Here is a 1153433-nt window from a genome sequence, read left to right on the forward strand (position 1 = left end):
AATAAAACCTGCTATACCTTGAGGGGTGGGGGGTGGGGACGTGAGATTCAAGATAAACTTTGGGAAGGTGGTTCATAAATACTACGTGTATTCTAAGATCTTGGGCGGCAGGCAGACTGGGACTGGGGTTAAGATACAGACTCTAGTCTGGCTGCTTGGGTTGAGTCCTAGCTCCGCCACTTAACTAGCCTTTGTTATCTTCAGCGGATGGCTTAATCCTCTGCTTCATTTTCTCAACTATAGAAATTGACATTGTAAAAGGACATACCTGATAGGATTATTTTGAGGATGAAATGAGTTGATACATAAGAAGGTTTTAGAATAATGCCTAACAAAGTTCTAAGCAAATGATGGTGATGAAAATAATATGATGATGAAGCTGTCCAGATGTCAAAGAAGAACAGGAAACAAGCCGTGAAGTTTGAGAACCCTTGGATTGAATCCCAGTTCCGCCCCCCCCCCGCCCCGCCTTCGGCCACCCTACTCAGCTTGCAGGAATCTTTAGCCTTGACCAGGAATTGAACCCTCCCTCATCAGTGAAAGTTACGAGGCCTAACCACTGAACCTCCAGAGAATTCCCCCCAGTTCCTAATTTGATCTCAGGAACATTTCTAAACTGACTCAAATATTCTCAAAGCAGAGTTGCCCAGAATAGAGGTAGTGTATGTAAATGCCTTCAGCATAATGTCTGCCACTGAATAGAAACTTGATAAATATTAGGTCCCTCATTCTCTCAGTAATGAGCATCTAGTATGTGTAACAATGGTATTAGGCTCCGCGGAAGATGCAAATGCAAGACATTCTCAGTACCTTCAGATAGAAATCTGAAGAGTGGGACTAATATGGTAAGGATTAAAAATATATATAGTGCTAAATGCTCTGAGAGAAAATTAATCTCTGAAGAGGGAGCTAGTCCTCCACTGGGAGATACAGGAAGGCTTCCGATAGGAAGTAGTGGTGGTTGTGGGCTTGGAGGCTGGGTGGGACTTCAGTCCCACTCAGGATTAGATGGCTTGGTGCCTATAGGGGACCAGGCCATCTGAGCTCCTGTGGTGTTCATGCCTGCGAGCCCAGGAGGAAGTTGGCTATCTGCAGTGCCCAGTGCTGACAGACTGGGCAAAGCTATGTGAGCTGAGGGGTTTGGGTTCCTGAGTACACTGTAACTGGAATTTCCAGATCTGGAAGCTCTAGCTTTGTGGTCAAATAGGCAGCATTCTCGGGCCCTTGTTGATCTGCCAAGACCATGACATGAGTGCTCAGAGAAAAGGGAAAAGGTTGTATTTTCTCTGCTGCTTATTAAGGAAAAGTGAGAGAAACTGCCCAGGTGAGCCTTGAGGCTTCTGCCCTCTGCTTTGACCAGGACTCCCACTCCGTGCCCTGCCCACCTGGAGGCCACAGGCAGGGTTGAGGGGAGCACCAGATGAAGCAGACAGATCTGGTTGTAAGGCTTGGTCTCGGGGAAGTCAGCGAACCATTCTGAACCTCAGTTTCATCAACTGAAATGGGGGTGAGTATTTAATAAGATGAAATTAAATGAGAATCTGTGTAAGACACCTGGCTTAGGGTTTGGCACATTACAGTCAGTCACCATTTGATGCATCAGTTGTGTTGCTCAAGACGTAGGATACAGACCCAGCCCAAAAGGAGACAGATTGCCACCTCCCCTCCCCACCCAACTCCCTCACAGAAGTCTCCAGGGACCCCTGAATCCATCCTACACACTCCACCTTGGAGTGATCCTTCTCGAATACCTCCTCAAGCTGCTCCCCTGCTCCTCACCCTTAGTCGAGTTCCCACCCTCCCCACCCCCATGCAACCTGCTGGGCTGCACTGCCAGGGGCTCACTTGCTCCAGAGCTGATTCTTCTACTTATTACTGTTTTTAAATAAAAAGTGAAAATGTACATTACCTAAGACAAACTATGGGGTTCCAAAGAAAGTTTGTGCTGGAGACAGGTTCATTCTCCTCTGTCTCCCACCTCCCACAGGGGCTGGGAACCAGAAGTCTGTGAGCAGGGCGGTGTCCCAGTGCTCCGCCCGCAGCCTGCACTCCCACACTCCAGCAGCTCCTCTCCTCCTGTCCGCTCCTTGCCCGCCCCTCCTGCTCTGTGCCCGCGCACTTTGAGGGCAGCCCCAAGCCCCTGACCCCATTCAGGTACAGCCCTGGCAAGGCGGGTTCTGCACTTAGGCAGGTAGGAAAGGCATTGGTGACGCCATCACCCCTCGATACGGAGTACGGGCTCAATACTGGGAGTGGAGGGGCCTGGGGTAGGTCCTGGCGCTGCCACTGGCTCTCTGTGTGACCTTGGACAAATCCCTGGGGTGGGGGACCGTGGACGGGAGTGGTCTCGCCCTGGGACCGCAGGTCGGCTCTTGGACATCAATGCCCCTGTCAGGCAGGGAGGCGCCCGGCCGGGCGGGGAGGAGCCGCGGGGCCCGCCCCGCCCACCCCGTCCAGGTGCGGCCACCAGAGCCGCCGCTACTGCAGCCGCCGCCGCGAGGGGCCGCCCGTGCCCCCTCCGAGTCGGGCCCGCGTCCATGGCCTTCCTGACCGCCTGGAAGGGGGCGGCCTCCGGGAAAAGCGACTACAGGTACCAGGCGGGGTGGGGACTCGGCGGGAGGCGCGGGTGAGACTGCCGGACGGCAGCCGACCGAGGGACAACTGAGGGGACGCAGCTGGAGACGGCAGCGTGCGGGTTGCTGGGCGCGGGGTAACGGCCGGAGGGCCCCGGGAGGGGCAGCCCACTGCCTCTCACCACCGCCCGCCCCACGTGTCGCTTGCTCGCTTGTTAGGGCCCCCTGCAGGGCTGGGCTTGGGAGTGAAGAGATACCACCCATCACCCCAAGCCCCGCTTCCGGTGCTTCACCTGTGAGGGCAACTCAGGTGAGCTGGACCTGGGCCGGACTGGGAGTCAGGTGTGGGCAGCTGCGCCTCTCCTCCAGCAGGGCTGCTCACAGCCCTCACCCTCCACATCTGGGGCAGCAGTGTGGAGGGAAATCCTATGCCCCAGTGGGCATCCTTGCACACCACAGCCCTTCCCAGTCAGCCCTTCAGGGGTGTGTCATCACCTCTGGGTGTCACCCCCAACTCCTGGGTGAGTTGGTATCTCCAGACGTGTTCTCATGAGAAGGGGGAGAGGGGACAGCCCTGGCCTCTCTTCTGAGCTTTGACCCCTAATTCCTTTCCTTTGTATATTGAAAGCTCACCCTCCTACGCCCTGGAGAAGGGCAACCTAACTGCCCTCCCAACACCTCCATCTGACTGTCCTGTTGGCACATCAAACTCGGAAAGCCCCAAATCAGACTTCACATCCCACCCTCAAACCTGTTCCTCCTGTGTTCCCATCTCAATGAAGGGCATAGTCATCCACTCAGTTGCCCAAGCCTGGAATCTGGGAGTCATCTCTGTCACCTCCCTCCCTCACCTCCACCCTGGTCTCCAAGTTCTGCTGATTTTAGCTTCTTGATGACTCTCGAAGCTGTTCATTCCCCTTGGACTATTGCAACAGCCCCTAACTTTTCCATTTCCTGACCATCCTTCAGACTGGTCTTTTCTAAATCAAAAACCAGACCATGTCATTTTTCTGTTTTAAAACTCTTCTGTGGCTTTCTATCACTTAGTGGTGAAAGGTCAAGACTCTCCAGCGGAGGGGCTGTGACCTGCCCAGGCCCACTTCCTATCACTCCCTGACCCTCATTCTGGTCCAGCCACAATGGCTGGCTTTGTAGGACTCTCACAACTGTGCTGAGCTGCTCAGGGCTACCTCTGCCTGGAATGCCATCTACCACTCCTGACAGTCACCCCGTAAGATTCAACTTTAGATGATCTCTTTTCTTTAAATATATATATATATATATATTTTTTTAACTCTTAAACTTTTAATTCAAGGGTAGCATACATACAGAAAAATGCACACACTTTAAGTGTACAGAGCTCAATGACTCTTCACAAGGTAACCAGTACCCATGTAACCAGCACCCAGATTAGGACACAGACCATTACCAGCCCTCAGTGTCTCCCTTGTGCCCCTCCCAGGGGCAGGCCCACAAAGGTAACTACTATCCTGACTTTTAATACCATAGCTTTGATTTTTCTGGGTATTTTTATTTGTGTGTTTGTTTCAATTGAAGTAGAGTTGATTTACAATGTTGTATTTAGTTTCTGGTGTACACAAAGTGATTCAGCCATGAGGAAATGGCAAACCACTCCAGTATTCTTGCTGGGATAATCCTGTGAACATAATTCTGGAGGGCTACAGTCCATGGGGTTAGAGAGTCAGACATGACTGAGCACAAACACATGCACACACACACGTATATGTGGCTTAAAATAGAGCAATGTGATGGACAGTAAAATCCATTATGCCCAAAGCATTTCCATCAGTGAGGATATTTCCTGTCAAAGCCTCAGATGTGTCTGAAGAGCAGAGAGGTGTGTGTGTCATTGAGGATCCAGGAGGCAGGCTACCCAGAAGAGGGCAGAGTTTGGATTTTATTGTGTATTGGGAGCCACTAGAGGGCGTTAGGGAGGGGATTTACATATTTAAAGCTGACCCTGCTGCTGGTGGAGAAAGGATATTGCTGAGAAGACAGACTATTTTAACACTGCTCATGATCACCCCCTTCTGTCTCCCCTCTACATATGAAAAGGGGACAGGGTTCATCTACCCCCACGTCCTTGAAGCCCAGCACAGTATGCTTGGGTTTTGATGAGAACATGGGAGAATGATTTCTGAGGAGGGTGAGATCGCTTGGTTGAGAGGGTGAGGAGCCCGGTCCACGTGGCTTTCTTGCCCACCTGCCCTCCTGTAAGACCCCAGTTGTGCTCCGTCTTGTAGCCCCCTGTGTGAGGAGTGTAGGTGAGGACCTGAACACTCCTGGCTTTCTACCTCAGCTGGAACTTGCTGGACACAAATACCCAGAGAATTCTGACTCCCAGATGCCCTTACAGAGTCTCTCACCTGAGGCAACAAACCAGATCTCCATTCTCTCAGCTCAGGACCTGTGACTTCTTCACCCTCGGCCCTCACCCACCACACTGCATTGTCTCCCACAGCCTGGCCAAAGGGTGAAGGACTTGGGAAGGTGCTCAGCCCCCACTTTACCATACATACTGGCTCTATGACCCTGATTCAGCTGCCTGACCCATGTGAGCCTCAGTTTACTCATCTGTAAAACAACAGCTGCTCACTGAGCCGTGGGAAAACCTGGTGAAGCCACGTTGGTAAAGGACCTGACAGCCAACCACTGGGGCAGATTTGGTGATCAGTAAATGTGAGTTCACCGCTACAAGGGGATCCTCCATCTATGGTATTTGCATTGAACAGAAGGGATTCAGAAAGGTTTAGGGGCTGGTGATCTAGTGGTTAAGAATCTGCCCGCTAATGTAGGGGACAAAGTTTGACCCCTGATCCAGGAAGATCCCACATGCCACAACTACTAAAGCCTGTGTGTCTAGAGCCCGTGCTCCACAACAAGAGAAGCCACTGCAATGAGAAGCCATCACAACGAAGAGGTGCCCCGCTCACCACAACTAGAGAAAGCCTGTGTGCAGCAACAAAGACCCGGCACAGTCTAAAATAAATAAATAAATAAATGAATCTTTAAAAAAAGAAAAAAAAAAAAAGGAAGGTTTGGGAGCCAATGGTGTGATTGCAGGCACGAGAACTGGGAAGCCAAGAGCTGTGAGAAGAGGGAAGTGATGCCTGAGCATCTTAATGTAGTGACGGCCACCTACTTGGCCTATAAACAGGGTCCCTTACCAGTCATGCCAGTACACGCCCCCCACCGTGGCTGCTCCTGTAGGAGAGGAAGTGCAGGCAGGCAGGATGCTTTTAAGAGAGTAATTCAGTGGCAGAGCTGCTGTGGGAGAGAGGGCTGCCCCAGGAATGGAGGGACCTTGCCGAAAAGGCCAGGGGCCTGCTGCGGCTGCCGTTGACAGGTTTCCTGCTCTCAGTTTGAGCCTGAGTTCAAGGAGCTCTAAGATGCCTCCAGATAGGGAGTGTCAAATTTGATGACTGGAATCCTTGGGCTGTTAAGGGGTCCCTTCCTTGGCTCTGGATCTGGACTCAAGGCCCGTGCTGAATTTTCACCTATGGGATTCTCAGATCCTGTGAGTTGAGGCATCTGTGATTATCAGACTGATGATTTAAAATGCCAAGTTTTACAATGTTGAAGCTACTGACCCCAGGATTCTGATTTACCTCTGTGGCCAAGGGCAGATGCACGGGGTGGGAGAGGGCTCTGATGTGGGAGGCGCCATGTGGCCCCTCCGATTCTGGTGAGGATACCATGGCCCAAGGGGGTAGCATGCCTGACATATTTGGAGAAGAACAAGGAGGCCAGTGTGGCTGAATCAGAGAATAAAGGAAGATGACGCCAGAGAGAGAGAGAGACGGCAGGGCAGGAGGGCTGGTGAAGACTTTAACTTTTGCACGGAGCACCGGGGAGCCAGTGCCCAGGTGTGAACAGAAGAGTGATATGATCTGATCAAGTAGGGCTGGGGCTGTGTGGAGAGTAGACAATAAAGGGACATGGGTAAGAGCAGAGAAAACAGGGGACAATGCAGTCATCCAGGCAAATAAATTCTCTATAAATTCAGTATCTGCAGAATAGTTCAGTATAATTCATTGAACAATTCCTTATTTATGGGCATTTAAATGATTTCCAGCTATATCTTTATTATGAGAAACACTATGATGAACATCCATGTACCATAAATCTTTGTGTCTGTGATTATTTCTTAAGATATGATTGCTGCCCAGGTGTTACTGGTCATCTTTCTAAGGCTCTCAGCCCATAATTCCAGTTACCCTTCAGAAAGATAGTGCCGCTTTCTACTCCCACCAGCAGTGAGTGAGGTGGCACGTTTGCCCTGAGGGAGGTATCAGATGTCCAGTGGGTGTTGCCCTTGTGGTCCTGGCCAGGTCTGGGTGCATGTCATAGGGGAAGTCCCTGTTCTCTGGCTAGCCTTGCAGGTTTTAAAACTCTTTCAGGTCCATTTGCTTATTTTATTGCTCAAATCAGTCTTGTTATCCCTGGTTTATGAGTGAGGAAACCAAAGCTCAAAGAATAACGACCAGGCCCATTCTAAGAGTTTACGTCTATTATCTCATTTAATCCTTACAACAACCCAGTGAGGTTGGTGCCGTCAACATCCCCATTTCAAAGATGAAATCACTGGTCAAGGGTGTCAGAGGTGGGGTAAAAGCCCCAGCTTGCAAACCTGCTCTCTGAAACACTCCCTCCCTGCCCTGACTGAAGCCTGTAGGGTGACTTGCTTGGGGACTACACAACTAGGACATGGTGGGGCTGGGAGTCTAGCCGGATCTTCCTGATTCTGCAGCTCTGACCTCTGACAGGATGCCACTCAATGCCAGAAACCCCTCATTAGCATTCTGCATCTTTTTTTCATTCAAAATTGTTCTTGGTTTTTGTGCCTGATGGGGTGTCCCTTTCTTAGACCCACCCTTGGTAGCTCTGGGGGACCAGCCTTTTGAAAAAGAGCTCAGATCCCAGAAACCAAGAACATCAGAGCAAGGAGGGCCCTTGACCTCCTGGTCCAACCTTCTCTTCCTTTTATATTTGGTGGGGAGAGAGAAAATAAGGGCCAGAGTAAGGCAGTAACTTGTCCAAGATTACACAGCTAGTAAGGACCAGAGTCCATGGGGAGGAAGGGGGGCAGCCCAAGGAGCAGGCCTGGTCCTCCCTAAGGGCCCCTCTCCAGGGAATATTGAAGAACTGTGACTGGTTTGGCTCTCTTCCAGGGCCCTTTGTGGATGAGCCTGTTTACTTGTGAATTATTAACGAGCTCAAGCCTGTAACCTGCTGGGTGGAGCTCACTCACTCACTTTAAGGAAAACCAGCTTTACAGTCACCAGCTCAGCGGGTTAGGAGGGCTGTAGGGTCTGAGGGGGTAGTTCTGGGTTTTAGAGACAGTGGAGGTGGGGTGCTTCATGTAAGGGAGAGGCCTGGAGAAAGGCACTGAGAAGGCAGCTGTGAAGAGGGAAGGGGATCAGGGGTCACCTGTGTAATGCTTGGTAAGCTTACGAGCATCCCTGAGAGGTTGGCACTGTTACCGCAGGTTTACAGATGGGAAGATTGAGATTCAGAGAGGCAGAGGCAAAGCTGACTTCACAGCTTAAGCTTCTTTTATACAATGGCATCACTTTTCACATGCTCAGACCCCTATTTGTGTGACATCTCCCCCACCCGTTTCCACACATTTTCTCTATAGGATAGAGTTGAGATTTGGTTTAAGACATGTCTAGACCTGAGTGGAGAAGGAAATGGCAACCCACTCCAGTGTTCTTGCCTGGAGAATCCCAGGGACAGGGGAGCCTAGTGGGCTGCCGTTTATGGGGTCGTACAGAGTCGGACACGACTGAAGCGACTTAGCAGCAGCAGCAGCAGACCTGAGTCCAAGTCATACTTGGTTCAATCCTCAGTTTTCTCATCTGTAGGATGGGAAATAAAGCTACTGTGGAACTTTCTAGAGCATTCTGAGGAGGTTAGTTATTGAAGGCTTTTTTTTTTTTTGGTCACACTATGCAGCTTGCAGGATATTAGTCAGATAGCATCACCTCCTTGATGGACATGAATTTGAGCAATCTCCAGGAGATAGTGGAGGACAGAGGAGACTAGAATGCTGCACTCCATGGGGTCACAAAGAGTCGGACACAACTTAGCAACTGAAAAACAAGTTCCCTGATCGGGGACTGAACCCAAACCCCAGCAGTGAAAATGCTGAGTCCTAACCACTAGACCACCAGGGAATTCCCTGAAGGTCTTCTTAAGCTGAGAGATGGTATCAGTGAAATCAGTCTATATGAGGCTTCTCAGGGCCACTGAGAAGTGCAGTGAGCCCAGTTGTTTGCTTTTGCTGGTTGGGGAGAAAATGAGAGAGGAAAGCAGGCCCACCGTTTCCTAGGCACAAAGCAGCAGAAAAAAGTTCCCTTGGCAAGGGAGGAAGGAACCCCGGACTCAAGATGCTCTCCTGGTCTCCTGGGAATAAGTAGGTGACCTGAGCAAGGTCACCTAGGTTGGGAGATGGAAATAATGGTGACTCATGGGCTCCCCAGGTCTGGGGCTGAGCCAGAGCTCCTGGGGGCTGGGAACTGCCTGGGTGGAACCCTCCTGAAGGGTAGGCCACTCTGATACTCTGATTCACCAGGTGAGTGACTCCAGCATCGCTGCTACTATTGTGGTGTGGACAGAGTTCCAGCTCTGAAGGCAGAGCTGAGCCTCAGTTTTCATCTGTACAAGGTGGAGAATAATAGCATCTACCTTGGCCCCACCACCACCAGCATCAGAGCACTTAAATAGCACTGAAGGCACATGCCAGGCACTATCCCGGCCATTTTACACAGAGGAATTCTTAATCTTCAAGATGACCCTGTGAAGCAGGCAGAATTTCCATTTTACTGAGGAAGAAACTGAGGCTCCAAGAGGTAGTTAAATGTGTACATTAAAATAAGATAATCCACTTTATATACTTAACATACGCAGCACATATTAAGCCGGTGATGAATGTCAGTCATTACCTCAGAGGAAAATGGTAAAGTGCTAGGCCCAAGTTTCAAGGTTTTGGTGGTTAGTTGGGCACTGACACAGAGACGTCTGACCAGACGCAGAGGCTTCCAGTCTGATGGCAGAGACAGTCACATACAAACCTCACTCGACCCCTACCACACAGATGCTGTTCGCCCCAGGTCATAGGGGAGGTCAGAATGGGTTAGAGCAGTGTGTGCCCAGGAAGCTACTGCCCCCATTAGGGAGGAAGGGCTTCCTGGAAGAGGAGGCATCTGAACTGAAACTTTCAGGGTGAGTAGGAGCTTTCACACATGGCAGGTTTTTAATAAATGTTGGTCAAATACAACTAAAGATTTACCTTGAAGCTAAAGTAGCATAAAGCTTCAGAACACCTCACTTACCTGGCCCCTTCCAAAGCTCTGGGAGGACACTCTAAATTTTATACTGATAAATTTGTATTCTTTTTTTTTTTTTAAAGAAGCCTTTTAATTATATGCTTTTGGATTGTCCCTTGGTTAAACAAATGAATAATACATAACAAGGAAGAATGTGTGTTCCAGGCAGAGGGAACTGCATGTGCCAATGCCTAGAGACCTGAAAGTGCGCGGCATGTGACAAGACACTCCCCACCCCCTATCCCCATCTGAGTCTCCTCCACCTGCCTCCTCACCCAGGCTCCTCTTTAACACATTGCTGGGCTTCTCACCAGCTTCACAAACTCCAGCTGTCATCAGTGTGCCTTTGCCACTTCCACGCTCTTTGATCCATGTACCCATCTGGTACATCCTTTCTACAACTTCCTTGTGTATAAACAATACAAACTTCAAAACTCAACTCTATGTCCACCTTCTCTAGTAAGCCTCCAGACTCCTCCAGCTTCTGTAGCATTCTCCCTTACCCAGACTTCTAGAGATGATGGTGGATGTTATCATAGTCTGCTCCTTGTAGTTAAATAGCTTTTCCATGCCTATGTCAGAATCCCAGAGGTGTGATGGCCCTTGCTTGTGAGCATCTGGCCTCTGCTCACATATGGACAGGATAAAAACCCACTACCTTTCCAGGCAACCTGCTTAGATTCAAACAGTTGTCCCCAAAGCCTCTCCCCTCCTGCCACCGGGCCCAATCTGCCTGGCTCCTCCAGGACCTAGTCCAAGCCCTCTTTCTAACATGGCTGCTTCTACAGGCTCCTCCTCTTTCCTTTTCTGACATCCTGGAGCTCAGGGCTGATCCAGGGGTGCTGGAGCCCCTCCTCCCTCTGTCCCCTGCCTTTGTGAAGGGACAGCTCTAATGGCAGCCACGTGCTCTGATGAGTCATGATCAACAGCATCTGGAGCCTGGAGGTGGCCGCTGGTTAACTCTTCATGGGCCAGTGGCTCTTCTGCCAGGAGGCCTGGTCGGCTTTAACTTAACTCTGGTCCTAGACATATACCTGAGGCCTGGGCACACAGTAGGCATCTGAAGTGTAATGGGTGACCCCACATAGGCCCTGGGGATTCAGGGGAGAGGAGACCAAGAAGGCAAGAGTGTGTGGAGCCAGGAGGGTTGAGTTCCAATCACTACTTGCCATTTTTTAGGTGAGTGGCCTTGAGCAAGTCACAGGAACTCTGTGCCTCAGTTTCCCCATCTGTAAAATGGCAGTTATGAGGATTCTTTGGGGAGGCAAGTGTGAACTGCTGGCTGGCAGTGAGTACTAAATGGCATGATTTTCTGCCTTCTGGTCTCCTGCAAGCACAGCCAAGCTGTGGGCAAGTGGGTGGGATTAAAATTCAGGTCTTTCTCTGCATGACTGCCCCCCACCAATGCAGTAGGATGATGAAGGGCTCATATCAGGGGCGCTGAGAAGGGGGCGCTGTGGGGATGGGAGAGTGGCAGGGAGGTGGACCTCAGGTCTAGGAGGACTTTCTGGGCCCAGATTGGTGGGGCTCCGTGAGGAAGGCGTGAGCCCCCCTCCCGCGGGCTGAGCGCAAAGGGTTCTCGGTCATGGGCAGGGCAGACCTTGGGCGCCCCGGCTGTCACTGTCAGAGCGGGAATGGGGGCTATGGAGGGCGCCCTTCGCCGGCCCCAGGCAGCCCTCCCACCCGCGCCCGCTGCAGGGCCCGCGTCTGCGGTCGGCCGCGGGCGGGCGGCGGCCTGGCCCCACTGCGCGGGTGGGCAGACCGAGGCCCGGCCCGGCCCCGCCGCCTTCCCCGCCCCCGGCGCGCCCCTCCCCGGGCGCCGCGTCCGCGGCTCGGCCGCACAGCGCCCGCTCGGGGTTCCGGCGGCAGCACCTGGGCCGCGGCTGGCGTCCGCGGGGGCACGCTGCCCGCCCCCCTCGGCGATGACCACGGCCAGCGCCCCGGGCGCCCTACCTGCGGGGTAAGTGCGCGGCGGGGCGCCTCGAGGGGGCACGGGCCGGGCCGGGTCGGGACGGGGGGCGGCGCCGGGCCCGGTCTCCCCAGCGGCCCGCACTGCGGCTTCCAGCCCCTGCCTCCGGGCGCCGCCGCCGCAGCCGGGGAGCGGGAAGGGGGCTGCGCGGGGAGGGTGGAGACCCCGGGGACCCTGGGTCGGTCACTCCCCTCTGGGTCCCAACTTTGTCGGAAGCTGTGGCCACAGCCACGTCAGAGCCTCCTCCCTCCCTGCTGGCGTTTACACCTGAGCCCACCGTCATCACCTCCATTACAGGTGAGGGACCTTAGCCAGTAGCTCTTAGATGACTTGTCTTAGGTCTCCCAGGAGGTGAGAAGTGGGCCTGAGATTTGAAACCAGCAGGGTCTGATGCCAGGCACTACTTCATCTTCAGGGATATTCGAAGGAGTTAAAAGGCTAAGCTAGGACGCGGCTGGGCCCCCTGGGCACGACAGGAACAGCGGGAGTAAAGGTGGCCGTTGTCACTTTCAACGTGGCACTTGTGTCCATCGCCACTGCCCCCGCCGAGGAACCGGTGGGGCCCTACACTGCCCGCAGCAGTGAGCAGCTCTTGGCCATTCGTGGGCCCCGCTGCTAGGGGTTGGGAGCCAGAGCTCCTAGGAAGTCTTTGGGTGGAGATCCGGCCCAGGTGAGCTGGGAGGGGTGCCATTCTGCCTGGAGCCTGGCCAACAGGACCGTATTTGCGTAGGGCCTCAGGACTAACACACGAATAGGGTGGCGACAAGGCTGGTGCCGCCTGTCAGCTGGCAGCCTCCACAGGGCCCTTGTGTGTTCCAGACTGAGGGCTCGGAAGTTGGGTGGCCGGGGGACTCCCTGTCCTAGGGGAGGGTTGCCTGGTAAGTCAGGCAACGTTTTGTGTGACTTTGACCAAGTCCTTTATCCTCTCTAGACTTCTGGTCCCTCCTTTGGAAAATACAGAGAGGCTGGGCTGGCTGCTCCCTTCCTTCTCTGGGCTGGTCTCCGTAAATCTGGAAGCTAGTTAAGTCTGTCTGCCCAGCCCTGAGCATCACCCCCACTGGGCCAAGAAAATTGATTTTCAGGAGAAAAGGCAGGTGTGGAGCAAGGGCACCTATCAAAGAATCCTGAACCCCCAGACTAGAACCCTCATTCATCCTCTTCCTTGCACCCTCACATCCCTGCCTGAGTCCTCTCTACAACTCTAGGCTCCTGTGGCCCCTCCTTGGGCCTTCAGGGCAATGAGCTTGCCCTTCTGCACTGGCAGGTCACCCTTCTACTAAACCATACCTGCCCGTTTGCATGCCCTCAAGTTCCATCTGGTCCCAGTCAGTGCCTTCTGGTGGCGTCTGAGCAGAGCAGGGGCAAAGCAGTTCCTTCACCACAGACACTCATTCAGTCACTCAACAAACTCCCAGGCCTGCTCAGCCCAGCTCCATGTGTGAGGGTCAGTGGTGAACAAACCAACATTTACATCTCCATCACTTCAAAAATTATGAAATATTTTCAACCTTTGGAACAGTATAGCCAATAATAAAATGAACTCTATGCCCTTGCCAGCAAGCTTTTTCAGATGTTAATATTATTGTGCCCCATTTATTTCATATTCTTTTTAAGAAATAAACCATGGCAAAGATGGTCAAAGCCCCTGTGGACCACCTCTACCCTTCCCTCTACAGAGACAGTCACAATTTTTTTCTGAATTTTTTTCTGGTTTTATCATTTTTCTGTCTTTTTATTCTTTTACTGAGTATGTTTAACCCTAAAAGTTATGTAGTTCTTTAAATTTTTTCTGTAAATGGAGTCATACAGCATAAATCATTCTGCAACTTGCTTTTTACCCATTCACCTTCAGGTTTCTGAGATCAAGGTCTCTTGATCCTTGAAACCCTGGTCTGCACTTGCCTTCCAATGTATGGTACGCCACCTGTTGTAGAGACTGTTATTTATTTATTTATCCAGCCTTCCTGAGGTGGAAGGAAGGTCCACTTGAACCTGAGATGGTTCCCAGGGTCTTGTTATTCAAACAATATTCTCAAGTGATTGTCTTGCACATATATGAGTGTTCTTCCAGGTTCCCAGGTAGGAGTGGAATTGCCCAGTAGTAGGACATGTGCATTCAATTTTTAAAGTTACTTAGTTTCATTATAAAAGTGGTGCTGCTCTGTAAAAGAAATGATGGAAACATCTTAGGGAAAAAAATTGCTAACATTTCCTGAGTACTTTTTATTGTGCTTTACACTGTCTCAGTCATTCTTACCAGCAACACGGGGAGGTAGCTACTGCCATTCCCATTTCATTGATGAGGAAACTGAGGCTCATAGAGGTTAAAGAACTTTCTCAAGTTTTTCCAACAAGTGATTGTTAAGCTGCCTCTATAGTCCAGGGTTGTCTGCTTTCAAAGCTCCACACTACCTAGGCCACACCACATCACTCCCTGCCACGTGGTACTGGCTTTATGCGCAGCTAAGGGTGACTCTGGAAGCAGAGTCCCAATCATATTTGCAGTTTAGAAAGGTCATTGTGGAAGCGACAGGTCCCCTACAGATGTGTTCCCCTGAGCCAGAGTTCCCCCTGAATGCTGGAGCAGGAAGCAGAGGCCAGCTCTGACATCTGAGAGGCTCTGAGTGGCCGCCTTGCCCTGCCTCCACCCACCTCACCCTGACTGAGGGCTGGGTAGGAGGGTTTTCTGTTTTCAGCAGGTGTGACGGTGCCCCAGCTCTGCCCATCACACACTAAGGTAGGGATTTCCAGGCAGACTGAAGTGGAGGGGTGGGAAGGAAGGGGAGAGAGGGATGGCTCCAGGCTGGACACCCCCCTCCCACCCTTCAGCTCTCTTCTCACTTTGACTTCAAGCCCCCTCCCCACTATGCTAAAGATCCTGGTGTTCGTTGTCACTAGCCATGCTCCAGACTCCATCCAGCTCGACATCCCTGCCCACCCACCCCCACCTGCAGCACAGAAGAGACCACCATCACCACGTGGGAGCCCAGGAATATTTTGGCCTGGGCCCCAGCAGGGAGCTTGGAGCAGAAAGGCCTTAAGAACATGGGGACAGCCTACAGAGAAGTGGGGACCTCAGTCACAGCCAGGGGAAGGGAAAGGTTTGGCAGGTTGCTTTTGCAGAAAGTATTTCTGTCTTCTCCCAGGTTCCTGGGAGCAGGAAACCAGGTTCCTCTTTTCACCGTCTTCACTTCTTTATCTGTCAAACGCAGATAAGAACTTGTGGCTCTTGGAGCTGGTAGGAGGATTGAGTGAAATAATGCAGGCATCAATTTAGATAACTTGAAGTGATATTCTCCTGGCAGTGACGGGTATTTGTTAGTGCTATTATTAAGTCCAGTGGGGCTGATGTCTCCAACCCGCCTGAGCTCCCCAGCCAGCTGGGATGCCCCCACCTCACTCTTCCACTTATAGGCCTTGCCAAGCCTGTCTTCCATACTTGCCCCATGGTGGCTGGCGCCCCCTCCTCACTATGGTGCCATGCCTCCAGCCTTTGCTCACACTCTGTTCCCCTTCTGGGACTGCTTTCTCCATCTAGTCCTCGCTTCAGGGCCATTGCACCCAGAAAACTTCCTTGATTGCCCCACCCTCACTTCCTGGTCTCTTCAGCCCTCGGTGATGCCCGTGAGCGCAGCCCTGGAGGCTCTGGTTGTCCATGTCTCTGCCTCCTGTAGCCCTCAGGGCAGGCCCCGGTCTGGGTCCAGTCTCTTTTCCCCAGGGTCCAGCCCCAGCTCTGGAGAGGTCACCGCAGACCCGCCTCACCACAGTTAAGGGGAAGAGGTGCTGAGGCTGCCAGAGAAGGGAATATGTGCCTCTGTGTTGTCTGTCTGTCTGTGTGTCTTTCTCTCCAGGTAGACTGATGCAGTAGACTGCATCTTTCTTGATGCAGGTGGAGGCGGTGGTGGGAGTGGCAGTGGGGTGTGTATAGAAGGGGAATGTAGGCTCTTGTCTCTGAAGTTGTTTAGAGCTGGACAGAAGCCAGGACAATGGACTTGACTCCCTGGGGCTGAGCTGGTGGGCACTGGCTTAGGCAGAAACTTGGGTTAGAAGCTATGCTCAGGCACGTGACCTTGGCCAAGTCACCTCTCTGCGTGCCTTAGTCTCCTCTTCTGAAGTGAGAGAATAATCCCACTTCACAAAGCTTTGTGAGCGCTCAAGGAGAGGACGCCAGTCAAGTGCCTGGGGCAGCAGGTACTCATTGCCTTCTGACTGATTCACCAGCAGAGATGAATGGACTGAACCCCACTCATTAGGCTAAGCCTTGGGCGCAAAGGAAGACACTCTTGGCTTTATCCCAAGAGTGAAGACAGTGAAGGCTTTCAAGCCTGGAAATGACATGGTCAGATTTGGGTTTTAAAAAGATACCTTTGGCTATTACATTATCCCTTAGTAAAACTACCCAGAGGCTGGATGAGTTACAATATTCATCCTTTAACATACATTCCTGAGAGTCTGCTGAAGTAACAAATCCCTCAAGCCAAGGGAGCTGAAATCAGGCTGGTAAATAAGATGAAGCCATGGCAACCTGGTGGCATTTACAAGTTACAGAAACCGAGAATCTTGAGTTTTAATGACACTTAAGGAATGGACTTCCCTGGTAGCTCAGTGGTAAAAGAATCCACTTGCCAGTGCAGGAGATGAGGAAATGAAGGTTCGATCCCTGGGTCGGGAAGGTCCCCTGAAGAAGGAAATGCAACCCACTCCAGTTTTCTCGCCTGAGAAATCCCATGGACAAAGGAGCCTGGTGGGCTCCAGTCCATAGCGTGGCAAAAGAGTCAGACATGACATAGTGACTAAACAACAACAACAAGGAATGGGAAACAAGGACTTGGGGCTATCCAACAGTGTGAGGAGTCGGAACTTATCCTCCCTACCACCTACCACCCTACCTCCCTACCTCCCTCCCTACCTCCCTACCACCCTACCACCCTACCACTGCATAAACGTGCCACCCTCAAGGGTGTCTTCAGCAAGTAAGGATATTGACTAGGAAAAAAATACCCACACACCACAAAGGGAGACAGCAGTTCTGGTGGGGACAAAGGGGCTCCCTAGAAAATTATGCATACCAGTCAGCTCTCACACAAATTTCAGGTTTGAATATATACTACCTCTATGGTCCTGAAAATGCTAAACTAAAAAAGTAACATAAGTGGTCTTAGGGTGGTAGCACCACAGGGAACTTGGCTGAAGTGAATGAAAATGCTCTCTGAAGAAGTGGGTTCTCATTTCAAAATCCCTTTGGGATCAGTCAGACAGGAGCTTGTGGTAAAATTATGAAACATACAAGGAAATGAGGCGCTGTGAGCAATAGATACCAGAAGCAAGAAATAGCAGAATTAGAGTCTACGATCCTAGAGTGATGAGACACTGTGACTGTGTTTAAAATGTGGAAAGAAATCAAAGATGTACTTGCACCAATAAGCAGAGAACAAAATACTGCCAAAAATGACCAAGCAGATTTGAAAAAGAACCAAGTAGAATTTATGAAGATGAAAAATAAAATCATTGAAATTAAAAAAAAACTCAGTGGACAGGATAAGCAGCAGATGAGACATACTTAAAGAGAATTAGTGAAATGAAAGATCTAAAGAAATTACTCTAAATCTAATAGAGTGAGTGAAAGAGATGGCCAAGAAGAGAAAGGAAGCACAGAATAAAATGAGGTAACAGAAGAGTTAGGCATGGACAGGAGTAGAAGGTGGAGTCTCCCATCAGACCTAGGTAGAGATGGTAGTGGCCTGGACTGGATGCCCCTGGGTATAGAAGGAGGTGAATTAAGAGATTTTCAGGAGGTAGAACTGATAGGAATCACTGATGGAGCAGATGACGGAGGCCAGCAGGAGGATGTGTCAAGGATGACTACTAATATTTCTGGCTTGGGAAACTTGATAGAGGGGTATTGTTTAATTGAGATGAGAAATCTGGAGAACAGATTTGGGAGAAGAAACAGTTTTGACCAAAAAGCATACTTCATTTTGCCTGGGAGGTTCTGCTGATGCATCACACAGACCTTAGATCTGGGCCTTACGATAGGTGTAGGACTTTATCTGGTGGAGAATGAACTTTAACTTTTGAGGATCTTTTTTCAGTAAGATCATCAAGACTCTTTTTGGAATCTACTCTACGTAAAAGAGACCCCCCCCTTGAGAAGAAACATTCACAAGAAATCAGACAGGACTTTGGGGATCATCTCTCATCTTTCAGATAGGAAACAGGTTCAGAAAGATAAGGAATTTGCTCTCAGAACCCAGGGTTCTTCACTTATTCATTCATTTGTTTGTTCATTCATTCATTCACTAACCTACATTTCTCAAAAGCCCATTTTGTACCAGATACTAGACGCTGGTGATACAGTAGTGAACAAAATGAAGATTCCCACCCTCAGGAAGCTTATATTTTAGTGGAGGGAGACAGATAATAAACCCAAAAATAAGTTAAAAAAAAAAAAAGGTCACAGAGTGATAAGAGCTATAAAGAGGTGTAAGGGGGACTTCCTGGTAGTCCAGTGGTTAAGACTCTGTGCTCCCAATGCAGGGTGCTGGGGTTCAACCCCTGGTCAGGGAACTAGATCCCGTATGCCACAACTAAGGGTTCGCATGCCACAACCAAAGATCTCTCACTCTACAACAAAGATTGAAGATCCCGCATACTGCAAATAAGACCTGTGCAGGCAAATAAAAGTGAATAAATATTTTTTAAAAAAAGGTGTAAAGACTGGGAGGAGGCCAGGTATACTAAAGATGCTGTTGGGAAGGTGGCTCTTGAACGTAAAGCCCCCTGGATAGCTATTACAGGGTGGCTGCCCATTCCAACCCGTTGTGACAGAGCCTGTGGGATTCTAGAGTGCAGGTCAGAGGAAGCCACGAGAAGGCCTAGAGAAGGAGGAAGAAAAGGACTGAAGTGGGCCTGTGGGTGGGCTACGCCCCCCAAGTGGGGGCAGAGAAGTCCAATGGGTCAAAAGGGGCACAGAGTCTCCTTTTACTCTCATGGAAGGTAAGATAAATTTATTCCTGAGGCTTCCTTGCACCAACCCCCAACACCCTATCCTCATCCCCTTCCCAATCCCCCCACTGGATCTCAGATGACGTTTCCCTTCCACTCCCGCCTCCCACCTTTGGGAATACTCAGAGGTAGGTTCAGATTGTCCTGTGTCCTAGTACAGAGGCGGCAGCCTGGAGGAGCTCATGACAGGCATCCAAGGATCACCAGGGAGGTCAAACGGGCGCTGGGAGGCTCTGATTCAGCCTGGACGGGTGAACCCTCCACCGAGGCTCGTTGAGAGCTTCTGGGTCATGCTCGTGTCTTTCCCACCAGGACTCCTGTGAGCAGCCTCCATGAGGCCCTGGACCAGTGCATGACCGCCCTTGACCTCTTCCTCACCAACCAGTTCTCAGAAGCACTCAACTACCTCAAGCCCAGGTGAGGCTTAAGCCCAGATTGGGGGTGGAGCATGTGTGTATGTGTGTGTGTGTGTGTGTGTGTGTACATGCACATATGTGAGTGTAGGGGTGGGGGTGTCAGATGGAGAACCAGAAGTCTTACGTGAGAGGAACCCCATGTAGCTAAGTGCCTTTGGCCTTCTAGGTCACTCTGACCTCTGAGAATTCCATAAAAATGGCTCAGGATCCCCATTCCACAGCCATGAACAGTCAAGCCCTCCTCAAGGTCACTGTGACTTCCTTCTCCTCAGGTTCTTGTGGCTTCTTCCACTTTGATTTTTTGTTCCCACAGAATCCAGCTCTAAAACAGCCCCTTTTAGTTATTTTCCTCCAGAGTACTAAAGACTTGAATTGCTCTCACTGAAGCCTCTAGGGCAATGATGACAGTTAGTAGTTTAGCCATTTCCTCTAGTGTCGACTGCCTTATTTCTAAATGATACACTTGGACTCTTCTTTCTTTACTTACCTCTTTTTTCAATTTCTTTTAAAAACTGAAATTAAGTTGAGATATAATTCACATACCATAAAATTTACTCCTGTTACTTTTTACTTTTACATATCATCTAATGGTTGCAAGGGGCTTCCCAGGTGGCTCAGTGGTAAAGAATCCCTCTGGAAGGCAGGAGACACGGGTTCATTCGCTGGGTCGGGAAGAGCCCCTGGAGAAGGAAATGGCAACCCACTCCAGTATTCTTGTCTGGGAAATCGCATGGACAGAGGAGCCTAGCAGGCTACAGTCCACAGCGCTGCAAAAGAATCAGATAGGACTTAACAACTGAACAACAAATGGTTGACAAGAATTTAGCTTTCTTAAACCCCTGCCCCACCTCCCTTCCTTCCTCCTCCTCCTATCATTATATCACAATATCTGGCTAAATTAGTAATCAGTGTTTTCTTTATTATAACTGTGTAATTATGCTCATCGCAGAGATAAGCCTTACACTGTAAGATTACATTTTCTTTTTGGAGTTAGTAATTGTCTCGTTTTTTTCATTTGCCTAATTTGCTATATGTTTATCCTGAGCTCTTTAAAACTACTCCATGAAGTCATGAGGTTTTCTCTAAATACTCACATATATCAGGGAAACCCTCAGTCCCTCCTTTTTCTGGAAACCTGTCCCCTGGGGGACAGGCCTGTTTACTGGCCACCTTCCAGCCGGCTCCTGGAATCCCCTTTACTTCTCTCCAGTTTGCTTGGCCTGGCTTTTTCTCTCTCACATCCATATCCTCCCTCCTTTGGTTAGAGCACATCCTCTAGAAGTTTCCTAAGAGAGAGTTGCGTGAATATAAGCTTTCCTGCTCAGAATTTTGAAGTCATTGTTTTCTGCCCTGTTTCCTGGAGGTACTGTAGCTGGGAGAATCCTAATTCTTCTTTCATGGCATGGGATCTTTGTTCCTTCTCCAGACATGTTTAGGATCTTCTCTCTTATTCCTGCAAATCTGAAATTTCACAATGATGTGCTGGAATGTAGGTCTGTTTAATTGGTATTTTTTTACTTGAAAACTCAGTTCTAGGAGATTCTCTCGTTTGATCCTTCCATATTCTGTTTCTCTTTCCTGGACTTTCTTTACATCAACCACTAGGCTTCCTGGTCCAGTCCTCTTCTGAGCTATTTATCTGTTCCCTCCCCACCCCTGCATTTCTTTATCTTTTTTCCCCCTGATTTTTGGGAGAGTTCCTCAGCCTTATCATTAAATCCATTGACTTTTCTTTTTTGTGTGTAATCATATGATTAATTCCCTAGTACTCCTCCATGTTTTCTCAATGTTCTTTTTTTCCCTAAAGCATCTTATTCTTGGTTTATGGGTGCACTGTGTTCTTTATATCTATATTTAAAATATGAGTGTCCTGAGGATGGGGCCTGGCATGTAGTAAGCATTCTAATGAGTACTTATTGCTGTTATTATTATCACAGAATAATTATCTCTTAAAAATATTTTATTTTTTTCCTACATAATCTTGGCTTTCTCTGTGTTTCTTTTTTCTTTAACAGGGAGAATCCTCTCCCCGTGGTGGGGAGGGGCTTTCCTGAAACACCCATGGTCCCTGGCTATCTGTCTGGCCATATTTAAGAGCAAGTTCACTCAAAATCCAATGGGAAGGTCTGGCCAGAGTAGCCTTGTGATTGGCGGGATCAGCTTTTGGATGAGCTGGCAGAGAGTGGGCCCCAGATGTTAGCATTTCAGGAAAAGAACACTGCCGCCCCAACCCCCCCACCTTCCTCCACGTGGGCAGAGAGCCCTGGCAGCCTGGGTCCTGGGGTTGAGATGGGGTTGGGGTGTAATCACGTCTGCCGCCTGCTGGCCTAATCCCCTCTTTTCAGCTCCAGGTTGTCCTCTGCCACAGCTGGCTCCGCCAGAACCACCTTCCCCCAATCTCCTCCAAGAAGCGGAGTGCTGGGGCAGGGCTACTGCTTTCCTCATGCCAGTCCTGTTCAGTTTCTCTAGACCTGACTGACCCATCGTTCTCCTGTCTGGGGTCAGCGGCCCAGCTTCTGAGGGGGCACTTCCGGGGATTGGTGGGCATGAGTCGTGGAGTGGTCCATCTGGTAGCAGCCCCCACACCTCAGCCCACCCTCTGAGAGGATCTGGCTTGAGGTGGGGCAGGACCAGTTCTGCTCAAGAGTGTGGCCACCGTCTGAGGCAGGCCAGGCTCCATCCTGCCCCATCACTGAGTACCTTCCAGTACTTCTGGAAGGCGCCCTGGCTCCCCTTCCCTCCTGGTCACTACTTGTCCCTAAGCAGCTCCTCTCTGCCACTTCACCCCCAAAGCCCTGTTCCCTCCCGAAGCCCCCTCCTCGAGGGGCTGCCTCGCCCTCCCTCACCTCAGGAGGGTGCTCTCCTAGGGAGTCCTGAACTCAGGCCCCTAGAGGCAGCAGAGAGAACAGTCTTCCTGTGAGGCCACCTTTACCTCCTTCGTGAGACACTGTAGCCTCTGTTTATCTCAGCACCTGCCCCATTCTAAAAAACGGTCTTTCCTTTCTTTCTGCGTTTAAGAGCCTCCCCCTCCACCAAACGGTGCTCGTCATTAGCATACACCCCACCCCTTCTTGTGACTCCTAAATAATGTTTCCAGAAGGGAGGTGTGGGGAGGTATAATAAATATCTTTCTCTATCACTATTAAGAACCATGGGTCTAGAAAATAATTCTTGCTAAAATATGACCTGCCCTGCCCAGTCGTAGCCACTGAAGCTGTGAAAGATGTTGGGGGTCCGTTTCATTCCCTGTTCCTATTGCACACACAGTGTCTCATTTACTGTTATCCGTACTTTGCCCTCGGGGAGTAACTGGGCTCACCAGGCTTCCCACTCCAACCCCTACCCCCCAGTTTTTGCTTTCCCTTTGTCACGTTTTTGAGTAGCTTCTAGTTTATTTTACTTCACTCCATGTCTGCCTCTGAGCACTGTCTCTGGGACATGGTCACTACTCCACTCATTTGATGAAAAAATTGGTCATGGCTGATAACTAGCAGAACCACAATTGAAATCTAGTCCCCCTCAGCTCCACAAGCCACACTCTGCCTCCTGGGTCATTTGGATCTCAAGCAGGTGGAGGAGTTTATCTGGCACAGAGGCCTCATGCCTGCCTCCTCTTCCAGGTGGGAAGGAAGGAGGTGTGCCTGTCGGGGAGAGGGTGGTGTGCCCTGTCCTGGGATTCCTTTTCTTGAATGTTTACATCTGATCTTAGTTGCGGCACGTGGGATCTCTTGTGGCAGCTTGAGAACTCTCTAGTCGAGGCCTCATGCCTGCCTCCTCTTCCAGGTGGGAAGGAAGGAGGTGTGCCTGTCGGGGAGAGGGTGGTGTGCCCTGTCCTGGGATTCCTTTTCTTGAATGTTTACATCTGATCTTAGTTGCGGCACGTGGGATCTCTTGTGGCAGCTTGAGAACTCTCTAGTCGTGGTGCAGGAGCTTCAGCAGTTGCAGTGCCGAGGCTTAGTTGCTCCAGGGTATTGTGGTCGCCGACCAGGGATTGAACCCACGTCCCCTGCATTGCAAGGCAGATACCTAACTCCTGGACCACCAGGGGAGTCCCCTAGGATTCCTTTGAGAGGGGAAGCCAAGTCCCCTGCTGAGAGTAAGGGCCCAGACTGGTGGTGGGGTGTAGGGGCTGACAGGGATTGAGGAAGAGTTGATGAGCAGTGTGATGGGCTGAGGTTGGTGATCCAGCTCAGGATGTGCCTGTCCGTGTGGTGGCGGCTTCCTCCCTTATTGCTCAGTGGCAGCATTGTGGAGAGAGTAGGCAGTTTCTTGTTTTCTGGGCCTGGGCTCCTAACCAGTGCTGTAGAGGGCTAGAAGGCTCAGCATTGAGGGTTTTGACAAGAGAGTGGGTGAAGTGAGGAAGCTTGAGGGGTCAGGCTGGAGGATCGGGCAGTGGGAGTGATGAGAGAGAGTGCAGAGGTGGGGAGTTTGTGGTTGGGAAGGTGGGTGTATCATGCAGGACTCCAGAAGCAGAGCTGTTCTGTGGCTTGACGATGAGGTCAGGGTATCACCCTTGGGATGTGGCAGTTGGGCACCCATGACCATTTTAACTTGGCAGCACCTCATGAGTAACCTCATGTGCATGGCAACGTGTGGGGTGCTGAACAAGGTATGGGCTGTTCTCAGAGCTCCTCAGGGAACCAGTGAAAAACAGTAAAGGGTGGTGCTGAGAGTTGTATGAGGACCCCAACTTGTGTGGGAAGGGGCTAGTCAGGAAGGCTTTAGGTCCAGCCCCATAACTTCCATGGTACATTGCAACATGAAAATGTAGAATCCTTTGTTCAAAAATTATTAAGGATTTCAAAACGATGACAGCAGAGCATTAAACCAAGCGTGGACCCCTGTGTGGCTGCACAGATGGCACACCTGTGAAGCCAGCCCTGGAAGTCTTCCCGGAGGAAGTGACATTTAAGCGAGATAGGCTGGATGAGAAGGAGTCAGCCAGATGGAGAGGGCATTTCCAGGCAGAGAAACAGCCTGTGCAAAAGCCAGGCAGAGAACGAGGGCCTAGTGTATTTGAAGAACAGAGACACTCAGCCTGGCAGGGGTGGGGAGAGCTGGAGTAGGTCCCAGAAGCGTGAGGGCAGAGTGATGGAAGGTGGACTGGGGGTACAGCTGCCCCTGGAGGTGAGCGGGCCGGAGAGGAGGGCAGCACGGTGGGGCTGAGAGGCGCTGGGGGGCTTTCGTGAAGACGAAGGAAAGTGGCTTGGAGGCAGGGGTGGGGGTCTGTCTGCCTTCCAGCCTAGAGCAGCCTCACCCAGAGAGGTCCTCTGGAAGTCAGGGTTTAGACTGGGACTGCAGGGGGGTCCCCAGAAAGAGCAGTGGGGGTGGGATCAGAGTCAGCCTGTTGGTGAGGACAAAGATGGCTGACAAGTAGCTGACAAGGGCCCGAGTCATGGCTACTGGCAGGAGGAGGGAAGGGCTGGAGGCCACTGGGCTTAGTGGACCTCCAGGTGGCCGAGGAGTCCCCGATCCCAACGTACGGCTCTTCAATGCTCTCCTTCTCTCAACAGCTGGTCTAGGCCTGGCAGAGACCCCGTGGGCATTGTGTCCTAGAGCTGGGTCTAGCTCACAGGGAAGGGGATCATTGCTTCCAGCAGTCCAGTCACCATAGGCACGGATAAGAACTTTGTGGAATGCAAACTAAACTTGGGGTGCCTGAGGTCTTGGGGGGCTGTCTTATACCTCTGTGCCCTGAATCCCAGTCCAGAGTACAGACTTGAAATTCCACTTTGCCTGCCAACTGCCCAGGCAGGGTCCCTCCTACTGGGCTGGGCAAGTGGAGCTGAGTCCTGAGTAAGTCTGAGTAAGTCTCCTTACCTGAGGGTAAGGAGGGTGAGAGTTAGAGAGGCCTGAGGAAGGGAGTTATCTGGGATGTGGGTCTTTGTGCTGCCAGGGAAACCCTTCCTAAAGGAGAAAGTTGGTATGCAGGGCAATGACCCTTGACCCTGGCAGGACACAGAGGGACTTAGGCTCATATTTATTGAGCATTAGCATTGTGGCCCCAGCCTGGATACCCAGAAGTCCTGGGAGAGAATTATTGTGTCCATTTTACAGAGGAGAAACCTGAGGCTCAGAGATGCCTACAGAACTCACCAGGATCACACAGCTGGTAACTAATGCCTGTGTCTGAGATATTCTGAAGCTTGAGTTCTGTCCCCACAACAGGCTGTGACTTCCTTTCCACAAGCCACTGCCTTCCAACAAGCAGTTCTAGGAAAGATCTGGGAGGTGTCCTGACAGCTACTAGGACTGGTTCTCCTCATAAACCTTTGACTTCTGGGGATATCACCTGAGAATCACCCAGAAGTAGAAAAGCAACTTAATTTACAGAGGTGTTTTATGAATGAGAATGGCAGGAAAATGTGTGAAGTCGTATAATCTATAACAGTCTATAAACAGCCTGTAAACCTTAGTCATTTCTGTCTCCTGTGAAGTTCTCAGCATAAGCCTGGCACTGAGGAGTTTGGAAAATAATTAACAAGGAAGTGTAGGGAAGGGAGTGGAGACTGTTGCAGCATCTACTGTGTGCCAGGCTAGGGTAATCCCTGGCCAGTCCCGTGGGGACTCTGGTGGAGCAGCATTATTGTCCCCATTTTGCAGAACCATAAATTAAGGCCCAGATGCGTTGTGACTTCCCCAGGTACAGGGAGGGACTGGGTCCCATCCTTCCTTGCCGGTTGCTCTCTGCATGTGTTAGACTAAATGCCATCCCTCTCCCTCCAACACCCTTTAGATGAGAGGTCTAGGGCCATGGAGGAGCAGGAAGAGAGGAGAGGGAGGCTTCCTGAACCCAGCTTGCACTGTCAGATTGGTGCTCAGACAGAGGTAGACCCACACAACTCTGTCCTAGAGGTGCCCACCGTCTGGGAGAGAGCTGAGCGTCTGCTGATGTAAACTCAGCATGGCCTGTACCTCAGGCACAGATGCATGCTCCCTGGAATGGGAGCCCCAGTGGCCCTTGAGGCATTTGAGCACCTTTACAGATGAATCAGGGGGCGTGGGGGTAGGGAACGGGCATTTCATGCTTTGCCCTTCATAACAGCAAGGGCAAAGGCCTGCAGGAGGGAAAGATGGAATTTTCTTGAGGTAAGTGTGTATGGTATGGTTCAGTGTGGGTAGACTTGAATGTGAGCAGATGTTGAGGCAGGAGCAGAAGTGTTAGGAGAACTGGGCTGGAGAGGTGGGCAGGGCCTCAACCCCCAGAGTTATCTCATGGAAGGTGGAAACCCCGGGTGGACTCAAGCAGAGAGCAGTGTGATCAGGTGACAGGATGGGGAGAGGCAGGAGGTAATGAGGCCAGGGCAGTCCAGGCACAAAGATGGGTAAGCCTGGGGTGGGGTTTGAGGGTAAAGGAGACCCTGCAGACAGGACTTGGGTTTGGCCTGTGGTGGGTAGGGGAGAAGGCAAGAGACGGCCCTGGCGCAGGGAAGTACCGCCTCAGGTCAGCATGCTGCTGCTGCCGTCTGTATAGAATGAATGAGAAACTGAAGCTCAGATTTGGAGGGTCACTTAGGGCCATGCAGCAGGAAGAAGAGGAGCTGGGATCCAAGGCCGCCGGAGCAGCAGTGGAAGGGTCAGCTGTTGGGCGAGTCCATTCCGCTCTCTGGACCTGTGTTCCCCCCATGCACGATGGGGGGGGGATGGTGAATGATGACATGGGGTCAGCTGTCTTGAAGTTCTAGGGGTTGATGCTTTTATGTCCCTTCTCTCTGGCAGAACCAAGGAAAGCATGTACCACTCACTGACTTATGCCACCATCCTGGAGATGCAGGCTATGATGACCTTTGACCCCCAGGACATCCTACTTGCTGGCAACATGATGAAGGAGGCACAGTCGCTCTGTCAGAGGTCAGGTCCATGGGGCCGGCAGGGATGAGGGGTTGTCAATCATCCTTTTGTCACTTTGGCCTATCCCAGGGCCTAAAATGCCACTATTATTCCTGTTCCTTTTGGCTCAAAAGTGTGTCCCCAAGTGCTCAAAGTTGTCCCTGTTGGCACTGCCTCAGGGGCCACGTTGTCTAAGCCGGTCACTGAGGGCTTCCAGGGCCAGACTGGATTGGGAGGAGATGAATCCTGGCTCTGGTCACCTAATAATTCTCTGACCTTGGGCAAGTCCCTCTCTGGACTCAACTTTCCTCATCTGTAAAATGGGTGTGATGATAGAGTTGTTGTGGGAACTGCACAGTTGGTGTTCAGTGCACATTAACTGCTTGAATGCGTGAACAAACAGACCCTCCGTGTTTGTGCACAGGTAGAGTCATCATTCCCTGGGACACACTCCAGGCTGATGTAGGCCAGTCCCTGTGCTGGGCTCTGTTCACCCAGATAATCATCAGATCCTGGCCCCTCTGATGCCCAAACGGCATGATCAGGGAGACGCAGGCACAGTGACAGCTCAGCATGATGCAGGGCAGCTCATGGGGTCGTGGGGGTCCAGCCTGAGGAGCAGGAAAGGCTTCCTGGAGGAGGTGACATCAGAGCTGGGTCCTGTGGGGTGACCAGGAACAGGTCAGGTTAGAGGAGGCAGGGGAGGGGGCTCCATGCAGAGGCAGCAGCAGGGGCAAGGGCATGAGAAAGCCTGGATTTGGGGGAGTTGCCAGGAGCTAAGTGTGTGGGGTCCTCTGGGAGGGGCAGGGGATGCTGTTGGAGGTGCCTGGGCGCCCTGCTCACTTCCCTGAATGACATGAGGCCCTGTTTTTCTCTGCAGGCACCGGAAGAAGTCCTCCGTAACAGATTCCTTCAGCAGCCTGGTGCACCGTCCCACTATGGACCAGTTCACAGAAGGTGTGACATCTAGGGCGTCCTCTCAGTCTGCTGACGCCAGGCCGCCTGGTTCCAGGCCCGGGAAGGGGCGGGAAGGGACAGTTATCCTCCTCGTGTTCACCCAGGGGGCCAGGCCCTGGCCCAGGCACTGAGACACTGATGGGTCAGACCTGGGGCCTTTTGAGGACTGGTCTCATGTGTGGGGGTGGGTGCGAGCAGGTAAGACTCAGTTACCTTACGGCATTACCTGCTGAGGCCTGCAAATTGAGGAAAGAAAATGCTGTCAAAGGAGCTATCACTTTGCTCCTCAGGCTAGGATGGACTTAGGGCTGTGTGTGCAGTTAGTTTTAATGGTTTAAAGACCGTAGTGATCTCAGGTGTCCCAGAGGGGACTGTGGTTTTAGAGTCTGACACCCTGTGATGAAACAGCTCGGGGAAGTAGCAGAGAAGGTCTGGGCTGCAGAGCCACATCGCACCTTTGTGCCATGACCACATGAGGCAGTCCTAGAGGCAGCAGCAGCCAACCATAAGCACTTGGGGACCCTTTAGTGGGGGCGGGGGGCAAATGGCCATCCCCACCTCGAGAGCCCTCGACGTTTCCAGCACAAAACATTGCCCTCGATGGTGTCTCTCTCCTTCAAACTTTCCATGGCTCCGTGCTGCCCACAGGACCAAATCTGTAAGTCTCCACCAGTGTGTAAGGCCCTTTCAGCCCGACTTCTGTCCCTCATTTTCCTTGTCCCCTCAGTCTCTCCCCGCTTCACCCCATTTCAACCTTCTGTGGCTCAGCTGTCCCCAAGCATCTGAGTTGTTTGACTTTCCTGGGCCTCTGGCAAGAAAGCTCTTCCTGCCTCATGCTTCCATCCCATTTTCAACACAGATATCCTTCTCCTGGAAGTCTTTCCTGACTCCTCCGGCTGCATCAGTTCTCCTTCCTTGCTCCCACAGCCCGTGGCTTCCCTGGTTTCATCCGGTCATCCCAGTGCCCTGGGAGTGTTGGTGCACCGCACCTACAGTGATGCCTGGAGGGCAGGAGAAGAAGGCCCAGGGCCCTGCGCTGACTTCTCGGGGGATGCGGGTGTGGGGAATGTAAGCTAACTGGGGACAGTGTGGAGTGCCGTGTGTGAAGGAACCTGGTGATGGGACTTAGGAGGCACTGGGCAGGTGCTGCCTTTGCCTTTTGGGAAATGGGATGAGGAGCTGACCCAGGTCTCCTGCCAAGAGTCCCAGGAGGCCATGGGGCTTTGGTTTTCTCCCCGCAGAGGAAATCCACGCTGAGGTCTGCTATGCAGAATGCCTGCTGCAGAGAGCGGCCCTGACCTTCCTACAGGTAGGAACAAGCAGCCTGGGGGTTTCAGAGGGTGGAGCACCACATCTTAGCCTGAAGGATCTAGAGAAGCCATGACCTGTGGTTGATGCGAGGACCAAGGCACAGTTGCCCCAGCACTCCTGGCCCTGGGCAGGCTCGGTGGCAGAGGTGACGGGCTTTCCCCCTCCACAAGGGGCACACGTGTTCCCACCCACTGACAGGGTGCACGTCCACCTCGTGACTGCTGTTTCCTGCTGTTTTTGTGTCACGGGGGCGACAAACATTGTCACAAAGGCTGCTTCACATTTGATTCATTCAACAGACAAGTCGGAATGAATCAAACTTGATTCATTCGAGAACTTGACTTGTAGCACCTGCAACACACCATACTTTGTATATACATTGCAGGGTTGTTGTTTTTACATACCTTATACACAGTGCAGATTTGTTTCTACCTACATTTGCATATTTTATTTAACCATCACCTCAGGCCTGTGAAGGGGAGAGTTAGGGGGAAGGACCCACCTCCTCAGAGTCATATGGCTAACACATGGCAGAGTTGGGGTTTAAACCAGGTCTGGCTGACTCAGCCTAGAGTAGGAAATGGCAGCCACTCTAGTATTCTTGCCTGGAGAATCCCAGGGACAGAGGAGCCTGGTGGGCTAAAGTTCACGGGGTCACAAAGTGTTGGACACGACTGAGCGCATGCCTTCTGGCTGACTCAGAGCCTGTGCTCTTCACCATAGTGGAAACTGTGAGACTCATGACCCCTTGGTTTTACCAAAAAGCCTGGAGTATAATTATAAATATATGTGCGTATGTATTCAGTCTCTTCAGTTGTGTCCAGCTCTTTGCAAGTCCAGGACAGCAGCCTGCCAGACTCCTCTGTCCATGGGATTCTCCAGGCAAGAACACTGGAGTGGATTGCCGTGCCCTCTTTCAAGACATCTTCCCCACCTGGGGATCGAACCCACATCTCCTGCATTGCAGGCAATCATCACGTAAATAGGTGTATTGGGGTGGGAGAGGCACATATACATTTTATTGTTGGGGTGTTCTTTATTTTCGTTAGTGATATTTCTATCTTTTTGGACCTCATGATTAGAATTGGATTAATCTTAGTTCTTCATCAGGATCACAATGAATGGGCTTTTATTTCCTTTGTGTACTCTATTATTATACATAATAAATAAATACCCATGAACCACCCCCCACCCCCACCCCATCAGAGAACAGAATCCTGCTGGCCAGCCTCCTTGCCTCCTTCCACCCTGTCCCCCGGGGAGACCACTACCTGGAGTTTTGTATGTATCATCCCCACCCTATTTTTTCTTTTCTTTTTTTTTTTTCCCCCACCCTATTTTTGAAAAAAATGATTTCTCAGCTTCCTATTCATGTCTGAACACCAAATTGCTATGTTTTGGTTGCCTTTGAGTTTCTTAAGGCCTCAAACTGTGTGGGACTTGCTTTTTTTTTAACTTAATCACACGAAGCTGTGTTTAATACTCCCTGCTGTGAACATGCCGGTTTGTTTATCCATTCTCCGGCTAAAGGACATCTGGGTTGTTTTGGTTCTTGGCTACTGTGAACAGTGGTGCTGTGAGCCTTCTTGAAATACATCCATTCTTGTTGGGTGTATACCTGGGAGCGGAACTGCCAGGTGGGCTCTCGGCATTGGTGCTTCTTTTTCTTTTTTTCCTGCATCGTGTGGCATGTGGAATCTCAGTTCCCCAGCCAGGGATCAAACCCATGCCCCCTGCAGTGAAAGTGTGGAGTCTTAATCACTGGGCTGGACCGCCGGGAAAGTCCCCAGGTATTGGTGTTTTAAATTACAAATGTGATAAATACCTGCTTGTGAAAAAACACAATCCAAAACCGAAAGTCTCCCTTACTTCCCCACAGTTCCTCTACCTGGAGGAGACGCAGTTAACTGGTGGGAGCATCTCCTCCAGGCCTTTCTCCAAGCACATAGAACATGTACATGTGAGCCTGGTAAAGGGGGTTGTGGTCCAGCCCTGGGCATTTTGAAAGGCTTGTTTGGCAAGCAAGACCCTTGTCTTAAGTCCCCAGGGTAGAGTGGGGAGGTCTAGTTTAGCTGACCTCGGACCCCTACCCGTGCAGGCCCCCTCATAAAGCGAGGCCCAGGGAGAGCCAGGAAGGATCTGGAGCCTTGATGATTCTCTCAAGCCTGTGGCTAACCACCCAGGCCTGGCTCTCAGCAAGTCTCCCTCCTGCAGGATGAGAACATGGTGAGCTTCATCAAGGGCGGCATCAAAGTTCGAAACAGCTACCAGACCTACAAGTGAGTGGGACTGGCCTGGGGGGGGGGGTGGACGTGGGGGTCGGGGGGCACAGCAGAGCGCAGCACCTACTGTCCTGTGCCCCTCAGGCTGCGCTGTGGGAGGCAGAGGGCGCTGGCTGGAGGCTGGAAACCTAGAAGGCTGTGTGACCTCACATTTCTGCAACCTCAGGACCTCAGTGTTCTGGAATATTATTCCCCTGGTTTTCTGGGTGTATCTGTTCATTCGGTCCCCCCAAGTGCTATCTTTGTGCCTAACTCTGAACTAGGGAAAAATAAGACATATTCTATACAAGCAGCTCTGTCTGGTTAGGGTAGGAGAAAGATGCAGAAACAAGCATTTTGAGACCAGCAATAGAATTCCTACACATCCGTTAAGGCCCCATCCAAATGCCACTTTCCCCATGAAGCCTTCCTTGAACCCTCCAATACATAGAAACGGTGCTTATATACATTCATCCCCCTCCCCAGACTGGGAGCTCCTCAAGGGCCAGATAGGTTATTTCCGTGCTGGCTCAGCACTGGGCCACGCATAGGGCTGTGTTTATGGAGCAAAGAGTGAAGACTTAATCTAGAGCACTTCTGCCCAACATGGTCCTGCAGTCCTTGTCTGTAATTCCCAGACCAGGAAAGCTCTGAAAGTAATTAACCCTCCCTCCTGCCCCCAGTTTGGCGTTGAAACTCCTTTTCCATTAAAAATTGACTTGAATTGACTTGAGACTGTCGTCATTACTTTGCACACTTAATGTGACAGTTTCCCTGTGGAGACACTGTGAGGTTGATTTCAAGGTATTACTGGGGTGTAACACACCATGCAGTATACGGATACCATGCTCCTTTGTGTGGTCTCTGCTGGAATTGCTCAAGGAAACCAACGTGTGTTCTGGCCCTTCCAGTCTCCCTACCTGCTGCCAGAGTGGTGTTTTCAAAGCACAGACCTTGTCAGATCACTCCCTGCCAACTCCCAAGACCCCTCTTGCTCTTAGAATAAAGGCCCAGGTCTTTGCCGAGTCACTCCTGGGAGCTCTGTTTGTTTTGTAACCACACCTCCTGCCCCGCTCCGCCTCAGACATTTGGGCCTTCCCTCGGTTCTTCAAACATGCCAGCTCATTCCTACCTCAGGGCCTTTGGACGTGCTGTTCTCTCTGCCAGGAACACTCTGTGCAGGCCAGCTCCTTGTTCCTCAGGTTTCAGCTCAGATGTCAGCCCCTTGAGGAAACCTTCTCAGCGCCCCAAGTGAGGTCAGGTTCCAGGGTTCCTCCCTTCCTCTCAGTGACTCGATGGGGGTCCGTCCCTGAGAGGGGAGAGTTGTGAAGGTAGCAGCTTGACGGCTTTGTGCCCTGCCGTCCAGAGAAGCTCAGTCGGTGTTTGCTGAGTGAATGCTCTCAAGATGCTCATGGCCTGGGAAGGAGGCAGGTACCTCTTTAATTTCCCTGTCCTGCCCCAGGCAGACTGGCAAAATAATGTGCTCAGAGCTATGGGTGACCAGAAGTAAGAGGGTTGGATTCCAACCAAGAAATTCCAGGAAGACTTCCTTAAGGAGGTGCTGTTGGAGTTAGCCCAGTGTTTCTCAACTGGGGCCAGTTTCCCCCCACCCCCACAAGGCATTTGGCAATGTCCAGAAACATTTTGCTTGTCATACTGGGGGAGGCTGCTCCTGACAGCTAGTGAGTAGTGGTCAGGAATGCTGCTAAACTTCCTAGGACGTGCAAGACAGCCTCCCTCCCCCCCGAGTCTGAACAAAGAATTGTCCAGTTATCCAGCCTAAACTATCAGTAGTACCGAGGTTGAGAAGCTGCTCTAGCTAGAATGCAGAGCACAAGCCAATGCCTAGAGGTCGGACGAGGGGGGTGTGCGAGAGCTGACAGAACTGAAATTCAAGAGCAAAGGGTGTGTCATTATGGTGGGAGATGGGGCTAGAGGGTCCTCGAATATCAGCTCTCTGGATTGCCAGACAGTTACACATCCACCACCAGGGAGTTCTGAGAACAGTAAGAAGTGGGGGCCACTTGGCCCCAGCTGGAAGGGGACCCTGCCCTCCAGATGTGGCTGAAACAGGCTTTGCCTCCCTCTGCAGGGAGCTGGACAGCCTGGTGCAGTCCTCACAGTACTGCAAGGGGGAGAACCACAGGCACTTTGAAGGAGGGGTGAAGCTCGGCGTGGGAGCCTTCAACCTGGTGAGTGGGCAGGCCCTCCCCTTGTCCAGCATCTGGGTTCAAGATTAATCTCCCCTGCACATGACTGCCTTACTCTGGGTCTCTGCTGGGCTACTGTCCCAGGCCCCAGAGATGAAGCAGACACACTGCCAGCCTAGGGGCAGCTCACAGCTGGGGAAGGGGTGGGGGCTGGCCGTGGCTCCACGGTCCCTTCTGTACGTTTCTTCCCAAGGCAAGTTGAAGCTTGAAATCAACTATGACGACAGTATTTATAGCACCAGAAATTGACAAACACAAGACATCAGGGCCTTTTCCTCCCCCAGAAAGCTGGTAGTTAAACATTGATCAGTGGCCAGGAAGGAAACAGACCTGGAAATAACTGGTGACCCATGGGGAACAGAAAGCCAGGACTTCCTTCTGGGGGAGCTGGGGAAGGTTCCGGGGAGCGGAGAGTATTTGAGCTGGATCTTGAAGGATCCACAGGCAAGGGAAGTTTTCCAGGCGGAATGAGCATTCTAGGCAGAGGAAACAGCATGAGCTGAGTCAGGGAGGCTCAGAAGAGGTGTGCCTGCTCCTGGGAGGAGGAGCTGCTCTCAGATGATTCGGACTCCTGGCCCTGGGTGACCGGGGACTTAACCCAGAGTGTGTGTGGTGGGCGGTGGCTCCTCCCCTATAGGGATCCCTGCCCCTCTCTGGGTTTCAGATTCCTCATTTGTAAGATGGGAGCAGTGATCCTGGTCCAAGTGCTGAGAAATACAAGCTGCACAGTGCATCAGATCCTTTAGCAGGTTGTAGCTGGACTGTCTTGGGTTCAAGAAGTGGCTCCACTTCTGATCTGTGGAGCCTTGGGCATATTCTGTCACTTACCTTATGCCCCTGTTTCTCCCTCTGTCAAACATAGCAGTAAATCCCTTCTTTGCAAGACTGTTCTGAGATTCAATGCAATGACAGAGATCCTGGTACAAAGCAGGGATTAAGTGTAATAACAATAGCTAACTGCTAGGTGCAACCTCTGGTATGTGCTTCATGTGTATTAATGTGGTCCGTCCGGTAGGGGCTATTTTTATTTCCATTTTACAGATGAGGAAACTGAGGCAGAGAGAGGTGACCGAGCTGGGAGTGGTGAGACTAGGATCGAGACGCAGTCTGTTCCTTATTGTTACGCTGTAGTGCTTCTCTCCGTCGGGAGGAGCTGGGGGCGGCCTCATGGGCATTCCAGAGATGGGCCTGCACCTCAGGGATCACCCCCAGGACTGTGGAGGTCTGCAGTTGGTGGGGCAGCCCCCGCCCCTCATGGGTCTGCTGCCTCTCTCTTCAGACGCTGTCCATGCTTCCTACCAGGATCCTGCGGCTGCTCGAGTTCGTAGGGTTTTCAGGAAACAAGGTAACCACCTCCCTCCTGGGGCGCCCAGTCCTCTCAGCCCCAGGGCCGGAGCTCAGCTGGTAGGGTGTGGCTGAGGGGCTGTGGGGCCTTAGTGCCAGCCTTGGCTCAGCACCCCCCAGTGTGAGACCCTGGACAAGGCTCAGGCCTCTCTAGGCCTCAGACTGTGCTCCTGCAAATGGGACCAGTGATTGCTACCAGGCTCTTCTCAGGGTGGAGAGGCTCTAGGGTGAGGGTGGGCATGAAGAGCAGCTCCTGGGGTCCTTTAGGGGCCTGGGGTCATCTGGCAGGTGTTAGGAACCTGGTCCTTCTCCCCTCAGATAGCCTTGAGCAAGTCCCTCCCCTGGAGACCATGTTTTTTGTCTGGCAGATGCCCTTGGGGAGCCCTGCTGCGCACTGGGCCTTGAGGTGGAAACCAGAGTACTCAAGAACCCAGAGGCTTTACTGAGGGCAGGAACCTGAGTGCCAGGTAGCAGATCAGGGAGGGCTCCCTGGTGGAGGAGACCCAGAATGGTACAAGGAGCTTTAACCTGGAAGTCAGGAGCCCTGGGTCTGTCCAGCCTCATCCCCTTCTTCCTGTGACTCTGAGCAAGGACCACTGACTGCCCTCTCCACTGATCAAGTTAGTGTTTCCCCAGCTTAGACTTTCTCCAGCCTTTCCTGATTTTTGCCATGTGCACAAATCTCTATATTATTATTTATGTATTATTTTTCTCAAATGTGGTTCTTATTTTTGTTAACTTAAATTTATTTGAAGGGAACATTACTACACAGAGAACCCATATTATGTGGCGTGGTAAGAGCACAATCATAACAATAAATACTACAGGACCAAGCAGTCTTCCTTGGTCCACCAGATTGTGTAGCCTGTTTCTCTTTGAGTGAAAGACAGCTTAGAACAGGGCGCTGCTGCATGCTCCAGCACCACACGGAGGCTTTCTCTTGTGCCCTGAGGACAGACGAGCGCTGGGAAGGGCCGCTCCTCACCCGGGACCCTGCGCTTCTCGCCTGTCCCAGGACGTGTGCAGGCTTGGCTGCCGTCTGTGGTCTGTGGCCTGGGCCCAGGGAAACACTCGTTAGAGGCTCTGAAAGTCCCTCTCAGTTTTGTTTGTTTTTTTTTTATATATAAGAAGGCCCTTGGGTCCTGAGTAGGATCTCAGGATGATGATGGAAGAACATGAGAAAGTCTGAGAGGTGGGACAGGGTGGCCTGGCCAGGAAGAGAGGGTGGCAAGGCCGGAGCAAGAGGAACCTCCTGCACCCACCAGCTCTGGCTTCGTCTTTATCCCAAAGTCAAGGGGGCTGTGGAGGGTTTGCAGCAGGGGTGAGGCAAATCAGATGTGTCTATTAGAAAGATCAGGAACGCACTCTAGGATAGGCAGTGGGGCAGAAACTGCCGGGGGTGATACAAGCGTAGTCTGGCTTCTTGCTCCTCCCCAGGCAGGCTCTGGAGCCTTCTCCTCCTGGGAGCCTTCCCAGCCTGCAGTTGCTATGGCCCTGTCTGTGTCCCGAGCCTGTGGTTAGGATTATCTGCCTCTTTGTCGTTTCTAGTCCCCCACCAGACTTGGGGCTGCTCAGGGCCTTGGCGCCCACCCTGGGGGCTGAGCAGGTGGCTGTCGGGAGGAATGGGGAAGGGGCTATGAGGGAGGTAGGGGACACCCTCGCCTTTGCCCTGGCTGTGGCAGGTGTCCTCTGCCCCCAGCAAGAGAGGGACAGCCTCTCGCTCCTGGTTGCAAGCCTGGGAGCAGCTGGCCCAGCCTCCAGGGCTCCGGACTCGGAGCCCAGCGCCCTCTGGCCCCTTCCGCAGCAGCGCGCCCTCACAGCTGTCCAGGGACCTCCCCGCCCCTCCCCTGCCCCAGACCCCGGGGCAGCGCTGGGGGAGCCCAGGCCTGGCTGGCCTCAGCGGTCCCCGTCTTTCCGCCAGGACTATGGGCTGCTGCAGCTGCAGGAGGGGGCGTCGGGGCACAGCCTCCGCGCCGCGCTCTGCGTCATGCTGCTGCTCTGCTACCACACGTTCCTCACCTTCGTGCTCGGTAGGCGCGCCCTCCCCGTGAGCCCCGGGGCCCCTGGGCTTCGACTGTCTCTGAGGGCAGGGGGCTGCTGGGCCCCCAGGACTGGGGAGGGGGCCCTGAAACCAGAAACGGCAGAGCCGCAACTGTCCAGGGGCCTGGCCAGTGGACCCCTTACTTCTTTACAGTGTGACTGGGTTCTTCCAGACTCGATTTTCTCATCTGTGAAATGGGGGTGGGTCCTGCCCACCTTGTAGAGGGCATGAGGATGCTGTTGGCCCTAGTGTCTTACTCAGTCCTCACATCACCCTGGAGACGGAAGAGTTATCGTCCGCATTTCACAGAGCAGAAGTGGAGACCCTGAGAAGCCCCTGGTAGGTTTCCGGGAGGATCACCAGGGAGGATGGTGATGTGTCCTGTGATGTGTCCCCACCTCCTTCAGGCACCGGCAACGTCAACATCGAGGAGGCAGAGAAGCTCTTGAGACCCTACCTGAAGCGATACCCTAAGGTGAGCCTCACCTCCTGGCAGACACCTCCAGCTCACGTGTGCCCTGTGGACCCCCCACAAACCCAAATACGTGTCCTTGTAGGGCGCCATCTTCCTGTTCTTTGCGGGGCGGATTGAAGTCATTAAAGGCAATGTTGATGCGGTAAGTAACGGGGGTCTGAGCCAGTGCTGGAGGCCCCTCAGGTCTCCCAGGTCAGTAGGGCTGCAGACACACAGACAAATAACAGGCAGACCGGGAGGGGGCCCTGAGAGAAGACCCACAAAGGGAGCGGGCCCAGAAGAGGACAGTTTGGGAGGGCGAGGGAAGAGGTGGCGGTGGCAGTGAGTGGGATTTGAAAGGGAGAGGGAGGAATCCAGCACCCTTGGGTAAGGCAGAGAGGTGGGAGGATCTGCTGTCCGGGGCAGGGTGACAGGCTGGAACCTGCTGCCGGGGGTGAAGCAGACACCTGGAGGGCCTGACTAAGGGTCTGGGCTCCGAGGTGGGAGGGAGCCGTGGAAGGGGTGAGAGGGGGGAGGCTCATCACCCTGGCAGAATCCCCTGCACTAAGCCAAGGCCCAGGACAGACTCCGTGACTCGGAGTTCTGGCGCCTCCCGCTGGTCCTGGCTGTGGCTCCTCAGGCCGAAGGACAGATGCCCCGGGGCCAGGTCACTTTGTGGAAGCTGCTGGAACCTTTGGAGTTTGCTCTCAGGCAGAGACATCATTATGTCACTTTAACACTTCCCACTGCCTATTACGCCTCTGTTATAGCTCTGTCCCACACACTTTGGCTTTGTGCCGAAAGACTGGAGTCCCTCGGGGGGTTGGTAACTGGGCCCAAGGTCATGTGAGACTTTGAAGGTAACTGGGCCCAAGGTCATGTAAGACTTTGAGGGTAGAACCGGGGCTGGAGGCCACACCTGCTGTCTCCCCGATGCAGCCTGGCATGGGGCTCGGGCTGCTGTGGAGCTGGGGTTGGGGGGACGGAGGGCATGGTGGGGGGTTGGGGCAGATGGCTGGGGCTGGGGGATGCTGGCAGAGGCTCAGTGGCAGGTACCCACAGGCCATCCGGCGGTTCGAGGAGTGCTGTGAGGCCCAGCAGCACTGGAAGCAGTTCCACCACATGTGCTACTGGGAGCTGATGTGGTGCTTCACCTACAAGGGCCAGTGGAAGATGGCTTACTTCTACGCAGACCTGCTCAGCAAGGAGAACTCCTGGTCCAAGGTGGGCTGACACCATGTGTTGGGGGAACAGGGAGACCAGAAGACCAGCTTAGATTGGCCATGAGCCCCCAGGCCAGGACCACACCCCTAACTGAACACGACATCTCAGCTAAAATTTAAGCAAAACCACAAATTCTATTAGACCTCAGGGTTGGAAGGAACTAAAGACCACAGAAAACAGGGGACCTTTAGAACTACAAGGTGTCGAGATTTTTAGCCACAAGGGATAGAAGTGTCACTCACATGGTCTGCGTGAGTGTTGCCCAGCAGAACTTTCTGTTACAGTGAAAACATTCTATGCTGTCCAGTGTGGGAGCCCCTATTCACATGTGCACGCCAAGCTCTTGAAATGTGCCTGCTGCAACTGGGAAACTGGATGTTTTCAATTTTATTCTATTTTAATTAATTTAAATGTAAAAAGTCACATGGAGCTAGTGGACATGTTACCTGACTATGCAGGTGTAAACACAAAGGCTTATTGGTTCATATAACTGTAAATTCTAGGCACATCTAATTTCAGGTTGGGCTGAATCCAGGAATTCTAATTCTGTCATTTGGGTTTATTTTTTCCGGCCGGGACTATGCTCTTCTCTGTGACTTCTTCATTGCACAGGCAGAATCTATGTGCCAGCAGGGTGGCTATGGGCTGCCTGCTGCTATATCATCTCTCCCATTTGGTTTCAACCAAAGTCCCATGACAGAGCCTCATTGGTCTGCATAGATCACAGGCCAGTGCCTGGAAACAGGGGTGGGAAGACCCCTCATGGATTAGAAGTAGGAGAAGGGTGATTCCCCAGAAGAAAAATGAGGTGATGCCCCAGAATAAGTGTTGTTGGGAGTGAGCATTAAGGAGATGCCATGGAGGCAAAACAAAACAGATGCTCAGCATAAATGCTTATCATGGTTCAGTTCAGTTCAGTCGCTCAGTTGTGTCTGACTCTTTGCAACCCCATGGACCGCAGTACGCCAGGCTTCCCTGTCCATCACCACCAACTCCTGGTAGCTTGCTCAAACTCATGTCCATCGAGTTGGTGATGCCATCCAACCATCTCATCCTCTGTCGTCCCCTTCTCCTGCCTTCAATCTTTCCCAGCATCAGGGTCTTTTTCAACGAGTCAGTTCTTCACATCAGGTGGCCAAAGTATTATCATGGTAAGTGGTGAAATAAGTATAAGCCATTATCATCATAGAGTAATGATAGCACAGAATTCTGAACTAAGAGTCTTAGAATCATCTAGATCATCAGAGAACATCCTCTATTGTGAAATCCATAGCACGTATGTCTCAGTGACCCTGATTTTCTCATCTTTTGCCCACCTCTGCATGAAAGCCCCTATTCAGTCACCCTGCCTAGGGCCCAAACTGAAAGGGACTCTCGGGCTCAGGGCTGGCTTCCCTGGTGGCTCAGATGGTAAAGAATCTGCCTGCCAGTGCAGGAGACCTGGATTCAATTCCTGGGTTGGGAAGATCCCCTAGAGAAGGGAATGCCAACCCACTCCAGTATTCTTGCCTAGAGAATTCCATGGACAGAGGAGCCTCGTGGACTACAGTCCGTGGGGTTACAAAGAGTCGGACACAACAGAGTGACTTTCACCTTCACTGGCTCAGGACAGGCAGGCCCGGGAGGAGGAGTGGGCTTTCACTGAGCCCTGACTATGTGCCCAGTGCTTGTCCTTTCCTCCACATTACGCCCAGCGAGGTAGATGTTATCTGCATCAGGCACATGAGAGACACTGAGGCTGAGAGAGGCTGAGAGACTTCCCTGGGCCACACAGCAGTTGGTGACACACACAGGATCTGAAGACAGCTTTGTGTGACTCCAAGGCCTCTGCTTTTCCCTTGCTCCTCAACTCCCCTGAGTGGGCCCCGCTTGCCCCAAGACCCCCTTGCTGTTGAAGGCACTTCCTCAGGCCCAGCCTCTGTGGGCCCAGCATTCGTCCCTCATCGCTCGCCCTCCTAACAAAGCCTCCGGGAACCTTTTTAAATTAAAGTGATCTGGAAGCCTTCTTGTGAAGTGGGGCACAAGGAAGAAGAGACCTAAGGTGGCCACACAGCTGCTGTGAGGAGCAGAGCGAGGGCCAGGCCTCCACATGTCAGCAAGTCTGGCTGTGAGTTGGCTCAGTCTTCAGCTCTGTGGCTTTGCAGTGGTCAGCCCCCCTCCCTCCGCAATGCTTTTCTCCAAAGGGTTTCCTGTGAAAGTAGGTAGGGGTTGTGGCACCTCGAGTTCTGGGGCCTCATTTATCCCTAATTCCAGCACTTGGCTACTAAAGTCCACCAGCTTCCAGCTCTGGGGAGTTGGCCTGCGGCCGCCGCCCTGCATGCCGGCCCTCCGCGGTGTCTGCCTGTGCTAAGCCGGCTCATCCCTGTGAGCCCGTCCCCTAGCGCTTGCAGCCAGAAAGCAGGTGGTGACAACAGTGTGCTCAGTGCTGTAATGGGGGAATCTAGGGGGAGCTCAGAGGCAGCCCTGAGCAGCCCAGCCAAGAGAACAGGGAAGGCTTCTGAAAAAGGAGTTGTCTGAACTGAGAGTCTTGAAGGATGAGGAATTAGGGCGGCAGAAGGACACCCCAGGCCAGGAGAACTGCAGGGGCACAGGCTGGGAAGCTAGGGGGCTGCCAGGAGGTCCTGTTTCACCAGGTGACGGGCTCGTGGGTGGAAATGTAGGGGGACTGTGGAGGGATCGTCCCCCTTTAAGCCACACACTGGAAGCTTCTTGGGGACAAGGACTGTCTGCCTGCACAGAAGCCAGTAGAACAATCCAGCAAAAATAAATATGTGGAATCAATAGGCAAACAGGTAACTCTGGGAGACAGGACTCCCCCTCAGGCAGGGTGGTTGTGGCTCTCCAGCAGCATGGCCCCATAACACCCCTTAGTGACTTGGATGCCCGTGGCTCTCACCACGCTAGGTCACTGCATCCATCCTAATTCTTGTTGACTCAGTCCGGGCAGGGGGCAGGGCTGGGGCAGAAGCTCTGGGAGGAAGCCTGCAGATAAGCCTGGCAGAGAAGGGACAGTGGGGTGCCAGGCAGCAGGACAGCACAGGCAGGGGCCTGAGGTGAGCTTAGGGAGTGATGGGGAAGAGTGGCCCGGAGGAGGAGCCAGAGAAGCAGGTCTCCAGGGCCCTGAGTGGCTGTTTGGGCTTTTGCCTGACAGTCGGGGAGCCCTTGTTGCTTGTGGCTTGTATTTGTGCTTGTAGAAATCTGTCCTGCAGCCACGGGGCACCCTCACATGCCAGTCCTATTCTAGGGCAGGTCATCTACAACTGAACAAAGCAAAGACCTCGAGGCTTGTGTTCTAGTGGGGAGAGAGACAGGAAACATAGATGATGTGCAGTGTAAGAGAACATCAGGTTCTGGTTAAGTGCGATAAAGAAAAATCAGGCAAGTTGTGGGTGCAGGATGTGGAGAACAGTGTGGTCAGGAGGGGCCTGCCTGAGAAGACATCAGAATGCAGTGAAGGAGCAAGCCAGGCTGACATCTCCCTGAAGAATGTTCCAGGCCTGGTAGATGTTAGGACAGGTGTAAAAGGAAGCTGAAGCCATGAGTTGATATATTCTGCAAACAGCTCAGAGGAGGCCAGTGTGGCTAGAGTGAGGGGGCACCAGTGGAGAAGAAGCTGGAGGGGAAATTGAGGGGAGGCTGCATCGGGCCTCGCAGGTCATGACGGGGAATGTGGACGTTCTCCCTAAGTGTGATGGGCTATCGTGAGTCAAAGAGGTTCTGCCGTGACCTCATTTTAAAAGGTCTGCATGGCAGTGGTGTGGAGTAATGGCTGGCGGGGGGCAGGAGTGGGAACAGGACATCAGTGAGGAGACCACATGGACTAGGGCAGTAGGAAGACCACCCTGGAGGCCCGGAGCGGGGAGACGGTGTGGTGTGATAGCGCCAGGCCAGTGGGATTCAAGAGCTCTGTGGGAGGTAAAGTCCTGAGGGCTTGGTGCCTCAGTACTGGGCCGGGGAGAGGGAGCAGGCACAGGTGATACCAAGAGGCTAAAGACGGGGTGGGGAACGGATATCACTGAGGGAGCATCTTCTTAGCACACCCCGCAAAGACCAGGTTTTCCTCATGTTGTGAAGGGCAGACTGGAACTGGGAGCAGCCCTGAGTTTCAGCGTGGGTGGGGCTCCCAGGTGGAGGTTGCTTTCCACCTTCTCCTAAGACTAGACTCCTTTCCCTCCTCTACCCGCTACACTTTGCTGGGCAGGTGGCAGGAGCTGTGCTTCAAGACTTGACCACTGGAGGGTAGCACAGAGCCAGGCTCCTCTGGCATTGAACTTCAGGCAAAGGGGAGCGGCTTTCAGGGATAGATCTCTGAGATGGGGCTGAGGTTGGGGCTCTGCAAACCACCCCTTTCTTGTCAGTGGATCCAGTGGGTAGGCCCTTGAAGCCACACAAACCTGGGGCCCCTCCCAGCTCTGCCCCTAGCAGCCCTGTGGTCCCAGGAAGCATTGTCTTTGCGATCAAGTGACATTTGTAAAGTGCCTGGTACACAGCAAGGGACCCTGAGCTGAGCCCCAACCCAGGTCTCTGCCCTTCCTGGCCTCACACATTGTGTGTATTCCATGCTTTATGCTACCCACCCGTTTGTATCCTGCTTACACGCATCTCTGCCCTCCCTTTGATCAGGATGTTCCCCTTGCCTGGAAGGTCCTTTTTCTCTTTCTGTGAATCTTCCCATTGGCCTTCAAGGGCCCGGTGTGAAGTGGCTGCTTCCCTTTGATCTTCCTGAAACCCCTGCTGCCCCGTCTTTGCGTCTCCACCCTGTCCTCAGCATCGCCTGCTTGAGTCTGCCCAGTTGCTTCAAAGTGGAGAGGTCAGGTGCTTAGACATGGCCCTTCATGGATTTAACTCCTAGGTCATGTCCTCAAGTTGCTTCAGCTTCCTCACCCAGTTTCTCCCCTGGGGGTTGGGGATAATATAATACTATGCTGGTCCGTAGTGAGGTTCCAGTGAGGTATTTGTGCCAGTTTAGGACTGTGATTTGGAGGGCAGGTTGCTCACACCTGACTATTGCTCTGCCTTACATAGGCCACCTACATCTACATGAAGGCCGCCTACCTCAGCATGTTTGGGAAGGAGGACTACAAACCGTTCGGAGATGACGAAGTGGAGTTGTTTAGGTGGGTCCAGCCATTGCACTCCATTGTCGGTCTCAGCCAGGCTCTGCCCACAGCCACCCTGAGCAGCGGGAGATGAGGGGGTTGTCATCCCCTGGGCCCTGAACCCTCAGCCCTCCCCAGTCCTCCCCCCACCCCACGCCTGTCGTCGTCTCCCACCCCCACCTGCTCTTGCTGCTGTTAGAGCCCTTTGCATCTGCTCAGAGGTTTTCTTTCACAAATGTGGTTTTGTCAGCATCATTCCCACTGTGCCTCTTTCATCCAGAGTGTAGCACAGATGTGGACACAGGTCCAGAGAGGTTCCTTCTGCCGAGTTAACCTGATTACACTCAGAAAAGCAGAGTTGGAATCACGTAAGCAGGATTAAGTCTAGTCTATGCCATTTGTTCCTGTCATCTGGGACAGTTTCAGCATCTATAAAATGGGAATAACAAACTCGGCTGTGCAGGGTTGTTTTGCAAATCAAAAAGAGAACAGATTTAAAGAGTCTGCAGTAGGGCCTGGAGCCAATCAATGGTGGCTGTTTTTATTCTTCCCTGCACTGCTGTGTTTGCCTTCAGCGAAGGGCCTAGAGCAGGACTCAGCCATGGCAGGCTGAGGAGGGAGCCCCGGGCTTTCCCCCAGGAGCCCCGGGCTTTCCCCCAGTCACAGTGAGGGTTGGCCCCCACTTGCAGATATGGAAGTGAGTGTGACCATTGCTTCCTGGGCCGTCAGTCACAGGATGCTGTGTGACTTTACTGAGTGACTTAGTCTCTGCATCTTACGTAACTTTTCTAGATCTGTGAGGGGAAGAGTCTGTGGGGAAATAAGAGTTATTTTCCCTCCATCCTTCTAGATTCTCGGCTGAGACCCACATAATAAGATTAATGGAAAAGCAAACAGAAATTTAATAACTCCTGTATGGGAGGGGCCCAGGAAAACTGAGTTGACTCTCTGAAATGGCCCAAGCTGTTACCTTAAGTGCCATCTCTGGCTAAAGCAAAAAAGAAGATTTAGTTGGATGGGGAGCCAGTTATGGGAGGTTTTCAGGTAAAAGAGAGGGTATATGGTTGTTATGCAGATTTTAGTCTCCGCCTTCTTCATTGATAAGTTTTTAGAGATTTAGTCTTCCTCCTCTTCCTGGTCCAGAGAAAGACATCCTTACACATGGACATTTCCATTGTAAATGTCTCTTACCAAAAGGTTAAATTCTACTAGATTTTCAGAGCATTTTGTGTGTTTGCTGTTTTCTTAAAAATAATCAGCCTAAAATAACGCTTATGCCAAAGATGCATATTTGGGGGTAGCAACTTCTCCTTTTCATATCGTTGTCTCCATTTTAGGGATGAGAAAGCAGGCCCAGATAGGTTCCACAGTGAATAAGTGGCAGAGGTGCTTGGTGGGGACCTCACAACTAGGTCCAGCTGTTTCCTGGGCCTGGATGGCTCAGGTCACAGCCATACCCCCATGATTGTGGCAGAAGTTCAGGGCAAGGCAGGGCTGGGTGGATGGGGCTCCAGATGCAGTCTTGCTCAGCTGCATACCACATTTCACTCTACCCTGGGAAACAGCTGAGGAGGCCGCAACTCACATGGCCAGAGTTTATGAAAGGTTTGTGCTGTGTGGTCTTGGGCAGGTCCTTCCCTTTATGAGTTTTAATCTCCTCTGTGAAACTAGGGTCAGACTTCTGCTGGGCCCTCAGGAAATGGGGGCTGGGAGTAGAGAGGGACGATTGCAAGGTGGAGCAGCCCTGAGGGGTGGTGGTCATGTACAGCCTCCCCTCCAGCTACTGGTGCAGAGGAGTCTGCCGAGCCACAGGAAGTGGTCAGATCTTGTGGCAGGGCGTATGACATTAGGCCGTAGCCGCAGGCTATGAATCCAACACTCTCATCATATAGATGGGGAAAATAAGGTCCAGAGAGGGGTCAAGCAGAGGCTGGGTAGGTTGGGGACTCAGTTCTAGCATTTTCTTGCCCTCTCTCCACCCTCCTTATCTCTTCCACAGAGCTGTGCCAGGCCTGAAACTCAAGATTGCTGGGAAATCTCTACCCACAGAGAAGTTTGCCATCCGGAAGTCCAGACGCTACCTCTCCCCTAAACCTATCTCATTGCCCATCCCTGCTCTGGTCAGTAGGAGGGTCTTGACTGGTCCTGAGCTCGTTTGGGATTGTGGGGATTAGCTGAGGGTCAGGGATATAGCCAGTGACCCTGGAGGGCGTGGACGGAGGACAGAGACCTTCACGACCCCAGAGCCTGAAGAGGAGTTTATAAATCACCTGGCCCTGGGTGAGGGACACGAGAGTTTGAGCCTGCCTCAACCTCTGAGAAAGCACTGGTCTACTAGGGATGGGCTGGGAAGACAGGTGAGGAGGCTGCAGATGCCTGAAAGCAGAAAACGCAGCTCTCCTAGATAGGCATCTTTCAGCTGTTTGTGTTGCCATCCTGTCTATGTCTGTCTTGTCACATGATTTTAATTATTGTTTATACTGTTCCCCCATCACTGCCCCAAGCTTTTCTGAGGCTGGGACCCATGTTACAATTGACTCTGAAATAACAGTAATTGCTGACATTGTTGCTGGGCACCTGCTGTGTTCAGAACTCGTTACACCCATTGCCTGTTGCCTCATCTGATCTTCATAAGAACCCTCTTAGGTGCTGGTGGCATCTCCATTTTACAGAAGGGGATAATAAGGCCTAACAGATAAGCAGGAAGATAAAATATAGATAAGATATAAGTAGAAAGATGAAATAACTTGTCCAGGTCCCATAGCTGATGAGTTAGAATCTGAACCCAGGCAGTCTGGTTCCGGAGCCCATATTCTGAATCACAGTTATGATGACAATTCCATGCATGATCTGAGCAGGCATCAGAGCAGGTTCTAGTTTGTTAAGAGTCCTTGTTATTCAAATAATAAGGCAGCCAGAAAGGTTGGAAGGGTGCTGCTTCAGAGACCTGGCTCTGCTGTTCACTGTGTGACCTTGCATATAGGGTCCCCTTTCCCTTAAATGTAAATATCTTCCTAGCCCATTTCATAAAGCAGGGATGAAAATCTGCTGATAAAACTTATTAAATACTGCAGAAATTAAAAAGTTCAATATTTGAGCTTATATCCTGAATATCTTTAAATAAATTTTGAACTATTTTACAGTTCAAAATATACAATAAAGCTGTCATCAAATGGGGGCATATGTTGTAAGGAGGGGCAGGAAAAGCAACTAACCAGATATTTAGGGGAAAATTTCCAAAACTGTAACCTTCAAGATGCTCTGTGTGCATAAAATTATTTCTGTAATTAAATATGTTTAGGGAAGACAGCCTGAACAAAGTTTACATACTGTAGACCTTCTTGGAGCCTTTATATGCTCATCTGCACGGTAGGTCTCCGAGAAGAAGCTTAAGGATGCAGATTTTCCCTGTTATTTAGCCACAGAACTCTTTTAGACCATGTAATGATTTAATAAGTACTTGTCAAAACTTAAAGTTCCTCCCTAGAACATAACAAAAACTATAAAAAGTCTTTCTAGAAGTTTATGTATACAAGTCACTGTCATGTCCATTGCTTGGTTTGATAGTTTAGGAAATGCTAATCTAAGCTAACAGAATTACTAGAATGAAAATTTAGTATTCTGAGCTTCCTGGCAGTTAAGGCAAAGAAAGAAATCATATGTTTCATAGATAGAAACTCAGGCCCACTGCCTTAGTGAAATAGGAGAGAAGGTAACTTGGTCTTAAGCCCCTGAAGAGCTTACGTCAACTATGATTCCTCTGGTACAGGAGGCCCTGTTAGCTGGAGCAAGGAAGACAACTCCCTGGAGAGTGTGGGGCATGACCTTGTTCTCAAAGGATGGGAAATTTGGAAAGAGAGATTGGGAGAGTGCAGACTAGTGCCCTAGGGATCCAGGAACAGAAACGTAATTGAAAACTATATGAGGAGAAGAGTGAGAATACGGGTCCATCTTAAATTCTCACAGGGGTAAGGAGAGATCTCTATAAGTAAGAGATAAGAATCCCAATCACTCCCTCAAGCCTACAGCTTCAAAGGCTGGGCTGAGACTTGTCATGGAAGATTACAGCTAGGACGGCCTTCAGTGATCTTCATCTGCACTACACATTTTATAGATGGAGAAACTTAAGGCCCCACTGGGGAGAAAACCCAGGACTGACTTGCTCCCCTGCCCCTAGGAAATGATGTACATTTGGAATGGCTATGCTGTGATTGGGAAGCAGCCGGAACTCACAGACGGGATCCTTGAGATTATCATCAAGGCTGAAGAGATGCTGGAAAAGGGCCCAGGTGACTACCCCCACGCCCTTGAACTGGCCCGGCTGGGTCTGACCACAGGTCTTTACAGTTGAAGGTTCCCTCTACCAAAATGTCCTTCCTCACTTCTCCACCCTGGTAATTGTCCTCTGCCTTCCTAGGCTGAGTTCCAGTGACAGCTTCTCCAAGAAGCTGTCCCTTGTCCCCCAGGGAACATCAGGGCCTCTGCTGGGCTCCCACAAGCCCTGAGCTTCCTTCAGTCGGTCCTGATTTCACTGTATTGTCATCGTCTCAGTATCTGTCTTTCCTCCCCTGATGTGAGCTCCCTGAGGACGGGGACCATGTGTGAGTCATCTCTGTGTCCCCAGGGCCCAGCACAGAGTAGGGGCTCCATGAGTAACTGTTGAGAAAATGAACAAAGCTGTCTTCCCTCACTCCCCTATTCTCAGAGAATGAGTACTCAGCGGATGATGAGTGCTTGGTGAAGCTGCTGAAAGGCCTGTGTCTGAAATATCTGGGCCGTGTCCAGGAGGCTGAGGAGAATTTCAGGAGCATCTCTGCCAAGTAAGTGCCTCTGGCTGCTCTCGCTCCAGATGGCCTACTACTGGGCCCGGGGCTTCAGGGTAGCATTTTCTGGGTTTCTCTTTACATATGCATACATGCACAGTGTCGACTCTGGCCGACTCCTACTTGCTTCACAGGTACTGGTTTCTGTTGTGTGCGAGGACCCTTCTAGGCCCAGATCATTCAGACCTTGTCCTCCAGGGCCACCAGACTGTCCAGCGACAGGAGCCTGTCTGCAGTGTTTCCTGTGAATGGTGCCCCCTGGAGTTTGTAACTTAGGATCTCTGTCCTTGGGGAGTACAGATATTAGAGAGACAGCTATGGGTAACTTAATCTGGTATGGTGAGGGCTAGAGGAAAGCAGAGAGGCCAGCAGGTGCCAGGAGGAGGGACCTAAACCTAATGCTAGACACCAGGAAAGGCTTTCCAGCAATGGCACTTCAGTTGGCAAGTTTATCAGGCAGAGGAAGAAAGGAAAGAGGAGTTTTAAGTGGAGCAGGGAGAGCGTGTGCTAATGCCTGGACACGGGAAACACCTGAGGTTGGGTGACAGCGGTCAGTCCTTCCCTGCTTAGGTGAAGTCGTAGAGGGAAAGGGTTGCCGATGAAATAGAGGGCGGCGATGGGGGCCGGGGTTGGGACTGAGGTGGAGGTGGGCCTAGGACATGACGTGAACCATAGGTTGTCAGGGACTTGGGGCCCAGGGTGCAGAGGACTGGAAGGCTTTGCTGTGGTTCTTAAGTCTTTCTAGGGCTAAATAGTGGGAACCTTCCAAGTTGGAATTCAGGTCAGAAAACCCCATGAGAACATGAGTTGGACCCTCCCATTTGGGAGATGCTCAGGAGGAGTCTGGCAGATGTGCCCAAAGGATGGCTCAAGAGCAGAGACTGTAAGCCGTGTTTTCTTCTGTCCTACAGTGAAAAGAGGATTAAATATGACCACTACTTGATCCCAAATGCCCTGCTGGAGCTGGCCCTGCTGTCTATGGAGCAAGGCAGAAATGAAGAGGCTGTCAAACTCTTGGAAACTGCCAAGTAAGGCATGATTTGCCTTGGTCTGGCCTTTGTTCCCCATGAGCTCAGGGGAGGCAGAGGTGCCAGGCAGCAGTGTGAGAGGGTGCTGGCAAAGGCAGTGTAGGCAGCCCAGAGGCTGGGCCCAGGTCCCAGGTGAACCCAGCTCTCACCTGGAGTAGGGAGGCTTCTTCCTTAATTTACCAAAGAGGAATTGAAATCCCAGACTCAATGACTGAGTTATCTGGGGTCACACCACAAGCTTCAGGGCTGGTGTGAAGATGCAGTTCTCCTGCCTTCTAGCCCACGGATCTTGAAATTATTCCTTCACACTGGGCCCCAAAGGACCAAGAGTGGTTCCAGAGGGCATGATAACAGGTAATTCCTATTAAATTTAAGCCCAACTCTTTCTTTAAACAGAGATAGGGATTAGCCTTTAAAAGTGTTCCTTGGCTAGTGGGTTCCCACAGCTCAGACTAAGGGAAAAATCACAACCGGAGCAGCTTCACGTATCTGATTCTCTGGTCTCTTCCAGGCAAAACTATAAGAATTATTCCATGGAGTCAAGGACACATTTTCGAATCCAGGCAGCCACACTCCAAGCCAAGTCTTCCCTAGAAAAAGGCAACAGATCTATGGTCTCATCAGTGTCCTTGTAGTTTCGTGCAGCAGTCCCAGGCTGGAAGGCAGAATCAGCTGGACAGAGCTCCTGGAAACATTTCAGAAAGAACCCCGCCCCCTGCCCTGCCTTTGGGGTCCACCGGTGCTCCAGTGGGACAGCACAACCTAGGTGTCTGTGCGAAAGTGAAGCCAGCATGCTCACCAGTGCGGCCAAGGGCTTCTGTCAAGGCCAGAGCAAGTGGAGCTCCCTGCCTTGCCCTGTCACACATACGGGTACTTGTTTTTCACTGTGATGTTAACAGAATGTATGAACAGTTTACATTTTCCTTAGAAATACACTGATGGAATCAAAGTTGGCTTTGGGGGAAGAAAAAACACCAACCAACCACCTGTATGTAAATCATTGTTAGACTTCAGCGAGGTCTCAGCTTCCAGGGCTGGAAGGACCCAAAAGAGGATCTGGATCTCAGGCTTCAAGATTTCTGAGGGCTAAACACAGAGGTTTCACACAATCCCACTACCTTACTTCTTACAGCCCCTTTGTAATTCTGCAATTGAAAAAAAAAACAAAACATGTCTTTTTAGTGAGATAATCTTGAGTCCATTTGTAGGAAAAAAAACATCAATTCCTACTACCACAGAATGGTGATATCGAGGCCTGAAGGAAGGGGAGCCCTTTCTGTGCCAAAGCCAAGAAATTTGGCAGGTAAAGTTTCTCAGACACTGGTCTGCTATACGCCAAACTGACACCACTGGGAATGATTTATGAAAGATAAAAAATCTTCTATACTTCAGTACATTTATTTACTGATAGCATTTTTCTTAGGAACAGAATGGTTATTCTTAGCCTGTTTATGTATGTTTTAGATTTTTCAGTTAAGAGAAAAGCTATATTTCAGTAATAAAAAAAATTTATTATTTCAGTAATAAAAATACACTTCAGAGATCATGCAACATCTATTTCAGTAAAATACTTTGTTGCTTGAATTCTTGGGCAGGGCAGAAAGTTTCAATCAGAAGCCATATGGCCCAAGCATGTTTTATTTAGACAACTTAATGTTTTAAAATTTTCAGAATAAGTTAACAAACATTTAAAAATGGGGAGACTTCACAAATAAATCTGGTTTCTGGCTTCTTACTTTAAAAATCTGGCAATACTGGGCCTCATTCTCACAAGGCAACAATCAGTTGGAGCTGAGGAGAAACTCTTTTCAACGTTTATCCTTCTGGCCCCTAAAGGTGTCTGACTAACTCAAACACACAAATGCAGTTTCTGTAAGGGAAGGACCACAGACGACTTTTCCAGTCTTCCAGCCTGCTGTATTTAGCGAACACTTTTAAGCATATGCTAGGGACAGGGTGGTTTAATCTATTAATATACAGCCAAGTTTCCTGTGACTGATATTGAATGGAGTTATAGGTTTTAGGTAAAGCATGTTCTCATTAGGAAAAGACAGTCCAAAGATCCTCTTCTGCACTTAGTGTACTGTCAGAAAGAAATGCAACCAAAAGAAAGATCTATCTTGTCAGAACTAGACAAAAGGATGCTTTCCACAAAGGGCAAGCTCTCTCTCTTCCACAGCCTGGGTGCTGGGAGCCCAGCCCAGCAGGGCAGGTGAAAGGGTTGAACTAGAGCTAGGCTGCTGAACAGGGTGGCCTCTTGGCCCCCTCACATATCAGAATGCTACCCATTACAGTATAAAAGCAGTACTGGTCACTGCATACCAAACATAAAATTGCCGTTTACAAAAACCTTTCTTTCATTTCAGTGTTCATTTTAGGTGTTTTTAAACTTTTTATGCCAGGGTGATTTCCTAGTTGTTGCTGTTTCCTTCTGGGCTTCACGCATTAGCCCTCCAGCACCTTAATGTCTGTCTGCTGCCCTGGCTGCAGTCTTGCTATCAGTTTTGTCTCCTTTTATCCTACCTGCATGCAGCTTGAGCTCCTCCCTCAAAAACATGCTTGTGAAGGGAGGTCCCTGGCGGTCCAGTGGTTAGAACCTGGTGCTTTCACGGATGTGGCTGGGCTTCAATCCCTGGTCAGGGAGCGAAGATCCTGCAAGCTGAATGGCCAAAAACAAACATGTATGTGAAGGAAGGTGGAAAGGCTGGGTGTCTGACGCCACCGTATCCTTGTGCAGAGGCCTCTGAAGGTGAAAATGCTGTCTTGGGCTTCTCACTGTGTCTTGAGCCATTTCTGATCATTGCTTCTCAAACACTGCACCTTCCTAGCACATCTGCCCTAGAAAGGCAGCTGATCAGGGGAGGAGAGTTCTGGCCTCCAAGTAAGGAGACCTAATTCCAGCCCCTGCTTTGCTACTACTGCTTTTTCTGCATGACCCTGGGAATCATGGAGCCTCTAAAATTTAGTAATTTGAACTAGATTAAGACTCTCTCCTGCTGTCAACAGTTCTAATTCTGTTCAAGTCTTGTTTCTGGGCTTTCATCTCCAAAAAGAGGCAACTGATCTATGCCTCCCTACCTTTTGTCAAAGGCTTTGTCCCCAGGTGGCTTACCAGAAGTGATGATAGACTCCCTCAATCAGGGGCCTCTACAGTGGTCCAGGACACCCAGAGAGCAATTAATCCTCATTTGCAGAAAGTCTGAATCCTTGCCACACAGAGGAACTCGGTTGTTAGGGAGCAGCAACTGTGTAACATGCTCTGAACAGGCTCTTGGCAATAAAGTCTACTCTGCCTCTCACTGGTCCCAGGCCTTGAACTGGCAGGGTAGCTTCCAGCAGTGTGCTGTGTCCCTATCAGCTCTCCCCTATGTTGGCAGGATTCCCTATTCCTTATCTCTCAAGTCAGAATAGGAGCGCTTCCAAGACAGCTGTCGTCATTCACAGCAAAAAAGCCATGACTTGACAGTGAAGCCAGGACTCTAAAAGGCCAGCGCCAACCAAACACTTGGCTCAGGTCCGAGTGGGAGATTCCCAGCAACTGAAGGGAGCACTGGGGGATTTTAGAAAGCCCCAGCCTGCTGAGTGCCTGAATCATTCAACAAGGGAATAAAATCCAAAGATGCTTTTCTCTGGAGTGACTCCCAAGTTCATTTCTTCTAAGATGGTGAGTGGAAAACAGTCTTCCTCTTTGCTTCAAATTTAGTCCAACAGTGTGCCTTCTCAACAGTTCTTTTATGTCCTTAGCACCATCACACTAATTCACTAATAAATGTGAGGTGTCCGGATTCTGAAAACCAAGCAGCAAATGGGAACTTCTCACCCTCACCCTCAGATGCAGTTTTCCAAGGCAGGAAAGTGCCTTTCTGCTTGAGTTAGCATAGTTCTGTGGAAATCTGGTGCAAAGTTCATCACTGTCTGACAGGGTGAAGTAAATCCACAAACAAGGAGCCTCAGGGCCTTAAAAATCCATTTCGAAGTAAGCAGTCTATGAGTTGCTTCCAGTGTTTACTTAGCTCTTAAAATGACAAAATATAATAGAGCCCTTACCTTTGGTAAGATAACAATTACAGAAGATTGCTGTGGACGTCTAAATATTAAGTGCTACTTACCAGTTGTGAGTCTGAGTAGTCTGCAAGTATCTAATCCTCAAAAACCACTCTATGAAGTAGGGCTATTATTGCCATTTTTCAGATGAGAAAACTGAGACACAGGTTGAACAACTTGCCTAAGATCACACAGCTATTACGCATCAGAAATATTTGAAGCCAAGCAGTTGAACTCTAAAGCTCATGCTTTGCTAAACTACTGGTCAAGCTTTCCAATTATCAGCTTCAAGTTGGATCTGATTTAATTGACTCTTGGGCCACTGTTAAGTAAGGAAAAGGTACTGGCTAACAGCTCAAACACTAGAAACCCTTGGCTTGGAGTGCATGGAATTATGTCTGTGTGGCATGGTTCCCCACATGGCACTTGGCATCATGAGGTAGGGGCAGGGTCTAAGCTGGACAAAGGCAGTTCTTAAGCAACCATATCTGCTCATAAAATTAAGGATGTTGGAGGAAAATGTATGAGCTAATCCCAGTTAAAGAGGTAGAGTTCCAGCCAGCTACTCCAGAGATGGAAAGTGAACTGATGCAGAGGCTCAGGCCTGGACTGTGGCTTGAGTCCAAACTATATACTAGAAGAGATTTGGTATAAGACACTAAGAGGCAGAAACACTGGCAAACTTAGAAGCATATGATGCTGAAAACACTCTTAGAATTTAAGTTTTTAAGTGCTTAAGAGTGCTGGCTGGCCAAACATTTCACATCTGTGGGTTAAAGTGGTTCATGGCCCAGAAATCTGTTGCCCTTGGGCTAGAGGTGACTTTCTGACATCTATCTATGGAAAAGAGGTAGTGAGCAAATTCGTAAGAGAAGAGCCTGATCTACTAAAAATGGCAACTTTAAATTCTATTAACTACATGGGATAGTGGCTATAAGTACAGCTTGAATTCAAATTATTTTACTGCTTTGAGAATCAGTTCACTGCTATAAAATAGGGCTAATGTCAACTGCTTCACAGGCCTGCTTAAGATAAAAAGAAATCAACTAAATAAATAGCCTAACTAAACAAACAGCCCCTAGTATATTAAGGTACATGTATTGGCCCACATGAACCGTGGGAAGGCAGTGGTGAGTTTGGCCTGGGGATGACTGAATCAATGGTTCAAGTGCATCTATTAGGCCTTTTCCAACCCTTCACTTTGTTCTTGTGTTAGATTCTCTCAAACTGACTCTTCTGCATGGTGGTTCAGACCTTACATCCATATAGCTTTGTAACCAGAAGGAAAGGGCTCCTTGCCCTACCCCAAATAAGGACTCTTGATTAGTCTGACTTGGCTCAAATGTCCTTCCCTCAGGCTGGTGGCTTCCCAGCATTAGATATCTGAGAATTTGTTAGAAATGCAAATGACCAAGTCCCCTCCTTTCAATGTAGGGGTGAGGTTGAACAACTGCAGTCCTCCAGGTGGATCTGATGCACACTGAAGTGTGAGAACTACCTTGGAAAGGGCGTGAGGTAATACAATTGGTCCATCTTGGGTTACACACTTGGTTGGGAGTTGTTACTAAAAAACATGGGGCACTTGGCAGACAAAAACAACATGTATCCACTATACACCCTTTCTTTCAAAAGTTGGTTCCCAGGTGAAGGGGCAGTACTGATTAGAGACAAGGCTTATCAGCAAGCTGCCCACTCAGGAGGAGCTTTGCCTTTGTCCTTCTTGCTACCCTCAAAAATCTCTGTGAGATCCCTACTTTCCAATGGGGACCTCCTTGATGGTGGCTTCCACTCCATCAGAAATGCTCAGACTCCCTGCTTTCTCCTTCCCTTCACTTAATAAATATCTGCTGAGAACCTAAATGTCCTGCTCTCATAGAAACAAATGAAAGTAAACAAATTAGAGCCATGGAATAAACAGGGACTGTTGGTACAGAGGATAAGAAGCCAGCCATCAAACAATCTGGGGAAGTGAACCACAGGACAGAAACTACAACAGACCTGAGGCAGGAAAGAGTTTGGCATTTTAAAAAGCACAAAAAGTCTAAAAAGTGGAGTACTACGAAAGGAGAGAGGCAGAAAATCTACTATCTCCGTTAAGCAGCTTGGATTTTACTCTCCACACAATAGAAAGCAATTAAAAGCTCTAAGCAGATGAACGACATCATCCAATTTACTCAACTATTTTAACTGCTGTGTGAAGAATGTACCATTTAAGGTTAAACATGGAAGTTGGGAAGCCAATGCCGTGCCAAATGCCACCACCACCAACTGCTCCTGCTTCGTGTGAACTGCCATTAAAACACCTCATCTTCTCTTCATCAGCTATGACACTTAGGGGGGAGAAAAACACTTTCAACATGCTAAGTGATAATCAGGCTCTAAGCGTCCATGGGAGTTGGCATTTCATGTTCTCTACTCTTCATGAGAAATCAGCAATGCAGTTTATTGAAATCCAAACCCATAAATGTGATTTCTTAAAGATACCGTCAATCTGAAAATGCCCAGCTAGCATCCATCTCACTACTTAGAAGAATGGTATTATTCTTCATATCAAAATAACATTATAGTGATTGTCAAGGGCCATGAGGGAAAATAGTTTATGAAAAACAACTTCCCTTCAGCACATACTCTAAAATTGTAGCAATTAACTTATCTGTGCTTGAGTTCAGCTACCTTCACGGAAAGAGGATCACTATTCTGCACTATTTCAAAGGTGAGACTGGCTTTGATTCTGGAATTGGCAGAATGTAGCTTATTCCCATACCTCTGGTAGGATAGTGCTGGGAAGCCAATCTCAATATCTTTCTGCTAAGATAGCCCAGGCTTCCCAATTCACATAATGCCTACAACCTGCTTTCAGATCCAAAATGACTAGATTAACTACTATATGGCTCCCAGAGAAAAGGGCCCAGCACTTGCTTAGCCAACCAAATTTTCCCATAATCATTCACAGTTCACTACTATGACCAGACTCCTGAAGTAAACCCTGTTGCGTTTTTCAACTTCTTTTTCTCAGCACCAAGAAACAGTCAATAAGCACTGCTTAGAATGTGTTCAAGGCAAACAGGCACTGCTTATCATTTGATCACAATCAGTTTTAGATGCCTAAAATCTGTTCCTTATTAATAATGCTGCTTCATTCACTATGCAGACAAAAACAAATTTCCTGTGGAAAGCATCCAAGATGACTAAGTCTTCCAGTGGACAGTAACTTTTCTCAAAAAAACAAAACTGGAGAAGTTAGTACCTCTTAAAGTTTCCTTAAACTCTTTTCAGTCTATCAGTAACATTAATTAGATGTATCCAGTTCCTGTCCTGGGCTAATGTACATTGCTCAGGGTGATAACGTAACGAAGAACAATGTGGACAATTAAAAGGTGCCTAAGTCCAAACCCCTTTTGTAAAATTTTACTGAAGCCTCTTAACAAAAGGTTTATGGATCAAGAAATGGGTTGTAAAGGAATTTATCTGCATTTTTTGTTTCCGTGCAAGAAAATGAAGGATAAATGGAAAACCAAAGTCTGGATACCTGTTACTGGGACAATCAATATCTGAATAAACAATCACCCAGGACTGCTGCTTTCAGACCCAGAGGCTCTCAGAAAAGGCATTACAAAGTACATTTAAGTTAATATTCCCAAATATATGTGCCTCATTCATACTAACTTCTATATGGCATTTTAATACAAATGTTACTGTGTTATAATGTAACTCTTAGAGCCTAAAAAATCATGTTTTCTCAAGTTAAAAACAATAATTTATGTGAAGAGAGAACAAACAGTCCATCTAACTTTCCCTAAATACTGAAGTGGACTTGCTACCTCTTTCAAACCACTCAGAAAAAGTACCATTTTAAGGTGTTTTATATAATGTAATCAAGCAGTTAACAGTCATTCCCATTAAATGCTTATGTTTCACTTGAAATTTCTACAAACTAAAGCGCTGTCTAAATCTGAATTATGAGCATCAATTAAACTACTGCCTGGCCATAAGCAAGTGTCTATTCTGACAATACAGAACTGAGGAAAAATTCGCAGGCCATTTCTTGATAGCTCTTAGGTCAGTCACCTAACAGGGGGTCAATTAGTAATGACATTTAATGCAAAGATGAAATTTTGTAGCTGGACATTTTTACTCCACACTTTTTAATTTAATGATGGCAAAATACTTACGAAGTGGGACCAGGAGGAAGAAATTAGAAGGAATTAAACTATGTCCTCAAAAGGAGTAACAGAAGGCTGTCAGAATAAGAATGAATAGGACACCGAGGGCTCTCATGGCCATCCTCACATGATGGACCAACCCGAACCAAGCCTGAGTCTTAGGGAAGCCCAGCTGAGTGTCAGACTAGAAAAGGGGAGTGACACAGGGGACAGAGGGAGAGGTTACAAACTATCTGACTTCTTCCCTACCCAGTAAAAGAACAGATGATCTTTAAATTCAGGTGCGTAAATTTAGTATAACTTCAGGAGATACTAACCAAAAATCCACTTTTTCTCATGTCCACCGATTTCAAACTTAAAGGCTTAAAAAATTAGCTGATTAGCTATGACGCACTTAACATGCAAGTGTCAAGTGTCCTCAGCTGACTGTGAGAAACTGATCTGCTAGCCAATGCCTTTGTAAGCAAACACGGGCCACCAACTGTTTACATTTATGAATTATGCCAAAAAACTTACCTTTTCTGTTTGCCATTTTCAGTCTAAGGACCACAGGCAGCTTTACTTTGTACTCCTTTATTGTTAATCCTTTTTAAAAATGTATGCTTCCCTAAAAAGGAGCTTTGCACATAGAGAATTTGTTACCTCGATGCTCACTATATTCTATGTCATACAGACACCGAAAATAGTTTGGAGAGTCAATACCTGTTATAAGAGATGTCTTATAAAAAATAGGCATAGCATTTAAAAAGTTTGTGTGAACCAAACTCCAAGTATCTGAAAGTATTTTAACTTCTTTGGTTTACATTTAAAAGAGTAAGATTATTTTTTCCTGGTCAGGCTTTTCAGACATTTAAAATCCTACAGCCAAGCCTGAATACATCTTACCCAATCCCAATTATGCTGGATAACAGGGTAATGTGCCTCTTATTTGCTTTAGAAAATTTAGAAGCTACCAAGCTTCTAAACTTATGACTAGATGATAGTAAATGCCAGGCCATAAAAAATACTTCCCCCAAAGTTTATATATATACCTGGAAAACTAAAGGCAATTAATTAAATTTATACATGTGTGTTCTGAAGAAAGGATTAGATAACTTGGGAGAATTGATTCTTATGTAATCAATTCTAACTTTAGCCCTTTACAACTGTATTATAACTTTATTTAACTTGGTAAAAGCCAAAATTGATGGTTCTTAACATGGTATGTGGAGATCAAAATTAAAGAATACAAAGTACCTTATTAAAAAAAAAATTTCAGTTCAATCCTGGTTCCCTCAATATTACTGCCAAACTTCTGTAAAAGAAACCTTGTTAATAAAGAAAGACTAACAGCAACATAGAAGATGATTAAAAAAAATGTTCATTTACCAATTTTGACAATCTAGAAAAAAAGAAAGTCTGACTATAATACTTGATGACAGACATTATGTTTAAGTAGAAAACACAAAGATAAAAAAGTAATATCACTGAAAATATTGCACAACTTCAGGTGTTTCCTCCAAATTTGCTTTATGTAATTGGATATAAATTAATGAACAAAAACTTAAGCAAGATACATGTAACAATTTAACAGAACCTGATAATCTATAATTTCTTTCAATTTTTCTCAAACTCATCATGGGGCTCATAAGAAAATTAACCAACATGGATACTGCTACAGTTGAATGTCAAATCTTTAAGTGCTTATGACATACTAAATTCTTCTATAATACAATTATGAAGAACCCTTCAAGAGACTTGACTTGTGTTTTGTATGTAGAAAAGTGTTAAAGAGTCAAATATTCAACTCAATACAAAATAATAAGAAACATTTCTGATTTGTTAAGGTTGAGATTGCTTCTCCTTTCGCTAATGAATGATTTTTTAGTTGTAATTATCACTGAGCCAAACAAACATGTCACCTTCTAGTACATAACAAAAAATAAACACATGCTAAATGGATAAGACATTACAAACTACATCTTTGCTAGACCATCTCTACCTCTAACACTTCAGAAGCTTAGAGTTTCAGAGAATTCCTACATTAACTGCAAGAAAAAGATAAAGGAGAAAGTCCTTTTTTTGAGATCACAACTATGATGTCATGTGGTTATACAAATTCTGCGTTTGTGTGCAAAACATTAGTTAAACACATTTATCTTAATTCTCCCTGCTTAGAATTGTCAGTCAACTAGCAGGACTTTCCTTCTAAGAAACAGAGACTGAGATGTGTTTTATGTAACTTCAATAACCTCAGCAATACAATAAGAGATGCAGTATCCTTTTGCTATGGTTCAAGACAACAGGGTCACAGGAAAGAAAAAATCAAAATTGTTACAACTGAGAAACTTTCTCAGTTTAACCATGTTGCCACTTTCATTTTTACATAAGCATGGTGGCATAATTCAAGCTCAATAAATCAGAATTCCTAATATTTAAAATTTACCTTGACTTTTAATTATCACCATATTAACAACCAAAATAATTATCACCATATTAACAACCAAAATAATTAGATGAAACACATAAGAAAGGCTAATATTAAACCTGACTTGACTAGAGTTGGTTTCTTGACACATTAACTGATTTTTATTTTAATAGAAAAGGGATAGTGCATCTCAGTTTGCTTACAAGCTAGGAGATCACTTTGAATTCTGCATTTCCTAACTGCAAACAGATATAGCACTTATAACAGGTTATAAATAAACTGGTTTTCAAGCATAGAGCCAGCCCCAACGATAATAATACACTATTTAAAAAAGACCTAAGGCAATGAATTCCATTTCCAATGGAAAAAAAGAACTGTGCAAACAAGCTTAAAACTACTTTTTTTGTGCCAGTGTTATAAAATGTAGCTTTTAATAAAACCTTGACCCAAATGCCAGCAACTTCAGAAAAGAATTTGGGTGGGGGAGAAGAAGAAAGTTATTTCATTTAGGAAAAAACAACCACTATCTTTTTCCTAATCTTTGACACACACAATTGAAACATATACAGCTGCTGTAACACTTTACACAATTCCTATGTACTGGAGCAGTAACAAGATCTAAATACAATTATATTTTTAAACACTGGGTCAAGGCTTTACATAAAAATACCATCCTACTTTTCCCCCTAAGTTTCTAAAATATCACGTACTTTTCCCCAACATCTGCAGCCATTCAGGAAATTTTAGGAAACTTTTGTGCATGATCTTAATTCCTAATCCCTGGCTCTTTGGGCTCAGTGACAAAAGATCAAAACCACCAAAAATGATGGTTCACTTGAAGTCAGATGAGAGACCCGGGCTCAATTAGTCTCGTAGGACGAAAGCAGTGCTGCATCAACTGGCTCCATGCAGGAGGGGCACGTGAAGGATCTCATCAACCAGTCATCTATACAGTCCAGGTGATAGATGTGCATGCACGGCAGAAATCGAATTGGGTCCCCATAAACAAAGTCCATCATACAGATCACACACCTGTTGGGGTGAGGGAGAGAAATGAGAAAGCATTTTTAGACAAGTCATCTATCTAGAATACTCTTTAAAATCCCTATTACAAAGACAGTGTTAATATGAACAGACAAAAATGGCTTCCTGTCATTCTATCACCTAAGCATCCAGAGGGAATTTTTTCCTAGTGTTATCCTGCTACAATCTCTTATTTCAATCACCTGGGAATTTGAAGAGTTTGAGAGCAATCAACAAAGAGAAAGGTATCAGGTAGGAAATCAAGTCCACTACTAGAACTGTGCTTGTAAAACAGCTGCATATTACAGAAGAAACCTTAAGGAGGATGTGAAGCTTTAGTAGACAAGAAAACATGTTAGATTAATATTATTTGAACTGAGTTTTCAGTGTAAGCCCAGACAGCTTTCACTTTAATAACTACATGTAAATACAGAACCACTAACCCTAAATGGTGCTACAGCTCAAACAGCCAAGCACAGCATAATAAATTACTTTATGTCTGCATTGGTGAAGATCATTCTTAACCTACAAGGAAAAGAGCTGTTCTCAGGGATTCTCAAACAATAACAAACTCTGAAGGAAAAATCTCCCTTAAGTAAAATTTTATATTTAACTCATCAGACTTAGTACAATTATTCTATAAGTTAAGAAATAGATAAGATTTTCCTCATATTACTAAATCCTTAGCAAACAATTTTAACCTCTATATAACCTACCAAAGTGTTCCTCTATTATTGTTTTTCACTAAAACTATGGTAACTATCTCTGTGCATAAACTCTGGGAGCTGAAGTGAGGTACATATTCTAGGATAATAGATCTTTAGAATTAACTGTCTCAAAGGGTTTAGATCTAAAGGTCTGTGAAATATTGCCAAACGGCTTTACCAATTGATTAGGCCACCAACAATGCTGGTACTGGTTCACACTTATTACACAGGTAAATAATTTTTAACTGACATTAACTGTCATCCAAATGGACACAGACAACCTATAAAATGGTCAGAATTTGTACCATCATTTCTTATTTTTATATGAAAATTCTTAATTTCCACATCCAAACAAATTTTTGTCCAGAATTCATTAAATATGTGACTTTCAAAATGCAACAGAATATTTTTAAAAAACAGATCTCTGAAAACAGACCTCTGAAACATGTATAAATTAAAACTTACTCCCGGATCTTTTTTTCTGATCCATCTCTTCCAGGGTCATAAACTCCTTTAGGCAGATGCTGTATAAGGCCTATTCTTTGAGCTATCCTAATTTGTTCCTCTTCAGTCAGCTGAGTTGCTAGGCGAGTCTGGCTAGGTGTTGGATGATAGACCGGAACTGGAACTTGTTCCTAAATTTTTTAAAATGGAGAAAATAATTAATTTTTTTTTAAAAATCTGTTTTCTAGGGTAATGTTTTCCTTCTGTTTCTTCCTTTTTTGGCTGAGGAGGGGACCTTGGGAGAGGGAGGAGATTGGACAAATGTTACTGGCATGAAATTCTGTTTTACCCTGTGTTAACTTTAGCATATCTGACCTACTTTTAAAGGATATAAAAACAAGCTGTACAGTAAAACTGGCATGGAATGTTACTTGAAGTATTTCTATGGGAAAACCATATAACACAGACATATTCATTCCTGATACACAAATAGATAAATCAATGTAATTAATTAATTAACCAAATGGACTGTATTCAATATTCTGTAGGCCACAATGGGAGTTTTGTGGTCTTGGTATATATCATTATTTACATTAGAATTGGCCATTACAGATTCTTATTTGCAAACTTGTTATTTTTTTCCATATAGACAACAATCTTAAAATTAATTTTTATTTGGAAAGATGAGACATTATCACAATAAATTCCTGTAAAATTCCTTTTAGGCTTTTGGATATATATTTGGATATGATTATCCACTGAGCCAAATGAGGCCACCTTTCTTCCAAATGGAATACACATTCGAGGACTCAACCATGAATCATGCAGTCCTGTAGTACATATTGGCTGGAAAAAAAAAAACCCATGTATAAGTGGACCTGTGCCCAGTTTAAACCTATGTAGTTCAAGGGTCAACTTTATTCAAGCCAACTGTGTTGCTTTATTTTTCTACTTGCTGTGCTGTGCTTAGCTGCTCAGTCGTTTCCGACTCTTTGAGACCCTGTGGACTGTCGTCTGCCAGGCTCCTCTGTCTATGGGATTCTCCAGGCAAGAATACTGGAGTAGGTTGCCATGCCCTCCTCCAGGGGATCGTCTCAACCCAGGGATTGAACCCAAGTTTCCCACATTGCTGGTGGATTCCTGTCTGAGCCATCAGAGAAGTCTCACATTTATGAGATAATTTTATTCACACTCTTTATACATTGTTTCAACAGATACCTGAGTATCTATTATGTGTTAAGTGATGGGGAGTGAAGTGTAAACAAAATAAAGTTCCTGATTGATGGAGAAAGCTACCTTATTAGATAAGATACTCAGAAAAACCTCTGATGAGACATCTGGGAAAAGATCTCAAATCGATGGATACAATGAAGACAGTTCCTCTCTGACCTAAGGATTTCTTTGTGGCTAAAACGATTTTTGAGCCACCTAATATGGTGTTTCAGATAACCTCTCTACTGAATAAACTGACTGAGACATAACAGTTTCAATCTATGTATAACGTCTTCATGGGAAAACTTACATTAAATCACAACTATCTATTCACATTAACAGAAAATGTTATTTTTATTCATCCTGTAGGATTACTCATAGGCATTTGTTTACAATGATAGCCAACATATGCAAGTAGGAGATTATGCCTTCAGGATGTTGACACAACCTTTTTAACAATTTGAAAAAACTGTTTAACAACTTAAAAAAAATCTGTGAAATAACCTCCCTAAGTATTCAGAACTAGCATCAGCTGAGGCTGTTTTTAGTCAATGGTTTCTGGGGTTCAAAAGAAAATAACAGAGAACACCCATAATGAGACTTTGTAAGGGCTCAAGTATAAATACGCTTTTCAAAGAGAAATTTTAGGGGCAAGTCTCAGATACATATACATTAGGCTCAAATACTGAAATATTTAATTCAAGGAAAAAGACATTTCATCACAATGTCTCTTAAAGATATGATTATGTTCCTTTAAATCAGCCCTATTCTTATAAACCCATTTTCTGACTAGTTATTATTGAGTTTCTGGTCAAAGGCAATTCAACTCAAGCCTATTTCTTTTGAGATTCAGAACGAATCTGTGATTAAAGATCTCAAAAAAAGATAAATTCTTATCAAATAATGAAAGTTATATTCTCTGACACAAGTAAAATGCCAGTAGTTCAAAGTTTCATGTTTTATAAATTCCCACATAAAATCAATAATGATTAATACTTCTAGCTCATCATCTAGATAATAACTAAGCATATGGATACTTATCAGAACTACATGCTTCAACCAAATATTTAGTTCATTTCACATGCAAAGAATATATTTTATTATCATCAAGTATGGTTTTTGGATCCAGATAACCTTGGATTCCTGTCAAAGTTACTTTTCTGCCACTAGAGTGACCATGTTGAAGAGATTTAACCTATGTGGATTACCCTAGCTTATACGGTTGCTGTTAAAACTTAAATGAGAAAGATGGTGAAACTTACAATGGCAGGAACTCACTAAACAGTGGCTTTTATAACTATCAATATTGCTTTTGAAGAGCTCTACCTATTACTTCAGCCCAATTAGCTGTTTCCTAAAAGTTTCAAGCTTGTCTATCTTACTGCCTTTGTTTTTACAATTCCCTCTACTTTCCCCTGCAGGTCCACTGGTTCAAAGTGTATTAATACCTTGTCAATGTAAAACTTTACCCAATCCTCCTCCTTGCCACCCAATATTGATAAGACACTGCCTTTAGCCTCATCTTAATTACATGTGTCTGTCTATAAGAGAATTAAGATTAAACAGAATACAGTGAAACTTCAGTTAACAAATACAGTCATTAAGCAAGAAGAGGCTGTCAATTCTAGCTTTCAAAGAGGAAGTGAGGTACAAAACTGCATTTCTTTACCACAGCATGAACGCTTTCCTTCAGTCCTATAAAACTTACATGACCCTTCTGTTATTAAAGATCATAAAAATGGCTGTTGCACCTCTGGTTTAGATATTCACCTATTAAAGATTTTATACCTAGTGGGCAATTTTTTTTTTTTTTTTTTCCTGAGCGCAAGCCATTTTATGGTTTGAGGGGCTTCAGGGAAGGTCAAAAAGCTGGGAGGACAATGAGATTCAATGTCCTTCTCCGAACCATCTGCCCAGCTTCTACTAGGATTACTGAACATATAAAAGTTCATTAAATAAATGTTAGCTACTATTATTGTGGCTCCACTATTATGTGACAGCATTCCAACATTTACTTTAAGAAATGGACTGAATTTTCAATTTTGTATTTCAACTATACCTCAATAAAGCTGAAAATGAAATAAAACAATTTTTTTTTTTAAAAAGAAGAAATGGACCAGACTATGACAGAAGGAAGTAAAACATTTCAAAAAAGAATCTTTAAGGACAACTTTCTCATTTCACAGGCCCAAGCTTGCCTACAGTTACATCTGATCTGGTAGACAGAATGCCCAAAGAACTATGGACAGAGATTCCTAACACTGTATAGGAAGCAGTAACCAAAACCATCCCAGAGAAAAAGAAATAAGAGAAGGCAAAGTGGTTGTTTGAGGAGGGTTTACAAAAAGCTGAGAAAAGAAGTGAAAGGCAAAGGAGAAAGGGAAAGATATATCCATCTGAATGCAGAGTTACAGAGAATAGCAAGGAAAGATAGAAGAAAGTCGTCTTAAGTGAACAAGGCAAAGAAACAGAGGAAAAAATAGAGTGAGAAAGACTGTAAGATCTCTTCAAGAAAACTGGAGATATCAAGGGAACATTTCATGCAAAGACAGGCACAATAAAGGACAGAAACAGCAAGGTCCTAAAAGCAGAAGAAATTACGAAGAGGTGGCAAGAATACACAGAAGAACTATCCAAAAAGGTTTTAATGACCTGGATAACCACAATGGTGTGGTCTCTCACCTAGAGCCAGACATCCTGAAGTGTGAAGTCAAGTGGGCCTTAGGAAACATTACTACAAGCAAAGCTAGTGGAGGTGATGTCATTCCAGCTGAGCTATTTTAAATCCTAAAAGAGGATGCTGTTAACGTGCTTCACTCAATATGTCAGCAAATTTGGAAAATTCAGCAGTGGTCACAGGACTGCAAAAGATCAGTTTTCATGCCAATCCTAAATAAAGAAGGACAATGCCAAAAATTGTTCAAACTACAATACAATTGTGCTCATTTCACATGCAAGCAAGGTAATGGTCAAAATCCCTCAAGCTAAGCTTCAATTATATGTGAACTGAGAACTTTCAGATGTACAAGCTGGATTTAGAAAAGGTAGAGAAACCAGGGATCAAATTGCCAACATCTGTTGGATTACAGAGAAAGCAAGGGAATTCCAGAAAAGCATCTACTTCCACTTCACTGATTATGCTAGAGCCTTTGGTGGTGTGGATCACAACAAACTGTGGAAAATTCTTAGAGATGGGAATACTAGACCACCTTATCTGTCTCCCAAGAAACCTGTATCCAGGTCAAGAAGCAACAGTTAGAATGGGACACAGAACAATGGACTGGTTCCAAATTGGGAAAGGAGTACGTTAAGGCTGTATTCTGTCACCCTGCTTATTTAATTTATATGCAGAGTACATCATATGAAATGCCAGGCTGGATGAAGCACAAGCTGGAATCAAGATTACTGGGAGAAATATCAATAACCTTAGATACGCAGACGATACCACTCCGACGACAGAAAGCGAAGAGGAACTAAACAGCCTCTTGCTAAGGGTGAAAGAGGAGAGTGAAAAAAGGCTGGCTTAAAGCTTAACATTCAAAAAACTAAGATCATAGCATCCAGTCACATCACTTCACGGCAAATAGACGGGGAAAATGTAGAAACAGTGACTGCAGTCATGAAATTAGAAGACACTTGCTACTTGGAAGAAAAGCTATGAAAAACTCAGCATATTAAAAAGCGGAGACATCACTTTGCCAAAAAAGGTCTGTATAGTCAAAGCAATGGTTTTTTCAGTAGTCATGTATGAATATGAGAGCTGGACCATTAAGAAGGCTGAGCATCACAGAACTGATACTTTCAAATTGTGCTGCTGGAGAAGACTCTTTGAGAGTCCCCTGCACAGCAAGGAGATGGAACCAGTCAATCCTAAAGGAAATTAACTCTGAATATTCATTGGAAGGACTGATGCTAAAGCTCCAATACTTTGGCCATCTGATGCAAAGAGCTAACTCACTGGCAAAGACCCTGCTGCTGGGAAAGATCGAGGTAAAAGAAAAGGGCAACAGAGGATGAGATGGTTAGACAGCATCACTGACTCAGTGGACATGAATCTGAGCCAACTCCCGGAAATAGTGAAGGACAGGGAAACCTGCCATGCTGCAGTTCATTGGGTCGCGGATTCGAACATGATGATACACGTTGGTGCAGGTCTTTTTTTCTTATCCTATTGAGCCTTTGGCAGGCTCTTTTAATCAGGTGTTGTGTCCTTCAGTTTTTGAAAATTTTTTTTAGGAAATTGATTTAAAAAATATATTTGACTGCATCAGGTGTTAGTTGTAGTAACAGCTGCCAAATAATTACTGACAATACTGGAATCAGAATTCCGGTCTCTCTTTTAAGCTGGTAATTCCCACTACATCATGCTTGGTTGCTGGACTGCAAGGAGATTTCTCTCAGTTAAATGATTTGGATTTTGTCTGTTTGCATTACACTGAAATGACATTTTAAGAAAGCCATCATTTTATAGAAAACAATAAAATCCTGTAAAGCAATTATCCTTCAATTTAAAAATAAATTTAAAAAAATGAGGAAGCTAAAGCCTAGAAAAACTTAATTCCAGTTCCAGGTCCAACAACTAGTTACTGGCAAAATCTAGTCTAGAAATACAATTATCATTTCTCTGTTTTTAACAAAGAGAAAAAGTATAGTACTAGTATTTATTTTTGATTTAGCAATGTCAACCAGGAAGTGAATAATAAAAGGAATATGGATTTGTGCAACTAAGCTCTAGGTTCGTTCATAAAACCTTTTCAGATTGTATTGGTTAAGGTGTACTCTATATTGACTATGATTTGGCCTCAGAGTAGGTAACTACTTTTTGTTTTGGATGTTAACTGTAGATGACTCATAATGTTAAAAGTACATCCAAATAAAATGTTTTTGATTAAGAATATCTGCTGATTATGATGGATGTCAACATGTTTTATTGTAAATTCATTTGAAAAAGTATGCAAATACTGTTTAAAAAAAAAAAAGCATGTTAGCTTTCTCCTGGCTTTGAAGCAAAAGAAATACACATAAGTTCCCCCAGCCCTCCCCAAAAACAACAAAAAAGTTATGTTTTTTAAGGTAGCTACTGAACTCTTAAAAATATATTTAAATGTTTTATTTTTTAAAAAGCCATCAAAGTAGGAATTTCTAAAAAAGTTATAAATTTTTTTCATCTGCAATAAAGGTTTTGTAATTTCAACAAGTTTCAGAATTTAGAATTTCAAAAAATATCAACTCTATCATGAAACTGTCTCATAAAATAGATTCTACTGCTGATAAAAAATAAAATAAAATCCTGCATCCCCACCCCCTTCCTATCTAGGGTACCTTTGCAGAATCCTAGGAATCAATGAAACAGTTTTTAAAATACTGCCATTTATGAATATGGGATTTTCAGTCTGAAAAATTTGAGTCTCTGATACTTTCTGCAGTGAATAAGTTATTTGAACCCTTTGCTTTCTCCCCATCATCAAATGCCTGTGGTTTGCACACTTTAGGCTAACTGCAATTGCCCCTGGCTTTGGTCTTAGCTTTCTGGCTTGTCTCTGAATACAAGCAACTCTTGGCCTCTGTTGTAATCCCTGCCAGCTAAGATTTTCAACCCCTGAATTATGACTTCTAATTTAGACTATTTTTCTTATTCTCAGTCCCAGATCAACTGACCGCCATCCACATCAAGATATGACTAATTTGAAAGTCAGTGGAACAAATAGTGTAAGACCGTGGTAGTATAAGACTCCTTAATCCTTGAACATACCTACTATTAGTACAAACAAAAAGACCTATACTACAAACCAAAACACCTTAACTGTCTCTTAAGCATGTGCTTATAAAAGGCTCAATTTCTTTGGTTCACATATGGGTACAGAGAACACAGAAAGCAGAACAGAAAAGGAAAGCTCTACTTTATGAAGAAGCATATTAATAGACACAAAACCAAAACTCCAATCTCTTATTCATGTTATGGATGTATTTTCTTTTTTGGTATTTTTGTTAAACCAAAGGAACCCTCTAGAAATTTTAAATGATTCACCATTCTAATTTCAGTTTACATGCAACTTTTCAGAAACCCTCTACAGAGAAGGAAATGACTAAGAACTCCTAATATTTTAAAGATGGCCTCTCTCTTCTTACCACACACACCTAGTTTTATTCCCATCATACTTACTAAAACTGACCTTAAGGATGAGTTATTAATTGTTAAGTAACTAGAGAGCCAATGGTATTTTCTAAGTGGCAAAAGAGAATATTGTTTCTCATGTCAGCTGGAAGACTAGAATGGAAGATTGGACAGGGATATAAAAACGGCAATTTTTAAAAGGCTGGATTCTGGGACATTCCCTAATTGATGGCTTACTGTGCCTAAACTCTTTGTGTGAACAATATGATTTATGCCGAACATGTTTTCCCTCTGGGAGTCTAGAATTTTGGTGTATGCTAGGCCGTGACTGTCTATTCAGTACTTTGGGCTTCCCTGGTAGTTAACACTTCACACATGTTGGCACAATTCTGTCTGACTCCACCAGGAGAAAACTCTTAGAAGCCTGTGCCTTTCCTATAGACATATGCGCCTTTTTTCATCAACTGACTTGTGTTCTCCTGCAATAACAAATCATAACTGTGATTACAATTGTATGCTAAGAACTATGAGTCCTCCAATGGAACTGAAGATCTAATGGTGAGAGTGACGGAAGGACCCCCTGGCAGCCCAGTGGTTAGGGCTCCGTGCTTCCCTGCAGGGGCACAGGCTTGGCACGCCCTGTCCCACTCCCCAAGGAGAGTGATGGGCAAGTGCCGCACTGACACTTCTGTCTTCCAATAGTTTACTTGGTGATGTTCTTAGGCATGCTTCTTTATGGACCTCCCTGGTGGTCCAGGGGTTAAGACTCTCATGCTTCCACTGCCGGGAGCATGTATTTGATCCCTGGTCGTGAGAACTAAGATCCTGCCTGTTTTGAGGAGCAGCCCCTCCCCGCAAGAAGAGAAATGCTCCTTTGTGAAAAACATGTTTTAACAATGACAGTTACATAGTACTTGCGTTTTATTCCTGTTTTTCAAAATAAGTTCAAAGGAACTAATATTCTGAAGTTATTATTAATCACAGAGAAAAACATCTGTGACATAGAAGTGTTACATGCTGAACTGCATCCCCCAAAATTCTTATGTTGAAATCCTAACCCCCAGAACCTCATGATATGATTGCATCTGGAGTCACAAATGTGACTTTTTGTCCTGGTCTGTTCTCCAGCCCTATACTCTTCCCTAATAACTATGTCCATGTTGACAGCTAAAACTACTACCTAGATATAAATGATTCACAAATTTATATTCCAGTCTAGATCTCACTTTTAAACTCCAGCCTATACTTTGACAGTTCTAATTCGATGTCCAAAAATGAACTGCCCTCCAAAACCTGTTCCTCTTCCCTATCTCAGTTAATGACATGACTACCTTTCTAGTTCTGGAAGACAGAAACATCCTTGGCACCTTCCCCTCCCTTAACTACTGAAATGCTGATGGAAGTCTCTTGATTTCTTTCCATGTCTACTGCCAAAACTTCAGTCTAAGTTCCCATTTCTTTCCTGATATACAACATTAGCTAGCAACACCTCAATTTGTTTTCTACCTAGAAGTTAGAGCTATCTTCAAAAACAAATCCAACGCTATGCTCTCCTCAACATACCTTAAGACTCCCTTCAATAGTTTCCCACTGCTCTTAGGATGAAGTCCAAAGTCCTTAACAAGACCACCAACGCCTTGCATAAGTCTACCCATCACTCATCTTCTCCTTCTTCATCTAACAACTCACTCACTGCTTTCTAGTCTTACTGGCCTTCTTTCAGATCCTTTAAAGAAGCATGATCTCTTCTATGTGAAGTCAGAGTACCTGTTGTATTTGCATAAAACACTCTCTTCCACCATTACTCTTGCTTGGTGGTGGTTTAGTCACCAAGTTGTGTCTGACCCTCAAGACCTCATGGATTACAGCTCACCAGGCTCCTCTGTCCATGAGATTTTCCAGGCAAGAAGACTGGAGTGGGTTGCCATTTCCTTCTCCAGGGGTTCTTTCTGACCCAGGGATCAAACCCTGGTCTCCTGCATTGCAGGCAGATTCTTTGCTGACTGAGCTACCAGGGAAGCTGACTCTTGCTTAGATACTTCTTTTTTCTTCCTTCAGAGCTCAGGTTAACTTCCATTTTTTCAGATATTTTCCCTAACCATTCTTTTCTATTATAGGCTCTTATTTTTTTTTTAATTAAAAATTGTTCTTTTTTTTTTCATTTATTTTTATTAGTTGGAGGCTAATTACTTTACAATATTGTAGTGCGTTTTGTCATACATTGACATGAATCAGCCATGGAGTTACATGTATTCCCCATCCCGATCCCCCCTCCCACCTCCCTCTCCACCCGATTCCTCTGGGTCTTCTCAGTGCACCAGGCCCGAGCACTTGTCTCATGCATCCAACCTGGGCTGGTGATCTGTTTCACCATAGATAATATACATGTTTCGATGCTGTTCTCTCGAAACATCCCACCCTCGCCTTCTCCCACAGAGTCCAAAAGTCTGTTCTGTACATCTGTGTCTTTCTTTTTTTTCCCCTTTATTTATTTATTTATTTTTCAGTGGGTTTTGTCATACATTGATATGAATCAGCCATAGATTTACACGTATTCCCCATCCCAATCCCCCCTCCCACCTCCCTCTCCACCCGATTCCTCTGGGTCTTCCCAGTGCACCAGGCCCGAGCACTTGTCTCATGCATCCCACCTGGGCTGGTGATCTGTTTCACCATAGATAATATACATGCTGTTCTTTTGAAACATCCCACCCTCACCTTCTCCCACAGAGTTCAAAAGTCTGTTCTGTACTTCTGTGTCTCTTTTTCTGTTTTGCATATAGGGTTGTCGTTACCATCTTTCTAAATTCCATATATACGTGTTAGTATGCTTTAATGTTCTTTATCTTTCTGGCTTACTTCACTCTGTATAATGGGCTCCAGTTTCATCCATCTCATTCGAATTGATTCAAATGAATTCTTTTTAATGGCTGAGTAATATTCCATGGTGTATATGTACCACAGTTTCCTTATCCATTTGTCTGCTGATGGGCATCTAGGTTGCTTCCATATCCTGGTTATTATAAACAGTGCTGCGATGAACACTGGGGTACACGTGTCTCTTTCAGATCTGGTTTCCTCAGTGTGTATGCCCAGAAGTGGGATTGCTGGGTCATATGGCAGTTCTATTTCCAGTTTTTTAAGAAATCTCCACACTGTTCTCCATAGTGGCTGTACTAGTTTGCATTCCCAACAGTGTAAGAGGGTTCCCTTTTCTCCACACCCTCTCCAGCATTTATTGCTTGTAGACTTTTGGATAGCAGCCATCCTGACTGGCGTGTAATGGTACCTCATTGTGGTTTTGATTTGCATTTCTCTGATAATGAGTGATGTTGAGCATCTTTTCATGTGTTTGTTAGCCATCTGTATGTCTTCGTTGGAGAAATGTCTGTTTAGTTCTTTGGCCCATTTTTTGATTGGGTCATTTATTTTTCTGGAATTGAGCTGCAGGAGTTGCTTGTATATTTTTGAGATTAATCCTTTGTCTGTTGCTTCATTTGCTATTATTTTCTCCCAATCTTAGGGCTGTCTTTTCACCTTGCTTATAGTTTCCTTTGTTGTGCAAAAGCTTTTAAGTTTTATTAGGTCCCATTTATTTATTATTGCTTTTATTTCCAATATTCTGGGAGGTGGGTCATAGAGGATCCTGCTGTGATTCATGTCGGGGAGTGTTTTGCCTATGTTCTCCTCTAGGAGTTTTATAGTTTCTGGTCTTACATTTAGATCTTTAATCCATTTTGAGTTTATTTTTGTGTATGGTGTTAGAGAGTGTTCTAGTTTCATTCTTTTACAAGTGGTTGACCAGTTTTCCCAGCACCACTTGTTAAAGAGGTTGTCTTTTTTCCATTGTATATCCTTGCCTCCTTTGTCGAAGATAAGGTGTTCATAGGTCCGTGGATTTATCTCTGGGCTTTCTATTCTGTTCCATTGATCTATATTTCTGTCTTTGTGCCAGTACCATACTGTCTTGATGACTGTGGCTTTGTAGTATAGTCTGAAGTCAGGCAGGTTGATTCCTCCAGTTCCATTCTTCTTTCTCAAGATTACTTTGGCTATTCGAGGTTTTTTGTATTTCCATACAAATTGTGAAATTATTTGTTCTAGTTCTGTGAAAAATACCATTGGTAGCTTAATAGTATTATAGGTTCTTATACACCAAGTAACTTCCCTTCACAGCATTTGTCATAGTTGTAATTTTATATTTAGTTATACGTTAACTTGAATGTTGTCTTTCCCACCAGACTGTAAGATCCATGTTAAGAACTGTGTCTGCTTTTGCTCCTCACTGGATGGATAGATGAATAAATGACCTACTAAAAATGTTACCTACTAATAGCTAAAAATAGTCAACCATTAACTGACTGCAGTGTTCCTTCACATTTTAGTTTTTTCCTTTAGATTTTTAGGAACCCGTAGTCAAAGGTCAAATAATTATTAGAGTTAGTATACATATGCTATAATCCTGGGATTACAGAGCTGCTTTGGCTTTACTAAGTATATTCTTTAAAAATGACTAATAATAATATGTCCACCACTTCCCTTCCAAAAGTGAGCCCTAAATATGATTTCAAAAATCCGTGGAAAATGTTTACAAATTAATCACTGACAATGTGAGTCACTCAGTGTGTCTGTCTCTTTGTGACCCTTTGGACTGTAGCCCACCACATTCCTCTGTCTATGGGATTCTCCAAGTAAGAATATTGGAGTGAGTTGCGATTTCCTTCTCCAGGGGCTCTTCCCACTTAAAATGTACAAGGGTACTTAGTACAAAATGAATGGATTTATGAAAATCTAAATCACCAATGTAGTAAACTGCTAATTGATATAGATGCTGGGAACCTTTGAGGGTGGTTCACTTGACTGTCCTCACCTCTCTATGAAAATGATTCAAGTAGTATTTTATGCCTGGGCTGAAAAGGTGATTATCTGACTAATGTATTCCCTCATCACTTCATAAGCTTAACAAAGGCAGAGATTATATCCATTTTGCTCACCAATATATACTGTTCACCTAGCACAGTGTATCACTCACATAGTAGAGATTCAAACATTACTGGATAATTGAATGATTTAAATGAAAGCACTCATGTTCCTGAAATCCATGTTATATATTCACATCAGGATTTTGTAAACATGTTATGAAAATTTTTCTAAGGATCTGGATTATGCCACAATAAAACCAAAAAGGAAAACTTAATATAAATTATAACCAACATTCCTTCTCCAAGAGATGATCTGGTTTGTTGCCTCTGATACTTTTACCTATCTTTTTGTCCCACTGAAACTTCAATTTAAAATTTATCCAAAATGAAACTAATGATCTCCTACCCCCATAATTTTTCTTAAACTCAGAATTTCTATGTCCACTATCTAGGTTAATGATAGAGAAGTACAGTGGAAGGAACAGATATATCATAGAATTTCAGCCTCTGGCACTTATTAGGTATGTGACCATAGGCAAGTTACTTAATACCTCTAAGTCTAAGGTTTCTCATCAGAAAAATGAATAGAATACCCATCTTAAAAGAGTGCTATAAGGAATAACTAAGAAAATGTACGAACCACAGTTTAGTCGCTCAGTTGTGTCCGACTCTCTGCGACCCCCATGAATCGCAGCACTCCAGGCCTCCCTGTCCACCACCAATTCCCAGAGTCCACTCAAACTCATGTCCATCAAGTTGGCAATGCCATCCAGCCATCTCATCCTCTGTCATCCCCTTCTCCTCCTGTCCCCAATCCCTCCCAGCATCAGGGTCTTTTCCAATAAGTCAACTCTTCGCATGAGGTGGCCAAAGAATTGGAGTTTCAGCTTCAGCATCAGTCCTTCCACTGAACACCCAGGACTGATTTCTTTTAGGATGGACTGGTTAGATCTCCGTGCAGTCCAAGGGACTCTCAAGAGTCCTCTCCAACACCCCAGTTCAAAAGCATCAATTTTTCGGCGCTCAGCCCTCTTCACAGTCCAACTCTCACATCCATACATGACCACTGGAAAAACCATAGCCTTGACTAGACGGACCTTTGTTGGCAAAGCAATGTCTCTGCTTTTTAATATACTATCTAGGGGCTCAAATAGCTGGGCCTTCCTATACTGACATCAAGAGTCATCCAAGGTAGACATCTCTTCCCCCCGCCTTTACTTTGGCCCTATCATATACTTAAAATGTCTTTTGTGCTGTACTAAATCGCCTCAGTTGTGTCTGACTCTGTGACCCCATGGACTGTAGCCCACCAGGCTCCTCTGTTCATGGGATTCTCCAGGCAAAAATATTGGAGAGGATTGCCAAGCCTTCCTCCAAGCGATCTTCCAGACTGGTGGATCAAACCCATGTTTCTTGTGGCTCCTGCACTGCAGGCGGATTCTTTACCACAGAGACACCAGGGAAGCCCAGTGGCTCAGTGGTAAATGTCTTATAATCTTTATCTAACTACCATTTCCTCAATGCCAATAGGAGACATACAAGTACTTGCCCTGTGAGTTTAAATCTTGTGAAAGAGGGAATTCACTGTAAGAGAAGCAAATGTATTCAAATAAATTTAAATATTTTTTGCCTCCTTAATGCTTTCAGTTCAGTTCAGTCGCTTGTCATGTCCAACTATTTGCGACCCCCTTGGACTGCAGCATGCCAGGCTTCCCTGTCCATCACCAATTCCCGGAGCTTGCTCAAACTCATGTCCATTGAGTTAGTGATGCCATCCAACCATCTTATCCTCTGTCGTCCCCTTCTCCTCCTGCCTCAATCCTTCCCAGCATCAGTGTCTTTTCAAATGAGTCAATTCCTTACATCAGGTGGCCAAAGCACTGGAGTTTCAGCTTCAGTATCAGTCCTTCCAATGAATATTCAGGACTGATTGCCTTTAGGATTGACTGGTTTGATCTCCTTGCAATGAGGGACTCTCAAGAGTCCTCTCTACACCACAGTTCAGAAGCTTTTCTTTGGTTTTCATCAGTTTGGTTGCATCAATTCTTCTGCATTCAGCTTTCTTTATAGTCCAACTCTCACATCCATAAACGACTACTGGAAAAACCACAGCTTTGACTAGACAGACCTTTGTCGCCATAGTAATGTCTCTGCTGACAAGACGTGGTCCACTGGAGAAGGGAATGGCAAAGCACTTAAGTATTCTTGCCTTGAGAAACCCATAAACAGTAATAAAAGACAAAAAGATGACACTGAAAGATGAACTCCACAGGTTGGTAGGTGCCCAATATGCTTCTGGAGAAGGGTGGAGAAATAACTCCAGAAAGAATGAAGAGACAGAGCCAAAGCGAAAACAGCACCCAGTTTTGGATGTGACTGGTGATGGAAGCCCGATGCTGTAAAGAACAATATTGTACAGGTGCCTGGAATGTTAGGTCCATGAATCAACATAAATTGGAAGTGGTCAAAAAGGAGATGGCAAGAGTGAACACTGACATTTTAATAATCAGTGAAGTGAAATGGACTGGAATGGGAGAATTTAATTCAGATGACCATTATATCTACTACTGTGAAGAATCCCTTAGCAGAAGTGGAGGAGCCTTCATAGTCAACAAAAATGCAGTACTTGGGCGCAATCTCAAAAACAACAGAATGATTTCTGTTCATTAATGCTTTAATTCTCCACATAAGTCTTCATGCAAAAACCAAACAAAAAATCCCACACAAAAACAACAAAAAGCCAAAAAGAATCCAAGCAAAAGTATTTGCCTTAAAGAAAGGGAGTAATTTAAATTAAAAATGTGTTCGGGAAAGAAATGCAGCATCATGGAAAGGGGTAGAATAGAAAAAGAACAAAGGATTACAAGATGTGCTGAGGCAGGGCAAACAGAAAAGACAGGGTCAGTCACACAAAAAAGCAAGGTCTGACTTTCTGATGAGGAAAACCTCTGAAGTGTTCCAGTTGTTTGTTAATAAATAATGAAGCTATCTATAAAATTATGAAAGTTGTGAAAAATAAAATAGGCTCTAATTTCAGGGAGTTTAAAAGTCAAGAAAGACAGAAACAGATCAAAGTCTAAATACGTCTATCTGAAAGGCACTATATTAAAAACTGGACCCAGTTTAGGGAATTATGATATAATTTCAGAAACTAAATAAAACAATGCAGTGGGGAAGTGCCTAAATAATGTGCTGAGGCTGGAAATAGTACAAGTCTGGTCTGTGGTAAAGGAAAAATAAAGTCACTGCTAAAGAATGCAGCTTGTCACCAAAATCTGTATCCTTTCCTCCAGAAGAGTTAGTTCTTCTGATTTTCTCCTCACAGCCGTACAAGCTGCTGCTGGCACCACCCCCTCCCCAGCTGCAGTCTCCTACTGGGAATGTTTTTCTGCATTTTGCCAGACTGAAACAAGGCCATAAAATGGAGGATTTGGAATAAATTATCTCAATGCATATTCTAACTCTGATGTTCAATGACTCCTGACCAAAAAAACTCAAACCAAACAAACGAAACCCCAAAGACTAGCATTAATGCAATTCCTGAACCATAAAGGATAGCAATTATACATTGAGGGGAAAAAAAAACCAGCATCCCATCAATGACACTGACAAATTATATGTTTTGTTTACGCAAAAGTATACAAACCAAAGTGATCTACATGGAAAAGGAGCACGGCTTCCAGGGAGGCAGTTTGCATTTGTTTGCTTGTTTTTTATAGAAATGAAAAAGTTGGCTTATTTCGTTCACTATATAAATATTCACTGAGCACAGTATCCTAATTGGTAGACGGCTGGTAGGCATTATTACTACAGGCACTCAGCAATAGCAAGTCATTAGATAAATCCATCTAAAGCTCAAGACAACTGAAATCAAGGTCACATTTGGAGACTAGGCACAAATTACAATATTTCTTAAATACTCAACCACATTTCAGATGCTATTTTAGGCAAAGGAGATATAGTGGTGACAAAGATAGATGAGGCCTGTCCTTATAAAGCTCAAATCCCCTATAAGTAAGGGGATACAGAAATAGCAAACAAGATGATTACCACACCAATGGCTCCTATCTCTAAATTGTCCATGACCTGGCAATTCTTGGGACAGGCATACATTTCACTGGACCCACAGGCTAGTCAACATTTGATGAGTTGCACATACTGACTAGTGAAGAGAGGATGAACCAAGAGACTGTCTTCTCTTAGAACTGGAACACTGAATTAATTGACCTGAAAGGTACTGAGTAGCAAATAAGAGATTTGTAAACTGAGGTTTTGAGGAAACTGATGGTATTAAAGACAGATTAGAAATGCTGAGTAAAGCAGATATTAGGAAAGCCCACAAATGAAAAACCTTGAAGCCCTGGGTAAAAGAACTGGAAGACACTGGCTGCCTTGGTTCCCTTAGTTTTCTGATTCTAACCCATGTGTATATCATTAAAATAAAGCACCTTTCCTCTGAGTTAATTTTTGTCTAAAGTAAAGAGTCTTGTAAGCACCACCACGGTTTTCTTTGCTAAATGAGACCTAAATTAGCCTACCTTTTCCTTTTCACCAAGCAAACTGGTTTCCAGAGGGAAAATGGTACCAAATGACTGACGAAGAATTGCTTACCAGTGGAGCTGATTTCCAGGGTAGTTGTAGGCGAAGAGATATTCCTTTGACTTACTGCATAATTATTGCTGGAACCACTTCTTTGCTACAGGCAAAAAATTACTGGAATTTTTCTCATTTAAGCATCCTACCAGCTTAAAGAATATACATTTCAATAATTATCTTTCATCCTTAAACATAAGATGCAAATGTATGACTACCTGAAAGCTAACAGTAATAAGCCCTAGAGTTCTCTGCAAAACCAGAGCTAGAATATACACAGCCTTTAAAGAGTTAAAAGATGAAAGCTTAAAAAAGGTATTAATTCCAAAAAGAATGTTTGTAGCAGCCAAGGGTTGGCTTTGGATTCTCAGGAAGTCTGTTATTGCATTTACTGCACTAAGTTCTCTAACAGATACCTTCCCCCCCTCTTTTTTAAAAGTTAATTTTTGAAGGACCAGGGCTAACATCACCAAAAAAAACTAATTCCCTCTAAAAACCGGTGTACTTCATTTGTAAGAATTCTACAAAACTCTTTAGGAGGCAACTTTTTGGATTCTAACAGCTTTTTCCATTGCTGTTGAAGCATAGTTGATTCACAGTATTATACTAGGTTCAGGTATACAGCAGAGTCATTCAATATTTTTATAAACTACACTCCATTTAAACCTACCACAACAATGCCTAGGTTTCCCTGTGCTGTACAATATATCCTTGTTTATCTATTTTATACACAGTAGTTCTTTGGTGACCTACAACTTAGCATATTTTATCCATGTTGTAGCATGTATCAAATTCTCACTCCTTTTTATTGCTGAATAATACTGCATTGCATGTATGTACCACACTTTGCTTAGCCATTCATTAGCTGATGGACATTTGGGTTATTTCCACTCCTTAGCTATTATGAATACACTGCTATGAGCATTTGTGTACAAGCTTCTGTATGGGGATGTTTTCATTTATCTTGGGTATACACTTAGGAGCAGAATTGCTGGGTCATATGATAATTAAGTTTAATCTTTTGAACAACTGCCAAACTGTTTTCCAAAGCACTTGCACCATTTTACGTTTCCACCAGAACTGTATGAGGGTTATTTCCTATTTCATCACATCACTGCCAAATCTTATTTTCTTTTCTGTTTTGTTTGTATATGGTGATCCTTTCTTAAGACACAGATATCTTGGATCTCAATGTTGTGACTGTATTAAATAAATACTGAGATGCTAATACTTTTCTACTACACTGCTCAGATTATGCCAAATATTAGCACCTACAAGTCTTAAACTAGAAAATGAGGTTGAATCTTTAGATTCTTCAAGCTGAATTCCAGGGATCAGGTCATCAGGAAATTTCTAACCAGTAAGCAGAATACAGAATACAGAGTTCTTAAGTCCTTTTGCTAATGAACCTCAAAAGCAAAAAAAAAAAAAGCTTCCTAATACAAATATAAGTAAAATAAAAATTAAGATTACTAGAGAGTTACTAATCTTAGTATCCAAATGTAAAAGTTGCCCTAAGCAAGGCTATTTACAAGCCAGCTATTTACAAGTTATTTTCAAACTGAAACTGTCAGCACACTACTTTTTCATAAAAGCTCCCTGGTACAATTTCTACATGAGAAACACATCTCACCATCTCCTCCACTCCTACCACCATCAGGAATCAAGAAACTTATCCTACAATATCAAGAAACACCCTGAATGTACAGGAGCATAATATAGACTTAATGGGTTTATAGATTTAATGGCTCTTAAAAATTGGAACTTTCAAGACTGCAGCAACATGAGAAAATATGTAAATGGCATTAAGTAAAAACTAAAAGTATGCAAAAATATGAGGGTAATACTATATTTAAAAATATTTACACTTGGGAAAAATCATAAAACTCTGTACCCTTTAGGTAGTTACCACCCATTCCTCCTCCTCCCCAGACTGTTTCTATGGATTTACCTATTCTAGACATTTCATATAAATGGAGCCACATCTATGTGGGAAAAATCATAAAACTCTGTACCCTTTAGGTAGTTACCACCCATTCCTCCTCCTCCCCAGCCTGTTTCTATGGATTTACCTATTCTAGACATTTCATATAAATGGAGCCACATCTATGTGTATGGTGTCTAGCTTCTTTTTTTTTTTTTTTGGTGTCTAGCTTCTGCCACTGAACATTATATATTTGAGCTTCATCCATGTTGTGGCATGTTATCAACTCCATTTTTAAGATATAGTGAATCAGTCATATAAAATTATTTTGAGACTTTCTTGTATATAGGATACTATTAGTTAAATAATATTTTGTTTCAACAATGTTATTTTGGAGTGCAAATGTATACAAATCAGTGGAAATTTTTGTTTATACTTAAAACTGTAAAACTACAAAAAAAGAATACATTTCAAAATATCTTTTAAAAGTATATAAAACCACTTCTAGTTTAGAATTATGTAATGAAATCCAACAAGACATACTGTGTACCACAAATCAGGAAAATGTGGCTCAGGGTGGTGTTACAAAATAGCTGTGTGACCCTGTCACACCCATTAATATTTCCAAGAGTATAGGACATCAAATGTTCTGAAATTTTTGTTCTTTATATTAAATAGCAGGCACGGAGGAACCACTGTTAACAGGAGACCTGGCAGCAGCAGACAAGGTATACTGAAGAAAGCAATGCAAGAAAGTAAGAACAGAAGTTTGAGATGATAGACCAGAGATTGTTAATTGAGACCTGGGCTGAAGTGGGTACATAAATTCTTTCAAATTGCATACCAAATTCTGTGCACCTGCCCAGGAAGAGGATTTATGGATTTCAGCTTCTCAAGAGTTATGAAATAATGAAAGGGTTAAGAGACACTTGTGTGAAATTGGATGGTTGCCAGGGAAACACAAAAACCAGTTGAAGGAATATAAGTTAAAAATTCAAAGAGAGGAAATCTTGGCTGTTGATAACCTGAACATCCAGTCCTTCAACAAGCCCTCTCACAACTATAACCAAAGTTAGCTGTCCCACTGCAAGTCTTCCCTAGCACCTGCCACCCACGACTTTGTACTGTTTCAAGTCTGATCTTATCCTTGGTCCGTGGTACCTAATAGTAAGAGTGACTTCCTAGACCCACCCAAAGTTATCTGAAAAAATTATAACCACTTGCAAGTACCTTAAATCACTGCAAACAAATTTATAATTTGGGCTTAATCAGTTTTTCTATTTTAGCTTAAAATTATACATTCTATAACTGAAAAACAGTAGAAAATGGAAATTTTTGGAAATTAAGCAGTAATGTCTTTTCATAGGGCTTCTGAACCTGAAACACAGTCTTTGCCCTAAAAAGGGATCCTTGACCTTCAGACAAGCTAGATCCATTTAACCTTGAATGGAGGGTCCTGATTTAGGCTACCCAAAAATAGTCTTAATTTTTCTCCATCAAAAGGGGATTTCTAAAAGTGACTTCTGACAGACAAACATGTAGTTTAATTAAGAGTTTTCCTGGTATTGACTCCAACTTTGGTCCAGTGACTCCCTTACCTCCATCTGGTTTATTGACCTGGCCAGATTTCCCTAGGTGAGGCATTTAAATTCCTGCTTATTTGACCAAGTAACTCCCCACACATCAGCTCATTTAACCTAAATATTAAAGTTCAATCTGCTGGTCCAAAAATGGACCACCTAGTTCTCTGTACTCAGATCATTTGGACCACTTAACTTCTACAGTCAAACTTACAGTCCTGCCCATTTGTGCACCTATCTCCAGTTAGTCTTTTTGACTTGTTAAAACAGAGGTATTATCCAAAGAATAGTACTGACCCAAATGTCCACCAAATACAGAACTGGTTAAATAAATAACAGTATACACAACAATACTATGCAGCCCTAAAGAATGAAGCTTTTATGTACAGATAGGGAAAGAGCTTTAAGATATAGTGGAAGAAAAAGCAACGTGCAAAATTGTGTGTACAGTGGGCTACATTTTGTGTAAAGGGATGAGGTAGGACTACTAGTATTTGTTTGCATGTGTATAAAACTTCTTGAAGGATATAAAAAAATATTAACATTAGTTGCCTAGTGGATGTGGAACTGAGTGGCTGAAGAAAAGTAAGATTTCTCACCTGTACTTCTGTCCATGTGAATTTGACCACATAAGTGTATTATTTAATATTATTAAAAACTAAAGATTGTTTTCTTTTGTATAGGCCAATCCCACTTCCTCTGTTTGGATTCCATCTGCTTCCACTTTCTCAGAAACTTTATACTACATCTTTCTCATTAAAATCTATCCACCTTCCATTCCACATCCCATTATTGCCTATTCCTATACCACCCTCTTCCTTCAGAGCTGATCTCCTCCCAAAATATGTTCTTGATATTTCTATTCTTGGGAAAAATTCTTACCATATAATCCATTACTGAGTTCTGCTGTTTATTTCTCTCAAATAATAAGAGAATTCATCTATAACTCTTCTTCTCTACTGACAACACCCCATGTAACAATATCTGCTAATGCAGTGGCTTCCTAAATAGAATATATAATTTGTTCTCAGAGATCTCCGTCAAAACTTTAATTTACATAATACTTCTCCAACCCTACCTAAAATCCTTTCACTGGCTGCTGCTGCTAAGTCACTTCAGTCGTGTCCAACTCTGTGTGACCCCATAGACAGGGGCCCACCAGGCTCCCCTGTCCCTGGGATTCTCCAGGCAAGAACACTGGAGTGGGTTGCCATTTCCTTCTCCAATGCATGACAGTGAAAAGTGAAAGTGAAGTCGCTCAGTCGTGTCTGACTTTTAGCGACCCCATGGACTGCAGCCTACCAGGCTCCTCCGTCCATGGGATTTTCCAGGCAAGAGTATACTGGAGTGGGTTGTCATTGCCTTCTCCCTTCACTGGCTATCTTTCCCCTTTTCTAGGATAAAATTCAGAATCTTTAATAAAGATAATAAATGTAAAGGACGTGGCACAAGCATCTTAATGACAACTCCCAGGTCACAAACATGTACCCTCTTCTCTAAAATGTTCTTTTTAGAGAGACAACTTTGTTCCTAAGAGATTCTGTTTGAAATGACAGACACAAAAAAGTATTTTAAAGGTATTTCGTAATCTTATCTTTGTGGTGCTATATCTTGGAGTCTTTCTGGGCTACAGGTCATAACCATTGTGGGTTGTGAGATCAGTTTTAGAGGGTCAAAGTTAGGACTTTTCAGGAAAAGAAACAATATACAGAATACATAATGGTAAGCATCAATACTGTTTATGAAACTTGTTTCCATTTTTATAAACTGAAATCTGGTATAAAATGTATTTTTTTCTATCATGAGTTGTCAAAAAAAAATCTGAACGCCACAGTCTAAGCAATTTGAAACTATGATGCTACTGTATTGCTATGATACAATTTTTTCATCTATGACTGAGAAATTATATCTCAAGTTTAATTTTCAATAGATTTCAGAATTTCAGTCATTTAAAAATGGCTCCATTTCATGTTACCCAATCTTAAATGAGGTCTTAAATGACAATTTACTTAACAGTGTTGCAACAGCAAAATTTAACTGAATACCTATATCACACAACTATCAGAACTCTGTGGTTCAAACCCCCAAGGCTTTGCCGCTTCTGGCAGCAGAGATATGAGCTCATGATCTGCAACTCAGAGACTGCCTCTCAGGGATTCTTAACCTTCTCTGTGGCATGGAAACCTTTACCAAACTGATGAAAAGTCATGGTTCCCTTCTCAGACACTGCTTTTGAATGGATATGTAAGATTACCAAGGAAATTAGTTATACTGAAATGCAGTTCTATTCTTGACCCCAAAGGGATCTGTGGATTTAAAGGTCAGTATTTATCAAGCTAAACAATTACAGTGAGTTTAAGAATTTATACATAAGGAGTCTTGGGTAACTAAAGTACATTTTAAGAAACACAAAGCATTTTGAGAAACAATATCTAGGGACAAGAGAAAATTCCAGATAATGAAACAGTGAGGAATGGGAGGTATATTTGAAAAATGAAATACTGATAAGCTTACCTCAATATTAAAGGTTTCTTCCCTTTCTCTATTTCTCTACTCTCACATGTATATGGACTTCCTGCTAAAATCAACTTAAGCAAACTTGTGCCAAGGAAACTAAATTTTTGACCCCTCCCCACAAAAATTATAAAATGCAGCTACAAGAATTAAAAGCAGAATAGATTTCACCCAGTAACACAAATATTCCCGCATAATTGAAGACTCTGGGCATCATTCTATTCCTTAGAGAGTATCATAAACTCATCTTTCTAATAATTTTGAATCAGTAAAATGAGATGAAAATCTGCTCTGAAGTCAGTATTTCAGTGATTTATGGTATGGGGGAAGGAATAAGAATTAAGAGGGTGGCTTTCGAAGTTTGACTCAGCTGAGAATCAGTCTTAGAAAGACATTGTTACCAAAGATAGTGTACTGGAATAAAAAAATGTTAAAAAGGTAAAATATATTTTAGAAGGTTTTCTATCCCAAACTTATCCAAAATAAATTGTTTGAATTGGAAAATTTCACTTAAATCTAATTGCAGTTAGATTTTCTACACTTGGATCCACTCCTGTGTGATTTCAGTACCCCATCTTTTAAAAATTTTTTAAATTTTTAATTGGAGGATAATTGCTTCACCAATGTTGTATTGGTTTCTGCTAAACAACAAGAAGAACCAGCTCTAAGTATATGTATGTCCTCTCCCTCTTGAACTTCCTTCCCACCCCCAATCCCATCCCACCCCTCTAGGCTGAATACTTCATCTTTTCAAGTCTTGTTTTTTTAAGTTTCTTTGCTCCTTCATTACCCTGAATAGACTACCTATCAGTTCCTACGGCTTCAGGGCCCTTTTAAACTTCAAATCTACTTTTATTACTTCAACATTTAAAAAATATCACAATAAAAAGCAAGAAACTAGGATACAAATGACCAGTGGAGATAATGCTAAGTAAAACACATTCACACTATACTATGCATGCTACGTGCGTGCTAAGGTGCTTCAGTGTCTGACTCTGTGCGACCCTATGGTCTGTAGCCCGCCAGGCTCCTCTGTCCATGGGGATTCTTCAGGCAAGAATACTGGAGTAGGTGGCCGTGCCTCCTCCAGGGGATCTTCCTGACCCAGGGATTGAGCTATACTATACTATAATTAGGAGAAGGAAGTGGCAACCCACTCCAGTACTCTTGCCTGGAAAATCCCATGGACGGAGGAGCCTGGTAGGCTACAGTCCATGGGGTCTCAAAGAGTCGGACACAACTGAGTGACTTAACTTTCACTTCACTTTCATGCATTGGAGAAGGAAATGGCAACCCACTCCAGTACTCTTGCCTGGAGAATCCCAGGGACAGAGGAGCCTGGTGGGCTGCTATCTATGGGGTCGCACAAAGTCGGACATGACTGAAGCAACTTAGCAGCAGCAGCAGCATACTATAATTAACTTTAATCAGGAATTGGTGCCTTAATATCAATTAATGGCAAATGTATCATCTCTTATTTTGATTTGGAAGAGAAAGGTTAGACAGGGACCCCAGATCACTTATAGGAGAAAAGAAAGATGAAAGGGGAATCACCAATTGAGGATAGAAGAGAGGACACTAGAACAAAAAAAAAAAAAATACTTTGCTAACTTTAGCATTTTGCTGAGTGGCAGTGCTGTTTATTTTCAAATGACAAAACAGATGTTACACAAAGGGACATTTCTGTTAATTTAGCACAATCCTGCTGTGTTATACAAAACCTACCTTTATATGACTTATGAGATATTTTTAGAAGACCCACTTTATTATAAAGGAGCCTCATTACCTCAATTATATCACTGTATAACCCACTTCATTCCAGTATCCCATTCTTCTGACAGATTCACTCTACTGGAAAGGACTCCCAGGTTCCCATGACTGCCTTTGAGCCAAATCTAGTGTATTATATCTATTTTGATTCTTCTGCTATTCCACTGCCATACTGTGCAATTACTTCTGCCATCTAAAACTCAATTCTCATATAGCTGACTAACTCTACAGCTAACTAAGCTGTTTCTTCATCTATAAAATAAGAATAACATTCACTGTCAAATAATTATTATGAAAATTAAGAACTTCCAGTTTCTGATCTAGCATGCAAGTAGAACCAGTGCTAGGGTAGAAAAACCTAAACTATAATTCTGCTGGGAGCTGTATGATTGCTGGGGGTTCAGTATGAACTAGCCTGAGTTATAAACTCCAGGGGAACCCCACACTAAATCTGTAAGTTTTACTTCCATGAGCTATACCAGGTCCTCACAGTAATTATTAGAATCACTTATTATTAGGTTATTAATTATTATTATATTACTAGATTATTTAAAAAGTCCCCTCATGCTTGCAAGAGGAGGAGGAGGAAAGGAACTATTTTGATATACGTCAGAGCATTCTATTTTTCTTCACCTTAAGGGGCAGAGGTGGACACAATAAGAACTAGGAATTGCAAATTAAAACAAGTAAACAAAAATATCACTACAAACCTATTAGAATGGTGAAAACCTAAAACACTAGACAATATCAAATGCTGGTGAGGATATGGATGGAACAACAAGAAATCTCCTTCACTGCTGGTGGGAATGCAAATGGTACAGCCACTCTGAGAGACAGTTTGGTGGCCTCTTACAAAACTAAACATACTCTTATACAATCCAGCAATTGTGCTCCTTTGGTATTTATCTAAAGGAGTTGAAAACTTAACATCCACCCAAAAAACCTACACATGGATTTAACAGCAGCTTTAATCGTAATTGCCAAAACTTGGAAACAACCTTTATGTAAATAAACTGTAATACATCAAGGCAATGGAATACTATTCAGAGCTAAAAAGAAATGATTAACTAAGCCATGGATAGACATGGAGGAACCTTGACTGCATATGACTAAATGTAAAAAGTCAATGTGAAACGGCTACATTCTATTTGATTCTAATTATAAGACATTCTTGAAAAGACAAAAAAACTGTGGAGACAGTAAAGGATCAGTGGTTGCCAGGGGTTAGAAGGAAGGGATGACTATGTGAAACAGAGGATTTTTTTAGGCAGGACAAATATCTTGTATGATACTATAATGAAAGAGCCATGTCACTGTACATTTGTCCAAACTCATGCAATGTACAACACCAAGAGTGAACCTTCATGTAAACTATGGATTTTGGATAATAATGATGTTTTAGGGTAGGTTCATTAAGGAAAAAAAAAATTAAATGTGGCCCAATCAAACTCCCAGCTGACTTATTTTCAGAAATTGACAGTGATCCTAAAATTCATATAGAACTACAAAGGACTAAGAATAGCCAAAACAATGTTGAATAATAAGAACAAAATTTGAAGATTCACATTTTCTGATTTCAAAATTTACTGCAAAACTAGTGTACGCCTAGCATTAAGAACAGACATGTAAAATCAATGGACATAACAGAAGAGTCCAGAAATAAACCCTTAACACTTATAGACAATTTGGGGCACAACAATGAGGAAGCAGTATTCAAAAAGTGGTGCTCTAACAGGATAGTCCATGCAAAGTAATAAATTTGGGCTTTCTTTACACTCTACACAAAAACTGACTCTTAGAAGAAAACACAGGAATAAATCTTTGTGAACCTGAGTTAAGCAAAACTTGCTCAGACACAACACCGAAAGCTCAAGTGACAAAAGAAAAAATAAACTGGACTTTATCAGAATTAGCAATTTTTGTGCTCAAGTAATGCCATCAAGAAAGTAAAAAGACCACAGCAAAGGAAACGATAAACAAAATGAAAAGATAACCTACAGAAAGGGAGAAAATATTTGGAAATGAAGCAACCAACAAGGGATTAATTTCCAAAATATATATATACAAACAGCTCATGCAGTTCAATAAATTAAAAAAATTAAAAAAAATAGGCATAGATTCAAATAGACATTTCTCCAAAGAAGACATACGGATGGAAAAAAGCACATGAAAATATGCTCAACACCTCTATTAGAGAAATGCAAATCAAAACTTCAATGAGGTATCACCTCACATCGATCAGAATGGACATCATCAAAAAACCCTACAAACGATAAGTTCCAGAGTGAGTATGGAGAAAAGGGAGCCTCCTACACTGTTGGTGGGAATGTACATTGATAAAGTCACTGTGGACAACTGAATAAGGTTCCTTGACTAAAAAACAGCTACCATATGATCCCACAATCATATAGTGTATATCTGGAGAAATCATAGTTTGGGAAGATACATGCACCCCAACGTTTACTGTAGCACTACTTACATAACCAGGACATGGAAGCAAACTAAATGTCTATGGACAAAAGAATGGATAAAGAAGTGGTATATGCATACCATGGAATATTACTCAGTCATAAAGAATGAAAATCATGCCACTGCAGCAACATGGATGGACCCAGAGATGGTCATACTAAGTAAAGGAAGACAAATAGCATGTGATATTGCTTATATGTGGAATATAAAAATAACATGGTACAAATGGACTTATTCACAAAACAGAAACAGACGCACAGATATAAAAAAACAAACTTATGGCTACCAGGGGAGAAGTGGGGGAGGGATAAACTTGGAAATTGGAATTGACATATACACACTACTATACATAAAACAGATAATTAACAAGGACCTACTGTACAGCACAGAGAACTCTACTCAACACTCTACAACCACCTCTATGGGAAAAGTACCTACAAAGGAGTGATGTGTGTACATGTATGACTGATTCACTCTGCTGTACAGCAGAAACGGACACAACATTGTAAATCGACTCCACTCCAATAAACATTAATTTTAAAAAAGTGAAAAGACAATCCACAAAACAGGATAAAACCTGCAATCTCATATCTGACAAGGGATCAGAATATACAAAGAACTCTTGACAACTGAATAATAAAAAGACAATCTGATTAAAAGTGGATAAAAGATCTGAATAGACATTTCTCCAAAGATACACAAATGGCCTAGAAGCATACAAAAAGACGCTCAACATTAGCTTTTACAGAAATGCAAGCAAAACCACAACGAGATATCACTTCATAGTCATTAGACTGGCCATTTAAAAACAAAGCAAAAAGCAGATAACAAGTTTTGGTGCTGATGTGCAGAAATTGGAACCCTTGTGTACTGCTGGTGGGAATGTAAAACTATACTACAAGTGTTCAGGAAAAGTCTGGCAGTCCCTCAAAAAGTTAAACATGGAATTATATGACACAGCAATTCTACTAGGAAGTGTATAAACCAAGAGATAAAAAGACATAAAAACTTTAATTCAAACATTTATAAAGGCATGGCTGATTCATATCAATGTATGGCAAAAACCACTAAAATATTGTAAAGTAATTAGCCTCCAACTAATATAAATAAATGAAGAAAAAAAAAAAAAAAGCATTCGTAAGAGCCAAAAAATGGAAGTGCAAACATTCATCAATGATGAACGGCTAACAAAATGTGGTTGATCCATGCAATGAAATACTTCACAATAAAAAGGAATGAAGTCCTGATATATACCACAGATTCATATAGATGAATCTTGAGAACAGTAAGTAAGAGGCCAGCAACAAAAGACCATATATTAATATTGGTATGCACTTCTCATGTTTTTAGGTGCTAAGTCATGTTTGACTCTTTGGAACCCCACAGACTCTAGCTCTCCAGACTCCTCTGTCCCTGCGGGATTTCCCAGGCAAGAATACTGGAGTAGGTCGCCATTTCCTTCTCCAGGGGATCTTCCTGACCCAGGGAAGACATGCATTGGCAGGTGAATTCTTTACCACTGAGCCACCAGGGAAGCCTGCACTTCTTATTGGGGAAATACAAATTAAAACTACAATGAAACACTTCTACAGACTTATTAACTCCAAAAGAAAAGCCTGACTGACAATACCAAGTGCTGGTAAGGATACAGAGCAAACAGAACTCTCATACACAGTTGATAGGAGTGTAAACTGGTGAAACCACTCTGGCAACTGTTCCATTACCCAACATTTCTACTCCTGAATATACACAAATAGGTATTTATGTATATTTTTAAAAAATGTTCATAGCACATTCATACAGCCAAAAACTAACACAACCCAAATACACATCAAATAGTAACATGGATTTTAAAAGTATATTTGGGGACTTCCCTGGTGGCTCAGCTGGTAAAAAATCTGCCTGCAATGTGGGAGATCTGGGTTCGATCCCTGGGTTGGGAAGATCCTCTGGAGCAGGGAAAGGCTACCCACTCCAGTATTCTGGTCTAGAGAATTCCATGGACCGTAAAGTCCATGGGGTCACGAAGAGTCAGACACAACTGAGCGACTTTCACTTTCTGGTGGTCCAATGGTTAAGACTTTACCTTCCAAAGGGTTCAATGCCCGGTCAGGGAGCTATAATCCCACGTGCCTTGGGGCCAAAAAACCGAAATATAAAAAAACAGAAGCAATATTGTAACAAATTCAATGCAGATTTAAAAAAAAATGATCTACATTTTAAAAAGTGTATTTATTCAGCTGAATCCTGTACAGCAACGAAAAATAATGAGCTGCTCCCACCAATATGAAACAACATAACTGAATTTCACAAACAATGCTGAACCAATTATTTAAGTTCAAAATTGGGTAAAAACAAGATAAGGTGTTAAGAGGTCAGAATAGTGGCTACCTTTGGAGAAGGGGCATTGTATGTTGGAGGGATATGAGGGAGCCTTTTGGGGGGTTGGATATTGGCTATATACTGATGGTGGTTATAATATGTAAGGGCTTCCCTGGTGGCTCAGATGGTGAGGAATCTGCCTGCAATGCAGGTTCACTAGGTTATGTAGCTAAGGGATTGTTATTTATACTATTAAAGATATAGTCTTTATTGTATTATATATAAACAATAAAAAGGTTTTACACACACATATTATACTTTAACTGTACAAGACTATACAACTCCCTCTAAATTCATGCTCACCACCTACTGATTATGCTTCTGGCTTCAAGCTCCCCAACTCATAGTTTAATCAGGGCAGTTCTTCTCTTTTATTCCTTTTTTATACTGATGCTCATCATTTGATATCTTCAGAAGCTAAAGAGTTATTTTGTGATTCACTGCCCTATATTATAAATCGATCCTCCAACTTAAGAAGTCTGAAACAATTTAATATTTGATTATACTGTTTCACACTGAATAAATCCTTCATGTATATACATTAATCTTGTCTCCTTAAAGTAGTAGCTCTTTAGGGATAAAGAACTCATTTTTCCTTTTGTCTTGGTGCCCAACACATACCTACTGATTGGTAGAAGAAATGAGGTATCAAGTGTCTTGGTTTTTAACCTTAAAGCCTTATGGTAAACTACTTTTTTCCACAAATATAATAATTAAATTGTTATACAAAATTATGTGCAATTTTAACTAACTGGGACAATTATAAAAGTCTCATTCTCCTTAAAGTCAGTTAGCTCTATAAGAATTCAAAAAGTTTTAATAAATTTAGGAACTACTATGTCTGAAGGATTGCTTTCTTCGTTTCCATACTTTCAGATCCCTTATTTACCTTATTGTACACTCTCTGGATTAAGTAACAAGATAATTGCTCAACTGCCCCTGGGAGCACACTCCAGGTTTGCTATTTAATTAAAAGATAGGTATATGTACATTCACATTAAAATGAGCTCAAAATATTTTTAATTGGTTACAAAAAGGAACTCTTCAAAGACTTCAAAAGCAACATACCACAAAGTCAAATACAAAACCAAAAGGTCAGCCAGATTCCCCAAGAGCAGAAAATATATTTAGTTCTCCCTTATCACTTTACTTTTCAGTTGCATGTAGCAATCTCTTCTGCCATTAAAACACATACACTTTGCCTATCTATATGCTTGCTTTTCTTTACATCTTGCACTTATATTTCCATTCTGAGTCTTTGGTATTTTTACCATCTCACTCTTAATTTCATTTATATCACAAGTGCAAAAATCCTGAATATTGAGCAGGTTAACAATATCATAAGTACTTGTTAAATTCAATATTAAAAGTTACTGACAAGTAATCAACCCCTGGGAATTTGTTACAGTCTTTAAAATAATCTATGATACAGGACAGAAACACAGCACCCCTAACTCTTTATATCATCCCTAACTCTTTGCTTGAAGAAAGGTAATACATAGAAGATAATTATATTCAGAAATGGCTTGGGGCAAGATGACAAAGAAATATAACATCTAATTTAAATTGTATTTATTTACATCATCCTCTTTCCACTCCCTTCTTCATTTCCACAAGTTCTGAAGTTGGCTGAGACAGTGAAGACAAAAAGTAGTGGTGTAAGTTGAAGAAAAAAGTCAGGGAGAACCTAGAGTAGCCAGTCTGTGTAATCTATCTTAAGTATTAAGACTTTTTAAAAGATCAAAATTTTACAAAAATATGTACCAGAAAGTACTAACTAAAAAATATTTTAAGAAAATCAAGTTCTCAGATCTTCTGTACCGAGTACTCATTACCCCTATCTTTTCAAGTTACCCTATAGTTAGAATTAAACTCTAACATAAACTGCCCTAATCTTAAAGGTGCTCATACATTCTTAATGGCAAAGCATCAGCCTTAATTAAAGGACATCCAGAGTGGGAGATCATGCACAGACAAAATTCCTGCAACAACGGTTACAAATAAACTGCTTATTTAAAAAAAAGAAAGATGAGGCAAGCTGAACACAGACCAAACTCAAATGAAAATAAAAGTAAAGAGATTAACTTTGCCAAAGCTTATGCACTTTATAAATTAGAAGTGATGGGACAAAACTGAATATAGTCAGATAAAATAGTTAACATGGAAGAGAAAAATAGCAGAACCCTCTAAAGTACAAAAGCCAAACACTAAAGCACAGGATTCTGGGAACAATTTACACAGAAGTCAACAACCATAAAACTTCACACTCACATAAAAACACAGTAACTGATTTTCACATTTATTCAAGTATTTGAGTGTCTGCTATGTAAAAATAGTTCTAGCAATGCAAAGATGAATCATCAGACTTGGATTCTGGTAGGGGAGATGTAACATTGTTATAAAGAATTAAAATCAAATAGGAAAGGTAAAGTGTCCTAAGAAAGGTAAACAAGTGCTAACTGAGTTCAGATTAAGAAGCTATTCATGTTGGGGGAGATCAAAAAAGGACTCCTAACATTTGAGCTGGACACTGCAAACTAAAATTTACACTGGGAATGATTAAGAGGGGTATTCTGGGCAATGAGCAAAGGCAGAGGCTGGGTACCAGAAGGCATACATATATACTGAGTTGGCCACAAAGTTCATTCACATTTCTCTGTAACATCATTCAAAAACCCGAACGAATTTTTTGACCAACCCAAATTATAGAGCAAATGTCAGTCTGACTACAGCACAGATTTTATGTGCATATGTGTGTGTGTTCAGTCGCTCAGCTGTGTCCGACTCTTTGAAGACTCCATGGACTGTAGCCCACCAGGCTCCTCTGTCCATAGAATTTTCCAGCAAGAGATTAGAGAGAGTGTGTGTGTGTGTGTGTGTGTGTGTGTGTTGGGGGGGGGGGGCAGTTGGCCTTTGGACAGATGTCTGCCACCCTACCTCCCCAGATACCAGCATCTGAAAAAAAGCAAACTTTCCTTTCCAAAAAAGAAAAAAACCGTAGTGAGTTGCCATTTCCTTCTCCAGGTGATCTTCCCGACCCAGGGATTGAACCCTCATCTCTGGCATCTCCTGCATTGGCAGGCAGTTTCTTTGCCACTGTGCCACCTGTAATTTCATATGAGACTACAAAAAGCTGGGAAAGTATAAAAGAAGTCAGATTATAACTCTGAATGCTAAGATAGGTCTTCAGCGATGAGTCATGAAGAATCCTTAAGGATTAAGAGGCAAGGGAATCTGATTTGGACAGAATCTACTGAACAACAAGGGATGAAATGAATGGGGAGAAGAGGAGACATTAAACAGTAAATTGTGAGAGGTCATGAAGACCTCAGTTGCAGTGGTGATGGTGTAAGAGGGAGAAGGCAGAGTTCTAGGTCTATAATGTGTAAGGTGCCATTCCACTCTACTGAGAAACTTTTAAAATCTGAACACATCATTCTTACTTTTAAGAAAACTGTGATCTGGAAAAATAATAAATGTTAAAGCATCAAGAACTAATTAAGAAGGTAATATATGATTTCCAGATAAATATTACACAGAAAAAGTACTGTACTTGAAGAAATCAGGAGAGGGGGAAAAAGTGGAAGCTTTATTAAAGAGGTTGGAGTTGATCTGCACCTCAATGAAAAGGTAGAACTTTAAGAGAGGAGGGATAAAATCTCACAAACAATTCGATTAATAAGAGTAAGATATGTTAAACAATTTGTTTATTAAGAGTAAGATATGTGAGATACATTGAGGTAATTTTCAGCAAAATGGTAAACAAAACACTAATACATTAAAAATAATAATACAAAAAAACCCCTCAAAACCTCAATTACTTGAATTTCATAAAGATATAAAAAAAAAAGGTATTATTTATTACAGGTTTGAAAGCTTAAAAATAAGTATTTTCTTAGTCTAGATTTATAAAAGAGAGAGTGTTCTAAAGGAGAGACCACGCCTTAAAAAAACAACTTTCAGGCAGTTTGAAATATCCAAAATGTTTTGTTATTTGTGAAAGAAGTTCCTCCAGACATAACATAATCTGATAAACCCTCTTCATATTCTACATGTAAGTAACAACCACGATATGTACTCAGACCCATTTGACTCCAAAACCAGAGCTACAATTGCACTCAGTGCTATATTATAATTTTTCTTCTGATTTCAAAATCTCAAATGTATTAATCACAAAGCGCAGGGCAGAAGTAAAAGATCAGTAAATCTCAAACTACTGAACATACAACTGCTGCAAAACTGAGAGATACCACTTTGTGCAAATATATACCTACTCAGATAAAAATACTGTAAAGAGCTTTTTTGCAGTCATTGAATATTAACTTTTTAACAGAGTGAATTAACCTATGAGGAATGGGGGTCTTAGAGTGACTAGTGGTTTTTCAATTAGTTCACTTACACCTTCCAAGGCTGGGCTATCTTACCTGGCCCTTTCCTCAGACTTTCATGACTTATCTTCCCTCTAACAACCCTTCTAAGACTGTCCTTGATGGGTAGATGTCCTTTGTATTCTTTTAAAAAATTCCTTCCCTAAAGAGTAGATGGTATGTCAAATTTCTTCTTTTTTTATTTTCTAATTCAAGAAAAGCTCTAACCTCTTATCTCAGATTTCTTTAAGGACAAGGATTCACATTCTTTCTCATACAATAAACATTTTGTTAAGATTACAAAGGGTTGAAAAGAATTACACTATTTTATCAATGATTATTTTAAACCAATGACTATATTTAGTATTATTGGGACTAGATTTTTAGGATTGATTTCTTAAAAATGATCCACAATAAAGGAAAAAGGCACTAGGAATATGCATAATTTTTATAAGACATTCAACTGCACTTGCCTTGCCTCAAAATAAATACATTAATTCATTTAAAGGAAATCCAGTCTTCAACCAGTAACTGAGTGCCTATTAAGTCCCGGCACTGTTCTAGACACTTGGGAAACCACAATTTTTTTTTTTTAAACTCCCTTTCTTCATGGAGTTTACCACCAGTGGGAGATAATAAATAATGTTAGAAAATGATAAATGCTATGGGGAAATAACAGAACAGGGTAAGCTTAGCAGAGTGCTAAAGTAAGTGCAATTTTAAATAGGGTGGTCACAGCAATCCCACTCCTGGGCATACACACCGAGGAAACCAGATCTGAAAGAGATACATGCACCCCAATGTTCATCGCAGCACTGTTTATAATAGCCAGGACATGGAAGCAACCTAGATGCCCATCAGCAGATGAATGGATAAGGAAGCTGTGGTACATATACACCATGGAATATTACTCAGCCATTAAAAAGAATTCATTTGAATCAGTTCTAATGAGATGGATGAAACTGGAGCCCATTATACAGAGTGAAGTAAGCCAGAAAGATAAAGACCAATACAGTATACTAACGCATATATATGGAATTTAAAAAGATGGTAACGATAACCCTATATGCAAAACAGAAAAAGAGACACAGATGTACAGAAGAGACTTTTGGACTCTGTGGGAGAAGGCGAGGGTGGGATGTTCTGAGAGAATAGCACTGAAACAAGTATACTATCAAGGGTGAAACAGATCACCAGCCCAGGTTGGATGCATGAGACAAGTGCTCAGGGTTGGTGCACTGGGAAGACCCAGAGGGATGGGATGGGGAGGGAGGCAGGAGAGGGGATCGGGATGGGGAAAACATGTAAATCCATGGCTGATTCATGTCAATGTATGGCAAAACCCACTACAATACTGTAAAGTAATTAGCCTCCAACTAATAAAAATAAATGAAAAAATAAAATAAAATAAATAGGGTGGTCAGAGAGGATTTAAGAAAGTGTCACAATTTGAGTAAAAACTTGAAGGAAGGGAGTCAGCCATGATGATACTTGGGGGGAAAGTACTAAAGGCCCAGAATCAACCAGGGCAAAGGTTCTGGTGTATCCTAGAACAAAGAGGCCAGAGAGGTTAAAGAGAAGCCAGCAAAGGGCAGAGTAGTAGTAGGTATAAAGAGAACTATGTTTGCGGGCAGAGAGTACAGATCATGTAGGGTTTATGGGACACTAAGGAATCTGGATTTTACTTTGAATGAAATGAGGATTCACAGAAAGTTTGGTAGAGTGTCATGATCTGTTTCACCAGAAACAATCTGGATGATAGATTAAACATGGATTAAAGGGAAAGCAAGGGTGAAAGCAGGGAGACCAGTGAGGAGGCTACAAAAGAAACCCAGGAGAGAAATATGTATTTTCCATAAACTTGACCACAATTTGTTTATGCTTACTTTCAAGCATAAATAGATAAAACAAATCTCAGATCCTGCTAACAGGAAATTACTGGATCTTATTGAAGTTTATTATAGAGCTCTTGGCATATACATGTACACACATCTTTTAACTACTCACTGCAGAATACCAAATGTGTTCCTTTACAATCAGTTATTCTCTGAATTTTTAAAATATCCTTTTGTAGCTGAAACTATTCTTTAAAGAAATAAGTCAGTATTTCTATAGCTGTCAATTATATACTATTTTTGAAGAAAAAATAAGTTACTTCTGTTCATTATATTTATAAAAGTATAAATTATTTATTTATCTTGGATTGGTGTTTCTCAGACGATCTGAATTTTACATTCCTAACACATTTCACATTCCTAAAACATTTCAGTTCCTTCAGGTAAGACAAATTTCTACAAAAGCTTCTCTTTTTATACTTCTATCTTTAAAGAAATTACTTTCTTTAAATTGATACCAAAGTTGCCTAGCAGTATCTGGGTTTTCATTTCAGGAAAGGGCAACCATGAAAAACTCCCACTGTCACAAATAACATGTCCCAAAAAACACTTCTACATGATACCAAAAAAACTATTATCTTAATCCTCCTGGAAAAGGCAAATATTGAATACAATCTCCATAAATTCTGAAGAAGTTATTCTTAACAATGTATAAGATATACATGTATATAAGAGAAAGAGTACAGTAAGTTGAAGGTATTTTAATTGCTTAGAAGAGGACTAAGGAATATAGGAGATTTTGAAATAAAAACTCATACCTCTAAAAAATTTTTTTCATGAAATGGAAATAAGCACACTGTCCTATAACATTTATGAAGGAAATCAAGAGTGAAATTTGAAGGAAAGTAAGAGTGAAACAATTTACTTGCTTCAAAGACTCAGGAAAGCACTTAGATTTGGCTTGGATTTTTAGAGACTTCTCCTATGACAATTTTTTGGAAGAAATGGGTGTATAAACTTACACAGCAATACTCAATTCAAATTCATTAATTCACTCAACATTTAAGTGTTTATGTGCCAGAAACTGCACTAAGCACTGGGGGTAGTCCCTGTTCTCAAGGGCTTCGAGTTTTCCCTTCTTCCAGTTACTGAGCAACTACTATGAAGCCAGATGTTGTGGATACAACAAACAGGAAACAGAGTTCCTACCTGCATATACTGGAGAAGGAGGGAAATGCCTCAAGAATGAGACACACATCTAACTTAACAAGGACAACGTGTAAGTGTTATATGTGTTGCTTTTGAAAGTGCGGACACTTCCTTCATGGGGGACACAAAGCAGGGAGTGATGGATTCAGGGAGAGAGGGAGGGGAATTTAGGAACTTCAGATACAGCTCAGCTGAGTCCTCAAAGAGGATTACACGCTCACCTGCTGACCTTGGGGGAAGGGTTCCAGAGAAAGCAACTGGAGCTAAGGAAGAGAGGTGAGAATAAGCTGTTGTGTTTGACAGGCCTGGAATATGAATGTGAGGGATAAATCACAGAGTCTTCCGTATGCCACATGAAAAGACGTGACTTCACCAGCATATATCAAAGGCCCCTGATGGGTTTTACTCAGAAAACTAGCATTTGTGATCAGGTTTTTCTGGTGTGGTGAGACACTGATTTACATAGGAATGAGAAAGGAATAACACTAGATAATGATGTCACCACATGAAACAACAAAGGAGACTGCCCAGTTAGAAAATTAAACCCCAATCAGGAAAAAAAATTAAGCCACTTAACTATCCAAGTCCTTCTGGTGAAGTTTTTAATCAACATCTTGAAAAAGTAGAGGAAAGGTTTATATATATATTATGGATTATAACATCTACATATCTATTTTGAGTTTTCTAAAGAGGTCCTCAGCTCTTTACAAATTATGTAAAGACAGCTGGAGCTGCTGATTGCTGTACAAAAAGCAGTGAAGCTATTTAGAAGACAAGTCTTTGATACATAGGGAGAACCATGAGTAACAGAAGGTATTTCTCAAGTAAGGTTTAAAGGTTTCCAAAGTTCAAGATAATCAAGTTCTCTTAAACCAGCGCGTTTAAAAGGTGTGTCACAGGGGTGGAGCAAAAAGAGGAGGGGTTCAGAATTAATACGGTTGTTGTTGCTGTTCAGTCTCTAAGCTGAGTCCTACAATTAACATAAACACACACACACACATATATATAAAGAAGCAACTCCATGTTGTTGGAACCAAAATCACTACTTGAAAATCTCCCAAGCACAGGAAGAAATGAGCGCCTACTAAATTCAATGAATACAAACAGACGAGAGGGAGGAGAGGAGGATCACACTTGAAAGTATAAATGGGGTGTATGTGTGGCGGCGGGTGGGGGCGGGGGGAGGTTAACCACTTATCCAGAACCCATAATCCAGCCGGTGATGAGGAAATCATCTTCGAATCTCACAATTCAAATATAAAGGCAAGAAAACATCACTTCCGAACTCCACAATCTAGCCACCAGTCACTGGTCAAGGGGATATAATCACACACTCGAATCCCAGAACTCAAGGACACAAGTACCATCCCCACACTGCTCGAAAGAAGGTGAAGGATTCCCCCTAAACTGACGATGGGAGCAATCACACTTAAACCCAGCCCTAAGGGGGGGTCAGTGCCTCCCAGGCCAGGTGTTGCCGAGGCCAGGGACAGTGACAGACAGCCCCCAAGCCCCCACAATCTCCGCCAGAGCCGCCTCTACTCCTCGCACCCCTCCTTCCCCAACACACACCCTCCCCTACCTGATATGGCGGCGGCGGCTCCTGATCCGGCTCCGTCCCCTCGCCAAAGCTGGCCCGGTCGGACTGAGACTCGTGAAGCAGGGAGATGTCATCCGAAGTGGGGGACTTGAGGCAGTTCCCCATCTTCTGGGGCTGGGGTGTGTGATCTGGGGAAGGAAAAAAGCAGTGGCGGGGTCGTTCGCACGCTCCGCGGTCAGCCTCGGTCAGCGAGGTGGGGTCGGGCGGCAGGCCGGGGTTCAGGCGGTAGCGGCTCCCCCGGCCCCCGGCGCCGCCGAAGGGCAGCTCATGCCAGTCCCTGGGGCTGGGGGTTTAAGGCTGGGCCGCGGGTTTCCCGGGGTCGCGGCGGTTGCCTCCTCTGAGGCGGCGGCAGTGGCGGGGGGGGGGGGGGGGGGGGGCGGGGAGACGAAGCACTTCCCCACCCCGCCCCCCCGCGGGGCGGCGGCGGCCACGGAGCTGCTGGGCCTAATCCAGGTCAGGAGGGGGGGGCGCGGCCGTCGCGGCTCCCTCAGCTGCTGCCTCAGCTGCTGCTGCTGGCCCCGCCGACGCCGGAGCCGCAGCCGCGGGCCTCATCCTACTCCGCTTCGCAGCGGCGGCGGCGGCCAGAACGAGGCCAGCTGCGGGCGTGCGTCACGCCGCCGTGCGTGCCCTGGTCCCGCCCCCGGCGCTGGGAGGCGTGGGTAGCTCCTGCTGCGCTCCCGGCTCCTTTGCCACCCCCCGCCCCTCCCCCGTCCCCAAGCAGCTGTTTCTGGGGCTGCGTCAGTTTCTGCTTCTCTGACTGCCTGGGACGCGATTCCGATACCTCTTTCGGGTCTTCGGTTCCTTCCCACGCCAACTGCTCCCTCTTCGCTTGTCTCAGCTCTTACCTGTGCGTTGTTTTGACAGTCTTCTCACCACCTGCCAAGTAATCTATTTTTAAACCCATATCTGAATGGATCACTCCCATGATTAAAATATTAAAGGGTCTATCCCTTCAGAAGAAAAGTCCAGACTCACCACCTCCCCAATCACTTCCCAATCCTCCTACATCACAGTCACAAGAATTCTTCTACCGATTATTCTATTTATTTCTATTCTCACCACCATAGTACAAGCTACCGTCATTTCTCTGCTGTAATACTTTGAACTATTTCCCCTGCGTTCACCATTGTCCCCATTCAATTTACTATTTGTACAGTTACCTTTTTAAAATGTAAATCTGATCATGTCATTCCTGTAGGAGGAATTTAAGCGTTTTAAAGCATTCATTAAAAACTTCCCAATACTTTTATGACTGAAGTATTAATTCTTAAATGGTTTACAAATCTGGCTACCTCCCCAGTCTCATTTGTGGCCTTGTTTCCTCACATATTCTAAACTCTAGGATGTCTAGTTTTCAGTTATCTAGAAGACTATTCCCTCTAGCTGAGGCCTTTACCCATAATGTTTCTCTGACATAAACTCACTTCTCCCGGCTCCTGACCTTACACCTTCCATCAAACTATATTCCCACTTGTCCTTCCTGGACTCAACTTTGATTCCGCTGGGAAGCCTGTCCTCTAACTCTCCAGTCTGGGTTAGTTGCCTTCTCTGTGCTGTCAGTCCCTGAGTCCCTGTGAGTCTCTGGCACAGCCAGATCAAGCTGAATAGCCTGCCCCTCCTCTGTGCAAGGCCTGGCACCTTGCCGGAGGCAGAATAGGCTTTCTTCTTAACTGAAATAACAAAGAGCTCAAGAGGCAATGTATGTAAAGGGAGGAAATGAGAAAGATGAGGATGTTCTAATATTCATTCATTCAACCAGAGGAAAAGAGGGTCTTGACTGTCTTTTTTTAATTTTTCATTTACTAATTTTTTTTTCCCCCACCAGACTTTATATTAGGCATTAAGGAAATCTGGCTTATTCTTGATGGAGCCCAGAATCCCAGCTAGGAAGATATGTAAACAGTGAGGTCTTCTGCCACCCCCACAACAGGTTTCTAGAGGGCAGAGGAGGGAGTAATTAGAGCATTGGGTGAGGATCAGAAAGGTTTCTTTTTTTTTTTTTTAATTTATGTTTTATTTTTTTATTTTTTATTAGTTGGAGGCTAATTACTTCACAACATTTCAGTGGGTTTTGTCATACATTGATATGAATCAGCCATAGAGTTACACGTATTCCCCATCCCGATCCCCCCTCCCACCTCCCTCTCCACCCGATTCCTCTGGGTCTTCCCAGTGCACCAGGCCTGAGCACTTGTCTCTTGGAAGCAGAACTGTGTTAAAATGGCATGTCCTAAGTGCTGTAACTTTGAAGTCCCTGTTCTGTAAAATCACATATTTTATTTGAATACACTCATATCACACATTAAATGTAACCATTTTGCTATTTTTCCTCTTTTCCAAGACTTGCCTTTCTTCCTGTTAATGGCTTACACCTGAATAGGTGTATCTGTAATGCCATGTTTGTTATCAGGATCTTTCACACATCCCCAAGAATCATCGCTTAATTCTCTGGCTTGGACAAATAAAATTATTGGATCATTTGGAAGGAAAATTTCAGGTATTTTCCTCTTTTCTCTTATTGCCATTTTCCTGGTCCCCTCTGAACTGTTGTGACAAATTCTTAATGAAGCCCTTGCCTCTGCACCATCAATACATTCTCCACACTACTGCCATGAAAAATGTAATCAGAGAGCATTCATAGACTTGCGGTTCAGAAATTTAGCATGACGTTAAGGCCTTGAACCATTTGATCCCATCCTGATCTCTGATGTGGCTTTTTTTATTTTAAATTTATTTTTTAATTGAAGGATAACTGCTTTATAGAATTGTGTTGGTTTCTGCCAAACATCAACATGAATCAGCCATAGGTGTATATAAGTCACCTCCCTCTTGGGACTCCCTCCCACCTCCTTCCCCATCCCACCTATATGACTCTTGACTCCAACCAGGCATCCTATACTCCAGCCACATCACAATACTTACCATGCCCTCAGTTTTCACTATGCTTTTCCACTTCTGATCCCTTGCCATGTTGTTCCCTTTTGTTGAAATCCAACTATCTTTTAAGACTGTCCTGAGATGCTACTTTCTTCATATAGCTATGCTTGATTTCATTTAGTTGGAATATATGTAACAATATAAAATAAATGGGATCCATTACTATTATATATATCTATTTATGTGAATAGTTTAACATAATTTCTATGTATATACATAGATGTGTGTATATCTTAATATATATGTAAGAATGAATGAAATCACAACTTCCTTTTATCAGCCTGAGTCTTGAAAGGTTGATGTTAACATTCCTGTTTTACAGGAATAGAAATATGGCTTCACATGGCTACTCAGCGGGTAAAGCCAGTACTTAAATTATATACCACTTACCTCTATTAGGTTGGGAGAGGGAACTACGTCATTTTTCGTTCTGATAGTTTTTCTCAGTGTATGAAAACAAGAGAATGGGATAAGACTTATCTTCAATGCCTTTAGTATCCATGTGTACTTTTGTAAGGAAGTAGCTATTCAATGATCTTTCTTCCTAATCTAGTTTTAGAAGGGAACACTTGGGAAGTGTCCTGTACACCAGAAAGGGTAATCTAATCACAAAACAATTTTAAATAAAAAAAGTAACCAGCACTATTGAAGTGACAAAGACTCTTCTAGGCCCAACTCTACTCAGGCTCCTCTAAGCCCTCAAGGCTCTAACTTTGGGCTTTGTGCTTGACCTACTTATTTCAGTTTTAGCAAGAATCTAGTTGAATTAGTTTAGCCAGAGTCCCCCTCCCTTAGTATCTGACCACCTTGGCCTGCCTTTAGCAGAAATCCTATCAATGTTTTTAGCCAGAATTCCCTTTTATTCCTGATGTTTCCTCTATGTAATTTTCCATCCACTATTTCACACCCTGTTCCTTGCCTATAACTTCCCACTTGTCCTTTTTGTATAATACAGAGTGAAGTCCAATTCTAAACTGAGTCTCTTGTCTCCTATTGCAATAGGTACTGAATAAAATATGCCTTCACTGCTTTGTCTGATTCTTACTTTCTCTGACTTCAGGATATCTAATGCAGAAACAGATATGAAAATCTAATATCTTCTGTTGAGCCAGATTTTTTTTAAATACACTTTTTTTTAGAACAGCTTTAGTTTCATATCAAAAAACTGAGCAGAAGGTACAAAGATTTACCATATACCCCTGCCTCCATACGTGCATAGCCTCCCCCATTATCAACACTCTGCACCAGACCAGCTTATTTGTTTATTTTTGGCTGTGCTGAGTCTTCATTGCTGCGAGTGTGCTTTCTCTAGTTGGGGCGAGTGGGGTCTTTCTAGTTATGGTGTACGGGCTTCTCCTTGCAGTGGTTTCTGTTGCTACACAGCACAAGCTCTAGGCGCATGGGCTGAGTAGCTGTGGACCATGGGCTTAGTTACTCTGCAGCATGTGAATCTTCCCAGACCAGGGATTGAACCCATGTTCCCTGCACTGGTGGGCAGATTCTTAACCACTGGACCACCAGGGAAGTCCCAAACATTTGGTAAACTGGTAAGCTATCACACAAAATGTTTGTTTATGTTAGGGTTCACTCATGGTGTTGTACATTCTATGGGTTTAGACAAATATATAATTATGTGTATATATCATTATAGCATGATACAGAATACTTTTGCTGCCCTAAATCTCTTCTGGACTCAGCCTATTCATTCCTCCTTTGGCAACCACTGATGTCTTAGCAGTCTCCATGGTTTGATTTTTTTCAAAATGTCATATATTTAGAATCTTACAGCATGTAGTCTTTTCACATTGGCTTCTTTCACTTAAGTGAAAACTAAGATTCCTCTGTTTCTATTCATGCCTTGATGATTTCTTTTTATCACTGAATAATATTCTACTCTGTAGCTATCCCATAGTTTATTTGTTCATTTATCCACTGAAGGACATTTTAGTTGCTTCCAAGTTTTGGCAATTATAGATAAATCTACTACAAACACCTGCGTATAGGGGTATTTTTCCTAATTATTTTTATTTGTAGTAAAATATACAACATAAAATTTACCACCTTAACCATTTTAAGTGTAAAGTTCAATGTTAAATATGTTCATAATATTTTGCAACCATCACCAGCATCCACCTCCAGAACACTTTTCATCTTGTAAAACCAAAACTATCCATTAAACAATAATTCTTATTTTTCCCCTTCCCTCAGCTACTGACAACCACCATCCTACTTTCTGTCTCTGATTTTGACCGCTGTAAGTATTTTATAGAAGTGTAATCACACAGCATTTGTACTTTGTGACTGGGTTATTTCACTTAGCATAATGTCTTCAAGGTTCATCCTGGTATAGCGTATTATAGAAATTCCTTCCTTTTTAAAGCTGAATAATATTACATTGTATGTATGCACCACATTTTGCTTATCCATTCATTCATTGGTGGACAATTGGGTTGCTTCCACATTTTAGCTGCTATGATCCTGCTATGAACATGGATGTACAAATATCTTTTCAAGACCCTCATTTTAATTATTTGATTATACACCAAGAGTGAAATTGCTGGATCATATGGTAATTCTATGTTTAATTTTTTTAGTAACTCAGACTGTTTTTCCACAGTAGTTGTACCATTTTACATTCCCTCAAACAATATGTTTGCAGGTTTTTATGTGAACTTGTTTTCAAGTAATTTGGCTAATATCAAGGAGCACAATTGCTGGATTGTATGGTAAAATATGTTCAGTTTGTAAGAAACTACCAAACTGTCTTCCAAAGTGGCTGTACCACCAGCAAAGAAGGAGTATTCCTATTGTTCCATATCCTCACCAGTTTTTGGTGTTGACAGTGTTTGGGTTTGGGTTTTGGCCATTTTAATAGGTATGTAGTAGTATCTCATTGTTTAATTTCCATCTCCCTGAAATTTTCCTTTCATGTGCTTATTTGCCATCTGTACATTTTAACTGGTGAGGTGTTTGGCCCATTTTTTAAAAAAAGGGGTCTTTTGCTGCTTCATAAAAATTTTAGAATCAGTTTGCTAATAACCTCAAAATAACTTGCTGGAATTTTGATTGGGATTCATTGAATCTACAGATCAACTTGAGAAGAACTGACATCTGGACAATATTGAGTCTTCCTTTTTTTTTTTTTTTCATTTAAAGGATTTTATTTTATTTCTCCAGACAGAAAGGCTACAGTTAAAAACTTAATAACCAAAATTTAATATAATACTTCATTCTTCAAAAGAGCCACAAGCTTTTCACCTCTGGACACTCAGGTTACACAACAACCCAAACCTTTATGCTCTCAGAAGTAAACGTACATCTTTCTTAAGAGGCCTTGCATGACTCCACAGCTGAAATTCCTGTTACAAAACTGAAACAAACTGAAATCAGGCCGCCATCAACCTACGTAGGGCCCTGATGTACACAGGACTCTGGCCCTGTAGGAAAGTAAGAGGAAGCAAAGATAAATGACTTGAATGATGCCGGGGAGGAAATCATAGGGCAAGCCCAATTCCCACTTAAAAAAAAAAAAACACACCCCACACAGAAAATGGTAAGCAGAAAACAAATAGAAATTATCTTTGAGGCCAACGAATATTGAGTCTTCCTATCCATGAATGTGGATATCTATCTCTCTATTTACTTAGATTTCATTATTCAGAATTTCATGGTTTTTCTCATATAGATCTTGTACATATTCTATTAGATATATATCTAAGTATTTTGGTAAATACTTAGTGACTTTGTACAGGAGACAGGGATCAAGACCATCCCCAAGAAAAAGGAATGCAAAAAAGCAAAATGGCTATCTGAGGAAGCCTTACAAGTAGCTGTGAAAAGAAGAGAAGCAAAAAGCAAAGGAGAAAAGGAAAGATATTCCCATTTGAATGCAGAGTTCCAAAGAATAGCCAGGAGAGATAAGAAAGCCTTCCTCAGTGATCAATGCAAAGAAATAGAGGAAAACAATAGAATGGGAAAGACTAGAGATCTCTTCAAGAAAATTAGAGATACCAAGGGAACATTTCATGCAAAGATGGGCTCAATAAAGGACAGAAATGGTATGGACCTAACAGAAGATGATATTAAGAAGAGGTGGCAAGAATACATAGAAGAACTACACAAAAAAGATCTTCACGACCCAGATAATCACAATGGTGTGATCACTCACCTAGAGCCAAACATCCTGGAATGTGAAGTCAAGAGGGCCTTAGGAAGCAAGATTGCCGGGAGAAATATCAATAACCTAGATATGCAGATGACACCACCCTTACGGCAGAAAGTGAAGAAGAACTAAAGAGCCTCTTGATGAAAGTGAAAGAGGAGAGTAAAAAACTTGGCTTAAAGCTCAACATTCAGAAAACTAAGATCATGGCATCCGGTCCTGTCACTTCATGGCAAATAGATGGGGAAACAGTGGAAACAGTGGCAGACTTTTGTTTTCTGGGGCTCCCAAATCACTGCAGATAGTGATTGCAGCCATGAAATTAAAAGACGCTTACTCCCTGGAAGGAAAGTTACGACCAACCTAGATAGCATATTAAGAAACAGAGACATTACTTTGTCAACAAAGGTCTGTCTAGTCAAGGCTATGGTTTTTCCAGTAGTCATGTATGGATGTGAGAGTTGGACTATAAAGAAAGCTGAGTGCCGAAAAATTGATGCTTTTGAACTGTGGTGTTGGAGAAGACTCTTGAGAGTCCCTTGGACTGCAACGAGATCCAACCAGTCCATCCTAAAGGAGATCAGTCCTGGGTGTTCATTGGAAGGACTGATGCTGAAGCTGAAACTCCAATACTTTGGCCACCTGATGCGAAGAGCTGACTTGTTTGAAAAGACCCTGATGCTGGGGAAGATTGAGGGCAGGAGGAGAGGGGATGACAGAGGATGAGATGGTTGAGTGGCATCACCAACTCAATGGATGAGAGTTTGGGTAAACTCCAGGAGCTGGTGATGAACAGGGAGACCTGGCATGCTGCGGTTCATGGGGTCGCAAAGAGTCGGACAGGACTGAGTGACTGAACTGAAGTATTTTATTTTGAGGAGTGCTAATGTAAGTGATATTGCATTTTTAATTTCAAACTCCACTTGTTCATTGCTGGTTATATAGAAAAGTAATTTATTCTTGTATATTAACACTGTATCCTCCAATCTTACTCCAGGAGCAGTCAGTCTTACTATAATCACTTAATAGCTCCAGGAGGGATTTTTGTTTTTTCTGTTGATTCTTTTAGATTTTCTATAGAGATGATCATGTCTTCTATTAACAAAGTCATCTTGATTTACTCTTTCTCAACCTAAATAGCTTTGATTTTCTTTTCTTGTCTTACTGCATTAACTAGGACTTCCAGGACAATGCTGAATAGCAGTGGTAAGAGGGTACATCCTTTCTTTGTTCTGTATCGCAATGGAAAATCTTACCAATCTTGGAATCTCCCCACCCAGTAAATGCTACTGTAGGTTTTTTGTAGTATTCTTTATACTATCAAGAAAGTTCCCCTCTAGTTCTAGTTTGCTGAGAGTATTTATCATGTATGAGTGTTGGGTTTTTTTTTCTTTCGAGTGTTGGATTTTTATCAAATAGTTTTTCTATCTCTATTGATATGATCATGTGATTTTTCTTCTTTAGACTGTTAAGATTGTAATGTAATGGATTACATTAATTTATTTTTATTAATTGGGTCTTCCATCATTCTTTTTTTAAATTTAATTTTATTTTTGGTTGCATCAGGTCTTTGTTGCTGTACACGGGCTTTTTCTAGTTGCCATGAGCAGGGGCTACTCTTCATTGCAATACACCAGCTTCTCAATTGCGGTGGCTTCTCTTTTTGCAGAGCACAGGCTCTAGGCATGCAGGCTTCAGTAGTTGAGGCACTCAGGTTCAGTAGTTGTGACTCATGGGACCTAGAGCTTGGGGCTTCAGTAGGTTTGGTACATCAATAGTTGTGGTTTGTGGGTTCTAGAGCGTGGGCTCTGTAGTTGTGGCACACAGGCTTAATTGCCCTGCAGGCTGCAGAATTTTCCTGGACCAGGAATTGAATCTGTGCCTCCTTCATGGGCAGGCAGATTCTTATCCACTATACCACCAGGGAAGTCCACATTAATTGATTTTCAACTGTTGAATTAGCCTTGCATATGCGATAAATGTCACTTGGTATATAATTTTTCTTTGTACATTGTTATGTTCTATTTACTAGTATTTCTTTTTTTTTTTTAAAGATTCAGAGGAAAGCGCGAATGCAGTCCCCCACTACCACAAATTATGCAGTCGAGTTTCCCACATTTGGGGAAATCGCAGGGGTCAGCACATCCGGAGTGCAATGGATAAGCCTCGCCCTGGGAAAACCACCTTCGTGATCATGGTATCTCCCCTGCCAGGTAAGTATATTTACTAGTATTTCATTGAGGAGTTTTTCTAAATTCATGAGAGCTATTAGTCAGGTTTTTTTTTTTTTGATAATGTCTTTCTCTCGTCTCAGTAATGAGAGTGAGGCTGGCCTCATAGGATGAGTTAGCATCTACTCCTACTGCTCTTCTGAAAAAGACTGAGAGAACTGGCATAATTTCTTTCTTAAACGTTTATAAGAATTCAACAGTAAACCCATCTGAGCCTAGTGCTTTCTGTTTTGGAAGGTTATTAATTATTGATTAAATTTCTTTAATAGATATAGACCTATTCATATTGTCTATTTATTTTTGTCTGAGTTTTGGCAGATTGCTTTTTTCAAGGAATTGGTTCATTTCATCCAGGTTATTAAATATGTGGGCATAGAGTTATTCATATTATTCTTTAATTATCCTGTTAATGTCAGTGAGCTCTGTAGTGATGTCCCTTCTTTCATTTCTTATGTTACTAATTTGTGTCCTCTCTTTTCGTCTTTGTTAACCTGGCTTAGAGGTTTATTGATTTTATTGGTTTTTTTCAAAGAAACAGTTTTGGTTTCCCTGATTTTCTTTATTGACCTCCTGTTTTCAATTTCATTGATTTCTGCTCTTATTTTTATTATTTCTTTTCTTTATTAACTTTGGGTTTAATTTTCTCTTCTTTTTCTAGTTTCCTAATGTGGAAACTTAGGTGACTGATTTTAGATCTTTTTTCTTTCTTAATAGATGCATTCAATGCTGTAAATTTCCTTTGAAATAGTGCTTTTGCTGCATCCCACAAATTTTGGTAAGTTTGGTTTTCATTTTCATTTAGTTAAGAATATTGTTTAATTTATCTTGAGATTATTTAGGAGTGTGTTGTTTAATCAAAAAGTTCTTAGGGATTTTCTGTTATTGGTTTCTAGTTTAATTCCACTGTGGTCTGAGAGCAAATATTGTATGATTTCTTTCAAAATTTGTTGAGGTGTTTTCTAGCCCAGAATGTGGTTTATCTTGGTGAATGTTTCATGTGAACTTGAATAGAATGTATATTCTGCTGGTTGTTGGATAAAGTAGTCTATAGATACACAGTATACCCGTTTGATTGATGGTGTTGTTGAGTTCAAATATGTGCTTACAAATTTTCTGCTAGATGCCTTCATTTCTGACAAAGTGCAGCCAAATATTAAAGAGATATTGCAAAAATATAGAAGGTTTTTCTTGGAAATATAGTTATTTTTCAATAAAATATGTTACTTATATTAACATGTAATGGAATTAAAATTGTGATTTAAAGGGATTAAATACATATTTTATATTTCTCAGTTTTATTTTCTAACATGACAGACATGCTAGACATAATTTATATAAACAAAAGCTCAATGAGGTCCTTAATAATTTTAAAAAGCATACAGTGGTCCTAAGATTAAAAGTTTGAAAACTGCTATTCTAAATCTTCCCCACTCAAGTGTGTTCCATGGATTGCACTACCTAACTCACTTGGGAGCTTCTTAAAAATGCCAACTCAAAAAAAAAAAAAAAGGAAAAAGAGAAATGCAAACTTTCAGGCCCCACACAAGACTGAATAAATAAGAATGTACATTTCCATGATCCATTGATGATTTAGATGCCCATTAAAGTTTGAGAAACGCTGGTCTAGGGGTGTTAAAAAAAATCTTCCTGACACTTGAGTTTTATAGAATGATTAGGAGAAGCTGGGGAGGACTGATGACCAAGAACTCAAGCAGAGAGGAGAACATGGATGAAATAATAGTAGAGAGAAATGTTATGACATGCTGGGAAACTGCAAACAGAATATATCTAGACTTTTGATAACATTCTTTTTCAGTTTTTAAAAATTGTGCTAAAATACACGCAACATAAAATTTACCACCTTAACCATTTTTTGTGTGTGTAGTTCAAAGGTTTTAAACACCACAATCCATTCCCATACCTTTTTTTATCCTGTAAAAATGAAACCCTATACCTACTAAACAATAATTCTCCAGTTATTACCATGAACAAGGGTTCCAATTTCTCCACATCCTTGCCAATGTTAGTTGTTGTCTGTTTTTCTGATAGAAGCCATCCTAATGAGTGTGAGGTCAAAACTCATTATAGTTTTTATTTACATTTTCCTAATGGTCAGTGATGCTGAGCATCTTTTCATGTGCTTCTTGGCTATTTGTATATCTTCTTAATAGAAATATCTATTTATGTACTTTGCCTATTTTTGAATCAGGTTGCTTTTTTATTGTTGAGCTTTAAAAGTTCTCTATATACTTTGTATATTAATGCCTTAAAGATAAATAATTTGCCAATACAGTCTCCTATTCTGTTGTTTTCCTTTTTACTCTGTTATAGTGCCTTTTGATGCATACAATTTTAAAATTTTCATGCAGTACGATTTGTCTAATTTTTCTTTTGTCACTCATGTCCTTAGTGTCATAGACAGAAAATCATTTCCAAGTTCAATGTCATGAAGCTTTTGTCCTATTTTCTCCTAAGAGTTTATTGTTTTTGGTCTTACATTTAGGCCCTTGATCCATGAGGAATTTTTTTTTATATGATGTTAGCTGAAGGTCTAACTCCATTATTTTGCCTATGTATGTCCATTTTCCCCAGAATCATTTGTTGAACAGCTTGTTCTTTCCCCATTGAATGGTCTAGAGACTTTTGTCAAAATTCACTTGACCATATATGTTATAGTTTATTTCCGGGCTCTATATTCTATTCCATTGATCTTTATGTCTGTATTTATGCCAGTACCGCACTATTTTGATTACTGTAACTTTGTAGTAAGTTTTGAAATCAAGAAGTGTGAGTCTTCCAGTTTTGTTCTTTTTCAAAATTGTTTTGACTTCATGGGGTCCCTTGAGATGCCATGTGAATTTTAGTATGCTTTTTCATATTTTTGCAAAAAAAAATGTAGTTGCTATTTTGGTAGGGAGTACATTGAATCTGTAAATTGTTTTGGGCAATATTGTCATTTTTTTAACAATATTAAATTTTCCATTCTATAAATATGAGGTGTTTCCATTTATTTATGTCTCATTTAATTTCTTTCAGCAATGTTTTGTAGTTTTCATTGCACTTAACATCCTAAGTTAATTCCTAAGTATTTTATTCTTTTTGATGCTATTGTAAGAGGATTGTTTTTATAATTTCCTTTTCAAATTGCTCATTCTTAATGTATAGAAATGCAACTGACTTTTGTGTTGCCTTTGTGTCCTGATTTTTTTGCTGAATTAATTAATTAGTGCTAACAGACTTTTTTGTGGAATCTTTAGGATTTTCTACATATAAGATTATACCATCTGCAAATAGAGATATTTTTATTTCATCCTTTCCAATCTGGATGTTTCCATTTCTTTTTCTTCCCTACTTGCTCTGGCTACAACTTCCAGTACTATGTTGAATAGAAGTGGTGAAAGTGGGTATCCAAACTTACCTTGTTCCTGATCTTAGTGGAAAAATTTTCAGTCTCTTCCATGGCTGTGGCCTCCATCATGCCCTCAGTGGCCCCACATTCCTCCCATGGCCAGGGCCATCATGGCTATGGTGCTCATGAGGGGCTGGCCCTCAATGGTTGTGGCCTCAATAACCAGGAACATCATGAGGTCTGTCCCCCATGTCCAAAGCCTTCATGGGGCCAGTGTCTACCACCAGCATCCATTCCTCCACCAGGGCCTCTGTGGGGGCAATGTCCACTGCCTTCACCCCCATGCCACTGCCAGGGCCTTTGCGGAGATGATGCCCACCATCTCCAACCACACCCCCACCAGGGTCCCCTCCTCCATTTGAGATTCCTCCTTCAGAGCGACCTTTTCTGGCCCCTCAGAATGGAGAAAGAGAGGGTTCATTTCCTCCTTGGCCACCATGGCCTCTATGGTAGGGCCCAGGACCTGAGGCTGATCCCCCCACACCAGGTCACCCTGCATGGTGTCACATGGGCCATCCCAGAAGGGATCACCACCCCCGACCTGGAAGAGGGTGGGGGACACAGCGGACGTGGACCCTGTGGGCTACCAGGACACCCAGGTCCTCCATGGGGACCCGGCATAGGTTTCCCAGGTTCAGGGAGGAAGTGCGGCAATGCCTTGGTCCCCTCAGGGCCTTCCAGTAAGAAACCACTGGCTATTGGACCAGGCCTGAATCCAGGTGGCACCAGCATCTGCTTGATCTTGTCTGAATAGTCTGGTTGCTTTGGCCTTCCTGTGAGGGCCAACTGTTAGGTCTACTCGTGATGGAGGAGAGGCTCTCCTGCACATTGATGCCTCCTGCTCTAGGGTCCTGGGGACTCTTCCCGGCACCTGTGCTTCCAATAAAATTGGCCATAATAGGAGGCAGCTTCAAACTGCCTTCCCCATCAGGTGAACCACAGGCTTCTTAGGCTCCAGGGTCTCATCCATGGAACGGAACAATCCACATCTAGGGTGATGAGTTTGGGGGGAGGGGAATAGGCTCCTAAGGCTCAGGATCAGGCTCATGAGGACTTCCCTTGTTTGGGAAGAGCTCCTGAAAGATCCCCTTCTCCTCCTCAGCCTGGATGTACCTCCTGTTGCTTCCAGGGATAACGAGAGGCAAAAGCAGCACCAGCGGCCTGGTGCGCATCCAGGGCACCTTCTCCTCCGCGGTGCTGTGGCTCAGACGCCAGCCTATCTCAAACATGTGTTCGCTCTGATGGTATCTCTCACTTAGCTGACTTGCCAAAGTCCTTAATCTTATTCACATTTACTCATTCAATTTCATCCAGTTCAAAACAGAAATACTCTCTCAGTTTTGCCCTCCTCTGGCCTCATCACAGCTTTCCTCTTCCTGCCTTTCCGAGTCAGCTGACTAGGACCTCTGGTACTCTCAATTGGCTTTGCATTCAGAGTTCCTGGCTCCAAAGTGGTGGTATCCATGAGCTCTAGGACTTCAGCAGGGGAAACTGGGGGCTCTGGACATTCTGTGTCCATAACCTCAGAAGGAGGTGCAGACTGGCTCTGGGGAAGAAGTTTCAGCTGTGCTTGGTTCTGGGCTTATTTTCCCTTCAAATGGGCTTGACTTGGCAGCTGTGGGTGACAGCACCTTCTTCTTCTTGATTTGGATGCCTGGAACAGAAGATGAATTGAGCACATCCAGAAAGCCCAGGCTTTCCATTGGCTGTGGCAGGATGATCTTCACTTAGATCTCTTTGGTGGCACTGGGTGTTGTGTTGACACTTGAGGGGAACGGGTTTAAGGTTGTGCTTGTCAGAAACCACCACTGCACTGGTATTCTTCTTCACAGTCACCAAAGACGGGGTCTCCCGCTCTAGTCCAGTGGAACTCGGCGTGAGACTGGGCACTGGGGTTATAAGAGACTTAGACTTCTCCCTCTTCTTCCCTGGGGCCTCCTGAGCCTGAGTCTCAGCCTTTACTTCTATCACCGGTTGCTCAGGAGGGGTGGTTTAACTCTTTCCCTCTTCTTTCTGTTTCTTTTATCTTTCTCAGCAGGCTGGGTAGTGTACTGCTCTGGGAGCGGATGACGGTCATCTAGTCGCTGATAAGGACTGAGGCCAATTTCCAGAGCTCTTCATTCTCACTTGACTTGCTCAGTTGCTTCACCTGTTTGGCTGTGTTCCTCTGCTTGAGATGGTCTGCAGTGAGTGGAGATGCTGCAGGGTCAGTAGGATTTGCTCCAAGAGGGGAATGTTGGTTGTTTTTTAATTTGTCAGCGAATTGTTAAGAAACTTGTAACTACCAGCATCAATAAACTTGACCAAAATTTCTGGTGAATGAGTCTGTAGCAGAATGTTCAAATAAGTGCGGTGACTCACCATCTTTCATGCTTCCTTCATCAGACTGAATATCTTTGAAATCTCATCCATACTCTTGAGTTCCCTATCTCAGTTAAGGAAGCTATCCAGCAAACTTAAGTTTAAGGACTCTCTTTGAGGCCTATGGGACCCAAAGCCATGATCAAGGTTTTATCAGGCTCAGGTGGGGAGGAGGTTAAACTTTTGGAGGAAAAAAATAAACAAAACAACCAATCAGAACCCAAAGTTCAATTATTTTTTTGGGGGGGCGCCTCATTGGATCAAAAAGTCTCTTAAAAAAAATAAAGGCCAACTCAGCATGCATCCTCCCCTCCCCAACTCCATTTAGAGAGGGGGCTCATAGAAAAAAAGTTCTGAGTGGATTAAAAAAAGTAAGTGCTGAATGAGTGAATTTGGGTGGGTTTTAGAAGGAAGGGTGGTTAATTATTTTTGAAGTTACGTGGTAATGGTCCCTTAGCCACAGATTTCAAGTACCAGGCAGTGTGGGCTGGTAGGGTGGATGAGATAGGTGGGAAGGGGCAGAAGACACAAGTGGTTGGGCCGGTGGCTGCTGTTTTCCCTTCCCCCTTTCTCTCAGGATCTTTTCAAGAGTTCAGATGTTGCTGTGGCTTGTTTTTTTTTTTCCTCATGGCTGACTTGAGAAAATTTCAAACCCCTAAATAAATCCTAGAATTGAGCCTTCTATTTCTCTCTTCAATTCCATCAGAGAAAAAGAGAGGGAGAATAGGAGTGCCAGCCCTTTAAATCCCCTGGAATTTTGCGGTATGGGTAGAGGGGCTTGCAACAGAGTGGGAGGTACAGCGACCATTGCCTGCCTCTTTATCTGCACTTCTGTCATCAGAAGCAATTCTTCCACTGGAAGTTGCCAGCAAGTCTTCAATAGGTTCCAGAGTTGCAAATAGTCACATGAGGCAGATTCTGCTAGTGCAGTTGTTGCCAGGTAGGGAGATAGAATCCTGGTGCTTTCTACTTTGCTATCTTCCTAGAATTGTCTCTTGCTAACATTTTGCCCTCTGACATGTGAATTGTGGTGATTATAACCTTCAGGAAAAACCAGGAGCTAAAACTGCTAGTAGTCCTCTTTCAGAGTTTTATGCTAAAGGAAACTTTTAATAAAAAATAAATATGTATTTCACTGATAGGCAATCTCAGAAACAATGATCTAAATGTTTGAATTTGGTGTCAGTATTAAGTAATTGTGTATCTACTCCAAGAGGCATTTTCTAAAACGGTCACTCCCTACCACATTGTTCTCTGTTCCTTTGCCTTGCTTTAATTTGCTTTATAGCACCTGACATTTTACTATATATGCATTGTTGGTTGTATGTCTCTTTAACTAGAATTAAATCCACAGGATAAGGTCTTTGGCATATTCGTTACTGAATCCTTGTCATCTAAAATAGAGCCTGGCAAGTTATAAGAACTATGTAAAATTTGTTGGATATATGCATGAATGAAACATGAAATTTGGGGAGTCCAATACTATTCAGTAAAAAGCACAGAAAATAAAATGAAATGTATTCTTTCATTAAAAGAATGACAAAATGACATGCATGAGGACAGAGTTTGGAATTTAGGAACTTGGAGACAATGTCACCCAGGTTATATGGAGAAATGAAAACAGTCATTATGATAGGAGACAGGGTTGTCCGCAACGTTTTCTCTCCCTCTTTCTTTTTATTTCTGGTATTAGTGTTTCAAAACGATTTAGGCACTGAAAAAAAAATAAACTTAAAAAACCCCATCATTTTCCTGAGTCAGATGAAAGTATTATGCTTGCCAAACTTATTTCTGACAAATGGGGCTCTATATTCCATATAGGAAGGAACAGTCTCTGGAGCTTTCAGAGAGAAAAATAAAGACAGAAGGAGGAAGATTTGCTTAGTGTTTGAACAGTAAATCACAGAATGTTATAATTAAAGGATGTGGGGAGAAGGGGACAGAAACTAACTTCCCTGGTCTGTGGCCAGAGGCTGTGTTCTGAATTTAACAACAGAACACCAATAACCAGGCGGGGCCAGAACATAGAGTCACACATTTTGTTCCTGTCACAAAGGTGCCTGAGGCAGGAAACAAATGGCAGCTGAAATTCAGACCCTGCTCTACTCTCCAAGCCACTGAAACCTAGTGTAGGGCTGTATCTACCCAGAGGATGTACTTTTTTCTAATTTTCACATAGGCATTGCAGGGGATGGGTACTGGAATAGGTCTTTGACTTAGCATGTTGGAGTCTGATGCCAAGTAAAATAACCTCTTCGTTGAACCATATCAATCTCTACTCCAGTAAGGATTAAGGTTGGGTTTAATATGTAGTCTTCAGATAATCATATGAAGAGGCATGAATAACATTTATGACACACAATCCATTACCCAGACTTGCACTCTTGCTGGAAAACAGAAGTTTAAATGCTACTGGATGTAAATATAGAACATTAAATAGTCTTATCTTCCTCTAATCCTATTGCTGCGATTTAATGAAGAAATGGGGTGGCAGGGTTGCAAATAGAAACAAAGAAAAGCTTTGGAGTCACAACTCTTAGAATCTATAGGAAAAACATTAGGTTGAAATGAAGTCTCCGATCCCCTTCTCCCTGTACCTTTCTGACTACCTCAGGAAAAAACACTAAAATAATTTCAGGTTTCTGCTACTCACATTATCCACCTCAATCATGTGAACCCCTCATGGTTTCCCAAACATTCCATGTTCTCTCACCCCACCTCTTCTCAGCCCATGCCTAGAATGTCTTTCACTGTCTTGTCTTCTTAGGGAATTCTCTTTAGCTTTTAAAACTCAGTTCTAATAAAAAGGAATGCATTTGAGTCAGTTCTAATGAGGTGGGTGAACCTGGAACCTATTATACAGAGTGAAGTTAAGTCAGAAAGAGAAAGACAAACACTGTATATTAATGCATATATATGGAATTTAGAAAGATGATACCAACGATCCTACATGGAGGACCGGAAAGGAGACATAGATGTAAAGAACAACTTTTGGACTCAGTAGAAGGCAAGGGTGGGATGATCTGAGAGAATACCATTGAAACATATTCATTACCATATGTAAAACAGATGACTAGTGCAAGTTTAGTGCATAAAGCAGGGCACCCAAAGCCAGTGCTCTGGGATAACCCAGAGGGATAGGGTGGAAAGGGAGGTGGGAGGGGGGTTCAGGATGAGGGGGACACATGCATACCTGTGACTGATTCATGTTGATGTATGGCAACAACCATCGCTATATTGTAAAGTAATTATTCTCCAATTAAAATAAATTAATTAAAAAATAAAATGCTTGGGCAAAATAATGAAAAAGGAAATTCAGTTTAGGCACTCACTCATGTCTGACTCTTCGTAATCCCATGGACTACAGCAAGCCAGGCTTCACTGTCCATCACCAACTCCCGTAGCTTGCTCAAACTCATGTCCCTCAAGTCGGTGATGCCATCCAACTATCTCATCCTCTGTCATCCCCTTCTCCTGCCTCCAATCTTTCCCAGCATCAGGGTCTTTTAAAACGAGTCAGTTCTTTGCAATAGGTGACCAAATTATTGGAGCTTTAGCTTCAGCATCAGTCCTTCCAATGAATATTTAGGACTAATTTCCTTTAGGATGGACAGGTTGGACTCCCTGCAGTCCAAGGGACTCTCAAGAGTCTTCTCCAACACCACAGTTCAAAAGCATCAATTCTTCAGCACTCAGCCTTCTTTATAGTCCAACTCTCACATGCATACATGACTACTGGAAAAACCATAGCTTTGACTAGATGGACCTTTGTCGGTAAAGTAATGTCCTTGCTTTTTAATATGCTGTCTAGTTTGGTCATAGCTTTTCTTCCAAGGAGCAAGCATCTTTTAATTTCAAGGCTGCAATCACCATCTGCAGTGATTTTGGAGCCCCCAAAAATAAAGTCTGTCACTGTTTCCACTGTTTCCCCATCTATTTGCCATGAAGTGATGGGACTGGATGCCATGATCTTCATTTTCTGAATGTTGAGTTTTAAGCCAATTTTTTCACTCTCCTCTTTCACTTTCATCAAGAGGCTCTTTAGTTCTTCATCGCTTTCTGCCAAAAACGTGGTGTCATCTGCAATTCTGAGGTTATTGATATTTCTCCCAGAAATCCTGAGTCCAGCTTGTGCTTCACCCAGTCTGGCATTTCACATGATGTACTCTTCATGGAAGTTAAATAAGCAGAATGACAATACACAGCCTTGACATACTCCTTTCCTGATTTGGAACCAGTCTGTTGTTCCATGTCCAGTTCTAACTGTTACTTCTTGACCTGCATAGATTTCTCAGGAGGCAGGTAATGTGGTCTGGTATTCCCATCTCTTTCAGAATTTTCCACAGTTTGTTGCAATCCACACAGTCAAAGGTTTTAGCATAATCAGTGAAGCGGAAGTAGATGTTTTTCTGGAACTCTCTTGCTTTTTCAATGATCCAACGGATGTTGGCAATTTGATCTCTGGTTCCTCTGCCTTTTCTTTTTTTCATTTATTTTTATTAGTTGGAGGCTAATTACTTTACAATATTGAAGTGGGTTTTGTCATAAAAATATGGAACGCTTCACGAATTTGCGTGTCATCCTTGAGCAGGGGCCATGCTAATCTTCTCTATATCGTTCCATTTTTAGTATATGTGCTGCCGAAGCGAGCACTCCTCTGCCTTTTCTAAAACCAGTTTGAACATATGGAAGTTCACAGTTCATGTATTGTTGAAACCTGGCTTGGAGAATTGTGAGCATTACTTTACAAGCGTGTGAGATGAGTGCAATTTTGCCGTAGTTTGAACATTCTTTGGCATTGCCTTTCTTTGGGATTGGAATAAAAACTGACCTTTTCCAGTCCTGTGGCCACTGCTGAGTTTTCCAAATTTGCTGGCATATGGAGTTCAGCACTTTCACAGCATCACCTTTTGGGATTTTAAATAGCTCAACTGGAATTCCATCACCTCCACTAGCTTTGTTTGTAGTGATGCTTCCTAACGTCCACTTGACTTCGCATTTCAGGATGTCTGGCTGTAGGTGAGTGATCACACCATCGTGATTATCTGGGTCATGAAGATCTTTTTTGTACAGTTCTTCTGTGTATTCTTGCCATCTCTTCTTATATCTTCTGCTTCTGTTCGGTCCATACCAGTTCTGTCCTTTATTGAGCCCATTTTTGCATGAAATGTTCCTTGGTATCTCTGTTGTTTTCCTCTATTTCTTTGCATTGATCACTGAGGAAGGCTTTTTCATCTCTCCTTGCTATTCTTTGGAACTCTGCATTTTAATGGGTATATATTCTTGCCTTGAGAACCCCATGAACAGTATGAAAATGCATAAAGAGAGGACACTGAAAGATGAACTCCCCACGTCAGTTCAGTTCAGTTCAGTTCAGTCGCTCAGTTGTGTCTGACTCTTTGTGACCCCATGAACTGCAGCACACCAGGCCTCCCTGTCCATGACCAACTGCCAGAATCTACCCAAACCCATGTCCATTGAGTCAGTGATACCATCCAACCATCTCATCCTCTGTTGTCCCCTTCTCCTCCTGCCCTCAATCTTTCCCAGCATCAGGGTCTTTTCAAATGAGTCAGCTCTTCACATGAGGTGGCCAAAGTATTGGAGTTCCAGCTTTCGCATCAGTCCTTCCAATGAACACCCAGGACTGATCTCCTTTAGAATGGACTGGTTGGATCTCCTTGCAGTCCAAGGGATTCTCAAGAGTCTTCTCCAACACCACAGTTCAAAAGCATCAATTCTTCGGCGCTCAGCTTTCTTTATAGTCCAACTCTCACATCCATACATGACTAATGGAAAAACGATAGTCTTGACTAGATGGACCTTTATTGACAAAGTAATGTCTCTGCTTCTTAATATGCTGTCTATGTTGGTCATAACTTTCCTTCCAAGGAGTAAGCGTCTTTTAATTTCATTGCTGCAGTCACCATCTGCAGTGGTTTGGGAGCCCAAAAAATAAAGTCAGCCACTGTTTCCACTGTTTCCACATCTGTTTGCCATGAAGTGATGGGACCAGATTCCGTGATCAGTAGGTGCCCAATAAGCTACTGGAGATCAGTGGAGAAATAATTCCAGAAAGAATGAAGAGAGGGAGCCAAAGCAAAAACAACACCCAGCTGTGGATATGATTGGTGATGGAAGTAAAGTCTGATGCTTTAAAGAACAATATTACGTAGGAACCTGCAATGTTAAGTCCATCAATCAAGGTAAATTGGAAGTGGTCAACCAGGAGATGGCAAGAGTGAACACTGACATTTTAGGAATCGATGAAGTAAAATGGGCTGGAATGGGTGAATTTAACTCAGATGACCATTATATCTGCTACTGTGGGCACGAATCCCTTAGAAGAAATGGAGTAGCCATCACAGTCAACAAAAGAGTCCAAAATGCAGTACTTGGATGCAATCTCAAAAACAAAAGAATGATCTCTGTTCATTTCCAAGGCAAACCATTCAGTATCACTGTAATCCAAGTCTATGCCCTAACCAATATTGCTGAAGAAGCTGAAGTTGAATGGTTTCTATGAAGACCTACAAGACCTTTTAGAACTAACACCCAAAAAAGATGTCCTTTTCATTATAGGGGACTGTAATGCAAAAATAGGAAGTCAAGAGATACCTGGAGTAACAGGCAAATTTGGCTTTGGAGTACAGAATGAAGCAGGTCATAACTTTCCTTCCAAGGAGTATGCGTCTTTTAATTTCATGGCTGCAATCAACATCTGCAGTGATTTTGGATCCCCTAAAAATAAAGTCAGCCACTGTTTCCACTGTTTCCACATCTATTTGCCATGAAGTGATGGGACCGGATTCCATGATCGTAGGTGCCCAATATGCTGCTGGAGATCAGTGGAGAAATAATTTCAGAAAGAATGAGGAGAGGCTAACAGAGTTTTGCCAAGAGAACACACTGGTCAAAGCAAACACCCTCTTCCAACAACACAAGGGAAGACTCTACGCATCGACATCATCAGATGACCAATACTGAAATCAGATTGATTATATTCTTTGCAGCCAAAGATGGAGAAGCTATCTATACAGTAAGCAAAAACAAGACCGGGAGCTGACTGTGGCTCAGATCATGAACTCCTTATTGCCAAATTCAGTCTTAAATTGAAGAAAGTAGGGAAAACTACTAGATCATTCAGATATGACCTAAGTCAAATCCCTTATGATTATATAGTGAAAGTGACAAATAGATTCAGGGGATTAGATCTGATAGACAGAGTGCCTGAAGAACTATGGATGGAGGTTCGTGACATTGTACAGGAGGCAGAGATCAAGACCATAACCAATAAAAAGAAATGCAAAAGGGCAAAATGGTTGTCTGAGGAGGCTTTAGAAAAAAAGAAGACTTTAAAATAAAACAAAACAAAACTCAGCTCTAAAGTCACTTCTCTAGGAGGCCTGCTGATACTCCCTCTACCCCACTGTAGATATTTCCTCCCTGTTCGGTGTTCCCTCAGCATGTGGCATAACTCTCTAACAGCATCTGGCTTCCCTGGTGGCTGGGGTGGGAAATAACCTGCAGGAGACCCAGATTCTTCCCTGGAGAAGAGAATGGCAACCCACTCCAGTATCCTTGCCTGGAGAATTCCATGAACAGAAGAGCTTGGCAGGCTACAGTCCATGAGGTCTCAAAGAGTCGGACAAATGACTGAGCAACTAAAAATTTCATTCTCTAATAGCATCTAGCATTATTTGTTAACATATCTACTGATCTCTTTAGACTATGGGCTGTTCTAGAATACAGTTTATACCTTTTCAATGTTTACATCCTGTCTCAGCATCTAATATGGTATCTAATAGACAGGGACATTTCAGAAATGCTTGCTGAATCATGAATGAATGAATGAATGAATGAGTGCTATGACTCATGCATGCATCCGCAGGCAGAAGATCTGGATTCAACTCTTTGTTTTGCTGTTAACTTTCTTTATGTGGCAGATTAAATATGACCACAAATTCTTTGATGCTCCCTCTATTGAGATGATGTTCATATCCTTTTGCTTTGTATCTGAGCAGACTCTGTAACTGCTTTCAGTCAGTTCAGTTCAGTTCAGTTCAGTCGCTCAGTCATGTCTGACTCTTTGAGACCTCATGGACTGCAGCATGCCAGGCCTCCGTGTCCATCACCAACTCCTGCAGTTTACTCAAACTCATGTCCATTGAGTCGGTGATGCCATCCAGCCATCTCATCCTCTGTCGTCCCCTTCTCCTCCTGCCCCCAATCCCTCCCTGCATCAGGGTCTTTTCCAATGAGTCAACTCTTAGCAAGAGGTGCCCAAAGTACTGGAGTTTCAGCTTCAGCATCAGTCCTTCCAATGAACACCCAGGACTGATCTCCTTTAGCATGGACTGGTTGGATCTCGTTGCAGTCCAAGGGACTCTCAAGAGTCTTCTCCAACACCACCGTTCAAAACCGTCAATTCTTCGGTGCTCAGTTTTCTTTATAGTCCAACTCTCACATCCATACATGACTAATGGAAAAACCATAGCCTTGACTAGACGGACCTTTGTTGGCAAAGTAATGTCTCTGCTTTTTAATATGCTGTCTAGGTTGGTCATAACTTTTCTTTCAAGGAGTAAGCGTCTTTTAATTTCATGGCTGCAGTCACCATCTGCAGTGGTTTGGGAGCCCAAAAAATAAAGTCAGCCACTGTTTCCACTGTTTCCCCATCTATTTGCCATGAAATGATGGGACCGGATGCCATGATCTTAGTTTTCTGAATGTTGAGCTTTAAGCCAACTTTTTCACTCTTTTCTTTCACTTTCATCAAGAGTCTTCGTCTTCGCTTTCTGCCATAAGGCTGGTGTCATCTGCATGTCTGAAGTTGTTGATATTTCTCCTGGCAATCTTGAGTCCAGCTTGTGCTTCCTCCAGCCCAGCATTTCTCATAATGTACTCTTCATGGAAGTTAAATAAGCAGGGTGACAATATACAGCCTTGCCATACTCCTTTCCTGATTTGGAACCAATCTATTGTTGCATGTCCAGTTCTAACTGTTGGTTCCTGATCTTCATACAGATTTCTCAAAAGGCAGGTCAGGTGGTCTGGTATTCCCATCTCTTTCAGAATTTTCCACAGGTTATTGTGATCCACACAGTCAAAGGCTTTGGCATAGTCAATAAAGTAAAAATAGATGTTTTTCTGGAACTCTCTTGCTTTTTCTATGATCCAGCGGATGTTGGCAATTTGATCTCTGGTTCCTCTGCCTTTTCTAAAACCAGCTTGAACACATGGAAGTTCATGGTTCATGTATTGTTGAAACCTGGCTTGGAGAATTTTGAGCATTACTTTACTAGCGTGTGAGATGAGTGCAATTTTGTGGTAGTTTGAGCATTCTTTGGCATTCCCTTTCTCTAGCTAATAAGTAAAATATGGCAGAAATTGACAGTTTCCAAACCCAGGACTAAAAAACTAGAAACTTCCACTTCCTTTTTCTTGGAAAACTGATTCTTGAATTTCTTGGGTGTCATATAAGATGTTTGACAACCCTTCTGGACATGCTTCGTGAACAGGCTTTGAGACTACATGCAGAAGAGAAGGGCCTGAATGAGCCCAGCCTTCAAGAGAGGGACAAAGAGAAGGCTTTCAAGAGAAGGATAGTCTAGCCTTGATAATGTCTCAGTCATGTAAGTGAAGCTATCTTGGATCCTTCAGATCAGCTCAACTGCCAGCTGAATACCATCAGCTGACTCCAGTTTATTTCATATGGGGCTGAAGAACTGGTCATTCAAGCCTTACCTCAAATATTGACACACAAAATTGAGAAAGAAAATGATTTTTTTTTAAAGTTACTAAGCTTTGGGACAGTTTGTTAGGGAACAACTGGTAACCACAATAGAAGTTGATAACTGGTAATTGGGCACTTCTGTAACCCAAGCCCCAAATATGTGACATTAATTTTGAGACTGGGAAATGGGTAGGGACTTGAAGGACCTTGAGGAGTCTGTTAGTGAAAGCTAGAAAGATCTGAAGGAGGTGTTGGAGATCACTTTCAGAACAGTCAAGAAATTGTTATTGGAAGCCAGAGGAAGGTTTGACAAGAAGGTTACCTATGGTAACGTGGAAAATAGAAAGGTACCTAATGAACTGAGGATCTAGTTGGGGAGTTTCTAAACAGAAAGTCCAAAGTGTCAACTGGCTTCTTGTAGCTATTTATAATTAAATATGAGAAGAGAGAAGTAAACTAAAGAAGAACCCAGGATAGTATTTCCAAACAGCACAAGACTCTCAAAAGTAAAGAATGGCCTCATGGTAAAGATCAAACTAAGGTATTGCCGACAAAATGACATCATCAGGTAAAAACAAGTCAAAGATGCAACTGTAAGATCTTTTGTTAAGACTTCAGAAAGATATGTTTTAATTGAGGTAACATTGGTTTATAACAGCCATGTGTCCAATATTATATTTCAGCTTCTATATACACTACAGCATGCTTATCAAAAGTTTAGTTTCCATTTATCACCATACAGTTGATCCCTTTTACTCATTTCACCCTCCCCACCCCACTTCCTCTCTGGAAACCACTTCTTTGGTCTCTGTACATATATGTTTGTTTTTGTTTAATTTTATTTTTTTATACTCCACATATGAATGAAATCGTTAAGTATTTGTCTTTCTCTAACTTATTTCACTTGGCCTAATACCCTCAAGATTCACCCATGTTATGGCAAATGGCAGGTTTCGTCTTTTTATGGCTGAGTAGTATTTCTATGTGTGTGTTCATCTGTGTGTGTGCAAGTCTGTGTGTATGTATACACATACATACCACATCTTCTTTGCCCATTCATCAGTTGATGGGCACTTAGATTGTTTCCATATCTTAGCTCTTGTATATAATGCTATGGTGAACATACGGGTATGTATATCTTTTCTAATTACTGTTATCACATTCTTTGGATATATACCCAGAAGTAGACTAGCTGGATCATATTATAGTTCTATTCTTATTTTTTTGAGGGAACTCAATACTGTTTTCCATATGGCAGCACCAATTTACATTCTCACCAACAGTGTAGGTCAGAAAGATTTAAGGCAGTGTCTCATAGATGCTTTCAAAGTTATTCTTAGTGGAAACAAATTTTTTCTGAGGATCTCAGTGCTGTGCCTTATGGATACCCTGTGTTAAACAGTAGGGTTTCTAAGAGTCTTAAGGGTGTCATTCCACAGCAGGTTCACAGGGGGACCAAGGTCGAGAAATACTATCTGAAAGATTTGTGTGTGTGTGTTTTGGATAATGGAGTAGAGTATAATTCGATACACAGGAAATCCCCCAAATTTTAAAAGGATTACGTTAGCTTGGCCTGAAACTGACAGAGACAGTATGAAATGAAAAGAGGTCTTTGGACTCCCAGTCTACTATAGGCAGAGAGCAGGCTGAAAAAACTATTCAACTATAAAAATGGGCTATTTCTTGTGGAAAAAGAAGGGTGACTCAGAGGGCAGAACCAAAAGTCACAGAGACTCATTCCCAGGGAGCAGAAGTAGGCCTTAATTAAAGAACTGGCATCAAGTGTTTGGCTAGATTTCAGAATTTCTAAGCACCAGTGACTGCTTTGTACTTCTATTCCTTCTACTGCCGCAACCACCACCCTCTTTTGAACAGAGTGTCTACAGCAGTTACTTTATGCCTGCTCACCATTGTAATCAATAGTTGGGTGTATATGGGGAAGGTAACTTTTCGTTCAGAGATCTTCAATGGAAAAGAACAATGCTAAAGAAACTACACCCTAGGAACTACATCTGAGGATATTCATCCACGCCTGGAACTTATTCAGATGATGAGATCATGGACGTTGACCCTGAGTCTGATGCTATAATAGGCTGAGTTTGGAGGGGCAGGTCCTTTGAGGAGGTGAATGTATTGTGCTGTGGGAAGAATGTAAATAATTTGTGGCCAGAGGGCAGATGGTAACAGATTAAAGATGGCTGTAAATTCTTTGATCCTCCTCCCAGTGACAGATGGGGTCTGTGTGTCCTCCCCTGGAGTTTGGATGGGCTGTATGATTGTTTTGAACAAGAGGATACTGCGGAGGTGACACTGTGCTAGTTTCCAAGCCCAAGTCTTAAGAGGCTGGTAATTCCCACTTCTTGTCTTCTGGGAACATTTTCTCTTTAAGCCCTAAGATTCCATGTACTCTGACTGAAGTGACTTAGCATGTACAAGATGCCTTTATTATTTGGGCTTCCCTGTTGGCTCAGTGGTAAAGAATCTGTCTGCAATGCAGGAGCCGCAGGAGACTCCGTTTCGATCCCTGGATAGGAAGATCCCCTGGAGAAGGGAATGGCAACCTACTCCAGTATTTTTGCCTAGAGAAGCCCCTGGACAGAGGAGACCATTGGGCTACAGTCCACAGGGTCTCAAAGAGTCAAACACAACTGAAGTGACTTAGCATGTACTCTAGCAAAGAGATCACATTGAAACTATCTGAAAGGGAAAGTGAAAGTGAATGTCTGACTCTGTAACCCCATGGAATTCTCCGGGCCAGAATACTGGAGTGGGTAGCCTTTCCCTTCTTCAGGGGAATCTTCCCAACCCAGGGATTGAACCCAGGTCTACCGCAATGCAGGCAAATTCTTTACCAGCTGAACCACCAAACAAGCTCAAGCATACTGGAGTGGGTAGCCTCTCTCTTCTCCAGGGGATCTTCCTGACCCAGGAATCGAACCGGAGTGTTCTGCTTTGCAAGCAGATTCTTTCCAGCTAAGCTACCAGGGAAGCCTTTCTGGAAGGGAAGAGGGGGCCAAATGAAGCCAAGGTTCAAGGCATTGAGTGAAGCCTAAAGAATATCACTGCGTGATCTCACTTGACTCCATATGGAGAAGAATAAGCAACTATCCTAGCTCTGACTGGATTCCTGACTCACAAAATTATGAGAAATAATAAAATGGTTGTTATCTAAGCTGCTGAACTCTGGGATAATTACTGTTACACGGCAGTAAATAACTGAGATCTCCATGACCTTGAGTCAGTCTCTTCTCTCTAGAACTACTTCTTCAGTTTGGGCAGTGTTGGGTTAGGTTAGGTGAACTCTAAGAGTCTCAATAGCTCTGATTTTCAGTTTGGATGCAGTTGAAGGCAGTTGGACTACACCAAATGGCATTTAGACATCTGTAGAATGACCAGAGGAACACAGAACATATATTGTTAGGTACTCAATAAATATTTCAATGAGTTTTGAAGGATGAAGAATTAGGTAAGCAGAAGGGCAGGGAAGGACACTTCAGGCAGAATGAACAGCATGTACAAAAATGCAAAAACCTGGACAAACCTGAAATGCAAGCATTTTAGAATCATTGAAGTAGCAAGTACAAGGAAGAGTGGAAAGGTGAACAAAGGCCAGATGGTGGAAAGACTTGTGTGCCTAGCTGAAAGTTTTAGGCTTTGTCTACAGACCCTGGAACCTCTGAAGGAAAATTACCATTGAATCCTCTGTCTGATAAATGATGTTTTTCTTCTTTTTATACACATAGAAACTGAGGTTTTGTCATTTGCCCAAGATCACATTGGGCTTCCCAGGTGGCTCGGTGGGTAAAGGACCCACCTGCAATGCAGGAGACATGAGTTCGATCTCTGGGTCAGGAAGATTCCCCTGGAGAAGAGCATGGAAACCCACCCCTGTATTCTTGCCTGGAGAATCCCATGGACAGAGGAGCCTGGCGGGCTACAGTCCATAGGGTCGGAAAGAGTTGGACACAACTGAAGCGACTGAGCACACACACAAGATCACATTATTAGTAAGGTGGCTGATCCAGGATATGAAACCATATCTAACAGCTTTGAAACAATATTTTAAAAAACTTGAGAAGTTAATATTACTTTATTTTAAAAATCATTTTGAATATATTCTATATGACTGATATTATATAAAATAGAAGAAACGTGAAAGTAAATGCCACAGGCAATATGCATTGCTTATGATTAATTTTCCTTAGGGGAAATTGAAGAAATGATCAATTTTCCTTGGATAAATGAATAAAGTTTCTTAGAAAAGAGGACGTTTAATTTTATTAATTATTCATTTATTATTATTTTAGACTGGAGCTAACATTCATTGAGCTCAAACTATGTATCTGCCATTGTTCTAGGTGTTTTACATGTGCTATTGATATCTCACCCTGTGAAGCAGGTACTATTATTTTTCACTTTTATTTCTAAAGCAAAGAGAGCTTAGGTAGCTTGCTCAAGTCACACATTTAGTAATGCTGGGTTAGATCCTGGTGAATCAGACATCGTGCTCTTAACCATAAGTAGAGACATTTGAACTAGGCCTTAAGATAAGAGGATTCCTATGCCAAAGGACATTTAAGAGAGGAAAAACACATGCCAATACTTGATGGCATGAAAGTTCACCATGTTCTAAGAATAGGATTTCAGAGTTTAGGGAAATTTAGAGAAAGAATATTGTGCATGTGTGTGTGTGGTAGGAAGTAGAGGGAGATGATGAAAGAAGAATGATAGAAGAGGGTGCTAGAAATGTAGTTTGTGGCCAGGTAATAGAAGGTCTGGAAGCTAGACAGAAGAGTTTTGACTTGATCTTGTAGGCTATGGGGAGGCATTAAAGTTGCTTTTCTTTCTTGTTCTCTTTTTTAATCAAAGGAATGCCATGGTTAGGTCTGTGTTTCAGAAAGAGTTAATCTGGTGCCAAGGAGAAATGGACTGAATGGAAGAGGCTGGAGGCAAAGAGAAGGGAGTCAGGAATCAGGTACCATGTCTGATATCAACACCTCAACTGGGATGATTATAGTGAGGATGGAGGAAAGGGAACCAAGGAACATGTGGACTAGTGCTTATTCTTATAGCTAATGTCTATTTACCGACAGGCATAATATTTTGAAAGATGATTAAATGCTGCCAGTTTTGCTTAGAGAGGTTTGGATGAAAGCATATTTGGAAAGTCAGAAACTCTGCTTACAATTCAGTGGTCTTCTACACAGGGCAGATCGGACACAGAGACCGTAAGAGGATATATGTACCAAAACACTTCGAACACTTTAGTGTTTTCCTGGCCTTCCTATTTATGACACTGTGCCACCTATAGCTATGTGCCTTCTTTCTACCTCAAAGACAGGACATCAGCTGGATTTTAAAAGCAGGTACCTTTCTGAGATTTGAAAATGTCCACAGAATGCCTCTAAACTTGACCTGACCCAAATAAAACTGAACAAAATTGAGAAAGTCCAGATTCTACACATCCTATCTTCTAGCCTTAACAGACATGACAAAGGAAATTTGCTGGTACCTCCAACTCTTTTCACATCAATTCCATTTGCCTGAACAGCTCTCCCTTCCCTTTTCCTCCTCTGTGAAGCAGCTCAGATACACCTCTCCCAAGGCAAAGCTAGCAATGCACTCCTTTCTTCTCCCATAATGCCCTCCATATTTCTCTATTATAGCACTTTTCATCTATTTAATAGCTACTTGGTTATTTATCTTTTCCCTCACCTGTGCTCTGAGCTATTCCTTTAAGGGTAAAGCTTTTATTCTGCTTATTTATTTCTCTTCAGTGCCCGGCAAGACACCAAACACATAGGTAAATATTTGTTAAGTAACTTGCAGTCAGCATATAAACACATGATAAAAAAAAAAAAAAAGGAATTTCAACTTATACTGATTCTTTTTGATTTATCAGCTTTAGGCACTTTCTTTCAAATCCTTACTGTGGAAGATGAGTATTCATCTCTTCTATCACCCTAGACACCTATTTTCCTCTCCCTTATATAGTTAATATATAACTTTTGACTAAATCAAAATTCACTTTTTGAATTATTGTTAAGTATTGGCTACTGCTAAGCCAAGTGAAAGTGAATTTGCTCAGTCGTGTCCAACTCTTTGTGACCCCATGGACTGTAGCCTACCAGGCTCCTCCATCCATGGGATTTTCCAGGCAAGAATACTGGGGTGGGTTGCCATTTCCTTCTCCAGGAGATTGTCCCGACTCAGGGATTGAACCCGGGTCTCCCGCATTGTAGGCAGACGCTTTTACCGTCTGAGCCACCAGGGACGTCCTACTGCTAAGCTAAGTGTACTATATTTCCTGTCTTGTACATATTTTTCTTACTGGAGATATTAATAGTTTTTTCATCTGTTTAGTTCTCTGTATCACTAGTTTCTACATTATCAAGTATATCAGATAGTTTATCTGTTCCATTTATTTTCCTGAAGACATAAGTTCTGGAGCCCTTCATTCTCTTTTAATTTTTGTACATGCTAAACTGGTCATCCTATGATCCCCCACTTTTTTTATTGGAATATAATTGCTTTATAATGTTGTGTTAGTTTCTGCTATACAACATCATGAATATGATGTACATATATTATCAAGGAAACAAGGGAACCAAGGGAATAATATAATACCAAGGGAACATACTTATAATACCAAGCATTTCATGCAAAGATGAGCACAATAAAGGACAGAAATGGTATGGACCTAACAGAAGCAGAAGATATTAAGAAGTGGCAAGAAAACATAGAAGAACTATACAAAAAAGATCTTCATGACCCAGATAACCATGATGGTGTGATCACTCACCTTCATCCTGGAATGTGAAGTCAAGTGGGCGTTAGGAAGCATCACTACAAACAAAGCTAGTGAAGGTGACAGAATTTCAGCTAAGCTATTTTAAATCCTAAAAGATGATGTTGTTAAAATGCTGTACTCCATATGCCAACAAACTTGGAAAACTCAGTAATGGCCACAGGACTGGAAAAGGTCATTTTTCATTCCAATCCCAAAGAAAGGCAACGCCAGAGAATGTTCAAACTACCACACAATTGCACTCATATCACAAGGCTAGCAAAGTAATGCTCAAAATTCTCCAAGCCAGGCTTCAACAGTACGTGAGCTGTGAACTTCCAGGTGTTCAAGCTGGTTTTAGAAAAGGCAGAGGAACCAGAGATCAAATTGCCAACATCTGTTGGATCATTGAAAAAGCAAAAGAGTTTCAGAAAAACATCTACTTCTGCTTTATTGACTACTTCAAAGCCTTTGGCTGTGTGGATCACAACAAATTGTGGAAAACTCTTAAAGAGATGGGAATACCAGACCACCTTACATGTCTCCTGAGAAATCTGTATGCAGGTCAAGAAGCAACAGTTAGAACTGGACATGGAAAAATAGACTGGTTTCAAATGGGGAAAGGAATACATCAAGGCTATATATTGCCACCCTGCTTATTTAACTTATATGCAGAAACACTGGGCTGAATGAGGCACAAGCTGGAATCAAGATTGCCAGGAGAAATATCAATAACCTCAGATATGCAGATGACACCACCCTTATGGCAGAAAATGAAGAAGAACTAAAGAGCCTCTAGATGAAAGTGAAAGAGGAGAGTGAAAAATTTGGCATAAAACTCAACATTCAGGAAACGAAGATCATGGCATCTGGTCCCATCACTTCATGGCAAATAGATGGGGAAACAATGATAATGGTGGCAGACTTTATTTTTTTGGGTTTCAAAATTACTGCAGATGGTGACTGCAGCCATGAAATTAAAAGACGCTTGCTCCTTGGAAGAAAAGTTACGACCAACCTAGACAGTATATTAAAAAGCAGAGACATTACCTTGCCGACAAAGGTCCATCTAGTCAAAGGTATAGTTTTTCCAGTAGTCATGTATGGATGTGAGAGTTGGACTATAAAGAAGGCTGAGTGTTGAAGAATTGATGCTTTTGAACTGTGGTGCTGGAGAAGACTTTGAGAATCCCTTATACTGCAAGGAGATCCAGCCAGCCCATCCTAAAGGAGATCAGTCCTGAGTGTTCATTGGAAGGACTGATGCTGAAGCTGAAACTCCAGTACTTTGGCCACCTCATGCGAAGAGTTGACTCATTGGAAATGACCCTGATGCTGGGAAGGATTGAAGGCAGGAGGAGAAAGGGACGACAGAAGATGAGATGGTTGGATGGCATCATAGACTCAATGGGCATGAGTTTGAGCAAGCTACGGGAGTTGGTGATAGATAGAGAAGCCTGGCGTTCTGCAGTCCATGGGGTTGTGAAGAGTCAGACACGACTGAGCGACTGAACTAACTAACTATATATATATTTGGACTTCCCAGGTGGCACAGTGGTAAAGAATCTGCCTGCCAATGCAGGTGATGCAAAAGATGTGGGTTCGATCCCTGGGTCAGGAAGATCCTCTGGAGAAGGAAATGGCGACCACTCCAGTAATCTTGCCTGGGAAATCCCATGGTCAGAGGAATCCCTGGCAGACTATAGTGCATGGGCTTGAAAAGAGCTGGACACAACTAAGCACAGCATAGCACAGACGTATGTTCTCCTCCCTCTTGAGGCTCTCTCCCACTCCCTCTTCCCACCCCTCTAGGTCATCACAGAGAACTGAGCTCTGCGCTACGCAGTAGCTTCCTTTCAGCTATTTTACATATGGCTTCTCAGATGGCACTAGTGGTAAAGAATTTTCCTGCCAAGGCAGGAGACACAAGTTTGATCTCTGGGTTGGGAAGATCCCCTGGAGTAGTAAATGGCAACCCTCTTCAGTATTCCTGCATGGGAAATTCCTTGGACAGAGGAGCTTGGTGGGCCACAGTCTATGGGGTCACAAAGAAGCAGATATGACTGAGCATGCACACATGTACCTATGTCAATGTTACTCTCTCAGTTCTATGATTCCTTTTTATAATCATCATGGGGATTCTCTTTGCCTCTCTCCTTTGTTCTGTCTCCTATTTTACCAATCCCATGTTTCTCTCTCTCTTTTTTAACTCCCTCATTTTGGTGGCGTATATCCTGTACTAGCCTCCTGGAAAAGAGGTATGGGAAGTAATTTTTTAAAAAGATTTTGCAAGTCTCAATATGACTTAATTTTACCTTCACAATTGATTGGTAGTTCTCTGGATAAACAATTCTTGGTTGAAAATAATTTTCTCACAGGAGTTTTAAGGCATTGCTATTTCATATTCTAGTTTCTAGTATTTGTTGTTGAGAAATTTAATGTTATTTCAATACTCTCTCAATCCCTTATATGATACCATTATTTTCCCCTGGGAGACTGAGCATACTTATTTTTAATCTCCTAGTGTTCTGAAGTTTCTTAATTATGCCCCTTGACATAGTTTTTGTTTTTTAAATCTACTGTGCTCCACCCTTGATAAGCCTTTATAAACTGGAAATATGTATTCTTTAGTCTGGAATTTTTTTTTTTTGTATTCTTTCTTTAATAATTTTTCTTTCTTTTGTATTTTTGCATTCTCTTTTTGAAACTCACATTGTTTGGATGTTAGATCTCCTGAATGGTTTTTTTCAGTGTCCTTATCTCTTCTGTTGTCAAACTCTTTTTGTTCTATTTCTTTAATTTCCAAACATTTTGTTGATTCTTTCTGCTATCATGTGTTTAATTTTCATGAGTTCTTCGTCTTTTATTATTCCCTTTTTAAAAAAGAAAGCATCCTAGTCTTATTTCATGAATGCAATGTCTGTTTTTATCTAAGTATCAATTCAGTTCAGTTCTGTTCAGTCGCTCAGTCATGTCCGACTCTTTGCGATCCCATGGACTGCAGCACTCCAGGCCTCCCTGTTCATCACCAACTCCTGGAGTTTATTCAAACTCACGTCCATTGAGTCGGTGATGCCGTCCAACCATCTCATCCTCTGTCGTCCCCTTCTCATATTAATGATCATTTCAAAATTTTCTTCTGTTTCCTAATTTATTTTCTGTGAGTTTAATTTTGTTTGTTTCTTTTGTCATCTCTCATTGTGGAATCTCTTTTCAAATATTTGGTGAAATCTTGCAGCTCTTCATATTTAACACTAAGTTACTAAAAAGTCAATTGGAAGCTCTGTGTAAATAGATGGAATTTGTTGATTGGTGGCTTCACTGTAGAGTAATAGGGAGGTTACTTGACTGGTTTGCTGGGGATCCCAAAATATCAGTATTTGTAGTTCTTTTCTCTGAAGCTGGTCAGATTCTCCAGTCCCTTCTCTTGGGTAAGAGAGGCAAATGTGACTGCCTGACTATCCAAGTACTCTAAGCTGAACAAGACATGGGGGCCAAAGGTCTCACCCTTCAGTAAGTAGACATTCACTTAACTTTCCTGTTTTCACTTGGCCTTTCTCTCCAGGAACCACTGGACCTAAATCTGTGCTTTGGCCTCTAGGGCTCAATTTTTCTTTTGATCAAATGTCTGGTCTCCTGCCAGGGTATGGAGATACACCAGGTTGTTTTATTCATTTGGGGAAGAGAACTGCAAGTCTAACTTCTCTCTTCACAGACTTTCAATCAATTTCCATACCTCATCCCTGCCTTCGATGGTTCTCTGTGCTTCAAATTACTGAGGCTTTATCAAGAGGCAGTACAATGTGTAGTCAAGGGAATAAACTTTGAACCTAGAAAGCTTGGGCTTGAAATTTGGCTATGTGACCCTGCACAAATTATTTGACCTCATACTTCATTTTCTTCTATTGTAAATGGTAAAAATAATATTATCTACCTCAAAGGATGTTGTGAGAATTAAATGATTTTATACATATATATATATAAAATGCTTAGAACAATGCCTGATATTTAAGAAGATATGTTGTAAGATATTACTATTAATATTATTCATTTCTATAGATTCCCACTGGATTCACCGCTCAGCATATTTCAAATTTCTCAACTCTGCTGCCTTTCTCCACTTTTAAAAACGTGCCCACTGACAACTTCGCTTGCATTTTTTTAAACTATGAGTTGATACCTTTAAAAAAAATCATTTTTTCTCTTTTTATTGATGTTGTGGGAAAGAAGAAGAGATAAAGACAAATATAGACTATAATACACACATATATAAAACATGTGTTACATATATATTACATATATAATATATTACTTATATGTTATTATGTTAGAACTGGCTCTATTAGCCAAACTTGAAAGCATTGAAATTATAATATCGATGCTGATAAGATTATGGTAAAATAGAGAACTCATACATTATTGTTATCAACATAAATCAATAAAATTCCTTTGGAATACATAAATATATAGTGAGTCATAAAAACACTTTGACCTTTAACTGATTATCCTATGAAATTTTTTAGAGGGAAAAATTTAATAAACAAAAAAGTTATACATTTTAATGAAAAATTAGAAGCAACGAAAATTTCCAACAGTCTCAAGATGTTAAAACTCAGTAGATGTCCAGTTTATTGAGTTGATAATATTATATAGTAATTATTTTCCAACATGAATTATATTAACATTAAACATTACAATATAACACTAACTGCAAAGGAAAGGACACAAACGTATGTTCACTGTGGGTAAGCAATATAAACTTTATATGCTATAAAAGGAATATACAAAAATAAAACCAGTGGTTTTAGCATGGTAGAATTAGGAAGGTTTTGTTTTTCTTTTTAAAAAAATCCTTTTATGTTACCATAAAAATGTTTTTATAATTAAAAAAAAAGAACCCTCAAGCCTAAAGCTGACAAAAATCATAGTGATTGTGTCTACCAGGCCCCTTAGATGAAGATGAAAATTAAACCATTCCGCCAAACATCTGAAAGTTTCAGAACAGCCAGGTCTTTGATGTTGGGTAGACTAAACAACCAGATGTTTGACTGAAGTTTTCCGTTTTCATCTGAAGGCTGACATCATGTAACTATAGCCTGAGCGCATTACTGATGTCAGTCACCATAAAGTTCAATGAGTTGTTAACATGGCCCCATGCAGCTCCCCTGGCCTTCCTCATTTGGTACTCACAAACATCATCTTTAACTTACTCTTTGCTTTAAGGTGTTATATAACTCTTTGATTATTCTTCATTATCTAAAGAATAAAGGCTTAACCCTTCATAATGTGGCCCCAACAGGCATAACAGCCCCACCTCTCACCATCTGCATCCTTCACAAGGTCTATACATTCTAGATGCTAAAAATATAGTCCCTTATCCTCAAGATACTCATAGTTGTACTATTATTATTGTCATACACTAGACAATATTACTGTTATCACTCATTGAGCTACTTTGTTCCAGAGTGCTAGGGCTTAGTATACAGTATTGAATTTAATCTTCACCATAACTTTCTCTGGCATTATTATTTCCACTTTAGCAGTAGAGAAAGAGAAGCTACAGAAGTTAAATATCTTTTTTCCCCCCAAATTTTATAACCAGCAAGTTACAGAGCCAGGACTCAGTATATTGGATTCCAAAACTATGCTCTTAATTACAACACCACAGATATGTTGACTAACACAGTTACTAAGGTATCATAGTGACTATGTGGTAGCATGGAGAGAATGAGGTTTATTGAATGGCAGTGAGTAAAAGTAGAAATAGGCAAAGGCTCAGTCCAAGTACCAATAATAGAGTGCCTAGTATGTTCTGGACCCTATCCTAAATAATAGGGACACAAAAGAGTCAATATCATCTTTAACAAAGGTGTCAGGCACCCAAAATTAGGTGGACAGTGCAGGTGTTCCAAGAGTGGAGCCCAAAGGAGTGATGGTGTCAGATATGCCCAGGGCTTGGCTGGGGTACAGAGTCATGGGATAAAAGCTTCAGGAAGAGGACAAAAGGAATAGAAAGACTCCCAGATACCAAGGGACTTAGAAAGAGTGCCCAGAGAAATCTCTGTCTCCCCACAGGAATATCTGAAGAGTGCAGACGAGGAGAAACTCTATCCATCAGAATCAAGAAAGCATTGAAACATGTGACAGGCACAACTGTTCAAAACAATCACGACGGTTCCTTTATTTTACTCGTTCCTACTGTGTGCCTCTCCTGGGCACCACGGATTTGGATTCAAGTCATACGGTCCCTCCCAGCAGTGGTCACTGGGGCTGGATCATTCTTTCCACAAATAAGTATGGAGAAGCTACCATGTTCGAGGCATTGCTCTAAGGCACTACGGATACAACCTTAAACAAGACAGACATGCTGTCATGGAGCTTACGTTCTATTAGGGAGTGATGGACAAATAAGTATGTGAAATATATAGAGTTTTAGAAGGTGTTAAAAGTCAGGAAGAAAAATAAAGAAAGGAAGGAGGGCAGGAAGAATCAGTGAGATAGCAAGATCAGGAAAGGCCTCTCCGGGAAGGTGACCTTTGAGCAAAGACCTTGCATTTTCACAAAAAGGAGATCATGCTAGATAGAAAAAAGAGCAAGTACAAAGGCTCTGAGGCTGGAGTGTGTTTGGTGTGAGCCAGGAACAACAAAAAGGCTAGTGAAACTGGGGCAGACTAATTACTATAAGAATTCTGACTCTTATTCTGAGAGATATGGGTAGCAGTTGGATGGCTTCTGAACCAAGAAGCGATATGATCTACTTTATGATGTCACATTTTCATTCTGGTTCCTGTGTTGATAAGAGATGGGAGGAGGATAAGGGTGGAGGTTGGGAGGCTGATAGGTGGTATTGTAGGGGAGAAATGATGGTGCCTAGGATCAGGATGATAGCAGCAGAGGCACAAGTGGTCTGATTCTGAATATACTGTATTTTAAAAGTAGAGCTTACAAAGTTTGCTAATGGATCAGATTGAGACGTGGAAGAGTGGAGTCATGGATGACATTTACTTTGGTGAATAAGACTGGGAAGAAGCAGGTTTTAAGGGAAAAGATCTGGAGCTAAGCTTGGACATGCCAAGCCTTATGTGCATTTAAATATTCAGGTGGAGATGATGAATAAGCAACTGGATATATGGATCTGGAGTTCAGGCAAGAGGCTCAGGCTAGAGATAAAAATTTAGGATTCATTGGCATGTAGATGATTATTTGAAGCTACATGAAGTCAGCAACGAAGTGAGTATATACAAGAAAAAGGTCCAAGGACTGAGCTCTGGGCTAAGGTCAGGACATAAGAAACCAGAAAAGAAGCTGAGGAAGAATTATTAAAATTAGAAAGAAAACCAGGAGAGGGTAGATTTTAAGAATCAAATGAAAGCAATGTTTCTAGGAAAATAGAGTGATCAACTCAATTATGTGCTGCTGAGAATTGACTGTTGAACTTAACAAGAGAAATTCTGATGGAATGTCTGGCTCTGATGGGGCAGAGCCAGACTGTAAAAGTTTAAGTGAGATTTAGAGGAAAGGAAGTGGCACAGTGAGATTAGATAAGATATTTGAGGACTTCTACAATAAAATAGCAACAGGGTTGAAGTTGGAAGGGGAGTTTGGGGATTTAATATGAGAGAAATATCAGAATTTATGTGTGTATGCTTATAGGAATGATCTAGTTTAGAGTTTCCCAACTTTGGCACTACTGGCATTTTGGGCTGAATAATTTTTTGTTGTGGAGGGCTGTCTTTTGCATTATAGAATTCTGAACATAATATCCCTGGCAGTCTATCCACTCTATGCATTCCCCAATCTCCCCAGCTGTGATAGCCATAAGGGACTCCAGACATTGCCAAGTGTTACCTGAGAGATGAGGCAGGGGAATGAGCAAAAATAACCCATGGTTGAGAACCACTGACTTAGTAGGAAAAAATATTGGTGATGCCAGACAGAAAATGGGAGAATTGCTGGAGCAATATCCTTGAGTAAGTGAGAAGGGATTTGGATCTATGGCATAAGAAGAGGAATGGGTCCATTTGTTTAATAGACTGTGAATGCACATTAACAGAGAAAGCAGAGGTTATCGGCACAGATGCAGCTGGATGGCTAGATGTGGTGTTAGGAATCTAAGGAAGTTCTCTTCTAGTCACCTTTGTTTTCTCAATAAAATAAGAAGCAGAGTAGGCAATTAAATTTGGCACATGAAAGGAGATGTTGTGGATTTCCCTGGTGGCCCAGTGGCTAAGACTCCAGGCTCCCAATGCAGAGTGCTTGGGTTCAATCCCTGGTCAGGGAACTAGATCCACATGCTGCAACTGAGTCTACATGCCACAGCTAAGACCCAACACAGCCAAATAAATAAATAATAAATATTTAAAAAAAAAAAAAAAAAGAAAGGAGATGTTGTAGGTTTTCAGAGATGGAGGCTCACCTAGGAGAATGAAAGGCAAAATAGACTAATGAAATGTATTGTGATTGTTGAGCAGCTTTATGGTTCAGCAGTAAAAATCTATTAAGAGTAAAGTAAGACTAATAGTTAAGTAAAACTCAGCATTCAAAAAACTAAGATCATGGCATCCAGTCCCATCACTTCACAGCAAGTAGATGGGGAAACAATGGAAACAGTGACTGACTTTATTTTCTTGGGCTCCAAAATCACTTAAGATGGTGACTGCAGCCATGAAATTAAAAGACACTTACTCCTTGGAAGAAAAGCTATGACCAAACTAGACAGCATATTAAAAAGCAGAGATATTACTTTGCCGACAAAGGTCCATCTAGTCAAAGGTGTGGCTTTTCCAGTAGTCACATGTGGATGTGAGAGTTGGACCATAAAGAAGGCTGAGCATCGAAGAATTGATGCTTTTGAACTATGGTGTTGGAGAAGACACTTGAGAGTCCCTTGGACTGCAAGGAGATCAAACCAGTCAATCCTAAAGGAAATCAGTCCTGAATATTCATTGGAAGGACTGATGTTGAAGCTGAAGCTCCAATATTTTGGCCACCTGATGCGAAGAACTGACCCATTGGAAAAGACCCTGATGCTGGGAAAGATTGGAGGCGGGAGGAGAAGGGGATGACCGAGGATGAGATAGTTGGATGGCATCACAGACTTGATGGACTTGAGTTTGAGCAAGCTCTGGGAGTTGGTGATGGACAGGGAAGCCTGATGTGTTGCGGTTCGTGGGTCGCAAAGAGTCAGACATGACTAAGCAACTGAACTGAACTGAAAGACTAAGATACAATGTCATGTGTTTTTTTCCAGCCACACACAAAGGTCTTGGTGCACAGAATAAGCTGAGTAGGGTATGGGTAGAGTTGTAACCTTACCCAAAAAGTATCATGAAATGAAGTGGGGCAAGGGTGTTGATAGTATATGCAAGGGAGTGATCATAATCATGGACCATGAAATTTAAGTTGGGTAGGAAGAGAAATGAGATATTAAGTGGGTGACAGATGGTGAAAAGGTGGTAGGAACATTGGTGGAATATGTCAATTGTTAGTGGAATATGAGTGGGGCTGAAAGATTGCCGGAGTTGCAGTATTAAAGAAAGTGAGCTGGAAATACAGTAGGAGAGTAAGATGTTTCAAAGTGAAATTATGGAGGGGTATATTTATTGGTAAGGATATGGTCTAGGATATGACCATGTTGGTAAGTTTTGGGCTGGGGTGGAAAATGGAGTCACAAAGGCAGATGCACAGAGCCATAGAATCTCAGAGTTCAGGGGATGAGGGGGTGACAGCAAGACTTTACTATAGTAATTAACATAAACATTTACCAGTTTCCACCCTGCCTTGGATGATTAACTTAAACTCTGTGATAACATTATTCCCCTTGCCAGTGACTGATGTAGAGGTGGCTGAGAAGGTGAGGGAAAGTCTTCACGGGAGTTTCTGGAATATGTTTTCCTTATTCCAAAGAAATAGAAGTTTCCTCTTCTTTCTCTGGATTATATGATGCCTAAAACTTTTCAGCCATCCTGTTAGCAGCCTGAAGGTGAAGCTAAACACTGAAGATGTCAGAGAGAGGGAAAGAAGATGAGCTCTTTTTTTTAAATAAATTTATTTTTTTTCATTTATTTTTATTAGTTGGAGGCTAATTACTTTACAATATTGTAGTGGGTTTTGTCATACATTGATATGAATCAGCCATGGATTTACATGTGTTCCCCATCCCGATCCCCCCTCCTGCTTCCCTCTCCATCCCATCCCTCTGGGTCTTCCCAGTGCACCAGCCCTGAGCACTTGTCTCATGCATCCAACCTGGGCTGGTGATCTGTTTCACCCTTGATAGTATACTTGTTTCAATGCTATTCTCTCAGAACATCCCACCCTTGCCTTCTCCCACAGAGTCCAAAAGTCTGTTCTGTACATCTGTGTCTCTTTTTCTGTTTTGCATATAGGGTTATCGTTACCATCTTTTTAAATTTCATATATATGCGTTAGTATACTGTATTGGTCTTTATCTTTCTGGCTTACTTCACTCTGTATAATGGGCTCCAGTTTCATCCATCTCATTAGAACTGATTCAAATGAATTCTTTTTAATGGCTGAGTAATATTCCATGGTGTATATGTACCATAGCTTTCTTATCCATTCGTCTGCTGGTGGGCATCTAGGTTGCTTCCACGTCCTGGCTATTATAAACAGTGCTGCGATGAACAGTGGGGTGCACGTGTCTCTTTCAGATCTGGTTTCCTCGGTATGTATGCCCAGAAGTGGGATTGCTGGGTCATATGGCAGTTCTATTTCCAGTTTTTTAAGAAATCTCCACACTGTTCTCCATAGTGGCTGTACTAGTTTGCATTCCCACCAACAGTGTAAGAGGGTTCCCTTTTCTCCACACCCTCTCTAGCATTTATTGCTTGTAGATTTTTGGATAGCAGCCATCCTGACTGGCGTGTAATGGTACCTCATTGTGGTTTTGATTTGCATTTCTCTGATGATGAGTGATGTTGAGCATCTTTTCATGTGTTTGTTAGCCATCTGAATGTCTTCTTTGGAGAAATGTCTGTGTAGTTCTTTGGCCCATGTTTTGATTGGGTCATTTATTTTTCTGGAATTGAGCTGCAGGAGTTGCTTGTATATTTTTGAGATTAATCCTTTGTCTGTTGCTTCATTTGCTATTATTTTCTCCCATTCTGAGGGCTGTCTTTTCACCTTGCTTATAGTTTCCTTTGTTGTGCAAAAGCTTTTAAGTTTAATTAGGTCCTATTTGTTTATTTTTGCTTTTATTTCCAATATTCTGGGAGGTGGGTCATAGAGGATCCTGCTGTGATTTATGTCGGAGAGTGTGAAGATGAGCTCTTGATGATACTGTTGAACCACTATATCAACCAATCCTGGAGCCTGCCCTACCCAAACACTTAACATTTTGATAAATAATAAATTCTCTTATTGCTTAAGTCAGTTTGCATTAGGTTTCTGTTATTTGCAGTCAAAGCATCTGATAACATTATCCTCAAGGAGAACCCTGCCTGTGGGAGAGCCAGATATGGAAACAAATACATCTCAGTATGTCAACTGCTGCCCTGGAGGAAAACCAGGGGACCACGAGAGCCTTGTGTCAGTGCATAACCAGATGGAGAGTCAGAAAAGCCTTTTCAGGGAAGAGTAGTTCTTCAAGGTCTATAAGAGTTTCCTGGGTGAAAAGGGGTATCTGGGGAGAAAGAGCTGAATATGTGATGGAGCAATGGTAAAAGCTCAGGTCTGTTTGTAGTTTTACAGCCAGAAGAAATTTCAGATAAATTCAATAAAAATTCCAGCAATAGTTGATACATATTTGCCAATCAAAAAGGTGACACGTTAGAGGTTCATCAGTTGCCTATCCAGCACCAACCTTCCCCCTTCCCTTCCTTTGTCGTTGTTCAGTCACTAAGTCATGTCCCACTTTTGCAACCTGATGGACTACAGCACACCAGGCTCCTCTGACCTCCACTGTCTTCCGGAGGTTGCTCAAATTCTTATCGATTGAGTCAGTGATGCTATCTAATCTTTAGTTCCTCTTCACTTTCTGCTATTCTCCCTTTATTACCACACTCATATTTTCCTCTGGGCGCTACTCCTTTTCCCTTGTGTCCTTGACTCCAATCCCAGTTCTAGAGGGGCTCTAACCGACAGAAGCCAAGTAATATTAAGCCCCCTGACACAACGATTCACTCTGGTAGATCACGCATAAATCAGTCAAATCTGGCAGTTTCTGGCTACAGAAAGCAGTTCAGTGGGGATTTAGTCAAGTCTGGAACTTTCACTCACTATTAATAGTTTTAAGAAGCAATGCTGTCTTCCTTTGTATGTGAGCAAGAAAGCACATAATCTTTCTGCTAGCTTCTAATCTGCGTCCACTACAGAAGCCAGTGCAAGGATTACAGGCTATGTACATAGCAGGTGGAGATGAAACAGCTGAAGAGCAATTGAGGAAAAGCCCCGACTGAACCACCCTGAACTCTGCCCTATTGCTTGGCTTTCGGTTACATTTGACAATAAATCCTTTCACTAGGTTAAACCAATTTTAATTGGATTTTCTATTTATTGAAACTGTGGATTTCAACTTGAAACACATATATACAGGATCAGTATGTTCATTAATAACTTACATTATAGCTGGTACATGAGTGATTCATGCCAAGATAAAATATTTTGTATTTTTTATTTCTTGGACAGATAGATGAAATATAGACTGTCCAGATCCTCACCAGACATCTGCAGACTCTAATGGCTTGGAATGGGATACGTGGATATAACTCTGGAGAAGAGGAGAGGGGACAGTATTTTATCCTAAAAGTAATGGAAAGTCAAGAGTAAACTAAAGGTAATAATCATGGCTTTGAAGCCTCTTCAAAAAGGAAATTCTTTTTCTTTGCTTGTCATTAAAATTCTCATTGATCTCAAGATCAACCCATTCATTCAATAGCTATTTATTAAGCACTTGTTATGTGCCAGTCGTTATTTGTAGGAACTTCAGATAAAACACTGAACAAAACAGGAAGCTAATCCTGCCATCATGGCGCTTATGTCCTTTTCAGGCCAAATGGCATCCTCTCCAAGGTGTCCTTCAGAATTTTCTCAATCATAATTAATAATTCCTTCTGCTTTTATGGCATGTAGTACCACTGGAATTACATGTAAGTTCTACTACAAGGTAGAGGCACTGCTTCAGATGTCAAATATCTCCTTCACTAGACCACGGGAATCTTGGGTTCAGGGTCGATGTTACAATAGGTCTCTGAAGCACAGAGCTGGCTTGGAGCAAGTGCCAGTAGGTGTTTATTAAATGAGTGCATGACTCTGTCTACAGTCCAACAGGGGAAGCCCACATGGTGAATCCCTTACTGCGGTCTCTGCCAGGTATTCATTCAGAGCTGTTGGGAGCCAACCTGTTATGGACTTAGGCGATCTGGAAGTTGTATAGAAATGACACTCCTAATAAGCGATTATTACTGATAAGTGGCAATAATAAAGTTCATTTGTGTGACTATGGGCATAATAGGAAATTGAAGTCTGAATAATTTTATTATGAGATTCAAGTAGCTGTTCAGCTTAATGAGTGTATATGGCTTTTTGATGAAGAAATGGAACAATGCCAGTGAAAATGGTGACTGTGAGTATGAAAATATTTATTTGGTTAAAATGTAAATGACCCAATAATTGGGTCATAAATGCACTCGATTGCTTTATAAGTTACATAATTTAGGGGCAAAGACCTCTGATTTTCCTAAAAGCAAAAAAAAAAAAGAAATACTGTAAAGATCCAAATTGTTTCTTCTGGATGTGGAATGGTTGCTGTTTTATTGCTACGCAGTCAACAGAGGGAGCCCATGTTACAAAACCTAATAATTTCCTTACAGTGTGTTGTATGTTGCTAGAAAGTCAACAGAATAGAGAGAAAAAGAAGAAATAGAATAAAAGAGTTAAGGTATTGGACAATTTGGTTTTAAGTGGTAGTGGGAATCTGGGATCTCACTTATGAAATTGGGTTTGGGGAATGCTGTTAATTACATGTATTTCAAGATAGCCTACATGTAGTGGCTTTTTAAAAAAGCACTTTATTTACTGCCAGAGTGACCCTTTGTTGTTGTTTTTTAGTTGTAATGACTCTTTCATTTATTTATTTTTAATCGTTTTTTTTTTTTTTGGCACAGCATGAAGAATTTTAGTTTTCCGACCAGGGATTGCACCCATGCCCTCTGCAATGGAAACGTGGTTCTAACCACTGGACTGTTAGGGAATTCCCTAGAGTGATTCTTTACCTTTAAAGTACACAATCACATTACTCTCCTGCTTAAAACCCTCCAATGGCATCTTTATCATTCCTATGACAAATCCAACCTTATGGGGTTGTGAAGATGAAAGAAGATGATAAATAGCACAGTGCCTGGCTCAATAAATTCTCAGTAAATTTTTAGTGTTATTTTTCACTATTGTGTCTTTTATTGTAGTGATCCTTCAGACTAGAATGTTTTCTAAACTGCCTTATTCTTACTTTGGATTTTATCTTGTTAACTCCCTTCTTACCCAATAGGTTCCAGGATCGCAGAAGTCTTGCCTCATTCACAGTCTCAATGCTCTTCTGTTACTTATCACACCATATTGCAGTAATCTGTTCACAAGGATGTCTCCCAGCCACTGGACCACCAGGGAAGTTCCATGAATATATATTTCATTGTGGATAAATTTTCCTACTTTTTAAATTTTCAAACATCTCTACAATGATCATATGATTTTTATAGCCAGCAAACACTGCCTACAAAATACCGGCATTTTTGTTGATGGGGTAGTGGGTATACTTTAAATAATTATTTTTCAGAAAACTGTTACCTTTGCATGAAGTTGTTGCTGAAAATTAGGTAACAGATTACATGTTTCCTCTAGTACAGTGCTTCTCAAACTTTAATGTAGGTCTGGGAATGGGCCTGTGATTCTGCATTTTTAAATAAGTTATCTATTTCTAATTGGAGAATATTTCCTTTACAATATTGTGTTGGTTTCTGAATCATCAATCAGCCACAGGTATACACATGTCCCCTCTCTCTTGAACCTCCCTCCCACCTCCCACCCCATTCCACTCCTCTAGGTAGATTTTGCATTTCTAACAAACTTCCAGATGATGTAAGTGCTTCTGGCCTGTGAACAACATTTTGAGTAGTAGCTCTAGTGTACATGAGTTCTTATCTACATTCAACCATAAACTATTATTATTATTATTTTTTACCATCTGTGCCTTTGTTAGTGCTTCCAAAAACGACACACTGGAGTAAATATAGAAGGCTTCTCATAATTCAAGTTTCTGAGAACTGGGGGAATCAATACCTTGGGGACATCTGTGACATTTCTGAAGTACAGTATAGAGGTTGGGAGTTCTAGCCTTAGAGTTAGTCGTCTTTGGTAAACAAGAAGTCAAATGCAACAAAACATATCAGATCAACCAAAATGCCAGAGCACTATGTTGATAGATGTTAGACTACTCAAAATAGATTAACTGCCTCCTCCTCTATGCCCGTCATGGAGTACAGTTGTGTTTGAAGGCCGGAATGAACTTAATTATATAATAATAACAACTAACATTTGCATACTTTCTGTAGGTTTAAAGCACTGATTCTCAAGTTTCAGTGTGTGTGAGACTTATCTGGAGAAGTAGCTGAAATGTAGATTCCTGAACTATACCCTCAGAAATTCTGATTCTTGGCAGTGGAGTTCAAGAATCTGAATTTTAAACAGGTATTCACATGATTCTAATGTAGATGTCTCTGGACCATATATGTTAAGCAACACTGGTTTCAAACGTAAGAAAAAAAATACTACAACCTTTAGTAATACACTTTATACACTTTATAGCATGATCCAATTCACACACACATTTGTGTGTGTGTTTGTGTATATATATATATATATATGAGTTTCACGTACATATATGTGAATATGTATATATGACAGAGTTTCATAAAATAATACTAACCCTTACTACGTGTTATATAGTGTGATATTTTCTACTTTACTCAATTTCATCACAAAAACATTGCTCATGATCACATTGATTTCACATCATTTATCTCATTTGAGCTTCATATCCGTGCTGCAAGGTAAGCACATTTAACTGCATCTTTTTTCACTTGGAAGTTCAGTCTTGGAGAGGATTAATGTTCCCAGTGTTACACATCGAGTATGTGGCAGAGGTGGAATTCAAATTCAGAATGCGTGCCCTTAAATTGCCCTGACCTGCTCTCACCTTCACACTGACATCCTGAAAAAGCCCAGCAACCCTCCAATTTGGGAGTACATTCAGACAACCTCTGGTTTTCCCAATTGAATTCTATCAACTTTGAATACCAATTTGAAATTTCTAAGAGAAAAAGAATTTGACTCAAGTTGGACCAGGTGTGAACTCTGATCTGTTCTGCAGTAGTCAAAAGGATGCTAAGGAAGGGCCACCTAATGGCAGCCATGGCCAGCAAATCCCTATAGCAAGGGCTGAAACTGGCAGAGATTTCAAAGAGACAAAGGGCTCAGCAGGCATGTGGAAATATATTTACGTACCTGCATTTTTCCTCCTTTGAGAAGGAGGATTTACTGTCTCCATCTCCAGAAAGGTCCTCACTTTAGCATCATACCAGAAGAAACTAGAACAATATAATCCATGTCTCCGCAGTCTCACAACCTCCTGCCAAATGTCTTCCCTCTTCACCTCCCCAAGTATAGGGCAGGGATAATCCTGAAAGATCTCACCTGAGGCAAAGGAGAATGTCAAAATGAAAAGGGTATCTCCTTCAGTCTTTTGACTGAGGACAGCGATTGACTTTCTGGGTCAATAAAGATCTTAGGAGATTCAAAGGTAGCTGGTTCCTCTCCATGTCTAAGGTTATCGCTGTTGTCCCTGTCATAGCTGGGCCCCATAAGCAGGTTTTTGCCTAAGGTTCTGAAAACTTGATACTATTGATTACATAATTCAAACTTTGCATTCAAGACAGTATTTTAATCTTTTGAAAAGTTGCAAAATTTATCTCAAAAGTTCTTGAATGAAGAAAAAAAGCATTATCAGACCTCTTAAAAAGTATTCAAAATGGAAAATTAATGTGGCAGTTCTTTACCACATGTTCCTTTCTTCTATTAATGTAGACACACACCTCTTATGAAGACCAGCTATGGAAGTTTGAACTATGCCAAGAAACATAAGACTAAATAAATCAAAAGGTTATAAAAGCATATGGAATTTTTAAATGCCTAAATCCTTTTTGGACAAATCAAAGAGTGCTTTCATCTCAATCCTTTGTTTTCTTCCCACCCCTGAGGAAGATCGACAGTTTCTTTGATTAAAAGAATAGTTTGATTGAAGTGTTTTTTAAAAGAATATTTTTAAGAGTTTACTTTCTGTTATTTTCAATATTGTTAAAAGTTTTAAAATATTTTCTCTCTTTAACATGACAAAATAAAGACTGACCTTTAACTGGTTTTTTAGACTGCTAATATGCTTATTTCTAATTAAACTTGCAAATTTTTTTAGAAATAAAAACAATCTCTAAATCCTAACTCAGTATTTTCCTTTTCTTCTCATCTTTTCAAGTCTTTATATGCTATAATTTTGTATAACAATAATCATGGTTAATATAAAATGTTGGGTTGTACTTTTTCCCCTTGATGACACAACAATAGTAACAACAGTGGTGCTTTCTTTTGCAGAAGTTTATCTGCTTGTGCTCAATCATTATAATATTACTTCTAAGTGTTTCAGGTATTGCTATCATGTCTCATACTCTTTCATCTGGAAGTATTTTGATTTTTTAAAGGCATTTTGGTTTGTAATATTTAAGATGAGTATTATTTTAACAAATATTCTTTGTTCATCATTATTCATATTGACCTGAGTGAAGATAGCATCTACATCCCGCCAAAGTAATGCCAAGAGTTTTAACCCAATGAGCATCTGAAAAGCAATAATACATTTCTAGTTCCAGCAGATAAACATTTTAAACAGTATTGCTATTACTTTAATAAATAAAAATTGGCATTTCTCTTCAGAAAAGAAATTCCTCAGGAAGTAAATGTTTCACACACAAAAAATCAACAAATTAAATGAAACTCTTTTAGGAAGAAAGAAGGAAACACTTAAATCCTATCTTAATAATAGATGGGGAGACAGAATAATTGTATTTAAAATTAGGCCTAAGCCAAAAACTGAATGTACTCAAAATTACCCTTTAAAATGCTAAGTCATGTACTATCTACATCACTCATATATAATGCTGTAGAATATAACATACAAGACACATATCAAACATGAAGAGTATAATTCCAAGAGAACTTGGAAACTAAATAATTTAAGTACTTCATTGTTTGGAGGACTGCAAATTGGTGAAGATTCCAACTTATTATTCTACCTATGCCTGATTTTATTGGTTCTTCTTTTCATCATCCAGGAAAGAATCCAACTTATTTTCTATGCAACTGCATATGCTACTATTTGATTTTTTTAAAAATTTTTTATTTATTTATTTTTCATTTATTTTTATTAGTTGGAGGCTAATTATTTTACAATATTGTAGTGGTTTTTGCCATACATTGACATGAATCAGTCATGGATTTACATGTGTTCCCCATCCAGATATCCCCTCCCACCTCCCTCCCCACCCCAACCCTCTGGGTCTTCCCAGTGCTCCAGCCCTGAGCACTTGTCTCATGCATCCAACCTGGGCTGGTGATCTGTTTCACCCTTGATAATATACATGTTTCGATGCTGTTCTCTCAGAACATCCCACACTCGCCTTCTCCCACAGAGTCCAAAACTCTGTTCTGTACATCTGTGTCTCTTTTTCTATTTTGCATATAGGGTTATTGTTACCATCTTTTTAAATTCCATGTATATGCGTTAGTATACTGTATTGGTCTTTATCTTTCTGGCTTACTTCACTCTGTATAATGGGCTCCAGTTTCATCCATCTCATTAGAACTGATTCAAATGAATCCTTTTTAATGGCTGAGTAATATTCCATGGTGTATATGTACCATAGCTTTCTTATCCATTCGTCTGCTGGTGGGCATCTAGGTTGCTTCCACGTCCTGGCTATTATAAACAGTGCTGTGATGAACACTGGGGTGCATGTGTCTCTTTCAGATCTGGTTTCCTTGGTATGTATGCCCAGAAGTGGGATTGCTGGGTCATATGGCAGTTCTATTTCCAGTTTTTTAAGAAATCTCCACACTGTTCTCCATAGTGGCTGTACTAGTTTGCATTCCCACCAACAGTGTAAGAGGGTTCCCTTTTCTCCACACCCTCTCCAGCATTTATTGCTTGTAGACTTTTGGATAGCAGCCATCCTGACTGGTGTGTAATGGTACCTCATTGTGGTTTTGATTTGCATTTCTCTGATGATGAGTGATGTTGAGCATCTTTTCATGTGTTTGTTAGCCATCTGAATGTCTTCTTTGGAGAAATGTCTGTGTAGTTCTTTGGCCCATGTTTTGATTGGGTCATTTATTTTTCTGGAATTGAGCTGCAGGAGTTGCTTGTATATTTTTGAGATTAATCCTTTGTCTGTTGCTTCATTTGCTATTATTTTCTCCCATTCTGAGGGCTGTCTTTTCACCTTGCTTATAGTTTCCTTTGTTGTGCAAAAGCTTTTAAGTTTAATTAGGTCCTATTTGTTTATTTTTGCTTTTATTTCCAATATTCTGGGAGGTGGGTCATAGAGGATCCTGCTGTGATTTATGTCGGAGAGTGTTTTGCCTATGTTCTCCTCTAGGAGTTTTATAGTTTCTGGTCTTACATTTAGATCTTTAATCCATTTTGAGTTTATTTTTGTGTATGGTGTTAGAAAGTGTTCTAGTTTCATTCTTTTACAAGTGGTTGACCAGTTTTCCCAGCACCACTTGTTAAAGAGGTTGTCTTTTTTCCTTTGTATATCCTTGCCTCCTTTGTCAAAGATAAGGTGCCCGTAGGTGTGTGGATTTATCTCTGGGCTTTCTGTTTTGTTCCATTGATCTATAAAAAATATGGGACGCTTCACGAATTTGCGTGTCATCCTCGCGCAGGGGCCATGCTAATCTTTTCTGTATCGTTCCAATTTTAGTATATGTGCTGCCGAAGCGAGCAGTACTATTTGATTTCTATGAAAAAAAAAATGTTTTATTACAATTCAAAATCTCTTGTCTGATTTAGTAAATTAAAATGCCACTTTCATTGTATTTTTGTTGATTTAGCCTTTGTAGGTATGTGTGTAAGAATAACACCAGCAAAGAGAAAAGCATGTTGGAAAAATTTTAATAAAAATAACATTGCCAAAACTGGAACAAAGACTCTTTTGTGGTTTTGAATGGAAGAGTTAAAAAACAAGAATCTAAGACAATAATTATTATCCCTCTGAACTCAAAAACACTGCAAATGAAACATAAGTCTAAAAATGCAGGAGTTACAAAAATAACCAAGCTTAAGACTCAAAAATACATCCTTAGCAGATTCAACTAAAGGTACAAAATATTTATATTTGATATACCTATCTGAAGAGACACAAACCGGATGGCAAGTTTAGATCTCCTCAGGAATATTAGTTTCCTGGAATTTTCTTTGTAACTTTGTTTTGTTAAAGCATACACTGTCATTTATGACATCCAAATTTAGGAAAATGAAAACTTTATCTTGAATTTTGAAAATTTCAATTTTGACCTTGGGTATTGAGCATTTCAATACCCAAGCAATTCTTTTATAATTTTCATTCCAAAACATCTTTCTCTTCTTAAAAATATTTTATGTCACCTATTGCCTTTAGAACATTAGCTGAGCATTCAAAACTCCCCACAATGTGGCTGCAATTTATTTTTCTAGTCTTATCTCACATCATTCTCTCCCTTACCACACTCTGGCTCAAGCTGCATTAGACTACAATTTCCTCTTCAACCAAACGCCCTGCTCTGCTTGCTGTGTAATGTTGACTATTCTGCCTGTGTTGCTCTTCTCCTACTTCTCTGCCAAGTAAAACATTGGTAATAGATCAAGATTCAGCTCAGATTGCTTCTAGTATAACAGAGCAAGTTCTTAAATAATTTCCCTGCAGTCCATCTTGCATATCACTTCTAAACCAATCTTATTGAAACTATTATTTTATCCTTTTATTGGGCATCTGGACTGATCCTTAGCAACTGAAAAACAACAAATCCTTTTATTATCAGTTACCGACTGGGGCTTCTAGTTCAAAATACTAAATTAAACAATTATGTTATGAAAGTGAAAGTCTCTCAGTTGTGTCTGACTCTTTGCAACCCAATGACTGTAGCTCACCAGGCTCCTCTGTCCAAGAAATTCTCCAGGCAAGAATACTAGCATGGATAGCCATTCCCTCCTCCAGGGGATCGTCCCGACCCAGAGATAGAACCCAGGTCTCCTACATTGCAAGTGAAATTATGTTATAAATGTGGGAAATACAGCATTCCTAAACACTTCAACATGTGACTTTGAAGCATGAGGACATTCTCACAATATAATTATCACACATGAAATTGAACATTGATACAATATTATTATCTTACAGTTTATATTCAAATTTCCCCAGCTGTCCTGATAATATTCTTTATAGTGCTGTGTATGTGTTGATGTGTGTGTGTGTGCAGGGGGAGATCCAGGATCCAACCAAGTACCACATGTTAGTTGACATGTTTCTTTAGTCTTAATTATTATTATTCTTTTGGCCACACTGCATGACATGTGGGATCTCAGTTTCTTGACCAGGGGTTGAAGCCACGCCCCCTGCATTGGGGGCATGGAGTTTTAACTACTGGACCACCAGGGAAGCGAAGCTCCTAGTCTCATTTAATAAAGAAAAAAAAAAAAGAAAGAAAAATTCCCTAACCTTTCATTAGTCTTTCAAGACATTGGCATTCTTTTTTTTGTTAAATTGGATGATAATTGCCTAACCATATTGTTTTGGTTTCTTCCATACAACAACGTGAATCAGCTATAAGTGATATTGGCATTCTTGAAGAATCCAGGTCAGTTGTATTACAGACTATCCTTTAATTTACATTTATTTTATTGGTTTCTAATGCTTGCAATGCAGGAGACCTGGGTTTGATCCCTGGGTTGGGAAGATTCCCTGTAGGAGGGAATGGCTACCCACTCCAGGATTCTGGCCTTGAGAATTTCACGGACTATGTAGTTCATGGGGTCAGATGGAGTCAGACACAACCGATTCCATGATTACATGCAGATTAATTTGGGGGCTGGAAGTCAGGAATACTACATAGGAATTGCTGTGTCCTTCTCTGCACAAACATATCAGCAGGCAAACAATGGTAACTGGTCCCATTTTGGGTGATACAATTTTGATCACTTTCATCATTTTTAGATTTTTTTCATTGCAAAAGTACTTTTTCTTTTTATACATAATGTGTGGATGATTCTTTGAGACTGTGAATATCATATTCTCAACAATCTTAAACCTAGTATTTAGTATACGTTGACTTGTACAATTGTTAGTTATTGCTAAAGAGGTTGCAAAATGGTGATGTCCTAATTTTATCATTCTTTCTGTATTTACTACTTGCTTTCTGTCATAATCTCCTTTAAAATTTTTAAAAACGTTATCAATATGGACTCATAGATTCTTTTTTATTCAATACATTATAGCTTATTATTATTCATTTTTATTTCAAAATTTCCTACATTTGACCAGTGGGAGCCCCTTCAAGCTGGCTCAGATGTCCTTTTGGCCTGGTCCCATCAATTTATGAGCACTTCCTTACTTTACGCACAAGAAAATGTTCGAGGTTCATTTTGTACTTTTCTTGCCCTAGAATTAGCCATTTCTTCAAGGAACACTGTTTCCCTTGAGTGGGGAATAGTTTTTAGAAACCAAGATCTGAGCATTAACTGTGCTTACTGCCACTGGAATGAGATATCAGTATTAACATATATAGGATGAACATATATAATATGAATATGTTAATACTAGTAACAGGATTAGAGGTATCAGTGGAAATAAATATACAAACACACAATACATATACATATATATGGATACCTGTAACTCCAAACTAGTACCACATTACATGGTTTTTTTAATTCTGTGGTCTTTTTCTGCATGAAGATCAGCTAAGGTCTCTCTAGGGAAGTGATATTTGAGATGAAATCAGAATAATATTTAGAAGCCAGCCATGTGAAACTCTGGAAGCAGATCATTAAAAGCAGAGGGAACAACGCAAGGACCCAAAGCGGAAATGTGTGATATGTTTGAGAAGCAGAATGACTCTGGTGGTTGGAACACACCGAGCTACTGAAACGTGGTTTGAAATGAAGTCAGTGAGGTAGGGAGGAGTTGCCTCATAAAAAGCTGGACAGGACATGGTAAGGAGTTAGGAATTAATTTCAGCACAAAAGAAAGGCACTGAAAGTTTTTGAGAAGGGGATCATGATAATCTGATTTATTTTTCCAAATACTACTCGATGTTGTGTAGAGAACGAATTGTTCAAGGCCAAGAAAAAAGAGCAGGCAGATAGTTATAAGACTTGAAGTAACGTAGGCAAGGTAAAATAATGACTTAGAGTAGCAGCAGATGATATAGACAATAATATACTTGTGATATATTTTGGAGGTAGAAGCTAATTGGATTGATTCTGAATTCTCAAATGGTTATTATGCGTCTACTATGTGCTATGCATTATGTCAATTCCTGGGGATAGAAACACTAAAAAGAGACAAGCCCTACTTTTAAGAAGCTCATAATTTAGCAGTAGGGACAGATATACAAATAATTTTTTTAATATGTGGTAACAGATCAATTTTAGTTCTAGAATCTGAAGCCATACAAGTGTACACTTTACAAATGTCATGGGACTGTTGTACACATTCAGTAAAGTAACAACTATACAATACCACTTAGTATCTCAAATCAGGAACATAAGTCTTTAATTCATTCCAGTTTGAGTATATTTTGTATATGGAATCAGATAATTTTTAAAAATTTATTTATTTATTTGGCTGCATTGGGTCTCAGTTGTGGAACATGGGATCTTTCGTTGTGACTTGTGGGCTCTCTGGTTGTGGCATGGACTTAGCGGCCCTGTAGAATGTGGGATCTTAGTTCCTTGACCAGGGATCAAACCTGCATCCCCTGCATTGGAATGCAGATTCTTAACCACTGGACCACCAGGGAAGTGAAGTGAAGTGAGACACTCGGTCATGTCCGACTCTTTGCGACCCCCATGGAACTGTAGCCTGCCAGGCTCCTCTGTTGATGGAATTCTCCAGGCAAGAATACTGGAGTGGGTAGCCATTCCCTTCCCCAGGGGATCTTCCCAATCCAGGGATTGAACCCAGGTCTCCCACATTGCAGGCGGAGCCTTTACCGTCTGAGCCACCAGGGAAGCCCACACCAGGGAAGTCCCTATCAGATGATTTTTGAAGCATCATTAGTGTTTCCTTTCATCTGTCTACATTCAGCCTTATCTTTGCTGACATCTCCATGGTGTGTTACTATAAGTTGTGAGCCAACTGCTGTTCTTCCTGCGTTACCTGAGTTTGATGATCCAAGTCTGATTTATTGCAATTAAAATCACTGAAACTCATTCTTTACTCTGAGAGCCTGTCCTTTAAGCTGACAGATACTTTCAAAACTGCCTCTATTCATGACTGAAAAGAGCAATAGGAAACCCTCACCAGTTCTCAGGAACCGTTATAGCTCAGGACTTCTTCTCCCATTGTAACCAGAATATCTAGCTGGGCTGCTCTGTCATTTATCACATATACACAAAGCAGATGGTTGGTTCACAATCCATTACAAAAAGAGTACTGGGTGGTGAACACCAACATGCCCAAGTCACCCCCACCGACCACCATCAACAACTGGTATTTCTGGCCAGAGCAGTTAGGTCAGTGGGCCAGGACCATGGAGATGCGTACAGTCCAGCCTGGCCACAGGTATCCAGGGGCTGGTGGCAATGCAGAGCCCCTGGGAGTGGCCAGTCCAGCCCAACAGGTAGAAGACAGGGCCAGGAATATCAGGTGCCCGGGTCTCACTCCTCTAGTTCTCTCTGTCGTGTGCTAAGTCGCTTCAGTCATATCTGACTCTTTGCGACCTGCCAGGCTCCCCTGTCCATGGGGAGTCTCCAGGCAAGAATACTGGAGTAGGTTGCCATTTCCTCCTCCACCTCTCTGTAGCACCTGCCCACAATTAATTTTAATATATGTGTGTGTGATGAACAGATGGTAGTAGTAACAGATAGTAATAATAATAACAATTGAATTTAGTACTAGATAAAATGTCAGTACAAATGAAGAAGGAATTAACTGTGCCAGATCTCCTGAGAGTCCTTTGGACTGCAAGGAGATCAAACCAGTCAATCTTAAAGGAAATCAGTCCTGAATATTCATTGGAAGGACTGATGCTAAAGCTGAAACTCCAATACTTTGGCCACTTGATGTGAAGAACTGACTCATTGGAAAAGACCCTGATGCTTGGAAAGATTGAAGGCAGGAGGAGAACGGGATGACAGAGGATGAGAGGCTCGATGGCATCACTGACTCGATAGACATAAATTTGAGCAAACTCTGGGAAACAGTGATGGACAGGGAAGCCTGGCGTGTAGCAGTCCATGGGGTCGCAAAGAGTTGGACACGACTGAGTGGCTGAGCTAAACTGAGATGCAAGGAGTGGTTAAAAAAGTCCTTATAAAGGATTCGGAGAGCTGTCCTTGTTTTTCCCCATTGAGATATAATTGACGTATTACATTGTGTAATATTAAGGTGTAAACATGCTGATGTGATACACTTCTATGTCACAAAAAGAATACCACCATGGCATTAGCTAATACCTGTATCATCTCACATACTAATATTTCTTTTTTATGGTAAGAATGCTGAAGATCTCTCTTAGCAACTTCAAGTATATAATGCAATATTATTCACTATAATCACCATGCTGTACAATAGATATCCCAAACTTATTCTGCTTGTAACTGGAAGTTTTACCCTCTGACCACAGAGAGCTATCTTTTAAAGGCTAAAGGAGTGGGGAGTAAAATAAGAATAGGTACATGAGACAGCCTGATGAATTCCAGGACTGCTTAGGGATGACGGGAACCTAGAGTTTAAGGGCCGGATTAGTGACAGGTGGAAGCAATTGAGGGGCTTTACATGAGGAGAGATGATATTAGATTTGCATTTATAAAATATCACTCTGACTTTATAAGGAAGAAGATAGATTTGAGGAATGCAAAACCAAAGTTAGGTGGGACTTACACTTCTAGCTATGAGGTAGTAATAGGGACTAGACTTATCTTTCCACATAAAGAGAAAACCAGATAAACTAAGTGAAACATGTTTTAGACATTGAACAGGGCTTGAAGGACTGTGAAAACCCTGAGAACTGGGAAATAAAGAAGCCAATCCTTTGATTTCCTCAACTTACCCCCTGGAGGAAGTCTCTACAGTGCAGTGCAGAGCAGGGAAATTCAGATTCTGGTGGTCTGGAGTTGAGGAGATAGATACTGGAGTTTTTGGAGGCGAAGACAGCTATAATTAGGCAGAATGCACAAAGAGAAAACTTGGGAGATCTACTGAGGGTGCCCCCTGTGTCCTTGGGTGAGCATTAAGTTGTGAAAGCAAATGAGGCAAACTACCTGAGGCTGAGGAAGGTCTTAGAAAGCAGTAGGCCAAACAATTTCCACATTCACCCAGGGCTGGGAATATTTTTGTGTGCAAAGCCAGAGTGGGGAGACATCATATTATACAAGGCATCACATGGCGTTCTCAGAATAGGAATGCCTTAGGAGTGGAGCTTTACTTATTAGGCCTAGACTACAGGCTCATCTGGATGCCACCTAACAAATCACTTTTTTTTTTTGTCTTTGAGAAAACATCAATATTTTTTTACTTTGGGAATTTACACATGACTTTTTATTATAATTTTATGGTAATTTTCTCTATTTTAAAATACAAAAACAAGCACACCAGATAATACTGTTTTTCCCAAAGAACACAAATTTGTTATCTTTTTATATTTTAAATCTTTGGGGTGCTTATGAAGATATTATCATGATATTCAAGAGCATTTGACAGTTTCTTGAAGCCATAGAATTTAATGAAACAACTTTGGGACATGTTTTGTTTCTAGCTGTATTGAATTGAACATATTGTATATAATATATACATCATATGCATGTATTAGGTATCATTCAAACATAATTGATTATAATAATATAATTATTGAATACTATTATCAAATATAATTATTGAATATAATTTTACTATTATAATATTGTATATAGTTAAGGTATACATGATGTGTTAACACACTGTGAAATAATTACCTAATAATTTAATCAACATGTCCTTCACCTTAATAGCTACACTTTTTTGAGTGTGTATGGTGAGAAATCTTAAAATCCACTCTTATAAAATTTCAGCATGTAATACAGAATTATTAACTACAGTCACTATCTGTACACCAGATCTTTAGAGCTTATTCATCTTATGGCTGAAAGTCTGTACCCTTTGACCAACATCTCTCCATTTCCCCAATCCATGGCAAATGCAATTCTACTTTCTTTCTATAAATGTGACATTTTTTTCCTTTAGATTCCATGTATAAGTGATACTACATAGAAACTGGCTTTCTCTACTTGGCTTATTTCACTTAGCATAATGCCCACCAGGGTCATCCATGTTGTGGCAAATGGAAAGATGTTCTTATTTTTTGTGGCTGAATAATATTCCATTATTATGTGTATATGTATATATACACACACACCATATTTTCTTTCTCCACTCATTCATCAATGGGTACTTAGGTTGTTTCTATAGCTTGGTTTAACTAATGCTGCAGTGAACATAGAGGTGAGATATCTCTTCGAGATACTCATTTTCAGATATGTATTCAGAATTGGGTTTGTTGACATGTATAAATTCTATTTTCAATTTTTTGAGGAAACTACATACATAGTGGCTGAAATAATTTACATTCCACAAACGGTGCACTGGGTTCTCTACTCTCCATATCTTCAACAACATTTGTTTTGTATTCTCTCTTTGATAATAGCCATTTTGATGGGAGTATTTCACTGTGGTTTTGACTTGCATTTTCCTGATGATTAGAGATGCTGAGCATCTTTTCATGTACCATTGGCCATTTCTGTGTCTTATTTGGAAAAATGCCTATTCGGATCCTTTGCTAATTTTAAAATTTTGAGTATTTGTGTTTTGCATTGAGATATATGAGCTCCTTATATGTTTTAGATATTAATATCCATTTGGTAGGTGGTTTGCAAAAATTTCCTTCCATTCCACTGGCTGCCTTTTCATTCTGTTAACAGTTTCCTCTGCTGTGCAAAATCCTTTTAAACTGATATAGTCTCACTTGTTTACTTTTACTTTTGTTGCTTGCGCTTTTTGTGTCAAATATAGAATGCCATTGCCAAGACCAACATCAAGCAGTTTTCCCCCTATGTTTTCTTCTAGGAGTTTTTTACATTTTCCAGTCTTACATTAAGTTTTTAATCTTTGTGAGTGACGTAAGATAGAGGTCCAGTTTCATTCTTTTGCGTGTGAATATCCAGTTTTCCTAACACTATTAAAGAGACTAGCCTTTCCCCATTGTGTGTTCTTTGAGCCCTTGTCAAAGATTAGTTGTATTTGCATGATTTATTTGTGGCTTCTCTACTTCATTCCATTGTTCTAAGGGTTTGCTTTTATGCCAGTACCACAGTGTTTGATTATTATAGCTTTGTAAAATAATTTGACATCAGGAAGTGTTACGGCTCCAGCTTTGTTTTTCTAAGATTGCTTTGGCTCTTTAGGATCTTCTGTGGCTCCATATATATTTTTGGATTTTTCCCCCCCATGTCTGTGAAAAATGCCACTGGAATTTTAATAAAGATTGCATTGGATTTTGTAGATCATTTTATGGAGTATGGATGTTTTATTGATATTCTTTCAATCCATTTGTGTCTTGTTCAGTTTTTTTCATCTGTAGCTTATAGTTTGCAGTGTACAAGTCTTTCACCTCCTTCATTATGTTTATTCCTAAATATTTTATTGCTTTTAATGTGACGGTAAGTAGGACTGCTTTCTTAATGTCTCTTGCAGACAGTTTATTTTTAGCATATCAAAGTGCGAGTGATTTTTCTATGTTTTGTATTTTGCAACTTTACTGAATCTGTTTATTAGTTCTAACAGGTTTTTTTTTTTTTGGTAACTATTAGTTTTAACAATTGTTTTGATTTTTTAGGGTTTTCTATGTACGATATCTTTTTTTTTTTGCCTAATTTGTCTGGCCAGGACTTCTAGTCCTGTGTTAAATAAAAATGGTGAGAGTGGGCATCCTTGTGTTATTCCTGATCAAACAGTAAAAAATTTCAGTTTTTCACCACTGAGTATGATGTAAGCTGTGTACTTGTCATATATGGCCTTTATTATGTTGAGGTACATTCACTCAGTACTCACTTTGATGACAGATTTTATCATGAATGGATGTTGAATTTTATCAAATGCTTTTTCTGCATCTATTGAGGTGATCATATGACTTTTAGTGTTCATTTTGCTAATATGATATATCATACTTACTGATTTGTGAATACTGAAACATCTTTGCATCCCCAGAATAAATCCCACTTGATTATGATTTATGATTATTCTAATGTATTGTTGAATTTGGTTGGCTAATACTTTGCTGAGGATTTTTGCATCTATGTGCATCAGGGATGTTGGTCTGTAACTTTTTTTACTTGTAGTATTCTTGTCTGGCTTTGGTATAAGGGTGATGCTGGCCTTGCAGGTGGAGTTTTGAAGTGTTCCATCTACTTAAATTTTTTGGAAGAGTTTGAGAAGGACTGGCATTAATTCTTCTGTAAATGGTTGGTACAATTCACCAGGTACACCATCTAGTCCTGGACTTTTCTATTTTGGAAAGATTTTTGATTACTAATTTTATCTTTTTACCAGTTTTAGGTCTATTCATACTTTCTATTTTTTCATGAGTCAGTTTTTTTAAAAATTAAATAAAATTTTATTTCATTTAAAAATTTTTTATTGAGGTACAAGTTGATTTATAATACTATTATACTAGTTTCAGATGTACAACATAGTGATTCACAATTTTTATCTCTTCAGAGTTGGCAGGTTATCTTTCTAGGAATTTATCTGTTTCTGTTAGGTTGTCCAATTTATTGGCATAAAATTGTTCATAATGATCTCTTATGGTCCTTTGTATTTCTGCAGTATCAGTTGTAATGCCTTCTCTTTCATTTCTGATTTGTTTGAGTCTCTTTTTCTTTAGTCATACTGAAAGCTTGTCAATTTTGTTTGTTTTTTCTTAAAAACAGCTCTTAGTTTCATTGATTTTTTCTTTCTCTCTCTTTTTTTTTTTTGGTCTGTACCCTTTTTCTACTCTGATCCTTGTTATTTTCTTTTTTCTGCTAAATTTGACCTTTGTTTGTTGTTCTTTTCTAGTTCCTTGAGGTATAAAATTATATAGCTGGAATAAACTGTATATTCCTGTGATGAGGGATGAATAATTGCAAATGACTTTTCTTTGAATTCACAGATTTTTTTCCTTCTGCTTGATTATGTATATTGTTCATGCTATCACAATTTTTATTTTATTCATTGTAGTTTTAGCTGCAGAATTTTAAAAAATAATTTATTTTGTTTGTTGAACCATTTTCATGTACTGTTTTCCTGATTTCATTGTCTGTCTTCTCTTGCAGCTCACTGTGTCTTTAAAACGACTATTTTGAGGGACCTCCCTGGCGGTCCAGTGGTTAAGACTGTGGTTTCACTGCAGGGGGCACAAGTTTGATCCTTGGCTGGGAATTCAGTTTCCACATGCCATGCAGTGTGGCCAAAAGTAATACTAATAAGAATTTTGAATTCTTTGCTAGGCAATCTGTTGATCTCCATTTCTTTGGGATTGGTTACTAGAAAATTATTGTGTTCCTTTGATGGTGATTCACAATATTTCTTTGATTTTTTTTTTTTTATTATTTCTTAAAATCTTGCATTGCTGTATTCACAGTTGAAGAAGTCATCTCTTCCGTTATTTACTGACTGACTTCAGCAGAGAGTACCTTCATCTGTTAGTACAGCTAAGAAATTCTGAGATTTTTAATTCTATGGATATGCTCAATCTATACTTTGCACTTCCTCTTAAGGAGGAATTCTAAAAATTGTATGCCTTTTCTTAATCCTGCAAAGACAGACTGGACTGGGTGCTGAGAGCCCCCTGCCTCCCTCCCCTTAGCACTACCCTGAAACACTGAAGTTTATGAACCCTTTTCCCAGTCCCACAGAGTTGGGATGACTTTCTGTGCTTGTTTACTAGCCATCTGCAAGGGCTAGCTCTCACTGTCCATAGAAGCTCATGCTGGGAGCCAGCCTGGGGAGGTTGTAGGTATGGCGGAGATGCACAGAGAGTTGAGAGTTCTCATGATCCAGCTAGGGTAAGGCATTCCCAGTGTCTCATGATGGGCCTTTTTGATAGAATCCACAGATCAGCTGGTAGGAAGAACAGTGAAGCTGTTAGTTGTGTCCCTTTGATATAAGCACATCAAAGGGACACAATGGTGTCCCTGTGCTCCCAGCCTCCCCCAGTTGCACAGTCTTGCAGGTCACTTCAGTAAACTGAGTTGGATGAGAAAGGAAAGCATCTTGTGGTCAGCATCCTGCACGGCTGGGAGAAGCAGGTACTCATTCACATGCTCTCTTCTTCTCCTGTGGGCAAAATCACAGGCTGTGGGGTTCTCCTCACACCAAGCCCTGCTACCTTGAGGGAGAGGTGATATGGGCAAAGTGAAACTCTTTATCTTGCCATTTTCAAAATATTTATTCTCAGATTTTTCTTTGGTGGTATTTTGGAACTTCTACACTGGATTCCTGGACTTCCACAAAAGTGCCTTCATCTATTCAGTTCAGTTCCAGTTCAGTTCAGTTGCTCAGTCGTGTCCGACTCTTTGCAACCCCATGAATCGCAGCACGCCAGGCCTCCCTGTCCATCACCAACTCCTGGAGTTTACTCAAACTCATATCCATCGAGTCAGTGATGCCATCCAGCCATCTTATCCTCTGTCGTCCCCTTCTCCTCCTGCCCCCAATTCCTCCCAGCATCAGGGTCTTTTCCAATGAGTCAACTCTTCACATTAGGTGGCCAAAGTATTGGAGTTTCAGCTTCAGCATCAGTCCTTCCAATGAACACCCAGGACTGATTTTCTTTAAGATTGACTGGTTTGATCTCCTTGCAGTCCAAGGGACTTGCAAGAATCTTCTCCAACACCACATCTATTGGTGACTGCTAAAATGGATGTGGAACACCAAATCTGCATATAAATGCCCCAGCAATTCGGGGCTCAATATTCTTAAAATTTTATTTTATTTAAAATTTTTCCAGTTTTATTGAGATGTAATTGACAATATTAGTTTAAGGTATACAACACAATGATTTCAGTGCAAAATGGTTGCCACAAGTATAATTAAAGTTCATCATCAAAGTGCTGCAATTTTTTTCTTGTGATGAGAACTTTATTCTCTTAGCAACACTCAAATGTGTAATACAGTATTGTTAACTAAAAACACCATGGTGTATATTATATCCCAGAACTTATCTGTCTTATGAACGGAAATTTGTACCTTTTGACCATCTCCACCCCTTACTCCAAGTCTCTGGCAACCACTCATCTGTCCTCTGTTTCTTTGAGTTTTGTTTTTTGAAATTCCACATATAAGTGAGACTATACAATATTTGTTTTTCTCTGATTTCTCTTAGCATGATGCCCATCAAGTCCATCAATGTCACAAACGGCAAGATGTTCACTACATAGTCCTATACATTATTCCATTGTCTATATATGCCACATTTTCCTTATCCATTCCTCTACTGATGAAACTTGTTTCTGTGTCTTAGCTATTGTAATTAATGCTACAATGAACATGAAGATACAAATGCCTCTTTGAGATAGCTTTTCATTTCCTTTGGATATGATCCAGAATTGCTGGACCATATGGTAGTTCTATTTTAAATTCTTTGAGGAATCTCCATACTGTTCTCCATAATGGCTGCACCAATTTACATTCCCTCCAACAGTGCACAAGTGTTCCTTTTTCTCCACATCCTTGCTAACACTTATTATGTTTGTCTTGATAACAACCATTCTAATAGGTGTGATGTAACATCTCATTGTGGTTTTGATTTGAATTTCTCTGATGATTAGTGATGCTGAGCAACTTTCCATGTGCTTGTTGGCCATCTGTATGTCTTTGGGAAAATGTATCTTTGGTCCTCTGCCATGTAACATGAATTGTTACATAGGTGATAATCCAAGGTGTCCAGGGACAAAACAAGAGCTGAAAGAGCCAAGCAGACACTTCAGCTGTTGTCTACCACAGTGCAGATAGATTTAACCTATAAAAGCTAACTTGATTTGAATGAGACAAAAAGCTCTAGCTAGATAAATAGCTTGAATCTCTACAATATAGAGTTGTGGTTCCTCAACTACATCCCAGATTTAAGCTTTTTCTCAGACCCAGAGCCCTTCGGATAAAAGATGGTTTTGAGGAAGGACCCCGCTGCTTTGCTGAAAATTCACACTGTGAATCTTTCTCCTAGGCTTCCCCCAAATAAGTACTACCATTTGCCAGTGTGATGGTGCACTGGGCTAAGGGAAATAACCAAATTTTTTAAATGGAGACAGCAGTTGTGAATTGATACTAATTACTGGAGTTTTAAAATGTCACAGTTCACTAGTCAAATAGGGGTTTACGGAGGTCAGGTCACTAATGTAGTTATGGTTTGGGTCCATCTCAACAGGTCCAGTGAATTCCAAACCCAATCCATGGTTTTCTCTCCAGTTGCAGAAAGCATAATTGGAATAGACATACTTAACAAATGACAAAATCTCCATGTAGGCTCTCTAACCTATGGAATGAGAGTTATTATGGTAGCAAAAACCAAATGCAAGACACTGTGTTTCTCCCTACCAAAATAAGAAACCAAAAGCAAAACCACATAGAAAGATGAGAAAGATTAATGTTGCTTGAAGGATGCAGGGATGGTGATTCTTATCTTCCTTCAGCTTGCTTCTCTGGCTTGTGCAGAAGACAAATAGCTTCTAGAAGATGAAAGAGGATTGTTCCAAATGATTTATTCAGATAGACCTCTAATTGAAGCTGTTGTTCATGTGTTGCTTCATTGCTGGAAAAAAATCAATACTTTCCCTGTATCTGCTATTCCTCTGACAAATACTCCCCCGCCTTTATTCCTGTTAGTATGAACCACAAGATGCAGTTTTATTTCATTTGGAAGGATCAGCACTATACCCTCACTGTTCCACCCAAGGGTTATATTGTTTTTCTAACTCTCTGTCATAATCTAGTCCAAATTGGTCTTGATCTTCTTTGTTACACATGAATAGACACCACAGGATATTTGTGGTATCATGCTGATTGTCCATGGTGAATAAGAATTAGTAACTATTCTAGATATTTGATAAGATATATGCATATCAGAAGGTGGAAATAAATTCCACAAAATACAAGGGCTTGTTGTCTCAGTAAATTCTAAGCATCCAGTGGTCTGGAGCATGTCCAGATGGAAATGGACAAGATGCTTCAAGTTGGAAAAATAGTTGCTGCATCTGACTTCTCCAAGCACTAAGAGGTACAATGGATACCAGAGGCAACTCTGACTCACTGAGTTAACTTGAAAGAGTTCCAGTTCTGAGTATTGCCCCAAAGAATAGAAGGCTCTGCAACAGGTCCAGGTTACCAAGTTAGTTGTTCTGCCCCTTGGGCCATATGGCCCAGCAGATCTATGCTATTTGAAGCATCTATCAGATAGGAAGCTGTATGGAGATTTCAGCAGGCAAATAAGGTTAATCAGGGTTTACAGGATTCCAAACAAAGCTATGTTATTGCCTGCCAATAAATATTTGCCTTTTAGAAACAACACCTATCTTGCCATTAGACTAGTAGAGACTTAATATGTGACCATGGCCACCAAGCTTGAACTGGTTCACCTTGAACTGGTGAAATGAGCTGCTCACCATGAACTGGATGTTGTCTGGTTCACTAACAGATAAAGTTAGCCATACAGATCTGTGGTAGATCTAAAATGGCATTAAGACATGTAAAACTGAATTTGAGTAGATTCTGAAGGCACAAAGAAATTGTATGAGGAAATGGTTAATATTCTTGGGGCTCTGATTTCTGCTACGTGGTCTTCTCTCAACTTTTGTATCTATGAGATCAAGTGGAGTTCAGTTCAGTTCAGTTCAGTCGCTCAGTTGTGTCCAACTCTTTGCGACCTCATGGATTGCAGCACGCCAGGCCTCCCTGTCCATCACCAACTCCCGGAGTTTACTCAAACTCATGTCCATCGAGTCGGTAATGCCATCCAGCCATCTCATCCTCTGTCATCCCCTTCCCCTCCTGTCTCTAATTCCTCCCAGCATCAGGGTCTTTTCCAATGAGTTAACTCTTCGCACGAGGTGGCCAAAGTATTGGAGTTTCAGCTTCAGCATCAGTCCTTCCAGTGAACACCCAGGACTGTCACCAATTGACTGAGGAGGGAAATGCTTGACCCTGGTTCACAGATACTTCTGCATGATGAGCCAGCATAAGACAAAAATTCAGAGTTGGAGTACCATAGCCCCGCTCATGTATGACTCTGATGGTCAGGAGTGAAAGACAGTCTCAGTAGGCATAACTCTGAGCACTGACCTATTTTTATAGACTGGAAGAACTATACGTTCAGACGTATAGATTTTCACTGACTCATTGGCAGTGGCTAATGATCTGGGGGGATGGCTGGGAACTTGTAAGGAGTACAATTAGAAAATCACCAATAAGGAGTCAAGGAAGATACTTGTAGGTAAATTTCTCTGAATGGGCACAAAATGTGAAGATAATTGGAGGCCCTTGTAAATGCTTCCCAAAGGGCAATATCAGAAGATGCTAATAATCAAGTGGACAAGATGATCTGTTCCATGGATGTCAGTCAGCCTCTTCCAACAGTTACCCTTGTCTTTGCCCAATAGACTCATGGAGAAAATGGCCATGTTGAAAGGGATGAAAGTTACTTATGGGTTTAGGAATATGGACTTCCACTCACTAAGGCTGACATGACTACAGCCACTTCTGAGAGCCCCACTTGCAAAAAGCTGAGACTAACACTGGTTCCCCATTTCCTGGGAGGAGCATGTATCAGCCATCTAGTAACAAGTTAATTATACCAGACTACTTCTACCATGAGAAAATTATTACCTGTGTTCTCACTTGAATTTCACTTTGGATGTGGATTTGCCTTTCCAGACCACAGAGCTTCTTCCATTACCACTATCCCTGGACTTCAGGGTACCTGATTCACCATCATGGTATCTGAAAAGATTGCTTCTGACCAGAAAACAATTTTACTTAACATCAAATGAGGTGTGTCAGTAGGGTTGTGCTCATGGAATTAACTTTTCTTACCATTTTCCCTTTTACCCAAAGCATGAATCTGATAGAATCGTATGGGGATTGGGGAGGGGACTTTTTGAAGACCCAGTTTTAGTGGCAACACTTTTCATGGCCCAGATAGATGTGTTCCACACCAAGATATAGTGAGATCTCTCTATCTCTTGGCCGGGATTCTCAGGTCCAAGAGAGAAAGGGTGTAAAAAGAGTGGCTCTTCTATTACTCCTGGTAATCCAGTGGCGAATATTTTATTTTGTCTCAGCAATGATCATGTGACAAATTACAAAAACGATGGCAGTGGTTACAGGCATTTCACTCTTACCTTGAAATGAATATATACTAGTTCTTTTTCTTTTCTTCCTCTATATTATTCCCCTAAGAACACATGTGAATGGTGGCTAACCTTATATTTCATTATTTAGATTACAGAATTTCATTGCAGATCTGTCTCGCTAAAAGAGAAACATCACTCAAAAATGGACAAAGTGACATGTGGGACTCTATCCTCCACTGGGGAGAGTCTAGGTGCATTGTTTGTTATAGGGAGTATCTTGCATCGTCTGATCTTGGAACATGAGAACACAATTGCTACTTCTTTATGCAGAAGTTTTAAATATTGTTAAAGTGTGTGTGCATGCATGCGAAATTACCTCAGTTGTGTCCGACTCTTTGGGACTCTAGCAAATGAATGCCAAATTGATGAGTGGACTGAGATAGTTTATACTCTCTTAACGCCTTACGCTATATTATGTTTCCCTGCATCCTTTCCCCTGTATACTTCTGGGTTCGAGTTGGCCAAGAAAGTAGTCTGTGCACTGTTTGGAGGGCAGACTTCAAGCAGAAGCCATTATTCCGTGAAGGCCACCATGTTTACATGTGGTATCAGCAGAGAGGACAGCAGGCTCCAAATTGTCCTCACTCTCATCTGCTGTGTTTCCAGTTCATTCCCCCAGTGTACAGCTTTTTTCCCTAACTGTTGACCCTGTTGACAAACAATGGCCCCAGGGTCACCACCAGATGGTTGACAAAATACTGTCAAGGCACTTGCTACTCAGAGGCACATCTTCCTCTAGGCATTCTCACAAGCCTTCCTTCTCCCTTCCCCAGGCTCCCTGTGGCAGCTGGACAAGGTGGCTTCTCAGATTATGTAACTGGTGACTTCTCTGATCCTCCAACTTCTCTCCTAAACCTTCACTTCCGCAGCTTCTTCTACAACTATTTAAGATACAGATCTTAAAAATCTCCTTTCTCATACATGATAGTGGTTCACTTTTCCCTCATCAAAACTTGACTGGTGAAAACAGAAATAGTCCTGATGGACTTTGAGCCTGTTCCATCTGTTCTTGAGACCCAAGAAGAGATGTTCTTGTGGTTTCTGTATTTAGTCGCTTAACCATTATTTGAATTCTATTTACAAATAAAAATATTTTTCCTAAGCTAACCTATGTCGGTTTCCAGGTATTTGTGATTTAAAAATAAACTGTAACCAATACCCTATGGCAATGTTAATAACAGATCTCTTGTATTTCTGCATGCCTGTGAGCAGACACACAGAATGCCAAACTCTTTTCACCAGTGTATATGGAGCAAAACACTCTTAGAATATATTGTGGCTTCCTATGGTACAAAGGGCAGGCATGCTTATTGCTCATTATAAAACACTTGCTTCCATTAATTCAGTGTTCTTTCCTGTTATGCAATCCACTGTGCAGTCATTATTTGGGCCTCTTTTCACTGCCTTGTGGGAACTGGGGCTCAAGAAATGAGGCAAAAATAATGATACTTTGGCTATTGCTCTGAACAATAAACTGTCCTTTGTCACTGACCTAAAACATATGTGGGCTTCCCTGGTGGCTCAGATGGTAAAGAATCTGCCTGTAATGTAGGAGACCTGGGTTCGATCCCTGGGTTGGGAAGATTCCCTGGAGAAGGGAACGGCTACCTACTCCAGTATTCTGGCCTGGAAAATTCCATGGACTGTATAGTCCATAGGGTTGCAAAGAATTGGACACGACTGAGGAACTTTCACTTTAAAAGACATGCTGTAATTTCATATATACTGCTCATTACACTTTTCAAAGAGAACAAGGTATATACCTATGATACAAAGTAACACTTTAATAAACAAGCAAATGAATTAGGTTCTGAAGATATAAACTCAGTTTTTTCTATCACAACAGTGTGATAAGTGCTTTAAATGTATGGTTCTCTTTATTTCTCATTTGTAATGACAAGCATTTGGTTAGGATGCTTTGGTTACAGTAACAGAAACAAAACTCTACTTAATGCAAAAAGGATAATTTATTAAAGAATTATAAGGGTACCTCACCAAAGCTTAAAAAAAAAACAGTTAAAAACAGGCCTCAGTGATTGTGGCTATTAACAGAAATCAAATCTGCTAGCTTAAGCAAAAAGGGGAATTTATAATTAAGATATCAGGGTGCCTTACTAAGCCAAGGGCAGGATGCAAGAAGGGCTGGAATAAGGGAATGGAGCACTGTTAGAAAGCCAGGGATCACATTCTTCTGATCTCTCATCTCTGTTCTTCACTTTACAAATACTTCACTGCTCTCTTACTGCAGATTTGCTGTCCTTTTCTTCCTAAACCACAGAATGGGACATGGCAACCCACAGCTCCCCAATTTATGTCTCCTCTATTCCAGAGACTAGTCAGAACAAGGCTAGAATCTGTTGTCTCTAACCCCAAATTTCTAGGAAAGCTTTAGAATCTTACCAAAATTAGAGATGACTTTCTTCTCTGGGATAGGCAGTAAGGTAAAAGTTGGTAGAAAACCAAGAAATAGAGACGAATTTTTTTTTAACCATTTTTTACAAACCTCTAACTGAAATGGCTTATTTTGATTCAGGAATGGGTGTAGAAAGATATATAGAGATATTTTCACAATCTAATCAACAGATACGATCAGATGCTTCAAAAGAGAGAGGTGTTCTAATCTTTTTAAATATCCTTTCTAGGAGAGAAGTGATGGGCCTGTATAAAGCTACTACCATATTTGAGACAAGTTTTCTTTCATTTATGGTAATAGACATGATTTATCTCTTGGGAAGATATGCACAGGTCCCAGTATGAGTGTTTTAAGCACAAAAAGTAATGATATATTTCATTGTTTTTCCCAAGAGAAAGAAAAATTAGGGCCTAATTACATGAAGAGCATTTATGAGAAAGAAAGAAAAAAAGATTAATTGTGGGGTAGGTGTCAAAAATCCCTCGGAGCCATAAATTGAAATTTGACCAAGGGTTTCTCAGACTAGAGAGAAATTCTGGTTCATCCTAGCTTGAGTCAGGTGCTTATGAACATAACTGCTTATATCTTCATCATAGTGGGGAAAGGGTCAGAGGTTCATTCAGAGAAACAGATACAGGATAGGGCAAAGAAAATTATTTTCTGTATTCTTCAGTGTTCCAGGCTTCCCTAGAGGAACAAAGCTATATTGCTTATGAAAATCATGGCATAATAAGATTTAAATGGTGATTGATGTATTTAAAAATCAGAATAGCTGATGGAAGTATTCTGCCCAGTCTTACCCACACTGAAATAAAACTGAAAATGTCAGAAGTATAAAGAAATGTTGCAAATGTTTTATTTAAAATGTATTTGTGCTGAGGATTTCTTAAAGTATTTCTCCTATGTGTTAAAATACATTTGTATTATTTATTATATCCTTTGATGAGATACAAGGAGTTAAACTTAATGTTTATGATATCACTCTACTTCTTCCTGTAATTTTGTTTCTACAAATAATTGGAAAGGGAAGTACGACCACTCTATAGTAAAGAACAAAAGAAATAATATTAGCATGGACATGTTAAGAGACTCAGAAGCTGGTAATTCAGTTTTAACTTTACATGATTTCAGGGTACACAAAGTTTCAAAAGAAAAAAGTCATTCAGTATTATGTTGAAGGTTTTGTATTTCAACCTCTGTATTTCTTCGCGTAAATATTTCCTTAAGGTTATCATCTTTTTGATCATCACAAAGTGTCATATTTAGTACATTTTCAGTACATTGTTCTAATGGAATGGTTGTCAAGTATGAAAATACTTTTTCCATTAGAGGCTCCTCGAGAAAAGGCATCGGAGGGCTCTTTTTCATTTGAGAATCATCAGAATACCAGTCATCAGCTATTTCTACACTTTGGCTGTAATAAAAATCAGATGGTAATGTTGATAAGCTTAAGGTAACACTGCTGGGATTTGTTGCCGAGCTAGACTCTGAGGGGTCACAAATGACTTTTTTTGTTGCAAGGCAGAAATCATCTTTAGAATAACCATTATTTGCTGTAAAAAAAAAAAAAACAAAAAAAACAGATTTACTATGAATATTACATATTCATGAGCCAAATCTTAATATAAGGATAATGTTACTTTCGAAAATTCAAACTCTTTTTAGGGTTTTTAGGAACAGAATAATGCAACAGTGAAAATTCTAAGTTGCTATCAACATCTACACAATGTTAAATATATAATGGGGAATCAGTAATGTTTTCATGATAAACCAGAGTAGATAATTCTATTCTAAATAAAATCAACCTGTCTTAACAAGAGAAGATTCTAAACAGGCTAGAAAGCTCAGTTCTGGAATGTCCCTTAAAATCAGAAATGGCAGATAGTTTAACTATTTAGGGCTAAATTTTATAAACTTTGGCTCAGGAAACTCAAACAGAGGCTTTGTATCAACTATAGGGGTGGGATGCGAAGGGAGATGGGAGGGAGGTTCAAAAGGGAGGGGATGTATGTATACCTATGGCTGATTCATGTTGAGGTTTGACAGAAAACAAAATTCTGTAAAACAATTATCTTTCAATTAAAAAAAAAGTAAGAGAAAAAAATAATAAATTTAAAAATGTTTCCTTAAGCAGATATATTGGGGCTTCCCTGGCTCAGATGGTAAAGAATCTGCCTGCAATATGGGAGACTCGGGTTTGATCCCTGGGTGGGGAAGATCCCCTGGAGAAGGGAATGGCTATCCACTTCAGTATTCTTGCCTGGAGAATTCCATGGACAGAGGAGCTTGGAAGCCTACAATTCATGGGGTCAAAGCAGCTAAATTACAAAATGTTTGTCCACCATGGGATCAAACTGGCTTTATACCAATTAAAGTAAGAACTAAATCAGCATTCATATATAATGCCTTAGAATTTACACAGCAGTTTGATATACTTCCAAATCTCATTTATCCTTTCAATTATTACTAAAGGTAGTTATCAGCCCTACTTCACAAAAGATATTACTGAGACTGAGACTTAGAGAAATGAGTCACCAAAATCAGATACAAAACGGACTTTGTTCTAGATCTGTTACTCTAAATCCCACGCTTCTCCCATTACATTATTTATGCTGTACAGTTGCAAATAAAAATGTTAAGTTTTAGAAAACATCACATTTACAAAATATCCTAAACTATCTTTTATGATATTTTACAAAATTTTGATGTGAATATGTAACATTAATTTTAAAGCTGTTTTAAATACCTTATTACATTCTATATTCAGCATTTCTAAAATTATGTAGGAGAGTAAGGCTTTGAGGTACTAAGTCAATATCTAAAGGGTTACAAAATGCTCATGCCTTTTGACTCTCCATCATGTCTCTATGGCATTGACTCTGATACCTTTGGGTATAAATAAGAGGCAAAAAAAAAAAAAAATTAAAAATTCACATTTTAAGATAGGACACTGCAAATTTTGTTTTCTAAAAAATGCTTATTAATATACTAATAAATAGATATTTCCCTTGAGTTTTCACGATTTTAAAAATATTTAGATATTTAGTATATATTTAAGATAGCCTCTTGATTCTTTAAAATGTGAATTGCTAAAAGTTGATTATGATTTATTCTAATAAACTGTTGAGAAAAAGTACCTTTTATACATGCTGTTTCCTTTTTTCTTTGCTCCTCCTACATAAAAAATATTATTTGTATTTTAAAAATTAATAGTTTTTAAAAATTACTTGATATATACTTATGTGATAATATATGTTAACATCATAATAAAATTTTGATAGAATCATGTTTTTTCCATGATATGAATTTATCTCACCAAACTATATTGACAGGAAAGAAAATGTGTTGAGGTATCATCTGAAAAGAATGTGAATTGGCTCAAGAAGGCAGTCTCCAGGATAGAGAATGAAGGGTGAAATAGAGTTCAACAGGATTATTTCTCTCTACTCTCACTAACATAGAGTTGCTTGGTTAGAACTAGTGATGACAAAAAAAGTAATTACAATTCCTAGACTTACTCATCCTATTAACTAATAACAACAAAAAAGTAAATTCTGGCTGAAAGCTTTCATAAAAATGTGACTATTTTGAAGTCAATAAAACATCTGATCAAAAATGCATTTCAGATATGTTCTGGAAAGTGTAGTGGTGTAGTAATTCTCAAACTGAGGGCATCAGAATCACCCAGTATGTTTATTAAAAATGCAGTTTCTTCAGATCACCAGCCCAGGTGGGATGCATGAGACAAGTGCTCGGGCCTGGTGCACTGGGAAGACCCAGAGGAATCGGGTGGAGAGGGAGGTGGGAGGGGGGATCGGGATGGGGAATACGTGTAAATCTATGGCTGATTCATATCAATGTATGACAAAAAATAAATAAATAAATAAATTTAAAAAAAATGTAGTTTCTTAGACATAATATCAGGCCACTAAAACAGATTATCAGGCAGTAGGGCTTACTAGTATCTATTGTAAACCACTCCATAAGTGATCTGATTCAGTTTTTCCTTAGACTACTAGATAAACGATGAGCTAATGCATAGAGTGTTTGGTATGCAGTGGGTGAAGATAGAGAGACAACACTGTCTCCTGTTACAGGGAACAGTGTTGGTACTCTGTGCTGACCTTCATTGTCCTGTTTGCCAAAAAGGCTTGATTAGGAGATACACACACACACACACACATATATATATGGAATATACATTTAGATAGGATAACACATAAGCACATTTTTGGGAATCTACTTTACTTTTTGATCATTTCACTTTTTATTAATACAAATGTCAGTACAGGCTCCTGACTTACCTTGCCTGGATCTAGGATCAAGTCAATATTTCCACATGGGCCTGCAGTTTAATCTAAGAAGTTCTGGAATCAAGTTCTGGACTATTCTATGCTCATGCCTACACACGGGCTTCCCTGGTGGCTCAGTGGTAAAGAACCCATCTGCTAACGCAGGAGATGCGGGTTTGATCCCTGGGTGGAGAAGATCCCCTGGAGAAGGAAATGGCAACCCACTCCAGTGTTCTTGTCTGGAGAGTTCCATGGAGAGAGGAGCCTGGTGGGTTACAGTCCATGGGGTTGCAAAGAGTTGGAGATGACTGAGAGACTGAACAACATATAAATTATATCTGAAACTGCTTTTCAGACTTTCATGTGCCTATGTATCACCTGGGGGAACTTGTTAAAATATAGATTCTAACTCAACAGGTCTGGGGTGGGGTCTGAGATTCTGCGTTTCTAACAGGTTCCCAGGTAGTGCTGACATTCTTGGTATGGGAACCATAGAGTAAGGTCCCCAATGTATTAAAATTCTACCCAAACTAGGGAACGACAAAATAGGCATTCTTATATGCTATATATATAAATATATAAACCACTAGACCATTCAGGTCTGACCTAAATCAAATCCCTTACGATTATACTGTGGAAGTGACAAATAGACTCAAGGGATCAGATCTGACAGAGGCCTGAAGAACTATGGATGAAGGTTTGTGACACTGTGCAGGAGGCAGGGCTCAAGATCATCCCCCAGAAAAAGAAATGCAAAAAGGCAAATTTGTTGTCTGAGGGGGCCTTACAAATAGCTGAGAAAAGAAGAGAAGCGAAAGGCAAAGGATAAAAAGAAAAGTACACACAGTTGAATGCAGAGTTCCAAAGAATAGCATGGAGAGATAAAAAACAATAGAATGGGAAGGACTAGAGATACCTTTAAAAAAATTAGTGATACCAAGGGAACATTTCATGCAAAGATGGGCTCAATAAAGGATAGAAATGGTGTGGACCTAACAGAAGCAGAAGATATTAAGAAGAGGTGGCAAGAATACATAGAAAAACTGTACAAAAAAGATCTTCATGACCCAGAAAATCACAATGCTGTGATCACTCACCTAGAGCCAGACATCCTGGAATGCGAAGTCAAGTGGGCATTAGGAAGCATCACTATGAACAAAGCTAGTGGAGGTGATAGAATTTCAGTTGAGCTATTTCAAATCCTAAAAGATGATGCTGTGAAAGTGCTGCACTCAATATGCCAGCAAATTTGGAAAACTCAGCAGTGGCCACGGGACTGGAAAAGGTCAGTTTTCATTTCAATACCAAAGAAAGACAGTGCTAAAGAAAGTTTAAACTACAGCACAATTGTACTCATCTCACACTCTAGTAAAGTAATGCTCAAAATTCTCCAAGCCAGGCTTCAACAATACATGAACCATGAACTTCCAGATGTTCAAGCTAGATTTAGAAAAGGCAGAGGAACCAGAGATCAAATTGCCAACATCCACTGGATCACTGAAAAAGCAAGAGAGTTCCAGAAAAACATCTACTTCTTCTTTATTGACTATGCCAAAACCTTTGACTGTGTGGATCACAATAAACTGTGGAAAATTCTGAAAGAGATGGGAATACCAGACCACCTTACCTGTCTCCTGAGAAATCAGTATACAGGTCAAGAAGCAACAGTTAGAACTGGACATGGAACAACAGACTGGTTCCAAATAGGGAAAGGACTACATCAAGGCTGTATATTGTCATCCTGCTTATTTAACTTCTGTGCAGAGTACATCATGCGAAATGCCAGGCTGGATGAAGCACAAGCTGGGATCAAGATTGCCAGGAGAGATATCAATAACCTCACATATGCAGATGACACCACCCTTAAGGCAGAAAGTGAAGAAGAACTAAACAGCCTCTTGATGAAAGTGAAAGAGGAGAGTGAAAAAGTTGGCTTAAAGCTCAACATTCAGAAAAGTAGGATCATGGCATCTGGTCCCATCACTTCATGGCAAATAGATGGGGAATTAGTGGAAACAGTGGTGGACTTTATTTTTTGGGGGTTCCAAAATCACTGCAGCTATGAAATTAAAAGACGCTTACTCCTTGGAAGAAAAGTTATGACCAACCTAGACAGTATATTAAAAAGCAGAGACATTACTTTGCCAACAAAGGTCTGTCTAGTCAAAGCTATGGTTTTTCCAGTAGTTATGTATAAATGTGAGAGTTGGATGATAAGTAAAGCTGAGCACCGAAGAACTGATGCTCTTGAACTGTGGTGTTGGAGAAGACTCTCGAGAGTCCCTTGAACTGCAAGGAGATCCAACCATTCCATCCTAAAGGGAATCAGTCCTGAATAGTCATTGGAAGGACTGATGATGAAGCTGAAACTCCAATACTTTGGCCACCTGATGCGAAGAACTGACTCATTGGAAAAGACCCTGATGCTGGGAAAGATTGAAAGCAGAACGAGAAGGGGACCACAGAGGATGAGATGGTTGGATGGCATCACTGACTCGATGGTCAAGAGTTTAAGCAAGCTCCAGGAGCTGGTGATGCACAGGGTAGCCTGGTGCACTGCTGTCCGTGGGGTTGCAAAGAGTCAGATACGACTGAGCGACTGAACTGACTGATATAAATAGGTACAATTTTTTCTAGAGGGCAATTTAACAAATCCACTTCTAGAAAATTATTATGTCAGGTAAATAATTTTGGATTTATGTTAACACCCAGTTACCAGAATGTTCATCACAACACAGTTTAGCATTTTTAAAGTCTACAATGTAAAATTTTAAGAGTAAGGAAATATTTAAATATATAAGGATATATAGATATTAGTAAAATGAGTATTCTTTCAAAAATGATACTATAGATCAGAAGTAAGTAAAACTCTAAAAATGATCGGGATATATAAAAAAGACAGAGGAATAACCTTGAACAAGTGGCTCACTGGTTAAGTTTAATTTGAGCAACAAATTAATAACAGTGATGGATTATAATCTGCTAAATAAAATAGAAAGCCATGAATCTATACTGATAATAAAGCAGAAATAGATGTTTTTCTAGAATTCTCTTGCTTTTTTGATGATCCAGCAGATGTTGGCAATTTGATCTCTGGTTCCTCTGCCTTTTCTAAAACCAGCTTGAACATCTAGAAGTTCACAGTTTACATATTGTTGAAGCCTGGCTTGGAGAATTTTGAGCGTGTGAGTGAATTTACTAGCATGTGAGATGACTGCAACTGTGTGGTAGTTTGAACATTCTTTGGCATTGCCTTTCTTTGGGATTGAAATGAAAACTGACCTTTTCCAGTCCTGTGGCCACTGCTGAGCTTTCCAAATTTGCTGGCATATTGAGTGCAGCACTTTCACAGCATCATATTTTAGGATTTGAAATAGCTCAACTGGAATCCTATCACCTCCACTAGCTTTGTAGTGATGCTTCCTAATGCCCACTTGACTTCGCATTCCAGAATGTCTGGCTCTAGGTGAGTGATCACACTATCATGATTATCTGGGTCATGAAGATCTTTTTTGTATAGTCCTTCTGTGTATTCTTGCCACCTTTTCTTAATATCTTCTGCTTCTGTTAGGTCCATACCATTTCTGTCCTTTATCGTCCCATCTTTGCATGAAATGATCCCTTTGTATCTCTAATTTTCTTGAGGAGGTCTCTATTCATCAGGTGGCCAAATTATTGGAGTTTCAGCTTTAGCATCAGTCTTTCCAATGAACATTCAGGACTGATTTCCTTTAGGATTGACTGGTTTGATCTCCTTGCAGTCCAAGGGACAGATCAATTAGATGCACTGAAAACTGTAAAGCCTACAGCCAGATTGGTCAACAAAAAAAAAGTGGAGCAACTTTGAGGAGATGCCTCATGTCCAAGGCAAAGGAGAAGCCCCAGCAAGACAGTAGGAAGGGCGAAATTGCATTTAGAATCAAACCCCATATTTGCCAGAGATGGTCAGAGGGCTCAAACAAACCTTGTGCCCACCAGGACCCAGAGACCCCACAGAGACTGAAACAGAACTGTGTTTGAGTGTCTCCTGTGGAGGTTTGGGTCAGCAGTAGACTGCCACATAGGCAAGGGCTCTGGGTGCAGCAGACTTGGGTATGGCATAAGCCCTCTTGGCGGAAGTCGCCATTAACCCCACCATAGAGCTGCCAGAACTTAAACAGGACTGGGGAAATAGACTCTTAAAGGGCACAAACAGAACCTTGTGCACATCAGGACCCAGGATAAAGGAGCAGTGACCCCACAAGAGACTGACCCAGACTTGCCCATGAGTGTCCAGAAGTCTCCGGTGGAGGCGTGGGGCGGTGGTGGCCTGTTGCAGGGTTAGGGGCACTGAGTGTAGCAGTGCATGCATGGGACCTTTTGAAGGAAGTCGCAATTATCATCTTTATCTAAGCAAAAATGGCTGTCTGAGGAGGCCTTACAAATAGCTATGAAAAGAAGAGAAGCAAAAAGCAAAGGAGAAAAGAAAAGATATACCCATTTGAATGCAGAGTTCCAAAGAATAGCAAGGAGAGATAAGAAAGACTCCCTCAGTGATCAGTGCAAAGAAATAGAGAAAAACAATAGAATGGGAAAGACTAGAGGTCTCCTCAAGAAAATTAGAGATACCAAGGGAACATTTCATGCAAAGATGGGCTCAATAAAGGACAGAAATGGTATGGACCTAACAGAAGCAGAAGATATTAAGAAGACGTGGCAAGAATACACAGAAGAGCTATATAAAAAAGATCTTCATGACCCAGATAATTACGATGGTGTGATCACTCACCTAGAGCCAGTATCCTGGAATGCGAAGTCAAGTGGGCGTTAGGAAGCATCACTATGAACAAAGCTAGTGGAGGTGATAGAATTCCAGTTGAGCTATTTCAAATCCTAAATGATGATGCTGTGAAAGTGCGGCACTCAATATGTCAGCAAATTTGGAAAAGTCAGCAGTGGCCACAGGACTGGAAAAGGTCAGTTTTCATTTCAATCCCAAAGAAAGGCAATACCAAAGAATGTTCAAACTACCACACAATTGCACTTATCTCACATGCTAGCAAAGTAATGCTCAAAATTCTCCAAGCCAGGCTTCAATAATACGTGAACCATGAACTTCTAGATGTTCAAGCTGGTTTTAGAAAAGGCAGAGGAACCAGAGATCAAATTGCCAACATCTGCTGGATCATCAAAAAAGCAAGAGAGTTTCAGAAAAACATCTACTTCTGCTTTATAGACTATGCCAAAACCTTTGGCTGTGGATCACAACAAATGGCGGAAAATTCTTAAAGAGGTGGGAATACCAGACCACCTGACCTGCCTCTTGATAATTCTGTATGCTGGTCAGGAAGCAACAGTTAGAACTGGACATAGAACAACAGACTAATTTCAAATAGGAAAAGGAGTACGTCAAGGCTGCATATTATCACCCTGCTTATTTAGCTTATATGCAGAGTGCATCATGAGACACGCTGGGCTGGATGAAGCACAAGCTGGAATCAAGATTGCCAGGAGAAATATCAATAACCTCAGATAATGCAGACACCACCCTTATGGCAGAAAGCGAAGAAGAACTAAACAACCTCTTGATGAAAGTGAAAGAGGAGAGTGAAAAAGTTGGCTTAAAACTCAACATCCAGAAAACTAAGATCATGGCATCTGGTCCCATCACTTCATGACAAATAGATGGGGAAACAATGGGAACAGTGAGAGACTTCAGTTTTTTTGACTCCAAAATCACTGCAGTTGGTGACTGCAGCCATGAAATTAAAAGACGCTTGCTCCTTAGAAGAAAAGTTATGACCAACCTAGACAGCATATTAAAAAGCAGAGACATTACTTTGCCAACAAAGGTCTGTCTAGTCAAAGCTATGGTTTTTCCAGTAGTCATATATGGATGTGAGAGTTGGACTATAAAGAAAGCTGAGCGCTGAAGAATTGCTGCTTTTGAACTGTGGTGTTGGAGAAGACTCTTGAGAATCCCTCGGATTGCAAGGAGATCCAATCTGTCCATCCTGAAGGGAAATTAATCCTGAATATTCACTGGAAGGACTGATGTTGAAGTTGAAACACCAATACTTTGGCCACCTGATGTGAAGAGCTGACTCATTTGAAAAGACCCTGATGCTGGGAAAGATTGAAGGTAGGAGGAGAAGGGGATGACAGAGGATGAGATGGTTGGATGGCATCACCAATTCAACGGACATGAGTTTGAGTAAACTCCGGGAGTTGGTGATAGACAGGGAGGCCTGGCGTGCTGCAGTCCATGGGGTCGCAAAGAGTCGGGCACGACTGAGTGACTGAACTAACTAACTAACTACAGCCAGCACTGGCCACCAAAAAAGGGACCAATTCTTCTCCACAATAACACCCAATCACATATCATACAGTCAATGTTTCAAAAGTTGAATGAATTGGGCTACAAAGTTTTGCCTCATCTGCCATATTCACCTGATCTCTTGCCAATTGATTACCACTTCTTCAAGCATCTTGACAACTTTTTGCAGGGAAAAATGCTTCCACAACCTGCAGGAGGCAGAAAATACTTTCCAAGTTTGTTGAATCCCGAAACATGGATTTTTGCACGACAGGAATAAACAAACTTATCTCTCATTGGGAAAAATGTGCTGATTTTAATGGTTCTTATTTTGATTAATAAAGAGCTGTTTGAGCCTAGTTATAATGATTTAAAATTCACATCTGAAACTACAACTACTTTTTCACCAACCTAGTATAAACAACTCAAACATCTTTCAACTGATAAATGGATAAACAAAATATGATATAGGCATACAATGGAATATTATTCAGCCATGAAAAAGAATGAAATACTGATATATGTAATAACAAGGATGGACCTTGAAAACATTATGTCAAATGAAAAGGTAGATACAAGAGACCATATATTGCATATTTATAAGAAATTCCAGAATAAACAAGTCTATAGATATAGAAAGCAGACTAGTATTTGTCTAGGCCTAGGAGGATTGGAGGAAAATGGAGGGTCAGTGATTGCTAAGGGTATGGAGTTTCTTTTAGAGGTGATAAAAGTATTCTAAATTGATTGTGAAGGCTGTTCTACAACTCTGTGAATATCTAAAAATTTCTGAAGTATACACTTTAAAAAGGCAAATTATACATTATGTGAACTATACCAGTAAAGCTATTAAATATAAAAAAAACAACCTAAAGCTAAGAAACTTTTAGAAGAAAATTTGGAAGCAAATTCTTGTGACCTAGGGTTAGGCTAAGAGTTCTTGGATATGACACTAAAACCATGATCCAAAAATGAAAAATGTATAACTCAACAACAAAAAGGCAAACAACCCAATTGAAAAATGAGCAGAAGGCCTAAACAGACATTTCACCAAGGAAAAAATAAAGATGGCTAGTAGGCACATGAAAAGATGCTCAATACTGCTAATATTAGAGAAATGCAAATCAACTACAATGAGGTACCATCTCACACCAATCAGAATGGCCATCATTAAAAAGTCTACAATAACAAATGCTGGAGAGGATATGGAGAAAAAGGAACCCTCCACTATACTGTTGGTGGGAATGTGAGTTGGTACAGTCACTGATAGAAGACAGTATGAAAGTTTCTCAAAAAACTAAAAACAGAATTACCATATGATTCAGCAATCACACTCCTGGGCATATATTCAGACAAAACTATGGTTCAAAAAAGTACACACACCCTTATGTTCATAGGAGCACTATTCACAATAGTCAAAACATGAAGACAACTTAAATGTCCAATGACAGATGAATGGATAAAGATGACATGGTACATACATACAATGGAATACTACTCAGTCATAAAAATAATGAAATAATACCATCTGCAACAACATGGATGCAACTAGAGATTATCATACTAAGTGAAGCAAGTCAGAAAGAGAAAGACAAATACCATATGATATTACTGCTATGTGGAATCTAAAATATGACACAAATGAACCTATGAAACAAAAACATAATCACAGACATACAGAACAGACTAGTGGTTGCCAAAGGGGAGGAATTATGAGGGAGGGATGGTACGGGAGGTTGGGGTTAGCAGATGTAAGCTTTCATACATAGAAGAGATAAACAACAAGGTCTTTTTGTATAGCACAGAGAACTATATTCAATATACTATGATAAACCACAATGGAAGAAATATATTAAAAAGAATGTGTATATATTCATAACTAAATCATTTTGCTATAACTTCCTAGGTGGTGCAGTAGTAAAGAATCCACATGCCAATGCAGGAGATGAAAGAGATGTGGGTTCAATCCCTGGATTGGGAAGATCCCCTGGAGTAGGAAATGGTAACCCACTCTGGTATTCTGGCCTGGAAAATTCCATGGACAGAGAAGCCTGGCAGGATACAGTCCATACAGTCTCAAAGAGTCAAGAGAGTACAGAGCGGCTGAGCACACACTCACACACAAATGTGTATAACTAAATTACTTTTCTGTATAGCAGTAATTGAAACAGCATTGTAAATCAACCATCCTTCAATAAAAACAAAGCAAAAAGGAAAAATGGATAAATAAAAACATATGCTTTGCAAACTCCTCTGTTGACAAGATGAAAGCACAAGTCATCAATTGGGGGAAAATATTTGTAAATCACATATCTGACAAGAGAGACTTGTATACAGAATATACACTCTAAATTAATCAGAAAGATAATCCAATTAGAAAATGCACAAGAAAGCTGAAGAGACTCTTTACCAAAGAAGATACATGATGGCAAATAAAAATATGAAAAGCTGTTCAACATCATTGCCCATTAAAGAAATAAAAATTAAAATCACTAAACATATTTAAATGGGCTTCCCCTGATGGCTCAGTGGGTAAAGAATCCATCTGTAATGCAAGATACACAGGAGACATGGGTTCGATCTCTGGGTCAGAAGATGCCCTGGAGGAGGAAATGGCAACCCACTCCAGAGTTCTTAACTGGAAAATTCCATGGACAGAGGAACCTGGCAGGCTATACTCTATGGGATTGCAAAGAGTTTAACACGACTGAGGAAATGGCATACACACAAACAAATTTAAATGGCTAACATTTAAAATGCTAAGTATCAAATGATAATGAGGATGTGGAAACACAATTCTCTTACACATTACTGGTGGGTATGTAATATGGTACCATCTGCAAATCAATCTGGGAACTTCTTTTAAAAGTAATCATATTGGGACTTCCTTGGTTGTCCAAACGTTGAGTAGCTGCCTGCCAATGCAGGGGACATGGATTTGATCCCTGGTCTGGGAAGATTCCACATGCCACAGGGCAACTAAGTCTGTGTACCACAACTACTGAACCTGCACACCCTACATCCTGTGCTCTGCAACAAAGAGAAGCCACTGCAGTGAGAAGCCCATGCACAGCAACTAGAGAATACCCTCAGCTCAGTGCAACTAGACAAAGCCCATGCATAGCACGAAGACCCAGCACAGCCAAATAAAAAGTATACACTTACCGCATGATCCAGCAACTGCATTCCTGGGAATTTATTCTAGAGGAACTAGAACTAATGTTTTCAGAAACACCTGTACACAAACAATCATGGCATGCTTATCTTGTAGTAGCTCACAACTAGAAACAAATCAAATATTCCCCAGTGGATAAATGGTTAAGCAAACTGTGGTATATCCACACAATGTTATACTACTCAGCAATTAAAAAAGAAAAAATATTGATACATGCAATGCTATGGAGGGATGTTAAGGGCATTATGCTATGTGATGAAAACCCAAGCTCAAAAGGCCATAAAGCTATAGGATTCCATTTATATAAAGTTCTAGAAATGAGGCAATTAGAGAGATGGAGGACAGAATCACAGGTTAAGGAAAAGGAGGGAGGGTGTGACAATAAAGGCTAGTATGAAGGAGTTTCTTCATGGTAATGGAACAGTTCTGTATGTTGATTGTCATGGTGGTTATACAAATCTATGTATATGATAAAATGTCATAGAAATATATACAAAAACAACAAAGAGTAAGTATGTGCAAAAATTGGTAAACTTTGAATAGGTCTGTAATCTAAATTTTCTGGTTTTGAGAATGTATACTTAAAAGTATACTTTTCATAAAGTATACTTATATAAGGTGTTGTCGTTGGGCAAGTGGGTAATTGGTATATAGGGCATCTTTGTAATTTTTTTGCAACTTTTGATTTTCAATTTAGAATAAGATAAATCAATTGTATTTATATTTACCAACAACAAAAATTGGGAAATAAAAAATTTAAATCAATACTACTTATCATCTCTGGTGACTCAGTAGTAAAGAACCCACCTGCCAAAGCAGGAGAGATGGGTTTGATCCCTGGTCTGGGAAGATCTCACATGCTGCAGAGCAACTAAGCCTGGGAGCCATAGCTGCTGAGCCTGTGGGCCTCAACTACTGAGGCCCACGTGTCCTAGAGCCTGTACTCCACAACAAGAGAAGCCACTGCAGTGAGAAGCCCATGCACCACAACGAACAGCAATCCCTCTTGCCACAACTAGAGAAAAGCCTGCACAGTGATGAAGACCCAGTGCAGCCAAAAATAAATAAAATTATATTAAAAATACATATACTTACAAATAAATCTAAAAAAGAAATGTGAAGGACTTCTATACTGAAAACAATGAACTAAAATAAAAGATTAGCTCAATAAATCAAATTAGTAAGTTTAAAGAAGTCAACAAGAATAATATCCTCATAGATTAGAAGAATCAATAATATTAAGATATCCATTCTTCCTAAGTTGACTTATAGATTCAATGCCCAATCCAATAAAAATTCAAGCAGGCCTTTTTAAAGAACTAAACAAGCTGCTTTCTAAATTATATGGAAAAACAACACACCTAGAATAGTCAAAATATTCTTGAACAAAGAAAAACAAAGTTGGAGGATTTACTATACTTGATTCCATGACATAACACTACAGCAATCAAGACAGAAGAGTATTGTTTAAGAACAAATAGTTCTCTAAAAAGAATATAGAGTTCAACAAATAACCCAATACATATACAGTAGATTGATTTTCATTCAAAGTGACTAATTAGTTCAATTGGGAAAGAACGTCTTTTTAACAAAATTTTCTGGAACAATTGGATATGCAACTTGACCTGTACTTCACAGACCTAAACGTAAAACCCAACACTATACAGCTAAGACAAAAGAAAATATAGACTATTTTTGCAAACTTAGACAGGTAGATATTTATTAGACAGATACAAATTTCTTTTACCATGCCAGGTATTTTTCCAAGAAAAATACCAAAAGTTTTTACTAAAAGTACACAAATATTTACAGAAGCCTTACTCATACTAGACAAAAACTGAAAAAAAAACCTCAAATATCCCTCACTAAGAATACATAAACACATTATTATATAATCATACAATGGAATTGTTGTTCAGTCGCTAAGTTGTGTCCAACTCTTTGTGACCCCATGGATTGACTGCAGTACACCAGGCTCCCCTGTCCTTCACTGTCTCCAAGAGTTTCCTCAAATTCATATCCATTGAGTTGGTGATGCTATCTAACCTTCATCTGCCACTCCTTTCTCCTTTTGTCTTCAATCTTTTCCAGCCTAAGAGTATTTTTCAATGAATCAGCTCTTTGCATCAGGTGGCCAAAGTACAGTAGAATACTACTTACCAATAGAAAGAACAAAGTTTTAACATATAAACTAACATAGATGAATCCTAAAAATTTGTATTAAGTGAAAGCCATTTGTAAAAGGTATATATTATACAATTCATTTGCATGAAATCCAGACACAGATTAAAACTAAACTTTGCTGATATAATCAGAAAGTGCTTGCATGGAATGGGTAGAGGAACCGACTGGAATGGGACATACGGAAACTTTTTCAGGTGTAAATATATTCTGTATCTTGTTTTTAGTGTTGTTTAAATGCATATACAATAGTGGAACACCTAAGGTCTTGCATTCTATTGTTGGTAATTATACATCAATAAAATATTTTAAAAATCATATCAAATTTGACTTCAGTGGTATTCTTCCCCCCAAATCCATAACTAGTATAATAATGAGAAAAAAATCAGATAAATCCAAATTGAGGATGTACAACATACACGACAGTACTCCTCAAAGTTATAAGGCTCAGATAAAAGAAGGAAAGATGTAGATACAGTCACAGAGTGGAAGAAATTAGAGATAAATACAGTGTGTTATCCTGGATTAGGTCTTGAAGAAGCAAAAGGAAATTCATGTAAAAGCTGGTGAAACCCAAATAAAGTCTGGAGCTTGGTTACTAGTGATGTATCAATGTTGGTTTCTTCAGTTCAGTTCAGTTCAGTTGCTCAGTCGTGTCCAACTCCTTGAGACCCCATGGACTGCAGCACGCCAGTCTTCCCTGTCCATTGCCAACTCCCAGAGTCTACTCAAACTCATGTCCATCGCATTGGTTTCTTAGTTTTGACAAAAATATCATGGCAAAAAGATTTTTAACATCAGGGGAAATAGGTAAAGTACAAGACAAATCTATACTGTATTACTTTTGTCACTTTTCTATAAATCGAAAACCATTCCAAAATACTTTACTTAAAAACCATATCATAAAAACATAAAAAATGTTTTCCAATAATAAAAACTAGTATAGGCCAGGAAAGGATTGGACTGGGAGTTTAGAATTAGCAGATGCAAATTGGTATATACAGAATGGATAAACAGCAAAGTCCTACTGTACAGTACAGGAAACTATGCTCAATATCCTGTGATAAACCATAATGGAAAAGAATATGAAAAAGAATGTGTGTGTGTATATATATATATACACACACACACACACATACATATATATAACTGAATCACTTTGATGTACAGTAGTAATAAATATAACACTATAATTCAACTATACTTCAATGAAAAATGAACTTTAAAAAAAGCTAGTATAAGATGTGAAAGATTTTAAAGCTTTATTTAAAGATATTAAAACCAGGTTTTCTCAAATTGATCTAAAATTGCACTAGAGTTTCCCTCAAAATCCCAAAAGAATATTAGTAAGTGCTACTAGGCAATTGAGCAAACATATGGGAAAAAGTGAAACTGGGTTGCTATTTATACCAAACACAGAAATGAATTCTAGATTGATTAAAGATCTATATAGTCAAAACAATAAAACTCTTGGATGACAACATAGAAGAGTATCTTTATGACTCTGCAGTAGGGAAAGAAATAAATAATAAAGGAAAGGGCTGAGAAATTAGGTTACATTAAAAGTTAAAGAATTTTTTTGTTCATCAAAACAAACCATAAAATAGTGAAAACAAAAACAGAATCAGACTCAGAGACATAGAAACAAACTTATGGCTACCAAAGGGGAAAGTTGAAGGGGTAGGAGGAGGGATAAATGAAGAGTATGGGATTGGAGACTGGTGTGGAGATCATAAAGGCGGGAAGCCTTGTGGGGGGGGGGTCCTAAGATGGCAGAGGAATAGGATGGGGAGACCACTTTCTCCCTGACAAATTCATCGAAAGATCATTTGAACGCTGAGCAAATTCCACAAAACAACTTCTGAATGCTGGTGGAGGACACCAGGCACCCAGAAAGGCAGCCCATTGTCTTCAAAAGGAGATGTTTTATCATTGGTGCAGTATGGATGGAGAAGTCTTGAGGCTATTGTAAGAATAAGACGGAAAGCCAGAGGCAGGAGGCTTAAATCCAAAACTTGAGAACACCAGAAAACTCCTGACTCCAGGGAATATTAATTGACAAGAACTCATCCAAAAGCCTCCATCCCTACACTGAAACCAAGCTCCACCCAAGAGCCAACAAGTTTCAGAGCAAGACATACCAAGCTAATTCTTGAACAACACAGGAACATAACCCTAAGCATTAAAATACAGGCAGCCAAAAGTCACACCAAACTCACAGACACCTCAAAACTCACTACTGGACACTTCATTGCACTCCAGAGAGAAGAGATTCAGCTCCACCCACCAGAACACTGACACAAACTTCCCTAACCAGGAAACCTTGACAAGCCACTCGTCCAACCCCACCCACAGGGAGGAACCTCCATAATAAATAGGAACCACAAACTTCTAGCATACAGAAAGGCCACCCCAAACACAGCAATCTAAACAAGATGAAAAGGTAGAGAAATATTCAGCAGGTAAAGGAACATGATAAATGCCCACCAAACCAAACAAAAGAGGAGGAGATAGGGAGTCTACCTGAAAAAGAATTCAGAATAATGACAGTAAAAATGATCCAAAATCTTGAAAACAAAATGGATAAACAGTCTGGAGACAAGGATTAAAAATATGCAAGAAATGTTTAACAAGGACCTAGAAGAAATAAAAAATAGATAATGAATAATGCAATAACTGAGATCATAAACACTCTGGAGGGAACCAACAGTAGAATAACAGAGGCAGAAGATAGGATAAGTGAGGTGGAAGATAGAATGGTGGAAATAAATGAAGCAGAGAGGAAAAAAGAAAAAAGAATTAAAAGAAATGAGGACAACCTCAGAGACCTCTGGAACAATGTCAAAGGCCTCAACATTTGAATCATAGGAGTCCCAGAAGAAGAAGACAAAAAGAAAGGACGTGAGAAAATACTTGAGGAGCTAATAGTTGAAAAGTTCCCTAAAATGGGGGAGGAAATAGCCACCCAAGTCCAAGAAACCCAGAGAGTCCCAAACAGGATAAACCCAAGGTGAAACACCCCAATTTACATATTAATCAAATTAATGAAGCTCAAATACAAAGACCAAATATTAAGCAAGGGAAAAACAACAAATAACACACAAGGGGATTCCCATAAGGATAACAGCTGAACTTTCAATAGAAACTCTTCAGGCCAGAAGGGAATGGCAGGACATACTTAAAGTGATGAAAGAGAAAAAACTACAACCCACATTACTGTACCCGGAAAGGATCTCATTCAAATATGAAGGAGAAATCAAAAGCTTTACAGACAAGCAAAAGCTGAGGAAAATTCAGCACCACCAAACCAGCTCTTCAACAAATGCTAAATGATCTTCTCTAAATAGGAAACACAGAAAAGGTGTATAAACTTGAACCCAAGACAACAAAGCAAATGGCAACAGGATCATACTTGTCAATAATTACCTTAGATGGGTTGAATGCCCCAACCAAAAGACAAAGACTGGCTGAATGGACACAAAAACGAGACCCTTGTATATGCTGTCTACAAGAGACCCACCTCAAACCAAGGGACACATACAGATTGAAAGTGAAGGGCTGGAAAAAGATATTTCATGCAAATGGAGACCAAAAGAAACCAGAAGTAGCAATACTCATATTAGACAAAATAGACTAAAAAAAAAAAAAAAAGAAAAGAAAAAAAAAAAAAGATAAAATAGACTTTGAAATAAAGGCCATGAAAAGAGACAAAGAAGGACACTACATAATGATCAAAGGATCAATCCAAAAAGAAGATATAATAATTGTAAATATATACACACCCAACATAGGAGCACTGCAATATGTAAGGCAAATGCTAACAAGTGTGAAAGGGGAAATTAACTGTAACACAATAAAGTGGGAGACTGTAATACCCCACTTACACCTCTGGATAGATCAACTAAACAGAAAATTAGCAAGGAAACACAAACTTTAAATGATACAGTGGATCAGTTAGACCTAATTGATATCTATAGGACATTTCAAATCAAAACAATGAACTTCACCTTTTTCTCAAGTGCACGTGGAACCTTCTTCAGGATAGATCACATCCTGGGCCATAAATCTAGCCTTGATAAATTCAAAAAAACTGAAATCATTCCAAGCATCTTTTCTGATCACAATGCAGTAAGATTAGATGTCAACTACAGGGAGAAAACTATTAAAAATACAAACATATGGAGGTTAAACAACATGGTTCTGAATAACAAACAAACCACAGAAGAAATCAAAAAAGAAATCAAAATATGCACAGAAATGAATGAAAATGAAAACACAACAACCCAAAACCTAGCACTTAAAAGTAGTGCTAAGGGGAAGGTTCATAGCATTACAAGCTTACCTCAAGAAACGAGAGAAAAATCAAATAAATAACCTAACTCTACGCCTAAAGCAACTAGAAAAAGAAGAAATGAAGAACTTCAGGATTAGTAAAAGGAAAGAAATCATAAAAATTAGGGTAGAAATAAGCAAAATAGAAACAGAGGAGACTATAGCAAAAATCAACAAAGCTAAAAGCTGGTTCTTTGAGAAGATAAACAAAATAGACAAACCATTAGCCAGACTCATCAAGAAAAAAAGGGAGAAGAATCAAATCAACAAAATTAGAAATGAAAATGGAGAAATCACAACAGACAACACAGAAATACAAAGGATCATAAGAGACTACTATCAGCAACTATATGCCAGTAAAATGGACAACTTGGAAGAAATGGACAAATTCTTAGAAAAGTATAACTTTCCAAAACTGAACCAGGAAGAAATAGAAAATCTTAACAGACCCATCACAAGCACAGAAATTGAAACTGTAATCAGAAATCTTCCAGCAAACAAAAGGACCAGACGGCTTCACAGCTGAATTCTACCACAAATTTAGAGAGGAGCTAACACCTATCCTACTTAAATCCTTCCAGAAAACTGCAGAGGGAGGTAAATTTCCAAACTCATTCTATGAGGCCACCATCACCCTAATACCAAAACCAGACAAAGATGCCACAAAAAAAGAAAACTACAGGTCAATATCACTGATGAACGTAGATGCAAAAATCCTTAACAAAATTCTAGCAAAGAGAATCCAACAACACATATTAAAAAGATCATACATCATGACCAAGTGGGCTTTACCCCAGGGATGCAAGGATTCTTCAATATTTGCAAATCAATCAATGTGATACACCACATTGACAAACTGAAAGATATAAACCATATGATTATCTCAATAGATGCAGAGAAAGCCTTTGGCAAAACTCAACATCCATTTATGATAAAAACCCTCCAGAAAGCAGACATAGAAGGAACATACCTCAACATAATAAAAGCCATATGTGATAAACCCATTGAAAGCATTTCCCCTAAAGTCAGGAACAAGACAAGGATGCCCACTCTCACCACTACTATTTCACATAGTTTTGGAAGTCTTAGCCACAGCAATCAGAGAAGAAAAAGAAAGAAAAGGAATCCAGATTGGAAAAGAAGAAGTAAAACTCTCACTGTTTGCAGATGACATGATCCTCTACATAGAAAACCCTAAAGACTCCACCAGAAAATTACTAGAGCTAATCAATGAATATAGTAAAGTTGAAGGATATAAAATTAACACACAGAAATCCCTTGCATTCCTATGCACTAACAATGAGAAAACAGAAAGAGAAATTAAGGAAACAATTCCATTCATCATTGCAACGAAAAGAATAAAATACTTAGGAATAAATCTACCTAAAGAAACAAAAGACCTATATATAGAAAACTATAAAACACTGATGAAAGAAACCAAAGATGACGCAAATAGATGGAGAAATATACCATGTTCATGGATCAGAAGAATCAATATAGTGAAAATGAGTATACCAACCAAAGCAATCTATAGATTGAATGCACTCCCTATCAAGCTACCAACGGTATTTTTCAGAGAACTAGCACAAATAATTTCACAATTTGTATGGAAATACAAAAACCCTCAAATAGCCAAAGCAATCTTGAGAAAGAAGAATGGAGCTGGAGGAATCAACCTGCCTGACTTCAGACTATCTACAAAGCTACAGTCATCAGGACAGTATGGTACTGGCACAAAGACAGAAATATAGATCAATGGAACAAAATGGAGAGCCCAGAGATAAATCCATGCACCTATGGACACCTTATCTTTGACAAAGGAGGCAAGAATATACAGTGGAGAAAAGTGGTGCTTGGAAAACTGGTCAACCACTTGTAAAAGAATGAAACTAGAACACTTTCTAACACCATACACAAAAAGAAACTCAAAATGGATCAAAGATCTAAATGTAAGACCAGAAACTATAAAACTCCTAGAGGAAAAACATAGGCAAAACACTCTCTGACATAAATCACAGCAAGATCCTCTAGGACTCACCTCCCAGAATATTGGAAATAAAAGCAAAAATACACAAATGGGACCTAATTAAACTTAAAAGCTTTTGCACAATGAAGGAAACTATAAGCAAGGTGAAAAGACAGCCTTCAGAATGGGAGAAAATAATAGCAAACGAAGCAACTGACAAAGAATTAACCTCAAAAATATACAAGCAGCTCATGCAGCTCAATTCCAGAAAAATAAATGACCCAATCAAAAAATGGGCCAAAGAACTAAACAGACATTTCTCCAAAGAAGACATACAGATGCTAACAAACACATGAAAAGATGCTCAATATCACTCATTATCAGAGAAATGCAAATCAAAACCACAATGAGGTACCATCTCACACCAGTCAGAATGGAGGCTATCAAAAAGTCTACAAACAGTAAATGCTGGAGAGGGTGTGGAGAAAAGGGAACCCTCTTTCATTGTTGGTGGGAATGCACACTAGGACAGCCTCTATGGAGAACAGTGTGGAGATTCCTTAAAAACTGGAAATAGAACTGCCATAGGACCCAGCAATCCCACTCCTGGGCATACACACCATGGAAGTCAGAACTGAAAAAGACACGTGTACCCCAGTGTTCATTGCAGCACTGTTTACAATAGCCAGGACAAGGAAGTAACCTAGATGTCCTCAGCAGATGAATGGATAAGAAAGCTGTGGTACATATACACAGTGGAATATTACTCAGCCATTAAAAAGAATGTATTTGAATCAGTTCTAATGAGGTGGATGATATTGGAGCCTATTATACAGAGTGAAGTAAGTCAGAAAGAAAAATACCAATACAGTATATTATCGCATATATATGGAATTTAGAAAGATAGTAACAATAACCCTATATGTGAGACAGCAAGAGACACAGATGTAAAGAACAGTCTTTTGGACTCTGTGGGAGAAGGCGAGAGTGGGATGATTTGAGAGAATAGCATTGAAACATGTATATTATCATATGTGAAACAGATCGCCAGTGCAGGTTTGACGCATGAGACAGGGTGCTCAGGGCTGGTGCACTGGGATGACCCTGAGGGATTGGATGGGGAGGGAGGTGGGAGGGAGGTTCAGGATAGGGAACACATGTACACCCATGGCTGATTTATGTCAATGTATGGTAAAAACCACTACAATATTGTAAAGTAATTAGCCTCCAGTTAAAATAAATTAATTTAATTAAAAAACAAAACAAATAATTATTAAAAAAAGAGTATGGGATTAGCGGAGATACACCACTATATATAAAATAGATGGACAACTAGGATTTAATGAATAGCACAGGGAACTATATTATTATCTTCTAATAACCTATAATGGCAAAGAATCTGAAAATTTAATGTATAATAAATATATGTATATAAGCTGAATCACTTTGTTGGATACCTGAAAGTAACACAATATTGTAAGTCAACTATACTTCACTTTAAAAAACAGTGAAAACAAAAGCCAAAAGTGGATGAAGGTATCAAAATTCACATAACTGACAAAGGAATAGGTATCCATTTATATAATATTTATATAATTTATATTAATACATATAAATTTATATTAATATAAACTTTTAAAGTTTCATGAAAAAAGATAAATAGAAAAAGGGGTAAAAAATCTGAACAGGCATTTTACATAAGAGAAATGAGTAATGGCCAATGATCTTTAGTAAAGACAATCACTTCATTTTTTGGCAGGAAAATACAAATTAACACTATAGTGAGATATCAAGAGAATGAGAAGACAGGACACAGACCAGTTAAAAGTGTTTGGAAAAGATATATCTGATAGAAGATTGTTATTCAAAATGTACAAAGAACCCCTAAAACTCAACAATAATAAAACGAACAACCCAATTAAAAATTGAGCAAAAGATCTGAACAGACACCTCACCAAAGAAGATATACAGATGGCAAATGAACATATGAAAAGATTATTAGCATCATATATTATTAGGGAAATGAAAAATAAAAACAACTAAAACAATTACATGCCTATTCAGTTCAGTAGCTCATTCAGGTCCAACTCTTTGCAACCCCACAGACTGCAGCACGCCAGGCCTCCCTTTCTATTACCAATCCCCGGAGTTTACTCAAACTCATGTCCATTGAATTGGTGATGCCATCCAACCATCTCATCCTCTATCGTCCCCTTCTCCTCCCGCCCTCAATGTTTCCCAGCATCAGAGTCTTTTCAAATGAGTCAGCCCTTCTCATCAGGTGGCCAAAGTATTGGTGTTTCAACTTCAACATCAGTCTTTCCAATGAACACCCAGGAATGGTCTCCGTTAGGGTGGACAGGTTGGATCTCCTTGCAGTCCAAGGGATTCTCAAGAGTCTTCTCCAACACCACAGTTCAGAAGCATCGATTCTTCGGTGCTCAGCTTTCTTCATAGTCCAACTCTCACATCCATTCATGACTACTGGAAAAACCATAGCCTTGACTAGATGGACCTTTGTTGGCGAACTAATGTCTCTGCTTTTTAATATGCTGTCTAGGTTGGTCATAACTTTCCTTCCAAGGAGTAAGCGTCTTTTTAGTTCTTGGCTGTAGTCACCAACTGCAGTGATTTTGGAGCTCCCCAAAATAAAGTCTGTCCCTGTTTCCACTGTTTCTCCATCTATTTGCCATGAAGTGATGGGACCGGATGCCATGATCTTTGTTTTCTGAATGTTGAGCTTTAAGCCAACTTTTTCACTCTCCTCTTTCAGTTTCATCAAGAGGCTGTTTAGTTCTTCTTCACTTTCTGCCTTAAGGGTGGTGTCATCTGCATATCTGAGGTTATTGATATTTCTCCCGGCAATCTCGATTCCAGCTTGTACTTCCTCCAGCCCAGCGTATCTCATGATGTACTCTGCATATAAGTTAAATAAGCAGGGTGACAATATACAGCCTTGACGTACTCCTTTTCCTATTTGGAATTAGTCTGTTCCATGTCCAGTTCTAACTGTTGCTTCCTGACCAGCATACAGATTTCTCAAGAGGCAGGTCAGATGGTCTGGTATTCCCATCTCTTTCAGAATTTTCCATAGTTTATTGTGATCCACAGAGTCAAAGGCTTTGGCATAGTCAATAAAGCAGAAGTAGATGTTTTTCTGGAACTCTCTTGCTTTTTTGATGATCCAGCGGATGTTGGCAATTTGATCTCTGGTTCCTCTGCCTTTTCTAAAACCAGCTTGAACATCTAGAAGTCCACAGTTCATGTATTGTTGAAGCCTGGCTTGGAGAATTTTAAGCATTACTTAACTAGTGTGTGAGATGAGTGCAATTGTGTGGTAGTTTGAGCATTCTTTGGCATTGCTTTTCATTGGGATTGGAATGAAAACTGACCTTTTCCAGTTCTATGGCCACTGGTGAGTTCTCCAAATTTGCTGGCATATTGAGTGCCACACTTTCATAGCATCATCTTTTAGGATTTGAAATAGCTCAGCTATATGTATATGCCTATTACAATGGTGAAAATACAACACTGACACCACTAAGTCCTGGTGAGGATGTGGAGCAACAGAAACTCTCATTCATTGCTGGTGGGGATGCAAAATGGTACAGCTACTTTGTCAGGCAGTTCAGGTGGTAGATCCATACATTCTATGCTGATAAAGGTCCACATAGTCAAAGCTATGGTTTTTCCAGTAGTCATATATGGATGCGAGAGTTGGACCATAAAGAAGGCTGAGCACTGAAGAATTGATGTTTTCAAACTGTGGTGTTGGAGAAGACTCTTGAGAGTCCCTTGGACTGCAAGGAGATCAAACCAGTCAATCCTAAAGGAAATAAATCTTGAATATTCATTGAAGGACTGATGCTGAAGCTGAAGCTCCAATACTTTTGGCCATCTGATGTGAAGAGCCAACTCACTGGAAAAGACTCTGATGCCAGGAAAGATGGAAGGCAGGAGGAGAAGGGGATGACAGAAGATGAGATGGTTAGATGATATCACTGACTCAATGGACATAAGTTTGAGCAAACTTAGGGAGATGGTCAAGGACAGGGAAACCTGGTGTGCTGCAGTCCATGGGTTTGCAAAGAGTCGGACACCACTGACCAACAACAGATCCATACAATGGAATATTAGTCAGTGCCAAAAGAAATGTGATATCAAGTTTTGAAAAGACAGAGAGCACTTTAAATGCATATTAATAAGAAAAAGAAGCCTGAAAAGGCTACATTCTGTATGATTCCAACTATACGACATCCTAGAATAGGCTGGAAACATGGAAACAGCTAAATGACTGCTGGTTGGATGATCCTTCCTTTGAACAAGCATGGAACAAGATCTTTAGGGTAGTAAAACTATTGTGTGTGATGCTATTAATATAATGTTGCCCACATATCTCTCTCCGTCTGTCCCTGTTTTTCTGTGTGTGTGTATGTGTGTGTGTGTTTCTGTCACTATATACATATCAAAACCCTTAGAATGCTGGATTCAAGAGTGAATTGTAACAGACAATGGACTCTGGGTGATGATGTCTCAATGTAGATTCATCAGGAGTAACAACTGTACCACTCTGGTGCAGGATGTTGATAGTAGAGGAGGCTGTACTTGAGTAGGGGTAAGGAGTATATGAGAATGCTATACTTCCTCCTTAGTTTTGCTGTAAGCCTAAAACCTCTTGGAAAAATAAAGTCTACTAAGAGAAAGTTATAGTGAGATACTATTACACATCCATCAGATTGTTAAAAACTTAGTAGCCTAAAAATATCAGGTCTTGTTGATATGGAGCAATCCTAGCAATTTTATATGCCTTAGGGGAATGTATGTTGAGAGAACTGCTTTGGAAAATAATTTGAATTTATCTAATAATTTTTAACATGCACAAATCCCATGAGTCAGTGATTCCAATGTTAGGTACATTCACCATGGAAATTTCCTTAAAAAAACAGCTGAAAACAATTTAAATGTTTATAACATAAAACTTGACATATTCATATAACAGAACACCACATAATAAAAAGAACAATGAATAATCAGTATATGCACCAATCTGGATGAGGCTCAGAAATATAACAGAAAAAGGAAGAATATATTAGACATGGAATCCAAAAACATTAATAAAACATTGTTTAGCTATACCATAATTTTAAATTTCTACTGGTGTCTCCCTTGTTTTACTTTGTCCATACAACACTATTTTGATACCATATAACAGAAAGTTAATTATGTGTCAGTCTTTTCCACTTGTACTACACTAGCACTTTGAAGGTAAGGTTCATATCACTATCAACAGGGAGGGCCAAGAGCTCAGAATGTAATGAAGCCTTAATAAACCCTTGTTAAACTGTATTTCATTTCAATTAGTTGGTTTGATTAGATTTTTTGGTTATCTGAGTATCCTCTTATGTCCAAATCTCTTTCTTTTCATAGGCTTGGCAATTTTGCTTTGCTTTTCTTATGCCATTTATCTTCAAGCCTATAACAACTGCAATATGGGGAATGCAGGTTCTCAAGCTAGAGATATAGGGAAGCAACTACAGGAGACATTTTCACTTAGCCTTTCAATTTCCTATAATATAAACTCTAACTAGTTTGGGTAATTTAAATTTATCTCCATGTTATTGTCCCTCAAATTTAAAAACAGTAGTGGATAATTAAAATAAAGACAACAATGCTAATGACATGGTGTCACAAGAAATTATTTGAAAAGATTGCTATAAAATATTACACATTACCTGTGATTGGAATCTTCCAGTATGAAAATTACGAGAAATAAAAACACACTGAGGATGAGATTTAATCTTCGCCTTTGATGGTCTTTGTCTGCATCTCTCATCAACTGCTTTAAATTTAGAGTCTTGAAATATTTCTCTGAAAAATATTTTATAGAGAACATTTTAAAACAAGAATTATAAAACAAAATCATTGTTTCCAACAGTTCTATATAAATGGTTTAAAATCAGAATATATTATTACATATTTACTTTCAAAAGTACAAATCAACATATATTCTCTTCTCATATGTTACTGATTTCACAACACATATTTTGTTCATAGAATGTAAATTAAGCTACTTCCTCACAGGGTTAATATTTCCAGTTTGAAGATCAACCATTAGTTTTTGATAATCTTCTCTCTCTGGCTGTGAGATAATCAACTTTAATGTCAGTTAGGCTTTTCATAGATCTGCCTTTAACGACATAGGAAATTAAATGAATGAAACTCATTGGCCATTTTTATATTTTATAATATCTCTGGCAAAAGTAAGTAGAAGGAAACTGAATTGAAACTAATGACTTACAAGGGAAGAATACCTGTGTGACCTTTATGCATGCAGCCGCATTATTTCTAAATGAACGAAACTCATTGGCCATTTTTATATTTAATAACATCTCTGGCAAAAGTAAGTAGAAGGAAACTGAATTGAAACTAATGACTTTCAAGGGAAGAATACCTGTGATCTTTATGCATGCAGCCACATTATTTCTAAAATAATGAAATAGCAAGTAAAACTCCAGCTGACTGAAGACAGTTAAGTATAAAGGATTGTAGTTTCTGATAGTAATTCTAGATTTAATTTAAAAAATAATGCTGATTTCCATTTCTTTTTTCTGAGGTACTAGAAATTTTCCAAATTAATTCAAGAGATCATATTATGTTACTTAATACAGTATTAACAATTAAAAGCCATCACTTATTGAATTCAATTTACTTATCAAATATATACTGAGTACTTACTATGTGCCAGGCATTATGCTGGGTGTTATATACAGTGGCAGGGAAGAAAAAGCACAGCCACTACCCTCATGGAACTGTCACTGTGCTCATGGAGCTTAAACACTAGCAACGAAGGCAGATAGTAATAAAACTAACACAAGAAAATGAAAAAATTACAACTATGGGAAGTATTATCAAGGAAAACTACCCACTACTCTGTGTGTACATAAGAAAGGGAATTAACCTGATTAGAAAGGTCAGGGAAGGCTTTTCTGAGGAAGAAATGATTGAATTAGGCATCTGAAGAAATGGGAGCGGTTATTAGGTAGAAAGAGTAGAGAAGGGGAGATGTAGGAGTAAGAACATTCTAGTCAGAGAATATCAAGTACAAAGACCTAGTGGCCACATTAGGACAGTGTAGCAGAAGTACAGAAAGCAGGAGGGAAAGTGGGAAATGAAATTTGAGAATATGCATGGGGAGACCATGTAGGGCCTTAAAAGTCATATTGTTTTATCTTTATCCTAAAATCGGTGGGATGTCCTTCACAGTGGGAATGGGGTGGAAGTGTAGGGTGACTTGATCAGATCTGCATTTGGAAAATATCTGGCTGAAGTGTGGAGAAGAGATTAAACGATGTCAGTAGTGAAGGTAAAGGTCAGTTATAACTCCTACTGCAGGAGTCTATGTGGGGGATAAGGTGGTGGCAAAGGTAATGGAAAGAAATGGATAGATTTGAGCAATTTATGAGGTAAAATAAATAGAACATGGTGATGGTTCAAGTTTAGTAGGGGTGCGAAAGAGAGGAGGAGATATCAAACATGCTTTCCATGTTTCGAGGAAGAACAAAACAATCTTTCCTTGGACTTCTCTGGTGGGAAAGTGGATAGGAATCCGCCTGTCAATTCAGGGGACATGGGTTCGATCCCTGGTCTGGGAAGATTCCACATGCTGCAGAGCAACTAAGCCCGAGCACCACAGCTGCTGAGTCCAGGCTCTAGAGCCCATAAGCTGCAACTACTGAAGCATATGTGCCTAGAGCCAGTGCTCTGCAACAAGAGTGGCAACTAGAGAAAAGCTCGAGCACAGTAACAAAGACCCTGTGCAACCAAAAATAAATAAATAATTTCTTAAAATAGATGTTTTAAAAAAAATTCTACCTCATATTTCTTCCAGTTTCTGCCCCTTTTAGCAACTGCTCTACACACCCCTGCTGAAAAAAGCTTCTTAAAAGAATGTATGTATTTGTTTTAATTTCCTCACCTCCTGGTTTTACTCAAAAGTAAGTTTCTGAACCCATCACTCTACCAAAACTATTCAAGGCTACCAGTAACTTCTATATTGCTAAAGCCAAAAATTATTTCTCTATCCTCATTTTTCTCAACTTCTTAAGCACCTTTAACATAACTGGTCATCGCCTCCTTCTTAAAACATTTTCTAATTTTGACTTCCTTGATACCACATACCTTTCTGCTTTTCCTTCTCAGATGTTGTTGATTCTTCTTGCTCTTTTTCTAGCTTTCTAAATGTTGGTGAGCTGAAGAGGACAGTCATACAGTCTTCTCTTTCAAAAATCACTGCCTGATTAGTCTCATCCAGTTGTATGACTTTAGATACCCTCCATACATTGATAACCTAAATCTTTAGCCCTGACATCTCTCCTGAAGTTCATACATGTATATCCAACTGTCTGTTTAACATTTTAACTTGGATGTCTCATAGGCTTTCAAATTTACACCAAAATACAACTCCTAGTTTATCACTACTCCCTCAATTTGTGCCCCCCCGCCATTACCTCCTCATCTCAGTAAATGGCATGATTAAATACTCAGCTGCTCATGCTAAAAACGTAGGTGTTAGCATTATCTCTGCCATTTCACTTATCTTTCTTTGCCTCATCCAACCCATCAACAAGACCTCCTAACTTTACCTGCAAAATTATCCCCAATCCAACTCCATTTTTTTCATATCCTCTGTTTCCATATTAGTTTAAGACACTGTCATCCTTAATCTAGACTGTGCAGTAGCCTCCTAACTTGCCCCTCAGATTTTATTCTTACTCCATTAAAATATAGAAGTCAGAGAGATTTAAGAAAAATCTTTTAAAAATATGAATTAAAACTCTCATACCTTGCTGAATGGGAGTGTAATTCCACCTTGGAGAACTGATTAGCAGTTTCTTATAAATCTAATCATAAGATCCAGCAATTCCACTCTTAGGTATTTACCCAAGAGAAGTTAAAAACATGTGTACAAAAAGATTTACAGAAGAATGTTCATAGCAGCCATATTCCTAAGAGCTAAAAATTGGAAGTGATCTAAATGTCCATTAACTGAAAAATGGAAAAGCAAACTGAGATATATTTATACAATGAAAAGAATGAAAAGATAAACTCAACAACATAAATGAATCTAAAAAATATTATGCTGAGTGAGAAAAGCAAATGTAAAAAGTCCATTTATATGAAGTTAAAAAATGGGTAAAATTTATCTACGGTGATAAAAATCAGAATAATGACTGCTTCTGGGTCGGAGGTGGGGAGTAACTCCTGGAAAAGAGGATGAGAGATCCTTACAGGATGATAGAAAAGTTCTGTGTCTTCAATGGGGTTGTGATTACATGGGAATATATTTGTTGAAATTCCTCATTATATATTTAAATTCTGCATCTCAAATTTTTAATAAAATGTAAATCATCTATAGGTGGCACTGTAGTCTTTAAAATGGGGATAATATTACTGAAACTTCATGGTGCTGCTATGAAGTCTAAATGAAGATAAGAACATATAAAACACTTAGAACAGTATGTAGTAAATACCTGATTTTAGCTGTGATAATGATGATAATGCCATTCTCTTGCTTAAAACCTTCTGATGGCAGAAATAATAATATCTAAATTCCATGTTCTTGCCTACAAACTCCTATGTGATCTGACCCCTGTCTACCTCTTTAATGTCATCATTATTTCCCTCTCACTTGATCTAGTCACATTTTCTGTTTACTGAACAATACCAAGATCATTCCCACTTGAAATCCCTGTACTTACTATTCCATTAGCATAAAGAAAAGCTCTTGCACAGGATTATCACATGTCTGGCTCCTTTTTTAAGCCAAGTCTCAGATTAAATATTATTCACTGGAAGACGCATTCTCCTCACCGCTTTGTTAATTATCTGTTTCCTCTCAGTGGCACTGCAAGTGTTCACAACTATATCTTTAGTACCCCGAACAATGGCAGGCACCCAATAAATATTTGTTGAAAGAATGGATTAGTGAATAATTTCTGGTTTTCTGACTTATGCAAGTGAGTAGACAGTATATATTCATTTGCTGAAATAGGAAATACTGGAAGAGTGTGTGGGAAGATTACATTTTTTAACATGAGCCAAAGCAAATACCGAACCAGTTAAATAATGAAAAACACCAAATTTTAGGGGTGAAAGGAACTGAGGTATCAAGTTTCTTATTTCCATCTCTGGCAAAAGACTACACTTAGACCATACCAGAGCATTTTGTCAGCTCTTTTCTTAAATTATCTCCTAAAGGAAGAGAGTCTTTTTCTTTCAGTAACTTTTTTAATCTCTAAGTTAGTAACCAAAAATTTTAAAAATTTTCTAGCCTTTTATTATAATTCAAACTCATGTCTTCTACAGAATAAAACACATCTCATTATTCCTTAAAATTTTCATGCATGAAGATTGCTACTATACTACTCGGACTATTATACTACTAGGACTTCTCTGCTCAGGCTACTTTAAACAAGTAGTTTTCTCCCCAGTCAAATTATAAAATGTCTTTAGAGTTATTTAAGTTTAATATCATTTGAGGAAATCTTTCATCGAATTTTTAAAAGAAAAAAGTCAAATGCTCTAATAAATCTTACCTTCGTTTGCAAATCAGGAACCACAAGGCTGATGCCAAAGCAAAGAAACCAATTCCCAAAGTAACAGCACCAGCAGCCAGAAAATAGGTTAAGTGGTTAAAAAAACCTATAGAAATAAATTATGAAAGATTATTTCATGCATGTATCTTCATTCTCTATGTAAAATTAAATGCCATAATATTTCAAATGGTATTACATAGTGTAGCGTTTAAGATATTAACTAGAAGGTTGGGGAACCTGAATTCTAGTCCTGTGTAATTCTAATAAATTTCAAGATCCTGAGTTTGAGAATTACATGGGGGCTAATGAAGATAAGACCTTAGGGCACATTTCTTTGACCCTGCTAAAATTAGAGACCTAGTTTGTTGTTTTATACAGCTGTTACCCCCTTTTTTCTTATCTAGTTTTTTCCCTTTCCAATCCAGCTGTGAATTTTTATGCTATTTTTCCAGCACCATCCTTTGTAGTTCTCCAACATAAGACAATTTCCATTTTAAGATTTTTATTATCAATCACTACCAGGAGGGAGATAAGGATGGTAAAGGCCAAATATGAGGAATTTTTCAAGATCTTAGAAATCTTTAAACATTTTATCTCTATCTCAGGAACAGTAAAGGGTCATAGCCAAAAGGCAAATAAAAGCAATGTAAATAATAACATATCACAGGTTTATAAGTGGAAAAGCCTATGGGAATTAGATGATATAACTCTTTCATTTTACATATGGTAAAACTGAAGCCTAGGTAAGAGAAGCAAGTGAAGTTAGGTCAAGCAGCAAATTAAAGGCAGTCCTCTGTTCTTATCTTATCTTAGCAGGTATTGTATCCCTGTTACCAAACACCTTAATACTGGTCTGTATTGAAAAGAATTAAGACTAAAGAAAGCATGATATATTTACAGTTAGGTTGGTAAAGCATTCATTAAGATTCTGAAATCTGCTACGTAAGAATAAAGCAAGGAAGCCTGCACAGAATTTGAAGGGCCTTAAGACAACTTACTGAAGGAGGGCATGGCAGCTCACTCCTGTATTATTGCCTGGAGAACCCTATGGACAGAGGAGCCTCGAAGGCTACAGTCCATAGGGTTGCAAAGAGTTGGACACGACTGAAGTGACTGAGCATGCACGCATGCAAGACAACTTAGGAGTATATCTGGGGCGGGGGGAAGGAGTTTAAAAGTAAAACTAATAGAAGATCTTTATGTGTGAATGTGTATTATAAGTTCCACTATGGGAATGACATGATAAAAGACTTTTGTTTTCTAAGTAATTTTCAACTTCCTAGATAGTGCCTCTCAAATCTTAGTTTTCTTTGGATTCAGAAATATCTACATTTGGGGATTAATTAATGGTGTAAAAAAGTTACATAAGACTATTTATCAAAGTGATATAATATTGGGGAAAATGAAACAAAAAAAAACCTTCCAGTACCATATAGGGAGTCAATTAAACTATGATGGTGTTTATGAAAAAAGTACAGTTCCTTTGGATCAGAGACTTGGTCTGAGGGACTGTCCTCTGCATTGTGCCAAAGATACCTCCAGGTGTTATCAAATGTATTCTCAGGGGTAGAGTTACCCTCAGTTGAGAATTGTAGGTATAGTGGTATAAGGAAACATCAGATAGTATTAAATGATAAAAGCAAGTAGAATAAGATAAATATTTCTATGACCAAAAGAAGAAAAGCAATATAGAGAAATAATTAGTAGCTTAAACCACAGGCATGCTAAGCTCTGAGATCTGGAAGAGAAATTAACTAGAAGAAGCAAAGAAAACCAATGAGACAACAACTAGACCAAGTCATCCTCTGGCAGAGTGAATGACCAACTCAAAAAAGAACCAAGGAAGAATCTTGGAAATTATAAAATTATAAATTTTAAGATGAAATAAACTCTTCTTTAAACACAAAGAATTAATGAAATGAAAGATAATCCTGAGAGTCCATCCAATTACATTAAATAAGTGAAAAAAAATGATAAATTATGAGACAGAAAAGATGAAGAACATACAGCATAAAACTTGGAAAGAGTAACATGGAAACTTACATTACCATATGTAAAATATATTGCCAATGGGAATTTGCTGTATGGCTCAAGAAACTCAAACAGGGGCTCTGTATCAAACTAGAATGGTGGGATGGGGAGGGAGCTGGGAGGGAGTTTCAAAAGGGAGGGGATATATGTATACCTATGACTGATTTATGTTGAGGTATGACAGAAAACAGCAAAATTCTGTAAAGCAATTATCCTTCAATAAAAAATAAATTAATTAAAAAATAAAAAATTAACAGGGGTCCCCAAAGAGAAAATAAAGAAGTAGAAGGGAAGCAATATTCAGAGATACAGCTTAAGAAGGTTTCTTCTAAAATTTTTTTCAATTTACACATAGTAAAATTCACTGTGTGTATGCAATTCTGTAAGTTTTGACAAATATAAAAAGTGTTTAATCACCATCACAACCCAGTTACAGAAAACTATCACCTGAAAATATTTCCTTGAACAGCCTCTTAGAGGTCAAGAACAAACTGCTGGCAACTACTGATTATTTTCCATCCCTATTCTCTATTGTTATGCTTTTGGTTTTCCAGAATTTCATATAAATTGAAATAGTCTGGCTTTTTAAACTTAGCATAATGCATTCGAGGGGCTTCTATGTTAGCTTAGACAGTTAAAAAGTTGCAGGAGACCTGTGTTCGATCCTCGGGTGGGGAAGATCCCCTGGAAAGGGAAATGACAACCCACTCCAGTGTTTTTGCCTAGAAAATACTATGCACAGAGGAGCTTAGTGGTCTACAGTCCATGGGGTCTCAAGAGTGGAATATGACTTGGGAACTAGACTATTACCAATGCATTTGAGATTCATCCATGTTGTTGCGTGTATCAGTAGTTTGTTTCTTTTTATTTCTGACTAACATTTCATTTTATAGATGGACCACAGTTTATTCCCCAGCAGAGAGACATTTTGTTGTTTCCAGTTCAGGGTTGTTAGGAATAAGGCATGCTATACACTTGCATACAGGTGCTTGTTTGAACATAAATTTTTAATTCAGTAGTGCCATGTAGCAAGCATATATTCATATTTATAAGAAACTATGAAACTACTTTCCAAAGTGGCCACTCTGCCCTGCTTTCTTGCCATGTTATACAACAGTTTCACATGCTCTGTATCATTGCAACCACTTGGTATTGTCAGTTTCAGTTCAGCCATTCTAATAGATACACAGTGGTATCCTATTGTGGTTTTAATTTGCATTTCCTTAGTCAGTTATGCTGAGCATCCTTCCACATGCTTATCTGCCATTCATATCTTCTTCAGCGAAGTGTTTGTTCAAATCTTGGCAGATTTTTAGAATTCTTTATGTATTTTGGATACAAGTTCCTGGTCAGATACGTGGTTTGCAAATATTTTCTCCCAGCTGCAGACTGTCTTTTCAATTCCCTTCATAATGTCTTTCACAAAGCAAAACTTAAATTTTAGTGAAACCAATTTTTTTATGACTTGTGCTATGGGTCCTTCTCTAAGAGCACTATATCTAATCCAGGCAACAAAGCTTTTCTTCTGTGTTTTCCTATAAAATATTTTCAGTTTTATGTTTTACATTTAATTTCTGATTCATTTTGAATTAATTTTTGCATAAGGTGTGAGATAGGGGTCAAGGTCTTTTTTGCATATGCATTTCCAGTGGTTTGAACACCATTTGTTGAAGACTACACTTTCTTCATAGAGTTGCTGTTGTACATTTGTCAAAAATCAATTAGCTATATTTGTGTCAGTCTATTTCTGGACTCTCTATTCTGTTCCCTTGATATATTCCCTTTCATGAATAACAACAATAATAACAACATATTACTTATAGAGCAAATACTATACAACAGTATTTGGCACTACTCAAAGTGTTTATATTAACTCATTTAATCCTCACAACAGCTCTATTTCCCCACTTTATAGATGAGGAAACAGATGAGGCAAAAATGGGGGTAAGTAACTTGCTCAAAGGCATACAATCAATAAGTAAGGGAACAATAATAATTTAAAAAATTGTTAAGGTCCTTCCTTATCTAATAGAGGCAATGAATATCTTTAGATTTTATTAGAAAAACAGTTAAGTATGAAAATAAATATTGAAGCATATCATAAAAGAGAATATCTAAATGACCAATAAATATATGAAAACTTCACTAATAATCACAGAAGTGCAAATTAAACCACAGTGAGTTAATATGACAATTTGATGCCTAAAATGAAAAAGAGAGAAAATATCAAATGTTGTCAAGGAGGCAGAGTAACCTGAATTCTCATTCACTGTTGGTGGGAGCGTAATTTTATATAATGCTTTGGAAAAGTATTCGTGTCACTGTTATTAAAGCTGAACATATATATACCCTGCTGCTGCTGCTGCTGCTAAGTCGCTTCAGTCATGTCCAACTCTGTGCGACCCCACAGACGGCAGCCCACCAGGCTGCTCTGTCCCTGGGATTCTCCAGGCAAGAATACTGGAGTGGATTGCCACTTCCTTCTCCAACGCATGCATGCATGCTAAGTCACTTCAGTTGTGTCCGACTCTTTGCGACCCCATGGACAGCAGCTCACCAGGCTCCTCTGTCTACAGACTTCTCCAGGCAAGAGTACTGGAGTGGGTTGCCATTTCCTTCTCCATACATACCCTATAACCCAGCAAATCTCAAACACATACCAAACTGAAGTACATATATATTTTCACAAAATTATATACTAGAATGTTGATAGCATCACTTTTGTGTCTGTATGTTGACAGACACAAACTGGAAAATATGCAAAGGCCCATTAATAGTTAATGGATAAATTTTAAAAGTTTAATTGATTTAAGGAAACAAAATATATACCAGTGGGAAAGAGCAGACTATAACTATGCAGAACAAAGTGGATAATTTCATAAATAATGTTGAGCAAAAGAGGCAAAGACAGACATCAGAAGGAGTTCAGGAATTCTAGTAATTAATGTTCTGTTTCTTGAACTGGGTGCTGATTATATAGGTGTGTTCAGTGAAAATTCAAGCTTAACACTTCTGAATAAATTAGATCTATATGTATCAGCATGAACAGAACTGGAAAACCTAGTGTTCAGTGAATAAGGCAATTTCCATAAATTTATATTCAATTCTAACAATCATACGGATTCCATTTATGTACATTAAAAGAAAACACACTTTTTAAAAAGTGTGATATAAATATTAAAATATGCCACATTAATTGCATCTGGAGAGGAGATGAGAGGAATGGGACTATGGATTGAATATAAACTTAAGACTTTATCTGTAGATTTCCTTAAAAGATTAAAAATCTGAAGTTTACACAATCAAAAAAATTTTTATTTAGTAGAAAATTACATGAATGTTTGTTATTCTTTGTGCTTTTCTTTTCACCTTCCTGGTTATCTCAGATGTAAAAAATATAAACAATGACCTCAATTTTGTAGGAAAAGAAAAAGAAGAAGAAAAAGGGAGAAACATACTTGTATAAGGAAAATAATCAATACTGGCCAATACTGGCTACTTCTGGGGTAAGGGCTTACTTATAATTTTCTACTTCAGACTTTTCTGTACAATTAGATTTTCTACCATGAGTATCTTAGAAAAATCAGGAACAAAAATTTTTAATCTTCATATGAGATTCTTGATTCCTTTACTTAGATAGTACAAGTCTTCTTGTAGCACTTTCTTTATTGTTATCACTGTTTTATATAGCCTACTTAGCTTTCTCCTACTGAAGCTCTCTGCCCTCCTCTTTATCATTTTTGTAATTAGTAAAACACAATTCTAGTCCTTGGTATCAGTGGGCCATTTACTTCTCAAGAGGAATTCCAATGAGGTATAAAGAATATAAAAGTTCCCCAAATCAATTTACCAACAGAAAGACAAATTACATATTTTCTAATACCTCCAACAAGTCACACATTATCTGTAAAACAATCTGTAAAATGAAAAGTCTTGATTCTGTTATTCTTAAAATCTCACTTTGAAGATTTAGTCAATATGTAATTTTAAGAAACACCATATACAAAGGTTGTAATTTTACTTCTTGACTCTGTCCTTAAGTATGCTATCTAATGACTCCTCACATTCAACAGTCACTTTATTACATCACCTTGTTTCTTCATCTTAATAATTATTATAATAAATAATCTTCTTTATTTATTAGTTTACTAATGTCTGTCTTCAACTGAAGATAAGTCTTTTTCACTGGTATTCTATGAGGTTAGAATAATGGTTGGTTACTCAAAGATGATTGACTATTCAATGAATAAATGATAGGCACTGTGCTAGATGCTAGTACAAAAATGGTAATATGGGTATGTGGGATTTTTTTTTTTTTTTGGTTGTGCCATGCGGCATACAGGATCTTAGTTTCTTGACCAGGGCCTGAACCCATGTCCCCTGAAGTGGAAGCATGAAGTCTTAACCACTGGATGACCAGGGAAGTCCTTAGGTATGTTGTTTAGCAGGAAGGTCATACATGTGAAAAAGAATAAGTGCAATTAAAAGGTACTATAGGCATTATAGTGGAAGAAATAAATGCAAAATACAGATACAGAAAGATCTATAAAAAGATAAGAGAAAAAATTTTTTGAAAGTTACATAGTCTAATGAAACATGCTTTGAAAACGTTCCATTGCCAAGTCCTTGCCAAGAATTGGCGATTCAAAGATAAGTAACACAAGGTCATAGAATTTAAAATCTGGAGGGTACAACATTTAAGTAGAATATTCATTATAATATTCTAATTGTTATGATAATAACATCTTGACAGCACAATATCACGTGAAACGCCAGGCTGGATGAAGCACAAGCTGGAATAAAGATTGCCAAGAGAAATACCATTAACCTCCGATATGCAAATGATACCACCCTTATGGCAGAAAGTGAAGAGAAAGGTGAAAAAGGAGAGTGAAAAAGCTGGCTTAAAACTCAACATTCAAAAAACAAAGATCATGGCATCTAGTCCCATCACTTCATGGCAAATCAATGGGGAAACATTGTAAACGGTGACAGACTTTATTTTCTTGGGCTCCAAAAGCAATACAGATGGTGACTGCAGCCATGAAACTGAAAGATGTTTGCTCCCTGGAAGAAAAGCTATGACCAACCTAGACAGCATATTAAAAAACATAGACATTACTTTGCCGACATTTACTAGAATGCCAACATTCTAGTCAGAGCTATGGTTTTTCCAGTAGTCATGTATGGATGTGAGAGTTAGACCATAAAGAAGGCTGAGTGCCAAAAAATTGATGCTTTCAAATTGTGGTGTTGGAGAAGACTCTTCAGAATCCCTTAGACTGCAAGGAGATCAAACCAGTCAATCCTAAAGAAAATCAACCTTGAATATTCACTGGGATGACTGATACTGAAACTGAAGCTCCAATGCTTTGGCCACCTGATGTGAAGAGTTGACTCATCAGAAAAGGCCCTGATGCTGTGAAAGACTGAAGGCAGGAGGAGAAGGGGATGAAAGAGGATGAGACAGTTGGATGGCATCACCAACTCAGTGGACATGAGTTTGAGCAAGCTCTGGGAGATGGTGAAGGACAGGGAAGCCCAGCCTGTTGCAGTCCATGGGGCTGCAAAGAGTTGGAAAACAGAGAAGACAACAGAGGCAGTTTGACCAAGTGCTGGACCAGTTTCTAAGGGAACACCAGAGCTGAATCTTACAGAATGGGTAAGAGATAAATTTCCAGATATTATCTTAAACTAGGGATTGATTCTTTCATCTTAAGGTAAACAAAACTCTCTCAATGCACATTAAGCTATAGCTTACAATTGATCCTTTTTTTTTTTTAACCATTTTTCAGCCAAAACTCTTACAATGAGAATTTCTACTTCACAAGTTCTATTTCTTTTTTCTTTTTTTTTTTTTACTAGGCAAAGAATTTTATTTATCTTTGTCTCAAACTTTATTCTTAGGCTTCTTCAGCTTCATTAGCTGCAAAGAATGAATTGTATATAAGCAAAAACTGAAAAGAGCTGCAGTGTCCAGGGGCTTAGGCTTAAAAATATTAGAGATCTAGATTTTATCAGATCCATAAACAAAATTTTAAAAAGCAGTCATAATATAAAATAGCAGCTCCCAGTAACTTCTTCAAGATTTATCTTCTTCAGAAGTTAACTCAATTCAGTTTGCTTCATTGTTGGAAGCCTCATCAAAATTCTCCACAAGATCTGGAACTTCATCATCATCCTCCTCTCCAGTGGCAAGTGGTGCTTTCCCATCCACGGATTGTTTGGGCAGAGCTTCAGCCAGTCTCCTTAAACTGGTCAGACTGTCAGCACCAAGCTGGTTTAAGATGCTGGGGAGCATTTCTGTCAGTTGCTTTGTCTCAGTGTGGCCTGTAACGGTGAAAGTGTTTGCTGCCAGAGATGCCTGAACTTTAGGGTTGTTAAAGTGGATCACTGTTCCTTGATTTGTGAACATATTCACCTCTTCAATACCAGAGATATTGTTTACCCCTAACTTCTTTAAAGAGAACTGAAGTTTTTTGTCATCTGCTGTGGCTCTTCTACGAACCACCTTCTTCTTTCTGCGAGCAGTTCCTTTCCCACCAATGCGCACTTGTGCCTGCAGTTTGGCGAGTTTCTCCTGGTTCATGATAGTTTCTTTCATCTTGTTGGAGCGGAAATGGGGCTGCGCAGGGACTAGGGTTGGCGCTCAGGTGGTCTCGGGCAGACCAGCTGAGGTTAGGCGCACACACGCGGGGACGCAAGATCCACAAGTTCTATTTCAAAGGTCATTAATAACTTCATGAACACAAAATTGACAGGTCATTATTGACCATTCTCACTCTCTTATCTGGGTATAAGTAACCTAAATTCACTTGGTTTTCTTCCCTTTTCTTTGTTTATAATTTTATTGCTTTTACAGGTCCCTCTTCCTCAACTTCCTCAGTCCATCTATCCTTCCAGAGGAAGATCTAGCTGTATCCTTTCACATATCTAAATAGGGCTATACATAGATATATAAAGAACATAGATACATACAGACATTAGATGTAGATGTAACATATCTGTATCTATGCCTAATATCTTTAACCAGAATTACTATACCTTTGTGCCAGGAGTATTTTCAAATTATATTTTGCAGTGATTCCAGAACTGAATGTTCAATTTTATTTTTTGAGTATTTACAAATTACCTCTTTATTATATTCTTTTAGGGTTTCAGATTTCAGTCTGAGATTTACTGCAATTCAACAAATGCCTATTGAAAACCCATATGTGTGAGATATTGTTTGAGGCACCAAGTGAGGGATAAAACGTCACTGAAGTAAGAATGAATCCTCATCCTGAGGCTTAAAAATTTATAATGAAATTATTAGTAAGCCTCATATGCAACTGGCATAAAAAGCTGATCACACCAATTTTTTTACTTTTGGCTGCTATGACTGAATAGAAACTAACTACATCTGTGAATTCGGAAGAGTTATTTATGCTGATTGGATTTTAACATCATTATTTGAAAAATGGGAGTCATATTATCTGTCTCAGAGAATTAGAATAAGGAATAAAAAAGATAATGTTGCAAGGAATTACTAACATAGTAAAGAAGACATCTCAAACAGCGTGTGTATACCAGACCATAAAGCAAGATTCAACAAGTTTTACAGAATCATTATTACACATACCACACTCTCTGACAATTATGCCATTAATTTTAAATTAGTAACCTGACACATACTCTAAGAAAAGTTCCCATACTTGGAAAATTTTAAATCACACTGTAAATAACTATTCATTAAAGAAGAAATGAATGGAAATTTGGAAATACATAAGACTAATCAATAATGAAGCACTATATATAAATACTGGTCCCATCACTTCATGGCAAATAGATGGGGAAACAACGTAAACACTGACAGACTTTATTTTCTTGGGCTCCAAAATCACTGCAGATGGTGACTGTAGCCATGAAATTAAAAGATGCTTGCTCCCTGGAAGAAACTGAGCGCCGAAGAATTGATGCTTTTGAACTATGGTGTTGGAGAAGACTCTTGAGAGTCCTTTGGACTGCAAGGAGATCCAATCAGTCAATCCTGAAGGAAAATAGTCCTGAATATTCACTGGAAGGACTGATGCTAAAGTTGAAGCTCCAATACTTTGGCCACCTGATGTGAAGAAATGACCCACTGGAAAAGACCCTGATGCTGGGAAAGAGTGAAGACAGGAGGAGAAGGGGATGACAGAGGATGAGATGGTTGGATGGTATCACTGACTCAATGGACATGAGTTTGAGCAAGCTCCAGGAGTTGGTGATGGACAGGGAAGGCTAGTATGCTGTAGTCCATGGGGCCGCAAAATCAGACACAACTGAGTGACTGAACTGAATTGATATATAAATGCCTGCAGCAACAAAGCTGATGACCAATTCCAGGAAAATGTATGGCCCTAAATGCTATGTTAGAAAAAAAGGGTGAAAAATAATGAATTTAGCATTCAAATTGCCAGTTGAAAAAGACCAGAAAAGTAAGCCTAAATAATGTGGAGGAAGGAAATAGAAAAGAACAGAAATTGGTGAAAAAAATTAAGATTTTAGGAAAAGACTAATAAGATTAAGAAATGTCTAGTAACTAGACATTTTTTAAAAGGTGGCACAAGTGAACAATTTCAAAAATGAAGGAAGAATATAATTACAGTTATAGCAGAGGTTAAAATAAAATACTTTCAACAGGGAGGTGGGAGTGGGGATCGGGATTGGGAATACATGTAAATCCATGGCTGATTCAAAGAATTAAAAAAAAAAAAAAAGAAACCATAAGGAAGAGAAAATAAAAAAAAAAAAATACTTTCAACAAATTGATGCTAGTATATTCTAAAACTTACACTAAATTACATATACCTATAAAGTGACTTACAAAAAATGACTCAAGAAGTACCTAAATGAACATGTATCCATTAAATTGAGTCAGCAGTTACAAAATTTCCCCCAAAGAAAAGAGCAGACCCCAATAACTTTATAATTTCTACTGTATACCCATGATACAAATATTTCTTATCTTATACAAGCTCTTCCAGAAAACAGAAAGAGATTTCTGGCTGTTTGTCCAAATGTATTTTCTTCTTCCCACGTAAAAACTAGATTACATGTCCCAGCTTCCCATACCATTAGATGAAGCCATGTGACTGAGTTCTAACCAACGGAATTTGAATGAAAGTGATGTCATAAAAACCTCCCACATACATTTCTCCATAATCTTTCTTCCTTTAGGCTTGGCTGGGATGGAGATGATCCCAAGGAAACTTTGGAAACCAAGTGTCATCATTGATCTAATTGACATTTACAGAACACTCAACCCAAATAAAATGAAACACAATGTATCAGGATATGTGGGATGCCAATAAAGCAACATATAGGGGAAAATCAACACTAAAAAACTGTAATATAAGGGGAAAATGTGAAACACCCTTAAAAACTAAAATAAGTAAGTTAAGCCCAAAGAAAACAGAAGAAAAAAATTTAAAAACCAAGTGGAAACCAATGAAATAGAAAACAGAAACACAATAGAGAAAATCACTGAAACAAAAAGCTGGTTCTTTGACATCTATGTAATTGATAAACTTCTAGCTAGATTGACTAATAAGAAAAAAGACACAAATTATCAGTATCAGAAATGAGAGAGGTGACATTACTACAGGTACTATAGCTATTAAAAGAATAATAAGGCAATATTATGAATAATTTTACTCTAATAAATTTTAAAACTTAGATGGAAAATTCCTTAAAAGATATGTTTTCAAAGTTCACTCAAGAAGAAAGAGATAACATAGATAGACACACATCTTTTTAAAAAACTGACATTGTAGCTAAAATTCTTACAAAGAAAACTCTATGTCCAGAAGCTTCACTGGTAAATTCTACCAAACACTTAAGGGGAAAAAATATTACTAATTCTACAGAACTGCTCCAAAACTTTGAAGAGAATTTTTTATTCATTCTATGAGGCTATACAAAAACTAGGAATAAAGGACAGACAGAGAGAAAGAGAAATGGAGGAAATGACAAACTGATCATAGATATAAAATGCACCTATGAACACGGAAAATTCTAAACAACACTTTAGCAAATTAAATCCAACGTTATGTTAAAAGGGTGATGAAGTGGAGTCTATCCCAAGAAAATAGGGTTGGATTACATTAAAAAAATCAATGCAATTTACCATATTAACAAAATAGAAAAGAAAATCCATGTGATTAATAAGGATCTATGTCAATAGATATGAAAATTTTTGAGATTTATTTCTGATTTCTTTTTTTTTTAATAAAAGCTCTCAGAAACTAGGCAGAAGGGTATCTCAATCCTAATTATCAGGTTCCCCAAGCTGATAAAGTTCATTTATTTAAAAAAATCAGACTTAATAGTGAAAGAATGAATGCTTTCCTCCTAAAATCAGTAAAGGGATGTCCACTCGTACAACTTCTATTGAACACTGCAATGAAGGTTCTAGCCAGTGCAAGCAGGCATGAAAAAGGAAAAAGTCATCTAGATTAAGAAGGGAAAAAATAAGTGTTATATTCTCAGTGTTTTGGTCTGAATGTTTTTCTGCTGCTGAAATGCATATGTTGAAATCCTAATGCTTAATGTGATAGTTCTAAGTGGTGGGACCTCCAAGATCTGGGTGGATCATGAGAGTGGAGTCCTTGTGAAGGGATTAGTGCTCTTAAGAAAAAGATCCCACAGAGCTCCCTAGCCCCTTCCACCATTCGAGGGCACAGTAAGAAGCCAGAAGAGAGCTCTCACTAGACACAAAACTTGATCATTTAAACACCCTGATCTCAAATTTACAGCTTCTAGAACTGTGCAAAATAAAATTCTGTTGTTTATACATCCAGTTTGTGGTATTATGCTATAGCAGCTTGAATTGACTAAGGCACCCAGAGAACATTATCATCTATGTAGAAAATCCTGTGCAATTTTATATAAACCAGTAAAACAATTAAGTGAGTTTAATAAGACTGCAGAATATAAGAACAATACACAAAAATCAACTGTTTTCTGGAACTGTAAAACTCCCAGAAGAAAACAGAAAAAAATATTTCATGGCATCAGCCTTGGCAATTATTTCATGAATATGATACCAAAAGCATAGATAACAAAAGCAAAAATTGACAAATGGCACTATATCAAACTAAAAAGTTTCTGCACAGCAAAGAAAACAACAACAGAGTGAAAAGGCAACAGAGAATGGAAAAAACATTTGCAAGTCATAAGAGGTTAATTTCCAAAATATAAAAGCTACAACTCAGTGGCAAAAGAACTAAGAACCCACCTTAAAATGGGCTATAGACTTGAATAGACATTTCTCCAAAGAAAACACATAAATGGCCAATAGGCATATGACAAGATGTTCAAAGCTTCTAACCATTAGGGATCTGCAAATCAAAACCACAAGGAGATATAATCTCACACTTGTTAGAATGGTTATTTTCAACAACAACAACATAAAAGAGGATGCAGAGAAATTGGGAGTTCCGGTACACTGTTGCTTGAAATGCAAAATGGTGCAGCTGCTATGGAAAAAAGAATGCACATTCTTCAAAAAATTAAAATTAGAACTACCATATGATTCAACAATCTCATTTTTGGGTATTTATCAAGAAGAAATGAAAATAAGATCTCAAAGAGGTATTAGTAGCCAAAATTGGATAAAACCTAAATGTCTATCAATGTATGAATGGATAAAGAAAATGAAGCATATGTGTGTATATATATATATATATGTACTTCATATGTGTGTATACACACACACACACACACACACACACACACACACTGGAACATTATTCAGCCTTTAAAAGAGGAAAATCCTCAAAATATGACAACATGGATGAACCTGAAGGACATTAGCCTAAGTTAAATAAATTAAACACATTAGGACAAATACTGTGTGATTCCTCTTATATATATTAGGTATATAAAACAATCATACTCATAGAATCAAAGAACAGAATGGTGGTTGCCAAGGGCTGGAGGAAGGAAGGAATTGGTGAGTTGCTAATCAGTGGGCGTAAAATCCTAACTATGCAAGATGGATAAGTTCTAGAGATCTGCTATAAAACATTGTGCTTATAGAAAATAGTACTGTATTACACACTTAAAAATTTAAGAGGATAGATGTCATGTTAAGTGTTCTTACCACAATAAAATATAATTTCTTTTAAAAAGTAGAAAAAAGTTTTTCTATATACTATTAAAAACAATTAGAAATTGAAATGTTTAAAAATTACCATTTGCAACAGTATAAAAGTATGAAAAGTTGTGTCCAACTCTGTTGTAACCCTGTGGACTGTAACCCGCCAGGCTCTTTTGTCCATGGGATATCCCAGGCAAGACTATTGGAGTGGGTTGCTATTTCCCTCTCCAGGGGATCTTCCTGACCCAGGACTCCAATCAGCGTCTCCTGCATTGGCAGGTGGATTCTTGACCACTGAGCCACCTGGGAAGCCTAAAAATATGAAATATTTAGGCATAAATCTGATAAAAGATGTGAAAAACCTGTGCATAGGCAACTACAAAATATTGCTAAGAGGAATTAAGGATGATCTAAATAAATAGAGACACATACCTTGCTCATGAGTTGAAAGACAAACTCAGTTCAGTTCAGTTCAGTTCAGTCGCTCAGTCGTGTCTGACTCTTTGCGACCCCATGAATCACAGCACGCCAGGCCTCCCTGTCCATCACCAACTCCAGGAGTTTACTCAAACTCATGCCCATCGAGTCGGTGATGCCATCCAACCATCTCATCCTCTGTCGTCCCCTTCTCCTCCTGCCCCCAATTCCTCCCAACATCAGGGTCTTTTCCAGAGAGTCAACTCGTCGCATGAGGTGGCCAAAGTACTGGAGTTTCAGCTTCAGCATCAGTCCTTCCAATGAACACCCAGGACTGATCTCCTTTAGCATGGACTGGTTGGATCTCCTTGCAGTCTAAGGGACTCTCAAGAGTCTTCTCCAACACCACAGGTCAAAAGCATCAATTTTTCGGCACTCAGTTTTCTTTACAGTCCAACTCTCACATCCATACATGACCACTGGAAAAACCATAGCCTTGACCAGAAGGACCTTTGTTGGCAAAGTAATGTCTCTGCTTTTTAATATGCTATCTAGGTTGGTCATAACTTTCCTTCCAAGGAGTAAGCGTCTTTTAATTTCATGGCTGCAACTAGAGAGCAACCCCCGCTTGCCACAATGAGAGAAAAGCCTATGCAGCAAGGCCTGTGTATCAGTGAAGACCCAGCACAACCAAAAATAAAGAAAAAAAAAAAAAACAACAGATGGACAAATCAAATTTTCTTTTTAAAAATTATTTATTATTTTTGGCTGCACTGGGTCTTTGCTGTGGCCCATGGGCTCTTTGTTGATGTGTGCAGGCTTTCTCTAGTAGTGATTAACCAGAGGTGACTTCCTAGTTGTGGTATGCAGGCTTCTCATTACTGTGGCTTCTCTTGTTGCGGAGCATGGTCTTTAGGGAGCACAAACTTCAGTAGTTGTGACGCATGTGCTCAGTAGTTGCAGAGTACAGGCTCAGTAGTTGTGGCTCACGGGTTTAGCTGCACCACAGTATGCGGGATCTTAGTTCCCAGGGATCAAACCTGTGTCCTCTGCTTTGGCAGGTAGATTCTTAACCACTGGACCACCGTGAGAGTCCTAAAAATCAAAATTTAAAACCCATATTCTTTAAAAGACACTACTAATAGAATGAAAATTCAATCTGCAGACTGGAAGAAAATCTCAGCAAAGCATATACTAACTAAGCTCTGGCATCCAAAACTGGGAGATTGGGATTCACAAATACATTACAGGACAGCTAAAATTAAAGACTGACCATACCAAAGCCTGTCAAGAATATGGAGAAATTAGAACTCTTGTATTCTGTTGAAGGGAATGAACAATGGTACAATCACTTTGGAAAATAGTTTGACAGTTTCATGAAAAGTTAAACATATGCCTACCATGTGACTCAGCCATTCTATTTCTATATATTTACCCAAGAGAAAAAGAAATATACATCCATACAATTTTCATAGCAGCTTTATTTGTAATAGCCAAAACCTGTGTGTTGCCTAGAATTCTAAGATCTTTCCAAGATTCCTGGCCTTTGGTATACATGCACCTACCTTCACCCAGGTATTTTAAAAGGAATAATCTAGGTACTACTTTGAAAAGATTGTACAGATGTTATTAAGGCCCTAAATTAGCTGAATTTAAGATAGGAAAATGATCTGAGTGGGTCTGACTTAATCACTTGAGCCCTTTATATCTGGGTCTAGAGGTCAGACTGGTGAAGTCTTGAGCCCTTTAAATCTGGGTCTAGAGGTCAGATTGGTAAAGTCAGGGATCTGAAGCATGAGGGGGATTCATGTATAAAAAGTTCCCTGCTCCTGGCTGGAAGATGGAGGTAGCCAAGTGGCAAAGAATGAAGAAAGCCTATAGCAGCTGAGAGCAGTCCCTAACTGAAGCCAGCAAGAAAAAGGGGGCCTCGGTTCTACAACTAGAAGAAGCTAGATTTAGTCAACAACCAAAATGAGCTTGGATGTGGATTTTTTCCGCAGTGCCACCAGAAAGAAATGCAACCTGGCTGACACCTTGATTTTAGCCTTATAATACTGTAAGCAGATCAATCTGGCCACGGTGTGCCTGGACTTACACCCTAAATAACTAAAAACTAATAAATGGGCGTTATTATATGCAGTTTAGATTGTGGCAGCTTGTTATGCAGTGATAGAAAACTACTACAAACCAGAAACATCTCAAACGACCATCAACAGATTGCAATATATTCATACAATGTAGACCTCTCATCAATAAAGAGAAATAAACTATTGATACACACAACATGAATTTTAAAATTCTTCTGAAAGCCAAAAAAAAAAAAAAAAGGCTGCATAACTGTATGATCTCGTTTTCATAAAACTCTAAAAAATGCAAACTAGTCTACAGTGACAGAAAGAAGATGAGTGATTGCTTAGAGATGGGGGACAGGGAAGGATGGGAAGAAGGTTTACACAGAAGACTTCCCTGGTGGTACAGTGGATAAAAATCTGTCTACCAATGCAGGGGACACAGGTTCAATTCCTGGTCCAGGAAGATTCCACATACTGCAGGGCACCTAAGCCTGTGTGCCACAACTACTGAGCCCATGCTCTAGAGCCCACTTGCTGCAGTTACTGAGCCTGTGTGCCATGACTGCTAAAGCCCGTATGCCCTAGAACCTGGGCTCTGGCAGCAAAATACCACAATGAGAAGCCTGCACACCACAATGAAGAGTAGCTCCCACTTGCCACAATTTTAAGTTTTACAGCCAGCTCATTCTGAAGGCTTTATCTGGGCATGATATTAACAATCAGATGGGCAGAAATTATAAGCAAGTCTTTGATGATTGTGGAGAAAGAAACTGCAACCCACTTCACTATTTTTGCTGGAGAACTCCATGGACAGAGGAGTCTGGCAAGCTACAGTCCATGAGGGTCACAAAACGGTCAGACATGACTTAGCCACTGAACAACTTTAATGACTGAGGCCAAACTATAACAATTCTTTCAGAAAAAGACCAGGCCCAAATAATCTATTCCATGATCAATAACAAGAAAATAGCAGTAAACAAACAAAAAACACAAATAAACACATAAATCTGTCATCATTGCAGATACTCTCGGGACTCATCTGTTTTTGAAGATAGGCAAGTCCTAGGGAGAAAGGTACCAGACTTCAAAGCAGAAATTCTGAGCTAAATTCTGATTCAGCCTCATGGTATCAAACTCAGCAGTGGAGTAGGGGAGAAGGATGGAAAGATTATATTAGCTAATAAAACAAAAAACATATTTTCTGACTTACTTCACTTAGGATGATATTCTCTAGGTCTATCCATGGTACTGTAAATGGCAATATTCTTTTTTATGTTGATCAATACACATATATGTACTAACATATATATATAGCACATATATATGTATTACCATATATACTTATATCACTTCTTAAACCAATTACCTGTTGATGGGCGCTCAGGCTGTTTCCATGTCTTGGCTATTTTATATAGCTGCTATGAACACTGGGATGCATGAATGTTTTTGAACTTGAGTTTTCATCTTTTCAGGATATATGCCCAGGAGTGAGATCAATGGATCTTCTTTTAGTTTTTAAGGAAACTCCACACTATCTTCTATAGTGGTTGTACCAATTTATATTCCCATCAACAGTCATGATTCCCTTTTCTCCACCCCTCTCCAGCTTTTATCATTGGCAGACTTTTTGATGATAGCCATTCTGACAGATGGAAGGTGATACCTCATTGTGGTTTTGATTTTCATCTCTCTAATAATTAGTGATTATTAGAGCATCTTTTCATGTGCCTGTTGGCCACTGGTATGTCTTCTTTGGAGAGATGTCTATTTAGGTCTTCTGCCTGTATTTTACTTGGGTTGTTTATTGAGATGAATGAGCAGTTTGCTATTTCGGATACTAATCCCCTATTTACCATATCATTTGCAAATATCTTTTCCCATTCTGTAGGTTGTTTTTGATTTGTTGTTTCCTTTGCCGAATTGCCAAATTTCTTTTCCAAAGATTGCTTCCTTTTAAATTTTATTTGGTCCCACTTGTTTATTTTTATTTTGCCTTGGGACACTGACATAAGAAAATATTGCTATGATTTATGTCAGAGAATGTATTGCCTATGTTCTCTCCTAGTTTTATGATGTCATGTACTATATTTAAGTCCTTAAGTCACTCTGACTTTATTTTTGTGTATAGTGTGAGGGAGTGTTTGAACTTAGTGCTGATTTACATGTGGTTGTCTAGCTTGCCCAACACCACTGAACAGACTTTCTTTTCACCATTGTATAGTTTTGCCTCCTTTGTCACAGACTGACTGTAGGTGTGTGACTTTATTTTGGGGCTCTCTATTCTGTTCCATTAAGCTAAATGTATGTTTTGAGGCCACTACCACACTGTTTTCACTCTGCAGCTTTGTAGTATTAAGTGTGGAAGGGTTATGACTCCAGCTTAGTTCTTCTTCCTCAGGATTGCTTTGGCAATTCTGGGTCTTTTGTGGTTCCATATAAATTTTAGGAATATTTGTTCTGGTTCTGTGAAAAAATGTCATAGGTATTTCGATAGAGATCACATTAAATCTGTAGATAGCTTTGGGAAGTATGGTCATTTTAACAATACAAACAATGAGCATGGCTATCCTTCCATTTCTTTGAATAACCTTCAGTTTCCCTTATCATTGTTTGATAGTTTTTAGTATGTAGGTCTTTCACCACCTTGACAAAGTTTCTTCCTGTTGTTTTTTATTAATTTAAAATGGAATTGGTTCTTTGCTTTCTTTGTCTGGTATTTCATTGTAAGGATATGCCACAATTTCTGTACATTATTATTGTATCCTGCTACCTTGATGAATTCATTTATTGGTTGTAAAGGTTTTTGTGGGGAGACTTCAGGGTTCTCTCTATAGAGTACCATGTCACCTGCAAACAGTGACAGTGTTACCTCTTACCTTTCAATTTGGATACCTTTTATTTTTTTCTTGTCTGATTTCTGTGGCTAGGACTTCTAATACTATGTTGAATAGAAGTGGCAAGAGGGTAAGAGTAGGCATTCCTGTCTTGTTTCTGCCTTTAAAGGAAAGGTTTTCAGTTTTGAGTATTATGTTGGCTGTGCAGTTGGCAAAAATGACTTTTGTTATGTTGAGGTATATTCATTCTATACTTCTTCTGTAAGAGTTTTTATCATGAACAAAAGTTGAATTTGTCAAATGTTTCTTATTTTCCTATTGAGATGGTCATGTGGGTTTTGTCTTTCCTTTTGTTAACGTGGTGCATCATACTGATTAATTTGCATATGTTAAACCATCCTTGAGACTCTGGAATGAATCCAACTTGATCATGGTGTATGGTCCTTTTTGTGTATTGTTGGATTTGGTTTGGTAACATTTTTGTTGAGAAATTTTGCATCTATATTCGTCAAAAGTACTGGCTTGTTACTTTCTTTTTTTGTAGTGTCTTTGTCTAGTTTTGATACCAGGGTGATGGTGGCTTCATAGAATGAATTTGGGAGTGTTCCCTCTTTTTGAACTTTTTGGAGTAGTTTGAGAAGGTCAGATATAAATCCTTTGTATGTTTGGTAGAATTCCCCAGTGAAGCCATCTAGTCATGGACTTTGTTTTCAAGGAATTTTTTTTTTATTACAGATTTTATTTCACAACTAGTGCTTCTTGACTCAATTTTGGCAGGCTTTATGTTTCCAGAAACTTGTCAATTTCTTATAGCCTGTCCAATTTGTCAGTACATAACTGTTCATAGTATTCTTTTATGTATTTCTGCGGTATTGGTTGCTAATTTTCCTCTTGCATTTATTTTGTTCATTTGGATCTTCTCTCTTTTTTTGTTGGACAATCTGGCTAAAGGTTTATGACAAACTTCTTTTAGAATTCAATATCAAGAAACAGCCTTTTAGACCAACTGATAATGCATTCAACTGTCCAGACCTAAGAAGTATATACCCAGTTATCCTTTGCCCTGAATACAAGAAAGTTTAGACTAAAATTCAAGCTTGATTATGAGAATTATGCTAACTAAAATTTCTAAATTAGGACTTTTCTATTTCTCCTTTCATTTTTTAACTTTATATCTTAATCAGTTCTATTATATTACCTTCATTGAAAACCACTTTAAATTCTTTCTGAAAGTAAAAAAGTCATACATTTCTTAAATTCATTAGAACTTTGTTAGTGCTTCAAAAAGCGTCCCATACTTTTGTGTCCCTGGGCACTTTAAAATTGATCCTTGAATTCTGCTTACAGCTTAGTACCCAATAGGGATAGAACTGTGAATGGTTCAAATTACAATTTGAAGAATTCCCACACAATAAGAATGGAATTTATTAATTCCATAATTATTTACTGAGCACCTACCATGTGCCAGACACATTCTGAAGCCAATGATACTGTGATGAAAAAGATGAGGGTCCTGGGACTCATATTTTAGTAAGAGAGGACAAAGAATAAACACATAAGCAAATATGATACTTTTAGAGAGTAAGAAAGATCTTAAAGAAATCACCTAAGAATGAGTCAGAAATTGGAAAGGATATCTCAAGATAATGTGCATTTTTGTACTATTATCCATAAAAATATCTGAATCGTCAATTTAAAAGGGATACTACCTATATTTGTCATCAGTTCAATTACTGGGGGCACTTTAAAAAAAAAAAAACAATGCTAGGGAGTTTTGTTTAAGGATTTAGAAGTAGAAAATGTTGAACATTATTAGAGCATCAAAATAACATAAGCAGTTATGTTATTTAAGTTCATTATACAAACAACAGAGAAGTCTGTTGACTTTTACTAAAGGTAGCCTTTTATTGGGCTCCCCTGGTGGCTCAGATGGTAAAGAATCTGCCTGCAATGCAGGAGACCTGGGTTCAATTCCTGGGTTAGGAAGAGCCTTCTATTTTTATTTCTTAGGTTTTCTCTGCATTTTCCTAGGTCCTTTTCACTGTAACCTTTTGTCCAAAAGATAAGCAGATCATTAAGTCAAAAGATAAACATGTGTCACTGGCTAGGATAAGCACTTTAATCTCCCTGACTTGAATCAGATAGGTATGATATCATCGAACCCATTGTTTTCTCTTCTTCATGCAATTGCAGCATCCTCTGGTGGAGATTAGTTTATTTGATAACCTTTGAGATAAGCTTTTACAGAGTTTGAGAAATAGCTTTCATGGAATTTAGCACAGGAATAAAATATTTGGTACTTCATTATCTTCATTAAGTTATCAACTTCACAAAGTATTATGTTAGTGCTTACTGTCAAACATACATCTGAGAAATATGCAATTATACAAGTACAAATAATAAGGACACTACTACAAATAAATGCTAATATATTATTCTGTAAAGTATTCAAATGAATTTTGATGGGAAAACAACTTTCTCATGTGATTTAAATTCTCTAATTGTGTCTATCTTTTTATATTTTTACTTCCATCACATGTACATTTATTATATATTCAGAAAAACTAAAAAGCACAACTGAAAAAGGTAAAATAAGCTATTTAATATAATTTTATCCAATGGGACAAAAAATGTATTTGTTTCTAACAAGTGATACAAAATTGATGAAATATAACAGCATAATTTATAAAACAAATAGCAAAGATTCTTAGTTTTTACAGGATATTTTACAATCCAATCTCATAAATAGGTAATGATAATCTATAAAAGAACACATAAGCAAAACTTGGAGATTAGTGCTTTTTCATTTCTGAATTCTATTTTCTTCTAGTTATAGGTGTCGCTGCTTTCCAAGGAGAACCTGTAATAAGAGGAAGGGTCTCAAGAGAACAAAGTCACGACAGTGGGATTAACTGGAAACCCACCCAAAAGCCCTGAGATTCCAGTACCAGAGATAGTGGTAGAATGCCAGGAGAGTGAAGTATGTGTGGCTGACACATCATATATGCTTATTATAATAAATAACTGAGGAGAAGATGAACTTAAGTCAGAAATTAATGGATGCATAAGCTAAGAGTAAGTATAAAGGAAGAGGGACTCAAATGCTTACAAATCAAAAAGGGAACTCCAAATTCTAACCAGAGAAGCAATCACAGCTGCCGTCTGGGCACAGACAACAAAACCACAGTACAAAACAAGTGCTGAGCCAGACTAGAGAGTCACAAGGGCATTCTTTTTTTTATTTTTTAATTGAAGTATCGTTGACATACAATATTATAATAGTTTCAGGTGTGTAATACAGTGATTCAACATTTATACAGTATGAAATTATCACCATAATAAATCTAGTAACCATCTGTCATCATACAAAGTTACTGCAGTATTATTGACTATATTCCCTATGCTGTACTACATCTCTATGACTCATTTATTTTATAACTACAAGTTTGTACCTGCCAATCCCCTTCACCTATTTCACCCAACCATCTCCCCCAACTCCCTTCTGGGGACCTCCAAATGTTCCCTGTATTTATAACTCTGTTTCTGTCATATTTCAGCTTGTTCATTTATTTTCTTTTCCAGATTCCACATATAAGTGAGATCATATGGTATTTATCACCTAGAGCCAGACATCCTGGAATGTGAAGTCAAGTGGGCCTTAGGAAGCATCACTATGAACAAAGCTGGTGGAGGTGATGGAATTTCAGTTAAGCTATTTCAAACCCTAAAAGATGATGCTGTGAAAGTGCTGCACTCAATATGCCAGCAAATTTGGAAACCTCAGCAGTGGCCACAGGACTGGAAAAGCTCATTTTTCATTCCAATCTCAAAGAAAGGCAAGGACAAAGAATGCTCAAACTATCGCACAATTACACTCATCTCACATGCTAGCAAAGTAATGCTCAAAATTCTCCAATTCAGGCTTGAACAGTATATGAACCGAGAACTTGCAGATGTTCAAGCTGTATTTAGAAAAGGCAGAGGAACCAGAGATCAAATTGCCAACATCCGTTGGATCACTAAAAAAGCAAGAGAGTTCCAGAAAAACATCTATTTCTGCTTTATTGACTATGCCAAAGCTTTTGACTATGTGGATCACAACAAACTGGAAAATTCAGAAAGAAATGGGAATACCAGACCACCTTACCTGCCTCCTGAGGAATCTGCATGCAGGTCAAGAAGCAACAGGTAGAAATGGACATGGAACAACAGAATGGTTCCAAGTTGGGAAAGGAGTACGTCAAGGCTGTATATCATCACCCTGCTTATTTAACTTCCATGCAGAGTACATCATGAGAAATGCCGGGCTGGATGAAGCACAAGCTGGAATCAAAATTGCTGGGAGAAATATCAATAACCTCAGATATGCAGATGACATGACTCTTATAGCAGAAAGCAAAGAAGAACTAAAGAGCCTCTTAATGAAAGTGAAAGAGGAGAGTGAAAAAGTTGGCTTAAAACTCAACATTCAGAAGAGATGGGAAACAATGGAACCAGTGACAGACTTTATTTTCTTGCGCTCCTAAACCACTGCATATGGTGACTGCAGCCATGAAATTAAAAGACACTTGCTCCTTGGAAGAAAAAGCTATGACCAACCTAGACAGCATATTAAAAAGCAGAGACATTACTTTTGCCAACATAGGTCAAAGCTATGGTTTTTCCAGTAGTCATGTATGGATGTGAGAGTTGGACTATAAAGAAAGCTGAGTGCTGAAGAATTGATGTTTTTGAACTGTCATGTTGGAGAAAACTATTGAGAGTCCCTTGGACTGCAAGATCAAACCAGTCAATCCTAAAGGAAATCAGTCCTGAATATTCACTGGAAGGACTGATGCTGAAGTTGAAACTCCAGTACTTTGGCCACCTGATGCGAGGAACTGACTCATGTGAAAAGACCCTGATGCTGGGAAAGATTGAAGGTGGGAGCAGAAGGGGACGACAGAGGATGAGATGGCTGGATGGCATCACCAACTCAATGAACATGAGTTTAAGTAAACTCCAGGAGTTGGTGATAGACAGGGAGGCCTGGCATGCTGCAGTTCATGGGATCGCAAAGAGTCAAACATGACTGAGCGACTGAACTGAACTGATATGGTATTTGTCTTTCTATATGAACTATACACTTAGCATAATACCCTCTATGTCTATCCATGTTGTTGCAAATGGCAAGATTTCATTCTTTATGGTTGAGTAATACAAACCCACATCTCTTGAGTCTCTTGCACTGGCAGGTGGATTCTTAACCACTAGTACCACTTGGGGCTTTCCAGGTGGTACAGCAGTAGGTTTGATCCCTGGGTCAGGAAGATCTCATGGAGTAGGAAATAGCAACCTGCTCCAGTATTCTTGCCTGGAAAATGCCCTGGACAGAGAAGCCTGGCAGGCTATAGTCCATGGGGTTGCAATGAGTCAGACACAACTGAGCAGCATGCATGGCATGTATATATACATATATATATATAGATATAGATATACCACATCTTATCCATGCATTTAATAATGGGCACTTAGGCTGCTTCCATATCTTGGCTATTATAAATAATGCTGAAATGAATTATAGGGGTACATATCTTTTCAAATTAGGTTTTCGTTTTCTTAACCAGAGCATTCTTATGGTACTTTTGAGATGATTAGTAATGTTAAGCATCTTTTCATTTATCTGTTGGCCATCTGTGTGTCTTCTTTGGAAAAATGTCTGTTCAGATCCTCTGCCTATTTTTAACTTGGTTTTTTTTTTTTTTTAATGTTGAGTTGTATGAGTTCTCTGTATATTTTGGATTACTGTCTCCCTTAACAGATACATTATTTGCAAATATCTCCCATTCAATAGGTGGCCTTTTCATTTTCTTGATAGTTTCCTTTGCTATATCTATACATACACACACACACACACACATATATATACATATCTACATGTATGTGTGTATATATGTGTGTGAAAGCTTTTTAGTTCAATGTAGTCTCACTTGTTTATTTTTGTTTTTGTTTCTCTTGTTTGAGGGGATATAGCCAAAAAAATTACTAAGACTGATGTCCAAAAGCTTGCTTCAAGAACTTCCCTGGGGGCTCAGTGGATAAGAATCCACCTGCCAATGAAAGGGACAGGGGTTTGATTCCTGGTCCAGGAAGATTCCACATGCGTGGAGCAACTAAGCCTGCGATCCACAACTACTGAGCTTATGTCGCAACTACTGAAGCCTGCAAGCCTAGAGCCTGTGCTCCACAGCAAGAGAAGCCACCACAATGAGAAGACTTCACACTACAATGAAGGGTAGCCCCCCACTCTTTGCAACTAGAGAAAGCCCACGCAAAAGCAATGATGACCCAGTGCAGCCACAAAAAACTTATAAGAAAGAGCTTACTGCCTATGTTTTCTTCTAGAGGTTTCATGGTTTCAGATCTTAAACTTCCTCTAAGATCAGGAAGAAGAAAAGGATTTCCATTCTCACACTTTCATTCAACATAGTATTGGCAGTCACAGCCATGTCAATTAGACAGAAAAAGAAATAAAAGAAATCCAAACTGAAAAGGAAGAAGTTAAACTGTCATTGTTTGCAGATGACATGATTGTATACTTACTGATAGAAACTTCTAAAGAGGGCACCAGAAAACTACTAGAGCTCATCAATGAATTTGGTACAGATGCAGGATACAAAACTGATATATATAGAAATCTGTTGCATTTTATATACTAATATTGAACTATCAGAAACAGAAATTAAAGAAACAAGCCTATTTATAACTGCATCAAAAAGACAGTCAGATTTAACTTAAGAAGTAAAAGACCTGTACTCAGAAAACTGTTAAGATGCTGAGGAAAGAAACTGAAGAAACACACATAGAGGGAAAGATGTACCTTATTCATTCATTGGAAGAATTAATACCAACACTGTGATCTAGGCTACCAAGTTACTGTGAGAATTTCATCATCTGTGCTGTACTTCTTTTACTTAAGTTTCTGGAAGGAACAGACTTATAAAAGTTCAATTTTGATGAACTACAAGAAGGCAAAGTGGTTGTCTGAGGAAGCTTTACAAACAGATGAGAAAAGAAGAAAAGAAAAAGACAAGGGAAAAAGAGAAAGATATACCCAACTGAATGCAGAGTTCCAGAGAATATCCAGGACAGACAAGAAGGCCTTCTTAAAGGAACAATGCAAAGAAACAGAGGAAAACAATAGAATGGGAAAGACTAGAGATCTCTTAAAAAAAAAAATGTAGCTATCAAAGGAACATTTCATGCAAGGATGGGAACAATAAAGGATAGAAACAGGAAGGACCTAACAGAAGCAGAAGAGGTTAAGAACAGGTGGCAAGAATACATAGAAGAACTATACAAAAAGAGGTCTTAATGATATAATTAAACATGATGTTGTGGTCACTCACATGGAGCCAAACATTCTGGAGTGTGAAGTCAAGTGGGCTTTAGGAAGCATTACTATGAACAAAGTTAGTAGAGGTGACAGAATTCTAGTTGAGCTATTTAAAATCCTAAAAGAGGATTCTGTTAAAGTGCTGTACTCAATATGTCAGCAAATTTGGAAAATTCATCAGTGGCCACAGGATGGAAAAGGTCAGTTTTCATTCCAATCTCAAAGAAGGGCAATGTTGAAGAATGTTTAAACTACTGTATAATTACATTCATTTCACATGCTACCAAGGTAATGCTCAAAATCCTTCAAGTTAGGCTTGATGTATTCTCTTCCTAAATATCACCTCCTAACTTGTTTTGAGCTTTCTCTTTCCTATTGGTCAGGCCCATAATTAAATTTATATGTAGTATAAACTTAGAGTGGGACCATAAACATTCAAGAAGAGAATACTAGTTTTGAATACACATTTCTGACAGAGAATAAAATGAATTACATTTTGAAAAATAAATCTGATGGATTAATAACAGAAAATATATTCAAGTACAATTGGTTGCTTTTCTCACTTTCTATGCTATACTGGCATACCCCATTTTATTGTGCTTCACAAATATCGCACTTTTTTTGTTTTGGCAAATTGAAGGTTTGTGACAATCCTGCATTATCAAATGATGCCTAGCATTTTTAGCAATAAAGCCATTTTAATTAGGTTATGTATGTTGTTTTCCTAGACATAATGCTATTGCACACTAAACACACTACAGTATGGTGTAAATATGACTTTTATATGCACTGTGAAACCAAAAAAAAAAAATCGTGCCACTCACTTTACTGCTCTATTCACTGTATTGTCCTAGTCTGACACTGAACCTGCAGTATCTCTGAGGTATCTACACCTTTCCTAAGATTCACCAAACCTTAATTTTGGAATAAGTCAGCCACATATATTATTTTATACCCTGAAAGTTTACACTTCATTTCCCTTACAGCCCCTGCAAAAGTAAGGTCATACACAAAGGAGAGGTTATTGACCATTACTTCAATTAGCACGTGGTAGGAAATTAGTTTCTTGCAAGAGTGTTCAGGCATAGGAAGACAAAAAAAGGGTTATCTCACTATTCCAAAGACCGTTCTGCAACTTTTTAGAGTCAGCAGTTTCGGCCTAAGCCCCAACCAGTAACGCTGAAGAAGCTGAAGTTGAACGGTTCTATGAAGACCTACAAGGCCTTTTAGAACTAACACCCTCAAAAGATGTCCTTTTCATTATAGGGGACTGGAATGCAAAAGTAGGAAGTCAGGAAACACCTGGAGTAACAAGCAAATTTGGCCTTGGAGTATGGAATGAAGCAGGGCAAAGGCTAATAGAGTTTTGCCAAGAGAACGCTCTGGTCATAGCAAACACCCTCTTCCAACAACACAGGAGAAGACTCTACACATGGACATCACCAGATGGTCAACACCAAAATCAGACTGATTATATTCTTTGCAGCCAAAGATGGAGAAGCTCTATACAGGCAGCAAAAACAAGACCTGGAGCTGACTGTGGCTCAGATCATGAACTCCTTATTGCCAAATTCAGACTTAAACTGAAGAAAGTAGGGAAAACCACTAGACCATTCAGGTATGACCTAAATCAAATCCCTTATGATTATACAGTGGAAGTGAGAAATAGATTTAAGGGACTAGATCTGATAGACAGAGTGCCTGATGAACTATGGACAGAGGTTCATGACATTGTACAGGAGACAGGGATTAAGACCATCCCCATGGAAAAGAAATGCAAAAAAGCAAAATGGCTGTCTGAGGAGGCCTTACAAATAGCTGTGAAAAGGAGAGAAGTGAAAAGCAAAGGAGAAAACGAAAGATATTCCCGTCTGAATGCAGAGTTCCAGAGAATAGCAAGGAGACATAAAAAAAGCCTTCCTCAGTGATCAATGCAAAGAATAGAGGAAAACAAAAGAATCTGAGACTAGAGATCTCTTCAAGAAAATTAGAGATAGCAAGGGAACATTTCATGCAAAGATGGGCTCAATAAAGGACAGAAATGGTATGGACCTAACAGAAGCAGAACATATTAAGAAGAGGTGGCAAGAATACACAGAAGAACTGTACAAAAAAGATCTTCACGACCCAGATAATCATGATGGTGTGATCACTCACCTAGAGCCAGACATCCTGGAATGTGAAGTCAAGTGGGCCTTAGGAAGCATCACTATGAACAAAGCTAGTGGAGGTGATGGAATTCCAGTTGAGCTATTTCAAATCCTGAAAGATGATGCTGCAAAAGTGCTGCACTCAATATGCCAGCAAATTTGGAAAACTCAGCAGTGGCCACACGACTGGAAAAGGACGGTTTTCATTCCAATCCCTTAGAAAGGCAAAGCCAAAGAATGCCTGAACTACCACACAATTGTACTCATCTCACACGCTAGTAAAGTAATGCCCAAATTCTCCAAGCCAGGCTTCAGCAATACATGAACTGTGAACTTCCAGATGTTCAAGCTAGATTTAGAAAAGGCAGAGGAACAAGAGATCAAATTGCCAACATCCGCTGGATCATCAAAAAAGCAAGAGAGTTCCAGAAAAATATCTACTTCTGCTTTATTGACTATGCCAAAGCCTTTATTGACTATGCTAAAGCCTTTGAGTGTGTGGATCACAGTAAACCATGGAAAATTCTGAAAGAGATGGGAATACCAGACCACCTGACCTGCCTCTTGAGAAACCTGTATGCAGGTCAGGAAGCAACAGTTAGAACTGGACATGGAACAACAGATTGGTTCCAAGTAGGAAAAGGAGTACATCAAGGCTGTTATTGTCACCCTTCTTATTTAACTTATATGCAGAGTACATCATGAGAAATGCTGGGCTGGAAGAAGCACAAGCTGGAATCAAGATTGCCGGGAGAAATATCAATAACCTCAGATATGCAGACGACACCACCCTTATGGCAGAAAGTGAAGAGGAATGAAAAAGCCTCTTGATGAAAGTGAAGGAGTAGAGTGGAAAAGTTGGCTTAAAGCTCAACATTCAGAAAACTAAGATCATGGCATCTGGTCCCATCACTTCATGACAAATAGATGGGGAGAAAGTGGAAACAGTGTCAGACTTTATTTTTGGGGCTCAAAAATCACTGCAGATGGTGACTGCAGCCATGAAATTAAAAGATGCTTACTCCTTAGAAGGAAAGATATGACCAACCTGGATAGCATATTTAAAAGCAGAGACATTACTTTGCCAACAGAGGTCCGTCTAGTCAGGGCTATGGTTTTTCCAGTAGTCATGTATGTATGTGAGAGTTGGAAGGTGAAGAAAGCTGAGCACCGAAGAACTGATGGTTTTGAACTGTGGTGTTGGAGAAGACTCTTGAGAGTCCCTTGGACTGCAAGAGGATCCAACCAGTCCATGCTAAAGGAGATCAGTCCCGGGTGTTCATTGGAAGGACTGATGTTGAAGCTGAAACTCCAATACTTTGACCACCTCATGCAAAGAGTTGTCTCACTGGAAAAGACACTAATGCTGGGAAGGACTGGGGGCAGGAGGAGAAGGGGATGACAGAGGATGAGATGGCTGGATGGCATCACCAACTCGATAGGCATGGGTTTGGGTAGACTCCGGGAATTGGTGATGGACAGGGAGGCCTGGAGTGCTGCGATTCATGGGGTCGCAAAAAGTCGGATATGACTGAGGACTGAACTGAACTGAACTGAGTTTCTTCATCATTTTAAGATTCTGGTTTTCCCTTACAAACATGGCAAGGGGATCCTCACTGCAAACCTACGAACTGTAGCCCGCCAAGGCTCCTCTGTCCATGGGGATCCTCCAGGTAAGAACACTGGAATGGGTTGTTGTGCCCTCCTCCAGGGGAACTTCCCAACCCAGGGATCAAACCTGCATCTCATCTACCTGCACTGGCAGGCGAGTTCTTTACCACTAGCGCCACCTGGGAAACCGCTGCAAACCAGAGTCAACTAAAGCAAGGCTCTCTCAAGAACTCTAGATTAGAGGGAAGTCGACTCCAAAATCCTGAAGCCTCGTGGCTGCCAAAGAAAGGGAGCAAAAGAAAATGAGGGCGAAAATGGGTGCCAGGTCGTTAACTCACCCCTGCAGTAGGAGACTCAACTGAAGATGCCAAACTTCACAGGAACTAGAGGCGCAGAGGCTTTTTTTTAAATACAGGGTCTGCAGATTATTGGAACAGCAGAAAGAGAGAAAGAGGAAAGATCTTCTAGGGAAGGGAGGAGCAAGAAGGCTCACAACACCAACTGCCATAACGGCACCAACTACCAGCGCCGCACACACTGCGCGCCTTCGGGACTGAGCGGTGCCTCAGCTGCCGGCCGGAAGCAAGAGTCTCGCAACCGGAAGCAGCAGCCTGGCAGGCCGGGAAGCTTGGACCCAGCACGCAGCACCAAGTCAAGATGTGAGGCCGAGACTCCTGGGGCAGGGAGGTTGGAAGTTGGAACCTCATTCAGAATAGCCCGGTCGCGTTGGCACCAGACCCTGAGCTGATGTTATCTGAGGAAAGGGGACCAAGCCTTCTAATGTGCTGCCAGACAGCCCCTTCGAGTCCATTTCGCAGTCCCCGTTCTGGCCTTCGGTTCTTATGAGGTAACTTGTTCTTGCAGCCTGCGAAAACCCAACAGTGTGTTAAACCCTTTCAAGTCCCTGTCCTGAGAGCTTCACCAACAACTATATATATTATATTTATATGTATTTAATATATGTTAAATTCAATGAGAATTTATCAAATAGCTATTATGTACTAAGCTGTGTTCTAGGTTTTGGTCATAGGAAGTTGAATCAATCTTTGTCTTAGAGATCTGAGCCCTGAGTCTTGGTGGGGGAAAGGGACAGAGCACAAAACAGTTATCTCTAAAGGGATAAGATGAATAAGGGTAAATGCTATGCACAGATTCAGAACAAATGGGATTACAGGAGACAGGGAACTGAACTGTATGTCTAGAGGGACTTGAAAATGCTTTGTAGAGGAGGTAACTTGTGAAGTAAGCAGGAGAAGAGGAGGGGTTATGTTTACAAGTGGAATTCTGGCTTAAGGTTTGAACTTTCTAACAGGTCTCAGTTGAGTGCTTTGCTCCATTTTCTCTCATTTTCTCTTGCTTTCCAGTTCACTTTGCCTTCTACTCACCAGCTCTTGTTCTGTTTCCTTGGAAGTAGCCAAGGCCAGGGTATTTCACTTATGAATGATAATTACTTCTTATTAAAATACCTATTTCCGTATTGACAGTCCTTGTGAGTAAAGAATTTTTTTTTTTTTTTTTAGAATTTGTTTTAGCCAAGTCAACAAAGCACAGTTCCTGTGGCTCATCTCCTAGAACACAAAAATAGCTTCACCATGTCCATACAGATGTTTAAAATGGTATTCATTAAAATGAAATTCCACCTGTAATAGAAAACAGAAAGTGGATGCAAAATGAATGTTTTAAGCTGGCAGTGCTTGCTGTTGCCTTCCATTTCTTTAGGAATGTATATTTGTGGGTAAAATTTTACTAATAAAAATGCATTTCTGGCTTTGGTCTCTAACCATAGGGGTTATTAGTAATATTGACAAACAATCATCCTAGCTCATTACGAAAGTAGTAGTCATGACAAAAAAAAAAAAAAACTGCCTCTAGGGTGGATGCCTTCTTATCAATGAATAAAGTTATCTCATGCAGAAAATTAATGACTGTCCTACATTAGTAACATAAATGAACATTTACTAGTTATCTTCTGTGTCATCTTACATTTTTACAAGGACCCTACAAAAGAAATATTATCCTCATTCTGTAGATGAAGAAATTGAGACTGAGCAATCTGTTAAATAACTTGCTCAAAGTTACAACTACATTGGCTCAAAGTTACAACTACAGTGGAGTCCAGGACTCTGATTCCTAAGCCAACATACTTTTTACAGTATTTCACACTGTCTTTATAGCGATGCAGGCACATAGGGGTTAAAAACCCTACCCTATCAAGTGGAGTATCTGGGATGTAAATCAAGGTCTGTCTGATTCCAAAGCCTGTGTCTACATATTTCTATGTATTTTTGGCCTTTGCTTCCAAGTTCATTTAGCCCCATTTATGGCATAGAGAAGAAGGCTGTCTAGTAGAATAGACAGTGTTCTAAGTTATAACTAGCATGCCCAGGCTGGCACTTAGTTACTGTTAACAGAAAAACTATATAGACTAGTGAAAATACATGAATCATTTTCAAATAAACAGAAGTAGATTAACTTCTTTACTACTTCATATTTTTCATGTTCTTTCACTGATCAATACAATAAATTTTGTTGATCTCTTACTTTGTGTGAAACAGAGGGTCAGTCAGCCTAGTCTTCATGAAGTTTACATTCTGGTTGGAGATGCAGGCAATAAGATAAATATAAATCAGTAAAATATGTTGCATGTTAGAGGCTAAGTGTTAAATACAAAAGTGAAGTAATGAATAGAGATAAGATGTATGTGGTAGGGACTGTTGCATTTTTAGGTAGGATAGCCAAGGAGGACCTTACCTAAAGCAGACAGGAGAAAGAATCAAGCTGTTATGTGTGGGGAATACATGCAAAGAGATGGAATATCAAGTGCAGAGGCCCTAAGGCCAATGTGGCAGGAACAGAATATGGAAGAGGTAGATATTAAGATGAGGTTGGAGTGATAAAGGGAAAGAGTTTAGATCATGAAAGACTTTGTGGGTCATAATGAGGACTTTGACTTTTATTCTGAGATGAAAACTGTTGAAGGATGTTGAACTGATGAGTAAGCTAATTTGCCTCAGTTTGTTGTTGTTGTTGTAAAATACATGTCACATAAAATTTACAGTCTTATCTGTTCAGTATTATTAAATACATTAACATTGATAAGCAGCGATCACCATCATCTATCCCCATAACTCTTTTTATCTTGTAAAAGTGAAACTTTGTACCTATTAAACAATAACTTCCCATTCTCCTCTCCCTTTAGGCCCTGCCAACCATTATACTATTACACTTTGTTTCCTCATGATTTTGACTAAGTATCTCATGTAAATAGAATCATACAGTATTTCTTTTTTTGTGACTGGCTTATTTAACTTGGTGTAATGTCTCCAAGGTTTATCCATGTTGCAATATATGGTAGAATTTCCTTCCTTTTAAAGGCTGAATAATATTCCATTGTATGTATATACCACATTTCTTTATCCATTTATATGTTGATAAACTTTTAAGTTATTTCTGTATCTTGGCTATTGAGAATAATGATGCCATGAATATTTATGTACAAATATCTCTTTGAGACCCTTCTTAAATTATTTTGGGTAACTACGCAGAAGGGGAATTGCTAAATCATGTGATAATTTTGTTTTTAACTTTCTGAGGACCCTTTATACCATTTTCCACAGTGGCTGTGCCATTTTGTATTTCCATCAGCATTGCACAAGGGTTCAGATCCTCACCAACACTTATTTTCTGGTTTCTGTTCATTTGTTTTTGAATACTAGACATTCTGTTGATGTGAGGCAGTATCTCATTGTAGTTTTGATTTGCATTTCCCTAATCAGCGATGTTGAGATCTTTTCATATACTTAATGGTCATTCATGTATCCTCTTTGGAGAAATGTCAGTATTCAAGTGCTTTGCCCATTTTTGAACTGGATTGTTTGCTTTTTGTTGTTGAGTTTGAATTCTCTATTCTAGATGTAAATCCTTTATCAGATATATGGTTTTCAAATTTTCTCTCCCATTTTGTGCATTGCTTTTTTACTCTCTGGGTAGTGTCTTTTGATGTACAAAAAGGATTTGATATGCAAAAGAATTGGAATTAGTTCTTCTTTAAAAGTCTGGTGGAATTCACCAGTGTAGCCATCAAGTTCAGAGCTTTTTTTGTTGGGAGATTTTTTTATTATAGTTTCAGTCTCCTTACTGGTCTGTTCAGGGTCTGCTTATAGCTCTGTTCAGGTTTTCTATTTCTTTGTGATTTAGTCTTGGTAGGTTTTGTGTTTCTAGAAATTTGTCCATTTCATCTAGGTTATCCAAATTTTTCCCATATGATCTTTTATAGTATTCTTATAATACTTTCATTTTTATAAGATCAATAATAATGCTTCCTTTTCTGATTTTAGAAATTTGAGTCTTCTCTCTTTTTTTTTTTCAGTCCTCTGCCTAAAGATTTGTCAATTTTGTTGATCTTTTTGAATAATTAACCTTTGGTTTCACTGATTTCTCTATTGTGTTTATCTTTTTCTATTTTGTTTATCTTTGCTCTCATCTTTATTATTTCCTACCTTAAGCTAGCTTTGGGGTTCTTTGTTCTGTATGCAGTTACTTAAGTTTTGAAGTTAGGTTCTTGATTTCATATTTTTCTTGCTTTTTAATTTAAGTATTTATAGCTGTAAACTTGCTGCTTATCACTGCTTTCGCCACATCCCATGTTTTGGTATGTTGTGGTTTTGTTTTCATTTCTCTCTAAATATTATCTCGGTGCAAACATAATTGCAGTTTAAGACTGTTAATTTTAAATCATTATAACTAGGCTCAAACATATCTTTATTAATCAAAATAGGAATCATTACAAGCAACACATTTTTGTCAACAAGAATTAAGTTTGTTTATTCCTCTAGCATAAAATTCCATGCTTTGCGATTTCACAAACTCTTGGACAGCATTTTTTGCTTTCTGTGGTTGTGGAAGCATTTTCCCTGAAAAAAGTTGTCAAGATGCTTGAAAAAGTTGTAGTCAGCTGGCGAGAGGTCAAGTGAATATAGCAGATGAGGCAAAACTTTGCAGCCCAATTCATTCAACTTTTGAAGTATTGGTTAAGCAACGTGCGGTCAGGTGTTGTGGAGAAGAATTGGGTCCTTTCGGTTGACCAGTGCCAGCTGCAGGTGTTGCAGTTTTCAGTGCATCTCATCCATTTGCTGAGCACACTTCTCAGATGTAGTGGTTTCACTGGGGTTCAGAAAGCTGTAGTGGATCAGACCACCAGCAGACCACCAAACAGTGACTATGATCTTTTTTTTTGGTGTATGTTTGGCTTTAGGAAGTGCTTTGGAACTTTTCCTCAGTCCAACCACAGAGCTGGTCATCACCTGTTACTGTATAAAATCCACTTTTTGTCACAAGTCACATTCTGACCAAGAAATGGTTCATTGATGTTGTGGCAAATAAAAGAAGACAACATGTCAAAATGATGATTTTTTTTTTTTTTATTTGTGGTCAGTTCATGAAGCACCTGCTTATCAAGCTTTTTCAGCTTTCCAACTTGATTCAAATGCCAAACAATCTTAGAATGGTTGGCATTGAGTTCTTCAGCAACTCCTCATGTAGTTGTAAGAGGATCAGCTTTGATGATCCTTTCAAATGGTCATTGTGAACTTCTTTTTTTTTTCCATTTATTTTTATTAGTTGGAGGCTAATTACTTACAATATTGTAGTGGTTTTTGTCATACATTGACATGAATCAGCCATGGATCTACATGTATTCCCCATCCTGATCCCCCCTCCCACCTCCCTCTCCACCTGATTGTCAACCTTTAATGGCCAGCCACTGCACTCTTCATCTTCAAGGCTCTTGTCTCCTTTGCAAAACTTCTTGAACCACCACTGCACTGTATGTTTGTTACCAGTTCCTGGGTAAAAATGCCTTGTTAATGTTGCAAGTTGTCTCCACTGCTTTACAACCCATTTTGAATTCAAATAAAGAAAATTGCTTGAATTTGTTCTTTGTCTAACATCATTTCTCTATTCTAGAATAAATAAAAAATAAACAGCAAGTAATAAGTCATTAGCTAAAAAACATAAAATGAGAAATGTGCATTAAAATGATGTATAACATAACTACATTTATTTAAGAATGTACTCCAATGTCAAATGGCAAACTTTAACAATGCAAAACCACAATTGCTTTTGCACCAACCTAATAGCTGGATATCCAGAGTGAGTATATGTCACTCTAGACATGCCCATCTCAGATTTAAGATCCTTGGGGAATCAGGGAAAGCAGGGTCAGAGGGCTTGGGGAGCAGGGGTTTAACTCCATTGTTAATTTTTAAGCACCTGTAAATTCAGATGATTCAACACTCGAAAGGTACAAGTGAGTGAATAATGAAATATCTACCTTCTGTTATGGTTCCCTTCTACTCAAACAACTGGTGTCAGCAGTTTCATATGTATGGCTGCTTAGTTTTCCATCCCATTAATATGTGGACATAACAAGCTCTTAGTTGATGAATGTCAAGTTGATTCTAATCTTTTGCTAATACAACTGTGATGCAATGAATAACATTTTATATATGTCATTTCATATATATATCAATAAATCTATGAGATAAGTTCATAAGTAAAATTGTTGGGTTAAAGGATATATTCATTTGTAATTTTAATAGATTTTGCCAGCTGTCTTCCATAGAAATACCACCATATGCTTCCCTCAATAATATATGAGGACTTCCAGTTTCACATATAAGGAGCTTGGAAGTCACCACTCCATCCTAACAATAAGTAAAAAGCTGACAGATTGAAAAATAGAAAACTGAGGACACAAGGTCAGAAAGACAATTACATACAGGGAGTCACAGTTTATCAGAGCAGAGACTCCTGCCTAAGCAGAAAATGAACCAGAAACCAGTGTCAGGGTAGGAGACCGGAACTGTAATTATGAATTGCTGGAGCCTCAACATGGGCAAGTCTGGGAGTTAAAAACTTCAAGGAATATAGTCATAGGGGAGCACTCACAATGTTGTTCAACCAAGAGTTCAACCGAGTTCCCACAGCAAATATCTGAGAAAAATCCCTTCATGTTTCCAGCATGAGGATGGACAGATGAACCGGTTTGAAATATGCCATATCATTCTGTTCTTTTTGTCAAGACCTGCCATCAGGGAAAACTGTTTAACCAGAGCCTGATCTGCTGACATATTATCAGAGCCTATTTGGGGCGGGGGGGGGGGTGGGGTGGGGAGGGAAATGCTCAACTCCAGCTCCCTCCAGCCATTCTGCCTCACGCAAGAGGGGAGGAAAAAACTGAGATACTCGTGAAATTCACAGTCCAGTGGCATAGGCTCACTGGAAGACTGAGACCTAATCATAGGACTGTTTCCCCTCCCCTTACACCTTACTAGCGTAGTTCTAAAAGTCTCCTTACAACAGTTCCTTTTACCTAGCATATCATGTCTAATTATCAAGAAAAAACTACAAGGTATACTAAATGGCACAAAACAGACTTTGAACACATAGAGCTAGAATCAGAACGAAATGTGACAGGGATTTTGGTATTATGAGAATGGTAATTTAAAACAAAGATCGAACCCGGGTCTCCCGCATTGTAGACAGATGCTTTACCATCTGAGCCACCAGGGAAGTCCTAATATATTAAGGACTCTAATGGATAAATTACAGCTTGCAAGCAGAGAAGTGCAGTATAAGCAGAGAGATGAAAATTCTAAGAAAGAACCAAAAATAAATACTAAAGATCAAAAACACTATAACAGAAATGAAGAATGCCTTTAATGGACTTAACAGTGGATTAGACATGACCAAAGAGATAATCTTTGAGCTTGAGGATAAAGCAATGGTAGCTTCTAAAACTGAAAAGAGAGAAAAGCCTGCAAAAACAGAACAGAATATCCCAGGACTGTTGTACAACTACAGAAGCTATAATGTATATGTGATGGGAATACTAGGAGAATAAGAGAAAGGGCCAGAGGACACATTTAAAATAATAAAGACTAAGAACTTCTCCAAATTAATGTCAGACACCAAATCACAGATCCAGGAACTCAGATAACATCAAGCAGGATGAATGCCAAGAAACTTTTTTTTAATGAATTATAGAAGATCAAAGATAAAGAAAAAATTCTTTAAGAAACCAGAGTAGGGGAAAACCTTACCTATAAAAGAACAAAGGTTAGTTATATCCAACTTCTCCTCAGAAACCATGCAAGCAAAAAGAGAGTGGAAAGAAATATTTGAAGCATTAAGAGTAAAACACAACAACTTAGAATTCTGTACCCTACAAAAATGAAGCAGAAATACTTTCTCAGACAAACAAAAATTGAGATATTTGTTGATAGTAGATCTGCACTATTAAAAAAAAATTGAAGTTTTTTAGAGAGAAGAAAAATCATGTAGGGCAGAAACTCTGATCTACATTAAGAAAGGGAGATCATCAGAGAAGGAATATGGAATAATTAAAAGTTTTTCTTTTTCTTCATTTATCTAATAGGGAAAAATTTTGTTCAAAATAGTACCAACAATGTGTTTAGTTATGTGTGTGTGTATGCTTACGTATAAGTACAATGAATAACAAAATGATACAAAAAATGGGAGGGGGGAATTAGGATTATTTTCTTCTGGTACTCCCACTACCAATGAAGTGTTACAGTATTGTTTGAAAGTGGACTTAGATGTAAATATGTATTCCAAACTCTAAAGCAATCATGAAAACCAAATTTTTAAGTATAACTGATGTGCTAAGAGAGAGAAAATGGAGGGAATTCCCTTGTGGTCTAGTGGTTAGGACTCCACACTCTCACTACTAAGGGCCTGGGTTCAATCCCTGGTCAGGGAACTAAGATTCACACAAGCCATGCAGTGCAGCCAGAGAGAGAAAGAATGGAATCATACAAAATACTCAATTCAAACAATGTATGAAAATGCCTCTGTTTTTCCACATCTTCACAAAGTGGTATCATATTCAATTTTTTTGTCACTATAAGGAAACAATATCACAGTGTAGTTTTAAGTTATTTTTTCTTATTATTAGGAAGTTTTTTTCTAATGTCTCTGCTTTTAATTTTTTAATTTTTTTTATTGTAGTGGTTTTTTTCCATACATTCACATGAACCAGCCATGGGTGAACATGTGTCCCCCATCCTGAACCCTCCTCCCACTCCCACCCCTCATTCCATCCCTCAGGGTTGTCCCAGTGCACTGGCCCTAAGCAACCTGTCTTAATGCATTTAAAATACTTGTATTTTATTTCTGCGAACTGTCTGTTGCTTGGAGATATTTTAAAGGAAAAAAAAAGTGAATTCCAGAAATTTGTTTAATGATATTGTAGACCAGAAAATGCTTATGTCTAAAATTAAATTCTTAGATTATTTTGAAAAAAAATTCCAAAAAAGAATTGGGGAGATTTGTAAAGAACAATAATCTATCTATGTATGATGGCAGCAGTGACCTAGCTGTTCATGTAACAGAGCAAAATTGAACAACTTCTATCAAATCTCTAGTACATTTATCTTCATAATAAATGAGTCAGAGAATTTGTGTCTAAAAGACAGGATGGAGTGACATCAACTAGATGGCATGTTCTTGTTTCCTCACAGATACACAGATTGAACAATAACACAAGTAACAAAATATCCTTATGAGCAGTATATAATTCAGTTAAGAAGTTACAGTACTCCAGACAAGCACAAGGCTGAGATCAGCTTCATGGAGAGAGGTTACACAGAGCAATTTTTCTTTACCTGTATTACAACTAAGCACGAAGAGAGATTGTGATTCCTCTTTTTTGGAGGGAGGGAGAAAAAGTAGGGCAAACTTCTACATCTCTGCTCTTTCAGTGGACTCCGAGAGGGACCAGCTTCAGTCTCGTTTCACAAGGATTCACAGAAAAAACTGGCATAACACAGTTGTCTGTTGTAGCTGAAGGAATGAACAGCATTTCTGCAGCTTCCATGGCTCTGCAAGGTTGAAAAAGGCACATAAGTGATGCTTCTCAAAGGGAGGGGAAAGAATGTAACATGCCTCCAAAGTTAGCAGTCTTTCAGTGTACCACCCACAGGGCTGGTTTCTATCTCACTTCATACTGACATGACATACTGACTTTAATGATTGACATAGATCCCACAAGCCACATGGTGTAGCCAAAATAAATAAATAATAATTAAAAGAGTTGGTTTTTAAAAAAGATTTAAAAAATCGACAAACTCTTGGCTAGGCTAAGAAAAAAAGAGAAGACTGAACTAAATAAAATCAGAAATGAAAGAGCAGAATTACAACTGATGCCACAGAAATTTAAAAGATTGTAAGTAACTATTATGGGCTTCCCTGGTGGCTCAGCAGTAAAGAGTCCACCTGTAATGCAGGAGACCCAGGTATGATCCCTGGGTCGGGGGGATCCCTTGGAGGAGGGCATGGTAACCCACTCCAGTATTCTTGCCTGGAGAATCCCAAGAACAGAGGAGCCTGATGGTCTACAGTCCATAGGGTTGTGAAGAGTTGGACATGACTGAAGTGACTGAGCACACAAATAACTATTATGGACAGTTATATGCAATCAAACTGGATAACCCAGAAGAAATAGCTAAATTTTTAAAAACATATAATTCACCAAGACAGAATCATTAAGATTTAGTAAACATGAGCAGACCAATATCAAATAAGATTTAATCACTGAACAAAAAAAGCAAAAAACTCTCAATGAAGAAAAGCCCAGGACCAGATGGCTTCATTGGTGACCTCTATGAAACATTTAATAATTAGCACCAGTCCTTCTTAAATTTTCCAAAAACTGAGGAAGAGGGGACATTTTCAATCTCATTTTATGAAGCCAGAATTACTCTGATACCAAAGTTAGACAAAGACTACAAGAAAACTACAGACTTATATCCCTAATGAATATAGATGTAAAATTTCTGAAAACAAACAACAAACACTAACAAACTGAATCTAACAGCTCATTAAAAGAATCATACATCATGACCAAGAAGATTTTTCCCTGAGATGTAAGGATGGTTCATCACATGCAAATCAGTTAATGTGATTCACCATATTAGGCAATTGAAGAATAAAAATCACAATAAAGCCAGAAAAAACATTTAACAAAATTTAACACCTTTTCATGATAAAAACTCTCAACAAAGTAGGTACGGAAGGCATTTACTTCAACATAGTAGAGGACAAGTGTGAAAAGCCCACAGCTAGCATCATTCAGTTCAGTTCTATCGCTCAGTCGTGTCCGACTCTTTGCGACCCCATGAACTGCAGCACGCCAGGCCTCCCTGTCCATCACAAACTCCCGGAGTCTACTCAAACTCATGTCCATCGAGTCAGTGATGCCATCCAGCCGTCTCATCCTCTGTTGTCCCCTTCTCCTCCTGCCCCCAATCCCTTTCAGCATCAGAGTCTTTTCTAATGAGTCAACACTTCGCATGAGGTGGCCAAAGTATTGGAGCTTCAGCTTCAGCATCAGTCCTTCCAATGAACACCCAGGACTTATCTCCTTCAGGATGAACTGGTTGGATCTCCTTGCAGTCCAAGGGACTCTCAAGAGTCTTCTCCAACACCACAGTTCAAAAGCATCAATTTTTCGGTGCTCAGTTTTCTTCACAGTCCAGCTCTCACATCCATACATGACCACTGGAAAAACCATAGCCTTGACTAGATGGACCTTTGTTGGCAAAGTAATGTCTCTGCTTTTGAATATGCTATCTAGCTAACATCATACTCAAGAGTGAAAAACTAAAAGCTTTTCCTTTAAGGTCAGGAATGATGCAAGGATGTCCACTCTCTTCACTTCTTTTCATCATAATCCTGGAAGTTATAGCCAGAATAATTAGGCAAGAGAAAGAAATAAAAGATACCCAAATCAGAAAGTAAAAAGTAAAATTACCTCTATTTGCAAATCACATGATCTAATGTACAGAGAATCCTCAGGACTACACACACACACACACGCCAAAAAAATAACTATTAGAGCTAATAAATGAATACAATAATATTATAGGGTACAAGACCAATATATAGATATAAGTTGTATTTCTATACACTAGGAATGAATCATCTGAGAAGGAAAAAGAAAACAATCCCATTTACAGTAGTGTCAGAAAGAATAAAATACCTAGGAATAAACTTAACCAAAGTTTAAAGATTCATACTATAGAAACTATAAATCATTGATGAAAGAAATTAAGACACAAATGGAAACACTTCCTGTATTTATGGACTGAAACACTTGATATTGTTAAATTGTCTGTATTGCCCAAAACAATGTACAGATTTGATGCAGTCTATATCAAAATCCCAATGGCAGTTTTTTAAGAAATAGAAAAAAGCAATCCTGAAATTCATATGGAAACAAACAACCCTAGTTGCCAAAGCAATCTCAAGTATGAAGAACAAAGCTGGAGCATCACTCTTTCAGATGTTAAAATGTATTATAAAACAATAGTGATTAAAATAGTATGACTGGGCTTCCCAAGTGGCTCAATGTTAAAGAATCCACCTGCCAATGCAGGAGACATGGGTTTGATCCCTGATCCAGGGAGATGCTACATGCTGTGGAGCAGATAAGCCCGAGCACCACAACTATTGAGCCCGTGCTCTAGGGCCCACAGGCCACCAATGCTGAAGCCCACGCATCCTAGAGCCTGTGCTCTGCCACAAGAGAGGCCACTGCAGTGAGAAACCTGCATGCCGCAGCTAGAGAGAAGACCCCACTTGCTGCAACTAGGGGAAAAAAAGCCCGAGCAGCAATAAAAACCCAGCCCAGCCAAAGATAAACAGATAAATAAAATTATTTTTAAAAAGCATGACTTACATAAAAACAAATGTATACATAACAATGGAACATAATAGAGAGCCTAGAAATAAACCTGCAGATATATGATGAATTGATTTTCAACAAGAGAGCCAAGAGTATACAATGGGAAAAGAACAGTCTCCTCAACAAATGTTGTTTGGAAAACTGGATATCCACATGCAAAAGAGCAAAATGAAACTCTTATCTTATACCATAGTAAAAAATCAACTCAAAATGGATTAATGACTTAACATTAAGACCTGGAACTGTAAAACTCCTAGAAGAAAGCATAGGGAAAATGCTTTGTAACATTGAGCTTGGTAATGATTGATATATGCTACTGATAAGGATAGGACATAAAAAGCACAAGCAACAAAAGCAAAAAAGCCAAGTGGGACTATGTAAAGCTAAAAAGCTTCTGCAGAGCAAAAATAAAAACAAAAAACAATCAACAGTGTGACAAGGCAACCTATAGAATAGAAAATATTTGCAAACCATGTGTGTGGTAGGAGATTCATGTCTTAAGGATACAAGGAACTTTCACAACTTAATAGCAAAAAAATAAAATGACACATATTTTAAATAAGAAAGAACTTGAATAGACATTTCTCTAAAGACATACAAATGGCCAGCAGGTAAATGGAAAGATGCTTAATATTACTAATCATCAGGGAAGGGCAAGTCAGTACTGCAATGAGATACCATCTCACATTTGTTAGTATGGCTGTTACCAAGAAATTGGAGTGCTTATACAGTGTTGGTGGTAATGTAAAATGGTGCAGTCACTATGGAAAACAGTATGGAGATTCCTTAAAAAAGTAAAAATAGAATTACTACATGATCTCGCAGTCCTACTCTGGGTATATATCAAAAAGAGAAATCTGGATCTCAAATGAACACTCCAGTGTTCATTACAGTACTGTTCACAATAGCTAAGATGTGGGAAAAACCTAAATGTCTATGAACAGATGAATGGATAAAGAAAACATGTTATATACATACAATGGGATATCATTCAGCCTTAAAAAAGAAGAGAATCCTGCAACAACATGGATGAACCTAGAGGACATTATGCTAAGTTAAATAAGCCAGGCACAGAAGGACAAATACAACATAATTCCACTTTTATGAGATATCTGAAATAGTAAAACTCATGGAAATAGAGAGTACAAAGATAGTTCAGTTCAGTCGCTCAGTCGTATCCGACTCTTTGCGACCCCATGATGCAGCACGTCAGGCACCCCTGTCCATCTCCAACTCTCGGAGTTTACTCAAACTCATGTCCATCGAGTTGGTAATGCCATCCAACCATCTCATCTGTCGTCCCCTTCTCCTCCTGCCCCCAATCCCTCCGAGCATCAGGGTCGTTTCCAATGAGTCAACTCTTCACATGAGGTGGCCAAAGTACTAGAGTTTCAGCTTCAGCATCAGTCCTTCCAATGAACACCCAGGACTGTTCTCCTTTAGGATGAACTGGTTGGATCTCCTTGCAGTCCAAGGGACTCTCAAGAGTCTTCTCCAACACCACAGTTCAAAACCATCAATTTTTTGGTGCTCAGCTTTCTTCACAGTCCAACTCTCACATCGACACATGACCACTGGAAAAACCATAGCCTTGGCCAGATGGACCTTTGTTGGCAAAGTAATGTCTCTTGCTTTTTAATATGCTATCTAGGTTGGTCATAACTTTCCTTCCAGGGAGTAAGCGTCTTTTAATTTCATGGCTGCAATCACCATCTGCAGTGATTTTGGAGCCCAAAAAATTAAAGTCTGACACTGTTTCCACTGTCTCCCCATCATTTTCCCATGAAGTGATGGGACCAGATGCCATGATCTTAGTTTTCCGAATGTTAAGCTTTAAGCCAACTTTTTCACTTGCCTCTTTCACTTTCATCAAGAGGCTTTTTCATTCCTCTTCACTTTCTGCCATAAGGGTGGTATCATCTGCATATCTGAGGTTATTGATATTTCTCCTGGCAATCTTGATTTCAGCTTGTGCTTCTTCCAGCCCAGCGTTTCTCATGATGTACTCTGCATATAAGTTAAATAAGCAGGGTGACAATATACAGCCTTGATGTACTCCTTTTCCTATTTGGAACCAATCTGTTGTTCCATGTCCAGTTCTAACTGTTGCTTCCTGACCTGCATATAGGTTTCTCAAGAGGCAGGTCAGGTGGGCTGGTATTCCCATCTCTTTCAGAATTTTCCACAGTTTATTGTGATCCACACAGTCAAAGGCTTTGGCCTAGTCAATAAAGCAGAAATAAATGTTTTTCTGGAACTCTCTTGCTTTTTCAATGATCCAGTGGATATTGGCAATTTGATCTCTGGTTCCTCTGCCTTTTCTAAAACCAACTTGAACATCTGGAAGTTCACAGTTCACGTATTGCTGAAGCCTGGCTTGGAGAATTTTGAGCATTACTTTACTAGCGTTTGAGATGAGTGCAATTGTGTGGTATCAAGCATTCTTTGGCATTGCCTTTCTAAGGGATTGGAATGAAAACTGACCTTTTCCAGTCCTGTGGCCACTGCTGAGTTTTCCAAATTTGCTGGCATATTGAGTGCAGCACTTTTGCAGCATCATCTTTCTGGATTTGAAATAGCTCAACTGGAATTCCATCACCTCCACTAGCTTTGTTCGTAGTGATGCTTTCTAAGGCCCACTTGACTTCACATTCCAGGATGTCTGGCTCTAGGTGAGTGATCACACCATCATGATTATCTGGGTCGTGAAGATCTTTTTTGTACAGTTCTTCTGTGTATTCTTGCCACCTCTTCTTAATATGTTCTGCTTCTGTTAGGTCCATACAATTTCTGTCCTTTATCGTCCCATCTTTGCATAAAATGTTCCCTTGATATATCTACTTTTCTTGAAGAGATCTCTAGTCTTTCCCATTCTATTGTTTTCCTCTGTTTCTTTGCACTGATCACTGAGGAAGGCTTTCTTATCTCTCCTGGCTATTCTTTGGAACTCTGCATTCAAATGGATATATCTTTCCTTTTCTCCTTTGATTTTCACTTCTCTTCTTTTCACAGCTATTTGTAAGGCCTCCTCAGACAACCATTTTGCCATTTTGCATTTGTTTTCCATGGGGATGGTCTTGATCCCTGTCTCCTGTATAATGTCATAGTTCATCAGGCACTCTATCAGATCTAGTCCCTTAAATCTATTTCTCACTTCCACTGTATAATCATAAGGGATTTGATTTAGGTCATACCTGAATGGTCTAGTGGTTTTCCCTACTTTCTTCAGTTTAAGTCTGAATTTGGCAATAAGGAGTTCATGATCTGAGCCACAGTCAGCTCCCGGTCTTGTTTTTGCTCATGGTATAAAGCTTCTCCATCTTTGGCTGCGAAGAATATAATCAATCTGATTTCGGTGTTGACCATCTGATGATGTCCATGTGTAGAGTCTTCTCTTGTGTTGTTGGAAGAGGGTGTTTGCTATGACCAGAGCGTTCTCTTAGCAAAACTCTATTAGCCTTTGCCCTGCTTCATTCCGTACTCCAAGGCCAAATTTGCCTGTTACTCCAGGTGTTTCTTGACTTCCTACTTTTGCATTCCAATCCCCTATAATGAAAAAGACATCTTTTTTGGGTGTAAGTTCTAAAAGGTCCTGTAGGTCTTCATAGAACCATTCAACTTCAGCTTCTTCAGCGTTTCTGGTTGGGGCATAGGCTTGGATTACCGTGATAATGAATGGTTACCAGGGGCTAAATGGAGAGGAAATGGGGAATTGTTCAATGGGTATCAGGTTTTGGTTACACAAAATGAGTATATTCTAGAGGTTTATTATACAGCATTGTGCCTGTAGTTAACAATACTATATTAAGCACTTAAATTTTTGTTGAGGGTAGATCTCATTTTAAGTGTTCCTATCACAATTTTTGTTTTAAAAGATTCATGAAGAGTTTTATGCTATAGTATTTAATAAAAGAAGATAATGATGAAGTGGATATTAATGCTTAAGGATTACCATTAAAATATTTAATTTCTATTTATGTTCTATTCTTATATATAGCTAGTGGTAAAGAAACTACCTGCCAATGCAGGAGATTTTAGAGACACAAGTTTGATCCCTGTGTTGGGAAGATCCCATGGAGGGGGATATGGCCACCCACTCTAGTATTCTTGCCTGGAGAATCCCCATGGACAGAGTAGCCTGGTGTGCTACAGTCCATAGGGTCACAAAGAGTTGGACATGACTGAAGCGACTTAGCACACACAGAGAATTAATAATATACCTTGCATTCCTATACTTCATGGTATTATATTATTATACCATGGTATTATTATATTAATTATGTTTCAAAATGCAATAATATTAAATTTAGTGCATTAAAAATTGCATGTGTAAAATAAAGTAGTTTTAATTTGGCATACCTTGGGACTTTCAGTAAACAGATTTTTAAATTCTTTATTGATGTCTGGATTAAAATATCTGATTTTATCTGAATTTCTTTTCTTTTTTTCCCCTATGCTGGGTCTTGGTTGTGAAGCACAGGCTCTTCACTGTGGTGCACAGGCTTAGTTGCCTATGGCATGTGGGATCTTAGTTCCTTGAGCAGAGATCAAACCTACTTCTCCTGCATTGGAAGGCAGATTCTTAACCAGTGAACATCAGGGAAGTCCCTACCTGATATTTATCTGAATTTCTGAGACGCAAGTTTGTGTTGTGACAAGAATTTGGGCTTTGAAGATGGGTTAAAATTATGACTTCTTATTAGCTGTGTGACCTTGGTGAGTTATATAATTCAGTTCAGTGGCTCAGTCATGGCTGACTCTTTGTGACCCCATGGACTGCAGCACACCAGGCATCCCTGTCCATCACCAACTCCCAGAACTTGCTCAAACTCATGTCCATCAAGTCAGTGATGCCATCCAACCATCTCATCCTTTGTTGCCCACTTCTCTTCCTGCCTTCAGTCTTTCCCAGCATCAGGATCTTTTCTAATGAGTCAGCTCTTCACGTCAGATGGCCAAAGTATTTTCAGCTTCAGCTTCAGCATCCATCCTTTCAAAGAATATTCAGGGTTGATTTCCTTTAGGATTGGCTGCTTTGAGCTTGCAGTCCAAGGGGCTCTCAAGAGTCCTCTTCAACACCACAGTTCAAAAGCATCAATTCTTCAGTGCTCAGCCTTCTTGATGGTCCAACTCTCACATCTATACATGATTACTAGAAAAACCATAGCTTTGACTACACAGACCTATGTTGGCAAAGTAATGTCTCTATTTTTTAATATGCTGTCTCAGTTTGTCATAGCTTTTCTTCCAAAGAGTAAGCATCTTTTTATCTCATGGCTGCAGTCAACATCTGTAGTGATTTTGGAGCCCCCAAAAATGAAGTCTCTCACTGTTTCCATTGTTTCCTCATTGATTTGCCTTCAAGTGATGGAATTGAATGCCATGATCTTTGTTTTTTGAATGTTGAGTTTTAAGCCAGCTTTTTCACTCTCCTCTTTCACTTTCATCAAGAGGCTCTTTAGTTCCTCTTCACTTTCTACCATAAGGATGGTGTCATCTGAATATCTGAGGTTATTGATATTTCTCCTGGCAATCTTGATTTCAGCTTGTGCTTCTTCCAGCCTGGCATTTTCCCTGATGTAGTCTGTGTAGAAGTTAAATAAGCAGGGTGACAATATCAGCCTTGATGTACTCCTTTCCCAATCTGGACCATTCCATTGTTCCAGGTCCAGTTCTTAACTGTTGCTTCTTGATCTGCATACAGATTTCTCAGGAGGCAGATATGGTGGTCTGGTACACCCATCTCTTACAGAATTTTCCACAGTTTGTTGTGATCCACGCAGTCAAATGCCTTGGCATAGTCAATAAAGCAAATGTTATTCTGGAATTCTCTTGCTTTTTCTATAATCCAGTGGATGTTGATAATTTGATCTCTGGTTCCTCTGCCTTTTCTAAATCCAGCTTGAACATCTGCAAGTTCTCGGTTCATGTACTGTTGCAGGCTAGGTTGGAGAATTTTGAGCATTACTTTGCTACCTGTGAGTTGGGTGCAATCATGCCGTAGTTTGAATGTTCTTTGTCCTTGCCTTCCTTTGGGATTGGAATGAAAACTGACCATTTCCAGTCCTGTGGCCACTGCTGAGTTTTCCAAATTTGCTGGCATATTGAGTGCAGCACTTTCACAGCATCATCTTTCTGGATTTGAAATAGCTCAACTGGAATTCCATCACCTGCACTAGCTTTGTTTGTAGTGTTGCTTCCTAAGGCCCACTTGACTTCACATTCCAGGATGTCTGGCTCTAGGTGAGTGATCATACATAGTGATTATCTGGGTCATGAAAATCTTTTTTGTGTAGTTCTGTATATTCTTGCCACCTCTTATTAATATCTTCTGTCTCTATTATGTCCGTATAATTTCTGTCCTTTGTTGTACCCATCTTTTCATGAAATGTTATATAATTACTCAGTCTCAATTTTCCTTACATGCAAAGTAAAAATAATAGTATGGACTCAAAAGATTGTTGGAAGGATGTACTAGATAATGTACCAAGATGCCTAGCCTATAGTGAGATCTATAATAAATGCTACAATTAAGGGTAATTGTGAACTCTAAAATTCTGAAACTTTATAATGAGGATATTACAGAAGCACATTCAGTAATCTTTTTGAAAAATCACATTAATTACACCAATGATTTTCCTGTATACTCTCTAAAGAAGTCATTAAAACATTGTGTGATTAAGATTTTTCTAATTAAAACACCCCATTTAGTATAGTTTCCTATTACAGTCAGTAAATATTTAAATCCTATATGTGAAATAACATATACTTTTTGATTTGACGTTGTCAGAGCTTAATGTGTTTTGGTATATCTCCTCTAAAATTTGACAATTATCTGTATTTTTCATTCTAGCTCAGAAAAATAAGATTTAAAAGAGGTGGTTCATAGCCAGTGAGTAACAAAACTTAAATTTATTAAATATTGTTTTGCTTTTAAAAAAACCTACTCTGTATCAGTTCCTATTTTTTAACAAACCATGATCTTAAATCAATATAAAATTATAGTAGGATACACATTTATATTTAATTATATAAACATACATGTGCACATACTATACACACTAAAATATAATCTATTTGGCATATTTAGAACCAAATGGCAAGTTAGAAATTTTATATAAGCACTTAATGAAGAAGATGCTTTAAAAAGAAAAAGTATTGCTGGAGTTGGTTCAAGAGTTTATTTATATAATTAAAGCTCTTTGAAAGATTGAGGAAGATTACTTGCCAACATTTTACTTCATTAACCTAAACTTTATTTTAAAACTTTCATATTCTTCATAAATACTTTCATTTTTACTACCTTCAGATAAATGTTTGAACAGCTCAGCTATTTGATAAATATCCACAAGATGGTGCCATGGTTAACATGTTAACATGGAAATTTGAAAATAAAGGAGAAAGTGTTTGACACACTGTTGTATATGAGAAAATTACCACTAAATTTTCATTTGTTTTCTATAATAATATTAATTAATGCATTTTGCATGTTCAAATTATTACATTTTAATATTAAGATGTTTTATTCTTTGTAAATGTGTGTTTCTTCAAAAGGAATATTAAACAATGAAATGATATTCAAAGTTGCTAAAAGAGACATCAATTGGACCTTTTATATTTTACAAATTAATGGATATGTCTTTAATGATCTCATGTTCCATCTTTACTGCTAAAATCAAGAGTAATATCCAAATGCTGTTCCATTAATTAACATCAGTGAATTTTATATATAGGCTAGGTCTTTGCTATAAGCTGAATTGTGTCCCCCCAGAATTCGTATGTTGAAGGCTCAACCTTCAGTGTGATGGTATTTGGAGATGGGACTTTAGGGAGGTAATTAGGTTTAGATGAGCTCAGGAAGGGGGCCCTCATGATGGGATAAGTACCCTTATAAGAAGAGACACCAGAGAGCTTACTCTCTCTCTTCACCATTGAGGATGCAGCCAGAAGGTGGCATTTTGCAAGCCAGGAAGAATTCTCACTGGAAACTGATTATACTAACATTCTGATTTGGGGCTTCCAGCCTCTAGAACTGTGATAAGAGGTAAATGTCTAGTGTTTAAGCTCCTCAGTCTACAGTATTTTGTTATGGCAGTTTGAGCAGATTAAAACAACCTTTAACAATAAAAATTACCAAAACTGCAGAAAAATTATTTAAAAATAATGCATGTTTTGCACAGTAGATGGAAATTTATACAGTTTATAACAATCAACTATTATTTATAGTTAACCATATATAATTGTTAACAATATTTAAGGCTGTTCCAATTTAGGTTCACCGTAGCTGTAGTGGTTTCCAGGTGGTGCTAGTGGTAAAGAACCAGCCTGCTAATACAAGAGACATAAGAGACATAGGTTCGATCCCTGGGTCAGGAAGATCCCCTAGAGCAGGAAATGGCAAACCACTCCAATATTCTTGCCTGGGAAATCCCATGGACAGAGGAGCCTGGTGGGCTATAGTCCATAGGGTCGCAAAGAGTTGACCACGACCGAAGTGACTTAGCACACACACAGCCATAACTGTAGTAATAATGATTTTGTTGATGAAATATCTAATATAATCATTTTAAGGGTGTATTTTGAAGGAAAATCTAAAGGAGAATTTGGTGAGTGGATGGGGAGAATTTGTTAAAATAGTCAGAGGTATACAGCAAGAATACGCTGAAATTTAAGAAAGCAGCTCAAGAGGGAAGCTAGGAAATGGGTAAAAGTGAAGTGAAAAAAATATGTGGAAAAGTGGAAGTATGAAAATACTCTGACTGGATTCCCTACAAACACCTAAAATTATTTTTAAAATTTTATCATTAAACTCTTTTTTTTAAAAAACTCTTATCTCTTTGCATTTTTATATTATGGTGTGCAATTATTATTAGTTAGCTGTACTCGAAGTCTTCTTTGATTAGTCTGGTATTTTTCATGACTTTTTCATTACAAGATTTTACCATTTCTTTCTCTGTTTAATAGGTCTAATATGTTTTCTCATTTCTGAATTACTTATCTAGAAAGCTTTAAAAAAGAACTTTAATTACTTCTTTTTACAAATTTATATACCATCTCAGATTTTAATCTGGTATTCTACTTCCAATATAATCTATTGCTTAAGAATTGCCTTTTATGAATTCTGTTTTGGTGATATAACTATTTAGAAATCTTATTTTCTTTTGGACTTATTTTGAATTTTGCAGTCTTTCAATTACTGCCTCTTTCTTCCTGTCTTCCAATAGACATTTTTCATTGTTGTTGTTCAGTTGCCCAGTCATGTCCGACTCTTTGCGACTCCATGGACTGCAGCACTCCAGGCCTCCCTGTCCCTCACCATCTCTCTAAGTTTGCTCAGGTTCATGTTCATTTGCATTGGTGATGCCATCCTGCCACCTCATCCTCTGACACACTCTTCTTCTTCTGCCATCAATCTTTCCCAGCTGAGTTTTCCAATGAGTCAACTGTTTGCATCAGGTGACCAAAAGACTGGAGTTTCAACTTCAGTATCAGTCCTTCCAATGGGTATTCAGGGTTGATTTCCCTTAAGATTGACTGATTCGATCTTCTTGCTTTTCAAGGGACTCTCAGGAATCTTCTCCAGCACCACACTTTGAAGGCATCGATTCTTTGGTGCTCTGCCTTCTTTACGGTCCACCTCTCACAATCATACGTGACCACTGGAAAGACCATAGCCTTGACTAATGGACCTTTGTCAGCAGGGTAAGATTTTCAACACAGTACCTAGATTTGTCATAGCTTTCCTACCAAGAAGCAATCATCTTCTGATTTTGTGGCTGTACTCACCATCTGCAGTGATTTTAGAGTCTAAGAAGAGGAAATTTGTCACTACTTCCACCTTTTCTACTTCTATTTGCCATGAGGTAATGGGGCTGGATGCCATGATCTGAGATTTTTCATATTGAGTTTTAGGTCAGCTCTTTCACTCCTCTCCTTCACCTTTATCAAGAGGCTCTTTAATTTCTCATTATTCATCATCAAATCATATTTTCATCTAATGCAGACACTGGTTAAAAAAATTGATGACTTTGGTTAATTGACATCTTTTTAAATACTTGTTTTCAAATACTTTCAAACCCAAAAAAGAGTAATAAGAATAGTACAAAGTTACTATATTCTTCAGTCAAATTCACTAATTTTTACTGTTTTCCTACTTTTTTATTACCATTCTTTCACTCTCTACATATATACATACATATATGCATTATTCAATTTTCTGTTGTGGTAAAATACAGTTGACATAAAACTTACCTATCTTAATGATTTTTAGGGCTTCCCTGAGTCGCCAGGGAAGCCCTAGCAATTATGTTAAAGAATCTGCCTGCCATTGCAAGAGACTCAGGTTCAATCCCTGGGTCAGAAAGATCCCCTGGAGAAGGAAGTGGCACAACCCACTCCTATATTCTTGCCTGGGAAATCCCATGGACAGAGGAGCCTGGTGGGCTACAGTGCATTGGATCGCTAAAGAGTTGGACATGACTTAGCAACTAAACAAACAACAGCAGTTTTTAAAGTGTGTGGTTCAGTGGTATTAAATCAGTCATAATGCTATGCAACCGGCACATTCTATGGAGATGGAGCTATGGAGATAGGGAGATAGCTATCTCCATAGCTCTTTTCATCCCATAGGATTGAAACACTATGCCCACTGAATAATAACTCCCCATTCTACCCTCCTCCCAGCACCTGGAAGCCACCATTCTTTCCATTCCTATAATTTTCACTACTCTTAAGTGTCTCAAATAAGTATAATCATACAATATTTATCTTTTGTGACTAACATTTCAGTTAACATGATGTAATTTGCAACAAGTTTCATCTATGTTGTAGCAAATTTCAGAATTTTTTAACTTTTAAAAGATGCTTATTATTCCATTTTATATATATACATTTTGATTATCCATTTATGCATTGATGGACACTTGAGTTGCTTCCATGTTTTAGCTATTGCGAATAACACTGTTATAAACACGGGTATAGAAATAACTCTTTGAGACTCTGCTTTCAATTCTTTTGGTTACAGATCCAAAGTGGAATTGCTAGATCATGAGTACATATGTATATGTATTTGTGTGTATATATATATATATATGTATATATATATATATAATTTCTTGAGTCATTTGAGAGTGGGAGTTAATAGACATAATGCCCTAAAAACTTTCATGTGTTTTCCTAAGAACAAGAAAACAAATGATGATATAGCCAAAATATAATTACAAAATTTGGGAAATTTTCCATTGATATATCAGTACTATTGAATGTAGAGTCCATATGCAATTTTTGATAGTTATCTCAACAATGTTCTTATGGAATTTTCCACATGATTCAGGATCCAGTCCAGGATGATACATTGCATTTTGTTGCTGTCTTCATTTAGTCTCCTTTAATACGTAGAATGGTTTTTCAAATTTTCTTTGTCTTTCATATACTGATATTTTTAAGAGTATAGACTAGTTGTTATGCAGAATATCCTTTACATTTTGATGTCTCCTCACAATTACATTCAGATTATTCATTTTATCAAGTACTATGTAATGATGATATCAGTTTACATTACATTTATTGCATTGTCAGTTATATTGGTTAGTGGTTTGTTTTTCCTGTGCTACTTTTTTTTGATAAAAATCAGAAAGATATATGTATTATATAGTCTCTTATTTCCCTCTTTGCTTTCATAAAAGATAGCATATAAAATTTGCTCTTCTTACAGTTTTTTTTTCACTTTATGTATATCCTGAAAAATCCCTGCATTTCAGTTTATACAGATCTTCCTTATTTGGTTTTACAGCTGCATACCCTATTGTGTAAACATACTATAATTTATTCAACCAGTCTCCTATGTATGAGCATTTAGGTTTTTTCAGTATTCTGTAATTACAAATAATGGAACAGTGAATAGCCCTGTGCATATGTATTTTCTTATTTTTGCATATGTATTTTGAAGGTAAATTTTTAGACATGGAGTTGCTGGTCAAAGTATAAATATGTATGTAATTATTAGATATTGCTATATTCACCTGTATAGGGAATGCACTATTTTTCATTCCCATCAGCAGCATATGAAACTGCTTCTTTCCTCAAAGCCTCACCAATATAGTGTGTTGAAAAACTTGTGAGGTTTGGCCAATCTGGTATGTGAGAAATGATATCACAGTGCAGTTTTTAGCCTGAAGGACCCCTTTTAGTATTTCTGCTCATGATGTATCCTCTGTTTTTGTTTGTCTGGGAGTGTCTTAAGTTCCCCTTCGATTCTGAAGAATGGTTTCACTGATACAAAGTTTTTGTTTGACAGTCTTCTTTTTCTTTTCTTTCTTTCTTTTTTTTGAGTGTTTGGAATATGTCACCTCATGACTTCTGGCCTCCATAATTTCTTATTAGAAATTAGCTATTTATCTTGTTTAGGATATTTTTACTTAATGAGTTGCATCTTCCTTGCTGCTTTAAAGATTCTCTTTTTCAGCAGTTTGGTTTTGAAGTGTCTGGGTGTAGATCTCTTTGAATTTATTCTACTTGGAATTTATTCTGCTGTGTGGATGTATAGAGTAATGCTTTTCATCAAAATTTTGGATGACTTGGGGCATTGTTTCTTAAAATATTTCTTATGCTCCTTCTCTCTTGCCTTTTCTTCTTTTTTTTTTCTTTTAATTTTATTTTTTTCTCTTGCCTTTTCTTTTGGGACTTCAATTATGCACATGTTGAAATGCCTGGTAGTATTTCACAGGTCTCTGAGACTCTGTTGATTTTTGTTCACTCTTTTTGCTTCCTGTTCCTCAGACTGGATAATCTCAATTATACATTCCTATATGCATAATAGTATGTATGTGTAATGAATAGTGCATAAGGTTGGTCCAAAAAGGCAAGGAGAGAGAGAAAGGAACAGAAAAAAATACTTAAAATTTTGGCCAAAGATTTTGTAAATTTGGTGAAGCACATTAATCAACACCTCAGAAAAGCTAAACAAGTTCCTGTTAAGGATAAATTCAAAGATATCCACACCTAGATATACTCATTGTTTTCTATAAACTTGAATTATGGTTTCTTTGGCATCTCAATTCCCTAAAATATTTAGCAAGTTTCTTACATACTTCCAGACAATTCTATGTGCTAATAATCACACTGCAAATTGTTTTCTTGAGACTAACTTATTTACATTTATTTTTGCTGCTGAGTCCAATTAAGTTAATAACAGGCTTGGGAAGGAAAATATCATTCTTAATCTATTTTTGCTCTATCTTCCATTTTATATAAAGGAAGTATTAAGGGAAAAAGCTTGAGAAAAATCTGGAGCCAAATAAAATAGCCTGGAGGAGTATAACTGGTTGGAGTTTTCCAACCCTGCTGGGTATGAGTCAACCCACAGGCAGAGAGAATCTCTCTTAAGAGAACTGAATTCTTTTTCATTTATGCTTGAAAATTAACCAATTCTTGTTTGAAGAGATTTCTTTGTTGTAATATCTTACTGTCAGCATCAAGGAATAGGCAATACATACCATATGCTAGTATTTTGTAACTTCTTCATCTAGAGCTCAGGGTTCTATTACTGCATAATTTTACTTCCAAGATATCAGAGACAACAATTCTACCAAATGTCTTTCCATGTTATATGAAGATAATTAAATTTTCAGCATACATTTATTTTCTTTCCATCTGCTAAGCAAAGGTAGATGTTGCACTTTTGAGTAATTTTGTTTACAGCATCATCCATTTCTGATACCAAAAACTCTATCAGTTTAGGTTTGCTCCAGATAAGAGATAGAAGACTTGATATTTCATGCAGGAAGGGATTTGATACAGGGACTTAAGTGCTTACAGAATCTTTAGAGAATTAAAGGGAGTGGTTTCTTGAATAAGCATCCTAGGATTACTACCAGAATAAGTCTGAAGTGACAACTACCACTGAGGCCACAAGATCTATGCTTTAAGGAGCTGCTGCCACAATAGTTTCTTATACTCAAGAAAGCAAAGAATGAGTCTCTAAGACAGCAAACTAGAGATTACAAAGTATAAATTCCAATGCAAAAGCATTGCCGTGTTGTTTCTTTCCTTATAGATAATGGACACTGGAATCCTTTTTCAGAGGGCTGCACATTTATAAAACTTGCTTTCTAGCAGCAGCAGACCAGAGGTACAGCTAACTGATATATATCTCACTTTCACCTTGTAAATCACATTTCAGTGTTTGTTGTTCACATGGTAATGTATATGTTTCAATGCTACTCTCTCAATTTGTCCCACCCTCTCCTTCCCCTGCTGTGTCCACAAGTCTGTTCTCTATGCCTGAGCCTCTATTCCTGCCCTGCAAATAGGTTCATCAGTACCATTTTATTAGATTCCATATGTGTGTGTTGTGTACGTGTGCTCAGTAGTATATGACTCTTTGCAACCCCAGGGCCCATCAGGCTCCTCTGTCCATGGAATTTTCCAGGCAGGAATACTGGGGTGGTTGCCATTTCCTATTCCAGGTGATCTTCCTGATCCAGGGATCAAACCTGAGTCTCCTGCATTGGCAGGTGGATTCTTTACCACTGAGCCACCTGGGAAGCCCATGTATGCATTAATATACAATATTTGTTTTTCTCTTTCTGACTTACTTCTCTCTGTATAACAGGCTCTATGTTCATTCACCTTACAAGAACTGACTCAAATTCATTCCTTTATGGCTGCATTATATTCCATTGTATATATGTGCCAAAACTTTTTGATCCACTCATCTATCAATGAGCATCTAGGTTGCCTTCATGTCCCAGCTACTGTAAATAGTGCTTCTATGAACACTGGGGATTATGTGTCTTTTTCAGTTATGGTTTTCTCAGGGTATATGCCCACTAGTGGGGTTGTTGGGTCATATGGTAGTTTTATTCCTAGTTTTCTAAGGAATCTCTATACTCATCTCCATAGTGGCTGTATCAGTTTACATTCCCATCTACAGTGCAAGAGGGGTTCCCTTTCCTGCACCTAGCACTTATTGTTTATAGATTTTTTGATGATGGTCATTTTGACCAGTATGAGGTGATACCTTATGGTAGTTTTGATGTGTATTTCTCTAATAATAAGCAATGTTGAGCATTAGTGAGGCTAATTTTGATAATTTTTTAACACTGCTAAGTTTCATTAGATCATATTGCATTTTTAATATATACTGTTGGATTCATCCAGCTAATATTTAAGATTTTTATAGGTATTTTCATAAGTGAAATTTGCTTGCATGTTTTTTGTGCTATCCTTGTTGGGATGCTCTATCAAGTTTTCCTTGCCTCATAAAAATAATTGATGTTCCCTCTTTTCTATGTTCTATTCTCTGATATTTTTATAAAATTCTACTCTTTGACACAGGCATTTGGAGATGGGAAATAGAGAAGGGAAGTCACATGAAAGATTGGGAAGGGAAGTGTACAACCAATACCACAGAAGTTCAGAAAGTCATACAGAACAGTCACATGCTAACAAATTAGGTGACCTATAAAAAAGTGAACATTTCCAGGAACACACAGCCAACCAAAGTTGAATCTAGAAGAAACATAATTTGGACATACAAATCACTAGAAGTGAAATAGAATTTGTAATAATAATAATAATAATAATAATAACTCTGTAAACAAAAGTCCAGGACTTGACAACTTCACTGGGGAATTCTACCACACATGCAAAGAAGAACTTATACCTGTCTTTCTCAAACTATTCCAAAAAGTTGAAGAGGAGGAAAGACTTCCAAATTCATTTTATGAAGCCACCATCACCCCTGATACCAAAACCAGAAAAACACTCTACGAAAAAAAAAAAAAAGGAAATTCCAGGCCAGTATCTTTAATGAATATTCATGCAAAAATTCTCAACAAAATATTAGCAAATCAAACCCAATGATACACAAAAAGGATCGTACACCATGATCAAGTTAGATTCATTCCAGGGTTTCAAGGATGGTTCAACATATACAAATCAATCAGTATGATATACCACATTAACAAAAGGAAAGACAAAAACCACATGATCATCTCAGTAGATGTAGAAAAAGCATTTGACAAAATTCAACATCATTTGCAATGAAAACTCTCACCAAAGTGGCTATAGAGGAAACATATCTCAACATAATAAAAGGCAGTTACAAAAAACCTACAGCCAACAGTGAAAAGTTGAAAGCTTTTCCACTACATTCAGGAAAAAGACAAGGATGCCCACTCTTACCTCTTCTATTCAACACAGTATTGTAAGTCCTCACATAACAATCTTACAAGAAAAAGAAATAAAAGGTATCTAAATTGGAAAGTAAGAGGTAAAACTGTTACTGTTTGCAGATGACATGATACTCTATAAAGAGAACCCTAAAGTCTCCCCTTGAAGAATTTTGAGCATTACTTTACTAGCGTGTGAGATGAGTGCAATTGTGCGGTAGTTTGAGCATTCTTTGGGATTGCCTTACTTAGGGATTGGAATGAAAACTGACCTTTTCCAGTCCTGTGGCCACTGCTGAGTTTTCCAAATTTGCTGGCATATTGAGTGCAGCACTTTCACAGCATCATCTTTTAGGATTTGAAATTGCTCAACTGGAATTCCATCACATCCACTAGCTTTGTTTGTAGTGATGTTTCCTAAGGCCCATTTGACTTCACATTCCAGGATGTCTGGCTCTAGGTGAATGATCACACCATTGTGATTATCTGGGTCGTGAAGATCTTTTTTGTACAGTTCTTCTGTGTATTCTTGCCACCTCTTCTTAATATCTTCTGCTTCTGTTAGGTCCATACCATTTCTGTCCTTTATTGAGCCCATTTTTGCATGAAATGTTCCCTTGGTATCTCTAATTTTCTTGAAGAGATCTCTAGTCTTTCTCATTCTGTTGTTTTCCTCTATTTCTTTGCATTGATCACTGAGGAAGGGTTTCTTATCTCTCTTGGCTCTTCTTTGGAACTCTGCATTCAAATGGAAATATCTTTCCTTTTCTCCTTTGCTTTTCAGTTCTCTTCTTTTCACAACTATTTGTAAGGCCTCCTCAGACAACCATTTTGCTTTTTTGCATTTCTTTTCCATTTCTTTTCCTTGATCCCTGTCTCCTGTACAATGTCATGAACCTCTGTCCATAGTTCATCAGGCTCTCTGTCTATCAGATCTAGTCCCCTAAATCTATTTCTCACTTCCACTGTATAGTCATAAGGGATTTGATTTAGGTCATACCTGAATGATCTAGTGGTTATCCCTACTTTCTTCAGTTTAAGTCTGAATTTGGCAATAAGGAGTTCATGATCTGAGCCACAGTCTGCTCCCGGTCTTGTTTTTGAGAAACCTGTATGCAGGTCAGGAAGCAACAGTTAGAACTGGACATGGAACAACAGATTGGTTCCAAACAGGAAAACGAGTACATCAAGGCTGTATATTGTCACCCTGCTTATTTAACTTATATGCAGAGTACATCATGAGAAACACTGGGCTGGAAGAAGCACAAGCGGAAATCAAGATTGCCGGGAGAAATATCAGTATCAGATATGCAGATGACACCACCCTTATGGCATAAAGTGAAGAGGAACTAAAAAGCCTCTTGATGAAAGTGAAAGAGGCGAGTGAAAAAGTTGGCTTAAAGCTTAACATTCAAAAAACTAAGATCATGGCATCTGGTCTCATCCCCTTATGGGAAATAGATGGGGAGACAGTGGAAACAGTGTCAGACTTTATTTCTGGGGGCTCCAAAATCACTGCAGATGGTGACTGCAGCCATGAAATTAAAAGACACTTACTCCTTGGAAGGAAAGTTATGACCAACCTAGACAGCATATTAAAAAGCAGAGACATTACTTTGCCAACAAAGGTCCGTCTGGTCGAGGCTATGGTTTTTCCAGTGGTCATGTATGGATGTGAGAGTTGGACTGTGAAAAAAGCTGAGCGCTGAAAAATTGATGCTTTTGAACTGTGGTGTTGGAGAAGACTCTTGAGAGTCCCTTGGACTGCAAGGAGATCCAACCAGTCCATCCTAAAGGAGATATGTCCTGGGTGTTCATTGGAAGGACTGATGTTGAAGCTGAAACTCCAATACTTTGGCCACCTCATGCGAAGAGTTGACTCGTTGGAAAAGACCCTGATGCTGGGAGGGATTGGGGGCAGGAGGAGAAGGGGACGACAGAGGATGAGATGGCTGGATGGCATCACTGACTCGATGGGCATGAATTTGAGTAAACTCTGGAAGTTTGAGATGAACAGGGAGGCCTGGCATGCTGCGATTCATGGGGTCGCAAAGAGTTGGACATGACTGAGCGACTGAACTAAACTGAAAGTCTCCCCACAAAAACCATTACAACTAATGAATTAATTCAGTAAGGCAGTAGGGTACAAGAATAATACATAGAAATCTGTGGCATTTCTTTACACTGGTTATTAAATATAGGCAGAAAGCAAAAAACCAATTCCATTAAAAAAAATAGGAAGAAACTTACTCAAAGTGGTGAAAGACCTACATGCTAGAAACTATCAATGTTAAACTGATGATTATTCAAAGAAATGGAAAGATAGCCATGCTCATTGAATTGGATTGTTAAAATGGCCATAATTCCCAAAGCTATCTACAGATTTAATGTGATCTCCATCAAAATACCCATGACATTTTTTTTCACAGAACTAGAACAAATATTCCTAAAATTTATATGGAACCACAAAAGACCAAGAATTGCCAAGGCAATCCTGAGGAAAAAGAACTAAGCTGGAGGCATAACCCTTCCATACTTAATACTACAATTCCGCAGAGTGAAAACAGTGTGGTATTGTCCCCAAAACAGGCATATAGATCAATGGAACACGGTAGAGAGCCCCAAAATAAAACCACACACCTACGGTTAATCTACAACAAAGGAGGCAAGAATATACAATGGTGAAAAGAACACTTCAGTGTTGGGAAAGCTAGACAGCCTCATGTAAATCTATGAACTTAGATCACTCCCTCACACTATACACAAAAATAAACTCAAAGTGGCTTAAGGACTTAAATATAAGACATGATACCACTAAAACTAGTAGAAGAGAACATAGGCAATATATTCTCTGACATAAACCATAGCAATATTTTCTCATATCAGTGTTCCAAGGCAAAATACATAAAAACAAAAATAAGCAAATGGGACCTAATCAAACTTAAAAGGAAATAATCTTTGGAAAAGGAATTTGGTAATTCCTTGGCAAAGGAAACAATCAACAAAACAAAGGCAGCCTATGGAATGGGAAAAGATATTTGCAAATAATGTGACAAACAGGGGGTTACTATCCAAAATATGCAAACAGCTCATCCAACTCAATAAACAAAAAACCAAGGGAAATCCCATCTCCTACCTCCTCTCTGTCCTCCAACCAGTAACTCTTATTGCCTGTTCACTTGATGCCAACCCCTATTTGCCAGCAGTCATACTATGCTACTGCTACTGCTAAGTCACTTCAGTCGTGTCCGACTCTCTGCGACCCCATCCCTGGGATTCTCCAGGCAAGAACACTGGAGTGGGTTGCCATTTCCTTCTCCAATGCATAAAAGTGAAAAGTGAAAGTGAAGTCGCTCAGTCATGTCCGACTCTTTGCCACCCCATGGACTGCAGCTTACCACGCTCCTCCGTCCATGGGATTTTCCAGGCAAGAGTACTGGAGTGGGGTGCATTGCCTTCTCCGTGTCATACTATACTATGCATCTTTTAAGGTACTGTACTAAAAGATTAAAAATGTTTTCTTTTTAAAGAAAAGATACTAAAATTGCTACTCTAGTGAACACATGAGTGATAAGAAACCAGAACAGGCTTATTGGTGATCTGGGGAGTTTTAGAGGTCTGCATAGGTCAATCTAACCACAGCATTCTCTTATGCCAATCCAGAGCAAGACCCTAACTCTTTACGAGAGAGGTGAAATATCTGCAAAAGAAAAGGTTGAAACTTGTAGAGGTTGGTTGTTCATGTTTAAGGAGAGAAGCCATCTCAATAACATAAAAGTGCAAGGTGAAGCAGCAAGTGCCGATGTAGAAATAGCAAGTCAGCCTGAAGATCTCACTAAGAAAGTTAATGATGGTGGTTACACTAAACAACAGATTTTTCTATGTAAATGAAACAGCCTTATATGGAAAGAAAATGCCATAGCATCTTTATAGCTAGAGAGGAGAAGTCAATACCTGACCTCAAAGCTTCAAATAACAGTCTGACTCACTTGCTAGGGGCTAATGCTGTTGGTGACTTTAAGTTGATGCAAAAGTTCATTGATCATTTTGAAAATCCTCAGCCCCTCAAGAATTATGCTAAATCTACTCTGTCTGTGCTCTATAAATGGAACAGCAAAGCCTGGATAACAGTACATCTGTTAACAATACAGTTTACTAAATATTGTAAGCCCAATCTTGAGAGCTACTACTCAGAAAAAAGATTCCTTCCAAACTTACTGCACTTTGGCAGTGCACCTGGTCACCCAAGAGCTCTAAATAGAGTTGTACAATGACACCCACATTATTTTTATGCCTACTAACTCAATGTCTATTCTGCAATTCATGGATCAAGGAATCATTTTGACTTCAAATCTTTTTTGAAAATACATTTCATAGGGCTGTAGCTGCCATAGATCGTGATTCCTCTGATGAATCTGGGCAAAATAAGTTGAAAAACTTCTAGAGATGATTCACCATTCAAGATGCCATTAAGAACAGTCACGACTCGTGGGAAGAAATCAAAATATCAACATTAACAGGAATTTGGAAGAAGTGATTCCAACTCTCATGGTTGACTAAGACTTCATTGAAGGAGAAACTGCAGATGTGGTGTAAATAACAGGAGGATTAGAATCAGAATTAGAGCCTGATGATGTGACTGAATTGCTGCAAATTCATGATAAAATTGAATGGTTGAGGAGTTGCTTTTTATGGATGAGTAAAGAAAGTAGTTTCTTGAGATGGAAAATACTCCTGGTACAGATGCTGTAAAGATTGTTGAAATGACAACAAATAATTTAGAATATTGCATACATTTAGTTGATAAAGCAGCAGCAGGGTTTGAGAGGACTTACTCCAAGTTTGAAAGAAGTTCTACTGTGGGTAAAATATTTTCAAACAGCATTGTATTCTACAGAGAAATGGTTTGTGAAAAAAAGTCAATATATGCAGCAAACTTTGTTGTTGTCTTATTTTAAGACATTGCCACAGGCGTTTCCATTTTTAGCAACCACCTCTTTGATCAATCAGCAGCCATCAACACCAAGGCAAGACCCACTGCTGGCAAAAAGATTACCGCTCAGTGAAGGCTCAGATGACTGTAGGCATTTTTTAGCGATAACATATTTTTTAATTAAGGTAGATATGAAAAGACAACATACAGAATTGGAGAAAATATCTGCAAATGATACAACAGACAAGGGCTTAATCTCCACAAACAGCTCATACACCTCAACAACAAAGAAACACAACCCAATAAAAAAATGGACAGGAGACCTAAATAGACATTTCTCCAAAGAATACATACAGATGATTAGTAGTCACATGGAAAGATGCTCAACATCACTAATTATTAGAGAAGTGCAAATCAAAACTGTGATGAAATATCAACTCACATCAGTCAGAATGGCCATCATTAAAAAGTTGACAAATAATGTATGCGGAACAGAGTGTGGAGAAAAGGGAACCATCCTACACTGTTGGTGGGAATGTGAATTGGTGCAGTTACTATGAGAAACCATATGGAGGTTCCTCAGAAAACTAAAAATAGAATTACCATATGTTTCACCAATCCCACTCCTGGAAAAATACCTGGACAAAACTATAATTCAAAAAGATACATTCATCCCTATGTTCATAGCAGCACTATTCACAATAGTCAAATCATGGAAACAATCTAAATGTCCATAGATAGATGACTAGATAAAGAAAAAATGGTATACATATACAATGGAATACTACTCACTGATAAAAAGGAATGGAATAATGTCATTTACAGCAACTTGGATGCAACTAGAGATTATCACACTAAATAAAGTAAGTCAGAAAGAGAAAGAAAAATATCATATGATATCACTTATATGTTGAATCTAAACTATGACACAAATGAATCTTATCTATAAAACGGAAACAAATTCACAGACACAGAGAACAGATGCATGGTTGCCAAGGGGATGGGGGAGGGGAAGAGAGGGACTGGGAACATGGGATTGGTAGATGCAAACTATCACATTTAGAACGGATGAAAAACAAGGTCCTAATGTGCAGTACAGGAAACTATATTCAATATCCTATGATAAACCATTAAAAAGAGTGTGTGTATACATATATGTATGTGTACATGTATGTATGTATGTATGTATGTATGTATGTATGTGTGTGTGTATGTGTGTGTGTGTGTATGTATGTGTGTGTGTGTGTGTGTGTGTATGTATGTATGTATGTATGTATGTATGTATGTATGTATGTATACCTGAGTCACTTTGCTATACAGCAGAGACTGGTACAACATTGTAACTCAATTATGCTTCAGTAAAAAATATTTTTAAAATACATACAAAAATTCTAAATGATAATAAAATTAAGGTAGGTGCATTGTTGTTTTTGACATAATGCTATTACACACTTAAGCTACAGTATAGTATAAACATATAAACATAACTTTTATATGCAATGGGAAACAAAAAAATTTTGTGTGACTTGCTTTACTACAATATTTGCCTTATTGTGGTGGTCTGGAAATGAAACCACAATATCACTTAAGTGTGACTGTACTTGATGACTCTTTTTTTCTCTTGCTTCTTTAAAGATTTTCTCTCTAGCTTTTCAAACTTATTGAAAGTCTAAGTCAACATTTTTTCCTTTTAATCAAATTTGGGAAGCCAACCACTGTTTTTCAAATAATTGTTCTCCCCTTTCTTCCTCTCCTTTTCTCTGAAACATCCACTCCATGTATGCTGATACATTTGATACTGTTCCACAGGTTTCTGAGGTGCTGTTAATCTTTATTCAATGTTTTACTCTATGTTCTTAAATAAAGTTTTTGCTCTGGCCCTATATATTATTCCTTTATAAGTGACCTGTCCTTTCTTTCTGGCTGCTTTTAAGATTTATCTTTTTCAAAACCTATGGTGTTTTTTCAAGTTTCTCAGGAGTATATCTAGGAATGGATTTGGGGGGTTTTGTTTTTGTTTGTCCTGTGTGGTACATGTTGTGTTTCTTATAGCTAGATGTTCACCTATTTTATTAATTCTGGAAATTCCAAGCTATAATCTCTTTGGATATTATATTGCTCCATTCTTTCTTGAAATCTTCTTATATGCATGTTAGTTCTTAAATTCTTCTTCCTATTTTCTTTCTTACTCTTTTCGTGCCTCATTCTTGGAGATTGCCTCATATCCATCTTCCTTTCTACCTCATGTTTATTGTCCATTACTTTTCTGTAGCTAGTCTGTTGTTTAACTCAACAACTAATGTTTAAAATTTTCTTTTATTTTTCATTTCTAGAAATTTTACTTACTTTCAAATTTACCTGATCATTTTGACTGTATCTTGTGTATTTTGACATTTTAAAATATCATATCAGTAATTTACACATTTTATAATCATTATCTGATTTCTTGGAAGTCTAAATTTGTTACCATGTTGCTAACTATTCCTCATGGGATTTTTCTTTCTTTGTTTGATATTTTGAGTTCACATAATTTATTGAATTCAATATATATGGAATCATGAAGGTCTAAATTAAGATTTCCAAGAGGAAAATATGTTATTTTGCTTGTTTCTAATAATAACTGGGGATGCTATAAATATGAGACCACTTTAGCCTGTTCATGAACTCTGATTAATTATTGGAGTCTCAAGTGCAGCTCCTTTACTTTGGTGCAGGATCTATATTTGCCTCCCTATATCAGTGTTGGCATTGCCATTTAAATCCAATGGAAACTTCTCTTAAGAATTTACTTACCTCTCACAATTCAGGTTTCATATTACTGTGTCTTTATTTTGGCTCTTGGAAATTTCTTTCACTATACTGAAAGCTCAGCAAAATTTAAAAAAAAAAAAAAGTCTTGTGGTTTATCCAGAATGCCTATATTTTACCCAGGATGCCATTATAATGTAATAGGAAAACCTTTCCAGTGTATAATCCAACACTTTGCTGGAAGAAAATCTTTTATATATTAATTTTTTCAGGAGAATTGAATGATATTCAGTTTAGTACAGTCACTCAGTCATGTCCAACACTTTGCGACCCCATGGACTGCAGCAGTTCAGTACAGTCACTCAGTCGTGTCCAACACTTTGCGACCCCATGGACTGCAGCACACCAGGCTTCCATGTCCATCACCAACTCCCAGAGCTTACCCAAACTCATACCATCAAATCGGTGATGTCATCCAACCATCTCATCCTCTGTCTTCCTCTTCTCCACCTGCCTTCAATTTTTCCCAGCATCAATGTCTTTTCCAATGAGTCAGTTCTTCTCATCAGGTGGCCAAAGTATTGGCGCTTCAGCATCAGTTCGTCCAATGAATATTCAGGACTGATTGGATCTCCTTGCAGTCCGAGGGACTCTCAAGAGTCTTCTCCAACACCACAATTCAAAACCATCAATTCTTTGGTGCTCAGTTTTCTTTATCGTCCAACTCTTACATGCCTACTGGTAAAACCATAGCTTTGACTAGATGGACCTTTGTCAGCAAAGTAATGTCTCTGCTTTTTAATATGCTGTCTAGGTTGGTCATAACTTTTCTTCCAAGGAGCAAGTGTCTTTTAATTTCATGGCTGCAGTCACCATCTGCAGTGATTTTGGAGCCCAAGAAAATAAAGTCTCTCACTGTTTCCATTGTTTCCCTATCTATTTGTCATGAAGTGATGGGACCAGTTGCTGTGATCTTCATTTTTGAAATGTTGAGTTTAAAACCAACTTATTCACTCTCCCCTTTCACTTTCATCAAGAGGCTGTTTAGTTCCTCATCACTTTCTGCCATAAGCGTGGTGTCATCTACGTATCTGAGGTTATTGATAGTTCTCCCAGCAATCTTGATTCCAGCTTGCACTTAATCCAGCCCGGCATTTAGCATGATGTACTCTGCATATAAGTTAAATAAACAGGGTGACAATATACAGCCTTGACATATTCCTTTCCCAATTTGGAGCCAGTCCATTGTTCCATGTCTGGTTCTAACTGTTACTTCTTGACCTGCATACAGATTTGTCAGGAGACAGGTAAGGTGGTCTGGTATTCCCATCTCTTAAAGAATTTTCCACAGTTTTTTGTGATCCACACAGTCAAAGGCTTTGGTGTAGTCAATAAAGCAGAAGTAGATGTTTTTCTGGAATTCTCTTGCTTTTTCTATGATCCAACAGATGTTGGCAATTTGATCTCTGGTTCCTCTGCCTTTTCTAAATCCAGATTGAACATCTGGAAGTTCACGGTTCATGTACGGTTGAAGCATCACTTGGAGAATTTTGAGCGTTACTTTGCTAGCACATGAGATGAGTGCAATTGTGCAGTAATTTGAACATTCTTTGTTCTTACCTTTCTTTGGGATTGGAATGAAAACTGACCTTTTCCAGCCCTGTGGCCACTGCTGCATTTTCCAAATTTGCTGGCATCTTGAGTGCAGCACTTTAACAGCATCAACTTTTAAGATTGGAAATAGTTCAACTGGAATTATTTCATTCCAAAAAAATTGTTTTGATTGAGTATATTAAATGCACAAATTAATAAAAGGACCAATAGCATTTTTCTATGCTTGTGTAAGACAGATTTTCCATTGAATCAGCTTTCGTTATATCCATCAGGCTTATGCTTTTCAACATAATTCTTACATTTCTTATCAAGTTCATAACTGGAAATTCTTTGGGTTGGTTTTTTAAAGAAACATTTTTCCGTAATGGTTGTCATCATAATGGTTTTATTATCATATACAGTGAAATTTGTAATTTTGCCTATTTATTTTGTACCCAGTTAACTTAGTAAAGTTGTTCATGTTCCTAAAAATCTTCAGTTGATTCTCTTAGTTTACTGAGTAAAGTTAACTTAGTAAAGTTCATGTTCCTAAAAATCTTCAGTTGATTTTCTTAGATTCTTTAGTAAATCTAAGTAAAGTTGTTCATGTTCCTAAAAATCTTCAGTTGATTTTCTTAGATTCGTTACACTTTTGATCATATTATCTATCTGCATATAGTAATACTTTTGTCTCTTCCTTTTCAAATTAGTACCTTTTAGTTTTTACTTTTTTCTCTATGCTTTAGCTATGACTATCAGAAGTCTTCATGGTCTTACACCAAAACTACAAGATATGATATCTGTGTAGTATACATTTAAACTGGGAATAAAACAATTGACTGAAATGACCTATAAGTAAATATTTTAGCCCTTTAGATACTATTCAAAGGTTATGTTATACAATAATAAGTTGTTTTCAGATTTGTTTTATTTTTGGATCAGCTTCCAAGTAATTAAATTAATTGCATCCTGAATTTGATCTCTAGAGAGACTCATGAGTTAGAATCAAAAAAAGGTACCCTATGTTCTCCTCAAAAATGCACCATTTTATGTGGAGAAAAGAGAACCCTTCTACACTCCTGCTGAGAATGTAAATTGATACAACTACTATGAAGTACAATGTGGAAGTTCCTTTAAAACCTGAACACCTGAAACAAACACAACATTGTCAATCAACTATCAGTTCAGTTCAGTTCAGTCACTCAGTCGTGTCTGATTCTTTGCGATGCCATGGACTGCAGCATGCCAGGCCTCCCTGTCCATTACCAACTTCCAGAGTTTACTCAAACTCATGTCCATTGAGTTGGTGATGCCATCCAATCATCTCATCCTCTGTCATCCCCTTCTCCTCCCGCCTTCAATCTGCCCCAGCATCAGAGTCTTTTCAAATGAGTCAGTTCTTTGCATCAAATGGCCAAACTATTGGAGTTTCAGCTTCAACATCAGTCCTTCCAATGAATATTCAGGACTGATTTCCTTGACTATACCATATCAACTATACACCAGCATAAAATTTTAAAAATTTAAATGCACCATATCAAATGATTTTAATGTTTTCAATATAATCTCTAAATTGCTTCTGGGCACTGAAAGGAGTGTCTTAGAGGACTTGCCAGCAAGATGGCAGAGTAGAAGGACATGAGCTCACTGCTTCTTACAGAAACACCAAAATCACAACTGCTGAACAACTATTGACAACACAACAACAGAAACATGCTGGAACCTACCAAAAAAGATACCCTACACCCAAAGACAGAGAAGGTGCAATGAAATGATAACAGGGGGTACAATCATGATAAAATCAAGTCCCTTACCTGCCAGGTGGGCAACCCACAAATTGGAAAATAGTTATACCACAGGAGTGGTATCTCCTACAGGAGTGAAAGTCCTGAGCCCCACAGCAGGCTTCCAAGCCTTAGAGTCTGACAATGGAGGAGAAGCCCCCAGAGAATCTGACTTTGAAGATCAGTGGAATTTGACTGCAGGAATTCCACAGGACTGAGGGAAACAGAAACTCTGCTCTTAGCTGGTTGCACACAAGCTCTAGTGTGCATCAGGACCAAAGGGAAAAAAGAAGTGAGCTCCGAAGACACTGGGCCAGAACTACTAGTATTAGAGGGTCTCCTACAAAGGTGGGGGATGGCTGTGGTTCACTACAAGGGAAAAAGACACTGGCAGTGGTAGCTCTGGTAACCTACTCATTGGCGCAAGCCCTTCCGTAGGCTACCATCCCCCAGACCTAGCCCCACCCAACAGTCTGTAGGCCTGTGTTCAGATGCTTCAGGCCAGCAACCAACAGAATAGTAACACAGCCCCATCCATTAGCAAATAAGCAGCTTCCTGAACATGGGCCTGCCCACCAGAGGGACAAGACCCAACAGTGAGCAGAATCCAGGCCCTCCCATCAGGAAACCTGCCAAAGACTCTTAGACGGCCTCTTCTACCAGAGGGAAGACAGACGAAGAAAGAACTACAACCCTGAATCCTGAGGAAGAGAAACAGTAATCCCAGAAAGGTAGACAAGATGTGACACCAGAGGAATATGTCCCAGACGAAGGAACAGGATGAAACCCCAAAAGAATGACTAGGTGAAGTGGAGATAGGCATTTACCAGAAAAAGAATTCAGAGTAATGATAATAAAGATGATCCAGTATCTTGGAAAAAGAATAGAGGTACAGACTGAGAAGATTCAAGAAATTTTGAAACAGATCACCAGCCCAGGTTGGATGCAGGAGACAAGTGCTCAGGGCTGGTGCACTGGGAAGACTCAGAGGGATGGGATGGGGAGGGAGGCGGGAGAAGGGATTGTGATGGGGAACACATGTAAATCCATGGCTGATTCATGTCAATGTATGGCAAAAACCACTACAATAATGTAAAGTAATTAGCCTCCAACTAATAAAAATAAATGAAAAAAAAAAAAGAAATGTTTAACAAAGACTTTGAACTAAAGAACAGACAAACAGAAATTAACAATATAACAGCTAAAATGAAAAATATACTAGAAGGAATCAATAGCAGAATAAATGAGGCATAAGAACAAATGAGTGACCTGAAAGACAGAATGGTTGAAATCACTGCCTCAAGACAGAATAAAGACAAAAAGAGTGAAAAGAAATGAAGATAGTCTAAGAGACCTCTGGGACAATATTAAACGCACCAACATTTGTGTTTTAGGGGTCCCAGAAGGAGAAAAGAGAGAAAAAAGGACAAAGAGCACAACTGAAGAGATAATAGCTGAAAACTTTCCTAACATGGGAAATGAAACAGTCACCCAAGTCCAAGAAGCACAGAGAGTCCCCGCATGATAAACACAAGGAGTAACACACCGAGACGCATAGTAATCAAATTGACAAACATTAAATTAAAAAAATTACTAAAAGCAATAAGGGAAAAGCAACAAATAGCATACAAGGGAACTTCCATAAGGATATCAGCAGATTTCTCAGCAGAAACTCTGCAGGCCAGAAGGAAGTGGCATGTTATACTTAAAGCAATGAAAGGGAAGAACCTACAACCAAGAATATTCTACCTATACCTATGGCTGATTCATGTTGATGTTTGACAGAAAACAACAGATGTTTGACAGAAAACAAAAATATTTTGTACAGCAATTATCCTTCAATTATAAAATAAATTTTTTTTAAAAAGAAGAATATTCTTCCCATCAAGGCTCTCACTGATATTCGATGGAGAAATCAAAAGCTTTACAGACAAGCAAAAGCTAAGAGAATTCAGCAGCACCAGACTAGCTTTGGAACAAATGCTAAAGGAAACTCTCTAAGCAGAAAAGAAAAAGCCACTTTAAGAAACAAGAAAATTACGAATGGAAAAGCTTACCAGTAAAGGCAAACATAAAATAAAAGTAGGAAATCATCTACACACAAATACGATAACAAAACCAATCATGGTGGGAAGAGGAGAGCACAAATGCAGGATATTGGAAATGCATTTGAAATTAGGAGCCCAACAACTTAAAAATCTTGTTTATATATAGACTTTTATATCAAAGTGAAAGTGTTAGTTGTCCAGTTTTGTCCCACTCTTTGTGACCACATGGACTGTAGTATGCCAGGCTCCTCTGTCCTTGGAATTCTTCAGGTAAGAATACTTGAGTGGGTTGCCATTTCCTTCTCCATGGGAGAAGCTTTCTGACCCAGGAGCTGAACCCAAAACTCCCGCATTGCAGGCAGTTTCTTTACCATTTGAGCCATCAGGGAAGCCCTTTATATTAAATCCTCATGAACTGCAAACTGAAAATCTGCAATAGGTATACACACACAAAAGAAAGAGGAATCCAAACACAACACTAAAATTGGTCATCAAACCACAAAGCAAAGAACAAAAGAGGAAGGGAAGATAAAAAGACCTTTAAAAACAAATCCAAAGCAATTAAGAAAATGGCAGTAAGAACATGCATATTGATAATCACCTTAAATATATGGATTAAATGTTCCATCCAAAAGACATAGACTAGCTGAAAGAATAGGAAAACAAGACCCATATATATACTACCTACAAGAGACCTACTTCAGACTTAGGGACACAGCAGACTGAAAGAAAGGGGATGGGAAAAGATATTCCATGCAAATGAAAATCAGAAGAAAGGTGGAGTGGCAATATTCATATTAGACAAAATAGACTTTAAGATGTTGTAAAAGACAAAGAAAGACACTACATAATGATCAAGGGATCAATCCAAGAAGAAGGTAAACAATTGTACATATATGTGCACCCTAAATAGGCACACCCTACTATATAAGGCAAATACTAATAGCCGTATAAGGAGAGATCAACAGTAATATAATAATAGTAGGATACTTTAACACCCTACTTTCATCAATTGACAGATTATACAGACAGAATATCAATAAGGAAACATGAGCCTTAAATGATACATTAGATCAGATAAATTTAATTGATATTTATAGAGCATTCCATCCAAAAATAGCAGAAAACACTTTCAAGTGCACATGGAACATTTCCTGGAATAGATCACATCTTGGGCCACAAATCAAGCCTTGATAAATATAAGAAAACTGAAATCATATCAAGCATGTTTTCTGATCACAATACTATGATATTAGAAGTAAACTATTTAAAGGAAATGTAAATAACACAAATATGTGGAGGTTAAACAACATGGTACTGAACAACCAATGGATTACTAAAGAAATTAAAGAGGAAATAAAAAATTACCTAGAGAAAAATGAAAGCTTGACAATCCAAAACCAATGAGACACAACAAAAGCAGCTCTAAGAGGGAAGTTTATAGCAATACAATCAGCTCTGGAAACAAGAAAAATCACAAATAAACAAAGTAACCTTATACCTAAAGCAACTAGAGAAAGATAAGTGCCTTAATCTTTAAGAGCACTGTTAAATAACTCTGTATATGTCTTTTCCCTAGAGTAATATAGTTGTTTAACCTCTATTATTATTTTTTACCTGTTTATTTTATATTGGAGTATAGTCAATTAAAAATGTTGTGATAGTTTCAGGTGGACTTTAACCTTTATTGTTACTTTCTACTTCTCAACCTTTTCATCATTTACATTACTGTCTCTAAAAGTCCTGTTTTTTTGAGATTATAGAATTTATTGCTAGCTCACAGCAGCGTAATATCTACCCAGTGTAAAGAGGAATAATTACAGATTGCTTGCCACATATTGTCCTATACTTCTGGATGATAAGATTTTATTTGCATATTTAACAAGTTTAATTAATTGATTTATTTTCAGGTTCTGATACTTTGTTCTTTAATCTTTTTCAGTCATAATTGCACATAGCCCATGTTCAGTAAGAAGAACCTCTTATTTTCTTTGGATAATGTCATTTGAAAGTATTAACAGACCTTTATTAGAAGAAGGAAACCATTATATGTTATGTTTGGAATTCAGCTAATACTCTTTACACCTAATCCCTTTTGACAACAGATAGTGGATAACATAGGCATGTTGACTTGATAATTATGCAATAAAGTGAATTTTTATTTTAAAAAATATTTATTAAAGACAATAATGGGCTTCCCTGGTAGCTCAGCTGGTAAACAATCAGCCTGCAATGAGGGAGACCTGGGTTCGATCCATGTGTTGGGAAGATCCCCTGAAGAAGGGAACAGCTACCCACTCCAGTATTCAGGCCTGGAGAATTCCATGGACTTCACCGAGAAGTTCATGGGGTTGTGAAGAGTCATACACGACTGAGCAACTTTCACTTTTCACTTTCATTTTCAAAGACAGTAATAAGAATCATAGATGTTTTAAACTGGAGGCAGTCTTTGGTATTAAAAGTTAGTGGTGGGCTGGGGTGTATCTCTCTGTGCTATCATTGTAATCAGTCCCTATATCTAAAACCATTATAAAATGAGCAGATTATTTAATAAATAAATTTCTAAATGACTAATAGTAGAGCTCTGTTTCTTTCATGTTTGGTATATAAATTACTATGTTGAATAAGCACTGATAGTGTCCAAACCAAGTTTGATTGAGAAAAATGAGAAGAGATAGCTCATTTGTTTAAAGGGATAACCAAGATTTTAAAAGATCTCAACAGACTGATAGGCTGATCTCCAATTTCATGAAGTTAAATTATTTTGAATTTTTGTCCAAAAGTCAATTGTACAAGTAAATTATATTTGTTAACTGAAGCATATGTGAAAGAAAATCTTAGAGGTTTTATTTTATAATAAACCTGATGTAAAGTCTATACATTTTTGCTGTCTAAAAAAGTCAATACTTATCTACATAAACAATATTTACAATGAAAGGTAATGTTGTTACTCTATTATGGCCAAAATGCTTCTTGAATATGGAAATTGGTTTGGGACTGCTACAAGTTAAGTGATACAAGACAAATTGGAGCGTGTCCAGAGGACAACAGTAGAAGTGTGAGGAAATTTCACCTTGTACAAAAAGAAATTTTTGAAGGAAACTGAATGTTTAGCTTGGGTCAGGGGGAATTAGAATATAATTAGTTCTTTCACAAATACTTGAAGAGCAGATGTACAAAAGATTAATTTTGTATGATTTCAGAAGATAAGTTAGATATAGGAAAAGAATTAAAGTAGACACAGTTCAGAAAAAATTTAATTTCTGAAAATAAAGTTGTATTTCTGAATATGGGTTCCCTGTCACAGGAAGTATTCAAGTAAAATCTCTATGAAAATTTGTTGATGAACTTCATTAGGAATTAAAGTATTTATGCATAGTTTTAATAGAATGTGTTAGGTTGGCGCAAAAGTAATCTTGGTTTTGCATTGTTGAAATTTGCCATTTGATATCAGAATGCATTCTTAAATTAATGTGATTATGTTATACATCATTTTAATGTACATTTCTTGCTTTATATATTTTGCTAATGAATTATTACTTACTGTTTATTTTATATGTATTTTAGACTATGGAAATGATGTTAGGCAAAAAGTAAATTTGAGCAATTTCTTTATTCAATTTCAAAATGGTAAAGCAGCAGAGACGACTTGCGACACCAACAATGCATTTGGCCCAGGAACTGCTAACTAATATACAGTGTCGTGGTGGTTCAAGTAGTTTTGCAAAGGAGACGAGAGCCTTGAAGATGAGCACAGTGACTGGCCATTGGAAGTTGACAACAACCAACTGGGAAGATCATCGAAAGTGATCTTCTTACAACTACACAAGAAGTTGCCCAAAACTCCACATAGACCATTCTATGGTCGATTGGCATTTGAAGCAAATTGGAAAGGTGAAAAAGCTGGATAAGAGGGTGATTCATGAGCTGACCACAAATCAAAACAGTCATCATTTTCAAGTGTCCTCTTTTCTTACTCCACTCAACAACAATAAACCATTTCTCAATCGGATAGTGACCTGTGACAAAAAGTGGAATTTATTTAAATGACCAGCAATTACCTTCTCAGTGGCTGGACTAAGAAGAAGCTCCAAAGCTTTTCCCAAAGCCAAACTTGCAACCCCCCAAAAAAGTGTCATGGTCACTCTTTGGTAGCCTGCTGCTGGTGTGATCCACTACAGCTTTCTGAATCACGGCGAAACCATTGCATCTGAGAAGTATGCTCGGCAAATCGATGAGATGCACTGAAAACTGCAATGCCCACAGCCAGCACTTGTCGACAGAAAGGGCCCAATTCTTCTCAGTGACAAAGCCTGAGTGCACAATACACAACCAATGCTTCAAAAGTTGGACGAATTGGGCTGTGAAGTTTTGCCTCATCAGCCATGTTTACCTAATCTCTCACCAGCCAGCTACCACTTATTCAAGCATCTCAACAACTTTTTGTAGGGGAAGTGCTCCCACAACCAGCAGAATGCAGAAAATGCTTTCCAAGAGCTTGTCAAATCCTGAAGCATGGATTTTTTATGCTACCAGAATAAACAAACTTATATCTTATTGGCAAAAATATGTTGATTGTAATGGTTCCTATTTTGATTAATAAATATGTGTTTGAGACTAGTCATAATAATTTAAAAATTCAGGGTATGAAACCATAATTACTTTTGTTGCTGTTCAGTCAGTTAGTCATGTCTGACTCTTTGTGACCCTTATGAACTTCGATATGCCAGGCTTTCCTGTCCTTCACTATCTCCCGGAGTTTGTTCAAACTCATGTCCATTGAGTCCATGATGCCTACAAACCATCTCATCCTCTGTTACCCCCTTCTCCTACTGCCCTCAATCTTTACTAGCATCAGGGCCTTTTCCAACAAGTTGACACTTCGCATCAGGTGGCCAAGTTACTGGAGCTTCAGCTTCAGCATCAGTGCTTCTGATGAATATTCAGGGTTGATTCCTTCAGGATTGACTGGTTTGATCTCCTTGCTGTGCAAGGGACTCTCAAGAGTCTTCTCCAACACCACAGATCAAAGCATCAATTCTTCGGCACTCAGCTTTCTTTATCATCCAACTCTCACACTGATACATGACAACTAGCAAAATCATAACTTGAACTATATGGACTTTTATTGACAAAGTGATGTCTCTGCTTTTTAATATGCTGTCTAGGTTTGTCATAGCTTTCCTTTCAAGGAGCAAACGTCTTTTAATTCATGACCGCAGTTACCATCTGCAGTGATTTCAGAGCCCCCCAAAATAAAATCTGCCCGTTTCCAATTTTTCCCCATCTATTTGTCATGAAGTGATGGGACCAGATACCATGATCTTAGTTTTTTGAATGTTGAGTTTTAAGCCAGCTTTTTCTCTCTCCTCTTTCACCTTCATCAAGAAGCTATTTAGCTCCTCTTCAGTTTCTGCCTTAAGGGTGGTGTCATCTGCATACCTGGGATTATTGATATTTCTCCCGGCAATCTTGATTCCAACTTAAGACTCATGAAGCCTGGTATTTCACATGATGCACTCTGCATATAAGTTAAATAAATAGGGTGACAATATACAGCCTTGACGTACTCCTTTCCCAATTTGGAACCAGTCCATTGTTCCATGTCTGGATCTAACTGCTGCTTCTTGACCCACATATACGTTTCTCAGGAAGAAAGTAAGGTGGTCTGGTATTCCCATCTCTTTAGGAATTTTCCATAGTTTGTTGTGATCCACGTAGTCAAAGGCTTTCGCGTAGTCAATGAAGCAGAAGTAGATGTTTTTCTGGAATTCCCTTGCTTTTTCTATGCTCCAAAGATGTTGACAATTTGATCTCTTGTTCCTCTGCCTTTTCTAAATCCAGCTGGAACATCTGGAAGTTCTCAGCTCACATACTGCTGAAGCCTAGCCTTGGAGGATTTTGAGCATTATCTTGCTAGTATGTGAAACAAGTGCAGTTGTGCAGTTGATTGAACATTCTTTGGCATTGCCCTTCTTTGGAATTGGAATGATAACTGATTTTCCAGTCCTTTGGCCACTGCTGAGTTTTCGAAATTTGCTGGCATATTGAGTGCAGCACTTTCACAGCATCGTCTTTTAGGATTTGAAATAGCACAACTGGAATTCCATCAATTCCACTAGCTTTGTTCATAATGATGCTTCCTAAGACCCACTTGAGTTCACACTCCAGGATATCTGGCTCTGGGTGAGTGATCACACCATTGTGGTTATCCGGGTCATTAAGAACTTTTCAGTATAGTTCTTCTGTGTATTCTTTCCACCTCTTCTTAATCTCTTCTGCTTCTGTGAGGTCCATACCATTTCTGCCCTTTATTGTGCCCATGTTTGCATGAAATGTTCCTTTCAGTTCAGTTCAGTTGCTCAGTCGTGTCCAACTCTTTGCGACACCATAGACTGCAGCACGCCAGGCTTCCCTGTCCATCACCAACTCCCAGAGCTTGCTCAAACTCATGTCCATCAAGTCAGTGATGCCATCCAACCATTTCATCCTCTGTCACTCCCTTCTCCTCCCGCCTTCAATCTTTCCCAGCATCAGGGTCTTTTCAAATGAGTCAGTTCTTATTGGAGTTTCAGCTTCAGCATCAGTCCTTACAAATTAAAGATACCAAATGTTCCTTTGGTATCTCTAATTTTCTTAAAGAGATCTCTAGTCTTTCCAATTCTATAGTTTTCCTCTGTTTCTTTGCACTGTTCACTTAAGAAGGCTTTCTTACCTCTTCTTGCTGTTTTTTGGAACTCTGCATTCAGATGGATATATTTTTCTTTTTCTCCTTTGCCTTTAGCTTCTCTTCTTTTCTCAGCCATTTGTAAGGCCTCCTCAGACAACCATTTTGCCATTTTGCATTTCTTCTTCTTGGAGATGGTTTTGATCACCGCCTTCTGTACAATGTTACAAACCTCTATCCATAGTTCTTCATGCACTCTGTCTTCAGATCTAATTGCTTGAATCTATTTGTCACTTCCAGTGTATTGTCATAAGGGATTTGACTTAGGTCATACCTGAATGGCCTAGTGGTTTTCCCTACTTTCTTCAATTTAAGTCTGAATTTGGCAATAAGGAGTTCATGATCTGAGCCACAGTCAGCACCCAGTCTTGTTTCTGCTGACTGTATAGAGCTTCTCCATCTTTAGCTACAAAGAATATAATCAATCTGATTTTGGTGTTGACCATCTGGTGATGTCCATGTATAGAGTCAATTTTTGTGTTGTTGGAAGAGAGTGTTTGTTATGACCAGTGCATTCTCTTGACAAAACTCTGTTAGCCTTTGTCCTGCTTCATTTGTACTCCATGACCAAACTTGCCTGTTACTCCAGATATATCTTGACTTCCTACTTTTGCATTTCAGTCACCTATGATGAAAAGGACATCTTTTTTTGGTGTTAGTTCTAGAAGATCTTGTAAGTCTTTATAGAACCATTAATCTTCGGCATTAGTGGTTGGGGCATAGATGGATTATTGTGATACTGAATGGTTTGCTTTGGAAATGACCTGAGATCATTCTATAGTTTTTGAAATTGCATCCAAGTACTACATTTCAGACTCTTTTATTAACTAGGAGAGCACCAACCTAATAGTTCATACCCTTAGCCTTTATATTCATTGACATTTCATTCAATTAAAAAAATTTCAAAATGATTTACTATCTTCTGATGCCAGTTAGTCTTCTGAAGACTTCATATTAAGCACTGGGGAAACAATATAGCATATTGCAGATAGGATCATACATAGTCTTTGGAGTGATTGTCTGAGTTTAGGTCTGGTTCTGCTACTTACTAACTTTGTGACCTTGGACAAGTAGCTAAAGTTTAATCTGTTGGAGGTTTCCCCCAGTTAAAAGTATCGTGTTTCCTTGTTTTTAAAATGAAAATAGTAGTACTTAACTCATGAGTATTATAACATTATAAGTTATAATAACATTATAAGTATTTGCTGCTAAGCTGCTGCTGCTAAGTCACTTCAGTTGTGTCCGACTCTGTGTGACCCCATAGATGGCAGCCCACCAGGCTCCCCCGTCCCTGGGATTCTCCAGGCAAGAATACTGGAGTGGGTTGCCATTTCCTTCTCCAATGCACGAAAGTGAAAAGTGAAAGGGAAGTCGCTCAGTCGTGTCTGACTCTTAGCGACCCCATGGACTGCAGCCTACCAGGCTCCTCCATCCATGGGATTTTCCTGGCAAGAGTACTGGAGCGGGGTGCCATTGCCTTCTCCATAACTATTTAATGATTTCTTATTTATGAAGTGTTTAGAATAGTAACTGGTACTTTGTAAGTATTATAAAAGTATTGTTGAAAAATAATGAGGAATTTTGGCAAAAGTTCTAAGAGGTTCTAGGGTTAATACTGAACTCAATTTTTTATATGGATACTTACATGTTAAAATACAGTTTTTCGTCTAATTTAGACCTTTTGGTGCTATTTTGTTATATTTTTTAATAAGAGGGAATCTTTCCAAGCCACGATTTAAAAACAATAAATCTAATAAGGCCAGTAAACTAATGTTCCTCTGCTATATAGACGTTTATAAATTTAAAGTTTACTTACTTTATGCTATATTATTTTTCACCACACTTACTCTATATGAAGTTTAAATTCCGAAGTGTTTCTCCCTTAACTTATTTTAAGTCCTGCCTTTCATCACTTTCTTTTTGCTCACTCCAAATACAATACCCTTGCTTAATCAACCTAACTTATGCATCTGGAATTGCAACATAAAGGTCCCAAAACAGCACTTGAGAAACTATGATTTATACTTAATGTGTTACAGGTGGCTTCTTAGGAGAAATGCTTATTTCTTGTGTCATTAAAATGATAAATTTCTAAATCCTTGAATTGCATTTCTGTTAAAAGTTTACTGTGGTACATTTTCTTCCAAACTTGGTTTTGCGTACACATTCCCAAATAATACTTCTGACCTTGTGTTTACAAGAGCAAATTACCATTAAAATCCTAGTAGTAGATGAATATTAACAAATTTAGCAACAGGATTTCCTGCTATTAAAACATCATAAGTTATTCAGACTAAACTGTACCAGAAGCTGTTCTAGAAATTGGTGAAAAGTTTACATTAGAGCACTATCAAACCAATGCGAATGTAATGGATGAGACAATCTCAAATATAAATTAAACTAAAATATGCAACTATTAGATTTTAATTTATGATGTTACATTAATGTCTGAGAGGTTGGCTGCCAATTTACATCTTTTGAGAGTTTTTACTTCAATTTCTAATTTAAAAAGAAAATGGTTTACAATGAGATAAATGCAATACCAAGTCTTGTAAAAGCATTTGACTATATTTTTGCTGTATTAATGTTTTACAATTTAGAAGTTACTTTAAACATGAATATAGGGACTAAAAAGTGGTTTCCAGTAAGTGTCGATGTGATATTGAGACATCTTTTATTGATTTAAAGATGAAGAGTGTTGTGACTGTAATAGTACTATGAGACTGAATTTTAGGTATACCTGTATAAACTGTCAACTGAATGCCCATCAGATTGGTGTAAGGTAATTATCCTATATAATTCTGTGATATTTTAGGAATATACTGTTCTGTTTATGGTTACTTTCAAAATTTTAAATATGATAAATTAACTTTAAGGTGCTATAAAAAAAAAAGTACTATGAAGACAGTCATTACTACACTTTCTAATGTTTTGTTGTTCAGTCACTAAGTCACGTCCAACTCTTTGCGGTCCCATGGAATGCAGTACTTCAAGCTTCCCTGTCCTTCACTATCTCCCGGACTTTGCTCAAACTCATGTCCACAGAGTTGGTGATGCTATCTAACCATTTCATCCCCTGCCACCCTCTTCTCCTTTTGCCTTCAATCTTTCCCACCATCCGAGTCTTTACCAATGAGTTGTCTCTTTGTGTTAGGTGGCGAAAGTATTGGAGCTTCAGCTTCAGCATCAGTCCTTCAAATGAATATTCAGGGTTGATTTCCTTTAGGATTGACTGGTTTTATCTCCTTGCAGTCCAAGGGACTCTCAAGAGTCTTCTCCAGCACCACAGTTTGAAAGCATCAATTATTGGGCTCTCAGCTTTCTTTATAGTCCAACTCTCACATCCATACATGACTACTGGAAAAACCATAGCTTTGACTATATGGACCTTTGCTGGCAAAGTGATATCTCTGCTTTTTAATGTGCTGCCTAGGTTTCTCATGGCTTTCCTTCCAAGGAGCAAATGTCTTTTAATTTGATGGCTGCAGTCACCATCCACAGTGATTTTGGAGCCCAAGAAAATAAAATCTGCCCCTGTTTCCAATTTTTCCCCATCTATTTGCCATGAAGTGATGGGACCAGATACCATGATCTTAGTTTTTTGAATGTTGAATTTTAGGCCAGCTTTTTCTCTCTCCTCTTTCACCTTCATCAAGAAGCTATTTAGCTCCTCTTCAGTTTCTGCCTTAAGGGTGGTGTCATCTACATATCTGAGGTTATTGATATTTTTCCCAGCAATCTTGATTCCAGGTTGATCTTCATGCAGCCCAGCATTTCACATGATGCACTCTGCATGTAAGTTAAATAAAAATAGGGTGTCAATATACAGCCTTAACATACTCCTTTCCCAATTTTGAACCAGTCCGTTGTTCCATGTAATGTTTAATGCCATTATATTTCATTTTTTAAAATTTTGTTTATTTATTTATTTTATTTTTGACTGTGCTGGGTCTTTGCTGCTGTGAAGTCTTTTCTCTAGTTATGGCAAGCAGGGGCTACTTTCTCCTTGCAGTGCGTTGGCTTCTCATTTCAGTGGCTTCTCTTGCTACAGAGCACAGACTCTGGGGTACACAAGCTTCATTAGTCGTGGCTCCCAGGCTTTAGAGCACAATAGTTGTTCTGCAGCATGTGGGATATTTCCGGATCAGAAATCGAAGCCCTGTCTCCTGCAGTGGCAGGTGGATTCTTTAACACTGAGCCACCAGGGAAGCCCCTGATGAATGAACATAAGAATGAGCTATGCTGGCCTGATTTGCCCATTTTTATTGCTCTCGTGGTTACTCTTAAAGAAAGATTGTAGATCTACTGATTGCCGGACCTGCCTTGGGGAAAATCATCTGTCCCCTACTTAAATCACCTAACTACTAAAATAGTTTCTGGGAATATGAACAGCTTTCTGTGTTTTTTAAATCTTAATTTGATTTGTCACTAACACCTCACATTTGTTAATCTTTTTTAAAAATTTTATTTATCTATTTATTTGTTTATTGGCTGCACTGGGTCTTTGTTGCTGCACCCGGGCTTTCTCTAGTTGCAGAGAGAGGGGGCTTCTCTCTAACTGTGGTTCACAGGCTTCTCATTTTAATGTCTTCTCTTGTTGTGGAGCCTGGGACTAAGGCGCACAGACTTCAATGGTCACGGCACACAGGCTTAGTTGCCCCGAGGCATGTGGAATCTTCCCAAACCAGAGATCAAACCCATGTTTCCCGAACTGGCAGGCCAATTCCCAAACACTGGACCACCAAGGAAGTCTAACTTTCTACGTTTTAATGTCTTCTTGAAAGAAGTAAATTTAATGTCATCCTTGTAGTGTTCAAGTCAGAAATTACGGAGCCTGGAGCATTTGAGCCTGCAGACCGTAAAGAAACCCCAGACTTTTTTGGTTTCCCAGTACACATAAAACAAATTTTTTGGTATTCCAGTACATGTAAAAGTTATGTTTACAGTATGTGTGAAGTGAAGGTGTTAGTCACTCAGTTGTGTCCGATTCTTTGCAACCCCATGGACTGTAGCTCACCAGGCTCCTCTGTCCTTGAGATTTTCCAAGCAAGAATACTGGAATGGGTAGCCCATTCCCTTCTCCAGGGGATCTTCCCAACCCAGGGTTTGGGCCCAGGTCTCCTGCATTGCAGGCAGATTCTTTACCATCTGAGACACCAGTTTGCACTATATTATAATCTATTAAGTTTGAAAGAGCATTATGTCTATAAAAATGTATATATTGTTAAAAAAATGCTAACAACCATCTGATAACACAGGGTAACCTTCAGTTTGTAAAAAAACACAGTATCTGTAAAGTGTAATAAAGTGAAGAACAATAAAATGAGTTAGGCCCGCCTGTGCTGAATAGAGAGTAGTGAACTTTGATGTTATCTTCCAAAGTTTAGAGGAAGGTTTAGATGAAATATAAATAACATTTATAAGATTATAAAGTTCTCCTTTTTTTCTCAGTTTGCTGAAAGTTTTTTTTCTAATCATGAATGCATGTCAAACTTTAGCAAATGGTTTTGCTGCAGCAATTGAGATGATCAAATTGTTTTCCTTCTTATTCTGTTAATGTATTAAATTAATTAATTTTCCTAATTTTAAACCATGCTTGCTTCCTGGAATAAATCTAACTTGGTCATGATGTGGTATTCTTCTTACATATCACAGGGTTTGATTTGTTAATACTTTGTTTAGGATTTTGGCATCTAGCTTCCTGGGAGATACTGGCCTATAATTTTCTGTTCTTATAATATTGCTGTCAGGTTTTGTAATTAGGGTTATGCTGGCTATGTAAAACAAGTTGGGAACTGTTTACTCTTTCACTATGGTCTGAGAGCGTGTGTTAATACTGGAATTATTTCTTTCATTAAATGTGAGGAATAATTTACCAATGAAATCATATATGCTTGGAATTTTCTTTGTGGAAAGAGTTTTAATTTTGAACACAGTTTCTTTAACAGATTTTTTTCCTTTTCCTTCTTTACTTTTCACTTTCTGTATATATTTTGAAACATTACTATGAACAAAGCTAGTGGAGGTGATAGGATTCCAACTCAGCTATTTCAAATCCTAAAAGATGATGCTGTTAAAGTGCTGCACTCAATATGCCAGCAAATTTGGAAAACACAACAGTGGCCCACGACTGGAAAAGATCAGTTTTCATTTGAATCCCAAAGAAGGGCAATGCCAAAGAATGTTCAAACTACTTTTCACAATTGCACTCATCTCAAACGCTAGCGAAATAATGCTCAAAGTCCTCCAAGCCAGGCTTCAACAGTACATGGACTGTGAACTTCCAGATGTTCCAGCTGGATTTAGAAAAGGCATAGAAGAACCAGAGAGCAAACTGCCAACATCCGTTGGATCCTCGAAAAAGCAAAAGAGTTCCAGAAAAAATCTACTTCTGCTTTATTGACTACGCCAAAGCCTTTGACTGTGTGAAAGTGAAAGTCGCTCAGTCTTGTCCGACTCTTTGAGACCCCGTAGACTATATGGTCCATGGAATTCTCCAGGTCAGAATACCGGAGTGGGTAGTCTTTCCCTTCTCCAAGGGATCTTCCCAACCCAGGGATCGAACCCAGGTCTCTGGCATTGCAGACAGATTCTTTACCAGCTGAGCTACAAAGGAAGCCCAAGAATACTGCAGTGGGTAGCCTATCTCTTCTCCAGCAGATCTTCCTGACCCAGGAATTGAAATGGGGTCTCCTGCCTTGCAGGCAGATTCTTTACCAACTGAGCTATCAGGGAAGCCTCCTTTGACTGTGTGGATCACAACAAACTGTGGAAAATCCTTAAAGAGATGGGAATACCAGACCACCTTACCTGCCTCCTGAGAAATCGGTCTACAGGTTAGGAAGCAACAGTTAGAACTGGACATGAAACAACAGACTGGTTCCAAATCAGGAAAGGAGTACGTCAAGGTTGTATATTGTCACCCTGCTTATTTAACTTCTATGCAGAGTACATTATGTGAAATGCCAGACTGGATGAAGCACACACTGGAATCAAGATTGCTAGAGGAAGTATCAATAACCTGAGATAGGCAGATGACACCACCCTTATGGCAGAAAGTGAAGAGGAACTAAAGAGCCTCTTCATGAAAATAAAAGAGAAGAGTGAAAAAGCTGGCTCAAAACTCAACATTCAAAAAACGAAAATCATGGCATCCAGTCCCATCACTTCACGACAAGTAGATGGGGAAACAATGGAAACAGTGACAGACTTTATTTTCTTGGGCTCTAAAATCACTGAAGATGGTGACTGCAGCCATGAAATTAAAAGACACCTGCTCCTTGGAAGAAAAGCTAAGTCGCTCAGTCGTGTCTGACTTTTTGAGACCCCGTGGACAGTAGCCTACCGGGTTCCTCTGTCCATAGGATTTTCCAGGCAGGAATACTGCAGTGGGTTGCCATTTCCTTCTCCAGGAGATCTTCCCAACGCAGGGACTGAACCCAGGTCTCCTGCATTGTAGGCAGACGCTTTACCATTTGAGTCACCAAAACTTAGACAGCATATTAAAAAGCAGAGACATTACTTTGCCAACGAAGGTCCATCTAGTCAAAGCTATGGTTTTTCCAGTAGTCATGTATGGATATGAGAATTGGACTACAAAGAAAGTTGAGTGCCAAAGAATTAATGCTTTTGAACTGTGGTGTTGGAGAAGACTCTTGAGAGTCACTTGGACTGCAAGGAGATCAAACCAGTCAGTCCTAAAGGAAATCAGTCTGGAATATTCATTCGAAGGACTGATGCTGAAGCTGAAACTCCAATACTTTAGCCACCTGATGGAAAGAACTGACTCATTTGAAAAGACCCTGTTCCTGGGAAAGATTGAAGGCGAGAGGAGAAGGGGATGACAGAGGACGAGATAGTTGGATGGCGTCACTGACTTGATGGACATGAGTTTGAGTAAGCTCCAGGAATTAATGATGGACACAGAAGCCTGGCGTGCTGCAGTTCATGGCATGGCAAAGGGTCGGACATGACTGAGCAACTGAACTGAACTGAGCTGATATATTTTGAAGCTGTGATATTAGCTGCTTGTATTTAGGATTGTTACATGTTCCTTTTGAATCAATACTTTAAACATTATCAAATGTCTGTTTATACTTAGCAACACAACTTGCCTTAAAGTTTACTTTTTCTCACATTAATATAGCTATGATAGTTTTCTTTTGACTAGAGTTAATTCTTAACCTTTATCTATTCTTATCTTCACAGCATGCCTCCTATAAACAGTATATATTTGGATGTCGTTTTCAGTCATTCTGTCTGTGTCTTTTAATCAGTGCCGATATACATGTAAATGCTGATATATTTAGACTTAAATCTATCATATTTCTTTTTGTTTCCTATTTGTTTCATCCAATCTTTGTTTTCTTATTTCTCCTTTCCTATGGTAGTGATCATAATCTTCTTTTGTACTGGTGAATTTTTGGTTACATACTTTATTTTATTATTATATTAAGGATCATTTTGGAACGTGGTTTCCCCCAATCTCAGCATTAGAGATTTTTTAAAGATTTTTAAAATATGCGCCAATTTTAAAGTCTTTATTGAATTTGTTACAGTATTACTTCTGTTTTTTATATTTTGATTTTTTGGCCATGAGACATGTGGGATTTAGCTTCTTGACCAGAGATCAAATGCACACCCCTTACATTGGAAGGCAGTCTTTAACCACTGGACTGCCAGGGAAGTCTCCACTATTGACATTTTGGACCAGATAATTCTTGTGTCCTGTGAATTATAAGATATTCAGCAACATATCTGACCTATATGTAGTGGCAGCACCTTCCCAAACCCCCTGACACGATTGTGACATCCAAAAAAATTCAAGACATTACCAAATGTTCCCTGGGGTGGCAAAATCAACCCTGGTTGAGAACCACTGTTCTAGATTAGTTCAATAGAAATATAATACAAGCTACAGATGTAAAGTAAAATTTTCTAGTAGCCACATTAACAAAGCAAACAGAGAGCGGTAAAATTACTTTAAAGAATGTTTTTATTTAACAAAATATACCCAAGGTATTACCATTTCAAAATATAATCAATATAAAAATTGTTAATAAAATATTCTACGTTCTTTGTTATACTATGTCTTCCAAACTTGTGTTTTGCTTTTACAATACATCTCAACTTGAACTGGCCATATCAAGTACTTAATAGCCACATATAACTGGCTACCAAATGGGCAATATTCTAGAAATCTCTGTTTTAATCCTTGGTTTATAATCATTAGTAGATAAGTCAGTAAATACAAAGTAAATAAAAACTTCTACCACAATAGCAAAATCTACAGTAGTTTAGCTCCATCTATCTCCCTTGTTCCCCATGTGGCATTGTTACCATATATTTTATTTTATTTCAATATATGTAATATACCCCACAAGACAATACTATCATTAGTGTTGCCTTCTGAAAAACCTGTATTCTTTTGCAATAAACCATGTATTTATACTTCATTACATTCTGCAGCTCTGTACTCATTCTATATAATTTTCCTTCAGCCTGAAGACCTTTTAGAATTTACTGTTCTGTGAGTCTTCTGGCAACAAATTCATTTAGCTTGCTTTTTGTCTTTATCTTACCTCATTTTGAAGAATATTTTTGTTGGGTACAGAATTCTAGGTTGGGAGATATTTTCACTTAACAATTTAATGGTGTTATTCCATGATCTTTTCAACTTTTACTGGAAGTCAGTTAGAAATCTTATTGTTGCTCTTTTAAAGGAAATGCTACCTTTCTTCTCTGATGGTTTTAAAATTTTAGGTTTCCTTCCTTTCATTTTCAGCAATTTTAATAAATTTTATCTGGGAATGTTATCTTTGCATTTATCCTGAAATTCTTGAATCTGTTATTTTGCAATCTTTTTATCAGTTAAGACATGAGTCTGAGCAAGCTTTGGGAGTTGGTGATGAGAGAGGGAAGTCTGGCATGATGCAGTCCATGGCATTGCAAAGAGTCGGACATGACTGAGTGACTGAACTGAACTGATTCACCTTAATGAGATTCATTGTCTCCTAAACACCTTGAACATTTTTCTGCCTCCCTCGCCCAGGCCCCCCAGCCTTCTGATTCACTCTGTCATGAAATCCCATGAGATAAACTGGCTGCACATTTGGGGTACCTCTAAATTCTGATCCATTATGCCAGCTATCAAATGATTTTCTGTTTCTTTTTCTTCCAAAGGAGTCCCTCTGACTAGACCAAGCCCAGTTCTTCAGTCTGTGCCTGGAATTAACAAGTATAATGAAGAAAAAAAAATAATTGGCTATTGTCAGCTTAACTGGAGAGGTCTCTTCTTTCTGAAATTTTAATTCATTGAAATGAATGCTGGTATCTTTTAAAATATGACTTTTTGTAATTTATCCATTTTTCAAATTATTGCAGCACAACATTGATCTATCCTCCCCCATATGCTGTCTACAAGTAGAATTATCATTATGATTTAGAATGAATTTTCCTGATTACTAATTGAATTGAGCTGTTTTCATTTACTTATGGGCACTGGATTTCCCTTTTGTGAAATATATGTCTTTTACTTTTTTTTTCCTATTAGGTTGTTTACATTTTGAAGATTTGAAGAAGATTTTTATATTTTTTTTCTATAATGAGTCCTTGGTAAGTTTTATGTGTTGCAAATATATTCCCTTTCTCTGTGGCTTTTTTCCCTCTTCTGTGGATACGTAATATATCATAATAAAAAAAGGTTAAAAAATATTTTAGAAATGTTGAAATTAAGATGCCTGTGAACCATCCGAGTGGGATAAATTACAAAAAGTCATGTTTTAAAATACACCAACATTCATTTAGATGAATTAAAATTTTGGGAGAAAGAGGCCTCTCCAGGTAAGCTCAGTCAGTCAGTCAGTCAGTCAGTCAGTTCAGTCTGTCAGTCGTGTCCAACTCTTTGTGACCCCATGAACCACAGAACACCAGGCCTCCCTTTCCATCACCAACTCCCGGAGTTTACCCAAACTCATGTACATTGAGTCGGTGATGCCATCCAGCCATCTCATCCTCTGTCATCCCTTTCTCCTCCTGCCCTCAATCTTTCCCAGCATCAGGGTCTTTTCAAATGAGTCAGCTCTTCACATCAGGGGGCCAAAGTACTGGAGATTCAGCGTCAACATCAGTCCTACCAAGGAACACCCGGGACTGATCTCCTTTAGGATGGACTGGTTGGATCTCCCTGCAGTCCAAGGGACTCTCAAGAGTCTTCTCCAACACCACAGTTCAAAAGCATTAATCCTTCAGCACTCAGCTTTTTATATAGTCCAACTCTCACATCCATACATGACTACTGGAAAAACCACAGCCTTGATTAGACGGACCTTTGTTGGCAAAATAATGTCTCTGCTTTTTAATATGCTGTCTAGGTTGGTCATAACTTTCCTTCCAAGGAGTAAGCGTCTTTTAATTTCATGGCTGCAGTTACCATCTGTAGTGATTTTGGAGCCCAGAAAAATGAAGTTCGCCACTGTTTCCACTGTTTCCCCATCTGTTTGCCATGAAGTGATGGGACCAGATGCCATGATCTTAGTTTTTTGAATGTTGAGTTTTAAGCCAGTTTTTTTTCTCTCCTATTTCACCTTCATCAAGAAGCTATTTAGTTCCTCTTCACTTTCTGGCATTAGGGTGGTGCCTTCTGCATATCTGAGGTTATTGATATTTCTCTCAGAAACTTGATTCTAACTTGATCTTCACACAGCCCAGCATTTCATATGATGTACTCTGCTTGTAAGTTAAATAAGTAGGGTGATAATATACAACCTTGACGTACTTCTTTCCCAGTTTGGAATCAGTCCATTGTTCCTTGTCCGGATCTAACTGTTGTTTCTTGACCTGTATACAGGTTTTTCAGGAGGCAGGTAAGGTGGTCTGGTATTCCCATCTCTTTAAGAATTTTCCACAGTTCGTTTTGATCCACACAGTCAAAGGCTTTAGTGTACTCCATGAAGCAGAAGTAGATGCTTTTCTGGAATTCCCTTGCTTTTTCTATGATCCAACGGATGTTGGTAATTTGATCTCTGATTCCTCTGCCTTTTCTAAATCCAGCTTGTACATCTGGAATTTCTCAGCTCACATACTGTTGAAGCCTAGCTTGAAAGATTTTGAGCATAATCTTGCTAGCATGTGAAATGTGTGCAATTGTACAGCAATATGAACATTTTTTGACATTGTCTTCCAGCCCTTTGGCCACTCCTGAGTTTTCCAGTTTTGCTGGTATATTGATGGTATATTTAACAGCATCATCTTTTAGGACTTGAAAAAGTTCAGCTGGAACTCCATCACTTCCACTAGCTTTGTTTTTGGTAATGCTTCCTAAGGCCTACTTGCTTTCAAACCGTGGTGCTGGAGAAGACTCTAGAGAGTCCTTTGGACAACAAGGTGATCAAACCAGTCAATCCTAAAGGAAATCAACCCTAAGTATTCACTGAAAGGACTGATGCTGAAACTGAAGCTCCACTATTGGTCACCTGATGCAAAGAGCCGACTGATTGGAAAAGACCCTGATGCTGGGAAAGATTGAAAGCAGGAACAGAAGGGGGCCACAGAGGATGACATGGTTGGATGGCATCACAGACTCAGTGGACATGAATTTGAGCAAACTCCAGGAGATATTGAAGTACAGGGAAGCCTGGCATGCTTGGGTATACATGGGGTCAAGAAGAATCGGACACGACTTAGCGACTAAACTGCCACCATCACCACCAAGGAATGTAGCTGTTGGATCAAAGAGTAAGAGTATATTTAGTTATGTAAGAAACTGCCAAACTTCTAAGGTGGTTGTATGATTTTGCTTCCCCACCAGCAATGAGTCACAGTCCCCATTGATCCACATCTTTGCCTGAATTTGGTATTGTCAGAGTTCTAGATTTTGGCCATTGTAATAGGTGTGTGATGGTATGAATTGGGGAGTTTGGGGAGGAAGATTACAAATGTGAAGTTCCATTTTATAATATCATATCAAAGTTACATACCACCACCATTACTTAAGACTGTTGATGCTGACTTTGACCACCTGACTGAAGTAATGTTCATCAGACTTCTCCACTGTAAGGCTATTCTCTCTTCCCTCCTTTCCATATTGTACTCGTTGGAAGAAATTCTCTATATGCAGCCCACACTCAAAGAGTGGGAACATATTCTCCCCTTCCTTTAAGTTTTAGCATCTACATAATTTATTTGAAATTCTTCTGCATGGGAGATTTATCTGTTCTCCTTCATTTACTAATGTATTCAGTCATTTATTTATATCAATATGGGTTTGTGAATATTTATTTTACACTTTTGGTTATAATCCAATCCTACTTATATGTGAACAGTGCTTAGATTGTTCCAACTCTGACCACTGGGAATTCTTTCATTTGGCTCCTATGCCCCATTGAAATGTCCCACTAATATGTGTATATGTGTTGAACAGTTCCTTACATTCTGATGACAGAAGATGATCCATGCTATATTTGCTCATCTGTATCTATATTAATCAAACATGCTTTCTTACTTCTGTGGCCAACTTGAATCCATTACCACATTTATCACTCTAGTCTCTTTCTCAGACTTTTCTATAACCTCCCAGTCATTAGAGGAAATGTATGTATGTGTATATAAATATATACATAAATATATTTGTTGTTGTTTTGTCACTAAGCTTTGTCTGATTCTTTTGCAACCCCATGGACTGTAGCCTGCCAGGCTTCTCTGTCCATGGGATTGCCCATGCAAGAATACTGGAGTGGGTTGCCATTTTCTTCTCCAGGGGATCTTCCCAACTCAGGGATTGGACCTGCATCTCCTGGGTTGGGCGGTGGGTTCTTTATCACTGAGCCACCAGGGAAGCCGACATACATATATACACATATGTAAACTCTTATTTATTCCTATGAGATAGCAATTATTATCTCATTTTATAGTTGAGAACTGAGGTTCAAAGATGAGATCTTTTTTCCAAAGACACAGTGATTAAGAGATGGAACTATGACTTCTTCTGGGAAAAAAGAGCATTTAAGAGGTAGAAATAAGAAGGTACATGGTTTTCCCAGTAGGCCATCTTGTGAATTGGTAAAACTGATGAAGGTTATTTTGGCATGACCCTGAAGAAAACATGGATAAATTTGCTCCTCTTTGAGGAGCAAACTTTTCTATGGAAAATTTGTTATTAATCATGTTCAAGTGGGAGGGAATATGAGTAAACCTATGGCTGATTCATGCTGATGTTTGCTAGGGACCAATACAATACTGTAAAGCAATTATCCTCCAATTAGAAATAAATAAATTTAAAAAGACAAAAAATTATACATCACTCCATGAATCACCTGAAAAATGTTAAATTTTATATCTTCTAAAAGAGCTATATCATGTCTTACACCAAAAAAATCATTTTATGTTGTACATTTTGAATCAGCTGGTTAAAGGACAATGGGGCTTCCCTGGTGGGGAAATAAATAGGAGTGGATTAGATAATAAATAGGAGTGGATTAGATAGGGAAATTAAATCTCTAACTTTTTAGACCCATTTAAAAATCTAAGGGCTTCCCTGGTGGCTCAGAGGTTAAAGTGTCTGCCTGCAATGCGGGAGACCTGGGTTCAATCCCTGGGTCGGGAAGATCCCCTGGAGAAGGAAATGGCAACCCACTCCAGTGTTCTTGCCTGGAGAATCCCATGGACGGAGGAGCCTGGTGGTCTACATTAATCCATGGGGTCGCAAAGAGGCGGACACGACTGAGCGACCTCACTTTAAAAATCTAAAACAACAACCATGCCCCAACCCCGCAGCCAAATTATGGCCTACTTTAAAATCTTTATCTCTGACTGCTCATTGAAAAGGGCGCTCTGTGATAGAAGAGCTGAAGACACAGTGAATATATATCAAGATCCTCTTGCAAAAATCATGTTTGCTTATTAAAGTAACTGATAAAGCCTGCAACAAAAAATTTAATACAAATTTTCAGTAACTGTTTCCTAAATTTATTTGCCTGTAAAATGCTTTTGTGATGTAAGAGCTATTAATACCCATAGATCGATATTTGGAATGCAAATTATTTATTCACTTTATAAGAGAAGGAATTTGCTTTATTTTTTCTGATTCCAGAAATTGAAATAGGTCCTGGAACACAATAAGTCTTCAATTAATGTTTATTTGTTAAATAAGTACAAAAGCAAATATGTATTAATAATCTGCTATATGCTAGAAACAAGCAATACAGTGCGGCAAAAATAAACATGGTTTCTGCTCAAGGCTTACAGTCTACTGGAGAACACTGCAAGTAAACAAGTAAAACATTTAAATATTAGGGAACTCCTTGGTGGTCCTAAAGAAGCAGATAATATTAAGAAGAGGTGGCAAACACAGAAGAACTATACAAAAAATATCCTAATGACCCAGATACCATGATGGTGTGATCATGCACCTAGAGCCTAATATGCTGGAGTAAGAAGTCAAGTGGGCCTTAGGAAGCATCACTACAAACAGAGCTAGTGGAGGTGATCGAATTCTAGTTGCGCTATTACAAATCCTAAAAGATGATGCTGTGAAAGTGCTGCACTCAATATGCCAGCAAATATGGAAAACTCAGCAGTGGCCACAGGACTGGAAAAGGTCAGTTTTCACTCCAACCCCAAAGAAAGGCAAGGACAAAGAATGTTCAAACTACCACACAATTGCAATCCTCTCACATGCTAGCAAAGTAATGCTCAAAATTCTCCAAGCTAGACTTCAACAGTATGTGAACCGAGAACTTCCAGATGTTCCAGCTGGATTTAGAAAAGGCAGAGGAACCAGAGATCAAATTGCCTACATCTGCTGAATCATAAAAAAAGCAAGAGAGTTCCAGAAAAATATCTACTTCTGCTTTATTGACTATGTCAAAGCCTTTCATTGTGTGGATCAAAACAAAACTGTGGAAAATTCTTAAAGAGATGGGAATACCAGACCACCTTACCTGTCCCCTGAGAAATCTGCTTTCAGGTCAAGAAGAAACAGTTAGATACGGACCCGGAACAACAGACTGGTTCCAAATTGGGAAAGGAGTATGTCAAGGCTGTATATTGTCACCCTGCTTATTTAACTTATATGCAGAGTACATCTTGAGAAATGCTGGGCTGGATGAAGCACAAGCTGGAATCAAGATTGCTGGAAGAAATATCAATAACCTCAGATATGCAAATGACACCATGCTTATGGCAGAAAGTGAAGAGGAATTAAAGAGCTTCTTGATGAAAGTGAAAGGGGAGAGTGAAAAAGCTGTCTTAAAACTCAACATTCAAAAAACGAAGATCATGGCATCCAGTACCATCACTTCATGGCAAATAGATGGGGAAACAGTGGAAACAATGGCTGACATTATTTTTTTTGGCTCCAAAATCACTGCAGATGGTGACTGCAGCCATGAAATTAAAAGACACTTGTTCCTTGCAAGAAAAGCTATGACCAACCTAGACAGCATATTAAAAAACAAAACATCACTTTGCCAACAAAGGTCCAAATAGTCCAAGCTAGAGTTTTCTCAGTAGTTATGTACTGACGTGAGAGTTGGACTATAAAGAAAGCTGAGTGCCGAAGAAATGATGCTTTTGAACTGTGGAGAAGACTCTTGAGAGTCCCGTGGACTGCAAAGAGATTCAACCAGTCCATCCTAAAGGAAATCAGTCCTGGGTGTTCATTGGAAGGACTGATGCTGAAACTGAAACTCCAGTACTTTGGCCACCTGATGCGAAGAACTGACTCATTGGAAAAGACCCTGATGCTGGGAAAGATTGAAGACAATAGGAGAAGGGAATGACAGAGGATGACATGGTTGGGTGGCATCACCGACTTAATGAACATGACTTTGAGCAAGCTCTGTGAGTTGGTGAGGGACAAGGAAGCCTGGCGTCATGCAGTCCATGGGGTCACAAAGAGTCGGACACGGCTGAGAGGCTTTCACTTTCTAATCAGAATCTGAATATTTCTAACATCAACCTTCATTTGGAGTGCATGTTGAAATCATTTATAGCTCTTGAACTAAATGGATGGCATGCTCAAAAGTACATAAATCAAGACAGCATTTTAAGAATATTTACAGGTATGGGACAAAGTTAAGCAAAGAAGAGGATCTCAAGAATCAAAGAGAGTCAGATGTCATTTCAGTTCAGTTCAGTCACTCAGTCGTGTCCGACTCTTTGTGACCCCATGGACTGCAGCAGGCCAGGCCTCCTTGTCCATAACCAACTCCCAGAGTATACTCAAACTCATGTCCATTGAGTTGCTGATGCCATCTAACCATGTCATCCTCTGTCATTCCCTTCTCCTCTTACCTTCAACCTTTCCCAGCATCAGGGTCTGCTCCAATGAGTCAGTTTTCACATCAGGTAGCCAAAGTGTTGGAGCTTCAGCTTCAGTCCTTCCAATGAATATTCAGGACTGATTTCCTTTAGGATGGACTGGTTGGATCTCCTTGCTGTCCAAGGGACTCTCAAGAGTCTTCTCCAACACCACAGTTCAAAAGCATCAATTCTTCAGTGCTTAGTTTTCTTTATAGTCCAACTCTCACATCCATACATGACTACTGGAAAATCCATAGCTTTGACTAGATGGACTTTTGTTGGCAAGGTCATGTCTCTGCTTTTTAATATGCTATCTAGGTTGGTCATAACTTATCTTCCAAGGAGCAAGCGTCTTTTAATTTCATGGCTGCAGTCACCATCTGCAGTGATTTTGGAGCCAAAAGAAAAAGTCTGTCACTGTTTCCATTGTTTCCCCACCTATTTGCCATGAAGTGATGGGACCGGATGCCATGATCTTAGTTTTTTGAGTGTTAAGTTTTAAGCCAACTTTTTCACTCACCTCTTTCACTTTCATCAAGAGGCTCTTCAGTTTTTCTTCCCTTTCATCAGCATATCTGAGGTTATTGATATTTCTCCCAGCAATCTTGATTCCAGCTTATGCTTCATCCAGCCCAGCGTTTCTCATGATGTACTCTGTGGAGAAATTAAATAAGCAGGGTGACAATATACAGCCTTGATGTACTCCTTTCCCGATTTGGAACCAGTCTGTTGTTTCATGTCCAGTTCTAACTGTAGCTTCCTGACCTGCATACAGATTTCTCAGGAGGCAGGTAAGGTGGTCTGGTATTCCCATCTCTTTAAGAATTTTTCAGTTTGTTTTGACCCACACAATCGAAGGCTTTGGCATAGTCAATAAAGCAGAAGTAGATATTTTTCTGGAACTCTCTTGCTTTTTCCATGATCCATGGATGTTGACAATTTGATCTCTGGCTCCTCTGCCTTTTCTAAATCCAGCTAGAACATGTGAAAGTTCACAGTTCATGTACTGTTGAAGTCTAGCTTGGAGAGTTTTGAGCATTACTTTGCTAGCATGTGAGAAGATTGCAATTTTGTTGTAGTTTGAACATTCTTTGTCCTTGTCTTTCTTTGGGCTTGGAGTGAAAACTGACCTTTTCCAGTCCTGTGGCCACTGCTGAGTTTTCCAAATTTGCTGGCATATTGAGCACAGCACTCTCACAGCATCATCTTTCAGGATTTGAAAAGCTCAACTGGAATTCGATCACCTCCACTAGCTCTGTTTGTAGTGATGCTTCCTAAGGCCCACCTGACTTTGCTTTCCAGGATATCTGGCTCTAGGTGAGTGGTCACACCATTATGGCTATCTGGGTCATGAAGATCTTCTTTGTATGGTTCTTCTGTGTATTCTTGCCACCTCTTCTTAATATCTTCTGCTTCTCTTAGGTCCATACCATTTCTGTCCTTTATTGTGCGTATCTTTGCATGAAATGTTCCTTTGGTATCTTTAATTTTCTTGAAGAGATCGCTAGTCTTTCCCATTCTATCGTTTTCCTCTATTTCTTTGCATTGTTCACTTAGGAAGGTTTTCTTATATCTCCTTGGTATATTTTGGAACTCTGCATTCAATGGATTTATCTTTCCTTTTCTCCTTTGAGTTTTGCATCTCTCTTTCTCAGCTATTTCTAAGTCCTCCTCAGACAACCATTTTTCCTTTTTGTATTTCTTCTCCCTGGGCATGGTTTTGATCACCGCCTCTTTTATAATGTTTGAACCTCTGTCCATAGTTCTTCAGGCACTCTGTTTATCAGATCTAATCCCTTGAATCTATTTGTCACTTCCACTGTATAATCATAAAGGATTTGATTTAGGTCATACCTGAATGGTCTAGTGGTTTTCCCTACTTTCTTCAACTTAAGTCTGAATTTTCCAATAAGGAGTTCATGCCACAGTTAGCTCCTGGTATTGTTTTGCTGAATGTATGATGCATTATATAGTGATCAATCCACCAAGAAGACACAGCAATACTAAATATATATGCACCAAACAGTGGATCTACAAAACATGAGAAGTAAAAACTGAGAGAACTGAAAGAACAATTGACAAATCCATAATTATAGCTGGAGACTTCAATAGCCATGTGTCAACCACTGATAGACTGGATGACAGATTTAAATATGAGAGCTAAATCTATTAGAATAAGAAAAAAGAAAATAACTTCATGATCATGAATTAGGCAAAGTTTTTGCAGTGATGATCCTGAAAATCATGACAGAAGAACAATTATAAAAGGGCTTCATCAAAACAAAAATTTTACTTATTGTATGGGTATATCATATTTTTTTTTAATTCCTTCATCAGTTAATGGACATTTGAGTTGTATCCACTATTTTGGCTCCTTTCAATAATGCTACTATGGCCATTTGTGTACATAATTTTTTGAACATATGTTTTATTTTTTTCTGATATATCTATACACTGAAAGTAGAATTTCTGCATCATATGGTAACTGCATGTTTAACAATATGAGAAAGTGTCAACTGTTTTCTAAAGTGGCTCTATTAACTAACATCCTTACCAGCATTGAATGAGGATTTCAATTTCTTCACATCCTTGTCAACACTTATAGTCTTTTTAGATTTAAGCCATCCTACTGTATGTGAAGTGGTATCTCCCTGTGTGTGTGTTTTTTCCTTATTTATCTGCTAATGATTTTGAGCACATTTTCATGGGTTTATTAACCAGTAGCATATCTTCTTTAGAGAAATATCTATTAAAATACTTATGCCCATTTTTAAATTAGGTCATTTGTCTTTTTATTATTGAGTTGTAAAAATTCTTTATATATTCTGATACAAGTCCATTATCACATATATGATTTGCATGTATTTCCTTAAAATATGTTTTTATAATAAGTTAACTTGTGTATGGTGTAAGAGTCAAGATTCATGTATTCCAAATAAATATCATTTGTTAAAAGTACTAAACTTACTCCTTTGAATTATCTTGGTATGTTGAAAACCCACTGGACTTCCCTGGTGGTCCAGAGATGAAGAATCTGCCTTGCAATGCAGGGGACACAGGTTTGATCCCTGGTTGGGGAACTAAGATTCCATATGCCATGGAGCAACTAAGTCTGTGCATGTTCTACAACTAGACAACCAGAGCATCAACTATGGAGCCCGAATGTCACAATGGAAGATCCCACTTGCCACAACTAAGACCTGATATAATAAAATTTTTTAAAAATACATAAAATATTAAAAATAAAAATCAATTGGGCATAATTACATGGGAGTATTTCTGCTGATTTTGTTTCATTGTTTTTTGTATCTGCCCTTACACCAAGACCACAATTTTTTTTATTAATAAATGTTTACCTTGTTCTTTTTATTGTAAAATATATACAACAAAAATTGCCATTTAAACTGTTTTTATACACACAATTAGGTGGAATTAAGTTACACTCACAATGTTGTACAACTATCACCACTATCCATTTCCAGATTCTTCAGTTCAGTTCAGTTCAGTTCAGTAGCTCAGTTGTGTCCGACTCTTTGCGACCCCATGAATAGCAGCACGCCAGGCCCCCCTGTCCATCACCAACTCCCGGAGTCTACCCAAACCCATGCCCATCGAGTCGATGATGCCATCCAGCCATCTCATCCTCTGTCGTCCCCTTCTCCTCCTGCCCCCAATCCCTCCCAGCATCAGGGTCGTTTCCAATGAGTCAACTCTTCCCATGAGGTGGCCAAAGTACTGGAGTTTCAGCTTCAGCATCAGTCCTTCCAATGAACACCCAGGACTGATCTCCTTTAGGATGGACTGGTTGGATCTCCTTGCAGTCCAAGGGACTCTCAAGAGTCTTCTCCAATGCCATAGTTCAAAAGCATCAATTTTTCGGCGCTCAGTTTTCTTTACAGTCCAACTCTCACATCCATACATGACCACTGGAAAAACTATATCCTTGACCAGAGTTCTTACATCATTCCAAACAGAAACTCTGTATCTATTAAACAATCAATCCTCATCCCCTGCTCCCTCAGCCCCTTGTAACCACTGTTCCACATTCTGTTTCTATGAATTTGCCTGTTCTAAGGACCTCATATGATTGGAATCACACAATATTTATCTTTTGGTGTCTGGCTGACTTTACTTAGTATATTGTTTTTGAGGTTCATTCATGTTGTAGCATGTATTAGAATTTCTTTCCTTTTTAAGGAAAGTAATGTAAGTAAGGAGTAATGTTTTATTGCATGTATACGCCACATTTTGTTTATTTAATTTATACATTGGATTTATACGTCCCATTTGTAGATGGCAGTTGTTTGTACCTTCAGGCTATTGTGAAGAATGCTACTGTGAGGACTTCCCTGGTGGTCCAGTGTTTAAGATTCTGTGTTCCCAATTCAGGGGCCCAGGTTCAATCTCTGGTCAGGGAACTAGATCCCACGAGCCACAGCTAAAGATCCCAAGTGCTGCAACTAAGACCTGGCACAGCCAAAAAAAAAAAAAAAAAACATACTACTGTGATCATAGTATGAATATGTGATTCTTTGCTTTTAATTCTTTTGGGTATATATCTGGCAATATATTACTGGGTCATCTGGTAATTCTATAATGTTTTGAGGAACACTGAAAACTGTTTTCCACAGCAACTGTGTCGTTTTACATTCCCAACAAAAATGCATGAAAGTTCCATTTTGTCAATGTCATCTTGTCATTTTCATTTAAAAGTGGTAATAACCATCCTGAAAAGTGTGAAGTGAGATTTTGTCATGGTTTTGATTTTTATTTCCCTAACAATCAGTGATGTTGAGCATCATTTCATTTGCTTATTGACCATTTTTATTTTTTCTTTGGGAAAATGACTACTTAAATCTTGTGCCCATTTTAAAGCTGGATTTTTTGTTATTGTTGAGTTGTAGGAGTTCCTTTTATATTCTGGATATTAATCCCTTATCAGTTATGTGATTTGGAAATATTTTTCTCCTCTGTGAGTTGTGTTTTCATTCTCCTTACAGCGTCCCTTGGTGCACAGAAGTTTTTAATTTTCATGAAGCTCAATTTATTTTTTCTTTTGTTGCATGTGTTTTTGATGTTGTATCAAATAAACACTGCCAAAATTAATGTCATGAAGCTTTCCCTGTACGTTTTATTTTAGGGGTTTTATGGTTTTATCTCTTACATTGGGTCTTTGAGTCATTTTGAGTTAATTTTTTATGTGGTGTAAAGTAATATTCTAATTTAATTCTTTTGCCTGTGGATGTACAGATTTCTTAGTAAAGTTTGTTAAAAAACAAAAAACAAAAACGTCTTCTTTCCTTCGTTGAATGATCTTGGCAGCAGTATTGAAATCATTTTGACCATGACATGAGAATATAGTTCTAGTTCTTTTTCTGGGGGAGAGGGCTTTATTCTAGGCCATTGTGTGGTGTTTGTTGTTGTTGCTCCTTTTGTTTTGTTTTTGGCTGCACTGGGTCTTCACTGTTGTGGAGCATGGGGTCTAGGGAAAATGGGCTAAGTAGTGGCAGCTTGCAGGCTCTAGAGTGCAGGCTCAATAATTGTGGTGCACAGTAGTACTCCATGGCATGTGGAATCTTCCCAGACCAGGGAAAGAACCTGAGTCTCCTGCAATGGCACGCATATTGGACCATTAGGGAAGTCCATCCATTGATTTTTATGTCTATCCTTATGCCAGGACCACACTGTTTTGATTACTGTAACTTTGTAGTAAGTTTTAAAATCAAGAAGTGTGAGTTTTCCAATTTTATTCTTATTTTTCAAAGTTGTTTAGACTATTTGGAGTCCCCTAAAATTCCATATGGATTTTAGAATGAGTTTTTCTATTTATGAAAAAATGTTTGGATTTTGATAGGAACTGCATCAAATTGGTAGAGTACTCTGGGTAGTATTGTCATCTTAATAGTATTAAGTCTTACAATTCATAAATATGGGGTGTCTTTTCATTTATTTATGTCTTCCTTAATTCCTTTTAAAAATTCCTTTCAGTGATGTTCAGTGTACAAGATTGGTTAAATTTATTTCTAAACATCTTATTCTTTTTTGATACTATTGTAAATGGAATTACATTTTGATTTCCTTTTTAAGCTGTTCATTGATAGTGTATAAAAATGCAACTGGTTTATGTGTGCTAATTTTGTAATCTGCAACTTTGCTAAATTGATTTATGAACTCTAAAGTGTGTGTGATTGTAGAATTTTTAACATTTTGTACATATAAGATCATATCATCTATAGAGAGAGATAATTTTCTTCTTCCTTTCCAATTTGTATATCTTTTATTTCTGAAGTATTTTAAAAATTATTTTCCATTATGGCTTTTTAAAATTGAAGTACAGTTGATTTACAATGCTGTGTTAGTTTCTGGTATACAGAATATTCTTTTTCATATTCTTTTCCATTATGCTTTACTACAACATTTGAATATAGTTTGCTATACAATAGGATCTCATTGCTTATCTATTCTAAATATAGTATTTTGCATCTGCTAGTTCCATACTCCCAATCCAACTCCTCCTTCTCCTTGCCAACCATGAGTCTGTTCTCTATGTCTGTGAGTTTGTTTCTCTTTCACAGATATACTCATTTGTGTCATATTTTAGATTGCAAATATAAGTGATATCTTATGATATTTGCCTTTCTCTTTCCGACTGACTTCTCTTAGTATGATAAGCTCTAGGTCCACCCATGTAACTGCAAGTGACTTCATTATTTTTTAATGGCTAAATAATATTCTTGTGGGTATGTGTGTCTGTGTGTATGGCATATCTATTTATCAATTCATCTGTCGATGAACATTTAGGTTGTTTCCATGTCTAAGGCTATTATAAATAGTGCTGCTATGAACATAGGGATGCATATATCTTTTCAGATTATAGTTTTGTCTGGACATATGCCCAGTATTGGGGGTTGCTAAATCATATGGAAATATGTTTTTCAGTTTTTTGAGTAACCCCCATACTATTCTCCATAGTGACTGCACTAATTTACATTCTTACCATCAGTTTACAAAGGTTGCCTTTTATTCATACCCTCTCCAGAATTTGTCTTTTGTAGATTATTCAATGATGGTCATTCTCCCCAAAGTGAGGTAATATCTCATTGTAGTTTTGATTTGTATTTCTCTAAAAATTAGTGCTGTTGAGCATCTTTTCATCTACCTGTTGGCCACCTATATGCCCTTTTTGAATAAATGTCTATTTACATCTTCTGCGCATTTTTAAATAGAATTGGTTTTTCTTATTGAGTTGTATGTTGTTATTGTTCAGTTGCTAAGTCGTGTTCAACTCTTTACAAGTCCATGAACTGCAGCATGTCAGGCTTCCCTGTCTTTCATTATCTCCCTGAGTTTGTCCTTGTTGGTTGCATTTTTTGCAAATATTTTCTCCTAGTCCATATGTTGTCTTTCTGTTTTGTTTATGGTTTCCTTTGCTGTGTAAAATATTTGTGAAGTTTTATAGTACACCTAGGAATCAGGTAAAGTTAGTCCTCCAACATTATTGTTCTCTTCAAAATTATTTTTACTCTTCTAGGAGCTTTGCATTTTCATTCAAATTACAGAATCAAGTTGTTAGTTTCTAAAAAAGACATTTGAATGTGATTCTGTTGACTCCATTAATCAATTCGAGAAGATTAATATCTTAGTGCTACTGACTTTTCTAATCCATGAGTCTATTACACTATATATCTCCATTTATTTTTAAAATTTATTGCCAATGTTTGTGGTTTGAAATGTATAACTTGTGCACATATTTTGTTAAGTTCATCAGTAAATAATTTGTGACATTAAAAAGTAACTTCCTTTCTAATGTCTGTGCTTTTTATTTCTTTTTCTTGCTTATTTCACTCATTAGGATAACCAATAAACATTGAATAGAAGTGGTGAGAATGTGCATCCTTGCCATGCTCCTGATTTGATGGAGGAAACAATGATTCTAATAATTAAAAATGAGGTTAGTCATAATTTTTGCATAGATGCCCTGTTGAGGTTAAAGACGTCCATTTTAGTATTACTTTTTATAATGCATGGATATCTACAAATGCTTTTTCTACATCTGTTGAGATGATTATATGAGTTTTCTCCTGAATTTTGCTGACATAGTGAATTAAAGTGACTGACCTTTGAATGTTAAACCAACCTTGCATTTCTGTGCTAAACTTTACTTCCTCAGGCTATATTATATATTAGTGAATTCTAACTGTGAATATTTTGTTAGGAAGTGTATTATCCATGTTTATGAGAGATATTCAATAGCTTTATTTTCTTCTGATACCCAGTTTTGGTATCAGGGTAATGCTTATGTTATAAAATCAATTGGAAATTTCTACTGTTTTCTGGAAGAGTTTGTGCAGGGTTAGCATTATGAAGGTTTATGAAGTCCTTAAAACTTTATGAAGTCAAATCATTGAGGTCATTTGGAACCAGAGTTACCTTAGCATTAAATTTTATTTTTTTTAGCATTAAAGTTTTAAACTAAGAATTTAATTTCCTTAATAGGTAAAACACTATGCAACTCATCAAAGTTATATTTCTTCTTGATTCAATTTTGTTCATTTGTTTATCTGTTATCTCCAAGAAGAAATGTGCACTTTTCATTCAGGTTCTTGGATTTATTAAGATAAATTTGTTCATAATTTTTCTTTTATCCTTTAAAAACCTATAGCGGTTAATTTTTACATTATCTATTTCTTGATCAACCTAGCTAAAAGGTTTATGAATATTTTTTAACCTGTTCAAAGGCCAGCTTTTGGTATCTTCTAGCAAGGATATTCTTGAAAATAATCACATTGCTATTATCTCACCCAGGAAATTTAACATTGATACATTCATATTGTCCAATATACAGTCCACATTAAAATTTCCCTAGTTGTCCAAAACTGTTCTTTAAAGTTGTCTTTAATTCAATCAAGGATCCAAGACAAGACCATGCATGTTACTGCATATATCATCTCTTTAGTCACTGTAAATCTCTTTTTTCTTTATTTTTAAATATTTTTAAAGGGTTGAGCTGATATTTTTATCTGATATTTTTAAAGGGTTGAGCCATAGAATATCTCCCAATCTATTTATTGTCTGATTGCATTTCAAAATTAGAACCTGGTTAAACTTTTTGGGCAAGAAATTTCATAAGTAATATAATGCATACAATATGTAAGTAGCACTGTGCACAAATAACAGAAAAGAAGAGATGTGAAAGGCAAAGGAGAAAAGGAAAGATATACCCATCTGAATGCAGAGTTCCAAAGAATAGCAAGGAGAGATAAGAAAGCCTTCCTAAGTGAACAATGCAAAGAAATAGAGGAAAACAATAGAATGGGAAAAACTAGAGATCTCCTCAAGAAAATTAGAGATACCAAGCGAACATTTCATGCAAAGATGGGCACAATAAAGGACAAAATGGTATGGATCTAACAGAAGCAGCAGATATTAAGAAGAGGTGGAAAGAATACACAGAGGAGCTATAACAAAAAGATCCTAATGACCCAGACAAACATGATGGTGTGATCACTCACCTAAAGCCAGCCATCCTGGAGGGTGAAATCTAGTAGGCCTTAGGAAGCATCACTACAAACAACACTAGTGGAGGTGATGGAATTCCATCTGAGCTATTTCAAATCCTAAAAGATGATGCTTTTCAAGTGTTGCACTCAGTATGCTCCCAAATTTGGAACATGCATCAGTGACCACAGGACTGGAAAAGCGCAGTTTTCACTCCAGTCCCAAAGAAAGGCAAGGACAAAGAATGTTCAAACTATCACAAAATTGCACTCATCTCACATGCTAGCAAGGTAATGCTCAAAATTCTCCAAGTGAGGCTTCAACAGTATGTGAACTGAGAACTTCCAGATGTTCAAGCTGGATTTAGAAAAGGCAGAGGAACCAGAGAACAAATTGCCAACATCCGTTGGATCATATAGAAAAAGCAATGGAATTCCAGAAAAATATCTACTTCTGCTTCATTGACTATGCTAAAGCCTTTGACTATGTGGATCACAACAAACTGTGGAAAATTCTTCATGAAATGGGAATACTAGATCACCTTACCTCTCTCCAGAGACATCTGTATGCAGGTAAAGAAGCAACAGAGCAGGACTTGGAACAATGGACTGGTTCAAAATTGGGAAAGGAGTATGTCAAGGCTGTATATTGTCACCGTGCTTATTTAATTTATATGCAGAGTACATCATGAGAAATGCCAGGCTGGATGAAGCACAAGCTGGAATCAAGATTGCAGGGAGAAATATCAACAGTCTCATATATGCAGATGATACCACTCTAATGGCAGAAAGTGAAGAGGAACTAAACAGCCTCTTGGTGAAAGTGAAAGAGGAAAGTGAAAATCTGGCTTAAACTTGGCATTCAAAAAACCAAGATCATGGCATCCAGTCTCAGCATTTCACGTTAAATACATGGGGAAAAAATGTAAACAATGACAGATTTTTCTTGGCTTCAATATCACTGTGGACAGTGACTGCAGCCATGAAATTAAAAGATGCTTGCTCCTTGGAAGAAAAGCTATGACAAACCTAGACAGCATATGAAAAAGCAGAGATATCACTTTGCTGACATAAATCCATGTAGTCCAAACTAGGGTTTCCTCAGTAGTCATGTACAGATGTGAGAGCTGGACCATAAATAAGGCTGAGCGCCGAAGAATTGATGCTTTCAAATTGTGGTGCTGGAGAAGACTCTAGAGAGTTCCTTGGACAACAAGGATATCAAACCAGTCAATCCTAAAGGAAATCAACCCTGAATATTTATTAGAAAGACTGATGATGAAGCTGATGCTCCAATACTTTGGCCACCTGATGCGAACAACTGACTCATTGGAAAAGACCCTGATGCTGGGAAAGACTGAAGGCAGGAGGAGAAGGGGATGACAGAGGATGAGATGGTTGGATGGCATCACCACCTCAATGCACATGAGTTTGAGCAAGCTCTGGGAGATAGTGAAGGACAGGGAAGCCTGGTGTGCTGCAGTCCATTGGGTCTCCGAGTCAGACACAACTGAGTGAACAATTGCGTTTGTCCCCTGTATCTTATCAGGAGATGCTTTAATATCAATTCATTCCATTACAGTCATGCTAAGTTTGATCATTTGATTAAAGTGATGTTCAAGAGATCTCCATTATAATTATATGATTCCCTTTTGTGATTAATAAGCAATATTAAGGGTGATACTTGGAGATTGTATAAATGATGCCAGAAACTTGGCCTCTGTGCACTTGTGCTGAATCAAATCTTGGAGATAGAGTTTTGGGGTAGCTCAGATGGTAAAGAATCTCCCTGCAATGTGGGAGACCCAGGATCAGTCCCTGGGTTGGAAAGATTCCCCTGGAGAAGGGAATGGCAACTCACACCATTATTCTTACTTGGCTAATTCCATAGACAGAGGAGCCTGCCTAGCTACACTGCCTGGGGTCGCAAAGAGTTGGACACAATTGAGTGACTAACATTTACTTTATAAAAGAATAGCTTTATTTCATTGTCAAGCAGAAGAGAATACTGACTCATGTCCTGAAAAACTATGAGTCCCCACCTGGGAGGATTTTGGAGAAGTTTTATAGTAATGGTTCAAGGGCAGGATTGCTGATAAGGATTATGGTGTGTACAGAGTCTGCACTCCTTTGATCTGATTTCAGGTAGTCTCTTGATGAGTTTCTCTACTTCCTTTAATCTTAGGTGTTCTTTGGTGTTCTTCTCTGGAGTGAAGAATTTTCCCTTTTTTGAGAGTTTTTGTCTAGAATCAAGATTGCTGGGAAAGTATCAACAATCTCAGGGATACAGATGATACCATTCTTAGGGCAGAAAGCAAAGAGGAACTAAAGAGCCTCTTGATGAGGGTGAAAGAGGAGAGTGAAAAAGCTGGCTTAAAACTCAACATTCATAAAACTAAAATCATGGCATCCAGTCCCATCACTTCATGGCAAATAGAAGTGGAAAAAGTGGAAACAGTGGCAGATTTTATATTCTTGGGTTCCAAAATTATTGCTGACAGTGATTGCAGCCATGAAATTAAAAGACACTTGCTCCTTGGAAGGAAAGCTATGACAAACCTTTGTTATTCAGTTGCTCAGTGGTGTCTGATTCTTTATGATCCCATGGACTGCAGCACACCAGGCTTTCCTGTCCTTCACTATGTCCCGGACTTTGGTCAAACTCACGTCCATTTAGTCAATGATGCCATCCAACCATCTCATCCTCTGTCACCTCCTTCTCCTCCTGTCCTTAGTCTTTCCTAGCATCAGGGCCTTTTCCCATGAGTTGGCTCTTCTCATCAGGTGGTCAAAGTATTGAAGCTTCAGCTTCAGCATCAGGTCTTCCAATGAATATTCAGGGTTTATTTCCTTTAGGATTCACTGGTTTGATCTCCTTGCTGTCCAAGGGACTCTCTAGAGTCTTCTCCAGCACCACAGTTTGAAAGCATCAATACTTCGGCGCTCAGCCTTCTCTATGGTCCAACTCTTTCATCCGTACATGACTGCTGGGAACACCATAGCTTGGACTATATGGACTTTTGTCATCAAAGTGATGTCTCTGTTTTTAACACACTGTCTAGGTTTGTCATAGCTTTTCTCCGAAGAAGCAAGCATCTTTTAACTTCATGGCTGCAGTCACCCTCTGCAGTTATTTTGGAGCCCAAGAAAATAAAATCTGTAACTGTTTCCATTTTTCCCCATCTATTTGCCATGAAGTAATCAGTTCTGGGTGTTCATTGGAAGGACTGATGCTGAAGCTGAAACTCCAGTATGCTGGCCACCTCATGCGAAGAGTTGACTCATTGGAAAAGACCCTGATGCTGGGAGGGATTGGGGGCAGGAGAAGGGGGCCACAGAGGATGAGATGGCTGGATGGCATCACCAACTCGATGGACATGAGTTTCAGTAAACGCCGGGAGGTGGTGATGGACAGGGAGTCCTAGCGTGCTGCGATTCATGGGGTCGCAAAGAGTCGGACATGACTGAGCGACTGAACTGAACTGAACTGAATGGGATCATACCTAAGGTCTCCTGCATTGCATGCAGATTCTTTACAGGTGCAAGTGGTTAAGAACCCACTTGCCAATGTAGGAGATACGAGATGCGGGTTTGATCCCCGGATCGGGAAGATTCCCTGGAGAAGGGCATGGCAACCCACTTCAGTATTCATGCCCAGAGAATCCCATGGACAGAGGAGCCTGGCGGGCTACAATCCATAGGGTTGCAAAGAGTCAGACATGACAAGCAACTTAGCACGCATGCATACACGAGCCATCAGGAAGCCCATGACAAACCTAGACAGCTTATTAAAAAGCAAAGATATCACTTTTCTGACAAAGGTTCATATAGTCAAAGATATGGTTTTCCCAGTAGTCATGTATGGATGTAAGAGTTGGACCATGAAGAAGGCTAAGTGTCGAAGAATTGATGCTTTTGAATTGTGGTGCTGGAGAAGACTCTTGAGAGTCCCTTGCACTGAAGGAGATTAAACCAGTCAATCCTAAAGGAAATCAACCCTGAATATTCATTGGAAGGCCTGATGCTACAGCTGAATCTCCAGTACTTTGGCCACCTGATGGGAAGTGCCCACTTATTGGAAAAGATCTTAATGCTGGGAAAGATTGAGGGCAGGAGGAGAAGAGGTAACAGAGGATGAGATGGTTGGATGGCCTCACTAACTCAATCATCACGTGTTTGATCAAACTCCCGGAAATAGTGAAGGACAGGGAAACCTGGCATTCTGCAGTCCATTGGGTTTCAAAGAGTCAGACAGGACTTAGCAACTGAACAACAACAACAACAAAGAGGTCAAAGATATTGTATTGTGTATCCCTTGAGGTAGCATCGGGACAATGCCCCCAAGGCTGCACTATTGTTTCCGCTTCTCCCTTATTTCTGTATCCCCCTCCCTTGTCTAATTAGCAACTGTTCAGTCTGCCCTTTGGAACTCAGCAAGGATCAGGAAGGCTGGAGTCATTTCTCTAAAACAAACAGGGAATGTGCTCAGCAGTGGGATTGCTGAGTTGTATAGCAATTCTATTCCTGGTTTTTAAGGAATCTCTACACTGTTCTCGATAATGTCTATACCAGTTTGCATTCCTACCAACAGTGTGAGAAGGTTCTCTTTTCTCCATACCCTCTCCAGCATTTGTTTGTAGACTTTTTGTTGATAGCCATTCTGACCGGTGTGAGATGATGCCTCATTGTCGTTTTGATTTGCATTTGATTTTCATTTCTCATTGCAGCACTATTTACAACAGCTAGGACATGAAAGCAACCTAAATGTCCATCAGCAGATGAATGGATGAGAAAGTTGTGGTATATCTACACAATGAAATGTTGTGTGTGCTTTTTGACCAAAGATAAGAAACTATGTATTCAAGAAGTTCAATATGCTCCAAGAAGGATAAATGAATGTCATCCATAGCAAAACACATTATGATTAAGCTGTTCATGCCTAGTTACTCAGTCATGTCCAACTCTTTGCAAATCCATGGACTGTAGCCTGCTAGGCTCCTCTGCCCATGGGATTTTCCCAGCAAGAATACTGGAGTGGATTGCCATTTCCTCCTCCAGGGGATCTTCCTGATCCAGGAGTCAAACCCACGTCTACCAGCATCTCCTGCACTGCAGACGGATTCTTTACCAGCTGAGCTACCAGGGAAGCCATGGAATATTAATTACTCAGCTGTAAAAAGGAACACATTTGAGTCAGTTCTAATGAGGTGGATGAACCTGGAGCCTATTATACAGAGTGAAGTAAGTCAGAAAGTGAAAGACAATACTGTATATTAATGCATATGTATGGGATTTAGAAAGATGGTACCTACAATCCTACATTCAGGGCAGCAAAGGAGGCGTAGTCATAAAGAACAGACTTTTGGAATCAGTGCGAGAAGGCAAGGGTGGGATGATTTGAGAGAATAACACTGAAACATGTACATTACCATATGTGAAATAGATGACCAGTGGCAGTTTGATGCATGAAGCATAGCACCCAAAGCCAGTGCTCTGGGACAACCCAGAGGGATAGGGAGGGAAGGGAGGTGTGAGCGGGGTTCAGGATGGGGGGGACACATGCATACCTGTGACTGATTCATGTTGATGTATAGCAAAAACCGTCACAATATTGTAATTATCCTCCAATTAAAATAAATTAATTAATTTTAAAAAAAGAAACAGGGACACAGAAAAGTTTCTGTGCCCAGGAGTCTCGCAGGGTCCTGCTTGGTTTCATAAGTATCTTGTTACCCAGCAAACTTTCACATAGTGATTTCTAACTAAGTACTATTACACTGGTGATTACAAAATAACATTTTTAACTCTCTCCTTCATTCTGCTTTCCTTTTTCATTCAACACATATTTACAGGGTATCTACCATGTTCTAGGCACTATGGTAGGAATTAGGGGTAGTGAGGTAACCAAAAGAAATACATTTCCCCATTGACATTGAGAGAAATAAAGAAACAGCCTCTTCTAGCACTTCAAAACTAAAGAACACATTCTATTTAGACTCATCATCATTTTGTATCAAGTAAAGGCATAGATACATTCTGGGTTTTGATTTTGCCTTTTTTGTCTCTCTTTGAAAAAGATTTTATATATAATACACCCACCATAATATTCATCCTTTTAATAAAATGAATGGTTCAGTGATTTTGGCATTTTTACAAAATTGTGTAGCAATCACCACTATCTAGTTCAAGAACTTTTTTATCACTCCTAAATGGAACTTTATACCCTTTAACAGTCATTCCCTATTTCTTCCTCCAACAGCCCCTGACAACTTTCTGTGTGTATAGACTATTCTGGACATTTTATATGAATGGAATCATACAATATGTAGTCTTTTATGCCCAGCTTCTTTTCACTTTCATTTCAAGTTTCCTCTATGTTGTACCATATATCAAAACTTCATTCCCTTTTGTCTGAAAATATTATATTTTATGAATATATCATATTTTGCTTATCCATTTATTCAAATGCATTTGTTATGTGTTGCCAAATTTACTTCAGAGAGGTTGTACCACTATTTTATTACCACCAATAATGATTTGAGTGCCTGTTTTCCCCTAGCCTCACCAACAGAATGCACAGTTCATTTTTTTTTTTTACCAAATTAAATTTTTCCTACCAAAGTTATCAATGAGAATTATATTTTCACTTTGCATTTATATAATTTTGAATGAAATTGAATATTTTTTCAAATGTTTAAAAACCATTCTAGACTATCCAACTTTATGTAAACTGATCAAACTGAGAAGAACCGTCTAGTCAACCCACAGAGCCATTTTAAATAATAAATCTTACTGTTGTAAGCACTAAGTTTTTGGGTGGTCGGTTAACCAACAAAAGCTAACAATCCTATTAGCCAACACAAATCATATGACTGAGCCTAAATATAAGGGGCTGGAAAATATAGTCTGCTTCTTATGAGAGGAATAGCAAATTCACCTGGGAAAGCATATAGATTCGGGGAACAGTGAGTAAGTGGTCACATAACTCAATCTACCACAGTATTTCTCTTTGTTCCTATCTTTATCAAGTATAGCATTTAAAATTTTTCCTTTTTTTATGATGTTGTGGAATAATTTAAGTAAGCTTGTCATTATTTGTGTTTGAGAAGTTGGTAAAATTTGCCTGTCAAACATATAATATTGCTTTTTTGAGAGCTACTTCTTTGATAATTTTTTCTATTTTTTTTCCTGTGGAAATTGGCCTGTTTAAGCTTTTTATCTGCACTGAGGTCAATCTTAGTAAATTTTGTTTACTAGAAATTATGTATTTTTAACTATATTCAAATGTGTTTGCATAGAGTTGTGAAAAGTAGTTCTTCATTATTTCTTTTCATATTCTCTGTATCACTGTTTACTTCCCATTTGTCATTTCTTATTTTGCATATGTATACCTTCTGCCACTTGATAGGAAAGCTAGTGATTTTTCTATTTTATTGACATTCCCCAAAGAAAAAGAAGCTTTAATTTATTTGTTGTACAGTTTCTCTGTGTTCTACCTCAATATTTGCTTTTACATATTATGTCCGCCCTCTGATTTCATTTGAGTTTTCTTTTTCTAGCTTGTTAAATTGAAAAACTAATTCATGTGCTTTCATTTTTATTGATATAAGTGTTTAAGGATATTTTCCTCTGACCACTACTTTAATTATGTCACTGAGATTCTGACATCTACACATTATTGTTATTTTTTGAGAAATTTTGGGATTTTCAATTTTATTTTCCTTTAGAGTCAAGAGTTGTTTGTGAGAAACTTATAAAATATGTAGTTGGAAGAAGCTTTCTTTAGATGTGGTACATATATACAATGGAATATTTACTCAGCCAAGATGGGAGGGAGGTTCAAAAGGGAGCAGATATATGTATACCTATGACTGATTCATGTTGAGGTTTGACAGAAAACAACAAAATTCTGTAGAGCAACTATCCTCCAATTAGAAAATAAATAAATTTTAAAAAACTGAGGAAAAATAAAGAACTAAGTAAAAAAAAAAAAAAAAAGGAAATAATGCTATTTGCAGCAACATGGATGGACCTGGAGATTATCATACTAAGTGAAGTTAAGTCAGACAGAGAAAGACAAATATCACATGATATCACTTATATACAGAATCTAAAAATTAAATTATACAAATGAACATATCTACAAAACAGAAACAGACTCACAGACTTAGAGAACATACTTTTAGTTACCAGGTGGGAAGGATATGGAGAGCAACAGACTGGGATTTGGGGGTTGACATGTACACACTGTTATGTTTAAAATATATAACTGGACTTCCCTGGCAGTCCAGTGGTTAAGGCTCCAAGCCTCCATTGCAGGGGTCATGGGTTTGATCAGGGAATTGAGATCCCATATGCTATGTGGCATGGCCAAAATTAAATAAAATAAAATATTTAAATAAATGAATAAATAAATAAAATAAAATAACCAGTAAAGACCTACTGTATAGCAGAGGGAATTCTGCTCAATATTCTATAATAACCTAAATGGGAAAAAAATTTGAAAAAGATTAGGTACATGTTTTTGTGTAACTGAATCACTGTGCTATACAGCTGAAACTAACACAACATTGTTAAACAACTGTACTCCAATGTAAAATAAAAAATTTTAAAAAAGATGACAGTATCTGGCAGGCACATAGTTTACAATACATGTTAACTGCCATTATTATTAATGCCACAAGATAGAGGGTCTGAGAAACAAGGAACTGTTGATCATTACTCTACATTCTCTAATGACAAAAGAAACAAAGTATTTAAGCTGCACAGCTACATAAAAGGAAAAGGAAATGGCAACCCACTCCAGTTTTTTTGCCTGGAGAGTCCCATGGTCGGAGGAGCCTGGAGGACTGCAGTCCGTGAGGTTGCACAGAGTCGGACGTGACAGAAGCAACTAAGCAGCAGCAGCAGCAGCTACATAAAACATTTCCCGGAGACCAAAAAAAATTACTATTTATTTTTAGTTTTCTTAATTGAAATAAGAGAATTTTGTTTGTAATATATTTACTTTATAGTATTTGTTGAGTTTTTTTTTGTTCACTATGTGACTAATTTTCATAAATGTGCACTTGAGAAGCAGGTGTATTTTCTATTATCAGAGAGTAAAGTTTGATATATGCATTAGGGCTATCATATTTATTGTGTTAAGACTTTTTGAGTCTTACATCTTTGGTTAAAATTGACATGTGTTGGAGTAAGAATCATATGTTAGTATGTTTTTGTCTATTTTTCCTTGCACCTCGTATAAGTACTAATCTATATGATAAATTATTTATGAAGTTGCTGTTATTTGGTTCATACAATTCATAACTTTTATAACTTCACTGTATATTGTTGTCTTCAGTAAGTATTAAAGTTTCCTTATTTTTCTCATGTAATGATTTTTGGCCATTCACATTTGTTGATATGGCTGATGTAGTTGATATCAACTGAAATAATACAAAGTATATTTTCTGGCCATAGTACCAATAGCCCATGGATCAAAGAGTAGATCACAAGGAAAATTAGAAATATTTTTGATTGATTGAAAAAGAGCAAAAAAAAAAAAAAAGAAAACAGAGCATGTCAGAATTTGTTGGATGTTGGGAAATTTGGGAAGCAACTGATTCTTTTAGAAAATAAGAAATATATGAAATCAATCATCTAAGCTTCTGCTTTAAGAAAATAAGAGCAAATAATGCAAATGATGCAACCAACAGGAGGTTAATATTTAAAATATACAAACAGCTCATATAACTCAATATCAAAAACAACCAACCAATCAAAAAATGAGCAGAAGACCTGAATAGACATTTTTCCAAAGAAGACATACAGATGGCTAGCAAGTGCATTAAAAGATGCTCAACACTGCTAATTATTAGAGAAATGCAAATCAAAACTACAATGAGGGGACCTCCCTGGTGATCCAGGGGTTAAGAATCCGCTCGCCAATGCAGGGGACATGGGTTCAATCCCTGGTCCAGGAAGACCCCACATGCCACAAAGCAAATAAGCCTATGTCTTAGAACTACTGAGCCTGCTCTCTAGAACCTGCAAGCTGTGACTATTGAGCCCATGTGCCACAACTACTGAAGCCTGTATGCCTAGAGCCTATGCTCTGCAACAAGAAGCCACCACAATGAGAGATCCATGCACCACAACCAGAAAGCAGTCCCTGCTGGCCACAACTAGAAAAAGCCCATGTGCAGCAACAAAAGCCCGGCACAGCCAAAACCAAATCAATATTTTAAAATCTTTCAAAAAATTAAAAACAAAAACTTCAGGGAGGTATCATATCAGAGTGGTCAAAATGTCTATCATCAAAAAGTCGAGACATAACAAATGTTGGAGAGGATATGGAGAAAAGAGAACCCTCCTTATATACTGTTGGTGGGAATGTAGATTGGTGCAACCACTATGGAGGTTCCTTAAAAAACTAAAAACAGAACTACCATATGACCCAGCAATTCCACTCCTGGGTATATATCAGGAAAAAACAAAGATGCCAGTTTGAAATGATACATGCACCTCTGTGTTCATAGCAGCATGATCTACAATAGCCAAGACATGGAAACAACCCAAGTACTTATCAACAGATCATTCAGTTAAGATGTAGTACATATACACAATGGAATATTACTCAGCCATAAAAAGGAATCAAATACTTCCATTTGCAGCAATGTTGAAGGACCTAGAGAATATTATGTTTAGCAAAATAAGTTATACAAAGAAAGACAAATACTGTATGATATCATTTACATGTGGAATCTAAAAAATAACACAGGGACCTCTCTGGCAGTCCAGTGGCTAAAACTCTATGCTTTTAATGCAAGGCACAAGGATTTGATACCTGGCCAGGGAACTAAATATCCTGCATGCTGCTGTAGCCAAAAATAAATAAATAAAATTTTAAAATAACACAAATGAAAAAAATAAAAATGTAAAAAATAACACAAATTAATCTATATGAAGAACAGAAACAGACTTACAGATAAAGAAAACAAACTCGTGATTACCAAAGGGGAGAGGGAAGTGGGAAGGGACAGATTAGGAGTGTGGGACTAACAGATGAAGCTACTATATATAAAATAGATGAGCAACAAGGCTATACTATACAGGCAGGGAATTATACCCATTATCTTAAAATAACCTATAATGGAATATAATCTGCAAAAATAATAAATCACTATGCTGTCACTTGAAACTAACACAATATTATAAATCATCTAAACTTCTATTTAAAAAGGAAAATAAGAGCAAATTAAACTGAAAGCAAACAGAAAGAAAATAATAAAGGTAAGAGCAGAAATCAGTGAAACTGAAGAAAAAAAAAAAAAAGCAATAAAGAAAATCAATGAAGCCAAAAACTGACTCTTTGAAAAGTTCAGTACAATGATATATCTTCAATTGATCAAAATAAATGAATTAAAGAGAGAGAAGATATTAATTGTCAACATCAGGAATGTAAGAGAGTATATAACTACCTATAGTACAGACCTTAAAAAAAGCAATATTATGACCAATGTATTTTCAATAAATTTAACAACAAAAATAAAATAGACAAATTCCTTTAAAAACACAAACTAACAAATCTTATTAAATAATAGATTACCTAAATAACCTTGCATCTATTTGAATCTGTAGATAAAAATTTTGCCATGAAGAGGACTCCAGGCCATGGGGGCTTCACTAGTTAATTCTACCAAACATTTAAGAAAGTTATAATACCAATTCTACATAAATTATTTCATAAAACAGAAGAGGGAGCGTTTCCCAACTCATTTTATGAGGTCAGCATTATTATACTGCCAAAATCAGAGGGGGAGAGAGATGCATCTTATCTCTTTAGGCTGCAAAATACCATAGACTAGGTGGTTTATTAACAACAGGGTTTTTTTTTGTCTGTGCCACACTACTTGTGGAATCTTAGCTCCCCGACCAAGGATGGAACCCAGACCTCATGAGTGAAAGCTTCAGAGTCCTAACCATTGGACTACCAGGGAATTCTCAACAACAGAAATTTATTTCTCAGAGTTCTGGAGGCTGAGAAATCCAAGACCAAGATTCTGGTAGGTTCAATGTCTGGTGAAGGTCTGCTTTCAGGTTCAAAGGTGATAGTTACTATGGAGCTCTGGGGGTGTGCATTCTTTCATAAGAACATTATCCCATTCATGGAGGGTCTGCCCTCCTGATCTAAGCACTTCCCACAGGCCCTCATCTCTTAATACCATCACATCGAGCATTAGGTTTCAACATATGAATTTGGGCAGGGACACAAATATTCCACCCATATCAAGATGTCAAGAGGAAGCAAAACTATAAGCCAATAACATTCATGAAAACAAACATTAAAATATTTAACAAAATATTAGCATATCAAACCCAGCAATATGTAAGAAGTAAAATAATAAAAACCAACTGAGAGTTCTTCTAGGAATGCAAGGTTGATTTAATATCTGGAAACCAATGTAATTCACCTCTATGAGAAGTTAAAAAAAAAAATCACCTCAAGAAGAGCAGGAAAATTTTTACAAATTACATTCATTTATGATTTTTTTAAACTGTCAGCAAACTAGGAATAGGAGAAAACTTTCTTAGACTGAAAATGAAAAATCTAGAACTAGTATCAGGGTTGCCAACATCCCCTGGATCATCAAAAAAACAACAGAGTTCCAGAAAAACATCTACTTTTGCTTTATTGACTATGCCAAAGCCTTTGACTGTGTGGGTCACAACAAACTGTGGAAAATTCTTAAAGAGATGGGAATACCAAACCACCTGACCTGCTCCTGAGAAATCTGTATGCAGCTCAAGAAGCAACAGTTAGAACTGGACATGGAACAAAAGACTGGTTCCAAATCAGGAAAGGAGTACATCAAGGCTGTATATTGTCACCCTGCTTATTTAACTTTTATGCAGAGTACATCATGAGAAATGCTGGGCTGGATGAAGCACAAGCTGGAATCAAGATTGCCGGGAGAAATATCAATAACCTCAGATATACAGATGACACCCTTATGGCAGAAAGTAAAGAAGAACTAAAGAGCCTCTTGATGAAAGTGAAAGAGGAGAGTGAAAAAACTGACTTAAAACTCAACTTTCAAAAAACTAAGATCATGGCATCCAGTCCTATCACTTCAAGGCAAATAGATGGGGAAACAATGGAAACAGTGAGAGACTTTGTTTTCTTGGGCTCCAAAATCACTGCAGATGGTGACTGCAGCCATGAAATTAAAAGACACTTGCTCCTTGGAAGAAAAGCTATGACCAACCTATACAGCATATTAAAAAGCAGAGACATTACTTTGCCAACAAAGGTCCATCCAGTCAAAGCTATGGTTTTTTTTCAATAGTCATGTATGGATTGAGTGTTGGACTGTTAAGAAAGCGGAGCGCCGAAGAATTGATGCTTTTGAACTGTGGTGTTGGAGAAGACTCTTGAGAGTCTTGCAGACTGCAAGGAGATCCAACCAATCAATCCTAAAGGAAATCAGTCCTGTCTATTCATTAAAAGGACTGATGCTAAGCTGAAACTCCAATACTTTGACCACCTGATGCGAAGAGCTGACTTACTGCAAAAGACCCTGATGCTAGGAAAGATTGAAGGCAAGAGGAGAAGGGGATGACAGAGGATGAGATGGTTGGATGGCATTACTGACTCGATGGACATGAGTTTGAGTAAGCTCCAGGAGTTGGTGATGGACAGAGAAGCCTGGCATGCTGCAGTCCATGGGGTTGCAAAGAGCTGGACATGACTGAGTGACTGAACTGAACTTACCATGGTGAAAGACGGAGAGCTTTCTCCTTAAGTTCAGAAATGAAATAAGGGAAGAAAGTGCTCTCTTGCTACTCCTATTCAACACTGTATTGCAGCTCATGGCCAGTGCAGTAAGGCAAGAAAAAGAAATAAAGGGCATACAGATTGGACAGGGGAAAAAAAAGAAACCTGTCTTTATTTATAGACAGATGGTAATCTGTGTTGACAGTCAAAAAATATCTACAAAAAAAAAAAAAAAGCTAGAATAATCAATGAGTTTAGCAAGATTATAGGATATAAGGTTAAAATACAAAGTCATTGATTTTCTATATGCTAGCAATGAACAATTGCAAATTGAAATGTATACTGCATAAAAATATGAAATAGGAGCAAGTCTGGCAAAATGCATGCAAAATCTGTATACTATGAATGGCACAGTATTAATGAAAGAAATATTTAAACCTCAATAATTAGAGAAATATTCATGGTCAAAATCCTCAAAATTGCTGAGATGTCAATTTCCCCCAAATTAATTTATAGATTGAACATAATCCTAATCATTTTTGAGGATTTGACATGCTAAACCTAAAATTTGAAAATATATATAGAAATCATAGGACATGGAATATCAAAATTAAATTTGGAAAAGAACAGTTGGAGGACTCACACTACTTGATTTCAAAACTTATTGTAAAGCTATAATAAGACTATGATACTTGTATAGGGATGTCCTTGGTGGTCCAGTGGTTAGGGCTTAGTGCTTTTGCTGTCCTGGCACAGGTTCAATCCTGTTCAGGGAACTAAGACCCCACAATCTGTACAGCCTATACAAAAAAAAAAATTTTTTTTGGTATAATGATAGACATATAGATTAGTGGTACAGAATAAAAAGTCAGAATTAGACCTACACATATAGATGGTCAATTGATTTTTCCACAAAGATGTCAAGATAATTCAGTGGTTATGGGTAGTATTTCCAACAAATGATCCGAGAGTAACTGGATCTACCTATAGCAAAAAAAAAAAAAAAAAAAAAAAACCCAAACACCCCAAAACCTTTAACCCTTTCTCACGCCATGAGAAAGATCTTAAAATAGATCACAGGTCTAAATGTAAATTCTAAAACTATGACACTTCTAGGAGAAAAACTTTATTTCCCTGGTTTAGGTAAAGATTTCTTGGATCATGCAAAACATGAACCAGAAAAGAAAAAATTGATAAATTGTACTTCATTAAATTAGACATCTTTTCAAAAGATATGGTTAAACAAAAAGACAGGCCACAGTCTAGGAGACAATATTTACAAAACATGTATCTGATAAAAAACTTGTATCCAGAATATACAAAGCATTCTCAAAATTCAATAATAAGAAAATAAACAATAAAGTAGGCAAAATATTTTGACATTTGGTTTAACTTTGCCTTGAGTGTATTATCCTTTGGCAGTTCTGGCTTTGTCAAGGGGCCTTCTGTCAGTCTTCCCTGGTCACAATTGCCCTAAGCATTGTCTTTTTTCCTCTCCTTGAGTCTCTTTAAAACTAAAACTTAAGGTTATCAAATGTTATTGGTTGAATTTTGTCCCTCTAACAGATGTGAAACTCCTAACCTCCAGTACCTGTGCATGTGTTCTGGTTTGGAAATAGTCTTAGCAGATGATCAAGTTAAGATGAGATTATTAGGGTGGGCTCTAATTCATTATGACTGGTATTCTTATTAAAAAACAGGAAATTTGAATGCAGATACATATAAAGGGAAGGCTGAGAAAACACGGTGAACAGCATCTACTAGCCAAGTTATACCTGAGGCTACAAGAAGCTAGGAAAAAGGAATGGACTCAGCCCTCAGAAGAAACTAACTTGATTTCAGACTTCTCACCTTTAAGAGTGAGACAATAAATTTCTGTTACTTAAGCAACTCAGTTTGTAACACTTCATTACAGCAGCCCCTGGAAAGTAACATGCTAGAGAACAGTGGATGCCCCCCAGAACAGCTGGCATCAAGACTCACTTTCCCTCATTTTTGGTCTCTGCAGATTTCCCTTAACTTCTTATCAGTGCAACTCTGAATTCTAAAATATATTTTAAAAAACATTTTATCCAGCAATTTATTTGTTATGCTTTGGGAAGATTTTTAAGGAAATCTAGTCTTCATTTTGTTGGAAATGAAAATCTACTTGACTCTTCCAGAGTAACTTTCTGAAAATGGAGTTTGGTGTCTCAAAGGTACTTATTACTTTCCAAATCTAACTTATTACTTCATTATATCTAACATCCTACTATACACCATATAAGATATTTTATTTCTCTCATTAAATTTCTAGTTTCTTGAGGGCTGAGATGATGTGCATCCTCAGCATATGGAAAAAGCACCTCACATATAATGGGTTTTTAATAAATGTGGTTATTAAACTGTAAGTATGGGTCATATGCATAGATACTTGGGAGTAATGACTTTAAATTAAAAGTTTTTATTCTCAATCCACAAATGTCTGTATTACTCAAGGTTGTACTCATGGAAGAGGGATTTTCTTTTCTTTCTGATTAATATAACTAACTCTAAATCTCAGGAAACCTGTTAGTGTATAGCCTTTCAAGCTTTCTATGTTAGAGTATTAAATGATTTATTAATAAATATTATTCCTGATTATTACAACTTTGTAAAGTAATTGTTATTATTATGCCCATTTTACAAATGAGAAAATGAGGATTAGAAAGGTTAAGTGCCTGTTCCAAAGTAAGATATATAGTATCTACCAGAGTTAGAAATAAAATTTATTTATTTTGAATAGTTAATGGTCCTAAAGCCGTTCACTCACTATTCTCTACTGCTTATTAGGGATCCCAATATCTAATGATTTTGAAACTCCTAGGCATTTCTATTCCCATTTGAATCAGAATATCACAGTCACTTTTTTTCTAAAATAATGTCTTTCATTTATACCTTTCTAAATACCTACTTACACGTTTTTTATATATTCTGTCCATGCAGTTGCTTTCCATTGTTCACCCAATATATTGTTAGATGTAGACACCTCCAGAGCGTACATGCTAGAAGAAATAAATTATTTTGAAGCGGCTTTTCCCTTTTCTTCTCAATAAGGGAAATTTTCCACTATAGGATATTTAAACCAGTATCATAAGTCTAATAAGATGGTGTAAGCTATGCCACATACTACCATGTACTTGCTTATATCTTGCTTGCTTTCTAGTTGTTATATGTATGCCACATGTAAACTTTATTTACCCAATTAGTTTTTTAAGTTCCTTGGAGTCAAGAATGGGTTTTCTGTTCCTTTGTATTCCCTGTAATAATAGTTCCCGTTAGTAAAGTCTTGCTGAGTCCCAGGAAATTTACACAAATTTCATTTATAGTAATAACAAATTAGGTATTATTACCCCCACTTTGCAGATGTAGAAAGCTTTGGATATAATTGGTCTCAAAGCTATAAACCTATTAAGTGACTATAATGATGGATCCTTAATATGTGATTGTTGAGTTGACTGATTTATTTCCCTGAAAGATCTTTTCATCTGGCTATAATGAAGTAACAAAAGACATGGGTTCATATCCTTATGCTATAAATTACAAGCCTGTAACATGGGCAGGTTATTCAACATCATTAAATCTGAGTTTGTGGATTTGTAAAAATGGGAGAATAAAGCTCAATCCATGAAGGGGCTATGAATATTAAATTAGGTTATACAGAGACTAAATAATGGATATTGACTTATTAACATGCTTGATTTTGTGTTTTCTTCTCTCTTCTTTTACTAAAATGTACATTGAATTAATATATTTATAAATTAAGAAGTACCAAAAAGAAGAGACAATTATTAGAGCATCTCCTACTTTCTTTGTGTACACAATTTAACAGGACAATGACAAATTTCAGTATATTTAGTACTTCTTATATGCTAACATGTTCATAGCTATATTAAAATAGTTTCAGAAAATCCTCTCAGGTCAATTATCATCACACTTCCTATACAGAGACTCACTTGCTTTTTTTAGCATGGTCATATCCCTTTTTCTAAATATTTAGGATTTTACTTCCAACAATATTGGGTAAGAAGTCAGTAATCTTTTAATCTAATGGAAAAGGATTCAAATATTTTTTTTCCTGTCATTCCTTTTCCCCAAATTAATGGAAGATTTTTCAGGTGAGACAATATTTCTGTTGATTTCATATCATTGTTGTTCTTTAACTTGAATCTTTTGTCTGAATTTTATGTTTTGATCTGATTTCTCTTTAATCTGTTCTGTTGCTAAATAAGGAGAAAACTTGCAATGTCTGTACAGAGTTCCATTGTTTAAATTCTACATATTTAAACTCAAAATGATGATATTAAAATATTACCTTACTATAGAAATATTAAATAAACCTTACATTGATCCTAAATATAATCTATTTGTTCATAGAAGATGAAATCTGCTACTGAAGATTCCCAGACCTTTATCTTGATAATTTGAGACAGAACATTTTCCTTAGAAAACACTGATCTTTACAGTTCTTTTAAATGGCTAAGCCTCAGACTTTATGTGCTGATCTTAGGGTATGGTACATGATCTTTTAATAGGATCTGATGAACTAAAAGGTACTTTGAATAACTTTTTTGAGAAAAATTAAAAAATTAGAATATCAAAAATTAGTATGTGCACTATATTTTATAGATATTACCCATATGTTTGAAGAACTGTACATTTAAAATTTTTAAAATATAATAAATAAGCCTTTTTAAAGAAATGAAAGCAATCATTTACCTTCAGCTGATGTTATTATGTACAGTTCTCTTTTATATTAATATTACATTGATACTTCCCTATGACATTTGTGATGTCCCTATGGATGCAAAAAACATATATATATTCCTTCTTTTAACTGTCTTTGTATAAAGTTATTTGCTTTTTCATCAGGTACATGGTGTATTTAAAAACTGTAGGAAATTTATACTACCTCAGAGCCATTTTGATTACTCTTAAGCAAATTAGCCAGCATTCAGTCAGTTCTGTACTCTCTCCCATGCGGCCCTACTCGGGCTGCACATTAAACAGCTCCTCAGCCTAGTCCAGATGTCCAACTGTATCCATTCACCCTTTCAGATTGGTGTTAAACTTGCTATTTTTGGACAGAATATGTATATGTTGTATTTAAGTAAAACATATATGTAATTTTAAAATATGACCAAATATAATAAGTGGTTACTTTCCAGCTGTGTTTTAAAAAACACTAAGTGAAATAGTAGAAAACTTCACTGGAAACTATAAAATTATCCATACAAGTACATTAATTTGTTTATTTCCCATGGTGGTGTAATAGGAAAAAATTGTTTTTTGGTCTTTGCCCCACTTTTGAATTATTGGGCAAATGTCTTTACTGGTTTTGCTTTGTCCTTGCTTTTGGATTATTTAGCAAATTGCCCATCATGTAATTGATATTAAGCTAATTCAGAGGCATGGCTATCCAAAACACTTGAAATGTCCATTCTTCCTCTTATCTTTACCACAATTCTGTTTCTAATATTTCAAATTTGATTACATTAATTGTGGATGTTAAGTGGCTTTCATATATATTTGCTTCATGATAAGAATTTGAAACAATAAACTAGACAGCACTAAGACCCGCGTCAGTGTATTCAGTTCCAAGGTTTTAATTTATATCTTTCCCGGATCATTAGTGAAAAGACTCTCATGTATATCTAAAACATTATCAGCTTATATTCCCGAAGCAAATCATAATTTATCATCTTAAAAAACAGCAATAGGAAGTGAATTTGTAGTATTTGTTCAAAATAGCTATTTACTCAGTATTGAACATTAGTAAGAAATATCTAAATATACACACACATACATAAAAATGCTCATATATAACAGGGCTACAAAGTATTATTTGGATTACCTGCATAACCAAATATATGCTTATAGATAAACACAGAACTTTGGTCCATCTGCCAAGTGTAAAATTTAATTATAAAATAATAATCACTACAATTAAAGTATATAATTTACCAGTAGGAGTAATTTATTTAAAAAAAGAAAACACTGCCTTGGATTTGATATCATAGTCCTTTCTTCATATTTTCCAAGTATCAACATTCTAACTTTTCACTAGTTAAAACAATTAGCCTTATCTTACTGTGGCAAATTAAAATATATTAAATTATTTAGCAAAGACCAGAAACTAAATTTAATATTTTCAAGATCTTGATTCTAAAATTATAACTTTAGCATATGTCAAAATTTGAATGTATTTTAAGATTCCAACTAATTTATATTCAAAACATAAATATACACTTGCTACAACCTAATGCCCATTTTTTTCACTTAACTTTATTTTAAATAAAATACAGGCAGTGTTTTTTCACTCATAGGCCTATGATAAATTTTAATTAATGGAAATAATTACTTTTTAGCATCACAAAACAGGGTTTTTAAAATTGAAGTCATGTTTGTGAATAGAGAAGTAGATGACTGAGGCAGCAGGAATAAAGGAGAACTGGAAACCTTTTTCTACATGCTATTTTTGTTCATCACCTATGATGTAGAGACAAAGAAGTAAGAGAAGTTGGAAAAAAGAGAAAGAAAGAAATATGGGGACAACCAAAAACATAGGTGATGGTGTAGTTAAGTTTATTTTTTTAACTAATGTATTTTAATTATATCTTATGTAACATTGAAAAAGATATTCCGGACTTCAACCCTTTTTATATATCAGAGGAGTATTACATAACAGTCTTTCACAGTTAAAAATCATACCACAATCCACACTATCACTTATTTGAATTTGAGATAGGTAATACTGACCTATTAATCAACATCAAGTGCTGCTTAACTTAATAATGTGATCCCATTTATTCTTTTGATATATGAGATTTTAAAAATTTCATCTTTCATCATCACGGTGTAATAACTGATTTGCAAATTAATTATTCTAGGCCTTTCAAATGTTAACGTTCATCCACATCTATTCTGAACTTGGACAAAAGAAGAAAAGCACATTTCTTTTTAAATGCATATATAAGTCTAGTATGAAGTTCATGAATTAACAGAATGGGCATCAGAATGCTGCTACATCATTAAGGACAGCCACTTCTTAGTAAAAATATCTGAGGAAGAAAACTTTGGAACAAGAACAATTTGGGCCCAAATGGCTTTTACAATAGTTCCAAAATATAAAAGAAGATACTGTTACATTAGCAATAGTACAGAATAGCCAAATTATAGAATAATCATTCTGAAAGCATAGTGAGTTATTTTTTACTTTAGGAAATTATGTCTCTAAGACATACATTTGAAATCCAGGACAGACTTCTTTACCAGCAAGTTGTACAAACTGTACACTTAGAAGAAACAAGGGAGTGAATTGTACTTTAGTATAGTTGTGATAATTTAGTTGCATTTCTAAATTAAACTTTTAACATTAAAGATGTCAGTTTTGCTTTATATGTGAACTTTCACTCTGCTTATAACTAATCTGAAAAACTAAGGCATATAACTAAAATAAAATTAGTTAGCATGATACTGCTTTATATGGTCAAGATAAAGTATCAGGTTTTTTCCTAAGTAACTACTGTACTTATGAAATATAAAGGAGAGCAGAAGCTCCCATCTCCAAACATTTCAATGTAGTTTTTTTAAGCTTTTCACCTATCAATTCCAGAAACTGTCCCATTATTTTAATGTTAAAAGGCAATTAATATCACTTTAATTATATCAATTGAATGCATCTGAGGTCCTGGTAAATTATTTTTTCTTTCACAGTATAGATTATATGTAGGATTTCTTCTTAGTGCTCAAAGAAATGACGGGTAGTTTGGATAAGGATTGGTGGTTTTTTTACTTCCTCCCCCAAAGAGCTGATGTTTTTGGCTGACTGTGTTTTTTTTTTGCGGGGGGGGGGGGGGGGAGGGGGAGGGAAGAGAAAAAGTCTGTAAGTAGAATTATTGAATAGGCCTACACTGAAAATCTTCCTTGACCAATGGTGACTGGGAGAGAGGAGAGATGAGGTCAAACACTCTTAGTATAACAGTATCTGTGTAGTTTTAGAAAATGTACAAAGTCCTCCAACCCCCCCCCCCCCACCCCGTCCCTCTCCTCCTATGTGTTGGTACCTCTGGACCGTCCAGAAGCCATTTTAGAACTTAGGAAGGAGACCCATTTGTGCTTTTGCAGGTGCTGTGGTGGCAAGGATAAGCTCTGCTCCTTTGCGGGGTGTGTTACCATGCTGTTACTGAATGTCTCTGAGGATTACAGACAGCACAGAAAATTCCAAACCCACATCCTAACACCTGAAGCTCGCACAATGTTTCTATAGCAGATGGCAAAACATTTCACCGGAAACTTGATTTACCAAGTGAATATCCAGATCTGGAGAGTTTTTAATCTTTTCAGGCACCGCTGAAGATCCATACTGGATTTTCGGCTCTATTCCGGGTTGAAAAAACAAGACCACTTCTAGGTGTTCTGCGCACCCCAGCCCCACCCAAAGTCCCGACGGGCCTGCAATTCTCAGTGTTTCAAGCTGAGGGTCTTTCCGAATGAATGTGCATTTTCAGCCCCGGACGTCTGATAATTTGTGGGGGTAAAGGCAACACCATAGGACTTTTCGGACAGCCGAAGAGGGTGAGAAGCCGGAGAGGCAATTGCCTCCTCGCAGTTGGACGTGAGGCTCGGAGCCCGGCTGTCCTCAGCTGTCACGGGGGAGGGGGGAGGGAGTGCTGGCATTGGCTTTGGGCATGGAGTTGCTCCAGCCGCCGCGCCCGGTCCCGCCGCCAGCTCACCTCTGCGGAGAGCTAGGCGCTCACCGGCCCGCTCGCCCCTGCTCCCAAGTCGCCCTCCGGCCCCAGTCCTCAGGCATAGGTCGCCGGAACCATCCAGAGGGATGGCCGCCGCCTCCTCAGGGACCGCTGCCTGAGGGCCAGGGCCGGGCAACCCTGGCCGCCCTGGCAGCCCGTAGCACCCGGGGCGCTGTGGCGGCTGCAGTGAGGCACCGGGGCCCGCTCCCCCTCCCCGCCCCCGCTCCCGCCTCCTGCCTGCCGCGCCGTGCGCCCGCTTGCCCCAGCCGGCTGGCGCAGCAGCGCACACACTCACTCCGAGGGCGCCTCCAAGGTTACCCGCGGGGTGGGGGCTGGGGCAGTCTCCGGCCACTGGCCTCCTCCGCTGCCTTCCTATCGCCGCGGCCCAAGGCAGCCGCTCCAGGGCGACCGGGTTCCAAACCCCAAAGCAGAAGAGACTCCAAAGTCCGGGGAGGGAAGTCTCGAGCTGGGAGCAGACGAGCGTCCGGGCAGGGGGCGGCCTTAGTTGGCTCTGGGTGCTGGGAGAGTCGGGTCAGGCGAGGTCGCGGCAAGAGGGGGCTGTGGCTCCGGCGGCCGCGCTCCGGGCCGCGCTGGCTGGGCCGGGGGCAGCGCGCAGGGGCTGCAGGCAGCACCGAGGCGTCCAAGGCGCCCCGGGCCCGCTGGGGGGCAGAGACAAGCGGGCGGCCAAACCTGCCGAGGAAACTAACTAAATAAAAGGAGACTGTTATTTAAGGCGCGGAAATTTGAAATATTTGGACAGGAAGAGAAAAGAAAAGAAACCTTAGCGAGGGAGGGGAAAAAAAAAAAAAGCACAACGCGAGCTAACGGTTTTGAAACTCCCCCACCCCCACCCCGGGCTTTTCTGCGCGCCCTGAGGGAGCTCTGGGCTCCAGCTTCCTCACTAGGGAGCCGGGAGCTGCGGTTGGAGTCTGGAGAATTTCGAAGGAACAGAAAGGATGACTCTGCAGCCCCTCCATAGAGGACTTGAGTTGACGACGAGCAGAGGCTTTTTACCCCGGGTCTTAGGCTGGAAGCTTGTCTCCAGCCTCTCATTAGGTCCCTACGTGAATCTGACTTTTTGAAATTGTGGTGTAAAATCAGAGCAGTCTCCATAGACCAAGACACGGACTCCCCCCCCAACCCCCCAGCCTAACCCCCCTTTTTGATGAAGGTCGCTTAGGGCAGCCAGGAAGGCTGTGAGGACGACCCTTTCTCGCTCCAGCACTGTGCTCTTTCAGCACTTCTGGACGATTACTTCTTCCCCCGGCAAAAGCCGAAAGCACCTTTTTGGGAACTGAGATTTCGAAACCAGTCCGGGGCTACGGATTCCACAACGTTTGTTTGACCCACATTATCAGGGACATTTATAATATTACTAATTGAAATGCTTTCCTGGGACAGAAATATTTTATCCATTTATTAGTCACCCAGCCTGGTGTGTGTTTGTAGGAGCTCATCACACTTTTAGGAGATGCGTATTGTTTATCAGAGAACAATTGATTTACTACCAAAAAATGATAAAATGCAGTTTGCTTGGTGGCTTGGAGACCAGAACGTGGACTGAGGTCCTTTTGGTGTTCTCCCCCACCCTCCCCGCAACCCCTCTCCGGCCCTGCTTTGCCCCAGGTGTAAGCCGGGGGTTCAATTTACTGAGCAAAGTCTAAGCCTGAATTTCCCGACGTGGATGCGGGGCAGAGAATAACTGAGAAACGCATCTCTGCCTACTGCCTGGCCACTCTTTCTGTGTCTTCGTCCCCTGAGGCCCTGGTCACTCCATTGATTAGCACTTGCCTCTCTACTCTGCATCTGAAAAAGCTCAGATCCTTTCCGGTCTCAGCTGGCTGTAAATTAAACCCCGTTAAACTCTGCAGTACCGTTTCTTCCATCCTATACATTTCGGTATATGTCTTACTGAATATTGTCGAGGTTTTTAAGAGATTGAATAATGGCTTTTCATATTTCCTAGAGAGGACCACACAACTCATTTCTAAAATACTTAGATTAGCAAAGCTACTTCCTGCGAAGAACCAAAGAAATGTGGCGATGTTTTAATGTTAGGTAAGTTTTAGGCTGATGAAGAGAGATAGAGCTCCTTCTCCTCACTTCGTGCTCCAACCATATGAGACTAAAGCAAGCGCAGAAGTACCTCTCTTCAATGAACATCCTATATTCGAAATAGCTAAAGAGCGATTTTAATGCTTATGCTTGGTGGATACTGAAAAGTCCATTAAATCGACTTTAAGAAACATTTATCTTTACAGTTGCAACTTGTAAGAAGTATTACTTTTATTTTTAGTAATAGTCTTGTGTTTAGAAAGCATTCAGCTTACTCAAGCAGTGTATTTTGTATATTGATTCTAGTTTTAAAATCCAAAATATACCTTTTTCTTTCAAAATCATCTCCATTTCTACTTTTTTCTAAACTTTAAAATAAGTGTTTTACATTTAACTTCATGTTGTTGTAAAAAATAAATTTATTCAGTAACTTGTGGTCTGAGATGGCAGAAGTTGAAGTCTTATTGCACTTGACATAGGGAAGGTGAACTTAAAATGCCAAATGAAAAGGATTTTTTCTTGCATATTCTTTTATATTACTATGCAAAATAAATTATCGAAAACCACTTGTCTGCAACCTTCCAATCCTTGTTAGGGCAAACATCAGAACCATGTCCTTCAATAAACCTTCAAGTATTTTGTTCTTTTTGGAGTGAGGGCAGGAAGCTTATGAAACAGGAGGAGGGACCTTTTACATAAAACATTTTTGTTCATGTGGGAGATGATGAATAAAGTATTTATAAATTTATAAGAGGTAACTGCATTGAAATCCTTTGGTGAAATCTTTAAAATAACAGTAAGTAGTAGATATTGGAAAATTCTCTTGGAAATTTGATATCTCCATTTCATTCACAAATTTTTTTAGCTAAATGTATTATTAAGAGTTTTATATGCCTTTACTAAAAAGTCTTGAGGGAATCAAGTACTATGTGTAGGAGTGGCCTATTTATTTACTGTAAAAGTTTCTATATTTATTATACCATAGCCCCTAAATAAGTAATGACACATATGTAATATATGTATGTTCTTGCTAAGCTTTTTATCACCTCAATATTGGTATTTGCAGTGCATTTTAATACTTAAACATTTTATCATTTTACACTTCTGGTATTTCAGGGAGAAAAAGTCATTGTTACACTTAGCATACTTATGGTATACTTTTGGGAAATCTACAATTTAACCAATTGTTTCATTTTGTGATTTAAAAAAAGTCAGCAAATGGGAAGCACTTTTTAATGGCAATTTCTTTTTGAAGTGGCTTTTAGGGCTAACATATATTTGATTCCAGATCGTTATTTCTGAAACCTTTTTTCAACGATTTAACTTTACTTTGAGAAAAAAGGAAGATCAAATATTAGGATAAATTTACACTGAAGTAATTTCAGGTTTGATTTCCAAAAAAATTTGTTCTTACTCTATTTTAAAGCAGACATAGTAGGCATCAAGTAAAATCTTTGCTGGGAGGCATGAGGAGAGAAAGAAAAGCACTTAACTGGATCATCAATAGAATATGTCTAGTTTTTCAGTTGGTCTACTTTTTCTAATGTCAAGACTTAAAACACCACGATCTTTCAGTTTAGTTCTCATTAGCAAGAGGCATGTCATGTGCGGATTATAAGAGGAGTGGAAATCACAGAAAACATTGTCCTGTTTTGAAAATGTGTTTTAATCAGGCAAAAGAAGCATCAGGACAAACCATTTTAAAAACAAAGTCTCCAAGTTGGGTATTGAGACTGGCAAAGGGAGTGGCAAGGAGAAAAGTCAGGGAAAGATAAAATATTCAGAAGAAAGCCAAAGCTTTTGCAATTACATGTTAGAACTCGGTTTTGCAGGTGAAAGAGATGTTGCTTAAATATATTCATAAAGCTATAGTAAGATTTCCACTTAGCAGTTTCAGAGGCTTTAACTAGCTGCTTAAAATATGACAAAACAGAATTTTAACAAATGATATTAAAATAGGACAGCCAATCAATTAACTGACAAAACAGAAGACAGTGTGGGAGAGCCCTCCCCACATTCATTGCAGATTCGCAGCTCCCTCCGCCCGGTTTCCCTCCATCAGGCTAACGACCTCGTTTCTCCGGTAGAGCCTGGCCAAGTCGCAGGCGGTGTCCCCCTGATGGTTCCGATGCCCCACTTTGCAGGCCGTATGCTTCACAAGGAACTCCACCACGGGGAGGTGGCCTTCTTTGGCAGCCAAGTGCAAGGGCAGGTTCCCTTCATTATCCTCGATGTTAACATCAGCTTGAAACTCCAGCAAAGTCTGTAAAGTGTCCAGGAAACCTGCTCTGGCCGCATCGTGAATGACAGCGAAACCAGTTCGGTCTTTCAAATCGGGATTAGCACCTCTAAGTAGTAGTCTCCTGGCAATCTCCGGATTTCCAAGTTTCATAACCTAGAAAAGGAGAAAAAACGGTAGAATCCTTCAAGCGCTCCTACTACAAGACTATTTTAGAATATCCATCTTTCTATTTATGTACCTTTTTTTGGTGAAGGAGTGCTTTGGGAAGACCCATGTGATGGAGTTTGAAGGGCTCAGTTGCCGCAAATGAGTACTACTAGGTAAAAGTAGAAGAAAACTTCTAAAAATTGAGCTTCTATGATGGAATATTTTAAACAAGGCCCAAAGTAGGATATATTGATTAATAAAAATAGAATGAGTGCGATTTGTACAAAATTCACTGACAACTCAGCTGTCTGTCTCCCACAAAGAGATGTGTCATTTCATGAATTTATTAAAATAAAAGAAATGGAACTTGAGATTTAAGTAAGTCTTCTGTTTGGTTGGTCATGCTCATAAAATGTGCCTGGGATATTGATTCTGTAAAATTAAATATGGGTAAAATTCTTCTAAATAGCTAAAAAGAAGGAGAATGAGCTTCTTTAAATCCTCAAAGAAATGTTTCCACACACCAGATTCCATCTAGTCTGATTTTACTAGTGTAAAAATGATCTCTTAAAAATCCAAACCTGGTATTTTCTTAAATTATTAATTTTCACAAGTTTTTCCCAAACAGATAAGCCCCAAGTTTCCAAGTAATTTTTAAATGTTATTTTTTCTTTGCAATTATTTCATGTGGGTTACTAGGTGTATTTAGTGCTTAGAATCCTCCACTTGAAAATTTAAAACGTTATTGAATTTTGAAGTGGTTTTTTTTTAAAAAAGCAACAGTGTTTTTTACATTGCCAATGATACTGATTTATCTAAAACAACATATTCATGATATGCCTTGTATTAGATAGGAAAAGACTGTATGGCAACTGTTCTTAAAAGGAATGGAACAGTTATTCTACTATTTTACTTACTGTCTCCTAAAAAGTTCTAGCTAGCTTCCTAATTTTCAGTTGAGCAAAAGAAGAGAAAGTAAGATATTTAACGTATATTTTGGGGCATAGAAAGCTTTGTCTGTGGTTTCAGCCCATTTGTTAATCAACTGGTGATCTCATCTTATTTCCTTTTGCAGTTATTATCAGGCACTTAGGAATAGTTATTTGTAAACTGCCAATATTTTAAAAGCCAGAATTTGATATTAAAATTTGCTATCAACATATAACTAATTTACATGACAAAGACTTATGTACTGGTGTTTGAATATATTTCACTCTAATAAGAGGTCTCTATTAGGCTCTCATAAAGTATTTTGTACAGCAGCATGAAATTATACAATACATATAATCTAGTTGTGAAAAAATATAGTCTCATTAATATGCAAGGAAATTTCAGCATTTTAATTGTTTTATTTCTAGGTATATTCATAATAACCTAAATTTATAGTAAATAGATTGCATAGTGGACACTCAAATGTTTGTCAAATTAAATACATCCTGGAAAAACATACGAAGCTGATCTATCTCTTTAGAATGTTTGCTTTAAAAATCACAAATTAAGTAACATAAAATATATTTAGCATGAATAATATTTTATAAATTCAAACTATATAGATGACCAAGATGTTAAGCTTCCCTGTTGGTAAAACTCTGCTGACTTTTAGCCCTTCCTTTAGGACAGTGGTTAAAAATGATACATAATTTATTTTTCAAGAACTTAGATGAAATACATTTTTTGGTTATTAAAAATGAATACAATCTAATTTTTACACAATTGCCTCTAAATATTTAGTTACATTTAAGGACTTGAACTGGGAAAAATAGGAGACAGACACCTTGGATCTTTGTAAAGCAAATGTACGATTAGGGCCTTTAATATTATCCTGATTGGGAGGCTAACACTAGGAAGAGGGAAAAACCTTTTGTAATTGAGGTAAATAAACATTACTGTAGGAGAAATTTTGCCATATTCCACAGAAAATAATAGCAATGCTGGAAACTGTTTTGAAAGAAAGTTCTTTCTTGAGTTATGATACAACTTCAGAGTCAGGATTATACATACTGAAAACAAGCTTTGAGACTCCTGTTTGTGTGTGTTTCATTATATGTACTAGGACTAAGCCACAATAAGTGGGTGTTAATATCTTGATAAGTATGTTTAATATAAACAAGACTGCAGAGTTGTATTAAAAATGTTTGTCAAAACTTTTGTTTTGCAGTATTAATCTCCTAGTCTTCCTGCTCGTCACAAGTCCTGCAAGATCCTATTCTTACAGGGTTAAGTGGCTCATTCTTTGTGAGATTTATATAATATTTTGAATGTTCAATAGGAAAAATTTCAATATATTAAATTTGTGACATTGCTATCATCACAATACCTGTTAAAAACTACGAGGTGGAAAAAGAAAAAAAATCCTTTCCTCACTTAATATACCTGAAATAACAAGATAAATAATTTAGTATCTATCTATAAGCTTCCTTAATACTGAAATTTTTGCAAAGTCAGTGTATTCTGATTTAAAATATACAGGGTGTATGGACTTCGTCTGTTAGTAGTACATCTCCTGTCACTTAAATTTCTAATTCTTGCAATTAAAAACAAAGCACTCTAAAAACCCTCTCCTCAGTGGATTTTCAAAAACAGCTTTAAGTGTTGCATTTCAAATACGAACTGCTCATAAGAATATCATCAGAACTCAGATAAAGCAACTGTTTGAGACTACTTTGCCATTTTTCTGTTTCTAAGCCTTTCAACCAAGTTACATGATAATGTTCAGAGGAAGAAAAAAGTTATCAGGTACAATACTTGGCAGCTGGACATGTTTCATTTGTTGCTTGTAAATCTAATTACTAAAAATTAGAACATACCACGGTAAGACCGCAGAGACAAAAACACTATAAACTGAGCTCTGATTAGAAAATTCAACTTTTTATTCCTCCTCAATCCTGAATGGGTGGATGGTATTATATTAACTGTGAAATGTACATCCTGTGCCCGTGCCCAGGCCACCCATTCCAAACGAGGAAAGGTCGTTTGTCAAAACTTGAAGCATTTGAAGGAAAAATACCCTCGCCAGTAGTCAAGAAAATTAACGTTAAAGTCAATTATTGGAGCAAAGTACGGAAACCACTAATAGCAGTGTATTTACTTCAAATAATAATCATAATAACGTGTTTACAGAACTGTCTAAAAAAAAAAAAAACCAAAAAACTCGGCGCTGCTACGACTGGTACACAATCCCCACAGTCACAAAAACATTCCAAAAATTAAGACCAAACCTGGAACCCACTTGATATAGAGGATGTTATTGGATTTGACGAGTTTGTTCAAAGTACGTCATTTTGGGGAGTTGGATCCACTTAAAGATATAAAATATGGCAACCAACTAGTTTTAAAAACAGTGAAATTTAGTACCCCTGAAAGCTTGAAAGCTATTATTCTAGAAACCCGGGTCACGTAGGCAACGTTGTTGACCTGTTTTCCCCACCTCTCTGGATACCAACCTGCAGCGCAGTCCTTCCAAATCCATTTTGTGCATTGACGTTTACATTATTTTGCAACAAACTAGTAAGTTGCTCTAGGTCCCCCCTGGCAGCTGCGGACGCCAACTCGTTCCCCCAAGGCTCGGCCATTCTTTAGGGTCCTGACGATCGGGAAAAGATGAATTAGTTGTTTTTCTTTTTCCCCTTTCCTTCGCTCCTAACCAGGCTGCATGATGGCATCGGAGACTGACAGAAGGACTGGGATGGTTAATCTGGAGTAGAGCTTGGTAGTAAATACTAGTAAGATCTGCCTGCCAAAAGCCCGCCCCTCGATTCACACGTGATTATTCAGCAAAACTGAGCCATTGGAGAGGGGCTCCGCTCCTCGCTTTTTAGCTTAACCCCTATGAAGAATTCTGGTGATTAAACTCAGAGATATACAGACACACATATATTCCTGGTAAATTACTCTGGACGTAAAATGTAGGCAGAGCAGGCACGTACCTACACTACAGATCTCCGGGAGGAATGTATGCGGAGATTTAAGGGACTAGGTTAGGGCAGAAAATACCGTGGAAAAAGAGACATTGAGGGGAAGAAAAGGTATTAACCCACCCTTGTTCACAGCAGTGACTTGAGCCGCGCGAGCCAGTACCGCAGGGGCAGGTCCTCGGAGGGGCTCGGTCTCCATCCGTCTCGCCGAAGGGGTAGTTCTGAGTCCTCCGCTGCAGGGAGAGCGCCTCGGTGGCTGGATGCTGATGTGCTCCGGGGGTTAAAGATGATCGCCAAAATCAAACGAGAGTAGCAGTTCCGTGGCCCTCAAGTTACAGGTCGTAACGACTCCTCCGTGGACTTCGATTCTCCGGATGAGTCTTAATCCGCGTCCAGGCCGAGCTGCGGGCTAACCCCGCGCGGGAGGGCTTCGGAGCCCGCCCGCCGGGCTACCGCAGCCCTGCCGAGCCTGAGAGGCCGTGGGAGCCAGGCTCGGCGCGCGTCTCCGGAGACGGCCGGGCGCGCGGCGGGCCCCCGGCAAGCCGGTCATGCCGGCCCCACCGGGTCCTGGGACGCCCAGCAGCGTGAGGAAGGGGGAGAGAGATGCGGGAAGTGTCTATGGAGCCCCGGCTGCTGAGGCAGCGCGCTGCAGCATCGCGGCTGCACGGGGCAGCCCACCGGTAACTTCCCGCCTACAACCGAGCCAGTTCAGACTTCCTAATGTAGAAGCTCATTGAGCGACCGCCGCTTCTTTTCCTTCCTTTCCTGGTTTTCTGAGGGCTCCAGAGATCGGGAGGGTCCTAGGAAGTCTCAGGCCAAGCTCTGAGTTTTGCGAGTCGCCACAATTCCAGGGCGCAGCCAGTTCCGCCCTCGGCGAGAGCTCAACGGCTTCGGCGCCCTGTGCCACTTCGCCAACCTCTCGCAGTCCCCTGGCCTGTGCCCCCAGCCTGTGCCGCCGATAGGGCAGCGGCCGCCAGCCAGCTGTGCCCAGGAGCCTAGCCGGGTAGCACCGCTTCCTCCCGAGCCGCAGCGCTCCCAGTGACAGTTTCTTTTGTAGCTGTCCCCCCCAAATCACTGGTCTCTGCTGCCTTCACCCCTACAGACACTTGTGCGTCTTGCCCCTTTCTGGTCTTTTCCTTCCCTCCCTCGCTTCTTTTTTCGCTCAAACAATTGCTGCTTCTGTTGCCGCTGCAGAGACGGTGCCGGTTTCTTCTCCCTTTTTTCCGACCTCATCAGCTTTTTTTGAAAAGAAAAAAATTGAGCGCTTTTTGAGTTGAAAAACCCGCCCCCATTTTAACGGCAGAGTTTTAAGGAGGCTCGGCGGAGTTGCAGCACCGCGGGAGCGGGAAGGCCGGGCGCCGCCCACGCCCCGCCCTCCGCCCTGGTGGCGCTCGAGTGCTCAGCCCGGTTCGCCCCGCCCCCCGCCCCGCGCCCTTTCTCCCGCCTCCCGGCTCTCTGCTTCTCTGGCTGTCTCCTGCGCTGGCTCCCACCCGCCAGCCCAGCGGCCAGGCCGGGGCTGGAGCGGCTTTCGGCCCGGCAAAGCCGGGTTTGGCCTCCTTTGGCTGGCGGGCGGAATGGAGGCTGCGACGTGAAACCCCGAGCTGTCTTGAGGCCGGCGGGGGTGGGGGTGGGGGAAAGAGGCTTGTTAATTAAGGGTGCGGAGAGCCGCAGGGCCTCGGAGGCTCGGCGGCGCTGACTGTTGGAAGGCAGAGAGGAGGCTGGCGCGGAGCTAGTCTTTCCCCGGCCTTGGCGGGGCAGGCCGCCCGCCTCGGCGCTCCCCGGCCAGGCTCTCGAAGTTCGGGAGGCCAGGCCTACCGCTGCCGCTGCCACCTCCGCGGCGCGCTCTGTGCAGACTCGGCCTTCTTTTCTCAGTCCAGCGCTTCGGCCTCGCACCTGCCAGATCAACGCCCAGGGCCGCGGTGGGCCGAGGTGGCCGCGGGGATGGAGGGAGAGACCTGACTGACAGCAAAAAACTGTGCTCAGAAAAAGCAAAAGTCTTTTCTAGACTGATTGTAACGAAAACTAAAGGCATGGTGTAGGTAAGCAATCACGACGAACTCTGAAGCCTTAATGTTCCAGAGACTTGAAACGGAAATTTCCATTTCTTTGGGGAAAGGGAGAAAAGCAATTAACTTTAAAGGGAAAAAAAATTTTTTTTTAAGTAGGTCTTGGGAAGTGTTTTCTAACAAGGCCATTTGTTTTTGTCAAAGTTCTCTGACTACTTTCCATGGGACTTGTTTGGGGTGGGGGAGGGGTGTCTAAATGTAAAAGAATAGTGTCTTCCCTAATGTTTATTTCAGTCGTCCGAGGCACCACGTCTCTGTACTTTTACTTCCTTTTTTAGCTGTGTAAGATTAATTACTGCTTTCTATATTTTTTGCTCTTAAAAATATCCAACACGGTTGCATGATGCACCTAGTGGGCAAAATGAAACCAAACAAAAAGTGACAGGTGGTCTAATTTTTACCGGCCTCTAGCAAACATGTTTTCAAGCAACATCTATACTGAGCTCCTTGAGGTACACTGTAAGTATTAGCAACGAAACACACCAACAACATCTGGAGAGTCATTAGCAACAGATTGCCTGGTAGGTAGAGGGAGAGTTCAAACTTTGAACAATCTGGTGGTGTTTCCTTTAACGGACTTGTTGACAGAAAAATAACCAGAGCTATTTTCTTAGGTAACTAAACTTGAAATGTGAATCAAACATGAACTACAACACAAGGAATTAACTCCTCTTGTTTCTTACGTGTATTTAGACATTTCAAATAGAACTTTTAAGATTCCATATATACCAGTAAATACCGTAAATAATATAATTTACTTCTGATTATTCCGGGAAATTAGTATGTAATCCTTCAGTACAGCTGGAGGGTGTGATGATATAGTAGTATTGTTGGCTGATAAAAGATAACTGGCATTAGTCCAACTTATGAGAGTTGCTGTCTAGCATTTATTATGGTTTCTAAGAGAAGACAGTGTAATAACGAAGATTCTTAAATTGTACTCATGTAAAGTATAGGTATACATGGGTTATAATTTTCATGAAATAAAATTCTTTTTGCTAAATAACAAGAAATAAAACAGGGTAATTTAAGATGCCTACAGAGCTGGATTAAGACTTTTGGAGATCTTAAGCACTGAAAAGATTTTCATGTCTCACCAATTCACCTAGTGTGTAAATAAAAATAATACAAGACCAAAAAATAAATGTGAAGAAGTCCAGCAAGGTTCTGACTTTTCCCATCTTGACTACTTTAGTGATTCTGCTGAAATATTAAACAATTTAAGGAATTTTTTTTCACTTTGGCTTTGCTGGTGTCCTAAAGCATATGCTTTGTTTGCTTATCGTATAACCCAGAACTGGCAGCACAGAGGTACAGAAGTTACAATCTTAGTTCATAAAACATAAGTAAGACTACAGAGGACCCTCAGTGAAAATCTCATGTTGATTGCTAGTTCACTGAAATAGATTCAAAGGTGAGTATCTCTGCAGTCAACAAGCTTACATTCTAACATGGTATACAAGAAAGATTTACAGTTAAGTATCTACTATATTGAAAATAGTAGTTTGTCTTTTAACACAATAATGGCACATATCTCAAACACTGAAATAGAGCCTTTTAGTTGGGTATAAAATACAAATAGTCATGGAAATCTTTTTCTTTTCAGCAGTTCATACTTATTTTTAAAGGGACTATAGAAAGACTATAATAAAATTATTTTGTGCTTTCCCCTCTTTGACTTAAGTATGCATAGTTTCTCAATGAGTAACATGGTTATGTGTATATGGTATGTACAATTTCTTTACATAGTTTCAAAATCTTCCTTTTGTTATTTTTATAGATCCAAGGGAGGTAGGAAACAGGTTGGTACACTCAGGGGAACTTTTCATCATTTCATTATTATGGGATAATGAAATGGCATTTGGCATTTTATTTCTGAGATTCAGTAGGCTTTTTCATATGGGTTCTCATACCACTTATGGAAGTCTTTTTGTAAAGTGAGAAAAAAATGCACAGTAAGCAACTCAAAAGTTTAATAGCAATGATTAATATTTGTGTAGTGCTTCCTGGTTATAACATACAATGTATACATTATTTAATCTTTACAACACCTCTGGGAGGTAAATATAACTATCCCCTCATTCTTTTCAGGTGAAGGAATTGAGACTTACAGAAATTGTGACTAAGGCCAGTAAATAGTGGATATAAGATTTGAACTCAGATCTTGGATTCCCAAATGTTAGGCCTTTTCCATTACTTCAGAGACCAGGACCCTGGGAGCTTTGTGTTTGGAACCCTTCGAGATTTTTCTCTAAATGCTGCTTCCATTGGCTGGTTTTGGCCTGTATCCTTTCCCCTTTCTCTGTAATAAGTTGTAATCATACATTAAAAAAAAAGAAAAAACAGACAGGATCAGGCACTAGTGTCCTAAGGAACATTAAATCATTATATGTAATATGTTTTTGATTACTTGAGTGTGGATCTAACTGTAGTAGCATTAATCTCATGATTTATAATTGAGTAGCAGTTTAAAAACGTGGTTAACTTAATTGAAAGATCAAGGTTAACACCTCCAATAATAAGTCATGTTGATATCATGTGTCCCTGATATGATGTGATGAGGACATATCATGTTTATGGTCTCCCCTGAATCCATAAACTCAGCATAATTCTGAGAAGACATTATAAGACAAAACCAAACTGAGGGACATTCTATAAAGTTCCTGACCACTATTCTTCAAAAGTCAAGACTGAGTAATTGTCAACAATTGGAAGAAGCCAAGGACCCAGAACCACTAAATGTAGTGTGGAATTCTGGTTTGGACCCTGGAACAGAAAAAGTACATTAATGTAAAAATCTAAATAGAGTCTCTGAAACATAACAGTATTATGCCAATGTTAATTTCTTAGTTTTGATAGCAGTACCATGGTTGTGTAAGACGGTAACATTAGAGGATGCTGGATTAAAGGAGCATTCTGTACTATGTTTGCAAGTATTAGATAAATTGAAAATTATTACAACTAAAAATTTAGCAAAATATCTACAAGTAGACTATATTATATATATGTTTGAAAAAATATGAAATAAAACTTCCTTTCGAAAGAAGAATGGTAAGATCAAAGAACATGGAGATTCTAGAAAAAGATCTTTATTTGAATTAGACTGAGCTCCATGAGTTAATGCAGTAGAACAACTAAGAGAATGGATATATTAAAACCATTTTTCTTTGCTCATGCTTATGGACAGAGAATCTATACATTTTTATTCTCTTAGTCTGTGACGCTGCAATGAAATTGTTTGTTTTAAGGAAGGAATTCTGGCGAAATGAATTTTCTCTTAATTCAGTATTTATTTTTATAGTAGAAAATTACTCTGGATCTCCAATCATGAATAGTTAGGTCATAGAGAAGAATCAATCTCTTCAGAAACTATACACTATGGAGGGTAAAATGCAGGGAAGCAACAGGGTAAGTGGAAAGAGGACTAGTTTTGACCTAGCCTCACTGTATAGCATGATTTTGGGCACATTCTTAACCTCTCAGAGCAGTTTTTTATCTGTTTATTCTGTTGTAAGCATTAAATGAGATAAAATGTGTAAAATACCTGTACATACTAGACATCCAATAAAAATAAATTCAAAAGCTTTGGTTGTTATGTGCCCAAGACTTTGCCATGAATGAACTATGGTGAATATAAAAACACAAGGAATGAAATGGCTTATAATCTCAAGGAACATTCACTTTGAGGAGAGATTAAAACATGCATAGGGGCTTCCCTGGTGGTCAAGACTCTGAGCTCCCAATGCAGAGGCCTGGTTTGATCCCTGATCGAGAACTACATCCCACATGCTGCAACTAAGACCTGGAGGAGCCAAATAAACAAATAAAAATAAATATTAAAAAAATGCATAGATGAAACAATTAGACAAAAAATTAGAGTTTAATTACAGAGTATTAAGTTGTGTTGTAAAGATCGTAGAGCAGTGATTAGAAAGGAAGAGAATCCTTGTTGGCTTAAGTTTTATGAAAGAGATTATCCTGAGAAAAGCCTTTAGGAACTGGTGTACAAGTAATACTGGAGGAGGGCATGGCAACCATTTCAGTATTCTTGCCTGCAGGAGCCTGCGGGCTGCAGTCCATGGGGTCTCAAAGAGTCAGACATGACTGAAGCGACTTAGCACACAAGCATACATACAAGTAAATAGCAACTAATATGTTTGGACAGCTTTAAGGTTTCTGAAAAGTTTTTACAAGCATTATACACTCAATATTCACAATCACTTTATGAAGTAAGTTTTATGAGCCCCATTTTAGAAATAAATTGAGACTCAGAGAAGTTTTTTTGTTCTTGTCAAGGGGCAGAACTAGAACGCCTAGTAGTGCTAAGCAGTCTATGCTTGTTTTGTGAAAGTATTTTATGCTTCCATGCATTTTCATAATTGTTTTCTCATCATCTAAATAGTCATGTCAGAAGCTGAAGTCAGAGAGTCTAAGTGACCCATCCAGTTTCCCCTAACTAACTAGTTGGGAAAGCAGTACTAGGAATCATATTCCTGAATGTTTAGTGTACTCTTCCCTGGTTTCTACATTACCACATTCTTTTAATTTCCAGATGGAGAGAAGGGAGGGAGAAGGGGAGCAGTACACACACACATTTCATCATGGAGAAAAATCTCAACTTTGCAGGATTTGCTCACTTGCCTTGTGCTGAGAACGACATATATGAATGGGACAAGGAATTGCCACACTTAAATTGCTGGTAGTATGTTTCACCTCATGATTCACATTCATGCTTTATCTTGGAATTACTTCCTTGGGGGGTGGCAATTAACCAGGAAACCCTTCAATTCATATGACTACGGGGGGTTCTATTCGTTATCTAGCTAATTCTGGTCTAAATGCAGACTATTACTTGAGAATTGTAGGCCAGACTATTTTCATTTAAAGAAAAAAAACCCACAGAATAAACCTAGATCTTTGGAACACCACAGTGCTCTTCGTGTTCAGGGAATACAAAAATCTAGGCCTTGATTCTATATGGTGATTAAATTATTATCTATTTTAACTCTACAGCACAAAATTATCAATCTTACTTTACATTTTCAGGATTTTATATACTTTCCAAGGCAAATACAAGCTCTACTTCAATCCAGAAGATGGTATCTTCCCAAGTCAAAGTTGAACTAGTTCTACTGTCACTCTTCCTCCAGCGACAATTACAAACTATCACACTTCACTGTACATAGTCTTTGTCTATTTTTGGCTCAAAGCCTGATCATCTTTGTCTTGGGATGGATATTCTCACCTTTCTCAGCTTCCATGTCTGCCCCATAACTACCGTGGGAATCTGGTTATTTCTTACTCCTTGTTAATTATGTCTGAGGCTGCAAGGCGTCATCTTTTATACATTATGTCTGAGGATGCAAGCGTCAGGGCTTGCGATCGAGTGTGACAGTGTGTAAGTGGGTTTTGACAGGTTGACGTAAAAGACTGTATATGAAGTTGTACTTTGGTGAAACTTTGTTAGAGAAAATGTACATTTATGAAATGCTGTTAGACGGGTTGTGACTGTGCTGAGTTGGTTTGTGAGGCTTGACGTGTATGTATGCTACTATATAACAACGTAAGAAGCAGAAACTGATTGTCAGCCCAACCAGGGGGAGGCGGTACCTCAGGCCTTTGCTTAATTCAAACCGGAAAAACCTGTTGCAGGACTCCAAGCTCCCGCAGTTTCAGGCTGGCGTCTCCGCCAGCCGCGCGCAGATCCCCGCCGGGTAGTCGCGCGCCCAGCGCTTGACAGGAGAGCAGTCACGTGGCAGCCGCAAAGCGGCGCTTTGCGACCTCGATGACAGGCAAAATGTGCGACAGCCTTGGCTCCGGCCAACCAGGGGCGGAGGCGGCGGCCTGGGAGGAAGCGGAGGAGGCGGAGGCGGCCGTGGCGTTTGCCCGCCTGCTTTTTCGATCGCTTTCTCCGCCCCCGCCGGTCTCGCCGCCGCTGAAGAGAGCCGAGTGCGCGCTGTCGCAACCTGCCTTCATCCTGGCCGGCGACAGTAAGACCGGACCCACATCCTTACCAACCTCCCTGTCTCGGCGGCTGCGGAGCGGGCTCTACAGGGCACAGGCGGGCGGCCCAGGCGCCTGAAGGTTACCGAGTGCATGAGCGCCTAGCCTCCCGCACTGCCCCGCCCGCCGGCCCGCCGGCCCGCCCGCCGGCTCGCCCGCCAGCCCTTCGGCGCCCGGCGGCGGCGGCGGCGGCGGCGACGGCCGCAGGAGGCGCAGTCTCCCTCCCAGGTGCGCGTTTCGCTCCCGGAGCCGCGGAACTCGGCGGCCGCCATGACGTCCAACATGGACCGGGAGATGATCCTGGCGGATTTTCAGGTGAAGTATTGGGCCCAATTATCCTCCCATCTCCAGTCTCGTTGCTTCCCAGTGCCCAAAGGGTGGCCTCTTCCCAGCGTTTGTTTGAGCACAGCAGTGCTGTGTGGTTTAGGTTTTTTTATACAGTACCTGGCTTGGGATGTGTGTGTGTTGTGAACTGTGGGGGACTATGTTATGTTGGGGGGTGTGTAGAATGTGTTATGTACGGTTTGAATGTGGTTTATAGGGTGAGGTGGTATTGTGTTGGGTTGTTTTGTGTGTGGACTGTGTATTGTTTCTTGTATTATATGAAGAGTGTGTAGAGTTTGAAGGTATTAAATGTGAGGCTTCTAAGTATGAAGTGCTTTGGGTGAGGAGTTTGGGTTGTTTATGAGGAGAGTGTGCTGTGTGGGGTGTGGGTGTGGTGTTGTGGGTGTGGTGTATTAAGGGGAGAGTTAAAAAGAATGATGAGGTGGTAAGGGTAGCAGGGTATTGTGCTGGTTTTGAAGGAGAAATAAACATTTGAGACTTTGATGCCTTATTAGAATCTTTGGGTATAGGAGGATGAGGAGTGTATATATCAAAGTGAATTTACAAGCTGTGAATTCACAAGTTGGGTAAAGGACCAATTCATGCTTTTGTACTCCCTTCCTCTACAGATTTGAATTACTTGGTTGGTGTTCTTTCTCCAGGAATAATTTAAAGGATGAGCTAAGATGATTTCTTAGTGAATCCAACTGTAGTGCTACTGTCACATAATTGTTTTAGGGAGACCCTTTGAAAGAGCTGTATGCTTCATGAAGCACTTGGAGTTAGAATACCCTGTAAACACCACTTTTGCCTTTTGATGTTTGAAGAAAATGTTGTAGTGAGATGTTTTTAATCATTTATTTTGGCATTAACTTAGAAGCTTCAGTTACATATAGGCAGACATTTCCTTCCTTTAACACTGTCGTCATTGCACATTGTCTAACATTAGCTTAATAGGCAGTGTTTTTTCTTACTGATATTTTGTAGGGCTTTTCTTCTTTCTTTGATTTTTAAAGTTACTTATTCTTACAACTTTATATTCTGATGTCCATTTCCAGAGTTTGCTCTTTTAATTATTTAAGTGATACCTGCTACATTAGGAAAATACATGTATCTGCATTTCATTATACTGTAACTTTCAAACTCAGAAAGAGGTTCTGAAAATAAAAGTTGACCACAAGCTTTTGGTGCTTTGTAGGATTAGGATTGGCCTGAGATTTTCTGCCTAATTTCACCTTTTTTCATTCTTCAATTCAGTCTTTTACTTAATGTGGAATATGATTATGTGACAAAGGACTCTATATATCTAGAAATGGTTTTATCCTTTTGTAAAATTGTTCTGCTCTGGTAGGAATGGCTGTAGACTACAACAAAAAGGATAGTTTACTCGTTATAACTTGTAGCTGTTTTCTCTCATTATTTGTGACAATTATTATGCTTAGAAGTATTGGTTTTGGTCCGGAAATTTAGAATTCTTGTATTCAGAGGTAAAGTAAAATTTCCTGACAAGCTTTTCAGATTTTATTTTGAGCACATGAAAACATTCTAGTAAGTTTTTTTCTTCAAACAAATGGCAGTGCTGTGAACAATTGTTTACAAATGGAAAAAAAAAGCTTATGGCATCTGCATCAAATAATTGTTTGCCAAATGGTGAGAGTTAATTTCATATTATCACATAGGCAGGAGAATATTATTGTAGAATAAAGTTATTTAGAAAACCGTACACAAGCACATTAGCTTTTTGTGTATTTTAGGAACCTTGTATTCCTCTTGCAAATGATGATTCCAGATCGGTTTACTCCAGTGGACTTGGTTTTGAAATGGATTATTCTTCTCTGTGCTGTACACCTAAAACTAACACAGCATTGTAAATCAAGTGTGTGTGTGTTAGTCGCTCAGTCGTGTCCGATTCTTCGCGACCCCATGGACTGTGGCCCTCCAGGCTCCTCTGTCCGTGGGATTCTCCAGGCAAGAATGCTGGAGTGGGTTGCCATGCCCTTCTCCAGGGAAATCAGCTGTCTCCAATATAAAACAAAAATAAAAATTTTTCTTTTAAATAATATTATGTAAAAGTTTTATAGAATTAACCTAAAAAATAGCATTTATCCAGTTACCAGAAACCAGTCAATTTATTAAAAAAATTATAGCTTGAGATTTGAGATACAGATGCGTGGATGATACTGGCTTCTTCTGTAACTGGACAAATTGATTTCCCCAGCAAAAGTGAACATAGTGTAATTATGTTCTGTTTATTTCATATGGTTGTGAAAATTAATAATAGTTTTGAGCTCATTGCTGTTGTAGACAAGGACATGATTTTAAAATGTGACTAAAATTTAAAATAATTAAGTTTATGATGTTGATTATTGCTGGATAATAGGTTCTTATAAATACAATGTCCAAATGTGGGAAAGTTCTTGAGAAGGATTTTGTATTCTCTCTAAATATTTCAACTTAATAAAGAAAGGACTTCTGGTGAAGTCAGTGGAGGGGTGGCTAACAATCATATGAGGTAAATAGAACATAGTTTTACTATATTCAGTTTTGGGTAGGGAAATTGATTTGACCAGTTATAGAAGAAGCATGTATCATTCAAGCATCTACATTCCAAGTCTTAGGCTATAATTTTAAGAAGTTGCCTGGTTTCTTTTAATAGGATAAGTAGTGGATGAAAGATTACAGCTCACATTTAATGGAATAGATTTGAGATTTTGTAGGTGAGTGAACTAATTACAAAGCAAATATATTTCGAATTGTCTTCTAAAAGATTTTGCCCGCCCCCCCCCCGCAAGTAAAAGTAGCTACCAGTTGGAAAAAATGTTAAATTGTGGTGAAATATGCATAAGATAAAACTTGCCATCTTAACTATTTTCAAGTTAAGAGATTTGAGATACAGATGTGTGGATGACAGTTCAGTGGCTTCAAGTATGATCACAGTTGTGCAACCAGCCATCTTCAGAACTCTTTTTATCTTGCAAAACTGTAACTCTGTTTCTATTAAATAACTCCCATTCTTCCTTCTCTCCAGCCTCTGGCAACCACCATTCTTTCTGTGTCTGTGAATGTGAATGCTCTAGGTACTTTAGATAAGTGGAATCATACAGTATATGTTCTTTTGTGACTTACTTATTTCACTTAGAATAATGGCCCCAATATTCATACATGTTGTAGCATGTGTCAGAATTTCCTTCCTTTCTAATATTATTGAATATATGGAATAATATAATGGAATATGGAATATAATGGAATATTAATAATATTCCATTTTGTGTATGTACCACGTTTTGTTGATCCATTCATCTGCCAGTGGACACTTTTCCCCCACGTTTTGGCTATTGTGAATCATTAATGTTCTATATGGGTGTTCAAATATCTCTTTAAGTCCCTGTTCTCAATTCTTTTGGATATATACCCAGAAGTAGAATTGCTAGATCATATTGTATTTCTATTTTTAGTTTTTTTAGGAATTGCTATTGTTTTCCATAATGGTTGCATCACCAAAATTGAGTGGAGAGAATGACAACATAGTGTTTAATCAATTATTTGTAAATTCCACTCTGACCAAGTAAGTTTGGAACTTGAAATAGTCTAACAAAAATCAGCTTCAAATGTAAATAGTGTTAGCATAGTATATTACTGGTAAATGAATGAGTAGACTGGTACACCTACAGTTCTGGCTAACCAGAATGAGGAGGGGGTGTAAAGGAATTTCCTGGGTTTAAAAGACAGGCAGGCACTGATGAATTGTGAGTTTTTTTCCTTTCTTAAGGTCTTTTTATAACAAAGAGATGCATTCAGGTGAAAGTTCCAAATCTTTTTGTAATTGTATAATTCTTTGATTTTTTTAAAGGTTGAGGTATAGAACAAAAATCATTTGATCAAACAAACTCTTGATACTGCATTTGATTTGCTTACAGATGAGAAGACACTTATGCAAACAAAATTGTAGTTGCTGTTTAATAAGTAATTAGTTACCTTTTACTTTAATTCTCGATGAACAAAAGAATGAGTCTTCTCCCTTCCCCATCACTTTAACTTTTCAATTAATACTATGCCAAAATGTTTTTCCTCTCAGATACTTTTTTTACTTATAATTTTCTTTTTTTGAGAGCAAAATGAGTGGTGTCGCAATTTAGTGTCACATGTGCATCTCATGTTTTTCTATTTCTTGGTAACTGATAATACAGACACATAGATTAGAGTTCTACTCAAGTGAAGCAAAAGCAAGTCTAACTAGTAGTAATATTTTCTTTCAGACTTTTTCTTAAACAAAACTCATCTACCTTGCTAAAAAAGTATTTTTTTCTGAATCTAGTTCTGTTGGTCACAATAAGAAGACCTTTATTTCGTCTCTAATTCGGCACTGATTTTGATGTTACTTCAGTTGTGTATCCTGGATGACACAATTGTGTGTTTGTTTTCTACTCCTGGTCTTTCCAGCTAGTAATACCTTTGCTACCTAAATTGCTTTGTACATTTACATTTATTGGATTACCTATATGGAGTATAATAAATTTTCATTTGCCCATCATTTCTTTTCTGAAGCATGAACTCTTCATGACACTACTGGTCTACCCTTTCATTATATTTTTTCCTTCTAAATGAAGCTGTGAATCCCTCTCCTGTCTTTTTCAGTTTGATACGAAGCGTTATCTTCTACAAAAGAGGATATCAGACTGTGAGTAGAATTGGTACCAATCAGACAGACAGGTTTCCTTGGTGATGTGGTGATGTTGTGAATACTTACAAACCAAGTATTCATGGAACATCATCTTTATTTCCTGGGAAGTTATCTTGGGTGAGATTGAGTGCTATGGTAGGAAGTAGTCTTGTTACTCTTTTTCCTTTTCTTCACTGTCCCCTTTATTTTTAGAGGGACAAATCATATTGTTTTGTGTTTGGATGGTTGGTCATTGTGGAAATAAGGTTTTGGCATGTTGGTTAAAGTTTAGTAGATAGTGGTTAAGAGAATGGACTTTGATGTCTGATTATTTAGATTAAAATCACAGCTCTGCCACTTACTCATCTTGTCATTTTTGACCAGTTACTTCATACCACTTTGCTTCAGTTTTCCAATAGGAAAAATGAGTTAAAGTGATTAGAACAGATGTCTGATAAAGAAGGTGTTTAATAAATTTTAGCTGTTATTTTCACTGTTAACAGTTTTAAGGTACACACTTGTTTCCTGCAGGGGACTTCAGAGATCATCTATTTCTAGCTTCTCATTTTTCCTTTTGTGGAAGTTGAGACACAGAAAAAGGAAGTGACTTGTCCAAGGTCGTGAACTGGTTTGAAACAAAGGTTTTATTCAGGTGTACATAAGAGTGTTCATTTTCTAGCTTAATTTGTCAGATAGCTTGAATTTCCAAAGGAAAACAAGATCCACCACTTAGAAATTTCTCTAAATTGATAAAACTTGTGTATAAATAAATTAACAGTTCCTGGCATATGGCAGACATGCCAGAAGGAAGGAAGGGAGGGAAGAAAAGGAGGATGAAGGGAGGGACTGATCTCCCTAGACTGCCATTCAGTCCAGTCCAGTGCCATGCTTCTAACCTCACAGGTGGTCAGAAACCATGGAGCCGAAGAGATTTCAGATTTGTTGAGTGTGGTTAGGTGGATGCCTATTGTTTGCCAGACAGGTTTTATGGACTCCGTAGTTCAGGGGTTAGGAAACTGTAATCTATAAGCTGGTTGCCTGTTTTTATAAATAAAGGTTTATTGACACACAGCCACACCCATTCATTTACCTGTTTTCTATGACTGCTATGTTGCTGCAGTGACAGAGGTGAGTAGCTGAGACAGAGACTTCATGGCCCATTAGCTTAAAATATTTACTATCTGGGCTTTTAAGATAAACTTACCTTTTCCCATATCACCCCCCCTCAGCCCACCCCATGATATCAGTACTTTTCTTTCTAGGTTTTAGTAACTCTGAAGTGAGAATATTTGAATGTATCACAGGCCGCGTTACATGGTTATTCTTCTATAGGAGGCACTTAGGGCAGTTAGAGCTCTGGTTGTTTTTTATTTTTTTTTGCTCTGGCTGTGGTTTTCTGAGTGAGTCATTTATCCTTTCTGGATATCAGTTACACAGAATACAAGATGGAGATCTGCTTAGAGCCCTATCTACTTAAACATAAAAGATTGGACTAGATCAGGTGTTCAGATAGAGTCTGGATAATTACTTGAGGTTGGGGACATTCAGATATAATTTAGGTAGTTTATCTAGCTTTGTTGTGTTGTTGTTTAGTCGCTAAGTCGTGTCTGGCTCTTAGCAACCAACCCCATGCTAAGTCTCTGCAATTGTGTCCAACTCTTTGCATCCTTACGGCCTGTAGCCTGTCAGTGTCCTGTCCATAGAATTCTCTAGGAAAGAATACTGGAGTGGTTGCCATGCCCTCCTCCAAGGGATCTTCCTGACCCAGGGATCAAATTCGCATCTCTTATGTCTCCTGCATTGGCAGGCTGATTCTTTACCACTAGTGCCACCTGGGAATCCCTTATCTAGCTTAAGGGGTTAGCAAACTACATCCCGAGTGCCAAATCACCATCTTTTTGTTTTTCTGTCAGTAGAGCCTTACTGGAAGACAGTTATGCATATTCATTTATGTATTGTCTCTGGCCACTTTTGCCCTTGTTATCAGAGTTAAGTAGTTCATTGCATGGTCTGCAAAGCCCTGGCTGTTACAGGAAAGTTTACTGATCCCTGGTCTAGATAAGTGGTTTTCAACTTCGGATGCTTTCTGTCCCCTGAAGAACACTGGGCAGTTTCTAGAAACATTTTTGACTGTCACAACTAGGGGTTGTTGTTGACATTTCATGGATAGAGGCCAGGGTTCTGCTGAATATTGTACAACGCAGTAGACATCCCACAATGATGAAGACTTATCTGCCCTAGAATTTCAATAGTGCTGAAAACCACTGGTCTAAATTAGTGGTTCTCAAACTTTAGCTTGCATAAAAATAACTGGGAAAGAAAATGACTCTCTGTGACCCCCATGGACTGTAGCCTACCAGACTCCTCTGTTCATGGAATTCTCTAGGCAAGAATACTGGAGTGGGTTGCCATTTCCTTCTCCAGGGGATCTTCTCGACCCAGGGATTGAACCCAGGTCTCCCTCATTGTGGGCAGACTCTTTACCAACTGAGCCACCAGGGAACACCAAAACAAACAAACAAACAAAAACACCCCAAAACCGGGGGGAATTGTTAAATCACAAGAGACCAGATTCTTTGATTCAGTGGATCGTGGGTGGTACCTGCAAATTTGCATTTGTACCAGGTTCTCAGGTTATTCTGATGTTGCTGGATCTATGGACTAGAGAACAACTGAACTAAATGATTTTTGACATTACATTCATTCCTGTGATTCTTTGATTTTGTGATCTTAAGTACTCTTCCGTTTTTTATGACTTAGGAAAATTTGAGTATTTCAGTGTATACTTGATGTTCATCATAAAATGTGCTGTTTCAGGAGTCTGTATGTTTGAAGGCTTAGTTTTCACATCCCTTTGAGTGCGTGTGTGCTCAGTCGTGTCTGTCTCTTTGTGACCCTGTGGACTATCGCCCACCAGGCTCTTCTGTCCATGGGTTTCTCCAGGCAAGAATACTGGAGTGGGTTGCTGTTTATTCCTCCAGGAGATCTTCTCAAACCAGGGCTTGAATCTGTGTCTCCTGTATTGGGAGGCAGATTCTTTACCACTGAGCCACCTGGGAAACCCTCATATCCTTTTGGAATACTTCTATTTGTCTTTCAAAAGCATCACCTGCTTTTTTCTTATTTAATTACATCAATATTCTATGCCCAGTTAGTGTTAATCATTTTCTTAAATATCTTGTACATATTTCTCTTCTTTTGATTCTTATATCAGATAGTTGCTAATCACTTACCATGTTTCTTTCCTCTACTGCCAGCTGTTTGAGTGAACAGCTGCCTGGATCTTAACCACTGTTCCTGTAGTATTAAGAGGTGCTCAGTGAATATTTTTTGAAGGAATATTATGAATATTGGCTGTTATGGTACAAATAAATGGAGTAGAATTGTAAATTTCTATGTATTTTTAAGTGCCTACTGTTTTGTGACATATGGTTTGGAATAAGTAAATCTGTCATTGGGAGAGTAAAAATTAGACTCATTTATTGAATTGAGGGTTATAACTTCAAGGTGACCCATTTATAGAGAAGTTCAAAACACCTACCCTCTGTGTTAGCTTTCATAGAGGACTCAGTAAGGTAATGTGGCAAAATATAGGGCTTGAGGCCATGACCTTTGTAAAATTTGAATGCTATCACTGAATTGCCTTATGTTACCACTCTACCTGATTACATTTTCACTCAAACTGTTTTTAAGGCAGAAATTCTAATTTCAAATCACAATTTCTTGCCATGTTAAATCATTAGTCGTTGATTTTAAGGTAAGTTTGAGAAGCAAAATTAACGGAATAATTGTACCTGTTTTTATACTTATTTGTGGTTATAGAGGAAAAATTGAGATGAATGAGATATCAAGTTATGGTAAAGAAAAGTAGAAAAGTTTGCAGGTTATGTACACCCTTAATGGCGTTAGAGTTAGGTTCCAGTCACCTTCCCCTCCCTTCCTCCCCTCCCCTCCATCCCAGAGTTCATGTGCTTTAATGACTGAGCTATAATAGAAAAATGTTAGAGGAAAGTTTTGTCTTTCGTGCTCTCCTGGCATCCCACTCTCTTTCTCTCAAGGGAAGAGTAGTGGTTAAACTATTTTTAAAGTCAATTTTAGTTGTATTCTTTGGCATCTTTAAAGCGAGATGGAGACATAATTGATTGTTTTTATTTTAGGTTTAATGAACAAGGAATAATAATATTAGCATATAGCTTTTGACTGGTTTGTATGTGCCAGATATTGTGCTAGGGTCTTAACCTCTAAATTCTACAGCAACCCTGTCTTGGATTTCAGAGATAACCATGGTTTCTGTATGACTTGTCAGAGCTCTGACTGCTGCTGCTTTTGTTTCTGATTATGTTTTCAAGGATATTTGTGCAGTGAGAAGCCTTGGAAGACAGAGGTAATATCTCTCCCTGGAGCAAAGGGCAAGCACACACAGTGTCCATTTAAAAAGAATTCGGTGCTTCAGGCTCTGGGTTCCTTCTCTAACACAGTCCACTGTATGTGCAGGTATCGTTTGGACTGCTTTGTTGGTGTCACCCAGTGGGAAATGGAACTAGGAAACTGTGCAAGAAAATTCTGATCTTTTGACTACAAATATTGCCATGAATCATAAAGTTCATTGTCTCCAACTCAGGAGTCTAGGTCTTCTGTCAGCATCCATGAAACTGGCAGGCTTCAACTTTGTTTGCAAGTAGGGTGAAAATCACATATCCTTCAATTCTCTTTAACAGTTCTAGCAATAAGGATGGGATGTTGACAGACACATAACTTTTTGAAAGAGGAAGAGTGAGGGCCTTATGGGCTGGTTAATAATTTGAGGGAAGTCCTTGGGAATTGGTAGCAAATATGTTGACAAAACTGAGTGGTTCTCTACTTTCTTGCCTATTAATGAGGAGGAAGTAAGTAGGTGGTTGCAGACTGAGTACCAAGAAATAGGTTCGAAGACAGCTGCCCAAACAATCCTCTGGTTGTGGCTTGTTGTTGTCATAGCCTGCTGGGCCCCTCTGTCTAGGGATTTCCTAGGTAAAAATTATGGAGTGGGTTGTCGTTTCCCTCTTCACTGGTTGTGGCTAACTTTCAACAACTCTCAAATATCCTCTCAGATGGAGAGAATGTTTTCCACCAATTTGTCAGTCAGACTCAGGTTCTGACGTTCTGCAATGTAGCAAATAGCACTAAGATTTGTCCTGGCTGGGCAGAAGGTTCTGCCTCCTTTCAGACATTTACAGATGTATATACACCTACATTTGAGTGTGAAAGGAGTCAAATTTACAGTCACGGTGGACAGAAAGCAAAATTATTAGAACTTTCACTGATTTGTCTGAGAGACAAGAGAATGAGGGTGCGTAATGTCTAGTAGCTCAGCCCCTCCTTTGGAGGAAGCTTTATTCCCAACTTCGTTATCTAAAGCAAAGCCAGTGACTCAGTGAGGTCCTCAATTAAGGCTTCCCTAAACCTGGACCTGGTTCACCAGTGGTTCAGCCAAGCTGAAGTGGGTTGTGTCTGCTTGTCTTTTGTGACTGTTGAGCCTTTGTACCAGCTATGCAGACTAGTAATGACTGTAATTGCTGTGTTCAGTGGATAGAACTCAAAGAGTGTTCTTATGGGTCTGGCCTGTCCTTTCCTTCATCAGACTTGTTGTATTTCTATTGACCCTTGGCCTGTAGCCAGTGGCCCAGTTATTTGGTCTGCCACTTGGAAACTATAGACTGACAGATTAAAGACAGCTTTCTTTGAAGCTGTGAACTATGGAAACAAATTATAGCTGCTGATCAAACTGTCTGAATCACTCATGTAGATGCCCACAGTAAGGGCTTTTTCTCTGATGAAGCCCCCTGGAATCAAGCTTCTGATTGAGCCTGTACTGCCCAGAGCCATTACTGTTGCCAGGATCCATCATCATATCAGATGTGACAACATATCAACTGTCATAAAGTGTGTATAAAGTAAAAGACTGTATTTCTGATGCAGAGGGTACCATTGCATGCCAGGCTTGTGACTGCTGCCAAAAGTTGACCTTTTGATCACATGAGAGAAGCCACATTGCATGGGATGTGGCCCCTGCTTGCTTTTCGCAGGTTAAATAAATTGGACCTTGACCTCCCTCTCTGAAGTATCAGCGGTGCCTCACTGTTCTTGGTCCAGTTAGCTGACTGGCTACGCCATTTTGGCTCTTGAAACTAATTGTGCTCTACTTTCCATCTTTCTGGACCTTTTGCAGTCTGGCGATGGTGCAGTTTTTATTGCAAAAGTCAGTGGTGAGCTGACAGTCAAGGTATTTGAGGGACCTTTCATGCAGTCTACCATTCACAGCTTTTTGATTGTCATTCCTATGATTCCTCTTAATCTTGTGGACAGGTCTATTGGAAATACCAGGAGTTGGCCTCCAGATTCTTTACTTTCATGCAAAACACTTGTCAGCACTTCCTGATGCCTACCCCAGCCCCATACCATAGCCTTCAGTTAGAGATTCTGTGGGGCAGATTACTGGTGGGCCTGGTCAGATGGGACAGTTTGGATTAGCTGCCTTCATTAATTCCTGTCAACAACAAGGATTAAGCTCAGTTGTAGGAATTGAACTGGGAACCCTAAGGGCCACCACTTAAATGGGACATCATGTTGAGACACAAGTTAATAGTGCCTCCAGACTGATGTAGGTCCCACTTGGAAGGAACCAACAATTGTGAACAACCCACTCTTTCTAGGTGCACTGTGTCTGCCTTCAGGACTGTATTTCTTGTGTGGAAACCAGGCATTAATTCCGCTTCCTGCAAAAAATATGGACTCCTTCACCTTTTGAATATTTAAGTAAACATCACTGGTAGATCTTGTAGCCTTCATATGACTGCCAAGGTCTCTCCGAAATGAGGCTATCTTTGGGAAAGCCTTGCAGAGTGATTTCTGATTTGTTATTTATGTGCACCCTGTGGACAGTTATCTCTCTGAGGGAAGTCATTCAATTAGAATAGGTGGTTCAAAATCTGTTCCTGACTTTTTAGCTGAAGTGATCAGTGGATCATCTTGGCCCTGGAAAGCATTCAGGTCAGCCACAAGTCACTGACCAGAGTTGATAAAATTGCCCTATACTTCTTTCCTGTGGGTCAGGGCAGAGTGTGTATAATTGTTAATTCATTCCCTTGTTCCTAGATTAATGCCTTGGGCCAAGTGGAAAGGTTAATACAGAAACTTTGAGAGAAAGCTATCAGACTTTTTTTTTTTTTTTTTTGACTTTTTGTTTTTTTAAAGATTTTATTTTTTGACTGGGTTGGGTCCTATTTGCAGTGCACAGGCTCTTTCCAGTTGTGGTGGTGAGCTGGGGCCGGTCTTCGCGCTGGTGCCCGGGCTTCTGTTTGCGATGGCTTCTCTTGTTACAGAGCGTGGGCCCCAGGTGCGCAGTCCTCAGCAGCTGCAGCGTGTAGACTCTGGTTTCCGTGTGCAGGCCCTGGAGCACTGGGCTCAGGAGCTGTGGCTCACAGGCCTCACAGCAGGTAGGACTGAGCTAGTGTCCCCTGCATAGACAGGTGGATTCTTAGCCACTGGACCTCCAGGGAAGCCCCACACACTCTTCTGAGGTAGACCCTGATGACTTATCTGATTTTGTCATGTTACTTGGTTGTGAAACCCTGAGGAACATGGATGAAATAAATTTTGAGAATTGTCATCATCATGCTGACTGTTGATCGTTGCCTTAATTAAATGTTGTACGAGACAAATTAGATAGATTTAGCCCTAGCTTCTGCCAGTCAGATTAATCACAGTGGCTGTTGGAGTGGTATACCCATGAGAAACTTTGTTCAGTGGCAGAGATGGTTAGGATTGAGGGGTAGATGTTGTTGGGAGACAGTTCTCTCTGTGTGTCTTCTATTTCTGCCTGTCTTATGAATAGAGACACTGGTTGTTCCACTGCTGTTTTCAAGGGTGTTGGATTGTGACCAGCCATGGTCACATGTCCTCTTCCAGACCAAAGGGCAAGTTTGCTTATGGCCTAGAAAATAAAGATAAACAAAGCAGAGTGGGCATGCTTACTGTCCACGATAAAAGATTCATGTTTGGACTTGTCTGATGGTCCAGTAGATAAGAATCCATCTGCCAATAGAGGGGACACAGGTTCACTCCCTGGTTTGGGAAGATTCCACATGCTGTGAGGCAAAGCCAGTGTAGCACAACTACTGAGTCTTCCTTCAGCATTCATGAAATTGTAACAGGCTGCATTGTTAGCATGCAAGTAAGTTGAGAGTAATATTTGATTAGGGTTAGGGTTAGTTCTTACCACCATGAAAGGTTGATAATCCCTCACTGTACAGATTGAGTTTGGAGATAATTGTAATTACTACTAATGTTTACTGAGCATTACTTTTTACTGGTGTCTGTGATGTGTTTTATCTGCATTATCCAAACTAATTGGTATATGACATCTAATCTGTGGTAGCTCTTGTTATTATTCCCATTTTAAAGATTAAAAAATGGAGGTGTAAAGAGGTTAAGTAATTATCTAATGATAGGTAGTCATAACAAGACTGGTTTTGGAACTCAGTTCTTGTCTGTGATCTTATATATCCACATTTCTTAAATGGGCATGCTAGGGAATACTCAAAGCTACAGAATAAATATGCACATTTTGTAGGACCAATTTACTAGAATAAAAGAAATATATGTTTTAAAAAAATTAAAGACAGTTATCATGAAGTAAATATAAAATTTGCATGAATTTTAAATAGAAAAGGAAATTTCAAAGAAATTGTAAAAATGTGGCCTGCTTTTCTTTGGGTCATCTCCTCCTCTCCTTCCACGAGAGAACATGTTTTCCTCTATTATTCTGACTACAGTAGAGGAAAATATTAATAAGAACTGCATTTTAAAAGTTAGCCTTAAAAAAAACAACAGAGATGCCTCCAGTTATTTTTGATTTTCATCTTGTTGTATATAGCTTTGTGAAACACAAAAAGGAAGAATAACAAGGTTTTTCTGGTGTCTCAGGATTTACTGAGGCTAATAGAGGAATCAAAGAAGAAAAAAACTGGTATTCATTGACTTATCACCTTGAAATTGTGTGTGGCAGTGGTTTCTATTGGGATTACTTAGTACTTTAGCAAGAGATTATCCTGTCATTGGTATTTTTTTTACTTCATTTTTGCATTTATCTGTATTTGTATTGTGTTAATAGAAATCTATATTTATGCTAAGTAAATTTGCATCATTTGGGGGCATGCTGTCTGTTTGGGTATATTTGTGAGGTCCTGGTAGTGGGATGTGAAACTAAAGTCCTTCTTTATCTACGGGGAATTGGTTCCAGGAGTCCCTGAAGATACCAAAACCCCAGGATGTTTAAGTCCTTTGTATAGAATGGCCTAGTACAGTGAATACAGTGGGCCCTCTGTGTCTACAAGTTTCACATCCTTAGATACTGTAATGACATAGTGGCAAGACTAATAGATTTGATTCCACTGAATCAATCAAGTTGACCCCAAGTTGATATACATGAACTTTGTTTTACACTGTGTTGTGTTTTTTTTTTTTTTTGCGTTGTATTTTTAAAAAAGAAAAACATTACTTAGTGATTATTTTGGGATAATGTAGTAAGATATTTTGCCAGGGTTGACTGAATATTTGATGAAATTAAATACTTAGGGTTTTTAAATATGATAATGTATTAGGTTATGTTAAAAATGTCCTTATCCTTTAGAAAAATATACAGAAATACTTACAGATGAAATGATATGATGTCTGGAATTTACTTCAGAACTCTCTGGAAGGTCTTTGGGGGTAGATTGATGGGGAATAAAACAAAAGTGGCTGTGTTTTGGTACTTGTTGACGAGGCTGTTATGTTCATGGTTGTTCATTTTACTGTTCTACTCTTGTATGTGCTAGATCTTTTTCATAAAAAAGTAAAAAAGATGTTTTGCCAAAATAAAAGGAACTTCCGAGAGATTGTAAGCTTTAGGATAGTATCTTCGTGTTCTAATGGATTGTAAGATTAGAGGACTAGGGATATGACTATTACAAGGAAGTTATAACAATCATATAATGTTATGTAATTCTAGCATTTTACCAATATAGTTGGTAAATTTTTGTCTATATTTTTGTCTTCAGTGTAAAATTTAAAGTAGCTTACTAGTTAAATTTTCTTTCTTAAAAGCCTTAGCTGAAGTCTTGGAATAAAGGTTTCCTGAAAATAATCAATTTTCTAACTAAAATGAAAGAAACTTGTAAGAAATTAACTTTGTGTACTAAATTTGAATAACTGAAAAGATCAGTTATTTTGGCAAAGAGGTGCTAATAGCTTTTTTCTTTTTTTAAAGCAATATTTAAATAAAATCAGAAACCTAAGTACAAAAGATACATTAAGCCACAGATAAAGGCCAGTTAGTGATGTGTCATTTTCTGTGTATTGATACAGTCTGCCTTTTGCAGTGCCCTTTTACTTTTCATTCTGCCTTTGTTGTCCCAGTAGAATAGCAAGTGATGATAATGTTTAAATATGTTTTTTTCTTTCTGTCCTTTTCTTTCATTTTTATTACATATGCTTACATATGCTTCAGGTGCATTATAATTTGCATATATAAATTTCTTTATGTGCTACAAAGTGATCACCCACAGAATTCTAGTTACCCTTCATCGCCATGTACTTAACCTCCTTTACCCCTTTCATCCACCTCCAGCTCCCGTACTCTGATAACCCCTGATCTGTTCTCTGTATCTGTGAGACTGTTTCTGTTTTGTTTGTTCATTTGTTTTGTTATAGATTCCACATATGGGTGAAATCATATGATATTTTTGTTTTTCCTTCTGGTTTTATTTAACATAATATCCTCAAGTTCTATCCATGTTGTCAAAAATGGCAAAATTTATTTTATGGCTGAATAGTATTCCATTGTATATAATTTATACAAACACACACACTCACACACACTCTCTCTCTCTCTCTCTCACACACACACACACACACACACACGCCCCACGTCTTCTTGGTCCTTTCATTCACTGATGGAAACTTAGGTTGTTTCCGTGTCTTGGCTATTGTAGATAATGCTGCAGTGAACATAGAGATTCATATATCTTTTCAAATTAATATTTTTGTGTTCTTTGGATAAATACCCAGAAGTGGGATAGCTGGATCATATGGTAGTTTTATTCTTCATTTTTTGAGGCATCTCTATACGTTTTACATAGTGACTGCACCAGTTTACAAACCCGTAACAGCAAACGTGGGTTTCCTTTTCTACATATTCTGTCCAACTTTTTATTTCTTGTGTTTTTAATAGCCATTTTAACAGTTGTGAGGTAATAGTTCATTGTGGTTTTGATTTGTGTTTCTCTGATAATTAGAGATATTGAGCACCTTTTCATGTATGGGTTAGCTATCTGTATGTCTTGTTTGGAAAAATAACTATTCAGATCCTCTGCCCAGTTCTTAATTGTTGTTTGACAACAACTGTTTATTTTTTGTTATTGAGTTATATGAGTTTTTAAAGTATGTTTTGGATATTAACCTCTTATCAGGTATGATTCACAAATATCTTCTCCCATTCAGTAGGCTACCTTTTCATTTTGATGGTTTCCTTTGCTGTGCAGAAGCTTTTTAGCTTGCTGTAGTCCCATTTGTTTGTTTTGCTTTTGTTTCCCTTGCCTTTAAACTCATCCATGAAGACATTGCTAAGACTGATGTCAGTGAGGTTAAAACCTATGTTTTCTTCTAGGGATTTTATGGTTTCAGGTCTTACATTCATGTCTTTACTCCATTTTGAGTTGATTTTTATGTTTGGTGTGGATAGTGGTCTGAAAGTGAAGGTGAAAATCGCTCAGTCCTGTCCAACTCTTAGTGACCCCATGGACTATACAGTCCATGGAATTCTCCAGGTCAGAATACTGGAGTGGGTAGCCTTTCCCTTTTCCAGGGGATCTTCCCAGCCCAGGGATTGAACTCAGGTCTCCCACATTGCAGGCGGATTCTTTACCAGCTGAGCCACAAGGGAAGCCCAGGAATACTGGAGTGATTAGCCTATCCCTTCTCCAGCCGATCTTCCCAACCCAGGAATCGAATTGGGGTCTCCTGCATTGCAGGCGGATTCTTTACCAGCTGAGCCATCAGAGAAGCCCACATAGTGGTCTAGTTTGATTCTTTTGCATGTGACTGTCCAGTTTTCCCAGCACAATTTATTGAAGATACTATCCATTCTCCATTGTATGTTCTTTCCTTCTTTGTCATAAATTAATTGACCATTTATCTGTAGGTTTATTTACAGGTTCTCAATTTTGTTCCATTGAGCTCTGAATCTGTTTTGTGTGAGTACCATTATAGCTTGTAATGTAGTTTGAAATCAAGGAGCATGATACCTCTAATTTCATTCTTTCTAAAGATTATGGCTAAACAGGATCTTTTGTGTTCTATACAAATTTTATAATTATTTGTTCTAGTTCTATAAAATATTCCATTGTAATTTTGATATTACATTGAATCTGTAGATTGCTTTAGGTAGTATGGACATTTTAACAATATTCTTCCAATCCATGAGCGTGGAATTTCATTTAGTTTTGTTCTCTTCAATTTCTTTCATCATTGTCTTATAGGTTTCAGTGTACAGGTCTTTCACCTCTCTTGGTAATGTTTTTTCCTAGGCATTCTATTATTTTTGATGCAGTTGTAAATGAATTGTTGTCTTAATTTCTCTTTATGGTAATTCATTGTTAGTGTATAGAAATGCAACAAATTTCTATATATTAATTTTGTATCCTGTGGGTACTGGATTTATTTATTAGTTCTAGTAGTATTATGATGGGGTCCTTAGGATTTCCTATATATAGTATCATGTCATTTGCAAATAATGTCAGTGTTACTTCTTCCTTTCCAATTTGAATTCCTTTTATTTCTTTTTATTGTCAAATTGCTGTGGTGTGGCTAGGATTTCAAACACTGTGTTAAATAAAATTGCAATAATAGGCATCTTTGTCTTGTTCCTTATAGCTTTTCACTGTTAAGTGTGGTATTAGCTGCAGGTTTGTCATATGTAGCCTCTATTATGTTGAGGTACATTCACCCTATACCCACTTTATTGAGAGTTTTTATTATAAATGGGTATTGAATTTTATCAGATGCCTTTTCTATATCTATTGAGGTGATCATTTGATTTTTCCCCTCTTTGTTATATTAAAGTGGTGTATACATTGACTAATTGGCAGATATTGAGCCATCCTTGCAACTCCGGAATAAATTCCTCTTTGTCATGGTATATAATCCTATCTATGTATTGTTGAATTTGGTTTGCTAACATTTTATTAAGAATTTTTGCATCTGTGTTCATCAGTGATGTTGGCCTGTAATTTTTTGTGTGTGATGTCCTTGCCTGGTTTTGCAATCAGGGTAATGCTGGCCTCATGAAACATGTTTAATGTGCATTTGTTGTAAGATCAGAGAAATACTGCTTAAGCTATTAGTCTTCCCACTTAAGCAGGCATGAAGAGTATGTAAAGTTAAAATGTAGATTGTGACATAATGAAGTATGTTTTATTGCTAAGATTAAAGATTTTGTTGGATCATAAATCCTGTCCATAATCCAGGAGTAATTTAATTTGCCAAGATAAAAATATTAATATGCCAAGAAACAACCACATACTTTCCTGGCGTGTCTAACAGGATTTTTATGTCTTTACTTTTTTTAAAATCTATGCTTTATGTGCACGTGTGTGCATGTGTGTGTGTTTGAGAGAGACAGAGAGACAGAGAATTAAAGAAGAGCCTTGGCATTTCCAGGAGATGGGTCCTGAAGGTATACTGACTTAACATGAATGTAGAGTCATCCTTTGATTAAAGGGCAGTGGTAACATACATAGCTGGCCCTCGGACTCAGTTCCATATGCAGTCCTCCTGAGTTTTTAGGAGACCTTCATGAAGATACTTTCAAGAAATTCCCTGCTGGCTAGGCTACATCTCACAGTTGCAGCTGCTGTTCGTCACCCATGGAAAAGTATAAAACTATAGAGTCGTGTATTTAGGCTGCTTTTTTCACTTATCCGAGATAGGATGCTCTGATCTTGCCCAACAAGGCCTTTCCTCAGAAATAGTGATATGTCTCTTCTGGTTGTTATTGTGGTCAGATGAGTGAAATAAAAGAGATGGGAGTATCATGGAGTTTTGGTGGTATTAGTGATAGTCCTGGATTAATGAATAGAAGCTTCAATTCTTATTACATATCATATATTGTGATGTGAGGATATGAAGAATACTGAAAAATGTATATTACCTGAAACTGTCTTCATGAATATTTTCACTCACTTGACAAAACTGAATACCTACTCTGTGCCAGGCATTGTACTAGTAATTGGGAGATTACTACTTCATAATGCAAGTAAGATAGCTAATAAAAGTTTCAGTTCAGTTTAGTTGCTCAGTCGTGTCTGACTCTTTGTGACCCCATGGACTGCAGCACGCCAGGCCTCCCTGTCTGTCACCAACTTCCGGAGTTTACTCAAACTCGTCCATTGAGTCGATGATGCCATCCAACCATCTCATCCTCTGTCATCACCTTTTCCTCCTGCTTTCAATCTTTCCCAGCATCAGGGTCTTTTCAAATGGGTCAGCTCTTTGCATTAGGTGGCTAAAGTATTACAGTTTCAGCTTCAACGTCAGTCCTTCCAATGAACACTCAGGACTGATCACCTTTAGGATGGACTGGTTGGATCTCCTTGCAGTCCAAGGGATTCTTAAGAGTCTTTTCCAGCACCACAGTTCAAAAGCATCAATTCTTTGGTGCTCAGCTTTCTATATAGTCCAACTCTTACATCCATACATGACTACTGGAAAAACCATAGCTTTGACTGGATGGGCCTTTGTTGGTAAAGTTATGTCTCTGCTTTTTAATATGCTATCTAGGTTGGTCATAACTTTCCTTCCAAGGAGTAAGCGTCTTTTAGTTTCATGGCTGCAATCACCATCTGCGGTGATTTTGGAGCCCCCCAAAATAAAGTCAGCCACTATTTCCACTGTTTCCCCATCTGTTTGCCATGAAGTGATGGGTCTGGATGCCATAGTCTTAGTTTTCTGAATGTTGAGCTTTCAGCCAACTTTTTCACTCGCCTCTTTCACTTTCATCAAGAGGCTCTTTAGTTGTTTTTCGCTTTCTGCCATAAGGGTGGTGTCATCTGCATATGTGAGGTTATTGATATTTCTCCTGGCAATCTTGATTCCAGCTTGTACTTCTCCAGCCCAGTGTTTCTCATGATGTACTTTGCATAGAAGTTAAATAAGCAAGTTAAATAAGTAGGTTAAAATGACAATATATAGCCTTGACATACTCCTTTCCCAATTTGGAACAAGTCTGTTGCTCCATGTCTAGTTGTAACTGTTGCTTCCTGACCTGCATACAGATTTCTTAGGAGGCAGCTCAGGTGGTCTGGTATTCCCATCTCTTTCAGAATTTTCCACAGTTGATCCACAGGTGATCCACACAGTAAAAGGCTTTGGCATAGTCAATAAAGCAGATATAGATGTTTTTCTGGAACTCTCTTGCTTTTTTGATGATCCAGCGGATGTTGGCAATTTGATCTCTGGTTCCTCTGCCTTTTCTAAAACCAGTTTGAACATCTGGAAGTTCACGGTGCACGTATTGCTGAAACCTGGCTTGGAGAATTTTAAGTATCACTTGACTAGCGTGTGAGATGAGTGCAATTGTGCAGTAGTTTGAGCATTCTTTGTCCTTGCCTTTCTTTGGGATTGGGGTGAAAACTGACCATTTCCAGTCCTGTGGCCACTGATGAGTTTTCCAAATTTGCTGGCGTATTGAGTGCAGCACTTTCACAGCAACATCTTTTAGGATTTGAAATAGCTCAACTGGAATTCCATCACCTCCACTAGCTTTGTTTGTAGTGATGCTTCCTAAGGCCCAGTTGACTTCGCATTCCAGGATGTACTGATTTACTTTAGACCCTTACAGGATTTATTTTTCCACCACATGAAGGCAGCTATGTCACTGTTAACTCCTATTATCTGAGCCCTAATTTTCCAGTTCTTTCCACCAGTCTTATCACTTGGTTGCTTTTTCTGGATGTGTTTACTTATTAATGGCACACTTCAAAGGAGGAGCTTGGGAGTTTATCATTAAACTTTAACTGCCATTCCTCTACCTGTTCTTAATCATCTCTTTAGGAATTTGCACCACATCAGTTTTTCGTTACCTTTCCTTTGGCTTTGTGGCTCCCTTTCTACTGGCTCATGTTTCTGACCCCACTTTCAATTTAAAGATTTGCTAAGTTTTTCTCAGTTTCAGAATAGGCTTTATTGATTCTTTGTCCTATTCTGAATGTTCCATTTCTCCCTCCCACTCCAATCTTTCTCTTAAGTATTAATGTCAGTATACCTTCAGGGTCTCTCCTTGTTCCCTTTTCCATTCCATCCTTCCCTGTCACGTATGGTCTCTTTGGATAATCATCTTTTCTTTGGTTTAACTATCCATTGTGTTGGGCTTCCCTAGTGGCTCAGACATAAAGCGTCTGTCTGCAATGCAGAGACCTGGGTTCGATCCCTGGGTTGGGAAGATCCCCTGGAGAAGGAAATGGCAGCCCACTCCAGTATTCTTGCCTGGAAAATCCCGTGGACCGCGGAGCCTGGTAGGCTACCATCCGTGGGGTCGCAAAGAGTCGGACACGACTGAGCAACTTCACTTCACTTCATCCATTATGTATGTGCTGGGCTTCCCTGGTAGCTCAGTTGGTAAAGAATTAGCCCACAATGCAGGAGACCCCGGTTCGATTCATGGGTTGGGAAGATCCATCCATTGGAGAAGGGATAGGTCACCCACTCCAGTATTCTTGGGTTTCCCTGGTGGTTCAGCTGGTAAAGAATCCGCCTGCAATGTGGGAGAACTAGGTTCGATCCCTGGGCTGGAAGAACTCCTGGAGAAGGGAAAGGCTACCCACTCCAGTATTCTGGCCTGGAGAATTCCAGGGGGACTGTACAGACCATGGGGTTGCAAAGAGTTGGACATGACTGAGCGACTTTCACTCACTTATGTATGTGCTATTGACTCCCAAAGCAGCAGCCTCATTCCTAACATCTCTTGAATTCTCTATTCGATTGTTTATGTAGGATGAGTCAACTTAATTGACATGGTTAGCAGAGCTCCTTGTGATTTGGCCCAAGGTAGCCTATACTTTTCCCAATGACTTGTTGTATAGTGATACTTGTAATTTTTGTGAAGTTTTATCATGTCATGTCACTTTGCCTCTGCCGTTTCTCTCAATTGCTTGCATCTCAGTCTTCTGTTTATCCCTGAGACTTGTGCATAGGCATTATCTCCTGTGAAGTCTTCCCTGACATTTACTTATTCCTTCCTCCTCTGTATCTATTATTCTTATACATAATAGCTATCATTGCAGCTTTCACATACTTTTAAAATATCTGTTTGTCTTTCGTATTAATTTGTGAGTTCTTTACAGCCAGGAACTAGATCTTAGTCATTTTGGTATTCTTAATGATTAGCATACTTTCTGGCACAAAGTGTATTCTCACTGAGTATTAAATTGAACTGAACTAGTTTTGATATTGTTGAAATAAGATAAAGTATGATGAGAAGCATATGCACGAGATTTTGGATCCTGATTTTGTCATCAGAATATTAGCTACTTTAGCTTTGTGTCTTTTGTATATGTAAATGAACGTCAGTGTGTTAGTTAAGACTCTTGAGTATCCTGAGATTTGGAATTGTATCATATTCACCTCTGTATTTCTAGTACCTACCACAGTGCCTGCTGAATATCAGGGTACCAGTGTTTATTGAACACAAGTAAGTCAAGTTGAAATTAGATGAAGGTATTCATGCTCTAGAGCTTCAGCATGAATAGTAACATTCATCTTTATTTCTGTACTTTTTTTCTAAGATTTTTTAAAATATGTGGACCATTTTTAAAGACTGTTGAGTTTGTTACAATACTATTTCTGTTTTATATATTGATTTTTTGGTTGTGAGACACACAGGATCCCAGCCCCTCAACCAGGGATCGAACCTACACCCTCCTGCATTGGAAGGTGAAGTCTTAACTACTGAATCACCAGGGAAGTCTTTGTTTCTATATTTAATCTTTCAGAATAAATCAGAGAAATTTTGTCAGTTGCCTTATTGAAATCCAGATTTATGAAATATAGTTATATTCCTGACATACAAGTCGAATCATCTATTATTTATTCATCATTCATTTAATCATCATTTATTCATAATGATAATAGTTACCCTTTGAGGATCTATTGGCCAGCATCTCTTCAAGAATTTATTTAAAAATTGTTATGAATTGATAGCAAAGTAATAGTTATCTTAATTTTTCTGTTTTCCCCCTCTTTTGAAGTGATTCTAGCCTTATACTGAAAAAAGAAAAATCCCTTAGTAGCTTTGATGGGTCTTGGTACAAGACATACATTTACAGATTTAAGCTGAGAACACCAAGTAGGATTATTACAAAGAAACTGACACATAGGCACGTAACAGCCGAATTCTTGAAAACCAAAGATAGAGAGAAAAGTCTTAAAAATGGTCAGAGGGAAAAAAAAGACATTCTATGAAGAGAACAGTGACAAGAATGTTAGTTAACATCTCATCACAAATTATGGAATACAGGAGACAATGAAATGATTAAGTATTGAAAAAAAATCAAAATAGAGTTTTATTTAGTAAAATTATTTTTCAAAAGTGAAAGTGAAGACATTGTCAGAAGATAATGCCTGAGAGAGTTTATTGCCAGCAGACCGGCCCTTCATAAGAAATACTGATGCAAGTTCTTTAAGCTAAAGATGGATTTGGATCTATGGAAAAGTGAAAGCATGGAGTCCTAACCATTAGGCAACCAGGGAAGTCCTGCTGGTTCTGTGTTGATTCAGACTTGATTTTTTTTCACTATACATTGTTTCCTGACAATGTACTTTCCCGAAAAGGACTGTATCTATGTATGTTTTGCTTCTAAAAGGCATACCTAATTGGAAGATCTCCTGGATTATTACTACCTAATTAATCATGCCCTTTTTGAACCCATTCTTCTTTAAGTCATATAAAAATAATTGTATTCAAATGTTATTAATAGGTTGTGATTGAGACTTTTTAGTGTTGGCATTATTTATTTATTTTTTTAGTGTTGTCATTATGATTATACTACTAATCAGTACATTTCAAAGATACCTCTCCTGAAATACTTTAACTATGGCCCAGCATTCCCCTAAGTCAGTGTTAATTTGCTTTCATTTTGATTAAGCTTAATGGAAAGACAAAGTAGTTTAGATCATCAAAGTCTGCTTGGTAAAAAGATACTGGCATTTTGTAGCCTGTTGTGCATTCTTTATATGATAAGTTGCATAATGCATATTATTTGCCTCTTAGAATTGTAGACTATGCATTACTGATACTTGTTTAATCTTTTCATCACATTTGTAATTTCTGGTCAGACTGAATACTTATAAACTTTAGTTTATACTGGTGCTATAAAAGCTAAGTATTATTTGTTTGTGTATATTAAAATATCTTACAATTCTCTAGATGTACTTTGTTGCCTGATATGCTATGAAATCTGAGATTATGACTATATCTTTTACCCAGTGTATTTCCAGACTCTGCTGGTATGTGGTAGACACTCAAATATTTTTGGTAGTTTTATTATTTTTTTCTGATTATTGTTCCTAAAAGTCTTATGTAAAAATTAGTATGTAATGCAGTTCCTATAAAGATTTATTAAATGTTTGCTCCCTCTTGTGGATATAAAGGAGAATATAAGTTCTTATAATAAGTCTGTTCTCTAGTTTTGTTTTTAAAAGATGAACCATAAATAGTATATAAAGCATCAATTTTTTCCTCTTTTTTGAAGGATATTAATTCATACAACTTTTAGTTCATGTACACTCCTAAAACATACAGAATTCATGTTCAAGTATCACTGTGTAATGTCCAAGATAAAGTTTGTAAATTATTATTCAATCCAGAACTTAGTAGCACTTTTTAAGTGTACTCTTTCTAATTTTCTGCATATAAATTTCAATTTTGAAAATAACTTTTTTGTTTTAATTTTAAAACCACATTAGATATTTTTGTATATTATGAGAGTATTACTGAGAGTATTATTTCCTGTGTTAAAAATCATTACTTGTTTTGAACAAAGTAAAAATAAAAACTTGATCAATTTGCCTGCCTTCTATAGCTTTCAATATTAGAAGACCTGACCAAACAGTTTTTTTTTAAAAATGCATAATATTTTTGTTCTAAAGACTTAATGCAACTGAGACAATAAGCATCTGGGCCTTGGAAATACTTTCACATGTAGAAAAATCTTTTTAACACAGATATATGTCCTTAACGTTATTTTCTTTATATACTTAGAGACTTTCATATTACACTGTTAGATTTCATTTTCTATTTACTTCTGTTGTTGTTAGTAGAAGTTGACTTTCCTTTTAGACTGTTTTTGAAACAGAAGCAATATTTTCACCTCTTGAGAAAAACTATACTCTATGTGCCAAAGACAGGTAGCATGCAATAAATGTTTACTATAGTATAGATGTCAGACTTTTTTTTCTTATTAACATTTTATTTGGTATTGGAGTATAGATGATTAACAATGTAGTGATAGTTTCAGGTGATTGGTAAAGGGACTCAGCTGTGCATATCCATGAATCCATCCTCTCCCAAACCCCCACCCATCCAGGTAGATATTTGGGCTCATTTGCTAGACTGGTATGTGTTCTTGAAACCTATCTAGATGTGAAGCATGATGCAGTCCTCAATCAGCAAAATCACAATTTACCTGTCATTAACTAAGACAAAAAATAAAACTTCATTGTGGTATAATATTCATATAGTAAAGAACACAAATTGTAAAAGTATAGTTTCATGAACTTGCACAAAATGAACATGTCCGTGAAAACGACATTCAGGTTAAGAAAACAAAGTAAGTAGAAATATAGAAGTCTCCTTCCAGTCAGTACTTCCCCCTGCGCTGTCCCCCATGCTCTAGGAAAACCCAGTAGTTTGAATCTAATATTATATATATTAGTTTTACCTGAAAAAACACTGTATGTGTGAAACTATTTGTAGGCTTTCTTAAAATATGTGTAACAAAATTTATCTTTTTAACCATTTTTAAGTGTACAGTTTAGTGTCATTAAGTGCATGTCCTTTATTGTGCACATGAATCACTACCATTTTTCCAGAGTTTTTTCATCTTTCCCAACTAAATGCCATACTGATTAAACATTAACTCTCCATTCTCCTTTCGCTCTAGCCCCTGGCAACCACCATTCTTTCTCTGTCTATGGATTTGACTGTTCTAGGTACCTCATAGAAGTAGAATCATACAATATTTGTCCTTTTGTGTCTGGATTATTTTGATATAATGACCTCATGGTTCATCACTATTGTAGCATATGTCAGAATTTCCTTCCTTTTTAAGACAATATTATTCTGTTTATGTACATACCACATCTTGTTTATCCATTCATTGGTCAGTGGACATTTGAGTTGATGCCATCTTTTGACTTATTGTGCTATGAACACAAATTTATAAAAATCTGTTCAAGTCCCTGCTTTTAGTTCTTTTGGGTATATACCCAGAAGTAGAATTGCTGGATCAAATAGTAGCTCTCTGTTTAGTTTTTTGAGACTATAGTAGACTTTTGTCATATATTTTGTATCCTGTGACCTTAAACATTTATCTATCACTCTGGAAGCGTTTTCTTTGTAAAGAATGCAGAGGATTTTCTGTGTACAGTCATTTATGTTAAAAGATACCTTTGCTCCTTTCATGTTAAACCACTTTTGCATTGCTGGAAGAAATCCCACTTAGTCATGTTGTGTTATTCTTTCTATACGTCCCTGAATTTGGTTTTCTTAAGGGTTTTTGCATCTGTTTTCATGAGAAAAATTAATCCAGATCTGGAGAAATTGTGGACCTTCTCTCTGTTGCATGTTCATGAGGTGAGCCAGTGGATCAGTAACAGTGTATATGGGTTACAATAACACTTTGGGCCATAACTAGACTTTTGGAGGGTAGTTTGTTTGCTGTTTCTTTTCTGCCTTCTAAATCTTGCACATATTTTTCTTATGGCCATTCCTGACCTGAAACCACTCAGAAGAAATTTTCATTAATGTGGTTGCAACTTAGATAGAGTCTGAGATCAGTTGATACTATTTTGCCATACCACCTACATCCTTTTTTCACCTTGTTGTTCTGGGGTTTACAACATACATAGCTTAAGTAACACAGTCTAACTTTAATTATACCACTGTATATATAATGAGAGGACTTCATAATTAAAGAATATACTTTGATTTATCTCCTCTCTGCCTGTGTTTTATTTTTATATATTGTTGCTTCTACATACGTTAAAGACATCACAGTTCATCGCTGTTATTTTTGCTTTAAAGAGTTAATTAACTTTTTTCTTAAAGTTAATTGATTAATTATTTTGGCTGTACCGGGTTTTTGTTGCTGTGCACAGGCTTTCTTTAGCTGCAGTGAGCAGGGTCCACTCTTGGTTGCATTGCGCAGGCTTCTTATTGCGGTGGCTTCCCTTGTTGCGGAGCACAGGCTCTGGCATGTGGGCTTCAGTAGTTGCTGCACGCAGACTCATGAGTTGTAGCGGGCCCTAGGGTGCTCGGGCTTCGGTAGTTGTGGCACATGGGCTCAGCAGCTGTGGCAGATCCAACCAGTGCCCCCTGCATAGGCAGGCTGATTCTTATCCACTGTACCACCAAGGAAGTTCAAAAGTTAATTCTTTTAAAGAAAACAAGAAATGAGAAAAAATATTATCTATTTACCATTTTTGGCACTCTTGGTGTGAAAGTTTCTTCTGGTATCATTTCCCGTCAGCATGAAAAGTTTAACTATTTCTTGTACCAAGAAAGATCTGTTGGTGGGAAACTCTCAGCTCTTGTTTATCTGAAAATTTATTTTGCCTTTTAATTATTTATATATTAATTTTTTACTAAGGAGTTATAAGTAGTGGTAAACTGTGCTGGGTACTTAAAACGTTTTGGCAGAGTATTGAAGAAATTCATTAGGGAAATTAAGTCTTGGCTATTTCACAATTTGATTACTCTGCTGTGTTTCTTTTGATAAGTTAAATTTTATTTTACTGTTTATAACTAAAAATTTTTAATTTATGTGAAATGTGTATTCATTGAAATGCATTTTACTTGGACAGTACCCCTTTAACCACCACCATAAGAAAAAACGTAGTATTTTCATTGTTCTGGAAAGTTTCCCTCATATTCTATTCCAGTCAATCCCCATGCCTCAAAGGAAACCACTGTTCTTTTTTTTTTTAATAAACTAGAATAATGTTTATTTCTTTCTTAGACTGTTTATTGTACTTGCTGTATTTGTGGGAAATCACGACTTCTGAAGGAACGCGGAGGTAAACTGCATTCTGAGCTGGCTACAGTCAGGTTGAGCATGGCACAGTTAAGCAGAAGCTTGCTTCTCTTTATAGGTTGCCATCATCTTCTTGATTTCAGCAATAGCTTTCCCGGATTCAGCCCCTTGGGGCAGGTCCGCGTGCATTTCATGATGGTGTGGCATCGGTACAGAGAGAAGGGGTCCTGCAGCTTGGCCAGGCGCTCCTCCGTGAAGTCGTCTCTGGAGTCGATCATCCAGCGATAGGCCTGCATGAGGACCGCGGGGCCCAGGTAATTGTCTCCGTTCCACCAGTAGCTCGGGCAGCTGGTACTGCAGCAGGCGCAGAGAATACACTCATAGAGCCCGTCCAGTTTCTCATGGTCTCCCAGGGACTGCAGATGCTGCTCCTTGCCTCCCCGGGACTCACCCTTCTTCTTTAAGTAACGCTCGATGGACTTGTACTGAGCATAGAAGTTGCTCAAATCAGGAACAAGATCCTTGGTCACATACATATGTGGGAGAGGGTAGATTTTGGAAACTTTGTTGAGGTTGGTGTCGATCCTGCGGGTACACGCCAGAGTGTTGCCTCTGTTGATGTTCATGGCACAAGAGCCACAGATCCCTTCTCTGCATGATCTTCGGAAGATCAAGGTAGAATCAGTTTCATTCTTAATCTTGATTAAAGCATCCAACACCATAGGACCACAGTTATTCAAATCAATCTCATAAGTCTGCATGTGAGGTTTGTCTCCAGTCTTGTCTGGGTCCCATCAATAGATGGCAAATTTCTTGATTCTCGGTGCTGCGGCTGCAGCTGTCTGGGCCCCACGGCAGGTCTGCAGGCGGCCCCGCCGAGGGCTGCGGCCGCGAACCGGCGCCTCAAGGAGCGAGCGACCACTACCGCCATCTTGGCTCCTGGTGTCGAGCCCCACCCCTCGAGCCCGATGTAGCGCTCCGCCGGCCCGTGCCAGGGCCCATCGAGGCTTTGCTAGCTGCGGCTCTTCTTTCTATAAAAAATGTTTTATTTATTATTGTTTTGGCTGCTCTGGGTCTTCTTTGCTGCACATGGATTTTCTCTAGTTGCAGTGCTGGAGCTTCTCATTGTGCTGGCTTCTCCTTTTGCAAAGCTCAGACTATAGGCCTGCAGGCTTGGGTAGTTGCAGCACATGGGGTCACTAGCTGTGGCTCGCAGGCTCTTGAGCTCTGGCTCAGTAGTTGTGGTGAGCCCGTGTCCCCTTCATTGACAGTTGAATTCTTAACCACTTTACCACCAGGGATGTCCGGAACCACTGTTCTGGTTTCTATCATGGTAAATTAGTTTTGCCATTTTTTGATCTTTGTATAAATGAAGTCATACAGCATGCAGTCTTTTGCATTTCATCCATATGTGAGAATATATGTAGTTTCTATTGCCATGTAGTATCCCATTATCCTAATAAAGATGTAGATTATTTTCCTTGCTCTAGAAAAGTTCTCCCAAGGCCTCATCCAGTCAGTCCCTATGCCTTCATAGGAAATCACAGGTCTGACTTCTATCACTGTAGATTAGTTTTACCTGTTATTAAACTTCATGTAAACAATATCATATAGCATGCAGTCTTTTAAGTCTGACTTTTCCCCCCTCAGCCTAATGCTTTTGAGAATCATCAGATATGTGTATTATGAATATTTTATCCTAGTCTGTGTCTTGCCTTTTTATTTTACCTTAGAGCCTGCCTGCTGTGTTGTCTGAGGCCTTGCCCCCTGGCTATTTTTGAGTGTAAGTTTTGTCTTGTAAGACTGCCAAAAAGGATGCTCATTTCTTTAGAGGGTTTTTTTTTTTTTTTTAAACTTTCTAACCTTTTTTTAACTTTCTAACCTGAGGATGCCTAAAATTTAGTAAATCTTACTTACCAGAAAAGTGGCATTATGTTTGAGATGACCTAAATTTCATCAATAGCATTATGAGGCAAATGGTAGTATAAGGCAGAGTAGAATTAAATATAAAGTGATTGTTGCAGAGAATCATAAGAGAACAGAAAAGAATTGTGTTTTTCCAGGACTTCATATATGAGGGACTTTAAGCCTTTACGGCTTAAAATCCAAGTCATCTTTTGGCTTTATCTCTCCCACATGAATAATGGAATGTGATTAAATGCTGAGTAAGTCACTCAGATTTTTTGTTTTGTTTTGATACTCTAATTATAGTAGTTTTGGAAAAGCAGTTTGCCAGTGAGCTAAGTCTGAAGAACTGATGCTGGACACTAGAGAGGAGCATTAGTTCACTCTCTTTATTATCATATAATTATTTAGGGGGAAATTTAGCTTAAAGTAAAAAATGATTTTTGTTGGCCTAATTTTGTGTACTTACTTATATGCCTGTGGCATCAAAAGCAAAATTCCATTTGGCGTAGTTGAAAGTAAATGGAGAAGGTCTAACTTAAAAAAAAATTAATTAATTTTTATTTATTTTTGTCTCTGCTGGGTGTCCGTTGCTGTGTGTGGTCTTTCTCTAATTGTAATGACCGGGGATTACTTTCTAGTTACGGTTTGGCTTCTCATTGTGGTAGCTTCTCTTGTTGCGGAGCATGGGCTCTATGGCTGGTAGGTTTCAGTAGCTGCGGCGTGTGGGCTCAGTAGTTGCGGCACACTGGAATCTTCCCAGAGCAGGGATTGAACCTGTGTCCCCTGCATTGGCAGGTAGACCCCTAACCACTGGACCACTGGGGAAATCTTAAAAAAAGTTTCATTTTTTAAATTTCTTTGCAACCCCATGGACTATACAGACCATGGAGTTCTCCAGGCTAGAATACTGGAGTGAGTAGCCATTCCCTTCTCCAGGGGATCTTCCCAACCCAGGGACTGAACCCAGGTCTCCCATGTTGCAGGCAGATTCTTTACCAGCTGAGCCACAAGGGAGACCCCTACAGTTCTTAGAGATTGTCTAAAAACAAAAAAACATATCAGCCAGGCCTGTGGTGGTTTCATGTGTGCTAAATGTGTCCATGACAGGATCAAGTTCCCTTTCCTTATCAAGGAGCAGAAAACCGATGTGTGAAATATTAAAAGCACAAGTACAGAGTCAGAAAGTGAAATTTAAAAGAATGAAACTTTTTCCAGACTTCCCCAGTGATCCAGTGGTTAGGGGTCTACCTGCCAATGGCAGGTTCAATCCCTGCTCTGGGAAGATTTGGAGAAGGAAAATGGCAACCCACTCCAGTACCCTTGCCTGGAAAATCCCATGGATGAAGGAGCCTAGTAGGTTACAGTCCATGGGGTGGCATAAGAGTTGGACACGACTGAGCGACTTCACTTTCACTTTCAAGAACTGTAGGTCTCACAGTGCAAACTCCTTGGAGTCTGCCTGGGCAGATTTTTGTTCTTTCCCAGCATTCTTAGTATAAAGGTAAACAATTACCAGGGATCTTCTGGACATCCCGGTATTGCAGGACAGCCTACAATGCTAAGTCAAACACTGGACTGTCCTGAATGCATGTAGATACAGTCTCTGGAAGAGGAAAAAGAAGTGACAGTTTGCTCTTCTTGAGGAAATTGGGGAACAACCCAAGCCTTCCTGAGACTGTACTACACATACCCTTCTTTTCCTAATGTTAATACCTTGATGAAATTTTCAGGATTGTAGTGGAAAGGTTGAATGCTTTAGTTTTCTGGCTGTAGATTTAGATTCTAGTTCTGCCACCAAGTATTAATGGTTGAGCAACTGGATGTATGACTTGATCTCTTTAAGTTTTCTCATCAGTGATACTTTATCTTGTAAGGATGATGAGACATGAATTAATGTGCCTAAAATGCTTGAACAGTGCATGAGAAATGTATTTGTATAAAAGTCATCCATTTATCCTTTCAACAAATATTATTAGAGTGGTCTACTTATGTGCCAGGCAGTTTGCTATGCGTGAGGTTACAACACTGGGTAGCCTATCCCTTCTCCAGTGGATCTTCCCAACCGAGGAATCGAACCAGGGTCTCCTGCATTGCAGGCGGATTCTTTCCCAACTGAGCCCTCATATTCATATTAATCTTAAATAGTTGATAGCATATTACATAAACTTTCTACAACTTATTTTTCTTCACTCAAGGATATATTCTGAAGTCTCTTCTTTGTAATTTATACAACAATTTTTGTAATTATATAGTACTGCTAGAGAATTTTTTTAAATGTAAATCTCAGACATAGTATTTTCCTCCAAACTAATGCTACTGCTAAGCAACAAACCACCCTATAGCCTAGTAATTTAAAACAACAATTACTTATTCTCGTTCAGCCTCTTGCTGTGAGTTGACTGATGTATGCTTCAAGGTACAGATCTAGTTGAACCTGGCTTCTTGCTGGGCTCAGATAAGTCCTGTACGTATTCATTTTAAGATCCTCTTTAGGGGACTGCAGATAACCCAGTGATTGTCTGGGTTAACATTTGTGATGTTGACATAGATGTAAGGGGACAAGCAGAAACTCGTGATAACTAAAGGCTTAGGCTCAGAATTATAATGCCGTATTTAGTTACACTCCATTTATACAATCAAGTCATAGATATAAGCCCCAAAGTTATCTTCCTACCATTGGTCTTCACTGGTCAACCTATCAGAAATTTCAGTTTTTATAATAATAATAATAAAAAATTATTATTAAATTTGCACATTCCCCTTGCTTTAATACTCAGTTTATTAACTATCTTAAATATATGTATGTATTTAAACTATATTTCTTGTTTATTGTCTATATCCTCCCTTTACAATGCATGTATAATGAAAGCAGGGTTTTCTGTATTTATTCACTGTATCCCCAGCCCTAATCCGGTGCCCAGAATGTAGTTGATTCTCCATAAATATTTGTTGAGTGAGTGAATGAAGGCATGGAGTGAGATAGGGTTAGGGAGACCAATCGTTCATTAAATTTTTCCCTAGTAGCTTTTGTTGTTGTTGAGGTATACCTTTAGTAATACAGTTTGATAAATTTCACCAAAAGTATTCTCATGAAACCATAGCTCCAATTAAAATAAAGAACACATCTGTCACCCTAAGAAGTTCTTTCATATCTCTGACCCATCAGTTCTTCATCTCCAGAAGCAATTATTGTCCTTATTTCTATCACCATAGATAAGTGTTTTCTAGTTTTGAATATCATGTATATGGAATCATGTAGCATATACATTTTGTATTTGCTACTTGAACTCAGTGTTTCTGAGATTTATCTGCATTGATGCATGTATCAGAAATTCACTATTTTTTTTTTTTTTTTTTACTACTGAGTAGTATTGTCGGACATGACTTGGTGACTGAACAGCAAGTATTATATTTTATGATTTCCTCTTCTTCGGCTCTAAAATCACTGTGGATTGTGACTGCAGCCATGAAATTAGAAGATGATTGTTTCTTGGCAAGAAAGCTATGACAAACCTGGACAGTGTGTTAAAAATCAAAGACGTCACTTTTCCAACAAAGGTGCCTATAGTCAAGGTTATGGTCTTTCCAGTAGTCACGTACAGTTGTGAGAGCTGGACCATAAAGAAGGCAGATGCCGAATAATTGAGGCTTTCGAATTGTGGTGCTGGAGAAGACTCTTGAGAGTCCCTTGGACAGAAAGGAGATCAAACCAGTCAATCTTAAAAGAAATCAACCTTGAATACTCATTGGAAATAGTGATGCTAAAGCTGAAGCTCCAGTACTTTGGCCATGTGATGCAAATAGCCAACTCATTGGAAAAGACCCTGATGTTGGGAAAAATTGAAGGCAGAAGGAGAAGAGGGCAACAGAGGATGATATGGCTGGGTGGTGTCACTGATGCAATGGACATGAACTTGGGCAAACTCCAGGAGATGGTGAGGGACAGAGAAGCCTAGTGTGCTGCAGTCCATGGGGTCACAAAGAGTCAGACACAACTTGGTGACTGAACAACAACGAGTATTCTATAAATATCTCGCATTTCATTTATCTCTTCACTTGTTAATGGATATTTGAGTTGTTAGTTACTTTTTGACTATCATGGATAAAACCGACCTAACATTCTTATGCAAATCTTTATATAAAGAGGAACTGAAGAGCATGTTGGTGAAAGCGAAAGAGGAGAGTGAAAAAGCTGGCTTAAAACTCAACATTGAAAAAACTAAGATCATGACATTTGGTCCCATCACTTCATGGCAAATAGATGGGAAAACAATGGGAACTGTGAGAGACTTTATTTTCTTGGCCTCCAAAATCACTGCAGATAGTGACTGCAGCCATGAAACTAAAAGATGCTTGCTCCTTGGAAGAAAAGTTGTAACCACCCTAGATAGCGTACTAAAAAGCAGAGACATGACTTTGCCGACAAAGGTCTTTCTAGTCAAAGCTATGGTTTTTCCAGTAGTCATGTATGAATTTGAAAATTGGACTATAAAGAAAGCAGAGCACCAAAGAATTGATGCTTTTGAACTGTGGTGTTGGAGAAGACTCTTGAGAGTCCCTTGGCCTGCAAGGAGACCCAACCAGTCAGTCCTGAAGGAGATCAGTCCTGAACAGTCATTGGAAGGACTGATGATGAAGCTGAAGCTCCCAATACTAATGTGAAGAACTGACTCATTGGAAAAGACCCTCCTGGTGGAAAAGATTGAAGGCAGAAGGAGAAGGGGACAACAGAGGATGACATGGTTGGATGGCATCACCAACTCGATGAACATGAGTTTGAGCAAGCTCCAGGAGTTGGTGATGGATAGGGAAGCCTGGTGTGCTGCACACAGAATAAGGACTCTGGAATTACTCCAGGGTTGGGAAAAATGTTTTAAATATTAAAGCAGTCTTCACAGACATAAAAAACAAATTTATGGTTACTAAAGGGGAAATGGGGTTGGAAGGAGGGATGAATTAGCAGATTGTCATTAACATATATACACTACTCTATATGAAGTAGGTAACCAACAAGAACCTAGTGTATAGCATAGGGAACTATACTGAATATTTTTCAATAACATATAAAGGAAAAGAATCTGAAAAGGAATCTTATCTGTCTATCTGGATCCTTGTGCTGTACACCTGAAACTAACATGATACTATAAATCAACTCTTTGTTCTTGTTTAGTCACTAGGTCATGTCCCACTCTTTGTGACCCCATGGACTGCCGCAAGCCAGGCTTTGCTGTCCATTACCATCTCCCTGAGTTTGCTCAAACTCAAATCCATTGAGTTGGTGATGCCATCAAACCATCTCATCCTCCATCGCCCTCTTCTCCTGCCTTCACTCTTTCCCAGCATCAGGGTCTTTTCCAGTGAGTTGGCTCTTTGCATCACGTGGTCAAAGTATTGAAGCTTCAGCTTCAACACCAGTCCTTCCAATGAATATTCAGGACTGATTTCCTTTAGCCTTGACTGGTTTGATCTCCTTGGAGTCCAAGGGCCTCTCAAGAGTCTTCTCCAGCACCATAGTTCGAAGGCATCAGTTCTTCAATGCTCAGCCTTCTTTGTGGTCCAGCTTTCACATCTGTCCATGACTACTGAAAAAACCATAGCTTTGACAGTATGGACTTTTGTCGCCAAAGTAATGTCTCTGCTTTTTAATACACTGTCTAGGTTTGTCATTGCTTTTCTTCCAAGGAGCAAGTGTCTTTTAATTTCATGGCTTCAGTCACTGTCCACAGTGATTTTGGAGACCAAGAAAATAAATTCTCTCACTGTTTCCATTGTTTCCCTATCTATTTGCTATGAAGTGATGGGACTGGATGTCATGATCTTAGTTTTTTAAATGGTGAGTTTAAGCCAGCTTTTTCACTGTCCTCTTTGACCTTCATCAGGAGGTTCTTTAGTTCCTCTTTGCTTTCTGCTATAAGGGTGTTGTCATTTGCATATCTGAGGGTTATTGATATTTCTTCCAGCAATCTTGATTCCAGCTTGTGATTCATCCAGCCTGGCATTTCCATGATGTACTCTGCATAAAAGTTAAATAAGCAGGGTGACAACATACAGCCTTGGTTTACTTCTTTCACAATTTTGAACCAGTCCATTGTTCATATCCGGTTCTAACTGTTGCTTCTTGACCTGCATACAGATTTCTCAAGAGGCAGGTCAGGTGGTTTGGGATTCCCATCTCTTTTAAGAATTTTCCACAGTTTATTGTGATCCACACAGTCAAAGGCTTTAGCATGGTCAATGAAGCAGAAATAGATGTTTTCTGGAATTACCTTGCTTTCTCTGTGATCCAGCGGATGTTGGCAGTTTGATCTCTGGTTCCTCTGCCTTGTCTAAATCCATCTTGTATGTTGGAAGCTCACGGTTCATGTACTGTTGAAGCCTAGCTTGAAGGATTTTGAGCATTATCTTGCTAGCATGCAAAATGAGTGCAGTTGTATGGCAGTTTGACCATTCTTTGGCACTGGAATGAAAACTGACCTTTTCTGGTCCTGTGGCCACTGTTGAGTTTTCCAAATTTGCTGGCCTGTCGAGTGCAGCACACTGGGCTCTTACTAGATATATGACTCACAAATATTTTTCTCTCCTCATGTAGGTTGCCTTTTCATTCTCTTGTTAGTGCTCTTTACCACACAGATACTTTTATTTTTATGAATTTTAGTATTTGCTTTTTAAGTTTTGTTGCTTATTGTTTAAATGTCATGTCTAAGAACTCATTACCATAGCTAAGGTCTTGAAGATATACCCTTTAATTTTTTTCAAAGAGTTTAATGTTTTGAGGTCTTATATATATGTTGTTAATTCATTTTGAGTCAATTGTTGTGTATGGTGTACAGTAGGGGTCCAGATTCATTATTTTACATGTGATATGGATATCGTTTTCTTAGCACTATTTGTGGAATAGACTGTTCTTTCCCTATTGAATTGCTTTTGCACACTTTTAAGAAAGCAGTTGTTGATAGATATATGTGTTCAGTTTTGGACTCTCAGTTCTTTTTAACAGTAAGTTTTGAAATAGGGAAGTGTGAGTCTTTCATGTCTTTCTTTTCCCAAGGTTATTATAACTATTGTGGATTCCTTGCTGTTCTGTATGAATTTGAGGATTGGGTTTTCCATTTCTACAAAAAAAGCTGTTGGAATTTTGATAGGGATTGCATTGAATTTGTAGATTACTTTGGGTACTCTTGATGAAAGTAAATTTTAGAATCTGTGAACATTTGATGTCTTTTCACTTATTTAGGTCTTTTAAAATTTCCTTTAATCATATTTTGTAGTTTTCACTGTACCAATCTTTAACTTCCTTGGTTAAATTTATTCCTAGATGTTTTATTCTTTTAGACCACATCATAAAGAGAATTATTTTTCTGAGAACTTTTTCAGATTGTTCTTTGCTAGTGTATATAGCAAATATAACTGAGTTTTGTGCATTGATCTTTTATCCTTCAACTTTGCTGAATTTATTAGCTCTCATGATTGTTTGGGGTGTGTGTGTGTGTGTGTGTGTGTGTGTGTGTGTGTGTGTGAATTCCTTAGGATTTTGTATATGATCTTGTCATCTGGGAATATGGATAGTTTCGCTTCTATTCCAGTTTTGATGTTTTTTCATTTCTTTTTCTTGCCTAATTGACCTGCTAGAATTTTCTATATAATGTTGCATAGAAATGGCATAAGTGGGCATCCTTATCTTGTTCTTGATCTTAGGGTAAATAAAAGCTTTTAGTCTTTCATAATTGAGTATGATTTAGTTCTGAGATTTTCATAAGTGTCTTTTATCATGTTAAAGAAGTTCCTTTTTATTCATAGTCTAAGTATTTTTATCATGAAAGGTTGTTGGCTTTTCAGATTCTTTTTCTGCACCATTTGAACAGATCATATTTTTTTGTTTGTTTTGTTTTTCCTTCAGCTTATGAATGTGGTATAATGATTCCTCTTTGTTGAACCCCCTTGCAATCCTGTAATATTCCACTTGATCATGCCTTATACTCCTAATATGTGGTTTATTCCATACTGCTGGTATTACACTGAGGGTTTTTTCACCTTTATCTGTAACCTATATAGGTCTCTAGTTTTCTTTGCTTGTGCTCTGTTTGTCTGACTTTGTTATCAGGGTCATAGTGACCTCATAGACTGACTTAGGAAGTGTTTCCTCTTCAGTTTTTTGGAAATGTTTCAGAAGAATTTGTATCAATTCTCTTAATGATTGGTAGAATTTAATAGTGAGGCCATCTCATTCTTGTCTTTTCTTTGTTGGAAGCCTTTAGATTACCCTTTTGATTGCTGATGCAATCTTTTTGCTTGTTGTAAGTCAATTTGAATTTTCTATTTTTTTCTTGAGTCAATTTCGATAGTTTGTTTTTTAGGGATTTTTCCATTTCATCTGGGATACCTAATTCATTTTCATATAATTGTTCATAACATTATTTTTATATTTTTATTTGTATGAAGTCAGTAGTGATATCCCTACTTTCACTTCTGACTTTAGTAATTTGAGTCTTCTCTCTTTTATTCTTCGTCTAGCTAGAAGTTTGTCAATTTTGTTAGTCTTTGTGAAGAAACAACGTTTGGTCTTGTTAATTTTATCTGTCTTTTATTCTGTATTTTATTAATTTTTACTCTAATTTTATTGTTTTCTTCCTTTTTCTGGCTTTGGGTTTAGTTCCTTTTCTGTTCCTTAAGGTATAAAATTAGATTATTGGCTTGAGATCTTTTGTTTTTTAAAATGAAGATATTTATAGCTGTACATTCATTTTTGGTAGTGAAAAAATCTTTTGTATAATTTTAGTGTTTGAAAATTTATTGAAACTTGTTTTGTGGCTTTGTAGAATGTGTTATCCTAGAGAATATTCCATATGCGCTAAAGAAAAATTCATATTTCTGTTGGGAGTGGAGTGTTCTGCAAATGTGTATTATATCTAGTTGGCTTATAATATTTTTCAAGGTTTTTATTTCATTATTGATCTTCTTTCTAGTTGTTCTGTACCATAGTGATGGTAGAGTATTAACATCTCCAGCTATTATTGTGTAACTGTTTCTCCTGTCAAAAAATTCTGTCAATTTTCTCTTAGTACATTTTGGAGGCTCTGTTATTATTATCTGTATGTTTGTTGTTTTTATATCTTCTGAGGGTTGTCCCTTTTATCAATATATAATACCCTTTTAATTATCCTATAATTTTTTTAAAATTTAAAGCCCATTTTATCATATTGGTACAACCACCCAAGCTCTCTTTTGGTTAGTGATTGCCTGCATATCTTTCTGTCCTTTTACTTTCCACCTAGTTTTGTCTTTGAATCTGAAGTTAGTCTCTTGCAGATCACCTTTAGTTGAGTCATGTCTTTTTATTACTTCTGCTAATCTTTGCCTTTTAGTTGGTGTGTTTAATCCACTTATACTTAAAATAATAACTGATAAAGAAACATTTAATTGTGCCATTTTACTGTTTTTTTAATGTGTTATCTCTCCCTACCCGCTGCCCTGTTTCTTCATTATTGCCTTTCATGTTTGACTTTTTTATATTGTACTGATTTGATTCCTTTCTGATTTCCTTTTTGGTATATTTTTAAGTTTTTCTATTTTGAATTAATACCAGCTTCAGCAGTATACAGCTATGCTTCTATCTCTCTTCCTTTATGCTGTAATCACATGTTATGCCTTTATATATTATGTGCCCATTAACATCAATTTATAGTTATTGTTTTGTGCATTTTTCTGTTAAATCATATAGAAAAAAGAGGAGTTACAAATGAAAAGCACAGTAATACTGGCTTTAATATTTACCTGTTTACCAGTGTTTTTATTTCTTTGTATAGCTTCCAGTGACTGTCTAGTGTCTTTTCATTTCCCACTTAGCATTTCTTGAAGCGTAGATCCAGTAGTGACAGTCTCCTTCAGCTTTTGTTTATCTAGGAAAATATTACTCAGTTTTCTTCCTTTGGTTCACAGTTTTAGTTTTTCACTTTAAATATGTTATCATACTGTCTCCTAACCTTTACATTTTCTGATGAGAAATTAGCTTTTAATCTTATTGAGGATTCCTTATACATGAAATACTTTTCTCTTGTTATTTTTAAGGTTCTTTTTGGCTTTTAATAGCTTAATCATGGGCTTTCCTGGTGACTCACTGGTAAAGAAGCCACCAGCAGTGCAGGAGATGTGGGTAGGCATGGGTTTGATCCCTGGCTCGGGAAGATCCCCTAGAGGAGGAAAGGGCAACCCGCTCCAGTATTCTTGCTGGGAAAATCCCATGGACAGAGGAACCTGGCAGGCGACAGTCCATAGGGTCACAAAGAGTTGGATATGACTGAGCAACTGAGCATGCACAGCTTAATCATAATGTGTTTTGCTATGGGTGTCTTTCATTTATCCTTCTTGGAACATATTGAACTTAATGAATATGTGGTTTCTTATCTTTGGTCAAATTTAGGAAGTTTTTTAGGATGTTTTCAGCTATTATTTCATCAAATATTTTTCTCTTCTTCCTTTTCCTTCTGAGACTCCATGTTCTGCATGTACCGGTACACTTATTGGGGTCCCATATTATCTCTTGGGCTCTGTTCATTTTTCTTTGTGTTTCTGAGACTGGATAATTTTAGTTGGCCAATCCTTAAGTTCTCTGATCTTTCTTGTGCCTGCCTAAAGTTGCTCTTAAAATCCTGTAGCTAATTTTTCATTTCAGTTATTGTACTGTTCAGTTCTAGATTTTTTTGTTGTTGTTTTGTAAAATAATCTTTATCTATTTATTGATATTCTCTATTTGTTCACACGTCATCTTTCTGGTTTTCATTAGTTCTTTTTTTATGGTTTTTATTGAGTTTTTTGAGCGTATTTCAGATAGTGATTAAAAGTCTTTCTCTAGTAAGTCTGATTTCTGTTCTTTCCTTATAGATAGTTTCTATTTGTTTCTCCTTTGAATGGACCATCCTTTTTGTTTACCTGCATGTGTCATAATTTTTTTTGAAAAGTGGCATTTAAAATACTGTAGCTTGGTAACTTGGGAAATAAGACTCTTCCCCATTACTCATGGCTTGTTTTTGTTGCTTTCTGTGGGTTGTAGTTTTCTGTTTGTTTAGTGACTTTATAAACTATTTTTGTAATTTATTTGGTTATGAGTGGTTTCTGTCTTAATCTGCTAAGGCTACTGAAACAAAATACCAAATAACAGAAATCTATTTTTGCACAGTTGTGAAGGCTAGAACTCTGAGATCATGGTGCCGGCACAATTGAATTCTGATAACTCTCTTCTGACTTGCAGATGACCACCTTCTCCCTTTCTTCTTCCATGGCCTTGAGAGACAGATGAGGGAACTAGAGCAAGCTCTCTTTGTCTCTTATAAGGGGCACTAATCCTATCATGAGGGCTCCAACTTTATGACCTTGTCTAAACCTAACACGGTGGTGTGATCACTCACCTAGAGCCAGACATCCTGGAGTGTGAAGTCATATGGGCCTTAGGAAGCATCGCTATGAACAAAGCTAGTGGAGGTGATGGAATTCCAGCTAAGCTATTTCAGATCCTTAAAGATGATGCTGTTCAAATGTTGCACTCAATATGCTAGCAAATTTGGAAAACTCAACAGTGGCCACAAGACTGGAAGAGGTCAGTTTTCATTCCAATCCCAAAGAAAGGCAATGCAAAAGAATGTTCAAGCTATGCACAATCACACTATTCTCACATGCTAGCAAAGTGATGCTCAAAATTCTCCAAACTATGCTTCAATAGTACATGAACCGAGAACTTCCAGATGTTCAAGCTGGATTTAGAAAAGGTGGAGGAACCAGAGAACAAATGCCAATATCCAATGGATCATAGAAAAAGCAAGAGAATTCCGTAAAAAATCTGCTTCATTGAGTATGCTAAAACCTTAGACTGCGTGGTTTACAACAAACTGTGAAAAATTCTTGAAGAGGTGAGAATACCAGACCACCTTACCTGTCTCCTGAGAAACCTGTATGCAGGTCAAGAAGCAACCGTTAGAACCAGACATGGGACAATGGACTGGTTCAAAATTGGGAAAGCAGTACGTCAAGGCTGTATATTGTTACCCTGCTTATTTAACTTGGATGCAGAGTACATCATGCTAAATACTGGGTTGGATGAAGCACAAACTGGAATCAGGATTGCTGGGAGAAATATCAGTAACCTCAGGTATGCAGATGACACCACCCTCATGGCAGAAAGCAAAGAGGAACTAAAGAACCTCTTGACGAGTGTGAAAGAGGAGTGTGAAAAAGCTGGCTTGAAACTCAGCATTCAAAGAACTAATATCATGGCATCCAGTCTCATCACTTCATGGCAAATAGATGGGGAAACAATGGAAACAGTGAGAGACTTTTTATTTCTTGGGCTCCAAAATCACTGTAGATGGTGATTACAGCCATGAAATGAAAAGGTGCTTGCTCTTTGGAAGAAAAAACTATGACCAACCTAGATAGCATATTAAAAAGCAAAGACATTACTTTACCAGTGAAGCTCCGTCTCGTCAAAGCGATGGTTTTTCCAGTAGTCTTGTATGGATGTGAGAGTTGGGACCATAAAGTAGGTTGAGTGCTAAAGAATTGATGCCTTCTAACTGTGATTTTGGGGAAGACTTGAGAGAGACTTGCAGAGAGATCAAACCAGTTAATTCTAAAGAAAAGCAGTCCTGAGTATTCTTTGGAAGACCTGATGCTCAAGCTGAAGTTCCAATACTTTGGCCACCTGGATGGGAAGAGCCGATTGAGTAGAAAAGACCCTGATGCTGGGAAAGATTGAGGGCAGGAGGAGAAGGGGACGACAGAGGATGAGATGGTTGGCTGGCATCACCTACTCAATGGACATGAGTTGGAGCAAGCTTCAGAAGATGGTGAAGGACAGGGAAGTCTGGTGTGCGGCAGTCTGTGTGGTCTCAAAGAGTCGGACAAGACTGAGCAACTGAAGAACAACAAAACCTAATTACCTTCCAAAGGCTCATCCCCATGCATCATCACACTGGGCCTTAGGACTTCAGCATATAAGTTTGAAAGGGGTTAGGAGGATATAAACATTTTGTGTGTAACAGTATCTGAAATCTCTTTTTCTTTAGCTGTGACCTGCTAATGTTATGAGAGAGATTTCCTGAACACCTAGAGTAACAAAGAAAATAAGAAGAAAGAGAGAAAACGAAGAAAGGAAATTCTTCCCTAGTCTTTGCAGGCTGGCTCTGTGTTGGGGCGCTCTAACACTCAGCTGGGTTGTGTGAAACTCCATGTTAGCCTTTATTTCCTGCTTATGCTAAGCCTAGAGATGAGCCAGTAGTTTTCTGTGAGTAGGTGTCTTACCTTGGACATGTGCATGTCCTTCTGAATTCCCCAAATGTTTTTCAGTGCCCTAATTTCCCAAAGAAATTCACTTTGCAGCTTTTTCTCCAGATTTTAGACGTCTTATTTCACTTAACTGTAATATTTTGTCCCAAAAGGCAGTGAATTTTATTTTTTTTTTCTTTTAAAATATTTATTTTTATTTACTTATTTGATTCTGCTGGGTCTTAGTTGTGGCACGTGGAATCTTTAGTTGCACCATATAAACTCTTAGTTGTGGCATAAGGGCTCTAGTTCCCTGCCCAGATATTGAACCATGGACCCACCCTTATATGGGGAGCACAGAGTCTTAGCCCCTGGACCACCAGGGAAGTTCTGGTAGTGGATTTTTCATTTTCTTTAAATTTTTTTCAAAGAATTGCCCCTTGATAGCTACTTTTCTGTCTGAAGAGATGCAAATTGATCAAAGGAGAGTGCCTTCAATCAGTCCTTGAGATAGCCCCACACAGGTCACAATAGACAGACAAATTCTTTGAAAACAAAGTATACTCTGCTCCCTGTAGAACTAGGATCGAGGGTCCAACCATTGGAATGTGGGCTAGTGCATTCAAGATTGTTATTGACCCAAGAATGAAGAAGGGGGAAATAAAAATGCCTTAAGGTTTTCATACTGTTTTTAAGTCACCTTTATCTTGTTTCAGTATTTGCTTGGTTGACATAAAGCTTTCACCACTTTCCAGAGTTTTGGCAAATTTGATTCTGACAGTTTTTGCTCAGTTGATGTATGTTTCTATGGAGGGATGGGCTCTTAGAACTACCTCCTCCACTTTTTTCTTTTTTTGAAGAAAACTAGTGTCATTAAAGAGGTATATTTTTGCTTGTGCTTTCTGGTTATTTCTGTGGTTAGACTTGCTCTCTCCTCCTGTAGTTTTTCTTTCTACTTCCTCCTGTGTAACTTTTGCTCTGTCTTAACTGTCAGTTCGGGTCAGTTCAGTCGATCAGTCGTGTCTGATTCTTTGCGACCCCATGGACTGCAGCACGCCAGGCCTCCCTGTCCATCACCAACTCCTGGAGTTTACTCAAACTCTTGTTCATTGAGTCGGTGATGCCATCCAGCCATCTCATCCTCTGTGGTCCCCTTCTCCTCCCACATTCAATCTTTCCCAGCATCAGGGTCTTTTCAAAGGAGTCAGTTCTTTGCATCAGGTGACCAAAGTATTGGAGTTTCAGCTTCAACATCAGTCCTACCAATGAACACCCAGGACTGATCTCCTTTAGGATGGACTGGTTGGATCTCCTTGCAGTCCAAGGGACTCTTTTTAAGAGTCTTCTCCAACACCACAGTTCAAAAGCATCAATTCTTCTGCGCTCACCTTCCTTTGTAGTCCAACTCTCACATCCATATATGACTACTAGAAAAACCTTGGCCTTGACTAGACAGACCTTTGTTGGCAAAGTAATGTCTCTGCTTTTTAATATGCTGTGTAGGTTGGTCATAACTTTTCTTCCAAGGAGTAAGCGTCTTTTAATTTCATGACTGTAGCCACCATCTGCAGTGATTTTGGAGCGCCCCAAAATAAAGTCTGCCACTGTTTCCACTGTTTCCCCATCTATTTGCCATGAAGTGATGGAACTGGATGCCATGATCTTAGTTTTCTGAATGTTGAGCTTTAAGCCAACTTTTTCACTCTACTCTTTGACTTTCATCAAGAGGCTCTTTAGTTCTTCTTCACTTTCTACCATAAGGGTGGTGTCATCTGCATATTTGAGGTTATTGATTTTTCTCCTGGCAGCTTTGATTCTAGCTTGGGCTTCATCCAGTCCAGTGTTTCTCATGATGTACTCTGCATATAAGTTAAATAAACAGGGTGACAATATACAGCCTTGATGTACTCCTTTTCCTATTTGGAACCAGTCTGTTGTTCCATGTCCAGTTCTAACTGTTGCTTCCTGACCTGCATACAGATTTCTCAAGAGGCAGGTCAGGTGGTCTGGTATTCCCATCTCTTTCAGAATTTTCCACAGTTTGTTGTGATCCACACAGTCAAAGGCTTTGGCATGGTCAATGAAGCAGAAATAGATGTTTTTCTGGAACTCTTTTGCTTTTTCGATGATCCAGCGGATGTTGGCAATTTGATCTCTGGTTCCTCTGCCTTTTCTAAAACCAGCTTGAACATCTGGAAGTTTACAGTTCATGTACTGCTGAAGCCTAACTTGGAGAATTTTGAGCATTACTTTATTAGCGTGTGAGATGAGTGCAATTGTGTGGTAGTTTGAGCATTCTTTGTCCTTGCCTTTCTTTGGGATTGGAAGGAGAACTGACCTTTTCCAGTCCTGTGGCCACTGCTGAGTTTTCCAAATTTGCTGACATATTGAGTGCAGCACTTTCACAGCATCATCTTTCAGGATTTGAAATAGCTCAACTGGAATTCCATCACCTCCACTAGCTTTGTTTGTAGTGATGCTTCCTAAGGCCCACTTGACTTCACATTCCAGGATGTCTGGCTCTAGGTGAATGATCACACCATCGTGATGATCTGGGTCGTGAAGATCTTTTTTGTACAGTTCTTCTGTGTATTCTTGCCACCTCTTCTTAATATCTTCTGCTTCTGTTAGGTCCATACCATTTCTGTCATTTATCGAGCCCATCTTTGCATGAAATGTTCCCTTGGTATCTCTAATTTTCTTGAAGAGATCTCTAGTCTTTCCCATTATGTTGTTTTCCTCTATTCCTTTGCATTGATCACTGAGGAAGACTTTCTTATCTCTCTTTGCTGTTCTTTGGAACTCTGCATTCAAATGGGAATATTTTTCCTTTTCTCCTTTGATTTTCTCTTCTCTTCTTTTCACAGCTATTTGTAAGGCCTCCTCAGACAGCAGTTTTGCTTTTTTGCATTTCTTTTTCTTGGGGATGGTCTTGCTCCCTGTCTCCTTTACAGTGTCACCAAGTTCCTTCCAAAGTACATCAGGCACTGTGTCTATCAGATCTAGTCCCTTAAATCTATTTCTCACTTCCACTGTATGATCGTAAGCGATTTGATTTAGGTCATACGTGAATGATCTAGTGGTTTTCCTTACTTTCTTCAATTTAAGTCTGAATTTGGCAATAAGGAGTTCATGATCTGAGCCACAGTCAGCTCCCGGTCTTGTTTTTAGTAGCTTTTATTAGTCCTTTGGATTATTCCTGTCTCTTCCTGTAGCTTAAAATGAAGATTCCATTTTAAAATGTGTTACTTGTTTTGCTTTTTTATGTAATTTAGGATTTACGCTGTTCCTTTACTCTCCAGAATTCCCTCTTGATGTTTGTAGTCAGCCCCTATTCCCACCTGATAACCCTGGTAATCATTAGTATGTTTCCTGTTCTTATAACTTTGCCTTTTCTATAATGTCATATAAATGAAATCATATAGTGTGTAGCCTTTTGAGTTTGGCTTTTACATAACAGTTGAAATTTATCCACATTGTTTTGTGCCGTTAATAATTTGTTCATTTTTGTTGCTAAGTCATCTTCTAATGTATGAATGTACTTTGAAGGCTATTTGCGGTGTGTTGTGTTTTCAGTGATTATAAATAAAGCTGTTATAAACATGTGTAATTTTCATATGAACATAAGTTTTTATTTCTTTTGGATAAGTACTTAGGAGTGGAATTACTGTTTCATAACTTTCTAAGAAACTGCTAATCTGTTGGCACTGCTTTTCAAAGTGGCTATATAATTTTGCTTCCAGCAGTGTAGGAGAGTTCCAGTTCTTCTGCATTCTTCCCGTCACTTGATATTGTTTGTACTTTGGGTTTTTGTCACTCTACTGTATGGATATTATATCTCTCTGTTTTGCATTTCCCTTATGACTAATGATGTTGAATATTTTTTCATGTTCTTATTCTCATGTATAGTTTCATTAGTAAAGTTTCTGTTAAAGTATTTTGCTATTGTATAAAGTGAATTTTAAGAATTTAAAATTCTTATATTCTGGTTATTCATCTTCTGTTACATGTATTTAGCAGATATTTTCTCCCAGTGTGTGGCTTGCCTTTTCCTTCTCTTTTAACAGTGCCTTTCAAAGAGCAGTAGTTATTTTTTTTCAAAACTTTTCTTTATTCTTTTTTGCCTGCACTGTGACACTTTCAGAATCCAGTTCCCCAGTCAGGGATCAAACATGGGTCCTCAGCAGTAAAAGTCCTGAGTTCTAACCACTGGACTGCCAGGGAATTCGTGAGCAGTCAGTCAGTCAGTTCAGTTGCTCAGTTGTGTCTGACTCTGCGATCCCATGGACTGCTGCTTGCCAGGCTTCCCTGACCATCCATCACCAGCTCCCAGAGCTTGCTGAAACTCATGTCCATCGAGTTGGTGATGCTATCCAACCATCTACATCTCTGTCGTCCCCTTTTCTCATGAGCGGTAGTTCTTTTATTTTTTTTTTCCAGTATCTTTTTTTTTTTTAAACTTTTTATTGGCATATAGCTGATTAACAATATTATGATTGTTTTAGGTGAACAGTGAAGGGGCTCAGCCATACATATCCATGTATCCATTCTCTTCCAAACTCCCCTCCCATCCAGGCTGCCACATAACTTTGAGCAAAGTTCCCTGTGTTATACAGTAGGTTTTTGTTGGTTATTCATTTTAAATATAGCAGTGTGTATTTATTGATCTCACACTCTGTAACTATCCCTTCCTTCATCCTTCCCCCTGACAACTATAAGTTTGTTCTCATTAAGTCTGTGAGTCTCTTTCTGTTTTGTAAGTTTATTTGTATCATTTCTTTTTAGGTTCCACATATAAATGATGTCATATGATATTTCTCCTTCTCTGTCTGACTTATTTCACTCAGTATGACAATCTCTAGGTCCATCCGTGTTGCTGCAAATGACATTGTTTCATTCTTTTTAATGGCTGAGTAAGAACTATATATATGTATATATACACCTTTTTTATCCATTCCCCTATTGATGGACATTTAGGTTCCTTCCATGTCTTGGCTATTGTTAACAGTGCTGCAGTGAACATTGGGGTGTATATATCTTTTTGGATCATGTTTTTCTCTGGATATATCCCAGGAATGGATTGCGGGGTCATATGATAGCTCTGTTTTTAGTTGTTAAGCAACCTCCACACTGTTCTCCATGACGGCTGTACCAATTTACGTTCCCACCAAGAGTATAGGAGGGTTCCCTTCTCTCCACACCCTCTCCAGCATTTATTGTTTGTGAATTTTTTGATGATAGCCTTTCTGGCTGGTGTGAGGTGATATCTCATTGTCACTTTGATTTGCATTTCTCTGACAAGTAGTGATGTTTGACATCTTCTCGTGTGCCTCTTGGCCATCTCTTTGTCTTCTTTGGAGAAATGTCTGTTTTGGTCTTCGTGAGTGGTAGTTCTTAATAAAGTCCATTTTATCAGGTTTTTGGCTTGTACTTTTGCTTTTGTATCTAAATGTCACGGAGATTTCCTTCTATGTTTTCTTCTTAGTATAGCATTAGAAATAGAATGAATCATATATATAATAAATTTTTTTAGTGTCCACATTAAGAAACAGAAAAAATAAACAGGTAAAATAAATTTAAGTGTGTTTTATTCAAACCAATATATTTTATTTTTTATAATTTCGTTTATTTATTTAGGCTGTGCTGGGTCTTTGTTGCTGCGTGGGCTTTTCTCTAGTTGTGGGGAGCAGAAGCTACTCTCACTGAGGTGCGTGAGCATCTCATTGTGGTGGCTTCTGTTGTGGAGCATGGGCTCTAGGGCGCGTGGGTTTCGATAGTTGCAGTTCCTAGGCTCTAGAGCACAGATTCAGTAGTTGTGTTGTGTGGGCTTAGCTGCTCTGCAGCATGTGGAATATTCTCTGACCAGGGGTCTAATCCTGTCTCCTGTATTGGCAGGTGGACTCTTTACCACAGAGCCACCAGGGAAGCCTTTAAGCCAATATACTTTAAACGATTATTTCAACATTTGTTCATTAGAAAAATTATTAATGAGATACTTTCCATTTTAATCTTTATACTAACTCCTACGCTGGTATGTATTTAACACAACACATCTTAACTCAGTTGAACTACATTTCAAGGGCTCACCAGCCATATGTGTGGAGTAGCTACCATATCCAACAGTACAAATTTAGAGGCTTTGTAGTTTGGGGTTTTACTTTATGTCTGTTACTTATTTATTTATTTAGATATGTATGTATTTGTTTATTTTCCACTGTATTTGTTAATAATATAAAAAAAGTTAAAATAATTCATTCTCAGTTCTCCAGTGGCTCTTATTCCTCCTTTTTGCCCATTCAACTCCGACCTCTTTCCTTGGGGCCAGTTCAAAACTGAATCTGTTCACTGCCATTTTCATAGACAACAACAAGTGCCACGGATGTAGGGAAAGAAGGTTGGGAGTGGGCAACAGTACTGTCTAGGTTCTACCCAAAGATAGGCCAGGGGGAGATTCACAGAATTCAAGCAAAAGGGTTGGTGACCTCACAGAGATGTAATCTTAAGTAAAATGGGCTGAAGAGGATATAAAAGAAAGAAAGAAACTGAAAGTGAAGTCACTCAGTCGTATCTGACTCTTTGCGACCCCATGGACTGTAGCCTACCAGGCTTCTTCGTCCATGGGATTTTCCAGGTAAGAATACTGGAGTGGGTTGCCATTTCCTTCTCCAGGAGATCTTCCCGACCCAGGGGTTTGAACCTGGGTCTCCTGCAGTATAGGCAGCCGCTTTACTGTCTGAGCCACTGGGGAAGTCGAAGAGGACATAGGGTAGGCCCATCTGACACTTAGAGGACACCTCTTGGGCCTGTGTCAGACCCAAAGAAACTGGCACTAGAAGAATGGGGAGGACCAGAAAGGCAGTCTTGTGTAAAGTTTCATAATTTTTCCATGTTGGGAGGTGGGAAAAGTCTAGACAGTACAGTGGCCTCACTCAGTTGGGCAGAAGAGTTCTATACTGTTGAAAGTGACAAAGATTGTGTGAACACTGAGAACGGCTATGAGCGGACGCACAGTTTCACAAAGTATACTGACCAGAGACCATAGTGGTGGGGATCATGCTGTTGGTGCAGAAACTATGAAACTTGAAAACATGAAGTATAGCCATTCAGAGAGTATGACTACCAGTCATTCAAACTTGACCTGGGATTGGACCACCTGGTCAGTTTCACAGAGCAGCTGACACTATTGGGTGTAGGGGTTGTGACATATAAAGAACTTAAAAAACAAGCAGCTAGAAGGGAACTGCCCTATGCCTCTCAGGAATTAAGGGCAACCCTGGAGGCTGGGTGGACAGATGAATAAGAAACAGCACCAAAGAAGTTTCCTGTTCAGCAGTCATTGGCTAGGGTGAAGAGGATCCACGAGGCAGTTGAACGAAGATGGGATCCTGAAAATGAGTCTCTGGAGGCTCGATCAGAAGTATGTACACTGCACACCAGTGATGAAACACAACTTTGGACCCCAAATGGGGGAAGTGGCCATGGGAGTGGGTGTCACTGACTGGTTGTTGGAATAGCCCCACACTAGCCATTACAGGGCCACAGGGAAGTATATGGCTGGTAGGTGACAGAGGGCCGTGGGAAGGCACAGTCTCACAGAGGGGGTCCATTGATGCCTGCGTGGTAGAAGTAAAAGAGCTAAGTCCCCATATGAACAGTGGACCTTTTTGGCAAAGCGTCAGCAGACAGGGCAGTTGAATCTTGCCTTTCATAACCTGGGGTCCATCCATGGATGGGCAGGTATTCTTAGTAAGAGACCAGCTCGTGAAACTTCGAGGATTTCTCCGCTTTTTGTAAAAGCCTCCCTGGAGGGATGCCTGTGGCCTGGTCCAGGAAAAGGCAGTTCAGCATTGGCCCCCTACCAGCTGTGACCACGTGAGCTAGATCTGAGGCTTAACCCTTCTCCCTGCCCCAGGGAGGAGATGGGAGACTGAGCAATGCTGGAATCATCGTGAAGAGCTGACTTGGAGTCACCAGGGTTTTCCTTGCCATGACGGGAGGGCCTTGAAGGCTAGGTAGTCTGATGGACTTTCAGCCCTCTCCAGTCTCCTCCTGCTCTGGCAATGAGGGCTGCTGCTGCTGCTTTCCTTTCAGCATTGTGGTTCTGGCAGTGGCTACTGTGAGTATTTTGTCTGTTATTATTTTGAGTTAATTTTTGAATAAAGTGCAAAGTATGGATCAAAGTTCTTTTTTTTTAAACACATGATTGTTCATCAGAAGCTGTTTAATAGAAGTTGTCCTGGGCCAATAGAGATGTAGTGATCACCCTGGGCTCCAATCAGCATTTAAACATACTTTATTACTTTATTGTCTTTTACTTCAGTGTAATGTTAAGTTATATTGTAGTGAACAATTTTCAAACCATCTGTGTAAAATGCTTAGAAGTGTTAGGCATTTAGTGTCTTGGCTTTGTCCATATACCTGTTCAGACTTAAATTGCACATTATGCTGTTTATTTCTTTCAATGCTAATTAACCTCTCCATTCCCAAAATTCTATCTAAAATTCTTAACTTTGTTTTCAGGCATGTACTGGCATTGAAAACATTGATGAAGCTATTACATTGCTTGAACAAAATAATTGGGACTTAGTGGTAAGTGCTTTTTTCTTTTTTCCAGCTTTATTGAGATACTTGAGAAACAAGATTGTGTAAGTGTAAAGTGTACAATGTGATGATTTGATGTACATATATATTGCAAACTGGTCACTGTAAGGGTAGTTAACACATTATTCTTTCAGCAACTTTCAACTATATAATACAGTATTGTAACTATAGTTACCATGCTGTACATTGGACCCCCAGAACTTATTCATGTTAAAACTGGAAGTTTGTAACCTTTTGACCACCTTCACCATTCTCCACCCACACCTAGCAACTATCACTTTACTCTGTTGTTATGATTTGGTTTTCTTTGTAGGTTACACATATAAGTGAAATCATGCAGTATTTGTCTTTCCCTGTCTGACTTATTTTAAGTGCTTTTTTCTTTATTTGGGCTTCTCTGGTGGCTAGGATGGTAAAGAATCTGCCTGCAGTGCAGGAAATGGGGGTTCGATCCCTGGGGCAGGAAGATCCCCTGGAGGAGGAAATGGCAACCCACTCCAATTTTCTTGCCTGGAGAATTCCATGGACCAAGGAGCCTGGTGGGCTGTAGTCCATAGGGTCGCAAAGAGTTGAATACAACTGAGCAACTAACTCTTTATCTTGACAATGAAATTTTATGAATTCTGGAATGTCTTTAGCATTACTTATAGGTGGTTCAGCATATCATACATGGTCCATCTATAATTCTAATCTGAATGAGGACAATCTGAATGTCATATATATAATATGAAGTTCATATTTAGTTCAGTATTAAATTGCTAAATTATTATGAAATCTTAGGTAATTTCAATTATCTTTGAACTTCTCTTACTGTATATTAAGCTTCATTTTCCCTGTAGTATTGTGGTAGAGATGTTTGGAAGGAGAGGGAAGTCAAACTTGTTGAATGTCTGAATAAGTCTACTTGATGTTTCTGCTTCTCTTGGGGTGGAGGTGGGGGGCCTCACTGATGATTACTCTTTTCTAAAGCTATTAAAGAAGTGGCATTGTGCTGTGGCTTTCCTTATGGACTTCAGGCAGTTTATTATAGAAGTGGTTTAGTTTTTTTTTTGTTTTTGGAGAGGGGTTGGGCAGTAACTCAGAAGGCAAGGCCCAGCATAGCACTGCACACTGACAAAATTGTATTTTATTTACAATTGCAAAGCAAACTAAAAATAAATTATACAGTAGTGTAGGAACAGTGTTGGTTGTGTTGGGATGACACATATCTCTCAGTGCCTTTGAAATCCTAAAGAAGTCTAAATTAGAATTTTGAAGAAATGTTAATTTTCAAAAGTCGAAACTCAAGGTAATAATAGAGCTGAGATTAGATACGTAGCTATGTTCAAGTCCATACATAGATTTATATAATTAATTATCTGTGTGTTTTGTGTAGATTTGCCACTATTAATTTATAAAGGCTAAATTAATAATCACATTTAATTCCATCATTTAGAGATAGTTATTGTTTAACTTTTTTGTGTATGTTATTCCAGAATGTTTTATTTTAATTATATGATTAAAATTTTTTTTTAATGCAAATTAGAGTTTTCTACTCCTACCGTTTTGTAGTCTTGAGTTTTTCACTGAATGGGCTATCATGAATGTCTTTCTGTTTGAGTAAATGTGACCGTTCATCATTCTTTCTAATGTTTAATGTTTGGCTGATGCTTTATGGTGTGGTTATAGCAGAGTAATTTGACCAGTCAGTCTTATGCTGTTAGATAGTTAGAATTTCTGTGATATTTTGGAATTATATATGTTAGAGGACATTCTTGTACATTCATCCTTGCATATTCAACCTACTGTTTTCCTGGAAGACAGTGAATAAATTCAGTTAGTAATTTGAGTTTCTGGGTCAAATTATATACATATTTTTAGTCTTTTGGATGATTATAGTTATATTACCTTCCAGATTGGTTGTGCTAATTTAAATTTCTACTGACTTATATACATTTTTAGGATTGCCTGTTTCATTATCTTATTTTTTCATGTTTTAGCACTTGTCAAAGTTTATAAATATTTGTATGGCCTGACTTCAAAACCATGCTTTCACCACTGTGATTTTCTTAACAAAGCATGATAGAGGTGACATATTCCTGATTTCTATGTGGTGGAAGGGGGAAAGGACAGTAGCTTATTTGAAATAATATCACCAGGTTTCTTGTCTTGCAACTTCTTTTGCAATAGCAAGAACACTGCTTTATTTAGTATGTATATTTTTAGAGTATCTCTTGGAGAGACTGATGCAAATTACTGGTTAAGGTTAAAAATCTCACCAAGCCACTCATGCGTGGTACTGGAGTAAAGGGAGGTTGTATATTGGGAGTAATGGACTATAGGTCTTTGAAGTAAGAATTACCATTTTTGGGGGAATGGCTATAAGTTCTTTCCTGTCTGCTTCATATTGGTCTGTTTCATTAGTTTTGAAGGTTAAATTCTTACTGAATCTGGCTATTTTCTCAACCCAATAATCTAGAATATTGCAAGAGGAGGATTTTCCCAGGTAGTTAAATAATGGAATGGTACAGGAATTCTCCAACTGTGAGTTAAAACTTGGAAAAATATTCAAATAGCATTTGGGCTAAAAACAGTGATGCTGTCTTTCTGCAGAAATGCAGTCTTATACTTTGTTGGGCCCAAACATCCTTTGTTGGGTTATCTTTCACAGTTTTAAACTGGCTTTTTTTTTTTGAAATATTTGTCTTAGCTGGCTTTTCTTTGCACATAATCCACTTTTATTTACAGTAAACGATACCTGTGCTGTATAACTATCTTACTCTGTAAAAGTTCTCATTTACCTTGTTTTTATGTAGAACTCACTTTACATTGAGGCTTTTAATGAACGAAGCAAGTATTTTGAATAATGCATTACTAGTTCAAACTTTCATTAGGATGATGAAACTTTTTATGTGGTGTTTTATTTATATATTTTGTCTGCATTATATTTTGTGTTTTTAAATTATGATTATCACTGCTTTGTATTTTATGGGCCTTGTGGAAGTGGTTGCATAGTTTAAGTTGTTAACTTAGGACATGTTTGTATTTCAGATTTGCTATACGTATCAGTTAGACATCTCCTCCAGTGTTTTTGTGCATATTTTACTAGAGATGTGGAGAGGAATGTAAGTTAGGCATCACGGTTTGGAATTGTAATGAAATTTAAAAAGTCCAGTAACAGAAAACTCATTCTGTTGGTACTGAATGCTTACAGTTTACCCAGATTTATGTGCAATACAATGGAAGCTTAAAAACATGTTAACACTATATGGTGTCTGAAGTGTACTGAAAAATTGATAAGACAGGTGGTCTTTTATACATGCATATTATACTCAGAAATGGGTATAATTTCCTGAAAAAGTAATGATTGCAAATATTGTTGCCATTTTATAGATTTAAACATACAAATAAAAAAGAACTTTGTATGAAAGCCCAGTCCTAGCAACTTTAATTGTTAGTCACTTTCTCTGATCCTGTACATTATTTTCATTATATAGCTATCCACAGAGCAGTGCTTCCAAACCCAGTGTTTTAAGTGTCCTACAATTGACTGCTTATTTTGGGGGCAACTGCAGGTTGGCTTATATATGCTAAATTCTGAAAACAAAATAACATCAACTTTAATAATATTGGTAAGCATCTTGAGATACTGATCCACTTGATGTGAATCCTATAGTATTACTCCCCGTATCTCTCTATTTCAGACTACATTTTTCACGTTGTTCTGCATTTTTAGTTAAGATTAATGTCATTGCAGTGATTCCTTCTTTGCAGACAAGTATTTTCAATGTACATCCAGGAAGGTGAATACCTAAGGAAGAATTATTAGCATTGAATTAGAATCTTTTACCAAAGAATTGCCTTCTTACATGGAAACATGCTGCATGATCACTATGTATTATAAATTATAAATCTGGGCTCCAGTATTGACCCACTGCTCATATTCTGTTTTCAGTATAGAAGATTTTGGGCCAATGGAGAGTAGTAGTCTGTGCAGCTTGTGTTTATTTTGAGTAATCAAAATACGAGGCTATGAGGCAGCTAACTATCATTGCATTCATCTTGAATCAAGGACTCTGACTTTCAAACTTCTTGTTACAATTTTATTCAGTGTGGTCTAGGCCAAGTTACTTCTCTTTGAGCATCATATAAAATTAAGGAATTTGGACTAGTTTATACTCAAGATCTCTGAAACATTAAATATTTATGAAGAGTCTACTTATGTCTTAATTTCTAATAATATTCTATAAAAACAGTCAATTATGAATTATAGTACAAGTAAATATTTTAATGGAACTTTATAAGTTTGAAACACTTGTGCATACTATCATTTTGATTAATCCTTTTAACAGCTTTATGACATAGATAATGGACAAGATGCTGTGCTAGTTGTTTCATGGAAGGTCTATACATATGAAACTCCTTCAATAAATTAATATTTCCACTGAGCTCTGTGAGATCCAGGGGAAGCTATTTGATGTATACTTAATAACCCAATGCTGAGTGAAACAAAGTACAAGTAAACATTAACCTAGCCATACTGCATTTTAAGTACTCCGTGCTCTTTGGAAATGATTTTTGAACTTTGCACTCAGTTTCTGCTCTAATTTGCTGCCTGTGCTGACATAGCTGCTTTGTTGAAGAAAGGCTGTATTCAGAGTGCTTGTATTTATCTTTAACTACATGTCCCAACATAGGGCAAAAGTGAAGCAAATCAGCGTGTCCAATTTTGGATCATTACTGAATTTCTAGTCTTCAAAGATAATTTTGTATTAATAGAAGTTTATAGTAAAGACAGTAAATCTAAAGTGTCAAACCCAAGGAAAATTATGCACACAATCTGTCTCATTTTGAGATTCACTGAGGTGCTTTGAGACATTTCCATTCCACTAATTTTCACTTTTGAAGAAATGTGTTTTAATAATTATCCTGAAATGCGATAGAACAATTTCTTCTTCCACCTTACTCAAGATGTGGCTATAGAGTTCCTCGAATGTGCATTGCTTTGCTACTTTATACAGTGTATGAACACCTGCAGTTTTATGAATGAACTAGTCTAACCAGTGACATAATGAGTCTCTGTCATCGTCAGAAAGCAGCCAAGCATTGAGTGCTGGGCTTCATCAGTGGCCATTAGGCACTGGCTTATATTTGCACAGATCTTTGCTGTGACAAAAGAGATTTTACTGTGAAGGAATACCTCATCATATCAGTGTCTCCTCCTTTGCTGTAGCCTTCTTTGTTTCCCTTGTTTTATGGGACTGTAAGCCCTTTAAAATTCTACAGAAGTTTTCAGTTTCTCAGTTTGTAATCTGACCATCATCCACCCACCTCTACCTTCTCTCCTTTTACTGAGGGTCTGCTTTGTGCTAGGTGTCGTGTCAAGTGATTTACCTACATTATTTCATGTAATCTTCCCAGCAGGTAGATATTATCTTTAAGGTGGGTAGATAGATATTATCTTTATTTTATAGATGAGAAACTGAGGCCCAGTGCTTTAAGTAAATTGTTCATGCTCACTCAGCTAATAAGGGGTAAAAACTGTGGTTTTTGAACTCGGGTTTCCCCTTTAAAATTTTAATAGCTTTAATATTGTAGTTTTAAGGTTACTAGATTTTCTGTAGTGTATTAATCTTTTCTGAACTCCTGTACTTCTCTGTCACTCACAGCTTATTTCACGTTGTCAAATGAAAGAGCTTTTGCTATAATTACATAATGGTAATTGAAATATGTTTATGCTCTGATTTCAAATAGGTTCTAATATTCTGGAGGAAAGAAAGTATGTTTCTTATTAATTTTGTTGTAGCATATGGTAGTTGCTTACTAAAATATTTGACTGATAATTATTGTTAGCATACTTATTTTTAAGTCTATTTTCCATTTCCATTATTTGGATATTGGAAAAGTCTTTGCTATTCAGACTTGTGACTCTTATTGCTGTCAGTCTTCCTTATCTGGCAAACATAAGATTTGAGGAAAGAGGGAAAGAGGGAGGCCCAGTTATATAAGGAATAGATTGGACTGATTTCATTATCTTGCAAATAAAATTTAGATGGTTTCTACCTGCTGTGGCTTTTTGAGAAATATTATTCACAAAGAAATCCTTTTCTTTGCAAGTTTTTTTCTTGGCATTTCAAAAATAATTTTTTCTCTCCTGTTTATTTCTGGTTGTACCATTCTACTGTAAAGAAAGCTCTAATCCAACCTATTTGAAGTTTTTTTTTTTCTTTTTCTATTTGAAGTTTTTCACAGTTCTGCCTCTCAGGAGAAAACTAAGTGTGATAAAAGATCACTTCTACTTAATGTATAATTAAGTGGATATGAAAGAATTGTTTTCTGCCTTTCAAAGGAAAACTTGAGTTTTTACAAACATGAAATTCTCAGTTTACTAAACTTACAGTTAATGGTTCACATTATTAAATCAAAACTGTTTGAGATCCACATTTTCCCCCAGACTGCAACTTAACTTTCTGCTTATTTCTTTATTGGCTTTTGCTTCATATGTTACTTTTCCTTTGGATGTAATCTAGTTCTAGTTCTAGAACTACTCTGTTACATACATACATACTCTATTACAGACATCTCCTCTTTTATAAAACCCATGATAGATGAAAGTTCAGAGGGTTTAAGACTTGGTGAGAATGCGGTATGTTAATCACCCTGCAGGGAATGATATGCCCGTTGTTAAGTGAAATTTGGAAATATGGCTTAATATTTATTGATTTCTAGTACTACTAATCTAACCTATGATTTAGAACACAGGTACACTCTTCAAATGGAGCATGTAGTAAGGAATCCCCTTACTGCTATGAAATTAAGCCAAAGGCTATGACTTGAACATTTAAAAGAAAATAAAAAATGTACATGGTTTTGTTTTTAAAGTTGTTCAGTTCAATTAGATGTAGTTTGATCTTGATATTTTACAAAGCTTGCTAACTTACAAGTTAACTTCATTTGAAAAATGGGTTTATTTTCAACTGATTGCCTTGATATTATATGTAACTAATTTATTTCTGTTACTGGAAGTGGTTTATTTTTTATTTTTATTTTTTTAATTTATTTATTTTAGTTGGAGGCTAATTACTTTACAGTATTGTGGTGGTTTTGCCATACATTGACATGAATCCGCCATGGGTGTACATGTGTCCCCCATCCTGAGCCCCCCTCCTATCTCCCTCCCCACCCCATCCCTCTGGGTCATCCCAGTGCACCAGCCCTGAGCACCCTGTCTCATGCATCGAACCTGGACTGGCGATCTGTTTCATGTATGATAATATACATGTTTCAATGCTATTCTCTCAAATCACCCCACCCTCACCTTCTCCCAGAGTCCAAAAGACTGTTCTATACATCTGTGTCTTTTTTGCTGTCTCGCATATAGGGTTATTGTTACCATCTTTTTAAATTCCATATAGATGTGTTAGTATACTGTATTGGTTTTTCTTTCTGGCTTACTTCACTCTATATAATAGGCTCCAGTTTCATCCACCTCATTAGAACTGATTCAAATGTATCCTTTTTAATGGCTGAGTAATATTTACTGGAAGTGGTTTGAACAAAATATCATTGTAGCACAAAATAAGTGGTCTGGTGATTACACCTGTAAATGTGATGACTTGCTGTTCTTTCTGCTGGTTTCAAGGATTAGCTGACATAAATCAGTGTGTGCTTGGAAAGAAAAAGTAATGTGGTATTTTAAATTCCTATCTTTAGAACTTTGTATTTATACTGACAATTTTTAAATAATTTGCTACTTAATGGCAATATAGTTTCTTAAAAAGTTTAGTTATATTTCTGTCTTTAAGTAAAATTTTGCTTAAAATGTTCACATAAAAGCATTTATAGTTCCTTCCTATGTATCCTGTGGTTCTCATTTTCTTCACTCCCTCTTACTTATATTTCTTATTAAACATTTTTTTTTTTCGAGGTGAGAATGCTTAAGATCTACTCTCAATAACTTCACTCTCTTTTTAATAATCTATTTTTGGCTTTTGTTGTTTGGTTTAGGTTTTGTTTAACTTGATAATTTAGTAATTTTTTAATTATATTTTTTGGGGTCCTCATTTAATACTTCTTTTTCTTGTGGGTAGATTACTGTCAAACACAGAATTGCTGTATGTTTTAAAAACATGATAGTCAAGCTTAAACTTTCTCCATAGTAAACAGTGACAAACATTGTTTCATAGTTCCTCAGATATTAAGATATTCTTGAGAAACCTGTATGCAGGTCAGGAAGCAACAGTTAGAACTGGACGGAACAGCAGTCTGGTTCCAAATAGGAAAAGGAGTACGTCAAGGCTGTATATTGTCACCCTGCTTATTTAACTTATATGCAGAGTACATCATGAGAAACACTGGGCTGGAGGAAGCACAAGCTGGAATCAAGATTGCCGGGAGAAATATCAATAACCTCAGATATGCAGATGACACCACCCTTATGGCAGAAAGTGAAGAACTAAAGAGCCTCTTGATGAAAGTGAAAGAGGAGAGTGAAAAAGTTGGCTTAAATCTCAACATTCAGAAAACTAAGATCATGGCATCTGGTCCCGTCACTTCATGGCAAATAGATGGGGAAACAGTGGAAACAGTGGCGGACTTTATTTTTCTGGGCTCCAAAATCACTATAGATGGTAACTGCAGCCATGAAATTAACAGACACTTACTCCTTGGAAGGAAAGTTATGACCAACCTAGACAGCATATTAAAAAGCAGAGACATTATTTTGCCAACAAAGGTCCGTCTAGTCAAGGCTGTGGTTTTTCCAGTAGTCATGTATGGATGTGAGAGTTGGACTATATAAAAAGCTGAGTGCTGAAGGATTAATGCTTTTGAACTGTGGTGTTGGAGAAGACTCTTGAGAGTCCCTTGGACTGCAGGGAGATCCAACCAGTCCATCCTAAAGGAGATCAGTCCCGGGTGTTCCTTGGTAGGACTGATGTTGAAGCTGAAACTCCATACTTTGTCCCCCTGATGTGAAGAGCTGACTCATTTGAAAAGACCCTGATGCTGGGAAAGATTGAGAGCAGGAGGAGAAGAGGACGACAGAGGATGAGATGGTTGGATGGCATCACCAACTAAATGCACATGGGTTTGGGTGGACTCTGGGAGTTGGTGATGGACAGGGAGGCCTGGCGTGCTGTGGTTCATGGGGTCACAAATAGTCAGACTCGACTGAGCGACTGAACTGAGCTGAACTGAACTGAAGACTAAGTATGCTCTGCGTTAGTTAGTCACAGGTTCTATCCCTGAATCGGGAAGATCCCTTGGAGAAGGAAATGGCAACCCATTCCAGTATTCTTGCCTGTGAAATCACTTGGCCAGAGGAGCCTGTCGGTCACAGTCCATGGGGTTGCAAAAGAGTCAGACATGACTTAGAAACTAAACAATTTCATTATGAATGAGTTTCCATAACTCTGGAGCATGTATAACAACATGTGTAGGGCATAAGAACATCTAAAAATACTAGAGATTTACAGAAGAGTTGCAGAATAGTGCAGTGTTCTTGATACCCTTCATCAGACTTCTAATGTTAACATTTTGCATAAACACAATACAATTGGTATAGTACTATATTTTGGTACTATTATACTGTTGATACAATACTTTTAACTGAACAACAGACTTTATTTGAATATCACTAGATATTCTATTAATGTACTTTTTTTGGTTCAGTATTTGATCTAATCCACAGTGCATTTAGTTTTCATGTGTTTCTAGCCCTTTCTAGTCTGTGATCTTTTTTTCATGACCATGACACTTTTGGAGACCATGACATTTCAGATATCATGCAATATATTGCTAAGTTTAGATGTGTATGATTTTTCTTATGATAGACTAAGCTTATACATTCTTGGCAAGAATACCACAGATGTAATTTTGTGCCTTTCTCAGTGGAACAGGAGGTACATGATGTTAATGTGTCTTATTATTGATGGTATTAACTTTGACACTTGGTTAAGATGATGTCTCCCAGGTTTCTTCACCTTTGTAAATTAGTCAGTATCATGTGAGGAGATACATTGAGACGATACACATAGCTTGCTTTTTCACTAAACTTTTGCCCACTAGTTTTTTCTCCTCTGTTGATTTATTGTAATATCTCTTCTGAAATGGTTATTTAGTAGATGTCCTAGGTTTTAAAATACAATCTTTAAGCCACGAAAATCTACATTTAAATAATAAGATTGCTTCATATGTAGTGTGATGGTCCTATACCATTGTATTTCCAATTCTTCTCACCTATTTTTTGTACTGTTGTTCTCATATATTTTTGGACTTCCCTTGTGGCTCAGATGGTTAAGAATATGCCTGCAATGTGGAAGACCTGGGTTTGATCCCTAGGTTGGGAAGATCCCCTGGAGGAGGGAAAGGCTACCCGCTCCAGTAGTCTGGCCTGGAGAATTCCATGGACTGTATAGTCCATGGGGGTCACAAGAGTCAGACACGACTGAGTGACTTTCACTTTCTCATATATTTTAGTTTTGCATATACTATAACAAATAATATGTTGCTACTATTTTTCTTCAGATAATTATCTTTTAGGGCAATAAGATACAAGAAAAATAATTAAATTTTAATTGTATTTGTTTTATTTCTTTCTGTAGGTTTAAGTTGTTATATGGTATCATACTTCTGCCTGAACTACTTCCTTTATTTCTTGTAGTGTGGGTTTGCTGGCAATAAATTCTCATAAGCTTTTTCAGTCTGAGAAAGACTCTATTTTGTTTCCAGCTTTGAAAGATTCTTTCACTGGTATGGAATTCTGGACTGAATGTTTTTTTTTTTCCTTACCCTCTACCTTTTTAAAGATGCCATACTGTTATCTTCTAGTTTGCTTGGTCTGTGGAGAGAAGTCCATTGCTATTTTTATAGTTGTTCCTTTGTTTGTAATGTCTTTTTCCTCTCCTTCGGCTGTCAAGATTTTTTTTTTGTTTTTCATCAGTTTGACTGTGATCTACCCGTGGGGTGTGTGTGTGTGTGTATGTGTGTGTGTGTAGCTTTTGTAATACAGCTTGATGTTCTTAGATCTGTGACTTTGGAGATTTTTTTCTTTTTGAGACTACATTCATGTGACACACAGTTGATTATACAGTTGAGTGGTATATGGTGTGTTCACAGTGTTGTGCAACCACCAGCTCTCTTTAGTTGGTTTTTAAAATTCTTGGTTATTATGTTTTCCTGCTCTTTTCTTTCTCTCTTCTCCTTCTGTGTTGCATATATTAAATAGTGCAATTTGGTGTTCTACACGTCTTTAATGCTCTGTTCTGTTTTTCCCTATTTTTTTTTCCTATATGTTTCGGTTTGAGTAGCTTCTCTAGACCTGTCTCCAAGTTCATTGATTCTTTCCTTGTGTCAATTTTACTGATAAACTTGTTGAAGATATTCCTCATCTGTTATTGTATTATCATTTTTTAAAAATTTCTAACATAGCCTCTTTTAACTGTCTCCCTTTTTAACCCCCCCAAATTTTTTTTCATGTGATCTTATATGTTGTCCATTTTTCCCATTAAAGCCTTTAATATTTCGATCATAGGCATTTAAATTCCCTGTCAATTTTAGTGTCATATCTAAGTAGGTTTCTGATGATTGCTTGTCACTTGCAAATGTGCTTTACATGGCCTTTTGGTATGCTTTGCAATTTTTGTTGAAAGCTGGACATTTTATGTAGGATAGTAGTTGTTCAGTTGCTCAGTCATATCCAACTCTTTATGACACCATGAACTGCAGCATGCCAGGCTTCTGTGTCCTTCACCATCTCCCAGAGCTTGCTGAAACTCCTGTCCATCCAGTCGGTGGTGCCATCCAACCGTCTCATCCTCTGTTCTCCCCTTCTCCTCCTGCCTTCCATCTTGCCCAGCATCAGGGTTTTTTCCAGCGACTTAGTTCTTCACATCAGGTGGCCAAAGTATTGGAGCTTCAGCTTCAACATCAGTCCTACCAGTGAACACCCAGGACTGATTTCCTTTAGGATTGATTGGTTGGATCTCCTTGCAGTCCAAGGGACTCTCCAGAGTCTTCTCCAAGGCTTCAACCACAGTTCAAAAGCATCAGTTCTTCGACACTTGGCCTTCCTTATTGCCCAGCTCTCACATCTGTACGTAACTGCTCGAAAAACCATAGCTTTGACTATATGGACCTTTGTCGGCCAAGTGATGCCTCTGCTTTTTAGTACATTGTCTAGATTTGTCATAGCTTTTCTTCAGGGAGCAAGTGTCTTAATTTTATGGCTGCAGTCACCATCTGCAGTGATTTTGGAGCACAAGAAAATAAAGTCTGTCACTGTTTCCATTGTTTCCCATCTATTTGCCATGAAGTGATTGAACTGGATGCTATGATCTTAGTTTTTTGAATGCTCAGTTTTAAGCCAGCTTTTTCACTCTCCCTTTCACTTTCATCAAGAGGCTTTTTAGTTCCTCTTCACTTTCTGCCGTAAGAATAGTGTCATCTGCATATCTGAGGTTATTGATATTTGTTCTGGCAATCTTGATTCCAGCTTGTGCTTCATCCAGCCCAACATTTTGCATGATGTACTCTGCATATAAGTTAAATAAGCAGGGTGACACTGTATAGCCTTGATGTATTCCTTTCACAGTTTTGAACCAGTCCATTGTTCCATGTCTGGTTCTAACTGTTGCTTCTTGACCTGCATATGTGTTTCTCAGGAGGCATGTAAGGTGGTCTGGTATTCCTGTCTGTTGAAGAATTTTCCACACTTTGTTGTGATCCACACAGTCAAAGGCTTTAGCATAGTCAGTGAAACAGAAGTAGGTGTTTTTTTGGAATTCTCTTGCTTTTTCTGTGATCCATTGGATGTTGGCAATTTGATCTCTGGCTCCTCTGCCTTTTCTAAATCCAGCTTGAACATCTGAAAGTTCTCCGTACACATACTGTTGAAACCTAGTTTGGAGAATTTTGAGCATTACTTTGTTAGCATGTGAAATGAGTGCAGTTGTGCGGTAGTTTAAACATTCTTTGACACTGCCTTTCTTTGGGATTGAAATGAAAACTGACCTTTTCCAGTCCGTTGGCCACTTCTGAGTTTCCCAGTGTGCTGGCATATTGAATGCAGCACTTTCACAGCATCATCTTTTAGGATTTGAAATAGCTCAACTCGATATCCATCACCTCCATTAGCTTTGTTCGGAGTGATGCTTCCTAAGGCCCACTTGACTTCACCCTTCAGGATGTCTGGCTCTAGGTGAGTGATCACACCATCGTGGTTATCTGGGTCATTAAGATCTTTTTTGTATAGTTCTTCTGTGTATTCTTGCTCCTTGTTCTTAATCACTTCTATTTTTGTTAGGTCCATGCTGTTTCTGTCCTTTATTGTGCCCATCTTTGCATGAAATATTCCTTTGGTATCCCTAATTTTCTTGAAGAGAACTAGTCTTTCCCATTCTGTTGTTTTCCTCTGTTTCTTTGCATTAATCACTTAGGAACGTTTTTGTTTTTTTATCTCTTCTTGCTATTCTTTGGAACTCTACATTCAGATGTGTATATCTTTCCTTTTCTCCTTTGCCTTTTGCTTTTCTTCTTTTCTCAGCTATTTGTAAGGCCTCCTCAGACAACCATTTGTCCTTTTGAATTTCTTTTTCTTGAGAATGGTTTTGATCACCACCTCCTGTATAATGTTATAGAACTCCACCCACAGTTCTTCAGGCACTCTTGTCTATTAGATCTAGTCCCTTGAATCTATTTGTCACTTCCACTGTATAATTGCAAGGGATTTGATTTAGGTCTTACCTGACTGGTCTAGTGGTCTTCCTTACCCTCTTCCATTTAAGTCTGAGTTTGGCAATAAGGAGTGCATGATCTGAGCCACAGTCAGCTCCTGGTCTTGTTTTTGCTGATTGTGTGTATTTTCTCAATCTTTGGCTGCAAATAATATAATCAGTCTGATTTTGGTATTGACCATCTGGTGATGTCCATGTGTATAGTCGATTCTTGTGTTGTTGGATGAGAGTGTTTGTTATGAACAGTGTGTTCTCTTGGCAGAACTGTTAGCCTTAGATCTGATTCATTTGTACTTCAAGACCAAACTTGCCTGTTACTCCAGGTATCTCTTGACTTCCTGCTTTTGCATTCCAGTCCCCTGTGATAAAAGGAATCTTTTTTTGGTGTTAGTTCTAGAAGGTCTGTAGAACCGGTCAACTTCAGCTTCTTTGGCATTAGTGGTTGGGGCATAGACTTGGACTACTATGATGCTGAATGGTTTGCCTTGAAAACAAACAGAGAGCATTCTGTTTTGAGATTGCAGCTGAGTACTGTCAGGGAAGGTTTAACAGGAGGATTCCTGTGTGCTGTTTTCTGTCTCTCATAAATCCTCTGTTCCTTATCAGTTCCTGGTAACAGGAATGAGTGGAATGGCTCGCTGCTCCCAGGACTGAGGTCATAGGATGAGACACATGCATGGATTTCCTTCAGTAAACATTCTCCTTATGGCAAAACTGCTTAGTCACGACCCTCTTTCTTGAGATATGAATTGTCTTCTGACCTTATGACTGGTGTTAATTCCTTGTTCCCTTGATAACGGTTGCTGTACATTTGGTTTTCTGATCTTCATCATTGTCAAAAGAAATTCCTTGTACAACAGCCTATGTATACTCATGAAAAGATGATTAAAACACCCTTGCTCCACCAGAGACTTGGGTCCCCATGTCTTTCTTTCTCTTTCTCTTTCTCTCTCTCTCTCTCTCTGCCCCCCTCCCTCCGGCTAATTCTCTGGAGCGTGGAAACCTGCCAAGCTCACTCTCCTGCCCAGGCTTTCAAGACCTCCCCGAGAGGGTGCCCTGTGCCTCCGTGAGCGGTACAAGCCCTGTCCTAGGGCTTTATTAGTTCTCTGCGTAACCCAGGGAATATTAGCTTCTTTCTCTCACTTTCTTATCGTTGACTCTGGACCACCAGGTTCTGGTCCATTAAAGGACCCCAAGTACTGCATTTCAGACTCTTTTGTTGACCATAAGGGCTACTTAATTACTTCTAAGGCATTCTTGCCCACAGGAATAGATAGAATGGTTATCTGAATAAAATTCATCCATTTTGGTCCATTTTAGTTTACTGATTTCTAAAATGTTGATGTTTACTCTTGCCATCTCCTGTTTGATCACTTCCAATTTACCTTGATTCATGGACCTAACACTCCAGACTCATATGCAGAATTATTCTTTACAACATCGGACTTTACTTTCTCCACCAGACGCATCCATAACTGGGTGTTGTTTTCGCTTTGGCTCAGCCTCTGGAGCTATTTCTCTGCTCTTCTCCAGTAGCATATTGGGCACCTACTGACCTGGGGAGTTCATCTTTCAGTGTCATACCTTTTTGCCTTTTCATACTATTCGTGGGGTTCTCAAGGCAAGAATACTGAAGTGGTTTGCCATTTCCTTCTCCAGTGGACCATGTTTTGTCAGAACATTCCACCCAGACCCATTCATCTTGGGTGGCCCTACATGGCATGGCTCATAGTTTCATTGAGGCTGTGGTCCATGTGATCAGTTTGGTTAGTTTTCTGTGATTGTGGTTTTCATTCTGTCTGCCCTCTGATGAATGAGGATAAGAGGCTTGTGCAAGCTTCCTGATGAGAGGGACTGGCTGTGGCGAAAACTGGGTCTTGCTCTGGTTGTCTAGGCCATGCTCAGTAAGTCTTTAATCCAGTTTTCTGCTGATGAGTGGAGCTTTGTTCTCTCCCTGTCTGGCCTGAGGCCAGACTAGGGTGGGGGTTGGTGGTAATGGTGACCTCCTTCACAAGGACTTAGACCAGCAGGCTGCAGCCCCCAGGACTGTTGTAGTCAGTGCCACTGACCCCCACAGCAGGCTACTGTCAACCCCCACCTCCACTGGAGATTCCATGACACTCACAGGCAAGGCTGGCTCAGTCTCTTGTGGTGTCACTGCTCCTTTCTCCTGGGTCCTGCTCCAACAAGGTTTTGTTGTGCCTTACAAAGCTCTGTTTCCCAAGTCCTGTGGTCATTCTGTAGTCAAATCCCACTGGCCTTCAAAGTCAGATTCCCTGGGGTTTCTCAGTCCCTTTGCCAGATCACCAGGTTGTGAAATTTGTTGCGGGCTCTAGAACTTTTGCAGCAGTGCGAGAACTTCTTTGGTATAATTGTTCTCCAGTTTGTGGGTCGTCTGTTTCGGGGTCTCTATAGTTTGGCTAAGGGCGACTTCCTTCAAAAGGTCTTATGCCAACACGTCACGGCTCCCAGGACTGCTGTAGTCAGTGTCATTGACGCCATGGCAGGCCACTGCTGACCCATGCCTCCACAGGATACCCTCAGACACTCAAAGGCAGGTCTGCCTCAGTCTCTTGTGGAGGTCCCTGCTGCTTTCCCTGGGTTCTGGTGCACACAAGGTTTTGCTTGTGCCTGCTGAGTATAAAGTTTGATTCTAAACTTGATTACGCCCCTCCTACTGTTTTGTTGGGACTTTTCCTTTGCACTTGGATGTGCTGTATCATTTTTTGGTGGGATCCAACATTCTCCTGTCGATAGTTGTTCCGCAGCTAGTTGAGATTTTGGTGTTCTCACAGGAGAAGATGAGCGCACACCCTTCTACTCTGCCATCTTGACTTACTGCTAGGATAGTAGAGACTAAGGTAAATCTTGGGTTAGCCACAAGTTCTTTTGGGACATTATGGAAGAACCCAAACAAAGTTAATGGCCAACCCAGTATTTTATATCTGGAAATTGACATGCCTTTCTTAATGCTAAGACTTTAGTGCAGGTGTTTGAATTGATCTGATTTTTTTTTTTGCTTTTTTTTTTCCATTTATTTTTATTAGTTGGAGGCTAATTACTTTATAATATTGTAGTGGTTTTTGTCATACATTATGATCTGATTTTGAGTTGGGTTGTGCTTGAGACTCATTTCTCCAATGACCTTCAAATTCTTCTCATGTGGACTAACCTGGTGGTCCACTGGCCAAAACTCTTGTGCTGCCATTGCAGTGGACCCAGGTTCGACCCCTGATCAGGAAACTAGATCTCACAGGCTGCCCCAAAGATTGAAGGTCCTGTGTGCCACAAGTAACCTGGTGTGGCCAAATAAATAAATAATAAAAAAAAAATCTTCTCCTGGTACACAGTGTTTAGGGTGTCAACTGATTTGGTAGAGATTATTTTTTTTTGGGCTACGCAGCTTGTGGGATCTTAGTTCCCCAAGCAGGGATTAAATCCAGACCCTCAGCAGTGAGAGTGTGGAGTTTCAGCCACTAGTCCACCAGAAAATTCTGAGATTTTATTTTTTTGAATGCTCACTTTGCCCTTAATTTTTGGTTTTTTATCTGAGCTGTGCTTCAGTTCAGTTCAGTTGCTCAGTCATGTCTGACTCTTTGAGACCCCATGAACTGCAGCACGCCAGGCCTCCCTGTCCATCACCAACTCCTGGAGTTTACCCAAACTGATATCCCTTGAGTCGGTGATGCCATCCAGCCATCTCATCCTCTGCCATCCCCTTCTCCTCCCGCCTTCAATCTTTCCAGGCATCAGGGTCTTTTCAAGTGGGTCAGCTCTTCGCATCAGGGGGCCAAACTATTGGAGTTTCAGCTTCAACATCAGTCCTTCCAATGAACACCCAGGGCTGATTTCCTTTAGGATGGACTGGTTGGATCTCCTTGAAGTCCAAGGGACTCTCAAGAGTCTTCTCCAACACCACAGTTCAAAAGCATCAATGCTTCAGCACTCAGCTTTCTTTGTAGTCCAACTCTCACACCCATACATGACTACTGGTAAAACCATAGCCTTGACTAGGTGGACCTTTGTTGGCAAATACTGTCTCTGCTTTTTAATATGCTGTCTAGGTTGGTCATAACTTTCCTTCCAAGGAGTGAGTGTCTTTTCATTTCATGGCTGCAGTTACCATCTATAGTGATTTTGGAGCCCAGAAAAATAAAGTCCGCCACTGTTTCCACTGTTTCCCCATCTATTTGCCATGAAGTGACGGGACCAGATGCCATGATCTTAGTTTTCTGAATGTTGAGCTTTAAGCCAACTTTTTCACTCTCCTCTTTCACTTTCATCAAGAGGCTCTTTAGTTCTTCTTCACTTTCTGTCATAAGGTTGGTGTCATCTGCATATCTGGGGTTATTGATATTTCTTCTGGCAATCTTGATTCCAGTGTGTGCTTCATCAAGCCCAGTGTTTCTCATGATGTACTCTGTATACAAGTTAAATAATCAGGGTGACAATATACAGCCTTGACGTACTCTTTTTTCCTATTTGGAACCAGTCTGTTGTTCATGTCCAGTTCTAACTGTTGCTTCCTCGCTTGCATACAAGTTTATCAAGAGGCGGGTCAGGTGGTCTGGTATTCCCATCTCTTTCTACAGTTTGTTGTGATCCACACAATCAAAGACTTTGGCATAGTCAATAAAGCAGAAATAGATGTTTTTCTGGAACTCTCTTGCTTTTTCTGTGATCCAGCGGATGTTGGCAATTTGATCTCTGGTTCCTCTGCCTTTTCTAAATCCAGATTGAACATCTGGAAGCTCATGGTTCACATATTGCTGAAACCTAGCTTGGAAAATTTTGAGCATTACTTTACTAGTATGTGAGGTTAGTGAGATTGTGCAGTAGTTTGAGCATTCTTTGGAATTGCCCTTCTTTGGTATTGGAATGAAAACTGACCTTTTCCAGTCCTGTGGCCACTGCTGAGTTTTCCAAATTTGCTGGCGTATTGAGTGCAGCACTTTCACAGCATCATCTTTTAGAGAGGGTGTATCTCTTGCAAGTTGCCTGTTACTCTGCTTGCCATCTGACTATGGGAACTGGAGGGGCATTCTCTGTTTCTGATAATATTCAAGCTTCTGCAGGCATTGAGTCCCTGGGCCTTGAATTTGTGACCTTTTCAAAGCTCATGTCTCTCTCCAGATATAGTTCTGAGCCCAGCATGTTTTCCTGCTCCTCTTCCTGGGGCACAGGATTTTTTCCCTTTTCTACTTGTATATCACAAGTGCACCAAGATGATGATGGTTGTTGCCCTTCTCCTCTCTGATTAAGGCTTTTGTGAAAGAGACGCGAGAATCCTGGTAGAGTTTTGTGCCCCTCACGTAGTGTCCTCTTTCTTTATTCTGCACCATAATAGAGTCCCTTAGGACTTTGCCATTTATTTAGTTATTTTTTCCTCCTCTTTCTTTTTTTTTCCTTTCTGTGAGCACTTTGTGGTGTTGAAAGGGTAAAAGCCTGCAGGAACTTGCAGACCCCTTCCCTATACTTGTCTTAACTTTCTCACCAGTACATTGCTAGCCTCTACCGATTTGTCAGTCATCCTAGTGTAACTTACTTTAGTAAACCGGTGCTCACATTTTGTTTGTGTCTGACAGGGTTAACCTGTCTTAGATTTTGGGCCAAATTTTTGCCTTGTGATCTTATTTTCTGATGGGTTTCAGAAAAGTCATGTACCTATATGCTCTTGCTCTTTCCCTTATAAGGCTGGAAAGAAAGAAAAGAAAGTGAAGTTGCTCAGTTGTGTCCGACTCTCTGTGACCCCATGGACTGTACCCTACCAGGCTCCTCCGTCCATGGGATGCTCCAGGCAAGAGTACTGGAATGGGTCCATTTCCTTCTCCAAGAGTTCTTCCCAACCCAGGGATTGAACCCAGGTCTCCTGCATTGTAGGCAGACGCTTTACCGTCTGAGCCACCAGGAAAGTCCTTTATAAGGTGATCTGTCATCCAAGTATTAATGACATAATCATAGTACGAATGATTCACATGTTTATCATATACATTTAAATACATATATGGCTGAAGAGGTTTTTATAAGTAATGCAATACTTACATTCCCACTAATGGTAGAGAATAGACCTTGGGATCAGATTCCAGCAAAAGTAATAGCTTGTGTGTCTTATCCATGGTAAGATATCCATATTTGGGTTGGAAGCAATATACTTTCCAGTTATCTAATGATTCATTGTCATTACCTTGAGAAATCACTGTAATTTCAGTTTGTATTTCTTTCCAAAGAAAGGTTTAATAGATGGTTTTAAAATTTTCAGATGCAGAGTCCTTTCTGTTCTTTTTTTATTAGTAACTTATAGTTCCATTTTGTTGCATTCAGAGAGTATCAGCTTATGATGTTTCTATTTTGTGCCTATTAAGTTTCTTATAATCTCACATATAATTGATTTTTGTGTATGTGTCTTTGGCTTTTGAGACAAGGTGTGTTCTGTGTTATAAAATGTAGAGTTCAGGGTATATATCCATAAGATGTTCTACCTTCTTTCGTCAGTTTGATCTGTCTTTTATTGAGAGTAGTGAGTGTATTTAGCCTCATTATTTAGTATATTTTTTGTCTTTTAAAATTTCCTATAGTTTTTCCTTCATGAAATTGATTGCTTCATTTCATGCATACATATTCATAAGAGTAATATCTTTTATTGTGAAATATGGCTTTAAGCATTAGAAAGTGACCTTTTCACATATAATGCTTTGGGCTTAAATTCTGTTTTGTCTGATATCAGCAGGCTACCCCTACTCTCTTTGTTTCCATTAACCTGATATTTTAATTTTATTTTTAGTCATTACCTTGTTTTAGTTGTATTTCTTATGTATAGCATATAGTTGAGTCTTGTTTCATGAGCTGAACTGAAAATGTTTTTCTTTTAATAGTTTAGAACATTCATATTCACTAAATATAATTGACGTGTTTGGTCATTGCTGTTATAATATTTTGTAACTTGCATACTTTGTTGCATTTGCTATGCTTTCTATGAAATACTATGTGATTTATCAATTTTCAAGTACTCTCTCAGCCTATCTTTGCCTGTATAGCAATCACTATACTTATTCTATTTTCCTTTCCCTCGTCCTTCTTTCACTTAAAAGTTACATTATTTATACTTTTTAAGAACATGAAGATTTATCTATTTGCCTTTCAACTTGCATCCCACCTTTGTTTTAGTGGCGTATATTTATTTGTATTTAAAAATACTCACATATTTTTAAAATACTTATCATTGATCCTTTTACTTAAAGTTTCTTAGTAATCAGTTGGATGCGCTTTCTCTTGTAGATTTATCAAGAAGAGCTGATTGAAGCATAATTTTTTAAGTTCCTGTGTTATTGAAAATAAACTATTTTTCTGTCACCCTGAAATTTGAAAGACAGCTCTTCTGTATATGAGAATCTTTGGTTCTTTCCCAGCCTCCCATATTGCTTCATTATTGCTTTGTTTTATATATTGGTTTGAAGAATGATGCTACTCTTATTCTTTTGCCTTTGTAAATTATTGATCTTTTCCTAGAGGCCTTGAGGAATTTATTTTTGAAATTTAGTAGTTTTAGTAGAATATGTCTCATTATGAATTTTTCTGAGGCATCCAGTGAGCTATTCAAGATATAGATTCTTGTCTTTATTGTATTTCTGGAAAGCTTTCTTAGATTATTAAGTGGGTTCAGTCATGTCTGACTCTTTGCGACCATATGGACTGGAGCCTGCCAGGCTTCTCTGTCCATGGGATTTTCCAGGCAAGAATATGGAGTGAGTTGCCATGCTCTCCTCCAGGGGATATTCCCAAGCCAGGGATGGAACCTGCTTCTCTTATGTCTCCTGCATTGGCAGGCAGGTTCTTTACCATTAGTGCCAGCTGGGAAGATTGTAGTTTTGAATTTTAGATCTATTCCATTGCTTTGTTTTTCTTTTTTAGGAATTTGACAATGTGAATATTATTACTTTGTCTACCACTTCCACTACTTTCTCTCTGATCCTTTTTACCTTTATGTTATTTTCATTCTCTTGGTTGGTTCCTTGCCTTTCTTCAGTGCCTCACATTAAATTTTGTTGACATCTATTTTCCCTTTGGCATCTTGTGATTTGTTTTTAATTTCTAAGAGAATTTTCTTTCTTTCCTTTCTTGGTAACATCAACTTTATTCCATTTTTCCATGCCTTTTTTTGGGGGGGTTGTTATTTATAGTTTTTGAATTTTCTAATTCAAGGTGAATTTTCATATCCTCAAATGCTAATTTAAGTATATTTAATATACTATTTGAAGTATATTTTAGTAGAATATGTCTCAGAGTCAGTCATTATGAATTTATTTAATATACTAATATAAGTTTATTTAAGTAATATATAAGTATATTTAATATACTATTTGATTTACAGGTTTTTCCTGCTTCATGGTTATTCTGTGGGAAGGAATTTTTCTTAGTAGAAATGTGTGTAATTTCATTTCATGGTTTTTTTCTTTTTGCAATACATCTTGTATCTGTATTTTCATGGTAATGGTGTGATTTGTAAATGGTGTGATTTTTACTTAATGGCGCCCTCTTCTGTCAGTTTGTCAAAGTTCAGATACTTCAGCTAGTTTTTTGGCTGATTTGTTTTAGTGTGTGTGAGGGTGGTGAGGAGTAACAAGTGCTTTGGTTTTATGATTCTCTTTTGCTTCTTTTCCCTTTTACCACTTGGTTGTTGTAGGGAACTTTTCACTTTCTTTTTGCCTTTTTTCTTCTTTGCAGAAGCTATGTGTTTCTTAACTTGCCCTTTAGGTCATGTCTACTCCTTTTCAGTCGTGTTTTTTTTTGAAGTTCCTTTCTTGTAATCTTTGCTCTGATCTGTTGAGATACTCTTTTTAATGTTTACAGACAAATTGAACTTAGGCTTTCAGGAAGTAGTTTTAGAGCAATTTTAATCTTCCCTAGCTTCCCTCTTCTGTCTTCCTCTCATTTTTTTCTGGGTATGTCTTTGTAGGGTAGGGGTGGGACCAGGAACATTAGAGATCAGGCACTAGGATTTGGTAATTTTTTTTTTTATTCATAGTTTTTTTTTAAGTTTCAATATTCTCTTTGTTTAGCTTTATTTTCCCCTTGTTGAATAGTATTGTTATGTATGGTATAATAGTCTGGGTTCAATCAGGATGTATATAATCACAAAATAGGTTAAACAGGTGAAGTTTAATATAATGAATTATTAACTATGATAAACCAGTAAAGCTAAGATATGAGGAAACTCCATATTGTACTGTGTAGTACTGAGGGAGTGTACCCAAGGATGGACATACTTTGAAGGGAATCATACCTTGATGGAGAAGTTGTTCAGCTCACTCAGTAGAAGAAATGTTCATTGTTTGACCGAGCCAGAAATGGTTACTATTAACTAGGCAGGTAACTGGCAGTCTGTGGTGTGCTGTGTGTGTGTGAAGTCACTTCAGTTGTGTCCGGCTCTTTGCGACCCCATGGACTCTAGGCTGCTAGGCTCCTCTGTCCGTGGGATTCTCCATACAAGAATACTGGAGTGGGTTGCCATTTCCAGAGGATCTTCCTGACCCAGGGATCGAACCCAAGTCTCTTACGTCTCCTACATTGGCAGACGTTCTGCACTAGGGCACCTGGGAAGCCCCCTGGTGTGCAAATGGAGGAGCAAATCAGCAAGCAGTTGGTATGGGTGTACAGTGAGCTTGCATGGGGTTGCAGATCCTCGGCACAGGAACGCTGCGTGTGGTGGACTGTAGACTTGAAGAAGGAGGGGTGGCATGGTGTGAGCCCTCTGACCACAGGCAGGCTGTTCACAGGGGCTTGAAGAGGGAGTCAAGGTATTGTGGGTAGGCAAGAGATCTTTGAACACTGGTTTTTATATTGAAAGGGCCATGAAAATATTATCTCTAGGCCAAGATTGCAAGGTTACAGAAAGACTATGTTCTGGGCCCGTGTCTGGGGCAGAGTCCACTGGGTGTCCTTCTTTCCACATTGCCAGCTCCTGTGTGGCAGCAGGAAACTGCAGGAGAGCCTGTTTCCTCTGAGTATCCTTCTGGTGCTCTCCACTGAGAAAGTTTAAGATTTATGCTTCCTTTAAAAAAGAGATATTTAAAGGAATTTAATTTCTTTCCATTTTGTTTTGTTCCTTCCCTATTTAGCCCCATCATAGAACATAATTGAAATGTGCATTCAGATCTGAGAGTCAATAAATTGATAAATAACACAGAAAGAAATATTGCATGATAGTTAAGCAGCCATTGTTGGCTTAAGTTGTTTGGAAGTCTCACCAAATTTTACGTATCTGTACCCTGTTTTTCTTACTAAATCCTATGTTTGCCGTGCCATCACTTGGTGCTTCAAACCTTTCCTTCCTCTCAGCATGTCAAACATTTATCCTGCCATAGGCACCTTCTTATTATAATCTTTTTCTTAACCATTTTATTACTAGTCACTGCCCCATCCTTGGTAATCTTAATTTCAGACATCCGTCTTTCCCACGCCTATCTCATACCCTTTAATAACTAGACTTGGAAGTCCTCAGGCACACTAGGATCTATAATTGATTGATTCTGCCACCTTTACACTATTTTTCAAATCTTGTGTATCTATCTTTTTTGACTAAAATTTTAACTTCCATCATTACATTGACATTGCTGGAGGACCAGAACTTTGTCTAGGTTTTCTGATGCTGGGTTTAGATTTCACTATACTAGAGACAGCAGATGATTTTAGTACATAACCCAATTCTGTTGATTTTTCTTTTCTTTTTTTTTTTCCTACTTGCAAAGGCAGTTGATAGTGCCTGACTAAAGAAGTGTATTAAGATTTGAGGTCATGTCCAGATTTAGTAGGAAAAAGTGATACAAGTGCTTCTAAATACCTACCATGGACATATATTTTTTAGTGTAACCACATTTATCTCGGAGTGTCTTAAAAATCAACTGTGTTCACTAGTAATGAAGTTCAAGTAGCAGTTTTAGGCTTTGGTTTTAATCAAAGATAATTGATATTGCTTCTCTGCTCCCACAACCTGCCATGATGTGTTATATGAAGCTAATATATAACCCCAAAGTGAGTTTATCTGCTGAAAAAAAATTGATTAAATATATTGAGCCCTTACTATGTGCTAGCACTTTTCCTAGGCACTGGGAATATAGCAGTGAACAAGACCAGGAAGTCTTACTGGAACTTGCAGTCTTGGGTGGGTAGGAGCCATAATATCTGTAAATAAATTTGTAAACATGCAATATAATTTTAGAAAGTAATACCAAACAGGAAGAAAACCAAACAGGACTGGAGACATAGAGAGGGCTCTTTTATATTGTGGATTCAAGTAACGTTATTTTATTGGGTAGCATTTTAGTTGATACCTGGGAATGAGGAGCCAGTTATGTAAAGATACAAGGAAAAAGTTTTGCAGAGACAGAAGGAAGAGGAAATGTAAAGACCCTGAGGTAAGAGTCAGCATGTGTTTGAGGAAGAGATGGAACTCTGGTGTGGCTATAGTTAGCAAAGGGAAGAGATACTAAGAAGGCAGAACAAGGAGATAGGGACTCAAATTTGTAGGACTCTATAGATGGAAATTTTATGTGTAGCAAGAATATTTCAACTTGATAACTCATAATCTAAAAGTTATTGTTGTTGTTCAGTTGCCCAGTTGTGCATGACTCTTTGTGACCCCCATGCCAGGCCTCTCTGTCCCTCACCACCTCCCTAAGTTTGTCTAAGTTCATGTTTGTTGCATTGATGATGCCATCCAGCCATCTCATACTCTGATGCCCTCTTCTCCTTCTACCCTCAATCTTTCCTGGCATCAGGGACTTTTCCAGTGAGTCAGCTGTTCTTATCAAATCACCAAAATACTGGAGTTTTAGCTTCAGCATCAGTCCTTCCAATGAGTATTCAGGGTTGACTTCCCTCAAGATTGACTGGTTTGATCTCCTTGCTGTCCAAGGGACTCTCAGAAGTCTTCTCCAATACCATAGTTTGAAGGCATCAGTTCTTTGGCACTCTGCCTTCTGTATGGTCCAACTGTCACAACTGTACATGACCACTGAGAAGACTATAGCCTTGACTATATGGCCCTCTGTTGGCAGATTAATGTCTCTGCATTTCTACACACTGTCTAGGTTTGTTGTAGCCTTCCTGCCAAAAAGTAGACATCTGATTTCATGGCTACAGTCACTGTCCACAGTGATTTTTGAGCCTGAAAAGAGGAAATCTGTCACTACTTTCACCTTCTCCCTCTCTATTTGCCATGAAGTAATGGGACCAGATGCCACAATCTTAGTTTTTTTGATATTTAGTATTAAGCTGGCTCTTTCACTCTTTTCCTCACACTCATCAAGAGGCTGTTTAGTTCCTCTTCTCTTTCTGCCGTTAGAGTGTTATCATCTGCATATCTGAGGTTGTTGGTGTTTTTCCTGCCTGTCTTGATTCCAGCTTGTAACTCATCCAGCCCGGCATTTCTCGTGATGTTTATAGATTAAATGAACATGGTGACAGCATATTCTCCTTTCTCAATCTTGAACCAATCAATTGTTCCATACAGGGTTCTAACTGTTGCTTCTTGATCTGCATATAGGCTTCTCAGGAGACAGGTAAGATGATCGGCTATTCCCATTTCTTTAAGAGCTTTCCACAGTTTATTATGATTCACACAGTCAGAGGCTTTGGCATAGTCAATGAAATAGTGGTAGATGTTTTCCTGGAATTCCCTTGCTTTCTCTATGATCCAGTGAATGTTAGCAGTTTGATTTCTGGTTCCTCTTTCTTTTCTAAACCCAGCTTGGACATCTGGAAGTTCTTAATTTGCATAATGCTGAAGCCTAGCATGCAAGATTTTAAGCATGACCTTACTAGCATGGGAGATAGTGCAATTGTCTGATGGTTAGCACATTCTTTAGTACTACCCTTCTTGGTAATTGGGATGAGGATTGACCTTTTCTAGTCCTGTGGCCACTGCTGGGTCTTCCAGATTTGGTGACATATATTGAATGCAATACCTTGATGGCATCATCCTTTAGGGTTTTGAATAGTTCTACTGGAATTCTGTCACATCCACTAGCTTTATTAATAGCAGTGCTTCCAAAGACCCACTTGACTTTGCTGTCCAGAATGTCTGGCTTCTGGATGGCTGGCCACACCATCATAGTAATCTGGTTCATTTGGGTCTAAAATTTGTACAGTTCTTCTGTGTATTCTTTCCATCTGTTCTTGATCTTTTCAGTGTTTACTGGGTCTCTACCATTATGTCCTTTATTGTGCCCATCTTTGGGCATAGATGAAAATTTTATGTGTATCAAGAAAATTTCAACTTGATAACTCATAACCCCAAAATTACTTTCTCATTAATACATGAAACATTTAAACACGTGCTTAAGAATGGTAGAAAATAATATTCATTTGGGTTACAAAATAGTGTTTTCTTAAAATGACAAGTTATGTAATATCTATCAATGAAGAAACAATGGGACGAAATTATTTCTGTTCTGAAGAAACCACTTCTCAGATGCTCAGTTCTTTTTGTACCTACCTGCCTTTCACTTTTCGGTCTGCAGTGATCTAAGAGTTCAAAATCCACGACCGAAAGTAAGTATTGGTTCTGGTCAGTAGGTGTGAAGTGGTTAAGTAAGTACTCTTAGTGTAATGAGGCTTAGTACATTAATGTGTCTGGACCCAGCAACCGTATTTAGGGTAATAAAACTTGGTATACTTAGATGAAGTATAACAGGATCTTACATTTTTGGTCAATAAGTGAAATGTAGTCCAGAATTCCAAGTAAGTTAGAAAATATAATGAGGCCCTTGCATTCCTAGTCAGTCAGGAAATGTAATGGAGTCCAAATCTCTTACTTAGTCTGGAAATGTAATGATCCAGCATTCCTGGTTGGTCAGGAAGTGTAACAGTCCAGCACTTAGCTGGATAGTGCTTAGCAACTGGTATGAAGGTTTGATGGAAAGGAAATAGAAATAAATGGTCAAAGTGAAGTTTTGGAATCATTAATTTATTCAAGCCCTGCTTTGGATCAATCTCTTCAAAATTTTATGTGTCAATTTGAGTTTTTCTTTTTGCTTTAATAACTTCTTTTAAAAAATCTTTTACTGTCTGGCCTTTCATTCTCTTTTACATTAATTGACTGGCTAATTAAAAATATTGCTTTTCAAATAACTTTGTACCTTTTTCTCTTTTATTTCCTCTTTGCTAGGCAAAGGCCTTGAGTTCTCACCCTTATCTTCCTTTTATTAAAACCTTAAAGGCAAAGAAACAAATGAAAAGCATATCTAGGTTTAGTCTGTTTCTTTTGAGTTTACTACTATTATAATTTTATGATATAAATATTTTGTGTTTAGTGAACAATACATATTATTAAAAAAAATTGAAAACTATGTAAAAGCAACGAGGAGAAAGTCACTAATCATTTGATACTGTAACTTTTGTTTGACATTTTGATAAATTTTTTTTGTCCTTTTTTCCCATCCTGTGCTTATGTATAAGCATGTTTGCATATGTATTGATTTTTCTTAAACTGTTTTGGGTCACAGGTATCTTAAAATATTTTGGAACTTACGGATGAAGAAAAAGCACTTAAAAGACTATGTTTTATATATATTTTCAGGAGAATTCAGGATTCAGTGTATCGGCACTGATTTTTTTCGCTTATTGTTATGTGTTGCTAAACCTTATTCTTTTAGATCTTATTCTTCCGCAGTAGAGCCATTGTACTCCATACCTTTGGTCATGGCAATACTATAGTTGGGATGTTCCTCTCTCATAATGATGTCCAACGTTAGCTATTTCTGTCAAAGTATGACACCCATGTACCAAGTGACTGGGTGCAGAGAGACTAAGTTTCAGTAATATGCAATGTCAGTACCAGTCTTAATAACCCACTGTGTAATTTTTTTATCAGCTGAATAATATTCCATTGTTGAATGTACCATAATTTATATAATTAATCTTCTCCTGACATACATTTAGGCTCTTCCTAATTTTTCTCTATTGTAAACAAAACATAGGTGCAGTAAATACCTTCCTATTTACTTGTCTGACGATTTCCTTGTGATATACTCCTAGAAGTGAAATTGCTCAAACTTTATATGAATTGCCTAGTTGCACTTGGGAAATTTATAGATAACAACTACACACTAACACTACACATTATGGAATATTTTTATTATAATTTTTATAAGTGAAACACATAGTTCTCAAGTATGCAGTAAGATGAATTTTGACAGTTTTATTTATCTGTGTAATTAATGCCTCCAGTCAATATATAGAACATTTCCACTGTCACAGAAACATTCTATAGGAAACATCCCATTGTTTATAGGTCATTTATATTTTTTGGTGAGTGTCTATTCAGATCTTTTGTGCATTATATTTGTATTGTTTTTCTTATGACAGGGATTCTTTTTATATTCTTTATATATTATATGCAGATCCTTGTTGTTGACCTGTTTTATGTATAGTAGTGTGTACATGTTAATCCCCACATGCTGATCCTCCCTACCCCCTCATTACCTCCTTTGGTAACCATAAGATTGTTTTCTGTCTGTGTCAGTGAGTCTGTTTATGTTTTATAAATAAATTCATTTGTATAATTTTTTTTTGGATTCCACATATAAGTGACAGCATATGATATTCATCTTTCTTGGTTTGACTTCATTTATTATGATGATCTTAGGTTCACCCATGTTGCTGCAGGTGGCATTATTTTATTCTTTTTAATGGATGAGTAATAATATGGATGAGTATAAATAATATCCCATTATTTATATAGCACATTTTCCATTCAGCTGTTGATAGACATTTAGTTTGCTTCCATGTTTTGGCTATTTTAAATCGTGTTGCTGTGAACTTTGGGGTGCATGTACCTTTTCAAATTAGAGTTTTCTCTGGATATATGCCCAGGAATGGGGTTGCTGGATCATATGGTAACTCTGAAAAGAATATATATAAAGGGTTATATACACTCTATTACATTTTGTGAACTAGGTAAGGTAGGTGATGTTTTCTTAACTTTACAGATGAGTAATGTAATGCTTAGAGAAATATGCCTAAGGTCATAGACAACTACCTCATGCTCAGATTCCTCTCCTAAATCTTGAGGTCGTTCCTCTTTATAATTACTCATGAGACATCTAGATATTGCACAGATATCTTAAATGCAAAGTGTCATAAGCTTATTCCTTTCTATTTATTTTCCATAGTTAGGGGTGCCTTGATCTATCTAGGTGAATCTGCCAGTCACCTGGATATCATCCTACAATCACTGTCCTTTTATGTAATTGTCTTTAGGGGAAGAAGAAACGGGGAAAGAGAGCTAGTATTTTTCATGTACTTATTCGATATTCTGGGGCTTCCCTGGTGGCTCAGTGGTAAAGAACCGTCTGTCAATGAAGGAGACATGAGTTTGATACCTGGCTCGGGAAGATCCCCTGGAGGAGGAAATGGCAACCCACTCCAGTATTCTTGCCTGAAAAATCCCATGGGCAGAGGAGCCTGATGGGCTACAGTCCGTGGGGTCGCATAGAGTTGTACATTACTGAGTGGCTGAGTGCACACACACACACGTGCACACATGCATGTGCATGCACACATGCACACACACACAGTCCCACACATACACACAAATACACATACTTCTAGTTTCTAAGGAATTCATTCTCTCCAGTTTTCTAAGTTAAGACCTTTTCTGTTACTCTCAGTGATACTACCATTGTTTAAGTCTCAGTTTAGATTGCTTAAAGAGCCTACTTAATCAGTCTGTCTCCTGTCAGCCCCATTTTCTTCAGTTAAGTTTCCAAGCTGTTGAAGAGTGAGCCTTTTCAAAAGCAAATCTGGCCATATTGCTTCTCTTCATTGATAGCATGAAAACAGCAAACGAAGCACTTCATACCCCCTAGTCCCTACGGGCTTCTCTTTCCCCATCTTTACATGCTTCTCACATCTATCCTAGTTTCCAGCTGCAATGAAGAGCTGAATTGCAGCTGCTATAGTCTGCTCATTGACTACACGAAAGCCTTTGACTGTGTTGATCAGAACAAACTGTGGAAAATTCTTCAAGAGGTGGGAATACCAGACCACCTTACCTGCCTCCTGAGAAACCTGTATGCAGGTCAGGAAGCAACAGTTAGACCCGGACATAGAGCAATGGACTGGTTCAAAATAGGGAAAGGAGAACATCGAGGCTGTATATTGTCACCCTGCTTATTTAACTTCTCTATGCAGAGTACATCATGTGAAATGCTGGGCTGGAGGAAGCACAAGCTAGAATCAAGATTGCTGGGAGAAATATCAATAACCTTAGATACGCAGATGACACCACCCTTAATGGCAGAAAGCGAGGAACTAAAGAGTCTCTTGATGAAGGTGAAAGAGGAGATGCCGGGGTCCAGCCTCGGCAGGATCTAGGGGATACCCTCAGGATGAATGGCGTCGGCGAGTGAGAGAGAGAAGACACGTGAGACCAGCCTTGATAGGGCCAAGTCTGCGAGAGAGAGAGAGAGAGAGAGAGAGAGAGAAAGAGAGAGAGAGAGAGAGAGAATGAATATGACGGGGGTGTTCGCAGGGTCTGGCAGAGTGTGGCAAATCTTTATTTTTTACTGTAGCTTTTATATTCTAAGTTAGTACATTTTTTAGGGGAAGAAAGTTTAACATTACATCATCTTGTCCCTCAGGAAACCAGGGTGTTTCCAGTAACTTCTTTGTGAGTGTCTTATACATTATCTTCTGGCCTGGGGGCCTGTTGACTTTTATGACCTAGGTGAATGCAAAGCTGTTTTCCTGTAATCTATTCTTTAATGAACACAAAGGTTAGTCCTTTTGCAGAAGTTATTAGTTGAATTTATCTAAAAGGTTTACAACACAAAGACTCTGCAGCTCCAGTGAGGCAGCCCCTGTTTAGCATTCCTGGTTAAAATGAACAATTCTAACCACTTTTAAAATAATTCTTTTGTGTTACATTAATACGCATTTGCCAAGCACGCTAGAACGCCAGCAAAGGGGTCTAAATTGAAACACTCCTTACATCCTGGATAATCTTATAGGATACCGCCATCCGGGGGACATGTTGATTAAAGTTCTAAGTTGATTCTGTTTGGAGAGAAATCGGGGAAGGCTTTCTACCTGTGTCACAGAAATTAGGGAGTAGTCTAATATAGCAAGCATCAGAAAGACAGAGATCATCTTTAAGGTGAGCGCTGGGGCAGCTTTTCGAAATTCCTGAAGTCCTGATCTGCCTTGCTTGTCAGGCCTTCTCCTCATGACCTTGTCATGGGCGGGATCTCGTGTGCTGGCTCCCGGCAAGGAGAGTGACAGGCTGGCTTAAAATTCAGCATTGAAAAAATGAAGATCATGGCATCCAGACCCATCACTTTAAGAAATAGATGGAGAAACAGTGAGAGACTTTATTTTCTTGGGCTCCAAAATCACTGCAGATGGCAACTGCAGCAAGGAAATTAAAAGACGCTTGCTCCTTGGAAGAAAAGCTATGACAAACCTAGACAGTGTATTAAAAAGAAGAGACAGTACTTTGCCAATAAAGGTCCGTCTAGTCAAAACTATGGTTTTTCCTAGTCATGTATGGATGTGAGAGTTGGATCATAAAGAAGGCTGAGTGCCAAAGAATTGATGCTTTCAAACTGTGGTGCTGGGGAAGACTCTTGAGAATCCCTTGCACTGCAAGGAGATCAAACCAGTCAATCCTAAAGGAAATAAACCCTGAATATTTGTTAGAAGGACTGACACTGAAGCTGACACTCCAATACTTTGGTCAACTGATGCAAAGAGCCTACTCATTAGAAAAGATCCTGATGCTGGGAAAGATTGGAGGCAGGAGGAGAAGGGGATAACAAGAGGATGAGGTGTTTGGATGGCATCACCGACTCAATGGACATGAGTTTGAGCAGGCTCTGGGAGATGGTGAAGGACGAGGAAGCCTGGTGTGCTGCAGCCCATGGGGTCTCAAAGAGTCGGACATGACTGAATGACTGAGCAACATCGACAACAAGTCTCTTGTGACTGCATGCCTTCATATTTGTTATTTCCCTAGCTGTCTTCTCAGCCACATTATCTCTCACACTTATTCAAGATTTTAAAGTATAAATTCCTACTTGAAGTCTTTGTAACACCTTTGCTGGCTGAATTAGGTACTTTTTCTTTGCCCTATGCATGTTTCTGTTATAGAACTACATTTTCATGCCTTGCTTTAAAACTCTGAACTCTAGGGTCAGTAAATGTTGATGGGCCACCATCTAATAGTAAAACTGTAAAACTACCTTTGCCTAGGGGAGCTGGAAAAATTAGATTTTCTCAGAGTTGTTGTGACTTTTATGTTTATTGTGTTCATCCTCGGTGTTGGAATGATAAATTGGAGAACCTGATTTCTGGTATTTGGTACACTGTCTTAGGCAAGTCAGTGTTTGTTTTCTAGACCTCTGTTACCTCATCCCATTAATGACAGGTTGAATTAAATGTTTTCTGCCCCTCCCTACCCCACAAATCCATCTTTCTCAGTCACTCTGATTTTATTATTTCATCTGGAAGGTTTTTGAGCAAAGATGTGACACAATGACGGTAGTTTTGTACGAGGTCCACCTTGGCAGAATGTGTAGGGTAAATTGTGCTTCCCAGTAGCACTAGTGATAAAGAACCTGCCTGTAAGCGGAAGAGATGTAGATTCAATCCCTGGATTGGGAAGATACCCTGGAGGAGGGCATGACGATACTTCTTTCTTCTGTAAGAAACTGGATTTTCTGTGTTGAGGGAAATATAACTAGGGGAGTAAATAGCTTAAATTATTTTCAGCCTTAGTGTCAAAAGAGAATAAAAGATGGAACTTCAAACCAGAGACGTACTCATTTCCAGATTTATACAGAATATATGTATTTTTTTCCCACCTGAAGATTTGGTTCCCTAAAAACCAATTTAGGTTCTGTTTTCCCTAAAAGCAGAGAGGGTTATTAGAAGCAGCTTAAAGACAGAAAAAAGAGAAAACTAATTTTGAAAAAAAGAAACAACTCTCTAAACATGCTCATTGAGTTCAAAGGCTATAAGTTTTGGTTTTGAGAATTTTCTTATGGAACACACACTGTGGAGAAAGTCTCCTTGTTATTGCAGTTGCACACTTAAATTTAGTATTTGTTGCACTCTCATACTTGTTCTGCAGAAAGCTGTTAAAAACTATTATAAGGATGCTGCTGGCTTTTATTCCTTCAGACAGTCAAGAAATCTGGAAAACTCTCTGGTATCAAAATTGGTACTAAGTATAAGAAGTGCAGTGGGTGATGGATCAGTCTGTTCCTGTCACTACTGTTGGGTTCTGTGGCAGTATAGAACTCTGGTAACAACTGTTGAGACAGCTAATGCTAATGTCTGTGTTATTCTAGAACTTCTAAATAATGGTTCCGCTGGGTTTGCAGATATGTTGAGAAGGAAATGTATTGGTTTTTCCAGTTTAATCCTTCATATGTTCCCTGTCACACTGCACATTCATGTTTCTGACAGCAGGTATTTTAGTTTCCTAGGGCTACCTTAACAAATCACCACAAACTTGGTATCTTAAAGCAAGAGAAATTGACTCACAATTCTGGAGGCCAGATACTCAAAGTCAAGGTCTTGGCAGGGCCACACTCCCTCTGAAAGATCTAGGGGGAGAATCCTTTCTTGCTTCTTCTAGCTTCTGATGGCTCCTGGTGTTCTTTGGCTTGTGGCAGCATAACTCCATCCTCATGTGACCTTATCTGTGTGGGTTTTTTTTTGTCTCTGATAAAAATACTCTCATTGGATTTGTTGTTGTTGTATAGTTGCTAAATTGTGTCTGACTCTTTTGTGACCCCATGAACTGTAGCCCACCAGCCTCCTCTGTCCGTGGGATTTCCTCGGCAAAAATACTGGGCTCACCCTGTTTCTGTATTATGTTAATCAAATCACATTTGCAAAGACCCTGTTTTCAAATAAGGTTCAGTTCAGTTCAGTCGCTTAGTCATGTCCGACTCTTTGCGACTCCATAAACTGCAGCATGCCAGGCCTCCCTGTACATCACCAACTCCCAGAGCCTACCCAAACTCATGTCCATTGAGTCGGTGATGCCATCCAACCATCTTGTCCTCTGTCGTCCCCTTCTCCTCCTGCCCTCAATCTTTCCCAGCATCAGTAAGGTTCCTAGCATCAAATAAGGTTACACTTTTAGGTTATAGGTAGAAATTAAATTTTTAAAATTTAGCTTATTGTTCAACCTACTACAGAGAAGTGCTGGTAATTTGAAAACTTTTTGGTAGAGACCTTCTTTCCTTTTGATCATATTCACCCTTATTTGCTTAACAAGCATTTAATGAACTCTAACACCGTACCAGGAGTAGGTTCAAGAGAACAGGGACTAGTTAGATTATTTGCTCTTCAAGAGCTCCCGTGTAGTTGGAAAGCAGATATAGACCCTGTTATCTGCAGTGCAGTATGAGAAACTGGGTGATGGAGGCTTATACCAGCTGCTGAATACCTGTTTGTATTCATTCTGTACTTGCTGTTTAGGGACCTAGGAAGGAAGAGGTAAGAGGACAGTCAGGAAAGAGGTAAGATTAAAGAGGTAACATTTTTATCTTGAAGGAAGACAAGGATCAGGTGTAAAGGCACTGTAAATTGAAAGGGGGTGGCTTAGGAAACTATAGATTTTAAAGTATCGCTGAATCATAGAATGCTTATGGAGGAATGAGAACAAATAGTAAAACTTCTGTTTTCTGACAACATTGACTCCTGATCAAAAAGGACTGCAATAATCCTATGAACACTGTGGCAAAGGCCTATAAATAATAAATTTATCCAAAATCTCTTTTTTCATGACTTATTCCTGGGAAAAGAGAAAAGTTGTTTTTTCTAGCCGTTTTGAAGTTACAGGGGGACATCCCCCTCCTTTCTTTTCCTTTTTCCTCCTTCCCTTCTTTTTTACTTCATTCTAAGCTGTGGCCGTTGATGAAGTTCTGCTCATGTGATAGAGCAGCAGTACTGGAGCAGCCTAAATCATTGAGCTACTATACGGAAGACAGCTATCCTGGAGAGCTGTGCATACTTCATGAGTGAGTGAGAAATAAACTTTTTGATTTGTTAAACCACCAGAATTGGGGTATTGTTATTTCAGCATATGCTATCCTGACATAATTGTTGAAAATTTCATTTAAATACCTCCCCAAATTAAAAATAAAAATGGCAGAGGAAGCTTGTTGCTACTTTTACATTTTTGGCTGAAAATATATTTCAAATGTAGTTACATATTTCAAACTTAACCTCTTTTATAATTATAAAAGTCATATAGATTCATTTTATGAAATTTAGAAAAATATAGAGTAGGTTTCTCTCCATCCAGTTATCAGTACTGGATGATAATTTGGCTTAAGTTAATAATAAGTTAATAATAAAGCCAGTTAATAATTTGGCTTAAGTCTGTCCCTCAAATGATTCTTTTATACATTATTTTATTTTTAGTATTTCTTTTAAGATGTTATAATGTATATTTTATAAAGTGTGATTATCAGTGACCCCAGGTCCTATCATGAAACGTAGATCCAGGTTCTGTTCACTTGGTTTGTTTTAATTTTTTATAATATAAACACCAGAGTGAATATCCATGTAGAAAAATCACATCAAATACTACTGATGATTTCCTGAAACCAAATACCTAATGGTAGATTTGTTGATTTAAAAGGATCTCTTTCCCTGACCCTTTATAATGTTTTTGATACTACTACATCATATTAACCTCCATGGAGGCCATGCTCAGTCACTTCAGTTGTGTTTGACTCTTTGTGACCCCATGGACTGTAGTTTGCCAGGCTCCTCTGTCTATGGACTTCTCCAGGCAAGAACACTGGAGTGTGTTGTCATTTCCTTTTCCAGGGGGGTCTTCATGACCCAGGGATCAAACCCAGGTTTCCTGCATTGTAGGCAGATTCTTTACCATCTGATCCATTAGGGAAGCCCCAGCCTCCAAAGAGGCTGCATCTATTTGCAGTCCCACCAACAATATATAAGAAGTCCTTTCCATTATGTCTTTAGCAATACTCTATTTGTGTGTGTATAAATAGATATATGGCAGTCTGATAAGTAAGTATGTTATCTTTATATTTTCTTATAGTTGATTCACAATATTGTATTGGTTTCAAGTGTACAATGTAGTGATTCAGTTTTTTATAGATTGTATTCCATTTGAAATTATAAAATATTGGCTATATTTCTTGTGCTGTACAATATATTCTTGTATCTTACAGATTTTATACATGTTAGTTTGTGTCTCTTAATTCCCTACCCCATCTTTTCCCTCCTCTCTTGTCTTTCCCCTTCCCGTTGGTAACCATTGGCTTCTTTGTATCTGATAAGTCTGTTTCTGTTTTGTCATATATATTAGTTTTTTTTTTTAAATTCTTTATGTGATAACATACAGTATTTGTCTTTCTCTGTCTGACTTATTTCACTAAGCATAATACCCTGCAGGTCCGTCCATCCACAGTATTGCAAATGGCAAAATTTCATTCTTTTTATGTCTGAGTATGGTTCCATTGTGTGTGTGTTTGTATACACATGCATTGTGTATATATATACACACACATTGATATTGTGTATAAATGCAGACATATATACACACACACACACACACACACATTTTACACACACACACATATTTTACATCTTTCTATTTATTTGTTGATTGACACTTCATTTGTGTCCATACCTTGGCTTTTGTAAATAATGCTGCTATGTATATGGGAGGTGTGTATATCTTTTTGAATTAATGTTTTCATTTTCTTCAGATATATACCCAAGAGTGAAATTGCTAAGTGTTAGGGTATTTCTATTTTTAGTGTTTTGAGGAGTCTCTGTATTGTTTTCTATAATGGTTGCACCAGTTTACATTCCCACCAGCAGTATTCTAGAGTTCCCTTTTACTCCACATTCTCGCCAACACTTGTTATTTATGATTTTTTAAATTATTATTACTTTTTCTTATTTATTTATTTATGGCTGCACTGACTCTTCACTGCTGCACATGGGCTTTCTCTAGTTGTGGCGAGTGGCAGCTATTCTTCGTTTGGTGCTTGGGTTTCTCATTGTGGTGGCTTCTCTTATTGTGAACCACAGGCCCCAGGTGCACAGGTTTCAGCAGTTGCAGCTTGCAGGCTTTAGAGCTCTAGCTTAGTAGTTGTGGTGCATGTACTTTACTTAGTTGCTCTGCAGTATGTGGTGTCTTCCTGGACTAGGGATTAGACCAGTGTCCCTTGATTGCAAGGTGAATTCTTTTTTTTTTTTTTAATTTATTTTTTTATTGATGGGTAATTGCTTTACAGAATTTTGTTGTTTTCTGTCAAACCTCAACATGAATCAGCCATATTTATACATATATCCCCTCCCTTGAGAACCTCCCTCCCATCTCCCTCCCATCCCACCCCTCTAGGTGGATACAGAGCCCCTGTTTGAATTTCCTAAGCCATACAGAAAATTCCCGTGGCTATCTGTTTTGCATAGGGTAATGCAAGTTTCCATGTTACTCTTTCCTCTCCTCTCCTCTCACCTTCTCCTCCCCTCCCGTCAACGTCCATAAGTCTATTCTCTATGTCTTTTTCTCCATTGCTGCCCTGTAAATAAATTCTTCAGTACCATTTTTCTAGATTCTGTATATGTGCATTAGAATACAATATTTATCTTTCTCTTTCTGACTCACTTCATTCTGTATAATAGGTTCTAGGTTCATCCACCTCATCAGAACTGACTCAAATGTGTTCCTTTTTATGGCTGAGTAATATTCCATTGTGTATATGTACCACAACTTCTTTATCCATTCATCTGTCAGTGGACATGTAGGTTGCTTCCATGTTCTAGCTATTGTAAATAATGCTGCAGTGAACAGTGGGATACATGTGTCTTTTTCAACCCTGGTTTCTTCAGGGTATATGCCTAGGAGTGGGATTGCTGGGTCATATGGTGGTTTTATTCCTAGTTTTTTAAGGAATGTCCATACTGTCTTCCATAGTGACTATCAATTTATATTCCTACCAACAGTGCAAGAGCATTCCGTTTTTGCCACACCCTCTCCAACATTTATTATTTGTAGGCTTTTTGATGATGGCCATTCTGACCTGTATGAGGTGATACCTCATTGTGGTTTTGATTTGCATTTCTCTAATAATGAGTGATGTTGAGCATATTTTCATGTGTTTGTTAGCCATCTGAATGTCTTCTTTGGAGAAATGTCTGTTTAGTTGTTTTTCCCACTTTTTGATTGGGTTGTTTGTTTCTCTAGTATTGAGTTGTATGAGCTGCTTTTATATTTTGGAAATAACCCTTTGTCAGTTGTTTCATTTGCTATGATTTTCTCCCCATTCTGATGGTTGTCTTTTCACCTTGCTTATAGTTTCCTTTGCTGTGCAAAAGCTTTTAAGTTTAATCAGGACCCACTTGTTTACTTTTGTTTTTATTTCCATTACTCTAGGAGGTGGGTCAAAGAGGATCTTGCTTTGATTTATGTTGAGTGTTCTGCCTATGTTTTCCTCTAAGTGTTTTATAGTTTCTGGTCTTACATTTAGGTCTTTAATCCATTTTGAGTTCATCTTTGTGTATGGTGTTAGGAAGTGTTCTAATTTCATTCTTTTACATGTAGCTGTCCAGTTTTCTTAGCACCATTTATTGAAGAGGTTGTCTTTGCCTCATTGTATATTCTTGCCTCCCTTGTCAAGAATAAGGTACCACAGGTGCATGGGTGTATTTCTGGGCTTTCTATCTTGTTCTGTTGGTCTATATTTCTGTTTTTGTGCCAGTACCATACTGTCTTGATGAATGTAGCTTTGTAGTATAATCTGAAGTCAGGAAGGTTGATTCCTCCAGCTCCATTCTTCTTTCTCAAGACTGCTTTGGCTATTTGGTGTTATTTGTGTTTCCATATGAATTGTGAAATTTTTTGTTCTAGTTCTGTGAAAAATGCCATTGGTAATTTAATAGGGATCACATTGAATCTGTAGATTGCATTTGGTAGTATGGTCATTTTCACAGTGTTGATGCTTCCTACCCAGGAACATGGAATATCTCTCCATCTGTTTATGTCGTCTTTGATTTCTTTCATCAATGTCTTATAATTTTCTGTGTACAGTGCTTTTGTCTCCTTAGGTAAGTTTATTCCTAGATATTTAATTCTTTTTGTTGCAGTGGTGAATGGGATTGATTCCTTAATTTTTCTTTCTGATTTTTCATTGTTAGTATATAGAAATGCAAGTGATTTCTGTATATTAGTTTTGTATCCTGCAACTTTGCTAAATTCACTGATTAGCTCTAGTAATTTTCTGATACTGTCTTTAGGGTTTTCTATGTATAGTATCATGCCATCTGCAAACAGTGAGAGCTTTACTTCTTTTCTGATTTGGATTCCTTTTATTCCTTTTTCCTCTCTGATTGCTGTAGCTAGGACTTTCAGAACTATGTTGAATAATAGTGGTGAAAGTGGACACCCTTGTCTTGTTCTGGATCTTAGGGAGAATGCTTTCCGTTTTTCACTATTGAGAATAATGTTTGCTGTAGGCTTATCGTATATGGCCTTTACTATGTTCAGGTAGGTTCCCTCTATGCCCATTTTTTGAAGAACTTTAATAATAGATGAATTTTGTCAAAGCCTTTTCCTGCATCTATTGAGATGCTCATATGGTTTTTATCTTTTGATTGGTTAATATGGTGTATTACATTGGTTGATTTGCATATAGTGAAGAACCCTTGCATTCCTGGAGTAATCCCAACTTGATCATGGTGTATGAACTTTTTGATGTGTTGCTGAATTCTGTTTGCTAAAATTTTGTTGAGGATTTTTGCATCTGTGTTCATCAGTGATATTGGCCTGTAGTTTTCTTTTTTTGTGTGTTGTCTTTGTCTGGTTTTGGTATCAGGGTGATGGTGGCCTCGAGAATGAGTTTGGAAGTGTTCCTTCCTCTGCAGTTTTTTGAAAGAGTTTTAGAAGGATAGGCGTTAGCTCTTCTCTAAATGTTTGATATACTTCTCAGATTCTCCTGTGAAGCCGTCTGGTCCTGGCTTTTGTTTTTTGGGAGTCTTTTGAACACAGCTTCAATTTCTGTCCTTGTAATTGGGTTGTTCATAATTTCTGTTTCTTCCTGGTTCATTGTTGGAAGATTGAACTTTTCTAAGAACCTGTCCATTTCTTCCAGGTTATCCATTTTATTGCCATATAGTTGTTTATAATAGTCTTTTATAATCATTTGTATTTCTGCATTGTCTGTTGTAACCTCTCCTTTTTCATTTCTAGTTTTGTCAATTTGATTCTTTTTTTCCTGATGAGTCTGGCTAAAGGTTTGTCAATTTTGTTTATCTTCTCAAAGAACCAACTTTTAGTTTTATTAATCTTTACTATTGTTTCTTTCATTTCTTTTTCATTTATTTCTGCTCAGATTTTTATGATTTCTTTCCTTCCACTAATTTTGGGTTTTTTTTTTTTTTTTCTGTTCTTCTCTTTCCAGTTGTTGTAGGTGTGAAGTTAGGTTGTCTCTTTGATGTTTTTCTTGTTTCTTGAGGTAGGATTATATTGCTATAAACTTCCCTCTTAGAACTGCTTTTGCTGCATCCCATAGGTTTTGAGTTGTCTTGTTTTCATTGTCATTTGTTTCTAGAATTTTTTGATTTCCCTTTTGATTTCTTCAGTGACCTGTTGGTTATTTAGAAACATGTTGTTTAATCTCCATGTGTTTATGTTTCTTACAGTTTTTTTTTTTTTCTTGTAATTGATATCTAGTCTCATAGTGTTGTGGTTGGAGAAGATGCTTGATATGATTTCAATTTTCTTAAATTTACTGAGGTTTGATTTGTGACCCAAGATGTGGTCTATCTTGGAGAATGTTCCATGTGCACTTGAGAAGAAGGTGTATTCTGCATTTGGATGGAATGTCCTGAAGATATCAATGAGATCCATCTCATCTAATGTATCATCTAAGATGTGTGTTTCCTTATTAATTTTCTGTTTTGATGATCTGTCTATTGGTGTGAGTGGGGTGTTAAAATCTCCTAATATTGTTATGTTACTGTCAATTTCTCCCTTTATGTCTGTTAGTGTTTGTCTTATGTATTGAGGTGCTCCTCTGTTGGGTGCATAGATATTTACAACTGTTATGTCTTCCTCTTGGATTGATCCCCTGATCATTATGTAGTATCCTTCCTTATCTCTTGTGATCGTCTTTATTTAAGGTCTATGTTGTCTGATATGAGGATTGCTACTTCAGCTTTCTTTTGCTTCCCATTTGCATGGAATATATTTTTCCATCCTCTCACTTTCAGTCTATATGTGTCTTCAGGTCTGAAGTGGGTTTCCTGTAGACAGCATTTATATGGGTCTTGTTTTTGTATCCATTCAGCCAGTCTGTGTCTTTTGGTTGGAGCATTTAATCCACTTACATTTCAAATAGTTATTGATATATATGTTCCTATTGCCATTTTCTTAATTGTTTGGGGTTGATTTTGTAGATCTTTTTTCTTCTCTTGTATTTCTTGAGTATATAAGTCCGTTTAACATTTGGTGTAAAGCTGGTTTGGTGGTACTGAATTCTCTTAACCTTTGCTTATCTGAAAAGCTTTTTAGTTCTCCATCAATTTTGAATGAGATCCTTGCCAGGTACAGTAATCTTGGTTGTAGATTTTTCCCTTTCAGTACTTTAAATATCTCCTGCCATTCCCTTCTGGCCTGCAGCATTTCTGCTGAAAGATCAGCTGTTAAATGTATGGGGTTTCCCTTGTATGTTACTTGTTGCTTCTCCCTTGCTGTTTTTAATTTTCTTTGTGTTTAGTCTTTGTTTGATTAGTATGTATGTGTCTTGGCATGTTTCTCCTTGGGTTTATCCTGTATGAGACTCTTTGTGCCTCTTAAACTTGACTGACTATTTCCTTTTTCATGTTGGGGAACTTTTCAGCTATAATTTTTTCAAAAATTTTCTCATTCCCTTTCTTTTTCTCTTTTTCTGGGACCCCATTAATTCAAATGTTGGTGTGTTTGATGCTGTCCCAGAGGTCTCTGAGACAATCCTCAGTTCTTTTCATTTTTTTTTTTTACTACTATTTTGCTCTTCAGAAGTTATTTCTACCATTTTATCTTCCAGTTTACTGATTCGTTCTTCTGTTTCAGATATTCTGCTAGTGATTCCTTCTAGAGTATTTTTAATTTCAGTGATTGTGTTGTTTGTCCCTGCATGTTTATTTGTTAATTCTTCTAGGTTGTTGTTAGTTGATTCTGCATTTTCTCCATTTTGTTTTCAAGGTTGTTGATCATCTTTGCTATCATCATTCTGAATTCTTTTTCAGAGAGTTTGCCTGTTTCCTCTCATTTAATTGGACTTCTGTGTTTCTAGTTTGTTCCTTCATTTGTGTATTGTTTCTCTGCTTTTTCATTATTTTATTTTATTTTTTTAACTTATTGTGTTTGTGGTCTACTTTTCCCAGGTTTCAGGATTGAGTTCTTTCTTCCTTTTGGTTGCTGCCCTCCCAAGGTTGTTCCAGTGCTTTGTGTAAGCTTCTTATAGGGGGAGATTTGTGCTGAGTTTTTGTTTTTTTGCTTTTCCTCTCATGGGCAAGGCTGAGTGAGGTGGTAATCCTGTCTGCTCATGATTGGGTTTGTATTTTTGTTTTGTTTGTTGTTTAGATGAGGCATCATGCACAGGGTGCTATTGGTGGTTGGGTGATTCTGGGTCTTGTATTCCAGTGGTTTCCTTTTTTGAGTTCTCACTATTTGATACCCCTTTGGGTTAGTTCTCTGGTAGTCTAAGGTCTTGGAGTCAGTGCTCCCACTCCAGAGGCTCAGGGCTTGATCTCTGCCATGTACAGCAGCACCATCCTCACCCACACATGGTGTTCATAACGTCCACTCCTGCTCCTAGTGAGTCTGTAGTGAGTCTACAGGGCTCGGCTAGGGTGGCTGCAGACAGGCTCTCTTGTGGGTTGGCCTGCAAGGTGAATTCTTAACCACTGGACAACCAGGGAAGTCTTGAAAGGATTTTTAAATGGGATTATTTCCTTGATTTCTCTTTGTGATAGTTTATTTTTTACTGTGTGGAAAGGCAACAGATTTCTGTATATTATTATTATATCCTACAGCTTTACTTAATTCACTTACTCTAAAATCTTTTTTGGTGGAGCCTTTAGATTTTGTATGTGTAGTATCATGTTATTTGCAAACAGTGGCACTTTTACTTCTTTTCTGATTTTGATACTTTATATTTCTTTATCTTATCTGATTGCAGTGGCTAGAACTTCCAGTATTATGTTAATAGAAGTGGCAACAGCGGACATCCTTATCTTGCTGCTGATCTTAGAGGATGTGCTTTCAGCTTTTCACTGTTGAGTATAATGTTAGCTGTGGTTTTGTCAGGTATGGCCTTTATTCATTTGAGACATCCTCCTTCTGTATCAAATTTGATGACGATTTTTATCATGAATGGATGTTGAATTTTGTCAAATGTCTGTTTTGCATTTATTGAGATGATGATGTGATTTTTATCCTTCCTTTTGTTAGTGTGCTATATTATGTTGATTGGTTTATGGATATAGAACCATTCTTGCATTCCCAGAATAAATCCTACTTGATTATGCTGTATGATCCTCTTTATATATTATTGAATTTGGTTGCTAATATTCTGTTGAGGATTTTTGCACCTATATTAATTAGAGGTATTGACCTGTAAATTTTCTTTTTCTGTACTAGCTTTGGTTTTGGTATGGGTGATGGTGGCCTATAGAATGAATTTAGGAGTGTTCCCTCCTGTTCAGTTTTTTGGGATAGTTTGAGAAGGATAGATATTAGTTCTTTTGTATATGTTTGGTAGATTTCCCCTGTGAAGCCATCAATCTTGGACTTTTGTTTGCTGGGAGTTTTTTGATTGCTAACTCAGTTGCACTACAGGCTTCCCTGATGGCTCAGAAAGTAAAGAATCTGTCTCGGTGCAGGATTTGATCCCTGGGTTGGGCAGATCCCCTGGAGAAGAGAGTGGCAACCCATTCCAGTATTCTTGCCTGGAAAATTCCGTGGACAGAGGAAACTGGCAATTTACAGTCCATGGCATCGCAAGGAGTCAGACGCAACTGAGCGACCAACACTTTCATTTTTCAGTTGCACTGCTCATCTATTCAGAATGTCTACTTCCTCCTGACTCAGTTTTGGAAAATTATATGTTTCTAGAAATTTATCCATTTCTTCTAGTTGTCTTGTTCATTGGCATATAACTGTTTGCCCTATTCTCTTATCTCTGTGATAATGGTTGTACTTTCTCCTCTTTCATTTCTTATTTTATTTGGGTCCTGTCTGTTTTCTTAATGAACCTGACTGAAGTCTCAGAAGTTTTGTTTATTAAAAAAAAAATAAACTCTTGATTTCACTAATTTTTTTCTATCTTTTTGTCTTTATTATTATCAGTTTTAAAAACTCTGATCTCCATTATTTCCTTTCTTCTGTTGACATTTGGCTTTGTTCTTTGTAAAATTTCTTTAAATGCTTGGTTAGGTTGTTTATTTGAAAAAAATTTTTTTCTTGAGGTAGGCCATTATTGCTATAAACTTTCCTCAGAGGAGTGCTTTTACTATGTCCTATAAATTTTGTAAACTTCATTTTTATTTTCTCGAGGTATTTTCTGATTTACTTTTTGATTTCTTCATTTATTTATTTTTTATTTCTTCATCTTCATTTCCTAGTAGGATGTTGCTTAGTTTCCTTGTGTTAGTGTTTGTCCCATATTTTCGTCCTGTAAATGATTTGTAGTTTATACCATTTTGGTTGAAAAATATGCTTGACATAATTTCTATCTTCTTAAATTTGTTGAGACTTGTTTTGTGGTCTAGCATGTCATCTATCCTGGAGTACGTTCCATGTGCATTTCAAAAGAATATGTTCAGTTCAGTTCAGTTGCTCAGTCGTGTCTGACTCTTTGCGACCCCATGAACTGCAGCACGCCAGGCCTCCCTGTCCATCACCAACTCCTGGAGCCTACCCAGACTCATGTGCATTGAGTCGGTGATGCCATCCAACCATCTCATCCTCCGTCGTCCCCTTCTCCTCCTGCCCTCAATCTTTCCCAGCATCAGGGTCTTTTCAAATGAGACAGCTCTTTACATCAGGTGGCCAAAATACTGGAGTTTCAGCTACAACATCAGTCCTTTCAGTGAACACTCAGGACTGAACTCCTTTAGGATGGACTGGTTGGATCTCCTTGCAGTCCAAGGGACTCTCAAGAGTCTTCTCCAATACTACAGTTCAAAAGTATCAATTCTTCGGCACTCAGCTTTCTTTATAGTCCAGCTCTCACATCCATACATATAACTACTGGTAAAACCATAGCCTTGACTAGGCGGACCTTTGTTGGCAAAGTAATGTCTCTGCCTTTTAATATGCTGTCTAGGTTGGTTGTAATTTTCCTTCCAAGGAGTAAGCGTCTTTTCATTTCATGGCTGCAGTCACCATCTGCAATGATTTTGGAGCCCAAAAACATAAAGTCTGCTACTGTTTCCACTGTTTCTCCATCTATCTGCAATGAAGTGATGGGACCAGATGCCATGATCCTAGTTTTCTGAATGTTGAGCTTTAAGCCAACTTTTTCACTCTCCTCTTTCACTTTCATCAAGAGGCTCTTCAGTTCTTCTTCACTTTCTGCCATTAGGGTGGTGTCATTTGCATGTCTGAGTTTATTGATATTTCTCCCGGCAATCTTGATTCCAGCTTGTGCTTCATCCAGCCCAGCGTTTCTCATGATGTACTCTGCATATAAGTTAAATAAGCAGGGTGACAATATACAGCCTTGACAGATGCCTTTTCCTATTTGGAACCAGTCTGTTCCATGTCCAGGTCTAACTGTTGCTTCTTGACCTGCATACAGGTTTCTCAAGAGGCAGGACAGGTGGACTGGTATTCCCATCTCTTTCAGAATTTTCCACTGTTTGTTGTGATCCACACAGTCAAAGGCTTTGGTATAGTCAATAAAGCAGAAATAGATGTTTTTCTGGAACTCTCTTGCTTTTTCGATGATCCAGCGGATGTTGGCAATTTGATCTCTGGTTCCTCAGTCTTTTCTAAAAGCAGCTTGAACATCTGGAAGTTCACGGTTCATGTATTGCTGAAGCCTGGCTTGGAGAATTTTGAGCATTACTTTACTATCATGTGAGAGGAGTGCAGTTGTGCGGTAGTTTGAGCATTCTTTGTCCTTGCCTTTCTTTGGGATTGGGGTGAAAACTGACCTTTTCCAGTCTTATGGTCACTGCTGAGCCTTTCCAATTTGCTGACATATTGAGTGCAGTATTTTCACAGCATCATCTTTTAGGATTTGAAATAGCTCAACTGGAATTCCATCACCTCCACTAGCTTTGTTTGTAGTGATGCTTCCTAAGGCCCACTTGACTTCACATTCCAGGATGTCTGACTCTAGGTGAGTGATCACACCATCATGGTTATCTGGGTAGTGAAGATCTTTTTTGTATAGTTCTTCTCTGTATTCTTACCACCTCTTCTTAATATCTTCTGCTTCTGTTAGGTCCATACCATTTCTGTCCTTTATTGAGCCCATCTTTGCATGAAATGTTCCCTTGGTATCTCTAATTTTCTTGAAGAGATGTCTTGTCTTTCCCATTTTGTTGTTTTCCTCTATTTTTTTTTGCACTGATCACTGAGGAAGGCTTCCTTATCTCTCCTGGCTATTCTCTGGAATTCTTCATTCAAATGGGTATATCTTTCCTTTTTTCCTTTCCTTTTCACTTCCCTTCTTTTCACAGCTATATATAAGGCCTCCTCAGACAGCTATTTTGCTTCTTTGCATTTCTTTTTCTTGGGGATGGTCTTGATTCCTGTCTCCTGTACAGTGTCACAAATCTCTGTCCATAGTTCTTCAGGCACTCTTTATCAGATCTAGTCCCTTAAATCTATTTCTCACTTCTACTGTATAATCATAAGAGATTTGACTTAGGTCATACCTGAATGGTTTAGTGGTTTTCCCCACTTTCTTCAATTTAAGTCCGAATTTGGCAATAAGAAGTTCATATTCTGAGCCACAATCTGCTCCTGGTCTTGTTTTTTTCTGACTGTATAGAGCTTCTCCATCTTTGGTTGCAAACAGTGTAATCAGTCTGATTTTGGTGTTGGCCATAGGTGATGTCCATGTTTAGAGTTGAAAGAGGGTGTTTCCTTTGACCAGTGCATTCTCTTGGGAAAATTATTTTAGCCTTTGCCCTGCTTCATTCTGTACTCCAAGGCCAAATCTTCCTGTTACTTCAGGTTTTTCTTGACTTCGTACTTTTGCATTTCAGTCCCCTATAATTAGAAGGACTTCTTTTTTGGGTGTTAGTTCTAAGAGGTCTTACTGGTTTTCATAGAACCTTAGAAAAGAATATGTATTCTGCTGCTTTTGGTTATTAAGTCCAGCTTTTTTAATATATCCTTTAAGGCCACTGTTACTGATTTTCTATGTGGATAATCTGTCCAGTGATGTAAATGGGATATTAAAGTCCATATTATTTATTGTGTTAATGTAAACTTCTCCCTTTTTGTCTTAATATTTGTTTTACATAGTTAGTTGCTTGTATAATAAGTGCATATATGTTAATTAATATTATATGCTATTCTTATGTTGACCCTTTTATCATTATGTAAGGCCTTTCTATGTCTTTTGTTATAGAGTTTTGTTTTATAGATTAGTTTGTCCGGTATGAGTATTGCTGTCATAGCTTTCTTATTGTTTCCATTTCCATGAAATACCTTTTTTCATCCCCTCACTTTTAGTGTGTATGTGTCTTTAGTTCTGATGTGAATCTCTTTAAATGGTAGTTTTTTAAAAATGTGATTTTACACCCTGTGTTTCTTGTTTGGAGCACTAAGTCCATTATCATTTAAAGTGATTATTGAAAAAAAAAGTCATTATTGATTGGTTTGTAGTCATTGCCATTTTGTTTCTTGTTTTCTGGTTGTTTTTGTTGGTCTCTTTGTCTTTTAGTCTTTTTCTGTTGTGCTTTGATGATTTTGTTTTGTGGTATGCTTGTGTTCCTTTCTTGTTAGTTTTTATGTGTATCTTATTGGTATTTTGACTTCCCTGGTAGCTCAGAGAGTAAAGCGTCTACCTACAATGTGGGAGACCTCGGTTCAATACCTGGATCGGGAAGATCTGGAGAAGGACATGGCAACCCACTCCAGTATTCTTGCCTGGAAAATCCCATGGATGGAGGAGCCTGGTAGGCTATAGTCAGTCTGTGGGGTTGCAAAGAGTCGGACACGATGGAGCGACTTCACTTGTTGGTGTTTATTGATTTACTTTTGGATGTGCTGGGTCTTTGTTGCCGTGCATGGGCTTTGTTCAGTTGTGACAGGCGGGCGCTGCTCTTTAGTTGCAGTGCTCAGGCCTCTCTTTGCTGTGGCATCTCTTGTTGTGGAGCTCAGGCTGTACAGCGTGGGGACTTAGGTTGTTGCAGCCTGTGGGCTCAGTAATTCCAGCTTGTGGGCTGTAGATCACGGGCTCAGTTGTTATTTATTGGTTGTACTGGGTCTTTATTGCTGCATGGGCTTTATGTCGTTGTGATGAGCAGGGGCTACTCTCTAAGTTGCTTGTACATGGGCTTCTCATTGCAGTGGCTCTCTCGTGGACACAGGCTCTAGGTGTGCAGGCTTCAGTAGTTGTGACCCATGGATTCTAGAGTGTTGGCTTAGTAGTTCTGGTTCATGGGCTTAGTTGCCCTGCTGCATGTGAAATTTTCCCAGACCAGGGATTGAACTCATGTCCCTTGCTTTGGCAGGTTGCTTCTTAACCACTGGACCACCAGGGAAATAATTCTTGTTGGTTTATGATTTGTGGTTACCATGGGGCTCATACATGTTGACTTATAACTGTATCTACTCTTTTAAAATTGATAGTCATTTGAGATTAAACATATTCTAAAAGATCTACATTTTTCACTCCTCTTCCCCACGTTTTGTGTTTTGATATCTTATTTACATCTGCATATTTTCCTGTAACTGTTTATTATAGATACAGATTTTTTTTATTTGAATTTTTGTCTTTTAGTCTTCATGCTGGGCTTCCCCGTTGGCTCAAATGGTAAAGAATTTCCCCTGGGTTTGATCCCTGGGTAGGGAAGATACCCTGGAGAAGGGAATGGCAACCCACTCCAGTATTCTTGCTTGTAGAATTCTGTGGACAGAGGAACCTGAGAGCTACAGTCCTTTAAGTGATTGAAGTATAGACTTTAGTATATATTTGCCTTTTGATAGTTGGATTTTTACATACCTATAAAGTCTTACTTATTGTTGAGCCATTTTTTCCACTTAGAGAAGACCCTTTAACACTTTATGTAGGGTCAGTTTCAGTTTATTTCAGTCCCTCAGTCGTGTCCGACTGTTTGCAATCCCATGGACTCTAGTACGCCAGATTTCCTGTACATCAGCAACTCCCAGAGCTTGCTAAATTCAAACTTAGGTCCATCGAGTCAGTGATGTCATCCAAGCATCTCATCCTCTGTCATCCCCTTCTCCTCCTGCCTTCAGTCTTTCCCAGCATCAGGGTCTTTTCCAATGAGTCAGTTCATCGTATCAGGTGGCAAAAGTATTGGAGTTTCAGCTTCAACATCAGTCCTTCCAATGAATAATTAGGACTGATTTCCTTTAGAAGTGACTGGTTTGATCTTCTTGCAGTCCAAGGGACTCTCAAGAGTCTTCTCCAATACCACAGTTCAAAAGCGTCATTTCTTCGGCACTCAGCTTTCTTTATGGTCCAACTCTCCCATCCATACACGACTACTGGAAAAACCATAGCTTTGACTAGATGGACCTTTGTCAGCAAAGTAATGTCTCTGCTTTCTAATATGCTGTCTAGGTTGGTCATAGCTTTTCTTCCAAGGAGCAAGCGTTTTTTAAATTCATGGCTACAGTCACCATCTGTAGTGGTTTTGGAGCCCAAGAAAATAAAATCTGTCACTGTGTTCATTGTTTCCCCATCTGTTTGCCATGAAATGATGGGACTGGATGCCATGATCTTCGTTTTTTGAGTGTTCAGTTTATGCCAGCTTTTTCACTCTCTTTCATCCTCAACAAGTGGCTCTTTGGTTCCTCTTCACTTTCTGCCGTAAGGGTGGTGTCATCTGCATATCTGAGGTTATTGATATTTCTCCTGGCAATCTTGATTCCAGCTTATATTTCATCCAGCCAGGCACTTTGCATGATGTACTCTGCATATAAGTGAAATAAAGAGGGTGAAAATATACCTTCTTGACATACTGCTCTCCTGATTTGGAACAGTCTGTTCCATGTCTGGTTCGAACTGTTGCTTCTTTACCTGCATACAGGTTTCTCAGGAAGTAGGTGACGTGGTCTGTTATTCCTATCTGTTGACGAATTTTCCACAGTTTATTTTGATCTACATAGTTAAAGGCTTTAGCATAATCCATAAAGCAGATGTTTTTCTAGAACTCTCTTGCTTTTTCTATGATCCAGTGGATGTTGGCAATTTGGTCTCTGGTTCGTCTGTCTTTTCTAAATCCAGCCTGAACATCTGGAAGTTTACAGTTCACGTACTGTTGAAGCCTGACTTGGGGAATTTTGAGCATTACTTTGCTAACGTGTGAAATGAGTGCAATTGTGCGATAATTTGAACATTCTTTGGCATTGCTTTTCTTTGGGATTGGAATGAAAACTGCCCTTTTCCAGTCCTGTTTCTACTGCTGAGTTTTCCAAAGTTTGCTGGCATATTGAGTGCAGCACTTTATTGCCATCATCTTTTAGGATTCGAAATAGCTCAACTGGAATTTCGTCACGTCTGCTAGCTCTATTTGTAGTGATGCTTCCTAAGGTCCACTTGACTTCGCATTCCAGATGTTTGACTCTAGGTGAGTGATGACACCCATTGTGGCTGCAAAGCTAGGGTCAGTTTACTGTTGATTAATTCTTTTAGTTTTTGCTTGTCTGAGAACTTGTTTATCTCTTGGACAGTTTTGAGTAATAATTTGTTGAGTAGAATATCCTAGGCTTTAGGTTTTCTCCCATCAGCCCTTTAAAAATATGATGCCACTGCCTTCTGGCTTGTACATTTTTTTGCAGAGAAGTATTGCTTCCGAATATTGGAGTTAGCCTATTCTTTGCTGCTTTATAGTCTGATATCAAGTTTGCCTCCTTACTGATGTAACTTCAGTCTGGCATCCTCTTCTAGTACAGTCCTGTTTCACCCACATTAAAAACCTGCTCAGGTGAATATGCCTCTCATCAATAATTTCTTGAAGCATTTCAGGAAGTTCCTGGGCAGCAACTGTTTTTGCAGTTAATGCTTACTTTAACATTGTGAAGATTGGCTGTAAACCTGGACTGATGATACAGCCGTGGCTAGTGTTAAAGATGTGCCCCCTGATTCTTCGCCATGTGTCTTCTTCCCATCTTCATAAAAGTTTCTAGCTTTCTCTTGAATCAGTATTAACCCAAGTGGGGCCTGACAATGATGCTGACCCTACATCCACACACAGCAATTTCTTAATCTCTTCCATCACTTTTCCATGCATCTTTGATATTACTGTCGACATCATCGGAATGGCAGACTTCACATGTTCCACAATCTCATCCTTGTTCTTTAGACAACAGACTTCATGTGTTCCATGATCTTGTCTTTGTTCTTTAGAATCGTTCTGATGGCTGAATGATTCGTTGTACAAGTACAAGCAACGTCTACCATCCTTTTGCCGTGCTCCATTCTCTCAATTATTTTCACTTCTGTTTCCGTTGTCATTTCTTAGTGCTTCTTGCCAGGACCAGCTGTATCACTGCTTCTTTTATACTTGCTTCTGGACATCCTGGGCTTCAGATAAAGACTCTGTACTCCTGTACTTTATGCAGTGCTGTGCAGTGCGCAGAGGCACAGCCGCTCGTAGCGGGTGCATGCGTGTGACCATGTATGCCAGACACGTGAGCTAGCTTACATGAAAACACGTTTGCAGCTTTGGAAATTCGTATGTGTGGGATTTACTGTATGATGTTTTCCTGGCATATGCCCAGGAATGGCATTGTTGGAACATATGGTGGTCCCTTTAATTTTTAAAATCTATTCTTGAAGTAGATTCAAGTTGGTTTCCTTAAGGTAGCTTTATAGTGTGTACTTACATCTGATGGACAAATATATTTTCCTTATACTCCTCTTATAAAAATGTTTTGCTTGTTTTCAGCAGACTTTTTTTTCTTTGGATTGGATTTAGAATTATTTTAAGTTACAAAAGGAAAACTGCTATTACTATTGGGATCTCTTTATTCTTGTAAGGTAGCTTGGGAAGAACTGGCATCACTGCAATAATATTTCCATTCAGGGTAGCTTTCCACATCTTCAAATTTTCTTTTTATTTTCTTAAGTGAAGTTTTAGTTGTATTTATTTCATATTTTAAAGTGATATGAGAAGTCATTGGAATTGGTAAACAAGACTTTGAGCCCTGGAGAAAGTTGCAATATAGAATAGCTTATGATAAACTAGTATCAATTTCTATTCAGATTATAAAACATACATTGGTAAAACTTGGAAATGTTTTATAAAAAATGGTTGCTGAAGTACTGATTCTCTTTTGATTTAATGATCAAATTTGTAAGAACAACCCTTAAAAAAAATAGTCTCTCTGTTTCACCAAGGTTTGGGTGCTGTGTGCAGGGCACATTCTAATGACCAACCTGTTGTTACTTTTGTAACCTCACAGTTTCTTTCAAGCTACTAATAATGCCTTTTATTTGTAATAATTTTTTTTTTCCTTATTTAACTCACTTGCAAAAGCAGTTTGGCTCCTGAGGTTTAAACAACTGAAATGCTGGCCCTTGGTTTGTCAATAATTGGCAGCTCAGTTACAGGATGCAGTGGAGCTGCCCAGATTTAGAAGAAACAAGTGGAATAGGAAAAAAGAGAATGGTGTGTGGGTAGTTTCTTGGTTTCCTGATGTTTCCACTCAGTAGTACAAAATACTCTGAAAGAGGAATGGACTTTTGGGAAGGATTGTTGCCGTTGACTGCTTTTAATTCTGAGCAGCAGTCTCAGTTTCCTACCTACCCTGGCACATATGCCTGTTTTCCACTTTGGGAATGTGTTGAGGAAGGCAACAGATGGGTGTCAGCATTGGTGAGGTTAGGTTCTAATGAGAGGCTGTTTAGCTGAGGGTGAATCAATTTATAGTTTACAGCACACAGTGTTAGTATTCCATAGTAGCAAACACTGTGAAAGCCAAGTTGTGAGACTGTTGACAAAGTGCGTAAGGATAAGACCTTTTAGGTATATTTTGCCCCACCCTTCTGACTGGCTTGGTTCCATTTTTCACCTTCAAGTTGGAATAAAGCTCCTTGCAGGAGTGCACCTTCATATCGCACTCCCCTCTACATAATGATTGTGTCACATTATCTCTTAAGTGTTTGCACCAATTTTATCAGGTGGCAGAGTATGAAAGTTCTAGTTGTCCTACATACTTGCCAGTACTTGGTGTTATCAGTCTTTTAATTTTTATCTTTTGTCTTAGGCATATAAGGGCATTTCACTGTGGTTTTAATTTACACTTTCCCTATTACTGATGGCCATTTGGCTCTGTTCTTTTCTGAGTACCCATTCAAACCTACTTATTTTTTTTTGTAAATTGGATTGTGTCTTTTTCCACTTAGTTTTTTAAGAGTTGTGCATATTTTCAATTTAGAAGCTCTTTGTTGTATATATCTTCTTCCATTCTGTGGCTTGCCTTATTGCTCTTCTTGTGGGATCCTTAATGCAGGAATGACTAATTTTAATGTAGCTCTGTTTATTAATCTTTTCTTTTATTGAATTTGATTTTCTGGGTCCTGTTTTTTTTTTTTTTTTCCTTAAGAAATCTCTGCCTATCCTAAATTAATGAAAATGTTCTTACAGATGTTTTCTTTTAGAAGTTTTACCATTTTTGCTTTTTACATTTAGAGTTATAATTCATCTGGAGTTGATTTTTGTGTGTGTGGTATAAGATAGGCTCAAGTTTTTTGTTTTATTTTTCCTTATAAATATATGCTTGACTATCATTTATTTAAAATACTATTCTTTCCCTGCTTCTTAGCAGTGCCTTTTTTCTCATAAATCGACTACACCTGTGATGTGTAGACTTGTTTCCTGAACTCTATTTTGTTACATTGCCATATTCATCTACCCTTGCTTTGTTACTACTATATTTTATTTTTAAAAAATCTTGATAATCTGGTGGAATAGGTCCTTGAACTTTGTTCTTTCCAAGGTTGTCTTGGCTATCCTTGAATCTTTGCATGTTTATATATATTTACAGTCAGGTTATCAGTTTTAACAAAGAGTTGTGCCAGGATTATAGTTGAGTTTATATTGAATTTAGAGGCTAATCTGGAGAGAATTAACATCTTTACATCATGAAATCTTCAAATCCATGAATGTAGAATATCACTCCTATTTATTGAACTTGTTTTCAATGTCTCAGTATTCTGGGTTTTTTGTTGTTGTTGTTGTCTTTTACATTTTTCATTAGAGAGTCTCTAGACACTTAAACTTTGTGATTGTGATATAAATGCTGTTTTAAAATTTTTATTCATTGTTTTTTAATACTGTGACTTTTGTTTTTTGCATATTGTTCTGGTTAAGATCTTTTTTAATACTGTTGAAAGGAGTGATTTAGTGAGTATCCTTGAATCATTCCCATTCTTACAAGTAGAGATTTCAGTGAGTGTTTAAAAGTGGTGTTAGTTATAGGTTTTCTATAGCTACTTTTTATCAGGATAATGAAATTTCTTTTTTCTCTTATAAATAAATTATCTTTTAGTGATTATGATTGGTATTGAGTTGACTAAATACTTCTTCATAGGTTGAAATGGTGACAGACATTTTCTTCTTCTATTAATGTTGTGCATTGATTGATTAATATTTGACTGTTATGTTATTCTTTTCCATTTACTTCTAGATATACTTTGCTAATGTTTTAGGAATTTTACATCTGTACTTAAGAAAGTAACTTAGTAAAGTAAAATATTTTTTTTTCTTGTAATGTTAACATGTTTTGATATCAAGATTATCTGACTGTAAAGGCCTGCCATATATAGCAAATAAAAATCCCATGAATAATTACACTGAAAATATTTATTTTTTATCTGAAATTTAAATTTAATTTGGTGTACTGTATTTTATCTGGCAGCACAAGTAAGTTCAGAAATATTGCCTCTCTCTTTTCTTCTGGAAGAGTTTGTGTAATATTGGTATTTTCTTCTGTGAACATTTGGTAGAATTTATCCGTGAAGCAATCTATGCCTGGAATTTTGTTAGATTTAGAGCTAAATATTTCATTTTGAGTGTGCTAGTGTAAATTATATTATGTTTTTAATTTAAAATTTGGATTATTCATTGATGGTATATAGGACAGATATTAATTTTATATGTTGACCTATATCCTGCAAGGATATTCAGTTCTCATTTATTGGGTGTTTTATTCTTTTTAACCTGATTATGATAGAGGTTAAACATTGGTACCCTGATTTTTAAAACATAATATAAATGAAGAGTTTTACCTCTTTCCAAACAAAGCAGTGACAGTGGAGCAGCACGTTGTGCACTCTTTGCTCCTTATGTCCTGGGTGTTTTGTTGTGTGTGTGTGTACTCAGTTACTCAGTCGTGTCTGACTCTTTGCAGCCACATGGACTGCAGCCTGCCAGGCTCCTCTGCCCATGGAATTTTCCAGGCAAGGATACAGGAGTGAGGTGCCTTTTCCTACTCCAGGGGATCTTCCCATCCCAGGGATTGAACCCGTGTCACTTGTGTCTTCTGCATTGGCAGGCGGATTCTTTACCACTAGTGCCACCTGGGAAGCCCGTTCTGTTATTTACTTTAATTCTATATGCATTTGTAGTTTATAAGAGGTTATTATTATTGTTTTACACTATAATATGTCTTTAGAATTACCTTCTAATTACTCCTTCTGTTGCTTTTAATTTCTTTCTGCATTTCCTTCCTTCCATCTGGTACCATTTTCTTCTGCTTGAAGAACACCTTTTAGTTTTTACTTTATTGTGGGTCTATTAATAAAAAAGAAAATATTTTCAGAAATGTATTTATAATCTCATTTTTTCCTTCATTTTTGAAGAGTATTTTTTACTGAATATAGAATTCTGGATTGGAAAATGTATCTACTTTTTCATTAATTTGAAAACATTTTCCTTTTGCTTTCCAGAAGAAAACAACTATAGATTTAGTTTTGTTCCTGAAAGGAAAACTTTTCTTTTTGGCCGCTTTTAAGATAGTCTTTGGTTTTTAGCAGTTTAACTAATATGTACCTATGTGTGGCTTTTTTATTATTTATTTTGCTTGGAGTTCATAGGATTTCTTTGATATGTGTCTTGATGATGTCTGTCAATTTTAGGAAATGCTAGTACTGTCCCCTTAAATGAAAGGTTCTGTACCATTCTTCTTTCCCCAGAAGTAAACTTTGTACTGAAGACCAAGAGAAACACGATAGAAACAGATCCATAGGGTATCCATGTATTTCAATGATCAGGCAAGAATTTTTAAAAAGTGTTATTATATGACACAGTGGAGTGTTTAAGCAGTGCAATGAAAACATAAAAACAAATTCAGATGGATTTATTTAGAATTAACATGGATATATTTAGAGTTCAAATGGATATATTTGGACATGTGTGTAAAATTTCAAATATATGTTTTTTAAGAAATTAATCTTTGTTATTGTTTTCTGCTATAACTATAACATTATGGGATAGTGCACTTTGTATGATTTCAGTCCTTTGCAGTTTATTGATATTTTTGGTGGCAGACTGACTCTAAGATGGCGCCTGGTGATTTCTGCCTCTATATGTTCATGCACTTGTTTAGTATCCTTCTGTCAAGTGTGAGTGACACCAATAAAGTGATGATGTCCTTTTGATGATTAGGTTCCTAGTTTAGTTTGTCTGAAGCATCATTTTCCCTTTGTTCCTTTATTCTTGAAAAATATTGTTCCTGGGTATAGAATCTAAGTTAGTTGTTATTTTCCTTTGACACATTAATTGAAGATTAATTCTTCAATTCTTCCATTATATTCTGGCCTTTCTGTTTTGTTTTTAGTGGGCCAGTCTCATGGCATTCCTGTGATTTTAATTTGCTCTTTTTCTCTGGCTTCTTTTATAACTTAAAACATTTTTTTAAATTGAGGCATAATTTTGTTGTTGTTGTTGTTCAGTCGCTAAGTGATGTCCAACTCTTTGTGACCCCATGGACTGCAGCACACCAGGCTTCCCTATCCTTAATTATTTCCCACAGTTTGCTCAAATTCATATCCATTGAATCGGTGATGCTGTCTGACTCATCCTCTGTCACACCCTTCTACTTTTGCCTTCAGCCTTTCCCGGCATCAGGGTCTTTTCCAAGTAGTTGGCTCTTTGCATTAGGTGGCCAGTGTATTGGAGCTTCAGGTTCAGCATCACATCCTTCCAGCGAATGTTTAGGGTTGATTTCCTTTAGGATTGACTGGTTTGATCCTGCTGTCCAAGGGACTCTCAAGAGTCTTTTCCAGCATCACAGTTTGAAAGCATCAATTCTTCAGCGCTCAGCCTTCTTTATGGTGCAGCTGTCACATCCGTCCATGACTACTGGAAAAATGATAGCACGGACTCACTATATGGACCTATATGGTAAAGTGACGTCTCTATTTTTTAATAAGCTGTTTAGGTTTTTTATAGGTTTTCTTCCTTTAAATCTTTTAATTTCCTGGCTGCAGTCACTATCTACAGTGATTTTGAGACTAAGAAAATAAAATCTGTCTCTGTTTCCACTTTTTCCCTTCTATTTGCCATGAAGTGATGGGACTGGATGCCAGGATCTTAGTTTTTTGAATGCTGAGATTTAAGCCAGCTTTTTCATTCTCCTCTTTCACCCTTATTAAGAGGTTCTTTAGTTGCTCTTCGCTTTCTGCCATTAGAGTTGTAGCATCTACACTTATGAGGTTGTTGATATTTCTCCTGGCAATCTTGATTCCACTTGTGAGTCATCAAGTTCAGCATTTCGCATGCTATACTCTGCATAGAAGTTAAATAAGCAGGGTGACAATATACAGCCTTGACTTACTCCTTTCCCAATTTGGAACCAGTCCATTGTTCCATATCTGGTTCTAACTGTTGTTTTTTGACCTGCATACAGGTTTCTCAGGAGGCAGGTAAGGCGGTCTGGTATTCCCATCTCCTTATGAATTTTCCACAGTTTGTTGTGATCCACACAGTCAAAGGCTTAGCATAGTCACTGAAGCAGATGTTTTTCTGAAATTCTCTTGCTTTTTCTATGATCCGTTGGATGCTGGCAATTTGATCTGTGGTTCCTCTGCCTTTTGTAAATCCATCTTGTACTTGTGGACGTTCTCATTTCACGTACTTTTGAAGCCTAGCTTGAAGTATTTTGAGCATTACCTTGCTAGTGTGTGAAATAAGTGCTATTGTGCAGTAGTTTGAACATTCTTTGACATTGCCTTTCTTTGGGATTGGAATGAAAACTGAGGTTTTCCAGTACCACACCATTGTGGTTATCTGGGTCATTAAGACCTTTTTTGTATAGTTCTTCTGTATATTCTTGACATCTTTTCTGCCTCTGCTACTGCTAGATCCTTGCCATTTCTGTCCATTGTGCCCATCTTTGCATGAAATGTTCCTTTGATGTCTCCAGTTTAATTCAAGAGATCTCTAGTCTTTCCCATTCTGTTGTTATCTATTTCTTTGCATTGTTCACTTAAGAAGGCTTTCTTATCTCTCCTTGCTATTCTTTGGAACTCTACTTCAGTTGGGTATATCTTTCCCTTTTTCCTTTGCCTGTCACTTCTCTTCTTTTCTCAGCTATTTGTAAAGCCTCCTCAGACAACCAGTGTGCCTTGTTGCATTTCTTTTTCCTTGGGATGATTTTGGTCACCGCCTCCTATACAGTGTTATAAACCTCTGTCCATAGTTCATAAGGCACTCTGTCTACCAGATCTAATCCCTCGAACCTATTTGTCACCTTCACTGTATAGTCATAAGGGATTTGAGGTAGGTCATACCTGAATGGTCTAGTAGTTTTCCCTACTTTCTTCAGTTTTAGCCAGAATTTTGCAATAAGGAGCTGATGATCTGAGCCACAGTCTGCTCCCGGTCTTGTGTTTGCTGACTGTATAGAGCTTCTCCATCTTTGATTGCAAAGAATATAATCAGTTTGATTTCATTATTGACCATCTCGTGATGTCCATGTGTAAATCTGTCTCTTGTGTTGTTGGAAAAGAGTGTTTACTGTGACCAGTGTATTCTTTTGGCAAAACTCGGTTAGCCTTTGCCCTGCTTCAATTTTGTACTCAAAGGCCATTCTTACCTGTTACTCCAGGTATCTCTTGACTTCCTACTTTGCATTCTAGTCCCCTATGATGAAAAGGACATTTTTTTGTGTGTTAATTCTAGGTGGTCTTGTAGGTCATTATAGAACCGTTCAGCTTCTTTGACATTACTGGTTAGGGCATAGACTTACTGTGATATTGAATGGTTTGCCTTGGAAACGAACAGAGATCATTCTGTCATGACTATGTGACTTCACTTTCACTTTTAATTGCATTTTGCACTCTTTTGTTGACCATAAGAGATACTCCATTTCTTCTAAGGGATTCTTGCCCGCAGTAATAGATAGGGAGGAAGTGTCTTTTGCTGAACTTCAATTTGGTTTCTTTAAAAAAAAAATCTTCAATATTTTTTATGAAAATATTTGAATGTATAGAAAAATTTAAAGGATTTTACAGTGAACACCTATCACCCTGTCACCTAGATTCTATCATTAACATTAAAAAATTTTATTTTATATTGGAGTATAATTGATTACAGTGTTGTGTTAGTTTGAGGTGTATAGCAGTGATTCAGTTATATATATACAAGTATCTTTATCCTTTTCAAAATATTTTTTCCTATTTAGGTTATTACAGACTATTGAGTAGAGTTCCCTGTGCTATACAATAGGTCCTTTCTGGTTATCTTATTAATTTACTTTGTTCTCTTATCATGCCCAGTGATAAGATGGAACCAGCTGGGAAAGTAGAAAAAGTGGCTGGAAGTCCTTTAGAGACGATTTGAGATCAAATGTTAACCAAGTGTTATAGAATTCTTGGTTGTAATTTTTGCTATCTCAGTGCTTTGATATGAGACTTAAGTTGTAAAATTGTTAGTGTGATTGAAAAGGAACTAGAGGAAAAGCTAACTCAATTTTTAATTTTCCTTATGTGCCAAAAATAGGGGAGATGATAGCTACTTTTTTCAGCATGCTCAAGGAGTATAATTTGGCCATTTTGCAGTTTATGTTGTTTGTGTTTTAAGACTGTGGTTAAATGTTCAGGTGTGCTACATTGCTATTGTGACTAGCATCTGTGTACCAGTTGGCAGATAAGGTTTTGCCATCTTTTTGTATTGTTAAAGGGATAGATGAAGCAAAAACGTCATGGTGTTTTGTATGGATTATAGTTCAAGAAGCATTACAAAAAAATTTTAAGGCCTGAACAAGTGTATTTGAGTGTTTTATGAAATCATTTATAGCATTTCCACATTCCTGTAAAGAAATGTACTCTAGGACTTTCGCAGTTGTCCAGTGGTTAAGAATCCGCCTGCCAATGCAGGGAATGTGGGTTTGATCCCTGGTCCTCAGGAAGATTCCACATGCCACAGGGCAACTAAGCCCATGCACCAGAACTTTTGAACCTGTACTCTCGAACCCACAGGCTGCAACTTTTGAAGCCCTAGTACACTAGAGCCTGTGTACTGCAACTAGAGAATAGCCCCTCACTTGCCACAACTAGAGAAAACCCATGTAGCAATGAAGACCTAGTGCAGCCAAAAATAAATAAATAAATAAATTTAAAGAAAACTTAAAGAACTGTACTCTATATTCTTATTGATTGAAAAATATCTGTTATCACAGCTCAATTAAATGAATTCAGCATTATTAATTGCAGCTATTTATTCTGTATGGCCATAGCAAACCCAACAATGCAAGAAAAGACTCTACACATGGACATCACCAGATGGTCAAAACCGAAATCAGATTGATTATATTCTTTGCAGTCAAAGATGGAGAAGCTCTATACAGTCAGCAAGAACAAGACCAGGAGCAGACTATGGCTCAGATCATGAACTCCTTATTGCCAAATTCAGACTTAAATTGAAGAAAGTGGGGAAAACCACTAGACCATTCAGGTATGACCTAAATTAAATCCCTTATGATTATACAGTAGAAGTGAGAAATAGATTTAAGGGACTAAATCTGATAGACAGAGTGCCTGATGGACTATGGACGGAGGAGGTTCATTACATTGTACAGGAGACAGGGATTAAGACCATCCCCAAGAAAAAGAAATGCAAAAAAGCAAAGTGGCTGTCTGAGGAGGCCTTATATATAGCTATGAAAAGAAGAGAAGCGAAAAGCAAAGGAGAAAAGGAAAGATATACCCATTTGAATGCAGAATTCCAAAGAATAGCCAGGAGAGATAAGAAAGCCTTCCTCAGCGATCAATGCAAAGAAATAGAGGAAAACAACAGAATGAGAAAGACTAGAGATCTCTTCAAGAAAATTAGAGATACCAAGGGAACATTTCATGCAAAGATGGGCTCAATAAAGGACAGAAATGGTATGTACCTAACAGAAGCAGAAGATATTAAGAAGAGGTGGCAAGAATACACAGAAGAACTGTACAAAAAAGATCTTCACAACCTTTATCACAATGGTGTGATCACTCACCTAGAGCTAGACATCCTGGAATGTGAAGTCAAGTGGGCCTTAGGAAGCATCACTACAAACAAAGCTAGTGGAGGTGATGGAATTCCAGTTGAGTTATTTGAAATCCTAAAAGATGATGCTGTGAAAGTGCTGCACTCAATATGCCAGCAAATTTGGAAAACTCAGCAGTGGCCATAGGACTGGAAAAGGTCAGTTTTCATTCTAATTTTAAAGAAAGGCAATGACAGCGAATGCTCAAACTACCGCACAATTGCACTCCTCTCACATGCTAGTAAAGTAATGCTCAAAATTCTCCAAGCCAGGCTTCAGCAATACATGAACCTTGAACTTCCAGATATTCAAACTGGTTTTAGAAAAGGCAGAGGAACCAGAGATCAAATTGCCAACATCTGCTGGATCATTGAAAAAGCAAGAGAGTTCCAGAAAAACATCTATTTCTGCTTTATTGACTATGCCAAAGCCTTTGACTGTGTGGATCACAACAAACTATGGAAAATTCTGAAAGAGATGGGAATACCAGTCCACCTGTCCTGCCTCTTGAGAAACCTGTATGCAGGTTGGGAAGCAACATTTAGAACTGGACATGGAACAACAGACTGGTTCCAAATAGGGAAAGGATTACGTCAAGGCTGTATATTGTCACCCTGCTTATTTAACTTATATGCAGAGTACATCATGAGAAACACTGGGCTGGATGAAGCACGAGCTGGAATCAAGGTTGCCAGGAGAAATATCAATAACCTCAGATATGCCAATGACACCACCCTAATGGCAGAAAGTGAAGAAGAACTAAAGAGCCTCTTGATGAAAGTGAAAGAGGAGAGTGAAAAAGTTGGCTTAAAGCTCAACATTCAGAAAACTAAGATCATGGCATCCGGTTCCATCACTTCATGGCAAATAGATGGGGAAACAGTGGAAACAGTGATTGACTTTATTTTCTTGGGCTGCAGATGGTGACTGCAGCCATGAAATGCAAAGACGCTTCCTTGGAAGGAAGGTTATGACCAACCTAGACAGCATACTAAAAAGCAGAGACATTACTTTGTCAACAAAGGTCCATCTAGTCAAGGCTATGGTTTTACCAGTAGTCATGTATGGGTGTGAGAGTTGGACTACAAAGTAAGCTGAGTGCTGAAGCATTGATGCTTTTGAACTGTGGTGTTGGAGAAGACTCTTGAGAGTCCCTTGGACTGCAAGGAGATCCAACCAGTCCATCCTAAAGGAAATCAGCCCTGGGTGTTCATTGGAAGGACTGATGTTGAAGCTGAAACTCCAATACTTTGGCCACCTGATATAAAGAGCTGACTCATTTGAAATGTCCCTGATGTTGAGAAAGATTGAAGGCAGGAGGAGAAGGGGACGTCAGAGGATGAGATGGTTACATGGCATCACCGACTCAATGGGCATGAGTTTGGGCAAACTCTGGGAGTTGGTGATGGACAGGGAGGCCTGGCGTGCTGCGGTTCATGGGGTCGCAAAGAGTTGGACACAACTGAGCAACTGAACTGATTCTGTGTGGCCAGGACATTTTCAAATGTTGAATAGTTTCACTATATTTTATGTATATATAAAATGATTGTATTATTTATTTAGTTGGGAAAAGACAGCATTTGCCTTTGCTCAGTCTATTTACCTATATCTATTGATTATCAGAGTTTTAATCATTAGGGTTTAATATTTTTTAAAATCACTCCAATCCTACCCTAATCCAGTGTAATAGTTTCATCCTTACAAAAATATACTGTATGAGTAATTTGTGAAATTCAAATGAGCATCACTTTTACTCCTTCACCTGTAGTATTTGGTATTTTGTTTTGAGGACTTCTTAGGTAAGCCATTAAATCATGTCGGGGAAGATATAGATTTCCCTTGTGAAATTTGAAACCAAGGGCATATTGGTTCAATGTTCAAGACAATGTTCCTTGACATTGTCTAATTAGTTTGGGAATCAGTGATTCTTAAACTTCAGTGAGCTAAAAATCACCTGGGGAACTTGTTGAAGAGCCCTTTTGTACCTCCAGCCAAGTTGTAATTTTTATGAGCTTCTTTCAATATCTGGTTAGAACACTAAAGAGAATACGTTGGAGTTGAAGGGTGTTGGTTCACTGTGTCATTCAGTCTACAATTGCCTTAAGTCGACATTCCTATTTTTTGAGGTTCTGTTTCACTTATTCACATATCTATCTCAGTACCTTAGCTCTACTTTCTCTCTCAACATCATGCTTAAGAAAATGGCGGCATTATAATAGTAGACATAATGCCTAAAGACCTGATCTTCTTTCTGATATTTACTGTAAGTGTATGGGTGTTTGGGTAAATTAACTGCTTTAATCCTCAGGTAATCATAATTATTTCACAAGGTTATAAGGATTAATAAATAGTATTACATATGGAAAGTGCCTAGCAATGTATTTGTCATGTTGAATCTGATTTGATATTGAGTGCTAGATATGAAAAAGTGTTCCTGTTACTATTGCTGTATATTCCAAAACTTCAGTGGCATAAAACGGACACCTGATTATGTTCACAGATCCCATGGATCAGAGAAAGATTATCGTAGGAATGGCATGTCTGCTCCATGATGTCCAGAGCTTTATCTGGGATGGCTTAGAGTGACTCCTTGTTGGGAGCTGGAATATCTGAGGTTAGAGGATCTGCTTCCAAGATGGTTTCATCAGTCATGTGTCTGGAACCTGTGCTGGGATGACTACAAGACTGAGCTCAGCCAGGATAGTAAACTGAATCATCTCTACATGACCTCTCCATGTGGTTTGTGCTTTTCTCATAGCTTGGGGTTAAATTCTGAAAAGGAGTTTCCCAAGAGTGAACTTTTAAGGAAACAATGTGGAAAGTTACCATCTGTAGCCCTTTATTACCTAGCTTCAGAAATCACATAGTATACTACTGTACTTAGATGGTCAAGGCAGTCACACGAGCCTACATAGATTTAAGAGCCCACTGCTTGATGGGAGTATTATCCAAGAATTTGTGGCTAGTTTTAAAAATGTACAGTCATTGGAGATTTTATATCTATTCTAGTTTCAATTCTTGTCCGTTATCCTGTTCAAGTTAAAACCACTTTAACAAATTATGTATGTTTATATGTGCATGCATGCATGCTAAATTGCTTCAGTTGTGTCCAACTCTTTGCACCCTATGGACTGTAGCCTGCCAGGCTCCTCTGTCCTTGAGATTCTCCAGGTGAGAGTGCTGGAGTGGGTTGTCATGCCCTCCTCCAGTATGTATCCATGCATATGTATGTATATATATGTATGTGTAGTTATTGTTATTAATTTCAGAATTCCATAGAGATACATCAGTAGACTTTATGAAGTAAATATTTTTACAGATGCAGAAGTCAGAGGTTATGGAATCTTAGGTCTGGAAAGGACCCTGGAAATCTGTGATGGTTAATTTTTTGTGTCAACTTGGCTGGACCATAGTGCCTAGATATTTGATCTGGCATGCTAGATGTTCTGTGAGAATGTTTTTGGTTGAGATTTATATTTATATTGGTGAACTTAGTAAAGCAGATTGCCCTTTATAACATTGGTGGGCCTCATCCAGTCAGTTGAAGTCCTGGACAGAAAAAAGATTGACATCTCCTGAGCAAGGGGGAATTATGTAGTAGATGACAACTGCAGCATTGACTTTTTCCTAGGTATACAGGCTGCTGACCCACCTTATAGGTTTTGGACTTGCCAGCCTCCATAACTGCATGAGCAAGTTCTTCAAAATTAATTTCTCTCTTTCTCTCTCTCTCTCCCCATCCTATTAATTATCTTTCTCTGGAGAGCTCTGAGTAATACAAGATCATTTAGGCCAACCCCTTTGGTTTTACAGATTTGGGAACATAAAGACTCATAGAGAGAAAGAAATTGATCAAGATGAAACATCAAGTTATTGAGAAAGCCACAACATGAATTCATCTCTTGGTTTCCAATTCAACACTCTTATTACCTGAAACAACCGTGCCTAAAGCTATAAAACCAGGTGGAAAAGCTCACCCTCTCCTACTTCAAATAAAAAATAAGCATGTTGAGTACTTTCCATACATCGGGTCCTTCCTAAGTAGTTTGTATTTTTCTTTCTCTTTAAATTTCACAACAGCCTTAGGAAATAAGTATTATTATTATTATTGTCTTTAATTTTGCATATTTGGAGGGCAAATGACCTGCCTAAGATGACACACATAGTCAGCAACAGACTTGTTATCTGAATTTAGGTCTCTGTATCTGGGATTGGGATTTGTAATTATTGTGCTACATTCTCTGCATATTTCTTTTATACCCATCACTTACTGATAATAAGCAAGGAAGAAGTGATTTGGATTTAGTGAACTTTTGATTCTCATCAGCCTGGAGCCTTTTCCCTTCATTGGTTTGTCACGATAAGTGATTCATACAGCTTACCTTTAGGTGTTAATTATTTATGATCCCATATCTTTTGTTCATACTGATTCTTTCCTGAGTGAAAATATCTAGGCTGTTGTCTGACTGTTACTAGTCGAGACATTTCTGCAGTGGACGCTTCTACCATGAAATTATATTCCATGGACACATGTAAATTTTCTGCTGCCATTAACCCTTATTGTCTCTCTTCCATCTTATTTCTCTTGCCTTTTCTCCCTTCCTGTAGTGCCAGTAGAATGGGCTAAGGGGAGAGGGTGGTGGTGGGGAGAAGTTTTTAATTTAGGTGAAGGTAAGCAGAGCACCTCATGCGAAGAGTTGAATCATTGGAAAAGGCCCTGATGCTGGGAGGGACTGGGGGCAGGAAGAGAAGGGGACGACAGAAGATGAGATGGCTGGATGGCATCACCGACTCGATGGACATGAGTTTGAGTAAACTCCGGGAGTTGGTGATGGACAGGGAGACCTGGCGTGCTACGATTCATGGGGTCGTGAAGAGTCGGACACGACTGAGCGACTGAACTGAACTGAACCGAACTGAACTGAAGCAGAGCATTAAGTTGCATATTACTTTCAGTTTCATGTAGTTACAAAGGGAGCTTACTCATTATTAGTTTATAGGACTAAAAAAGGAAAAAGTATAACCAATTCAATGGTTTGTGCTCCTTTAGCATTTTGATTTTTGAGTGCTAATATTTAAAGTGTACAAAATAAGATGGTGATCAGTCATAAAGGATTAACAGTTGGGAACTGGGATTGGAAAGACCCTAGATTTTAGTAGCACTTACCTTGTGCAAATTACTCAAGTTTACTGAACTTGAGGTAATTGTCTTGCAGATCTATTGTGTAATAGATTGAAGGCAATTTTATTTTGTCATTATTTAGTATGTTTGGGGCACCTGATACACAGCTTTCCTTCTGTCTTCTAGAAAATCAGTCAGCTGTAAGTGCTATGATGAATGCAAAGAAGTAATACATTGCCCTTGCCTGTGGGATCGTAGACTCTAATTGAGGACATAGAACTTATCAGTCAGTTCAGTTCAGTTACTCAGGCTCAGTGTCCGACTCTTTGCAAGCCCATGGACTGCAGCACGCCAGGCTTCCCTGTCCATCACCGACTCTTGTAGCTTACTCAGACTCATGTCCATTGAGTTGGTGATGCCATCCCACCATCTCATCTTCTGTCATCTCCTTCTCCTTCTGCCTTCAATCTTTCCCAGCATCAGGGTCTTTTCAGATGAGTCATTTCTTCCCATCAGGTGGCCAAAGTATTGGAGTTTCAGCTTCAACCTCAGTCCTTCCAATGAATATTCAGGACTGATTTCCTTTAGGATGGACTGGTTAAGGGACTCTAAAGGATCTTCTCCAACACAACAGTTCAGAAGCATCAATTCTTCAGCATTGAACTTTCTTTATAGTCCAACTCTCACATCCATACATGACTACTGGAAAAACCATAACTTTGACTGGATGGACTTTTGTTGGCAAAGTAATGTCTCTGCTTTTTAATATGCTGTCTAGGTTGGTCATAATTTTTCTTCCAAGGAGTAAGCATCTTTTAATTTCATGGCTGCAGTCACCATCTTCAGTGATTTTGGAGCCCAAAAAAGTAAAGTTTGTCACTGTTTCCATTGTTTTCCCATCTGTTTGCCATGAAGTGATGGGACTGGATGCCATGATCTTAGTTTTTTGAATGTTGAATTTTACGCCAGCTTTTTCACTCTCGTCTTTCACTTTCATCAAGAGGCTCTTTAGTTCTTTGCTTTCTGCCAAAAGGATGTGTCACTTCTGCATATCTGAGTTATTGATATTTCTCCCAGAGATCTTGATTCCAGCTTGTGCTTCATCCAGCACGGCCTTGATGTACTCCTTTCCCAATTTGGAACCAGTCTGCTGTTCCATGTCCAGTTCTAACTGACGCTTCCTGATCTACATATAGATTTCTCAGGAGGCAGGAGAGGTGGTCTGTTAGTCCCATCTCTTGAAGAGTTTTCCACAGTTTGTTGTGATCCACACAGTCAGAGGCTTTGGTGTAGTCAATAAAGCAGAAGTATATGTTTTTGCGGAACTCTCTTGCTTTTTCAATGATTTCAACAGATGTTGGCAATTTGATCTCTGATTCCTCTGCCTTTTATAAATCCAGCTTGAATATCTGCAACATATAGAGCTTATAGCTGGGAGAAAAAGGATTAACATTATAAGGCAAAATATATTACTGTGTGCTAAGTGAGTGACCCATATTCAAAATATGGATCATAACCATATGAATATGAAAATAACCATATTCAAATATATTTTGGCAGTAAAAATTGAAAGAATGTGAGAATGCTCAGGGTAGGGAACAGAGACTTGAATTGGGCCTCATGACTATTGACTGGAGTGGGTGAACTTAGCTTTTAAAATAAATATGGGGGTTTATTGTATATGTCTGAATATGAGGTAATTCTCATTTTTCAGTGACAAGATAAAAATAGTTTTGCTAGCCTGAAGATATAAACTTAAAAAAATAATTTTATTTGTTTTTGGCTGTGCTGGGCCTTCGTTGCTGTATGGACTTTTCCCTAGTTGGAGAGAGTGGGACTTATTCTCCAATTGTGGTGCTTGGGTTTCTCTTTATAGTGACTTCTCTTTTTGCAGAGTGAGGACTCTAGGGCATGTGGGCTTTGGTAGTTGCAGTATGTGGGGGTCAGTAGTTGTGGTGCATGGGCTTAGTTGCTCTGTGTCATGTGGGATCTTCCCAGACCAGGGATTGAACATGTGTCTCCTTCATTGGCAAGTGGATTCTTTACCACTGAGCCACCAAGGAAGCCCTATAAACTTTTTAAAGCTTGTATATGAAATAGTCATTAAGTTAGCTTATTAACTTGTATATACATGTTTTAAGTCATGTAATATAAAATATTACTTTAGAAATGTTGCTTTTAAAAAATACTCATGTAATGAAACAGTGATATTCAAACACTTCACACACATTTTAAATGTTAGTGTCTTCCCCATTACTGAAATTAGTCTCGTATTTTTCCAGAACGCCTGATCTTAATTTTTGTTTAAGTGGTTTAAATTAAAGCACTTAAAAAATCTGGATATGGTACTTTTTCTGGAAATTTTAGTATCAAGCCAGAACTTATCTGCTATTCATGAGCTTTAGAATGAAACCCTTTCAAGTAATCTTTAACAGGCTTATTTATAATGATATGTAAAGTTTTAATTCTGAGCCAATACCTTCCCCCACTCTGCCAAATAAATATGAAATCTGTTGAGTTTCTTTGCCATCCTTTTTGACTGAGTCCAGTGGTAACCTGCCTTCAGTGCCCAGAACTAGTATTGTCTGAAGTTGCTTTAGGCTCTCTTTTCTAAATCGACTTTTGTTCTTAAAAAATAAAATAATGCAAAGACTCAGCTATAGGGCAGTTTCCTCCTTTCTTTGGGATAGTTTTGGGGGACAAATTTAACCCTATATTCAGTGTCATCATGTAAAATTGACCAAAGTATTACAAGTCAGCTAGTGAGTTAGGCGAAGGAGGTGGTTGAAGTGGAATGGAGAGTCTGGAACAGTGCTTTCATACTTCAAATGATCAATAGCCCTATGGGACTAGTAGCTACAATATCATAGAGTGCTGATATAGAATATTTCCGTCATTACAGAAAGTTCTGTGGGATAGCACTACTCTGGAAAGGTGTTCTGTAGCCTTAAGGAATTCAGAGATTTCTAGGAATGATCATATTGGTGGTAGCAGTCAGTTCCATGCCCCCCTCCACCTCACCGTCCAACCCAGCCATCAGCTTCCCTTCCTCCACATAGACACAGATGAGAGGTAGATTGATTTCCCAGTTCCTAAAACAGACTTAGTGACCTAAGGAACTATAGTAAATTTTAGTATTGCAAGTAAATTATAGAGATTTGTACTGTATTGATCTGATACTCAAAAGTACCCCCTCCCTTCTATGTTGTCAAGAAATAGACCCCAACTTGCTTTGTGATGGAAAGAGATAGACTTTTTGGAGTCAAAGAGGCCCCAGTTTGAGTGCTACTCTATGTGATTTTGGATGAATCTCTTAATTTTTCAGAATGTCCTTTTCCTCATCTGTTAATATGCTTACTTCATAGAGTGAGGATTAAACGAGATAGGTTATGATGTGTAATTATGCCTTGCACACGACAGATGCTCCCTTTCTTCTTCATTCCTCTTTAAGTCCCAAAACACATATAATGATGCAGATTTATTCACTTGACACTCAATCAGAAATTCACCAGAAAATATTTTTGAGCTTTTACTGTATGCGAAGTTCTCTTCTCAGTGCTAGGGAAATAATAGTTTCATCCAAATCCCTGCCATGATGGAACTACATTTTCTTAATGGGAGACAAATAAATGATATAAATAACATTATACAGTGTATCAGAACATGTTAACTCTAAGGGAAAAAAATAAAACAGGGAAGAAGGCTAAAGGATGTTGGATGGTGCTCTGCAGTGTTTTTTGTTTTTTTTTTTTTTTAAGAAAAAGTAGACAAGTGATAGTTGAATAAAGACCTGGAAGAAGGGAGTTAGCAAATGATCCATGTATCTGGGGGCAGGAACATTTCAGGCTGGGGTAATAGTGACCACAAACATTCTTGAAGTGAGATATAAGGTCTGACATTTTCCCAGGAACATCAAGGAGACACAAGTATGGCTTGGGAAAAGAGGAGATGGACAAATTAGAGAGATTAGGAGAGTGAGGGAGGAATAATGCATCTTAAGGATGTTGTCTTTTTATATTAGGGAACATATCAGTGGAAGATTTTGAGTAGAGCTTTTATTTGATCAAATAACTTCACTATTAAATAAGAATACATTGAAAGTGAGGAAGTGCAATGCTCAGAAATCAGTTTGGAGGCTATTATAATAATGGAGAAGAGAAGATGGAGACTGGGACCAGAGTGGCAGTGAAATGTGGTAGCAGTGAAACATGATCAGAATCTGAATGTTTTTTTCCGAAATCAGAATTTGCTAATGAGTAGAGAAGGAGGGAATAGCGAGACATAAAGGGAGTCAAGGATAGTTCTGAGGTTTTTGGCTGGACCAACTGGAAGAATGGAGTTGCCATTTATTAAGGTTGTGAAACTTTCTATATTCTTCTGAATGTTGTTTTGTTATTTGTCCTCCTGGTTTCGAAAAGTTTGGGGCTGTCTTGCCTGTTTGTTATCTGTAGTATCTGGCACAATTCTTTGTACAGAGTAATTGCAGTCTACTTCCTGGATTAAATTGATTTTTTTAATGAACCTCAGTCTCAAAATGGAGGTAGCTGTATTCAGGACTGCTAGTAACCAGAAAGTGTTTTCCTTATGTTGCTACTTGTAGTATAAAGCGTATCTGGTTTGTTGGCTTTGCTCAAACAACTAAAAGTCTTCCCTTGAATACTGTAGGATGTCTACCTCTATAAAACTTTCAAACTGCTAACCTTAAGACTTTCTGTCTCTTGGGTTTTAGCTTGCCAGTTGAATCTAGAAAAGGCAGATTAATGAACTTGCCTTTTCTCTTTCCACAGTCATTGGATAGAGCAGAAAATAATTATTGTGTAATAGGCAGGAGAGAGAGGTTGAGTAGCCCTTTATGTGATGCTGACTAACGTCTAAGTACCATCCAGTTGCCTAAGGAAGAGTCAAGAATCCAGGGGAGGGAAGTGACCGTACCAGAAACCACCTTTCTTACATTTCAGTTTTAGTAAATGAGATCTTGGTATTCCATTTGTTTTGATCTTAGCTAAGTTGTTTTTGCTGTTTGTTTTTTCATCTATAGTTATTTGACAAGGGTGAGTCTCTCAGGTACCATTATTAGTCTTAGGACTTGCCTTGTATTCCTCTGTCTTTAATTTGGTTTGCACCAGTCTTGATTCTGCATGTTGGACTGTTGTGATAGTGATATCTGTGTGGAAATATTCAGTGAGCATTTTTTTTTCTTTTTGTATTAGACTAAAAGCAAATTGTAGAGTGGTTACATTTCTTAAATTATTTTGCTTTCCATTTTTTTCCCCTGAAGAAAATCAAATCAGAACTTATTAAAACCAAATATTTGCCTGTTAAGATCTGTTATAGGATTGCCAGTTGGAATTCTTTTCTATTTGCAATAATAAACAGCAAGGTTAATTAAAAAAAAATTTGAGTTTAGAGTTAGGTAAGGATGTTAAACTTTTTGCTTCTACTTTGGTCTGATCATCTTATCTGTAACTGTTAGAGTATTTTGATGATGGTGGATCATTATGTTAACAGTGAAGAGAGAGGGGAAGCATCTCCAGAAATATGTTGTCTGCAATTGGTAAGTGTTATGAGTGGGAAATTATCTATTTTTAAATAGTGTCCTTTCCTTGCATTCAGAATTCTTTGATTAAAATCTGTTTGTGATTTCTAACAAGGGTAGCTCTCAGTATGACAGCAGTTACATTAAAAGCAGTTCACCTTCATTGGGTATTTTACTATGTATCAAACACCATTTAAGTACTTTATATGTGTTAGCAAGTTTCATAAAAACCCAGTGAACAAGTACTGTTATCACTGCTGGCCCCTCCCCCCCTGCATTTTATTGATGAAAGAACTGAACCAGAGAGAAGTAGACTTTCTCAAGATTATGCAACTAGTAATAATGGCACTGGAATATGCGGCTTTCTGGATCAAGAGCCCTCACTTCTTGCATATTTAACAACATATGAGAGTTTATGAAGAATCTGTTCCTTTAGACATTAAGTAATTTCTGAAATAATAAGGGGCTCAGGGGGAAATAATAGATTCTATTCTCTATGAAAAGTGAAAAAGTGAAAGTGTTTGTTGCTTAGTCATGTCTGACTCTTTGCAACCCATGGACTATAGCCCGTCAGGCTCCTCTGTCTCTGCAATTCTCTAGGCAAGAATACCGGACTGAATATTCATTACCTTCTCCAAGGGATCTTCCCGGCCCAGGGATCGAAACTGGGTCTCCTGCATTATAGGCAGATTCTTTACTGTCTGGGCCACCAGGGAAGTCCACAAATACTCTATAGTTGTCCTCAAATCTAGTTGTGCATCAGAATCACTTGAGGAGTTTGTGGCAGGAAGAAAGGTTTCTGGGTCTTATTTCAAACCACCTGAAGTAGGATCACTGGGATCAGGACCTTATGTATCTGAATTTCTAGTCTAGCATGAGGCAGACATTTATGTACCACTGATGTATAGCACATAACATAACAAAACTGATTAAAACAAAACCATGTAATAGGGATGGATAATTATGGTGGCTAACATTTGTGGAGTATTTTCTTGTATTATCTCATTTAATTCTTATAACAGCCTTGTGAAATAAGTTGGTATTATTATCTCTACTTTATGGATGGGAAACTAAATCTTACAGTAGTCAAATTAACATGATGGAAGTCACACAGGTAATAAGTACATGATAGAGCCAGGGTTTGAGAACAGACTTCTCAGACTATGGAACACAGGAATTCCCTTAATTGATCTAGTTAAATTATAGTAGATCACAGGTCATAAAGAACTAAATACCAAATATGAATTGTTACTGTAGTTTTCTTCTTTGCTTAGAAACAAAGATATAAAATGAATATATAAAAGTGAGTGGTTGCATGCCATCTGCCTTTTATCCATTTTCTATTAATGGCAGTAAATTATCATACTGGCATTTTCTCTAAGGCCAGTATTTCGGTATTAACAGTTTGGTTGATGCATGCATATATATATATATATATATATATATATATTTATATATATATATATAAAACTGTGATGCATAGCTATATAACTGTAACTGAGGTTTGTATTGAAGCTCAGATGCACATGTTATCTCCTTCTACTCTGATACTTCTATTTAATATTGTCTGTGATTTTTTTTCCTACCTACTGCTTTAAAATGTTGGCATTCCAAAGGTTCCATCTTGAGGCATTTTCTTTGTCCACACTACCTCTCATTTTGGGTAGACTTCACTCCTAGGACTTTTGCAAATACTTTAAAAAAAAATATTGAGATATGAAAGACTTAATATATTGTCTTAACCACTTTTAAGTATATAGTTTGATAGCATTAAATATATACACATTATTGAGAAGTAGATCTCCAGAACTTTTTCATCTTGCAAAACTGAAAATCTATACCCATTAAATTATAACCCTCTCCTCTTCCCCCAGCTCTTGGTAACTACCATTCTATGTACTTTCAGTTTCTATGAATTTGACTACTCTAGGTACCTCACATAAGTCAAATCAGATAGTATATGTTATTTTTTACAGGCTTATTTCACTTAGCATGATGTCTTAAGATTTATCCATGTTGTAGTCTGTGACAATATTTCCTTCTTTTTAAGGCTGTATTAATATTTTATTGTTTGTATGTAACACTTAAAAAAAAAATCTATTACCATTGATGGACATTTGGGTTGCTTCTGTCTCTTGGTTATTGTTGCTGTGAATGTCAGTATAAAACTATCTCTTTGAGACCCTGATTTCAGTTATTTTTGATATTTAACTAGCAGTGCAATTGCTAGATCATTTGGTAGCACTGTTTTCCCCTAGATACTTTTTAAGTGATTGTCTCATGATTCCAAACTCAGTATCTCAAACTCACACATTTTAGGTTCTTAACGATCTGTTGGATATCTGTTTATGAATGTTCCAGGTGTAGTTCAAAATCAACATGCTTAAACCTGAAAGCCTTGAACCTCCCTATCCTTACTAGCCTATTCCTTTGCTCATGTTCTATGGCATTCATTTATTTTTTTCACTTGAACATTTAGTATATGTTAACTCATACTACGTAGGTACTAGGTACCATTGATCCTGATGATGGTGCATTAGTGAACAAAATAAAGATGTTTGGAGCTTATATTCTGGTGAGGGAAGACAGATAACAAACAAGGAAATAGTAGGTTGGTTAAGGAAGGCCTCTCTTAGGTGATCATTGAGTAGAAACTTGACTGGAGTGAAGGAGTGAGATATGTGGCTATCTAAAGGAATAGCATTCCAGACAAAGGGAAGAATAAGTTAAGTAGTTTAATGTGGGAGCATGCTTAGCTTGTGCAAGAGATTGTAAGGAAACCAGAACAACTAGTTAGGGTTAGTAGAAGATGATGTCAGAGAGAGAGAGCTGGAGCCAGAATATATAGAGTCTTCTAAGGTCCGAATAAGGACTTTGAGTTAGAGTCTGATGATATGCGAAGGCCTAAGAGTTTTGAGTAGGAAAGGGATTTTATTTGGTTTGACATTTATAAACATCATATTGCCTTCTGTGTGAATAGGCAGTAAGTGTGTGGAGCAAGGATGTTCAGAGACTGTTGGAATACTACGCCAGAGGAAAGATGGTGATTTAGACCAGGATGATAGCAGAGTAAATATTGGTGAAATTCTACATTTTGGACATATAATGAAGAATTCCTCATGGACTAAATGTGAAGTAAGAGAGAAAGAAAGGAATCGAGGATGATTGTATGATTTTTGAATTGAACAGTGGAATCATTAGAATTGCTTGTGATTTTTAGTGATTGAGAGAACTATAACAGGAGCATTCTCCTCACCCAAGTCAGAAGCCCAGATTTCATTTTCAGCAGTTTTTTCCTTTTCAATGCCTATCTCACATGCTACTAAAATGATTTTCCTAAAGGGCAAATTTGAGTTGCAGCAGTTGCCTCCCCCTTATCTTCAGGTTAAACAAAACTTTTAATGCCTTTATCCCACATCTCATAATCTAACTCTTGCTTACTTTTCCAGCTGGCCTCTCACTGCCTCCTAATGTAAACTGTTCCTGAAGCCACACAGAATTACTTCTACCTTCCTGGGTAAATTAAGTAGATTCACTTAAAAGAAAGAAAATTTGTCCCTGAATGCTTTCATTCAGCTTCCTTTTCCCTACAAGAGCCTTGTTTTAATACTTGCTTCAAATAATCATCCTTTCTTCCCAGCTTTTCTCCTAACTTTCAGATTATTGCCACTGTTTTGCCTTTAGAATATCTTATTTATTTCTCCATTGAAGTCCATAAAAAATGGAGATTAGAGTCATCAGCTTTGCAGTGGAGTCCTTTAGAAAAATTTGGAGAAGAATATCATAATGATTAATGTATTTGGAAAATAGGAATTGAAGGTACATTTAGAAGAATTTAAATATAGTGCATGCTTAGTCACATCAGTCGTGTCCTACTCTCTGCGATCCCATGGACCATGGCCCGCCAGTCTCCTCTGTCCATGGGATTCTCCAGGCAAGAATACTGGAGTGGGTTGCCATTTCCTTCTCCAGTGATAAAGTATGAAGTGAGTGAAGTGAAGTTGCTTAGTCATGTCTGACTCTGCGACCCCATGGACTGTAGCCTACCAGGCTCCTCCGTCTATGGGATTTTCCAGGCAAGAATACTGGAGTGGGTGCCATTTCCTTCTCCTTAATATAGTAGATGGTTGGAAATAGCTGTTACAGATATGAAAAATTAAATATTTATTAAAAATGACTTTTCTCTCTGCTCAGAAAGAGAAGGAAATGGTATTAAGCATCTTTATGAGACGTCATTGGCTTTCAGCCATAATCTTACAGCCGTTTTTAGTGTGGACACTTAAATCTATTGTTTCTTTGGTCTGTTACACCGGTAGCTGGGGAAGTTTTCATCCCAAAATAGATCACTTGATTAACATAATTCTAATGAGGTTTGTGAAATAATAGATGTTGGTATTGGTCTATCCTGGTTCCAGGCACAGAGCTTCTGAAACCCTTGTAACTTCCCAAGTGATAAGAGTAGCATTTTTGTTGTTGTTGTTGTTCTAATATTTGATCTTTGACTCTGGTTCTTAACATAAAGCTACCAGATCCCTTGGAACTTCCTGGGTGATAGGAGTGTCTTTTGTTTTAATGAAACCCATGGGTTTGTGAACAGCTTCAGGAAAGGGTCTGGACACTAGAAAGACCAAGCCGTATCCTCTAGGAAGGGGAGAGGGACTGGGGGTTGAGTTAATTAATGATTAATTATGCCTACATGTTGAAGCATTCATAAAAATCTCAGTAGTACAGGTTGGGGGAGTTTCTGGGTGAATGCATTGGAGGGTGGCATGCCTGGAGAGAGCATGGAATCTCCATGTCCCATTCCAAATACCTCACTCTATGCATCTCTTCCATCTGGCTGTTCTTGAGTTATATCCTTTTATAATAATCTAGTGATCTAGTAAGTAAAACCTTTGCTTGATTTCTGTGAGCCACTTAAGCAAATTAATTGAATCAAGGAGAGGATCATGGAAACCTCTGATTTATAGACGTTTGATCAGAAGCACAGATGACAACTTGCAATTGTGATTAGCATCTGAAGTAGAAACTGTCTTGTGGGACTGAACCCTTAACTTGTGGGATCTATCTTCAGGAAGATGGTGTCAGACTTAAGTTATATGGATACTTTCCTGGTATTAAAGAATTGCTTGATGTATATCAAATCTACACAGATGCCGTCAGAAATGAAGTAGAGTTGTGGTAGACTCTTGAGAGTAGAGGAGACACAGGGGAAGGAGCATGTTTTCCCCCCGTACAAGGTCAGAGGTGAAAATTCCACAATTCAGAGCTGTAGAATGATGATCTTTTCAAAATTTTTCATTGGCTCAACTTACGGCAGAACATGAGAGGAGAATGATTGTGTCTTATTCATAACAGTCATTTCCTTAGTGTTTAGAATAGTTCCAAGTTAATAATTAAATATTTGTTGAATGGGTTAATGGTGGAGTGAAAGAATGGAGTATTCAAATGCATGTATATGATGAATGATTGCTATGTAAGTACAACACAATGGAAAAATTGAGAAAAACGTAGTGTGAGTCAGTTAAATTTTCTTGGAGACAATGATTCAGGTCTGGGTCTTGAGCTGTATTAATCAATAATAGGCATTCCTTCCTTTCTAAATTCCATACTGTCTCTCAGGTTGGACTGCCATTAATTGTTTCTTTAACTGGTCACCTTGGGAGCAATGTGTCTGTCATCCTTGTATTCCTTCCAGTGTCTAAAACACTGCCTTGATAATGGGGAAGACAAAGCCTGGATTTTGTTGGAGGAATTCATTTGATGGCAAGATCAGAGTTGTGAATGCTAAAATACAAGTACTTTGTGGATCTGGCACCTATTATTAAGATATTTTGAAAATACCTGAAATCTGACATACCGTAGAGTAATGATTTCAAGTTTAACAAAAGTGCGCTAATTTAGAAAGCATTTTTTATACTCTAAGTATTTTCAAGAGATGGAAACAATGCTAATATTATGATCATAATTATTACCCTAGTTCACAGGCTTCCCAAACATGTAGAATATACAGAGTCGCCTATACTAGTCTATCTGGAGATTGTGTGTGTGTGTGTGTATGATTATATAATGAAAATGTATATGTCATTTCTGTTTTCATAAATTTTAAAATTTAACAGGTTTTCTTTTTCTACTTGTTTATAGATTCTTGTATTTGAAATGTATTTAGTTTCACTGATTTGTAATCAATAGTTAATTTGGAGATTGACCAGCTGAGGAGGCTGCTACAAGAATTAAGCTAATAATACTGACAGTTGTTGAAGACTGGAAAAATGGTGATCTATAACTTAATGTGTATTGAGTTTGTCATGTAACCTCATTGAATCTTGGTTTATCAGTCTTTGACTGCAAAGTAGAATTAGGGAGAATAAGAAGCAGGGTTTATTGGAAGGTTGCTCGCATATTTGAAAGAAAGCTTGAACAACCAAGTCTTAGGACAATTAGTAAACAGAATTGCTCCGTCAGAAGCTTATTGTGAAAAGTGCCTCTGAGCACTATTGTCAGGACACAGCTTCAACCAGTTAGTTACTCGTTCAAGATCCACATTCCCAGGAGAGCCTGATTGGTCTAAATTGGGTCACCATGATTAACACATTTTCAGTATCACATGGGATGAGGCATGTGTAGTTCTCTAAAGGAAACAGATGATCTTAATCAAAAGTAAAGAGGGAGGTGATGATGGGTGGGTACAAACCACAGATAGGGTACAATAATAGCTAATGGGACAATATATACGTCTGAGATGACATTTTTCTAGTGTTCCATGAGACTGAATTAGAGTTTTATTGTTCTTTTGTTAAATCAGCTTTGAAAATGACTAATTTATATGTATATGCAAACTTTAATTGTATACAGTTGTATGAGTTTTGGTGATGTTTACATTGTTTATGTATTCATCGTGTGTCCAGTTCCCATCCGTTTAAGATTTCTGTCATTAGAAAATCTTTTCTTTTCTCCTCAGTAACTCCTAACCCTGTTTCAGGCAGTCACTGATTTGATTTGTATTACTACATTTTGAAAGTTTTGTCTGTTCTAAAACTTCATGTAAAAGGAGTCCTGTAGTATGTAGTCTTTGTGTCTGGCATTGTTTACTTGACATGATATTTATGAGATTCATCAATATTGCTGCAGGTATTAGAAGTTCATTTTTATTATTGAATAACAGTCCTTTGTGTGAATATGCCACAGTCTTGCTTATTCATTGGCTAAAGGACATTTTTGCTTGTATCTAGTGTTTTGGTATTATGAATGAAGTGGCTATGAATATTTGTATTCTAGTATTTATTGGACATGTTTTTATTTCTCTTGGATGGATTCCTAAGTGGTATTGTATGTTAAGTGTTTGTTTAACTTTATATATGAAACTGTCAAACTGTTTCCAAAGTAGTTGTGCCATCAGCAGCGTGTGAGTTCCTGTGCTTCAAATCCTCACCGCCATTTGGTGACGTCAGTCTTTTTAATTTCACCCATTTTAGTGTGTTTGAAGCAGATTTCTTTGTTGTTCTTTTTCAAAAATTAAGTTTATTGATGGTAAATTGGACCCATTTTAAATGTACAATTTGATGAGTTTTGTGTGAATCTATATTACTACCACCACTAAAGTCATTATCCCTTAATTGTTCTATTGTTAATGCTGTGTCATTCCCCATCCACCCTAAGCAACCCATGATCTGCCGCCTTTTACTAGAGATTAAGTTAGTTTTTCCTAGAATTTCATATACACGAAATCATGTAGTATTTTCTTGTGTGTGTCTGATTTCATTTAGCATCATGTTTTTGAGATATACCCGTATAGTTGAAAGTATTTGTAGTATGTTCTTTTTTTTTTTAATTGCTGGGTAGTATTCCATTGTATCCAGACAATGTGTTATACCCCAAGCAACATTTGCCTATTGTTGGGCATTTGGGCTACTTCCATTTATTGGGAATTGTGATTAAAGCTGCTATGAATATTATAGTATGCAAGTTTTTGTTTTGTTTGGGGAATATGTTTTTATTTCTTTTGGGTAAATACTTAAGAGTAATATTGCTAGCTTATATGTTTATTACCTTTATATACAAAACAATTTTGAAAGTGATTATACAATATATGGGACTTCCTATTGTTCAACATTATTGTCCAAACTTGTATCATCTGATTTAATTTTAGCCATTTTAATAGGTATGTGGTGGTCATTTACCATGGTTTTAATTTACCTTTCTCTGATGACTGTTTAATTTGAACAGCTTTTTATGTGCTTATTGGCTGTTCATACATCTTTTTTTGAGACTTTTCTGTTCAAATCTTATTATTTGTCATTTTTGAGTCATAAGAATTTTTTTTTTAATATTCTGAATATAAATCCCTTCTCAGACATATATATATAGCAAATACTTTTCCCAGTCTGTGGTTTACCTTTTCATTTTCTTAATGGTGTCTTTCAAAGAGCAAACATTTTTAAAAAAATTTTATATTCATCATTTTTTTCTTTTATCTTTTGCCTATCATTTTCTACTGTGTTTTCTTGGTATCCTCATTTGTAAAATGAGGGAGTAATATGAAAGTTGAATGATTTAGTTTGAGCCTGCCAATGCAGGAGATAAAAGAAATGAGGGTTGTATCCCTGGGTCGGGAGGATCCTCTGGAGTAGGAAATGGCAACCCACTCTAGTATTCTTGCTTGGAAAATTCCAAGCAAGAGGAGCCTGGTAGGTAATAGTACATGGAGTAGGAAATGGTAACCTACTCTAGTATTCTTGCCTGAAAAGTTCCGTGGACAGAGGAGCCTGGTAGGCTATAGTCCACGGGGTTGTAAAGAGTCAGACATGATTGAGCCACGCGTGCGCGCACACATTCAAGCTCACACACACACACGCGCACACACACACACAAAGTAAAGCACCTAGAGAGTGCATAACACCTAGTAAGAACTGTTAATACATAATGTTAGCTACCTTTATTATTGCTGCATCTCTTTTACTCAGAAGTTGAAGTTTTTGGATAATATCATCTCCCTCCCCTCTGAAGAAATCTTATTAGCATTTTCTTAAATATAAAGAAACCCAAAGCCAAGATTTACTGTATGTGTAGGGGATGATTTGCATTAGATGCTGTAAATTTATTTATTTATTGGATGCCATAGTTTTATAATCCTTCAGTTTACCAGTGGCTCGTTTTTCTTTCATATCTGACAATGTAAAACTATCTACAGGAATTTTGCTGTTTCCCATCCCCAAAAAGGTCTAAGGCCCACCATGACTGTCATCATTTTCTCCATCTGTTAAAGCTGAAGATGAGAATATTTCTTACAGCCACCTCTGACCTTGACTTCCATTATACTTAAAACATAACCTCACCTATCTTCCAGTGGACTCTGAGAAATGATGTTTCAAGTGTCATCAAGTTTTGCTAAAGAGAATTTAGAAGCTGGATTCTAATTGTGGTAAATTAGTGGATTAAAAATGTCATTGACATAATGGCATAAAAGCAATAATAGTTATACCAAAATGGATTTTCAAACTACCAAAACCTAGATCAAGGCAAGATGCTGTTTTTGAAACATATTGCAGTCTGATGAAGATCACTAAGGAAGCCCAGTCTCTAATGTAGGTTTTTCTAAATCTAGTCTCTTTCCTAAAGGTATTCTTTCTGTCTGTGCTCTCCTGAGCCCTAGATAGATCCCAGGCATTCCCATAGCTTAGCATAGTGCCTGGAAATGAATAGGCATTTGTTAAGTTTGTTGAACTGAACTTTTAATTTTACTCTTTATTTCTTCATTCTTTACTGTTCCCTTTTCTAACGAATTCTCTTTGAACTCAATAAATCACTATTCCTTTTTTTTTTTTTTTAAACACAAAATTTTATTGTAGCCATTCTTCTTGCAGGTCCTATATTTTTACTTTTTGTGTTGTTTCAAGATCAGTTATACTTTCTTATTTCCTATATATTTCTTAGCCTTTATAATATTTTTACCAAAACTGTTTTCACATATGTCTAACAGTCTCTTATTAGGCCTCATATTAGACTGACTTCATTTTTTTTAATTTTGTCTAATCCCTCTTTATTGTATCTTTGTTGCCCTCTCTATGACATATACCTACTCTTTCCCCTCTTTTCTAACCCTTCCATTTTTATTGTTTTGGTTTTGGTTTTAGCTTTCTCTTCTCTTTTTCTTACATATATGAATTCCCCAGGATTCTGTTTGTCTCACTTCTCTTCACCAAAGAAGGAGGAGAGGGAGGGAATTAAAATATTTCCAGAGCTTCATTTGCCTTTAAACAGATGTTTTTCTTAATCTAGCTCTGATTTTTAATTTAAAGATAGGTAATTTTAAAATTACTTTTTGTCTCCTTTTGGATATTACCAGAACTTCTCATGGTAAAATTAATTGTTGAATGGAATTTTTTCCATTCTAGAAGCCAGGATGATTAATTAAGATTCAGCCAGACAGGCAGTAGGGAAAAGGGCATTCCAAGTAGATACAGTATCTTAAAAGGCCCCAAGATATAAAAACTTGATGCCTTTAAGGAACAAAAAGGCAAGTCCACTTTGACTGAAGATGTAGTGTTTACTCATACAGATGAGGAAACTGTGGCTCAAGGAAGTTCAGTGAATGGAGAATATATACTAAGGTCATCAAAGCAATAAGTGGGGGAATCTAGATTCAAACTTTGGACTTTATAAATCCTTAGTGTTCTTTCCATTATACCTTGGCATTCTCTAGTGAAAATTTGAACAAAATCTTTCCAAACTCTGGTATTTTGTTTCTTTTCCAACATCAGAGAACATTCTTTTACCATTTTCTGTTTTTTAACAAAGAAGATATTTGTATGTGGAACCATTGCTGTCAACAGAAAAGGGATAATTGACCTGGCACCAGGAAGAGATGCTTCTATTGAATTTGTGGCTTTCAGAACTGATTTTAGGGTTTGCTTGACTCAAAGGATTTATGAGCCTCCAGAGTTGTCAGGGTTCCACTATCTATATTAATATGTGTATTTCTTTGAATTTTGCCTGTGAAGCATTAAAACTTTGAAAATTCATAGCAAGTGTCTTATACTCTACATTGCTTCTATTCAATGGTATAATTTTGTAAACCTTCAGAGAATCTTCTTTATTATCCTGTAATGATCTGCCCACAATCCAGGATGTAACAACCTGTTTGCTTAGTAGTCTTTAAAAATGTCTATATCATGTCACATTTGTTCTATATCTTAAGTAACTGGTGACTTGTTAGCTTAGAGACCAATTTCAGAAATGTTTTATGTAAGGAGACTTCCCCAGTGATGCTTCTGCTCCTTTTGTAACCTGATACAATTGTGGTGTGTTTGTTAGACACCTTATGCCCCTACATTTTTTTTTCCTGATTGTTCTTTTCTTTAGGAATAATGACTGTAACAACACAATGAATTTTAATTCCTGAGCAAATTTAAAAATTCTTGGCAGTTTTCATTTGTGATTCTGTATCTTTCTCCTCTCAATCTGAGGAAGGAAATAATATTGAGAGATAACTTTAAGGTACTGATTTTACTTGTTCTAACATCCTTAAACATCCTTCATTTTGTGGGTGTTTTGCCTGAATGAGGACTGTGGAATTAAGCTTTTAAGACTCAAGATTTGGGAATATTATATGCCAAATGCATTTAAAAAAATTCTCTAAAATACAGTTTTATTATAGAGATGTATAAAAATATTAAATAGAAAATTTTTTTTATCACTGAGGAAACACCTAGTATTTTGTTTAAAATTTCAAAGTATACTTATTTTTCTTTATAATGTTTTCCACCCCATTACACTCCACCCCTGAGCATTTTTCTATTTCCTTAAATGTCTTCTCTGTTTTTTGTTTACAGGCAGCTATTAATGGTGTAATACCCCAGGAAAACGGCATTCTGCAAAGGTATGTTATAAGATGATGAGAATTTAAAGCAAAAAAGAGACAGTGGTTAATTTTTTTTTGTTTCACTTTTTCATAGAGCATTTGATCTTTGGTGTTTAAAGTTATTGATATAATTGTTCTTCTTTCAGACATTTGATTAGTTATATTAATTTCTGAAAGTCTCTAGTGTTTAACTGTGTAATGTTATTTCAGATTGAGTGATACCAATTTTAAAGATGATTTTATTTTTAGGAAAACTTTTCAAGGTCATCTTCTAATTCATAAGATGAAAGGCATTGAATCCTTCAAGCTGTTAGTAGTGAGAAAATCAGACATGGCTCAGTAACTCCAGGGCATGGTTATCATTTAACTATACAGGCTTATCTCCAACCTTACTAATTCTTTTTTTTTCCCCTTCTCTTTGGTTTCTAAATTAAATTTTTGTTAATTTGCAACAATTTGAGTAAGTCCTTAATAATGAAACTTCCCAGAGCTTTAAACTATTTTGCCTGAAGTATCCACTGTAAAACATGTGGAATAGTCTTCGTGGTTTTGTGTCATTGCCAAAAGGTAAAATTGGAAGATGATGCCAAGAGAACTATAGTAGTTACAAAATAATTCCTTAAACTAAAAATAAATTTATAACTTTCTTTTCTTAAAATTGGCGACTGGTTGTGGATTAAGAGAGCACATTATAAAGTCATAGGAGGTAAACGATTCTCCCTTCCAAGTATAGTTTAATTACTTGATTCCCCCTACCCCTCCTCTCTCCTTGCAGTTCAAACTTTGGCTTGAGTTTTGGTGGCTGGGATTTCTAAGTCACTGAAGCATGATCTGCTAAGTGCAGATGAGGCAAACAGAAACAGCAGACTAGGAATGAGGTTGTTTTGGAGAGGAAGAAAAGTGCTGTTGCAAAAACACAAAAAATTCACCATGAACTGCAGAATGTGCTGTACTTTATAGGAAACTGTGTATATTTAGAAAGGAAGAAAAATTCTGATACCTGTACCACCCTTTGTGATTAATGGTTTTTAGGTCAAAGCAGTGATAAACAGACCTATTCCCCACTCTCTCTTTTTTTTGGAAGACTATCAGAATTTCATCCAGAGTAAATGTGACTGATTTCCACAGTCTGTACCAAATTTTTGTTTGTTGGTTTGTTCAGTTTTTTTTTTTTTTTTTTTTAGTTCACAAGCATACGATTCTATTGAAACCCTTGTCTAGAAAGCAAACCAGATGATTACAAGAGCTTCCTTCAAGATTATTTTTTCCCCTTGGTTTAGAAAGTTTTAGACTGCTAAATATGGCTCCAGTTTTATTCTTGAGTAAATGTTATGTCACTTTTTGTGCCAAAATTTTTGCTTGCTAAACCCTTGTGGATTCAGCTGCTAGGTCTGAGTACATATTGGATATATCTTATAATTAATAGTATTTGCTAGAGGTGAACTGTAGAAATTCCCTCATCCCTGGAAACATCCCAACTTCCTGTCACAGAAGATACTTTTTGCTTAATATATATTTATAGCTAGAAATTCAGTACTGAATTGGTTTCTAATAAAGTTACTATAATATTTGGGGTTTAACTTTCATCAGAGTGGGTTTTATTTTGATTTGTTTGCTTGTTAAGGGAATGAATCATATGTCCACAGAAGAAAGTAATAGTTTTCAACTATTTTCCTTCCTAACTTTGTTCTTTAGTTTTCAAATCACTGTGGATTTGACAGAACTGAAAATTCTTCTTATATGTCTGTGACCAGAGGAAATGAAAGAGAGCTCTTTGTACTTTCTCATGGATTTAACACTGAAAGTGTAAGATACGATGCTAGGAATGGTATATGTAGGCAGTTTAAAAGAATCTTTGTTTTATGTGTTTGAATTTTGTAATAAATTGACGATAGTCTGTGAAAACAACTACCTCAATTTGTCAGTTTATACCTCAACAGAGAAAAGAGCTACTAAGAAGAGGGTTTTTTTTTAAATATGTAAATTATTTTGGGGAAAAGAACCTGATCTCTGTACTTTATAGTTTTTCTTGAAATCAGATGTTCACATTTGTTTAAAAGTGGGAATTTTTTTTTATGTATCCGTAAGTTCAAGGCAAAGAAATTTTTTATGCTTAAGGTATTTTGCTATGTAATTGATATGATTTTCTTTATTAATGCCCATTAAAACCCTTAAGAAGTAAATGCTCATATTTCATAGATGAGGAAACTCAAGATTAGAAAATTTATAGGTTCACTGAAGGCCACAAATGTAGTAGGTGGTGACGTCTGGATTTTCTCATTTTAAAAACCATGCTCTTTATTTTATACCTATCTGGCCTCTTGAAGGTCTGTAATCTAGTCATGTCATAACTTTTAAGAATTTTTTCCTTGGGGTAAAGAAGTAAAAATTTAATGCATGTATATAGCATCTTTCTTCTAGAGATTTGTTTTTACACTCACTATTTCAGTTGTAAGCAAGTAAATGCAGTATTATTATCTCTCACTTTAAAGGAGAGAGAATAAGGCATGAGTGATTTGACTAGATAATACAGCATGATGTTGATGGAGTCAGGAACATAAGCAAGTCTTCTGCCTCATCCTCCAAGGCTTATTTAACAATAATAACAACAATAAAAATACATTGCTAATACAGGATATGCTTGCTTACAACTAAAATAATAACTGTAAAAACAAAGCTGTAGAAGAAAGATGCTATATATATCCATTAAATTTTACCTACTTTATCCCAAGGGAAAAAAAGTCTTAAAAGTTATGACTAGATTAATAACTTCAGGAGGACAGAATGGTATACAGGAAAGAGCATGGTTTTAAAATGAGAAAATCCAGACCTTACCACCTATTACATTTGTGGCATTTGGTGAATCTATAAATTTTCTAATCTTGAGTTTCCTCATCTATGATATATGAGCATTTCGTTCTTAAGGGTTTTAATGGGCATTAATAAAGAAAACTATGTCAAGTACCTAACATAATACCTTAAGCATTAAAAAAAAGTTTGTCTTTAACTTACGGGTACATTAAAAAAAGAAAATTTCTACATCTGAACTCATGTAAAGAGGTAGCAAGAATACACAGAAGAACTATATAAAAAAGATCTCAGTGACCCAGATAACCATGATGGTGTGATCACTCATCTAGAGCCAGACATCCTGGAGTGAAAAGTCAAGTGGACCTTAGTTAGCATCACTACGGACAAAACTAGTGGAGGTGATTGAATTCCAGCTGAGCTATTTCATATCCTAAAAGATGATGCTGTGTAAGTGCTGCACTCAATATGCTAGCAAATTTGGAAAACTCAGCAGTGGCCACAGGACTGGCAAAGGTCTGTTTTCATTCCAATCCCAAAGAAAGGTAATGCCAAAGAGTGTTCAGACTACTGCACAATTGTACTCATCTCACACGCTAGCAAAGTAATGCTCAATATTCTTCAAGAGAGGCTTTACCAATATGTGAACTGAGAACTTCAGGTGTTCTAGCTGGATTTAGAAAAGGCAGCAGAACCAGAGATCGAATTGCCAACATCCGATGGATCATAGAAAAAGCAAGAGAATTTCAGAAAAACATCTACTTCTGCTTCATCGACTAAGCTAAAGCCTTAGACTGTGTGGATCACAACAAACTATGGAAAATTTTTCAAGAGACGGGAATACCAGACCACCTTACCTGCCTCCTGAGAAATCTGTGTGTTGGTCCAAGCAACAGTTAGAACCAGACATGCAACAATGGACTGGTTCCAAATTGGGAAAGGAGTACATCAGGGCTTGTATATTGTCACCCTGCTTAGCTTATATGCAGAGTACATAATGCGAAATGCTGGGCTGGAGGAAGCAGAAGCTGGAATCAAGATTGCTGGGAGAAATATCAATAACCTCAGATATGCTGATGACATCACCCTTATGGCAGAATGTGAAGAGGAACTAACAAGCCTCTTTTTTTTTTTTCCTGTGATTTTTTTTTTCCTTTATTTATTTTTTTTCAGTGGGTTTTGTCATACATTGATATGAATCAGCCATAGATTTACACGTATTCCCCATCCCGATCCCCCCTCCCACCTTCCTCTCCACCCGATTCCTCTGGGTCTTCCCAGTGCACCAGGCCCGAGCACTTGTCTCATGCATCCCACCTGGGCTGGAGATCTGTTTCACCATAGATAATATACATGCTGTTCTTTCGAAACATCCCACCCTCACCTTCTCCCACAGAGTTCAAAAGTCTGTTCTGTACTTCTGTGTCTCTTTTTCTGTTTTGCATATAGGGTTGTCGTTACCATCTTTTTAAATTCCATATATATGTGTTAGTATGTTGTAATGTTCTTTATCTTTCTGGCTTACTTCACTCTGTATAATGGACTCCAGTTTCATCCATCTCATTAGAACTGGTTCAAATGAATTCTTTTTAACGGCTGAGTAATATTCCATGGTGTATATGTACCACAGCTTCCTTATCCATTCATCTGCTGATGGGCATCTAGGTTGCTTCCATGTCCTGGCTATTACAAACAGTGCTGCGATGAACATTGGGGTGCACGTGTCCCTTTCAGATCTGGTTTCCTCAGTGTGTATGCCCAGAAGTGGGATTGCTGGGTCATATGGCAGTTCTATTTCCAGTTTTTTAAGGAATCTCCACACTGTTTTCCATAGCGGCTGTACTAGTTTGCATTCCCACTAACAGTGTAAGAGGGTTCCCTTTTCTCCACACCCTCTCCAGCATTTATTGCTTGTAGACTTTTGGAGAGCAGCCATCCTGACTGGCGTGTAATGGTACCTCATTGAGGTTTTGATTTGCATTTCTCTGATAATGAGTGATGTTGAGCATCTTTTCATGTGTTTGTTAGCCATCTGTATGTCTTCTTTGGAGAAATGTCTGTTTAGTTCTTTGGCCCATTTTTTGATTGGGTCATTTATTTTTCTGGAATTGAGCTGCAGGAGTTGCTTGTATATTTTTGAGATTAATCCTTTGTCTGTTGCTTCGTTTGCTATTCTTTTCTCCCAATCTGAGGGCTGTCTTTTCACCTTGCTTATAGTTTCCTTTGTTGTGCAAAAGCTTTTAAGTTTAATTAGGTCCCATTTGTTTAGTTTTGCTTTTATTTCCAATATTCTGGGAGGTGGGTCATAGAGGATCTTGCTGTGATTTATGTCGGAGAGTGTTTTGCCTATGTTCTCCTCTAGGAGTTTTGTAGTTTCTGGTCTTACATTTAGATCTTTAATCCATTTTGAGTTTATTTTTGTGTATGGTGTTAGAAAGTGTTCTAGTTTCATTCTTTTACAAGTGGTTGACCAGTTATCCCAGCACCGCTTGTTAAAGAGATGGTCTTTTTTCCATTGTATCTCCTTGCCTCCTTTGTCGAAGATAAGGTGTCCATAGGTTTGTGGATTTATCTCTGGGCTTTCTACTCTGTTCCATTGATCTATATTTCTGTCTTTGTGCCAGTACCATACTGTCTTGATGACTGTGGCTTTGTAGTATAGTCTGAAGTCAGGCAGGTTGATTCCTCCAGTTCCATTCTTCTTTCTCAAGATTACTTTGGCTATTCGAGGTTTTTTGTATTTCCATACAAATTGTGAAATTATTTGTTCTAGTTCTCTGAAAAATACCGTTGGTAGCTTGATAGGGATTGCATTGAATCTATAGATTGCTTTGGGTAGAATAGCCATTTTGACAATATTGATTCTTCCAATCCATGAGCATGGTATGTTTCTTCATCTGTTTTTGTCCTCTTTGACTTCTTTCATTAGTGTTTTATAGTTTTCTATGTATAGGTCTTTTGTTTCTTTAGGTAGATATACTCCTAAGTATCTTATTCTTTTTTGTTGCAGTGGTGAATGGTATTGTTTCCTTAATTTCTCTTTCTGTTTTTTCATTGTTAGTATATAGGAATGCAAGGGATTTCTGTGTGTTAATTTTATATCCTGCAACTTTACTATATTCATTGATTAGTTCTAGTAATTTTCTGGAAGAGTCTTTAGGGTTTTCTATGTAGAGGATCATGTCATCTGCAAACAGCGAGAGTTTCACGTCTTCTTTTCCTATCTGGATTCCTTTTACTTCTTTTTTTGCTCTGATTGCTGTGGCCAAAACTTCCAACACTATGTTGAATAGTAGTGGTGAGAGTGGGCACCCTTGTCTTGTTCCTGATTTCAGGGGAAATGCTTTCAATTTTTCACCATTGAGGATGATGCTTGCTGTAGGTTTGTCATATATAGCTTTTATTATGTTGAGGTATGTTCCTTCTATTCCTGCTTTCTGGAGAGTTTTAATCATAAATGGGTATTGAGTTTTGTCAAAGGCTTTCTCTGCATCTATTGAGATAATCATATGGTTTTTATCTTTCAGTTTGTTAATGTGGTGTATTACATTGATTGATTTGTGGATATTAAAGAATCCTTGCATTCCTGGGATAAAGCCCACTTGGTCGTGGTGTATGATTTTTTTAATATGTTGTTGGATTCTGTTTGCTAGAATTTTGTTAAGGATTTTTGCATCTATGTTCATCAGTGATATTGGCCTGTAGTTTTCTTTTTTTGTGGCATCTTTGTCTGGTTTTGGAATTAGGGTGATGGTGGCCTCATAGAATGAGTTTGGAAGTTTACCTTCCTCTGCAGTTTTCTGGAAGAGTTTGAGTAAGATAGGTGTTAGCTCTACTCTAAATTTTTGGTAGAATTCAGCTGTGAAGCCATCTGGTCCTGGGCTTTTGTTTGCTGGAAGATTTTTGATGACAGTTTCGATTTCCTTGCTTGTGATGGGTCTGTTAAGATCTTCTATTTCTTCCTGGTTCAGTTTTGGAAGGTTATACTTTTCTAAGAATTTGTCCATTTCATCCAAGTTGTCCATTTTATTGGCATAGAGCTGCTGGTAGTAGTCTCTTATGATCCTTTGTATTTCAGTGTTGTCTGTTGTGATCTCTCCATTTTCATTTCTAATTTTGTTAATTTGGTTCTTCTCTCTTTGTTTCTTAATGAGTCTTGCTAATGGTTTGTCAATTTTGTTTATTTTTTCAAAAAAACAGCTTTTAGCTTTGTTGATTTTTGCTATGGTCTCTTTAGTTTCTTTTGCATTTATTTCTGCCCTAATTTTTAAGATTTCTTTCCTTCTGCTAACCCTGGGGTTCTTCATTTCTTCCTTCTCTAATTGCTTTAGGTGTAGAGTTAGGTTATTTATTTGGCTTTTTTCTTGTTTCTTGATGTGAGCCTGTAATGCTATGAACCTTCCCCTTAGCACTGCTTTTATAGTGTCCCATAGGTTTTGGGTTGTTGTGTTTTCATTTTCATTCATTTCTATACATATTTTTATTTCTTTTTTGATTTCTTCTATGATTTGTTGGTTATTCAGAAGCGTGTTATTTAGCCTCCATATGTTTGAAGTTTTAACAGTTTTTTTCCTGTAATTGAGATCTAATCTTACTGCACTGTGGTCAGAAAAGATGACTGGAATGATTTCAGTTTTTTTGAATTTTCCAAGACCAGATTTATGGCCCAGGATGTGATCTATTCTGGAGAAGGTTCTGTGTGCACTTGAGAAAAAGGTGAAGTTGATTGTTTTGGGGTGAAATGTCCTATAGATATCAATCAGGTCTAGCTGGTCCATTGTGTCATTTAAGGTTTGTGTTTCCTTGTTAATTTTCTGGTTAGTTGATCTATCCATAGTTGTGAGTGGGGTATTAAAGTCTCCCACTATTATTGTGTTACTATTAATTTCCTCTTTCATACTGGTTAGCGTTTGCCATACATATTGCAGTGCTCCTATGTTGGGTGCATATATATTTATAATTGTTATATCTTCTTCTTGGATTAATCCTTTGATCATAATGTAGTGTCCTTCTTCGTCTCTTTTCACATCCTTTATTTGAAAGTCTATTTTATCTGATATGAGTATTGTGACTCCTGCTTTCTTTTGGTCTCCATTTGTGTGAAATATTTTTTTCCAGCCCTTCACTTTTAGTATGTATGTGTCTCTTGTTTTGAGGTGGGTCTCTTGTAGACAGCATATATAGGGGTCTTGTTTTTGTATCCATTCAGCCAATCTTTGTCTTTTGGTTGGGGCATTCAACCCATTTACATTTAAGGTAATTATTGATAGGTGTGGTCCTGTTGCCATTTACTTCGTTGTTTTGGGTTCACCTTTATACAACTTTTCTGTGTTTCCTGTCTAGAGAAGATCCTTTAGCATTTGTTGAAGAGCTGGTTTGGTGGTGCTGAATTCTCTCAGCTTTTGCTTGTCTGTAAAGCTTTTGAATTCTCCTTCATATCTGAATGAGATCCTTGCTGGGTACAGTAATCTAGGTTGTAGGTTATTCTCTTTCATTACTTTCAGTATGTCCTGCCATTCCCTTCTGGCCTGGAGGGTTTCTATTGATAGATCAGCTGTTATCCTTATGGGAATCCCTTTGTGTGTTATTTGTTGTTTCTCCCTTGCTGCTTTTAGTAATTTGTTCTTTGTGTTTGATCTTTGTTAATTTGATTAATATGTGTCTTGGGGTGTTTCACCTTGGGTTTATCCTGTTTGGGACTCTCTGGGTTTCTTGGACTTGGGTGGCTATTTCCTTCCCCATTTTAGGGAAGTTTTCAGCTATTATCTCCTCGAGTATTTTCTCATGGCCTTTCTTTTTGTCTTCTTCTTCTGGGACTCCTATGATTCGAATGTTGGGGCGTTTCACATTGTCCCAGAGGTCCCTGAGGTTGTCCTCATTTCTTTTGATCCTTTTTTCTTTTTTCCTCTCTGCTTCATTTATTTCCACCATTTTATCTTCTACCTCACTTATCCTATCTTCTGTCTCCGTTATTCTACTCTTGGTTCCCTCCAGAGTGTTTTTGATCTCATTCATTGCATTATTCATTTTTAATTGACTCTTTTTTGTTTCTTCTAGGTCTTTATTAAACATTTCTTGCATCTTTTCAATCTTTGTCTCCAGGCTATTTATCTGTAACTCCATTTTGTTTTCAAGATTTTGGATCATTTTTATTATCATTATTCTAAATTCTTTTTCAGGTAGATTCCCTATCTCCTCCTCTTTTTTTTGACTTGGTGGGCATTTTTCATGTTCCTTTACCTGTTGGGTATTTCTTTGCCTTTTCATCTTGTTTAGATTGCTGTGTCTGGAGTGGGCTTTCTGTATTCTGGAGGTCTGTGGTTCCTTTTTATTGTGGAGGTTTTACCCAGTGGGTGGGGTTAGATGATTGGCTTGTCAAGGTTTCCTGGTTAGGGAAGCTTGCGTCGGTGTTCTGGTGCGTGGAACTTGATTTCTTCTCTTTGGAGAGCAATGGAGTGCCCAGTAATGAGTTTTGAGATGGGTCTATGTGTTAGGTGTGACCTTGGGCAGCCTGTATGTTGACGTTCAGGGCTATGTTCCTGTGTTGCTGGAGAATTTGCGTGGTATGTCTTGCTCTAAAACTTATTGGCTCTTGGGTGGTGGTTGGTTTCAGTGTAGGTATGGAGGCTTTTGGACGGTCACTTATTACTTAAGTTCCATGTAGTCAGGAGTTTTCTGGTGTTCTCAGGTTTTGGGCTTAAGTCTCCTGCCTCTGGATTTCAGTTTTATTCTTCCTGTAGTCTCAGGACTTCTCCAACTATACAGCACTGATAATAAAACTTCTAGGTTAATGGCGAAAAGATTCTCCCCTGTTAGGGACACCCAGAGAGGTTCACAGAGTTACATGAAGAAGTGGAGAGGGAGGAGGGAGATAGAGATGAGCAGGAGGAGAAAAAGGGGGACTCAAGAGGAGAGAGACAGATCTACGTAGTTGTCTGTTCCCAGAATGTTCTCCATAGCCCAGACACCCACAAAGATTCACAGAATTGGATTGGGAAGAGAAGGAGAAAGGAGGAAATAGAGGTGTTCTGAGGTAGAAAACAGAGAGTCAAGATTGGGAGAGAATAATCAACACACTCCTGAATAAAAATGGGAACTGAATATTGGATTCTTAAATGTCCACAATTTATATCATATACTGAAAAACAAAAATTAAAAATCTAGAGTTAGAGGTTAGACTCTTAAAAATACTATATTAAAAACAAAAACCAAAACACACACAAAAAATTTTAGAAATATATATGAAGTTCAGTTTAAAAATAGGGCTTCTCTTCTTTTTTTTTTTTTTTTGGTAAGGTTATAGTGTATTGAAAATGGAAATTAAAGAGTAGTAGAGGAGTACTAGAGGACTTTAAAAGAAATAAGAGAAAAAGAAAAATAGAAAATAGAAGAGAAAAGAGAAAAAAAAAAGAAAAAAAAAATTTCCCTAATTAAAAAAATCGTAAAAATCTATGAAAATGAAAGTTAAGGAGTAATGGGGGAGTAATAGGGAATTTTAAAGGAAAATAAAATAGAAAAAATAAAAAATAAAAAATAAATTTTTTTTTCTTACTTAAAAAAAAAAGTAAAAATATATCTATGAATTTCTCTGGAGCTGTTGCGGTCAGTGTGGGTTCGGCTCAGTTTCAGATAGCTCCTCGTTCCAGCTTACACTTCTCAATATCTACAGGCCCCTTCCGGTGTAGTCGGTGTTTTCTACAGGGGTTTTAATCTGTTGCACCGGTCCCTTCTGAAGCGGTTCCCTTTGTTTATTTGGCTTCTGTTTGCCGGTCTCTTCAGAGCCTCATTTCCGCCCTGACACAGGCGGGCAGAGGTGGACTCTTATTCAGGTAGCTAGTTCTGTCGCGCTGCGGGCAGGGGCTGGCGCTGCCGGGAGAGGCTGGCGCTGCTTTCTCCTTCTGCGCTGCTCAGGCTCCCGGCTGCTCTATATGGAGCGCGACCTGCGCTGCGCGCGGTTCCAGCCCTCAGGTGTTCCACAAAAGCGCGGAACAAAAGGCTGCGCCTGTTCTTTGTGCCTTCCCCCTCAGAGCGGTCCAGGCAGCCAGGGGATTGACAGACGCACTCTCCCCTGGTGCGGCGCGCCCACTCCCTTCCACGGTCCCAGTCTCAGTTTCCGCCGGCGCCAGTCGGGTGCATGCGCCTTCTGCTCTCCGCGTCCCCAGCCCCAGTCCCCGCCCGCGCCGGTCGGGTGCCTGCGCCCTGTGTCTCGCCGGGACCTGCTCCCGCCTCCGGCGGGTCTGGGCCGGTCCGCAGCCTGCGAGCTCTTCTCTGGACTTTCTCGGTCTCTTTATTCTGCGAACGCCGGAACCGGCCTGTTAATTTTCTCTCTCTCTTTTGCTCTCCCACAGTTCAAGTTGGCAACTCACATAAGCTCCCTCCGATTGTCCTCAGGGCACTCAGGCCCAGACCCTACCCCAAGCAATGCCGCCTGCTCCTCTCCGTGCCGCCCCCACTTGCTGGTGGCGGATGCGGGTGTCTGGGGTACTTTTCTGCTGAGAGTTGCTTTTAGGCACGTAATCTGTGGGTTTTATTTATTGTTTCCCTCTCAGTCAGGTTGCCCTCCTAGATTCAAACACTTCCCCCAGGCCTGCCAGTGCGAGGGTTTCCCGGTGTCTGGAAACGTCCTCTAAAGACTCCCTTCCCGGGATGGATCTCTGTCCTTAGCTCTTTTGTCTCACTTTTTATCTTTGATATTTTGTCCTACCTCCTTTCGAAGACAATGGGCTGCTTTTCTGGGCGCCTGATGACCTCAGCTAGCGATCAGAAGTTGTTTTGTGAAGTTTGCTCTGCGTTCAGTTATTCTTTTGATGAATTTGTAGGAGAGAAAGTGGTCTCCCCGTCCTACTCTTCCGCCATCTTGGCTCCTCCCCCCACTAACAAGCCTCTTGATGAAAGTGAAAGAGGAGAGTGAAAAAGCTGGCTTAAAACTCAGCATTCAGAAAACTAAGATCATGGCATCCAGTCCCATCACTTCATGGCAAACAGATGGGGAAACAATGGAAACAGTGACAGAGTTTATTTTCTTTGGCTCCAAAATCACTGCAGATGGTGACTGCAGCCATGAAATTAAAAAATGCTTGCTCCTTGGAAGAAAAGCTATGACCAACCTAGACAGCATTTTAAAAAGCAGAGACATTACTTTGCCAACAAAGGGCTGTCTAGTCAAAGCTATGGTTTTTCCAGTAGTCGTGTATGGATGTGAGAGTTGGACCATAAAGAAAGCTGAGCGCTGAAGATGGATGCTTTTGAACTGTGATGTTGGAGAAGACTCTTGAGATTCCCTGGGACTGCAAGGAGATCACACCAGTGAATCCTAAAGGAAATCAGTCCCGAATATTCATTGGAAGGACTGATGCTGAAGCTGAAACTCCAATCTCTGGCCACCTGATGCAAAGAACTGACTCGTTGAAAAGGACCCTGATTCTGGGAAAGATTGAAGGCAGAAGATGACAGAAGATGAGATGGTTGGATGACATTACCAACTCGATGAACATGAGTTTGAGCAGGCTCCGGGAGTTGGTGAAGGACAGGGAAGCCTGGCGTGCTGCAGTCCATGGGGTCGGAAAGAGTTGGACTCAACTAGTGACTGAACTAAAAGCAGTCAGAGTCTAAACCATTCATTTATTCATAAACAAACATCAAATATATACATGTATATTTAATCCTTCTTGGTAAAATATTTTATTTATTCAGGATATTGTTCTGCACTTTTTAAAAAGTATTTTTGGAGATAGTTATTGTTAAAAATATGCACTAATAAATTACTTGTATTTTTGGCCAGTATATGTTGTGTTTTCTAAAAATTTTTTGAATTAATACTGTGTAATTTTGCTCATTGATTGAATGGCATTTATCAACTGTTTTGTTTTGTGATCCAGACATATGTACTGTATGTTTCTTTGTTTATTCATTGAGGAAGCCTAGAGAAGAGGTTTGTTTTCAAATCTTGAGCATTATTCTAAATAGCTTTCAGAATAGGTAGATGCTGAGGTTTTCTGATTTAGAAACTGTCCATTTTGGCTAATTAGTTTCTATTATTGTCTTTTCTGATGCCAGATTTTTAAAAAATCTGGCTTTTTTTTTTTTTAAGACATTTATCTTTAGGGCACATTTTATTTATTTATCTTGTACCTAGAAGTTTTACCAAGGGGTGAACTTTTCAAAATGGAAATAACAAGGTTAGAGTCTCTGTTTGCTTTGCTTTGTTCACTGTCTTCCTTGGACCTGTGTGGTTTGTAGAGGAAAGTTGAGTAAGGATAAAAACAACACTTTAGTTGAAGTTTAGATCTAAAATAGTTTTCTCCATAGAGTTTCCCTAACCAGTCAGTGTGTGTGTGTGTGTATATATTTTTTTTTTCTTCTTCTTTTAAATTATTGGTTAACTAGAGTAGTGAGAGGGTCAGATTATAGGATTGAAGTCTTCATAGATGAAAAATTTACAAATATAGTTTTTGAGGCAACAGTTTTGGATACCTTTGCACTCTTTGGATGCTATTGAACATTAGTCACAACTGATAAGATCATTCATTAACTGGACCTCTTTTCCTCTCTGTCTCTCTTTTTTTGATTGCTAGTAAGAAACTCTAATGTAAATTCATTATGTTTTTTGTTGATCTTGAAATAGAAAAATTATAGCTAATAAGGAAATTTTAAAGTGATCACTTTTAAAAAAGTCCTTTGTGCCCAGCAAACATACCAAATAGCCTGCTTGGATTAGAAATATTAAACTGTGTCCTTGAGTTAGGGTTTGGTAAAGAGAAAAAAGCAGCATACTAGGAATTTCAAATCTGAGGGTCTTTCATGTGGTGCATAGTTACACAGATGTGGTGTAGGTTGAAAGAGCCAAAAACGGATACTTCAAACAATCTGGATGTAACAAGTGCAGGAAAAAACTGCACCACTAGGCCCAGATGGGGTGTATTCTACTGGTGGATGAGGAAGGGAGCTTAGGGCCAGAGAAAACTTAAAGCTGTGGCATCCTCTGAGAAGGGTGGGCAGAGCTGGGACTGTATGGGGCAGATCTGTGGAACCCACTCCAGAGAGCTTGCTCTAGGACAGGCTACCCCGAAGAACCCCCTATTGACCACTGAAGCGCACAAGGTCATTCCTTGTACTGGAGGGGAAAAAGAAAGATTTTGGGAGAGGTTGAAGTTAGTAGAATTTTGGAGCTCAGAAGGACCCTAGGAACTTTTAGCACCAGACATGAGAAAGAAATCTTGCTCAGCTGATACTGATATTTCTGACAGGATGCAGAGGTTTGTTTCAAAGTATTGAAAGAAAATAGAAGCTAACATCAGTGATTGAAACAAAGTGGGTGCCACTGATGGTGCTGTCACTGCTAGGATAGTGTTGATAGGATCAGTGTGTAAACTGTAAGAACAGAATTTTGTGTGTGTGCACACATGTTGTTACTGTCCTTGTTTCTGTTTCCTGGTCATATAGCCATGGTTGGTTCTTCCACTCTTCTCTGTCAGTACCTCAAATAGTCAAGGTTCTCTATTTGGTGGGACATGTCAAACATTCATTCTTGAAGAGTTAGTATCCTCAGTGGACTTTTGAAGAAAATTGGTTGTAGTTTCCCATTAGCTCTTAATTTTGGGTATACCCTAGAAAATAGTCTATTGCATGTAGCAACAATCTTGACTTTTTTCCCTTGATTATCAGGAGATATCAGCTAGTATCTCCTCCTTTGTTGGCTGTTTCGGTAGCTTGAGGAGTATAACATGGCCAAGTGGTATTCCTAAACTCTAACACTGTAGAAATACTGTGGAAACATTATATCCTGTGATCTCTGAACCACCAGATCCCAAAGTTGCAGGAAGCAAAAATTCGGTTAAGTTATTAGCATAATAAGTTAATACCACCACTTAATTCCCATACGCATTTTTTTCCCTGGCAGTGAGACATATCACTGTGTTTTGGTCATTGATGTAAAGCGTACACCATCCTGTAAGGTGGGCCCTTAAACTTTGAGGACTGCTTCGCTGGTGGCTCAGGTGGTAAAGAAGCCTCATGCAGTGCAGGAGACCTGGGTTTGATCCCTGGGTTGGGAAGATCCCCTGGAGAAGGAAATGGCTACCCACTCCTGTTTTCTTGCCTGGAGAATCCCATGGACAGTGGAGCCTTGTGTGCTACAGTCCATAGGGTTGCAAAAAATCAGACACAACTGAGCAACAGACACAGAAACTATACCCAATCTGTTGCATGACCATCTTCAACCATTCCACTGTTAAATCAAGCTAGCTGTTTCTGGGTGATGGTATACGCCAGTGATACCAGTGCTGAACTTCTGTTGCTGTGAAGTGAGCTCCTTGGTTAGAGCCAGTGTTGCATGGAAAGCCATAGATCAATAAGGCATTCCTTAAATCCATGAATGGTGGTGCTGGCAGAAGCACTGCTGTCAGAGAATCAACTATGTATCCAGAAAAGTGTCTTTTTAGATAGGAACAGATTACTGACTGCCCCCTCCATGGTAGAAATGATCCATTACCAGACCCCTGAGGAATGGGGTTGTATTGAGGGCTCCATATTGGTCTCTTGTTTGCAGTTTAGGCATTCTGTAGATTCCCTAGCCAGATTCAGACTTGTGAGGGTAAGTTGATGTTGTTGTGCCTAACCTCCACTCCTATTGGCATGGCCAGATTGTACCTTAAAGCATTGAATAGTCCTGGGGTACAAATGAATAAAGCTCACTGACATCAGCAGAACAATGCCATTTTATCTGTGTTGAGAGTCCCCCCCTTTTTTAAAAAACTGGATATCTTCCCTGGTGGTTCAGTTGGTAAAGAATCCGTCTGCAATGCAGGAGACCTGGGTTTGATCCCTGGGTTGGGAAGATCCTTTGGAGAAGGGAATGGCTACCCACTCCAGTATTCTGGCCTGGAAAGTTCCATGGACTAGTATCTGGGGTTGCAAAGAGTCGGACATGACTAAGCGACTTGTACTTTAATTTTCATAGACAGCAGTCACCCAATAACATATATTCACATTTTGTGTCCACTCTAAATGATCCATTTCTATTCCTCTTCCTCAGACTCTTGTGTGAGTCAGTTTTCTTTTTATGTTTTCCAAGTTCTGATCAACTGGCCAATTCATTAACTACTTCATGTGATTCAGTGTAGATTTGTATCTCAGGTTATTTCTCTGTCTAAATGAAGTGATCATCCTGTGTTACAACCTTAAGTTCTCCTCACTTTCACTCCATCTTTTTAAAAATTTTATTTGTTATTTATTTTTGGCTGTGCTGCATCTTTGTTGCTGTGAGTAGGGCTACTTTTCGTTGCAGTGTGTGGTCTGCTCATTGTGATGGCTTCACTTGTTGGGGAGCATGGGCTCTAGTCGCACAGGTTTCAGTAGTTGTAGCACATGAGCTCAGTAGTTGTGGTGCTTGGGCTTAGTTGCTCCAAGGCATGTGGGATCTTCCCAGACCAGGGGTCAAACCTGTGTCCCTTGCATTGACAGGCAGATTCATTACCACTGGACCACCAGGGAAGTCCTTCAGGGATATCTTTGATTAGGGTTGTAATGTTTCAGCAGTTTATTTTTGGTTGGTACCGGCATATTATACATAATCATTTTTTCCTTTCCCAGTCCAAATTTTTTCTTTCTCAGTTAGTTTAGATATCTCTTAGGCATTGATGGGAGTATAAGGTACAGCAACCGGCTTCTGACCCCTGGACCCTGAAACTTCACCAAGGTGAAGGGCCCTGCATTTTTGTGGTGTGTATCTCCTAATGTCTAGCACGCCCATAGTAGTGAGTAGTGAAGTCGCTCAGTCGTGTCCGACTCTTTGCGACCCCATGGACTGTAGTCTACCAGGCTCCTCCGTCCATGGGATTTTCCAGGCAAGAATACTGGAGTGGTTTGCCATTTCCTTCTCCAGGAGATCCTCCCGACCAAGGGATTGAACCCAGGTCTCCCGCATTGTAGGCAGATGCTTCACTGTCTGAGCCACCTGAGAAGTTGCCCATGTATCTTGCCAAAGCATCAAAATGCTTGCTACTTTTGCGCTTCAGGGCCAGTCTGCATTGCCATCACTATAATGTTTTGTGGGATACCTGGGTGATCAAGATCTGTCCAGGCTAGATTATTATGACAAAGAGCAAGAGTTGATGTAATCTTCAGGAAAAGACAGTGAAGGCATATTGTTTACCGTGCTGAGAGGAAGCAAAATGCTTGTCATGGTGCTTGCAAATTAAAACAAAAAGTGTATGGAGGAGTTGTTGTTCCTGTTCTCTCCTCCTACACAATATCCCTGATTTCATGGATCAGGAAGTCAATATGAGCTATCTATCGGGATCTGGGGAAAAAACTGCAGGGTAGGTTGAAGACAGTAAATGAACTTTGTGTGATTAGATTTAGGCCAAAACTTCATTTACCACTGTAATCTTCCATTTTTATATTCCTGGAATTAGTATTAGAGTTAGCATCTAGTAATCTCCTAAAGATCTAGATTTTCCTTTAATCAGTACACAAACCCTTAGTAAATAGTTACAGGTCTCTTAGGGGAATTCTTAGAGGAAATTTTACAATACTTATGGTGGCTTTCTTGCATTGTCTTTAGGGGACCAAGGACTTTGTGTTTGGAAACTGAGAGTAACTATGACCCTCCAGTGTAGTTATGGAAGTTAGGATCTAGGTTGTCAGATCTAGGTTTCTCCTGTTTATAGATGAAGTAATTTTAGTCAACTGGCTTTCAATTTTGTTTCTTTAGAAGTACCACATTCAATGAAGTATTATTAAAGATTTCTGCAGGTTGAAATCTCCTGATTCTTACTTTTCATCCATGCTGTCTATTAACATCATTGCTTCCACCTTTTACTTGTTGAACTCTGCTGTGTGACCTCTGCACTTTGGGATCCCATCATGCCTATTAGGGAATCTTTTTCAGTGGTGTCATTAGCCCTGAAACACCTGTTTTGTTCCCTACCCACAGAAGACAGCTACTACAGAGTTTTTCAAGGATATAGATTTCCTTACTAATGTGTTTTTTCAATGCTTTAGTGCAGTGTTCTCTGGGACCTCATGGATAATATCGTGGGATGATGTGTATATATTCATGTTGTACATGATTAATCAATCCACTCCAACATTCATGTTTTTCTAAGCATCTTGATTTCTTCTACATTTTGCCAGGGCATTTCATCCTCATTATATGTAGACTCATTTGGGATTTAAGTTTCCTTCAGTGAACAAGAAAACTATTAGAGGTTCTTACAGCTGCTTAAGCAAACATATTATATTTGGCCCTGTCCAAACTCTTTTTGTCAAATTCACTTCAAATTTATTTCCACAATGATTCCCTAGGATTTTGCTGATATAATTTATCAAAATCGTATGATTACTTTTGGATATAAGCTATCTTTTCTCAGTTAATATGTTGTACTTGTTTTTGTGGTGCATGCCTACATCTAACTTTAGAGGTAGTAAGGAATGGTGGAGGTAGGTTTTAAGAATAGGCATCTACTTTCAAGGGAACTGTCTCAGGTAATAGTATTAATAGTCTTCTCAGCCATGGGAGGAGGAGCTGTTTCTGCTTACAAAAGAGGCTCAGAGAGACTCAAGGGATTCACAGTTCCAACCTTTATATGAATCCATTCAGGTATCCGCACTTTCTGGGCTTCCCTGGTGGCTCAGCTGGTCAGGAATCCTCCTGCCATGTGGGAGACCTGGGTTTGATCCCTGGGTTGGGATGATTCCCTGGAGAATGGAACAGCTACCCACTCCAGTATTCTGGCCTGGAGAGTACAGTCCCTATTGAGAGTTGGACTGTGAAGAAAGCTGAGCGCCGAAAAATTGATGCTTTTGAACTGTGGTGTTGGAGAAGACTCTTGAGAGTCTCTTGGACTGCAAGGAGATCCAACTAGTCCATCCTAAAGGAGATCAGTCCTGGGTGTTCATTGGAAGGACTGATGCTGAAGCTGAAACTCCAGTACTTCGGCCACCTCATGAGAAGAGCTGACTCATTGGATAAGACCCTGATGCTGCAAGTGATTGGGGGCAGGAGGAGAAGGGGACGACAGAGGATGAGATGGTTGGATGGCATCACCAACTCAATGGACATGAGTTTGAGTAAACTCCGGGAGTTGGTGATGAACAGGGAGGCCTGGTGTGCTGCAGTTCATGGGGTCTCAAAGAGTCGGACATGACTGAGCGACTGAACTGAACTGATCTGATACGACCCCTATGCAGTCCCTGGGGTCGCAAAGAGTCAGACATGACTGAACAACTTTCACTTTCATCCCCATTCCACATCTTAGGTCCTTACTCCTTCCACAACAGTGCCTTAACTTTCACAAGAGAGACTTAAAAAGCATGTATATTCAACTTTCACTATAGCTATGCAAGCTGAAAACTTAAATTTTGAGTCTGATTTTTAGGGGAATCATACCTTTGGTTACAAGAAATAAGAAACTTCTTTAAAAGTTTCACTTCAGAAACTCTGTAACATTCTTAACATGAATGAATGAAATGTTAAAACCCCCCTAGTGTGTCATTCTGTTATGTAAGCTCTCCCTTGGAGTCAGAAGCAGCCTGCTCATAGTTCTTGTTATCATTATTACTACCATAGTGGTCAGGTCAGATTGTCATTTGGTTCCTTCAGGCACTTGTTTCAATAGTGATAGTTAATCATTATGCCAATGTATGGCTTGGATCACTAATATCCCATTTTCCATTGGCAAGGAGCTAAGTAGTGCATTGAAGGTCAAGGCCATAATCAAGGCAGTTCCTGAATCCTGTGTTTCCTGGGACACCTTCGTTATCAAGAAAATGAAACCACACTCTAGGGTATTTTTAACAGAGGTATTCAGATGATGAAGAATCCGCCTGCAATGCAGGAGACCCAGGTTTGATCTGTGGGTCAGAAAGATCCCCTGGAGAATGAATGACTACCCACTTCAGAATTCTTGCCTGGAGAATCCCATGAATTCAGAATCCAAGAATCCTGTATTTTTGCCTGGAGAATTCCACAAGCCTTGTGGGCTGCAGTCCATGGGGTTTCAAAGTCGGACATGACTGAATGACTAAGCACACAATGTATGATCAGTTAAACAGGTTTGGAGGACTAAAAGAGCAAAAAAGTAAAACTGAAGTAACTTACGTATAATAATTGCTTCGGGAAGTTACCACTTGAAGGTGTAAGGAATTAACAGAACTTTAAATCTCAGAAGGGCTGTTTGGAATGGAGGATCAGACTTCTGTGGGATGCTTATTGTCTAGCCATTAACTGGTATCTCAGAGGGAATGACAAGAAGCTGGTTGTAAGAATGCTGAAAAAAGCATGAGACTGAAAGCTGTGGGGTGATGCTAATGGAAATGCATGTAAACAGGAAGAAGGAAATCTTTCTTGCCCTCCTCCTAGTTACTAATTTCTATCTAGTATCCTCTATTCGACAGTCTATCAGGAAACCTTAAAGGAAAAATACAATTTTTCAGACATCCTAGCTCCTAAATTACAGAAGACTATACAAGGGTCGCTACGAACTAAGCTAGTGGAGGTGATGGAATTCCAGTTGAGCTATTTCAAATCCTGAAAGATGATGCTGTGAAAGTGCTGCACTCAATAGGCCAGCACATTTGGAAAACTCAGCAGTGGCCACAGGACTGGAAAAGGTCAGTTTTCATTCCAATCCCAAAGTAAGGGAATGCCAAAGAATGCTCAAACTACCACACAATTGCACTCATCTCACATGCTAGTAAAATAATGCTCAAAATTCTCCAAGCCAGGCTTCAGCAATACATGAACCGTGAACTTCCAGATGTTCAAGCTGGTTTTAGAAAAGGCAGAGGAACCAGAGATCAAATTGCTAACATCCGCTGGATCATCAAAAAAGCAAGAGAGTTCCAGAAAAACATCTATTTCTGCTTTATTGACTATGCCAAAGCCTTTGACTGTGTGGATCACAATAAACTGTGGAAAGTTCTGAAAGAGATGGGAAGACCACCTGACCTGCCTCTTGAGAAACCTGTATGCAGGTCAGGAAGCAACAGTTAGAACTGGACATGGAACAACAGACTAGTTCCAAGTAGGAAAGGGAGTACATCAAGGCTGTATATTGTCACCCTGCTTATTTAACTTATATGCAGAGTACATCATGAGAAATGCTGGGCTGGATGAAGCACAAGCTGGAATAAAGATTGCCGGGAGAAATATCAGTAATCTCAGATATGCAGATGACACCACCCTTAAGGCAGAAAGTGAAGAGGAACTAAAAAGCTTCTTGATGAAAGTGAACGAGGAGAGTGAAAAAGTTGGCTTAAAGCTCAACATTCAGAAAATGAAGTTCATGGCATCTGGTCCCATCTCTTCATGGGAAATAGATGGGGAAACAGTGGAAACAGTGTCAGACTTTATTGTTTTGCGCTCCAAAATCACTGCAGATGGTGATTGCAGCCATGAAATTAAAAGATGCTTACTCCTTGGAAGGAAAGTTATGACCAACCTGGATAGCATATTTAAAAGCAGAGACATTACTTTGCCAACAAAAGTCCGTCTAGTCAAGGCTATGGGTTTTCCAGTAGTCATGGATGTGAGAGTTGGACGGTGAAGAAAGGTGAGTGCCGAAGAATTGATGCTTTTGAATTGTGATGTTGGAGAAGACTCTTGAGAGTCCCTTGGACTGCAAGAAGATCCAACCAGTCCATCCTAAAGGAGATCAGTCCTGGGTGTTCATCGGAAGGATTGATGTTGAAGCTGAAACTCCAATACCTTGTCCACCTCATGCGAAGAGTTGACTTATTGGAAAAGATCCTAATGCTGGGAGGGATTGGGGGCAGGAGGAGAAGGGGATGACAGAGGATGAGATAGCTGGATGGCATCACTGACTCGTTGGACATGGGTTTGGGTGGACTCTGGGAGTTGGTGATAGACAGGGAGGCCTGGTGTGCTGTGATTCATGGGGTCGCAAGGAGTCTGGCAGGACTGAGAGACTGAACTGAACTGAACTGATGCAAGGGTGAGTTTGGAGTTAAGAAACAATAAGTCAGTGACTAAGCTACTATTTTTCTTAGGTTCTGAGACATTGTGACAACATTTAGATGGGTCAAGTGTTGCACAGATTCTTTTCTTAGATACTTAGAAACTCACTTTGGCTTCCAGCAGTGACATTCTTCCTGCTTTGGACATTTTGTCTGTTCTCAGGTCTTCCTTCGCACATTACTTTCTTTGACTGTATCAACTGGGAGAATGGATAGGTTTTTGTCTTTGAATCAGCGATTACTAGAGTGTCTGAACTCAGTTAAGATCTAAGCTAGTCATGTTAAGACTTTTTGAGTGACCTACAATGAGAAATATTTGGAACCCAAAACACATATTACAAATATGTCCCAGTATCAAAAGTTTTTTGAAACAATACTTAGTTCTAACTATTAAACATACTGATAATTTCTATTCTATTCTATTCTCTTCCACTCTGTTCTTAGTCTTATTCTAATTCTGTCCTTTAAAATGTGAAGTAAATGTAAATATTTTCTCCTCCTTAATTGTATAAACAATGCTTAACCTAGCTTGTTTTTGGTCATTCTTGTCCTTCTTTGTATTCGAGCCCCCCACCCATTAATTTACTTTAACTTCAGGGTAAGAAGAAAGGTATTTTAGAACTGAGCTTATAGTTCTGATGTTGGAGAAAAATTACACAATATTGATATTTAACAGGAGCATTTCTTATGCTCCTCCACTACTGTTCCTATTGAGGGGGAAAAACAGTGAATATATATATATATATATACACACACACACACACACACAATATACATTGTCAGAAAAAGAAATCCAAATTCTTTAGAATTATTTCTCCTCTCATTAGTTTGTTGAATGTATATCTTCTGTGATAAAGTGTTGAACTCGGTAGATGATGCAGCCAATAAAAACACAAATGTGAGCTTCATAATTATTGGTAGTGGTGAAAAGTTAGAACTAGTCTGAGGTAGTAAATCATGCTCTGAGTTGAAAAATATTCAATCTGAGATATGAAGGATAAATTTAATTAGCTAGAAGAAACGTGAAATTTGGGGATGGGATTGGAAGGAAAGATTGTTCTTAGAAGGAATGGTTAAGGCTATTTGTTTATTTGGCTTAGGAATGGGAAAGTTTCAGAATAGTTTTTGTGGAAAGTGTAGTTAATTAATGACTGGGTAAGTAAATCATAGTGGGTTAAGAAAACACTGTAATTCACAAGAGTTTAAATGATGTTTTACCAACGTAGTAAGATCACAAGCCAAAAAAATAATTGAATGATATGTGTGATACTACTATGAGAGGGAAAGTAAGGTGGCTTTCAGTCAGTGAGAGAGATTTTGTGAAAGAATTAGAATTAAGTTAGTCCTTGATGCATGGGTAGTTAAATTTGATGTGAAGAATAACACAAGCCAAGTATGGAGTAGATCTTTAGTGGTAATTTGTAGTGATTTGGTTGGTGATAATCCTTTTTTGTCAATATTTCAGTGACTATGGAGGTGAGACTATATCAGGACCTGCATTTGATCCAGCAAGTCACCCAGCTCCAGCTCCTGCTCCCTCTTCCTCTTCAGCATTTCGACCTGTAATGCCATCTAGGCAAATTGTAGAAAGGCAACCGCGGATGCTGGACTTCAGGGTTGAGTACAGAGACAGAAATGTTGATGTGGTACTTGAAGACAGCTGTACTGTTGGTAAGGTTTTTCCTACCATATAGCCTTCACAAATAAAAAATTTATTAGGTAAACATTCAGCTCATATTCTTTCCTTTTGAGCTGACTGCTATACCAAGAATGGGGAAAGAAACCAGATTGATATTGTTCCATATAGATTATTGTGTTCTAATTTTAAATACTGTCTTCAGATTGAGGTAAGTTTGGGAAGAAAGTTTTTTTGTTCTACATATACAGAGTGGTATATGAAGCTGTTTCAGGGCAGATACAAATCAAACATCTCAGAGCTTAAAAAGACAACAGAATTATTAAGTACATTGACATCAGGATTTTTAGCTGAAGTGTCCTCATTTTTAATACTGATTAATGAGAGATCAAAAATAAGACATTTCCATCACTTTTTCTCCATGGCGGCTAAATAAATGCTTTAGTGTTATTCTTTCAAAGGAGACTCAAAATGTATGCCTGCCGTTTTAAGACAAACTTTACCAAAATTCTGTAGAGAAACTGTGTTGAATTCATATTTGATTCAGATTATTTGATCCATGTTTCTTGCAGAACCAGAAATTGTATTAATTTTTATTTTAATAAGAGTTTTGCCTTAAATCTAAATTTTAGGTATTTCTGAAATTTTGCTTTTGTTCCTTTTTGGGGAGATTCTTATTTAATTTTATTAATTGAAATACATTAAGAGAAAAGCAAGGCTGTTAAAACTAATCAGTCCTTTACTTAAATCCATTAAGAAACTTTCCACTGTTGGGAGGATAAAATTCAAGTCTTTTAACATGGCCTGTAAGTCCCTGCTTGACCAGATACTGCTGTATTTCTAGTTTTCATCTATTATCACTCCTTCTTACTCACCATGCCAAACTTGTAATGGACTTTTTTTTGGTTCACTGAATAGGTTATATACCCAGTAGGGCATTTGAACTTGTTCTTTTCTTTGACTAAATTCCTCCACATGTAAATGAGATATGTACAGTATAGTTTTATTAACAGTAGCTACATTGTACAGCAGATGTTTATAACTTTTTCATTTGTAGAAGTGAAACTCTGTATCCACTGAAAAGCAACTCCCCATTTTCCCCTACTGCTGAGTTCCCTGGCTGTTGTCATTCTATTTTCTGCTTCTATGAGTTTGACTACTTTAAATACCTTATATAAGTGGAATCATGCAGCATTTGTGTTTCTGGATTATTTCACTTAGTATGGTATCCTCAAGGTTCATCCAAGTTGTAGCATATTACAGGATTTCCTTTTTAAAAGCTGAGTAATACTCCACTGTGTGTATGTACCGTATTTTCTTTGTCTGTTCATCTGTTTATGGAATTTAGGTTGTTTCCACCTCTTGGCTATTTAAATAAGGCTGCTGTGAACATGGGGTTGCAAGTATCTCTTTAGACACTACTTTCAATTCTTTGTGTGTGTGTGTTGGTTTTTTTTTCTGTTTTTTTGTTTTTGTTTTCTATATTTCATTTTATTGGAGTATAGTTGATTTACAGTGTTGTGTTAGTTTTAGGTGTACAGCAAAAGTGATTCAGTTATATGTGTATATATATTCTTTTCTTTTTTTTTAAGATTCTTTTCTCATATAGGCTATCACAGAATATTGAGTAGAGTTCCTTGTGCTATACAGTAGATCCTTGTTGGTTATCTGTTAATATCTTATATATAGTAGTGTATGTGTGTTCATTCCAGGGTTCTAGTTTATTGCCACCCCTCCCCATTTCCCCTTTGCTAACTATAGGTTTGCTTTCAGTATCTGTAAGTTCATTTCTGTTTTGTAAATATATTTGTTTCTTTTTTTTAAAAAGTAGATTCCACATATAAATGATATCATATTATATTTGCCTCACTTCACTTAGTATGCTAATCTCTAGGTCCATCAATGTTGCTGCAAATGGCATTATTTCACTGTTTTATATGGCTGAATTATAGTATTGTACTAGAGCTTCCCTAGTAGCTCAGCAGTAAAAAAATCCGCCTGCCAGTACAGGAGACGTGGGTTCAATCTCTGGGTCAGGAAGATTCCCCTGGAGAAGGAAATGGCAACCCATTCCAGTATTCTTGCCTGGGAAATACCATGGACAGAGAATCATGGTGGGCTGCAGCCCATGGGGGTCTCAAAGAATCAGACACGACTTAGGGACTAAACAACAACAAATATTCCATTGTATATAGGTACCACATCTTCCTTATCCATTCCTCTGTCAATAGACTTTTAGGTATGTTCTTTTGGATTAATACACAGAAGTGGCCTTGCTGGATCATATGTTATTTCTCTTTTTAATGTTTGGGCAGTGTCTATACTCTTGCATAGTCGCTGAACATTTTACATTTCCAGCAATAGTACACAAGGATTCCTTCCAGTTTTTCCATATTACCAGCGCTTGTTATTTTCTGATATTTTGTTTTTGTTTTTATAATGATCATCTTAACATGTATGAGTGATATCTCATTGTAGTTTTGATTTACAGTTCATGATGATTGAGCATATCTTTTTATATAGCTGTTGATCATTTGTATGTCTTTGGAGAAATGTCTATTCAAGTCCTTTGCCAAGTTTTAAATTGGGTTATTTAACTTTATTGCTGTTTAGTTGTGAATTTCTTTGTTTTGAATATTAACCCCATAACAGATATGTAGTTTGCAAATATTTTCACCCATTCTGTAGGTTCCTTTTACTCTGTTATTTCTTTTACTGTACAGAAGCTTTTTAGTTTAATTTAGTCCCACTAGTCTATTTTTATATTTGTTGTCTATGCTTCTGGTGTCATATCCAAGAAATCATTTCCAAGGTCAATATTATGGAGTTTTTTCTTTATGTTTTCTTCTATGAGTTTTGCAGTTCCAGATTTTTAACTCATTTTGAGTTAATTTTGGGGTATGGTGTATGATAAAGGTCCAATTTCATTATTTTGCATGTGGCTATCCAATTTTGCCTACACTATTTGCTAAAGAGGCTCTCTATAATGTAGACTTGGTACCCTTGTCAAAGATCATTTGAGTTACGTGTGGGTTTTATTCTGACTTTATTTTATTCTCCTCTTTATGCCAGTCCTGGGCTGTTTTGATTACTTTGTAAAATTTCTTGAAGTCAGTAAGTGTGAAGCCTCAAGTTTCATTCTTCTTTCTCAAGATTGTTTTGGCTATTTAGGGTCCTTTGTGGTTCCATATGAATTTTAGTATTGTTTTTATTTGAGATCTTTCTACTTTTTAAAATGTAGGCATCTATTGCTAGAAACTTTCCTCTTAGTACTGCTTTCCATAAGTTTTGGTAATGATATGTTTTCATTTGTCTGATAATATTTTCTACTTCTCTTTATTTCTTCTTTGGCCTGTTGGTTGTTCAAGCATTAAATTGTTTAATATCTACATATTTTTGAATTTTCTGGGATAGAGGACATATTAGGTGGTGGTGGTTGTTTAGTCACTAAGTCATGTCCACCTTTTGTGACCCCATGGTCTGTAACCCTCCAGGCTCCTTTATGGCAAGAGATTTCACAGACAAGATTACTAGAGCAGGTTACCATTTCCTTTTCCTGAGGATTTTCCTGACCCAGGGATCAAACCTGCATCTCTTGTGTTTGCAGGTGGATTCTTTACCTCTGAGCTGCCAGGGAATCCTGACATATTAGGTTACAAACAAGTTAACAGATTAAAGAAGACTGAAATCATACCATATGTGTTTTCCAACCACAGTATAATGAAACTGAAAGTCAGCAGCACTTTCCTTTATGCTTGTCTTCTTAAATTTATTATCTGTCCTGAGCATGTTCCATATGTGCTTAAGAAGAATGTGTGTTCTGGTGCTGTTGGGTGTTAAATTTTGTACATGTCTGTTAGTTCCATTTTGTCTACAATTTTTGTTCAAGTCCTTATTGATCTTCTCTGTGGAAGTTTTATCCATTGAAATCCTCTGCTATTTTTGTGTTGTATAGTTTTCCCCTTGATTCTTTCCTTGTTTGCTTTGTAAATTGGGTTCTTTGCTGTTGAGTATATATATGCTCATAATTGATAAGTCCTCCTGGTGAATTGCTTCTTTTAGCATTATATAGTATTTTCTTGCTACATTTTCCCCTTTTTTTCCCTTAAATTGGAGTATAATTGATTTACAGTATTGCGTTAATATCAGGTGTGCCGTATAGTGTTTCAGTGTTTTTGTAGATTATATTCCCCTGTAGATTATTAAAATGTATTGGGTGTAATTCCCAGTGCTATACTGCTTATTTATTTCATGTATAGTAGTGTGTTAATCCCATACTCCTAATTTTTCTTCCCTGGCTCCCTCTCCCCGTTTTTAGCCATAAGTTTTTCTATGTCTTTGGGTCTCTTTCTGTTTTGTATATACATTCATTTGTCTTAGATTTTTTAGATTCCACATATAAGTGATATCATATATTATTTGTCTTTTTCTTTCTGACTTAATTCACCAAGTATAATAGTCTCTGGATCTATCCATGTTTCTGCAGATGACAGCATTTCGTACTTTTTTATGGCTGAGTAGTATTCGTGTGTGTGTGTGTGTGTGTGTGTGTTTGGGGGGAGCGGGAGGGCAGGATAGGGAGAGTGAGGGATCTCATTCATCCAGCTGTCTGTTTTTGGACCATTTACACAGAATATCTTTTCTCATTCTTTCAGTTTCATCTTGTATGTGTTCATGAATCTAGAGTCTCCTATAGACAGTATATGAGCTTTCCAGGTGGCTCAGTGGTAAAGGATCCACCTGCCAATGCAGGAGATGCCTGAGATGTGGGTTTGATTCCTGTGTCAGGAAGATACCCTTGGCAACTCACTTCACTACTCTTGCCTGGAAAATCCCATGGACAGAGGAGCCTGATGGGTTATAGTCCACGGGGTTGCAAAGAGTTGGACACACCTGAGCATATACACAGTAGACAGCATATAGTTGGACCTTGTGTTTTTAATCCATTTAGCCTGTCTGTGTCTTTTGATTGGAGAGTTTTATCCATTTACACTTAAAGTAATTACTGATAGGAAAGGACTTACTGTTGCCGTTTGTTAATTATTTCTTTCTGTCTTGTAGCTTTTTTATCTCTATTTTCCTCTTTTACTGTCTTCCTTTGTTGATTTTTTTTGGGGGGGGGTAGTGTCATTCTTTGATTCACTTTCTTTTGTGTATCTTCTTTAGGTATTTTCTCTGTAGTTTCCATTGGGTTTATATAAGACATCTTACAGTTACTACAATCGATTTTAACCTAACCAGTTATATACAAAACCTCTGCTGCTTTAGTCTCTCCTCTTTTGTTCAGTTCAGTTCAGTTCAGTCACTCAGTCATGTGCAACTCTTTGCAACCTCATGGACTGCAGCATGACAGGCCTCCCTGTCCATCACCAACTCCTGGAGTTTACTCAAACTTATGTCCATGGAGTCAGTGATGCCATCCAATCATCTCATCCTCTGTTGTCCCCGTCTCCACCCAGCTTCAGTCTTTCCCATCATCAGGGTCTTTTCAGATGAGTCAGTTCTTTGCATCAGGTGGCCAAAGTACTGAAGTTTCATCTTTAGCATCAGTCCTTCCAGTGAATATTCAGGACTTATTTCCTTTAGGATGGACTGGTTGGATCTCCTTGCAGTCCAAGGGACTCTTTTTAAGAGTCTTCTCCAACACCACAGTTCAAAAGCATCAATTCTTCTGTGTTCACCTTCCTTTGTAGTCCAACTCTCACATCCATATATGACTACTAGAAAAACCTTGGCCTTGACTAGACAGACCTTTGTTGGCGAAGTAATGTCTCTGCTTTTTAATATGCTGTATAGGTTGGTCATAACTTTCCTTCCAAGGAGCAAATGTCTTTTCATTTCATAGCTGTAGTCACCATCTGCAGTGATTTTGGAGTCCCCCAAAAAATAAAGTCTGTCACTGTTTCCCCATCTATTTCCCATGAAATGATGGGACCAGATGCCATGATCTTAGTTTTCTGAATGTTGAGCTTTAAGCCAGCTTTTCCACTCTCCTCTTTCACTTTCATCAAGAGGCTCTTCAGTTCTTCTTTACTTTCTGCCATAAGGGTGGTTGGCTTTAAGCCAACTTTTTTCTCTTTTAAATCATAAAATTATCTCAAAATTTTATTTTAAGAATACTAGAATACAGTTCTGTATTAAATAAAATTTAACTTCTATTATATAGCATGTGACTGAGTAGTTAATAGTGTCTCTTTCAAATTGACCTGATCTTTTTGTTGTGGGAGACCTGAGTTCTATCCCTGGTTCAGGAAGATCCCCTAGAGAAGAAAATGGCAATCCACTCCAGTATTCTTGACTGGAAAATCTCATGGATGGAGGAGGAGCCTGGCGGATTACAGTCCATAGGGCTGCAAAGAGTCACACATGACTGAGCGACTTCACTTTTTTGTTGTTGAAGTATTTGGGATATGGTGAAAGTTCATGGATATTTAGATCACTTGAACCACTTTTTATTGGTTCACTCAGTTGGAGTCAGTTTCGTGTCCTTGCTCATTTCAAAGATGGTGATCAAGTGTTCACTTCTCGATTATATATTTTAAGATTATACTTTAATTCTATCCTAGTTTGGAGAATGTGAGCTATTTTAAAGCTTTGTTATAGAAATATATGATAGAGTTTCTAGGAGTCACATTTTGTAAACTCAGTCTTTTAATTTACTGTAAAAATGGACTTCTGCTGAAATATGATAGAGTAGAAGCATTTGTGTTATCATTCATTTTGAAAACAAATAGAATTTAAGTAGCTACATATATTTTGTAAATGAAACTTGGTTCCAAATAAATTGTAAGCCAGATGCTATTATTGTATGATATGTATCTTTCTCCTACTTGTCCACACTGTTCCAATTTTTTATTTGTTCTGGATTATAGTTATTCTCTTATTATGAATTATATACCAGTTAAAGAATCACATCATGCATTTTTGCTTTGTTCGTTGTTGGTTTGTTGATATGCATCACTGTGGAAGGCACACTCAGGGATATTTGGAATTGTTGGAAGTTTTTTTTTCTTTCATTTCTTTCACTGCTTTTGATTAAGTTCTCTTAGTTTCATGGTATCACTTGAATTCCTCCTTTATTTTGATCCCTTATGTTGCAGTTCAAGAATTAATTTCTTTCATTAGTTATTGTAACAATTCCTTCCTCAGTTTCTTTCAGTTTCTTCCTTCGTCTAGTCTGTATCTTACACAGTTTTCCTATGGTGATCTTTTATAATCTTTCTAAATCTCCTCATATCCTTTGTTGTTACCTTATTTTATATATTCTGTTTGACTTTGTCCTTTCTTGTTTTAGTTTTCTGGAAAGCTTACACTCATCTTTCAATACCATGAGTAAATATGTTCCTTTATGAAGATGCCCTTCCTAACCACCATGGACATAGTTACTTTGATTCATCTCCTATGATATCATATAATTTTGTGTATACTTTCAAAATTGATTTTAAAACATCATACTCTTTTTTTGTGTTTTGGTTTTCCCTTGTGAATGTTAACTTTTCAAACTCAGAGACCAAGTTCTATTTTTTCTCTGAATTCTTCCTCTAAATGCAATATTTGGCATAGAGTAGCATCAGTTGAGAAAACGTATGTCTCAGTAAATGAGCATGTGTATAAATTTGTATGCACATTAATTCATCTACTGCAGGAAATTTAAAAAATAGACACATGAAATTTTATGAGACTTACAGTGTAATTGTTAGTTTTCAGCTGTTGTCCATCTTACTATTATTAAGGAGTTGGGATAAATACTGCTTTTCCTGTATCTGTCTGTCTATCTGTTTATCTATCTATCTATCTGTAAATAAATACTAAAGTACAGAGAGATGCTAAATAAGATAATGCCATCCCATGTTATTACCAGGAAGACTTTACAAAATATAGAAGCCTAAAGGCAGCCAAGAACTTTATATCAGAGTGACACCTAGTGGTAATTGTATTGATCTGTTAATATTTTTGTGTTCTTTGTAGTTTCATTTTATTACAAAATTAATTGTTCTGGATTTTCTTGAATAAATTTAAAGAATTGTTTTAAAGCACTAATACTATCTAGTTGAAGTCGTGTCACCTTGAAGATAGGAATTATTGTATATTTTTATGTCTAAGATCTAGCAATGGACAAACAGGTATTTGTTCAATACAGTTTGTTCAATAAAATCTGTCTGCAAACCTACTTTTGCTGGGCCTGTTCAGCATAGCCTTAAGTTGCATTTCTGGAGTGTAGCAGAAATAGGTTTGTTGTGAGTTGAACCATTTGCTTTATTTATTTATTTTTTACTCTTCTTTCTTAAAGAAGAGCTTTTAATCTTTTTGTTATGTTGGATGCCATTTTAGTGTCAAAGTGTTTGATTGAGTATGGAAAGAGTTAAAACATTTACCAAGTGCATTTGAACCTAAAAAAAAAATAGTTTGGAATATTTCAAACCAGTTTTTGTCTTGAATATATGAACTTGTTTTCTGGTCTGACTCTTAAATGCAGATAAACTCTGTAATTTTGTTGTTAGTTGTTGTTAGTACATGTGGAAAGAAACAGTAGCAATCTTTTTTACCTCACATATATGAATCATCATGAAGCAAGAGAACTGATCATAGCTTGTACTTTTGAAGACGAAAGATAGCAAATGTTGTCTATTAGTAGTAATAGTCTTTGGTCCATCAGCAAACTCATGTCTGTTGTCACCATGTTAACAATTATGTACTCCAAATTATTTATAAAATCATTTTTCAAGTTTTATTGAGTTATAATTGACATAGAGCGCTGTTTAAGGTGTGATGCATAAATGATTTGAGTTACATACATCATATAAAGTCAATTTAAAATCTAAATAAGCAGCATCCCAGACTGGTCTTATTGTGCATAATTTATTTTTATTTATGCATTAGCAGTTTTTAAAAATTTAGCCTCACATTTTTAGATACTGCACTTTAGTAAACATTTTTAAAATAGAGATGTATATAAAGAACAAAATGAGTACCTTACCTCTCTCTAATTCTTCAAAACTAAAAGTGTTGAAGTGTTAGTTGTTCAGTCATGTCCAACTCTGCCTGTGGCACGCCAGGTGCTCTGTCCGTGGAATTCTCTGGGCAAGAGTACTGGAATGGGTGACCGTTCCCTTCTCCAGGGGATCTTCCCAACCCAGGGATTGAACCCGGTCTCCTGCATTGCAAGTGAAATCTTTACTGTCTGAGCCACCTCTGATTCTTAAATCCATGCAATTGTCAGTTTGGTGTGTGGTTTAAGTTTGACATTTTGTAAAATATTTTTATCTGGAAATAATGTTTACTCAGTTACTTTCATTCTTCATGTGACTTTTGTTGTCATATCTTAATAGCAAGGCAGTAAAGATCAGAAGCTTAGGCTTTAGTTTTCTAACATCTTTATTTTCTTCCATTCATCTTTCAATCTCCTCTTCCTCTGATAGTTCCCTATCATCTTCCTTTGAAAGACTGTAAAATAGCTTTTTTTCCTTTTTAAAGGAATAATCATACATAGTAAAGGCTTGACATACATTTACAAGCATACCTTGGAGATATTGTGGGTTTGGTTCCAAGACTACTGCAATAAAGTGACTGTCACAGTAAAACAAATTACATGACTTTTTTGCTTTCCCAGTGCATTAAAAAATTACAGTATATACTATAGTGTGTTAAATGTGCAGTAGTATTATGTCTAAGAAAATAATCCACATTCCTTAAAAATACTGGTAAAATTTGCTAACCATCATTTGTGCCTTTGGCGAGTCATAATCTTTTTGCTGGTTGAGAATCTTGTCTCAGTGCTGATGGATGCTGATTGATTGGGGTGTTGGTTGCTGGAGGTTGGCTTGCCTGTGACAGTTTCTTAAAATAAGACAACAGTGAAGTTTGCCACATCAATTGACTCTTCTTTTCACAAATGATTTCTCTGTAGTGTGTGATGCTGTTTGATAGCAATTTATCCACAGTGAACTTCTTTCAAAATTGGAATGAATCTTCTCAATCCCTGCCACTGCTTTATCAACTAAGGTTATGTAATATTCTAAGTCCTTTGTTGTCATTTCAGCATCTTCACTGCATCTTCACTAGTAGTAGATTTTATCTCAAGAAACTACTCTCCTTGCTCATGCATTAGAAGCAGCTCTTCATCGGTTCAAGTTTTACCATGAGATGGCAACAGTTCAGTCACATCTTCAGGCTCTACTTCTGATTCTGGTTTTCTTCCACATTGGCAGTTACTTCCTCTGCTGAAGTCTTGAACTCCACAAAGTCATTCATGATGGTTGAAATCCACTTCTTTCAAACTCCTATTAATGGTCATATTTTGACCTCTTCCCATGAATCATGACTATCCTTTATGGCATCTAGAATGGTGAATTTTTTTCAGAAGGCTTTGAATTTACTTTGCTCAGATCCTTCAGAGAAACTATTATCTATGGCAGCTATAGCCATATGAAATGTATGTCTCAAAAAGTAAGATTTGGAATGACTCTTTCATCCATAGGTTGCAGAATAAATGTTGTGTTGGCAGGCATGAAAACAACATGAATTGCTTTGTACATCTCCATCAGAGCTCTTCTAAGACCAGGTGCATTGTCAGTGGAGAGAAATAATTTGGAAGGGATCTTTTTTTTCTGAACAGTAGGACTCAACAGTGGGCTTAAAATATTCAACAAATATGTTATCAGATGTGTTTTCATCCAGGTTTTGTTGTTCCATTTATAGAGCACAAACAGAGTAGATTTACTGTGATTCTTAATGGTACTAGGATTTTCCGAATGATAAAATGACTATTGGTGGCATTAGCCCCCAACAAGAGAGTCAGCCTGTCCTTTGTAGCTTTGTAGTGAGGCAATGACGTCTCCAAAATCACTGTGGATAGTGAATACACCCATGAAATTAAAAGACGCTTGCTCCTTGGAAGAAAAGCTATGACCAACCCTCACAGCATGTTAAAAATCAGAGGGTACACTTTGCCGACAAAGGTCAGTCTAGTCAAAGCTGTGGTTTTTCCAGTAGTCATGTAAGGATGTAAGAGTTGAACCATAAAGGAGGTTGAGGGCCAAAATATTGATGCTTTTGAATTGTGGTACCAGAGAAGACTCTTAGCAAGGAAAGATGAGAAAGCTTTCCTCAGCGATCAATGCAAAGAAATAGAGAAAAACAATACAATGGGAAAGACTAAAGATCTCTTCAAGAAAAATTAGAGATACCTAGGGAACATTTCATGCTAGTTCAGTTCAGTCGCTCAGTCATGTCCGACTCTTTGTGACCCCATGAATTGTGGCGTGCCAGGTCTCCCTGTCCATCAACAACTTCCGGAGTTTACTTAAACTCATGTCCATCGAGTCAGTGATGCCATCCAGCCATCTCATCCTTTGTCATCCTCTTCTCCTCCTGCCCCCAATCACTCCCAGCATCAGGGTCTTTTCCAATGAGTCAGCTCTTCACATCAGGTGGCCAAAGTATTGGAGTTTCAGCTTCAGCATCAGTCCTTCCAATGAACACCTAGGACTGATTTCCTTTAGGATGGACCAGTTGGATCTTCTCACAGTCCAAGGGACTCTCAAGAGTCTTCTCCAACACCACAGTTTAAAAGCATCAATTCTTCGGCGCTCAGCTTTCTTCACTGTCCAACTCTCTCATCCATACATGACCACTGGAAAAACCATGGCCTTGACTAGACGGTCGTTTGTTGACAAAGTAATGTCTCTGCTTTTAAATATGCTGTCTAGGTTGGTCATAACTTTCCTTCCAAGGAGTAAGCGTCTTTGCATTTCATGGCTGCAGTCACCATTTGCAGTGATTTTGGAGCCCAAGAAAATAAAGTCAACCACTGTTTCCACTGTTCCCCATCTATTTGCCATGAAGTGATGGAACCGGATGCCATGATCTTAGTTTTCTGAATGTTGAGCTTTAAGCCAACTTTTTCACTCTCCTCTTTCACTTTCATCAAGAGGCTCTTTAGTTCTTCTCCACTTTCTGCCATAAGGGTGGTGTCATCGGCATATCTGAGGTTATTGATATTTCTCCTGGCAACCTTGATTCCAGCTCATGCTTCATCCAGCCCAGTGTTTCTCATGATGTACTCTGCATATAAGTTAAATAAGCAGGTTGACAATATACAGCCTTGACGTAATCCTTTCCCTATTTGGAACCAGTCTGTTGTTCCATGTCCAGTTCTAAATGTTGCTTCCCAACCTGCATACAGGTTTCTCAAGAGGCAGGTCAGTGGGCTGGTATTCCCATCTCTTTCAGAATTTTCCACAGTTTATTGTGATCCACACAGTCAAAGGCTTTGGCATAGTCAATAAAGCAGAAATAGATGTTTTTCTGGAACTCTCTTGCTTTTTTGATGAAATCAGATTGATTCTATTCTTTGCAGCCAAAGATGGAAAAGCTTTATACAGTCAGCAAAAACAAGATCAGGAGCTGACTGTGGCTCAGATCATGAACTCCTTTTTGCCAAATTCAGACTTAAATTGAAGAAAGTAGGGAAAACCACTAGACCATTCAGGTATGACCTAAATCAAATCCCTTATGACTATACAGTGGAAGTGACAAATAGATTTAAGGGACTAGATCTAATAGACAGAGAGCCTGATGAACTATGGACGGAGGTTTGTGACATTGTACAGGAGACAGGGATCAAGACCATCCCCATGGAAAAGAAATACAAAAGGGCAAAATGGTTGCCTGAGGAGGCCTTACAAATAGCTATGAAAAGAAGAGAAGTGGAAAGCAAAGGAGAAAAGGAAAGATATTCCCATTTGAATGCAGGGTTCCAAAGAATACCAAGGAGAGATAAGAAAGCCTTCCTCAGCAATCAATGCAAAGAAATAGAGGAGAACAACAGAATGGGAAGGACTAGAGATCTCTTCAAGAAAATTAGAGATACCAAGAGAACATTTCATGCAAAGATGGGCATGATAAAGGACAGAAAGGTATGGACCTAAGAGAAGCAGAAGATATTAAGAAGAGGTGGCATGAATACACAGAAGAACTGTACAAAAAAGATCTTCATGACCCAGATAATCACGATGGTGTGATCACTCATGTAGAGCCAGACATCCTGGAATGTGAAGTCAAGTGGGCCTTAGAAAGCATCACTACAAACAAAACTAGTGGAGGTGATGGAATTCCAGTTGAGCTATTTCATATCCTGAAAGATGATGCTGTGAAAATGCTGCACTCAGTATGCCAGCAAATTTGGAAAACTCATCAGTGGCCACAGGACTGGAAAAGATCAATTTTCATTCTAATCCCAAGGAAATGCAAAGCCAAAGAATGCTCAAACTACCGCACAATTGCACTTATCTCACGTGATGGTAAAGTAATGCTCAAAATTCTCTAACCAAACTTCAGCAATACGTGAACCGTGAACGTCCAGATGTTCAAGCTGGTTTTAGAAAAGGCAGAGGAACCAGAGATCAAATTGCCAACATCTGTTGGATCATTGAAAAAGCAAGAGTTCCACAAAACATCTACTTCTGCTTTATTGACTACACTAAAGCCTTAGACTATGTGAATCACAACAAACTGTTGATAATTCTTCCAGAGATGGGAATACCAGACCACCTGACCTGCATCCTGAGAAATCTGTATGCAGGTCAAGAAGCAACCATTAGAACCAGACATGGAACAACGGACTGGTTCCAAATTGGGAAAGGAGTACATCAAGGCTGTATATTGTCACCCTGCTTATTTAACTTGTATGCAGAGTATCATGTTTTCACATGCTGGGCTGGATGAAGCACAAGCTGAAATCAAGATTGCCTGGCATTTCGCATGATACGCTGCAAAGAAGTATCAATATCTCAAAAGAGAAATGTCAATAACCTCAGATACGCTGATGACACCACTCTTATGGTAGAAAGTGAAGAAGAACTAAAGAGCCTCTTGATGAAAGTGTGAGAGGAGAGTGAAAAAGTTGGCTTAAAACTCAACATTCAGAAAACTTAAAATCATGGCGTTTGTTCCCATCACTTTATGGCAAGTAGATGGGGAAACAATGGAAACAGTGACAGAGTGTATTTTCTTTGGCTTCAAAATCACTGCAGATGGTCACTGCAGCCATGAAATTAAAAGACACTTGCTCCTTGGAAGAAAAGCAGAGAGAAACCTAGACAGCATATTAAAAAGCAGAGACATCACTTTGCTGACAAAGGTGAGTCTAGGTAAAGCTGTGGTTTTTCTATTAGTTATGTATGGATGTGAGAGTTGGACTATAAAGAAAGCTGAGTGCTGAAGAATTGATGCTTTGGAAGTGTGGTGTTGGAGAAGACACTTGTGAGTCCCTTGGACTGCAAGGAAATCCAGCCATTCCATCCTAAAGGAAATCAGTCCTGAATATTCATTGGAAGGACTGATGTTGAAGCTGAAACTCCAATACTTTGGCCACCTGATGAAAATAACTGAATCATTGGAAATAGCCGGGATGCTGGGAAAGATTGAAGGCAGGTGGAGAAGGGGACGACAGAGGTTGACATGGTTGGATGGCATCACCGACTTGATGGACATGAGTTTGAGCAAGCTCCTGGAGTTGGTGTGGACAGTAAGCCTGGCGTGTTGTAGTCCATGGTGTCGCAAAAAGTCTGACAAGACTGAGTTACTGAACTGACTGAGAATACTCTTGAGAGTCCCTTGGACTATGAGGAGATCAAACCTGTTAATCCTAAAGAAAATCAACCCTGAATATCCATTGGAAGGACTGATGCTGAACCTGATGCTCCAATACTTTTGACACCTGATGCGAACAGCTGACTCATAGGAAAAGCTCCTGATGCTGAGAAAGATTGAAGGCAGGAGGAGTGGGGGATGACAGAGATTGAGATGGTTGGATGGCATTGCTGATTCAGTGGACATGAATTTGAGCAAACTTCAGGAGATAGTGAAGCACTGGGGAGCCTGCGTGCTGGAATCCCTGGGGTCCCAAAGAGTTGGACATGACTCAGTGACTGAACAACAACAACATTGACTTCTCTCTAGCTGTGAAAGCACTGGATGGCATCTTGTTCCAATATAAGGCTGTTTTGTCTATATGAGAATCTATTGTTTAGTGTATCCTTCTTCATTAATTATCTTAACTAATGTTCTGACTGACTTGCCTTAGCTTCTACCTCAACACTTGCAGCTTTACCTTGCATTTTCTTGTTATGGAGATGGCTTCTTTCCTTAAACTTCTTGAAGCAAGTTCTGCTAGCCTCCTACTTTTCTTTTGTACTTTCGTCACCTCTCTCAGCCTTCTTAGAACTGAAGAGAGTTCGGACCTTTCTCTGAATTAGGCTTTGGCTTAAGGGATTGTTGTGGTTAGTTTGATCTGTGCAGACCTCTGAGTCTTCCTCTGTGTCACAGATATGGCTGTTTCACTTTCTTTCATTTGTGTATTCATTGAAATAGCGCTTTTAATTTTCTTGCATAACTTTTCCTTTTCACAACTTTGATAATGCTTGGTGAAAAAGGCCTACCTAGCTTTTGGCCTGTCTTGACTTTCTACATGCTTTCCTCACTGTGTTTAATCATTTCCAGCTTTTGATTCTAAAGTGAGAGATATATGACACTTTTCTTTCACTTGAACATTTGGAGGCCATTGTAAGGTTAATAATTATTCTAATTTCCATAGTATTGTGACTCAGGGATGAGGGAGACCCAAGGAAAGGGAGAGAAAGGGGAATGGCCTGATGGTGGAGCAGTCAGAGTACACACAGTATTTAAGTTCCTAGTCTTATATGGGCGTTGTTCCTAGTACCCCCAAACAATTTCTCTAGTAACATCAGAGATTATTTAATCACAGATCACCATAATGGATAAAAGAGTAATGAAGAAGTCTGAAGTTTCGTGAGTCTTATCAAAATATGACATAGGAATGAAATAAGCAAATGTTGATGGAAAAATGGCACCAGTAGATTTCCTGGTTGCCACAGACCTTCAATTTGTAAGAAAGGAAGTAACTTGCAAAGTGCAATAAAATGAGGTAATAGCAGTAGTAAATAACGTTGTACTTTCCCAGGGTCTCATGTTTAGCAATTACTGCTGAAAATTAGGAAGTAAATTTCAAAAAACCTTTGTGCAATTAGAATGGGTCATTTTATTATAGATGTTTGCTTATTACTTTATGCTTAATATTATGCTAAGGTCTTAGGCTATGTATAAATAAGGAATTCCTTACCCCAGAAAACTCCATCATCTATTTGGATAGAGAGAGGAAGAAGACATAGGAAAAAGGACATTTATCTATTCATTCATTCATTTACACACGTGCACACACACAAACATACGTTACCTACTGTACACCAGCTACTATGTTGACTATACTCAGTTGCTGTACAGCCCTTACAACAATACTGTAAGGCAGATGTTATTATAACTGTTTTGAAGAGGAATAAACAGGCTCAGAGAATTCCTGAACCACAGATTTAGTCTTAAACACATCTAGAATTCATGATCTTTCCAATAAAACAGTGTCAGTTATGAAAATATATACAGAGTACTGTGAGACCGTTGAAAAAGAAGCAGTTCAGTTTTATTTGGTGACTTGGAAATATGGAAAGGGAATAAATAGAGTTATGAGGGTGACTAAGAAAGATTACAGAGGAACCAGGCTATGAAATATTTCAGGAAATGAAATAACCAGGCTATGAGTTAAAATATGTCATGTGGACATAGGAGTTTATTCTAGGCAAGGAAGAGCACAGAAGCAGGAATAACAATGGCGTGTCTGGCGGAATATACAATCGTGAGCGTAAAGGTGGGGCTGTGGTCTTCAGTTAGCTGAGAAGTTTTCTCCCAGTATAGAACCTCTCCTTTTTACCAGTGACAGATTCATTCTGTAGTTCCCTCTCCTGATCCTGCCTCGTGTCTGCCCCTGCCCTTTTATACTCATTGACTTACTTATTTTCATATTAACTTTCAGATAGCCAGAACCTGGATCCCCACATTATAGATGTGAGAACTGACATAAGTGAGTAAGTGACTTATTGGTTCATGGAGATTAATGGTTTTGGAAGGATCTGTAAAAGCTAGTTTAGCTGATCACTAAATAAGTGGTCTTTTCCACATTTTTGTTTCAGGTTTATCTAGCGTGTACCTAAATTCTTTTAGCAATCGGATGCTCATTAACTTTAAGGAAGTAATTCCATTGTTCAGCAGTTCTGACTAAAATTTTATAAATAAAAACACTTCATCAACCACATGCAAAACAGAGATGTCAGCTAAATGTATTAATTTTTTCTTATTTTAAGTGACCACTTTGACCTCATTCTACTTTGATCTCATTCTGTTTTCAGAGAAAGAATACACAAAGTGATACATTTTCTCTCCTGACAGTTCTCCAGATATTAAAAGACAGTTCTATTTCCCCCCATTTCTTCAGGCTAAACATCTTCAGTTCATTCAGCCATTGCATAGAATTGTGTTGAAATTAAAATGTGTGCTTTATGGGGATATAATGGATAGCTTTGTGACTGTAGTTAGCGACACTGTATTTTAAATTTGCTAAGAGAGTAGATCTTAAAGTTCTCATGGAATGGAAAAAATTTTAAGAAGGTGATTGCCAACTAAACATATGGTGGTAATCATTTTGCAGTACATATACCAAATCATTGGAGAAGGAAATGGTAACCCACTCCAGTACTCTTGCCTGGAAAATCCCATGGACGGAGGAGCCTGGTAGGCTGCAGTCCATGGGGTCACTAAGAGTTGGACACAACTGAGTGACTTCACTTTCACTTTTCACTTTCATGCATTGGAGAAGGAAATGGCAACCCACTCCAGTGTTCTTGCCTGGAGAATCCCAGGGACAGGGGAGCCTGGTGGGCTGCACGTCTGTGCCGTCGCACAGAGTCGGACATGACTGAAGTGACTTAGCAGCAGCAGCAGCATACTAAATCATTATGTTGGGTACTTTGGAACCAGTATAATGTTACATAACGATCATATTTCAATAAAACTGGAAATAGCACATTCTTTGACAGGCATCACTTCCAGATAGTTTCATGCTTTAGATCCATGGTTCATTTTAGGATGTATCTTTTGGAACCTCTTTTTCAGGTGTTTCAGAGTTTCACAGTGAGATGGTGATTGGTTCTTGCCCTGTGCTCTCTTTCTGTCCTCTATATATTTATATATAGCAATTGTTTTATGGTTTCTTAACAAGTTATCTTTCTGTTACATTGTGAGTTCCTTGAAGATGGACATAATTTCTTATCTTTATTGTGCCTTGGTGCTTGGCAATAGTAGGTGTTAGTTAAATATTTGTTGAGTGCATTTATCAGATAATGGGATGAGCACTGATATGATACTTAAACTTTAATGGTACCTTCTCCTGTCCATTTTCCTTTTCTTCTGGTTTGTGGGTTGTTTTTTTTTTTTTTTTATATATGAGAATTTCCTTTTCTATAGCTCCAATACATATGCAGCTTTAATTTCTGATTTGCTCAGACCATTCTCTTGCCTTTCCAAAGGCCAACTTGTTTACCATCTTAGTGGGCTAAAGTCTGGAGAAGAAAAAGCAATAGGAATATGCCCTTAATGTAAGGCATTTTAAATTATTACCTCTTCTATCAGCCCAACAATCTCTTGTAAATGTAATGTATCTTGGATGGATAAGGAGGATGTGGTTTATCCAATGAAATACTACTCGGTCATAAAAAGAATGAAACGTTGCCATTGTCATCAATATGGATGGACCTAGAGATGACCATACTAAGTGAAGTAAGTCAGACAGAGACAGTTATCAAGTGATAGTTTGCTTATATTTGAAATCTAAAATATGACACAAATGAACTTATTTACAAAGCAGAAACATACTTGCAGACATAGAAAACAAACATATGGTTACCAGAGGGGAAAGGAGGTGGGGGAGAGATAATTGAAGAGTTTGGGATTAGAGGATACGAATAACTATATATAAAATAGATAAACAGTAACATCCTACTATATAGCACAGAGAGCTATATTCAATATCCCATAATAAACCATAATGGAGAAGAGTATGAAAAGGAATATTTGTATAAACTGAGTCACTTTGCTGTACACCAGAAACTAACACAACATTGTAAATCAACTATACTTCAATAAAAACAAACATCTTAGTATATCTTGGTATTTTAGGATTGTTGTACTTTTGAACTTATCCTTTGTTTTGCATACTTCTTCTGACATTCTCTCCCATTGTAGGCAATTATGCTATTAAAGGATATTAAACTGATGATAGCTCAGTTGGTTAAGAATCCATCTGCAATGCAGGAGACCCTGGTTTGATTCCTGGGTTGGGAAGATGAGCTGGAGAAGGGATAGGCTACCCACTCCAGTATTCTTGGGCTTCCCTTGTGGTTCAGCTGGTAAAGAATCTGCCTGCAATGCAGGAGACCTGTTTTGATCCCTGGGTTGGAAAGATCCCTTGGAGAAGGGAAAGGCTACCCACTCCAGTATTCTGGTCTGGAGAATTCGAGGGACTGTATAGTCCATGGGGTCACAAAGAGTCAGACACGAGTGAGCAACTCTCACTTTTACTTTTCAAGCTGATACACAAATAGATTTGGTTTGGAAATTCCTTTATATGCTTGGAAAATAGATTCTAGTTTGGAGAGGATCAAGGAAACTTAAAATTTTAGGTTAATTCAAGTATATGTGGTAACCAAAGAGAAATAGAACAGATTTCTGGCCTTCATTTCCTAGTTTGGTGATGACAATAACTCACACCCTGATTGATATAGACTGCTGATATCAGCCTAAATTTCTCTAGATATCTTGGGCATGTAGAAATTTTGAAATTTTTGTTTTCCTAATCAGATTAGATCCTTTACCCCTTAACTACTCTTTGATATTGTGGAAATATCAACCCTCATTGAGATAGTCTCATTATTTTCTCCACTTTTAGTCTTTCTCCGTTCTAGCTGTTTCTTAATAGGAATTGCTGTTCTTGCATTTGCTTACATGTTGTTTATTCACTCAATATGTGTTTTCTACTGTGATCTAGGTATTGTATTTGATCCTAGATATAAGATGGAGAAGAAAACAGGCATAACATTTATCTTCATAGAATTTAGTAAGGGATATAGACATAACCAATTCATTAAAAATAAATTGCAACCTATGAAAAGTTACCTATCACGAATAGAATTAGAATCATGTCACTCCTGTGACTGAAAAAAATTTAATGTACCTTGTTGTTGTTCAGTCATTGAGTTGTGTCTGACTCTTTGAGACCCCATAGACTGCAGCACACAAGGCTTTGCTGTGCTTCACTGTCTCCCAGAGTTTGCTCAAACTTGTGTGCATTGAGTTGGTGATGCTGTCCAACCATCTCATCCTTTGTTGCCCCCCTCCCCCCGCCTTCCTGCTCTCAATCTTTCCCAGCATCGGAGTCTTTTCAACTCTTCACATCAGGTGGCCAAAATACTGGAGCTTCAGCTTCAGCATCAGTCCTTACTGTGTATATTTAGGGTTGATTTGCTTTAGGAAATCATGTACCTTATCAACAGATGGGGTCGCAAAGAGTCAGACATGACTGAGTGACTGAACTCAACTGAAATGTAAGAGCTAAAACTGAAAAATTTCTGAAAGATCATTGTGACTTTGGGCTAGGCCAAGTTCCCTTTGTTCCCTAGGACAGAAAAAACACAAATCTAAAGGAAAATTTGAAATATTAAACTTTATCAAAATTACACACTCTGATCTTTGAAAGATATTCTTTGAAGTAATGAAAAGGCAAGCTGAAGAATATTGGGAGAAAATATTTGCAAAACACATGCCTTATAAAGGTTTTATATCCAGGATATCTAAAGTGAAAGTTGCTCAGCCCAAAGTCCGGCTCTTTGGGACCCTATGGACTGTATAGTCCATGGAATTCTCCAGGCCAGAATACCAGAGTGGGTATCCTTTTCCTTCTCCAGGGGATCTACCCAATCCAGGGATTGAACCGAGGTCTCCCACATTGCAGGCAGATTCTTTACAAGCTGAGCCACAAGGAACGCCCTCACAAAAATTCAATCTGAAGAAGATAAACAGCCCATGAAACATGGGCAAAAGAGACTGTCAAACACTTTATCAAAGAATACATAGGTAAAAAATAATCTTAAAAACAATTTTTTTTGTTGGAGAGGTAGAACATAATCTCATGAAAAAAATTCAGTACTATTAGTTATTAGGAAAATGAAAACTACAATCATAATGAGAAACAACCAGACAATTATTAGAATGGTTAAAATTAGAAAGACTCAATGCCAAAGGGTGACAGGGAGGCAGAGCAGCTAGAATTTTCATATGTTACTGCAGGAATGCAGAATGATACAATTTTGAAAAACATTTTGGAGTTTGATATGATATGATAGAATCTTATTAATTAGAACATACTTACCCATATGACCTAGTGGTTATATTTCTAGATATTTACTCAAGATAAATGAAGACATTTCCCTACAAAGACTTCTGCATGAATGTTCAGTGAAGGTTTAGTCATAATGACCCCAAACAGGAAATACTTCAGTTGTCCATCTCTACTTAGCTTGTGGTACAACAATGCAATGGAATACTATTTAGCAATAAAAAGGAATAAACTGCTGATGCTGGTTACAGCATGGTTGAATCTCAAATATTGTGCTAAGTAAAAGGATCCAGATACAGAAGGAAATCTTCATAATTTCATATAATTATATATAAATATATAAATATATTATATATATGAATATAAATATATATAAAAATATAATAAAGGTAAAACTAGTGAAAAAAAATCAGGTCTGGAGTTAAGAGATTAATTGCAGTTAAGTTCTAGTGTATTAGCTTAGCATATGTATACCTTTTTTTTTTTTTTTAATTTATTTATTTTAATTGGAGGACAGTCACTTCACAACACTGTGGGGGCCCCTGCCACACATCAACATGAATCAGCCACAGGCACACACGTGCGCTCTGCCCCCACCCCACCCCTGAGACCCTGAACCCCTCTCCTACCTCCCTCTCCACCCCATCCCTTTGGATTGTCCCAGAGCACTGGCTTTGAGTGCCATGCTTCCTGCATCAAACTTGCACTGGTCATCTGTTTTACATATGGTAATATACATGCTTCAATGTTATTCTGTCATATTATCCCACCCTCGCCTTCTCCCACATAGTCCAATAGTCTCTTCTTTACATCTGTGTCTCTTTTGCTGCCTTGCATATGGGATCGTCATTACCATCTTTCTAAATTCCATATATATGTGTTAACATACTGTATTGGTGTTTATCATTCTGACTTACTTCACTCTGTATAATAGGCTCCAGTTTCATCCACCTCATTAGAACTGACTCAAATGTGTTCTTCTTTTTTCAATAGCTGAGTAATATTCCATTGTGTATGTGTACCATAACTTCCTTATTCATTTGTCTGCTGCTGGACATCTAGGTCACTTCCATGTCATAGCTATTGTAAACAGTGCGTCAGTGAATATTGGGGTACATGTGTCTCATTCAGTTTTGGTTTCCTCAGTGTGTATGCTCAGCACTGGGATTGCTGGGTCATATGGCAGTTCTATTTCCAGTTTTTTAAGGAGTCTCTACACTGTCGAAAGAAGTCAAAGATGACACAAATAAATGGAGAAATATACCATGTTCGTGGAAGAATCAAAATAGTGAAAATGAGTGTACTACCCAAAGCAATGTATGAATTCAGTGCAAACCCTATCAAACTACCGATGGTATTTTTCACAGAACTAGAACAAATAATTTCATAGTTTGTATGGAAACATATACCCTTTATTATCTGGTCTTATCCTACCTTTCTAGCCCTACTGCTTTCCTTACCTTATAAATACCTGGTTCTGATTTCATTGTATGCCTTCAAGTGCTCTTCTAGTCCCTTAAAGATAGGCTTGACATTAAAATGCTTATGAAGTTTTAAGGTAAACAACTTCAGAGGTTAATAAAATGTACTCCCTAAAGAACAAATTAAGTGATTGGGTAGTATGATGGAAAGCAACTGACTTTAGCAAAACTGATTGTCAGGGTAGAGTAAATATAAAGCAGCAGTTTTGTGACAAGGCTGTGGATTATGAAGAGTCTACAGCAACATGGAACTGGTACCAGCATGCTTGATAGCTCAACCATTTCTTCTGTTCTTTCATCCCTGTCATCCTCAGGTTCTACTAGTTATTAAATTCCATAAGAATGTTACTAATTTTATATGCATAAAAATCACCTTGGAAAGGGGATGGGGGTTGATTAAATGTTTAAGTCCTGGGTTACATTCCATAGATTTAGATTCTAATTCTGTAACAAGGTAGAGCCCGCAAATCTGCATTTTTAGAAACAAATAGTAGATTATTCTGATAAAATTGAAGAAATACATCTTAAGAAACACTGCTTAAAGAGTCTTTTTTTCAGCTTACTGTCTTGTGCATCACCTTTTCCATTTTCAACATAAGCAGTTTAAGCCTTCTTTTACTGTTTCTTATCTTGCTGTTTTAATACCCTTGGTTAATAGGTTTCCTCTCTTCTGTTTCCTTTTTAATTCTTTGCTCTACTGCTAGATTTTCTTGTTTGAAAAAGAAACAAGTTCCATATTCAATGTACGTGGTTGAAATTTGGCACTTAAAAAAGAGACTTTCAATAGATAATAATTTCTTTGTCTCCCCTTTCTTTCTTGAATCCTGGGATAGAAACTGCCTTGCTCTGTTTTGAAATAATTCATTTCCAACCATATTCCTGCTCTAATGTTGATTGTAGAATGTTTATGAATTGAATAAAAGTGTGAAAAAAGTAAAAATTGCCACTAATTCTACTTCTAACTACAGTTAACATTTTGCTGCGTTTATTCCCAGTTTCATTCTATGTCTTTTGTATAAATAAATGTTTTACAAAATTGAGATAGACTATGTTTGATGCTTTAAAATCTGCTTTTTTTTAAAAAAAAACTTGCAATATTGCATCATGGTCATTTTCTGTATTTTAAAATACCATTGAATCATATAATTTTTAAAACCTGTACTATGATTTATTATACCATTTTATTTTTGCTGGTTATTTTGAGCTCCCCTCATTCCTGATCTTTCACTGTAGTATGCTGTAGTGAACTTTGTTGAACCTCAGTGATTATTTTTCTTTGTTAAGATGCCTTGGGGTGTACTTCTGCATGAGAGGTGATACACACTTTAAAAGTTTTAGATATATTTTACCAAATTACTCTTTAGAGAAATCTTATTTTAAATTGCCATCAATAATATACTAATTTGTAGTCTTGCCAGTAGTTTGTGATATTAAAAAAACCAGAACTCTCGCTAAAACTTCAGCATTAGAACTGAGACTATAAAACCCTTAGAAAACATTGGGAAAAAGCTTCATGACAGTGGGTTTGGGAACGATTTATTATTTATGACACCAAAGCACAGGAACAAAAGAAAAAGCAAGTGAATCAGACCTTATCAAAATTAAAAAGTTATGCATGAAAGAACAATGTCCATAGAATGAAAAGGCTACTCGGTATGGCAGAAATATTTGTGACTCATATATCTGATCAGGGATTAGTATCCAGAATACAAAGAACCCCTATGACTTAACAACAACAAAAAAACCCAATTAAAATAGTTCCTACTACAAAAAACCATGTGATATGATAGAGCTAATCCTATAGTTGTAATTGTATTTCAGTATATAAATATATCAAATCAGCACAGGTATACATTACACTTATACAATGTTCTATGTCAATTATATCACAATAAAAATTTTTTAAAATAAGCAAAGGGACTTGACTAGGTATTTCCCTAAATAAGATACAGATGAGCAGTAGGCATATGAGAAGATGCCGAGTATCATGAATCATTAAGGAAGTGGAAATCAAAACCACACTGAGGTACCACTTCATGCCCATTAAAATGACTTATATATAAAAAGTAACTCCAACCAAACAAAAAGTAACAAATGTTGGCAATTCGATGCTTTAAAATCTGCTTTTTTGGGGGGTATGAAGAAATTGGAAGCGTTGTGCATTGTTTGTAGGAATGCAAAATGGTACAACTGCTGGGGAAATAGTATGTCAGTTCTCTAAAAAATTAAACATAGAATTACCACATAATCTATCAGTTCCACTTCTGAGTATATATCCAAAATAATGGAAAATAGGAGCTTTTACAGAAAAGCAGAACAAAAAGTGGAAGCAACCCAACTGACTGTCAACTGATGAATGGATAAGCAAAATGTGGTATGTAGATAGAGTAGAATATTGTTCAGCTTTACAGAGAAACAGAATTCTGCTATTTACTACAACATGGCTGAATCTTGAAGACATTAGGTTAAATGTTTCATAAGCCAGATGCAGAAAAGGACAAATACATGTTATTCCACTTGTAAGAGATACTTATAATGGTTAAATTTCAGCAAGTAGAATAGAGGTTATTATGGGATGGGAGGGGGTGGGAATGGGGAGTTATTTAATGGATAAAGAGTTGCATTGTGGATTGATGAAACACTCTGTAGATGGATAGTGGTTGTAGTTGCATAATGTGAATGTATTTAATGTCACTGAACTGTATACTTTAAAATGGTACATTTGGTATGAATATTTTATTGCAGTAAAAAAGAAAAGAAAAAAAGAAAAGTCTTGTTAGTTTGGAAATAAATGTTATGTTTTCAGTTCAATTTAAAATTTTTTTTAATTAATTAATACACTTGGTTTATTGGCTTTTTTCTATGTAAGCTTATATGTTTCTACTGTGACTTCCTTAAATTTTTTTTAAATTTATAAGAACTTCTTATATATTAATCAGATTATCTCTTCATTCATTACCTATTCATTACCTGTTTTGCAAATATTTTCCTCATTTACATTTTCATTTTATTGTGCTTTTGGAGACATAGAATTTTTAAAATTTTTACACTAATGGACTTTTCCTTTATAGCTTTTCTTTCTGTTTATGGTTAGGAAGCCCTTCTCATCCTGACATATCTTTCAGATTTTGTGTTTCCCAAAGTGCTTAACATAGTGCCATACGCATATTGGCTGTAATGTGAACATGAGGTTTTAGGATTGGACGAGCCCTTAGGGTATTTAACCTAGCTGCTTTATTTTACAGGTATGTAAACTCAGTGGACATGAGTTTGAGCAATCTCTGGGAGATAGTGAAGTGCAGGGATGCCTCGTGTGCTACAGTCTATGGGGTCACAAATAGTCAGACACGACTTAGCAACTAAACAAACAAACAAAAAATGTTTAGGAAAAAAGCCCTTTTAATCTTACAGACACAATTAAACATTGGCCTTTAGAACAATCTGATAGAGTATTTTGTGTGCATTGTTGGGTGTAATCTCAAATCCTGTGGGACCCAGTGATATACTGTAAATAACCTAAAACTGAGTAGCATTTTCTGGAACCCTCTTGTCTCAGACTCTGTAAGTTGTCACATATTTATGATTCTTTTGATGACTATAGGTGTTACAGTAGTAATCTTTTTGTTTAAATTTGTATGTTTGAGCAGCAAGATATACAAGGACTGCATCTTTGAATATCTGAGGTGAAAATGAATAGAGGGAAAAGCAATGGAACATTGCGTTGTAGGTTTTGCCATTAACTTACGAGTTGTTTGTGGGTAGGTCGTATCCCAGGATGATTTTAAACAGCCTGTCAGCTGGGTCCTTTCTAGCCCTGAATATCTAATATCTAATATGTAATATGCTGCTTCTGCTACAGAATCTTAGTCAGATTTTTTCCAAAAGAGCAGTTTCATAGTTGAAACAAATGTTTGTAGGTGTTGATGGCTTATAGTCTTTAAAATAAGGAAATGAATGGACGCACTGGAAGATTTCTGACATTACCAAAAAAAGTGTAATTTGAACAAAGGAGGCAGAAATTCACTTTTGAGATTTGTGCTTGAGAGAAAGTCACATATTATTTCTCATTTTCTAGGTGACAGGTTTGATTCTCTTGTGTTTACTGGGTAAGTCTCAGTTTTCTTTAGGGGCAGTTTTTACTTTTTGGTGCCAGGTTGTGGTGTTGTTTTTTTTTTTTTTTTTTTTTTTTCATTACAAAATAGCAACAGGTGACATTAATATGAAATACATTCTTAGCTTTTTTTTTTTTTTAATGTGGAATTCAAGTCTCAGAGAGGGCCTATAAATTGGGTCAGTAACTAATAGTCACTTAATGATAGAATTGAGATAATGCTTTTCAACATAGTGATCATTAATTTTATACAGTTTCAAGGAGTTCCCCAAAATTATGAATTATACTTTGGAGAATCACTGCTTTAGACCCACCAAAATACTGTTGTAAAGAAGTCTCAAATGGATCAACCTGATATGCATGAAATTTAAGGACCCATCAAAATAAACTTCTACACTCCTTAGAGGCAAACCATTAAATAAAGACATTCATTGAGCCTGCTAGGCTCCTCTGTCCATGGAATTTTCCAGGCAAGAATACTGGATTGGGTTGCCATTTCCTACTCCAGGGGATCTTCCTGACCCAGGGATCAAATCCCCATCTTTGCATCTCCTGCATTGGCAGGCAGATTCTTTACCACTGAGACACTGGGAAGCCTTCAAAATAATGACTACACTCTTCGTTAATAGAAGCAGTGCAAGCCAGGAGACAATGTAATGATGTTTCTAAGTGCCAAAGAAATAAAATGTCAACCTGGAATGCTATATTCAACAAAAGTATCTTTCAGAAATGAAAACTAAATTAAGACTTTATTTTTCATAGAAAAGCTACAAGAGCTATTAAACTATCAAAGTAAGTTCCTCGAGCTGAAGAAAATGATACAAGATAGGAAACTAGATTAACACAATGAAACGAAGAGAAATGGTAAAAATATGGGTATATTTTTTCTTTTGTTTAAATTTCTTTAAAAGATAATTGACTTTATAGATGTAAAGGTATGGAAGGAACACAATGAACAGGAGAGGGGAATGGAAGTATCTTTTTGTAAGATAAGTCCTGTGTTATTTGAAGATGGACTGTGTGAAATTAAATATGCATATTGTAAACCCTAGACCAATCCCTAAAACAATGAAACGCACATAAAAGTAATTAAATCAAGAGTTGAAAATACCTAAAATATTCAATATTTGCAAATGAAAGTAGAGAAAGATGATAAAAGAAATAAAAACCAAGACAAATAGAAAAAAATAATAAGCATATAATTAAACTTCCTTCACATCCTTATGAGAAGGTAAAGATTGTGAGACTGTATAACAAAGGAAAACCAATTATTTTTTTTTCCATTTATTTTTATTAGTTGGAGGCTAATTACTTTATAATATTGTAGTGGTTTTTGCCATACATTGACATAAATCAGCCATGGATTTACATGTGTTCCCCATCCCGATCCCCGCTCCCGCCTCCCTCTCCATCCCATCCCTCTGGGTCTTCCCAGTGCACCAGCCCTGAGCACTTGTCTCATGCATCCAACCTGGGCTATTGATCTGTTTCACCCTTGACAGTATACTTGTTTCAATGCTGTTCTCTCTGAACACCCCACCCTCGCCTTCTCCCACAGAGTCTAAAAGTCTGTTCTGTACATCTGTGTCTCTTTTTCTGTTTTGCATATAGGGTTATCGTTACCATCTTTTTAAATTCTATATATATGTGTTAGTATACTGTATTGGTGTTTATCTTTCTGGCTTACTTCACTCTGTATAATGGGCTCCAGTTTCATCCATCTCATTAGAACTGATTCAAATGTATTCTTTTTAATGGTTGAGTAATATTCCATTGTGTATATGTACCATAGCTTTATTATCCATTCGTCTGCTGATGGGCATCTAGGTTGCTTCCATGTCCTGGCTATTATAAACAGTGCTGTGATGAACATTGGGGTGCACGTGCCTCTTTCAGATCTGGTTTTCTCGGTGTGTATGCCCAGGAGTGGGATTGCTGGGTCATATGGCAGTTCTATTTCCAGTTTTTTAAGGAATCTCCACACTGTTCTCCATAGCGGCTGTACTAGTTTGCATTCCCACCAACAGTGTAAGAGGGTTCCCTTTTCTCCACACCCTCTCCAGCATTTATTGCTTGTAGACTTTTGGATAGCAGCCATTCTGACTTGGCGTGTAATGGTACCTCATTGTGGTTTTGATTTGCATTTCTCTGATAATGAGTGATGTTGAGCATCTTTTCATGTGTTTGTTAGCCATCTGCATGTCTTCTTTGGAGAAATGTCTGTTTAGTTCTTTGGCCCATTTTTTGATTGGGTCATTCATTAGGAAAACCAATTATATATGTATAAGAAACCCACTTTAAATATAACATATAAGATTGAAATATAAATAATATAAATAAGAAAATAGTAACCAATATATGTATTCTATTAATCACATATTATGTTAATACTCAATGAATAAAATTCTGTTCAAGTACTGTTATGAAGGCTAAATGGGGACACTTTATAATGATGAAAATGTCAGTTAATCTTAAAGACATAAGTATCCTAAATGTGTGTATATATAATAACAACTTTGAAAGTCTGTGTACCAAAAACTAGTCACTAGAACTGCAATGATAAAAGGAAAAAAACTAGAGTTGTAATTAGGCATAAAAACACTCCTTTCTTATAGTAATGTTCAAAACAACAGATAGAAAATATGAATAGCATATCAACCAATTTGACTCACTTGAAATAGATAAAATGCTTCTTAAAACCATGCATACATGCTCAGTCACTCATTCATGTCCAACTCTTTGCCACCACATGGACTATAGCCCACCAGGCTTTCTCTGTGCCTGGAGTGTTTCAGGCAAGCATACTGGAGTGAGTTGCCATTTCCTTCTCCAGGGAGTCTTGCTGACTCAGGGATCAAACCTAGGTCTCCTGCACTGCAGGTGGATTCTTTTATCACTGAGCCACTTGGGAAGCCCTCTCATAACCATAGGAAAATTTATATTCTTTTCACCTGCATTTGCTACATTCATTAAGGCTAAAAAAAATGCTCTGCCATGAAACAAGTCACAGAAAGTGACCCAAAGTGACTTAAAAAGTCATGTGAGGTATGTTCTCTGACTCAGTGGAATTAAAATAGAAATCTAAGGAAACTTGAAAATTCTGATATATTTGGTAATTAACATACAAGTGTGCATTGTAAGTCACTTCAATCATGTCTCCAACTGTCTGGGACCCTATGGGCTTTTGCCTGCAAGGCCTCTCTGTCCATGGGATTCTCCAGGCAAGAATACTGGAGGTAATTAGCATATCTCTAAGTAGACTAAGGATCAACAAAGAAATCACAAAGGAAATTAGAAAATATTTTTAGTTATGATGGAAACATCGCATATCAACATTTGTTTTATGCTGACAGAGTGGTATGGAAGGGAAATTTATGGTTCACATGCTTATTTATATAAGAAGGAAGTTCTGAAAGCTATGATCAAAGCTTCCACTTGAGAAACAAGGAAAGTGTCCCCACTCTACCCCACCCTTCTGCTTTCGAGAACCAAATATACCTTTACCAACTGGACTAGAAAACCTCATAATTCACGAGGCTTTGGGTAGAGTACAGTTGATTCTTGAACAACTCAGGGGTTAGGGGTACCAACCCTTTGCACTACTTAAAATCCACATATAACTTATAGTCAACCCTCTGTATACCCTTTTCCTCTCTATCTGCAGTACTTCATCCACTGATTCAACCAACTGCAAATTATATAATACTGTAGTGTTTACTGTTGAAAAATAATCCATGTATAAGTGAACCCTCATAGTTCAAACCTGTGTTGTTTAAGCGTTAACTGTACTGAGAAGGCTCTTGTCTTAGTAGTGTCAAGATTAGTCCTAAATACCACTCATGTGGTACAACATCTTAAAAGCAAAGACCCAAAAGCACAGAACTATTTTCAAGTAACTGCCTCCCAAAATAAAGCTCAAGTATATTTAGAGGAAAAAGAAAATATTTAGCACACATCAAGGTAAAATTCAGTGTCTGGCATCCAATAAAGATTACCAGGCATACAAGAAAGAGGAAAGCCTGGCCCATAAAAGAAAATCAGTTAACCAAAAACAACCTGGAATTGACATAGATGTTGAAATTAGCAAATAAGGACATTAAAACAATTATTATAACTGTTACTTAAGTTCAGAAAGAGAGAGAAAAGATTTCAAATCATAAATGACTGAAAATGTAAAAATAGCCCAAATCGAATGTCTAGAGGTTAAGACCATGATATGATGTCTGATATGAAAAACATATAAAGTAGGATTAACAGAAGATTAGACACTGAAGAAGAAAAGATTAGTGAATTTGAAGACATCACAGTAAAATCCAGTTTGGAAAAGTGTTTGACTGTTTGCTACAGAGTTAAAAATACACTGACTATTCTCTTAGGTATTTACCCAAGAGAGATGAAATCATATGTCCCATCACAGACATATATGTTATTTGTAACCTCAAATATTTATTTGTACTCTCAAACTGTGGAAAACAACAAATGTCCATAAACCAGTGAATGGATAAACAAATTGTTAATATTCATACAATGGAATACTATTTAGTAATAAAAGAAACAGATTGTCATTACATGTAACAATGTGGAAGAATCTCAGACAATGTATTTTGAATGAAAGCCATATTTTAAAAGTATATTCTGAAATTCTTTTTATCTAAAATTCTAGATAATTTGAACCAATTCATAGTCACCAAAATCAAATCACTGGTTCCCTGAGGATATGGAAAGGGGTAGTGTGGAAGAGTTAACAAGGTGTATAAGAAAACTTTTTGGGGTTGCTGAATAAATTAATAATCTTGATTATGATGATGGTTTCACTGCTTTATATATTTGTTAAAACATACCAAACTTGTGAATATGTGTATTTTGTTTTTTACCAATCATAATAACACTTGAATTTTTTTGAAAAGAGCAAGGCAAACCCTAAGTAAGTATGGAAGGAAAAACGTATACATACATAGACACAGGCATAGAAATCAATAAAGCAGAAAATGGATAAACATTATAGAGAAAATGAACAAAATGAACACAACCTAAAGCTTTTTTTTTTTTTTTTGAGAAGATCAATAAAGGTGGTAATTCTCTTGTTAATGTGAATAAGAACAAGAGAGAGAAAACACAAGTTAATCATATTGAGAATGAAAGGTACCTACAAACATTAAATTGGTTATAAGGCAACATTAAGAATAGATTCATGCTAGAAAATTTAAAAGTTACATAAAACACTTTAAAAGCTAGAAAAATTATTTTAAATGTGTAAGTTACCACAACTGACAGAGAAAAAATTTAAAATCTTAATTGCTCTACATCTAGTATATAAAGCTATAACAATCAAAGCCTTCCCTGCTCCCTTCCCCGCTTCCTCCTCCTCCAAACAAACAAACAAACCCCAAGCCCAGATGGATTCACTGGTAGAGTCTGTCTGATATTTAAGGAAGAAGTGTTAGAAATCATTCACAAATAGAGAAAGATGAACTATTACCTAATTTATTTTATGTAAATCAGCATTAACCCTGATACTAAAACCAAAGACATAGGAAAAGGAAACTATTATAGACTGATATTTCTTAAAGTCTAGAGGCAGAAATCCTTCATAAATATTTATAAATTGAACTCATTAAATGTAAAAAAATATATAGATATGTATAATGATACCTCATGGTAAAGTGGGCTTTACTCAGGAATACAAGGCTTGTTTAACAGTTTATATAAATCCATTATTAATTTGCCATATTAGTACAATGAATGAGAGAAAATCTATTGATCATTTTAATAGATGGAGGGAAAAGCATTTGACAATATTTAACAATATTTGGCTTCTCTCGTGACTCAGTGGTAAAGAATCCACTACCAATACAGGAGATACAGGTTCAATCCCTGTCAGGAAGATCTCCTGAAGAAGGAAATGGCAACCCATTCTAGTAATCTTGACCAGGAAATCCCATGGACAGAGGAGCTTGGCAGGCTACGTCCTTGGGGTTGCAAAAGACACGACTTAGTGACTAAAAATCATTTAAAATTTCATTTATTTTTTAAAAAAATTTTAAGTAATTAAACTCCCAGCAAAATAAGAATAAAAGGAAGCAACCCCACAATGGTTCTCTTGTCTTCATATCCTCACCATCACTTATCTCTTGTCTTTTTGATGGTAGCCATTCTAACAGATGTGAGATGATACCTCATTATGGCTTTTTGTTTGTATTTCCCTAGTATTTAGTGATATTGAGCATCTTTTCATGTACTTGTTGGCCATTTTTTTTTTCTTCTTCTTTGGAAAGCTGTCTAATCAGTTTTAGTTGGATTATTTGGGTTTTTTTTTTTTATTGAGTTATGTGACTTCTTTACATATTTTGGATATTAAACCCATATCAGATATATGCTTGGCAGTCAGTGGAGTGTTCCCTTAATGAAATGTACATATCGTCACAGTTTTCACATATAGGGGTACTATAGTGGCAGTGCCATCTGCCTGTAATGTAGGAGACCTGGGTTCAATCCCTGGGTCAGGGAGCTCCCCGGAGAAGAGAATGGCAACCTACTCCAGTATCCTTGCCTAGAGAATTCCATGGACAGAGGAGCCTGGTGGGCTACAGTTCATGGAATTGCAAAGAATTGAACACAACTGAGTAACTTAGCACAATCACATAAGAAATATAGCTCACCTTTCTCTTATTTCTATGAAGAGAACAATCCTTTCTCAACAGTGATATTTTTGAAGGTCAAAGTTGATGTATTTTGTGCTTCTAAAAGATAATGTTGAATCAGAATTCTTTTTATGATGTTTAATCACTATCCAAAGTGCCCAGATAGGAATTTTCTTAGGAAAGCAAAAAAAAAAAAAAAATGTCACTAAGGACACTTTCCCAGTAGTCATGGATGGATGTGAGAGTTGGACTATAAAGAAAGCTGAGTGCCGAAGAATTGATGCTTTTGAACTGTGGTGTTGGAGAAGACTCTTGAGAGTCCCTTGGACAGCAAGGAGATCCAAACAGTCCATCCTAAACGAGATCAGTCCATCCTAAACAACATCAGTCCTTAGGTGTTCATTGGAAGGACTGATGTTGAAGCTGAAACTCCAATATTTTGGCTACCTGATGCGAAGAGCTGACTTATTTGGAAAGACCCTGATGCTGGGAAAGATTGAGGGCAGGAGGAGAAGGGGACGACAGAGGATGAGATGGTTGGATGGCATCACCGACTCAATGGACATGAGTTTGAGTAAACTCCGGGAGTTGGTGTTGGACAGGGACGCCTAGCGTGCTGCGGTTCATGGGTCACCAAGAGTCAGACACGACTGAGCGACTGAACTGACTGAACTGAAGGCTATGAAGGGTTCGATTGTAGCATTGCTTACCTAGACCACTGTGATTCCATATAACTTATGTTGGGTAAGCTCCACCTTCCTTCTTTTCCTTTATCAGCATGGAATTACTTTTCTTTTAATGAATAGTATGATCATTTTCTATAGTGTTTAATCGCTTATTATAAATGGAATTGCATTACATGTTAATCTAAAATATAGATTAACCAATCTAATAAAAGCATATACATGAAACATTTGTACATTCTGATTTAATGATCTGTTTATTATACTGTAGAACCAGAAATGAGCCAGTTAATTAATTAATAAGTAGACTTGATTCCTGGAAAGTACTTTGTAGCATACTGGAAAAATTGTGATTCCTTACTGTTTCTGATTAGCATCATTTTCACTTTTGCTTTTACCTTTTGGTCTTTTTCTTCACCAAATAGCATATCCTTTCCTTTGATTTGGTTCTCCTTCACAACCCTAATATACTTCATGCTTGGTTTTAATCCAGCTACAATTGAAACTGAGTTTAAGTCTCATCTGTCTCACAAAGCCTTCTCTATGTGATCCTACATAACTTTTTTTTCTTTTCTTAAATTCTGTTCCTTTTCTCTTTAAGGCAGTTTAAATTGTCTTCTAGATTATATGCATTGGTTGGTTTTTTTTTTTCAGCTACTTTCATGTCTCTTCTTATCCTTGAACCTCAGAGGTAGATAAGATAGACAATATTATTCCCCATTTTACAGATACAAAAACTAAGAATAGACAACTTATATTATTTCTTTAAGCTAAGACTTCAACCCCAGATTGCACTGCACAGTTTGCTTTCCTTATACTATAATGCCTCAAGTTTTATACTTTACTGACTACTCCCACCATATGCTCATCACATGTTGGTTTGTTGGTTGGTTTGAAATAGATTGTTTCTATTCAAAACCCCGTCACTGATATCTGTTTCTTTTTTAAAAACTGCTTAATTAATTAATTGTTAAGTTTTTTATTATAATGTTGAAACGTTAGTTCTTCAATGGGGCATCATGTTGTATAATCAAGATTTGAAGTTTGGGTTACTGAAATTTTTCATATTCATTCATGAAACAAATGTCATTGACTTGAGGCCCATATGCCTAATATTAGTACTAGCTTTGGATATGAATAAATATTGATTGTATTATTTTGTTAGTAATATCTGGTCTCTTCTTATTTGTACAGGAGAAATTAAACAGATCTTAGAAAATGAACTTCAGATACCTATGTCTAAAATGCTGTTAAAAGGCTGGAAGACTGGAGACGTGGAAGACAGTGTGAGTTTCATAATTACCTAGAAATAAAATCAAGTTATGCTATTGACTGAAGTATAAAATTGTTTTTTGTTAATGTTACATATGACAGATGGAGATTTGGTAATAGTAACTTAGTTTAAGAATACAGTAAACAATGTTTTTTAAGTTAAAAATTTCATAATCAGCAACATTCATTAGGTATGTAAGTAAAATCACTCTTTGGCATACTTTTCCTATTTAGAAGTATTTTATAGACGTCAACTTGACATCTTTTTTTGAGAGCGTTTTATCCTTTTCTCAAACCTCATATGCTGTCAGTAATTGCCTAGGAATAATAATTTTCTAAACAGTTACTTGTTGGCCTGAAATAAGTCATACCCAGTATATATACATTTATGAAAGTGAGTGTTAGACACTCAGTTGTTTCCATCTTTGCAACCCCATGGACTGTAGTAGCCCACCAGGCTCTTCTGTTCTTGGAATTCTCCAGGCAAGAATATTATACATATATAATACTATGTATAAGTGCAGGAGTGGGTAGCTATTCCTTTCTCCAGGGGATCTTCCCAACCCAGGGATTGAACCCTGCATTTCAGGGCCACTGCATTGCAGATGGATTCTTTACCATCTGAGCCACCAGGGAAGCCCATATATGTTTATATCAAGTATTTATATGGAACAAAAAAAGTAATAGGAAATATTTTTAACTTAGACACTTAAATGGTAAGAGTATTTCTTTGTTACGTGGATAGGGTCAGGTTCATGGATGAGTTATGTTTTAAGAATTTACACAAAATGTTGCAATTTTAAGCTAGTAGTTGCTATTCTCAAGCACCCATTTGCAGCCTCAGGCATAAAATATTTTATGCACATTCTTTTTCTGACAGAGTGGTAAGGGATGGAAAGAAATGAGTTAACTAAAGTTTTAGGTGTTTGAAATAGAAATAACTAAATCTTTTCACATTAGTTACTGAGTTGATATTTAAATACCAGGCATAAACTTAAAATCTTCAACTTTCGGTTCAACTCTCTGTCAACAGCTTCTGGTAGACACAGTGCTTATAAATATTTGTATGTGAGTTCATTTGATATATGGAGATATTCTGAGTACTTCATTAAGTTATTTATAGGAATTTCAGGTTGGCAAGATATTTATAAATTTAAGTACAAATTAGTGATGTGCTATATTAGAGGTTATTGATACTATAATAATATTATCAATAACTTCAGATATGCAGAGGGCAACACCCTAATAGCAGAAAGCTAAGAGGAATTGAAGAGCCTCTTGATAAAGGTGAGAGAAGAGAGTTAGAAAGCTGATTTAAAGCTCAACATTCATAAAACTAAGGTCATAGCATCCAGTCCCGTCACTTCATGGCAAATAGATGGGGAAAAAAATAGAAACAGTGAGGGACTTTATTTTCTTAGGCTCCAGAATCACTGCAGATGGTGACTGCAGCCATGAAATTAAAAGATGCTTGCTCCTTGGAAAAAAAGCCATGACCAACCTAGACAGCATGTTAAAAAGCCGAGACATCACTTTGCCGACAAGTTCCGTCTAGTCCAAGTTGTGTGTTTTCCAGTAGTCATGCACGGATGTGAGTGTTGGACCATAAAGAGAGCTGAGCATCGAAGAATTGATGCTTTTGAACTGTGGTGTTGGAGAAGACTCTTGAGAGTCCCTTGGACTGCAAGGAGATCAAACCAGTTAATCCTAAAGGAAATCAGTCCTGAACATTCATTGGAAGGACTGATGCTGAAGCTGAAACTCCAATACTTTGGCCAGCTAATGTGAAGAGTCAACTAATTGGAAGAGACCCTGATGCTGGGAAGGCAGGCGGAGAGGGGGCCAACAGAGGATGAGATGGTTGGACGGCATCATCGACTCAGTTGGACATGAGTGAGTTTGAGCAAACTGAGGAGATGATGAAGGACAGAGAAGCCTCGTATGCTGCACTCCACGGGGTCCCAAAGAGTTGGACACGACTGAGCGACTGAACAACAACAGCAGTATTAGGGGTTAGCTAACTTTTTCTGTACTGAGCCAGGTAGTTAATATTTTAGGCTTTGTGGGCCATGGAATCTCTATTGCAACCACTCAGTTCTGCTATCATAGATGAAAATAACTTTAGACCATATATGAACCAGTGAGCATGACTTGGATTAAATCAATATTTGTGGACATAGAAATTTTGCATTTTATATAATTTCACATATCAGACACTACTTTTCTTTTGATTTGTTTTCAAACATTTAAAAATGCAAAAACCATGCTCAACTGACGGGCCATATAAAAGTTAAGTAGTAGGCTGAATTTTTGCACAGGCTATAGTTGACTGACCCCTGGTACTTCATGGCTGTTCTAATTGAAACGTAGATTTAAGAATAAAAAGAAGTGCTGACTGAGTAAATCAACAACCTTGGCAGAAATAAAACAGCAAAATGCATTAATTTACATAGCTATATCTTTTATCCATTAATTTATTGGGAAACCCATGGATATGAATTACCTACCTGGCATTTTTGGTAGCTTGTGAAAAGAAAGGCAGACATTTTCAAAATGTTTTTAAAGCAATGTGTTCTGATAAGTTGTTTCTCAGTAGTCGTAAGAGATTGGTTCCAGCATCTCCCCCCTCAAACCAAAATCTATGGATGCTCAAGGCCCTTATATAAAATGGCATCATATTTGCATATAACCTATACATCCTCTATATGCTTTAAATCATCTCTAGATTACTTACAATACCTAATACAATGTAAATGCTATGTAAATAGTTGCTGATATGTGGCGGATTCAAGTTTTGCTTTTTGGAGCTTTTGGAATTTTTATTTTTACGAGTATTTTCCATCCTTGGGTGTGGAACCTTTGGATACAGAGGGCTGACTGTTTATATGCTCTTCTCCCTAAGTGATATTTGCTATTTCTATGCCATTAATTTTCTGATTGCTCCTAAATATGTATTGCTGGGTTATACTTCTGTGAATTCATATAACCAAATTGGTAGTTCACTTTTATTCTTGCATACCTTATTGGCATTTTTAACTTAACATATTTAACTTTTGATTTTTCTTCCCATGCCATTTCTCTACCAGTCTTCCCCAGTAAATGGCAGAACCATATCACCACTGCTAAATCCAAAAGTGGGCATTAATCTTTTCCCATTTGAAAAACATCTAATCCTCGGAAACTGACACAGCACACTGTATATCAACTGTACTTCAGTAAAATAAATTTTAAATAAATAAATTAATTGGTCATGCTCTGAAGCTTGCGGGATCTTAATTCTCCAGCCAGGGACTGATCCTGGTTCATGGCAGTGAAAGCACTAAGTCCTAGCCACTGGATTGCCAGAGAGTTCCTCAATAAAATAATTTTTTTTTAAATTTCAAAAGTACCTAATCCTTAGTAAGTCCTATAGAGTCTGTTTTCAAAATATATCTCAACCAAAGCCACATTACAGTATTGTTATCGCACGGCCTAATCCATGCTGTTAGCATATCTTGCCTGGACCAGTGTAATAGCTTCATTATTGTTTTTCCAGCTTTTTTGGGGGGATTCTTCCTATGCATTCTCCATAGAGGAGCCACAGTGTTCTTTCAAAAACATAATTCAAATTATATCACTCTCCTGGTAAAATATAACTTTTTATTGCACTCTGAATAAAATTCAAGCTACTCACCATGGTTTAAAAGGTATTGTATTATTTACCCGATATTCACCTTTACAACCTCATCTTCAACCTTTCATACCTTCACTTTCCAAGCTGCAATCGTAGAACCTTTTAATTCTTCTAAAATGCTCAAGCTCTTTACATCTTTATCTGACAGATGCTGTTTAGCTGCCTGGAATGCTTTACCCTCAGTTCTTCACGTGGGTGACTTTTTCATCCTTCAAGTCTCAGCTTAAATGTTAGTTTCTCTAACAGATGTTTGTATTTTGTAAAATGGTTCCCATCCCTGCATTTTTCTATCACAACACCATAAAAAATGGTGTTTCTTTCATCATTAGATATCCAGTGCCTAATATAATAGGCATCAAACAAATGTTTGTGGAATGACTGACCTACTTAAAGTATGTTTAATCATATCATATGTGGTTTGAGAAGGAAGATTTATTGGAAAATCTTTGGATCAGGCATGGTAAAATGACAGTAATGACCAAGTGGTAAGACCAACCTGTTAACAGTAATCATCAGAGTAAAATAATGAAATAAAAAATAGTAAAAGTAACTTTCCTGTGTTTGTATGCCATATTTTTTTTGTTTGCATGTTAACTCTTGCAAGGCAACACAGATCGATTTCAGAATAACTTGCGTATATTGGACAAAAAGATTCAGAACTTCAAGGCTTCCTGGATAATTGTGAAGTTATGATTAATTGCCTATTACAGTGTTTTTTTCAAACCATGGGTCACAAACCATTAGTGCATTGTGAAGTTAATTGAGTGGGTTATATCCAGCATTAAAAGAAAAGGAAATAGGATAAAGGATGTCAGAATATATTGCAAATAATGAGTAAGTATTAAGGCATGACAAATATAAGTCAAGAGTAAGTCCCGAAGCTTGTGAAGGAAGACCCTGCCTTTAATAAGATGGGTCCTCTAATGGAGGGTCAAGAAAAAATTCCTTAGGTTATATGCTAGGATAAGATCAGCTCTCCCCAGGTGTCCCTGCTTTCATATGCAGGGTTAAAAGTGATTCCTAGATATCCACTCCACCTTTCTTTCCAATACTTTCAGCCTTGACATTATTATTTGCTTTGATTCAACCAGAACCAATTTCATTATGCCTTTTATACTGTTTATGCCAGTCACCACAAGGAGTCTCAGATTCCCAAATTATTCCTCACTTAAATCTCCATAGCCTCTGTACAGCCCATATCTGTCTCTCTTCATTTTGCTCTCCTCTGCTTGAAACTTTTTTCCTGAGCCCTATGGAACTAATTTCATCATTAGCAAAATTCCTTCTATTGCCAAACTCTTGCCTATACATTCTCTTCACCATCTACCTCTGACTGAAATCTGCCTTCCTGAGGATATTGTTTCTCTGGAGGATTCTCAATTTTAATTGCTTTCAAATTAAAAGTCTAGTAGCCATTATACTACTAGACTAACTGGTAAAATATGTGTCCTCCTTGTTCCTCATATCCATTTCCAGTCCTTCCTCTCTGAGGAACCTTCAGCACTGACTTTCATGTTAAAATGTTTTTTTTTTTTAATCATCCATGTGGTGCAGTGGTAAAGAATCTGCCTGCCAGTGCAGGAGATGCAAGAGACATGGGTTGATCATTGGGTTGAGGAGATCTGGCGGAGGAAATGGCAACCCACTCCAGGATTCTTGCCTGGGAAATCTCATGGACCGTGGAGCCTGGCAGGCTACTGTCTATGGGGTCCCAGAGTTGGACACTACTGAGCACACACAAACACATGATGATGATTATCTGGAGGAAGAGTTAAGTAACCCAGGTAACACTCAGTAGAGACCTCATCCAGGTCCTTTCACTTCTTAGGCTATAGCTCCTCATTTATAAAATCTTTGGTTTGAGAGATTCTCTATCATCTTTTTTAGGTCTAATGATCTCTGAAAACACAACTTGATAATTTTTGCTATAATGATCCTGAATGAAATAGATATTAGTTGCAAGGTTATGCTTCTTCAATGAAGTAATTAGTAATCTTCAACTGTGTATATAGATGTGTATATTTGTATCTCTTTGTGAGCTAAAGAATTTGTATTTTATTTTAATACTCATATTTATGCTAACTTATACATGGGAGAAACAAATTTATTTGGAATCAATAGTTCTTCTGTATTATCCTGCTTAGGAAATTGTCAAAAGATGAAAAGTCAAACTGCAATGGCAATCATTTTCTAAGAATTATAGGAAAAGATTAATAATGCACAATCAATAGTTATTTTTTGTTTTTACTTTTTCTTTTTCAGACGGTCTTAAAATCACTACACTTGCCAAAAAACAACAGTCTTTATGTCCTTACACCAGATTTGCCGCCACCTTCATCATCTAGTCATGCTGGGTAAGGTGTTTACTTTTCCTGGAAATAGGAAATGAAAAGTTTGATTGTTAAATTTCTTTAAGTTATATATAAATATCAAAATTAAATCAAAATCTTGTTGAAGTTTTAGCTTACTAACAACTATTAACTATATAAAGTTTCAAACTATTTGGTTTGGATGTTTATTTGTTTGATTTTCGTGATGGAATCTTTTTACAAAGAAAAGCTAGCGAAACTTTGTTATATAATAAAAGAGTCATAAATGGTGCTTCTCTGTTTGAAGGGAAGAACGGGAGTTGGAGGGAAGCAACTGAGTAACTGGAACTCTAGTTTCTTCCAGGGCTGAAGCAGTATATCTTTGAGGAAATTTCTTGTGCTCTAGAGAATACAGCTTGAAATACATTGATATAAAATTTTTAAGATTTTCTTTCTTTTTGGAATAGAGAGCCTCATTCTTTTTTCAGTTTTTACAGTGAAACTCAGTATATTTATAGAATGATAAATAATTTCAGTATTTAATTATATATTGTATTATTATTGCCTAATGAAGCAACCTGATCTAAAGTGAATCATTAAGCTAGTGATAGAGTCATAATTTTCCTGAGCACAGTATCCTTCTGGAATTGTGTTTTAAATTGTTCTTAGATTTTCACAATTTTTTGCACATTTTCTTTTTTTTTAATTTAATACAACTTGGTGTCTCTAAACTTCAAATGTTGTCAAATTTTTTTCCCACCACTATCTTTATTATTAGTGTAGTGAAAGGAAAAAAGTCCTGTTTTCTTTACTGTACTACCCATGGAACAGTTCTGGCCAACAAATGTGTCCCCTACCTGCCAAGTCTTCAACACCTGCTGGATATTCTTCAGTTTAACAAAATTCTGATACTATCTACCTGGAGATAGCATTAGATCCCACAAGTTTAGGACTCAGCTCCATAAGACTGCCCCCCATCAGACCCAATTGCAGGTATAGGTTGTCACCTGTGCTTCTGACCAAATGGCTGTGGATTGGAGTTTCCCACCACTCCCTTCTGTGTACGATAATTTGCGAGAGAATGGCTCATAGAACTCAGAAATGCTCTATGTACTATTACCAGTTTATTGTAAAACATATTTTAAATGAACAGCCAGATGAAGAGATGTATAGAATGAGATCTGGAAGGGTCTCGAGCAGAGGACTGCTTGTCATGTTTAAGGTGTGCCCCCTTGCCAACACATGGATGCTTTCTTTTTTACCAACTTGGAAGCTCTCCAGAGCTCTTCAACTAGGATTTTTTATGGAGATTCATCATATAGGCATGATTGATTGAATCATTGGCTATTAGTAATTAGCCCAACCTCCAGCTCCTCTCTTCTTCACAGAGTAGGGTGGGAGGGAGAGGTGGTTAAACGTTCTAACCCTCTAATCATGAGGTTGGTTCCCCTGGCAACCAGGATAGAAGCTCGTTAGTATCACTCTTATTACTTAAAAAATTGCAAAGATTTTAGGAGCTCTGTGTGGGGAAGAAAACCAAATGTGTATTTCTAATAGCTCATACCATCACAGATAGATAGTATCAAAAAGAAAAGTAAATTTCACTTTACCAAAGTAGAAATCACTGAACTAAAGAAAGTTAAATCTGATATAATTGTATCTGATAGTCTGTTAATGGTTTGTTTTAGGCTGAGAATTTAAAGATTTCTTGGGTTGCTCTGTATCTTATGTTCAGATCACATATAAATGGGAATTTGTATTCGCATACTATGAGAAACAGTACTTATAGTCCTTATGCTTATAGTAATGTTGATTTAAATGCCAGATGAGATTATAGGTATGGGTTCTGTATCTACTCAGGTACAACATTATTTTTAGGTTAGTTAAGAATGTCATCCAGTGTGTAATCCACATAATTAAATGTAGATAAGAGACATCATTGGTTATAGTCTGTTGCTTTCCAGTAGTATGATTAACTGGATTTCTCAAAAATGTCTTCCTGGGCTAATGGAAATGTTCACTGCCATGTGTCTCAGTCCCTAGGCGCGCAGGGGCCTACAGTGTTTCTTGAAATGCAGTGTTTGTTGGAGAATGACTACTTTGTATACTAAAGTAGTCTTCCCTGGTAGCTCAGCTGGTAAAGAATCTGCCTGCAATGCAGGAGACCCTGGTTCAATTTCTGGGTCAGGAAGATCTGCTGGAGAAGGCATAGGCTACCCACTCCAGTATTCTTGGGCTTCCCTTGTGGTTCAGCTGGTAAAGAATCTGCCTGCAATGCAGGAGACCTGGGTTCAACCCCTGGGTTGGGAAGATCCTCTGGAGAAGGGAAAGGCTACCCATTCCAGTATTCTGGCCTGGGAAATACCATGGACTGTATAGTCCATGGGGTCACAAAGAGTCTTGACAGGACTGAGTGACTTTCACTTTCACTTTTCAAAGTAGTCTTCCTTAGTTGCCTGTATGGATTTTTAGCAAGTTATAATGGTGCTTTTTCCTATGTTGGAATGATAAGAAAGACATAAAAATTCAAATAAAAGATAGGAAAAACACAGTGTATCTGGCTAGTGAGAGGAGGAGCATACAGACTCCTGCTGATGAAGAAGTTTATTAATGCGCATAAAAGTTATGGTGTATTTCTTTTAGATATATTAATCTAAGATATCTTTCTATAAAGCTAGAGATTATTTTTTTTAATCTATAATATATATCTTAAATTCTCATTTCATGAGAGACAAAAAAAATCCATACAGAATTTTAAAAGTTAATGATAATTATTTTTAACTTATGATTTTTACTTGTGTTTTATCAAACAAAAATAATTTTTACATCATAACTGTATAATGGAACCCAAAAATAATTTAATATTGAGTTATATAGCATATCATATTATCAAATATGGGAGACAATATCTTTGTACTAGACTGCATAATAAATCAAGTTGATTTGTTTTTGCAAAATTTTGTTATAGTTGGTGGATTCATACAAACCTTATTTGTAATTTGTAAACCATTTATAATTTAAAAAGGAGAAAATATCCTGATTGTTATATTTGAGAATTGGCAAATAAATAGAAAAACTTCAAAACTGATAGAGGAAAATAGCAAACTTTTTGTACATACCACCCGATCCTTCTCCTCAGATTTGGTATTTTTTTTTAAAGGTATATTTGATTTAGGTGGTTGGTTTGATATTAAATTGATTTTATTCTTTTATATCTCTGACACAAGTCAGTGGATGTGGAAAGACTGAGAGAAATTAGGTAATAAACTGCCTGTTAATTGTAGTGCAGAACTATGACGAGATCCTGCTGCTGGGTTCCACCATTCCAATTTCAGTGCAGTGGCAAACGTTATGTTCTTTCTTTAGAGTATCAGTCTTTTCTCAATGAACTGGACAATACTGATGGTACGGTGTCATTCCTAAACAAAGCTTATTATAACCAAATCAGAAAAGTAATGTGATTATAATCTATCCATGCAAACAAGGTAAGATCTAGAGAGAAAAATCCCAGATTATAATCCCTGTTTGTCTAGGGTCTTAGATTCTCCTTATATAAAATAGGAAACATTGATTTTAGTTGCCAGGGTGGTTATAAAAATTCATTAAACAGGAGAGGTACATTTATGTGCAAAAGCACAAATTGCAAAGCATAATTATTAAAACATTTATGCTAGTAAATACCAGTAATAATCTTTTTCATTCAACTCTCACTTCATTTTTATAGCGCTTCTGTAAGAATACAGAGGCTGATATTGATATCTATATTATAAAGTAGGAAATTGAGGTGTTTTTAAGAGAGTTTTGCAACTGGTTTCAGGTCAACAGTGAATAATACTTCTGCTACTGATACCTTCATCTGACTCTCCATCTAGCTTCCAGTTTCTTGACAGAAATTTATAAAGCTTTATTCCAAAGATGACTTCTTTTTTGGAAGCTGTTTTCTGTAATGACATTTTTTTAAAAATCTTGTGATTTTTCATTATATAGTCCTTGAAGTTCGTTTATATGTATTTCAGTTACTGTAGTTTTCAAGAATATTGATAAAATTTTAGTGTGTGAATGAACTTTTTAGTTACTGTACTATTCATCATCTAGTAAAATATAGATGTAAAATAACATGCTCTTAAATTGTTTACTGGCAAACAGTTTTATTCCCAAGGTTTGGTGAGAGCTATATATTAAACCATGCCTTATGAAATTTTTTTTTAACTTGATTTTACTGCCACTAGGGGGTGCCTGGTAATTGAATCTCAGTTTGTATTTACAGTATTTTTTAAAAAGCTAAGAGCAGCAGAATTACCATATAAGTGTCTATAACCTTATATTTAGAATTATTTTAAAGTAAATTATGTTTTTGTTTTTCAGAAAATAGAATTTCAGGCTGTTTGAGAATTTAAGAGCAAACTCTTTAATCATAATCTAATTTTTAACAGTTGAAAAGTATTTTTAAGCTTTTTAAAATAGATCAGATTTCACTTATTAATTCAAAGGTGATGCAGTTACCCCTGTGGCACAATTTCAGATTGTACTGTCAATCACAATAAAATTAAAAGAGGGGAACTGTTAATTATACCTGTTTCATATCATAGGAAAGGGTCAATCTATCAAAGATTTATTGATTAACTACTAGATGAAAGCATGCTCTGTCCTCTAGGTACTTACAACCTAGTCATTGACATATTGTGACTTTTAAAAAAATTAATCTCTTTAAAGAAAATTTCCAACACTCTTGGTGTTCTTTCTGCCACTCAGGTTGTTTCATCCTGTAAGCTCCTCTTTTCTTCATCTGCTGTAAAGTTGGTGTCCCCTAGAGTTCTGTTTTCAGCAGCCCCTCTTACTGTACATTTTCCCTGACATCTCCTCTCAGTGCTTATTTTTCCAAATATATATAAATAATAAATCTCTATAAACATCTGTTTCCTAGTTGCCACACTGGTATGTGTGTCCCATTTGTAATTCAGTCTTATGTCTCTAGATTGAGACAATCCTGAGAAATCTGTACTACTACCTGTATTTTTTGTCTCAAATATACAGTGGTAATGGTACAAAATACTGCAGTGTATTCCAAGTAGGATGATTAAGAATCACTACCAAAGAATCACTGTCATGCTGATCCAATCTTTGGCCATTTTGCAGTAAAATTAAAAATGAAGTAGTAATAAAAAGATATCTCTGAGGTCCTCCAGACATTTGGATACTACAGAAATTTATGGGTAAAAATGAAATCATAATAACAACCACTAGTAATTTAGAAGTGAGCACAAATAAGAGTTTGAGCATTCTTTGGCATTGCCTTTCTTTGGGATTGGAATGAAAACTGACCTTTTCCAGTCCTGTGGCCACTGCTGAGTTTTCTAAATTTGCTGACATATTGAGTGCTGCACTTTGACAGCATCATCTTTTAGCATTTGAAGTAGCTCAACTGGAATTCCATCACCTCCACTAGCTTTGTTCATTGTGATGCTTCCTAAGGCCCACTTGACTTCATATTCTAGGATGTCTGGCTCTAGGTGAGTGATCACACCATTGTGACTATTTGGGACTTGAAGATCTTTTATGTACAGTTCCTCTGTGTATTCTTGCCACCTCTTCTTAATATCTTCTGCTTCTGTTAGGTCCATACCATTTCTGTCCTTTATTGAGCCCGTCTTTGTATGATATGTTCCCTTGGTATCTCTAATTTTCTTGAAGAGATCTCTAGTCTTTCCCATTCACATCAGTCCTTCCAGTGAACATGCAGGACTGATCTCCTTTAGGATGGACTGGTTGGATCTCCTTGCAGTCCAAAAGACTCTCAAGAGTCTTCTCCAACACCACAGTTTAAAAGCATCAATTCTTCGGTGCTCAGCTTTCTTTACAGTACAACTCTCACATCCATACATGACTACTGGAAAAACCATAGCCTTGACTAGACAGACCTTTGTTGGCAAAGTAATGTCTCTGCTTTTTAATAAGTTGTCTAGGTTGGTCATAACTTTCCTTCCACGGAGTAAGCATCTTGTAATTTCATGGCTGCAGTCACCATCTGCAGTGATTTTGGAGCCCCCCAAAATAAAGTCAGCCACTGTTTCCACTGTTTCCCCATCTTTATGCCATGAAGTGATGGGACCGGATGCCATGATCTTAGTTTTCTGAATGTTGAGCTTTAAGCCAGCTTTTTCACTCTCCTCTTTTACTTTCATCAAGAGGCTCTTTAGTTCTTGCTTTCTGCCATAAGGGTGGTGTCATCTGCATATCTGAGGTCCTTGATAGTTCTCCCGGCAGTCTTGATTCCTGGGAAGAAGCTTGTACTTCTTCCAGCCCAGCTTTTCTCATGATGTACTCTGCATATAAGTTAGATAAGCAGGGTGACAGTATATAGCTTTGACGTACTCCTTTTCCTATTTGGAAGCAGTCTGTTGTTCCATGTCCAGTTCTAACTGTTGCTTCCTGACTTGCATACAGATTTCTCAAGAGGCAGGTCAGGTGGTCTGGTATTTCCATCTCTTTCAGAATTTTCCACAGTTTATTGTGATCCACACAGTCAAAGGCTTTGGCATAGTCAATAAAGCAGAAATAGATGTTTTTCTGGAACTCTCTTGCTTTTTTGATGAACCAGCGAATGTTGGCAATTTGATCTCTGGTTCCTCTGCCTTTTCTAAAACCAACTCGAACATCTGGAAGTTCACAGTTCACGTATTGCTGAACCCTAGCTTGGAGAGTTTTGAGCATTACTTTACTAGCGTGTGAGATGAGTGCGATTACTTTGGCCACCTGATGCGAAGAGCTGATTCATTTGAGAAGACCCTGATGTTGGGAAAGATTGAGGGTAGGAGTAGAAGGGGACGACAGAGGATGAGATGGTTGGATGGCATCACAGACTCAATGGACGTGAGTTTGGGTGAACTCTGGGAGTTAGTGATGGTCAGGGAGGCCTGGCATGCTGCAGTTGATGGGGTTGCAAAGAATCGGACATGACTGAGCAACTGAACTGAACTGAACAATTAAGAGTTCTATACATTGAAACTTTGAATACAGCAGAAGTGATACTTAGAGGGAAATTTGTAATATTAAGTCCACTAATTAGAAGACAATAGAGATAGAAAATAAATGCATTTTATGTTCTTCTTAAGAAATTATGGAAATAGCAATAGAATAAGTCTGAAGAAAATAGAAGGAAAGAAACATTTAAAAGCAGTAATTAATGATAGTGTAGTAGGAAATGGCAGCACACTCCAGTATTCTTGCCTGGAAAATTCTGTGGACAGAGGAGCCTGGCGAGCTATGGTCCATGGGATCACAGAGAGTCAAATATGAGTGAGCACGCATGCAATTAATGATATAAGTAATCAACAAATAATAACTGCTTGAAAAATCTAGCCAAGAAAAGGTAAGAGAAAGCACAAAAATATTAGGTGTGAAAACGAGGACTTAACTACAGATTCAGAGGAGATTTTTGGATTAGTATAATAATTATTAAATAAGTTAATGCTAAACATAAGAAATTAATAAATTGTTCTAAAATAAAAGTGTATATGAATAGTAATAAACTTATCTTTGTGGCAGTAAAATCTGAAGTTTAGTTGAAGTGGAGAATTTTGTATAAACTATCAGGTAGTAAAATGAATATAAGACTTAGATAACCTGAAAAAGTAATAACCATTACAGAAATTGAACTTATAGTATAAAATTTTGCATGCTATATTCTTCCCCTAGCCCAGAGGATTTCCATAAAGAAATCTTACACAAACTTCCCTGTGGGACTGCTACCTATCTTATTTTATAATGTTTGTGTAATCTTGTTATCAAAACTGGAAAAAAAGTAAGAAAAAATTGTGTGTATTTCTTATAATCATAGATAATAAAAATGAGTAGTTAAATTTTCCTTTACTTTCTCTCAGTCTTACCATTTAATGACCTCTTCTTTCCCCATCCTTATTCCACTACCTTCAAATAGCAGCTCTCCCTGTATTAAAATGGTCTAAGATACACATAAATCAAAACCGTAGCTTGATTGCGTCTTTCCCCTGCTCACATCCCGCCATTAGCTTTCCATTACTCTTAGACAAAAATTCAGATTTCTTATCAAAGTATATTAAGGACTTACATAATCTTGTCCCTGACTTTTTCAACTTCATTTTTTATCATTCTCATCTCTGGCTTGTATCTTGCCAGCCACACTGGCCTCCCTGTTCTTCTTTAAACATTCTAAGTGTGCTTCATCAACCTCAGGACACTTGCACTATGCTGTTCCCCTACCTGGAATGTTCTTTCATCAGTTATCAACTTGACTCACTCCTTTACCTTATTCAGTCCTCTACTCAAATGTTACATTCTCAGGTAGATTTTTCTTGATTCACCTGGCTAAAAGAGCCCCTCTGTTATACTCTTTCCCTTTATCTTACATTATTACAAAATGTATTATATTAGTAATAGATTCATATTTGTTATCTGTATTCCTTATCATAGTGTAAAGCTACAAGAAATTATGGACCTTTTTTGTTTACTCTTGTATCCTCAGCAGCTGAAAGAGTGCCTGAAACATTGTAAGTACTTAGAAATATTAATGGAATGAATACTGTGAAGTAATACATCCCTGAGAATGTTTGCCTCCTAAGAGAGACCAAAGCTAATGAGTAAAGGTCTAGTGTGGCATATGAAGTATCATGCAGAACAGATACAAGATATTTGGGGAGCTGAAGATCTTACATGTGTTCCATAAGTGTAGTAAACTAGGCAGTCTTCACTCCTTGGCCTGAGTTTAGCATTTTTTTCCAGTGTTCCTTTTGATTTTTTTTTTTTCACTGAAGTATGGGATAATGGAAGGAACTCTAGCTTTATAGTCAGACACTGTTTATCCTGTGTCTGTCCCACTGGTTTTGTGGCCTCCGGCAAGACCTTTCTTTTATTGAGTCTTAGTTTCCCCAGTATTATTTCATAACTGGCTGTACTCTCTCTCCAGCCAGATCCCAAGCTGTGAAAACAAGAGCATTCTTTCAGAGCATCTCCCTCAGCTCATCTATGGCCATCTATGTAGAAGCCCTTAATAAACATTTGTTGTTAATGAATATGAAAAGTTTCATGACAAATTGAGAGATTTAGTTTTCATCCATACACATATAGTCTCTCCATTGGCTGTTTTGTTAATTTTGTTTCTCAGATATACAGAGAGTCCACCTCATTTTATTCTTATAGGATGTCAATTATTCATTCATTTACCAGATACAGATTGGGTACCATCTTGCTTATAGTGTGTTAGTTCCTTGTTCTAGGTGTTAGAGATACAATGAGAAGCCAGATGACAGGGTACCTGCTTTCATGGAATTTACAATATAATATGTGTAGACATGGGGGTAGGGTGGAAGGACAGGCACCAAACTATAAATCAAACAAGAAGAGTCATCAGATGGTAATAAGTGCTTTGCAGAAAACTGAAATAGAATGACTGGATAAGAAGTAACTGGGGGACTCCTATAAGGTGTATGATGAGGAAAGGCCTCTCAGGAGATGTACTATTTCAGCTGAAACATGGATGACTAAAGACTATTAAAGTGAAGAGCAGAATGAATAGTATTCTAAGCAAGGGAAATAACTAGTGCCAAGTAACTAGTGACAATAACTAGTGACTGAATAGGTGCCTTGGTAATAAAGTATAGTCTTTTCAACTTGCTTTCAGTTCAGTTCAGTTGCTCAGTTGTGTCCGACTCTTTGCGACCCCATGAACTGCAGCACGCCAGGCCTCCCTGTCCATCACCAACTCCCGGAGTCCACCCAAACCCATGTCCATCGAGTCGATGATGCCATCCAACCATCTCATCCTCTGTCGTCCCCTTCTCCCGCCCTCAATCTTTCCCAGCATCAGGGTCTTTTGTAATGAGTCAGCTCTTCGCATCAGATGGCCAAAGTATTGGAGTTTCAGCTTCAACATCAGTCCTTCCAACAAACACCCAGGACTGATCTCCTTCAGGATGGGCTGGTTGGATCTCCTTGAAGTCCAAGGGGCTATCAAGAGTTTTCTCCAACACCAAAGTTCAAAAGCATCCATTCTTCGGTGCTCAACTTTCTTTATAGTCCAACTCTCACATCCATACATGACCACTGGAAAAACCATAACCTTGACTAGACGAACCTTTGTTGGCAACGTAATGTCTCCGCTTTTTAATATGCTGTCTAGGTTGGCCATAACTTTCCTTCCAAGGAGTAAGCGTCTTTTAATTTCATGGCTGCAATTACCATGTGCAGTGATTTTGGAGCCCAGAAAAATAAAGCCAGCCAGTTTCCTCATCTATCTGCCATGAAGCAATGGGACTGGATGCCATGATCTTAGTTTTCTGAATGTTGAGCTTTAAGCCAACTTTTTCACTCTCCTCTTTCACTTTCATCAAGAGGCCCTTTAGTTCTTCACTTTCTGCCATAAGGGTGGTGTCATCTACATATCTGAGGTTATTGATATTTTTTCCAGTCTTATCCTAAGTAATAAAAATGTCCAGCTCCATTATAATTACATAGATTGTCTCAATTTTTTTGTGGCAGGGTGACAGGAAATAAGGTATCCCTTATATATAGTTGTCCCTTTTTACAAGTAGTAATTGAGTCTTGCTATTGAACTTTGACCTTTTTATACTGGGAGGATGGTTCCCATTAATATTTCGATGGTTTCTGTGAGGGTGTTGTTGAACTCTGATCATACAGTCTAGCACATGGTTCTCTTGTGTGGCCTCCTCTGGCTTTGAGTTAGCTGCTATTTGTGCAAGCTTGAGTAAATTCAGGGTACTAATTGAGACTCTTGTGATAGTTAAGTAAACCACTGGTGTTAAAATATGTGGCCTTTCTTTGTTCTTGGAAAACCATTGGTGGGAAATCAGGTAACAATAGCCTTGAATTTATCTAGAGTAGGGTATTATATTTTCCAGTGGATACTGTGGAAGGAAATTGAGTAGTAGTGAGTCAAGATATCTGAGTCGCAGCCCCGTCTGAGTTCTAGCCCCAGCTCTCCCACAGAATCACTGTTTGATAGGGCAGGTCACGCTTCTGCTCTGGGCCTCAGATGCTATGGGAAAATAAAGAAGCTCCATGATTGGGAAAAAGAAACTGCTTTAGTAACCAGACAAACACCAAGTAGATCATGTGGCTTTGACTTGAGTTCTTCATGAGGTCTTTTACCTTTCACTCCAGACCTGAATCTTAGGACCCACGTTTCTGGTGGCTCAGATGGTAAAGAATCTCCCTGCAATGCAGGAGACCCAGATTCGACCCATGGGTCGGGAAGATCCCCTGGAGAAGGGAATGGCTACCCATTCCAATATTCTTACCTGGAGAATTCCATGGACAGAGGAGCCTATCACGTTATATGTTATATATCACGTTCTTGGAGTCGCAAAGAGTCAGACACAAATGAGCAACTAACACTTTCACTTTGTCATGCCCTCAACTGACCTACAGAAAGTTATGACTGGATTTTCAGAGCCTTAAGGACTGATGCAGTCAGCCTGCCTCACCAACCTGGTCACAGCAGGATACGTAGCTTAGAGAGTTCATGGCAAACCTTGTCCAGGACTATCTACCACAGAGGATAAAAGGTGGAAGGTAATTTAGTGCACTAGGGCATAGGAAATGGGGGACAAAGCTGCTCATCTCATCCTCACCTTCTGTGAAACCTAACCTAGTACACAATGACTGTGTGAATAATTGCAATAGTCCTTTCTCTTCTTCTGGAAGAAGAAAGTTTAGAATCTGGAAAGAATGCCACAAGTGTTCTTATTAAAAATTTTCATTTGTGAAGAGAAGCAGCATGGGCAGAAACAGTACTTACCTGTGAGCAGAGGCAGAAGTTTGAAGGAAAGCAAATGAACACTGTTCTCATGATCCCTGAGGCCTCTTCCAATGTGCTTTGGATATGCCCCTTCTACATCCATTAAGCATGGCATTAAAAAGGGGAAAATGGAAGTATTCCTCTTCTGCCCCTGCTTCTTATAACTAGCTGTGGTAATAAGTATGTAGCTATGTTCCTGGCTTTGGTCTTAACTAAGAGGTGACACCTATGGGTGGTATGTATATTGATACTTACACAGACAGTTTACTTCTTTCTTTTTGTTTTTTCCCCCCATATCTCCCACCCTGTTCTGAGGCCATTCAAGATACTCATGCACCCTCATTATCCCAACTAAAAAGATTACTGAGAAGTCTCATAGAACTACTTGGGGTCCACTTATTATAAGAACATTCTAAGGATGCTTTCAGATAGCTCTCATCCTACTTCTGTTTCCCCATCACCTCACAATCTCTGCACAGATGTTAATCCTTGTAATATTTTTCACTCTTTTTGTCTGTGTCCTGCTATTTCAATTTTTGGTGTTCTCCTTTAATGCAGTAGTCACAGTTTTGAGATCTCTGACTTAGAATAAGGTGACAGCTCTAGGGTATCATCTTTGGAAGGATTTAAAGCAGTCATCAAATCTAGTCCCATTTTATGACTGGGAGAACTGAGGTACAGAAAGGTGTAACTTTACATGTGCAAGTAAATGTTCTGAATGGGTTGATTAATTTTTCCTTCCAAAATGCTTTACAAAACAACTTTTTTGTTGTTTTCGCAAATGATATTCATCTGTGAAAATGTTTTACTGGTGCTGTAAGCAGTATGATACTTGATATCTGTTTGATGTATATCATTGTTAAAGCAACTCATCATTTCTTAATATAGTATAATCAATGTTTCAAGTATATTATTGTGATTACTGTTTAACTTCAATTCTCGTGAGCATTTTTATTACATTTTGTAAAAGTGATATTAGAAAGTATTAGATTAGTCAATGTGTCTTAATAAAGGGTACTAAAAAGTGACTTATTTTAAGAAGACAACACTTCCCTAAAGTTATGCAATCTGGATAAAAGAAACTTGTCCCCAATTACAGCATTGATGGAGATCACAACACATCTAATTGGATTGATGTACCAAACCCATTTATATAGTTAACTGCCTATTGATAGGTCAGTGACTACTGAGATTAGCTTGTTAAAATCACACCTTGAAAAAGAACTACAGGTATTCTCTGTGGTTGATTTAATGGAAAGTTGGAAACTTGGTCACTAATTCATGAAACAAAAATCGATGTATCTGTAAATTTTTTTTCTTTCTTCATGGTTTGTCTAGATGGATAGAATTATGTTTTGACAGTTTCGCTATGAACTACTTGGTGGATCACAATATATCACTATCACCGCTAATTACCACATTTTGATTAATCTTATATACTTTGGTTAGTACATTTTGCTGAATCCAATATATCTCTATATTGATAAACAGTAATTATAGACATAAGGACACCTGAACTTTGAAATCTTCCTGAAAAATGTTATTAAGAATTATGTGAAACCAAATGTTTGTTTTTCTAGACATATTTAATTGCCAGCAAAGAAAGCAATTAAAAGTAGCTCCAGAGTAAGAGGCCAACCTTTGTTAAATGTGGTTTTAAGATTGTTACAGAACTTGTGGTGATGATAACATGGTGTCTTGGAGGATGTTAACAACTGTAGCAGAGTGTTAATTAAGAATGATGTAATCTGCAACTCAGAATTATTAATATCACATGTTAGTTTAGCCGGACAGGAACAAAACCTAATTTCAGTTATGATGAGGGCTCAAGTTGTATTTGTAGTAGAAAGATTAACATTTTATTTTTGTGCTGTTCCTGAGACAATTTAAAAATCCTGAATGAAATACAGTCAAAGGTAAACATCAAGTCCCTAGCTCATTTACATATGTGCCAGATTTTCAAACTGATTGCTATTTGAACCTAATCTGTCATTGCTGGCTGCATTAGCTACAACAAACATTACATTTACATATTGATTTCTTATTTTGTTTTAGTGTAAATAATCCATAATTATAGTAAATTTGGTCTTTTGTTGACAAGAGCTCATATGACTCTGTAAGTTTAGAATGGAAATTTAAATTGCCATGTGTCATGCTTTTTAATTTAAAAGCTTGCTATATCTGAAAGGATAAAAAGATCATCGTAGATCATAAAATATTCCCAAAGAGACAAAGAAGAGAAAATTTTGTAGAGCCTTGTAGAAAAATATAAATTGTAAAATATTAATGAAAAATTCAGTAACACACTCTTAAGATTATTTTATTTTTAAAATAAAATCAGTAATTTGAAAAAATTAATTTTTTGGCTTCAGTATTAGGTCATATTTAAAAAATAACGTTAATGGAAATGAACCTTCTAAACCTATTTTTCATTGATATTTGTTTAAAATATCTAGTGCAAGAAAAGAAATAGCATACACACATGAGCAGAAATGAAACAGAAGATTTTCTATCTCTGTACTGATGTTAATATTTTACTCGTCTAAACTACTTATACAGCATTGATTTGAGAAACTTAATTTCACAGACAACAACCAGTATCTGTCAGTGGTCACATACTCTTATAAAGTAGTATTGGAGAAAAAATCCATAGTTTCCATTTACCTTGATTAAAAGTGTGTTTTTGAGGTTAAAAATACGGGACTCATTTGATTGCGCAAGTAGTAGTTATCTAATTGTTGAAGTACGTTTTATGGCTTATAATTTTTTATGGAGATATAATTTACATACAATAAATGCATAATTCTTAAGTGCCCCCCAGTTACATGAGATTTGACAAATGCTTATTGTTTTCTACAGTGGGTTTTAATGAGTGGGATATTAATTTGGATGTGTGTATACAGGTATTTAACAAACAGATAGCCTGTGCTGAATTGATGGTGTCTGTTTACTTGAGTGCTATGAATACAGAACTCCTAAAAACTCTTATCAGTCAACTTAGGCTGCTATAAAAAATACCGTAGACAGGGTGACTTACACAACAGACATTTCTTTCTCACAGTTCTTAAAGCTAGAAAGTCCACGATGCTGACAGACTTGGTTCATGGTGAGAGCTTGCTTCTTGGCTTGCAGATGGCTACTTTCTCAGTGTCCTCACTTGACAGAGGGAGAGCACAAGCTCTGTTCTCTCTTCTTCTAAGAACAGTAATCTAATTTTAGGAGTCTCATCCTCATGATTTCATATAAATGTAATCATCTTCCGAAGACCCTGCCTCCAAATACCATCATGTTGGGTGTTAGGTATTCAGAATGTGAATTTGAGGGGATACACAAACATTCATTCTGTAACAGCCTTGAATCCCAAGTCTAAATGTGTTGTTCTTCCTAGTCTAGTTGTTTAATCTTGATGGATTTATACTTTATAACAATGAGTGCTTCTCACAGAACTGTTTATGTTTTATTAATAATAGAAAGGCTGTGGTTTAGCCTGACGAAATCTTCTGTCCACTGAAGATTTAAGAGGAAATTCTTGATTCAAGGAATTTCTGAAGAAGAAATCCTTAAAATTACTGTTAATATCCTTGATGCAAAACACCCTGCCTTCTGTTGTTCCACCCTATGGGCCTGCTGCTCTTTGTCAGAAAGAAGCCATTCCTCTTCTTAATCAGGAATTAATGACAGGTATATAGCGACATGATGATCAAATGATTGTTTTGCTACCATAATTCAACCATAAGTTAACCTTGAAAAATCACTGTGGCATATATATTAAAATATCCATATGCTTTCTGTATTAGTGAATCATTAAAGTGCTCTCTCAATGTGAAATAAAGTCAAGACAGTAAAGGCTGTTATATATATTTTCTTAATGTTGTTTTATCCATACTTGACATATGGAAGCCAGTAATTTATGACTTTTTATGTTCACAGGTATAAAAATATCTGTAACTTCAGATTTATTTATTGGGGCCTGTGTTAAGATTTGCTGTATGCTATTTTCTCCTTACGGTCAATCTCCACCACGGCCCTCCCCCGCCCCCCCCCACAAAAAAAACTAGAAAGGAATATAAAATGCATTAAACTAAGTCAGTGAATTAAAATGAAGTTGTTATTCACTAGAAGGCAGATATTTTACAGATTACTTCACTGTTCCTGATGAATGCTCATAATTAAATTGGAATGGGATTCCCCCCAGGTAGAGATGGACATTCTGCAAATGAAAGAGCACTGGAAGGCCAAGACTTGTGGACAAAAATGAAAGTAGAGAAGGGATGTTCTATTGAAACTACTTCTAGAATTTTGTTGGTATTAGATACTAATGCTTAGTTATCATACTGAAAATTTTAAGGAGGTGGATATCTATTTATTCACCTGTCTTTTTATAGTTCCCTCTCTTAGAATGTACCTCCCTCCTTCTGTCCTTCCCCTCAACTTGAATATTAAGAAACTGGTTGGAAAATTATGAGATGGTAAATGTGCACTTTGCCACTAACTGCTTTATTTTTTTGTTTTGTTTTGTTTTTTTTTTCTTTACTAACTGCTTTAAAATATTAACATTGTGTTGTAGTTTTTGCAAATACCCACCAGTTTGAAGCTTGGGGACGATGTATATGATTTTCATTACATTTTAAACATTAATTTCGGTGTGTATTTGAGGGTAGAGTAATGGTAAGTTTTAATAACTGTTGTCTGTAGAAACAACCATCTCCTTGTTGGTAAATGCAGCTATTAAAACTGAAAGGAAAATCACAATGGAGAAGAATACATTAAAAACCAGTGAGGAGAGAATAGATTTCTATTTAAAACCACTTCTTGCATTGAGATAAAATTCAACTGCTTCTGAAAACTTTCTACATTTGCTAACACTTTCTTCTCCCTCTAATTGAAGAGGAAACATGCCATTAAGGGAAACAAAAAACTGTTTTGTGTTATTTCTTATCCACCTACTTTGATTGGCAGTTACCCTTAGAGCTATTCTGAAGGTCAAATTTGAAGTAGCATGAATGACTTTGCATTTTGAAGGTGAAAGAAGACTGCTTGAAAGTAGATTAACTGTGGCTAACTATCCTAGCATGAAAAGTCGCTCAGTCGTGTCCGACCCCTTGCGACCCCATGGACTGTAGCCTATCAGGCTCCTCAGTCCATGGAATTCTCGCAGCAAGAATACTGGAGTGAGTTGCCATTCCCTTCTGCAGGGGACATTCTGCACCCATGGATCGAACCCAGGTCTCCCACAGTGCAGGCAGATTCTTTACTGTCTACACTCATTGAAGAGTAGCCAAATGGCTAAGTGAATGAATCAGGCTGGAGTCTGAGGTTGCAAATAATAAAAAAATGTTTTCACAGGGAACATGAATGTGGTGTATCAATACTAAACAAGATCTGTCCTAAAAAGAACCTATAAGCTTATATAATATTAGGCATAATATACGCTTATATTTCATGCATCAGACCTGGTTTTACCTGGAGATTATCATATGGGTAGCTCAGCTGGTAAAGTATCCGTCTGCAATACGGGAAACCCCATTTCCATTCCTGGGTTGGGAAGATCCCTGAAGAAGGGATAGACTACCATTCCAGTATCCCTTGGGAGGGGAGGGAAAGACTGGGAGTTTGGAATTGACATGTGTTGTTGTTTAGTCGCTAAGTCATATCCACCTCTTTTGCAACCCCATGGACTGTAGCCCACCAGGCCCCTCTGTCAGTGGGATTTCCCAAGCAAGAATACTGGATTGAGTTGCCATACCCTTGAGGAGATCTTCCTGACCCAGGGATTGAGTCTGTGTCTCTTGTGTGGCAGGCAGGTTCTTTACATCTGAGCCACCAGGAAAGCGATGACAAGTACATGCTGCTATATTTAAAATAAATAGCCTGTATGGCACAGGGAATTCTACTCAATATTCTGTTATAACCTAAATGGGAAAATTTGGAAAAAGAAGATACATATATAACAGAATCACTTTGCTGTATACCTGAAACTAACATAACATTTCTAATCAACTATACTCCAAAATAAAATAAAAATTTATAAAAAAGTTTTACCATCTATGAATTCCTACAGAAAAATGGAACTAAAACACGAAAAATAGCTGCCTCAAAAGTACCAAAGATCCTCTGGTCAGTGTTTCACTGTCATTGTAAGATTTTAAATTGTGGGTACCCCTCAAAAGTATTCTAGTTTTTAATAATAGACCACCATAAATCTTATATGTAATAAAAATTCCGACTTGGCTTTCTAAAATTTAATATTCATAGTTTTATCAAGTAAAAGTTACTTTCCTTTTTCTGAAGAGGAAACTGAAAATTTATAGAGTAGTTAAGTGTCTCAACTACAGGCCTTGTATATGGTGCCATAATAATATTATTCAGAGAATGTGTTATTGTGGGGGTAGGGGACAACTCACAACAACTAGCAGGTAATGAAGCAGGAATTCAAATCTTTCTCTGACTCCCAAACACTTTGAAGCCATAAATATTTTTTTCTTGCCAAACTTACCCTTCCCCAGGGCTACTAGAAAATTGTAGCACTAGACTAAATTGGTGTTCTAATCTATTCTGGCAGTCAGTGCTGGTCCTGGCAAACCTTTTCCCAAAGTTATTAGACAAGTTTGCAAATCAAGATCAAGAAGCATATCTAAGGAATTGCATAAAGCCAAGAACTAAGGGTATTAAGCATTGTGTAGATTCATATGTAAAGATAAGAGGATCTGTCTATATAATAATCAAGAATTCTGGAATTTTGAATTCCTTAGCCTAGGGTTTGAAGCTCCCATAATGTTGGTTTTTAATGTTTTTCAAGTTTCCTCTTTCAGAAACCCTTCTTTACATACTCTTATACTTCTTCCTCGTTGCTTTCTACACCCTTCCCTATATTCTCCAGTCGCTGTCTCTGCTCAAACTAGTCTATGTCTGAAATCGCTTCCATTATCTATCTACTTGATAAAATTACCATCTATTCTTCATAGTACTTCAAAGTACTCGTTCGCTTTTCCAAAATCCTCACATGTTTTATTTTTTTTTCCCTCACATGTTATAACTCAGACTGGTCTGTTTTGGGGTCAGTGATTATGTCTTTGATTCCTATATTATTACAAATAAGAATCAAATAATTATAGAAAGAGTGGAGGAGTTGTGAACTCCTAGCAGTCAAGGATCTTATTCATTGTTACATCCTCAGAACAGCCTAGCTATTGGGGAGATAGAATGCTGGTGTACAAAGAACATAGAATCAAATATAGTTTTTAAACTATATGCAGAATTATTTCTTAAATATTTATAGGATTTCATTGAATCACTTTTTAGATGGTAATGCCAAGGGAAATACAGATGAATGGTAAAATACTTACGCTCAAAACGGTTGCAGTCTTGAATTCAGGCCTTCCACACATGAAACAAAGCAAACCTTACGAAACACAAAATTAACCTTACAAAATTAAATAAATATTAAATAAGGTATATGTGTAGTAGTTGGGAGGAGAGGGATGTAAAGAAGGATGCAAACAACATGAATCGAGATCAAAGTGAGTTTGGTGTAAAGTTTTTGGTATGAGGGGAAGTCAGCCAAGCTCTAGAGCAAAAGCTGAATTCTAGAGAATAATTGTGAAATAGGTTTACCCATGCAAGACCTCGAAACCCCAAGTAGACTTTCCAATCTTACCACTTTGACTCCAGGTTCATTTGACATATGTATGTATATTGAGGGGCTTCCCTGGTGGCTCAGATGATAAAGAATCCTTCTGTAATGTGGGAGACCTGGCTTCAATCCCTGGCTTGGGAAGATCTCCTGGAGAAGAGAATGGCTACCCATTCCAGCATTGACCTAGGCCTACTGTTTGAGCCTCACCATACTCGTTTCGTATACCCTTTATTGTGGTTACACTGAGCTTTCCGCTATTTCCTGAACATGATTATTTTTTCTGGCCTTACTGCATGTAAAACTCAAGTATCATTTGACATAATTGCTTATGCCCTCCTAATTGAAGCAGTTATGTCTTTTGGCTACCTTGGTTTTTCTGTTATCTCACTGGCCATTTACCAATCTCCTTTTCATTGATTTCTCTTCTTCTGCTTGATTTTGAATTATTGGAATGCCACAGGGCTCCATGTTGGCCTTTCTCCTCTTTCTCTGGTTCCCTAGGTGATTTCTTATTTTTTGGGGGGGGGGGAGCTGGGCTACAAAATCTAAATACTTATCTATAGTAGTCCTGCCATCCATGGTGGGCCTGAAACTACAAAGAGTACAAAATTCTACATATACTGTGTTTTGCCTTATACAGGCACACACCTCAGAAATATTTTAAAGTCAATTCCAGACCACTGCTATAAAGCAAATATCATAATGAAATGAAAGTAAAAGTGTTAGTCACTCAGTTATGTCTGACTCTTTGCGACCCCATGAACTCTAGCCTGCCAGGCTCCTCTGTGCATGAAATTCTCCAGGCAAGAATACCGGAGTGGATTGCTGTTTCCTTCTCCACAGGATCTTCCCAGCCCGGGATGGAGTCTGGGTCTCCCACACTGCAGGCGGATTCCGTGCGTGTGAGCCACTAGTGAAGCAAGTCAAATGAATTTTTTGGTTTCCCTGTGCATGTAAACTTACATTTATACTATACTGTAGTCTGTTAAGTGTATAAAAGAGTTCTGTCTAAAAAAACAATATATATACCTTAATTAAAAAAGAATGCTTTTGGAAAGATGATGCCGATAGTCTTGCTTAGTATAGGGTTGGCACAACCCTTCGATTTGTAAAAAAAAAACAACATGGTGAAGCAGAATAAAGCAAAGTGCAATATAATGTGGTATGCCTGTACATACATACCTATAATAAGGTTTAATTTATTAATTAGGCACAGTATTAAATTAGGTAAAAGATAAACAACAATAAATGTTGATAGAAAAGTTATAACAATATATACTGTATTAAATATTACAGCAATGTGGACTTTCTCTCAGAATATCTTATTGTGTAAATACGATGCCTTTTCCATCTTAATTAAGTGCTTTCACACACTGTAGCCATAACTTTTGGAAGTAGAGGTGAGACTGTGACTAGTATGATTTCTTTTTCCTTCATTACAATTTCATGGATAGAAGATTCATTCTTACTGTTGAGTTTAGCAAACTCAATATACTTTTTTTTTTTTTTAACTTTTACCTGTTCACATCAAGGAAGCACTTTATGGATCCTCTCTGTCATATCCAAATTGCCACTATCACTACTCTTGTGGTTTGTGGCTATTATTAAGTAAAATTAGGATTGCTTGCATGTAAGGACCATGATAGTTGATCTGATAACCAAGATAACTGCTGAATGACTTCTGGACATAGGGATGATTCATGACCCAGGTGGGATGGAGCAGGAGAGCATGAGATTTCATCATGCTATTCAGAACAACCTGCAATTTAAAACTTAGAAATTGTTTATTTTTGGAATTTTTCCATTTAATATCTTTTGGACCTTGGTTATCTGCAGATAACTGGAATTGCAGAAATGGAAACTGAGGCTAGGGGGATGCTATTTTGTGTGCTATCAACTTTCCTGCTCTCCGTTCAGTTCAGTTCAGTTCAGCCACTCAGTCGTGTCCAATTCTTTGCTATCCCTTGGACTGCAGCACTCCAGACCTCCCTGTCCATCACCAACTCCCGGAATTTACTCAAACTCACGTCCATTGAGTCAGTGATGCCATCCAACCACCTCATCCTCTGTCGTCCCCTTTTCCTGCTTTCAGTCTTTCCCAGCATCAGGGTCTGTTCAAATGAGTCAGTTCTTCCCATCAGGTGGCCAAAGTATTGGAGTTTCAGCTTCAGCATCAGTCCTTCCAATGAACACCTAGGACTGATGTTGTTTAGGATGGACTGATCTTGTTTAGGATGGACTGTTTGGATCTCCTTGCTGTCCAAGGGACTCTCAAGAGTCTTCTCCAACACCACAGTTCAAAAGCATCAATTCTTTGGCACTCAGTTTTCTTTATAGTCCAACTCTCACATCCATACATGACCACTGGAAAAACCATAGCCTTGACTGGATGGACCTTTCTTGGTAAAGTAATGTCTCTGCTTTTTAATATGCTGTCTAGGTTGGTTATAACTTTTCTTCCAAGGAGCAAGCGTCTTAATTTCATGGCTGCAGTCACCATCTGCAGTGATTTTGGAGCCCCCAAAAATAGTCTGTCACTGTTTCCACTGTTTCCCCATCTATTTCCCATGAAGTGATGGGACCAGATGCCATGATCTTAGTTTTCTGAATGTTGAGCTTTAAGCCAACTTTTTCACTCTCCTCTTTCACTTTCATCAAGAGGCTCTTAAGTTCTTCTTCACTTTCTGCCATAAGGGTGGTGTCATCTGCATATCTGAGGTTATTGATATTTCTCCCAGCAACCTTGATTCCTGCTCTAAGCTGTCTTATTCGACACTCAGTTCTTATACACAGCTGTACATCATATCTCTTTTTGGATATTAAGTAGGTACCTGAAACTTTAATATATACAAAATTTCACTCAGTTTTTCCACCCAACCTGTTCTTAACCCGATCTTTGTTAAATGCAATTTCATCTTTCCATTTGCTTAAGACAGCCTTGGAGTTATGGTTTTCTCTTGTGTTTCGTTAGTAAGTTGTCTGGTTTCTTCCTTTAAAATACAGCTGAACCTGGCAACTCTTCACTGTCTCTGCCTCTACTACCCTCATTAGCATAAGCTACCAGCGTTTCTTGCTGAGACCAGCCGTACCTTGACTCTTTCCACACTGTAGCCAGGGCAACCAGAATGATGTTGTATAAATGTAAGTGTAAATCAGATCTTAACCATTTCCCAGTGTAAAACTCTCCAATGGCCTTCCTTTGCAATTACTATAAATATCAAGTTCTTTACTGTGGTCTGTAAGGACCTACATGATCAGACTCCTGCTATCTCTTCCTTACACCAGCCTCAACTTAAATGTCACTTCCTCAGAGATGTCTTCCCCAGCTATTCTACTGAAAATAATTCCCTTCCCCCTGCCCCTCTGCTGCCTTTTACAATCCTGTTTATTTTCTTCACAACACTTAGCATTTTCTAAAGTTACTTATTCATTTACTTGAGTACTGTTTCCTTTATTAGAATATAAGTTTTATGAAAGCAGGGACCATGGGTTTTTTTGTTCATGTGTCTAGCTCTTAGAATGGTGTCATAAACGTAGGTAGGTGCTTAATAAATACATGTTGACTGAATGAATGAACATGCTGTGTTCTTCCATGTGTTATTTCATTGTCCAAGAAGTGCTACCCATCTCTCTTCCCCAAACCTAATATTTCATCCGTTTTCACTAATAAATTAATAATCCCTTTAAGTTTCTATTTTTCTTCTCCTCTGAAGCTTTTCCTTAGCCCTTTCACCCTTTCACTAAGGCACAATTAAGCACTTGCTTCTCAGTTTTCATTGTACTTTTTTCAATTTCTTAGTTTTACTTATTACATTATACTACAGCTGTTTATGTATCTGTCTGCCCTCATTAGATTGCGAAGGTTTTCATGAACAGGAACTGTATGTTATTTGGGTTGGTTTCCTTAGCATCTGGAATAATGCAACGCATTCAGTTAATATTGACAAATAAATGAATAAAAATCAGAACCTTGATTCCCATGGTAGTTTACCAGAAGATAACATTGCTTTTGCCTTGTGAATTTATAATTTATTCATTTAAACAAATATTTATGTGCAGTGTGCCAGACATTACACTTAAGTGGTAAGGCTACAATGACAAAGGTCCCTGCCCAAAGAAACTGTATTGTTTTCTTTGATTTTGATTAATAATAGTTTATGCTGTATATTGGTGTTTCCTAGATATTTTGAATCTGTAATTAACCTGTGAACCCTATGGGAGACACCAAGATACAGATAACTGCCTAATTCTAATCTTACTTTGTACCTATATCTATCTCATCGTTACATATTGGCAGAGGAGGAGTGGTGAATGCCAGAATCGTATATTATTTTTTATTCCATAAGCATGGCATAATTACACTTGAGACTAGCAATACAGATTGTTCATATGTAAAGGTGACATTTAAAAATTTTTTTTGCTGTTAGTGCTTTTTAATATTATCATAAACAAATCAAACCATGGCTTATGTTTCTTAATTTATGTGGCTAAGTGTATTTATTATTTGTGATTCTGGCACATTTCTTACTATTTGGAACTTTGGCACAGAGTTTGATTTGCTCTGAATTCTCCAGTTTCTAAATACTGGGGTTTTCTGAGTCCTAGTGAAAGCATGTTATTTTGAAGGAATTATGGTATAGCAATTAAAATTCTGTAGATTTCAATGCTTTCTCAGTTTTTACTGAAGCTGTATTTCTGTTCCTGTACAATACTCATGAGTGTAGTTTCAAATTTCTGTTCTTCCAGAACTGCTGTTTCACTTGGAAACCAGAGTCTTTGAGTGTACATTTTAGTAGCATATTTGGAATTTAATATAGTTGACAAATTTGCTTCTCTTGGTGAAAATACATATGTAGGCAATAGCATATGACTTGTAGAAATTCTTATGTATGCAATGTATTTATAATTGAAGTTTAAAAACACCTTGGTAGAGAAGGAGTTAACAAGTTAGCTCCCCTTGGTTGTTCTCAGCATGCTCTCTTGCCTTTAGGAGCTGCAAAGATGATAACATTGGGCCCGGACATGCCTGTGTGGAGGTTATGGTACTCCTGGGGTTTTTGCAGCTAACTGTAAAGCAAGCTAGAACTTGTTCATCTCAGAGTTCCTTGTTTTTCTTTCAACCCTTTCAGTGCCCTGCAGGAGTCATTAAATCAAAACTTCATGCTGATCATCACCCACCGAGAAGTCCAGCGGGAGTACAACCTGAACTTCTCAGGAAGCAGTACCATTCAAGAGGTGAGTTATGTCTCACAGCTAAGGAATAAAGGTAGCTCATTATAGCTAATGTTGACCCTGTTAAAGAGGGCTTATCTGTTCTGGTTGGAAACTCTCTTTATGTTTCATTATTGGCTTCTTAATTTTAATTAACTGGAGCATCAATGATTACTGTAGATATATTACTTGACCTAGAAAGATAGATGTCGTAAATGAAAGCTCTTGATAATTCTTAAAATAGTCAACTTTTAAAACCTTTCTTAAAAATAACTCATTGTTATATATTTCACAGTTTTATAGTAATTATTCAGAATACTAATTTGAAAATTATTGATAGCATGCATTTTCAGACATGCTTATATTTTATTTGAACGGTTGCTCTCAAATATATTATTTATAATGTGTGTCTGCCTGCTTCCAAAAGGAATTGAAGAGGCTTTTCTTAAGCAGCTGAATTCCAGCCTTGGGCAGTATTCTAGAGATGCTGTAGGAACCCAGTCATTTTGCTCAGAGTGTCTAATAAGAATCTATTTATAGTGTCAATATTTTCTTCAGTGGAGCCAACCACCGCCACTGTTTCAAAAAAGAACCTTCCCCAAGAGAGAAGAGGTAACTTCTTGTCTGTGGCCCCACCCACCTAAAAGCTAGTAATTTATCTCCTTGGATGGGGCGGGGCAGATATGTGTAAGGCTATGATGAGACTTGTGTTTAGAAACAGTGAAATGATAATTATGTCACATTACCTCTTGTAAGATATTAAGACAGCAATCATGTGTCTAATCATATTTTTATTAATCATGTTTAATCTTGGATTATTTCATAAATTTTTTTTTGGACTACTTTGCTTAAACTAATTATTAATGTCATATTGAAAGAACAAGTTTCCACCCTAATCGTATTTCAGAAGTATATGAATTGTTTCCGAAATGGCTGGACAGTTAATGGTTTTCTTTTTTCATTTTATCAATAAATTTCAGCTGCTGAGTTTGGCATAAATAACTCATTACATGAAGTTTATTTTCTCTGTTTATCACTTGAATAGTTTATTGACCAGTAACTAAGATTTAAAAAAAATTTTTTGGCCCCTAATTTGAATTTTAGGTTTAAATTATTTGATTTTTTTCTAAGGTTTTAAATACAGTAACTGCCATTTCATTTAAAATCTCTAAAATGGATGTTCTGTTCTCTGAATTTAAAATTTTAATTCCTTGAAGAATCACTGTTGTTTTTATGTTAAAAATAATAAAATAAAAATAACAACTCTGGCCCTATTGGAAAGTTATTCTTGAAACCTCATGATTATGAAATTTAAATTATATATTGAATAAAATTAAATAAGAAATTCAGTTTGATAATAAATAACCTCAATTTAATGAAGAAAAGCACAGATAATGAGAGATAAATTTCATTGTTATTGATTTATTTTTTTAAGTTGAAGACTAGTATAATGCATGGAGGATAAATATAGACTGCCCTGTTTTTCTTTTTGATTGAGATTTTTATAGCCAAAATTTTACGTTTTTTTGTTTTTTGTATTTTTTAACATTCCCAGTTTTTATAGTGTGAGTGTGTTTCAACTTTCTCCCACAAGAGGGCAGAGAGGACTATTAAACTGATAGTCTAAAAATGCCATTCAGTGTTTTCAAATTAGCTTCTCTTATATTAACAAAAAGGAGCATAATGGCCAAGTTATTGTTTGATTTACAGATAATTGGCACATTGCAGGGAGGAGACTTAATTTCACCCTTTTAAATTAAACAGGGAGATTTAAAAAGACATAAAATATTCATTAATGTTCGGTGATTATAAAGTAGTGGCATATATTTATTTTGCCTTTATTACTGTTTCGATGGGAAAATACTGCAAATATTTCCGAAATCGAGTTGGCCATACTGACAAGTTGAAATGTTTAAGCAGCGTTAATGCAATCTGCTCACACCTGATATCCTATGCAGAATGATTCAAAATGACTACATCAATTATTAAAAGAAATACTTAAAATTCTGTAAATGTGCCATTGTACGCCACAGTTGGCTGAAACTGTTCTCTGTAGCCTGCTATTTAGATTATCAAATATATTTTAAGCTTCAAGGACTTGAAAACAGTAAATCTTTTTACATCATTTTCTAAATGAAAAATGTCTCAAAAATATTTTTGCAGATGGATGTTCTTAAATGTATTTCTTAACAAGAGTTTGGCTTTTTCTTTTTTTCCTTTTCTCTATCACTCTCTCTCTCTTTTTTTTTTTTCTTTTTAAAAAGTTGACCTAAAATAATATTTTGAAATACTAGTTGCCAGGAAAAAAATAAATACTTTCATTTCTAATATCTGTGGGCAGACAGGTACACATAGGCTCTTTTATTCTGTACAGGTTAGAAAGGAATGTGGATTATACTCTTTAGGCCTTGGGTCCTACTCTGTAGGCCTAACCCTAAGACTTTTCTTCTTCAACTTGTGGAATACCTGGAAGGGGATTCAGGAGGACAAAATGCTCTTATGCTACAGCCTTGCAACCCACAGTGACACTTAAATACATGTATTTTTTTGCAGTAGCTTGATGGAAAGTCAGGTTGCAACACAACAAAAATATAATCTTGAAATGATTTTACAATGTTACTTTATAAATGCTAGAAATTTTGCTATTACTGTGGAAGCTTAATGATATCATATATTCTAACTTGTAAATTAATTTTTGTCACCAGTTTCAGAAATCTCTTTTCAGTATTGTTTAAAAGGTTCAAGAAGAATTCTAAGCAACATATGAGAGAAAGGAAGAAATTTTTTTTAAACTTGATTTTATTTTTCACTTAATAGTATATTATTTTTGTTTTAGGTGGGAAAAATGTCATTTTGGGTGTATTTTGAAAGTCTTGTATTTTAAAAAGAAAATTTGTAATATCTACCCTCTAAAGGGAAAGTTCTGTTAAATGAAATAGGGTCGAAAAAAGCACTATAATTTCAACTTTTATTTAACAAAATACATTTTAAAAAATACTGACTTGGAAAATAGAACTTAGATGCAGTTTGAATTTTAAATAACTCTTCACTGACCATATGTTCCTGCAAGTTAGTGGTGATAAACCAATAGTTGTACAAGTGTTTGTTCATTCTGGCTCTGTGGTCTCTTGCCTCACAATGCATGACTTACGTCCTTTGGGTGCTCTAGATTTTAATTTAAGCTAGTTAGATATTGAGGTTATTTTTTTAAGCTCTTTACAAATCCTTCCACTTACATTATCCTCCTACTTGAGGAAAAGGCAATATTAGTATAAAAAGGTCAAAATGAGGGTTGCAAGTAGTCATAAGAATAAAAAATCCATTATCCTTTTCCATTATGACAAGATAGTTTATAAAAATTATCAAATAACGTAACGATAATTTCATGACAGTTCTACTTTTGGGGTCCTCAATTAGCTGATTAGCACACTGTAGTGACTTTCCTTGAAAATTTAAACAAGCTAAAAAAAAAAAATTTGAACAAGCTTACCTTAATTTAATGAATTTTCTACCCTGAGAATTTAGATTTTTTTAAACAGTTAATTGTATAGATCTAAGTAATTCTGTCTTCAAATACTATTAAAGATCTGTGGTTACAAATGCACTTGGGATTGGTTAAATTAAGGGAAAGAAAAGATTGATTTGCCTACTGCAAATCCTAATCCCAGGTGTGGAAAAGGATATAAAGTCCCTGAAATCAAGCCAACTTTTCTTGGAAACTAATTCTTTGTTGTCCATCTTGCTATTGCAGAAGCTCCTGTTAGACAAAATATCCACTTTGCTTTGTAGATGTCATACAAACTTAAGGAATATACATATGACCCAGGATAACAAAGATTAAGCGAACTAAGTAATTTTGGTTCTGAATCATGGAGTAGTATTCCATGTCTCTTACAGCAGGAGGCATGATGAATAGCTATTGGAATTATTTAAATTCTTTTCTGAGTTTCACTTTATCCTAAAATTCTCACTGTTCTTGTTAATGTTGATATATTTCTTAATGGGAATTAAAGGGAAAAATTGGCAACCTATAAAGATACATCTTATATGAAATAGTAGAACATTTTACTACTAATACTAGTGATTGTTAAGTGGGAAGCTACAAGTTTGAATTAGCAAGTAGAAGTAAATTAAATAACTCATACCAGTCCTTGAAAATAATGTCGGCTAAATAACTGTGAAATCATGAGGCTAATTCTGATTCTGCAAATTTGAAATTCCTGTTAGGGTTTTGTGTGCATTTTTCTTTTCCTACTTTCTCAACTTGCTTGACTAACATATATTTCAAACTCTTCTCCTTTAGTGCTAGAGGTTAGTACCAGTAATTAAATATGTAGTCTTTTACATATTATACTAAGGAGCAATTTTCTAGTAGTGTATTGACTGTAACTTCTTAACTAATATGCCCTTTCTATATATGTTTTAGATATAGTTTGTTTGTTTATTTGTTGGTTTGTTTGTTTTCCAGTAGGGAGAGTGTAGGGGCTGGCACAGAACTGAAGAGTAGGGAGATGAGAATGTTCATATGCAATAGGATAAATTGAATTGTGTGCTTATTTAATTAAAAGTTTAAGTGGTTTATTTTTATTGCAGGATAAATGACATATAAGCTCAATTAGAATGAACCCATTTTAATTAGCATGTATCATAGTCTGATTTTTTAAAATTTGAAATCACAAATGATATCTAAGCAAGAATAAAAGGTAATTTCTTAAGCAACTGGGCAGTGAATTCAAGCCTTTATTCTTCAGAAAAGGAGATTATGAGTTTCTTTTAAATATGCATGTATAAGTTTCAAGTTGCATTTTATAACAGAGATGTGTTGCAGTTATGCTATTTTGAATGAACAAATCAGTAATGATCAGTTTATAAATATTGGGGTTTTCTGTGATGCTTAATAAATTATCTCCTTAGGATATACATTTAATATTTACAATGCAGCCATTGGAACTGACAAGTCTTTCTCTCCCTCTGAAAGTATTTTAAAATAATCTCTATTGGGCATTTTTTTTTTTAGCCCATGTAAGTATTTCTTCTCCTACATTTCAAGAAGATAGAAACAATGAAATTTTGTTTAAAAGTTGACAGTGCTTTAGACCTTTGTTACTTAAGGTACGTGTAGCCTAACAACTTCCTGGCCGACTGTATTTCATAATCTGTGATTTGTGTTGGTAGGTTTTAAATGCCTGCGGTAAGAGATATTATGTTCAGTTATCAAAAACTAATAAACATAAGACATTTTTATATGCAAGAAAAGGCAGAGAGTAAATAATTGCACTGGTGACCAATACTGTAATAATCCTGTTTTACAATATGCACTTGACAGGTTGTAATAGTGCTAATTGAAGAGACTAATTCACACTTGCTTCATTCTATTCAAAGGCAAAATCAGCAGCTTGTTTTGCTTTTGACCAGATGGTCCTCATGAACACCTACTGTGCACTTTAAGTGCTTTACTAGAATTACAAAGGCTGGGGGGCTGCGTTCGACTCCAAATGATTTGAGGAGAGAGGGAGAGAGAGAGGGGGGAAAAAAATCCCTCTGTGCTCAATGGATTTGGTGCAAGTAAATTAATTCTAGTAGACCCATTACACACTGAGCCCCCTTTTCAAAGCTCCGAGCCTCCTCGCTTGCTCTGTAGCAATGAGAAAGAGAAAGAGAAAGGCAGATTACTGCAAACAGAAATAAAAAAAAAAGGGGGTATGAAAGGGAGAAAAGAGGCCTTGAAGCCTTTCATATCATTTGAGTTTTTCAAGTGCGTTATTTTTGGGGAGGGTGGATGTCTGAAAAGCCAATTGGAGTTTTTTTTGTTTTAAAGTGCGCTATTTAAGCACCATGAATATAGGCGCAAGAGCAACAGTTGACTGAGTTTACTGTGGTGAAGCTTTGTGTTCAAGGATGAATCAAATTCATTATATTCAACTCTTTGTGTTTTAACATGAATGTAGGGTTAGTTTCACAAGACTGTGTCTGTTTAGGATAATTATAATTTAATATTTTCCTTTCATAAAGTTATCACTGTAGATGTCTAAAATTTTAATCAAAGCAGATTTTGTACATTGACTTTGAAGCACCCTGATAGTTTAAAATTCAAAGGAAAGCTTTTTTAGTTTTCAAAAGAAAAGAAGGGCTCATTCTAATGGCATTGAAGCAGAGATTATTATAACTAATTAGAAGTCACACATCTGTTAGCTTTTGGTTTGTGACTTACTTATGAATTTTTTGAGTAAAATATATACTTTAAAAATATATCGCTGTTACTGAGTAAACCCAAAGGGATAAAATGCACTTAAAAGAGAACCACTTATTTGAGCCAACCATTTTTCCAAATCTCCACATGGTACCATAAAAATATATAATGTATTAAAATCCATTAAATGTAAATTGGACTTGTGTAATTAATAACCTTAAGTTCAAATGGACTTCCAAATAAATTGTTTTTGCACAGCTCTGCTTAGCATAATTCTGATTAGTAACCAAAATTATCATAAAATAAAAGAGAAAGTATAAGCAAACCCAGTTTGTGCAAATTTATAGTTATTTTTTATTCTTAAAGCTGTTTGTGTACAATTGTAACTTGGAATACTGACAGTGTAAAATAATTCCTACTCTACGGTATATGGATTAAAATACAAAGGATCACATGCAATTTATTTTGTGCATTTTTATTTTTCAGGCATAATTCTCTTACGATATATTTTTGTTCCACAGTTTACTTTTGTTTAATGGCACATATTACACTGTAATCAAGTTTATTTTAAAAATACCCATTAGCAAAGAAAAACAGAATCATACCAATAGTATATGACTTATGTGATAATTATAAACATTTTACAAAAAAATAAATGTCTAGAGTTTACATTTTGGCATAATGCGCCAATATGCTTTAGATGTCAATATGTTTTAGTTATATTCTTAGAAAAGAAAATATAGAAATATAAAGACAACCACAAAATCATTTAAAATTTCACTTTTCAAAGACGTTTAATGAAGAGGATAGCCTGCTGCTTGATATTTAAATTAAATTAAATTAATTTCCTATTAATGCAGTCATTACTTTGGGACTTGTTCATTCAAATATAAATTGTAGGCTGGAGAGGAATATAAGGGGAAATCCCCAAACTTTCAACTAACAAAATATCCAATGAAATTTATAAGCAATGAGGTGTTAATGAATTGATATCCTTGGGGGGAAAGAGATTTCAGGAAAAAATCTGAATGATTAGGGGAACTTACTGAAAAAATTTTTTTGCAATAGGCTATTTAAAACAAAGGTAAGACTACTAGATTCTCTTTCTTGTAGGTACCATAAAAAGCTATGTTTTATGCAGTAGACTAAATTTTTTTGCAGTAGACTATTTAAAATAAAGGTAAAACTACTAGATTCTCTTTCTTGTAGGTACCATAAAAAGCTGTGTTTAAAGCCCGACCCTCATTTAGCAGAAGTGGATTGATCATGACCATGCAGTCATTTGTTTAGGTGGGGCTCAATCTTTGCTTTCACACACACAGTAGTTGGAGCTTTTCTCCTCATGAAGAAGAGTTTATTTCAGTATTAAAATATTAACCCCTAGATTCCTGAATGTCAGAGACAAGATTCTCTTCTATGGGTAAAGGTTGGAAAATACTGTGGTTTATATACCTTGGTAAATACCACATTACTTAAGCTGAGACGTGTTTTAACATTTTACTATCCTCTAGCCATAAAATAAGAATTATATAGCTTCCTTTATATAGATATAAAAATATTAAAGAGAATTATGTAGCCTCCTTTATATAATTATAAAAATATAAAAGAGAATTATATTTTCCCCCTCACCCCACTCTCCCCCCAGCAAAAACATAAACAAAAACAAAGAAGCAAATCAAAGTGTGGGTAGGTGAATGAACATAAAGTGCTTATACATAAGCTAGACTAAGACTAGGTATATAAAAATAAGGTCTGCATATAGAAAATATTTACATGTTTATCTGTATACCAAACATTTGTCTATAACCTCTTAAAATGTCTGCGTATGGTAATATTTCTTTTGTCCTAATGTGTCTTGTGTGTGGCCTAATACTATTTAGCCAAATCATTACCCTTTTTCAAACATATCTATTTTGGCAAATAAACTTTAAAAAATTTTGTTGCTCAGTCTAGGGCTGTATTACCTTATTATTACCCTCAATGTATTCCTATTATTATTTTCTTAAACATTTTTTTTAGAAGAAAAAGACTTTAAAAGCTCATAGCAAACATTTTCTGTAAATGACAAAATGTATTCCTTGCTTTGTGGTCATTGCGTGACCAGACAGTAGAGTACTGGATTGTTGTAAGGTTTTTACAGCTGCAAGGCAAAAGCATCTGCTCATTGCAAAGACGGCATTGTTTAATTTTGACACTGACTTTTCCATGTGTCTTGTACCAAGGACTGGATTAGATGCCCCTTAGATGAAATTTGTTTTAAGTTGCTCCCAAAGTGCAGCTGTCCCCATAAAACAGACACACAGGATCAATCAGAATCTTTGTACAAGGGTCACCTCACTAGGCAAGAGAGGCTCAGAGGAAGAATGTTAATGATATTATTTATCATGAATAACTGCAAAATTAGTTTCCAGGCTGGTTTAGTATATGTAGAGTCCCCATAGCTTCTCCCCCCACCTGCTTTTTAGGGCAATAGAATCATTATTAAATATTTAGCTTTTAAACTGAAATATAAATAGTCAAGATGCCTGTGTATGCATTAGGCACTATTCTGCAGTCAGTTGCAAGGAAAGCGATCAGTTTATTGGCCACTAAAGTAGTAATTGACTGAAAATAAAACTCAGTCTAAAATAGCTCTGCTAAGATCTTGAGAAGTGGACATTTTTATAGAATGATAATTTTTCTTTAATGTTTCAAGTGAATGAAAAATGAAAGAGCACCTCACTTTCCGGGTTTCCTGGGATTGTGTGAATTTCTACCCAGCTGGTCCAAATTGATTGATACAGGGCCAAATATTTGTCTGCCTACATTTCAAAGTCTATAATTTGCTAATGAATTGTGGTAATAATCTTTCATCATACATGAAAGATTTAGCCAAACAATTTGCTAAGTATGTATTTTGATCATAAAATTTTTGGACTTACACCAAGCTTTACATCTATTTTACAGCTAATACATGGGGGTGGAGGGAGAGCAGGGGGAGAAATAATATTGAATATGGACACTTGATGGAAGAGGATGAAGGAAACAAGAGGAAAGAAGGTACTTTGGAAAAGAATAATGCTGGGAAAGACTTATAAATGACAGTGGAAAACCAATTAGATTTGCACATAGACTGCAAAATAGAATTTTTAAAATGCCAGCAGAGTTTTAGTCTTCCGTGTCTAGAGGTATGGAATACATGTGACTGAACACAAGACAGAAATCTTTCCCTTTTTAGCCACAGCTATTCCACACATTGATTATGGAATAATTTGCTAAAAATTTATGCTACAAAAGTCAGATGCCCACAAATTAGAAATAATTAAAAGTATTAGTATAAAAACCAGATGTTTGTTCTGTTTGATTTTGAGACATTAGGTGGGAAAAAACAGTGAAGAAATAAATGATTGCACCAATTTTACAAGGTGAGAGAGGAACTTCCTGGTTAAACTTTTAGCTAGGAATGACTAGAAATGATTGTAGGCATCCAAGAGAGAATTATTTTCTGTCTCCAAAACAAATACTGGGCTTATATCTGTGGGGGGATACTTAGGATTAAATAACCTCCATTTGAGAAAGTACAAACTTTTATTTATGTTTTTTGGGAGGACAGCATAAATTCTATACCATAGGAAGTCCAAGATTAAATTATTGACTGAGAAGACAAGAAAATGTTCTACATAAAACTATCTTATAAATGTAATTTCTCTTTCATTATTAGAGATCAGGGAACCATGACTTCCTATTTGACTGAAATAATCTGAATTGCTTTCAAGTTGTCCATAAGGAAGATATTTATTGATACTAATAAAATTCTCATTGCTTTGTAAGCAGAGAGTTAAAAATAAATTAAAAAAAAGAAAGAAAGCCACGAAGTTGAAGGAGAAAAACCATATTATGAAAGAGACTGAAACTTCCATTTGGTAGATTTTAAACCCAAACAAGTGTAGAATTTTTACATACCTGCTGTACCTCTTGAATATGTCACACTGCGAAAGCATGACTCTGTATCCATTTATGTAATTCTTTTTGTTCTCTGATAGAGATAGAACCTAATGTTAAGTACAGTGAATGTCTATCCAAGATTCAGTGTTATAGGTTTTAGTCTAACAGTATTTCTCAGTTGGCAATTAATTAACTTGTGATAGTGGAAAGATTATTGCATTATAATACAGTGAATCTGAGGTCTAAACCCCCTGCAACTAGAAAGCTATATGATCATCTAGGCCTGAGTGGCCTGGTATTTCTTTTTCGTTTGTTTGGATTTTTCAGTGTAAGACTGCAGAAGCTGTTTTTGCTAGTGAAAGTATAAAATGAACCTTAAAATATGCGTAAAGTCCCTGTGTCTCATTGAACTTGTTAGACACTTCTGTTGTAGCATTTTTGTCCTTCTATTTGCCTTGTGTTTGTTTTCCTTTTCATGGTAGGCTCCTTGAGGGCAGGATCTCAGTCATTTAATCTTCATATTATAGCACTAAGCCTAGTGCCTAGTGCCTTTTAATGACTGTTGAATGAGCAAATATTTACATGAATTAGCATTCAGTGATTGAAAAGAAATTTGGAAACCTAGGCTCTTAATATCTGATATTTTGCTCTCTCCCTATATGAGTTTGGGTAGTTCATTTAACTACTCTGGGTTTGATTCATCTATAAAAAATAGAGAGAGAGAGCCCTTTGGCTCCTCTTTTTCCTCTTTTTATGTTTTTTCCCCTTCCCCCGGGCCTGTCCTATGCAAATTGGGCTTAGACAGGAGTACTGTTCTACCTGAAGTCCTCACTCCTGTCCTCTGACCTTCTTTTGACCTTCCTCTGTTCTATTTTCGTGGGCTTTTCCTTTCCTTGTCTTTTAGCCACCGCCATTTTGGACTCCTTTTCCCTATTCTAACTACCTAAGAGTAGTAAGTGAATTAAAATTCTATGTGAATATCAAGGCTAAGTTACTGCCATGAGAATAGACATATACATCTGTGGGATAGAATTAAAAGTCCAGAAATAACCTGAATCAACTGGATATCTACATGCAAAAGAATAAAATTGGCTTATTCCTTCACATCATATACAAAAATAAATGCACTTGGATCAAAGACCTCAATGTAAAAGCTACAACTATAAAACTTTTAACAGAAAACATAGAAATGATTTTGTGACCTTGGGTTAGGCAATGGTTCCTTAGATCTGACACCAAAACATAAATAACAAAAAGAAAGTAGGTAAATTGAGCTTCATCATAATTAAAAACTTTTGTGCCTCCAAGAACAGAATCAATAAAGTGAAAAGACAACTCACAGAATGGAAGAAATATTTCCAAATCATACATTGGTAAGTGACTTTATCTCAAATGTGTGAAAACCTCTTACAGCTCAAAAAGAAAAATAACCCAAAGGTAAAATGAGGAAAAGTTCATGCTTATGCGCTAAAATACTAGAGTAGGGGTACTGAAGGTAAACTGAAGACCTCCAGGGTGTCTTCCTGATCCAGGAATTGAACCAGTGTCTCTGCATCTCCTACATTGCAGGCAGATTCTTTACCTACTGAGCCATCAGGGAAGACTGTGCAATCAATAAGCACATGAAAAATTGCTCTACATCTTTAGTTGTTCAGTTCATTTCAGTTCAGTCGCTCAGTTGTGTCCGACTCTTTGCGACCCCATGAACCGCAGCACACCAGGCCTCCCTGTCCATCACCAACTCCTGGAGTTCACCCAAACTCATGTCCTTTGAGTCGGTGATGCCATCCAATCATCTCATGCTCTGTCGTCCCCTTCTCCTCCTGCCCTCAGTCTTTCCCAGCATCAGGGTCTTTTCAAATGAGTTAGCTCTTTGTATCACGAGGCCAAATATTGGAGTTTCAACTTCAACATCAGTCCTTCCAATGAATACCCAGGACTGATCTCCTTTAGGATGGACTGGTTGGATCTTCTTGCAGTACAAGGGACTCTCAAGAGTCTTCTCCAACACCACAGTTCAAAAGCATCAATTCCTTGGCGCTCAGCTTTCTTTGTAGTCCAACACTACATGACCACTGGAAAAACCATAGCCTTGACTAGACGGGCCTTTGTTGGCAAAGTAATGTCTCTGCTTTTTAATAAGTTGTCTGGGTTGTTCATAACTTTCCTTCCAAGGAGTAAGCGTCTTTTAATTTCATGGCTTCAGTCACCATCTGCAGTGATTTGGAGCCCCCCAAAATAAAGTCTGCCGCTGTTTCCCCATCTATTTGCCATGAAGTGATGGGACCGGATGCCATGATCTTAGTTTTCTAAATGTTGATTTTTAAGCCAACTTTTTCACTCTCCTCTTTCACTTTCATGAAGAAGCTCTTTAGTTCTTTGTCACTTTCTGCCTTCTTTAGGCACTAGTCACTTCACTTTCTTTAGTCATTAGGGAATTGCAAACCCAAATCAAAATGAGATACCAATACTTGCTAAAAAAAAAAAATTAGATGAATCTTCAGAAAATTATTCAAATGACAGAGCCAAACACAAAAAGGCCTCATACTGTGTGATTACATTTAGATGAAGTGCCCAAAATAGGTAAATGTACAGAGATAACACGTAAGGTTAGTAGGGCTGAAACTACTCTGTATAATACTATACTGGTGGATACATGCCATAAATTTGTCCAAATCCATAGACTGTATAGCACCAAGAGAACCCTAACATAAAATATGGTCTTTGAGTAACGATGACATGTCAGTGTAGGTTTATCAGTTGTAATAAATACACTACTCTGGTAGGGTATGTTGATAATGGGGAAGGCTGTGAATGTGTCAGGGCAAGGGGTATGTGGAAACTCTACCTTCTGCTCAATTTTGTTGTGAACCTAAACTTCTCTAAAAATTACAGCCTATTTAAAAGAAAACTTTTTTAAGTAGATTTATGGTTGTCAGGGACACCTTGCTGAGTAAGAAAGGGGAATGGGTCATGGCTACTAATGAACTTAGGTATTTTGATATTGTTTTCCTTTGTCGTCTTGTTTTTGTTTTTTGCGTTTCATTACTAATAAACTACTAGGTATGCAACAGTCCATTAGAATATTAAATATCTTTAACTGTGTATTTATTTACATGCAACATCTTTTCATGATGAGAAATATAATCTAAACACAACACAGTGGGCTTCATATGGGTACCCATAGAATATTTAAGAAATTAGGAAAGCCAATTTAAATCTTCATATTTATTTGTGTACACATTTGTTTTTGTGTGCATATCTCTTCCTACTTAAGTGAAATTTCAGAGTTCTAAAGTATTTTTTGCTTTCTAAAAAAAATCTGATGATGTTTGACAGAAAATAGCAAAATTTCATAAAGCAGTTATCCTTCAATTAAAAAATAAATTAAAAAAGAATTAAAACAAAAGGATAAAAATTTAAAAATATCTGAATTTGCCATATATATGATTTTTCCATGGTTTTATTAAGGCTGAATAATATTTCATTGTATTTTTTGTACCACATTTTGTTCTATCCATTCATCCATTGACAAGATATTTGGGTTGCCTCTACCTTCTACTTGTAGTGAATAATTTTGCTATGAGCATGAGTGGACAAATATCTGTTCAAGCCCCTTCTTTCAATTCTTTTGGATATATATCACAAGTGAAATTTTTAGGTCATATTCTAGGTTACATTTTTTGAGAAGCTGTCATACTGTTTTCCACAGTGGCTACACTATTTTACATTCCCATCAGCAATGCACAAGGCTCCAATTTCAACATATCCTCACCAACAGTTGTTATTTTCTGTCTTTTTAGTAAAACCATCTTAGTAAATGTAGAGTGCTATTTCATTTTGGTTTTTGATTTACATTTTCATAATGGCTGGTGATATTGACCTGGCATTATGTCTGGTGCTTATTGGCTATTGTATATCATGTTCTTTGGAGAAATGTCCATTTAAATCCTTTATCCATTTTGGGGGAGGTCCTTTTTGGAGTGATGAACTCTGGAATTCATTATTGATGATGGTTGCACAAGTTTGTGAACTTATTGAAACCCATTGAACTGTACATTTAAAAATAGTAAAGTAAACTAAACAAAAATGAGTATCAAGAACTGAGAGCCTATGAGAATGCAACACCTACTAATTGAAATATTGTACCAAAAAGGAAGATTAAAGAACTGGGGATGATGCCACCAGGATAAAGTGTTGGATTGGCCAAAAAGTTGCCTTAGTTTTAAAGTAAAAAGACACATGTTTCATTTCCACCAAGAACTTCACAGAAAAATATATTCACCATTTTGTTCCACTACCTACTGCTGTTTTTCAGGCAACTTCATAATTTCATCTTCCCAAAATTTTTTATCTTTTTGAGCAAAGAACTGTTCTAGGTACTTTTTTTTTCTTTCATTTATTTTTATTAGTTGGAGGCTAATTACTTCACAACATTGCAGTGGGTTTTGTCATACATTGACATGAAACAGCCATGAAGTTACATGTATTCCCCATCCCAATCTAGGTACCCCAGTCTTCCGGGGAATTGGAATTTTTTCCATTAGAATTTTGTAAAAACCAAAATAAATGGAAATCTGCAGGTGCAATGTCTGGTGAACATGGCAGATGAATTAAAACTTCCCAGTCAAGCTATAATAGTTTTTGCCTGGTCATCAAAGAAACATGTGTTCTTACATCACTCTGATGGAAGATTATCCTTTTTATGTTGACTAATTCCAGACACTTTTTGTTGCTGCTTTCAGTTGATCTGATTGGGAGCATTACTTGTTGCACTTAACTGTTCGGTTTTCCAGAAGACACTCTATACTAGAGGACTCCCTTCTAGTCCCACCATATACACAAAATCACCTTTGGATGAAAACTGACCTTTGTGGTTGGTGGTGGTTCATTTCACTTGCCTTACAGTCTCTTCCATTCTACGTTTCTATACAGTATACACTTTTCATTGCCTGTCACAATTTGTTTTAAAAACAGAATATTTACATTTAAGGGAATCGAATGTGGAAATATGGTCAAGAAAGTTTTTTCACTTAACTTATGTGGAACCCAAACATCGAAGTGATGAAATTAACCGCAATAGTGCAAATGAGTTTCAGTGCATTATTTGGATATTGTGAGTATGTTGGCTCTCTCCTGCATGGCATAATGTTGATTGTTCTCAATTAATGTCTTGATTTGATCTCTATCAACTTCAACTGGTTACTCATCCTTGGAGCATTGTCCAGCAGAAAATCTCTAGCATGAAACTTTGCAAACCACTTTTGACACAGTCAGTCAGTCACAGTGCCTTCTTCATACACTACAAATCTTTTTTTGCATTACAGTTGCATTTTTATTAATACCATTCTTGAAACAATAAAGCATAATATGTTGAAGTGTTGCTTTTTCTTCTATCTTCAGTTTTTCTTCTATTAAAATAACTACACAAAAATTCACCAGTTTTTCTTTTTTTTAAATGTACACTGATATGACAGCCATCACACTATACTCTTAACAAAATTGTTTGAATTCTACTAGAGCCATCTTACAGGAAAAAAAAAACAAGCTGACCTTTTGGCCAACCCAATATATGAGACACCAGATTTCAATTTACCAGTGTTTGCTGAGAATTTAAAGAATTATTTTCGAGATAGTAACTAAATGTCCCTCCATGCCCCCCTTTCTATTGAAGTTAAGTCAAGAGGAAACAGACAGACTTGGTAATGTTGGAGAGACTTTTCCTTGAGTTTGATATTATTAAGGATTGGAGAGATTTATGGAATCATGTAAGCATTTCTGGTAAATATTTAAAAGGGAACAGATTCTTACTTTGTACTTCATGGCCAGTCTATTGCATGAATAGAACAATATCCCAAGTGGATTAATACCAATTTTTTTACATGGTGGTAACATGAACAGTACTATTAAGTGGTCCTGATGATTTCATCATACAGAGTTTCTGTGACTTAATTTTTCATAGAACTTTTTCATCAGTACTATTTTTGTTCACACCACACATCATATGGGATCTTAGTTCTGAACCCGCAACCTCTGCACTGGAAGTGCATGATCTTCACTACTGGACACAAGAAAATTCCCCATCAGTATTATTCTGTTACTTTGATGTAGTTGATGCATTTTTGAGCATGGAGTGAATACTTTGTATCTAGAATAAAGATTATTCTTTATTATTAATTATTAATATTTATTATTATTATTAATTACTATTATTAATTATTTGTTCAGTTCAGTTCAGTCACTCAGTCATGTCTGACTCCTTGCAACCCCATGAACTGTAGCATGCCAGGCCTCCCTGTCCATCACCAACTCTGGAGCCTACCCAAGCTCACATCCATTGAGCTGTGATGCCATCCAACCATCTCAGCCTCTGTCGTCCCCTTCTCCTCCTGCCCTCAATCTTTCCCAGCATCAGGGTCTTCTCAAATGAGTCAGCTCTTTGCATCAGGTGGCCAAAGTATTGGAGTTTCAGCTTCAACATCAGTCCTTCCAACAAACACCCAGGACTGATCTCCTTCAGGATGGACTGGTTGGATCTTCTTGCAGTCCAAGGGACTCTCAAGAGTTTTCTCCAACACCACAGTTCAAAAGCATCCATTCTTCGGTGCTCAACTTTCTTTATAGTCCAACTCTCACATCCATACATGACCACTGGAAAAGCCATAGCCTTGACTAGATGGACCTTCGTTGACAGAGTAATGTCTCTGCTTTTTAATATGCTGTCTAGGTTGGTCATAACTTTCCTTCCAAGGAGTAAGCGTCTTGTAATTTCATGGCTGCAATCACCATCTGCAGTGTTTGGAGCCCAAGAAAATAAAGTCAGCCGCTGTTTCCCCATCTATTTGCCATGAAGTGATGGAACTGGATGCCATGATCTTAGTTTTCTGAATGTTGAGCTTTAAGCCAACTTTTTCACTCTCCTCTTTCACTTTCATCAAGAGGCTTTTTAGTTCCTCTTCACTTTCTGCCATAAGGGTGGTGTCATCTTCATATCTGAGATTATGGATATTTCTCCCGGCAATCTTGATTCCAGCTTGTGCTTCTTCCAGCCCAGCATTTCTCATGATGTACTCTGCATAGAAGTTAAATAAGCAGGTTGACAGTATACAGCCTTGACATACACCTTTTCCTATTTGGAACCAGTCTGTTGTTCCATGTCCAGTTCTAACTGTTGCTTCCTGACCTGCATACAGATTTCTCAGGAGGCAGGTCAGGTGGTCTGGTATTCCCATCTCTTACAGAATTTTCCACAGTTTATTGTGATCCACACAGTCAAAGGCTTTGGCAAGTCAATAAAGCAGAAAAAGACGTTTTTCTGGAACTCTTGCTTTTTTGATGATCCAGCAGATGTTGGCAATTTGATCTCTGGTTCCTCTGCCTTTTATAAAACCAGCTTGAACATTTGAAAGTTCACGGGTCATGTATTGCTAAAGCCTGGCTTGGAGAATTTTGAGCATTACTTTACTAGCATGTGAGATGAGTGCAATTATGTGGTAGTTTGAGCATTCTTTGACGTTTCCTTTCTTTGTCATTTGTTAGTCTGTTAAAAAACATTCTTGTGGGAAATTATTATCTGTCATCTATAATCTAGTAGAGCCTCATTAAAAACTGGAATGGTTTTTATTTCACAGTAATTTGAGTGAATTTTTTTTTTTCCTTATTCAACTTCTCCCAGTGTTACTTGGATTTGTTTGTGTATTTTTCTTTTCAATAGTGTAACTGGCTTTAATTCTTTTTTAAAACACTTATATTGCAGAAGAGTTGAATAAAAATGTGTTAGTTTCAGGTATACAGCAAAGTGATTCAGTTAAATATATACATGTGTCTGTTCTTTTTCAAATTCTTGGATGAATTTCTGTGGAGACACCTCTAGTCAGTGATATTTTGGTTATTAACCTTAAAGTTGTTGATAACTTCATTGAGAGGAAAAAGGAGGAAGCTTCACATTGGGTTAGTGTTTTATAGTTTTCAATTCTCTTCTTCCTGCCTTAGTTCATTTGATTCTTATAGACTCTACTAGTGTCAGACCTAGTGCATACAGTTACACAGGTTGAAAATGGCACCTCCTGAAAGCTGTGGTCTTAATGAGCATGTGAATGTAGGACTTTATGGAAACTCTTCCTGCTAAATAAAGAGAGGTTCTAATGCAGATTGTACATAAGTGGTCTTTAAGAATCTCCAATAAAATCATTACTTCTCCTCACTGTATGATTTGTAGTGCCTTCAGTGATTCCATTCCCTAAATCTTTAATCCATTAGCAGTGTGTGTTTTGAGGAATAACCTACTTCACCCTACTTTTGTCTCTACATAGACTCTTTCCTCATCTTTAAAGTTAGCATAGTGGTAATATTACTTGCCTGGCAGATATTTAATTGTGAGCATGAAAGTGGGATAATATAGTTGAATACAACTTTATTAATTCTAAAATACTTTTTAAAGGAGTTATTCTTACTTTCCATGTACCTTAGATTTTACTAAATATTGTCTCACACCCCACTACTTTTAAAAAGGTTCCTTTGACTCTTCCCTTTTTGCTTGATCCCTTCTCTTCACACTGTTCAGCCACCCCTGTATGTTTCAGGAAGACAACACTTAGCTTATACACCCTGTGGGAAACCTTAAGTCCTCTGTCCTGTTGTAAATGTAACCTTTCCTTACCTGTTGATTTTGTCATCGTATGCCATGGAGTGTCACTGTGTCCCATAGTTAACGTGTAGATGCCTTAGCCCATTGTCCAGCCTATATGCTCTTTGAGAAGAGAGGGATTATACTATTAATATATGTCTTCTCATCTTTTTATTTCCTCTATATAGAACCGAACAGAATGCTTTTAGAATAGTAGTAGAAGAAAAGGTATTTGTTGAAATTAACTGAGATACTCAGGAATTTTGTGAGCTTGACAAACTGTTGCTTGCTTGAAATCAGCCACAGTGAGAGTATTTACACCATGGAAATCAGCAATCTTTCCAAATCACAGTCTTTTGCTTGGAGGTCCAGCTTTGTCAGCACACTGCTGGTTGTGTCTCTAACCCCCAGCAGATGATGAACTCCTTCAGATTCATCTCTGCCACAGTGCCTGTTCTGTGATAGGAAAGCTGTTTGCTGAATTAGTGAATAAATAAGTGATTGAATATATCAACTGCCTTATTCCTGTTGCTAGTAAGAAACTAAATTTCAGAATCTAATATATTTTTTGAGACCAAGTTCCAAAATGACCCATGGTCATGGACTGCAGTTTTCTTTCTGCTTCATAGTTTAAACCAGAAAAAAGTGTCTTTGGAAATCAAGGCTGTTAAACACACATGTTTCAATAGCACAGTTAGGATAGCCTTTCTGTCCATTATCACCTTGTTAAGCTACTTTTGCTATGACTTTGCTACCTACTAAGTTTGGGGCATCTATTGCTTAATGGACTAACTAACTTTTTAATTTCCAAGTTGAAAGCCAAGAGAGTGAACCATCTCAAATTAGCTGAAAGATTTTTTTTCATATTTATATGAGGTAACGAACTGATTTTTCTCTAGTCACAGATGTTACAGATACCAACAAATGCAAATATAGTGTCTTAGGACCTTAAAATTTTACTTTAAAAATTCTACATTAATACAACTTTACTGTTTTATTAATTTTTCTGTTGATTTTATCAAAAGTAGCATATAAGATGAAATTTAAAGATGTTAACAGTCACTTGACTTTTTAATGTTTTTATAAAACATCCTTCATAATGATGTTGTTTGGAAGTTTTTAAAAAAATAATGCTAGCTTTCTGACCATTCTTTGTGCCATCTGTTACCATCTAAACTTGAAACCATTTTTAATTTATTTTAAAATTTGAAGATTTATCAACACTATATTAAGATTTCAACACTAATCATTAAAAGAATAGAAATATAGCAACTTACTCTTTAAAGATTTCTGTAAGTTTTATGTTCTGTACACCGTATGTTATGTGACTTATAGTACTTTTAATTTGTTTTAGAAAGATAGAAAGTCCCAGTACTTATTAGATGTGTAACAGATTCACTCTTTTGATCAAGGAGGTAAATAAATAGACTAATAGCTTATCAACAAAGTTTTTTGTTTTTCACATTCTGCTCTCACTTTACACAATAAGTTAAATATTTTGTTGGTTAAAATCGAGACAAACAGAAGATGACATTAGACAACATGCATATTTGTTGGTTTTATTGAATGTGCGAAAAATTTCAAACAGTTCTAATTAGGTGCAAGTGCACTCTATCTCTGGAGGTACATCTTTCAGCATCAGCTACTCAGTTGCACGTTGAAATTCTGTGCTTTATGGAATTAATGTACCACAGATACTGAAGATGTTTGATTCAAGGGTAATAATAATGGAGTGATGACATGACGCAATAAGAGATACAAGCTGTTCAGAAAAATGGGAGATTCTTGTTTGGATTAAAAACTTTACTGTGTTAGGATTTCTTTTGAAGTGTATGTAGGGGAGAATATTTGTGAAACATTTTTAGAATACTTGAAATTTACAATAAATCAAAACAAAAAGTTAACTACTTTTTTCTGACAAAGTCATGGTTATCACAAATTAAGCATGTAACTCAGAGTTTTCGTTTTTTTCGGGCATTTCATTGAAATAATTGGAAATCTTAATGTAGTGTCTGTGATCTGTAATACATAGTCAGTTTCTGTCTGTAGAGCAACTGTTCAGATTAGAGAATAGCTTTCTGTAGAGTCTGCATATAATGGGTTTGCTTAAATTCTATAAGTGTTCTATACTATAAGAATGGGAAAATTAGAAGTATCTTAAGTTGATCTGAGAGTCTTGGAGAGGGTTAGAAATTCTCTCAAAATTCTCATCAGTTAGATAATTTCATTATGGAGACTGCTGTGTTGAATAGATGTCTTGACTAGATTATCCCATAGGTCACTTGTGGCTTTAAAGTTCTTATAACCTGTTGATTTTCAAAGTGTTTTCTTAATAATGTGATAGAGCATTATAACTTCTCTTTCAGAGGCATACTTTTGATAAAATCTAAATAATGTATAGCAGAGAACAGACTAAAAAATATAATTCAACTGATAAAACTAACTGTCATAACACTTGAACACTAGTTTTAGAAAACATTAATTAGCTATCCATATTACCACTCTGTTGTACACCATCAGAGCTTGACATTGCTTCAACTTGGAAGACATTATTTTAATCTTTTAACATTACCTAATTCTGTATCGTCATTAATTTGGTATGAAACAAAACTGATTTCTTGAGCACCTACTATGTGTACTAGCTGTATCGCAGTGAAAATTATTTTCCTTTTTTTAGCTAGATTTTATCTCAAGGCAAAACATTACTTATTTTGAAGCAAAGATACAATTTCCAGGCTCTAGAACTTATTCCTGTTTAGGACATTAATCTTATATGGAATATATTGTTGATCTATTTGATGTTGTTATTAGATGTATTAACTGCCAAGATGTATGGTTCAGATGCTACAGAACTATTTTTTAGTATTTTCGTTTAGAATATCTGTGACCTACAAATACATGTAGAGTGATACGGCAGTTACCAGTATTTTTTATTTTCTATTTTCCTACTATGTACTTTACATTTTAATTACATAGAGTTATGAGTTTGTTAATCAGCAATATGTTTTCAGCAATACTAAATTGAAATATAACTAATAGAAATAAAGTATAATTTACTATGAAATTATTTACTGAGAATTATCACATTGCCTTCTTTACTTAAACACATAAGTCTCTTGCCTGCCTCTTACTGTCCTGTCTGAAACATTCTTTTTATGATTGGCTCTTCATTCTTCAGGTCTCAGTTTAAATATTGTCTGACATTCTCTGCCACCATTCCTCCCCGCCCCCAGTCTAAGTAGGTTTCCACTCTTTTGTTAGTTTCCATTACTAAATCTAGTTTATTTCCCTCATAGGATTGATCACAAGTTGTAATTAAATATTTGTTTACTTGTCTTTCCTATTAGACTGTAGGCTTCACGGGAGTAAAACCATGTTGTTCCATTCCCTGGCATAATCCAAGCACCTAGTTCAATATCTACAACACAGTTTTACTGCCTCTAAGAAACATTTCCAGTCAAATCCAGCCTCCTATACTGATGTAACACTTTGTACTAGACCCTCCACTTAGAAACTCTGTGACCTTGGGAGTTATTTAGCCTCTTCCTGCCTCAGTTTACTTCTCTCTGAGATGATGATCAGTCTCGGGTATGTTATGCAGGTTAACTTTACTAGTGTATCTGAAGCTCCTAACAATGCTTAAAATGTAATAAGCACTCAATACATGCTATAATGTTATTTTAAGATGTATTATTGCCTGGATTGTGTGAAACTTTTTTTATTGTATCCATTACTCTCTTTCATTGTAAGTTCAGGAGGATCGTGGGTGTGTCTTACTCACTTGTATATATTACTCTTATCTAGTACAGTCGGTCCCCTATATACAAATGAGTTATGTTTTGAGAGCACATTTATTAGTCCAAATTATACAAATAGTTAGCCTAGGTACCCAGTTAATACAATTGGCTATATAGTGCTGTAATGTAATAGATATATAATACTTTTCGTACCAGTAATGCATAAAACACACACACAAAAAGTAAATAAAACATTTTTAATCTTACAGTACAGTACCTTGAAAAGTACAGCAATACAGTACAGCAGCTGACATACAGGTGCATGTTTGCATCTTTGAAAATTTGCAACTCGAAGGTTCATATGTAGGGGATTTACTGTACAGTGTTCTGTAGCAATTTAAAGTCTAATTCAACACCCATTTGATGCTTGATTCTATCCCCTCAGTATCTACATCGTAATGATAATTGCTTTCTTCATGTCTGAGTGTTGTAACGAGCTAGTAACAGTTTCACCTTTATTCTCCCTTGTTCACCAGAGGTTCTGACTGCGCTGGGCTGCTCTGCATTCTGACACACACTTCTTCAAGTCCTTGTACTTTTGTTTACTCACACTGTTTCTGCTCTCATTGTTTTTACATTCCATGTCCATACCTAGAAAGTTTTTAAGATCCATGCTGAAAAGTGCCACCTCTATAAAACTATTGCTAATCTTTCATAGAGATAGAATTACTTTCTTTTGATACTTAATAGTGCAATTTCTGACACTTGTATAAACATCTCCCCATGTAATATACACACACACATATATATATACAACACATATTCCTGGTGCTTGTGCCACATTCTAAGCACCATTCTGACAGCCAACAGCACAAAGATAGTTTGCATGTGGACTTTCTGAGGTAAACCCATACATATTAAAGATGATTTAGTAAGTATTATAATGAAGTGTGTTGAAGAATTGTAGGAACTGAGATTAACTTTACCTGCAGGATTGAAGAAAGCCTTCTCGGGAGGCAGTATTTGAGGTGAACTTCTAAAAATGAGTAAGAATTTTCTAAGGGACAAGAGGAAAAAGTGTGGAGGCATGAAAGTAACTGTGTTTTAAGGAAACATTATTTTTCTGATACATATATATATATAAAAGATTTCTTTTATCTTCAGATCCTGTCAGGGTCCACACAACACATATGCTTAACATATAGTAAGTTGTTAATGTTTGAATAATAAATGAAGTGATGTGAGTCTAGTACAAGTCAGCATAAATGATTATCTGTGTCCATCTCTTGCTTCTATTTTCTTCTGAAATATTTTTATTCTTAGTCAGTAGCTTCCAAAGTACTGATACAGTGGCTACTATAGAGCTCTGAGTTTTAACTTCAGTGAAGTTTTTCTTTCTCATGGTTACAGCAGAATTCTTGCTGCTGATTTAAATGGCCCAGCTTGGGTCATATATTCATCTTTAAACAAATAATTTGATGGGAGAGAGGATAAATTATTAATTTGGAAAAGTAAGTTGGGACCAAATCATTTTAAGCATAATGGGATGCTTTTAGAAGTTTTACATAGAGAAATGATATGACCTATTTTTTTTAAAATACTGTTTTTGTTCTGTGTGTAGACTGGATTGCAGAAAATGAAAGTGAAAGCACCTCGACTAGTGAAGTGGTTCTTGCCGTAGTCCAGCTAATAGATTATGGTAGTCGAGTTTTGAATATGGGTTAAAAGGGAATGGATGGTGAGATTAAGGGGAAAATGAAAGATGATTCCTGAAATCTTGACTTGAGTAACTGAGTGCATGGTAATGTCATTTATTGGAAATAAAGAGGACTGAATGTGATGATAATTTAGCTTTGGCTGTTACCTTTTCATTGTCTTTTAAATGTGTGGATAAACAGGTATATCAGTTGGACAAGTCCTTAGATGTCATTTTTTTCATCTTTAAAGTGGAAATAATATTATATATTTAATAAGGATACTGAGGGATGTGGTAATGTATAAAACATGTGGCATTTAATAGTTGAATGAATGAAGGAATAAATGAATGAAGTTGATATTTAAAACGTTATAACTGCACCCTTTAACAAATTGGAACTGGCTTGCTCTCCCTCTGTAGTTTTGTTGCCGCATTTAGCAGTTACAAAGAATTGTACCCTGTGTTGATTTATCATATTTGGTAGATAAAGAATCTGCTGTAGGAAAATGTATTTTTTAAAAAGCAACTAATTTTAACTTATCAGGTTGTCTAGTTCTTGCTTTTCTGTTTTAACTGTTAAGAATCAGTGAATTTCGTGAAATGTGTAGGCTAGAGTTAAAAAGGAGTCCCTATAATACCCTGGTCAAACATTAATGAATTTGCCCTTAGATATATGTTTGACATTACCTGACCCGTGAGTTAAATAAAAATGACATTGTGGTTTCAATAGTATAGAGTTGCCTGGTTACTCAGTCCCTGTATGGTTGTCTATGAGGCTAATGCTATTTGGATTTATGAGAGATTGGGGAAATTCCATTTTTTAATGCAGCTTTTAGATTTGTATTTTGAAATATCTTATAGAGTGAGGTGGGGGGTTTGGGATTGTTTAAAGCTGCTTATAGAAGGGAAAGGGCCTGATGTCAGGTCTTAATTTTGAATGGATAGTGGCTGTCTCAAATAGTCTTAAGTTATCAAAAAATACAAGTTAATTATTTTCTTTTTGTAGTCTACATATGTGGCCTAGGTTTGTTTCATAATTCATACTTTTTAAAATCTACTAGTGTGAAATTAAGTGAAGAAAGTATCCCTTAAATTTGAGGCTGAGAAGTAAACAGCAGTTTTTCCATCATAATGTTATTTTTTTAATTACTCAAAAAGTACATGAATAATATTTTCATGGAAAATAATAATAATAATAAAATAATAAATAATATTTTCAGGAACTCAGGAGTCTAAAAATTAAAAGATGACAGTCCTACTTTGTGAGTTGTGTGGATTTCTCTAAAATAGCTACTTAGAAATGCAGTGGCTTCTGTTAAAGGTTACTTTCACTTTATTTTGATAGATATTGCCAGATTGCCCCCGTCAAAAAATCTTTGCCTACTTCTTCACCCATCAGCACTCTTAAGTATGAGTGTTACATTGTATTCGTGCCAAACAGTGGGTTATATCAGTATTTTCAGTTGTTTTCCTAATTGAAAGGCAAAAAGATATGACACTGAAAGATGAACACCACAGATTGGTAGGTGCCGAATATGCTACTGGAGAAGAGTGGAGAAGTAACTCCAGAAAGAATGAAGAGACAGAGCCGAAGCGAAAAAAACACCCAGTTGTGTACGTGACTGGTGATGGAAGTAAAGTATGGTGCTGTAAAGAACAATATTGCATAGGAACCTGGAATGTTAGGTCCCTGAATCAAGGTATATTGGAAGTGGTCAAACAGGAGACGTCAAGAGTGAACATCGACATTTTAGGAATCAGTGAACTAAAATGGACCAGAATGGATGAATTTAATTCAGATAACCATTATATCTACTCCTATGGGCAAGAATCTCTTAGAAGAAATGGAATAGCCCTCATAGTCAACAAAAGAGTCCAAAATGCAGTATTTGGATGCAGTCTCAAAAATGACAGAATGTTCTCTGTTTGTTTCCAAGGCAAACCATTCAATATCACAGTAATCCAAGTCTATGCCCCAACCACTAATGCCAAAGAAGCTGAAGTTGAACAGTTCTTTGATGACCTACAAGACCTTCTAAATCTAACACCAAAAAAAATATGTCCTTTTCATCATAGGGGACTAGAATGCAAAAGTAGGACGTCAAGAGATACCTGAAGTAACAGGCAAGTTTGGCCTTTGAGTACAAAATGAAACAGGGCAAAGGCTAGTAGAGTTTTGCCAAGAGAAGGCACTGGTCATAGCAAACATCCTCTTCCAGCAACACAAGAGAAGACTCTACATATGGACATCACCAGATGGTCAGTACCGAAATCAGGTTGATTATATTCTTTGCAGCCGAAGATGGAGAAGCTCTATACAATCAGCAAAAACAAGACCGGGAGCTGACTCTGGCTCAGAACATGACCTCTTTATTGTAAAATTCAGACTTACATTGAAGAAAGTAGGGAAAACTACTAGACCATTCAGGTGTGACCTAAATCAAATATTCTATGATTATACAGTGGAAGTGACAAATAGATTCAAGGGATTAGATCTGATAGACAGAGTGCCGGAAGAACTATGGACAGAGGTTTGTAACATAGTACAGGAGGCAGTGATCAAGGCCATCCCCAAGAAAAAGATATACAAAAATACAAAATGGCTGTCTGAGGAGGCCTTACATATAGCTATGAAAAGAAGAGAAGTGAAAAGCAAAGGAGAAAAGGAAAGATACACCCATTTGAATGCAGAGTTCCGAAGAATAGCAAGGAGAGATAAGAAAGCCTTCCTCAGTGATCAGTGCAAAGAAATAGAGGAAAACAATAGAATGGGAAAGACTAGAGATCTCTTCAAGAAAATTAGAGATACCAAGGGAACATTTCAGGCAAAGATGGGCACGATAAAGGACAGAAACGGTATAGATCTAACAGAAGCAGAAGATACTAAGAAGTGGCAAGAATACCCAGAAGAATCATACAAAAAAGATCTTCATGACCCAGATAACCATGATTGTGTGATCCCTCATCTAGAGCCAGGCATCCTGGAATGCAAAGTCAAGTGGGCCTTGGAAAGCATCACTATGAACAAAGCTAGTGGAGGTGATGGAATTCCAGTTGAGCTATTTCAAATCCTAAAAGATGATGCTCTGATAGTGCTGCACTCCACATGCCAGCAAATTTGGAAAACTCGGCAGTGGCCATAGGACTGGAAAAGGTCAGTTTTCATTCTAGTTCCAAAGAAAGGCAATGCCAAAGAATGTTCAAACTACCGCACAATTGCACTCATCTTACAGGCTAGCAAAGTAATGCTCAAAATTCTTCAAGTGAGTCTTCAAACAGTACGTGAACCGTGAACTTCCAGACGTTCAAGCTGGATTTAGAAAAGACAGAGGAACCAGAGATCAAATTGCCAACATCTGTTGGATCATAGAAAAAGCAAGAGAGTTCCAGAAAAAATCTTCTTCTGCTTTACTGACTATGCTAAAGCCTTAGACTGTGTGGATCACAATAAACTGTGGTAAGTTCTTCAAGAGATGGGCATACCAGACCACCTTAGGTGCCTCCTGAGAAATCTGTATGCAGGTCAAGAAGCAACTGTTAGAACCAGACATGGAACTACAGATTGGTTCCAAATTGGGAAAGGAGTGCATTAGGCTGTATATTGTCACCCTGCTTATTTAACTTCTGTGCAGAGTACATCATGTGAAATGCCGGACTGGATAAAGCATAAACTGGAATCAAGATCACTGGGATAAATATCTGTAATCTCGGATATGCAGATGACACTGCCCTTGTGATAGAAAGTGAAGGACTAAAGAGCCTCTTGATGAAAGTGAAAGAAGAGAGTGAAAAAATTGGCTTAAAGCTCAACATTCAACTGCCAAAGATCATGGCATTTGGTCCCATCACTTCATGGCAAACAGATGGGGAAACAATGGAAACAGTGACAGACTTTATTTTCTTGGGCTCCAAAATCACTGCAGGTGGTGACTGCAGCCATGAAAATAAAAGATGCTTGCTCTTTGGAAGAAAATCTATGACAAATCTAGATAGCATATTAAATAGCAGAGACATTACTTTACCGACAAGGGTGAGTCTAGTCAAAGCTATGGTTTTTCCAGTAGTCATGTATTGATATGAGAGTTGGACCATAAAGAAAGCTGAGCACCAAAGAATTGATGCTTTTGAACTGTGATGTTGGAGAAAACTCTCGAGAGTCCCTTGGACTGCAAAGAGATGAAACCCCAATTCTAAAGGGAATCAATCATGTATATTCATTGGAAGGCCTTATGCTGAAGCTGAAGCTTGAATACTTTGGCCACCTGATGCGACGAACTGACTCATTGGAAGGAACACTGATGCTGGGAAGGATTAAAAGCGGGAGGAAAAGGGGGTGACAGAGGATGAGATGGTTGGATGGCATCACCAACTCAATGGACATGAGTTTGAGCAAGCTCCAAAGTTGGTGATGGACAGGGAAGCCTGCCATACTGTATGTGGTCCATGGGGTCACAGAGTTGGGCGTGATTGTGCAACTGAACTGAATTGAAAGGTGTGATGGTGTTTGTTTTAATATGCATTTCCTTAATTACTCAAAAAGTAAACGTTTTTCTTTCTGTGTCATTATCTTAATGATACTATAGTAGTTTCCAAGTCAGGTTATTTTAGTATTTATTGAATTAGTGGTGATTAGTTAATGTGTATAGTAATGGTTAAACTACAATGACACTGCCACCCTTGATTCGCATTGTTAATTTTGCTTTAGAGCAAGGATATGTTGTAGTGTTTAATTTAGTGCCCTTTTCGATATATCATTACTGGAATAAAATGTAGAGAGGCAGAAGAGCATAGTGGTTAAAAGTATGGATCGTTGAGCCAGACTGCCTGGACCAGAATACTGCCTCCGGAACTTACGTGATATCAGTTAAGTTACATATCATCTCTGTGCCTCAGATGCCTTATCTCTAGATGAATAAACAAAATAATAATAATATATTTATAGATTATTAAAAATAAATAATAAAGATAAATTATAAATATAATGGAATATTATTCATCCTTAACAAAGAAGAAAATGCTGCCATTTGCAGGAACATGGATGAATCTGGGGGACAGTGTGCTAGGTGAAATAGACACAGGACAAATTCTCCATGATACTACATATATGAGGAATCTAAGATAATCAGATTTATAGAAACAGAAATAGAATGGTGGTTGCTAGATGTTGGAGGAAGAAGGAAATGGGAAGGTATTAGTGAAAGGATACGAAGTTTTAGTTATACAAAATATATGAATCCTAGAGATCTACAGTAAAACACAGTGTCTATAGTTAACAGTACTGTATTATATACTTAAAGTTTGCTAAGAGGGTTGATCTTATGCTAAGTGTTTTTATTGGAAAGTAATGGTAATTATAATGATAATAAATAAAGAGGGTGGGAGGAAACTTTTGGAGGTGATGGATAGATTTATGGTGTAAATTCTGGTGATAGTTTCACAGGTTTAATTCATCAAGTTGTATATATTAAATATGTATAGCTTTTTATATTTTAATCATACTTCAGTAAAATGGTTTATAAAAGAAAAACCACTAAAATAGTTAATATTTACAAAGTGCTTAGATTAGTGCCTGTAAGTACTATTTGAATATCTGCTAAATAAATTAATTAAATTTATTGCATATTGAGTACATGTAATTCTTCAAACACTTGAATCTCAGCATTTTCGATAAAACCTAATGATGCAAATATATTACAACTCAAATGTTAATGTCTGAAAATTACATCTTAAAGAATGCATTTTATAAGTATCTTCCAGCGTGATTGTTACATTGAAAAGAAAAAAGATTTCTCTTTTTTTCTGGAATGAGGAAAAATGGGTGAAAAAGTAATTTGCTTCATTTTCACATGTTCATGTGGTTGTTCTTTAGAAACTAAGACTTTTACTTAGAGCAATGGGTACTAGTGTAATATGGTAGGACAAAAACAGATTTTTACAGTTGGAAAGAATGGAGTTCAAATCTAGGTCTGCCACTTTAATAAAGTCATTTCTGTATACACAAGGTTGATGTGAGCATGAAATGTAGTAACACATGCAAAATGGGTAATCAGTGCCTTGGTACTCAATAAATGATAGTTGTAGCTATTATAGTTGTCTCTTCTCTACCCTCCTAATACTTTATTGATATCTTTACCATTATAATTATCACATTGTACCATGAGTATTTGTTTCTGAGTGTGACAGATATTCACTGGGCTGTGACTTTCTTAAAGGCAAGAGTATCACCTCTATCTCCATATCTCTCCTGCAGAGTTTGCAACTGCCAACTACTAAATACAACACTGTTTTGTTCAGCTACCTGTTTTTGTCCCAGAGTGTTTTAAATTTGAACTGGTTGCCAACATTTAAAAGTTTAAAAGCTTCACATTTCAAGATAAAGCAAAACATTACAGGATTCCTGGCTTCTAGCTTTTCTCAAAGAATCAGAAAATTCAGCAATACTGAACTCCAGAGTTTCTGTGGCAATAATGAATTGTTCTGGAGTAGAGCTGCCTCCTTCAAGAGGCATGCTGTCTTGTTTGCCATAGTCCTCAACACCTGAATATTGCTTCCTCAGGACTAAAGCTGAATGCCCTTTGTCCATTACATTTCATTCATCTTCTGTCTGCTTTTCTAGATACTTGTGTTTAAGAAAGCTGCTCTCGTGACAGAGAGTTTATAACTTTGTTAATTACTTAGTCATGTCTGAGTCTTTGTGACCCCATGGACTGTGTACCAGGCTCCTCTGTCCATGGGATTTTCCAGGCAAGAATACTGGAGTGGGTTGCCATTTCCTTCTCCAGGGGAATCTTCCCAACCCAGGGTTCGAACCCAGATATATCCTGCATTGCGAGCAGATTCTTTACCGTCTTAGCCATCAGGGAAGCCTGTTTGTAACTTAGAAAGCGCTTAACAAATGTTTGTTGAATGAATGAGTGATGGAAAGAACCTTAAGCATAAACAAGTATAGAAGGTTTACTCCATCTACTTTAAAATACCCCAATGATGAGGATCTAGCTGTGCTTTAACAACTATTCCCATCACCTTTTTCAATTTACAGCATGAGGAAGTAACGGTAATGTTGGAGATGGTCAGAGAATGATGCTCTGAAATAACTGGCTTTCGTTGGATGTGATTACTAGACTGCCACATTTTCAAAACTAGACATCCTCAAATTTATTCACTACTGGTGTAGTGCACTGAAACATGACAAAAAGTAAAATGTGATCAAATGCACTTGCCATTTGATTTGGAATGCATGGCAATATCTTTTCCACTCAAGCAAAACATACAAACAACACCCAACTGTGTTTGAAGACAAGAAATCTTTGATCAGAACTCTGAAATATCCCTTTGAATTAGTATTAGTATAATAAACTTTATTAATTTATACCTGACAGTAATTTGGGATTTATGTTTATTTAGTTATACTGATGCATGTCCCAAATCTGTGAAGGAAGAGTTAGCCAAGTAAGTGAAAAGTGTGGGTAACATTTCTTTGGTAAGGAGTGGGGGTGGAGTAATGATGTGCTGGAATACTTGTCTAGTTTTAGTTTTGGAGGGAAATATCATAAATAGTTAAAAAAGAGAAGGTGCCTCGCATCTCATAATTTCCCTTTTGAGTTTTGCTTCTGCTTCTTACTTGAAGAGTTATTACCCTCAGTTGCATTTTCTGTAAAGAAAATAAATAAAAGCTACATTGAAGTTGATAGTAAAAGTTAGAGAATATATACACATATGTAAAACATCTCACAGAACCTTTGCATTTCATGTTTTCTCTGCCTGGAACATTCTTTCTGGGATCTGTACCTTCTCATTCAGGATTCAACCCATCTAAGAAATAGAGAATGACTGGAAGGAGTCTAATGTCATTCTTTATAGAACTTACCTAATTCTGAAATTATCTTGTTTATAGATTCATCTTTCTTTCTCCCTCCTTTCTCACCACTCCCTTCACCTTACACCTACTATATAGAATGAATGTAAGCTCTGTGAAGGCAGAGACTTTGTTTTCTCAGTAACCACTACAAAATAGTGCCTTCCTCTTAGTAGACACTCAATAAATATTTGTTGACTGGGTAGCCAACTAAATGAATGCTCATGAATTATTAGCACTCAGTGAATGTACTTGTTAAACTAGAACATGTTTATCTATTGCTTATAAGTGAGAGATTCTCCTCATCATCAGTGAGAGATTCTCCTAGCACTTTGTTAGCAGTAGATTACGTATTTCTTTTAAAATATTTTTCACTGACACCCTAATTTTTACCACTTAATATAAGGAATGAAGTGCTTTTTGTAAGGAGGCAAGAGTTTTATGTGTATATCTTAACTCTCAGTCCCATCTGTAATTTTTCACTCATATGTTCAGTTATTCACTTTTAAAATAAAAATCTTACCTTTAAAATAAAAATCCTGTAGCAAGTGTATTTGAGTTGTACATAACTATTTACACATTTTCTTCTCAACTAGATTTGGTTCCTTAAGGGAATGCGGAAGTCTGCATCTTGTCTGTCCACCACTTTCTTTGCTGTGTTGTAATGACTTAAGTGGTAGATGCTGGTAAGAACTTACTGAGTCAATGAGGGGCAGAGTGTGACTGGTACTGTTATGGCATCCATTACACCTATCTTTCCTGCTCTGCTCCTATGAATTCCTCCCAAAAGAATGATTAAGTTTGAATCATCACTCACTTAAATAAAAAAAAAAACCTGCCAGATGCACAGTTAACATGAATTATTTTAGTAACATCTACATCATTGTAGTTGTTCCCTGGTAACCATTTGTAAATGAATGCATGAATTGATAAATAATTAGACCAATATAATGTGGCAGCTATGTGAGTTATAAACTTATTTAACTACAGAGTATTTTTACTGTCATTGATATTTAATTATTATGTATTTTATTATTGCTCTTTTTCTCAAGTTATGATTACATGTATTCTGTCATTACTATTTCACTTTTGTGGTACTAATGCATATAGTTCCTATTAAAAATAATAAAAGAATAAGTGAAAAATTAGTTTAGCACAATGTTTCTACCTTTATGCCTAAAAGACTGTAAGGAAATAATGTATTAAAGCATGTTTAAATATATAGTATGTATACATAGTATACATTGTATATAAAGTATGTTGTTGTTGTTTAGTCGCTAAGTTGTGTTGACTCTTTTGTGACCCCATAGACTGTAGCCCGCCAGGCTCCTCTGTCCGTGGAATTCCCCAGGCAGGAATACCGAAGTGAGTTGCCATTTCCTTCTCCAGGGAATCTTTCCGACCCAGGGATCAAACCCACGTCTCCTGGATTGGTAGATAGATTCTTTGCCACTGAGCCACCAGGGAAGCCCTATATATAGTATAGTAAACATCAATGGTACATTTTTGTGTGGGTCTATGTTCTCTACTTTCTTAATGCACTGTCTAATAGGGTAGCTACTAGCCACATGTGGAAATTTAAATTAATTAAAATGAAATTTGAAGTCATTTTTCTTAGTCACACTAGGTGTGTTTTAAGTGCTCAGTAGCCACATGGGGCTGATGGCCACCCTATTAGATAGGACAGATACAGAACATTTCTGTCATCACAAAAAGTTCTGTTAGCAGCTGGTAGGCTATCATATACACAATTCCTTATCCCTTATTTTGTCACGTTGTATGTTAGATATTTTGTTTATAATTTGAAAATGAAATTGAATATGTCCTAAAAATATTATCTCGCTTAATTTCATGAAATCTCTTTGCCCCCAAAATGATTATTTTATCAACTATAAATTTAAAACAATATGTTTTTCCCATTTATTAAGATAGTCAATACCTGACATTTTCGTCATTATTTAAAACTCTGAATTCAATGATGAATACAGTTGAAGTATTATTCACTTTTAAGACAACACAGTGTATGATAATGTCTCCATGTGCCTTTTCTACTATAGTCAATGAAAAAAAATACTTATTAAATGGTGATTTTTCTCCCTTTATCTTATTAAGTAAATTATATGGTCCTTTTTTTATGGAAGGCTTCATAGTTAGAGATGTAAAACAGCAATTTCTTGGTTCTATAGCATGACATAGTTCAGAGCTGAGATTAGAGAAACCCCGTAGAGTTGTTAATACTTGAGGGCATCCCCAACTAGAAAAGTATGTGAATTTAGGCATGGGAGGAAGGAAGGATCTGCTTTAAATTTAGTGTAGGGTCACTGAATCTTAATGATAGATTAAACAAGGGAGGTAGAATAATGAATAGGGGTATGCAGTGTGTAGCACTAATACCAGAAGTCCATGGTTTGTGGCGGTTTTTTAATGTCCTTTCCCATATGGTTTTGAATAGAGTAGGTTATGGCAGGGATGAGCTAAGCAATAGCTTTGTTAATGAATAAATAGCAGTAAATTTTTTTTTTAAACAAGAGACTTCAGGCTGTTTGTTTAGAATGCCTGTTTATTTAATAAATCATGTGATTAAAGATTGTCTAATCTTAATACATTAAGAGATGATGCTAAGGTATCCCTATTTTATTTTTTATAAAATAATTGCATTTACATTTCAGGGTCAGCCCTAACAGTGAAATCATTGGGGTGTGATTTTAACTGCCTTAATTAAAAGCCAATTGCATGGAGTGTCTGAGCATTGGCATCATCAGTCCTTAAAGTTTATTGTACTGTATTAGATTTTCATTCATGATGTCAATTCACTTTGAAAGGTTTATTTAAATTGTTATTTGGAACCAGTTTCTAACTTTTCCTCATTCATCTACAGTTAACTAGGTTTGTGATTTTGGTGGCTATGTAACTTTGCTCTTGGCCAAGGCAGCTACTTTTCTTAGGATATACTTCCTGCTCTTCCACCCACATTTCTCTCAGAGAAAGTAATGCCAGCATTAAGCTGATCTTGGAGAATAGCAAGTTAAAATCAGAAAACCTGACTAGACTCATTTTAAAATATTTCACAGAGCTGTTCTTTGGTGACTGCTTAATATTTCCAAAAGGAGAGGTTAAATAGGTTGTCTCTGGTGCCTTGGTTAAGCAGAGGGAAGGGAAATGTAAGTCTCCTGACTCCAGGGCCTCAAATGCAAACACTGGCCTAGTTGTTCCCAAACTTTCTCCTTGATGTGGGTGACTTGAATGGTTTATTTTCCCTTGATGAGCCACACCCCCAGGCACTTTAGTATTCATGGCAGACCCCAACACTAAGTCCCTTTGTTGTCTTTGTTTTTTGAATTTTTTTGTTAACAAGAAAAGATAAAATTATAAGAGACCTGATTATAGACTGAGGTTCCATTGCTGATAGTTCCCACCACTTTTTTTCAGCATCTCAGAGAAAGGAAAAGTCCTGGATAGGCAACAGAAAGCAGCAAAGCAAACATAAACATTATGTCTAAGCATCATTGTTGGTGCTACCAGAGTGGGGGAGGATACACACAGTCTTTATCAAAATATAAAGATGAGTCTTCACCAAAACAGTAAGGTTGCCAGCATCTGAAAAATTTTGGTTTCTATAGAGGCATTGGTTCTTTAAAGGGGAAAAAAAAGTTTGTTAACAAGAAATAGATTAAAAAGATATTTCTAAGTTTGCATTATCATCTTGACTTAGGCATTAACTAAGTGAATGACATTTGCAAGGCAAGTAGTTTAATCTATCTGTGTGTAAAATATAAAAGAAAATATAGTTCTATGAAAAACAAATTGGCAGAATAGATTAATAGCATTGCCCTATATCATCTTCCCTATAGATACAATTTCATTTTAGAACTTAATGAGGTTGCAAATAAATATCTGATCAGAGTTTCACTTGTCCAGATCCAAAGCACAGAAGAGGAATTGGCAACAGTGCCCAGTTGTTGAGAGAAGGAAAAACTGGAATAACAAGATAGGACGTAATTGATTTACTTACTGTATATAGACAAAGTAGAAGCAGTAGTCTTCCTATAGTTTTATTCCAGACAAAACTCTTAACATTAGTGTTGGGTAGAAACTCAGAAGGCATTCAGCAAAAGTTTATATAAGGAAGTCTTTGCCAGCCCTCACACGATAAAGTTTATTTTACTGTTTTAAGTATTCTTCTTCTTTAACCTTGACTTATTTTCCTTGAATATGTTTTATCTTGCTGTTTCTTTCCCAGCTGTGTGTGACACCAGGAGCTGCCCTCTTAGCTGTGAAGGCAGCATTCAGTCACTGAAACAATAAGTCACAGTTCTTGTAGTTGTCCTTCCTCTGCAGCACTTAGAGTACAAAACTGACAGCCTGTAACTGCTCTTCGTTGCCTGTTACAGCACAACAGGTATGAAAAGGCTGAGTTATGAGAGAGAGTAACCTTGGTTGGTCCCTTTTGTTACTGTGTGATGCTCACCATTTAGAGTGAGTGTAAGTGGTCTTAGCGGAGAGTTCTTGCACGTTACAGTCATGTGCCAGGTGGGCTTCCCTGGTGGCTCAGCAGTGAGGGATCTTCCTGCCAATACAGGAGAGACGGGTTTGATCCCTGGTGAGAGAAGATCCTCTGGAGAAGGAGATGGCAACCCACTCCAGTATTCTTGCCTGGAGAATTCCATGGATAGAGGAGCTTGGGGGGCTACAGTTAATGGGGTCGCAAAGAGTCCTAGTGAGCAACTAACACTTTCACTTTTCATTTTCATATATGTATGTGTATAACTTAATAAACAGAAATGGGCATAATTTTGTAACTTGGTTTTTCTTTAATACGTAACAACTTTATATGTTATTAAATATTCTTCTAGGTAGGGTCAGTAAACATTTTCTACAAAGGGCTAGATAATAAATATTTTAGGCATTGCAGGGCATGTGATCTCTGTTGTATCTACTAAGTCTGCCCTCATGGTAGTGCCAAAAGCATCCACAGACAGTATATAAACAAATGGAGGTCTTGGTGTTCCAATACAACTTCATTTACAGAAACAAACAGCAGGCTGAATTTGGCCTATAGGCTGCACTTTGCTGACCCTAGTTCTACATCATCATTTTTATAGCTGCATGGTATTTATTTATTTAACTATCTCATTATCAGATATTAAATTTGTGCCAATTGTTTGTATGTGTGTGTGTAATAATAAACAGACCACAATGAATATCTTTGTAGTTAAATATTTGGCTTACATGTATGATTATGTCCTTAAACATTAACTCATATAGTGCTTCTGACATAGCAAATGGTTTATCTACTAAAGTTCAGACTTAAAAATCAAAATGTTGCTGATATACAAGTATTTCTTGGTTTATGTGACCAATTTTTAAAGTTGTACATAAAATTGAACTTTGTAAAAACATTTTAAGATTAAAGTAGGACTCCTTAAAATGTTCTTATAATTACTCCATTACTTCTAAGATTGACTTTTTACTTAGTGTTTTTCTTCATGGAAGAATTTTTAAATTAATTTACTTCATTTTAAAAGGAGAAATTTTAAGAGCATTTAGTGAGTGCCTGATGTTTTATTCATTGAGGACAATAAAAAACATTCACCTCTCTGGTATCTATTAGACTATTGTTGGAAAGCTTTCGCTCTTTCATTGTTTCCATAAGGTACAGAGAGGAAATACTACCTTCTAGGATAAGGTCTTTACTGACTGATATGAGGTTAACCTCCCACTGTTTTTCCTGTGGGTCTTATTTCAGCTTGCCTATGAGAGAGACCAAAAAAACAAACCAGAAACTGTTTAGTCTTTCCTTTGCTTCAGACAGTTCTCTGGTGTTCAGGGGCATGTCCTCAATACAACCGACAGGTACAGGTGCCTCCCGAGTTTATTTAGTATGACCAGTAGATCATTTATTGTGGATTTGCAGTTTTATTGCAATGCCCAAATATATATTATAGCCAATAAGCAATAACACTTAAGGCAGAAGAACTGAAGATTAACACAGATTTTCAATGATGAAGATTACTATTTATCAATTATTTCAGTGCTGTGCAGTCTGTAGTGACATAGTACCATCTCTCATTACTTTGTTAGACTATAAATAATTATTTTATCACCATAAAAATGATAGCATTTCTAGAATTTCTATAACAAATCATTATTAATCATGTTCATTTTCAAAAGGACTAGCTACCTCAGGCAGGAGTTCAAAGAACTCTAGAATCAGTAAATTAGAAAGGCATGGCCATCTAGGAGAGCCTGTAACTCTCAAATCTTGGTAAGAGTTACCTAGAGTGCTTGTCAGAACATGTACTGTAGGGTCCTAGCATTTCCAGTGTACTAGGCCTTGGGTGGATTCCCTGAATTTTCATTTCTAATAGTTTCCAGGTGATACTAATAGTATCAAGCACCACACATTTAGAGTCACAAATGCAGAAAAATGATTGCTCCCCTTTGTGGTGGTGGTATTTATAATTTCAACCTCTGTAACTTCACAATTTCTCTAAACCTTTCCCTCCCCGCAAAAGACTTAAAATTTAGCATCTTTTCTATTTGTGAGACATACTTAACCTTGGTCGTTTATAAACATTTTCTTCACTCTTTACAAGCTATCTTTTTTTAAAATCCAGGCTTACCCTTTAACTAAAGATGTGTATATAGTCACTTAGTCATGTCAGACTCTTTGCGACCTGATGGACCATAGCCCATCAGGTTCCTCTATCCTTGGAATTCTCCAGGCAAGAACACTAAATATATATATATATATATATATATATATATATATATATATATATATATATATATATGAATTAATTTTAATAACTTTATGACCATTAATTCATTTATTTTATGATCTACCACTGCAATTTTTGTATCATTTTCACCCACACCAAACTTTTAGAATAGGATATTATGGATATAATCATGTTGAGAGTGTTAAATCTTACCCTTGATAGTTTATCAGGCTGGATAAAATCCGTCTAACTATATGCATTCAAACTAGTTTCCATATTTGATTAGCTTTATTGTCATCATTCCCAGTAATTGCTTAAGATTCCAGTTGTCAGATTTCTTTACAGACAAGTAAGAGGTGAAATAAGTTTTTAAAGTATGTTACAAAGCAAAACTTAGTTACAGTTGTTGGAATGAAGAATTCAGTTACAGCCAAAAAAATGTTTTAATAGAACAGAATGCAGTCCAAAGCCTGATGGAAAGCCACCAATTTTATAGTTTTCTTCAAACAACATGTTCATTGTTTTCTGGAAAGATTGTATTTGAAAAAAAGAAATGTCTCGAGTTACTTTTTTTATGAGGAAAGAATTGCTGAGTCTCTTAAATGGTTAATGAGAAGAAGTAATAGTTAAACACTTGGAGCATTGATTTCTGATTTGAATTCTCTAACACAGGCCAGCCCTGAGGGAAGAGGGGAAAAAAGCTTGCTAATTAACATTTGATTACTGATGCCACCTTCTCATTCCCCTTGCACCATCCGGTTTCAAGTGTTTTTGTTCAAGAAGTATTTTTAGGAGGATTTTTAACTTGCATCATAGTAAATCAGATCAATGTGCAACTGCATCAAGTGTACAGTATGTTAAAAAAAAAAAAAAGAAAAAAGTCCTTAGATATGAAGTATATGTTCAAAACTCAGTCTGGATCAGAAGTGATTGGTTTCCTATTATAAGCCTTTCTGAGCACCAGTGATTGCTAAGAAACTGGAACTAAGCCTGGTCTGTGTGTCTTATTTTAATCACACACAGATACTTATTTGTTTGGTGCAGTTATTATTTAGCAAACTCAACTGGAACATCATTTGATGGTGTGAATTACTTGCAATTCAGATTTTGATACTTTTAACATTTGAATAAGCTTAGGTTCTAATATTTCCAAAGGCCTTTCTTTTCTAAGATTGATAAGAGAATGAGATAAATGTATGTAGTTTCAGGGTGCTTTTTTGTAAGGGCTGTAATTTGTCAAGGTATTCTTAATTCAGAAAATCTAGAAACTAAAGTGCTAACAAACGGATAACTGTTCTAAACCCATGGCAATTCAGTATTTTGTATCTGTTTCTTTTTGCTATTTTAAACTATTTGATATGTAAAAATTCATAGGCCAGATTTCAACATTTTTTAAATGCTGAAATAAATTAATAGAACTTTGCAGTTGTATCACTCTGCTTTTAGTATTCAGGCAACACTTATCCTGTTTGGTTGATGAAATAATTATTTGGGAAACCAGTATGTAAGTAAACCAGTAAGCTTTACTTTTAAATCAGATCTCTTGGGGGAAAAATATTATTGAGTCTTTCTTTAAAAAAAAAAACCAAAAACTAAGACTTTTTAGTATAATTAAAAGCAAAAACTAAGACTTTTCTTTACTCAAGAAAAAAATTCACTTAAAATGTTTATTATATGTCTGGATTTCTTAACTGAAATTATTTGCAGTTTTCCTTTTTGATGGGTTGTATTTATTAACTCTTTACTATTTTTCTTTCATTTTCTAGCCTTAATGGTTTTAAACTTTCCCTCTTTACTTGCATATCTTAAATATAGTTAGCTTGTCTTTTCCTGTACCTAGGATTAACTCCAGTATTTTCAAAAAAATCAAAGAATTTTAGAGCTTAGAAAGTTAGCAATGAGCTCATTTTGTTCTCTTCTAATATTGAATAAGCTAGGTCTCAGTTTCTACCAGTTTGCACCACAGTAACAGCTGGGTAGAATTGGGACTAGAAATCTAGTTTTCTGTCTCTTATTATGCCACAGTAACTCAAATTTTGTGACTTTTGTGTAACATTATCAGAATCTTCTTTCACTTGAATAATACCTGAATGAAATTTAAAATTCCTTAAAATATTTTTCAGTAGTGTGTCTAACATATAGTTCACAACATTTTGCTATAAAATATAGCTGACAAAGTTGTCTACCAGTTTTTATATTTTTCAGTTTGAATAGCTGCAAACGGTTCATGTAAGGCTAATCTAAAACCTCAACCTCAAAATCTAGCCTTTAGAAGAGGAACTTTCTAAGAATTATTTTCTAAGAAATTCTGATAAAATTTAACCAAAGTATAAAACTGTTTAAAAATGTATGGAACTCAAAGCTTTGTGGGAGATGAATGTCTTATATGATTTTATATTGAACAGGTCGTAATAATCTTGTTTTCCCATGCTGTGTGTATCATGGAAGTTTCCACAGTGAGGAAATATGAAGTTTGAAGTGGAGATCATTGCTTACATTATTTATTATATATAAATAGATGTTTATTAACAGTGAAAAGCACTAATAAGGAAATGAATCAATACTGCTTTAATTCTGTACTGTTTCAGGGTAATCTGATTCAAATATGTTTTTCTTAGTCACAAACAACTGAAGGCGGAGAAATGAAACTGTTCTTTTAGAAAATCTGGAAAATAAGCTGTGGAAAATCTGTTGTCAATCTAGAACCTTTGATCCAAATACAGTGTAGTTTGTAACATAATTTTAATGTTCAGCTGGTAATCAAAACTTTCATTAAATTTTTTCAGAACTAATTGAAGCATTTACGTAGTTCAGCAGCCTAAAATCTCATAGATTTAGAGCTTAATGCATAACAAGAATTGAAAAGATTATGAAGATTCAGAATGCTCTTGAGCCAAAGCTGATCAAAGAAAGTATGTAAGACAAAAGGGCCCTTAGGAAATGTTACCCTGTGAAGTGCCACTTGTCCTTAACTGGAATTTAACACAAATCTCTAAAGATGAAACTCCCATCAGAAGTAGCACAGTAATGGCAGCTGAGCAGGCCAGCTACAGCAACTTAGCCTGTGTGTGTGTGTTCTTTCTGCCTCTCTGAAGAGCTCTTAAATCTCTCAAATCAATCAGTCTCCCAACCTTCCCCCCCTCTCTCACCCCTCACTTCTCCCCTTGCTTTTAGTCTTTCCTCTCTCCTTCCTCCATTCCTTCATCCTTCTCTCTCTGAGAAAACTGTCCTGCATTTGATTCATGATGACCTTAAATCCATCTGCATCATTTTATAATTAGGTATATTTTGCCCTTCAGCTTTCCTAGAATACTAATTTTTTAAAAGAATAATTTTACTTTGTATATATTTCTGATTTTTTTCTTTCCTGCAGGATTGTCAGGAAAATTTAAAGTCATCAATAAAGACAATAGAATTTTTTCATTTCTATTAATAAAACCATCACTCATTTTGTACCTTTGCTGTCTTATCACTTGTCTTTCTTCCATATACTAGTAAAATCTGCCTATGGTTTTAGCACTGATGAACATGAAATTATTTTTGAAAAACTAATTTGTTTTCAGGTATATTGTTTAGTGATTATGGTTTAACACAAGATTCTTTTGGCTTAATTTCAGAAACACTGTGAACTTAGCTTTTCCATTGAAACAATCAAACATTAGCCTAATATGCTTTATGTTGTACCCTCTCAGCCAAGTTCTTTCTGCATTAACCAGTTTATTCTATGACAAGTTGCTTAACAGATGTCATTCTGGGGAGAACAATGAAGCCAAATACTTGTGCAATGGCTAACACTACTCTAACTTTGATCACTTTTGTTCAGCACATCAGTCTGGCGTTGTGCTTTATACCAACATAACACTATAGCCAGAACATGCTTTTCAGGCTTAGAATAGCAAAGGAATGTTATTCATTCAGTGCAGTTACAGATGAGTTAATGAAAGAAGAAAAATACTGTTTATTTCATAATACCGTATTGTTATGTTTTGGAATTAAGATGGAATTTAAAGAATGCCACTCCAGAGTTATTTGTTTATATATTCACTCATAGTATTTGTGTATATTCTCCAGTGCAGAGGTAGCCTTGCCACCTTCCCAACAGATGTAAATATTTGCCCTGCCTTCCCTTTTACCTTCAAGAATAATTGCTGACCCTTGGTGTCTCTAGACAACATAATTAAAACTAACTTTAAGAAAGGAATTTTTTGCCTTGTGGCTTAAAGTTTCCTCATACTCCCATCTTCTGTCCTCTCCCTTTCTTTTATTAATAAACAATAATAATAATACTTCGGCTTTATGGAACACCTTTCCTCTTAAGAGTACTAATGTTTAAGCATGACAGAATAGTCTTAGCTAGTGCAGGTGGTAAAGAGGTTAGTCCAGTTGCATTTGGTTAAATTGTTGGGTTGATAATGACTAACGAAAATTTCCAAACTTGATATGACTGACCATAAACAAAATACTGCATGGTAGACTGGCCATTGCTAAGAATCTTGGGGAAAAAAGCAGTTTGTTTGAATTGAGTGGGGATCAAGCCATGCCCCCAAGCTCCACAGTTCTCATTTACTAAGTCTTTTTTTCACAGGTGTACATTAGAGATAAAAATAGATTGAGTTCCAGGTTTTGTTTTGTTTCTTTCTTTCCCCAGTGAATATATTTCTCCATTTCACTGGAAGTGTAACTTAGATATGCTTATGTATAATAAACAGTAATGTGATACAGAAATGCTGCAATTGGACCATGTGATACTTCAGGCTTCTGCATTTTAAAAACATGAATGAACACTGCTTCTTTTCCACATGGGAATCATATTATAGAATGTATTATGTGCAACATTTCAAAATTAGTTTCACTGTTACAATATGTTAATCCCGGAACTTACATGAAGAGTTAGCTAAGATGGATGATCTATTCATTCTTATGATTTGATCATTTATTTGGAAATATGGAAAGAAAAAGAATTTTTGTAACCTATTTAGAGAAAAAAGCTAAAGAAGGATTTGATAATTACCGAATAAGAGTTTAACCTTCCAACACTTCATTCTGATAATCACTTGTGTCCTCTCCTTTGAAGTTAAAAAGTATTGGGAATTCCCTGGCGGTCTAGTGGTTAAGACTCCATGCTTTCATTGCTGTGGGTGCAGGTTTGATCCCTGGCGGAGAAGATCCCACAAGCTGTGTGGGATGGCTATAAATAAATAAGCAGTTTCAAAGTATAATATTAAATGTTGAAAGAAATAGTTTTTCAACTTTTATCTTATTTAAAATAAAAACTATCAGTACTATATTTTCTTTGGGGGAAGGGCCTAAATAATATATTAATGGATAGCCCTCAGTTAATAAATATTTTCTTAAAATAGTTTCTAATTTGGGGTGATTTCAAAAAAATATACCCTGTACAGCTTTATTATTAAGTTATTGTATCCTTGAAATGTACATAAAACAGTGAAGGAAACTCCAGGTTTTTCCTTTCACCCTGTTGGGTAAGAAACTACTACCCTTTTTTGACTGAAGAAACTTGAAGCCATCCAGGATTATAAAAATAATCAGCAGGTGAGGTAGGAGAATATGGCTTGAACTGTTATTTCCTTTAACCTTCATGGAGAATCTGCTTTTAAATTTGATTTAGTTTTTTTTAATAAAATATTTTATGATTTGTGTTTTCCTAGTTTCAAGTTCTTGTTTTAAATCTAGAATAGAACAGAGGAAACAAAATGTATCCCATAAATTGACTAGCAGCTATCATAAGTCATGTGGAAGTCCTATTTTAATTGTTTTCTTTCTTTTTATAGGTAAAGAGAAATGTGTATGACCTCACGAGTATCCCTGTTCGCCATCAGTTATGGGAGGGCTGGCCAACTTCTGCCACAGATGACTCCGTAAGTGGCAGTTGAATTGTCAGTTTTATGTCCTCCTCTCTCTTTTGCCACTTTCAGCCTAATTGGCAGTGATATTAAGCAGAAATCAAATGCTTTGTATCCATGGAAGTAATTTTTGTAAATCATTTGCATTCACTTGCAGAACTAATGTCATAAGCCAGATAATATCAGCATTCTCTTGATAATGTTATATCAGTATCAGGAACTTTATGCTTCTTGATTTGACTTAAGTTTTTCCTTGATGAAAAAAATACAAATATTCAGATATTGCAAATGAAATGTCCCAAACACAAAAATTTTTTTCCTAAATTACATATACTTCAAAATCGATTTAATCATTTTATTTAATTTTATAACTGCATTTCCCATAGTTAGACCTATACTTTAAAAAGTTAATTTTTATAGTTAATATTAATAGCACTCTATTCTTAAACACTCTCATAATTTTCACTGCCATAAAAAACTGAAAGAAAAGACCTAGTCTGTAATTTTTAATTACTGTTACATCTACTCATAATAATTTCCTATTGTAAATTTTGAAACCTTTCCTATCTCTATCTTGTTTCCAGTGATTATTTTCTAAGAGAGAGTAAATTTTATCATTGAGGAGGCCATTTGGCTACTTTTATCCACAATCTTGATTGTTCTAATCAGTTTTTTTAAGGAAAAAATTAGAATTTTCAAGAATTTTGAAGTGAGTTATTTTTAAAATAAATAGGGCTAAAAAGATGCTAAGATTTTGTAAACATCTTACAATAATAAATATCCAAATAATGATTATGGCTAGGAGTTTAATTATGTTTTCTTATGTTCTAAATATTACATTTGTCAGAATAATATTACATTTTGTCATAATAATAATTACCACTTCTCTCTTAGCACCACCATCATATACTTTAGTCTAAAGGAATTCTTTGCAGAAGACAGTAACATTTTTAAACAATTTGTTTATGTAGATGCCACTTGAGTCTAATTATTCCACAATCTAAACATTGTGCCTTTGGAAAATGCTTTGTGGATTATGAAACTTCAAAAATAACCAGAAAATAGCAAAACTTGTTTTTTAAGTGAACCCTTCAGAAAAAAATTATTTACATATAGGGACTTACACTTATTTATAAACTGTTAATTTTGACATTGACATTATAGTATGTCATTATAATTATTGATGGTTGTCCATGGCTAAGTTGTAAGAATGTGGTTGTTGTTTTTAGTATGTTTTTTTCCAGTTAGACTGAGAAATTTGATGGAAAATATGATACATTTATTTTTATTTTTATAAAATTAAGAAACTAAGTATATAAATGATAGCTTTTTGTTTACCTGAGAAGATATGAAGAAACCAGAAATGTTCTTAGCATTGTCTAATAACCTGCTACAATTTATTTATTTATTTATTTTTCCTGCTACAATTTATAGCATTAATAGAAGAAAATTAGTAAGATGGAACATGTCACTGAGTTTCAGATACCTCACTTATTTAAAGCATTGTAATGAGTATTAGCAATAATACAAATACTCTGTTCATAGTAGACAATAAATGAGAGTCAGTATTGTAACTTAATATTAACATAACTCAGAGAGTGATCATGGGCAAGTGTTGACTGGTTTACATAAATGAAATGGTACCTGAGATTTGCTTCAAAATAACCTCTTGTGTTGGAAGAGTGAGTGGGGATATTCATAAATCCAAACTGATCATTGTTGAAGGTAGTTAATGTGTATATTTGATTTTTTATATTATACCCTCAAGTTTTGTATACATTTGAAAATTATACAATTGTAAGTTTAAAACAAAAATACTTGTCTGGTTTAAGATAATGAAGTCCAGAAATGTGGGACTTAATAGCGTTGGAAAAGTTAGTTGCTCATGTGCCCCATTTTTATGGCTACCAAGCTGAAATGGGCTTATCAGAGCAAGTTCCAAGAGTGATAGGCAAATCAGTGAAATGCAATATATTCCTCTGTAACATAGTACTTAATATATTTAATTTTATTTATTTATATAATTTTTGGCTATGCTGGGTCTTCGTTGCTATGCACTGGCTTTCTCTAGTTGTGATGAGCAGGGGCTACTCTCTAGTTGTGGTGCTCCGGCTTCTCACTGTAGAGGCTTCTCTTGTTGCAGAGCATGGCCTCTAAAGTGTGTGGGCTCAGTAGTTGTGGAGCATGAGCTTAGTTGCCTGCCCTGGATACCCCGCTTTTGTAGGCAGATTTTTACCGCGTTTTACCACTGGACCATTCTTTTCCCATCTGTGCTTCTACCTGGTACTAGAAATCCCAGTAAAGAGGGAATCTCCATTAAGAAGCCTGATTCTTTTTGCCTCATTTCTCATATTTGCACCTTGTCCCAGAACCGGTGAAGTGATGCCTGCCTGTACCTCCCCAGAGCATATGTTGCCACATTGGCAAGATGTTGCCTTGATCTGCATGATTTGATACAACAAAGATGTTTAAGGCCAGGCTGCTTTTAATCGGTGTGATAACAGATCCACTAGCTCCAGTGCTTGAGTCTTGACAAAAAATGCTTATAATTGTAGTCATTTAAGGAGATCCTAGCCAAAGAAATGTCATGCAGCCTTTCTTTCATTAGAAATATAAAAAACTCATAAAGCTGGTGCCTGTAATCTATATTGTTGCAGGCGATGGTGTTTTTATACTTATTTAAATCACTCAAGTGGAGGCATCTGCTACAAAATAAGATCGTCCTCACAGCTTAGGGCATGAATTGGGTGCAGCTGAGAAATGTCAGCTGTGTAAACAGCCTGAAATGTGTTACCAACAAAAATATAATTAATTTCTTTCCAAGACAGTGTGCCATAACTGAATATTTAGGATGGTTTAACTTTCAGAGAAAGCACCTGAACATTTTCTTCCCAATGCCAGAGTAGAGGATTGGTTATAAAGGTCATTAAAGGTGAGATTAGTTTATACTTTTCCTGCTCAGTTGCAGAAATTTCTGTTGCTTTGAATATATAATAGTTTTAGATACCAGTGGCTTCTGTGAATTAATGGAAATATCTTAGATCAAGAAATTAGTAGTTTGGGATGATGGAAATGTTCTAAAATTAGATTGTGATGATGACTGTATAACTGTGTAAATTTACTAAAAATCATAGAATTAAACATTTCAAAAAATAAATTTTATGGCATGTAAATTATATCTCAGTAAAGCTATTTTTTAAAGGATACTAGTGAAGAACTATATTAAAATATTTCTTGGTTTACATTTGTATGTTCCCTGAGAAATACTTTGCAGTAATGCAGAAGGTGTTTTCTTCAATGTACTTCTCATTAACCTTTGACTTAACAAACAGGACAAAGAAAGAGACTTCTTATAATTAGATTCTTGTATAATCTTGAGTCTCTTACAAACGTGATAGACTACAGTCTTTTGATATTTCCAACACTACTCAGTGAATTTAACAGTCATTTAAAGCATTGTTGCCCCATCTCTCTTCAGAGTTAAAAATATTTTCTTTGCTTATAGTTGTACTCTAATGGGACATGGGATACTGTATGAATTGTCAATAATTCTTTTAGTTCCTTTTTGCGCTCTTTCACCAGGGAAATAGGTATCTAAAGCTTCACCAGTAGGGGAATGTTTTCATGCTGTGACAATTCAGCTGTGAGAACAAGGAGTTGCAAGTAGGCAAAATCTCATTTTACACTTTAACAGGGACACTCTTGATTTCCAGAGAATAGAAATGATTTTAACTCTATGAATTATGTCAAGGCACCTTATTATAATGCAGACAATTTGAATAGATGTAGTTTTTAAAACTCCAGGTTTTAGTAATACTTATACAAAGAAAGAAAAATCCTTCATTTTTAATTCTTTGTGTTGTGCTCCCCTGCTCTTTTTTCTTTAATAGTAATCATCTGTAGTTTCATCATTGGCTAAGCAGTGTTAAGTCAGATTTTGAGAAATTAGGAATTCTAGGACCAGAGGTCTTTAAGTATATGTTAGGAGTCAGAAAACTACTTACTAAATATTAAATATTTTCACATTGAAAGTGAGATCATTTATAAACAGAATAAACCTAGTGACTTTTCTGTGAAATAACAATAAAACAAAAGTCACACACATGACTTATTCCTTTTTTATTACTGTTCGAAAGAATTTGTGAATGAAGGAATGCCATCTACTTTCATCCTTCTGATGGAGACCATTTTCTCCTGTAACTTCTTCCTAATGATTTGTTTTTGGCAGGTGTCAAATTATAAACATTCCCCTTGTACCAGATCCCCACCCTCCACTGTATAGCAGCTGCTGTCCCAGGACAGACTCTCCCTATTACCACATACCTACCACGCTATCAGACTTACTTACTTATCTTCGATGGCAACCCGGTATGTGCTGACTTATGTACAGATTTTTATGCTATCGTTCACAACCTTCTTTCTTTAGTGTGAAACTTCCCTTCTGGGTTTATTTTCCCTTACAAGCCTAGAGAAATTGCTCAATAAATGTTTCTTGAATAAGTGACTGAATATGATACCACATATATCTCCACTTTAGCTAAATATTCATTTTGCTGTTCTGATATACTTGGTTCTCTACTCCTGTATTTAATCATATTATTCCTTCTACCCACAATATCTGCAACAATTATTTCTTTTCTTCAAGACCTTGCCTTCAGAAACTTTGCCTGTATCCCATGCTACCATCTCCAACCATCTTAGAAATTAGTTTCTATTTGTTTCTCTATTTAAATTATTTCTATTTTTCCTTATTTTTGTTATTTTCATCTTTCATTCCCTTCCACCTGGCTCCATTACTTATCTGAGTAACTGCAAATAACTTGATTAACCTCTTTGAGTCTCAGTCTCTGTAACCATAAACACAGATAATACTCCTACTAGAGTTTTGTAAAAACTAAGAGCCAGTAGTTACAAATATAGTTACTTCTTTATTTATTTTGAAGATTGAAGTAGTCTGTACTAGATAATGTCTAATACATGGTTAGTTAGTTAGTTAAAGTTAAGTCGCTCAGTCGTGTCTGACTCTTTGCGACCCCGTGGACTGTAGCCCACCAGGCTCCTCCATCCATGGGATTCTCCAGGCAAGAATACTGGAGTGGATTGCCATTTCCTTCTCCAATACATGGTTAACCTTTGGCTATTACTATTTTTTTCATCCATATATCTATTCATTCATTTGACATTTGTGAAAAAAACTCTTTTACACCAGTAAACACACTGGACCTTAAAGTTACAAGGATGAAGTCCTGTTCCTCAGGGTTTGCAAAGTATAGTGTGAGACAGATATATAAACAGTGATGATTGAAGTTTATGTAAATGCAAAACATAGAATCATAGAAGAGGAAACAACTAATTTCTCTAGCAGATGGTGTGGTGAAAAAATGGCTCCCCAGAATAAGGAACCAAATACCCCTTAAGTTAAATTAAACAAGTCTAAACTACACTTTAATTTGTATCCTGTGTTCTTGGCTTATGTAAATTCTAAAAATTGAGAGTAAGAACTATCTTCCTCATTTTTGTATGCACTGCAGGATAAAGTGTAGTGGTTTTTTTTTTTAATATAGTGTTTTATACATTCACTCATCTGAGTTGTTCAGAGCTCCTCGAGGTTGACATCTGTGACAATAAACAACTAAATGATGAATTGGTATGATATAGTGACTTTATAAACTGAGAATCAGGTTTATCTTCTTTCTAATAAAAATGATCAAAACTCAATATTTCTTGGTAAGTAGACTAGCAAATTTAGGTGAGGAGCCACTATATCAAGAGAATTTATATTGGCATGTGTTTAATTGTGTGCGTGCATGTGTATGTGAGAGAAACAAGCAGACCAGTCCAAGTTCATCACATCCCTACATTGCTATCACTTGGATAAGTTGTTTATTGTATGACCTTCATTTTCCTCATCTGCAAAATGAAGATGACGTTAACACCCTTGAAAGTCTATTGTGAAGATTAAATGGATTAACATAATAGTTTGAACTGTATGAAATTGCCATTTTTAAAGGACAAGATTAGCCATTCCATATGGTTTTACCTAATATGTATAGCTTATTATATTATATAATGCAGAATTTAGCAGTTCAGCCCCAATTCTACTCTACTGTTTTTCCTGCATTGTAAGCAGATCTTTTACCATCTGAGCCACCAGGGAAGACCCAAAATTGTTATAAAACATTATACTAGTTTGGATATACAGTGTAACGGTTTGATATTAGTATACACTACAAAGTGATCACCATAATGTCTTGTTACCATCCATTACCATAAAATTGGCCCCCCTTCACCCATTTCCCCCTCCACCCTCCAAACTCCTTTCCCTCAGGTAACCAGAAGACTGTTCTCTGTATCTATGCATTTTGTTTTGTTTGTTCTTTTTTTTTTTTTTTTTTTTAGATTTCGCATATAAGTGAAGCAATGCTACTTGTCTTTCTCTATCTGATTTATTTCTCTTAGCATAATACCCTCAAGGTCTATTTCATCTTGTTACAAATGGCCATATCTCCTCCTTTTTTATGGCTGAATAGTATTAGACACACACATACACACACACACACATATCACATCTTCTTTATCTAGTCACCAACTGATGGACAGTTATGTTACTTCCATATTTTGGCTATTATAAATAATGCCACAATGAATGTAGGGTTGCATATTTCTTTTTTGAATAGTGTTTTTGTTTTCATTGGGTAAATACCCAGAAGTGGAAGAGCTGGACCATATGGTAGTTCTGTTCTTAATTTTTTACAAAACCTCCATTCTGTAGTGGCTGTACCAATTTACATTCCACCAATAGTGCACAAGGGTTCCTTTTCTCCATATCCTTACCAAAACTTGTTATTTTTTGCCTTTTTGATAATCACCATTGTAACAGGATGTAAAGTGATATCTCCTTGTGGTTTTGAATTGCATTTCCCTGAGGATTAATGTTGTTGAACAGCTTTGTATTTGCCTGTTGGCTATCTGTAGATCTTCTTTAGAAAAATGTCTGTTTGGATCCTCTGCCCATTTTTTTTTTTGTCAAATGTTGTTTTTTTGTTTGTTTTTTTGCTGTTGAGTTGTTTGACTCTATCTTTGATGTTGACTCCTTTTTGGATATGTGATTTGCACATATTTTCTTCCATTCAGTAGATTGCCTTTTCATTTTGTTGATGGTTTCCTTTGTTATGGAGAAACTTTTTAGTTTTATGTAGTCCCACTTTTTATTTTTGCGTTTAGAGTCAGATCAAAAAATTCAACACTAAGATGAATGTAAACAATGTTTTATTGGAGCACAGTCACACCATTTGCTTCTGTATTGTATACAGATGCTTTTACAGTGTAACTAGTGGCAGGGATGTTTAATTGCAACAAAGCTACATGGCTCACAAAGCCTAAAATATCTACTGTTTGACCTTTAACAGAAAAAGTTTGCTAATCTGTGGTGTAATGTTTGGCATTGAGTAGCCATTCAACAAACGTTAGCTCCTTTTCCCTTGAATAAGCATCTTCTTTATATCACATATGCATGCAGAATCAGAAGTATTCTTTGAGTAGCTTCAGGGTCATCTTATGCTATTTAGATTACTTTGTTAGCCTGTCCTAGGTCAGACAGATTCAGGCAATCTTTGGACATTTTCACTGGCTTTTTCTTTATTTGACAAGGTCATAGATAATGTTGCTTCTAACAGTGGTGAGACTCAGTAGCTTCAGAAGGTTCACTGCCCTTGTCAACATATAGAGTCTTTTACAAATAACACAGGCAAAGACTAAACAGACAGAAAGAACAGGTTTAAAAGCAGTAGAAGAAAGTTTAAGTTTAAAAGGAATAGAAAGTTGTAAAATAGGCTATACCCTGAAGAGTGAGAGTTGGAAGTTCAGGAGGGTGGGTGAAGCACTCAAGGGATGTATTTACTTGGTAAATATGAGGGAGAACACATGAAAGTGAGACAGCCCTCAACAGGAAATTTACAAACACTAAGATCTGATGTTGTGAATGTTGACTTCATTGTATTAAAATCTCAAACGTGTACAATACTGCTTCTGCCCATGAAGAGGTAACTGCTATGGGAATTGTCTTCTTTCTGTGAACAACTAGAAGACTGGATATAATGTGTGAAACAGCTGTTCTCAGATGTTAGACAACAAGTAGTTCAGGACTCTGAAGAAGGAAGCAAATGAGCCTTGCCGGGAAGCAGTTCCTGGACCCCATAACAAGGAGAGAAAGCTAAAATAGAATCTGGTGATTATATTGCAATTGAAGAGACTGAAATAGAGTTTAGGGAGGTCAAGGCAGCTAGACTTTGCAAGATAGACTACCAGCAGAGAAACTACTCCAGAAATCTATATGGTTCTCCTGATTTTTAGCTGAATACCAATCCATGCATGCCATGCATAGGGTGAAATTCCAGGAGACTGGGGAAAGAACTACTGCCTGGAAAAAGAACAATTAACTGGGAGCTGTAAGGCAAACAGTACTCAGAGCCCACACAATGCTGGGAATAGTTTGAGTTCCCACCACCCATAGTAGAGACACCTCAGTGAATACATGGAGCACCATAGGAGATACTCACAGGAGAATCACACCTTGGTGCAGTGTATAAACAAGGCTTAGAGTGAAGGCTACTCTAGGACTTCCCTTCCACAAGCTTAGAAACAGTTTCCGAAAGGACTAAAAGGATTAATAGGTAAATGCTTCTAAGAACAGAGTCCAGCATCCAGTTAAAAGTTACTGTATATACAAACAAGCAGGAAAATCTAATCCTTAACCAGGAGAGAAATCAGTTAAAAAAAAAAATAGACATAGAAGTTACATAATGAAATTGACAGATAGGGACTTTAGCTATTGTAAATATTGTGAATAGGCTCAAGGATCTAAAGGAAAACATGAACTTAATGATGAAAGAATAGAATATATAAAGGATAGAGAAATAATACCTGAAATGATAATTTCACCAATGAACTTAATATCAGATTGCTGTTGTTGTTCAGTCACTAAGTCATGTCTGACTCTGAGACCTCATGGATTCTATCACACCAGGCTTCTCTGTACTCCACTTTCTCCTGGAGTTTGCTCAAATTCATGTCATTGAGTCGATGATGCTATCTAACCATCTCACCCTCTGCTACCTGCTTCTCCTTTTGCCTTCAATCTTCCCAGCATCAGGGTCTTTTCTAATGAATTTGCTCTTTGCATAGGGTGGCCCAAGTATTGGAGCTTCAACTTCAGCATCAGTTTTTCCAATGATTATTCAGGGTTGATTTCCTGTAGGATTGACTGGTTTGACCTCGTTATTGTCCAAGGGACCCTCAAGAGACTTCTCCAGCACCACAATTCAAAAGCATCAATTCTTCAGTGCTCAGCCTTCCTTAATGATTCATCTCACACATCCATGTATGTCTACTGGAAAAACCATAGCTTTGACTATTTGGACCTTTGTCGGAAAAGTAATGTCTCTGCTTTTTATATGCTGTCTGGGTTTGTCATAGCTTTCTTTCCAAGAAGTGTCTTTCAATTTAATATCTGTAGTCAGTCACTGTTCACAGTGATTTTGGAAACCAAGAAAATAAAATCTGTCACTGCTTCCACTTTCTCCTCTTCTATTCGCCATGAAGCAATAGGACTTGGTGCCATGATCTTAGCTTTTTTTTTTTTAATGTTGAGCTTCAGGCCAGCTTTTTCACTCTCCTCTTTCTCCCTCATCAAGAGACTCTTTGCTTTCTGCATTTCGGTTAGGTTAGTATCATCTGCATCTCTGAGGAGACAGGTAAGGTGATCTGGTACTTCCATCTCTTTAAGAATTGTGATCCACACAGTCAAAGAATTTAGCATAGAGAGAGAAACAGAAGTAGATGTTTTTCAGGAATTCCCTTACTTTCTCCCTGATTTATTCAGTTCAGTTCAGTCGCTCAGTCGTGTCCGACTCTTTGCGACCCCATAAACCACAGCACGCCAGGCCTCCCTGTCCATCACCAACTCCCGGAGTCTACCCAAACCCATGTCCACTGAGTCAGTGATGCCATATAGCCATCTCATCCTCTGTCGTCCCCTTCTTCTCCTGCCTTCAATCTTTCCCAGCATCAGGGTCTTCTCAAATGAGTCAGCTCTTCACATCAGGTGGCCAAAGTATTGGAGTTTCAGCTTCAACATCAGTCCTTCCAATGTACACCCAGGACTGATCTCCTTTAGGATGGACTGGTTGGATCTCATTGCAGTCCAAGGGACTCTCAAGAGTCTTCTCCAACACCACAGTTCAAAAGCATCAATTCTTCTGTGCTCAGCTTTCTTTATAGTCCAGCTCTCACATCCATACATGACCACTGGAAAAACCATAGCCTTGACTAGACAGACCTTTATTGACCAAGTAATATCTCTGCTTTTCAAGAGTAAGGAGAAAATATCTAAAAACATATTTGGCAAAGGTCCTCTATCCTGTTACATAAAAAAGTCTTACAAATTAATAATAACACAAGCCAATTTAGGGGAGTGATAGCGCTTTTTGAAATTTTGATTGTAGTGGTGGTAGTCAGAAGTGCCAAAACTCTTGAACTGTACATTTATAATGGGTGCATTTTATTATAGGTAACTAGATCTCAATTAATTTTAACTAATGATTTATGATGAACATGTTGATCTGAAACTGTAACTGGTACATGAGAAGGTGAAATGCAGAACCGGTATTCAACTCACAATCTGCCTGCTCTCTGATGCCAATGTTCTTTCTCTTGTACCATGCTAGTCCTTGTATGTTCCATGTTGCTCAAAATAGTTCCAATTTTGAAATATTCAGTCTAATTTTTCCCCAGAATTGTATTCATGCTGGTTTGAAGTTTTAAAGTTATTTATAAAAGACAATAACAGAGAAACAAACTTTGCCTTTATTTTCCTTTGTTAAGTTGACACTAGGAGTCTTTGAAGATAAGTGAACTTAAAATTTTCACTGTAGCACTTTGGATTATATGCTTGTGTCTTCTTGAATAGTAGCCATATCATTAATGTGGCAGAGAATGAGCAACAGGATTCTACTCATAGTTTGGTACTCATAGTTATTTAATATAGTGGTCGGTGAGTATATTAACAGACATTTATGTAATGATTTTAGTTTACAAGGCATATTTCATATGCGTGATCTCATTTGAGCCAAGTAGTAGATTACAAATAATTTTTGATAGAAATAGTATACAGTGGAATACGTTACTATCTGTAGAAATTTTCTTCAGAGTTTCTTCAAACCATATTTTCTTAATAGCTACCTCTTAGAAAGCCTGTCTTATTCATTTTTGTGTCTCAAGTGCCTGGCAAAGCCCCTGGCACAAAATAAACATTCAGTAAAGGTTTCTTGTGTTTATGTTAAACTTAACGATGAAAAGTCAAGTGATTGGCACTAAATTGCAATAAATAACTGCTAGTTTAATTCTCCAGTATATATCATTACTTTCTTCGGAGACACCCCTGTTCTTTTTCAAGAAAGCAAGCTCTTTCCTCTGTTAACTGAGAAAGAAGTTGTTGGAACTCTTGTACTTGACCCTATTCTATTACTGAGAAATGGAAGGTTGTTTATAATACATATGTGCAGTACTTAATCTCTGGCATTTGTGTTTTGAAGTTAACATGCTGTCTGTTACATTTGAACAGCTGTAACATATGTGATAAGATTTCTTAATAAGTCTTTTTCTTGAGCAATGGAAATACGAATATGAAGGGCAGTATTCCCAGCTTGTTAAGTTGGACTTTAGATCCTTGGGTTTAGATGTAATCAATTGTCCATAATTCTCTGTTTGAGAAAGATCGTAAAGAGAGCATTACAGCCTGTTTTGGCTAACACAGATTCCATGGCATTTTTTGATGTGCAATTAAAAGGATGTTTGCAACTGTGTCTAATTGGCTAAATTCTTACAAATTTTGTAACCTGAAGAGAAGGCTTAAAATGAAAATTTATGCATGTTAAAGTAGCCATTTGAGCTCGAGGTGCCTTGATCAATAGTCAAATCAATTGCTGCCCCCACATCATGACTTTGTTTGATATTCTACATGTAGAATATATAAGGGTGTTTTTGATAAACAGCCACAAGAGATTGCTGGTACTGATTGTTCCCACAGCCAAAGAAAGTCTTTTTGTTCTTTTATTGTATGTTTGTTGACAGTTGTGATCAACACGGAATGAACTGCTTTACAGTTTATTACTTTCAAAGTACAAATTTGAATGCTGTGGATTCAGATGTATAAAAGAGATAAAATTACAGACAGCTTTGAGTGGCAGTTACATATCAAACCTCATGGGGGTTTGACAGGCAACGAATATCGTTATTAGACGCTTTTTCCATAATTGCTGACATTTATCCAGTGTTTCACAGTATTTGCTAATGTATTAATGCAGTCAATCTCTGAGAGGCTGCACATGCCTTTTTAGCCCTGGCTTTTATGGGATTCTGAAATTCATAGACCCACAGATACTTATTCCCTGCTGGTTGCCGTAGTGACAGAGCTCAGAGATAAGCCAAGACAGAGCCCTTTTGTGATTGCTTTTCAGGTGACATTCAGCGGCAGCTTGAGTAGAGTGTCCTTTTATAGTTCCTGTAATTCAGAAAATGATAACAGCTTTTTGCTGCTTAGAAGAGAAGTCTGTGGACTGCTCCCGGTGGGATTTCAGTTTGCTGTGCCACTTCATACCAACACCAGCCTGATAGAGTTCTTATTATTGTGGAGATTTCAAAGTGCAAGGGGAGTGAATTAATTATAACAGGTTAGAAAATACAGGACTGATACCGCAAATAAAACTTTAAAGTGCTAATTCATGTTTCACAACCATATGTAACAAATTAATTTGGACATTTTCAGCTATTAGGGATGATGTAGTTAGGCACTTGCTAAGTAAATGCATCTGACTTAAATTACTTGATGAACCATGCTACATCTCGAAGCTGTTACATCTCAAAGTTTAAAAAGTTGTCTTTCATTTCTATATATCATTTTCCCATTTGAAACCATTGCTTTCACATTTTGTCGTTTAGAGGCAGGTAGGTTTATGAGGACACATTCTTAGGGTTATAATTATACTTTCTTTTCAGCATTCTCAGTGTAATAATTAAAAATGAATGTTTTATAAATAACATATAATGGTATAAGCTATTCAGAAGCTTATACAGAAGAAAACACTATGATGATGAAACATGGTGGGTTGAAGGGAGGGTACATTTCAAGAAATAACTGGAGAAAATGGAATCTTATCTGGAACAACATAGAGGACTTAAGAAGCCATCCCCCATCCTCCCAGACTCTTAAAGCTAGGAGAGTTAATATTTGTTATTCTGCAAGAAAGAGAACTCTAGTAACACTGGGTAAGTAAAGGATACGTTGACACCTAGACTGTATGGTTGATATTATTTAAAAGAGGCCAATAAACAACACCAAAAAGAAGAGGAACACTAACCTAAATTAAACTATGCAAATCTGAAAGGAGGTATGAAACACTTAAATGTCTACTCCTAAAATTGAAATGTAATTTGCGGTTAAATAGGGAGCAAGTAGAACCAGCCAAATAGAGAAGTTAACTTGAGAATACGAAGACATGAAAAAGAATAGATGTGTTCCTCAGTTTCAGAATTGCTGGTGAACCATGCTAGATGAATAGGCAAATAGACAGCACATGAATAAGGGCTCAGAAGAGAATTTTGCCTAAAAATCTAATTCTTAGATTAGTTGTACAGTTGAAAAGCTGGCATTCTACTTTGTGTTACTTTCTGACCTTTTAGGCTCATTTTGAGCAGATATAAACTCACTTGTAAAATTCAAATATTTGTCATTCAGACAAAAAAGGGTAACCTTCAGACTAGTGACAAATAAATATGACATTTTCATATGATATTTAGTAGACTTTTATTAACACTGTGTTACCCTGTGATGTTCATTGCATTCCTTCTTATGGTTTAACTTGATCTTCAGTTACCTGTTTTGCTATGTTAAGAGGAAAAGAGAAGAGAAATTTTTAAGAGTTGTATTATTATGTCATGTGCTTTTTGGTGCTGTGGTTATCCACTTAAGAGTCTCTCTCAAAACTTAGTCATCCACTGAAATGGTCTTTAAGACCATATCATTCCCACAGTGTTTTAGAATTGATAAATATCAGCTTATAATTGTTGCTTTAAAAAAACACAAAACAAGCAAACAAACAAACCAAAGTAATGAAACTTACAGAATAGAGGAAAAGGGCATGTTGGCTCTCAAAAAGTATGCTCACTGCGTGTTAAAAAGTGGTTATTATATTAAGGAGATTGGTTCTTCTTACTAACATAACACCCTATCCCCTGAATTCACAATCTCAAAAATTTCATCATAGTTTCTGTCTTTGATGTTTATCTGTTTTCAGGTAACTGTAAAGTCAAAAATAATTCAGTGAAAAGTAGCCGTTGCAGTATGACATCACACATGTTATAGTGCACTAAAATAACTTCCAAAAACTGCAGTTTTGTTATTTTAACACGCAGTATTACATACTTTCGTGACTTGACTCTAGGAAGTAAAATAAAAAGTCTAGATGAAATTTAACCATTTCTCCTTATTTCTATAAGTATTTTGTTGTTAATAATAATAACAGGAATAGTATCTATTTATCCTGCTTTCGTCTATGCACTTTCCTGGACCTTTATATGTTTTATCTCTAGTCTTTGTATTAATCAGTTCTGAAAGGTAGATGTTATTATCCCACATTTGCACATGAAGGAGCTCAAGCTTAGAGTGGCTTAGTAACATGTCCAGCAACGCACAGAGAAGTGGTGGGAAGGGAATACTGTCCCAAGTTTTGCTCTAAAGGCTCCCTCTTTGCACTGTACCATAGGGATTTCCTTGTGGACCTTAAACCCCAGTTACTTATTTTTCCTTCCCTAGCATAGTTCTTCAGTTTTACCTATTAGGAACTTTTAGATATTTTCCTTTCTCTATCTTAGCCCCATAAGATTTGTTCCATTGCCAGAGGCTCATCTTAGACCTATGTCTCTGTGAATAACATTAAAGAGTACTTAAAAATACTTACTATATACAAAATATATATATTGCCTTAGCAATATACAATTAATAATATGACTCAATCTGCCTAACAACCCCATGAAGTAAAGGTTATTATTTGTTCATTTTACACATGAACAATCTGAGGCATATTCCTATGACCTTATAATCAGTAGCAATGGTGTTTGAACTCAGGTACAACAGAGTTCATGGCCTTACTCTATGCCTGTCGTAATAGCAGAGGAAGATCAGTGACAGGACATCTGTGAAGACCTATCCATCATCTTTGTTCTTCACCACGCTATAATGTTCACTGTGGAGCAACTCAAGGATGAACTCACCACATTCATTGTGGCCATAATTCCACTTTCATGAAATGTGAAATGGAAACTGGATCTTTCTATAATTTACAATGCAGTGTAACCATAGTATGCATCATCAGACTCCAGAAATGTTATTAAATTTATCCTCTTTTTAAACGTGGAAGATACTGTGGCTAGTTATTTAAAAATTTGTCCAAGGCCACAGAAATAGGATTAAAACTTGGAAACTCCTTTACACTGAACATTAGACTATTGCCTCTAGCCCTAGCCCACACTTCTAATCAGATAACTGTGTGTAGAAAAAGAATACTGGACTTGGGGATAAGAAAATCTTGTTTCTAGTCCAAGCTGAGTAAGACCATTCCTCTACCTGTGCTCTGTGCCCCACTCCCTTTTGTATTTTCTGCACTGTTAATAATTATCAATTACCGTGATCAATAATCTCTACTTTAATATTTTTTACTAATCCATACTAGATATTCTGTCCATATTTAAACATGAAAAGCCTCTTACCTTGAAAGAAACACATATGTACATGCAGTAAATACAAAGACAAAAATCCTCTCTTGAGTTTAGCTGTCACTTTCTCTCTTCTTTGCAGTCAAAATTTTAAATGAATTATCTGTACTTAGTATCTTTAATTTTTTCTCTTCCAGTAATTCCTCAATTCATGCCACTTTGACCCTCAATCCATTTCTCCACCAGAATAGTTTTTCTTCAGTTACCAGTGACTGCTATCTCATTGTTTTTGGCCTCTTAGCACCATTTTAAAAAACAAAAAAAAATTTTTTTATTGAAATACATTTATTCATAAAAGGGTACAAATCATAAATGTACAGCTTGATAAATCCTCGTAAAGAAAATACCCTTAGGTAACCAGGATCCAGACCAAGAAAAAGAACATTTCTAGCATCTAAAAACTCCTTCATGTCTCTTTTATCTAGGAGATAAGACCATAGATTAGTTTTGTCTTGTTTTAAACCTTTGTAGATGGAGCCTTATAGTATATATTCTTTGTCTAGCTTTTTCTTCTTTCCTTTCTTCCTCTCTCCATCTTTCCTTCCTTCCTTTTTTCTCAACCTTATGTTTATCAGATTGATTCATACTCTATTTATATGTAGTTATAGTTCAGTCATTCTCATTGCTTTATAATATTCCATCATATGAATATGATTATTCATCTCATCTATTGTTGATGGGGTCTTTGGGTAGTTTCTACTGCTGGGCTATTTTAAAGAGACTCTTTCAGCAGGGTTTGACCCTGTTGAAAACTCCTTCCTGAAGTGCTCTTCCCTTGGCTCCCAGGAAATGACACTGTCCTGGTTTTTCCCCTTCCCTTATGATGCTCCTTCCTTTTCTATCTCCTTTGGAAGCTCATCCTTCTCTGCTTGCATGCGTGCTCAGTCACTCAGTTGTGTCCGACTCTGTGCAACCCTCTGGACTGTAGCTCACCAGGCTTCTGTCTTTGGGATTCCCCGGGCAAGAATAATGGAGCAGGTTGCCGTTTCCTTCTCCAGAGGACCTTCCTGACCCAGGGATCGAATCTGCATCTCCTGCATTGGCGGGCAAATTCTTACCACTGAGTCACCTGGGGAGCCATCATCATTCTCTACCCAGTCACTAAATATTGGAGTTCCATAGGGCTCAGCCCCATGCAGTCATTTTGTCCTACTTTGTGTGTTCTTCCTTGACATTCTTATCACAGCTATAGTTTAAATTATCACCCATGTGATGGCAGTTAGCAAATGTATTTCTGGCCCAGTCATCCCACGTCAGATCCAGAAGAGCCTAATCATCTCCACTTAAAGGTCCCAAAGGACTTCAAATTCAACATATCCAAAGTTGAATCCATGTTCTTCCCTGGCCATGCCTTGTTTTTTCCTAAAGTTCCCTAATTCCATGAATGGCACCTCCACCCACCAGCTCTGCAAGCCAAATAGGAGCTACTCTTGATAGCTCTCCCATGCTGACCATATCCAAATTGTCATGTTCTGTCAATATTAGCTCACATATCTCTCATTCATTCTCTGCTATCCATTTCCACTGTCATCACCCTAATATAAGGTACCAACTTTTTGAATCTGAACTGTTGCAAGAATCTCCAATCTGGGTTCCCATAACCACTCTCACTTCCCTTCAAACTACTCCTCATACTGAATCAGGATAATCCTTAAAATATATATATATATATATATATATATATTAATATATTTATTGAGTAAATATATTTACTCAATATATATATATATATATATATAAATATATTTATTGAGTAAATATATTTACTCAAGCAATGTCCATGTTAAAATTTTCCCTTATAAGCACCAAGATGCTTAACATAACTCGGTAGGTACTGTATAGTCTGATTCTTGCTTGCTTCTTTAGTGTTTGTCTATATTACACTGCCTTTTCTTCCCTAGCTACACTGGTCTTCTATCAGTTCTTCTAATTACCATTATTGGATCTTTGCAATGCTGTTGTCTCTACCTGGAAAAGTCATCTTCCCTTCAGTCTCTTTTGTATATTTCTTACTCATTCTTCAAACTCAGTCACTTCTCCATGGAAGCTGCTTTTTCATTCCTTTTTCCCACGTTTATGATTTTTACATTTCATTTAAGTGATTACCACATAAGCTTTAAGTTTCATAGGGAAAATATCTTATTTTTGTTCAGCTTTGCATAACTAATACCTTCTGATAGAAGGTGCTCAGTAAATATTGGTTGAATGAATAAACCTTTGTGAGCCTCAGTTTCCGATTCTTAGCAGCTATTCAGCATTGTTGTAGGGTTCAAATAAGATAATATATGTGGAAACACACCCTAAAATACAATGCTCTAAAGAAATGTAAGGAATTGGTATTATTATGCCCAAGCAGATAGATTCTTGCTACTGAAGATTCAAATATTAAATCTTGCTATGATACTAGGATTATGCAAATAAATGGCAGAAATTATTGTGGTTTCAGTTCTCATTCTTTTGGTTTGTTGATCTGTCTCCATGGTCGTTCTATCATTCCTGCCATAGTTCAGACTCTCATCATTTTCTCCTGCTTTCCCTGTTCCAGATCTTCCTTTCTTGATTCCCTTAGTCCTTTCTCCCTTCTTCAGTTAGTTATCTTTATTAAATGCATTTGCATCGTATTATTCCCTTGCTTCATATCACTGTATGGTTTTCCATTGCTTATAGGATAATGTCTAAGGTCCTTAATGGAGCATATTTGACTCTCTGTGATCTGACCTATGCCTTCCCTTCTACTTATCTCCCTCACCATTTTTTACTTTGCTTGCTCTCCAGCAATACTAGACTACTTATTTATTAGATGTATTACCTTCTTTCTTGCCATTGCTTATATCACATTCCTTCTTAGGTGCTTGTACCGCTTTTGGTCTATTCCTTAATCATATCATCCTTTTAAGATTCAGCTGGTACTCCTTTGTGACATTTTCTCTTAAGTTCTCAGGCAAAACTAGTCATTTCTTCCCAAAGCACCTATTAAGGGACTTCCCATATTGGGAAAATAGGTTATTTACACTTCTTATGTACAAGTACACTTGACTGCTTGTTTTGAACCCTTCAAGGGCAGGGATGCTATTCTTTTTAAACTCTATCCATAGACATATAACGGTTACTTTATTTATAGGGTGATTAGAGAACAATGACCAAGACAAATAAGGAATGGTCAGATTTTAAAGTATGGGAACATATGTAGGGCCTAATTCATGTTGCATAGGGGATTTCATCTGCTATTGTTGTTAACACCGAAGTCAGCTGCAGGATGCTAGTGCTGCATATGGGGGGTAGTTACAGTGCATTGAACTTTAGCTGGAGTTCTTACTGTGCCATCAAGATCAGCTTAATAGTCGTATGTTTTTATTGTACATATGCTTACCGTATGGCACTTGAGTTTTACTTTGAGAGCTTATAAAGTAACCAGATGAGCACATACCAAAAGTTACAGATATGATAATGCTCATGTTATATTGTGTGTGTGTATGTGTACATGTGTGCACGCTAAGACATATACGACTCTTTGTGACCCCATGGACTGTAGCCTGCCAAGCTTCTCTGTCCTTGGGATTTTCTAGACAAGAATACTGGAGTGGGTTGCCACTTCCTCCTCCAGGATATCTTCCCGACCCAGGGATCAAACCCACATCTCCTACGTTGGCAAGCGGATTCTTTACCACTGAGCCACCTGAGAAGCCCCATGTTATATAGTATATAGGATGAACCTAGTAAATGTTGAGAAATAAAATCATCTATTTTTGTTCCAGTTTTTAAAATCATTCCACATGAACTGACTTATTTTTCTTTCATATTTGTTTAATCAGGCATAGTATGAATGAATGAATGTAAATTAGCAAAGTCTCCAGGTGCAACAATTTACTTGATATAGGCTGGTTCAAGCTTGGTGCATCTATTGGGTTAGTTGATACTTACAACACTGAGAAGATGAAACTCAACACATGTAAGATTCAGCGCAGTTGGGAGATGGTAAGAGGAGCAGGGTCATGGTGTAGGAGAAGATAATATTAAAAGGGCAAATTTGGAAAAGTCAGCAGTGGCCACAGGACTGGAAATGTCAGTTTTCATTCCGATCCCAAAGAAAGGCAATGCCAAAGAATGCACAAACTACTGCACAATTGCACTCATCTCACACACTAGTAAAGTAATACTCAAAATTCTCCAAGCCAGGCTTCAACAGTATGTGAACTGTGAACTCCCACATGTTCAAGTTGGTTTTAGAAAAGGCAGAGGAACCAGAGATCAAGTTGCTAACATCCACTGGATCATCGAAAAAGCAAGAGAGTTCCAGAAAAACATCTACTTCTGCTTTATTGCCTACGCCAAAGCCTTTGACTGTGTGGATCACAAAAAACTGTGGAAAATTCTGAAAGAGACGGAAATACCAGACCACCTGACCTGCCCCTTGAGAAATCTGTATGCAGGTCAGGAAGCAATGGTTAGAACTAGATATGGAACAACAGAATGATTCCAAATTGGGTAAGGAATATACCAAGGCTGTATATTGTCACTCTGTTTATTTAACTTATATGCAGAGTACATCATGAGACATGCTGGGCTGGATGAAGCACAAGCTGGAGTCAAGATTGCCGGGAGAAATATCAATAACCTTCGATATGCAGATGACACCACCCTTATGGCAGAAAGTGAAGAAGAACTAAAGAGCCTCTTGATGAAAGTGAAAGAGGAGAGTGAAAAAGTTGACTTGAAGCTCAACATTCAGAAAACTAAAATCATGGCATGTGGTCCCATTACTTCATGGGAAATAGATGGGAAAACAGTGAAAACAGTGACAGACTTTATTTTGGGGGGCTCCAAAATCACTGCAGATGGTGATTGCAGCCATGAAATAAAAAGACACTTATTCCTTGGAAGAAGAGTTATGACCAACCTAGACAACATATTAAAAAGCAGAGACATTACTTTGCCGACAAAGGTCCTTCTAGTCAAGGCTGTGTGGTTTTTCCAGTAGTTATGTATGGATGTGAAATTAAAAGACTATTGCTCCTTGGTGGAGAAGGCAATGGCACCCCACTCCAGTACTCTTGCCTGGAAAATCCCAAGGACAGAGGAGCCCAATAGGCTGCAGTCCATGGGGTCGCTAAGAGTCGGACACGACTGAGCGACTTCACTTTCATTTTTCACTTTCATGCATTGGAGAAGGAAATGGCAACCTACTCCAGTTTTCTTGCCTGGAGAATCCCAGGGACGGGGGAGCATGGTGGGCTGCCGTCTATAAGGCCAACAAAAAAAAAAGAAAAAAAAAAAAAAAAAGACTATTGCTCCTTGGAAGAAAAGCTATGAAAGCAAAGACATTACTTTGCCAACAAAGGTCCGTGTAGTCAAAGCTATGGTTTTTCCAGTAGTCATGTATGGATGTGAGGGTTGGACTATAAAGAAAGCCAAGTGCCAGAGAATTGATGCTTTTGAACTGTGGTGTTGGAGAAGGCTCTTGAGATTCCCTTGGACTACAAGGAGATCCAGCCATTCCATCCTAAAGGAAATCAGTCCTGAATATTCGTTGGAAGGACTGATATTGAAGCTGAAACTCCAATACTTTGGCCACCTGATGCAAAGAGCTGACCCATTTGAAAAGACCCTCATGCTGGGAAAGATTGAAGGCGGGAGGAGAAGGGGACGACAGAGGATGAGATGGTTGGATGGCATCACCAACTCAATGGACATGAGTTTGTGTGGGCTCTGGGAGTTGGTGATGGACAGGGAGGCCTGGCATGCTGCAGTCCATGGGGTCGCAAAGAGTTAGACACGACTGAGTGACTGAACTGAACTGAACTGAAGGTATGGAGATGAGGGTACCATATGGAGTTACGAAGTCTAAGATGATGAAGGAGAGATACAGATCCTAGAAGGGGATTTAGGGGACAGGGGTAGACTGTAGAAGTTCTAGGCTACCTCCTAGTTGTGCCCAAATGTGACTAACACTGCTCCCAGATAGACACAACTATACAGTCAAAGCTTCCCCAGGAGAACCAGATTCCCCTCCCCTCATGGTATCTCCAAGGACATTCAACTCTAGAAGAGAGTCATTCATTGCCACTTGTTCCTTAGCTTCCTGTTTGTGTTCAAAATGGCAGCCTGCTGGTTATTAAGCTCCAAGGAGCCAACCTTGATGAATGCCTCCTGAGTTAGCAAAGCCGGAAGAGGCTTACATTATCCTGCTTTCCTAGCAGACTTCACCTAACACTGGCTTCAGCATGGTATTATTTTCTCCCAGGCCATAACTGGGTAAAAGTTTTAGTGTTAGGAAATTAGATAACTAAGTTTGGATAGTGTTATTTTGATCTTGTCAGATAGTTTTGAATGTCATTTTTGCTGGGGAAGAGTTTATATGACATCATTTATAAGGCTCTTGGATTAAGTGGTGGTGAAATGTGTATCTTGAATGACAAAGAATGGAAAAAAGTGGCACATTGAAGCTCACAGAGCCATGTCATAGTCTTTCCTCTGTAACTTGCCATCTTACTGACTTAGGAAAAGTCATGCAAATCTTCTGAATGTTGATTATCTGAGCAGAAAAATGAGATATATTAGAAAATATGTATGTGATCAGGTATAATAGATCTTAAAGTAGCTTTAGACATATCTACTAATTTTCCTAAGCCTGTATTTCTTCATCTGTCATGTGTCAATATTAGCAGCTTTAGGATTAAATGAGTTCATGAATATGGATTGCTTGGCTGAATAAAAGTTAGTTTCTTTCATATGAGTGAACAAATACAGATTCTAGAATCAGAACATCTCTAATTAAAATTAAATCTCAACCCCATCAGGAGTATATAGTCCCTCCGGACTTCTATTTCCTGAAACTGGAAAGGGCTCTACCTCATAGAGCCCTTGTATTAATGGGAAGTGGGAAGATGAATTTAAAGTGCCTGGTGCATAGCAGATGCTCAATAAATATTGGAATCCTCTCCCTTCCCATCATCTTCCCTACCCCCAACTCCAAGGTTTCCCAACTCTAAAATTCTCTAATTCTAGGCAATTCTAATACATAAGTCTTCAACAAATGAAATAGGTCAACTAAAAGTAGGTAAATTTCAAATAATAATTGACTCCCGAGTGACAACTGTGTTAGTGTTCTTTTAAAAATAAAACTTTCCTAAATTCTTTAATCATTTCTTGCTTTCATTTTGCTAACATTATTACTGTATGTTGATATGTTGATCAAAATAATTTTGTATAAAATGAACTATTCCTAGCCTGTGGAGAAAAATCTTTACTGTTTAGTTTTGTTATACTCACATTAAAGTTTATTTATTAATACATTTATTTGTTTAAAGTAAAAAATTTTTTATTTGTTTAAAGTTTATTTACTTATATTTAACTGTAGTACTTTTCAGTAAATTTATTCAGCTTAAAGTGAAGTTTCTGATCGCTCAGATGGTAAAGAATCTCCCTGCAATGCAGGAGACCCAGGCTCAGTCCCTGGGTAGGGAAGATCCCCTGGAGAAGGGAATGGCGACCCACTCCAGTATTCTTGCCTGGAGAATTCCATGGATGGAGGAGCCTGGCAGGCTATAGTCCATGGGATCACAAAGAGTTGGCCATGATTGAGTGACTAACACTTCCGCTTTCTTTTCACAGGTAGTTATTTGAAAAATAAGACAGTATCCTACAGTGATTACTGCCTGTTTGGAGAATTAACACTTCAGCACAATTTCATTTTACAATAATTTTTTTGGCATTGCTATAAGTAACTGCTGCAGGTATGAATCTGCCCACAGAAGACATGCTTGACTCAGGGAAGGAACACTATCATGTTTCACATATTTTTTAAAAGATTATTGAATTTGAGGATTTTCCTGTTTTTTAATACAAAATATTATTCTTGGTGTGTGAGCTTGTGTGTGTACATAGAAGAACCAGTGAACCAATAAGATTATGCACATGTATAATAGAGGGATGACTTATTGGTTCTTGTGTTTATCTAGTGCAAGTCTTAAAAAATATAATAGTAATGTAATTCTGGTATATTATTATTTTTATATGAGACGTATAAAATGTATTATAGCATTTTGGTTTATAGTATGCATTACTGAGTAGTTTCTACACCTGAAAACGTTTTTATTAGCTGTATTATGTATCCTCATAAGTTTGAGAGTTATCGTGTTTACAGAGTAGAGCTTAAGTGACATTTGAATTACTCTACTTTCCATGTAGTACATAGAATGTAATACTTTAGAATGGAAAGATAATTATGCAGAAATGCTAAATATGAAGTGAAACTAATGTGCCTTTATATTAAAAAAATGAAAATGTCTAAGTTCAAAGTATATTGATGTTGAATTTAAGTGGTCTGTATTTTACTTATTTTGACTAGTTGTTTCAAGTCATCAGTGACTACTGAATTAAATTTAACCTATTTTATGTCAGAATCCTTTTGAGCCTTATACTTTTCACTCAAACCCAGAGATCACTAAAACAGTACTCTGATGATAGTTTTAGCATTTCTTATCTCATTTTGAAATAGTTTCCAGGCACAGCTCCTCCCCAGGTGGATATAAATTTTTCTCCAGAAAATTACAGGTATCTTTTTGTGTTTTATTTAGGCTGAAAGTGAAAGTGTTAGTCACTCAGTCTTAACCCTAACCCTAATCCCTGGGTCAGGAAGACCCCCCAGAGTAGGAAATGGCAACCCATTCCAGCATTCTTGCCTGGAAATTTCCATGGACAGAGGAGTCTGGACTGCTAAAGTACATGGGGTCACAAAGAGTTGGACACGACTGAGCACACACACCATGCCAGACATTTATTACATGGCTGGCCTATCAAAGCAACTTACTAAGCCCCATGGGGGCTGAAAATGAGAACACTGATTTTTCTTCAAGGACTTTAGGACCTAAACATAGACACAAGCAGAGTTAAAAGGACCACAGACTAAGAATTCTAGAAGTTTACTATAAGGGTATAGGAGTTGAGCAAAAGGAGAAAAATCACTTGTCTGGGATGGACCAGGTATGCATTAACGAGCGAGGGGACATTCTTTCTAGTTTCTAGATAGCACCCATTTATAGTGCTGTGTCTAACTTTGTGTAGTTAATTCAGGCTATTTTTCCAAGGAGGAAGAGCCATGACAAGATGCCCAGGAGCATTATGTCCATGTGCTGAGACCAAAGCTGTTAGCATAACTGCCCAAGTTTGCCAAGGAATTAGATGCTGCTGGAAAAATATCCAGAGTTACTATGTATGCTATCCAAAGAGTTCCACAGTGTTGTGGGGTAAATGGCATCCCACTATTGACTAGGTATGTGCCAAATGGCTGGTTAGTACTCTTTATGCATACAAAACAGACTTGAGATGTATCCTTGTATATTTAAAGCTTCTTTGGTTATGATGAGCTGAAGTCACCACTGATTAATACAGTAGCTCTCTAAAATAATGAGGTTTTTCTGCTAATGGTACCTCTTCATCAAACTTAAATGAGGAGACAGCTTGAGGTAAAAAGCACCTTTCTAACCAAAGATTTTGTCTTTATTGCCTGTGAATATGTTCTGATTATAGAATAAGGCAAAGAACTTGTTTTGATAAGATCTTGGATCCTTATGATGAATATTCCCTATGTTGACTTTATATGCTTTTGTTAACTTTCTAAATGTTGGAAAAATGAAGAAAAATGTTTTGAGGAGTTTCTTTTTTTTTTTTATTCTACATAAGACACCCTGTCTGTATTTTAGATGGAGAGAAATTCTATACTTTTAATGCACCATTAATGTATATGATGGCTTTTTAATTTCTGGAAGTGTTAAGGTATTGAAATTATGTTGCCATACCAAAATTGTGATGGATTCACCAATAGATGTAATTTCCTATAAATTTGTGACTGATTTCTTCTATTGAATTCCTGCTTAGCATCATTATTTTGTCCTTTGCTTTTTATGAGTGCTTAATACTTCTAAATTCTTTTTCAAAGAAGTCTCCATGAGCTTTGGCTTTGCATCCTCAAGCCAGATTGTTAACATGTATATGTGTGCGTCCATGCATGTGAGGATATGCGTATGTGTGTGAGAAACAACACTGAATTCCTTTTAACTGTGCCCAGGTAACAGACACTGGGCATTTGTGAATCAAGTCATGCACGCTGCGGCAAGTACAGATACATTCTCTATTGTTTTGTTAGTGCACATTAGAATTGATCATGATGTGGACATATTTCCCAGACTTTGTTCATCTAAATAACAGCAGCAAATAATGAAGTATCCAGAGCTTAACCATCATCATTGGTGTTTCCTTAACTCCAAACTGAAGTAAAAATTGAGAAAAAGACCATTTTATTTATTTTTAAAATCCCCTATGAGGAGACAGTAATTAACTCAAGATCCACAATTAGCCTCCCAGCAGTCCATATTAACCACCTCCAACCATCCCAGGTCTTTCAGAGGTGGCCTGATTCTGAGATTATTTTGCACTTGAAACAGAGAGACTTATAATAATTAGCTTGAAACACATTTAAGAGTGTGAGTTTTTTCCTTTTTCTTTTTGAGTTAATGTCTGCCCTCCCTAATAATTTTATGGTTTGCAGGTGGGGAAAAAAATAAAAGCAAATATTTGAAGAGAGTATTCTTTCCTACCAAGTTATAGAGCTATGTTTTTCCTTTGGTAAATCTATAAGTAGCAGCTTTGCTTCAGCTGGAAATTTCATTATTAATTTAGTTACATGACACAAAAGAATTAGCAAAATGAATAAAATATTCAAGATTGAGAGAGAAACATGGAGAGGCCCACTTATCACAATTGCTTACTGGTAGTCTTCCTTGTTTACCTTTTTGGTTTTGTTTTAAAGGAAATGTTCAGTTGCAGAGCATTCCTGCATGATTCAGATATGGCACAAAGCTCAACCCTGGGAACTTTTGCTGCTGCTCTCTGAATGTTTTTAATGCAACCTGCTTTTACAGGTTTAAATTACATTCTGTCACACTGTTTTTGTGGTTGAATTAGAAACTTTTTTTTTTTTTTTTTTTTAGTTAAACCTGTGATAAGTAATTGTCACAGTTAGCGCCCTGGTACAATGCTAATTTGAAGTGACATGTCCATACTGGCCCTCCGTAACATGAAGAAGCCTAACAGGTGTGAGGGGTGTGGCTTCCCATGGGCTCTGTTGAACTTCTAACCAGAGAAAAATAGCAGAAAAAGTGAAATGAACCTTGAATAAAGCTGTCAGCAGTAATTATCTCAGCAACACTTTGTGGGGAGATAAAATAAGCACTGGTGCTTTTATAACCTGAACACACTGGACCCAAGATAGATTTTTTCATCCATTTAACATAAACTGCTGAATACCTTTCAAGAGGTATTTTCATGGAGCCTAATTAAACAATAACTTAATTATTATCATGAAATATAAATTGCTGGAAGACATGCACTTGCTTTTTTAGGTTAACACATGATTTCTTTGGGGTTTTTTTTTTTTTTAGTAGTCTTGGTAAATTTTTTTCATGCTTCTTGTTTTAGCAAGCCATTATGGTCTGAAATCTCAAGTAGTTTATAGAAAGTAATATTGTCTTCTGGGAAAGGATACTTTTACAACTAGCACCAAAAACTGCTTGAAGGTTTGGTTTTCAGATACTTTGAGAGGTGTTCAGTATATTGGACTTGCCCATACAAAGCAGAATAATACATACGAATGAGGTGAATGAAATGCAAGTTATCATATCAACAGTGCTGCACATGCTTCCTTGGAGAAGTATAGCAGCAGTATATTTCCTGAGTGAAATAGGACCCAGGTGAGATTTGATAAATCTTTTTCATCTGTTCTTCAAGCACCATCCATTGTCATTTTCTTTTGACAGTAATATTTTTAAGGTGGCTTCCCCAGTGGCTCAGTCAGTTAAGAGTCCGTGCTGCAATGCAGGGACCTTTAATTTACTTACAAAATAATTCAAATGACATAATGACTATGTTTATCTAACCTGAGAAATATAGAGAAGTTTTAGTATGGTTCTTCTTCATAAATTTCCAGACTATAGAAGCTGACTGCGAAGAAGCAGATGAGATTTTGCAATATAAGTTGCTGTCTTTATTTCTTTCATGGCCTTTCTAGAGTTATGGTTTCAGGTGATCTAATGACATCTAGAAACCTTTTTTTTTTTAAAATAATTCAACTTTACCATGTTGCTGTGGGACTTCCCTAGTTGCTTAGATAGTAAAGAATCTGTCTGCAATGCGGGATACTCGGGTTCGATCCCTGGGTCAGGAAGATCCCCTGGAGAAAGGAATGGCAACCCTCTCCCGTATTCTTGCCTAGAGAATCCCATGGATAGAGGAGCCTGGCAGACTACAGTCCATGGGGTCTCACAGAGGCAGATGCGACTGAAGTGACTAAGCAGCAGCAGCAGATATAAGTAAAGATATATATAGATATATGGTCAATGGTAAGGATTTTAGAATATAATTCTGAGGAAAAGACAAATAGATGGTACCAAATTTGTTTTAAGTAAAGTGCTAAATATATTAAAAATTCACTTCACTAATCATATCTGAGCATCTGCTATGTGCCTAGATCTCAGCTGATTGCCAAGAATACCACCAATGGTGAACAGTATCTACTTTGATGAAGTGAATGGTTTTCTAGGCTATAGGTTTGTGAATGAATTGTAGACTATGTTACCTGTATTTTATTCTGCGGTACCTAATCCTTCAGTTCGGTTCAGTTTGGTGGCTTAGTCGTATCTGACTGTTTGCGATCCCAGGACTGCAGCACGCCAGGCCTCCCTGTCCATCCTAATCCTTGGTATACCTAATCCTTGGTATGCCTAATCCTTACTATACCCTAAATGAGAATGCGCTTGGCATAGTTTGCTACAGTCCTATTCTACAGAAAAGAAAACTGAAGCTCCTATTTTCACCCCAGATCTCAGAGCCAATAAACAGAGCAGAGTCAGGACTAACATGTGTTGACTGTTAGCTTTTTTTAAAAAAGTGGTATCACCTCCACTTTATTTTTTTTTTTTTCACCTCCACTTTAGATGTGAGCCAACCTGGCTGTCTTGTTAAGTCTCTGATGTATTGGGTGCAGCAGCATGAAAAAATGAAAGTGAAAGTGTTAGTCGTTCAGTCATGTCCAACTCTTTGTGACCCCATGGACTGTAGCCTGCCAGGCTTCTTTATCTATCTACATATGTATAATGTATACATATAGACTATAATCCTCACAATAATCTTAATTTTTTCTTTTTTAATGTTTTATAAAATTTGTTATTATTTACAGTTACTTACAGTTATTTCAGAATATTGGTTATATTCCCGAAGTTGTACAATACATTCTTGAGCCTGTCTTACACCCAGCAGTTTGTCCCTCCCCTTGCCTCCCATGCCAGTAAGCACTAGTTTGTTCTATATATCTGTGAGTCTACTACTTGCCTGTCTACAAGATTTTGACTTAGGAACTTTATAGAGGAGGGAATTGAGGCACTTAGAAGATAGGAGAATTATTCAGAGGCATACAGAACTAGGCTTTCAAACACTGGCAGTGTAGCTTTGGAGTCAACTTCATAATCACTCTTCTTATATAGTTCTCCAAGTAAATATAGTGACACCTAATTAGCAAAGAGTTTACCTTACAGTGACATACTTTTTTCCAGAAACTTCCTTGTCACAGATATAAATGATTCAGAAGATATTGGGTGTATATAGGGGATGAGGCTCCTTCCTTATTCAGTAGTATAGTTCCTTCTCACCTGTATACAGAATAAAAAATAGTGGAGATAATAACTGGAAAGGTGGGCCATGTAACAGCCTTGAAGAATTGGTTGAGGATAAGAGAAAAGAACTTGGAAATACCTTTAGTAAGAGGCAGATTTAAGATTTTTACCCAGGTCCTTTTATCTGTGTACAGTGCTCCACAAATATTTTTACACATGTGGAATCATATCACAGGCAGCATTGATGGGAGAAAGTCATGAAAAGTCACCATGCAGTCTTAAGACATAAAAGGACAATACTTGCTTTGCTCTGATGGTGGTGACAGAAAGGAAGTTGCTTACAGGCTCTTCTAAGTTAAGTGTACTTAAGCTGAAAGTTCTCAGTAGGCTTAACTGGTCTCCTAAAGTCACTGCAGCAGTGACTTTTCTGTACCCTCAATAACCTGTTTTCCTATCTCTCAGTCTTCATTAAGTTCATCTCATGAGTTAAACAAGTTCCACTTTTGAACATCACTTATAGGATATACTTTTAAAAATACCAGTCATAAGCAGATAGTGAATTTCAGAGATGAACTCTTAGACAAACTGAGAGCCGAAATATATCTAAATAAACATTTATTTATTTATTTATTACGTGCCACTGGGCGGCACATAAAAGAATGTCATATAAGCTCCTGAGAAGAGATGAGAAACACCTCAATAAACTTTGTTCACCTAGGTAAAAAGTAGTTTACCAAGTATTGATCAACCTCTGGATATTTTTGCTGTGGAGAAGATTAAGTAATATTTTTTATTGCTCTGTGTATGTTTCAGGATACATACTAAATAAGCTATACATAGTTGACATAAGGTGCTATAGAACAGCATATACCAATAAACCCCAACACTGGCATCTAGGCTTAAATTCTTTAAAATTAAAAAAAAATTTTTTTACACAATTTTAAATGTTACTTTCCATTTACAGTTATTTCAAAATATTGGCTATATTCCCTGTGATGTACAACACATCCTTGAAACTACCTTACACCCAATAGTTTGTACCTCTCACTCCCCCACTCCTAAATTGCCCTGCACCCCATTGGTAACCACTAGTTTGTTCCCTATATTTGTGAGTAGGCTTAAATTTCTTAAAAGAAATAATTGCATATTGCATTTGAAAACACCCATATTATGGTCCTTTCCTCTGTCAAAGAGCCAAAGATGAAGTTGTATGTGTGTGTGTGTGTTTCAAATTGCAAAATTAAGTCCACTCTTCTAAGGTACCTTTTCATTTTTAACCTTTTTAATGTTGTCAACCAAGATATTATTCTTATTTCTCATTTGAGGAAACTGAGGTCTTTTGAGGTTAAACAGCTTACCTGGGAAATGACATTAAATATCAAAACCAGGATCCTAGACCAGGTTATCTGCATCCTAGTGCCTGGCATATAATAGGAACTTTATAAGTGTTTATTGAATGACTAAGTTGTAGACTCTAGATGATTATATGGTTAATGAAGCTTATTCAACAGCTAACTCTAAATTATAAACTAATTATAAGGAAGAAGAGAAAAGTCAAGAGAAATCTGCTCTTGTCTCAGATTACTTTCTCCCCGTCACCAGTCTTGTGGGTTATAAGCAATATTTTCTCTCTTCTGCCCTCCACCAGAGGGTGCTCATAAGCAATTAAATGACAGAAAGCCATAGAAACGGAAACTGAGAAACCAGTACCATTTTAATTCATATCATGGATTATTGGCCCCTGTGCAAAATAGCTGACTTTAAAACAGAATTCAGTTGAAATAGCTTCTTTGGTTTAAAGTTGCCTTGCAAATAACAACTTGTCTGCCTGCCTGTGCTAGTATCTTTATAGAGGTAAACCTGACCAATCTTGCTAAATAGATATGGGAAATACTATGCCACAAGGCAGCATCAGGCTGGGCTAATAGGGTAATATTTCTTGCATAACTCAATGCTCTTTGGTTTTATTCTAGTATTCTGAAGTTTTTCAGATGCTCTTCTAAGTGTACTTATTGAAATCAATAAAAGGGTTCAAGAATGCTGCTATTGTCTGTATATCTCGTTTATAAAAATACTACATTTTTAAATAAAAATACATCTAATTCTGGTGCAGTGGGCAACTTTTTATCTCTCTATGGTGTAATCTGGTTTTAAGGGCTGGGGTGCAATAGAAGATTTTTTCTTTAAAAAAATGGAGCACCCTCTTTTTTTTTTTTTTCTTTTCGATAGAACTCAAGGTAATCTTTGAGCAGTTCAGGGAAGCATAAAGGTGAGCAGTTATAATGTGTTTTGGAGCTCCCTAGCAGATTGAAAGAAACAAATAAGCGAACAAAGAACAAGTCAGAAGCTTTTTTTTTTATTTTCATACATATTCCTAAAATTTTTTAGAAATTTTACATTATTAAATCAAGATAGTTATTAGTATTTTACAACTACCTATAACATCTGAAGAACACACAATTAACATTATTTAGTAGAATGATATTGAATATGAGTCAAGAAAATATGTTTATGCTGTCATTAAGTAGATACGTGACTTGGACAAGCAACTTAAACCTCTGTGCATCTCAGTTTCTTTCCCAGTTAAATGGGAGAGTTAGACCAGACCTGCTTGTGAGAAGAAACTGCTTTTCATTTGGAATCTGTTGGGGATGGTGCGACTCCTGATAGAAGAAGTTTAAGAATCAGCTGCTGATACATTTCTCTCTGGAGATTCTCAATTCTAGCTTGGAAGGGAGCTGGGGCTGTTTGACAGGGAGAGTATGGCAGCAATGCTTAACACAGTTAAGGTTTCAAGATCTGTGGTGTCCTGCTTGGAATGCCATCTGATGAATTCTAAGGACCCTTCCAACTCTCGTATCTTATGAGTCCAAAGTGAACCCGTCTGTAGGAAGCCTTCCTTGTTTCTTCCAGCTCTGTTTGTGGTTTTCTGATAGCATTCATATTTATGTACATAACAAAAAAAACCTCAGAATTTGTTACTGTTGGTGTTTATCTCATTAAATCTTACTAACTTGCCAAATCAACTAAGTACTATTAGCACAACAAGGCCAGGCAGAGAATACAGTTTTTTAGCTATTTACACAGGAGTTTTGTAGATAATTGATCTTGACCTATACATCTCTTACAATATTCCATTGGTTCCAGCTTATTATTAGTCACATCCTTTTTAACAGTGTGTATTTTTATGAGGTGACTAAACTGCTATTTAACCCTGCTACAAGAATGTGACAGTGGACTAGTCCAGACAAGTGGAGGTGCACTTGGTAACTAACATTCTTAATAAGCTTGCTTCAACCTGCACAAATTAAAAGCTCTGTGATTTTTCTAGCACATAAGTGATTTTAAAAAAAAAGAGCTTGAATTGTGAAATAAATAAGCTTTTTTGATTTGCACTCTGGTTGGCAATAAATGAAACTTCAGCCTCATGATTCAGTTTGGCTTAAACTATGTTAATAATCTGTCTAGCTAAACAGTGAGCATCTGAAAATTTTAAAGGAGTGTTCCAGCAGTCATCTTCAGGGCTCCATAAAAAGGCTTTGTGTTGCTCAGAAATATGATGTAGTTGAAAACCCCATGGCCTTTGGAGTAAAATCTACTTTGCTACTTGGTAGTTGACTGACCTTAGATAAGTTGTTCTGCCTCTTAAAAGGCTGTTTGTGATTTATACAATCATGATTGCCTTTGATTTGCAGGATTGTCATGTAGGGTAGATGTATGATAAGCATTTTATATATAGTGCCTGGCACATTGATGATATTGAGAAGCAGCTATTGTAATTAAGACAAAGAAAACAATTATTGTTTATCAGACCGTGAGACAACATATTGTAGGGCATTAATAGTTGTTTGATTGAATTATTTTTGAATGGCTCTGAGGTAAGACTGCCTAAGTTTAATTTTGGTTCCCTACTTAGTAACTGTATGACTTTGGGCAAATGTCTTAATCTATATAAGGCTTAGTAGCCCCATCATTTAAAAGGGGATTATAATAATACCTATCTGGTGGGGTTATTGTGAGAATTAATTGGAGTAATTCATATAATACCAATACATATTAAACTCTCAATAATAGCAGTTATTTTAAAAATAATTTTTAAACTACTGAGTAGTTTCATGGGTAAATATACATATTTCAGAACACCAAATTATACTCTTCAAAGTATGTGTAGTTATTGTAGATCAATTTTACCTCAATAAAGTGATATTTTGGAGAAGGAAATGACAACCCATTCCAGTATCTTGCCTGGAGAATCCCATGGACGGGCGAAGAGGCAGCTCATTGAAAAAGACCCTGATGCTGGGAAGGATTGAAGATAGGTAGAGAAGGGGACAACAGAGGATGATACAGTTGGATGGCATCACCGACTCAATGGACATGAGTTTGAGCAAACTCCAGGAGTTGGTGAAGGACAGGGAAGCCTAGCGTGCTGCAGTCCATGGGGTCACAAAGAGTCAGACAGGACTGAGTGACTGAACAACAGCAGAGCAGTACTCAATGATGTGCGTGTATGTGTGTGCGTGTGTGTGTGTGTGTGTGTGTGTGTGTGTGTATAGTGTTGATTGTATTCAATGCCTGGTGCCCAGTAGCATTCCCAGACCCAGATGAAATTAATTATCCTAGTATCAAGATGATGACAAGCTTGAAAACATAGTTTTTAAAAAGCTTTCTTTTATTTTTTTTTAAGCACAAGAGAATTATATTTTACAAACTGATTTTTTAAAGATACATATAGTAAAGCTTCCTTGGTGGCTCAGGTGGTAAAGAATCCGCCTGCAACGTGGAAGACATGGGTGCGATCCCTGGATTGGAAAGATCCCCAGGAGGGGAGCATGGCAGCCCACTCCAGTATTCCTGCCTGGAGAATCTGCATGTACAGAGGAGCCTGGCGGGCTACAGTCCACGGGGTTGCAAAGAGTCAGACACGATTAAGCAGCTAAGCACAGCACATGGTGAAGCTGTGCTTTCAGAACTGTTGTTTTTTTTGTTACTGAGTGTGTCATATGCAGGGTGAAGATCCTGCTGGTGGCTGAACTGAATTTTCTCAGTCTCTTACTAAGATCACAGTCCATTAGAATTGTAAGGGATCTGAAAGATAAATCATGTGGGTTGCCCTTACATTTTACAAAAGAGAATGTTGATTCTCCTGATGACTATCCCAAGGTCCCATAATTTGGTCTCCTAAATTCTTGTGCAGTACTCTAAAAATGTCTTAGTCTGTCATTAACGGTAAGGAATAAAGACAGGCTACAAGTCTGTATTTGGGGAAAGGCTAAAATTTGGCTGCAAAACAAAAATACTTTTAAGAACTAATTCATATATTTAGAAAAAGCATTATTAAGAAGGGCCTAATAAACACCCTGAAACAATAAGAATACTTGTCAGAAATAACCAATGGTCAATTATGATGGGTTATAGGAATTGTCTTTTACATGTTGTTTTGGTATTTCATCTTAATTTATTTAAAAGGAAATTATATAAGAGGAAACATTGAGAAGATTCTCAAACTTCACAGAAGAATATGCTTTGGGGCCTTCTCAGTTGTTTCAAATAATTGCCAATTAGTTTCACCTGTACACCTTGAATAGTCTAGCACTTCACAACTTTTGGTCTCAGGATCCTTTTGTACCCTTAAGAAAGTCAGAATTATATCTACTGACATTTGCCATATTTAAAATTGAGAAAAATTAAATGTTTACTATAGTAATAAACTCATTACATGTTGGTATGAATAGCGTTTTTTATGAAAAGTAATTATATTTTCAAAAAAACTGGAATTAATGAGTAGAGTGATGTTTTACACTTTTATAAATCTCTTTAAGGTCTAGCTTAATTGAAGACAATTAGATTCTCATAGCTTCTGAATTCAGCCTATTCTGATATGTTGTTTTCATTGACGTATGATCAGCATTCCCCAACCTTTTGGGCACCAGGGAGTTTTTTGGAAGACAATTTTTCCACGAACTGAGGGGTGGAAAGTGATGGTTTTGGGATCATTCAAACACATTACATTTATTGCGCACTTTATTTCTATTATTATTACATCAGGTCTACCTCAGATCCCCGAGTTTGAGGACCCCTGAAGTATATGAAGAAAATCTGGCCTCACACAGAGTTGTAGTTGGAAGAGGGAGGAGTATTTTAATAGTCTTTTCAGACAATTGTGAATATTCTTCTTTGATACTAAACTAGAACTTGACAAGTGATAGTTTTCTAAAGATTAGTTTCAATGTGGAATCTGGAACCACATCGGTGTATTGTTTGTACTTTGTTACAAGATCCATTGATCTGTCTCATACTTTGAGTATGTCCTTTATCCATGCATAATTTTGTAATGTCATGCATTCATTGTTGTTTGGAGGGTATTGGTCCTCTGAATTACACAGAGTTTCTAATGTTGAAAGAGTACATCATATAATGTCAAAAAAATCACTCTGTTAACATCACCTCCAGTCTCATTAGAAAAGTCTTTAGGCATTAAGGAGTATATTGATTGCATGGTACCTGGTGGTTTTCCAAAATTTTTAATTTTTAATCTTGAAAACTCAAATTTTGTCATTGGCAATTAATATTGTCAGATTCGTGACTTGAAATAACAAGCTTGCTTTGTTCATTTTGGTGGAAAATCCTAACACCTAAATCTGAATAACCATAGTTCGTCTGCCAGTTATTTAAGTAATAATAGTGTTCCATGGAAAAAGTAGCTGATTCAGAACACAACTGAGGTAATTACATAAGTGCTTTTCCCTCTGCACAGTCATCATTCTCTGCTCTGCAGCGAGAGTGCTTTATGCATGCTTCCTAGTTGTCACATAGAATATTAAAAGGCTTGTACTCAAGTCAGGTTTAATTAAAACTAATAAAATTTGCCCGTTCAACAGGAACATTCTTAAGGGAAAGAGGCGTTTTTACAGTTAATACATGGCATTGAAGACTTTAACACAATATAGTATCACTACTTTGGTTTGTGCTAAGGTTATCAGCAGTTTTCAGGCTTCCCAGGTGGCACTAGTGGTAAAGAACCCACCTGCCAGTGCTGGTAGAAGTAAGAGACGCAAGTTCAATCCCAAGGTCAAGAAGAACCCTTGGAGGAGAGCACGGCAAACCACTGCAGTATTCTTGCCTGAAGAATCCCATAGACAGAGAAGCCTGGCAGGCTACAACCCCATAGGGTTGCACAGAGTTGGACACGACTGAAATGACTTAGCACACACCGAAGCAACTTAGCACACACATCAGCAGTTTTCACACTATTGATTTTTTACTATCCGTGTAAACACAGTGAAAATATCAAATACTATCTATGTGTTTTTTTTTAAAGTTATTTTGATTTAATAGAAACCCTAAAAGGTTTTTGAAAATCGTGTGTCTCATGTACCCCTATGTTCACGGCAGTATTATTTACAGTAGTCAAGAAATGGAAGCAACCCAGATGTCCATCAACAGATAAATGGATAAAGAATATATGTGGTACATGTATATAGTGGAATGTTACTCAACCATAAAAAGAATGAATTTGAGTCAATTCTAGTGAAGTGGATAAACCTAGAGCCTGTTATGCAGAGTGAACTAAGTCAGAAAGAGAAAGAGAAATATTGTATATTAACACGTATATATGGAATCTAGAAAAATGATATTGATGAACCTATTTTCAGGGAAAGAAGGGAGATGCAGATGTAGAGAACAGACTTGTGAACACAGTGAAGGAGGGAGGGAGTGAAACAAATGGAGAAAGTAGCATCAACATGTATACACTATGATGTGTAAAATGGATAACTGGTAGGAAGTTGCTATATAACACAGGGAGCTAAGTCTGGTGTTCTGTGATGACCTAGAGGGAGGGACGAGGGGAAAGAAGGGAGGCTCCAGAGGGAGGGGATAAGGGTATAATTATGGTTGATTCATGTTGTTGTACGACAGAAACCAACACAACATTGTAGAAATTTAAAAGACCAAAACTAAAGAGAACCTTGTGTCTATACACCATACTTTGAGAACTAATTGGGATAGTTAATGTCTTCCTAAGAAAATACTAAATACTTTCTGTAAGAAGAAAAGAAAAAACTTCAAGTAGATTTAAGAGTATTCACTAAATGATGACTTTATTGACTATGCCAAAGCCTTTGACTGTGTGGATCACAACAAACTGTGGAAAATTCTTCAAGAGATGGAAATACCAGACCACCTGACCTCCCTCTTGAGAAATCTTTATGCAGGTCAGGAAGCAACAGTTAGAACTGGACATGGAACAACAGACTGGTTCCAAAGCGGGAAAGGAGTATGTCAAGGCTATATATTGTCACCCTGCTTATTTAACTTATATGCAGAGTACATCATGAGAAATTCTGGGCTGGATGAAGCACAAGCTGGACAAGATTGCTGGGAGAAATATCAATAACCTCTGATATGCAGATGACACCACCCTTACAGCAGAAAGCAAAGAAGAACTAAAGAGCCTCTTGATGAAAGTGAAAGAGGAGAGTAAAAAAGTTGGCTTAAAACTCAATATTCAAAAAACTAATATCATGGCATCCAGTCCCATCACTTCAAGGCAAATAGATGGGGAAACAGTGGAAACCGTGACAGACTTTATTTTTGGGGGCTCCAAGACAACTGCAGATGGTGATTGCAGCCATGAAATTAAAAGATGCTTACTCCTTGGAAGGAAAGTTACGACCAACCTAGACAGCTTATTACAAAGCAGAGACATTACTTTGCCAACAAAGGTCTGTGTAGTCAAGGCTGTGGTTTTTCCAGTAGTCATGTTTGGATGTGAGGGTTGGACTATAAAGAAAGCTGAGCACCAAAGAATTGATGCTTTTGAACTGTGGTGTTGGAGAAGATTCAATCTTGAGAGTCCCTCGGACTGCAAGGAGATCCAACCATTCCATCCTAAAGGAAATCAGTCCTGACTTTTCATTGGAAGGACTGATGTTGAAGCTGAAACTCCAATACTTTGGCCACCTGATGTGAAGAGCTGACTCATTTGAAAAGACCCTGATGCTGGGAAAGATTGAGAGCCGGAGGAGAAGGGGGCGACAGAGGATGAGATGGTTAGATGGCATCACCGACTCGATGGACATGGGTTTGGGTGAACTCTGGGAGTTGGTGATGGACAGGGAGGCCTGGAGTGCTGCAGTCCATGGGGTCACAAAGAGTTGAACATGACTGAGCAACTGAACTGAACTGAACTAGATGATGGAGTATCTACATGTGACAAATGTATCCTCTCAGAGAGTCTGTTAGGAGAGGTAATATTATCCATTTTTATAGAAGAAGAAACTGAACTTAGACATGTAAAATTTATTCGAGTAAATAGTAGCACAGTGACTAGCAAAAGTGATTTTTAACTCAGGACACTCTTTTTCTTTTTTTTTTTTTTTTTCACTTATTTTTACTAGTTGGAGGCTAATTACTTTATAATATTGTTGTGGTTTTTGCCATACACTGACATGAATCAGCCATGGATTTACATGTGTTCCCCATCCTGAACCCGCCTCCCACCTTCCTCCCTATCCCAACCCTCTGGGTCATCCCAGTGCACCTGCCCTGAGCACTTGCCTCATGCATCCAACCTGGGCTGGTGATCTGTTTCACACTTGATAATATACATGTTTCAATGCCATTCTCTCAGATCATCCCACCCTTGCCTTCTCCCACATAGTCCAAAAGTCTGTTCTATACATCTGTGTCTCTTTTTCTGTCTTGCATATAGGGTTATCATTACCATCTTTCTAAATTCCATATATATGCGTTAGTATACTGTATTGGTGTTTATCTTTCTGGCTTACTTCACTCTGTATAATAGGTTCCAGTTTCATCCATCTCATTAGAACTGATTCAAATGTATTCTTTTTAATGGTTGAGTAATATTCCATTGTGTATATGTACCATAGCTTTATTATCCATTCGTCTGCTGATGGGCATCTAGGTTGCTCCCATGTCCTGGCTATTATAAACAGTGCTGCGATGAACACTGGGGTGCATGTGTCTCTTTCAGATCTGGTTTCCTCAGTGTGTATGCCCAGGAGTGGGATTGCTGGGTCATATGGCAGTTCTATTTCCAGTTTTTTAAGAAATCTCCACACTGTTCTCCATAGTGGCTGTACTAGTTTGCATTCCCACCAACAGTGTAAGAGGGTTCCCTTTTCTCTACACCCTCTCCAGTGTTTATTGCTTGTAGACTTTTGGATAGCAGCCATCCTGACTGGCGTGTAATGGTACCTCATTGAGGTTTTGATTTGCATTTCTCTGATAATGAGTGATGTTGAGCATCTTTTCATGTGTTTGTTAGCCATCTGTATGTCTTCTTTGGAGAAATGTCTGTTTAGATCTTTGGCCCATTTTTTGATTGAGTCATTTATTTTTCTGGAATTGAGCTACAGGAGTTGCTTGCATATTTTTGAGTCAGTTGCTTCGTTTGCTATTATTTTCTCCCATTCTGAGGACTGTCTTTTCACCTTACTTATAGTTTCCTTTGTTGTGCAAAAGCTTTTAAGTTTCATTAGGTCCCATTTGTTTATTTTTGCTTTTATTTCCAGTATTCTGGGAGGTGGGTCATAGAGGACACTCTTATTCTTAAAGTCTTTGCTTTCAAGAGAGTTAGAAGACAGGCCACAAACTGTAAGAAAATATCTTCAAAAAGATACATTTGATATAGGACTGTTATCCACAATATACAAAGGACTCTTAGAACTCAACAAGAAAGCAAACAACTCAAAAAAAATGGGTCAAAGACCCTAGGAGACACCTCACCAGAGAAGATACACAAGTGACAAATAACTGTAGGAAAAGATGTTGCATTATATGTCAGCAGGAAGTGCAAATTAAAAGAACAGTGAAATACCACTACACACTTACTAGAATGGCCAGAATCCAGAGCGCTGATAGCACCAACTGCTGGTGAGAACGTGGAGTGACAGGAACCTCATTCATTGCTGGTGGGAATGCAAAATGGTGCAGCCACTTTGGAAGACAGTTTTTTGGAAGGCAGTTTTTTACCAAAATAAATATACTTTGTTTGTTTGTTTGTTTGTTTCTTTTAAATCCATGGCTGATTCATGTCAAAATATACTCTTACCATATGATCTAGCAGTTGTGCTCTTTTGTATTTACCGAAGGGAGTGGAAAACTTAATGTCCACACAAAAACCTAAACACAGATGTTTATAGAGGCTTTATTCCTAATTTACATAACCTGGAAGCAATCAATATGTCCTTCAGTAGGTGGATGGATGAATAAACTATGGTACATGCAGACAATGGGTTATTCTTCTTCCCCACTAAAAAGAAATGAGCTCTCAAACCATGAAAAGACATAGATGAACTTCAAATGTGTATTATTAATTTAAAAAGTCCATGGTACATTCAGCCTTCCCCTGTTGTTAAATAGAATGAGTTCCTTTAACTATTCACCAGAATTTTTAAGTGCCTGCATTTTCCTTGGATTACTTATTAACGTTAACACAGCAGATTTACTTGATTTGGGTCATTTTTCTTTAATTTAAAAACAAATTTGCTGTCTTTAGTGTTACCAAGTTCAAACTTATACAGCTTGCCACATGACAGGCCGATAAGTTGAGTTGTTGAAGCAGGGAATAGTGACTTGATTCAGAAAGCCAGCAGACTGAGAAGATGGTGGACTAGTGTCCCAAAGAACCATCATACCTGACTTAGAATTGAGGCTTCCTTTATACTAAAAGGAGAGGGCATGTGATTGGTTGTTGCAAACTTCTTGGTGCCAGAATCTTGTAGCTATCCACATAGGAGGTCAGGTTACAATATTCCTGTAAACCTCCAACAAGACAAATGTTACTCTCTGTTCTGCTGCTTTTTATCTCTATATGAATGGAAAAATATTATACCTTTGAAGGTCAGAACCTTGAGAATGTTCTTTCCTGTTTTTTTTCAGGCTGTAGGCAACATTCTTAACTTTAGAAAAAGCAATAGAATACAGAGGTTAAAGTAAAAGAAACAGATCCAATATGGAGTTGCATTTGTTCTACCATATTACACTTTTGTCATCAGCTGACAGGAAGAATCAGCTTGAATTCTTGCCTACTGTGGCTATCATGCTTTAAAAATGTGGTCTTATTTTTGAAATAAAAGTACTGTAAAATCCCTTAGTTTTGAAAAGAGGAGAGTTTGTTGAACAGTTTAAATATATAAACTGTTTGTGTTAATGTAGTAGAATATATACTTGTCAAATTAACTCATTAATTTAACATTATTTTGAATCATTGTTTTCATACTCTCACTGGTCATTTTATCCCAAACTACAAGTCCTCATTCACAGAATAACAAAAAGTGTGTTTGTTGAGCATCTACTGTGGCTAGACAATGTTCTTAATGCTTTACACATATTAGCTCGGCCTTATCCCTACCTTGTGAAAAAGTGCTAGTCTAATACCATTTCTATTATGTATCGTTAGGGCAACTGCGGGGTTTTTGTTTGTTATTATCTGTCCTATTAGGTATATATCATCATCTTCCCAAGTGTTAGTTGCTCAGCCATGTCTGACTCTTTGCAGCCCCATGGACTATAGCCCACCAGGCTCCTCTGTCCTAGGAATTCTCCAGGCAAGAATACTGGAGTGGGTTGCCATTCCCGTCTTCAGGGAATCTTCCCAACCCTGGTGAATTCTTTACTGTCTGAGCCACCAGGAAGCCAAGACATTCTTCAAAGTATCTTTTAAAGACTTATTTGTAAGGACTTCCAACACTTGCTGTTGTGAGATCATACCTCTAAGAATAATCATGAAGTTGCTATTAAGTATCCTTGTCTCCCTTATTAGCCAGTTCTGACAGAGGTGCTCTGTAAGCATCTCAAGCATCACTGACAGGAGAGGGGAAGCGTCATTTCAGGCTAATTCGTCTTTCCCAGATAGTCTGTTGTCATTCAATTTTAAGTATTTGAGGAAGCACCCTGCAATGTGAGAAGTTTTGCAAACCTTTAAATAAAAGGTAACCTTTTCAGTGAGAGAATTTTATATAAAACCTAATCGTGTACTTTGTTGTTTTACGGATGTAAGTGTCTTATGGAATTTCTTTAATCTGTGTCTCTCCTCCAATTTGTCATTTTTTAGGTGTTATAATAGTCATATCTGATTCCCATGTGCATTATAGCCATTTATTTTCATCTCAGAGACATTTTTCTTTTTTCAGTCAATTATTATTGACAATTTTCTTAATGATAAACTGAGGCAATAACTAGACAAACAGGCTCCATTCTTGCCCTCATAGAATCTACTACAGTGGTAGACTTAACAAGTTTTTTGTCCTCTCCACTTTATATATAAGCTTTATTCAGAATTGCGTTAACCTGGAAGTAACCAAGATGTCCTTCAATAGGTGAATGGATGAACTGTGGCAAATCCAGGAATACCATTCAACACTGAAAGTAAATGAACTTTTAAGACATAGCAAGACATAGATGAACTTGAAGTGAATACAATCAGCCTTCTTGTCTGTGTATTACAATCTGCAGTTGTTTGAATCCACAGATGCTGAACCTGCAGATAAAAGACTATATCTATGACTGACTGTACTATGCCATTTTATATAAATAACTTGAGCAACTACTGTACTTTGCTTTCCATTTTATTGTATACCTAAAATTACTGTTTAAAAAAAAAGTCTTAATACATACATAACAAAATCCCATGGCCATTCAACCCTTTCAACAAAACCCATTCAACAACATACCCATTTTAGCATAAAAATATGCGATGAGTGATACCAGTGATATTTTAGTCATAAAAATTCTACTTTTCTGTCAGTCTTCCCAATCCTTTAGTGTCCAGAAGATTATACACCCAGATTTGTGGCAATTGTGTAGAATTAAATAATAAAATAAAGGTTTCTTGACTTTATTCTGTGTTGAATTTTTGAACCCATTTTGAATCTCTTCATCTGCCATGATGGAAAGTCAGAGAATTAAGTCTAACATAACCAGAAAAAACTGAATAAAGACTTGAAACAGATTTTGAAATGAGTCACAATCCTTCATTGTATTAGGTTAAAGCAATCTTGTGATTGAAAGATTACCTTTATTTAGAGTTTGATTAATTATTATGATGTATGTATATCTAAATGTAAAATTTTAAACTATAAAGTCAAACAAACCTGCAGCCTTAATCTTTTTCTTTTTCCAGTTTCTTGCAAAATAAATACTCCAGTGATAAAATATTGATATCACATTTGATTTCACATACATTATCTTTGATTTCACATACGTTATCTTTCTGGATCTTCATACCAACTCAGAGAGAGAGAACAGATTGTATTACCCTATTTTATAAATTAAGGACAGATTGTATTACATCATTTTCTAAGTAAGAAACCTGAAGTACAAAAGTTCTAAGTGATTTTGCCCATTATCATTGGGTGATTTGAGTGCTTTAGCCAGGCTGGAACCTCAGCCTTCTAACTTCTGTTATAAGTTTTTGTCATGAAACATAGCAAAACTGTAGTGCTAACTTCTTGAAATGACTGACTGAGTAACTTGTCCCTCCAAGGGGTCCCCAGCTCTACTAAGACTGCAGTAATTATCCTTTTTCTGTCTCTGTTCCTATGTAAATCTCCCCAACTGGTATATATGTTCCTTTAAAATAGACATCATGCCTTATGTTTAATCAACACTGGGCACCTAGTAACTTAAAAATTCCTTACCCTTTAATTTCCTCAGTGCAGAGTGAGGCCTACCTGGTCACCTGTAGATTGAGGAGAAAGTACTGACCACTGTCCTCTTATCTTCAGAAATTATTAGTAGCTATGGGGAAAGTTGGTGGCTCACTGGTAAAGAATCTTCCTGCCAATGCAGGAGACTCAGATTCGAACCTGTGTCAGGAAGATCCCTGGAGAAGGAAATGGCAACCCACTCCAGTATTATTATTTTTTTTTCCAGTGGGTTTTGTCATACATTGATATGAATCAGCCATAGATTTACACGTATTCCCCATCCCGATCCCCCCTCCCACCTCCCTCTCCACCCAATTCCTCTGGGTCTTCCCAGTGCACCAGGCCCGAGCACTTGTCTCATGCATCCCACCTGGGCTGGTGACCTGTTTCACCATAGATAATATACATGCTGTTCTTTCGAAACATCCCACCCTCACCTTCTCCCACAGAGTTCAAAAGTCTGTTCTGTATTTCTGTGTCTCTTTTTCTGTTTTGCATATAGGGTTGTCGTTACCATCTTTCTAAATTCCATATATATGTGTTAGTATGCTGTAATGTTCTTTATCTTTCTGGCTTACTTCACTCTGTATAATGGGCTCCAGTTTCATCCATCTCATTAGAACTGGTTCAAATGAATTCTTTTTAACGGCTTAGTAATATTCCATGGTGTATATGTACCACAGCTTCCTTATCCATTCATCTGCTGATGGGCATCTAGGTTGCTTCCATGTCCTGGCTATTATAAACAGTGCTGCGATGAACATTGGGGTGCACGTGTCTCTTTCAGATCTGGTTTCCTCAGTGTGTATGCCCAGAAGTGGGATTGCTGGGTCATATGGCAGTTCTATTTCCAGTTTTTTAAGGAATCTCCACACTGTTCTCCATAGTGGCTGTACTAGTTTGCATTCCCACCAACAGTGTAAGAGGGTTCCCTTTTCTCCACACCCTCTCCAGCATTTATTGCTTGTAGACTTTTGGATAGCAGCCATCCTGACTGGCGTGTAATGGTACCTCATTGAGGTTTTGATTTGCATTTCTCTGATAATGAGTGATGTTGAGCATCTTTTCATGTGTTTGTTAGCCATCTGTATGTCTTCTTTGGAGAAATGTCTGTTTAGTTCTTTGGCCCATTTTTTGATTGGGTCATTTATTTTTCTGGGATTGAGCTTCAAGAGTTGCTTGTATATTTTTGAGATTAATCCTTTGTCTGTTGCTTCATTTGCTATTATTTTCTCCCAATCTGAGGACTGTCTTTTCACCTTACTTATAGTTTCCTTTGTTGTGCAAAAGCTTTTAAGTTTCATTAGGTCCCATTTGTTTAGTTTTGCTTTTATTTCCAATATTCTGGGAGGTGGGTCATAGAGGGTCTTGCTGTGGTTTATGTCGGAGCCACTCCAGTATTCTTGCCTGGAATATCCCATGGACAGATGAACCTGATGAGCTACAGTCCATGGGTTTGCAAAAGAATCAGACAAGACTTAGCGACTAAACAAATAACAATGGAGAAGGTTAATGTTGATAACTGTGGAGCCAGTCCATTTGTAGTGCCAGGTACTTTTAGTGAGTGCCTTCCTCCAGTTCCTCCTAAAATATATCCTCTTTTGATTTACAATTGGACTGTATGCAGTGATAATCACAGTGGAAGTTAATCACTGTTTTTCTTCCCTCAGTCCTAAAAATAATGACTGTTGGAGTGATAAAAAGCTCTTTGGCTATATCAATATAGTTTCACAGCCATCTTTTATTTATTTTATCCTATTTAACCCTTTCAAGAGTCCATTGAGGTAGTTAGGGCAGGGATTACTCACCTCAATTAATAGAAGAGGAAACTCTAGCTTAGAATAGAGAAATGACTATTCCAAGATCAGGAGGCTAGGCAGTACTTAAATTGAGATTTTTCTGGCTCCTCCAGGTCTCTTTCCATTACACTACACTGATTCTGATTAACAGTGACATTTACCATCATTACTATTTCATTACCAGAGGATTTCAGAGTGGGGGAGGAGAACTTTTTTCAAATGAAAAAATGAAGGCAGTGTGGCTTGAAATTTAGCTAATGCTTCTTATCCAACTTAGCTTTGCTTTTATTTGTACTGAAATGAAATAAATTGAGCTAATTGTGATAATTATGTTGGTGGATAAAAAGGACAGAATCAATGAAGTTTTATTTGTTTGTTGTGTTAATCAGGCCTTCTAGCATTTGTGAAGTGCACTGCCAAAATATTTAGATGCAAAAGCAAACAAACAAAACCACTAATGAGGATAAAAGAAAGATAACAATAATCAAAGACATGATTCTTGTATAATCCATATGACAGCATATACTGCACATGATTGAAACTATATAGATATTTAGGTGACATTTATGTTTTCCATTCCAGTATTTGTCTTCAGATAATTAGCCTAATTATAACACATGTTTGAATTGTAGTTAGAACTAACCCACTATTAAGTCTGGTACCTATGAATTAGCAGATATTTGGGTTTCCTCATATGTCAGTGTAACTCATAGCTCTCCAAAAGTTACAGTGGATGTTTCCAGTGTGCTAATGGATACCCTATTTTATTTCTAATAATAATATAGAGAAACTTTATAAAATCATTACATTAAATATGTGTCATTTTACTACCACCAAGGAAAAAATACATCTTTTGGCTATTCAGTGTTGTGTGAGTTCCTTTTTATAGACAAAAGTAACATGTACTCTTTGCCATTCTGTTGTTTTCCTCTATTTCTTTGCATTGATCACTGAGGAAGGCTTTCTTTTCTCTCCTTGCTATTCTTTGGAACTCTGCATTCAGATGGGTATATCTTTCCTTTTCTCCTTTGCCTTTCACTTGTCTTCTTTTCACAGCTATTTGTAAGGCCTCCTCAGACAGCCATTTGGCCTTTTTGCATTTCTTTTTCTTGGGGATGATCTTGATCACTGCTTCCTGTACAATGTGATGAACCTTTGTCCATAGTTCTTCAGGCACTCTGTCTATTAGAACTAATCCCTTGAATCTCTTTGTCTCTTCCACTGTATAATCCTATGGGATTTGATTTAGGTCATACCTGAATGGTCTAGTGGTTTTCCCTACTTCCTTCAATTAAAGTCTGAATTTGGCAATAAGGAGTTTATGATCTGAGCCACAGTCTGCTCCCAGCCTTGTTTTTGCTGACTGTATAGAACTTGTCCATCTTTGTCCATGTCCATGTGTAGAGTCTTCTCCTGTGTTGTTGGAAGAGGGTGTTGCTATGGTCAATACGTTCTCTTGGCAAAACTCTGTTAGCCTATGCCCTGCTTTGTTTTGTACTCCAAGGCCAAATTTGCCTGTTACTCCAGGTATTTCTTGACTTCCTGCTTTTTGCATTTCAGTCCCGTACAATGAAAGGGACGTCTTTTTTGGTGTTAGTTCTAGGTATTGTAGGTCTTCATAGAACTGTTCTCTTTAAGAAAATTAGAGATACCAAGGGAGCTTTTCATGCAAAGATGGGCACAATAAGGACAAAAAAGTATAGACATAACAGAAGCAGAAAATACTAAGAAGAGATGGCAAGAATACACAGTAGAACTGTACAAAAAAGATCTTCATGACCCAGATAATCATGATGGTGTGATCACTCAACTACAGCCAGGCATCCTGGAATGTGAAGTCAACTGGGCCTTCGGAAGCATCACTACGAACAAAGCTAGTGGTTCAGTTCAGTCACTCAGTTCTGTCCAACTCTTTGCGACCCCGTGAACTGCAGCACGCCAGGCTTCCCTGTCCATCACCAACTCCTGGAGCTTACTAAAACTCATGTCCATCGAGTCGGTGATACCACCCAACCATTTCATCCTCTGCCGTCCCCTTCTTCTCCTGCCCTCAATCTTTCCCAGCATCAGAGTCTTTTCCAATGAGTCAGCTCTGCGCATCGTGGCCAAAGTATTGGAGTTTCAGCTTCAACATCAGTCCTTCCAATGAACACCCAGGACTGATCTCCTTTAGGATGGACTGGTTGGATCTCCTTGCACTCCAAGGGACTCTCAAGAGTCTTCTCCAATCCCACAATTCAAAAACATCAGTTCTGCACTCAGCTTTCTCTATAGTCCAATTCTCACATCCATACATGACTACTGGAAAAACCATAGCCTTGACTAGATGGACTTTTGTTGGCAAAGTAATGTCTCTGCTTTTTAATATGCTGTCTAGGTTGGTCATAACTTTCCTTCCATGGTCTTTTAATTTCCTGGCTGAAGTCACCATCTGCAGTTGACTTTGGAGCCCAGAAAAATAAAGTCAGCCACTGTTTCCAGTGTCTCCCCATCTATTTCCCATGAAGTAATGGGACCACATGCCATGATCTTAGTTTTCTGAATGTTGGGCTTCAAGTCAACTTTTTCACTCTCCTCTTTCACTTTCATCAAGAGGCTCTTTAGTTCTTCTTCACTTTCTGCCATAAGGGTGGTGTCATCTGCTATCTGAGGGTTATTGATATTTCTCCCGGCAAACTTGACTCCAGCTTGTGCTTCTTCCAGCCCAGCATGTCTCATGGTATACGGTGCATATAAGTTAAATAAGCAGGGTGACAATATACAGACTTGACATACTCCTTTTCCTATTTGGAACCAGTCTGTTGTTCCATGTCCAGTTCTAACTGTTGCTTCCTGACCTGCATACAGGTTTCTCAAGAGGCAGGTCAGGTGGTCTGGTATTCCCATCTCTTTCAGAATTTTCCACAGTTTATTGTGATCCACACAGTCAAAGGCTTTGGCATAGTCAATAAAGCAGAAGTAGATGTTTTTCTGGAACTCTCTTGCTTTTTCGATAATCCAATGGATGTTGGCAATTTGATCTCTGGTTCCTCTGCCTTTTCTAAATCCAGCTTGAACATCTGGAAGTTCACAGTTCATGTATTACTGAAGCCTGGCTTGGAGAATTTTAAGTATCACTTCACTAGCGTGTGAGATGAGTGCAATTGTGTAGTAGTTTGAGCATTCTTTGGCATTGCCTTTCTTTGGGATTGGAATGAAAACTGACCTTTTCCAGTCCTGTGGCCACTGCTGAGTTTTCCAAATGTGCTGGCCTATTGAGTGCAGCACTTTCACAGCATCATCTTTCAGGATTTGAAATAGGTCAACTGGAATTCCATCACTTCCGCTAGCTTTGTTCGTAGTGATGCTTCCTAAGGCCCACTTGACTTCTCATTCCAGGATGTCTGGCTCTAGGTGAGTGATCACACCATCATGATTATCTGGGTCATGAAGACCTTTTTTGTACAGTTCTTCTGTGTATTTTTGCTACCTCTTCTTAATATCATCTGCTTCTGTTAGGTCCCTACCATTTCTGTGCTTTATTGAGCCTATCTTTGCATGAAATGTTCTCTTGGTATCTCTAATTCTCTTGAAGAGATCTCTAGTCTTTCCCATTCTAATGTTTTCCTGTATTTCTTTGCATTGATCACTGAGGAAGGCTTTTTCATCTCTCTTTGCTATTCTTTGGAACTCTGCATTCAAATGGGTGTATCTTTCCTTTTCTCCATTGCTTTTTGCTTCCCTTCTTTTCACAGCTATTTGTAAGGCCTCCTCAGACATCCATTTGGCCCTTTTGCATTTCTTTTTCTTGGGGATGGTCTTGATCACTGCTTCCTATACAGTGTGATGAACCTTTGTCCATAGTTCTTCAGGCACTTTGTCTATCAGATCTGGTTCCTTAAATCTATTTGTCACTTCCACTGTATAATTATAAGGGATTTGATTTAGGTCATACCTAAGTGGTCTAGTGGTTTTCTCCATTTTCTTCAATTTCAGTCTGAATTTGGCAGTAAGGAGTTCATGATCTGAGCCATAATCAGCTCCAGGTCTTGTTTTTGCTGACTGTATAGAGCTTCTCCATATTTGGCTGCAAAGAATATAATCAATCTGATTTTGGTGTCGACTATCTGGTGACGTCCATGTGTAGAGTCTTCTCTTGTGTTGTTGGAAGAGGGTGTTTGCTATGACCAGTGCATTCTCTTAGCAGAACTCTATTTGCTTTTGCCCTGCTTCATTCTGTACTCCAAGACCAAATTTGCCTGTTCCTCCAGGTGTTGATTTCCTACTTTTGCATTCCAGTCCCCTATAATGAAAAGGACATCTTTTTGGGGTATTAGTTCTAAAAGGTCTCGTGGGTCTTCATAGATCTGTTTAACTTCAGCTTCTTCAGTGTTACTGGTCAGGGCATGGACCTGGATTACTGTGGTATTGAATGGTTTGCCTTGGAAACGAACAGAGATCATTCTGTCATTTTGAGATTGCGTCTAAGTACTGCATTTCAGACTCTTTTGTTGACTATGATGGCTACTCCATTTCTTCTAAGGGATTCCTGCCCACAGTAGTAGACATAATGGTCATATGAATTAAATTCACCCATTGCAGTTCACTGATTCCTAGAATGTTGATGTTCACTCTTGTCATCTTATGTTTGACCACTTCCAGTTTGCCTTGATTCATGGATCTAACATTCCAGGTTCCTGTGCAATATTGCTCTTTACAGCCTCGAACCTTGCTTCTATCACCAGTCCCATCCACAACTGGATGTTGTTTTTGCTTTGGCTCCATCCCTTCTTTCTGGAGTTTCTTTCTCCTCTGATCTCCAGTAGCATATTGGGTACCTCCTGACCTAGGGTGTTCATCTTTCAGTGTCCTATCTTTTTGCCTTTTCATACTGTTCATGGGGTTCTAAAAGCAAGAATACTGAAGTGGTTTGCCATTCCCTTCTCCAGTGGACCATATTCTGTCAGACCTCTCCACCATGCCCTGTCCGTCTTGATTGGCCCCACACGGCATGACTTAGTTTCATTGAGTTAGAGAAGGCTGTGGTCCATGTGATCAGATTGGCTACTTGTCTGTGATTGTGGTTTCAGTCTGTCTGTCCTCTGATGCCCTCCCTCAGTGCCTGCTGTCTTACTTTATTTTCTCTTACCTTGGATTTGGGGTATCTCTTCACGGCTGCTCCAGCAAAGCACAGCTGCTGATCCTTACCTTGAACGTGGGGTAGCTCCTCCTGGCCGCCGCCCCTGACCTCGGGTGTGGAGTAGCTCCTGTTGAGCTATTTAAAATCCTTAAAGATGATGCTGTGAAAGTGCTGCACTCAGTATGCCAGCAAATTTGGAAAACTCACTAGTGGCCACAGGACTGGAAAAGGTCAGTTTTCATTCCAATCACAAAGGAAGGCAATGCCAAAGAATGCACAAACTACTGCACAATTGCACTCATCTCACACACTAGCAAACTAATGCTCAAAATTCTCTAAGCGAGTCTTCAACAGTACGTGAACCGTGAACTTCCAGATGTTCAAGTTGGCTTTAGACAAGGCAGAGGAACCAATATCAAGTTGCCAATATCCATTGGATCATCGAAAAAGCAAGAGAGTTCCAGAACAACATGTATTTCTGGTTTATTGACGTGCCAAAGCCTTTGACTGTGTGCATCACAACAAACTGTGGAAAATTCTTAAAAAGAGATGAGCATACCAGACCACCTTACATGCCTCCTGAGAAGTCTGTATACAGGTTAAGAAGCAACAGTTAGAACTAGACTTGGAACAACAGACTGATTCCAAATCAGGAAAGGAGTATGTCAGGGCTGTATATTGTCACCCTGCTTATTTAACTTACATGTAGAGTACATCATGAGACATGCTGGGCTGGATGAAGCACAAGCTGGAATCAAGATTGCTGGGAGAAATATCAGTAACCTCAGATATGCAGAGGGCACCACCCTTATGGCAGAAAGCGAAGAACTTGAACCTCTTGATGAAAGTGAAAGAGGAGAGTGGAAAAGTTGGTTTCAAACTCAGCATTCAGAAAGCTAAGATCATGGCATCTGGTCCCATTACTTCATGGCAAAGAGAGGTGAAACTGTGGAAACAGTGAAAGACTTTAGTGTGGGCTCCAAAATCACTGCAACCATCAACTTTTCTTCTCCTTGGAAGAAAAGTTATGACTAACCTAGACAGCTTGTTAAAAAGCAGAGACATCACTTTGCCGACCAAAGTCCATCTAATCAAAGCTATGGTTTTTCTAGTATTCATGTATAGTGTGAGAGTTGGATTATAAAGCTGAGCACCTAAGAATTGATGCTTTTGAACTCTGATTTTGGAGGACTCTTGAGAGTCCCTTGGACTGCAAGAAGATCCAACCAGTCCATCCAAAAGGAAATCAGTCCTGAATATTCATTGGAAGGACTGATGCCAAAGCTGAAACTCCCATACTTTGGCCACCTGATGCAACGACCTAACTCATTGGAAAAGACCTTGATGCTGGGAGAGATTGAAGGCAGGAAGAGAAGGGGACTACAGAGGATGAGATGGTTGGATGGCATCACCGACTCAATGGACTTGAGTTTGAGTAAGCTCTGGGAGTTGCTGATAGACAAGGAAGCCTGGTGTGCTCCAGTTCATGGGGTCGCAAAGAGTCGGACACGACTGAACAATGGAACTAAACTTGAACATGAACTGAACACGTTCTCATTTCCCTAAATTTAAATCTCAAAATAGTTATCTAATATCTGACCCACTATAAAATTCAAGAGAAATTAATATATGTTAATTTCATTGGTTTGGCTAAACTTGGTTAGTAATTTAGATCATAATGGTAATAAAACTAAATGTCCTTGCTAGGTACTGTGCTCTAGGTACTTTATAAATATTATAGACTCATCAGATACAATGATCTGAACTTGTGGATTAATATTGATTTGATCATAAATGACATTGTTACATTGTATAGAAATGTTTTTTAATGCCTTCAGCAAACAGTCTTCCAGATACACTTTCAAACAAGATTATAAAGTATTGCCTTGGGAATTGGGAAATGGAGGTGTTATTCTCCTGCTCAGAAAAGTAGCAGATGTGCTAGGATGGGGAGGTGTATATGATTAGCTTTATTTTAGGCTTGCTGCAGTTTCCTGAAGCCCCAGCCTATTGTCTGATAAAAACTAGCCTTGAGCAATGTAACATTCATATGTGGAAACATTTCAGATTTTTAAAGGCTTCCTTTGAATGTAATGCCTAGACTACTGGAGTGAACTTTAATTTTGCTTCAGAAATAATAGAAAATGTCTAAATAAAAATTTTTTTGTAAAATATGACCTCCTTTTGTTCACAAATGGTGGATTCTACGTTTTGCAGATGTGTCTTGCTGAATCAGGACTGTCTTATCCCTGCCATCGACTTACAGTGGGAAGAAGATCTTCACCTGCACAGACCCGGGAGCAATCTGAAGAGGTAGGCATGTTTGCTAGCTTTTCATCAAACATAATGTCTGTCCTTGCTCACCTGCCCACTTCCTATTCTTTTTTATTTGCCACAGCAAAGAATAGGTAGAGTTAATGTGGCATGAATAGCATCTCAGTAAATTCTTAAAGGCAGAAATTTTCCAAGCAAGATTATTGCTAATGTGCTTCTTCTTGTTCTATAAGTTTCATATTTCAAACAGACAGAACTGGGGTGGATCAGTTTAAATGATTTTTACTTATAATTGTCTGGTTAACAAAGGAATTTTTTAGCTGCTGACTATATAGTAGACTACACTTATTAGAATTCATCCTGAAGGTCCTTTAACTCATAGAGCTGGATCACTTTCTATGTGCCAAACATTGTCCTTAGTACTAGGGAACAAAGATGAATAACAGTGTACCTATACCAAGGTGCTCAGAGTCAAAGGTGATACACTAGTAAACCAATAATAATGGCAGATGTAATCAATGCAGTGATAACAGTGTGTCACAGGCAGCTGTAGAGACAAAGAGGGGCAAGGAGAGTGAACATGTGTGCATACGCAGTGTGCCTGCGTGTGTCTTTGCAGGTCTGAACTGTATTAAAAGGCAGAATCTTTTCCTGGGTACAACAGCACTGTGTCCAACCGTGACTCGGGTATAAGGGAATGAGAAAGACAGCCTGGACATTGCAATTTATCATTGGGACTTACTGATGGTCCAGTGGTTAAGACTCTGTGCTTCCAGTGCAGTGGGGGCAGTTTTGATCTTTAGTTACAGCATGGGAACTCTTAATTTTGGCATGTGGTATCTAATTCCCAGACCAGGAGTCATACCCCAGGCTCCCTGCATTGGAAGCATGGAGTCTTAGCCACTGGACCACCGGAGAAGTCCCCCAAAAGTTTAAATTAGTACAGCAAAACCTTTTCCATTTACTTTCTATACAAAGTATGGTTGCAAATTTTTATTTAAACTTAGATATTTTGGACATTTATTATGGAAGCTGCCACAAAACCTCTAGCACTATTCTCTGAATATGTAATTGCATCATTTAAATATGTAAAAAAGAAAAGGGACTGAATAACTAAAGTCGTAATCTGTGATCATCCTGGGGAAATGACAATTTGCTACTCAATTTTTGGAAATCCATAAAGAAGGAAGGTTTTCCCCCCACCGCAAATACTACTATACTATTTCTTTAGGTTTCTAAAAATGTTAATTTCCTTTAAAGAGCTCACACCATTTTTCCAACCCTTTATCTCGCTAATTCCTCATGAAAGGAAAAATAATATTGAGTTTCACTGCTTGGCAGAAACTGCCAAAAACAATTTATTGAAATATTTCCTTCTACTGCTTGAGTATATTTTTAATGGCTAAAGTAAGTTATGCTTCAACCCATTAATGAATAAATCTGCTAATATTAAAAGGAAGCCAACTAGCTCCACCCAGAATTCTTAATGATTTTATGCTCTTAAGAGGTGACAGTTACCTGTTTCATTTCATTTTATTTCCTTTTCTCACCCTCACCATTATATGTGTTATTTGGGCATTCCATTCAGTGGAGTGTGTGGCTCAGCTGGTAAAGAATCTGCCCACTGTGCAGGAGACCTGAGTTCAGTTCCTGGATTGGGAAGATCCACTGGGGAAGGGAACGGCAACCCACTCTAGTATTCTTGCCTGGAAAATTCCATGGACTATATAGTCCATTGGGTCACAAAGAGTCGGACATGACTGCAGGACTTCTACTTTCACTTTTTACTTTCAGTGGAAGGAGTTCAATGCCATAAATTGAGGAAAAGTGTAGTAGAGGGTGGCATACACTTTAGATTAATTAAGGAAGAAAGTAGAGTGGGGTTAGGGAGCTTTGTAGAACTAAGAGAGCCACAGCCTTGAGGATATCTTTAAATCTGATTTTCTGGGATGAGTCCATTATTTTTCCTTCCCTGGCTAAGTAAATATACCACTTCCTCCAGGGGACTGGTGAGAAATGGGAACGGAGCTGTGACTTGATTGTTATGTTGTCATAGAATTATGAAACTGGAAGGAATTTTTTATTTGATTTATACTTTGCCATCCATTTATTCCTCATTTATTTAAACATTTTTTCAATGTCTTCTACATGCCAAACATTAGGATCCCAGTCTTTGTGCTGAAAGAGCTCACACAAAATAATATCTGCATTTTCTCTCTAATGGCTGGGTTCTGTCCTCATGAGGCAACTGGTTCCATTGTTGAGCATGTCTGTTGGTATCTACCGTATATTAAATCAGAAGCCATGACTGTGTGGAACTGTGTATAATCCAGTGGTTCTACTTCTTTCCTCTTGTTTTAACCCTTCTCTTACATGACTGTGTGTTTCAAGATAATTACCACTTTGCTGTTGACTGTCTTCAGCCTTGAGTTAGGAAGAAGATATTTGAGACCAGTAGTCAAATTCAGGTTTTGAATTTTATGCATTGCACTTATGTGTTCTTTAACTGGGGGAATTTTTTTTCTTACATCATCCTCTAGCCCTGCAAATATGTTTTCCTTATAATTAACATTTTCTCGTTTCTTCCCATCTTCCCCTTGTTCCTGAGCTCCCTTTCAATGCTTATGTGCATGCTAAGCTGCTTCAATAGTGTCTGACTCTTTTGTGACCCTATGGGCTGTAGCCCACAAGACTCCTCTCCATGGGATTCTCCCAGCAAGAATACTGGAGTGAGTTGTCATGTCCTCCTCCAGGGGATCTTCCTAACCCAGGGATTGAACCCACATCTCTTATATCTCCCGCATTGGCAAGCAGGTTCTTTACCACTAGTGCCACCTGGGAAGCCCCTCCCTTTCAATGACCTTTCCATATTTCTAGGTACCTTAGCTAGGTACCTATCTCTCCTCATCCCAGCTGCTTGGGTGGGACATTACAGGGACCTCCCCCCTGGACCCAGGTTTTTTGAGAGTTGGCCAATCCTCAGTTGATAGTGTAAGAGTAGGAGGGATACTCCCAGAATAACAACAACAAAAATAAAATCCCAAATTTAAAATGTAGTTAATGTTAAAGCTGTTGATTTGTAATTTCAGTTAAGCAGACATCTATTGAATACTTACTGTGCTAATCAAATGAATATAAACTGAAAATTTCATATTATGTAATTAATGAGAAAGGTGAGATAAGCATAAGATACTAGAGAAACACACAGGGAAAGGGGTGCTATAACCTTCAAGAATGTGTGTAGGCAAAAGCCTTGTCTGCCTTGTCTACCTCTTTAGCTACCTCTGTAGCTCTAACAACTAGTAAAGCTCCTGGTATATACCAGCCACAGAATAAATACTTTGTGAATGAATTTTTTTTTTTTTTTTAAGAAAAAAGAGAAGAAGAGGGGGAACTAGAGCAATTTATATCCAAATAAATGAAAATGAAAAGAATTGAGTCACAGCCAAATGAAGAAACATGGATGTAGTATTCCATTCGGAGGAAATAGCATGACTTGATGTAGTGAATGGGGAGACCTAAGTGCAGCTTGGTGTTCGTGCAAAATAAAGTGGGAGACAAAGAAAGATAGAGATGAGACAAAGGTGAATAGGTTTTTATATCTCAAGTTGGAAACTTGAACTCTGGGGAGCCAGAAGACTTTTAACTGGAGGGTGATTTTTTTTTTTTTCCTGCCAAGTGGACATTTTAGAGAAAAGCATTTTGACTGCTGTGCAGAGGCTACATGTAAGGGAAGCAAGACGAGAGACAGAGAAATCAGATATGAATCTGTTGTACTAGTATAGGCAGAAGATAATGAGATCCTAAACTAGAACATCACTGGTCAAAAAAGAGAAGGAAATGGATTCAGGATATATTTTGGAGGGAAAATCAGTAGGACTGGTGACAGACAGGATCTGTGGGAGAAGAAAGAGGGAGAGGATAAGAATACTTATATTTTGGCTTAATTGGCAGAAAAGATTTATTCAGTAGTTATTCAGTGAATTCTGATTACATCCTTACTCTACCCCTGACACTGGCATAAGTGTTAGGAATATGGCTATGAACAAAAACAGTCTTTCCATGAAGGAGCTTGTTTCTAACTAAATGAAATTGAATGCACATAATTGCCCAAAATTTGTGTTTCAGTTTTTTTTTTAATGTATGTATTTTATTGAAGTATAGTTGACTTACAGTGTTTCAGGTGCTCATCAAGGTGATTCAGTTATACAAATACACATATATTATTTTTGAAAATTTTTTCCATCTTAAGTTACTATAGGATATTGACCGTAGTTCCCTATGCTATACAGTAAACCTTTGTTTCTTGTTGCATATCTATTTTTTAATAAGAAATATGCATTCTATTCATACTAAGTCAAACAAGTGCAACCAAAATGTCATATTTTTTTTAGTTAGGCAAAAATTCATAAGCTTTCTAAAATACATATATTATGCATATTTATATATGTGTGTATGTGTGTGCAAAAGCTTTTCTACTACATTTGATAAAGGCTTGAAGAAGAATATAAAAAAAAAAGATGGAGAAATTGGAGAGCATAAACTAAATGAAAGTAAACACTGAATATGAAATAGAAAAAGTGAAACAAACTAGATAAAAGTAAAAGATCATCATATAGTCCAGTTGTTTTTAAACATGACTGCCCATTAGAAACATAAATCTGGAGCTCTGGAGGAAAAAGCAATACCTGAACATTTGTATTTTTAAAAAAATTTCAAGATAATTCTGATATGCATCTGGATTTTAAAAAGTGATTACAGGTTTTTCTATTAGATCCTAGTTTATCCTAGTTTTGGTGATATAGAGTTCTATTATTTTTCTGTTGACCAATCATGATACAGTGGTATTAAGTGAATAATAGCTACAGAATCACAGTAGTAGAACATGTTTATCAGTTTTCACAATCTATAGGCAGACAAAAAATAAAAGACAATTACAAATGAAAACAATAATTGGAACATGATTAGCTTAACAGTATAAAATAATTACATACAGTTTGGGCAGGTCAAGCAGAGTGATGAGGTAAGTGGAAGTGCATACATGACATGTTTTCTTTCACCCAGTCATTTAATCCATTTACATTTAAGGTCATTATTGATATGAATGGTCCTATTACCATTTTCTTAATTGTTTTGGGTTTATTTGCTGTAGGTCTTTTCCTTCTCTTGTGTTTTCTGCCTAAAGAAGTTCCTTTAGCGTTTGTTGTAAAGCTGGTTTGGTGGTGCTGAACTCTCTTAACTTCTGCTTGACTGGAAAGCTTTTGATTTCTCCATCAAATTTGAAGGAGAATCTTGCTGGGTAGAATATTCTTGATTGTAGGTTCTTCCCTTTCATCATTTTAAATATACCTTGCCATTCCCTTCTGGCTTGTAGAGTTTCTGTTGACAAATCAGCTGATAGCCTGATGGGAGTTACTTTGTATGTTATTTGTCATTTTTCCCTTGTTGCTTTTAATATTTTATCTCTGTCTTTAATTCTTGTCAGATTGATTACTATGTGTCTCAGTGTGTTTCTCCTTGGGTTTATCCTTCCTGGGACTCTTCTTCCTGGACTTGGTTGACTATTTCCTTTCCCATGTTTGGGAAGTTTTCAGCTATTATCTCTTCAAGTATTTTCTCAAGTCCTTTCTCTCTTCTCCTTCTGGGAGCTCTATAATGTAATAGTTGGTGCATTTAATGCTGTCTCAGAGGTCTCTTAGGCTGTCTTCATTTTTTTTTTTTTTCATTCTTTTTTCTATATTCTGTTCTGTGGTGGTGATTTCCAATGTTCTGTCCTCCAGGCCATTTATCTGTTCTTCTGCCTCAGTTATTCTGCTGTTGATTCCTTCTAGTGTGTTATTCATCTCTGTTTGTTCTTTAGTTCTTGTAGGTCTTTGGTAAACATTTCTTGAATCTTCTCAATCTTTGCCTCCATTCTTTTCCTGAGATCCCGGATCATCTCCCCTATCTTTATTCTGAATTCTTATTCTGAGTTCTGTCTCCACTTCATTTAGTTGTTTTCCTGGAATTTTATTTTGTCCCTTCATCTGAGACTTAACTTTCTGCTTTTTCATCGTAATTAACTTTCTATAATATGATTTTTGTTTTAGCCACTGTGATACTGTGCTTCTTCTGTCTGCCTTCTGATGGATGAGTCTAAGCAGCTTGTATAAGCTTCTTGATTGGAGGGACTGGCAATGAGAAAAACTTGTTCTTGTTCTGGTAGACAGGGCCTTGCTTAGTAAAGCTTTATTTATTTTTTTTAATTCATCCTTTATTTTTTATTTTTTTTCCCATTTATTTTTATTAGTTAGAGGCTAATTACTTTACAGTATTGTAGTGGTTTTTGCCATACATTGACGTGAATCAGCCATGGATTTACATGTATTCCCCATCCTGGTCTCCCCTCCCACCTCCCTCCCCACCCCATCCCTCTGGGTCTTCCCAAGGCACCAGCCCCGAGCACTTGTCTCATGCATCCAACCTGGGCTGGTGATCTGTTTCACACTTGATAATATACATGTTTCAATGCTGTTCTCTCAAAACATCCCACCCTCGCCTTCTCCATATAGGGTTATTGTTACCATCTTTCTAAATTCTATATATATGTGTTAGTATGCTGTAATGTTCTTTATCTTTCTGGCTTACTTCACTCTGTATAATGGGCTCCAGTTTCATCCATCTCATTAGAACTGATTCAAATGAATTCTTTTTAATGGCTGAGTAATATTCCATGGTGTATATGTGCCACAGCTTCCTTATCCATTCGTCTGCTAATGGGCATCTAGGTTGCTTCCATGTCCTGGCTATTATAAACAGTGCTGTGATGAGCATTGGGGTGCTCGTGTCTCTTTCAGATCTGGTTTCCTCGGTGCAGCTCAATTCCAGAAAAATAAATGACCCAATCAAAAAATGGGCCAAAGAACTAAACAGACATTTCTCCAAAGAAGACATAAAGATGGCTAACAAACACATGAAAAGATGCTCAACATCACTCATTATCATAGAAATGCAAATCAAATCCACAATGAGATACCATTACACACCGATCAGGATGGCTGCTATCCAAAAGTCTACAAGCAATAAATGCTGGAGAGGGTGTGGAGAAAAGGGAACCCTCTTACACTGTTAGTGGGAATGCAAACTAGTACAGCCGCTATGGAGAACAGTGTAGAGATTTCTTAAAAAACTGGAAATAGAACTGCCATATGACCCAGCAATCCCACTCCTGGGCATACGCACCAAAGAAACCAGAGCTTAGTAAAGCTTTAATCCAATTACCTGCTGATGGGTGGGAGGGTTGCACTCCCTCCCTGGTAGTTGTTTGACCCAGCCCTGGTGTTATGGGCTCTATGGTAAGGTTAATGGCAAACGCCAAGAAAGTTTATGTCAAGGAGAACCTTCCAGTGCCTGTCCCTATGTGGTGAGCCCCTGCCGACCCACACCTCCACAGGAGGCCCTCCAACACTAGCAGGTAGTTTTGGTTCAGTCTCCTGTGGGATCACAGCTCCTTTCCTCTGGGTCTTGGTGTGTGCAAAATTTTGTTTATGCCTCCCCTCCACGACTGGAGTCTGTTTCCCTCAGTTCTCTGGAATGCCTATAGTCAAATCCTGTTGGCCTTCAAGGCCAGATTCCTTGGGGATTCCCAGTTCCTTTGTTGGATCCCCAAGCTGGGAAGCCTGACATTGGGTTCAGAACCTTCACAATAGTGCAAGAGCTTCTTTGGTATTATTGTTCTCTAGTCTATGAATAAGCCACCCGGCGGGTATGGGATTTGATTTAATTGTGATTATGCCCCTCTTACTATCTCACTGTGGCTTCTTCCTTGCCTTTGGACGTGCGGTATCTTTTTTGGTGGGTTCCAGTGTCCTCCTGTCAGTGGTTGTTCAACAGCTAGTTGCAGTTTTGGTGCTCTCACAGGAGGAGATGAGCACACGTCCTTCTACTCTGCCATCTTAAACTGGCTCTTTAGTCAGGTTTGATCTCTGCATACAACTGAAATGCCCAATTGAAAAAGTTTCAACCAGATACACTGGTTTTTATTGAAACAAAGTCTCTTTCGTATTTTCCACACTCCCAAGGCAAGGCAATTACTTAAAAACAGCTTTTGGTAGCTGCGTTGGGCTCCAGAGGTGGCCGAGTGTCACAGTGGGACTGGGTGGCCAGGCGGGAAGTGAGGGAGGGGGCTAATCTAAGACAAAATCTGTTTATTCCAGTCATTGAGGGACCTGCTATTCTTTGAAACTGTCCCAGTTGATCTACTACATCAAGGTGTTTTATGATCCTTTTGACTGTTCAAATTAGGATATTTTTCTATCAGCGTCAGATTCCTTTACCCTAATTTGTTAGCTGAAATTAACAACAAATTAACAAGCTGTTGTTGTTAGAGTCTATGTTCTGCCCATTATCTTGATCCTACTCCAACTAGCCTCTCCCTACAACATGGGAAGGGTAAGGACTCGCTCTTGCATTTTTGATCCTCTATCTATTGGTTCCTTCTCTTCATTCTAAATATATATGTATAATATATATATTCTCATCCTAAATGTATATGTAATATATAAACAGACATTATATAAAAATATATATGTTTTCTTTATATTATTGTATTATAAATATATATATTACATATATATATATATTACATTCCTTCAAGTTTAGCTTCCCCCTCAAGCTTTAACTCATCTGTTCTTTTATTCACAGCTAAACTTCTTAGAGTAATCTGTACTGAATAACTCTATTTCTTCATTGTTTATTTTGTTAACTCACTATAGCGTGGCTTCTTTCTGCTATGTGACTAAAATTGAATTTAACTGTTAGAGTCAGATAATAGTCTTTGACAGATCATTTAAGATGGTGGAGCCTGAGCTCACCTCTCTCACAAGCACACCAAAATCACAACTATATGCAGAACAACCATCGATGAAAAAGACTAGAACCTACCAGAAAAGTTCTCCTCCAACTAAAGACATAAAGGAACTAAAATGAGATAGGTAGGAGGGGCAGATTCATGATATGATCAAGTCTCATAGTCCCAAGTCACAAACTGGAGAATAATTATATTGCAGAGGCTCTCATAGGACTGAGAGTTCTGAGCCCCATGTTGGGGTCCCCAGGCCAGGGGTCCTGGCATTATATATTTGTGTGTATATGTATTAATATGTATAGTATTTTACATACACACACGTGTGTGTGCTCACACCCAATGGAATACCTCTCAGCCATAGTAAGGAATGAAATTTTGCCATTTCCAGCAGCATGGATGGCCTTGGAAGTTATTGTGTTAAATGAAATAAGACAGAGAAAGACAAATACTATGTGATACCACTTAGTCTGTATTCTAAAACACACAGCAAACTAGTGAATATAACAAAAAAAAAAAAAAGCAGACTCACAGATAAAGAGAACAAACTAGTGGTTACCAGTGGGAAGAGGGCAATGAAAGTTGCTCAGCCGTATCTGACTCTTTGTGATCCCATGGACTATACAATCTATTGAATTCTCCAGGCAAGAATACTGGAGTGGGTAGCCTTTCCCTTCCGGTAGAGGGAAGCGAGGACCAAAATACAGGTAGCTGACTAAGAGGTGAAACTAGGTTGGTGCAAATGTAATTGTGGTTTTGGACCATGAATTTTAAGTCATTATAACTAGGCTCAAACATATCTTTATTAATCAAAATAAGAACCATTACAATCAACACACTTTTGCCAGTGAGAAATACGTTTATTCCTGTCACATAAAAATCCATGCTTTAGGATTCGATGAACTCTTAGAAAGCATTTTCTGCCTCCTGCCGGTTGTGGAAATATTTTCCCTGCAAAAAGTTGTTGAGATGCTTGAAGAAGTGGTAGTCAGTTGGTGAGAGATCAGATGAATGTGATGGACGAGCCAATACTTCTTAGCCCAATTTGTTCAACTTTTGAAGTGTTGGTTACGCAACATGCAGTCAGGTGTTGCTGGAAGAAGAACTGGGTCCTTTCTGTTGACCCAGGCATTGCGGTTTTCGGTGAATCTCATGGATTTGCTGAGCATACTTCTCAGATGTAATGGTTTCTCTGGGATTACGAATATTGTAGTGGATCAGACGGGCAGCAGACAGTGACCATGACCTTTCTTTGGTGCAAGTTTGGCTTTGGAAAGTTCTTTGGAGCTTCTCAGTCCAGCTAATGAGCTGGTTGTCACCAGTTGTCATATAAAATCCACTTTTCATCACAGGTCACAATCTGATTGAAAAATGGTTCATTGTTGTGTAGAGTAAGAGAGACAACACTTCAAAATGACAATTTTTTGTATTTGCAGTCAGCTCATAAGACACCAACTTATTGACCTTTTTCACCTTTCCAATTTGCTTCAAATGCCAAATGACCTTAAAATAGTTTATGTTGAGTTCTTCAGCAGCTTCTCATGTAGTAGTGAAGAGGATCAGCTTCGATGATCCTCTCAGTTGGTCGTTGTTAACTTCCAATGGCCAGCCACTACATTCCTCATCTTCAAGGCTCATCTCCTTTACAAAACTTTTTGAACCACCACTGCACTGTACATTCATTAGCAATTCCTGGGCCAAATGTGTTGTTGATGCTGTGAGTTATCTCTGCTGCTTTGTGACCCAGTTTGAACTCAAATAAGAAAATCACTCAAATTTGCTTTTTATCTAACATCATTTCCATAGTCTAAAATGCATATAAAATAAACAGAAAGTAATAATTCATTAGCAAAACAGATAAAGCAAGAAATGCACATTAAAATTATGTATAACATAATCACACTTATTTAAGAACATATTCATTCCAGTATCAAATGGCAAAGTTCAGCAATGCTAAACCAAAATTACTTTTGCACCAACCTAATACATTCTACTAAAACTCTCCATAGATACTTTAATTCCTGATGAAGTTCTTCAACAAATTATAACAGAGATTTTACTTAACTACCTCCAGTGATAGGGAACTCATATTCAGAAAGGCAATTTTATTTTTAGAAATTAAATTACTTTTGCATCAACCTAATACTATGTATAAAATAAGCTACAAAGATATATTAATCTTATAATGTAGGCAATATATTACAAATATAAATAGACTATAACCTTTAATAATTGTGAACCACTATATTGTACACTTATAACTTCTATAATACTGCACATAAAATTAAAAAAACAGTTTGGGACAGAAAAAAATCAATTTTATAAAATGCCATACTACACCATATATTTTCTTTTTTTAATTTTTTAATTTATTTTTGTATTTTCTTTTTTTTAATATAAATTTATGTATTTTAATTGGAGGCTTACACCATATCTTTTCATTTTCACAGCCACCTTTGTGTCAGTATAAGTCACCCTCTGCAGTAGTGATGTAATGATGGTTGCCTAGAGTCATATAGAAAATGGCGAAATATTCAACACCTGTTCTTTTGTTTATAAATTCAGGATCCTTTATCCTTTTTTTTTTGTCATACCATAACTGCCTTTTACTTAATTCTCATCCTTCTAAATCTGTTTACATTTCTTGTCTTCACTGAGATTTCCTCAGGTCTCACATCTCATATTCTTTCTCTTAATTGCCTTTCTAATCTTTGATAGTTTTCACTTCATCTCTTTTTCTTCACCAGTTGAAATATATTCTGTAAACTTTTATCCTTATCGTTGTTCTTTTTTTATCTTTCAACTGAATGATCTTATTCATTTCTACAACCTCAGCTGTTATTTATCTGCTGATTACTTCCAGATCTAAATTTCTTCTGGACCTCTTTCTTGAGCTCCTAAAAAGACTTTTTTTTCAAGTTGCCTATTAGATGTTTTTACTTGGATGTCCTACAGCTTCCTCAGATGTATTCTGAGAACTGGCCTCAATATTCTTCCTTATCAGACCTGACCTTCCCTACCACTCAGTTACCCAAACTAGAAATTTGGTTTTTTAAGATTTAAATCTAAATGATGAACAATTCTTATCAGTTCTACTGAAGTATGTTTTAAGTTTGTCCCCTTTATTAAATTCTCAGTGCTATTAAGGTGTAAACACTCAAGTCCCTACACTTGGAACTTTGAAATAAGTATCCCTTTTCATGTCTTCAGATCTAATCTGCCATATGCTACCAAATCACCACAAAAGGACATGCATGCGCGCACACACACACACACACACACACACACACATCCATCCGTCCATCAGAGTTGTTCTCTGAACAGTCCGTCCTTGAATATCGTTAGTGATTTCCCTATTGCCATCAGAGTAAAGTCCAGATTTCTAAGGTACGCCAGTTTGAGTGCTATAATCTAGTTTCCGGGAAACTTCCTTGCCTTGTAGCCAGTCCACATTCCACTTCCATACATCGAGCTGATGATTTAGTTTGTTTTTTGTAATTTTTTATTGATTTTTTTTTAAGATATCCAATTTCTTGCTTGTGTTTTTTCTCTCCCTAGAGTATAGCTACCTCCCCAACAATCTTCCATTACACACTCTCCACAACATTGATATCTTTTTAAAGTGAAAGTTGCTCAGTTGTGTCCAGCTCTTTGCAACACCTTGGGCTATACAATCCATGGAATTCTCCAGGCCAGAATACTGGAGTGGGTAGCCTTTCCCTTCTCTAGGGGACCCTCCCAACCCAGAGATTGAACCCAGGTCTCCTGCATTGCGGGCAGACTTTTTACCAGCTGAGCCACAAGGGAAGCCCAAGAATACTGGAGTGGGTAGCCTATCCCTTCTCCAGTGGATCTTCCTGACCCAGGAATCGAACCAGGGTCTTCTGCATTGGAGGCAGATTCTTTACCAACTGAGCTATCAGGGAAGCCCAAGCATATCTGTAAAATAAAGCAGCTAGCCACTCCAGTACTCTTGCCTGGAAAATCCCATGGATGGAGAAGCCTGGTAGGCTTCAGTCCATGGGGTCGCAAAGAGTCGGACACGACTGAGCGACTTCACTTTCACTTTTCACTTTCATGAATTGGAGAAGGAAATGGCAACCCACTCCAGTGTTCTTGCCTGGAAAATCCCAGGGATGGGGGAGCCTGGTGGGCTGTCGTCTGTGGGGTCGCACAGAGTCAGACACGACTGAAGTGACTTAGCAGCAGCAGCAACAGCAGTCCTAAAACCTCATATTCACGTTAAAACCAATATGTGTATGGCACTATGTTAAGCACTTTGGGAAACACAAAAACTGCAAGATATGTCAGGATGAGAAGGGCTTTCTAACCACAAACAGAAAAGCTATGAAGCAAAAGTCCAATAGTGTAAAAATAAAAAAGTTCCATGTCTCCAAAAGCACAATAAAATGAAAATGTAAATGGGGAAAATGTTTGCAAAATGGGTAATGGTTGAAGAGATAATCTCATTAATATATAATCTTTTTTAAAGATATGGGTTAAATATTAGCACCTGTGTGAGGCCTGCACAGTCTCCTTTGTTCTTCAGTAGTCTTTGCTTAAACTTTTATTGTATCCCTTAACACTGAAAAACACATATTTGCAACCAAATATGTCTTGCTTTAAAATGGGAAACTGGAACCATGGATTTTCTCTGTATCCCAGACTTTTAACTAGATTCTTAACATAGTGAGTAGTTGGTGAAAGAAATATCAGCTTTAATTCAATGTCCATTGATTCAGTGATGGCATCCACCATCTCAACCTCTGTCGCCATCTGCTCCTCCCCTCAATGTTTCCCAGCATCAGGGTCTTTTCTGATGAGTCGGATCTTTGCTTCAGGTGGCCAAAGTATTGGAGCTTCAGCTTCAGCATCAGTCCTTCCAATAAATATTCAGGACTGATTTCCTTTAAGGTTGACTGGCCTGATATCCTTGCCACCCAAGGAACTCTCAAGAGTATTCTCCAGCACCACAATTCAAAAGCATCAATTCTTCGGCACTCAGCCTTCTTTATGGTCCAACTCTAACATCCATACATGACTACTGGAAAGACTATAGCTTTGACTTGACGGACCTTTGTCAGCAAAGTGATGTCTCTGCTTTTTAATATGCTGTCTAGGTTTTTCATAGCTTTTCTTCCAAGGAGCAAGTGTCTTTTAATTTCATGGCTGCAGTCACCACCCATAGTGATTTTGTAGCCCAAGAAAATAAAATCTGGCACTGTTTCCACTATTTTTTTTTTCCCTACCATCTATTTGCCATGAAGTGATGGGACCAGATGCCATGATCTTAGTTTTTTGAATGTTGAGGTTTAAGCCAGCTTTTTCACTCTGCTCTTCACCTTCATCAAGAGGCTCGTTAATTCCTCCTTACTTTCTGCTATTAGGGTGGTATCATATGCATATCTCAGGTTTTTGCTGTTTCTCCCTACAGTCTTGATTCCATCTTGTGATTCATCCAGCCCAGCATTTTGCATGATGTATTCTGCATGTAAGTTAAATAAGCAAGATGACAATATACAGCCTTGACATACTCCTTTCACAATTTGGAACCAGTCTGTTCTTCAATGTCCAGTTCTGTTTCTTCTTGATCTGCCTACAGGGTTCTCAGGAGGCAGGTAAAGTGGTATTTTCCCATCTGTTCAAGAATTTTCCAGTTTGTTGTAATCCACACAGTCAAAGGCTTTATTTTAACATTGTCAATGAAGCAGGAGTATATGTTTTTCTGGAATTATCTTGCTTTTTCTATGATCTAACAGATGTTGGCAATTTGACCTCTATTTCCTCTGCCCTTTATAAATCCAACTTGTACACCTGGAAGTTCTCACTTCACGTGCTTTTGAAGCCCAGCCTGAAGGAGTTTGAGCATTACCTTGCTAGCCTTTGAAATTAGCACAATTGTATGGTAGTTTGAACATTCTTTGGCATTGCCTTCCCTTGGAATTGGAGTGACAATTGACTTTTTCCAGTCCTGTGGCCACTGCTGAATTTTCCAAATTTGCTGGCATTTTGAGTACTGCAGTTTAACTGCATTATCTTTTAGGATTTGAAATAGCTCAGCTGGAATTCTATCACCTCCACCAGTTTAGTTTACAGTAATGCTTCCTAAGGCCCACTTGACTTCGCCCTCCAGGATGTCTGACTCTTGAGTGAGTGAGCACACCATTGTGGTTTTCTGAGTCATTAAGACCTTTTTTGTAGAGTTCTGTGTATTCTTGTTCTTAATCTCTTCTGCTTCTGTCAGGTCCTTACCATTTCTGTCCTTTATTGTGCCCAACTTTGCATGAAATGTTCCTTGGTATCTCCAGTTTTCTTGAAGAGATCTCTATTTTTTACACTTATTGTTAGTTATTATAATTACCTGTAACTATATATTACATTGGATCATCCCTGAAGCTTAGATGGTAAAGAATCTGTTTGTGATGCAGGAGACTTGGGCTCGATCCCTGGGTCGGGGAGATCCTCTGAAGAAGGGAATGGCAATCCACTCCAGTGTTCTTGCCTGGAGAATCCCATAAACAGAGGAACCTGGTGGGCTACAGTCTTTGGGGTCGCAAATATATTACATTATATTTCATGAGAGAACATACACTATATATCTTTCATCCAAGTCTAGGCTGTGTAGCACTTAGTAGGGCTTATGGATATATTTTAAATGATAAAGGGAATAAGTGAATGCAGTAAGCCAAAATAGAATCACTATTTTTTTTTACCTTTATTTAAAAATTCTGAATAAATAGTTCTCTGGATTCAAAGAATTTTAGGGCACCCTTGACTGAACCAAGAGATTATCTGTTCTCATCAGCAAACATTAAAGAGAAAAGATTATTTATCTCATTTTTTAGACAAAGCTTTTCCTAACCTGTTAGATGGCTGATAAGAAAATGTGAAGAGATTGGGAGTTCCTTATACATAATTAAGTAGCTCATTCTTGCAGATAGTTCAATAATTTATATTTGAAATATACTTTTTTCAACAAAATCGGCTTTTTAGATAGCCTCCTTTGAAGATGTTGTTGTTTTAGGGTTTGTCTTTCTAGGATCTGTCTCTTAACAGAATTGGAAATTCTATACTTTGTGAAGAAAAAACAATGCATTACATACGCACAAAATTAAAATCATCTTCCCAGTATGAGGTCAAGTCCTACTTTTATGAAAAGGGGTTTTTATTTGTCTGAAAACTAGATTAGGAGAAAGGATAGATGTGAGAGAGTAAGGTAAAACAGTGGGAGGGGGTAGATAATATATAGAATAATTTCTTTCTTTTTATCTTTCTGTCCTCCAAACCTCCTTCTTAATCTGATGCCTCTTAAAGGGAGAGTGAGTGATAGGCAAGACTAAGTGAAGGCTGAGATGATAGCTTCGCTGACTGAGAATACGAGAAAGTTTGTCATACTGGACTTTTGTTTCTTTCCACTTGCCTGTGAGCCTGGCTAAGTACTCTAAAGGAATGTATAGTGTACCTTTTATATCCTGAGCCTTTACCTGTTTAAAGACTGAGCCTCAGAATTCAAAGGCAGTTCATGCTCCAGGTATTTGCCTACCTGAAGCACAGATGGAATTCAAGTACAGTTATGGTCCTAAAAAATGTGTTATTTTGAAGAGTAGGCTCCCTCGCTGTTTCGATATGAGAAAGGGTTTAAATTTTTAAGCTGTTGAATTGCTGAAATAAAGAGGAGATCTTGGCTCCACAAAGCAAAACACTTAAGAAACATTAGGATTGCAAATGGAACCAAGGCTTCTGTGAGAAATAGTGGTAAAGTCAGAATAGAATAGGCTTAGGGCAAGAGTCATTCATTTCATTCTTCCAATAAGTATTATGTACTTTCTCTATTCAAACCATTGGGAAAACTGTCTTTAAGATAAGAGGGAAGATGTTACAAGTCTGGGCATTAATGTTTGGTTATGCCCAAGGAGGAAAAGCCTGCCAAATCAACATACTTTGTTTCAGGCTAGCATAAGTCCTTTTGAAAGAGGTTGCATTTGGCCTGAGGCTCCACCTACCAGCAGAAAATTGGATTAAAGACTTACTGAGCCTAGTTTTGCCCACCAGAGCAAGACCCAGTTTTCCCCGTAGCCAGTCCCTCCCATCAAGAAGCTTGCACAAGCCTCTTATGTTCATCTATCAGAGGGCAGACAGAATGAAAACAGCAATCACAAAAAACCATCCATACTGATCAAATGGATCACAACTTTGCCTAACTCAATGAAACTATGAGCCACGGCATGTAGGGTCACCCAAGATGGTCAGGTCATGGTGGAGAGTTCTGACAAAATGTGGTCCACTGGAGAAGGAAATGGCAAACCACTTCAGCATTCTTGCCTTGAGAACCCCATGAACAGTATGAAAAAGCAAAAAGATATGATGCTCAAAGATGAACCTCCCAGGTCAGTAGGTGTCTAATATGCTACTGAAGAAGAGCAGAAAAACAGCTCCAGGAGGAATGAAGAGGCTGAGCCAAAGTGGAAACAACGCCCAGGTGTAGATTTGTCTGGTGGTGAAAGTCTGATTCTGTAAAGAACAATATTGCATAGGAACCTGGAACGTTAGGTTCATGAAACAAGGTAAATTGAAAATGGTCAAACAGGAGATAGCAAGAGTAAACATTGACATTTTAGAATCAGTGAACTAAAATGGACCAGAATGGGTGACTTTAATTCAGATGACCATAATATCTACTGGATAACTCACAAACTGGAATCGAGATTGCCAGGAGAATATCAATGACCTCATATTTGCCAGTGCACCACCCTAATGGCAGAAAGTGAAGAGGAATTAAAGAGCTTCTTGATGAAGGTGAAAGAAGAGAATGAAAAAGTTGGCTTAAAACTCAACATTCAAAAAACTAAAATCATGGCATGTCATCCTATCACTTCACAGCAAATAGATGGGGAAACAATGGAAATAGTCACAGACTTTATTTTCCTGGGCTTCAAAATCTCTATGGACAGTGACTGCAGCCATGAAATTAAAAGACGCTTCCTCCTTGGAAGAAAAGCTATGAAAAACCTAGACAGCATATTAAAAAGCAGAGAGATAACTTTGCCAACAAAGGTCTGTACTGTCAAAGCTATGGTTTTTCCAGTAGTTGTGTTTGGATGTGAGAGCTGGACGATAAAGAAGGCTACACTGAAGAATTGATGCCTTTGAACTGTGATGCTGGAGAAGTCTCTTGAGAGTCCCTTGGGCTGCAAGGAGATCCAACTAGTCCATCCTAAAGGAGATCAGTCCTGAATATTCATTGGAAAGAACTGATGCTGAAGCTCCAGTACTTTGGCCACCTGATGTAAAGAGATGATTCACTGGAAAAGATCCTGATGTTGCTGAAGATGGAAGACAGGAGGAGAAGGGAACACCAGAGAATGAGATGGTTGGGTGACATCACCAACTAAATGGACATGAGTTTGAGCAAACTCGGGGAAAAGGTGAAGGACAGGGAATCCTGGCGTGCTGCAAGCCATGGAGTCACAAAGAGTTGGACACAACTGAGCGACTGAACAAAAACAAAGGGCAGCTAGGTAACTCTTGAAAAGAAACATGAAAACCATTAGTGAGAGATCTTTAAAATCCCTTCCAGTTTTCGTATCTATAATTCTATGACTAACCGAACTATAACATCCCCTCTAGACAAGTTTCATGAATCTTTGCTCCTGAGTTCATTTTAATACATTTTAATAATTTAGGTGCACACCACCATAATTTAAAACATAGAAACTTCATTTATTAAATGAGCTTTGTAGACCTGATTTATTAAACATAGTGCAGACAGGCATTTAGCCAGATACCTTGCTGGGGTGCCCTTGTTATCCAAGATGTGAATATTTGTCAGTAATCACAACTCAATTCAAATGTTTGGTATCTCAGACTTCCCTGGTGGTCCAGTGGTTAAGAATCTGCCTGCCAGTGCAGGAAACAGAGGTTCGATTCCTGTTTGGGAAAGATCCCACATGCCACAGGACAACTAAGTCTGTGCACCCTAAAGACCATGGTCCACAACAAGAGAAGCCACTGCAATGAGTATCCCCTTTCCATAACTAGAGGAAGCCTGTGTGCCACAACTAGAGGAAGCCCTTTGGCAGCAACAAAGGCCCAGCACAAATGCAACCAAAATATTAAATAATTTTTTTTAATGTTTGAAACCCCATTCTAATTTAGAGATCAGGAGCTTAATCATTAGAGATCATTTTGAAAGTGATGTTTTTCATTGTAGTACCTTACATCTCAGTTGAAGTTGCTGAAAACAAAATAAACAGAGCTTGTTTACTAGTGCCCAGCATGTAGTAAATTCTCAGTAAAAGTGACTGAATTGAAGCATCATTATTACATCTCATTTAATAGCCTTCAGTTTTAAAGACCTTTCATATATTATTTTGTGTTACCTTCCAAAAATACCATGGAAGTAGCATACCATATTTCACTAATGAGAAATTTGAGAACCATTGCAATAAGGAAGTGGCAAGTTTTAAAATGCTGTCATTACTCCTGCCCATAAGCTTTTTGAAAGGCCTGTATAGCTTATTTATCTCTGACCTCTTAGATTTTACCCATTTCCTTGTTTATTGTGCTCTTAATTGTGTACTCTAGGCTCTGGATAAAACTTATAAAAACCCCAGTCTTCATTGATTTTGTAAGCATCCTTCATTTTCCCTCAGCCTCCATCCTTTAGTGTAGGGGTGTCATAGCAAGATTAGAAATATATATATATTTATTGACTATGCCAAAGCCTTTGACTGTGTGCATCACAATAAACTGTGGAAAATTCTGAAAGAGATGGGAATACCAGACCACCTGACCTGCCTCCTGAGAAACCTATATGCAGGTCAGGAAGCAACAGTTAGAACTGGACATGGAACAACAGACTGGTTCCAAATAGGAAAAGGAGTACGTCAAGGCTGTATATTGTCACCCTACTTATTTAACTTATATGCAGAGTACATCATGAGAAACGCTGGGCTGGAGGAAGCACAAGCTGAAATCAAGATTGTCAGGAGAAATATCAATAACCTCAGATAGCAGATGACACCACCCTTATGGCAGAAAGTGAAGAAGAACTAAAGAGCCTCTTGATGAAAGTGAAAGAGGAGAGTGAAAAAATTGGCTTAAAGCTCAACATTCAGAGAACTAAGATCATGGCATCTGGTCCCATCACTTCATGGCAAATAGATGAGGAGACAGTGGAAACAGTGGCTGACTTTATTTTCTTGGGCTCCAAAATCACTGCAAATGGTGACTTCAGCCATGCAACTAAAAGACGCTTACTCCTTGGAAGGAAAGTTATGATCAACCTAGACAGCATATTAAAAAGCAGAGACATTACTTTGTCAACAAAGGTCCATCTAGTCAAGGCTGTGGTTTTTCCAGTGGTCATGTATGGATGTGAGAGTTGGACTCTAAAGAAAGCTGAGCGCAGAAGAATTGATGCTTTTGAACTGTGGTGTTGGAGAAGACTCTTGAGAGTTCCTTGGAGTGCAAGGAGATCCAACCAGTCCATCCTAAAGGAGATCAGTCCTGGGTGTTCATTGGAAGGACTGATGTTGAAGCTGAAATTCCAATACTTTGGCCACCTAATGTGAAGAGCTGACTCATTTGAAAAGACCCTGATGCTGGGAAAGATTGAGGGCAGGAGGAAAAGGGGACGACGGAGTATAAGATGGTTGGATGGCATCACCGACTCAGTGGACATGAGTTTGGGTGGGCTCCCGGAGTTGGTGATGGACAGGGAGGCCTGGCATGCTGCAGTTCATGGGGTTGCGAAGAGTCGGACACGACTGAGTGACTGAACTGAACTGAATATTTTATGTGTGTGTGTGTGTGTGTGTATAAGCCTTAAAATGAGAAATATTAAGCTTCACTCTAGCAAATAGCTTCTTATTTAATAAAATTTTTATAATTCTAATGCCCTATTGTGGTTATATAACTTGTATGTTAGGAATTTGATTTCCTAAGTCAGATAACCTGTATAGCTTATTTATCTCTGACCTCTTAGATTTTACCCATTTCCTCATTTATTGTGCTCTTAATTGTGTACTCTAGGCTGGGGATAAAAACTGATTAAAAAAAAACCCAGTCTTTATTGATTTTGTAAGCATCCTTCATTTTCCCTCGGCCTCCATCCTTTGGTATAGGGGTATCATAGCAAGATTAGAAATATATTTAATATTATATATATATATAAGCCTTAAAATGAGAAATATTAAGCTTCACTCTAGCAAATAGCTTCTTATTTAATAAAATGTTTATAATTCTAATGCCCTATTGTGATTATATAACTTGTATGTTAGGAATTTGATTTCCTAAACTCAGTATGAAACTAATTATAGGACTTTTCTTAAATAGCAAAGCACCGATGTTCATATGGTTAGTGATAGTGATGGAGATGACTTTGAAGATGCTTCCGAATTTGGGGTGGATGATGGAGAAGTATTCGGCATGGCGTCATCTGCCCTGAGAAAATCTCCAATGAGTGAGTATTAATAGCTCCTTGGGTCCAGCATTATGATTCTCCCTCCTAGTTCAGAAACTTATGAGGAACGATGAACTTAAAAATTTCTTCCTGACTTCCAGTTTTGGAGAGATAAAATGTATCAAATAGACATTATTCATTGGAACTAGAGCCTCTTAAGTTTTGATCTTAAGCCCAACCATTCCCAATACTTTAGTAAAATTCATTAAAAACTCAAGGGAATGTAACTTTTGTTTCACATGTATGAATTCGTCTATCTGTTTGAAGCCTGGAAGTTGATAAAATAGCTGTACTTTTTGTGATTGTAGCTATCACCACACATCTTATTGGAGATACCAGTTTTGTCAGGAGTCATATTATTTTTCCATTCACCCATCTTTGGAGGGAAAAAAGTAAACTATACCATCTCCCTCACTTGCACTTGACAGGATGCATAGTATAGGATCTTAAGGGATACTGCATACAAGATAATTGTTAAACTAAGCCCATAAATGACTCATTTACTCTGAAATTAGGGAACCTTTATGGGCAGAAATAGATGTGATATTTACATAAAGTTGATTTTTCCCATTAGGTCTTTAAATAATTTGAGAGCCTTTTTATATAATTTAATTACAAGATGTCATTTTCAAGAAAACTTTAAAATCATAATTGATGACTGGCACATATTTTGAACACCTAGCAAGATTGTGTCAGTTAGTTTTCAAAAATTCATGAGTGTGACATTTTTTGGGGTTCTTTTTTAAGGTTTGATGAAATCTTCTAATGTAGCTGGAGTTAAAATATCTTCTCAGATATATCACAGAAGCGAAAATTTAATTTTATTTCCTCTTTATTGATTAAATATATTTCTTATATGTGGGATTAGATGTTATGTGGTTTGTTTTTTGTGTCTATTTGTTTTGGTTTTTTGTTTTTGTTTTTTCTTTTGTTTGTTTTTTAGTGCCAGAAAACGCAGAAAATGAAGGAGATGCCTTATTACAATTTACAGCAGAGTTTTCTTCAAGGTAGGGTTAGGACATTAACTATATAAATTGATGTTCTTTTAATGCTACTGTGATTTTTTTGAGACAACTTTAATCATAGATTGTTTTAAAATTTATCCTTAAAGTATTCAAAGTATACATTTATCTATACATACAGTCCTGATAGTGAATATAGAGTGTTCCAATCAGATAACTATAAACTACTTATGCCACTTCAGAGATGTATTTATCTTATCTCTGTGTCATTATAGAAGCATAATAAATGGATTACTAATTTAATATCTTGACGATATTTGCAAAAGGACTAGGCTGTTGTTGTTTAGTCGCTGTGTCATGTCCAGCTCTTTTGTGACCCCGTGGATCATAGTCTGCCAGGCTTCTCAGACCATGGGGTTTCCCAGGCAAGAATACTGGAGTGGGTTGCCATTTTCTTCTCCAGGGGATCTTCCCAACCCAGAGATCAAACCCACATCTCCTGCATTACAGGCAGATTCTTTACTGCTGAGTCACTAGGAAAGTCCAAAAGGACTAGGTATAGGATACTAATTTTTAGTATATCCTAGGACAGACAAAATATTTTTTCAAATATTGGATAAAAAGACAAATGTTTTTAAATGTAAATGAATCTTTTAATTTTTTTGGAATCATTTAGCATTTCTTCTTTTAATAGTCTAATACAAATTTTTCTGTGTATTTGAGATCTCCTAAGGTGTTTAAATATTTAAACCTAAATTTTCATGTAAATGATATTTTCTTTAGTTCTGTTTTCTGATGTAATGTAATTTGGAAACTTAGCAAGGGACCATGTTTTCTGTGTTGGACTTCCAGAATAAATGAACTAAAATGGAAAGTTAAGGCTGTTGTAATTAGGAAATCTTAGGGAAATAGGTAACCAGGAATTACTTATAAATGGTAATGGGGCACTTGCTAAGTCCATTTGCTCAATGTACTTATAATTCCAGTGTTGTGATCTAGAGGCCAAGAAGAGTTCAAAAAACTAATGAAGCCTTTAAAGAAATGATTCAATGTTTTTTCTATATGTAAAGAGACATTAGCCCCAACATTTACTTAAAAGTCATTGGTTAGACTTGTGAAACTTGAAGTAAATTTGAAATGTATTTTAATTAATAGATGCAATTTTTCCTATAGATATGGTGACTGCCATCCTGTATTTTTTATTGGCTCATTAGAAGCAGCTTTTCAAGAGGCCTTCTATGTGAAAGCCCGAGATGTAAGTGCAATTTACCTTTTTTAATTAAACAGTGCATCCCATAGGTTTACCACCAGGCCTGAGGCAATGCTTAATGTTTTCTGCTTTTTTTCAGATTGAAGACTTGATTTTGTTTTTGGTTCATTTCTCAACCTAATCATAACCAAGATGCCCATTTCAGTCAGAGGGCAGTAGTATGATAGGGTACTACCGGCTCTTGCAGAAGACTGTCAAGCTTTGAAACAGGGTTTCTTTCTTTTTTTTTTTTTCCAAGGGGGTAAAAGGGGTGGACATGCTTAGAAGGGACCAGGCTATGTCCTTGTATTCTTTTTAGTTATGTGATTGACAGTTTCTTGCTAAGAGATTTGTCCTTCAATCTTTTCCCCAAATGATTATTCCATCTAATAGTATGTATCTAATAACTGTAATATTTTTTCCTAAAAGTCATTTTAGACAACAAGAAGATTTTTCTTTAAATACAGAAATGAGCTTTGTGATCTTACAATCAAGAAGATTGAAATATGTAACAAGAAATCAGTAGTTATATTTTGAGCAAGAAGATTCCATGTGATTGTTCTATTTATATGTTGACACTGCAGTCCAGGCCTCAGTTATCTGGCTCTTGCATACCTGTACAGCTTCAGCTCTTCCCATTCCCTGCCTTACACTTAATTAATGTAGCAGCAGTGTACCATTTGTATTTCCCCATAATGTTACTCTTTTCTAATGCTGCTTTAGTGTTAAGAATACCTTTCATCTTGCTCTTTACCTGGTTAGCTAAACACTCTGAATGTTTAATGAAGAAAGGAGAAAAGGGAGGAAGGAAGGACTAACGTGTAGATGGAGTTAGAGTAAAAGTTTTGGAATTAGGAATTTTGAGAATAGAGTGTAAGGATGACTCTGGAATTTCTAGTTCTTCTTACAACCTAAAGAAAAATTCATCTAAAACAACTTTGAAAAATGGAATTCCAAGATAGTCATTAGTGATCAACTTAAATCTGTCATGGACAGCTCAGTGAAGTAGATTAAGAAACATAAACTGTTCTTTACCCTAAGAATAGCTGAATAGCCCATGTAAAGTCTGTTTTAACTATCAGTTTTTTGACTATTAAAACTATATTAAATGGATTTTATTTTTGAAGACATATATTTACAGTAATACAGTTTTATAGTTTCTGTACAGGTTTTGGAAGATACTGAAAAGCACAAAGAATACATTCTAACACAGATTAGCTTTATGATACATGTTCTTTCCATATTTTTATTATATATTTTGTTGAGCCCACATTTAACAAGAAATTGGTCATGTTATAATCCTGTTCAAACAGCTTATTTTCACCTTTTAAATATTATATGATCATACCCTTAATTATATTTTATAATATTTCAACTTTTACTAAAACAATTTTTAATAAAGAAAAAATAAAGGAATAGTACAGTAAACACTCAAATCACCTATACCTAGACTTAATAATCACTAAAATTTTATCCCATATTTGCTTCTTTATATACAGGACATCCTAAAGTTTTAATAGAGTTTTAAGCCTTATAACTTGAAAAGTTTAACTGCTACATACTTAAAAAGAAGCAACATTTGAAATTTAATTATTTATGTTATTTATGCTATTAGATTTATGATTTTGATTAATAAATTTTTATGGTAAATATTTGTTTCAGTCCCTCTGATTGAAAATTGCAAACTTTGACTGGAATAGAAAATAATTTTGAATTTATTATTCAAAATTCATAAGAGCAAATATAAAAGAAATATAAATTTGCAAATTTTTTTTTAAGTTTTAGCAGTTAAACTTTTGAAATTATTAAAACTTAAACTGTAGAAGTTAGGATACCCTTAAATATTCGTTATTTTTGCTAAGCTATTTCAAGGTGACATCATAGTTTACCCATAAAAACAGCTGCATACACTTTTCAAAAATAATGATATTCTCCTACAGAATCACAATACCAGTATTGCTTGTAACATAATTAACAATAATTTGCTAACATCATCTAGTATCCAGTGCATATTCAAACTTCATTGGTTGATTGGGATAACAAATTATATTTGTTTGTTAGATTTCTTATACCCTTTTAAGCAAACACCCCCTTTATTCCCCACCGCCTGTTTTTATGACATTTGCTTTTGAAGAAATCATGTTGGATGATTACAGATTGTTCTAAATTCTTGATTTGTGTGATTGTTTCCTTGTGATATTATTTAACTTGTTCCTCTATCTCTGTATTTCCTGAGAAATGGATATTAAGGCTTAAAGCTTTGTTAGATTCAGGTGAATTTCTTTTTTTTGCAAGAATGCTTTTTAAGTAATGCTGAATACTTTATTATAATCAGATTTTTAATGGTTAGAGTCCATCGTTGTATGGTGATGTTATTCTATTTAAACAATCACTTATTTTTGAACATAAATATGTTTGAAAGAATATTTATAATTTTTAAATAATCTCTTTTTCAGTTCATTCCTGGGTATAAATGTATTTGGGATTAATTTTTCTCTGCTTTCCAGCAAGATTGCTAAGCAGTTGGAGTAACCAGAAAATACAAGGGTCTTTTATAACCTAAATATAGCTCCCATATAGGCATAGTCATCTGTTGAATTCCATTTTAAAAGCTATTAGAAACATTATAATTTTCAGTGATGATATATTATTTAAATATACAATATATAATAGATGAAAGAATTTTTTACTGAGTGTCTTTGTACAGTAAATTGGCATTTGGTTTTATTCAGACTGCTGATCCCCAGAGGAGCATAAACTCTTTATAATTTCTGGTATTTCTAATGAAACAATTGTTTGTTTTTGATTACTGAATTAGTATTTTAACAACTGGAAGTCATTGGTTCATGTAATTAAATGTGTTGTTTTGTATTAGATTGATGCCAAAATCCACTGACTTCTTTGGACTCCTAAAATATCTTTATCTTTTTCTGCTTGTCTAGGGTTTTTTTTTCTTTCTTCATTTCTCTTTTCCAAGTTAAAGATCAATAGCAGTTTATGTATCATTTATTACATTGCTCTAAACTTAAGATTTATCTGCATAGTGGATAAGTTATTCAAAATTAAATCTGAGAAGGAACATTTATTTTAGTCATCAACCTAATTATATACATATTCTTTTAAAATTAAAAACGATTGTCTAGAAAGTATAGAAATAGTACTACTGCTTTAGGTTTATATGGTGTACTATGGTTTGTGAAGCTTTATGCATATCTCATTTCAACCCCACAACAAACCAGTGAGATAGGGATACATAATATCAATATTCCAATTGTAGAGATGACAAAGCTCAGAAAAGCTACATGACTTAACCAAAGGCAAATCAAGGGTTAGCAGTAGAGGCCAAGTAAAAGTGCAGTTGTTCTAACATATAAAAGTGTATTTTATACTACACGGTCTTACTTCCAAAGCTTTTCAGTGCTAACTGCTAAACTACTGTATTCAGTTATCAAACTTCATCTCTTCTTTCAGACTGCACATTTGAAAGTTAAAAGAAATTGTTTTTGATATTTTTTTTAAAACTTCTGAACGAATCATTTTTAAGAAAAGAGTTTTCCTATTATGTTCAAACATTTTAAGGGAAGTATGACCGATACTGTGGGATTGTTACTAAATTTCTTTCATCTTAAACATCACATGTTTAATTTAAACTGTGGGAGACACATTAATTTTACCAGGGCAACAGATGAGCCTTGAGTACCAGCAATCTTCACTTGAAGTGAGAAATTGAGTTCCCAGAGTAAATAAAAACAAGATTGAAGGTTTAAATCCTCTGCTAGGCTTTTTGAACTTATATACTCATTAAATGTTTATTGGAGTGGTGGGATTACAAAGGATTTGGGGAGCTTCATCAACTGGTATATAGTTAATCACTAAGTAAAACACTACATTTGATAAAGTGTTTCTCACGATACACATTCAATCCATCTTAATGAAAACTGCTTCAAACTGATTTCATTTGAGAGCACTTGGTGAGGGTACTCACAGTTCTTTCTGCCTTTTTCATGAGAAATTTACAATACTGTTCAAAGCAGAGTTCCAACTTCAATGAAACAGCTATTCTAAGTTCTTGTGTTTAAGTGTATTGTGGAAAGTTTTGACTTCTGATAATGGACTGATCACTTTTATGATCTCTTCTTTGCCCTTAACTGTTAGGGATGTTGATTGAATTGAAGGCCATCAATATTTATTGTATGCCTATTTAAAGACCTAGGATATAGAGGTTTCCTGTTCTTGACATGTCCACAGTCTAGTAGGGAAGATGTGTGCTAAGTCACTTCAGTCATGTCTGACTCTTTGCAACCCTGTGGACTATAGCCTTCCAGGTTCCTCTGTCCTTGGGATTCTCCAGGCAAGAATACTGGAGTGGGTTGCCATTCCCTCCTCCTGGGGACCTTCTTGACCCAGGGATTGAACCTGCATCTCTTATATATCTCCAGCATTGGAGGCAGGTTATTTACCACTAGTACCACCTGGGAAGCCCTAGTAGGGAAGATAAAACAATATATAAATAGATCTATAAAATGCTATAAATGTAAAATGCTGTAGGAGCAAAGAGGAGAGGCACTTCATCTGCCTTAGAAGTTCAGGGAGATTTCTAGAGGTGGTACTTCTGACCTAAATCTTGTAAGATAAATAAAACAGGCAAGCAGAATTCTAAACAAAAAGAAGGTCATAAGGATATACCAGAAGATTGTAATTGAGGGTGAAAGTTGCTCAGTCGTGTCCAACTGTTTGTGACCCCATGGACTGTAGCCCAACAGGGTCCTCTGTCTGTGGAATTCTCCAGGCAAGAACAATGGAGTGGGTTGCCGTTCCCTTCTCCAGGGGATCTTCCTGATCCAGGAATCGAACCTGGGTCTTCTGCATTGCAGGTGGATTCTTTACCATCTGAGCTACCAGGGGAGGTACAACAAAAAAAAATAAGACAGAGAGCAAAACAGTGCAAGACAGAGAGTTGGACTGCCTGGTATAATGAGGCTGAGAATATCAACAGGAGCATAGAGGGGTCTGTGATGTCCTGGCATTACCTGGTGTTTAAAAAATATTTGTTGAAAGAAGCTTACATTTTATCTATAGACAAGGAAGAGCCAGTTGTTTGCCTCCTTAATTACAGTTGCAGAAGTTACCACCAGCCACACCATGATTCCCTGGGACTTTCTTCCCCTAAAGAAGTTTCTTTTTCTCCTTATAGCCTCCCCACCTCTCAGTTCTGCTGTCCCTGAGATCTCTTCACAACAAAAAGCCCCCCAGAGAATGATTAGACATTTGTAAGTGACTAAAATTCAACAGCAGTAAAAATCCCAGTGCCAGGGCTTACGTCCCATGTGAAAGAATGTCCCTTTCCCAGCCACCCTTTGGGAGACTGGGCTTTGATGGCGGTAATCCTGTTATACTTGCTTAGATCTTCACTTCAGACCCAGCGCTGTTTCCAAATATTACACATAAATTAAGGAAACCAGTGCTTGATTTCCCACTTAGTAACGCTGTGTTCCCAAACAAGTAATGAGCCTCTTTCTAATCTAGAAAAAAGAAGGGTTGATGATAATATGTATTTACTTTTTACGGTTGTTTTGAGGGTTAAGTGGGATCTCCTCATAAATGCTTCCCTGATAGCTCAGTTGGTAAAGAATCTGCCTGCAATGCAGGAGATCCTGGTTCGATTCCTGGGTTGGGAAGATCTACTGGGGAAGGGAAAGGCTACCCACTCTAGTATTCTGACCTGGAGAATTCCATGGACTGTATAGTCCATGAGGTCGCAGAGTCGGACACGACTGAGCGACTTTCAAGATATTTTCATGAATGTACCGAGAATCATGACTGAGGTGATTTTAAATAGTTTTAGACAAATTTCAGAAATGTTTGTAAAATAGCAAAACCGATTTTCTGTTTGGTTTTTTGCAGTCCATTTATTTATGTATTAGTTTAATATATATACTTTACTGAAGTACAGTTGAGTTACAATGTTTCAGGTGCACAGCAAGGTGATTCGTTTATACATATACAGAGATTTGACTTAATATGAATAGAATGCTAGATTTCTAATTTAAAAAATAGATACACAACAAGCAATAAAGTCTACTGTATAGCATAGGAAACTGTAGTCAATATCTTATAATGTCCTGCAATGGAAAAAAATCTGAAAAATACCAGAACTGGTTTTTTTATGCAGTTCATGAATAAAAAAATAATAAAAAACTGTTGTTAACTTTAAGAACAGTTCCATAAAGGAATTTTGAGAACCCATTTGAGCATTTATAGCTCTAAAATGAAGGCTTTGCTTTAACAGTACTTTGTTCATTATCAGGTTTTATTACACTCATTTTAAAAATTGGCCCATTTTAAAGTAGTGCTAGAGAAGGAAATGACAACCCACTCCAGAATTCCTGTCTGGAAAATCCCATGGACAGAGGATCCTGACAGGCTACAGTCCATGGGGTAGCAGAGAGTCGGACACGACTGAGCAACGAAGCAACAAAGTAGTGCTGTTTCTACTTCGTCAAGTTAAGAACCTAAATACCATCCCTGGTCAATGTTTTTTAAAAAGAAATAAGCTCTAATCAAATATGAAGCCAGAACTGCAATTGATAAGTTTCTAGCATTCTATCATCCAGAAAAATCAGCCAAACAGACCTATTTGTGCTTTGGAAAGTATGCACAGTTTGTTCATCATGTCTTTGTTTTCTTTTCAATTTAAATTCCTTAAAGGCAGACAGTGTTTTTAGAGTAATTTTTTATGACAGCTAGGATAGCATCTGGCACATGTATGAGATAAGAACTATTGATGCTAGTATAATTTTTGAAGTATGTTTTCATATAAATGAAATGTTTGTTAAAAGAAAAGAATACAAATACATTTAAAGTAGCAAATTAAGTTACCTCATAATCCTAAACCTGAAAATAAGCACTACTAAATGTTTTTACTTTTAAATGTGGTTTAAAATAGAAAAGTCTCCAAACATATACATCAGTAAAAATGTTGCTGAGTTTTATAGAAGTGCAGCCATACTATTGTGTAATTAGATATTTCCACTAAACAGTATATAGTTAGCACCTTATCTAGAATTTGCCTCTTATTCTCCGAGTTATCAGATCTACCTAATTAAAATTGTACAAATCTTTAATGTTTATAATAAAATTATTTTTTTAATTAGTTAAAATTAATTAGTTTTAAAATATGCTGCTGTGTGAAACATTCTTCTCAATTTATTGCTGTTCTCCATTTTTTGAGAGCCATATAACTGTATTCAAAAAGCTATATAGGTAAAATTTATTAAAATATGAAAAGCAAGGCTGATTTTTATTAGTGGGCTTTAATCATATTTGTATCATTTCTCTTAAGGAGCCCTTCCTGTCCCTAGAAAGTATTTGTTCCTCATACTGCCTATTTGTAAAGGATAAAAAGCTAAATTGGATCTCTTAAGTATTCCATTTGTAAATTTAACAAGTTTGTTCCATATCTAATCTTAAACATTTTCATTTAAATATAAAGAAAATAGTAGAAAGAGAAACAATGGGAATTCTTATATTTAATTCTGAGCCCCCATTTACTTGCCGTGTGCTATTAAAATTAGGTTACTCAATCTCTCTGCGCATCAAAACTTAAAAATTTGTGTTGTAGTACATACCTCACAAGGTTAACAAGAAATTAATATAAGTAAAACATCTTCAAAATGTTTGTGAAACATCTTTAAGATTGTTTGCTTTTTAGTTGATGGACATTGAATAAATCAGGCAGATTTGGATTTAAACCTGGAACCTGAAACTGACTATATAAGCCAACATTTTCTCTGAAATGGAGATTAAAATATCTTGGCAATTAACCTACCTTGGAATAATGAATCCTTACCTTCACAGTAACCAAGTTATTCAGATGCACATATTAGGGAAGATGAGTTGGCCTACATAATTGGTACATGTAAAGGAGCAGTAGGAAATCAGACTGAAATAGAGAAGTAGACTGGGGTTTCAACATGGAAATCCGTGAATGCCAGCTAAAGACTGTTGTTATTGTGAGGTAGTAGTTAGCTTTTGAAAGTGCTGAAGAAGAGGGTGACACTGTCAGAGAAATAAGTATTGTGGTGGCAGTTTGTATCAATAGAATGGATGGAAAGGGAGAAATTGGTGGCGGAGACTGAGCAACTGTGTATGTTTGTGTACGTGTAGTTGTGGAGTGTCAGGCAATGATTAGAAAATCACAGTACAATAATAGCGCAGTGTAGTTTACAAGCTTTTTGACTCCTGTGTTTCACAGCCTGTTAGCTTTTGTATACCTTTTTATACATGTGTATCTTCTAGTATCCTGTTTCTCCCACACCCTTCTTGGAGTGCCTAACAAAACAGAGAATAATACTGCTTTTGTCATAGACCTACACTAATGTGTTCTGTTCTTTCTTTCCTCTGAAGCATTTCAATAGAATCTGTTGGTTTTATATTTGCCTTGTCATTTACAGTCTTTAATAAATAACTATATTAAGAAAATCAAAGTATTTCTGATGTTAAGTAGGGCCTAGTATCTTTATTAGAAGTATTCGGAGCTTAATTTCTCTAGCATATACACTTACGAAGGACGGGAAGCCCCATGAAGAACTGTAAAGATCAGTTAAAAGAGGACAATGCCCGAGTAGGGGCAAGCATTATAAGTAAATATTTCACAGAAAAGAAGAGTAAAAACAGTCAGTTTGCTATAACAGCCAATCAATTGAGCTTCCAGTTTATTTTTTTTAATAGTTATTTATTTATTTTTGGCTGTTCTTAGTTTCAGCACACTGGCTCTCTAGTTATGGTTTGTGGGTTTAGTCACCCCACAGCTTGTGGGATCTTAATTCCCTGACCAGGAGTCAAACCTGTGTCCCCAGCCTTGGAAGGCAGATTTATAACCACTGGACCACCAGGGAAGTCCCAGGCTTCCAATTTCCTTATTCATAAGAACTTTAGATACATGTGTATCTTTCTTAAAGATATTTTATGACCTGAGTAATACAGTTTGAACAATGCAAACTGATAAAGCTCAGTACCCAATGAACTTGTCAGCTTATTTTACAAAGACAGTTTAATTTTGCTTTAGGCTTTTTGGTTTGTTTGTTTGTTTAACCTATGACTTTCACAGGAGTGATCTCCCAGTGTGAGACTCAAATACATCTCAGACATAGACTGTGTCTTCAAGAGTGCCGTTCCAACATCTGCTTCAGGAAATAAGAGGGAAAAGATACCATCCTAGCATCTCTTCATCTTCACTAGGTGGCTGTTTTCTTTTGGAACTTCTCTAGTTGGTTGCTATCAGTTGGTCCTTGAACTCAGTTTTAGGAGCGAGAAAAAAAAAAAAGGCAAAGTGTCACAATTCGCTCCAAAATCAGTCTGCACTCTGATTCTTTACTGTTCAAAAATTACTAGCTTGGAGTTCTTTGAATACATCAGGCCATTGACATCACAGGGGCTTTTCCCAACCTTTTCTCTTTGCTTTTACTCTTTTTTCACTCTTCCTTTTTTCCACTATCACCTAAAGTTAAATTTCAGCTCAAATATCACCTTCATAAAGAAGCAGCCTGTCTGTTGTTCATGCCTAGACCCAAGGACCCCCTCTGTTATAGTAGTTATGTCACCACTCCCATCTAAGAGCATTGGACTTCCAAAGCTATGTGTCACCAAGGCCAGAAAAGAGAAATAGCTTTCTCAACGTCACAGAGCTGGGAGGTGGCGAAGCCGGGATTTGTTTCCAGACAATGTAGCTTCATGCTGCTGTGCCACAGTTCTTACTGTGTGCTTGAGTCTTGGTTGGACGCTGGCTGGATCTGTGAATATCCATATATAGGAACAAGATTGTGGAAATGGACTGTGAACTGGGATGAACTAATTAGAACTGGCCATGAACTAATTAGAGCCTAGATTTAAAACAATAAATAAGATAGCTACAAACAACATTATGAGGTACTGGAGAAATTTGAATATGGACTCTGTATTAGATAATTGTACAATATTAAGTTGTAACTATTGTAAACAATATTAAATGTCTTAGGTGTGATTAAAGAAATAATGATTATGTAAGGGAATATCCTTATTTCTAAGGCGGCAGACACTAAAGTAAAGTGGAGGTGTCACGATATGAGCAGCTTTAAATGTTTCAGGGAAAGAAGCATGAAAAGAATGATTGAGCAAATACAGCAAAATGTTAATAATTGATCAATCTAGGTAAAATATAAAGAGTGTTTACTGTTGTATCAGTTTATCAGTGCCTTGTATCAGTAAACCACCCCCAAACTTAAAAGAAGAGTGATGATTCTGACTATTATGGCGATAATATAAAAGGAGAAGGGAAACTGAAAATGGAGAAATAAAATTGGGTCCCAATTTACACAAAGATAATTATTTTTAATTTGTTTTAATTCTTATACTGAAAAAACTATGAAATACCATTTCTAGAAATCATTTGTCATATCAACTTCAAAATCATTGAACACACAAATTATGGATATTCTGGTACCTCAAAAGAAACTGGACAACTTTCTTTTCAGCCCATCAGTAAATATTTTCTGAGTGTCTGCTCTGTGCCTGGCTTATTTTGAGACATAGCCAGCTCATTTCTTCCAGCTGTAATGTTCTGTAGTTCTGTGATGCTGAGTGTCTAAATACAATAGCTACTGTAGCTCAGGGCCAGGTCACATTGGTTGCTGTCAGCCTGGCATTTTCTAAGGATCAACTTAGTACCTTAGCGCCTGGATTTGAATATGAAGATTAGTGAAGCCCTGAAATTGCGGACACAATTAAGCATCCCAAACACTAGTAGGAGAAATGAAGAAGCTGTATTTTATGGCTATAATTTATCTTGAAATGACCTTTAAATCCTTTATTTTGCATGGATATTTCCAGAATCTTGATCCAAACAGCTGCATTTTATTCGGCACCTACTACGGGCCATGCATTGTAAATAAGTATTTTACCTACTATATCCACAATCCTTACATCTTACCCCCATAATCACATAGCTGGTAAGTGGCAAAACTAGGTTTAGCACAGAGCTTTCTGTTACTTTAATGCTTGGAGGCTTTCCTTTAACTGTGTTACCAAAACCTAGATCACAAAGAGGGAGTCTGAGGAGAATATAGCTAGGCTGCTTGCCTTTTTCCTCAACCAGACTTACAGTCTCTCTGCCAAATTAGAAAGGACAAATAAAATGTACATTCTTTAAATGCCCTGATCTTATTGCTTCTCATATGATACTGCAATTAAATTTTTTGCTTTCCGCGTCTGCCATCCCTTCCAGATCCCCAACTTTTAGAGAGCAAGGGAACTTTGTTTTATTCATCTTTATATTCTCAATGCCTAACACATAGGCACTCTGTAAATGTTATTGAACTGAATTATTAATGGGCCAAAGGGAAAAATGGTTATAGTAATGGAAAACAAAACATTTCCCTATGCTTTTTCTATGTACTAAATGCCCTTTCTTCACAAAAGCAGTTTTCTGATATGCTCAACCCAGTTCTCACTGTTTTGGCCTGTGTTTAGTTGAATCAATAAAGTAATCAGAAATTTGAGACTGGGGGGTTTCATTTGGGTGTGCCTATAATTTAATCAGAGGTTTAGGTAACCCAAATTTAGTAGCATTTTCATATTATTAAGTCTTAACATTTTACTATTTTTACTGTCATAATAGCAGAAGAAAAAAATTTCGTTGAAAGTTGAAAGTGTTATTAGGTTTGGGAGAAAAGATTATTTTAAGATTTTTCAGTTTTTCTTTTGAAAGCTACTATGGGAGTACCCCCAACCTGAAGATCCTTCTCTGATACTCTTTGTATCATCTCCTTTCTCACAGTTTAGAGCTTAAAGTGAGATTTTTTTTTTTTTAAAGTGTGTTTTCCTGGCATCTCATGTTTAACAGTGTCAGGGGTTTATGTCCCTGGAACGAAAACTGTTTCTCCAGGGCCTTTTTTCTCTCAGCTTCCAGTGAAAAGAGGGGCGAGGCGAGCCAGTCGCTTACCACAAAGCAGTGCCACCACAAAGGAAAGATTAAGGGTTTAGAGAGAGGTCAATGTGGGTTTTTCTCTAACTAAACACTTTCCTAAAGTTTCCTTGTGGAAAAATAATGAAGTCATCTCAGAGTTTTTAAAGAATTTTTATTTCTTTTTCACCGTCTGCATTCGCTTGTCTTCTCAGCATGGATGTTTAATCTTCCTAGGCTTTGTGAATTGGTCCAAATGAATAAGTGGTGAGCTGTCTCTCTAGGAGCTAGAGGCTTATTCTAAGGGCCTAATCACTGAGTAAACACATCTTTGCCCTCCCTCTCACAACTGCGATATAATAGTCGAGATTCTAGCACAGTAACCTGGATATTGCAGGGACCAATGCTTTGAAATGCAGAACGGTTGATCCTCCAAAACAGACAGTGCCTGATCTTCGCCTGCCTCTTTCTTCTTTTTTTAAATTAAATATTACCAAAGAGATGCTTTTTATTGCTTGATATTGTGCATTAGTGCCCTGGATTTCCAAGTTTAGTTTCAGTCAACACTGTCAGCTGCACTTATAGGGAACTCTCCATGTTGGGTTTCTTAGTAGCCTCTTCAGTATATGTGTGTTTGTTTTGGAAGAGCATTCAAATTAAATCAGTGAAATAGCAATGTAAATTGCTAATCTCTTTCCTAACGTCTGAATGTTCCATTGCAGTGTTCTTGAGAGAAATAAGCATTTTAAAGATTCAGCCATTGCTATTGTTCGGTTAAAAATAGGCTGATTTAAAAAATGGATGGCTCTCTTGTTCCCAGTGTCTCTTTAAATGTAGTTGCTGAAATACAATCAAGCAGAATTAGAGGTTGACATCTGTCTGTCTGTTGGGCTAGAGAGCGTCTAAGAAGAGGACTTGTTAGTGCTGAACTTGTTAGTGCTGCCAGGTTCACATTCCCATCCCTAAAGCAGTAGTTCTAGATTCGTTTACTAAGAGTGATTTGGCTACCATTTGGTATCTTTTTTGCCAGAGGGCTGTCGCTGATACCAACATTCCTGTTTCTTTCCTCAAATATGCTAAGACATGTGCTAATTTAGGGATGCAAAGAAGACCAGAAGAGATCCTGTTCTTACCCTTGAGAGACTTTGTTTAGAGGGGAAACTGGTTAACAATTACAATACTAACAGAAGAGATAGAGGCCCAAAAAGGAAGCGCTTAACACTGCCTTGGAGAATCAGGGAGGCATTTACTTTGAGCCTTAAAGGTTGAGTAGGAGTCTTCCAAATAAATATCTCTCCCACAATATATCTGATTACAGACTTCCTAGATACCAGCTACTATTATCTGCAGGTGTCATCAACATAGATGAAAAAACCCTAAACCTTTCTTATTCGATGTTTCATCACTGCTGCTTCCTGCTGAGCCTGAGACAAAAACTATTTTAACAAATACTTATTGAATGAATGAATTGACACCTGGAAGCAGCTACTGTTGGAGCTACTTACACTCGGAAGTTCTGCCCTTATTCACATTACATGCTGTTCTCTGAGGCCCCAGAAGTACTGATGTGTGAGCATCTGGTGCCTTAATACTCTACAAGCTCTCTAAGCCTGGAGTGTAGAGTGGTTGGGTTCTTTGCTACTTCTGTAGTATCAAAGACAGAATACTAGGCTTGGAGTCAGCCAATCTGGATTCCAATCCCAGATATACTACTTACTTATTAGTTGTGGAATTTAGGATAAGCCAGGTTTCTAAAGCTCAGTTTCCTCATAGGTTGATAAAGTTAAGAATACTATTTTACAGGTTTGTTCTAGGGATTAAAGTAGATAATGGGTGTGTAACTAACACACTCATTTTGGAAGCATCTACTTCTGGCTACCCTCATCTAGTATAAAATTTTCCTTTGAAGAAAATAATGATGACTATTATTATTAGGATTGTTTATCAACATAATTCCAAGCATCAGATGTTCGTCAGCGTGAACCCTTCTTCTATAAATGGGTTAAATAAATAAAAACCCTGGGTTATGAATAAAAACCCTTCTTTTGTTCATCTTACTACACAGCATTTTTTCCTCATCATCACATTCTTTTTCAATATGAGGGGAAGGATTCTAAGCTTCCTTGAAATTGTCCTTCACCAGAATTTCACAGATTAGTTTGTGTATTTATCATAATATTTTACCTTTCCATTTCCTGGTAACTGGCTATTCTTAAACTCAGCTGTTCTATAGGGTAGCACCAGAAAATTAATTAAAGACAATTTAGGTTCTTTAACCATGTTTGCTGTGGTTAAAGCTGACATTTGCAAATTATATTGCTCAGTATCAGTTTTTAGTTTCAGTTATTTTATTGATTATCTAGCTCTGACAAAGGGTACGTTTAAAAGAGCAAATGTCATTTCTTGAAAGCAAGTTTTATCAAGCAAAAAGCAAAGAATAATTTTCTATATGATAAACTACATTGGATATTTTCTGAAATATAAACTAGAAGGAACTCAAGTGAAGTAAACATTTTTCTATCATCCTTTCAAATGGCAAGTAGATATCAATCACATGTTCTGAAGTAAGGACTTTGACATGGGAAAACATTAAGGACTTTGAAATTACCTGTGGAACTAAAACAAAAGTTATTTCAGACTTTTTTCTTTCAAGTAGAAGAGACTCTTCAGTGTTCAGGTTAAAAACATAAAAACTATGTAAGAGGAGATTTTGGCATTCAATCTTAATCGGTATTGTTTTCTCTGTATTGTTGAATAGCTCAGAATTAATTTTCCCTTTATGTATATAGTATGTACTAAATATGAAGAATTGTAATTACATTTCCTTTAAAGAAAATGCAATCCTATTTTGATTCATGCTTGAGATAGGCTTGCACATGTTAACAGGAATCTATGACAGCAGTCTGTAAGACAAGAGTATAATCATCCGAAGCAAAATGTATTCATATTAGTAGATGCTTTAGGAGCTCCAGGTGTCAGATACTCTTAGGGAATAGCATTTAATTTTTGTCTTTGTTGTTTGTATTGACTGATTGTGCCTTTCAAAATTCAAGAAATGTTACATTAGTGGATATTTTAATTTATCAATCTTTTCTCCTCTTTTCAGAGAAAGCTTCTTGCTATCTACCTCCACCATGATGAAAGTGTATTAACCAACGTGTTCTGCTCACAAATGCTTTGTGCTGAATCTATTGTCTCTTATCTGAGTCAAAATTTTATAACCTGGGCTTGGGATCTGACAAAGGATGCCAACAGAGCAAGGTAATACTGTTGTTCATAAGTTATAAGTTGGGCTTTTATTTTTTTTTTAAGTCATCATTGTATTTGATTTCTTATCATCATAAACATTTTCATCCTCAGCTTAAGTTTTCTATTATTACATTTAATTAGATAAAAACTGTTTGTTGTAGTTAATGTATGCAGTTATTTACAGTTGTAAAAAAATACTTTAACTAATAAAAGATTTCTTAAATTCAGGAATAACCCAAAAACCAAAACCAAAATACATTGTTCATGTCTTTTTGCATTAATAAAATACATTTCTTTGTACTGATATTCTAATGTTCTAATATGTTGTTGAACATTAAAATCTGTTTCTAATAATATTCAGAAAAGACAAGGAAAATCTAATATATAATCCTACTAGTAAGGTTACATTCTTAATAATTCCAGTGATGAAGGCAGGACATTCTGGACCAGTCCAGTGGAGTTGGTAATAGCTTAACTCTAGCATATGCTAATTGATGTAATCGCTTTATTGCACACATTCTTTTGCACACAGCCAGCAATACATCCATATTCTCAGTAGAAAAAAAAAAATTCCCTTTCCTAGCTGTCAGGATAAATTTACTTAATTTGTTAATCATAACATCTGTAAGTAATGAATAATTCTTCATATTTTGCCTATTTGAGTTTACCATCTGAAATATATTTCATCTTGTTTAATTACACATGTGGCCATAACATCCTGTGATGCAACTTTGGGTGGTGTTAACACAATCATAATCACAGCCTGCTGATTTATGAACAGGAAGATTAAATTAATTCATTTCAAGGCAATCCTATTGTAGGTACATGATTTAAATGACTGTAGAACAATTGGAAATCATCTGATTTGTCTTTTTATTATTTTATGGCTCACTGAATTTTTGCTCATCATTCAGACTTTGTCTTATGTAATCTGAATCTGAAAAGAAAGATGATTCTTCCCTTAAAAGTGAAGCAAAAGAATGTTGAAGCAATTTCTTCATCTAATACTTCATTTCTTTAAGTAAATGGTTAGGAATTTTCATAGGATGACTTCGTTCTGCCTTGGAAATATTCCCTGTTATACATAAATAAAGAACCTTTAGCACCTGTATTTGTTTAAATTAAATCAGGTTATTATTCACACTCAGTTAAAGGTGATGAAAAGCAGTGCCAAAAACAGATAAAAATGCAGCATCGAAGGTCTTTCATGAGGCAAAATACATAGACTGGAGACTTGGCTAAATCTCTTGCCATTCACTGGCAGTAAGGAATCTCCTCCTTTCCTTTTATCCACAACTTGATGGAGAAGGAAACACTATTTCTAAACCATCTGTAGTGGCTAAGTTCAGCAGGCTACCTGCTGTTATTTTGTTCTATCCTCCATTTAATTCCTTAGTTCCTTTTATTTTACAATGACAAAAAATTGCAGTGTAGTTTCTTTTGAAAAGCAGTGTTTGAGGGTTTTTTTTATGACTGGCAATCAACAGCCATGTAATTGCTTTGTTATGTTTTACTAAAGAAGTCTGTTAAGTAGCACAACTTTGATACACTAGTAATAAGAGTTTGCAGGTTACAGAGACACCTGTGGTGACCAAAGCCACAGAAGCTGCTTATTAGAAAGAGCCAGTACAGCTGTGTCCTGTTAACTCCTTATGACACTTTTTTAGAACACAAAATAAAGGCCTTGTTTAAGGTTTTAGAACTCTTTCTCAAGGAGTTGCAAGACCAACTATGAAGTATGATAGGATATTTCAATCTACATTTATGTGGCATCTCATTATTAAGTTACTGTTATGAAAATAAAAAGAAATGATATTAAAGACTAAATAGAAACATCTAGGAATTTAATAAACATTTATAGGAACAAGAAACAAGGCAATGGGGAAAAAAGAACATAATTTCTGGGATTTAAAATATTTGGCATCCTTATTCAAAGTCAAATTCTATCCATATTACAAATTAAATACTATGTTAAGGTATTACATTTATCTCTATAAAGTAATAAGTAAAATTATGTTGCTACTGTTTGTGCACAGCTGCTCATTTTTACAGTTAAGGTCTATGGTAAAATTCACATTCTACGAAGACAAGATGAAAATTTGCTGGAATGGAATGTTCCTAATAAAGAGTAAAAGTAGATTTCCTTTTGATATACAAAATTATAAGAGAATTACATAGACTGATGTATTGCCCCCCCAAAAGAGTTTGACTTTAGCCACAGTTTTCTTACCATCTACCATAGATTCATCTAAATAAAATTATCTAATTGAGTTTCCATCTCCAGGATGTCTATAAGCTGTTTGGTCTGGATGCTTTCTTGGTGGTTCTATGAGACCGTCCTCTGATGTGATAGCTGGGGACACTGATGCCCAGGACAGGAAAGGACTTGCCAAACTGTTTTATTTTTGCTTAAGAAATACTTGGATTAAACCTACAGAAACATTAGTCCTCCATAATTTACTGTGAATCTCTTCTGTTTTAAGTGAAGGATATTGAACTAAGTGAATGCTTTGGTTAAGTTACAAGAATATGAATGTAAATTGATATTATAAGTTAGATATCCTGGTTTTGCTAACAATCCAGAATGCCTGATTTCAGTAACAAACTAGGATAAATAAGAAACAGATTTCTATAGAATGTCACAGATATACACCACTGAAGATATAGATGGTTTGGATTTCCCCCTTCCAAAATGATTCTAGTAACTTTCTAAACTGAATACTTAAGTTATCCAATCTATATCTGTATAATGGATTAGAATAACTTCTCGATTGATCATGGAACAGTCCAAATATTAACTAAAACATCAAACTTTAACAGTAGTGATTACTTGCCTTTTTTCTCCCTCACTAAATCATGATCTTCTGGAAGGCCTTTTTTTGTCTCATTAAACAAAGCACTTCACAAAATTCTGCGGAAGAAACTCAATAAGAGTTTGACAAATGAATGTATTCATTTAATTCCACTTAAGAATGTTGCTTTTAATTTCAGTATTGTATGTCTAAATGGAAGTTTCTTTCTTAGAAAATTCTGTATAGTCTTACTGGTTGCCAGGTATAGTTGCATTTCAGAGCCATTTTTTCTTAAAGCAGTAGGCAGAAAGCCCTTGTTAGTCTTGAGAGGTTCTAGAGGATATAATTTCCCAAATATCCAGTAAAACAATGATCCTGATAAAAAACAGTAGGTAGAATAGCCATTTTGACAATATTGATTCTTCCAATCCATGAATACGGTATGTTTCTCCATCTGTTTGTGTCCTCTTTGATTTCTTTCATCAGTGTTTTATAGTTTTCTATGTATAGGTCTTTTGTTTCTTTAGGTAGATATACTCCTAAGTATTTTATTCTTTTTGTTGCAATGGTGAATGGTATTGTTTCCTTAATTTCTCTTTCTGTTTTTTCATTGTTAGTATATAGGAATGCAAGGGATTTCTGTGTGTTAATTTTATATCCTGCAACTTTACTATATTCATTGATTAGCTCTAGTAATTTTCTGGAAGAGTCTTTAGGGTTTTCTATGTAGAGGATCATGTCATCTGCAGACAGTGAGAGTTTCACTTCTTCTTTTCCTATCTGGATTCCTTTTACTTCTTTTTCTGCTCTGATTGCTGTGGCCAAAACTTCCAACACTATGTTGAATAGTAGTGGTGAGAGTGGGCACCCTTGTCTTGTTCCTGATTTCAGGGGAAATGCCTTCAATTTTTCACCATTGAGGGTGATGCTTGCTGTGGGTTTGTCATATATAGCTTTTATTATGTTGAGGTATGTTCCTTCTATTCCTGCTTTTTGGAGAGTTTTAATCATAAATGAGTGTTGAATTTTGTCAAAGGCTTTCTCTGCATCTATTGAGATAATCATATGGTTTTTATCTTTCAATTTGTTAATGTGGTATATTACATTGATTGATTTGCAGATATTAAAGAATCCTTGCATTCCTGGGATAAAGCCCACTTGGTCATGGTGTATGATTTTTTTAATATGTTGTTGGATTCTGTTTGCTAGAATTTTGTTAAGGATTTTTGCATCTATGTTCATCAGTGATATTGGCCTGTAGTTTTCTTTTTTGTGTGGCATCTTTGTCTGGTTTTGGAATTAGGGTGATGGTGGCCTCATAGAATGAGTTTGGAAGCTTACCTTCATCTGCAATTTTCTGGAAGAGTTTGAGTAAGATAGGTGTTAGCTCTTCTCTAAAAAAAAGCAATCTATAGATTCAATGCAATCCCTATCAAGTTACCAACGGTATTTTTCACAGAACTAGACCAAAGAATTTCACAATTTGTATGGAAATACAAAAAACCTCGAATAGCCAAAGTAATCTTGAGAAAGAAGAATGGAACTGGAGGAATCAACCTGCCTGACTTCAGACTCTACTACAAAGCCACAGTCATCAAGACAGTATGGTACTGGCACAAAGACAGAAATATAGATCAATGGAACAGAATAGAAAGCCCAGAGATAAATCCACGGACCTATGGACACCTTATCTTTGACAAAGGAGGCAAGGATATACAATGGAAAAAAGACAACCTCTTTAACAAGTGGTGCTGGGATAACTGGTCAACCACTTGTAAAAGAATGAAACTAGAACACTTTCTAACACCATACACAAAAATAAACTCAAAATGGATTAAAGATCTAAATGTAAGACCAGAAACTATAAAACTCCTAGAGGAGAACATAGGCAAAACCCTCTCCGACATAAATCACAGCAAGATCCTCTATGACCCACCTCCCAGAATATTGGAAATAAAAGCAAAAATAAACAAATGGGACCTAATGAAACTTAAAAGCTTTTGCACAACAAAGGAAACTATAAGTAAGGTGAAAAGACAGCCCTCAGATTGGGAGAAAAGAATAGCAAACAAAGCAACAGACAAAGGATTAATCTCAAAAATATACAAGCAACTGCTGCAGCTCAATCCCAGAAAAATAAATGACCCAATCAAAAAATGGGCCAAAGAACTAAACAGACATTTCTCCAAAGAAGACATACAGATGGCTAACAAACACATGAAAAGATGCTCAACATCACTCATTATTAGAGAAATGCAAATCAAAACCACAATGAGGTACCATTACACGCCAGTCAGGATGGCTGCTATCCAAAAGTCTACAAGCAATAAATGCTGGAGAGGGTGTGGAGAAAAGGGAACCCTCTTACACTGTTGGTGGGAATGCAAACTAGTACAGCCACTATGGAAAACAGTGTGGAGATTTCTTAAAAAACTGGAAATAGAACTGCCATATGACCCAGCAATCCCACTTCTGGGCATACACACTGAGGAAACCAGATCTGAAAGAGACACGTGCACCCCAATATTCATCGCAGCACTGTTTATAATAGCCAGGACATGGAAGCAACCTAGATGCCCATCAGCAGATGAATGGATAAGGAAGCTGTGGTACATATACACCATGGAATATTACTCAGCCGTTAGAAAGAATTCATTTGAATCAGTCCTAATGAGATGGATGAAACTGGAGCCCCTTATACAGAGTGAAGTAAGCCAGAAAGATAAAGAACATTACAGCATACTAACACATATATATGGAATTTAGAAAGATGGTAACGATAACCCTATATACAAAATGGAAAAAGAGACACAGAAATACAGAACAGACTTTTGAACTCTGTGGGAGAATGTGAGGGTGGGATATTTCAAAAGAACAGCATGTATACTATTTATGGTGAAACAGATCACCAGCCCAGGTGGGATGCATGAGACAAGTGCTCGGGCCTGGTGCACTGGGAGGACCCAGAGGAATCGGGTGGAGAGGGAGGTGGGAGGGGGGATCGGGATGGGGAATACGTGTAAATCTATGGCTGATTCATAGCAATGTATGACAAAAAAAATAAATAAATAAATTTAAAAAAAAAAAAACAGTAGGATATAACTGTAAAGAAAAAGCTAAAACCAAATAGATAATAGTAAACAAAGAGATCTTGTAAACCAATGGAAGTGGCTAAGATATCTTAAGAAAGGTATATATTCCTCCATGTTTATTCACTCATTAAACATTTATTGCTTCCCTGGTGGCTCAGATGTTTTAAAGAATCTGCTAGCAGTGCAGGAGACCCAGGTTCGATCCTGAGTCAGAAAGATTCCCTGGAGAAGGAAATGGCTATACGCTACAGTTCAGGGGGTCACAAAGAGTCTAACATGACTGAGCGATTAACATTTTCACTTTTCAAACACTTACTGAATGTTTAATATGAACCAAGATCAGTGCTATGCACTGAGGATGATAAGTTGAAAAAGACACAGTGCTAATGCTTAAAACACTCATAGTCTAGTAGGTAAGACTGACATAAGAGCTAATATGTAATATGAAATATATACAGGGTGCCTTGGGAGTATAGATGAAATTCATACTAAGTCACTCTACCTGAGTGAGCCAGGGAAGGACTTGAAGGAGATGGCACACAGAAGGTGATAATAGATTTTCACTCTTTCTCTTCAGAGATTTTTTAATATTAGCAGCATTCTTTATTGAGTTGCAGATACTTGCTATTCTTACAAAAGGATATTGGTACTTTAAACTTCATAATTACCTATCTGAACTGTGGAGGAGAGAGAAAATAGGAGTTGGCCAGCTAATGTAATCCTGTGTGGTATGAACCAAATTGAAATTAAGGCCAACCAATCAGGGTAGACAGATCTCAAGAAGTTGTTTTGTCAGTAATTCATGCTGGGATTGGCATATGCTTATAGACAGACAGTGAGCAGAGATCAGGACCCCTTTGGACTTGTAACATGTAAACAACCATGGATTTAACTAATAAACATAAACAGCAAAAATATTTTTAGCATAATATAGTGAGTGGATGGTCTATGAGAGAATAATTTCTTGAAATTCAGAACACATATCACTTCTAGGAAGCCTTGCATCCACTCCCATTCTTCCCTTGCCTCAGTCTGGGGAAAAATGCACATTCTGTATACTGCCATAGTATCACTGTGCTAACTTGTATTGATGGCATTCATTATATGCAATGTTTATTGTCTGTCTCCCTGTTAGGTTGTCAGCTTCCCAAGGGAGCTGTAATGTCTGTAATGTCAATGTATTAAAGTACCTTTTAAAATATAAGTGTTATATTGATAGATTAAACCAATAATCTAATAGGATTTTTGAAACATAATGAATAAGAGAGATCACCTTGGATAGTGGAAATATCATTGGAAATGCTACCAGGTCCCTCTAATTGTATGATTTTTCCCAACAGCCGTTAATAGGAATAATAAAAGCCTTCAAAAGTCTTCTTGCAGAATGAACTAAAAATAACTAGAAGGGGTACCTCATCTTCTGCTAACATTAGTACCCCAGGCTGTCATGGCCTCAGCTCGTGTGCCCCTGGCACCCACTGGCCATCTGGAAAGAGGATTGAATTCTAACCAAGATGAGTTTATCCATTGGTTCCAAATTTTCTCCCCCAGACTCACCAAATCTCTGTGATACCTCTAAAGCAATTAGTCTCTCAAATAGGGCCTTTGGGATGGTACTCTGAACCTTCTGCTTTGGTAGTGACGTTGATTAAAATAAATATGCCCATTGGATATATAAGAATGGTGGACTTGCTTCATGGTACAGTATGTCAAGAAGCTAGGCAAAGGTCCATCTGGGCACCATCATAATTAAATATATATAGAACTATAGAAAAAACTCTGTTAGAGCTATTTGGGACTGATAGTGGGGACATTGACACATGAGTGCCCTTGGTGTTGAACTACAGGTTCTTGACCGAAGTTGTTTCATCAGGGAAAGCCATGTAACACGTGTGGCACAATAAACCACCCATACCAACCAGTAATAAGTAGGTTAATGGGTATCACTTGTTCTGAATAGGCCCACGTGGCTAATGTCTTAGTACGTCCAGTATAGATACTGCTTTAGATTATCTCATTATAGAAAATTTAAACATTGAATTTGACTAGGATAGTGCAAACTGGGTAATCAACAATATATGAGTGCTGAAGAATGAGCTGCTTATATGTAAGTTCCTGAGATGAAAATGTTTGGCACATCAGTGTATATGCCACAAAGTGTTAAACTGGGCATTGCACACTATTTCTAAGTGGTGTTCAGAGTAGCTGCAAATAGAAACCCTAGGAATTACTGACAGAGCCTGGGTTACACAGGTTACGTGTAACATATGTAGCATTACACAGTTAGTACCAGTGTTCACAGACAATTCTGTTGCCTATCAATGTTAGCTTTTGAACTTAATGCCCTTGGGTGCAGTATATCAGGTCACTGTAGACTTACGCTGCTGTGCTGACAGGTACTTGTTAGCCTTGATATTCAAGTAATAGTTTTCCACATTACTTAATCTTTGGCAAGAGTTAATTGGCTTAAATCTCTTATTATCAGTAGGTTGTCTGCCTGCTCTTTCCATCTCAGTAATTAGCCATATCACAGTGGCTTACCCTTAATTCCAAACTGCTTGCTGGTTCATGCCTGGCTGAAGCTAGCTGACCATGTTACTCTAACCCTATGCTTCCATTTAATCCAGCAAATATAGCCCAGGTGTGGTGTCTCCTTGGGAGACACAAGGAGTGTTAATTTCCAGCTGCTTCCCTAGGAGCAGATATGGATTCTGCAGAAGTAGCTGATAAAAACAGATGGGCATGTTATGGTCAGAGTATTAAGACTTCCAGAGTGCCTTCATGCCAGATTTCCATATAATTTCCCCCAAACTCCTTTATTTCCTTTGTGACACATTTTCCTTCCAAATCCTTAGAAAGGAAATGTATTGCCATCCTAAACATCCCAGGTCAAGGCTTAATTAATGCTTTAAAATAAAGGTTCCAAAACACCAGGAGAGTTTGTCATTTTCTCCCTGGTTTGTTTTGTGAAGAGGGAGGAGAGAAGGTGAGGAGGAACCCCTCCTGTTCCATGATTACATCCTACCCACTCATTTTCTCCTTTTCTCCTCTGCTTTTGATTTTTAGTGGCGGTCTTAACAGAATGTCAAGATCAATTTGCAGCATGGTTTAACTCAAGGTTTGCATTCTGCCAGCAGCAATTGTCCCTGCAAACAATGCTGTGTGTTCTTGTAACTTCAGAAGCTTTTAGAAGGATCATGGCAAGGGCAGCATCTAATGACTTTATTAGTGTAGGGTTTCAAAATGGGCTCAGTAATTGTTCATATCTCTTCGTCAGCAAGTCATAATTACTGCTCAGCATTGTCCAAGGGTGCTCTTGTAAATAGTTTCCTAATAGTACTGAAAGGAAGGAAAAGAGGGAGAGGATAAAAGGTGATGGCCTTTTAAAATTGAGAAGAAGCCAGCCTGTATATAGATGATGGCTAAACTGTTCACAATTCATTTTTTACTTTCTAAAATAGACAGTTATCCTTTTAAAAGTGTTCTTTGATATAACTTTAAATTACCACTTTACAAGCTTTTTTAACTCTGATTTGGATACTTCCCACACTGCTACCTAGTACTGCAGTCATAACTGTCTGGTGGTGCGTGCATTGTATCTGAATCAAGCATTTGTGTAAAAACAATTTTACTTCCTTGACATTCATCTATTAATAATTAACAGTATTCAAGAAATATGTGTTTAACTCAGATACAGTTATCTGTTTTCACAGTCTGCATGAAGACTATTATAAAAGAAAAATGCAGGGTGATACTGTTGACATGGCAGTCCGAAAGCACATTTAAGTTTTTATCAAATCCCATTTTCCTCATGCACTAGACTTTTCTTATTACTCTATTGGCGGTTTCCTTGGTCTTTCTCCTAAACTCTGTGCTTTGAGTATCGTAGGGGTCTTGATTTTGAGAGTCATAGAATTAAAAGAATTGTTGCATTCTCAAGATATATAAAGTTTGAGCTTCATACCAAGCCTTCACCCCCTTGTGCTGTATTGCCAAATCCATACCTCTTGTGTGACTCCCATGTATAGTTTTGTGCAAATATTCACTTCCAATGGCTAGTTATCTTTGTATTTTAGGAAATACAGGTTCAAATAAATATGACTACCAGAGATACTCGATTCAATTTATATATATAGATTACTCAACCTGAGTTATTAAATGAAACAAATTCTAAAATGATGACATTCCCCAAATAAAATGTTTTTAAAGTAATATATCCCCTCATATCATTTGCTTTTCTTCTTTCCTGAAATTGATAAGATCTCAAGAGATTTTTCTTAATTGCTTCGTCAGTATTGATAATTTCTATTTTCGTGGTTGTTTCTGAAGAATTTTTTACTAATCATGTCATCTATGCCATTTAAATTGGTAGCATATTTCTCTCTTTCATAAATGCTGATAGTAAAATGCTGAGAGAAACTATAAAAGAAACATATTAGGTCAGCCATGTAAAACCACCCATGGAAACTGATTCCTTTGATACTTTTCCAGTATTTGCCTTTTAGTCTACATAGGTGCTCAAAAGAGGTTTTAGTGCCCAATAATCTTAGTGATTGAATCTGCCAAACATACCACCAAAAATTGAAAGAGGAAATAACTACTTGTCTGGAGTTGAGGGATCAGGTGAACTCCTATTTTGTAGATGTTTAGGTAGTTTTTTAGGGAATAGGTTTGGTATCCTTTACTTCAGCATACATTTATATCTTTGTACTTGGTTGGTTGCATTATCATAATAGAGAGAAGTATCAATTTTATATATTTACAAAGAAAGAGTTAACTGTATGGGTTTTTAAACAGCCATCTGTTAATTTATCTGTTGTTGACTGATTCAGCCTGTAGCCACAACAATTTTTAAAATCCTCCTAATAAGTTGTCACCTTTCATGTATCTTTCCTTTCCTCAGTACGTGATCAGCACCAGGAAAGTCCTCTTTAACATACTTCTCGACAGATCTCAACTAAGGAAAGAATGAGGCAAGTTTATATGAACAATAAAGAGACTGTGACTTTTATGTCTCAATCTGAGAAATTATGTCCCAGTCCCAGTATCAAATAAGGTTGTCTCAAATAAGTTACTTAACAAAAATTTATTATTTGGATATTATGAAAGCTATGCAACTATTATTTATTAGTTCTTAAAGTAAAACCTATTCACATTTAAATATGTTAGCTGTTATTCTTAAAAGACTGATTTTCAATACAACTGTTTCCTCGCTGTTTATGCAGACAGTCATACATAAATCATAAAATGTAGGTAAATTAAGAATAAGACTCAGTCTGGGATTATGAGGAATAAGGGGTTATTAGGCAGGTGGTATAATATTTATACCTTTTTTTTTTTCTTCTGTGAAAATGTGGGGGACCTGACCCTATTTGAACTTTTTACCTCTAAAGTTCTATGACTTTCTGATGATGTGAACACACAATTCTCAATAGAAAAATGAGAGGTAAGCAAGATTTCATTTTAAAAATGAATGTTAATAAAATTTGTAAGTAGATTGTAGCGTACTGCCCTTACCAGCTTGTGATGCAATCAGAGTGACCTTAGTGGGGTCTAGCTAAGGAAACCACAACCATTTCCCACCTCTTTTACCAATAAAGGCACCTTCCTTACTCTTAGAACTGTCATTCAAACTCTTGCCATTTGTGATGGGAGCTTCTGCTTACTGACAGAGTGTCAGTGCTAAGATCAAGATTATCAATACTGCTTTAAAACACACACACACACACACACACACACATAGCAATTGCAATCATTAATTAAGCCCCAACTGCATGTCAGATGCTGTGTATGTTGTTGAGTTGCTCGGTCATGTCTGACTCTTTGTGACCCCATGGACCATCTCCCGAAACTTGCTCAAACTCATGCCCATTGAGTTGGTGATGCCATCCAACCATCTCATCCTGTGTTGTCCCCTTCTCCTCCTGCCTTCAGTCTTTCCCACCATCAGGGTCTTTTCTAATGAGTCAGCTTTTCGCACCAGGTGGCCAAAGGATTGGAGCTTCAGCTTCAGCCTCAGTCCTTCCAATGAATATTTATGGTTAATTTCCTTTAGGATTGACTGGTTTGATCTCTTTGCAGTCCACGGGACTCTCAAGAGTCTTCTCTAACACCATTATATATAAGCTTACTTAGTCCTCACTCTATATGTACATTACCCCCACTTAACTATAGTTCTGTAAGGTCAATCGTAAAGTCCAATTTCACACGTTAGGAAGCTATTTTGACGCAGATTCTGTGACTTACTCAAGGTCATGTAAATGGTTGTTCCAGATATAAATCCTAGATCTACCTGTGCTTTTCTGCCTCATACTTCTTGTCCCTTGACCTTGTCAGGCTGGATTATTACCAACAAATTGTACAAAAACTGTACATAGACCTGTGGGAGGTATAAGAGAAGTATAAGACATGCTCTTTTGCTTAGGGAACAAATAAACACCAAATTCACCAAATCTTAAAGAGTTGGGGGTTAGAAACATTCTTAGTTAACATCCAGTTTGCAACCGTGCAGGCATTTTCCCCTATGTTATGTCTAACTGATATTACTACAGTCTCTACATGATGGCTCAAATGGTAAAGAATCTGCCTCCTATGTGGGAGACCTGGGTTTGATTCCTGGGTTGGGAAGATTCCCTGGTGAAGGAAATGGCAACCCACTCCAGTATTCTTGCCTGGAGAATTCCATGGACAGAGGAGCCTGGTGGGCCCCAAATAAGTTAGCAAAGAATTGGACATGACCTGAGTTACTAACATTTTCACTTTCACTTTACTACATGAATCCTGCTAGGGACAGAGAGATGAAAGCTTCAAAAGATTTTGAGTGGCAGAGGTTTTTGCAATAGTACTTTTTCCCATAGAGAGCTTCTGCAACTTGCTCCCTTTGGGTTCTAGTTTTGGCCTTGGAATTACCTGAAATAAGACTAGCTTCTTTGCTGCATTGTAGTCTTTTATTTGTTTAGCCCTAACTGTCTTGTTTGCCTTACTTTTCTTGCCTTTCCAACTAAGTATATTTATTTCTTCCGTGTTCCTCATATGATAGAGTATCTAGACCTAGCCCATTCTAAAGGGGCCCAGAATCGAGCATAACACTTCACTGGAAATTTGTCTGATGCTGTGCTCAGTTGTAGTCTATAACTCTATTATTGGCTTTTATTGAACTGAGGAAGTCAACTAAAATCCCCTAGCAGTTTTTCAGGTATGGGGTGGTCCAGAATGGACTGGGTCTGAGTTGTTATTGATATTAAACCAGATTTCTACCATTCTCTACTAATGCAATTGATTGGCAAGATCTTCTGAAGCTTTGGTTCTATTAACTCTCCCAAATTTTATCACTTGTAAACAATACTTGAACTTCTTATTGTCTCCACTCCTGTTATTATTCTTGATAATTCTCTCAGTTCCCAGACTTGTCCAACTAGAGAAAAAATGTTTTCTTCTCTTTGTTTACCACACTTAGATCCTGGTCATCAATAGAAACTGTATCACCTTATATATTTTTATTTCAAACATCTGACTCTGATGAACACATCCTATTCCACTCACCTCCTCAAGTGTCACCAGTGCTAAAGTTGTTTCATTTTGTTTTTATCTCATTATGCCCTTCAGTCTATTGAGCCCCACCACCTGACCTCATCCACCCTTTCCTGTGTCCAGTCTTCATTTCCTTCCTTGTCCTATTTAAATTTCAAGGTTCATCATTATTACTTCTTTGTACTACTTGAAACTCCTTCATCTCTGTCTTCCTCCATTGCACTCAATTTGTTGACCCAAACTATTCACCTTCTCTATGCCCATGCCTTGCAGTTGAACACTGCTGGAGGCAATCACACTGACTGATTTTTTTAAAAAAATAAGTGCAAGCAAGGTTTTGTACATAAGCATTGAATTCAGTTCTGAATTCAGTTCTGGCAGCTAAAAGAGAAAGAGGAAATGTGATAGGCATATCCTCACTCATTCATCTATCCATCCAGTGTATATTTATTTTATGTGCCAGGTACTATGCCTTAGAGTTTATGATTTACCATTTAAATTTTTCATTGTCTGATAAAAGGTAGCCTAATCATTTGTGTCAAAATTTCCTGGCACTGAATTCAAAGAAGAATTTTGTTGCATGATTTTCAATTTGAGAAACATTAGGAAATATAATAAAATATAAAAAGCAATTATTTTCTGCTATTGTAGAAAGATGAATCACTTTAAATAGATATTTCATATATTAATGCCCTGTAAAAACAGAGGGCTTTGTGTTAAGTCTTTTTTTCAGAGATGGTAATTCTTTAGGTGAATACGGCCCTGAAATACTCCTTTTCATGATCTAACTCATAACAGGCATAGAGCTTAGAAAAAGCCTTGTAGTAAATCTGACCGTTCAACTTTCTGTCAAACATCAGCTGTCTCAAATGAGCCTTTGTCGAGTGCTGCGTTGTAATCAGTTCTTACTTGAAAGCTTTGATGAGTGACTAAAGTGCTAATACTCTGTGCTGTTGGTCATTTATCTTTTAAAAACTTTTCTCCTGTGTATAAGACTTCTCCTGATGCTCTTCTACATTTTTTTAATCCATTAGAATAATAGTTCTTTTCAAATACATAAGGAAATTGTATATAAATATCAAGGTCTCAAGAAAAGCCAACCAACTCTGAAAAATTTTTATAAAATAATGCTAAGTGAATCTTACGTAATAATAAAATCACAAAGTCTCCAAATTTTGCAGGAAAAAAATATAGACTATAACATGGAAAAAAATATGTATATCTTCATTCCCCACCTTAGAGTAGGGCATAATCTTACTTTATGATGATTCCATAGAAGTTACAGAGCACTGAAACTTCTTTTTTTTTTTTTTTTTAGCACTGTAACTTTTAATACAGTGCTTGGCACTGTATTGTATGTATGACTTCTTGTTCAAGTGATATGAGTCTAAGATGTGCTGTTATAACTGACTTTAGGAACCATTTTGCTATATATTTAATTTGGGGGGAAGGGAAGAGAAAGGAAAAGCCCATTTTGACTCTAAAGCTTATAATAGGGAGGAAAAAGAGGTAATATTGATTAATCCACAGACCAACTCCCAGAGTAGATATTATTGCCTTCACTTTATGTGTGAGAAAACAAAGGCTCAGAGAGATTAGGGCTTCCCTGATAGCTCAGTTGGTAAAGAATCCACCTGCAGTGCAGGAGACCCTGGTTCGATCCCTGGGTTGGGAAGATCCCCTGGAGAAGGGAAAGGCTACCAACTCCAGTATTCTGGCCTAGAGAATTCCATGGACTGTATAGTCCATGAAGTTGCAAAGAGTCAGACACAACTGAGTGGCTTTCACTCACCCATTCACTCAGAATGATTAAGATATCCAAAGAAACAATTGAAGTGAAGTTACTCAGTCGTGTCTGACTCTTTGCAACCCCATGGACTGTAGCCTACAAGGCTCCTCTGTCCGTGGAATTTTCCAGGCAAGAGTACTGGAATGGGGTGCCATTTCCCTCTCCAGGGGATCTTCCCAACCCAGGGATCAAACCCAGGTCTCCCACATTGCAGGCAGACGCTTTACCATCTGAGCCACCAGGGAAGCCCCCAAAGAAATAATTAGTAAGCAACAAAATCAGGTTTATTTTACTCCAAAGTCTTTGTCTCACAATATTATGTTGCTTACAATAATTCCTATTAATACTTTCTCTAATATGTTAAAATTCGGATACTTTATACCTCTTCTAAGTAACATTTTCAATTAGTAGATGGTGACCGGATGAAATTATGTTAAAACTACAGTATGCTAAAAATCAGGTGGGAATCTTAGAGTCATGAACTTGTGGATGAATACCTGCTATTTTGAGGGATCAAATGACCTATCAAGGTAGAAGCATACTGAAAGAGGCCTTGGAGACTATGATAATTCATACCAACTGTCTTAATTAAACTGATTTCAAGGGATTTCCCTGGTAGTCCAGTGACTAGGACTCTGCCAGGGAGCCCAAGTTTGATCCCTGGTCAGGGAGCTAGATCCCACATGGGACAACTAAGACCTGGCACAGCCAAATAAATAGATAAAAATAAACTGATTTCAACTAAAGTAGTTGTAAGAGAGAAAGGAAGATTGTATGATCATCAGTGTTACAGTGGAGATAAAAGTTATTGAAGCATGAACTAGCCCATTCTTGTAACAAATATTGATATATACTGTTTGGCAGTAGGTGCTAGAAATACAGATGTGATTAAAAGATGATTCTCCTACTAGCTGTCCAGGAGCACTATCTTGGAACAGAAAGTTCTCCATGATTTCTAAGCTCCCAATTCCTTTCTCTGATTTTTTTTCCAGCCCTTAATCTGAGCCACTCTATCTAGCCCCCAGTTTTACATCAGATTATGTTTCCTGTTTGGCAGTGTTGATTTATCAAGCCTGAAATAGTCTTATTATCTTAAGAACAAAGACCATGTCTTATCTTGCATGTTTAGTAGACCCTCATAAATACTGATCAATTGGTAAAGGGCAGAACACAGAAAAAATATTATCTGCCATTTAACATAAATTTGCTCTCTTGTTTAGCCCCTGGAAAATGATTCTTCTCTTTACATTGCTAGAGAAGAAATGTCTGCATTTGATAAGCTATTGGGTTAAATGTTCTCTGTTCTCTCACCCAACTTAAAATGGGGTACTTAAATGTTTCTGAGTAATAAGTGTTTATATTCTTACTCATGGTGAGAAGACAGCCAGTTATCTGATTATTGTCCCTCCAAAAAATTAGTATAAATTGGTCCCTGTAGATTAGTTATAGCCCTGTCATTAAACTGTCAGTGTCTCAAAGCATTTCCACTTGAATAATTTATAGATGACAACAAGGAGATACATGTTTTTTAAAAAACTCTGACTACTAATCTATTGAGATGATTTAGCAGTTTACTATTACTGGTTAGTCTTAAACCACAGACAAGTGAAAGATGCTTTTCAGATTAAATTTTCACAAAGTTTCATCTTATGTTTTCTTAAATTCACCTTTAGTTTGTCTGTGTTCTTTAACACGCACGCATTCAGTATTTGCATTTGTACAGTATTTGCATTTGTACAGAGAGACATTATACTGTTCTTTCAGAAAACAATTTGACAGTATGTATCACCAGTCATTAAATGATTCTATACTTTTTTACCCTGTAATTCCACTTCACAGACAGACTTTTCCCTTAAAAATACTTTAAGAATTTATCCCAGTATTATTTATACTGATAAAAAAAAAAAAACTAAAAAGAACAATCTAGTTGTAGGTGAATAGTTATGAATATGGTGATGTTACGTCTACTCAATGGAATGTTATTCAGCCATCTAACTTGCTGGTTCATTACTATGGTGTAGGTGGCGAAAGGACTGTATCCAACTAAACACTGATTACCACAGGAAGAAAAAGATGTACTTGTGCAAAAGACTGATAAGAAATAGACAAATGTGATTAACATTGTGGTAAATTTAGGGATTGTGTGCAATTTTTCTTTGTTTTTGTAAGAGAGTTACTGTCTTAGGTTCAGATTCTTTATTGACTGGGTAATAATACATTCATATTAATCAAAACTCAAAGTTATAGAAGGGTATATAATGAAAAGTCTCCTCCTCATCCTTGTTTCTAAGTTACCCTTTTCAGGAGTAGTATCTTAAGCTTCTTATTTATCCATCCAGAGATTATTTTATGTATAAAATATTATCATTATTTTCCCATTTTACACAAATGGTAAACAGTATTTAACACCTTCCTTTTCCCACTAATGTTGTACTTAAAAGATACTTCTTATTGGCTCATAAAGAATCCTTTCTATTTTATGGCTACATAATATTCCTTTAAATTCCATAATATACTATAATTTATTTAACCAGATCCTATTGGTTTTCATTTGGGTCATGTCCAATATTTTTCTATTACAAGCTTACAGTAAATAATTATGCACATATATTTCCATCTGGAAAATATATCGATAGAGTAAATTCCCAGTTTTAGGAGTACTGGGTTAAGAGTTAGTGTATTTAATTTTAATAGACACCGACAAATTTCCCACAAGAGAGTGGGTACCAATTTCACTCCTACGAACAGTGAGCAGTAGTACCTATTTCCCTATAACCTGGCCAGTGCAACGTATTACCAAATTTTATTTTGTCTTTACTAATCTGACAGATAAAAAATGGTTTCTTAATTAGGAGCTAACTCATCATGGCATCCGGTCCCATCACTTCATGGTAAACAGTGAAAACAGTGGCTGACTTTATTTATCTGGGCTCCAAAATCACTGCAGATGGTGATTGCAGCCATGAAATTAAAAGACACTTACTCCTTGGAAGGAAAGTTTTGACCAACCTAGACAGCATATTAAAAAGCAGAGACATTACTTTGTCAACAAAGGCCCGTCTAGTCAAGGCTATGGTTTTTCCAGTAGTCATGTATGGATGTGAGAGTTGGACTATAAAGAAAGCTGAACGCAGAAGAATTGATGCTTTTGAACTGTGGTGTTGGAGAAGACTCTTGAGAGTCCCTTGGAGTGCAAGGAGGTCCACCCAGTCCATCCTAAAGGAAATCAGTCCTGGGTGTTCATTGGAAGGACTGATGTTGAAGCTGAAACTCCAATATTTTGGCCACTTGATGGGAAGAGCTAACTTATTTGAAAAGACTCTGATGTTGGGAAAGAGTGAAGGCAAGAGGAGAAGGGGACGACAGAGGATGATATGGTTAGATGGCATCACTGACTCAATGGACATGAGTTTGGGTAAACTCTGGGAGTTGGTGATAGACAGGGAGGCCTGGTGTGCTATGGTTCATGGTGTCACAAAGAGTCAGACACGACTGAGAGACTGAACTGAAGTCATTAGGAATTATTTTGAGTATCTTTTCACATGTTTATGAGCCATTACTGTTTCTGTTTCTGGAAGCAGACAGATATTCTTTGTTGATCTTTTCCCAGTTATTAAGGGTTCTTTATACATTAGGGAAATATATCCCTTTTTCTGTGGTTTCAAATTCAGAATTTTTTTCCAGTTCATGATTTATTTTTTGGCCTAGCTATGGTTTTCTTCTAACCATGTGAAAACTCAAAATTATCAATTTTCTCTTTTATGCTTCACTCTGCTTCAACTGTACTTTTAAATATGCTAGATGCTTTCCAGCTTTAAGGTCTTTGTGTTTGCTGTCCTCTCTGCCTGGAATTCTCTTCCCAGAGATATGTGTTCTACTTCATCCTTTACCTCTTTTGAATCTTTGATCAAGCATCAGCTTTTAAGTTGACTTCTCTATGTAATATTGCAACACCTCTTCCCTGCCTTGTTTTTCCTCCATCACCTGGAGCTCACATACTTTAGTTTTGTCTCACATCATATTACACCTCACCTATACAGATGACGGAGAAGGCAATGGCACCCCACTCCAGTACTCTTGCCTGGAAAATCCCATGGACGGAGGAGCCTGGTAGGCTGCAGCCCATGGGGTCGCGAAGAGTCGGACATGGCTGAGCAACTTCACTTTCACTTTTCACTTTTATGCATTGGAGAAGGAAATGGCAACCCACTCCAGTGTTCTTGCCTGGAGAATCCCAGGCATGGGGTCGCACAGAGTCGGACACGATTGAAGTGACTTAGCAGTAACAGCAGTATACAGATGAAACAAGTGGGAATTATCTTCAATGTCATCACCTCAGGAGACTAGAGCTAGAAACTGGGTCCAGTGAATATGCCATTGCCCAAAACATTTAGGGGACACTTCTTTAAAAGCTGCCTTCAGAGAAAGCTTAAAGGCTCTCAAAGAAAGAAGTCCTGCCTCCTAAAAGCAGTGTTTCTTAAAGTGTGTCCCACTAAACACTTGAACCAGAAACACCTTGGAGGGAGACAGTTGGGAGCTTATTAAAAAGACAATTTCCTGGTCCTTACCACAGATCTGTTGAATCAGAATCTCTCAGCGATGGGACTGAGAATTTTCCTTTTGAATAAACTTCATAGGTGGTTCTTAGGCCTTTAAAGCTTGAAAATCACTGCCTTTATAGTCAGTGTCTCCCAGCTTGTTTACCTAACTTATTTTGACCCAAAGACTTAGAACTATTTCAAAACCTCAAAGCCACCTTTAAAGGACAAAGGTTCATATGCCAGTGGTGCTGAAGTTTATCTCTTGAAATGAGCTGCACAATGGATGGGCATGCAGACTTGGAGAAATGATGTTGTGGTAGGAGACAGTAGTCTTTGGCTGTTTTTCGTATGCTTGACAATGCTAGCAACATTGTTAGGTCTCACTTTACATGTTGTAGGCCCTTGGCTTTAACTTCCCTATTAAGGGCAAAAAAGAAGGGAGAATTCTGTGTTGGCGAGACAGTAGATGATCTCTAAGGTCCTTTCTGTGTATTTTGTGTTCTGGTTTTTCTACTGAGCTGTATACGTGTTTTTTAACAAACCCTGAACACATGAATGAATATGTATAACTCATGAGGCTTACTACTATAGCAAAAGCCAAGTTTGGCTTGCTTTAAAAAGAAGAGCCTCCTTAAAGTGATTTCAAGAGATATAATATAAAAAACAAACAAACAAAAAACCACTCAGCAGCCCATACTGGAAAAGTCCTATATTACTGTTGAATGTGAATTTCTTCTACTTGATAACCTTTTGTTTTGGAAAAATGGTTCCCACATTATCAGAAAGACATTTAATGTGTTTAATAGTTCAAGGGTAAGCAGCCAGAAATTGTGATGCTTCTTGGTTTCAAAGTAGTTAACATTGTGTGTGTATGTGTGTGTGTGTGTGTGTGTGTGTGTGTGTGTGCACGCACAGGTGCATGCACACAAGCATGCGTGAACGCTGTCAGTCAAGTATGACTCTTTGCGACTCCATGGACTGTAGCCCGCCAGGCTCCTCTGTCCATAAAATTTTCCAGGCAAGAATATTGGAGTGGGTTGCCATTTCTTACTCCAGATTGTTTAATTTCATATTCCCTTTTAAGTGTGTAAAGTTTTAGAGTACTACACAACTGCAGCATTTATAATTGTACTTCCTTATTTCCCAAATATCAATACCTGCCCTTTTGTTCTCTGAGAGTAATACCAGTGGTTGTATTTGTTTCGTCAACAATTCTTTGATGCTGTGTCTTAATACACAAAAAAATCTTTTAGTGTTGGCCCATAGGTATAAGTTATCATTTTAATCATGGAAAAAATGATAAAAATTTTGAATATAATTATTAATTTAATAATGATCATATAGCTACCAATTTTAAGGGTCTACCATGTTCTAAGCACAGTTCTGAGTGCTTTCTGTGTCTTACAAGAGTGTTAAGTATTTTAAAGATGTGTTATTTTCACTTTATATACAAGGCTTCTTTAAACTTATGGATGTCACATTGAAATGTAATAATCAGGAAGCCTCACACAGAGTATTTAGCAGTGTTTTAGCAAATGTGCCTCTTTACATTACCTGATATACAGTAGGTAGACAGCAGATGTAGAATTTCATCACCCTCTCCCTAAATTGTTGTGTTTCTTTTAGTATATATTTTTTGTTGAAATACAGTTTAAAGTTGATGACATATGTAATTATGGGTTTGATTGAAAGAAACTAAACTATATCATGTTTTGAATTAAAATGAGATTACTTTTTCTCATATCTGATTTATTAGTAATCCTGGTTTCCATTAACAGGATAGAAAAGATCTCTGCTTCAGCGACTGAAAATTTTACTAATGATTAATATGTGCTAGCCATCAGATGTTCTGTTTATTTTTCTCCTCAAACTTTAGATTAAAACCACTTCCTCTTATCTTTCCAATTTAGACTTCTAATAGCAAGATTGGTGAATATAAGCTTCTAATTACATTTTCTTGGGCCTCCCCGGTGGCTCAGATGGTAAAGAATCTGCCTGCAATTCAGGAGATCTGGATTCAGTCCCTAGGTGGGGAAGATCCCCTGGAGAAGGAAATGGCAACCCACTCCAATATTCTTGCCTGGATAGAGGAGCCTGGTGGGCTAGTCTATGGGGTCACAAAGAGTCGGACACAACTGAGCAACGAACACTTTCACTTTCTTTACCAAGGCCAGAGTTTGAGGCTTCACTTCCTATCCCCACCACTTCCACCACTACCTACCCACCCATGCCCCAGGGAACAGTGAGTTGCTTTATTAATTCTGACTTGTTATTAACCATTTTACTTCATTCATTTTCTCAACCTGCCCTTCTTCTTTCCCTCTTTCCCTCATTTTACCCCCTTAATAAGAGCATTCTTTGTCTTTTCAAATTTGTTACTTTAGCCTTTGGCTTTGGGGGGTTGATTTTGCAGTTTGTTCTTCCCATTCCTCAAGTCAGTCTATGATACATAGGTTGTTTGATTTATTAAAATATTTTACAATCAAAAAACAAAGTCGTTTCTTCTTGCCACGGAATGGTTACCGTTGCTTCCCCCTTTGGTGTTTGAGATTGCAGCGGTTCAGTTGCTGTGGAAATCATTTCCCTCTTCATGACGCCTGACTCTGATGAGCACTATTGGTAGTTAGACAAGTTTGCTGCTGCCTCTAGATGTACTGACACACTTTTGTATTTTCAAAGGAAGAAAATACCACAATTATGAGAGAACTGCATTTATTGTCTTACAACCACTTGTTTTTCCCATGTCTGATTTTGCTGTAAGGTTTTGAACTAGATTTCTGCTACCCGTAGTGTGATATGAATGGTAACTTTGTGTTGTGAATGATTTTAAGAAGCAGGGCCTCCCACCCATGAGAAAGATTTGATATTTGCATTGTGAAGTTCTTGTAAATTGTAAAGGAAGGAACTGGCAAGTAGGCATTTTTTAATTGGAGGCTGTCCATTGGCGCTATGGGCTCTTGATGATTGCAATTTGAAAATTTCAAATCTTAGGAAGATCTTAGGAGCCAAGATCTGAATTCTTAATTAAGATCTGCATAATTCAGATCTTAGGAAGATTAATCAGATTAATTAAAGTTTTAACAAAGTTTCTCTGATTTCAACAAATTGTTAGTTAAGGCCGCTAGAAAGCCTCAACTGACTATGTGATCCCTTAATATTTCTCACCTGCTGAGAAATGATTGGAATGATTTGCTAATACCTGGTAGAAAACTGATTGTTTTTTTATAGTAATTGAATGGTTTAATGGTTAATGTGACCTTGAAGTCTGTGCCTCCCTTGAATATTTTATATAGTTTTGAAATTTATGTTGTAAATTTAAACCCAATTAAATGCCTACACTTTCATAATTATTTTCCCATCTCCATTTTCACAAAAAGAGGATTTGGGACATACATACACAATTTCCAGGCAAAATTGTCTTGAAATCGAATTCCTAAAACTAGTAGGCCAACCTGCCTGCCTGCCTGGCTCCCTTCTCTTCCTTCCTTCCTGGCTTCTTTCCTTCCTTCACTTTTTGCCAGGTCTCCTCTTTAGCTAGTATTTAATATCACTCATGAGGCTAATGCTGTGATGGGCATCTACTCTGTGATATCCATTTAATCCATTAGTGTGAAAGCAACAAGGACTTATTTTCTCCCTTTTGTAGGAAACAGCGTTCCAGCTGTTTTTTGACATCTTTCATTTCAGAGGTTGCCAGTGATCAGATGAGGGTCAAGATTGACTTTGAAATATTTTAGTAGTAAGCAGAAAGAAAAATGAGACCTAACTTTCTAGTCTCCTGATCTGCACATCTTCACTGATGAATTAAAGCTATATGGGTGTGAATTGTGGTTTAGAGGCCTAGGCTGCATCAGCACCTTTTATCCCATAATAGGTGTGGAACGTGAAGATCTGAATTTTCATGGGGGCACTGATATTTCATGGTCAACAATGGGATTTTTAAGGCCTTGTCATTTCAGATTGCCATGAGATCTGGTTATTGCTGCTCTAAACGTGTGTATGAACCTAACTCCCAATGAACTTATTGCAGTGGTGCTAACTTGTCTTGACACTCTTACCAACAGTTCTCGTGGCCCTGTGTGTAGTCACAGCACAGGTTTTTGTGGAGGATTCAGCCTAAATTTCTGGGATAAATTTCTATACACAAGAAATATATTGGCTTTAAAAATTAAGTGGTTTGATTCTGTTTTGAATTTGGATATCAAATGAATCTGAGCACATGACATTTTAATGCCGTTTGTCTTTTCAAATGGATTTACTCTCTAATGCATGTGACGACAGGACTTTGCTCATCAGCTAGAACATACATTTCAGAGGAGTTGTTACCTAAAATATTATCATAAGGCATGAGAAAACACATGATTTAAGTTGCCTTTCATGAACATAATTAAGAATTAATAAGCCAGTACCAGTGGCTAGTCCCTAGAATTTCCACTGTTTTGCCTTTTGTGACCTGTGTTATTAAAAGTCCATTATTTTTACAGACTTTATTAAATTGGATCTTATTAAAGCATTCTATATTTGCATTTGGTCTTTCATAATTCATTATTATTATGACATTTACTTTTTACCATCAGATCTGAAAACATATCATAAGCTACCCTTTTCTCTTGAAAGAAATGCTAATTTCAAACAGTCCTCTAATAGAAGAGAAAAGCTTTATCAGTTTTTTCATTTATTCCAGATCGTGTTAAGAATACTAATGCTAGACTTCGGTATGCTAATATCTCTGAGCTTTTTTTGGTCAAAAGCTTAGAATTATTATTTTTATCCCATACTAAGTATGAAACTAGAAGACCTGCTACTACTGGAGAAAACAGCAATTCTAAAGTACAATTCTTTATTCTAAGGACCTGCAAAAATGTTGCTGAATCCTGTTTAGACTAGGATGCAGCTGGTCAATTTAACTTTTACCACCCAGTATTTGTCCTCTTGAAGAAATTCTTTCCTCATAAAATTCTTTTTGTTTGTTTTTCTGATAGTTTAGGGTAATACAGCTTGTCATGTTTAAAACTAAGAATCCTATGCTGTCAGTCCTACTCAGCACTTAGGGTGTGCCGCCTGATTTTCTCTTTTCTGATAATAATTTCTGATATTGATTTCTGATAATCATTTCTATTCCATTTATGATGTAGTTGAAAACTTAATATAGTAAGATTTTATGTATTGCTATCAGGCAGACTGTCTAATTTTATATAACTGAATTTTTTCAGTTATAATATTACAATTATAATAAGACTGAATTTTTTCTTTGGGTAGTAGTAAATTTCTTAAATTCTGAAATGAAGCTAACTTTGGATTTTGTCTCATTTTAGATTTCTGACAATGTGCAATAGACACTTTGGCAGTGTTGTTGCACAAACCATTCGGACTCAAAAAACAGATCAGTTTCCACTTTTTCTGATTATTATGGGAAAGCGATCATCTAATGAAGTGTTAAATGTGATACAAGGTAAAGTACATTCATAAGAGGAGTAGAATGTCTCCTTATTTATGTAATAGCCTTATAATATTTACCATTATAGCTGAAAATTATTCTCTGTATTGGTGAATATCTTTGCATTTTGAAATATAGAACATCCTGAAGAAGAATATCTTCAAAAAGTATAGGTGCTATGAAATATGAAATATACTACATGAAAATCCAATCAAAACACCTTAATAAAACTGCATAGCCCTTGGGATATAGGTTAATCATGTTAAATATTCAAAATTGCTAAGTTTTCTAAAATAGAAATTAAGTCATAATCAGTCATCAAAGATGATGTCATTTGTGTGTGTGTGTGTGTCTGTGTATACCTATGTATATTTCTTGCTATAATTATGATTGGTTGAAGGAAATCCTTATATTTAGTTATCTGGAAAAACTTGTGACTGGGTATTGTGAATTGAATAGTTCACAGTAGCAGTTATTTTTCCTTATTTGTGTGAATCTGTGTCTAGAATGCAACCTTGAGGTGTGAAGCTATAGAATGCCTGTCAATTTAATCACAGCGCACATTCTTTACCAAAAAAATGAGTGTTACTAACATATATGTTACTAACATACCCTAAAGATTAGCATAAAAAATTACCTTATTCGTGGCAAAGCTTAAATTGAAAACAGTTTTTTTTTTCTATGCCACAGGGAAAACGATGTTTCAAGTGCTCCAAGCTAAAGCTTTTGTCTGAAATATTTAATTTCTGCCCCTATTTAAGCTAAAAGTTCGATAGTAGATAATGCAATAAGAAAGGGGTATAACTTCTAGTGCCATTCTAACTCAAATAAAACAAAACCTCCAGTATTTTATGTTTTCTCTATAACTAGAACGTTCACTTCCGTAAACAGTGTTAAAGAAGACCTGCTGGAGGGACAAATTACATAGATTAAGTAGATAATGTTTCATTTCAGTTTTCCTGTCAGGGGCAATGTTACAATAGCTAGTGGTTCTCAAAGCATGGTCCCTGGACCCTGAAGGTCCCCTAGACCCTTTGAGGGCATCTACAAGGTCAAAAATGTTTCCATAATAGTAGTATACTTTTGTGTGTGTGTGTGTGTTTTACTGTGTTGACATTTGCACTGATGGCACAAAACTAGTGCCATTTGAAACTGCTGGCACCTTAGCACAAATCAGGGCCATGACCCAGAACTGTACTAGTGGTCATATTTTCCACCTCCGTGTATGTACATTTTTTTTAAATTATTTTATTAAATATTAAACCTTTTTATAGTTTATGTGACATAGTTGGGCAGACATTTCTCTAAAATGAACAAAGCGACAGCCTGTTACTTCAGGCTTTAGAACTAACAACATTTGTTGCCAATGATAGAAATTTGGTTTTTTAAGCAAAAAGTTAGAATGTCCCCCACCATTTAAGACTGACAGATTAAATACTTTCCTGGTGACATCAGTGGTGGTACTAATAAATGTGATTTTTTTTTTTTTATCATAAAATTAGCTGTGTCAGCATTCAAAAGAAATGGATGACTCAGTGAACCAATATTTTCCAGATGACAAGTGCATAATGTTATAAACTCATGCATGGGTAACAGACCTATTCAAAGGGCAAAATAAACCAATGGATTTTAATATAACACAGTACAGTAAGTTCACTGATACAGTTTCCAGTTCCTCACATACCTAATCTTAAAAAATATCCCACTTGTCAGTTTGGGAATATTAAATAAAAAAAATCTATAGTTACCTATTAAAACACTCCCCTCTTTTCCAACTATGTATCTGTGTGAGGCCACAATTGCTTCATAAATTTTAACCAAGATGACACATAGCTAGTTTAATGTAAATATAGATATGAGAATCCAACTGTGTTCTATTAAGTTTAACATTAGAGAAATTTGCAAAAATGTTAAAACAATGACATTCTTCTCAGTAAATCTTTCCTTTTGGAACATATAGTCATTTTTCATAAAACATGTTTATATTAGCAAATTATGAGTTTATTATTGTTACTTTTAAATGGATGGATAACTATGTTTTAGATATTTCAGTTTTAATTTCCAACACAGTGGATGTTGGTAACCATATCCATGTAAACAAAATTTCTTCAGGGATCTCAACAGCTTTTAAGTATATAAAGAAATTCTTTTGCAATAAACTATAACAAATAAATTGTCCCTGAAATGCATTAACTGATACTTTTCTGCATCTTGAATCATTAAGGACTTAGATATAAAGTTCAAGTAGTTTGGCAATGAATCCATAAATTAGGGTCGAAGCATAGTTGATAGGCAGTGGCTTTAAGCCTAAAATTAATGGCCATGATATAGTCACCTATTCAGGGGACAACAGAGGACAAGATGGTTGGATGATATCATTGACTCAAAGGACGAGTTTGAGCAAGCTCCGAGAGATGGTGAAGGACAGGAAAGCCTGACATGCTGCAGTCCATGGGGTCGCATAGAGTCGGGCATGACTGAGCGACTGAACAACAACAGTAAAATTATAATATTTCCCCAATGATGGTTCTAGTACCATTACAAAGTATTCATGCCCCATGCTCTCTTAGTCACTATAGTTTACAAATAAGAAATGGAAACCCAAAGATTTTCCCAGTATGGAAATCTACATTGAAGTTACTCTTATTAAACTTTTACCGTTTATTGTATCTATCACACACAGTGATACTGTGTGTCCTTGGTACCAGGTACTTTATATTATCTCTAATCCTTCTAAGAACCCTACAGAGGGTTCTTATGTTCATTTTGCAGATAAGAAAATTGATTGTTTCAGAGCTACAGTCACGCCCTCTTTTCTTATTCACTTGTTTACTAAGTGAGTATTTATTAAGCCCTTGTCATGTGCTAGGCAGTTTCTAGGTACTAGATCATGTAAGAAGTAGAACTAGGGTTAGAACTCTGGCTCTAAAACCAATTCTACTTCTTGGTAATGTTATATCACACCAAGATAGTATTTGTTCTCTAGCTGATTTATGGAGAGAGTAGTGCTCGATGTGGCCAGATTAGATTATTTCTTTGACTAGAGACCAAAACTGCCCCCTAACCCCATGTTGCCAGTGATCATAAGGAAAACTGGGAAAGGACCATTGAAGGATCATGTTAGGCAGATGGTACTCTGGAATAATACAAGCAAGAATGCTTGTTATGTGTTGTCTCATTGGTGGCCATTCCATTAGTGGGACTAGAAGTCACCTTCTGAGGCCTTAGAGAAACAAGGTCTCTTTTGCCTGTTGGTTTGAAAGAAGAGAAAAATTGCTATATCTTTACAGATCTTCGAGATTTTCTCTCTTGTAGATGCATCCAAAGCAAATAGCAAGACTCAATGAATGCAAAAATGGCATATATGTGCTATATGTTTGTTATGGACTTGGAAAGAGAATAAAATAGCATTCAAGAAGATCAAACATTTTAAATATCCTGTCCATAAAGATTATATAGCATAGTTATTTGAAAGCAGCTAAAAGGGAAAAATAACATTTAGGGGAAAAAATGTTTTTTTTTTTCCCCAGAAACTGAATTACCATTTGTTTCACTAAAGAAATTTTAGTAATAGGAGATAATTCTAAGTAAACAGGGTGCTAAAGTGGCAAAGAAGACAGGCTTTTGAGTCAGACTCATATGGTTTCAAATCCTGGTCCTATAACTTAACCAACTTGACCTTGTTTAGTCAGGTTACTTGAGCTCTGTAAGCCTCATTTTCCTTCTCTTTACTATCAAAATCATAATGAGCCTTCATAGAATTGTTATACAGATTAAATGAGATTATATATATATAAACCTAATCATTTAACCTAATCACTGGCTTACAAACAAATGGTAGTTGTTGCCAGTGTTGTTAAGTAGATATGTTTTCCTAATTTGAAAGATACTTTTTTCCTTGTGACTTGGATGTTCTAAATAGTGCCAAGAAATCTTTATAAAGAGACTGTTCTCGCAAATCTAAGTATTCTGAAATTTCAACTGCCAGTGTACTGCATTACTTTGTTATTGAAAATAAACTTTCCAATGCAAGCATAAAAGTCTTTATTGGCATGCACGCATGCTGAGTCGCTTCAGTCATGTCCGACTCTGTGCGACCCCATGGACAGCAGCCCACCAGGTTCCTCTGTCCATAGGATTCTCCAGGCAAGAATACTGGAGTGGGTTGCCCTTTCCTTTTTCGTTTATTGACATGCTAGTCTGTAATTTTTTAGACTGTAGTTATTCCATACTGATAAATTCTAGAGCAGCTTCCCATTTTCTAACCTTGATGTAAAGTTTGGCAATCTCGGTGTGTTGCTAGGTAACACAACAGTGGATGAGTTAATGATGAGACTCATGGCTGCAATGGAGATCTTCACAGCCCAACAACAGGAAGATATAAAGGATGAGGTAAGGTGAAAGGTTAAGTGGACCTTTAATAGGATTTTGATGAGATAATTTGTCAAATAGTGATGTTTGCCTATGTCCTGATTGATAAACAAGGCATTGATGAAGATGTATTTCTACATGAACCAAGGATTTTTATGCCACTGAATTTACCTTTCATTCCATTCTTTTCATGACCCAAAGAGCCAACAGTTTGTTTAACTTTATGAAGTTATACTTTGCTAAATTTGCAATTTACAGGAAACAAACTCTGAAGCATGCTTATAGGAGAAGCTATATAGTCCAGTACTAGTATATGGGTATTTCACTCCCTTTTAAGGTCCTGTTACTCTTTTTGAGATTGATTACCAATAAACACATTTTACATTTGAACATATTTTTGAATCACTGTGAAAATTAGTAAAAAGATCACCAGAATTCTGAATTTCTGCGTCTCTCAAACATATAGATGACATGGGCATGGAACCTCAAATAAAATAGAATAATAATAACAGCAATATTGATAATACAATAGTAGTCAACACTTACTGAATATTTATAATGTATTAATACTTGGCACTATTCAAAGCACCTTTCATTTATCATCTCATGTGATTCTTAAAACAATCCCATGAGGTTGTATATAATTCAGAGTTCTGGCTGGAACAGGTGATGCTTTCAAACTAGATTATTGAGAAGAGTTTAATAAGGCGACTATTTATAAAGATATGGGCAGAGTTTATAGGAGTCATCAATGGATAGTATGCTCTCGGGCTAAAGGGAGCCATTACCACCCTTAGGCCTGAAGGCCAGGGAAGGGTAGTATGTGGAGATGATTGCTTCTTTCAGGGTCAGCCCTTTTGAGCTGGTAAGGAGGAGAGTAAGGAATAGCTTCCCTTCCCTTTTATACTTATGATCTCCTGCTAGTACCTTCTATTGACCTAACCCAACTAGCAACTGAAAGGCAGGCAAGAGAACCTCCCTGGGCAAACAACTAGGTAGAGCATTAAAGTGAGAAGTGAAAGTGAAAGTCGCTCAGTCACGTCTGACTCTTTGTGACCCCATGAACTATACAGTCCAGGTAATTCCCTAGGCCAGAATACTGGAGTGGGTAGCCTTTCCCTTCTCCAGGGGCTCTTCCCAACTGAGGGATCAAACCCAGGTCTCCCACATTGCATTTGGATTTTTTTTACCAGCTGAACCACAAGGGAAGCCCAAGAATACTGGAGTGGGTAGCCTATCCCTTCTCCAGTGGATCTTCCTGACCCAGGAATTGACTGGGTCCTGCACTACAGGGAGAGTCTTTACCAGCTGAGCTATCAGGGAAGTTCAGGTAGAGCATGGGTGAAAGAAAAGTGAAAGTGTTAGTCACTCAGTCTTGTCCAACTTTTTGCAACCCCATGATCTGTAGTCCGTCAGGCTCCTCTGTCCATGGAATTCTCCAGGCAAGAATACTGGAGTGGGTTGCCATTCCTTTCTCCAGGGGATCTTTCCAACCCAAAGATTGAACCTGAGTCTCCTGCACTATAGGCAGATTCTTTAGTATCTGAGCCATCAGGAACTGGATGGGCAAATGGAACATAATCCAACACAGATTGGTACTGTCATCTCTACTTTTCAGATGAGAAAACTGAGAATCAAAAAGGTTAATTTACCCAAGGTCGCACAGCTAGTAGGATCTATGTTAATCTCAAGTAATTATTAGTGCTTTATCAGTCAAGAAATTTCTGGATTTGAAAAGCAATCTAAAGGTAAAATATGAAACAAATTTTATCATATTAATTTGAGATGCTAAATTCATATATCAAATTATTCTTTAATTTTTCTTTGTTTTTAATTTTTAAAGAAAGAGTTACATAGAACAAATAAAGGAGAGTTTGATTTTTGAGCAGTAATGTAAAGTTTCCAGGTATAATGAGTGTTTTCAATACAATACCCTTTGGCTATTACAAATGGGAAACATGTAAACAATTTCAGTATAACCTTTAATATTGTGTTTAACTTTATTTGTCTCTGTCTTCTGTTAGACTGAGTTTAAAAGCAAGGGTTATATCATATTCATATTGTAACTCTGTCTTGTAACAGTTTGGGCTTCCCTGGTGGCTCAGTGATAAAAGAACCTGCCTGCCGGTACAGGAGACATGGGTTTGATCCCTGAGCCTGGAACATCCCCTGGAGAAGGAAATGGCAACCCATTCCAGTATTCTTGCCTGGGAAATTCCCATTTCCTCTGTGAGAAATCCCACAAGAGGAGTCTGGTGGGCTCCAGTCCATGGGGGTCACAAAAGAGTTGGACACGACTTAGCAACTAAACAATAACAAACTTCTCACAGTGTTCAGTTCAGTTCAGTTACTAGTAGCTACTTTAAAAATGTTTGTTAAATGACTAAATAAATAATTGAAAGAACTTATATAAAATAATGTGACTTGAAAAAATAATACTTAATTACAGTGGTATAAAACCTGATATATCCACGTTAACAAATATGAAAGTTCAGAGTGCTATAACTAGAATTTTAATACTCAATAGGTTCCTTTTGTTGCTGTAAAAAATTTTGTTTGTAATTTTTCCTAATAGTGTTTCCTTTACTCTGAGGGAAAGGTAATTGGGTATATAGAGAGATTTTGTTACTTTATAAATTGACACTGACATTTTGAAATTATGAAGTACTGTACTTAGTTAGGAATTTGTAATAATTGGTGTGTTGCCATTCAAGAGTACATTTATCCTGGAATAGAGGCATTGATTGACAATAATGCACTAAATGCCTTCTTCAGCCATTTAAATCTTGAGTCTCATTAGTACTAGATTTACAGATTATGCTGTATAATAATATGAATGTATAATATTTGCATGCATATTCCCAGTTCATTCTTTCATCTTAATTTGTGTTCCTCATAATTCGTTGGTAAGGAAATTGACTTTAATTCCTTTAATACTGAGCACAAAATTTAAAATGAAGGTTACAGGAAATGTCTAAGACTCCATATAATTGAAATTTTTTATTGAAATTTAACTGCAAGAGATAAGGGTTTCTCTTTGTTTTTAGGGTGTCTTCATGAAAGTTATCTTTCAGGTCATAAATAGAATTCCTAAGAAAAGCTTTTCTAATTTCTAAGTTTAAAATCTTCTCTTGAACTATGCACAGATCATGATTTGGTATCTGCTGAGTAAGTGATAAGAAACACTGTCTCTTATAATTGTGAATTTGGCTTTACTTCTTTAAAATTTCAAATAAGACTTAAGCATACAGTTAAAATGGAATTTGTGAGCAGGTTTGAAGGATGACTTCCTAGGCCTGAATTTATTTAAACTTAACTTTGGTTCACGTACGTTCATCACTTCAATGATTCCATTGTATTAGTACAACCAGAAATGCCTATATTATAAAGCTTTTATTAAATAGAACCAAGCACAAACTATATATTAATGACTCATTCTTCAGTGGCTCAGAATGAACTAACCTTTATATCATTAATTGTTCTGTCTCTAACCAGGAAGTATAAAGTACATGAGCCTCTGTTTTGACAGAACTACCTCATCATAGCTTTATTTGTAGATATTTTTGTTAGTGGTATTAATTTGATTTTCTAAGTGTTTACTGAGCATCTATGAAAGGTACAGCACTGGGCTCGGTCCTAGGGACAGAGAGGTACTTTGCTCTAGTGAGGAGCTGTATCTTTCATAGATGCTCAGTAAACACTTAGAAAACCAAATTAATACCATTAACAAAAAGATCTACAAATAAAGTAGTGTATTATTATATTACTATCTATTTCTTCCTTTAAGTCTGTTAATATTTGTTTTATGTATTGGGTTGGCCAATCGAATATTTAGGTGCTCCTTTTTTGGGATACATACTTTAAAAGGGTTCTTCATCCAGTGACTTTTCTTCATAGTTAAGTCCCCAATCACACCAGATGCTATTTTGTGTCATGTTGCTTGTATATTCATTTCATATTCTTTTTCTATGCATCAGATGTAGGGTACCAGTAACACAGCTGTAGCAAGACAGACAGGGTCCTTGGACTTACCAGCATTTCCAATAAATCTGTGAAGCTGTCAGGTAGATGAAGCCCCAGGAGCACCTATCCGGGGTGAGCTAGGCATGCTATGTAGGCAGCTTGACGTGGAGCACACAGAAGGGCTCTTACATACTGCCAGTGCAAGCTAAGAGGCAGGTAGAAGAGACAAGAAATAAGGTAATAATAGTAGTCATTCTTCAAGTTTGTTCTACATGCCAGGTATAGTTCTAATCTCTAAGGCAGTGTTTTTCACTGTGTTTCCCAGATTACTGTTGTACTCAGCTATCTGTCAAGGATTACAAGCAGCTAGTTTGAACACGCAACGTAGTCAGTTTTGTTCACGTTTATTTCATATTTTGAAATGTAAGAAAATTGCAGTATCCTTCCAAATCCTGTTTCATTCATCGTATCTTTTACAATTTATTAAATTCCTCGTGTATTACAAGGATTGCATTGGTTGTTTAGTCTTGACAAATACTCATTTGACTGCAGCAGTGTGATTGCAGCTTCTGGACTTTCGTGTCATTCATGTGTGACTGTTAAATTTATGTTCATATTTTCTTGCTTAAATTAGTTATATTCTTAGTTCACCAGAACTTTTCATGGCTTACCTGTGGTTCATTGAAGCATAAAGATAATGATGAAAATACTATAAATGAATACTGTAAATCAGGAGACTTCCCTGGTGGTCCATTGGTGAAGAATCTGCCTTCCAAAGCAGAGAACACAGGTTTGATCCCTGGTCAGGGAATTAAGTTCCCACATGCTGCAGCTGTGAAGCCCACAGACTCTGGAGTCCATACACCACAGGTAGAGAGAAGCACATCTGCTGCAATGAAAGATCTTGCATGCCACACCAAATATCCCATGTGCCATAACAAAGGCCCAATTTAGCCAAAAATAAAAAAATAAAATAAAAATAACTATTTAAAAATGCTGTAAATCAGTATGGACAGTTGAAACTAGTTCAACATCAGTGTAAACATAATTGAGAGAACTCTAATGCTAGCATAGAAAATGCAAGGGAACTGACTCTTGATACTGATTTCATACTGGCCTCGATAAAAGGAACTTTTGACTGAAAAGTAAATATATGACTATAGATTGTATAGGAAACAATCTGTTTACCCTGATGCCACTGCTTCTCTGTTATAAAATTTTTAATAAAAGCACAAAGCCTTCAAAGTTTTTGTTTCATTTTTAAGTAAAGTCCAGTGACCTGCCACTCTGTTAAAGCAATAGATTTTTTTCAGGACAAAAGAAAAAGTAATACTTACCATTAACACATTTTTTAAAAATCATATTGCTTACCTTAGAAAAGTAACCAAACCACAGAGGAGAAATTGCTTACAAATGGCAGTCTTTGAGGTAAAAATTGATTCAAATTCTACTGTTGCCAAGAAACTTGTAAATCCAGCTACTACAAAATTAACAGTAAGAAAAAGAAAAGCCCAAACAATAAAGCAGAATGAGTTCTGAAGGAAGTAGCTTCATCAAATGGCACTGTTGGATGGCATGCAATGGCAATAGGATGATCTGTAGAAGAGCGGTGACCACACTGTGCTCACTGTCTTGCTTTGTTGTTTTTCAGTCCCTAAGTTGTGCCCAACTCTTTTCGACCCATGGACTGCAGCATGCCAGACTCGTCTGTCCTCCACTATCTCCCAGAGTTTGCTCAAATTGATGTCTGTTGAGTTGATGATGCTATCTAACCATCTCATCTGCTGCTGCCCCCTTCTCCTCTTGCCCTCAGTCTTTCCCAGCATCAGGGTCTTTTCCAGTGAGTTGGCTCTTCACATCAGACAGCTGAAGTATTGGAGCTTCAGCTTCAACATCAGTCCTTCCAATGAATATTCAGGGTTGATTTCCTTTCGGATTGACTGCCTTGATCTCCTTGCAGTCCAAGGGACTCTCGGTAGTCTTCTCCAGCACCACAGTTAGAAAGCATCAGTTCTTCAGTGCGCAGCCTTCTTTATGGTCCAGCTCTCACATTTGTACATGACTGCTGGAAAAACCATAGCTTTAACTGTATGGACCTTGTCAGCAAAGTGATGTCTCTGTTTTTTAATACTCTGTATAGGTTTGTCAAAGCTTTTCTTCCAAGGAGCAAGCATCTTTTAAATTCATGTCTGGAGTCACCATCTGCAGTGATTTGGGAGCCAAAGAAAATAAAATCTGTCACTGCTTCCACTTTCCCCCCTATCTTTGCCATGAAGTAATGGTAACAGATGCCATGATCATAGTTGTTTTTTTTTTTTGAATGTTCAGTTTCAAGCCAGATTTTTCACTCTTCTCTTTGACACTGATCAAGAGGTTCTTTAGTTCCTCTTCACTTTCTGGCTTTAGAGTGGTATCATCCACATATCTGAGATTGTTAATGTTTCTCCTAGCAGTCTTGATTCCAGCTTGTGATTCATCCAGCCTGGCATTTTGCATGATGTTATCTGCAAATAAGTTAAATAAATTTGATGACAATACACAACCTTTCCCAATTTTGAGCCAGTCAGTTGTTCCATGTTTGGTTCTAACTGTTGCTTCTTGACCCTCATACAGGTTTCTTAGGAAACAGGTAAGGTGGTCTGGTACTCCCATCTCTTTAAGAATTTTCCAGTTTTTTGTCATCCACACAGGCATGGGCTTTAGCGTAGTCAATGAAGCAGAAGTAGATGGTTATGGGGAACTCCCTTGCTTTCTGCATGATCCACTGAATGTTGGCAGTTTGACCTCAGCCTCTTTGAATCCCAGCTTGTACATCTGGAATTTCTTAGTTCATGTATTGTTGAAGCCTCACTTAAAAGATTTTGAGCATAACCTGCTAGTATGTGAAATGACCATGATTGTTCAGTAGTTTAAACATTCTTTGGCATTGCCCTTCATTGGGATTGTGATGAAAACTGACCTTTTCCAATCCTGTGGGCGCTGCTGAATTTTCCAAATTTGTTGACATACTGAGTATAGCACTTTAATGGCATCATCTTTTAGAATTTGAAATAGCTCAACTGGAATTCCATCACCTCCACTAGCTTTGTTCATAGTAATGCTTCCTAAGGCCCAATTGACTTCACACTCCAGAATGTCTGACTCTAGATGAGTGATCACATTATCATGGTTATACAGGTCATTAAGACCTTTCTTGTATAGTTTTCAGTGTATTCTTGCCACCTTTTCTTAATCTCTTCTGCTTCTGTTAGGTCCTTACCATTTCTGTCCTTTATCATGCCCATCCTTGCATGAAATATTCCTTTGATAGCTCCAGTCTTTTTTTTAAGACATGTCTAGTCTTTCCCATTCTGTTTTTCCCTCAATTTCTTTGCATTATTCACCTAAGAAGACCTTCTTGTTTCTTGCTATTTTCTGGAACTCTGCATTCAGTTGGGTATATCTTTCCCTTTCTCTCTTGGCTTTAGCTTCTTTTCTATCTTCAACTATTTGTGAAGCCTCCTCAGACACCTTGCATTTCTTTTTCTTTGGGATGGTTTTTGCCACTACCTCCTGTACAGTGTTATGAACCTCTGTCCATAATTCTTCAGGCACTCTGTCTATCAGATCTAATCCCTTGAATCTATTTGTCACCTCCATTGTATAAAGGATTTTAATAAGACCATACCTGAATGGCCTAGTGGTTTTCCCTATTTTCTTCAGTTTAAGCCTGAATTTTGCAATAAGGAGCTCATGATCTGAGCTTGTCAGCACCTGGTCTGTTATAGAGCTTCTCTATCTTCGGCTACAAAGAACACAATCAATCTGATTTTCTTTTCATGGATCACAACCTTGTTGTGGCAAAGGGGCTTGTGTAACTCAGTGAATCTATGAGCTGTGATATGCAGGGCTACCCAAGATGAATAGGTCATAATGAAGAGTTCTGATAAAAAGTGGTCCATTGGAAATGGAAATTGCAACCCACTCCGTATTCTTTCCTGGAGAACCCCATGAACAGTATGAAAAGGCACAGAGATATGACACTGGAAGATGAGCTCCCCATGAGCTCCCCAGAAAGAATGAAGTGGCTGGGCCAAAGTGGGAACAGTGCTCAGTTGTGGATGTGTCCAGTGGTGAAAGTAAAGTTCAGTGCTGTAAAGAACAACATTATATAGAAACTTGGAATGTTAGATCCATGAATCAATGTAAATTAGACATGGTCAAGCAGGAGATAGCAAGATTGAACATCAACATAGTAGAACTAGTGAACTAATATGGGCAGGAATGGGCAAATTTAACTCAGATGACCATTATATCTACTACTGTGGGTAAGAATCCCTTAGAAGACATGGAGTAGCCCTCTTAGTCAACAGAAAAGTCCAAAATGCAGTGCATTTTGGGTGCAGCCTCAAAGATGAATGAGTGATCTCAGTTTGTTTCCAAGGCAAACCATTCAACGTCACAGTAATCTAAGTCTGTGCTCCAATCACTGATGCCAAAGAAGCTGAAGTTGACTGGTTCTATGAAGAGCTACAAGACCTTCTAGAACTAACAACAACAACAAAAAAAGATGTCCTTTTCATCATAGGGGATTGGAATACAAAAGTAGGAAGTCAAGAGATAACCTGGAGTAACAGGCAAGTTTGGCCTTGGAGTACAAAATGAAACAGGGCAAAGGCTAACAGAGTTTTGCCAAGAGAATGCACTGGTCATAGCAAACACACTTTTTCAACAGTCCAAGAATATGACTCTATATATGGCTATCACTGTCTTGGTTTGCAGTTAGATAAACCACTATTGAGTGCAAAGTAAGAATTGATTCTTGGTATATTGTTATATATATATAACTGTATACATATACATATATATATATATATACACACACACACACATATGAGATAGAAATAGTCATCACTTTTCATTCAGTTCATTAGTGAGACATGTATATTACCAGAGATGTTTTAACTTAGTCAATAATTATTTTGTAAGCTCTAAGTTAGAGTTCAAAAGATAAGGTAGAATCATTATTGATAACCAAATAACATTACTTCAAAGAACACCATCCAGAAAGTGAAAAGGCAACCCTCGGATTGAGAGAAAATCTTTGCAAATCATATATTTGATAAGGGACTTGTCTCTAGAATATATAAAAGACCACCAACAACTCAATAATAAAAAAAGACAAATTGCACCCATTAAAAATTGTGGGAAATTTCTCCAAGGAAAAAAAGCAGATGGCCAATAAGCACGTGAAAAGATGTTCCACATCATTGGTCATCAAGCAAATGCAATTCAAAACAATGAGATACCACTTCACACCAACTACAGTGGCTAGAATCAAAAAGTTAGATTAACAAGTGTTGGTCAGGATATGGAGAAATTTGAACCTTCATAGACTGCTAGTAGGAATATAAGATAGTGAAGCTGCTTTGGAAAACAGTCTACAATTCCACAAGTGATTAAACATAGTTATATACCTAGCTGTATACCTAAGTGAAGTGAAAAGATGTGTCCATATAAAAATTTGTACATGAATGTTTATAGCAACATTGCTCATAATAGCCCGAACATGAAAACGACCCAAATATTCATCAAGGGGTGAATGAGTTAGCAGTATGTGGTATATACAGACAATAAAATGTAGTTCAACCACAAAAAGGAGGGAAATTCTCTTTTTTTGGCCATGCCCCAAGACATGTGACGTCTTAGCTCTCCTAGCAGGGGTTGAACCTTTGCCTCCTGCAGTGTAAATGCAGAGTCTGAACCACTGGACCACCAGTGAAGTCCAAAAGGAATGAAATTCTGATACATGCTGTAATATCAGATAAATTTTGAAAGCATTATGCTAAATGAATTCATTATACAAGACCCCATATTATATGGCTCCACTCATTTAAAAGTCCAGAATAGGAAACTTTGTAGAGACAGAAATTAGAATGTGCTTGCCTATGGTTAGGTGTGGGGAATGAGTGATTTTAGAAGATAGGAGAGTGATAACCAAAGGGTATGTGGTTCTTTTTTGATGTGATGAAAATGTTCTAAATTTGATTATGTTGTTGGTGCACACATCTATGACTTGTACACTTTAAATGTATGAAGTATATGTTATATATGATTTATATCTTAATAAATATGGTTGCATGTATCTATGAATATATCAAAAAACATTCACTTGGATACTTTAAATGTGTGAATTGTATGATATGAATGAATGATATCTCAAGCTATTTAAAAAAAAACTAAGTACAGCAAGAAAGATTATGACTATTGGAATGAAAGGATTGCAACTGCATGTCAGTTTAAACACTGCTTTACTGAAATGATTAGCTAATAATAATATTCTCCTCAAATCTTGTTATGGTATTGAAGAAAATAATGAAAATTGTTAATATTTTAGGCAGCTTTAAGTAGATATCTTTCTGGTAGACTGTGTAAATAATGGAAAAAGAGTCTAAGACGTTCCTTCTCAAACAAATATACAGGTTACTGAGTCAATGATCTCAGAGTGTGACCTGGGAGCTTACTAGAAATGTAGTTTCTCAAGCCCCAGCCCCAGACCTACTGAATCAGAATTAAGAGGGTGGGACCCAGTAATCAGTTTTAATAAGCCCAGTAGCTGATTCTACTGCACAATAAAGTACACAATCCTCAGCTCTAAGGGAAAGGTATGAGCATAGGTTTTTGTAATGAGGCATGTCATAAAAACTTTTCATGACACTAATAATACAGGTAAAAATGTAAGGGTCTTGTTGAGATTTCAGAAATCAGCAGTATATTCTTGAGCAGCCTAAAGCTATTTTTCAGAGCTAAAAATATAATTTTTAATTTTAAAAATAAAGTTTCAAGATTTCTTCAGAAAAAATGAGCTGTGGTGCACATGGCTTTAATTACCAAGAGTTTGATTCTTTCCAAAAATTTGATCATTTTCTTCGTTCTTTAGTGAAATTGATTATGTATAGTAGAGGATATTTCAAATACCTAATAAAAGCTTCAGCAGGACATGAAGAAATACTTTTTAGGGCAAGAGCAACCAAAGAATGAAGTAGGAATCTACTTATCACTGTTTCCCAAGGGCAAACAGTCAACTCTTTATCTTTTAAATGTGATAAACTGATTGACTCAAGTCTGACCTAACTTGAAGTAGCCATGTATGAGGATTTTCCTGGCAGTCCAGTGGTTAAGGCTCCACATTTCCACTGAAGGGTGTACAGGTTCAATCTATGGTCAGGGAACTAAGATCCCACTTGACACTTGTTATGGGGTGGAGGGGAAGTAGCCCTGTTTGAGAAATATCTTTATAATTTGAGTCTTTATTTGATCCAAATATTTAGATATAACTGAAAAAGTCAATAAGCATTAGATTCTAAAATGCCAGGAAGGCCTGGTGTGCTACAGTCCATAGGGTTGCAAAGAGTCTCATATGACTTTGGTGACTGAACAGCAACAGTTAGATTCTATTCTTAATATAATGTCTAATTGGAACTTTCTAAGTTATTAGAAATAAAGAAAAGAAATGGGATATGAAAGCTACACTACAGCTGCCCCAGGAGTCATCAAACTGGATATAAATAACTTTGGTGAAATATTGCAAACAATATCAATTACCTTTTAACTGACAATAAACTATTACTAGTTTTAATTAAATATTATGGCTTATTTTTATTATCTAAAAATTATGATCTTAGAAATTTTCCTAATGTTGATGGTTTACACATGGGCCAGTATCATAAACTCAGTATTTAAAAGAATTAAAGTCAATTTCTTTGCCAGTGAACTATGAGCTGCACAAATTAAGATAAAAAATGAACTGGAAATATGCCCTCAAATATTGTGCATTCATACTATTATACGCCATAATCTGTAAATATGGTACTGATGAGACTCAATTGATGAAGAAAAAGTATTTAAGAAAGTCCAACAGTCTTTCATGATAAAAACAAAAATACTTATACAAGGGAACTTCCTCAACATTATATAGGCCATATTTGAGAAACCCACAGCTCATTTATACTCACAGACATTTATACTCAGTTGTGAAACATTGAAAAGCTTTTCCCCTAAGATCAGGAACAAGACAAAGATCCCTACTTTCACCACTGCTTTTCAGTAGTAGTAGTTCTATACAGGGCAGTTAGGCAAGAAAAACAGGAGGCATTCAAATTGAAAGGAATCAAAATTATCTCTGTTCACAGATGACATGATCTTCTGTGTAGAAAACCCTGAAGATTACACACGCGCACACACACACACACACACACATCATGTACTATTAGAACTAATAAACAGATTTGACAAAGTTGCCAGACATAAAATTAAAAATCAGTTGCAGTTCTATAAATTAGCAACAAAGAATCTGAAAAGGAAATTTAGAAAGCAATTCTATTTACAATAACATTAGGAATAATAAAATACTTGGAAATAAATGTAACCAAGGAGGCCTAGGCCTTGTTACTCTGAAAACTAAAAATATTGCTGAAAGAAATTTAGAAGACCTAAATAAATGTAAATACCTCTCCTGTTCATGAAATTGGAAGAGTAAATGATTTTTAGATAACACTTCGAAGTGGTCTGCGAATGCAGTACAGTCCTTATCAAAATCCCAAAGGTGATTTTTTCAGAAATAGAAAAATCTATTCTAAAATTCATGCAGAATTTCAGAGAGCCCCAAATCACTGAGACAGTCTTGAAAAAGAACACCAGAGTTGGAGGAGTCACACTTCTTAATTTTAAAACTCCTGCAGACTTACAGTTTCAAAACAGTATAGCACTAGCATAATAATATGGACCAACAGAACAGAAAAGAGAGCCCAGTATTCCTCATATGTATGGTCAAATGTTTTTCAACAAGGGCCCACAACCATTCATTGGGAAGGAGGAGTCTGTTCAACAAATGGTGCCGGAAAACTGGATACCCAGATGCAAAAGAATGAAGTTGAACCCTTACCTAATACCATATACAAAACTTAACTCCAAATTGATCGAAGAGCTAAATTTAAGAGTTAAAACTATAAAACCCCTAGAATAAAACATAGAGGGAAATCACTATGACTTTGAATTTGGTAATGGTTTCTTGAATCTGACATGAAAAGCACAGAAAACAAGGAAATAGGTAAGTTTCAACTTCATAAAAATTGAAAACGTTTGTGCATCAAAGAATACTATCAAGAGAGTGAAAAGACAACGTATGAAATGGAAGAAAATACTTACAAATCATATATGGTAAGGGTTTAATATCCAGAACATAAAGACTTCTCACAACTCAACAATGAAAAGCCAAACAGCACAATTCAAAATGGACAAAGGCCTTAAATAGACATTTCTCCAAAGAAAATATACAAATGGCCAATGAACACAGGAAAAATTGCTCAACATCATTAGTCATTAGAGAAATGCAAATAAAAACCACCATGAGATACCATCTCACATCCACTAGGATATCTGTAACCTGAAAGAATGGAAAATAACACTTGTCAACAAGGATGTAGAGAAATCAGAACCTTGTACATTGCTGGTGAGAATGTAAAATGGTACATGGAAAATGGTTTGGCAGCTCCTCAAAAAGTTAAACCGAATTATCACTTTACTCAGCAATCCATTTCTAGGCATTAAAAACAGGGACTCAGAACTTGTACATGAATGTTCATTGCAGCATTATTCACAAAAGCTTAAAGGTGGAAGCAATCCAAATGTCCAGTAACAGATGAATGGATAAACAAGATGTGCTATATGCATTATATGGATTAGTATTTAGTCATAGTAAAGATCGAAGAATTGATATTTTCAAATTGTGGTCCTGAAGACTCTTGAGAGTCGCTTGGAATGCAAAATCAAGCTAGTCAGTCCTAAAGGAAATCAACCCTGAATATTCATTGGAGGAACTGATGCTGAAGCTGAAGCTCCAGTGCTTTGGCCACCTGATGCAAACGGTTGACACATTGGGAAAAACCCTGATGCTGGGAAAGATTAAAGGCAGAAGGAAACAAGGGTGGCCAAGGATGAGATGGTTCTATAGCATCACTGACTCAATGGACATGAACTTGGGCAAACCCTGAGAGATACTGAGGGACAGGAAGGTTTGGCATGCTATAGACCATGGTGTCACACAGGGTTGGATACAACTTAGCGACTGAACAACAGCAGCAATAAAGATTGAAGTGTTGATACATGCTGCAGCATTGATGAACCTTATAGATCTTGAAATGAAAAATGCCAGATACAAAAAGTCAAATATTATATGATTCTACTTACATATCTTGAATAGGCAAATTCCTAAGAACAGAAAGTAGATCAGAGTCCCAGGGAGTGGAGGTATGGGGTGGATTAGGGACTTAATGCTTAATGAGTATAGAGTTTCTGTTTAGGGTGATGAAAAGGTTATGGAACTAAATAGTGGTGATGGTTTGCAAAGCATTGTGAATATACTTAATGCCATTAAAGTGAATACTTAAAATAGTAAATTATATATTATATATATCTTGCTGTCAGTTCAGTCAGTTGCTCAGTCGTGTCCGACTCTTTGCCACCCCATGGACTGCAGCACACCAGGCTTCCCTGTCCATCACCAACTCCTAAAGCTTGCTTAAACTCATGTCCATTGAGTTGGTGATGCCATCCAACCATCTCATCCTCTGTTGTCCCCTTCTCCTCCTGCCTGCCTTCTTGCCCAGCATCAGGGTCTTTTCTAGTGAGTCAGTTCTTTGCAGCAGATGGCCAGAGTATTGGAGCTTCAGCATCAATCCCTCTGATGAATAATATTTTAAAAAAGAAATACTGTAATAATGTTTTGTAAAAGAAAACAATACACAAGCATGTTTAGTACTTTTGAGTGCATGGAATACAGAATTCTGTGGACTGGCAATCTTGATTCTTGGGCTTAATACTTGCTGACACTCCTGGGGATTGACATAGAGTGGAAAAGATTCAATCTTCACCTTCATGAACTTTCATCCTGAGCAGTTTATTACTCTAGATTAAATTCCTAACTTCTACCTATTAGGGAAGCAAGGGTGTCAATTGAAGTACCTTCAAGAAGGGAACAAGCATGTGTTGAGTGTCTGTTAGATAATTTCTGTAAATATTCTCTTTTAGCTTTCATGGTAATCTTATGAGATACTTACTTATTATCCCTGTTTTATTGAGGAAGAAAGTGAGGCTTATAGAAGTTAAATAATTTGCCCAAAGTCACACAGCTGTGTCAAAACCAGAATACACACTTACTTGCTTTTCATACACTCATCATCCCTTGTAAAGCTGAGTTACATTCACATTAAAGATGCAGGGGGTAAACTGAAGCAGTTTTCTTATCAAGATTGTAGAGAATCAGTGGACTGACCCAAAGAATAGGTCAGACACTCAGAGATTCCCAAATATCATATTCACTTGAGCAGGATAAAAACATTTGTCTTGAACATGGAATAATGCTCACTGTTAAAAAGATATATCCACACCCTGTTTATTTACATTTGTTGCTCTTAAAAGTGCCTACTGACAGATCTGTTCATTCATGCTTGACACCTCAGTGTAGAAGTTAATAATTTGTCATTTGTGAAGCTAATGTAAAGAGATTTATGACTCAACATTGGCGTTACAATTCAACACACCTGTTCAGAGCCAGCCCATCACATTTTTCCTTCCTTTGCCTGAGGTGGAGACTTCTTCATGGATTACAGTAACACTTTTTGACAAGCTCAGACTGGGTGGAGCTGCCTTATAATGACAGAACACAATTGATGATATCTCAGTAATGCATTCTTTTTTTGATTTGGGCTGTCAACATTTATTACTATAAAGGCACTAATTTTTAAACAACTGGCCCAACCTGTCCAGTTTTTGTTTTTAGTAGCAGTAGAGTCTAACAAAGTATGTTTATTTTTCTAGTTATTCAATGTTAGCTAGCTTTGGGGGAAGTATATCTAGTTATTATATTTTCTTTTATGTAGCATTGTTTTCAAAGTAGCTTTCTTAGTGTTCTCTAAATAAAAATTAAAGCCTTCTACTACTTCCAAAGTCTTTCTCAAGTGGCTGTTAAGATTTTCCCAATGTCATAAGCTTGACAGGCACCAAAAAGTTTCAAAAGATTCAGAAGAAACTGTTCATATCTTAAATGATACCTAAATCCCTATCTTTAGAGATAGTCATATCCTTCACAAATTGTTCTTTCCCAGTAGGAAATATATGGCTGTGTTTGTGAGAAGGAATTTAGGAGCTGAAAGTACATGTGCGTTCTTCCTTTACCTTGAAGTGTTATGCTACCAGATTGAGGGCCTATCACTGTTTGGTTTTGGAGAGGTTTTAAAAATAAAATCGTGAGGGACAGTACTTTTCTTTAAGGGACTTAGTTCCTACAGTTTGAAAGCTAAAGCACATCCTTACAAAAGTAAACAGTTTGTTATATGACCTGAAAGAATTCAGAAAGAGTGAAATGTGTAGTCACAAGAGACTTCTCTGAAGATGTGAGATTGGATCTGAAACTGGAAAGGACAAAGCAGCTTGCGTGTTCAGAAATAAGAGGAGAGAGCATTACAGTGTGGAGAAAATATGACCAAAGGCATAGTGTAAAGAAGTTGAAGGCATGTTAGTCATTTTAGATAAAACAGAGAATTTATGTAGAAAGAATAGCAGGAGGGAAAATTAAATTGCCTACCATTAGTATTTTCAACAAGTCACCTTTGCCTTTCAAAATTACTTTTCTCTGATTTTTGTTCCTCTCATGGGGGGAGTACCTTTCTTATAGTTACAAATTTGCCTTAACTCCAGTTACACTATTCAGTTACTTCTGCCAGCAAACAGTAATTACGGTATAGTATGTAAAACAGCAGTGACAATAAGTACATAATACAGAGGGCTTCCCAGGTGGCATCAGTGATAAAGAACCCTCCTGCCAATGCGGGAGATGTACTCAATGTGGGTTCAATCCCTGGGTTGGGAAGATCCCCCTGGAGGAGGGCATGGAACCCACTCCAGTATTCTTGCCTGAAGTATCCCATGGGCAGAGGAGCCTGGTGGACTTACAGTCCAGAGGGTCGCAAAGAGTCAGATACAACTGAAGCAGCTTCACACACACACACACACACACACACACACACACACACACACAGTGCAGAGGTGACACAAAGAATTCTTAGAGGCAGAAACATTTGAATCTTAAAACATGACGTGTAGATGTTCACCAGGTAAACCACCATTAATTCATTAGTTTGGCCCCTAAATCAACACATTTTTATTAAGGACCTACTATATACTCGCATTGGAGAAGGCAATGGCACCCCACTGCAGTACTCTTGCCTGGAAAATCCCATGGATGGAGGAGCCTGGTAGGCTGCAGTCCCATCGGGTTGCTAGGAGTCGGACACGACTGAGCGACTTCACTTTCACTTTTCACTTTCACACATTGGAAAAGGAAATGGCACCCCACTCCAGCGTTCCTGCCTTGAGAATCCCAGGGACAGGGGAGCCTGGTGGGCTGCCGTCTATGGGGTCACACAGGGTCGGACACGACTGAAGTGACTTAGCAGCAGCAGCATATACCCACATTTGTGCTAAGCACCAGTAGATAGATATAAGGATGACACAATCCTTTAGATGTTTGGTGACATGCTGGCAAAAGGATCCCAGTATAATTATATAATTCCGAGATGGAGATAGATGTAGGGTGTTAAATCTGCCTATCAGGGAAAATTCTTTTAAGTTGAAACTTTAAAAAAGGAAAAAGCAACATTGTAGCAGGTAGACTTATAGGGCAGTGTCTTGCAGAAGGGTACTTTTCTAGTAGATGGCTAAATCAGAAGACTACATCATCAGCCAAAAGAGACACACTTTATAAGTAAATGAGGGCTGCTTGGTTAATTGGGCAGAATGATTCTAATTTCAGATTAAATATTTCACTCTAACAATAGCCATGTACACCTCCCCTATCCTATTATACTCATCTTGTCTTTGCAGACCATTTTTACCATAAAGTACACTAGCAGTAGATACCACAAAGATAAATGGTCCTCTGCACTCCACACTTATAAATTTTTGTTGTTGTTTGGGGTGTTTGTGTGTGTGTTCATGTCTGGACATATGTAGAAAAATATCCTAGGAAAAAAACAAATTAGAGAAAACTATTTTAATAGAGGATTTCCTTTTGGAATTTCCAGTTGTACCCATTTTTTTGGGCTTCCCTGGTGGCTCAGCTGGTAAAGAATCTGCCTGCAATGCAGGAGACCCCAGTTCGATTCCTGGGTCGAGAAGATCCACTGGAGAAGGGATAGGCTACACACTCCAGTATTCTTGGGCTTCCCTTGGGGTTCAGCTGGTAAAGAATCTGCCTGCAGTGCAGGAGACCTGGGTTCGATCCCTGGGTTGGGAAGATCCCCTGGAGAAGGGAACAGCTACCCACTGCAGTATTCTGACCTGGAGAATTCCATGGACTGTATAGTCCATGGGTTTCCAAAGAGTAAGACATGACTTAGCGACTTTCACACATTGTCTTATTGAAGCAATTTACTGTTTATGTGCTAAAATACTCATAGTTTTGGGGACTTGGACTAGGGCTGCTTATTACCCGTAAGTTAAAGAGAGAACACTGAGGTGCCTGATGAAGAACAACGAACTCTCATTCATTGCTCCTGGGAATACAAGATGGTTCTGCCGTTCAGAAAAGCAGTTGGTGATGGTTTCCCAGGAAGGTAAACATATACTTAACATACGACCCAGCAGTCTTATCCCTAGAAAAATGAAAACTTACGTTAACAGCAAAACTGTACATGTTCATAAAAACTCTATTCATAATTGTCAAAGCTGAAACAAATAGGACCTTCATTATCCTTCAGTTCACTTCAGTGGGTGAGTGAATAAATATACTGCTTACATCCATGCTGTGGAATACTACTTAGAAATTTAGAAAATAAAAACTAAAAAAATAAAAACTACTGATACGTACAGCAACATGGATGTATTACAAAGGCATTCTGCTTAGTGTAAGAAAAAAGGTTTCTAAAGGTTACGTACTATAGAGTTCCATTTTATATTTTTGCAAAGACAAAACTCTGGGACAGGGAACCAATCAGTTGTTGCTGAGAATTAGGACTCAAGAGAGAGGATGACAACGAAGGGATAGCATCAAGGATATTTGTGGAATGATGGAGCTGTTCTGTATCCTATTTCAGTGGTTGTTACATGAATCTATACATGTGTTAAAATTCATAGGAACATACATTAAAAATAATTATTTTACTTTATGTTCATATGAAGTGCCATGTAGCCTGAATTCAAGCCCTAGCTCTGCCATTTAGCAGTTGTATAACCTTCAGAAAACTCTTTCAATCACTTTGTGCCTCAGTTTCCTCAATTAGTAGTTGTTAGTTACTTGATAGGATTAAATCAGTTGATACATGTAAAGTGTTTGGATTGGTACCTGGTATCTAGTAAGTAGTTTTGAAATATTTTCAATAATATATATATTTATTTATATATTATTCAATATATAAATTGAGTTTTAAAGAACAAGTAGGAAGTAATTATTTGGATTAAGGAAGAAGTACATTGAAAAAATGTGGAAATGTGTTACAGCTTGGAGATTATCAAATGACTTGAGACGTGTGGGAAATGTAAAGTAGTTCCGTAAGACAAGAAGGCGGTATTAGTAGAGGAAAGGGGAAGGTTGTTGTTGTCGTTCAGTCACTCGGTTGTTTCCAGCTCTTTGCAGCCCTGTGGACTGCAACACACCAGGCTTCCCTGTCCTTCACCATCTCCAGGAGCTTCCTCAAACTCACGTCCATTGAGTTGGTGATGCCCTCCAACCATCTCGTCCTTTGTCTTCCCCTTCTCCTCCTGCCTGCAATCTTTCCCAGTGTCAGAGTCTTTTCTAATGAGTCAGTTCCTCACACCACGTGGCAAAAGTATTGCAGCTTCAGCATCAGTCCTTCCAATGACAATATTCAGGACTGATTTCCTTTAGGATTGACTGATTTGATCTCTTTGCAGTCCAAGGGACTCTCAAGAGTCTTCTCCAACACCATAGTTCAAAAGCATCAGTTCTTCGGTGCTCAGCTTTCTTCATAGTCCAACTCTCACATCCATACATGACTACTGGAAAAACCATAGCTTTGACTAGACAGATCTTTGCTGGCAAAGTAATGTCTCTGCTTTTTAATATGCTGTCTAGGTTGGTCATAGCTTTTCTTCCAAGGAGCAAGTGTCTTGACCAGCACACCATGGATCCCAGGACAGTTGTAGTTAGTGCCCCTGACCCAGCAGCCACTGTTGACCCATGCCTCCACCAGTGACTCCAGACACTCACAGGAGAAGAAGAGCACACGTCCTTCTACTCCACCATCTTGTACCAAACTGATCACATGGATCACAGCCTTGTCTAACTCAGTGGAACTGGGCCATGCAGTATAGGGCCACCCAAGACAGATGGGTCATAGTGGAGAGTTCTGACAAAACATGGTTCACTGGAGAAAGGAGTAGCAAACGAGTTAAACATTCTTGCCTTGAGAACCCCATGAACAGCATGAACAGTTTGAAAAGAGAAAAGAAGAGACTAAAAATGTGCTTTAGGACCACACTGTGCTTTTATGTTCTGCTGTAGCATTTGAACCTTAAACTGTGGGCAGAGTGAGTATTCATCTCTTCTTTTAAGCAGGACATTGACCTAATTAGATTTGTTATTTAGGAAATTAATTCTGATGTCTATGCTATTTGCTAATCATTTTGTTCATATCTTTATGATAATACTTATTTTGAAGTTATAATTTTATCATTTTTTTCTTTTTGAGTTGTATTGCTTTTCAAAATGTGATCCTGAGCACATGTTTGTTAACAGTACAGACTTTTGAGTTTCCATGCTAGACCTACTGAATCAGAATCTCTGCAGATGGGCCAGAGAATCTGGGTCTTCACAAGTGATTCCTGTTTCTCTTAAAATTTGAGGACCATTAGTTTAGTGGAAAGAATATAGGCTTTACAAACTGATAGACAGACCAAAGTGTTAAAGCCTGTTCAGTCCCATACAAGCTAGACACTACAGGCAAGTAGTATAACCACGACTTGGTTACTTATGTAACCAAGTCAAGTCTTGGTTTTCCCATAGTGAAGTGGAAATAATAATTGTAGTAGTGTGAGGATGAAAAGAAACAGCATATTATAAAATAACTAATCCATAATAGGCCCTCATATTGCCTTCCTTTCCAATCTTATACATCTGTTTCCAGCAACTAGTGAGAGAAGGAAACAACTTCTTACTTACTGTTTCCATTTCCTAACACAAAGCTTAAGATATAGTAGGTGAGCATAAATGATTTACAAATGTGTAAGTGAATGACTGGATAAATGAATTTTATAATAAGGGACTGCAAGTTAGGAAATCTACTAAGAGGCTAATACCATAATTGAAGAGATGACCAAGGTCTGAACTGAGGCATCATACTTGGAAAATATGCAGGTTTCATCCCAGGTTACCAGGCAGGTAGGTAGATTCTCTGGATTGTTTTAGCTTAACATGAACTCTTTCTTTCACAAGCTGTCCCACTTCCTCTAAAACAGACTCTGAGACACAGTTCATCGTTTGAAATCCTGCCACTAAAGAAATTAGCAAACCAGTCTTAAATCCAGCTTTTCAACTCACTCCCACATACCACTTCTATCCAGATGAAAGAGAATCTTTTCTAAACATCTCCGCCGGAAATTCCAGAGACTTACATTCTAGCAAAGCAAGACAGTCTTAGTTAGGACTTGGTAGTTACTTTCCATTTGTGAATTCATCTCTATTTTCATAGTCTTATGATATGACTATGATATAAATACCAGATACAACTATCTTCAAATTTCTCTGCTTAAAACTTTTGATAACTGGATTTTTAGAAATAACCAGTGAGTCTAACATTTAGGCTCTACCCTTGATATAATAGGTACCAAACTTATAGTTTCAGGAACCTGAAAGAATGTCCAGTGTCAGGTTAGCCATAATCATTTCACTGTTTTTGAGCTGTCATTGATGATTTTACAAGTAATTCAGCTTAACTTATAATGCACATGTCTGTGGGTTCAAAATCTTCATTCATTATTCCATTTTTAAGTTTCTAGAAAGTAACAGGTACTGCTGGAGATTAGAGCCAGGGATTCAGAGATAAATAAGGAAAGTCTCTTCAGTTTATTTAGAGTCTGAAGAGAGAAATAGACAAATAAATAGATGATGACAACTCTACAGGATAATACAAGGCTGGAGGTACATATCCATTCTATAGCATCTTGCTCTTCTCTGTGGAGAGTCCATTAATGAAGTGAGCTAAACCTGTATCTGTTTTTCCTGCTTCACTCATTCAGCAAGTGAAAATAGTTTATTCCCATGAAAATCATACCATAACCATTCCTGTACTGATTCAAGAACTATATTTGCAGTGTTTGGAAGGAAGAAAATTTAGAGAGGGAGAAACATGGTGTGTTGGTTGAAGAGAGGTGAAATGACAGAAAGAACTGTAAATGAGAATGGGTGGCCTACATTTTAATAAGCTGAGTGTCCCTGGGAAAATCAGTGAAACTTTCTTAGTCTGTTTCCTCTTCTCTAAATGGGGATCGAAGTCCCTTCCTGGCCAGCCTAATTATTTTAAGTATCACATGTGAAAGTGGTTTGTAAACCTTGAAATATAAGACTTTAAAGGATTAAAAATCTTAGATAAAGTATAGGCAGGGGGATATTTATTAATACTTATGATGTTTTCCTTTGCAAATACTTAGTATGGTCACGTTGATTAACAAGGAAATGAGAGCTTTTTACAGAATGGAAATCAGTGATAAATTAGGCCTAGTGCCAAGAAATTCATTGGCCTTCTAAGTCATCCCTAATTCCGTTAACAAACTGATCATTCCTTCCAGTTTGGAATCTTAGTCCATTTCAGAGCACTGTCCCACCATGTATTCTGTTTAATCCTCACAGCCTGGGTCTCTTGGAAGTAGAGCAAACTTAAGGGTCTGTCCTGGGCCTTCATATTAAAAACCTCCCTCCTTTGCAGCGTAAAATGTGATTATATAAAGGCAGACCAAGGACCTGTAAAATAAGCAAAGTAGTTTCACCAAATAGGAAAAATATATAGAGACAGATACCTTTTTGAAATTTATTATTTCAGAAAAATCAAAGTAGTCTTAAGAAAAATTAGAATTTTGTCAGACTTCTGAACACAGTTTAATATTGCCTCTAAATTACATAGGCTGTAATTTAGACCTCTAGAGGCTGCTTCAGACCTCTAATGTTCTTTTTTTTGCCCCTGGGATCCCTGCCAGAGCCCTGGTACACAGATAGTGACTAGAGCAGGGCACAGCATTCAGCTATGGGACAGGGGGAAGATGCTTCAGAGACCTGAGGCTCGTGTCTGTATAACCATTTATGAACGTTCCCCTGTTTATCCTCTTCTACCTTTGCCAATTTACCTGTTGAAAAATGATGCTATTAATGAGGGATGATTTGCCCCAGATTCTCTATAGGAAGTCCTTGGGAAAAATTCAGAGAAATACAACTGTTTGGCCTAAAGTTACACATTAGTTATTACAAGGAAGAGGACTAATATTATTAGGGTGATGATGATAGTGATGATTATCAGGGTAACATTTATCAAATGCCCACTATGCTAGGTGGTAGGTATTCATCATTTAACTACCTCCTTCCAGCAATCCAACAAGGAGGTATTTTTCCCATTTTAGAGAGAAAATTGATAAGTGTTGAAAGAGGTCAAGGAACTTGCCCAAGGACACAGAAATTAAGTGACCAACCTAAAATTCAAACCAAACTAAAATATCTGTGTTTGAAGCTGTATTTTTCCCTGTACTGCTCTGCCATCGAGATGAAACAAGGACTAGAATCCAAGTTGGCTGGAAGGTGAATGTCCTGGCCATAGTACACTGAGAAGCCAATGCTACCCAGTCAGTACTTCTTTTGAATGCTAACTTAACACATCTTTTCAAGTAGTGCCGTCATCATTTATACTTAACATGCAGAAAAATTAAAATATTCTTCTTCCATTTTACACATAGAGAGCTTTGTCACTGTTTAGTTCTTGGCTTTGTAGTTTGATATGTGGTGGGGTGCAGCGGCTAGGCAAAATTCAGGTAACAGAAAATGGACCATTTTAAAGCATACAGTTCACTAGTATTTTGTACATTCAGTGTTGTGCACCTATTACATCTGTCTGTGAATGTGCTAAGTTGCTTCAGTCATGTCTGACCCTGTGTGACCCTGTGGGCTGTAACCTGCCGGGCTCTTCTGTCCATAGGATTTTCCAGACAAAAATACTGGTGTGGGTTGCCATTTCCTTCTCCAAGGAATCTTCCCAACCCAGGGATCAAACCCGCATCTCTTATGTCTCCTGCATTGGCAGACGGGTTCTTGACCTCTAGCGCCACCTGGGAAGCCATTACCTCTATCTAGTTACCCCAAACCTATTAAGCAGTCTTGGCTCCCTGCCAGCCTCTGGCAGCCACCATGCTACTTTCTGTTTCTGCACTTGCCTATTCTTGATATTTAACACAAATACAATCATACAACATATGACTTTTGTGTCTGGCTTCTTTCACTTAGGTTCCTCCACATTGTAGCATATATCAGTACTTCATTTCTTTTATGGCTGAATAATATTCCATTGTATGGCTACATCACAATTTGTTTACCTGTTCATCTGTTAATGGACATTTGGACCATTTCCATCTTTTAGCTGTTGTGAGTAATAATGGAATGAAAATTCGTGTACAAGTGTCTACTTGAGTCCCTGTTTTCAGTTCTTTTGGATATATACCTAGAAATAGATCACTGGGTCACGTGGTAATTCTGTTTAACTTTTTGAAGAACCACCAGTTTTCACAGTGTCTGTTCCATTTACATTCCAACCTGCAATGTGCAAGGATTCTCCACATCCTCATCAACACTTGTTGTTGTCTCTCTCTTTTTTTTAAAATAATAGCCATCGTAGTGGATATAAGGTGGTATTTCCTTGGGGTTTGATTTGCATTCCCCTGATGACTAATTATGTTAAGCATCTTTTCATGTGTTTGTTGTCCATTTGTTCATCTTCTCTGGAGAAATGTCTAATTCTGATACTTTAAAATATGGGATACTATTTAAATATCTTGGTTTATAAACAAGATTATCAGGATATCCTGTGGTCTGAGAAATTTTCAAAAATAAGATCTTAAATATAAGAACTCCAGTTCTCTCCTGATTAAACCATAAGTTGGAGATTTAAAAAAAGAGAGAGAGAGACAGAGGCTTTTTACTTCTCAAATACCAAAGAAGAAACTGAGGCAGTCTTACATCTTTTTGGTACCTAATGAATTAGCCCCTTAAGAATAATTTAAATGTTAAAATCTCTGCTTCTTCTGGTCTCACACCATCCAAGTATTTATAGAAAATAATCAATTTAGCTTTAGAGGCAGGTTTTGAAAACTTGGCATGTCCTAAAATAATCTAGCACCCTAAAAGAGGATGCTGTAATTTTCCTCAGGAGAGCTATTTGCATTTTCCCATCCTGCCTATATTATTATTTCTCTCAATGCTTCTAGCCATAGCCTCAGAACCCCTGTTAGGATAATGGTAGCAAGAAAGAACATTACTTAGTTGTGTCTGACCCTTTATGACACCGTGGACTATAGCCTGCTAGGCTCCTCTGTCCATGGAATTCTCCAGGCCAGAATACTAGAGTGGATAGCTGTTCCCTTCTCCGGGGAATTTTCCCAACCCAGGGATCGAACCCAGGTCTCCCACATTGCAGGCGGATTCATTACCATCTGAACCACCAGGGAAGCCCTGTGGTAGCAAGAGGAAAGTAAAATAAGAGCATTTAGCTTGCAAAGGCTTTTGCCACTTTTGAGGTCCCTGACAGTTCCTGGAGCAGATACCTTAGGTCTCTTTCTCTTTTTATCTGTATAGTTATCTCTTTTCTTTCCTCCTTCCCTTAATATATCTGAGGATTCAAGAAAATAATAATTAGAAGAATGTCTGGCATATACTAAGCATTCACTGGATGATTACTTTTACTGTCTATCAAATGCCAACTTGGTAATGTTCACGTATGCTGGAAATTCAGAAATTAATAGGACGGTATTCCTGTCCTTTAAATGCTTGGTCTACTGAGTGAGAGGCATGTGTAAATATATAATTATAATAATACAGTGTGAATAGAACACAGAAGTGAAGCCATTCAACCCAGGGTGAGGTACCTGTGAACGCCTGGAGACTTACACTGGGCCAGAAAGGTAAGGGTGATTTTGCCAAAGGAGGGGTTATGAAGAATATTCCAGGCTAAGGATAAAGGATATGCAAAGGCAGCAGCTGCTGCTGCTAAGTCGCTTCAGTCGTGTCCAACTCTGTGCGACCCCATAGACAGCAGTCCACCAGGCTCCCCCGTCCCTGGGATTCTACAGGCAAGAACACTGGAGTGGGTTGCCATTTCCTTCTCCAGTGCATGAAAGTGAAAAGTGAAAGTGAAGTCGCTCAGTCGTGTCCGACTCTTCACAACCCCATGGACTGCAGCCTATCAGGCTCCTCTGCCCGTGGGATTTTGCAGGCACGAGTACTGGAGTGGGTTGCCATTGCCTTCTCCATGCAAAGGCACAGAAGGATGCAAAGCCCAGTCTGTTCAGGGAGCAGTGAGAGGGGCTAGAGCATAGGGTATGAGGAGGGGCAAAGTGGGTAACGAAGCTGATAAGATAATTGAGGGCTCCTGTGCTAGGAAGTTTAGACTATCCTGACGGTGTGGGAAAGTCATTGAAGGTTAGGAAAAAGGAGTATTATGCTGGGATTTATATGTTAGAAAGGTAAGTCTTTGACATTGTGCTTTCAACAATAAAAAATTTTGTAATAGCCATATATAACTACAAAATCTCCATAGAAATAACTTCCCAAAATCATTTGTCCCTTTCATTTAGATGAAATTTAAAACACTTTTTAAAAGTAGGACTGGTTTAACAACTACTTGTTTAGTTTACCATCTTTCTCTTTCCTACAATACTTGGCCCAGTGTATTACTCACACTCTGTGTTCAACAAAGTCATTGCCTGAAACTAAGCCAAGATACCAAGTGGTACAGAACAAAAAGTTCTATACCTAAGCCTCTAAGACAGGTGATTTGCCCCCTAAATATGCCTGGAGTTAGAAATCATTCCTCTACTTTTCCTAGATACCTGAAAACCTGTCCAAGTATGTAATTCTCTTTCATTCTTACGTTTAATGCAGTTATTTTTATCTATGATCCACCTTCAAGACCTTTTATTATTTAGTCCTTGTAATAGGCTGCTGTGAGACGTTTGACTTTAAACCTTTCATACTGATGTCAGAGCTAGTTTATGGCTTCTGATTTTTTGTGTGTGATAAACAAATTAGTTATTCTTTCCATCTGACCTTTTCCTGAAGCTTTCCCTAGATTTATGGATTTAAAATTTCATTAGGGTTTTATTCTCAGCTTTCTTAAAAATTAAAAAGACTGAAACCAACATTTATAATGATTTTAAAGGATTGGCACACATTTTCTGCAAAGGGTCGAATAGTAAATATATTCAACTTTGGGAGCTGTATACTCTTTGTCACAACTACTCAACTGTGCCTCTGCAGCACAGAAGTAGCCATAGACATTTCATGAGCAAATAGGCATGGCTGTGTTTCACTAAAAATTTTATTTACAAAAACAAGCCACAGACCAGCTTTGGCCCAAAGACCACAGTTTGCTGACCTGTGATTGAAAGTAACCTTCCTCCTCCTTCTTATCTGTCTGCCTTCAGGAAGGAATGGCCATAGACTATAGTGTTTAGATTTTTTTCGAAGACTGTTACATCATCTCTGTTTTACATGTGCGTGCACACACATGCACCAAAAAAAATCTCCAGAGCATTTAGCTGGATTTTCCATGTAGCAGGGCTGCCATACTGGAAAGGAAATATGTTTGTCTCTCTACCTTTCTCAAGAGTTTATGTTCTCAGTAGACAGGTAGGAGAAATCTATGTGTCCATTTGGGAACCTATTTATAGGACTCTGTTCAGAAGCATAGGTCTTGTCTCCCAGACTTATTGATTGCTGAAGAATCAGGTCCTGGTCCTAGTGTTTAACCATTCTTCTGCACTAGTATAGATAAACTTTCTCCATTTATGGTTTTTTCTGAAGGCAGAAGTAACATCGCAACCACTTGTCACTTAAGCAATATATGTTACTTTTAAATAAAGCTTCTTAAGCTTTAAATATGCATAGTATTTAATCTTAAATTTAAATATGCATAGTAATTACCTGAATCGTGATTACCTAATTACCATAGTAATTACCTAAATCTTAAATTTAAATATGCATAGTAATTACCTGAATCGTATGGTAGGTATATGCTTCATTTTTTAAGAAAGTACCAAAGTGTTTTCCAAAGTGGTTATACCATTTTACTTTTCTACCAGCACTGTGTAAGAGTTCCAGTGGCTCCAGTTTGTATGTCAACACTTGGTATAACTAGTCTCTTTTAATTCTAGATGTTCTAGTACCTTTTTGGTGGTGCCTCATTGTAGTTTTGATTTGCATTTTCCCAGTGACTAATGAGATCAAGCTGCCCATATCTTTTTTAATAAAATGTTTGCAAATCTTTTGCCTATTTTTAAAATTGTGTTCTTTATTTTATATTTAATGAGTATTTCATATGCTCTAGATACAAGTCCTTTATTTGATATGTAATTTTCAAAGATTTTTCTTCCAACTTGTGGCTTAATTTTCATTATCATTTTCAACTGTCTTTATTATGGCAGAAGATTTTAGTTTTGATGAAATTCAACTTAGAATTTTTTCTTTTATTCTGTTTTTGCATCATATCTAAGAAATATTGACTAACCAAGGTCACTATTTTCTCCTATGCTTCTTCTAAAAGCATTATACGTTTAGATGGTATGCTTAGGTCTGTGATCCATCTGAGTTAAATTTCATATTTAGTATAAAGTAGGGACTGAAGGGTTTTTTGTTTTTCTGGGAGGTAAAAGGATATATAGGTATTCAGTACTTCTGGCACTGTTTGCTAAATTACCTTTGCTTGTGTAGGTATATATCTAGACTCCATTCTATTTTATTATTTTATTATTCTTTTGTCTGTCTTATACTAATACCACATGCAATTACTTTAACTTTATAATGAATCTTGAGATCAAGTAGTGTAAATCCTCTCAGTGTTCCTCTTTTCATTGTTGTTTTGGCTGTTCTGAGTCCTGTGCATTTCCATATGAGTTTTATAATCAGTTTGTGAATTTCCTTAAAAAAAATAATATTGCTGGTATTTTTATTAGTGTTGCATTGAATCTAGTTTACAGAAAATTGACATAGAAAACATTAACTATTTTAATCCATAAAAAGGTTATATGTCTCCATCTATTTAGGTTGTCTTTAATTTTTCTCAGCAATGTTTTAGTTTTTCAGTGTACATCTTTTTTTCAAAGTTATTCCTAAGTATTTCATATGTTTTATGTTATTATAAATGGCATTTTAAAAATTGTAAGTTCTGATTATTTGTTGTTAGTATATAGAAATACAGTTGCTTATTGTATGTCAATTTTATATCCTGCATTGTTACCAAAGTCACTTATTAGTTTTAATAGTTTTTTGGTAGAATCCACAGTATTTTCCAGATCCATAATCATTTTATCTGTAAGAGTTTTTCTTCTTCCTTTTCATTCTTGATGTCTTTTATTTCTTTTTCTTGCCTTCCTTTTGAAAATCAGTCATTGTGTTCAACATTCAGTCATCTCAATGGATGCAGAAAAAGCATTAGACAAAAGTTAATCCATTCCTGATAGAAACTTTCAGTAAATAGGAATAGATTAGAGCATGATAAAGGGCATCTATTAAAAAACCTATCAGCTAACATTTTGCTTATTGGTAAAAGACTGAATATTTTCCTGTTAAAATTAGGAAAGAGGCAGGGATGCTTGTTCCTATCCCTTCTATTCACCATCACCAAACTGGAGATTCTAACTGGTCTAATAAATGATCTCACCCTTTCCCCCCTCCCCTCTAATATTTCTTTTCTCTGAATCTGCCTATTCTGAGTACCTCATGTAAGTGGAAACAAAATATTTGTCTTTTTGTGTCTGGCTTCTTAGTATAATGTCTTTTAAAGCTTATCTTTATTTTTTTAATTTTTTTTAATTTTTTTTTTATTAGTTGGAGGCTAATTACTTCACAGCATTTCAGTGGGTTTTGTCATACATTGATATGAATCAGCCATAGATATCTTTATTATAGTATGTATTAGAACTTTGTTCCTTTCTATGGCTGAATAATATTCCATTGTATATATACCACATTTTGTTTATCCATTTGTCCACTGATGAGTATTTGGATTCTTTCCACCTTGTGGCTATTGTGAATAATGCTACTATGAATATGTATTTATTGACCATTTATATATCTTCTTTAGAGAAACATCTATTCAAATCCTTTGCCTATTTTTTGATTGGATTGTTTGCTCTTTTTGTTGTTATTGAGTTATAGGAGTTCTGTATGTTAAACTCTTACTAAGTATATGGTTTGCAAATATTTTCTTCCTTCCTGTGGATTGTCTTTTCACTCTCTTTATAATGTCCTTTGATACACAAAAGATTTTAATTTTGATGAAATCTGACATATCTATTTTTACTTTTTAATGCCTGAGCTTTGTGTCATACTAAAGGAATCATTGCCTAATCCAAAGTAATTAAGATTTTTACCTTTATTTTCTAAGAGTTTTATAGTTTTAACTTAATTTTAGATATTTTATTCATTTTTAGTTGCTGTTTTTGTATGTGGTGTAAAGTGATAATCCAATCTCATTCTTTTTTTTTTTTTTTTTTTAGTTGGAGGCTAATTACGTCACAACATTTCAGTGGGTTTTGTCATACATTGCTATGAATCAGCCATAGATTTACACGTATTCCCCATCCCGATCCCCCCTCCCACCTCCCTCTCCACCCGATTCCTCTGGGTCCTCCCAGTGCACCAGGCCCGAGCACTTGTCTCATGCATCCCACCTGGGCTGGTGATCTGTTTCACCATAAATAGTATACATGCTGTTCTTTTGAAATATCCCACCCTCACATTCTCCCACAGAGTTCAAAAGTCTGTTCTGTATTTCTGTGTCTCTTTTTCCGTTTTGCATATAGGGTTATCGTTACCATCTTTCTAAATTCCATATATATGTGTTAGTATGCTGTAATGTTCTTTATCTTTCTGGCTTACTTCACTCTGTATAAGGGGCTCCAGTTTCATCCATCTCATTAGGACTGATTCAAATGAATTCTTTCTAACGGCTGAGTAATATTCCATGGTGTATATGTACCACAGCTTCCTTATCCATTCATCTGCTGATGGGCATCTAGGTTGCTTCCATGTCCTGGCTATTATAAACAGTGCTGCGATGAATATTGGGGTGCACGTGTCTCTTTCAGATCTGGTTTCCTCAGTGTGTATGCCCAGAAGTGGGATTGCTGGGTCATATGGCAGTTCTATTTCCAGTTTTTTAAGAAATCTCCACACTGTTTTCCATAGCGGCTGTACTAGTTTGCATTCCCACCAACAGTGTAAGAGGGTTCCCTTTTCTCCACATCCTCTCCAGCATTTATTGCTTGTAGACTTTTGGAGAGCAGCCATCCTGACTGGCGTGTAATGGTACCTCATTGTGGTTTTGATTTGCATTTCTCTAATAATGAGTGATGTTGAGCATCTTTTCATGTGTTTGTTAGCCATCTGTATGTCTTCTTTGGAGAAATGTCTGTTTAGTTCTTTGGCCCATTTTTTGATTGGGTCATTTATTTTTCTGGGATTGAGCTGCAGCAGTTGCTTGTATATTTTTGAGATTAATCCTTTGTCTGTTGCTTTGTTTGCTATTCTTTTCTCCCAATCTGAGGACTGTCTTTTCACCTTACTTATAGTTTCCTTTGTAGTGCAAAAGCTTTTAAGTTTCATTAGGTCCCATTTGTTTAGTTTTGCTTTTATTTCCAATATTCTGGGAGGTGGGTCATAGAGGATCTTGCTGTGATTTATGTCGGAGAGTGTTTTGCCTATGTTCTCCTCTAGGAGTTTTATAGTTTCTGGTCTTACATTTAGATCTTTAATCCATTTTGAGTTTCTTTTTGTGTATGGTGTTAGAAAGTGTTCTAGTTTCATTCTTTTACAAGTGGTTGACCAGTTATCCCAGCACCACTTGTTAAAGAGGTTGTCTTTTTTCCATTGTATATCCTTGCCTCCTTTGTCAAAGATAAGGTGTCCATAGGTCCGTGGATTTATCTCTGGGCTTTCTATTCTGTTCCATTGATCTATATTTCTGTCTTTGTGCCAGTACCATACTGTCTTGATGACTGTGGCTTTGTAGTATAGTCTGAAGTCAGGCAGGTTGATTCCTCCAGTTCCATTCTTCTTTCTCAAGATTACTTTGGCTATTCGAGGTTTTTTGTATTTCCCTACAAATTGTGAAATTCTTTGGTCTAGTTCTGTGAAAAATACCGTTGGTAGCTTGATAGGGATTGCATTGAATCTATAGACTGCTTTGGGTAGAATAGCCATTTTGACAATATTGATTCTTCCAATCCATGAATACGGTATGTTTCTCCATCTGTTTGTGTCCTCTTTGATTTCTTTCATCAGTGTTTTATAGTTTTCTATGTATAGGTCTTTTGTTTCTTTAGGTAGATATACTCCTAAGTATTTTATTCTTTTTGTTGCAATGGTGAATGGTATTGTTTCCTTAATTTCTCTTTCTGTTTTTTCATTGTTAGTATATAGGAATGCAAGGGATTTCTGTGTGTTAATTTTATATCCTGCAACTTTACTATATTCATTGATTAGCTCTAGTAATTTTCTGGAAGAGTCTTTAGGGTTTTCTATGTAGAGGATCATGTCATCTGCAGACAGTGAGAGTTTCACTTCTTCTTTTCCTATCTGGATTCCTTTTACTTCTTTTTCTGCTCTGATTGCTGTGGCCAAAACTTCCAACACTATGTTGAAGAGTAGTGGTGAGAGTGGGCACCCTTGTCTTGTTCCTGATTTCAGGGGAAATGCTTTCAATTTTTCACCATTGAGGGTGATGCTTGCTGTGGGTTTGTCATATATAGCTTTTATTATGTTGAGGTATGTTCCTTCTATTCCTGCTTTCTGGAGAGTTTTAATCATAAATGAGTGTTGAATTTTGTCACAATCTCATTCTTTCCATATGGAAATCCAGTTTCCCCAGAACCATTTGTTGAAAAAACTCACCTGTCTCCATTGAATGGTTTTGGCATCCCTATATGAGAGTTTATTCCTGGGCTCTCTGTTCTATTGCATTGGTTTAGACCAGAAGGTTTTGGTTACTTTAACTTTGTAGTAAGTTTTAAAAATGTGAGTTGTCAAAATTGTTCTCCTTTTTCTGTTCTTTCTTTCTTTTTTTTTTTTTTTTTTTTTACTATTTAGAGCCTCTGAGTTTTCTTGTGAATTTAGAATGGATTTTTTATTTCTGTAACAACTGCTGTTGAGATACACTCGATTGTTCCTTATAGAGATTTAAATAGTAAGGGGAAAATATCTATTAAGTTATGCATGAAATGCTCATTTTCAGTTCTCCTCATTCCTTTGGGTAGATCCAGATTTCTGACTGGGCTTATTTTCCTTCTCCTTAAAGGACTTCCTTTAACTTTTATTGTAGTACATATGATAGTAGTTAATTCAGCTTCTGTATATATTTGAAAAAGCCTTTATTTCATCTTCAATTTTTCAGATACTTTTACTGGGTATAGAATTCTAAGTTAACAAGTTTTGTTGTTGTTTTCTTTCAGTGCTTTAAAGATATTGCTTCACTGTCTTCTCATTTGCACTGTTTTGGATAAAAAGTCTGATCTCATCTTTATTTTTTTTCCTATACATATTATGTTTTTTCTAAGATAGATTTTAAGAATTTTCGTTTTAATATTAATTTTATGCAATTTGGTTATCATGTGCCTTTGTGTAGCTTTCATCATTTTTATTTTGTCTCATGTTCATTTATATTCTTGGATCTGTGGCTTTATAGTTATCAAATTCAAAAAAATTTTGGCCATCATTTCTTAAAATAATTTTTCTTTCCCTATTCCCTGCACCTGTTTCCACCCTCCAATTACACTTTTGTTAGATTACCAAAAGTTATCCCATAGATAACTTTTCCAACTTGCTACCTTGCTTGAGTGCAAGATAAAATCTTCTGGTTCCAACTGGGCCTCTAGATTACCAAGATGGATAATCTACCTGTCAGGTTCCGTATTACCTCACTGTTTACAGTGCTGATATATAATTTCCTCTTTATTTCTGGTACTTAGGAATTCTCCTTTGTCTTTTCTTTATCACATGCTAAGTAATATTTTTTAACATTTTTGCTATATTTTATCTACTATTTCTAAGTATTTATATTGAAAGAATTTCACATTATCTTGGTCCATATCTCCTTAGGGACAGACCAGCATCATTTCCTTGTTTTCAGAGGCCTTCTTATTAAGGTACATTTTAACCTGGGCTTTCAGGGGAACAAATAAATACCATATGTATATATGTATGTCGGTATTTGTGTATACACTTGGTTATTATTTGAAACTAGCCTAATCACTATAGCTTGCTTCAATTTGGTAATGTGAAATTTCGCATTAGTCCTTGAGAATTAACTGATGATTGCTAACTTTAAACAAGGAAGAGTAACAAGTTGCACTTAAATTCCATGTCTGGTTCATTTCCTCATCTAAGAACCATTTGATAGCTCATAACATATGTTCATTATTTTTGATGAGTTGTAGAGACATCTAATTCAGTGGTGACTGTTTCAGAGATATAAAAGTCTGCTGAGCAACTCAGAGAGCCACAGTGGGAAAAAGGCATAGGCTTTCAGAAGAAGACTGGGTTTGAATTTGAATTCTAGCACTTCTTTGCAAGTGATTGTACTACTCAGAAAAAAAAATGCTTATGTAAAAAAAAATCACTAGTCTAAAGAATACTTAGAAGTTCAAGAACTTCAGATGTAAAACTGATGAGCACTGATAATTCCACTCATTCATCTACCAAATATGTATCAAATGCTTGCTATGTATAAGATAGTAGCCTAGATGCTATAGAATATATAGAGTCCTTTCCCTTAGGGAGTTTACAGCTCAAGTAGGGAGTATTGAGACAGATATACAGATGAGTGTGCCACGAAGCAGCATGAGAGCAGTGACAAGTATGCTACAGGTGAAAGGCTCCAGTAGAGGTTATTGCTTAGTTCTGAGCAATCCAGCTTCTCATTTTCCTATAACAGGAAGTATTTTTATATTAAGTAGCCCAAGTCATAGATCAGGCAGCACCTGAAACCTGTTCCTAAACCGGATCTTCCAGCTGTTCTACCTCCACCTAATCAACAGTGTATTTCTAAGCACTTTGTCTGATGCATCCCCTGAGATGTAGCAAGAGGAACCTCTGCAAGGACAGTATTTGTAGGACACAGAAGTTCCAAGAAGCACAGTTTATGAAAACAAATGTATACATGAACTGTTAACCACAGTACCTGAAATAAAAGTTTGATCGTAATATGGGCTTCCCAGGTGGTTCAGTGGTAAAGAATCTCCTTGCCAATGCAAAAGATGTGGGTTCAATCTCTGATCCGGGAAGATTCCCTGGAGAAGGAAATGGCAACCCACTCTAGTATTCTTGCCTGAAAAAACCCTGTGGAGAGAGGAGCCTGGCAGGCTCTAGTCCATGGGGCTGCAAAGAGTTGGACACAGCTTAGCAACTGAACAACAGCAGCAACATAGGATAATGGGGGGAAAGGCTAAGCAACATTCTCTATATCCCCAAATTGTAAATGACTGTGAGTAGGACAGTTGGAGAGGCAAGTATAAAATCTACAAGACAGAAAAAAAATGGATGATAGTCATTCACAAGCAACTACCAAACATGCAAGAAGCTGTGACCATGATGGAATTTAGGAAAATTGACCCTGAGCCACACGCCTGAGCCAGTCCTTCTGTCTCCCTGTCTGATACTCAGGACGTTGTGAGTAAGGAAAGGAACATTGAATTACCAGAGGAGAAGAGAGGAAAATATTGCTGATCTGGATTCAAATCTAAGTTTTGCCACTAATTTAATGGTCTTGTGTAAATTATTTACCCTTATGTGATTTCAGTTTCTTTATCTGTATACTGGTCTCATATTTCTAAAAATATATGAAAAGCTGTTGGGATTTTGAGGGGTAGAGCCAATGGAACAAGAAGTTTTCCAGGTGGTAAGAGTGATGTTATTTAAGAAACAAAAGGAAAATAATGCAAAACTTAAACACTGCACTTGTCACAGTAAATCAGTAGATGCCTAAAATAATGATGAAGGTGGTCCATGTATAATTATCTGTCTTCCTCTATTAAACTATGTCCTGCTTCTGTATTCTGTATTCCTGCTTTACACTGCTAGTGTGATGCCTAAAGTAAAATTGGTGCTTAGTAAATATTTGTAAGAAAGAAAGAAGGGCAGAGAAATAGAAGGGAGAAGAGGGGAGGGGGAAGGAAGAAAGTTAGCTGGTTTAGGAAGTCCTGTCACAACAGGTGCCACATTTTATGCCACAAATCCCTGTATTTAATGACCTTTCATATCTGCAACAGTCTGTTTTAAAACAGAGCTGTTCACCTAGAATACTTCTATTATAGACTGTATTTGTGCTCAGAGAGCTTTTAGAAGATCCCTTTATGGTGTATACATAGTGTCATAACAGGTCATTTCTGCCCAGCTAGTCAATTTCATTGACTCAGATGGAGCTGCTTTGTGAATGAGCTGTATCATTTTCCTCCCTAATTTTTATGGTAGACAATACATGTTTTATGCCTGGAAAGGCAGTTCATTTATGCAACAGATGCTTGTTAAATGCCTCCCAAAAGTTAGGCATTGTGCAAAACACTTGTAATATAAAGGTATGTAATATGGACAAGGTCCCTACCTTTATGGTGCTTACAGTTGTCATGGGGGACTCTCACATTAAATAAACAATCATATGACAGTACAATTGTGATAAATGTTTTTAAAGGGAAAGTACAGGGTGTTACGAGAGAGATCTAAACTAATTTGCGGATGGGATCAAAAAGTATGTTACAGTTAAAATTTTAAGCATCTTAAATATTTCTCTATTTGAAATATTAAAAGAACTCCCATAGGTTGTTGATAATATTAGAGATATCTAAATTTGGAAAGGTGGACTTGTTCAGAAAGGCACAGAATCTTTAAAAATTCGATTCTTCAACTTAATAAATGACTGAAAAGGGAGACACTGTTTACCCAAGAATACACAGCTTGCTAATAGCATGGCTGGAACTTGAACACAGGTCTACTAATCTCATTACCTTTCTCGGTAAAAAGATATTATACATCAAGTATAGATCAGCCATGGCCAAAAGAGCTATTAAGTGTCCACAGCTATACAAGTGTCCACTTGTATACTGGGGGAGGGAGGTGCTTACAGAGTAATGAATTAGGCAAATGTAAATATAAACAGAAATATACAAAATAAGTCCTATCAGGCTGATTGTACCTGGTCATAGTAAAACTGTAGTATGTAGACCAAAGTGGAAAATACCCATTGGAATCAATGAAGATATCTTTAAAGGAATATGCTTCTATTTCTTTAAAATGAAAATACTAATAGCTAAGTACTAAGTCTCCAAGTAGAAGTTTTTAAAACCTAGTTTTATTCATGGGTAATATTACATGGCTTGTAAATTATCCTGACTACTTTGCAATCTAAGTGATCTCTCAGGTTAAACATTGTTCCTGATATTTTATTGTAACATTAAATTTCCCTGGCATACTTCTTCATCATAGATAGTATTGCAATTAACTTCAGGACAGCAACATCTTATTCTTTATAATTTTTAATTTGAAAGACTAGGAATCAGTTAAATGTTACTATTCATATCAGAGATTGTAGAGTTAATGGGATCATTGAGACCAAAAGGCGTATGAGACTTCAGGGAGAAGGCCAACCTTGAGTAGATATCAGAGGGTGCACCTAAGACAGTGCTGAGCATATACGCAGCCTGAGTAAACATATATTGAATTGAGGAGACAAAAAGAAGAATTAAGTTAAACCGTATGAAATGTCCATTTTTATGGGTCAAAAGCCAGCAAATATTGATGACTTTATATGATTCAACCTATCCTGCAAAATAACCATAAAAGGAAGCTATATTCTAATGTCAACCAATGTGGGTATTTATTAAATTTAAGTACATGTATTGATATATATGTCCCTGGTGGCTCAGTCGGTGAAGAATCTACCTGTGCAATGCGGGAGACCTGGGTTTGACCTGAGTTGGGAAGATCCCCTGGAGGAGGGCATGGCAACCCACTCCAGTATTCTTGCTTGGAGAATCCCCAAGGACAGGGGAGCCTGGTGGACTGCAGTCCATGGGGTCACAAAGAGCTAGGCACGACTGAGCGACTAAGCACAGCACAAGACATTGATATATTGGCTATACTCCAGAATTTAACAAATAAATTCTGGTAGTTGAATTAACTTAATTTCATATAACATCACAGTTTAAATGTAGGCAGACGGCATAATAACTTCTGACATTAAAAATATTCTAAAAGATCTTCAATTCAAATAACTTCTACATTACAATATGTACACTTCATGAGTGTGAATGTTATGGGGAAATACTTTCCCTGATGGCTCAGATGGTAAAGAATCCACTTGCAATGCAGAAGAGCTGGGTTCGATCCCTGGGTCAGGAATATCCCTGGAGGAGAGCATGACAACCCACTCCATTATTCTTGCCTGGAGAATTCCATGGACAGAGGAGCCTGGGAGGCTGCAGTTCAGGGGATCACAGAGTCAGACACAACTGAGCAACTGAGCACAACACAGCGCGACCAAGCTTTAGCGGTGAGAGTTCAGCCTCTTTCTGTGCTGACCAGGGGATTGCTTCCTAGTCTTTTTGTGTCTGCCAGCCCTTAGGCCCAGTTCTGACAGTCTCCAAGTTTATCTTAGAAAAATCAGGAGAAAAAGAGAAAGGAACGAATCACTGAAAATGAACTAAATATCAGGTACTTTTCTAGATATTAGTAGTTCATAGAATATGGTATTGAATTCTCACAACAACCCTATGAGACAAGTGTTATTTCATTTTTATAGTTGAGAAAACTGAGACCTAGAGAACTTAAATAACTTACCCAAGGTCACACAATTTGTAAGTGCTGGCACTCGGCTTCAAACTTTTTATTTTCACTGTATACTGTGCTATGCACCTTATTACTTGTTTATGCTGTACACTTTATAAGTCCCTTGTTAATTATAATAAATTTATACAGGGATAAGACCAGGGATTATTGTTTTTTTCTTTAAAAAACAGTGATGTGGTAAAATGCATTGAATATTTTCCTTTCTTAATAAGGATGAACGAGAAGCCAGAGAAAATGTGAAGAGAGAACAAGATGAGGCCTATCGCCTTTCACTTGAGGCTGACAGAGCAAAGGTAGGTTTGGTCAAGGGACTTCTGGGATAAAGACATCAATCCTAAATAGTCTTTGATTATTTAAGTTCCAGTCCTTTAATCGTCTTGATCCATGAGAGGTGGCTTTGCCTTGGAGAAAGCTGGATTCAGTTAACAGAAAGAATATAATTCTGCCTCTGGTTCTTAAAGCATGGTTCATTTTGACAAGATACAGCTTTTTCAAGAATCATGAGAAATGAAGACACAAATGGGCCTAGTATGTACTTCATTTGTTCTTTAATCAGCCTATGGTAAAATTTAGCAATGTTTTTAAAACTCTTCAGGTGATTTTAATGTGCAGTCAGGGTTAAGAACCACTGGCTTATTTAGTGCTTTTGAGCATACACTTCCACAAGAGGAAAATGAATAAGCCATAGTTTCTTACCCTCAAAAGGAGGGTCATTGTGGTGGAGAGTAGACTAACTCAAGAGCACAGATAGCTGGAACACTTGGGCAAGGATCCTAAATGTCAAAAGGGAAGCCCTGAGTTCTGTCAGAGTTCAATGAACAGAATTTCCAGTGGAAAACTTTTATGGACAGCCAAGAAGTGGGAATGTACTTGGAAGGGTTTCATAGAAAAGGCTGTTTATTCCAACCAGACAGAGAAAGAGATAAGAGAGGAAGTAATATATGCTAGCAGGAAGGGCAGAAAGCAGGGGTTCATGACAGAGGCTGGTTTGATATTTGGGTACAGGAGAGGTTGGTGACTGCAGCTATGAAATTAAAAGACACTTGCTCCTTAGAAGAAAAGCTGTGACAAACCTAGACAGCATATTAAAAAACAGAGACATTACTCTGCCAACAAAGGTCTGTCTAGTCAAAGCTATGGTTTTTCCAGTAGTCATGTCTGGATGTAAAAGTTGGACCATAAGGAAAGCTGAGTGCCGTAGAACTGATACTTTTGAACTGTGGTGTTGGAGACTATTGAGAGTCCTTTGAACTGCAAGGCGATCAAACCAGTCAATCCTAAAGGAAATCAGTCCTAAATATTCATTGGAAGGACTAATGCTGAAGGTCCAATACTTTGGCCACCTGATGCAAAGAACTGACTCATTTGAAAAGTTCCTGATGCTGGGAAAGATTGAAGGGAGAAAGAGATGATTGGATGGCATCACCGATTTGATGGACATGAGTTTGAGCAAGCTCCAGGACTTGGTGATGGACAGGGAAGCCTGGCATGCTGCAGTCTGTGGGGTGGCAAAGAGTCGGACACAACTGATTGAACTGAACTGAACTGAGGTAGCAGAAAGGATGACCAGAGAAAGGCTCTAAAGGATCTTGAATGTTGCACTACCCAGGGCCCCTAAAGATAGGTTTAGTAGGAACCTAAACATGAACAGAGACGTATGCTTTGTTGTTGCTTTAATTTCCATTTTGTTCCAGAGAGAAACATTTTCATTACTACAGTGTACCTCTGGGCCATGCTGAGAATGGATTTTTTCTTTTTTTAAGTAGATCAGTGTTTATTGAGTGTTGAATTTCATTCTCTTTTATCAACAGAGGGAAGCTCATGAGAGAGAGATGGCAGAACAATTTCGTTTGGAACAGATTCGAAAAGAACAAGAAGAAGAACGTGAGGTAAGACATAATTTTTAGAAAAGTTGTTAAAATGCTGCATCTATTTCCATTGCATTTGATACTAAGGATGTTAATATTTCTTATAACTTAATTCTTTCCACTTTTCCCAGACTCATTTTAGTATGGAAAACTAACCTTTTTTTAAGAAGAATCATTTCTGATCTGTTATGTTGTTGAACTCTTAGAAAACTTACCTTGTACTAGATTCATGGTTTTCTATTCTTCTCAATTCCTCTCCGTTTCTTGCCTGACAGATACTCCCATCCTTCCTAAATATTGTCTCACCCCACAAAGACTGTATTTTCTCCCCTTTTCCCAGGCTTCACTATAATCACCCAAAGAAACAGAGTTATTCCTGCAACATCTTGCACTGGGCCCCTAATTATGAGAAGTCCATTTAGCTTGGCTGATTTTTTTTTTCCGCTTTGAGTTCATGTCATGTCTGTGATAACATAGAGAATTTTTCATTCACTCATTTTGCAAATATTTTTTGGCTACTTAGTATGTGTCTGAAATCTTTGGGAATAGGGATAAAGATATGGGTCCTCCCCTCCAGGAATTCATAGTCTTATAAAATTATATAATATTTGTAAAAGTTATTCTAGCGATTTACCTGAAGTGCAATGGGGAAAAAAAGGAAGTGGTATCAAATGACTTCCTTGGATGGCTCACAGAAAAGGACTTTTAGAACTTTTTGCTAGACATGAAGTTAATGGCCAAATTCATTTATAAAAAGAGGAAGCAAATGATGGAAAAGCCTGGAGGGCCCTAACTTGGGCTGAGGAAAACTCCATTAGTCTTCATTCTTTGTCAGAGGATGCTGCCTCATAACTTATTCAGCAGATTTTTAAAAATTGATATATAGTTGATTTTACAACATAGTCTTAGTTTCAGGTATACAGAGAAATGATTCAGATACACATACACACACACACACACATTTTTTTTTCAAATTCTGTTCCATTATAGATAATTACAAGGTTTTGAATATAGTTCCCTATCATATACAATAAATTATTTTTGTTTATTTTTTATATAGTAGTGTGTGAATCCCATACTCCTATTTTATCCCTTTCCCCTTCTTTCCTTTTTGGTAACCATAATATTGGTCTTTCTTAGTCTGACTTACTTCACTTAGTATGATAATCTCTTGGTCCATCCATGTTGCCACATATGGCAATATTTCATTCTTTTTTTTTTTTTATTTTTTTTATTATTATTTTTTTTTTTCCAGTGGGTTTTGTCATACATTGATTTGTATGATTCATATCATACACTGATATGAATCAGCCATGGATTTACATGTATTCCCAATCCCGATCCCCCCTCCCACCTCCCTCTCCACCCGATTCCTCTGGGTCTTTTTTATGGCTGAGTAATATTCCATTGTGTATAGGTAGCACATCTTCTTTATCCATTGATCTGTTGATGGACACTTAGGTTGCTTCCATGTCTTGGCTATTGTAAACAGTGCTGCTGTGTACACCTCAGTGGGTTTACACTGAGGTGTATGTATCTTTTCAAACTAGAGTTTTTAATCTTTTCTGAATATATGCCCAGGGGTAGGATTGCTGGATGATATGGTACCTCTACTTTTAGTTTTTAAAGAAACCTCCATACTGTTCTCCATAGTGAATACACCAATTTACATTCCCACCAAAAGTGTAGGAGGGTTCCCTTTTCTCTACACCCTCTCCAGCATCAACAGATGATTTTTGAATAAGAATTATGCTTAGCATCTGAAAGAGAAACAAAGGCCAGAAAGACATTTCCTGCCTGCAAGAAGAGATTACACGTTGTAAGGAAGATGCAACATGTCTACAATTAACAGCAGATCAAGGAAAAGGGTGCTAAATAACATAAGAGAAATAAAAGCAAAATACTTACGAGTTTAGGGGCAAAGTAAAAATCTTTCACAGCTTTTGAAATCAGACAACACTGTAGAAGAGGTGATATTTGAGGTAGGTCTTGAGAAATGTGTAAAATTTCACTGTTTGGAAATCAGAGTTTATTCATTTTCACACACTTATTGAGTGCCTATCACATATGTGCAAGATACTATACCTGACAAACTCTAGTCTTTGTACATGCTGAAGACTCTCAATAATGGAAGGTAGAAATAATTGTTGAACATCTTCTGTGTGTCAAGTACTCTGCCAGCTACTTTACCTGTGTTTACTTATTGACCATTAAAACAAGCTACAAGGTTAGAGATTTCTCTTCACGTGTGAGAAAACTGAAGCTCATTGAGAAGTCACACATAGAAATGGGAACAACTGAGATTCTCACTTAGGTCTTTATGACTGTGTACCAAGCTCATGCTCTTTTGCTTGCTCCATTCCAGTACAAGGTCATTTTTCATTGTGTATGATCATAGGACTCATGTGTGTAGAGTTTCATAAAAGTTTGGATAATATGTTTGTCACTATACTTTTAGGCTATTTCAAGAAATACAGTGTTTTTAAGAAGTATTTATTTATTTGACTGCAAAGGGTCTTAATTCCAGCATCTTTAGTTGTGGCATGCAGGATCTAGTTTCCTTACCAGGGATTGAACCCAGGCCCCCTGCATTGAGGGCTTCACAGGTAGCACACTGGTAAAGAAACTGCCTGCCAAGAGGGAGACCTGGGTCCAAGCCCTGGGTCCAGAAAATGCCCTGGAGTAGGAAATGGCAACCCACTCCAGTATTCTTGCCTGGAAAATTCCATGGACAGAGGAGCCTGGCAGGCAACAGTCCATGGGGTCGTAAGTGTCAGACACAACTGAGTGACTAAGCACACTCCTGCATTGAAAATGTGGAGTCTTAGCCACTGGACTGCGAGGGAAGTCCCAAGAAATAGAGTTTTAAAATATTAGTACTTTCACTTTCGTGCTCTTTCATAAATGTGCTCGCTCGCTCTCTAATAGTATATTTTCAACACATATTTGCTAGATGCCAAGTGTACACAATTAACTGCCTGTTTTAGACCTAGAAAATGAGAGTTGCTCAGTCACATCCGACTCTTTGCGACCCCATGGACTATACAGTCCATGGAATTCTCTAGGCCAGAATGCTAGAGTGGGTAGCTTTTCCCATCTCCAGGGGATCTTGAGCTTGGTAGCATATACATATACTTTCTTCTGATGATTTACCGTATTTACCCTTGGCTAAAATTTTCTCTTTCCAAATGTTGGTAAAGCTTGTCCTCTCATAGAAAACCCCATAAATATCCTTTAGCATACTTCAGTGCAAGTGTGTTTCAGCTATAAACATGTGTGAGGACAGGACGCAGGGGGAGAAAGGATAAGTCATACTTTGCAGCTAGTCACTACTTGAACTTGTCATTTGGTGTACTCCCAAAAACAACTTCAGGTAATGCTAAACTATCCTCTCCCTCAGAGAGTTGCATTAATGGCTTTTATAAATCCCACCACTGAGAAACTGTTAATCTTCTGCTTATCTTAGTTTGGGCTTCCCTGGTGGCTCAGGGATAAAGAATCTGTCTCCAGTGCAGGAGACTCAGGAAACACGGATTCGATCCCTGGATCAGGAAGATAACCCCAGGAGGAGGAAATAGCAACCCACTCCAGTATTCTTGCTAGGAAAATCCTGTAGACAGAGAAGCCTGGTGGGCTACAGTCCATGGAGTCGCAAAGAGTCCGACACAACTGAGCACGAGCACCTGTCTCAATTTAATTCAGTGCTATCCAGACTCAGTTGTTCCTATTTTTTTTGTGGAGCACCAGTTAGCATATTTCAGCACACTGCTAAGTCACATCAGTCGTGTCCGACTCTATGCGACCCCACAGACGGCAGCCAACCAGGCTCCCATCCCTGGGATTCTCCAGGCAAGAATATTGGAGTGGGTTGCCATTTCCTTCTCCAGTGCATGAAAGTGAAAAGTGAAAGTGAAGTTGCTCAGTCGTGTCCGACTCTCCACGACCCCATGGACTCTAACCTACCAGGCTCCTCCGTCCATGGGATTTTCCAGGCAAGAGTACTGGAGTGGGGTGCCATTGCCTTCTCCTTTCAGCACACTAGTGTATAACAAATATCTCTGCATAACAAATATCTCTGTATAACAAATATCTCTGCCCATTCTCTGCAACAAGAGAAGCCACTGCAATAAGAAGCCTGTGCACTGCAACTAGAGACTAGCCCCCGCATGCCACAGCTAGAGAAAGCCTGTGTAGCAGCAAAGGCCTAGCTCAGCCAAAAAATAAAAAAAAAATTTTTTTAAAGAAATGTATGAACTACATATCCTTTAAGAAATCTTTCCTGAATATTGTTTTTTGCCATTGAGTTTGGAGTAAGTAGAGAAGGTTTCAACTACTATTGTTGACTTCCAAGTCTTTTAGTCAGTCAGTATTCAGCAAATATTTGTTAAGGTTTTTGTGTGTACAGATCAATGAGTCTGGTATTGTGGGTGCTATATAGCAAGTGTGAGACAGCCTGTACCCTCAAGGAACTCACTGTTTAGTACAGGGGGGTAGATGAATACCAAATAACTATAGAAAAACATAATATACACTGTAAAAACCATTAGAATAGCAGGTTTGGAGGAAGATGACCTCTGACTAGGAAGGCAGCGAGGAAGACTTAACAGAGGAAGAAAGCTTTGGAGGACTGATAATACGTTGGTGGTTAAAGATGAAGTAGAAGAGTATTTTGGGTGGATTGAATAGGTAGGTGGTTGGAGGAATGGCAAAAGGTGAGGGCTGGATAATCATGAAAAAAGGGAGAAAGGCATAGGACTTCCTCAGAACTGTAAATGGGCAAATTTGGAACACAGTCTTAATCATTAGAGCTAAGTGCTAGAAGGCCAAGTTTTGGTAGGAAAGAATGGACACAAAGCTGTTCCCTTTTGCTGCTGGTTTCCTTAAACAGAAAATTTTAACGTTGTGTTTTTGCCTATCTACCCAGAGTTGGTTCCTTTCAGTCTTTATGCCTCTTCAAGTAGAAAATCCTAAGCAGTATTAAAGACCACTAGATGAGAGAACAGAAGAATATGGAATTAGAAACATTGGCACTTCTCTTCAATTCTCTGATTTAATCTTCTCAACCATCCTACAAAATGGATTATGGGCAATACAACCATTACCATCTTACAGATGAAGAAAATAAGATTGTACCAGGATTAAAAAGCCTATTTTAAAATTCTTAACTAGCATTTGTCTAGCAAAAGCAGAACCAGAACTCCGATCCAGTATTCTTTTTACCTATTACTTTACATAGGAAGAATGGAGGTGGTACCATGAATAGGTTATTAAACTAAAACTGTTTTTTATAGTTTGTGTTTTCATCTTAGGTAAGTTGCTTCTTTTCACATAGATAATACCAATACACTGGGCCATAATGATAATCAATTTTGCCATCAGCATGTCACTATCTGTTGAGCAGTTAATGTTTCCTAAACTCTGTGCTGAGCACTTTACAGATATTAACTTATTGAATCTCTGCAACAACTAAATAAGGAACGTGCCAATATATAAATACACCTTACTGTAATTATAGAGACTTATTGCTTAGGTAGTTCCAATTAAAGTATTCTGCTGCTAGCCTTGTGAACCATTAAACTAGAAATTTCATATTCATGGTACCCAAACTACTACCTGCAGCCTGTTCTTCATATCCAGAAGCAGCCCAAAAATCATATATCTGAATATTAGTTTATGAAATATGATCATTTGCCTTGATTTACTTTATCCAGCAGTGAGGCTGTATTTTTAGTGTGCTTTTAATACCCTCTAGATGGATGATTGGTTGCCAGGAGCAGAGAATGGCTACAGGATTGGGTCAGATCAGCAGTACCTGTGTAAGATCCATTACCCTTGTTTGATGATCCCATTTATTATCATGATTTTAAGTACTGTCTATACACTTGGCCCCCAAATTTATATCTCCATCTCCTCCCATTCCTCGAACTCCAGACGTGAATGTATAATTGCCAGCCCATCATCTCCATTTAGATGTCTAATAGGCATCACAAACTTAACATGTCTTAAACTGAACAACTGATCTTACTCTCCCCACCCAATCTTACCTTCCACAGTCTTCCCTATCATAATAAGTGGAAAATGTTTCCAGTTGTTTGAGCCAAAAACCTTGGAACTACTCTTGACTTCTCTCTTTCATGTTCATATTTAATGAGCAAATCCTGTTGACTCTACCTTCAAAATATATGTGGAACTCAGATGCTTCTCACTAACCTCACTACCCTCACCTCAGCAACCATTTTCTGTTACCTGGATTCCTTTAGTATCCTCACAACTTGACTCCATGCTTTCATTTTGCCTTTCCTGTATGTCTTTTGATACATTCTTCTTAAAACAATTGGCCTGTCATGTCATTTCATGTCACCTGTCTTCATATCTCAAAATAAAAGCTAAAATATTTACAGTGATTTCAATCAAAATCTTTGCAGGATTTTTTTTGTTTTTCTAGACGTTGACAAATGGATTCTAAAATTTTTATGAAAAACCAGTAGAACTAGAATAGCCAAAAATCATTTTTGAAAGAAAAAGGTCAGTGGATATACACCACTAGAGTTCAAGACAGTATAATCAAGACAGTGTGGGGATTGCCAAAATGATTGTCCCATATATCCATTATACAGAACAAAGAATCTGGAAATAGATCCACATGTGTGGATCGTCAGTTGATTTTTGACAAAAGTGCCAAAACAATTCAATGGAGAAAGGATGATCTTTTCAACAAATGATGCTGCAAACTAGTGGATATCCATATGCAAAACAAAATTGAGGACAAAACAGTAAAAACACTTCCAATCCATATCTTGCATCATGTTCAATAATTAACTCAAAATGGGTCATAAACCTAAATGTATATTTTCTAATATGCAGAATATATAATGAACTCTCAAAACTCAATAATTTTTTTAAAAAACCCTTAGTTTAAAAATGGGCCAAATATTTGAACAGACACTTCACCAAGGAAGATATACATCAGGGCAAATAAGGATGTGAAAAGATGCTCAACATTATTAGTCATTAGGGAAATGCAAATTAATACCACAATAGATACACACCAATTATCAATAGAATAGCATTTAGAAAAAAAAAAAAAAAGGACAATACCAAGTAGTAGCAAAGATAAAGAGCAACTGGAATGCTCATATATAAATGATGGGAATCATTAATGATAGCACATCCACTTTGGAAAATAATTTGGCACTTTCTTATAAAGTTAAAATATACATACCATATAACCCAGCAGTCACACCTAGGTATTTATATCAGTGACATGAAAGTAACAGAAAAATGTGTTTTTATGCAGAAGTCTGTACTCAGATGTTTATATTGGCTTTGTTTGTAATCACCCCAAACTGACAAGTGTCCCTCAACTGGAGAAAGAGTAATGAAACTAATATATCTACATAATGGAATATCAATCAGCAATAGGTAGGAGTGAACTACTGATATATTCAACAACATGGATGAATCTTAAATGCATTACATTAAATGAAGGAAGCCATTTGTATGACATTTATAACCAAATTTATATAACATTCTGGAAAAGGCAAAACCAGGGATAGAAAACAGGTTGCCTGGAGATTGGGGGATTTGGGAGGTAGATGATAGAATTGTTCTTTATCTTGATGGGCGATGATGGTTAGACAAATGTATGCATTTATCAAAACTCATCAAATTATACATTTAAAAGGATGAGTTTTACTATATATGTGTGTGTGTGAAAGTAGTTTGACTGGTTTGATCTCCTTGCAGTCCAAGGGACTCTCAAGAGTCTTCTCCAATACCACAGTTCAAAAGCATCAGTTCTTTGCCACTCAGCGTTCTTTATGGTCCAACTCTCCCATCATTGCATGACTCCTGGAAAAACCATAGCTTTGACTAGATGGACTGTTGTCAGCAAAGTAATGTCTTTGCTTTTTAATATGCTGTCTAGGTTTGTCATAGCTTTTCTTCAAGGAAAAGGAAAATGAAAGTCACTCAGTCGTGTCTGACTCTTTGCAACCCCATGGCCTATATAGTCCATGGAATTCTCCAGGCTAGAATACTGGAGTGAGTAGCCTTTCCCTTCTCCAGGGGATCTTGCCAACCCAGGAATTGAACCTGGGTTTCCCGCATTGCAGGTGAAGGGAAGCCCAAGAATACTGGAGTGGGTAGCCTATCCCTTCTCCAGTGGATCTTCCTGACCCAGAAATCAAACCAGGGTCTCCTGCATTGCAGGCGGATTCTTTACCAACTGAGCTACTATATATAAATTATACCTAATTTTTTAAATGGGAAAAAAAATCATTTAAGTGGGCTACTCAAGACATACGATCTAATCACTCCTCTGCTTTACTCCCTCTCTGACTCCAGCTCCTACCCCTCTTCACCTGATCATTCTGGCTTCGCATTTACTGTGACTTCTGCCTATAATACTTCTCTCAGATCTAAATATGACTCCTTCTCTCCTTTAGGCCTCCACTCACTGAGGCCTGTGTATTTATATTTGTACCGAGGTTTACGGTGTTTAATGTTCCCCTTCCTCCCTTTACCAATACTTCCTGCCCTTTTCTCCACAGTACTCATCATTATGTGACAAATTGTATTTTCCTGTGTGTATATTTGTTGTTTTTCTCCACCCTATTAAAATGTCAGCCTCATGGAAGCAGAATATTTTATCTGTTTTGTTCCTTCTTATTTTCCCATCATCTAGATGGGAGGTGACACATAGGAGGTGCTCATTTTAAGAGTTCATGGAATTAATGAATGTTAGCTTTAGCCTATTTCACACACTGCTTCAGCCAGCTATAAATTGTTATTTGATGTGTACTCATAACTGACTAGAAGAGAGTGTGCATGTGCATGTATTTATGTATGCATGTGTGGGTGTAAGTTAGGCCAGTCTTGAATTATTCGTATAAAAGTTTGGTGTAGGTGTATCCTACGCTTTCTGTTTAAAAAACATAATTGTATAGAAACAATCTTTTTTTGATATCTATCTTCACTGCTTAATTTCACTTCAAAAAGTCCTCATTTCTTATCCCTCAGATGTGAATGCTTTGAATACTCATTTGACTTTAGTGAAACAACCAAGATCAGTTCATATTTCCAACTTACACTAGGTTTCCTTGTTTTGTTACAAACCTAAAATAATGCAAATAAAAAACTGTATTTGTTGAGCAAACCAAAGTTTAACAATAGTGTTTACTATGACTGCTATTCAAGTGTAGCTGTCCTTTATGTCATTTGTTTTACCACAGTATTTACTTTCACAAGGCCTTTGCTTTTAGCCAGTTTGAAACTGAGATACTGATGTATTTTTGTTCTTTTTTTGCCAGTAAAACTTGGGTATTCAGATCCCAAGGTTGCTGACTTACCTAGTATCTCTCCATTGTTTTCCACATTGGATCACTCGTGAGGGATATCTGAGGTCTGTTTTCATTCTGGGGAAAAGCCCTGGAGACTGGGTGCATTGAGGAGTAGACATTGTCTGCACAGTGAATGGGGTAATGAGCTACTGTTGTTTATTCGTCTATAGTATAATTGGTTGAGTTCAGATAATAATGTAGCATCTGTTGTTATACTGTGCAGGGAAATGTCAAAATAGAAAGCAGGCAGACAGGTGGATTAAAGGAGAAACAGGAGGAAAAACCAGGAAATATCACATTAAGTTCTGATTTAAAGTAGATGCAAAGGGATAATGACAACAGCAACAGTGACTGTCATCTGTTGTGCACAGTGTGATGGCACGAGCTTCACTGCTGGGCACGTGTCAGCACTTGCTAAGTGTTTTATAAGTGTGACTGCATTTTATACAAGAACCCTTATGTGGAAGATATTATTGGCCCTGTTAAACAGGGTAACTGAAGTTCATAAAGACTGTCATATGCCTGTTGGCCAGGATTTGAACCTCTGGTTGTCATACCAAAAGCCTGTTTTCTAACCATATGTTACATTGAATAGATTAAAGTTTTTTTAAACTGCAGTGTTAAAAGTCAGGATAGTGATTAACTTTAAGGAAGGTAATTCTCAGGAAGGAAACAAAAGAATTCTGAGAACTTTGATCAGGGTGCTAGTTATACAGAAATGTTCACTTACTGAAAATTTATCAAGTTTTACACCTAACAAAAGATACTGTGTATCAGCTGTGTATAACACTGATTCAAATTTTGTTTTTAAAAGTTTAAAATGTGTATTTAAATGAAAATTAATGAAGAGATTCTGAGGTGATGAGAAGTTTTAGAAACAGACAGTGGTGATGGCAACACAACACTATGAATATACTTAATGCCACTGGTGGCTATCTTTTGGTGGTGAATCTAGATTTTAATTAGTAATGTTTCCTTATTACTTACTCTAGTTTTTACAGTAAATGTATATTATATTTACAATCAAGAAAAATAGTTTAGAAAATATATAACTAAACTATATATAAACTATAAACTATATAGTTTAGAAAATCCATGGGATTTTCCAGGCAAGAGTATTGGAGTGGCTGCCATTTCCTTCTCCAGGGGATCTTCCCGACCCAGGGATCGAACCCTGGTCTCCCGCATTGTAGACAGACGCTTTACTGTCTGACCACCAGGGAAGTCCCCCCGTGTAACCGTAAGCAACCATTAACCAAAGCCTGTTATGTCTCAGACACAACACTGGAAACTTTGCATATGTTGTGTATACAATCCCATGTTTATAATCCCCTTTGAAGGAAATGGCAACCCACTCCAGTATTCTTGCCTGGAAAATTCCACGGACAGAGGAGCCTGGCAGGCTACAGTCCATGGGATTGCAAAGAGTCGGACATGACTGAGCATACAGGATGAAGTACGTGATATTAATTCAGTGCCTCCAGGAGGAAAATGACCTCAGTATCATAGAAAAGACTGGATTTTCTGTACAGTACAGAAAATTTTAATGCTTTTTTTGAAATACTTCAATGTAAGACCCAACCAGATTGTCTAAATAACACAGAAAGTAATTTCTTATTCATACTAGAGTCTGAGCAGATTTTGTTCTGCTATTAGTTGTTTTATATATATTTTATGTCAATGTATGACAAAACCCACTACAATATTGTAAAGTAATTAGCCTCCAACTAATAAAAATAAATGAAAAAATAAATAAATATATTTTAACAGGTAATACATTTATATAAGTCAGAAGTAAAAAATATTAAACAGCGTATTCAGAAAATGCTGTCTCTTCTTCCACCCTGTTTACCCCACCTCTGTAGGTTACCATTTTTGTGTTTCTTTTTATTACTTTGTAAGTTTATTGATTTTTCTCCAAAGTAGCAGCCTATTTATTGGTTACTAGTTATGTTTTTCTTCTTTTTTTCTAATGTAATTACTTTATGCTTTTAGTTTTATTTTCTTCTCAGCTTACTTTCCATTTGTTTTACTGGATTTTTTTTTTTCTCCTAGTTTTTTAAGCCTCATTCTTATTATTTTTATTCTTTCCTTTTGAATTATATAAGAATTTTAGGGTTACAAATTTCCTCTGAGCACTGATTTAACTGAATCCCATACACTCTAATATGAATATGAAATTTCAATAGTCATTGTTTTCTAAATAGTCTGTAGTTTTCACTTACATTTCGCCTTTTACCTGAGAGTTGTTTAATAGAGTCTTTTTTTGTGATTGTTCTTTCTCCAAAGGGAAGAGTGACACCAACTTGGAAAATTGTGTTGAGATTTTAGAAAATGTATGTCCCAATTTCTCTCTCTCACATTACTTGATTATAATAGTTGTAAATTAATTGGGGGAAATTTTTATTTTTCCTGTTGGTGAAAAATTGGGAACATGAAAAAGTGAGAGTAACCTGGAACACAACTGGTTACTTTCTGTGAAGCTAAGCATGCCAATTCCAGGCTTATTTGTCTAAGGAACCTCCCCCAGTGCTAGGAACAAAATGGTTTCAGTGGGTTTCTGCTAGTAGGCAGGGACATCAGAGACCTTTAACTTCCTTCCGCTGGAGTATGTTGAATGTGGAACAATGTAACACTAGGTTAGGAACTAGAGCCCAACCCTAGCCATGAGATCTCCTAACAGTTTACCCTCAGGTGTTTGAATCTGCCATCTCTAGATCCAGAGATCTGGACTTGGCCAAATCTGACAGCAATTTACTGGCAAGGCTAGAACTAGGACCATAGTCTGCTCCAATAAACTTGATATTTTAATTTCTTTTCTTTCCATTCCATTTTCTTGTATTGAAACAAAATATATATAACAGAAATCTGCCTTTGTAACCATTTTTAAATGGTTACAATTAAATGGCATGAATTACATTCACAATTTTGCAACCACCACCACTATTTCCAAAAATTTTCATCACCCCAAGCAGAATCATTCCTCCATTTCATTGTTAATATCTTATCCAGAATTCTACAAAGTCTTCAGCCATTTCTACTTGGGAAATGTATGTTTTCTCTCTCGTTCTCTCTATCCCCGCACCTCCACATCCCCATCTGTGTGTGTGTGTGCGCGCGTGCACACGCACACGCGTGCTTTTGCAAATGCTTCTAATAGCCTAATTCATACCACAGAAAGGAAGTAATTGGGTGTTTGATACCTATTTCCTCAATCACAAATACTGAGCCTTTCAGTAAAAAATTTAATTTCTTTTCTATGTCGTTACCTATCAATTTAATGTGTCATCATGATGGGATTTAATTACTTGCATATTGGGCTAGTGTTTTAAAAGGTGAAAAACACATGATTCTGTTGTTCAAGTATTAGGCTCAGTTAATAAATGGGCAATGACTTTTTGATGGGTTTCTAGAAGCCAGCAGGTTTTTCTAGTGTCTCCCTCCCCTATCCCCCACAGTTCCATCTATCAACAATTTAACACCTGGTTTTTGCCCTCTTCAGGCCATCAGGCTCTCCTTAGAGCAGGCCTTGCCTCCTGAGCCAAAGGAAGAAAATGCTGAGCCTGTGAGCAAGCTGCGGATCCGGACCCCAAGCGGCGAGTTCCTCGAGCGGCGTTTCCTGGCCAGCAATAAGCTCCAGATCGTCTTTGATTTCGTAGCTTCCAAAGGATTTCCATGGGATGAATTCAAGTTACTGAGTACCTTTCCTAGGAGAGATGTAAGTTCCCACAGCAGTCTTGGGAAGTACGTCCGGATGGGAGATAGCACATCATTAGGCCTGGACAAAGTAGTCCAAGCAAAGTGCCATGGCACACCTTACCACAAAACCAAGCACTCGTGAGTCCTTCTTTGTTCTGCATACCATTCTCTCCTCAGCCTTTGGAGAAGGTATGGCTTCCCAGGCCAGCAGACATGTGCCTAGTAGCCTAGGTAAGGAATTAAGTACCAGGTCTTTATTCCTTCCTATTTCCCCCTATTCCAGCACTCATACAGGCTTTCCCAAGATCTCATCACTGTAATCCCGTAGGAGATCTGAGAATTATGTGCTGAACACCTTAACACTCAGATCAGGGTCAATTCATATAGGTTCACCATGAAAGAGTCATGCTAAACCAAGACTGTTTTGTAATTTGATAGTTCTTATTAGCCTGGGAAGTCAGGGAGGGTGACCTGAATTCACTGTGTATTTGTATTTCAGTAAGGCTTTTGATAGTCTCTCACATTATTCTGGAGAAAAGTAGAGAGATAAAAATCGACAGTTAGGTAGATTCTTTACTGATTAAAATAGATGTGTCCAGAAACTACTGGCTCAGAGACTGTCCTCTCCCTGGAAGGAACCAAAAGACTCTATATTTAATCTGATTATTCACCATACTTGTCGGCAGCTTAAACGAAGACATTATCATATTTATGGATTATGAAAAACAAGATTCAGGAAACCCTTAAAATAGTAAAACCTAGAAAAATTTTACAGAAATATATACATATGGAAAGAGATGCCTGCATAGATTTAGAAAACAAATTGCTGAAGTTTGAGATGGAAAAATCATCTTGAATAGAGGTTATTAGAGTTAAATTAAGGTGGATATATGTTAATAATGTGTTATGACTGCCGTCAAAAAGCCAGCTGCATTTTTAGAGGTATAATCCCATCAAGAGAATAACTTAAGTCCTAGTCAACTCTGCACAAAAATAAACTACCTTTGAGTAGTCCTTAGACTCCATGCTGAAACTCCTTGTTGTCACTTGAAGAAATAGGAGCTTATGTAGAGCAGGGCAGTTCGGAAGACAAGGAAACAGGAAATCATATCATTTGGGGAAATATTTTTCTCTAGAGAAGGAATGGCCATGGGAGATGTGATTGTTGTCTTCAGCTGTTTGAAAGACTGCCAATAAAAACTGGAATCTGATTTTGTGTGACTTCAACAATAAAGTAGGACCAGTAAGTTGAAAGTTATTAGGAGGCAAATTTGGCCTTTCTAAGAAAAGAATATTTTGTGTTGTGAGGTAGTGATTTTTCGATTTTTGAAGTTAACAAAGCACTACTGAATTATCCCTCTTTGGATATATATGGAGTCATTCCTGGTGCTCCTACTTTATATGAAAAGGGGCTGAGACTAGCTTATCTCTAAGATACACTTTAAATCTTGATATTCTGTGACATTATGATCTGCTAATGTGAGGTTTAATAGCATAGACTTCAACCAAGAATTTGGTAAGGTTCATCTACACCATCATCATTCAGTCACTCAGTCATGTCTGACTCTTCACAACGCCATGGACTGCAGCACGCCAGGCTTCCCTGTCCTTCACCAACTTAGTCCCTCACATTAGCTGTTGGATTTGCAGGATAGAAACAGAAGCTAGTAGCATATGTTTAGCTCTACAACTCAGCCACAAATCTCCTAAGTGGGATGAAGATCCAACAACTATCTCTAAGCCAAGGAGACTAAAGTGGACCTTGTGTGCTGGACATTGTCCCTTCTCTCACCTCCCTCACCTGCTACTCCAACCTCTTCTTTTTTCTTATATAAGATGCAAAATATGCATAATGGAACACATGCATGCACATGCTCAATGGACCACATGGCCAAGTAAGAAACTACCTTAAATTCTAGGGCTGAAGTTGAACTTTAAATGGGTGAACACTTAGAAAAGAGGCACTGTCAAAGGGTTCAAGATCAGCCTGGCTCTCATGCATCTTTCAGGCTATGCTGGACCATGAACATCTCACCTTGGAGAACTTGTATAACTTAGGAGCCAAATTAGCCCCTTCCAACACTTGGTTTTAAGTCACCCTCCTGAACCTCATCTGTAAAATGAAAGTACTGGAAGAAATGAAATCTATGGACCTTCCTAGCTTTTAAAAGTAACCTTTCTTTCAGATTAATTTTTGAACCTGATTACTGGGAGTGGGGTGAGAGGAAGAGTCTCTTAAAAGGAGCTGGGTCTTATGATCAACACTAATAACTTCTTCCTATAGGATAAAAATGTGGACTGTGAAAAGTTTCTGTTAAAAGGAATCAGGGCAACTGAGACGTGAAATGCAGAGGGTTCTTAGGCTTGCACCCTGCCTGCACTGAGCTCTAGTTACCATGCATTCAACCTTTTCAGTGTAGACCATATTAAGTGTCAGTATATATTTGCCCTAAATGGAGGATCAGTCACTTGGTCTTAGAAAAAATTTACTCTTAGATCGCATTTGTTTTACTCTGCTGAAGAACACTATTCAATCTGGTTAACAGTCTCTTCTCCCTGATCCCTTTCTACATCCGAAGGCCAGTTTAGACTAAATTTGGCCCAGTTGCTCAGAGAAAATGTTTAACCAAAAAAGCTTGTTCCTAGAGCTTCCCAGTATCCATCAAAAGTCCATTTTATGGTCCTTGGTCAACCTGAAATTATCTGCCACAGAATGATTATTCTAAAACCCTACTCTGATCATTCTTTTTCTTATTTAAAACATCTTTGGTAGCTCGCTACTCCCTTAGGGTAAGTACAGACCCTTTAGAATGGCTTTTAAAAACTCATCACAATCTGGCCAACAATCCTACCTCTCCCACCTTAAATCCTGCCTCACCTTACTTATTCTGTCACCAGGAGATAGGATATAGCTCATTTTTCACTAAAGACTGAAGAGACTGTCATGCCTTTGTGCTTTTGTATATACTTTGTTCTCTTTTCCTTGAATATCCACCCTTCCCACTTTTCCTGACCTACTTGAACTTGTCTTTTAATGCCTAGTTCAACTGTTACCTCCTCTGGGAAGCCCTCCCCTTCTCTTAAGCTCCTCACCTATGTATGCAATGCAGTTTAGATTATACATACCTCTCTTATAGGACTTGTCCTATTGTTCTGTAATTATATACAGAGACTGTCCGTAACATGTTTGTATCTATCGCCCATGAAGTTACCAGCATGATGATGACTCACACATAAGCATTCAAGTTAATGTTGTCAAGTGTTAATGACCTCAAGTCTAATTTATCCTAAATCCCTGATTCCAGAGCGAACTAGAGAGGCTGTTCCAAATGAGAACAGATGCCATAGGCCCACCCAGATTCCAGACCCACACCTAAACCCAGAAAGCCCACCCAGGACTCATTAGACCTCCTAGAGCCAGGGGTGGGATGAGAGTTAATGGCCCTTCATCCTTCTCTGAATGCTCTTTCAAGTCGAATGACTAGTGTTTTTGCAAGGCTATTCTGTAACAGCCATCTGTGTCTGCAAGGATTAGGATCTAATTTGTAAAAGTCATCTTAAATTACAGCCAAACTAAAGACTGTTAAAAAGCACATCTTAAGACCTTGCCTTTTTAATAACAAATAACATAAGACTTAACTCTAGGAGTCTTATTGTGTCTTCAGCCTTTTCTCCACAAAGCAGAGATGGGTTTCTCACCAGAGGACCTGTTAAACATTTTTCTGCAACCCCGCTCCCCCAATCAAAACAATACTTCATGTTAAGATTTCCCAGCTGTCCCAACTATTTACTAAATGTCTGCTGGGTATACCGCTGAACCGAGTGCTGTGGGACAATCAAAACAGCAGCAGACAGAGGCCATCCTGGGAGAAGCTGATTGTCAAGATGCTGAGAACACTGAGTTGTTTGTTTGTTTAGTTGTGTTGTCTTCCATTTTGCTAATGACAGTTACTAAGAGAAGAAGTAATGTTCATTTCAGAGCTGCCATCATTAGGCCCTACCTCATGGGTATGTTAGAGCCATATGAACATCATTGGCCCATTTGCCTTACTCAGGCATATCCTGGCAGTGAGGTAATTGAGTCTAAATGCTGAAGAATGACTCTGACCCCCACTCTTCCTCGCCCTGCCTTGGAATCGATGTAGGGGATCCCTGCCAGCTCCCCGTTGCCCTCTGCAGTTGTCTGGTGCCACTCCGGGTAAAGTTGTCAGTATCCCCCAGCCTTCCTCTTCCTTTTTCTGGCCTCCCTTCTTTCCCACCCCTCCATCTTCTTTCCTATCCCATTTTACCCTTATTACCCTCTCCTCCTCGTTTTCACTCTTCCCTTTCACTCTTCCCTTTCTTCGTCTTTGTTTTCTTAATCCCACAGCTCTTCTCCTTCCTGCCTCCTGTCTTTTCCTTCTTTTCCCTGCTCATATCCACCTGCAACTGGAATGTGAGGTCTTCCTGTTTATCAGATGAGTGCAGACTACTGCAAAATGAGGATGGGGATGCCAGGGGAGCTTCAGGACTAGTATCCTTGACACTTACATAATCACACAGCCCCCATTTTTGCCCCAAGAACATCTCTTCCTCTAGATCTGTAGCTATGAATCCCCCAGTGAAGGTTTGTTTAAATGAGCTGGGAGGAAAGCCTTACAAATTTAGGGTATACAGATTGCTTCCTCCGTCACCCATCCCCCTTTACTACACTAAGCACCAAGCACTAAGCTCAGTACTGAGAACACAGTATTAAAAAACAATGACATAATTCTTACCCTTGTCAAACTTAACAGTCTGTATCCACAAGCTACTGCTGGATGGCTTTAGACTTTATTGATAATACAAGGATATCCTATTTACCACCATAAGGAAATAAAAACAGGTTAATTGGCATTTCATTCTTCTATTCATTCTTTCATAGAGTAAAACATTTGCTGAGCAACCACTCAGCCAGCCTCCATACCAGACACTAATGACATAGAAATAAAGGAATTGTTACTGACCTTGAAGAGTTCATATTCTAGTAAAAACACACACATGTAAAGCAAACTGCATTACAGATCATACCAGCAGTTGGAAGGATAGGTAATTTCAGCCTGCAATGGTAAGACTTCATAAAGGAAATGAATTTGACCTGAGCCTTTCACAGAGAGCTGTTGGGTCAATGAACATGAAGTATATTAGTTAAAAGTCATGCTTTTAATAAAAATTTTAGTGGTAGTTAGACCTGTATCTGAATCCCACCTCATCACGTACTTGTTTTATGACACTGAGCAACTTACTTGGCCCTGCTGAACTTTTATTTTTTCACTTTTAAAAGAGAATAATAATACCTGTCTCAGAGAATTGTGATTAAATAAGTGAATGTAAACAGCATCCCTACCACGTAATAAACAGTTGTTGCTATTCAGTCACTCAGTTGTGTCCAACTCTTTGCAACCCCATAGACTACAGCACGCCAGACTTCCCTGTCCTTTACCAACTCCCAGAGTTTGCTCAAATCATTGTCCTATGTGGAGAGAGGCAGAGTGGGAAAGGCTTACAGCTAAAGAAAGCAGGATAGCAGTGAATTTTTCCTCTAGAGCAATGATGGATGTCTCCATTTAAAATATCCAAATGCTCTAAACCAGACAAAAGAATGTATCATTGGAGTTATAATAGCTCATATTTGAAAAGCATCTCAGATATCAAAGCCAACTATCATTTTACAGATGGTAGAATCAGAGCATGGTAAAATTACACACTTTCCTTAAGTCAGTGGTCAATTATAATAACAGATCTGACACTAAAACCCATGTTTTCTAATGGCCATTGCTCTTTAAGGTCATGGGCTCCTTTTATAAATCTGTTCATAGATTATAAAGTTCCAGTTTAAAATTAGAGCCAAAGGACATTAGAACTTTTAAAAGCCAACATTAGAAACCACCTAGTAAATGCAGTAAATTCTAATTCCAAGCACCAATATTTTAAAATATTCTGTACTTCAGTGACTTTCATGTGTCAGTGACTCTAACATTGCAGCTGAGTCGATTTTCACTTTATGTTAGACTGAGTTTGATTAAAAACAAACAAATAAACCAAAAATGAGAAGGAAAAACCTTAATGCCATTTAACTACCTATATATCTTAAAAGGATCGATTTCATGGTAAAGCAAGATGAAGCATCTAATCAGTGAAATGCATGAAAGTTATAATGCTGAGCTTGTTCCATTCCCTTCAGATACTTTACATCACCATATCTAATTTGAGATTTTCTAGTATCTCTAAGTAATCGAGACTCAGAGAATAAGAACTATGACTGTGGAATGGAATGTAACTAGTATCTAATAGGTTATAATATTATTTCTGCCGCTAGTTCAGTTCAGTTCACTTGCTCAGTCGTGTCCAACTCTTTGCGACCCCATGGACTGCAGCACAGCAGGCCTCCCTATCCATCACCAACTCCAAGAGCTTGTTCAAACTCATGTCCATTGAGTTGGTGATGCCATCCAACCACCTCATCCTCTGTCATCCCCTTTTCCTCCTGCCTTCAATCTTTCCCAGCATCAGGGTCTTTTCCAATGAGTCAGTTCTTCACGTAAGGTGGCCAAAGTATTGGAGCTTCAGCTTCAGCATCAGTCCTTCCAGTGAATATTCAGGACTGATTTCCTCTAGGACTGACTGGTTGGATCTCCTTGCAGTCCAAGGGACTCTCAAGAGTCTTCTCTAATACCACAGTTCAAAAGCATCAATTCTTCGGCACTCAGCTCTCTTTACGGTCCAACTCTCACATCCATACATGACTACTGAAAAACCATAGCTTTGACTAGATGGACCTTTGTTGGCAGAGTAATGTCTGCTTTTTTTTTTTAATTGAAGGATAATTGCTTTATAGAATTTTGTTGTTTTCTGTCAAAGTGCAACATGAATCAGCCATAGGTATACATATAGTCCCTCCCTTGTGAACCTCCCTCCCACCTCCCTCCCCATCCCATCCCTCTAGGTTGATACAGAGCCCCTGTTTGAGTGTCCTGAGCCATACAGCAAATTCCCGTTGACTATCTATTTTACATAGGGTAATGTCAGTTTCCGTGTTACTCTTTCCATACATCTCACCCTCTCTTCCTCTCTCCCCATGTCTATAAGTCTATTCTCTATGTCTGTTTCTCCATTGTTGCCCTGAAAATAAATTCTTCAGTATCATTTTTCTAGATTCTGTATATGTGTGTTAGAATACAATATTTACCTTTCTCTTTCTGACTCACTTCACTCTGTATAATAGGTTCTAAGTTCATCCACCTCTTCAGAACTGACTCAAATGTGTTCCTTTTTATGACCAAGTAATATTCCATTGTGTATATGTACCACAACTTCTTTATCCATTCATCTGTCAATGGGCATCTAGGTTGCTTCCATGTTCTAGCTTTTGTAAATAGTGCTGCAATGAACAGTAGAGTACATGTGTCTTTTTCAACCCTGGGTTCTTCAGGGTATGTGCCTAGGAGTGGGATTGCTGGGTCGTATGGTGGTTTTATTCCTAGTTTGTTAAGGAATCTTCATACTGTCTTCCATAGTGGCTGTATCAATTTACATTCCCACCAACAGTGCAAGAGCGTTCCCTTTTCTCCACACTCTCTCCAGCATTTATTGTTTACAGACTTTTTGATGATGGCCATTCTGTGCGAGATGATATCTCATTGTGGTTTTGATTTGCATTTCTCTAGTAATGAGCAGTGTTGAGCATCTTTTCATGTTTTTGTTAGCCATCTGTATGTCTTTGGAGAAATGTCTGTTTAGGTCTTTTTCCCACTTTTTGATTGGGTTGTTTGTTTTTCTAGCATTGAGTTGTATGAGCTGCTTGTATATTTTGGAAATTAACCCTTTATCAATTGTTTCATTTGCTATGATTTTCTCGCATTGACTGTTGTATTTTCACCCTGCTTTTAGTTTCCTTTGCTGTGCAAAAGCTTTTAAGTTTAATCAGGTCCCACTTGTTTACTTTTGTTTTTATTTCCATTACTGTCAGAGGTGGGTCATAGAGGATCTTGCTTTGATTTATGTCATCAAGTGTTCTGCCTATATTGTCCTCTAAGAGTTTTATAGTTTCTGGTCTTACATTTAGGTCTTTAATCCATTTTGAGTTTCTCCTTATGTATGGTATTAGGAAGTGTTCCAATTTCATTTTTTTTACATGTAGCTGTCCAGTTTTCCCAGCACCATTTATTGAAGAGGCTATCTTTGCCCCAATGTATATTCTTGCCTCCTTTGTCAAGAATAAGGTAGCCATAGGTACATGGGTTTATGTCTGGGCTTTCGATCTTGTTCCATTGGTCTATATTTCTGTTTTTGTGCCAGTACCATACTGTCTTGATGACTGTAGCTTTGTGGTATAATCTGAGGTCAGGAAAGTTGATTCCTCCAGCTCCATTCTTCTTTCTCAAGACTGCTTTGGCTAGTCAAGATCTTTTGCGTTTCCATACAAACTGTGGAAAATTCTTCAAGAGATGGGAATACCTGACCTCCTGACCTGCCTCCTGAGAAATCTGTATGCAGGTCAAGGAGCAACAGTTAGAACTGGACATGGAACAACAGATTGGTTCCAAATAGGGAAAGGAGTCCATCAAGGCTGTATATTGTAACTCTGCTTATTTAACTTATATGCAGAGTACATCATGAGAAATGTTGTACTGGATGAAGCACAAGCTGGAATCAAGATTGCCAGGAGAAAGAAATATCAGTAACCTCAGATATGCAGATGACACCACCCTTATGGCAGAAAACGAGGAAGAACTAAAAGAGCCTCTTGATGAAAGGGAAAGAAGAGAGTTAAAAAGTTGGCGTAAAACTCAACGTTCAGAAAACTAAAATTATGGCATCTGGTCCCATCACTTCATGGCAAATAGATGGGAAACAGTGGATACAGTGACAGACTTTATTTTTGGGGCTCCAAAATCACTACAGATGGTGACTACAACCATGTAATTAAAAGATGCTTGCTCCTTGGAAGAAAAGCTGTGACCAACCTAGGCAGCCTATTAAAAAGCAGAGACATTACTTTGCCAACAAAGGTCCGTGTAGTCAAAGCTATGGTTTTTCCAGTAGTCATGTATGGGTGTGAGAGTTGGACTATAAAGAAAGCTGGGCACCGAAGAATTGATGCTTTTGAACTGTGGTGTTGGAGAAGACTCTTGAGAGTCCCTTGGACAGCAAGAAGATCCAGCCAGTCCATCCTAAAGGAAATCAATCCTGAATATTCATTGCAAGGACTGATGGTGAAGCTGAAACTCCAGTACTTTTGACACCTGATGCGAAGAACTGACTCAATTGAAAAGACCCTGATGCTAGGAAAGATTGAAGGCAGGAGGAGGAGGGGACGACAGAGGATAAGGTGGTTGGATGGCATCACTGACTCAATGGACATGAGTTTGAGTAAACTCCGGGAGTTGCTGATAGACAGGGAGGCCTGGTGTGCTGCAGTCCATGGGGTCGCAAAGAGTCAGATGTGACTGAGCGACTAAACTAAACTGAACTGAATGAATTGTGAAATTTTTTGTTCTTGTTCTATGAAAAATGCCCTTTTTAATTTGATAGGGATCACATTGAATCTGTAGATTGCATTTGGTAGTATAGTCATTTTCACAATATTGATTCTTCCTACCCAGGAACATGGAATATCTCTCCATCTGTTTATGTCATCTATGATTTCTTTCATCAGTGTCTTATAATTTTCTTTGTACAGTTCTTTTGTCTCCATAGTTAAGTTTATTCCTAGATATTTAATTCTTTTTGTTGCAATGGTGAATGGGATTGATTCCTTAATTTCTCTTTCTGATTTTTCATTGTTGGTATATAGAAATGCAAGTGATTTCTGTGTATTGATTTTGTATCCTGCAGCTTTGCTAAATTCACTGATTAGCTCTAGTAATTTTCTGATACTGTCTTTAGGGTTTTCTATGTACAGTATCATGTTATCTGCAAACAATGAGAGCTTTACTTCTTCTTTTCTGATCAGGATTCTTTTTATTTCTTTTTCTTCTCTGATTGCTACAGCTAGGACTTCCAGAACTATGTTGAATAATAGTGGTGAAAGTGGACACCCTTGTCTTGTTCCTGATCTTTAGGGGTAAAGTGTAAGGAACACAAACACATGGAGATTAAACAACACATTTCTAAGTAACCAGCAGGTTACTGAATAAATCAAAAGGGAAATAAAAAAATTGCTAGAAATAAATGACAATGAAAACATGACAACTCAAAACCTATGGGATACAGCAAAAGCAGTCCTAAGAGGGAAGTTTATAGTAATACAACCCTATGTCAAGAAACGAGAAAAACACAGAATAGACAACCTACTTTATACCTAAAACAACTGGAAAAAGAACAAAAGAAAAAAAAATTAGTAGAAGGAAAGAAATCATAAAGATCTGAGCAGAAATAAATGAAAAAGAAATGAAGGAAACAATAGTAAAGATTAATGAAACTAAAATTTGGTTCTTTAAGAAGATAAACAAAATTTACAAACCTTTAGCCAGGTTCATCAGGAAAAAAAGAGAGAAGAATCAAATCAACAAAATTAGAAATGAAAAATGAGAGATTACAACAGACAATGCAGAAATACAAAGGATTTAAAGGATTATAAGAGACTTCTATGAACAGACTATATGAACAGCAAGAAAATATGGACAGGTTCTTAGAAAATTTCAATCATCCAAGACTGACCCAGGAAGAAATAGAAATTATGAACAACCCAATTACAAGCACTGAAATTGAAGCTGTGATCAAAAATTTCCCAAAAAACAAAAGCCCAGGACCAGATGGCTTCCCAGGAGAATTCTATCAAACATTTAGAGAATGTTTGATTAAAAACTCTTAAACTCTTCTAAAACTCTTTCCAAAAATTGCAGAGGAAGGACCACTTCCAAACTTATTCTATGAGACCACCATCACCCTGATACCAAAACCAGACAAAGACAACACAAAAAAAGAAAACTACAGGCCAGTATCACTGATGAACATAGATGCAAAAATCCTCAACAAAATTTTAACCAACAGAATTCAGCAACACATCAAAAAGCTCATACAACATGATCAAGTTGGATTTATTCCAGGAATGCAAGGATTCTTCAATATAGGCAAATCAATCTATGTGATATACAATATTAGCAAATTGAAAGATAAAAACCATGTGATAATCTCAATATATGCAGAAAAAGCCTTTGACAAAATTCAGCATCCGTTCATGATTAAACCTCTTTAAAAAATGGGCATAGAAGGAACCTACCTCCACATAGTAAAGGCCATATATAATAAACCTACAGCAAACATTATTCTCAATATCTCTGCTTTTTAATATGCTGTCTAGGTTGGTCATAACTTTTCTTCCAAGGAGCAAGCATCTTTTAATTTCATGGCTGCAGTCGCCATCTTCAGTGATTTTGGAGCCCAAGAAAATAAAGTCTGTCACTGCTTCCCCATCTGTTTGTCATGAAGTGTTTAGACTAGATGCCATGATCTTAGTTTTTTAAATGTTGAGTTTTAAGCTGGTTTTTTTACTCTCCTCTTTCACTTTCATCAAGAGGCTATTCAGTTCCTCTTTGCTTTCTGCCATAAGGTGGTGTCATCTGCATATCTGAAGTTATTGATATTTCTCCCGGCAATCTTGATTCCAGCTTGTGCTTCATCCAGCCCAGCATTTCGCATGATGTACTCTGCATATAAGTTAAATAAGTAGGGTGACAATATACAGCCTTGATGTACTTATGTCCCAATTTAGAACCAATCCATTGTTCCATGTCCAGTTCTAACTGTTGCTTCTTGACCTGCCTCTAAACTTTTCTCAAATCTGTTCTTTTCTTCCTTCCCCTCACAATACTGGCCAAGTCTTCATAGCCCAGATGAAATCTCACAGCATCCTAATTCATCTCCCAGACTCCAATCTTACCTGCCCCGCCTCCTACCAGTCCTTCTACTGTTTCTCGAGTTGTTTTTCTGAAACTTAACGTTTGATGATATCTCATCCGTCTCTGGGACTTCCCAGGTGGTTCAGTGATAAAGAATCCACCTGCCGGTGCAAGAGATGCAGGAGACAAGGTTTGATCCCTGGGTTGGGAAGATCCCCTGGAGAAGGAAATGGCAACCCACGCCAGTATTCTGGCCTGGGAAATTACATGGACAGAGGAGCCTGGAGGGCTACAGTCCAGGGGGTTGCAGGGAGTCAGGCACGACTGAGCACGTACTGACACACATCTCTCTCTCCTACTTAAAAGCCTCCAGTGATTCTAATAACCTATAGGAAAAAGAAAAAAAATGTAAACTCCTTACCAAAGCAAATGAAAGCCTACATAGTCTCACACCATCTCCTCCATCCCCTACCCCTCAATTCTCACTCCCTCCATTACTTTACTGCCACATGCATCCCACCATTTAGCTACAATAAACTTTGGTTTATTGACTGAAAGAAACCAAGAGATCTTACTCAGATGCAAATATGTTCACAGTTATTTCACTCCTCTTCTTACCAGCTTCGGAAGGTACCAAGATAGGTGGTAGTTGGGCCATTCAACAAATGTGTGGGCCTGACGTGCAATGGCTCGCTTGAGAACACACGTTCAGTTAATGACCACTCAGGACTGCAGCCTAGGCCTCTCAAATGCTCTATTTCCAAAAGTAACTTTGTAAGGAAAAATGGTTCTGGAATGTTTTGACCACAGGACACTTGGGTTTATAGGTTGAAGTCATTTGGTAAACTGTTTACATAATATTTACAAAAAAAGAAACTAAATAACAAAAGATTTAAAATAATAGTATAGCTGCTTCTTAAATCAGTATATATATGAATCTCTAATCTGGCATAACAGCAGACTAATTCAAGGGAAAAATATTCTTTCTAGCAAAGGTAGTTTATATTTCTTCAGATTATTCATTTTGTTTAAGAAATCTGTTCTTTTCTAAATTGTAAGTTTGAATTTTTTTTTTTTTTTTGTGAGTAATGAGATGAAACATCCTATGCCTTAACAGTGCCTTCCATGCCAAACCAATTTGAAAACTCATAGCTTTTAGGGGCTTCTACTTTATCGTTGGAATGATTGAAGACATAGGAATAGAGGGAAAACAGTGGTATAGAATAAGGAACATTGGACTAGGAGTCACATGATTATTAGCTACACAACCTTCAACAAAGTACACCCTCTCTCTGTATACCAGTTTTCTTCTCTATAAAATAGAAACAATAAATTCTGCTTTTCCCAGACCATAGCATGACTCAAATAAGGCAATGTGGATAAAAGTGCTTTGTAAACTGTGAGATACTGTCCAAATATGAAAAATAGTGATGATCATGATGATTTTCCAGTAACCAAGTGTTCAGCATAAAAACATTTTAATAGTATTTATTGAGGGCTAACTATGTCCTATATTCCTATATGCATTGTTGTTGTTCAGTCACTGAGTCATATCTGACTCTTTGTCACTCCATGAACTGCAGAACAGCAGACTTCCCTGTCCTTCACTATCTCTCTGAGTTTGCTCAAACTCATGTCCATTGAGTCGTTGATGCCATCCAACCACCTCAAGCTCTGTCACCCGCTTCTCCCTCTGCCATCAGTCTTTCCCAGCATCAGGGTCTTTTCCTATGAGTCAGTTCTTCGCATCAGGTGGCCAAAGTTTTGGAGTTTCAGCTTCAGCATCAGTCCTTGCAATGAATATCCAGGATTGATTTCCTTTAGGATGGGCTGGTTTGATCTTGCTGTCTAAGGCACTCTCAAGACTCTTCTCCAACACCATAGTTCGAAAGCATCAGTTCTTCAGCACTCAGCCTTCTTTATGGTCCAACTCTCACATTCATCCATGACTACTGGAAGAACCATAGCTTTGACTAGAGGGACCTTGTTAGCAAAGTGATAGCTTTGCTTTTTAATACGCTGTCTAGATTGGTCATAGCTTTTCTTCCAAGGAACAAGCGTCTTTTAATTTCATGGCTGCAGTCACCATCCACAGTGATTTTGGAGCCCAAGAAAATGAAATCTGACACTGTTTCCACTTTTTCTCCATCTGCTTGCCATGAAGTGATGGGGCCAGATGCCATGATCTTAGTTTTTTGAATGTTGAGTTTTAAACCAGCTTTTTCACTCTCCTCTTTCACCTTCATCAAGAGGCTCTTTAGTTCCTCTTTACTTTCTGCCCTTAAAGTGATATCATCTGCATATCTGAGGTTGTTGATACTTCTTCTGGCAATCTTGACTCCAGCCTGTGAATCATCCAACCCAGCATTTCATATGATGTACTCTGCATATAAGTTAAATAAGCAGGCTGACAGTATACAGCCTTGATGTACTCCTTTCCCAATTTTGTATGCATTATCATTTAATCCAAAAAATTATTCTAAAGGTCAGTATTCATACTGTCCTCAGACACAAAATAGGTTATGTACCTTGCCCAATGTCATAGTAAATATCCGAACTGAATATAAACCTAAGTGTGTATGATTCTAGAGACTGCTCTCATGCCTCCTGAGCCAAGTAAGGAATGAATTAGTGAGACAGTTTATAGTCTAAAAAATGCTTTCAATGTGTAAATGAAGCCAGGTTTTATACATTTTGGAAAGTTTCATTATCTCTGATTTCTTTATATTATCCTTGTAATTTTTATTCCTGAGACACAGCCAGATGTAGGTAAAATATACACTTAGTTGCATTTCTTACTCTGTTATCCAGGCACTGCATTAAATGCTAAAGAATGGAGCACAGTCCTTTCTTTGAGAATACTCTGACCTCTTATATAAATAATCCTCACAGTGTGGTTCACATAGTAAGTCCTAAGAGTATTTCAGACTGAAAGGGCAAAAGAAGTCAGAGCTGGCCTAGATGACCAAGAAAAGTTTTGTAAAGGAGGAAGCAGATAAACGAAATTTTAAGATGATAGGATTTTTGGTAGGCTGATGGAGAGAGAACATTCTGGCCCTTGGGCCAGCTTGAAGAAAGAAACTAATGTTGGAAAGTTCAAGGCATGGCTAGGCATTGGAGCATAGAACAGATTGAAATATGGAGTTTGTATCATAAAGTTCTAAGAAAAGACTGATGGGGGATTGTATAAAACCTCAAATATCAGGAAAGGGAGTTTATTCCATGAGTAGTTTGTTGAACAAGGAAGGACTTGGTAGTCATGGTTATCTTCAATGTAAGATTACCCCTACATTACTCCATAATGTATAAATTCACATTCCCTGGCACATAGTAGGTGCTCAGTTCAGTCGCTCAGTCGTGTCCGACTCTTCGCGACCCCATGAATCGCAGCACACCAGGCCTCCCTGTCCATCACCAACTCCCAGAGTTTCCCCAAACTCATGTCCATCGAGTCGGTGATGCCATCCAGCCATCTCATCCTCTGTCGTCCCCTTCTCCTCCTGCCCCCAATCCCTCCCATCATCAAGATCTTTTCCAATGAGTCAACCCTTCACATGAGGTAGCCAAAATATTGGAGTTTCAGCTTCAGCATCAGTCCTTCCAATGAACACCCAGGACTGATCTCCTTTAGGATGGACTGGTTGGATCTTTTTACAGTCCAAGGGACTTTCAAGAGTCTTCCAACACCACAGTTTAAAAGCATCAATTTTTCTGCACTCAGCTTTCTTCACAGTCCAACTCTCACATCCATACATGACCACTGGAAAAACCATAACCTTGACTAGACGGACCTTTGTTGGCAAAGTAACGTCGCTGCTTTTTAATATGCTGTCTACTAGGTTGGTCATAACTGTTCTTCCAAGGAGAAGCGTCTTTTAATTTCATGGCTGCAGTCACCATTTGCAGTGATTTTGGAGCCCAAGAAAATAAAGTCAGCCACTGTTTCCACTGTCTCCCCATCTATTTGCCATGAAGTGATGGGACCAGATGCCATGATCTTAGTTTTCTGAATGTTGAGCTTTAAGCCAACTTTTCACTCTCCTCTTTCACTTTCATCAAGAGGCTTTTTAGTTCCTCTTCACTTTCTGCCATAAAGGTGGTGTCATCTGCATATCTGAGGTTATTGATATTTCTCCCGGCAATCTTGATTCCAGCTTGTGCTTCTTCCAGCCCAGCGTTTCTCATGATGTACTCTGCATACAAGTTAAATAAGCAGGGTGACAGTATACAACCTTGATGTACTCCTTTTCCTATTTGGAACCAGTCTGTTGTTCCATGTCCAGTTCTAACTGTTGCTTCTTGACCTGCATACAGGTTTCTCAAGAGGCAGGTCAGGTGGTCTGGTATTCCCATCTCTTTCAGAATTTTCCACAGTTTATTGTGATCCACACAGTCAAAGGCTTTGGCATAGTCAATAAAGCAGAAATAGATGTTTTTCTGGAACTCCCTTGCTTTTTTGATGATCTAGCAGATATTGGCAATTTGATCTCCGGTTCCTCTGCCTTTTCTAAAACCAGCTTGAACATCTGGAAGTTCACGGTTCACATATTCCTGAACTCTGGCTTGCAGAATTTTGAGCATTACTTTACCAGCGTGAGATGGTGAGTGCAATTGTGAGATGAGTGCAATTGTGCAGTAGTTTGAGCATTCTTTGGCATTCCTCAGTAAGTGTCAAATCTCTCTATCTATGCTCAATATCTAAGTGATCTCATTCATCTTGTAGCTTCAAATGCTTTGTGTACAGGTACAGCTCTGAAGTGCGTATTTCAGCCCAGGCTTTCTCCTAAACCTGCTCATAAAATCTCCATTTTATGTCTGATTGGCATCTCAAATTAAACAATCAGAACTAAACTGATTTCCTCCCTCCCCCAAACCTGCTTCTCTCATAGTCATCCTTCTCTCATTAAATGACAACTTCATTCTTCTTGTTTAGTCCCGAAACCTCGGATTCATCCTTGATTTCTCTTTCTCTCATTTGGTATCCATCTCATGAGCAAATTTCATTGATTTTACCTTCAAAATACATTCAGAATCTACTTCTCACTGCTTCTACAAATAAATGTTAGTCTAAACCACTATCACCTCTTGTCTAGTTTACTGTAATGGTGTCCTAACTGGCCGTTCTGCCTCCACCCATGCACCCTCCCCCTTTCAGTCTCTTTTTCTGAAAAAAGTAACAGTTATTATTTTTTTTAATATAAGGCAGATCATATCATTTCTCTTTTCAAAACCCTGTCACAGCTTCCCACCTAGTTCTGAGTTTTTGAAAGGCCCTCTCTGATGCGACTCCTTGGCATTCCTCTGACCCCACTCAATCTTTTGCAGTCACCCTGGCATCCTTGTTTGTTTAAAACCATGAAACATTTTCCCACTTTGGGTGTTTGCACTTGTGTTTTCTTCCTCTAGATATCCATAGTACTCATGCTGTTACTTCCTTTAGATCTCTGCTCAAATACTGCCTTTCCATTGAGGCCTTTTCTCACCAACTTACATAAAACAACAGTTCTCCTTTCCTCTTCTCTGTCCCCACCTTCCCTAAGCTTCCGGAATGGCAATCTCTATGCCTCTTAACTCTGCTTCTTTTCCTCCTACACTGAACTGATCACTATCTGACATAGGTAATAATAGATATTTACTTGTTTATTGTCTACACCCTACTAGAATGAAAGCTTTTTGAAGGCAGGAACTTTACTTGTTCACTGCTGTATACTTGGCACCTAGAACAGTACCTGGAAGTTAATTGGTACTCGGTAAAGAACTATATTGAATAAAGCAGACAAACAACCTGTGAAGTGATAATAATGCTGTCTACCACTGTGTGAGTTCCCACTGTGTGTTGGGCAGCCATGCTCTGCGCTGGACAGATATCATTTAATTGAATCCTTACAACAACCCTATGAGACTGCTATTATCATTACTTTATAATTGAAAAAAATTAAAGGCATAAAGAACCAAGTTAAAAACCCAGGTCCAGAATATGTTATATCAAGCATATATTATCTCTGTTTTACAGATACAGAAACTGAAATTCTTTAAGTGTTTGACCAAGATCACATAGCCAGAGAGTGGCAGAGCTGGAAATTAAATATGAGGGTCCTTATTCTTTTTCTTATGTATCTCACTGGCAGTTTGGAGAGATGAATTGACATGGAGAAAGACTGAAGCCAGAAGAATAGTCAGGGGATGTCACAATACTTAAAATAAGACTGATAAAAATGCAACTAAACAGGGGGAGACTAGAGAGATGGTTGTTTATATGTAAAGTCTAATGCTTAGACTGCAAGTATTGTGATAAATGGTTCCACAGCTCTTCCTGCCTTTTCTGTACTTGGAGTCAGACAGATCTTCGTTCTCATGTTGGCACTTCTGTCCATTTGCTGAGTTACACTGAGTAAATGATTTGTTTTCTATATTTCAGTTACTTCATCTTTCAAGTGAGGATAATGTGCATCTTCACAGATACACTGTGATGAAAAGATCAAAAGTGATAATGAGAACACTTGGTAGACGGCAGAGGGCCATGCCATTTGATTTGGTAATGCTGAGTTTCTTTGATCCATCTCCGGCAAGTCATTGCCTTTGACCTGTCTCTAACTTTTAAAAGATAAATTTTTACAGACACATTCCTCATTCTTAATATGAGCGTGACCTGCACTTTGTCACTTGGATTATAACAGGCCCTTTCTTGGAAAAAAAGTCCACTGTTTATTGTACTTCCCCTGGTATAGGAAAAATGTGTTCGGAGCATTGGCAGTCACAGTGGGGGAGACAGCATGATGCTATAGTTATAAAGAACGAATTATCAGGTGGACCTTGGATGCGTCACATAATCTCTGTAAACTGGTTCCTTCACATATAAGAAGGTAGATAATAATAGCCACCTACCGAGCGGTTTTAAGAATTAAATGAGGTGATTTAAGAGCACAGACATGGCACATAGTAGATACTCAGGATATGTGAGGCTTTAAGATGTGTAGACCTTATGCTGGGAAGAAGTGACATAGCTCACCATGGCCATGCCCCCTGGGTAAGGCACTGTGTGTAGGATGAAACCACACCATGTCACTTTTAGTCAGACTTTCCTTTAGGGAAGTATATTCTCTCCTCCTCCTTCCACACCACTGTTTCCATAAAGCAGAATCCTGTTAGTTAGGACTGCATGGAAATGTGACTAAACAACAGAGAGGTTTTTAGTAAAAACTGTTGGCACAATTTTTTACTTGAGTTTCAGGTGAGCTGAGCCTTCTGAAAGTGAGTGGATGTTGATGTAAAAGTTTTCTTTGAAATGTTTATGCCTGATTTGGTTATCTCTTCAGTTCTTACAGCCTTTTCCAGTTTTCACTCAGTCAAGGATAATAATGATTTATTATTGTGCTATGCTGTGCTAGACACTTTAGAAAGTATTCTCTCAGTCTTTATACAAATCCTAAAGTATAGATAGTGGCTCTGTTTTTCAAATAAGACAACTGAGGCTACGAGACATTTAGTATTATTTCCAGGGTCATTTATGTGGTTACTGACATAATTGGGATTTGAACATCCAAAACCTATGCTTTTTATCCTAAATGGAAAACTTTTTCATATAACCTGTCAGGAGGGTCCCCAAGGTCTACCTCCAGGTTCAGTGATATTCTAGCAGGACTCACGGAACGGAGCATAGTCCTAGTCACAGCTGTGATTTATTACAGCAAAAGAATATAAAGCAAAATCAGCAAAGAGAAAAGGCACATGGGGCCAAGGCCAGAGAAAATCGAGCAAAGCTTCTTCCAAGGGTCCTCTGTCAGTGGAGTCACAGGATGAGCTCCATTCCCTCAGCAGTGATTTGGGACAGTATATGTGAAATGTTGCCAATCAAGGAAGCTTTTTAGGGGCTTAATAGGGGTCTGATTGCATAAGGACCCTCTGCCTGGTACATACAAAAATTCCAGAATCTGAGAAGGAAAGCAGGTGTTTAGCATACCTATATTGTTTGCACAAATCTTTTAAGTAACTTTAGTGCGCTACTCTTATCAGTTCTGGGAATAATGGGAACCCCCCTAAAAGCCAAGTTCCCAGACACCAGCCAAAGGCCGACCTTGTAAGCAAACCTTTCAAAGAATAGAAGTTGGGCCTGCTATGTTAACTCTTTTCTGCAGAAATCACCCTTTGCTCCTGTCCAAGACATCTTTACAGAAAAATTATGATCAGTAGAAACCTATACACAGGGTGAGAAAAACCTAAAGTTGTTGATCTCAATTATTTATGCTTTTTAGGGATCCTGGACTTAGCCGGTTAAAACAAATCCCGTTAACCATTATAGTCTGTCTTAGAAAGCCAGATGGATTCCTTCTTAAGTTTATGTGTTAACCCTTTCTCTCACCTGGCCCAAGGCATCGGTTCAGGTACAGCACAACTAACTAGTTGAAGCCGACATGAAGCTCCTTCCAGGGATGAGGCAGTGTCACAATATCCAGGTACACACCAGAAGTGCAATCACAGAGGACAGTCATGGTACCCCTGGAAACAAAGCTTACAAGTGTTAGAGCACCCCAAGAAGGACATGCATTAGCTGGGCCCACTGTGATACCTCCCACCGCTGGGTTCTCAGGCAGTGATTTAGTCAGCCTTTGGTTTCAGAGGGACTGCCTAAGGCTGTCTCAAACAGTTTTGCTTATGTGAGACACCAGTTCATTCACCTACTGAACATGGATGGCATCTGGAGACATTCTGTTTGGAGCTGAGACCACCCCCTGCTGTCTCATAGTCACCACTGCCATGTGTGATTGTAGACTCAGCAGTCAGTTTGAATTCAAAGCATTTGCAGCAGCTTGCAAAGGCAACATGGAGAGTTTTCCTTCAGGAAGAAGGGAAAGCATCCAGGAACAGGTTTTAAAAGCAAAGATCTTTAATGGTTTCCCCCTCCTTTGTAAACCCACCACCACCACCACCACCAGGTGTCAGGGTTTTTGTTTCGTTTTTTCTCCTTTGTTTTAAAATTGATGTGTCTTCAGCAGTCATAATTTTTTTAAAAAAACTATCCCCTGCTCTCATCCAGACCCTTCCTCAGGAAGGACTGTATATGCAACAGGGAAAAAAGATTTTTATAGAATATCATTTTTATACAACTAAAACAGAAAGACACGTCATGTTTAGGATTTGGTTAGTACAAAATCCTGAATTATCAAAAATTTTCAAAGTGACTTTATATAACCTCCCACTCTTTTGTCCTGTTCATTTATCCCATGAGCAGCCTGGAAAAGATCAATCCCTTTCTGAGAACAGTAGCATTTAATAATCAAATTGTCTTTCAAAGGTGTGTGCTCCCAGAGAAAGTGAGAGAAGCAAGAGTCAGGCTATTTACTAGTCCATTGTTGCACACTACAACTATTCTGGGAAGTTGAACACAGTCAACAGTGATGAGATATCCCCCAGAGGTAGTCAGGAGTCCATTCTGTCAGGAGTGGGCAAAGGGATCACACTCTTTGTGATAGTTCCGTCTCCGTATCAAATATAAGCCCATCAGCAGCTTGATTTTGGATGGTCCTATCAAAAAACAAACACTTTGCCGTTGGCATTTGTATGTGACCCAGAGGGTACAGACAATGTTCATAATGTTTCACAATTTCAGGCCCTACCCAAAGGTATCCTAAATCTACAATGGTCCCAGACTCAGAGTCCTGTTCACTGAACCTATGCTCACTTGCAGTTCAGCACTTGTGGTACATTCTGATGCTGAAGCTGCTCACAGCAGACAATTAGGTTTTAGGTTAAAATCAGGTCTAGGCCATTAGGATTTGTGGTTTAGGATTCCAGTAGAAGGCATTAGTGATTTTGATTTTGAATTTTTTTCCAAAAATCACTGCAGATAGTGCCTATAGCCATGAAATTAAAAGATGCTTGCTCCTTGGATTTTCATTCTTTTCAAATCACAATCACAGAAAACTAATGAATCTGATCACATGGACTACAGCCTTATCTAACTCAATGAAACTGAAACTATGAGCTGTGCCGTGTAGGGCCACCCAAGACGACGGGTCATGGTGGAGAGTTCTGACAAAATGTGGTCCACTGGAGAAGGGAATGGCAAACCACTTCAGTATTCTTGCCTTGAGAATCCCATGAACAGTATGAAAAGGCAAAAGGATAGGACACTGAAAGATGAACTCCCCAAGTCAATAGGTACCCAATATGCTACTAGAGATCAGTGGAGAAATAACTCCAGAAAGAATGAAGAGACAGAGCCAAATCAAAAACAACACCCAGTTGTAGATATGACTGGTGATGGAAGTAAAGTCCAATGCTGCAAGAGCAATATTGCATAGGAACCTGGAATGTTAGGTCCATGAATCAAGGCAAATTGGAAGTGGTCAAACAGGAGATGGCAAGAGTTAACATCCACATTTTAGGAATCAGCAAACGAAAATGGACTGGAATGTGTGAATTTAACTCAGATGACCATTATATCTACTACTGTGGGCAAGAAGAAATGGAGTAGCCTTAGAAGAAATGGAGTAGCCCTCATAGTCAACAAAATCCAAAATGCAGTACTTGGGTGCAGTCTCAAAAATGACAGAATGATCTCTGTTCGTTTCCAGGGCATTCCATTCAGTATTACGGTAATTCAAGTCTATGCCCCAACCAGTTATGCTGAAGAAGCTGAAGTTGGAACGGTTCTATGAAGACCTACAAGGCCTTGTAGAATTAACACCCAAAAAAAGATGTCCTTTTCAGTATAGGGGACTGGAATGAAAAAGTAGGAAGTCAAGAAACACCTGGAGTAACAGGCAAATTTGGCCTTGGAGTACAGAATGAAACAGGGCAGAGGCTAACAGGGGTTTGCCAAGAGAACGCACTGGTCATAACAAACACTCTTTCCCAACAATACAAGAGAAGACTGTACATGTGAACATCACCATATGGTCAATACCAAAATCAGACTGATTATATTCCTTGCAGCCAAAGATGGAGAAGCTCTATACAGTCAGCAAAAACATGACCGGGAGCCGACTGTGGCTCAGATCATCAACTCCTTATTGCCAGATTCAGACTTAAATTGAAGAAAGTAGGGAAAACTACTAGACCATTCAGGTATGACCTAAATCAAATCCCTTATGATTATACAGTGGAAGTGACAAATAGATTCAAGGGATTAGATCTGATAGACAGAGTGCATGAAGAACTATGGACGGAGGTTCGTGACATTGAACAGGAGGCAGTGATCAAGACCATCCCCAAGAAAAGGAAATGCAAAAAGGCAAAATGGTTGTCTGAGGAGGCTTTACAAATAACTGAGAAAAGAAAAGATGCAAAAAGCAAAGGAGTAAAGAAAAGATACATCCATTTGAATGCAGAGTTCCAAAGAATAACAAGGAAAGGTAACAAAGCCTTCTTCAGTGATCAGTGCAAAGAAATAAATAGAGGAAAACAACAGAATGGGAAAGACTAGAGATCTCTTCAAGAAAGTTAGAGATACCAAGGGAACATTTCATGCAAAGATGGGCTCAATAAAGGACACAAATGGTATGGACCTAACAGAAGCAGAAGATATTAAGAAGAGGTAGCAAGAATACACAGAAGAACTATATAAAAAAGATCTTCATGACCCAGATAACCACAATGATGTGATCACTCACCTAGAGCCAGACATCCTGGAATGTGAAGTCAAGTGGGCCTTAGGAAGTATCGCTACAAACAAAGCTAGTGGAGGTGATGGCATTCCAGTTGAGCTATTTCAAATCCTAAAGGATGATGCTGTTAAAGTGCTGCACTCAATATGCAAGCAAATTTCAAAAACTCAGCAGTGCCCACAGGACTGGAAAAGGTCTGTTTTCACTCCAACCCCAAAGAAGGGCAGTGCCAAAGAATGCTCAAACTACTGCAGAATTGCACTCATCTCACACGCTAGTAAAGTAATGCTCAAAATTCTCCAAGCCAGCTTCAACAGTACATGAACCATGAACTCCCAGATGTTCAAACTGGTTTTGAAAAGGCAGATGAACCAGAGATCAAATCGCCAACATCCATTGGATCATCAAAAAAGCAAGAGAGTTCCAGAAAAACATCTGCTTTATTGACTACGCCAAAGGCTTTGGCTGTGTGGATCACAACACACTGTGGAAAATTCTGAAAGAGATGGGAATACCTGACCACCTGACCTGCCTCCTGAGAAATCTGTATGCAGGTCAAGAAGCAACAGTTAGAACTGGACGTGAAACAATAGACTGGTTTCAAACAGGGAAAGGAGTCCATCAAGGCTGTATATTGTCATCCTTCTTATTTAGCTTATATGCATAGTACATCATGAGAAGTGCTGGGCTGGATGAAGCACAAGCTGGAATAAAGATTGTGGGGAGAAATATCAGTAAGCTTGATATGCAGATGACACCACCCTTATGGCAGAAAGTGAAGAAGAACTGAAGAGCCTCTTGATGGAAGTGAAAGAGGAGAGTGAAAAAGTTGGCTTAAAATTCAGCATTCAGAAAACTAAGATCATGGCTTCCGGTCCCATCATTTCATGGCCAATAGATGGGGAAACAATGGAAACAAAAACACTATGTTTTTGGGCTCCAGAATCACTGTAGATGGTGACTGCAGCCATGAAGTTAAAAGATGCTTGCTCCTTGGAAGAAAAGCTATGACCAACCTAGACAGCATATTAAAAAACAGAGACATTACTTTGCCAACAAAGGTCCATCTAGTCAAAGCTATGATTTTTCCAGTAGTCACGTATGGATGTGAGAGTTGGACTATAAAAAAAGCTGGGTGCCAAAGAATTGATGCTTTTGACCTGTGGTGTTGGAGAAGACTCTTGAGAGTCCCTTGGACTGCAAGGAGATCCAAACAGTCCATCCTAAAGGAGATCAGTCCTGAATATTCATTGCAAGGACTGATGGTGAAGCTGAAACTCCAGTACTTTTGCCACCTGATGTGAAGAACCGACTCATAAGAAAAGACCCTGATGCTGGGCAAGATTGAAGGCAGGAGGAAAAGGGGACGACAGAGCATGAGACAGTTGAACTGCATCACCGACTTGATGGACATGAGTTTGAGGACGTTCCAAGCATTGTTGATGGACAGGGAAGGCTGGCATGCTGCAGTCCATGCGGTTGCAAAGAGTCGGACACAACTGAGCGACGGAACTGAACTGAACTGCTCCTTGGAAGGAAAGCAACAACAAACCTAGACAAAACAAAGATATCACTTGGCCGATAAAGGTCCATCTAGTCAAAGCTATGGTGTCCAGTAGTTATGTATGGATGTGAGAGTTGGACTGTAAAAAAGGCTGAGTGCTTTCCAATAGTGGTGTTGGAAAAGACTCTTGAGAGTACCTTGGAACACAAAGAGATCAAACCAGTCAGTCCCAAAGGAAATCAATCCTGAGTATTCATTGGAAGGACTGGTGCTGAAGCTGAAGCTCCAATACTTTGGCTACCTGATGCAAAGAACCAACACATTGGAAAAGACCCTAATGCTGGGAAAGATTGAAGGCAAGAGGAGAAGGGGGCAGTAGAGGATGAGATCGTTAGATAGCATCACCAACTTAATGGACATGAATTTGAGCAAAGTCCGGGAGATAATGAAGGACAGGGAAGTCTGTCCTGCTGCAATCCATGGGGTCACAAAGAGTTGGATACAACTTAGCAACTGAACAACAGAAGCCAGCAACTTTTCTTCTGCAGCAGCAAAGCCAAGATGCTATAGGGACAGACAGCTGTGTTCCTAGTTCAGATGGCAAGCAAGACTTTCCTACGCTGTTTTGGCCTTGTCCAAATTTACCTACTCAAAATATGCACAGTTTACCTGGAAAATCATAAGCCTCTAAAGACTAAACATCTGATTTTTTAAGTGCTGATGAGTAAACTAAAAACTACTTTTTAAAAATTCCCAATGTGTATCTCTGTCTGGAGGTTGCCTCTCTTTTCTACATTGTCCCTCTTTCTCCAGATGCACTAATAGGCAAAAACTGTTCTGGAGATTTGATTTGTTATTCAAAGAGTTTAAATTCTAACCCACTCACCAGCAGCAAAGAGCAAGGCAGTTGTGTTCTGCTAACACTTTTTGCTTGCAGCTTTCCCCAGTTAAGCTCATTCCGCTAGCATTTATGAAATTAGAGGTATATAATGTTTTATATCAATTTTTACTATATACCCAAATATAGTAGCCACAAAATCATTATTTTTTAGTCTCTCCTTTTTTTTCTCATTGCAAATTTACTTAACCCTCCAGCAATAAATTTAGCATTTTGTTCAGTTGCTCAATAGTGTCCAATTCTTTGTGACCCCATGGACTGCAGCGTGACAGGCTTCCCTGTCCTTCAGTCTCTCCCGGAGTTTGCTCAAATTCATGTCCATTGAGTTGTGTCCATAGATGCTATCCAGCCATCTCATCCTCTGTCGTCCCCTTCTCCTCCTGCCCTAAATCTTTCCCAGCATCAGGGTCTTTTCCAGTGAGTCGGTTCTTCACATCAGGTGGCCAGAGTAGTAGAGCTTCAGCATCAGTCCTGCCAATAAATATTCAGTGTTGATTTCCTTCAGGATTGATTGACTTAATCTCCTTGCTGTCTAAGGGACTCTCAAGAGTCTTTTCCAGCACCACAAAAATTCGAATGTTAAAGTTACTGGGGGAAGACCTGTTTTACAACATGAAGGAAGTCAGGAAGGGAACCATACTAGGCTGCTGCAGCAAGGGTATGTTGTGTTGGTCACACGGTCGTGTCTGACTCTTTGTGATCCCATGGACTGTAGCCCACCAGGGAATTCTCCATGCAAGGATACTAGAATAAGAAGCCATTCCCTTCTCTAGAGGATATTCCCAAGCCAGGGATCAAACCCAGGTCTCCTACATTGCAAGCAGATTCTTTACTATCTGAGCCGCCAAGGAAGCCCAGCAAGGGTAACAGCAGCCAAACAAGAAATTTCTGAAATATTTTTCTCCCTTAATTTTCCTGCTAGTTTATCTAAAATTGTGCTCCAGTTCCAGGAACTCGTGTAACTTTATTTTCCCTCACACTCAAAGGTGAGAACAGTACAAACTTTTAACATTTTTGGCCCATCCAATCTCTTGCCACCTGAAAAAGAGAACAAAAGCTGAAGGCATACAAGGCTCACCTTTTCCCCCTCACTTTAGCCAATACAGCCAAAAGCAGTCAGGGGAGCCAGTAAGCCAACTCTCCTGGGTTGGGTCTGTTATTTTAAAATTCCATAAGGTAGCTTTTACCTCTCACAACAGACCATCAGCTCAGTTTCTGTTTCATACCATGTATAAATGACTCTGTATCCACTCAAGCACAAAATGTTCATCATTCCCTGCTTCTTCATCCTTTCTTTTTCCCCCAAAGCAGTATTTCTACCATATTTTGATGAGTCTGGTTGGGCTTCTGAATCCCACTTCTGACACTATCTGTGGAAGAGGTCTCAGGACCGCTCCAGAGTTTCATGGTTCCATAGCAAAACTCATAACTCAGGATGTAATCATACTCCCAGCTATGATTATTACAGCAAAAGGAAACAAAGCAAGATCAGCAAAGAGAAAAGGCACATAGATTGAAGTCTAGGAGAAACCAGGCAGAGCTTCTAAGGGTCCTCTCTCAGGGAAGTCACACAGGATGGATTTAATTCCCACAGCAATGACTTGAGACAACACGTGTGAAATGTTGCCAAGCAAGGAAGCTTATTAGAGACTCAGTGTTCAGGGGTTTCACTGGGGGCTGATCACGTAGATACTCTGCCTATATACACCAAAAATCCAGAATCCCGGAAGAAAAGAAGATGTTCAGCGTAAACTGTTAACATGTTTTTTGTACAAACTGTTTAGGCATAGTAAGCCACAATTATCAGTTCTGGGAAACGTACAAACCCTCCTAAAAGCCAGGTTCCCAGATGCCAACCTTGTAAGCAAACCTTTCAAAGTCATCAGGCCTCTTCTCTGCACATATAATTTTATTTTTTAAGATAGTCACATCTCAAGTTTACTTCTGGGGTTTACTAGTAGATATGTAGATAGAACTCCATAAACTGGAAAACTTCTAAGCATTTGACTTTGCCTCTCATCTTTACTTGTAGCAGAACTTGGTCCAGTAGTGAAGGATAAAAGTAACCTCAGAATACAAACAGGCATCAGTTAACCTTGTATTTTCAAAGAGATTTTTAAGAGAACCCAAGGGAAGCTCAATCCCTAGAGATAGTCGGCACCTAGTTTCTAGAGTGCCAACATATTCAATATAAACTCGCCCCCAAATCTGTAGTGGTCTGCTCAGAGCGGCCGCAGTTGTTCTTGAGGTTGCAACTACACTTCCTCACCACAGAGGGAGAATTACTTTCTTCAAACTGGCTACTTAAAATATAGAGGGAGTTGTTGGTATTTATTTTTCCTTGCTTGTTTCATAAGTAAATATAAATCAACACTGTAAGGATGATTTATTTAACACTACTTCTTTTCAGTCACATTTCTGAGGCACTGCAGCCTGAAACAGGAGCATGCGTAGACCTGGAGTCAAATGGACCTGGTCTTGAATTCTAGATCAACTTTTCACTGAGTGATCTTAGAGAGATTACTTAATCTCTTGGTAAAATGGGAGTTACAGTGTCTACTTTAAAGGGTTGTTGTGAGCATTAAGTGAAAAAATAAATGTAACATGTTTAATAAAGATATAGCATTTAACAAGGTAAGAATCTAATAATGGTAACTGATATGATGTAATGGTGATTATTTCTCACTTCACTCCCACACCCTCTTTCATATCCTTAGTTTTTCCTTTCTGTTTTGGTTTTAAGAAGACAAGAAATCTTTATCCAATATTAATTGTTTAGAAACTATCAGCTTTTACAGGAAGGATGTCTAACAGTCTACCTTGCATAACCAATAACAAAAGGTTAAGGAGTGTTCAGGTAGAAATATATAGAGTTTAATATCTGCATTCTGTTTTACCAAAACAGCAGATTTCTTTCATAGTTGGAAGCATTCCTGAATTAGTTTATGGTATCTTTCCAAGGGTGAGAGACAGGCTTATTTCCTCATGATGACATTTGTATCAGGGTCCTCCAGGGCTGGCTCTGTGTAAACTCACGTCAGGCAGTAGCTGTACTGTCTTATTTGCCTTTGTGACCCCTGTTTCTGACCACACAGGCCTATCGCAGAGTAGGGGCTCCCTGAACTGTGGGTAGGTGGAGTGTAAGTGGATGACACACACTGGGGAGAATGTAATGACAATTATAACATGGCCTTGGTCTAAAAGACCAAGTCTGTAGGGGCAATAAGGCAGGAGATCACCTTAGCAGGCTTGGAGCACATACCACCAAGCGAGGCACAGAAGCATACACTGATTTGACCAAACAAAAAGGTCTGTGTGGGGAGTGCACATTGTGGTTAGAGAGGTATCTGAAGCTAAGAAATTAACAATTTTATTCTGTAGGCCATGGGGCTGTTAGTTTTAGAACTGAGAGGTATAGCCAGGTCTTATAATTTGCAGTAGTTACATTGTATAAAGTTGTCACAAGCACTAAAGAAGCAAATACTCAATTGTTGCCCCTAGGTGAAGTAGAGGGTTAAATTACTATGAGCCTCTCGTCACAAATTTTCATCAACCGATCAAGATATAACCTTGTCTATGTGTGTTTCTTTTTAAAGACACCTTATTTGACATATAATGTTGGTTAGTTAACATTGAATTTGTGACCAACTCATGCCTAAGCACAGCTTATCTAACATAGACATAGTCTCTCTCCTACACACAGCCTTCCTACACTTAGGAACGCTAGGTAGCACCTCAGCACTATGCTTAGCAGCCATTGATTGAGAATTGCTCACAGTTTGCTATAACCAGATTTTAGGATATGAAGTTGGATGTGGAGAAAAATGAGATGGGAGGTAAAAAATACTGGAGAGTTCTCTTTGCATTAAACAAACACTTGAGTACTTCTGATATATCATAAGACATTGGGAATACAGTAGTGAATAGCCTAAATAAAGTTTTTACCCTCATGAAACCAATTCTAGTGGAAATTTTAACTAGTTAAAGTAGATGTTGGCCCTTGTGTAAGGATGCAGAATTTAGGCTTAGAGCTGTCAGTTGGCTAACAAATTGGGTTGCTAATAAGTTGCAGAGTAATGGCTCTAGCTAGGTCTTTTGAGTCCACATTTCTGTCTACATCATGCAACCCTAACCATGCCTGATCTCATCTGATTACATAGTTCTGTGTTTTTCCCCTACTGTCTCAAACCTGTTGATTATTTGTATCAGAAAGGATCAGAGTAGTGGGAGCCTGGGAAAGGGAAACCAGATACTTGTTTTGAAGTATACAAGACAACAGGTTTATGAGAGGTAGAACTAAGATGACAGCGTTGGAGATGAAGAGGAGACACAGAATCAAGAAGAAACACAAATCACTGAGATTTGGTGATTATCTAGCTATATCAGGATAGAGATGGTAGGAAGAAGGGGTTGTCAAAGGTGCTTAGAGGTACCGTGTGCAAATCAGAGAAGACTGATGAAGATGCAGGTTCACTTTAGAATTTGTTAAGTCTGAGGTGCCAGGAGAAAGTATAGTTGGTGCTTTCTGATGAGGACAAAGAGATTTAAACTGAGACTGGCTCAGTACCAAAAACTGGCCCTGGCAGTAACTGGAATAGATTTGAAGGAGATAAGGCACAGAGAGACAGTATAAGGCAGTAGTTGAAAGATTGGGTTCTGGAGTCCCAAGCTGATTCTCACCTCTGCATTTCCTAGCTTTTTGATCTTCGGCAAATTACTTAACCTCTACGTAGCTCAATTTCCTCATCTATAAGAGAAGGATAATGCTAGTACCTACTTCACAGGGCTTTTGGAAAAATGCAATGAGATGATACTTATAAAACACTAGCGTCAATATGTAGTAAATGCTCAGCATACCTAAGCCGTTGTGATGAAGTTGATGGCAAGGAGCAGAAAAGATCTTGCTAACCCACAAAAGAATTGAGAGACCAAGTGATACTCTGTAAGAAAACCCATCATTGAATGCTCCTCACCAGATCAAAAGGGGTACACAAAAGAGTTTTTAAAGTATGTTTGAGGTGATTACAGCCATTTCATGAAAGTTGAATGGGATTCAAAACCTTAATAAAATCTGCCCTTGCCCCTTTCTAACTCATTTACAAAGTACTTGGAACAGTAGGGGGTTATAACAATGAATAAAGCCGTTTATTTTATGCCACTTATATGCACAATCAAGTATATTAGTTATCTGAAAGATGCGTATCATCTCCATTTTACAGATGAGGACACAGAAGCTTAGAGAGCTTAAGTTTCTCAAAGTTGCATGGTAAATGTCAATACCAGTATTTGATTCTAAAATCCAGGTTCTTTCCCTATACCATGCTGAACATAAAATGCAGTGACTGTTAGGATTGTGTGTAGATAGGCTGGTGTATTTAAACCTTTCCAAAATTACTTTGCCCCGGAACTTAATGTTATAAGGTGCTTATAAATCACTATATCATTCAGTATCAGAAATAAAATAACTTTTAGAAAGCTGTACATACAATCCAATCTGGCTCCATCCGGCCATAAATAAAAAATCATTAGTTCTGTGCTCAGTATTCCAGGTGCTTCTGCAGACACGTTTTGCTCATTTAAAGTCTGTATAATAACCCCATTGTAAATACAAACAACTGCAAACGTGTATATGCGCAGATTAACCTTTTCTAGACACTCCTTGTAATTTTCAAAGCCAGTGCTGGAGTTTCACAGTGCAGTAGCTCATGTATCAACATACCAGTTCCCCTGGGCCTCACTGCAGTGCTCGTTACAGCTCTGGCAGCAGCCCTAGCCTGCCTCACCTGGACCACACCCTGCTTTTCATCCAGAATCTAGCCCTGCAGGCTTCAGGTTTAGTGTCTGTGGCTGAATCCCAAACCTGAAGATTCTTGATATTTCCAAGTTTATTCCACTTTCCTTCCTTGTGTGAACAGGCTTTCCTCATGCATGCATTTTAGGCTGTGAGAACTGCAGAAAACCCTTATTTTCTAGATGAGAAAACCAAGATGCTGAGAAGAAAAAAAAAATTTGATCAAGGCCTCGAAAAACCAGACACCAAAAGCAGAAATGGTTAACCCAAGTTTACATAGTCACAGAATTAGCGTAAGATATAGTGATTGCTGATGCTCAAGCTCCAGTATTTTGGTCATCTGATGCGAACAGCCAACTCATTGGAAAAGTCCCCGATGCTGGGAAAGATTGAGGGCAGAAAGAGAAGGAGGGCATCAGTAGATGAGATGGCTGGATGGCTTCACCATTGTGATGGACATGAACTTGGGCAAACTTTGGGAGATGGTGAGATACAGGGAGGCCTGATGTGCTGCAGTTCATGGGGTCGCAAAGAGTCGGACACAATAACAGCAAAAATATACGTTTTTTAAACAAAAAGAAATTTGTACACATGAAATCTGAAATTATTTGGGATTATGTCTGATTGATCTGAATTTTCCCTAGTACAGTGCCTAGCACATACTAAGTGAGTAATACTAGTTTATTGTATCTGAAAGTCAGTAGAATGGTTAATTAGATTGTGGGGAACAGTTATGCATACTGGAATAAGACAAAGAAGAGAGAGCAATACAGAGTTAATTGACACACTAGGACTGAGTCAGGTGTTTACCTGCCTTGTGCTCCCCGCTGCCTTCTTCCATACTGTAGCCCTTTACTGTTCTGAATTGCAGTGGGCCGATTTCTTGCGCATCCTGCCCTGGATGCTGCATTCCTTGAGGGCAGAGGTAGTGCTGTGTTCACCGTTCTATCCCAGTGCCCAGCATGATTTCTGACTTCATAGTAAACACTCAGGAAATATTTGTCTAGTAAATAAATGAGAGAAAATAAAATATTCCTACCCATTCATGCATCTACTGTTTTTGTTTGGTTTTTGTATTTCTCATCTCACCAGGCAGAAACTCATGTGTAATTTATGGTATCCTCATGGTTGAGGAAGACAAGAGAGGGACCACATTATAGTGGCATTCACCCTCACTTATTCCTTCTTTTCCCTCCACATTGCTGTACACTTGCTCACTCACTCACTCCCTTCTTCTCCCTCCCCTTTCTTTCTTTCCCTCTCCCTCTCTGGTTTTCTGCCACTCCCCCCGCAGAGTCATAGAAGCAGAACTTCAAAGTGTGGAGTCTCTGGAATTCAAGAAGTCACCCATGTAGTTAAATTTTTAGTTGTTTTTTGTTTTTTTGTTTTTTTTTTTTACTTTTCCCCCATGTTTGTTTGTTTTTCCTAAAGGATAGTTGATTTACATTGTTGTATTAGTTTCAGGTATACAGCAGAGTAATTCAGACACATAGATGTGCATATACATATGTTCTTTTTCAGATTCTTTTCCACTATAGGTTGTTACAAGATATTGAATGTAATCCCCTGTGCAGTGTACTAGGTCCTTCTTATTTATCTATTTTACATATAATAGTATATATCTGTTAGTCCCAAACTCCTGATTTATCCCTCCCACACATCCCCCTCCCCCTTTGGTAACCATAAGGTTGTTTCCTCTATCTGTGAGTCTATTTCTGTTTTGTAAATAAATTCATTTGTATCATTTTTTTTTAATTCTACAACTAAGTGATATCATATAATAGGTGGCTTTCTCTGTCTGACTTACTTCACTTAGTGTGATAATCTCTAGGTCCATCCATGTTGCTATAAATGGCACTATTTCATTCTTTTTATGGGTGAGTAGTATTCCACTGTGTGTATATACCACACCTTATTTATCTGTTCATCTGTCAAATGGACACAAATTGCTTCCATGTCTTGCTATTGTAAATAGTGCTGCTGTGAACATCGGGGTGCATGTATGTTTTCAAATTGAGAGTTTTCATCTTTTCTAGATATATGCCCAGGAGTGGGATTTCTGAGTCATATGATAACTCTATTTTTAGCTTTTTAAGGAACCTCCGACAAGAGCCTACAATATGTTGCCTACAAGAGACCCATTTTAGGGCAAAGGATGTTCATGCTAAGTTGTTTCAGTTGTGTCCAACTCTGTGCGACCCTATGGACTGCAGCCTGCCAGGCTTCTCTGTCAGTGGGATTCTCCAGGCAAGAATACTGGAGTGAGTTGCCATGCCCTCCTCCAAGGGATCTTCCCAGACCAGAGATCAAACCTGTATCTCTTATGTCTCCTACATTGGCAGGCTGGTTCTTTACCACTAGCACCATCCACACAGATTAAAAATGAAGGGATGGAAAAAATGTTTCAGGTGTTTTTTAACAGTCAGCCTCTTATTTTGACATCTCCAGTAGGATAGTCTCAGATGAATGGAATATAATGGAAAGGGGACTGAGCTGGGAGTCAGGTATCCTGGAACAGAATTTTTACTCTTCCAGCCATTTGTTGTATGATCTCAAGGAAGGTACTTACTAGAGAAGTAAGTTCTAGGTCCTGTTTTCCTCATCTGAAATATGAAGAGATTAAAATAAGTGCTTTCTTAATCTTCTGTCAGCTCTGATACTATGTGATTCTATAATTAAATGACCTGGATATGGATAATACCTACCCTGTTGACAACTCTCTTCTGAAAACTAAAACAAAACCATTGGCTTCCAGTCCTACTGGCTTTATTTAAGATCATCTTCTCTTACTCCTTTTATATGAGAATGTCTCTGTCCCCGGCAGTTTACGGGGACTTAAGCTTTTATTTACTGTAGTTGGCAGTTCCTATAAGCCGGGGCTTTGACAATATTTCACATTTATTTATCTGAGCCAGAGCTTAGGATCAGGTGGCAGTTAAGTCACTTAAGGTTATTCACATGCATTGAAAATGTTGCTTAATAATTCAGAACCAGTTTTCTCTGTTTAGAGTATTAAGATTTTTTAAATCCTTCTAATTATGCAATTCCAACAGCAGTTTAAATAGGCAGGGAAAAATCTGTCCCTTCTGAAAGGGCAACAGATGCAAACTTATTTTCATTCCCTTTGTCTATGCAGCAGGGCTGACTGAGGCAAAGGCCAGAGAGAGTCCAGCGCTAGAGGACTTGCCTGGGTGACCTTCTGGTGGCATCACTGGCAGGCTCTCCCTGCCATAGGAGTGAGTCTAGGAGAAGAGGTCTGGGGATGTGGCTTCTTTTAATTTTGGATTGGTGGAGGCTTTAGCGGGTAGTGGGGAGCCTCCATTCAGTCATTCAGTAGGTCAGTCTTTAAGCCAACAGTTGTTGAATTCACACTGTTTCCAGTAGTCTACTACTGGAATAGCCCTGGGGATAAAAAGTCAATAAGACCTCATTTTATGCCCTCAGAATTCAATATAACTGGAGAGACTGACTCATAGACAATTGCAGTATAGCTTGAAAGACAGAACAGACAGATAACTTAGTCTGAGACAGGAGCTGATCCTTTGGGGTAGGTCCTTCAGAAGTGGGTTGGTTAAAGTATAGGCATACCATGTATAGGAGTACTATTTTAACAAAGGACAAGGTTGGCATTACCTGTGCCTGTTTTCCAGCTTAAACACTAACCTTGAGTCTGCCAGCAGACCCTTTAAGCCGCCTTGTCTGAGAAACCCAAGGGGAAGCAAAAGTATTAGTTAAGCAAGTGTGAATTCATCAGGTGCAGGGCAGTGGAGTAGGAATATGAAGGAGAGACCTCAGTGAACATATATGGCCCCTTTGTCAACAGGAGCCATGACCCCATGAACGGGAGAAGACGCTCTGTCACCTAGACCTGGTTTCATGAGAGAAGTAGCAGTTAAGCTGAACTTTGAAGGATGCTTTCAACATGTGAAACGGGAGAAAGGATGGTCCACTAGTGGGAACAACATAAACAAATGTTCAGGGAAGAGAAGCAGAAGCTATAAATGGGGAATAGCAAACTGCTCTGGTTGACCAGAGCATAACATCTTTGAAGGGATGGTATTTAGAGATCAAAATAGTAAAGAATGTTGGGGCCAAGCCACCACCACCCTTTCAAAAAGTGTAGGCCCAGATTCTACTTGTTGATATTTTTTTCAAAAGAAAATAGAATGTCCATTTTGCAACTTACTCCTAAAATATCATTAATAAAGTCTTGCTATGTATTTTTTCATATTCCATAATGTCCATTCTCTGGTTTGGTCATTTATTCAACAAGCAGTTACTGAGAGCATATAATATACCAGATTCTTTGCTGGATGTTGGAGATACAGAAGCTGGAAACAGTCCTGCCTTGTAAGTTATTCAGTCTTACACAGGAAATGTTTGTGTGAAGACAAGCTGTGACGATGCTCATCACAGCCGTGTAAGATGCTGCATCAGATGTCAGCATCAAGCTCAGAGAAGGAAAAGTTACTTGTTCAAGCTCACACGGGTGTGCTAAGGTTAGTGGTGAAGTTTGTAGTCACTCAGAGGGTATTCGTTCCATTCTCTTCTCCTCTACTCTGAGGCCTGACTCACCCTCTGTGGACTTGGAACTGAAGTGATAGGAAATGAGCATGAAGGAAGTTCTGGCCAGGTAAAATGCATATCTCCACTTACTTAACATCCTCCCTCCTAAATACTTTTGTTTCTCATCAGAGTACTTTTCCTTAAATCCATGACTTTGGGAGCTGGTATAAGTTTGGTGCAGTAGAAACACCCACTGTACCAGCCTTCAAAGAAAACACCTGCTCTCTTCATGATTCTTGCTTTCCAGTTTCATAAGCTTTGGGCAGATGAAATGTAATATCAAAATAGCTCAGAGAGAGCCTTGGTAACATTTAAGATATTGAACGTGCTGCATCTGGTAACTAGAAAATTTAATGATCTCCTGCTGTTTTGGTAATTGGATAAGTAAATACATCAGAATAAATCACACCAGCGAGCCTTTTGTATGTCGTTAGGGACTCAACTCTTTTAACTCCTGTTCAAAGCTCCAGCTCTTGAGCTGTGTTGGCGTGCAGAGTTAACGCACACACCAGCTCGCATGGCTCTGCTTGAGTATTAAAATGCATTCAAGATGCTTACATTCTCCCCAGACACTCTGCCTGAAGAGTGCATCTAGTGTGCTATTCCAGGTCTCTCTTAAGCCTGAGAAAAATTTTTCCAAGAAGTTTAAACATAATATGGCGTTTGAGTCCCTCACAGTCTGTCTCCAAACTGTCTTTCCAGCCATTCCTTCCACTCTTGGCATGCTCTGAGCCTTGCCAGGAAACTTACCCATTTACAAATTGGGGGGAAAGAGGTCAAAGCAAAAAGGAACTATCCTGTTGTAGTATGGAATCTTGTAGGTGTTTTAAGTAGGAGGGAGACGGGCTCAGATATTTTGTTCAACTCTCTCTCGAGTGACAGGAGAAACCCAGAGAGAAATGGTCTGTTAGAGCTTATTAGGTATTGAATGATACTGTCATTACAGGTGAGAAATTTGGGTCTTCTGGAGGTCCAGTGACTTGCTCAAGAGCACTCCTGCAGAACCAAGATTCAAAACCCACCAGACCTTTTTCTTACTGCCTCCCTAATTAGCACTTAATCCATGTCTACTAAAGAACAATAATCAGAGTTTCTATGAGAGTATTTAAGCCGAAGTAGCAGTTCTAAATCGAAACAGTTAACAGGTTTCTCTCCTTTCATTTGCCTCTTAGTGCCGTGTTTCAACACAGTGGTTAATGTTGTGGACCCATCTTTTATCAGAGAGAAACTCTGTGAGCTTCTATACCAGGAGCTTTTTATGCAAGATCCTGGCTGCCTTCCATGATGTGGGCCTCTGAAAGTGAGGCATGTCCCCTCCGTCAATGTTTCCCAGACTGCTTCAGATGAGAATATGCATTGCAAATGTTTGTGCACCTCATTGGGGGTAATCACACAAGGTGCTCAGGGTCAAAGGTAACCCACCCCTCAGGATCCTGGCTGCTTTCAGGAATGAGACCCATGTCCTGGTACACCTATAACCCACACCAGCAAGGCTGAATGGCTCTGGCTTTCTCTTGCCACAGTCCAGAATCCTCATTAATGAATTTGCCTATACCCTGTTTATTAAGCTTTCAGAAACAGTGAGCTTGCAAACCACGGTGTAAAGCAGTACTTCCTTTTAGTTACTTGAAATTGTGTCTTCCAGAGCCCAGGAGGGACAGGACTAATCTTGGGCTTCCCAGGGTGAGGAGGCATGCCTCTTCTATTCTTTTTATGCTTTTTATATTCATTCTGCCAATTTGGATCTTCTTGTGTATCTAGACTAAAGAGACTTTCCCCTCCCCAACCCACCCCCCACCTCTCCTGATAGAAGTCCCTCTGTTCCCTGTGGGTCTTCCCCACTACCCTTTAATACAGTGACCAGGCCACTCTTGCCTTATGAGATGGACTGCATTCTGCCTATGGAATATGTGTCTCTCTCAAAAACCTGCTTTAAACTTAAAAAAAAAAAAAGAAAAAGTATAGTGACCAAAACTACTGTCAGGGATAGCAGTGCAAGGAGGGGGTCACATTTTTTGTTTTGGTGCCTAGGATCTCCCTGACAGTGCACCGAGTTTGAGGTCATTTATTACTTGGAACACTTTAGAATTGGTATCCTCATTAAATAGCCTGTCTAAAGGCACAGGCTGGGAATGAAGAATCCAGATTTGGTCCCAGATCTGCTGAGAGTGCTGAGTAACCTTGGGTAAGTTCTTTCCACTCACTGGGCTTTTCTTTCCCCATCTATTACAGAAATGGACTCCTAAAGGCCCTCCAGCTTTAACAATCGCTAGGTCTGTGATAATTGAGGAGCTATGAATGAAATTTGCCCAAGTGCCTGAGTTGGTAATATACCCCGTTGTGGGGAAATTTATGCTTCAGTTACACAAAGGGTATAGTCTTTCCAAGCAAGAGACAAAGAATAAATAGTGCATTGTATGACTACAGTACTAGAAGTACCTAATGTGGTGGTTAAGAAAACAGACTTTGGAACCAGACCTAGTTTTAAATCCTTGCTCTGTTACTTCTCACCTGTGCGATCTTAGGCAGGTTATATAAACTCTCTGAGCTTCTGTTCCTCATTTTAAAGTGGAGGTAATAGTACCTCCCTCATGGGGTTGTGTAGTACTTATAAAGTACTTGGTACAGTTAGCACCTAGTAAGCTCCCATAAATGTTAACTGTTGCTATCATTATAATATTATTTTTAAAAAAACATAGGGCAGCCTGGACCTTCGTTTTCTCTCCCTTTGTTCTTCCTTTGACTTTCCTTTCTTTCTCTCTTCTTCCCACCTAACAACATCAAGATAAGGGGTCCTATAGGCATTCCTGTGCTTTGCAGCCACAGAAGACCACCCACCCTCACTTCTAGCACCCCACTTGTTTTACCACACTTTAATAATGGGAAGAATAGCATCTCTCACTCTTTCCTGGAAATCCTCACCCCAGTGCCACTCTTTTCTGTGATCCTGTGAGACAGATTGGTCCAGAAACTATACTGGAAGCTGGGATGTAAGTAAGCCACAGTGAAGCCCCAGCCCCATAGTGCAACCGTTCCAGAATGGAAATTCTTTTTGAGGTTGCGTTACCACCTGCAGCAAATGTAGAGGAGAATTTGCTAGGAGCTAACAACTGGTATTGTGGATGATGTTGATGATCAGTCCCTTACGTTTGCAAAAGACTTTACAGTTACCAAAGCCTTCTCACACCCTGATCAGCACACGACCAGCAGATTGGGTCTTAAGTTCTTCCTCTGATACTTTGTGGGTATAATTGCCCTCTTTAAGGATTCCCAGCTCATCAAAAGGTGTTTAAAGAAAATCGACAATTAGCTGTTAGGACCAAGTTGATAGTAACAAAAGTTAGCTTGTTTTCCTTTGGGGAACAACAAAGCCTGTGCCACAACAGGGACATGAGCCAGGACAGCTGCAGAATGCCTGCTTTCTTTATGGCCAAGAAAAGCCATTTAGTCGCATTAGCTGTCCCCTGTTTAGAAGAAAGATCAGAAGTTAAAAGAAAGTGAAGTGCAGTGCATCAGATACAGGCTAGAAGCTCACAAACCTGGGTGCAAATTCCAGCATTATCTTTCCTACTTAACTGTGTAATCTTGGGCCAGTCCCTTAACCATTTTTCACCTCAGAAAATTCATTATAAAATGAGAATAACAGGAGCACTTACCTCATAGGTTGTGACCATTTAATTAGGTAATATATAGAACATAGAGTATAGTGCCTGACACTTTGCCAAATAAATGGTAAATTTTTTGATAGTGATGACATTGACAATTATTTTTTAAACTTATAATTAATATGCATTTTTTTTCTTTTTTTTTTTTCTTCAGTGGGTTTTGTCATACATTGATATGAATCAGCCATAGATTTACACGTATTCCCCATCCTGATCCCCCCTCCCACCTCCCTCTCCACCTGATTCCTCTGGGTCTTCCCAGTGCACCAGGCCCGAGCACTTGTCTCATGCATCCCACCTGGGCTGGTGATCTGTTTCACCATAGATAGTATACATGCTGTTCTTTTGAAATATCCCACCCTCACATTCTCCCACAGAGTTCAAAAGTCTGTTCTGTATTTCTGTGTCTCTTTTTCTGTTTAATATGCATTTTTTTAATAGAGTAGGTAACAGAACATGTTGGGGGCTTCCCAGGTGGCGCTAGTGGTAAAAAACTCACCTGCCAATGCAGGAAACACAAGAGACGCGGATTTAATCCCTGGGTTGGGAAGATCTCCTGGAGGAGGAAATGGCAACCCACTCCATTACTCTTGCCTGGGAAATCCCATGGACAGAGGAGCATGGCGGGCTGCAGTCCATAGGGTCACAAAGAGTTGGACACAACTGAGCACACATACATAGCTAACAGAATATGTCACTCATAGCTTACCTGAAAGACAAGTTGTTCTTCCAAGTTCAAAGCAAATGATGATTTTGAACAAAACCAAGGGCAGATGTATTCAGTTTTACTAAATATAATATGGGGATTTACATATGTGGCCTTTGTGCTACCTCATAGAATAGAAGGAGATCAGGATTTGGAATGAGAAGACCTGAGCTCCACCAATTTCTAGCTGTATAACCACCTGTAAGTAATGTCCCTATTTGAACTTTGGTGTTCTCATCCTTGAAAATGAGGATAAATTAGTCTGATCTCTTAGGATAGCTCTAAGGTTTAGATAATATATGTTAGGGTACTTGGAGAGCTTGTCAGCCGTGAATAATGTTCTATTGTCTGAATAAAATGTTCCAATCTGTTTACCTATTTACCTACTACAGAATGTCTTGGTTGTTTCCAAGTTTTGGCAGTTGTGAATAAAGGTGCTTATTAAACATCTGTGTGCAGATTTTGGTGTGGACCTTAGGTTTTTAGCTTCTTTGGGTAAATACCATGGAGTGCCGTTACTGAACTATATAGTAAGAATATGATTAATTTAGTAAGAAACCATCAAACTGTCTTCCAAAGTAGCTACGCCATTTTGCATTCCCCCAGCAGTAAATGAGTGCCAGCATTTGGTGTTGTCAGTGTTCTAGATTTTGGCCATTCTAATAGGTGTGTGGTTTTCATTGTTTTAATTTGCATTTCCCTGATGGCATATACTGTTGGAAAAGCATCTTTTCATATGTTTATTTGCCATCTGTCAGTCTTCTTTACTGAGGTGTCTTTAAGGTTCTGGGCTCATTTTTTAACTGAGTTGTTCATTTTCTTATTGTTGAGTTTTAAGAGTTCTTTGTATATTTTGGATTAAAGCTCTTTATCAGTTGTGTCTTTTGCAAATATTTTCCCCTGGTCTCTGTCTTGTCTTTTCATTCTCTTGACAATGTCTTTTGCAAAGTTTTTAATTTTAATGAAGTTTAGCTTATCAATTATTTCTTTCATGAATTGTGCCTTTGGTGTTGTATCCCAAAAGCCATCACCATACCCAAGGTCATCTAGATTTTCTCCTGTGTTATCTTCTAGGAATGTTATAGATTTGTGTTTTACATTTAAGTTCACAATCTATTTCAAGTTAATTTTTGTGAAGGCTATAATGTCTGTGCACCTAGATTCATTTTTTGCATGCAGATGTTCAGTTCCAAAACCAGTTGTTGAATTTAGCATTTTTTTAAAAATGTGAAAATATTAGATCCAGACTTTCCTTTACTCAATTTTAAAATAAAATTTACCTTAGGAAAGCTAAATAAAACATAAAAGACTAGTAATACCAACCCTACAAGATTTTGATTTAATGTTTGTGTAAATATCTTACAAACTATAAAGTACTATTCATATATTGCCATTACTGTTATTTTTAGTATTACTCAGCCCCTACTCTCAGGTAGCTCCCAGCCTAGTAGTAGTGTTATATTTGTGCTCAGGCATTTTTGTTAAATCAGAAGCAAAATAGTGTGACTAGAAAGAACCTCAAATCAGAAGTCAGAAACAGGTAGAGCACTGTATCTGTGCTTTATCAACCATGTGATCTGGGCCATGTCACTTGACCTCTCTGAGCCTCAGGTTGCCCACAGAGAAATGAAGGGCTTGGACCATTTGGCATTTAAGGAGCTTTCCCACCCTAACATTGTAGGACTCACTCAGTATGGCCTAAGGATGAAAAACTGTCATATTGATTCACATTTTTCTCAGCAGCGATATTATATTTTTTCAGGAAAAAAAAATAATAAAGCCCAGGGAAATAATAGAAGTACAATGTACATGAAAGTTCAAACTGCTGAGAAAAGTGACCTAGAAAAGAATAACTCTCTTTGGCAGAAAGCATGTCTCATTTTTGTTAACATAAACAAAAGCCAGTTTGCTAAAGTGTAAACTTAATTAGAATTTTTTTTTCAGGTTTCCTACATATAATGAATAAAGTATCAAGAAGGTTGACTTTCCTTTTCTAACATAGACAAAGTCAGGCCATAATTCTTATCTGAGAATGGTGCTCCTCCCCCAGAGGGTCCCAAAGGGAGGGTTTCTCTGTTGATTTAGAAAGTCAATAATTCAGTAAAATCCCAAGTAAATGGCAGGACATAAGTTCAGATTGCATTTTTGTATTCGTATTTTATAAACATTTCAGGATTTTTTCCTTGACCCTTGACCTTTTGCCATTCTTAAAGTGAAGATCTTATATCCTAGAAGCTTGGTTAGAAACAGCTTCAGGGTCATGTCATCCAACTTCTTTCTCTGTGTGGACTCTACGCTTACCAGCACCTCTGGCAAAATAGTCCAATAGTTAAACATATGGATTCCAAAGCTAAATTGCCTTGACTCACATTCTGGCTCTGCCCTTAACAACTTTGAGAACTTAAGCAAGTGTTAATATGTTCCATGGCTCAGTTTCCTCATCTGTAAAATGGAAATAACAATTGTACCTATGTCAGAGGGTTATTATGAAAATTAAATTGTTCTATAAATCTTAAGTGCTTAGAATGTGGCTGGTACAAATTAAATGCTCAATAAATGTTAGCTTTATCATCATGATCTTCTTCTTCCTCAAATAAGCCCCTCTTTGAACACTTCCCCTCCCCTCCTGACCCCTGTATTGTCCCAGGGCAGCCTGTCAACGTGTAGGCCAGAAGCACTCTGGTTATGATTAGCTTTGGAGTCAGGCAGACTTGAGTTTTAAACCTTATTCAATCTGCAGCCTTGGGTAAGATAACCCATAGTATCTTCAACTTTAAAATGGTAATAGTAATACATACTTTATTTGGCTGTTTTGAGGACTACTTCAAAAGCATTTTATATGAAGTATTTAGCGTGGTTCCAGCTCACTGTAGGTACGGAATATGATTAGCCCTTGAACAACGTGGATTTGAACTACACAGGTTCCCTTATAGGCAGAGTTTTTTTCAGTAGCAAATACTCAGTAATATGCCATTCTCAGTTTTATTATGGATGCAGAACCACATACAGAGGAACCACAGATATGGAGGAACTGCATATATGAAGGGACGACTACAAGTTATTATGTGATTTTCCACTGCTTAGAAAGGTGATGCCCCTAACCCGCAGGTTGTTCAAGGGTTGACTGGAACTGATGATTACTACTATGATGATGATGATAAAAAAAAAAAAAAAGAAAATTACTGGACAAGAGGGGAATGAAGAAAAATGGAAAAGAAGTAGTGGCCACACCAGCAACCTGCTGCTCTATTAAAAAGTATTTTCTGACCAGCTGAGTTCTGCTCCCCTACAATTCCACCTCGTCATCGCCATCTCTGCTCACTGGAGCTGCAGAGGACACGTCTGCTCTGTCTGCCTGGCTTCCTTGCCAGCCCTGCAGATATTCCAAGGGGGCACACAGCCCCCTCCTTGCCCCTACAGCAGCAGGAAGGTGTACCCCATTTTTCAGATGTGTGTTAGGAAACATGGTTTTTAGATTGCTCCCTAACAGGAGGTCCCTCCAGCACACTCCCAATCCTTCTTGAATGGGGCCCAGACACTTCAGGGTCATTTCACAGTATGACCATGCTCCTGCTGGGGAAAGGCATGGCATCCTGCATCTTGCTAGGTTCTGAACAGTCTCTGTCTACTCCAGGCAGATGAGAATGGAAACGAAAATTGTCCTTGTTCACTTTAAATTTCTGTCTGAAATGACCTTCAGAGAAAAAAATTGCTTGTGATATGGGGCACCAGAAGGGGCACCAACACAACCGCATTTAATATGAGCAGTCTTTTGGTGGCACAGCCCTGCTGAAGGGGTTCTCCAAGTATTGAGACATTGATCTATCAGAGAAAAGAGAGCCCTTCTGCTGAGCAACAAGATGGAATAAGAGAGAGAGCCTAGTGCAGGCCTGGGCTCCAGAAGACTTTGGGGAAAGAGCTCCAGCTAAAGTTAGGCAGATCCAGTCCCCACCCAAGGCAGTGCTCCAGCTAGTAATGGCTGCTACCAGCTGTGCACTTGCTGGTTCAGTCTCTGTACCAGAGCCTTCATCACCATTATTCCATTTAACTAGCACAGTTCAGTTCAATCGCTCAGTCGTGTCTGACTCTTTGCGACCCCATGAATCGCAGCACGCCAGGCCTCACTGTCCATCACCAACTCCCGGAGTTTACTCAAACTCATGCCCATCAAGTTGGTGATGCCATCCAGCCATCTCATCCTCTGTCGTCCCCTTCTCTTCCTGTCCCCAACCACTCCCAGCATCAGGGTCTTTTCCAACAAGTCAACTCTTCACATGAGGTGGCCAAAGTATTGGAGTTTCAGCTTCAACATCAGTCCTTTCAATGAACACCCAGGACTGATCTCCTTTAGGATGGACTGGTTGGATCTCCTTGCAGTCCAAGGGACTCTCAAGAGTCTTCTCCAACACCATAGTTCAAAAGCATCAATTTTTCTGCACTCAGCTTTCTTCATAGTCCAACTCTCACATCTATACATGACCACTGGGAAAAACCATAGCCTTGACTAGACGGACCTTTGTTGGCAAAGTAATGTCTCTGCTTTTTAATATGCTATCTAGGTTGATCATCACTTTCCTTCCAAGGAGTAAGCTTCTTTTAATTTCATGGCTGCAGTCACCATCTGCAGTGATTTTGGAGCCCAAGAAAATAAAGTCAGCCACTGTTTCCACTGTCTCCCCATCTTATTTCCCATGAGGTGATGGGATCAGATGCCATGATCTTAGTTTTCTGAATATTAAGCTTTAAGCCAACTTTTTCACTCTCCTCTTTCACTTTCATCAAGAGGCTTTTTAGTTCCTCTTCACTTTCTGCCGTAAGGGTGGTGTCATCTGCATATCTGAGGTTATTGATATTTCTCCTGGTAATCTTGATTCCAGCTTGTGCTTCATCCAGCCCAGCGTTTCTCATGATGTACTCTGCATATAAGTTAAATAAGTAGGATGACAATATACAGCCTTGACATACTCCTTTTCCTATTTGGAACCAGTCTGTTGTTCCATGTCCAGTTCTAACTGTTGCTTCCTGACCTCCATACAGGTTTCTCAAGAGGCTTCCTGACCTGCATACAGGTATTCTCAAGAGGAATACCAGGTGGTCTTGTATTCCCATCTCTTTCAGAATTTTCCACAGTTTATTGTGATCCACACAGTCGAAGGCTTTGGCATGGTCAATAAAGCAGAAATAGATGTTTTTCTAGAACTCTCATGCTTTTTCAATGATCCAGCAGATATTGGCAATTTGATCTCTGGTTCCTCGGCCTTTTCTAAAACCAGCTTGAACATCTGGAAGTTCTCAGTTCACGTATTGCTGAAGCCTGGCTTGGAGAATTTTGAGCGTTACTCTACTAGCGTGTGAGATGAGTGCAATTGTGCGGTAGCTTGAGCATTCTTTGGGATTGCCTTTCTTAGGGATTGGAATGAAAACTGACCTTTTCCAGTCCTGTGGCCACTGCTGAATTTTCCAAATTTGCTGGCATATTGAGTACAGCAGTTTCACAGCATCATCTTTCAGGATTTGAAATAGCTCAACTGGAATTCCATCACATCCACTAGCTTTGTTCATAGTGATATTTCCTAAGGCCCACTTGACTTCACATTCCAGGATGTCTGGCTCTAGGTGAGTGATCACACCATTGTGATTATCTGGGTCATGAAGACCTTTTTTGTACAGTTCTTCTGTGTATTCTTGCCACCTCTTCTTAATATCTTCTGCTTCTGTTAGGTCCATACCATTTCTGTCCTTTATTGAGCCCATCTTTGCATGAAATGTTCCCTTAGTATTACTAATTTTCTTGAAGAGATCTCTAGTCTTTCCCATTCTGTTGTTTTCCTCTATTTCTTTGCACTGATCACTGAGGAAGGCTTTCTTATCTCTCCTTGCTATTCTTTGGAACTCTGCATTCAAATGGGAATATCTTTCCTTTTCTCCTTTGCTTTTTGCTTCTCTTCATTTCACAGCTGTTTGTAAGGCCTCCTCACACAACCTTTTGCCTCTTTGCATTTCTTTTCCATGGGGATGCTCTTGATTCCTGTCTCCTGTACAATGTCACGAACCTCCATCCATAGTTCGTCAGGCTCTCTATCAGATCTAGTCCCTTAAATCTATTTCTCACTTCCACTGTATAATCATAAGGGATTTGATTTAGGTCATACCTGAATGGTCTAGTGGTTATCCCTCCTTTCTTCAGTTTAAGTCTGAATTTGGCAATAAGGAGTTCATGATCTGAGCCACAGTCAGCTCCCGGTCTTGTTTTTGCTGACTGTATAGAGCTTCTCCATCTTTGGCTGCAAAGAATATAATCAACCTGACAACAACCTATAAAAGAGAAATTTACTATTCCCATCTTATAGGTAGGAAAACTGAGACTCTTGGGTTGTATTACTTCTTCAAGGTCATATAAGTAGTAAGTAACAGAGCTAGAGTTTGAATCTGTTACTTCACTATTTTTAACTACTGTACTGTATAGACAGACCCTCACTAACTATGTAGCCTTAAACAAGTGGCAGCCATTTTGAGCCTCAGTTCTGTCATCTCCATCTTACCTTGCATAGTTTTTTAGGAATTAAATGAAATAACATATTTAAAGTGCTCGACATGTAATAGGTGTTCAAGAAATTAGTTTTCTCCTTCTCAAATCCCAGCTCTCCACTTAAAGTGACTGGGAAAAATCACTCAACTTTTATCAGACACAGTGAAAACTGGGTGTGTTTTCTGAACATCTAACCTTGTATATTGATAATACAGCCTCGAGGCTCCAATCTCCCAGCCTCTTTTGCTTCTTAGCCTATCTTTCTGCTGGTATGCACAGCTCTGGCAGTATTATGATTTTGGTTTCTCCCAGCAAACATCATATTTACGAACCACAAATAACAAAGTAGAAGATGCCGGAAGAGCTCTGGCTTGTTAATTAAGAACAATAGCAGAAGCAGCTGGGCAGAAAATACCAATGAGTCAGAAGCAGAGGCAGCATAGCTCTGTTTGTTGACAGAAGCCAGTGCAGTGTTGTACGTTAATTGGGGAAGTGGGTAAACATTTGCCTGCAGCTTGCCCCCACTCCCCACCCGCCCATCCTACCCCCTGTGCATTGGAAGACAGACAGCAGGCTAGGCCCTCCCCACCACCTTGTCTGCCCATCTGCCCAGAGCCCAAGAGATATCAGTAGAGCAGCCTTGCAATGGGTTCCTTGTAAGCACAGAGGATTCTGGAGGCGGATGTGTCTCCTTAATGACCCTCCTGGGCATACCAGGTTTCCATCTGGATACAATCAAAGATAGTGTTCCCTTCTTCAGCTCACCAGCCTGCCTGTGACACTCAGGCCCCCAGGGTGTCCCCTCCCCATCACCTTGGAGAAGAGAGCAGAGCCATCTCATTAGGTGTGGCTTGAGTTGAGCAGAGGACAAGATTGCCCATCTCAGGTGCTGTAGTCTTTGCCTAGGGGCCCAGAGCTCCTGTACACAAATCTGACTGTACCCAAAGCAGACTGCCCGGCCTCCCATCACACACACTTGGAGCTGTCCGTTTATCTGTGTGTCCATCATCCACCCTTATAGTTACACACATATATGGCAGCTATCATTGAATACCTGCTCTGTACCAGACACTGTGCTAATTATGTTTTTCCTCACTTAATCCTCATATCAGTCCTACAGGGATGATACTAACTCCAAAGCCACAAAGCTAATAGCTACACAGTTGTGGTTTAAACCAGAATCTTCTGGAGTCACAGCCCATTGTCCTCATCACTAGATTAGTATTAGTTGTCTCAGTTTTTTAAAATTCACGTTTCCTTTAGGAAAGTTTGGGGGTTTTTTTCCTCTCACTGTTGGATTCAGAAAACCTCTACATCACATCCTTGCTGGTAACCAAGGAAGCCATAAACCTAATATAGGGTTTGATTTGGGGTATGATTAACATACCCCAATGAGCCAAAAAGACTCTGTCTAGCTTTATTCTCTGTACTAGTTCATATTATGAAATAATTTTTATTTCTAAAATATAGTCATATTATTGCATCAACTTCCTCCTTTTTTTGGAACTAAATATCTTCACCAACGCCACCAACAGGGAGACTGATATGCCTCCCTACGGAGCCTCTCCTCAGCAGGGGAGATGCTCATCACTGGGCTCTGTGGGGTGGGCACCGTATAGTCTCTGCTGCAGGTGTGTTCAGCAGGAAGATCAACCCCAAAAGCTTAGCTCTCTCCCACCAAACAGAAAAGGCCCTCCCTGCTGTCCAGAGTTAAACAAATACGTGTCCTCTGGAATGCCAGTCGGTTTTTAACCAGCACCCTTTCCTAAGGCCCTCCTGCTCTGCTGTCCCAGCTGAGCTGTGGGTCTCCACCTGCCCAGGAAGAGGTTCCAGCTTCTGAAGAACACCCTGAGGTCAAATGCTAGTTCTTCCACTAAACTATGAGACTTGGCCTCTCTGAGTCCTGGTTTCCTTGGTTATAAAATGGGGACACCACCACCTACCTCACAGGGTTATTTTGAGAATCAAATGAAATACTAGGTGTGAAAATGCTCATGCTGGTACATAGTAGGCTCAAAATCAAAGTTCAGGACAGGATCTGAATGCCATGAGAGAAAATAGTGCTTCTTCCAGTCTTTTGAGTATATATTTTCTTTCTTTTTAGGTAACCCAGCTGGACCCAAATAAGTCATTATTGGAGGTAAAGTTGTTCCCTCAAGAAACCCTTTTCCTTGAAGCAAAAGAGTAAAGATGGCTCAGCAGTGGAACCAGCCATTCCTTGACAAGCCAGAGGCCTGCATCAAGAGGAGGGCTCCTCGTCAACCCATTTACACGCTCGTCTCACTCAACTCAATGTCACACTTCTGCCTCTTGCAAGATTGCTGGAAAAAAGTAATAATAAACATAGCTACTTAAAATTTCCCATCCACGAGTATATGTTCCCAATCCTCATTGTAGAGAATTACAACTCTTCCACCCTGACCCCCTTCACCTCACCCTTGTTCAATGACTAATGCGCTGTCAAAGTGTGAGTGATCATGAAGTAGGATTTTTACCTCTCCAGTGCCCATCTTCTCCACACAGGGTCTGGGACCGTTCTGCCTGACCTGTGACAGGAGGCTGCTGTGTATATGATATGTCTCATTGAGCCAGGGCTTACACACCCCTGCCTTTTTCTCTTCATGACTGGATTTCTACTTTGTCACCCAATTTTAAGAGGCAGGGGGAAAAAGTCAAATGGGACTTCTTGGCATGGAGATTAAACATTGTTGTAGGAAAACAAAAGGCATATCATTTTTGTTGATAACTTCCTGACTCCTTTACTAAGATGTAAGGTTGTGTTCGAGGACTGCATCTGACATATAGCAAGATGTTTATTTATTGCTGCTGCCTTGGGTCCCCAGGTTCCATCTGCGAGTTATTTGCTGTTCCATTGCAGTGTGAGAAACTGTTTAAGCTCACCATGTGAATGTTGAGATAGTGTGAAGAGGACCAGTACCAGGACTCAGTGTCTGGCCCAGCTGCAGGAAGCTGCTGTTAGGTTTGCACTTGGGCAGGTAGAGCCTCATGGACACCAGCTCCCAGGGTGCTGGTCCGTCAGTGAACGCAACTTCTCTCTTGCTCTTTTCTCCCTCTACTCCATCCCACGTTTGGACCTTGTCACTTGGTGTTTTAAGCACCTTGACTGTCGCCAAAATCCGATCAGCCACCCCATGGACTCTGGAGCCTGGCTGTAATAAGGAACCTGCCCCACTGTTTCACTGTTTTAATGTTTCAGTAGTAGATGGTAGACTCCTATCTCAAACGAAAGAGATCTCATTCTGTGGCTGAAAATTCTGATTTCATATATTTAAGAGAGCAAACCTGGGGGCTCAGCTCAGAAGACATGTATTGCCTGAACTTACATATAATAATTTGGGATGATTTAGTAAATGTGGATTCTTAATAATCTATGGATTTGGGGTTGGGAATTTAGTTCTTGCAAGAACTGTTTATACCTTCACCACTAGTGATTTCTTTTCAGTCTTGAAATGTTTTTCCATATCTGTTTTTGTATCACCTGTGGTCTCTATCCTAGGGTTTGGGACCCTGATTTGACATTTTGTACGTGCCCAGAAGAGTCTTAAGTGCTGGGTTTATCCCCCTGACCCAAACCAAGGGGTTCTCAGGAGACTCTAACAACAGCCTGAGATATGCCTGGTCATTTTCCCTCTGCCCAGAAATGGGCATTGGCCAGGAAAATTCCACCTTGTGTCTTTTCTCTGACACGCAAACCAGGGACCTCCCCTGAACACTCTCGAAAGAGAAGTGTGTTCCTAACAGACTAGTGCTACATCTGCCTGTGTACAGGCCTTCTCTGGCCCCAGGGGTCTCTCAAGGGAGGCTGTAAGGAAAAGAGGCCCAAAGTGGGGTAGTTCAACCTGAGCACTTCCTCTCCAGCTCCATTCCCACCTTCCTAAACTGATGGCCCCACAAGATGATCATTTCCAATGCTACAGATGGACTCGGGCGCCAGCTCTTCTTTCTCCAGGGAGCCCATGTTCTGTAGCTGCTGTGGAGAAGCAACAGCCCTGAACTCAGGCCACACTCAGGACCAGCAGCAAATGGTGTGGGTGGGGACTGGAGGGAGGCGACTCTGAGTTCACTCTCATGTCTGACCTGTTCCATCTAATTTGGGTTTGACTGCATCATACTGTTCCCCTCTATCACCTTCACTTCTGTATTCCAATAATATAGACTTTACTCTGAAACTGATTTCATAAAAGTTATTAAATGCTACTTGAACCTGTATGAAGTTTACACACCCTTTTTCAACCCTGCCTTGAAAAGTTCTTGCTCAGTCTCATGAAATCCTATCGTATTGGTCCCTCTGCTAGGAGACACCTCAGCTAGTTATCACTGTTCACTCATGCCATTCTGTTCTACTGAGCTTTAGGCCAGAATATGTTAAGTCCTTTCTTACAAACACAACGTTAAAATGACATATAAAGTTAGGATCCAAGAAAAACATTAAGTGACTTACTGTCCCCACAGAAACAGCAGTGCCCTTTGTAATTCTTCCTCCTACCATTGGCTTTACTGCTTCCTTGGGCTTTATATCCCAGCCTTCAGACACAGAAGTGTGTCAGTCAGAACACGTGTTCTGTGTTCTTGCCCAGCTGTCTAGAGTGACATTCCAGGGCTGCAGTCATCCCTGCCTCAATCCAGTTCACTCCTTTGTATTTCTTGGATTATCATTTGTATGTTTGGAGAAATTGTGTGAAGGCTTAAGGAAGTATTGCCGGTTTCCTGCTGCCTCTCAGAAGGTGCAGCATGGAGTTTGCTGGTTTACAGTGGTGTCGTGCTTGGGCACCACTAGTTTTTTGGGACACACAGGTGTTCATTTTTGAATTGCAAGCATCCAAGTTCTGAGTTCTTTTATGGAGTCTTTACTTTTCAGTGTAAGAGAAGAGGATTCAGTATTTTATAGATTTTATTGGTGACATTAAAAACATTAAATAAGTCTGCAGTTGTATGAAAATTTCTACTCTCAAAGCTTGACATGCTGAGTCAAATGTGCTGGTCAGTGAGGTTGCAGAGCTCCAGCAGATTTCCCTGAAAGCCCAGAAGTTCATCTGGATGTGGGAGGGGGGTCTTAACTGTCTCCATAAGCAGCATCTCTGATTGACACACTTCCACCATCCCCCTCAGCCCCGCATCCGACCAGTCCTGAATCCCACAGGCAGATGGGATGTGAAATCTTAAATTCAGTTCAGGAGTAATTCACTTTACAGTCTAAGTGACCCTTCCACGTGCATTATCTCATTTGATCCTTTTTCAGATTCTTGGAGGGAGACCTAAACACATACACACACATTCCAGAGACTACAGTGTCTTTCAGTTTGAACCTTGGTTCTGCCACTAAATAGCTATGCGACCCAAGGTGAGTAAACTCTTTGAACCTCAGTGTGCTGACAACATTTGCACAGCACTTTGCATTTTACCACACCTTCCCCAGCCATCACTACAGTCCACTGCAGCGAGGGAAGCAGGCCAGGCGTGATCATTCCATTTTATACATGAGGCTCAGAGGGTAGATGCGTGCCTGAAGTCGCAGAGAATGGCAGTAGAAAAGTAGAACTCAAGCCCCAGGCTCTGATTTTCAGGTCCACAGCTCTTCCATAAAGAACCTCTAAGTTGCATGTCCAAACATGGATCTTGGAATTCCCTACAATTGTATACAAAAAGTTAAACGTGTACTATTCTGGAAGGAGAATCTGTATTTATCAGATTGTTAGTGGGTTTGATTGACACCCCCCCCCCACTTACATTATGCAAACAACATCAGACCATTTGGGAAGTTGAATCTGTCCATTCTTCTCATCAAGCCTTTTATTTTTAATCTAAAAGCCACAGAGAGGGTAAGATGCAACAACCAGGCTTTCCTGCCTTGAACCTGCCTCTACCTTTAGTGCTTCTCTGTCTCAGTCTGCTTTGGAAGATCGCCATTAACAACCCCAACTGGCCATACAGCTCCTGCATTTTGAAAGTCTGCCCTGAAAGGAAACACCAGTTAAAGAGACCTGCTCTCCAGTCTTCAGTCTATTAACTGTGACTAAATGTGTGGTTAAGAGAATAGCCTCTGAAGACATATTGCCTGAATTCAAGTCACTCCCCTACTTAATAGTGTGCCCTTGGGAATCCCTTCACCTTCCTGTGCCTCAGCTTTTTAGCTGTGAAATGTATAATAAAAGTACCTGGTTGATAAAGTTGTGAAGATTAAATGATTAACACTTAACTGTTAACTAACATGTAAGGGGGTTAGAGAACAACTATTATCTGGGTGATGACAGCAGTACGGAATGGCAGGCTATGGGGGAAGACACGGAAAGAAAACATGAAAAGCAGACGCAAGAAGTCCAGAAGCACTGCTCTGGGGTCCTTCAGGGAAGGTCAGAGAGCCCTGCACAAAGTGTCACTGAGTTACTGGTATCCGTAAGGATCAGCCCAGGGCATCACGAGAAGGTAGAGGAGGGAGGAGGACTAACTCGCTGAGCACTCAGGATACGCCCATGTTATGCTTAGAGCTTTGTGTACATTACCTCCCAAAAGACCACAACAACCTGCTAGGTGGGTGATCTTGACCCCACTTTGAAGAGGCCGCGAACTCAAAGTGATGAAGTGACTTGGCTGAGCTCTAGAGCTAGGGTAGAGAAAAGTGTGGGACCCAGGTCTTCAACGCCAAAGCTTCTGTGTTTGTGACAGTTCAGTGCCGCCTTCAGATGAAGTACAACTAAAGCATTTCAAATAATAGTTACAATAATAACGCCTTTTAAGTGTTGGTGGATGCCAAGAGGGATTACAAAGTCACATTTTTATAGAAAACTCAGCTTTCCAAAATGACTCATTCCCCAGAGCGTCAGAGCCAGAATTTAAACACTGCCTCTTAAGTACATGCAGTGATTTAAGGTTTCCATAGCTTCTGCCTCTGACATCTCCAAACTCCACTCCCTACTCCTTCATCCTTTGTCCCTACTGACCTTCATTTCTCACTTAGCTTATAAAACTACATTCCAACTGATCTCCCTCCAGTCCTTTCTCTTCTGGACCAGTCTCCACCTAACTGCCAGAAAGAGCCTTCTAAAACACCTGCCTTACCATGCCACACCCTTGCTTCGATCCCCTCAAAGGCTTCCCATTGCCCTCCAAATAAATCCAAACTTGGCTTGGATTTAAACCGTCTGTCATATGTCCCTACTTCCCTCCCCGGTCTGTATCTCCAGCCACGCCCTCAACACACATACTGAAATACCCACAGTTTCCTAAAAGCATCAACTTTCCAGTCCCTCTCCCCTGACTGCTCTTCCATCACCATGAGACTCCTTGCACCACCCATCCATCCAGCCCTCACTTTTAGTTTAGGCTTCACTTCCTCCATGATGGCTCACCAGACCATAGCCACACCCCCGCACACTCAGGTTAGGGGCCTGTGCTGAGCTGGACTGGATTTGTTGCAGCACTGAACAACTCTGAACTGAAACTCTCAGCTCACATGTTCTCCCTCCCCCTGACCCCAGACTGTGAGCTCCCCAAAGAGTCTGAGTTACTTCGTATCCTCAAGGCCTAGCAGAATGACTCGAAGTAAGCACACAGTAAATTTGGACTTACTAACCAAATTCAAACAAAGAAATAATGATGGTCATGTATCAATACTAATAAGGCGGTCACTTCCATCTCTAACATCCAGCCTTTCTGGGAACATTGTGAGAGCAGAGACCAGATCATAGTCATCTGTTTATTCCCTGAGCCAGCCCAGGGTCTGGCACGTAGCTGTCGTGCACCCAGTAGTTACTGAAGCAGTTAATTAATTGGAGCTGGAGCAAAACCAACTGGCGCTGGTGAGGAGAGACAAGAGTGGAGAAATTGGCGTTGAGTGCACAGGTAAGCCCTGCACGGTGCGGGGGGCTCTGTGCACTGTCCTCCCACGAGCGCCTTGGCGTCACTGTAAGGGCCCTGCGGTTACTTCCTCTTATGTAACAGGAAAACTGAGGCTCGGAGACACGGTGACCCCGTCCAAGTGGGGAAAGAAGCTGACCTTCCAGTCTGGATCGGAGCCCAGCCCTCACGCCTGCTCTGCGTCCCCGCATCAGGGAGGCTCCTTCCATGAGCCGCTTCAGTAGCTGTGACTTCTAGCCCACAGATAGTGGAATATAGTGAACATTCTCACCCACTCCCCTCTGCCTTCCAGGATTCTGCACTTCTTTATTTTCCCTCCCACCTCTCTAAAAGGCCCCCCTCTGTCCGCTCTGTAGTCTTCCTGCTCTGCTTGCCTGGGAAATGTCAGCACCCACTGAGTTCCTTCCTTTGCCTTCTGATGCTCCAAACTTTCCTTAGATAAGAAGCAATTTGTACTTTGATACTCAGTTCAGATTTTGCCTTCATGAGGGTAGAGTCTGTGTCAATCTGATCACTGACAGATCCCTTCGCACGGGCCTGGCACTGTGTAGGTGCTTGATAGATGGCTGTTATGATAGTGAATATTTGTATCATGTTTACTGTATGCCAGGCGCTAAGTGCTTTACTTGTAGTAACACATTTACATCTCACAGCAATCCTATGAAGTAGGAACTATTGATATTACTATCCCCACTTATTGGTAGGCAAATTAAGGCACAAGAGATTAGGTAAGTAATTTGCCCGAGGTCATACAGCTGGTAAACCAAGAAGTCAGATTCAAACACAGGCAGTTTGTCTCCAGAACTCAGGCAATGATCACTCCACCCCACTACTCCTCCTCCAGGTAGCCTCATGGAATCCCGAGGACAAGTTAGGGCCCCTTCTAATCCCTGTGCTTACCCCCAGTAGAGCACTTATCATATTATTGTGATTATTTGCACAGAAGTCTCCTCTGTGGACCATGACAGGTGTGTCCTCACTGGGCCTGGCATACGGCACAGTCAGTGTTATATGAATGAATGAATTACAAAACTGCCCTCTGAGGTGAAATATACAGGATCTACAATCCCTATCTCTTACATTGATAAACTGAGGCTTAGTGAGGTTAAATCATTTGCCCAAAGTCTCACAACTACTATATAGCATACTCTAGCTCTAAGGTAAATGCTTTTTCCATTATGTATTTTCATCAAACCAGCATTTAATTGAAGTGCTTTTAAGGGCACTTAAGTGCCCTTTTCCTTATGGAAATGGGGTCAGTTTTGACTCACACATCCATTCATCATTTAGGCTTTTTGTTAAACACAGATTTGCAGCCCCTACTCGACCCAGAAGTCTCAGGTTGGCCTGGGGCCACCAACTCCAGGGCAGTGTGGGCAATGCTTAGAGGACTTCCAGGAGATTTGGGACCCCAGAGGAGGCCCTCATGCAGGCAGTCAGAGGGGCTCTGTGGAGGGGTGAACCCCATCTAGGAGATCTGGCCAGAGTTCCCTCTGTAATGAATGGGCCGCCCAAGCCCAAGAGTCAGATCCCAGAGGTACAGAAGGCAGGCATCCTAGGGATCAGATCTGCCCCTCTGGGCTCAGGTCTCCAGGCCCCTGGAAATGTTCTTGCCTTCCTTGGGCACACACTGTAACATTTGCATAGGACTTTTCCAAGGAGGTGGCAACAAGGAGAGTCTTACTGAAACTTTTCTGTTTGGGGGGTCAGGTGGAAGCACATGCATGGGAAACCAGGTGTGGAGGCCAGGAACTTTGCTCTGCTCCAGAGGTGGATGCCAGGGCCTCAGCTGGACAGCGCATCCCACGTGGGAATCATTGTCTTCCTAGCGGGGTCTGCATAGTCCTTCTCTCATTTCAGAGCATTTCCAGACCAGCAGGCCTACCTTTCCTCATTTAACAGATGAGAAAATGGAGGGCCAGAGCAATGAAGTGACTTGGCCAAGGCCTCCCTTCTGGCCTCCTCAACCATACCAAGCATCAGTGGGGAACTGGCTTGCACAGTTATTGCCTACATGCCTCTGTTTCTTCATACAAAAAGGGGTACATTTTATGAGCTTTTTTATGTGCTATGGGAAGTCATGAACACATAATGAAGAACAGGTTCTGTGGAATAAGAATGGTCGTGTGCCATGGGGGTCCAGAGCCCTACTAAGGGAGCTCTCCTAGGAATCAGCAGTGCCAGGCATGCTCCAAATAGTGGAGGCCCCTGAGAAGAGAAAGGTGGGGATGCTACCAGAGGCTGGGGGTGTGCCCTGAGCTGGGCTGCTCCTTTCTTACTGACACTGTACCACTTTGTGCTTTGTAGCAGACATGCTCTGGTTAATGGAGTCCCAGGAGAAGGTGGTGGGCAGAGTGGGTGAAATGACCGAGGAAGGGAATACCCGGGGCCTGCTACAAGCTCTCTGAGCCATGCAGATCCATCAGAATTCTGACTCTGGAGGCAGTTTTCAGATTTTGATTCAAGTGTGGAGGCACCTCCTGTCACCAACTTCCAGCTCCCCAGTCGTCCTTCTGATGGAGGCAAAAAAAAGTACTGAAAAAGGAACAGTTTTCCTCTCTGAAGACAGAGAAAATCATTGATCCAACAACTGCTAACGAATAAGAATATCCAGTACACCTAAGTGTCCACTATGTGTCAGACACTGAGGACTTTACATCACTTGTGTTACTGAAGCCTCACAATGCTCCCATGAAAGCCTTAGTTCTACTTGCATGTGACAAAAAGGAGGAAATGTGACAAAAGCAGGACTCCAGCCCAGGTTCGCTTCCACACTGGCAGCCCTGCTCAGCCAGGCCTTGTGACCAAAGGTGCCGAGGATGCGTGAAAGGTGGTGCTGGAGTCTTGCCCAGCGGTGAGGCACGATGTGGTCCATCCTGAGGGGTGAAGGGGGGTTCTAGGTGCACAGAAAGGAGTGAAGAAAGCCCCAAGAGAAGGGGCTCCCAACACCTTCCTCCACCCCTCCTCCACCCATCCCCAGAGGATCAGTTCAGAGAAATGAGGGTGAAGAAAGTGGCCTCAACTCTCCTCCAAGTCGCCAACCAGTCTCTTCTGTAGAGGCAAAGAACAGTTTGCTTCCCCCACCCTGCACCTAGCTGGATGAGCCTGGAAAAGTCACTTCCCCTTCTCAGGATCCTCCGATATGACATGATGTGGCTGTGTTGCTTCAGAGAGGGGAGAGGGGAATGCAGAGGCACTTGGAGAGCTTGCAGGGTCACACTGTGCCTACTGCGCCTCTGACAAGGATGGTAAAGCATCCAAGGGGCTGCGTACTAGAGCATCAGGAGAAATTCCCAGGTAACTTACTGGCCTGGGCCTAGGAACCTGGAAGGGGGGGAGGGCGGGGCTGGTGGTCTGTACCTAGTTATCACCTCAAGCCTAGAGTCTGAACCACCCACTGGGGCACAAAGGCCTATTTGTGAGCCAGCTTCCTGCCCCCGACCTTGCCACCACCGCCGCCAGGAAAGAGAGCTAACATGTTGGGCTCCAGGCCAACCAGTATCGGGTCCTGAGCCAGTCACGCAGCTTGGAACTCACCCACCATACACAGTTTAAAGACTAGGGCGGTCCTAGTGCAAAAGAAGGGGTGGAGGGAATGGGCGGTGGGGCTGTGGGGATGGAAGTTAGAGTAGCAGAACTTTTTTATCTGAGGGCAGGAGGCCCAGGGTGGGGGCTGGGGCTGCCAGTGAGAATGGGTTAGGTCTCTTTCCTCCAAGCCCCATCCCTCCGCCATATCTTCATTTTGGTCAGAGACCTGGGGATTACAGGCTGGGTGCATACCAGCTAACTGCGCGTTCCTCCACGCATTTCTGAAGTGGAGTCGGAACTGAGATCCAGGCGACAGCCTAGCCTTAAGGCCCGTCCTCTTCGAATTTTCTTCCCGTGAAATGAGGTGGCCTGGCCGCTACCCTCCTCCGGGTAGTCTGATTCCAGGGTGGCCAGGAGGCGAGCCCAGAGTGGGTCACATAGCCCAGCAGTGGCTTAAGTCTGGACCGCCTGTCGCCCCTGGGGCTGATTCCCCAATTGCTGTTTCCAAAGACCATCTTGGGAGATGGACACCAGGAGAAGAAAGCTCCAGAAGACCACCCTGCGGGGGAACATCGTCTCCAAAGTCCCAGGAAGACCTGCAAATCACATGGGCCTCTGCACTGTTTTGTCTCTGCCAAATTGCCTCTCCCTCCCTCCTTTCCTCAGCCTGGTCAATTCCAGGTCCTTCCAAACTCAGCTCCAGGAAACTGTGAGAACTAATTTAAAGGGGGGAGGGGTCAGAAAGGAGACTGGTTTCAAGATAAATATATTATAACCCATAACTTTCTTGTGCTCCTGTCATAACTAGTTAGACATTATAATGCAAGCAAAGATTTCATTCACAAGAGCACATAAAATGCCAAGGAATGCTTAAGAAACAGAACTACAGGGGGAAAAAAACACAACAATTTACAAAGGGCTGTAAAAGTTGTGAATAAGTGAAAGTCATTCTGGGTCCTAGATGAAAAAATAGCATATTGGGAAGATGTATAATCTCCCTCAAAGTAATGTCTAAAGGCAGTTAAATCAAATTTCCAAAGGGTTTAACATTTTTCACTTTCTTTTTGGAACTAGCCTTAAAAATTCTAAAATATTTATTTAGAAGACTGTCTTTCCAAAATAACTCTGAGAATTTGGGGAGGGAGGAAAGAATCAGGAATCAGAAAGTGACTTGCCCTTTCAAGCATTACAGAACTACCATAATTAAAAGGGTGAGACTAGGGCAAAAGGAAATAGCTCCCTAGATGAGAAAGCGCAAAGAGGACCTGAGTCCACCTGAGAAGGCAGAGTATGGTATCTGGTCAGTGGGGACATGGTGAGTCATTAAGCGGTGCTATAATAACTGACTAATCATTGGGGGGAAATTAAACCACAAACTTACTTCACGTATTCCATATTAATATTTGAAAATTAATTTCAAAAATGTAAATAAATGTAAATGTTAAAGTGCTAATATAAAATATAAGTAAATGCTTTTGGATAGTTGGATTTGAAAAAACTCTTGTTAAGTATGATCTGTAAATAGAATAAAGAAAAAATGACAGATGTGACTAAATGAAAAATGTTAGTTTTGGTATAACAATAGCAACATAGGATCAACAAAAATGGAGAAATGCAGCATATGTCCAGATAAGAAGATACTGCTGATTTTACTATATGAAGCAATTACAGATTAAGGAAAAGAGAAGCTATGTGTTAGAAAAATAAGTAAAGACATACACAGATATTTTTTAAACATGAGTGAACAACTCATATGGGAAAAACTAAGGAAATGCCAATTACAGTGACAATAAGATCCCTTTTTCCTGCTTGAACTGGCAAAGATTAAAAAGATCAGCAAAATGCACTGCTGTTGGGTGTGTCCACTGATACAACTTTTCCTGAGTACTGACAGGTAGCAATCAAAAACTGAAAAAAAGCCTCTGAACCTCTGACTAGTCAATTTTATCTCTAGGAATTTATCCTAAGAAAATAATTAGGCAAACTCACAAAGGATGTTCATTGTATTTTTTTATTATAGCAAATATTGGAAACAAACTTAAATACCTATTAAAAGGGAACTGGCTAAATAAATTAGGGTATATTCATACAATGAAATATTAAGCAGGTCTTTAAAAGATTATGTAGATATATTGATTGGTATGAAAAGTGCTTAGCATATTTGCAAATTTTTAAAAATAACAAAAAGTATATTGTTGTAAATGGAGGCACACAGAAATATTCCAGATACACTTTGCTGGAATGTCTAAAATGTTTTACTTATCAGAACAGGCAATAATGTCTCCATTTGGGAAAGCTAAAGTCTTGCATCAGGGGTCCCTTTCTTCAGAAGGTTCCTTTCACCCTTCTTGGCCCACTCACACCTCAGCCCTGTACTCCCTGTGAGTTCAATGTTAGGTGACTGGGTCCACAGTTGGCCAATGAACTCTTTAAGGGCCCATCGCGGTTGATTTATCTCCAGTCCTCAGGGCCAGGCACTACAAGGTGCTCGATATTAATGAAATGAATGAATGACCAACGTTCACGTTTCCGTGAATAACCAGTGAGTTGAACAGAATGGAATCGACTGAAAGCTCCCAGGTCTGACCCTACCAGCCCAGAACTGAAGGTGAGAAGAAAAACGCCTGGGAATGGGAGTCGGATCTGGGTGCCGGTCTTCCTCTGGGCTCAGCAGCACTACAACCCCGTGCAAGTCACGTCGCCTCGCCGAACCTTGGAACCTCGCCGACTCTTGCGGAAAGGCGGCACGTCCCACCTCCCCCAAGGACTGCGGAACAAGCAAGACCGCACACACCAAGCGTTTAGCAGAGTAGCGGTACACAGTAGGCACTCAAAACTAGAAGCAAGTGGGAGGGTGATGAACATCAGTCTGCGCGTTTGTCCCCGGCTCAGATGCGCTCACCAAGAAGGATGTGGAGATAGGAAGCCAGGCGGCAAGGGGCAGCCGCCCCTCCCGGGAGCGACCTGCAGAGGCAAGGGCTTGAACCAGAGGAGGGCTTCGGCTGAGGCTCTGCCTTGGGGTTCCGGCCGCGCTCTCCGCGTGGATGACCCCGCTCCCTCCGCCTGCAGCTCGGTCCCCGATTCACGCCTTCACTGGGGGAGTTGAGAGCCCGGGAAGAGGCCAGTCCTGCGGGCGCCTGGGTAAGGGTTCCGAGAGGGGCCTCAGGCCCAGACATCCACCGTGCCCAGCGAGAGCTCGCGCCTGGAATCCGGCAGAACCTGGACTCTGGCTTCCCTGGTACACCCGAGTTCGAATTCTGCTGTGTCCCGTACTAGTTGTAAGATGTGCGACAAGTTACCTCACCTCTCTGAGTCTGTCTTCTCACCTGTCAAGTGGGATAACAGGACTTGCCTCTCAGAGGCAGAGGGTGCTGTGACTTACGAACGCACGTGAAGGAAGCTTGAGGCGGAGGGCCCCTCACAGGTCGAGCGCCTGACAAGTCACGCGCTACAATGGCAGAGGGTCTTTGTGGTTGCAAACCTGTATCTGAGTCTTTGGTCCTGGCCTAGGCCAGATCCGAGGCCTCGACCATGCAAAAAGACCATTTTAGGGGCTGAGGACCACGACTGCAAACCAGGCTGCGCTTCTCCCTGTCCATCTGGGGGTGCACGCGGCAGACAGTCTTAATGAACGTAGCTCGCGAGTTGATCCGGAGGAAGATGTCGTTGTGTGTCTGTGCGTGTACAGGTGTGTGTGTGTCCATGCGCAGGTCGTATGCACAAGAGCGTCTGTAGTTGTGCTGGAAACAGCGTGCTTGGGGCGGCCCGCGTAGACTCCTTCTCCCAAAGGCACTTTCCCTCTTTTCCCCGCGCCCCCTTCCCGGTAAGGAGTTTCAGCCAAACTAACGGAATCTGGCGCGGCCAGGGGAGGGGCAGGGACGGGAGGGGCGATTCCGTCCCGAAGCCACTGATTTGGGGATAATTACTTTTAATGTCAGAAAGATTTAGTTTAATATCATCTCTATTAGGCTGCCGGGAGGGTAATTAAACGGGACGCGCCGCAGCCGGCAAACAGATGGCTTCTGCTCGCTCCGCGGCCGAGGGCAAACAGCGCAAAAGTCAGTGCCTCGGGATCCCCCATCGGCGGCGTCCCGGCCCGGCTCCTACTCGGCGCCAGCGCGCCCCGCCCCCAGCCCTCTCTGCGCCCTCCTACAGCCCCCACCCCCGGCCTCCCCCTGGGCCCCCACCGGGGCCATCCCTCTGTACCCCACCGCTGCCTGGGCGGGGGCGAAGGTTGGGGGCCAGTCTCAGACAGGCTCACCCGGGGCCCCCACATCTTGGCACAGCAGAACTGTGTGTGCAGAAGAGTTTGAGCTAAGAGGACATGTGTGAGCGAGTGTGTATGTGTGCGATTGTGTGAAGACGGGCTTTCTGCTCTCCGCACCTCATTTGTCCCAGAGGTCTGACTTTCTCTGCCCAGGGTCCGGCGGCCCGCAGGGCCCTGTAGTAGTTGGGATAGGTCCCTGGACGAGCCAGGCACAAGTTCGTATGCTCCGGTCTGGGTGTTCAGTCACCTGGGTGGGAGTCTGTGGACCTCGGGGTGAGAGGTCACACACCGAGTGGATGTCTCAGAATGAGAACATGCTTATGAGAGGCCTGTGAAGTCCATCAAACTTTCGGAACGAGTCCTCTGGGGTGGGACAGCAGCGTCAGAGATGCGTTTAGATCCCCTGGAGAAGAACATGGCAATACACTCTAGTTTTCTTTCCTGGGAAATCCCATGGACAGAAGAGCCTGATGGGCTACATTCCATGGGGTCACGAGTTGGACACGACTAAGCAATTAAACCACCACCACCACCTGAGGTGCTCAGGTGTGAGGGTGTGTCCAAGACTTGTGCAGAATGAGGTCACACGTGCAGACTGTGTGTCAAGCTGTGAAGCCATACTCCGGCACGTGTTAGGGGCATGGCCCCTAATGCCTCAATCTGGGCATGCTTTCCCCACCCTTGGAGGTTAGGTCCAGTGACCACCTTCCTGTCTGCTCCCCTCTGAAAGCATAGCTCAAATCAGGACTAGCTCTAAGTGGCCTATGGAGGTGTGAGTACAGCCACCTCGTCGGAGGACGGTTACTCTGACTCCTTCCATGACACATGCACTCACATGAGCACAGGGCGACATCAGAACCTCAGAGACATCAAAAGAAAAGGTTGTGGTCCCGGACCTCTTGGGTTGTGAATGCGAGGAGAGAGGCCAGGCTCTAGGGATGGGCAGGTTCCCTCTGGTTGAGCAGGGGTCCAGGCTGTGTCCTCTCCCCATCTTAAGGAAATGAGATTCCTTCTACACCACCAGGATAAAACACGGGGACCCTAAACCCCGTGGCTTGACCCTTGGCTGCCGCAGGATCACTGGGATGGGAGTGGGGGACTCTCACAGCGGCCTGGCCTCAACGCCCACTCCGCCCCCCCCCCCCCCCCGCCTCCCAAACTAGGCGGACGTCTATACTTCTTTTCGTTTGAGGTTTAAAATGACTCGAAAACTTTATCCAAGGGAGCTCTGAGAGGCGCCTGGCCTCCGGCGCCAGATTCTCTTCTCTCTCCTCCAGCCACCGCCCGCCCCCCTGCTAGGGGGCAGTTAACGCACAGATTTCCTTAACCTCATAACCTCAAGGTGCTGGAGGTGGGGGTCTGCGTCCCATACCCCTGCAGGACTGTTATCCGTTACCCTCACTCGGAGCGGGAGACCCAACGGGGGCTGACGCCTTTCTCTCTCAGGCTCCAGCGAGTGGAATTTGCTAGGGGCGAACAGCCGGTTTCTGTCATTATCGAAGACCGTCAAGGTCTGAGCATGTCGCGCGCGGGCCTGGTCAACTTTCTGGAAGCAATGCTTCCGCGCACCAGCCCCTCCCCTGCCGGGGTCCCCGGCTTGGCTTCGCGGAGGAGCTTGCTCGATGGTCTGCGGCTTGCGGTGGCAACCCCGCTAGTCTAGCCTTCCCACCCCAGTTGCCCAGCCCGGGACTCCAAGGCGGCTGCGCTGGCAGCAGTTGACCTCGCAGGTGGGAAGGGCTGCGTCCGGAGGCTCCCGGACGAATCTCCTCGCCCAGGACGGAGGGCCAGAGCCTGGGGGCCCTGTAAGTTCGAAAAAGCAACGCGGAAACGCTTGGTCGGGAGTGGAGAGAGAACGACAGGAAATTCGTTTTTCTTTTCTCATGAATTAAATGAATTTTCTTTACTTTCGGAGTAAAGAGAAAAAAAGAATGAGAGAACATTAGAACGAGGAAAAGACAGAAAGAAAAGGGAAAGAGAGTCAGAGCCAGAAAAACCCGAAGCGATCCCGCCCGAGGACCGCGGCATTAATTCCAGATGTTGCCATTCAAAAGGGAAATAAAATCCGAAACCTGTTACCTCAGCGCACCAAGCAGTTCCTCAGAGCCGTGACGTCAGGACGGGAGAGTGTGACCAAAGTTTAAAACTACTCTTGGGGGCCCGCGGCGACCTTGTCTCCGGACCGGAAGGACAGACAGACTGATGTGCGTCCTGCGTCCAAGGGGATCTGGGAAGTCGGAGAGGCCACTTTTTACTTTCGTTTAAAAAAGAAAATCAAACTGCTAACTTAAAACAACGACGAAAATAATCCCACCACCACGGAAAAGGTACCTGGATGCTGCAAAAGTGAGGAAAAGAAAGCGCAAGATGGGCAGAAGGACGGAGTAGGGGGGCTGGGAGGGGAAAGGCGCAAAGCGCACTGCCCGGGCGGGCGCCGACAGGAAGGGCAATTTCATTTCTCCTCTCCCGGCTCCTTTCTAAAAACGAAAATCGTCAAGCCACACTTACCCTCCGTGATGCCTATCGTATCAGGACTTTTAAAATAAAGGACCTGCGTTTTAAAGGCGGCAAAGGGGGAAAAAAATTGTCTCAGCTACCCCAAACGCGTCGGACTCTGGAGCAAGCCGAAACAGAGAGGGATAAAGGCAGGAAAAATCTTCCTGGCATTTATGCCTTGAGCACCCTCCCTTCTCCACCCCCGTGCTCCCGTTCCACCCCCACCCCGGCCGCGGTAATTGAATTGTCACCTGCCCCCATCCCGCCCCCGGCCGCCAGGGCTACTTGGGAATGTCGGCCTTGCCAAGCGCCCCTAGCCAGTGAGAGCGGCGCAGCGGAGCCCGCGGCCCAGAAACCGAAGGGTTACACACGTCTACGTAGAGGCGCACCGGACACGGTAATTAGGCGCAATTCACACACTCTCGGGCACACGGAAACTACTTGTCACGGTATTTTCAACGCTCCTCCTTGCCCACTTTTTTCCACTCCTTCCCTGGCGCGCCCCCTCCCCTCCCCTCCCCGAGGCGCTCAGAGAAGCTTTTGGAGTTTCGAATCTTTCGGACACTGTAGAATGCGGGGCTCCCCGGACGCGGGCCCGGCCAATCAGAGCGCCGTCTGCCTCCCCTGGCCAATGGCAGGCGCCACATTGTTGTCCAATTCTGTCTAATGGAGCCCTAAGGAGCAACAATAGAGCGGGCGAGCGGCTCATTGAGAGTCTGGCAGCGCCGGGCAACTGCGGCCCGGCTGTGCGCAGCGTCCGGCGCGCTCCGCGAAGGGACGCGGCGAGGGCCGGGTCGCGGGTTCCAGCCAGTCGATCCCTAAACGGTCCCCCGGCTGCGATTTCCGACGGAAGGGTTGGACTGCGCGGCGTTCAGAGGGGGTCCGGAAGTTCGGACATGGTGACTGAAGGAGGGTGACGTGGTCAGATCAGGGGCCGGGGGCAAAGGGAAGAGGCTGAGAGCGCCAGCGTCGCGGGCGGAGCTGGAAGGCGCGCAGCGCCCGCGGAGGAGGATCCCCGAGCCCAAGGCAGGTAGTTGAGGGCCTCAGGGAGGGCGGGGGTACGCGGCCCGGCCTTCCGCCCCTGTTGACGAAACCCGGGCCACTCTGGCTTTAGGGACTGCGCGGCTCGAGGGGCCTGAGGGAAGAGGCAACGCTCACTGGAACGGGGTCCAGAATTCTTGGGCGGAGACACCATGATCCGGTCCTGGGCTCGGGCCGGGATCCCGGGACCCAGAGGAGGCCGCGGCGGAAGCCTAGAGTTGGGCCTTCGTGGGCCTTCAGAGGCCAAGGCGCAGGGGGGACTCCTGTGTTCTCCGAGACCCAGTTCCAGAGGCGACTCCCAAAGCCTCGGTCCTGCCAACTTGGGCCGTTCAAGTCCCACGAACCCAACTCCGAGACCAGAACTTGGGAAATCTGCTCCCGAGCGGGGTCCCGCGGGGCCCCAGGATGGGGAGGGCGTGTCTGACGACTGGATCCTTAAACCAGGAGGGGAGGGGAAGGCTGGGTGAGTGGCTCGGCGAAAAGGCTCTCACTTCTGCAATGCCTGATTTCTGCAAGATACTTTTTCTTCCCCGACTTCTCCGGACTACAAGGCTAAAAACTTGTTTTTACTCGATCCCCAGCCCAGCCTATGCCTGAGGGTTCTTTTTTTCACGCACACACCTCTCTCCCGCGTGGACCCTCGGTCCCAGACCCCAATATCACCTGTTTCTCGCTGTTTCTCTCGCTTCTCATGGTAATCTTCGGGGTGGGTTTGCCTATTGAAAAGAAGTTTCTTGCTCTGAATTTTCTCTTTAAGCCTCATCCCCAGGCCTCCTAAACTCAGCTTCACAACCATTTTTCTCTTACTCTCCGGAGGCTCGTACCTTGGAATTTGGAGCCTCCACATTCCCACGGGCCCCTGGGCCTAACTTTGCCCCTGAGTTTATTTCCTCGCCTTCATTCCACTTCCTAGAGCTTTTTTTTTTTTTTCTTTCTATTCTTGATTTTTTTCCTCTCTCTCATTCACCCCTCACCAGCGAAAACTGTTCCAGCCCCACCAGCTGATCTCCATGGTTTAGTACCTCCCTCCTCGTCACCCTTCTACAAAACCGAATGTTTCGCTCCGGATTTTCCTGCTTTGGTTGGTCTTGGCATCAGTCTAATTGTTGGGTCAAATTTTTCTCTCTAATCCGAGTCCCATCAAACAAACATTCTTCTCTACCCGACTAACCTCAATTATGCTAAAGTTTGGGGTATTTTTTAAAAAAGAACCCACGTTACACTCATCTGAACCAGTGACTTTAAAACTTTTTTCCCCAGCGGAACCACTGATTCAAATGAAATCTACACACAGTGCATAAATGAGTTATAAGAAGAACTCTGAAGGGAGTGGGGTGAAGGAGCTGGGCATTTACAAGGAGGCGCCAAAGCAACTCCTCCCAGCAATTTGGTAACTGCTAGCCAAACTGTCCGCTGCCGAAATGCCCCTCTCTAAACCTGGATTCCTCAAGGGTGCGCTTTAGCTTAATGCACCATGCGCTCCTCACCGCAAGTTTCTCCTCTCTTCCCATGGTCTTCCACGCCAGGTCCTGCCATGGAGCTGCGCTCTGAGCTGCCCAGCGTACCCGGCGCGGCGACGGCGGCGGCGACAGCGACGGGGCCGCCCGTGGCTTCGGTGGCGTCGGTGGCAGCGGCGGCGGCGGCGGCCGCTTCGCTACCGGTGAGCGTGGCGGGCGGCTTGCTACGGGCGCCGCCGCTGCTGTTGCGGGCTACGGAGAAGTACCCGCGGACGCCCAAGTGCGCGCGCTGCCGCAACCACGGCGTGGTGTCTGCGCTCAAGGGCCACAAGCGCTACTGCCGCTGGAAGGACTGCCTGTGCGCCAAGTGCACGCTCATCGCAGAGCGCCAGCGCGTCATGGCGGCGCAGGTGGCGCTGCGCAGGCAGCAGGCGCAGGAAGAGAACGAGGCGCGCGAGTTACAGCTGCTCTACGGCACCGCCGAGGGCCTGGCGCTGGCCGCCGCCAATGGCATAATCCCGCCGCGACCGGCCTACGAGGTCTTTGGCTCTGTGTGCGCAGCCGACGGCGGGGGGCCGGGAGCTGGAGCGCCCGCCGGGGCCGGGGGCGGCGCCGCGGGCGCGGGGAGCTCAGGTGAGGAGAAGGGAGCAGGGACGGGTCAAGGGATGCGAGGCCTTAGGGACTTAATCTAGGTACTGAAAGAGTAGAATCCCGTTCTCCAAATGCCTCAACTGCTGGAGTTGGCCGCGCACCCAGCTCCTAATTTGGGGCACAAACACACAAAACTCTCCTTTCTCCCCTTTCTGAAGCGTTTGGACTTTATTCCTTTCTCCCACCCCAGGCCCCAAGTAAAGCTTTTAATCTTAACGCCTCTACCCAAACGCAGGGATGTCCCAGCTTCCTTGGTTAGTTCACTGGGTCATCTCCCGAGCGCGAAAACCCACGCGTCTTACCTTTTCCTTCTTATTGCGCTTCTCCACACGCCGCAGATTACCCACCCCACCCCCAATCCCCCCACCCCCGCCCTCGCCCCGCTCCTTCCCAACTCTCTTCAGAAATCCCACCGTCTCCAAATCTCCTCCCCCGCCCCGCTTCGTTTATTCTAGGTATTGAAGACACCGAATTCCTTTTCCACCCCTCAGTCCCCCGGGCGAGATTCCTTTTCTTCTGTTCCCAGTGTTCCCTGATCAACCGCCCTGCTCCTTTTTTCCAGCTTCTTTCCCCACTCGGCTCCCTTTTCTCAGAGTATGCGCTCTCTCCCTTCTCTCAATCCCGTTTCCTTTTCCCCTCTATCTCCTGTCCAGCCCTACTCTTTTTGAGACTCCTTAGGCTGTTTTGGTAGGGCTGGAAATTAGGCCAGTGGGGATCTTAGCTTCCAGTTTGGGAGGGAAGAACTTCTTAGCTCTTGATTTTGGAGAGGATGGATTAGAAACAGAGGCTCTACTTTTGCCTGTAGAGAGGTTTGGGATCTTATGAACGCCCAAGGTACCTTCCCTTACAGGCTGTGCTGCCCAGGGCCAGAGAACACCCGGGGCTGGGTTGGCTCTTGGAATCACAGGGATAGAGTGAGGCCTTCTATACAGCGTGGTGGTACAGGTGCGACATGTGTTGGCTGCTTTTTGAACTTTGGGTCAGGCCACTTCTCCAGAGCAGAGCAAGACTAGCAAGAGTGAAGATGTTAGGCACAGTCGTAGGAAGAGGGTCCCTGGACATTGAGTTTACAGGGCATAGTGGTTGGGGTCTGGGTACAGAAAGAGTGTGCTCTAACAGCCTGGAAAGAGAGCTAGGGCTCTAGGAGTTCAGAGAGGAAGGAATGCTGGAGCAAAAAGACGGGCTTTGGAGCCCAGTGAATGAGGATCGTGGGGCTCAGAGGGAAAGGAAGCTGGGATCCGAAGGGCTCAGGTGCCACAGGGTGCGGTCATTTCCGTGCTAACCCCTCCTTACATACCCCTTTCTCCCCTCCTAGAGGCCAAGTTACAGAAGTTTGACTTGTTCCCCAAGACGCTGCTTCAGGCAGGCCGCCCAGGCAGCCCGCCGCAGCAGCCGGGAAAGCCCTTATCACCCGACGGCGCGGACTCGGGTCCTGGGACATCGTCCCCAGAGGTGCAGCCGGGCTCGGGCTCGGAGAACGGCGACGGCGAGTCCTTTTCGGGGTCACCCCTGGCCCGGGCCTCCAAAGAGGCAGGTGGCAGCTGCCCAGGCAGTGCTGGCCCCGGAGGTGGCGGCGAGGAGGACAGCCCGGGATCCGCCAGCCCTTTGGGTTCAGAATCCGGTTCCGAGGCCGACAAAGAAGAGGCGGAGGCCTCGCCCGCGCCAGGGCTGGGCGGGGGCCCGGGTCCACGGCAGCGGACGCCGCTGGACATCTTGACGCGCGTCTTCCCGGGCCACAGGCGGGGCGTCCTGGAGCTGGTGTTGCAGGGCTGCGGCGGCGACGTGGTGCAGGCCATCGAGCAGGTGCTCAACCACCACCGCGGGGGCCTGGCGGCCGGCCTCGGCCCCACCGTGCCCCCAGACAAGGCCGCAGTTGGGGCGGTAGGCGCCGCGGACGACGCGTGGCCAGGCCGCGTGGACGCCGCGGCTGCCGGGGGCCCGGGGCTCCCCGCGCCGCTGCAGGCGGGCCCCGCCGCACCTCCGCACCACAGACCTTTGCTGGCCGGCGCCATGGCGCCCGGGGCTCTGGGCTCGCTGAGCAGCCGCTCGGCCTTCTCGCCATTGCAGCCCAACGCCAGTCACTTCGGCGCCGAGGCCGGCGCCTACCCGCTGGGCGCGCCGCTCGGCCTCAGCCCCCTGCGCCTGGCCTACTCGGCGGCGGCGGCGCACAGCCGCGGCCTGGCCTTCATGGCTCCCTACTCCACCGCTGGCCTGGTGCCCACCCTCGGCTTCCGCCCGCCCATGGACTACGCCTTCAGCGATCTCATGCGCGACCGCTCGGCCGCCGCCGCTGCCGTGCACAAGGAGCCAACCTACGGCGGCGGCCTGTACGGGCCCATGGTCAACGGAGCCCCGGAGAAGCAGTAGGGCGAGCGGCCCCGAGCCTGTTGGCCCCCAAACAGGGACCAGCCCGGTCCCCGCGGGCCGCCGGCCAGTCCTCGCCTGGTGCGCGCTCTGCGCCCCGGCTAGGGTCCTCTCGCTCCATGGTGGTTTTCAGTTTTGTTTTGGACAGTGGGTGGGGAGAGCCGAGCAGAGAGGAGCAGCTTCGGGTGCAGATATTCTCGGAGGGGATGCGCCGCCCAGATCCTCGACCCCGATCCCCTCATCAAGGCTCCCCAGCCCTTCGAAAGGCCAGGAATTCTTGCGAATTCAGAGGCTGCAGCCGCCGCGCCAGCTCCTGCCTCTCCTGTCTCTGTGCTCGTCCCACCTGCCCACGCTCGCAAATGGATGGCAGGATAGGTCTGTCTTATGTGTCTCCCCTTTCCTTAAAAAAGTTTAAATATTCTCTCTAACAAATATAAATTTAGGATGTATAAATCTCTTGGCACTGAGTCGAGTCTTTGGGACACACATATATATCGATATCAATTGTAAAAAAAAAAAGGAAACAAATTCTAAGGTGCACTTTCCTCGTTGCGGTATTTGTCGCTCTCTTTGTTGCTTATGCCGATAAGCATGGGTTTCCTTGGTGCAGTGTGAGTTTTTATATATGTATAAATCTATATATAAACTATACATATATATACAAGCCAGTGTATAATGTTATAAAATGGAATTCTAAGTTATTAATTGTAATCTGTAGGTGACCTCGGTATTAACGTGAAAAATATTCAAAAACAAGCAAAAAAAAAAAAAAAGGACAAAACGGAAAAAATTAGACTATGCGCGCTTTGTACTTATCAGGTTTTATAGATGAAATATATCGTAAACTCGAGACGAATCCTGCCCACCCGCCCCTCTTGCCTGCGGCGGGTCTCTCGCTAAGGAACGGTCAAGGTGCACACGAAAGCAGGAGCGGAGTGACGTGTGACTGAGCCAGAGCCGCCCGCTGGAGCCCATCCCCGCCTCCCCGGACTCGCCAAACACCTCGGCCGAAGGGCCGGCAGCGGGAAACGCTGCCGCAGAGAATGGCTCTCTTTGTGCTTTCCTTTGCATAGACATGAGCTAGAAATAAATGTTATTTTCTAAGAAAACAACACCGAATCCCGTCCCGCTTCTCGGGCGGCCGGGTTGAAAGATCTTAATTTCTCGCGGGAGCCGCGGTGCCCGGGAGAAGCTTGGCCGAGGTCCGGCGGGTGCTACGACCCTCGGGGTGCTGGACGAGGAGACTTTTAGCCGCGCCCGGGAGAGGCGTGCGCTCAGCCCTCCAGGAGGAGTGGCGCCCGCTGCTCGCGTGGGACCTGGTGTCCCTCCAGCTCCCGCTCGGGCGGGCGGCGGGGTCGCCTGGTCAGTGCTGTCTGTTCCTGGAATCCTGCGAGGCTGGCAGAGCGGCTCCTGTTCTTTGGGCGCAGATCTGGGCGCCCACCGCGCGCCTCCCTGCTGGATTTTGGAACTAACCGCAGCCGAAGCACAACCAGGCGACTGGAGCGGGAAAGCCAAGACCGTGTTCCGTCAGAGGCCTGGGAGTTATTGTGGGGTGATGGGGTGATGGGGTGGTGGGGTGATGGGGTGGCGGGGTGCTGCCTTCGCCCTAGGCAGTGTAATCTGGGAGCGGCAGTGAGGACGCGCTTTCCAGCCCGACCCTCAGTCCTCACTCCGCACCCCTTTTTCCTTCCCTGCTTTAGCGGAGCGGAGGAAATTGGCGGCTCCGGGCCGACCCCCTCCTCCGGCCTCCCGCGTCCCTCCAGCTCCCAGCTGGGTGACTCCCCCTCTCCGAGAAACCGGGCGCGCCCCTCCCCTAGGCTGGGCCGGCGGCTTCCCAAGGTAAACTTCTGGGGCCGACTCGAGTTCCGCCAGGCGGTGAAACTTAATAGCAGGACAAGAAAACGGTTTAATAAAGAAGGGCTTTAATAGGGAACTAATTTGATTGAGTTGCCTAATTCCACTTTAATTGGAAAGGGGTTTCGCTGTTTGGTTATAAAGTGAGAGGGTGAGGGAGAGCTGGAAGTGGGGGGCGGTGAGAAGGAGCGAGAGAAGAAAGATGGGGCAAGAGAGATCGTTCGAGATAGGCAATGAAGATAAGGAAAGGAGAGAGGGGGGAAGAAGAAAAGAAAGAGGAAAAAGTTACCTAGGAAGTAGAGAGGAAGGCGGGAGAAAGTGAGCGGAGCTTCTAGAAGTGTGAACTTGCTTGTGCTTCAAGGCTGCGCTCTCCTGCCTCCCAACTCCAGGTTTTCGGATGCCTCGAGGTGTCTCTCATTCCGGGTTCCAGCCACCCCTCCTCAGCATCTGCCTTCATCCCCACTCGAGGTGAACTTAAGATCGGCTTTGAGCTCCTGGTTTCAGGAGGGATCTATACTGGGTGCTCCGAAGTTTTTGGTTCCTGATGGTCCTCAAGCCAGGCCTAGGGAGGCTGCCTAGGGGCCCATGTTACCCATTCTCTAAAATACCTAGAACTTCATAGATTCCAAGGTCATTGTTTTAGTTCATCCTCACAGGCAAATCATCAGGAAACTGAGATCGAGTGGTTCAGGGACTTGTCCACCCATTCGGGGACCTTGGATCTCTTTTCCTTTCCATTTTCCCACTCCTCCTCCTCTCTTTAAGCGGTCTTGGCTGACCGACGGTGGGGACTCTGCGGAAATCGCCTCCTGTGTACACACGCGGCCCAGAGAGGAGAAACGACTCGCTCCTAGCGCCCAGAGAGGCCGCGGGGCCTCCGTTAGGTTCGAACGTCTTCTTTCATAGAGCTCAGAACGGTTCTCAGGCGGTGGAAGTTAGAGGGGGTGGGGTAGTGGGGTAGTGGGGTTCCAAGGTTCCGCTTCTCGCTGGTCCGATGGAAACCCAGGGCAGTCAGTCACGGCCTCGGCGCCTGGCGAAGGCCTACATCTTAGGCGCTCCAGACTCCACGGCCCACTGAGCAGTCAGGACTAAACAGTGACCCTTTCAGGGTCGGACATCTGCGAGGAGCCCAGGACGCTCAAGCCAGGTTGCTACGTTGCACCGGTGGGAGTGGCGGGGGTGGGTGAGGAGGCACCTAGGATTCAGGGAGCTTCCTCGGTGGGCTGGAGGGGTCTGGGGCCTGAGGTCGCTGGGATCCGCATTGGGGAAGAGCTTGGGGTTCTCGAGTTGGGCGGTGCTCTCTCCCCTGATGGAGAGGACAAAAATGGGAGCATAACCTCTTTTCTCTCGGGAGGGGAAGATGGGACAGGAGTTCCCTTCTTGATCTGTACTGGCTGTTTATTCCCATACCCTCCTCTAAGCCTGCTGGAGCCGACCCTGGGCTGGACTGCCTTGCGGGAAACACCACTGAAATAGTAGTCTTTAAAAATTATCTCCCCTTCCAGCCCAACAGTAGCAACTCCATGGCTGTGTGCCAGAACCTGTACTAAGCAAGGACCTGTACTAAGCAAGGACCCTGCGGGGGTGGGGCAGGTGAGGAAGAGCCTGGAGCTGGGATCCAGGCTGTCCTTGGCCAGGGGTATTCATTCACAGATCACTGAAGTCAGCAAGTATTTACTCAGTGCTTACCGAGTGCCAAACCCAGTGCAAGACAGGTGCCATCCTTACCCAATAAAAATTGTGTTGGGAGCCAGGAGACAGATAAGCAGGCAAGGAGGATGTGCTGACCAGTGCCAAGGAGGTCTGCCAGGGAGTTCAGGGAGGTCTGCCAATGAAAGACAAGCTAGGCAAGGTGCTTCACCTGAGTTTCCTTCTCAGGTAAATAGGGCTGTGGTAGCCTGTGCCACGTTGAGTGCTGTGAGCATTAAATGAGATACTGTGCAGAAAGCTCTTAGCTCTGTCAGTACTCACTGCTCAGGGCCTACTCCCTCGGCTTCTGTTACTGTAATTCTCAGATTCTTTGGTATGGACGTTGTCCCAATTCACAGAGGAGGAAATGGCTCAGAGGGATCAAGTGACTGGGACAAATTCAGCTTATAAATTCTCTAAAGTGTCACGAGTTATGGGAGACACCCTGCCCAGGGCAAGGGGCCACAGAGAAAGGTCATTAGATTGAAGAGAGTGGGTTCTGGAGATGCTTCTGAGACGGGGAAGGCTGCAACTGGGTTCCAAGGAGCTTGATGAGGGGCAGCATTGCAATTCATGGAAGGAACTTGGTGAGGGAGGGAGTGAAGTGTCCCTCTAAAGGAGCAGGTGGAGAGGAAGGAGTTGAGGGCAGGCTGTGATTAGAGGTTAGAGGTTAGGTCATGGAGATCCTTGAACTCCAGTCTGAGGGGTGTGGCTTTCAGAGTGTGGGTACTGGCGGACACTGATAGCAGAGCCTGGTGAGATTTGCATTTGTGTTGGATGGCCTCGGGCTTCCCTGGTGGCTCAGGCAGTAAAGAATCCGCCTGCAATACAGGAGACCCGGATTCCATCCCTGTGTTGGGAAGATTCACCTTTGTTGGGAAGATCCTGGATTGGATAGGTTGTTAGGAGGAAGGCTGAACATCTCTGAGGAGGAGCTGTGAGAGATGGTAGCACCAAAAATGACTAGTGGGAGCAGGAACAGGGAGAGAGAAGTTGACTGCAAGCACTGCTGGAGCCAGACTCTCCACTGGAGCTCCAATGTGGGGAGTAAGCCGAGAGGAGAGCTCATGGCTGATTTGCAGATGTCTGGGCTGGGTGACTCACTGAGGGTGATACTCAGAATGTGGGCTTCTGAAACAGAGGCAAGGTTGGAGGGTGAGGAACACTTTTTCAATATTCAAACTACAGACTTGCAAGGACTTATAGGGCCTCTAGGAATGGACACCAAAATGGTGGAGTCAACATTTGAGTGGCGGCAGGGCCTTGGGAGGATGAATTGGGTCAGCACTACCTTTCCCCCCACCCCATAGGACACAGGACTCTCTTAGTAGAGGCCATGGACCAGGGAAGGGTGTCAAGATCCCAGACATTGGGAGTTCTGCCTCTCACCATTTTTGTTCATGCCAAGAAGCCTGGCATATTAAAATTATTCTCTTAAAACTTTGCACACTTTAAAGGTCATTGTCCTGGGGCAGGACCCTGGGCAGTCAGTCCTGGATCTATTGTGACACAATGGAGCTTAAAACAAACTTTGAGACTCTTCACCTGTACATGTTTTTCCCAAGGTCTCGCATTTTGTGCACATAGTCAAGTGGCTTCTTTGTCTTAAAGTTTCAGGCTCCATTAAAAATTCCATCTGCTACTGCACAACACTGGTCACACCTTCTGGTTTCCTGTTTCTATTAATTATTGCTGCATAGCAAATGCCCCCAAATTTAGTGACTTAGAACAGTTATCATTTTATTACCTCATAATTTTATGGGTCAGGAATTTGGACAGGGCATGGGCTTCCCTGGTGGCTCAGGGGGTAAAGAATCTGCCTTTAATGCGGGAGACCTGGATTCACTCCCTCCTTTGGGAAGATCCCCTGGAGGAGGGCATGGCAACTCACTCCAGTATTCTTGTCTGGAGTATCCCCATGGACAGAGGAGCCTGGTGAGTTACAGTCCATGGGGTGGCAAAGAGTCACACACAACTGAGCGACTAAGCACAGCACAGTACATCTCAGCTTGGAATTCTTCCGTGGCCTCCGGTAAAAATATGCAGTGTCTTTTGTTTTATTTTATTGGGCTTCCCTGATGACTGAGCGGGTAGAGAATCTACCTGCAATGCAGTAGACACCAGAGTCATTAGTTCGATCCCTGGGTCGAGAAGATTCCCTGGAGAAGGAAATGGCAACCTACTCCAGTATTCTTGCTTGGGAAATCTCATGGACAGAGGAGCCTGACAGGCTACAGTCCAAAGGGTCGCAAAGAGTTAGACATGACTGAGCGACTAAGCGCATGGCTGGATCATTCTAAAAACTGTTCCATACAGTGCTGATGGAGATCTCTTAGTGGTATTCAGCTGGTGGATGTGTTGGTCTGGAGGGTAACAGCTTCAGTCACACGTCTGGTGCCTTTGCGTGGATGGCAGGAAGGCTGGGCTCAGCTGGAGCGTTGACTGGAGCACCTACCTGCAGCCCTTTGTCACGGTGGCCTCAGGGTATCAGACCTCTTACATGTTGACTCAGGGTTCCAAGAGCAGGTATTTCAGTGAACAAAGTGAAAGCTATGTGGCCCTTTACAATCTAGCTTTACATATCAAGGAATGTAACAAGACCCTACTAATGCAAGTGACTGACACCCAAGTCACACTAACTTAAAAAGAGATAATTGACATCCTCCTTGAAGCCAGTCCTCAGTTACCAAGTCTTCTGCAGGATATAGGGCCTCTGGAAAACCAAGCTTTCAGGACAGTTGAATGTCTATTTTAGCCCTACTAGTTTTTGTTTTAACATTTTAGGGTAGGAGCTATATAAAACATGCTACTTGCTTTTCTGTTTTCATTTCCAAGGGACACTGAAGTACTCTAAATTTTCTCTGATTCAAACTCATCTCAGGATATACAACGATCCGACCATGGGGTCTAATTGCAAACAGGGTTCATTGGCTCAGAGACTAAGAGACTCAACATTTCTGGGATTTTCTGGGGCACTCTTGTTTTGAAAACCTTTTATTATGAAATATTTCAAGCATTGAATAAAGTTGAGAGAAGAATATGATAAGTCTTTACATATTCATCACAGAACTTTACTAATTACTAACATTTGCCATATTTGTTTGGTCTAAATTTTTCTTTGAAGTATTTAAAAATAAATTACTGACATTGTAAAGTTCCATTGTGAAATACTTCAGCGTGCATTTCTAAAGCATGAGACATTTTCTTACAGAACTGCAGTATTGTTAAGACACTATCAATAATAAAAATAATTCCCTTATATTATCTAATACTCAATATGTATTAAGATTTACCCAATTACCCCATTGGGGATAGACTTACTTGTTTGTTTAAGTGGTAAAGAGTGGCACTAGTGGTAAAGAACCTGCTTGCCAACGCAGAAAACATAAGATACCTGGATTGAATCCCTGAATCAGGAAGATCCCCTGGAGGAAGGCATGGTGACCCACTCTACTGTTTTTGCCTGGAGAAACCCCGTGGACAGAAGGGCCTGGTGGGCTAAGTCCATAGGGTTGCAAAGAGTCAGATGTGACTAAGCATGCATGCACATACACATAACATATAACTTACTGATTGTTTGAACCAGGATTTGATCATCTATAGCAGATCCTGTCAGAGTCCCACTTATATCCCTTGGACCTTTTAGTTCACTTATTTCCAGCTTCCAGAAACAGTTTCTCTATGTGTAAGGGCTTTAAGTTCAGAATTACAGAAGCAAGTGGCACACCAGGGTTGGGGTAGTGAGAGCCTTTTCTCCAGAGTAGGCAGTGAGCGGGTACATGATTTGTAGAGAGTTTAAAACAATAATAATACTGACAAGTTGATCAGCCTTTTAAATTATCACCAGAGCCCAGAAATTCTGAAAAAAGTCAGAAAGAAAATATTACTTACCTCAAAAAAGTTGTTGGTAGTCAAAATCCTAGACAAGCCTTGCAGTGACTGTGTGTGTATACAGATAGATACACACATGTATATTCATGTATTTCTTTCTTTCTTATTTAAAATTTTTTATTTTATTATTTTTTTTATATTTGACTGTTCTGTGGTACATTGCTAAGTGGTGGAACGCACAAATAGATTTGCATAAACACCATCACAGTCAGGATTCAAAGCATCTCCATCAGCCCAGAAAACTGCCCACGCTGCTCCTTTATGATCAAACCTTTTCCTCAACTTCCAGCCCTTGGCCCCCACTCTTCTCTGTCCTTACAGTTCCTTCTTTTCCAGAGTGTTATATAGATGAATCATACGGTACGTGGCCTCTTCAGATTGGCTTCCTTCACTCACCATAGTGCCTTTAAGGTTCAACCGAGTTGTTGCATGTGTCAGTAGTTTATTCGTATTTATTGCTGCGTAGTATCGAATTAAATGGATGTACTACAGTTTGCTAATCCATTCAATGTTGAAGGACTTTTGGATTCATTTTTGGTGATTATGAATGGATGAATGGAACTGCTATAAACTATGAACAGTCTTTTGCGTGATCGCAAGTTTTCATTTGTCCAGGGTAAATACTTGGAAGTATGATTGCCAAGTCATATGGTGAGTGTATGTTTAACTTTATATTGTCAGAGGGGTATAACCATTTTGCATTCTCACCAGCAACATATGAGAGTTGCTGCATCATCACTCTTGTTTTGTCTGGCTCATTTTTTTTTTAAGCCTTTCTGATAGCCTTTCTGCAGCACGCCAGGCTTCCCTGTAGTGTAGTGTAGTGTAGATTTGATTTACTGTGGTTTTGATTTGCATTTTCTTAATGACTGATGACCTTAAGCACCTTTTCATGTATTTATATTTTATCCATATATATCTTTGCTGAATTGTCTGTTCAAATATTTTGCCCAGTTTTTTAAAAGTTGAGTTGTTTTCTAACAATTGTATATTTTTAAATAATAGCTTTTTGAGAGATCATTCATGTGCCATACAACTCACTTTTTAAAGTGTACAATGGTTTCTAGTGTATTCCCATAGTTATGAAAACATTACCATAATCAATTTTATAATATTTTCATCATCCCCCAAAGAAACTCTATACTCATTAACAGTCACTACCCATTTGCCCCAAACTTTCCAACTCTACATAGCTACTAATTTACTTTCTGCCTATAAATTTGTCTGTTTTGGAAAATTTACATAAATGGAATCATACAGTGTTTGGTCCTTTGTGTCTGGCTTCTTTCACTTAGTATAATGTTTTTGAGGTTCATTGTAGCATAGATAAATATGTCCTTCCTTTTTATTGCTGAATAATATTCCATCAAATGAATATACCACATCTGTTTATCCATTCATCTGTTGATGGACATTAGAGTTGCTTCCAGTTGAGTTCAGTCCCTCAGTCATGTCTGACTCTCGGCAACCCCATGGACTGCAGCACGCCAGGCTTCCCTGTCCATCACCAACTCCAAGAGCTTGCTCAAATTCATGTCCATCGAGTTGATGATGCCATCCAACCATCTCATCCTCTGTCCTCCCCTTCTCCTCCTGCCTTCAGTCTTTCCCAGCTTGAGGGTCTTTTCCAGTTAGTCAGTTCTTCACATCAGGTGGCCAAAGTGTTGGAGTTTCAACTTCAGCATCAGTCCTTCCAGTGAATATTCAGGACTGATTTCCTTTAGGACTGACTGGTTTGATCTCCTTGCAGTCCAAAGGACTCTCAAGAGTCTTTTCTCCAACACCACAGTTCAAAATCATCAGTTCTTTGGCACTCAGCTTTCTTTATGGTCCAACTCTCTCATCCATACCTGACTATTGGAAAAACCATAGCATTGACTACACAGACATTTGTCAGCAAAATAACTTGTCTGCTTTTTAATATGCTGTCTAGGTTTGTCATAGCTTTTCTTCCAAGGAGCAAGTGTCTTTTAATTTCATGGCTGCATCTGGTCCCATCACTTCATGGCAAATAGATGGGAAAACAATGGAAACAGTGACAGACTTTATTTTCTTGGGCTTCAAAATCACTGCAGATGGCGACTGCAGCCATGAAATTAAGAGTTGCTTCCACTTTGTGGCTATTGTGAATAATGTTGCTATGAACATTTGTGTACAAGTTTTTCTGTGAATATACATTTTCATTTCTCTTGATTAGATACCTTGTAGCAGAATTACTAGATCATAGCTGTTTATTCAACTTTCTGAGGAGCTGCCAAACTGTTTTCCACAGCCACTGCACCATTTTACAATCCTACCAGCATTGCATTAGGGTTTCAGTTTCTCCACATCCTTGACAACACTTGTTATTATCCGTTGTTTTTTTTTAATTTTAGCCACCCTAGTGGGTGTGAAAGTGGTATGTCACTGTGGTTTTGATTTTCATATTCCTGATGACTAATAATATTGAGCATCTTTCATATGCATTTTGGTCATCTGTATATCACCTTTGTAGAAATGTCTGTTCAAGTACTTCACTCATTTTAAAATTGGGTTGTCCATTTGCTATTGAGTTGTAAAAATTCTTTATATATCCGAGATACGGCCTCTTATCAGCTAGATGATTTACAAGTATTTTTGCCCATTGTAGTGTTATTTTTTCACTTTCTTGACAGTGTCTTTTGTAGCACAAGTTTTTAATTTTGATAAGGGATAACTCATCTGTTTTTTCCTTTGCTCTTTGTGTTTTGGGTATTATATTTAAGAAATACTGCCTAAACTAAGATCATGAAAATTTACACTTTTATTTTCTTCAAAGAGTTTTATGGTTTTAACTCTTACATTGAGTCTTTGATCCACTTTAGGTTAATTTTTGTATATGTTTGAGATAATGGTCCTAATTTATTCTTTTGCATGCGTGAGTGCTAAGTCGCTTCAGTCGTGTCCAACTCTTTGCAACGCTATGGACTATAGCCCATCAGACTCCTCTGTCCGTGGGATTTTCCAGGCAAGAATACTGGAGGGGGTTGCCATGCCCTCCTCCAGGGTATCTTCTTGACCCAGGGATCAAACTGGTGTCTCTTATGTCTCTTGCATTGGCAGGAGTGTTCTTTACCACTAGTGCCACCTAGGAAGCCCATTCTTTTGCATGTGGATATCTAATTGTCCCAATCTTGTTGAAAAGACCTTTCTTCCTCCCACAGAATTATCTTGGCATGCTTGTCAAAACTCAGCCATAAATGTGAGGACTTACTTTGGACTCTCAGTTCTCTTCTGTTGATATGTCTATCTTTATGTCAGTACCACGCTGTCTTGACTATTGCAGTTTTGTAATAAGCTTTGAAATTGCGAAGTGTGAGCCCTTCACTTTTGTTGTCTTTTTCTAGTTTGTATTTCTTGAATTTCCATATAAATTTTAGGATTAACTTGTCAATTTCTACAAAGAAGCCAGAAAATTGATGTGGATTGTGTTGAATATGTTAGATTAATTTAATCATTCCCATCATAAAAATATTAAGTCTTCTGATTGATGAACATGGGATATCTTTCTGTCTATTTGGGTCTTCTAAAATTACTTTCAACAATGTTTTGTAGTTTCTAGGAAATTAGTTTTGAGCTTATTCTGTTAAACTTATTCCTAAGTATTTTATTATTTTAATGTTATTGTAAATGAAATTGCTTTCTTAATTTCATTTTTGGATTGTTCATTACAAGTGTATAGAAGTGCAATTGATTTTTGTATATTAATTTAATATCCTGCACCCTTGACTCATTTATTGGTTCTAATAGATTTTTGTAGTCAGTTCCTCAGAGTATTCTATGTAAGGTTATGTCATCTGTAAACAGATAGTTTTACTTCTTCATTTCCAATGTAGATGCCTTTCATTTCACCTTGTTGCCTAATTTCCCTGGTTAGAATCTCCAACAAAATGTTGGATAGAGCCACAAGACTGGCCATGCCTGTTTCATTCCTCATCTTTCCTTCATCGTTAATTACAGCCTTCTGTGCTCAGTCGCTCAGTCGTGTCTGACTCTTTGTGACCCCATGGGCTGTAGCCTGTCAGGCTCCTCGTGGGGATTTGCTAGGCAAGAGTACTGGAGTGAGTTGCCATGCTCTCCTCCAGGGGATCTTCCCAACCCGGGGATTGAATCCAGGTATCCCACACTGCAGGAAGATTCTTTACCATCTGAGCCATCAGGGAAGCCCAAATACAATGTTAGCTGTGCATTTTTTGGTAGATGTCCTAATTAGGTTGAGAAAGTACCCTTCGTTCCCTAGTTTGTTGGGTGTTTTTATTGTGAAGGGGTGTTGAATTTTGTCAAATGCTTTTAATGCGTAAATTGAGATAATCATATGGTTTTATCATTTATTCTGTTAATTATTATATTAATCAATTTTTAAATTTTAAAACAATCTTATATTCTTGATTGTAAATCCCACTTGGTCATGGTGTATAATCCTTTTTTGTGTGTTGTTGGATTCAGCCCATTTTATTGAGAAATTTTGCATCATTTTCATAAGGAATTTCAGGCTGTAGTTTTCTTGTGATGTCTTTGTCTGATTTTGGTGTCAAGGTAATATTAGTTTCATAGGAAACTAATAAGTTGGAAGATATTGTGCCCTCTTTTATTTTTTGAAAGTCTGTGAAGAATTGGTATTGATTCTTCCTTAAATATTTGGTAGAATTCATCAGTGAAACAACATGGACCTGGATTTTTCTTTGAGGGTAGTTTATTGATTACTAACTTGATCTCTTAACTTGTAATTGATCTATTGAAATTTTCTGTTACTTCTTGTGTCAATTTCAGTGTTCATTTCATTGAAGTTATCTAATTTGTTAGTACATAATTGTTTACAATATTCCCTTATAATCCTTTAAAAGAATTCTGTAAGGCCAGTAGCAATACCTTTCTTTCATTTTAGATTTTAGTAATTTGAATCTTTTTCCTCAGTCTTTAGTCTTTTTTCTTGGCCAGTCTAGCTAAAAGATTGTCAACTCTATCTATCTTCAAAATAATGTATAATTTTATTTTGCGTGTTGTTTTTCTATGTTCTATTTCATTAATTTTCACTCTAAGCTTTATTATTTCCTTTCTCTACTTGCCTTGGGTTTGGTTTGTTCTTTTTATTATTGAATGTTGAGCATTTGTTTTTATATATTCTTAAACATAAAAACTCTTAAAACTTAAAATTCAACGTTCAAAAAACTAAGATCATGGCATACAGTACCATCACTTCATGGCAAATAGAAGGGGAAAAAGTGGAAGCAGTGACAGATTTTGTTTTCTTTGGCTCCAAAATCACTGTGGACAGTGACTGCAGTCATGAAATTAAAAGACATTTGCTCTTTGGAAGGAAGGCTATGACAAATCCAGACAGACTATTAAAAAACAGAGACATCCCTCACTTTGCTGACAAAGATCTATATAGTCAAAGCTATGGTTTTTCCAGTAGTCATATATGGATGTGAGAGTTGGACCATAAAGAAGGCTGAGCACCAAAGAATTGATGATTTCGAACTGTGGTGCTAGAGAAGACTCTTGAGAATCCCTTGGACTGCAAGATCTAACCAGTCAGTCCTAAAGGGTATCAATCTGAATATTCATTGGAAAGACTGATGCTGAAGCTCCAATACTTTGGCCACCTGATGTGAAGAGCTAACTCATTGGAAAATACCGTAATGCCGGGAAAGATTGAAGGTGAAAGGAGAAGGGGATGACAGAGGATAAGATGGTTAGGTAGCATCACTGACTTAATGAACATGAATTTGAGCAAACTCTGGGAGATAGTGAAGGACAGGGAAGCCTGGTGTGCTGCAGTCCATGGGGTCACAAAGAGTTGTATACAACTTAACGACTGAACAAGACTGAGCATTTGTTTTTGTATGTCTTGGATACAAGTCCTTTGTTGGATATGTAATTTGCAAGTATCTTCTTTCAGTCTGTAGCTTTTCATTCTCTTAACAGTACCTTACACAGAGAAAAGTTTCAAATTCTCATTAAGTTCAAGTTATCAATTTTTAAAGAATTGTTTTTGGGGTATCATATCTACAAACTGTTTGCTTAAAGTCATAAAGATTTTCTATCTTTTCTTCTAAAATTTTAATAACTTTACATTTTAACTTTCGACCCATGACTCATTTTGAGTTAATTTTTGTAAAAGGCATGAAGTTCAGGTTGAAATTCATGCTTTTGCATACAGATGAACATATGTTCTAACACTATTTGTTGAAACACTGTTGCTTCACTATTGAACTGTCTCTGCATCTTTGTTGAAGGAACAATTGGCCATGTCCATGTGCATTTATTTATGGATTCTATTTTGTTCCATTGATTTATGTGTCTATCCTTTTGTTAATCACACATTATCTTCCTCACTGTAGCTTTAAAACTGAGTGCCATGAATCCTTCAACTTCATTCAGTTTTTAAAAAATTGTTTTCATTATTTTAGTTCCTTTTAGCTCTCCTTATAAATTTTAGAATATGTTTGTCTGTATCTGCAAAAATTCCTGCTGGAATTTTGGTTAGAGTTGTGTTGAACTGGTAGTTTAATTTCAGTTTCAAGGAAGAACTGAATTTTAACTATATTGAGTATTCGAACCCATGATCATGATATGGCTCTCCTTCCATTTCTTTCATCAGCTTTTCATAGTTTTCAGCATGCAGATTTTAAATGTGTTGTGTTAGATTTAGACCTCTTTCATTTGTGGGGGGTGGGGGGAACCATCGAAAGTGCTCTTTTAAACATTTTTGGTTTCCAATTGTTCATTACTATTATGTATACATTTGATATTTATAAGCAGACATTGTATCTTACAACTTTGCTAAATTCACTTATTAGGAGCTTTTTGTATATTCCTTGGGATTTTCTGCATAAATCATTAGCTCATCTTTTAAGCAGGGATAGTTTTACTTCCACTACAATGTTGAATGGGAGTTATGAGAGTAGAGATCCTTGCCATATCTTAATCTTAGGATGGAAAGATTTAGTCTTTGACCATTATTTCTGGAGGTACTATTTTAGATTTCAGGCTAACTTTAAGTCCAGGCTGGGGGTGGGGGTTGGGAGGGCGGGTATTAGAGGAGTAAAAGAAAACTCACCACTGGGTTAGTGGTTCTTCATGTTCTGGTTTCCTTCCTCAACCCTCCTGTTATTATTTACTTTTCAGAGTCCTCGGATAATAGGTCCATGTGTCCTTTCTGCGAAGTTTTGGTTACATACAATGGGAGAGAGAGGGTGAAATGTGCTTACTCCAACTAAACTGGAACCAGAACCGTATCGTTTCTTTTTAATTACTTATATTTTAACAAGCCTTGTATTCTATTTGTAAGTTAATTCAGAGCAATTAAAGGTATACAGTTAGTCCCCAACAAATGAAAACTCAAAGCTACTTGCATTTGTTTCAAAACTGAGTTAGTAAAGGTTTTGAATCATTGGAGCTTACTTAGGATGTAGTTCAATATCCAACTTCTGTGGAACTACATATTCCTGTGTTTAAACAGCAGATTTGAAATAAATGATGATAAAATAAAAAAATAATCAGAACTTGAGTTAATTTTGTCACTTCATGTGACCTCTTGGAGATTTTTGTTTGTGTTTGAAATTTAAAACAGTAAAATAAAGTGTGAAATTTGAGGTGCGGTATTTCTTTTTTTTTTTTTTTTTGGTGAGCATAGTGTAGTTCAGGTAAAAATCAAAGACATTAATTCCAAATCCTTATTTATGCCTTTTACAATATTCTCTGAACTTTTATGAAGTTCACGCTTTTGGAAGTCCTTTTTAATGTGTGACTTTTTTAATTAAACTTTGGGGAAAAATTATTCTTTCTTTTCAATATCACCTAATCTACTAAAAATGCTGCTAAATGTGAGGATATCAGTGAAACAGACTATTCTAGGCAAATGAAGCTGTGTCCACAATAAGGACAAAGTTTGAAAGTTAATGTTAACTTTTGAGATACTGTGCAATCTGAAAGAAAGCATCCACATAAGAGGGTCAACTCATAATTTGTTCTCTGTCCTACATGATTTGTTTTCTGAATTATATTTTATTATTTGGTTTGAAATTTTAGATGAGGTTAATAAGAAACTAATGTTTGCAAAGGTCCAGAATCAACCTTGAACAATGTATGGTAAAAGTCACGATTGAAGATTGACACATAAAAATTTCATGGAGAAGGCCACTGACTATACAACACAAAATGAAAGGAATGAACGTTGACATGGAAAAATAGAATCAGGTTTTGAAGAGTTACAGGAGAAATGACAAGAGACGCCAGAAGAAACAAAAAGTCAATGTTTGAATATTTTGATCATTTCGACCAATAACTGGACACTCATTCTAAAACAATGACTCAAATAATATCAATATTTCCTGTTGTTTAGCCACTTCATCTTATTTTGCAGAATAAAAATGGAGATTACCCAGCACAGTAGAGTAGTGAAGATGCTCTAGTGGAAACTTTGACTCTGGAGACAGATTAGAATCCACTAGCATCATTCTTCAAAAACAAAGTAGTTGCCATGTTACAATTTCCAGAATTTGTTGTGAAATAGATTTTTAAGAATCTCCATGAAAGTATTTATGGGTTACTTCAGGTATAAGAGATTTTTCAAAATTAAAACTGATATAAAGGAGTAAAGACAGATGGACAGATTATACTATTTGACATGTATATATGAAGAAGATAATTTTGATGAAGTCACTGGCAAATTTGTAAAAGTTAAGGCTTAAAAATAAATTTTATTGTTATTACTCATTATTTCAATATATCAATAGGGTGTATGTTTTCCCCCTTTTTAAAAACTATGTTGATATATTTAGAAAGACTTTATCTTTCTTTTTCCTTTTTGGTACTGTATTATTTATTTTTTTTAAATCATTTTACATTTTAATGGCATGATTGTACAAAGTTCAACAGAAGAAACTTTTCACTGTATTTCCCATCTGATTATTTTTCATCTTATTCCATACTAATTATTGAAAACAATTTTTTCATGTTGTGAAAGAGGTTAAATGTGATCCATTGCATGCATTAAATATATTAGGTATACCACTGTACAAGATTGCTTTAGTTTCTTGCTGCATGCCAAGGAATTAACATTTCCAGGGACCAGTTCTGTACAAGTGACTTTTGCCAGTTGCTATATAGCTATGCCAGCTCCCTTGCACTTTGGGTGTGGTAATTCTTTTTTTTTTTTTTTGAGGGGGTGTGGTAACTCTGAATCTTGTTTTGTGTCATTTCCAAGAGTTTCCTCATGAAATTGAGACTCAGCTGCCCACTGTGGTAGCTGGCTTAATGGTAAACCCAGTATCAACACCTTTCCTTCCCTGTATCTCTTCCTTGCATCTCTACTGGTACTCTAGAACTTCTCACATACACTCAAATCCATATATGGGGGTCTGCTTCCTGGGGAACCATTATTATTTAATCCTAACAGCCATTGGGCTTTTTTTTTTTTTTTTTTTAGGTCAGTGATTTACTAAAGAAACGGAGACAATTTTCCTGCTTCTTTGTGATGTCATTTAACTTTTTCCTCCATCCCCAGTATTTCTGATAAACTGGAAGTTAGTTACAAAAGGTTGTTTAAAGTCATGTAAAACATTCCTGTTAAGAATATTTCATAGGTAATGCTTTTTATTTCATGCTACATAACATCAGAATGCATACCACATCTGTTAGTGATGTTAAAATTGATCAGTGGGTTTAGTTGGAGACAATCTGACTCCTTCATTGATAAGATGTGTTTTCCCCCTTTATGACCTCTAAGTAAGTTGATAATTTGATAAATTGCAAGCATCTAGTTCCTTATTGTGATAGGCAGAATTCGTGAACATGTTACCTAGAAAGATGAAAGACTGCAGATGGAATTAAGGGTGTCAATCAACTGAAATTAAGATAAAGAGATTATCTTGGATTATCTAGGTGAGTCCAGTGTAAGCACAAAGTTGAAAGTGTTAGTCACTCAGTCATGTCTGACTCTTTGCCACTCCATGGATTATAGTTCGCCAGGCTACTCTGTCCATGGAATTCTCCAGGCAAGAATACTGGAGTGGGTTGCCATTCCCTTCTCCAGGGAATCTTTCCAACCCAGGGATGGAACCCAGGTTTCCTGCATTGCAGGCAGATTCCTTACTGTCTGAGCCACCAGGCAAGCCCAGTGAAGCATAGGGTCTTTTAAAGTGGAAGAGGGAGGTGTGGGAAGGAGGGCTCAAAGTCTGAAAGAGCTCTGAAGATGCTACACTGATGGCTTTGAAGAAGGAGAAAGAGCCAGCTCGGCAAGGAATGCAGGTGGCCTCTAGAGCCCAGCTATAGGCCAGGGATCAGATTCTTCCCTAGGGCCTCATAAGGAACATAGCCCTTGTGACACTCTGATTTTCAGCCCGTTGAGATTCATTTCAAACTCCTGACCTCCAGAACTGTAAAATAATAAAATGTATATTGCTTTAAGCCACTATTTGTAACTACAGTAGCAATGGAAAATACATCTACCAAATTTTGATCAAACGTTTTTTATCCATTGCTCATCATCATCTAGAATATGATGACTTTTGCAAGTCCATGAGGACTTGCAAAAAGGTGTTTTTCTAATCCCATCATTCCATCAACATTTTCTAGTTGAAATTCTTTTGTAAAGAAAGACCTTCCTTATTGGCCAAGGGTACTTGGTTGTCTGCAATTTGACAGGCAGTTTGAGTAGAACAAGCAGGTTAAAAGCCTTATATTTTCCTGTTAACTGACAGTACTCAGACTTAGGAGTGGGTACAATTCAGTTCAGTTGCTCAGTCGTGTCCGACTCTTTGCGACCCCATGGACTGCAGCACACCAAACTTCCCTGTCCATCACCAAGTCCCGGAGCTTACTCAAACTCATGTCCATCGAGTCAGTGATGCTATGTAACCATCTCATCCTCTGTCGTCCCCTTCTCCTCTTGCCATCAATATTTCCCAGCATCAGGGTCTTTTCAAATGAGTCAGTTCTTCACATCAGGTGGCCAAAGTATTGGAGCTTCAACTTCAGCATCAGTCCTTCCAATGAATGTTCAGCACTGATTTCCTTTAGGATTGACTGGTTTGATCTCCTTACAGTCCAAGGGACTCTCAAGAGTCTTCTCCAATTCAGCACTCAGCTTTCTTTATAGTTCAACTCTTACATCCAATACATGACTACTGGAAAAACCATAGCTTTGACTAGATGGACCTTAGTTGGCAAAGTAATGTCTCTGCTATTTAATATGCTATCTAGTTTGGTCATAGCTTTTCTTTCAAGGAGCAAGTGTCTTTTAATTTCATGGCTGCAGTCACCATCTGCAGTGATTTTGGAGCCCAAGAAAATAAAGTCTCTCACCATTTCCATTGTTTCCCCATCTATTTGCCATGAAGTGACAGGACCAGATGCCATGATCTTAGTTTTCTGAATGTTGAGTTTTAAGCCAACTTTTTCACTGTCTTCTTGGCTGTCTCCAATGATGATAAATACATTAAAAAATACATTTTTAAAAAAGAATCATTTACTTTAACCTCTGTAAATCTTCTTTTCCTCATCTGCAAAATGGGGATTGTAATGGTCTTACCTCAGAGTTTGCTGTGAGGGCATAATAATAATAATAAATTTATGCATCTAATAACAGATCCTCAAAATATCTGAAGGAAAAATTGATAGAATCAAAGGGAGAAATGGTTCTATAATAATAGTGGGAGACTACAATAGCTCTCTTTCAATAATGGATAGAAAATGAAAAGACTAAAATAATGAAACTGTGATACATGATAGAACATGAAAGAAGCTTGAAGACACTGTGTTGTTCTTTAGTCTCTAAGTTGTGTCTGACTTTTTCGACCTCAAGGACTGTAGCCTACCAGGCTCCTCTGTCTATGGAATTTCCCAGGTAAGAATACCAGAGTGGGTTGCTATCTTCTCCAGGGGATCTTTCTGACCCAAGGATTGGACCCAGGGATTGAACCCAGAAATCAAACCCAGGTCTCCTGCATTGCAGGCAGATTGATGGCAGTGAGCCATCAGGGAAGCCCAAGACACTGTACTTTGGTGAAATAAACCAGTCACAAAAGGACAAATATTGTGTGATGCTACTTATAAAAATTACCTAGAATAGCCAAATTTATAGAACCAGAAAGGGGAACAATTGTTACCAGGGGTTGAGGGGAAGAGAGAATGGGGAGTTACTATTTAATGGGTACAGAAATTCAGTATGAGATGATGAAAAAGTCCTGAAGGTGGATAACAGTGATGTTTGCCCCACAGTATGAATGGAATTAATGCCACTGAGTTGTACACTTAAGAATAGTTAAAATTGTAGCATTTGTGTATATTTTACTACAATAAAAATAAATTAAAAATATAATACTGGAGTGTGAAGTCAAGTGGGCCTTAGGAAGCATTGTTGTTATTGAGTTGCTAAGTCATGTCTGACTCTTTGCGACCTGTGTGTCCTTAGTCACTTAGTTGTGTCTGACTCTTTGCAACCCCATGGACTGTACCCCGCCAGACTCCTCTACCTATGGGGATTCTCCAGGCAAGAATACTGGAGTGGGTTGCCATGCCCTCCTTCAGGGATTCTCAGAAGCCAGGGATCGAACCCAGGTCTTCTGCATTGCAGGTGCATTTTTAACCATCTGAGCCACCAGGGAAGCCCAAGAATATTGGAGTGGGTAGCTTATCCCTTCTCCAGGGAATCTTCCCGACCCAGGAATCAAATCAGACAGATTCTTTACCAGTTGAGTTACCAGGGAAGCCCTCACTAACTCCCAGATTTTGCTGAAACTCATGTCTGCTGAGTTGGTGTGCCATCCAACCATCTCATCTTCTGCTGCCTCCTTGTCCTCCTGCCCTCAGTCTTTCCCAGCATCTGAGTCTTTTCCAGTGAGTTGGCCATTCACATCAAGTGGCCACAGTCTTGGAGCTTCAGCTTCAGCATCAGTCCTTCCTGTGAATATTCTGGGTTGATTTCCTTTAGGATTGACTGGAAGTATTACTATAAACAAAGCTAATGGAGGTGATGGAATTCTGAGTTATTTCAAATCCTAAAAGATGATGCTGTTAAAGTGCAACACTCAATATGTCAGCAAATTTGGAAAACTCAGCAGTGGCCACAGGATTGGAAAAGGCCAGTTTTCATTCCAGTCCCAAAGAGGGGCAATGCCAAAGAATGTCCAAAGTACCATACAATTACACTTACTTTGCATGCTAGTAAGGTTATGTCCAAAATCTTTCAAGCTAGGCTTTAGCAATACATGAACAGATAACTTCCAAATGTACAAGCTGGGTTTAGAAAAGGCAGAGGAACCAGAGATCAAATTGCCAACATTCATTGGATCATAGAGAAGGCAAGAGAATTTCAGAAAAACCTGCTTCATTGACTATGCTAAAGCCTATGGCTGTGTGTATTACAACAAACTGTGGAAAATTCTTAAAGAGATGGAAGAAGCAGACCACCTTATCTGTCTTCTGAGAAACCTGTATGTAGGTCAAGAAGCAACAGATAGAACCTTACCTGGAACAATTGGCTGGTTCCAAATTGGGAAAGGAGTATGTCAAGGCTGTATATTGTCACACTATTTATTTAACTTATATACAGAGTACATCATACGAAATGCCAGCCTGGATGAATAATGAGCTGGAATCAAGATTGCCCAGAGAAATATCAACAACCTTAGCTATGCAGATGATACCACTCTAATGGCAGAAAGCAAAGAGGAGCTAAAGAGTCTCTTGATGGGGTGAAAGAGGAGAGTGAAAAAGCTGGCTGGAAACTCAACATTCAAAAATTAAGATCATGACATCCAGTCCTACCACTTCATGGCAAATTAAAGGGGAAAAAGTGCAAACAGTAACAGATTTTATTTTCTTGGACTTGTCACCGCAGGCGGTGACTCCGACCATGAAATTAAAAGATGCTTGCTCCTTGGAAGGAAAGCTATGAAAAGCCTAGGCAGCATATTAAAAAGCAGAGACATCACTTTGCTGACAAAGGTCCATACAATCAGAGCTACGGTTTTTCCAGTAGTCATGTATGGATGTGAGAGTTGGACCATAAAGAAAGCTGAGTGCCAAAGAATTGATGCTTTCAAATTGTGGTGCTGGGCAATACTCTTGAGAGTCCCTTGGACGGCAGGGAAATCAAACCAGTCAATCCTAAAGGAAATCAGTCCTGAATATTCATTGGAAGGACTGATGCTGAAGCTGAAGCTCCAATACTTTGGCCACCTGATGCGAAGAGTTTCAGTAGTTGAGGCACGTGGCTCAGTAGTTATGACTCCCAGGCTATAGAGCACAGGCTCAACAGTTATGATGCACATGCTTAGTTGCTCCACAGCATGTGGGACCTTCCTGGAGTAAAGATCAGACCCGTGTCTTCTTCACTGGCAGAGAATCCTCGAAGTAGGTAACCTTCTAAGTCACCCAGAAAACAGATTAGAGCAGTTTACCTAAGTGTAGACTGACCTGCTAAGGGCTATGACTCTTTCTTAGTTGTAGGAGGTAAAAGTACAATAACAGCCTTTACTCTGGGGTGGTGGGATGTCCTCCAATACCCTTTGCCATTAGACTACTAAAGTGTTGTTGATGTGGCAGCCCCCTTAATCTTTGTAGGGTTAATCTACTCACTCTCTGGCACACAAGTATCTTTCCAAGAGTACCTCTGTAATGGGATTAACATGATGCCATCAGCAGGGTGGATGGTATGATGATACTCTGTGGCAGTGTCAGAATGATCTGTGTTCCCCTGACATATATTGAGACAGAAGGGAGGATTACCGCTGCCCTTGGGTGAGAAGATCAGGGTGTACTGCTACTCATCCTAGGTGACTGTGAAATGAGAACTGTGAACTGCTGATCTTCCTTTTTGATGGGGACTGCAAAGAATACATGTGCGGAACCAGTAGCTCCATAACCAGGTGCTGACTGTTTCTAGCAGAGGTAGCATATCTGGCACAATGGCTGTGGTTGGTTACGTTTCTGATAGTCCACTATTGTCTACCATGATCTATTTTTTTTTTTTTTTGCAGGGGATATAATGGTAAATTAGAGAGAGAGAGAGATGGTAAAAATGGGGCTCCCCAGGGTGTCACAGTGGTAAAGACTCCATCTGCCAATGCAGGAGACAAAAGAGACACAGATTTGATCCCTGGGTTGGGAAGATTCCCCTGGAATAGGAAATGGCAACCCACTCCAGTATTCTTGCTTGGAAATTTCCATGGACAGAGAAGCCTGGTGGGCTACAGTTCCATGCAGTCACAAAGCGTCAGACACAACTGAGCACACACACGTGTAGTAAAAGCCACGACCCGGGCAGCCTTTAACTCACTGAGGGTGGAACTAACTCCTGCCATCCTACCCATGATGTAGCACTGCTTCTGATTCCTTCTCTTGGCCAGGGTAGGGGGCAGTTTCAGGGGATGTCACTTGATCTTTTCTCATAGGATGGATTTCACTATAAGATGAACTTGGGCCAGGACTCCCTGTGTCATCTGGCCTTAAAATAATCCCAGTCCAACAAGGGAGCCATTGTGGCATATTGGGTTCCCTGGTAAGAGTGCCTATTCAGGCACTTTATTCAATAGCTCTTAAGGGACTTGAGTGTCCCCTTTCTTCAATATGCAGTTAGTCTTGTAACTGGTTATATAGGGATTTTGGGGAAAGGGGAGTAATATGTATTGTATATATTTGCTATGACACATCAGCTCCTTCCTCAAAGGGATCTGGCCTCTCCTTAAATTAATGGACTAGTCAAGTCTAGAAACCAGATAAGGGACCATCAGTTTTCACCATGACAACTGATTATCAGTCTCCAGCTGCCATGCTCTTGTATTTTTTTATTTATAAGTCTTATACTCTAGATGGCTGCCCATCTATCTCATCTCTGGGAATACTGTGGTCTGTCAGCCATCACCACATATCCCCCTGTGGGTCAGAGTCTTGGGTTACCATTCTACTTTTGTGGCCCATCAACCTTGCCTCTGATGTTTAAATGCTACCATTTGGCCTCTGAGAGTTCAGATTTCTATATTCCTACCACCACTAGGTAGACCGGTTCCATAGCTGCATCCTTACTATCACCTTGGCTTACAGAGGAAAGCCACCACTGAGTTTCTTCCAATACATCCCTTATTACTCTACAATGTACATCCACTCAGTAAGTGTGAAAGTGAAAGTCGCTCAGTCGTGTCCGACTCTTTGTGACCTCATGGACTACACAGTCCATGGAATTCTCCAGGCCAGAATACTGGAGTGGGTAGCCATTCCCTTCTCCAGGGGATCTTCCCAACCCAGGGATCAAACCCAGGTCTCCTGCATTGCAGGCAGATTGTTTACCAGCTGAGCCCCCAGGGAAATCCAAGAATACTGGAGTGGGTAGCCCATCCCTTCTCCAGTGGATCTTCTGGACCCAGGAATTGAACCAGGGTTTCCTGCACTGCAGGTGGATTCTTTACCAACTGAGCTATCAAGGAAGCCCCTCCTCTTAGTAAAGCGAGTGTCTTCTAGTCCTCCTACAGGACTTAGTCCATTGGTGGCTGTCTGGCCTTACATCATAAATCCATTCTAGAATGCCCACTGCTCTGAGCCTCTGACCTCTTCCACAACACTCTGCCAAGGTAGCTATAGTATTTACACCTCACTCATTAGAGGCCATTGTCATCTCTAGCAACATATTAAGGCTGACTTTGAGCATCCTTGTCAGGCTATGAAGTCTTGAGTAACAGCATCACCCACTTCAACGACTATCTCCTACCCAGCCTTATAGTTTTCTTCTACCATGGTCCAACACTCTCATCTTCTAGTTGCTTCTGAAACTATTAGTCAGTTCCTGTAGCTTTGATGATGAATAATCTGTTATATTCCATGTAAGGGCCAGTACTACTCCATCTTTGCCGACAAAGGTCCGTATAGTCAAAGCTATGGTTTTTTTCAGTAGTCATGTATGGATGTAAGAGTTGCACCATAAATAAAGCTGAGCATCAAAGAATAGATGCTTTTGAACTGTGGTGCTGAATAAGACTCTTGAGAGTCCCTTGGACTGCAAGGAGATCAAACCAGTCCATCCTAAAGGAAATCAGTGCTGAATATTCATTGCAAGGGCTGATGCTGAAGCAAAGCTCCAATACTTTGGCCACCTGATGCGAAGAACTGACTTATTAGAAAAGATCCGGATGCTGGGAGAGATTGAAAGCAGGAGAAGAAGGGGATGACAGATGATGAGATGATTGGATGGCATCACCAACTCAATGGACATGAGTTTGAGCAAGCTCTGGGAGTTGGTGATGGACAGGGAAGCCTGATGTGCGGCAGTCCATAGGGTCACAAAGAGTTGGACATGACTGAGCGACTGAACTGACTGACTACTCCATCTAGTCATTATGAGATCAGACTGTAGTTTTTGGACTGGATGTCATGGGCAGTGGGGTGGGGTGGAGTGGGGTGGCGTGGTGGGAGGCAGGAGGAAGACCATTATCTTGGGGAGCATTTGTCTTGGGTGAGGACTTGGCATGGTCTCCTGGCAATGGGAAGCTTCCCTTGTCTATGAGGGGAAGGGAGGTATTTGCGACACCATTACAAGGTTCAGGAGAATGTGGCAGTCTGAAGTTGTTAAATCTGAATTCCAAGTCTCAGGGTCTCTTCTGACCTTTGGACCCTAACTTTAGCCTACGACTTACTGGGCCTGTGGATTCAGCCTCTTTTGTAACCCGGCCTTGCTTACAATAAAATTTTGGGCTGATTTTTGGCACAGTCTATCCTCCAGTTGTAAGAGATAAATGTTTCTTTGTGCCATGGAGTCCTTCTAGTTTTCATAATATGCTCTGAGTTGCTAGTGGACTTTATTAAGCCTGTCAGATTATCTTTCTTTGAGGCTTCTTGTGGCAGATAACAAAAGTTAATCAACTCCATGATCCTTATAGTTACGTTGCCTCCATATCTTTCAATTGCTAGAGCTATTACATAGCTTGGATTCCCTTTCCACTTATATATCTGCCCAGCCCACCCATCACAGGTGAGAGTCATGAATTGTGATGCTGCTAAAACCTCCCACTTCCCACCAGAAATGGGATTCTTTTTGCCATCTGGCTGGCTAGCCATTTAATTCTGGAATTCCCTGCTGACATTTGCTTTCTGGGTGGGGGGGGTGGTCGGTTACCAACTACTCAGTTTGGATTTCCCTGAAAGTATATCCTGAGACAAGAATTGGGGTGTGAGTCATTTATTTGGAAGATGTTTCTAGGAGACACAATGAGGGGATACAGAAATGAGTCAGGAAATGGAGAAAAGCTAATAAAAGTTAATAAGTGGGTTGCCTCTGGCATCACCTGGAGCTCAGAATAACTGAAGACCCTCTGAGATCCAGGAGGCAGGAGGACTTAGCACAAACTCCCAACTCTTCTTGGGTTAGGTTGTTTCTAGGGCTTTAACTCCTCAGCATTTCTGGCCTACCCTGCCCGTAGCCAGGAAGACTGCAGTGCTAGAGAGTTCTCAGGCAGAGACATAAGAGGCTGTTGGCATTATTTAGGGTAGGGTAGGGCTCCAGGCAGCTGACATCTCCCTTATGATCCCAGCAACCTCCTCGCTGGTGCCTCCCAGGGCTCCTAGCTGACCTCGCCATTGTGCTGTTTCAAATCCTACAATGACTTCTCATGGTTCTCAGGATGAAGTAGCTGCAGTTCCCTGAGAGCCAGTGAAATGCCAGCTATTGTATAAAGGTCTGTTCTTGCATTAGTACGTCTTGTCGTTACAAGAGCCTCGTCATGTTTATTCCACTGAGGGGAAAACTGTGTCCCAAAGAGGTTTGAATGCCTCTGTCTAGCACAGAGAAACGTGTCCATAATCTTACCCCTGGCTCCTCCTCCCTCTGAGCCCTCCCCTTGTCTCAGCCATAGGAAGCCACTTGCAGTTTCCCTAAACAGAACTGTCTTCATACCTTTCTACCATTCTCTGCGGTTTCTTTGTTTAGAATGCTTTTCCTTTTAATATCTTGCAAATATCTTCCTATCCTTTAAGACTCAGCTGAGGAGACACCTCCTCTCGGGAGTCCTCCTGCCCTGCCAGGCTGAGTTAGCCCCCCTTGGTGCTGCCGCAGTCCCCCTGCTCCTATCAGGCCATGGCCCCCTTGGTGTTCTGTTGGCCTGTTGGTGTGTTTGTGCACCTGTCAGGATATCCCTCGGTGGATTTTTGCCAGGTGAACGAAGGATCAGCTCATTCATCTTAGTTCTCACTCTTTGCTAGTTTGTGCTGTTTCCCCCCTTTTCCACGTTCCTAAGTTTTTTCCATGGCCAAGTGGTCGGCTTCTAGGGAGGCAGCCATCTCTGATCTCTTTCTTGGATCGGAAGCCCCTGGAGGGCAGGACACAGTGAGGCTCTCATCACTGTCTCCCAGCACCTAAGCCGGGCCGGCCGGAAGGAGACGGCAGAGGTCCACACACAGGGCTGACCAGACGTGTGCCTGCGCGGTGCTGCGTGCAGTGGGGATGAACGAATGAAGCAGACAGATCACGTCTCCGCCCTCAGCTCTGGGTTCCTCCGCAGCTGACCCTGAGGTAAGGGCTCTCGTGTAGACAGGCTATCTGAGGGGAGATCCAGAAGGCACTTCCCCGGGACACAGAGGAAGTGAGGCGGGGCGCCCCCTGAGCGTGTGTCCCTGAAGCCCCTGTTCCCACAGTGAGCAGCTGGGCTCACTCCGAGCTGGGAAACCCTGGGGAAGTCCGTGGAGAACATGCGCCGTAGAGCGCTCCGCTGAGGGTGAGGGGGCTGGAGTTTTATGCAGGAACCCAGTCAGTCAGTTGAGGACCAGCAAGGGGGTGGGGTGGGGAAATGGGCTCTGGAAGCCAGAGGAAGCCCTTAGGGAAAGCAGTGGACATGCTGGCGGTGGAGGAGTTAGGACAAAGGCTGTGGGTGGGGGTGTGCAGAGTGAGTGGTACCTCCAGCCATGGACACTCACATAACCATGTCATTAACGTACAGCCAGGCTCCAGGTGAAAATTCCAAGGAGCCGATAGGTAATGCCAATGAGAGAAATGCTTGGGTGGAGGGGCGGTTGCCTCTTAAACAGCTGTATACCTTCTGCTTTGCTATTCTCTCTTACTCTGATAAAACGTCACTGCTAGTCTTAAGGAGGTAGGGTGTGTGTAGGGGAGTGGTCTTTAATCCTGGCCTGCTGTAAAGTTGTTAGACCCCTCGGTGTAGGGACTGTGGTGGGTGGAGATCGTGTGCTCAGCATATGTGGGAATGAGAAGACTTTTCTGCTCCGGCCACTTGAATATTCAGGACTGATTTCCTTTAGGATGGACTGGTTGGATCTCCTTGTAGTCCAAGGGACTCTCAAGAGTCTTCTCCAACACCACAGTTCAAAAGCATCAATTCTTCAGTGCTCAGCTTTCTTTATAGTCCAACTCTCACATCCACACATGACTACGGGAAAAACTATAGCTATGACTAGATGGACCTTTGTTGGCAAAGTAATGTATGAGAATGATGTGGGGTCAGATCTTTTTTTAAAAAGAAGGGTGGTGATCTAGATATTTATGCATAATCTCCCAATTTTAAATACATTGGGTTGAATAGTGTCCCTGCCAAATTCGTGTTCATCTGGTACTTCTGAACATGCCCTTATTTGGAAATAGGGGCTTCGCATATGTAAGATGGAGTCCTATGGTTTATTATTTATTTATTTAAATATTTATTTTTATTTATTTACTTTATTTGGCAGTGCCAAGTCTTAGTTTCAGCATGTGGGATCTTCAACCTTTGCTGTGGCCTGTGGGTCTTTAGTTGCAGCTTGCAAACTCTCAGTTGTGGCATGCAGGATCTAGTTCCCTGACCAGGAATGAAATAGGAACGTGGAGCCCTGGCCACTGAACCAACAGGGAAGTCCCAGTCCTATGGTTTAGAGCGACCCTAATTCAATGACTGTGTCCTTATACGAAGAGAAAACAAGGATTGAGATACACAGAGGGAAGACGGCCACGTGAAGACAGAGGCAGAGACTGGACCTGTGCTGCCACGCGCTAAGGAGTGCCAAGGATTGTCGGCATCAACCAGCGTGTGCATTTGTGTCTGACTCTTTGGGACCCCATGGATGGTAGGCCACCAGGCTCCTCTGTCCATGCGATTCTCCAGGCAAGAATACTGGAGTGGGTTGCCATTTCCTTCTCCAGGGGATCTTCCCGACCCAGGGATCAAACCTGCATCTCCTGTGTCTCCTCCACTGGCAGGCGGATTCTTTACCACTGAGCCACCTAGGAAGCCCTAGGAGAAGGAGGGAAACCTGGAGCGACCTCATCAAGGGAACGTGGGACCTTCTTGAAGGAGGGAGATCAACGCTGCCTCCCCTCCTAATTCAGGGAGGAGGCTTCCCTAGAGCCTTTGGTGGTGGGGCAATGGGAGGGGAAGGCACTACCAATACCTTGATTTTGAACTTCAGCCTTCAGAACTGTGAGAATAAATTTTGTTTTAAGCCAACCAGTTTGTAATACTTTGTTGGCAGCCTTCAGAAAGTAATACAGTTGACAGTGGCCCATTTTTAAAAGCTTTGTGTTGAGTCGGTGGAGGGGGGTAAAACACCTCTGGAGGCTGACCCTGGTCCTTGAGTTGCCAGTTTGCACCCTTGGTTTGGGACCTGCATGACAGAGGGGAGGGGAGCTGCAGGTAGAGCTGCTCCTGGCTCCTGGAGTGGCAGGAAAGACTTCCCAGGGGAGGTGGGTTGGGAGTCCCCGGTTGTCTGGGGAAAGAGGGACTTGAGGGAGTTGGGGAGAGGAGCTGGCAGGAGGGAAAGGTGAATTGGTTGGGGGCGAGTAAGAGATGGAAGCGCTGGGTTATGCTGAACTTTGGGGCTTACTTGATAGAGGGTATGGAGATGGCCATGTCTGAGATGGAGAGGATGAGCAGTTTGGGTGGAAGTCAGCTCAGGTTTTAACCTTTTGAGTTGGAGGTTTCTGTGGGACACACAAGTGGAGATGGATGGGGCATCTGGGCATGTGAATCTGTGCTTAGGAGAGGTCTCTGGGTTGGAGACAGAGATTTCGGAAATTGTTAGCAGGGAAGAGTCTACCAAGCAGAGATGTGGCTGGAGAGGAAGGAGGGAAACCTGGGGTGACCTGATCAAGGCGACATGGGACCTTCTCGAAGGAGGGAGGTCATCACTGCCACAGGCTGCCAAGGGGCTGCTTTAGCAAATAGAAACCAGGTTTTCTCTCATTTGCTTGTTTGAAAAACTCACAAAGCTTTCCAGAGAGGGTCAGAGACAGGAGGGGACAAGGACTCTTGTTAGGGGCGGGGATGGAAGCCGAGGGAGGCAACCTGGAGAAGAGAGTGTGGGCTGCAACGCTGCAAGCTGTGTGGAGGAGGCAAAGACCGGGGAAGGGTGACCTGCTGGTGTTGGGGGGCAGGTGTGAGGGGGTGTCCAGAGAAGGAGGAGCTGATGGATGAAGAGGTGCGTGGATTGCGGGGTGACTTTGGGCAGGACAAAGGATCCCAGTTTTTGGAGGGACAGAAGGACAGGGGCAAGGATGGTGGAGGATGCTGGCAACTGGTGAAGGGGAAAGCTGGGGGGGGGGGCGGGGGGGGGGGAAGGTCGTCTGTTTTGGGGCCACAGCTGACAGGCAGAGTCTGGAATCATCTGTGAGACTGAGGGCTGGTGCGCCATTGGCCACCAGTGGGCTCAGCAGAGCTTAGCAGGGTCTTCTTGAGGGAGCCCCAGGCTCACTTTCCTACACCAGCCTCACTGTTCTGTGCACACATCCTTCTTGAAGGGCATGGCTGGGGGGCACCAGGGGTTCTGTCCCCCAGTTACAGTTGTTGGCTGAAAAGACCAACCTGTTTGGGGGGTGTGCATCCCCCGGGGGGGTCTCCAGCGCTCCAAGGCGTGGCAGCAGATGCCACTGAAGGCTCCATTGAGCATCTGCTGTGTCCGAAGTGCTGAAATACCTTCATTTGTTTTACTCTTTGAAATAATCCTGAAAGAGTAGGATTCCTTTTTAAAGTAATAATAAAGGAGCCCCTTGCTTGGAGCATTCTGTGCACAGGGCTGGCCCTTCAAATTTGTCACCTCGTTCCACCCTCCCATCTGCCTTGTTGAGGAAGAAAGGACCATTGTTCTCCCCCAGTTGCAGACGAAGAGGGTGGGGCAGGGGAGGGAGTCTAAGTCTCTGAGCCAGGGGCGCCCAGCTGCACCTGGGGCCAGCTCTGGGGTACGGCATGCTTCCCTCCTCCCGTGCCAGCACGTGCCCCTCCCTTGCCAGCTGTTTGGTGTGTTCCCTGTCCAGATGTTTGTTCCTGACAGCGACGGTGGGTGGGCCCATCTGACAGACTTCCCAACGCTGTCCAGCGCTGACCTTTCAAGCCCTTCAGCAAGCGGCTTGAGAGCAAAACATGCTGCTGGCCACGGCCGAGCCCGAGCCGAGGCACGGCGTCAGGCTGCGCTCCGCCCGACAGCGGACCCGAATTTTAGCCCCGGGGCTGAGCAGGCGCTTCCTGTCTCCCGCTGAGTCAGCCGGCCGGGGAAGGAAAGTCAAGGGACCTGACTTTAAGTGCTGGCTCTGGCCTTCCCCGGCTCTAGTCCGTGTGCCAAGTCACTGAGTCCCTCTGAGCCTCAGGTTTCCCCCATCTATAGGATGGAGGGAATATTTTCAGCAGCACCGAGCGAACTTGGAAACTAAGGCTCCCCTCCATGTTTTGAGATTATTATTTTTCAATAATCATTTTGTTACAGGAGAATCTCCACTAGTATTTATATAGAGCAAAAAAGCTGTTATTACTCCCAGAACATGATATAAAAATTATCTTTTATACAGCAAAAGAAAAAAAGCTAAAAAGATGAAAAATCTCTTCATGTTATAATTCACATTAGTTTTTTAAAAGTGAAAGTGAAAGGGAAATTGCTCAGTCGTTTCTGACTCTTCATGACCCCATGGACTGCATGGTCTACCAGGCTCCTCTGTCCATGGGATTTTCCAGGCAAGAGTATTAGAGTGGGTTGCCCAATTAAGAGATTAAATTATCAATTCACTTGGTATATATAGAAATTAAGCTACAGAATGATACAAATCACAGACTAGTTCAAAAGTCACATACCTATCTAAACTAAACTCCCCTTTCCCTTGTGAGTCATTTGTCCTGATTGTTCTTTTTATTTATTTAAAATTAATTTATTTATTTTAATTGGAGGCTAATTACTTTACAATACTGTAGTGGTTTTTGCCATACACTGACATGAATCAGCCATGGGTGTACATATGTCCCTCATCCTGAACCCTCCTCCCACCTCCCTCCCCACCCCATCCCTCAGGGTCGTCCCAGTGTACCAGCCCTGCATGCCCTGTCTCATGCATCGAACCTGGACTGGTGAGCTATTTCACATATGGTAATATACATGTTTCAATGCTATTCTCTCAAATCATTCTACCCTCACCTTCTCCCACAGAGTCTAAAAGTCTGTTCTTTACATCTGTGTCTCTTGCTGTCTTGCATATAGGGTCATCCTTACCATCTTTCTAAATTCCATATATATGTGTTAATGTACTGTACTGATGTTTTTCTTTCTGACTTACTTCATTCTGATTGCTTTTTAAAAAATCTTTTTATTTCCTAACACTGGATTTTACTTATTTGTCTTGTTTATAATTTGATGTCCAAATAAAATATTATTCCAGGAAAAAAAAGATACATATACTTTTAAAGGATGATGTGCCAACCAAGTTTAAATTTTTACCACTAATTAGGATTCAAATTTCAGAGTAGGCAAACATTTTGGTTGATTTTGTGATATGTATTAAGGTTAAAAAGGGCAAGGGAGGAGGAAGATATCTGCAAGTAATTTCACAGAAAAAACTTAAAAAACAGATAACTAAGTTTTTAAATGGATAAAACGTTCTAACCTGTTGTCACAAGTAGAAGAACACAATAATTGTTGGCGTTTATGCTGAGTGCTAGTCTAGCACGTTATATACGTTATTTTATCTTAATCCTCACAACAACCCCTTGAGACAAGAAAGGAAAGTGAGGCAGCGAAGTTGAATAAGCCAGCCAGGAAACGATCTAGTGAGGATCCCGCGTCCTAACAGCTGACCACAGTCCTCTGTCCTCCTCGGCTCCTTCATCAGTGGAATGGGTTCGCGGTACTCTATCCAGGCTCAAACAGCACCCGAGGGTCACCGTCAGGATTAGGAATGCTCGGTCCCCCTGTGGCTCTGGGGCTTCCAGGAGCACCTTTGCTGACTGTCTGGCTGCCTGTCTCCCCCTCTCCACTTCACTGCCTTCACTTTCATCTTCTGTGTGCCCGCGTTTCTAGCCCTCTCTAGGTCTTTCTCCCCGTCTCCTGACCCTCTTCCACCCGGATCCCCAAGCCCCTCCGTCTTCTCCGCCTGTCCTCTGCTGCCCCCGTGTGGCCTCAGATGGACAGGCCGCTCCTCTCGGGCCCCACCCCTTCGGGGCTCCGCGCACCTGAGCGCGCAGCTGGGGGGAGCCTGGTGCCTCCGGGGGTGATGCCACGCTGCAGGCTCACCCTCTGCCAGCTTCAGACAGGGGTGTGGGTTTGGCACTCAGCCTTGGACTTGGCTTCCCGCCGCCCCCGCCCCCCCGGAGCTATCTGACCTCATCAGATAGCAGATAGCAGGGGACAGAGGCCTGGCTTTCACCTCGGTTCTCTGTTGACTCCCCCCACCCCCCAATTCTCCGCTACCCGCGAGTACGCGACGCTGTTCGGCTCCTTCCTGAACTTCAAGTCCGAGGAGGGCTTCGGCCGATCTCGGTGTGCAAGCGTCCCGTTGCCTCTGAAATCCGGTGAAGTTTGAACTGAGGAACTGTGATGGCTTTTCGCTAGCCTCATCACCCCAAGGACCGCTCTGCCCGCCACACCCAGTGGTCTCCTTTTAATTGATGCAGTTGTAACTGCTGGTCGCGGTGGTCACTCTGCGTACACAGAGGAATTTATTCCCCTTCGTGGTCTGAAAGCGCGGGCATCTCCGGATACCTTTCTTACACTACCCAGCCTGTTCGAGGTACTCTCCCGTCGGAAACCTGATGAACATCCTCTTCTTAAACTGTTTTATATGATTTCACAATATTTAACTCACATGCCTAAATATATTTTAAAACTGTAGGAGCCATGTGTAGTCTTTGTAGAAAGATTAGAAAGCCCAGCAAAGGACTTCCAACTAAAGATGATGGGCTGGACACGTATGTTCTTTTCCTGAAACTCCACTAAAATGACAGCAAAAAGATTTGGTTAATAGATTTAAAGCCTCAAGGACTTAGTGAACAGGAGAGGAGATGCCAGCAGCAAGGAAGCCAGGAGCTCATTTGAGTCAAAAGACTTCAGAAAGCTACATGTTACACCCCCACTGGTCTATGCAATCAATTGGGTTTACACTGGGAACCCTCCAAAGGCTCAGGCACTTCTAGAAGTAGGTGGGCTGAAAAAGAAAGCAGTACACAGACCACGCTACCCTGGTTCAATTCCTGGGTTGAGAAGATCTTGGGTGGGGAAGATCCCCTAGAGAAAGGATAGGCTACCCACTCCAGTATTCTTGGGCTTCCCTGAAGGCTCAGCTGGTAAACAATCCGCCTACAATGAGGGAGACCTGGGTTCGATCCCTGGCTTCAGAAGATCCCCTGAAGGAGGGCATGGCAACCCATTCCAGTACTCTTGCCTAGAAAATTCCATGGATGGAGGAGTCTGGCAGGCTACAGTCCATTGGGTTGCGAAGAGTTGGATATGACTGAGTGACTAAGCACACACATAGGGAGTTAGTGAAGGGCGGGGAAGCCTGATGCCTGCAGTTCATGGGGTCACACACAGTCAGACATGACTTAGCAACTCAACAACAATGCTTCCTAAGGCCCACTTGACTTCACACTCCAGTATTATGTTTTTATTTTTTTATATTTTATTTTTTTCCATTTATTCTTATTAGTTGGAGGCGAATTACTTTACAATATTGTAGTGGTTTTTGTCATTTTTAATTTATTTTTATTGTAGTAAAATATATATAAATGTTACCATTTTCATGTACAACTCAGTGGCATTAATTCCATTCATATTGTGGGGCAAACATCACCGTTATCCATCTTCAAGACTTTCTCATTATCCCATGCTGAAATTCTCTACCCATTAAATAATAATTGCCCATTCTCTCGTCCCCTCAACCCCTGGTAACAACTCTTCCACTTTCTGGTTCTATAAATTTGGCTATTCTAGATACTTTTTATAAGTAGCATCACACAATATTTGTCCTTTTGTGACTGGCTTATTTCACTAAAGTACAGTGCCTGGGGCTTCCCTTGTGGCTCAGATGGTAAAGAATATACCTGCAACGCAGCAAACCTGGGTTCGATCCCTGGGTTGGGAAGATCCCCTGGAGGAGGGCATGGCAACCCACTCTGGCATTCTTGCCTGGGAAATCCCATAGACTGAGGGGCCTGGTGGGCTAAAGTCCCTGGGGTCCCAAAGAGTCGGACACAACTGAGCGACTGAGCACAGCTCGGCGGCTAGACGACACCCATCCACCCAGGTCCCTCCCCTCCCCGCACCCAAGTGGGCAGGAAACTAGAGGATTATTCTTTGCAGAGGATAACACAGAGGGTCTCTGGCCTGGGGGAAAGAGGGACCTGAGGGCAGGAAAGAAGGAGACCAAGTAACTGTTTACATCCTGAATGTCTCTGGAGTCCCCAGGACAATGCCCCCTTCCTTGCCCGCCTCAGCTCCTGGCACCCGGCAGCCAGGCAGGCATCCTGAAGCAGAAGACTGGAATGTGATCCTGGGGCGAGGGCAGCACCTGATGAGATGGCCCAGCCAGACCTCTGGCAGCCTTCAGCCCAGGGGTGGCCACTGTCAACAAGCCCCAAGCCCCACAGCTCCCAATCAGCTTTTTAATTTTTTCTTTTAACTATTTTTTTTTGGGGGGGGGTGGCTAATTTCAGACTTAGAGACAAGTCGCAAGAATTCCTGTCTACTCTTCACCAAATTCCCCTATGTTCCTATTATTTTTCTACTAAACATATAAAGTCCTTTTATCACTGAATAATTCAGTGAGTGTTTCTCAAAACCAAGGACATTCTTTTTAACATGGAAATTAACATTGTTTCACGGCTATCATCTTATCTGCAGACCTTATTCAGATTTTGCCAGATGTGCCAACAATATCCTTTAAAGAAGAAAGGGCCAGATCATGTGCTACATTTAGTTGTCATGCTTCTTATCATCTGAAGCAGTTCCTCAGTATTTCTTTGCCTTCATGATATTGACAATTTTCTCCAAGAGTTCAGGACAGGTATTTTTCAGAATGTCCCTCAGATTGGGTTTCTGATGTTTCCCCCTGATTTATGCACTGTTGGCAGGAACACTGCAGAAATGGTTTGGTTCTTGATGCATCATTCAGGAGGCCCAATGCATCTCTTCATCCCATTGCCAGTGATGTTAACCTCAATCACGTGCTTAAGGAGGCAGGTGTCACATTTCTCCAGTGTTAAATGATTGGTTTCCCCTTTATAATTAATATCTATCACTCACTAGTTTTAGTATCATCGATTCTTTCTTAAATCACTTCTTATCATGATGCTATCTGGTGGCAATTTTCTAATTCCATCATTCCTTTTATATTTATTAGTTGGGTTTCTGGGATAAGGAAGAGCTTCCTTTAATTACCATATATTTATTTATAAAGTTACATCAATGTGGACTCTTGGATTTTATTTCAATCAATGAGTTACAATCTGTTACTTCTGAAATCTCTCTCAGTCTATGTCTATATCTATATTCCAGATTTATCCTGTGGGGGCTCCTTTAGGCTGGTTCTCGTGTCCATCATTGTGCCATTCTTTGAGCACAGCTGTTGCAGAGATGTTCTGGCCTCATCTACTACTTTCTCTGCTCTAGTTCAGGAATCAGACATTTCTTCAAGGACCCTTCATTCTTTTAGTAATGCTTCAAATAAAGACAACAAAGGATCACCAGAGAGCCGAGGAAGGTGTCTAGGAGAAAAAATAGAACAAGACAAAATAAAGCAAACAAACAAACAAATGGATAATGGCCACTTGGCAGAAACAGGTTGTATATGGAGATAAACACTTAAAAAATATTCAACATGCTATCATGCATATTTTCAGAGAGGAGAAGCTATTGCATCCATTAATGAAGTACAGGATGCCATAAAGAGAATGATTAGTGAAGAAACAGATATTGGATGTTAAATACTTGAGAGTGTAAATAAAAAACTCAATTGAGGGGCTATGAGATAAAGCTGAGGAGATAACCTAAAATGGAAGCAAAAAAAAAAAAAAAAGGTGGAAAATATAAGAGCAAAAATAAAAGAGGTCAAAAATCTGAAAGGTAAAAGTTCTAGAAAAAGAGAAGAGAAAATGGCGGTGAGGTCCATGGAAAGAAGGGGCTGGTTGTTGGTGGACGTGGGCAAACCTGGCCTTTTACCAAATGAGGGATAGAGTTAACAGGTATTTGAAAACTGCTGGGTAGGGGTGTGCTGAAAAAATTTTGACAACTAGCTGTCTAAAAATGCATGCATGTGTATGCATCCATAATTTTATTATAAATTTTTACTGATATGAGTAAAAAATTTACAGCAATAAAATATGTAATATTCTTTATTGTTAATTCTATCTAATTGATTCTCACAGGATAGTTTCACTGATATTTGTCAAATTCTTATATGTGTGGCTAACTAATGGTTGTGATTCAACCATTATTTGACAAAGAGAGATGCATTTCAATATACTCTTTTCCCACTTAAATTTAGTCAATAAATCAGAGGTATGTTCTTCTGTGAAATTGTTGCCTAAACCTCATACAAATTATTGAAATTAGATTTAAACCTTTTTCAGCTTCAGTACTACACATTTTGAAATTTCACCTGTTTGTCAATGATGTCAATGATTTTTCTTCTGCATTAGATAATACCTTTCAAAGCTGGAAAAATATCTCCTCAATATTTTATGGATTTGCAGTGTAACAGCTAAAGACCTGACATGTTAATAATCTACAGTATTAGCATTTTCTCCATCACTTTCCTAGGACTGGACCACAGTTCAGCAAATTCTCTGTAAAGAGCCAGAGAGTAAATATTTTAGCCTCCTATGGTCTCTCTTTCATATTATCCTTTTTTTTTTTTTTTTTCAGCATTTAAAAAATGTAAAAATCATTCTCAGGTCACCATACAAAAATAACATGTTGTCTGTGGTTTGCTAATTTCTGGTCTAGACAATTAGCAAAACAATAACTCAAGCCTGTTCTTTAGTGTTTACTGATTTCTGCGGTGTAAATACTCTCACCATGGTGATTTCAAGTTACCAATGTGATGTCCCTGGAGACAGAGATGGGAGAAGCACCATAGCTCACTGTTATGTAGTGTTCGGGCCATGCAGATGCAGTAGATCTAAATAACCTCAAGAGCATGGAGAATAGTAAATAAAGTGTAATAAAATAATTCAGAAGTAATACATTTTGTATTGCCTTTGTTTTGTTATACAGCTTACATAATTGTAAATATGTAGAATTTAGTTTTTAATAATGGTGGTGTTAAACAATGGGGGAGTGGGCCAGGGAACTGGCGGAGGTCTGGTGAGGCCTGAGGGTGGCTGTAAGTCTCTGATTACCGTCAGAGTGCCGCCTATGGACAAGGCCAGGCTCAGGCTATGACCTTCATCATGGCTCAGTCCTTGCGGAGGCTGTGTCTGGTGTTAACTTGGGGGCTTGATATATGATCTGAGAAAAGCCGACCACTTCTCCTGATGAAGTGGACTCAACCATGTTCCACCAGGCCTCTGTTGACAAGCCTGGGAATCAGCTCACAGACCCCAGCTAAGCAGAGGCTCAGTTAATTGTGTGTGTGTGTTTTCGCTGTTCCATGCGCCTTGCGAGATCTTAGCTCCCCAGTCAAGGGTCAAACCTGGGCCCCCAGCAGTGGAAGGGCAGAATCTTAACCAAATGGACAGCCATGGAATTCCCAAGGCTGAGTTATTGTAGATTTTCCCTGTCTTTTCGGTGAAGCCTCTCCTCCGGTCATCTCCATGTTTGCCACTAGAGGGCAGCAGAGACTTGACTATTAATGAAAAGGCCCCTAGCCTCTTCACCCCGGAAACAGTGGTGAAGCAAGCACCAGGCTTGATCCTACCAGCTGAGGGTGGGCAGTTGCATGACCACTATGGTTCGAGGCATAGCCTTCTGGATGAAGCTCTGGAAACTGATTGACCTTGGCCCCCAGCCAACTCCAGCCTCAGTCCTGGCCCTGTCTGGCTAGATCATACATTCCTGGGGGCTGGGCTTCCCTGGTGGCTCAGTGGTAAAGAATTCATCTGCCTGTGCAGGAGACATGGGTTCGATCCCTGGTCCAGGAAGATCCAAGATGCTGTGGAGCAACTAATCCTGTGAGCCACAACTACTGAGCCTGTGTCTGGAGCCTGAGAACAACGACTGCTGAGCCCAGGAGCCATGACTACTGAAGGCCGTGCATGCCCTAGAGCCCGTGCTTCACAGCAAGAGAAGCCACTGCAAAGAGAAGCCTGGGCACTGCCATCACAGAGTAGCTCCTGCTCCCTGCAACTAGACCAAGCCTGCATGCAGCGACAAAGACCCAGAGCAGCCAAAAATGAGTAACTAAATAAAATTATTAAAAGTAATAATGAGTGCCGAAAAACTGATGCTTTTGAACTGTGGTGTTGGAGAAGACTCTCGAGAGTCCCTTGGACTGCAAGGAGATCCAACCAGTCCATCCTAAAGGAAATCAGTCCTGAATACTAATTGGAAGGACTGGTGCTGAAGCTGAAACTTCAATACTTTGACCACCTGATGCGAAGAGCTGACTCATTGGAAAAGACCCTGATGCTGGGAAAGATTGAAGGCGGGAGAAGAAGGGGACAACAGAGGATGAGATGGTTGGATGGCATCACTGATTCGATGGACGTGAGTTTGAGTAAGCCCTGGGAGTTGGTGATGGACAGGGAAGCCTGGTGTGCTGCAGTCCATGGGGTCACAAAGAGTCAGACACGACTGAGCGACTGAACTGAACTGAGTGGTTGGGAGTGGAGTTGATTGCATTTGTACCTCCAGAGTCTGTCATAGTGCCCAGCACTGACTGAGTACTTAGGAAATATTTATTGAATCAGTACTTGGAGGGTGGGCGGTATAGTATTCGAGAAAGAGCCTGGCTTTAGAATCAGAGAGACATGATTTAAACTCTAGCCCTAGCTATATGACCGTAAGTGACTTAGCCTCTCTGAGCCTATGATTTGCCATTTGTAAGAGAAAATAGTGGCACCTAACTTGAATGGTTGTTTGAGGATTAAGTGAAATGCCATGGGTTGGACCCAGTACACACTAGTTGCTTAATAAATGGAGAAATTGTTATAATACAGTTTTGAGGAATGATGAGCAATTGGGTATGAATAAAGGAACAGATGGGAGATGGAAGATGTGATTGTCAGAAAAGGAGGCTGAAGGTCATGAAGGAGCTTGAATGCTATGTTGAAGACCTACGGTTTTCTTCTCTCTACAATGAGGAACTTCTGAGGAGCTCCATCTACGTGGTAAGATGAAGTTAAGACATGGGAAACCTCTTATCTCAGCTCTTTGGCAATCTCACTTATTGAGAATCCAGAACACACACATACACACTTAATTTGGAAATTATTTCAAATTTACAGGAAATTTCTAGTCAAAAGAAAACCATATCCTTTTTATCCTGAATCACCTGTTGTAAATCATCACATTTGCTTTATCATTTCCCCTCCCCCTGTATATTATTTATTACTCCTGAACCATTTGTCAGTAAGTTGCATACATCGTGATCCTTAACCTCTAATTATTTTACAGCATATTTTTAAAGAAGGATATATTCTTACATAAGCATAACTGATTAACAGTTGCCAACTTCAGTAAATTTATCATTAATACAATACTTATTTCAAATATTGACTGAGTTGGCAGAAAAGTGGCCCTTAAAGATGGCCATGTCCTAAATAAATTTGCACTGTTTCAAGCCACTAAATTTGTGATAATTTGTTATGGCAACAAACAAGCTAATATTAACACTTTCATCGATGCTGATGGTATTTCAGTTTTGTCAATTGACCCTATAATGTCCTTTATAACATTTGTTCCCTGTGGTCTATGGTCACACATTGCGCTTCATTGTCATATCTTTTTAATTTCCTATAACTGGATCAGAACTGGATCAGTCTCTTGGCATTTTTTTGTCTTTTATGACAATGACATTTTTGAAGATACAGTCTGCCCATCCCTGCCTGCTCCTTTTTCAGTTGAATGTTTCTCCTTCTGGGTTTGTCTGATGTTTCCTTGTGACTAGATTCAGGTGCTGCCCCCATGGCTGACTGCATGAGTGATCCTGTGTCCTTCTCAGGGTAACACCAGGAGGCAGGCACTCAATGTCCATCATCGGTGGTGGTAGTTTTTTACCCTGGGTGCCACTGAGAAGTGGTCCATGTGGTGGGAGGTGGGAATTTGCATCAAGGTGGTCATCACTCAGCTAGGAGCTGGGCGTGAGGAGACACGTGATACTTAACGCCTGCCCTTGAGGACCACATAGCCTCCCAAGAAGCTCCCAGTTGAGTGGGAGGTGAAACAAGCAGACTCATTCATTCATTCCACACCACACACATTTACTGAGCGCCTGTGTGGGCTGGAACTGGGCTACAAAGGTGAGCTGGTGCTTACCTTCATGATGCTTACAGTCAAGCAGAGAGGACCACTGGTGAGAAGATTGCTGCGTCCCCAGCATCTAGACCAGTACCTGTCACATAGTCCCAAGGGTTGACTGAATGAATTGCTGAACATCAGAGTAGCATCAATCTTTCGCTAGAGGCAGTGTTTTGTTCTGCTCCCTTAACAGGTGAAGAAATGGAGGCTCAGAGAGGGCAAACAGCCCTCAGTGGCCAATCAGGTGGCTTTGGGAATTTTAAGTCCTGATCTTCCTAAGCAGAGCAGGTCAGCAAGCTGGAGTCTCCTGCCAGTGGGCAGCTGGGGGCTGGTTCATCTCGGAGGGCGCCGTCTCCCCCTCCTTCCCGCTGCGCTGCCTCCTCTCCCCATCCTGCTCTGGGGCCTGGGGCCCTGTGATTGGGCTTGTGGTTATTTAGTCAGTGATAATATTGGATTTACTTTCATCTCTGAATTGCATCAAATGTCGCCAGTGACATTTAGCTGACACACAAGGAGGAGGCTGGCATTTTTCGATTGTCAGCGTGTTACAGATGTAGAAGCGGATTGTGTCGGCGTCTGGTTTACTGTTAATTAGATGGAGCCTCAGTGAGCGGGTGGATAAGCCCTTCCATAGCTCGTGCTTCAGACTGCCTTCAAACCCCCTCCCAGAAATTAATGAGGCCCTGCCAGTTTCCCCACTGTGATGGGGAATTTGTTTCAGAAGTTTAGGGAGCAAGTGACAAAGTGAGTTGCTCCCCATCAGTGGGCCTCTTTCATATGTTCGGTTATGCACTGGCAGCTCACTGTCTTTCTCCTTTAACGTGAAAGGAAAACAGTGACATTTGTATAGCAATTCATACGAATTCAACATTTATGCATCAATAATATTTACTGAATGCTTACTAGCTGTTTGACTCCAGGGTAATTCCTTAACCTCTCTGCATCAGTTTTCTCATCTGTCAATTGGGATAATAATAGTCCTACCTCCTAGGGTTGTTGTGAGAAGTTAATGTAAACATTCGAAGTGCTTAGAATAGTGTGTCTTGCACATAGGAGGCATCACATCCCTCTCTGCTACCACTGTGAGTGTTTCTATTTTGTGCCTAATGTGGTGGTGCTGAGGGGCTGCGGGTTTCCCAGGTGGCACTAGTGGTAGAGAACCTGCCTGCCAATGCAGGGCACATAAAAGATGAGGGTTCCATCCCTAGGTCAGGAAGATTCTCTGGAGGAGGTCATGGCAACCCACTCCAATATTCTTGCCTGGAGAATCCCATGGACAGAGGAGCCTGGTGGGGTACAGTCCAGGAGGTCACACAGAGTCGGACATGACTGAGCGACTCAGCACACATGCTGAGGGGATGTGCAGTGTGGGAAATGCTTCTCACATAGTTTATAATCTGGTGGATGAGGTGACCAACTCCTCAGAGTCCAGGATTGTGTTATTTCAGAATTCTTTGATTATAGGACTTGGAAGTTCCATGATTTCATATTTTTAAAAATAACTTTATTTATTTATTATTTTTGGCTGTGCTGGGTCTTCATTGCTGCATGGACTTTTCTCTCGTCGCGGTGAGTGGGGGCGACTCTCTAGTCGTGCGTGGGCTTCTCATCATGGTGGCTTGTCTTGTTGCAGAACACAGGCTCTCGGTGCACGGGCTTCAGCAGTCGTGGCGTGCGGGCTCCACGCTTGTGGCTCTGGGGCTCTAGGGCACAGGCTCAACAGTTACGGCACATGGGCGTAGTTGCTTCGTGGCATGTGGGGTCCTGCCCAAACCAAGGATGGAACCCCTGTCTCTTGTATTGGCAGGTGGATTCTTTACCACTGAGCCACCAGGGAAGCCCCTGATTTCATATTTTTAAGATTCTCTAAAGTGATAGTCCTAACATTCTATGGGTCTCTGATTCTAAGGTTCTGTGATTCCTAAGTGCCAAGAGTTGATCTGAAGTGACAGACACTGACTTGTTGTTTGCCAAACCGGTTTCCCTTTCCTCCTGAGCACGTAGGCTATTTCTCTGGCCTCTCTCATTGTTCGGTGTGACCACGGACTGAGCTCTGGCCAAAGAAGATGAGTGGAAGGGATTGGAAAATGAGTGGAATCACACCCTGGGATACCAACTTAAAAAATAACCGTATGAACTTCACCAGAAGCTACAAAGGTAGTGGGGGTCAGGGGAGAGGGGCACCTGGAGCCCTGTCCTCACTACACGGAGCACCTTCACTTTCTTCTCCATTTGGTAACTGGAGCGCCCAAGCCACCTCCTCTAGGATACCCTCCTTCACCCCCCCAGAGTTAGCTGCTTCTTCCTCTATGCCTCAGTTTCCTCATCTGTGAAAGGGGGCACTAAAGAATAATGAGATGCTGCAAATAGATGGAGAAAAAGTGGAAACAGTGACAGATTTTATTTTCTTGGGCTCCAAAATCACTGTGGATGGTGACTGCAGCCATGACATTAAAAGACACTTGCTGTTTGGAAGAAAAGATATGACAAACCTAGATTGCCTATTAAAAAGCAGAGACATCACTTTGCCGACAAAGCTCCATATAGTCAAAGCTATGGTTTTTCCAGTGGAGAAGTGAAGTGAAGTCCCTTAGTCGTGTCCGACTCTTTGCGACCCCATGTAGCCCACCAGGCTCCTCCATCCATGGAATTTTCTAGGCAAGAGTACTGGAGTGGGTTGCCATTTCCTTCTCCAGGGGATCTTCCTGACCCAGGGATCAAACTCATGTCTCCTACATTGCGGGCAGATGCTTTACCGTCATGTACAAATGTGCAAGTTGGACCATACAGAAGGCTGAGTGCTAAAGAATTGATGCTTTTGAACTGTGGTGCTGGAGAGTCGCTTGGACTGCAAGGAGATCAAACCTGTCAATCCGAAAGGAAATCAACCCTGAATAATCATTGGAAGGACTGATGCTGAAGCTGAAGTTACAATACTTTGACCTCATGCAAAGAGCTGAAGCATTGGAAAAGACCCTGATGCTGGGAAAGATTGAGGGCAGGAGGAGAAGAGGGCAACAGAAGATGAGATGGTTGGATGGCATCAACGACTAAATGGCCATGAATTTGAGCAAACTGCAGGAGATAGTGAGGACAGGGGAGCCTGGTGTGCTGCAGTCCATGGGTTCACAAAGAGTTGGACACAACTTAGCAACTGAACAACAACACAGAATGTGCTGAGACCTAAGCCTGGCCCTAGCGAGCATCCCGGTCTATCAGAGCAACCCGGCTCTTGGGTTGGGTGTTGGCATTGGTATTAGGGTGCCTCACTAGGATTCCAGTCTTCATAGAGATGCACTGACCTTCTGGGAAAAAAGACCAAAGAAAACTTTGGCTTCCACACACCAGTGTTGGGACAAAGACTGTCCTGGGACACTGGGAAGAGTGTCCAGGAGAGGCAGCAGCTGGGCTTGTCGTTGTCTTCAGTGAAGTTGTCCCTTCATGAGCAGGGACCCTGAAGTGGCTTCCAACCAAGCCATCCAGCAAGCACTAATCTCAGGTTCTTAAAAAGAATGGCAAGGGTGCTTAGCAGAAACACAGAAATGAGACCTGGGGCAATCTGACTTTTTAAGCTGGGCCCAGACAGTTCATACTTAAGGAAGCTGAAGTTCAGAGAGGGTGAGTTACTTCCCCGAAGTTGCACAGCATTAGCCAGCAGAGCTGGAGTTGGAACAGCAGTGTGCAGGCCTTTCCCCTGGTTTGGGGCAGGGCCCACGCGGAGGAGGGCAGCAGAAGCAGGGGCCGAGAACTCCCAGCTGGCAGTGCTGGTGCCGGCAGCTGGTAAGCTCTGGATGTCATGGAACAGGAATGAGCCTCCCCAGGGACCAAGAGAAGCAGGCTGGGGCCTCCTGGGCGCCTCATTCTCTGTCTGGGGGACGGCCTTCCCCTCCAGTGGGCGTGGCCGAGGAGGCAGTGACGTCACAAGGGGTACCTGCTCCCTATAGATCAGTGCTTGTTTGGAAGGGCCATGTACACTGCTCACTTGCCCTAAGTAAATAACGAAATAAAAAGGCAGGCTCTGCCACCCCGCCACTCTGCAGTTCCCGTGCAGTTTCGCTGTCCCTTGGAGCAGGAGGCTTCCAACTGAAGGATGTTTAGGTACTAATGGATTCTACTTGAGTTGCCATCTAAACAGCAAACATCTTTGCAGCTGCATAAAATCTTCCCCAGGGGGTGGGGGGAGAGCGACGTGCTGGGCGGAGGTGGGCTTTACATGCTGTTGTTTTTAGAACACTTGGCGGAAGGCCTTAGAGATTTGAGAGAGGTTTTTCAGGTTGGATATAATCTCAAAGAATGGAGAGAGGCTGAGAGGGACGGTAATTCTCTAATGGTTGAGCCTGAGATAAAAGGCTAAAATATTTATGTCGTCTTCGTCTTTTAAACCTGAGCTTTACAGGGATGAAACGTAGTATCTTCCATTATGTACTGTCAACCTTAGGCAGCGCCCGGTCACAGCTGCTGTGACGTGAGGCAGACACTTAATTCTCTGGTTCACAGCTCGGAGCCTCACCGACTCGCTGACCCGGACGTCTGTAGTCTCCTCAGTTTCCTGGTGTCAGAGCTGCCCCGAGTAACACAGGGCTCCGAGCACATGGAAGGCCTGGTATGTTTGTTTCCCTCATGGTTGCTGTAAAGTCAGAAGACACATGGAAATTGGTCTCTGATTAATGGTGAGCTCATAAATAATCTCGGATATGTCCTGAGAACAGGGAAGGAAGTCAGGGGGAAGGCAGGCCAACCCAGGGAGGGGAAATTATGGAGATAATGGGAGATTATGGCCCCAGGCACGTGATTGGAGGCTGCCCTGCAGAGAGAAAGGCACCTGTTTTCCCCAGAGACGCACTGGGATGTGGTCTCAGATCCGCCGCTTTTGCCCATGAGGGTGGGAAAGTCAGTCACCCCTCTGAGCTTCAGTTTTCTTATTGGGGAGCAGGTAATAGTCCCTGCCTTACAGTGATGACATGAAATAAGGGATGTAAAGTCGATGGATGCGCGACAGTGCTGGTGTGTATCCCCTCTGGTGACAGCTGGGTTTGCTGCATTTCTCTATTTTCTTTCTCTGCCTGTGTGCTACTGACAGAGCTCAGCAGAACGAAGACTCTGCGGGGGAGGGGGGAGGATATTGTGACTCCCGTTTTTCTACCAAACATCTGACATTTTCGAAGTTTGGGATGTTGTGGTGGAGACTATTTTTTATCAGAAGTAATTTCTCAGCTGTAGATTAAAACTTAAAAGATTCAGTCCTTGGTCCTTGGCTCCCAGTGGGTCCTCAGTAACTATCTGGGGTGGAAAGTTGACCATCAAGGCTCTGTCCTCCAGGGTTTCTTATCACACGGGAAACATACTGACCACCTGCCCCTGGAAGTGGCGGAGCAGATAATAAAGCACTTTGCACTTGGAGTGGTCTTGAGTTTTCCCAACTGAGGTTCTGCCCAAAATGCCAGGGATACACTGAGTAGAGAGGGGCTGACTGATGGTCTGGGAAGTCAGGAAGGCTTCATAGAGGAGGTGACGTGAGCTGGGTCTTGGAAGTACATAGGCGTTCTCCAAAAAGAGAAAGGGGTAAAGAGTTCTGGGCACACCACACATGTGAAACTGAGAGGCATGAAAGGAGAGCTGCAGTCATTACCTAAGTGAAGCCTAGGAGTGTTCACAGCAGCTCTGCAACTCCTAGGGATGAACGGTGCTCCAGATGGACAGAGTTAACCCCTGTCCCCCACCCCTCCCCCTACGGAGATGCAGCTGAGGATGCTGCTTATCACTGTATCAATTAGCATTTATTGAGCACTTAGTATGTCCCTGGCACTGGAGGTGCTTTCCACATATTAACTCCCTTCATATCCATCAAGTTTATGAGGTAGCTGCTGTCTATCTATTCCCTGCTTTAGAGATGAGGAAATTGATGGTCACAGAGGCTACATAACTTCCCAAAGGTCACCTACCAACAGTGACAAGCATCTCTTGTCTCCCCTTCCTCTGATCCAGCTCACTGCCTTATTTGGTATCCGCCCACAGATTTGTTATATGATAGGGCCAGAGTGAGCCACTAATTTGGAAATCACTGTTCAGCTGGGAATGGGGCGGGGTGGGGAGAAGAAATCGAATGTGATGACAAGATGGAAAATTAGAGGTGGCTAAAATTAAGTGATATTACTCACATACCACAGGCCTACTCCCACACCTGGTTTTCATCCTGTTTTCTTCCCTTTCTTCCCCTCGGGTCTTTAGTAGAGCTGGGCACAGGTCGCTGGTGATAAGAAACTGAAGAGAATTACAGTGTCCAGAGTGGCCTCCCTGCTGACGCTGGTCTGGGAGGTGGCACCGGCTCCCGGATGCAGCCGCCACTTTAATTTCCGCCTTCCTTCTTTGTCTCTCTTTTGAGGCTTGACTTTAAATGAAAAAATTTCCCCTCATTTGCTGAAGGCACTGGGGATCACGAAGTTTGTCTGAAGGGGTGGAGGCTGTGGGATGGAGCGGGGAGGGGAGGAGGCGGGAACTGGGAACTGAGGGGGAAGGGAGGGGTAGAGGAGGGGGGGATGGTGGGGGGGGGTGAGAAGGGAAAGAGGAGGGAAGGAGGAGGGAAGGGGAGGGGGGTGTGTGATGGTGGTGCTCTGGGGACCCTCTTCTCCCTGCCTCTCTGCCTGCCTCTGTGGTTCTGAAGGTGGGGATTGTCCTTCAGGTCCACAAATCTCAGTGCGCTGGAAAAGGCCTGGTGTTGGCCAGGAGGAGGCAACTTGTGTGGGTGTGAGCAGAGCTGTGGCTGCTCATGGAGTGTGTTGAAGTGAGCTCAGGACAGGCTCAGTGAAGAGGCTGGGGGCATGGTCAGTGACTGTAGGTGAAGCTCAGTCTTGAAATCCAGAGGAGGGATGGCTCTGGGGTTCGGTGGGCAGTTTTGCGGTTTAGATGCCAGTAGATCTGTATATCTTCCCTTGTGGTCAGCTAGTTAAAAATCCACCTGAAGTGTGGAAGACCTGCGTTCGATCCCTGGGTTGGGAATATCCCCGGAGAAGGGAATGGCTACCCACTCCAGTATTCTGGCCTGGAGAATTCCATGGACTGTATAGTCCTTGGGGTTGCAAAGAGTCGGGCATGACTGAGTGACATTCACAGATCTGTATTCGGGCTTCCCAGGTGGTGCTAGAGGTAAAGAACCCACCAGCCAATGCAGGAGACATGAGACGTGAATTTGATCCCTGGGTCAGGAAGATGCCCTGGAGGAGGGCATGGCAACCCAGTCCAGTATCCTTGCCTGGAGAATCCCATGGACAGAGGAGCCTGACAGGCTACAGTCCATAAGGTTGCACAGAGTTGGATGTGACAGAAGTGACTTAGCATGCATGCATGCATGCAGACCTGTATTCAAATCCCAGCTTCTACCACCCACCAGCTGTGTGACCTGGGCGAGACTCCAACCTCTCTGGGCCAACCTCTCTTCCTTGAGGGCTGCTGTGAGGTTTACATGACACAAATTATATGACTAACCTGGCTCATGCAAGTTCCTTGCCTTCTCTCTACTGAGTCTTAACTACTTGTGTGACTCTGGGCATGTCATACCACTTCTCCAAATCTCAATTTCTTGATAAAATGGGGTAACTAATGGACTGCCTCTTGCACCTACCTCACTAGGTCAGTGCATGGATGAAATGATACAAGGAGTACTTAAAAATCTATGAAAACTGCAAAGAGCTGACGGGTAGGAGAAGTAGTTGAGGTACTGGTTGCGTGGCTTTTGTCTGGAATCGTTCTCGGTGCTGGGGCCATAGGACTGGGCTTACTGTTGCTTGACTCTGTCCCTGAAAATCTTTGGGTTTAAAGAACAGCAGAACTACTCTGTGGCAAGGGAGGCTTCTGGGGGTGCTGTCATGCTCTGTATTTTGATCTGGGAGCTGGCTAGACGGGCAGTGGGCTTTGTGAAAATTCACCAAGCTGCGTAGTTATGATTAGTGCACTTTCTGTATCTATTTTACATGTCAACAAAACACTTTTACTTAAAAATATTTGTGTGTGCTGATTGCATTATTTATTTAATTATTGGAGTGTAATAGCTTTATAATGTTGTGTTAGTTTCTGCTGTTCGATTGTATTTTTAATGATAATAATTGTTAAAATTTTAAGGTAGGCTAAGGGATTTGCTTCAAACAAAGAATTCTTACTCTTTTAGGCACATGTTGAAATGTTTATGGATGAAGTGAATGGAATTTGATTTAAAAAAAACCCTCAACAATGAGGGGATGGTGGGGAGAGGGAGCTCGTAGAAATGTAGATGAATCAAGTCTGGCCAGAGGTTGATAACTGATGAAGCTGGAACATAGGTTCATGAATGCTTACTATACTCCTCATTTTAGTATATCAAAAAAATTTCCATAATAAAAATGTTTTTAAAATATTGAGAATTTTGTATAGCTGATGACCAAGTGATATTTATCCCAGACCTGCAAGGCTGGTTCAACACTTGAAAATTAATTAATGTTATGAAAGTGAAAGTTGCTCAGTCATGTCTGACTCTTTGCAACCCAATGGACTATGCAGTCCATGGAATTCTCCAGGCCAGAATACTGGAGTGGGTAGCTAGTCCCTTCTCCAGGGGATCTTTCCAACTCAGGGATGGAACACAGGTCTCCCACATTGCAGGTGGCTTCTTTACCAGCTGAGCCACCAGGGAAGCCCTAATGGGCATAGATGCAAAAATTCTCAACAAAATGTTATCAAACTGAATGATCATACACCATGATCAAATGGGATTTATTTCAGGAATGCAAGGATAGTTCAACATATTCAAATCAATAAATTTCATACACCATATTAATAAAAATCATATGTTGTTGTTCAGTCGCTAAGTAATGTCCGACTCTTTGCAATCCCATAGATTGTAGCATGCCAGGGTTCCCTGTCTTTCACTATCTTTTGGAATTTGCTCAAATTCAAGTCCATTTAGTCGGTGATGCTATCCAACCATTTTATCCTCTGACACTCCCTTCTCCTTTTGCTTTCAATCTTTCCCAGCATCAGAGTTTTTTCCAATGATTTAGCTCTTTGCATGAGGTCAAAGTATTGGAGCTTCAGCTTCAGCATCAGTCCTTCCAATGAATATTCAGGGTTGATTTCCTTTAGAATTGACTGGTTTGCTCTCCTTGCAGTCCAAGGAACTTTGAAGAGTCTTCTCCAGCACCACAGTTTGAAAGCGTCAATTCTTTGGCACTCAGCCTTCTTTATGGTCCAACTCTCACATCTGTACATGACTATTGGAAAAACCATTACCTTTGACCAGATGGACCTTTGTCGACAAAGAGATGTCTCTGCTTTGTAACATGCTGTCTAGGTTTTTCATAGCTTTCCTTCCAGGGGCAAGTATCTATCAATAAATTAGGTATAGATGGAATGTATCTCAACATAATAAAGGCCATCTATAACAAATTCAAGCTACAGTGAACATGGAGTGAAGATATCTCTTTGAGATAGTGATTGGTATCCTTTGAATATATATCCAGAAATGGGATTGCTGGATCACATGGTGATGTTGGTTAGTTTCTAAGTTGTGTCCAAATCTTTTGCAACCCCATGGACTGTAGCCCATCAGGCTCCTCCATTCATGGGATTTCCCAGTCAAGAATACTGGAGTCGGTTGCCATTTCCTTCTCCAGGGGATCTTCTGAACCCAGGGATTGAGCCTGCATCTCCTGCATTCTTTACTACTGAGCCACTAGGTAAGCTCCAGGATCAATGGTAGTTCTGTTGTTAATTTCTTTAGAATCTTGGTTGTTTTCCATAGTGGGTGTACTGGTTTACATTCCTACCAACTATGCACAAGGGTTTCCTTTTTTCCACATGCTTGCTAACATTCATTATTTCTTGTCTTTTTTGATAATAGTCATCCTAATATTCATGAAGTGATATCTCACTCTGATTTTGACTTGTATTTCCCTGATGATTGGTGATGTTGAGCACCTTTTCATGTACCTGTTGGCCATTTGTATGTCTTCTTTGGAAAATGTCTATTCATATCCTTTGCCCATTAAAAAATTGGGTTATGTTTTTCTTTTTTTAGTGTTGAAGTTGTATGAGTTCCTTGTGTATTTTGCATATTAGCCCTTCATCAGATATGTGGTTTGCTATGCGTAAGCTTTTTAGTTTGATGTAGTCCCATTTGTTTATTTTTGCTTTTGTTGCCTTTGCTTTTGGTGTCAACAACTCATTGTCAGGGAGCTTTCCCTTTATGTTTTCTTCTAGGAATTTTATGGCTTCAGGTCTTATATTCAAGTCATTAATCCATTTTGAGTTCATTTTGTGTGTGGTGTAAGATAATGGTCCCATCTCATTCTTTTGTATATGTATGTCCTGTTTTCCCAGCACCGTTTATTAAAGAGACTGTCCTTTCCCTGTTATGTATTCTTAGCTCCTTTGTTGAAAATTAATTTGACTATATTGCATGGATTTATATTATCTCATGTAATCCTCACAATAGCTTCAGATTCAGTATCCCCCTTTTATAGATCAGGAAACTGAGGTGGAGTGGTGACTTACTTGAGGAAGTTGTAGAGACAAATTGAGCCCAAGTTATCAGATACAAAATACCCTTTGGGTAGTGTTTTTGTGAAGAAAATGAAGGCAAAACCCCAGAATTTTATCTCATAAAGGATTAAACTGGAAATGGTTGTGAATGGTGCAGTCTTAAAAACAATTCTCCCTTAAGAGGGTTCTCAAGGCAGACTGCCCCGTTCCACATCTTTGCCTGGACCAGCTTCTTGGTCTGGAATGTCTTTCCTGCTCCACTGGACCCACCCACATCCTCCCGTCTCTCAGGGCCCATCTCCAGCTCCTCTCCTCAGAAACCTTCCAGGAGGGCTTGGGGCCCCGGCATACCCAGGAAACACCTTCCAGAGAGGGAAACAGATTTGCCCAGAATCTCTCACCTGCGAAATATCACAGCCAGGAGGCTGGGCTCAAATGCAGTCCTCGTGACCCCTCCTTTCTCGCTCACGGATGCCACCTGGCCTGCGCTGTGGCCTGTGGCCAGCTGTGGCCTGCCTTCTGCAGGCTGTGGTTCCCACCCTCTCCCTCTCTCCATGGCTCAGATCTCCTTCTGGGAAGAAAGAATTTTTTTTTTCCCTCGCAGAGATGACTCTATTCTCGTGACCATAGATTACTCCTGACACCTAATTACTGTATATCATTGTGCTGTAAAATGATGATCGGAGGTGTCACTGTCCCAAATTTGCGCTCATAAAATACGTGTTCTTTTTGTTTTCCTCCTCTGCATTTGTCTGGGAGAAAAGACAGGCAAATTTATTCCAACTTTTCAGAGGGACTTTAAAGCACAGGAACAGAGGAGTTTTAGAGGTGGGTGGTTTTAAAAATACCCTGCAGAGGCAGGAGGCCCCAGTCGTGCTGAGTTGGTGTGGCCGGGAGGAAACGAAGACCTTGGTGAAGATGCTGACTCCTAACCTGCATTTCTCTAACTTTGCTGGTCTGGAAAAACCCCCTCTTCTAGCCTTTCTCCTTTCCTGTCATCCCCATCATCCCTCCCTGCTACCAGTCCCCTCTAAGAAAGCACTGGAGTGTGGTGGGAAAGGTTCCCGTTCTAAGGTCACCTTGACTGGAGTTCAAATCTTGCTTCTGCTGCTTTCCTGCCCCATGACCTTGGGAGAGCAATGCCACCAATGGAGTCTTGGTTCTATTATAAATAAAATTTTGTCATTGTTGTTCAGTCGCTAAGTCGTGTCTGACTCATTTTTGACCTCATGGACTGTAGCTCACCAGGATCCTCTGTCCAGGGAATTTTCTGGGCAAAAATACTGTGAGTTGCCATTTCCTCCTCTGGGGGATCTTCCTGACCCAGGGATCGATCTCACAGCTCCTGCTGCATCTCCTGCACTGCAGAGAGATTCTTTACCACTGAGTCGTCGGGGAAGCCTACAGGGAATAATGAATGCTACCTCTACCTCACATGGCTGCTAAAGAGAATTAAAATGAATTAAAAATGAGAATTAAAAATGAAACAACCATAGAGGTAAAGCACCTACTAAGGGTCAGACACAAAAGAGGGCTCAACAAATATTTGCTCCTTGTTCTTCCCTCTGAAAGTTCTCCAGTCTTTCCCCCTTAGAGTGAAAGTGTTTGTCGCTTAGTTGTGCCCAGCTCTTTGCGGCCCCATGGACTGGGGCCCACCAGGCTCCTCTGTCCATGGGATTTCCCAGGCAAGAATACTGGAGTGGGCTGCCATTTCTTTCTCCAGGGGATCTTCCTGATCTAGGGATTAAACCCAGGTCTCCTGCATTGCAGGCAGATTCTTTACCATCTGAGCCACCAGGTAAGCTGTAAGAGGACCCTAAAGTTCTAGAACCTGGTTAACATGTTTCTTCTCCTACGAGCTCAGGCTGCAATTGGGAGCCACAAGATAAGCAATCTGATTAAACTGGTTACCCCTAGGGGAGAGGGGTGGTTGTCCCTTTAGCCCCCGAAGAGGCATCAACAAGGACATTTTGAAAGAGAAATCTTATTTACCAGTGGAAGAACCAGGAAAGTCAGCCTGTCCCATCACCCTCCCCATACACAAGCTCCTTCTGGGGCCTTCCAGCCTCTTGATCACCTCTGATAGGGGTGAGATGTTTACCTCCCAAGGAGCCATTCAGAGTTCTCCTTCCTCAGGCCTCAAGATGGGCCCCCAGCTCTTGAATAGCAAATAATCCTCCTGGGCTTTGGGGGTGGTTTTTTAAAAACAAAGTAACCTGTGCACCCAGACCAATGAAGTGAAAGTCGCTCAGTCCTGTCAACACTTTGAGACCCTATGGACTACACAGTCCATGGAATTCTCCAGGCCAGAATACTGGAGTGGGTAGCTGTTCCCTTCTTCAGGGGAATCTTCCCAACCCAGGGATTGAACCCAGGTCTGGTCTACCCACATTGCAGGCAGATTCTTTACCAGCTAAGCTACCAAGACTTCCATGGTGGCTCAGATGGTAAAGCGTCTGCCTGCAATGCAGGAGACCCGGGTTTGATCCCTGGGTTGGGAAGATCTCCTAGAGAAGGAAATGGCAACCCACTCCAGTATTCTGGCCTGAAAAATTCCATGGACAGAGGAGCCTGGTGGACTACAGTCCATGGGGTTGCAAAGAGTCGGACACAACTGAGGGACTTCTCTTTCTTTCTAAGCTACCAGGGAAGCCCATCCAGACCAACCTGCAGGTAATTCCCAGCTGTGGCTGGGGGACTGGAGGCCTTCCAGGTGCGGATGGACGCTACGGCTGCCACCCTTTCTCCGGCTCACCTCTGCTCAGCAAATACCTCAGCAGAGAAGCCACTCTGAGCGCCTTCCTCAGCCCTAGCTTGAGGTACTTGTTTTCTACTCTGAGACCTCTCTGTAGTGGATTCTGGCCTTTATTCTATACTTCTCTCAGTCAGCTCTGGGTCACTGGTCAGATGGGTCTGGGCCACCCTTTGGCCTGGGATCCTACTTTGAGGGCACCCGCATGGACTCTGCATGTTCTTCAGGCCTGTTCAGTGTCTGTTTTCTGGGCCGGCAGCTTCACCAGGGCAGTGTCCAAGGTGCCTAGTACAGTGTCTGGCACACAGTAGGTGTTGCGTGAACAGTCATAGTAACACTGAACCAAGGCTTCCTGCCAGGTACTGTTTTGAGCACTTTACACATATCCATTCATAAAATCTTCACAACAATCACATAATGTGGGTACTGTTATCATCCTGGTATGATGATTAAGAGCAGTAATCCTGGAGCTAGATTACTTGGATTTCTGTCCTGACTCTACCACTTATATCCTGTGGGACCTTGGTTAAAGTTACTTAACCTTTCTTTCTCTGTGTGTGTGAGTGTGTGCTCATTCGTGTCCGAGTTTGTGACCCCGTGGACTAGTCTGCCAGGCTCCTCTGTCTGTGGAATTTTCCAGGCAAGAATACTGGAGTGGGTTGCCATTTCCTCCTCCAGGGGATCTTCCCCACTCAGGGATCAAACCCATCTCTTGCATCTCCTACATTGGCAGATGGATTCTTCACCACTGAACCACCTGGGAAGCCCTTTCTCTGCCTTACTGTTAAATGGGGATAATAACTGTACCTACAGCACAACCCCGGAGAAGGAAATGGCAACCCACTCCAGTATTCTTGCCTGGAAAATCCCATGGACAGAGGAGCTTGGCGGGCTACAGTCCACGGGGTTGCAAAGAGTTCCACGTGACTTAGCGACTGAGCACACATCACAACAGGGTTGCAATGTAGTTAAATGAGTTCACATACATAAAATGTTATATATTAGGTATTATCCTCACTTTCTGGTGGCAAAAATTGAGACACAGAGAGTTTTGTTAACTTTTCCGAGGTCACACAGCTGAGAACAAAGTTGTGACTCAAACCCAGTTGCTGGGGCTCTAGAGTCAAGGCTCTTAACCACCTCACTGTGCTGCTCTTACGGAAACCTGGCTCCCTCCTGGGAGCACTGTGAAGGTCTCCCTCAGCTAAAACGTGCAACTGGAAAGGCGTGTTTAGGCGTCTTATGCCGCCCGGGCCGGCCGCGGTGTGTCTGAGCCTGTGTGCTCAGTCTGAGCGCCGTGCGAGTGCCCGCTGATGCTCACGCGGGGAGGGAGGGGTCCCCCCAACTCTGGGTGGGCGCGGTCCGTGGGGCTCGCCTCGCCGCCAGCCTCCAGAGCAGCGACTCTTCCCGTGGCCAACAGGGGTCAGCCGCAGCCGCTGTTGGCGTCTCTCGAGCGATGAGCGGCTGCCAAGAGCGGAACGCAGCCCGGCTGGGTGCGCGAAGGACCCTTGGAGGTCATGCGCCCTCCGAGGCCCCCCGGGAGGAGGAGGTCCCGCCCACGGTCACCCAGGGGTGCGTGTTAACAGTGCGGGAACCCAACTCCCTTCGTCCTTGGCTCTTCCCCAAAGCCCAAGAGGCCAGTTTGAAGGGGCTCTAGAAACCGGGAGGTTTGGATCTCTGGAAGGTTCCACCGGAGGTGTTGGTCCTAGTCCCAGTTGTACCATGGACGTGCTGTGTGACCTTGGGTAGGTGGTCACCCTCTCTAGTCCTCGAGTCCGTCCAAGGAGAGGGTCCCGGGGGCCGACGCGTCTTGTGATCCTAAAGAGTGTCTTTCTGTCAATACCTCATCCCCTGGCCCTGAATGGTCCAGAGTCGTCCCAGCCGGGGTCGGAGCCTGCCGGTGACAGCCACGCGCGCAGGGGACCCATCCGGTTATCCGCAGCTCAGCGCGGGGCTGGTTGGGAGCGGAGCGCCCGGCGTCCGGCAGGGGGCGCTGCCGCACTGCGCGCGGCTGCCCGCGCGTCCTTCCAAGGACAGCGTAGACGCGGCGAGCGGCGCAGGGGCAGTGGCTGGCTGAGCCCGGCCGCGCCCACACTCCGGCTGCTGCGGTCCCCAGACACTGTCTGGGGCGTCGGGGCTGGGGTGAGCCAGCCGGCGCACCCGCTGGTCCTCAGCAGGTTTCTGGAGCTCGGTGTGAGGGTAGGGGACGGGGGCAAGGAACAAACTCCGGGAGGTCTGGCCTCACTCGCTCTTTGACCTTGAGAGATCACTGCCCTTGTCTGAGCCTCGGTTTCCTGCCTCGCAAGGGAGTTTCTAAGAAGCGGATGAAATACAGCCTGTGAAAATGCTTTAGGAAATCTGAGGCCCAGGCCAGATGCTCTTACTGGAAAAAATAGCTTTACCTGCTCACCCAATGCACCCTGCCAGTTCTGCCCGCGGGTAGTAATCGTTTGAGCCCTTTTAACTTGTTTTCTAATGTTTACTTATATATTTTGAACTAATATGCTTATACTGCTGCTTCTCAATTTGCCAGTTTCAGACATTACCTATTGTCTGCCCGTTGGAATAAATAAAGAATTAGCTGTGTTCCAACCCTATTCCCCTGTCCAGTATATCTGGAACACTATATTTAGGTAACTCAGTGATCAGCCTTCCTATTAAGAAAATGTGGCTCTTCATTTCCCCAAATGCTGTATCAGAATTGCCTTACACCTCTCAACCCATATTTCCCCCCACAAAACCTCTGTCATGTTCCACATTCTGACTTGGGCCTCCTTCTCCCAGAGATGGTCCCTCCTAAGCTGCACTGGCCAGCTGTCTGCTGGGGCTCTTTTCCCCAAAGCTTACTTCCCAGTTCCCGTTTCTTGGCCCTCTGTCTGGTTCTGTTTGTTTACTCCCTTCTTTGGGCAATTCCATTTGCTTCTTAAGAAACTGGGCAGGGGTGGGAAATTTTCATGTATGCGGACTTAATCTATATTCTACTCTTGTACTTGATTGATAATTCAGCTAAGCATAGAATTTTGGGTTGGAAATTATTCTCCTTCAGAAACTCTGTGCTCTGTTCCATTGTCTTCTGCACCTGGATTTACTGTGCAGAATCTTTGTGCTTTCTGATTCCTTATTTTATATGTAACCTCTCTCTTCTTCTCCCTCTCTGTTTTTTAGGGTTTTCTGTTTATCCTCGGAATTCTGGAACTTCAGAATGCTTGTGACATGTTTGTGACTGTCATCCATTGTGCTAGTCCTTGGGTGGCCCTTTTCAATCTAGAGACTCATGTCCTTCAGTTCCATGGAGACAAAATACTTTTTATTTAATAATTTCCTTCTTCCTCTTTCCTCTCTGAAGCTCCTGTGAGTTGGATCCTGGACCTGATCTTCCTTGCCTCTTTTCTCTTATTTCCTTTGCCCTTGTCTCTCTGTTCTGCGTCTAGATTATTTGCTTAAATTTATGTCTAATCCTTCTACTGAACTTTTAAACTTCAGCTATTATATTTTTAATTTCTAAGAGTTCTTATTTGTTCCTTGTTCTCCCCCAAATAAAACAATTGATATAGCTGCTTTATTTATCTCTCAGGATATTACTTAGTGATTTTCTCCTCCTGTTCCCTGGCTTATCTCTGTCTCCTCTAGTTGACCTGTTTTGTTTGTTTGATTTATTGTGGTCTCTCTCTGACTCTGTGTCCCTCCCCATGTTGGAGATTTCGCTGATATTTAGTGATCTTAGGTTTCTGTACACAATTAGGATGAGGGTCCAAGAAGCTGACTGGCATTTGATGTCCTGTGAAGGCATTGTACCAGTTTCCCTTTAGGTGGATCAGATAGGGTCTGGCCTTTTGGTTGGGAGACAGATAAATATCAACAAGGGGAGTTCTTTTCTCTGGGGCCACTCTGTAAGGCAGGATGGATGTGGTTAAAAGCATGGATTCTGGAGCCAGAATACCTGGGTTTGAATCCCACCTCTGCCACTTACTAGCTGTATGACTTTGGATAAGTCATTTAATCTTCCCGTGCCTCAGTTTTCTATCTGAAAATTAGACCTAATAAGAATATTACCCCATGGGTTGTTGGGTTTGTAAAACTATTATCCTGGTACATGGTGATGGGTCTTGTGATCACTGCTTGCAGCCTTATTCTCTACAGAGTAGAGAAGAGGGCTGTGGGGTCTGACCGTTCCCCGGGCAGATTCTCAGTTAATCCTTCTGTTTTCTGCCCTTTCTGGCCTCAGAATCTCATCTTCTATTCCCTGCCCCCTTCCCAGCTCAGCAGAGCCATTGACTTTCTTCTCAGTGGTACACCTTCTGCAGGTCTTATGTGATTCAGTAGAAACTAGTAAAAGTTTAGGTCATCAAAAATTGTTCCATGCAAGAAATCATTGAAAAATAAAACACACTGTAAACATTTAATTTTAACTTAAAACATACAAATGCCTATTCCTTTTTCTTTGAGTATGGGTCTATTCATGGGAATTCTGTAAGGTTTTTCTTGCACAAATCCCAGTGCTTAAAGCATTGTCTACCAGATCCTGGTTTGCTTCTTTATAGTACAGCTAAACTTACAGGAACTTATGGAACAATCTGAACACAGATTCCTTCTAGATTTATATAATTTCCTTCCAATCTGTTACAATTGCTTGTCTGTAACTCATCTGAACATGTTTTTAAATAGCAATCTGCCTTCACTGAGTTTTTCAAGGCTTTCAACTTAGTTTCATAAAATAGCTCCCTTTCACTATCATATTTTATTGGCTTATTAATATTAAATTGACTCATAATTACAAGAGCAAGTATAGCTGGCATAAACAGGTTTAGGAATAAACAATTGTTTCTGGGAAAAGCAGATGAATTAACTGCAGGAGATATTATATGGGCATTCTGAGGAACATTCTACCAGACAGGGGTATTCAGCCCCCAAAGTATGTAGAGAGAAGGCAAGTGTGGCTATTCCGAGAGCACTCATTCAGCAGTGGTGGAGTGTGAGGGCTTAGGTCCCATCACTCTGCAACATAAGTACCACTCACTCCTCTGGCCCCTTTCAATCTTACAGAAATTCGTTGAACTTTCTCATCCATTATGACTCCTCTTCTTTGCTTCCTGTCCTCTGGGTTTATATCTTCTCTTTTCCTTATTGTCATTTTAGGGGAGGGGGGTGCAGAGAGAGAGACAAGATAAGCATTAAAGTTCAGCTGCCATTTTTATCCAGACAGTTTTCTCTTATTTAAGACTCCCAGCATCCAGTGAGTGGCAGAGACTGTTATTATCTCCACAGAGGTCACACTGCTGTAAGTGACAGAAGCAAGTTTCAAACTCAGGTCTGTCAGAGGCTGTAGTGGATACTGTGGTGTTTGGCCTGGATCCCCTCCCCCGGGTCAACACACCATCCTCCAACTGCTGGGAATGTCGGTTGCTGGTGGCTCACTGAAAGTTGTCCTTGGCTGTAGGAACTGCCTCACCCTTGCATGGGCTTTATCTCAGGGGATCACTGTGGCTAGGAAGGGGCCTTGCGCCCATGTGGGAGTATAAGAGCCTAGCTCTCTTCCTTCATTTGGGATGCTTCTGAGGGGCCATCCCAGATCCAGGGCTCTCTGTGGGATCTGCTGAGATACCAGTTGCAATTCACTGTAGGTCAGCTTGTGTATCTGCTCAGTTACAGGGGTGATTCCAGAGAGGACTCCCCAGTAAGTCTTCTGTACATGACTCCTCACTTGAGAGTCTGTTTGTAGGAAACGCAATGTAAGGCAGAGGCCACGGTCCTTGATTTTTTGCTGCCTTGTCTGGTAATGGAGAGCCTGAGCCCCCAGATTGTCTCGGGGCAGGATTCATCAGCAGAGTGAGGAAAGCTAGGCTGAGGGTGGTTGTTGCAGAGCTCAGGACCAGGGCGGGGTGGCTGACATCCATGCAGGATGGGCAGGGGTGCAATATTCTTTGGTGTGGCTTGGAGGACAGGCTTCCAGGTGGTACTAGTGGTTAAAAAAACAAAAACAAAAACCTGCCTGCCAATGCAGGGTATATAAGAGACACAAGTTTAATCCCTAGGTCAGGAAGATCCCCTGGAGGAGGGCATGCAACCCACTCCAGTATCCTTGCCTGGAGAATCCCCATAGACAGAGGAGCCTGGGGCAGGGGGATACACTCCATAGGGTTGCACAGAGTTGGACACAACAGAATCGACTCAGCACGCCTGCACAGTTGGAGGGCAGGGCTGTGTGAGGAGCGTGTGGTGGGTGATGAGCTGAGCAGGCGGATGCTAAGGAGGGATTTACCGGCCTAAGAGGGACATAAGGAATGACATGATCTGATCTGTGATTGAGCAAGATGAACTTGACTGTAAGATGAATGGGAGGGGGCTGGTGGGGACAGGGAGGGCTGTGAAGAGGCAGCTGCAGTGGTCCAGGAGAGAGAGGGAGGCCTGGTTCAGGGCAGTGAGGAGGCAGAGATGGTTCTCAGTGACGGACCACTCCCCACCCAGAACCCCAACCTCTACCACCCTGGTCTTTCACTGTACTTTTAGATGTGCTGCATAATCAACTTACTTGTTATGCTTATTGTTTGTCTCCCTCCACTATAACATAAGTTCCTCAAAGGCAGGGATTTTTCTGATTCGTTCATTGACATGTTGTCAACCATAAAAGAGTATCCAGCACACAGCAGGTGCTCAGTAAATAATAATGGATGGAGGAGGGATGATGGATCCTTGTGAGGTGTGAGGGACTCAGACATGGCATAAGGATTGGTCCTTTGGCTTCTGCCTGGGTGCATGGGTGGATGGTGGGGGCTCCGTGATATGAGGGTATGGCTCCATCTTGCAGGAATTGAGGGGGCAGACATGGGAGATGGGAGGAGTCCCCACTGCTGACTTCCAGCAGATCTCAGTCCTTGTAAACTTGAAGTTTTCAGTGTTCCTAGGAGTGATGGGCTGCCTGTGGGATGACAAGTGGGCTTGGCATGAAAAAGGTCCTCCATTTGTAGTTAAAAATGCTACTTACCTTTTGCCTCCTTGTCCCAGTCCCTCTCAGCTGAGAACCCTGATCCCTGAGCTCTGCTGGTGTCTCTACTGGGGATAAGCTCTGTGCTCGCCAAGCCTCAGTTTCCCCGGCAGGTGAGGCGAAATCATTTCTCTGAGAAGCGCTCCTGGCCCCCACCCTGTCACGATCTCCTCCCTTCTCTCATGGTTTCCAAGGTACCGAATGCGGCATCATGTCTGGTCACCATGGGACTGGGAAGCTGTTTGTCACAGATACAGAACTGAGTTACGGACTGGAAACATAGGGCGGAGACAACAATTGATTTCCCAGATTAGGCAGTGTAGAGGATTGAGCTCTCCCTGGTTGTGTTGGAACTTGTCGGCTTAGTTTTGGAGTTTTTTAAAAAATGATCTTTCCAAGATGCACTGATTCTGCCTGGATGCTTAAATGAGGGAGTTTGGCATCTCGAAGTCAATGTGTGCAAAACCCTATTTATCACTGCTCCTCCCAAGCTGCTTTTCCGGCTCTCTCTCTGTCTCTCTCTCGATGGCATTGCTGTCCTCCCCTCTGCACGATTGTAACCCCCTCCTGCTTCTGTATTCTCTTTCTTTTGTTGTTGCTATTGCTTGGAAATATCTTTGTTTTGCTTTTGCTCTTTACAAAAAGATTTATTATGGAAAGTCCAAGCTCATACAAAAGGAGAGGGAGTAATGAACCCCTGTGTACCTGTCACCCAGCTTCATCGTCATCAACCCACAGCCTGCCTTGTTTCATCTACTCCTGCCCACTCTCCTCATGCCCCCAGATTATTATTGTTTAAAAACATTTATTTATTTATTTATTTTTGTTGAGCTTGGTCTTCATCGCTGCACATGGGCCCTCTCCAGTTGCAGCAACTGGGGGCTGCTCTTCGTTGTGGTGTATAAGCCTCTGCTTGCAGCGGCCTCTCTTGTTGGGGAGGACAGGCTCTCAGTGCGTGGGCTTCAGTAGTTGCAGCATGTGGGCTCAGCAGTTGTGGCTCATGGGCTCTAGAGTGTGGGATCGGTGGTTGTGGAGCATGGGCTTAGTTGCTCTGAGGCATTGTGGCATGCTCCATGGGATCTTCCTGGACCAGGGATTGAACCCATGTCCCCTGTAGTGGCAGGATGATTCCCATACACTGTACCACCAGGGAAGTCCCCATAGATTATTTATATGTGTGTGTGTGTGTATATACGCATATAAAATAACTTTTCTTTTGGATGGCATCACTGACTCGATGGACATGAGTTTAAGCAAGCTCCAGGAGTTGGTGCTGGACGGGGAGGTCTAGCATGCTGCAGTCCATGGGGTCATAAAGAGTCAGACACGAGTGAGCAACTGAACTGAACTGAAATGTTAACCTTTCCAGTCAGTCAATTCTCAAATACATATATTTTTTTTAAATCAGTATGTGAAATATCTTTTCAAATGAACAAGCATTTATTTAAAGAATAATGTAAATGAATGGGGAAAATAGCATTTATTAGATACCTGTCTATAAGTAGGTACTCTTAAGCATTATGCATGTGAGTTAATTTAATACTTAAAATTTTTTTTTGAAATATGTGCCATTATTATTCCCATTCAGCAAATGGAAGAAAAGATGAACTAAGTATCAGAGATGAACGGTCATACAATAGATGGAGTTGCCTTAAAATCAGTCTGTCTGAATCCCCTAGACTATTTTTAAAGCAAAGCCTAGACTAGACAAAATATCATCAGGCCTATAAATATAAGAATATATTAAAATACATAGCTATAAACATAAACTAGTCACAGAAAGCCAAACACCATATGATTCCACTTACTGGAGGTACTTAGAGTAGTCAAAATCATAGAGACAGAAAGTAGAATGGTGGTTGCCGGGGGCTGGAAGGAGGGGTTAGTGTTTGATGGGTACAGAATTCAGTTTTACAAGGTGAAGAGAGTTGCGGAGATGGATGGTGGGGGATGGTAGCACAATGTTATGAATACATTTAATTCCACTGAACTATTAAAAATAGTTAAGATGGTGAATTTTATATTCTGTATATTTTACCACAATATTTTACCACAATACATTTAATTCCACTGAACTATTAAAAATAGTTAAGATGGTGAATTTTATATTCTGTATATTTTACCACAATAACTATAATATCATTAGGGGCTTCCCTGGTGGCTTGGATGGCAAAAAATCTGCCTGCCATGCAGGAGACCTGGATTTGATCCCTGAGTCAGGAAGATCCCCTGGAGAAGGAAATGGCAACCCACTCCAGTGTTCTTGCCTGGAGAATCCCATGGACAGAGGAGCCTGGTGATCTATAGCCCATGGGGTCACAAAGAACTGGATGTGACTGAGCAACTAAGCCTGCATGATATCATTACCATGCCTAAAAATAAAGAATTCTTTAATATCATCAAATATGCAGTTAGTGTTCAAATTTCCTGAGTTAATTCATAATTTTGTTTCTTTAAAATTTTATGTGATTCAGAATCCAAGTAAGTTCTATATATTGCAAGCGGGTTATAATGTCTTTTAAATCTTTTTTAATCTGTAGGTTACTCCTATTTTTCCCCAGCTCTATATTTGTTGAGGAAACTTGGTTGTTTATCCTGTTTGCCACATCTGGACTTTGCTGCTTGTATCCCATGGTGTCCTTTGATATGGTCATTTCCCCCCTGTATTTGCTGTATATTAGGAGTTAAATCTAGAGGCATCATCAGATTTGAATTCTGAATTAGAATACTTCAGAGGTGGGGTGAACTTTTACCATGAGGCACAAAATTGTATCATCGCATCTCTTTTTGTTGTTAGCTGCCATCAATCCATTACTTCTTCAGCATTTGCACAATAATGATAGTCTGCCATTAAAATAATTTTTGAAGATCTTATTGGTTTCATTCAACAAATCATGAGTTGGGCAGGATCTTATCTAGCAGAGAGAAAGGAGTTCTGAGGACCTATACAAAATAGAGGAACTTTACAGGCAGAAGGGAACAAACTGGTTGTGCAAGGTCACCTTCCTTTAGGGGTTGACAGGGGTCTATCAGGCAGATTGACTCACTAGTTCTGACTAGGTAGCTCCTGACTGGTTTAAGATTTCATTCTTGGGAGAGGCTGAAACTGTAATTAAGTATTAAGTCTTGGTTTGATGACATGGGGCTTAGCATAAGTGACTCCATTTTGGGATGTTGTCAACTGAGAGAGTCTAATGGAGATCTGATCAAAATTTAGGGGCTTAGCATCACTCCTTGTTACTGTCCTGAAGTTCTTACAGTTTTTTCTAGTTTTGTATGAGGTTCACAGGTTATAATGTCTTTTTTGCAGGATCTAGGTGGTATTTACAGTTCATAATTTCAAATTCATTTGCATGCTAAGTTGTCTCTGTCATGTCCGACTCTTTATGACCCCATAGACTGAGGCTTCCACACTCCTCTGTCCTTGGGATTTTCCAGGCAAGAATACTGGAGTGGGTTGCCATTTCTTCCTCCAGGAAGAATGGGCAACTTCCATTCCCCAAGATGGGGAATCTTCCGGACCCAAGGATTGAACCCTCATCTGTCTCCTGCATTGGTAGGTGGGTTCTTTACCACTAGTGCCACATGGGAAACCCATTTTTGGTCATTTTCTTCATTTCTTTTCTGATATTCCAGTCCTAGGAAGATAATTTACTTGGTAGTTAGTGGCTGCAAACATGCATTTAAAGATTTTGAGAGAATATAGTGCGTTAGGGAGACCATTATGATTATTATAAACAAGATAATTCCTAATATGTGGAGTGCACTTCAGAGCTATGGTCCCCAAGGCCCAAATATCAATACCAAATAAGTCAAAGAAAGATCTCGTTGGTTTCTTAGCCAAGTGACTTGTTCAGTGATCTTAAACAGCTGAACTTCAACTTCCCCACAAGTGTTAATCCAGCAGCAGCAAGTAGTATTGGTCACAGTAGACACCTCCTTGCTTAGCTGAAAGATTAATCAAGGACTGTCCTATTATCAAGAACAACTTTGGCCAAAGAGGCTTAGGATTTTTTTCTGAGAGCTACTGCTTTAGAAGTGAATTTTGCAATATCTTTAAGAATTGAGGAGAGGTTCCTGATTCTAGCCTTATTCCTACTCACTACTATGCAGGGAAGTAGGGATCTGCCAAAGGAAGAGAATCCTGAATCATGAGTGCCTCTGGTAGGACCTTTCTAACTTGATGAAGTAAATTCAGGGAAGTTGACCAATGAGGTGTTTCAGTTTGATTGTGGGCAGTTTGGGGGCACAGTTGGATAACCTAAGAGGATTGCCAAGTGATGTGCTAGCCATCTAGGCATTCATAGCTTCAAGGGGAACGATAACCACCACAGGATCACTTTTTCCTTTGATCTTTAGCTGGACTTGTTTAAAGAGTAACATCCTCTCATAAACTATTTGGATACCCTGAGGTACAATTCATATAGGAAAAGCAGGAAAAATGCTTGATTCTTATCATTTATTTTCAATTTAAAAAATAATGGGTTGGTTTCCTAGCATTATCAAAAGGTGACGAATGAGATGATATTGTTTCATTATGAACTCATGGATTTAAATAAAAGGGAAGTTTTTCAGTCCATTTCAGTTTTTGTCTTTATTAATGCTCAAATGGTCCTATCTTTGGTTAATGGGAACCTCTTCAACTGCTTTTGATTATAACCTCAGTAGTCTCTGCTAGCTTCCTTGCTTTCTAGAATGACAGGATGCCCCATTTTGTGCATTTCCTGCCCCAGGCCTGCAATCAGCCATTTCTCCAAGGGCTTGGGGCAAAAGGGGATTTCGGTAGTTTAAACTAATTTACCTCCTAGTTTAAAATGTTACTTACCAATTGTCTCCTCCCCTTTTTTAGTGGGAAATGTTCTTTAGAAACCAGAGTCTGAATACTAGGAGTATTTTTTCATATTATATTTGATACATACAAAAAGATATATACCACATATATAATTATGAAGCATCATCATAAAAGGGCTTCTCATCAGTCACCGCCCACTTCAATAATTGGAAGCTTATCAACAGCAGCTCATTGTGTAGTTCTCCGTTCTTTATCTCAGGTTTCAGCTTCCATCTGAGAGGGTGGATTGTGTATTTATCATTCTCTTGCTTAAAAAAAACTTATCACTTATGTTTGTGTCCTTAAATGTACATACCTATTTTATAGCTTTTTTGAGCTTTGTAAGAATGATATTGTGAAGTATGTTCTATTTTCTGCCTTGATTTTGCCTAATGTAAACCAAAATAAATCTGAGAAATATCCTGTTGGTTTTTTTAAGCTGTAGTTCATTTGTTTTCGTTGCTGTATGATATTCCACTAAAGTATGTGTGACTATACTATAATAATTTTATCCATTCTCTTGTCTGTGGACATTTGAGTTGTCTCCAGTTTTTACTACTACAGATATTTTGCTAAGATAATGCTGTTACAGGTATTCTTATTCATGTCACTGGTACACATGTGCAAGAATTTGTCTAGGGTAGTGGATATCAAACATTTTTTTTTTTCAATATTCCAGAGAACTTTTGTTTATGTGCATTATATCTATAGATTTTACTATATTAGAAATTAAAACAGAAAAATACAACCATATTATTTATTAATTCATTTAAAAATGGCAATAACAAACTCATGATATGTTAATATAAATCATATATTTTAAGTGAAAAATCACTACATTTACTAAGACAAATTAAGTAAAAGGAGTGGCATTATTAAATTTTTGCAAATGTCTTTAGTGTCTGGCTTTATAGATGATAGCAGATATCTACTTCCATGTACAGTCTGTTGAGATATCTTATGTTACACAGCTCCTGTGAAACTCCTCTGTATGTTTGTGAGACAAGAGAGAAAAAGTCAAATAATGCCTTTCAAATATATTACAAAAGTGTTTTTGACCTTATGGATTCCCCTGAAAAAGTCTCAGGGTCCCTGAAACACCCTTAAAACAGCTGCTCTAAGGAATATTGGTCTAAGTGAAACTGCTGAGTCATAGGGGTTGCATGTGGACATAGGCAAATATTCAAGCTATATAAATTAATGTGTTGTTTTCCAAAATGGTTGTAACAATTACCACTTCCATCAGTAGCATCTGAGAATTTCCATAGATTCATATTTTCCCCAACACTTGATGTTATCAAATATTCTGTTCTCACCCGTCTGATGAATGTGAGATGGTATTTCGTTTATCTGTACCCAGTTTCTTCTCATTTTAATACAGCCTCCTCGCACTGCCAGCTTAATGTTCCTGTGACGACATTTCGATGATGTTTGTTCCTCCTGAGAATCTTTCAAAGGCCCTATTTTCTCTTTCTTTCTTTCTTTCCCTCAACATATCTAGGAACAAGTGTATCATTCTTCCACTCAAGGCTCTTTCACGAAAGACTGATTCAACCAGTGAAATATTCTACGTGGTTACTAGTACATGTAATTTATATGTACATTCTAGGCAATTGGAAATACTTTCTGTTCTCATGGAGGCAATTTCACACTCCAAGTTTTTGCCCACAGTATACTTCAGCCTCGAATGCCCTCTCTATTCTATCTGCTGCTGGAATCCAGCCGTTTCTGATGACGTTGCTGGTATGCAGCTTCTCCCAAGAAGCCTTGGGTCTTCCCCAGTGCCTCAGTGGGTAAAGAATCCGCCTGCCGTACGGAAGATGCAGGAGATGAGGGTTCGATCCCTGGGTCAGGAAGGCCCCATGGAGGAGGCCATGGCAACCCTATTCACTACTCTTGCCTGGAGAACCCCATGGACAGAGGAGCCTAGTGGGCTGCAGTCCATGGAGTTGCAGAAAGCCGGACACGACTGAAGCGACGGAGCGCACAAGAAACCTGCCCACCTCCGTCCCCCTTCTGAACTCCACACGAGGCTCGTCACGCTCTCATCCTCTCACCGTGCCATCGTGGCTTCTAGCTAGGAGTGCTGTCCACCCTGGTCCAGGAGCTCCTTGAGGTCGGAGACCATGTCCTCTTGTCTTTGTATTCCCCAAACCTCTAACATAAAATAGGGGCTTAACGTCTGCTGACGATATACAAGGTGCTCTCTGTTAAGGGTTTGTTTTTTTTTAATGGCCAATATAGCAAATGAGGAAGCAGAGAGAATGGGCTGTGGGAGCTCAGAAGCGGGAGGTGGGGTGCTAGTGTAGACAGGGAAGGCTGGAACCAGCATGACTTGGAGTGGGCTTGGGCAAATGGGGCTGTGGATGATCAAAGTAGAGGCACATTGGGCCTGAGGCTGACGGGAAGGAGAGATGTGGGCTGCAAACATAAGGCTAAAGGATTTGGGCCAGATTTCAATGCGCAGAAACTGTGTGTGGGACCAGTTCTTACTGCTGCCTGTCCAGCAAGGGGATGGCCTGGCTGGAGCAGAGACCTGGGGCCAGCAAGAGATGAAATGTGGGCTCATCTTCTGGGGTGTCACACCAGTTGAAAAGGATTGGACCCCCAGAGGCTCTGGTGGAGTCTAGCCTTTAGAAGACTGCTGATCTGTGGGGTCCTTTCTGGGTTGGGGGAATTTTGGAAATTTCAAAGGTGATCAAGGACAGCTCATGAATGTGACTTCACTTTCTTCTCTGCTGCAGTCCTGCTCCATCTCTTGATCTTGGATTTCCCTGGTTCCCTCTGAGCTTGCTTTCTCCCCCAGAGCATTCACACTACTCAGGGCATCAGGTAGCGTCCCTCCTCTGCCCTTGGTCTCCTCCCAAGTTTACCTAGGTATAGAAGGGGCTGTTTGCCAAGACTTGGGCTCAGTCATGGGCTGGAATAGTCAGCTGGAGGCCTGCCTTGGTTCTGTTTCAGCTCATTTAGGTGAAAGAGACTTCCCATGGCCCAGCCAGCTCTCAGAATTGGTTTTGGGGTCAAGGCTACTTTTAAAAATCAGTGTAACCAAGCCATTCATTTTCTGTTTATTGCCTGGGTTCTTTCTTCACTCAAGAACTTGAAGGAGATAGATGAAGGGAGGGCAGGTTTGGGCGCAGGAATATCCAGCGGCACTTGGACTCACCCTGGTTTCTAATAGTGTCCCTGACCCACCAGAATAAGCACGTTTAGTGCTTACCGGGTGTGTGTAGGGGGGCGAATCTCGCTGAGGCCTTGGTCCATTCCCGCTGAGAAGAGATTTTATGTCATCAGCATCATGACCATCACCACCATCATTGTCAAACAGCTTCTGCTTACACAGCACACCTGTGTGGATCAGGTCTTGTGTCTTGTGTTAGGTACTTTACATGCAACAGTTCACTGGATCTTTGAATAACTTTTAAGAGCAGGTATTATTACTCCCAGGGAGGGATAAGTGAGGTAAGGGAGGCTCAGAGAGGAGTGACTTTCCTAAATTCACACAGCTGCTGACTTGTGGAGTAGAAGGTAGAAGCTAGTGCTCCCACCTCTAACAGTGCAGGACCGTTAGTGCCAGAACAGGGGGTCACTACCCCATGGCTCCTGTGGTTCTGGTTTTTTTGAGAGAAATTGGGGCAAAGGGCAGGTCCAGCTCATGGGGCCAGTCTGTAGGTCTAGCTGGCTCATCTAGACCCTCAACCACCATAAATGCTACTTGTCCTCCCCTGTTTCCCTTGCTTGAGTGGGGATTTCTGGGGTTGCTCATAGGATGCTGAAGCAGGAAGGGAGGACGTAGGATTTGTAAGATATGTGATCCAAAGCTTGTCCCCTAGGCTCTTATGCCTCAGTTTCCTCTTTTGAAAATGAATACTAGGACCACCTCTGCTGCTGCCTCAGGACTTTTGTGCAGAAGAAACAGTGCTATTTAACCATTCGTTTGATGTATGTATGTTAAGAGTTATGCCAGGCTGTATATATTATCATATTTAATATACAGAAGACCTATACAAAAATGGCTTTAATGACCCAGATAACCATGATGGTATGGTCTTTCACCTAGAGCCAGGCATCCTGAGGTGTGAAGTCAAGTGGGCCTTAGGAAGCATCACTATGAACAAAGTGGAAGTGATGGAATTCTAGCTGAGCTATTTCAAATCCTAAAAGATGATGTTGTGAAAGTGCTGCATTCAATATGCCAGCAAAATTTTGAAAACTCAGCAGTGGCCACAGGACTGGAAAAGGTCTATTTTCATCCCAATACCAAAGAAAGGCAATGCCAAAGAATGTTCAAACTACCACACATTTGCACTCATCTCACACACTAGCAAAGTAACACTTAAAATTCTCCAAGTTAGGCTTCAACAGTATGTAAACTGAGAATTTCCAGATGTTCAAGCTGGATTTAGAAAGGACAGATGAACCAGAGATCCAATTGCCAATATCCGTTGGAGCATAGAAAAAGCAAGAGAATTCCAGAAAAACATCTACTTCTGCTTCATTGACTACACTAAAGCCTTTGATTATGTGGATTACAACAAACTGTGGAAAATTCTTAAAGAGATGGAATACCTGACCACCTTACCTGGCTTCCTGAGAAATCTGTATGCAGATCAAGAAGCAACAGTTAGAACCAGACATGGAACAACAGACTGGTTCCAAATTGGGAAAGCAGTACATCAAGGCTGTATATTGTCACCCTGCTTATTTAACTTATATGCAGAGTACATCATGTGACATGCTGGGCAGGATGAGGCACAAACTGGAATCAAGATTGCCGGGAGAAATATCAATAACCTCACATATGCAGATGACATCTCCCTTATGGCAGAAAGTAAAGAGGAACTAAAGAGCCTCTTGATGAAAGTGAAGGAGGAGGGTGAAAAAGCTGGCTTAAAACTCAGCATTCAAAAAATGAAGATCATGGTATACAGTTCCATCACTTCATGGCAAACAGATGGGGAAGCAATGGAAACAGTGACAGACTTTATTTTCTTGGGCTCCAAAATTACTGTAGATGGTGACCGCAGCCATGCAATCAAAAGATTCTTGCTCCTTGGAAGAAAAGCTATGACCAACCTAGACAGCATATTAAAGAGCAAAGACATTTCTTTGCCAACAAAAGTCCATCTAGTCAACGCTATGTTTTTTCCAGTAGTCATGTATAGATGTGAGAGTTGGACTATAAAGAAAGCTGAGTGCTGAAGAATTGATACTTCTGAACTGTGGTGTTGGAGAAGACTCTTGAGAGTCCCTTGGACTGCAAAGAGATCCAACCAGTCAATCCTAAAGGAAATCAATCATAAATATTCATTGGAAGGACTGATGCTAAAGCTGAAGCTCCAATACTTTGGGCACCTGATGTGAAGAACTGATTCATTTGAAAAGATCCTGATGCTGGGAAAGATTGAGGGCAGGAGGAGAAGGGGGCAACAGAGGAGGAAATGACTGGATGGCATCACTGACTCGATGTACATGAGTCTGAGCAAGCTCTAGGAGTTGGTGATGGACCGCTGCAGTGGTGTGCTGCAGTCCATTGGGTCGCCAAGAGTTGGACATGACTGAGCAATTGAACTGAACTGAATCGTCACAACAACCCTGACCACTAGGTGTTTTATTGTCTCCATTTTACAGATGAAGTAGTTGATGGTTAGAGAGGCTGCAGATCTTTGAGCTATGAAGTAGTAGAGCTGGGATTTGAACCCCGGTCTATTTGGGCTACTGCGAGTTTTATAATGGTGATGGTGCAGCGTGTGCTGGCGTGTGCTGGGGTTTCACAGGCTGATGGGCTCTGGGCACTGTGGTTTGCAGTAACAGAGGCTAGGAGTGCAGGAGAGAGACCAGGTGGGTCAGACCAGCTAGTGACGCTTTGTTTGCCAGAAGATATGACAGAGGAGAGAAAGGAAGACTGGGATCTCAGGAAGGATGGTGGTGGTGGCAGAGACCATGCCTGGCTCTGTGCCAGCTGCTGAGGTCCCAGCAGTGGAGCTGACCTGGTCTTGCCCTCAGGGCACTCAGCTGTGGGCACTGACATCCCAACAGATACCAGGGGTGTGCTGTGTTCTATTAGGATGTAGAGGTTGCATTCTGAAAAATCCTATGTTATAAAAAATGGAATCATAGAGACAATTGCCTCAATGGGGAGAAAGAGGTTAAGGGCTAGGCAGTTTCAGACTCGCCATAACAAAGTTATTTTTCCTTTAGGAACGTCAATAATAAAGGTGCTTTTACAGCTTTAAGTGTATGGCTATAAAACCTGAACATCACGGAGCAAATCCAGCCTTAGACATCCCCACACTTTTGCTTAAGATGAACGGCCTTTCTTTTCCTATCACTGCAACATTGTCCTAGGACAGATTCCTCTCTCCTTCCTTTGCCTTGACTGTTCACTGCCGGAGGAAAAAAGGGCCAAGCCCCTCTAAGGAAGCAGCCTAGAGACACCAGGACTGCAGGGCCCCAGCCCCCATCCACCTCCTCCACTGATTCCCCTGTAGCAGATTCTCCCTTTCCACTGTGTTATAACCAACCACTATCTGCTCAGTGTACACTGTGCTCTCTAATTAAAGGATCACATTATATTTAATTTGCACTTAAAAATATCATCATAGGAGAAGATGTGAGAAAAATAATGGGGGTATGGAGAGGCAGTATTGTGTCACTGTTAAAAGTGGGGCCTCTGGAGCCAATCTTCATGAGTTGAAATCCTAACTTTGCCACTTACTAGCTGTGTGATCTTGGGCAAGTCACTTAGTCCTCCATGCTTCATCTCTAAAATGGGGAGAATGTTGCATCCACTTCTCATGGTGACGAGGAGTCAGAGTTAATGATTATAAAGCCTAAGCACAGAGCCTTGCACATAGTGAGTGCTCAGTAAATGTTAGCGAGTCCATGGTGCAAAGAGAGGGGATCCACTGAGCCTCGGGTATAGGGCATAGAGGGGTGAGGGAAGTCGCTGTGGAGGGGGGCAGACCAGAGCCAGACTCCAAGAGTGGATGGGATTGGACAGGATGATGAAGCAGAGAGAACGGAGAGACACAGCAAGTCTCTTTTGAGGCCCCAAACGAGTCTGGAATGATCCAGGCCATGGTTTCTGCTTAACACCAGATGCTATAACAGACAATGGCTTAACATAATAGGTGTTAATTTCTTGCTCATGTAGAGTTCAGTTAGTGACAGTGGGGGAGGAGCAGTACTCTGAACCTCACCGGTATTAATCCAGGCCAGCAGAGGCTCCACAGCCTTCCCTGCATCTGCCAAGGTCACCCTGGGTGTTGACCTCCAGCTGGTAGATGGGGGAAAAGAGTACAGAGGGTCATGCAGGTGTTTTTAAAAAATATTTGTATATTGGCTGTGTCGGGTCTTAGTTGTGGTGTGTAGGATCTTTTGTTGCAGCTCACAGACTCTTTAGTTGCTCCTCAGCATGTGAGATCTTAGTTCCCTAATCAGGGATAGAACCCGAGCAGATTCTTAACCACTAGACGACCAGGAAAGTCCCCATGCAGTAAGTTTTTATGGGCCAAGTTGGGAAGTGATGCACATCACTTCCTCTTACATTTCATTGGCTAGACACATAGATATGGTGAGCTGCAAGGGAGTTTGGGTAATATAGTCTAGATGTGTTCCCAGAAGGAAGGCAAAATGGATTTGGTGGCTAGCTAGCTGGTCTCTGTCCCAGATGCTGGGGGCTAAGAGGTGCACCCACACAGATGAGCAAGGGTCAATGGTTAGGACTTGGGGGAGGAGTTAACAAAACAGCTCCGGAAGGATCGGAAGACTGTGGGGAGCTATCGGAAGGGGGGGTCATCAGGGCAGCAGTGTGGTCACAAAGTGCCAGGGGATTAATTGGCTCCCTCCACTGCAAGGTAGAAGGATGTGGGAGGGTGAGGAGGAGAGGTTGAATGTAGAAGACCAGTTAGGGGCTGCTGTGGGGCTCTAGGCAAGAGTCGATGAGGCCAGCACTCAGCCAAGGCCACAGGGCCCAGAAGGAGGAGTGGTTTGTGAGTGTTCACCAGGCAACAGTTACTTGGAAGACATCTGCTATTCTCTGATCCTGTTGCTCAGAGCTGTGGAGAATGTAGGGAAAATGAACCAGGTCTTATCTGTTGGGAGCATATATTCTATTTACAGACATGAAACTGACAAAGATGTCTTTTAAGTGTCAAAACTTAGGAGTGAGCTGGTCAGGGATACCCCAGAGTGGCCTCCTATGAACTTGAACACTGTCATCTATTTCTTCCATCTCTGCTCACTGTTGTTTTCTCTCTCTCTCCCTTTCCAAGTTTCTTCTTTGCTTCTCTCTGCATTTGACTTCATTCTCTCAGACAGGCTGGCCCCACCAGGCTAGAACCACAGCTGAAGGCAGGTCCAGGCTTGTATTCATATGTCCTAGCAACAGAGAGGTGTACATGTCTGATTACGGCTTAGAGAAGTGGTTCTCACACTGAGTGTGCATCGGAATCACCTAGAGGGCTTGTTAAAACTCAAACTGCTAGGGCCCAGAATTTCTGATTTAGTTGGTGTATTAGTTAGCTGGCACTGCCATAAGAAACAACCACAGGCCAGGGGAGCTTAAGCAAGAGAAATTTATTTTCTTACTTTTTTGGAGGCTAGAAGCCTGAGATCAAGATGTTGATAGGGTTGGTTACTTCTGAGGGCCTCTCTCCTTGGTTCATAGATGGCCATCTTCCTCTGGTGTCCTCATGAGGTCCTCCCCTGTGTGTGTCTGTGCCCTAATCTCCCTTTTTACAAGGACACCAGGCATGTGCGATTAGGGGCCGCTCCAACGACTTCACTTAACCTTAATTACTGTTTTAAAGACCCTATTTCCAGATATGTGTGTGCATGCTAACTTGCTTCAGCGTCCAATTCTTTGTGACCTCATGGACTGTAGCCCGCCAGGCTTCTCTGTCCATGGGATTCTCCAGGCAAGAATACTGGAGTGGGTTGCCATTCCCTTCTCCAGGGGATCTTCCTGATCCAGGGATGGAACCTGCGTCCCTTACATCTCCTGCACCAGCAGATGGGTTCTTTACCACTAGCGCCACCTGGGAAGCCCATCTCCAAATATAGTCACATTCTACATGCTGAAGAGTTAGGACTTCAGCATGTGAATTTGAGGAGGACACAATTCAACCCATCAAGGTAGGCCTGGGGTGGGGTCCTGAATGTGCTTTTCTAACAAGCTCCCAGGTGATGCTGGTCCAGGGACCGTACTTGCATAATCATTGGTTTAGGGTGATTAACCCTCTTTCTGGCATATATGCACCTGAACAGGAGCAGACTTGGAGAAGGAAATGGCAACCCACTCCACTATTCTTGCCTAGAGAATCCTATTGACAGAGGAGCCTGGTGGGCTGCTGTCCATAGGGTCACACAGAGACGGACACAACTGAAGTGATTTAGGAGCAGTGGGAGCATCAGGAACAGACTTGGGCTCAAAGAATTATAAACATTAATTGGAAGGAATGCTGAACATTTGTTTTCTTTTCTTCAATTTCATCTTTTTGTTTTATTGAAGTATAATTGATTTACAACGTTGTGTTAATTTCTGTTGCAGAGCGAGGTGATTCAGTTATACATATATATATATTTTTAAAAATTATTCTTTTCCATTATGGTTTATCATAGGGTACTGAATATAGTTTTCTGTGCTATACAAGTAGGAATGCTGAACTTTTGTAGCTGGCAATGGGGAGAGGGTTTTAAGCTGAGGAACTTTCTGGAATTTCCAAAATTACCTGACACTGATATTATGTTCTTTTAGCAGCATGTGGCAGGAGAAAGGGCTCAGGTTTTCACATGGGAAGCATCATGGATCCAATCCTGGCTTTGTCCTTTCTGAGCTAATTTTTAGCATGTCACAAAACCACTCTGTGTTTCAAATTTCTTATCTATAAAATGAGAATGAAAATAATACTTACAGGATAGTTGGAATTAAATGTAATAATTTATGTAAAGGGCCTGGCACTTATAAATGGCAGTGATTACTGTTGTTGTGTGTTTATCTATTTTTTTGCTCATCAATATGTAACCAGGAGTCAGAAGACATGTTGTCTAGTACCAGCCCTTGAACCTAACTTGGGCCTTGCTTAACCTCTTTGAGCCTCAGTTGTTTTTTTTTTAATCTGTCAGACAGTAAAGAATGCTCCTTTTACCACCCCCAATCAGGGCTGTTTTGAGGACCAAATAATATAATATGAAAATGGAAAGTTGACTCTACTATGCTTTACAATGGAAAACACTCAAATTATTTTTTATAATAGTCACCTAAAGGAGTAACTGCCTGATACATTTTTATTGTTCAGTGTCCAAGTTATGTCTGACTCTTTGCAACTCCATGGACTGCAGTATGCCAGGCTCCTCTGTCCTCCAGTATTTCCTGGAATTTGCTCAAGTTCATATCTATTGAGTCTGTGATGATATCCAACCATTTCATCCTCTGCCGCCCCTTCTTCTCCTGCCTTCAATCTTTCCCAGCATCAGGGTCTTTCCCAATGAGTTGGCTCTTCGCATCAGGTGGCCAAAGTATTGGAACTTCAGCTTCAGAACCAGTCCTTCCAATGAATATTCAGAGCTGATTTCCTTTAGGGATTAACTGGTTTGATCTTCTTGCAGTCCAAGGGATTCTCAAGAGTCTTCTCCAGGACCATAGTTTAAAAGCATCAATTCTTCAGCACTCAGTCTTCTTTATAGTCCAACTTTCACATCCATACACGACTACTGGAAAAACCATAGCTTTGACTATGCGGACCTTTCCTTTTTGCTAGGAACAGGGTATGTGCTATGTAATCCTACCTACTTGGTCGGAGGTGCATCCCTGACTCAGCTGGGCCAGTTGGAGGGCATCTTTGGGATTTTTCAAACCGGAATAAGAGGAAGGAAATCCTAGGTCTTTTGTGAGAGCAGGAGTTGTTGGATGTGAGGCTTGGTAGGAGTAGGTTGTCACTTTTCATGCTACATAGGGGAAAGCATGCTTTTCTTGGGTGGAATGATGCTGACCTGCTGAAAGAGGGCGGGATGGGTGACAGGGAGACCTGGAACTGTTTGCGACCCTGACTGCTGTGGTTTCTGAGGCCCAGCTGCACCTCAGTCATAAGGGGCACTCTGTATCCTTCCCTTCTTTATCTCAGCAAATTTCAGCTGGGTTTCCAACACTTGTAACTCTGACAAACATTTTACTCACTCAACAAGTATTTATTAAATACTTATGTTAGCTAGATGTTCATCAAATGGTATAACAGATTGGTAAGGCCGTTTTCCCTGCCCCAAGCCCGTTCTGCCTGCCTCCTCTACCCCTTAGCAGGAAACTGCAGGGTGCACCTCCATCCCCTGCTGAGCCAGACCTCTGGGCAAAAATCACAGAATCAGAGAATCTTAGTCTCTTAGAGCTAAAGAATAATTAAACGTGAATTCTCACAGGCTTTAGGGAAAACCCTGGTTTGAAAGATACAGAGCCCTCCAACTCATATCAGGGTGGTAACTTTTCCACACTCCTCACTGGGCCTTGGGGTAGAGGTGGGGGTCAAAGGATATTTCAAGGGGGTCCTCTTGCTTTTAACTCTTACTATGATTTGGAATCAGTTTCAGCATTTATTGAGAAATAGATTCCTGGGTCCCTGCTCAAACTGTCCAAATCACAGTATTTAGGGGCAGATAAGAAGGGATGAAATCGGGTCACTTGTAGAGATGTGGATGTACTTAGAGACTGTCATTATAGAGTGAAGTAAGTCAGAAGGAGAAAACAAATGCCATATATTAACATGTATATGTGGAGTCTGAAAGAAAATGGCATAGACGATCTTATTTACAAAGCAGAAATAAAGGCACAGGTGTAGAGAACAAATGTATGGATACCAAGAGGGAAGGAGGGAGTGGGTTGAATTGGGAAACTGGGGTTGACATCCGTACATGATGGTACTATGTATAAAACAGATAGCCAATGAAGACGTAGTGTATAGCATAGGGAACTCTATGCAGTGCTCTGTGGTAACCTAGATTGGAAGGAAATCCAAAAAAGAAAGAAATCCACTCGATAGTGTTGACTTGAGGATTAAATGAGAAAATGAAGGCATCTTGTCTAGCCCAGTGCTTGGCAAGAGCAGATGTTCAAAAATATGGGTTCATTTATTTCTTTGATCTTTGAATCCTTCCTTTCCACCCATCCCCACCCTCCGCCCCCACCGAAGCTGTCCCAACTCACTTTCCACTCACCTTTTCTTGTTCCTTGGGCTCTTCATACCAGAATGTCAGCATGTGGTTCTGCTGCATAGTTCTTTTCTTTTTCCTTTTAATCAGAAGTGAGTAAAAGGAGAGTTCAGTGACAGATCAGAACCTCAGGAATCAAGCCACAGAAAATCTATCTCAAAGAAAGCAGTGAACTGGCCCACAAGAGTGACCTGCTGGCTTCTGGCTTCATTGAGAGGAGGCAGGGGCTATGGGAATAAAACTGATTGCAGAGCTGGAAGACTGGGGTTCAAATCCCAGCTCTGCCTCTGAGTAGCTGTGTGGCTCAACCAGTCTCTTTCCCTCTCTGGGCCTTAGTTTTCCCAGCTGACAATAAGAGGCAGACCAGAGGAAGTTCTGATACTCTAAATTTCCAGTTTTATTCTAATTATATGTCCCAGGAAGGATAAGTGGGCCCTGAATATGCTATGATGAATGAATATTATTAATGAGAAGTGGAAATAATTTGTGGTTGAGAGCCATGCCTCAGATCAGAGGGACAGGATACATGGCCAGGCTATATTTTCCAGCAGATTAAGTTAAAAGCTGTGGCCCAAGACTGAAATATGAAGAAAGAAGGTGACAGAATAATTTTTAAAGAAATATTAATACTTTTCAGCTAAATGGTGAAGCAGATGACTTCTAGGAATTTATTCTTGTTCTATATCAAAGGCGGAGAGTTCAGAGTCCTCAAAGAAACAGGAGGCTGTGGGATGGAGTAGCCCAGGTGGCCTTAGGCCAGTTGCTGAATTCCTCTGAGCCCCAGTTTCCTCCCGTCCAAAGTGGGGGTGATCTTCCTACCTAGGATGGTCCTTTCAGGGGTTATATGAAGTATTGAGTGTGAGAGTGTCCCTCCTGTAGCACACGATCCTAATTCTGGTCCTACTTGGTTGTGGCTAGTTGGGAGGGTCAAAGAGGTAATGAGGGGGATTGCTAGTTTCATGATAGTGAGCCCAGTTTCAGACCAACGGTTTAGCCAAGGTGACAACCTTACCATTTTGTTTCCTCACATTTATTTATTGAGCCAATGTTTATTGAACACATGTCATATGGTGCTGGTGCTGGGGTGGTCTACAGCCCCACACTCAATGTGGAAAAGCACCTCACATCCACAGGCCCCCCTCCACCTTGGACCAGCCCCACCCAGCAGCTGCCCAAATGGAAGATGGGGAACGGTATCCCTCTTCCTCCCTCTGCATCCAGACAAACACCATATCTAGTCCATTCATTCTGCCACTTTCACTCACCCTGTTCCTTCTCCCACTGCACTAGTCCAGACCACCACTCCATGTCAGGGAGCCCGGAGCAGCCTCTTCTCTGCAGATGCAATCCGGATTCCACATGCCAGGCAGAGCAACCCTTTTAAAACATAAACCATGCCATTGCCCTACTCAAGATTCAGTGGATTTCTTTTGCCCTCAGCAATGAGAACTTGGCCCTTTGTACGGCTTAGCAGGTCCCGCCCACCCCTCCCCGCCACCCCTGTCCTCTGGTCCTGCATGCCCCAGCTTCATTGTGGTCGGCTGTTTCAGACGAAACCTCACCTGGTGGTTTCTGGGCGGTTTCAAGCCTTCATGGCATTGCTGGGTGCCCTCCCTCTGCTGGATGTCACCCTTCCTGCCAGCACCCACTCTATGTTGACAATCACCTTCTCTGTGAAGACATTCTTGAGTTTCCCTCAGCAGAGCTTTCTTCTTTTATCAGTTGTAGAAACAGTCTTGGAGAAGGGAAGTGACCAGCCCAGATCACAGATGAACAGTGACACAGGCCTTCTGTATCAGTCTGCTAAGGGCTGCCACAGAATACACAGCCTGGGTGGCTTAAACAACAGACATTCATTTTCTCACAGTTCTGGAAGCTGTAAGTCCAAGGTCAATGTGCTGGCAAGGTTGGTTTCTGGTGAGGCCTATTTTCCTGGCTTGTAGGTGGCCATGTTCTTACTATGTATGTCCTTACATGGCCTTGTCTCTCTGCGTGTTCACTCCTGTGTGTCTTGTGGAGCCAAAGCGTGCAAGATGGGACTTGGTATTTAGAGGAGAAGTAGAAGAATGGGATGGTCAGGGATGAGAAGAGGAGGATGCTAGTGGCCTAGGGTGGAGGCGAGGAGGGGGAGCAGCCTGTATAAGGGAGTGGGGGCTGGACTAAGCGTGAATATGCAGGTGGGGTGATGGAGGGGAGGAGTGAGGAGGAGAATGAAGAGCTCAATGGTGCCTTGACTTTGGGAGCAGGTCTGTTTGCAAAGTACATGGTGACGAAAGGCTGCCATCCACTGTGAGAGCTCAGCCTCTCATCCAGGCCTCATGTCACCCGTCTGTCCTTCACTGTGGGGATGCACACCCCTATTTCTGGGAATTGGTAAAACCAGTTGCCTAGGTCAACAGTCTGGTGAGCAGCAGAGTCAGGACTTGAACTCAGGGGTCCTCATCCCCAGTCTGTGTGGGACCTTTTCTCTGCTCAAGGTCAGGAGTGATAAGGCAAGTTAGATGCCTATGGTGCAAAATTTAGGGAGACTCTCACACCATCCTGGGGATGAGTGCCTCTTTTCTTGTCTCACTCTTGTCCCAGCCCAATCTGGCCTCCTTCTCAGTGGTGACCCCTTCTCTTCTCTCTAACCTCAGCAGCAGAGACAGCAGGCTGCAAGGACCTTCAGCTGCACTTGGCTTTGCTCCTAACCAAGTGGGAGGCATGAAGTTAGTGGCTCTACAGGTGAAATCAATCCAGTCAGAATTATTGCCTTCTCCTTCCCCTGACCACTTTAGGAGCCAGCCAGGCAGCATTATCTGTCCTCACTCATTTCTTCAGTTCACTAGGTCCACTCTCAACCACTGGTGCCTGGCAGAGAACGGAGCTGAAGCTGGTAGAAAGGGGCAGGGGCCTCCCTCCTTGCTCTGCTCTATGGCCTAGGCCACCTGTTGTCAGAGGCCAGGAAGAGATCAGGACTCACAACTGGAACACTGAATTCAAGACCAAGCTCTGCCTCCTCCTGATTGTGTGACCTGGACAAGTCTCTAGGCGTCTCTGAGTCTCCTGTCTCCTCTGTAAATGTGTAGAATAATTTTTGCCCTCCCACCTTCCAGGCCACAATGAGAGGTTAATGTGAAAATTCTTTAAAACCTGAACAGGAGTGAGGCAAAATTGGAAATAACAATGGATAGCACTTTTATAGTACTTACTGCATGCATCTCTAATCCTACAATATACATATGATCACCACCACCACCATCATCATTCTGTTTAGAACATGAAGGAAATCAAGGCTCCAGGAGTTAAGTAGCTTGTCTAAGGGCAAAACACTAACAAATAGTAAAGCTAGGCTCAAACCCTGGCAATCCAGCTCTACATCTGTGCCCTTATCCACAATGCCATTTTTCCTTCTAGGACCTTTCCCACTGTTTAAATGTTAGTTAAGAATGGGCTTCCCTGGTAGCTTAGCTGGTAAAGAATCCACCTGTAATGCAGGTGACCCCAGTTCGATTCCTGGGTCAGGAAGATCCCTAGGAGTAAGGGATAGGCTACCCACTCCAGTATTCTTGCCTGGAGTGGACAGAGGAGCCTGGTGGGCTACAGTCCACGGGGTCACAGAGTCGGATACAACTAAGCACAAGAATGATCAGGGCAGGCACTTAACATACTTTTTTTTTCATTTGATGTTCCTGGGATGATGGAAATTATTTACCCATTTTGCAGATGAGAAAACTGAGACCTAAAGAGGGGCATGTGGTTAATGAGTGCAGGGTCAGGATGTAAACTCAGGTCTCTCTGTTCTAAAATAATAACAGTGGTACTGACAATATGATAATGTAAACATTAGTAACAATTATCACCTTGACACGGCTCTCAGGGTCAAGATAACCTTCACCCTCATTTTGACCCTGCCTCTAGTCATTGGGAAAGACCCTGATGCTGGGAGTGGTTGGGGACAGGAGGAGAAGGGGACGACAGAGGATGAGATGGCTGGATGGCATCACCGACTCGATGGGCATGAGTTTGAGTAAACTCCGGGAGTTGGTGATGGACAGGGAGGCCTGGTGTGCTGCGATTCATGGGGTTGCAAAGAGTCGGACACGACTGAGCGACTGAACTGAACCGAGCTCGTCTATATGTGATCTTTTGCAAGGCCCCTCTTGGGGTCTCATGGTGTAGTCTCTGGTTCTCAGGCCCCTCCCCTGACAGGTGGTAATTCACCAGAGTTGGCAGTCTGAGAGCAGCTGATTCCTCAGATGGAGGCATTTGTTATCTGTATTGGAAATATTTAGTGAACAAGCATAATAATAATAATAACAAAAGCCCTCCTGGAAAGGGAACTGCTGTGGAAACAGTTATTTAGACAAAACACCATTTGTTTCCAGCTCTTGCCCCCTGTTGGAATGGCAGGCCCCTTGCTTTGGTGACAGGTGCCGTTTGACTGGGATTTTGGAGAGTGAGCAGCTTGTGGAGCCGGCCTACTCTCAGGGGAGCTCTGAGGGGATTCCCAAGGTCTCCTGGAGGTGGGGAACTCTCTGCCCAACCTGTAACCAGGGGGCCCCAGACCTCTGGGGCAAGGCTACTCCCTCTGTCCTGATGTTACTCTATATCCTTTGACTCAGAACTGTGGTCCTGAGATCACAGTGACTTGCCCAGAGTCAGCAAGATGGTGACAGAGCCAGCATTAGGATTCACATGTGGGTTTCTGAATGAGTGATGATGTCAACTCACTGGGCTCTAGTATCTGTCTGCCTGCCCTTGCACAAGCCTTGTCAGGAATTAGTAATTCTTTGTATCCTGCCACTGACTCAAAGATTACTATCACCCTCTAGCCTGGATGGATACCAGGGCAGCTAGTGCTTTATGTAGCCCAGTAGAACAGGTATTCAGGGTCATGCAGGGTAAGAGGGGTTTGAGTCGCATATGGTGCTTCTGGTCTTGTTTATGTGACATCCTTGCTTATGTGCGGTTAGTGGGTTCCTCCATTTACCAACATGTTTGACCTCAACTTCTTCATTTATAAAATGGAGCAGTAATCTCTGTTCTCCATACTCCATTCACAAGGGTTCTGTGATGATCAGCTACTTACAAACTTCTTATAAACTAAAGAGTGATATAAAATATTATCAGTAATAATGGCCAATATTTACCAAGCACTTTCTATGTGTGTGTTGGTTGAGGTATTATTGCTTGCTACTGAAACACACAACCTTCAAATCTCAGTGGATTAAATAAGAAAGGTTTATTCCTTGTCCATCATAGTCAGAAGTTGGCCAGTTGGCTCTTGGGAGCAGCTCTATACTAACTTTATTTTCCTAGACTCTTTCCCTTTGAGCCTCACTGACAAGGGTGAATTAAAGAAGCATGGAAGGTACATGGTGGATTTAAGGCCAAGCCTGGAAGTAGTATGCCTCACTTTTGTCCATATTCCACTGACAAAACGGAGAAGGCAATGGCAACCCACTCCAGTACTCTTGCCTGGAAAATCCCATGGACGGAGGAGCCTGGTAGGCTGCAGTCCATGGGGTCGCGAAGAATCAGACACGACTGAGCGACTTCACTTTCACTTTCACTTTCATGCATTGGAGAAGGAAATGGCAACCCACTCCAGTGTTCTTGCCTGGAGAATCCCAGGGACGGGGGAGCCTGGTTGGCTGCCTTCTATGGGGTTGCACAGAGTCAAACACGACTGAAGTGACTTAGCAGCAGCAGCAGCATTGGCTAAAATTCAGTCCAGGGTTCCTTGTGGGAACTGGGAATTGAAATGAAGCTGTGTGCCCAGGGAGAAAATAAACCTATTTGGTGGACACATGGCATTTTCTCAGCTACAGTGTGCCACCCACCTTCTTAATCCTTATAACAATCCTCTAAATGGTTTTAATATCCTTTTTTTTTAAATTTTTCCAGATGAGGAAATAGAGACTCAGAGAAGTGAAATGACTTATTGAAGATGCCCAAATCATGGAAGGGTGGTGATCTGAATTCAATCAATCTGGTTGCACAGTCTTTGCAATTTTACTTTTTTCTTGAGAGAGCTTCCAGCTGCAGGTGCTGTGCTGTGCTTAGTTGCTCAGTCATGTCTGACTCTTTGTGACTCCGTGGACTGTAGCCCACCAGGCTCCTCTGTCCTCTGTCCATGGGGTTCTCCAGGCAAGAATATTGGAGTGGGTTGCCATGCCCTCCTCCAGGGGATCTTCCCAACCCTGGGGTCGAACCCAGGTCTCCTGCATTGCAGGTGGATTCTTTACTGTCTGAGCCAGCTGCAAGTGGATCCATTTATTTGGGCTGTTTATTGAGTGTCCACTATGTGCTAAGCTCTATTCTATCTCCTGTAAAATGTCATAGCCATTATTTTTCTTCTTTCCCATGGCTAGGCCATAATTCTAATTCTGTCTAGTCTTTAAGGTTCAACTTCAGACTGTTCCCTTCAGGAAGTTTCCCCTGATTATCTCCTGGGAATCACTCTTTTCTGAACCTCTCTTGTGCTAGCCTCAATTCCAGGAAATAGTGTGCAGGAGAAAGTGAGGTGCAAAGTAGATCCTTTTGTCCCCCAGAAATTGACAACTAAAGTTCATAGCTTAGAAAAAAGACAGCAAGTCCCTACATTTTAAGTCACTACCTCCATTCACCAGCATGTTTTGATCTCAAATTCTTCATTTATAAAATGAAGCAGTAATCTCTGTCCTCCATACTCTAGGTGGGGTGACCAGGAGTTAGGATGACCACTGCTGGCTGAGAGTCTCCTGGTTTAGAAAATCAGTCCCACTCTGAACTCTTCTCCCTAGAAGAGGATTGGGAGAGGGAAAAGCTGTTACTTTTCCGTCCCAGTGCCCTGGAGGAGACAAAGGATTTTCCCTCCCTGAGACAAGGCCCTGCAGAAAGGGTAGACTGACTTTTTGCTTCTCTACTTACCTACTTGGCCTGGCTCTGGTGTAGCAGTGGAAAAGCTAAGAAGAGACAGGTGGTGTTCAAACAAAAGAGGCAAGGTCAGCTCCCCTGCCCCAGTCAGGTCTCAGATGTGCTCACAGGCCTCTGGGGGTGAGGGACCCACAGATTAGATGAGATTGAGGGCCTCATATAGTGCGAGGTGTCAGGGGATTGAGTTTTGAGAGGATGTGAGGGTGTCAACAATAATGAGGCAGATCTCAGTGGGGATCTCCAGTGCATAGGGGAGCTGCTTGGGGAGGCTCCTCATTACCAGGTTTATGAGAGCCTCCTCACCACCCATAAGGATCCCACAAACAACAAACTGGGTCAGTGACTAAGGCATACTTCGAAGAGGACTATTTCATTGTGACAGATTTCCTCTTCTTGGGCTCCAAAATCACTGCAGACAGTGACTGCAGCCATGAAATCAGAAGACGATTGCTTCCTGGCAGGAAAGCGATGAGAAACTTAGACAGTGTGTTTAAAAGCAGAGACATTACTCTGCTGACAAAGATCCATATAGTCAAGGCTATGGTTTTCCCAGTGGTCATGCATGGTTGTGAAAGCTGGACTATAAAGAAGGCAGAACACCGAAGAATTGATGCCTTTGAACTGTGGTGTTGGAGAAGACTCCTGAAAGTCCCCTGGACAGAAAGGAGATCAAACCAGTCAATCTCAAGTGAGATCAACCCTGAATATTCACTGGAAGGATTGATGCTGAAGCTGAAGCTCCAGTATTTGGGTCATCTGGTGAAAACAGACAATTCATTGGAGAAGTCCCAGATGCTGGGAAAGATTGAGGGCAGAAGGAGAAGAGGGCGTCAGAGGATGAGATGGCTGGACAGCATCACTGATGCAATGAACGTGAACTTGGGCAAACTCTGGGAGATGTTGAGGGACAAGAAGGCCTGGCGTGCTGCAGTCCATGGGGTCGCAAAGAGCTGGACACAACTGGGTGACTGAACAACATCTCACTGTGAGCCATCACACTAGGAGTCCACTTCCTCTTCCCTCCTTCCTTGTACCCCGACATCGGAGCAGTGGAAGAGGAAGAAGGAAGTGAGTGAGAGCAGACCCTGCCCCTCCCACCCCAGCTAGAGTCAGATGCTTGATCTGGGTTAGGGATGGTAGAGGTGAGGGGCAGGAGATGACAGGGGGTGGGGTAGGAAGAGATTTGAATCAAACAAGAATTAAAAAAAAAAGCAAATAGAATTGGATCCTAAAGAACTCAAATGAAACTGTTCTAATAACTGAAAGTGACTTGAAAAGTTGTGGCCTCAGACTGAGAATTTGTTAAGGTGGCCTGCTACCTAGAAGGAAAAAGAGGGGTTTAACCAAGTACAGTTGGTAGCAGTTATTGGAAAAAATAAACTATTCCAGGTGTATACTCTAATGTACTGAAACTCCACAGTAAATCAGTTTCATACTCATCCATTTAGCTTCTCTTTGCTGATATTCTAGTCTTTGCCAGATAGTGCTCTGGGCACTGGTGATTCCAAAGAGTGATTCCAAGGTGAACAGACAGACAAATGAAAAAGGAACCATTCAGAGTGATAAATGCCATGAGATAGAAGGGCAGAGTCTAGTGGGACATGGAGGAAAGAGGGACTTAGTTATGGTTGTGTGTGTCAGAGGAGGGGTTGGGAAGATTTTCTGGGATCTTGAAGAATGTATGAGAGTTGATTAGGGACTGGGAAAGGGTCTCTGTGAACAAAAGCACAAAGGCATGAAATAACGGGGTATGTTAGGGGAACTCTGAGGAATGTATTTGAGCTGTGCATAACAAGTGTTCATTACTACCATTTTGCTGCCTATTTTCAATTTGTTTCTTTTGTGCAACTGAACTATAAGCTTCTTCAAGGAAGGGAAATGTCAAACCTCAACTCTATCTCCTTGTTACAACCAGCATATGTGTGCAAATGTAACACTGAGCTCTTTTTCACTGGAGACAGTGAAACAGATGAGACAGATCCCTGTCTAGGATTTGGTTTCCCATTTGTATGTGAGCAAGTTGACCAGATGATCTACAGAGTTAGTTTGAAAACAGTCTGAATTTAGAAATTGGGAGGTGAGAGCCATGGATTGGAAGCCAGGAGACTTGGTCCCTAGTTCAGTTCTGTCATTGGCTGAGATATATAACCTGCCTTTCCCCCTCCAGGCCTCAGTTTCCCTATTTGTAAAGTGCAGGAGTAACACACTATAAGCCTTACCTTCTATGCTTTTCCACTGAACTCATTTGACCTTGTTCTGGCCTGGTGTCCTTGCTCATGAAGGCCTCACTTTTCTCAATGTTCTTCAGACACATTTTCAAGCTCTATGGGGGTAAGGGAGGGAGATTAGGGCCAGGAGAGGGTATTTGAGTGAGGCAATGAATATTTATAACAGACGCTCCCACCAGAGGACACATTAAGTCTTGCAGCATAACAAAACTGAATTACCATGAAATAAACTTTCTTAATTAAACCAATTAAATTTCTTCCCAGTATGTAATTTAGAAACTCTGATAAACCCTGGTTGAAAAGGTTTGTTTTAGCCTTAAGCTGGCTGAGAAAGCAGGAACATCTGGTTGGTGGTGGAAAGGCCTGTTTAGGCTCCAGGCCATGGGGGCAGCGCCGTGGCGCTATCCGTGGTGCTGAAACAGTCCTGCCTCACGGCGCCGATAAAGGACACAGGCAGGCCAGGGATCGGTAGTGCTTAGCACACGTGCCTTTTGAGGACAGCATCTTCCACTCCAGTCATGGTGTACTTTCCTATTCCTGTGCTTGACAGCAGCCACTCAGAAGTTAACCATGTATTTTCCCCACTCCCACAGATCATCTTGAGTGAAAAGATGCCGTGAATTTTCTTATGTTTATGGAATCTTAGACTTTCAAATCTGGGAGGCTGGACTGGTTCAAATTCCTTGTTATAAATAAAGGAAATTGGTTTTCAAAGAGTCACAATGACTTGACCCAAGGTTACATAACTTCTAAGTGACAAAACTGAGACCCAAGCCCAAGTCTCTGACTCTAAATTCAGTGCTTCTTTCACTACAATGAACAGAGAATCCTTTGAGCACAGAAGCCATGTCTTGTTCACCAATCTTAGTGCCTGAAAAACTTTTTGAACTAATGAATACATGCATGCTATTTCTATTCCTCCCTGGTCAAATACATTAAATAGCAACCATACCATAATACCAATTACACTAACATAGTTCTTTTTTAAAAAATTATTTATTTTTTAATTGAAGGATAATTGCTTTACAGAATTTTGTTGTTTTCTGTCAAACCTCAACATGAATCAGCCACAGGTGTACATATATCCCCTCCCTTTTGGACCTCCCTCCCAGCTCCCTCCCCATCCCACCCCACTAGGTTGATTCTGAGCCCCTGTTGAGTTTCTTGAGACACATAGCAAATTCCCATTAGCTATCTATTTTACATAGGGTAACATAAGTTTAGTTCTTTATATTTGTAAGGTTATTATGGTTAACAAAGTGCTTTTTTGTCTGTTATCTACTTTATCACAATAATTCTGGAGACAATATTAATTATATTTTATACCAAAGGAAACTGAGGCCCATAGGTCTAGTGGCCTAATCAAGGTCACACAGAGAGTCAGTGAAGAAGTTGGGAGTTGGATCCAGCTCTCCTAATTCCTAGTCATGAACCCAGGACTGCACTTAGCACATCGTGGGGGTAAAAACTGAAGGTTAGTACATGGATTGTGTTCTCAAACTACAATCCGAATGTGGAGATAAGCCACACCAGCTGATGTGCGGAAACAAGATACAGGTGCTCAGGATATAGGGAATGGAAGAGGCGCCATGGCCAAGGGCTGGTGAGTAGTACAGAGAGTGACTGCTCCAGCATTTCAGGAGAGGAAGTGTCCCTGAATTCCTGTGGGAGTTTGCAGAAGTCCTCAGACAGCACTTGGGAGCCAAACTGGCACTGGGGGGTGAATATGATTGTGATAGGTAGAGAGAACATTATTCACATGAAATCAGGCAGTTTTAATACTGGAAGAAATGTAGAGGTAGTCACTTCCTACTCATTTTATAGACAGGGAAACTGAAGTCAAGAGCAATGAGGGGCTTGTTCGGTATTATGAAGTCATTTATGGTAGGCTTTTATGTGTAGACACAAGGGACACAGGGGAGGAAAGATAGAGTCTATGCTCTCAGAAGGTTCCCAGGCTAAGAGAAGGAAACAAGTAGATACAGTTAAGTGTCACAGACATAAGGATAGAGTCTATGTGGGGCCTAGTGCAGTTACAAAGAAGGGGCATTCATTGAGTAGCACATTTAAAGGTCAAAGGGATTCATGTGAATCCCTGGTCAAGGACAATCAAGGTCAGGTAGCAAATGCTTTGGATGGATTTTGATCCATCTCCAAATTCTGCAACCACTACAACAGAAGGAGTTTCTAACTAGAGTAGCTTAACCTGAAACCCTGGAGAGAAGCAGACACTGAATCTGGAATCTGAAGGGCTAAGTTTCAGTTTTTGTTCTGTTTCTTTCTGGCTATGTGGCATTGAACTTGCTACTCTCACTTCTAGAAGCATTAGTTGTTTCATTATGAAATAGAAGAAGGGGCTACTTTACTTCTTTCAAGGTTGTTGGATGATCATAGAAGATACTTAAGTATAAGTGCATACTTAATTATAAATATATAATATTTGATATAATTTGATATATGATAAAGTAATATATATGTTAATTGTTATTATTCCTCCTCTATAGAGCTTGGTGCAGAAGAAAAAATTCTGAATTATAGTTAAGTCACCTCTCTGGGTCTCTGCTTTCTTATCTATGGAATAAGATGACATCTGGCATGACTACCTTAAAGAAATGGTATAAAGGGAAAAATACCCATGATGAAATAATGGTAGGTGTAAACAAACAAAAAGTATGACCATATTCCTGGGTGGGGATCAGTGATTGAATAGAAAGCAAACTGGGCATTGTTACTGTAAACTCACATTTGTGCCTTGAAACCATTTACAAAGAGCATTCACAGACATGATCCCATCCAATTCCCTCAGCAGCTCTGGGAGATGAGCCTGTAGGGATGAGCCTATCACAGATTATCAGCCTCATCTCACAGATGAGAAAACTGAGACTCAGAGGAAGGAATCAACCAGGAAGCTGAATCTCAGTATAGCCTCCATATCACCTCTTCTCCTGGTTTTTCAGCCCACCCCTAGTTTCCTAGGGCCCAGAACTCTGTCTTCATGCAAGTCATTTGGAAGACAGGCCAGTCTTGTTCTTTCGGACTTCCTCCTTGCCTCTGGGAACAATACTGGTCTTCCCCCTACCCCCATTCCATTTTTAGCCCTAAGGATGCTTGATAAAATCTTTTTTCTAGAAATTGATTAGAGGTCTCACCTGCATGGGGTGCTCCTGCAAACTAATAAACGAAGCCACCTGTACCTTTTTCTTCATTCGAAGGATTCGAAATGGGAGAATGACACAGCCGGCACACCCCTTAGGATGCTTTCAGTTTCCTAGGCTGTCTTAGCCAAGACATGCTCTCCTTTGTTCCTGATCTCAGTTGAGGACTGTCCTCTCCGTTATGTAGGCAGAAACCTAGGGGTTATTGTCCACATCTCAGTTCATGCTTCTCCTTTGCAGAAACCTTACAGTGGCTGGATTAAGCCAGGCCCCATGTGTGTTCCCATCTCCTTAAAGATCCTAAAGAAGAGAGAAGAGAAGAATTATTCTATTTTGGGATTTGGAGAACATAATTGAATTGTGTTTTGTTAGAAGGTTTACTGCAAAAAAATCTTTTCCACACTGTGGCCATGGGACTTTGAGAGACTGTTAAGCTAGAGCTTTCTATGAGGCCTGAGTATTGAGAATCCAGGAAGTAGAGTTTTACTGAGTCTTCTTTCATCAAGGGCAGGATCTGGAAGTAAAGCATCCAGATCCGATTAGGAGAGGAAGGGATTATTAGGAACAGAGATGGTCCAGGCACAGGAAATGCTAATGCCTGCTTCCTGAGGAACAATTATTGACAGATGATTATCTTTCAAGGGCAAACTAGGCACTCCTTTCAGGATTCATCCCTGATCTCTGGGCTTCCCTGGTGGCTCAGATGGTAAAGAATCTGCCTGCCATGCAGGAGACCTGGGTTCGATCCCTGGGTTGGAAATATCCCCTGGAGGAGGGCATGGCAACCCACTCCAGTATTCTTGCCTGGAGAATCCCCATGGACAGAGGAGCCTGGTGGGCTACTGTCCATGGGGTTGCAGAGAGTCAGATATGACTGAGCAACTAAGCATGACAGCCTGGTCTCCAGGCTGCATCCCCTACGTGCTCTTAGACCCCTGGGCTGCCCTCTGTCCCAGCCTTAATCACATTGTGCAGTTATTGTCTGTTAGCAACTCTCTCCCTCCACCTCACTGTGAGCTCCTTTGCAGCTGGTTGTGTTTTATCTTTGTATCCGGCTCCCAGCACGGGGCTTGACACGTAGTGAGTTTGGCATTGTCGTTGCAAGCATGGGCTCTGGAGCCAGATTGCCTGTGTTTGATTCCCAGCTTGGCCACGCACTAGCCTGAAGACCCAGGGCTAGTCACTCATATCTCTGGGTCTTTCCTCATCTGTAAAGTGGGAGTGATAATGGCAATTATCTCATAAGGTTGTTACAAGAGTTAACAATGTAAAGCATTTCAAACAATGCCTAGCACTGAGTAAATGTTGTAAAGGGTTGACTATTATTATTTTGTGTATTTTGGATCTTCACTTTAGGTAAAACAGGTCTACCTTCTTTAGGAAGTATGATTCCGTTCCTCCCCAACCCCTGCTCCAAATTTAGCTGTGAGAATGAGTTCCAAGTGTCTGGGGCTGGAGGGGAGAGCAGGCCAAGGAAGACTGCACAGGAGAATTTATAACTATTTCCTTTTTTTGCAAAATTTGACCCTTAATGAAGTCTCTGTATTATGTGATATGAAATGCAATTAGATTGACTCCTCCTTTCTCTGCCTCTAATCTGCTCCACACCTGGGTCTAGAGGATGCTGAGAGGCATTAGTGTTCTGTACAGCAACAGGAAGCCCTTTTGAAGGCTGATCCAAACCGGCCTTAGCTGGTTTGTGTTGAGTGTCCTGGGTGGGAGGAGAGGTTGGAGGGCAGCCAGAGGAGAAGGGTAAGCAGAAAGTACCAGAATGCTTCCTCTTGGGGAGGTTATGCATGGTGCTGTTAAATGCCTTTGCAGATCGCAGTGTCTGGTACTATATAGTTTTGTGTGTGTGTGTGTGTGTGTGTGTGTGTGTGTGTGTTTTAATAAAATAAAATCTATCCTAAGTCAATCTGGTGAGGCAGGCCATTCCAAGACTTTGGAGTCTGGATTCTTGGCCCTGACACTTACTGACGGTATGACCTTTGAAAAATTAATCTGTCATTTAAACCTTAGTTTCCTTTTCTGAAAAATGAAAGACTTAAAATCAATGCTCTCAATAAATTAAAGTCAGCATTTTTAAATTCAAACAGATTCCCAGGCCTCACCCCAGAGACTTTAATTAATTGGGACTGAAATGGGGCCTAGGATTCTGTACTTCTAACAAGAAACCAGGTGATTGTGACATGTGGACTACTCTCACTGTGAACTAGTTGGTTCTTCCTGGATTTAATGTTATGAGGCTATAATTTTCCTCAAGTTTAGGTTACAGATCTGACCACATTAGCTCCTGTGTAAAATTCTTCAGCAATTCTTACTTCTCAAATTATACTTTCTCGTCCCGGCTGAGCGCTGGTCCCCAACTCCGTGTCTGGACTCGGCTCACACCATTGTCCTCGGCGGCGCCATATGCTTGTCCTGCAAAGGCCACAGCTTGTGCGTTTCCCACCTCCAGCCCTCTGCTCAAGCTGTTCCCCTTTCTGGTGCATTCTCTCCTTCTAAGATTTTTCTCAGTCTTACTTCTTCCTGCAAGTATTGTGTAACCACTCCAACCACAGAGATTTTGTTTCTCTCTGAGCTACGGAAGCACTGACATTTTATACCACTAACTGGTCACAGGCAGAATATCTTGTATGGTTTTTGACTTGTGTCTTAGATTTCTCCTACCCTCTCCCCCTTTAGATTATGAGCTCCTAGAGAGCAAGGATCCTTTCCTGTCTCTCTGTCCCCTGCTTTAAGTTAGCAGAACATCATGGGCATTCATCAAATATATGAAGATCAGTGATACCCTCTCTCTTAGAGAGGCCCGAGACTCTGGGTTTTCTAGCTGATTGTCCATCTTGAGGTGAACCAGATTGTTCCTTGTTTTGGAAATATACTGTAATAGCCAGTCACAAAATAAAAGGAAATTTCACGTCTAGCAATATTATTTTCTCTTCAAAACTTACCATCCTGAAATTATCACCCATTAATGAGAACAATGAACTGTTATAATTTCTTAAAACCGGGAACATAATCACTATTTTAAAATATTGCGAAATGTTATTATTATATAATTTAATAGTAATGAATATTACTATTTTCCTTAGCTGTTTGGGGAAGTGTGCTTATGCTCACAGGTATCTGTTTAATAGACATAACACAGTTAAGGGGTGTATGCAGGAGAAAAGTTTATTGAGCACTTCTGGGCTTTAAAAGCCCCAGCCAGGATTCTTTTGCCCTTGCCTTCTGCCTCCCTCAACTGAGGCCACCTGGCTGTCATTAATTCTACATGCTAATAGCATTGTTACCTAAATAAATAATTATGATTCTCAATTAAGGAGCCCAGGACCTCTGGGAGCCAAGCTGCCCAGACACTGAGCAGCCCTGTGGCCCCTCGGGGCTACAGAGGCAGCTGCAGCTCTGCTCTTAGCTGGACCAGTCAGACCCAGATTCAAAGGGCTTTCCAGATCCTGAAGCCTGGGACCCTCATGACCCACCACTTACACTGCCAGTCACCGTGACTTGGGGAAAGCAGCCCTGGTCTGGGAGTCAGATGACTCAGTACTGGTCCCATATAGGTCTCTTGCCTTCTAGACCCGTGCTTCTCAAGCTTGAATGTACCTGTGAGGCACCCGGGAATCTTGCTAACATCTAGACTCTGATTCAGAAAGTCTAGGATGGAGCCTGGGATTCTACATTTCTAGTGAACTCTGAGGTGTTCAGTGATGCTGATTCATGGACCAGACTTTGAGTAGCAGAATGAGTTTCCCCCTGTGAGCCTCATTTTCTTCATCTTAGAGGAGATAGACTTGGTAATCTCTGAAGATGTGTCCAGCTCTAATTCTCTGCGATTCCATAATAAATAATAACCATGGCTTTTGTAGCCAATGTTTATAGCAGCTCTATTAATAATAGAAACAACTCAAATATTCATCAGAGGAAAGGATAAACAAATTGTGGCATACCATACAATGGAAAACTATTCTTTAATAAAAAGGAATGAAGTATTGACACATTCAACAATATGGATGGATCTCCAATGTAGTCTGCTAAATGAAAAAAACAAGACACAAAAGATAACGTAATGTGTTATTCCATTCATATGAAATTCTCGAAAAGGAAAACTATAAGGACAAACCTCAGATCAGTGGTTTCTAGGGGCCACGAGTAGGGGGAGGGTATGGATTAAAAGGGAGAACCGGCAACGCATGATAAAGGGGTGATGGAAATGTTCTGTGTCATGAGTGTGGTGGTTATTACATAAATGGAAACAGTTGTTCAAATCATTGAGTTATGCACTTAAAATTGGTGCATTTTATGGTATGTATCTTGGCATACTTCAAGAAACTTGATGACTCCTCACAAAATCAATCCCCCCAGATACAGTTTATTGAGTAGCCATTATGTGTCAGGCATTTTACAGAATTTGTTTCCCTTTTTTAAATATGCGTTCAAGGTATGATTATCCCCAGATGGGGAAACCAAAGCTCAGATGGGAACTGACAGCTTTCAAAGAAGAAATATGATTTGAACCCAGGTCCTGATGACTCCAGGACCTGGGCTACTTCGGGATGGTTGCCTTGAGTCCCATATCCCTCAGTCCTTTCTTGCAGCCTGATGAGTTCTAAAAGATATCCCAGGGTTGTGCCTGGTTCCTGATCTCTCTACCAGGAGTCAAATTATAACTATGCATCCCTTTGTTGACCATGAAACCCACCTTTGGTAGAACATGCCACTGAAGTGACATCAGCAGCCTGGAAGGTACAGCAAATCATCAATACATACACGTACTGCTTTAAATGATTTTTAAGTAGATAAAAGGTTCTTTTGGGAGCATACAGTATTTGCAGGAGTAGACCTAGTGGGGACGGTGGAGTTCCTAGTTAGAAGACATGGACAGGACAGCCCCACTGGCCTGTCACCTGGGAGGCTAGGATTGCTGTCTTCTTCATTTATGGACTGAGACCCTGAGGCTCACAGGGGCTGAACAGCTTCTCTGGGGTCATGCAGCTTGTTAGTGGCAGAGGCCAGGCTTGAACTCTGTTCTGGTGGCTCCCGATTCCATGCCTTTTCCCTTTTCCGACAGCAAGCAGAAGGAGAAGGCAGAGCTTTCTTCCCCCCATAATTTTATGTATTTATTTTTGGCTCTGCTGGGTCTTCGTTGCCTTGTGTGTGCTTTCTCTAGTAGTGGTGAGCAGGGCTACTCTTTATTGCTTACACGGCTTCTCACTGCGGTGGCTTCTCCGTGGCAGAGCACAGGCTGTAGCACGTGGGCTCAGTGGCTGTGGCACGTAGGCTTAGTTGCTCCATGGCACATGGAATCTTCTTGGACCAGAGATCGAACCCATGACCTCTGCATTGGCAGGTGGATTCTGATCCACTGTGCCACCAGGGATGTCTGGAGAAGACAGAGCTTTGCTCTTGAAAAGTTTACAGGGATACAGTGGCTGACTTAGAGACACAAAAGAAAAGCAGGCTATAATCCTGTGGACTCCATGGCACAGAGCAAAAGGAATTCAGAGGTGAACTGAGCCAGGGAAGGCAGAACAGTCAGGGAGGACCTCCTGGAGGAGGTGAGGCTTGGGTAGGTTGGCCATGGAAGTTGGGTACAGCTAGGGGCAGGCAGAAGGGGCAGAGTAATATTTAAGTCCCTACCCCCAGGTCCCAAGAAAGACCTTGATCTGAACCCCAGGAAGAAGACTGGAAGTGTGGAGAGAAAATTTTGGAGGCACTGGGCTTGGTCCTGGCCAAGATGATGGATTTCTTTCTGTTCTTCTTTCTTTGGTTCTGTCCAGAGGGCCTTTGTGGGACGGGGAAGCTGCAGGAAGGGCATCCACTACAGATGAGCAGAACGGAAGTGGAAGGGTGTCCTCCGGGCCTTTTAAATGGCCTGCCTCTCAGCAAGGCCAAGATGGCTAGCAGGCCCCCTGCTCAGTCAGCCTGGGCACTAGATCCTGCTGCCGTGGTTACTCCAGATGTGCCTAGAAGCTGCTGCATATTACTCCTCCACCCCCACCCCTGACCCCACCCCACCTGGGACCAGGCCACTCTTCCGGGCACCCAGGAGGCCTGTTGGCACCAGCAGCTGGTGCGGAATTAATAATTGAGGCTCTCTCCTGAGCCCTGCGTCCACTGGGGACGAGTCCTCCTGTTGCCTGCTATTATTGTGCTCGGATCAATTAGTGGGGAAGAAATGAGGTCAAAGGGACCAGGTGTGGGCTTGGCTTTGTTTCCGGGGAAGGGCTAGGCTGGGCTGGGGCTGGGGCGGGGTTGGGGGGCAGGGATGAGGAGACAGTTCTCAGGGCTTCAGGCCCTGGGCAGTAGGGAGGAGAGTGCGCCACAGCCAACACACGGCTTTTAGTTCAGAGGGCTTGGCCTCATGGTTGCCAAGAGATAAAAACAGCATTTGGAAAACATTTGTGCTCCAGGCTGCACAGGGCACTGAGATGGGCCCATTAGACACTTAATGTCCTGGATAATGACCCTCGGCTTCCGAGAATGTCAGCTGGAAACCCAGACTCTACCAATGGTTTGGAGACAGGCCAGCATCCTTGGCCTCATGATCAAAGCCCTCCCCATCTAGCCAACCAAGCAACCTCACTGGCTTCATCTCCAACCTTCCTCTCATGTGGCTGTATGCTCCAGGAACCTGAGCATGTCCTGGGCTCTCTTATGCCCCTTCCTTTCCTTAAAATGTCACCCCCTTCAGTCCTGCTTTTCATCTCTGCCTGGTTAAACTCTCCTTATCCTCCACCCACCATGAGCTATGCCAGCTTCTTCAGAAAGCCTTCTCTGATAGCCCCTATCAGAAGCTGTCTCTTGCCTCTGATTCCCAGGATGCCAGCAACACTTTACCTCATTTTAAAGGGATCTGAGCTTGTTTTCATCTTCATTTCCTGCCTCAGAGCACTGGAATCACAGAAGGCTGTTTTGTGTCCAGTTCTGGATGGCTGGCCTTGACTGTATGTGACTTGTTCAGAAGAACGTGACTTGGCTAGCATGTTTTCTGTCACCCAGTAGATTGTAGGAACTGTTTGATAAATCTAATACCCACAAGCACACATGCAGTCTATTTCTCTATGTTACTCTGAACACCTACTGAATGTGCAACTTCTTTCACCCATTGATGCGTTCACACTTGCTTTTCCCTTTGGCTTAAGTACCCTTCCTTACTTTTCTCTCTGCAAGATCCAGCTCCAAGTCAGGTTAATCTATGGTCTCTGTATCTGTTTCCCTTGTGTTCGATGGTGTGGCTCACACAGTGCTCTGAGTAAAGCAGGCTTTTTCTCCTCAAAAATGTGCAGCCTGGCAAGCAAGCAAACAGCTATAGCACAGTCTTCAAATCCAGGGCCAACTCTCAGGGTCCAGGATTTGACATCATAAAAATTCAAATGGGATAAAAGGTTGGGTAATAAAAGATCTATTTTCTCTAAAATCAGGGCTGCTGCTGTATTGCACAATTCCAGAGGACACCATCACGATTATGGTCTAGGTATATGGTTCCATCTGGGCTTGTGGAGTGTATAGGCTTTACAACACTATCTGAGAGCCCCGCCCCAATCTTCAACTGCACTTCCATTCACCAGAGGTAACCCCTGTTATATTCCTCATGTATCTCTTCAGATGCTCTATACATACCAGGCGTTTGTGTGTACACTCATGGCATGTGAGCATCCTTCTATACATGGATGGGACTCTATCATGTACAATGTTTTGCATCTTGCCTTCTCAATACATCTTGAAATTAATTTCAAGATGGATCTCCTCCATTATTTTTAACACCAGCATACTATTCATTGTATGTATACACCATAATTTAATCATCTGACTGCTGGTACCAGTGCTCAGGATGTGGCTGCCCTGGACTCAAGGTCTTTGGTATCTCTTGATTTGCAGGACCAACCTCCTCCTGTTTACAGATGATTAAATTATGCTATACACATATGCACATGAACATCTATATTTTAACACTCCAAACAATAGTGCAACAGTAATGCGACAGACATCTTCATAGGTATGCTTTTGAACACTCGGAGGTGAGTTTATCTGTAGGACACATCTCTAGAAGTTGAATTGCTGGGTCAAAGGGAAACGTGTATTTGGGTATTACTAAATTTCTCTTCAAAGACTGAGCAGAGTTTTCTAAGATGAGTAGGAACTAGTGAGGTAAAGGCATGGGCATAAGGAGCAGCATGGGCAGAGGCATGGCACTTGATAAAGCACAGCCTGTTTGGAGGAACTGAGTCATATGGATTGGCTGGCCAGTAAACTCATTGTGTGGTGAGTGACGAGGCTAACCATGTGAGGCAGTGGCTAAGTCACTCGGGGCACGTAGATTGGTGTAAATCATGGAGGTTGGAAGGCTATTGCTGTCTGGCCAAATCCAGCTCCTTGCCTGCTTTTTTTTTTTTTTTTTTTAAGATTTATTTATTTATTCTTGGCTGCTCTGGCTCTTCGTTGCTATCCGTGGGCCCTCTCTAGTTGTGGGGAGTAGGAATTACTTGTGGTTGCAGTGCATGGACTCCCATCCTGGTGGCTTCTCTCGTTGTGGAGCATAGGCTCTAGGCATGTGGGCATCAGTAGTTGTGGTGGGAGGCCTCAGAGGGCAGGACCAGTAGCTGTGGGGCAGTGGGCTTAGTTGCTCCTTGGCACATGGGATCTTCCTGGACCAGGGATCAAACCTGTGTGCCCTGAGCTGCAGGCAGATTTTCAACCACTAGAACACCGGAGAGGCCCTCCTTGCCTGTTTTTATAAGTAGAACTTTATTGAAACTTGCCACACCCATTTGTTTGCTTATTGTTCTGACTGCTGGTACCAATGCTCAGCATGTGGCTGCCCGGACTCAAGGTCTTCTGTATCTCTTGACTTGTAGGACCAACCTCCTCTAACCCTTAAGACAGCATCAGCAAAAGGAGACCTAGGGATGTTTTATAATGCTAGCCTCAATTTTTATCTTCTCTTATAGCACTAATTCAGCTTTGATATCATATCCAATCTATCTTTTTGATTTTCTATCCATTTAAAACTTTATCATTGAGATGACTCAAATAATCCATGAAGTGGTGGGAGAACTTGGGTTCATGGGACAGATCAAACTGCTATTTTGGTTTTGTTGTTGTTGTTCAGTTGCTAAATCGTGTCTGACTCTTTGTGACCCCGTGAAGTGCAGCATTCCAGGCCTCCCTGTCCTTCACCGTCTTCCAGAGTTTGCCCAAATTCATTTTGCTTTTACTCACCTCTGTAAAGATAATCTCCTGGTCACTTCCCACGAGAGAATAATTTCCCCACTCTTTGAGCTGGTAGGGGTATCCCTTTCAAATCTGAGGGGTTAAGTATAAAGAAAGATGAAGGACTGGGAACAGTGATTCACCAAAATTTGAAAGGATAATGACAAGAGATCTTCAGGGAACATTGGAATCAGCCTTTCTGGAAGTCAGTGACACAGTGTCACAATCACTGTTGTCTGAGTCATAAGGATTATATCCTAATGACAGCACAAACAGACCAGGGTCGTCCAGATAAAGATAGAAAATAAGGAACAAACTTAGTTCAGAGAGGCCTGTGGCAGTAATTATCTGACTTTCAGGATAGAGAAGTCTGGGATATCCTTTGGATTGACATGAACTACAGTGAAGCAGAGAATAGAGAAGGAAGAAGAAGAGAGAGCAAAGGACAGAGAGAATGAAGAACAAGTGGTTAAGAATGGAGATGGAGGAGCTTCCCTGGTGGTCCAGTGGCTAAGACTCATGCCCCCAGTACAGGGGATCTGGGTTCATTTCCTGATCAGAGAGCTAGATCTCACATGCTGCAGTTAAGACCCTCTGCAGCCAAATAAGGTGGCACTAGTGGTTAAGAACCTGCCTGCCAATGCAGGAGATGTAAGAGATGCAGGTTCGATCCCTGGGTCAGGAAGATCCCCTGGAGAAGGGCACGGCAACCCACTCTAGTATCTAGGCCTGGAGAATCCCATGGACAGAGGAGTCTGACAGGCTCTGGTCCATGTTGCAAAGAGTCAGACATGAATGAAGTGACTTAACACACATGCACGCAGCCAAATAAATACATATTTTAAAAAAGAAGAATAGAGATGGAGAAGAGGAAACTGAGTAATCTCTTGTGAATAGTAGGTGCAGGTGAGCTGTCTACTGTGCCAGGGACTCCACACCCATGACTCATTTATGCCTTGTAAAAACCTTCAAGTGTAGTAATGTCATCATGATGAGGAAGGCTAAGTGATTCATGTAAAATCTCTCAGAGAATAAGCAGCAGAAGTTGAGGCTACCCCCAGGACTATCTCACTCCCCAAACTGTGTTCTTTCTTCTATAGTTTGTAGTGCTGAGAGTGGGTAATGGGTAGACTAGGGCAGAGGGAATGGAATTTGGGAAGGCAACAAGGCTGAAGGAAGCTCACAAAATCTAAGCACTTGCCAAGCCTAACCACTCATGCCTGAGTGGCTGGCTGATTTTTCATAAAATAAAAGAAGTCCCTGAATTGAGAAATATGTGTGTCTCCTAGATTGGATTGTGCAGTGAACAGTAGCCAGAGCGAGCAGTAATCCATCACGGCTTGGCGTTGGCGGGTGCGCCAGCCAGAGCTCTGGTGGAACTGTCATGAAGGTGACCTTGGGAGAAAGCCAGGGTCCAACCTCCAGCTGCCTCCTGGGAGTTTGGAGATGGGGTGGAAGGGAGTTGGGTTACAAGTTCCCTGCTGCCTACTGTGGAGCTGTTTTCCTCCATTTTCTTTTCAGTGTTTTATATGCTACATCAAATGCTGGTCTGACAGCAGCTGGCCAGGTCCCAGGAGATAAGGATGAAGCTGAGCCTGGAGAGATGGATTGAGCCAGCAGAACCCCCAAATCCTACACTGAGACTCAACTTAATCAGCCCTGGTGAGCCCAGACCTAGCCGTCCTTCCTTGTTAGCCGAGGGTCCTGGTGTGGAGCCCATTAGCCTGAGATGGGCCCTGGAGGGCATCTGCTCACCCAGGGAAGGCCAGTGGTTAAGGATTCTGACTGTACTCTGTCATCAATCAGATCTGAGTTCAAGTCTTGGCTTGATTGCCTACTTACTATCTGTGTGACTTCGCAAGTTACTTAACATCCTAGTCTCTGTCTTCATCTGTAAAATGAGGATTCTTAGTGTTCTTGGGAGAAAGAAATAGGGTAATGTAGGTAAAGCCATTAGTTAAATGCTTGATACAATCAAGTATCTTGACAAAAATGACACATCATAATTATTTCCTTTATTCCTCAGGGTCACCATTTCAGATGGGGATTACTTATTCTGTTTCACAGAGAGCCAGAGATGTACTTCTCAGTTATTTTGTGGGTTTAGAATAGACAGAATGAAAGGCTTGTTTCCTAGAACCACGTAAGTTTTGATATCTTATGGTCTCATTCTTGGGCTTTCTGGCCTCCTGAATTCTTGGCTACCATAAACTGAGTAGTCACCACATTCCAGAGACTACACTGCAATTATTAGCTTTAGTTAGTGTATCACTAGCTGCTATGACAAGCAAACCCATGAAAGCATAATGGTTCAAATATTATAGAATTTTATTTTATTCTCTGGTAAAGTCTAAAATGGGTATTCCTTTTTTTTTCCTTTCCATTATGGTTTTTGAATATAGTTCCCTGTGCTATACAGTAGGGTCTTATTTATTTTATATATAGTAGTTTGTATCTGCTAATCCCAAACTCCTAATTTATCCCTCCCCAACCTCCTTCCCCCTTTGGTAATAAGTTTGTTTTCTATGTCTGTGAGCCTGTTTCTGTTTTGTAAATATGTTTGTGTCCTATTTTAGATTCCACAGTAAGTGATATCATATGGTATTTATCTTTCTCTTTCTGACTTACTTCACCTAGTATGATAATCTCAAGGTTCATCCATATTGCTGCAAAATGGCATGATTTCATTATTTTTCATGGCTGAGTGGTATTCCACTGTGTATATGTCTTCTTTACTCACAGAATGGGTGTTCCTGATTGAGAGGAATCTCCCCTCCAAGTGATGAGTCAGAGACCCAGACTCCTCATATATTATGGGTCTGTCAAGTTCAACATGTGGCTGTGGAAGCATTCTCTCATCTATACCAGATGAGATATACCAGCAGAAAGGGAAAGAGCAGGTAGGTTTCTGTGTGCCAGGTCAAGAAGTGGCATCATCACTTCTCACATTCCATTGGCCAGGATTCAGTCATATGGCTTCTCTCAATGAGAGGAGACTGGGAAGTGTGGTCTAGCCATGTGCCCAGAAGGAGAGGATGTGGGTTTGGTAAAGAGCTAGCCAATCTCTTCTATCACACCTCATTCTATTTTATTCTTATAACAATTGAGAGAGAGGAGGAGAGAGAGAAGAGGGGAGAGAGGCTGCTCTTTCTGGCTTAGCCAGCACCTTGTTATGACTTCTTTTCAACCTTCCAATATCTACCTGTGTTTAGCCCTGATGATCTCAACTTATCTCCATTTTCTTCCTTCCTCCCTGTTTCCAAGCTCTCTTGTTCTAATTATCCCCAATAGGGTGCCAGATATTTGTATAACACTCTTTACAGCTGAGGAGTTGGGTGGCTGGCTTGTTACCATTGTGCAGAAGATGGACCAAGAACAGAAGTGCCATCCTCAGATGAGGTACAGAATGGTTGTTGTTCAGTCACTAAGTCGTGTCTGACTCTGCGACCCCATGGACTGCAACAGGCCCCTCCTTGCCCTTCACTATCTTCAGGTGCAGAATAGTCATCCTCTAAAGATGAAGAAATGGGGGCAAAACATCAGTGTACTGACTTTTCTAAGATCACATAGACAAATAGTGGACGCAGCAGGACTCCTGGCCCAGAATTATCTCCAGGACTCAGCCTCAAACAACAGCCTTTTGATTTCACACTTTGCAACATTTCTTTGATGGGTTAGATGATAATCCATGAGCCTCCGAGAACTGCTCTGACTACCAGAGTCCCTTAGTGAAAGATCTATGATGACTGAACCTTCTGTGATGAGTTGGAGCTACTTCTCCCTTTCTTTTTCAAGGCCTGGAGAATACAACAGTGGCTTAGATAGCTAACCATGCTTGGGAGCTGTGCTGGTGGGGACCCACCAGTAATCTTCCCCTGTTTGTTGGCTAAATGCATGAGGAGGAAAACCCTCACCTGTCAAGTTTTCCTTGGCTCTCAGAAGCCTTCCAAGTCCTCTCAATCCAGAAACTGAACAATTCCTGTAGGTCGAGTCTGGCCTAACATGGCTGATGATGTTCTTCTGAGGTGGTGCTGCCCACAGGCACTGCCCAGCTTCTCTTGGCTCTGACTGCCCATGCCCTGCCCTCACCCTCACCATCCCTGGCCAGGACCCTCCTTGGCCTCTCCACCTCCCATGTGGCCCCCTCCAACTCACTATCCACACTGAGGCCACATCAGTTTTCCTGCCATGTCACTCACCTGTCAAAAAACACTTTTAGCTTTTCTCTGCCAACTGGACAAAACTCCAAACTCGTTGGCTAGGCATATGAGCCTCACCTTTCACAGCCTGAGCCCTGCCTGTCCTTCAGTATCATCTCCCACATTCCCTGCTGGGCCTGTTCCCTCTACATGCCCAGAATATACCCAATTCCAGGCCTCTGCCCTGCTGTTCACACAGCCTGCAATGCTGTTTCCCCCTCATCTACCCGGTCAAAGCTCCAAAGCCTAACCAAAATAACTTCCCCCCCCAACCCCCATCCGACAGCCCAGGCTTTCCTTCACTGGAGTCCCATCACACTTTGCATGTGGTTCTTTTATAGCACTGGTTTCACTGGGTGGTAACTGGTGTTTACGTCTCTGCAGTGCCCCTTAGTTCCTTACTGGGCAGTAAACTCCTGCAGGACAAAGCTTTGGGTCCCCTTCATTGGTGTGACCAGGGCTTATGGCTGGGCTGTGTGAATAGAGCTCTGCTGACTACCAACATGTCAAAATATTTTTATAATGATTGGCAATAGCTGTCCTGGCATTTCCCGTAGGACTCTCAGCCTTCCTACTGTCTAGCAATGTAAAGAGTTAATCCTGGAGGAATCCCCTGGTGGTCCAGTGGTTAGCATTCTGTGCCTTCACTGCAGGGGAAGTGGGTTTGATCTCTGGTAGGGAACTAAAATCCTGTAAGCAAGCAGCATGGCCAAGAAACAAACAAACAAAAAGTTAATACTGGGAATGGTGAATGGCAGGGGTTTCTGATTGGTCAAGTTGATTGTGACATTTAGGCCTTTCACAGGGAATGGGCCATGGCCCTGTCCTTCTCCACCAGACAAACACCTTAATTCCTCCCAGGTCTTGACTTCTAACTCATAAACAGTCTCAGTAGCTTTGGAGGCCCTGCTCTCCAGAAAGTAACAAAAGCACTCCCTTCAAGATGCCCAGGTCTGAGAACACAGGAGTGTGGTTCTTCTCCGTGGCTCTAGCTTGGAGGCAGGCACTGAAAGCTTCAGATTTCAGGCCACAGGCTATAGGCTGGGGCGACTTTGGTAGCTCCACTCAGCTATGGATCCCATACTACTTGCCTGGCACCAAATGATGCACCTGGGCTCCAGAGCTGCTTCAGGATGGACCCCACCATTTGGAACTCACAGCCTGGGTGGGGAGACAGGCATGGAAACAGACAAGAGCAGTATTGGGTCACAGTGGAGGTTGGGGTTGTGGCAGGACCTCCAGTGGAGAGCTCCTTGGAGGATGGAAAAGGAGGCTGGAGCTGAGTCCTGGACACCCCAAGGTCACGTCCACAGGCCACTACCCCCCTGGAGAAGCAGTGCCTAGTCATTGCTCTGTCTCATTGCTGGTCTTCTGCCAAAACACAGTGTGAAGAACAACAATGACCAAAAATTAAATAGTGCTTATCATGTTTTAGGTGCTTTGTGTTAATGACCCATTTAATCCTCACAATAACCCTATGAGGTACAACGGCTATAATCACTCTGCCTATTTTATAGATGGGAAAACTGAGGCAGGCTAAGTTTGTAGCTTGTGCAGGGACTCAGAGAGGATGTGGTAGAGCAGCCAGGCAGCCTAGTGCTAGGGTCTCTGTGGGCTTAACCACCGTACAACGCAGTTCCAATTTCACTGTGGGGCCCTCATCTCTCTGATCAGTGGCAGGAGGTGAGTCCTCAAGTCCCGGAAGGCCCTTTCCTCTGGAACATTTTGTGTGGTTAGAAGTCCCACAGTCTCAGGCATCAGCTACCTAGTGACACAAGCCCTTGAGAGCCCAGGAGTGACCTGTGTCCTTTGGGGGGTCACTGTGAGGTCACTGCGATGGCCCCAGCCATGGTCCGCCACACACCATCCCCTCAAAGCAGGAGTAAGCTCACCACCCACAGGAGCCCAGCCCTGACAGAGGGTCCCGGAAGCTGCAAAAGTCCTTGTTCCCAAGAATGACCTCCTTCTTTCTCACACTCATGTCCTCACAATGCCCCCTTCTCTCAGAGAAGGCTGCATGGAGGAAGTGACATCTGAGTTGGGGTGTGAAGGGTGAGGAGGAGTTCTTACACAGAGGAGAGGAGCACAGACATTGCAGGCAGATGGAGCTGCCCCAGCACAGGCATGGGTGTGCGGAACAGCAAGGTGTCTTTAGGGGGTGGGGAGGGCCACAGTCAGCGGTAAGACTGGGAAGGGAAGAGGCTACGAGCTTGGCCTTCAGTCAGTGGGCAAAGGGCAGTTACTGAAGAATATGGAGCAGAGGAGCTGCAGGGCATATTAGTGCTTTAGAATGACGGCAGGGCATGGTCATAGGGAGGGACTGGCTGTGGGGCAGCCAGGAGGGAGGATGCAGCCACAGTGCTCCTACAATCATGGTCTGACTTACGGTGATGACAGAAAAGGGGGCAGCCAAGAAATGCTTTTGAAAACGGTGTTGTTCAGTTGCTCAGTCGTGTCCGACTCTTTGCGACCCCACGGACTGCAGCACGCCAGGCCTCCCTGTCCCTCTCACCATCTCCCGGAGTTCGCCCAAGTCCATGTCCGTTGAATTGGTGATGCCATCCAACCATCTCATCCTCTTTGAGGACTTAGGACTGTTGATTGTGGGGTGGAGGAGTGGGGTGTTGGGGCTGACCCTTGGGTTCCTGGCTTGGGTGACTGGGGGACAGGTTTCTGGGAGGAGGGGGTGCATTTGTGTGGATGGTGGGGAAATCTGTTTGGGACTCAGACTCAGGTGGGGCCCAGGAGAAGATGTCCCTAGGGTTGTTGCTTATACAGGTGAGCTCAGGAGTGGGCTCCGGTCTAGAGATAAAGATCCAAGAGTCCTCAGAGAAGGGAAGAACCTGAAACCATGGGAGGAGGTGAAATCTCTCAGGGACAATGTTGGTGACCCCTGGAAGGAGGATGAAAGACTGGACCTGGAGGAGACCAGCAGTTCCAGGGTGAGCTGCTGAGATGTGCTCTTCAATCTGTAAGGTGAAATTTATTAATTAAAAAAAAAAACATCTGTGTGCTTGGCTCTGCCCTTTATGCTATGAATGAAGCACAAAATAAGACAGGAAGAAAACCTGCCCTGTGGAGGTGCTAGTGTGAAGAGGTGGACACACACAAAAGTAAAGTATGTATTGTGATGGATGATAAGTGCTCTAGAAGCTCATTAAGCAAAAGGGTTAGGGAGAATCAAGTGGGACTGCAGCCACAGATGGAGAAGGTCTCACTGAAAAGGCAACATTTGAATGAATATTTAAAGGAGGTGAGTGAGGTAGATGTCTGGAGGAAGACTGTTTTGGGAGAGGAAACAGAAAGTGCAAAGGCCCTGAGGCAGGGGTGTGCCTGGCATGTGGGAGGAATAGCTAGGAGGACATGTGACTGTCACCAAAAATGAACAGGTATTATTGTATAATTATTGGGTAGTTTCTAGTATCTACCCCTGCTCTCTATCGCTGTGATTTTTATAGAGGTGGTCTTGGGCGAGTTCTTCAACCTCTCCTTGCCTCAGTGTCCACATCAGCAAAATGGGGATAATAAAAGTATCCACTTGTTGGCTGGATCAAATGAGTTAGTATATACAAAGCACCTCACACAGGAGCTGGCACAGAGGGTTTGATGCTACTCTGTTAGTAGCATTATTATTGTTTTTATTCTCATCATCTCTCCCTCTCAAGACTGCACGCCCTTTAAGGATAATGGCTGTGTGTGGTTCTTCTTCACAGCCCAGGGCCAGCCCAGGGCAAGGGTTCTACACAGGGGTTTTTGGAGAGAACAAATAAAAGTATAAATGGCAAGACATGGAAGGAGCTAGGTCCCTGCTGGCCACTGCTCACCCAGCTCCCCAGACCTCATGGAGCTGGCCAGAGCCTGGGTGGCTGGGGCTTGAAGCAGGCCCAAACTCAAGGATGGTGCTTGCAGAGCCTCCGGGCCTGACAATCTATTTGCTATTAGGGTAATAAATAAACAAGTTGCTTGTCAGCACGGGGACTGGCACGAGCCCCTTAGAAGATAAATGCTGCCTCTGAAATAGACAAATATTTACCATCCTCCAGACGAAATTGTCAGCCCTGCAAAAGGCCTCCGGGGCTTAGAATTAAAGTGAACGTTCAGATATTTTTTTACCCTAATGGAACTGTATCAGCATACTTCTTCAAAACAAAGAATGTGAAACTGCTTGTACTTGAGCACCTAGTATGTGTTGGGGCTTAAGCTCTCCACAACCACTTAGGGGTAGGGACTGTGAAGTCTGTGTTTCGGAGAATCTGAGATTTTCGTGAATGACTTGCTGAAGACCCCACAGCTGGTGGTGGTTGAGTTGGAATTTGAATCTGACCCTGAGCCCAGAGTCTGGAGTTTCCTATAGCCCTTATGTCAGGATCCTTGGTAGGAGGATTGGGTGGTAGGAAGACAACCTCCTCTCCCCTGATGACACTGGGGGCATTTTTGCTTCATGGAAGAGACAGATGAGGCTCCTGAGGGGCTGTGCACCTTAGCAAGGTCACAGAAGGATGCAGGAGGTTGAGTTACAAGACTGCCGAGCGTCAGAGCTGGGAGAGGCTTTCGAGTTCCTTTTACAGGTGGAGACCAAGTTCTAGCCCAGCCCTAATACCCTAGCTTCTGCTGTGTGTCCAGGAATCAAATGATGTGGCCTCCCGTTTTACAGATCGGGAAACTCAGGCTTGTGGCGACTTGTCCAAGACTACATGAAATGGCATGAAGTGGCGGCTCCAGGTTCTAAGGTGGAGCGTCTCCGGATCATACAGGTAGGGTAAGTGGGGCGCCTTCCTGCCAGACTGCCAGGGTCCAATGCTGGTGCCGTCAGTTATTAGCTGCATAGCTTTGAGCAGGTTACTTGACTCCTCGTGCTTCTGGTTCCTAATCTGTAAATTGGACATAGCAATAACTCCACTTGTTAGGTTGTTAGAAGGGTTAAAAAAGTATTAAGTACTTAGACTGTGCTGGACACATTGCAAACTATGAGTAAGTATTTACTAATTATTATAAATATTAGTAATTATTATCATCATTATTGAGTTGCATGTCAACCATTTGCTCAGCAAAATTTCTAAGCATCTGAAGCAGATGCTATCAGTGCCCACTCTCAGGCCCCCAGCATTTACCATTTCTGAGAAGTACCAGGGTGTTAGCATCCCACCTCCCCCAGAGCAGCTCTCAGTCAATGAAGGATGGGAACTGGTGGATCGACACCCCAGCTCCCTCACCCTCCAGGCTGGGTAACTTTGAGACAAGAGCTCTACACTGGCTCCCGCAGTTAGGTTCTATTTACTCATGGAGGTAAATTGCTATACCCTTTATTGGTGCCTTCCCTTCCCTATCTCACTTCTCAAGGTCCCTTCTAGTGTTTACTGAAACACTAGAATATTTCCCAAGTATACTACCTGTAAGTGAATCCTTGTTTCAGAATTTGTTTGTGGGGAAACCCAAACTAGGATAGTTCCTAATGTGTATCAGATCCTTTGCTTGGGTTTGGGGTAGAGGAAGTGGAGATGGGGAGGGAATTTCTGACAGAGGGAACAGCATCTGCAAAGGCACAGAGATGTGAGCAAACTGTTTTTGGCAAATGGCCAGGATAGCAGTATGCGTGGGGCAGAGGGCTTATCACCTTACAATTTGATTTTCAGTTTGGCCCTGATGGGATCAGTCTTAGGAAAGATCTCTCAGGTGACCATGTGGAAGACTCTGCCCAGACAGTAGTCTCATGTAGTATTTGAAGACATCTCTACAAAGGCTGAGGTGTCTGCCTGCATTTTTCTAGAAGTCTCCAGAGGTGTTCATCAGCTTGAGGTTGGTTTTAAGTAGTTGAAGTTCATTAGAAAACATCAGAATTGCTGATGAACTCCATGCAGAAGGTTTAACCTAGAAGCTGTGAAGGCAGCTGAACATTCTGTGGAACTGGTGTAGGCAGGAAGCTTATCTTAGTTCCAGAAATGAGGTTTGCTCTCTCAAAGGGAAGGGGCAGGGTCTGGCCTCACGCACCCCTTACACACACACACACACACACACACACACACACACACACACACACACTACTGCTCTTCTTATGCCTTTGTATTTCTTTTTTGTGAGCATCTTTTTTGTGAGTTATCCAGTTCAACAAACAGTCCCTGAGCTTGCACTTGAGCAGGACTTTGTGCCAGGCCCTGGGGACCCAGTGATGCCTCAGATGTAGGTCTTTGCTTCAGGGAATCTCTCACTTTGGACAAGGCAATAGGCATGTAAACTGACAGTGGCTTATATGGTGAGGAAGATGTCACAATGGAAAGTCAGAGGGAGAAATTGATCAAATCTAAGGGAATAGGTCATGAAAAGCATCTCAGAGCCAGTGAAATCCAAGCAGGGTTTTAAGGATGCTGAAGAGTTGGGTACTACATTTACTTGATCAGGTATGTGGCCCCCGACGAGGATGAGCATCTGGTTCTACCAAACTTTTAGCCTCTTCCCCTACTTCACACCCCTCCACAGCAAGATACACTCAGACTGCATCCATCCTCAGCCATACCAGGAGTCTCACTTCTTCCTGGTAGGGAGCAGGAAGTAGCTGAGAGCCTAGACCTGGGACCAGCACTGCCCCTCCCCACCCCCATTTTGCTATTGAATCCCTGAGCTGTAACTCCCCTCCGAAACTTGGGAACACTGAGGCTCCTTTAATTTCCCCAATGAGACATTCATGTTTCAGCTGTCTCTTACCTCAAAAGGCACTTCCACACTACTACTCCATCCTGGTATTAGACAGCCTTTATTGCCTCTCTTAGTCTGTAACTCTTACATGAGCATCAGTTCCAAAGTTCTCTTTGCCTTTTCTCCCAATGTTCTTGGAGCCTCACTCGAGAAAGATTCCTACTACCCCAGGATTGCAAGGTGGATGTACAGATTAGGTCTCCATGGTGACACCCACTGGGCTTTGAAGACGGCATAACTTAGAGATGGCACATACAGGTCCTTAGAGAGGTGTTGGTTGGAATCTCGGCCTGTGGTTTCTTTGCTGTATGACTTTAGACAAGATACACTGAGCTTCAGTCTCTTCTTCTGTAAAATGAAGACATGATAACCTCCATCATAACAATAAATAATTTACATAAAAGGGTAAGCCTGTCAGAGAGGTAGAAGCAAAAGGTGACTTTATGACTGTTGAGTGTGTGCTGAGTCACTTCAGTTGTCTGACTCTTTGTGACCCTATGGATTGTAGGCACCAGGCTACTCTGTCCATGGGATTCTCCAGGCAAGAATACTGGAGTGGGTTGCCATGCCCTCCTCCAGAGGATCTTCCTGACCCAGGGATCTAACTGCATCTCTTATATCTCCTGCATTAGCAGGTTCTTTACCACTAGTGCCACCTGGGAAGTTTCTTATGCCTGTTAACACACAAATAGTTCTCTTGCCTGGCCTGAAACCCTACCTACAGAGCCCCATTTCACTTATTTTGTTTTCTTTGCTGTCTCTCCCCTCTAGAATATGAGATCTGTGATAGACTTCAAATCCATTGCCTGATTTATTTTATCCTCACAATATGAGATGGGCCCTGAGGGGTGGAATGAATCTGGAGTGCCTGGTCACATAGCTAGATAGTATCTGAGAAGATCTTTGGACCTGGGTCTGGCTAAGCCCATGCTATCCTTCTGCAAAGTCAATTTGTTAGAGCCTGGGGGATGCTAAAATATTTTGATAGAGGATTCTAAAGCTGCTGAATATTTGAACCAACCTGATTCCAATCTCAGCTTCTCTTTGCTAACAAATTCACAGTTTGTGATAATTCAGAATTTGTGAGCTGGTCTGAAATTTGCCTTTGCATTTTCCATGAAAAATCTTAGCAAAGATAAATATTTCTGAAGGAAAAAATTGTGATGGGGTGTTTAATTGATACTGAATGTGTCAACATGATATGCCTATGGCAAAGTTTTTTGTTTTTTTAGAAGTGAGCTATTCTAAACATGAATTTGATGGGTAGTAGAATATACTACTTGTAGAGATATGGAGCAAAACATATTTCCTTGCTTTCATCCTATAATTTATACTTTTCTTTGTTAAGAGTCTCTAATCTCTCCACAACCAACTATACTAATTCTGATTATTTCTTTTCCACGTGTTTTTATAACAGCCCCTGGCTCTGCCAACTGTTGTGCCATTACTCAAATTGAAGATGAGGGCAAAGTAGTGAAGGGGAAGTGTTCAGGAGTCCAGTCTTAGATCCCCCACTGACTCTGTGTGTTCTGGGATAAGTTATTTAACCTCTCTGAGTATTTAAATAACATAGAAATCTCTTTACTTTGGCCCAACTTACTTTTATGTCTCAGCTCCCACTTATATTCCATGTATCTGCTAAACCCTCCAGTCAAACAAGTTTACCTCTCGTTCCAGGAACATGCCCCATGCTCCCCTGCTTCCTCTTTCACGAGGATATTCTTCCTTTCTATGCCATCAAAATCTCATGTGTCTTTCAAGACTCAGATGAGAGACTGTTTTATCCATAAAACTTTCTTCCCATTTGGCTATGAGTTTCCAGTACCGTCCTGTTTGGGGACTTTTAATCACATTCTACCTGGCAACAGGGTTCTTGTTGACATGTCTTTTTTCCTATTAATAGAGTGTAAGCTCCTGGGCTTTCCTGGTGGCTCAGTGGTAAAGAATTCACCTGCGATGCAAGAGACACAGGAGATGTGGATTTGATCCCTGGGTCAGGAAGATCCCCTAGAGAAGGGAATGGCAACCCACTCCAGTATTCTTGCCTGGAAAGTCTCCTGGACAGAGGAGCCTTGCAGGCTACAGTCCATGGGTCACAGAAGAGTTTGGACATGACTTAGTAATTAAACAACGAAGCTCCTTGAAGGCAAAGCTCATATCTTCTATGTCCTCATAAATCCACATTGTGGACTTGGGTTTACAGTTGTAAGTAAAGAAGCTGGAATTTACATTTGGGGGCTCTAAGTGAAAAATCTCTGCTTCTGCCTCCCCATGGAATGGATGGAAGAACTTTAGTCTCCCTGGCTTTCAAATGCAAACAGATAATATTCTTTGCTTTATGTTACCTGCAAGGATGAATCATGAACTCTGAAGCTGTGAATCCCAGGAGGTTATGGAATGACTCTGGGTCTCTTGGATGAACAGGCTGAAAACTCAGTAGAATACCCATGGGACTTCACCATGGAGCCCAAGGCTGGCTCTTGAGGGATGTCCAGAGACTGACCGTCTCTCATTATTGGGCTCTGGAGCTAGGTGGGGCTCACAGCCTTGTTCACAGTCAGCGTTTTTATACCTCACCACCCACTCTTTCAATCTCTTCACTATCCAGTGTCTATTCAGGAAACATTGGTTGACCCCTTCTAAGCATCACACTTTAAGCTATGCCCTGGAAACACAATACTATCAATCAGATGCCATCTTTGCCCTCCAGGAGGAGGCAGACATGTGAACAGAAAATGACCACTCGAGGACACATACATAATGGTAGAGGGCAGCCCAGAGGTCATGGTAGCCCAGAGAAGGGAGCCCAAGGGACCCAAGAGATCACACTTCTTGCCTCTTGCTCCCTCTGTGCTATGGAGGACACTAACTCATTATGAGATCTTAGAGACATCACACTTACTCTCTGGCCGTGGTTTTTATTTTTCACACAGCAAAGAATCTGGGCTCAATGTTTTCCCAGATCTTATCCCATGATACTTACCTTTTCATATTTACTGTGTTCAGGTGGATAGACACCATGCCAGTCTTCATCATATCACTCATGTTTTTCAAGAGCATGGAGGCCTTCTCAGAGCTCCAAGCCCCATGGAGCTTGGGGCAGAAGTTCTGGCATTGGGAAGTTGTCTCTGGGACTTCCAGGAGGGTCCAGGCTTTTTTTTGGAGTTTCAGTGCTAGGTATGGTCAGGCCTACTCTGGGCACACTGCCTGCTTTCCTGCTAAGTAAGTCATGAGGGAGGCTACACCTCGTGACCATTGTGCCAGGACATGGGTTTGCAGTGATGAACAAAAACAGATGCAGTTCCTAACTTCATGGAGTTCGCAGTCTAGTTGGGGAGCAGGTATTAATATGACAGTCACACAAATGAATGCATAATTATATCCTGAGGTAAGTGCTTGAGAGCAAGAAACACGGTCCCAGGAGAGCAAGTGTAATAAGGATTGAAAAATGCCAATGAGTTTAGCAGCATGAGGTCATTCTTGAGAACTGTTCTGTCAGAGTGATGGGTCCAGAAGCCACATAGGATAGACTGAGGAGCAATTTGGAGGTAAGGAAGTGGGGGTGGTCAGTTGTAGATAATTCTTGGTTAGTGAGCACTTAAAGGGCTGGAAGGAAACCTACAGCCCTTTCATAGCAAGCAATTTCAAAAAAGATCACTAAAGTATCCACAGACATTATCTTTGTAACCCTTAGAACAATCTTGTGATATGGGAAGTTCAGATTTTTGTTTCCATTTGACAGACAAGAAAAATTGAGATCTGGAAAAGCTTTGTGTCTTGGACAGGGTGTTTGCAGCAGAGCCAGGGCTGGAACTTAAGTGCCCAGAATCCCTGCCCCCTTCTGCTTTCCAAAGGCTGGCTGTTTAAAGGTTATCTGAATGTGGATTATTTTCACCACACTCAAGGTTTCTTTATTACTTCTTTTTTTCCATTGCACTTAAAGATTCAGCACCATGGCCAGCACCCAAACTGCCTCTACAAACACTGAAATAAATGTAGAGCCTTAGACAATGGGCTTCCCAGGTGGCGCTAGTGGTAAAGAATTCATCTGCCTATGCGGGAGATGGAAGAGATATGGGTTCATTCCCTGGGATGGTAAGATCCCCTGGAGTGGGAAATGGCAGCTCACTCCAGTATTCTTGCTTGGAAAATCCCGTGGACAGAGGAGCCTGGTGGGCTACAGTCCGTGCGATTGCAAAACAGTTGGACACGATTGAGCACACATGCATTCTTTCATTCACGCATTCAGGAGGAGATGCAGTCTGAGCTGAAGAGACAATGGCAGTGAAGAACCAAGGAGGAGTTTTAGGCAGGGGCATGACAAGTCATATATGTAGTGTTATAGAAAGATCCCTCTAGTGCATTGTGAGAATAAAGGAGAGGGTGAGAGAAGAGATAGGGGCTGATTCAGGAGGCCGAATAAGAGTACAGTGTTTCCCCAAGCACATTCTAAAGGGCATAGCCAGGTTTTCATTTGGCTTGAAAGAGTAGATGGAAACATTTAGGGTTTTGTATGTTTCCTTTTGGCACTTTTCAAGATTCACCACCTTGACCAGCTGAAACTGACATAGTTTGAGAATTCCATTGCTGATGGAGAAGGAGGGAACTGAAGTTTGGAGAAAGAAAGAGGGACAAGAATTTGATTGTTGAATAGTCACTGCATTTGCACCATGTTAGGAACTTTGCACATTTTCATTTAATTCTCCCAGTGATCTGTGAATTAATGAGGCCCCTAATTTTCACAGAGAAACTGAGGATCAGAGAGATTAATTAACTGTACCCCATGCTCACATATGAAATAAAAAGAAGAAGCAGATTTGAACCTAGGTCTACATGCCCCAAACTCCTCACATCTCCTCCTCACGGGTATGCTGTTTCAGTGGAGGAGGTGATGAAGGAGCAGAATAACGACTCCTGGGCACCCACTCCTGCAGCCTCCTATTCACACACAAATGAATAACCACCTTAAGCATTCTTTTCTTGGCTCCCAAATCCAGGAGCTTCGAAGGCCTGCAGATGGACCCAGGATTGGAGACCTACATCATCCCTCCTGGGCTGGGTGGGTTTCAGTCCATAGTGCCCGGTCTTACACGAAAAAAATGCCTCTGTGTTCAGGGATGAGAAGATGAGGGGTTTCATATCAATGACAATTACCTGGTTAGACACCCCTGAGGTGTCCTTGGACCCCCGAGTTTTGGAGGCTGTGCCATTCTCTCTGGTCCTTGTGCAGTGGCTCTGGCCATGTCTGCTGTGGAGCCTGAGGAGCTGCTTTATGGAGATGGTCACACTCCAACGCCCAGCCTACTTGTTGGAACTTTCCAGAAATATTGCACTGCAGACATTTTCCACGCCGTTATGCTAATGGAATCAGGAAAAATCAATTGTCCTTAAGGAACAGGGGAATGAGACGTGCTGTAAATGCCACGAGATGAGTGATTGGTTGATTGCTTGCCGGCGATCTGAGCGCATCTCATCCCTACATTATTCTGATGAATTTTTATGGCATGCCTCCTCTCTTGCTTGCTCCCTCCCCCCACCCCACCCCGTAGCTGGGGGAAGAAGGTTTATGGCTTGCAGCTTCTCAGTTGATTGAATGCGGCTGGCATTGTTGCAGCAGAGGACAAATAGGTACATTTGCTTTACAGGCTGAGAAAAGTGGGTTTGGAGAAATTGCACTTCCACGTCCCTCTGCAACAAAGGCACCCTTAAAAATGCAGATATCTTTTATGGAATGACTTTAACTCTCCTTGGTTGTCCCTAATCTTCCTATCAGAGGAAAGGGCAAAAAAGATAAAAAAAAAAAAAAAAAGGTTGAGGGAAAGAAATATATGGCTTGCAATTCTGCGGAAATCCAATTTTTCATTCTGATCACAAAGGAAGCTAACGAAGGCATTTCATTAGTATTCATTTTAGGCCGATGTGATTTTCTCCTCTCTGCTAACACAAAAATAAATAAATAAACAGTCCAGCTATGTCTGGGAAACTGCCGACAAGGCGGCTTGGAGCAGAGGTCGGCATTTTCTGGAATGAGTGTGCACTGCAGTCAGCAAGGTGGCCAAGAAAATGGACCCAGCTCAAATAAGGGCCAGTCAGGGGCAAGGATGAGACAAGGCTTAGCTGGAGACAGATCCCTGGAGTGTCCAAGCTGGTGTCCGGCTTGGCTGTGGGAGTTGAGGGGCTGGGGAAGGCAAACAGGCTGTGACTGTTGTTTTCCGCGGATAGTTCACTGCGGTGCTGGCTGCTGATCCAGAGGCAAGGGACCAGCCTGGGCACCAGGGAACTGCTTCTATTGTTTGTTCTTTCTTGTTTCTTTCTCAAGGGTGGCTAAATCCTGTAGCAATTGGGTAATCATATTGGGTGCAAAATCTGGGAGTGTTTGGCTGGAAAGAGGAGACGTGAGAACAACAGCTGTTGTCTTCATCCATCCGAAGGGGCGTTGTGGACAGAGGAGCAGGCTTATTGCAGAGAGCTTATTGGGCTTTCCAGAGAGCTGAATAGGATCTGTGGGTGGAAGTGACAGAGAGGCAGAGGAATCCATTATATCTGAGATCAAATTTCACATCAAGCATTTTCTTGGAATGCCTATAAGCAAGTTATTAATGTCTCTGTACCTCAGTATTCACATTTTGTATAACGAAGTAAATGAGAATAAAACCCAATCTCTTGATTCTTTTCAAGCTGTTGTGAGGTATAGTAATGTGAAGTGCTGGGAAGAGGGCTTCTTTGTAGAGAAGAGAAAATCCAGATTCACAGAGATGGTAAGTCAGCCTTGGGGGAGGAGGCCCCTGATTTGAGGCCAAAGCTCTTTCCCTCCCCCAGCCTCCTTGTTCAGCTCCTTCTAGGGCTCCTGGGCAGAGGAGGCAAGATACACAAGTAGAAAGCTCTTTTTACTTAGAGAAAAATTCTTACCCAATTTACCTCAAATACTAAGTCATTTGATGTGTTTTCATCTCTCTGCTGGGGGCTGCACACTCCCAGAGGGCAGAGCCCCTCTGTACTGTCTGTGCTTAGTTCAGACAGTTCAGCAATTCCTGACTCGCCTTAACACGCCGTGTGCTTTGATATCCCCAACCCTGGGCTGTGTCATTGCCCCTTGGTGGAAATTTCTCCCCTGCTTTTTTCATTTGGCCAAGTCTCTCCCACCTCTCAACTCTGGGAAACCGTCCCTGGAGATCCACAGGGGCCTTTGTGGTCTCTATGCTCTTGTTGGGTCACAGGGCAGATGTTCATAAACTCGTGACTGTGATGGTGACAAAGAAGTCGTGGGAATCATGAAGTCAGGGTGACCTGGGTTCAGATTTTGCTACTTGTGTGTAATTATGAGAGGATCACCCAAACTCCTGGAGCCTCACTTTCCTTGTTGGTTGGTGGGGAGACTAGTATTACCACCTCAAAATGCTGTTAGGAGGAGTCAGTAAGAATTGTTTCTACTTTGCTCAGTGCCTGGAACACTCAGGTGACCTTCAGCGATTCAAAAATGAATGAATGAATGAAGTTTCTTTCCAGTTGGCTAGAAAGCTTGATAGAGAGGACTGAGGACACACTATTTTCAGTTCCCCCACTCCTGTCCTTATTCTTCTAGCACTGCCTCTCCCTTCATGTCCCACGAATAATAATTAACCCCACCATGGGTCAGGCAGTTAGTGGCAGGCCCAGGCTAGAACCAGGGTCTCTGGGACCCTTGTCTTTTTCTTTGTCTCCCCGCCCAGCCACGACTGGTCTCTGGTCAAGGGCCAGAGTCCCACTCCCCTCACCTGTCTCCCTGGCAGAGCTTCTCAGCGGGCAGGCCCCACTATGGGTGCTCCATGAAGTGCTGTGACCCGAGGGTCACGGGGCTCACTGGCAGGGAGATCTGGAGCCTGCCTGCCTGCTTGCTTGTGTGACCCTCAGGCCCTCAGTTTCCCATCCATCCTGGGTGATAATACTTCCTGCCAGCCCTGCTGCTTTGGGTTATTATTAAAGAGAGGGAGGAAGAGCAGGAAGAGGAGGGAGCTTCGCCAGCTCTTATGCATCCAGAAGTTGAAATGATTGCTGCTGTTGCCGTTACTGCCTCTCAAAATAAATACGTCCCTGCAGCCCCGGTCCCGGAGCCAGTCTCTTGGAGGAGATGACTCTGCCCTTGAAAGCCACTCTCTCAGTCTGGCGTTTCCTGTGGGTAATTTGAAACTGGGGCTCAGAGAACTGAACTCCAGTTAATGGTTTTCAATAAAGAATTAAGTGCTGCTCGTCAGGCTGGCGCTGGGGCCCGGCTTCCCGGAAGGGGGAGAAGGCTGGGGGTTGGGGGGGGGCAGGCAGCGGTTTCAAGCATTTAGGGATGTGTTTGCATTTTCCGGTCAGTTAGGCAGCCTGATGAAAAAGGGATAAGATCGGGCCACAGCAGCCGGAGGGCGGAGTAGTGGTGGGGGTGGGGGGGCAGAGAGATGCAGACCCCATGCTGGGCAGGCTGCAGGGAGGGAGTAATGGTCACTGCCATTAGAGTTAGATCAGCTGTTTCCACAAAAAGTCTGTCTCTTGGGCACCTGGCAAGTGCCCGCTCCCCTCGGGGCAGCCCCTGTAGGAAGGAATGCTGGAGCTTTTTCTGCTAGTGCTGCCTCCCTCATCAGACATCACTTTTATAACAAACACAGCTCTTGCTGTGTGCTTTCTGTATAAAATAACTCCTTAAAACTTCATCTGCATCTCTGAGGGGGAGGGGTGGAGTTTGCTATTGTTTTCTTCACTCTTGTTTTGCAGATGAGGAAACTGAGGTACAGAGAGGTTGGTAAATTGCCCAAAGACTCACAGCTCCTGAGTGACAGATGTGGACTTCAAACCCATGTAGTCTGGTGCCATGTTGTATAAATAGGACATTGGATAGAATAACATTCTCTTCCCTATGCGGACCTCTGAATCACTTGTATCTCCAGCTCAAGGGATTGGCAGAGCAGAGTCATTAGTTTCATCTCACAGATAAGGAGACTGAGGGTCAAGGAAGCATTGTGCCTGGGCAAAAGGGACTAGGGAAAGAGGGACAGGTAAAGAAGGCATCTGGACATGGGGAGTGAAGTTGAAAGGTCCCACGAGAAAGGCATTTGCAGCAGTTATCAAAAGCCTTAAAACATTCATACCCTTTGACCTCTTATTTCTGTGTCTCGGAGTCTGCCCGAAGGAAATAATCCTGCTGAAAGGAGACCATTTTAAATAAAAGAAAGAAGAGTGATTATTTATAATATAAAATCATTGGTAGCAATTTAAGTACACAGCCATGGGAAATGGTTAATTAAAGTCAGGTATTTACACCTGATTTGACAGTCTGCAGCCATGAAAAACAATAGTTTGAAGGCAATATAGTTACCTGGAAAAATGCTTATGATATAATGTTAAATAAAGAAGAAAGTGAGATTAAAATTTTATGAATAATAAAATCCTAAGTATATGCCAAGCATACAGGAGCTAGGCAAAATAATAGCTGCTATGTTAGGATGATCACACTGAAGCACTTTCCCTCTACTTTTCCAATTTTCTATTAGTTGCTTAAGTATAGATAATTAGTCCAGAATGTCATTACATGACTTAAGAAAGATTACATTGCTCTGTGCTTCAGTTTCCTAATCAATAAAATGTGGAGAAAATCACTTTCTTTTCAGGATTGCTATATTTAATGAGATAATACATATATTTAGAACAGGCTTTCCAGGTAGCTCAATGGTAAAGAACCTGCCTGCCAATGCAGGAGACCAGAGATGTGGGTTCAATCTCTGGGTCAGGAAGATTCCCTGGAGGAGGGCATGGCAACCTACTCCAGTATTCTTGCCTGGAGAATCCCATGGACAGAAGAGCCTGGCGGGCTACAGTCCCTGGGGTTGCAAAGAGTCAGATACAACTGAAGTGACTCAGTATGCATACATACCTAACACAGTGCCTGTGCATTGTAGGACTAAGAGATGTTAATGACTCCTCTGGGGTTTCTTCCATTTCTCACTAGTTGTCTTCTGACTTACTGAAGATGGGACAGCTGGACACCCCCAAACCTCAATTCTAGAGATGGGAGGTCCTCAGAGTCAGGTATAGATATGTTACCCTCCATTGCCTGACACCAGACAGAAGAATGAAGGCTAGATCTTCCAAGGAGGATCAGATGGATCCCAAGCTCCAAGACAACCCCTGAGATTTACTCTCACCCAGGTCTTCTCTAAGAAACATAAACCACTAGGCTAGGCTTCTGGGTAGCATTTCCCCAGAACTTCTGGGAGGCCATAGAAACCTGTATTGTTCTAATGCTGCTTGCTAGAGGTCCACAGGTTATCAATTCCCTCATCCACTTGTTCATTCATTACTCATTCATTGATTCAGGTACAGAGTCAGCACAGTAGATCTTTATTGAGTCCTGACTTTATGTTTACTGGGTATGAGAGTGAGGATGTCTGTACTGGGAGCTCTCACTTACCTTAACTCATTGAATCCTCACATCTACCTTGCAGAGGAGGTTCACTTAGCAGAACTTGGTGATTTTAAAAAAGCAAGATATGAATGAATGTCTCCTCCCATCATCAGTCATTTCTTTGGCCCTGCCAGTTCTTCCTCTTTAGTACCTTTGGATCTAAGCCTTCTGCACCAGCCCTCAGCTTCAGCCGCTCTCTGCTCAAGTCATCTTTAAAAACCAAAACCCAACCTAGGAGAGCATCCCAGCTCTTTAATCCAGCAAAACTGGTTTCCTGTGTCCTGATCCTCCATCATGCATGCACCTCAACACACAGCTGCTTTCTGCTGCTCCCTGCTCCTCCATGCCCCTTTATGTATGGTTTGCAGACTCTTCCTGCATCCTAGAATACCTTTTCCTGCAGGGCAAACTCTTGCCCATCCTCTAAAACCTAGCTCAAGCTTCCTCTCCTCTTTGGCACCAGTACAAGATTTGCTGTTTCCTTTCTGTGCCCACCACCCACTGCACTGCAGTAATTCCCCAGTCTGTTCTCCTCTAGCTCCCTTTCTTCCCAAAGACCATGCATCCCTCAAAAACAGGGACCATGTCTTTTTATTTCTGTGTCCCTGGAGTTTTAGCTCAGGGCTAGCACAGGCACAAGGCAGACTGTTTGTTGAATGAATTATGGATGACAGTGTGATCTCAGGGCCTCCACCAGAGAGGAACAACAGGGCCTCTTGACCTCTTGGGAATGGGAAGTGTTCACAGCTGAATCCTCCTGGCAGACACTTTTCAGCATCAGCAGCTGCTCACTCCCCAGAGGCCCTGTCTCTGCTCAGCTCCCTGATGAGTATAAGCACATTTGGCCATAAACCCACCTAGCTGTGGGATTGCAGCTACCACCTCATAGGGAGCTTACTCTGAGAAAGCCTTGAGCTGGACAGCTGGACATACAGACAGTCTCCTGGTCTGGCCCAGCCGTGTGGCAGTCCCTCACCATGCCTCTCTGCATCCTCACGCTTCAGGCTACAGCCAGACTGAGAAGTTTCCTGAAGACACCGTGTGGTTTCCCTCTTCTCTATGGTTTCTTCTGCCTGGAATAGTCCCCACCTGCCCATTCCCCTATCTCTGCCAGTGGGCTCCTCATCACTCTTCTGCTTGGTTCAGGTTCCTCCTTTCCTCTGAGCCAGAGGCCTTCCCTGCGTACCTCCAATGTCATGCTCTTCACAAGGGGTCATTGTCTATTCATTTTCTCAAAATGCCTGTGGGCTCCCTGATGGCAGCGACTTGGTCCAATTCATGTTGGAGTCCAAGTACCTGGATCATGACAGGTGCTCAGGTCTGTGCTGGCTGGCTGACTGTGTGGGTACGTTGAGCTAGAACCTTCCCTGTTGCTCAGAGTCAAACCTTAGTGTGCCTGAGGTGTGAAGGTGAGGGTTTTAGCATCTAAGAAGATACAACTGACCCTCAGGCTCACAGGATAAATAAAGCACACTGTCATTTAAGGGAAGCTGAGAAAATGCATCTATGGATTGGAGAGAGACCTGGGCTTCGGTACCAACCCTGCTTCACGTTGACTCTGAGCAATCTCCTCACCTGTCCAAACTTGTTTCCTTAGCTCTAAAATTGGAACCACAACCCCTGCTCAGCCTGCCTAACAGTTATTGAGAGGATCAGGTGCAACAGCGTCCCTGAAATTACAGTAAACTGTGAAGCGGTGTGTCAGTACTTTGAGGGCGAGTTCAATGCTGCGATGTGACAGTGCCCACTAGAAGGCGTGGCAGAGCAGGTCGGGCCCTCCTTGATTGAGCCCTGTGGACGGGAGGTGCCACCTTTGTGCTAGAACCTGGGCTGGTCCAGAAAAGGGGGACTCAGGGTTTAAAATATATCATGATGAGATCGCAGGGTCCCTTCTGCTCATGTTTCTATCCATATTCAAATGATGTCTGGGCTATCTCTGAAGTGCTAATAGTAGTAGTGTTAGTTGCTCAGTTGTGTCTGACTCTATGACTCCATGGACTGTAGCCCACCAGGCTCCTCTGTCCACGGGATTCTCCAGGCAAGAATACTGGAGTGAGTAGCCATTGTCTTCTCCAGAGGATTTTCCTGACCCAGGGATCGAACCTGGGTCTCCTGCATTGCATCTTCTAAAGTGCTAGAAGAGAAAGAACTAGAGAAGCCCGGGCTGAAGGCACACTGGGCAAGCTGAACTCTCGGCTTTATTAACAGGGTGGTTATGGGCGGAGTGAAAGCGTAAGACCTTGGGCTTTTTCCTTTGAGCATGGTTTTTCTCTGATTAGCTCAGGAGCCTGGATCCCAGGGCTCTGAGGCCATTGTCTGACTAGTGCAGGTACATTTCCCAGCTTTTGGTATTACACCTTAGTGGAAGGACCCTGAGATCTGTGCTGACCTCCCTCTGTGGAGGCCTGAAGCTTTCAGGCTTGGCCTTACAGTTGATTAGCTCACTCTTTGCTGGGGCGGGTGGGACCAGGAAAAGAGGCCAACTGGAGGAGAGCTCTCTAACCCAATTTGCTGTGCAGAGAAGCCAGTCTGTCTGGCAAAAACTAATTGGAAAGCTGCTTCCTCTAAGCCTGGACCCAGGAGAGCACTAGGCCTTGCTGGGCGGGGGCCCTTTGGCTAGGCCCACATCACTTAGTGCTTTGTGGGGGTCGCTCCCAGCGGGAGAGCACTTAGCCCTGGTAATTGGTCAGGCGGGCTCATCATTAATTCATGCCAAATTGTATTTCTCTTTTTAAGAACGAGACAGAGAGAGAAAAGTGGGGGTAGGTGGGAATAAATGAGTTTTCAAAGGGAGGAGTCTGTCTCAGGGCTTGGTCGAAGCAGCTTCAACTTGGGAGGAGGGAGATCCGGGATTCATTTGCTAACTTGCCATTGATCTGAACAAGGTATCTTCCCACAGGAGGTCTTGCTTTCCTAATCTGTGTTAGGAAACAATAACCATGCTCTGTCTATCTCAGAAATGTCTTTGAGGATTGAATCCAAATGTGAGAGAGGCATGCTCATCACATGGTCATTTCAACAGGCCCAGGGAGGCAGGGAGCCATCTACATTTCATGCCATTATTGATGTAAAGTGGGGTAGATTTGCATCTGTCATCTTTGGGATGGACAGTATCTTTTAATGACTCCATTTTATCTCTTTTATTGGTGTATTGACTCTTTGCAGTGCTGTTTTAGTGGGTTTTTAGGGTTTATAGTAAACATTACCATCAGAGTGTACCTTCAGTGACATTGAAAGGCTTCACATAGAGTTATAGGGCCCTTTCAATAGTGAACTTCTGTTTCTCCCCATCCGATATTTATGTGAACTTGGTCAAACACTGCACGTGTAAATTCCACAATATATTGCTATTATTTTTGTTTAAACAGTCACTTATCTTAAAAATTTTCTATTGTGCTAAGATACATACAACATAAAGTTAACCATCTAACCATTTTAAACGTACGGTTCAGTATTATTAAATGCATTCATAATGTTGCACAACCATCACTACTACCCATCTCCATAGCTCTTTTCATTTTGCAAAGCTGAAATTCTATACTTACTAAAGTCAATTATCTTTTAAAGAGATTTAAACAATAGTTTAAAAGTCCTATACATTTAAGTAGTTGCCATTTCTGGTATTTTTCATTCCATTTTTCCATCTGGTTTCATTCTCCTTCTGACTAAAGGACTTCCTCTAACATTTCTTATAACTCATCACTGTTCTGTTAGTGATGGATTATTTCAGCTTTTGTAAGTATGTAAAAGATTTATATTGCTTTCCCCTTTGCAAGGTATTTTCACTAGGTATAGAAATCTAAGTTGACAGCTTTCTTTCTGTATTTTAAAGATGCTACTTCACTGTCTTTTGACTTACATTATTTCTAAGAAAAAAATCCATTTCCAATTTATTTTTGTTCCTCTGAAAAAAAGAAATAAAAAAAGAAACAAAAACATTTCTTTTATCACAGAAGTGATAGTTTTAAAGACTTTTTAATTACTAGTTTTGAGAAATATGATTATGAAGTGTCATGTAGTTTTTGTCATCTTTTTTTTGTGTTTGGGGTAAGGTGAGTTTCTTAGATCTATGAGTTTATAGTTTTTACCAGATTTGGAAAATGTTTCAGCCATTATTTCTTCAAATAGTTTTCTGCACTCCCTTAATAGACTCTAATCATATGTATATCAGGTTGCTTGAAGTTGTCCCACAGGTCACTGATGATCTTCTAATTTAAAAATTCTGTTTTTTTCTGTCTGTGTTTCATTTTAAATAGTTTTTGTTATATTTCTTCAAGTTCACTGATTTTTTTTTTTCCTTGACAAGATCTAGTCTGCTTTAAATCCAATCTAGTGGATTTTTCATTCCAGGCACTGTAGTTTTAAACTCTACAAGTTTAACTTGGGTCTCTTTTTCATATCTTCTGACTCTAGTTATCTTTTTGAACAAAGGAAATTTAATTTTATTATCTATTTAATGTCCTTATTTCCTAATTCTAATATCTGTGTCAGTTCTGATTGATTTATATTTCTCCACAGTATGGCTCATACTTTCCTGCCTCTGCATCTCTGATAATTTTTACTTGAATATTTTTTGCCTTTCTTTAAATATTCTTGAGATTTATTCTGGAATATAGTTAAGTTACTTGGGAATGGTTTGATCCACTTGGATCTGGATTGTAAGATTTTTTTAAAAGGACCAGAGCAGCTTCCAGTCTAGAGCTAACTATTCACCATTATTAATGTAAGACCCTTTTGTATGCTTTACTCAATGCCCTATGAATTATGGGCTGTTTTTAAAATTGACTGGTGGAAACAGGCACTATTTCTTTCTTTTTAAAAAGTTTTTTTTTAATTGAATTTGTTACCATATTGTTTCTGTTTTATGTTTTGGTTTTTTGACCTTGAGGCATGTGGGATCTTAGTTCCCTGATCAGGGATCAAACCCACACCCCATGCCCGGGAAGGTGAAGTCTTAACCACTGTACCACCAGGCACTATTTGTGACCTATGTGAGTGCTGGGCACTGAAGGGTTTTTCCTAGGCCTTATATAATTTTCCATGCATATGCTCAGTACTCAAGGAGAAATCTCTGTAAACCTCTGGATTTCTGTGTGGTGCTTTTCCTCCCCATTATTCTGTCCCATGAACTCTCATGGCCTTGCTCTCCCTGACTTCAGCTCTGACTCCTCAAATCAGAGAGTCCACCAGGTTCTTCTTGGGTCCTCCCTCTTTGTTCCGAGGTCTAGAAACTCTCTCAAAGCAGTAAGTTGGAGCAATTGTAGGATATGCCTTTCTTGTTTTCTTTGGGCTGATTCTGATATTTCAGTTACCTCAGAGCCCACTGTGAATTTGGATCTGGAAAGGACAAGAAACATCCATGAGAAGTCGTTTTGCCCAAGCTCTGAGATGTAAAATGCAGTCATAGTTCTCTCTTTATGTTATAGTATTGTTTTTCTATAATTGTTTTCTATAATAATTCACTTAACCATTCAACAATTATTTACTGATGAACTACTGTGTGCCAGGCATCTTTTTCTGGCTTCTGGAGATAAAGTAGTGGATTGACAATAAACCCTGCCTTGCCTTTCTGGGCTTTCTATTCTAGTGATGGAGAAGAAACCATAAGTAATAAATGCAATAAATAAGTAAGCCATATAGTATGTTAGTAGGTTATAAGTGGTATTGCCCCTAAAAGTCATCACCATAGTGCTTGATACATATTAGGTACCTGAGAACCCTCTCTGAGAAAGCTACTGTGACTTCTTTGCATCAAGAAACTGATGAGAACCAAGACAAGGTACGTGAGAGAGGAATATCTGGTATAAGGAAGAGCAAAGTCAGAGGTTCGGGTTGAGGAACATACTTGGGAAGTGGCTGAGGGATCCCTAACAAACCTACGTAATCCCTAAGGGGAGAATATGTGAGGCTTTCAGGACGAGCAGATGGAAGTCATGTCAGTACCACGGAGAGCTCCAAGGGCGGTCAGCCTCTGAAGAGATGACAGGAAGCAAAGGAGTGCTCTGTTTGCTGACCAGCTGATTTGCTTGGCCAACTCAGCCCTAAGCTTGAGTAACTGTCCTAAATTCAGGTCAGGCTTTTATCTGAATCTGAGTCTGAGAATTGGAAGCTAGTCCACCCCTGCCTTACATCTCTTGCTGTTGGCATAGTTGACAGAATCTTGTAGTAGTAAAATCTCTGGAGTTATCACCTGAAGACCCTGGTTTGAATCCTATATCAACCACCAACTGCATGGCTTTGGACACATTAGTTTTTCATCTGTAAATTGAGGATTATAATACTTAACAGTGGTGTTGTGAGGACTGAGTAGGTTAGGTCTAACAAAACACCTTGGGCAGTGCTTGGAATGTACAACTAGTTTACAGCACTTTGTTGAAAGGTGAATGAGATTCTGGCTATTTTAGGGCCTCTCTGGAGGTGATGCATAGGGTCTCATGGGTGGATAAGAGGGAGAAGACATTCTAGGCAGAGAAAGCAAGGAACAAAGGCAGGGAGGCATGAGAGTGGATTACTTGGCCAGGAAATGGAGAATCATTTAATAAGATTGAAGCTATTCAGCTGCCACTTTTATTCTGAGGCCTCCTGAACCACTATTTTCAGCACAGAGCATTCTGTTGAACCTCCAGATTTTATTTCCAGCTAGCCTATTGTGCATCTCAGTTGAAAGATCTATGTGCACTTCTGACCTACCTTTCCAAAACAGAATTTATCACTTTCCTCCAGTGTGCTTTCCTCAGGCAGGTTGGAAGGAAGAAGTGTGTCTTATGAATGGTCTTAAACTGGGCGAAAGTTTTTGTAGGGGATATGGTGACCTTATTCTCCTTTCCAAGGGAGAGCATAAAATGAGAATGGCTTAACTTGAAGCATGGAATAATTGGGTTAGAGAAGGGAGAACTTCCAGTATCATAGATTGCAAAGAACTCAGAAGGGGTGATTAAAGAAAGCTATGCAATTCTCTTCCCTGAAGAAGAGGAGACATTGTCATCTAGCTGGAATAGTCTTCTTAATCATTACTTAGTTTTTATTATAATAATTGAATTAGTAATATCCTTTTAACAGCAATTTACATTTGTGTACAGCTTGTAAAAGGTCTAATTTAATCTTATTCTCCACCCTGTGAAATTATAAAGGATTATTAACTTATTCCCCCTCTGCCCTCACTTCATACATGGAGAAACTTAAACTGTGAGCCCCAAAATTGATGCAGTCGGCAAGAAATCAGATAGTACAGTTGGGAACAAGGCTCTATCTCCCAGTTCCTACCCAGACCTCAGCTTTTTTTCCAATACAGCACTCTGGCTATCAAATGAAAACAACAGGAACAACAGTTGAATGTATGACTGAAGATTCAGGGAGGCCCTCTTCCTGGTATTAGCTGCAGCGAGGAGTGGGACAAGACCTTACCTCAAGGAATTTGGGAGTCTTGGTTCAAAATCCCAGAGCTAAGTTATTAGAAGGGAAAGCAGGCTTGATGCCATGTTAACTTTAACCAAGAGAATCAGCAATGATCTCTTTCTCACATGACCTAGAACATGGCAGTTTACAAAGCCTTTTAACTCTCTAACCCATTCGACTTGCTCCCACTACCCTGTGAAGGGTGCATCATTGTTTTCACCCACTTTTCAGGTGTGGATTAGGAGACTCAGAGAGGTGAAAGAATTTGCCTGAGGCCCCTGCTGAGCAGCTGAGCTGGAATTTGAATTGCTTTCTCTCTGGCTTCTTGGTTTAAACTCTTTCTCTCACTCTTTTTGCCACATCCCAGCTGCCTCTGGCCAGACCCGAAAAACAAATCTTGTAATTGAGTTGGAATGTGGGTGCTGGGGCCCAGGAGACAATGTTTCCTGCCTTTCAATCTGTTCTTAATTTATTAAAGTGATGAAATAAGGAAGAGGCCCAGAAGGGGTGGATGTTTTCCATCAGTGAGTCACAAGAACGTGCAGAGGCAGAAGGTCAGGAGGAAGGTGCTCTTGCTCTGGCAGCCCTCCTCCCCTGGCAAAGACCACACAGACGTGCATGGGGGTCTGTGTACAGCTGCTCATTAGGGTGAAATAAGTCAGGAAAGAGCAGCCCCGTAGAGGACTCCCACCTGTTCCATAATGTTACCTCTGACTAACTAAGCATCTTCTCTCTCATCTGACAAATGCCCAGAATCAGAGGAGGGGGGACCCAGGGGAGATAGGAGGGGGCCTGGCCCAGCCTGAGAGGTACCAGGAAAGGCTTCCTGGAGTGGGTGACATTGAAGCTGAGATTGAAAGGTAAAGAGATGTTATGTGGGAGAAGAGGAGGTGAAGAGGAGAAGGCATTTTCCATACAGAGGAAATAGCAGGTGAAAGGCCTGAAAGAGAGAGAGGGGATGGCTAAAGCCGGCAAGCTTGAGAAATGAGGCTGGAGAAGGAGAGGGGTTGGCGGCACTCACATCCCTGAGGGCCTTCCAGGTCAGGTTGAGAAGTTAGATTTCCCTCGGAGGAAGAGTTTGGTTTTTAGCTCAGTCTCTTTGGCTCTGCACAGAGGATGGATTACAGGGGGGCTGGGAGTGGTAGCCCGAGGCAGGGAGAACTGGCAAGCCCTGAGCTGGGGCAGTGGGAATGGGGATAGAAGAGGCATAGAGGATGGAGGGTGGTAGCAGAATCCTATTAGACAATAGGAGCCCCCTGACACCTAACCTCCCTCTAGTGCCCTCTCTGGGCTCTTACAAGCCCTCTGTCCCAGCCTCATCACACCATGTGGTCATTACTGTTTATATGCCTATCTTCTCACTTGGAGGTCAGGCCTACTTATCAATCATCACTGCATGCACAGTGTCCAGCAAAGAGCACGACTGGGTAGCGGTTGGGGGAGGGAGAGGAAGAAGCTGGTTTGGCCCAGGCCTTCATGGTTTATACCAGATGTCCACTTCTGACACGTGTCTGTGTCCAGGGGATATGAGGGCTGCATTCTCCCATCACCATTCTTACTCAGACTGCTTTCCACCTGTTAGGCAAAAACTTTCCTGTGCCAGGCTCTGTGCTGGGCACTGGGCCGTGCAATGGTGATTCAGAAGTGAGCCTTGCCCTCCAAGTGAGAAGATAGGCATCGAAACGGTGATGACCACACGGTGTGATGAGGCAGGGATAGAGGACATGTAAAACCCAGAGAGGGCACGAGTGGGAGGTTGGGAATCAAGGGAGGCTTCCTAGAAGAGGCGACTCCAGAGCAAGTTCTGGAAGCCTGGGTAGGAGCTAACTGGTGATTAAGGCAGAGCAGGTGGAATTGAAGACAGGAAGGGGATCTTGAGAGAGCATGGTGTGTTTAGAGGGGTCTATCAAGGTGGGGGGTAGGAGTGAGGCCTGAAGAAGGGACAGGTGGGGCTGGGCTTTCCTGGCCTGGTTCTTTGTGCACCCTGTTCTTTCAATGTAAGATGCTTTACTTTTTGGCCTACCTTATACCACCCTTCAAGGTTTACTTTAGATTCGAACTCTCTAATGGATCCTCCTTGATCCCTTCCCTGGTCACAGTTAATTTATTTTGAGCACCTACTAAGTGCTCTTTATATGTTTCGCTTCACTTATATTACAATTTCTCTCTGAGGTGCTCAGTGCGGTTCAGTTCAGCATCTATCTAGTTCCTGCTCTGTGCCATGCCCTGAAAATACAGACAAGTCAAACTGTTCTTTCCCCAAGGTGGCTAACGTTCTAGTGGAAAGACACACCCATTAACAGGTTATCTTCAATAAAAGTGATATTGGCGATCCATTGTTCATAGCAGCATGATTCACAATCGTCAAAGTATGGAAGCACACAAAGTGTCCATCAGCAGACGAATGAATAAAGAAGACGTGATATGCACACACAGTGGAATACTCCTCAGCCTTAAAAAAGAGTGAAACTGCCATTTTCAAGAATGTGGATGGACTTGGAGGGTATCGTGTTTAGTGCAATAAGTCAGATAGAGAAGGACAAATTTCGTATAAAATCACTTACATGTGGACCCTAAAAAATAAAACCAACTGGTGAATATAACAAAAAAGAAGCAGAACTCACAGACTTAGAGAACAAACTAGTGGGGAGAGAGAAGTAGAGAGGGGCAAGATAGGGGTAGGGGATTAAGAGGTACAAGCTACCATGTATAAAATAGGTAAGCTACAGGGATATATTGTACCACAAAGGGAGTGTAGGCAATATTTTATAACTATAAATGAAATGTAACCTTTAAAAACTGAGTCATTATGTTGTGCACCTCAAACTTATATGATATTGTACATCGACTGTACCTCAGTAATAAAAAAATTATATTAATGCTATTATCTCAGTTTTGCAGATGAGGAACTTAGACTCATATTTATTTATTAACTGGCTTTGCCCAGGGTCATAAGGATAGTAGTGGAACCCAGCTCTGGGTGGTGTTGAAGTCAGTGCTCTGTTCCCTGCTCCCAAGACGCTTAATCATAATCTGTCCGCCTCGAGGAAAGGATATATAAATAGAGATGCTGATAGATGTGACTTACCCCCTCACTTGGTTTTTAGCTCAGGGGCAGCAGGATCCAGTGTTGCAGCATGCTCCTGCAGAGAGAGATCTTGAGGAGGAGATGGGAACTAGCATTTAGGAAGTGCCCACTGACAGCCTGGGGTTCTGATGCCAGTCCCACTTCCCCTCATGTGCCCTTCTCCTGTGCTTCCAACACAGTCCCACCCTCATCTCCCCTGGTTCTTATCTCATGGTGAATGACTCTTGCCCATTCATTTGTCCATCTTCCCTACTTGATTCGTTTGGAATCTTCAGAGGCCAGCGTACTATGTGGGCTACTGTCAGAATTTGGTCATCTTGAACTGGACTGATTTGAATTCCCCTTAGTGCTTTTCACATACTCTTAGCGAGTTTGCACATGTCTCTGTGAGCATTTGTGTGTGTAGAGTGTTTGCTTTCTGTGTGGGCCGACTCGTTGTTTGCAATTGCATGTGTATCGCTCCTGTGTGAGGTCCTGCAGCTGTATATTTCCTGCAAGGGCATCCACAGCCCCTTCTGAACCTATGCCTCTTCACTTCATTGGCATCTTATTCTGAGCCATCCTAAATGTCCCTCTTTTCCAGAAACACATTTCAGGGTAACTTTTGTGTCTCAGGCATGTTTGACATATTTCTGAACACCGTGGGGTTTGAAACCTGGCCCCTTGGTGCTTTATCAAGAGCCTGCATTTGCCTGCTGAACTCCGAGCTCTGTGACGACCCACAGTGAGAGTGGGCCAGCTTGGTTCTGAAGGCGTGTGTGTGTGCATGCTCAGTTGTGTCCAACTCTTTTGTGACCCTGTGGCCTGTAGCCCACCAGGCTCCTTTGTCTATGGAATTTTCCAGGCAAGAATACTGGAGTGGGTTGCCATTTCCTTCTCCAGGGGATCTTCCCGACCCAGGGATTGAACCTGCCTCTCCTGTATTGGCAGGCGGAGCCTTAACCAGAGTCACCAGGGAAGCCCCAGTTCTGAAGGGGAGTGGGCAGTAAATGATAAAACTACACTCAATCCGCTGCATTATCTGCAGCCCCCAAAGCACCCCAGCTGGTTTACAGTTTCTCTAAGGGGCTAGTAGGATTTTGGTGGGATGGATGGGAAGGTAGGAATTTGGAAATTATTGTCTTCAGTTTGTGTTTTTTGGAATATAAGTTAAGTTGTGCCCACCCCTCCACTGCCCCCAAATCAGGGTGTTTTAATGATTCAAAATCATGAATATTAAGCCAATGGAAAGTTGACAGTATTTAAATGAGCATCATTAAGAGACACATAAATTAACAGGGTTTTTAGTTCTTGTGGAACTGCCGTTTCAATGTTAATTAAACAACCGGAGTGCTCGGGCGCTTTTGCAGCAAACTGTCCCCAAAGTGTGCTGCAGAATATCATTATGGGTGGCTGCCTTGCTGTTTAATTATTTCCAATTTTTTTTTTCATTGCTGCAGTAGTTTTATCCTTGTCATGCATTTGGAAAAGGTGATGGCGCTGAACCTCCAAGAAAGTGGCAGTGTGATCTGTCAGTGAAGACCTGAGGTGAGCAATGCTTGTCCCTTCACGCCAACCCTCTGTGAAGGAAGCCCCAGATGACCCTTTGGGTCTCCCCGTGGAGTGATCCATAGCTGAGTCTAGAAGGCACCGGGTTCCTTAGTTTCAGACAATCTTGCTCTTAGAAAGTTGAGGGCCTGGAAACTGCCCTGGTGGTTCTTCCCCAGTGGTTAAGAATCCGCCTCTCAATGTAGAGGATGTAGATTTGATCCCTGGTGGGGGAGCTAGGATCCCGCATGCCACAGGGCAACTAAGCCTGCTTGTCACAACTACTGAGCCTGAGTACTGCAGCTAGAGAGAAGCCCCCAGGCACCACAACTAGAGAAGGCCCACACACCACAGTGAGGACCCAGTACAGTCAAAAATAAAAAAATAAAATAAAAAATAATATTTCCTCGAATTCCTTAAAAAAAAGAAAGTTGGGGGCCTGAATTTGGATGGAGCCCTGAGGTGGGGGAGGAAAAGCAGGGGTGACAGTGAGGGAGGACAGCTATATTTGAGGCAGTGTGGGGTGGAGGAGCCAGGAGTCCTGGACCTGCTCTTGACTCCATGGGTCTGAGCTAAGTGACCTTGAGGCAATACCTTGTCCTCTGTGGTATCAGTTTCTTCAACTGTAAAATGAAAATTTTAGATTAGATCATACATTCTCAAAGGGGGCAGTATTTCCCCCAAGAAAGTGGTGATTTTCACACAAAGAGGGGGAGATGTGGTGTTTGGGGGTTGGAAAAGAGCTTACTCTGTTTTAGGTGTAAGAGACACCAACATAGACAGAGTACGTAAACAGATACACAGTATAAACCTGTAGTATTAAAATTTCATGGGGCAAAGAGAATTAAGAGAAAAAACTATTTGGAAGCACTTCTTAAGTAGGAAACAATATAAAAAAGATTGAGAAACAGTGGACTGGATGAACCCTAGGAGCTTCATCCGTAAAGAAAAGAAAATCCAAACTTCCCTGGTGGTCCAGTGGTTAAGAATCCCCTTGCAGTGCAGGGGACACCAGTTTGATCCCTGGTCTGGGAAGATCTCACATGCCACGTAGCAACTGTTCTCACGGGCCACAACTACTGAGCCGGTGCTCTAGAGCCCTCAAGCCACAGCTACTGAGGCCTGCGTATGCCTAAAGCCTGTGCTCTGCAACAAGAGAAGCCACTGCAACAAGAAGCCTGTGGTTTGCAACTAAGGAGGAGCCCCCACTCACCACAACTAGAGGAAAGCCCACATGCAACAGTGAAGACCCAGGGGAACCAAAAAAGAAAAAAAGAAAAGAAAATCCTCTGTGAGGTGATCCAACGGCCACATGCCCTGTATACAGAAATGGTCTCTCTGATTGATCTCTCCTGGACCTCAGGGGCCTAGCCTGTCAAACGAGGACGTTCACATCATACGAGTCCAAAGACGGGGGAGGGACCAAGGAACTTTTGGGCTTTAGATGCCTGGGAAGTGGTGGAATGGAAAGATGCACTGCTGAGTCCATATCGAGCAGTAAAGGCAGAATGTGTGGCTTCTGGAACCAGTTCACCAGCACCAAAGCTCAACTCTGCTGATCCCCATCCTTTGCAAGTATATCGCTGGAAATATTGAGAGAGGAAGAAGGAGGGGAGACTTCAGCACGGTCGGGCACAGCTGGTACTGAGTCTCTCCATCATAGCTCCAGCTGGTAGCTGACTGGTCTCGCCAATATTGCCAATACCCAGCATGAAATAGTATCAGGAGGCCCACTTCACTCATTTATTTGTTCATTAAATATTGCCTCCCATGTTCTAGGCCCACCCCTTTTCTAGATGGTAAGGTGGTTGCAGTGACCCAAACAGACTTGGATCCATGCCCTCAAGGAACATGCACCCTGGTGTGTGTGCTGGGTCACTTCAGTCATGTCCCACTATTTGTGACCCCATGGACCGTAGATTGCCAGGCTCCTCTGTCCATAGGATTCTCCAGGCAAGAATACTGGAGTGGGTTGCCATGCCTTCCTCCATCTAGGACTCTTTGAGACCCCATGGACTATACAGCCCATGGAATTCTCCAGGCCAGAATATTGGAGTGGGTAGCCTTTCCCTTCTCCAGGGGATCTTCCCAACCCAGGGACTGAACCCAGGTCTCCCGCATTGCAGACAGATTCTTTACCAGCCAAGCTGCAAGGGAAGCCCATCCATCTAGGAAGGTAGACAATAAAGGAAATGCATAAGAAGATGACTAAGGCTAGGAAGAGAATGAGGAATGTCTTGTGTGAAGCAATTTTCAGTAGATGCTGAAAGATGGTCTCCTGAAGAAGGTGACACTTGAGCAAAGAAGGTAGAAGAGATGAAGGAGGGGAAGGTGTAGGGGCAGCACAGATATAAACAGTAGAAAGGAAGGAAGGAAGCAGTCCACGACGTAGAGGGTACAGTGTGCAGGAGCCCTGAGGAGAACTCTTAAGCGTACCTGAGGAGGTGAAGGAAGGTTTCCTGGGGAACTGCTGGCTGAGAGGGGACTTGGGGGATGAGTAGGAGTTTTCCCAGTAGGCACAGGCAGAAGGGATTCTAGCAGAAGAAAAAGTGTGTACAAAAACATCATGAAGCCCTGAAACATGTGTCAAGGTGAAACATGAAACCCAGACACAAAGGGGCTCAGTGACTCACTCAAGACCACTTAGTAATAATAATAAAACAAATGAATGTTAATAGTGCTGGGTAGAGTCAATGGGGGCTTTCCTGGTAGCTCAGCTGGTAAAGAATCTGCCTGCAATGCAGGAGGCCCTGTATCAATTCCTGGGTCAGGAAGATCCCTTGGAGAAGGGATCGGCTACCTACTCCAGGATTCTCCAAGCCTGGAGAATCCCCATGGACAGAGGTGCCTGGCGGGCTACAGTCCATGGGGCTGCAAAGAGTCGGACATGACCAAAAGACTAAGCACAGCACATAGAGTCAGCAGTGAGTGAGCTCTTTACTGTGTGCTGGGGCCTGTTAAAGCCTTTGTGTTGATTGCCTTAGTCCTCACCACACCCCTGAAAGGATGTACTGTTCCTAACTCCATTTTGTTAATGGAGCTCTGTACTCCCCAAAGGTTGCACTGGGAGGCCCAGACATGCTTTTTACTATTAACTAAGGGTTTCACTTCCAAGCCCCAGGGAACTGAACTGGGCCACAGGGTATATTTCCTTCTCCTAAACTCATCAGGGATGCATTTCCCCATACTGCTGCAGGCCACTGATGCTAAAATCCATTTTCATATCTTATCACTGTGATTCAAGGAAATATTAATCCAACACCCAGAAAAGTGGAGGGAGGGATGGTGGTGGGTACTTGGCCCTATTCTCAGTGATGACTGGCCTGGTTGCAGTGGGAGGTTGTGGGTGGAGAGACGTTCCAAGGAGAGGCGCTTGGGTAAACAGCTTCTCTTTTATGGTTCTTTAATATTTACTTATTTGTTCTATATCCCTCAGGGTAGATTTATTTAACAGCATAGGGCAATTTTTCTAATACACTGTTAAGCAGAAAAATATAAAACTATCTATGGTCTATCTGTATCTATCATATCTATCTATTATCTATCTGTCTTTCTATCACCTATAACTACGTAAGTGTGTAAGAATGTATACATTTGAGTGAAATCCAGTCAAATGCTACTGAGTGGTTAAATTATACATCAGGTTGTGCATTAAAACACCTGTGAGAGGGGTTCAGTAGGAGACCTGGTGACAGAATACAGCCTGGAGTTGGGTCGACATCAAGTCTGGGCTAATAGAAGTAGGGTCTCTAACCTCTCTCTAATGGTGCCTACCTAGGGAGGCCACATAATATGAAAGGAACACAGCATCAGTCTTTTCTAGGGGTGGCCAAGACCTGGGTCTGGCGATGAACTGTGGTTTCCCTTCCTTGGCTTGGCCTTCTGGCTGGGCCTGAGTTTGTTCATTGGAGACCCAAGTTAAGAGGGCCTCTAGTCAGGGATCTACCTTCCTTCTTCCACAAATCCGTTTGGACAAGAAAATATTCATTAATCTTGGAGTTATGGAAGGCTTTAAAAATCGAGACTCTAAAGACAGAAATCAGAAAGGAAAAGATTAATAAAGCCACACATGCTACATGCTAAGTTGCCTCGGTCATGTCTGACTCTTTGCCTATGGTCTGTAGCCTGCCAGACTCCTATGTCCATGGGATTCTCCAGGCAAGAATACTGGAGTGGGTAGTCATTCCCTTTTCCAGGGGATCTACCTGACCCTGGAATTGAACTGGCGTCTCTTATGTGTTTCCTGCATTGGCAAGTGGGTTCTTTACCACTAGCACCACCTAACTTATCAAATCATTATAGCTACTTGTTTAAGATTTTCCATATTACACTACAAATTGCAAGGAAATAAGTATTGTGTATGCCTTTTCCACTGTTATTTCACTGGTCTCTGACACATATGAGGTGCTCAGTAAATAATAATAAAATATAACAATAAAGAATCTATGGGAACACATGACACTGTTAGTATATGTTATGGTTACAAGGAATAATTCAATTAACAACAAAAACAAAAGCTTTCTTTGGGGTGTTCTCCATTCTTTCTTCCTTGCATATGCCAGGATTAATAGAAAAAAAGTTCTTAAATAAGCCTTAGGGAAGATTACAAAAATGGCCACAATACTTTCAAATTCTTCCAGTAGGAGATTTAATGCATTTCAGTCTGATATTATGTCTTGCTTTGGCCAATAAAATAAATGACATTGGAAGAATTCTAAGTCTAGGCTTCAAGAGGCCTTGCAGCTTCCTCTCTCGGCATCCTTGGATCACTGAGGCTATCGCCATGTGACCAAGCCCAGGCTAGCCTACTGGTTGATGAAAATTACATGGCTCTGTTGATCCCCTTACACTCTGTTGACAGGCAGAAAACTCCCAGAAACAAAGCTTCCAGGCTGACCCACAGATATATACCAACAGATGAATAAATCCAGCCAAGATCAGCAGGAGAACCCACTTGAGGATAGCCCAAGCTATTGACCTACAAAGTCTTGAGCCAGGGTTGTGCTAAGCCATTAAGTTTTGGATGGTTTGTCACACAGCAATAGATAACTGGTTAAGACCTCTTCAGGGTGGTTATTCAAGAGTATTTAGAAGGTGTTTCATCTTATACCTTGCCAATAGAATCAAACAAAGCTCACTGGGAGCTAGTGTGTAATGACTATCATAATGTCAATCAGTTCAGTTCAGTCGCTCAGTCGTGTCCAACTCTTTGCGACCCCATGAACCACAGCATGCCAGGCCTCCCTGTCCACCACCAACTCCTGGATTCCACCCAAACCCATGTCCATTGAGTCGGTGATGCCATCCAACCATCTCATCCTCTGTCGTCCCCTTCTCCTTCTGCCCTCAATCTTTCCCAGCATCAGCATCTTTTCCAATGAGTCAGCTCTTCGCATTAGGTGGCCAAAGTTTTGGAGTTTCAGCTTCAACATCAGTCCTTCCAATGAACACCCAGGACTGATCTCCTTTAGGATGGACTGGTTGGATCTCCTTGCAGTCCAAGGGACTCTCAAGAGTCTTCTCCAACACCGCAGTTCAAAAACATCAATTCTTCTGTGCTCAACTTTTTTTATAGTCCAACTCTCGCATCCATACATGACCACTGGAAAAACCATAGCCTTGACTAGATGGACCTTTGTTGGTAAAGTAATGTCTCTGCTTTTTAATATGCTGTCTAGGTTGGTCATAACTTCCCTTCCAAGGAGTAGAAGCAAAATTTTCAAGAAGAACCGTGTTGAACAGATATTTCCACAGTGAATACCTATCTAAGGGAGAGATTGCTGAAGTGTGGTAGTGGTGCTGTTGTGGTTGTGCGTGTATGGTAATGATTAAGATGGCTTAGAAGTTTCTCCAATTTTTTTTTTTTTTAATTTTTGGCCTCACAGTGCAGCATGCAGGATCTTTGTTCCCTGACCAGGAATTGAACCCTCACCCCTGCAGTGGAAGTGTGGAGTCTTAACCATTGTACTGCCAGGGAAGTCCCTGCATTTGATTCTTTTTCTGTAATTTCTATTTGTCTAGTTTCTATTTATCTGCTATGGGCTTCCCAGGTGACTCAGTGGTAAAGAATCTGACTGCCAAGCAGGAGACACAGGTTTGATCCCTGGGTCAGGAAGATCCTCTGGAGAAGGAAATAGCAACCCTCTCCAGTGTTCTTGCCTGGGAAATCCCATGGACAGGAGCCTGGTACGCTATAGTCCATGGGGTTGCAAAAGAGTTGGACATGATTTAGCAACTAAACAGCAATAAAATTTATCTGCTAAGACTACTTATTGTTCACTGTATTTCTTTTCATTATTCAGATTATCCATAACAGCTTCTTTGTCTGCTGAGTCCAATATCTGGGTCACCTTACAAATAGACTTGGTATTTTTTCCTTGAATATGGATTACATTTTTCTGTTTGTATGTCTAATAACTTCTTATTGAACACTGGACACTGTGGATATTATATGTAGAAATTATGAGTATTATTATCTTCCTCTGAAGAGTATTGATATGTATTTTAAGAGGCAGTTCAGGTACTCCCCTGGTGGTCCAGTGGTTAAAACTCTGCACTTCCACTGCAGGGGGCATATGTTGATCCCTGGTTAGGGAGGAAGATTCTACATGCCACATGTGGCGTGGCCAAAAAAGAAAAAAAGAGGAAGTTAAAGTACTGCCTGACCACCCTGAACTTATGAAGCCATTATTTTATGCTGTGTTTAGTGTGGATCTGAGGAATGTCCATGGTGTTTCAGACTTCTCTGAGTTGATGGGTCTCATCCATAATGCATAAGACTTAGCAATATGCATTTAAGGTTCCTCCATATCTTCTCATGCCTTGGATAGTTCATTTCTTGTTAGTGCTTAATAATATTCCATTGTCTGGATGTACTACTGTTTAGTTATCCACCCATTGACCTCAAGAGACTTACCCATTCCCTTACGTCTCAGTATCATCCCATTTACACAACTGCCATCCAGACCAGTCCCAAAGATCTAAACACACTTCTCTTTCATGCCTCTGTATCTCCATATAAGCTCCTTCTACCCAGACCCATTCTTCATCTGGCAAGACCCACTCATCCTTCAGGGCATAGTTATACAAATGTTATCTTCTTTGGGAAACCTTCTCAATAGATGATATGAGTCAAACTGTCTCTGAGCTCCCAGATCTTGATGATAGGAGAAAGTTAAACTTTCTCCTCTCCTCACTTTCTCTCTGTCTACAAGTGTCTCCTCTCTGTCTACAAGTAGAGTCCCCATCTAATGCCTGTTTGTAAGTTAATTTCCAGCACATGGCCTAACATAGTAAAGGAGCTAAAAAATATTGTTTGAATGAGTGAATAAATGAAAACTAACCTTTGAGCAGGGTTTTGAAGCAAGATATATTTATCCATTGTCTCAGATATTCTCATTAGCCCCATTTTCTAAATGAGAAAACTGAGGCTCAGAACAGTTAAATGACTTATTGGATGTTTCTCAGTGAGTAAGGAGAGGAGTCAGGAATCAAGGCCTTTGAATTCCAAAGTCCAGGTTGTGTTATGCATTCATTCATTCATTTCACAAATATTTAATGTGTGACCACTCTCTGCCAGGTTTCCTCCTGCACTTCTTCTCACCTTTCCCTCATGTTGCAAAAACTGCCAAGACAATCCTTTCTGCCAATTCCCTCTGTATCCTTTACATTCATCTCCCTGGGAAGTCTTCATGGAACCCAGACTGGGTCATATACCTTATCTTTTTTCCTAAAAGGTCTAAATTTTCCTGTCATATCCCTGTCTTCCCCATCTTCCCTACTGGGCTTGAGGAGTTTGAGGGCTCCTCAGAACCCCATATGTTCACCATACCACAGAATTTTTTGTTGGGGGTTGAGTGAGGGGGACATGTTAATGATGAGGCTTGGGGTGTTCAGCAGAGGACAAACCATGAAAGGGCTTTTCAATCATGTGAAAGGACTGGGACTTTATCCTATAGGCAGTCAGGGTTCAGGGAAGGGTTTTAAGCCACTGAAATACCACCATTTAAGTGACAGACAAGGTAGAGTTCTCACAGGAAAATGAGAAGGGTGAGCAGGAGAGACTGGAAAGCAAATTCACAGGCTGGGGGAAACCAATAACAATGAACGCCTTCTAGCAGATAATGTTGGTGCTCTACACAGCCTCCTTGGATCCCCACCCCTCACTTCATGTGCTTCAGTGGCACCTATGACTTTTCTCCAGGGGACAACTCTCAGGCTGCTGATCACTAGCACTAGCCCACCATCCCAGACAGCCAGAAGTATCTGGGAGTTCACCAATAATTGTGTGGTTGTTGGAAGGGACAGTGTGAAAGCCCAGCTCCACTCTTGAGTTGGGACATCTTACACTCCAGAGTTCTCCTGCAGGATCAGGCTAAAATATACTTTCCGTATGATTTTTTCCTGAGATCACATCTTTGGCTCCTTCTCCTTCCTGTCCTGCTTTCCCTACTTCCTTACTGGTTTCTCCTGGGAGCATCTCCTTAATAAGTCATTTGCCCATGAATTCCTCATCTCAGAGTCTTCTCTAAAGAAGCCAATGTAAGACACAATAAGGGTATATACATTGATATACAAATGGGCATACAAACTGTACTCATGACCAAAAGCAGTGGCTCAGAAGCACACAGTCTCCCCTCACCCCCACACATGGACTGTGAATAGACACAAGAGGCCAGGGATCCTACCTCTTAGGACCCCAGTGAAAATCAACCAGTCCCATGAAGTTGAAATGAATTTCTTCTGCCTCCTTTATCTATGGGAGATTTGTTGTAATTCTTCACATCTCCAGAGTCAGATCACTTCTCTCCCTGGGCATCCAAAACAGCCTGCAATATGGGCAATGATTGCTTCAGCTCCACTTAACAGATGAGGAAACTGAAGCTCTGAGTGATTGGGTGATTTTCCAGAGGCCACAGAACCCTCTTGATTTCCTTGATTTCATGGTCTGATTTTCTTCACCATTCTGTTCCTCTGAGGGATACTGAATCCAAACCGAGGGAAAGGACTCATAAATTTGTGTTGCAAGATGAAGATGAGTAGTACAAGGGAGTAAATGGATCCCTGTGTAGAAATCCAGTACATCCAACCAAACCAAAGACACATAGTTATCTGGGAAATAGTTTCAGGGTTAAACAGAGCATCTCCATGGTGGACAGAAGATACTGGGAAGTTCTCAGTTTGAAGAAAACTATGCGTTCTTTAGGACCTCATTGATTAGAGCAGGGACTGGTTTCGTGGAAGACAAGTTTCCCATGGACTGGGGTGGGGGAATGGTTTAGATTTCACCTGCTGCTCACCTCCTGCTTTGCAGTCCAGTTCCTAACAGACCATGGACCGTTGCCAGTCTGTAGCCCGGGGTTGGTGACACCTGGGTTAGAGGAAAAGCAGCAGAGTCCCTTGGAACTAACTCTGCATCCAACAGAGTCCTGGGGGCGATTGGAGAACCACTACGTGGATGAGGCCACATGCTCAAAACAATGATATAAAAAAGGACTTTGAAATGAAGCAGCCCAGGTCCTTAAGGCATCACAGTTCTACCTTCACCTTCTTGAGAAGATATTCTCTGGTCCTCAAGACTGGACAATATGGCCCTCTCTTGTGCTCAGACAGTAAAGAATCTGCCTGTAATGCAGGAGACCTGGGTTTGACTGCTAGGTCTGGAAGATCCCCTGGAGAAGGGAATGGCTACCCACTCCAGAACTCTTGGCTAGAGAATCCCATGGACAGAGGAACCTGGCAGGCTACAGTCCATGGGGTCACAAAGAGTCAGACATGACTGAGCAACCAACACTTGTGTTCTTATTGTTTCCTGTTATCCTCTTTCACAAGCTCTTAATAGTTGATAGAGTAATTTTGGTTACTCTCTCCCTGACTAGACTATGAAATCCATGAGCAGAGACTAAATCATTTATGAATCCCAATGTCATGTCACAGATCGAGCCGTGATCCTGATCACAAGTTAACCTGGCTGTGGCCAGGGACTGGTGCTAGATCTCAGGTCTCAATCTTGACCACAGACTGAGCCCTGATCCTGTTCATAGCCCGAGTCTTGATATTGGTCACAAATGGAGCCCTGACCTTTGTCTCAGCTTTAGAGTCTGATCCCGGCCATATGTTGAGCCATAAACTTGATCTCACATTGAATCCTGATCTTGGTCACAGACTAGACCTTGGATCCATCTAATATGCCCATCATTTCACAAGGGGCTCAGTCCAGGCAACTCTCTTGCTATTTAAACAATTCCTTGAATATATATTTTTCCTTATTTCACCTGTTTCAGCCTCACACCTCCATTAGACCTTGAGCACCCCCAGGGCAAGTCTGTCCCATAGGCTGGCTCAGGCTGGGGCCTCTGTAGGCTGCTGGTTCACTGAGTGACCAGGCATTGAGGAAGATGTGTTTGCTGTGGCTGCACTGAGCAAGAAACAGGAAGCAATGGGGTCAGGTCATAAAGGAACTTCTTGGTTTCCTTTACCCTTGCCATCTCTGTGATCAAAGGACATTTGAGAGGATTTATCTTTGTACACACCACAGAATCCCATGTAACAGAATCTGCTTTTCCTTAGCCAAAAGTCTGCCAGAAGTGTGAGAACTGTCAGGAACTTGAGGGCAAAGAAAGTGGGAAGGAGAACTTTTTGCCTTCTCAGGCGGAAAATTAATTATAAAATCAGATTGTGTTACCAGAACTGTTTATATCTGTGTTTAAGGAATTTGCCATCTTCTGAATCTAATAGATGGAGCAGTCAGAGCTTAACTGCTACAACAGTTTTTAATTTGTTTGGAAATTAGTCCAAATAATGAAGAAATGCTTTTCAATACAACACGAAGGCAATACAATTGGCATGTCTCCTTTTAAACAACAGTGACAATTCATTGTTGAATAATTAAAGAAATGCACATGTCAGAAACAGGTAAACTTCTGGTTGGGAGGAATGCCTCTTTTAAGGGGATCTAAAACCTAACAAGGCTTCATAGTTTAGCCCTTGAGTGTCTATATCACTTTTGCCCTTTAGAATAGACATGGAAGGGATGGGTAAACTTACCTTCTGTTTCAGAGAAAGGGAACTCAGACTCGGAGGATGGACTGCCCTGGGGCACAGAGTTGAGCTGGTGCTCTCAGCACCCTCCATGCGGTCCCTCTCTAGGTTTGGTACAGGCTTTGTCTTGACAAGAAACAGATAAATGGCTTCCCCTGGTAACTTGTAGGTTTTAAAAATGGGCAAATCTCTCTGAAATGTTAATGATGATTGATGATATGAAGGCCATACATGACAGCCTCATAGTCTATTTTCACGTAGAACTGTGTTCCTGTTCCAGTTTTATCTTTAGCAATCCACTGTGTGACCTTGTACATGTCACTTTTTCTCTCTGAGCCACAGTTTCCTCCTCAGCAAACAGAGGTAAGATCTACTTCACCGATTTGTATAAACATTAATGATGCTTTAATATGTTAACAGATAGTTGTGAATTAGTGGTTAGTCAAGTCCAAGATGTCATAGGGTTCAGGACCATGCCTGGTGCCCAGTAAGTTGTGAGCTGTGCCCATCCTCAGGGCTTGTTCATCCTTGGGGTGAGATGTAGACCCGTGGATCCAAGAGTCACAGAGATGGCATTTCTCGATAAATGATTGATCTTTGAGTGATCTCATCGCAAAGTTTGGGAAAGCTTCTCGAACTAACCCCTGAAGAAGGGAAGATCACTTCTTGGTTCCTTGTTCCTTCTTTTTTTTTTTTTTTTTTTTTTTGCCTTGTTCCTTCTTCTGCTGGAAAATTTCAGTGGATTAGGGCATGGCCTGGTAGGGCAGGCTTGCCTATTGGAGTTGAATTTTATTTTTTCTGGGTCCTGAGAGGGAGACCAGATTTCAGAAAGCAAACAGCTGGAGGAAGGGTTTGCCAGGCAGACGCAGCAGTCTGAGCACGGGAGAGGGAGAAGCTGAGCCGTGGGGGTCAGGTAGGGCTCTGGAAGCAGACTTGTTCTCTGACGACTGGGAGCCATTGAAGTTTGGGGGAGAAGAGCAGCATTTGCTGATTTCCCGTTAGGCACTTTGCAACTGTCAGCTGTTTAACCCTGTGAAGTAGGTATCCTCACGCCCATTTTACAGATTGAAAAACTGAAATTCAAAAGGCTGAAGTAACTTCAGGATTTGAGGATCTGAAGCCAGTTCTAATCATTTCCCAAAGCTCTTGCTCTTTCTAGCATGACTTGCTGCCTCCCAGTGCAAAATGGCATATACTCAAGTAGGAGATTGGTGAGGTCAAGTTCCTGGGGGTAGGGACCATGAGGGATGGAGCAGAACGGGAGATCAGAACTGCCAACTCCTAATTTCCTCTGCTTCTCCCTACAGGAGGCTCGGAGGCCTGCAATACTCAGGGCAAGGCGCATCCTCCCCCACTTGCCTTCTCTCATCTTCTCATCCCTCTGCTCTGCTGGTCTCCCTCCCCCTCCAGCCTGTTATCCAGCCTTTTATTTCCCTCTGAGGTGTCTGAGGACAGCCTTTTTCCGTGACTGGGTCTCAGTCCTTATAAATTTGCATGCACAACACACAGCTGAGAAATGGTGGAGCTGGGCTGGAGTCCAGGAAGTTGGAGTTTTCGCATTGTACTGCTCTCATCACGCCTAGCACATAGTACGCGCTCAGTGAATAGTAGTGCTTTTTCCTTCCTGTGGGAGTCAATGTCCATCCCACTGGAAACTCAGAATTTTAGAGCCTGAGGCTACACTGCCCCAGCCTCCTCCCCTTTCCCTTTGGAGGTAGATCTTGTCACTGGCCAGATTTCAGCCTTTTTTGGAGAAGTAGGATTGCTGGGTTTCCCCCCGTCCACAGCTTAAGCCCAGGAGGCTGTGGTCCAAGGGTCTGGCCCTGGAGAAGAAGAAGAGGGTGGCTCAGGGAGGCCCTGGCTGCTTTGCATGCGGGATGAGGGCTCCTCTGGTCAATTTGCTTTCACTAATGTCAGGCCCCCGCGGCGCCGTCGTCGGTTGCGTAGCAACTGACCGAGCAGCACGGCAGAGGTGGCCATGCATAAAAGATGACACATGATGGCGGGGCATGGGGTGATGATTTGCAAATTTAGATACAGTCGCAGCAGGAATATGAACTCGGCACTCGACAGGCATGGGGGTGGTTGGCTCTCTTTGCCTCCTCCCACCTCATTCAGAAAGCTGGGCTCCCACCCATATTTATAGAGGTCTGGGGAGAGGGAGCAGAAGGGGGAAAGGGTGGTTTGGCTTCAGCCCCCAGAAAGCCAGGGACTGAGCTGGTGGAGACTCAGAGGGGAACAGGAAAGGAAACAGAATGCACAGCAATGCCAGCGTGGACAGTGGCCTCAGGGCATCCTGAGGACCTTCTCTGGCAGCGAGGCTCCTGGAGACCATCCCTGCTCTGGAGGAAGGGCAGTGAGAGCGGCTGGTCCAGACACCCCTCCTCTGGGCAGCTCCTGGCAGCTGCAGGGAGATGAGGCATGCTGGATTTGTCATCCCCAGGACTGGATTCCAGCCCCTGTCTTACCATTTTCTGAAACTGAGAACTTCAGCAGGTGACTTTAAATTACATTCAATTTAATCCATTCAATACCAGTTGAGAACCCACTATGAGCCATGCACTGACCTAGGGCCCGGGGACACAATATTATAAAATACAGTCCCTGCCTTTGAGTAGCTCTGAGTGTGGTGGGAGAACAGATGTCCAAATCAATAAATTATACTCTAGCGCAATGAGGGCAGAAATAGACGGACTAGGGAGGAGGTGATTTCTGCTCTGAAGTTTAAAGATAATATAGGGCCTGACCAGGACGGCAAGGACTGGAGGGGAGCTCCCAGCAAAGGAAGCAGCGTGTGATCCTAGCAGGAGGTGAAGGAACTTGAAGATGCTTGACGTGGCCAGGGAGTAAAACTTAGTGCCTCAGTGTCAATGAGAGCATGTCTGGTTATCTCCAAAGGCCCTCCTGGATTTGTGGGTTCATTTTCCTCCCCCTGGCCCCAACCTCCTCCACCGCCTTATCATGCAAGGGAGAGATACCCTCTAGGAAAGAATAAAAAACCATACAATCCCTGACAGCCACTTAGATGTTCCTGGAAGTCCATCTGACTCCGGATCCTTATTTTTGAGAAGAGGAAGCAGGCCCAGAGAAGGGGAGCAATTGGCAGAGGTCACCCCTTAACCTAGGTGGGGCGGAGGAGGGAGAAGAGGAGACAGCAGTGAGCGGGACTATGGGTGCCCGAAAGTGAGGATCCTAAGGTTCTGATGTGGGGAATGTGGTGGTTTCATAGAGACAGGCTCCTTCAGGAAGAGCAGGTCTGGGAAATAACTCCAGTGCAAATGTCACCTTCGAATGGAAACTCTGAGAGAGCAGGCTTATTTTTTTTTTTGGTCCTAACACCAATACACCAGGCTCAGGTTGCTGCTAGCTGAGCAATTGTGAACCAGATATTTCTCTCTTGCCCAGGGGTTTTTGTGAGCTTTCCCCCTCTCTTTTCCCCCTAACTTCAACAAGCTTTTGATCTCTTTACAGTCTGTAAGGTAGGTATTGTATCCCCATTTTTCAATGAGGAACCAGTTCAGAGAGGAGCAGGAGCTTGTCTAAAATCATGCTGACTGTCAGACGCTGAGCTCAAGTTTTCTGACAACTCTTTCATGCGCCTGTGCCTCCACACCCAGGACTTCTTATATTCAGCTTGACAATGGCAGCAGACAGAACTATGGATGTTGGGAGTTTGGCCAGGAAGTTGGATTTGAACCCCTGAGTGATGTGAGACTAAGAATGTGGGTCTTGGAGACAGGCTCTCGCTGGAGATGTTTTCTGATTGCTTCCAGGAATTGAGTCACGGTGGCTGAGGGAACTGGTTACTTCTTGGGTACAATTGCCTCCTTGGCCAAGTTACTAAACTTCCTCCCTTTCCTTGTCCATAAAAGGAGGACAATATTTAGCACCAACCTCAAGATTATTCAGATTAAGTGAGACTGTGTATGTAAAACACTTGTTAAATGAACAATCTGATGCAAAGGAAATGTTCAGCCAGTGTTAACTATTATATGTCCCTGTGTGTGTACTCAGTAACTCAAACATGTCTGACACTTTGTGGCCCCATGGACTTTAGCCTGCCAGGCTCCTCTGTCCATGGAATTTTCCAGGCAAGAATACCTGAGTGGGTTGCCATTTCCCACTCCAGGGGGTCTTTCCAACCCAGGGACAGAACCCTCGTTTCTTGCATTTCTTGCATTAGCAGGTGGATTCTTTACCACTGAGCCATCTGGGAAGTCCATTAACTATCATGAACTTGCAAGTTTAACTCACACTCCAGCCCAACTCTGCAGAAGGATTGCATTAGTTTTTCTATTGATGCTCAGGCATTCCGTTTGAGAGTCCCCTCTCTCCCTCAACTAGTTACAGGGAAAATACTGCTTTCAATTTCAGCCAAGATAAAATTATGGCTTTTTTTTTTTTTTTAAATACTGGGAGCTACATATTACTTCATCTTTCTCTGAAATTCTTTCTGGAAGATTCTCAGCTTTACACTGGACTGGGCAAGGCTCATGTACTTGGAGAAGCAAAAGAAAATGATGCATTAATGATTTCCAAAATACTGCCTCTGCCACCCTTTTATTATCACAGTAAAGATGCAGGGTTCCCACCATCCACTCGAAGCTTTGGTTAATGTTGCCCCACATCTTACCCTCTGTGGCCAGAACCAGGCGGGGCCTCTTCTGGGTGGGACTGCTGGAGTGGGGCTCCTTGAGGGCACCCGCCTGCACCTGCAGAGGTGGCTGGTCACAGAAGCCCTCAGCAGACAGCCCCTCGTCTCTCCGCAGGTCCCACCTGCACCCCTGCTGCCACTCCTATGCCAGGGGAACTCAGATCTGACCACCTGATCTCCAGCTGCAGCCCTAGACTGGTCCTTGGAGCACTGTTCAGAGACATCCTTCAGTAGTTAACAGAGAAAGGCAGTGGTTCTCAAGCTTGTGTGTATTTCTTTACGCTTTAAAAAAAAAAAACCTCCCCTCAAAACAAAAAATCCACTGCCTTCTCTCTGGTATTCTTCTTTGGATCAACATCCAACTGTTTCTCCCCTACTAGTCATAAAACCCAGACTCACAGTCAGGCAGAGAGCCCCAGAGGGCCCCAGAGGGGCGGCCTGTTGGGGGCCACCCCCAGACACTACCACTGAGGAATCGGCATGCAGCTATTCAGAACTCTGAGCCTGAGCAGTATCCTTACCATGTGCTTGCAGCTCAGGCCTGGGCAGCGGCCTGGGCCACTCTCACCAGGGCATGCGTGATTTTAGGTGCTATGGAAGATGGTTGAAGTGACCTTTTGCAAGTTCCTGGGCGCCTCTGTGCCTCGGTTTCTTCTCTCTAAAGACAGGAAGAATGCTAAAGAATGCTGAACCACGTAGGACTATTAGATGAATTAAATGGATTGAATGAACTAATTTTTTAAAAAGCTTTTGGAACAGCCTCTGGCATATAGTATGTGCTATGTAAACATTTGTCAAATACATAAACCGCAAAGGTCATTGTATAAAACAGCAGTGAACTCATACGTCGAGAAAGTGGATTCCATTTAACTCTTCTTTCAATCTGTCTGATTACATCAAGAGGTAGATATACCTTGGTTTCACACTCTGTCTTGAGTATTTCTCTAATATTTGATTTTTCCCAAATAGAAAGGAGGCTTCATACTCAACCTCTAGTGGGCAAAGGCCTCTCTGAAATGTAATAATTTTTTTTTCAGTGTAATTAATTTTACACTTACTTTTCTCTTCTTGGTATGTAATATAGATTTTTCATGTATGACATGATATAAAATTTATTTAAGATAAAAAGTGAGTACATTTCAAGAAAAATATAAATTAACAGTATTGGTGACTCAAATCCCTAAAGAGGAGTTAGGACATCCGTTTTGGGATCTGCTTGGAGGAGTGTCTTTGTCTGCCTCTGAACCATGTAGGCCCAGCCTGGCAGAAGCTACCCTGTTGCCCCCACACAGTTTGTGTGGCCCAGCTCTCCAGACGTGCCCTAGGCTGGTGCCTCTTGAGGCTCTGCCACTGCACATCTCTCTCCTCTCACTCTCTCCCTCCCTCTCCTGTAATCTTCTTGCCTGGCAGAGTGGCTGTAAATTACCACATTAATTTCCAAATCAAGCCAAGTTCCATAGTAACGGAACGGCTTCCATCCAGACCTGAAAAGATTCATTAGGAAGTTGATTTGCTAAGTGCCCTCAACTTACTTCTTCAAAAGAGCAGCTGCATTTACCCAATTGTGATAGCTCTCCGGGGACCGGGGCTCCGAGTAGCTATGAGTCTGACACCCAAGCTGCAGAGTGAGCCAGTAAGGTGGGGAATTCAGGGATTCAGAAACAGTGGAATGTAGACATTGGGTGGACAGCAGAGATTTAGGTACATCAGTGGGGAGATGCTGATTTGCCTGTCCCCTTCGAGAACTCCTGGGTGCCTCCAAGTTCTTTTGGTAGGCAGGCTTGCTAAACTTGCTGGGAGAGGTGCCTGAGAAACAGTTTAGGAGGGACAGTCTGATGCCAGGATGCTGGAATTGTGACTTTGGGACAAACGTAGGGGCATAGGACACCCAACCTCTTTGCGTCAGGGGAAGGGACTGAGTGGCCAGGGCATATATTTCATGGTTAAAAGGGGCTGGTGAGATATTTATTTTATAAGGTTCAAGTCATTGGCAATATAACTTGTCCCAAATTGGCTATTGTTTGGAAGCCTCCATGCTCTCATCTGTAAAATGGGGACAATAATAGATTCTTATAGGGTTGCTGTGAGGCCTGAATGGGACCATGTATGTAAAGCACCTAGTTCAGGGCTTCTCTCAGTCAATGATGAGGGTGATGATTCACAGCCCATGTTTCTGACAACAGCACTACTATCTACCCATCTGTCCATTCCTCTTCCTCAGCAATCATTTACTTAACAATTGAACAAGTCCTGAAGGTGCCCCTTCTGAAACATGTCTCCATTCCACCACGGAATGAGTGAGCTCTCCCCTTACTCCCAGCTGCTGAGGCCATGGTCACCTTTGACCAGCTTTCCCTTTTGGAAGCTGGAAACAGCTTCCCAACCAATGTCCCTGCCCTAGTCAAAGCTGAGAGGGGCAAGTGAAGTAGTTTCTCCTCCTTCCACCTTCTTTCCCCTCTAAGAAGCAGTGGTTAAGGTTAGGTTCAGAAGTGATGAAAGTTCTGGGGAAGAAAGACACAGTCTGGTCAGGATACATCACTCTCTAGCTGTGTGACTTTTGGTAAGGGATCTGACTTCTCTGAGTCCACAAAAACTATGTGGTGCTTCTTCTTACCTTATGAAGTACTACACTATTCAGTGGGATTATGTTTGTGAATTGCTTAGCCCAGAGCCTTCCCCAGAACTGGTAAAGTTTAGTGATTCTGCTCATTTTCCTGGGCTGGGCCTTGTGCTAGGTCCTGGGGCCCAGAACTGACAGAGATCAGCCAGCCTGGCTGATATATGTGTAAGCTGTGAGGTCTTTTGAGGGGAGTGGGTTTAGAGACATTTGTTTACATTTGAGAAAATATTTTGAGGAGGCATAGTGTTTATTGCTTTCACAAACTTTATGTGATTTAATTTAGCTGTGAGGAAGGCAATAATAACAATAGCTGACAAATTATTGAAGATGTACTATGTAGCCTAGCTCTGACTAACTGCACTCCATGTATTAGATTCCTTGATTCTCAGACAATCCCATGGGGTTTACATGGCTGTTGTTTCCGCATTTAATTGATGAAACAGGTTCAGAGAGGTTATTACAGCTCAGGATCACACAGCTAGAATGTGGGGTCTTTCTGACTCTGGATAGAGTCTCAGCTTCTCACCATTATACTGAGTCTCCTGGTACTAGGAGATTTGGGCTTCCCCAATGGCTCAATGACTTTCCTAATGGCTCAGACGGTAAAGCGTCTGCCTACAATGCGGGAGACTTGGGTTCAATCCCTGGGTTGGGAAGATCTTCTGGAGAAGGAAATGGCGACCCACTCCAGTATTCTTTCCTGGAAAATCCCATGGATGGAGGAGCCTGGTAGGCTACAGTCCATGGGGTCGGAAAGAGTCGGACACGACTGATTGACTATGCTATGCAATGGCTCAAATGGTAAAGAATCTGCCTGCTAATGCAGGAGACGTAGGAGATGCAAGCTTGAGTTGGAAAGATTCCCTGGAGGAGGAAATAGCAACCCACCCCAGTACTCTTGCCTGAAAAATCCCATGAACAGAGGAGCCTGGTGGGCTACAGTCTGTGGGGTCACAAAGAGTCGGACACGACTCATGCACACATACTAGGAGATCCAGTTTGCAGGTGAGAAAACCAAGGTTCAGAGGGGTGGCAATCATTTTGCAACGGAGTTGCAGGGCAGTGGTGAGACATGGGGCGAGCGGGTGGTTCAAGGACCGCCTGTAGGGGAACAGGAGAGCTGGTGGGGAGGGCCACCCTTCCAGGAATAGAACCAAGGTGCTGCCCCTCCTAGCAGCGCCCTCTGTTGGCAGTGCCATCGGTTTCCTTGGAAACCACTTGAAGCCTGTGTAGAGGCTCCCCCAGCAGTCTTCCTAATAGCATTCCATATTTGCATTACACATTCCTGTGTCCCATGCTGGGGAGGATGCCCTTGTTTTAATTTGGCAGAAGTTAATAAGTGAGTGGGGAGACATCACACATCGGGCTGAACATGGCATTGTCACCCCTTGTAATTTGTTAGACAATACACCCTACCGCAGCTTCCAGTGTAGATGAGGAAAATAAACACATGCATATTTATGACTTTAAAAGATTTCCCTTTATCCAAGCGTGTCGCTTTCTTTTTATTCAGAATATCATCGGATCAATAATTAGTTCCCATACATTTTAATAACTGGAGTTTTCACTTATGATTGTTTTTTCATAATTTTGCATTTATGTTTGACAAGTTCTTGAGTGCCGAAGAATTGATGCTTTTGAACTGTGGTGTTGGAGAAGACTCTTGAGAGTCCCTTGGACTGAAAGGCGATCCAACCAGTCCATCCTAAAGGAAATCAGTTCTTTAGTGTTCATTGGAAGGACTGATGTTGAAGCTGAAGCTCCAATACTTTGGCCACCTGATGCGAGGAGCTGTTTCATTTGAAAAGACCTTGATGCTGGGAAAGATTAAGGGCAGGAAGAGAAGGGGACAACATAGGATGAGATGGCTGGATGGCAATACCAACTCAGTGGACATGAGTTTAAGTAAACTCTGGGAGTTGGTGATGGACAGGGAGGCCTGGCGTGCTGCGGTTCATGGGGTCACAAAGAGTCAGACACGACTGAGTGACTGAACCGAAGTGAACTGAACTTGACAAGTTCAGGAACTTGTTCAGTTTGAAAAGGGAGGAAGAAAGTCAGGGTTTTGTTTTTTTTTCTTCTTGAACTGCGTGTCCCAAATCTAGAAAAGTAGAGGATGGGCTTCCCAGGTGGCTCGCCTGCCAAAGCAGGAGACACGGGTTCGATCCCCGGTCCAGGAAGATCCCCTGGAGAAGGGCATGGCAGCCCACTCCAGTATTCTTGCCTGGGAAATCCTATGGACAGAGGAGCCTGGTGGGCTACAGTTCATGGGGTTGAAAAGAGTCAGACACGACTGAACAACTAACACACACACCCATACACACACACACACACAAACCACACACTCCTTTAGGAAAGGTCATTGCCCCAGTGGTGGTTGGTGGGATGGACCTGATTTCCATTGACACCTATTTTATGACAAATCCTTTCTGTATTGCCAACAAACCTATGATAAGCTTTTCTGCAGGGATTATTACTTCACTTTACAGAAGAGGAAACTGAATTCCATAGCGGGCCCATGGGTTAACCTGAGCCACACAGGGAGAAGGCTCTGAACTGCAGTCTACCTCACTCTGATGGCTGCGTTCCTTTTACTATATCTTCTCATTCCTGCTCTTGCATGTCACTTTTCCACTTTTCTGTTAAGATCCAGCCCATGAGGAAGTTCTTCCAAAGAGCCTTCTCTGAATTCTCAGGTGTCCTCTGTGACCTCCACACTATGGTGCTTCCTTCGGTCACAGAACTGGTCTCCACTGTGGGCATGTACATCAATGCACCATATAGGCACCCATGTCTTGTGAACATCTGTCTAAATGATGTTTCCCCCATTAGAATGTAGACTCTTCAAAGTAAGGACTATGTCTTGTTTATCTTTGTGTTTCCAGAATTGGAAAATAAACATTTGTGGGAGAAAGGAAGGGAGAAAAGGAAGGAGAAAAGTTTGGGGGAACTGAATGCTTATATTGAGTAGATTTTAAAGTCACAGTCTTTCTCAGTGTACCATATTCGGGCTGAATGGAGAAAACTTATTTCTCTTTTCCCTCTTTCTTATTATTTTAAAAATGAGCTAGGTGCTCTGAGTAAGGCAAGGAAGGCTACATCCTGCTCTTTACTTTCCCAGATCTTAGAATGGAGCTTGAGAGACACACATACAGGATATGTTAAATAAGCAAATGAGGGAGCTTATGATTAGGAAGAGTAGGATGGAGTGGGAGTACAGTTATTAAGCATCTACAGTGGCCAGGAGCTGAGCTAGGTACTTCACATACAGTACCTCCCTTGATCCTCACACTTGTGCAGTGGGTATGACAGTCTCCATTTTACAAACAAGAAGCCTGAGAGACTTGAATGGTGAAGGGACTAAGGGACTGACAGGATGAGCTGGTCGAGAATGTGGACTCGGGTTTGCAAAATTTCCAAAGCTTGTTCTCAGTCAAGTTCCCAGATAAAGAGAACAATCAACCCCTAGTGTGTGAGTGTCTAGGGGTAGTGGATGCAGGAAGAAGCTGCTCTGGATTACATATATATATAAAGCACTGTTCTCTCTATAAATGTTAGCTCCTTTCAACAGTAGTGTCTCAGTTCACTTCTCTTCCATATACAAATAACCTTATGTTTCCTGAACTGCTTATCTCTGCTTCCTAAACATTATACATCAGTGCCCAGTTCACCACCCACGGGGGCTTTTAAAAACAAGCCAAGTCCTTGGCAGATATTGTACATTTTCAGAGAGCCTTCCTATCTACACTGTAATGAAGTGGGATCCTACCCAAATCTGTGATTTTTCTCACTCTCTTCACCTCAGTTTCCCTGGTGATGCCAAGAAAGTTAACAAGGGTTGAGCAGGAATAAAAAGTGCCCATGATGTGCCCACATCTGTGACCTTCTTGACCACCCATGACAATCTTTACAGTAGGGATTATGGACTCCAGTTCATAGAGATATTGGAGATTCAGGTGACCTACCTCCTGCTTGCCACCTACTCCTGTCTCCAATGCCTCCTGGCAGGAGTTGGAGAGCTGGACTGCTTGGATGGTCCTCAACTCCTTTCAGCAAGTGTTTCCTGGGCGCCCACGGGTGGTGGGCACACAGCCAGGCAGCCACCGCCAAGCCCATCCCATCTGGAGTCAACTCACGAGACTCACGTGGCGAGAAGGGGGCTGGCAGCAGGAAGAGGACTGTGTGAGAAAAGAACATCCTCTGCTCCCCTTGCCCACGCATGAGCCTCTCGTGGAGAAGTTGGATCCAGCCACTTTATTCTGCTTTCTGGCTCTTAAAATGCAATATTGGGCTGGTTCCAACTCAATCCCATTTTATATGGGTTTGTCGAGCATCTGCACAGATGGGTCAGGCCCAGAGCCTGCCTGAAGGTTCTCAAGTCTGGGGCGGTAGATACGTCACCGGAAGACAACACTGCGTGGTCAGTTTTGTGTCGAGGAGGGATGGGGCTTATGTGAACACTGAAAATGGGCTCCTCATTCTGCCTGGGGAGTCAGGGACAGCATCGCAGAAGCTGTAGCTTGAAGGAGACAGAAGAGCTGGTCTGATAAAGGAGTGGGGGCTGGTGGCCCAGACGCAGAGATCAGAATATGCAAAAGCTCCTCCTGTGGGGAGCTGAGAAGTGCTCAGGAGGCTGATGCACGGAGTGTGGAGGCAATTGAGGCAAACGCTGAGGCTGTGAGAGGATCCAAAGGGCTGACGCATGAAGGGCATCGTGAGTTATATCTGTAAGTGTGGACTTCCTCCTGGGGACAGTGGAGTGCCACTGATGGGTTTTAAGCAGGGAAGTGAAATGGCCAGATTCATGGTTCAGAAAGAGCACTCTGGGGCCAGAGTGGAGCAAAGGACAATCCAATGGAAGACATGGGGGCCACTGGGGAGGAGGCAGCTGCTGTGTCTAGGGAGAAAACTGGTGTTGCCCTGGGTTGGGGCAGTGGGACTAGGCATAGAGAGAGGGCACCTTTTATTTTTCCATTTTTGCTTTGTTCTGGACCAACACTTCTGTAAAATACAATAAAAACATCTCAGCAATATCAAAACACTATTCAGCAACATCAAATCGCTATAAAGGTTTCTCAGTCCCTACTCTCACCTCTCTCTCATTATGGGCTGGTTATAGCTCACAAATCAGCTCCAGTTTGCAGACCACACTTCGCTGAGTGCTGCTCAAGTCTCTGTCTCCAGTTCCACTGCCACCATGCTGGACCAAGCCACCCTCGTTACTTGCCTGCTTCTGCAGCAGTTTCCTAAATGCTCCGCCATCAAGTATTCTGGTCCACTCCAACCCATCCTTCATTTGATAGCAAGATGGATTATTCTAGTTCACAGATCGACCATGTCATGCACTTGCTTAAACCTTCCTAGGACTTTCCACTGTCTTCAGTGTGGTTCGTGATAGACACATTCCCGCTTCTTGCTGCTTATTTAAATTCATATTTCCTCCTGATTTACACCAGGGTTCAAGTCATATCAGACTGCAGAAATTTTTGAAAATGACTGCACCCTCTCATGCCTCAGGGCTTTTGTAAGGCTGCTCCTTCTATGTGGGACATATTTCACTAAAAAGAAATCATTCATTCTTTTAACCAACACTAATGGGCTATCTACTATAAGCTAACCATGCTAAGCACTGGGACTGCAAAGGTGAAGAAGATACAGTTCTGTCAGTTAGGAGCCCATGATCCAATAAAGGGAGAGAGACGTGTAGACTGTCAATGACTGCACAGTGGGGCATTGGGAGACCAGAGGAAGCTCTTGTAACCCAGCCTGGGGTCAGGAAAGCCTGCCTGGAGTAGATAACACTTGGGCAGATAACTAAGGAATCATTCAGAGTTAGCCTGGCTATCGCAGAGGTGGGAGTGAGGAAAGGTGATCTGGGCTGAGGAACAGACTACACAAAGGCTCAGCAGTGCCAGACAGGAAAGGGGATGGACAAATGGCCAAAAGGAGTCTTCTTCATTGCTAGCTGTTCTTTGTTGGACTCTATGCAAGGTCCTCGGGATACACCTGTGGTGCCAAATATCTAACACATAGTACATACTTATGGGCTTCCCTAGTGACTCAGCAGTAAAGAATCCGCCTGCAATGCAGGATCCCTGGGTCAGGAAGATCCCCTGGAGAAAGAAATGGCAACCTAATCCAGTATTCTTGCCTGGGAAATCCCATGGACAGAAGATCCTGGTGGGTTACAGTCCATGGGGTTGCGATGGAGTCAGACACAACTTAGTGAGTTGAAGCAACAATAACAGACTTAAATACACAAACATGAAAACATATATGGAGAACCTTGAAAATACTATGCTAAGTGAGAGGGACTGGACACAAAAAAGTCACATGATTTCATTTATATGAACTATCCAGAACAGGTAAATCCTTAGAGACAAAAAAATAGATTAGCAGTTGCCTGGGGCTGGCGGCAGGAGGATGTGGAGTGACTGCTTCATGGGTACAGGATTTCTTTTGGGGGATGATAAAAATGTTATGGAACTAGATGGAGGTGATGGTTTTACAACACTGTGAATTTATTCTGAGCATCAGTGAGCTGTACACTCAAAAATGGTTAATTTCTGCTTTGACTACACTGGGTCTTAGTTGTGGCATTCAGGCTCCTAGCTGTGGTATGAGAGATCTAGTTCCCTGACCAGGGGTCAAACCCCCAGAGCCCTGCATTGGGCGTGTGGAGTCTTAACCACTGGACCACCAGAAAAATTTCCAAAATGGTTAATTTTATACTATGTAAATTTTACCTCGATTTAAAAAAAAAAATATGTGGAAACCCCTAGACATGTTTACTCAACAGGTGATTGCGGAGCACCTCCCAAGTGCCAGCCACTGTATGAAGCACAAGAGATGAGGGATGATAGTTCCTACCTTGAAGGTCCCACATATATAAGTCACACAGATATGAACCCATACAGACAAAAATGCAGGCCTCATGAAGACATGCAGGCACGTTCACTTAACATTCATTTAATAAATATTTATTGAGTGCCTAACATGTGTCAGGCAATAGGCTGGATGCTGGGCCTACAATGGGGAACGAATAAGCATAAATACTGTCCTCATGGCTTAAGGACACAAACACATAATCACCTACTGAGGCACGCCCAGACTGAAGTACACAAACACACATAACAGACACATACCTAAACAAGGAAGCAGCCAAACCCACCAGCCACATACATCTTGAGTGAGATAAATGAGCAGTAACACACACACAGGCAAGCATGACCCCATCTCCCCATCATGTACACATCCCTCATGCAATCAATGGGAGTTCCATTAAAAGTCAGCTTAAAACTGGCTCAGGATTTCAGAGCCTTCTCAGGAGAGGGGCATAAACAGGCCTCAGTAGAAAGGCCTGGAGCACTGAGAAAAAAATCCCCAAGTCTCACTTAAGTGATTTTTTGGCAGAAATCAAATTAACGGCAAGACTATGGACTGCTGACAAGGTGCTCCATCATGCTCTGCTGTGTGAATGTGTTTCTTATACATGTTGTTTTCATTAGCACTTCATTTGATAATGATAAATGACATTTTCATCTGAAAGGAAAATATTAAAAAGTTCTGATTTACAGGAGCGAGTTAGAATAAATGATATTATTATGTTCTGTCACTTGTACGGCTCAGAGAAAAATAATAATAATGATAACAAAAAACCCCAACAGCTTTCCCTGCTGAAGAAACACAAGCATTTTATTTCTCCACTGGGCCATTTGCTCGCCATCAAATCTGTCCTTGGCGTAGAACCTGCTGAAAGGTGATGGTTTAGAAGAGAGGGGGCGAATTGCTGGAGACATCAAAGGCTGTCAGGAATGGTGACCTTGGGAAGTCCTGGGCCCCTTGCAGACTAGCAAGGGAAACAACTGCTCGCTGGCTGAGGCTCTGTTAGGGCCTGGAGTGCACTTTCTTACCTTTGAGTCAGCTTGTAGGATTTTCTCCTTCAATGTGTAAAAGTATGGCCCCTTCTGAATCTACTTCAAGAACGCTGTGGTCCTTTGATGGTTGATCAAGTCACTATCCTGCTTTCAACCCATGAAGGGCTCCTATCATCTACCTGATAAAGTCCTAACTCTTTAGCTTGTATCCAAGGCCCTCATCCACCTTGTCCCAGCCCCCAGCCTCAACTTCCACATTCGCCCATGCTCCCCTTATGCTCCAGCTACGCTGAACTCTGTACCATCCCCTGCCCATGTTTTCTTTTCTGCCCACATGCCATTCGGAGCACCTGACCAGCGTCTTGGGTGAACTTATTCAAAGAGCCAACTGGAGCTTCTCCCTATGAAACTTTGAATCCTCTTCCAGGAAAGGGGTTCATTCATTGGTTCCCAAGCCTCATTTTACATACCTGATCAGGGGTGTGAATGCATGAAATGCCCTGGAGCAGATGAAAGGTTGCAGGTCGTTGGTGTGGTGATGCAGAGGATGTGGGCAGGTATGTAGAGGGTGTGGGCAGAAGCACTGTGGCTGCAGCTGGGCCCAGCCTGCAGAGGGTCTGGTATCTTCAAAACCTCTGTGGCCTTGTGCACCTCCAGCTAGTGAGTGTTCCCTTCTCTGGCTACCACAACACTCTGGGCTCCCCAATCCTATGAACCACCTTACCCAGTAGTCTGGGTCCATGGTTCTGCCCTGTTCTTGCCCCAGACCGGGAGCTTCTTCAGCACAGGGTCTGTTCTGTCTTCTCTTGGTGCTACCAGAGTCTGCTCAAAGTGAGCATTTGTCAGATAATCCAAGTGAGTGGATGATGGCATGGTGGGTTCTCTAACTAGGGTGTGTCGCCTGAACCTAAGCAGAAGTTGAGAAACTTGAAGCCTGGAGAGAAGTGTTGCTGTTTGGATGACTGACTTTGTTCCTGATATTTCTTCATATCAATAATGTAACTTTTCTTTTCTCCAGGGGTGAATCAGAGTCAAATATGCTTGTTTGAAAATCCAGCACATCTCTGTGAGGGTCGATGGCATTAGCATGCATTGGGAGATTTCCAATGTCTGGCATCAGTTCAGGCAATTGATGAATGTCCCCCCTGTCTCCTCTGCAGCAGAGGGACCTTGGTGTGCAGAGAGAGGGCTGAGAGTTTGTTGTCTCTGGATGCAGTGAGAACTGCTCAAGGTCAGTGACCATGGCAATAACACAGGGCTTTGAGTCTGTCTGTGGTCTATCTTCCTAAACACATGACTATCTACTGCTTCATTTGATACCCTGCAAGAGTCCAGTTCAACTGACATGAAATGAGCTTCCGCTAAGCACTGAACACCCCACTGGATGCTATGGGCAGGAGAAGTACGACTATTCCCATTTTAGAGATGAAGAGACTGAGGTTCAAAGAGAGGAAGGATCTTGCTTAAGGTCACATAGCTGGATAGTAGATGAATCAGGATTGGGATCCAAGTCTGTTTTGCTTTTATCTAGGTTAAGGATTTTCAAGCATCCATCGGCTTTCAGCCCTGGAATGGGTGCTGGGGAAGAAAAAGGGCTGAATGAGCTGGAGAAACTGGGACAGAGAGGAAGGTTTGCATCCTGGCTGACACTGAAGGTATCCATAGCCAGGCCCTACTTCTGCTCATCCCACATCTCAGCCCGGACTCCAGTCCCACCTGAGCATTCTCTAAGCAGGCCCTGCTACCTTCTTCACTCCATGTCTTTGCTCAAGACATCTCCCCTGCCTGGCAACCCCTTGTATCATCTTCACCTGTTAAGAATCCTAGCATCTTTTAGGATCCAGCTCATATTCTACCTCCTTCAAGAAACCTGCCTGCTACACTTCGTTCATTATCCCCACAGCACTATGAGCCATGTGGGGTCCTGGATTTCTCTAATTCAATCTTGAATTATGCCTGACATATATGTAGTAGTTGCTCAGTAAATGTATATGTAGTGACAATCACTATTGCATGCTAATCATTATTAACATTGTAATACTTGTAAGATTTGTCTAGAAGGGTGCTTCCTAGCCAACTTTGGGTCATTTTCTCCTTTGACAATTTGGTTCTGGGAGCCACAGACTCTCCTGCCACAAGCAGACAAAGAGAGAAGTCACATCTTATGCAGGAGTTGGATTCTAAGGACAGTTTGTGAGGCAAAAATCGTATGTAATCAAACTTACTCTTGAAAATCCTTTGAATTGCCTCTAAAGTCCAGAGTACATAGTCTATGGGCTTCCCAGGTGGCTCAGTGGTATAGAATCCACCTGCCAATTCAGGAGATGAAGGTTCAATCCCTGGGTTGGGAAGATCCCCTGGAGGAGGAAATGGAAACCCACTCCAGTATCCTTGCCTGGAAAATCCCAATGACAGAGGAGCCTGGTGGGCTATAGTCCATGGGTCGAAAAGAGCCAGAGATGACTGAGTGACTGAGCACGCATGTGCATATAGTCTATACAATAGATAGTTGGTTTACATTTAGGAGACATGTATGAAAATACCTTTCTTTAAATATTAGAATTGCCATCAACACAGCAAGATGCTTATCTGTAGAAGATGCATGAGGAAAGTCAGATTTTTTTTGCAGGGTCAGCAGATCTTTGCCTGTACATACAAATTTTAGCATCAATCTCAAGTCTGAACAACTACAAGAACAACAAGAGGTTCATGGATCTCAAAGATCAGGCATGGACCTCAAGTTAAGAGCTTTTCGCATAGAGCTTTAAAATGTATGAAGTCTTTATCATGCAGTAGCCTATCCTAACCTTCAAAACCATCCTTTGAAGTGGATATCTTTGATATTATTCCTACTTCATAGATAAGAAAATTGAGACTCAGAGAGGCCAAATGACTTTTAGTCCAAAGATCTGGCCTCTTGTCCAATCCTTTCTCCAAAGACTTCCCTACTCCATTGCCTGGATGGCCACCTTGAGGGTCTGAATTAATTCTTGATCTACTTGTCAATGGAATGGGTGTGTGATCTTGGACCAATTACCTAACCTCTCTGAAACTCAGAAGCTGTGTTTGCAAAATAAAGATAAAAATACCCACTGAGTAGTGTCCTTGTAGGATTAAATGAGCCACAGGATGCGAAACTGCCTGACAAGGTGCCTAGGATATTGCAAAGGCTCCCTAAATGTTGGGTTTTCTTCTCGACTCTGCTGGCACTCCTGGGAAATCAACCAGGAAAAACTTCCTCTGAGCAATGTCATCTCCCTTTCTGACCACCAAAGGGCTTCAAGTTGGAGTCCTGGGCAAAACTGCTTGAGAAGATGCAAATACCTTTCCTTGTCTTTGAAATCTCTGGATCCTCAATGCCATTTATTAAACACTGAGTGGAGAGCAGAGGAGCAGGCACCAGGGATCTGTTCCATCACAGATTTTGTGTGACTTTGGACAGGTGTCTTCAATTCAAGAAAGGCTGATGGAAACAAATGCTTTATCTGGGCTTTCCAAGCCCTTCATGAATCTCTGCTCAAGCCCACCAGTGTCTGCCTATGTCACTTAGAGCAAAAGCTCAAGTTTTGCAGGGGCCTATGCAGCCTACATAAAGGCAGGGTCCAGCTGGGAAAACAACCCACTCTAGGGAATTTAGTAGAGACTGTTTAATACAGGGGGTCTGTTACAAAGGCATTAGAAGATCTGCAAGAGCAACCAAGGGAAGATGAAACAACCTTGAGATTTCAGGGAGTGGCCACTTCCTCTTGGGATACTGGAATAAAGGGAACCCAAGGGCTAGACCTGTCCCTCTGGAGCCAGAACCATGTAGGCCCGTCTGGTGGGAGCTGGACCCATGAGAAGCTGTGGCCCCTGCTAGATATACCACTTGAAACAGAGAGAGTGGGAGATATACTTGGCTTTTTCCCCCCTCTCCCTCTCTCTCATCTCCTACCAGTGCCTTACACTGACCAGACCTAGTCAGAAGTCACAGGGCAAGGGAGAAGTACAAACAAGGGTGGATACAAGAGGAAACCAGTCACTGATGGCTGGATACAGAACCCTCAGGACGTGGTATACCCCCTCCCCAGCTCCTCATTAGCTCTCTGAACTCATGTCCAAAATCTTGCAATTCACTCCCTATGCTCCAGCCACATGGGCTTCCACAGCATTCTTTGGACTCACCAGGCCCTTACATCTGTTGTTCCTTCTGTCTGAATTTTGTCCACTGGGTGTCCACATGGCTCCCTTCCTTCTATCACTTTCTAAGTGAGGGCTTTGATTGTTCTGCCTAAGTTTCCATCCCCTCCTCCACTGGCCCTCCTTGTCGCCTTCCTGTTTAATACTCCTCTCTATTTTTAATGGTCATTTAACAGTCTTTGCTATTTATGTTTGTATGTATGTTTATTTATTTACTTCAACCCATTTCCGGTGTTCTTGCCTGGAAAATCCCATGGGCAGAGGAGCCTGGCAGGCTATAGTCCATGGAATCACAATAGTCAGACACAACTTAGCGACTGAAACAGCAAAAAACCAGCAATTTATTTATTTATATTTTTGGCTTCAAGGGTCTTTGTTGCTGGGCATGGGCTACTCCAGTTGCAGCACATGGGCTCAGTAGTTGTGGTACAAGGGCTTAGTTGCCCGCAGCAGGTGAGATCTTCTTGGACCAGGGTTCAAATTTCATGTCCCCTGCATTGGTAGGCAGATTCCTAACCAGTGTCCACCTCTTCTCTTTTTTTTTTTTTTTTAACATCATTAGTCTATTTTTTTTTTTTATTAGTTGGAGGCTAATTACTTCACAACATTTCAGTGGGTTTTGTCATACATTGATATGAATCAGCCATAGATTTACACTTATTCCCCATCCCGGTCCCCCCTCCCATCTCCCTCTCCACCCGATTCCTCTGGGTCTTCCCAGTGCACCAGGCCCGAGCACTTGTCTCATGCATCCCACCTGGGCTGGTGATCTGTTTCACCATAGATAGTATACATGCTGTTCTTTTGAAACATCCCACCCTCACCTTCTCCCACAGAGTTCAAAAGTCTGTTCTGTATTTCTGTGTCTCTTTTTCTGTTTTGCATATAGGGTTATCGTTACCATCTTTCTAAATTCCATATATATGTGTTAGTATGCTGTAATGTTCTTTATCTTTCTGGCTTACTTCACTCTGTATAAGGGGCTCCAGTTTCATCCATCTCATTAGGACTAGTTCAAATGAATTCTTTTTGACGGCTGAGTAAAATTCCATGGTGTATATGTACCACAGCTTCCTTATCCATTCATCTGCTGATGGGCATCTAGGTTGCTTCCATGTTCTGGCTATTATAAACAGTGCTGCGATGAACATTGGGGTGCATGTGTCTCTTCTCTTTAGAGTGTAAGCTCCATGAGGGCAGAGATTTTTGTTTGCTTTGGTTACTGCTGTATCCCCAGTGCCTAGAACAGTGCCTGGCAAAGAATAAATATTTGTTGAGCAAAGGGATATCCATACTCAACTCAAGATCCAAACACCCCCTTTATTTGTTTCATTTGTTCGTGCAGTGAATTTTAGTGTGGGGCATATAAAAAGGCAATGTGAACAATCAGGATGCGATTCTGATCGCTGGGCCTTTGTTTCCCCATCCCTAAGGCAAAGGGGCTGAGCAGGAGACCTCAAAAGACCCTTCCAGCCTCACCATTCTACGAACCTGAGAGTATTTTCCTGGCAGAAATTCTTGGAAGATAAAATTAATCCTCTCCTTAATTCGGTTCCCATCTCTGCACGTGACTTGTCAGGGGAACTTTTCTCTGATGCTCATGTGATGCGGGAACTTGTCACATCTTCCATCTCTGGGAACATCCTCACCTGAAATTGAAAGGTAAATATTTCAGTTGTGAGTCTCTCTGTCATGACTCAAATAATTTTAAAATTGCTTAGATGTCTTTGCCTAACAATGTTCAGATTGTTCTAATGCAGGGGAAAACGGTAGTTTCAGACACAGTAATATTGATAGCAGCTAGTAATTTCCATGTATTTCTCACGGTTATTGGCGCTGTGAGGATTACCAAGGAGAATTTTTTTACTTATTAGAAAGACATTCTAGTCGAGGGCCTAGCATGGTGCCTGGCAATTGAAGATGCTCACTAGGTGATGACTTTTGCAATATTTATTTTCATTGAGTTGGGTTAGAAAATAGCCGTGCTTATTTCCAGAATCTTAAAATGTCTGCAGGGATCTCCGCTCCAAGGTATTTTAACCTCAGTAGACTCCTTTAGAAAGCAGGACAGGCCTGCTGCAAGAGTTGCAGTAACTTTGTAAGGCAGAAAAGAATGAAAGGGTTGAAAAATATTGAAAAGGGTTTATGACTAGGAGTCAGTGGACAGACAGGCCAGGGTTGACACAATCCTTCTCCCATTTATTCAGCAGATAATCTCTGGTGCCTTCATGAAAATGAAACTATCCTTGCCCTTAAGAAGCTACTGATAGAGTCAGAAGGACAATATAATGTGCTGTGAATATCAGTTAATGGGTCTCAGTGCAATGGTAGGAGAAGATACAGATCATTTCTCTGAGTCTTTAGAACAGCAAAGAAAGATGTTTAAAACAATACATTGAGGGCCATCCCTGGCAGTCCAGTAGTTAAGACTGAGCTTCCACTGCAGGGGCACAAGTTTGATCCCACACGCCACATGGTAATAAATGTGGCATTTATTAGTGCCCAAATAAATAAATTAATTAAAACAATCATGTGCTTTATCAAGCACAAGTTTTGTTTTGCTACCTTTACTCGCCAGTGCCAGCAAAAGGGAAAATGAACTAATATGGTCAGCAATTATTACCACTTAAAAGACAGTATTGTTGACATTTATCTGGTCATTTTTATTGTCTATTTTCTTTTTAAGGTCAAGGAATTTTTATCTGTTTGTTAATTGCTTTATCCCCATCATCTAGAATCAGGTTGGGTACATAGCAAATCCCTAATAATTATTTGCTGGCTGATGGACTAGACCAGCCCCATTGCACAGGAGAAGATATAAAACTGAGCCCTGGTCAGGAGAGAAGCTGGAAGAGCCCCAGGGTCCACGCAGTCAATGGGGTATGTAGTAGTGGGGATCAGAGATGGGAGGAGGGGACAAGATTGCAGAGACTGGAGGCGTGGCCAGATCCTAGAAGAATCTTAAATACAAGGAAGGAAAGAAGGATCTTAAATACCCGGTCAAACATCTTGACCTGTGTCCTGAAGCCCTAGAAAGACATTGAAGGATTTTTAGCTGGGGTGAGACCTTCTCAGGCTCCTGCTCCGAGGCTCTTTGGGGAAAAAAAAAAGATGTTTCCAGGTTTCTCTTGTGTCACTTTATTTGACTAGGCCATTGTTCCTTGGGTGTTCTCTAGCAAGGAAGTCTTCCGGTGAGTGAAAGGGCCTCAGTTATCTATTCCTCCCTTCCCCAAATTCAAGCCCACATTCTTTCTGTAGTTAAACCCAAATTCCAGCTAAATTAGGCAAACATTTTAAAACGACAACTCAAGAAGGATGTTTTAGTAATGGTGTGATGAAGATGTCAGATCTTTGTCATCTTATTGCAGCCTGAAGGACAGCTGGTAGGGAAGTTACTTGGAGGGATTTTAATAATGAGTCCAATTCTTGCTGTGTATAAGAATGATGACAACTGGATGCCAGTTCCAGAGGATGGGCCAAACTTTGGATCTGTGTGTCTTTGCCACCTGTCACATATCAGGATCTTTTTTTTTATATTAACAGAGCACTGTATATTGACAAATATTTCTTAACCATCTACTAGGTTCCAGGCACTGCCCTAGAAGCTGGTACTGGGGATTCAGTATTCTCAAGAAGCCCTGTCCTTGCCATCAAGGATCTTTTAGTTTAGGAGAGAAGATTTAACACATGGTAATAAGATCAGCACAACAAAAATAGCTTCCTTATCTACTATGTGTGATTGAAATACATTTTCTCATTTAGCTTTCACAGCAACTCATTAAGGTTAATACTTTTATCTCTATTTTATGAGACAAGGGAACCAACCGTTGCAAATCTTGTGATGCAGTCAAGATTTGAACTTACGTCTGACCCCAAACTCAAGCTCTTTCCATGGTGCCTATGTCTTACCTTAGAGGAGAGCTAGGACTTGTAAGTGGGATGGGGCCAGAAGAAAGGCAGCCACGTGGCATGTCAGGGATTCTTAGAAAAGATGAAGGAACAGATGGAAACTGGCTAGGATGGGGAATGGGGAAATTGCAAGGGATAGAAGTGCTGGTCTGCTATGGAGGTGGGCAAATCACCAAGTTCCAGGGGTCGCTCCATATGGCCAAGTTCTACCATGGCAGACTTCCTGCGCCCTCCCACTAGTTACAGCTCATGTTCCTGAGTCTCTGCTTCTGACCCACTGCTTCCATCCCCTCTGATCTCTGGGAGAGGCCCCAGTGACAGCTCTGCTTCTCTCACCAGTGTCAGCCCAGCACACATTTCCCACCTACCTCATAGTGGACAGGTTTAGCTGCAGGTTCCAGTTGTTGCTTCCAGTGATAGGCAAGTACCACTTGCACATGGAAATACATTTCTTACCTGGAGTTTGCAGAAGTAATTCTGCTGCTGGCTCCATAGAAACCTCCCACATGTAATCCCCTCTCTTCCCCTGTCTGCTGACTACACGCAGAGGAGTCATGGGCCTTAAGGGATGGTGAAGCCACAGGCTGGCTTTATAGACCCATGTGGGTCTATAAATTTCCACTTGGAGGAAAGCTTCCTACCTATCAGGAACACCCATTATGACTTTGTGTGGATGAGAAATAAACTCTGGGTGGGGGCGATTTTCTGTTACAGTAGCTTTGCCTTTGAGCATGCCCAGTTGCGTCCTACTCTTTCTGACCGCTTGGATTGTAGCCCACCAGGCTCCTCTGTCCATGGAACTTTTCAGCAAGAATACTGGAGTGGACTTCCATTTCTGCCTCCAGGGGATCTTCCCGACTGAGAGATCGAACCCACCTCTCTTGTGTCTCCTTTATTGGCAGGAGGATTCTTTACCAACTGTGCCACCTGGGAAGCCATTATAGCAGCTAGCCTTTGCTCAGTGCTCAGTGCTCCTCAAACTCCAGCATGCACCAAAATCATTAGTGGTGCTTGTTAAAACAGATTTCTGGACCCCACTCCGAATTTCCAATTGAGTAGATCCTGAGGTAGGGCCTGAAAACTTGCATTTTTTAAAAATTGGTAGGTGGTGCTGCCTGTATGGGAACTACATTTTAAGAATTACTATCTTAACTCCTGCACCAAGTTCAAAGATTTCACCCCAATGAGAGAAGAATAACCTTGGGTCTCTGGAGGGTGAAGGCACAGCTGCATAGGAAGGGATCTTGGTTAGATAATGATGCTGATACTGAAAACAATGATGATATTCTTAAATTTCCACCTTTGAGGGGCCAAGACTTTTGTTGCAAAAGTGCCTTAGATGTCCCCTCCCTCAGGCTATGTGAGAGAAGGGAGGAAGCAGATATCTTGGGAGAGGCAATGAAATTTAGTAGAAAGAGTACATAAGCTTTGGAGTCAGAAAGACTGGGCTAGAACCCCATCTTCCCCACAAACAGCCTGTGGATGCTGGGAGAGTCTCAAGACTCCTTGGCATCTGAATCCTCACCTGTAAAGTGGGAAAAATGCTACATACTTCAAAGGTGGTGTAGGAAGATGACAGAGAGTGTATTCAAGCTCCTGGTTTCTGGTCTGTACTCAAGAAAAGGCATCATCATTTTTAAGTCTACTCTGAGCTCCTAGACCCCATGCCTGGGCTTGACCTGGCCATGTTAGTGTGTATAACTCTGGTCCTTTTCCCTGAACTGCCTCAGTTTCCCTTGAGCAGCCATGGGCAACTGTCTGAAGACGGAGGAGATGTAGCTACCTGTAGCCACTATCCTGCCCAACTGGTGCTGACCTAAAACTCCAACCTGGCTCTCTTAGCTCACCAGCACACATGGGTCTGGCAAGCCTGATTCAGATGTCCTACTCCTTTTGTAATTCTTCTTGGGGCTGTCCTGACCTCAAGGCAGTTTCGTTAGGTTTATATTTAACTCTTCCTAAGCCCAGAGATGAGACCTAGCAAGTTTTTGCAGAAGTAAAAGTTTGGGTGGGGGTTAATGGCCAAATTAGAAGTAGGGATTGACAAAGCCAGCCCCAACTTTCTGGTCTGAACAGGACAGAGCTCCAGGCTCCAGGTACTTTCCTGTTAGTAGGTCACTTTTCAACTTCCCTTCTCAAATGCCAGGCACTTAGCTGGAATCTTGGCTGGAAACCCCCAGGCATTGCTAGAAAATGCCTTTTAACTGTCACCAAGGCAAAACAGCCCTTGCTGGTATAAACTATATTTAACCTTTTTAAATGCAATCCATTTCTGGCTTTCCCTTTCACTTGGTCTGTGTGTTTAACAATGTGGTTTAAATGCCCTATAGGCCCTGGCAGTGACACCTCTGATGATCCCTGGCTAATCTCACTTGAATCTGAAGACAGTGGTCCAAAGGAAGCAGGTCAGAAATGGTTATCCCAAAGAAGTGATATTCGGTAGAGGTCACACAGTGTAAGTCTGGCAGAACAGGGGTCCAAATCCTCAGGTCTTAACATTACTCCACACTCTTTAGAAAGTTGACAACACAGATTAATTCAGTGACCTTAGAATAAAATCCATGGTCCATACTGGCGTCTGCAAAAGCCTGTATGACTTAGCCAGCTCTCCAATATCTTCTGGCATCTCTGTCCCTTCGCTTCCTGTTTTTCTGCCGTTCTGGCCATTTGTTGCTTCCTAGAACCTATTAAGTTCTTACTTACCTCTAGGACTTTGTATGGATATTATTTGCCTGTCCCTTTCACAATGACTCCTTCTAATCCTTCAGGTCTCATTTCAAAGTCTTTTTCTCAGGGAAAAGACTTCTACCCTGCCTAGCTAAAACTCCTCTGCTATTTTCTTCCATAGTATTTTCCTTCCCAGATCTTATCACAGTTCAGTTCAGTTCAGTTGCTCATTTGTGTCTGACTCTTTGCAATCCCGTGGACTGCAGCATTCCAGGCTTCCCTGTCCATCCCCAACTCCCAGAGCTTGCTCCAACTCATGTCCATTGAGTCAGTGATGCCATCCGACCATCTCATCCTCTGTCATCCCCTTCTCCTCCTGCCTTCAATCTTTCTCAGAATCAGAATCTTTTCCAATGAGTCGTTCTTCGCATCAGGTGGCCAGTATTAGAGCTTCAGCTTTAGCATCAGTCCTTCCGATGAATATTCAGGACTGATTTCCTTTAGGATGGACTGGTTTGATCTCCTTGGAGCCCGAGGGACTCTCAAGAGTCTTCTCCAATACCGTAGTTCAAAAGCATCAATTCTTTTGCGCTCAGCTTTTTTCATTGTCCAACTCTAATATCCATACATGACTACTGGAAAAACCATAGCTTTGACTAGATGGACCTTTGTCAACAAAGTAATGTCTCTGCTTTTTAATATGCTGTCTAGGTTGCTCATAGCTTTTCTTCCAAGGAGCAAGTGTGTTTTAATTTTGTGACTGCAGTCACCATCTGTGGTGATTTTGGAGCCCAAGAAAATAAAGTCTGTCACTGTTTCCATTGCTTCCCCATCTATTTGCCATAAAGTGATGGGACCAGAAGCCATGATCTTCGTTTTCTGAATGTTGAGTTTTAAGCCAGTTTTTTCACTCTCCTCTTTGACTTTCATCAAGAGGTTCTTTAGTTCTTCGTCACTTTCTGCCATAAGGGTGGTGTCATCTGCATATGTGAGTTTATTTATATTTCTCCCAGCAATCTTGATTCTAGCTTGTGCTTAGTCCAGCCTGGCATTTCGCATGATGAACTCTGCATATGAGTTAAATAAGCATGCGACAATATATAACTGTGACGTACTCCTTTCCCAGTTTGGAACTAGTCTGTTGTTCCATGGCTGGTTCTAACTGCTGCCTCTTGACCTGCATACAGATTTCTCAGGATTCATGTAAGGTGGTTTGGTATTCCCGTCTCCTGAAGAATTTTCCACAGTTTGTTGTGATCCACACAGTCAAAGGATTTGGCATAGTCAATAAAGCAGAAATAGATGTTTTTCTGGAACTCTCTTGCTTTTTCAATGATCCAGCGGATGTTGGCAATTTGATCTCCTGTTCCTTTGCCTTTTCTAAAACCAGCTTGAACATCTGGAAATTCTCAGTTGAAGCCTTGCTTGAAGAATTTTGAACATTACTTTGCAGCATGTGAGATGAGTGCAGTTATGCGATAGTTTGAACATTCTTTGGCACTGTCTTTCTTAGGAACTGGAATGAAAACTGACCTTTTCCAGTCCTGTGGCCACTGCTGAGTTTTCCCAATTTTCTGGCATAGTGAGTGCAACACTTTCACAGCATCATTTTTTAAGATTTGAAATAGCTCAACTGGAATTCTATCACCACCAATAGCTTTGTTCGTAGTGATGTTTCCTAAGGCTCGCTTGACTTCACATTCTAGGATGTCTGGTTCTAAGTGAGTGATCATACCATCATTATTATCTGGGTCATGAAGATCTTTTTCGTATGGTTCTTCTGTGTATTCTTGCCACCTCTTCTTAATACCTTCTGCTTCTGTTAGGTCCATACCATTTCTGTCCTTTATTGTGCCCATCTTTGCATGAAATTTTCCCTTGGTATCCCTAATTTTCTTGAAGAGATCTCTAGTCTTTCTCAGTCTATTGTTTTCCTCTATTTCTTGTCTCTCCTTGCTATTCTATGGAACTCTGCATTCAGATGGGTATATCTTTCCTTTTCTCATTTGCTTTTCACTTCTCTTCTTTCCTCAGCTATTTGTAAGGCCTCCTCAGACAACCATTTTGCCTTTTTTGCATTTCTTTTTCTTGGGGATGGTCTTAATTACTGCCTCCTGCACAGTGTCATGAACCTCCGTCCATAGTTCTTCAGGCACTCTGTCTCTCAGATCTAACCCCTTGAATATATTTGCCACTTCCACTGTATCATCATAAAGCATTTTACTTAGGTAAGAACTGAATGGTCTAGTGGTTTTCCTACTTTCTTCAATTTAAGTCTGAATTTTGCAATAAGGAGTTCATAATCTGAGCCACAGTCAGCTCCCAGTCTTGTTTTTTGCCGAGTGTATAGAGCTTCTTCATCTTCGGCTGCAAAGAATATAATCAATCTGATTTCAGTATTGACCATCTGGTGATGTCCATGTGTAGAATCATCTCTTTTATTGTTGGAAGAGGATGTTTGCTATGACCAGTGCGTTCTCTTGGCAAAACTCTGTTAGCCTTTGCCCTGCTTCATTTTGTACTCCAAGGCCAAACTTGCCTGTTACTCCAGGTATCTCTTGACTTCCTACTTTTGCATTCCAGTCTCCTATGATGAAAGGGACATCTTTTTTTTCCTGTTAGTTCTAGAAATTCTTGTAGCTCATTATAGAACCGTTGAGTTTCTTCAGCATTATTGGTTGGGGCATAGACTTGGATGACTGTGATATTGAATGTTTTGCCTTGGAAATGAACAGAGATCATTCTGTCATTTTTGAGACTGCAGCCAAATACTGCATTTTGGATTCTTTTGTTGACCTTATCACATTCTGTAATTATTTTATTTATTGAATAAACAGGTGGATTGACTTGATACTCAAGTCATTTAATTCAATTAACTTAATTATTCACTTATTTAACATTTATTCATTATTAAACATTTATTGAGCACCTACTAAGGGCCATTATTTCAGGAGCTGAGGTTACAATAGTGAACAAAGATCCAAATCTCTGCACAATGGGGAAAATATATAGAGGAGAGAAGGAAAATAAATGGAGCTAATGGTAACCCCAAAGGTTTTACCTTAAAAGACTGGAAGGGTGGTGCTGCCTTTTGCTGAAATGGGGAAGAGAGTAGATTGAGTGGATGTGAAGGTAATAAGGCATGGCTTTTGGTTATATTAAGTTTCAGGTGCACTTTAGACAGTCAGAAGGAGACATCAATTCAGCAATTCTATATATGTCTTCAGAGTCAAAGGGAGAAATCTGGGCTGGAATTATATTTGGGATTCATCTGAACATAAATTATATTAAAAGCAGTGGCCCTGGATGAGTGATTCTGATGAGTAAATGTAGTTAGAGAAAAGGTCCAAGAACACAGACTTCAGTATTTAGAGGTCAAAGAGGTGAGGAAGAAATTTAGAGATGGCCAGGAAAGTAGGAATAGGAATCAGAGTCTTCACTTGAAAATGAAGATGAGGCAGGAGGTATTGGAGGTTTGAAAGAAAGAGGAGAAAGCAGGATGGCATCATCTTGGAGAGAGGGAGAGTGAATGAACTAGAGTACAGTGAAATGAGGGAGGGCCAAAAAAGGATGCTTGTAAGCGTGGGATTATATTTTCAACCACGGAATTTAAACTGAATAGAAATGGAAGTGAGGACATGTGGGGTGGGGAGGGAAAGGACAATAAAAAGTGAGTTGAAGGTCTCAGTGGGTTGAAGGGTTATTTTGAGTCAGGGTAGTAAAGAGAGTGTGATAGGAAGTAGGCATTGACAAGAGGATGCTTGAAACTGGCATTCAGGTCTTAAGGACTGACATATGAGCAGGGAGGGAGTAATGAGGAGAGAGAAGCAGAAGTTGAGAGTTCGGAAGCAAGGAATATTGGAAGGATCATCTGTGTGCATATAAAAATCATCAAGAATTAAGATGGACTGGTTTTGGAGTGTCTTAGTGTGGTTTGGGGGAGTATTTATGAGAGATAGGTGTGTGCCTGGCACATGGTTAGCTCTCAGTCAATGCAGTTTGACCATTTATTTGCTTAATATTTGTTCAGGGTGCTGGGGCTTCTCTTGCGGGTACTTCTGAGTGAGGCAGAGCTCCATGGAAGGTTGTGATATTGCATTTCAAGTGGGGATGGGGGTTGCAAGACACAGTTGGGGCACCAGCCTGGAAAGTGTGGATCCCTGTGGCCGAGGTTGCCCGGCAGTCTAGGGTACAGGTCCTTCTGCAGGCTTCAGGCTGGACTCCCACCAGAGCCGCACGCCTCCAGCTCCGTGGCAGCAGCAGCAGATGGTGAGAAGTGGGTGGGCTGGGGGTATCTGTGACTGATCCCACGTTTGTCGGATTAATGAGGCCTCATGCCCGCCTTCTTTTCTGCAGTGTGCCAGCCGACAGTAGCTTCCTTTGCCGGGGTGGGTTTGTTTGTGGGAAATTTTGGCAGTGAAAGCTCAGCACCTGATTGAAAACTTCCTCTCCCCCTCGCCCTCCCCCTCCCCCCGTGCCTGGACTGGTCCTGCTGTATTCTGGGTCCTCAAGCCTGCCCCTGGGGTTCCTCCTGGCATCAGACTGATGAGGCTGAGATTAGGTAGTCCTGCTCCTGCATTTACAAATGGGGAATCTGAGGCCTAGAGAATTTAGATATTCATTCTGTCACAGGAGCCTCAGGATTCTGCACACAGTCTAAGCCCTTTGGGTATTTAGCTACGTCCCCAGGTTGGCATAGACTCCACAAGTAAGAATTTGGATTGTTCATATTTGAGGTTCAGACATATATAAGCATATATGATGGACATTGAGGTTGTGGGGAGAGAGCATTGGAAGCCAGATTACAATGAGGACAAGGAATTACTGAGAGAAAACATCGCTGTAGGAGGGGAGGGAGGCAAGCACAGCGGATCAGGCTGGTAAACTGGTGTGAAGGTAAGGAGCACTAGTCTTGGGCATAGTGGAGAGCTCTTCTTAGCCAACTTTGACCTGGCCCCTTGGTAAATCCTAAAAACCATTTCGGTAAGACACTGGGTAACTCTGTGGTAGGATTGTTCCTTTCCCAGCAAAGTGGAATAAGAGAGAGGAAGGGTGCATCTCCAGTGATGAACAAGAGTGAGAGAGCAAACGTGTGTGAGAGAGAGAGAGACAGCCCTGAGGATCTGGAGGTGAGTGAAGATGCTGAGATTTCCAGTTAGCAGGTTAGCAGGTGGCACAGATCAAGGCATGAGAGGTCAAAGACTGGTCAGTGCCACTGGATGGATAGCCCAGGAGAAGCCTTAGCCACATGGCAGACTGATGCAGGCAGTGATACCGCTGTGGCCGTGAGGTGAGTGGGGATGGAATTCGTGGCAGTGGAGACATAGGGGCTCTGGACATCTGGTGTGAACTTGAAGTTCAAGTTAGGCTTCATCAATGTGGTCAAACTGAGGGGCACAAGTGCAACAAAGTAGTAAGCAAACTTAAACCCGTGAGACAAAGCTGTCTAGTCTTTGTAACATGGTGATGTAGTACAAAAATATTCATTTGTCCCCAGTAGAGTAGAGGGACAGCCGTGTGGGGCCAGGGATGCATGCTTGGGGGTTGCAAGAGCCCAGAGTCCCACCTGGTGGTTCAGAGGGTTGAAGAAATAAAATGAGCACATCAGTGAGAATATGTTCAGTGGTTGGGAAACTCTGCAGTATAGGAGTATATAAGGAGTACATTTTAATATATAAACAAGGAGTATATTTTTTCTCAAGTAATAAGGGATCTTGGGGAGATAATCCAGGGTTGCTATAGCAATTCAGAGGTACCACCAAGGACCTAGTCACCTCATGTGTTTCTAATCTGCCGTTCATAGATTTTTACTAGTGCCTTCATGGTTGCAGCCAGACACATGCAGCTCCAGACATCACATCAGCATTCCATGTGGGAGGAAGGAAGAAGGGGAAGAGGGCAGTGGAAAAGGGTAAATACTGTGTTATCTGTTCTTTTATAGACATTTTTTTCTTTTTCTTTTTTCTTTTTTTTTTAGGTTACAGATTTTATTTGTTAATTTATTTTTGGCTGTGCTGGGTCTTCATTGCTGTGTGGGCTTTTCCCTCTAGTTATGGTGAGAAGCAGCTACTCTCTAGTTGCAGACTTCTCATTGCAGTGGCTTCTTTTGTTGCAGAGCACAGACTCTAGGGCATGGACTTCAGTAGCTGCAGTTCACGGGCTCCAGAGCACAGGTTCAGTAGTCGTGGCACATGGGCTTAGTTGCTCAGTGGTATGTGGAAACATCCCAGACCAAGGATCAAACCTGTGTCTCCTGCATTAACAAGCAGATTCTTTACCACTGAGCCACAAAGGAAGCCCCTGTGTCATCTTTTAAGGAACTTTCCTGGAAGCCTCACCAAGGACTTGTTATATCTCATTGACCAGAACCTTGTGATGTGGCTACCTCTAACTGTAAGGAAAACTGAAAGATATTTTGTAGCTAAGTGTTTTGTTGCCCCGATGAAATCAGAGTTCTGTTAGATAGGAAGAAGAAATGTGAATAGGACTGTGACAAATGCTGCATGTATTCAGGGAACAGTTCCTGGTTTTGCATAGCTGGACCACAAACTGTGAGGCAGGAAAAAAAGAGGGATGTAGCTAGCTGAACCATCAGAGCCAAGGTGATGCAAGGCCTTGAAAGTCATATTCAGGCATCTGGGCTGTATCATCTGAGTGATGGAAATCCAGTGATGGGATGTAGGCAGGGGAGTGATTTAGTCAAATTAGTGTTTTTGGCAGATCATCCTGGCTGAGGGGGTGAAAGGAGTGTTGATGGTGAGGAGGGAAGTTCTCCTGTGAGGTTAGTGCCAGAATCTGTGTACAAACACAGACGGTGTCCAGGTGATCTCTGAATGAGATGTTAAGACTCAAACTAGGATATCAGCCATGAGGAGGGGGAGAGAGGAAGGAATTTGAGAAATTTTCAGCAGGTAAAAATGACTGAGTTTGGTAAATGATTGCATAGTTAGGGGAAGGGGGTTGGAGTTCAGAAATACTCCTGGGTGTCCCCCATTAATTGGGATGTGGAATACAAGAGAAAAAGTAGGTCTGGAATATATAGTCAACACTTGAACAATATGGGTTTGAACTGCATGGGTCCACTTATACACAGAATTTTTTCAATAGTAAACACCACAGCAGTACTATACAGTTCATGGTTGGTTGAATCAGGGATGCAGAGGGCCAACTATAATGTATATTCAGATTGTCAATTGCCAAAGGGCCAATGGCACCCCTAAAGTCTGAGTTGTTCAAGGGTCAACTGTATAATTGGTTCAAAATCTCACAGGAAGTTGGTGGCAGAGCTGGCAATTGAATCCAGCTCTCATAGGAAAGTGTTCTTTCCATTTTTCTACTTTATTCTTCAACCTCTATCCTCTGGAGCCAGGAAAAACAATCTCCTGAAGTCATTGGACCCACCGATTGGTCTTCCCCTTCTCTATTCACCAAGTCATGAGAGCCCAGAGATGAAATTGATCCAGTGGTGGCATCTTGCTCCTGGAGGGCCTAGTTTGATGAGGGTGTGCTAAGGGGTGGGCAGATGGGGCCACCACAAACCCCAGCCCTGCTCTCACTAATGCTGGGGGGGTCCAGGAGGACCAAATAAGGAGGCTGAACTGACCTGCTTGTGAAATCGCTTCAGTTGTGTCCAACTCTCCGTGACCTTGTGGACCATAGCCTGCCAGTCTCCTCTATCCGTGGGATTTTCCAGGCAATGACACTGGAGTGGGTTGCCACGCCCTCTTCCAGGGGATCTTCCCGACCCAAGGATTGAACCCATGTCTGTTATGTCTCCTGAATCAGGAGGGAGGGTTCTTTACCACTAATGCCACCTGGGAAGCCCCACCAAGGAAGGCAAGGCCAAGGCCAATTGTGTGAAAAGTTGGGAGAGCTACCTTTTATAAATAGTCTGATCAGATCATCTTGGGTGAGACAGAACTTACGACTCTTGTGCCTACAGCCAAGAGGAGCCAGACTTGGTGATATCAGTCTTTTAACAGGTATTTGCTTATGAATGAAAATGCCTCATTTCTCTCCTCTCAAACTTTCTGGCACCCTGTGTTTCTAAAGAAACCCCCTGCTTCAGCCTGAGTGTTCAACTCCTTTTCTCTTATTCTGTTGCTATCTGCCCACCACTGCCTACCTAGGCTCCTCAGAACCTGCCTCCATCTGTTCACCAGCCTCAGGAAGGTCTGCCTTCTCCCTGCAGTGCCCAGACACTCCTCACTGTATCGCCCAGGCTCTTTAAGCTGCCTGCCCCACCCAAGCCATTCTTCACCAGCAGGCCATGTTGTGTAGCACATGACTCCAGCCCTGGCGTCAGCTGTTTGGACTAGGTTGGTCTGTGGGAAAGAGAAGTAATAGTAGCAGCAGCCTGTAAATGCCAGCCAACCAGGGTCAACCTGGTCCCTCTCTCTGGAATTTGAGCTGTTTATGCAGGGAGAAGTGGACTTTCGATAAAGTACATCATCGAAGAGTTGCAGGGAGTAAGGAAATAAAATGGCTGAGTCACTTGTAGTGGCTGGGGTCCAGAGGATGGACCAATTTCTTCTCTGGTTGCTGAGGAGGAATCAGAGCCTCTTCTGGTGTGTGGGTGGAGTTGCTATTGTATTGGGTTGGCCAAAATGTTTGGGGTTTTATGTATAATGGGGAACCCAATTAGAACCCAACTGGCCAAACCAATGTTTCAAAAGCAGCTCAAGTACCACAAGACCAAGTAAGATTTCCAAGCGCCTATTCCACATGCATCCCTACTATCTTGTCCCTCCTTTACTTGAGGGTTTCTCTGTTCTTTACATTCAGAGGCATCCACCACTGACCCCCACTGCCCTCCTCCCCGCAGTCAGATGGCCCCGTCTGAACTGTTATCTTCTGGGAATCTTTCTGGCTATAGTTTGACTTCTACTGTTCTTCACTGAGTGTCAGAGACTTGATGTATTTTATGTTTTTCTTTAAATCATTTATTATTTTTGGCTGCACTGGGTCTTTGTTGATATCCATGAGCTTTCTCTAGTTGCGCAAGCTGGGACTGCTCTCTAGTTGCGGTGTGTGTACTTTTCCTTGTGGTGGCTTCTCTTGTTGCAGAGCATAGATTCTAGGGTTCTCCGGCTTCAGTAACTGTGACGCATGAGCTTAGCTGATCTCCAGCATGTGGGATCTTCCCAGAACCAGGGACAGAACCCATGTCCCCTGCATTGGTAAATGAATTCTTCACCACTGGACCACCAGGGAAGTTCGATATATTTTATATCGTTCCTTCTCTGGTCAGGAGTCTCAGAGACATTAAACAGTTTACAGGGAATTCAAACCCAGAACTTTTTTTCACCAGAGCTGTCCTCTTACCTTCAAGCCATATTCTCTTTCCTTTCTGAGCCCTGGAATACTCGTCTCACTCTCCACGGATTTTAAAAATTTCCTCTAATTCTCCTCCCAGCATAGAAACTGTCTGGCATAGCTAAATAATTGTTTCATAGATCTTGTCTTTGTAACAGAATTCCAAACTTCTATTCCTTGTTTGTTTCTACTGCAGTGTCACACACAAAATAAGTGGGAGAAAAGAAAACTGAGCATGTTTCCTCAGCGTGTGCCTCTAGCTCAGTGCCTGGCACGTGGCAGATGGTCAGGGTGAGGATTGTAGTGTGGACAAGGCCTAGGTAGGTTTCCCCACTGATGGTGGTGTCACATTGAAAGGTCATTGGTGTGGTTTAGTGGAAAGACATTGGACTGGAGCCAGATGGCATGGGTGTAAATTCCAATTCTACTTCATGCTGTATAATCATACTTAACATCTCTGAGCCTGCTTTGTCAGATATAAAATGGGGATTAAGTAACGTGCTTCCCAGGATTGTTCTGAGGATCTGGTGGCAGCACAGGTAGTGAAAGGAGCCCCCACCACAGTAATGCTGGCTCGTTCACACAGCGCCTTTAATTCATAGGGAGTCTAACAGGACCAAGTTCACGGGCAGCTAAGGCAGCTTGTAAACATTCTTACTTTCTAATCCTATCCTTGACTTCTTTCTACCTCAATGACTTTTGGTGTCTGTCAACAAATAATCTTGCTTGAATTTTTAGCACTGCTGGGCAAACAGCAGTTTAAAAACTGTTCCTTTTGTTTTTGTTTTTTAATTTGCTAGTAAACCAAAGTTATTGGACCTATTTTTCCATTAAAGATTTGGGGAGAAGGTTAGCCCCAGGCACAGAGCATTAATGCTATTTCCCTTGTTTGTTATATAACAGGACTCATCTCCACTTTTAATTGAAATGAAACTCTAATTGTGACAGAATTGGCTTATAGCCAGGGTGGTATAACTGGGAGCTTTGGGGTCACATGGGTCTGGGTTTGAATTCTGTCTTCACCACTGACACCCTTGGACAAGATGCAAATCTCTCTGAATCTCTTTTTGCTCAGTGTGAAAGGGGGCTATCACTCCTCACTGAGTTGGTAGAAGGACCAAATGCTAAATGTACAGTGCCTGGCATATTGGAAAGATAATAAATGCTAGTGCTGTTTCTAGAAACCATTTCTTAAAACTCGAGGACTTTGCTGGAAACCATTTAAAATAATTACATGGCATCTTGGAGTGGCATTGAGTCCACTTTGCATTTGAACTACTAGTAGATCAAACTGGACTTGCGTAGGGAGGACTTCTGGTAATTAACCCGGGATCGGGTGATTTTGAGCTAATTTTTATTCTGCCATGGAAGCCCAAAACGATGAGACTGGAGAAATGCTATTCCTTTAATTGAAGGAACACTTTTATGTTCTCAGGTCTATTTTAATCTTAAGTGCCGATTATGCATCATTCTCTCCTGTTAACAGACACTTCTGTAAGTGATCTGCACAGAGAGAAATATGATTCTAACATAAATACTGTACCATGAGAAATTATCTTATTACCTAATATGCCAAAAAGCTAATAAGATAAAGGAACAGTTCGAGTCATTTTTGGACAATATTAAAATTTGATTTTAGCTCATGGAAATAAAATGTAATTTCCTTTTATTATTCTCTTTTACAGGTAGAACAAAGGCAGTGAAGGGTGTAAGGATATTATATAGCTGTGTTCCGTGAGCTCTTGTTAAGGCTGTGGAATGGATCCAGGAAGGATGGCCTCGATGGCTCTTCCATTTAGAAATTACACTGTGGCTGTTAATGCTGTCTTATCAGATCTGATTTTTGAATTTGCAGATGAAAGTAGAAAACCCCATTTCCTATTTAACTGTACAAATGTTTGCCTCTGTGTGTTTGCATGCATATGTCTGTTAGGGAGCAAATGCATAGTGCCTACAGAAAGTCAGGACAAACAATTTCAAGAACTGGGAGTTTCCTGAATCACCTATGGTAAAAGGTGGTTTAGTGTTGAACTCTGACAAGGATAAAGTAGCCAGACCCAAACATTGACTAGGCAGGGGACTCAGGAGGCTTTGTGAGTTTCAAATATGCTTTCAAATATTATCCTTTGGGATTCAAATGTTTTATTTACAAATGAACAAGTAATGATGGATTTTGATGAAAGAAGTTTAAACAGTACCCTCGTTGATAAAAACTGCTGGCTGAAACTATTGTTTGGTTGTGTTTGATCTTTGGTAGCAGATGTAAGTAGTTTTGCTGATGGTGGTGATGAGGTGGGCTGGTTATGGACACAAGCATGTGGTTTTTTTTGCCTTCTCTTCCTCTGACTTTGACAGAAGTAATACTAAGTAAATGCCTTCAGCCTTCTCTGGAATGCAATTTTTCATCCAAGCAAAACATAACGTACCTAGGGCCTGAAAGAAATTTAATAATCTCTGCATTCTTGTGATTTGTTAAACCTTTCCAACAAACACCTAGAGAAACTATACAATGTTTGCCTGGAGATTTGAGGTAACAGGCTTACACTTGCAGTGAGATGGATTTTTTATTAGATGTTAGGCAGACATGTTGTGCTGATGGTGGGAAGCATTGCTGAGAGGGTGTAGTAGAATGCCCTTCTATGGATATTTTATAGATCTATTTAAACACCTACAGACATTTGTGAAACTTTTAGGATAGATCTGTTGGAGGTTGGGGAATGAACTGTTTGAGCTGGTAAGATTCCATCAACTTCCAATATTCCAAAATAATGTATCCATTTGTTTAAAGTGCACTAAAATGACAACTTTAAGGAGCAGGGGAGGTGATGCTTGGTGATAACTATCATAGGCTTTGCAGCAACATTTTTGGACCCTAGACACACATTTGTGAAGCTCTGTTATTCCTGGGGGGCAGTGATGAGTTTGAATGCCTGTTTTTCTTCAGAAACGGAACATAGGGTCTTTTCTTTAAGATAAAACTAAAGGAAGAAACTTTAAGTATGTGGAGTTCAGGCTGACTTAGAGTTTTAATATTTAGTGTGGTTAATTAAATCCCATTCTTTGCCCTGAATTTAATTATCCTAACCACTGAAGTAATTTAATATAATAATAAAAAAGGAGGTAATGAGAAACCGAGGATAATCTTGACTACTCCTTCCTCTGGATCAGTGGGGGCATCTCTTCTTCCTGTGTCAGCTTGTAGACGGTGATGTGACGTTTTACGGAGTATTATGAATTTTCAATTAATGAGAAGATGAAAAAGAAAGACAGTAGATCATCAGTGAATGATCATAACAGGAAATCACTAAAAAGCTCATCTGTAAAGTTCAGATCATATTTTAATATGACTTCATGATATTTTAGGTAGTCTTTTCCCCTAGGCTGAGCTTAAATCATGTACTTTATACACAGTATGAAAAAGTCTTTGTTTAGGGTTTCTATTTAAAGGTAAGAAAGTCAGATATTTGCCACTTCTAAGCAAAAATGAATTTAAATAAAGAGGTGATCTTTCTTGTCACTTACAGTAGAGATGGTCTGTTTCCTTACTATTGATCAAGCTCTGCCATCTCAAAACTGAAGTGTGGTGCAGTTCTATCAGACTTGGATTCAAGTTCCAACTGGAGGACTTTGATGGTGGTCCAGTGGCTACAACTCTGTGCTCGCAATGCAGGGGCTTTGGGTTCGACCCCTGATCAGGGAACTAGATCCCACATGTCACAACTAAGACCTGGTACAGCCAAATAAATTATATATATATAAATCCCAGCTGGAAATTTGCTAGCCATTTCAAGTTTTACTTAATCTCACTGACCTCAGTCTTGCCATCTGTGAAGTGAGGATGGTGCTATCTCCTTCTCCCAGATCGCTGTGGGGCCAAGGGAGGGAACACAGAGGGCAGCACACAGCCTGTCTGACACATAATAGGTGGCCTGTAGATAGTGACTCCCTTTCTTCTGCACAAGTCACAAGTATGCTTATAAATGAATGACAGACGCTAATGGATCATAAAACCAAACATAATGCCAAATGTGTTGGCTTGTTATCAACCAGCACAGTGCTTCTGACACTTGACCAGTGATTCAGTTGGGGATCTGGTTAAATATAGATTTGCATACAGCCGGAGACACTGCATTTAACAAGCTCCCAGATGACGCTTATACTGCGGGTTAAAGACCACACCTTATAGTAGTGTGGGACTAGGGCAATGACTTTTGAATACTGAATTGACTTTGAGAGACTTGGCTAAGTTGCAAAACAGAATTTTACTCTGCCTTTTTCGTTTAATGGTAAAAATATTGGGGAAATCTGAAGATGTTACCAAAAAAAAAAAAAAGTGTGAATAAACACATTTAAAAATCTGGGAAGCTCAAATCCATTCTACACACTTTCATTTATTGTCTGGACAGATAAAGTACAAATAATTAAAACACAACAAGATTAAGGAAAAAAAAAACATTTACAATACTTTCCCTCAGAAATCATCTAAACTAGCAAGATTAACATGAAGTCATTCATTATAACTAAAGTATACAACTGCCTGGTCCTAAGATTTTTTTTCCTTTTTTTTTCCCCCAAGAGTGAACACATTATAGAGAAGAGATGTTGGCATGCCTTTCCCACTAATGCTTAGCAAATGCATCAAAACTTTGCCAGCAAACTGCGTTCATTCATAGCAGGTGATATAAAAAGGTTTCCCTGAATGTTGAACGAGTGTTCTCTGAACTGAAATCTGGTGTTTTGTTTTGTTTTTTTTCTCAAAACCGAAACGAGGAAAAAAAATAGAAAAAAAATTTCAAGGAGGAGTCTATGGTGCAGCCCTGGTTTTCATTATCTGCCTACCACTACGACGACTACTACAAAGTTTGCCTCTTCAGTGTGAAAACAACAGTCTGTCTACATGCACTTAGTGGGTTCAGCATGGGAAAAAACGCACAAAATAAGCACAAGTTATAAATAACCATAACGTTTTATTACCATTAAGACTAAACTGGTATTGAAAAGATTGTATATAACAAGACAAGAAAAGCAATAGCAAATTTTAACTATCAACTAGATTATGCATAGCGAGTAACTGTTTCTATCACCCAGGGAAGAGCATGAACCCTTGTATTTTTTTGTTTCGTTTTTGTTTTAAATATATAACCGTACAAAGCACAAACGTCCTCAAGTGGTCAGTGCGCGGGACGTGGGAGAAGGCTCCCCCAGTCGTTTTGTTCCCTCAGCTCTGTTTTGTTTTCCCCAATCTGAATTACATTAAAAGAAAGACCCAGTTGTTTTTATTTTTCTACTGTGCAGTAAGAAAAAAATATTCACAACAAACATGACAATATATCAAACAATAGTTCTACACAAGTTACCTTGATACCTCTTTAACTGTCACTTAAATATCATAAGAAAACATTTTAAGACATATACAAACAAAACTAGCCAAGTGTTACAACTTATAATAAATTAACCCAAAGAAAAAATAACTTTATATATATATATTTATATTGTATATACACATACACACACAACAGAATGACACAATAATATGCTTCTTCCCATAGTTTAAGTAAACAAATACGTAGTCTAGCCAATCTAGCTATATTTGATCTCGGCCATAGGCATCATCACATCGGCGATTAAATAAATAAGTGTTTCAAGCAACATAAACAGTGTTTCAAATGTACCAACACAGCCCAATTCTATCAGCATGGGCTACAAAGTGAATTTGAAAATTCCTTAATGAATTTAAAGCAAATGTATCTTTTGTTTTCCTCTCCTAAACACATTACATTTAACTATGATACTAAGATATGTAAATAATTTCGTAGCACCTACTGCTCAAACTAAGGAAGTTTTAGATCGAAAGGAAAATTAATCTTTTTAGTTTTTGTTCTGCTGACATCCCATACTGATGACTTAAAGAAAAACTGTCTTTCAACTCATCTCCTTGCTTTTGGGTTTTGACTGTGGGGAACTGTGGTACCCTGGGTAGAACGAACACTCCTTTCCCCTAGTAATTAATAATTTTTTTATTATTATTACATGCTATGAAAAGATATGAAGATCATCTGTTTATAGCCCATCCTTCAAAAAACAGTCTACGAATCCAGTTTAAAACACACATCTTGATCTCTAAAAAGTTACCAGTGCAGTATGAACGCGACAAAGTTGTCAATTTCCCCTAAATTAGCCAGTCAAAATATTTTTTTCTCAAATCCAGATTCTCTTGTAAAAATTCTTTATATTTTATAAAAATAGATTTTTCTTGAAACCCATTTTCAGCAAAGAGACCACCTCTTTGGCAACAATGTTAATGTTATTAAATTGTTAATGTCATCAGGTATCCCCCTCGCCCCCATCCCCTAACAGAAGACTGTTTTAGTTCACATGATATAAAAGAAAAAAGGAAAAATAAAAAAATTTGCAAAAGTTTTTTAATTTTTGCAATTTTTATTATTCCTCTTTAATTTGTGTGGGGGTTTTTTTTTTTTTTTTGACCAATCTGATTGGATCAACATCTTGACAAAAAAAAAAATCTTTTATTTTCTCTCTTTGAATCCCATTACTTTGTAAAAATTGTTTTATTTTTATTATTATTTTTTTTTGTCTTTTGTTTTTCTTCTTCAAATGAGCGAATGGTCATCTTAAAAAGATCCACCTTCAAGGAAGGTAGTAAAGTTAGCTGGCTGGGTAAAAATCCCTGCACGTCGCTATCTATGTATATATAGTCAACAACGACAGCTATGAAAGAACATTCAATGCATCAAAGGTATTTTTTTGTGTTTTTTTTCTTTTTTTCTAAGCATTATAAAATCCTTTCCTGGTACACCTCAGGATAATCCAATGTTTTAATACTTAGGCAACACTGGCTTATAAAGTCCATGGTTGAATATAAGCCTTGAAAAGTTTGTTTCTCTCTCTTTTGTGTGTGTGTGTGTGTGTGTGTGTGCGCGCGTGTGTTTTGTTCGTATATATTTATATATATAATTTAATAAGTAAGGATGGGAAATTCAGGACTTGTGAGCTTTGTTGGTTTTAAAGGAGACTTGCAACACTCGGTCTCCCAGGCGGTACCCGTTGAGGCTGGCAATGGCCATGGCTGCCTCATCATAGTTGGTCATGGTGACAAAGCCGAATCCCTTGCACTTGTTGGTGTTGAAGTCGCGGATGACCTTGACGTTGTTCACTGCGCCAAAGGGGCCAAAGAGCTGCCAGAGGACACTCTCGTCAGAATCAGGGGACAGGTTGTAGACAAAGATGCACCAGCCGGTTCCTGTGTGACCAGGGATGTTCATTCCCACAAGGCTTGTCATCCCATCAATGGTGATTGGAGAGAACCTGGGGGGACAAGCAGAAGGGGGGACTGGTCCAGACATCAGTCTGACCGTGGATAACACACAGATGCACAGACAGAGACACGGGCAGAGGGCTGAGTGAGTGTTTGCAGGAGAGTCTTCAGGGTTTAAAAACCAAAATGCAAAAACTAATGTCTGTGGCATTTCTTCTCATGGGAACAGCTAGACTGGCTAAGGCATGTAAATGCCAAGAGAAAATCCTAGGTCAACTCCTAAAAACCAGGAAGAACTCTCAGAGCAAGGCTCTGTCACACTATCACAATGTATGTTCACTGGGTATCCCACCCTCCCTGCCCACAGCAGATACTGAGCCCTTCTTCACAGAAGGGGCCCTACCTCATCCATCCTTTCACTCTATTTATTTATTCAGTGGAGGCCATACAGGAATCTCACAGACATGACACATAGAAAACACTCAATAACTGTTTATTGATTGAATAGGTGGATAACACTGGTAGAGGTCAATGCTTGGGAAACTGTTTTTTTTTTTTTTTTAAGGAAGTTTAGGCGATGGCCCTAGAAGTGCTCAAGTCCACCATCTTTGCAGTCCCTTGACTTAACAATTGTTAAAGATCTCTTGACATTATTGAGGATGGAGATACATGAGAATGAACAGACATGACTTGTTATTAATCCAAAGGGCGGCTTATGTTTCACTTAGCATTTATTCAAGAGAGTTCCAAAAAAACCCCTGAGCAATAATAATAAAGGTGATCACTCCTTGATGCTATATTATCTGGAATTCATTTCTAAGCATCACAGGAGTGAGATTTCAAGTGGTTTGTGCATTTACATATCTTGAATCACTGTACATTAGAAAAGCAGGAAACTGTTATTTGTTCTATTATGACTACTTTTGTATTAGGCTTCAAAATCTTCGTAGTTTTCACATAATCTTGGAAAGAAAAACAATACTTCAGATACTATTCATTGTCTGATAAAATATGTATGTGATTCATGATGGATGCATCAGATGAAACAATTAGGTTACCAGTGCCTACAGCAGAAAAAATATTTGTTAACATTTTACTTATACCAAACTTATACAGTTATTTTGATTCTATACACTGATTAGTATTTGCTTTTCATTTGTTTTCTTTCTTCCTGAAAAGAGGGATAGAAGGAGAGGAAGCAAAAACTGGGGAAGAGAATGGATTAAGTGTCACTTAGGACTGTTTTAAAAATAAGCATATATCCATATATGCATAGGATTTGAAAGTCCTATGAAAGAATACTCTGTATCTAATTAGAATTTCAATAATCAAATGGATGCTGAAAATATGCTAAACATAACAACTCAACAGATATTATTTTCAGTATTATTCACTAAGTAAATCTTCCCTCTTACTTAAAAACAAATTAACAGGACAAAACCCAAATCATCATGGTACTAATTCTTAGAAGGGCAAATCCATGTGTAACTGTTATTTGCATAATTTCTGAAGACTGTCTTCTCAACTTTCTCTCCTCCAACTAAGTCAACTGACCTCTTTCAGTTTATAGGTAGAGAACAGCTAAATATTATAAAGCCAAAGTCAGGGGCTAGCAAAGAGGTTTCAAGTAGAGCCTCAACTTCAGATGGTAATGCTACCTGAGCACTTTGGTAGGAAGGGCTCTGGATCCAAATCTGGGCTTAGTAGGAAAAGAGAACGCTCTTATCAACTTGTGATGTTTAATTATGGGTGGGGAACTGGAGAAGATGGCAGCGTGTGTGCTGTCTTCCCTGACCTCATCTGTATATAAGCATCACTCTCTTCACAGTATCTCACTAAGTCCGAGAGGAGCAAAGGTATGGGACAGAGCTGGGAAAAATGTAAAATGTGTGGCAACAGGCAAGCTGTGTGCCAGATACATGGAGGTAATTCAGTCAATCTCATAGGGGCTGGGATTGCAATTCGAGAGGCTGGTGCCTTGAGAGTGAAGTCTGCAGTCAAGTTACTTCCTCTACTGTGTGCCAGTTTCCAGAGCAGGGTACTGGGCTGGCCAAAAAGTATGTGTGGGCTTTTCCATAAGATGTTATAGAAAAACTCAAGCAAAGTTTTTGGGCAACCCAATACTTACCCTGCACAGCCAAGTGGTAAAAGACTCGCCTCATATGGGGAGTATGACTCCGACTACTCATGACCACACTTTTCTCCCTTGACAGTAGGAAGGGGAATTAAAGTGTGCAGCTCTGCGGAGCAGGATGAGAAAGATGCGATGTCCCTGGCAGCTCAATGGGGCTTATCAAAAGTGCACGTGGGAATCTCATGGACACAGTGACATACAGCACCCAATTTGCAGATTCAGTTTTCAGACTAGGTCTGGAACACCCCTGTGACTACATTTGGAAAGTCCCCCAAACTTTGACTCTGTTTGAACCCTCGATCCCACAAAAAAGGTTTTAAATAAAAGAAACAGCAAGTTTAAAACATACATACACATATAACCAAGGGAGGACTGATAATTACTGCTAAAACCTGTAACAAAAGAAACCTCTGGTTGAGGTGCACACAGATACACTTCATTCTCAGGCTGTGCCCTGAAATGAACACTGAGGTGGGGGCAGGAGTCATAAGGTCACCCACGCCTTTATTCATGCCTTGGCCAGGGCTGGTAGTCCAAAATCTAATTTTTCCACTGGCAATCATAAGATTGTCAACCATGATTAGCAAAATGTTCTAATTTTGATTTGCTGGAATCTGCCCTCTTAACTGAATCTTGGCATCGCTAATGCAAAACAGTTGCCTTGCAAGTTTACAAAATCAGCTGGCAAAGAGTCACAGCCTTCCCTCTTAAGGGCGCTGTTCGAGGAGCAGATTATCAAGGGCTTGGTAGCTGTGGCACCTGAACCGTAAGAGAAGCCCACCTGCAAATAAAAGAAAAAGTGAAACACACAAACACACTTGTGTGCCCTAAAAGAAACAAAATCAACTGAGGTCTGAAAGTAAAAAAGAATCTGACATGCTGGTGGAAGAAAAAGGAAGAATTAAAAAAAAAAAGTAAAGTTAGTGAATTAAAAAAAAAAAATTCTAGCCCCAGTCTGTGCCAACACGGACATCTGGCAATCTGTGGAGTTTTAATTACCTCTTTACGCCATAGGCCATATTAAGCAAATTGTCCAGCCTGCAAAGAGAAGGAGGGTCTCTGGGTTAATGCCTCACAGATGGCAAGATCGCTCAATGGAACTATTAATAAGAATGCTCCATTTTCAAAGAAGAAAAGCTCAAAAACTTTACCCGGTGCTCAGGAGCCTATCCATTGGTAGTTTCCCCTTTTCCTACCTAAGGTAATTCATGTTGAGGTCAATGCTAGAGTTCAAAGCAAGTGTCTAAATGAACCTTCTTTTCTTTCAAGGTCTAAATTAATCTCACTCCCCCCATCTCTTAGAACATGTGTGGATATTATTTATGTTGTGTGTGAAATTTTTTAAAAAGGGACCGATGGCTTCGTATGTTGTTCACCTTTTATTGTAATGAAATTTATTAAAGGTCTCTGTTACGGATTAACAATACATACACACACATCATGCATATCAGAATGGATCTTTCCTATTAGCCTGGCTACGTTAACTAAATCTTCTTACCACACACATTTTTGGGCAGGAGGGAGTTTGAGGGTTCAGACTTTTAAAAAAAAAAATCAGCTTACTATTTACAACCTGAAAACACCTCCCAGCAAATTGCCATTTTGTTATAATCTCCTTCATGTTCAGTATCTTACTCAGGGACAAGCTTTTCACATCATGGGGCAGTAGTAACCATAGTTTCCACCATTAGAAGCCTGCTGGAAAGGCTTTTTACATAAATACTGCATGCGCTCTCACACAAAATAAAAATTAGATGACTTGGACTCTTCATGAAATCATTAACCGTTTCATATTCAGGGGGCATGGGAGGACACTTGGAGGCTGATTTTTCTCCTCTTTATGGCCAGATGGAAGGGCCTACTACCCATATGATGTTTGAAGAAGAGAAAGACCCTTTCATTAAAGGGAAGTCAGGGCATGGATCAACTAAAATAATTATTTAGAATTATTATGGGTAGGTTAAGAATATTCTTATCTCTTGCACAGTAGAGATTGGTTAATGTCAGATTGCCTTCCTGGAGAGATATCTGCCTTTCAGAAATGTCCCAGGAGAAGGAGAACGTCCCACTGCACCTGGAGCTTCCTAGGGGTTGGGTACATCAGGGAAACGCTAATAAGGCTTGGAAAAAGTCTTCCTCCTTGCCTTCCCAAAGTCTACTGACTTAATGTCAGAGTGAAGTTAACATAGAAGAGAGGATCCCCCCCACCCAACCCAATAGAAGCACCGGCCAGAGAAAGAGGAGAGCAGACCAGACCACTCCCTTTGGTAAGGACATGCCTTCTGGGCTACTCTTTTCTTTGACTTCATTAAAAGTCACTGCTTTAGCCTTAAGTCTAAACTGCTGAATGGAGTCCCTTATCTGTGATGAACTCTTGTTGAAACTGAACCTTCTTATCTGCTTAAATGTAGAAATTTGTTTCAATCAAAGAATCTGAAGTTTAATCACAATCATGTGCTAGTTTGAAAGGGGGCTTAGAAGAGCATCTGGCCCAGTCATCACATTTTACAGCAGTGGAAACTGAAGTTCAGGGGGAGTGTCCCACAGTGGTTCCAGGGGGCAGATGTCCTCACTCAGCCACATCCTTCAGGGCCAAGGGCTTCCCTGGCTCCTGCCCAGCTCTGTACTCCTGTAGCAGGGCTGTTGCCCTGGGGTACACCTACCTGAACCTCTGAGCCTGGTGGTGAAGTGGGCCAGGGTAGCGCCGGTTGGGGGACTGGTAGAGCTGGGAGAGCAGGGCCTGGCTGGACTTCTGGCTGGGGTTGTTGGCAAACTTCACAGTAATCGGTTCTGTAGCACCGCTGGGCTTCTGGCCATTCAGACCTTTGATTGCTTCTTCTGCCTCAATCCTCTTATCAAATCGGATGAATCCCACCCCTCTGGACACTCCTGGGGAAAGAGAAAGAGCCTCTGTAAACAGTGAACAAACCAAACTGGTAAAGATCCCCAGGAAGATATGGGCTGAGTCCCAACAATGTTTCTTGGGGAATCAGCCCACTTGTGGGGCTAGGGCTGAGCCTGGCTTCCTGAATCTCTCTCACCCATCAAAATGCATCTGCCTGCCTTTTTGCCGTCATGGCTCTGGGCTGGCAATTCCTGCCCACAGAACACAGGCATATTTCACATCTGTCCCTTCCTGCCTTCCTCCACCACCCTGCTCAGCCCTCAAGCCTCCCTTTAGCTGCTGTAACTGACCATCCGCAGTCCAGTCTGTAGCCCCTCAATGTGTCCTCCATACCTGGCAACTAAATAATCCATTTGAAAGCAAACTCTAACCATATGATACCCTTTAAAAACACCTTTTATACCTTTTTGTACCTTTTCTGTTTTTTACCCTGTGAATATACCTGTTCCTCATTGTTCCCTACTCCAAAGGCAGAAAAAGAAATGAACAAAAGCCATAAAAACCCCGTCCATGGCTCCAGGTGGCATACAGAGGAATTCCAGACTTCTTGGCATGGCATTTAATGCCCCTGAGGATCTGGCCCCAACTCCCTGCTGAACCTCATGTAAGCCAAGCTAACTGCCAGATATTCCTTGAACAGGCTGTGTTCCTCCTTCACTCCGTGCCTTTGGGTATGTCCTATCATCTATTCTATGGGATATATCTTAGCCACCTAGAATGTTCTATCTCTCCTTCTCACCAGACAGCTTCAAGTCACCCTCTAAAACTCTGTTCAAACACCATCCCCTTGATGGAGACTTCCCTTCCATCAGTGCCTAGCAGGCACAGCACACCTTCTCCTGAACGCTCCTGGGGTGCTGGGCAGCTCTAGCTGGTACTCATCACACTTGTAAGGTCTTGTGAGGATCACACTTGTGGTCTTGTAAGGATGGGGCTGTGACACCTTCGTCCCTGACCTCTGGTGTCCCTCTGCATAGCATCTGGGGCAGAGCTACCTTCAGTGAGGTTTGTTGCAATAATCAGATGATAAACACATGCTAAATGACTCTCCTGGTGGCTCAGATGGTAAAGAATCTGCCTGCAATGCAGGAGACCCGGGTTGGATCCCTGGGTCAGAAAGATCCCTTGGAGAAGGGAATGGCAACTCACTCTAGTATTTTAGTCTGGAGAATTCCATGGACAGAGGAGCCTGGTGGGCTACAGTCCATGGGGTAACAAAAAGTCAGACATGACTGAGTGACTAACACTCTCACTTTCAAATGACTCTCAGGGGGTGTTTTTAATTAGAGTAGGTGAAAACCTTGTCATCAAAAACGCAACCTGGGTGCCTTTCTTACTGAGAGGCGGTGGCAGTTGCTTTTCTTTATGATAGCCCAAGTACCGCGGGATCCAATGCCGGGGTATCCCTGCACCGCTACTAACTGGACAGCTGTCCCACTTTGGACCTCTGTTCTCTTACCTGTGAAATGAGCCAATTTCAGTTCCCCTCTAACTCTACAGTGCTATCAGAGCAGCCAGAGCTATACACAGAGGTTCTTTTCACATGCAAAAGTAATGTTATTTGGTTGAGGGTTGAAAGGGACTTTGAAGGTCATTCAGCCCCACTCCCAGCCTAGTGGCTGAATCCTCGTTACAACTCTGCCAAGTAGCTTAGCTGCTGCTGGCACCATTCCCATAATGGAGTCCTTCTACTTCCCAGGATGGCCCATTTTAAATTTCAGCAGTTCATTGATAAAAAGTCTTTCTTCTAAGTCAAAAAGCTGCCTACTTACGACCCATATCCTTTCCCGTAAGTAACCATTACCCCTCTGCTCCTGCGGGTCACAGGGCACTGGCTGGTGACGCTGACCCAAGGGAAGGAAATAGCCTAGAAATACTTCACCTGTAACTTGATCAACCAAGATTCGTGAGGTGATGATACGGCCATATTGTGAGAAAAGCTGTTCCAGTTCCTTCTGGGTCATGGTTTTGGGAAGGCCGCTAACGTACAGGTTAGCATCCCTGATTGAGGCAGAGCTCGGACGGGCATATGAGACCTAGGAAAAGGCAAGAGGTGCTAAATGCATTACAGGCAACACCCTCCAAGTAGAGGCTGAGTCCACAACAGAGACGACAGCCCACGTCTATCACTCTAACTCACAGTGTCAGTTCAGATAAGTCTGTAGTTCAGATTTTTAGCTGTGCTTGTACTAGTAATGAGAACCAGGAGAACAGCAATAGAGGAACAAAAGGAGAGTGGATGATAACTTAAAACAAATGCACAGATAAGGGTCTCTAAGTGCAGAACAAAATAGCTACTGTATGGCAGCTGTTAAATGCAGAACAACCCACGCATGGAGTTCTGAAGATTTACCTCCAGGATGTGGGTGTATAGATGATTTACTGTATCCAACACATAATAATCTTTGAATAAACCAAAAAAAAAAAAAAAATTTTCCCATAAAATTCTGCTCTGCAGCTTTCTTTCCTTGCCACTCCCAACCCCCAGTCCCTTCTTGAACACATAAAAAGCGATCAGGTTCTCTGCAAGATTTTTTTTTTTTTTTTTTTTTTTTATGTCCCATCCTTTGTGTTGTTCCAATCTGTTCCCACAAGGTCTGCTCTCGCTGAATGACAAAGTGCTGGTGAAATGGGGCTGAATGAACATCTGCTTGTGAAACTAGATATGTGACCTTGTCATAGCATCTGCAAGAACCAGTTGCCTTCGAACTTGGAGGCGGAGCAGCTAAAACCACAATAAACAAAATGAGGTCACGATGGGAATGAGGGAGGAGAGGCCAGTGGAGAGAGATGCGAGCCTCTTTGATGGTTATAATAAGTTTGACTTTATAAATTTGTCCTCCCAGATCTCTCAACTGCTTTTTTTTTCTCCCCAAAAAGCTAACACAGAAGTGTAAACAGATCTGAAATTCCATCTGCAAGAAGCCAAATCTGTAGCAGTACACATAAGCAAAGCAAACCCCAGCAGTCATTAATTTTAGACTTTCATTTACTTATTTATTTATTTTTTTAAGAAAACAACATCAGACATTTGAAATATAATTTACAGCTAGTCTAACAAAAGCATTTTCCTGCTAAAGCTATTTCTGGGGCGGTTATGGCTCAGAATAGATGATGAAAACAGTCATTTCAGAGCACATCTGACAATGTTGGACAGGAAGGGACCTATATGCCTTAGCATTTTTCAGTTTTATTTAATTTGTATAAACAATTCACAGGACCTACTAAGACTACAGGGGTGAGGGAGTGAGTGGGTATGCTTGTGTGTATGTATTCTCTGCAAACACGAAAGCACGTTTGCAAAAGGAATTGTATGCATTAAATTGGACCTAATTGGCATTAGGAACTAAATCTCCATCAGTGAAGCAGACCTTGCCTCTGAGAATGGGTCTAGCAGTGAATCCCACAGAGGGGCATGAAAGATGAGTATATCCCCTCACTCTATCCCCTTCCATGCAGAGATGCCAGGTCCCTTTATGGGTTCCACACCTAAAAATAGATGTTGACTCAACAGATAAAATGATGTGAGTGACGAATCTGCCTCGCCAGCCTCCTACTGCCAGTGGAGCAAGGAATCCTGTCGGCAGTATCTACCTCTTCTAGAAACTCACGTATGGCCTCTGTAGGCTCCTTCCCAGCAAATGGATGACATGCAGAGAGGACTTTGCATGGAAGGTCCTTGTGTGTGCATTTAGGGGTGAGGACTGAAGAACCATGAGACTGCCAACACAGGGCATCACTCCACATAAGGTTGTCCTACCCTGACCTTTCAGGTTATAATCTAGCAGAAGTGTTTTTCTTAGGCATGAGGAGGGAGCAGTAGGGAGAAGGAAATAAAAACATCACAGTGATATGTCTATGGTAATGAGGGTCACCCTGGTCTCACCCCTGCCAATTGCTGACAAATTAATTATCTGAATGATCTTAATGTTCCCCCAAAACATACATCCTCATCTTTATGCTTTTGTCCAGAGGGAACATTTTCTCACCTATTTCCTCAGGTCCTAATCGTATGGCCCTTTTAAGGTCCAGCTCGAATGCCACCTTCTCTAGATGGCTTTCCCTAATTTTACCTTCTCTTAAAAATCTCCCTGGCAGTGCTCTTAATGAACTGCACCCATGGTACTTAACCCATTTTGACCTTGATTCTCCATCTCTCTATCTAGTCTGCTGATCTCCTTGAGGTCATGCATTAGCGTGTGTGTATCTTATTCATCTCTGTGGTTCTAGCTCCTTCACTCACAGGGTGCTCAACATCTACTGAAAGAGTGAATGAACACCCACAGATCATAATGAATGACCTGGACATTAATGGTATGTTGGGTTAACTGCAGCTTGAATTCCTCCACTTAGGGGGAGCATTAAGCATCCAGAATCATAGCTACGATAATCTGCTCAGCTGTGAGCTAAGAGATAAGTCTCCTATTCTCCAGGATCTGGGGTGGGAAGGACTGAATCTTGTTCAAGAACTAAATTTAGAGGCCACTCTTATAAAACATTTCCTGAAGATCTACTATGAGCCAGGCATAGTGCTGTATGCTGGGGATATACAGCAAGCAAGAACAGGCATGGTCTCTTGCCCCAAAGGACTTCTGAGTCCAACGGGGGCAAAAGGCAACTCCATAGCAGGTACTCAACAAATGAGTTGAATAGAAGAATGGTGTACAAATGGACCAGTTATCATAATGCCACAAGATGAGTGCCATTCCAGGGTTATATGGGGAGAGACTCGTGGGGAGACAAGTTGTATGTCAGTGTGTGGTGGGGTCAGGGAACCATCGCCTGATGATAACCCTCCACTGCTGTGAGGACAAAAGAGATGATGAAGGTCAAGGGCGTAGTGCAGTGCCTGCCTGGTAACCCATCAATGCATAATGGATAGTAACGACTTTGATCCCTTTAGTTCTGGGCAGCCAGAGCTGGGGCACATGCGAGAGCAGGCTGGGGACAGACCTGCTAGGGAAAAGGATCTGGCACAGGAAAGTTAATGACAGAACCAAAATCGATTCCCCAAAAGAGGATTCTGACAGAGGCAGAATCTCAGCTGGGAAGGATTACTGCAGCGTACTCCAGTCCCAGCCCAGCAACAGATCTCAAGGGTGAACAGCATCTTGATCATTCACCAAAGCCTAAATCCCACTTAATTTTTCTCCTCTATTTGGAACCTTAGGTCTATCATTTCTCTTAGTCCCCCATCCTGGAAACCTGCAGAAGTGGGAGTGGGCAAAAATAACAGAAAAAGGATCTTCCCACATTTAGTATCCAAATGCTTGTCCCAGTATGAAAACTTTTCAAGTTTCTTCATATATTTATTAAATCTTAACTGAGTGACTACAGGTCTCAGACCCTTTGTTAGGCTGAAATATTTCTAAAAACATCGCTGACTTTTAGCTCCGTCCTGACGTTTAGCATAATTGCTAGTTTATTAACCCCACTAGAACCCAGGGCTTCCAACACGGGAAGTGCCCTAAAGAACTCTGAGTCTCAGACCATCGGGGTCCTGCTCACTTCTTTCATCCAGAATCTCCGAAGACAAGACCGGCATTTCCACGCCTGCACCAATCTTGCTCTGGACCTCAGGAGCTAGAGTAGGGAGACAAAGCCTCTCTCCGGGGAAGGACGGCTCAAAGGCAGATGACTGTACAGACGATCTTGTCTGAAGATCTGCAGTCACTCCAAACTCCCTATCCCTCCCTGTCCCTACAGGCTTACGGTAACTCCTACTCTCTGCAAGATGGACAGTACAGCACAGAGCTTATGAGTCACGGGCTGCCTCCAGTACTCACTAGCTTTGTGATCTTGGGCAAGTAATTTGATCTTGATAAGTCTGTTTATTTACTGACAAAAGGTGGGGGGACAATTCTCCTTCGATGGGTTTTCAAAAAGAATTAAGACAACAGACTTAATGCGTCTAGCACATACCTAGAATTTAGAATCTACTCAAATATTATTTAAGAATATAGAATCTACGTAAATATAAAGATTACATAAATATAGAATCCACATAAATATTATTATGGGATGACTCAGACTGACTTTTGTGGGTCACCCTGGGACGCTAGCTCCCACAGGGCACATCTTTCAATTTGACCACAAGCAAACATTTGAAACATGACCAGTGAGCACTTATAGAAGCTCTGTCCTCCTCCATCAGACTCGTGGGGTCTGGGACCATCCTTTACCACTTCACGACCATGAATTTCCTCTAGCGTGTTCCTACAGATTCCTCTGCCTGCCCTCTACAAAGTACTTTCCACTTTCCAAAGTGACTTCACAAGGCTGCTTTCAGCGACTCTCACCAAGGCAGGAAGGCAGGCACTGCCATTCATCCCAGACGGGGCAGCAGGACCAAGGCGGGATCTGCCCCTCGCCACGCAGCACTCACAGGTACCTTCACCTGCTCACAGCCGGGGCGTGGCAGGAACAACACAGCCTGGGGAAAACCTTTCCTGAATCATCTGGCAACACTGTGGCCCTCGTCTGACCCACCATGGAACAGAAAAAGAGGGTACTTGGAAAGCATGATAAAGACGGTCTTGAGTGCTACAAGGAGGGTGAGATGAGAGGAAAGGGGTTTCTTTAGGAAAACACTGGTACAGAAGGTGAGCATTCACTCATTCCTCCCTTTCTTGAACACTTACTGTGTGCCAGGCCCTGTGCTGGGAGGGTTTTTTCTTTAAGGATCTCACAGTCCAGTGAGGAGAGTAAGCAAACAGGTGGAGAGTGCAATGCAGAGGGCTGTTCCTGCCAGGGGGAGACTTGCTTTCCTTCCACATGGAGGATGCCTCCTGGAGTAACGTCCAGCTCCTTTGTACCCCTGCATCCCCTCTTCTCCAGGGAAGTGGTGCAATGGCTCTGAATAGGCTTTAATAAAGGGAATGAGCATGTGAGCCACAGACGCTGCCTGCTTCCTCCCTCTGGGAACCAGATGCCAGCCGGAAGCCCACTTTCTATTTCTGGTTCTATGTTCTATGGGAGTCGGCTATGCTCTCATGTGGGGAGTCCTATGGGGTACAAAGCACCCATGACATAGTGTATCAGTTTGTCAAAGCATGGGGTTCTGTGTTAAGAAGTTCAAGGTGTCCACAGAAGCCATTTGGGCCTTAATCACTAATAAACAACTTAGGGTTCCATAGTTTTTCTTTCTGTCTTACCTCTCAGTTGGCTTAAGACTTGGATGTAGAAAACGGGGGTGTCATTTGTTGAGCGCCTATGAATTACAAGAACCTCTAGCATTGACTGGATGTTTTCATGAGCTTGGTGTTCTATTCACAAAACTGTTCATTTCCACAACCATAGTTCACGGTAAGTGGTAAGGGTAACAAGTGATAATGGTGATCTCAGCAGAATGCATTATCTTTGAAATTTGTTTCTTAGAACCTTGATACTGGAAGTGACCTCAAAAGTTCAGGGCAGGATGTAAGACAGTTGGCCAATGACCTTACACATTTCCAAGGACAGGAAGCATCCTATGTAATCACTGGCCATCACTGATTATTGGAAAGTTCTTCCTTCTGCTGAATTCAAACCTGTCTCTCCCATAGCTTCTATCCTTCTCCTATTTCTATTCTGGTTCCACACACTAGGAGCATCCTTCCTGTCCTCATCACCCCTTATCTTGTGGGTCTCACTGATACGTCATAGTTAGAGCATCAGACAACTGTATTTTGAGAAAGATCACTCCAAGGCAGCTCTCATTTATGTTACTTTAACAGAAATAGAGCATCTCTTCAGCAATGGGAAAGAGACGGAGATTAACAGCAAGAGTTTTGGTAGAGAGATGTAGGTTTGGATCCTAATCACTTACTAACTATAAATGGTAAAGCTTGGGGTAAGTCACTTACACTTTCTGAGCTTATCACTTGATAACCTAGTTTGGAAGCTTCTAGAGCTAATAGAGCATTAAACAAGCTAATGCATATATGATTCTTAGGCACTATGCCTGGCACATAGTCAGTGAAAGTGTTGAGTTGCTCAGTCGTGTCCAACTCTTCGCAGCCTCATGAACTGCAGCCTGCCAGGCTTCTCTGTCCATGGGGTTTCCCAGGCAGGAACACTGGGAACGGGTTGCCATTTCCTTCCGCAGATGCCTGCCACACAGTAAATGCTCAATAAATAGGGCTTTGAGACAACTGCTGTGTACTTAGGCCTGATGCTAGACACTGGTGGTACAAAGATGAATACAGCAGCCCCTGACACGCAGGACTATTAGTCTAGCAGAGGAGACACTTATTTCAGATCAGATTGCAGATCTTCCCCAGTCTGTTGTAACACAGTACTCTCTGAGTGAGCAGAAACTTCCCAGAACATACACATCCCTGGGGACATTCATTCCAAAGAGACCAGAAGGATGGCAGCAGAGAACAGACTCTGGTGCTTCCAAGGCCTTCTAGGAGCAAACCCTCCCTGGGACTTCTGATCCCACCTCCAGGAGTAGGGAGAGAAGAAATCAGCCAGCCAGCTCCTAGAAATTACAGTTTTGATTGTGAGGATCAGCTTATTCCTGTGCCTATGGCTGCAGCCCTGCCCACAGACAGGACAGGTGTCCACTTACGTGGCCCCACGCCTCATATTTTCCCCACCCTCCACCTGGTATATGATGTCCTTCTATCAGGGGCAAGACCTGATGGCAATGTTTCTAGTGAGTTCTTCTTCTTTTTTTTTTTTTTTTTAATACTTATTGGCTGTGTTGGGTCTTAGTTGTGGCACACACAATCTTCATTGCTGCGTGCGGGATCCTTTTAGTTGTGGCATGTGGAATCTTTAGCTGCAGCATGCAAACACTTAGTTGCAGCTTGTGGTATCTAGTTCCCCAACCAGGGATTGAACCTGGGCCCCCTGCATTGAAGTGTGGAGTCTTAACCACTGGATCACCAGGGAAGTCCCTTTAATGAGTTATAATTGTGCTGCTTCTTCCTGCTCAAAACCTTCAGTGTTTCTCCAGCACTTTGTGATGGAAGCTCAAATCCCTTACCTGAGCATCCAAGGTCCTCTGGGATCTGGATCCACCTCTAATCTCCTGCTAACCCCACTAAGCAGCCTAAACCTCAGCTCAAACAAAATGTCTTTGTTCCTGCTATCTGTCATCCTCATGGCAAAATGAACTCCTGCCCATCCTTCCAGGCTCAGACTGAATGCCACTTCCTCCGTGAAGCCCAGGCACAAATGCCTGCTCTCTCCTCAGACTCTGCAGATGATACACATTTCAATGACAGTAGCTATCACACCCTCCCACCCGTCACAACCATCTGTGCTAACATTTCATTTGCCCCCAAAGTAAGAGCATTCTGGTGGTCTCTGCAGACTCTCTGTGGCATCTACTCTCCAAGCGTTACAGAGGGCAGGAACTCAATAACACTCTGAACTGAAGCAAAAAAAATGTGTAATATACTGTATGGAACACATTTTAGCTCTTTTCCCAGGAACTGACTCAGATGTAGGGAAGGAGCTAGAGGGACCCATGGATATAAAGTGAATCCAACAATATCATGAAAGTATTTGGTACACAGTAGGCTGGATAAATACTTCTTTTAAAAAAGGGTGTGGTGATAGAATTCATGTGCCTTACAACTTCTTTTTAAAAGCCCATCTAATTATCAAGGCGGATTACTTGGTACAAGCACCTTGCAATCTGTCTAGTGGTCCCTGGAAGGGAGAGAGATGTGCTAAAGATTTCATGGCCTGGTTAGTGGAAGAGCTGGTCTCAGACCCAGGGCTTAAGACAGAGTGTCCTCACTAAATTGCAACTCCTGACTCTTGCTAAACTGGTAAGACTGCTGTGGCCTCTTGAAAGCTCCATAATACTTTCCACTACACAAAGTGAGACTCATTCTTCATGTATCTCTGAAACATGCAGATGGGGAAAAGTCTTTCCCTCTCTCTGTGTAATTCTTTCCTTGGGGTAACCCTATTCACTATCATCTTCATTCTGAGAAGCATTACTTGAGCATTCCCTATAAACCAGGATTACCTATAAGTGAGATATTATTAGTTTCCTTTTCCGGAAGATAAATTCTGGCTCAGTGTGACAAGTACTTGTCCAAAGGCATAGTGCTGGATATGACTCTGGGATCTTTCCACTATGCCAGGTTAACGTGGACAGTGAAATAGAAGCCATGTACTTGGCACAAACTGCTACTTTCCTTGGAAAGTTACCAAGCTGGAACGATCACGCTATAATATTTTATTAGCTATACTGTTAAAGTTGGAAGGAACCATCCTGCAGATCAGGAAATTAGTCCAGAGAAATAAACTAAATTGTCCAAGGTCATCCTAGTAATTTTTAATGGAGCTGGATCTGAGTCTTCATTTGAACTCAGAGCTCTTTTGAATGGATCACAAAGGGGAAGGGGAGAGGGATGTGGCTCTATGACCTTTGACAGACCAGCTGCTTTGCTCTGGGGCTTCATGGTAAGCATGGAGAAACGATCTTTTATTCTCCAGGGCCACTGATGTTCTAGGCCAGCATTGTCCAAGAGAACTTCCAGAAAACGTTCTAGATCTGTGTTGTCCAACGTGGTAGCCATCATCTACATGTGGTTCCTGAGTACTTCAAACGTGTCTAGTGTGAATGAGGAACTGAACTTTTCATTTATTTTTAACTTATTAATTTAAATTCAAATGTAAATAGCCATATGTGGCTAGTGGCTATTATACTTGACGGAACAGTTCAGAGTCCAGAAACAACACAAAGTTATAGCGTCTTAGAGCTACAGGGGACCTTTAGGATCATTTAGTCAGACTCCAGTCTGGTATAGCCGTCCCTCTAAGTTATCCATGATGACTCCACACGAATGTCTCTGATAGTCAGGGACTCACTATGACCCGAGGCAAATGACAGACACAAAGATTTTCTTCTCAGATTCTGGAAATATAAGATTGAGCTTCAGAGTCACTGCAGACTTTTTTTTTTCTCTCTAGAGAATGGAAGAGCAACCACTGCGGGGTGAATACGTGAGTGCAGGACCATGTGACTGTCTTCTTCATTTGCCTCTGAACAAGCCTTACAGTGTCTGGTCCCTTCCAAACACGGAGCTGAGAATGGGACACGAGACACCTGGGATGGGTTGACCAGAGTAGACCAGAAAAGACCACTGCTTCCTGGGATCTGGAGTGGACATTCTCCTAAGACAGCTGAGGTGTGACGAATGTTTTTAAGCAGCTCACATCACATTGTGGGATCTTTTACACATGTAGCCAGCGTAAGGCTCTAAGCCTGATTCCACATACTGTGAAAACCTAGGTGTGCTTGTAACCTGTACCTGCCCAATCTTCTGTCTCCCAGACACGGGGCACTGTGGATGACCTTTAAGATACTGGAAACATATGAGCCTCACTAACTGTATCTCCATCTTTCCAACTCCTATACCTGTATCTGAAATTATTCACTCAGAGCAAGTTAACAGGGCCCTGGGAAGCAAAGCAGCTGAAAAGAATCTATCACAGGAAAGAGGGTCCGGTACAACTGGGGTGAACGGGTCTTCCATTTTCACTGGTGTTGCCACCCTCTCTCTTCACTCCTTGGGGATTCAGTGATCCAGCTGCCCCTGCTGACCTTGGCTGGGACGCACTCGCACACTGGCTCTGACTACAGCCATAATGGAGGAGGAGAGACAAATGCCTTTTTATTATTAATGAGACTGAGGGAGGTAGTCTATCATTTCTGGGTGGGGTGATATCCGTCAGCAAAAAATGATCTGCTAACTCTCCGGGAGGCATTAAGGGCAGTGATAGGAGAAATAATTGCTTATGCCGAGTGCAAAGAAAAGATGCCTCAGCGGAATGGAGGCCTTTAGCGAGGCAGGTGGATTGTGGGCAGAGGGAGGGAGGCAAGGCTCCCTGATGACCCCTGGCAAGAGAAAGAAGCAGGAGGGGCAAACGGGAACCTGCGAAACTCAAGTGTGGAAAGATTCCCCTGGAGGCACCGTTAGTGCTATTAGAAGAATAAAGCGAAAAGGGAGAAATGGCTAAGCAGTGTCGGAGCAAGAGAGGCTGAAATAAAGGAACTGCTCTCCTTCCCGGAGAAAAGAGGTTTTTTTTCCCCTTCTGAAAAGCCTTCACTCACACACCTTCCCCTCCTCTAGCCCTGCTCCCTCTGGAACCAGGCTGCTGCCTCGTGATAAAGCTTCCTTCTTACTCTCTCACCCGCTCTCCTGATGGAGTGCCAACTCTCCTGGGTTCAGGCAGAGTGGCAGGAGCAGCCTTTGTGTCCCCTCAGCCCAGCCTAATCCTGAAATCACTCACTCCTCCCGTCTGCACAAGAGCTGTGCTCTGGGAATGCTGTCTTTAAAGTCACAGTTTCAGAATTTGAGGAATAGCTGAATGCAATGATTAGGGCAAGAAAAGCCACAAAATTATTTGTGAATGTAATGCAATGAGAAAAGGAAGGAAACACATAAAAATGTTAACAGCGTTGAGTTGGGAATGGCTGATGTTGCCTTCATCAGATAATAATGAATTTTCCAAATTATTTATAAATAAGCCTGTTGTGCTTTTAAAATGAGTAAAACAAAGCTTCTAATAGAGATGATGAAAAACCAAAGTCTAAGGCTGAAAAAACTTAGCATAACAGCCCGCAGGCCGTTGGCCTCATTCGTCAAACATCCCAAGTGACGTGCCATTGCCGGATGAAATTTCTTGGAACTTCACTTTGACTAGATCCCTCCTGTGCTCAAACCTTGTACAGCTTCCTACTCCCGCCCCTCTACCCCAATCTAGTGGGAACCCCTGCAGCCCCATGGCCACCCCCACCTCCCTACATTAGAGGTGCTCCTTTGAGGGTTTGTGTCTCCCATGAAAGGGGAACTTCTAGAGGCAGAGCACTGAATGCTTCTCTAATCCTGTTTCTCAAACTTGGGTTAAAATCCAAACAGGTGTCCCACTATTCAGAGCTTTAGGATTCCAAATCCCCAAATTCCATTTTGGATCACTTTTTACTGGAGGTGGTCAGTGTCACTTGTATATCAGTCCAAACTTTTGATAAACATATCCCCGTTTTGAAGCTACTACAGAATCATCTACTTTTCTTTGTTCCTAATTCATGCAACAAAGAGCTGGACCGCTGCAACTGCATTCTTAAGAAGCACTAAGAAGGGGAGCGCTTTTTAGTGAGAGGCTGGAATAAAGGGTAAATTCAGAAGCTGCTTTGTAAAGCCCACAGGGAGATTCAGGACTGGACTGGCATCCACTGTGAGGTTTAGGGGATACTGGGAATCATTTTCCAGAATTCACAGCCGTTTAACCCAATGCTTCTTGGAGTGTAATGTGATCTCTGTTGGAGAAACTGGGTTCCAGGGAGCTAAACAACACTTCTGAGGCCCTAAACAGGGCAAATTATCTTCACTGGGTTTAGGGTTGAAATGCTGAGCAAAGCCCCAGTTTGGGGTCTTTGGGGATAGTCAGTGTAAATAACTCCTTGGTCCATACCCCATGCCTCTCTGACATACATGGATGGAAGACTCTCCAGGGCACTGTCATCTCTGGGTCACCTAAGGACCTACTGCAGGGCCTGCAAGGCAGGGGTCTGAGTAGACATGATCTGAAGTCAGGTCTGTCTCCAGATTGACGGCAGAAGCCCCGAATTGCAAGTCTGTTTACTGAAGAACTTGGAGGAGCCACGCAATTCATCTGTTTGCTTTTTATATCTCCTTCCCTCGTCAGAGAGTATAACCCATGTGTGCACAGAACCAAATACACACCCACACACTCACAGAATACATGTGCTGCTGAGCAAGCAGGTGGTGTGACATTCCAACACAGGCGACCTATTGCCAGAGTTATTTTTAACACATATTTTTCTTACTCCAAATCTCACTTACTAACTGATCCTGGGTAAGTCTCTTAACCTCTTTGGGCCTCAGTTTCTTCATTTGTATAAGGGAGAGAGTCATTATTTTAAGAATCAGAGCTGATGTGTGTAAAGCTTTTAGTGTTTGGGAAGCTTCAAGGGTTAAATATTATTAAGCATGAAATGAAAAGGAGTTAGACACCATAAACACTCAATATAAGGCATCATTACTATCATTATTATTTCCTTTCAAGCTCATGCTCGCCTATTAAGTAACTCCTGGAAGACTCTTTCACAGTATCTTTGGATGCTAACTCAGCTCAACTGCTGGCCACTTGTGTGCCTTTGCACAAGTCACTTCATCTCTGAGCCTAATCTCCAGAGGGATGGGGACCTGGCCACTTTCTCCCACTAAAGAAGTTAAGATTCAAAGAACAATTCCTCTGCAGTCTCATGTTTGCAAGCATGTACTAGATGGTTCCAGGGAGATCTTGGTAATGCATACTTCCACCGAAGATACTTGTTTTTTCCTGATAGGCAAGTTATCTGCAGTCATCCACATTACTTGGAGGGGATTACTTAATGAAGCGGTCTGTTTTTTCTGCTTTGATGCTGTGTCTGCACCAAGACTGTATTCTCCTCGAGCACAGAGACCTGGTTTTGCCCTCCACAGGTCCTCAGGATTCATGCACAGTTACAGTACATCCCCCCTAATAAAGGGGAAAGGAATAGTTGTTAACAGTGAACCATCATTTGTGGGCACCTTCTACTAGCAACCTAGTAATAAATCACTCATTTTCAAAATGCAAAGCAGTGTTTGTGTATCTAAATTTGAGTTCAGAGGTTGCAAACTTCTCTACAGGTCAACTCTTAAGTTTTGTTTGCTTTGCCTACATAATGCTCTAAAAATTTCTTAGTTGATTCAACCTTTCAAAATCGGGAGATTTGGCATAAAATACCTAGATTTTGGTTTCTATTGAATAAGTGGAAGATCTGACAATGAACTGGGCCTAAATAATCAGCAGTAGCTGAAGAATAGCTGCCCTTTTTAGCGCTCTCCAGCTCACTATGGTTTCCACCACTTCTCAGGGCTTTCCAGAACTATCTCTGAATCTAGCTGTTCATCATTAACCTTCAAAGCTTAGTAATTAACTCTTGGTTTGCCTGTATCTGTGCTGTACATTTAAACTCATGTGTTTTGCATGAAGCAAAAGGAGAGACAGACTTGACCAGAGTTTGCAAACACGTACTACATGGTTCTGAGGAGATCTCTATAATGCATGCTTCCAAAGAAGATACTTATTTTTTTCAGGTAGGAAAGTTATCTATTCCTTCATGAAAGTCGGAGCGAAGAGATAAATCTCACGTCATTTATTAAAGCAAACTGATGCAGAAGAAGTAAATAGCAGTCTGAAAGGCAGAAAAGCAATTTTAAAAAAATTAATAAATGATGAGACTATTAACACGGCAGGAAAAGGGTCTGCTTTTTTTTCCTTCTCTTTAATATGATTTTTACCTTAAACACTGTGTCCCTTTAGGAAAGGGAAGAAAAGTTAATAAAGGAACCTATCACTCAAACTTAATTTTTAGTATGGCAAATAAACTGCTTTAATGAAAGGGCTGAAATTCCCAGGTTTGCACATTAAATTTTCATTCATTGTAGAGAATGGAAATTATTGATTCAGCCGTGGCATCATGCATTTTGGATCCTATGGAAGCCCATGTTACTGCTGGGTGCAAACATGTTGGCAGTGTTTTGATGCCGGGTGAGTACAGGGTGGGTGAAGGGGTGGGGAAAGGGATACAGAGAAGGGAAGGAGGCAGATTGATTCTTCACAGAAAGAAAATAATCAATGTTCCTTGTCTCTAAGATCCACTGGGACAAAGCACTGTGGGCTAGGGAGTACATTCTCAGGTCAGAAAAGCCTGGTCCACTCAGCCTTTGGGGAATCCCCAACGGCTTCATGGAATATTTTATTTAAAAAAAGCAGAATGGATGGCTGAGAATTTGATCTTAAGCTGTTGGGGAGGCTTGGGTTTTAAGAAAACTGTAGAGGAAAGGAAAGTACCTTTCTCAGTTCGAGTTAGGGAAGAACAAATGCCTGACATTCTAAAGCTGAACTGGATAACACAGAAAAATCAGTCAAACCCACAAATACAGCTATCAACCTAGGGTGGCCTCAATCCAAGAGGCAAGTGACAAGAGCATCCTATCTCAAAGCATTGAAAATAGGTATGTTTTTCCTTCGAAAGAAATCAACACTCCTGCCTCTCAGAGGATACTCCATAATTATACAACTCTCAGTTATTTCCCCCTAAGAGAACTCACAGGGACTGATTCCAAGCTGAGACTGAGGCAACCTGAATCAAGCCCGTTTTGGGGTCTTTGTGAAGCACAGACTGTATGAGATCCGCAAAGCAACAGTCTTTAGAAATAAGCTAAATGAAACTACGAAAGTAGAGTGGCTTAAAGTGAAGGAAAGAAGGAAAGAAAGAGGGAAAGCAGAAAGGAAGGAAGGAGGGAAAGAAGGAAGGAAGAAAGAGTAGAAAAGAAAAAATAGATAACCACATAATACACTCCCAAAAGAGAAGGTTTCTATTTTGTTTTTTGTTTTGATTACCTCCCAGCTGACATTATCTTATACCAGGTAGCCTCCTTATCCATCTGGATGTTAGAAAAGTAGTCTGTTGAACTAAAAAGTTCTGATTTTGTGTTTTCAGATGCTAAGATCTGGTGCCATCTATAGATTTCCATTCTGGGAGAGGTTTCTCTTTTGTCCTACTTTGCGTCAGACCTGCTGTCGTGAGGATAAGAGTGCCCAGGAGACATCTCCTCATGGTTTAATAGGCTATGAAGGATGGGACTCATTAATCGGCTGGCAGCTGCCCCCAAATAGGATGCTGCCTGGAGGTAGGGGAAGAAGGGAAAGGGAGGCTGAGGAGGAGGCAGGCTCCATCCAGGAGACCACCACCGACTGTCAGGGGTCAGGGGCCAAAAGCAAACAGCACCACCTCCTCAAGGATCCCCTCAGGGTGAAACTTGAACCGAGAGCATGACATTCCAGCCACAGAAACCTCCATCTGGAGAAGCAGGCTCTGGATAACTGGAATTTTTTTTTTTTTTTTTTGCTTAAAACAACCCCTCTTGAGATATTACCTACCAGTCTGATTATTTCTGGATTGCTAGAATGTTACTTTTCCTGTCATTCCTTTACTATGTTCCCAGATGTTACAGTACCCATCCCTACACACAACACCAGTGTGTTTCTTTATAACTGATTCTTCCTTTTTCAAGTCTTGTTTAAGAGAGTCCTCTTTACCACTGGGTAAAGCCATGCTGTTTGGCCTAGCATGTGAGGCCCCTGCCCACCTCCCACCCTCATCTTTTCATCATCTCCTTACTGAATCTCAGGTCATAGAGTTCTGTATGTCATTCCCCACTCACAATGTTCATATACATTTTCACAGTTTTGCATGTGGTGTTACTTCCACCTAGAGCAGCTTCTCCCTTGGCTCTGCTCTGACCATCTTTGCAGGCTTGGGCTCCCTGGCCTTCTTGATGTGGGTCATCCCTGGCATCTTACCTGCTCCCTGGACAGGAAGTCCCATAGTTTGTAGTCCCCTCCTTCTACTCAGCTCTCACCGTGTTCTTCTGTAATGTAATGTTCTTCTGTAATGTAACGTCCCTCATTTAGTACAGTAGATAGTAAGTGTCCTTTGAATAAATGAAGAAGCCACCGCCAGCTCCCTCATAGCCTGGATTTATTAGATCAAAGGATGAAATTTAACCAGTGTCTCCTAAATAAAGAGGCATATAACATATAACCTCTTACCTTTATAGTTTTGGTCTGGAGTCTGAGTCCATTTAAAGTGTTGATGGCTTTCTCTGCATCCTTTGGATCAATATAGTTAACGAATCCATACCCTAAACTCTGTCCTGTGGAAACATTTTTTAAGAGAGAGAGAGAGAGAGAGAGAGAGAGCTCATTATCTTGATAGAGGTAACACTTCCCATTGCAATGTGTCAAAACCCTCTAGTATATGGTTCCTTTTACACCAGGGTTTACTCTCAGGTTGAGAAATTTCTATTTTTTTTATCTCTCACTCTGGCCAGGCTTTAAACTCACAGGAGCTGCCCTAGCTGGGAACTCATAATTTCCCCTACATCCACAGCATATACACATCATATACCCACAAGTGTCCACTTAATTGGGAAGAGGCGGGGCAGGGAAGTGGAAAGAAAGAAGGTGTGGTCTGTTAGAAGAGATCTGAACTGGAGTCCTGAGGCCTTTCCCAGGAATTAAGCTGTGTGACTCTGAATTCATTTAATCTCCTGCCTACTCCCATCCCCCAATATTTCTTCTCTGCAGATAACAGCACTTGCACAGACAGGTGTGAGAGAGTCAATGAGATACTGAATGTGAAATAAATGCCTACCTGGAACATAGTAGCTGCTCAACAAAAGACAGCTCTGCTATGTTCAGACCTGTAAAATTGGGGCAGGTGCTGGATGCAGTGGCTGTGTCTGCTGCTTTGGTCATGTCAGCCACGCCCGCGCTCAGAAGACCGTAGCAAGAGCCAAGCAGCAAAGACTGGAGACATTTATATTGAAGGCATGGCCTGAATTTAAAGCAGTTGCTACAAATCATTCATTGCCCTCATCATCCACCCAGCTTAAGAACAATAAAAAGGGGAGGTGGCTCAATTGGAAAGAACTGGGGAGTGCCTAACACAAAGGGAAGAGTGCAAATGAATTCCGCAAAGAGGATTTAGCTACTTTAGGTGAAGATGGCATCAACTTGTCTGAAACGAGCAGTAGCAAGTGACAGGGCTCCCCACTAAGTGAAATAAAAATAATGTGCTTGCGATCGTGCCACTGATTATAAATAGTCCATCAGCTCTGCCATGTGTCATCAGCCAGAAATATTATTAGGAAACTTTACATTTTCTGACATACCCTTTAAGAAATACAGAGCTTAGGGTGGCTGCACAACCAGCTTGAACTTCCCAGGCAATGTTATTGATTTGTGGGCGGCAGCAGAGCCGAAGAGGAGGAAAATGACAGGACGTCACATGTCAGGAAAGACTGATTATATAAAGCTCTCTTTGGAGTACCGGGGCCAGGGCTGGGAGACAATACAGCAAAAAGTCTGCCATGTCCTGGTGACAGGAGCCCATTTCAGCAGCCAAAAAATCTTTCCAACAGCTTCTGTTTTGCTGGTAAATGTCTGTGTTTATGTTGGTTGTAGGAGGGAACCTGGGAAAACAAGTTGGGTTCCGGATCAGAAAATGGGTGACTTTGTTATTCTTTATAGGGTGGAAGTAAAGAGAACCAGGAGGAAATTCAACTGAATTTTGTCCCTAAAATGGGAAACCTAAAATGACAATACATTAGGATATTTCTTCTGTTTTGGAATAACAAGGTTAGAAGAGGAAAGAGAGGGGCACACTTTGCCAGACAGGCCTTCACCAGCCAGAATTAGTAACTGAAGAAGGGGGAGGGAATGTGGAGCACCCTGCAGCTCCTGGGTCCCTTCTCTTACTATGTTGTGTGTGGTGTGTGAGCCGTGTGTGTACAAGCGGCGTGTGCACGCACATGCCGGTGCTCAGGCACACACATTCACACAACATGCACAGGAAAGTAAGAATTAGAGAAAGAGCTGTGTGTGTGAGAATTACAAGACCCTGCCACATGTTCTGAGAAAATTTTTTTGCAAATCCAAAAATACATGAGACTAATTCATTGGTTTAAAAATATCATTTATCCTAAATTCAGCTTCACCTCATCAAGCCTAGCTAAATTCACCTAATAAAATTTATTTTCATCGTGCAGAGTTATTAGTCCCATTTACCATGTATATAAGAGAAGCCTTAACAATTGATGTAAAATATTCTTACAATTATTTCTTTTAAACAGTCATGCACCGAGTTGAGGGGCTTTAAAAGGCATATTTAAAGCAATAATCTCAGTGACAAAGCTTATGTATGAGTACTAGGAAACAGGTCAGACAGAGTCAATCTATCCAACTAAATTTAATTTGTATAAAATTAAAATGAAATATGGAAAACATAGACAAAACACTCACCACTTAACTGCAAGCAATTCATGACTCACTGTACTGATGAAATATATGTGGAAGAATTTATTGTGCCTACTAGTGGTGCATATTCCCTGAGATACTTTCTTTCCAATTATTCATATATTTATGGAAATCTTAAGTATACATAGTGGCTATAATTTTATATTCTATATTTTATCTTTATTTTAGAGCTCTGCTTCAGGAGGAAGGAAAACACACTCGGATTCTAGGAAGGCTCTGAAGGTCAAGTGAAGGAAAGACTCCTGCCCAGCAAGATACATCATATCTACCGACCTGTCTGTATGGTTGCAAACCCACCATCTCCTTAGTACCTGACTACAGGGAGCACAACTGTGTTATCATCACCTGCTTTAGGTTTAGAGAGTGATTGCACTTAACATCAAGAACGAAGGTGCTTTGGGGAAAACTAAAAAACCAGATGAACATCATTTCAGAATGGAAGGGCAAAAGATCAGAGATTCTCCTTGATATAAAATAACGAACTGCAAACTCAAAAACAGGGCACTGCACTGAACTGGAGGAGGAGCGGGGTGGAAAGGCTTGCCTGTGAATTGAAAGCTATGAGATAAACCGGCAACACAATGAAACTACCTGTGGTTAGCCTAGTTCATGAACAAGCTTCATTCATGTGCTTCTTGCCATCATAGAAGGAATATAGCTAAGTCTAATAAAAAAAAAATACTTGATAGATCTAAGCATATTCTTTAAAAAAAAAAAAACAACTCTAGAGAGAATTAAATCCCTTAGGTAGAAAATATAAAACCCCAAGCCTCATTTCTTTCAGAAACTGTTTTAGTAATGGGCGGAGGGGGGAAGAGTGGAGGTGGGGGGCGGCCGATGGGGAGTAAAATGAGGAAGAATTTTATGTTTTAATTTTGGTGGCCATATATTGGTGATGGGTTTTTGATTTGCACTTCTGTATTTAAACTGTACATAGTACGTAGAAAAATATGGAAGATACACGTTCACAAAGAATATCAACACTATTTCCATGAGGACCAAGAGAGTCACCATACTGGGAAAGCCCAGGATAACCAGTCTGTAGTCTAGAGCACCCCAGAAATAGATAAAGTTTCCTTCTTCTTTTTCTCTAATAACTGCATCATCTCCCTTTATCAGCAGTAGCAAGATCTGACCATACAGGTATGGTGACAGTACTTTCAGAACTTAAAATTAAACTGTTTTCGCTCCCAGTTTATGAGCGTATTTTGATAGCAAATCAAAGAAATTAAATCATTGAAGCTGTGTTCATTGAATCATCAATAAAAGAGAAACAATAATTAAAGAAAAGATAAAAAGTTATAAAATGACTGCTGCTGCCGCTGTTTTGTCAGTAGGTTGCAACCCCGTGGACTGTAGCCTGCCAGGATTTCTGAGGCAAGAATACAGGAGTGAGTTGCCATTTCCTCCTTGAGAGGCTCTTCGGGACCTAGGGATTGAACCAGCTTGGCAGATGGAGTATTTACTACTGAGCCACCTGGAAAGCCCCAAATAAAGACTACCTTCAACATTTAGAAACTCTAGTGAGTGCCTGGATCCCTGATGCCCAGGATAACCCTTATGTGTGACCAGTCCTTAATAAGCCTTAGTAGGCTGACCACAGGCTTGGATGAGAGGCCTTCAGTGACCATGAATGGGCAAGAAAGGCATTCTTGGCAGTTTGGGATGGGAACTTAAAATTAGAATGTAATTTCGAAGAGAAAACTGTTACACATAATGGCTACATTTTTAAGGCGCTTCACTGTATTTTGGATTAAACAGATTCTTGTTTTTAACAAGCTTTTCTTAAATCTGAACCTGAACACTTCTATTTTTTAAACTGTGCACATGTGCACATACACATACAAAGACATGCCGTGTCCTCGTATTATGATGTGATATGATCTCTCTTCTGTTATAATTCTATACCTCACTTCTCTCCTTAGAAACAGAACATTTCTCCCTACAAGATCTAGTTTATAAAGTCTGCATAGTTGAACACAGTAGGTACTCAACAGATATCTGAGAAGGGGAAGAATGAATACATACATTTGTATTAGTTCTCCATTGTTGGAAGTATATAACCAGAATATGTTTATGTTTGGCAGGAGAAGAGCATGAGAGTGCCTGAGAGGGGAATTCATTTAGTATTTGTGTCAAAGGGAGAACAGGACAACAAGCTGACACCAGGGGCTGGAAAAAAAAAAAATCAACCAGAAACAAAAAATGTCCTGGTGGGTTCCCCTCCAGCACAGATCAGATGAACAGTAAAACCCATCCCTGCCCACCTTTCCATAGAGATTCTGAGTTTCCAAAGTGCTTTCCCACCCATTTTGTCGCATTTGATTCTCACAACCACCCTGTGGGAGAGAGAATCATCATTCCCAGTTGTGGAAACGGAAGCTCCGAGGGATTTGCTCCACTCTTTCTGAATAGCTGAAACTAAGTCTAGATCAGGGGACGGCAAACTGCTTTATGTTTAGGGTGAGAGACTAAATAGTTTAGGATTGGTGGGTCCTCTGCTCTGTCATGACAATCCTGCCATTGTACCATGAAGGCGGCCACATTCAATGTGTAAACTGATGAGCATGACTGAGTGTCAATAAAACTTTATTTAGAAAAATAGGCAGTGGGCTCAATTTGGCTTCTGGGCCATAGTTTGCTGACCCCTGGTCCAGATCTTCTGACAGCAAATCCAGTCCCCTTTGCTGTGACTACAGTTACTCCATTGGAACTAAAGTGTTAGTGACTAGTCTGAGGCCTGGAAATACCTTTGAAGTTTTTTTGAACCACCTGAGAAAAAGAAAATTACCTTCAATAGCTTGTGCTAAGTCCTTTTATTGTATTCAAACTCTAGGAAGTGTTACCATCACAGCTAAATACAACCCCTCATCTTCCAGTCACTCGAGACAGAAGTTGTTGTCTCTTGCTTTGGGGCCCTAGAGGTTATGACAGCAGGACCCTAAATGTGACATTCTCATGGCTGATGGCAGCAGAAGAGAAACTGTCTCCTCTCCGAGCTGACCAGAAGGAACCTCAGCATTTCTGCACCATCAACCTGCACACTCTGCTCTTTCTCCCAAAACCGTCATTCTCCAGGAACCTGACAGCTACTCTCCTCATCTGCAAAACCCCGTTGGGGGCAGCCAGGTGGGTAGCTGCTGTTGATAAAAACTTCTGAGTCGAGTAAGGAGTTTTTGTGGATGTTAGAACTCCTAGCTCAGGCTGAAATTCTGTTCTCAAAGCACATGATAAAATCTCCAGTCACCTCAAGATCACCTGCATGGCAGTAATACACATGCTGGGTTCACCGCAGCCAACTCCAAACCCCAGGACTCCCTCCCTACCAGTCCTGGGATGACTTTCCCTGCCGCCAGCTGCCTTGAAACCTATCTCAACACACCCTAAAGTGGGTCAGAGAGCTCCATGGCTGTTGCTGCTGCTGCTGCTGCTAAGTTGCTTCAGTCATGTCTGACTCTTAGCGACCCCATGGACTGCAGCCTACCAGGCTTCTCTGTCCATGGGATTTTCCAGGCAAGAGTACTGGAGTGGGATGCCATTGCCTTCTCCGGTTACTGCATGTATATACAGGTTAGAGTGTGTGGCCCCAAACTGTACTTGTTGTATATCCTTGGTTAAGTCATTTAAGCTTCGCCAGCCTGTTCCCTTATCTGGAAAAACAGGGATAATCCCTTATCCTCACAATCAAAGCATCATCATGGATTAACTATATTAACATGTGGATGAACAGCAGCTACAATTTATTCAGTGCTGACTCTGTGCCAGGCACCCAGCTAAGTGGCTTACTAAAATTACCTAATTTAATCCTGTGCGAAATGGGTACCATCAAGCCCACTGTGAGGAGGAAAGTGACGCTAAGAAATGTTCAATAACCTAAAGTCAACGAGGAAGTAGGCTTCCAGGCTAGGATTTGAATGAACCCAGGTCTGTGCGACTTCCCAGTTCACATCTTCTCTCCACGGGGTTTGGCTCTCCATGCAAAGGCACAGCAGAGTGTCTGACATCAGGCAAGAACTCAAGGGGATGCATGCCCCTTATGTTGGGGACCCTTTTCCTTCCTCACAATGACTGGGATGCTTTGAGATTCTGGAGCAGCTACGGCGCTGCTCCTTCCCATCCCATCTCTTGTTTCCATGTGTTGGACAGTCTGGGTCTTGGCTTTTCTCCTGCAGATTCAGTGTTGGCAGAGCCAACTAATCAGAGGATTTATCTTTAGGTAGTTCACACAATTCTGTCAAATTAAGTATGGTTTAAAGTCTTGTTCCTCTAAGTGTGACCCCTGTACCAGCATCACTGGCCTCAGTGGGAGCTTGTAAGAAATGCAGCTTCGGCTTATTGCTGCGTGACCCTCGCTAAGTTAAATGAACCTTCCCATACCCTGGATTCTGAGAAAACAACACATCTAACCATAGTCACGGTGAAGGGAAACTCTGATAGGACTGTGGCCCACTAGGCTTCTCTGTCCATGGAATTTCCCAGGCAAGAATCCTGGAGCTGGTTGCCACTTCCTTCCCCAGGGAATCTTCCAGACTCAGGGATCAAAACCATGTTTCCTGCATTGCAGGCAGATTCTTTACTGCTAAGCTACCCAGGAAGCCCCTATGATAGGAAAGCTCTCAGGATTTCTTAATATGTGCTATTTCTTTTCATTCTCAGATTTTGCATTCTTACATTGCCCCCTTTTTTGCTGTGGTAATCTCATCTGTAAAATGGACTTAATATTATTTTTTCATGGTGTTATTAAAAGTACTGAGAGTGATAATGCATGTGAAGTACCTGGTATATAAGAGATGCTCAATAGGGCTTCCCTGGTGGCTCGGATGGTAAAAAAATCTGCCTGCAATGCAGGAGACCCAGGTTCTATCCTTCAGTCAGGAAGATCCCCTGGAGGAGGAAATGGCAACCCACTCCAGTATTCTTGCTGGGAAAATCCCATGGACAGAGGAGCCTGGAGGACTACAGTCCATGGAGTTGCAAAGGGTCAGACACGACTGAGTGACTAACACTTTCACAATAGGTTCTGGTCCCTTTCCTTTTTGATCCCATGCCCCAGTAGACACTGCCTTCACCAATGTCTCTGAGGATGCTACCTCTTGAATGAGACCCCAACCTCCTCAAAGGTGGAGAATATTTCTGATGATTTACTTTCACATTGGAGCACATACCATGCAATAGGTACATACATTCCACAATTAACTGACACCTAATACATGCCAGATACTACGAGTGGGCCCACCGTGACCAAAAAATTGTTCCTGCCTTCGGGGAACTTGTCTCACTCCCTCATTCCTAATCAGAATATCAATTCACTGATGGCAGAAACCAAGTCTTTTTGGTTCTCTGCTATGCTCCCAGAGGATGGTGGTAAGAGATATGGAACCAGAACTCATGAGACACATTTGAAAGCCCTGTGGGCTTTAAATCTTGAAGGAGAGAAGATGCTAGAGGTGCTCAAAGCCCTTTCCAATACTTGAAAGGTGGCATGGGAAGGCAGGGGTAGACTTGCTACGTGGGCTACCAGGGGAGGGAATGAGGATCAGGCAAAAGAAGAAAGTCAGGGAGTGGATTTTTGCCTTGATAAAAGGAAGAACTTTCTACCAATGATTTTATAAAGATATGGGCTGTCTTGTGAGGTGGTAAGCACCCCATGACTAGAACTATGCTAACAGAGGCCAGGTCTACATTTTATCAGGAGATGTTGCAGCAGTTAGCAAAATCAACTCATAAGATCCCTTCTAATGCTAAGACACAAAGCTTCTAAATTATATTTATTTGAGACCCCATGTCCACAGTTTATCCTGATTTTCTAACTGAGAAAATAAAAATAATAGAGAATATTTATTAAGCACATACTGTGGGCTAAGCACTTTATATATATTATTATCTAAATCTTTACAATCTCTGAAGCAGGCATTTCCACTCCTGTTTTACAGAAGGGGAAACTGAGGCCTCAAAAAGAGAAGCAACACACCAGGGTTATTTGGCTGGAGAATAGTAGCCAGACTCATCTGATTCCAGAGCCTGTACCCTTCTGCTGTACCTTGATTTCTTGAGTATGTGCTCATTTGTGTGTTAAACATTTGCCCTGACAAAGCACAGTTTGCCTGAGACTTCAAGAGAGCCTGGGTTTTCTAGGACTATCTCCAAATCCTCATTCTTCCATTTAATTCCCGTATATACCCCAAAGTATTCCATTCCCATCTTCTACACTGTGTCTCTCAAACTGGACGTGGTATGTCATAGAATGACAGTCTTGGAAAAGACTTAACTATCAATCGTCTTTGAGTCTCCTACAAATTCAGCACCAAAGGACCAAGTAAGAAGCAAGCAGTTCACGGCCTAGTAAGAAAATCAGAACTGTGAATCAACAACTATAGTAGAGTGTGGCTAAATGTTATGATGGAGAGAAGGAGAGGATTTTCTAGAAGATATATATGAGCTGAGACTAATTGGAAACGATTGATATGAGATAGCCAGGCAATAGACAGACAAGAGCATTCCAGGAGGAGGGGACAATTTGAGCATCTACTCCTTGAGGAGAAAAGACTGCTACTCAGTTTATAACTATCACTCCCAGGAGGTCAATACTGTTGATATCGACCTGAACTGACAATATCGACTCGAAGCTGAGTGCTCAGATGTATATAAGAGATCTCCCCATAGTCTGGCACAGATTCAGAAACCATTTAGACATCTGAAATTTTGAGTGCCTCAGTTCTCTGCCAACAACAAGCACTATTAAAAAAGGACAGAACCCAGGCTTCCTTCTTCTGATTTCCCAAAGTATTTAAAATTACATTGAAGCAGTACTTGGTTATTTCCAGAGGCTACATTCTGGCTTCCTAAGAAGATGCAATTTCCCAGTTGAGAACTCATCATGTGACATCAAGATGAAAACAAGCAAAGCACTTGGTCCACAGTGGGCGTTCGATATAAACTTGTCGAACTAACTGTGTCTCTCAGTGGACCATAAGCTCCTTAGGACAGGGATACAGGTCTTATTAATCTTGGTACAACCAATGTCTGGCACATAGTAGGCTTTCAATAAATCTGTGTTGAATGACTAAATGAATGCATGAATTCAATAAGCAAATAAATAGTAACAAAATAGACATCAATTTTTTTTTTGAGGGCTTACTATGTGTTAGTCACTGTACTGAGTGCTTTATTATTTTTTTTCCAAGCTTTATGGAGGCATAATTGACAAATAAGCTTGAAAGATAAAGTGTACATCATGATGATTTGATATGTGTATACATTGTGAAAGGATTCCTCCCATCTAGTTAATCAACACATATTTATCTTTTTCTGTGGTGAGAACATTTAAATTCTACCTGACGGCTTTATTTATATCATCTCTTCTGCTCCCTAAAACAATCCTACAGGGTAGGCATGATCACTGCCATTTGCCATTGAGAAGACTGATATCCAGAGGCCTCAGATCCCAAGACACAAGTTCATCTGTGTGGACTCACACAGGCTTTCAACAGAGTTTCCTGATTTCAGAGACAATATCAACCAAACTGTTCAAGTAGATGTAAAGTACTACCTGGGCTACTGGGGTAAGGTACATGGAAATTCAGAGTATATATATGATGATTTCCAGGAGGCCCCAAAGCAAGAAGCTGCTACTGCTAAGTTGCTTCAGTCATGTCCGACTCCGCGCAACCCCATAGACGGCAGCCCACCAGGCTCCTCCATCCATGGGATTCCCCAGGCAAGAGTACTGGAGTGGGTTGCCATTGGGACCAGCTACAAAGTATACTATTTCATAAAGAAAGACAATCAACCAATTCTCAAAGGAGTTTTTTTTGTTGTTGTTGTTAATTTACCCTTTTGGTTTATCCTATAAAATTGTTGTTTAGTCGCTCAGTCATGTCTGACTCTTTGTGACCCCGTGGACTGTAGCCTGCCAGGCTCCTCTGTCCATGGAATTCTCCAGGCAAGAATACTGGAGTGGGTTGCCATTTTCTTCTCCACGGGATATTCCTGACCCAGGGATTGAACTCGGGTCTCCTGTACTACGGGCAGATTCTTTAGTGTCTGAGCCACCGGGGAAGCCCACCCTATAAAATTAGTTGTTCCAAATGACAGATCTTCAAACATACTTTTCAATAATAAGCCTCAATAAATTCATCAGGTAGAATTTAAGAACTAATCTGAAACTTATTTTTCTTCTGTCTATTCAGGAAAGAAAGGCAATTCATAGGATAAAAAGCCAGTATCAAGAACTTAAGACTTAAAAAAAAAAAAAAGGAAAAAATATTCTAGGTAATGTATGGGAGAAAATAGAAGCCTCAATGACAACTATCTTACCTTCAGCATTTATCACACAGAAAGAAGTGTTCAGACTGATGACCCTGGGGCAATTAAAGATTCTTAATAGAAGCAACATTAAATTAATTTATGTTCAGAATATTCTTACAGACAGGAAAGAATAGTCACATCTTTAAATATTTTTAACAAGGGTCGGAAAAAAAAAAAAAAAAAAAAAAGAGGGAGAATTTGGCAAACTCCCAGCTAGCCAGAGAGACGAACTAGAATTCTTCATTCTTGGTTGGCTTACTCTCTCACATGACACAGAGGTCAGACAGACAAGACTTTCCCCCTAGAATGAATGTGAACCGACTGGTGATTTCAGAAATGCAGCTAATATCAGCGGAGGGTTTAGCGACAAAGGAAGAAGACGTAGGAAAACGTTATCAGGTTAATACTAATTATATACACTGCAATCAGCCTTTGGGCAAAATGAGATTGTCTTTGGGTGAAATGTCTGTGGAAGAAAGGAATTGCTGTATTTAGGCACTAAGACAATGGCTTTCAAAACCCCCATCAGACGCTATTCTTATAAAGGGCAGGTGGAGGTTTCTGATATCATGTTGGGATTTAAATTAATCGAGATAAGTTATGTGAGAGGGCTTGGCACAAGGGAGATGCCTCATAAATATTAACTGAGTATAAATCTATTAAAATTTCCTTTATTCGAAGTAAAAGAAAATTCATAGCTCCCAACAAAGGAGGTGACATAAATAATTGTCTGTGCAGAGATAAGTCAACATGTCAAATATGACTTGGAGAGGAACTTTATAGGGAAACCTTTGTCAGTTTGTCTTTTCTGAACTAAGCACATGGGGTTCTCTGGCCTTGGACTTAACCACTAATAGCTGTGGGGAACTCCCTATCCCTACCATCAAAGAGTTCACTGATAGCAAAGTGCCATCAGGAAGCTCATGACTATGGTCTGAAAGCTCAGTTTGGTTTCAACAAATGTTAGAAATGAAAGAAATTCCCCAGATGACTGAAAAAGAAGAGAAATAAGAAGCAAAAGTCTATTTTTCCTTTTCTTCACCATTCGGCTTACAGGTAAGAAGTAAGACAAAATAAAGAAATAAATGCTTGATGCTTTTGAACTGTGGTTCAAAAACTGATGATGCTTTTGAACTGTGGCATTGGAGAAGACTCTTGAGAGTCCCTTGGACAGCAAAGAGTTCAAACCAGTCAATCCTAAAGGAAATCAGTCCTGATATTCATTGGAAGGGCTGATGCTGAAGCTGAAGCTCCAATCCTTTGGGCACTTGATGTGAAGAACTGGCTCCTTGGAAAAGACCCTCATGTTGGGAAAGGTTGAAGGCAGGAGGAGAAGGGGATGACAGAGGATGAGATGGTTGGATTGCATCACCTACTTGATGGACATGAGTTTAAGTAAGTTCCGGGAGTTGGTGATGCACAGGGAAGCCTGGCGTGCTGCAGTCCATGAGGTTGCAAAGAGTCAGACATGACTGAGCAACTGAACTGAAGTGAAAGAAATAAAAACCCAGGAACAAAAGAACTCACACAGAAAGGAGTCTGTAGAGTAAGAATTGAGGAGGAAAGTCGACTTATGTTATTATTTTTTTTAAGCTAAGGGCTTCAAGGGGAATGGACACCAAGCACGTGTGACCAACCTTATTACACTGAGCCAAATGCCTGGGAGAGGTGAAAATGAAGGCGTGCCTGGGATGTGTGTGAGAATCACCAAATGTAAACGTTTTCTAATAACTCAGCTCTTTTGAGCAATGGAAAATGAAGTGTCCCCTTGACAATCAGGAGACCAAAAGAATTCATAATGTAAATAATTTCCAGAACATATATAGTACTCAATAATTTTCAACAAAAATGCTGAGTATGTGATGGGACTTTGCTGGTGCTTGAGAGATGGACCCATGTGACATCATTTCCTGTTCCTCCTGGGTGTTGAGAAGACTTTCCTGGGTCACCAAGGCCTCCACTTGCCCATCCCCATGCAGTAGATGACCCCACCTCTTTCTTAACAAAAGAAATGAGGTCATCAGGTAGTAACTGGCCCAAACTGTCTTCTTCCCTTCTACCTTAAGGAGCTCCATTTCTTCTTAGTTTCGAATGTACATTCCACAAAATGTTGGAGAAGAAAAGCTTCTTTGGGTAATGCTACATATTATATACCATTCTTTTTCAGATTTATAGTACACATGAGCACAAACTTAGAGAAGTAGTGATAACAAGAAATCCCTTCCTAACTTGGTTTACTTCAGTTTCCAAAACTCATGCAATCACATAACCTATTAAAAAAAAATTACCTATTAAATACCTTTGGGAAAGAAGTTTAGACAGAATTCCCAAATGAACATTACTCTTTGAAACAGGACTGAATTCAAGATATCATTAACCTAAAGTTGGGGGTGTGGACATTGACAATTCCTGAGATACCAGAGAGGCTAGCAGAAAACATGGAGACCAATCCAGAGATTACGTCTAAGGTCTCTTTTCACTCTGATAGCCCACGATTCTGTTTCTCAGAAGACACCACACAGACCTGCTTCTGGGATAATCTAGACAGGACAGAAATGCACAGTGGGGAGAAGATCAGACATCTGTACATAGATTTTCGTGTCAGTACACACAGTATATCCTGGAGAAGGAAATGGCACCCACTCCAGTATCCTTGCCTGGGAAATCCCAGGGACAGAGGAAGCTGGCTGGCTACAGTCCACGGGGCTGCAAAGAGTCGGACGTGAGTGAGAGACTGAGCACTCACTCTACACGTCTGGTTCTAGCTCACCACACATCAGTATTTGGCGTGCAGTGAGCTCAAGGAGCTTTACCAGGAGAACCAAAGATCCAGGAGAAAAACAAAACACAATTGTGTGTGACTACATGGGCCCCCAAGCAGGAATACACACTTATAGGTATATACACACACAGGCACACATGTGAGCACTATCACACACAACCCTGGGATGCAGTTCAGTATTGTAGATAAAAATAGAGGGTTTGGAGTCAAATAAGCATGGGTTCAATTTTTCTCTGCCTCTTAGAAGCTGTGTGACCTAGGACAAGTTACTTAACCTTTCTGAGTCTGTTTCCTCACCCGTTTAATAGGACAAATAATACATACACCTCACAGAACTGCTGTGAGAATTATACACTACATGTCAGGTGCTATTCTGGGTGTTTTACATATACTGATGCTCACAACAATCCTATCACTCTCCCTATTTTACAAATGCGAAAACTGAGGCACGGAAAGAATGAAAATTTGCCTGTTATACAGCTAGTAAGGGCTACCCTGGTGGCTCAGACGGTAAAGAGTCCACCTGCAATGCAGAAGACCTGGGTTCAATCCCTGGGTCAAGAAGATGCGCTGAAGAAGGGAATGGCTACCCACTCTAGTATTCTCGCCTGGAGAATTCCATGGAGAGAGAAGCCTGGCAGGCTACAGTCCATGGGTTGCAAAGAGTTGGACATGACTGAGAGACTAACACTTTTAACTTCCAGGTGGTGAGACTGGGGTACAAACATAGGCAGCTAGCTCTTAATCACTAGGCTCTCCTGCCTCATACAATCCTGGATTATAGTAGGTCCATGATATTTCCCTGGAAGACAGAGACACACATACTCAAATATATAAACACCCTACACCTCCTCTTCCTCTCTAGCTTTTCAGATCTGCTGTTTTTGTCATTAATTTATTACACGATGCAGTTCAAGTGGGCAGCGTGCAGACATCAGCTTCCCAAACACAAGGATCCTGTGTGGCTGCTCAAGGAACAGAAGAACAAATCCAACCCTGAGAAATGTTAGTTCATTCTGAACGATGACTCACAGCCGCTATTTTCACGAACAGCCTGCTAATTAAACTTTCTTATGAACTCTGCTAACCAATTTTTCCAATGCATGGAGAAAAATCATTCATTATAGACCGGAATCCAAAATCTAATATTAAAGCACAAGTAGGAGCTGTGGCATTGTAATTTGATCAGCTTGAGCATTAATAACAGTTACACACTGATGTCTGAAAGAGCTAATCAGCTTTTGTTGAGATATACGTAGATAACTGAACAAAACATCTGGAAGGCGGACTAGAAAGCAAAGCTAGCTTATCACAGGGGTTTTAGTATTTATTTTACCCTCAGATCCCCTGCTTACAGTATCCTATCTTCTGCGTGACCACAGTAATATCCTGAATTGGTGTAGCTCTTTAACTACTTATGGACACATTAGCAGCTCATCTGATGTCACAACAGATGGCAAGGTGGAAAGAGCCAGTGTCATTCCCATATGCACAACATAAAATGAGGCACTGCGGTACTGAATGGCCCAGAGCTAGAGCTAGAATAAGAACTTGGTGACTCCTTCTAGTTTCTCATGCTGCCACTCATAAAAGCTGGTCTGATTTCTAAATAATTCTCAGAAACCATCCTGACATTTTCCAATACTGAACTAAATGCTTTCATTTATAATCTTCCAGAGCCACTAAAACTGCTGTTCATTATTACTGTAGTTATTTCTGAGGCTTACCAGGATCATCCTACACAGCCACATTCACGACTCAGGATGAAACAGCAGAATACAAGAAACCCTCTCTGTGAAGGTCTGCTGTCCCAACTGGCAGCAGCACGTAGTCAGACAGACACAGGTACACAGCTTGGCCACCTGCCAAGTGTGTGACTTCAGGTCAGTCATCTTAAACTGTCTGAGCCTCAGTTTTCTCATCTGAAAGATGGGACCACCATTACCTCTTGGGGGCAAGGCCAGGATTAAGTGAGATAACAGAGTGGCTGGCATCTAGCAGTACTTAATAAATCTAAGTTCTGTTCCATTCTTTGGCCTTCTCACACCCTGTGCCCTACTTGCTCCTTGGAATAACATGCTGAGAACTGAACCAGAACAGAAATCCACTTTTACACTCCTCTCCACTCCTCTCCCTTTATCCATCTGCTGGCCCAGTGGTAGGACCCTTGGAGAGAAGCGGGAAGGAGTTATGAGATAGAAGAGGCCCCTCCCATTTATAGGTTGCTTTAGTTTACAAGTGTCTTCATGTGGCATTTGGTTTGAACTCACAAGTACCGTTCAAAGAAGGTAGAGTAAAGATTTATCTTTATATTGTATATTGAGAATGGAGGTCTAGGTGAATATAGTGATCTATGCAAGGGCACGCCCACTTCTATTAAGTGTGTGTGTATGTGGGGAGGGGGGCTGTGGTACAGGAGTTTGACATCTGTGCCATCTTCGGTTAGTCCAATGCATTGCATCTGGTTTTCTTTTTTCTGGCATCTGGTGTTTTTGACCAGAAAGTATGTGAGTGTGTGTGTGTGTGTGTGTGTGTGTGTGTGTATGTGTGTGTGAGTGAGTGTGTGTGTTGGGGACTGTAGATCTCTTGGGTAGTGCTCATTTCTTTTGTAGTTAAAGGGTGGTCCGTCTCCCTGGGAAGGTTCTGCTGACAGGTGAGGGCCACTGGGGAGAGAAAAGGCAGTTGAGGCCTAATTGCAGTTTCCAGGGTCAGTACCTGGGAGTGAGGGTGACATTTGTTTTTCCTGTTTATTATCTAGCTCAGGGTCCTGGATGATGGGGAACCTGCCAGAACTCAGTGTAGGAGCCCTCACCAGGGAGATGGGTGCAGAGGTCTGATGTTTCTGCATGCCCAACCCTGGGATGTAAAGGGGACAGAGTGACTGCCGAGACTTAGAAGCCACCTGTATCTCAGTTCAGGGCAGCAGGCAAGGATGCCTGCTTCAACTGTCTATACCTTTTATTAATGAAAACAGGGACTCCACTCAGGCAGCTTCTCTCTTGGCTGCCTGCCCCAGCCATAAAAAACAAGTCTATCAGTCCAACATGGATTTAATTTGAAAAAAGGAAAACTCTATGTATGTGATTTCAGGCTTCATACCCCAACCTATAGGATAGTTGGCAACAGTCTTCATGATCAGAGGCTCTAGTGAGTGTGGTGGGAAGGGAGCAGGGCTGGGATCCTGGTTACCACTTGAGAATGGGATCAAGGTTGTCATCATCCACATTTCCTTGATGTAAAGAAAACTCAGACTAGGGGGTTTTGGGGAGGTGGTCTGTTACTTCTGGGATGAGTCACCTAGCCACAATTAATTTACGAACTTTCTCTCTGGTCTCCTTTTACCATTCTACTCCTATTTCCCTTCTACCTTGTTTTTTTTAACCTATGGCTATTTAAATTTTAGCTCATTTCTATCTCATAAGTCAATTCAAATCCTTCTTGGATCAAATGGCATATAAATAAATAAGAAGGCAGAAAGAGGAGCCAGGACAGGAAACAAGCAAAGAAAAGAAAGAAGAGGAAGAAAGGAAAATAAAAAGTCAAGAGTTTCTTCTTTGGGGTGCACTGGTCTTATCTGTAAAGTAAGTATAGACATTGCCAATATTGGGTACTTTAATAGCGTCAGAAGAGGTACTGAGTATAAAAACCTTTGCAAATAGACATGAAAGGCAAATATCAGGGGTTATTAAGTATACATTTCACTGTCATACTACCAATAAAATTATTTAATCTGATTTAAGATGTTTGTGAAGAGAGGCGGCCATAGGAATTAGAGTAATTACCCTAATTAGCTGTATTCCACTCAGTGTAGATTGGGCCCTGTCTCACTGACACCCAACAACAAAACAGTGGCCAAGCAGGAAACCAAACTTATAAATCAGTGCGAAACTGAAGCTTTTGGAAAGAGACTCACTAGAGAACATGACTCTGACCTCAGTGAGAAAAACAACAATTCCCAAATCACCATGAGAAGTCTGCACGTTGTCCACCTCCTGTGTTAGGTCAGGTTATTTATTGGCAAAATAGAAAGAATACAGACTTTGGAGTCTGACAGACTTGGGTTCAAATCTCAGTTTCACAACTTATTAGCTGTGACATTAGATAAATTACTTAACCTCTCTGACCTTATTTCGTCAACACAAAGTGGGTGCTAACTTTACCCCACAGAGTAGTTCTGACTGTTCTATTCACTATCCCTTGAAGATGTCTCTGAAGCTTGGCTCAGCTGTTTTCTCTGTGTGTATTCGTCTCGGATAATCTACTCTCTACCAAGTTCAAGACTCACTCCTATTTGACACTTGCTCTGAGAACCCCAGCCCACAGTGATCTTTTTCTCCTCTGAACACTCCTAGCTGATATTTTATTCATTTTCATTCAGCAATGGCAGAGTAGTTAAGTAACAGAAACACCATAGGCTTTGTATTCTCCAGCTAACTGATTCTTTTTTAAATAAATTTATTCATTTTAATTGGAGGCTAATTACTTTACTATATTGTAGTGGTTTGGCCATACATTGATATGAATCAGCCACGGGTGTACATGTGTTCCCCATCTTGAACCCCCCCCCCCCCACCTCCCTCCCCATCCCATCCCTCTGGGTCATCCTAGTGCACCAACCCCAAGCACCCTGTCTCATGCATCAAACCTGGACTGGCGATCCATTTCACATATGATAATATACATGTTTCAATGCCATTCATGAATATACATTCAATGCCAAATCATCCCACCCTCGCCCTCTCCCACAGAGTCCAAAAGACTGTTCTATACATCTGTGTCTCTTTTGCTGTCTCGCATATAGGGTTATCGTTACTATCTTTCTAAATTCCATATATATGCATTAGTATACTGCATTGATGATTTTCTTTCTGGCTTATTTCACTCTGTATAATAGGCTCCAGTTTCAACCACCTCATTATAACTGATTCAAATGTATTGTTTTTAATGGCTGAGTAATATTCCACTGTGTATATGTACCACAGCTTTCTTATCCATTCATCTGCTGATGGACATCTAGGTTGTTGTCATGTCCTGGCTATTATAAACAGTGCTGCGTAGCTAACTGATTCTTAGCCTTGGCTTTCTGATCTGTAAAATGGAGATAATACCATGGACAGTGCATAACTGGTACAAAGCTTCAATGAGATAACATACATGACATGTCTGACCATAGCTGACACGCAGTAGTGTGTGCATGTGTGCTAAGTCACTTCAGTTGTGTCTGACTCTTTGCGACCCTAGGGCTTCCCTGGTAGCTCAGCTGATAAAGAATCCGCCTGAAATGCAGGAGACCCTGGTTCAATTCCTGGGTTGGGAAGATAACTGGAGAAGCGATAGGTTACCCACTCCCAGTATTCATGGGCTACCCTGGTGGCTCAGATTCTTTACCCTGGTAAAGAGTCTGCCTACAGTGTGGGAGACCTGGGTTCGATCCCTGGGTCAGGAAAATACCCTGGAGAAGGGCACGGAAACCCACTCCAGTTTTCTTGCCTGGGGCATCCCCAGGGACAGAGGAGCCTGGTGGGCTACAGCCCATGGGGTCGCAAAGAATCAGACACAACTGAGCGACTAAGCACGGACCATAACCTTCCAGGCTCCTGTGTCCATGGGATTCTCTGGGCAAGAATACTGGAGTGGGTTGCCATGTGCTCCTTGAGGGGATCTAGCACCACCCGGGAAGGCCTGACACATAGTAGGTACCTCATCAAACCGCCAACTTCATTGCTCTGTTATGAATCCTTCTGTGCTCTCTTTCCAGTGAAATTAACAGCAAGGATCAGGAAAAGCGAGTTTGGGCTTTGATGAAAAACAAAACAAATGCACCACCCCCCCCACCCTGCCCAACCACTAGCCCTGCCCCCCGCCCCCCTCCCCACCCCTGCCAACACACACAAAACAGCAAATGTGGCACCACTTTTATGCATCACATGGGCTCCCAGCCCCTCCCAGACCTGCAGACTGCTGTAGGGCCCTGTAATTTGTCCTGACTTCCTCTACTCATTGGCCGTGCTAGCAGCAACATGTGGGCACAATCTATGTCTTATTCTCTTTAGCTTCCTCACAGACTGATACAGAATTTAAGAGAAGAGAAGGAAAAGATATAACATTTATTTGGTCTGAGGGAGCAGACACTAAATAAATAAAGTTGGCTGATTGAAAATCTTTCACAAATGTAAAAGCCTTATGCAACTATATGGTCTCCATCTGAATTTTATCTTCTCTCCAAACTAGAAATATCTTCTCCCATCAAAGCTCAATTTTGGGACTGTAGGAAAAACAAAAAGGCAACTTAAAGATCTTTAGTTCTGACAAGGAATAAAAGACAGGTAACAAAGTTCATCAGTTAAGAGCAGTAAGGGAAATGTGGAATGGGGATGGGGTGGGGGAGAATGAAAAAAATCACCACTACCACAGCTCACAGAAGACAAGAAAAAATGATTTTCCCATTAACACATTTCAGAAAGCACTTTCCTCCTACCCTGAAGCTGATGAATTACATTTTTAGATAATGTATGGAAATTTCAGTTTGACATTACCTTCCTGCTTAGTTCCTAGTCCCAAACAACCAGGTCATTCTATAGAGGAGGGAAGAGAAGCAGAGAGTGAGTGAGTGTGTGTGTGTGTGTGTGTGTGTGTGTGTGTGTGTGTGTGTGTGTGTGTTGGGGGAAGGAGGGGTGGCTGAGTGAACAGGGAATTGGTCTTAGGAACCAAACAGCCAGCTAAAGTACAGAAATAGAAAATCCTTAAAATACTCAGTCCTGATTCACATCCTAGGTAAAAATCCTTTAAGACACCTCTCTTGGGACGTGAGAATACTTTCCTACGGTTATCTGAGTTTGGAAGCAGGATAGAACCATCTGATTTGGGAGGGAAGATGAAGGGAAAGATAGCCAGGGGGCAAAAGGAAACCATACCTGGTCTATAATCCTGCCTATTGCCGCCCTGGGAAAAAAATGTGTTGAAAGAAACAGAATGTACCTGCACAAGCTCTAAGCCTCACAGCTCCACTCAATTGCCAACCTGTTCTAATTAGTAAGGATGGGAGGGCCCTGATTGCCCTTGATGGGTGTGTAAGAGGAAGAATGATTATATGGTTCACAGTTTGCACTTAACATTTTGGAGTTCTTTAAGTTCCCCTTAATAAAGCAGACCCCTATTCTCCTGTTTTGTAACCCCATTAGTCTGTCAAATCTTCTCCTTAACTAAAAATTTTCCATTCAACCCCCAATAAAAATCAATCCTCTCTTCAAGTCAACAACTCAAATTTCTTTTACTCTTCTTTGTGGAGTATGTATAAAATGACTGCAGGGAGGTGATAAATAAAATAATAGATGCAAATATGCCTGATTTTCCTCTGAATTCTGGAGGCACATTGCACTGTATCAAGTACATTTGCAAAATCAGCAGTAAAATCTGCTGATAAATGCTACTATTTCCTCTAGCCTTCCCATCGCTAACGCATATCCCTCTGATGTGCATGTAGAAAAGTTCATTTAGCTAATCAATATCTTGGGATTTTCTTGGATCTGCATAATTGAGGCTGGGTTTTAAGTATGCTTAAACTTAAGGCAGCATCCATTTCAACACAGTGCTTGCATGATAAAGAAAAGGAGAACACAGTGAGGGGTATCTTGTGAAGAGAGAATTTGAAGGTAAGAACCACTTGAAGTCTTTCTTGTTCAGGTAAGTAGTGACCTTACTGGTCACTGGTATTTTTTTTTTTAATGCATACCATGCTATTTACCAAGACAAAAGATTTTGAACTCTAATTATATTTTCCCTGTACTAAAAGTTTTCATTCCTTAGGTAATATAAGTTGCATTGGTTTGTAAGGGGGAGATGTCAGTTTAGTATTTTTAGGGAAACTGCCAGAGATAAACTATAATGGGACAACTCACAATTAGAGAGCCAACAGTTCAAGTCCCAGCTCCCCTACTTGGAAGCTAAGTCACCTTGGATAAATGACTCAATTGCTCCTGAGTCCAAGTTTCTTGGACTGTAAAATGACTGTCTTGGGGATACCATGAAACTTCATTTATTGATCTCAGCCCAATGACGAGCACATAGTAAGCACTCAATAAACACCGGCTATGATTATGAATCTCCAAGAAGTCCCAATTTACTATTTAAACGAGCGACTATATTTAAAGCTTGTAATATAGTATCCAGAATACGCAGAAGGCACACAAAAACATACAAAAGCTGCTGCTATTATTTTTGTTTGTCTTTGCTGGATGCTGTCAGAAATTACACCAATAAACTTACCCCAGGGCTGAATTGACATTTCAGGAGTAAATTAAAAGCATTTTTGTACTTTAGGGTTTTTTTTTTTTTCAGAGCCTTTTTATTGTTTATAATGTTATCTTAGAAGCAAAACAATTAAATTCCCATAGTGACCCTATTAGTCCAGTTCCTTGTAAGTATATGAGGTAACATAAGGTAACCCACAACCCTCACTGGCCTCTCCCTCTTGAACCCAAGAGACTGTATACCATGTAATACCTCTTGGCCTTGATGCTTTAGCAGACACAGCTTCCCCCAACCCCTAACTCCCAACCCCCCACTGCTATAGTCCAATCCTACCTCCTGAGAGGGAAATACAGGATTATTAGCACTTTCACAAATCCAAGAAAGAACAGAAGTTACCCAGTGTCACTGAATCAACACTGAATTGGTTCCTTTAATTAGAGCTGTGATTCTACACACAAAGGCTGTGGCAAAGAATTCACCCTGATGCCTCCAGTAGTGAAGCATCTTTTTTTGCCTTATTCTACTCTTTCCACTAAATGATAATATTAATTAAGCCAAAGTCATGTATTATAAACGAAGAATGAAAAGATGGATTAGAGGTGGGGTTTAGAAAATGTTGTCTTTGTCCATCAGGTGCAACTCTGACAATGTTCTGTGTTTTGGCCCCGCTGCACAGCATGTGGGATCTTAGTTTCCTGGTCAGGAATTGACTCGACACCCCTTGCATTGGAAGCGCTGAATCTTAACCACTGCACTGTGAGGGAGCCCCTGACTTAATGTTTTCATTGCTTAACTTCCCTTGGCAGCGCTGCTTCAATTCCAGAGGACTGCTTCTGAGAGGCATGACCCGGCTTTACTTCCTTTGTCCGAAGCACAGAAGAATAAAAAAAGACTTTTGTTCTTAGACTGGAATTTTTGCTCCATCCCTTTTGCTTTTCTTCTGTCTACCTAAATCCTAACCCCATCCTTCAAATGCCACCTCAGTAGCTCAAGCTAATGGAGACCTCATCTTTTCTCAACCACCCACAGACCATATAATCTATTTCATATACTGGTCACTCCATATATTCAGTTTTATAATGGATAATGTTCATTTTGGACCACCCCATCCTCAAAACCCCCACTTCAGGGTTCTCGTTTGCCTGAAATGGATAGAAAACTACTCTTAAAAACCATACGGCATGGGCACATGAAGAGTGATATCAAGTAAAAATATAATTCTTTTTTTATCACCATGATGCAAATAATCACACAGTCTAGATAGGCAGATCAAAACTTCTTGCTGTCGTACACTGATTTATTTCTGGGGAATTTTCTTTGTTACTTTCCCCCCTCCTTTCTCTGTTCCTTTTCGAGAGGGGTGATAACAAGAGAGACAATTATAAAGATGCAATTTAGCATTCCAGCTGTGCTGGCTTTAAGACATACCATGAGCCACCTAACTATCCTGGTTCAGCCATATGTTTCCTCCCCTAAAATACTAATCATCTAGGAACCTGGATTCAGAAATGCAATCTCAAAGCCTGAAAAACAAAAAGGCAACAACAACAAAGAAGAACTTAATTCAATTATCTGCAGTCCACGGGAATAACAGAATTTCTACCAGGGGTTTGATGTTCTTTGCCCGAGTTCCTCGGTGGCCCGAATCCTTGCGGGACACGTGCCATCTTCCTTTCTCTCCAGGAGCAGAGGTGCAGGTGGATGGAGAAGAATAAAGAATAGCTTCCAGAGCCTCCCTGTGTTCACAGATACACACAAAAGCAACTTGCCACACACATTTTCTCTCTCCGGTACCTAGATTATCCTGATAAGTGTCCTTTCCCAATTGGAAAAAAGAAAATCTAATATCTCTGAGAAGATAAGTAACAGAGATGTCCAAAAGCACTGTAAGGGAATCTTAAACCTGGCATTTTCAGTAAATTTGGCTTTCCACTGAAGGCTGAATTATATCCCCAGAGGATGATAAATATTGTTATCTTTGCCTCTGGTTATACACAGGGGTCTTGTTTTAAGCCATGGTGCATTAGGTAGACTTTGCAGAGTGGAGCAACTGCTGCTCAGAGGAACGCGATGTTTCACTGGGTTATGGGCAAGGCTTAGCAGGTATCTTCAGGTAACACAGGCAGGGGCATCCTCACATGCTTCCATGTAAGATCACGATTTTGGAAACGTGGGGGGGTGAATCCCAGCTCCACCAGCTGCTAATAAACGGTGCTGCCTCAGTAAGTTACGTACCCTCACTAAGCTTCTGCGTCTTCATCTAAGGAAATGGAGGCTGTTCTCAACGTTAAATAAAATAAGGTATATTCAGTGTCCAGTAAGTACCTGGCCTAGAGCAAGTACTTGATAAATGATAGCAAGTATGTTCTCAGCCGCATGACACTTAAGTCCATGCCCAAATTCAAATGGAGAATTCATTGACAACCCACAGCAAGGAGTGAAGCCAGCCTACTGGCAACACCATTAACAGTTTCTCTTTCCCTCCTTCCCTCCATCTTTCCTCCCTCCCTCCCCACTCTCCTGCATTTTCAGAAGCCAGAACCTTCTAAGGAGATCGATTACATTCTCTTAGGGAGTGGTTAGGCTGGAAAATCTTAATCTTGAATTCTTATCTTTTTGCCACTTTCCACCCCCTAATCCTCCCACTGGGTATTTAGAACTCCCTGTAAACTTCACAGGATCGAGATGCATTGAGATCTGTAGGAGGTGTTGCAGGAAAAGGGGGGACTGGGATGTTAAAAATCAGGGCAACAAAAATACCTATGATGTCATTTACCCTGACTCCTGAACCACCAGCAGCAGCCTTTTAACTTGGCAGGTGTGAAACCTCAGCCTCCCAGCCTGTGTTATCACTTAACCCCAAATGCAGGCCTCAGAGGGTCTTCCATTAGAGAGATCCCCACTCCTTCCCCATCTCCCCACAGTCTCTCTCTCTCTCCTTCTCTGACTTTTAGCGTAGCCAATTAAACCTGAACAACGGGTAGATGGAGGAAATATGCTGCATCTATGGAATGGTACAGCAGGGACCAGTTTCACTGTTAATTTAAAATGCTAGAATTAATTAGGTAGTGTAAATGAAGAATTTAATAAGCACTCTTTACAACCACAAGTTCTACTTTTATTAAACACTGCTACCAAATGAGGGCAAATATCTCTGGTCTCTCTATATTTCCCTGCCTCATTCCCATAAGTTCTCTGCAAATAAAATTCTTTTCCCCCTGAATTAAAAAAATGCATAATTATAAATTTATGCCTGAATTGTATTTCTGCCTTCAACCCATAAGCTTCTTCTTTAAGCTCAGATGCTACTGTATGTCTCTGCTTGTGCTGGAGAGGGTGCTAAACAAACCAAAGTTGACAATTTTGGTTTTGTATACCAAATTAAAGGCTGTCTTCGAAGCTGTCACTCCTATTCAAATCCACTCAGTGAACTACCAAATTAGCATTCTTTCAGTAAAGGAATCTGCTTGTTTAAACATGTGTCTTTAGAAAACAAAGAACAACACCATGAATCAGTACTTCTGAAAAATCTCACTACACTTCTAAAGGAACTCTTTTGAAAAGGTGCTTAATAATATTCACTAAGATAGCTGGCAGAGTCCCTATTTAGAAGGTAAGGCTACACCAAAAATACATTTTCCATACAGGAGTAGGAGGAAGAATCATATGGTTAACTGGTTTTAATTTGGTTTGAATTATCATCCTATTATATAAAGATTATTCAGGAATCTAAACATTGGCTTTCTGACAGCATAGGCAGTTCTGTCAAAGGATGGATGATCCAGGGCTCTGGGATAAGAACACCAAAGCTGTAGCCCTATTTGGAGACCCTGATGAAATTTCTCTGATCTAGTCACTCTTCTTGAAACACACTAACTGTACTTATAATAATAACACCCTCCCCCATTACTGAGAGACTACTATGCAAGAGGCATTATGCTAGGCAGTATATATCCAGTCTCCCATTTAATCCTCACAAAAAGTCCTTTGAGATAAGTATTATTTTCCAACTTTACAGAAGAGGAAATTATGTTTGGTGAGTTATGTGATTTTTATATGTTGACAATTATTTGAGTCTTATGATTTTGCAAAATAATATATATGGGGACAAATTGACAAGTGAATCAGAAGATTTGGAGAATATAGCTACATGCACACAAATACACTGTATTCTCTGATTTAAAAATCAGGATAACATATTTCTGTATTTTAAAGTTTCCTTTTTCCTATATAGGCCAGCTGCTCTTCAATTAAATTGTCCATAGAGAGGGAAATAAAAGTCAACATTCAAAAATGATAAATACTCAAAGCTGAGTGTGAATGATTTTAGGAGGGGAGCATCAAAGCATAGCAGCTTCACTGCCATCATGATGTAGTTCAATATTTTTCTAAGAAAACATTCTCACTTCCAGAAAGATTACAGGGAAATGACCCCCAACCCCAGCCCCAAAGGATTATAGCGTCAGTATCTGGCAGACGCTAGGTCCTCAATGAATGACTGTCAGTTAGAAAAAAAATCACAACCTAAAGCTTTCAAGTGTTGAAGGATAGGGTATTGTTTTACTTTCCAGTAAAAAGTCTCTGAATTCTCAAAGAGTAGCTTCACAACAAACAAGTAAAATAAAATTCCTTCATGTAGCATCTCCCTCCCATGACAGAGTAGATTTATTCCAGAATAATCTGCTCTCCTTAAGGCCTATTACTCCCAGGGACAATGGGCAGTTGTGACGACAGTAGCCCCCTCTAAAACACTGTCTCAGACACATGGACGAACACTGGACACACACAAACCAAATGTTTGAGAGTTAAGGAATAAACAGACAAAAATGAGTACGGGGTTGGGGGCAGAGGGCAGAACTGAGAACTAAAGAACAAAGTGTAGGGGTGGCTGATTAAGAATAAAAGAGGATACAATCAAAGGATTATTTCACATAAAGTAAAGCTGAGGAAGCTCCAAAATCTTTATCTGCTTCCTGGTCCTACCAATCTGCAATGCGGTTTCATGTAGTATTCACACACGTATGCATTTATGACTGTACCCATGCTATCCTTGAACGCAGGACACAAGCTGCAGACACTCAAAGACACCACCACACATACGCAGTCCTGCCAAGATCTGCATATCTAATGGAACAAGGTAGCTGTGAATCCCAAGCCTAGAATATTGAAGAAGAGCGTACCTGTAATTTTGTCTCTCACGAGTTTGCAGGATTCTATTTCACCAATGCTCCCAAAGAGACTCCTGAATTCCTCCTGGGTCATATTCTGGGGTAAATAGTTGACTATGAGGTTGGTTTTGCTGTCATCTGTGGCTGCCCCTGTCTGCATGGGAGAAGGACAGTTTCTATTGTTGCTGGAGGGTCCATTGCTTGTATTGGATGTCGGGCCATTTGACACCTGAGGCTCCATGGTGCTAATTATCTAAATGAAAATAAAAATATTAAGCCTTTTGATATCTCAAAGACACAAAGTCTCTTTCAAGATTTGATTTTATTTTTTGTAAAGAAAGGGAACAAGATAAAGCAGGATGGAGCAAAAGAGATGGGGTTGTGAACACAGCCAATTTAGAAACATGTTTTTAACCAAAATGTTAAACTCCCCTTGCTATTTTTAGGCCAGCCCATAGATTTTGAACACAGACTAGAATGCAGTGGGAACTCTCCCATTATTTTGTTAATGAAAAGCTAATTCCTGTTTTCATTACACAATCACTCTCAGAAATGTATACTTAAGCCACACCAAATTATAATTAAAATGTAAAGTAATAATCATGATTAAAATTATAGTTCCATTAAAGCTGAAAAAGCTAAACATAGAGGGCTACGCTCACAAGATCAAATACAGTACCTGTTTATTAACTATCTCATAAAGTAAAATGACATTAAATTGAGTGGGGCTGTTCCATATGGGAAGGGTTTAGATTTTCACTGATGCTTAATAAAGATCAAACTTTAGATTTCATAAAAGCACGCTGGGGAGCTACAAAGTTATCTAATGATGTTTCTCCCCAGCTATTCTGTTACTGTTTCTCCTGGACCTCAAACAAAATTAAAAACAGGAAGGAAAGTTCTCTCTAGGTCTCCACTTCAAGTCTAGTACAGCCCCAGATGGTCCTCTCACACATTACTCAAAAAAGACTTCTCTGTATTTAAATAGTTAATTAAAGAAATATTTCCACGAATGTGTTAACTGTTTGAGGCAGCGTGCATGAAGACAAGCCTCAGTCTCGATCCACAAGGAGCTTACAGTCCACAGAGGACATAGAAGGCAAAGGGCTGCAATAGGACAGTGGCCACGTAATGGAGGAGCAATCAAACCTGCTTAAAGGATAGAGGTACTCGGGGAAAATCCCAAGAAGATGTTGTTAGAATTAGGTTTTACATGAAAAGTGGGTTTAAGCTCATGGAGCTGGTTCATGAAGATGCCTTGTATGGTACGACAAGCACTGAGAATCAGAAAACTACAGAGCCAGAAAGAAGACACTTCAGGAAATACAGTTCAGCTCAAAACTCTCCTGTTGGAGATGAATCCCAGAGACATCCAGAGGAAAGTGGGGCAGAGTCTAGGCCTGTACCCAGTTTTCCTGGCCCCAAATGCAGTCCATCAGTCCCACTTTTCCATTCTATCTGAGCTCTACCCCTTACTCATCCTTTATGGCGTTATTTCCATCTTCTGTGAAATTGAACATCAGTTCCTTGGAAATGGGATCATGCTCTGTCATTCCCTAGTTGTGCAACTTCAGGTAAGGCACTTGAACTCTGAGAACCTTAGTGTTTCTCATTTGAAAGAGGAGAACAATGCTGCCTGCCTTGCAAGGTGGTACGAAGGATCTGGTGACAGAATATATGTAAAGTGCCTGAATAGTGGTGGGAACACAACCATAATCATTGATATCCACTAAAGTCATTCTAGGGCTTCCCCTGGTAGCTCAGCTGGTAAGGAGTCCACCTGCAATGCAGGAGACCCTGGTTTGATTCCTGGGTTGGGAGGATGCCCTGGAGAAGGGATAGGCTACCCACTCCAGTATTCTTGGGTTTCCCTGGAGGCTCTGCAAATCACCTGATGTGACTTCTCTCACGGACTCCCCACAAGAAGGGAGTGAGGCATATTCTAACATTCTCTGTGTTTTATAGACAAGGAAAACCAAGCTTAGCAGATACCTGATTACTAGTAGCTTCCATCATTACTACTGTTACTCGGCTGCTCTGAGAAATTTGGGGAGATAAGCCTGTTTATATAATATACATGTAGTAAAGTGTACAAGTCTCAAGGGTACAACTCAAGGAATGTTTACAAAATGAACACAACTCACACTCAAGTAACCACCTTTCAGATCACAATACAGAAAATGACCAGCATTCCAGAAGACTTTCTTGTGTCCCCATCCTCATCATTCATACCACCCACCAAGGTAACCACGACTCTGCCTTCTAATTCACAGACTTATCTTCTTTTGAATTTTATATACATGGAGTCACACAAAATGTACTCTTTTATGTCTTTTCACACATTATGTCTGAGTGTCTTTCATGTCTTGAAATGTAGAGGTAGGCTGTTCTTCTCCACTACTGGAGAAAATTGCATTGTATTAAAATATTATATTTTATGTATCTCTTTTACTTTGAAGAACACTGGGTTATTTTTATTTTTTTAAACTATTATAGATAATGCTGCTATGAGCATCACATATACATCCTATGGTGTACATACACATTTCTGTTGGGAATATTCTTTGGAGTCTATTTTGGGGTTCAGGGGTATTTCTGCTTTAGTAGGTACTGTTTATAGTTTTTCTAAATAGATGTACCAACTGACTCTCCCACTAGCAGAATATGAAAGTTCTAGTTGCTACTCATCCTCATCAATGTTCAGAAGCCGTTTTTTGTTGTTGCTGTTTTTGTTTTGTTTTGCTTTTTGCTTATTTGCTCATCTGAAACATAGTGGTATAGTAAAACGGGAATAAGTTTTAGAGTTTTAGCTGACTTAAAACTCTAGTTCTACTACTTATTAGCTCTGTGATCTCAGGCAGTTGGGCTCTTGGGCCGTTTTCTCTTTATAAAGCAGAACACCACCACCGTGCAGGGTTATTTATATATGTAAGATGCATAGAACATAAAGTGGCTAGAAGCATCGTTAACTATTACTCCTCATTATGCCCTACATGGATGAGCTTTGCTCTAATTGCTTCTCCTTCTGATAATCACAATTGGGAACTGAAACCAAAAGAAAGAAAAGAAATCTCAAGAGGAATCAGGGAAACAAGGCAGATGGAGGAAGGTGGGAAGCATCTGAGATTCTTTGCCATCACATAGGTAACTAAGTGGCTTCACTTATCACATCAGAACTTTCAGGACAACTGTGGGGTTGCGTTAGGCTGGTCCAGAGAGCAAAGAGACAGTGAAGGGCTCTATAGGGGAATCTTAAATCAAATTCTCCTCAGCACTGATTTAAAAAAAAAAAATGCACCCAGTAAATCCTATGCAGATGCTCTGCCCTTGAGGCAAGGGTCCAGGAAAGAATCAGGGCATTGTGCCCAGGGGAGTGATCATGCCAATGGAGATGATGTTTTAGAACATCGTCACAACTCCTGGCTGGGAGGTAGGTTCTGCTCTGCCAAGCCATCGGCCTCCTGGGTCTGCGCAGTGCCTCCCTTTGCTGTGTCGTCTCACTGCTTCACTGAGTCAGGTGTTCAGGCAACAGACCTAAGGAGCACCACCAACTCAATAAGGAACTGGAAAAACAGATTTCATCCAGTTCAGGAGGCTGGGCCGGCAGAACCACAGAGTTGCCCAACAGTTTCGTTTTGATTTAGTGGCAAAAATATCAGCCCCACAATCTACAGAACGCCTTCCCTGCACCGCTTTCTTAGGTTACCCTTCTCACGGTTCCTACACAAACACCTGAGAAATATCCTGCAGTGAGGCAGCATTTAGAGTATCAGTGATGGAGTAGGACAAATGTAAGTCATACCTAAGCATGCTGTGATTCTGTGGGACCAAGACTATAAAAGGTCTCCTGACAGCTGTGTTCATTTTTAATTCACTGGATACTCGACTCACAGACGCATGGGGTGAAAGCCAGTACTTGTCCCTGCAAATATTTCACAGGCCTCCTGCCCCAGAAAGGCCTAGGAAGTATCAAGTCTGCAGCAAAGAAATTTCAGTTCCCCAACAAGCCTTCTGGATTTCCTTACATCCTGTGTGGATTTCCTAATTTATGTTGACCCCTGGAGCTGAGTCCCACCTGTGCATCAGACAATCCTAGCCTAACTGGGGTCCAAACCTCTGAAAAGGAACCATGAAATACAGTGTTCGGTACTGAGCTCTTTTCATCGAACAAACCTATAAATCAGGTCAACTCATTCCCGTCTCATGGAGATGGAGCTCTCTTTACTCTGCACACACACTACACAGTTATCCTTTTGTGGGCTCAGAAGGAACTGAGGAAAATATACATATGCACACACACAGAGTTTTCTCAATAAAAGCGTACAGTTTTAAAGCTGAGAAGCATTTGCAAATGTGTTAATATACATTGTGTAATAAGACCCCTTGCTGGTCTTAATGACGCATCCCAGGATGCAAGACAGGCTTAAAAAAGGAATCAGAAATGTAAAATGTCAGACTGAAATCTGACACGCAAGAGAACCAAGAGCGTTACTTGGAAAATAAGAGAGGCTGCCAGGATGTAAATATATGGAGTATGAAACTACGCCATTTTAAGGTCACATGGTAGACCTTACAGAGAGGACACCTGCAACCTCAACTTGGGAAAAAGACCAGGGTAAACATGTGTGTTTGTGGGAAGCTATCCTCCAATAAATTCAGAAGCTGGCTTAACGAAATCAGAACGCTTGCTTCCCCAGGGTAACACCTTTGATATTCTAACAGCACAATTTTCACTGCAAGTAAATGTATCAGTTACTTAAGTGTGCATACTTTAATGAAGGATTCTGTGTGGGTCTCACAGCCAACTTCGTAGCTGACCAGGCTCCAAACCCCTGACTTGCCTTCCTTCTCTCTTCCGAACGGCAATTAAGAACAGAATTACAGTCAGCATCCAGAAGAGAGCCTTGAGGAGGTTCAGTTGACTTCAAACTCTAATGGTTACACAAAGCACTGCATTAAATCTTTTATGTTCCCATGATGTATTTTAAGAAACATTATACAGGCAGAAAATTTCAGGGATAAACTATTAAAGCAGTGCACAATAAGGCAGGCACTCAAATCCTGTCACTGTCAATGTCGATGGTTTGAATGACTAATTACTCACACTCAGCGCATTAACCTCACCCCTCCCACCCTCTTTTTTTTTTTTTCCCTGCAAAATATACAACAAAAGCAAGAGGGAAGGCCTCAGGCATGCGGCTGCAGGGTCGTTTCTCTCTGCAGAGGCAGAAGGGAAAAGAAGCAGAGGTGGGGCCAGGCTTCCTTCTTTCTCAGGATGATGCTGAAAAAACAAAGCCAACCCTCTCGGCCCTCCGTGGCATCTCTGTTGCCACAATCCAGGGTCCTTCCCAACCGTCCTGAGTAACCATTCAATAACATCCTTTGTTATTGTTCACCTAAAGTATATGTTATACTGCTTCCTGGACAGGCCAGGTTATACTCATTAAAAAAGGGTTTATTTCCATGATAGCTAGATCTGGAAATGTTAGATGAATGGGGAGGGAGCTCTGGAGTGGCAGGCACTGTGCAAGGTCCAGGGGATACACAGACTGGGAGCTGGCCCTCACTGAGCTCACAGGGCGGATGTATGATGTCAGAGAACATCAGGGGCCACTGAGCCCAACCCTGTACTCTTAACAAGGAATCTGAGGACGAGAAAATGGGAAGTGACTTGCACAAGGTCACAGTGCTAGTTAGAGGCAGAGATGGCACGTAAGTCCAGGCCTATATTTCATTGTGTATTCTTGTGACAATGCAGACGTGGCCATTTGGATGAGAGCTTACTTCTACTTTATCTTTGGGAGGAGTGTGAAGATGGTTATATCACAGAAATGTGCCTGAATGTAGGTGTGGAGATAGGTCTATTTTCCTTACTTTTCTGAGTAGAGTACTTTGCAGTTCACAAAGAATGGCAACCTCAACTCTGAGCTCCACAGTAGAGAGACCGCATCTGTTTTATGTATAATAGTACCTCCTGCACATAGGACAGGGCCTGAGAATGGGTAGGTTCTGCATTAAGAACGACTGAGTGAATGAAAGTCCTTGCAAGTCCAATAGTTCGCTAAATCCTTCTAACAACCCTGTGAAGTATAAGCCAATAATTTTAGTAGTGTCATCTCCATCTTTTGTATAGCAAGAAGACAGAATACTTATTGAGTTCCTATCATATGCCAGACATACATTTAGATGTTATTTTAAATGCAGATTTTAAGAGGCATTCATTCAAGCAGGCCTGCTAAAGCTTTGGCTGACATGGGCCCTGTAGAGAACTTGCTGAATACTTTCGCCCTTTCTCCTCAGAAATATATATATATATATATGCACATAACACTTTGGGTACACTAAAATCAATCCTTGGTCTCAGACTGCAATCTCCCAATTGACTCTAAGAATAGCAATATAATCAAATGGCAGACTTCCCTCCTTTCCCAAGTCACTCTTTTCATGTAATTTCTTGCCCTCATCATTCATTCATTCATTCAAACAAATATTTATTGCCAAAGGGTCCACATGTCAGAGGAGAGAATAAGCATGTCCTATGACCAGAAAGTCCTTTAAGTGTATTAAGCAAGAGCCATTCTGAAATCCTAAAAAGGACTTAAAGCCTCCTTTAATGTTTCTTCCATCAGCTCATGAATCCCTTACAACTCCCTCTATCCCCCACTCTTCACAAGGCTTTCCTGTGCTCAAGCTCAGGGGTGGGGAAGTCAGGTTAGAATTACAGGGCTGGTCTCTCGCCTGGCAACTGAAGACCTCACTATTTCAGGCCCCAGAGAGGCAAGCCAGGGGTCCCACCATAGCCCCCTCACCAGTTCTGTCAGCCAAACCATGTCATAGCTTTGCTCCAGTATTTTCCGTAGAAGTGGAAGTCTGACAATAAACTGTACGGTCTTGCATTTATGTATCTTAACCTAGTTTATACCATCAGTATTTACGTCATGAGGCAAAATAAAAGATTACAACTTTATATTATAGGAACCTGTGCCTGTAGAACTCACTGCTGACATTTATCATCCGAGAGCTCAGGGCAGGGCCCTTGTAACTCTATCACGCCACACTCAGCTATCCTCAACTTCTGATTCTCTAGGGGAGGGGTGGCCCTGATACTCCAAAAGCAGGCAAAAGGATCAAGAGAAAAGAACCTAAGAAGGTCACAGGTATATGTTTCTTTTTCAAATACTCTCCCTTCTACTTCCAGCGCCCTCAAAATGTCAGCATTCCCGGAAACTAGAAAGATACTAAAGGACTGTGCTGACTGCAAACATGTCTCAGGTGTGTACGTCTGAGATACACATATGTATTTTATTAAATATTTTAATGAGTATTTAAAGGTGTTTTCTTTTACCATGTTGGAAGGACTTTTGAAAATTTATGTATAAAAGCTAACCCTTATGTAATAGAACAAGCACTCCCAAGAGCATGAAGAATAATGTTTACCAAGGGCAGTCACTGAATCAAGCCATTAAAGAAATAGATTTAAATTATTCATGAGAACAAAAATAAAAGTCCTAATTCTCTTTGTAGGCATTTCCCACTTAACCCTTATAAAATTCTGACATGCAGTATGTGAGACTCTGGTGGAGCAGCCCAGACTACTGCCTCTCACCCCCTTTTCAAAAGCCTGCAAAACAAATCCCCAAAGTTAGAAAATTACACAGCAGGCTCTGTGTTCCTGAAGACATATTATTTTTAGGAATAATTCTTCACTTCGCTTCTTGCTCCTTGAAAGATACTAAAAATGTCCTTACAACACCCGCCCCCCCCTCCAATTTCATATTTCTTTAAAGTTTCGTCCATCAGCCCATAAACTCTATACTCTCTCTCCTTTTCAAGAGGTTTTAATTTGCTCAGGTCCCTTCAGATTAAGTTTTTTCTAAATGCAATGCTTTTCTGGTTATGATTCAACTGGGAAGGAGATATAAGTTATTAGTGGGGCCCAAGAGGAGGGGCTGAGATCTATGATCTGATCACTCTAGGAAAAGGGAACTTAGGACTATACCCCCACTGCCGGGGTAATGACTCCCAAACTACAGGTGATGACTCACAGAGACTGCTAGACAGGGGAATCTGGCTGAAGACTGCCTGCATGTCCCCCCCCCCCCAAGCCATTTGTACCAAGTTTTTGTAGATTCTGCTAGAACGTAACTAGAAAACTCTAGAAAAAAAATTTAATTCCAACTGGGGAAAACATGCTGACAGTTTAATAATACCTTTGGGCAGATGCACAAATAACCTGAAAGACCTATTTACTCTAGGAACTTATGTGGTAATAAATTCTCAGCATATCTTTAAAACAAGTGTATTCAATTCAAGACAAGTTTATTGAATGCTTTATAGACTAAGGTACTATTGGAGGAATTGGGGAAACAAAAATAATTTGATCCCTGCTCTTAGAGGGTTCAAGTTGAGAGAATGAGAAAGGAGGGGAGATAAACAAATAATTAAAATCAATGGTATACACCCCTTTCTTTTAAGCAATTCCCTCCAAACTGTCTCTGATGACTCCCACCCCCATCCCCTCACCAAAAGCACGTAAATGAAATTATACACAGACAAGTCATATGCCACTCTGATACTGAACTGACAATCCTGTCTGCCAACAGACAATCCTGGCCTGAATGCTTACGTCCTGAACAAATGACTATTTGGAACAATGAGGTAAGCTTGAGGCATTACTCATCTGAAACAGCATCTTCTTCACTGGAGATGAGCAAAAGGGCATGCCAAAAGTATTCTCAGTGGTTGTAGTCAGGGTTGTTGTTTTTTTAAATCAGCAGCCACTGGAGAGAATGAGGCATTAATACTTAAAATAACAGGGCCAGCATTTAAATGAAAAGCATAATCAAAATTTAATTTCTCTTAGGCATTATTCTCAAATTCACAGAAATCCGAGTTTTTAATCTTCTTCCCCAGACACATCACATACATTTCTCCTCCTAAATAAATACTGGCCTCCTTAATATCTTACAGTGTCCCTTTAGGGCTTCAGTTTTGGCCTAAAATGATTTCCTAGTGTGCCCATCCTGGGGCAGTGCTGCTAAAACCCCTGAGTACTTGGTTTTAACAGACTTTTACAGAAAACTCTCCAGAGCAGAGGGATGGCTTAATCATCCAGTTCACTGTAAAGACAAGGAAACCTTCAAACCGCACCCCTCCACCGTCCATTCAGTCTTCTTTTCCAAAATGGCCTGTAAATAAATACAGTCCCAAACTTTCAATAAGCTCATTTTGTTAAAGACATATTTGAAAAAGAAATGTTTTCCTATTAATATAAATGTAATTTCATGGGCAAGCTCTCAGGTTTCCTGAAAAAATATCACCTTTAATAAAAAAATCAATTGGAAAACAATTTCCTTCCCATTCTACTCCCTAAGACCTCAAACTCTCAATATTTAATGTAGACAACATAACCAAAATGCCTAATATTAAGCTGCGGATTCCTGTTGGGATGGGAGCCAGTTGTGATGGTATCTATGTTATCTTCGTCTTCCATAAAAAGAACACTAATGAGTCACTTGTAAAACTGTCCACAGACTAAGTCAGACTTCTGATTAAATGCATAAAGAATAGCCAGTGGCACAATTTATGTAAACATATTAAATACTGTGTATTTATAAAAAGCCTGGCTAGTGGCGCAGAGTGAGCAAACTCACCAAGATTCAGCTGTAAAAAAGTCCTGGGTTATCCGGTATCTATATCATGATCTAAAGCATAGGGTCACCTCTCTGAATTTGTTCTGTGCACACTCAGATTAAATTTTTCAGAAATCCACATAAAAATATTTTTTATTTTGAAAACAGATACTTCTTTTCTAAACACAGTTGGGGTAGAGATGAGGAAGAGAGCAGAGGGAAGTGGAGGGAATTAGTATCTAGAAAAATCTGCACAGAGCAACATTCGCTTTGTTGAAAGGAACTGTATAATGCCAACGGCTCTTCCAATTCAAAGGAGAGTGATTATTTGGGGACATTACGAAGCCAAAGACACTGAGAGAAACAAAACGGTTCTCAGCACCTCAGTACATGTAATGTAAGTGACCAATATATAAGTGAGACCCATGGAGAAGGCACACAGCCTCATAGTACATCTATCTGTTCATCAGTGACAAGATTTTCAATATCAATCTGATACGGTAGTTTTAAAAATTCCTTTATCACACTTGAAATTTTGTTTTTAATTTCCTTCTTCACCGACTTCCTTTCAGGTTTTTTTTTGTTTGTTTTTGTATAAGAAAGAAACGTTAGAAAAAAGGGACACACTCTGGGAAAGCAAGGGGGAGCAAGCAACCTTAGGGTCTAGCAAACCATCGTTGGTGATAGTGCAGACCTGGGCAGGGAGAAGTGTGGATCTGAATTATTTCTGGACAAAATGCTTACTGAGAACATACATAGAAATTCAAGGTTTGCAAGTGTTGCTTTAAAGTGCCGTGAAATAGTCTCTCTTATCATTATAGGTGGAAATATAAATTGGCACAACCTTTCTGAACCTTATGTTCATATTCTTGGACCTGTTGATCCATTCTGAAGCTCAGAAGAGAATCCAAAATTCTGTAGACCAAAAGTATGCACTGCTGTTGCTAAGTCACTTCAGTCGTGTCCAACTCTGTGCGACCCCATAGACGGCAGCCCACCAGGCTCCCCCGTCCCTGGGATTCTCCAGGCAAGAACACTGGAGTGGGTTGTCATTTCCTTCTCCAATGCATGAAAGTGAAAAGTGAAAGTGAAGTCACTCAGTCGTGTCCGACTCTTAGCGACCCCATGGACCACAGCCTACCAGGCTCCTCCGTCCATGGGGTAGACCAAAAGTATATACAGTAAGGTATATTAGGAACAGTGTACCTAGAAGAGTGAAAAAATAGAAACAATCTGAGGGCCCAACAGAGGGGGTGACTAAGTTATCATAAAATTTTGTGATACAGTATTCTACAAATGTTAAAATTATGTTTATAATGCATTTTTATAACATGAGAAAATGTTTGTAATCAATGTAGAGAAAAGGTAGAATTAAAAATGGATTATGTCAGTTACATAAACATGCACAGAATGAGGGAAAAATGAAAATGCTAATAATAAATAGTAGGATTATAGGTGATAGTTATATTTGTCACCATTTCTATTCTTCAAGTTTTTTGTTTGTTTTACAATAGCACCTTTATAATCTGAAAGAAAGTTATATTTTCAAAAGAAAAGAAGCATCAAATACTTCAACCCAGTTCAGACCCAGTATTAACAACGATGCCATAGCCTTCCCAGAGCCGTCCTGCAGGATTTCTCCTTGGCCACACTCTGCTTGTTTCTACATAGGAGCCCAAATGAATAAAGATCACATTTCTTGAGACGGTCTCTGATTTGGTCTCCCCTTCACCTAAATCACTGCGCATTAGCAAGATTACACTCTGAAGTCTGCCTTATCACCTGGTGGCAACCTTCTTGAGGACAGCAAGGAGAGTGGATGATTTATAAGAAAACCGTTTCTTGGATCAGGGAGTGAAAAGTACTGATCCGTTCTAAAAGCTCCTGCTGACAAACTCTGATAGTATGAACATTCTGCACTTGGACAAAAGCTCCCACTTTTCTTAATTACATGGTTTGAGCAGGAGCCTGCTTTCAGGATCTGCCCAATCATACAACAGCCATTTATTTTCCCAACTGCAGCTGCCAAAATTTCCCTGATCTCTGTTCTGTGCTCCATCTTCAAGGACATCTTGTGAATGTATGACACTGTCAAGCAGCATTCCAAGCTATGCTTTTTAAGCTTCTCGCTCTCTCTTTCCTGCTTACGGAGATCCTCCTAATACATATTTATAAAAATCTCATGAACAAGAGGCAAAGTGGAGAGGCAAAAAAAAAAAAAAAAAAAAAAAAAAAAATCACAAATACCAAATATCAGAATACTTCTATCTGCTTTGAGGCAAATACCTTATTATGACAATGAACAACTAATATTCTCTATTATCTGTGTGATGTGTTTACTTTTATTTTATGGATGCTACATCCTGTAATTCACTGGGTTCCGTCTTTGTAATACTGCTAGGAAAACGAGTGCCAGATCTGTAGCCCTCTCTGTGGGGGGCTCAGGACCTCACTGCAGCTAATTTTTCTTAAGCACAAACCTTACCCTTGAGTTTATCTTATTTTTAAAATTCTCTTCATTTTCTTTCATCTCAATCTCATTGTGCTATTTTTCAAACTCTCCTACTATATGCATTATGATTTGCTTCATAACAGTGAGAATTTTGGATTAGAACAGAGGATAAATATGTTACTATTTCTGTCTTCACAATCTTTTGTCTTTATCAAAACATGCCTTTTAAATCTAATTCAAACCAATTGGGCAAGAGTCAAACTGGTATTTTAAAAATTGAGAAATAATCAGCCTTTTCAAAACACATGATAAAGTTCCAAAATTATTATACCTGCATATATATGTGCATCTTTTTAAAATTCAAAGTGTGTAATAAGTAATTCTCAGGTAAGGTCCTTTAAGGGCTAATTTAATACATCCCTAAGAATAATTTGGATATGACACATCCAAATTACAATACACTAAGGTTATTGAAGAGTTTACTTCTTTGAGTAGGGTAACCAAACTCCTCTGAAATAACAAAACAAATTTGTTTGCAAGGTCTTTTAACTCTTGACATATTCTTTTCATCCCCGAAATTTACCTTTTAAAAGAGTGAAAGACTACCAAATATTCAGAATCAGCTGTTGCCAAATCAGTGCAACCTAAACTTGCTTGGTTACAGGCATATTTTAAAGCAAGTTATAATGTATGTTAGTTGCTCAGCTGTGTCTGACTCTTTGTGACCCCATGGACCATAGCCTGCCAGGCTCCTCTGTCCTTGGGATTTCCCAGGCAAGAATACTGGAGTGGGTTGCCATTCCCTTTTCCAGGGGATCTTCCTGACCCAGGAATTGAACTCGGGTTCCCTGAATTGCAAACAGATTTCTTTCTTGTTTGAGCCACCAGGGAAGCCGGCACGTCTTTAGTTACAGGCATAATTTAAAGCAAGTTATAAGTCACAATTTAATAATGATAACATAGCAGTTCATTTGAATAGCTCCTTCCTACAACTAAAGCTAGCTTTAGAAAGAAGAAAAGCAGTATAAAGGAACAAAAAGGCAAGCGAACTTCCTTAACATTAATGAGTTCCTTCGATGAGCCAGAAGCCATTCTGTTAAATGCCAGGGATATGAAGGAAATAAAAGAGGTTCCTGCCTGCAAGGAAGTAAATAAATAAGTAAATAAGTAATTACTATATAATGTCATAAATGTGGTAATGGAGAAGCACATACCAAGTGCCTAACAAAGTCCCTGCCTAGAATGTGGCAAAAGCTCAATCTCAAAGGAGATCCTGTGATAAGGCTGATTAAAAAGTGGTTTACACAGGCAGATGTCCAGGCAAGCAACTACCATGAAGTCTTTCCAATACTACCAGCAGCACACAAAAAATGGTGCTACGTATCTCTACGTATATTACTTCACTTAATTTGCCCACAACTTTGCAAAGTAGGTAATTGTCACTCCTTTCACTTACAGATGAGGCCTGAGGCTTGAAGTGAAGTCACTTGACATATGGCGGAGAAATGAGGCTTCAGGCAGTGCCCGCTGTCACTCAGCCAGAACATAATCTGAACTCAAGTCTGAAACCAAATTCTGTGCCCTTTTCTAAACCTCCAAGTCCGGGCAAAGAATTCCTATCAGCATAAAAGGCAATCCAGTAGTCTCAGGGAAAGTCAATAATCTAATACAATTAAAACAATTCTAGGCTATGTATCTGCTATTAGTCAGTAAATACTGCTAAATAAATGGATATTACTGGAAAGATCTTAATTCAAAATTCTACATGGTGTAATGGAAAGAACATGAAGTTTAGAGTTGATCTGATCTGGGTTTGAAAATGAACTCCAGTCTTGACCTTGGCTAGCTACTTATGACTCTCTGAGGTGTAATTTAAATTTACTCATCTGAAAAATGTGAACAATTTTCTGTCTGCCTTGCAGGGTTACCGTGAAGATTGAAAAATAACAAATTTAAGGCATTTGGCTCAGAGCTTGGCACAGAGTAACCATTTAGTATATGTTCATTCCTGTTGTCTAAAACATAACATACTGAAAATATGTGCCCATTAAAATGTGTTGCAGGTGGCAAAGTTGAGAGCTGGAAAGATTTGTCCTTGGAATTTAATTTCTGAAATAGAAAAGAACACTTAAAAACGTTACTACTCATCAGCTATATCAATAGTCATTTCTATCTTCAAAATGCTTCACAAGCATTAACTAATAAGTTCTCACAATAATGCCAGTCAGGAAAAGACAGAGCAAAGGGGGAGAGATTAAGTGAACTCTAAAAACTGAATAATGAAAGCACCATTTTAATCACTTACAAACACAATTCCAGGTACACTTAGCCCTTTTAAAAAAACTCTCTACTGTGAACGGGTTAAAGTTAGATACTTCAAATGCAATAAGCAATTTTCATTAGGGCTTCAGATTTCTCAAAATGAAAACCCTCTTGCTTTCATGGGAAATTTCAGTAAATCACCACAGTGTTCTCTGTATACTGCAAATGGAGGGCATTCCTGGCTTTCCACATGGACCTGCTCAGGGTTTACGAGCAGGGTGTATTCTTGGTCCACCCTCCACTTGGATGGCTCCTGCCTTCCTGTGGATTCCAAAGGGCAGAGACAGGGACCAAAAGCACTTGAGGGATTTTCCAGGCTACCATGGGAAAGGCATGTAGGCAAGAGCAGAGATTACATGGCAAGTGTTATTTCCCTGCAGACATGAGACCAACCCTTACAAAGCCACTGGGAAGAATTCATTGAATCACATGCTAGACGCAGGAAAGTTTGTGAGCACATTCAATATCCCATTTAATCTTCCTGAAGATCCTCAGAGATGGTTGGGGTCTATCCTCCCTGCTCCCACCAATTGCATTTTACAAGTGAGCAAACTGAGAGTTAAGGAGAAAACGAAGGGTAGAGCCACTAGTCCCTGCTCCTAAAGTGCAGAGCTGGGATCTAACTCCCATCTTCCCCCGTTACCCACCAAAACCTCCGTAAGTCCTTGGAAAGCACACTCTGGGCAGCACTGTTCTGTGACCAGCAGGGACCAAGCAGGGCACACTGTCCTCTCCCATGCCATGCTCTGTAAGCGCTCCTGTTGGCCCAGAAGGCCCTCTTCTCTCATCAACAGGCCTAACGCACCCTCCCTCCCCACCCATCGTGGCCCCTTCCTCTATCCTTTGTACACCATTTCCAACACAGACATTGAGCACGTTGCATCAGGACTCTCCATCTTTCTGTCTCCCTCTATCACTGGACTGGGAACTCCTTGAGCACAGGGACTGTTTGATTCATCCGTAATCCCAGGGACCAGCTCCAGGTTTTACTAGTAGAATAAATGAGTGAAAGGATGGCTCTCTGCGCTCTAAGTAAAATCTGTTTTCCTTGCTCTGTTTCCCACCATTCAGCTCTTATCATAAACTTCTCTCATCTCTCTCTTTCTCCTCTTCAAAATCAATTTAAAAATAGGAGCACTTTGATCTTTTAAAGCTACATGTACTTACCTTTATTGCTTCCCTCAACTTCTTTAAAACTGTTTCAAAAGACTGTATTTTAAGGCCAGGGGTCTTCCATTTTCTGGGTAAGGCCATCTTTACAGCCTCTGTCTCTTCACCTGCAGATTCCTTTGACCTCTGATTTCCTCTGTTTCAGGCCTAAACTCATATTTCATTTTCACTTTGCGTTGGAATCTGGCTGAAGTCTGAAGATTAAGAGCCCAGAGACCATTTCCACCTGTAAGATTTTCTACATGTCACATAATCCATAGCCAAAACCAAGGGGGCTTCTTAATACTTGGCTGTTAATATCAGAGTCTTGCATGCTGGCCATTTTTTCAAAACAATTAAGAGAATACATTATCATGTAATTACTCCTACATCCATCCAATTCAAACCAGTTCAAACACTTATCAAATATCTATTGCAAAGCAAAATGTTTAAGAACACAGGCACCAGATCCTTAATGTCTAGGTTCAAATCTTTGTGGTCCTGTGTGACCTTGGCCATGTTACTTATCAGTTCTATGTCTCAATTTTCTCAGTATTGGTAAGGTTCACAGGGATGAGAGAGTTGGACTATAAAGAAAGGTGAGCGCTGAAGAATTGATGCTTTTGAACTGTGGTGTTGGAGAGGACTCTTGAGAATCTCTTGGACTGCAAGGAAATCCAACCAGTCCATCCTAAAGGAAATCAGTCCTGAATATTCATTGGAAGGACTGATCTGAAGCTGAAACTCCAATACTTTGGCCACCTGATGTGAATTACTGACTCACTGGAAAAGACCGTGATGCTGGGAGGGATTGGGGGCAGGAGGAGAAGGGGACGACAGAGGATGAGATGGTTGGATGGCATCACCAACTCGATGGACATGACTTTGAGTAAGATCCGGGAGTTTGTGATGGACAGGGAAGCCTGGCGTGCTGCAGTCAATGGGGGTCACAAAAAGTTGGACATGACTGAGCGACTGAACTGAACTGAACAGAGATGTGGCAAAGATTAAATATTTTATTATTTTTAGATAACTGAGTTCCAAGTCATTTGATACCTGCCCTCTAGGAATTCAGGTCTCGAGGGATTAGCAGATAGATCTGTAAACAAAGTTCCAAAATGCGATAAGGGAAGTGCCATAGTCTGAAATGCTTCCTGCGGTATGCTCCTTTCACGTTATGTCTCCTCCATGTCTTTGAAGGTGTGCTCCCTATCCCCTCACTAAAATGCTTCTCCCATCACCATCTAGATAACCCTGACATTTTGCAAAACTCAGCTGAAGCCAGCCTCCCTGACCCACTCAATCTTGGGAACCTCCTCTTCCTCCTGTTGTAGCACTTACCATCCTGCATTCAGCCAGTCTACCTGCCTGTCTCTCCACAGACTGGGAGCTTCTTGAGAGCAGGGCCTGAATTTTGGTTGACTTCTTGCTCCCTGCATGCAGTACCCTGAAAGAAATCAGCTAAAGCCCACTGAATGAGTCGGTAAGCAGAGGCAAGGGCGGGGTGTTAGGAAAGTTTAGAGGGAGAGAGCACGAGGACATCCTGGAAGAGACTTCCTTTTTTCTGACCCACCAGACTCTGCAGTGTGCTGAGAAAGAGGAAAATGTGGCCCTGAATTTTTAAGTCCTTTTCTTAAGCCGTTTCTTCACTCTTCATTTTAGATGAGTGCAGGCATCAAGATCAAAACAAACACGGACTAATAGCTGAGGGGGTCAAATAAAGTCTCTGAGAATCACAATACTAACATGCCATTAACCACAAGAGGAAGAAAATATTTAGGGCTTCATCCAGTGCTCTGCACAAAAGGTATGCTGTCAAATGCTTGGACAAGTATTTTTCTACTGTTAAAAGAGTCTAGTGGAGAGTTTAAATAATTTTAACTCTACACATTGCTGATGAAAGCAATGGAGCATTGGGATAAAAGTTTTATCTCTCTCCTTTTTAATCTTAAGATTTTTAACCTAATTTTAGGCAATAGTATATACAATGGAGAGCAAATAAAAATATAGAGAGGTTTCTATCTATATTATCTATATTATAAAACCAATATTCTTCAGTGGCTCACACTGAAGTATAAAGTAGATTTATTTACAATTCCAGTTAGTATAGGGGCCTTTTGACCTATGAAAACACACTTTTATAAGTACTCAAAATTAAAACTAGAACTGAACTCAGGATTTCAGATTCCAAAGCCCTTTTACCAAGTACCTTTCTTCACAGAGCCTCAGGCCTCTAAGGGCCTATGACTCCAGAAGGATGGAGCCCACACAACTTTGCGATGGAAGACTGGCTGTTCCAGTCTTTACTATAAAGATTTGGAGCAAATAAAATCTTATTTTCCTCTGGCATCCACAGTCCTTTCTGAGATGATGTCCTCAGTTTTGAGGTTATCCGCTCTCCTTTTTGAAGGCTATACAATGGGAAGTAGTGCACATATTTTAGTCTAAATCTCTTCCTGTGAGTCTTGCAATAAATCATCGATATATAAAATGCACACCCTGAGGGGACTGAACTTTAAAAAAAATTCTACTACATAGCTAGTAGTAGAACCTGAACCAGCCTGTTTATATACGCTGACAATTAATCCTCTGAACAAGCCACTAAAGTAGGTGTTATTAGCCCCATTTTATAGACAAACTGAGGCTCAGACAAGTTAGTGACCTTATAGGACTCCACTATAGGTAAGAAGGGAAAGAAACAGCTCTCAATTTCTCTGACTCCAAAGCTCATGATCTTTTTTTGTATGTTTGTTTGCTTTGTTTTTGGCCATGCCTCATGACTAGCTCCCTGATCAGGGATTGAACCCATGTCCCCTGCAGTAAAAGCACAGAGTCTTAACCACTGGACTACCAGGGAAGTGCCCAAAGCTTATGCTCTTAACCACTATAATATTCTTAAGAACAGAAAGAATTCTAAGATAGAGTCAATGACGCCTGCACTTTTCAGGCCTAGGCTTCTGCAAAGAGCTACCAGGAGATCTTATGAAATTACTTGACAAAACATTCCAACTGACCTTGTCCTTAGCTGAATGATTGGCCAAAACTTCCTTCTGACCTTCTCAGGATGTTCACTCCATTTCACAGCCTCAACTGTAGGGAAATAGCAGAGACCTCTGGCCTACTTATGAGTTCTCTATGTTGGGCTTTACTGAGGCCCAGATATCTCAACCTAACATCTAATTACTTTTCCAGGGATAACCACCCCACAGTAAGTGCAGGTAAGGCAAGTCTGTCACCCAAAAGTCAGCAGCTGGACGTATAAAGCCCAGCCTTTCAGAGTAGGACATGGACTGTTTTATCTCATCAAGTAGAAACAAGACATTGGCTGAAATGTGGTGGCCTCCTGGTATGTCCACAGACATGTACTCATTAGTGCCACTTTCCATTATCCGTATTTTAAAAATACCATTCTGTTATGTGAACTAAGATATCACACAATATATATTACCTACTAATATCCACTTATCTATTTACTCTGCTGTCTATCTGCCCTCTCTAAAGTGAAAGTTCCATGAGGCAAGGGACTTGTCTTAGTCATCACTGCATCTCCAGCACCTAGAACAGTGTCTGGCCTATAGCAGGCACTAAAAAAATATTTGAAAAATGGGACACAAATTAATATTGTATGATAATAACGATGATGATCATTAGCACTTTATGTACCAAACATTGTTTTTAGTCCATAAAATGTATTGGTCCATCAAATACTCACAAGAGCCCAAGTTTAAAGATGAAGAAATTGAGGCATAGGGAGGCTAAGTGATTTGCCCAAGGTCACAGTTGGTAAAGCCAGGATTTGAACTCTGACAATCTTGATCGAAAATCCCTATTAATTACCACTAGGCTAAATGTCTCTTACTAGTCCCCACCTTTTAAGAGGTGAGTAACAGATAATGAGAGACAGAACATGGGCTTTGGAATCAAACAGATTAGGCTTGGAATTCCATATCTGACATTTCCTACTCATGTGACCTTATGTGAGTTATATAAGCTATTTGGTGCTCTTTCTTCAAAACAGGAATAAAAATACCTGCTTCCTAGAGTTGGTGTGAGGCTTAATGAGATAACCTAAGCAAAGTTCTTTTTGCAAAGTCTGACACATACACTATAAAGGGCCACTATTACTATAATACATCATTGTTAACTGTGTGGTACAAAGAGCAAGTGACATAAGGAGTCTAGAAGAGAGAAGAATTATTGAAGAATCATATATGAGTCATGGTGAAGTTTCATGTAAACAGACATACTCAAGATCTTCAACTTAAAGTTATAGAACTGTGGTTGGTGAGCAACAGGAGTGTCAAAATCAGTCTTAGCGATAACAGGGCTTTGGGGCCAACATCTCTCTCATAGGCTAGAGTTTAATAGGCTATCAGGTAAGAACCTGTTTATAGACAATCTAACAGACATCCAACTACATCATTCAATTAACAATTAATTAATGAGCATCTGCTGAGCCAGATACAGAGATAAACCCAGTCTTAAGTGTTGAGGTGGTGGTGAAATGGACAAATCGGCACCTGATTATGCCATGTGGAAGATCAATGATGGATGGATGCTGGCAGTGCTCACAGAGGAGGCTCTAACCCAGCATCACACAGAAAATCTTTCCTGTGTGAGAAATCACCTCCAATTTGTCTCAGGAAGTCAGGCGAAGAAAAGCAGAGGATGTTTGGGACCCAGGGATCTGTTTGGGCACAAGTACAGCACAGGACACCGCAGTCCCACAGTGTAAAATAAGTGGAAGGCAGAGAGGTGCAGGACTTGGCTCTGGAAAGGTGGGCAAGGCCAGGCCGTGGAGGATCTCCTGGGCCTGGTGAAGGTGGTGGGCTTTGGCCCTGAGCCACAAATCTATTTGGTAGCCATCTCTGTGATCACATCTCAACTTCTGTGCCTGTAGCAATACAGTGGTTCCCCATGACATACGAACAAAACAGCACCAAGAAGGAGAAAGAATACATTATTTTCTTTAGGCTTGCTGCCAAATTTTCTTTGGGACCCTATTTTCTTCCTGAATAGATCACCGGAACTTTTAGCACTAGTGTGGGGAGCCTGGTAGGCCACAGTCCATGGGGTCGCTAAGAGGTGGACACGACTGAGCGACTTGACTTTCGCTTTTCACTTTCATGCCTTGGAGAAGGAAATGGCAACCTACTCCAATGTTCTTGCCTGGAGAATCCCAGGGACGGGGGAGCCTGGTGGTCTGCCATCTATGGGGTCACACAGAGTTGGACACGACTGAAGTGACTTAGCAGCAGCAGCAGTTTATCATTGCCTCATGATAAGGTTCCCCCTTTGTGCTCCAAAGTTGTTTTAAACTCAACTCTGTTCAGCAAACGTTACCCTCTCTTCCCCAGTACAGTATACAAACAACTTGATAAATATTTGCTGAATTAGGCTGGATCCATCTAGTGACAACTATGTAAGGTAACACTGTACCAATGGGCATGGCTGGGTTCTAAGGGGAGGAGGGGATAAGAAGATGACTATCATCAGTTCAGTTCAGTCTCTGAGTCATGTCTGACTCTTTGTGACCCCATGGACTGCAACACGCCAGACCTCCCTGTCTATCACCAACTCCTGGAGTTTACTCAAACTCATGCCCATTGAGTAGGTGATGCCATCCAACCATCTCATCCTCTGTTATCCCCTTCTCCTCCTGCCCTCAATCTTTCCCAGCATCAGGGTCTTTTCAAATGAGTCAACTCTTTGTATCAGGTGACCAAAGTATTGGAGTTTCAGCTTCAACATCAGTCCTTCCAATGAACACCCAGGACTGATCTCCTTTAGGATGGACTGGTTGGATCTCCTTGCAGTCCAAGGGACTCTCAAGGGTCTTCTCCAACACTACAGTTCAAAAGCATCAATTCTTCGACAATCATAGCACCCTCAATAAACCTGAACTTCTAATGATGCAAATAAGGTATGCATGACCATAACGGCATGCCCCAAAGCAGACTGCAGGGTGTTGCATTCTTTCAGTGGTGGCCTGTTCATGTGGTCGAAATCTGAATCCCATTCTCACAGCACTTTCACCAAACACTCAGTTCTTTGAGGGCAGAGGTCTATGTCTCCTTTATTGTAATAAATTCTCAGAGACTACCAAGTGCTTAGTAAATATTTATCAAGTGGATCTATTTAATCCCCACAACATTCAGAGGGATAAATATTTTACCAATTTGGAAACTGAGGTTCAGAGAGGTAATGTGACTTGCTTTAGATTATAAGGTTAGTAAGTGGTATAGTAAAAATAACAACAATAATAATTAATGCTACTTTTAATTCTAAGGAACCCCACCCTCCATTTATCATTCTCCAAATGTCTCTGTCACAGATTTTTGTTTCATTCTAAAATGGGAAAGGTTCTCTCTGCCTGAATGAAACTTGAAGTTAATAATTTGAATTCTCGAACTTTGGTGGGCTTTTCCATGCTGCCATTCCAGGAGTTCCAGTGGCTTTAGGACAGATACACCTGCCACACTGTATGTAAAGACACTCTTTAGCACAAAGTTTCTCCAGTACTGTCCCATTCTCTCCCCAATCACCAGGTAAGAATTAATCCAATTTCAATTCAGTTTCGTACATCTTTATTGAATACCTACTATGTGCCAGGGACTTCCCTGGTGGCTCAGTGGTAAAAGAATTCGCCTGCCAATGCAGAACACATGAGTTTGATCCCTGGGTCGAGAAGATCCCCAGGATAAGGAAGTGGCAACCCATCCCAGTATTCTTGCATGGAAAATCCCATGGACCAAGGAGCCTGGGGGGCTACAATCCATGGGGTCATAAAAGACTCGGAGATGACTTGGCAACTGAACAACAATAGCAAACAACAACTATGTGCCAGGCACTTTATTCAGTACTTCCAAAAATAAAATATTTAGTGTGAGAGTCTTTATGTCTGTCCTCTTATGATTAAATCACATTTTACTTACTTTCATGCACAGAAAAATCTCAAGGACATGTAGTAAGCACTCAAGGGTAAAGATCAATTGACCCACCTATCTTTGTAGAGGAGTACTGTGCTAACACATAGTAGGCATCTTACTACAACTTCATGAAACTGAATAATTCTTTAAAATTTTGCTCTGGAAATAGACAAAATTGACTACCTGGGTTCAAAACAAATCCTTGCTCAAACAATTACTGATTATACAACTTTATCTTCCAAAATCTCAGTTAGCTCATCCATAAAAGAGGAAAATTAATGTTTACCATTTAAGGCTGTTTTAAGGATTAAAAGAGATGCTGTCTGTAAGACTCAGTGCCTGAGTCATAGTAAGAGCCCAACTATTGAAAGCTAATTTCATTATTTCTAGTCCTACATCTAGCTCACCTCCACTACTTACTATTTTCATTATTATTATTACTTTGCAGTTTCAGCTAAAAGAGCTCAACCAAGGAATGAGATTTGCTAGTTAACAAATATTGTAATTAATAGAGAGCACCAACATATATTGGGCAGACATTAATTTTCAAACATTTAGGATATAATGTTCCACATTAAGTCTAAAATAATCAGAAGTTGTCCTTTCTTTAATAATTTGGAAGATACTAGAGAACTTGCATTGCCCAGCTCTGGAAAAAGTTGTCTGGTTTTTTCCCTTTGGATAATTCAGAGCTCATTATCATCTAGAACAGTGTTTTTCAAACTTTACTAACCATGATCTAACAAAGTAAAAATAAGTAAGAAATATATTGAACACAGCAACTTCGTATTGCAACTCAGAACATCAGTAACTAAAACAAAAGTTTCATGAAATAACACCCTTACTAAGAACCGGCAACTGAAATTTTCTATTTCATTTACTATTTTAATTTTAAAAAATTCTGGCCAAGACTCAGTAAAACAACTTTAGGCAAACTTGAACTTAGTAATTTAACTAATATTGTTATCTTGTCTGTTCAAGCGTATTAAGGATATAGTTTAACTGATCTTCCCATCAAGCTATGAAGCTGCAGTAAATTCTGTTTTACAAATTAAAAAACTGAAACTCAGAAAGGTTAGGTGACTTGGACTAAATAGACCCACAAACTGAGGACAGACCCAAGATTCAAAAGTTTTCTAACTTTGTAAATCAAGCTGTTTAAAAAGATTATGATAACTCAATTCCATAAACATTTATTGTGCCTACCATGTACACAACATTGAAATAAGAGACCATTTGACATGATCTCCGCCCCCTAGGGCTTCCAGACTACCAGAGGAGACAAGCATGTCTCAGTACATGCACTTGGAAGTCTGAAGTGGGTACTTTTCTATTCTGGAGGAAATTATCCTATTCCCAAACTACCACCATCCTCTCTCTGGCCACCCATCCCACAAAATGAGCACCGGTACCTGTAGCTGAGAGGATGCAGTGAACTCCTCTAATGGCACATTTCTCTATGATCTGAAAGAAAGGCAGTACTTTCCCTTCTACTGCTCTTTGCCATTGTAACCCTAAAACCAATCCTCAGTATGACTGCACCGATGAGCAGCAGCTGTATAACATCACACCATAACTAGAAGAGTGCTTTAATGTCGACACCCTCTCAACAACCAATATTTAATTTAGAAGCATCTTCATGATGACTTCAACTTCTGAGAAATCATGACTCAATAAAGATGGGTCTTGACCCCCTGCAAAACCATCAGGAAACTCTAGTCCTCTGATCTAAGACATTCCTTGGCTACTGATTCAAATAAAGCCAAAACCAAGACAAAACACCCGAATCACCTTAAACCATAGCTTTTACCCGTCTCTCTAGCTTTATCTTTACACATCCTATGCTGCACTCAGTGACAGATTTTATTTTCTTGGGCTCCAAAATCACTGCAGACGGTGACTGCAGCCATAAAATTAAAAGACGCTTGCTCCTTGGAAGGAAAGCTATGACAAACCCAGACAGCGTATTAAAGCAGAGACATCATTTTGCCGACAAAGGTCTGTATCGTCAAAGCTATGGTTTTTTTCTAGTAGTCATGTACAGACGTGAGAGCTGGACCGTAGAAGAAGGCAGAATGCTGAAGGATTGATGCTTTTGAACTGTGGTACTGGAGAAGACTCTTGAGAGTCCCTTGGACTGCAAGGAGATCAAACCAGTCAATCCTAAAGGAAATCAACCCTGAATATTCATTGGAAGGACTGTTGCTGCAGCTGAAGCTTCAATACTTTGGACACCTGATGTGAAGAGCTGATTCATTGGGAAAGACTCAAATGCTGAAAAAGATTGAAGGCAAAAGGAGAAGGGGATGGCAGAGGATGAGAGAGATAGCATCACTGACTCAATGGACATGAATTTGAGCAAACTCCGGGATATAGTGGAGGGCAGAGGAGCCTGGTGTGCTGCAATCCATGCACGGGGTTGTAAAGAATCAGACACGACTTAGCAACTGAACAACAGCCAATGCCGCATTCATGCCAAACTGTTCCATAAGCAAGTTCCTCCCTCTGTGTTTTTACTTATACTATTTCCTCCATATGTAATTCCCCTTTCTCCTAATTTTTCTGTCTATCCATCTTTCCTGACCCCACTCAAGTGGCATGTCCTCCATGAAGCAGTGTCTTCTCCCTGCAACAGTGAATGTCTCCCTCTTCTGTACATTGTACCTCCTCTGCTAAGACAATTTTCACATTCTGTCATAATCCTTATCTACTATATTAGAATATGTTTTAAATACTGTGACATCTCAGGAGGCACCAACAGTGTAGTTTATATGCAATAGACACACAGTTGTGTTTGCTGATTCCACATTGAATAACTTGATCTGGAAAAGGAATTGTTCCCCTTCGCTTCCTGAGAAGCCAAGTTGGATGTATTCTCAAACACTTTGGATCTAGGACTTCTGATGTTGCTAAACACGTAACCTAAGGCAGGCAGTTGAGCTTTATTTTTCTATAAAAAGGGGCCAACAGTCCCTTCTTTAATTACATTAAAGAGATTGAACTGCCAACACAGGATTAAAATTATCATACAATGTTAAGTGAATATGAGAAATGATCTCCACGGTCACAGATCAATTACAGCAGAACTGGACTGGGAACAGCTGAAGTTCTAGAAATGTAAACTTCCTCCTCTATTCCTGAAAAACTGATAGTTCAGGAACAGTACTGTTAAGATTATATCAAATACAAGCCCATGTCTCCAAAGTTCACCTGTTCAAGAGTTCTTACTAAAGCTCTTCTAAGCTAGAAGTCTTTTTTTTCCCTTCTTGCAGATAACCTTAAGCCAGAGGTATAAAGCGAGAAGGAATTGAGGTTCAAGTATAGGCTAAATATGTGTCATTTTTAAATAATGCAAACATATACAGGCTTAAATATGTGTCATTTTAAAATAATGCAAACACTTATCTGGCAAGGAGATCCTAAGAATATCCACCTGCCCCTCCCCTGTTCACTCACCTGTTCAAATCCTTCACCTAAACATCTCGTTTTGGTCTTTGATTACCAGGTATGAGATTTTTATAGGACAAAATATGCAGAAACGTCTTCTAGTCTACCTTCTTCAAATTTAAGCCCCTTTCTTCCAATGATATATTTATACCATATAAACACAATCTAAAAATTGACCAAATTCTTCTAGAGAGTTTGCATGCCACATATAAGGCTGCTTACAAAATCCTCTGATGAAACTTGGTGAAGCCTTGAGATAGTATACATGTGGAAAGAAAAAAGTTCAGTTGTCTGTTTCACAGTAAAGGATCTTTTTCAAGAAAACATAGGGCCTGCAAAATGGCACTTGGGGGATCAGATCAATTTATAATCCCTTCCCCTAGTTTTAAGTGTTAAATTGAAGGAAAGAAAATTACTCCCTTCACATCCTTGCTATGATTATATGGAGTGGAATTCAAAATCCATGATATTAAAACAGTATTCTAAAGTTATGTTTCCAGTTTAATTCTTGAATCCCCTGAAGGGACTACATGTGTTATTTCTTCACCCTCACTGGTGACAGCAACAGGTCCCAATTTAAAACAATTTGTGAGTTTATTTTATGTGCCTATTTATTTCCTGCTTCAGAGCCTTGGGAAAAGGTATAAAATTAGGCTTGGCCTAACACCAGTCCTCACACCCACTACCCCTTCCCACATGTGTGTGATCAACACCTATGTCAAGACCTTTGAGGTGATTTCCCCTCTTTCTCTTTTCTTCCTTCAAATGGGAGGCTATTAATTGAGGGCCAGCATTCCACTCCCATCTCCCACACCTCTTAGTCAATCTGATCACTTCTAGAGCTGTTTACACTGCCAAAGCCATCCATCATCCTGCCTCACCAAGCAGGAGAAAAACTGATGGCAAGTTAGAAAAATCTCATTAAACTGCTTTCTGCCTCAACCTCTTCCCAACTCCTTGAGAAACAGAACTTCAAAATTGAGCCTGTTGGGGAAACAAGAGGGATAGAGGGAAGAAAAGCTGATGTGATGAAGGGAAAAAAGTAGGTCCAGAGTAAGTCGGTTTCTGGGCCAAAGTCAAATAACGCACTCTATCTATTATAGACAACAAAGATGAGACCATATCAGTTAACCTTAACTTCCTTTTATTTTCTTTATGGCTGAATTCTGAAGTTCCTAAATACACTCTTTCATGAAATGAGAAAAAAAACTGCTTCACCTAAAATTAATTTTATATTCACCTTTTTTCTAATGACTAAATCTCAAGTTAATTCTTTTTTTTTTTTTTTTTTTCAAGTTAATTCTAATTCCAAAGGTGATCATGGACATACCTAGGCAAAAGGCTAGGACAATACAGAAAATGTAATAAAGCCACACAACTCCAGGGAAGAACTGAGGGCCTGTCTATGTTTAAAGACCAATGTGTGTCAAACAAAACCCCCATCCTCAGGAGTTCCAGGGAGAGGAAGGAGACTGTGAGCATAGCATGCAATGCTACTCCTTCCCAGGACACGTGGCATGGATAGAATGACTACAGACTGAAAGGGAGGAAATGTCCTCTACGCATCTTTAAGTCCTGTATATGACTAGTGCCTTCTAATACTTTCTCATCTGATCCTCACTGAACCTCTGTTGAGTTAACCATTATCATTCCCATCTTAAAGATGAGGAAACTGAGGCTCAGAAAGCTCAGGTATCTCATCCAAGATCACCCTATTACTAATTGGAGAAGCCAGGATTCTAACCAAGTCCACCTGACTCTGAAGTTCTTTGCACATCCTGGTTTCCTAAGACAGAACACTCTTTGCAGAGGCTTGCCAGTACAGATGCCCTATGAAGGTCCTCCAAGTCCGAGGCAGACTCATGGTTTCACGGCATCTGAGCTGGCCCTGCTAACAGAGACACGGGAAGAGGGGTATCTAGTTAAAAACAAATCTAATTCTCCTACATGTGCCCAAGTCAATGTAATAAGTTTGTAGCCTCATCTGCACACTGGCCCTCTGGTTTCTAATCGCAATAACCAGGTTGATTTCAGGCCTGGAACCTTTTCTACCACAGAGACGATTAAAATATAATCAAGCTAGAAAGTTATCCTCCCCCAAAGCCACCTAAAACAGAGCAACTCCAAAATAAAACCAATTTACATATTTTAGCCCAAATTAAAAAAGTAAAAGCTAAGGATTCCCTTTTAATATTGTGAATAATCAATGCACATTTATGTAAAGCTTCCTTTGGGGAATGGTTACTGTGAGGACAACTTTTCCAATATTATTTATAAATATCACTTTTGTTTTAGTGTAACAGTAAGAATCTGGACTTATGGGAATTGTACTGTCTGTACCCAATGCATTAGCAGAGATAATTAATATTGAAGACATGTACAATATCCAGAATTTTAGATGTGTGGCTGGCTGCATTACAAAAAGTAACATAAGAAATGATGAGTCAAATCTGGTCAAAATCACAAATTACAGGGACTTAGTCATTTACTCTATTTTAAGTGAGTCCTTTCCTAATGAAAGTTTCATTAGTAAAGATTGCAAGTTCTCAGGCTTTCCACTACAGACTTTTAAATAGCACTTAGAGCTAAAGTTTATCATTAAAGCTGTATTTACTACTGCTGCATCTTCAAAGGGGGCACTAGAAAAAAAGTTCAACTCAGCCTGTTATTTTTCATGTACAAATTAGAAAGCAAAACTCTAAAGGGTTTAGACTGGCAGCTGAGGAAAACACAGGCTACTTGAGAAGCCATTACTGATACTTCCCAGGACACCTGAGGGTCATGGCTGTCTATCCCTACCACACACACACATATACACACACTGCATATAGTATCTAGGTGTGCATGACAAAGTAACTCTCTCCTAGCAGATGTCAAGTTTGCACAGGGGTGACATCAGCTATACTTCTATATAACTAAAAAAAAGTTTGCATAGTGGTATGCCAAGGAGGTCACCATCTTCTCAAATTGTCCCTGGAGAGTAACATGAGAAAACATATTCAGAGAATCATTTGTGTCAGAAGCAAGGCCTTCTTATTTTTGCAAAATTAATAGGTTATCTAGTCAAGTTATAGCAGATAGACAAGTTCCTTCCAGCTGTCCAAAATTTACCTTTTCCTGAAAGTGAACATCTGGATACATGGAAGCTTATAGACAAAAATGTCCAGAAGAGTTTTTATTTTCATCTTCTAGAGTCATGCACAGACTCTTAAAATACAAAAGGAAAAACATTTATGTACTTGAATGTTTCAGCAGACCTTTTCCCCAGATTTGACATAAACCTCATTGAATGATGTCCAACCTTAAAATCCCTCACTCCCTTTTATCCTGAAGTCACAGAGATTTAGTCTCTAAAATATATTTTGATCAGTGTCAGAAGAAATGGTGACTTTTAGTTTCACATTTCAAAAAAAAAATGCACATAGTAAGTCTTCAAGAAGTATTTCTTCATCCAACAACAAACGGCAGCCAGCCTCGACTATGAATACAGTTGGCAAAATAACATCAAGGGCGAGTTGTTCCAAGAGAGCAGACAAAAGAAGGTAACTAACTCGGAATGAGCAGGAGTGGATTCAAAGCCACAAAGTGCAAAACAGAAGCAACCTCCACGCTGTGATGTGTTTTTTAGAATTCACCATTTTGATTGGAATTGTTTCTCTGCTTCCTCATATCTTAAAAAAAGAACTAAACCTCTTACAGAAAAAAATCCTCACGGATTACTATATTTTATAGCTTTTAAAATGAGTAATTAAGAAATGAAATTCAATTTTAAAAGTAACTCTCAAAGCTAGAGTCCAGAGAAAGTTATTTTCAGGAGAGACCTATGACTTATAATTTTTGTCCATTAAAAAAAATCAAATCTGCTAGTTTTGCATTTTACTTTTGTGGTTAAAAATAAGGCTTTCCTAAAACAACAAAAGACAAAAATGCAACTACAACAATTACTCTGACCTTGTTTCTTCAACATTTTCACTGCTTTTTCAACCAAAATTTATTTAAGAATTCTTTTTTTGGCATTCATTTTTTCTTGATCCTTGTGGGGGGAAGGCGGAGATCCACATTAGAGGGGAAAATATTTCTGGTGTTTGATACAATGAAGATCTGAATAACGCTCTTCCCCAAAGCAAAGATGGCCAGTGCTAAAATGGTCCATCAAAAGGTAAAAATCTCAGGAGTGGGGAGAGGGCATGGGGAGAGACAGAGATAGAGAGATGAGGAGGGGAGAGAGAGGGAGAGAGAGCCATCACCTATTCAGAGCACTGACACTGCATAAGTGATTTCTTAATGAATGTACAAGGAACAGCACAAATATTACCATTAGGCAGAGTGGATGTGAACATCTAAAGCAAGCTAGCTGACTGATTGCTTTCTCATTTTTTGTTCTTTTGTAACAATTCCATTTCCAAAGTGCTTGATTCCTATTGCTGATGCTCCAAAGCTATTGTGAGCACACTGCCTGAATGCTTAATGAAGTAAACAACAAACAAAATGGCTCATCTTCGCTGCCCCCAGCTAGCATCCCAAACTGGATATAATTAAAGGTGTGAACAAGCAAGCAAAGAAGTAATGAACCTGCAAAGTCAAGGTTCTGAGAAATTATCGGGCATCCCGCACTGCACCAGTTCAGATTTATCACTCATTATCTCTTATGTCGGCAAGGTTTAGATCCATGTTGGTACCCCTCTTTACTCTTGTCTTCCAGCTTTCGTTTTTCCTTCCACCTCTAGAAGGCTAATTTATGACAATTACTGCTTGTGATGACTCCCAGCCACCCACAGATCACCTTTCCTTTTACCCTTAGAAAGCTGCTAACCTATAAAAGCCCTCTACCCCTAAAATACACTGAGATTTTAAAAATATAAGGAAGTTCCTAAAACACACACTTCACAAAATGAAGCACGAGAAGGCACCCTACCTCCTCCCTGTTTTTACCAACTGTTAAAGATTAGGCGCAAATGCTCCCAAAGAAAACACAATTCTCCTTTCATATACATGTATATTTTAACTTGAACCCAAATGCTTGACTGAAAGGGCAGCATCTAGTGCACAAACATTGTTATGAATCTGCACATATATGGTTTCTCAAATCACAACTAAAGAAAGGTGTTTGGTTACTAATGGTCTGAGGGGTTTAGATATGTCTTTTTGATGAATTTTTGTATTTTTCTAATAAGAGAACTCTTGGAGTTTGTGAGGAAGAGAAGCTACTTCTTATGGGAAGACGGCCCAGTTTGGTTTTCTTTCCATTTTTAGATGCACATATATTTGCAAGTATGTATACACATTTGGTAATACCAAATAAGGAAAGCCTAAGACAGGTGCAGGATTCCAGAAACACAAATGCTCACATTGATACACACACACAGACACACACACACACACACACACACAATCCCTCTTGCTCACACACACATAATCTATCAAATGGATGGGAGATGGATAGTGGGCAATAAAATGTTGACTTCACTTTCAAAAGGGGAATTGGCCAATTCTGTACAATATGGCCCATCGACTGGAAAACAGTAAGATAAAAGCTTGGGACTGTTTATGTCTCTTCAACCCCCCCAAAATTCCCAATGACATTGGGAAAAAATACTGCATTGCAGCATTTTCCAGCGCACACTCACTGTGTCTAGCATCCGTTGGCCAGCTCGCCAACAAATGTACATATTAAGTGTCCAGGCATATAAATTAAGTGCCTAGTGACCACAGATCATTGAAACTGATGAAGAAATTTGTCAAGGCCATAGTACTTCTATCTACGTACAGTGACCTCTATCAAGACCGCCATTTCTTACTCGCAGTACACACTGGTAATTTGTTTCAGCTTTTTCTTAATTAAAATAAGGCATGAGATTCCAAGGGCTAACTGGAGCAGCAGATCAACATCTCTCCTCACGGAAGAAATAGCTTCTGGTCTACATATAGGGAGAGAACCCACCCACAGTAAGGAAAGAAGAGCAAAGGGAAGAAATCAAACCAAAGAAAAAGACCTGCCCTGAAGAAACCCTTTTATTGTTCATGGTAACCCTTACTTGAGGAAAACACCTTGATTCACTTATAAATTCTTTTAGAGGTATTAAACACACACACACAGAGCACTATTCATGCAATGATTTCCAGATTTAAAAATTTAAATAGATTATCCCCAATAGAAATGCTAAGTTTAAAATATTTGAAGTCTAACACGTCTCAAACTCTATTTCAAGATGGAGTTTTAATACTAAACTGTGTAGCCCATTTTCTTTCTCTTTCTTTAAAAAATATTCTATTGTTATTACCTCACAACAATATGGTCTTCCTATCATAATAAAATCCTTGACTATTCAAAAGACCAAGGAAAGGCTACAGGTAAGATAAAAAAGTTTTAAGGCTTTGGAAAACTATCATACAGAAGCAAACTCATCTTTATCTGGTCAGGAGGATGACTTGAAAGAATGAATGGAACTGAGATCACAAATGAATGGTTAAGTTGCTTGCTAGTTTTTTTAATGAGATATTAACATTGTCCTATAAATCAATGATTTTCAAAGAGATTTTTCAGCTGTTGACTCACCTACATTAAAAAATTTAAATATTAAATTATTTAAGCATTATTTTACAATAAGATACATGAACATTCTGATTACTAAAACTGTGATGTAGTCAGGTGTTTTTTTGCGGAAATATTCCCAATCAGATTTTCATTTCTTAATAAATGCACACTCAGCCTTGTGCTTCCATAAAAACACACCTCCACATGCAGGTAGTACGTATTAATATTTTTAAGACAAAGAAGCGAAGAAGGTCAGCAGTAGAACCACGTGTCTTTTTTACAACCCAAGCCAAGGTGACATTTCCTACAGAAATTATTTTCCCCCTAACTAAAACATACCAAAAAATTCTCAGAAAAAATACATTCGAGATAATCAGAAAACTATTCTATTTTTAATAGTGACATATGGTTACACATTCATGATATGAGAGAAAGGTTTAAGTGTATGACAAAAAATGTAAGTTTATTTATTATTACCTCAACAGTCAAAACAAATTTTAAAAATCCCCCAATAAGGAGATAAAACATTAGCATCTGCAAGGACGAAAGAATCAGGGTGGAGGGTGGTGGTACGGAGATTTGCATTGGGGAGAGTAAAATTAAGAGTACTTTCAAATACAGCCAGTTATATTTCCCAACCTTTTAACACATTTCAGTGCCTTTTAATCTTTCATTCTTGGGCTTAAAATCATCATGTACCTAATTTATCTCTCCGGAAGAAACCATAATAGATCATACTTTCAGTTGTTTTTATGATACCTTCTATTAACCTAAGTAATATATCTTTCAGTCCTTTTGGTACCCACCATCATGAGAAAGAGACCACTAGTAAAGCACACTTGGAGAGAGGAAAAGCGAGAGATGCCTATCACCCAGTGCACGCATGGGTCCCAGACGTTCAGAGACGCTGGAAAAAAATCAGTTTTTCACTCAGTTTATGCCAAGACCAGGACTAGGACCAAATGCCAAATGGAAGGCAGTAGTTGCAAGGGTGCAGCCTGATGAATCCTGCGGCTGGAGGCATAGAGATGAAGGTGAAGTAATAGACTAGAATATAGCTTTTCATGTATTATTTTAAAAAGTAATTTCTACTCGGGATATAAAATGAGGGATACAATGAACTCCCTGGAACTGTATTATCAATATCTGATTTAGTATAAACACCAATATCGCTTAGCACAAAATCATTGCTTAGGGCAAATCTATTCTACCTATATTTCTCCTATGGATATTTTGCTGGAAATTTCGAAGAAATCATTTGCAGAACGTCTCAGCTGTGGGAGTTCACTATTATGCTTCCGTCAACTTCATTCAATATAATTTACATTTTTTTCAAATGGCCTCACAGGATTCCTTGCGATTTTTCGCACGTACAATTTCACAGCAGGGAAAAGGGGGAAAGACAGAGAGGCAGACAGGAAAAAAAAGCAAGATTCCCTACCCTCCCTTCCCCCTCTCCTTCTCTCTCTCTCTCCCTCTTTAAACCAAAAAAAAAAAAAAAAGCCAGGGGAGACAGAACAGATGCTTAAAAATAGATTTCTAAAAATCACTGTAAACCAGAGTTAGAAATGTAATTAACACCTATTTATAAAGAATAATTAAAGTTGGGCCGGCCACAAAGAACAGCAAAGATAATCGAGGTCCTGTCCCCCGCCCCCCCTCTTTTTTTACACTGTTTGCAGTGTGTTCTCATGATAGCCACCTGCTCCCTACTCGGCTTTTCCTCTGTTCGTTTCCCCGGCAACCTTTCATTGGGTTTTCCTCCCAGCTATCGCTTTCAGTTGGGCTGCTCGGTCTAATCTTATTTGTTTTACACCCATCAAAACAAGCAGCCAGACAAAGGCAATCCGCTAAGAATGGGAAAAAGACCACAGCTTTGTTATAACATCTATGCAGAGCGAAAAGTCCTCCCCAGGCTTTCCTAGCAAAAAATAAGTGAGATTGATATGAATTTACAGCCTTCCCCCATACCAGCTTTGAAATCCCGTGAAAGCTATTGCTAGCGAAATTCAAAGTCAAAGTGGGCACCCGTGGCATCTGATCGTGCCATTTTGTGCCATATCTTCAGGGTCAACATCAGGCGACAGGAGCGGGACTCAAGGAGTTTCCCTGTTTCTTCTTCTTCTTCTTTTTTTTTTTTTTTCAGAAAAAGATGATACTAAAAATAGATCTACTACTTTGGCGGAAAGGTTTTCCACTTCCCCTTCCACATCCAAAAGTCCTGTTCCACAATTGCATCTGCTGGTACTGAACCTCATCTCCTCCACCCCTCATTCCCAGCCTTCCCCATCACTCCGAGCAGGAGACGGAAAAAGAAATGTGCCTTTAACTTTAACAGTCGTGCAATTCCATTGAAAGCTCACAGAGGCGGTGGACACGCCAGCCAACAGTGATGGTGACACTGTGATTGTCAAAAAAGACACCAACCTTCCTTGGCTAAAATGTGAGTTCGATGGAAGAGACAGCGTGTGTGTGTCTTGTGTGCATGCAGTGCCATCACACTTGGAGATGGATTCTGGTTTTCAGAAAAGAGAAATACTAACAAACACACACATACACAAACGATCTGCACAGTGATTTACAATGCACGGTCCACCATCCTTATGCACACACACAGACACACACACGGCTGGAATCTCCAAGCTGCCTTCCTCTTTTCACTTACCATCTTCAAGCCATTCCACTCCATCTGTGATCAGAAGAAGATGGACCCTCACACAGCGTGTCAAAAGCGGAAAGGAACGTTATGTAAAAGCTGACATTCCTTCTAACAGAGCTGCTGCCCAGAGAAGGAAGCAACAACTCAACACGCCAGGCACCGCTACACATACAAGCCGCCTCCTCTTTTTTATGAGGTCATGACAGGAAACTCTTTGAAATACAAGATGCAGCATTTACTGAAGCCCAAATAAATCACTCTCTTTGCCGTTTTGACTGCGCAGTCCCCCGAAACACAACTGCCCATCTCAACGGTTCAGGATTCAGGAGCTGCCTCGCAAGGTTTAAATTTCCAGCTCAGAAATGGAGAGATTCCTAAGCCGGCTGCACCCACCTCCAGCCCCACAAAACCCAGGCACATAGACAAACCCCCCTCTCCCTTAAAAAAAGAAAATCCTTCTTTTGCCATCATTGTCTCATGTAATATAACCTCTTTCAGCAAACCAACAATTATTTCAGCCCACCTCCCCTTCTCCACCCCCACATTTATGTTGAAGGGAAAATTGACAATGACCTGTTAAAAATGACAATCTATTTCCCCACTGCTTCTCAATAAAAGGACCTACCCGCACTGTCTACACAAAAGAGATAGTAAATGTAGGAACCAAACAGCAGCAGAGAACTAAACTCTTGTGCAAGCATTAGACTGGTCAAGGTGGAGATGCTTTTCTTCCCTCCAGCAACACAAACAACAGATTATAAATCTAGTCATACCTACCATAACCATTCTTATTGGCAAATATTGGGTCTCGCAGAGCTTCGACTCTTCTCTTAAAATTTGCAAAGGTTTCAGAATATATTTTTAAATGACTACTATTGTTATATATTTTTAAAGATCCACAAACACAGCGTGGATGATTGTAAAGTAAATCAATTATCTGATGGGGGGAGTGGGGGGAGAGAAAAAAAAAAAAAAAGAAAGAAAAGGAGCAGTGAGCTGAAACCCCCGATTCTAGGATGTAGATAAGAACAACTGAACAGAGCCTTGCTGAAATTGGCTCGAAGCTTCCCCTTTTTACATCCATTTATGGGACCATCTGTCAGCCGAAGCCAGGATCTGATTGGCTGGGGAAACGAAGGGAGGCGTTGCAACATCAGGTGCTATTTAAATTAGCTACTGCCAGATTGACGATGTTAATGATTTGGTGACCTCTACAACAACAGAGACCAGATTTCTGAACTGCTTCTTGTGTCTGGTAATTAAGGCCAGGCTGAAGCAACAACAGCCATACTTGTATTTTTACCTTTTCCCCCCTCCCAGTTCAAAAGTACTGTAACAACTGCAGGTCACTGGCGGCTTGCAAACCTTAACAGTGGGAGTGTTCTCCCTTGCCCTTGTCCTGAGGGCTGTGCCACCCCACCCCTCAGAGGAGGGCTTTTCCCTCATACAGTGTTTTCAACCACCTTATCTTTTTCGACAGTTGCTTTCTAGCGAAATGCATATTTAATGATCTGCCCCTGGGCTTAAAGATACAACAAAAGCACTTTAATGTGCAAATATATCTACATTTTAACTTTATTATTTCCCAATATTGCTGATTTTTAGTAAGTAATGCTCCTTCTGCAGCTAATATGGCCAGTGTCTTAAAAGAAATTTTGAGATTGTGCTTGCTCTGTGAACTAGGTTCATACAAGTTTGCTTCAGAAAACTATTTCCTCATAAACAGAAAAAAAAAAAAAAAAACTGGGGGAGAAGGGGGGCAGCTGCCACCCTCTACATTTCTGCCTTCTGCCTGAGTTTTTCAAAACAGAGAATGATGAATGATTTATTTAAATGAATTTATTTCTCAACTTGGATGGGGGCATGATCTGAATTTTTAAAAATCCACTGGAACACATTATCTCTTTGCTTTCTCTACTGCTTCAGAGAAAGGTAAAATACACTTTTGACAACAGCCTCATTTCATAACCAGTGCAGAGTGCTCATCTTAACCGAACACATGATTTTGTTTCTCTCCTTCCAAGGATGTCTTTTTATTTTGGCCTCCTGAAATAGTGTGTGGTGATGTATACAGTTTGTCTGCCTATTTTATACATTTCATAACCTCTATGCTACTAAGCCTTCAGTAGTATAATTTTTTGTTGTTGTTGTTGTTCTACTTTGGGTTTTAAAGTGGCTTATCCGAGGAGTTTATGTTTTACTTTTACCCCAAAGGCTGTTTTATCACTATTTATTTAATTCATAATTTAGTCAATTTGTTCCTCAATAAATACACAGAAGTAACAAATATTACTCAAGACAGTTTAACACAATTTTTAATCTTTGGCTGTAGTTGACAGCGGGATGGGATAGGGCCATGTGGAAATACAGGCCAGGCCGAAAATCATGCTACACTCTGGGCTTCAAAGTCCAAGAATAAATGGGTCTGTGAAAAATTGTTATCAAAGAAAATAACCTTTACATTAAAAATTAAAACTATTCTCTCCAAGCTACTATTTCATGAACACACAGATACCAATACACAAATATATAGATATACACACACACATTATAAATACAGATACACCATAAAACAATATCTGTTATATATACAATATGAACAATTACACTTGAATATAAATAAATTCAGCTATTAGAAATGAAAGTACATGAAACAGAAAAGTAGAAATGTTAAAACCATAATCTTATCAAGTGGAACAATACTGAATTACATAAACTTTTAAAATAATTTCTTGAACAAATGTATAAAGAGTCCTATGAGTCACAGTAGTATTACGGAATCCTTTGAACTGTTTACGGAGGACAAATGCACAGGTTACGCACTCTAAAGAGTTCAGTATATGTACCCAGAGCAGGTACAGGTGCCCCAAATCAACAATAGAAACTCTGAGTGCAATTTCACCAATATCAAGATACTATGAAAAGTAAACATGAACACAATGCTGACAAACACACAAATAAAAACAGCCCACTGGGAACGAAATATTTACTGTATATTTCTTTGGAGCTTATAAAAGTCAGAATTTCTTAAAATCCTTCTCTCCCATCCATACTAATATCAGCACGCTTAGTGAGCCATAAATTAACATTAGGTGTATCAGAAGATATTCCGGCCACTTTTCCAAAATAGTAACTGTATATTACAGTATAAATCATTAGCTGGTTTTGCTAGGCTAAAAAATCCATGCACTTTGTACATCGATCACTTCTCCAAAAACCTCCACTCTAAAGTCTTTCAACAGAATCCTCAAACAAACGCACAAATGTCCTCAGAGGCCTTTTCTCTAAAGACAAAGGCAGAATCCTATTGTTGGGAAAAGTCAACCTTATTATTGCATTTCCAATAGTACCATTCATCTTTCAGAGTGAGGGGCTGACCGCTACATCAGTGGTGTGACATTTGTAAAGCAACAGATTCTCAATATATTATCGCAAGAATCAGGCAGGCGAGTCTCCCAGTCATGCATGATTTTTTTTTTTTTTCCACCACAAGCCACCACCACCACGGGAAGAAACTTGTCTCACTCCAGCAGCAAAGGCAACCTAAAAATGATATCCTAGAGCGGTGGGGCTGCCAGCGCCGCTGTATCCTTCTTACCATAAATGAGCAGTTTCTTGACTCATTAATAACAATTTCCCTTAAAAGAAGTAATCTCCTATCAGTCAGCCCCTCGCCACCATGCTCACATCCCAAAGGTTGCAGATATCTCAGCATCAGTCGCCGGCAGACAGCTTTCCCATACAGAGTCCAGATGGACTGTACCAGAAGCCAATTCAGCGTTAATAACTACCTACTCCGCGCAGTGGAGAAGCCTTACGTGGCACAATGGGCTAGGAAACAGCAGCCGGCTGAAACTGCAAATAAAAAAAGACAACCAAATTCTCCAAAAGCACTGAAAGGAAGGAACGGAAATGGAAGCGTGAATTGTATTTCCTTGACTTCAGTGAGAAGGAAAAAAAAAAGAAGAAAGAAAGAAAGAAAGAAAAAAAAGGAATCCTTCATAAACACACAGGAAAAAATGAAGAGGGGGGAAAAAACAGATGCTGCCCAGAAAAAAGTGACAAAATATTACCTCATTATTTAACAAAGCAGCATTAAGCGTCCTGCTGATTTCAAACATCTTGCCACAGATTTTGTTTTAAGAGAAACAGATAGAATCCTTTGCAAAGCACTCCGTCTGCAAAGGGTTCTTCAATTTTCTTGCGTGCCACGGAACAGTCAATATATTATTTCCCTAGAGTTCGCACATTAAAACCTCTAGTCAGTGAGCTGAATTTTCCCCTTATCTCACACACAGTAGACTCCTGTTATATGTACTGCTCTCTTTGCAAGAGCAGCCTGCCCCAAACATGGCTGGTGTTTAAACTACTCTTTAAAGTAACAGTTCACTGTATAACCACCAGGTGGGTAGAGTGCACAGATTCAAATGAACCATCTTAAAAGATTGTTTTGTTTTGTTTTTTTCCCTTGGAATAGCTTTTGGTGTAGAATGTAACATGAGAAACGCCGGCATCCTAACAGGCATCTGTCTTGTATCTCTCTCTGTGTCTTGTCAAAATAAACAAATAAAATTCCCTCTCCTGACTTAATAGTGAGGAAACAAAACACCACCACCCATTCTAATAAGAACTGTGAAGAATGAAGCACAAACAAGCTTTGTTTCATTCAGCAAAGGATGAAAAAGGAAAATCCAATCAACCCAGAACAAGGGGGAAAACCAAAATCTTCATGGAGATGTTTTCTTTTAGCAAAGGGAAAGAAATATTGACACATGATAAAACCCAATTTGAAAGTGTGCGTATGAGCAAAGCACACACAAGATGGAGGCAAGAGTTTAAGGCTGTTAACTTTGACTTTTTTCAGAGTAATATTTGCTATGATCTTTCATGATAGGAAATAACCACAAGCTTAAAAGATACTGGAAACAAACAAAAAACTAAGCCTTGAGCATCTCTTTTTAGAACACAATTATACAAATAGTTATTAACAACCACAAGAGCAAACTAATCACATATATCTCCCCAGTGCTGTTAGTTTTCCCTAGGATCCACCTTGAAATGGAACAATTCTGTCGTGTACTATTTTGTCTGTATAGTTAAACTTGGCGTCTCCTTTGTACAATTCTATCCCAATTAATCTGCTACTCTGCCAGGAATAAATAGAATGTCTCAAGTTGAAAGCCCCAAGTGATGGAGGGATGATGTTAAAAGGATAAAGAACCATCTGACAAAAATAAATCTCATCACTTGTATCATTATATGGCCTGTTTTTAAGGAGGATTTTATTACTCACAGAGCAAGCAAGCACCATTCTATGTTCCCTCATATCTAAAAGAGAAACCAATGCACACAGATACCTGGGATTTTGTTTTCTTGGCTGGACAAAATTAAAGCCCTGAAACTTCCACATCCTCTTGCAAACACAGATGTCAACACTAGTATTTTTCCAGCCCATCCAGATAACATTTAGCCACATACAACAGTGACTGTCTTTTTCATCTTTAAGTCAAGTCAGCATCCCTTAATACCATTTAACCTCCTCGCATATATTAAGTTTCAAATGACAATTTTTAACTGGGGAGTGAGAAGGAGGAGTTGCTCTCATCAAATTCTGGTTGTATGAAATAAGCTAATTTGTACACTCACCATATGCCTTAAACACTAATTTAAAAATGTCACTTTCTTCAAACATTAAAATGTAATCAGCCTAGTAAATAAAATATTCTTGAGTTTTCTTGCCTTGGTGATAATTTAAAGAGTGTTTATCTCAAGGTAACCTCTCTATTTTGATTACCAAGGAAGGCTTTTGATTTGGAAAGGGAAAAAAGGAGATATTGGGGGCTGGGGGAGTGAGAAGAGAAAACCACAACTGTACGTAGCTGCACAAAGGAAAATAAGATGAAGCGGGTTTTTAAGGACCCATAGTCTTGTTACCCTAAGGCAAATCCAGCCAATCAATACCACCCATTGACGGTCTACCATCTGCCATGCTACCCAGAGATGTGGCTAAACAGACCTGTTCCGTATGACCGTAGCCGGCTCATTTTCAGTCGATTAGAGCAGTTCCAGAGCATTCACGTGCAATAGCACACAACCCCAAGTCAGACTGAGCCTCTCTTCACACCAGTCCCTCCGAGCACAGCTGCAGACCTTTTCCTCCTGTTCCGGGTGTCTGGATTACCTCTTCTTGCCCCTCAATTGAATTAGCAAAATGGGGTGGAAAGGTAGAGTGAACAGACACATACACACACACACACACACACACACACACACACGAGATAATTGCCAGTCCTTCTTCACTGTCATGCAGAATTCAGGAATTCCTTGTGCTCTGGTCTAATATGATTATGGCACATCATTTAAATAGCATCATCAGTGACTATGACCTGACATTTTCCTGTGGTTCAATTTCTTTTTATCCTCTCTCTCTTCCTTTGAAAAATAAACCAGAGCTGCTGGCATTTCTTCTTTTAGGGAAAATACAATCAGTATGCCCAGACAATGGCATACTATATTTAAGGGCTTTTGAGAAAATTTAAAGCCTAATTTTCCTTTGATAAATTGTGGTGTTGGTTTTGTCTAGTTTTTTTTTTTTCTTGTAGAAACAATAAGTCAAATTTTATAAGAAAATGCAAATATACCACAGAGGAAGGAAGAACGTGCCAGAATGACACAGAGTCTATCAGTATGATCAGGAACTCACTGTTGATGTTCTATTAGAGATATTAATATATGACCTGACTGTGTGATCCTTTCTCTTTCCTAAGTAGTTTTATCTACTATGGATTGTGGGAAAGAGCTGTAAGAATGCTACTCTGTGAGAAATATGACAAATGGATGTCTAGTCCACTTAAATGGCCAAGAGTTCAAATGGCCTAGGCAGGGAAACTAACTTAAGGGTAGGTACACATTCGATCTCCCTGATTTCTTTCCATACTCAGAAGTCTATGCTAGAACAGCAGCTGAAAGCAGAGGCTTCTTCCCAGAAACAATGCATGATTTTTCAAATGTGCCTCTGACCACACTCTTAAATAACCAGGGTGTCTTTCTGGGAAAGAAAATTTAAAAGACAAGAACATTGTCTTACTTACAACATTTTAAAAAATGGTAAATACACATTTATCCAAGAAATCTAATTTAGGGTGTCCCTGACTGGACTTTTCACTGATACATTCTTCATCATCACTTAAGATAACTCAGCAGGGTCAATGTGCAAACACACAGAGATTTCTGAAGACCCCAGTGTTAAGGGATTTGAGGCTTTTTCATTTCAGTTCAGATGAGCTGTACTAAAAATAAAAAACAAAGAAAAAAAAACCTAGTATAGATATAAATATTCACAAAAGGATATAGTGTTTAACTAGATTAATAACAACATTGAAAATAATTCAGCGTAGGGTCTTTTAAAACTCTGGACTCATTTATAATTCTGTAACTACAAATAAAAAAATAGGTATACTGTAAAAGACAAGGAAGGTAATTTGGGGAAGAAGGAGGGAGAGGAGAAGTAGAAGGAAGAGGGAAAGATGAAGGTAAAGGGGAGTAGAGGGGAGGGAAGAGGAGAAGAAAGAAAGAAATAGTAGGACTTAAAAAGTGTGAATAAACACTGCTGATTTACTAGGAGTCTACCATATATCAGACACTGTACTAGGCACTTGATATGCACAATCTCATTCAACATCACAGTAGTGACAATTTTTATAGCTAAGAATTCTAGAAGGATGTTTTCTTCATCTAAAAAAGTAAGAGCTCCCCTCCACAATCACAGAAAAATATACATAGCATACACATATTGAATGAATGAGAAAGATGGGCACAGACTAAAAGAGAAAGGAAAGGGAAGATGGAAGGCGTGTTTGACTTTTTTCTCAACTAAAAATGTCCAAAAGGTTTTTCTGCAATGTGCTTCTAACTAGGCATGCCCACAAAATGTATCTCATTTAATCCTTCATTATGATCAGGCTGTAAATTTGGAGTGAGAGACAAATAAAGCTACAAAGCACAAAATCTAAGCAGGCACAATTGAGTTCCCAGCCCTGTCCCCAACTTCCTCTTCCAAAACTGGCGAAACCTTTTCCATAGAGTATCTGCTCAGCAAACACTGAATCAGCTTCTTTGTTCTCAGCCCCTTACAGTACAGAGCTTGACTCCAGACGGCACTCCACTCATAGGGAATGAATGAAGATCAACAGTTGCACTTGTCACCTCAAATACTATCCCACAGTCTATTACTTTTGATTCGTTAGGGGTTGCTGAACATCTTCTTGATGCTTCCCAGGTGGCTCAGTGGTAAAGAATCTGCCTGCTGACGCTGGAGACATCGGTTTGACTCCTTGGTAGGGAAAATCCCTGGAGTAGGAAATGGCAACCCACTTCCATATTCTTGCCTGGAAAATTCCATGGACAGAGGAGCCTGGCAGGCTGCAGTCCATGGTGTCGCAAAGAGTCAGACTCAGCTGAGCGACTGAGCACACACGCATGCACAAACACCTTCTCAGGAGGAAATGATGTGCTAGGCTCCTTAAACTTTAATATCCTCATCTGTAAAAATGGGTAAAATAATACTTCCATTAAAGTTTGTTTCCAGAATTAAGTAGATTCAGGCTTGGTGGAGGCAGCACTCTAAATGGTAGTTATTATTATTAACACTGGAGAATACGGAAAAACTGTATGAATTAGTACCTAGCTATAAGATAAGGCAATCTTGTTGAAGAAAATACAATTCAAAGTCTCTCAAAATAATTAGAGAATAAAAAGACAATAATAACTAAGAAAGACTGAATGGTCTGTTCCAATTCTAATGAAAAATTTCTGCTGCAGATAAACATTTACTTGGTCCTGTGGGTGAAGTTCAGTACTAAATTCTTAGCATAAAAAATAGAAAGAAACACAAGTCATAATATGCACCAAGGAGCTTACAGTCTGGCTGGGAAAGGAGCTTCCTTTTATGCATCAATCCTAATAGTATAAAGAAGAATGTAAAGAAAATAGTATCAAAATGAAATACTGAAGGGCTGTCAATGGTGAGGATATCACCTGGAGAGATGGGAGGAGGCTTCATGAGAGAAGCTGGAACTGAAGGTAGGCTTGAAGAATGACAGGGTTTGTTCTGGAAAGTGGAGAATATTTCATATAGGTACAAAGGTTGAAAAGGAGGACAGGAAGGGGATATTGGCAGTCAGCTCATCCTAGTTAGACCCCTTTTGAGATCTCCTCTGAATCCATACTTTGGCCACCTGATGCGAAGAGCTGACTCATTTGAAAAGACCCTGATGCTGGGAAAGATTGAGGGCAGGAGGAGAAGGGGATGACAGTGGATGAGATAGTTGGATGGCATTACCGACTCAATGGACATGAGTTTGGGTAAACTCCAGGAGTTGGCAATGGACAGGGAAGGCCTGGCGTGCTGCAGTTCATGGGGTCGCAAAGAGACACGACTGAGCGACTGAACTGAGCTGAACTGAATCCATTCCAGTTTTTAAAAGTTGTAAATAGAGGAAAATTATGATATGATGACTGTGGGAAAGACAACCTCTTATTCAGTAAGCACGTCTATGGGAAAAAAAGAAACCCAAAACAAGAATTAGCATTTATTAAGCATCTACTGTGTGTCAAACATTGCATTAGGTGCTTTGCTTATAAATCCCATTTAATCTCACAAGTCTGAGATTCCCAATAAGAAAACGAAAGATTAGAGAATTTAAGTGATTTGCACAAGATCATACAGCTAGAAAGATGTAAATTTAGGTTTCAAGCTTAAATATGTTTAACCTCAGTCCACACTTTTTTTTGCTATAAATTCTACCTTATATAGAAGAGTGTACACTGAAAAAATTTAAATCTTATTCACTGTTACTCTATAATCAGAAACTAACATTCAGAATAATACTGTTGATATGTGCTGACATCTAAAACAATAACAACAATTAAAATAAAAAACCCCCAACCACCTAACTTACACCTGTAATTTTAGTATTCTGCCACCACGCGGTGATAGATTCCTGGCCATTGATAATTACAGGGACATGTTTTTGCCTGTTCTTATTTTGTGTGTTCTAGTCCCTCCTCCATCTCTGAAAGTAAAGGTAAGAGTGTCGGATCTTCAGATAGAATTGTCAACTAAATCCCCAAGACGTTAAAGTTTCCAAATATTTTCAAAATTTTATTTATCAAAAACTCAACTCTGAGCGTAATTCTGAACTTCAACGATTTTCAAACAATTCTATTGCAGACTGTACTTGATGAATTAGAGGTCTTTGTTACTCTCACACTGTACGGTGAGCTTGAAGGGTAGAAATTGTATGTTATTTCCCTTACAACTCCAGTACGTAGAATATCAGTACCTGGAACATAATGGGCACACAATAAAAGAACATAAATAATTAATTCCAAATATTTTAGAAGAACTTTGAACCAAATGCTTAGGGCACAATGATTTGGTGCTTCATTCATTGATACATAATTTTCTTTTTTCAAACCACTCTGACTGACAGCTTGCTGGTTAATTGTAAAAAGCCCTTTGTTGAGGTTGGTCATCAGCAGAAGCATTTCTCTCAGTGGTCAAGCACTTCCTTCTGCCTTAGCCAGGGACAGTCTACATTCATTACAAGCCCTGTCCTATTCAGCAGCCTAGTTTACCTTTTCAACCCTCTTATGCCTAGGAAGGTCACTTCCTTTCTCTATGAAAAGTGAAGAAAAAAATGTGAAAAACAAGAAGCATGCTATATAACTGTCAGAAAGAGGCAACTGTCCACTTGACCCTTTTTAGTTCTTTCCCTCTCTGACTCTGAAGCTGGGGGAATGATTTAACTACTTTTAGGCAGAAGAGTAAAGTTATACATTAGTGCTGAGTAGTTCATTTCCCTTAGCAACACCTTAGCAACAGCAGATTCAAGTTCAAAATACCTCCTTAAAAAGGATCACACCTTTAACAAGGATGAGTATTTTTTTAATATAAGATTTTTGAACAGAAGTTTTAACATTGTAACCCCCAAAGCCTTGTAGGTTACAAATACTGATTTCATGCTAACCTTGCTCTATGATATTATGAAATTATCTAACATTATGCTCTATGTAACCATAATAATGTTGGGCTCCTGTGAAATTTCAGCTCCTGGAGAAGCCCTGGTCCTACTCTAACATTATTCACAAATATATAACTTTTATTTTATCAAGTCACCATCAATTCTAGGTTATTACAGAAATTATACTTAAGTTCTTTTAAAAGGATTATTGTTACTGACCTCACTATTCAGTCTGCTCCTTTATTGAGAAGAGTGAATAACTAAAATCACAGTTTTAAACCCTACATCAAGGTTTTACAAACTATGTTACATATAACCTAAGCTTCTGTGGACAGTTTTACCCCAAACTGGTACTTACTGTTACCATTTAATACCTACCTTGGGCTTTCCTGGTAGGTGGCTTAGATGGTAAAGAATACGCCTGCAGTGCGGGAGACCTGGGTTCGATTCCTGGGTTGGGAAGATTCCTGGCAGAGGGCATGGCAACCCATTCCAGTATTCTTACCTGAAGAAGCCCCATGGACAGAGGAGCCTGGCGGCTGTGGTCCATGGGGTTGCAAAGAGTGGGAGACGACTGAGTGACTAAGCACAATACCTACCTTGCCTACTTTATTAGCCATAAAATGGATCATGGGATAATCAATTAATCATCACATCCGATTATTTTTACATTGCCAATAAAATGAGAATGCTTGAAGGTTTTGCTAGCCTTCAAAACCCTAGGAATATAAACTTTGAGTGTCATATATGCTATGTATATTATTAAAACTTCTTTTTCAAGAATTTTGAAACTCTTTTGTCATCTTAAAGATTTCACAATTCAGATACAAACTCCTGCTTGAAATTTGTTCTTTACTGTCTATTAGTATAGGGGTACCTTGGGGTACAAGAAAACAAAATGCACAAAGGCGGTGATTTCAATGGAATTCTTCACTGTTAAAATTTATTAACAAGTCCACACAGTCTATGTGTGTCAGTTACAAGATACAAATAAGCAAGAGACAGATTCTCCCCACCTATCTTTTCAGTTGGTATCAGTATATAGCCAAATTGTGCCATCAAACTAACAAGAAGTTTTACACATATCCATGTATAAGGGTATTACTGAAGAACATGCCTAGAACAATGGCCCTCATGCACAATAGGTGTTAAATGTGTGTTCTTGAAAGTAAGATCCATTTTAAATTGCAAGGGAACAGAGAGGAGTCAGGAGATCTCAAGGTCAGTTCCATCTATCACTAATAATTATAGACTTTGGGCAAATCACTTGTTCTCTTTGGACCAGAATGTTTTTGAGTAAAGAAGAAGTGAAACTGGATGCCAGCTCTAATACGTCAGGGTCTATATATAAATAGTTTTTAATTAGCAAACAAAATTTTTGGTAAGGCTAACTCAGATTTTTCAACTGATGTTACAGCATAAGAATGCTGGCTAAAGGGAAATCAAGTTTTTGAAGAAGATTTTAAAAACTGCCCCAAATGAAGAGCCAGATTAGTATCATGTTCCTCCAATACCTAGTTTGGCCATTAGAATTATTTTAATAAACTACAGAACTGTAGATGGTAGGTTAAAAATAAAAAATTTGACTAGCATCTTGATTTAAGTTCAGAGATACTCTTGGTGTCATCATACTTAAAATGAGGACAACAATCTGAGGTTGTGAAGATTAAATGAGATAATGGATGTAAGGCATGTATTACAGGGTTTATGACATACTGTTAAGTACTCAAAATGTTAACTATTTTTTATATTAGGCTGAACATATAAAATTGTTTTTCTAGGTCAAAAGCAGTCAAATCCTGTCAAGTTCATATGATTCAATCTATGTTCTGTGACTTTTTAACCTGAAAAACCTTCATGATCCTCACTGCCTATATCAAATACAATTATGCGGTATGATGTTCAAGACTCCTTATAATCTGACCTTCATTTAAGCTTTCTGACTTCTCTGGGAAATTCCCTTCCATATATACCGCTCTAAGCTGGTCACTCTAATCTCCTACATCACTTGGCCTTTCTATCCCATGCTTTTTCCCCCTGCTATTTCATTCCTTTTGGTATGACTTCTCTCCCTAGAAAAAATCATACCCATCCTTCAAGGCTTCAGTCTCACCAGGCAAAATTAGCTGCTTCATTATCTGAGCTTTCATAGCTGCTTGTTCTTCCTGCCTCCACAGAATTCATGCCAGAGAATTACCACAGTTGTTTACAGGTCTGTCTCCTGGAGCTGTTTTCAAGGTACTCCAGGGCAAGGATTGTTCTTATCTGTCTTTGTTTCCCTCCAGCTGAGCACAGTGGCTGTCTCATAGTTGGCACTCTAAATATTTGTTAAAGTAAAATGAATATATTCACATGGCAGGTGAAGATATGGCCTCTCAGAAATAAATGATAAATAGACGAATCTCAAAGATGGTTCTAAAAAAATTAACTTTTGGAATTTACCCTTGCACAAAATCATTTTTTTCTGAAGTGAGAAATCTCTACTAAAGAATGATCTTTTCCCCTCTAATAAATGTTCAAGTGACTAAAATCAGAAACTCTATAAAGTGGAAGTCTCTCTTTAGAATAAACCCAGGAGCTGAAGCCATGAGCTTTCAACAGAGACAATATTTTATTGCTAGAGGGGGAGATGCTCTGGCTGCAACCTTATTTAATGAGTATAATGGGAGGGTTTGCACACTGAAGTTGTGCTTGTATAGCTGGAGAGGTCTTCAATCACAGAGAACTCCAATAAGGCCCAGATGATGTAGAAAGTATGGAGAAGAGGAAAGTGCTGCTGATGTTACAGCTTGGAGTATAAATTCATCACCTCCTCACATTCCCATGCTCCAAACAACCACAACTCTGCAAAAACTAGGAAATTCAAGTGCTTAGGAGAATTAATAGTGTACTCTAAATATCATGTAACTAATATAACCATCTCTATGGACAGTAACATTAATTAATATTTAATATGCATATGTACATGTGTGTAAAGTTAAATCATTATATACAGATGGATAAATACGTAGTTAGTTTAAAAGGAGAGTAGATAGTTCTGTGCTATAGGACTACCATGCCATTTCTAGCCAGTTGGTAACTCCAGAGGATTTGCTTTCAAACTTTTTTCCAGCAAGTGAATTTTTCAAAGTAAAATCTTAGGAAAATCTAACATATAAACAAGTAAAATGGTGCAGGTCTCCTGGTGGGAGGAAGATTGGGCCCTTTTAAATATCTACCCTGCCCCCACATACTTCCTGGGCACTCTGAGGAACTCAGAAACCAGTGAGGAAACCAACTGAATCTAGTCTAAATGATAACATTGTGGGTAAAAGGTGAATTGAGGGTCAGAAGACTTGGGTTCTAGCACAAAGGCTACCACCCTTAGGCCCAAGTTTCCTTATCTATTACATCTAATTTAAAGCATTTGATAATGGTCATGTAGGGATGTGAGAGCTGCACCATAAAGAAGACTGAGTGCCAAATAATTGATGCTTTTGAACTGTGGTGCTGGAGAAGACTCTTGAGAGTCCCTTGGACAGCAAGGAAATCAAATCAGTCAATCCTAAAGGAAATAATCCTGAATATTCATTGGAAGGACTGATGCTGAAGTTGAAGCTCCAATACTTTGGTCGCCTGATGTGAAG

General features: G+C 39.9%; 8 protein-coding genes, 4 non-coding genes and 2 pseudogenes across 23 annotated transcripts; 3 read left to right on the forward strand and 11 right to left on the reverse strand.

Moving 5' to 3' along the window:
* Nucleotides 1–1488: 1488 nt before the first annotated feature.
* On the forward strand, nt 1489–55801 carry TTC39A (tetratricopeptide repeat domain 39A). Of its 3 annotated transcripts, none has more exons than XM_043876717.1 (18): nt 1489–1507; nt 19212–19316; nt 27035–27166; nt 28026–28102; nt 29344–29411; nt 31628–31692; nt 33767–33866; nt 35164–35229; nt 37150–37258; nt 37677–37744; nt 37827–37886; nt 38786–38947; nt 43973–44064; nt 46046–46166; nt 48224–48335; nt 48752–48866; nt 49781–49897; nt 50409–55801. In XM_043876717.1, exons 2-18 carry the CDS (start codon nt 19252–19254, stop codon nt 50530–50532), a joined length of 1653 nt encoding a protein of 550 aa, XP_043732652.1. In that variant the 5' UTR covers nt 1489–1507; nt 19212–19251; the 3' UTR covers nt 50533–55801. The 3 variants fall into 3 exon arrangements, with proteins under 3 accessions (XP_043732652.1, XP_043732651.1, XP_043732650.1); XM_043876716.1 differs by lacking the exon at nt 1489–1507 and adding an exon at nt 2473–2590; XM_043876715.1 differs by lacking the exon at nt 1489–1507 and adding an exon at nt 11557–11885.
* A 3645-nt stretch (nt 55802–59446) lies between these two features.
* RNF11 (ring finger protein 11) lies at nt 59447–101788 on the reverse strand. Its single transcript, XM_043876718.1, has 3 exons — nt 101160–101788; nt 62707–62876; nt 59447–61543 (listed from the first exon to the last, which is right to left on the reverse strand). The coding sequence occupies exons 1-3, from the start codon at nt 101280–101282 to the stop codon at nt 61372–61374; spliced, it is 465 nt and encodes a 154-aa protein (XP_043732653.1). The 5' UTR covers nt 101283–101788; the 3' UTR covers nt 59447–61371.
* An 8545-nt stretch (nt 101789–110333) lies between these two features.
* Nucleotides 110334–110497, reverse strand: LOC122678619. The gene has a single exon (XR_006336267.1). It is a non-coding gene; the product is annotated as a U1 spliceosomal RNA (small nuclear RNA).
* A 3456-nt stretch (nt 110498–113953) lies between these two features.
* LOC122676805 lies at nt 113954–117525 on the reverse strand (annotated as a pseudogene).
* Nucleotides 117526–120823: 3298 nt separating this feature from the next.
* LOC122678461 lies at nt 120824–120930 on the reverse strand. Its single transcript, XR_006336133.1, has one exon. It is a non-coding gene; the product is annotated as a U6 spliceosomal RNA (small nuclear RNA).
* Nucleotides 120931–152762: 31832 nt separating this feature from the next.
* LOC122678470 lies at nt 152763–152869 on the reverse strand. The gene has a single exon (XR_006336141.1). It is a non-coding gene; the product is annotated as a U6 spliceosomal RNA (small nuclear RNA).
* Nucleotides 152870–173029: 20160 nt separating this feature from the next.
* C20H1orf185 (chromosome 20 C1orf185 homolog) lies at nt 173030–332926 on the reverse strand. Its single transcript, XM_043876373.1, has 6 exons — nt 332815–332926; nt 245089–245127; nt 204789–204894; nt 199926–200061; nt 175090–175126; nt 173030–173505 (listed from the first exon to the last, which is right to left on the reverse strand). Exons 1-6 carry the CDS (start codon nt 332924–332926, stop codon nt 173111–173113), a joined length of 825 nt encoding a protein of 274 aa, XP_043732308.1. The 3' UTR covers nt 173030–173110.
* LOC122677466 (transcription factor BTF3-like) lies at nt 212667–213456 on the reverse strand. The gene has a single exon (XM_043877507.1). It carries the CDS (start codon nt 213421–213423, stop codon nt 212935–212937), a length of 489 nt encoding a protein of 162 aa, XP_043733442.1. The 5' UTR covers nt 213424–213456; the 3' UTR covers nt 212667–212934.
* Nucleotides 332927–337198: 4272 nt separating the features above from the next.
* Nucleotides 337199–343193, reverse strand: CDKN2C (cyclin dependent kinase inhibitor 2C). 2 transcript variants are annotated; one of them, XM_043876172.1, is made up of 3 exons: nt 341980–343193; nt 341386–341525; nt 337199–337948 (listed from the first exon to the last, which is right to left on the reverse strand). In XM_043876172.1, the coding sequence occupies exons 2-3, from the start codon at nt 341512–341514 to the stop codon at nt 337571–337573; spliced, it is 507 nt and encodes a 168-aa protein (XP_043732107.1). In that variant the 5' UTR covers nt 341515–341525; nt 341980–343193; the 3' UTR covers nt 337199–337570. The 2 variants fall into 2 exon arrangements, with proteins under 2 accessions (XP_043732107.1, XP_043732108.1); XM_043876173.1 differs by lacking the exon at nt 341980–343193 and having other exon boundaries at nt 341386–341868.
* Nucleotides 343194–343360: 167 nt separating this feature from the next.
* Nucleotides 343361–846203, forward strand: FAF1 (Fas associated factor 1). 4 transcript variants are annotated; one of them, XM_043876171.1, is made up of 19 exons: nt 343361–343895; nt 401916–401984; nt 486925–486971; nt 510205–510410; nt 545784–545875; nt 551797–551888; nt 576400–576505; nt 621024–621110; nt 674401–674496; nt 695636–695762; nt 696706–696769; nt 697898–697979; nt 713018–713172; nt 738220–738356; nt 742645–742733; nt 782025–782105; nt 783624–783701; nt 796524–796739; nt 845951–846203. In XM_043876171.1, the coding sequence occupies exons 4-19, from the start codon at nt 510305–510307 to the stop codon at nt 846032–846034; spliced, it is 1692 nt and encodes a 563-aa protein (XP_043732106.1). In that variant the 5' UTR covers nt 343361–343895; nt 401916–401984; nt 486925–486971; nt 510205–510304; the 3' UTR covers nt 846035–846203. The 4 variants fall into 4 exon arrangements, with proteins under 4 accessions (XP_043732106.1, XP_043732103.1, XP_043732104.1 ...); XM_043876168.1 differs by lacking the exon at nt 343361–343895 and adding an exon at nt 350113–350240; XM_043876167.1 differs by lacking the exon at nt 343361–343895 and adding an exon at nt 401401–401511.
* Nucleotides 378324–379164, reverse strand: LOC122676657 (annotated as a pseudogene).
* TRNAW-CCA lies at nt 687153–687225 on the reverse strand. The gene has a single exon. It is a non-coding gene; the product is annotated as a tRNA-Trp (tRNA).
* Nucleotides 846204–862611: 16408 nt separating the features above from the next.
* Nucleotides 862612–868029, forward strand: DMRTA2 (DMRT like family A2). Its single transcript, XM_043878871.1, has 3 exons — nt 862612–863035; nt 864577–865140; nt 866474–868029. Exons 2-3 carry the CDS (start codon nt 864585–864587, stop codon nt 867523–867525), a joined length of 1608 nt encoding a protein of 535 aa, XP_043734806.1. The 5' UTR covers nt 862612–863035; nt 864577–864584; the 3' UTR covers nt 867526–868029.
* Nucleotides 868030–1051320: 183291 nt separating this feature from the next.
* On the reverse strand, nt 1051321–1139843 carry ELAVL4 (ELAV like RNA binding protein 4). Of its 6 annotated transcripts, none has more exons than XM_043878393.1 (7): nt 1139561–1139843; nt 1103671–1103911; nt 1076884–1076987; nt 1061147–1061300; nt 1059023–1059248; nt 1057359–1057397; nt 1051321–1054275 (listed from the first exon to the last, which is right to left on the reverse strand). In XM_043878393.1, exons 1-7 carry the CDS (start codon nt 1139567–1139569, stop codon nt 1053948–1053950), a joined length of 1101 nt encoding a protein of 366 aa, XP_043734328.1. In that variant the 5' UTR covers nt 1139570–1139843; the 3' UTR covers nt 1051321–1053947. The 6 variants fall into 6 exon arrangements, with proteins under 6 accessions (XP_043734328.1, XP_043734326.1, XP_043734327.1 ...); XM_043878391.1 differs by having other exon boundaries at nt 1051321–1054317; XM_043878392.1 differs by lacking the exon at nt 1139561–1139843 and adding an exon at nt 1138790–1139139.
* Between the last annotated feature and the right edge of the window lie 13590 nt (nt 1139844–1153433).

The sequence above is a fragment of the Cervus elaphus genome, chromosome 20 (assembly GCF_910594005.1).
Source record: "Cervus elaphus chromosome 20, mCerEla1.1, whole genome shotgun sequence".
NCBI classification, from domain to species: Eukaryota; Metazoa; Chordata; class Mammalia; order Artiodactyla; family Cervidae; genus Cervus; species Cervus elaphus.

What these genes read in the sequence shown, in the direction of transcription:
- TTC39A (XM_043876715.1), top strand. Translation starts at nt 11,560, where the DNA reads ATGGGGGCTATGGAGGGCGCCCTTCGCCGGCCCCAGGCAGCCCTCCCA. An exon ending in ACCTGAAGCGATACCCTAAG is followed by an intron (nt 37,745 to 37,826) that starts GTGAGCCTCACC and finishes GTGTCCTTGTAG; the next exon opens with GGCGCCATCTTCCTGTTCTT. An exon ending in CATTGCCCATCCCTGCTCTG is followed by an intron (nt 46,167 to 48,223) that starts GTCAGTAGGAGG and finishes CCCTGCCCCTAG; the next exon opens with GAAATGATGTACATTTGGAA.
- RNF11 (XM_043876718.1), bottom strand. Translation starts at nt 101,282, where the DNA reads ATGGGGAACTGCCTCAAGTCCCCCACTTCGGATGACATCTCCCTGCTT. An exon ending in AGCCGCCGCCGCCATATCAG is followed by an intron (nt 62,877 to 101,159) that starts GTAGGGGAGGGT and finishes TAAAAAATTTAG; the next exon opens with GAACAAGTTCCAGTTCCGGT. An exon ending in TCAGAAAAAAAGATCCGGGA is followed by an intron (nt 61,544 to 62,706) that starts GTAAGTTTTAAT and finishes TCACCCCAACAG; the next exon opens with GTGTGTGATCTGTATGATGG.
- LOC122677466 (XM_043877507.1), bottom strand. Translation starts at nt 213,423, where the DNA reads ATGAAAGAAACTATCATGAACCAGGAGAAACTCGCCAAACTGCAGGCA.
- C20H1orf185 (XM_043876373.1), bottom strand. Translation starts at nt 332,926, where the DNA reads ATGGTAACACACCCCGCAAAGGAGCAGAGCTTATCCTTGCCACCACAG. An exon ending in GGCTTCTGGACGGTCCAGAG is followed by an intron (nt 245,128 to 332,814) that starts GTACCAACACAT and finishes CCTCCAAAAAAG; the next exon opens with AGGAATCACAATCTCTCTTC. An exon ending in GGAAACAGCATGTATAAAAG is followed by an intron (nt 173,506 to 175,089) that starts GTACTTTTTCTC and finishes TTTTTTTTACAG; the next exon opens with CAAATAATGGTTATTCTAAA.
- CDKN2C (XM_043876172.1), bottom strand. Translation starts at nt 341,514, where the DNA reads ATGGCCGAGCCTTGGGGGAACGAGTTGGCGTCCGCAGCTGCCAGGGGG. An exon ending in TTGGAAGGACTGCGCTGCAG is followed by an intron (nt 337,949 to 341,385) that starts GTTGGTATCCAG and finishes CTCCTTTTCTAG; the next exon opens with GTTATGAAACTTGGAAATCC.
- FAF1 (XM_043876167.1), top strand. Translation starts at nt 401,416, where the DNA reads ATGGACTTTCAGCCCTCTCCAGTCTCCTCCTGCTCTGGCAATGAGGGC. An exon ending in ACAGCAGAGTTTTCTTCAAG is followed by an intron (nt 696,770 to 697,897) that starts GTAGGGTTAGGA and finishes TTTTTCCTATAG; the next exon opens with ATATGGTGACTGCCATCCTG. An exon ending in TCTATGTGAAAGCCCGAGAT is followed by an intron (nt 697,980 to 713,017) that starts GTAAGTGCAATT and finishes TCCTCTTTTCAG; the next exon opens with AGAAAGCTTCTTGCTATCTA.
- DMRTA2 (XM_043878871.1), top strand. Translation starts at nt 864,585, where the DNA reads ATGGAGCTGCGCTCTGAGCTGCCCAGCGTACCCGGCGCGGCGACGGCG. An exon ending in CGCGGGCGCGGGGAGCTCAG is followed by an intron (nt 865,141 to 866,473) that starts GTGAGGAGAAGG and finishes CTCCCCTCCTAG; the next exon opens with AGGCCAAGTTACAGAAGTTT.
- ELAVL4 (XM_043878390.1), bottom strand. Translation starts at nt 1,138,813, where the DNA reads ATGGAGTGGAATGGCTTGAAGATG. An exon ending in CGTGAGAGACAAAATTACAG is followed by an intron (nt 1,076,988 to 1,103,670) that starts GTACGCTCTTCT and finishes ATGTTTCCACAG; the next exon opens with GACAGAGTTTAGGGTATGGA. An exon ending in TCCAGACCAAAACTATAAAG is followed by an intron (nt 1,061,301 to 1,076,883) that starts GTAAGAGGTTAT and finishes GCCTTTTCCTAG; the next exon opens with GTCTCATATGCCCGTCCGAG.